The following is a 1,061,375-nucleotide window of genomic DNA, read 5'->3' as shown; positions in this document are numbered from 1 at the left end:
AGCCTGGGCTCGCCGCGTGGGGAGAGCTGTCAGCGCTAGGCGGGGTTGGCAGGGTGGGTCCCCGAGGGAAGGGAGGGGCTCTGGAACGGGGACTAGCGGTCCAGAATTAACACAGCTAATATTTCCACTGTTTTTAACGACTCGACAGGCGCCTTTCTCATCTGAGCCTCCAAATAGGCGCAGTCGATAGCTCTATCCCCGCGTGCACCGACAGAAAACTAGGCCTGGAAAAGTAGGGGTTCACTCAAGGTCACTCAGAATCGGAACGAACCTTTTGGGGACTCAAACCAGTTCCTCTGATGGAAAATTCTGGGCTCCAAGTACGAAACAGAATCGGGAGGAAAGCGTTCTTAACTAGGACAGGGGAGCGCCAAAGGAATCGGTGGTCTCAATTGGAAGGGGAGCTGTTTGGGGACAGTCAGGGATATGGGGAGAGCCTAAGGAGTTCACTGCAAACAATTCTGGAGAAGATAAAGTTAGGGCGCCACACTTTACCCTTTCCCAAACACTGGATTTCTTCGCTTAACACTGCCAACTCGAGAGTGGCATTTCCTGTCTTCAGCCACCCACTTTTCCCCACCAGCTTCAGGGGGTGTAGGGGGTGGAGCCGAGTGGGGAAATTGGGGAGGAAAGGGGTGGAGTCATTGGAATGAATAAGCCCTGTGCTGTTCTGTGGGAGGGTCTACGCCGCCCAGGAGAGCATCACGTGTAAAGAATGACACAACACCCAAGTCGGTCAGGGAACGCTGCCTGGTGTTCTCTGCTAGCCACCGCAACCCCTACTTCCCGCCGCAGGTGACTCAGGAATTCTTCAGCTGTCTCATCTAGGAATAGGAGGAGGAAAGGCAGGACCTGGATAAACATGGGTTTAGTGAGGAATTACTCACGTCCGCGGATCTAAAATACCATTTATGTGGTCTTCCTCCAGTCACAAACTAGTCCCTAACTACATCTACCCCTTTTTTTAAAGCATTTAAAAATAAATAAATAATAAAATCATTTTATTGGGGGTTAACATCTACCATTTTTGATCCACCTTCTTGTTGTTGTTAGGGGGTTCTGACTCATAGTTATCAGTTGCTGTTATTGTTAAGTGCTATCCAGTCTGTCCCAACTCTCGGTGACCCTTGAACAAAGCACTGCCCAGTCCAGTGCCATCCTCACAATTGTTTTTGTGTTCGGATCCACTGTTGCAGCCACAGTTTCAGTCCATCTTGTCAAGGGCCTTCCTCTTTTTCGCTGCCCTTGTACTATGTCCTCCAGGGACTGGCCTCTCATGATAACATGTCCAACGCGGGACCCTTATGTACAATAAGTATTAAGACAAAGCACTGCTCAGTTCTGTGCTGTCCTCAGAGGGCCACAAAAACATGGCGTTTGGAGGACAGCCATACAAACTCAGACAAAGAAAAAATCATGAAGCCTTCTGAATGCCAGTTGGGGATGAATTTGGGGTACCCTTTCTCACTCTCACACTCACCCACCATTCTTATATTGTCTTGTGTATGTATGTTTATGCCTGGACTTTAAGAATGCAGATGAGCTGAACTCCTAAATGCCCTTTCACAACCTCACATGGGAAAACTAACAAAAGTCTTGTTCTGGATCTCTTTCCCTTTTCTCTTTCTGAGAGCTTCACTCATTCGTGGAGAAAGATATGGCAGCCTACGCCCAAGATTTCAACCTTGGAAGCCCTGTGGGGCAGTTCTAATGAACTGACTCTGTGGCAAAGGGTTTGGTTTGGGCTTTTGGTCACCCAATCAATCTGCCTATTCAGTGTGCGTTGTTTTCCTATCCTTGTAGCATGAGCACTGTGCCCTTAACCATTGTGAAGACAGAAGAAGAGACCGTTCCCATAACATTTAGTCTCAGAAGGCCTAGGAAGCAGTTCTGTTCTAGCTGATAGGATCACTGTAGTCTGGAAATGACTCCTTGGCCCTAGGCTTTCTTGGTCCAGAGGAGAGGAAAACAAAGCAAGGCTTTACTTTGTTGGGTTTTGATTTTTGGTTTTTGTTTTAATAACATCAAACATTTTAGAGAAATAAAAATCTGTTTTTAGATATGCGATTATAGTGAAATCATTATACGTATACCTTATAAATTCAGCATTGAATGATATGAAGTATATATTTATGTCTCAGCATTGAATTATATGAAGTATATATATTTATGTCTCTCTTTCAGCTTCTGGTAGCTATCAGAGATTGTACTTAATGACCTAAAATAAAACTCAACCAACAGTCCATCAAGATTGAATAGATAAGCAAAATGTGGTATATCTATACAATGGGAATTCGTTTGGGCCCCTTAAAAAGAAACTTATGTACATATATGCATCAGCAGCGGTAAACCTTAAAAATATGTTAAGTGAGATAAGAGACAAAATAAATAGATTATGGGTTATATAATTCCATTTATATTAGGTGTCCAGAGCAGGCAAATCTATAGAGATTGAGAGTCAATTATTGGTTGCCTAGAGCTGATGGGAGGAGCCCTGGTGGAAGTGGTTATGAGTTGGGACATTAACCATAACGTCAGCAGCTCAAAACCACCAGCCTCTCAAAGGGAGAAAAATGGGATTTTCTACTCCCATAAATAGTTACAGTGTTGGAAATGCACAGAAGCCATTTGGCATTGAGTTGTTATTGACTCAATGACAGTAAGTTTGGCTTGAAGATCTGATAAGAATGAATAGAAATGGGGGCTCTACTAGGAAGAAAAAGATCCCAGATTCAAACATGTTCTGTAAAAACAAAAACCAAACTCACTGCTGTCCAGTCAAAGCCAACTGTGCCAACCCTGTGAGACAGAGTCGAACTGCCCCTTGGGTTTCTGAGGCTGTGACTATGTACAGGAACAGACAGTCTCATCTTTCTCTCTAAGCTGGCCCAGTGGATTTGAACTGCTCTCTTACCATTAGCAGGCCGATCCATAACCCACGTAGCAGCCCAGTACATAGCCCATTGCACCACAAGGGCTGGCTGAACATATTCTACCGATAACCCTTTTAAGCCTGAAAAAGGACAATCACCTGAATGAAGGAAACTGTGAACCACTCAGAGGCCATGTATGAAGAGAACTTATCATCATATAAGAAGAGAACAATGGCATTCATTACAAGATTGTGCTTGGTGGGAAGGCAGTTCATCACTGATGCAGGCAGGACTAGAGAAACAAGTAAAGGACCATGATTTGATCATAAATTTCACGTTAGAAATGGTTACAACAACATTAAGTAAATTATTCTTATTATTTTTGAAAGAGAAAAAAATGATTATAAGATTGGTTCTAGGGTCTTGATTACCTGGCTACCAGGTGGTGAGCGTATGTAACCCTGAGTCGGTCACTAGGACTCCAACTTCTAACTTATATGAGACAAAGGAGGAAGAGGCACGGGGACCACGCATGACCTCTTCTAGCTACACGGAGGAGAATCCGCTCCACCTCTGCCCACGGTTGATTCTTATGAGACAGACATCAGACATGCCTCTACCCTCCAGCTTCTTTTACCCCATTCTGATACCACAGGATCATACAACGTTAAGGATACACCTTTTTAAAACATTTTATTGGGGGCTCATACAACTCTTATCACATTTGTACCTTTGTTGCCATTATCATTCTCAAAACATTTGCATTCTGCTGGAGCCCTTGGTATCAGCTTCTCATTTTTCACCCTCCCTCCCCCCTCCCCCATGAACCCTTGATAATTTATAAATTATTATTATTTTGTCAAGTCTTACACTGCCTGGCATCTCCCTTCACCCACTTTTCTGTTGTCCATCTCCCAGGGAGGAGGTTATATGTAGATCTTTGTAATCAGTTCCCCTTTCCATCTCACCCTCCCTCCACCCTCCCGGTATCACTACTCTCACCACTGGTCCTGAAGGGATCTTCTGTCCTGGATTCCTTGTGTTTCCATTTCCTATCTGTACCAGTGTACATCCTCTGGTCTAGCCAGATTTGTAAGGTAAAATTGGGATCATGATAGTGGGTGCGGGGGAGGAAGCATTTAGGAACTAGAGGAAAGTTGTATGTTTTATCGTTGCTACACTGCACCCTGACTGGCTCATCTCCTCCCTGAGACCCTTCCATAAGGGGATGTCCAGTTGCTTACAGATGGGCTTTGGGTCCCCAATCTGCACTCCCCCTCATCACAATGATTTGATTTTTTGTTCTTTGATGCCTGATACCTGATCCCTTTGACACCTCGTGATCGCACAGGCTGGTGTGCTCCTTCCATGTGGGCTTTGTTGCTTCTGAGCTAGATGGCCGCTTGTTTACCTTCAAGCTTTTAAGACCCCCAGACACTATATCTTTTCATAGCTAGGCACCATCAGCTTTCTTCACCACATTTGCTTATGCACCCAAGGATACATCTTTGTACACCATTGGTGGTTTTTCTTTCTTGATGATCCTAGGATTCCTTGTTCCTGTTTCTAAGATGACTCACTTTTATACCCAGAGAATGGAAAACCTGGCCAACTTCCAAGTTAGAATCCTCTACACCTTATTTTCTTGTTCCTACCCAATTATTGGGTGTGAGATACAGAGGCTATGGACAGAAGAGCCATAGCAAGTAAATTCACTTTACTGCAATACATCTGATTGAGTACCTTCAGAAAATGTCCAGGAAAGCGCTTTCTGCCTACTAGTTAACCACATTCTTCCTGAGAACAAACTGCCCTTCCCTGGGCTTGCCCTAGACTTGTCTAAGCATAGCTACAATGCTGTTTTAATGGTCAGAATGGGGATAGGGCACCCAACGTGGACCACAGCCTTACTGCACGTTGTCAGCGTCAGCTTCTTCACTGTATCCTTGGGGTCTATTAGAGAATCTGCAACAGTTTCTTGCAATTCTGAAATCCGATGGTTCTCTTTTGTGGTTGATGGTGACAGACAGGAGAGGAAGCCTTGAGATTGAATCCTATGAGTCAGCTCCTTGTTAGGTAAGAGATAACACCGACTTCTAGACTCAACTGGCTAGATTCCCAATACCCCCCCCTACCTTCATAGGCTCAGATTACTGTTGACGATTCAGAGTCAATAAGGAAAAACAGGCCCCTTCATGGCCTTTAGAGCAAATGTTTACTTCTGATATCTAGAGGGAAGGAAATTCCATTTTAAGAGATTCCTTGGCCTTGCAAAAATAGTGAGGGTAGTAATGGGAGCAGAAGCGGGAGAAGCAAGTGAGGGCAGGAAGGGAGGAGTTTCTTTCTAAACACAATAGCTGTAATCACTGGAAAAAAGAAATCACTAGTGCTGTTGTTTGCCCAGCCTTCTGAAACTTTTCAGTTCTTTCTAAGAGAATCAATTGCTCTGGTTTACAAACTACATTATCCCACCTGGGGCCAGAGAAAGTATCTCTGAAAGAAGAGAGTGGTCCCATGGCACCAGGCCCCTTGTATGGCCGTATGAAATCATAAGTAATACATCATCCATACGAGCCACAACATGTTTGGGAGTGGAAGCTGGCTTTGGAATTTGGGGCTCTTGAAAGGTCCTGGAGGAATTTTCTGAGCCCTCGCTTTTTCCTTTGAAAGCCTTCTTAAGGTGCCCAAACCCGATGGATAAATGTATCCAGGCTGATGTTGGGAGAAGGCCTCCAGACAAGAGGTATTCTCTAGGGAAGCAGGAATTGCCTGTAAGAGAAGAAGGCTAACCATACTGCTGAAGCAGGAATCTGTATCTGAGACAACCACCTGTTCTTGCACAAGTTACACCTGGAAAACCCTATGGGGCAGTTCTACTCTGTCACTTAAGATCACTAGGAGCCAAAGCCATTGCAACGGCACTTAACAAGCACCGGCAACAATGAGCTCTGTGGGTTATACATGTGTTCAGGTCTACTCTCCCTCCCTCCCTCCTAGGAGACCTGGTAGTGCAGTGAGTCATGCGTGGAGCTGCTCATTGCGAGGCTGTCAGTTTGAAAAACGAGCAGCCACTCTGCAAGAAAAGATGAGGCTTTCTATTCCCATCAAGATGTACAGTCTCATAAACCCACAGGGCCATTTTGCTGTGTCTTATTGAGTTGGAATCAATTCAATAGCAGTGAGTTAAAGAGCTGAATTTACCGCCTTTGGATTTGGTATGAAGGGAAGACCCATAGCCTACCTATCAGTAAACTTCTTACACACATATAGCTGAAGCTCACTTGGGAATAAATGACATGATTTCAAAACAGCGGGATGACCAGAGATTTTACCGCAGGCTATGTAAAAAATGCCTAGTCACTATAGAAAAATCGCTCAATACAGAAAAGCACAGAGCAGAAAATTTAAATCACCCCATCCTTCCACCCCCTGGTGTATCTTCACTATGGTTGACACTTAACAACCTTGTAAAATGACCATCTCAAACGCACGGGAAAGTTGAACAGTGTACAGGGAGAACTGATGTATTTGAATTATGGTCCAGGCAAATGATTTTCTAAAGTATCGTGGACTGCCAGAAGGACAGCCAAATCTGTCTTGGAAGAAGTACAATCAGAATGCTCCTAAGAAGTGAGGACGCCAAGATGTCGTCTCATATACTTTGGACAAGTTATCAGGCAGGATCAGTCCCTGGAGAATGACATCATACTTAGTAAAGGGGAGGATCAGCAGAAAAGTGGAAGACCCTCAGTGAAATGGATTGATAGACACATTGGCTACAACAATGGACTTAACCATAGCAACGATATGCGTGAGAAGGGCTCCGGAGGAGGCTGTTTTGTTCTGTTGTATTGGAGTTGGAGCTGCCTTGATAGCTCCTAACAATGACAAAAAGAAGTCGACAGGGAAATATTCATTATCCTTGTATGAGAGCGTAAATGTTTATATCCAAAGGCTCTTGCTTTCCCTCAAGCAAATAAGTTTTGTGTGAGATTGCAATGATGTAGAAGAAAGGCAAGTTAATTCTGTCTGCAGGACAAGGGCAGGGCTCCTAGGGGATGTCACCCAAATTAGGACTGGCTTTGGAGGATATGCCATGCTGGTAGCCAAAACGTTCGAATTTAGAGTCCACCCATAGATTCCACAGAAGGACGGACCCTGGCCATTTATGTCCCCCAAAATCAGCCATCGAAAACTTCATGAAACGCAGTTCAGCTTCAACACCTGTTGGGCCACCAGGAGTCTGAATCAGCTGGATGGCAGCCTACAACGACAGAACAGGTCTGGGAGAGGTGGTAACTAGAGAGGCAGGGAAGGTCATTTAGGCAGAGGCTTGGCTTGAGGGTTAACTCATACCGTGACTCAGGTAAACAGAAAATAATATGATTGACTTGTTCTGTCTAAGCTTCACCTGGTTTGCTTCCTATGACCTCACCACTCAGCAGACTTAGTTCAAAATAAACCTTGATCTAAACAGATTATTGAAACAATCCCTTTAGATCATGTGCAGTTTCTCTTGGATAAAAGGGCCGAGTCTCAGGACTTGATGCAAAGGGCTTAAGTGGAGAGCAAATGCTTTGAAAATGATGAGGGCAAAGAATGTACAGATGTGCTTTATACAATTGATGTATGTATATGTATGGATTGTGATAATAGTTGTATGAGTCCCTAATAAAATGTTAAAAAAAAAAAAAAAAAAAAAAAGGGCCGAGTCTCTGAGCGAATCTCTCCCTGACGGAAGAGAAGAATGGCTTCTGCCACTTGATCATTGTGGATGAAATGAATAGACTCTTTGGATCCATGTGGTGACCATTGTTTTCTATTTTCTGGTCTAACTATCTGTCACATTAAGCAATGTTTCCTACTTACCTCGTCTCAGGACATCTAGCTGGCCTTCAGAATTGAACTTCAGAGGTACGAAGGTATAGAGTCCATCCTTTCAACCTTGGCATTACTCCCTGTCATCCTATTTTATCTCATTTTCCAGACTCCAGAAAGGTGCTTTAGATCTCCAAGAACTTGGCCCCACAGCACAAGACAGCCGTGTCTGTGTCCTAGGTTGGTATGGAATGGTAGTTAAGACAGTTTTTTTTTTTGAGGTCCAGATGTGAGGAAAATGGGGCCCTCAGCATAACGTCACTTGAAGAAAATTAAAACAAGTCCATGAGAGCCAAAATATGACCTTGAATACATCCTACCAAGCTTTTGAGACCGCCTGAAGACCAGATTTTGACTAATGACAGCAGACTGGATGAGCTGTGGGGCACCCGGCAGGCAAGAAAGAAAATGTGATAGGTAGGATTATTGTGCCAACCTGGCTAATAAACACATGTGGGGTTAATAGGGTTGCAGTTTGCTTGGAGGGCAAAGAGATAAATGGCTCCACAAGCCCTGCCTCTCTCTCTTGCTTTCAGTGTGGGGCTGCCTTAGCTAGTTCTCTGCCTCAACTAGGTACACTATCTGTGGGACACCCAACCTGTGGATCATGTCATTAGAGCTTGAGGTTCCTTTGAGACCTGCTTCACCACGCTGCTGGTGTAGACATTGCTTGAGCTTGGGACTATTGGATCCTGTCATCTGGCTGACTATTGGTCTTCCTTATTTACTGTCCAGTTTCCACATGTATATGAGTGATTGAAAATATAATTGTGAAGAAATGGCATGGAAGCCACATATGACCTCTTCTGGCATCAGTAGGGAGAGGGAGAACCCAACTCCATATCTGCCCATGGATGGTTTCTATGAAGCAGAGGAGAGACCTCCAACCTTTGTGACCTTCTTCTGACACCAGCCATCTCTCCCACGGCCCGCAACTACTCTACTGGGTCTGATCATCCATTACAATGGCCACACAGAGCTCATAGACCGTACTCGTGACTGTAGGGTTGATCAGGGAAGCTAACTGGTTACAAACGTGAAGGGCACAATTATTTTGACTGCAGCACTTCCTCTCTGACTGCCATGCTTCCTGGCATGCTGCTTGCCATGCTGACTGACTGACATGCTGACTGACTGCCATGCTGCCTGCCATGCTGACTGACTGGCATGCTGACTGCCATGCTGACTGACTGCCATGCTGCCTGCCATGCTGACTGACTGGCATGCTGACTGACTGGCATGCTGACTGACTGGCATGCTGACTGCCATGCTGCCTGGCATGCTGACTGCCATGCTGACTGCCATGCTGACTGCCTGCCATGCTGCCTGCCTGCCATGCTGCCTGACTGCCATGTTGACTGCCATGCTGACTGACTGCCATGTTGACTGCCATGTTGACTGCCATGCTGACTGACTGCCATGTTGACTGCCATGCTGCCTGCCATGTTGACTGCCATGCTGACTGGCTGCCATGCTGCCTGCAATGCTGACTGCCATGCTGACTGCCATGCTGCCTGGCATGCTGCCTGGCATGCTGACTGCCATGCTGCCTGCCATGCTGACTGCCATGCTGACTGGCATGTCTCTCTCTGGTCCTCTGGCTCTGTCACAGGGCCCCTTAGCCTCTGTTCCGCTCCTGGCAGGTGTTACGAAGCTCCGTTAGTATTAGTAAGTGTCCCGAGGGCACCTCATTCTGCAAGTGTGCACTTCCTGCCCAACAGTACCTGTTTTCACTCGTTCTGTGGGCCGGGAATCTGCCATTCTGTCTCACCATCTCAGCACTGCTCCTCTGCCACCTCTCTGAGTAGGGATCATGCTACACTTTACCCTGGTTCTGTTTCTTCTTCTAAAATGACTAATTTTATCCCCAGTGGAGTGGCAAAAATGGCCTAGCTCCTCTATTAGAGTTTCACACACCTTATTTACACGGTCCCACCCAATTGTTTGGTAGGAGTTGCAAGATCTTTGGGTAGAAGAGCCATATCACGCCATTTCTCTTCATGGCACATGGCTTAGGTCAAGCACATCTTAGTCCATAAAGTGACATCTTTGCTTTTTAACAGATTTACCCGATGAAGAAAGCCATCATTTGGTTTCTTGACTGAGACTTCCATAGCTGTTGGGTATGGATCTCAGAAAAATGAAAACAATTGGCAAGTTTAATATGAGTATTTACCCCATATGTCATGATGTTGCTTATTGGTCTTATTATGAGGATTTTTGTTTTATTTATAATGAGATGTAATCCATACCGAAGGCCACAGTCTTTGATCTTCATAAGGAAGTACTTCAAGTTCTCATCTCTTTCAGCAAGCAAAGTTGTGGCATCTGCATATGGCAGATTGTTAATGAACCTTCCTCCAGTCCAGATGCTGTGTCCTTCTTCATAGAGTCTAGCCTTCTGGATGATTTTCTCAGCATACAGGTTGAATAAATATGGCGAAAGGATGCAACCCTGATACATATCTTTCCTAATATCAAACCACCCAGTGTCCCCTTGTTCGGTTCAAGTGATTGCCTCTTGGTATAAATTATAGGTTCTTTATGAGGAAAATTAAGTGTTCTGGAATTCCAATTTTTTCCTCGGTTGCCCATAATTTGATATGATTTGCATAGTTGAATACTACTGCATAGTCGATAAAGCACAAGTAAACCTATTTCTGGTGTTCTCTTTCAGCCCATATCCATCTCAGATCTACAATGGCATCCTTTGCTCCATGTCCTCTTCTGAACTGATTTAGAAGATCTTGGCTGTTCCTGTCGATGTACTGCTACAACCATTTCAAAAAATTATATTCAGCAAAATTTTACTTGCATATAATATTAATGATATTGTCCTAGATAACGTATATTATTTGATAATTTCTGAATTTTGTTGGATCACCTTTCTTGGGAATGGGCAGTAGCTTGACCAGGTGTCTGCCACAGGTGAGCTCTTCTAGCACACTGCATGTTATTGAAGCTTCCCAACGGATAGTCCCTCAATTTCTGGAGCCTTGTTTTCCATCAGAGTCTTCGGTGCAGCGTGAACACCGGACAACCGATTGTCCGACTGTAATCACAGCTGTGCTCTTAAAGGAGGAGGGTGGTACTCTCTAGGTGAGTGTGGGGAGCTCAGACGCTCACAGACATCCTCCCGGAGGGCAGTTAGTCAGCAGGCTACAGGGCAGGCTTCACTCCCTGCTACTGGGGACAATAAACTATTCCTCCCTGAGGCCTGCGACCAAGCGTTCTCACCCTACCAATAATGATCTCTATCAACTGAGTCAGGGAACAGGCCAAACTGACTCTGACATCCAAAGTTAAGTTATCCGCCCATCTCATCACATGTATACCCCCAATCCCTCCTCTTACTGTTGCATGTGTGTCCCTAGACCACCCCCTCTCATTACTGTATTACCTATGACACAACCCCTCCCTGTGATGTATGTCCTCACCTGTGATTAGGGGGCTTGCACGTCCCCGGAGAATATAAAAAGCCTGGGCTAACATTAAAGATGAGACACTCTCTCCCTCCACGTGGACCATTGAGTGGGGCTGAGGTGAGCATGCTACCATGAATTGTGTCTGACTCCATTTATTTCAATACTTCTCTTCTATCTCTCATGCTCTCTATAACTTTACTATGATCTTTACTTATTATCACTGTAAAATTGCACCTACCAGACCCTTAATGATGTGTTAGGGGCTGGCTTCCCCTGACAGGTAAGGGGGTCCAGTCATTATATTAATAATTTAAAGATGATTATTAATTTTTCTAATCCTTCTGGTCACGTGAATTTAAACTTATCTCCTTCAGGATCAAAGAGAGGTTTAGGAGAATTACCTAAAGTCATATTTACATGATTTTAGAAAGACAAAGAATTTACAATTATAAGTTACCCAAAGTGAAATTTAGGAAAGCAATGGAGGAGGGAGGCTCTCCCCTGTATTTTCATCTAGAAAATGTTTCTGTTCATTTTCCATTTTTACTTGTGCCTGTAAAGTGAGGCCTTTCTCCCCTACACTCACTCTCTCCCCGACTTCCATGTCTTGGTTAAATTGCATTAGTGAACAGAGTAGTTTCTCTTTACCTGGGAAAAGGAGCTCTGCTCACAGGAGTAGTGGCACTGACGGGCTGTTGGTTGTAATCAAGAAGATTGGTTTCTTAGGCTAAAGTTTTAGCGTGTAAGCTTAAAAAGACTGTAATTTCCATCTGTATCAAAGCTAATCTTCTCCATCCCACATGCTAATGTAACCACAATGGGAAGAGGATGAGAAATACTCAGAGATCCACTGAACAGAACTTGGTACATGAAGAGCATGAAGAAGAGGGAATCACAGATTCCTGATTTGACCAAATAGATAACGTGGTTCCATCAATCAAGGTGGCTAATTGAGGCAGAAAAACAACTTTTTCGAATAAAATAATCAATTCACTTGTACAATTCTGGTGTGAGGCACTTCTGGATTGGAACCCAGAGAAAAGCGGAGTCATTAATTTCTTACTGTCATTAAATCTAAGTTTGAGATAATACTCCTGTTTTTGTTATTCAGGTACCCTCCAGTTGGTTTTGACTCATAGCGGTCCTGTCTACAATAGAACGGAGCACTCACTGTCTGGTCCTGCACCCTCTGCACAATTTTCTGATGTTTGAGCCCATTGTTGCAGCCACTGTCAATCCATCTTGTTGAAGGCCTTATTTTTCGCTGACCCTACACTTTACCAAGAAGGATGCCCTTTTCCAGGAACTGGTCTCTCCTGACATGTCCAAAGTACATGAGACAAAGTCTCGCCATCTTTGCCCCTGGTTGTACTTCTTCCAAGATAGCTGTGTTTGTTCTTATGGTAATACACAGTACTTTCAATATTCTTTGCCAGCACCATAATTCAAGTGCACGGATTCTTCTGTGATCTTCCTTATTCGGTGTCCAACTTTCACCTGCATATGAAGAAACTGAAAACACCATGGCTCGGGTCAGGCGCACCTTAGTCTTCCAAGTAACATCCTTGCTCTTTAACACTTTCAAGAAGTTGAGTGCTGCGGATTTACCCAATGCAATGTGTCCTTTGAGCTCTTGACTGGTGCTCCCGTGAGCCCTGATTGTGCATCCAAGCAAGAAGAAATTCTGACAACTTAATCTTGTCTCCATTTATCAGGGTGGTACCTACTGATCCAGTTGTGAGGATTTTGGTTTGCTTTACATTGAGTTGTATCTGTACTGAAGGCTTCAATCCTTGATCTTCATCAGCAAATGATTCAAGGCCTCCTCACTTTCAGCCAGCAAGGTTGTGTCATCTGCACATCAGAGCTTGTTAATCAGCCTTCCTCCGATCCCGATGGATGCCCTTAGTCCAGCTTCTCTGGTGATCTGCTCAGCATACAGTTTGAACAAGTACGGTCGGGCAGAGGATACAAGCCTGCTGCACACTTTTAAACCATGCAGTATTCCCTTGTTCTTATCACACAACTGCCTCCTGATCCACGTGCAGATGTGGTTCCGTTAAAATGTGACGCCTTATCATTGAGCTCCCTTTCAACCCATTTTAAGTTTGTTCTGGTTATTAATATTTTCACCTTTCTTTGCTACTGCATCTTTTTTCTTCCTGTATTACTTTGTCAGCAATACAGATAGTAACTGTGTGTGAAATCCAGGAAAGGTAAATCTATAGAGACAGTCACTAGATTAGTAATTTCCTGGGGGCATAGAGAAGTTGGGGGTGGGGAATGGAGAGCGAACAGCAGTGAGTACAAGAAAGGAGAAAATGTTCCAACACTGGTTGTGGTGCTGACTGTACAGCTCTTCTTCATGCGACTGAACTGTTGAGTGGTATGGTATGTGGATGATATGTCAACAAAACTATTTAAACAAACAAACAAACATCTATTCCTCAGAGCAGTACAAACCCAGCTCTAAGGAACAAGACCGACCCACAAGCAGAACACAGGATATGAACACACAAAACACAGCACATGATGTGGAATATCCTTAAGATACACAGGTTAGAGGTGCCCTGGTGGCGCAGTGGTTACCCGCTAAGGTATTAGAGCGCATCTGCAATAAAGCAGGGGGGAAATAGCTGGGTGAAAATAAGGTGTGGTGTCTGCTCAGTCGGGAAACTGGCCACAGGGCTTCTGTAACCTTTGTCACTTTCTTCCTCCACATACTCATGTCTGAAAATGACTCAGCTCTCACACCGTCAGCTTATTTTTAGCAGGAGCAGCAGAGCCAGTTGAAATCCTAAGCACAGTAATCATTGCCAACGGACAACACAGGCCTCACACATCAGAAGCAGGGGACAAATGCTCACTTATCCATTTCAATTTGATAGTGTGACTTGAGGGCACCAGAGAGTCATGCATTTTCCCTTCTGTCACAACACTGGAAACTCCTGGCGACAGAACGATTCCTTTGGATGTGAAATTTCCTCATTAGGAGGTCCCTAAGCCATCGCTGAGTGCTGGTCAATTTTACAACGGAGGAAACGGCTATAGTTGTGGGTAATTTTCATGACTGGGTTGGAATTTGTGTCATGAGCTCCAGACTCTTAGCTTAGCACCTCATTCAACTTTCATGTGTTTGAAGGCCTAAGCTGAAAGTCAAGTAATAGCCCATGTTTGACCCTTCTCCCTGACCCTTTCCTTTACCAAGCACGATGTCTTTTTTAGGGCAATGGGTCTGGTTTGGTTTGCTTGTTTGTTTAATAATCTTAAGATCATGGATGTAGGGAGCAGGATCTTAAAAGTTATCTATTATAACTCCCCTCTTCTGTTTCTCTTACACACATCCCTGTCACGTACTCTTCAATCCCAGTAAGGGGAGATTCTGCTATCTCCATAGATGCCCTTAACCATTTGAGGCCAACTTCCACTGATTTTTAAAAATGTTTTTTTTCTTCTATTAAAACAAAAATGCACCTGCTATAACTTTGACTGTAATCCTTCCTCTAGTCCCCTCTCTACACAAAAGGCTACTTGAAGGCACCTTTTCAGTGACTGGGGCAGTCAATGTCAAATTACTTTGTGCTTTCTCCCCATCGCAGTCTGCAGGACGGGCATACCCTGGAGGACATCCACTCTGAGGTGCTTTCAGGTGGCACAAAATGGTGAGGATGGCACAGGCCCAGCCCGTGTTCTCTTCTGTTGCACAAAGGCTCCCTGTGAGCTGGAAACAACTCAGCAGCAGCTGGCAGCCGCCATCCCCTTGCCATCCAGCGGTCGCCACGGCAGGGTGACGGCATGCCTTCCAAGGCAGGGCCCTCCGTAGGGCTTTCTTGGGTGCAACCTTTCCAATAGGCCTAGCTTCTGTGGCATCGCTTGGCGGATTTGAACTGCCAATCTTTAGGTAAGTCGTTAAGTACAAGCTGTATGTGCCCCGGGGACCCCTTTAAAATCACTGGATGGTCAAATTTGCTTTCAGAACCAACCATTCTCCTTTTCTTGCAATTCTTCCTGTTGCTAATATTCCATTCCCATTGATCCTCTATTCTCCAAGAGCCAATGGCCACTTGCTGCCATGGCTATCCAAAGGTTCATACTGCCGTTGTTCACGCCGGCCCACCAGCTCCCCTCTGGTCTTTCTATAGTCCTGACTTTCAGTCCCTGATCCCAGGTACTTATTAAATGGGGGGTGTGGGGGTGGGGCAGGAAGCTACTCAAGCTAATTATCACTAAGATATAAATGACTATGTAATTACCTTTATGTGTTCTTTCCCCAGAAATATTTATTTTTAAAAAGAAATACCTTTTGGCTAATTGCATGTTTACCACAGACACAAACATATACTAAAAAAATAAATAAAACAAAGACAAGAAAGACGCATACAAGCAATATTGTTTTGAGGCTGTAGAATTAGCTTTCCTTTAAGTTCCCTAAACACTGCTCTTCTAGTACCTGTAATTAAAAACCGAAGCATGGCAGCGGGGCTCATTCCGCTTAGGGTGGGCACTGTGGGCCGAGGAAGTCTCCTCTCCACTAGACAGACCTAAAACCCTTTCCCAAAGGCCTTTGTATTTAACCTGCCCTCCCTTGGCCTCGGTCTGAGGATGAAGCATGAGCGGTTTCTGGATCAGGCTTCCAAAGAATCTGGCTCACACGTTTCCCCTGTTGCCCTTCTTCTCCCTGTTCCAGAGAAAGAGCATGTCTTGTTCTTCATAACTCCAACTGCAGAAAGTTTAAGGGTTTTTCCAAACTACTCTCAGCCAGGCCACTCGTGGGGAACACCTCCATGCAAAAGGAGGCATGAGCAAGAGGGAGAAGACAGTGCAACCCCAAGAACGAACGAGCAGAGGCGAGATCAAGCTGGCAGGAGTCAGCACTCCAAAGGACAAGAACTGGGTTAAAGGATCCTTCATAAATGTGCAGGTGGGAGGTTCAAGTTCAAGGTCCGAGCCCCAGGGCTGTCACTAGACTGAGAAGGGAGGAAACAAGACTGTAGTGGGTGGTCTCCCCGGGAGAGAGAAGCAAAGACATTTCCCACTTACAAAATATCATGTGTCCCCAGCTCTCTTAGAGGTGGTGGTCTTTAATGACTGTTCATTCATCTCTAGCTCATAGAGACTGCAGGAACCACAGAGTGACGTGTTGTCCAGGTCGGGACCACCTTCATGATCTGTGGTCTGGTTGAGTCCATCCTTTAAAAGTAGGTAGGGTCATTTGACTAATTCTGGCCGCTGGGATCCAAAGTGATAGGTGTCACTCACCTCCAGGCCATGTCACTTATGAGTTACTAAATGCCCTCCAACTGTCTTGCTTTCTAAGGGAGCTCCAGTGGCATAGTGGGCCACAAGTTGGACCCCTAGGCTAGCCACAAGGTTAACAGTTCGAAACCACCAACTGCTCCTCCGTAGAAAGATGAGGCTTTCTGCTCCTGTAAAGGTTTACAGTATCAGAAATCCACAGGGGCAGTTCTGCTCTGTCCTATAGGGTCACTATGAGTCAGTGAATTCTGAATCTTGGCTTGCTCTGTTGTTGTGTAAATAGACCTTGTATTAGAAACAGCCAGGAAGTACGTGGAGAGGCACGGTCGACTTTGAGTGACGGAGAGAAGTGCGCTTTTCTTAAACCACTGAGACTTGGGGGGTGGAGTGGGACGTGTTTAAGTTTGTTTTAGCTTTTTTGCCTGTGCTGACAGTATAACAGACACTTCGACAATACCATTAGAAAATGAAAGATCACATGACATTTAGTCCCAAGCTGAGAGGCTGAAGGGAAAAAGGATGAAGTGCCGAACTAGTCTGGTATCAGCAGTGGTGACCACAAAGGATGCCTACCGGGCGGGCCCTTCACAGACTCCCAGAGAGGCCTTGGAAAATCAAACCGCATAAAAGCAACCAGCAACCTTAACACCATGCCATCAAGTCAGTTCCACTAGAACTGCATCCTAGGGGTTTGAGGCTGTGCATCTATACAGGAGCAAAGAACTACGGTATATCATTTTCCAGAGGAGCAGCTGGTAGATTCGAACTGCTGATTTTACTGGTAGCAGCTGAGTTTGTAACCAACTAGGCCACCAGGGCTCCACATGAAAGTTAAGTGGAGGATTAAAGTTAAATCTCTACTCCGAATATTGAGCCTCTTACATCCTGAGAAAGAGTTAGCCTGAAAGAATACACCAAAATGTAAAAGAAGAAAAGAGAAAAAAATGATTAGGGCAAAGACTGTACAGATGTGCTTTTTTTTTTTTTTAATTCAGATGTGCTTTATACAATTGATGTATGTATATGTATGAACTGTGAAAAGAATTGTATGAGCCCCAATAAATTGTTAAAAAAAAAATAAACATCAAAAAAAAAAAAAAGAATACACCAGGGTCAGAGCCAGTGTAGAGACTGTGTTACAGGCAAAGAGCCCAGGGTTTTGCTAAAGGCTTTATTATGTCTAAGCTTAGGACGTGGAAACAAGAGAAGTGTTGTAAGAGAATATAAAAATAAATGGGGAGCTGAGCTAGGAGCTTAGGGAAAAAAGATCAATAGTATTAGTGACCTGTTAGGAGAACCTGGGTAGGGCAAAGGGTTAAGCATCCACTACTTGGCCAAAAGTTGGGTGATTTGTACATACCCAGAGTGTCCCAGTCAACAGTGTTGGCATAGAGTTTCTGAAAGGTCACAACTTTGAAAACCTTTAGAAGCAGTTCTACTCTGCATACCTGGGATTGCCACGAGTCAGAATCAACTCAAAGGCTACACACAACCATGCCATTGTTCATAGTGGTTCCAGGTGCACACAGTCACTACTGACGCATGGGGGCCCTGTGTACAACAGAATAAAACACTGTCTGCTCCTGCACCATTCGCACAACGTTGCTCGGTGTGAGCCCACGTTTGCAGCCATTGTGTCCATCCATGTCCTGAGGGTCTTCCTCCCTTTTGCCGATCCTCTACTTTCCTGAGAATGATGCCATTCCCCAGGGATTGGTTCCTCCTGACCACATGTCTAAGTATGTGAGATGAAGTATCAGAATTCTTTCTTCTTGGTAAGCAAGTGGTCATCTAGCTTCGACTGAACAAAGCCCACATGGAAGAAGCACATCAGCCTGTGTGATCACGAGGTGCCAAAGGGATCAGTTATCAGGCATCAAAGAACAAAAAATCATATCATTGTGTACTCACCTCCATGATAAGCTCGCTGAAGACAAACGGTGCATTAGCAAATGTGGTGAAGAAAGCTGATGGTGCCCGGATATCAAAAGATATAGCATCTGGGGTCTTAAAGGCTTGAAGGTAAATAAGAGGCCATCTAGCTCAGAAGCAACAAAGTCCACATGGAAGAAGCACACCAGCCTGTGCAATCACGAGGTGTCAAAGGGATCAGGTATCAGGCATCATCAGAACAAAAAATCTTACCATAGTGAATGAGGCTGGAAGTGCAGAGTGGAGACCCAAAGCCCATTTGTAGGCCACTGGATATCCCCTTACAGTAGGATCTCAGGGAGGAGATGAGCCAGTCAGGGTGCAATGTAGCAACAATGAAAAATATAACTTTCCACTAGTTCCTAAATGCTTCTCCCCCTCCCCCCCTATTATCATGATCCCAATTCTACCTTGCAAATCTGGCTAGACCAGAGGATGTACACTGGTACAGATAGGAACTGGAATAACAGGGAATTCAGGGTGGATGGTCCCTTCAGGGCCAGTGGTGTGAGTGGCGATACTGGGAGGGTTGAGGAAGGGTGGATTGGAAAGGGGGAACTGATTACAAGGATCTACATGTGACCTCCTCCCTGGGGGATGGACAAAAGAAAAGTAGGTGAAGGGAGATGCCGGACAGTGCAGGATATGACAAAATAATAATTTATAAATTATCAAGGGTTCGTGAGGAAGCAGGGAGTGGGTAGGGAGGGGGAAAAATGAGGACCTGATACCAGGAGCTTAAGTGGAGAGCAAATGTTTTGAGAATGATGAGGGCAACAAATGTACAAATGTACTTTACACAATTGATGTATGTATTGGTTGTGATAAGGGTTATATGAGCCCCTAATAAAATGATTTTTTAAAAAAGAAGAAAAAGTTCTAAAACTGATTGTGCTAATGATTGTACAACTCTTCTTGATGTGACTGAACTACTGAATTGTATGATATGTGGATTACGTGCCATTAAAACTTTTTCATAATAAATCATTTTATTGGGGCTCATACAACTCTTATCACAATCCATACATACATCAACTGAGTAAAGCACCCTTATACATTCGTTGCCCTCATCATTCTCAAAATTCGCCTTCCACTTGGGTTCCTGGAATCAGCTCATTTTCCTTTTTTCCCTCACCCTCCCTCCCCGCTCCCCCAAACTGTTTTTTAAAAAAATAGAATCCTTTCTTCTAAGGACCATTCTGGCTGTACTTCTGAGGACAGGCTTGTACTTTCTCCTGGCAGCCCATGGCATATCAATATTCTTTGCCAGCACCACAATGCAAAGGCATCGATGGTTCTTCCGTCTTTCTTACTCATTGCCCGGCTTTCACATGTATGTGAGGAACTAAACATACCAGGGCTGGGGCAGAGGCACCTTAGTCTTCAGTATCACATCTTTGCTTTAAAGGGATTATTTTGCAGCAGATTTGCCCAATGCAATATGTCACTTGATTTCTTGACTGCTGCTTCCGTGGATGTTGATTATGGATCCGACCAAGTGAAAGGGCATCCTTGACGACCTCGATCTGTGTACAAGCAAGAGCAAAACATGTCGGAGTGTCAAGGGAGGACCACAAAGTTGGACAAAGGGGGAAAGGATGACTGCTGCGATGTGGGCTTGAAAATGACATTCAAGAGGCCTTGCCTATCCGTATTAGAGGGCTGGGAGGAAAGTGGTTACTAAACAGTGCACTAGAGAGAGGACTATAGAAGTTCGGAAGGATACACTTGACTCGAATGGTTTAAACCTGTCACTTGATTTCCCCCCACCCCCCTGATGTACATTAGACCTACTCTGGTTTCAACATTTCCTGTATTTGTTTGTTCGTTCATGTTGGGGTTTAACTAAGATGTTATGTAATTGGGGTCACCCTCTTGAATTTGTGGCACATGTTTTTCAGTATTTAAAACCCAGGATTGATGAATCTATAGGGACAGCAAGAAGAATAAGTGTTTTGGTCCCCAAGGGAGATAAAAGGGAGCCATCGTCAAGGAGTCCAGGATGGAAAAGAATGTTTTGAAGCTGATTAGAGCAGCAATTGTACAATATTGGTCGATGTGACTGAACTGTGGAATGATATGATATATGTATTAGCTCCCACTAATATAAACTAAGTTGATGGAAAAACGTGTACTATTAAAAAAATGGGGGCGGGCTTGGTAGCACTGTGGTGGAAGTGCTTAGTGGCAAACCAAAGGCCAGCAGTTGGAACCCACAGTCTGCCCAGGAGCAAGATGTGGCAGCCTGCGTCTGTGGAGACTGACAGCTTGAGACAACGATGCTACAGCTGTGCTCTGTCCTATATGGCTCCTATAGGGCCACAGCAATGCGTTTCTGTTTTGTTTTTAATGAGGATTGGGTCTCCCTTGGCCCAGAGCATGAGTGGTTAATACTGTGGCACTGTAGCAAGAGTATGATGGCTCTCATCCAGTCTCTGCCATTTACTGCTTCTGGAGTCTTGGGTAAGTGATTGAAACTCGCTGTGTCTTGCTAAGGAATGATAGGACATACCACAAGTGGCTTGGGGACCAGCCTGTTCAGTGTCCTTCATGGCCTCCTTTGCAAAGTAACAAAGAATGCGAGTTCCCCCTCAAATGTTCTGCTTCCCTCTGGTGGAAGTCAGGGCCTCTAAAGGCAGTGAGGCAGTTCCTCTATTTGTCACGGGAGCCAGAAGCCGGCCTATGACTGTGTGGGGGCTGGTGATAAACGGGCGGTTGCCTTCACCAAATGAGCCTGCTGGGTGATGTGTACTCATCCAAGGAGGTGAAGGTGGGAGGGAGCATACTTCCTTCCTGATCATAGGTAGCAATGAGTCCCTGGGGGCTCGTTCCCAATTAGAGTTATAGATGCTCTCTCTGCCCTGCATTCCAAGATCCCTTTCTGTTTCTTACACATGGGCACAATATACAGAGACATTAGTTGTTCTGATTCCTTAAATCATTAATAACAGGATGGTCAAGGCTGAATCAATTCTACTCTTTGCGCAGTATTGAAACTAGCTGTGTTCTTGGGATCAAGGTACATTTTAAAGCTATTATATCATCTCCTTGTCTCTCAGCATGATTTCTTCACACTCCATCATGGTCCCCCATAGAAGCGAGGCCTATGAATAATGCCTTGTATATAATGAAGCAGAACAGCCATGGTTAAACCCTTGGTTAAGAGGCCAGGCTCAGGTGCCCAACAGTCTGGCTTTAAATCTTCTACATCATCTAGCTTTCTGAATTTGGGTAAGTTACCACTCCTTATGAACCTAGGTTTCCTCACGTGAAAAATGAAGATAATAGGTCAGCAGTTTGAACCCACTAGCCACTAAACTGGGAAAAATGAGACTGTCTCTATTCCCATAAAGATTTGCAATCACAGAAAACCCAAAGGGACAGGTCTACTCTACTCTGTCTTCGGAGACTCCTAAAACGTAGTACCTATTTCATAAAGTGGTTGGGAGGATTAGTTAACAGGCCAATTCAAGTAAAGCACTTTGTACCTACCATAAAGCAATCTTCCAACAAAATTAGCTACTAGCATTATGAGTTTTTATACAATAAGAAATGAGTGGTAATTATCATCTCTGTTTAATACTCTTTAGAGTCTACATATCACCCGCACTTAGATAGTCACATCTCTCCTCAGGTCTAGTATCTTTTCTGAGCCCCAGAAAAATATCTTCAACTAATTATTGCACATTTTCCCTCTCGTATCACCATTCATTAAGTTCAACAATACACCACTCTTAGCTTCCTCCGGCTGGCTCCCCTGGCCTCCCCTATTTCTATTAAAATCATTGTTATCACCATTTCTTAGGTGTAAAACTTTGTCATTCATAGCTATGAAAAAGAAGCTGGCATTTATTATTTACTATGTGCCCGACACTGCTTCATTTTTATTGGATTGCTTTATAGTGCCCATTTAACAAAGCAGACACCGAGACTTACAGAGGTTGAGTGACTTGTCCAAGGTCACAGAATTAATTCGTGGCTATGCCAAGAATCACGCACGCGTATTTTGAACGACAGATGCTAGGCTCTATTCCTCATCATGATGTGTCATCAATTCTGAATGTGTCATGTTGTCTTAGGTGTTCTGTCAGATACATATTCCTTTGACTAATTCAGAGGACCTGGCATTCTCATACTGATGGGGTTTCAGCAGCTCTTTAATGTGTCTCTTTGCTTTCAGCCTCCCCCTCATCAGTCCACCATCCAGGCAAGAGCTAGATTCTTCACCGTCTAGATTCACAGTAGTTCTCAACCTCCCTAATGCTGTGACCCTTTAATACGGTTCCTCATATTGTGGTGACACCCCCCCCAACCATAAAAAATATTTTCGTTGCTTCTTCATAACTGTCATTTTGCTACTGTTGTGAATTGGGCGACCCTGGTGAAAGGGTCGTGCGACCCCCAAAGGGGTCGAGGAGACCCACAGGATGAGAACCGGTGGTCTAGAACATAGTACTCTCCAGGCACCAGCATAACACAGAATAAGTCAGGTCATCTCTTTGGGTTGTTTCTCTGTAAAGGGGTGAATTGAATGACTTCAATGATCTTTCAAGTTCTAAAATTTGAAGAGGTTTCTGATAAGTCCTTATTCTATCCCCAAAGTATCAGAGATTTACCATTAGTTACCGCCTAAAGGCGACATGAGGAGCCCGAGTGGAGCAGTGGATTACATGCTGGGCTGCTAACCTATTTGATGCCACCAGCCTTTCTGAGGGAGAGCTATGAGGGTTCTGCGCAGTCCCATGGGGCAGACCTGCCCTCCCCTTAAAGGGTCATTCACTGCTCGCTGGCTGCAGGTGAAGAGGACTTGAAGCTCTTCCTGACGAAGACCAAAGACTCCACACAGCCTTCGGTATGAATCATACCTCAAGGCAAAGAAAACAAAAATTCTCCCAACTGGATCAATAAGCGACATCATAATAAACGGGGACACTAATGAAATGGTTAAGGATATCAGTCTATTTAGACACACAATCAACATCCCCTGGAAGCGGCAGCCAAGAACTCAAACCACAGACTGCACTGGGCAAATCAGCAGCAGCAGCAGCAGATCTCTAAAAACCAAAGATAGCACTTTGAGAACTAAGACGTGCCTGACCACATCATCTTTCCAAACACCTCCGATGCATGCGGAAGCTGGACCATGAATAAGGAAGACTGACGAAGAATAGATGCATTTATATTATGGTGTTGGCAAAGAATACTGAACATACCACAGAGTGCCAAGTCAATACACAAATCTGTCTTGTAAAAGAACAACTAGAAACCCAAATGAAGGCTGAGCATGATAGTGGAACAAGAGAAAAATAAAATGAAGTAGAGGAAAGAACTAGGAGGCAAAGGGCACTTACAGAGGTCTAAAAACAGGCATATACATATATAAATATATTTATATATGAGGATGGGTAATAGATCTATGTGCATGTATTTATGAGTTTAGTATTAAGGTAGCAGATGGACATTGGGCCTCCACTCAAGTATTCCCTCAATGCAAGAACACTTTGTTCTATTAAACTGGCATTCTGTGATGCTCACCTTCCCAACACAATCGCTGAAAACAAAGCAGGTGCATAAGCAAATGTGAACAAAGCTGATGGTGCCTGGCTATCAAAAGCTATAGCGTCTGGGGTCTTAAAAGCTTGAAGGTAAATAAGCGGCAATCTAGCTCAGAAGCAGCAAAGCCCACATGGAAGAAGCACACCAGCCTGTGTGATCACGAGGAGTCGAAGGGATCAGGTTTCAGACATTAAAAAAAAATCATATGAATGTGTGCTCACCTCACCGATATGATTGCTGAAGGCAAATGGGTGCATAAGCAAAAGTAGTGAAGGAAAAAAAAGTGGTGAAGAAAGCTGATGGTGCCCAGCTATCCAAAGGTATAGTGTCTGGGGTCTTAAAGGTTTGAACATAAACAAGTGGCCATCTAGCTCAGAAGCAACAAAGCCCACATGGAAGAAGCACACCAGCCTGTGTGATCACAGGTGTTGAAGGAATCAGGTATCAGGCATCAAGAACAAGAAATCAAATCAATGTAAATGAGGGGGAGTGCAGATTGGGGACCCAAGACCCATCTGTAGGCAACTGGACATCCCCTTATAAAAGAGTCCCGGGAAGGAGACGAACCAGTCAGGGTGCAGGGTAGCAATGATGAAACATACAACTTTCCTCTAGTTCCTAAATGCTTCCTCCCACACACTATCATGATCCCAATTTTATCTTACAAATCTGGTTAGACCAGAGGTTGTACACTGGTACAGATAGGAACTGGAAACACAGCAAATCTAGGACAGAAGATCCCTTCAGGACCAGTGCTGAGAGTGGCGATACCGGAAGGTACCAAGGAATGAGTGAGAGCCCAGGGCAAAGGAATGGTCCCTGCTGGGGGTAGAGACTAGGATCTCCGAGTGAACACACACACTCCGTGAAAGGAACGGAAAACTAAGGGGTTATTGAAAAGATCAGAGATGACCTGGGCCAGGAAAATACTCAGATTCACTGAGTGGAGGTGGCTGCTCGCCTAGACAGTGAAAAGACACACAGTCCTTTACAGAGAAGCAGGAACTATTCGACAAAGTCGTGATTGGCCAATAGACCATTAGGACAACAGCGAGAACAAGGAGGAAGAAATGTCTTAAAATTGACTGTGGTGATGATGATACAACTCTTTTGAATATTATTGAACTATTGAAATATATGATTTGACTTACATGCCAATAAAACTTTTTTCTTTTTAAAAATTCATTTTATTGGGGGCTCGTACAACTCATCACAATCCATCCATCCATCCATCCATCCATGTGTCAAGCATATTTGTACATTTGTTTCCATCATCATTTTCAAAACATGTGCTTTCTACTTCAGCCCTTGGTATCAGCTCATTTTTCCCCTCCGTCCCCCACCCTCTCTCCCTCCCTCCCTCATGAACCCTTGATAATTTATAAATTATTATTTTGTCATGTCTGACACTGATCAATGTCTCCCTTCACCCACTTTTCTGTTATCCGTCCCCCTAGAAGGAGGTTAGAGTAAGTTGATCATTGTGATTGGTTCCCCTTTGTTCACCCACCCTTCCCCTTACCCTCTTGGAATGGCTACTCTCAATATTGGTCCTGAGGGGTTTATCTGTCCTGTATTCCCTGTGTTTCCAGCTCTTATCTGTACCTCTGTACATGCTCTGGTCTAGCCGGATATTTAAGGTAGGATTGGGGTCATGATACTGGGGGCGAGAGGAACCATTAAAGAACTAGAGGAAAGCTGTATGTTTCATCGGTGTTATACCATCTCCTCCCCATGATCCTTCTGTAAGGGGATGTCCAGTTGCCTACAGATGAGCTTTGGGTCTCTGCTCCAAACTCCCCCTCATTCACAATGATATGATTTTTAAAATTCTGGGTCTTTGATGCCTGATACTTGATTCTATCGATACCTCATGATCACACAGGTTGGTGTGCTTTTTCCACATGGACTTTTGCTTCTGTTAGATGACCACTTGTTTATCTTCAAACCTTTAAGAACCCAGACACTATATCTTTTGATAGCCGGGCTCCATCAGCTTTCTTCACCACATTGCTTATGCACCCACTTTGTTTTCAGTGATTGTGTTGGGAAGATGAGCATCACAGAATGCCAGGTTAATAGAACAAAATGTTCTTGCATTGAGGGAGTACTTGAGTAGAGGTCCAATGTCCATCTGCTACCTTACTATTAACTAAACCTATAAATATATGTACATAGATATATTTCCCCATCTTCATATATGTCTACATTTATGTGCATACCTTTATTTAGACCTCTATAAATGCCCTTTGCTTTTCTGGTTCTTTCCTCTACTTCCTTTTACTTTCCTCTTGTTCCACTATCATGTTCAGCCTTCATTGAGTTTCAGTAATTCCTCTCAGTTACATTGCCCTTGATCAAGCCCTACCAGGACTCCTACACCCTCCTGGCCATCGATTTTAGATCCCTTGTTGTTCCCTTGTCCCTGGATTTGTTAACACACACTTCCTTTCCCCTGCCTCCCCCTCTTGCATGTCCCCCTTCCCAACCATTGGTCTGTTGTTTCCTCCTCCAGATTGTTTATCCTGTCTTTCTTATCTAATGTCTTTTTTATCTAGATAGACATTCAGAGATAATAATATTGCCAAAAAGAAGACAGAGCAAAACAGAGCAACAAAAGAAAACAAAATGATATAAAAAAGGAAAACCTGTAAGTAGTTCAAAGTCTGTTTGTTGACCTTTAGGAGTGTTTTCCAGTTGAGTCTGATGGGGTGCTACCCCATGGCCCCAAAGTCTATTTTTGGTATTCCCTAGGGACTTTGTTGCTCTGCTCCCCTGGCTGTTCTGTTGCACACCCTTAGTGCTTCTCCTAGGTGTGGTGGGGTCAGATTGGGCACAATTTCTGCACTGTCTCCAGTGTTGTCCCCCGTAGTGCTATGGGTCAGTGAGGGACGTTATGTCTTGTAGTGGGGCCAGCCCTATGGTCCTCTCTGTGCATTGGCTGCTCTGAGCAGGAATATCATCCTCTGGATTTGCTGGCCTGGGAAGTGCTCCACACTTTCACCCTCCATCTTCATTTGCTCTTGTGTGCTCTGATCAGACATGTCCCTCTCCCTGAGCTGTAGCTTCAGTGCTGTTCTCTGAAGTGAATTATTCTGGGGGAGGGGGGCTGTCCACGTAGCTGGAATTGGGGCCAGTCCCTCAGATGCCAATAAACCTTTTAACAAAGCCAGTCACCTAAGAAAGTTAAAGGCACAATAGTTAAGAGCAGAGACTTAGTGGGGACTGGCTGATAGCATATGTGTGGGATAACGTGATTGGTTAAGGGTATATAGTTGTGTACCAAAAGCATGTGTTCTCTCTAGTTAATGACAGGGCGGTCATAGGATAATGGCAGGGCATGTTCTTCTGGGAACCTGTTATTGAAACTTCCTTTTGAAGCATGTCTTTTCCTGGGGTCCACTGTAAAGAAGGTTTATAATCTGTCATGCTGTGAGTTAAGACCCCCAGGCACAGCCTCGGACACCTGCATTCACTAGACTGCACAGAAAAAATGTTTTCATCAGCGGATAGTAAATCTTGTCTTATTTTGCTGCGCAGATGGTGTGATGTTTGCAAATGGAAGGTTTGTGGAAACTGTATCCAGCAAGTCTGTTGTCACTATTCTGTCTCTTTGGTAATTTATGCAATATTTCAAACCTATTCACAATGTTATTGCATACTTAATAAATCAAAGTATGTTGTAAATGTGACTTTCATATGCATAGAAAGGCAAAAAATGTGTGGTAATATTGTTTTGTTGAGGAGGTCTGGAACGGAATCCACTATTTCCCCAACGTCTGCCTGCATAGTCAGGTCAGCACAAAGGGCAAGAAGCTAAAAAAAAACAAAGGTCGAGAAGCTGCTGGTAGGAAAGGCAGCTTTTCATTCAACAGGTGCCCCAGACCGAATGGTGTCCCCTGAAACAGGTGCATCTCTACACTCATGAAGCGGTCCAGTCTCAGAAGCCCACAGGGCGGTTCTGCCCGGTCCTGTAGTGAGTCAGCCTCGACTCAATGGCAGTGAATGCGAAAACATGTGTCAGCTTGCGTGGTCCAGGATCCTGATTTGGCGGTGATGTGATGATGTGATGTGGCAGTTGTGGAATGAGCTCTCATAATTTGATCTGAAGCGATGAAATGATAGCTATAGGAGCACTGAGGATGGGGTGCCACACCCTTGGCCCTCTCACAGCCAAGCTGTGATCCGAGCTACGGGGAGTTTCCTCGTGCTGTGACCTGCCACACTTTGTAACGGACAAGGGAAAAGGCGAGGTGGATTAGGAAGAGCTCAGAGGGCCGGAGTGGCTCTAAGGATGCTTCCCTTGTTTGGGGTTTGGAAAAAACCCACCAAGATTTGGGTCTTGGTGACTTTCATTTGGAGTTTGTTCGGCTCCTTCAATGCATTGTCTTGTGCGGGAGTTCATCAGCTAGAGAACCAACCACAGCAGATAACAACCTGATGTTAACAGGTGGCAATGCCACTGAGGAGTGAACCCAGATACCTAAGTCCCCAAGGTAATCCAAGCCCACAAGACTGAAAATAGGGAACCTGAGATACCAATTTGTAAGGAAGACAACTACAAAGCAAAGTCAAGTTGATTTCAAGTTTGGATGACGACGAGAACAGGAGAGAAGCTGGCAGAGAATGGCAGGGGAAGTGCCTGGGACGAGTGCAGAAGTTAAAGACAACAGAGGCAACTCCCGTTATGTACACAGTCCTGTGGTGATGGTGATCTACGAGTGGAGGCATGGTTGATGCTTGAGTTGAGCAGGTATGGGTGGGAGAGTGGAAGTATGTGTCTATGTTCGACAGAGGATATTGATTGGTACATGGGTATTTACCTTTGTGGCATTTATATGCATGCATATGTTGGAGTATACAGGGGCTAGAATTATGAAAACTTCTTGGATGTAACCAGGCACCTTGGGGGGATGAGTCTCTGGATCCAGGGGCTTAGGACCATAGTCTTAGGATCCTAAGGTATGTTGGTATAACACAGTCCACAAAGTCGACGTCCTACCTTGGTGAATAGTGTCAGGGGCCTTAAGCACAGGTGAGAGGTCATCTAAGATACAGCCATTGAACTCTCCCTGTCTGGAAGAAAGAAAGGAGATGACAATCTAATGTTTAATTTAAAATAAATGCTCAGACCAGCAGACTAATGGACCACGAAAACATCAGTCCCCATAGCCCTGCGACCAGAAGAACTAGATGATACCTGGTACTACTACCAATGGCTCTGAAATGGATCACATTAGAAGGGGTTGGAGAAAGTGGGAGAAAGCTATATAACATAACTCAAAATCATGAAGGGGACCACTTTTGCTTGTTGGATAGTCATCTGGAACCCACAAGACTGTGGTCCTTGGTCATCTTTTGAACTTGCCCTAGTGGTCCAATTTTCAGCCAAACATTTGCTATGTCTAAAAGGGGTGGATAATCATGCCATTGGTGTGGCACACAGAACAATTGGCAAGTTGGGATCAAAGGGGGCAGCATTTACCCACGAACAAAGTTCATAAGGGTCAGGGAGGAAGGCGGAATGGGGACAGGACACACAGAAAAGAGATGAGATAGGTGATGTTACACTGAGGGGATTGCAATCAATGACATGAAACAGAATGTGCATGAATCATTATGCATAAAACTGATGATCTGCTCTGTAAAACTTAACCCAATTCACAACAGTTAAATAACAAACAATAAAGAGAGACAAGGGTCTTGCCCTGGAGCTGACAGAAAGACAAAGCCTTCGCCTAAGAAAATAAAGTTTTGTTTGTCAAAGCTCTCCCTTTGTGGTACTTCTGTTATAGAAGCACCCTATAACGAAGAAGACATGGGGGCTAGACTCATATCAAGAATTTAATATGGAATGCTAGTGCCACTTTTAGGCTGCTGTAGAGAAGCCCAGGTGGCATAGTGCTTATGAATTGGGCTGCTAACCTCAAGGTCAACAGGTTGAATCCACCAACTGTTCCTCAGGAAAATGACGAAGATTTCTATTCCTGTAAAGAGACTAGATAGCAATAAGCTTTTCTGAGCTTTGAGATTCATACAAACCAAGTCCCTCTGATTTTAGAGCTTCATACACAGCCCTTCTTTTGATCAAAGATTACATGAAAATCTTTTATCGCAGACAGAAAGAATGGTGTGCTCTCTTCTGCACAGACTTCTCCATTCCAGTAACCTCCTGTAGGACCATTTGCCTCGTACAATTCTTTAAGATCCAGGACAGTATTATTTTTTTTTAGAATGCTTGGGCACCATCTGTGGTGTTCACCATGCTTAGATTTAACACCCAATTTTCAGCATGATCAACACTGAAATACTTGATTTTAAACACAATTAGGAAGTGAGGTAGTTGGTTTATGGTGCCAACCTGGCGGATAAATACATGTGAGGTTAATTGAAGGGCAGAGGGATAAATGGCTCTGTGAGCCTCGCCTTTCGTGTTCTTGGGTCGCTTGCTTTGTGATGGTCGGACAGGGTGCAGCTGCCTTAGCCAGTTCTCTGCTTCAGCTGGCAAGAATCACTTCCTGCAAGACATCCCCAAGGAGAAGCCACATGGACCTACCCTGATGCAGCCCTGGGTGCTGGAGCAGCCATGTGGAGACCCCTGCCAGCGCTGAGATGCTTACACGTTCACTGAGTCAGCTTTCCTCCTGCAGTCGGTGTCATAGTGTGTATTTTGTGAGATGGAGGAGGACTTTGTGGATTGGTGTTGGACATATGGGTTAGTGTTGGACTTGTGGGCTTGGGTAGCACTGGGTTGGGATGTTTTCTTGATGTGCACTTAACTTTTATATAAAACTCTCTCTTATACATGAGTTTCTGTGGATTTGTTTCTCTAAAGTACCCAGACTAACACAGGAAGCCTTTAAATCCAAGGCTCAAGTCCATTGGTAGGCTAAATGGCATTAATATAAATGAATTGCTTCACTGGTAATATCTTGTTCTTTAGGACAAAGCACTGGCAGTAATTTTTATATATTTAAGTATTCCTATTTTAATGGCAATAAGCACAAAAAGTATCATAAGTCTGATTAGCAAAATTGATACAATGCAGAAAATATCAAAGAAGAGGGGACTTGGTTCCTCAGGAATGTGAAGCCAAATAGTCCTCTGGCAAATCTGCTTGATGTTCTTTCCTACTTCACCTAAAATATTTACCCAAGTATCACAGGAATTACTAGCAATTGCACACATCCCACCTTGTGTGCCAACAGGAATTCTCAGGAAATCCTGTTGTCCAAAACCAGGAACACCTTTGCAAGAGACACCTCATGAAATTGGTCTAGCAAGCCTCTTAGCCTTTCCGTATGGGTTATCTATAGTAGCTCCTGATTCAGTACATCTGGAGTGAAAATGCTAAATCTCAACAAGGAGTTGAAAGAGAGCAAACTGATCTGAAGCCTGCCGTTGTCTTCATCTCCTTTTCCACCACCTCTTGCAATCCTGTCATCTCTCCTTCAGACGACTACTGTAGTCTCAACTTTTTTTTAATTGAAAGATAATAGATTAAAAAAAAGAAAGATAATTTTATTGGGGACTCTTACAACTCTTAAAACAATCCATACATCAATTGTATCAAGCATATTTGTACATATGTTGCCATCATTATTTTTGAGACATTTACTTTCAATTAAGCCCTTGGTATCAGCTCCTCTTACCACCACCCCCGTGACCCCTTGAATTACAAATTACTATTTTCATATTTTACACCAACCACTGTCTCCCTCCCCCCATGGTTTTTGTTGTTCACTCCCCTGGAGCGGGTGTGTGTGGTTGTATGTAGATCATTTCGGTTGGTTTCCCCTTCCTCCCCTTCCCACACTTCCCCTACACTCTAGTATCATTATTCCCATTCCTGGATTCTGTGTGTTGTGAGCTCTTATCCGTACCCGTGCACGTGCTCGGGTCTAGTCCAAAGTGAGAGGCAGCACTGGGGTCATGATAGTGGGGGGTGAGGAAGCCTCAAGGAACCAGAGGAGTATTGTGTGTTTCATCGGTGCTTTACTGTGCTCCGGTTGACTCATCCCTTCCCTGTGACTCCTCTATGGGGGGGATGTCCCACTGTCTACAGATAGGTTTGGGGTCTCTGCTCCTCTCCACTCTCCCCATTCTCAACTAAGTTGGTTTTAATTCTACTAAATTTTTTACATTAAAAAATAACTATAAATATATAGGAAGTAGTGCAAAGGAAAGTAAAAAAGGGGGACATTGTTGTATCCTATACCTCATTTCCCCAATGGTCACATTTTCTATTACTATAGTACAGTATCAAAACCAGGTGTGTGACATTGGTTCAATCCCCAGCTCTACATGCACTCCTATGTGTGCATGTGTGTATAGATCTAAGCAACTTTATCACACGTGCTGACTAATGTAACTGCCACTGCAACCAAGATAAAGAACTGTTCCATTACCACAAGACTTCTGCCCTCACATTACCGCCTTGTAGACACCCTTATCCCCTCCTCTTATTTCTGATTCCGACAATCACCAATCTGTTCTCCATCTCGGGAGTTTTGTTCTTGCCAGAATTTTAAATACAGAAACATCAGTCGGTAATATATGTTTTCATAGCGGCGGTCCCATTTTACACTCCTGCCAACAATGTGTGCGTGATCTAGTCCCTCCACATCCTCATCATGCTTTGGGATTGTCATGGTTTCTTATTTTAGATCTTATGACATAGTGACATAATGTGTATTTCTCTGGAGTTCATGAAAAGAGCCCTGGTTCCACATTCGGCTGCTGACCCGCGGGAGAGGTCGGCTGGAATCCGCGAGCAGGTCTGCAGAAGAAAGGACCTGACTGCCCAGGAACTCGGGTACCACCACTCGTGTCTGGTTGCGACAAGTCCGCACTGACTGCACAGAACCACAGGAGTTAATGATATTGAAGATATTTCTTTTGTCTATTTGCCATCTGCATATACTCCAGCAAAAAGTTTATTCTTGTCTCTTGTTCATTTTCTACTTGCACTGTGAAAAACGGCTGGGTTTTGAGAATCCTTCATACTTTCTAGGACTCACTAAGTAACGTACTGCACGGCTCACCGTCAGAACGATGACTACAAATGTACATCCTACTTTGGTTTGTAGAGACTGGGGGCGTCTTAAAAGCTTCCAAGTGACCATCTAAGAGCCAACTACACTACACGGGCTCCTTCCTGCCTGTGGCAGAGAAGGGAGATGGTCAGCCTCCAGAAAACAGTTCATCCCCAAGACTGAAGTTCCGCGAACCACAGCCTCTATTAATCAGTCTGACACCGGAAGGACTCGATGGTGCTCTACCCCTCCCCACTGCTTTCCCGGGGGTCACCAGGTCCTGGGAGAGGGCGAGAATTAGGTAAGACAAAATTCGAAAAAGGACCTATTTACCTTTGGGACCCACAACTGGTGGGACCCAGGAGACGATAGCCCCTCACCCTGGAACTGAACCCGTTCCTAAAGGCGACCTTTCAGACACACAATAGGCCTACAGACAAAATGTGTGAGGATGTGCCCAACTGACAGGACGACCCAAAAACAAAAGGAGGAAGGGGCACGAAACAAAATGTGTGTCAACTGTGGATGGGAAACAAATTTCTCTTAAACTTTCACCCCGAGTACAGTAACATCGCCGCCTCCCCAATAATTAAGTAAGCAAGTAAATAAATACATGAAACTGACTGCAAGTAGGCCCACGTGGACGCAGCGCGCCTTCAGTCCCCTCGCGAGGTCGGAGCGCCCCCTGTCGGTCGGGAGAGCCCGTCGGCTCTCAGACGCAGGAAGTGCGTCATCGCGATCGGAAGGCAGGGGCGGGGCAGGAGGAGGGAGGAGCCTGCCGGAAGAGCAGAAACCTCGTGCCGGAAATTAATTCGCGGAAGGCTGCTCCGCCGAATGACTTCCTACTCCCAAAAGGAAGCCGGGCCGCGAGGGTTTCTGCCAAATGGGCCCTCCGGCGTGTCCCTTCGGTAGAAACGTTCCGCGGGCGCCGCTCGCAGGAAACCCCGGGTGGTGGGCAGGCGTTTCCGGTGCCGGCCGCTGGAGCCGGCAGTTGGAGGTGTGAGAAGGGTCAGGGTACTGCAAAGATAAGAAGAGGGTCCAGGGTCCAGGGTGAAGAGGGTGGACACGTTGTGCTTTGACCGGCAGGGAGGGGACTCGTATGGAATGCAAGCGCCTCCGCGGACGGGTCCACAGCTGTCGGCGCACGACTCACGCCACGTGGCCTGGTCTTTGTCCGTGGCTGCCTTTCCCGCCGCACGCGAGGATGGGAGTTGTGCATCAGCTACCTCTGCTGAGTGCCGTACCTACCACAGCGACGGCGCTTAGCCGGCCCTTGTGGAGTGAATGAATAGCACGTGTGGAAGAGGAGAAGTGTACGGGGGCATCTCTCCATGATCTGGTGGGGAGCCCATGTATGCCCTCGCTTCCATCGGAATCGCTACCCAGCCTTGTCTCTCTCTTGGTGGGAAGGACTGGTGCGTCTTTAAGGCATTGACTTCGCTCATATTGAGTGCCAGGCCTGTGGCTAAGTGCTGGGGCTGTCCAGCATCAGAGTACATAAGCCAAGTTCTTTATGCAGATCACAGACCATTGGCTAGACAGGTACAGGGGCAGAAAATTTAGGCATACTTAAAAAAATCATTTTATTGGGGGGTGCGTACAACTCTTAACACAATCCATATATCCATCCATCCATTTTATGTCAAGTACATTTGTTGCCATCATCATTCTCAAAATATGTGCTTTCTACTTGAGCTCCTTATTTTCCCCCTCCCTCATGAACCCTTGATTATTTATAAATTATTATTATGTTGTCATATCTTACACTGTCTGACATCTCCCATCACCCACTTTTCTGTTGTCCGTCCCCCAGGGAGGAGGTTATATTGTAATCGGTTCCCCCTTTCTACCCCACCTTCTCTCCACCCTCCCAGCATCGCCACTGTCAGCACTGGTCTTGAAGGGGTCATCTGTCCTGGATTCCATGTGTTTCTGGTTCCTGTCTGTACCAGTGCACATCCTCTGGTCTAGCTGGATTTGTAAGGTAGAATTGGGATCATGATGGTGGGGGTGGGTGGGAAGGAAGCCTTTAAGAACTAGAGGAAAGGGAGAGCAAATGCCTTGAGAATGATTGGGGCAGGGAATGTATGGATGTGTTTTATACAATTGATGTATGTATATGTATGGATTGTGGTAAGAGTTGTTGGAGTCCCTAATAAAATGTAAAAGAAGAAAAGAGAAAAAAATGATTAGGGCAAAGACTGTACAGATGTGCTTTATACAATTGATGTATGTATATGTATGAACCGTGAAAAGAATTGTATCAGCCCCAATAAATTGTTAAAATAAAAAAATAAAAAAAAGAAGAAGGTTATGGTGACCTTCAGGAAAAAAAAAAAGAACTAGAGGAAAGTTGTGTGTTTCATCATTGCTATACTGCACCCTGACTGGCTCATCTCCTCCCTGTGACCCTTCTGTAAGGGGATGCTTAGTTGAGGCTGTAGATATTTAAGGGAGCCGACGGCCTCATCTTTCTCTTGCCGGGTGCTATCATAGCAGAGCAAGACCAAACAAAAAACTCCAAACTCACTGCCATCTAGTCCATGCCAATTCATAGTGATGCTACAGGATGGGATGGAACTGTCTCTGAGTTTCTGAGACTATCTCTACCGCCCTGCCTTTCTCTGGCGGAGCAGCCAATGGTTTTAAATTGCTGACCTTGCCGTCTATGGCCCACTCAGTAAAGAAGAAGGTAGAGCCCCAGTGGAGCCGCCAGCCACCCTTGTAAAATGAAGAAGTTGCACTGAAACGGTTTCCAAAGCCTCTTGCAGTTTTATACTGCCCTGTACCAGGCATAATTTGTATATTAACATTACTCTCCCCACCTGCATTATTGAGAACGATGTGGCTTATTTTTCCATCCCTTTGGCTATCTGCTCCTGTAAAGATTTGGTCTTAGAGGCTCCAAGGAGCAGTTCTACTCTGTTGCATGGGGTCACTGCCAGGTGGAATCAGCTGGATGGCAATGAGCTATGGGGAGACCTTTATTTGCCGCAGTATGAGGCACATACTGCCTTGGAGATGGTTCGGACGCACAGCAACCCTGTGGACTGAGTACAACGCCCCCTGTGGGTTTCCCAGACTGTGGCTCCAAGAGTGGGAAACCTTGTCTCTCTCCGTGGAGGAGCACCTGGTCGTTTCAAACTGCTGACCTTGTGGGTAGCAGCTCAATAACTGCCTTTGAAGTCAGCAGCCGCGGAGTGTATTAGGCACACCAGTGCACGTTTACCCCAGACGAGTTGAGTACAGTGAGTTAGAGATGACAGAAATTTTTTCTGGACCCTTTCCCACTTGTAGGTTTAAATGTATAGATGAGAGCTAAAGGAGATGCAGACTTTACGAAGCCCTGGGGTTGACATGACAGATTTGAGCCAGCTTTATGGGGTAATCCGCTTGTGGAGGATAATGAGTGCTAGCTCACTCATCCGTCTACCTGCCTGTCCCCAGCACCATGGCAAGCAGTGAGCGCACCTTCATTGTCATCAAGCCTGATGGGGTTCAGCGGGGCCTCATGGGAGACATCAAGCGTTTTGAGCAGAAGGGCTTCCACCTTGTCGCCTTGAAATTCATGCAGGTGAGAGGACTCGCTCCTCCCTGTGTCGATGATTCCTTGGTAGGGTGAGAGAACAGTTCAGCAGTAAACTTCTCGGTTCCTGTCCTCCTTTGCTTTTTAGACTTCTCCGTGGCAGGGTGGACATCAGTGTCCTCCCACCTGGACGGTCCTCAGTTTCCCAGTAGTGTGCCTGAATCTGGGAATCTGCCATGTTATTGGGGGCTTTAGGAAATAGCCTCTCTTCTCCTTTAGCCATGCAGAGTTGCGCATGTCATGGTATCTCTGTGGCCATGTCTGACTCAGTGAGGGCATGTTTGAGCTGCTCTCGTTTGCTGAGCAGATAATTTTAGTGAACATCACTCTACCCCACCCACCAAAGGCAGGTTGCTTTCAGCCAGGAAAGATTTCCATTATCAGTGAGCTCCCATGTTGAATCTAGCATCTATTAGGCACCGCCAGCACAGGAAGAGATGGGCGAGGACACTGGCTTCGTGCTTGGGGAGCCCCTCCTGAAACAGCAGAGAACAGATACACTTGCAGGACATCCACAAAGGAACATTTTAATAAATGCAAAGGACTCATTGGCCAAGAACCCCTCTTTAAACAAAAATCCCCAATGCAGACAGTCTCTCTCCTACTAAAGAAGTCATTTTTGGATTCTCCAAAGGAGCCCTGGTGGCATAGTGGATCCGCATTGGGCTGTGATCCACACAGCTGGCAGTTGGAAACCACCAGCAGCTCCGAGGAAGAAAGGACTGGGCTTTCTACTTCCGTAAACAGTTGCAGTCTTGGAAACCCACAGGGGGTCGCTGTGAGTCAGCACTGACTTGATGGCAGGGAGTTGGAATCTCCTATTCACTGCCTTCCAGTCAATTCTGACTCGTAGGGACGCTATAGGATGGAGTAGAACTGCTTATGAGGATTTTGAGACTATACATCTTCACAGAAGCAGACAGCTTCATCTTCCTCCCAGAAGGGGCTGGTGGATTTGAACCATGGGGCTTTTCGCAGTCCAGTGCTTACCCAATAGCATCACTGGGCTCCTTTAGACTCTCCTAGTGTCTGATTATTTCAGAAATGTTCGTGAACTGGGAAAGGTTTGCAGAGCAAATTAGTTTTCCAGTCAGCAGTTGAGACATGTTTGTTTCACCTCATTGCAATCCCCATGAATCATTGTGCATTTTCAACCTCCCTTTAGTTTGCAACTCAGTTCCTGTGTGATCTTTTGGGAAAAGTGCTTCAGTAGGGAGGGGAGTCCACGGATGCTAATCCCGAGGGAGGCATTGGAACCAGGTGTCAGACAAGGAATGCTTGCGGAGGCTTGCACAGTAAATTAGGGCTGCTTTAAAAACATTTTTTTTCAGAGCACATTTATTTAGTTTTAAACGAGTCAAAGACATCTTTCAGATGAGGGAGACCATTAGCACAAGGTCATCCTGGTGTTCAGCGGGTTGCTGATACACAGAGCTTTACCAAGGACATGGGAGGTCAAAGGCACTGTCACAAATGCATTGCTGGCGGCAGGTAAGAGCATGATAGTCACAGGTGAGATTACTGAAGCAGAAACGGGGCCCTGATTGAGCCATGAACGCTATGTTAGAGGAACTTACAAGATGGGTCAGGGCAGGACTCATGACTGTGTGGATCCCCCCCTCCCCCTGCCCCCATAGTGATCTCCATCAGAGACACACCTGGCAAGCCCCCAAGGGGCACTGCCCCTCCCTGGGCTGGTCGGGGGTTAAACGAGGGTTTGAAGGTACAAGGAAAGTAGTATTGGTGGCACCAAGGTTTTAATTAGGATTTGTTCTGGAAATGCACATGCATTGCATTCATGTTCCTAAATGTAAACTCCGTGGCTGGACTCACCTGTAATGTTCCAAGCCTTTATTCTGAGCAGCCAAGGTCAACAGTGGGGAAAGTGGTAGAAAACTGAAGAAGCCCTTCAGTCTCCGCCACTGCCGCCCATGGCCGCGTGGACAAAGAACTGGGTTATAACCTAGTCAGTGAGTGGAGCGTTCACGTTTGTGAGAGCTGGATGGGGCCGGGGGGATTACCCAGCTTGCTGGTTTTATGCCAGCTCTGGGACCCAATTCTCATTCTCTCCCCTGTGGCATAGGCTACGGAGGACCTTCTCAAAGAACACTACATTGACCTGAAGGACTGTCCATTCTATGCCGGCCTGGTGAAATACATGCACTCAGGGCCCGTGGTTGCCATGGTGAGTGTATACGTGGGATGCTGATATGAATGAGTCAGTTGGGAGCGGAAAGTGTAAATCCTGCTGCTGCTGCTGCTGAAAGGTCCTCATTGATGCCCAGGACACTGGGCTGGGAGCACGAGAGATGATTTGAGCCAGCTGGGCTCTCTGACCCTACTGAAGCCCTGTCATCAGGAGAGGCTTGCCTGGCTGTAAGCTCCAGGGGGTGTTGGGGGTGGGTAGGCAGGGAGATTCTTCCTGTTGACTGCACGGATTCTTCACCTTTGTGCCAGGCTCTCTTCTTGACCCTGGGGCTACGGTTCTGAATGAGACAAATGGGGATCCACTTTCATTGCCTACTCCTTTGGGGGCTGCAGAGTGTGTGTGTGTGTGTGTGTGTGTTGAACAGACAAGTCAATTAAAAAAGTCAACAGATCAGCCCGTGGTTAGTGATATGCACAGAACTAGCTAGTGGTGAGGCCTTTAGACTGAGCAACTAAGGAAGGCTCTCTGAGGAGGAGGTTTTGAAGCCAAGATCTGAATGACAAGGAGGAGCCTGCTGTGAGGCGCTTTGCTGACCAATAGAACAGCTGTGAAAAGTCCCCCCCCCCCCACACACACAGAGAGGAGTTTGCCTTTTAATCTCTAGAAGGGCAGACTGGCTGATGTCCAGTGAGAAGAGAGGGCACAAAGACTGAGTCCACAGAGGGTGGGGCACCTATTCCAGGGGAGGGTGCTCAGATACCATGGGAGGTTTTGCACTTGATATCTGAAAAAGGCCACTCTGGCAGCTCCGTGGAGTGGGTCCAGAAAGGCAAGAGGGTGGGAGACCAGTCCTCCCAGTGCTAGAACCAGTAGGTATTGTACAAAACGCTGGTGAAATGAATGCGGGCCAGCTTAAGCAGGCACTTTTGTTCTGTTTTCCTGAGCGGGGAATTGCCAGGGTTTCTGCCCAGCTGGGTTTTCCACTTTGACCCCATCTTTTGTCTTTGGAGGTCTGGGAGGGGCTGAACGTGGTGACGGGTGATGCTTGGGGAGACCAACCCTGCAGACTCCAGGCCTGGGACCATCCGGGGGGACTTCTGCATTCAAATTGGCAGGTGAGATTGGATGCTTGTTGGCAGAAGAATTTGGATTTCTGCGGCTGGGGATGGATGGGAGATAATATCCAGGCCTATTGAAAAAGAACCATTGCGTTGTAGGTGAAAACTTATACAGCAAATGAAGTTCCTCTTGCACAAGTTTCCTCCGAGTTGTTCCTTGCCGTTGGTTACAGTTCCTACAAGGTGTCAGCGTCCTCATTTTGGTTGTTCTCTTGCCATTGGTTGAGCTTCCGACCAAGCCCTCTACCTTGCCTTCTTCTGCGCTGCGATTTCGGGTCACTGCTGACCGTTTGGTCTCAGAGTTAATTGCTTAAGGGAGGATATTAATCACAAGTGATAAGGTTTATTTTATAAGCTAACCTATTATTTGACTGAAAATGACTTCAACTCCAAATTCAAAGGGTACCTTGGGGCTACTCTTTTTTAAATCATTTTATTGGGGGCTCGTACAATTCTTATCACATGGGCTAGTCTGTAGGGGTTCGTCTTGACTTAATCGGTCCAGTAGGTCTGGCTTTTTTAGGAATTTGAGCTTGTTCTGTGTTTTCTTCCATTCTCTCTGGGACCTTGTGTTATGCCCCTGGTCAAACGGCTCTCAATACTGTCAGGAACTAATGTTGCTGTGACAGGAAGGGCATTCTGCATCTCTTTATTTTCCCTCGACACGCCTAATATACTTGGGAGCCCCTGGGTGGCACAAAGGGTTAAGTGCTCAACCTAGACATGCCTGGGAAGAAAGGCCTGGCGATCTACTTCTGACCAGCCAGCCACTGAACACCCTGTGGAGCCCAGTACTGCTGCGCTCTGGGCACGGCCGGGTCACCATGCGTCAGAGTGCTCTCTCGGGGCACCTGGTTTGTGCGCTAACTGTACGGGAGAGCTTTGGGCTTTTCTGCTGGCAGTGGGAGGAGGCTCTGAGGCGCTTCATCCCAGCGATCTGAGTCACGTGGCCACCTCTGTCCTGTCTTAGGAACATCATTCATGGCAGTGATTCTGTGGAGAGTGCGAAGAAGGAGATCGGCCTCTGGTTTCACCCTGAGGAAGTGGTCACCTACAAGAGCTGCACTCAGGACTGGATCTACGAGTGACATGCCGGAAGACCCCAGAATTTCCCACTGCACGCCCTCCTCGCTGTGTCCACTGGCAGGGGACTAGGCTGTAGCCCCCCTAGTTACTTCTGGGGACTTCTTTATCGTCTGGAGGGTAGCTGTTGAAGCTGAGTGCTCCTTGTTCTATGTTATCCGGTCACCATCCGATTAAAACGTTGTCCCCAGCTCATAGATGCGAGGTTACTCTGTGACTGTGTCATCACTGTGGTTTGTTTCTGTACTTTGGACAGCCCGAAGGAATGGGAGATGCAAATACTAGGTAAAGTACTCTTCTTGGCTTGAGAGATGACACAGTCTGCGTTCCCTGTGCCAGCACCCCAGTCCGTCCACTCTGGCACTGAGCCAGTCAGCAGGCGTCTATCTGGGGTCTGCCAGGTGGCCAAGACTTGGGTGCAGTGCCTTGTGTTCACAGGCAGAAGCTCCAGTGGCGGGGGGGAGTGTGGGAAGTTGTCATGACGAGATAAGATGAGAGACGCAGTGGACTGCAGTGGTGGGCCCCTGGCAAGGTCCCGAAAGCAGCAGAGGAAAGCCTACCAGGAGCTTTGATTTGCTAGGGCTGCTTCGCAGAGATGAGAGAGGAATTTACGTCTTCATTTAAAAAACCCAAGCTGAGGGTGGGGCGTGTGTGGGTAAGGCGCTGCTCCTGGAGGCTGGGTGGGGTGTGGTGGGCGGGGTGGTGTTCCTTCTAATAACCCAAGATGGGTGCTCACCCCATGGCCACCTTCTAGCAAGTTGGGAAGGGCCGCGGAAGGCGTTCTACCTTTGAAAGGCATGGCCCCGGTTCTCCTGCCTTCGTGTCTCTCACATCCTATTGGCTAGAACTGGGTCACATGGTTGCACCCAGCAGAAGAAAACTCCCAGCCCTGTTTCTTTGCCAACAACTTGGGCAAGTTTTCCTTCTCTGCATTTGACCTGGCTTGGAGCGGGAGCGGGCCGTGCACAGACGGACCCTGCTGGCACAAGTCAAAGCTCTCAGCTGCTAGCAGGCCAGCAGCTGGAACGGAGCCCCCCACGTGCGTGGGAATTCGTGGCCGTGGATTTTGTTCTGCTTTAGAGGCAAGGGAGGGGCAGGGACTTCTCAGCAGGGGAGATTGGGATGGGGCTACCGTTCCTTGGGAGGCAGGATATACTTCCGTTGGCACACAGCGTGGCCTGCTTTGTGGGGTGAGATGGGAGTACCAGGACGTGTGAGTGATCGTGTGTGGTGGGCTAGGAGGCTTACATCCCTCTACCCTTGCTGCTGTCAGCCTTTCCAGGATGGCAAGGAGGCTGCAAGGCGGGGAGCTGGCACTGCCTGGACCAGGGAGTGGGTATCAGTGACTCCAGAGGTGTAGCAGCTGTTGGGAGACATCCTGTGATGGTGCCTGCCCCTTTCCCACAGGTGACAGACAGCCCCGGAAAGGACTTCAAGGAGACTCCGCTTCAGAGGGTGGCCAAAGGAAACACGGGTGTCTGTGTCCCAGTATACGGACGAAGTGACCGCAGTCAGCTCCAGGCTCTGTTGCTTGACCCTGCAGCTAGGATTTGGGAGGTCAGCGGAGTGATACGCTTTCTCCACCCAGGAGAGAGCTCCAGGTTCCCTCTCAGGAATGCAAGGGGATTGCACCAGGTGGTAGGCTTCCTGTGGCTAGCTCAGGGTTGAGGGGCTGACAGGAGGGCAAACCATCTCAGAGCAGTAAACCCATCCGGGCAGAGGTCAGGGGCTTCCTGCAGACCCGACCCACGGAAGCCGCACAAGTCTTCCTGGAGGATGCCGTACCTGCACAGCTGTTGTGTGCCAGAGTGAACTCGGGTCCACGGCGACCTGGCTAACAGGACAGAACTGCCCCATCAGCCTTGCCAGTCTGACATCTTCACAGGAGCATGCAGCCGAGGCTTTTCTACTTCTGAACCTCTGGGTAGAGTCAACTACCAACCTTTTAGCGAGTAGCTTGCCTAATGTAGCCACTGTATCCCCAGGGCTCCAGACACCAGAACTACCTGTTCATAAAGGTGGCTAGGGGTTTGCCAGGCTGAGTGGGTGGGGATTATCAGCAAAAGGAGGCTCCAGGTGCCTGTGTCAGGGTTGTGTGTCTCGGGTTGGCCTGATTGATGGACAGGAGTCCCGCAGGCTCCGAAGGGAGGGCGAGCCAGGGTCAACGCGGGAGTGTTGGAGGGGCCCCTGGGAGTCTCCCTGTGGGGAAAGGGGCCAGCGCGTGGGAGCTGCCAGTTACTGTGGGTGAGCGGTTGAGGGCTTGAATGTGGGGAGGGGGATGGGGGAGGCAGGGCTGACCGGACACAGGTGCATGGTGGGAACAGATGGAATTGGCTCAGGAACAGCCAAACCGGTGCCCTTCCGTTTGCCTCCCATGCACGCCGGCCCGGCGCTGCTGCGGTTCCTGGTAGCCCTGGCTGGAGTGGACGCTGGGCAGCTCCCCACCCACAAAGGCCTGCTCCTTCGTTGCCGAGCGCTGTGTAAAAGCCGCCTTGAAAAGAGGAGCGAGAGCAGAGCAGGCTTCCCCCCGCTCCCGTGCCTGTTTCGGGGCAGTGGGACCGCAAGGCGAGAGCGTGGGGGTTGGGGCCGCGGGCTCCGCGGGTGGAGAAGCGGCCATTCCTGCCCCGGCTGGCCGGCCCCCAGCGCGGCGGGCCTCGGGTTGGGCGGCGGCCGTCCGGGGAGGGGCTGCCCCTCGCCTCGCCCCGCCCCGCCCCGGGCCCTCCCTGAGTCTGCGCGCGGCGCGGGGGTCGCTTCCTGTCTGCGCTGCAGCTCGCGCCGCCGGCCGCCCGCTCCGCCCGCTCCGCCGCCGGACTCGGTAAGGAGGCCGGTCCGCTCCCCTCCCCTCCCCTCCCCTCCCCTCCCCAGGGGAGCCGTGGGTCCCCCACGTGCGGCGGCTCGGGGGCGCGCCCGGGCAGCCACGTGTCCTTCCGCGGCGGGGCGCAGGGCGGTGGGCGCCCGTCCACGTGGCTCCCCGCGCGGCCGGGCCCTGACCGGCGCCCTCCCCCGCAGCACCATGGCCAACAGTGAGCGCACCTTCATCGCCGTCAAGCCGGACGGCGTGCAGCGCGGGCTGGTGGGCGACATCGTCAAGCGCTTCGAGCAGAAGGGCTTCCGTCTGGTGGGCATGAAGCTCGTGCAGGTACGGAGGCCCCTCCGCCGCGCCCCGGGGCCTGTCCCCGGCGGCTCCACCCCGCCGGCGTCCCCTCCGCGGGGATCCCGGCGCGCCGGGCGGGGCTGCCTTTTCCCAGACAGACGCCCTTGGCAAGGTGAAGAGGTAACGTGGCTCCGGCCCCGTGTCCGCGTGGACTTGCACCCTGCCCGGCCGTCGCTGGGGGGCAGCAGGGAGTGGAAGAGCCCGCGCCTCGAACCCCTCCCCCGGCCCACGTGGCCCGTCAGATGCTCGGGGTGGAGGCCTGCGGCTCTCTGGGTGCCTTAGCTAGAGACTCGGAGGTGCTGGAGATTTTAGGTGGGTGCCCCTCATGAAACGGTGCACGGATGTAGAAGGTACGAAAACGGCAACCAGCCTCCTTAGCTGGGAGGAGAATGTTCTCAGGTAACATCTGCTAGGCCGACTTCAAAGGCATCTATCTCCCTGTGGCCTCTGGTTCTCCTTGGTATTTGAAAGTGGAGCATGCCCTGAAACCTTTAGCCCAAATGGCAAAAAAGCAATGCAACAATTGTTTCTGAGCATTCCCGGAGCCCCCCAAACGACTACCAAATCACCCTAAATAGTACATAAACCCTAACACTAACGCCAGGGGGCTTCAAAGAATTTGAAATCAAACAACAAAAACGAAACATTGTGAAGCCCCACTAGGGTGTTTGCAGATACAGCTCAAAGCTGTGGGGTTTGCACCCTGAGGTGCTGGCTTCCAGGGGAGGGACTGGTCCTTTCACGTCACTGCTGGGGGTTCCTGCAGACAGCTTGTGCAGCGAAAGGAACCCTCCCTGAATGCTTGTCGTTAAAGATTTTTTCAAGCTGGCGCTAAGCCTTGTTTTTCTAAAAGCATCAATCCTCGTGGGATTTCTTTCCGTGGGTGAAAATGGCCCTCCTGTAGGTGAAGCAGAGTGGTGGACAGCGTACTTTGAGGACCGTGGGGGCCGCCCGTCTCCTGGTGGCCCTTCAGGGATGGCCTGGGTTTCACTGCCTGCGCCGAGACCCTCAAGCCACTCACCTGGGCATGTCGCTGGCCTGTTGCAGTGGCTTCGATTTTGTGGTTTGGATTGGTTTTTATAAACTTCCTAGGCAGTGGTTCTCAACCTGTGGGTCGTGACCCCTTTGGGAGTCCAATGACCCTTTCACAGGGGTCGCCCCGGGTCAGAACAGTAGCAAAATTAGAGTAAGGAAGTAGCAACGAAAATCGTTTCATGGTTGGGGGTCACCACCACATGAGGTACTGTATGAAAGGGTCGCGGCCTGAGGAAGGCTGAGAACTCAACCAAACAACGGCGATCAAGTCGCTTCTCACGGGTAGAACTGCCCTGTGGGCTTCTGGGAAGATCACACTCTCTAGGAGCAGAAAGCCTCCTCTTTCCTGTGTGTGCTTGGTGTTTGGGAACTACTGACCTTGTGGTCAGCGGCTCCCTGTGCCACCGGGCTCCTCAAAGATGGGCCGGAAATGCCCAGTGTCCCATGTTGGTAGGGGCCGTTCCTGAGCTACTTTGGCGAATTCCCTGACTGCTCTCTACTGCCAGGCCTCCGAGGAACACCTGAAGCAGCACTACGAGGACCTGAAAGACCGCCCCTTCTTCCCAGGGCTGGTGAAGTACATGAACTCGGGACCAATTGTGGCCATGGTGAGGGCCTTTGGGGCATGGGCCGTGGGAACCAAGGGGTGAGAAGGGGTTTGGAGATGGACACATTTGTGGGAAACGCCAGCTTCCATTTGGGATTTTGAAACGTTGCTTGAGGGCTGGGAGGTGCTTCTCTGGTGCTGCCTTAGACTTCTTTCCCACTTACTCCTGACTCCATCCGGGCTGTACAACGGGAGCCCCTCTGGTCCTCAGTATCACCCGCTTTCAACCTTTTCTGACTGGGACCAGAGTAAGAAAGTTGTACATCATGTGGTGAAGGCACAAGCACAGAGTCAGAAAGCTAAATAAATACCAATGAAGCTTGTTTGAATAATAAATGACTTATTCTGTTAAAAAAGTATATCAAATCCAGTAGGCACACGTGTGTATGTCCAGTTTTCTACGAATTTCTTGAAGACTTCTTGCATGTGTGTAGATTTACATACCTACATGTCAAGTGTCACAATAATTTTGGGTTTACAAAGGCTACTTCTTGCCCGTACCAGTACCCACCAATCATGACATGAGAAGTAGTGATCAGATTGTGTAAACCACTTTAAAAAGGGTGGTCGTGGGCAAAGGAAGACAGTGGATGGTGTAAGATAATATTTTATCATTTATCGGGGGGGGGGTGTTCAGGAGGGTGGGAGGGATGAAAAGAGCAAATACTAAGGGCTCAAACAAAGGAAATGTTGGAAAAGGATGATGGCAATGTAACGTACACACGTTGATTCAATTGGTGCGTGGATTGTGGCAAGAGCTCCTGATAACGTGACTTGTTTTTTAAAAAGGGGGTAGTGTTGGGGTCTTTTTGCTTATAAAAAGGATGCGGTTATTTCAGTTGCTCGATAGAGATGGGTCGGATGGACTGTGCTGTTGGCTAGGAGTGACTGTCCTCTGGGTGGCACATCTGATGCAGCCTCTCCTCTGTCAAGGTCTGGGAGGGGCTGAACGTGGTGAAGACAGGCCGGGTGATGCTGGGAGAGACCAACCCAGCGGATTCCAAGCCAGGCACCATCCGAGGGGACTTCTGTATTCAAGTTGGCAGGTGAGTCCTGGGGAGAGGCGTGGGAGCACGTTCCTGCCAGGCTTTTCTGTGGGCCAGAACGCAAACTTCCCTGGCCTGTCCCAGTTTTGGAGGTGGTTTGAAATTGGGTCTCATCACAGGATCAAAGCTGTCTTAGATGGAGACAGTGTGATAGTTGAACGTATTTGAAGAAGATGCATTGCTTCCGTGCTGCATGGGGTAGATCCTGGGAAGCTCCTGAAGGAAGGGCTGCAGCCCACGCCCTACCTTCCTCTGTGGAGTTAATGGTCTGGCTGACCACAGAGCTGTGGGACTCAGAAGGAGTGCAGTGGGTGGAAGCACTTAGCCTTGAATCTAACAGGCTTCTTGTCCTGTCTGGTTGGGCTCTGTGAGTCAGAAGTGTAAGGGAATTCCGCAGACATAACCCCTGATTACGCAAGCCGTGCATTCGAACTGCCCTACAGTCTTCACTGCTTCAGAGGTCTGGTGACCTCAGTCCTGGATACATGTTGGGCTGCAAAGGACGAGGTCAGCAGTTTGAAACCACCGCCCAGTCTGTGGGCGAGGTAGGCTTCCACCGCCACAAAGATTTGCATTCCTTCCTCTGGTCCCTTGAGGCTTCCTCAGCCCGCACTAACATGACCCTCGTCCTGCCTCTCCCTGCGGCTAGACCGGAGCGCGCACACAGGTACAGACAAAAGAGCTCGTGACACAGAATCCAGGAACAAGAACGGAAGTGGCGATACCAGGAGGGCAGGAAAGGGGATGAGCGACAGAACTGTGGGAAAAGGGAGACAGCCAAGGGCTTAAAAGAAAGTAAATGTTTAGAAAATAGTGGCAACAGATGTATAAATAAATTTGGTAGTTAATGTATGGTTTGCTCTAAGAGCTGTAAGAGCCCCCCAGTAAAATGATCTTTTAATACAAAAAGATTTGTAGCCCTGGAGAACCAGTAAGCAGTGTTTGGTTTTTTGACTTGAGTTTGATGGCCTATGCAATCTTGGTACAATTGCTGTCTAGAGGCAAACACTTGGAAGCAGAATAAAATTTTGGGGTGTTTTTATGATTGCTTTTAAGTAGATATACTTTGCCCCGAAATTAGGACCCTTAGACCTTCTTCCAGCCTGGAACAGAACTCCCCGTCGTGGCTTAACTTGCAGCCAAGAGATAGAGCTGCCAGGTGAACATTACCACGAGAGTGACGGGGTCTAAGCTCTGAGGCGGGGAGGGCCCTGGAAACCTGGGATTAAGTGTGAAGCTGGGGGCTACAATCAAAGTCACAAAAGAAAATGTGTGTGGTGGAAACCAGCTTGGTCTAAACTTTCACACACAGGTGCAAGGAAAAAAGTTTGGTAGTAACTCCTCTGCTTCCAATGGCCCTTTGGCTGGTGCTGGGGTTAGCAGGCAGGGCCTATCGCCTGTCCCTGGTTTTGCAGTGTTCAACAGACCTGGTTAAGGACTTCGACACACGGTTAACTAGCCCTTGCTTTGTTTCCCAGGAACATCATTCACGGCAGTGACTCGGTCAAGAGCGCCGAGAAAGAGATCAGCCTCTGGTTTAAGCCGGAGGAACTCGTGGACTACAAGTCTTGTTGCCATGACTGGATCTACGAGTAAGAGGCGGACAAAGCAGTCCCGTCCACGTGGGCCCGTTGGCACTGTGCCTGTCCTGAGTACAGCTCTTCTGGGGTTGGAAGCAGTAGAATTGATGTCCTCTCTCCTTCCAAAGCACACTGACCAGTGAAATAAAGTCGTTGGACACTGGGTGTGGCTGCCTATGCTTACTAGATTAGGTGCTGGAGGAGGACTTGTTTCCCTGGCGGACGGGAATCCTGTTGGCATGGTGGCGAAGCACTGACCAGCTAGCCTGAACGCTGGCAGTTGGACCCAACCAGCTACTCGGGAGGAGAAAGATGAGGTATGCTATGGGGCAGTTGTGCTCTGTGCCTACCAGATCACTGAGCAGGAACTGATGAAAGGTGCTGTGGGACAATGGTCTGACCCTCTTCTGGATGCATTTCAAGACTGAGGGAAGAACGCAAGGCGAGGGAGGGGTGGAGCACTGTACTGCTCTCGAACCTAAAAGAACTAAGGCAAGTCCACTGAATGAAGGTGGCCTTTGTAGCTATCTCAAAAGTGACCCTTACAGGACAGGGTAGAACTGCTCCTGTGGGTTTCTGAGACTTACGTAGTAGAAAGCCCCGTTTCTCCAAGGAATAGCTGGTGGTTTCAAACTGCTGACCTTACAGCCTCACATGTAACTAGCTATTAGTCTTTGTAATTGCCATCAAATGTCTGGCCTGCCCAGGAGCCTGGATAGCTTGCTGAGATTGCACGTGAGTTACACTGATGACACTTTTAGGGTAGGCCATGCAGGTGAATCATGGCTATTTGTGCTAGCCTGCTAGGTTTGAACCAAGCCATCTCAGGTGAAGTGTTCTTGACCAGCCAGGAGAGCCAGTGAGGAGTGCATCCTTTAAACCTGGAGAGGGGAAGGTGGAAGAGGTGGGCTGTGTGGCCTAGGAAGTCTACTGGTGTGCTGCACGTTCCTGGTTCTGCGGCTGCTCCTTTGGTGTCAAAGCTGTCTCCTGGATCAGGAGCTTCAATGTGCAGGGAGCTTAGGGACCAGGAGGAACTCACTCTTGGGCTGCCAGGTCACCCTGTTAACCTCACAGCTGAATGCTAACAGTAGTCACCTCCTTGCCAAGCCCCATCAGGGGAAGTTGTTGGAAGGAGCCAAGACTGGCTGGAAGACCCACATTCAGTAACTGACTGAACTGTCAGGACTCAAGATTCCTGCTCTGAGCCTTGATGCCGGCGACAACTTCTGTGGCAGGTGGAGAGCAGCAGTGGCAATAGAATGGGCATGAAAAGGCCTTTCTTCCATGCTTACTGGCAGACTGGGCAGTTATCAGCAGAGAAGGGCTTTGTAACCCTTGCCTAGGAAGGGCTGCGGCCTTGCTTACAGGGGCTGATAGAGGAGGCGGTCCTGATTAAAGCATTTTCCGAGTAGCTTGGTAACTGGATTGTGACCTGTTGCTTCCCCAATAAACCCAAAGTCTGGTTCTGGAACTTCCTAATGCCGCAACTCTAATCCAGTTCCTCGTGGTGGTGACCCCCCCAACCATAAAATTTTCACTACTTCACTGTAATTTTGCTGTGATGAATAGTAATGTGTTTTCCGATGGTCTTAGGCGACCCCTGTGAAAGGGTCATTCGACTCCCAAAGGGGTCTTGACCCATAGGTTGAGAACCGCCGCTTTAAGCAAATACTGTCTGCGGCCATCAAAGAATTACTGAACCCCTAATAGTGTGCTGTGGGAGCTTTGGATGGTGTCAGAATTGGTTGAAAAAAAGTTGGGAGGGTAGAAACACATCTGACCTTGGCTCTCCCTGAGGTTAGAGAGCAGGTGTTGCTCCCTGCCACTGTACATGTTAATCCCTTAACTGCTTTAGCCAACACAGAAATGTGCCTTCATTTCTAGAGGAAGGACTTAGCAAGTGGTCCAGGTTCACACCACCCTGCAAGTCGAGCAAGTTCCTTAAGAGGCAATGGATGCCTACAGGAGGGGAGGCAGTGTCACCACCAAGCAACAGAATGCCCATGAAATGGCTCACCGGGTGCCTGGCCCACAGCCAACCCCCCCCCCCCCGCCCCCATCTCTAGCTTTGGCTTTTCTTTAAATGCTTACATGCTTCTTGGCAGATGAGTTTCCTCGCTGAGGTTCGGGTGTTACTAACAGTTTGCCAGAGCAGTGACTGAGGCACGGGGGGGTGGTTTAAGTTTTGCATCGGGCTGCTAACTGCAAGGCTGGGTGGGGGCTCGAACCTACCACAGGAGCTCCAAGGGAGAAAGGCAGCTTTCAGTGCAGTTCCAGAAACCCACAGGGGCAGATCTCTAGTGTCCCTGACCCAGAATCTACTTGCTCTGGGGACACCGAGTAGGTTAGAGACACTAGGAAGGGGCAGCTAGAAGTACTAGGCTGGCGAATGACTGCTTCCATAAACACTCCGGAGATAGAGCCCTGTGGAGGCAGTTTTACTTAGTCCCAGTGAGTCTGAGTTGCAATCAACTTGGTGGCAAGTTTTTGCTTTAGAGCAGTGGTTCTCACCTTCCTCAGGCCGCGACTCTTTCAGACAGTTCCTCGTGGGGGTGACCCCCAGCCATACCATGATTTTCATAGCTACTTCATCACTGTCATTTCGCTGCTGTGACAAACTGGGTGACTCCAAAGGCATCCCCGACCCACAGGCTGAGAACTGCCGCTTTAGGCAGCAGGTGGAAACTAGTTGACTTGAGATGTTACTCTCTATCTATCCTACGTTGTAAACTTGTCCCAGACCGGGAAAGGTCCTTTTACCGGAGAGCGGGTGGGGGGAGGGCTTCTTTACATTCATCTAAGGCAAACAGCAGGAGCTGGAGAGGCAATTCTACACACTGCTGATGGAATTTAAAAACAAAAGGGCCAATGAGCAACTTTGGAACAGGATTTTTTGTTTGCTTCTGCTGTGGCTGCCCTTTCCCTCCAGCGCCCCCCACTTTCTGTACAATTCCAATTCACATTCAACCCTGCCCACCACACAGCCCTGACTGATGTAACCTTCCCTGTGGAGTTTTAATGGCGGTTTCTCAGTAGGCAGTTGCCAAACCTCAGTTCCAAGGTGCCACCGGAAGCACCAATCTTCCTCCACTAAGTGCCCGAGCATAGCAACTGCCTGCGTCCACCTGCCCTGTGCAGGACACCGCCCTCCGGTGCGGGCTACACCTGCAGGCCCACTGAGCGAGTTTGCCCCACCCCTTTGACGCATCCCTCTCTGACTTGCTTAGAGAAGACATTCAGCATTCTGACAGAACCCCCCCAAAGGCAGATTAAAGAACTGCTCAAGTACAACTTAATGTGGACATTTTATTTTGTGTAAAAAAAGGGCAAATTTAGTGAATTATTTTTCGTGTACACAAAGTTATAATTTTAATGCTTTTCACATCCATGCTGAAAATTTGCAATTTGGTAAAAATGAAAGGAACATAAATTTCTCTGAAGGAATTTTTCACGCCATTATATACATTTCACGAGAAAGTTTCAAACACTTTCTCGGTGATCACAAGTTACCAAGAAAATAAAAGATTAAATTTGTACAGATATTGATCTAGATATCAAATACATACAGAAATGATGTAGAAACTTTTATGCAGTTTACTTTGACCTCTGTCCTCAAAAGACTCGCCCAGGGACAGATGCTTCTCTTGTATAAAGGACTGTGGCTTGATTTAAAATATGAAAATCAAAGGAAGAAACCCAGTTAAATCACAGTATTTTAAAAAACCCTTCCCAATATTAAAGGATCATTACCAAATATATAGCACCATAATACAAATATTGATGGGAGGGCATTCACATCACGCAAAATTAATAATAATAATAAAAAACAAACAAACACTGAAAACCCGTGTTAGTATCCGTACAATAAGTTGATAACAGCTTTAGCTTTCCTCATACACGGCAAGGAAAAGGTTAAAGAACTGGAATTACCAAAAGTTCCCAAATAATCCTAACAAGAAAACACAACCACCCCCAGGTCAGCAGTACACTTTGAACTGTGAGAGCACACTGGGGGACTGAGTCAGATGACTTGGATTATGGCTAAGACATCAGTCTCCTTGTATTAACTGGAGTGTCCTGCTCACCAGCAGGAGGAGTTAGCGCCTGAATCGCCAGGAGGGCTTCAGCTGGGTTAGACTGCAGAGTCTGGACCAGCTGTGAGCTGTTGGTCAGGGGATCAAGACAAGACACACACACACACACACACACACACACACTTCATGAGTGGGCAGGAAATTCACCAACACTCAGCCTGGTTTTGCTGCAGGATTGGAAGCGTATCTAGTTTGGCTACAAACGAGCATTTCCGAGAGCGAATCCCCAGGACCGACTGGCTCCTCTTGGTGTACTGTCCCCCTGGGCATCATGGCAACCAGAGGCCCGGGCCAAGTGCCCGAACTTCCTGCTCTGGAAGTCTTCCAGGCTTTAGGTTTATAGGAAGATGCTTAAAAGTTAAAGACTTGGGAAGTGTGAAAATGTCACATTTTACAGTAGGCCCCCCCCAAGCATTCTTAAGATAAATATCCAGTAATTTAACAGCTGAATTCACATACATTTGACACATGAGCATCAATCTGTGTTGATATGATCTGCATTTAGTGCCCCTCCCAAGAGTCAGTATTAAGAAATGTTGACATGCAATTCCATACATTCTTACACTATAAAGTAACAAATTTTACTTCCAGTAGCAACTACAAAACCTTATGTTATTAACCCCTCTTGCATAGAATGAGGTAAACCTGTGCGTATTACCAATGTTTTATACCCAAAAGTAGAGCAATATTTTAGAAAATAAATTGCTGGTTTTTAATGTTCTATGCATTTTAAAGTTCAAACAAAAACTTACCTACTAAAATGGTCTCCTGGGGCTTTCCATTAGCATTTTTAAAGCATTCCATAGGCTGAAGGACTGCAGAGGTTAATCACTTTGATTAATTTCTAATTAGCCCTGCCTATGTTCCAGAGGAGATAGATGGTCGACATTACCACTCTGAAGAGGCCGGGCTAAGACCCAGAAGCACTTCTAGAACAGATGCAAGTAATTCCTGAGAGTTTAGTTTATGAACCTCACTGGTACACGCTAGAGCCCTCATCTCAGTCACAGCGCGGGTGAGAGTGAGAAAACGCAGCCAGCAAACCTTTCCACCACCTGACCCTTGCATTCTTTTTAAAAGGAAGCGTTAGGAACCTTGAGACAGGGAATGTTTAAAATGGTCCAAATCAGTTACCGTTTTAAAAAATAATTCTGAACAGCTAAAGACAACTCCTACGATCAAGATGGAATTTTTCAGAAAATAAAAGCAATTCTTTTTCAAATTAGTTTCTAAAAAAACCCAAGACAGTTAAAGCAGAGCTGGAATGATTATGTAACCTGAACTTATTCTGTGCTGACAGAGAACATCTGTTTCGGGTGTGGTCACACCAACCACTGTCTCGCACATGGAGACCTGTCCCAGTCCCGTCTGGGGAGTATATTTTCAGTTTAAGATAAAGGAAACGAACTTAGGACAATATTGCATTTTCCCCAACCCCTTAACATGCAGGCTGAGATTCTGCATATCTTATCAACCATTCCAGTTTAACACTTTAGTGTTAGGAAAATTTTACTTTTTTTAATTAATTAAAAGAACATATAAAAATGTATCCAGAGTTCTTCCAGTTTCATATAGAACTCCAAATAACTTTTTTTCACAGAATGAAAAACATTTCTGTACAAACCTTTAAAACGGGCGGCAATAAAATGGTCACGAACAAAATCCACTCCCTTCCGTGGTCTGTGGTGAGAGCCCCCGGCAGGCGGGTGGGCGGGCGGCCAGGGCTCAGTTGCATAAGTCTGCGGCACAGGAAGCTGGAGGTGTGACTGGCCTAACTTCTAACATCCCAACGTCTCCCAACAGGTACCAAAAAAGGTTCATTTGTAATGACAGTTCATTTGCATTTATGCCGATAGCCTTCTGAAATCATTTCGTTCAATCCTGCTACCTAAAATTTTAATTTTACCAAAAAGTTAGAATTTCAGTTCTTGTTAACAATGCACATAAATCCAAACTTGGAAAATATTACAAAATTCTTTCAAAAGCTTCAAATACAACACAAAAATTGTCCATCTTTATAAATTGAAAAATGTCCTCCCGGGCTAAAATAGATTCCCCACCCACCTGAAAAATCTGGAACTGAAATTTTCTATGTTTAGCAAAATGTCCCAGTAGAAGAGCCCCCTGTACAGCTGGCTAGCTCTAAATCCGTCCTGTGTGAACCGCTGCCCCGCCCGCCTGTGGTGGGCTCGGCGCCACCCTCCTCAAGGCTCCTGTTTGATGTAGAAGCTGTTGCTCTCCTGGTCGGACGCTCCCTGGAGGAAGTGGCACTCCTCTCCGTCCAGCAGCTCCTCCTTCAGCTGCAGCGCAGTCACTGTCCGGGAGAGAGACAGCGTCAGGGAGTCAGTGCTCTGAGGGGAGCTGCAGTGCCTTCCACCTCCATGGGCACACCCTAACACCACCACCAGGACTCGGAGGACTGCCGGGAACTCTCCAATTGGGCTCAAGCACAAGAACTGGCTTTCATTTCCAACGTCCGGTGGTCGCTACTTAAGGAACTGCTCTAGGAGCAACGCTGTATAGTCACTGGACCCCGTCATAGGAGGCCCAACTAGAGCTTACTAATTTGGGGACATGAGTTAGAATTTCTTATGTTTAAGTATTCACTTTTCTGTCAGTTTCTATTACAAATAGTGACATTTTAGATGTGGTCCCGAACCACATTGACTAAAGAGAAGCACAATCAATGCGACGTTAATATAATCTTATTATCCCCAAGGATAATAAGGATACTGAAAAGATTCAATGCAAATATACACATATGTACTTTATAATTTAAAATGAAATCATGGGAAAGTTTGGCAAACATTTTATTAAAAATTCTTTTGATGCATATAGATATTTTTTATGTTGACACCAGCAGTAAGAAAACTGGTGAAACACTGCTAGCATTATCTAGTAATAATGCCTGCCTAACGCAGTGATTTGCTTAATGAAAATGAGCAGCACAGGCAGCCCTCAATTTAACAGCAGGCCTTGTCTATATTTCGATGGAACGCTGATCTTTAGTTCCTATCGCTGTCAGTGGGCTTGAAGTTTCTGGACAGCTACAGCCGCCTTCTGCATCCACCATGGAGCTGGAACGCTAGCCAGGACTCTGAGGGACAGTAAGGCGGGTCAGATGCCTGGGCACGGTCAAAGAGGGGCGTGCCAATGACCTCTTCCTGGGACCAACATTGCTCCTAGGCAAATATTTCAGGCCAAGTTTAACTGTGAAAATTTCCTACAGTCTTTTATAAAACCTTCTTTACTTGTTACTGTTCCTCCACAAAACTACCCAGGAATCTGAGTAGTCAGTTCCTTTAAGACTGTAGATCTGAGGCAAGCTCAGCGGGGGGCTAAGGTCTAACCTGTAATTGTAGCTCTCTCAGAGAAGCTCCGGTCTCTGGGGGATTGCTGTGTGTGTGATACTGCTTCAGAAAAATGGAAACGGTCAAGTGTCATATCATGCAAGGTGAGTTCATTTTGTATAAACAGTCCTTGCAATCAAGTCCCATGGAGCACGTGAGCCTTCAACATCTTCAGCACACACAGGTCCGCTAAACCAGATGTTACACTGTGCGCCCCCCCCCCCCGAATAAGATACCGTGAAATGAGAGATTTCACATCAAAACCTGGAAGGCAGGGAAGGGTGGCCAGCATGAGCCTAGCATGCTCCTCCACTCACCACACCAACAGCATACGTGACTCACGGCCTCTGCGTGGTCCTGGCTCCCAATTGGAGCTCAGGGTGCCCCCTACCATTACTACTGGAGGACGAGCAACAACATACAAACAGTTATGCCTTTCGAGACGAACCCTGCAGCCCCGGGGAAGCAGCTTGCTACTCGTGAGGACTAAAACAACGGTGGTCCCTGGCGTCTCATTTGCGATGGGAAAGGTTCTACTCTGAGCTGCCACCTCCTGTGGTTCCACTTTGGTGCTTGCTGTGGTTTGGTGTGGCAAACTGAATAGCCCAGAGACAGAAAAGTGAATACACTCTATGCCCAAAGAGGCAACAGCGAGATCAGATCGCGGACTTGTGACGTTAACAAGGCGGTCCAGTTCTTTGTTCTTTAAAAGGCTACTTAATGCGATACGACGCACGGCAGTCCTCCTTCACGCTAGCCAAGCATGCACCCATACAGTGTTTGGGGACATTGTAGGAATGCCATGAAAATAAACACAGGAAACAGAAGACAAAACCCAAGTTTCATTAAAGGTGCAGTACCCACAATAAAAGGTTGATTAAAACAGTATCTTGTTTTATGATGGTCAGATGGCTAAATGAATGAGAAAAATAAAAAAATCACCGTGCTTCAAGAAGCTCCATTCAAAACAATGTTCTTAAATCGAATGTAGGCTGAGAGTCTAAGCGCATCCTGAAGTTACCTGCATTCACTGATAGCAACAGATTTCTGGATTATGTTTCTAATTCAGGTTGAAATATGGAAATGATGTGCTTACAATAAAGTCACTAAAGATACAGGTGAAACATTCACTCAGATGGAATGCTTTAACGTGCATTTTCATTGTTGACATGGAGACTGAAGTAAAGCCTGTCGCTATCTTCACACTTATCGTCCATTCCATCCTCCCTCCGCCCTTTCTGGGCCTCATTGAAGATGAAGGAGAAATGGGAGAGACCGGTAGCTGCATGCCGCCTACACAAATACAGCTCCTCATTTATATATAAGCAAGCCACCTTGTTGACGTTGATTCCTGACTTAACATTTCAGAAGACAAGTCAACCGAAGTCAAGAATGAGTATTTTCCCAACCAGCAAGCCCATAAACAATAAACTCTCACCACAGTTAAGCAACCACAGCTTTCAGACAGCTCCGGGGGCAATGTTCTCTGCAGTTTCCCCAGAATACGGTCACAGCACATCCCACAAACACGTGCCCTGTGCCACAGACACGGCAGACTCTGGAGGAACAAGCGAGGCACCCTGAAGGCCACGTTATTCCAGTCAGTGTGTCAACTGTTACTAGAATTTCTCACTCACAAAACACAGCTCAATTCCAAAATCAGGCTAATGTTTTCAGAAAGCACACCCCATATCCAAATCTACTCAGGGCTCACAATAGTCAAACTCAGATAAAAGACAGCTAGTTCATGAATGACAAGTGCAACAACTGAGTTAAAGCAAACACACGGACAAGAAATGAAGCAGGGATATTCTTTAGATAAGACTTTGAAAAAAAAAAAGACTTTGAAGGTTTCTTAGTTAAGAGCAGGTAAGATTGGCTTTTCAAGCAAATGTCATTATTTGGATAATATCCTTAAAAAGTTTTCAATTCCACTTCAGAGCCACAGTACAAACGGAAAGAATCGCACTTTGCTGACCCCTGACCTAGAGGGCTGAAAGGGTATCGGAGTAACCTTCAGAAGAAAACAAGACGGGAAGGATGAAGAAGACCTAGAACTCTGTTAGAGAGGTAGAGCATAGGGACACCCCTGAAGATGGCACAAAGGAGAAAAAGAAAAGAAAAAAAGGCTAGTAAGAGCTACAGGCGTAAAAACACCAACCAACAGAGGGACAAGGAGAAGAGCGAAGCAGATACTACGCTTTGTCTAGGCTTTTCCACACACAGAAGACATTTTAATGAGCGCTGAGCACATGACACCTGGCGGCTGAGAAGCAGTGACCATGACATGGCAGAATGGGTATTAAAGACGGTAAAACTCTGGCTTTGAAAACAAAGCCGACATTCTGCTAGAACCCATGAAAACATCACATTTGCAATTACAAAAGGCAACATTTTCATAAGCTTCCATAAAAAGCTACCATCTTGGTCTAGCCAATTAACCTAAAAGTGTCATTTGCATGATTCCCCAGTGCACATGAACATATGACTGCAGTGTTCACTTACATGTAACACCAAACACACAGGTGATCACATTGCCAGGTCCCAACACGATGAGAACCAAACACAGTGGGACTCAGAACCCCTCCTTACAAGGAGGCCACTATGGGTGTGGTGAAAACCAGTCCAATGAAGCCCTCAGCCCCCCCACCCCTCACCCCCAAGGCCAAGTCAGAGTGGAAATCTGTAATGCAAAATGTTCAGTCACTTGAATGAAACCATGGAATAATTCTTCCTGGTTGTTTCACAATTCCATAAATTTCACCTACAACTTTACCTTAATTCCATTATCAGAAGAGATTTTACCTCAAAATAAAAGTCCGTCCCTGACGATGCAGCTAGTGAAGTGACTACTGAGGACTAGTGGAAATGAATTTTTGGTTGAAAGTAAAAGAAAAGTTTAATGAGTCCGCATTTATCATGCCAGACCATGCTTCATCTCCCACCACCCGGGCCCAGCACTTGAGGTGACGGATTACCTGTTTTGAGGCCGGGACCGACCTCCCGGCTAGTGCTGGGAGGAGGGAAGGCCTCCGGGGTTGTCTGTGCTGGAAGGGTTCGGTATGGAGGAGGAGTCAACTCTTCGTCCCCAGAGAAGCTCCTCCGCACCCCACCCGTCAGGGGCAGGCTCGACAAACTGACAGGCTTCTTCCCAACTGGCATCTTCCTCTCTAAATATCAAGTCAGACTAAAGTAAGCTTCTCTTAGATGCGTGGTACGAAGAGTGCGTTATATGACTGACTACGAGAGGTGGTGTGGCACAGCACCCTGGGGAGAGAGGGCCAACTACGCAGGGGGGGGGCGGGGGGGTCTGATTTCTGACAATGTGTGTGGTGTGGTGTCAGGTGGTGTGCGTGAAGGGAAAGATGATTTTCTTTGAAAATGTGGTAATCTGGGCCCCAACTCACAATCAATAATAAGCAAAGCAAAATGAACCAGAGAGCATTTGGTGCAGAGAAGCGTTGGTTAATTTCCTTCCAGAAAAGCCAGCAAACTTGGCTGGAGGGATAAAGAACCCAATGGCGGGATATATCAACACCCTAAAGCAGGCTCCTCAAACTTTTTTAACAGGGGGTCAGTTCACTGTCCCTCAGACCCGTTGGAGGGCCGGACTATAGTTTGAACAAATTCTTACGCACACTGCACATATCTTACTTTGAAGTAAAAAAACAAACCAAACTGGGCAAAAACACCTGGTGGGGCGGATAAATGTCCTTGGCGGGCCACATGTGGCCCGTGGGCCGTAGTTTGAGGACCCCTGCAAAAGGCTACCTCCCTGCCCACATGAGCTGGAACACTGGCTTCTGAGCAGAAGTCAAAATGCAGTTTATTATCTGGGTTGCAGGATTTCATTCATATGTAATGTGCTCCTTTAATTTCTGGTTCATAATCTACTCTTAAGAAAACAGATGAAACACTTTATTCAAAGAATATGCACACTTCATGCATATTCCTCTTTCCCGACCATGCTAAAGCAGGACCATTTTACTTGAGTTCATCATTTCTGTGTTATATGTACTATTTATTTGCTAAAAATACGAAACAGATGAACACACACTTATTTCTTAATCTGAAAATTTAAAGCTTGTTGCCTGTAAGTTCTTTTAAAAAAATAATTTTAAAGAAATTAAAAAACTTTTTTTAATGTCTACAAGTTCTGAAACAACTAATTTCTTTAGAAACAAACATCCTAAACTCTTTGGCTACAACAGTTTTATAAAATAATCCTCAACCAAAAAATATTTCGTGCTTTGTCACCAGTGCATTCAATACTGAACCTGAAAGCACACTGCCTTAGTCAGGTTGACAGCAGAAGGGCACTCACTTCTCAGTGTGACGATAAATTGTCTATATTCTTCCAGAGCATATAATGACCAAGGCAAAAACCAGTAACAGATTGCGCTTCCCATAATCAGGACCAAGGGAAAACTGAACCACATAAAATCCCTAAGGAAAATGACCTGGAAGCTAGTCCTGAGTACACCCTCAACTTGCCTAACCCAGATCTTGTGCAGTGACCACTTAGCCTTTTCTGAATGTGCTGAACAAGAAGACTCTCCAATCTTCTACTCACAGCAGCCCCTGAAAACAGTACAGGTATGTCAAAAGCCAGCGCCAAAATAATTACACCTTGAGAAAAAGAGGTTTTCGAAATGGACAGACACCATGGAGACGATAGCTGGTACGAAGGTCTCGGCAAAAGGTACCTCTTGTTCTCAAAACGACGAGTCTAAGAGCTGTTCTGGGGCAGCACCAACGACTGCAAGGCCAGCTAGTACAATACAACCACCACGTGGCCAAAGAACAAACTGATGAATGATGTAAAGTACAAAGGGACCAAAGAGCTACAGGATGAGCCAGAAGAGCCAGAATATAATAATCTGCAAGCAAACTTAAAAGCAAGTGAAATGTTTTGTGGCCCATCTGCTGTTGGTCTGAGCCGGCTTGCACTGGACAACCCAGGTTCTGTTTCCCACATTCTTTAGTATTTGGGAAAAGTTCTGTGGGAAACCTTTCTAACACGACTGTGTGCCGAGTAATAAAGAACAGAAAGCACTGTTCAATAAAGACGGTTTCTTAGTCTAGCACCATTCCTTATTCTTTATTCCAAAATCCAACCTGTCTCTTCACAAAATGTGTTTAACATAGCCTGACCTAATTTGGTGATACTTATTATGATCTCCATTTGACCTACTTAATGCAAACATCTATGTCCAATGGGGTTTAGAAAATGTCCCAGAGTCTGCAGAGGATGTCAGACAGTATGTGCTGTATACACATTACCTTTCCCAAATCCAAAAAATACAGATTAAACAAACAAACAAAACAAAAACACCTGGCCCCAAGGGTTTGGAATGAAGGGCTGAAGGTCTGTTTCTTAAAATCCTCTCTGTATCCAAAGGGCAGTTCAAAGGCACTAGAGATGATGTCATAATATTAAAAGTTACATCATAGTTAAGGGACATTAGCAGATGCATTCTTTAAGTGCACCCAGAGATCTGGTATCGAGAAAGAGCACGCAAACCTGGAGTACTTGATATGACCACTTCATTAATTACATTTTCCTTCCCATATCCCTATGCCACTCATTTAAAGTCATTAAATGTATAAACCAGAGGTGCATCTTGCATTGTGTCACACCGAATGAGGCTTGTGAATTGTGTGTATAACATGCAGGAAAATATCTTCTAAGAAAGCACGGGGCAGTGTATAGCAGTTCAAATTCTGTGTCTTGTGAAGACACTTCTGAAATCTGAGTCGTGTCCAACAGCAAGTGAACGCATGGTTAGTTCACTGAGTTAGTCATGGCAATTCTTCCCTGTGTTTCTACAAACAGGAGGCTGCCTGCTCTGCGATGCTAGGTTCTTGCAGGTGACCCTCAGACCTGGGAAGCAGCTGGGAGCCTACGACTGTGATGTGGAAGACCGGGCGAGAGAAAGGCCTGTGGGTTTTATCACGGCTGTGAGGCTGACTTGCATTCATGTTTGCTTCACAAAGCATCACTGCAGTTCCTCACTTAAAAACTCATAAACCAGTGACCATGACCAGAAATAATAATTTCTTTTCGCTGCTTCAGTCTCTTGGTTACTTATGAGACAGATGGTCACTAGGGTTAGATGTTTAAAAACATAGCCATGCCTACAGAACGCCTGTGCGAAAGTAATCACCATCATCAGCCATCATAGGCCTCGCTGAAGAGATGGTTCCAGCCAGCACATCAGGCGTGAGTTAATTACATGTTTGACTAGTGTGGCTGTCGAATGATGTAATAAATATCCAAACGACCCTTGGCAGAAAAGATTCCCCAACTCTGGCCTAACACTACACAACAGTGGTTGGCAGAGCTGGGCTTGAGATGCAGCTCCACTGTCATTGCTACATGCAGATTTATTCAATAGGAGACTAGAAGGCCTCTTTGGTTTCTGTCACCTACTAACTCTCAATTCCCCTTTCAAACTTTATTGTGATCTTGGTGAGAGTGGGCAGGGCAAACTGGTTTTCCAATGAACACTTCAAAAACATTTTGATTCAATACCCAAATGCACTTTCCACTCTAAAAAAGATTATCTTTAAATATATGTAAAATGACCTGATCCCCGCTGAAATATTCTAAGACAAGTTTCACAAAGAGAAAAACCTCTGGCTTTCTCAGGCAGAGAAAAAGATTTAAATACTGATACAGAGATATTTAATATTACTTTTGGGGTTTTGCTGCCAAAGATCATTCATTAGAAATGGTGAGGTATATAACAGGAAGGAAATGTGGGAAAATCGGTTTAGGTCAGTCTTAATTCGCCATCATACTGGGTTTCTAACAATCATTCTACAAAGGCTTGGTTTATGGAAGGTAAGGGCTTATTCGACTCCAAATCTTTTCTAAGCAGTAGCATTTGTTTTTAATAAAAAGAAAAAGATGGATTAGCCTTTGGTAGGTTTACACAGTATTTCAAGAATCATTCCTAGGTTTTAAAAACAATGATAATAATTATCCCTGTAAAATCAAAATATAGGTGTTTCTCATTACTGAACAGGCTTGCCTTTTATGGCATACTGCACCTTTAAGCACAACCATCACTTCTAACAAGGGACACCATGTCTGTGCAAGAATACGGAGACCCCATTGGGTAGCAATGCGGAAATGTACGTAAACACCAAGTGGTGACCCACTTTTCTTGTGTCCTTTGTACTGCTGGGATTTAGACTTTTTCTTCTGCTTTGATGAACCTGATTGGCTTTCTCTTGATGCTGCAAGACAAAAGGGAAGATTGGTACCAGAGACCGGCTTACAACTCCAGACATGTTAGACAAACTGTCTTTACCAAGACCATTTTCATTTTGCTTATTAAGGCACATCATCTTTTAAAAGTAAGGATGCCCATTCCTACAAAACCAGGAATGTCAACACCAGACAAATTTCATGATTTACACAACAAGCTTTATTTTAAACCAATAAAATTCTTGCCTGTAATTTAAAACTCATTAGTAGGTCTAATGAAATCTGAAGAACACTCTTACTGTCATCTTTTTGTACCCATGGTCTGATTCTGGGATGTGGCGGAGTCTTCAGATCTTACCTGGCAACCAACAAGACACAGGGTACATTCTTGTCCTCGGGCTCACAAGATGACTCACGTGAGACAGTCCTCTGGAGAATGGCTGATTGTGACAAAAGGACACCTTTTCTGTACACCGACTTACACTGCGATGCTGGAGGCTGTAGCTGGTACCCAGTTAACTGGCACCACCCTACAGGGTAGAGGTCCGGGGACTCGCAGTCTACCCACTGGTCATACTCTTCTTCCCATCCATCAAAGTGTATCCTCAGGAGACGGTGAATAATCCGAGTGACTGTGGCGACACAGATCAGCCGTGGCTCCATGAGATCCACCGCTTCCAATTTCATTCCGACACGGAAACCGTGGTTTGGAACATCCTGACACGGAGAAGCAAAACATTAGCACCGGGGCAGAGACGGCACAGCTCCACTAGCACCGAGGAACCAGAACAGCCAAATCACGCTTTTTAAACAAGCAAACCACCCTCAAACAATTCATTAACAAAATACACTGTGAAGGTGAAGGACTTAAGAAACTTGGAAAGAAATAAATTCATTTGTATTTAACTGAGATGAAAATATAGCATGAGTCACTTCTTAAATAAACAAAAGGTTTTTCTCACTTCTTTGTGATAAAAAGTACCACCTGCTACTAGCGCTCTCGTCCATACCGAACACAACAAGGGAGCTGGCTAACTGAGCCTCTGCAACCAGTGGGTGGCTGCAGACAGCTCTCCGAGCAGTACACACTTGGCTTATCATCATTAGGGTGCCTCCCCCAACAAGTCCAATCACAAGCAGGGCTGGAATGAGGGGTCTGCTGGGTCAGTGAAACTCAAGGCAGAAAGGTCACATGAGGAGGCGATGATGACTGCTCTTTGGAACTTCAAAGGGGGTAATCTTGAAAAGATTTTCTTGACAACCATGTGGCTTAATAAGACAAAGTTTTAAAAAAGGCTGAAAACTGTGCTGGTGGGAAAAGGGCCAGGAAAATTGTGTTGTGGAACTGTTTTCCATCACCATATACCCGTTCACTCTTCAAGGCTGGCGGGGCAACCTCACAGGAATGAGTTGGGAGGCATTACCCCATCCACCCTACCGCCCCAATATTGCCAGAGGACACTTCTTTTAAAAGGGGATGTTCTGAGGCCCCTGAGGATGGCGGAGCTGCAGTTTCCATGTGGTGCAAACTGGAGAGTTCTCCAGGGAGGGGTTCGAGAGTGGTTAGAAGGGTACACATCCACAGGGGGGCGATGTTGAGAAACTTCACATTTTGACAGTTTTGTTTAATAAAGGTTCTATGATTTTTTGGGGGTAGCGACCCTTTTTAACTCATCCTCCTATGTTTGTCTAATTAAGGACCACCGAGAAATTCTAGTAGGGTACAAAGACGTTTACAAGAGTGATTTGCATTTGTACAAACACACACAATCATGCTGCCATGTGGTTTCACCTTGTTGAACAGTCTCACAGGTGCTGCGGCAGAGCCAGTCTCCCTGAGGTAGTCAAACCATTGGAAAGGAAGTTTTGTGTAACCTGAAAAATACAATGGCTTTAAAGAGCAGTTCATTTAAAATTGGTATAAAAGTGACAATAAAGAGAGAAGGTTGGCTCAGCACATTCTAATTCTCAGACCTTAGACTATAGGTTTCATTTCAATTTAAAAAAATTTAACTTTGCACTTACTCGCCACCAGCTCCTTTGCTCTCGAGACTGTGCCCCTCCCGCCCAGCCATGCTCTCCGTCCTCGCCCGGCCGGCGGCCGCTGCTCTCCGCCGCAGCTTCAGCACCTCGGCCCAGAACCATGCTAAAGTAGCTGTGCTGGGCGCTTCTGGAGGAATCGGGCAGCCCCTCTCACTCCTCCTGAAGAACAGCCCCTTGGTAAGCCGCCTGACCCTCTACGATATCGCTCACACCCCTGGAGTAGCCGCCGACCTGAGCCACATCGAGACCAGAGCCCATGTGAAAGGGTACCTCGGACCCGAGCAGCTGCCTGACTGCTTGAAAGGTTGCGACGTGGTGGTCATCCCAGCAGGAGTCCCAAGAAAGCCAGGCATGACGCGGGACGACCTGTTCAACACCAACGCCACGATCGTGGCCACCTTGGCAGCCGCCTGTGCCCAACATTGCCCCGAAGCCATGATCTGCATCATCGCCAATCCGGCCAACTCCACCATCCCCATCACCGCGGAGGTGTTCAAGAAGCACGGCGTGTACAACCCCAAGAAGATCTTCGGCGTGACCACCCTGGACGTCGTCAGGGCCAACACTTTCGTGGCGGAGCTGAAGGGCTTGCACCCAGCTCGAGTCAACGTCCCCGTCATTGGCGGCCACGCTGGGAAGACCATCATCCCCCTGATCTCCCAGTGTACGCCCAAGGTGGACTTCCCCCAAGACCAGCTGACGGCCCTCACGGGACGTATCCAGGAGGCCAGCACGGAGGTGGTCAAGGCAAAAGCGGGGGCAGGCTCTGCCACCTTGTCCATGGCCTATGCGGGCGCCCGCTTTGTCTTCTCCATCGTGGACGCGTTGAACGGCAAGGAGGGCGTCATCGAGTGCTCCTTTGTGAAGTCCCAGGAGACGGACTGCACCTACTTCTCCACGCCGTTGCTGCTGGGGAAAAACGGGCTGGAGAAGAACCTGGGCATCGGCAAGGTGTCCTCGTTCGAGGAGAAGATGATCGCCGACGCCAACCCCGAGCTGAAAGCCTCCATCAAGAAGGGGGAGGAGTTTGTGAAGAACATGAAGTAGACGCTGCCAGAGGAGGCCGCCGGTCCCTTAACTTATTTGGGCGTCTTGTCACATAAAGTCATTTCAGAGATCTTCGTTGCTTTTCTAACTTTCCCTGACAACGTTTGTTGTAAGAATGTTACCATCCCTTCCAAATCAGAGCATCAATAAAAGCCATCTTTGATTTCTTTTCCAAAGCCAAAAAAAAAATTTTTTTTTTAACTTTGTTTTATTCGTGCTCCAACACTGCTTAGCACAATGATTGCCCCTATATTGAAAGGCCTCGTTCCCCTTTCCGGGCAGACACTGTCCTGCTGCTAACCTGAAGGCCAAAGTGACTCTCCCTCTTTCTGTTCAAAGTGTGTAGCTTTTTGGCAGTTTCAATTTCAGGCTGACCACAATTTAGCATGGAGCACTGGCATGGTCTTTTCCTGGCTGTGTGAGAAAGCTGAGCCACTGCTGTCTGAACTCCCACCTCCCCCTTTCCCTAGAGGAAAACTTGACTCAGGAGATCCAAAATTGAGAAAAGTCACTTGTTAAGCTACGAGAGCGATTTAAAATACACCATCTCTTAAAAAGCCATGTTAAAATGGAAACTTGCTTATCCTTACAGACCAATGTATTTTAAGTGAAGCCCAACGTAAAAAAAAAAAAAAAGAGAGAGTCACATAAGCCTATAAGCCTGCCAAGACTACAGATGCGGAAGCAAAGTCTCCAGACAGGACTCTCGGGCTGCGCTCAGTGCTGTCAACAGCTGGGTGACCATAAAAGCGAAGTACCTCTGGGTGGAGTGAGTTCAATCATGTTAATTTCACAGAACCCGACCGGGAAGATAGACGGAGAGGAGGCGTGGTAACAGAACCAGTCTGACCCATCCGCTGCTTCTGAGCCATCGATCCCAATCATTAGAAATCCGTCAGCCAGCACCTGTTACATTAGGAGAATCCCAAAAATTTGAAATTAGACGCCACTGTTAAAAAAAAAACAACAACCCTTAAACATGCCAGAAAAAATGAAAATCTATTGTTTAAGCATCTCTTGTAAGTAAAAAAAAAAGAAAGAAAATGCACCACTAAGTTCAACTAGCTGAAATGATAGGCAATAGCTGTCAGTTCTAATGTGCACCAGTGACACACGCAGGGTTTCAGGGCCCTCGCGCGATGATGGTCACGTAGTTGCTACATCCTACTTGTCCCATCGCTGCAGGACCCTCTCCGCCACCCTCCATCTCCAGAGTCAGGCTCCTCCACGGAAGAGACTGCGGCTGGCTCAAGGCAGGCAGGGGCCTCCGATTTCTCCCTTCCCACCTCAGAATGCTGGCAGCACGAGGCAGTTTCTTTGGTCAAGACAAACCTGCCACTGTGCCTGTTGGCTAAACACCATCTTGTTACACTCTTAAGGTCCTTCGGGTTTCCACTACTTCAAAACTATCTTATTCAGAAATATTTTTAAACTTACACAAAAAGCACAAAGAGACTGTGAAGGACTCCTACATATTCTGGACTCTGAGACTCAAGTTCTGTCAATGTCCAGCACCGTCTCAGCAGCACAGGAGTCCATCCGGGCCACTCACTGCCCCCACCGTTTTCTCTGCCGGATGGCCTCTCCCTTACAAGATCTTGGGTGGGACTGTTGATGAAGTCAGTCTACAGAAGGCATCGTAAGCCCAGTGTTCGCTCACGATTTGATCCAGGTGATTGGTTGGCTGGACTATTAGACGCTGAGTTCTTTTCACTGAACCCTACGTAGAGCAGAGATGCCCGGCAGACCCCGTCCTAGCTAAATTAAAACATCCACCAAGAGTCATGGAAAGAGAGTTCTCTTGTACCTCTTAAGAGGATGCAATTTTTAAATTAACACGTTTTCCAGTTCTATTTCTCATTCTATGTTTCTCTACTAGTTAAAACATCAACAGGTATTTCTTGCTTTTGGAAATTACTGCTAAAGTGGTTGTCAAATAATTTTCTAACAGTGCCATTCTTTCTACCTCAAGGGTTTTTTTCTTCTTCCCATTTATGTACTCATTTATATCATGATAGGTTTAAGAATTCTATTTTATTAAGCTATAATCCTATTTGGCCAGACAGTTCCTTTCAAACCTGGCCTCCATCCCTTTGATTTACCCCAGTAATTCTTGGTGTACTTCCTTTTTCCTGGGAAAACAAGTCATGAAATGAAAGGCTGATAACACAGGGCCACATTCAAGTGAGCAGGAGTCTAGCTGAGAGAGAATGGAGGAGACACAGAAAGCAGCAGAGATGCAATGAGGAGGTGCCGGTGAGATGGACAGACTAACTCTGGGCTTCTGTTTCTCCTGCCACCTCCCCCCATCAACAATCCTTAGGTGACTCTGAGACTGCATCCTTAGACACTTCTTAGGAACTATCTTCAGTGGATTTGTTTTATATGTAAAAACATACACAGTACTACTTGTCTGAATTGTATGAAGGGGTAACCACCCCCTACCAACCCCCCTCCCAAATAATACCACCGCAATCCCCCCCTAAGCTATGTATTAAAATTTTTTTTTAACAAAAACCTTATCATCTTCAAAGTACTCTCCATTAAAAAAATCGTTTTATTAGGGGCTCATACAGCTCGTATCATGATCCATACATCCATCAATTCTGTAAAGCACATTTGTACATTCATTGCTCTCATCCTTTTCAAAACATTTGCTCTCCTCTTAAGCCCCTGGCATCAGCTCCTCTTTTCTTCCCTTCCCTTAAAGTACTCTCCATTACACTTGTCAAATACATTTGTCAAATCTGAGATCCCATTCGTGGAAACAATTTTCAAACTCATATGTGTGGATGGCTGACAGCTCCTCCCTTGTTTTTTTCATCACCTCTTCTATGTCATCAAATCAATATTCTTTCATTTGTGGAAACAAAAAGTGGCACGGAGCAAGTTCAGGTGAGTAAGGTGGGTGGGGCAGAGGCATGCTGTTTTTTGCAAGAAACTGGCGCACCGAGGTAGCCGCGTGAGCAGGTGCGTTGTCACAGTGGTAGAACCAGTCCCTCATCTGCCACAAATCAGGCCCTTCTTGTCACACAGTCTTTTCAGAACCTCGAAATAGAAAGCTTGATTGACAGTCTGACCTGGTGGAACAAACTCCAAATGCACTATGCCCCTTCCATCAAGAAACAAATGAGCATCATCTTGATCTTTGATCTCACTTGACAAGTTGGGGCAAGGTGACAATGGCGCCAGTAATGGCCTTGAAGAAAAGTCGGGTGCTGAGGTGTTCCTTCACAGCACAGCATGTTTCCTCTCTCTGCTCTTTCCTGCTCGGTCAGACCCCAAGACACACATTTCACAGTGACCCTTCCCACTCCCAAATCTTCCGTTAAAATGCACTGAGCGGAACTCCAAGGCAGTCCAGACAATGTCCCTGTCTCTTGAACGGTCCGTTGTTGGTCTACAAGCACAAGTGCACATTTTGCAGATATTTTCGTCCGTTCAAGACGCTGACAGACATCCAGAATGAGGTTTGTCTTCAATCGACAGGTCACCTTTTTTGAAACAAGAAAACCACTAGTACACTTGAGTTTTTCCTGTAACACTATCCTTGTAAGCTGTGTTCAACATCACAAGAGTTATTGGGCATTATTCCTGAACAGGAAACAAAATTTCACAGCTGCACGCTGTTCTTTTAAATTTGCCATCACAAAAAATGAGGTTTGAACAAAACTGCTTTTATGAGAACATTCCCTGTGAGCAAAGAGCACCTTCGCAGAGAAGCCACTGACTGGGTGCACTCAAGAGTGAGTCGCTTGATGCTCACCTGGCAGGAACAATACTCCCATCTAGTGGAGCTTTTTTCTGTTGTTTTTTGGCGGGGGTGGGGGGGTTGTTACCCTCTCACATGTGAACTATTTGTTATTTCTTAATAGCAAGTACGTCCCTAACTTTTTGTGTTTTACGCATTTTCTTTTTCAGTGGCCACTGTCTTACTTCATGTCTTTTTGGCCCAGTTTTCCCCAAAGATGCAGCTCTCACGTGCCTTCTTTGAAGAAAACGCTTCTTCCCCAGGTTTCCCCGATTCCTTCGACAAGGTGACCCCTGTTTTCTTCAAAGTCCTACATGACTTTGCTCGGGCCTCTTGAGTCATTATCTATCTTTTAAACCTAACCTATCTTTAAACCAAAACAATTTATGCTACCTTTAAACTTACATTGTATATCTTACTCTGCTCTAAACACAATACACTACATTTTCAGAATCTGTTGTGGGCTGAGCTGTGTCCCCCAGAAAGACATGCTAAACCCTAACTTTGGTGTCCAGGGATGTGACCTTATTTGGAAATAGGGCATTAACTGATATAATCAAGATAAGATGAAGTCCCACTTGATTAGAGTGAGCCCTAATCAACAGAGAAAGGAGGGTGATTCCAACAGAGACACAGATGCAAATACAGGGGGAAGGCAGCCAGTTAACAAGGAAGACTGGAGGGACACAGGTGCAAGCTCACAGTCCTAGGGGTCACTGGTGCCCCCAGAAACGACGAAGAGTCTTCCGACGGAGTGCAGCTCTGCCAGCATTTTAAACTGGGCCTGAACTTCCCGAACCGGGAGGTAATCCATGACTGCTTTCTAAGCCACACTTTTTGGGATTGTGTTACAGCAGGCCTACAAACAGCAAGAGTTCAAACTATAACTGGCTTAGAGAGCATTACATTACCTAAAGATGAATGATAAAGTTAACACCAAACTACCCAATGGACATTTCATTTTCAGAACATGGTAGAACGGGTTTTCCCAAACCCTACAGGGCTAGTTGTCAAAATCATTTAGGGCATTTAAGAAACAAAAGTAATAGAAATGCACAGAGCAGCACTGTCTGGGATTCCCATGGAAGTGGCTAGGTCTGGAGGGCGTCATGGGACTGCTGCCTAGGTGTTTCTGATGACCTCTGGCACAGAGAGGGGACGATGGTGTGGGCCAGCCTAAGAGCTGTGTGCTCTTGAGCCTAAGTGCTTGGTCCGGGGCAGCTACCACAGCTTTTTTTCATTCTCCTGCCTAAATGTTTTCAATGGTGTTAAGTATAAAGCACACTCTCAGTAAGTAAAGCAGATTCTGAATCTGTGGTTCTCCATTATGGATGAACACGAGAATCTCTTGTCCTTGAAATCACGCCAGCAGTAAGGCTCCCAGCCAGACTGAGAGAGTCAGAACTAGGGAGGAAGGTCAGCTTCTCCACCCAGGGACTGTTGATGCCTGCTGAGAACTGAGGACACTGCTGCAGACAGAGACAGGGACAGAGACAGGGAGAGGGACAGGGACAGGGAGAGGGAGAAGAAAAGGGAGAGAGAGCGAAAATTGGAGGAAAAATTTGGCTGGGTTGAGCTCTGTGGTGGATTAGCTTTGACCAGAGAGTAAGTAACTTCTTTGCCCTGAAGACCCAGAAGCAGTAACATACATTTGAGAGGATGCCACAAAACGTTCAAGGAAAAATTCCATTTCTTTTTGATTCATTTTTTCCCAAACTCTGTAAAAGCACTTTTGTACTGTCACACTACATTTGTTAGGGGTCTCCTTCCCTGGTCATCTTAAACCCAATAACTGCATTTCCACATTTTCTCTTACCTTTCTAATGGTGGCGACACATATTGTAGAAAGATTTAATGGATCTATCGCTTCCAATTTCATTCCTTCCTTGAACCACTCCCCACTCTGGTCTACTTCCTTTACCTGAGAATTACATGAAAGCAAATCTATTGGTATAACTGCTGCAACACCAGCAATGTGAACAAGTTCACCACGAGAAAATTCCAAGTGCCTTCTCCTCCCTACCTACCGTGCTAAGTCATGTTCCATCTGGAAGCACACACAATATAGAAGGATGAGTAGAATTTAACGAAAATTACAAGGAACCTTGTGACACCTGTGGCCTTCATCCTTCACGTGAACATGTGATTGTGATTTTCATAAAAAGAGGGCCCCCGACACTCTTTCAAACCTAGTTTACAAATGAGGGGTCTTATAAAAGCTTCTTACCTTAGCAAATAAATGTGGTGGTGTATCAAAATGTCCATCCTGTTTCTTTGTAATATCTACAAGGAAAAGTTACATACTAATCTGTCAGCATTTGTGAGAAGACAAAAACCACATGCTTTGAAGTCTCAAACTCACAAGGTAGGTAATGGCCTAAAACCATGGCAAACACACACCTTCTACAATTAGGGAGATAATACTCTCTTCACAGGCTTTAGTCCTCTGTGCACATGTGGGAATGCTATCCCATGCATCCTGCCAGTTAGAATGTTGCCAGTTCCCCAGCCAGGGAAGTTACCAGCTCGGAAGCATGTTCTAATGGGCTTAGTACCCAAGTCTTAACTGCATTTAATCTTGCTATCTGGATTAATGGGAAGGGAAGGCTAACTATAACGAACTGTAGTTGTGACAGATAGTACACTTTTTAAATTCCAAGAGGAAGGAATTTATCGGCTAAGTTAAACTCCACCTCAGTGCCTTTGGGTTGATTCTGACTGGTAGAGACCCTCTAGGACAGGGTGGAACTGCCCCTGTGGGTTTCTGAGACTGTCACTCTTTATGCGGTAAAGAGCATTCATTGTAGCTCTCCCACAGAGAAGCTGGTGGTTTCGAACGTCCGACCTTGTGGCTAACAGCCCAAGGTGCAACCACTACACTATCAAGAGCTCTGCTAAAATTAAGTAGGCTACTAATATTCTGGTGCGAGCCTGAGCTGAGGTAGAATCACCCAGGTAACTAGGACGCGCTATTTAGGAGCGATGCTATTCTTGGAGAAAAATAAAGCGGTAGCATAACTCTACTTCATCATACTTTCAGTCAGGGTTTTTGTGTACAGCACTTACCAGCTCTTCTGAATCGATGGCCTACACTCCGAGACCAGCCAACAGGGTGGATGAGTGGGCTGTGCACGTGGCACCAGAAGTCGTCACTTCTATCTTCACTCTCTTCATACACCAGCCTCACTCTTCCTCCAATCACACTTTCCACCACCGCGACTCGCGTCCGACACACATGCCGCTTGTCAACCACTTCTACCCTCATGCAGGGCTTAAAAGGGTACTGCATGCTCTCCGAAACCTTGGATCCAAAGCAGACAAAGAATTGTAGCATTGCATTATTCACAGTAACGAGCGCCCTCACTATTTAATGTAGAGCAACTGGCCCACGGAGTCAAACAGTTGTCAGACCTTCTTGCGATGGCTCTTTCTTTAGAGCTGGCACTTGACAAGGCTCTATTCCCTGCAGCAGGCCTTCCTAAGGCTTACCTTCTGGGAGAAGTCAGGTGGAAGCGTCTTGGCACCCGTGAGTCGCTTCACTAGAAAAGCTTTCCAGTTTGTATACTTATGTTGAATAGCTAAAACAAAAGAAAAAAGTCACCGACAAAAACGAAACTGCTTCACAATCTACTTGAAAGGGTAGCAAATTGCCCTGCAATTGACAGTATTTAAAATTATGACCCAGAGTGACGGACAATAGAACACGCTGGTCTTGCCAGGATGTACATTACATGAGAAACAAATTATTTTAATTTCTGGATTACTTTGAGTGCTGCAGTGGGAATCCAAATCCACCATCCATCCATCCATTCATTCATTCATTTATTTAAGTACTTTTATTGGGGCTCTTACAGCTCTATCACAAACCATACATTCATCCACTGTGTCAAGCATATTTGTACATTTGTTGCCATTATTTTCAAAGTGTTTTCTACTTGAACCCTTGATAGCAGCTCATTTTTCCCTACCTTCCTCCCTCATGAACCTTTGATAAATTATAGTTTTTCTTATCTCACATCGTCGTTTCCTTTCACCCACTTTTTGGGGTTATATGTAGATCATTATGATTGATCCCTCCATCCTCCCCGCACCTTCTCCTGCCCCTCCTGATATCTCTATTCTCATTATTGAGGGGTTTATATGCCCTGGATTCCCTGTGTTTCGGGTTCTTATCTGTAGCAGTGTACATGTTCTGGTCTAGTCAGATTTGTAAGATAGAACTGAGGTCATGATAGTGGGGTGGGGGGCAGGGGGAGGAAGCAATAAAGAACTAGAGGAAAGTTTTATGTTTCATTGGCGCTATACTGCACCCTGACTGGCTCGTCTCATCTCTTCCTTCTGACCCTTCTGGAAGAGGAGGCCCAACTGCCTACAGATGGGCTTGAGTCTCCACTCTGACCCCCAAATCCCCCAACATTGGTATGATTTTATTCTGGGTCTTAGATGCCGATACCTGAGCCCATCGACACCTCATGATCACACAGGCTGGTGTGCTTCTTCCATGTGGGCTTTGTTACTTCTGAGCTAGATGGCCACTTGTTTACCTTCAAGCCTTTAAGACCCCAGACTCTCTTATATTTTGATAGCCAGACACCATCTTTCTTCAGCACATTTGCTTATGCGCCCATTTTTGTTGTCAGCGATGGTGTTGGTAAGGTGAGCATCACAGAATGCTAGCAAATCCACCCATTAAATGACAGAGAACTAAGTTACTTACTTCTAGGAGGGACGAGAGGCTTCCCACTGGCTGCGCACCAGCCAACAGGGTGGATGTCAGAACCACATATATTGCACCAGAAGTCCAAACCAGAATCACTTTCAAATCCTTCATATCTTAAAAGGGCATTGTAACCTGAAACCAACAACCTACATTACCAACCACGACAGAAAAAGAAAATATAACAAGAAACAGGACAAGGCTTTGAGCAGCAGTTACCCAACTTCAGTATGGAACTGCCTAAGAGATTTGCCCCTGGGTTGGTAACAGAGTGTGGAGACTGACCACTTCCTGAGTTTCTGGCGGTGGTAGTGGTCCAAGAACTTGCATTTCTAATCAGTCCCCAGGTGATAAGACCACTGGTTATTCACTGTTTTTAGTGAATGGCTTGATCCTCTGCATAGACTCCAATTTTATCCCCTGCAGTGGATGAAGTATTGGGCTATTAACTTTGAGGTTAGGGGTTAGAGCCCACTAGCTGCTCTGTGAGAAAAAGCAAGGCTGTCTGCTCCTGTAAATTTATAGTCTAAGGAACTTTAGGGCCAAAATCCAAGAATGCCCCATGCTCCTGGATAGGAAAACCTGAATATAGTGAAAATGTCAACACTACCAAAATCTATATAAATTCAGTGCAGTTCTGATCTAAACCCCAGCATAATTCTTCAGGAAATGGCAAAAATAAGGCAAGAAACCCACGATAAACAAAACAGTATTAAAAACAATGTAGGACAATTCATAAATTTGTTAACTGTGGCTGCGTCTGGTTCATAATGATCATCAACTTACTTCCTAAGTGACAATCAGGCAGCTTAACATACAACATAATTAGATAGAATAAAAACAGAAAATCAGAGATAGGAGGAAGGTAGAAATAATTCTTTACTATTAAATGTATTGATCCTTAGTGTTACTTTAATACAAATGATTTAAAAGCCTTGGAGATAAATAAGTTGTTTTAAAATCATGGTGCATAAAATTCAAGAGTTTAGAAAATGCCAATGTGTCAGACAAAAGGGAAGGATTGGACTGGGTGACACGGGTAGGTAGAGCTTGGGGCACCTTCAGAAGCGTGAGCACAGGGATGGCAAAGAGGCTGCATGATGGGGAGAGGGAGTCCAGTCATGTTGTGGATTAACGATCACTTGGACTAGTGGCATAAGGTACAACTCATTACTATTCTTAAAGGCCAACTTCCTTGAACTTGTTAGGACAAAGACGACCTAAACATGCTTGAGTAGAAAAAGAGAATTAAGATAATCTTTCAGTAAATGCAGTCTATTGGTAGTAAGGTTGTGTGGTGGTTACGTGTTCAGTTGCTAACCCCAAGGTCAGCTGCTTGAAACCACCAGTTGCTCTGAAGGACAAAGACAAGGCTTTCTATTCCCCTGAAGAGTTACAGTCTTGGAAACTCAGAGGGGGCAGGCCTACTGTGCGATAGGGTTGCTCAGAGTAGGGTGTCTGGGGGAGAATGGCTGAAGGATGGGCTACAGAGGGTAGTAAACGGGTCAGACAGCTTGTACTGTAAATCAATGACAAATTTTCTTATCCAAGTGGCTGCCTGTCCTCCAAAGTAGTACAGCGCCCTCCTACACAACTCACTGAATTCACTCAGGAGGAACACAGGATTCAGGAAATTATCAACACCTGCTTACTTACTCTTGGTGCCATGAACTTTTTGTCATTTTTTTTCACAGCATTTCTCTATTCTTAAGATTTGGCAAGTTTCTGCCCATGGGGCAAATCCGGCAAGAATACTGTTTATATTTTGAATGGCTGAAACCCAAACCAACCAAACACACAAACAAGAAAACACCCAGAACTATATCTGCAGTTCAAATTTCAGTGCCCATAAATCAAGGTTTATGGGAACACGGTCGTATCCATTCATGTACGTAGTGCTACGGCAGCATCAATCAGTGGGAAACCTGAACAGTGGCGGCAAGAAATGATGCAGCACATAGCTCTAAAAGCTGAAAACATGTATCACCTGATGCTTTACAAAGTATGCCGACCCCTGCTCTATGCCATATGGCTTATTTATTTGGCAGTGCTTAAAAGCAAGTATGTTTTCCTACAAAAGTTTATAAACATCATTGGCATTTTCTAGAGAATAATTATTCATTTTTTTTCACCTGCTAGTTTTACAATTCCAGCAATCCAGAAGACTTTGGTAGGGAGGCTGCAGTCTGTATTGGGAACTTCTACTCTCACATTTTCTGAGATACCACCCCAGCAGGTCCCCATAGGTGCCTGTATATAAAAAGGATTAAATTAACACCTCTAAAGCATATTCAAAAGCAAGCATTATCATGACATACAACTGCTACTTTACTTCATACGTTCTTCTCTGAAATATAAATGTATTCTCTGTTTCACAGAATTCTACTTGGGAAGAGCCAGTGTCAAGGTCAAGCCCAAGCTGCAGAGAACGCACATACATTAGAATACACATCCATGCCTCAAATTTCAAATACTGTCCAAAGACAAGGCTGGAGCAGCAAGTTTTGTAAAGCTGAGTCACAGACACGGTAACAGAGTTCACAGGATAAAGCTGATTTTGAAACATTTTAATTTGCGGTTTGTGCTGAGTGCATATTTTACCCTAACCTTTAGTTTTAAAGAACAGAACAGAAAGGACAGAAATATAATTCCCATCAGAAAGGCAGTCTCCAATAATACAAACAGGAGAAGCAGAGATAACCTATTTAGTGTCTCAATTTATGTTAATTTCATAGACTATAGTCTGCTAAAAACAGACATGAGGGAGAAAACACTGAGTAAATTCATTATGATGGTAGACTTGAAAGAGTTGTCCCAGAGGTACATTCGCCACAATAAACTGCTAACTATTTGATTACTTCTAAATCTCTCATACAGGAATGACTATAAACAAAGAGAAACCTTTCAATGTCAGAAGTGGTAATCATTAGCCTTTGCACCAAGTGGCTAAAAAGGGGACAAGAAAAATGATTTCCCACGTCTAACGCATGTCCCTGAGTTACAACTACCGTTACATTTCAATCCATAAAACTCAAGGCAAAATTCATAGTTGCTTGTTATTTATGCAGTGTTGATAAATTAATTCAAATAAATGGATTTAGGAATATAAATACTGATTAAAAAGACCTGATAATTTTAACAAAGCAGAAGACAAACTAGCCTCAAATCTCAAACATGAGCAAACCAAGACATCAGGAGTTACATTTAGAACAATGGGCCAATGTCTTTTATGCAAGGCCCCTCATTCTTTGGTGGATGCTAACCCAACAGGAGGATTAGCCTAAAACACATACATACACAACCCCTAGCCTCTCATTAGTGTGTGTAGTTTTTGAAAGGGAGAAACAGAATGCCAAATAATAATCAACTAGGATAAATCTAGAAATTCAAAACAGCATCAATTAGTGGCTGTAAGTTTTATGTAGTGAGCAATGAATGTATCTCAATAACTTGGAGATAGGACTAATCTTTACTTCTGTTTTGGAAGGGTACATATAAACCTATCTCTATCAGCTTTGCAAAAGATAATAATCTACCACTCTTTCTTCTTTAAAATGAAAGATTGTACCCTTCTGGTTCTGCTCCCTCCCCTAGAACATTCTAGACTGTAGGGCCATCCCTATTGCCAGCAGGTATTCTCAGAAAAGGAGAGCCTGGAAGGAAGATAAGCAACACGGATTAAGCTAACAGATATCAACACAAAAACCATGTAGTAATTTCTGTGAAGATGAACCAATTAGAGCAGACAGATAGAGTTAAATGTAGAAGGTAAATTAAGGCAGGGAATTCTATCCCTCCTTGTTTGGCTGCTACAACTGTGAATTTGGTATCTTTTCCTTGAGAAGAGTCAGGGACAGGCTGCACTGCAGACAAGTTTGGGGTTAGAAGTTGGCACATTGCTTCAGGACTTTGGACAGGACTTCCTTGGAGCCTCGCTATGACAATCAGTCCTACGGACAATTGAAAAACCAAAAAACGTTTGAGTCAATAAATTTTAATCATACTTTACTAAAGAAAACAAAGTGTCCATGTGCTTATTTAGAAAAATGAAGTTAAGTTCACTTTACGGGGATATTATATTTTGGTCCCTACAGTCTGGATTGGTATAGGAGAAAGTAGCAGAAAGTGACATTTGTTCTTGCCTGTAAGGTTGCGGTTCTGCTAGGCCCTCTTAAACCAATCCATATGGTTCACTCTAAGTAAGGAAAAAAAAATGAATAAGAACGACAAAAAAGGAGCACCAGTTACAGCAAAGTGCGTGCTCGATGTGTTGAAGTAAGTCCATTTAACAGATACATCTGCCCTTCGTATAAAATAAATATTCTTAGGTGTGGAAGACTAAATGACCCAGGGCTCGACAGCCATCTTCACCCAAGTCATCTGTCTTCTCTTGCTGGCAGGAGGGATACCTCTGAAAGTCTGGATTGGCATAGTATGAACTAGCAGAACCATGATTTACAGGTAACAACAAATTTACCTTCCAGACTCAGGACGGAGGTCCACCTCAGGCTCCTCCCAAACAAAGAAGGTCTGCGTCACCACTTCCTGCTCCAGGGCCACTCGTGTGGGCTATCTGGGAGCGACTCTCCTTCCCTGCAAGGTAAGCTGTCATCAGGAAGGTCCTGCAGGAGATGGCCAAATCCAAATGCTGAGGGCTCCCCAACACAAATGTATGACATTCTTCCACCTGACGGGCTGACTCTGACACGAGGCAGGAAGGCTTACTTTATTCACTTTAAGGACATTCCCAGAGAGTCTAACAGCCCAGGCAGCTAGTGTTTGCTCTCAGAAGTCTTGGTAAACCACACACACACACCCTAGTTTTCTGTCGAAATACAGAATTCCCTCCACAGCGCTGCCAGCCTGTAGCTTTTTATAACCACACATGAGCTTCAGTATTAAACGAGTATGAATGGGAGGAGGTTAATCGTCGTGACGCTGAAGGTAAGTAACCAATCAAGACCCCAACAGTTACATATGGCCAATGTAAGAAAAGCTACCATTAAAGTAATTATGACCAACAGGTATATGATACTAGGATACTAGGGCATCCTAGGAGAGAAAGATAAGGTATTACTTGGCTTAGGAAACACTGCAGAACATTAACCCGAGAGGTATCAGAATTCTTAAACACTGTTGACTGCAATCAGTAAGCAATAGAAAATGGTTTTTCCTGCTCTAGAGAGCCCACGTGTCCCCGTTGGACTTGACACAGAAGCATTTTCCTGGGGCAGCGGCAGCAGAGAGAGGGCTGTGCCAGGATGGGTGAGGAGGCGGCTGTAGTGCCTGAAGTGCAGAGAGGAGTAAGGATGAGCTAATGCCGTGTCCGCGTAAAAGAAAAAAGGAGCTACTAATTTCACAGGAGTTAGAGAGTTCAAAATAACATTTTAAACCAAAAACACTGCAATATTGTTTAAGAATGAGAAGGTTCAAGTTGAAAAGCAAAAACTACTTTAGGAAGTAGACCAAACTGAAGAATATAATATTCTACATTTATTCAGGCATCCTTTCAAAGACCATTTTTAAAGGTCTCATTCAGTCTGTTGCTGGTCTGCAGAGATTCTCTGCTGTCAGGCATACTTGTGAACCCTGTGGGGCAGCGCGGGGCCTAACAAGCTCTACAGATTTCTGGTCATTTTCATGAGAAAGCAATTCCGCAATCTAGTAGGAGGAGACGCGAAGGCTCTAAACTTAGTTAAAACGGACACAACCCCCCCCCCCCCCCCCCCCCGCCACCACTATCATGCTCCCAATTCTACCTTACAAATCCGGCTAGACTAGAGGATGTACACTGGTACAGATAGGAACTGGAAACACAGGGAATCCAGGACAGATGATCCCTGCAGGACCAGTGGTGAGACTGGCGATACTGAGAGGGTGGAAGGAGGGTGGGGTAACCTCCTCCCTGGGTAACAAACAACAGAAAAGTGGGTGAAGTGAATTGGACAGTGTAAGATATGACAAAATAATAATTTATAAATTATCAAGGGTTGATGAGGGAGGGGTGAGCGGGGAGGGAGGGAGTTAAAAATGAGGCGCTGATGCCAGGGATTGGGTGGAAGAGCAAATGTTTTGAGAATGATGAGGGCAATGAATGCACAAATGTGCTTTACACAGTTGATATATGTATGGATTGTGACAAGAGTTGTATGAGCCCTAATAAAATTATTTTAAAAAAAGGACACAAAAACGATCTATTTTCAACTTGCAGAGGGGCATGTGCCTGTGTGTACTCAAGCCCTTAAGGAAAAGCAATTGTACTTGAAAGTGTATTTTACTAATAAACACATGCACATAAAAAACGAGATTTTACTAATACACAGTTTTACTAAAGATACATTACACACAAACACCACACACACACAACCATAATACTTGTTTTTTGTTTTCCTGCCCTCAAACCGCACACCTTCTCATGGCATGTGGCAAACAAACACAGCTAAGCTTTTCCTCTTGAAAAAGTTGCCACGCAGGTCAAGGCAAAAAGCGAAAGAGAATTTATCAGGTAAATAATACCAGGTCCATCTGGGGCAGCACAATGGGAACATTAATAAAATCAGTTTTAAGTTCACCAGTGTACAGAGACTTTTTCTGTACAAAATGACAATTACTTTGAAGGGATGAAAATCAGAGAGATGACAATATTTTTGGTCTTAGCAAGCACAGTGCAGTCTAGCTCAGAATACATAGCAGCAGTCCAGGCAACAAAAAGGAAAAACCTGAAGTTCATAAATGTGTAATTGAAAGGACAGGGTTTTAGCTTTCCCCACGACTTTGTGTACACTGGATACTGACACACTTGAGCCTCTGATGGGGAAAGAAACGTGTCCTTTGAGCGTGGAAGGCAAATGATGAGACGTAAAAACACAGGTGAAACAATAGTCTTAGAAGTAAAAAACAAGCAAATCATCATGAATGCGCCAAAGCCAAATAACCTGAGAAAATATGGATCAACAGGAAACTCCTCTGGGATTCCATTATTTCCGTGACCCGAGAAACCTCATCAAGTCACCAAGTCAGCAAGAAAGGAGTTGTAAGGGTCAGGAGCCAAGGATCTGGCCACTCGCTTCACATCCTGCTCAGACCAGCCATGTGCCTTCCTCTCATGCTAGTTTTGCTGTGAGGGGTGGGGTGTTTGTTAGAGAAAAGGAGAGTTATGACGCTTGGGATAAAAAAAAAGTTTAAAAACTACCACCCAGGTAAAATGAGAGAAATGCCAGATATATGACAATCAGAATATACAGATTACTAAGCAGTAGGTATACTGAAGGGCAATTTGGACTTGATTCCTATTGATGATTATGCTATAAACATGCACTGTCGGACACTGTTATACATGAATAAAAGTCATGGTGTATTATAGCAATATATTCCTATGATGTAATTTGAAAAACCTTCATTCTCAGAAGAGAACACGTATGCTATAAAATTCTATGGTGTCCGAACTAATCACCGTAATGTCCAAGACATAGAAGAGAGACAAGAGTTGGAAGACTGGTGACACAGGGCAGGATTTTGTAGTCTCAATAGCACCTGACAACAGGTGTTCTAAAAACCCTACGATACTAATTCTAAGAGACCTAGAAACTATCTCAGGAGGAAAATAATGAGAGTCAACTCAAAGGGACCAAATTAAGCTTAGCATGAGGTTTGACTTCCTAAACCAATAGCTTTCAAAGAAAGTGTTGGCTGAGGTAGGAATGCATCAAGGAATAACCAATACACGCGAGTCAGTTAAGAAACTGAGTGGGAACGTACTGGGTCCAGATACCTCAAAGACAGATAGATGCCCCACTGCTGAGTGAGAAAGAGGAAGCAACACGATTTCATCTTAATCAGGCGACTAAGACTCGGTGCTTTACACTCTATGATATGGAGCATATTAACCATATAAAAAACAAAGCCAAACTCAAAACAGGTTCATTTCACTATTGAAGTACAGGTTTTCCTGTAAAGAACTTTAATAAAGTATTACTACTCATAAGATATGGACAAAAAATAACACATGCTTTGCAGACCTTGAAATGCAAGTTATTTATATCCTGGCACAGTTTATGAAGTTACAACAAGGAAACATTCAAATTATAAAGATATGAAGAGAAATAAAGGCCATTCAGAAGGAGGTAACAGACAAATGTTCCAAGATTTTGGGATAAAAGAGTTATGGTAACTGAGCAATCTATCTAATTGAGTTTCTTAGCTACATAAAAGACATCCCAAGAGAGGAGAGTGAACGATTTGTTCTATCTTGCTCTTTAAAGCTGCTGTTTGTGTAAATTTAATGTGCCTCACAAGAGTGACACTACCAACATTCCTGCAAAGTAACGCACATACTTCATAGACCGAGAGCCACTATTTAACACCCTACTTAGTTTGGCTCAGACAGCCGGCATGCCACTGAAGGCAAGGAAACTAGTGGATGACAGTTCTATCACTGAATTAACGCCCTTGGCTTTCATCAAGACCCCTTGCTGTCCATGAGTCAGTGAAAGTACGTCTGGATTTCCACATCAGAAACCCCTGCGCGCACATGCTACCATTTAAAAGTAAAGTCCTCAGTTAACAGAATATTAAATATAAACAAATATTTCAGCAATTAAAAAATTATTCTTATATATGGCCAAAATAACCTTTCAATGTACATTAAAATTGTAGTTTAATATGTACAGCTATATTTCAAGACAATCCTGAATTACTTGCTAAAAGAACAGCTTTCAAAGGGCTTCCCAAGACATATACCAGATTTGAACCTCATACAGCACTACCAATATGTTTTTGTTTTTGTGATTTTTACATTTAGAAGGAAACAACAAAATGAAAAGTGCATCTGTTTTAAATTGTCATGTCAAATCATAAAGATTTGGGCCATAAACACAACTGATGGTTTCTAAAACTAAGTTGAACCATATGAAAATCACTATGTAATTGGTTTGATGTCTAAAAGCAATCTCACGTGGCTCAACATCACATAGATAAGGAGTCGAGACTAGTACTTTCCCTTGTTTGAAGTGATCTCTAACGGTGATTTTTTCATGAGATGCTTTCCTTGTAAAGCCTCTAGAAATTTTGAGGTGTTAATAATTAAAACATAAGTTTTCCTATTACAATACAAAAAACCAAGACCCTCTAAGTGTAAGGTGTTACTGTGCCTTCAGATTTAAGTAATGACTAAGCGTTTCAAAACAAGGTCAGACATTCTATACTCACATGCTTGAAGCAGGTAACTGGAGCTGCTATAAAGCTATTGCTATTGATGTAGTTCCCCCAGCTGAAACCTTCCATGGAGATGGCTATGAAGACAAAAGGAATGTAGATGTATTACAGCTCTTATTTACAAGAAGGCTCTTATTTAGTCCCTTGGTAGTACACACTTTTATGTATTTGGCTGCTAACTGAAACTGGCAGTTCGAGTCCACTCAGAGATACCGTGGAGGGGTAATCTGCTTTCAAAAAAAATCCTTTGGGAGAGTTCATTTTGTTTTTAAAGACCGAAGAACTTTTATATAGAAACATTAGCTTAGCACGTCCTGTTTGTGAACAAAATGCAGTTTAGGTCTTCGACACACAATACGTGCTCTGTGGAAGGACGAGCCCGCCCCTCCAGGGATGAGAGGCAGCAGAGGGCTGAGCGCAAATGCATGCAAAGGGGTCACCCCTGCGACGGCTGCTTTGGCGTTCTCCCACCTCTGTGAGGGACCTCAGCCCGTGATCTACCACTTGCCGCCTCCGCTAGGATTTGCAATAGCCTCGGCCCTACATACGGTCTTGCTTTTGTACTTCCTCTTTGAGAAAACAACCCTTTCTCCAATCTCTTCCTTTTATTACTCCAGCTACTTTCCCCACCCCCCTGAGTCACCGTATCTTTGCCCACAACCTTTACAATGTTCTCTACTTCTGAAAAGATACTCACAACTTGAGAATGAATAAATATATTAAAGAGATTTCCAATTAAGGACTACAATTTGAGAATGCACATATTTTCTTCCAGGACAATTTACTGGAACCTAACCACCACCACCAGGCAGTCGAGTATTATAATGTATTAATAGGGCACTATTGATAACTTAATTAAATACCCCCCAATTAAAATGTCACTAATTAAAACCTGATACTAAAACAGTATCAAATGATTTTTTTTATTCCAGTCCCCCATATTACCTGCTTTTGTCTTTGCTTGACTTTGCAAGGTGGCTTGATACTGAGCATATGCAGCTAGTTTAGCTACTAAAGGTTGTTTCTGAAGAACTTTTGCTTTCTTTGTTGGAGGCTTACCCTAAAACAAGACGAGTTAAGTAAATAGGATTCTTTTTACCACCCCCCTCCCCACCCACCTTTATAATGAACTTGACTGCATACTACTCATTCTGCTCAAGTAAACATTGAGGGTTTAGAAAATTATTGAAGCAGAGAAAAACATACAAGGAATTTTAACGTGAATTTTTTTCTCTGAGTTCTGCTACAATGTAGATATCTAACATGGGTAGCAGAGCTGGCACAGACTAAAACAGCAATATGCAAATTAATATGTTAATAAAAATGACATCCCATAGATGTTAAGATATAGGCTGTGGTGGGTACTCGATTCTTTCTTATAGTAGATAAAACCGGTGGTTATTCACTCATGCAGGTTGCCAAGCATTGCTATTTGTACGGTAAGAGAGAGCAAGTGACCGAGTGTATACCTTTAGTGCTAACGCAAAAGATCAATGACAAAGTGACCATGGGCCAGATGCACAGTGTGACAAACTGCCATCCATTTGGGTACAGACCACTGCTCAGGATCTTTAGGTACTGTCTCTCTGAAATATAGAAATACATCTGAGTGATGTATTTCCTTAACTTGAGGGAAATAAATAACCCTCTGAGGGCTATGAAGTGATCACAGCAATAAGTTAAAGGAGATTAAGAAGCATGTGATCACCCAGACAAAGTATGACAGAAATCCGTGCATGTTGCACCGTCACAGAGTTGTTCACAGCTACAACAGTAACAGCTTCGTCAAGCAGTCCAGTCTGCTGGCGTCTTACAGGTACTCATGGACATTTAAAGAAAGATTTCCCCCCCCCCATACCATAAAAAGTTCATTTTTTTTTTAATAAAAAAAGGGTAACTAGTTTACATTTAGCTAAGGCACAAAATGAGCTCCAATCAAAAGTCCAAATTAAGAACGTTGAGAAAAGAAAATCACTTTTCCCAAAATTTTCAAAGCCTCTACCTCTCGAAGCTACCTTGAAGGGAAACAATAGGGAAAAAAAAGCAAATGGCTACAATTTTAGTTTCTAAAAAGAAGTCTGTTGTTTTCAGAAAAAGAGTAATCATTTCTATATAACACAAATAGCTTAGAAAATCATTTTTGAGAGTATGCCTTGCCTATTTATAGTACTTTTCAACCTCACACATTGAACAAACGTTGAGACTCACGCATTTCCTGAAAAATGCAAGTAGCAAAATGGTAAGTGGGACAAGGTGAAGTGCAGTGAAATCACAATCAACTGACAGGTCAACAGTGACAGCCACAGAAGTAACATATAAAGAATGAGAAAGTTTCTGTACCGTTACCTGAAGTCTGGCCAAAATGCTTGCCTTCTTGGAGTTTGATGAGTAACTTCTTGAACATGAAACGCTGCAGAATCGTTTGGTTTTAGAGTAAAAGGCATCTCGCACGCCAACCATCCCACACATCTCACAGGTAGCTAATTCACAAAATAAATACATTGGTGTTGCATGTACATAATCAGTTTTTAGGATCCGTTTAATAATTTTTTAACTGGAATTATTTATAGAAATTTGACATGAAAATGTCTTTAAGAAAGTGTCTTTTATGTGTTATACAAACAATGGAAAGCTTCCATAAAAGCTAGAGCAAAGGACTGTGTGGTGTCATGGCTCAGGGAGCCTTGGCTCTAGTGGAGAGTGTGAAAGAAAGGCTTTTACAAAGGGTCAAAAGACCGACACACCCACATCAAGTCAGTCCATCCCCGGTAGTCCCTGCTGCTCACTGGAGGACTAAAATTCTCGTGTATACTCAAGTTATGAAGATCCCACGTCACCCAACGATTTCAAACCAACAACGAAAGTGGTGCAGTAGATACTGCCCTAGAGTGACATACAGACTAAGCCAGATTGTCCAACAGTGTGGCCACCCGCCTTGGTTTGTCCAGGACTTAGGGATTTTCACGGTGCCAAGAACAGCAGGACGAGGCACCCTTCGACTACTCAAACGCCTCAAGGGAGGGCGATTAATGTACAGATGCGCTTGACACGATGCCCCCAATAAAATGATAAAAAAAAAAAAAAGGCCTTGAGTAATGCACTCACACTTACAACACTCTGTGTAGCAAGCTGGGGGTGTGGGGTGTTGCACGAGGTTGGCAAAAACACAGTAAAACAAAACAACTCCCCCCAACCCCCACGTAACAGGTGTGTAATGTGCATAAAAATGTGCGTTCAGTTCCCGGGACCATTTTGAAATGGAAAGTTAGTAATTTGAAGTACATCCGGACACCGACGAATCACCTCACTGAGCTGCTGAGAAATGTCTGGAGCATCTTGGGTCCCTCACTGGGTTCCAGTGTAGGGAAGAGAGATGCTATGGTAACAAAGTTTTAAAAAGCAGACGACCACAGGGTAAAACATTGAGCAAAGATAATTTTGCTTCTCTAAAAAGCATATCCTAATAATTACAGATGCTGAAAAAGGTAATGCATTCTGAGCCAGAGAGTGTGGTTAGCACTCAAAGTGTTAAAACAGGAAACTCCTAAGCGAGGGTTCTGGTTCTAGAGGAGGGAACCCTACCGTAAAAATCCCATTCGACTCTCCAAGTATGGTCTAGGCACTTCCTGCTACACAGGGATTTATATGTATTAGTGAATTTATGACTAGGTCAGGTTCCTCAAAGACTCCCTCCTGTCTTTATCTTTTTCTATCTGTGGAGGGTAAGTAGGCCAAGAAGGGATTCAGTGATCTCGCCTGGCTCTAGTTCTGCAAACTGCCCTTAAAAATGACACTGCTTAAACGAAGGGAAACGGTAGAAGTGAAGACTGCACATACTCACCCATGCCAGATTTACCATCTGGGTACGTGTACACCTGCCCATTGTTTTTGATAATGGGGAGACTGGAGGGTAAAGGAGCCACTTCTTCTTCACTCTCCTCGGAGCTGGAGCTGCTACTCGTGTCCTCACTGCAGCTGTCATAACCGTCAAACATCCCGAACGCGTCTCGTCTCTTCCTTTCTGCTCGTGAAGAATGCTCAGTCTTAAAAGTAGAAGAGACCAACAATACATGACAGAACACCCCCAGATGTCCCCTGGAAGACCTTAGCTCAAATGCTGGTAAAGACTATTTGGCAAATGACAACCCACAGCCTTGAGAAATGTTTTCTTTCTAAAATGAAAAAGTAAAGCAATTTTTCTCAAAATGGAGCCCTCTGCTTCTCTAACTCCATCAGTTATTATGATAATAATGATAATCAGAAATAATAATAATAATAATAATAATAGAAAAGACACTGAATCTAAAGCAGAAGATCATTTTGAAATTCATGTCTTAAACTCTCTGGTCATTCTCCTATGAAAGCTTACATGTCTATAAAAATGAGTCATTAGTTCAGATAGATTTCTCAATTTGCCTTTCATCTCTAAAATTATAAATTTTGATACTTATTTAGAGTATCCTGAAACTAGAGATGTCTTTAAGAATTACAAGGAGCAAAAAAGATCCTTGCCGACCCAGTATGGGCAGAACAACAACACTCACCAAGCAAAATAAGGGACCACCACACAGAACAACCTCCCCCAGAGGGCAACAAAGAGAAAGCAGACCTCAAGAAAGAATGGACTTAAATAGAGAAAGACTTGAAAGACTGCTGAGGTAAGCTTTAAAAAAAAAAAAAGGCAAATGGGGCATAGGGAAAAAGCTAAGGTATACCAATATTCCTGGGGTGAGGACCAGGTAATATAGCAGGGACCAGACCAAATACAGGGATACGCATGGTAGACAAGTAAAAAGGAGGTAAGGAAAGGAAAAAAAAATAATAAAAAAGAAAAGGGTAGCGGGGCACAGGGCACTAACTCACCCAAGGGGAGGGTATTGTTTGTGTCTCCACAGGGAAAGAGGGACCAGACTTCAACCCATGCGCCAAGATGTGAATGCAACATTAAAGCGTGGAGTAGGGAACCAGTGGGGAGGTCTGGGGGGCCGGCCCCAAGCCCAACTACTAAGGGGACATCTACCCCATCCCCTCAGAAGAATTTATTTCAAAGGACGGCACTGAATCTACAGCTCTGGAAGAGGGACATATCTGATCGGAGCACACGGGAGCTGATGAAGGGGAAGGAGGAGAGAGTGGAGCCCATCCTAGCCCACCAGACCAGGATGTCGATGTTCCCAATTAGAGCAGCCAGTCCACAGAGAGGACCACATGGCCGGCCCCACTATGAGACATGATGCCCCTCACTGACCCATAGCCCTACAGGCGACAACACCAGAGACACAATGTGGGAACTGCACCCGATTGGATCCCGCCACACCTAGGCAAAACAGTAAGGGGGTGCAACAGAACAGCAAGGGAAGGGAGCGGCAAGGTCCCCAGGAATTGCTGGAGGTGGACTTTGGGGTCAGGGCGTGGTACCCCAACAGACTGGACTGGAAAACACTTCTAAAGGCCAACAAACAATCCTTGAACTAACTACAAGTGTTTTTTTCTTGTTGTGTTTTGTTTTTGTCATTGTTTTGTTGTATATTGTTGTTTGGTTGTGCTCTGTCTTGTTTTTGTGCATGTTATTATCTCCGCAGGTCTGTGTAAATAAGATAGGCTGGATGAACAATTGGAGGAGAAAACAACAGGACTGAGAGTTCCGTGGGGAACATGGGAGTCGGGGAGGTGAGGGAAAGGTAGTGGTGTTAACAAACCCAGGGACAAGGGAACAACAGCGATCCAAATTGGTGGTGAGGAGGGTGTAGGAGGCCTGGTTGGCCATGATCAAGGGTAATGTAACGAAGAGAAATTGCTGAAACCCTGGTGGGGACTGAGCATGATAGTGGGACAGGAGGGAAGTCAAAAGAAATAGAGGAAAGAGCTGGGAGGCAAGGGCATTTATAGAGGTCTATATAAAGACATGTACATATGTAAATATATTTATATATGTGGATGGGGAAATAGATCTATATGCATATATTTATAGGTTTAGTATTAAGGTAGCAGAAGGACAATGGGCCTCCACTCAAGTACTCCCTCAATGCAAGAATACTTTCTTCTACTAAATTGGCATTCTATGATGCTCACCTTCATGACACAACCGCTGAAGACAAAGAGGGTGAACAACTAAATGTGGTGAAGAAAGCTGATGGTGCCCGACTATCAAAATAAATCAAAATAAAACAAAAATATCATATCATTTTGTGCTCACCTCCCTGATACGACCAATGAAGACAAATGGGTGCATAAGCAAATGTGGCAAAGAAAGCTGATGGTGCCCGGCTATCAAAAGATATAGAGTCTGGTGTCTTAAAGGCTTAAAGGTAAACAAGCGGCCTTCTAGCTCAGAAGCAAGAAAGCCCACATGGAAAAAGCACACCAGCCTGTGCGATCACAAGGTGTGAAGGGATCAGGTATCAGGCATCATCAGAACAAAAATTCTTACCATAGTGAATAAGCGGGAGAGTGCAGAGTGGAGACCCAAAGCCTATTTGTAGGCCACTGGACATCCCCTTACAGAACGGTCTTAGGGAGGAGAAGAGACAGTCAGGGTGCGATGTAGCAACGATGAAAAATACAACTTTCCTCTCGTTCCTAAATGCTTCCTCCCCTCCCCTCCCACTGTTGTGGTCCAAATCCTACCTTGCAAGTTTGACTAGACCAGAGGATGTACACTAGTACAGATGGGTACTGGAAACACAGGGAATCCAGGGCGGATGATCCCCTCAGGACCAAGGGTGTGAGTGGCAATACTGAGAGGGCATCAGGAGGGTGGTTTGGAAAGGGGGGACCTATTTCAAGGATCTACATGTGACCTCCTCCCTGGGGGACATACAACAGAAAAGTGGAGGAAGGGAGATGTGGGACAGAGCAATATATGACAAAATAATAATTTATGACTTATTAAGGGTTCATGAGGGAGGGGGGAGTGGGGAGAGAGGGGGAAAATGAGCTGATGGCAGGGGCTTGGGTGGAGAGCAAATGTTTTGAGAATGATGAGGGCGATGAATGTACAAATGTGCTTCACACAATTGATGTATGTATGGATTGTGGTAGTTGTATGAGCCCCTAATAAAACGATTAAATAAAATGAGGAGCTGATACCAAGGGCTCAAGTAGAAAGCAAATGTTTTGAGAATGACGATGGCAACAAATATACAAGCGTGCTTAATACATGGATATATATATAGCTTGTGATATGAGTTGTACGAGCCCCCAATGATTGAAAAAAAAAAAAGAATTACAAGGAGCCCAGTGAATCATGCAATGGGCTGCTAACTGTAAGGTCAGTAATTCAAACAATTAGCTCCTCCTCTGGAGAAGGATGAGGCTGTCTGCTCACATAACGATCTGTAGCCTTGGAAACCCAAAGGAGTTCTTCCACTTCAGCGGTTCTCCACCTTCCTCATGCCGCGACCCTTTAAGACAGTTCCTCATGTGGTGATGACCCCCAACCATAACATTATTTTCACTGATACTTCATCACTGTCATTTTGCTACTGCGATGAACCGTAACTATCTGATATGGAGGATGTTTTAGGCAACCCCTGTGAAAGGGTTGTCCACCGCCCACAGGGACCACGCCCCACAGGTTGGGAACTACTGTTTTACTTTGTCCCACAGGCTCACACCACTGAGAACTGCCTGGATGGCAGGGATTTTATTCCCCGGGGGGCGGGGGTGGTGGTGGTGGTGTCACAAATCAGTGATTTTGAGTATTATCTGAAGCATTACCAAGAATTTTAATATGCAAGAGAATTTTACATATTAACTATTTCAAAATTTTTAAGATATATTCCAAGTTATAACCCACTTTATTTTCTCTTTAATATGCTAATTACCTTTTAAAAATCACATTCATCATAATGATTTCCTTTTGAAGGAAAGTATAAAGACTTCATACCATCTTTGGTGACTGCTAGTTTCCTGTGTCTTTTACAATGCGTGCTCCTTCAATTAATCCACAAACTACAACAAAAAACTGAAATATTAACCTTGCCCCAAAATAATTTCTCAAACTCCAGGTCTAATGAGAAGACAGAAGAAATGTAAAATGTAATGAAGAGAGAAAAAAACGAAGTCTTTGAAATGAAAGACCAGACCAAACCAAACAACCCCTTGTATCAACGGAAAATGCAATGGGTTATGATGAGAGAGAAGAAAACAACTGAGGAGTATAGGATTGGACACCATTTCTTTTCTACGTGGTTTAACTTCTTTATGGTGGTCTATGGCCAACAAGACAAAACCACCCCACACGCACCGCTCAGTCGAACGGAATAAACTGAGATGACTAAATGTTTGCATGAAGATGAGAAACAGATTCCCTCGTGTCAGGTATTAGTATGAAAGCATCCAAAAATGGTTTCTTAACCCACAGTGGAAATTCTGAGAAGGAATGCAACAGCTCATGAAAAAATTCCACTCTTTAAAAGTTTCATTTTCCATGAACTTTTTGGAGCCCGCTACATGTCCTCTTGGAGGCTCTACTGCTCCAATAACACCCTTGTTTAGTTGGCTTCCACAATTCTCATGTAGACACAATTTAAGAAAGAGGAAAAAATGTTTGGAAGTGGATTGTGGTAGCTATTATACAATTCTGCTTGATGTGACTGAACTATGGAATGATGTATGTATTAACTCCCAATTAATTAAAAAGAGGGGGAGGAAACAATGTCAAGGAGTTCAGGAAGGAACAGAATGTTTGGAAACTGTGGTAGCAATTGTACAATTCTGCATGACATGACTGACCTATGGAGTGATATGATACATATATTAAATCCTAATTAATAATAAAAAAGAAAATGTTCTAAAATTAATTGTGATGACTATACAAATCTTGCTGTGTGACTAAACTACTGAATTGTATAATATGTGGATTATATGCCAATAAAATGATTGTTTTGTTTTTTAAATTAAAAAAAAAAAAGCAAAACCCAAAACAAAACAGAAAGAAAAACCTTGTGGTCATTTTAGAATTATGATCCTTGCTCCTCCAACAGTTTTTCCTCACTTGGTGACCTGTTTTATCCACTAAACCTGGTTCTGACTAACTTGCAGCAAAGACAGTCCTTTGAAGACTAAGGGAAACTAAGTCAAGCCATGGTATTTTCAATTGCCTTACATCTATGTGACAGCATGACAATGAACCAAGATGACTTCAGAAGGATTGATGCATATGAATTATGGTATTGGTGAATAATATTGCTTACAGTGGGCTTCCATGGAGACTTTCTTGGAAGAAGTATAGTCAGAATACTCCTAAGAAGTGAAGGCAGCCTAGAGGTTGTCTCACATACTTTGGACATGTTGATCAGGGAGATCCGTCCCTGAAGGGACATCATGCTTGGTAAAGTGGAAGGCCAGTGATGAAGAAGATGGACTGACAGGGTGGCTGCATCAATCAGCTCACACATAACGATAATGAGGATGGGGCAGGACCAAAGCACTGGTTCATCCATGGGTTGCTATGAGTTGGAACTGACTTGGTGGAACCCAACAAAAACAACTGTCAACTGTGTCTATAAATCAAATGTACCTTCAAACTACCAACATTCGCTACCACCTATTTCTTCCAAGTCTACTGAGAGGGAGGGCCGGCCAAACGGGCAAGAATTGCAGACAGCTGAAAGTGATGGGAGAGCCCAGTAGGGCCATGTGATGAGGACGGAGTGACTAAGGCGGGGTAGACCTGAGATTGCGTGGAGAGAAAGGCCTCAGTCCAGGAGGAGCTGAGGACCAAAGTAGGGGGCCATCTGAGTAACTACTGCTGGTAAGTTAAAGGCAGAGAAAAACAAGCCAAAGGATCTCTGTCTGGAGTAAATTTGGCGCTTAGAGGACTATAAAGGCTGCGTGGCTGGGGCTCAGTGTGAACAGAGCAGGCCCTCAGAGGAGAAACTCGTGGCCAGACCTCAAGTGCCTGCTGGGGCAGGCAGAGAGACTGAGATTCATTGGGAGGACATGAAAATATGAGGCAGCTTCAGAAAATTCACCAAAAAATGGAATGAAAAGATATGAAAAATACCACTTTTGGAAGCCCTTACCACAGTGCCTGGCATACACACGGTAAAACACACAACAGGCTAGAGTTGTAAGTGCTAATAAATTCACCTCAACCACCTCCATGTAGGTGACCTTTAATATAGTTTTCATTTAAGTCTGTCTACTTTATAGCCAGATCAGTTAGCAGCTAATGTGTATTTTATTGATTTTAAAATGGCAACCCAGAATATCCAATTCTGACCCTACTTGAAATTTCAGGGGGTTATAAAACTCTTAGCTTTAATAATTACAAGTTATTAACGTTAAAAAAATGTTTACACACACATGCTCACACACACACACACCAAGGTCAAATAAGTTTGGGCAATTCTAACTTCAGGGACTCCAGGAGTCATTCATATGCTTATGAGCATTCTCACGAGAAATTAAAGCTCTAAGTAAATGAAATGGTGTATTATTTTCATGGATCAAACTAATTGACTTACACATCGGTGCAACCCAAACAAAATAACACATCGGTGCAACCCAAACAATTAACTAAAAAATATTTGGGAAAATATGACAAGGGGATTCTAAAATTCTTATGAAATTTGTATTAGAGCTTAAATTCTGGGCACCTCTGTTTGCATAGGGGTATGCATGGCAATGATTGCCCCAAATTAATTCTTTCTGATCATTTATCAAAGATGTAGATGATCTTATTCTTAGGCAGAGTGTCTTGGGAAACAGATTATCTCCAACCCTTAGCTGGCTAGCCCAGCATTCTCTTTTGGGAGCTTGTCTGGGTGTATCCCTGATGGAAGTCACCATACTGGGGACAGCACAGAGGGTCACACAGTCAGTTTTCCCCTGTCTTGGTTGGGAGGCCCTGGACCAATCTTGCAAGCCTTTCCATCTGTTAACGTACGTGTTCCAATCATAGTCCTACTGTGTTCCTGCTTATGTAGTCAGCCTGTAACTGGGATGTACTGATCTGCTACCAAACATGAGATTGTGACGGTTCCCTTTGTTCCATGCCTTATTTATCTAGACTCTGAGTCCCTGGATGTCATTTTGATCTTATGTTAATGGCCAACTTCATCCAGATGATGCATGTCTTTGTCTCTCTGAATTAATAAATGTTATTAAATTATATGAGATGGGGGTATCTTTTATACCCTGAAACAAATGGAAAAATACATAGAATAACCAAACCAAACTTGGGAGAAAACAAACACAAAAGAGAAGACTTCTGGACTCCAACTCTTAGATAAACAGATCAATGGAGCAGAGTAAAGGGTCCAGAATTATACCCATACACGTATGGCCAAGTGATTTTGACAGGGTGCAAAGGCATTCAGTGAAAAGATGGTCTTTTCAAGAGGCGTTGAAGCAATTAGATATTCACATACAAAACAAAAGTTGATAACCTTCACATCATACACAAATTAACTCAATTTGGATAAAGGCCTAAAAGAGCTAAAACCATACAGAACTTTTAGTATGCCTAATAGAAAATCTTTATAACCTTGGGTTAGGTAAAAATTAAACACTCTAGATGTGAACCATGCCTTATGTACGAAGGAAAAATCAGATACGCTGGACGTTATCAAAACAAACCACTTTTCTTTGAAAACCATGGTCAAGAAAATGGTAGTAGTAATGATTGTTCAACACTCTTTGAATTATGTCATAATAAAATGGTTTGTTAAAAGTATTAAATGGTGGAGCAAAGATAGGGTATAAGGGGGAATCAATTACAAGGATCTACATATGGCCTCCTCTCTGGGAGACGGACAACAGAGAAGTGGGTGAAGGGAGACGTCGGGCAGTGTAAGATATGACAAAATAATAATTTACAAATTATCAGGAGTTCATGAGGGGAAAAAATGAGTAGCTGATACCAAGGGCTCAAGTAGAAAGCAACTGTTTTGAGAATGATGATGGCAATAAATGTAAAGATGTGCTTGACACAATGGATGGATGTAAGGATTGTGATAAGCGTTGTACAAGCCGAGCCCCCAATAAAAAGATCCCCCAAAAAGATGATGTCAACATATGTACAATTTTGACCGATACAATTGATATATGGATTTTAATAAGAGTTATGAGTTCCAATAAAATCATCTTAAAAAAAATAAAATGGTAAGACAAGTCTTAAATTGGGAAATATATACATATATATACCCAATAATGGATTTGTATTCAGAATGTACAACTTTCAATATTCAAAAAACTAATAATTTAAAAATAAAAACAGGCAAAGATCTAAACACTTCTCAAAGATAGTTGGATGGCAAATAAGCACACGAAAATATACTCAACACCGTTCTTACCCAAAACTCACTGCCATTAAGTCAGTTCTGATTCATAGTGACCCTCTAGGCCAGGGTAGAACTGCTCCTGCAGGGTTCCAGGACTGCAACTTCAGTGGCTGGTGGCTTTGAACTGCTGGCCTTGCAGTTACAGCAGCCCAGTGTGTAACCACTATACCACCACTAAGAAAATACACACTAAACCCACAACAAATTATAGTTATATATGGATTAGAATGACAAACTATCTGTTATCTCTCACTGCCACGAGTCAATGCTAACTCATAGCGACCTCTTGTGTGTTTCTGAGTCTGTAACTGTCCAGTAACTGGAGTAGAAAGCCCAGTCTTTCTCCCGATGAGCTGCTGGTGGTTTCAAACTGCCAACCATGTGGATTGCAATATATATTAAAGAGTCATGTAGCCATCACATCAACACAACACAATTTTAAAACATTTTCTTCATCCTTGTACCTATTATTATCAGCTTCCTATTATCTCCTATCCCACCCCGCAACTGCAAAAACCCACAGGAATTATTCATCTAGTTAACTCTCTTGAGTTACCTAGCCTGAACTTCATATAACACACACTGAAACCTCAACAACAAAACACACATACCTCAACCCAAGTGTAGACATATAAACAAATGAAAAATGGGTCAAAAGAGAAAACAAACATTACGTTAACTTTTAACTTCTAGCTGTGACACTCTACTTTCCAACACACTCTGAAAGTTCTATGGAGTTACTTGTGTGGAGAGTCTGCACATGCATTCTGGGCTCTCACTGGCATGCACAGCTTTCTTCAAGCTAGCTTCCCTGCCTTTTGGCTGTATCTACACACAGAATTTTGAATGCTTCTGTTCTGATTTCCCTTATTTTTTAAAATTTAATAAATTTGTATTGGGGCTCATACAACTCTAATCACAATCCACACATACATCAATTGTGTAAAGCACACTTATACATTTGTTGCCCTCATCATTCTCAAAACACTCACTTTCTGCTTGGGCTCCTGGAATCAGCTCATTTTTCTTTTCTCCCTGCTCCATGAACCCTTGTAATTTATAAATTACTTTATCATATCTCACATTGCCCGACGTCTCCCTTCACCCACTTTTCTGTTGTCCATCCCCCAGGGTGGAGGTTATATATAGATCCTTGTAATTGGTTTCCTCTTTCTAACCCTTCCTCCCTCCCCCCCCTTTTCCATCCTCCCTCCCGGTATCACCACTGGTCCTGAGGGGTTCATCTGTCCTGGATTCTGTGTTTCCAGTTCCTATCTGTACCACTGTGCATCCTCTGTTCTAACCAGGTTTGTAAGGTAGAATTGGGATGATGATGGGGGTGGGTGGGGCTTATTTTATTTTTAAAAAATGTTATGATTAAAATTATGCATTCCCAAGTCAAAATACTACATAACTGATTCTATGTCCTTCTGTCACATGAAATTCCGAAGCATGATGCCCATTGTCTCTCACTGACATTAGTTTTGATGGCTAGGTTTATCCATTGTTTTCTTCCTTGAAATAGATAACCTGTGGGGACACACCTCAAAGACCATCCAAATGTTGTGGTCATCAAAAATGTATCCCAGATTTAACATTCAATAATTATTCTTACCCAAATCAATCTTTCACGACAGTAATTCTTCAACTCTAGCGGTCCTTCCATATTCATCCATGGACATTCTTCTGGAAGGAAACATCCCTGTCCTTTCTATTCACTTATTATGGTATCAACTCATAGATTTCTATTTCTTTTCAATACTTGTAATTCATTACCCTCTTCAGTTGAGGGCTCAAATTATCCCAGATTTGTCAGTGAGAGTCCTTTCAAGCAACTCCTCTATAATTGTTATGCCTTTATCTTTTTTTTTGAGCTATTGGTGCTTAGGACTATGAATATTCCTGGGCTCAATGTTTTATCATTATTTAGGGCTCACTCTTTTAAATGTGTTCCACAAATTAGTACTTCCTATCCTTACCCAAGCTGTTAAGTAATTTATGACAACAAAGACAACAGGGCATATCTATGAATGTTTTATCAACACAGTTCTTTTTAAAAATCATTTTATTGGGGGCTTGTACAACTCATCACAATCCACATATCCATCCAGCGTGTCAAGCACATTTGTTGCCATCATTCTCCAAACATTTTGCTTTCTACTTGAGTCCTTGGTATCAGCTCATTTCCCCCCTCCCTCCCCTCTTCCATGAACCCTTGATAATTTGTAAGTCTTTATTTTGTCATATCTTACACTGTCCGACGTCTCCCTTCACCCACTTTTCTGTTGTCCATCCCCCAGGGAGGAGGTTCTATATAGATACTTGTAATTGGTTCCCCCTTTCCAACCCACCCTCTTGCTATCACCACTCTCACCATTGGTCCTGAAGGGATCATCTGTCCTGGATTCCCTATGTTTCCAGTACTTTATCTGTGTACATGCAGTGTACATACTCTGGTCTAGCCAGATTAGTAAGGTAGAATTGGGATCATGATAGTGGGTGAAGGGGAGGATGTATTTAGGAACTAGAGGCAAATTGTATGTTTCATCGTTGCTACACTGCACCCTGACTGGCTGGTCTCCTCCCCAGGACCCTTTTGTTAAGGGATGTCCAGTTGCCTACATCTGATCTTGGGTCCCCAATCTGCACGCCCCCTCATTCATTTTGTTTTTTGTTCTTAGATACCTGATTACTTTGACATCTCGAGATCACACAGGCTGGTGTTCTTCTTCCATGTGGGCTTTGTTGCTTCTGTGCTAGATGGCTGCTTGTTTACCTTAAGCCTTTATGACTCCAGATGCTGTTTATCTTTTGATAGCCGGGCACCATCAACTTTCTTCACCACTTTTGCTTATGCACCCATTTGTCTTCAGCAATCTTATCGGGCTTTTCTGACTTTAAAAAACTGTCTTGGGGCCTTCTCCAATCATTCTTGTTCTTCACTCTCAGGTACCTGATTAGAGTTCTACATCATAGGTTAGTTTTACATATACTTAAAACATGTTTATCCATTCTGTATTTCCAGATGTGGCTGTAATGAATAAAGCAAATATGAGCATTTCTTGTATAAGGTTTTTCTTTTTTTGCCATGGAGGTAGAAGTGCCTTTTTGCTTTTTCTTATATGGAATCTCCTGTTTTAGTTGTCCTCTTAAACAATAGGGGACTTAAAAAACTTTGGGAAAATGTAATGAAAAGCTAACAGAATTTCTCCTTCACATATTTTGCAGCCCCATCTATTCTGTGCATTTGGACAGAAGTATATTATCTATTACTAGAATGCATTGTTATGTACTGGCATGTTGGTTCCAACTCACTGACCCTATGGAAACAAAACAAACGTTGCTCAGTCCTGTGCTATCCTCACATTAGCACGTACATCTGAGTTCACTGATGCAACTATTATGTTGCACAAAGCCCTCTACTTTATCAAATATGTCATGTCTCCAGGAATAACCCTTCTTGAAAACATGCTCAAAGAAACCGAGACAAAGCCTTGTCATCATTTTAAATTAGCAGTTGGCTGTATTGCTTCTAGGATAGGCTGCACTTCTGGTAGTTCATGGTATTTTCAATATTCTTTGCCAAATATGTCAACTCTTCTTTAGTCTTCCTTATTCACTGTCCAACTTTCTTTTTTTATTTTTAATCATTTTATTAGGGGCTTATACAACTCATCACAATCCATACATACATCAATTGTGTAAAGCACATTTGTACAGTCACTGCCCTCATCATTCTCAAAACATTTGCTCTCCATTTTCCCCCTCCCTCCCCGCTCCATTGTCGTTAATTTTTACTGATCATTTTACTTCTATGGTCTACATTTAGGTCTTTAATCTATCTTGAGCTCATTTTTGTATATGGTCTAAGGGATGGGTCCTATTTCATCACAAATGGAAATCAATTTTGCCAGTGCCATTTGTTGAAAAGACTATCTTCTTCACTTAATTTATTTTGGGCCTTTGTAAAAAATCAGTGGTCTATATTTCTGGGCTCTCTATTCTGTTCATTGGTCTGTGGGTCTATTGCTGTCCCCACACTAGACTGTATGACTGCTGTGACTCTGGATCAGGTGTTGAGGGCGGGAAGTGAGAAGCCTCCCGTGCTGCTCTTCTTCTTCAGAAGTGCTTTGCTTATCCTTGGTCTCTTTCTTTTCCATATCAAGCTGATGATTTGTCTGGATCCCAATGGCATGATCTTTATAGATTGCTTTGGGTATTGGCGTTTTCACAATGTTAAATCTCCCTTTCCATGCATGTGGTATGGGCTTCCATTCATGTGGGTCTCCTTTGGTCCACTGTCCAACTTTCATATGCATATGTATTACTCAAAGTATCAGGGCATGGGTCTGGCTCACCTTAGTCCTCAAATGACACCTTCAATCTTTACATTCTACAATTGTTTGAAGACCTGCCCAATGCACTATATAGTTTGATTTGATTGTTGCTTTTATGGATGTTGATAGTGTAAGTAAAATGAAATCTTGGACAGCTTCTCTCTTTTCTCTGCTCACTAGATACTGGTCCAGTTTTGGGCATTTTGGGTTTATGTTGGGCTGCAATCTATACTGAAAGTTAGTCTTTTAGAACCTGTTCACTTTCAACAAGCAAGGTTGTGTCATCTGCATATTTTAGGTTAAGGAGTCTTCCTCCAGTCGGATACAGTGTGCTCTTTGCATATAGTCCACTTTCCTACCTTCTTCTGGGAATTATGTTTTATGTTGCTTTATTTATTTAGGGTAGGTTATACCTTTCTCGAAGGTAGCCTGGGTGATCCAAAGGTTACTACTAAGAAGGTAAGAGGTTCAAATCCATAGAGAGATGCGAAAGACAGGTCTGGTGATCCACTCTTAAAAGGTCTCAACTTTGAAAATCCTAGATTAGTTCTATTCTATATACATGGGGTGGATACTAGTAGTATTGACAGCAACCAGCAACATTACAAGAGGACCTTCATAAAGTTCAGGTAAAAGAAAAAAAGAATAGTAAGGTTACGGATTTTTTATTTCAGTATTTCTTTTTATTTCTCCTAGTATTTCCCATCCTTTTTTTTTTTGCTGTATATATGCTATTTTTGTTAGAGGTCATTGGGTTGCACAACAGAGCAAAACACTACCTGGTCCTATGCCATGCTTACAATTGTTGTGTGAGTCCACTGTTTCAGCCACTGTCAATCTACCTCTTTTTGGACATTCCACCTAACCAAGCATGATGTCCTTTTAGAGACTGGTCCCTCCTGATAACATGCCCCAGTCGCTGTTATCTAGTGTACATATATTTAAACCTGCATTATCTTCATTGTGCACTGTCGCCTTTAACGTAAGTGGCCCTCCTTTATCTTAGTTAAAAAAATAATTTTACTGGGGGCTCTTACCAAAATTCATACATACTGTATGTATTCGTGTACAAGCTGGATTTTTCCAGTACATTTTAAATGCAGTTTCTGCGGTAAAATTAGATGCCCTGGCTGGTATTCGTGTCAGCTTATACTTGAGTATATACGGTAACATCCATTGTCAAGCACATTTGTACATGTTGCCATCATTTTCAAAACATTTTCTACTTTAGGTCTCCCTTTCTATCAGTTCATTTCCTCCTCCCTCCCCCACAAACCCTTGATCATTTATAAATTACTTTTTTCATGTCTTACAACAACTGCTGTCTACCTTCACCCACTTTTCTGGGGTCTGTCCCCCAGGGTAGGAGTTATTTGTCAATCATTGTGATCTGCTCCCCCTTTCTCCTACGTTCCCTTCCTGGTACCGCTACTCTCCTCTTTGGTCCTGAGGGGTTTATCTGTCCTGGATTCTGTGTTTCCAGCTCTTATCTGTACCAGTTGACATGCCCTGGTCTAGCTGGATTTGTAAATCCGGTAGAATTGGGGTCATGATAGTGGGGGTAGGGTGGGGAATCATTAAAGAACTAGTGCAAAGTTGTATGTTTCTTTGGTGCTATACTGCACCCTGACTGGCTGTCTCTCCCTTGTGACCCTACTGTTAGGGGATGTTCAATTGTCTTACAGATGGGCTTTGGGTCTCCACTCCGCCCTCCCCAATATTCACATAGGTAGGATTTTTTGTTTTGGGTCTTTGATGCCTGATACCATACATACCTCATGACCTTTCTCTTAATGTTATTTTTGTTTGACTTAGACTTTGTTATTAGCATTGTGAATCCTGCTTACTGTTTCCATTTGCCCGTTCTACATGTGTACTATCCCTTTGATTGTTAGTCATTTTGAGTCACTGTTTTAAGAATACTTTTGTCTGCTATACAACAGCATTTTAATTTTTGTGCCAATTTGAAAGTCTTATTCTTATGACTGCTATGTTCAACTTCAATTGTCATACCGAGAAATTACTGTAAACATTAAAAATTTACCTTGGTTTCCCTCTTCCTTTCGATTTTTGTCTCTTAAACCTTTCAGTATGTTGGAAGGCTTATTCCTGCCAGCCCCACCCTTCCCCGCCACTGCTTAATTCTGTATTACTTTCTGCAGCACCTAGTTCCTTATTCCGTATTTAGCCTCTGCTATGCGGTCATCCAGTTTTAGATGGTAGCCTTAACTCCCTCCTAATTCATAATTTTATTCTTGTCCCCCACCCCCTATTCTTTTATTTCCCACATTTTTAATGGCGTATTTTCAGTTTTGTCAGAACATAATGTCCTATTCTTCGTTTTAATCTTTGCTTAAACCAAAACAAAAAAGGAACATGAAATACTGTTATAGCCCTTATGCAGAAACCTTACCCACACCCTTTTTAGGTGCTCATCCTCTGGGAGCTAGATTCTTCAGGAAGGGCTTGGGAGTACAGCATCCCATGAGTTCCGGCATGATCTTTGTAGTTTGACACGTGAATGACAGTTAGCTTCATATAAAATCCTTTGTTAGCAGTGGTATGTTGCTCCTCCAGCATCATGTTTTATAGAATTGCTTCTGAGGTACCTGAGACCAAGCTAACTCTCTTGCTCTTATGATTTCTTTTCACCTGGAGACCCTGGGAAGTTCCCCTGGGCTGTAGAAGCAAAGCTTTGCTAGGTTCCAGGACGCTGGGTAGAGTAATGGTTACACACTGGGTTGCTAACTGCAAAGTCAGCAGTTTGAAACCACTGCTGTTCCATGGGAGAGGGGGCTTTCGACTTCCATGATAAAATAGTCTCAGAAACTCACAAGGGCAGTTCTCCTGCCCTTAAGGGTCACTATGAGTCAGCATTGGCTTGATGGCAGGGAATTTGCTCGGATCAGCTCTCAAGTTTACCTTTCTGCTAAGAATCCAATATGTAGATTCAGGTTCTTTGAGCTCCATAAAGTTTTGGTCAAACATAGATTTAAACACTAGTTATGGCTTATTCATTTTTTAAGGGATTCCAATAATATACATTAGACTTTTTAATGTGCTTTCCATTTCAGTAGCTGTCAAGTAAAAAACGAAAAACCCATTTTCAGTCTCTTGGCGAGTTTCTTGCTGCTTTTCAATGCCTTTCAAAGAATTGCATTGGAAGTATGGCATCGATGAAACATACAACTTTCTTCTAGTTTTCATGCCCCCCCCCCAGCCCCACTATGCTGATCCCAATTTTACCTTACAATTCCGGCTAGACCAGAGTATGTACACGGGACAGATAAACCCCTCAGGACCAATAATGAGATTAGCAATACCAGGAGGGTTAAGAGGAAGGTGGGGGGAGAATAGGGAACTGATCACAATGATCTACTTGTAACCCCTCCCTGGGGGATGGACAACAGAAAATTGGGTGAAGGGGGACATCGGTCAGTATAAGACATGAAAAAATAATTTATAAATGATCAAGGGTTCATGAGGGAGGGAAAAATGAGCTGATACTAAGGGTTCAAGTAGAAAGAAAACATTCTGAAAATGATGGCAACAAATGTACAAATGTGCTTGATACAATGGATGGATGCATGCACTGATAAAAGCTGTATGAACCCTCAATAAAAAAATTGCACTGTACTCTAATTTGGGGGCAAGCCTTAACATTTCATCCTCATTTCTGCTAGGACTCTTTTCCCCTTTCTATTGCTTTCTGAGTCCAACCATTTCTTCCTGCGCTTTCCTGTATTTCAGGCGTGTCTTTTACATTTCCAAATAGTCGTCTGAGGATGTTCAAATTTCCCTTAGTAACATGTCAGGTTCCCAGCGCCCTTCTGTTTTTCCTTTGGTGGGGAGGACGACCACATCAGCTAAAGTAGCTTCACATTCCTCTCCCCTAATAGTTCTGTGAGAAAGGCGAGGACTGGCTGCTTCAGGAAGTATTCACAGGTTGGCAACCCCATGGAGTTCGACTCTTGTCAGTTGAACCAACTTGATGGGGCTGGGTTTGGTAAGGAAGTTTAGCATTATGGACACACTCTGCTTTTGTTCTTAGTTCAAAGGCACTTGCTCTTTCATTTCTTTTGTTTTTTTCTGTAGGGTCCTTAGTTTTTTGTCTTCACTTCCTTCTTGCTCTTCATTGCCATGTCTCCAATGGAGACCACCCCTTCCCTATGGAGCAACGTTTCTTCCAGGCTGCCAGTCCAGATCCTACTTAATTTCAAGACCTTTTCTTGTAGTCAGTGCTGTGAATTATCAAACCCCAGGCTCTGTTCAGTATTTTGGAATTTAGGCACTGGACTTCCTCTTTCTGGGGTGCTCATTACTGTGTGCGTGTGCGTCATTTGCTTCCTCTACGTTCTCCACACCCCTATACTTTTCCAGTGAGTCAGGTTGAGTTAGCTGTGCCTGGCCCATTTTTACTTACATGGCAATGGCAGCATGAGTTCTTGCCTGAAACTCCTCAGTGATTAATGTCAGCCTCCTGCTTAGAATTATGGTGATCAATACTACAAGACAGCTTAGAGCTGTCTCATGGCACCCACAGGAGGAAGAACAGATGACTACGGTCTGGGACCCTTTGGGGAGCACTTTTAAGTCTTGTTTACTATTGTCAAAGCAAGGGCATGCATTCCTTTGATGAAAGTTCAAGTTAATGTTTATAAAGTACACGTTTTATCCTTTTTAAAAATCCTTTCTTATCATTCATAAAACTGGTAAAAGGGAAGACTCTGGTAGTCTCTTTCCGTGGGCAGGTATGGGAAAACTTGTAGTGGCTAGACAAAGTTCGCAGAGACATGGAAATGAAAGCTGTTACTTTCTGAAGCCCCCTCTCATGTTGGGAGCTATAGTACTCTTAAGCTTGCTCTGGGGAGGAATGCATAACCCACTATGCCACCAGGCTCTCTCAGGAAGAACCGTGGAGTGGCAGCTATACCTGTGTTGATATGTGTATTCAGGTCCCAGAGGGATCAGCTAAACTAATAGTGTGGATGTGGGATGGAGGATGATTTTAACTTTTCTTTCTCTTGAGAGAAACACACAATAGTTCAGAATAAAAATAAAATGAAATAAAACTGGTGTCTCTGTAGTTGTAAAATATAATAAAAATAACATTAGCATTCATTTCCAATTGTAATTGCCAGCTAGATGAACGCTCCTTACTACAAAGGATATAAAGGAGTAACAGGTGTTGACCATTAATGTATTGCTCTAATCCAACAAAAGCTCCATTAATACTGTAAGCTGCTCTAGGAGAAATTCTATTTATTTATTTATAAAATCATTTTATTAGGGGCTACAACTCTTAACACAATCTGTAGATACATCAATTGTGTAAAGCACATTTGTACATTTATTTGTTCAAGGAGAAATTCTATGGAGAATATTTGAGATCCTATGAGGGGGCTTCAAAAAGTTCAGAGAAAAATTATTTTCGCTTTTAGTTCCATTTTCTCAAGAACTATTTGAAGACCACTTGTATATGTAGGACTATGAACATATGAAAGTAATAGTATAGTTTCGGTATGAAAAAACTCATTTTCCTGTCCATTAGTGTTTCACGTAATTTCCCAAGTTTTATACTTAGTCATGGAATGTGTATTTTTTAAATAACAGGCTTGAATCTTGAATATGAACGAATTATCAGTTCATGAAGGTAAACATGTATAGATTCAGTTGGAGCTAGAAAGCTATTAGAAAGCCATCTGACTGTTGCTAGTCTCCTATTCAGATGGAAACACACTGCAGAGCAGAGGGGACACCTCACTGGGGCCGCACTAGCAACCCCACTCTGTCTACACTTAATATGGAGAGGAAAAGACGTGTCTGGGATGACTGCACTTGTGTTTTTATGAGTTCAATGTGAAAAGAACAATTTATGCCAACGACATCATCAAGCGTGAAAAGTACCCAGGAGAACGAAAGGAGAGTGAATATTGTAAGTAAATACTCACAGTCCAAGATTTAATTCAAGAAGGAAGCAATTCTTGGAAAGAAGAAATACAGAACTTTGGGTTCAAGTTCTAGGTCTATGATTGAGTTAACGTTGGTTGTAATAATGTGTGGCCTAGTTTCTCTGTCTTCTAAATAGAAGCCACCACTTACCATAAAGGAAAGATGTATGATAAAATAAATCACGAGTGGGCCTTTCAGCTCTTTGGAAGGAAGCTTACGAACCTGAAATGCTAATTAAAAATGAAATGACAATGCCAAAATTAAGTCTGAAATAGTGGCCTACAGGGTTTTTAAAATGCACACAACCAACTTATTAACTTTACAGATAAAGGAAATCACACTAATACTGGGTCTCTAGTGCAAAGCACATGAACTAACTAATCAAATACGATCATTTATTTATTAACAAAGTTAAAGAAGTTCTTCGGCAATACACTGATCTGATACAAGCTAAAAAACACAGATGTATAGGCTAATGATCTCTTGCTATTTAACATTTGAAAAGTGTAATTGGGGATGGCTATTCACATGTGTAAATATTCCATTATCTCTCCTTCCCCACAGACTACTCACGGAATGGTGACAGCCATACAGTATTAAAAATAACACAACTGGTTGTATGAGCCCCTAATAAAATGTAAAAAAAAAAAAAAAGATGATGACAACATAATGTAAAGATGTGCTTGGCAAAATGGATATATGTATGGATTGTGGTAAGAGCCCCCAATAAAATAATAAATTAAAAAATAACACAACTGGATTAAAAACATACACAAGGGGGATTGTTCTTTGGGATAGAAAATATTCTGGAATAAGCAAAGTGAAGCTTTGAAGTTTAAAAGTAACAGATGGTCATTACCCAATAATGACTGAGCAATATGTACAGGAAGCGCCCGAGATAAAAGAATGAGACTCAGTCTGCCAGCTCTACAACTCGATGTAAACGGAGGCCAAACAGGGGAGAAGAAAACACTGGTATGAAATCTGACAATTGATGACCACTCGTAACAAGTGCTGTAAGAGGAATAGGAACTTGGTGGTCCAGTGAAGAGGGGAAGGCGTCCTCACATTTTCAGTATCGTCATTTATATTATCGCAGCGTGCATGGATTAAGTCCGGGTCATCTCATCTGACCAGAGGCGTAGAGAAACCCTAGAGAGGCAGGGGCAATGCTTCCTAAAGAAAAACCTGTTTCAAGAAAGGTGGTAACTCATCCAAGGTCACACGAGGGGCAGGAGGCTCATCAGTTTGCAGAGTTTCTCATTTCTACTATACGAAGGTCTAAAAGATCAACATTAACGTGGATTCAGAAATCTCCCCATGCTGTTTCCCTAATCAAAATAACACAAAAATAAACCTTTCCAGGGCATGAATTAAAAAGTTTCTTGGGCCTCACTGCAGACCTACTGAGCCAATAGGCCTTCAGGAGAGAGGTTTTATATTTTTATCAAGAGGTGCGTGAGGTTCAGTTTGGCAAATACTGTTCGTCCAGTATGGTTACAAGTTACATGTGGCTTTTAAAATTAGGTCAACAAAATAAAAAAAATTCAGTTCCTCAGTCCTACTAGCTACATTTGAATTGCCCAACAGCCATGAGGGAAGAGAGTTCCACTGGACAATGCTGATTCTACAGCAGTGGTTCTCCACCTTCCTCATGCCACGGCCCTCTCAAACAGTTTCTCATGTGGTGGTGGGCCCCTAACCACACAATTATTTTCCTTTCTACTTCTTAACTGTAATTTTGCTATTGTTATGAATCGGGAGACCCCTGTGAAAGGGTTACGAGCCACAGGTTCCTTTAGCTGTGAATGTGAGGAGACTGAGGCACAGAGCCTGCCTGCTGTGTGTCAGGGAGCCAGTCAGTGGTAGCACTGCAAGGCTCAGTCTGCCAGTGCCCCTCGGATGGGCCTTGTCCCACTAGAAATTCAGGGTTTAGGTAAATAAAAACTTTTGTTTTTCTTTTTCCCTACAGGTAAAGGAAGAGACTTTAAGTCTAAATTTTGTTGGGGGAAAATCCTCAAAAGAAAGTTTAGTCACGATTCAAATCTAAAACTAAACTGCAATCTTTGCATAAAATCAAAAGTAGACTTGGATGGGTAAGAATGCCTTGGTGTTTGGAGACATAGCCTGTTTGAGTGACTCTTTAAGTTCCTCCTCCTTACTGGAGTGATTCTTTTCCCAGACTTGACAACTGGAAACATGCAATATACGGACTGGCTTGACTTGAAGTTATTGAGTGGAAATGCTCAGTCTTACAGCACTAGCAAACATTTTACATTGAGAAACAAAGAGTAATCCAAAGAGCAGTGACTTGCCGGAGCATGTGGTCACTTAAAAGATGGACTGAATTCCTGTCTTTTACTATCTGAGTGGGTCAGCACCCAGTCCTCTTAATGTTGCTGTTTTTTCACTTTTAAATGCCAGTTTATCTTCTTTTAACCATTATAATGTTGAAACAATATACATTGTTTTAATTTCCAACGTAACTAGGGAACCAGAAGCAGCTGAACATCCTGGGAAAGTTTGGACACTAATCAGGTCAACACATAAGCAGCTATGAACATTTTTCAGCAGTGCCTTCTTTAAAAATAAAACCAGTTGTTCCTGTCTAGTATGTTTAGAATGCTAATGGCTCCAAAGTCAGTCAACTTCAGTCATGACAGTTCATGTTTAAAGAAAGAAAACAGCTCCCAACTCTGTACTGACATAGAACTTTACAGGTACAATTAGAGTGCTCTTTATTTTCCCCTCCCAATTGCATGTTAAATTCTAGTGATTAGCATTTAGACAAAATGTCCTATCTCAAAGCCCAAATAAAATAAAAAATATGACAAGGTTAAAAAGATAGCCTTACAGGATACTGAGGACCCAACCCTTTTGTTTTCCCCATAATTTGGGCGGTGCCCAGAAGCTTGAGGATGGGGTTGTGTCTAAGTAGAAGCTACTTATTATTCAAAGAAAGGATGTGGTGCAAAAAACAAGCCATTTTCTTGCTGAACACTTTTTTGATGTGGAGGACAACAATAACAAAAGGAGCTGAAGCACACAAGAGCAGGGCAAGCTGTCTCTTTAAGTCACAAAAGGGGTGGGGTATGGACACATGCTTGCACTACCATTTTCAAGGAGGAGCAGAGATCAAAGTGAAGCAGAGACTCATCCATCCTCAAGCATTCAGACCCAACACATTACTTGCATCTGTCAGGTCTTGACTCCCACGTTACTTCATTAGGAAAACATTAACTTGGATTTTTATGCCCATCCAATGGAGGCAGTACAGCTCACCACATAAAGAGAACATTAGAAAATAGTTTAAACCCAAATCACTGGACAGTGGAATGACCTCAACTGCGAGGTGTTAAGTGCTGGTTACACGATTGTACTTACTGCCATTGAGCTGATTCTGAGTCCTGGTGACCCTATAGGACAGGTTCCCAAGACTGTACACCTTCATGGGAATAGAAAGCCTCAAAGTTCTCCTAAAGAGAGACTGGTGGTTTTGAACTGCTGACAATAAGGCTATTAGCAACCTGACTTGTAATCCACACCAAGCCACCAGTACTCCCGGAATACATAAAATACTGCAAACTCTGTTCGAATTGACTTGATGGCAATGAATGGAGAGAAGTAAACGTTCATTGTTATATAAATGGCAAAAGTCATAAAACATGTTAAAAAAGAGAATAAAGAATTGTGGGGGAGGGGTGTTGGGAAGCTGGCCAGGTTCCAGGTGAAGGAAGAGGAGGCCCTGTTCGATCCATCCCTCTAGTAGAAGATGCTTCCAGCAAGTTCACTGCCAGCCCCAGAGAGGATTTTCTGTTTCCTCAGGGAAAGTGGTGTAGGCAACAAGCAAGCGGACTTTGAGTCTTTAGAGAGCGCATGCTGAAACAGCCGTGAAGTGCTCAGAAGGCGGAATTCCCTTAGCTTCCTGGGGAGAACTATCAATCACCTTCAGACACGTATGTCAGGGCACTTGAAAGTGACCCCGCCAAGTTTCCCTGGGCGGCCGGCACTCACTTATCTTTCGAACCCTGCTTCCCCCCACTTCCCTGCTCTTCTTTCCTGGCACACAAATATAGGCCAACGGGCGGTGGGTGGTGGGTGAGGAGGATGTGAGAGAAAATTTGAGAAGTAAAAAATGGAGCAACTTAACAAGGACATGAATGAGACTGGAGGGTCCACCGGGGCAGACACACACGGGGCCCACAGGAAGGCGAAGCGAGCGGGCTTTCTGAGGAGGCCGGGAGACCGCGCAGGGTGGGCAGGGGTCTCAGCAGAGTTCAGGCTACCTACCACTTGTCAGGGAGGCTGCAGAGGGGACGGCTGCCTTGGGTGACCTCTAGTATTTCTTCCGACTCTGAAACGTTAGGATTCGCATTTCACAAACGAGAACTCAAGGATTACGGAAACCCACCGGCTTCGGGCACTTCCCCCCCCTAGCCCCCGCCCCCGAGGCTGAGCCGTCAAGGCTGCGGTTCCCCAATACCCCTCCCCTCCCTCCCTCCCTCCCACACGTGCCCACCCCGCCCCCTTTCAACGCGGCCACCTCCACGTGCGGAATGCCTCGCGGCAGCGACCCCAAAGCAGACAGGCGCCTGCCCCCGCGGAGGGCTAACCCGGTGCCCCTCAGAGGGAAGGCAGGGGTGCTCTCTCCCACCCCGGACGGCCGAAAAGGGGGAGAGCCTCCCCACTCCGACTACCCCCACCCCGGGCAGAGTAGCAGAGAGGGCGGGACACAGAGGCAAACTTTCTCCACATTTCTCCCTCAGGAGTGGCGGGGGCAGAGAGAACCCCAGGGAGGCCGGAGCGGAGGGGGCCGGGGGGGAGGGGAGCCCCTGAATCGTTTAACGGCCGGTAGGGGGAGGGAGGGGACTCCGGAGATGGAGGGGGCGTGGGAGGGAGAAGCAGGCCTGGGAGCTGAGGCCGGGGAGCTGCGGACGTCCCCCCAACCTTGCACACAAAGCGGCTGCCGCGCTCGGCTCTCACCAGATCCTTTGTGTTTTCCATCAGGGCCTCATGGGTAGGGGTTGTCCGTGCTCCCCGGGCCCGCGGCGCCCCCTCCCCGCGCTGGGGGCAGGCGCCTGTACCCGGGACGGCAGCGACTACTGGGGCCCCCGGCTGGGCCCAGACCGGTGGCGGCGGCGGCAGCCCCCGGATTTCCCCCCCTTTAACTCGGGTGGCCCCAGGATATCAACAACATTAGCATAGCCCTCCCTCCCCAGCGCGCCTGCGCCGTGACCCGCGCCCCGATTGGCCCACTTCCCTACTTACCCTCCTTTCCCCCGTCCAGCGTGGGACCCTCGGCAGGCTCCGTAAGCTCAGGGCCGTACCAAGATGAAGGGGGGTGAGCAAGGAAGTCGGGGCTTCGGCTCAGCCAAGGGCTTGAGAAGTCCAGAGGATGGAGTCAAAGTTTCACTCAACCCCCCCCCGTTCAGACTCTGGCTTTGTCGCACTCCTCCCGAGGTGCCGCAGCTGCCAAGCTGTGTTGGAAAATTCTTCCACTCCAGTCACGCCGCTTCCCCCTACACCCGGAAGGTCGGCCCTCCCAGAGGAACTCCCACGGGGGGAGGGGCACGCGAGGGGGCGTGGGCGTTACGTAGGGAAACGAGTGTTGGGTCACGTGCTAAGAAGCCGCGCACGCTCCTGGCGGCAAGCCCCGCCCCCGGGCCGCAGCGGCGGCGGCCAGGAAGGCGTCCCTGCGCACGCGCAGTGAGGGTCCACGTGAGCGCCCGCGTTTCTCCTCAAACCCAGCCATGCCGCCGGAGCGGAGAAGCCGGAAGAAACCGGACCGGAGCGCCAGAGCGAAGCTGCACCGGAAGGGTCCAATGAAGGCGGGCCGGAGAACCGGAGCGAGGCCGGGCGGACCGGTCCCAAAGGCTGCCCCTTCATCCCAGCGGACACCGCCTGCCCGGCCGAGCGCGGCGACCTCTGCAGTCGCCGTCGCCGTGGAGGAGGAGAGGCGACTTCGGCAGCAGAACCGTGTGGCGCTGGAGGAGGACAAGCCGGCGGTGGAACTATGCCTGGAGGAGCTGGTCTTCGGCGACGTCGAAGACGACGAGGACGCGCTGCTGCGGCGGCTTCGGGGCCCGCGGGTGAGGGAGGCCGCGGCGCGCGGGCGGGGCGCGCGGAGGGCGGCGGGGCTCCGGGGGCGGAGCCTGGGCGACCTGCGGCGGCGGGGGCAACCAGGTGGGCGGGCGCCCGGGAAAGCGGGCGCCGAGGGGCCCCGGGGCGCGCACCCCGCCTGCGGGCCCGGGGCCGAGCGTCCGCCGGGCCGAGACCGCGCCTTTCTCCGCCTCCGGGGGAGCCGCCGCGCGGGTGCCCCACGGGCGCTCAACACGTGCCTGACAGCTCCGAGTGGCTTCCAGGGTCTGCAGTTCGAGCCCACCGGCCGGTCCTGGGCAGCCTGATCCGTAAAGATTTACATCCCAGGGAACCCTGTAGGGGCTGGTCTGCTTTGCCCATCTGAACCAGAATCGACTCCACGTAACTGGGCTTTGGGCCGTTAGCAGCTTTCTTGGTTTACTCGGATGTTCCTTTCTCAGGATCGTAGGTGTCCTTGGTCTCTCTGTTCTAAAGGATTGTGGAGTTCTTTTGTGGAACCCGAATTCCTGGGCTCAAGCCTGGCAATCTGTATTTCAGCAACCTTCCTAGATGTCACCTTGGCACACCCTCCTCTAAGAAGCTCTGAGGATTCGCTTATTTAACAAAAAATAGAGCCTGTTTGTGGGTCCTGAACCTCTTTGGCGGTGGCAGTTCTGCAGGATTATAAATTTTTACACTTCACATCATTCGGGCTTTTCTATATGAGGCTTCCCCCCCAGCCCTTGTTTTAGACACCGGATGACACACAGGAACGGGCAGCATTCCTGTGGTCCTTGTGTGTCACATACAGGCAGAGACAAGGGAGACTTTAGAAAAAGCATTAAAGGGGAAGGGTGAGAGTGCAGTTTAGGAGGCCTGGGAAACTAGATAAATAAGTAGTCTCATTGAGAAATGGCTCTTCTGTTAATGGATGCTTATCCATCAAGTATCCAATACTAACTGTTCTACAGGAGAAGCTACTGCAATCTGCGTGAGAGATGACCGGCAGTGTTATTAGTCGTGAAAAAGAACAGCCTAAGTTGTGAAAGCTTCACGTTTAAAAAGAGAAGCAAAAATCAGCATGTAGCAGGTAGGATTTGTTGGACTCAGGAATCGTGGGCCACAAGTAAATGGTCCTGTGATTTGGGGAAAGTTCAGGCTCACTTTGGGGGGATGTTCTGTGATCTGGATTTAGAGGTGGTGGTATAAAGTTTTTTAAGGGTACAAAGAAGAGGTCTTTCTAAGAATATGAGGCAGGGCTTCATGCTGACAGTGATTTTTAGTGCTGGGCTCTGGTCCTAGGCTTTGTGCAGTTCTGCAGTTTTTCCTTTTGCTAGCTGTGCCATCTTACCCTTTGTTGCTTCCGTCTTGATCTTTTTCTCCTTGACTGACTTCTAACTTTGTCTAGATCTAAAGGGGTACTATATCCTGGCCGCCTCACTGCGGTAGCATTCCATCCCGTCGTTCGCCAGAAGGCTTCAGACTTTACAAAGCAGCGTGCCCGCACGCTGTCTCACTGCAAGGGATCTTTGTGTCTTCCGTGGGGGGAGATGAGAAACTCAGTGCTTGACGATGTTTTGTCATCTGTAGATTCAAGTACAGGAGGATGCCAGTGACCCGGAAGTGGAGAATGAAGCAAAAGATCATTTCCCCCTTCAAAAGAAGCCAGTTTGGGTGGATGAAGAAGATGAAGATGAGGAAATGTAAGTTGTCTGCCTATTCCAGAATAAAAATGTAAATAGTGAAAAATACAAGAACATTCTCATCATCAACGTGTTGACATTCTTCCCTCCCCCCTCTGTATGTGCTGTATATGGTGGTTGGTTGCACGGAGGTTAGATCAGACCCGAGTTTGCCTCCTGACTTGGTTAAATTCTCACGGTATGACTTGGAGCAAAGGTTGGAACCTACAGTTTCCCATTTGTAAAGCAGGGGTAATAGTCATTGTGTAGTGACTGAGTGGGAATGATCTTGGTGAAGGTGAGTTTAGTTGGTCTTGTATCAGGCTACGGGGATTAAATGTAATTGTGTATATAGACTCACAGTGCCCGAGAGTCAGTGAAGTCTTAAAGTTAACTAGCATACATCATGTATACTTTATATGTAACATTTTGACTTGTTCTTAATGATAAATTCCAAGTATTTCCCCCTGTATCAAATATCTCTCCCCCTTGTTTTAAAAGAAACTTTGGTGAACATTTTTAAAGGCTATTTTGTAGCCGTGTTATTAATAACCATAACATACATACTTTTTTTGGACAGATGAGTTTTTACCCCTCTTTTTAATAAGTGAAGTAAACGTCTTTGATTTGCATTCCCCCTCTTAATTACTTCCTTAAAAATTCTTTGAGGTAGAATTCCTTAATCACAGACTATCTGATTAATTACTTGGTCAAAAGACACTAAAAAGACTCTTGATGAATATGCCAGATAGCCTACCAAGAAGTATTTACTTTCCCATTGAACGGCATCTTACTATTGTCATAATCAGTGATTTCTCTTTTTCTGAGTTAAGCAGTTTGATGGATGGGGAGAAGATTTTTTTATCTTTGTGCTGAGATTTTTTAAATCACTAATTAGAGGTGGTCTAGTGGTTACATGTTAGGCTGTGAAGATCCTTAAGGTCAGCAGTTGGAAACCACCAGCAGCTCCTCAGGAGAAAGATGGGGTTTCTACTCCTTCTAAAGAACTATAGGGGCAGTTCTGCACTGTCCTGTAGGGTCTCTGTGTTGGCATTAACTCAATGGCAGCGAGTTTATTTATTTACTTTTTTAGTATTTCTTAAAAGGATGTTTTGCTTGTTTGTCTATGGGAGATTTTCTTAACGTATATACTCGAGTATAAGTGTACCTGAATATCAGCCAAAGCAACTAATTTTAGCACAAAAACTGCATTAAAAATGTGCTGAAAAACTCAGCTTATACACGAGTATATATGGTATTTATCTTGATGTATCAGCATCTTATGTACTGAGAAGTACAAACCTGTATGTAATAGATTTAATTTAAATTTTTCTTCCAGTTTTCACATTTGTTTATAATGTTTTTTTAAACCACTTAGGTTATTGGAGACTTTCGGGGGGTGGAAAGAAGAGTGACATATCACATGTACATGAGATGTTTCTCATCTTTTAAATCTTGACATGTATTGTTGAATTAGATGTCTTCTCAAAATACTGATGGCAGCAACTATTTCATATTGACTTCCTATAAGTTATTTACATCATGCTGTTTTGTTTGTTTTTCTATAGGGTTGACATGAAGAACAATAGGTTTCGGAAAGATATGATGAAAAATGCCAGTGAAAGTAAGCTTTCGAAAGACCAGCTTCAGAAGAGACTGAAAGAAGAGTAAGTGCCTTTCTGCATGTAATAGCCAGGGTAGATGTCTGACGGCACAACGGCACTCTGGTGGCCTTGTGGCTGGGCAGGCAGTGGACACTGAAGGCTGGTGATTCAGCCCCACCAGTGGTAGCTCTGTAGAGATTATACCCTGTAAAACCCTGTGGGTCAGTTCTCTGTATTTAAGTGGCTATTAGTTGGAACTGACTTGGATTGAAACAAGTGTTTATAGCCAGTAGCTCATTTTGGTTCGTAAAGTCTTTGGCTTACCAGCCTGGAAAGTCAGGTTTCTATTTTGAAGCGAAGCATAAATACCGGAAGAAATGACTAACTTTCAGTGTTTTGTGAGGGAAGTGAGAATGTGGAACAAGCACAAAGAAATTTGGGGGACAAATTAACCTGTCACCAAATAGTCATGTGCCACAGAATACCTGACCCCTGCTATGCCCATGCCTTTATTAATGAACTCAGAAATCCCACTCAGGTAGGAACACAGGGAATGCAGCAGATTTGTGTGAACCGTGTGCATCTTACGTCTTTGGTGCTGCCGGGAGTATAATGATGGCAGTACTTGTAGAACCTGTAACACGAAGTCTTGGTAGTCATGGTAAATGTGTGTCGCTGGTTGATGTATTATACTTTCTGTCTAAAAGGTTGACTAAATCATAGTGTATGCGTCAACATGAAGGTAGCAGCAGCCGATCTTGAGTATTTTAGCACTATCTCGCTTTGTTAAGTGCATCATGATCCCCCAACTCTGTAAAACCAGTGCTAGTGATGGCAGCAGCGGGAGGCAGAGAGGTGTCCGTTTGGAAGTGAACACAGCTGATTAAATAGCACAAAGGTGGAAAAGCAGTGAATTCTATTACTTGTGAGTTGGGCATGTCATAGTCATGATTCACAAAAACAGCACAACTTCTCCAAACTTTTAAAAGACTGGGTTCACTGAAAGTCACATGGCTGACAACAATGAGACCGAGACTTACAACAGATAGGGAGAAATTCCTAAGCTGTGGACTAAGGATCAGATGTAAAAGTGGATCCCTCTCAACAGTTTGACAATCGCTGTGAATGCATGAGATGCTTAAAGAAAAGGCCAGGACTAGGCTGCACTAATGTCCAAATGACCTAGCATGCTATTTCACAGGTGCATTGTGGATGTTACAGCAGCATAACAAGTGTTCCTCACTTAAGATAAAGAATATTTTCCTTCCCCTATGATATTGTCATACGTAAGAACACATCTAATTAGCTATTCTGGATTTCTCCAAGGTTCAAGTATTATATTTAGATATGGTGACATTTTGTCTATTTTACCATTATGGTGATTTCCTTTTAGATTTAGTCTAGTACTCTAATCTTCTGTGTGATTCAGTTCCCCAGATCTAGGATGAATTGATAGGAGCAATTAATCAAGGACTACTTGAGGTGGTCAGAGGTTCATGAAAGGTCTCTGTGCAGTTCCTCTCTGTTCTTCCAAAGCTGCAGATACATTGAAGACTATCTAGGGCAGTGGTTCTCAACCCCTTTGAGGGTGCCCGATTTAGAGCAGTAGCAAAATTGCAGTTATAAAGTGGCAATGAAAATCATTTTATGGTTGGGGGTTCACCACAATGTGAGGAACCTGTATTAAAGGGTTGTGGTATTAGGAAGGTTGAGAACCACTGATGGTGGGGGGTGTAGAGGAGCTGATACCAAGGGCTTAAGTAGAAAGAAAATGTTTTGGAAATGGCGATGGCAACATATATACAAATGAGCTTGACACAGTTGGTGTGTGGATTGTCATAAGAGTTGTAAGAGCCCCCAATAAAATGATTTATTAAAATTAAAGGGGACAAAAGAAAGACTAACCTACGGCTGCTGAAACTTTTTCCACTCGACCTATTTTAGCCTGAGGCATTTGCCACACGGGCATGCCCTGCCAGAAAACCCTCACGATTCATTACACGTTGGATTTTGAATTAACTTTTGGTCCTTGTGCATTCAGAAACCTTAAGTTACATCATGACCCACAGTAAAAGAAACTTTGGTCTAATTGATTACCATTTCAATGTACTACAAAATTTGTGTTTGTATTTTTACATAGATTTCAGCATGCCATGGGAGGAGTACCTGCCTGGGCCGAGACTAATAGGCGGAAAACATCTTCTGATGGTGAGACAATAAATCAATCCCCACTCCTATTCTGCCTTTATTTGAGCTTATGAGGCTCATCAAAGCCTGATGTTGCGTTCTCTGATGAGAAGACGCCTGGTGACAGAGTGGGTCCACACTGAGCTACCTGATGAAAGTGGTGGTTTCCCCCACAGGTCATGGGTAGTTCTGGGGAGAAAGATAGGCACTCTACCCCTCTAACGATTGGGGTGCTGGGAATCATTGAGTTGATTTAGACTCTCAGTGACCCTGTGTGACAAAGTAGAAGTAGTTCATAGGGTTTCTGAGTCTGAGAAGAGATCACTCGCGCTCTCTCCTGCAGTTACTGGGTAGATTGGAATCACTGACCTTTCCTTTGGCAGCTCTGTGCCACCAGAGCCCCTTGGGTAAAGACCACTGCCTTGCGATTCCTCACGGGGCAGTGCTGTTCTCTCCTAGGGGGTTGCTGTGAGTTGTTGTTGACTCGATGTATTCTGAATCTTGTCTAGGGGCATACAAAGCATAATATTTTAAAGCTTAAGTTTGGTAAACTCCATTTTCTGGATCTTTGGTAAAGATCAACTGTTGTTTCATTGGGTTTTCAGATAAGTTAGCATATCTCATTGGTGCTTTGCTATTTTTCACTGAGACCTTTTATATGAAAAGCTATTTATTAGCAGCCTAGACTTCTGTGATGTTTCTGTAAAGAACATTTGTTGGTTGCTGTTTTCCTTTATGGGTGGGTGGCTGGGGGAGGGAAGCAGCAACACCACAGCTGTCCAGGGATGAATTGTGACGATGTACAGCTGGGTCCTGGCACCTGGCAGATTTTTAATAATTCTTTGATTCCACCTTTTATCCAACATTATTGCCTTTTGCCACCCCTAGTACCAAACCTTGGTGGTTTGGTAGAGCCTCTCACGAATAGAGGACTCCCAGCTCTAGGGTTTGTTTGTTTTTTGCCTTTAAACTCCATGGCTCTTGAAAACTCTGCTTTACTTCTCTTCCTAAAATCTCCTCCAGGAAAGCAGCAGGCCTTTTGGCTCTTCTGGAAGTTAGCATACGTGGTCCTAATCAGTTTCCTTAAGTTCTAGTGCTCTTTCATGTGCGTCGTTTAGCTTCATCTGCTGTCCACCCTATTGCCAGGTTTGCCACAATCATGTGCTGCTCTTTAAAGTGCTGCTTTTATTTCATTTTGTTGTCATTGCTATGTATGTGCGGATTCTTTTCAGTCAAGTTTTAATTTTAACCATTTAAGTTGAACTCTGTTTTTTTAAAATCACTTTATTAGGGTTCCTACAACTCTTATCACAATCCATACATGCATCAATTGTGGAAAGCACATTTGTACATTCAGTGCCCTTAAGTTGAACTCTTTCATCAGCTTTTTTTCCTTCGTTCAAATATATTTTGCTATTTGGCTTTTACTTGTCGTACCTTTTTTAAAAGTGAGGTTGAAAGATGGGGAGGGACACTGAAAAGGTGAAATAGGACAAACTCATTGATTCTAAAGATCAGCCTTGTGGGTTTATTTGACTCAGATGAAAGTGAAGAGGATGAAGATGACTTGTTGCAACGGACTGGGAATTTCATATCAACATCAACTTCTCTTCCAAAAGGAATTTTGAAGGTGAGAATCAGTGAAGTTGGGGCCTACCCACCTACTTCTGAAATTCAGTTTGGTTCCCCGTTACAGATTCTGACCAGTGGGGTGGAATATCACTGATTGCCATTTGTCTTCCTAAATATGTCCTCGTTTGTGGGTTTTCTCCCTCTCTCGTGACAGTGTCGAGGAGATTGATGTGCCCAGGAATCTTCGGGGATCCTATTTGATTTCTCCCTCTGCATTTCTTGTCCATTAGCAGCACCAGCTTCGTGTCACCTAATGTACTGCAATAGCTTTGGGGCTTGGTTTCCCCATTTCCACTTTAATTCTCCCTACACCTTTCTTTATATAGTAACCAGAGGAATCTTTTAAAAATAAAGCATCAGGTTACACCACTTTTCATTTCTCTTCGAAAACTTTAGGGTTCTTTCCAATAACCTGTACTTATTCCTTCACTTCCTGATTTTTCTGCCCATATCTTCGCTCTCATCTCAGACCCCTTCTCCTCTTTCAGCACAAACAGCTGTAAGAAACGCCTGGCCTGGCAATAGCTGCATACTAAGTCAGAGCTGTTCTGGCTTGTTCATTGTGGTAATCAATTTACCTGATATGGTACTTCCCTTAAACGCTTGTCGAATTGACAGATCTACCTGTGACAGGTGTTTGTCCCCATTATAAGTTGATGACCTTTGCATTTACATGGGGGTGGGAATCTTCTATTTTAAATGATCAGGAGATAGTAAATAAATTTTTATCCACTTTCTGAGGACAGGTCATTCAGTTCCTCTAGGGTGGATTCACCTTCCTTAAACATTGGCAAAACAAAGGGACTTCAAAATACAATTATCTTTTTTAAAAAAAATCATTTTATTGGGGGCTCATTTGTTACCCTCATCCTTCTCAAAACATTTGTTCTCTAAGTAAGCCCCTGGCATCGGCTCCTCATTTTCCCCTTCCTTCCCCATTCCCCCTCCCTCATGAACCCTGGATAATTTATAAATTATTATTTTGTCATATCTTACACTGTCCGACATAATTATCTTTTTCCACAAATATATTTTTCTATTTTTCCACAAGTATTTCAAAGCCTCGTGTATCTAAACATGTTTTTTATACATAATTGAGTTTTTATGCATAACTGAATTTTCATACATAATTGACATTTTAATGCAGGGGAAAACCTCATAAAACCAAGTGAAAGAACCTGAAAAAACAGTCCAAATGATGCGTAAGATTATCTTGCTTAAACTAGCAATCATGCACCCTGAGAGGAGAATGTAAGCAATTGTAGCCAATCATAAGCAGAGCCGTGACCATGCCATGGCCTGTTTTCTGTGACACAGGTTCCAGGAAGCCAGATAGGAGTTTTAAATTCCCATTGGATGTCAAGGAATTTTTAGTAAAATTTCCATGGAAGTATGTGGGGAACAGACGAGGTAGTGTTCCTCCTTTGTTCTCCCACGTTTTAAGTGTGGTTCTGTAATTCATTTGTAGTGGCTACTTGGAACTCAACAGGTGAGGCTCACGATTATGGGGTTTATTAGGGGAAGTTAACAGGATCCAGTTCAGGTAGGAAATGCTCAGGATATAGCTGTTTAGGCTGGATATGTTAGCAGTCCTTTAGGCCTCTAATCCATTTCTTTTTTTTTTTTTCTAATCCATTTCTAAAGGGCCTGCCCTTCTCTATAGGCCTCAGCCGTAAGGCACTCAGCTCCCAGTCCGTGGCTCTGCAAACTTGACTCCCTGAATTAAGTGTCCAGTCAGCCCCCTGCCCCAGTGCACTCAGCTTTAGCTGCTGTGTGGCTTTGTCTCGTGCTCTGGCTCTGGATTTTGCTGCTGCTGCTCCTCTCGCTCCTCTGCTGTCTCCTGGATCAAGGAGGTTCACTGCACAGGCATCTTGGATGCACTTCATGTGTTAGGCTGGATTGTCTATAGAAACATAACCAGTGACACTCTCATATGTGTGAGAAAGAACTTTCTACCAAGAGGTAACTTTATATTGAAAAAGCATCCCAACTAAGCCCAACTCAAATCCATAGATGTGATGCTAGGTGAATCCCTTTTCTGACTCATGTAGCTGAAGACTGATGACACAGCAAGGTGAAGCAACATACAGGGAAATCACAGGTCAGTGGGTGCCGAGTTGCGTGCATCCAAGGTTGGTAGACACATGGCAGGGTGCCAACAACTTGGAAGTTGGCTTCCATGGTTATCAGTCCACATGGGGCCGTCCCCTGGAGGCAGACAGTCCCAGCAGGGTGAAGGCAAAGGGCTAGCAAGGAAGGAGAAATTCCTCACTGTCTTTCTTACAGATAAGGTCACATCCCAAAGAGGCATCATCAGGCTGTGACCTGATCAATAGGTTGGATTCCACCCCTACACATTTATACTGGGTCAAGTTAACATAAAATCTAACTGCCATGCTCCATTTCTGGCTTTTGCTGGCAGTGAGATTCCCCCTTCCTGCTCTCAAATGATTTACTTTATACTCACAGCTGAATGTATAATACAGTCAGTATCTTCCCCCACCTTCTTATCCAGACCCATCAGAGAAGAGTCCTTTGGTGGGATTACAGAGACTATAGTTAGAAGAGCCACATTAAATAATTCACTGCTCTGTACTCCTAATTTTGATTTATTGTGTTGTTGAGAATTTACACATCAAAACCTACCACTAGCGCAACAGTTTCCATATGTGTAATTTAATGGGCATTGATTATCGATTATAGTATTTTTTTTAAGAATACTTACTAGATGCAGGCTTCTAGATGTGAGAGGACCTACCAACCGATTGATTTGACAGTTGATAAAGATGGAACAAAGAATAAAACCATTTGCCACTCAGTTCCAGAGCATTCCCATGCACACTGAGCAGTTTTATAATATCTCTTGAGGGTCTAAAGACAGTATGGGAACCCATCTGAATTACAATTCCAGTTTCATTTTTTCATAGATGAAGAACTGCCAGAATGCTAATGCTGAACGTCCCACAACTGCTCGGATCTCATCCGTGCAATTTCATCCTGGTGCTCAAGTGGTCATGGTTGCTGGGTTAGACAATGCTGTGTCGTTGTTTCAGGTATGCACTTTTAAATGAGGATTTATAGTTGTGAAGATGATTGCTTCCGGGCATAGATAGCATCCATGGAGTTAACCAAGAGAAACATTTTTACTTTCTTAACAGGTTGATGGAAAAACGAATCCTAAAATCCAGAGCATCTATTTGGAAAAGTTTCCAATCTTTAAGGCTTGTTTTAGTGCTAATGGAGAAGAGGTTCTAGCCACAAGTACCCACAGCAAAGTCCTTTATGTCTATGATATGCTGGCTGGAAAGTTAATACCTGTGCATCAAGTGAGAGGTAAGGTTTCCCTTGAACATACCTGGATCATTCTGCCAACCCAGTATGAGTTGAGCTGACATACTTGTAGCCACTTTTTTGTCATTGTGTTGTTGAAATGATATGCTTGAATGAAACTGAACTGATTTACTCTGAAGTGGAACTGTCTCCCTAGACCAGAAAAGCAGTTTTGATAAGCAGAAAGAGCATGAACTTGGGAGTTGCAAGTCCCAAGTTTCACATTTTCTGGACAAGTTTGACTTCTCAGATCTTTGGGAAATTTACATGTAGTGTTTATTATAATAGAGCTTTGGTTTATAATGAAAGGCTATGAAGCACTGCTTTTGGTGTTACATGACATACTTCGAAGAATTGGCCACAGTTGACACTTGAACAACCCAGAGGTTCTGGATGCTAGTCTACGTATAACTGGAATTTCCGAAGCTTAACTACTGATGCTGTGGAACTCCTATCCGATCGCTGTGAGGTGGCATCAGCTCGACAACAGTTTCTTTTGAGTTTATTGACTGGAAGCTTTACAGATAACAAGGAGTCAGTTTACATGTATTTTGTATTATATGTAATATGTATTGTAATGTGTGTTAAGTGCCACATAAAGGCTGTACTTCCAATTCATGATAAAGCCTTCACAAAAAGCAAGGCTTTAATGCCTGCTAGTTTAGCTATGGTGTTGGCTTCAGAAATGGCCTTTTCTTTTTTTGGCAATGGTCCAGTGGATTTCACGGACCTTGAAATGGCGAGTGGCTGCAGACCTCACGCTACCGTTGCCTGTCAGGCAGCTGCACTTTTTCTTGTAATGCCACAGCTTTGTTTTCTGGGAGCACTTCCAGCGTGGCCCGTGGCACTCGATGTTGTTCCTCAGGGGTTATGGAATGGCACTGAAGAAGGCCCTTCTGTAAGAGATGACCTTTTACTGAGTGGTCCCTTTGCTGGAGCAATCACTTGTTCTCTTGGTTTTTAAACAATCTTTCTGTGAAGTGGACTTGGGCAGGTCACAGCTGCTGTTGTGCAAGGGCCAACTGTACTTAGAAAAGGTGAAAGCGTATCTTTTGCCTTTCCCCATTCTTCCCCTGGGACACCTTCACGAATCCTCTGTGAACCCAAGTCCTTGTAATGAGGTTGGCTGGGTTAATGTCGTAAATCTTGGGAGGCAGTGCTGATATGCTCGATAGCTCACTGGTAGCCTCCTTATTGAAAACCGTACATGTGGGATTGTAAACACGGGTTGCTCTGGACAGCCACTTTCTGAGAAACAGTGAGGTGCTAGAAACAACTGAGATGGTTCTAACACCTTTGATCGCACTTCAAACCAGACTGTCTCAACTTTTAATGCAGATTCTGACTCAGTGGGTCTAGGGTGGGGGCCTGAGAGTCCACATTTCTCACAAACTCCTGATTGATGACGATATTGCTGCTTCTTGGATCTTAGTTTTAGTTCCAATAGTCTCCCAATATTGAAATAGGAAATAATATATAATAGGTTTGTTTGTTTGCTTGTTTGTTTGGGCCAGGTCCTTCCTTGCCTCGCCCACTGTTGGGAAAGACAAGCCAAGGTATATGTAATTGGTGTGTGCCCGGGACCCGACCTGCTCGGTGTATCCTGTGTAGTATGTGCCAGCCTCTTATGAGACTTGTATTCATCTGTCCTGACTAATGCATTCCATTCTCTCCATTCCTCATAGTTTGGGAATGATGAAATAATAGTAATGATAGATGAATTCTATTGGAGGGGATACGTTATTTTTCAGTCTCCCCTGACACAAGAAGGACAACTTTGTCAACTAGCTATGATGTAAGGACTTAAACACTTGCAAACTCTTATCATAAATACTAACTTGAAAAGTGAAGAATACAAAATTGATAAAATGGTACATTCTACTAGTTATTAAAGGGTTCATTAATCTGGGACCCACACACAGTTGCCTTGATTATGTGTCTGGGGTTTGTGAAGTTGCATGTGAAAAGCATTATATTTTTATTTATATAAACCTCTAACTGAAATTGAACATTTCCCCCAGCTAGAAATGTACTTAACCATTATTCTGACTCACCAGACTGCCAAGAGATTCACAGCACCAAAACAGACTACGAACCCAGATTACTAGTTCAAACTCCAGAACCTGTTTCTGTTGCCATTATTTTAAAAGGCAACTGTTCAGTGATGTGTTTTTTCTTGAATAAACATTTAACAAAAGGAATTTGAGCATTTGGGAATCAAGTTATTTGGTCACTTTGCCTCTTTGAATGCAGGTATTTGGATATGTGAATCTTGAAGCTTTGTTTTTTGGTGTTAAACTCTGTGTAAACTTGAGGGTCACACATTGAGAGGTATGTGCTAGTACTCCTCCTAGTACCTGCCACTTGATCAGTGCTTGGTAATAGTGTCTGCCATCCTTGTTAGAGCAGCATGTCCTCTGTGATCACAGCCCACTGTACTCTCCTGTGGAATTGGGCTGCCTTAGCATTAAATTGGCCTTTCCTGCTTTTATAATTGCTCAACTATTAACTGAAAATCTCGTCCCCACTTGGTGCATCTGCCTGTCATTTTTTAAGGATTCACATCTTCTTTCCCAGGCTATATTACACATTTTATATGACTCCTGTTTTGGGATTACTATTCTACAGTGGAGCTCTGGTGGCATAGTAGGTTATGTGCTAAGCTATTCAAGGTTGGCAGTTCAGACCCCTCAGTCCCTTTGTAGGAAAAAGATGAGGCTTTCTGTTCCAGTAAAGATTTACTTCCTCAGAAAACCACAGAGACAATGCTTCTCTGTCCTAAAGCATTACCGTGAGTTGGAATTGACTTGATGGCACTGAGTTTGGAGTCCTGAGTTTTTATCCTCAATCCCTGCAGCTGAAATAGCAGCCTGAGCAACTGATTGGATACTCAAGTAGTTAACTTTCCTAGACTTCCTTAGAATTGTCTTTTAAAATGATGTGCTATCTTTGGTGAGGTTAAAAGCAAAATGCTAGATACCTAGGTACTGGAGGCGAGGCTAACGTACAGTGCTCTCATTTTTCTAATTAATTGCTCTAACAACTGCTGTCCTTACATGCAGGAGGTCAAGTATTCTTTCTTGAAGACAACTTCCCCTTCTGAGTTACCCAAAGAAATAGATTTATTTAGGCTAAAAGAATAGGTCTTCCAGAGAGAGAGAGAGAGAGTAGAGAAAGCTGTAGAGTGCTGGTGAGTCTCTGGCACGTTGCCGCTGTTCTGTCACATTGAGTTGGTGTTCACATAGGTCCTGCACACTAGGATGGAACTTTGTTTCCTGTGGCTCTGAAGATGCCTGCACCGTCTGTGTTCCTCCTAGGGCCGTACTAGAGGCCGCTCTAGGCTGGCTCAGCTTTATTTTCTCATTGCCATCAGGGTTAGGTCTCAAGACTTGGAGGTTAAGCCTCACACCGTGCTAGAACTACTCCCTTCCTTGCCCAATTGTCATGTAGTGGTTTTTTTTTTTGTATTTAGAACTGTGTAAAGTAGCCAATACACAGCAGAGAAGCGGGGAACGGAGACTCCGGATAGGGCAAGATATGACAAAATAACGATGTATAAATTACAAAGGGCACATGAGGGAGGGGGGAAAGGGAAGGGAGGGGAAAAAAAAAGAGGACTTGATGCAAGGGGCTTAAGTGGAGAGCAAATGCCTTGAGAATGATTGGGGCAGGGAATGTATGGATGTGCTTTATACAATTGATGTATGTATATGTATGGATGGTGATAAGAGTTGTATGAGTCCCTAATAAAATGTAAAAAAAGAAAAGAGGAGAAAAAAATGATTAGGGCAAAGACTGTACAGATGTGCTTTATACAATTGATGTATGTATATGTATGAACTGTGATAAGAATTGTATGAGCCCCTAATAAATTGAAAAAAAAAAGTAGCCAATACACAGGGTTAGACATACAGAGAGGAAGCTGTTCATCAACAGAGAAGCAGTCACAGTGATTAGAGAGAAGAGTCTTTGTTGATCACAGGAACCCGAGTGTCATCTGGAGGCAGACGTAGTGTGGTGTGCAGTTCATAGTGTAAACTATCTCAACAAGGACTGCTAATGACATCAAGATGATCTGTGTGGCACCTTATCCGGCATTTTCCAAGGAGGAACAATGTGTGATGGAGGACTGAACTCATGAGATTTTTCCAAATCCCTTTTCACTGACTTAATTTTAAAGACAAATACCATTTGAGTAGGCAATAAATTCACATGGTACAAAAATCCAAGAGTATGGTAAAAGTCTCTTCCCATCCATCTCCCTGGCTCCCACCTTCTCCTTGAAGGTGACCAATTATACCTATTCTTGATGGATCCTTTCCATTAGGCAACTTTTTAATGATTGATTTGACTCTAAGCATTCTGATACCAAAAGGAGTTTCCTGCATTGTGACTCTTTTAGGCATGACCCTCAGTGAGTAATTGAGTCTCTGGTTTATTTATCTAACTGATATGGCTTGGCTATAATAGTCACATCCCGAGAAGTGATTGAGGTTTCGAATGCACTGAGACATTGGTATTGTGTATTTTGGAAGGCGCAGTTAAGAACCAGTCTTCCTTTCATCACGGAATGCTCAGTAGTAGGTAGGGTGCAATGCTATAGGTTGTCTTGCTGGTTTTCTATTTTTGACTTGTAATAGATTTCTTTTCTGATAAAGAATTTTGTGATGTAGAAGTATAGTTTGTCCCTTTAATTAGAGATATTATTATTATTTAACACTGGGACAATTATTTGTGTTGTTTACTATGTGAGAGATGGAATCTCTTGGCTTATAATTAAAAGGGCGAGTGTGTTAGCTAGAAAAGAGGACTTTACTGAGCACTTTGTTAGTGGTTTTCTGTGTGAGTCCTCTCAGTCAGACACGGTCCAAATTGCTCAAAGCCTCAGCCTAGAGTTTAAGTCACGTCGACGTTTTTAAAGGTACGGCCCCTGCAGCTAATAGTAAAAGAGCATTTTTTATCATCCTGTTAATCTTTGTAATTGATTCATCTCCTTTCGTAGGTTTGAAAGAGAAGATAGTGAGGAGCTTCGAAGTCTCCCCAGATGGGTCCTTCCTGCTCCTAAATGGCGTTGCTGGGTATACTCACTTGTTGTCAATGAAGGTGGGCCGTTTTTGTCCTTGGGATGTCTGTCTCCAGTAGGCGGGTGGGAGAAGTTGGGCACGGTTGGGGGAGATGTGAACATAAAGAGGAATGAAAATGAATAGAAACTGGAAGCTAGAGAACTAGATTGTTCTTGTTCTGCACAGTGTGATCCTTCCATAGAGGATAAGTAGATAAGTAACATGTAACTTCTTTTAGACTAAAGAACTGATTGGCAGCATGAAAATTAATGGAAGGGTTGCCGCATCCACGTTCGCTTCGGATAGCAAGAAAATATATACGTCCTCAGGTAAGGGAACGTGGTAACACACACGAGAGGCACTTTGGATGTGCTTATAGTCCAGAGTCAACTGGAAACCGCATTTGAATTTCATCTTGTTTTCGTAAGCAATTCAGTTTTATTTTTAGAATTGTAGTTTGACTTTTTACTAAGATGAATATTGAGGGGCTAATCATGTTAACACATTAACGTGTGTGTGTGTGGGGGAATTGGAAGGAAAATGATTATTTTAAAAGACGGCTCCTTTTAAGACTTATTGCAAATTACTTAGAATCCTTGCCCTCTACTTGTAGCACTATCCTTGGGTAGTGTTTTGAGTTTTAATTATTGGCTGCAAACCATTCTGATACCCCCCTCTCACTGTGCTAGAGCCGTTTTGCCCAAATCTTTCTACCCCAAGCTCTGTGTGTCTTTCACTCGGATGCTCTCCGATAGACCCATCTGTCATTCCAAAGAGTCAGGGGCTTATTTCTTGAGACAGCTACCTGATCTCAGTGCTGCTCATGCTCTTTGGTGATGGGACCCTGCAGTGATTTTGCCTCTGAGTAGAATTCTGCAGTCAATGCAGGGCTTTAGACCTACTTTCTTTTTACCTTAACTAGGAGTGTGGATACAACAATAGAAGTTATTTTTTTTTAATGAGCTTAAGAATTTTTTGGAAAACATACATTTATTTTTGTTTAAGATTCAGACTTTCACAGAAGTTGTGTAGCTTTAAAAACCCTCTATGATAAGATCAGTAGCATTTGTTTCCTGTATTAGGATTTGTGAGAGTTAAGGGGTAAACGTTAGCTCAGAGTAACATTCCTGATGGAATGCCCCTGGGTCGTGGGAAAAGACAGGCAGCCCACTGACATTCTGCAGTATCCCTTGACCGTGGCCATGCCATGGTGTGGGTGTGGGGAGCTCCACGAGTCATCCTAGCAGCTGACACCGCGCATGCTGGGTACCATGTTTTCTTTGCATGGCTCAATGTTTGAATTCTTAAAATTTATCTCTGAGGCACAAGATTTCAGTAACGTCCCAGGCTAAGTGAAGTTGGAGGTGGAGGCTAGATACTAAAATCCTTAAAGCCAAGTACAATAATTTTGATTTAATGTAATGTGAAATAAGAACTAGACTTTAACATGACAAGGGATGGTTTGTTGAAAGTTTAACGTTTGAGAATATTATCCCTCAAAGTTTCAAATCCCTTTTAAAATTAGGATTATTGATCTTTCAAAACATTTTTGGAGATTTGATGTCTAATCTAAAAGTATTATGAATATAAATGCTGGGGGAAATTGAGCACTAACAAGCAGATGAATTAACTGAAGATATCAATTCTTTTCAGCTGTGGTCACTGTTGTAGTGGTCTTAATTTATCATGAGAAAGGTCCTGAAAGCAGGGGGGGCATAATCAAAAGTCAGAATCGCTGATGGTGTCGTGGTGGTGGTGCTCCTTTGCCTTCCTTCCTGTCTGGATTATTTCTCCTGTCATCATCATTGTGATTTACTAAGCGTCCCAGCTTTAGGTACTAGCTATTTTAATACCTGTTGAGTAGCCCTGGTGTGGTCGGGGACTAAAACCCTTGGTTGCTAACCACAGATGAGTGGTTTTGAACCCACCTGTGAGGGAGAGAGGTGTGGCAGTCTGTTTCCATGACGATGGACAGCCTTGGAAGACCACAGGGGCAGGTCTAGGTCTGCTCTGTCCCACAGGCTCTCCAGGAGTCAGACTTTACTTCACTGCGCTGGGATAATACTGATTGATGTTGGAAGAACTATGTTGATAAGTGTTTTAAATTTTTTCCCTGAATTCTTGTACTAAGAATTTTATTTGAGTGACAAAATCCGCTTTACCCCAAAACTTAAACAGTGAGTTTTTGTGATTTGTTTCACTGTAAGCCTAAAGGTACTATTTGTTAATGAATGAATTAATGGAGGGTAGAGTTTTCTGTATGTGAGTGTATACGAGAAATGCTTTTAGAAATCAGAATTTGTTCATTTTTTAATTTGTTTATTGTACTGTTCACTTGTCTTCCAAATTTTTTTGTCCTCCAGTTTTAAAATGAAACAAGCTGGACTTTAATTTTGTCTCTTTGATGCAGGGGATGGGGAAGTTTACGTTTGGGATGTGAACTCTAGGAAGTGCCTTAACAGATTTGCTGATGAAGGCAGTTTATATGGATTAAGCATCGCCACGTCGAGGAATGGACAGTATGTGGCTTGTGGGTACGTAGAGACAGGGTCATCGTGTGTAACACAACCTTAGTTGTATTCTGATTATGGGCAAAATGTTTAAGAATTAACTGTACTAGATGGCACATAGCTTTGTTTGTATGCTGTTTGGAAATAGGAATTCTGTCAAAACAGGTGAGCCTGGGGCATTCGATTGCCTTCATACAATGTTCATACTATAACAGTGGCTTCTCAGCTCCTCAGCAAAGTACTCTATCACTGTATTTTCTGTGTTTGGAATGTTAATTTGATCACATCAAGTACTAACTTTATCTCTTCATCCTGCCATTAAGGGAGTAAGTTAAAATTTCCTTTCTCTCTCTGAGGTGGTATGAGCAAATGGGTTTCTTGGAAGTAGTTTATAAATATTGTAGAAACTTAAGAAGACTTATCCAAAGCCATATTACTGTATTTTTTAAGAGGGCTTTCTAGATAGACATGCTTGGGAAGAGGCAGAGCAGGAAGAGGCTAGTAAATTTGTAACTCTCACTAAACCACTAATCAATCTTAGTAATTTAAGAAAATCTAGGAGTGGATTTTTGTTACTCTTAGACTAAACACAATTAGACCTTAAATGCCGGTGAAATCTTCTCCGGATTGAGGGGTCAAGTGTATTTTGCTATTTAGAGCTTACCATCATCTCCACCCTTTCATTTCATTCTCTTAGGTTAAATTGAGGTAGCCGCTTCTTAACATCCCCACCACCATTTTGAAAACTAGTCAGCTTTTAGGGCCTGGGAGGAAACTAGAACCAGCTGGTGGAGCTTAGAGACAGTGCCTTGTGTCATGTAGATCTACAATAGGTGATTGGACCCAAACAAACAAACCCAAACTCACTGCTAATCATGTCGATGTCGACTTTCCTCAGTGCGATAGGACAGGGTAGAGCTGCTGCCCTGTGAGTTTCCAAGACTATAGCTCTTTAGGAGAGCAGAAAGCTATCTTATTCCTGAGGAGCTGCTGGTGGTTTTGAAATACTGACCTTGCAATTAGAAGTTCCATGCATAACCGCTATGCCATCTGGGTGCTTGGTTGCTAAGCTAGAAGTCAGTGGTTCAAACCCATTAGCTGCTTCAGAGGAGAAAGTGGCTGTTTGCTTCTGTAAAGAAGATTACAGTCTTGGGAGTAGGATTGACACAGGGCTGCTGTGTCCTTCCTGTAAGTTTGCCGTGAGTTGGAATCAAATCAAGGCAGTGTGTTTGCGCTTCTTTCCCCCTTTCTTTTCCTTTCCTTCCCATCCCATCCGCCCGCCCGCCCGCCTGCCTGCCTGCCTCCCTCCCTGCCTGCCTCCCTGCCTGCCTCCCTCCCTGCCTGCCTCCCTGCCTGCCTCCCTCCCTGCCTGCCTCCCTGCCTGCCTCCCTCCCTGCCTGCCTCCCTGCCTGCCTCCCTCCCTGCCTGCCTCCCTCCCTGCCTGCCTCCCTCCCTGCCTGCCTCCCTGCCTGCCTCCCTCCCTGCCTGCCTCCCTGCCTGCCTCCCTCCCTGCCTGCCTCCCTCCCTGCCTGCCTCCCTGCCTGCCTCCCTCCCTGCCTGCCTCCCTGCCTGCCTCCCTCCCTGCCTGCCTCCCTCCCTGCCTGCCTCCCTCCCTGCCTGCCTCCCTGCCTGCCTCCCTCCCTGCCTGCCTCCCTGCCTGCCTCCCTCCCTGCCTGCCTCCCTGCCTGCCTCCCTGCCTCCCTCCCTGCCTGCCTCCCTGCCTGCCTCCCTGCGTTACTCCTGACTCCCCACACCCCTGCCCCTCCTTTAGGGAGACAGCTTAAACCTGAATCAGTGTTTGCCAGAGTAACATGAAATGTGGCAGCAATTCTTAATTAGCAAATATTCTGGACCTATGTGTCTATAAATTCAAGACTTATGTTTCAACTAATTATCAGTGATTTATTTTTAAGCAGAAGCACTTGTCTCTGAGGCTCGAATAACTACAGAAATGACCACTCAGATTGTGAAACCAGAAAGGTCATTGTTTTCTGCTTTTGCCCTTATCACTTTTTACCAATCATCTTCGAAGGATCCAAACAGCAAAGATAGACTCGAGCGTTAGTAGCTTAAACTCATTTGATATTATTGTCTTTCAGGGTAAAGCAGTTCTGATGTGCTTGGTCTGTTTCCAGGTTTTTGCTGTTACCCTGGATATAAAGACTTTACCCCAGTTTGGATTTTCTGACTGTCCCATGTGGTAGAGTTAGTGATGGAGAAGCCAAGGCAGAGGCAGGAGAAACTGAAGCCAATTGCCCGTCTTCCTTGTCTCTTCAGACAGGTGCAGAGTGTGTCTGTCTTGGCCTCTGCTGTTGGGATTTAGCTCCAGCTTTGATCTCAGCTTATCTCTTAGAGCAGTGGTTCTCAACCTTTCTAATGTCACGACCCTTTAATACAGGTCCTCATGTGGTGACCCCCTAACCATACAATTCTTTTCGCTGTTACTTCATAACTCAATATTTTGCTACTATTATGAATCGGGCGACCCCTGTGAAAGGGTTGTTCGACCTCTAAAGGGGCCACGACCCTCAGGTTGAGAACCGCTGCCTTAGAGTGTGTCTGTTAACTTTTCTCATCCTGATTCAAAATGGACATTTCTACTACATTGTTGATTTGATAGGGAATTAGGGAACTATTCACATGTAATTATGTTGTATGTGCTATGACATAGGCATACCTAAATGGGGGGACTTCAAAACGTTCATGGAAAAATGCAATTAGAGATGACGGGATTTTTCCGTGAACTTTTTAAAGCTCCCTCATATATGATTATGTACATTTGCATTACTTCATGACATAGCTACCTTTCAAGTGCAGATAGTGCATTCCCATCCCTTGGGAAAGTTGTGTGGAATAGTGCTAGTCCAGGAAACAGGCATAAGAAGGTAGGTAGGTAATTTAAGTTCTCTCTGTTGGTTGTTAGGAAGTTGAGTGTCGTAGGACTGGATCCGAAACTCTGGTTGTTTCCTGTTTGTTTATTTTGAAAGGATATTGACTGCTTCCAGAGCTAAAGAAAAGATTTGAGATTCATTAGGGCTGGAGTTTAGTAGTCCTTTGGAATCGACTCGATGGCAGTGAGTTGGGTTAGATGGAACATATAAGATGGATTTTACTGTATAGCAAGTCATTCAGAGACTCTTTCGGGACATGTCTGTTAAAGTTTTGTTAGACATACTGGCTCTAGAGCTGGCCATTCTGAGGGCATGCATGACTCAGAGAAATGGCATTGTAATGGAAGAGTAAAGGCTGGAAATGGGAGGAATTTCAGACTTGGGAATGAAGCACAGACGGGTGTAGCCTACCCGAGGCAGGCTGTTGAGCTAGCTAAGTGCAGCAGGTCGGATGTGTGGAGGTCTTGCATCGGCCTCATCAGAATTTGGGTGTTAGACTGAGTTGAAAGAGAAACCATCACAGGTTTCTGAATACAGAAGAACCATAAATCCAATCTGATATTTTAGCATTTGCAGTACATTATGACAGTGTTGACGAGAAAGCAGAGCAATAGGGGCCCTGAGATCATTGCCGTGGTCCAGGAAGCAGGTAATACATAGACTGTCTTTAGGGCAGGGGATGGGGCTGGGGGAGGTGGGCAAACGGTGTTTCCAGTGTATTTGCTGGCTGTTTAGAAAAGCGGGTGGGAGAGAAGCACAACTTCCGAGTGTGGAAGTTCCAGGGCTGAGTGCCCAGAAGAGTGGAGCAGAACTTTTGGGGGACAAGAGTCAGTGAAGAAGTGACTGTAAAGGTGATGGAGGTGAGAGGAGAATTAAAAGTTCAGTCCTACCGTTCAGCAAGGGTGGAGTGTTGCGTTCTGTTTTCATTTTGCTTAATCTGAGGAGCTGTAGGGCTTCTATTGTGTCTTAGAAGCCTCAGGCTGCCTCACAGACTACTTTCAGTGGCAACAGAGGAGAAAATACCTACTGTATATATTCATGTATAAGCTGAGTTTTCCAGCACATTTTTAATGCCGTTTTTGTGGTAAAATTAGGTGCCTCGGCTGATAGTCGGGTCTGTTTATCCTCGAGTATATGTGGAAGACCCCACAAAGATCAGAGTGGAATTCAAGCACTGAAGGTTTCCTAGGGATTGGGCTGTTCCGAGTCCCTCTGCGGCAGTTGTTGCACGTTGTGCTATGATGGTACTCTGGCTTTCCTGCCCTCAACAGCCCAGTAACAGCTTGCCTTATGCTTGGTATTTCTTTCAGTGTGGTTCTTGGCCCCCCTCCTTTCAGCATCAGTGTACCTGAAGTAATGATTATGAATAAAGACTGTTGACCTTTATCCAGGGTGCATGCATCCGAGTTCTGGAGCGGGATGGGCCACAGGAATTGACTGTATACAGACTAGGTGATTGATTGTTACACACTGTAAGGCTTAAGAACCAGTCACTGCCTACATTGATCTCTACTTCAGGTTTCTGAGCCTCACCACAGTTGGGCTGGATCATTCTTCGTGGTTGAACTGCCTGGGGATGGTAGAACATTAAATTGCCAGATGCCCCTCACATCCCTTTCCTGCCTCCTACCCCTCCACCATCCTTGTCGTGACATCTGAGGTTGTCCAGTCTCCACTGGTGGTGCAGGGGTTAGGTACTGGGCGGCTAACAGATTGTCTTCAGACATTTGCAAATGTCCCCTGCTTGATAACCATGCTCTTCTGCCTATAGTTTCCCCATGGACTTGTGTGTTCTCTGTCTTTTGTACCATGTGTCCGAGTGTCAGTCCGCAGGAGAGACACGCCTAATTGCTGTCATGACTTTTCTGAGAAAAGAGGGAACCTGGTGGCACAGTGGGTCAAGTACTCAACCGAGCAGTAGTGAAGGGGAACTGCACAGCTGCTCTGGAGAAGAGGGGTGGTAGTCTGCCGAATGCTTCAGGAAAGACTGTCTTGAAGCCCCGGCGGAGTCTACACTACCCTCTAGGGTTGCCGGGAGTTGTAATAGACGCCCTGGCAACCAGTTCTTTTTGGGAAAACTTTGTATAGCAGGACATACTGTGTTGGTTCGTCTGGTAGTAGGAATGTAGCGTTAGGAATTTTTCCCACTTAACATCTGCCTTCCCAGGCTCTGGCTTGAGTCCTGCCTCTTCCACAAAACGTTATCACCTAGAGTAACTTCTCATACTGATGTTCCTGTTTCCTTTTCTGAGGTTACACACAGATGTAGCTTATTGCTACATTGTACTCTGATTTCATGCCAGAGACATGTACATTTTTTTTCTGGGATATAATGCTTCTGATATACTTTGCATTATTAATAATGACTGGCATTTACAAAACCTACTAACCACTCCTAGTAGCATATTAAAATCAGTTCTATTCCATTAGCACAAAGAACATTACCAAACTAAATTTCTCTTTGTAAAAATGCATAATTTAGGCCATCTTGGGTCTACTGAGTTAAGCAGTGATCTGTTGTGTATTTGTTGGCATTCTTTAAGGCTTGCCTTGTGTTTGTGATGCTAAGAAATGATTATAATTTATATGTAGAAAAGTGTTATATTGATTATAACTTTTCAACCTTAATTGAGGTGTATTTAGATATAAATTAGTTTTTAGCAAGAAAAATGTTAATGTAAATTACAGTGTATATACACATTGCGTTCAAGTAAAAATATATAAAAGAAAACATGAAATTTTTATACTAAGGGTATATGAGGGGCTTTAAAAGGTTGATGGAAAAATTTCATTACCTTTTAATTACTTAATTCCTCGATCCCACAAACTTTCTACAGCTCCTGTGTACTCTCTCCCTGGTGGTTAGGATGGAATACATGCATCCAGTGAGTGCAACTGAAAGCTGGTGGAAAGTGGTTTGAGAGAAAACTTTAGAGCTAAATGATGCTAACACACTTTGTTGACTTGATTTCAACTTATAGTATCTTTCATGTAAATTCATGTTACTTCTGGCTTGTAGTAGGCAATCAGCAAATACTGTTATGTGAATAAATGAGATGTTTGAGTGGTAGGAATGAGACTATTTAGTTGAATTCCTGTTTGTCAGTCCAGCGAGGGTGTGGCTTACTTTGCTGCATCGTTCAAGCTTGTATAACAGTTACTAATTTTCTATTAAATATTTGTGAGTTATACATGCCTAATTGCTGTATCTTATAATGCCCATAAAATTAAGGTAGACTTTGCCTTGAGTTGAAAATCTTTCATTTATAAAGTTTTTGTGTGAATGCTCCTGTTAATTATGTACAAACCAGGTGATTAGGATTAGATTTTTAAGAGTGGGATATGATTTGTTGCTGGCCAGTGATTTAGTCAACTTGACGTACCTGGCCATTGCCATAACCCTTGACTGTTCATATTCCCGGAGAAGTGAAACTAAGATGTCTGTAAGTCACTGTGGTCGGTTCCCACTGTTTTAAATGTTCTCGCAGACATAATGTAACAGGGTTGGGTTCTGAATAAGGTCAGGAGAATTGTTTGTGTATTGGAAGGAAAGGTAGACTGTAAGAGGAGAGGAACTCTGTTTACCTTTGCATCCCAAGCATCTAACTAAAACTAGTGGCTGGCATAGAGCTGGCGTGCAGGAAATACTTGATGAAAGGATGAATAATGGAGGTTCTATGTGTTCTTTGGATTTTCTAGCTAGACTAGTTGAACAGCTTCCCAAGGTAAAAGGATTGGCGTGGAATTAATGCCTCGGCTTTTTGTCTAGGATGAGCTCTCTGGTTGCCGTCTGTGTCACACAGTGTGAGTCCTGTAAACACCAGCTTTTGTGGACCAGCATCTTTGTTCAGTTAGGTGGTAAGAACCCTTTGCTGATTTTTAATCTTTTGTATTTAATAATGCCCCCTCTTTTCTCTTTGCAGTTCTAATTGTGGAGTGGTAAACATATACAATCAGCAATCTTGTCTCCAAGAAACAAACCCAAAGCCGATCAAAGCTATAATGAACTTGGTCACAGGTGTCTCCTCTGTGACCTTCAATCCTACTTCAGAAATCTTGGCAATTGCTTCGGACAAAATGAGAGAAGCCATCAGACTGGTAATACTTCTACTTTCTTTTTTTAACAGTGGTAATTTAAAAAATTACGTTGAAATGTAGAAGGGTAACAGGAAAGGAGGGGGAGAGTGTTGTATTATTTTTAAAAGAGGGGCTTCTTTTGAAGGAAAGTCTGTAGTATAGCTTTGGGGTCTGGTTGTTGGACATGACACACATGGCCGCTCAGTTTGTCAGTTGGTTTGGGAAAGCTGTGCTCTCCATTCTCAGTTATCTCTTGACTGATCGTCCTCTTGTCCGGGCTTTCAGCATGAGCTCTGCTATAGTGAGGTGGATGTTTAAGGTGAAAACTTTGGTCTTCATGTTTTCCTTGCTCATTTACTTTGTTTTAAAGACTTTTTAGAATTAATTGAACTTTCAAGAAAAATAGACTCTGCCGTTTGAACAGCTAGATAGCACTTGTAACTTCTGTGTCCAGAGTCCCTGAGATAGCTGCCCTGCCCAGGCTGACTGACTCTAGAGAAGCACAGGACTCTCCTAGCTCTGACTCACTGCAGGGAAAGGGGGTTCCCAGCAGTTTCAGCCGGCAGAGAAGCTGTAGGTGTGCAGTCGGAGGCATCCTGCTCTGCTGTGTGCTTCTAAGGGGCCTCTGCCAGTGGAGCCACACCACACCAAACCCAGAGCCCTTGCCTCTGGGCCAATTCTGACTCATAGTGACCCTCTGTGGGGTTTCTGAGGCAGTAAATCGTTCCACGAGCAGATCGCCTCAACTTTCTTCCTTAGAGTGGCTGATTGTTTTGAACCATCGACCACGACGTCAGCAGTCTACTTACTCTGATAGTGCCACCAGGGCTCTTGTGAAGTCCCATCTCATGAGAGACTCCATACCCAAGATGGTTGTTTTGGGCCAGTCACCTAAGAACTCCCTTCTGCTTAGGACACACCCACAGAAGCCTAAGACCACACCGTTTGTACAATTTAACCAAAGTGAGCCACCTGTACCCTTAAGAGAGCATTTTATACCATCTTGAGTTCCTGGATACCATTCAAGGGCCAGCCATGTCAGCAGGCTTTTCTAAAGATAGCAGTCTTAGGCTTAGTACATTAACCCCTTTCTGTACCATGCCCAAGCTCCACTTGCGTGTCACCCTCCCCTCTGGCATTTCTCACCCCTTCAGGCAGAACCACTTTTCATGGCAAGTGGGCACAACTTTGAATAGCTGTATTGCCTTGTGTTTGCCATCAAGTGGTAAGTGGTTTCCAAAGACCTGGGTAATTTTGATTTTGCCCAGAGACTTGGCTGTAGTATATATCTTACCAGCTTTGTATAACTGCTCAGGTTATAAAGATTTAGGAAGAATTCTATTACAAATTCTTGAGCTAGTAAGTTCTCAGTATTAACTTACTCAAAGGCAACAGCTCATAATAGACAGACTTGTGATTCTAGATTCCGTATTCTTTCTACACTTCAGGGCTTTTCTTACTGAATTCCTTAGAGTCCTGCACGCAGCATAGCAGCCTCCTTTGGCAGAAAGGGCAACGAGACTAAGCTGGCTCCCTGCCGTCATGGAGAAGCTTCACCATTACCATGATACAAGTTAGGAGTCTGAACACAATGTTGTGTGTTTGTGTGTGTGTGGAGAAAGGATTCTGGTAGGAAAAGTGTTTGAGAGAAACAGGTTGAGTTTTATTACCTTTAATGAATGAATCCTTTTATCAAATGAGAAGGATCTAATTCAAGTTCAGGCTTTAAAACCCCCATTCCTCTTCATTGTAGTGGTGGTAACTTGTTGTAGGAAGCTGTGAGAATCTCTCTTGTTGACATATATTCTGCAAGACGCATAGTAGTTAGTTCTGCCTGATTTGCTTCAGTGATCATGACAGCGTTTATGTTTTTTTAATTTTGGCAAAACTGCACAGGGAATTCGTTAGTAGCAGCCAAATCACATTTTTAAAATGGTAGTCAACCATGCTATCTAATGGAAAGAAGCCAGGCATAGCAGCTTCCAGTTGCCTCACTGGAGAGTGTGAGTATCATGCAATTGCTTGTAATAACCCAAAGACTTGTGCTACCCCTCGCAGAGCAGTCAGTATCAGTCTGTGCCATGTGGCGGAGGAAGACCCAGAAGCTAACTGAGTGCTGCATTTGCAATCTTGGGTGTAGTACAAAGGTGTAGAGTTTTTTCACCCACTAAATCAAGTAGTATGTTTACTTGTTGAATTTTGATACATGGGTGCTTACATACAGAAATGGTTATTAGAGTTAAAGTTGGATCTTTCTGGTACTTCTCATTTCAAAGTTCAATTAAAACTTTAAATATAGAGACCATATCAATGTAAGACATGAAAAAATAATTTATAAATTATCTAGGGTTCGAGAGGGAGGAGGAAAAAATGAGCTGATACCAAGGACTCAAGTATAAAATGTTTTGAAAATGATGGCAACATATGTGCTTGACTCAATGGATGCATGTATGTATTGTGATAAGAGCTGTATGAGCCCCTAATAAAATGACTGAAAAATAAATAAGTGGATTCAAACAGTAACGTATACACACACACACACACATACATACACACATACATACACACATCATAAACAAAGAGAGATTGGAACCCATCCAAGTGCTTATCTGATGGTATCATTGGCCTGAGAGATTGATTACATTGAGAACTTTGTAGAAAGACAACTGAGTTTGTTAGGAGGATATTGTAAAACTGCCCCTGCTTCCACCAATATCCAAGCCAGTGGAAGGGGTGACATTTAAAAAGAAATTGTTTACAAATTGATGTTTATCTTCCACCACGCATCGCATGCTGTGTGGCCACCGTGTGTGATCGTACGGCTCTTTTGTTGCATGAGGCACCACATCAGTGGCAGCACTGCAGTTCACATCACTGACCTTGTTACCATAGTACTTCTAGGGTTCTGCTAAGTCAGCGACAGAAATACACAGCTGCTTTCTGATAAAAATAGGCTTTAAAACATTGCTGTGTATCTTGTTCCTCAAGTTTTGCCCTGTACTGAGCTTTCTATTTGTAATAAGCAATTGACAAAACTATAGTTAGATGAATTCAAATTATGAAACTGGGCTTTCTAATATTGTTGGAAACAAGGATGGCTTAATTGAATCTTATCTTTAAGAACTCAACCAAGTAGAAAGATTGGTCCCAGCGTATTTTGATTTGGGAGAGTCAGAAAAGCAGCCCCTCAAACTTCAAAAGCGTGCTGAGAAAGTTAGGAGCAAATCTCTGAGGCATCATTTTAGAGTGTCAGGTGGCAGATGTGACAAAAGACACAGGGAAGCCATGGTTTTGGCACTCACAGCAAGTGGGTATCTCTTGGTGCTCTTTGTGCATACTTGCTTATGTAAAGATGCAAACATAGTAACCTGAACAAGACACAATAAGCCACACCACTTGGAAAAAGTTATATAATTGTATTCTCAAACTAAGTGTAATCCATTTTGTGATACCCGTATTCTGGCTTCTCTGTGTAATACACAGTATCTGCCTAGGAAATGGCTTTTTTTGGGGGGAGAGGGGGGGAATGGGTTTTAAAAAGTAATTTTTAACATTTAAAGTAATTTCTTAAAGAACTTGTGTAGAGAGTGATGTTTACGAACTTGAAACGTTAAAATGAAATCAGGGAACTACCAGCTTAAATGGGCCAAGGCCACGTGTCATTAATACCAATGCCTTAATATTGATGACACACTTGCTGTGCAGGTAGAATCTGCCATCTGGCAGTTAAGAATAATTAACATGACTTGGAGATTGACAAAACAGTCAGTAGACACCTATCAGGGAGTTAAACCTTAATTCGTGACTTACTGGAACCTATTTAATAGACAGGTGTTTATAACATAGAGTACTATGTGATAGTTATATATGAAAACCACCTTAATTGAATGGGAGAAAGTCTGTGGAGGGTGACAGGCTACCATGATCAAATGGAATCCACAGGAATCAAATCAACTACGTCTATAGAAAGAGGTGATGGAGAAGCTCCGTCAAGCAGAGCAAGGGTCTTTTCAAGTCAGGGAAGACGAGTCAGAGTTGCATGCTGCCGCCATACTTATTCAGCTGTGTGCTGAGCAAATCATCGGAGAAGCTGGGTTAGAGGAGGAAGGACCCGTGTCAGGCTTGGAGGAGACACATTAACGACTGCAGTACGCAGATAGAATGGCCTCCTTCATATTTCTCCTATCTTTCACCATGAAAAGATATCTTTTTACTGGCCCAGTAAGTATTCCACCATTTTTTTGCATTCATGCCTTCATTCAGCAAACACTTGAGTCTACCAGCCACCAGTTAGAGCCATATTTAAAAATCCCTTTTCTCTACTTCCTTCAAGTAATAGCACATTGAAAAGCAAAATGTAATTTTGCAATACTGTGTTACATTAAGAGAATTGCATTTCCTACGTATGCTATAGTTGAAAGAAACTTTGGGATCCAGTTTGGAAAATGAATATATTCAACCAAAGGGTAGAATGAAGTCTGAAGTTTAAGAAACATGAATTTCTAGTTCATGCTGTTGAAGTTTTTGTCTTTTTTTATCTCCTGCAGGTTCACCTTCCTTCTTGTACAGTGTTCTCCAACTTTCCAGTTGTTAGAAAGAAGAATATTTCATTTGTTCATACCATGGATTTTTCTCCTAGAAGTGGATATTTTGCCTTGGGCAACGAGAAGGGCAAAGCCCTGCTGTATAGGTAGGTATTGTTTAAAAGTCAGAGTTAACTTATAAACTGTTCTTGACAATGTGAAGAGAGACCATTTCCACATTCTTGGCTTTTCGAAAGTTGTGGAGCATTCAACTTCACACTCCATCCTCATTATTTATCATCTGCTTTCTCATAAAATAGTAAGTCGCTAAAAAGTTCACCTGGAAATTTTGTTTCCTACCTCCTACACATTTTGAGGAGGTAAGCTTGGGTAAGAGTAGCCACACTGTAAAAATCGTGCCCCTTTCTTAATGTTCAGATTTTAATAATTAACATTAACTTTGGTTCACTTAGTCCATTATTTACACCACTAGATGTAAGTAATTTTTTAAAGATTCCCTCACCCCACTGTTAGCTCTAAATGAGAATGTTAACTACAAAGGTATCCAAGAAGTATATGCTCTGTCCTGTTTCTTTCCTTACCAGATATCTCTAGCTGTACAGCAGCAACAAGCAGCATCTGACTGCATCCATGCTGGAAGACCTAGGCAACAAGGTGTATCGTTGGGGAGCAGTAGAGAGCTTGCCACGGGAAACCTGAGCAGGCAATCCCAGCTCCTCCCTGGCTCTTTGGCTAGGCGCCGAGGGCTGCTCAGAGTCCTGCATTAAGGTGCTGCAGGGAAGGCCTGCTCACAAATGGAATCTGGGCTGAAGAAAAGGAGGGCTGTAAATTGGTTTGGAGTAGACGCTTGTGAAAAGAGATTATAGCAAACAGTAATGTGATTTAAGGTTCTGTTTACTTTGAAAGGAAAATAGGTTATAGCAGAAAAATTGGAATTCCACCAGTCTCATTTCAGTCACCTTTTGAGCGATTCTCTCATGGTTTTATAAAAGGATGCAGATTCCTACTGCATTTAAATTCTCTTCCAAATTTTTAGTTCGTAACAGCAATTGAATTTTCCTCTTCTCCAGAGCCCTGCTCTCTAGGGTGTGACTGCTTCGAGTTGTGCCTGCAAGTGGCGTAGATTGACAGTGGGTCTCTTGGGTGGCTGATCTATTACTTTATAGGTCCTGTTTTGATGCTTTGGAGCAAGCTTGCTGACTGCTTTTATGTAAAATCAGATGCGAGGAGCTGTCAGGTTGTCAGAGTCTATAGTCTGAACCTAGGTGCCTATTGAGAAGGACTGCGACTACCTGGCTGTTGCTGCATAACACGTTGCTGTGAAAACAGTAATTAAATCCTCCAGTGCCGCCCGCCGTTCATCAACCTGATTGGCAATACTGTGGGTGATTGCAAAGTTTGTAGCTGACTTATCTTTATTTTTTCAGACTGCACCATTACTCAGACTTCTGAAGAGATCCTTTCAAGTAAGAAGATAACATTCTAATGAACCATACAGGTTATAAGATTGTAACTAGTCCTGTCAGTGGGGAGAAGGCCACATTGGTTCACTGGTTTCCGAGTCCCAGGGAGTGGAATGGAAGGAGGCTAGGAAAAATCTAGCTACACTTGAGGATTCCTTGAGAGTTTCTTGTCCCAAATCACAAGAGTCTAGCTCGGTTTTTTAATGCTCAGTAATGGGTATCAAAATTATAATTACTAAATGTTCAATCTACAGGACAGAATAGGTTTACCAGAAAGCTGTCTTCAGATAGAATTGTATCTTGTTGAAGCTCAAATCCCTCTTTAAATATGTACCTGTTTTTCTGTGCAGTTTTTAATTGTAGAAAAGAAAAGCATTTGCCAAGTCGAATGTTTGACGTGTGCAATTCAGTGATGCTGTGCATAATGTTGCCGTCTGCAGTGTCTGGTGCGGAATTGGTGACCACTGTTAACACTTTGGTTACACTTTGGTCTCTGTCCATTTGCCCTGATTAGGCATTTCAAAGCGGGGAGGCCATACAATATGTCCTCCTGTGACTCACTTAATTTTAGGATATCTGTGTAATATTCTGTTCTCTAGTCCATTTTTTTACCATGAATTTATATATATATTGTTTATCCATCTGTTGAGGGCCATTTTGGTTGCTTTCATTTGACTAGTATTGATTATACAGCAATGAACACTAGTACACACATAACTGTTTGCATCATTGTTTTCAAGTCTTTTGTGAATACATGGGTAAGTCAAAAAGTATTGCTCTAGAATCAGGTTGTTAGGTGCCATCGAGTTGGCTCTGACTCATAGCAACCCTGTGCACTACAGAGGGAAACACTATCTGGTTCTGTGCCCGCCTCACAATTGTGGGTTGTTTTTTTAAAAATCATTTTATTGGGGGCTCATAACAATTATTATCACTATCCATACATACACCCATTGGGTCAAGCACATACGTACATTTGTTGCCATCATTCTCAAAACATTTGCCTTACACTTGAGTCCTTAATATCAACTGCTCATTTTCCCCCTCCCTTCCCACTCCCCCCTACCTCATGAACCCTTCATCATTCAGAAATTGTTACTGTTTTGTCATATGTAACACTGACCGATGTCTCCCCCTGCCCTCTTCTCTGCTGTCCATCCCCCAGGGAGGAGGCTATACATAGATTCCTGTGATCAGTTCCCCCTTTCTAGCCCACGTTCCCTCCACCCTCCAGGCATCGCCACTCTCACCACTGGTCCTGGAGGAGTCATCTGTCCTGGATTCCCTGTGTTTCCAGTTGCTCTCTGTACCTATGTACATCCTCTGATCTAGCTAGATTTGTAAGGTAGAATTGGGATCATGATAGTGGGGGAAAGGAAGCATTTAAGAACTAGAGGAAAGCTATATGTTTCTTCGTTGCTACCCTGCACTATATCTTTTGATAGCCGGGCACCATCAGCTTTCTTCACCACATTTGCTTATGCACACATTTTTCTTAAGCAATCGTGTCAGGAAGGTGTGCATCCTGGAATGCCAATTTAATAGAACGTGTTCTTGCACACAGTTGTTTTTATATGTACCCATTGTTGGTACTACTGTGTCAATTTCTTGCTGAGGGTCTGCCCCACTACTGTACTGAGCATGATGTCCTTGTCCAGGACTGGTCCCCCAACAGCATGTCCACAAAGTATGTGACATGAAGTCTCTGGATCCTTGCCTCAAGGAGCATCTGGCTGTAACTGTACTACTTCTAAGACAGATTTATTTATTCTGGAATTCCATTGTACTTTGAATACTCTTCTCCTGCACCACAACTCAAAAGCATTGATTATTTTTGGTCTTGCTTATTCATTGTCCAACTTTCACATGCATATTAGGCCATTGAAAATACCCTGGCTCAGGTTAAGCACACTTTAATCCTCAAAGTAACCTCCCTACTTTTCAACACATTAAAGAAGTCTTGTTCAGCAGATGTCCCCGCGCAGTGCACTGATGGATCTCTTGGCAGCTGCTGCCGGGAGCACTCACTGTGGGTCCAAGCGAAGTCTCGGCAACTTCAGTCTTCTCTCCATCTACCTTGATGTTACCTGTTGGTCCAGTTGTGAGGATGTTGGTCTGTCTGCCGTTGAACTGTAGTCTATCCTGAAGGCTGCTGCAGTCCTTGGTCGTCATCAGCAAGTGCTGTAAGTCCTCACTTTGAGCAAGCAGAGTTATGTCTTCTGCATATCGCAGGTTGTTAATAAGCCTTCCTCCAACCCTGATACCACATTTTTCAGAAATCATAGAATCTTTTATTAAAAACAAAAAATGTCAAAATAAGAAGCTACTATTTCTTAACCTATTCAGCTATAGCCACACACACACCTGAAAGGATGTTTCCATCTAACCATTCCCATAAGAATTCTCTCCGATTTATCCCATGTCATTGACATTTTTGACATCTTGGACCATCTCAGCTGTGGTGATTTTGTTTTGGGTTTTTTTTTTTTTGGTGTTATTTTTAGTTTTGGGAGCAAAAAACTGAAGAGGCAAGATGAGGGCTATAGGGTACAATGGAGTAATGTTTCCTAATGAGATGTTTATAGGACAACCCTTGCTGCTCCTACAGAATGAGCAGGTATTGTGATGAAAAAGAACCTCTGGGCTCAACTTTCTTAGCCTATATTTTTAACAGGGCAGTTTTCAGTTTTCTTAAAACTTTTAAAGTCTTATGCTCCTACTTTTTTTTTTTAATTGAAAAAATTTATATTTAGCATTCACCAGCTGGGCTCAGTTTAGATGATTCCGGTTTTGTTGGCAACATCCAAAAGCGTCACAGTCAGGAGCCAGTCGAACATATGCCTTCTCCCCATCAGGCCTGATCAAGGTGTTGACCTTGGCTACGTCAGTGTCATGCAGCTTCTTCACAGCCTGTTTGATCTGCTGTTTGTTGGCTTTGACATCCACAGTGAACACAAGTGTGTTGTTATCTTCGATCTTCATGGCGGACTCTGTGGTCAAGGGGAACTTGATGATGGCACAATGGTCCAGCTTACTTCTCCTGGGGGCGCTCTTCCGAGGGTATTTGGGCTGCCTTCTTAGTCTCAGGGTCTTGGACCTCCGGAAGGTGGGTGACGTGGGATCTCCTTTTCCTGTGGCTGTGGACGCCTTTCAGCACGGCCTTGGCTTTTCAAGCCTTTGCTTTGGCTTCTGTTGTGGGAGGAGCAGAAGCTTCCTTCTTCACCTTCTGCGCCATCTTCGTGAAAAGGAGCCCCTAGCTTTTTTTGGTTGTGTAAAACGTCTCTTGTAGCAGGCACTTTCAGGGAAAGAGATATACAATTTTTTGAGCCCTCTACCCAGAGGGCACCCTAAAAAAAAACAAAAAACTTTTTAAGTTTTAAGAAACCCCCTGTGATTATCTGTGTCCTTAAGAACAGAAAAGTGGGTGAAGGGAGACATCAGACAGTGTAAGACATGACAAAATAATAATTATAAAGTATTAGGGGTTCATGATGTTGGGAAGGGAAAAATGAGCTGATGCCAAGGGCTCAAGTAGAAAAAACTTTTTTTGAGAATGATGACGGCTACAAATGTGCTTGACATGATGGGTAGATGGATGGATTGTGAAAAGAGTTGTACAAGCCCCCAATAAATGATTTTAAAATTCTTAACCAAATTATGCCTTTGGAATCTCTAATAAAACAGTGAAATATAGCCCAATTTAACTCCCAGAAGCCACTTAAACTTTGATTCATTTTGTAAAATATATTTTTAAGGCACCCTAATGAGACTTGTGTGCATTACTGAGAGAACTACTTCACACCTATCCACCATTAGAGACATGTTTAAATATGTTTTATTTGGAATAAACCCTGGTGTGTGTATAAACTGGAATCTTAGTAGCAATACTTTTTGGCTTGCCCAGTGTGCTTACGAAGTGGAATTGCTGGATCATGTGGCAACACTAGGATGAACTGTTTGAGGCACCACCAAACTCTCATACCAGCTCTATTTTGTATGTTTCTTGGAGTTTTACACATGGCTTCCCTGAATCACAAACAGCCCTGATGGTACTGAGGGCTGGGTCTTGGGCGACTGACTGCAAGGCTGGCAGTGTAAATGCAGCATCTGCCCTGGAAGACACGTATATAGCCTTTCAGGGCGGGGGGGGGGGGCTGCGTACACACACCAGTCCAATTGCACCATCTGCCCTGGAAGACACGTATATAGCCTTTCAGGGCGGAGGGTACACACACACACACACACCACCCCCCCTCTTCCCCTCCCTCTCCCCAATTGATGGTGGTAGGTGTTTTGCTGCCCCAAGTTAAACAGGTAGATGTTGCCTGGCTACAGGACATTCTGAGGTGGAGCTTTGAAATGGGCTTATCTTCCTTGAGATTCATGAATACTGAAGGGAGACTTTGAGATTGCAGAAGAAGGTAGGGTTACATAGGGAAAGGATTTTTGATAGAGGAATTTTGTGCAAAGCTTTAGCCAGACAGCAGTTCAGCTAGCCTACGTGCCAAAATTGCATTGCCGATGCGTGGCATTTGTTGGTGACTGGCAGCTGGTGTATTATTTCTTTTGTTCTTTTCCTAGATCCATTTGAACCATGAGAGAAGCCCATCCTGAGACATCTTTTGAAAATTTTTTCTGTATGTGTGATAATTTATAAATAGCGATGTATTTGCCAGCTTTGCTCATTTATGTTAACAAATTTCTTAATAAACACATGACACACCTATATGGAAACCTGTGTATGTGATGTTTACACGCATGTGCATCCACTTGAATTTATTCAATTTAAGACGACTAAACATGATTGGAGACCAGTGTACAGCCAGAAGTACTGGCATATAATATATTTCAAGGTTAATCCTGATAAACATCATCATCTATACCAGCACCCGTCTCCATGTTCCAAGATACCAGTTAAACAGAGGCTTGGTGACCTATATGAATCAGTTGCTTGGCAGGAGGGTAATAAGCTCTGGAGTGAATTCTGAACTTCCAAGTGCTCCAGGAAAGATCCTTATGGACTTGGGACTCAGATGGTTGTCAATGTTACTTGAGGGTTGGAAGCATAGGAATAGCCGTTCTTGGTCATGTTTATTGTATACACCAGCTTAAATATTTAATTTCATTTCCAGGGTTGACAATTGGTACCATAATTATTCAATCAGGCTAGTCTTGCTTTAGATCGGACCCTACATATTTTAGGAAAAACATAATCATGTGTTTAAGAATTATTCAAATTTGTGTGTGTATTCAAAGGGTGGGTTATAGATCTATCTAGTCTAATAGCTTTCACCTGACCTCCCTGCTACCATGGAGCAAAAAGAAGAGCGAGTTTGTCCAGTGGCAAATGGCTTTGCCCAGAGAAGAGCGCCCACGTTTAAAACCACAAGAGGCGGCGGATATGTAAAGGGAGGCTTCCATATGCCTTGCATGCCTTCCAGGTCTAGGAGAGAGGACCTAGAGGAGTCCCTTAGATACAGACAAGTAGTTCTCACCTTCCTCATGCTGCGACCCTTTCATACAGTTCCTCACGTGGTGATGACCTCCCAACCATAACATTATTTTTGTTGCTACTTCATCACTCATTTTGCTACTGTAAATATCTGATGCAGGATGTATTTTCATTGTTACAGATTACAAAAAAAGCAGTGGTTAATCACAAAAACTTGTGAAATATTTCTAATGACAAATAAATGAAATCTTGTCTTGTAGCATGGGTAACTGTCTTCACGCCGGTACTCGTACGTGGGCGTATCTGCATGTGGGCGGAACTGTTTGGGACAGATTGAGGAGTGGTGTCTTGGTTCCTAAGACCATCTGGAATGTGTTTTCTGATGGTCTTAGGCGACCCCTGTGAAAGGGTCGGTTGACCCCCAAAGGGGTTGCGACCCACAGGTTGAGAACCGCTGGCATAGACTGTTCATAGGCTATTGCTGAATAATTGTGCATATCCCCTCTCCACGTTTAGTGGCTTTTCCCATAAGAAATAGAATATTAATGCAGAAATTTGTAGGTGCTATTTCAATCTTAGGCTGCTAGAGGGCAGCATTGGATTATGTAATCAAAGGCAAGGCTTTCTGTAGCTTACTGTTTCTAACTTCAAAATCACTGAGCTTGATGCATGTTTATTTTACGTATGGCATTACTTTCCTAAGAGCTTGAAGATTTATAGGAATTTTATCATCAACAGAAAAAAGTGATATGTGGGGGGAGGTCAGATGCTCCCAGGCACCCTCCCTGAGGGCAATCAGTTGCCTGACTGCAGTAGGCCCCACTCCCTGCTGTTAAAGACAATGGACGCCTGCAGGCAACTACTTGGTTCCAGTAGGTAAGATTTACACCCTACTGATAATGGATCTTATGGAGATCTAGAGAAGTGGTCAAAGTTAAACTGCCATCTTAAACCTAGGATCCGCCCAACTTGTCACATGTAACCCCCTCCAATCCCTTCTCTTCCTATTGTGTATGTCTCTAGACCACCCCCTCTCATTACTGTATCCCCTATAGCACAGCCCCTTCCTGTGATGTGTGTCCTTACCTGTAATTGCGGGGCTTGCATTGTCCCCAGAGAATATAAAAAGCCTGGGCTAGCATTAAAGATCTCTCTCTCTCTCCCTCCCTCCACGTGGACAGTCAGGCGGGGCTGAGGTGATCATGCTACCATGAATCGTATCTGACTCCATTTATTTCAATACTTCTCTCATGCTCTCTATAACTTTACTATGATCTTTACTTATCACTACAATTGCGCCTACCGGACCCGTAATGATGTGTTACGGGCTGGCTTCCCCTGACAGTGACAGAGTTTAACTTTTTAAAAATTGTTTTATTAAGGGCTCATACAACTCGTCACAATCCATACATACATCAATTGTGTAAAGGACATTTGTACATTCATTGCCCTCAAAATTCTTAAAACATCCCCTCTCTACCCAAGCCCCTGGCATCAGCTCATTTTTTTCCACCTCCCTCCCAGCTCCCCCTTTCCTCATGAACTCTTGATAATTTATAAATTATTATTTTGTCATACCTTGCATTGTCCGACGTTTCCCTTCACCCACTTTTCTGTTGTCTGCCCCAGGGAGGCGGCTATATGTAGATCCTTTTAATCGGTTCCCCCTTTCCAACCCACCCTCCACCCTCCTATTATAGCCACTCTCACCACTGGTCCTGAAGGGATCATCCACCCTGGATTCCCTGTGTCTCCAGTTCTCATCTGTACCAGTGTACATCCTCTGGTCTAGCCAGATTTGTAAGGTAGAATTGGGATCATGATAGTGGGGTGGGGAGGAAGCATTTAGGAACTAGAGGAAAGTTGTATGTTTCATCGTTGCTACCTCGCACCCTGACTGGCTTGTCGCCTCCCGAGACCCTTCTGTAAGGGGATGTCCAGTGGCCTACAAATGGGCTTTGGATCTGCACTCTGGACCACCACCCCCATTCACAATATGATTTTTCTGATGATGCCTGATACCTGATCCCTTCGACACCTTGTGATCACACAGGCTGGTGTGCTGCTTCCATGTGGCCTTTGTTGCTTCTGAGGTAGGTGGCCTCTTGTTTACTTTCAAGCCTTTAAGACCCCAGACACTATATCTTTTGATAGCCAGGTACCATCAGCTTTCTTTGCCACATTTGCTTATGCACACATTTGTCTTCAGCGATTGTATTGGAGGTGAGCACACAATGATAGGATTTTTTGTTCTTTAATGCCTGATAACCGAGCCCTTGGACACCTTGTGATCACACAGGCTGATGTGCTTCAGTGATCATGTCAGGAAGGTAAGCATCATGGAATGCCAGTTCAATAGAACAAAGTGTTCTTGTCCTGAGTAAGTACTTGAGTGGAGGTCCAATGTCCATCTGCTGCCTTAATACTAAACTTATACGTATATGCACATAGATCTATTTCCCCATCGTCGTATATAAATATATTTACATATGTACATGCCTTTATTTAGACTTCTATAAATGCCTTTTGCCTCCTGGTTCTTTCCTCTATTTCCTTTGACTTTCCTCTTGTCCCACTATCATGTTCAGCCTTCATTTGGGTTTCAGTAATTCCTCTCAGTTACATTGCCCTTGATCAAGCCCTACCAGGCCTCCCACACCCTCCTCACCATCGATTTTAGGCCACTTGTTGTTCCCTTGTCCCTGGGTTTGTTAACACCACTTCCTTTTTCCCTACTCCCTCTCCCATGTACCCCCGAACCTTCGACCCTGTTGTTTTTTTCCCCAGATTGTTTATCCCACCTATCTTATCTAGATAGACTTGCAGAGATAATAATATGCACAAAAAACAAGACAGCAAAACAAAGCAACAAAAGAAAGGTCTATAAATAGTTCAAGGTCTGTTTGTTGACCTTCAGGAGTGTTTTCCACTTGAGCCTGATGGGGTGCCACGCCCTGACCTCAAAGTCTATTTTTGGTATTCCCTGGGGACTTTGTTTCTCTGCTCCCCTTGCTGTTCCGTTGCACACCTTAGTGTTTTGCCCCAGTGTGGTGAGGTCAGATGGGTCACAATTCCTGCACTGTGTGTCCAGTGTTGTCCTCTGTAGCACTATGGGTCAGTGAGGGACGGTGTCTTGTAGCGGGGGGTGACTCTATGGTCCCCTCTATGCATTGGCTGCTCTGAGCAGGTATCTCATCCTCGGACTGGTGGGCCTGGATGTGCTCCACTCTCTTCCTCCCCTTTCATTTGCTTCTGTGTGCTCTGATCAGATATGCCCCTCTCTGAGCTGTAGCTTCAGTGCTGTCCTCTGAAGTGAATTATTCTGGGCATAGGGGGGTCTGTCCAAATTGTTGGGATTGGGGCTGACCCTTCAGACTTCTAGGCAATGTATCTTTTATGAGCTTTTTGAAGCCCCCCTTTATTGGATGGTTTCACATAAGACAATAATTGGTATAGAAAGTAACTTTTTATGTGTGGTTAGGGAAGGGAGGAATGAAGAATGGGAAGTTACCTTCTAGACAGTAGATAACTTATTTTTGTTGATAGCCAGCCAGTGTGGTAATGTTTGGAAATCAGAGCAAGTTAAATGATAAAGCTCAGAAGTACAAAATAAGATAAAGTTTGGAATATTGTAAGTTTTCAATGTAATAACAAAAATGTATGTGGTTAAATAGTTAAGTATGCATAAGAAAGCCATATGTGAGCATATGGGTATACATGTAAAGATGTCCCTGTAGGCACGTGTATGTGCATGCCTAGGCACACTGTGCGCACACACACACACACACACATCACAGGGTACAGCTAGATTATTTCTAGATAGAACTAAACACTTTGAGGGACCTGTTTAAAACCTTAGGATCATAGTCTCATGGGACAATTCTATCAATTGTCACAGATCATAAACTATTTTTTATAGCTGCTCTAGTCTGGTGAGTTACATCGAGGCTTTAAAAGCTTGTGAGCATCCATATAAGTTACACTTGTTAGCTTGTACTTTAGAGCCAAAGAAGGAAATAACGACAAACTAGATATAGTACTAATACCCCATATGAACTACAGCCTCATCTATGCCGACACTGGAAGAACTAGATGGTATCTGACTGGAGACTCGATTGACTTTCCTAGATAGGAAAATGTAGAAGAAAACTCAATTTCTAAGAAAGTCCAGACTAAATGGACCAGAAGAAACTGGAAGAGCCCTGAGCTTGCCCAGAGATACCCTTTAACTTGAAAGTAAAGCCCACCAACTGGAAGAGACCCTTTTTTGCAGTGATCCAACAGGATGCTGAGATGATCAATGTGATACCATGTGTCCAGGAGATTTTGCAGGAGATAGTTTTTTAAAAGGTTGCATCAGTACATTGAAGGCACTACCAGAGATTCAAGCCAGATTCAGAAGATGTGGAGGAAGGCATATTTCTCACGTTAGATGGATCTTGGTTGGAATTAGAGAATATCAGTAAGATGTTTACATGTGTTTTATTGATCAGCAAAAGGCATTCGACTGTGTAGACCTAGTGTCGCATTCTATTGTATGTAAATTTCTGAGTTGGAACTGACTTGAAGGCACTTAACAAATTCTAAGAGTTTTTTGAAAATCTGATGATTATAGAAGAAAGGGACTTGGGTGGGGTAAGGACACATTTTATGAATCCAACTTAATGTCACAACTGAACATGCCACTTTCAGATGGAAGAAGCCTTTTTTTGAGGCATAATGAGTGTAGAAATTGATGAAATTTTTGAGGCATTTTGATAGAATATTGGAATTAGGACTATATTGGGTCAAGTTGTAAAGGAGAGATTAGGAGAGCACTTTGAGGTAAAAGATGACTGCAGGTAAGAGACACTTCGCCTTTAAAATAGATGATGAGTTGAAAATACACCATGAAACTGAATCAGCCAGCAGCTAGCAAATGCATTTTCTCATTGACTGCTAAGTGATGATAAAACTCCTTCATTGTAAGCCTGCTGACCTTGCAGAAAGCATATGTAGGTTTGATAGTGAAAAAAAAAAAAAAGAGGACCTGATGCAAAGGGCTTAAGTGGAGAGCAAATGCTTTGAAAATGATTAGGGCAAAGAATGTACGGATGTGCTTTATACAATTGATGTATGTATATGTATGGATTGTGATAAGAGTTGTATGAGCCCCTAATAAAATGTAAAAGAAAAATTAAAATTTCAAGTAACTGCAAAAAAAAATCCTCTCAAGTTCGTTAGATGGTCTCATACTGTTAGTTTTGTATGCACCTGTTCTTCCTCAACCTTTGCGCCCTCAGATGCAATGCTTTCTTCCTTTTGACCTCATCTGGGTTTTACAGAGTATCCCATCCATCAATTCACCCATTGTTCCATCTATCCATCCATACAATCATCCATCCATCCAGCTATCCATCCTGTATCAGTTGAGTGCTGTGTACATCAGGCACTCTGCTATTCATGTCAAATTCCTAGCACCCACGATGGATACTGTCCTCTCCTCATGGAGGGAAAGTAACCCTATACATAGGCAATGGCGAGTTCAACAAGTGTGACTCAAAGGGAAAGGCAGAATGCTATGAGAGGGAAACCTGACCTGACCTGGAGAGCTGTGGAAGGCTCCCTGAGGAAGCAATGTCTAAGTGGAGTTCCGTGGGATGAGGCAGTTAGCCAGGGGAAGGAGGAGTCTCATGTCACACTCCCCTCCTACTTTGTCCTATTGCTCCCCAAGACCTCCTTTCCATGTGCTTTATGGAATTCCCTGTCCCATCGTAAGAATTCCCTGTGCATTTCTGCCTGCTTTTTATTTGGGACCCTAGTCTCTAATGCCCACTTATAGCCAGTAGACCAGTGGTTCTCAACATGTGGGTCGCGACCCCTTGGGGGGGGGTGGCGAAAGACCCGTTCACAGGGATTGCCTGATTCATTACAGTAGCAAAATGACAGTGATGAAGTAGCAAAGAAAATAACGTTATGGTTGGGGGTCACCACCACATGAGGAACTGTATGAAAGGGTCGCAGCATGAGGAAGGTTGAGAACCACTGCAGTAGACCTCCCCTCTGTGGGCTCTGCACCTCCCACAGCTCCCTCCACTAATTCGGGTGAATGAGAGTCAGTGCTGTAGTGTGATGTGGGACGGCCATGGCGTAGCCATTTTGTCCTATTTCCAGAGAGCCCTGGTGGCACAATGGGTTTAACGTTGACTACTAACCACAAGGTCAAGGTCAGCAGTTCAAAACCACCATCTGTTCCATGAAAGAAAGTCCTTCTACTCCCGTAAAGATCCACAGTCCTGGAAACCCACACTAGGTCACTATAAGTTGGGATCAACTTGATGGCAGTGAGTTGTATTTTCAATTTTGGGGTAATTTTTTTTACCACATTTATAAAGCATTTTAACCCAGCACATAGTAAGTGCAAATATATGTTATATGAGGGGACTTCAAAAATTCATAGAAAAATGGAAGAAGAAAGGGTGGAAAATTCCAAAAAGAATGGAATTTTCCTACAAATGTTTTGAAGCCCCCCTCAAATGACTGCTATTATTTTTGCAAGCTCTGTACCTTGTACATAATGAGCATTTGTAAATGCGGAGCCCCTTGTGGTCCAGGCAGGACAGAGACGGTAGGGCCATCTGAACCATGTGTTTTATGTACCAGGCCCTCCAAGGTCACTGGGTCCACCCCTACCAATGACTGCCCAACTGGAGGAGGGACTTGTCCGAGGTTACTTGATTTGTTAATATCAGAGCTGGACTTGGTTTTTTGCCACTAGAACTCCGTGTCCTGACTTACACTTTAAGTGCTTCAGTACCTCAGCACCTCGAGTGCCCCTGCAGGGACCCCGATAACCCTCTGCTGCTTATCACCGGCTGGGCAACACAGCCTTGAGTGTGCACTCTGAGAAGCATCTGCTCGTCTCTTCTGCACAGTGGACTGTCCCCCGCAACCCTGACAACTTGGCGGGACTCTCTCCTGACCGTCTCGTGGGGATGGGGTGGAGGAGAAAGGAGGGGTAAGTGCTTCCTCCTGCCGTTTCCTAGTGTGTGTCATCTTGAAGAGGCGCCCTGGTGGCACAATGGGTTACACTTTGGGCTGCTAACCTCAAGGTCAGCAGTTCAAAACCACCAGCTACTCTGTGTTAGTCCTGGTAGACTAGAGAAACAAATTCATAGACACTCATCTGTATATAAGAAAGAGGTTTATATATAATAGCAATTGAATATTGAGAAAACGTTCCAGCCCAGTCCAGATCAAGTCCATAAGTCCAATATTAGCCCATATGTCCGATACCAATCTATAAAGTCCTCTTCAGACTCATGAAATACATGCAATGACTGAATACAGGAAGATCACAGGTCAGTGGGTGCAAAGTCTTGGATCCAGTGACGGGAGAAGCGTCTCAGTGCTGGCAGGGGTCTCCACGTGGCTCCTCCAGTTCCCAGGGCACGGGGTCTATCAGTGTGGTGCCATGTGTCTAGTCAGAGAGAGTCTCCCAGGGAGTGAGCAGAGAGAGTGTCTCCTGCCTCTAAGGAGGAAATACTGATTTCTCAGAATCCTTAAGGGAAGGCCCTAATGCCCACACAGAAGCCTCATTGGCTATGACCCAACTGACAGAGTAGACTCCACCCCCTTCACTCAATCCTTTTTAAGTCCCAAATTGACACCAGATTACGTAACTACCACACACTCTGGAAGAAAGATGTGGCTTTCTATTCCTGTAAAGATTTGCAGTCTCAGAAAACCCTTCTACTAAATAATATAGCAGCGGTTTTCAACCTGTGTGTCGTGACCCCTTTGGGGGGTGGGGGGCGAACGACCCTTTCACAGGGGTCACCCGATTTAGAACAGTAGCAAAATGATAGCGATGAGGTAGCAACAAAAATAATGTGATGGTTGGGGGGTCCCCACCACACCAACTGTATGAAAAGGTCGCGGCGTGAGGACGGTGGAGAACCACTGCTCTATAGGGTCACTATGAGCTGGAATCAACTCGATAGCAGTGCGTTCGGTTTGAGAGTTTGGAGTCCTGTCTAGAGGAGTCTGTATCCCACAGAGTTTCCCTCAGCCTTCAGGCTTTGCTGCAAGGTGCCCTTGAAGCATCTCTTGGGCATTGCTTTGCCGTATTGGAATTGCCTCATTGGCGGTTTCGGTGCCGTACATAGTTTTGCACGCCCAGTGTCCTTCTACAGACTTGTTCCAGGAGGTAGGGCAGCTTCCTGGGCAACAGCACAGAGCCTAGACTCTTAAGCGTTAAGGGGTTAATTAGAAAACTCTTTTTCCCCAAGAGCAGCCGGTGGGTTCAGCCCAATGCATAACCATGACTCCACCAGGGCTCCCTCCGTGGGGTTAACTATCAGCTGTAACTTGGACATCTTATTTCGACTTACGGAGATGGAGATTCAGTTTCTTCATCTGTCATATTCAGCTGCTAATAACAGAGGCTTCTTCACAGGGCTGGTGGGAGAAGTACGAGACACAAGAACATACAAAGCACGCCTCCCCCTGCCTGGCACCCATAGCAAGCATTTAATCAGAGCCAGCTGTGACTGTTTTCACATTTGATCCTTACAGCGGCCTGGGGAGGTAGGTTAACCCTTTCACACCCGGGGGGGCTGAGTTTAAATGACTTGATCTGAGGTCAAGGTTAAATGACTTGATCTGAGGTCACAAAGTCAGTACATGGGATCCTGACAGAGTCCAGTGCTCCTTGCCCCTCTCAGAGTGGCCTTGGGTGCAAATATGGGGACACGTCGGACTGGCTCTTTCATCTCTGTGATTGTGCTTACACTGTTTCTCTCTCCTTCCTACTGCTCCCCTGCCCCTCAGACCCCCAACCAGATTCAGGCCTTGTGTGTGTTCCCAGAAACCCAAGGGCCAAACCTTCCTGCCCCTGTAAGGCCAGGACATGGGTCCTCCGGGGGTACTCAGCCAGAGGTACCTGCCCCTCCCTTCCCAGCCCTTGTCCAAGGTGAATCTGCTGGCAGCAGTTCTCCCAGGTGAACTAACTCCCCAGTAAGTGCCAGAGCCCAGGGAGCAGGCTTAACACACAAGGATTGGACAACAAGATTGACCAGTGGAGGTTGCCAAGAGTGTGTGTGTGTCGGGGGGGGGGGGGGGCTTGCGCATAAAAGGACCCTGGGAAGTGAGGGATGAATTGGGGGTGGGGCAGGGAAGATGATGGGAAAATCCACAGTTCATTCTTCAAAATGTTATCCAGCCACAGAGGTGTGTGGGCACTTCGACAAAAGATGAAGAGTAGAGGAATTTCAGAGGCTGGGGCCAAGCCAGAGGCCTGGAATTCAAGGTGAGGACATGGTTCCCAAGGGGAATGTCTGAGCTAAGGTCTTGTAGACAGTCAATTCACTCATTTATACCAGGGACAGGAGTGTCAACTGACAGATGGGGCTGCAGGGGACCAGGGTGGGAGAAGATAGAGTATGTCCTCCGAAAGGGGGACAGCGATGCAGCTGTGAGAGTCCTAACTGCAACCCATGCTTGCTTGCCTCTAGGAATAGGGGCAAGTGGACAGAATGTGACCCCAAGTCAAAGTCTTTCTGAACATGGTGGGTTCTGCCCTGGGCGGTGGCCCGGTTTGGTGTCTCCAACCTCGGTGTAGCCTGCAGATCCCAGCCAACAGACCTCCAGGTCCGTACAGGTTGCTTGGGGGTGCTATGTGTGAGTGCCTTCCGTTTCCTCTCTAACTAGATCCCAGGCATCACGTTCCATGATGATGTTCCATGGTCTGTGCTTGCCGAGGCCAGGAACCTGCTCCCTGTGAAGGAGAGTGAGATAAAGGAGCCACACCCTCCTCTCATGGCACTCGGGGAAGAAATCAACCTTCTTCGGAGACTTTCTGGTCAGAAGAAACTTCCTAGAGGAAATGGTAATAGGAAGACCCAGCAGTAAACAGGTTCTGTCTCACCCGTGATCTCATTTGAATATGATCCCAAAGGGAAGTGGCAGAGAGTGGATTCTGATATTCTGATGCTGAAGCTATACCCTTTCCGCTCACTGTATGTCACAGACTCTTTCCTTTGTTCAACTTCAGAGTACTGGCCACTAGGGACAGTCTTCCTGGTTATTCTTACCATCTGACTTCACACATTTCATCTGGGAAATTCTTGATTTTGTTTCCCAAGAAGCAAGCAGCCAGTTGGAAAATGCCTTTCACACTGGGAAATATTTTCACACTGGGAAAGAATCCATTTTAGGTGATTCTGAAGACTTCACCTGGATTCCATGGGCCGTCCACAGGAAACCCATCTAAACACATGGGTGTTTTCTGGCCTCAGATCCCTGGTGGAAGAAGTCCTCTCTCACAGGGTGCTCAAGTGTGTGCATTTCTTCCTGAGCCTGGTCAGTAACATTGTTTGTTGTAGTTACATAATTTCACATCAACTTGATAAATAAGTGAAGGGTCGGAGTCTAGCCTGTTAATCAGGTCACAGCCTAACGATGCCTCCTATGGGCATGGCCGTCTCATGAGGATTCTGGGAACTTCCTCTCTTGATTCTGCCATCAGAAGAAGCGGGTCTCTCTCTCTCTGTTTTTACCTTCCGGTTGACAAGTCATGTGGCAGAGAGCTGCGGGCACAGCCCTGTGATGCTCCCACTGCCATTGGATTCACAAGACTTTCCACCCACTGGCCTGTGATCTTCCTGCATCTGGCATCACTTCAAGTAGCAACATGAGTTGGAAGAGGAATTTATGGGCTAGTATCGGACGTATGGACCAGTGTTGGAATTATGGACTCGATGTGGACTGAGCGTGGGTTGTTTTCCCAATGTACAATTGCTCTTTGATATAAAGCTCCTCTTCCATAAATATGAGTGTCTCTAGATTTGTTTCTCCACTCCACTCGGCCTAACACACTGTTCTTCCAGGATGGGAAGAACACCCCTTGGCCTAGGTGTGCTCTGCTTTTTTGTGATTGGTAGCTGTGATCATCCCAAACCTAGGGGAGCTGCAAGGAGCGGAGCAGTGGGAGGCAGCTCTGCTATGAAAGAAGAGATGCATATCATCGCCACTGACACTGACATTTGCTGCTGCTGTAAATGCCTTCGCAGAGACCATGCATCTCTAATGGGATACTGTCACAGGGGATGGCATCTGACCTATCAGTCAATTGTGGCTTCATTAGTCTCTTCCTAATACTTAATGGTGGTTGATCCCTAGCCCTCCAGGGACTAACTCTGACCACCAAACAAGTCATTGTGGAAGGAGGTGGTGGCGTAGACGCTTCCTGTTGGGAGTGAGTCCATTCTCATGCTTCAGTCCTTAATCAGTGGCTACCAAAAGAAGAGTAAATGTCAAGAGAGAAAGAAACAAACACCCAGTTTCTAATTAGAAAGGGGGGAGGAGAGAATTTATAACACCTTCAAATCCCACCTGAGTCCAGCCATTCTGGCTGTTTCCAGAACGTCTCTCACTACATTTAATCCTCACCAGACCTCCTGATTCTCTTGTTTGCTTGACTCATGGTGACTTCGTGCACAACAGGATCAGATCGTTGTGATCTACAAGGTTCGCCCTAGCTGATTTCTCAAGGAATTTGCCAGGCCTTTCTTCTTCGTCTCTCTCAGTCTGGCAGCCCCTCTGAAACTTGGTCAGCAAAAGAGCAACGCAAAAGCCTCCACTGATGGGGAGGTGGTGGGTGTACATGAGGCACTTGGCTGGGAATTCTGCCACTGAGGCATCACTGGTTCCTCTTCATTGTAGAGAAAAGAAAAAAGAGACCCAGAAAGATGAAGGATCCTGCCTGGATGCCCAAGTCTAAGGACTTTGGAAGAGCAACGTTTATGTTCTTGGTCCTGTTCCAACACAGCCCAATTGATCATTGACAGTCAAGAGGAGAACAACAGTCCACAGGTACAGCTGGCTTGCAGCCTGTTTCCATGTGGCCTGTGAACTGAAAATGGGTTCACCTTTTAAAAATTGTTGTTAAGAAATCAAAAGAATAAAATTCCATGACGCGTGAAGTGTGAAATTCAAATGCTGGTGTCCATCAATAAAGTTTTATTGCCACGTAACAATGCCCTTGCATGCACATATCATGCGTGACTGTTCTTGCCCAACCACAGCAGAATTGCATAGTCTGGATCAAGGACTTCAGGACCAACAAAACCTAAACTATTTACCATCTGACTCTGTTGCCAACTCTGTTGATTCCCAGTCCCTCTGAATGACAGAGGGAAATGGGGATTGAGTTCAGACAGGGGGTGGATACTTTATTGGCAATTGTCTTTGTTATACATAATAAAACAATCATAATTTCAGAACCATCAAGCACCGTTCCATCACCAGCTAGGAATGGCCTCATAAGGGTTCTGGGGTTTGTATGCATCATTAAATGTTGCGATCGAGATGGCTCAGTCCTTGTAAAGACTTTCCTTAGAGGGGCTGAGTATTTTCAAGTAAATGCCAGAGATGGGGTTTAGAAGAGTTGGCTAATTTCTTAGTCCCTTGATGATCGTGTGTGTGTGTGTGTGTGTGTGTGTGTAATTGCAAGAAAAGAAATGTTTATTTTTTGCGAAAGCCGGTCAGTTCAGGGTTTGTGTCTGATTGATTCTAAGTACTGGTGCTATGCATTCTGTGAGGTGGCTATGTATTTTGTCATTGGGGGTAGCCCCCTTGAATTTTTGTGATGTGTTTTTCTTTTGTTTTCTGTATATGAAACCCAGGATGGATGAACGTGTAGAGATAGCAAGCAGAGGAGGGTGGGTACAGGGGCTGATAGCCAGCAGTTCATCAAAGAGAATGTCTTGGAACTGATGGTGATAACAATTTCACAACACTGCTGGATGTGACAGAACTATGGAACGATATGATATCTGTGTTAGCTCCCAAGAGAATAGTTTTTTTTTGGGGGGGAAAGAGTTCATGGAAAGTGCAAGTGAAAGATAATGGATTTTCCCATGAATTTTTTGAAGCCCCCTCACATTTGTCCACTTTGGGTAAAAGGGAAGCAAAGGAAGAAGAAAAAGAAGAGAAAATAATCCTTTGCAGGTTGTTACAAGGCCACTGGTTTCATTGCAACCCAGTTTTAAGAGAACATGCACAAGCGAGCTATTTCCCTTTCTGTGTTAGTCCGGGTTGACTAGAGTGACTCATTTATCTGTAAGAAAGAGTTTTGTATCAAGAAGTACTTCTGCATCAATAAAACATCTCAGCCCAGTCCAACTCTAAGTCCACAAGTCCGACACTAGTCCATAAGTCCCTCTTCAGACTCATGCAGCCACATGCAATGATGCAGAATGCAGGAAGATCACAGGCTGCTGGGTGCAAAGTCTTGTGGCTCCCATGGTGCTGGATGCATCTCCAGGGCTCTGGCAGGGAAAGGCAAAGTGAGAGAGAGCAGGAGGTTTCCAGGAGACTCCTTATGAGAAGGCCACACCCATAAGGAGGTACCATCAGTCTGTGACCAGATCAACAGGCTAGACTCCACCCCTACACTGTTATATATCAGGTTGACATGAAATTATGTAACGATCACACTTTCCAATCCAAGAAGGTTGGAATCATCAGTGATGAGGCCAATGCCCTGAGCTGGCGGGCAAGCGTCTAAAGAAGAGCCCCAGGGAAAGATGTCTTCTCTCTATTCCAAAAGGGTTCCCATGGATGCAGGAGAGCTCTCCTGTCTTCACCATCTCTTCCTGCTGGTCATCTCCATCCAGATCACAGGTTGACTGTCTTCGGCCCACCCCCTCCTTAAGCTTCATCTTCATCTTCAGGCTCCTTCTGGCCACACCTTCCTCCTCACTCTCACTTAACAGAATTGGGATCATCGGAGGCAGGTCTAGTTACTGATCTCCCCTCTGCTCCAGACCACGTGTTTCTGAAGGAGGGCCATCTGAAGACGTTCCTGTTTGTGCCACCACTTCCAACTTGTTCCCTGAGCTGTGGCCAGGGGTCGTTTCAAAATATGGTGCTCATCATGGCCCTGAGCCCTGCCTCCTGCACCTCTTTAGAGCTCCTCTCTAGCCTCCCTTCCTGTATGCTCATGGTCAGCTCAAGTTCAGTAAGCGTCTGGCACTGTTCATTCCAAGCCCTTATCATGGATTGTAATTATACATTTTTTGCATCTGATTGACAAATTTCTTCCTTCCCCACTAAAGTTTAAACTCCACATGGAGAAGGATATTTTTGGCCTACCCTGTCAAGATATCCCAAACTATCACTCCATGCCCGGTAGATGTTCAATTAAGTAGCTACTGTATATACTCGTGTATAAGTCAAGTTTTTCAGCACATTTTTAATGCAGTTTTTGTGGTAAAATTAGGTGCCTTGGCTGATATTCGGGCTGGCTTATACTCGAGTATATATGGTAAATTTGATGCATGTGAGAAAGAAGCATGGGCGGATGGATGGGACAGGGAGTAAGGGCTCCCTGAGAAGACAGTCTGATGTGCAGAGATCAGAGGGAAAGTTGGATATGCTGCGACTTCCGGCCAAGGAACTACAAAGCCATGCCTGCAAGAACTTGAGGGTGCATTCCTGCCACACTTACCTAAAAACATGATTTGGTATTCTAAGGTGCTCAGTCTCTAAATGCTGCTGTAGCAAACATTTACCGGGCATCTCATAGTGCAATCGGACAAAAACAAAATCAACCAAATTGGCTCCTATCCAGGTACAACTAAACTAGAAAAGCGATCGTGTCACATCTATGGTTCTTTTAGAACTACCGGGAGGGGAGAGTGGAGAAGGAAACTTAGATGTAGAAGATGAACTTGCATAGTCGAATTTGAACTTCTTTTGGCCGCTTGGTGCTGGAATGATTCTGCCTTTGGACCCAATGGTACTTACTTCCCCGTGTCGTTCCTGCCAGAAACTTCTCCTGCTTCTTGTACCCATGTAGTTCTAGGATTAATTGCCTTTGGGGACAAGTGAGGTGACTCTACAGATGGGACCAGTGAAGCTAAGTGAGCCCACAGCCAGACTGGAGGCAATCAATACATACATGCATGTTTTCTCCTGAGTTCCAACCTTTCCTTGGTCCAATGCATACATCCCTACAGGTCCATACATGAAAACGGTTCTTACCTGGGAACCCCTGCATGGTACAGACGGTTCATGCAGTTAGCTCTTAACCACGTGAGTCTGTGAGAAGCCCCTCAGAACAGTCTCATCATCTACTTCCAAAAACCCAGCCACTGAAGCTGCTGTGTAGTACAGTCAGTCCTACTGCGGCACACATGGTGTGCTCACGAGCCGGAGTTGACTCAACAGGGGCGGGGACTGGGATTCTTGTTTCACGTTTGAGCATCCTATTGTCGCGTAGGCGACGGTTTGCACAGCACTTCTCCCTTCCACAATTCATACATGGGCTGTCCTGTGGCAATAGTTCCAGCCCCACAACTTGTGGGTCCTCTTCTCTCTTTCTACTCTGTTTCCCTTTCCGCGTATCTAGTTTCTCTGCCCCTTCCGGCAGTCTCATCTTTGTTTGGTGGGCAAATGCTGCCCTGATGGTCCCCTAGCGTTATCTTTCCAAGGAAACACATTCCTCAAGGGAGTGGCTGTTTATTTTATGGATCGACTACTGGCTCGAGTAGGTTCAGTTCTATATGACAGCAATAGTCTCTGTTGTTTCTCCAGTCTCTCAGATGAGTAAATCTCATCTTATTAAAAATAGATTTGAATGTTGCTCTATGGTTTTCATTTGTTCTAACTGGGACCTCTATTGCGTTCTTGGCCAGAGTGGTTGGTAGTGGCAGCTGCAGGGCACCGTCTAGTGTTTTCTGGTCTTGGGCCAGAGCAGGCTTTTGTTCAGCTGCCACATCAGCCTTTGCTCCTTGCGTCCTTGGTTTCTTCACTCTGCTTTGCTCCAGCTGGGAAAAGAGTAATAGCTATCTTTTAGTTGGCCACGTGCAAGCTTTTAAGACCCCAGATACTACTCATTGAAGAAAGATGTTATGCCAAAAACAAACCAACAAGAAGAAAGATGTTATGCTAATTGATCTAGATGTCCTCCAAGATTATGATCCTCAGGCTTCAAGCCCAGTAGCTGAGTCTTGTGAAGTGTTTGGTTATATCTAAGACTTTTCTTTAGCTATGTCCCCGATGTGCTCTGCTTTCTATATGAATATGCCTGCAGCAATACAACTATGTGGATGGAAAAATCCATAACAATACCTATGGACGCATGTAGGTGTAGTCCCGTATGACATCTCACATCTATTTAGCATATGTACATCTGCTGATGCATCCACTAACAAATTAGTTTTTGTTACTGCTGTTGGTGATATGCTCTAGAGGAGAAAATATGAGGCTTTCTACTCCCTAAAGCAGTGGTTCTCAGCCTTCCTCATGCTGCGACCCTCTCATACAGTTCCTCACGTTGTGGTGACTCCCCAACTATAAAATTATTTTCGTTGCTACTTCATCACTGTCATTTTGCTACTGTTATGAATTGGGTGACCCCTGTGAAAGGGCTGTTTGACCCCCAAACGGGTCGCAACCCACAGGTTGAGAACTGCTGCCCTCAAGAGTGACAGTCTCAGAAATTCCCCAGGCAGTTCTGTCCTGTCCCAGAGGGTGGCTCTGAGTCAGAATGGACCCCATGGCAGGGAGTAGATCATCTAGTTTGTGTTTCTCCCTCCCTCCCTTTTCTATTCTTGGTGACTACAAATAACTTTTTTTCTATGTGTGTAGACCTATTCTTGAGTTGTTATAATAGTGGAACCCTGGTATTCTTAAGTACCACCTAGGACTGATCCCCCTCTGTATCAGGACACTGCTAGGCAGGGACCAGCTAGTGACGGGCTGGGACACACCCTTATCCCCTAACTTACTTCATGTGTGGGTGCTCCTTCACCAAGTCTGGCTTTTGCTCAGGCCCGGTAGTGACCTCTCCTGAGTCCAAGCTTCAGGAGGGAGGGGACAGAGGGTGGAAGTTGTTGACGAGTGTTTGTGGTCTGGGGGGAAGAGTCAGACATCATTAGGCTGCAGCAGTAAGTCCCAATGGTGTAGTGGTTACCGACTTAGGCTGCTAACTGCAAGGTCAGCAGTTGGAAGTCACCCCTTGCTCCTCAGGAGAAAGACGGGCTTTCTACTCCTGGGAAAAACTACAGTCTTGGAAACTCACAGGGGCAGCTCTACTCTGTCCTGTCGGGTCTCTATGACTCAGCCTCGACTTGATTGCAGGGAGTTTGGCTTTTGGTTTTGCTGAGCGTTAGCTTTCTCCTCTGTGATGAGCAGCATCCTGGAAGCACAGCGTCCAGTGTCCTGCGCCGGGTCTGGCGTCCATAGGTTTGGGCCTTCATCTGCTCGAGCAAGGCCCTTTGCTGCAGAGGCAGAGGGAGGGCTCTGGAGTCCCACCAAGCTGGGCGAGACCCTGGCTCTGCCACTGACCGGCTGTGTGGTCTTGCACACACACACGGCTCCTCCTCTCGGAGCCCCTCTGCCCCCTCTGTAAACGGAGGAGAGCAGGGCGGGGAGAGAAGCATCTTGCGGGTTAAGCGTGACCCAGGATAACGCGTGTGCAGTGCCGAGTTGGAGGGGGTGTGGGTATATGGTGAGCGGATCCCCCCTTGTACATTCCATTGTGGCCTGTGGAGTGATTCATAGTTTTTCCCTCACCTAGGGGTGATTGGGTCTTAGAGAAAACAACTCTCGCGCGCGCTCAGAAGGAAAGGTGAGCTGAGGGATAGGCCTGTAGAATCTTAACTAAGACATCTGCTTTCACAGCCTGTCTGCACAAAAGGCTGTTTGTGGGTCTGGCCTGAAGTTGGTATGCCAACCGTGTATCCAGGCCACGGCTTTAACAAGGCGGAAGCTGGGCCGCCACCGGTTCTGGTTCTGTTGAACCACACTGCTTCCGAGGCCTCTTGGGTGACAGAACTCCATCTCAGTTATTTGAGGACACGCAGCTCCTTTCCTTCACGTGTACACTTGGTCATTCAGAGAAGCCCAACCCTCACACCCTAAGCCAGCCCCCAAGGGTTTGTCCGCAGAACTTCTAAAGGCGATTCTTAGCAGAGGGGTCTTCTGCAGACCTGGGAAGGACTGGCTGCCCCTGTGCTGGAGAGAGAGGTACCCGCAACACCGCCAGCAGCTGGAAGCGGCCCCATTTTCACCATCTTTGTGGTGGCGTCGTGGTCACACGCTGGGCTACTAACTGCAAGGCCAGCAGTGCAGAACGCCCAGGGGAAACTGAGGCTGTGGACTCAAGAAGAAGAACCATCTCAGAAACCCACCGGGGCATTCCAGGCTGTCTTACAGGGCCATGAACGAGTCAGTCTACTGGATGGCAGTGAGTCGGAGCTTTTCTGAGTGCAAAAGATCTCCATCTTTCCGGGAAAGGGTTCCCAACGCACTGCCGCCTGCCTCCTGAGACATCTCAAGTTCCAGTGCTTTTCAAACTGGGCGATATTGGCCGCTCTGTGCCCCCTGGGGGGAGGGGGAGAGTGGGGGGGGGGGCAGCACACTGGAACGACCTAGGGGTGTGGCTTCAAGGGCCCAATTTAGACTTTATTCTGGATTATGGACTATGGCACCACGTTTTCCATTGGCTAGGGGAGTACTGAGTCGTTTGTTGTGGTTTTTTTTTTTCTCTCCTGAAAAAGGGGCAGTAGCCCAAGATGTTTTGGAATCTATGAAATGAAAAATGGTCTCTGCAGGTAGACCCCGCCCCCTGTGGGTTAATTCTTGGCACTGCCTTGACTCACGTTGGGTAGATAGCTCTTTCTTTTCTTTAAATAATATATTTGTGTGTGTGTGTGTGTTTGAGAAAATGTACCCAGGAGATGCCGTTCTCATGTGACCACGTCTCTCTACGTTGTTCACTCTATTTTTCACGATGTGGTGGCATGCTCTCCGTTAATTGCATCCTGTTTGTTTCTAGCGCTCTCATTCCCCTGCCACTTCCCGTCAGGGTGACTGGTGACCTTCCCGCCCCATGAACATGGCTTTGCCGTGGAGCACCAACTCACAGAGCATCTCCTCCATTGTTTCTGTTATTCACTGAAAGGCAACCTCGGGGGTCACGGTTTAAGAGCTGCTGCTGTTGTTTTCAGGGGCCACCGAGTCCATTCCAACTCATAGGACCCTGTGTGGAATAGGATGGAACACTGCCCTGTCCTGCGCCGCCTAACAGTTGTTCTTATGTCGAGAGCCTTCCATGTTACCAGGCATGACACCCTTCTCCTGCGACTGGTCTCTCCCAATCTCATGTCCAAAGTATGTGTGACGAAATCTCGCCAGCCTTGCCTCTAAGGAGCATCCTAGCTGCGTTCCTTCCAGGAAAGACCTGTGTGTCCTGTTGGCCGTCCACAGCACTTGCAGTCTTCACCAACACCAAATGCCGTGGTGACCTCATCCGTTGTCAATGTGAGACTTGAGAGTGAAGGGTGGAGTTTGGCCTGTCAATCAGGTCCCAGCTGGATGACCTCTTTTGGAGGCGCTAAGGCAGTGGTTCTCAACCTTCCTCATGCCACAACCCTTTAATACAGCTCCTCATGTGGTGGTGACCCCCAACCATCAAATTATTTTTATTGCTACTTCATCACTGTAATTTTATTACTGTTATGAATTAGGCGACCCCTGTGAAAGGGTTATTTGATCCCCCAAAGGGGTCACAACCTGCAGTTGAGAACTGCCGCACTAAGGAGATAAGTAGCTCACTGGAGGTGGGACACAAACTCACTCCCTGAGAGACATCTCCGTTGACAAGGCACATGGAGCTACGCTAGAGCTCTGGAGCCGGAGGAGCCACGTGGAGACCCCTGCCGGCACTGAGATGCTCACACAGCCACCTGATCCACAAGACCTTCCACCCACTGGCCTGTGATCTTCCTGCATTTGGCGTCATTGCATGTGTTTCATGAGTCTGAAGAGGACTTTATAGATTGGTATCGGACATATGGGCTAATGTTGGACTTGTGGACTTGATCTGGACTAGGCTGGGAGGTTTTCTCAATATTCAACTGCTCTTGTATATACAGCTCTTTCTCATACACATAAGGGTCTCCCTGGATGTGTTTCTCTGGCCTACCCGGGCTAACACACCATAGTTCAAATGCGTCGGTTTTTCTTATTCAGTGTCCAGCCTTCACTGGCATGTGAGGCAATTGAAAATGCTGAGGCTTGGGTCAGGTGCCCTTAGAGTGGTTGTAAGGTGCCCTGGGTTTGGTTCCAGCTCTCGGCAAACCTCGGTTTTCTCCTGTCAAATGGGGAGAGTCGCCCCTCAGAAGGTGGTTAGGAGGATCGGCTGCCACAGTGGAGGTCGGAACGTGGACTAGACTCCACGACTCGTGTGGAACTGTGTGGCCATCAGGCTCTGCTCACCTGTCCGCCCCTTGTTTCCCTCGAAGCTCCGCTCCTAAGGGGAGCTATAGAGGTGTGGTCATGCCGGGAACCTGGAACAATTCCAGCCTCCAGGGACAACAGGTCTCCCTCTCTCTGCTGCACAGCATGTCCTGAGTCCTGGAACCCACTTAACCAGGGAAACAGGCTCGAGGGAAGTTGGGGTTGTATACGCCTTACACACTGGTCCCAGGTCATTTGCTTACGAGGTTACACCTTCTCACCTCTCCCTTCTCACTGCATTACTTTCGCAGGTGTGGCCGCTGCTGCTGGGCAGTCTCTATTTACCTGTGTGTAGGTGACATTGCCCAGGCGCATGGCATCATCCACAGAGGGAGCTGGTTGCTTGCTGACGCTGATGTTTCGACAGTGACCAGGGGGCAGGGATGTGGGCTTCAGGCGAGTCATTCCGTCCTTCCGTCCTTCCTCCAGCCATTTGATGGGCCCTTCTCTTTTCAGGGTGACTCAGTGGGCCACACACAGGCCCCACATTCCAGCACAGCCCTGGAGTCTCAGCTTCCTCATTCAAATAATAAAAAAAAGAACCCACGCCTAGCTCAGCGTTTCCCAAAATCTGTGTTTCCTGGGTTCCTGGGTTGGGGGGAGGCTACGGGGCACACACGAACGAAGAGTGTTTTGATCAGAGAAGGTGGCTGCCACAGGGTCAGCGGCGTAGAGAGGCTTCTGGACTTCAGGACCTCTCTTCCTGCCGCTCGAGACTTTAAGAGGTGTGTATCGTATCATATCGTATCGTATCGTACAGTCCTGAGCTCATTCTACAGCAGAACTTTTGAAAAATAACATAAAACAAGCAGAGTTATCTCTTTAAATGTGAAAGCTGAAATGGATACAGACTTGGGAGTTAGATGACCCATAAGCCCTGGATTTGCTAGTTATATTCGTTATTTACTGCTGTGTGACTCTCATAAACTTAGCAACGGCGAGTATTATGCTTGGCTGAGCTTCCCTCGTCCTTGTGAGTCAGGAAGCCTGGAGAGCTTGGCTGCCAGTCCCTTCAGGGGCTCTGACAGGCAGCGACCGTGTCCCCCAGGGCTGCGGCCTCATCTGGAGACTGCTGGGGAAGGAACTGCTTCCAGCTCATGCGGTTATTGGGAGGCTTCAATTCCATGCAGATCCCAATTGGCACGAGGCTGCCTTCAGGTTCATTCTTTCAGGGTTTTCACCGTGATTTGGGTGAAAGTTGACAGAGCAGAGGGGTTTTCCATTCAATCATTCACACACGTTTTGTGATGTTGCGTTCAACCTGCACAACGCACCAGCTGATTCTCTCTGCTTCTGCCGTCCGTGTCGACCTCACCAGCATGCCTACTGCCTTCGCCAGAGTCGCCAACAGAGAGGGCGCGCCTCTCCTCCTTACTGAAGGGACACTCCGCTACGACAGCCTCCTCTGCTGGTCAGAGCAGTCATGTAGGTCGCCGGCCCACTCTCGAGGGCGTGACTCTGCAGAGGCACGGGGTACATTAATTGGGTCCCTTTGGGCAAGAACTTGACCCTGTGCCTTAGTCTTTCTCGTGTGTAATATTAGGATAGCCGTGATCACACCATCTCTATGAAGTTGTTATGATCAAGTCAGTTCACATATGGCAAACTGTAGCGAATGGTAGTCCCGAGCGGGCGGTTTTCTTTTAGTAACCCCTAGAATAGTGTCTGTCTGACGCACAGACAAAGCACAGGCAATATGACCCGTTTCCCTGAGAATAAGACTGTGCCATATTAATTTTTGCTCTCAAAGATGCACTAGGTCTTATTTTCAAGGGATGTCTTATTTTTCCATGAAGAAGAATACGGTACACATTTATTTTTGAACAACAAAGAAAGGAAATTTATTACCTGTATACGGTATGGTAGTAGTTGTCATCACAAACCAGCATAACCAGACAAACTGTGAATCCTATAGTATCAAGAATTCCTTATTACTGCCATTATTTCCATGTACAACAATCTATGGTACATTTACTCATTTATTCAATGACAGTCATGTCATCATCCTCTGGAACATCATTATAACGATCCAAATCTTTATTTTCGGGGGGATGCCTTATATTTTAGCGAGAGGCAAAACTGTAAGATCTTATTTTGGGGGGGATGTCTTACTTTTGGGGAAACAGGGAAGTTGAATGACTGAGGCCACCCTTCCCAGGATGACTGCAAGGATCCAGGAAGTAAGCACCAGGAAGCACTGAGCACAGACTCCAGCCCACAACGAGGTTCCTTCCCACCCCACCTTCCCACCCCCACCCCACTCCACTTCACCCCCACCTCCACTTCCCGCCTGCTTCTTCCTCCTTCCATGGCTAGACTGAGATTTAAAGTCCCAGAGAGCTCAGATCCTGTCTCCCCCTCTCCTCCTCTCCCTCTGGCCTCCTCTTCTCCCTCCCTCCCTCCCTCCCCAGTAGTCCTGTTCTCAGTACATGCCCGCCCCCACAGGGACTCTGAGCAGGTCAATGCCTCACAGAGGCTCTGGATTGGCAGCAGACACTGCAGTGAGCAAGGACAACGAGGTGAATTGGGGTGGGGGAGGGTGACATGGGGGATAAAGGTCTAAAGAAGTGGAAAAAAGAGAGAGAGGACCACTTTGCACACCAACGCTATTTTTTCTCTATGTACTTAGGCGTTTTGAGATCTTCTAATATTCCTCTTATCGTTTTGAGGTTCGATGCCGGTCTAGTCAGTTCTGACTCACAGTGACCCTATGTCCACGAGGCTGGACCACTGCCAGGTCGGGTGCCATCCTCATAATCCTGGCCGTGCCCGAGCCCATTGCCACCGCTGGTCGCTCCTTCGTGTTGAGGTCGTCCACTGTTTCACCGACCTCCGCGGGGATGGGTCCCTCCTGAGGACGGAGTCAAAGGACCTTGCCACCCTCATTTCTAAAGAGCCTTGAGATCATCAGCACCTCCACGGCGGTCTGCATTGGCAAAACGCTTGCGCACAGGTGCCCACGCCTGAATCTCACAGCAACTTCCTGAGGTAGGTGAGGCTGCTGTCTCCAGTTTAGGGCGAAGACAAAAGTAGGTGCAGCCGAGGTGAGGCCATCTGGGACAAACGCCAGCACCGGACCCGTGTGATAGCATCGAACTGCAAGCCCAGGCCCTGCGCTCTCTCTGCTGTTGTTCTTAGCTGCTGTGGGGTCCATTTGGACTCAGGTAACCTCTGTGAGCAGAGTGGATTTTTGGGGGTTCGTGGCTTCGGCCTTTTGGAAGTAGATATCAGGGTTGTCTTCTGAGAAAAAGAATGCCCACAGCACGGTGCCACTTGGCAGGAGTGGGGGTGGGCTGGGCACCAAATGGTTTCTGTTGGCCACCTCCCCTTTCCAACAGCAGCTGTGAGGAATCTTCCAGCAACTTCAAAGAATTGCCTGAAAGGCTCTCCCTGCCATCGAGTCGATTCTGACTTATAGCAACCCTATAGGATAGGGTAGAACTGCACCCCCTGTGGGATTCTTTGTTGGAGTCCAAAGCCTCGTCTTCCTCCTGTGGAGCAGCTGGTGGTTTTGAACTGCTGACCTTGTAGCTAGCAGCCCAATATGTAAGCATTGTGCCACCAGGGCTCCTAGGCTCGGTTTTCTTTCTTTTTAAATGAATTAAAAATTTTTTTTATTGTGCATGTAGGGTGGTGGCTACATGTCAGACCCTCCACTCAGCATTCGACAGTTCAAACCACTCATCTTCCCTACCCGCTTCTCCCTGTTCTGGCCCTCCAGCCTCTGTACTTCATTTTCTCAGCCTTCAAGTCCCTCCCCTGGGACCCTCCTCGAGTCTGTTTCCTTTGGCAGTGAGGCGCTGTCTCACGCCATATTGCCCTCTGTGACTGAAGGATGGCACTCCGCATAATGACCTCGGGGTCCATCGTGCGGTGAGGCATTTTGTGGCTTCCTCCTTGTTTTCCTCATGGTGGAGAGTGGTCCTTGTGTGGCAGCACCCACGTTTCTTCACCCATTCTTCTACTGACGGGCATCGGGTGGTGTCCCACTTCTTGGATAGGCACTGTTTTCTTTCTTTTTTCCAGATCATTCTATTGGGGGCGCTTACAACTCTTGTTACAATCGATACACCAATTGTAGCAGACACATTAGTACCTATATTGCCATCATTCTTTTCTAGACATTGGCTTTCTATTGGGCCCTTGGGATACCCTCCCCACCCCCGCGGTCCCTTGATAGATTATAGATTGTTATTATTTTCATATCTCACACCGACCACTGTCTCCCTTCCCCTCTGGTTTCTGTTGTTCTTCTCCCTGGAGGAGTGTGTGTGGTTCTGTGCCATTCACTGCGATCAGTGTCCCGTTTCTCCCTTTCTCTCCCCCACTTCCTCCTACCCTTTTGGTATCACTATTCCCATTCCTGTTCCTGGGTTCCTTGTGTCGTGAGCTTCATCTCTTGCACCTGTGCACATGCTCCGGTCCAGTCCAGAGTGGGAAGCAGCACTGGGGTCATGGTAGTGGGGGGTGAGGGAGCCTCAAGGAACCAGAGGCATATTGCATGATTCATCGGTGCTCTACTGCACCCTGATTGATGCATCCCTTCCCTGCGACCTCTCTGTTGCAGGATGGGGATGTTCCATTGTCTACAGATTGATAGGCGCTATTTTCTGAGCTGTCTCTGGATGTGTTTAGCTCACCAGTCTTCGGCTGGTCCTCCAGGGCTTAGCTATCCACATCATCGCGGACTCTTCTGCTGTCCGTGATGGTCGAGATGCATGGCCCTGGACTCGTACATCATGGCCAATGGTCTCAGGTCCTTCTACAGCAGCACCCCTCCTGGTTGCCACTGGGAAAACTAGTGAGCAGCCTTGGATTTGAGGAATCATTCTCAAGGTCTTCTTACCAGGTCGCCCTGAGTCTGACAAGAGCCATGCCTGGACTCCAGGCCCAGGAAGGAGTGCTTGCTGATGACTTCTGTGGCTCACAGTTGTCACCACGTCGACTCTCCTCTGCAGAGCAGGCTGTTCACATCTCTGTGATCCCAGTGCCTGGGACCCAGGCCACTCCAGCTCCCTCCATGCCCAGGAAAGAGCCAGCAGAAATGACCGCCTGGGACCCAGGCCACTCCAGCTCCCTCCATGCCCAGGAAAGAGCCAGCAGAAATGACCACCTGTCGATTCACCATTGATTTTTGGAAAAGGTCGTCCTGGACCATAGTTTTCCCCTGGGAATGTGCCAGGTCCAGGGACCACAAGACAGCCTTCCCCCCTGCCCCCAGTACATTCATTGTGGACTGGCTTGTGTGGCCCGCATCTTTTGGGGACATTTGCTAATGTTTGAAGGCGGTTTGGGTGGAGTGGGTAAGGCCAATGAGGCTGCTGTATATCCTACAATACACAAAACAGCCTCCCGCAAGGAGGAATTGCCCAACTCAACATCAGTAGAGCCAACGTTGAGAAACCCTTCTTAACCTTCCTCTTTTGGGGGGTTCACTGAAGCTGGGTACAGGAGGAAGGCAAGGGGTGTTTGTCATTGTCATCTCCCCAAGGATACTTGCTAGGGATGGGTTCAGGCTGCTAAGCAGATTCTTGTCTCCAGGACACCCCTCCTGTCCCTCGTACCCACTGCCCTAGCCCTGGCTGGTCTGTTTAATTCTGTTTGGAGGCTGTCTGGTTTGACAGGGCAACGGCATCTTCCCCGTCCTTCCTACGCCCGACGTGCTTTTGGCCATGCGGCCTTTCTGGCTCGGGTTGGCAATTCGTGTGTTACTGTTTGGAGAAAGTCATATTTTTTACAGCAGCATAACCCATTTTACCTTTATAGTAATTGTTTTGGAATAAGAAGTAATCATCCAGGACTGACCAACTTGCTTTACTAAGCGCTCCTTCCTCACGCCTGGCAAATTGCTTTGAGAATTGAACAAAGCCCGGCTCAATCATGCAGGCTATCCATTCCAAAGGATGCCAGGAAGTAAATCTCGGTTAAGCCAGCCCCAGTCAGGCCTCCTCCTCCTTCCCAGGGATCAAATGGTGCTTCATTCCACAGGGCCCTGGTCTGGGGGGAATGGGTGTTTCAGCCTGGGGCCCGGCCCGGGGCATTGGCAATGCTCCTGGGGCTGCCTAAGACAGTGGTAGCAAAGGACTGTTCTGCTAGAGAGCCCTTGGTCCTGGGGCTGATGTCAGAGCCGGCACTTTGCAGGAGGCGGTTACAATTCATTGACGACAGCCTCTCCCTGACCTATGTTCCGTGGAATGTTAAATAGACATTGCATGAAAAGAAGTAGGCAAATGAGTTTGGGGAACCCATGTTCTTTCTTGACTGCAGGACTTCTCCCGCTCTCCCGGCGTTAATGAGCTGTGTGACTTGCCAGGGTGGGTATAGCATGGGGTGTTTCCCAAATTTATTTTGTTCTCAGAACTCGGTTTTCATGAAACAGCTCCCAGAGTTGGTGAGTCGGGGTGTGGAGTATTGCAAGGGGGGAGGGTTGGGGCTCCTTTTTGTTCCTTTCTTTTTTCCCTTTCTCCCCTAGCCCTGTCTCTTTCCTTGCTTTCCCCTCCCCCTCTTCCTTCCCTCCCTGCTCCTTCCCCCTCTTCCTCCCTCCCTCCTCCTCCCCCCTCCTCTTCCTCTTCCACTACCACCTCCTGCTCCTCTCCCATCTTCCTCCCCTCCCTCCTCCTCTGCTTCTCCTGCCCCCTCCTCTTCTTCCTCCTCCACCTCTTCCTCTTCCTTCTCCCCTCTCATCCACACACCCTGAACACACAGATGTACACACTCAATTAGCGAAGTTAATAGATTTGTAGGCGATGTAATGGGATACCCCTCCCCCGCCCCTTTCTTGTCCTGAGCTCCCTTAAATCAAATGGTTTGAGACCGTCATTCTGGAAGAGTCCTCTTGTCCTTCGTGTGATGGGGTTTGACAATGGAGCAGTGTGGTCTGAGGGGGAAACCCCGGGCCCTCCCCCCTTACGGACTTCCAAATGGCTGCTCCTTTGGCCTGTGGGGGCTCCTTCCCTTCCGCTCATCCCATTTTTGGCCAAGTCTTCTCTCAACCTCCTCCCAGGGCGGGCCTGGGAGTCCTCCCCGCTCCACGACTCACCGACTCAGCTGTCACCGAGGACAGTGAGGTCGCGCAGCCATGTCCTTCCATGTGCCCCTGGCATTTTCCCTGGAAGCCCATGAAGAGGGTGGGGGTTATTCTTTGCCTCTAGGACCACAGCCAGGCTAGGAAAGGGCTATGTGTGAGACCCGGCTCCTAGCGGGAGAGGTGTTGGTGGGGATGAGGCGGGGGCGGGGGGGGGGACTCACGGATGCTTCTCACAGAACACTGTTGGATGGGACTTTGTTTCTTCTACAGCCTCTGCCTCCCCCAACACCCCGGTGTCTGGAGAAAGCATAGGAGCGGGAGCCAGGAGACCAGGAGTCTGGTAGAGCAGTGTTTGTGCTGGCAGTCTATGGGGCAGTCAGTATCCTTCACCGTATACCCAGTAATTCAAAGGCTTCCGTTCTTACCCGGTCCGCCTTGTTCATTCTCCAGCCTCTGCATGCATATGAGGTGATGGAAAAGACCGTGGCTATCCAATGTCACTTCAGGGCCCGAGGCCTGCGATGACCTAAGTGGTTGAGCTGGATCTACAGAGCAAATGGTTTCCCTTCCTATGATCTCCCAGAAACACAGCCATTGACACTGATCCCACCAAGGCCGTTCCTTGTGGGGCAGGGAGACAAAATGAATGGACGCACTACGTGCTAATGTTCAGATGCACCCTGGGCTTATGAATTCAGAGCCAGAGTAACCCCCTGCGTCGATCGTCCGAGGATGACCCTGATGCCACAGCTGCTCTATTCCCTCTTGAATTGGGTCCACAACTACTGACTGAGCCTGTGCCAGGCTCAGCCCAGACTGGAGCTGGATGGTATGGAAGGGAATAAGACAGGCCCTCTCTTGAGGCATGGCATCTCCAAAGTTTGCAGTCCGGGGAAAGCCCTTGCGGCAAAGAAGCCTCCCTCTCGGCCATCCAGATCAAGTCCATAAGTCCGATATTAGCCCATATGTCCGATATCAATCCATAAAGTCCTCTTCAAACTCACACAACACATGCAATGACACTGAATGCAGGAAGATCACAGGCCGGTGGGTGGAACGTCTTGTGGATCCAGTGGTGGTAGAAGCTTCTTAGCGCTGGCAGGGATCTCTACTTGGCTTCTCTGGCTCTAGGGCTCTGGCTGCATCAGGGTAGCTCCATCAGGCTGGTCTTCAGGAACGGCTCCCAGGGAGTGAGGGTGTGTCCCGCCTCCAATGAGCTATTTATCTTTAGCGACTCCCAATGAGGTCATCAAGCTGTGACCCGATTGACAGGCTAAACTCCACCCCTTCACTCTTCAGTCTCAAGTTGACACCAGATGATGTCAATGCACAGTTGGGAGTCTAGCTTTGTCACCCAGTTCTACCTTTCGTGGCTCGCCCAGTGTGCTGTTGACCACCATTGCAGTAGCTCCTCAAACTCCTCTTGCGTGTTTTCGAGGATGGCCCATCCCCTGTCGGGGGGGGGGGGCGGGGGGAGAGGTGGAGAAAAGTATAGGTTAAAAACTGCTGCTTCCAACCCTCCACTAAACCTTCAAACTGAGAAGGTAGTGAGGGCAGGGACTTGCTCAAGGTCATGGGCTCCTGGCAGACGTGGGGCCTTGGATGCTGGACTCCTGGCCCATGGCTATTTCCTCTCCTGCCCTCGATGGGCAGACCTCCCCCAGGGTGAACTGCTTCTCGACACCATGATAGACCTTTTAGACAATAGTCATAAAAACACGAGCTCTGTGAAACCTAGAGCCAAGTCCCAATTCACCATTTTCCCTCCAAGCCGCGGTTGCCGCCTCTGTCAAGAGACTGACTAGTAATCGCCCCTTCCTCTTGGTGGGGAGTCCTTGCGTGCGGCCAGCAGGTTAACAGGTGTGACTGCTACCCGACGGGCTGCAGTGTTGTCTGTGCAGGCGCCCCAGAATGAAATGCTGCCCATTGATCAACCTCTGGAAAACCAGCCACTGAGAACCCAGTGGAGGAAGATCCTGGGGGGAAACCTAGATGGACGGCAGCAAAGGGAGACAGTATTATGCACACAATCCTGCAGGAACACGAACGACAGTTTCCTATGATGCTTAGTTAGACATGCAAGTGGAACAGAGGTAGGAAGGCAGATGGGGTGGGGAGAGCCTTATGGTGCTTCTGGGGCCCACGGACGTGGCTCCCCAAGAACAGCTTGGTTCCCCTCCTCGTCTTGGGAGCCTCTGAGTGAGGGAGCAGGCAAAGCACACTGAACGTACCCCGCACTGCCAACGGAGCAGCTATCTGTCTCAGGAGCAGCACAGCCGGAATCCTCCTTGGAAACCAGGATGGGGAGGCTTCGTCTCCCGTGCCCTAGGCGCCTTGTCAGGAAAGACCAGGCCCTTGAAAAGGCCATCATGCTTCATAAAGTGCACGAGGGGAGGAAGACCCTGGGTGACGAGATGGATGGACACTGACTGCCAGCATGGGGCGGCTGTGAGAAGGGCGGAGGCCGGGCACGGCTCCATTCTGTTGTGCACAGGGTCACTGTGAGTCGGAAATGACTCGACCAGCCGTGTCTGAGTCCGGGGAGCAGCCTGCTCATGCAAAGCGGCCGCGGAGGTGTTTTCCTCAGAAACGGTCTCGGAGCCGTTTTGGGGGCACGATAATTCCCGCCTGGAGCTCCCTTGGGGATTGTAACTGTTCTCCACTGGTTGTGGACCCGGGCTGACTGTGCTCTATAAATAGGGAGGAAGCCATAAATGCGAGCTCATTAAGTTCTTACTGACTGCTGAAAAGTAAATTAGAAAGAATACACCGAGCTGAACATTTGTGTAAACCTCAATCTTTTTGATGTTTTTCAATTAGCAGAGCCATTTTTCATGGGGAAAATTAATGGCTGTCGTGTGCCACCTGGCCACAGAATCAAGTGACACGTTTGTTTTAATGACCACTGTCGCATCTCTGGGGGCAGTGGAGTCTGACCAGCTACAGGCCATCTGGGGTGGGAGGAGGCCCACAGGGGTACGCTGGTCTTCGGGGAGCACCCAGGGCGTGCCGGGCTCTCCGCACACCGGGCCTTTAATCTCCGGCGTGGTCTGGCGAAGCGGCTGTCATCCCCGTTCTATAGGCGACGTTCAGCGTGGTGAGGAAGTCTACCCACGGGCACACCTATCCAGAGAGAAAAAGATCTCGCAGGAGGGTGAGGGCACTCTGAGGAAATCGTCTCCACCCCAGCCAGACCGCTGCTCAGGAATTAAGCCCCACTGCCCAGCGGAAGCGTGCATACAAACCACCTGGGTGCTGGGAGAGGTCTGAGGGTCTGGTGTGGGGCCAGGGGTCTGCACTGTAACCGCCTCCAGGTGCCTGTGTTGATTCTGGTTCAGGTAGAGCAGAGCTGTCTGGTTTAGAGCAGATCTGTCGTGTCCCTGAGGGTTTCAATGGAGGATTTCTTCGAAGCAGACTACTCGGACTTCAATGCTGGGTTGATCTCAAAGCTCTAATCTTTCCAAATGTTCCAGCCTTTGGGGTGCCGGCCAAGTTTTGATTGTTGCATCACCTAGGGATTGAGCCACACTTTCTGTTTGTTTTTAAATCATTTTATTGGGGGCTCATACAACTCTTATCACAATCCATACATACATCATAAAAAGCACATTTGTACATTTGTTGCCCTCATCATTCTCAAAACATTTGCTTTCTACTTGAGCCCTTGGCATCAGCTCCTCCTTTTCCCCCCTCCTTCCCTGTCCCCCTCCCTCATGAACCATTGATAATTTATAAATTATTATTTTGTTATATCTTACACTGTCCAATGTCTCCCTTCACCCACTTTTCTATTGTCCCCCCCACCAGGGAGGAGGTTATATGTAGATCCCTGTAATTGGTTCCACCCCACTTTTCCTCCACCCTCCCAGTATCGCCACTCTCACCACTGGTCCTGAAGGGATCAACTGTCCTAGATCCCCGTGTTTCCAGTTCTTATCTGTACCAGTGTACATCCTCTGGTCTAGCTGGATTTGTAAGGTAGAATTGGGATCATGATAGTGGGGGAGGAAGCATTTAGGAACTAGAGGAAAGTTGTATGTTTCATCATTGCTACATCACACCCTGACTGGCTCATCTCCTTCCTGCTACCCTTCCATAAGGAGATGGGCTACAGTAGCCTACAGATGGGCTTTGGGTCCCCACTCTGCACTTCCCCTCATTCACAATGATATGATTTTTTGTTTTGATGATGCCTGATCCCTGATCCCTTTGACACCTCGTGATCACACGGGCTGGTGTGCTTCTTCCATGTGGGGCCGCACTTTCTAACAAATGTGGTCCTTACACTGTCTGATGTCTCCATTCACCCACTTTCCTGTTGTCTGTCCCCCAGGGAAGAGGGTATATGTAGATACCTGTGCTGCCAGGTAAGGGCCACCTCGGCTAGTCTCTGAGTGGGGAGCTATATCAGGGGGCTGCCTCTCTCTGGCCACAGTTGATTGGCAACCACAGTTGATTGGCAACCACAGTTGATTGGCAGCCTGTGCTGGTCCAATCATGAATTAGTGAGGTGGCCTGGGTGGAGGCTTGACCTTCATGGATACTGACTACCCCAGGGGTTAGGCCTTCCTTTTCATATTTGAATGAACCATTTTAAAGGTGCAACTATTTCCTGCTTTGAGTTTTTAAAAAGAAAAGCATTTAGAATGAAGCAATAACAACAATATTTTTTAGGCAAATGGATTTTTATACAAACAGTGGGACACATATGTCCCAAAGGTCTCTGGTATTGGAATTGATGGCATGTGGCCAGGGTTTTACAGCTTCATGCAGTTATACAGGGCCCCACCAGATGGCAGCATACCCTAAGAGTGAAATAGTGGCTTTCCACTACCCTCCCCCTCCCTGGAACGAGGGGGTGTGTCCACAGGTCTCAAAGGTTAAGAAGTCCAAAAGGTGGAGAATGTAAACCAGCTGTTGGTGGGAGGCGGAGTCCGCGGGTGGGCTGAGGTTAGCCCCATCCAATGTAACAGCTCTGTAGGGGTTCACCTTTCTGGATTCACGCTTTGTGACCAAACCTTCCCCTTGCCCCACCCCCTGTTTGCACTGAATGGCAGGACTCCTGCTGCCACACCTTGATGGGGTTCCCGTCACCTGCTCACAGGTGGATGCATTGAGAGAACCAAGCACTATCATCCGGGTTTGGATACTAATCAACACGCGCCAACGAGTGATGTTTGGCCCAAGGAATGTCAGTACAGGTGAGAGAGCACTTGGCTGGGTGTCAGAAGCTCTGTGATTTCTTTACCTGCGTGGCCGTGGGTGACCCTTTCTGTCTTTGGTCCTCAGTTTCCCATTCTGTAAAATGCATTCCTCTCAGCCGTCAGGCTGAGGATGGTTTTTAAGGAGTCCTGGTGGCACAGTGGGGGTTTCTTAGGGGCGGGGTTGGGCTGCCTGTAGCCGGAGCGGTCAATCAAGGAGATGGTGGCTGAGTGGGGCTCTGCAGCGGCAGCATTACGTTGCCTCTCCGGCAAGCTCCTGTCTGGCGGCTCCTGGTGCAAGGGCTGTGAGTGTCTTCGTCTATTACCTTGCAAAGAACTTGCCCTGTTGCTGAGAAGCCCCGGTGGTGGAGTGGCTATGGGCTGGGCTGAGAGCTGTATGGTGGTCAGTTTGAATCCCCCACCTTCCAGGAAGAAAGAAAGACTGGGCTTTCTACTCCTGGAAACACTGACAGTCTTGGTCCATCCTCACAGTGATTCTTTGTGTTTTGAGCCGCTTATGGGCTTAGTGAGAGGTAGAGTCGGAACCAGTGTTTCTCAAACTTGACTCTGTGAATACTCTGTGGTGCTGGCTCTACTGCAGCTCTGTGAGGCTGCATCTTTAAGGAGCTTCAGGTGATGCCGGTGGACCCCACCTGAGGCCTTCCTAGAGAACAGAGCAACACAGCCGGGATGAAGCAAGCAAGCAAGGCTGCTCAATCCTGGCATCCCAGCAAGATCACTGGTGAGAGTTTGAAACCCCAATCTCTCTCTCTATCTCTATCTGGTGCTGGCATTGTGCTGATCTATTTTTTTGCATTCATTTTAAAAATTCAATGGACAGAAGACACGAATAGACATCAGGCTGCCAGCAACCATACGGAGAAAGGCTCAGGATCACAAGCCATTCTAGAAAGGCAAGTCCAGTAGCCAAGAGACACTCCCTTGAACTGGCACTGCGACAGAATACCTAACACTGCAGGGGGTTGGAGCCCTGTACTGTCGGGGCTGGGGGGACTGTCTAGCTGCCCAACTGCAGTGGAGAGCAGAATGGCGCCTTCCCTCACAAGGGGGATGGGAATACCATGTGAGCCAGCAAGCTCTTGACTCAGCCCACGCCCCCACACGCGCAGAGATGCTCGTCCATGCTCGTGGCCGCGCTACTCCCAACGGCGAGAAGATGGGAGCCAGCTAACGGTGGAGGAATAGACCCAGAGTGTCGGTGTGTACATATGGTGGGCACCGCGCCACTTTCAGGAGTCACGATGAAGATGCCCACAGCCCACGGTACGAATGAATGTAAAAGACACGGTGCTGAGTGATGTCAGTCTCTCCCATAGCATGTAAGCTACGCGGGAGCACTATCATAAAGGCAAGTCAAGAAAAGTGATTTTCACACCTAAAGAAATAGACTTTGATGGTTATGGAGTGTGGGGGTGGGGAAGAGGGAGAGGAATGAAGGAGGAGGGGAAAGAAAATACATCTCACAAGTTATTTAAAAATATATGTAGCAAAAATTATTTATATAGCAACATAGATGGGATAGCTCCATAGAGCAGCACATAGATGATAATATCAATAGATAGTAGCATAGATAGATGGGGGAAAGCGCCTGGGTGGGGGAAGGGTGTGAAGGAGGGATTGAAGAAAACAGATTTTTAAAATTGTCGTGAAATATATTTATAACAAGAATCTGCTGTTTTCACAGTTTTTAAGTGCACAACTCAGCAGCATCACTTATTTCCACTCTGTTCTGCTACCGAAGGGCCCGGAGGAGCCCTGGTGGCTACACATTGGGCTGCTAACCACAAGGTCAGCAGTTTGAAACTACCAACCAGCTCTGCAGGGGAAAGATGGGGCTTTCTGCTCCAGTTACAGTCGTTGAAAGTTCACAGGGGCAGTTCTACCTTGTCCTGTTGGGTAGCTATGAGTAAAAAAAATCGACACCAAAGGGCCTTGGCATAGCGGTGACCAAGTGGACTACGATCTGCAAGTTCACAAGCACCAGCAGTTCGAAAGCACCTTGGGGAAAAGACGGGGCTTCCTACTCTCATGAAGGGTTACAGTCTCAGAAACTCAGGGGCATTCTATCCAGTCCTATGTGGTTGCTGAGTGTTGGCATCAACTCGATGGCAGCGAGTTTGGCTTTTTGGATTGCTAAGTTACCATGACCACTATTCTTTTCCAAAATTACCTATCACCCCAAAGAGAAACCCAGCACTTTCACCAATAGCAGCACCCCCCCCCGCCGCCCCCGCCCTCCTCCACCCTCCCTGTTCCCCCAGCGCCTGGGAATTGCTCATCAAACTTTGGTCTTCCCACACCTGCCTGTGGTGGACATTTCCTCTAAGTGGGATTCTATCCTATTTGTCCTTTTGTGCCTGACTTATTTCACTTAATGCGAAGCCTTCGAAGCACAAGCCTGCCCGGGACACAGATGATCGCTCTGTCCTTAGAAAAGGGCAAGCTGGGCCGGCCTGCTGGGCCATCCCTCCATCCCTCACTTTTGCTTCCTCCTGCGCTTTCATTCCTGCTTTGTAAACCACACTGGAGGAGTAGGTAGAATGGTCCTTCAGTGAGACGATAAGAGGGCAGATGTTGAGAGCCTGGACATTGGAGTCCACTCCCCGGCCTGCCATTTCTGAAATGGTAGCATCTGAGGGCAACTTCCTGGCCTCGCTGTGTCTCAGCTTCCTTAACTGTGAAACAGAAGACCCGTCAGGCCACCCTCCTAGGGTTGTCGAGCTAGTTCAGAGAAAGACAGAGCCTGGCTTGAAGGAAAACGGCTGTGTCTATTAGTTATTAGGATTGGTGGCAAATCTCATGGGTGCCCTGCACCATGGGTCACCCCCTATCATCCGACAGTCACTATAGGAGATATTCTCGTCATTTCACGGATGAGCCAATGGAGGCTCAGGGATTTAGGCTCAAGGACATATAACCAGTAAGCAAGCGGTGGGGCCATGATAGCCAGGAGTTGGCAGAGCCCTGACTTGAATCTTGAACTTGTAGTGAAGGAACCAGAGGTCTTTCTCCTCTGGGGATTCTGATTTAGGACCCGGGAATAGTCTCTGGTTGATGTATGGGTTTCACTGGGCTTGGGGATCCTTTTTTCAAAACACATGTTTGCTACATCAGAGGTTTGGTCTCGGCATGTGGTCCGTTGATTTTTTTAGATCCTTAGAAGCAGCCATTGTACAACGATGACTTACAAGACAGAAAGATTGTTTCATTAACTCCAAATATATGAAACGGCCATTGCTGAGATCATGCAAATAATTGGGTTATAATATGCAGCTGGATTCCTAGAATTAGTAATTTCCATGTTTGCACTCCGTGCACCTCCTACTGGTGACTCTCGCACCAGTTCTGGCTCTAGTAATTCTAGGAAGGCTAGAATGATCCAGAGAGCCCCCTTTCCACCCACTGGAATGGCTTGATTGCCTCTCAGCTCTGGGCCTATACAGTAGAGATTGCCCGGAGGGTCTCCAAGTCTCTCTGACCCAAGGATAGGTCGGCTTAAGGCTTTCTTACGTGATGCTGAGATGGAGATAGGAGGGCTCCTTACACAGGGGCAGTCATGTTCTGGGAGATGTGCTGCAACTAGACTCATCTAGTTGCTGACTCACTTGCTGCAGGTTCTGGCAGTTTCTGAGGGTGAGCGCGGGGCTGAGCAGGAGCTCGTGTTTAATCCTTCTTCTCCTGTGTCATGGCTGTCATTGAGGACGGTGGAGTTAGAGTTGAAAGAGACCATAGAGCAGTGGTTCTCAACTTGTGGGTCGCGATCCCTTTGGGGGTTGAACGACCCTTTCACAGGGGTCACCCAATTAATAACAGTAGCAAAATTACAGTGATGAAATAGCAACGAAAATAATTTTATGGTTGGGGGGGGGCAGTCACCACCACGTGAGGAACTGTATGAAAGGGTCCCGGCATGAGGAAGGTTGAGAACCACTGCCATAGAGGTACCTTTTAGTGCCCCTTCTCATGATCCTGAGCAAACTGCCTGGTAGAGAGGGAGGGAGGGAGGGAGGGAAAGAGAGAGAGAATTGGAGAATACCTTACATGACTACTAAGTGGCTAGGCTGTGACTGAGCCCTGATTTTCAAATTCCAAATCCAATGTCTGTCTATGAGGCCAGGCCTAGGGACTCTCCCAAGGCCACCCGAATGTGACTGGTATATGGGCTAGTGGAATCCCAGGGCTCATCTCTGGGCTTGCTGTGTGCCTCCTCCTTCCTGCCTTATGGATGCGCCTTTGTCTGGGACATCCTTAACTGTCCATGCCTCCACTCCTTGGAATTGTCCAATGGACGGATCCTAACCTTGGATAAGAGGGAGTGTCGATGGCCCCAGTCCTTTGGGTTCTGACCAAGACTGGCCATGGTTGGGAGCACATTCCTAACATGCCAGCTTCTTTTCCCACCCCAGGACTGTGACATTCCCAAGGAGAATTGGACCAAGGCTTTCACTCCCCATTCCAGGTGGTAGATCCCAGAGGTAAGGGAGCAAAGACGCCAGGAGGAGCTTTCCTTTCACCCATGACTGGTCTCAGAGGCCCCCTTTCCTGTTCTGGGATGCTCTGGGCCCCCTTTTCAAGTTCTGGATGGGGGATCTGGGGACCTGGTGCACCCTGGCTCCATGGGTCCACTCTGCATTGCTGGCATTTTGCACACAGTTCAGAATTGGAACGGGCCCAGCTGGGGTGGTCAGAGCCAGAGCAGGTCCGCTGGTGCTTGGCCCTGGGGCCGCGAGAGGCTTGCATCCCCCTTGGGAACTAGACATGGAGGATGCACTGTCTGCACGATCCCCAGGCGCGGATAGACTTTACCAGAAAACGAGGAAAGGAGACCCAGAAAGGTGAAGTGACTTGCATACGGTCAGCCTGAACCTTGCCAGTGTAAAGCCCTGAGCCCACTGCCACCTTGCTATTTCCCTGCTAGTGGGCAGCACCGAGGTGAGTCTGCAGTGACTTGTCCCCACCGTGAGCGCCCGCAAAGGAAAGGTTTTGAGACGGAGCTGGATGGAATAAGCAACTTTGGATTTTGACCCTTAGCTCACGGGGATGCCCTGTTGCCGTCCCCGGTCTCTGCCACACGATGGCACTCACAGCACGAGGATGGACCAGCCGGCCGCGTTTCTCCCCGCGCCCCGCCCAGGCCCAGGCTGCAGTCCCCCAATGCGCGGTGCGCGGTGGAAGGAAGCAGCTCTGAAGAGGGACTGCAAAGCCAAGGCCATCCACAGCCAGCTTGAGCCCCGGCGGGCAGGCCGTGGCAGTCGGGCGGTCGTATTCCGCGCTTCCATTTGCAGTCACCCGTAGCTTTCCCGCGAACAGGGCAGTTTTATCCATTTTGCTTTCTGATGAAAGGGTAACTCGCTCCTGACACAGAGGTTTGAGCCTGGAGAGGGGGGGTTTGTAATCGGTGGGTTATTTACCCTGAGAGGTGTGTGCCTTTCTTTTTCCTCCACGGAAGGGCATTGGTGGCAGCTGCACAGCCTCCGGGTGCAGGGGCTGCAGGGCCGGTCTAGGACAGGCAGCTGGCCTGCGGGGGTCTTTCTGGGTGAAGACATGGGAGGACAGCCCCAGCTGAGGCCCACTCTGCACCTACTCATAGGGAATAAGACCGCTACAAGCAAGCCTGGGCCCTGGGCCCTGCGGCCACCTAGGAGACGTATATAGGTCACCAGGAGGGAAAGAGGACGGGGTCACAGCACCTGCGCTTCGGCACCCGAGATGCCCAGTAAGGGCTGGACTCAGGTGTGGGAAGCGGGGGCAGGACTCCTGGGTGAGTTCATAGTAGCCGCTGTAGCAGATGAACTTCAAGTCCTAATGGCTTCACACATCAGAAGCTCATTTCTTGCCCATGCCATGCCCCCAATGGGTGTTTCTGAACAGCCAGGAGGAGGCAATGCAGAGACCCAGGCACCTTCCATCTTGTGGCTCTGCCATTTTTCACATGTGGCCTCCAAGGGACAGAGCATGGAGATCTAAGCAAGGGAGGTTTTTCTGGGCTGGGCCCAGAGATAGTGGAGACACGATCCCTGCCTTCGCCCCATCCGTTCTGATTGCGCTTCATGCCAGGCCCAACCATGCCCAACTATGTAGGAGCCTGGGAACTGTGGCCCATCCTGTACCCAAGGGGGTGTGTGTGAGAAAATAGGCTTTTTGTATAACCAGCCACTTGCTGCCTCAAGATTCATTACTTAAAGCCAGATTACAGGCTTTATCCCAAAGATGTAATCAGATGTTCACAGTGATTCATTCACAAGGAGCTTCATTGGTCTGTTATGATGAAAGTAAACATTTAGAGTCACATGAAATGTTTAGCAATTAGAGATTAAAGAAGCGATGGCCTCTCTATACAAAGGAATCCTATGCAGTCGGCAGAACTCAGGCTGTAGAACAGGCGTGGGGGGCCTTTTTTTCTGACAAAGTCTCTAACTCCCACCAAACGGCCTTTCCCTGCATGAGTCCCATATGAAGGTGGGGGAAGATACTGATAGGATTCACCTGCCAGTAACTGTGAACAGGATTCCCTACTGTGTATAAGATGAGCCCCCTGAGTAGCAGGAGGAGGGACCTTATTACCAGCAAGTGCAGCAGAGGCGGGTATCCTATGGATTTGAAGTCTCTGTGCAGCCGCCCTCCTGGATTCAGATGACAGTCGAGGAGCAGCGACAGAACCAGGAGCCGGAGCATGGGACAGAGTGGTGGGCTTCCCACCCCCAGAGCAAGTGAAGCTGAGTGCTTGTGTGCAGGAGGCTGGCTTGCATGGTTGATCAGAGAAGCAGTGTGCTCTGTAAATGTTCCCCCCAATCACAGAAAGGTACAAAAGGTAGAACTCTTTAAAGCATTCAATCTATATTTCGAGAAACACATGTCCTCAAAGTCCAGATGTACAATTGGATTAGACAGCTGACTTTGTGGGAGACTAGTTAATGCACTTCTTATCTCCCTGGCTCCCATCTGACGCCCACCCCAAACCGTCAGTGCCACAGGGCAGAGACTGTGTCGGCCTTGTTTAGGGCTCTGCCCACAGCACGGGGCTTTGGTCAATATTCAGTGCATAGAGTTGAATCGACAGTAATGCTGAATGGGGTAAAAAACCCCAAACCAAAACGAACAAACAAACAAACAAACAAGCAAACAAAAAACCCGTGTGAAAAAGGCAAGAAAAAATTGAACCCAGCCCTATTAAAAATGAACTAAAAAAATGTGCAAGAAAATGTATCAGTGCAATTGGCTTGCGTCATGCCTTTTAATTGAGATTTTTCTCTATCTTCCCCCCTTTTTTTACAGTGAACTCTATAATTTGCATAATCATGATTTAACAATATCCTTTTTTTTTTTTAAAGGCTGATATACTGGGATACTGTGCCTAGGGAAGGTGTCACAGGACCCGGACCACAATTGTCCTGATAGTGGTAGGTGAGGTGTGAGGACCTCCTTAAATCAGGGATTGTGGGAGCAGAGCCCCTTTCACCTGCATTCACGGGGTCCCTGCTGAGGAGGTCCGCAAGCATGCATGGTGGGTACGTCCCTTGTACTTACTCAGCAATCTGGGGTTCTTAAGGTATGCGTGTGGAACCTATGCAGACAGATGGATGGGAGAGGGAGTTGAGTTGACTGTCTTCACAGGATGGGCCATTGCGACCCCATCCCTTCTGGGACCTTTGCCAGGCTTTTAGGATTGACAGGTGCCTGATTAGGTTTGAAATTCAACTGAACAATGAATACCTTTATAGTATAAATCCATCCTATTATATACTTCATACAATGCCACTAAATAACATATTTTGAATGGTCTTGTGCAGTTTTCACCCAAACCAGATCCACTGTCATCTCTGACTCATAGTGACCCTATTAGATGGGGTTGAACTGCCCCTGTGAATTTCAGAGACCGGAACTCTTTAGGGCAGTGGTTCCCAACCTTCTTAATGCCATGACCCTTTAATACAGTTCCTCACGTGGTGGTGACCCCCCAACCATCAAAGTACTTTTGTTGCTACTTCATCATTGTAATTTGCTACTGTTATGAATCTGGCAACCCCTGTGAAAGGGTCATTTGACCTCCAAAAGGGTCATGACCCACAGGTTGAGAACCATTGCTTTAGCGCATAGCCACCCCCATCTTTTTCCTGCCAAGTAGCTGGTGGTTTTGAGCTGCTGACCTTGTGGTTAACAGCCCAACATGTAACCACCACACTACTACTTCCAGGGAGCCTGACGGAGTCTTAGAAGGCCTATTATAATCAGTACAGAGTTGGTCTTGTCAGGGGCTACACCGTGTGCAACGGAACTGAGCGCTGCCCGACCCGCACCGTTCTCACCACAGTGCTTATGTTTGAGCCCTGCGTTGTGAGTGCCGTCTCCATCCATCTTGTGGAGGGCCCTCCCCTCCTTCATGGCCCCTCTACTTTACCAAGCACGAGGTTCTTCTCCAGAGACTGGTCTCTCCTGACAGCGTGTCCAAAATATGTGAGACCAAGTCCCATCAATCTTACCTCTAAGGTCACTCTGCACCTCCTGGCAGTCCACGATTCCCGATTCTTCCAGTGTTCTTCACCAACATTGCAATCCAAAAACATCGACTCTCCCTCGGTCTTCCTTCTTCAGTGTCCAACTTTCACATGCGTATGAGGCGACTGAAATACCACGGCCTGATCTCCTCCTCCTCCCTATTTAAAACAGCTCCCTTTAGGAGAGGAGAGGGGTTAATTAGGGTGTGAGGTAGTATCGATGAAGAACACAGCTTTCACCCAGATCCTGGATGCTTCCTCCCCCCAACTACCATGATCCGAATTCTACCTTGCAGGGCTGGATAGGACAGAGGCTGTACACTGGTACATATGAGGGTTGGAGGTACAGGGAATCCAGGGCGGATGATACCTTCAGGACCAAGGGTGTGAGGGACGATGCTGGGAGAGTGGAGGGTGAGTGGGTTGGAAAGGGGGAACTGATTACAAGGATCCACATGTGACCTCTTCCCTGGGAGAGGGACAGCAGAGAAGGGGGGAAGGGAGACTCCGGATAGGGCAAGATATGACAAAATAACGATGTATAAATTACCAAGGGCATATGAGGGAGGGGGGAATGGGGAGGGAGGGGGAAAAAAATAGAGGACCTGATGCAAGGGGCTTAAGTGGAGAGCAAATGCCTTGAGAATGATTGGGGCAGGGAATGTATGGATGTGCTTTATACAATTGATGTATGTATATGTATGGACTGTGGTAAGAGTTGTTTGAGTCCCTAATAAAATGTAAAAGAGGAAAAGAGAAAAAAATGATTAGGGCAAAGACTGTACAGATGTGCTTTATACAATTGATGTATGTATATGTATGAACTGTGAAAAGAATTGTATCAGCCCCAATAAATTGTTAAAATAAAAAAAAAAAATAAAACAGCTCCCTGCCTCTCTCCTTCCCCCTCCCACCCCCAGTCCAAGCCTGCCCACAGCAGAGTCTAAACTGAGGCCAAGCCTGCAGTCTCAGGGTGTGTAACTTGAGAGGGTTTCCCTGGAGAAGCCTGCCAGTCCAGTCAGATGTAGACACTCCTACCTTGCCTTTTGGGGTTCAGCCCCTTCCGGCTCCCTCTGCACCCTCCAGAAAGAAAGGCCCCCTGCCATGGAGAGGATGCTCATAGTGAGCCTGGAGGACAGGGTGGGACTGCTCCCATGAGGTTCCAAGACTGAACTATTTAAAAAAAATCATTTTATTGGGAGCTCATATAACTCTAATCACAATCCATCCATATATCAATTGTGTAAAGCACATTTGTACATTCATTGCCCTCATCATTCTCAAATCATTTGCTCTCCACTTAAGGCCCTGGCATCAGCTCCTCATTTTCCCCCCTCCCTCCCTGCTCCCCTCTCCCTCATGAACCCTTGATCATTTATAAATTATTATTTGTCATATCTTACTCTGTCTGATGTCTCCCTTCACCCACTTTTCTGTTGTCCCTCCCCCAGGGAGGGGGTTATATGTAGATCCTTGTAATAGTTTCACCTTTCTACTCCACCCTCCTCCTCTCTCCTGGCATCACCACTCTTACCACTGGTCCTGAAGGGATCATTCACCCTGGATTCCTTGTGTTTCCAGTTCCTATCTGTACCAGTGTACATCCTCTGGTCTAGCCAGACTTGCAAGGTTGAATTGGGATCATGATATTTGGAGAGGGAGGAAGCATTTAGGAGCTAGAGGAAAGTTGTATGTTTCATCGTTGCTACCCTGCACCATGACTGGCTCACCTCCTCCCCGTGACCCTTCTGTAAAGGGATGTCCAGTTGCCTACAGATGGGCTTTGGGTCTCCACTCTGCACTCCCCCTCATTCACAATGATAAGATTTTTTGTTTTTTGATGCCTGATACCTGATCCCTTCGACAACTAGTGATCACACAGGCTGGTGTGCTTCTTCCATGTGGGCTTTGTTGCTTCTGAGCTAGATGGCTGCTTGTTTACTTTCACCAAGACTGAACTCTGGATGGGAGAGGAAAGCCTCATCTTTCTCCCACAGAGCGCCTGGTGGTTTTGAACTGCTGACCGTGCAGATGCAGCACAACGTGTAATAACTTTGCCCCCAGGGCTCCGTAGGCTGAGGCCAGCATCCTGGAAACTCACTGTCTGAAGCAGAGAAAGTGCTAGAATTCTTAGCCAGAAAACAAAAGCAGAGGACGGGCCAATCTCCCCAGCAAATGAGGCAAACAGGGCTTAGCATGGAAAGGCGGAAGGGCCTGACCTGGTTCCGATAGAGGACGCTCCCCCGGGAGGCCCAGCTGTGTGAGCTAGCCTGGCGGAGCAGCCAGGTACAGGGATGTAATTGGGGGCGAGGCCCCCTCTCTCCCAGGCCCCTGCATGTAACACTTGTCAAATAAAAACCCAATCGTTTTCTTGCGCTGCTTGTTGGCTTTGAAAACGCAAATCTTTAGAGGAAGTTGTGAGCCAACCATCCATGAAGTTTCCATCTCTCAAAACATTAGGTTGAACCACATGAAACTGCCATTGCTTTGCTGTCCCTGACCTGCGAAACCAACGCTTCAAAAGGGTCGGACCACAGAACGACACAGCCCCTCACACGCATGCGCACAGACACGGGCTGCATGCCCAGGTAGATTCTGCCGCCGGGACTTGGCAATCGGGCGCAGCGTGGCCAGCTCTGCCTCGGACCGGCGGCTGTGCTTGCCATGTGACACAACGTCCCGGGAATTTCAATGGCATTGGACAAGCACGGACAGTCTCCACTGCACAGAGCGTCTTCTTCTGGAGACACTGCTTGGCAACTGGTCTGGCCCAAGGACCCCCAGGGCCGGTGGGATGTGCCCCGGGCTCCACACTAGGAAGTGTCGGTCCACTGCCCTTTGCTGCAAAGCCCACAACGGTTTTGGAAACGCCAACCACACCGTGAGTGACTGTGTGTGTCGTGACTGTGGACGTGCGAACAATTGTGAGGAGGGCAGACCCCGGCAGTGGGAAGCTCTGTGGAATGTGGGGCGGCTAGGAGCCAGAAGGGACTCACCCAGCACCCGCTGGTCACCGACACACAGTTGGTGGTGTGACTTCCCCGGAGCGCCCGGACCTTCTGGTTCTCAGAAAGTCCCCTGGGAGTGGGTGCTTTTCATCCCTGTCCTATGCCCTTGACTCCGTGACCTGCTGGGATGTGCATGATTGGCAAGAAGAAAAGCAGTAAGAGAGCTGCTCCCAAGTCTGTGGGCAGCATGCAGAGCAGGGTAGAGCTGCGTCGGGGCTCCAGGCCAGTTAAAACAGCAACAGGCACAAAGTTTCCATGGCAAGGATGATAGGAAGATCTGGCAAAGTCCGGAACCCAAGGGAGGAGAGAGGGGGCACCTGCATATTTGCGTAGTCCTGTTGCTCCTTTAGTTGTCCTACTCTGGCTTCTGCATGTGTTAGCTAGGAGACTTTTGGTAAGTTACTCGGTCTTTGTGCGTCTCCATTTTCCCATGTATAAAATGGGGAGAATCCTTCCTTCCTACTGGGAAGACTGGGAAAGAATTGATGCACTTGAAGGACGGTGCTGGTGGGGAATATTGAAATGACTTCAGGCTGCCGGCAGAACAAACCCATCTGTCTTGGAAGAAGCACAGCTGGGACGCTCCTGAGAGCATGGCGAGACTCCATCTGATGTACTTTAGGTCTTGATGTCCAGAGGGAGCAGTCCCTGGAAAAGGATATCATTGGTTGGTAAAGTAGAAGACCCGTGGCAGAGAGGACGATGAGCTGGATTGACGCTGTGGCTGCAACAATGGCCTCAACCATGACATGTGTGAGGAGGGTGCAAGCCAAGCCACGTTTCTGTGGTCCATGTAGCCGCTATGAGTCGGAACCAAGCCGACTGCACCTAACGACAGCCATGTGGGGCAGTGAGCATCTGATGAAGAGTGAGGGGAAGCACATTCTCCACTGTCCAACTGGACGGAGAGGCTACATGCCAGGAGGAGAGAGTACTCCCTTTCTGCCACCCAGTTCCTCGAAGGAGGAGGTAGTGAACTTGGAGAATTAGACCTCCTGGGCCCAGGAGTCTAAGGAAGAAGCATGGGCTGCAGTTCTGGGTAGGTGGACAGGAAGAGAACAGGGTTGCTAAGGAACCAGCCTCTGCCCTGCTGAGATGAAGGATGCAAATTCAGATGCCAATGAATGTGGTCAATCCAGGTCCTACTGGGCTGTCAGCAACTGGGGGTTACCCCTGCAATGCTATTCCCTCAGGGGTCTGGAAACACAGAGGCCTCAGGAATACTTCCCGTCCTGACTGTTCTCCAAGGATGGAGAGACTGAGTGCACAGTGGCATATGTTTCCTATGCATGCATCTCCACAGAATATTTGGCAATCATAACGCAGCGATGAACACCAATGGCAGTCAGAGGATAACTGTCCAGACGTGAATCAGCACTGCATCTTCAAGTATATATGACAACCACAGGACCAAACCAGACTCACTGCCAGCCAGTCAATGCTGACTCATAATGACCTTCTGTGGGTTTCTGAGACCCACAGGAGTTTTAAAGGAGTAGAAAGCCCAGTCTTTAGTCCGCGGAGCTGCTGGTGGATTCAAATGGCTGACCTTGCGGATCACAGATCAACTCGTAACCACTACACCACTAAGGCTCCTTAGGAAAGTATAGGACAAACTACCTACTTTAACCTGTGATCTTCTAGTGGATGCTCCTACCGTGAGCTTCCACGGTACCTGGTATTCCTTTGACACCGTACTTGCCCTCCTTGCAGTGGAAAAGATCTTTAAAGTAAAAGCGATGAAACAGCTCTTCTTAGTTTAAACCAGAAGGAAGATAATAATCTGATCATTGGAAAGATCGGCAGAGAAGCTAGTTTTAGGGCTCTGGGTCTCTCTCTTTCTCAACCACTTGGGCTGGTTTTGTTTCCACAAAGGCCAAGATGACCATTAGCATGCTGTGGTTGCAGCCCACTGCTTAGCAACGCTGCTGGAAAGCCCTGGCTAATAAGTTCCAGGGAGATTCTGATTGGATCACCTTTGGTCATGTGTCTGTCCCTAAGCCAATCCCAGTAGCTTGGAAGATGGAGCTATTCCTAGTGTCTACCTCTTGGGAAAAGCATGTGCGACCAACCTTTCTGAGCCGCAGGGAAAGCGTTCTCTGTGGGAAAGGCGGCTTCTCTTGGTTGAGGAGAGGGGAAGGGTGGGTGGCGAGGGCAGCATTTTATGCTGACAGACTGTGTGCACTGTGCTCTCTCAGCTCTGGGGTGCAAGGACTGTGTCTGTCTGGCCCACCGCAGCATCCTCAGCCCAGGGCTGGGCATGTTGTCAGGGCTAAAGACGGATTTCTGGAATTCGTGACTGCACAAACAAACCAATGAAATCGTTTGGCAACGTAGTTGGAGGATTCCGCATCTCTAATGGGATGGCCTAGCTTCTGTTGGTCTTGCGTACTGTGTGTGTGTATGTGATTGTGTGCGTGTTCCAGAGGTGAAATTTACATAACATGCGATCAAGCCTGTTGAAACGTACAGTTCAGTGACATTTGGTATGGTCACAATGTAATGTACCACCCCCTCCGATCTCAGTTTCAGAAGGTGGCCATCCCTCCAAACGAGACCCCTGGACCTCTGAAGTAGTCACTCCCCACCCCCCATCCCCCGAGACCCTGGCGACCATCGACCTGTTTCCGCCTCTGTGGATACTGAGCATCACATACTGCTTCTTAGTGAAAACAACAAAACAACTGTGCAGAGCGCTTTTCTTCCATTGACCAAACAAACGGAGGAAGCAAACCCAAACAAGAATAACGTCCAGTCTGCTGTTGTAAGCAACACACACCGGCTGCAGCTAGTCCCACTGAGGAAATCCACCTTCCGGAAGCCAAGCCCTGGCAGAGTGGGATGCCTGCCCGGGAGCATCTCCATCCCCCCTTTCTGCTTCTTTCCACCCGACGCTTGCTCTGTTCACGCTCAGGTGGGCATCCTCTGCTTTTTCTGCGTGCCTGGTAGAAGGTGCCTCTCTCCAGCTGTCCACTTAGCTCAGTGTCTGTTCTTGCCAACAGACTGACTCTGGATCCCACCTCCTGATTTCTGGCTGATGAAGTCCTATTGGTCCAGCTTGGAGCAAACGTCTTCCCCTGACTCTGTCAGTTACTGGGGGCTCTGGAGGCAGACTTGTTGGGCGGAGCTGATGGAAGAGCTTCGCGGAGGGCAGGGGGTGCTACATTGGAGCCAGCGAGGAGCAGACCAGCAGTCCCTCACACCAAGGCTGGGACTTCCCATCTGCAGACCGGCCCATGGCTTGTAAGCGAGAGGCCTGCTCCGGTCTCCTGGAGCATGGCTGTAATTGATTTTGCTTTAGAGAATTTCATGACCCTTCTTGAGATAATAAAAAGGACAAACATAAAATTCTCCCAAACAAAATCAATTGCTCTCTTCCCACCAGCATGCAGAGGCAGCCTGCCATTCCTCTGAGGGAGCTGATTCCTGAAGCATGGTGCCCAGGGCGCCGGGAGGCCTTCTGCCTGGTTTGGAGGGCACTGGTGCTGAGAACAGCACATGGGTCTGAGAGGGCACGCCTCTCCTAGACCTCTGCCCTACTGCTTGGCTCAGGAGGGTTTTGCTTCTCCTGACAGAGGTCTTAGTGTCAGGCGAGGAGGGAGTATGCCCCCGAGGCAAAGGCATGGCAGTGACAGGCTCACACCGGGCACTCCCAGCTGCTTTTCGCATGAGAGGTACCTCTGGGCAGTGCTCAAGAGCACGGCGGCGGCAGCTTCTTTACCCGGGCAAGATGGGCCGGCTGCAGACTTGGCTGGCGGCTGGCCTGAAAGGGTCCTCTGTTGGACCCGATGCTCACCATCCTGCCTGAAATCCAGGCCCCCCAGTCCAAGCAAGCTCTGGTCTCGAGCCCCGCCCAGCTGAGGGTCTCTAAAGCCCCCACAGGTGGAAGAAGAATGGCCATTCCTTTTGGAGCCAGGCAAAACTTCAAATTCTGGCTCTGCTTCTTTCCCACGTATGATCCTGGACCCCTGGGCTTCAGCTTCCTGGGCTGTAAAATGAGACGGACCACAGACTGCCTCTGTGGCATGGATGCACGGCACCGTGCCAGGCTGGGTTAGGCTTATGGACTGGAGCTGGCCTGGGTGGCACCCTGTGGCGAGGCTTATGGACAGGAGTCAAAGCTGCAGCTGTATTATGACTTGGTCAGGTAGGGGCCACCCAAGGTGCCTCTTTATCAGGGTGCCAGCTCAAACCGTAAGTTGTTGATTTTCTCTGGACCAGGGGCTCCCACCCCTTTGGCTTCTGTCTTCTTATTTGTAAATGAGGCTGTCAACTAAGATCACTGCTGAGAGTCCTCCCGGCAGACAGGTTCATGCACACCGGCTTCTCTGGGCAACGACCACCAGCCACCAGAGCCTGGTCCTGGCTGACCATTTTGCAGATCTGTGTTATCCGTGTGTGTGGAGCGATGGTGTGGGGCTGCCCCCACCATCTGACTGCACCGGTGGCGTGCTTCACTGGAATGGCCCACAGTGGCCAGGCCTCGAAGGCTTGTGGATTACAAATAGTTTTTGACATGAAATGCCAGTTGGATACAGCATCAGAGACGACTTGTTCAGATTGCCATTTTTACCTCATTTCCACAATAGGCGTAGAGAATTATCCTCCTGTAATGACTTTCCATGCAGTTGTGGAATAGAAAATCCAATATCGCGGGAAGCTTGCTTGCCAGGGGAGCCCAGAGCAGCCGTACCGGCATGATAGGACATTTCTATGGACATCATGGCCTCTCATCACCAGGACTCCAGAGACGGGGTAGAGGGCTGGACCAGCGCCTTTCTATCCCCCCAGGAGAGACCTGGCTTCACATCCTTGGTAGAATGCCTTCTGCCCTGAAATCCAGCCCAGGGAAGTCACAGGACAGGCTTGGCGATTTCTCCGGGAAGTCACCAACGGACTCCTGGTCTCTTGGAGGTGGCTGTGGCTGATGGTATACCCAGATGTATGGATATTTTGGGGTGCTGAATGTGTAGGGGAGAGAACACTGGAGCTTGAGACAGATGGTCCAAGGCTTAGTCCTGACACCGTCTGTGCTGTGTGGCTTGGGGCCAGCTGTCTCAGTTCCTGAGTTTCCACTCTCTGGTTTCTAATATGGGCATAACGAGTCCTTTGCTGCTTGCCTTCCACAGACGGTCGTTAGGCGGAGGCTGTGAGGTAATGAAAACGTGTTGCAAGCAGTAAAACACTACAGATGTGAGAGTTTTACATTGTTGCGAGTGTATTGAGAGATGCTTGTCAGTGAAGCTGCCTTCCGTCTTTGGAGGAAAAGAGGATTCTGGGAGAAGTTGAGGGACAGGAGGGGAAGGTTATTTACTTTGCTTCACATATATAGTCAACCTGCTAGAAGGGGGCGGTTCAGGCTTGGGTTTTACTAATAACCATGTAAACTCAAATTTCTTCCTCTTTTAAAAAAATTTATTGGGGGCTATTACAGCTCTTATCACAATCCGTACATCAATTGTCTCAAGTATATTTGTATATGTTGCCATCATCATTTTCTAAGCATTTACTTTCTATTTGAGCCCTTGGTATCAGCTCTTCTTTTTTCTTACCCTCATAACTCCTTGATACATTATAAATTATTATTATTTTCATGTCTTACACTGACCGCTGTCTCCCTTCACCCATGTTTCTATTGCTCGTCCCCATGGGGGTTGGGGGTGGTTATGCATCCATCATTGTGGTCAGTTCGCCCTTCTTCCCCTCCTCCCTTCCCCTTTCCCCTCCCCTCCTGGTATTGATACTCTCATTTCTGTTCCTGAGGGGTTTATCTGACCTGGATTCCCTGTGTTGTGAGCTCTTATCTGGACCAGTGTATATGATTCAGTCTAGCCAGAACTGAAAGGCAGGAGTGGAGTCATGATAGTGGGGGGTGAGGAAGTCTCAAAGAACCAGAGGAATATTGTGTTTCATCAGTTCTATACTGCACCTGGTTGACTCATCCCTTCCTTGTGACCTTTCTGTGAGGAGATGTCCTATTGTCTGCAGATGGGTTTTGGGTCTCTGCTCTGACCCCCCTCATTCTGAACAATATATTTTTTGTTTTGTTTGTTTTGTTTTGAGTCTTCTGGTGTCTGTTACCGGATTCTGTCAATAACTCATGATCGCACAGGGTGGTGTGCTTCTTCCATGTGGACTTGTTCAACTTCAAGCCTTTAAGATCCCAGACACTATATCTTTTGATATCTGGGCACCACCAGCTTTCTTCACCACATTTGCTTATGCACCCATTTTGTCTTCAGCTATCGTGTCAGGAGGGTGAGCATCACAGAATGACAGGTTGTTAGAATAAAGTGTTCTTGCCTTGATGGAGGGCTAGAGCAGAGGCTTAAAGTCTGTCCACTTCCACAATGTACTCCAATATAAATATATGTACATAGGCCAGTACCTCTTTTTTTTAACGAATTAATAGATTTACAAAACTGCACACCTATTTTCTAGCTCTATCCATATCTTTGCTTCCCAGACCTTTCCTCTGTAAGGACTCTGCCCCACCCTCATACTTGCTCTTCTTCTTCCACTTAGTAATTCCTCTCAGCTAGATTGCTGTTGTTCCAAAACCCCCAAGATCTCTATGTCCTCCTCCTTGTTGCTTTTAATTCCCTAGTTGTTCCCCTGTCTATGGCATTGTTTGCTCACTGCTCCTTTCCCCTGCCTGCTCTTCCCCCCCAAGTCCTTCTGGAACCATCGGCCCCATTGCTTTCTCTTCGGGTTTGCTTCCCATGCCAACTCAGATTTCTTAATGGTTGTTGAGCTGTGCTCTGTGCAACCTTAGATTGTTTGTGGGAACTTCAGGGCGTCTGCAACGGGCAGGTTATGTGTTTTTTAATTGAGAAGTTGGATTAAACTGAGAAGGATGTGGGATCGGATTGGAGGAAGGGAATATGCAGATGGCACCACAGTCTTGATTGCTGAAAACCAGGCGAACTTGAACCTCTTGCTGATGAAGGTCAAAGATCGCAGCCTTCAGTGTGGATGAAGACTCAGTGTGCAGAAGATCAAAATCCTCACAACTGGACCGACAGGCAGCATCGCGATGAATGGAAAAGAGATTGTTGTCAAGAATTTCATCTTGTTTGGATTCATAATCAATGCTCATGGAAGCAGCAGGCAAGAGATCAAGAGGTGAGCTGCGTTAGGTCAATCTGCTGCAGCACACCTCTAAAGTGTTGCAAAGTGAGGTGACTTCGAGGACTTAGGTGCACCTAACCCAAGCCATGGTACTTTTAATTGCCTCATATGCCTGTGGACGTTGGGCATTGAATCATGAAGACCAAAGGAATATTGATCCATTTGAATCAAGTTCCTGGTGAAGAACGTTGAAAATATCATGGACTTCCAGAAGACCAAACCAATCTGTCCTGGAAGAAGTGTAACCAGAGTGCTCCTTAGATGCAAGGAGGCAAGACTTAATCTCACATACTTTGGACATGTTGTCGGGAGAGCCTAGTTCCTAGAGAAAAGCATCACGCTTGGTAGGATAGAGGCCTTCCCCAAGAGGGGTTCCATCACAGGGACGATTGCGAATCCGGTGCAGGGCCAGGCAGTGTGTCCTTCTGTTGTGCACGGGGTCACTGTGGGTGCGAACTGGCTCCGTGGCACCCAGCATCAACAATATCTGGCCCCGTGCTGTCCTCGCTAACCTGGGTTGTCACCAGAGACAAACATCCAGAATTACCCAGACACATTCTCGGGAAAAGCCTCTTGACTCCTCTAGCTGAGGTTCCTCTTCCTGGTCCCGTTCCTGGGGTTTGATGACCCACCGCGGAGCAAGTGTTCAGACATGCTGGTTCTCGGCTCCTTAGTCAGACAATGTGGGGAGACAGTGGAGTCCTAGCAGGGGGCTTGTCCTTTCAAAGTCCAGGAGCAGTTCACGTGGCAAGAGGAGGGATGAGAGCGATTAGGATTTCATTGCTTGGCAGCTAGCTTTGCCTCTTGAGAATGTCTCGTGGCTTGGGAAATGACCCTTTGGGCTCACTGTAGCATTTTTCTTTGGATAAGTGATAAACATCCATCTTGCAAGACATCCCTTGCAACATTTCAGCCTGTCACTAATGACCTTATTGGAAAGAACATTTGATTTAAGATTTAAACCTTTCATGACAACCTCTCTTAGCGTGGATACATATATTTGAAAGAAAATTAATATGATTTTAGCCTGCAGTCAAGTAGTAAATCCATGACTTTTCTGGGTTTAGGAATCAGCGATCTCCCTCCCCAAGCCTCCCGCTCCCCTACCGCAACTCCCTCTCCCCAACTTTCATTCTTTAAAACAAATGTGCTTACATCAAAGCCCGCTGGGTTTGGGTCGGGGGGATATATTTCGATGTGTTCATCCATTTTTTTTTTACCAACTGATGGAATATTCTCTGAGGTGTCAAAAGAATTATTATCTTCTCTTAGGAGTCAAGGTTGGAGCACCAAGTGTCTGTTACTCTCTCTGATAGCTGTACATCAGATTCCAAGCTGAGGTCCCCGTGGCTGAGGAAATTATTTAAGACAGGAGAAAAGACATGAATATTGTATTGGCATTTGAGAGCTTCTGTAAAGCTGAGAAAATGTTGTTGCTGCTATTATAACTTTTACTTTCATATACATCCATCGGAAGTAGCTTAATCCACACTTTTTTTTTTTCCAACCTATGGTAGGAGAGATGTGGCCCTGACCTTGGAATCCTTTGCTTAAACCACAAAACAAACAAAACTAAACAAAACCAACTCACGACCATCGAGTTGGTTCCAGCTCACAGCCAGTCTCTAGGACAGGACAGAACTGCTCCCGTGGGTCTCTGAGACTGGTGATTTTTACAGCAGTAAAAGCCTCATCGTTCTCTCTGATTGCAGCTGGTGGTTTTGAACTGATGAGCTTGTGGTTAGTAGACCCACCACTCCACCAGGGCCCTGTTACCTTTGCTTAGGGAGATTCAGTTGTGTATGCACATTGGTTTGTCGCGGGGCCCATTGAACGGGGCAGGCGCACAAACGCAGCCTTTCTTTGCCTGTTTCCCCAGCAGCAGAGCGCTGGGATTTTTACCGGCTCCTCCTAGAAGTCTCTGGACTGGAGGGGAGTGGGGATCAAAGGGGTAAGGAACCTGGGCCATCACTGAGGTGGAGAAAGTGCCCATACTTGCAGGATGATGTGCCAGGTAGCTGAAAAGAAGGCCCCCTGGTCCCCCCAGTTCCTTCCAGAGTGGTGGGGGCTGTGAAGGTTCAGGTCAAAGAGAGGGAACAGATGCTTGCCTGAGACTCCGGAGCACTGGCTGGCAGTCGCTGTGGGGACCACACTTGTACTCTCTGCTCCTCCAGGAGGCTCCTCCACGCTGCCCCCTCACCGCCACCACACCCTCTTGGTTTATGTCAAAGCCGGGGCCTCCAGGATGCCTTCCCTCTCTTCCCTCCCCAACTTCATCCATCGCCAGACATTGGGGACCCTGACACCTCTCTGCATGTCAGCTGCAGCCACTGTGGCCGGAGGCCCCGTCCCCTCTCCTTTCCCCCTGTGACTCTGAACTTTCCCTCTGCACACTGCGTCTCCACTTCCTTCTTCACATGACTCCCACAGCCATCAGTTCAAAAGGAAAACCGACCCATATGGCCTCCATCTGAAGCTTTGCTGCGTCATAAAATATGGAGTATTTATAAAACTCAGAGTAAATTAGAAACCCCCCAACTTGGGCTTTGACGCCCCAGTTCAAGGTTGTGCCTTACCTTTCTAGGATCCACTCAGGCCTCTCGTTGCGGACACCTTGGCCTTTGGTCAGAGTTTGATGACCTGACGTCCCCCCAGCGCCCCCCAGATGAATCCCCCTCAATCAAAGTTAAATCCCAGAATTAGACAGATGCATGTACCCTACCCCATCCTGGTCCGGCACTGTCCTGCCACAGTTTGCAGTCACGTATAATGGAGGCAATGGTCGCCAGCCTCACCTGTCTGCCTGGACCCTCTGTGTGGAAAGGGACAAGGAAGGGTTGTGCATATCTGTGAACACAACACCGCACACAGGAGACCCCTGACACTTCTTGAATGATTGGTAGGCCACTTGGCTTGCAGTGGTGAGAATGAAGTATGAGTTAGTTCGTTTATTGTGCCAACCTGGCCGATAAACACATGTGGGATTAATTGAAGGACTGAGGGATAAATGGCTCAGCGAACCTTGCCTTTCGAGTTCTCAAGTCTCTTGCTTTCTGGTGGTCAGACCAGCGTGAAGCTGCCTTGGCTAGTTCCCTGCTTTAGCAGGTGGGGCTCACTTCCTGCAGGACATCCCTGAGGAGAAGCCACATGGACCTAACCTGATGCAGCCTTGGGTGCTGGAGCAGCCGTGTGGAGACCCCTGCCAGCGCTGAGATGTTTACACATTCACTGACTCGGCTTTCCTCCTGCAGTCGGCATCATTGCCTCTGTTTTGTGAGATGGAGGACTTTGTGGATTGGTGTTGGACATATGGGTTAATGTTGGACTTGTGGGCTTGGGAAGCACTGGGTTGGGATGTTTTCTTGATGCGCACTTAACCTTTACATGAAACTCTCTCCTATATATGAGTTTCCGTGGATTTGTTTCTCTCAAGTACCCAGACTAACACAAAGTATCACTAAGAATCCAGCTCCTCAGTGATACTAGTGACACTGCATGCACTTGATAGCCAGGTGTGGCTAGTGACAATTGTAGGGGAAAGCACAGAGCACCCGTCCCACCAGCGAAAGCTGAATCTGACAACATTGCTAGCAGGTATGAGCGTTAGTTTATTTGTTCCCATGGTTAAGAAATAGAATTTTTAAAAAATGAACTTGCTGTTAATTTCAAGTCCCTATTCTGTTGGATAGGAGCCCTGCTGGCATAGTGGGCTGCTAATTGCAAGGTCAGCAGTTCGAAACCACCAGCTGCTCCACAGGAGAAAGATGGGGCTTTCTATTCCCATCACGAGTGACAGTCTTGGAAACCCACAGGGACAGTTCTACTTAGTGTCCTGTAGGGTCGCTATGAATTGGAATCCACTTGAGGGCAGTGACTCAATGACAGGGGGCGTTATTGCAATGCTGTTGGGCAAGGGATGCTTAGTGGTCAATGTGGGGTCCCTCTCTCCTTTCCTGGGTGGCCCACAGTTCTAGGACTCTTAGGTAGTGCTAAGGTGACTCATGGAAGACTTGGTACCATCCATGATGTCATCCCTGGCGTCCCTTTCCTCTGGGCATTGGCCCCTGAAGGATAAATCGTGCTAAGTATCGTGTAATAAAATGAGCAATCCACACTCCCTCACCCTCCTCTCCACTCCTTCTCATTCCCCAGAGGCAGCCTTTTCCATTTTTAAAAAGCTTTCTCTAGATTCACAAATACTATCTGCAGATGTCTCTTTTGATTTGTTCATTTTAGACATTCATTCTTGTTACCGTGGACGAGAATCTTTTTTGGGGGAGAGCATTTGATCACCCCTTTCCGTTCTCTTATCTTTCCAGTTTAAAGGTCTCACGGTTTCCTGGCAATGCCAGGTGTTTCATCCCGATAGCTATACAATCATTACTGACGTCAGATACACTACCATCTTGTATCCTTTCTTGGACAGCTCTTTTAGAAAGGTAAGAATGATCACATTTATCAATTTGCTTGTTTTCTTTGCATTTTGGCTAAGTCTCCTCACACCCACCAATGGTCCTATGTCTCGATTTTGGATACGAATTTCCACAGTCAGATATTCTTGCCCCTTGGATAGATGGTTATTCCTGTTGGACTCCCGCTGCCCTCCCCCCTCCAAGCTGCCTGGGGTGACTTGGGGTGCTGCAAGGATGCTCTGCTGGGTCCTCCTTGCTTCTCTCTTGGGTTGGCCTCTGTCTCCTTGCTCACGTGGCCCTGTTTTCTTTCCTCATGATGAGGGAACACAGTCTCCAGACTCCATCCCCACCTGAAACCAGGTGCACAGAGGTTGAGACTCAGGCCCATGTAAAGGAGAGTGCAGAATCAGAGTCGGTAGTTGGGCAAGGCAAGTGCGGCGGTAGAAACTGGGTTTCCAGGCAGTTCGAAGTTCATTATTTTCTCCCATCAGGGTGGCTGTCGAGAAGTCCTATTCAGTTCTTCTCGGTATAGGATCATTTTATCTGTATACGATCATTTTATCTGTATAGGATCATTTTGCCCCAATTTGGAATCTTTCCCTTGGTGTTTTGAAATTTGAGGACACCGTGGCTTGGGTGTGTGTATTGTTACTTTCGTTGTTTTGGATGCTTGATGAAATGCTTCAACACACAGCCTCAAGTCTTTTAATGCTGGGAAATTTTCTCATTATTTCGAGGGCCATTTCCACCCTATCATTTTCTCTGTTGCCTCTTTTGAGAACTTCTAGAAAATTACACATTACGCTCTTACTTTTCTCCACTGTCCCGTCTTATTGTCCACCTCTGAATTTTTGTCTTACTTTTGATCTGATATGTAAAGTTGATCTGAACTGTAAACCTCTACCTCATTTACAATAAAAAATGTATTCTAAAGAAACATCTGTAGCAAATGAAGGTCCCAGTCACTGCACAGAAAGCATACAGAGATTGCGCCCTCTGCAGAGATATCAGAGAAAGATGCAGCTGTGCGGCCCCAGGGATGAAGAATTGCCGGAAAGTTAAAGTACCTTTCAGCATCTGCATCATCTCCGTCAGAATCTGACCACAGAAGCCCGCCTCTAAAAGCTATTCAGATAGTTGCAGGTATCAGACTGTTCTCAATTGTGGGAATTGACGGAAAAGCCTCGGTTAGGCTGTTGTCCTTATGTCTGATGTCTTGTGCTAGATCTTAACATTCTCGGGACAGGCAGGCATGAAGGGAGGATGTATTTAAAGTGGGGGAGAATTCGCTGGCATACATGAACAGAAATGAGAACCTGTGAAGACAAACTAGACTCTCTGTCAAGTCTCACTACATCTGACCTTGGCAGAGTGCGCATGCTGAGGAGATGAAAGGGCTGAGCTGATGCACGCCCGGCAGAGGAGAAGCTAGCGCAGGGTCCCGAGGAAGGTGGGGCAGTGGCAAACCTGACGGCTTCCCCCGACCCACCCACGAGGCGAGCCAGCAGATAAGCAACAAGCAGCTGAGATATCCAAGCAGCTGGTGACTTTGCCTCAACCTTCCAAGGAAAAAAGCACACGATGGTGGTTGCCTCGCTCCTTCTAGATCTTTCCAGGATCTCACTCACGGTACACCCTAGCTGGAAGTACACAGTGAAAAGGAATTTGGGAAACAGAGTTCAACCTAGATAAGTGGATTCATAACAGAGCTACCCAACTTATCTACCAGAGGCACTGGATACGAACAGTTGCTAAGAACCAAATGTGTGTGTGTCTGTGTATTTGGAATAAGACAGGGGTTGTGGAGCGAATGGGTGGGCAGGAAAGAGGGGAGAGAACCTTTACCAGGGGAGTACAACGGTGCCAAGGGCTGAGGTGCGGAGACTTGCTCTCACTCTGCTCGTCCTTTCTGCTGACCACAGTAGAAACTGCCATTCTGTCTTTTTCATTTTTTTTCTAACTTTCAAAGGTCAAGTTGCCCCAAGGGTCCAGAACCCTGGACTCAGCCTGGAGTAACGTCAACACTTTGATATACGCTTGAGCCGTGGAGGGAGAAAGGCTGCACGTGTCCACTGACTGGGGCCAGGCTGTTTTCCGGTAGGGAGGTCAAGCCAGGGTCCACAGCTTTAAACAGATGTGAACGGTCCTCATCTTCAATGGCAGTAGTTGTATGGATTTTTGTACGGTTGCTTTGAATATACTTTTGAGTTTAAGAGGTGAAGGTGGTCACGAGTAAGAGGGAAACAAAGGCTGAGTATTTTTTTAGGGTGATCCTGGTGGAGGTTCCATGGCTGAGCTGTGGAGTCAGCCAGTAGTTCCCTCCTTTAGGGGTTCTTGCCTGTAGAAACCCCTGGATCCTCATGTGCTCACTGCTCCCCAATTTAGACAAGAACAGCAATATCCATCTAAGGATCGACGGCCTCCAGCACTCATCCACTCAACAGTTTTCTGAGAGCAGATTATGTCCCAACCTCTGTACGAACCCCTAGGAATACAGTCTTGGCCATGGGAGAACTCACGGCTTCTGCACCTAATGAGTGGGGGGAAATTGGGGAGGGGATCTGATTCACGGCATGGTAAGAAGTGAGGAGCTACGGAGGTGTTAGGCAAAGTCTTGTGGTCTTGTTCAGTGGGGTGTAGAGCAAATATTGGTCTTTCCCGTACTCTCCATCATCATCTTCAGACCCTACTGGAAAGCCTCACTCCTCCAGGCTTGTAATTATCTGGACAATGAGACGCGAGAGGGAAAACATCAGTTTGGCTGTACCCCAAAAGAGGAAGCTGAAAACAATGAGGGGAGAGGCTAAAGAAGGGCCTTAAAAGTAAAGCAAAGGGCAGAACAAGTGCGAGGGGGTCTTCAGAATTCAGGCCGCTGGACACAGCTTTCAGAAGCTTCAGCCCTGTTGTAGTCGTTCCTCAATTTCCAGTGGAGATCACTCTCTGGATTCCTGACAAATGCCCTGTCTGCGCCCACCCTCTGGGAGAGGCTCCATGAGTCTTAGCTTTCTCGCGCTGTGGTGCAGAGCTAAGTCTACCCTGCAGTGTTGTCCCTAGGAAACTTTGTCCTTCAAGGCAACAGGGACAGAAATCAATGAACGGCGGGGATCCCTTTAGCATCCAGATGGATTTAAAATGGGAGGGGGAATGGGATAAATGTCTGTGTGCAGAGTGGGGTTCTTCCTACAATTGTGTTTGCAGAAATGGGTCATAGCCAAAGCTTTCTCTGCAGAGAAGGTTGGGACTCACAAACCAACCCACCCACCCACCCAACCAACCCACCAACCCACCCACCCACCCACCCAACCAACCAATCCACCAACCCACCAACCCACTAAGCAAGCAAGCAAGCAATTTCGTTCCCAATCCCAGAGCAAGGGTAGGTGGCAGGAGGTTTGTAGGCTTACTTAATAATTTAACCCAGGGTGCAGGAAAGCACCAACGAGCCACACAACTTTCCTCTAGTTCTTTAGTGCTCCCTCTCCCACCACTACCATGGCCCCAGTTTGACCTCACAAATCCTGCTAGACTGGTGTATGTACATTGGTACAGATAAGAGCTTTGGACACACGGAATCCAGGATAGATAAACCCCTCAGAAACAATAATGGGGGTAGCAATTCCATGTGGGTGTGGGGAGGGGGAGAAGGGGAAAAATGGGGAACTGATCGCAATGATAGTTGTATAATTCCCCCTCTAGGGGGATGAATAACAGAACTGTGGGTGAAGGGATACTTCGGATGGTGGGAGAGATGAAAAAATATATAATTTATGAAGGGTTCATGAGGGTGGTAGGGTGGGGGAGGGAGGGAATAAAGAGGAGCTGATATCAAGGGGCTCAAGTAGAAAGGAAGTGTTTTGAAAATGATGGTGGCCACATCTGTACAAGTTTACTGGATACAATTGATTTATGGATGGTTGTAATATCTGTAAGAGCCCCCAATAAAAAGACCAATAGAAAAATAACCCACTTACAAAATCGAGTCCGATATTCGAGCAACATATGGCCTCTCATTTTTCAGGCTTTACGGTGGTGGGGCAACCAAAATTTCCGAAGCCCTGTGGCGGTGCCAAGGGCAGGAGCCTCTGATGAGATTCACACGGACACCTTGCGTGGAGTCTGAAAGGGGAAAAGGAAGCAGCCCTGCCCTTCGATTCTGCGAAAGTAAAAACCAATTTGCTTGAAGGAACTTAACTCGATTGCCTTCTCTCTTCCTATTTACAAGTGAAATAGGATTACCTCCTGGCCAGCCATTCATTACACACCTGCCAAATCTGGGGACCCAGGCCTGGCTGAGAGTCGGAGCTCTTCCTCTCTCAGTTGAGTGCCAGGTGCTTTTCTTTCCAGGAAACTCCTCTGGTATCTTCCTTTACCTGCGCGGAAAGTGCGTCTCCCCCTGCCCAGAATGGAGAACGCAGTGCCTCGCACGTCTTTGACTAGCACAGCGCTTCTGTGAATGCCTTGCGTGGCAGAGGTGTTGGAAAGCATCACGTGAGGCAACATAACAGGAATACATGCATTTGAAATATCGAGGAGCCATGGCTACTTACAAAGTTCCAATGTCTGGTTTGATGTTCATTTTAACGTCCATTTCTGTTCTGAGACCCCCATGGAGGGAGATTTGGTATCTGTTTGGCCACCGTGGAGGGGATTTTTCTGCAAACTGAGAATCCATTTTGGTGTTGGAAAAATTCCAGTGATACACTAACTTCTTTCTTGACATGGTCACTGGGGACTGGGATGTCAGAGCAGATAACTTGTCGCATGGTCTTCATTGGCTGGAAAGAACCATGGCTCTTTGTTTATTTATTTACTCGGCACAAGGATTTTTGGCTGTAATAAGACCAGTGAGACCTCTATGTCGCGGGAAGCACAAGGGATATATGTCTGTTCAGAGCTGGCACACGGTGCCTGGAACTCGTTCTCTGTATTCATAACCTGGGACTGCCCTAAAGGGACAGATTAAAATTCAAAGCATGCAGATCCTTGCCTGTTTGATTTCAGACGCAAAATTGGAAAGGGGCTGATAAACACGAGCAGCCCCCCTCCCTCTGCATTGCGCGCTCCCCTACTGGGCTCCCCAGAGAAGCAGAACCCTGTCGGGTCTGGGCCCGGAGGGCCCCTGGGTCTACATCCTCCCCCCTTCCCCCATGGGTGGGAGTCCCACTGTATCAGTGAAGCCTCTCCTAACCCCCCTTCACTGCCAACGGTATGTTTTGAAAGCTGAGGTCTGGGCGGGGGGCAGGCAGTTGTCTCTCCATGGGCTGACGGGATGGAGGGGGGCCCGCCTACACAAAGGTGTTCTCATCTCACGTAGGGGGGTGCAGCCACGTTACTCTGGAGCTTACAGGGTCTGAGTTCCAAACCACACCACAGACCCCTCTAGGGCACAGTGACCCCATTCCTACGATTTTAGGGGATGGCTAAGGGCTTTCATTGATGATACGCTCTCTTCTTTTCTGTCTGCCTTGGCTTCTGAGGTCAAGACTCAACTCTGTAGGTCCTTAAGCAGGCACAGTTATGGAAGTTCAGACTAAACTCAAGCCAGACTGGCAGGTGGTATAGCGAGTTACACATTGGGCTGCCGAAGGCAGGCCCTCTAAGGGAGGAAGGTGAGGCTTTCTACGCTGGTAAAGATTTACAGTCTTGGAAAACCACAGTGGCAGTCTATTCCGTCCTACAGAATCTCTGTGAGATCGTTCAGATAGCAGGGTCTAAATGACTTTAAACAATTGTTTTATTGGCACGCACTTCACATTTCATATAACAGAGTCGTTCAATCATATTCAGAAATTTTGTGCAAGCATTACCACAGTCAATTTCAGAATATTTTCTTCTCATGCTGTGTTAGCCCCCCATTTCTCCCTTGCTTCCCTGCCATACCTCGTGGGCAATTATCAGTTTGTATGTGTCTATGGATCTTGTTGTCCTGGATTTCATATATAGAAAATCATACAAAGCAGACAGGATGCAGGCATACAAAAAACTCAACAACAATAGAAAAATAGAATAGACGAAACGTAGAAAAGTTTCAATCAAAAAGAAAGTAGAAAATATTTAAAACAACTTTAGAATGAGTCAAGAGGGAAATCAAATGATAAGGTATTACGTTTTAGCTTAACTATATCATCTGCCATCATTGCCCTGCAATGATCTCGGTTTGATAGCGGGTCTGTTCACATCCCTCAACTATGGTCGGAGGGAGTTCACTGGGGCACAATCCATCCATGTGCAGACCCTCTAAGTGGATGTTGGGCTTCTGCTGTCACCCATAGCTTTCAGAAAACTGGGCGTTCACAGAAATTACTTGTCTTGTTAGACAATGACTGTCAGGTCTAACTGTATGGAAATGCGTCCCTAAAGTCCTGAGGCTAGCAAAACAAACCAATAAATATATCGATGCAAATGATGGCGGTTGGAGAGGAGACCCAAAGCTCATCTGTAGACAATTGGATGTTCCCTCACAGAAGGGCCACAAGGAAGGAATGAGTCAGCCAGGTGCAGCCCAGCACTGATGGACCACACAACATTTCTTCAGGTGTTTAATGCTTTCTCCTCCCGACTATCATGACCACAGTTCTACCTTATAAACCTGGCTAGACTGGAGCATGTACACTGGTATAGATAAGAGCTCTTGACACACGGAATCCAGGACAGATAAACCCCCCAGGAACAGTGGGAGTGGGGGGGAGTGGGAGGGGAGAAAAGGAAGGGGAAGGGGGAAAGGGGAGGGAGGAAGGGAGAGAAATAGGGAACCATCTACAATGATCGACGTATACCACCCCCCACCCCCCGCCAAGGGGACAAACAACAGAAAGGTGGGTGAAGGGAGACAGTGGATGCTGTAAGGTATGAAAATAGTAATTTATCAGGGGTCCATAAGGGTGGGAGGGTGGGAGAGGGAGGGAAGAAAGAGGAGCTCAAGCAGAAAGAACATGTTTTGAAAATGATGATGGAAACCTATGTACAAATGAGTTTGATACAATTGATACATGGATTGTGATAAGAACTGTAAGAACACCCGATAAAATAATTTATTAAAAAAAACAACGTCCTGAGGTTGCTCACTTCCATCCATGTTATGGGCCTTTGGAGCAAGTGGGCAGCTTTGCTTCCAGTGACAGAGCAGCTGGTGGCATTCGATTTTGGGCGCCAGTGGTATCTTTTACTGCACCAGCTGCCAGCGGGGCAGGGATGGGAAGCTACCACTAGCAGTTCAGGAGGGTTTCACTCTTAATGATGAGGCAGCTTGCAATGCATGATTCTTGGGTATTCCAAGCACTAATAAAGCGACTGGCTACTTTGAAATATTAGCACAGAATTTTGTGGATCTTTTGGATGTGGGTGGTTTTCAAGTGTCTGTATGTTCAGGGTGAACATTCAACTCAGGTTGTTCGTTTTTGGAAAGTGTGAACGTGAGAGACCAGGTTTGTCCTTGTTCTGTGATTGTAGCTCTTGGCCACCTAACCCAGGAGGATCTAAGATGGGCTGAGCTAACCCATCGTCTCTACTGACTGAAGGAGAGACTACAGGTTTGGCTGCATGGAGGAGGCGGGTCAAGGACAGGTCACGCATGTGGAGCTAGAGTGGGTGCCAAGGCCAGCTAGAATTCCAGGTGAGTGGAGGTCCTGGGGCGAGACTCTAGAACCTTGTTAAAAAAGCTGATACCATGGGTTCAAGTAGAAAGCAAATGTTTTGAGAATGATGAGGGCAATACATGGACAAATGTGCTTGACACAAGGGATGGATGGATGGATGGATTGTGATAAGAGTTGTTTGAGCCGCTAATAAAATGATTAAAAAGAAAAGCAAGCTGATCTTTGCAGAAAAGGAGCAGAAATAATGAGAGATGAGGGACCATGTGGTTTGGAGGGAGAGGTACAGGAATTTCTCCATTCCCGTCCCCATTGACTAGAATGAGACTGACGTCCAAGGGGATCTGCCGGGCCAGTCTGTTTCAGGCAGAGACGTCACTCCGAGGTTCTGGTGACTGTTGCTTTGCCATTCTAAATTCTTGAAGAAAACAGAATGATCATGGGAACTTTTGTAGAAGGTTTAAGAAAATTAAAACTATACCCATGAGAAAAACCCCAGGAAAATGATGCCAATCTCCCCTCCCCATCATGACATTCTTTGGGGGGTCGGTGGGGTTACAAGGCTTGTTGATAGAGTATTTTCAGGGGGCAACCTTCTTTCTCCCAACCACTCCATGGCCCTGATCTTGCTCCTTCATACTTACTTTGCTCCTTCAACTCAAGAAATATTTCAAGGGACACAATGTGAGCCCTTTAAGGATGCCCAAACGTCCTTTTGGATGTGGTCTGAGCGACAGAGTGCGGTGTTCTTCTGGGAAGGGGGAGAGAGATGGAAACATGGCCTTCAGAAGTGTATGCACCTGGGTAGAGGACAGGTGGAGAAACAGTAGTTTCACATTTGATGGTTTTGTTTAATAAGGTTTTCTAGGATTTTGCAGCAATACTTAAAAATGTTTAAAACAAATTTTTAAAATTGTGATTTTGGAGGGGGGCTTCATTTCAGAGAATCAATTTTGTATTTAAATGAAAGCTGCTTATCCACCTCCCCCTCAATTGCCTCACCTACCCTCCTTTGAGGATTCTTCTCCTTGTGGATGCCTACCTTTCCCTTGGCCCAAGTTAGCACCTGTCTACCCTTTAGTCTACCGCTTCATCTTCCCTCCCCTGCCCTCCCCTCCTTAGGGACCACACAGTCCGTTTCCTTTGTTATAGAAATACCTGTCCTCTGCCCTTTATAGTAGTGGTCTCATACAAGATTTTTTCTTGTTTGACCCATGAACCTCACTCAGCATTGTGTTCTCCAAGTCCATCCATGTCACGAGGTGCTTTGTGGTTCATCATTCCTTTTTTTATCCCTTGCGTGTAGGTACCAAGTGTTTTTTACCCATTCTTCTACTGATGGGTATGTAGGTTGATTTCATCTTTTTGCCATTGTGAACACTGCGGCAGTGAACACGGTGTGCATGTCACATGCGTGTTTGTGTTGTGGCTTTTACCTCTTTAGGATATAGACTCAGCAGGGGGATTGTTGGGTCTGATGGACCTTCTATTCCCATGGTTTTGGAGGTAGCACCACATCACTTTCTACAGTGGTTGCTCAGTTTTACAGTCTCATCACCGGAGTACAAGGGTTCCAATCTCCCTGCACCCTCTTCTACATGAGTTATTACTATTATTAATTTTTAAAACTCTACTGCCGAGGTTGGTACCAGGTGGTGCCTTGTTGCCGTGTAGATCTCATCTCACACGCAGCTAGTGACTGGGCATGTTTTTTCAGGTGTGTGTTGGCCACCTGGATGCTTTCCTGAGTGAACTGTCCATTGTGCTTGACTTACCCTTGTGCAGGTCTGTATTTTGATCTTTGGTAATTTTGGTTGGCTAAATAACGATCTCTTATATACCCATCTCCAAATCCTCAGAACCTGTGATTGTTATGGGATGGCTAAATGAAGGGTTTTGAGTTTGGGAGTTTATCCTGGGTTATCTGGGTGGGTCTGATTTCATCACGGTTGAACTTTTAAGAGGGCTTCAGAAGGAGTTAGGGCCAGAGAAGAGGCCACGTGGTGATGAAAGTTGGGATTGGAGCGTTGCGCTTTGAAGATGCAGGAGGCGCCATGAGCCAACGAGTACAGGCAGCCATTAGAAGCTGAACAAGGCAAGGAGACAGAGTTTTCCTCGGAGCTTCCAGAAAGGACCAGCACTGCTAACATGTTGACGAGTTCAGTGAGACTCATTTCAGATTCCTCTCCTCCAAAAGAGCAAGTTGATGTTGTCTCGAGAAGCCACTACATAGGCGATCATCTATTACAGCAGCAATAGGAAGTGAATACAATATTCTCATAATCTCCATTTTTATAAATGAGGAAGCTCAGCAAGTTCGGGTAACTTTCCCAAAGACCCCAGCTAGTAAGAAATGGGGCCAGGTTTGATCCTGAGTCTCTTAGACTCAGTCCTGCTCTTCTCTTGATCTGATTTTGTGTTCTGAGGGCTCGTCTTTTCGAAGCACATCTTTGAACACATCAAAGGCTTGATCTGTGTCTGCTGGATGAACACAGGGCGCTCTGGAGCCAGGGGGTAGATGGGGGTGAGATCCCAACATCGTTCCTTTCAACAATGCCAACAAATATATATTTGATGCTGTCAGTGTAGAAATAAAGGTGTCTTTTTGTAGTCTCACGTGTCTGGGACTTCTCAGCTAGATCTGGTACCTGGGTCTTTTTAGGTACCGATCTCTTTCAGGATGCTGGAGTGGGTCTGATTTATTATGGTGCATTCCCCAATTTCATGCCAAATGATTCAATTACAGTCACTCTCGTACTCGGGAGAGGTTTCCTGCTGGTTTGAAAAGATGAGACCTAGCGTGGCCCCGAGCATGTAGGGAAATTTCACCTTATTATTTATTGGTTAGGAAAGTGGCATTTTTCCCACTTCAGAGAAGGTTAGTTAATCGCCATGCATGGGAGGCAGAGGGGGAAAAAATCGTCCTGTTTCCAAAGAGGAGTCAGGTTTTAATGAGGATGGATGGCAGTGGTTTTTGCTGTGTCTTCCCCGGCTGAATCCCTCCTCTCAACTCCGTTACTCCTGCTCAGTTCAGAGGGACAAGTGCTCATTGACTTTCTACTACAATAAAAGCAATGGGTCTCATTTCTTTTTTTTCTGTTGTTGTTTTAAACGTTTTATTAGGGGCTCATACAACTCTTATCACAGTCCATACATATACATACATCAATTGTATAAAGCACATCCATACATTCCCCGCCCCAATCATTCTCAAAGCATTTGCTCTCCACTTAAGCCCTTTGCATCAGGTCCTCTTTTTTTTCCCCTCCCTCCCCGCTCCCCCCTCCCTCATGTGCCCTTTGTAATTTATACATCGTTATTTTGTCATATCTTGTTCTATCCGGAGTCTCCCTTCCCCCCCTTCTCTGTCATCCCTCTCCCAGGGAGGAGGTCACATGTGGATCCCTGTAATCAGTTCCCCCTTTCCAACCCACTCACCCTACGCTCTCCCAGCATCGCCCCTCACACCCTTGGTCCTGAAGGTATCATCCACCCTGGATTCCCTGTGCCTCCAGCCCTCATATGTACCAGGGTCTCATTTCTTAAGCACGTATTATGTGCCAGATACTGTGCTAGGCAATTTTCAAGTCGTCATTAAACGGAATCTATGAAGTGAATGTTGCTAGGCTTACTCATTTCTCTGGAAACAGAGGATCAGATACATGGAGAAATTTGTCCCCAAACACGCAACTAATAGGCTGGGTTAAGTTTAGATGATGCCAAATTCATTGGCAGTCTTCAAGGCATCACAGTCAGGAGCCAATCAAATATATGCTGTCCTCTTTTCATCAGGCCTGGCCAGGGTATTGACCTATCTAGTGTCCAGGTTGTACAGCTTCTTCACAACCGGTTTGACAAACACAATGAACACAGGTGTGTTGTTGCCTTTGATCATCTTTATGGTCAACTCAGTGGCCAAGGAGAACTTGATGATGACATAGCGGTCAAGCTCGCTTCTTTGAGTCTCACTCTTTGGTGCTCAGGACCACTTTTCTGTCGGCTTTTCATACTGTGGTAGCTTGTATATTTTTGTGATGCTGAAAGCTATGCCACTGGTACTTCAAAAGTCAGCAGGGTCATCTGAAGTGATTTGGTTTCGGCAGAGCTTCCAGACTAAGGACAGTGACTAGGCTATCCACTTCAGAGGCATTGGTCACTGAAAGTCTTGAGGGGAGCATTGAAACGTACCAGATACTGAAGGCACAAGGAATAGAAGCAGAGCATTGTCAGAGATAGTACTAGAAGAGTAACCCCTTGGGCTGGGGGGGCACTCAAGTAGGACTGAGAAAGAGCTGCCTTCTTAGAGCCAACCATAATTAAGAGGGTAGAGTAAAGCCTTCATCTGCTGATGGGGCATGAAGCAAAATCAGAAAAAAAGCTATTAGTTATTGGAACTTGGAATCTAGGAAAACTGGAAGTTGTCAAAAATGACATGGAATGAATAAAGATCGATATTCTAGGCAGACTTTGGGCCTCTACTCAAGGCCTCCCTGAACACAACACTTTGTTCTAATAACCTGGCACTCTTTGATACTTACCTTCCCAACATGATTGCTGAAGACGAATGGGTGCAGAAGCAAATGTAGTGAAGAAAGCTGATGGTACCCGGCTATCAAAAGATATAGCAATTGGAGTCTTTAAGGCTTGAAGTTAAGCAAGCAGCCATCTAACAGGGAAGCAAAACAGCCCACATGAAAGAAGCACACCAGCCTCTGCGATCATGAGGTATTGACAGAACCAGGTAACAGGCACCAGAAGACCCCAAACAAACAACTATATCCTATATTGATGTGAACGAGGGGGGTTGGAGTGGAGATCCAAAGTCCATCTGTAGACAATTGGATATCCCCTCACAGAAGGGTCACAATTAAGGGATGATTCAACCATGATGCAGTATAGCACTGATGAAACACAACATTCCTTTAGTTCCTGAATGCTTCCTCCTCTCCATTATGATGACCCAGCTCTACCTTACAAATCCAGCTAGACCAGAGTATGTTCATTGGTACAGATAAGAGCTCTCAACACATGGAATCCAGGACAGATAAACCTCTCAGGAACAGTAGTGGGAGTAGTGATTCCATGAGGGAAGGGGGTGGGGTCAAAGGAGGATAGAGGAGGAACTGACCATACGGTTGGATATATAACCTCCCCCGCCTAAGGGTGTAAATAATAGAAATGTGGGTGAAGGGAGACAATGGACTGTGTAAGATAAGACATAACAATTATAATATATAATTGATCAAGGATTCATGAGGGTGGGAGGATGGGGAAGGGAGGGGTAAAAAGAGGATCTGATACCAAGGGCTCAAGTAGGAAGAAAATGTTTTGCAAATGATGATGGCAACATATGTATAAGTGTGCTTAATACAATTGAATTATGGATTGTTTTAAGATCTGTAAGAGTCCCCCAATAAAATGATTTTAAAACATCTTCAAATTAAAAAAAACTATGCCAGGGATTAGTGAACTGAAATGAATTGGGATTGACTAGTTGGAATCAGAAAATCATATACTTTTTCCTACACTGGGAATGACAGATTCCAGAAGAATAACATTGCATTAATCATCAAAAAGGACATTTCAAAATTTATCTTGGGGGACAATGTTATCTGTGATACAGTAATATCTATCAGTATACAAGGAAATCTAGTCAATACAAATATTATTCAACTTTATGCACCAACCACAAAAGCTAGTGATAAGCAATTGAGGATTTTATCAGTCTTCATTCTGAATTGGTCAAACGTGGAATAGAATGCATTGATAATGATTGGTGATTGGAATGCAAAAGTTGGAAACCAAAAGGAAGGAACAGTTGTTGGACAATATGGCCATGGTGATAGAAACAAAGCTGGAGATGGAATGATAGAATTTCGCAACAAATTCTTCATTGAAAATGCCTTATTTTCAACAACACAAAGGGTGATTATACACATTGGCGCCTCATGATGGAATACACAGACTCAAACTGACTACCTCTGTGGGAAGAGATGATAGAGACATTTATTATCAGTAGCTAAAATGAGGCCAGGGGCTGACTGTGAAACAGATCATCAATCGCTCATGTGTAAGTTCAGGTTGAAGTTGAAGAAGATTTAAACAAGTTCCCGAGAGCAAAAACACGACTTTGAGTCTATCCTGAAGTTTGAGAACATCTCAAGAACAGGTCTGACACATTGAACACTAATGCAGAAGACCTGATGAGCTGCAGATGACATCAAGAACATTGCACCCGAAGAAAGGAAAAGATCATTAAATAGACAGGCAAGAAAGCAAAGATCAAGGTAGATGTCAGAAGAGACTGTGAAACTTGTTCTGAATTGTAGACTGGTTAAGGCACATGGAAGAAAGGAGAAAGACAAAGAGCTGAAAAGAACATTTCAAAGGGAAGCCTGAGAAGACTAAGTAAAACACTGTAATGAAATAAACATAGGCATAGAGTTAGACAACCAAAATGGAAGATCATGCTCAGCATATCTTAAACTGAAAAAGAGTCAAGTAAAAATTCAAGCCTCGAGTGGCACTGTTGAAAGATTCTGTGGGCAAGACATTGAACTATGCAGGAAGCATCCAAAGAGGATGGAAAGAATAGAGAGTCACTGTGCCAGGCAGAACTAGCCAACACGCAACCATTTCAAGAGGCAGCACATGGTCAGGAACCAATGGTACCGAAGGAAGAAGTCCAAACTACACTGAAAGCACTAACCCCAAACAGCTCCAGGAATTGATCGACTACCAATCGAAATGTTTCAACATGCTGACGAAGCAGTCGAAGCACTGACTCATCTATGCCCCCAAATCTGGAGGACAGCTACTTGGCCAACTGATTGGAACAGATCCATATTTATACTCATTCCAAAAAAAGGTGACCCAACAGAATGCACAAATTTTAGTGCAACATCATTGATATCACATGCAGGTAAAATTTCGCTAAAGATCATTCCATAATGGTTGCAGCGTGCATTGACAGGGGACTGCCAGACATTCAGTCCGGATTCAGAAAAAGATGTGGAACCAGGGATATCACTGTTGACATCAGAAGGTCCTCGGCCAAAAGCAGAGAATATCATGATTATGCAAAGGCATTTGTTTGTGGATCACAACAAACTATGGCTAGCCTTGAGAAGACTGGGAATTCCAGAATTCCATTGTGATCAAGGAGAAGTTATACTGGATCAAGAGACAGGTGTGTGATCAGAACAAGGACATACTGCATGGTTTAAAATCAGGAAAGGTGTACGGCAGGGGTGTATCCTCTCACCATTCTTCGTCAATCTGTATGCTGAGCAAATCACCAGGGAAGCTGGATTATATGAAAAAGAATGTGGCGTCAGGATTGGAGGAAGGTTTATTAGCAACCTGTGATATTCATATGACACAACCTTGCTGAAAGTGAGGATGACTTGAAACACTTACTGACGAAGACCAAGGATTGAAGTCTTCAGTATGGAATTCAGCTCAATGTAAAGAAGACCCAAATCCTCATGCTGGACCAATAAGTAACATCACCATAAATGGAGAAAAGGTTGAAGTTGTCAAGGGTGTTGCTTTACTTAGATCCACAGTCAGTGCTCATAGAAGCAGCAGTCAAGAGATCAAAGGACACATTCTGTTGGGTAAACACGCTGCACAAAACTTCTGTAGAGCATTGAAAAGCAAGGCTGTCACTTTGAGGACTAAGGTAAGCCTGACCCAAACCTTGGTATTTTCAATGGCCTCATATGCATGTGAAAGTTGGACATCGAATGAGGAAGATCAAAGAGGAATTGATGTGTTTGAATTGTGGTGCTGGAGAAGAATGTTGAAATTACCACAGACCGCCAAGAGAACAAGCAAATCTGTCTCAGAGGAAGAACAGCCAGAGTGCTCCTTGGAGTCAAGGATGGTGAGACTGCCTCACGTACTTTGGGCCTGTCACCGGGAACCATCAGTCCATGGAGGACATCATGATTGGTAAAGTAGACGGGGAGCAAGGAAGAGGAAGACCCTGGAGGCGAGGGACTGACCAAGAACAATTGTGAGGATGGCGCAGGATCCGAAGTGTGGCTTTCCGTTGTACGTAAGGCCACCATGGATTGGAACCGATTTGATAGCACCTCACAACAGCAACAACTTTGGAGGATAGGAGCCCTAGTGGTGTAGTGACTAAGGATTGGGCTGCTAACCGGCAGCTGCTCTGCAGAAGGCAAGCCTTCTATTCTCGTAGAGAGTCTTGGAATCCGCACCAGCGGTTCTACCCCGTGTATCCTGTAGGGTACAACGATGAGTTGGAATCAGCTTGACGGCAGCACGTTGGTTTTGGTTTTCTTTGGAGGCTATTTGAACTGCTTTTAGAGCTGCAGTGTCTTGGACCACACGTGGCTCTTTTTGTGGGTTCGGATGCCTTACGTTGCCTTCTGATTCGGGAAGACCCAGGGCTTCAGCCTTCCCTCCAAATGCCACTCCTGGTAAACATCACAATTGGGTCTTTACTTTTTCCCCTGACGTGAGAATGGTTTTAATTTAGGAACTCTATCACCTGTTCTTGTAGCTCCCGCAGGTCCCAGCTCATTGCTACTTCCTTTCTGCAGCTCTCTGGACCTCTCAGAGAGTCCTTTCATGTGCCTGCTTTCATGCCGTATTCGAACTGTCGGCTCAGTATATGCATCACTGTGTACTGACTGTAGAGGGCAAAACCTTTGTCTTCGTGCCATTGCAGTATGGAGAACCCAGCCCACAGCAGGTGCTTAGTAGTTGCTTGTTGATGATATACTGAATAACAGCCTACACCCACACACAACCCGTAGATGAAAATCTGGTATCATTTGGGGAAGGTACATACTTTATAAAGTGAATTCAAATATCATCACTTAAAATTTCAGAACTCATGAGGTGTTCCAAATTACTGATTATGATGAGTGTATGGGAACCACTGACCATGTTTAACATCACCCTTAAGCGGCGTACTGCCCCACATGAAAGAAAAGGCCTTTAAGTGATCAAGTTGGTTTCCTTAACATCAACATTCCCGGTAGATGGCACAAAAGGGTGTAAAAACATTGCTTTATCCCCAGATTGTATTTGGGTTTTTATTTTCAAAGCCTTCTTTTTGGTGTATGCCTATCATTCACTCACTTCTTTTCTTGCCCCAAATTGATTCCCCTGAGCCCACTAGACTGCAAGCACCTTAGGGTAAGATTCTATCCTGTCTGCTGCCATATGCCCTTGGCAGCTCGGACTTTGACTAACTTACGGAGACTCACCATGAAGAGTTACTGAAAAGTTGTTGGGTTGTATGATGCATGGGCATGTACCAGTATCTTCCTTCTTAATGTATCAGGTGCTGCTGACCTGATTGGTCTACAGTTTACACCAGAGGTGCAAGCCACTTGCCTTACTTAGTTCCACAATAGCAAAATATACTAAAGGTGAGTGGTTGTGAAGAGGAGGCCTTTATTTTCTCATGGCTTTGGAGGCTAGGAATCTAAATTCAGGATGTTGTTGATAGGAAGGCTTTGCTTTGTCTCTCAGCTTCTAGCTGTTGTGGTTGTTAGGTGCCATCAAGGTGACTGACTCATCCATCCTGTGTACAAAGAATGAAACACCACCCGGTCCGGTGCATCTTCACAATTGTTATGTTTGAGTCCTTCGTTGTGGCCACTGTGTCAATCCATCTTGTCCGCGGTCTTCCTCCTGTTTGCTGACCCAGCATGATGTCCTTCCCCAGCTACTGCTTCTTCCGGATAATACTCCCAAAGCGTGTGAGACGAAGTCCTGCCATCCTTGTGCGTAGGCACATTCTGGCTATGCTTCTTCTGGGAAGACTCCAGTAGCTCCCGGCAATGGTGCATTTCTGAGTGTGCAGATTCATTCTCCTGTCTTTACATAGTACCCTCCCCTCCACCGCCAACCCCGGGTTTGTCTGTATCTAGTCTGATCTTTTTACAAGCTCCCACTCAGAAGAGTTTAACTTTAGGACACATCCTATTCCAGCATGACCTCATTAATGCAGCAGAAAAGGCCCCTCTATTCGTATACAGGCTCCCATTTGCAGGTGCCCCCAACCCAACCCAACCCAAGTCAACCCAACCCAAGCCAACACAACCCAACCCAACCCAGCCCAACCCAACCCAACCCAACCTAACCCAGCCCAGCCCAGCCCAGCCCAGCCCAACCCAACCCAACCCAACCCAACCCAACCCAACCCACAACAGTTAAGTCGATTCTGACGTACAGTGACCCTATAGGACAGAGTAGGACTGCTCTGTATGGTTCCCTAGGCTGTCAATCTTCATGGAAGTGATGGTCGCATCTTTCTCCCATGAAGCACCTCGTGAGTTTGAACAGCTGACCTTTTGATTCACAGGTGAGTACTTTAATGGCTGTATCACCACACTCATTCATTTGCAGGTATAGGGGTTAGGAATTCAATGTAATTATTTTGTTGGAAGTTGGGGAGATGGGAAACATCATTCTTCCCCTCACGGTGTTTATTTGCTGCTCCAACTGATCACCTCGATTCTACCCTGGAGTCCCCCTGCTGGATGCTGGGAGCTCTCTCTCTGGCCACCCTACCTCTTCATCCTTTTCCAACCTAGAACCCTCTTGGTCTTTTCAAACTCTCTCCTCCCCCCACACAGTTCCCGAGCCTCCAGAGCAAAATCTCACATGAACCAAACCCTTGGCTTTACCCTGACTACCAAGCTCTTGCAGGGACCCTGGGATTGCCATCTTAACCAGGGTCTTTGCTGTGTCTGCCTTGTGAAAGTCCTGCTCAGGAAGAGGTGCGCATGGCATGAAAAGGAGGCGGCAAGCAGGGCAGAGACCCCGTCCCACGTGGCAGAGCTCAGGAAGAGCATCTGCGCCTGGGAGGAGGGTGCTGGCACCCTGGTCTCCTCAGCCCAGAGTGAATGGCATGCTTGGGACCAAGCTGCACCTTGGAAGCCAATTTCAAACCATGTCACCAGAACCTGACTCTGCTCCTAACAATCACCTGCTCTCGCCTCACCACGCAGCACCTGATAGAAAGAGGCATTCATTTACGAGTCGGGCGCTACGTCATAGACTCAATATGTCAACTGGAGTGAGCAAAGAAACCCCGTTTTGGAATTCATGTCATGATGGACTTCTGAGCGCGTCCACTTGTTACACCATTGGTCTCCCAGGAAGGTGAGAATGTGACCACCAGGCGCAGGTTGTGCACCTGACACAGTCACCGCTCCCTCTTCCCTGTTTTCTCCTCCTCTTCTTCCCCCTCCGGGCTGGCTGGCTGGCCTGGACCAGGGAGAACAGATTCAGTGTTCTTGTTTAATGATATCCCAGGGAAAGCCATGCTGCGCTAGCTTTGGCCCCTTCATCTATTGGTGTCATTGGCCTTCTGGCCAGAAGGTTTGGCCTGAGGTCTAACTTGATCCCTCAGGGGCGCCCAGGCCTCTCTTTCTTTGTTCAGATCTCCATGGAGATGAGGGACAGTGTGCCTCATGGAGACTGTGGTGGCAGCTGTCTGGTTCTTTGTCCATCCCCAGGCAACTCCACTGCCAACGCCTGGTCCCTCTTCCACCACACTCCTTCCCTCCTCCCTTAATTAGACCACTGAGGTGGAAAGCTGGGCCCTGTGACCCTGCTGATGGGAACAGGCTGTCAGCAGTGATGAAAGGCACAGAACTAAATTTTAGGCGTCCGAGTCCCCTGGCTGCAGAGTCTGCTCTGATTTATTTATGGGCTGGCCTCTGTCACCCAGATGCTGCATTATATCAGCCACCGCACTGAAGGTGCCCTAGTGGTTTATGGCTGTGATAATGGAGTTGTTACGGGCCCGGTGAGCTAGAATTTATCAAGGTCCAGGCTCTTCCCTGTGTAGCGGGCTCAGAGGGATCACTTAACCTCTGTTAACAATAATGAGACAATAATAATAACAGTTCATGCTTGCTAAGCTTTTACTCTGTGCTTGGCATGTTGTGGCTGTTTAAGGGACATTGTTTCATGCTCCTCACACCGTTTTGAAGGTAAGACATGATCTTATCACCTATTTACGGATGTGGACACTAAGATACAAGGAAGCCAAGCGGTGGCCCCAGTGTGGTAGGATTTGAGCTGGGAATTCAAACTCAGCCAGTCCAAAGCCAGAACCCCAATCTGCACTGCACTGCCAGCAGTCACAAGAAGAAGAGGACACTCTCTCTTTGACATTGACATTGAGGGCCACTGCTTCTTGCAGGTTTTGACATACGGGGTGCACACGAGTCTATATGTGTGTACAAGGGCAGCCGAGGTCATAGAGGGTGAGTTCAGGACCCTCCCAGTGGAGAGGCCTGGGTGCTGAGGCATCTTGGCCTCCCCAAGGCTACTTCTTTGTTTTCTACTGGGTGTTTCTGGAGCTTTCTTGGAGAGGGAGCCTGGGGCAGTAGATTTAGCGTGTTGTTGTTTACCCCTATTCCCCCCCCCACTTCCTGCCAGATGCTAAACCCAGCCTCCTAGCAGGTGCCTCAGGTGCAGGCACCAACAGCCCTTCCTTGGGGACCAGGCACGCAATGCACACAGGGATTTAATGTCAACACCACATCCTGACCTCAGAGGGCGCTGAGAGGGAGGAGAGGCTTAGAAAGAGAAGGTAGGGATCGTGGATAATAAAAGTAAGCCAGTCATTAAGAGGCCCAGAGACTCCCAGGCCAAGTTACGGTCAAATTAGTGAGTGTTATTACAGCTAAAGAAAGAATGCATCAAGCAGTAGGGAAACTGGTTAAGTGGATTGTGGGTATATGTACTTATAAGGCAACCATTAACTTAATGATTGAGAAGAAATCTGGCAACTTGACCAGCTGGTTGCCATGCATTACTGAGAGATGAAAAAGTCGTCAGTGAAGAATAAAGGATGGGGAAGTATGGACACTATGATCCTATTTGTACCCTCTCTATTGTGTGCAGATATGGGTATGTTAAAATGTATTGCTACAAAAAGATAGAAACCTTTATTGAATAGGCATGTCAAAATGTGAAGCTGGTGTGTTGTTGACGTACCCTCCCTCTAGGTCTGTGCTCTTTGGAGAGCCTTGTTTCTACCTCTCTGACCCTTCCCAGAAGAATGCTGCGCTCTGTGATTGACATCACATCAAAAACGGCACCTTTGGCATCCTTGAGGGACTCAGATCATGTCCCTTCGAAATTGTCTTTGAGTTTGGGACCAAGAAGAAGTGAGAAGGAGCAAGAGCAGGGCTGAGGGGAATGTGGAAGTGTTTCCCAAGGAGAGTCTCCAGACAGCCCTGGACAGCCTCACACAGTGAGCAGGTGCGTTGTCACCATGCAGCGAACGTGCCTTGGCAGAACTTCCCTGGGCTTTTTCTCACCAAGCAGCTCTTGATTTTCTTCAGTCGTCTACATTGGAAACCTGCATGATCAGCCGATGTCTTTTGAGAAAATCTATCAGGATGACCTCCTTCTAATGCCAAAAGGATGGTCATGAGGATCTTCTGACCTGACTTCTCAGCCTGGAATTGAACCGGCCCAGCCGATGCCCTTGGAAGCCACTGCTTGGATTAGGCCCTTTTTGAAGTCACTCCAATGAGACTGAGACAAGCGTATGACAGAGAGAACGTGTCTGCAGCCTCCACTGATCACGGGGACCTGTTTAGACTTGTTTTGTTTAGAATAATCCATGCAGACACGAACTGGAACCCTCTGGTGACATTTTTTATGTAACCTGATATATATGTGTGTGTATATGTACATATATATATATATACATACATACACATGTATACATATATAACCAGGTATAGGAAAAAAGATCAGAAACTTGCATTTCAAAATACTGTGTAATTACAATGGATGTATGTATGGATTGTGATAAGAATTGTATGAGCCCCCAATACAATGATTAAATTAAAAAAATACTGTGTAATTATCTCAGGATGGTGGGGTTTCGGTGATTCAGGTCCTTCTCCCCCTTTTAACGATATTTTTTATGTTTTCTGTCATAAGGCTGTATTTGGAATAAGTTAGACATGTATTGAAGGAAAATGAGGAGCAGTGTACAGCCATGGCCTGACCACGGAGGCCTAGACTGGGAGTGTTTCGGGCCTCTTAGCGTCCACAGGTAGTTTCAGGGCTGGGCCTCACACTTGCTCTCAGCCTGTGCAGGCTCTGATTCCACACCTGCTGGGATTTTGACCTTTCTGTGTCCGGATGGCGTGTGCAGGGTTAGAGCCTCCTGCAAAGAGGGCCTGTGTCCCCCATGAGAAGACTCTTGGGCATTCTGGTTTATAACTGGTCTTTGGTGAGCTGGGCTCATGGGAATCCCTCCAGAAGGGACGAGTCATCAGCACTTGGGCCTGCACGCGGAGGGCCAGACCAGGCATGCGGCGTCCAGGTGGCCGTGTCTCTCTGGCAGGGATGGCCAACTGCTCTGTCTCCAGCAACAGCTTTCTTTGGGCGAGGAAAGGGCTTCAATTTGGAACTGGGTTGGACCCGGCTTCAAATCCTAGCTCATTTCCTAGCAATGTGATTGTGGGTTCCTTAGTTCACCTGAGTCTCGGCTTTCTTCTGGGGAAGCAGGCACAAGAAGACAACACAGGAGACAGCACAAGGAGACAGCCCAGGAGACAGCCCAGGAGACAGCCCAGGAGACAGGCCAGGAGACAGCCCAGGAGACAGCACAAGGAGACAGCCCAGGAGACAGCACAAGGAGACAGCCCAGGAGACAGCCCAGGAGACAGCCCAGGAGACAGCACAAGGAGACAGCCCAGGAGACAGCCCAGGAGACAGCCCAGGAGACAGCCCAGGAGACAGCCCAGGAGACAGGCCAGGAGACAGCCCAGGAGACAGCACAAGGAGACAGCCCAGGAGACAGCACAAGGAGACAGCACAAGGAGACAGCACAAGGAGACAGCCCAGGAGACAGCCCAGGAGACAGCCCAGGAGACAGCCCAGGAGACAGCCCAGGAGACAGCCCAGGAGACAGCCCAGGAGACAGCACAAGGAGACAGCCCAGGAGACAGGCCAGGAGACAGCCCAGGAGACAGCACAAGGAGACAGCCCAGGAGACAGCCCAGGAGACAGCCCAGGAGACAGGCCAGGAGACAGCCCAGGAGACAGCACAAGGAGACAGCCCAGGAGACAGCACAAGGAGACAGCCCAGGAGACAGCCCAGGAGACAGCCCAGGAGACAGCCCAGGAGACAGCCCAGGAGACAGCCCAGGAGACAGCCCAGGAGACAGCACAAGGAGACAGCCCAGGAGACAGCCCAGGAGACAGCCCAGGAGACAGCACAAGGAGACAGCCCAGGAGACAGCCCAGGAGACAGCCCAGGAGACAGCCCAGGAGACAGCCCAGGAGACAGCCCAGGAGACAGCACAAGGAGACAGCCCAGGAGACAGCACAAGGAGACAGCCCAGGAGACAGCCCAGGAGACAGCCCAGGAGACAGCACAAGGAGACAGCCCAGGAGACAGCCCAGGAGACAGCCCAGGAGACAGCCCAGGAGACAGCCCAGGAGACAGCACAAGGAGACAGCCCAGGAGACAGCCCAGGAGACAGCCCAGGAGACAGCACAAGAAGACAGCCCAGGAGACAGCCCAGGAGACAGCACAAGGAGACAGCACAAGGAGACAGCCCAGGAGACAGCCCAGGAGACAGCCCAGGAGACAGCCCAGGAGACAGCACAAGGAGACAGCCCAGGAGACAGCCCAGGAGACAGCCCAGGAGACAGCCCAGGAGACAGCCCAGGAGACATCCCAGGAGACAGGCCAGGAGACAGCCCAGGAGACAGCACAAGGAGACAGCCCAGGAGACAGCACAAGGAGACAGCCCAGGAGACAGCCCAGGAGACAGCCCAGGAGACAGCCCAGGAGACAGCCCAGGAGACAGCCCAGGAGACAGCCCAGGAGACAGCCCAGGAGACAGCACAAGGAGACAGCCCAGGAGACAGCCCAGGAGACAGCCCAGGAGACAGCACAAGGAGACAGCCCAGGAGACAGCCCAGGAGACAGCCCAGGAGACAGCCCAGGAGACAGCCCAGGAGACAGCCCAGGAGACAGCACAAGGAGACAGCCCAGGAGACAGCACAAGGAGACAGCCCAGGAGACAGCCCAGGAGACAGCCCAGGAGACAGCACAAGGAGACAGCCCAGGAGACAGCCCAGGAGACAGCCCAGGAGACAGCCCAGGAGACAGCCCAGGAGACAGCACAAGGAGACAGCCCAGGAGACAGCCCAGGAGACAGCCCAGGAGACAGCACAAGAAGACAGCCCAGGAGACAGCCCAGGAGACAGCACAAGGAGACAGCACAAGGAGACAGCCCAGGAGACAGCCCAGGAGACAGCCCAGGAGACAGCCCAGGAGACAGCCCAGGAGACAGCACAAGGAGACAGCACAAGGAGACAGCCCAGGAGACAGCCCAGGAGACAGCCCAGAAGACAGCCCAGAAGACAGCACAAGGAAACAGTACAAGGAGACAGCCCAGGAGACAGCACAAGAGACAGCCCAGGAGACAGCCCAGGAGACAGCACAAGGAACGCCCCTTGGAGCATCAAATGCAATATGAAGTGTAAAGCTCCTCATCTCAGGTTGCCTGTTAACAGTACTGAGTTCCCTTCTCCTTATTGATCTACAATGTCACGGAGACCTGGATGTGTGAGCTATGCTTCCTCTGAACTTGGATTCAGAGAGATTACAAGCACTGCTTACAGGAAAAGTAGCCCAAAACTCGGGGCATCTCCTGGCCTGGTGTAGCTTCCACTCCAACATGAGCTCAGGCCTGTCTGGAGCAGCAGCCAGCAGATTGTGGTCCAAAAGCCCAGTCTGACCCGCTGCCTAGTTTTGAAAGTAGAGTTTTTTTAGAGTACAGTCATGCTCATTCATTTACATGTTGTTTCTGGTTGCTTTTGGCCGCCAACCTATGATGCTACCATGTTAGTTCTGATGTACATTGAATAGCTAATTTATTGAAAATTTTCATTATTATTGCCTTTTATTGTCAGTATGTTTATAAATCCAATATCTGTTTGTCTCTGGAGGTTGGAAACATTACAAATAAACTTATAGATATATTTGAACATATATGTACATGACCAAACACAAATCTTATAAAGAAAAACCCTGATGGTCGCAAATGCCATTGTGGCAACCTGAATATGCTGTGTGTTAGTCTGGGTAGACTAGGGAAACACATCCATAGAAACTCATATGTGTATAAGAGTTTTATTTAAAGGATGATTGCACATTAAGAAAGCATCCCAACCCAGTCCAGATCAAGTCCCTAAGTCCAATATTAACCCTTATTTCTGATACCAATATATTAAGTCCTCTTCAGACTCATGAAACACATGCAATAACTCAGAGTGCAGGATGATCACAGGCCAGTGGGTAGAGAGTCTTTGGATCCAGTGATGTTGTAAGCATCTCAGCGCTGGCAGGGGTCTCCATGTGGCTTCTCCAGCACCCAGGGCTGCATCAGGGTAGGTCCATGTGGCTTCTCCTCAGGGATGTCTTCCAGGAAGTGAGCAGAGAGAGTGTGTCTTCCACCTCCAAGGAGGAAATACTGGAGTTCCCTGAATTCTCAGGAGAAGGCCATGCCCACACAGAGGCCTCATTGACTACGATCTGATTGACAGACTAGACTCCACCCCTTCACTCTTAATCCTCTCAAGTCCCAAACTGACACCAGACTATATAACTACCACTGGCTTCAAGCCAGAGTTACTAATGGAGGTGACAGAAACCAGATGGTATGAGACACCTAACATATCTATGAAGGGGATTCAGAAAGCTCATGGAAAAATGCCTCTATCCTTATATTCTATTTTCCCAATAAATGTTTGAAAGCGCCTGTGTACTATCTGGTCCTTTATAGAAATGTTGGCTGACTCACGGTATAGAATATCATTGATATGTGAAGGTGCAGGGAGGAACTTCAGAGTGCAGTCACAGAAGCAGGAATGCAAGGACATCCTCAAAAGGGGTGTGGTGGGGGGTAGGGGGGAGGATTTGGGAGAAAACATTGCCTTTCAGGGAAAGGAGGATGGAGAATATAGAACTTTTACAGGCCTGGAGATAGCCCCCAAGGACTAGCCAGGGCGTCTTAGAAAATGGATAAATCAGCTCCCTTTAATTCCTTTGTCTCGGCAGAGACTACACAGCCATTTGTAGAGATTATGAGAAAATATGTGTTGACTGTCTGGCAGAAGGCCAGTCTTCAGATGGTCTTTCTGCAAGCCTGGCTGGCAACAGGACTCTGGTCTACTATTTGTCTTTCCTGTCTCTGGGCTCTGACTTCAGGACTCAGAATATGAGGTTCCATGGAAATCCATCACCTTCTATAGCCAATTGGTCCCCAAGTCCTGTCTACTCTGCCTCCTTAAATATGCCTCCAATCCATTCTTCCTGTCTACACACTGCCACCATCCTTCCTCCCTTCCATTTATCTACCCAGTTTTCATAAGCAAAACTAAGCCCGGAGACACGATACTGACCAAGATATACTCTGCCTCCATGGCCTCACCAGCTAATGGTCTATAATAACTAACTTTCCACTTCTGACCTCACCTTGGACCAGCTCTCCTTCCACCCTGAAACCACAGGGACCTTTTAAAAGTACAAATTTTGATTCTGCGATTCCCCCAGTTATAGCAGTTTAAGACTACCCCATCTCCTATAGGACAAAGACCAAATTATTGTTTTAACCCCAATGGTTTTATTGGGTATCATCCATATTATCATCTAATCCGGTAGTTCACTCACATCAGGAAGATGTGTACTGTCATCACCACAACCAACTTGAGAATTTTTCTTCGTTCTTGTAGTTAATCGTTATCAGCTCTCCATTTCTCCCCAAACTCTCCTGCCAGACCAAATTCTTCTTCTTTTCAAAATAAATTAATCATTTTATTGGGGGCTTTTACAGCTCTTATAATAATCCATACATCCATCGTGTCAATCACATTTGTACATATGTTGCCATCATCTTTTTAAACACATTGGTTCTTTCTACTTGAGCCCTTGGTATCAGCTCCTCATTTTTTTCTTCTCTCCCCCATCCTCCCTCACTCATGAATCCCCTCTGTTTTATTCAAAGATCATTTTATTGGGGGCTCTTAGAGATCTTATAACAATCTATACATCAATTGTATCAAGCATATTTTTACTATGTTGCCATTATTATTTTATAGACATTTACTTTCTATTGAGTCATTGTTATCAGCTCCTCTTCCCCGCCCTTGTGACCCCTTGATAAATGATTATTATTTTCAGATCTTACACCAATCTGTCTCTCTTCACCCACGTTTCAGTTTTTGTCCCCCTGGAGGGGTGGTGGTGTTATACATCGATCATTGTGATTGGTTCCCCTTTCTCCCCCTACCTTCTCCCTACCCTTACTCTCATTATTGGTCCTGAGGGGTCTATCTTTCCTGGATTCCATGTGTTTTCAGCTCTTATCTGTACCAGTGTACATGCTCTGGTCTAGCTGGTTTTGTGAGGTAGAATTGGGGTCATGGTAGTGGGGGGGGGGCGCAGGAAGGAAGCATTAAAGAACTAGAGGAAAGTTGTATGTTTCATTGGTGCCATTCTGCACCCTGCTGGCTCATCCCTTATTTGTGACCCTTCTGTGAGGGGATGCCATTTGTCTACAGATGGGCTTTGGGTCTCCGCTCCCCACCCCTTCATTTGCATCGATATGAGTGCTTGTTCTGGGTCTTCTGATTCCTGCTATGATCCCATCAACACTTTACGATCACACAGGCTGGTGTGTTTCTTCCATGTGGGCTTTGTTGCTTCTCTGCTAGATGGCAACTTGTTTATCTTCAAGCTTTTAAGACCCCTGATGCTATATCTTTTGATAGCCGGGCACCATCAGCTTTCTGCACCACATTTGCTTATGCACCCATTTTGTCTTCAGCAATTGTGTTGGGAAGGCGAGCATCACAGAATTCCAGGTTGCTAGAACACAGTGTTCTTGCATTGAGGGAGTACTTGAGTAGAGGCCCAATCAGACCAAATTCCTTAGTGAAACACTTCATTTCCTTTTCAAGTTGAATCCTGACTTACCTTTACAGCATTTGATACCACACATCTAAATTTTAGTGAGCAATTTCAAGCTCAAGATGAGGTTTCATTCTGTGTTAGTCAGGGCAGGTAATACCAGACTGCTGCGACAATATACAAGTCCTGCAATATCCGTGCCTTATTTCGATAAAAGGTCTTATTTGAAGAAATTGGCTCGTGTAATTGTGGGAGTTAACGAATCTGACATCTGTAGGGCAGGCCAGTGGGTTGGAAATTTCACCTGGACACCTACGATGGAGTCTTGAGGTAGACTTCCTCCTTCTCTGGAAACCTCGAGTTTTGCTCTTAAGGACTTCAGTCGATTAGCTGACGTCCAGACAAAGGAAACCATCAACCTCTTGCTTGTTGCTGCGAAAGTACTTTGTCGATGTGGCTAACATGGACAATTAGTTGACATTAAGTAAAGGTCATCGACCACATCCCCAAAATGCTTTCCCAGCAACCTTAGCCTAAACAACTGGGCGCCACGAGCCTGGTCGTCAAGTGAACCATCCCAGCATGTGAATGCTCCCCGTCCTTCCAGACCCAGCCTTCACACCACCACCTCTGGGGAGACTTTCCTAGCCTCCCAGCAGCTCAGCTCCACCTTTCACAGTGTGTTGTCTGTGGTTAACATTGGTCAGGTTTTGCTATAGGCCAGACCCTGTTTCCATGCATTAAGTCCTACAAGGTTACGCAGTGCAGTGAGTGATTTGATATGGATCTTATGACCATCGTCCTTGTAGTTCCCACCAAATGACTTTTTCCAGATGTGCCTGGGCAAGAGAAGGAGGGGGACGGTGCTGATAGAATTATAGGATGTACTTGTGAGTTATTGTTAACAGGCCAAAGTGTGGGGATTGGTTCGTTTTCCCATCCTGCTGGGTATAAAATGAGCCATCTCAGAAACAGGAAGGGCTGATCTTACTATTCCTGTCAAGAATGACAAGCCAGCAGTGGACGGTGTCCTTCGGACCCTGGAATCCCTGTGCGGTGAACTTCTTCAATCCAGGGACAAAAAGCTCTGGCCCCAGAGACGCCAGAGAAGCGACAGCAGCAGCAGTGCCAGGATCCAGACATGAGACAGAGAAGAGGGCCTGCATCCTGGCCTCCAGAGCAAGCAAAGCTGAGTGCCTTTGGGCAAGAGGCTTGACTGCAGAATGTGATCCCTCTGGCCACTATTTTGGGGGAGCTAGGTTTGCTGGTCTAAAGAGCTAGGACTGAGCACATTTGGGCTGAGGCTTATGGTGGAGTGAGGTGCCTGTTGGGAATTTCTTGGCAGCATTAACAAAGCTGTGTAACATCACCTGAGTTGGGCAGAGGTCAAGGGTCCATATGGCTGTGAGATCACGAACCAGAGAGAGGAATGGCTGTGGGAATGACTGAGGAGAGGCTATCCTGACCGGAGGATGGAGGATCTATATCCTGAGTATTTCTGACCCTGACGTATAACCTGTCAACTTCTCTGTTAAATCCCATCATTGCGCGCATGGTCTGTGAGTTCTGTGGCCATTGTAATGAATTATTGAACTCAGCTGAGAAGTAGAGCACGCTGGGGGAGGGGCAGCTGAGGTCGGAACTGGCAAAGAAGTGACGAGATTGGAGGCATGTCTGACGCCCGCTTCATGGAAATCGGCCTTGGACTCATGTGGAGGCTGAGTCTCCTTCCCTCGTGTGAAGTTGGAGGATGTCAGGCACTACTGCCTCCATGCCATTTTTACAGGTAAGGGCTATTGTTATCCCGCCTTCAAAGGTGAGGAATCTTATGAAGGACAGAAAATGTCGAAGGGCACTGCTGCTACATCACAAACGTTTGTGCTGATTTACTTTCCAGATTGTCGCCTCTGTGGAACCAGGAGTCCTCACAGGCAGGCATCTGGCTTTATTTATTTTCTGTGCCTGAAATATGATCTGTCCTCAGCAATTTATCAACTGAATGAAGAAATGATGTCATTCAGTACATTAATATATTTATTGATCAGTGAATTCGCTTTATATTAATCCGTAAAGGGGAGCTGCTCAGCACACATCGATTGTCTGGTTGATTTAAGAACAGAGTCATCGAAGATAGAGGGCTCATTTCTCTTAGAAGGAGGCATGACCAGCTGGACATCTCAGGGGTATTCACAGATGCGGCGGCAGGACCCCGCTCCTGACACAGCCCTGGCCTTGCAAGCTGTTTTTTCTTGGTCATCGTGGGCTCCATGTGATGGTATTTGAACAGCTGGCTTGCATTGTGATCTGTCATGCACCAAGCTCAGACAAATTTACTCCTGGCTCCCGGGGGCACATGGGACTGATCAGATGCTATCTGCCTTTCGTGTGACCTTTGGGAAAGCGTTGATACCGTGGTCAACAGCATCCCCTGCCTTGGTTTAGAGAACCATTAGTACAGTGAAATTGACCCAGATCAACGAAATTTGAATGATGTGCTAAGCCTTGAGTTAGGTGTTGACGATGTGCCCATGAATAAGACATATGACATGCTTCTGCCTTGCAAGGGTCCACAGGCGGGCCTGGAGGAGGAGATCATCAGTAATGACTATTGAGAGGATTTCTGTGAAGATTAGGTGAGATAGGGCAGGTGTGGTAGGGAATTTTCTGTAAACTTGACTTTTTATGAAAGCGTAGGGTTGGAATCCAACCTCTCAAGCAGGTCAAAAGCCTGATGTCCTAAGCCTGGAAACTGGGAATCTCTCTCTCTCTCTCTCTTCTTTCACCTTCCTGATTGCTGGGACTCTGCAACTGACCCTGGGAGCTTTGGCACCCTGCCATGTTTCCACAAATCAGATCCATGTGCACCGGCTGACCTGTGATCTTCCTGTTTCCCGGTTCACCATTCTGAATCTCTGGCATGGAGCTATGTGAGTCTGAAGAGGGCCTTAGGGACTTGAGTTGGGCTGGGCTGGGCTGGGGTGCCTTCTTGATATATAAACTTGATATGAAGCTCCTGATAGATAAGCTTGCTATAAAGCTCTTTCTTATACATAGATGAGTGTCACAAGATAACTCAGCCTAACCCAGCAGGTAAAGAACATAGTACAATGCCAGGTATATCGTAAGTGCTCACTTAAGAGTCATTGCCATGTTATGAATACAGTGCAGTGTGATAGGCATTATTTTGGTGGCTCAAACAAATTAGTATTGCGCACGGACTACCCACCAGTGCCAGGGAAGTTTAGGGAGATGTTCTGAGAGGAAGTCAGATCTGAATGAGACTCATGGCTGAGTAAGAATGGTTCGGATAAATAAGGGAGGGTGGCAGGATGGGTGTTCACAGTAGATGGAACTCTGGGTGTGAAAAGAAAGTTTGTTCTCTGAGAATACCAAGTAGAAGCAGAGAGGGTACTGGGGGCAAGGGGAATGGAGGAATCATGGGAAAAATGGTGTGGTTGGCAAATTAATGGCCCTTCAGAAATCCTTATTTCCCAACCCTTGGAGCTGTTTACTTACATAGCTGGCAGAATTAAGGTTATTAATCAGCAGACCTTAAAATAGGGAGGTTATGCTGGGTTTCCTGAGTGGGTCCAATGTGGTTCTAAGCGTGTTAGTCTGGGGTGAGTAGAACAACAAATCCAGAGACATTCATAGATGTTTAAGACAGAGCTTTATATCAAAGAGCAATTGTATATTGAGAAAAGATCTGAGCCCGGTCCAGATCAAATCCACAAGTCCGATATTAGCCCATAAATTCCTCTCAGACTCAGGAAGCACATGCCTTCTCCCAAAGGAACAGACCTACCAGCACCTTGACTTTAGCCCAGTGAGAGAACCATTTGTGAGCCATTTGTCCACAGCACTCAGAAGGAAAACAAAAAAAAAAACTTGACTGCCATCAATTCGATTCTGACTCATAGGGACCCTATAGGTCAGACTAGACCCGCCCCAGTGAGTTCCCGCGACTGTAACCCTTCCCAGGAGTAGAAAGTCTCCTCTTTCTTCTGTGGCGTGGCTGGTGGCTTAGAACTTCTGACTGTTAGGTGAGCAGCCCAACCTGAACAGCCACTCTGCCACCAGGGCTCCTTTGTTTCTAGTAAGATCATACACGTGGGTTTTTAAGCCACAAAGGTTGTGGTAGTCTATTTGGGCAACGCTAGGAAGCTAGTTCAGATGGGGAAGAGAGGAGGGAACGAAGCTGAGAGGTGGGCAGGCTAGACGCTGAGAAGTTTTGCAGGCTTACTCTCTCTTACCCTCTCGCTTACTCTCAAAGATTCCACAAGGGTCTCTGTCTCCTGATATGTGCTGCAGAAACAGGGTTCGGGGATCAGATATCATTGGCTATCTCTGCACCCTCTAGTCCCCTATTTGAACATTCAAATGGTACATCACGCATTAAACGTTCCCAAGAAATTCTACAGAGAACTAGTCAACTTTGTATAAGCAAGTATCCCCAAGAGTGATTGATTCCATTTATTTATTTATTTTTGCTCAAGACCAGTTATGGCATCCCAACACACAGAAGAAGATTGTGTTACAGGCAGGGGGTCCCCACCAGAGTTTTAATTTTAATACATACACTTATTTTTAGTTACAAGGTAATAGCTCATTATGAAAAGTAATAGGCAAATGCACACTTAATGTTATCACTTTAATCCAACTGCTAATTTGTGCATTTTTATATGAATCTATTTTGTGTCTTATTAACCTGTGCAAGATAATGTATGTGCCTTGTGGTTTTAATTTTTCCTACCCTAGGAATTTTCATACCTTGTGAAGCCATATTTTTACTCATTTTCAGTGTAATCCCTTAGTCGGAGAAAGAAAGTGCTGTGATCAGGTGGGGTAAGAGGTCACCATGGCAGCTGGAACAAGGAGGACGGGGAGGAGGAGTTAGGGTGGCCAATTTGCTCTTGGTTCTTCAAGGAGATATCATCCGGAAAAGTTTCTGCTCCTGTGGCCTCATCCAATCATCAGAAAACACTTGTAACTGCCAGGCTCTGTGTGAACTCAGTGGGTGAATACGACATTGCCTTGTGGCAAGAAACCAGCAACCAGCAACCAGCAAACCCAGAACCCACAACCCAGCAAATCCAGGAAGGTTCAGCTGGGACTACGCCAGAGTGTATATTGGCAATAAGCACCAGATGGAAGCACACGGCATAACCTGGGGGTGTCCTGCCAGGCTTCCTGGGAGAGGCGAGTCCTGAGCTGAGTTTTAACAGCACACGTAGGCATTTGCAGAGGAGAGTATAGGGGTGGCGGTGAGCAAGGAGTTATTATGGGATCAGACAGTGAACAGAGAATTGAGAAGCTGCTCTGGCTTAAAACATTTTTTTTGTTAAAAGATCATTTTATTGGGAATTCTTACAACTCTTGTTGCAATTCATATATCGATTGCATCAGGCATGTTTACACATATGCTGCCTTCATTCATTTCTAGACATTTACTTTCTGTCGAGCCCTTGGCATCAGCTCCTCTCCCCTCCCCACCCTCATACCCCCTTGAAAGATTATACATTATTATTATTTTCTTATCTTACATTGATCACTGTCTCCCGTGTTTTCTGTTGTTCTTTTCCCTGGAGAGGGGTGTATAGTTATGTGTCAATCATTGCGATCGGTTCCCCCTTTCTCCCTTCCTCTCTACACACTTCCCCCTACCTTCTGGTATTGTTATTCCCCTCCTGTTCATGGATTCTGTGTGTTGTGAACCCCATCTCTTTTCTATACCTGTGTACATGCTCCAGTGTAGTCTGAATCAAGAAGCAGCACTGGGATCGTGATAGTTGTGGGGGGAGGGTGTGTGTGGAGGAAGCCTCAAGGAACCAGAGTAGTATTGTGTGTTTCATTGATGCTTTACTGCACCCTGGTTGTCTCATCCCTTCCCTGTGGCCCCTCTGTGGGGGGATTGTTCTGTTGTCTACAGATGGGCTTTGGGTCTCTGTCCCACCCCTTCTCATTCTCACCAATATGTTTTTGTTTGTTTGTTATGTGTCTTCTGATGCCTATTACCCGGTTTGATGACGTCTCATGATCGCCACTGACAGTGGCTTCTTCCAGGTGGGCTTGTTGCTTCTGTGCTGAATGGCTGCTTGTTTAACTTCAAGGCTTGAAGACCTCAGGCACTATATGTATTAATAGCTGGGCACCATCTGCCTTATTCACATTTGCCTATGCACCCGTTTTGTCTTCAGCGGTTATGTCAGGAGGGTGAGCATCTCAGAATGCAGATTTGTTAGAACAAAGTGCTCCTGTATTGAGGGAGGGCTTTGCTCTGTGTCTTTAGAAGGAATGTGTGACTGGGAATAGGTGTAAACTGAGGCCGGGGAACCATTTTACATGTGACTTGATTGTCATGGTGAGGAATGAGGGGACTCTTTAGCCTATGATTATAGTTTTCTAAGGATTGATCTCAGACCCTTTGCATGAAAATTACCTGAGGTGCTTGTTAAAAATGTAGGCATTGGAAGGGCCAGGAACCTGCACTGAAACAAGCTCCCAGGTGATTGTTAATGGATCTTGAAGTGGCGATTTGCTCCTGGAGGAGAGACACCCATGGAAGAGTTTTGAGCGGTGATGGGGCTTAGATAACTCTGTACAGTTTAGTTTAGCAGATTATCTACAGACAGGGAAACCACAAAGGAGGCTCTGGCAATGATCCTGGGGGGAGTTAAGGGTGGTCTGACCAAGGCAAGTGGAACCAGCATGGAGAGAACACGAATGTGGGCCACAGGAACAAGAGTAAGCCTGAGCACTCCCCTGGCTACTTCTAGTTTAGAAAAGGGACAGATCACGGACTCTCCCGGCAGATGCAGAGCTGGTGTATAGGGGAAAGCTAGTTGGGAATCGTGGAGTGTTTCTCAACTGATAGAACTCAAAAGTGAGGTTCAAGTTCAGTGCCTAGGTCACATGAAGTAATACTTAGGTTGATGCATGGGGTCCACGGTGGTGGCATCTGAGAACCATCAGCTAGTAGGAAGCATGTGCACACCAACGTGTAGTGTCAGTTCTGACTCATATTACACACAGGTGTGCAAATAGAGACTCAAAGGACAGTATCTTCAGTGGTACAGGAGAAGATTTGATATTTATGAAAAAGCCCCAAGACTTCTCTGGGTCATCTTTTGAGACCTCAAACGTCTCATCTGTGGACTGGGGAGAAGCAGAAGGCTCTAAAGTAGAAGCAGTGCCCGAGGTGGTGGTTTTGAATTCTATCCTCACTTCTCCAAATCCCAGCTCCATCCCATAGGCAGCTGCTGTTACCAGTTTGCTGTTTTCCCTTCCAGGCCCTTTTCTACACGTGTTAGACTGGGTTGACTAGAGAAACAAATCCAAGGACACTCAGATATGTGGAAGAGAGCGCTTTATAGAAAAGAGCACTTGTATATTGAGCTTAGTTCAGATCAAGTCCAATATTAACCTATAAGTCCAATACTAGTCCATAAACTCTTCTTCAGACTTACGTAGCTGCTTGCAATGATGGTGAATAAAGGAACATCACAGGCCAGTGGGTGAAAAGTCGTGTGGATCCAGTGGTGGCGGAGGCATCTCAGTGCTCATGTGGGTTTCTGCCACATGGCTCACCCAGGTCTCAGTGTGGCTCCACAGGCTTGCCAACAGGAAGATGAAGACAGGCAGACAGAGAGAGAGAGAGAGAGAGAGAGAGAGAGAGAGAGAGAGAGAGAGAGAGAGAGAGAGAGAGAGGCCAGCCCTTTCTGATGGCAGAATCAAGAGAGAGGAAGTTCCAGAATCCTCATGAGAAGCCCACACCCACAAGGAGGCATCATCAGGCTGTGACCTGATTGACAGACTTGACTCCACCCCACTCACTCTTAATACCCTCAAGTTGACACGAGATTACGTAACTACCACACTACACATGCACATTTTGTATCTATTTCTTTGGAGACAGTTATATTTTGTGTGGCTGTTTGTTCATATGCGAGGAATGGTGCACACATGCTGTGGCTTGCTTCCTGAGTTTAACGATCTATTCTAGAGATTTTTCTCACCTTAGCTCACAGAGACCTACTTCATTCTTTTAAGTTACTGCATTGTATGCTTCATATGGAATAGTTCTCATTTTCCCACTTCATACTCAGGATTTCTAAATCCGAACACAGCCCCATTCCCCCACCGACTCCACAGCCAAGTCAGTCTTCTGGATACCCAGGATCTTCCTCTCACTGCAGTGAAACCTCCTGTCTTTGCAGCCAGCTAAATCGCATCTATGAGGTCTGGCTTGGCTGTCTCTTGTGTGCACAAGAGCACTGGCAGCCTGCATTCTGCTCTTGAAGAAAGTCTCCATGGGGGAAGATTTGAGAGCCTTATAAATGACACGTTGACTCACAATGTACCTTCCCAGCAATGGGGTTCAGACTAGATTTTCTAAGTTCTCGTGGAACTAAGCATTTCTGTTTCCACTTCTCTACTGCTTACCTCCTCCTTACAAGCTCAAGGGTCTGCTAACAAAGGGATTTGCTGGAAAGAAAACCCACTGGGAGAGAAAAGGAACATCTTTGATAAACGATTTCATGATTTGGGAAGCCATTATTTATCATTTCAGTACTTGAAAACGAGGTTACAGCAGATTTGTCCCGTCCACGGCCCTCCACACAGACATCAGGACGCTACTGGCCAAGAAGAGCGATGAGCTGAAAATAATTGGAAGGTCTAAGTGAACCATGGAATGAGGGTCACAAAGTCGTCTCCAGCTTCTCCACCCACATGCTAATGAAAGAGTTATGTGGGGTTTATTTAATTCAAACAGTCAGAGTGTGGACTGGAGAACTTATTGCTCCTATTTATTCTCTGGATTTCTATGAGAGAGGAACTTTGAGTGGCGATTTAAAAAAAATCATTTTATTGGGGGCTCTTACAGCTCTTATAATGATCCATACATCAATTCTATCAAATGCATTTGTACATATGTTGCCACCATCATTTTCAAAACATTCTTTCTGCTTGAGCCCTTGGTATTAGCTCCTCTTTTCCTCCTCCCTCCCAATCCTTCTGCCCTCATGGACCCCTGATAAATGATTATTATTTTCATATCTTAAGGTATCTGCTGTCTCCCTTCACCCAGGTTTCTGTTGGCTGTGGGCATGCAGAAAAGCATTCTTGTGGATTCGTTTCTTCTCTCAATCTTGGGTTTCCTTCTTTCTCTTTTGTTCTAGGAGAGTTAGGGACAACAGTTGTATCTCAGATGGCGCCCCCTAAGCCTTCAAGAACTTGGAGGATACTCCCTAACCTAAGATACAGAAGAGAACTTTAGGAAATCTGCCAATGGGTTGAATTATCCCAGGAGACGAAGGCCAGAAGCCCGCACACCAAGAAAACGAATCTGCTGAGCTAATTGGTTATATCTGTGAAGTATCCGTATCTGTGACCTCTGTTTACATACATATGTACACATGCATGCATGCATTCAGTTAAGAATTCACACCATTTTTGGATGGTAGTGGTAGTTGCAGAATTATACATGCTACACCACATGTCTTGTTTTTCAGTTTATTTTTTTGCAGACAGAATTGCAAAGATTGCATGCTAGAGGGATAGCATGGGGCGCTAAGGGAGTATAAAATGCTACAGGCAAGAAAGATGCGCGATGTTCTTATACAACTGGCTGAAAAACAGAAGGAACATAGACAATCTCTGCATCCCAGCGTTCAAGCTATTTTGCCTTCAGGCAGTGGTTCTCAGTGTGGGCTGAGGACTCCTGGGGGATCCCGAGACCCTTGCAGGGGATCCTCCAGGTTAAATTATTTTCATAATATTGTTGAGATGTCCTTGTCCTGCCACTCTCATGAGCTCGTGAGTACACAGTGGAGAACAAGAGGGAAACGTTCCAGGGCGGCCTGGCATGTGATAATGCTCGGGACTGAATGCAGAAGCAGGGCTGAGGATCCGGCTCTCTTCCTAAGCCAGACATCAGAGAGATCTGCAGAAACTGTCAAGCTATGGCACTGTTTTCTCACTGTTTTATTAAAAAAAATATATATCCTATTAGCATGTAAAGGGCCAATCACTGCTATTTTTTAATAGTATTTTGAAGATTTCAGTATAAGTATTGGTGCACATGACCTAGATAAACAAAAGCTCTTGGGAGTTCTCAGAGCCCTTTCGGAGTGTCATGATGTCCTGGGCCCAACATATTCGAACAGCTGCCTTAAAGTAATACTAACCCCCTGGCAGTGGACGCCCCCAGACCATCAGTCCCGTGCTGTTGATTCTGACTCTGAGCAAACTTAAGGACAGGCTAAGAGTGCTTCAGAGGCTTTGCCAATGAACAGGGGGAAGGGAATTCATAGTTCCCTGTTCACATCTTAGTTATGCTAGGTAGCCAGAATAGGGACTAAGGGAGGTGGTCTCCCCAAATGCCTGCTTAGGGCCACCACAAAGGGGCTACAGGGAAAGCAGGCACCCATTAGACACCTGTGCGAAATCCAAACCGAGCATGCGCAGACTAGGCCTACCTAGGCACAGGTGAAGCTAAACCTGGGCACACCCACCTTAGGCACCAGCAATATGATATCACCCAGGGGTGCTGAAACTCAGCCAATAAGGTCGGCCAATACCCTCAACCAGGGGTTCTCAAACTTTTTAAACAGGGGGCCAGTTCACTGTTCCTCAGACAGTTGGAGGGCCTGACGATAGTTAAAAAAAACAAAACAAACTTAGAACAAATTCCTATGCACACTGAACACATCTTATTTTGAAGTAAAAAAAATGGGCAAAAACACCCGGTATGCCGAATAAATGTCCTTGGCGGGCCCCATGTGGCCCACGGGCCATAGTTTGAGGACCCCTGCAAGTGGGGACCAAAGCCTGTCACAGGAAGGCCACACCACTTTCCCCCTCTGCTCTTGCCAGTGTGCACGGTGCAAGTGGAGGGTGACAGACATTGCCCCCGCATGTGGGCGGCACTCGCTGGGCCCCTGGGATTTCCTGGTTCTGCTAGCTGCTTTTATGCTCCTGTTGCGGTTTTCTTTCCACGTGGTTTTTCGTGTTCAGTCACAAACTCCCGCACAATTCCTGCGCAGCCCTGTAGGCTGTTCAGAAACTCCTTTTTGAGGCTGTCATGCCTGAAACTTCCCTTTTCCTCATAAAAGTCACGTGGATTACAGACGTGCTTCTGCCGCGTGATAGTTTCTGGTCGTGTGTTTTAATATTCAGGTTATACTGAAGGAGTGTGAGACTTGTCATGCTGTGGAGACAGGAGACTCTACAGGGAGGATTAGAGAGGTAATACCTGAGAGGGAGCCAGCTCACTCCAGTCTTTAACTTCTAGGTCCTCTGGGCAAGTCGTCATGCTCAATTTACATATTATTTCTGAGAAGTAATTTCTCACCTGTAAAATGTGATGGGGACACCTACCTATCTCATTGGGATTCTGAAAGGGGTTTGTCAAAGCATCCAGCCTGTGCCAGCGCTCCTTAAATGTTAGCTCCTTTCTGCCCTTTCAGGCTGCCCAAAGGCTTGGTCCCTTCAGGCTGCGCAATGAGAGTTCTTTACTGCAGTGGCTCCCAAAGGTAGTTGGGTTCAGTCCCTGGCCTTTTCCCTTCCAAACACAAGCTTCTTGCCCCTCAAGAATCACTTGACTGGCTCATGGGACCTCTTTTTTTGCAGTGCCGGTGGGTACTGGATTAGATTGTCTACATTTATTTACTTGTGGCTAGCGTGAAGCCACAAGGGGAATTTATATACATATCATATGTTATAAATATATATAAATATAAATGTGTATCTTCTTCCCCCCCCCCCCCCAGGACAACACCCCCCCCCCCATTTGCCTTTGGGTTCAGAATTAGCTTGGAGAAAGGCAGATTCCAACTCTCCCCACAGGGAGAGTTACCTAGCAACTGTTGGAACTCAAGTGAAATCAGCTAATTAGATTGAGATGGTATGGTGAAAGAGAAGAGTTACCTAGCAACCAGTAGTCTCCTGGACCCAGGGTTTTGAACAGGTTCATTCAGTTCCACTCCATGCATAGAGGTTTTGCATTTCCACTCTAGCTATACTGAATCAGAATCTGCATATGAACAAGATCTGTAGGGGATTCTTTTAAAAAATCATTTTATTACGGTTCAGACAACTCTTATCATCATCCATCCATCCATCCATCCATCCATCCATCCATCCATCCATCCATTGTGTCACCCACATTTGTACATATGTTTCTTTCATTTTCAAAACATTTTCTTTCTACTTGAACCCTTGGTATCAGCTCATTTCCCTCCTCCCCGCCCTCCTGAACACTTGATAATTTATGTTATTATTTTTCATGTCTTACACCAACGGCTGTCTCCCTTCACCCGCTTTTCTGTTGTCCGTCCCCTTGGGAGGGCATTATATGTGACCATGGTGATCAGTTTTCCCTTTCTCCCCCCACCTTCTCCTTACCCTCCTGGTATTGCTACTCTCATTGGTCCTAATGGGTTTGGTTTATCTGTCCTGGATTCCCTGTTTCCAGCTCTCTCTCTCTTTTTAAAAATTATTTTATTAGGGGCTCATACAATTCTTATCACAATCCATACATACATCGATTGTGTAAAGCACACTTGTACATTCATTGCCCTCTTCATTCTCAAAATATCCACTCTCCACCTAAGCCCCTGGCCTCAGCTCCTCATTTTCCCCCTCCCTCCCCGCTCCCCCTCCTTCATGAAGCCTTGATAATTTACAAATTATTATTTTGTCATATTTTGCACAGTCTGACGTCTCCCTTCACCGACTTTTCTGTTGTCCGTCCTCCAGGGAGGAGGTTATATGTAGATCCTTGTAATTGGTTCCCCCTTTCCAACCCACCCTCACTCCACCCTCCCAGTATCGCCACTCACACCACTGGTCCTGAAGGGATCATCCACCCTGGATTCCCTGTGTTTCCAGTTCCTATCTGTACCAGTGTACATCCTCTGGTCTAGCCAGATTTGTAAGGTTGAATTGGGATCATGATAGTGGGGGAGGGGAAGAGGAAGCATCTAGGAACTAGAGGAAAGTTGTATGTTTCATTGTTGCTACATTGCACTCTGGCTCGTCTCCTCCCCGAGACCCTTTTGTAAGGGGATGTCCAGTGGCTTACACCTTTAAGACCCAAGACGCTATATCTTTTGATAGCCAGGCACCATCAGCTTTCTTCACCACATTTGCTTATGGACCCATTTGTCTTCAGCGATTGTATCTTGGACGTGAGCACACAATGATATGATTTTTTGTTCTTTGCTGCCTGATAACTGATCCCTTCGGCACCTCGTGATCACGCAGGGGGGTGTGCTTCTTCCATGTGGGCTTTGTTGCTTCTGAGCTTGATGGCCGCTTGTTTACCTTCAAGCCTTTAAGACCCCAGACCGTATATCTTTTGATAACCGGGCACCATCAGCTTTCTTTACCACATTTGCTTATGCACCTGCTTTGTCTTCAGCAATTGTATCGGGAAGGTGAGTATCATAGAATGCCAATTTAATAGAACAAAGTATTCTTGCAATGAGGGAGTACTTGAGTGGAGGTCCAATGTCCATCTGCTACCTTAGTAATAAACTTATAAATATATGCACAGAGACCTATTTCCCCAGCCTCATATATATTTACATATGTATATGCCTTTATTTAGACCTCTATGAATGCCCTTGGCCTTCTAGCTCTTTCCTCTATTTCCTTTGACTTTCCTCTTGTCCCACTATCATGCTCAGTCTTCATTTGGGTTTCATTAATTCCTCTTGGTTACATTACCCTTGATGACACCCTACCTGGCCTCCTACACCCTCCTCACCACCGATTTGGATCATTTGTTGTTCCCTTGTCCCTGGGTTTGTTAACACCACTACCTTTCCCCCCACCACCCCCTCTCCCATGTCCCCCCCGGAACTGTTGGTCCCATTGTTTTCTCCTCCAATTGTTCATCCAGCCTATCTTACTTAGACAGACCTGCGGAGATAATAACATGCACAAAAACAAGACAGAGCAAAATCAAGTAACAATATGCAACAAAACAGCAGCAACAACAAACAATGACAAAAAACAAAACAAAACACAGCAAGAAAGAAAAGCTTGTAGTTAGTTCAAGGACTGTTGGCCTTTAGGAGAGTTTTCCAGTCCAGTCTGTTGGGGCACCAAGCCCTGGCCCCAAAGTCCACCTTCGGCATTCCCTGGGAACCTCACTGGTCCATTCCCTTGCTGTTCTGTGGCACCCCCTTAGTGTTTTGCCTCTGTGTGATAGCATCAGATCGAGCCCAATTCCCACACTGTGTCTCCGGTGTTGTCCCTTGTAGGGCTATGGGTAGTGAGGGACATTATGTCTCATAATGGTGCCCGGCCATGTGGTCTTCTCTGTGGACTGGCTGCTCTGAGCAGGAATGTTGTCCTCAAGGCCTGTTGGGCCAGGATGTGCTCCACTCTTTCCTCCTCCCCCTTCATCTGCTCCCGTGTGCTCTGATCAGATATAGCCCTCTCCCAGAGCTGCAGATTCAATGCTGTCCTCTGAAATAAATTCTTTTGGGCAGAGGGGCAGGTGTCCACATAGTTGGGATTGTTTTTCCATGAATTTGCCGATGTCTTCCAAGTTGTTGAATTCATTAGAATACATTCCTTCGTAGTACTGTGTAATTATCCTTTTGATTTCATTAGGGTCTGTTGTAATGTCCCCTCTTTCATCCCTTATTCTTGCTATTGAAATTTGTTCTCTCCTTTCTTTGGTAAGATTTGTCATTGGTCTGTCGATTCTGTTTATGCTTTCAAAAAAACAACCTTTTAGCAGCATTAATGTTTTCCCATAGTTTTCTTGTTTTCCCTCTCCTGAATCTCAGCCCTGATTTTATTATTTCTTTTCTTTTGCTATTAGTAGGATTGTCCTGTTTACTCTGCTCTAGTTGTTGTAAATTTTGTGCCAGCATGTCAGTCATGAGTGTCTTTCTTTCTCAGGTGTGCATGTATTGATATGAAACTTCCTCTGATGACTGCCTTTGCTGTATCCCGTAAGTGTTGGTACGTCGTGTTCTCATTCTCATTGGTTTCAAGAAATTCCCAACTCTCATCCCTGACCTGTGCCAGTACGCACTCCTTTTGTAGTAGAGAGTTATTCATCTTCAAATTGTTTGCTCTTGTTTCCTTTGTCTTCCTTTTGTTGATTTCCAGCTTTATGACACAGTGGTCAGAGAGAGAGGTCTGTATGATATCAATGTGCTTAAATTTATGTAGATTTGCCTTATGCCCCAGTATGTGGTCTATCTTCGAATATGTGCCATGTAGGTTTGAAAATAATGTGAATTTCATTGTATTTCAATGAAAAGCTCTGTAAATATCAGGTCAAAATTTCTAATTGTAGTGTTTAGATCTCTAGCCTCCTTGTTGAGTTTCTTTCCCTGTGATCCATCTTTCTCAGAGAGTGGTGTATTGAAGTCACCCACTATAATTGTTGAGGCTATGATTTCTTTTTTTTTAAATCTTTTGGAGTGTTTGGTTGACGTATTCAGCAGGTCTCTCATTCGGAGAATATATACTTACAATGCTTAGTGGTTCTTTGTCTACCATTCCCTTGAGCATTATATAGTGTCCCTCCTTATCTCTTTTTATGGTTTGCACTTTGAAATCCATTTTATCTGAGATTAGGATTGCAACCACCTGCTTTTCTTTTTTTTATTATATTGAAAAGTTTATATTTAGCATTAGCCAGCTGGGCTCACTTTAGATGATTCCAATTTTGTTGTCAACATCTAAAGCGTCATAGTTAGGAGCCAGTCGAACATATGCCTTCTTCTCCCTGTCAGGCCTGATCAAGGTGTTGACCTTTGCTACGTCAGTGTTATAGAGCTTCTTCACAGCCTGTTTGATCTGGTGTTTGTTGGCTTTGACATCCACAATGAACACAAGTGTGTTGTTACCTTCGATCTTCTTCATGGCAGACTCTGTAGTCAAGGGGCGCTCTTCTGAGGGTATTTGGGCTGCCTTCTTAGTCTCAAGGTCTTGGGCCGCCGGAAGGTGGGTGATGTGCAGATCTCTTTTTTTGTGACTGTGGACGCCTTTCAGCACGGCCTTCTTGGCTTTTAAAGCCTTTGCTTTGGCTTCCGTTTTGGGAGGGGCAGAAGCTTCCTTCTTTGCCTTCAGCGCCATCTTCGTGAAAAGGGTCCACCTGCTTTTCTTAAATTGCTGTTTGCTTGGTATACCTTTCTCCAGCCTTTGATTCACAACCTATTTTTGTCTTTAACTTTGAGATGTGTTTCTTGTAGGCAGCAGATTGCTGGGTTGTGTTTTCTAAGCCAGTCTGCTAGCCTCAGTTTTTTAATGCCTGAGTTCAGGCCATTGATATTCAGAGTTTTTATCTCAACCTGCACACTCTGTGATATCATTTTATACTGTTTGTATTGGGTGTTTTCCTATCTTCTTTTCTTATTAGTGCTGTGTGTGTGTGTCTATCATTCTTGACTTCTTTCCATCCTTAAGCCAATGCTATCTTGGGGTCTGTTGTCTCTTTGTTGCCCTCTGGATGATGTTGTTCTATGTGGTAGTCTCTTATTTATGCTTGGTGAGTGTTGTTCTTCTGCCCATACACGGTCCACAAGGATATTTTGTTGGGCTGAGTTTCTTCTAACATATTCTTTGAGTTTTTCCTCTCCTGGGAGGACACTTACTTCTCTAGCTATCTTGATAGATAAATTTGGCTGGGTAGTGTATTCTTGGGTTTGCGTTGTTTTCCTTCAATTTTTGGAATATGTTACTCCACTCTCTCTTCTTCATAGTTTCTGCTGATAGGTCCGAGCATATTCTTATTTGGGAACCTTTACATGTGATTTTTTTTGTTTTTCCCTAGCTACTCTCATGATTTTCTCCTTTTCCTCAAAGTTGGATAGTTTAACTATTATGTGCCTTGGTGACTTCTTCTTGGGATTCAATCTAGCTGGTGTTCTTTCAGCCCCTGAATGCTTGCCTGGTTTTCATTCATTAACCTGGGGAAGTTTTCCTCCAAGAATTCTCTTACTTTTGTTGCAGATAACTTTTTTTGTTGTGTCTTCCTCTGGTAATCCAACAATTCTAATATTGTCCCAATTCATAGCATCAGACATCACTCTTAGTTTTCTTCAGCTTTTTTGATCACCTTATTAGATTTTTGTTTGCGTTTGTTAAAGTTTGCTTGGCTGTCCTCCAAGTCACTGATATGGTGCTCTGCTTCCTCCAGTCGATTCTTGAGGTCCATGTGTCTGCTACTGACTTTTGTTATCTCCTCCCTAAGCTCTTATTTTTCTCTTTGGTATATGGACTTTATTTCCTCTATCATTTCATGCTTTTTCTGTATTGTTTACCTCATATCCTGTATGACTCCAAGCAGCATTCTGAAAATTTCTTTTTGAGGCAGCTCAATGTCTGCTTCTTCTGTGCATGTCATTATGTTCAGGACATCTTCTGCCATTGCCTTTTATTTATCCTCTTTTTTTGTCCAGGTCATTGGGACTGATGGCTGTTTGCATAGCGTTGTTTTAGAGGAGTCAGGTGCCATTTCCCAGGGAGTCGGAGAGCACTGGCTCTCTTTAGGAGACTTGTAGGAATGCTTCTTTGAACTACCTACAGCTAATTTCACCATGGAATTAACCTACCACTTTATCCTCCTGGGGCTTCCCTCCCAAGGGAGTGCTCCAGAAAGCTGGTGGATTGCCTGCTTTGGTGTTGCGGCAGTTGGGCAGAGTTTCCTGCAGCAGCTTGGGACATTGATGAGCATTTGCTGAGCTTCCTTAGGCCTTGGTGAGTCACTAAGGTTGGCGGGAGGAAGTTCCCTCTGTCATGTGGAAAAACAGAGGAAAAATAGGAGCTCCCCCAGCCATACAAGAGGGGATTCCCCAGTAAGAAGTTGGGTGGAGTATCCCCTGATGGAGGCTGGTAGGGCTTTTATCAGCCTGGGGCTAGCTGCACAGGGTGGAGCTCACCTAGCTGGGTGTGGGGCAGGTGTAAATGCCCTAGGCTAAGGGGAGTGGTCTGGAGGTCAGCAGTGGGGTGTGAGAGAACAGGAAAGAGACAAAGAAGAGAAAAGAAAATTAAAAAGTAAGCCAGCTAAGCCTGTGGGGGGATAGAGAGATGAGAGGGAAACAAAAGTAACAATGTATCTGAGCCCCATCCCTGCTGGTGGAGCTGCAAGGGTTTAATCCCTGTCCCTAGGCAGCAGCAAACTATGGCTATGAGGCATGGGCTCCAAATGGTCCCTACTCCGGCCGAGACAGTGGTAGGGCTAAGATCTAGCCCTAGCTGGTCTCTACTGTGTTATGCAAAAATCCCCTAGCCCCTCAAAACTCTATGGATCTGTGCCTACTTATCTTTATGATGTTCTTCCTGGGATCCAGCAGTGTTGAATTTCCCTCTAAGTAACTCTCTTGGGCTGATTTCTGTGGAGTCTCTCTGGTATGTGTTACTCATTCGCCATCTTCCCAGAAGCCACATCATTCATATTTCCAGCTCTTATCTGTACCCATGTACCTTCTCTGATCTAGCTGGATCTAGGGAGCATTGGAGGGAGGAAGCATTAAAGAACTTGTGGAAAGTTGTTTGTTTCATCAGTGCTGTACTTCACTCTGACTTGCTCATATCTTCCTTGTGACTCTTCTGTAAGGGGATGTCCAATTGTCTACAGATGGGTTTTGGGTCTCCACTCTACCTTTCCCCTCATTCACATCAATATGATTAAAAAATTTTTTTTGGGTCTTTGATGTCTGATACCTGATCCTATCAACACTTTGTAATCACAGACTGGTGTACTTCTTCCATGTGGGCTTTGTTGCTTCTTAGCTAGATGGGCACTTGTTTATTTTCAAGTCTTTAAGACCCCAGATGCTATATCTTTTGATAGCTGGACATCATCAGCTTTCTTCACCACATTCACTTACGTACGCATTTGTCTTCTGCGATCATGTCAGGGAAGGTGATCATCACATAATGCAAGGTTATTAGAACAAAGTGTTCTTTCATTGAGGGAGTACTTGAATGGAGGCCCAATGTGTGTCTGCTGCTTCAATACTTAACATATAAATATATTTATGTAAATCTGTTTCCTCATTGTTATAAATATATCTACATATGTTTATGCCTGTATTTAGACTTCTACAAATGTCCTTTGCCTCCTAATTCTTTCCTATATTTAATTTTACTTTTCTCTTGTCCCACTGTCATGTCTGGCCTTCATTCGGTTTTGGTAATTCCTCTCAGCTACATTGCCCTTGATCAAGCCCCACTAGGCATCTTACACCCGCCTAGCTGTAGGCAATTCTTAGGGATCCTTTTAAAATGTAGATTCTGAGTCTAGGGATCAAGTGGGAATGAACCAATTTAAAGCACTGCCTGGACCTCATTGCAGATTTTGGCGGTCAATATCCATTCTGCTTCTCCAGTGGGCTCCTCAAAGGTGCTTGATCATGGAAATTGTCACTGAAATTTATCCACTATGTTATTCACCTTCCCCAAACAAAAAACTAGGAAGCTACAGGAAAGTTTGAATTTTTGAGGGAAGCCACAAGAACTAGTGGAAGGAGCATGAGTTTTTGAGCCAAATAGGAGTAAATCTGGGTTTTAAATCTAGTTCTACCATCAACCTGCTTGAAAAATTTAGACAAATCATCTCTCCAAGAGCCAGTTTCTTCTTCTATAAATGGGGAGGGCAAGTAGTAAAGCCAAGCTCAGATGGCTACTGTGAAGTTTAAATGGAGGAAGGTGCAGTCAGCCCAGCACATAGGTGATATTGTGTTAGGCTGGGTTCTCTAGAGAAACAAAACCAGTGGCACTTGTCTGTGTTTGTCCATAGCATGTGATTCATCTCAATAGAAGCGTATCCAATTGTGGGAATAGGTATTTTTAGACAGTCTCAACTCAGGCCTTCTGACTTGTGGGTGACGATGAACTGGAAGCAAGATGACAAAGCAGAGGCAGCAGAGGTGTGAGGGTTACACCTTGGTCTTGGCTTTGCATGAGAAAGAATTCATGCCAAAGCCTGGTTTGTAACCAATGAGTTTTTATGAAGAATGGGAGACGTTTCAGGTTTTACAGTTGCAAAGAGTGCACGCTGTCTCAGAGAAGCCTGCTGAGCCATGGAGAAGCCGCACTGGGGTTCACAACTGAACACGAGCAACCTCATGTGACAGCGCCCCACACGTGTGGCACTGAGGCCAGAGAGAGTGGCATGGCACGAGTGGGCACGGGCAGGGTAAAAGAGAGAAGAGAGAGTCCCTTCCAACCTGCTGCTGATCGGGAGCGGGGTAAAAAGAGGCCCCGCTGCAGGGTATTTCAAACCTCGGGATGGGGAGGTGTGGTTGAAGGTATTGGTCGACTCCATTGGCTGAATTAAGCCCACCTGGGCCTAGTTTGGGCTGCCCAGGTGTTCAACCCACCTGGTTCAAGGCCTTGAATTGGAGCATGCCCAGTTCGGGGGCCTTCAAGGGTAAGCTAATGCTTGCCTGATTCTTTCCCAACCCCCTCCATGGGGCCTGTACAGGCTTGGGAGGGACAATCCTCTTTCCCTATCCTGGCTACCTAACAGAAGGTACAGGCTGGTGGATACAGAGATGTGAAGTCAACCTAATGAACCCACCTCCAGTACTTTGCTGACAGTTCCTGGGATCTGCGGGCAACAGAAGAATGAGCAACCAGACCAGGATGATGAAGCAGAAACATCAGGGAACACAGGTTGGTGGCTACAGAGGTCTGATGTTGGCCTAATGAATCTACTGTCTCTAATCCACTGATGGCTCCTGGGCTTGGCAGGCTATGCAATGGGAGAGTGAAGGATCAGATACAAGATCCAACTCTGGCAGAAGGCAAAAGAGAATTCAATTCTGCTTGGACTTTCTCTTATTAATAAAGGCTTCTCACACCAAAATGGTGTCATCAGGCTGCAGTGTAACTGACAGGTTGAGCTCCGCCCCTACCCACGAGTGTCTAGCTGACATAATACACACAAATCATTATTTCTCTTCACGCCCTCATTCTGCAAGGTAGATAGTCCTGCCTGTGTATGCAATCAACAATCAGAAGGACTACAATATTAGTGAGTCAAGTGCAAACACGTAAGCATTACAAGTGTATATGTAATTATTAATATTATATTTCCTCTTTCTTTACATGTACTCATGCACACACTCACTTCTCAATACCCCTGGTGGCACAATGAGTATGTATTCATAGTAAAGGATGAAAAAAAAAAGAGGCGCTGATACCAGGGGCTCATGTAGAAAGAAAATGTTTTGAAAACGATGATGGCAACATATGTACAAATGTGCCTGACACAATGGATGGGTGGATAAGAGCTGTATGAGCCCCCAGTAAAATGACAAAATGATAAAAAAATAGGGAAGGTCAATGGTTTGACCCCACCAGTGATGAGTCAGGAAACAGAGATGCTTTCTGCTTTAATAGAGACCCACTGCCTTGAAAGCCTGGTGGGCAGGTCTACTCTGTCCTGCAGGGTTACTGTGAGTCAAAATTGCTTCAGTGACAACAGAACAGGTTAGACTTTGAAAATATCAGTATTAGATATTTAAAAATGAGTAATGAACAAAAAATCTGTTGGAATTTTGATGAAGGATTTTCAACCATAGAAGATGTGTCTATTTTTATGTGTGTCAAATTTTTCCCTCTGGGAGAGAGACTGGGCTTTTGTCTCCTGTAAGACGTTTCAGTCTCAGAAACCCACAGGGGGTCATTATGAGTCAGCATTGACTCAGTGGCAGAGAGTTTGAAGTTTGGGTTTTTCAAATCAGCCAGTTACCTGTGGGAGAAGGATGAAGCTCTCTGCTTCTGTAAAGACCCACAGTCTTGGAGACGGCAGGGAACAGGTCTCCTCTGTGCCACAGGGTGGTCAGGGGTCCCGATCACATCAGCGGCAGTGAGTTTGAGGGGTTTTGGTGGCAGGCAGAATAGTGATCACTCCCTTCTGTTAATTTTTTAATTCCTACAACCTGTGAATATGTTACCATACAGGGATCCAAACTTTTCAGATATGATTAAATGACACCTTTTGAGATGGTTAGATTATTCTGGATTATCCAGGTAAGCTTACTGTAAGCACAAGGATCTTTATAAGGCAGTAATTCTCAACCTTCCTAATGCCGCGACCCTTTCATATAGTTCTTCATGCTGTGGTGAACCCCCCCACCCCAACCTTAAACTATTTTTGTTGCTACTTCATAATTAATTTTGCTACTGTTATGAATCGGGTGACCCCTGTGAAAGGGTCTTTCGACCCCCACAGGGGTCATGACTCACAGACTGAGAACCACTGTTACAGGGCAAGAGGAACGGAGACAGGCAAAGAGGAAAGGGAAGAGGAATTGTGTTAGTCCGGGTAGACTACAGAAACAAATTCATGGACACTCATATGTATAGGAAAGAGTTTTATATACAAAAGCAATTGAATATTAAGAAAACATCCCATCCCAGTCCAGATCAAGTCTATAAGTCCAATATTAGCCCATATATCTGATACCAACCAAAAAGTCCTCTTCAGACTCACAAAATACATGTAATGACGCTGAATGCAAGACCATCCTGGGCCAGCGGGTACACAGTCTTTTGGATCCAGTGGTGGTAGAAGTATTTCAGCGCTGGCAGAGGTCTCCACATGCTCTTCCAGTTCCCAGGGCACAGGGTCTAACAGCGTAGTGACATCTGTCTTGTCAGTAGAGTATCTCTCAGGGAGAGAGAAGTGTCTCCGTTCTCCAAGGAGGAAAATACAGCAGTTCCCAGAATTCCCAGAAGAAGGCCACGCCCACACAGAGGTCTCATTGGTTACTTCCGGACTGACAGGCTAGACTCCACCCCTACACTCTTAATCCCCACCTTGACACCTGATTATGTAACGACCATAGGGATAGAACCATATCACACTGTTGACCTTGAAAGTGAATGAAGGGAAGTAGCCACAAGTCAAGGAATGCAGTTGACCTCAAGAGGCTTGCGAAGGGAAGGAGAGGAAGGAGAGGGCAGCTGTGAATTTAGTCCTCTTTGGACTTCTGGCCTCCGGAATGGTGAGCTGAGAGCAGCAAGGACCTCAGGTAGTAGAGTGACATGGCTTTCAGCCATGGAAACAGTGGCGGTTTCTTTCAGCAGCCATCGGGAAGGAATACAGGATGCTTTTCAGAGTTTGGGGAGCTCAGACCCCTCCAGCCCCGACCTCCATTGTGTACCCAGGGCTGCCATCAACCAGTTGAGACAAGTCAATATTTCTCTACCCCCGGACTTCTTTCTTCACTGGTTTGCTTGTAAGCTAAAGTCATCTTGGCTCTCTCCTTGGCCCCTCTGGTTTCACAGTCCTAGGGTTACGGGCTCTAGGCCTGTCCGCTGGAGACAGGTGGCGTGAGTAACTAAATAAATCCACCAGCTGTGTGCTCCTTTGATGAACCGAGTATGCAATAGCTGCCAGGTGCTGTGCTACTGGTGGGGATTACAAAGACAAGCCATTTCTGCCCTTGCAGAAGTCTGCCTGGTGGGAGGGGGACAACATGAGTGTGGGGCTAGAGGGCACAGGTGCCATGGGGCAGGAGGAAGCAAGGTGCCTGGATGGTTTGGAGGAGACCGAGGTGAAGGAGGGGGCGAAAGCAGAGTGAGGAAAATCTTCCCAGACAGAACCTGTGTAAAGGTAGGGAGAAGGGGGCACTGGGCTGTTGGGGTTACAACACAGGAAAGGCGCCTATTGGTTGCGAGGTTGGGAAACATGGTCTGTCGACAAGTCTTGCCTTGGCTTCCCTGCCAGGCTTGTTCCAATAGCGGCACTTGTGCCCAGCAGGCTGGAGAAGAAGGCAGGAGTCGAGCATGAGGCTTCACATGCCACACCTGGGGCTGTGGGAAGGCGTGAAAGGTTTCCCATGGGGGCATGATGAGAGATGTCGTGGTAGGTGCATAATTTCATGTCAACTGGAAGATATATAAAGGTGTAGGGGTGGTACTCAACCTGTCCATCAGGTCACAGCCTGAGGGTGCCTCCCTGTGGGTGTGGCCTTCTCATAAGAAGGGCCCTGGGAACCTCTGTCCACCTTCACCTTCTGCTGGTGGACCCTGAGGGCTGCCAGAGCCACCACCATTGGATCCACATGACTTTGCACCCACCGGACTGTGATCTTCCTGCGTTCTGCATCACTGCATGTGACTGCGTGAGTGTGAAGAGGGACTTCTGGAATAGAATTAGACTTACGGACTTGAGTTGGACTAGGCTGGGGTGTTTTCTCGATATACAATTACTTCTTGATAGACAGCGCTTCCTTACCCATACAAGTGTCACTGGATTTGTTTCTCCAGTCAAACTGGTCCAGTATAGATGTCTTCCATGTGTTATTAGTTTTCTTTCTTTTTAAAAATTATGGTAAAAATAAACAGTAGGCTTCACCTGTCTATTTTTTTAATAGCCAGAGAAACTATGGAATGAGGAGGCTTGGCAACAAGGTAACTCACTGCTGTATGGATATAAGTGACATCAGAATTAGAGGAAATATGTCGGAGCCTGAGCTCTGGAGGGAGTCCAACTGCCTGGTTGGAAGTTCTGATTCTGTCACGTTTCTGATGAAGTTCTGGTGACATGGTGGGTTAGGTTCTGGGTTGTGAATCGACAGAAGGCCAGCAGTTCAAAACCACCAGCCACACCGAAGAAGAAAGACGAGGTTTTCTACTCCTGTGAAGATTTATGGACTGGGGATCCCACAGGGACAGTTCTTCCCTATCATATAGGGTTCCCCCTGTGAGCTAGAATTGACTCCAGGGTAGTGAGCCTGTAAGCATCACTCGCTGGGGACAGAGGGCAAATGGCTGAACTACTTTGTGCTTCAGTTTCCTCATTGATAAAATACACAGAGTAACAGAATGACCGCAGAGTCAATATATAGCAAAATCTTAGAACACTGTAAATGTTCTGAGTCTAAGATCCGTTATGCTCACACTGGAGGGAGGGAGGCGGTTTTCTTAGACCGTGCCAAGGGGCTTCATGAATGCATATGGTAAGGTGACCAAGGCGGCCCTTGTTAAAATGCCAGCTCTCTTAACGATGCGTGGCAGGAGGACTCCAAGGAGACGATGAAAGTGACATCTGGAGCATTTCAGGAATGTTCTCTGTATCCTGATGCCCCTAGCACAGTGGTTCTCCCCCTTCCCAGAGCCTTAACCTTGACCCCACCAACCATCAGATTATCTTCACACAACAGTGGGTGACCAAGAGAAGGGCACAAAGTGTTCCCAAGGCACAGCCTTCTCACCTAACCTTGGAAGTGACTTCTCACTCCTGCCACTGCACGTTATTCCTGAGCAGTTCCGCTCACACGCCAGGAGAGGAAATGATATAAGGCCCTGAATACCCGGCGGGGAGGGAGCACTGGAGACCCTCGCAGGGACTACCTACCACAATCATTCACACCTACTGTGTGGCACTGCTGGTGTGGTTACAAACAAAGACCTCTTTCCATCTCACCGAGCTTGCGTCCAGGTAGAGGAGATGGGTTGTGTTTCTCGGGAACTAGCTCTGGGCTGTCCATCTTCAGTATTTGCAGTAGTTATGTGCCATCAGTTCAGTGGGGATGCCGACTTCACAAGCACTGACTGCTGCTCCTGGGAGAAACACAGGGTAGATTTCCTGGGAGCATCTGGTCATAACATTTTCATCACTCAATCCGTAACCCTGCTGATGTAAGTTTCTGTTGAAGGATACTTTAATCTATATCGTTGAATCATTAACACGGAACTCACAAGTTAACAACCCTATAGTTTATAGCCTGGGTGAAATTTACCCGGCACACATTTTCTCCATTACAGCCTTTTTGCCCTTTAGGGACACCAGGGAGAACTCCAGCTCCATGCTTAGGAGCTCTTTTAAACACAGAAACAAACAAAAAAAAGCCCCCACAAAAATGGAACCAACAAACAAACAAGGCACTAGATGGATCTGGGCAAGGAATCTTGGTAGCACTGTGGGAGCTGAACCAAGGAGGCAGCGTGCCGCATCTTCTTCACCCTCATCTGGGAGTGTGCCCACGATGTAAATACAAGCACCAAGTCCATTGCTGAGTGAATTCCAACTTACAGTGGCCCCCAGGACAGAGGAGAACCCCCCCCATTGAATTTCCAAGGCTGTAGATCTTTATGGAAGCAGACCACTGCATTTTCTCCAGTGGAGAGGCCGGTGTAATCGAACCACTGACTTTTAGGGTAGCCACCAAGTGCCTACCTCCTGTGACCACCAGCACTGCTTGTGCATGTCATTGGATGATTCTTCTAATTTTTTCCTTACTGCCCCTCACATGTCTACAAAGGAATGAGGATGGATTTGGGGGTCACAAAGGAACTTTAGCAGGTGGGGAATTTGCAAATGCAAAGTAAGCAGATAATGAGGATCAACTGTATATAAATTTAAAATCAGGGAGTTACAGAGCAGAACTGGAGAAGGTATGGAGAAAGGGGTGTGTTTATGATTCACCTTGGGCAGCCTCTCTGACAGGGTGACAGAACCTGGAGGGGGCACGAGAGAGCCTGAGCTGCTCTGTTGTAAGCATGAACTGAAATCATAGCCCTGTAAGTGGAAAAATACTATGGAACTGTAACACATGGAATGTTTTCCTTCTTCCTTCCTTTCTGTGCCATGTCTCCCCACACCCCTGACCCTACTTGCCTTAAGGTATTAGCTGATAAAAGCTTCAAAAGGTTTTTTCCTGTCCTGTAAAGAGAATGTCTCATTTCTTCTGAGCACTCCCGGCGCATAGTGGTTGTGCGTTGGTCGCTAACTGTGGTCAGTAGTTTGAAATCACCAGTGGCTCCTAGGGAGGGAGATGAAGCTTTCTACTCCTGTAAAGAGTGGCCGTCTCAGAAACCCACGGGGCAGTTCTACCCTGTCCTGTAGGGTTGCTATGATTGGAACAAGCATAGTGGGAGTGAGTTTGCTTTCAGGGTTTGGTTAACAAAATCGAAACTATGGGTAATTATAGTTGTTTGTGATCAAGAAAGGTCTTGACTAAACAAGAAAATGGAAAGGCACCATGCACCCTGGATGCTGACTTATGGAGAGCATCAGCTCCCCAGGGTGCAGAAGGCCTTTTGACTTTACAGAGAACGTGGTTCTCGGACGTGGAGTCCGTGCCCATTGTCCAACAACAATCAAATGCCAGGGCTGGGATTCAAGCCTGGGCAGACTCCACCCTGTGGCTTCCTTTACACAGCATTGCTCTCAGAGTGGTTTCCAGCCTTGAACCTCAGCGCGCCAAACCAAAAGATTCTGACTTTTGTAAATACAGCATGTCTGGTAATGCCAGTCTGTAAGTGAGCCATCGGGCGAGGTCACACTAGGCAGCTTCTGAACGCTTTTACGGAATTCACTCGTCAAACACGATGAGTTCAACAAATTCAAAACAATTAATTTTAAGAATTGATATCTTCCAAGTTAAAGGATTGTTTCCAGGTTTACCCAATGGCTCAACTGGCTTATTTATCTCTTAATTATTTGCTTATGATTTCATAGCATGGTAGTCAATAAATATGACCTGTAAATATTTAACTTTTTAAGGAAAAAATATACTGTTGAGCTGAAGTATGTGATTATTATTTTCAAATCTTCTATGGGTATAGACAAAAATGTATTTTTTTTAGGATCCACAGTTCTCTTTCTATGTATCAACTAAACCAAGGCTGATAATTATGTTGTCAAAATAACTATATATTCCTTTTTGTGTATTTAAAAATTTTGGAGAGACGTGTTTTAGACTTTCATTATGCTTTTGGCAATGTCCTCTTTGCATTTCTTTTTTTCCCCCCTCTTTGTATTTCTAAAAAACGTTGTCATGTGCATTTTACTGCTACATTGTGCAGTGGATACATGTTCATGCCTATCACAGCTTCATTATCCAGCATGCTTTTATCACGTACACATGCTTTTTGCTAAACTATGGACAAATTTGGCTAGCATTCAACCCATAGCTCTTCTTTTTTTAAATTTTTTTTTACATTTTATTAGGGGCTCATACAACTCTTATCACAATCCACACATATACATACATCAATTGTATAAAGCACATCCGTACATTCTTTGCCTTAATCATTTTCAAAGCATTTGCTCTCCACTTAAGCCCTTGGCATCAGCATTGCTCTTAACATTTCTACCCTATTGCTTTTCACTTGCTTTTGTCTGATATGTTTGCTCATCCATTTATTTCCAACTCTCTTGTGTCGTTGTGTTTCAGATTTACATCTTATAAACAGCACACAATTGAATTTCTAATTGTGTTAAATTTATGTAGGCTTTAATGTTGATGTTTAAACATACATTTCCCCCACAAGAATAATGATGAAATAATGACCCTGTTCTTCTCTCTAGAAATCTAGAGTAATTTGAAATTAGGAGTTTTAGTTTTATGCTAACTCTGTCTTAATGTATGCCTCTTATATTTTGAGAATTATTTAACATTTGTAGCATTAGATTATATTTTAATATAACATTAGATGTAATTATTAATCAAAGTTTATTAAATTGTATATTTTGGTCCCCTTGTTTCTCTGATCAGGACAAGGATCATTAAAGAAACAATTCTTGATTCACTCAAAAGGCCTTTAAATCTGACTAGATTTCTTTACAATTTAAGTCTTTGATATTTTTTTCTTAGCAGCATACCCAAAGTCTACCCAAAGCGTGCAATCCAAGAGACCTCTTGCCAATGACTATGATTTTTTTTGGGGGGGGGGGTGCTGAAGACAATTAGACATCCTTGCAAATGCCATCTGCTGAGGCCCCTACACAGAGGTGGTAGCCCCTCCTCGTCCTTCCGGTGTGGGCCTCCTACTTCAGGGTACCTTTAATTCGTCCACTTGTCCCAAAGTCCAGCTGCCCAACTCTGCGGAGAAGAGAGCAGGGAAGAAAATGAAGGGCCAGGACAAGAGAGAGGCGAGAACCGTGTTCGCTCAGACCCAGCTGCACACACTCTGGGCTAGAGCTCAGAAACAGAAATACCCCAGCCTCCCGCAGGTGGAAGAACTTTCTGAGGTCCTGAATCTTAGTGGACTAACAGGTTAAGACTTGGTTCCAGGACCAGAGAATGAAATGTAAGAGGTGGCAGTAAACACCAACTGGTCCACGAACAGCCATGGCAGGACTCAGGTCTCCGCACCTGCCGAACACCCGGATCCCTTGTGCTTTCTTGCACCAGGGATGCTTTCCTTCTGGGAACTTTCCAGTGTGGAGCAGTCGGACCTGGGACACCCAGAGTTGGAATAGTCAGGCTTGGGGCTGCCCAGCATGGTGCACCCAAGCCTGGAATAACCAATCCTGAGACAATCAGGCATGGCCCAATCAGATCTAGAACTGCCCTCGTTCAGCAAAATTCTACGGGTGCTCCTAGGTCTTGGAAACCATAGATTTATTTTAAATGAGTCCATGTGCATAAAACCTGGAGCTGTGAGAAGATAGACATATACTTCCTTATCAGTCTGTGCAGAGACTGCATTACTCCCCCCTTTTGTAGGATTTCTTGTTTTAGAACTAGAGCTCTCTGCTTTAATGGCCTGTTTCACTTTCTTCCGGTTGCATAGCTTTAGGGGGAGTATGGCTGGCATTTAGCCCGAGGTTTCAATAATACCCTCCTGACAGATGCCTTGGTTCCTCTGGCCAGCCTGGTAAAAGACATCCTTGGCTATGAATAACTACCGACAATGCTACCTTGGAGATCTTTAAGATCTAGCCTCAAGAATAGTGGAACTAAATGCACTAAGATGTGTGATGAAGAATTGTTTGCATTTCATATAGGATCGATATCATATTTCATGTAGGATGGGAAGTCTTCCTCAAAAGGGTGGGGGAGGGCTTGCTGAGTATGCAGAGTGTCACTGGTTCCCTCTCCCCTTCTGCTTTCTTAGTTACAAACCCTAACTTGTTCTTTATTTGAATATTTGTCTTTTGCTTTTGAATATTTGTCTTTTGCTCTTTTGTATTTTGCTGCCTCATACTGGTAATAGGACCAGCATGACTGACCGGCTTCCTGATCTTGGTCTGAACAATTAACATATCCATTTTACCTTTAGCTGCCTGTCCTAATTCTACTCGGGTTCAATGAGTGAAAATCCACTCAGCAACCTTCATTGTTTTATTTGATGTCGGAGCAGATTCTAGGATTTACTTTTTTCTACTAAATATATCACACCTGTCTTTGCATATCATTGAATTTAGATCATTCTTCTACAAAGTTTTTTTCTCCGATGTCCCCAGAGCCTTCCATGTGCTAAGTCATTCACTGGCAGTGTCATGGTGTAGGAGACAGCACTGGGTGACATGTGAGGGTGGTTTGTCCCACCTCCACCTTTGTCAGTTCCCTGAGCTTATTCATACCACTCACAAATTAGGTGGTTTCCTCAACTCTTAAAACAGGGATAACTTGCCAGCTAGTTAACATAGTTAAGAATCAAACCTGCTATAATCCTGAGAACCAATAATACATGTTTTCTGTATGATGATACACATCAAGTGGAAAATGCAAAACGAGTCAGTCGATCAGACACCCTTCCCTGCAGTCTTCTCTGCCGTTACTTTTCCTCTGAAAATTGTTTCAGATTTTGATTGTGTTGATCACACCCGTGTGCGCACGCACACACACACACAGGCCAGTTCAATAGTTTTGTGTGTGTTTAATTTAGTGACGTCAATTGTACTTATCACATAACTGCCAACTAACCCTCAGCAAGGTCTCCTAACAAAACTCTGTCCTCACCTCAAAGCAATATGGCACCATTTCCACCTTCCCCATGGGGCCCTGGTAACCTCTAATCCACTTGTTCTCTGTGCATGTGTCCACCCCTAGTATATCGTTTAAAGGGATTTCTGGTCCTATATGACACTGAGCTACTCAGCATAATGTTATTAAGGTGCATCCACCCGGCATTATTTATCGGGACTCTATTTCTCTTGCTGATAGGCTGATGCTCCATGGTGTCAAATCTATCACATTGTTTGTATCCGTTCACCCGTTGATGGCCTGTGGGTTGTTTCCGGCATTGGGGCCCATTGGGGCCTATTACAGTACCGTTGCAGTGAACATTAGTGTACTTCGCTGACAGTGTTTTTGAGTCAGGTGGGGGCAGCTGCAGGGGAGAGGATGTGATTCATAGCTAGATGGCCGTGATGGGCTCAGCCTGCTCACTGTGGGTGCCCGCACGTGCTGCCCTGGTATAGTTACCAGAAACCAACTTACTGACTTAGGGATTTGGCCAGGGAGCACTTGCTTCCCAGTGAGCTGGTCTGCACCGGCAGATTGACTTCAGCTGCCCCGTGACCAAAGCAGACTCTGCAGCAGCCCCTTCTCTCGGTCTAGCTCCGGGTTTGCCTGAGCAGTGGGCTTCCTTTTAATGCCACTGTACATTTTTTAAGGGTTCCCTTTATTACAGAGCTCAGGGCTGTTTGTTTTATTATCCCCCCCCCCCGGACATTTAGCACCCAAGCTGGGCCAGCTGGAATGTTTATTTGCTTTCAGGTTTTCACGTGGCTGAGAGAGATCTTTTTGGCAAGGCCACATGGCCAATTGACCTCACCTGGCTTTCCACCTTCCGATAGTAGTTCATTTTAGTATCATTTGTCTTTTCTTCTGCTTTCTTCCTCTGGTGTTTCTGCCAATTGTTACTGAGTGCTCAAGCCGAAGGGAGGTCGCGCTAGATTTGCTCTTACCCTCACTTGCGGCTTCCTTTGACCCTTGTTGAGCTTGGCACCGACCTTTGTTGTATCAGAAGAGTTGTCAAGTTGGTACAGAGTGTCCACACACCCTTTACCCAGCTCCCCCTCAGGATAGCATCTGCCCCACCGTGCCGCACTGACACAATGAAGAAAGTAACCCAGGCACATTGCTGTTAACTACCGACCGCATCTGGCACCAGCTTTCCCATCCAAATGTCCTGTTTCTGTTCAGAATTCCGAGAGCCTCGCATCTCCTCTGTGATAGCTCCTTTCCTTAGGCAAAATCAGTTTCTGTTGTTTGTAACCAAGGGTCTGTAAATACTGAAGAACTTTCTGCTAAACTTCTTAAATGTGAATTTGTGGCAGGAGTGATAGCTCTGTATTTTCGATATTTCCAGGTGGTCGGGAAAGTCCCCCAGCGACATTCAGTCTCTGGAGGTACAAAGCCCAAATTGGGTGGGATGACTGGTGACTCCTTTGCTTACTGGTGTCCTTGGATGACTCTGACCCCAGTCTGTTTTCTTGTCTCTAAAAAGGGGACAGTATCAGCTGCATAGACTGGCTATAAAGATCAAGCACAATAGAGCGAACAGCTGCTCAATAAACATTAACTCTGGCTGTGATGATCGTCCTGAGAGCTTGGATGAGCTATGGTGGTGTTGAGCTCACCTATCTGCAAGTAAGTCAGGACCGCGGGTGAGGACCCCAACCATCATAGTGGTGTGGCAGTGCACACCTCTGAGGCATGTACTGTGTCCCAGGCACTGTCTTAAGCATTTTATAGCTTAACCCATTTAATCCCCACAACCGCCTCATCTGGTGGTGATGGTGCCCGCTGTCACTCTGCCCCGACTCCCAGCAACCCTGGGCATCATGGAGCGAATGCTGCCTGATCCCGGGCCATTCCTGGGATTTGGTGCAGATTAGCCCTGGGAGCCACAGGCATTTCATCGACAGGTTTTCGGAAGTCGGTTGCGAGGCTTCCTTTCCTAGTACATCTTAGTCTGAAAGTGAAAGCCTCGCAGCAACATGCACTGACATAGGTCGTGGCTGTGCATGAGATGCATGCCTGGGAGCAGACCCTAGGTCTTCTGCATGCGAGGCAAGAATTCTGCCCCTGGATAATCACTGCCACCCTGGCCACCCCTGCTCCCACCATTTCCTCCAGTTTACAGCTGAGGAATTAGGGTATAGAGCTGTTAAATGACTTGTCCCCGAATGACGGAAGCATTTGGTCTCCGCTGACATTTCTATCAGAGGAGGATTGGCCGAAGACCAGCTCCCTATCCACAAGGCAGCATTCTGTGGTTCCTCTGCAGTTTCCCACTGGTCTCCGGAAAGGCAGTGTTACTTGCACTCGGGAGACCCCTTTATCAGGAGGCCTGGCTTGATGGCATGATTAGCAGCCCGACACTCACCTAGTAGCGTCACCAGAACCCCTAACTTGAAAAAAGCAACACTCAGTATGGGCAGCTCGGATTCTGGATTATAGGCTGTTTCTTGACCTGGTTGAATGCCAACCAATTCTCTTTGGTACAGTAACTTGGCGTATGCCTCCATCTTCTTTTGATACGGCTCCACACTGTGAAATACGTAGCTCACGGAATCCTTCAATAGCGGAACCTAGAGCTTGGATTTTTTCTTCAGTTCGTTGAGCTTGAGAAATGCCGAGACTCCATCCTTCCCCTCTGCTGGTCTAAATCCAGGTCTCTGAACATTCACGGCACTACTTTCCCATCTCGAGCTGTCCTTGGAAATGTTCTGTTCGGCATTTTGACTCCACCCTTTCTTCCATGCTGTTCAGCCACTCTCCTTCAAAGGCAAGTTCCAGGGTTTCTTCTGACATTCCTTTGGTCGCCGCCTTCTTTTTTGTCTTTTTGATGAGTTAGACAGACTGAGGTGAACAACGGGGTTCTCTGCCTTTACACAACTTCGGGTCTTCGAGTGGAAGAGGCCAGGTATCGATTACGAGGAGTGTAGGACTACTAATCGAATTCATTCAACACGCTTCCACTGAGCAACTCCCTAACCCATGCGAATAACTACAGCATGGCCATCTGGAGAAAGCTTGGAGAAGAGCTGACCGGACCACCTTATTCTACTAACGAGGGAGTGGAAACTCACCAGGCAGAACTAGCCAGTCTACAATCTAATTCGGAGGATTGGCGTGGCCCCTCTACCCCAGGATAGCTATTAAGAAGGGAGAAAGAAGAGTAGAAGTCTTGGTTTCAGTTGTGCTTGCATTTTAAGAGGAGTAGTGTAATTTCCCTCAAAGAGAAGGAAAGAAGAAAAGGAAGACAGAAAAGCCCTTTAAAAAAAAATTTTTTTTTTATTATTATTTTTTAAACAATTTATTGGGGCTCATACAATTATTTTCACAGTTCATACATATACATACATCAATTGTATAAAGCACATCTGTACAGTCTTTGCCCTAATCATTTTTTTTCTCTAGAAAAGCCCTTTTATCAGGAAAGCCCAGTGATGTCTTTTGCTTTTTGAAAAATCAGATTCCAGGCTATTTGTGGATTTGAGAGGAAGACACAAGAAAATGGAATCTGTTGTAACGAATCGGCAGGACTTTTCAGTCCTTCCTCTTTGGTTTAGGCCTGGAATCTAAGACTTGAGAAAATAGACCCCAACGACATGACAGCAGATCATTCCCCTAGGAAGACAGACTCGCTGATGAACTTCACTAACGGTAATGTCTAATATCCAATTTTAAGTTGCTTCTTGTCTTGTGCAGTTAATTTTTCTCCATCATCCCTAAACCTTCCATGACATCGCACACAGTGCTGGAAACCCACAGGGGCAGTTCGGCTCTGCGCTAGAGCTTCAACGCGAGTCGAATGCACTCAATGGCACTGGGTTTGGTTTGGCTTTTATCCTTCACTGGGCATGCGAACTTTCTGTGTTGTCTCCAAACTTGGGCATAGGCTGTGAGGAACCAGGGGTCAATTATGTTGTTTCCTGTCTGGACATGCCTACTGCCATCTCTTGATTGACTTCCTGGGGTCTGTGCTGTGCTGGTCCTCTTGCTTGTTGACTCTTGGCCACTCAGCCTGGCTCTGCTCTGCTCCATCAAATGCTGCAAAGCTCTTTCAGCTCCATCGATAAGCTCCCAGAGGCACACCACTCTGCCAGTAAGCCTTGGCCCAAAGATACGTTCTATGGGCCAGGAAGCTCACGTTTCTGTCTCATGTTGATGTCTTCTTTCTGCTGTCTCTGACGTCACATCTCTCTGCCTGCTGGATTTAGGAGACTCCCAAAGCAGGGGTTCTAGGTCCAAAGGATGCACTCCTGGCTCTTTACTTGGTGGTTGTGAGAGCCCCCTTTCGGCCTCTGGGATGGCTCCGTTTAAGCCTAGCAGGATAGCAAAACCAGCTGATCCCCAGGTTAGAGTTCTAGCTTCCTTCTTTGCCTCTTCCCATCCCTACAAGGGGGCCATGTGCTTTACTGACATTATCAGCAGGCTATCCAGTTTCCTCTGTGGGCCGCAAGGCCCTCACAGTTTTATAATCCTTCCAGCCATGATAGGAGTCCTGATGGCATGGTGGGTATGCGCCAGGCTGCTAACCACGCGGTCAGCAATTTCAAACCGCTTGGCACTCCTCAGGCGAAAGCCCTACAGGGCATTGTACTCCTGTAGGAAAGCGTGACGGTCTCAGAAACTCATGGACCATTCTACCCTGTCCTCTGGGTTTGCTAGGACCAGCATCAACCTGATGGCAGAACCCAGCTTTGAGTCCCAGTCAACTGGTGGGAATTACAAAGACTGTGTCTAGGAGGTCCATAGTCGGTAATTCACTGCATATCCAAGAACAAACAAACAAAAAACCCCTATTAATTAGTCTACTCTCTGACAGATCTACTCAAACTAAGTTTTTTCCTTCCCTCCACTTTCTTGAAAATGTTCCTTGAGGACCCTCAGCCACCATACTATACCTTGCTCCAGTTCACACCAACTCTTACCTCCTCTCTACAGGCCTCTTGCGCTTGCCTCCGAGCCCAGGCTGGCTTAGTGGGTTACCCGCTGGGCTACTAGCGGAAAGGTCAGTAGTTTGTACCCACCAGCTACTCGGCAGGAGAAAGAGGAGCCTTCCTGCTCCCGTAAAGATGTATGGCCCTGGGAGCCCTATGCGGGGTGGCTACGTTGGGATAGACTGCTCCATGGAAGTGGGGTTTTGGCTGGGTTTATCTTGCCTGTCGGAAGGGGAACTAAGAATTGATTCTAGTCGTTTACATGCGCTCCCTGATTATCTGTCTCAGTTAGTTCACTGTCTGCTGAACCAGCAGGTTTAATTTTTTTTTTCTGTGTTCTTGTTGCTGTCTAGTCTATTCCGACCCCAACCCTACAGGACAGAAGAGAACTGCCCCCAAAGGGTTTCCAAAGCTGCAGCTCTTTACAGAAGTTGCCCCATCTTTGTCTTATTAAGTGATTCATGGGCTCAGCGTTGTTTTAACTAATGCTCTTTATTTTGCCTCTCTAGGATCTGATATCGATTTCAATGACTACACAGAACCCACAAACAAAATTCCCGATGAGAGGTTTTATTACAGAAGGCAACAGGTTGTAATACCAGTGAGAAATGCTCACCAGAGTGTAGCAGGACAAGTCACAGAATTATTCCAGTTCTGTTGATAAATGCCCAAAGGGGTGTACCACTCCACCAGGAGCCTCAACCTGAAGGCACTGAGCTAGGGGGCAGCAGGCCAAGCTCCCCCAAATAAATGCCCAGACACACCCCACTCCACAAGCCAGTCTCCTGCACAAAAGCACTCAGCTCCACTTGCTCTGTGGGCTGGGAAGCCCACCACTCTGTTCCACGCTCTGGCTCCTGGTGCTGCTGCTGCGCCTCTGGTGTTGTCCTAGCTGTTTGCTGGATCCAGGAGGTTCGCTGCACGGGGATCTCAGGTCTGGAGGACATGCTCCCCTGCTGGCTCTTGCGTATCATGAGCTCCCTCCTTCGGCTTCTCAGAGGGCTCATTGGGAATCACGTTCACATTCACTCACAGGCGAATCCTATCAGTATCTTTCTCAGCCTTCTTATCAGCTCCATCCAGGCAAAGGTCACTTGGTGGGAGTTAGAGACTGGCCACATGAAATCATTCAGTGGCCCGGCAGGTTCAAGCCACAGACCTTTCATTTAGCAGCTCAGCACTTTAACCGTGGCCCCACCAGAACTCTAGCCGTGTTCTGTACAGATGCTATTTGATGTCTCAAGTTACAGGTTGGCTACAAATGATGTCTTCATGCATCAGTCAGCTTGTGATGTAGGTGTTTTTCGTGGCAGTGGACTAGGAAGGAAGTAGAAGCAAAACAATGGCTCGAGATCCCAGTACCTCTGCCACATGACCTGGGGGTTGGGGTTCTCCTGGCCTGTTTTCTGGATCGGATCTCAGCGATGGAGCACCCAGGGAGACAGCAGATTACGGTCCCTTAAGCATTATAGCCAAAGTCAAACTCTTCATCCCACCCCAGAATGTACCCATTCCCTCTCTTTGCCACAGTGCTCTTTCTGCCCCAGATGCTAATTACATTGAACTAATCCACAAGTGTAATGTCCACACAGAATTCCATTTTAATTAGCGTCCCACTCTTTGTGCAAATTTGTTCTCAGAGGAGTCTCATTGCAGCTGCTAATGACAGGGCCCCTTGATGTTTCCCCGATAGCTTTCAGCTGCGAAAGCACTTAGGCAGAACACCAGGAGCATCTTGCCCAACTGTATTACTGGGGAATGCCCGATTGGCTGAAAGTTGATCCTCCTGCAACTTTTCTGGGTCTCTTCAAGTCTATTCTCGAACCCCAAATGTGCCACCAAAGGATGAGAAGAAGAGCCGGGCCAGGGGCTGTGTCCTTCCCTCTGTGGCATGACGTTTCAGTACCGAAAAGGGACCGTAAAACCATCTATCTGTGGCTCTTGTGTAATTGGAGGAGCTTCAGCCTGCATAGTTTAAGTTTGAACTTGAGCTGGGATCTCAGGTTTTATTACAATCCCCTCAGAGGAGCATCACTTAGCCTGTGTTTTCCTGTTTCCACCCCTCTTCCATTCATCATCCTCTGGCCTTCATCCTTGAGTAAATGTGGCTCCGTTCAGCGGTTCTCAACCTGTGGGTCGTGACCCCTTTGGGGGTTGTTGAACAACCCTTTCACAGGGTCGCCCCGTTCATAACAGTAGCAAAATTACAGCGATGAAGTAGCATCATATGTGGGTGATATCCCAATAAAACTATTAAAAAGTCAATCAAACTTATGGACCTCATTCGGAATATTCAGGCTCAATAAGCCTAGGAAGGGAGACTTGGCATGTGATTTCCACCCCCTTCTCCTTAAACTTTACCTGATTAAAAACCATACATTGGGATTCCTCAATAATTTTATGAGTTGCCGTGAAATTTCAAAAATTTCTTAAAGGAAAATTGCCTTTTATTTGAGAAACAAAAAAAAATGTCCGCAGTATAAAACTTAGTGCAAACAAAAACACGATAGCCTGACCGATAACACAAGTCAGCAGGAGGAGGAGGAGTGGGTGTTTCCAGGTTCATATCAAGCTCTTCGGGGTTTGTCAGAAAAGCCCCAAACGTGGAGTCAGGGGGCCTGGGCTGTGATTCCAACTGTGTGCCTTGAGGCAAGTTGCTTAACTTCTCCGGGCCTCAGTCGCCCCTTCCTGCTTGTCCCTCGAGGGGGTGTGGCTGGGCAGTTCCTGAGTCTGCAGCTCATGTCCTCCGGCTGCCCAGATCCCAGGGGAGGCCTGTGCAGAAGGATTTGGCTCTGCGCTTATCTCTTCAGATGAGTATTAAGCAGGATTAACTCGACTTGTGACAGGTCTATGGAACAAGATAAAGGCTTGGATTCACACAAATTCTTTGCAAAAGTAGTATTTGGGGGTTCCAGTTTGGAACGGTAGCAAATATATTTTTAAAAGACACTAAGCTGGAGAGAGGAGGATTTGCACTCTCCTGCGACCTTGGCAGAGGGTCAGCTAATGATTTGGTCACAAATGTCAGAATTGTGTGCCGGAGAGAAGGAGCTACCGTAGCCTGCCCAAACGATCGTGGTGTCTGACACACGGGATGGGCACAGAAAGAACACAGGCGTGATTGGCAGTTACTTGAGGATTCTCAGCATGGCGGATAGAAAGTGGCTCTTGCCCCTGCTGGCCCACGCACTTCATGTGTGAGTAAAGTCATGTAGGGTCAGTACGAGTCAGAGCCCGCTCCGTGGCAGTGCGTGGGCTGCTTTCCACCCACTGAGGGAGGGTGTGAGGAAATAGCTGTGGTTGAGGTCAGCTTAGGGTGGGTGCAGATGGGGAGGCAGGCAGGCAGGGGAGTTCACACACAGGCTTCGTGGACTCAACATGTCCCTCAGCCAGAGAAGGTGGCGGTAGGTAGGACTGGTGGGGGTATCGCGAGATCCCTTTGGAAAAGCACCCCCTTCCCCAAAGGTGGCTGAAAACACGCAGGGCCATCACCAATAGCAGTCTAGCGTTGGCTCCCCCCGTTTTATTTTCAAGCTTTTGTACTTTGGCAGTTCATGGGTGCATACTCACAAAGCCTGGGATAATATAGCATGGCCAGCATTGGGTATTTAAGTGAACAAAGGTCAGCAGCGCCTCTTTGCAAGTCTATCCGTGTTCACCATGACTACAAGGACGGAGCAAACCCCGATGATCCTGCTGAAACAATCAACTTCACAGGAACAGATAACACGTGAGGAGTCACTGCAGACTCTCAGGGAGCTTCCAGCAACCTCGGCGCTGGGAAAAGGCAAGGTCAACGCGTTTGGAAAAAGGTCAGTCCACCTCTTACCTGGACCTGGGCCCACCTGCAGAACGGACCGGAGGTGAGTAGCGAAATGAACCTTGATTGAATTCTTGCTGGGTGCCGGTCATCCTCACTCCACACCTTCCCTGCACTCCCGAGACCTCACCGTGTTCGCTTGCGTTTCTAAACTTGTCTATGGGGGTCCTATTCGTGGCATGCTTTTGTCCATTTCTGACGACCCACGTGATACCTAGCCCAAAGCATCCCGCCCCCCGACCTACCCTGACACCCGGTGCTGAGCACTAGCCCTGGCGGCCGACTGCCCAGGGAGGAGCAGGCCTCACTGATTTGGGTAGCTGCGCCCACTGTCTGCCTTTTAGCTCTATCCCCTGCTCCAGTTCACCACAGCGTTTGGCTATGGCTCAAGAGACAAATACCAATCCATGGTCTGACAAAACGAAGGCAGTTTGGGCAAAGAGGAACGGGAGGCAGGGCAACAGCGAGAGGAAGCAGGGCCGGGATGCCACGCGCCGCGGTCTCAGAGGCTGGCGAGGCCGCTTGGACGCCCTGCACTGCAGCGCTTTCATGGAGCGGAATGGAGCCAGGCGACGGCATGCGGAGGGCGAGCGGAGGGCTTCATTAGGAAGCAGTAGCTACATGGGTGGCCAGCAGGTCCAAACCAGCTGCTGGGAGGGACACAGATGAGCCTTTCTGCCTCTTACACTTCTACCACGTACAGTGTAAGTGCCGCGGCCAACCAGACGGAGGGACACGGTGGCCGCTACCGTGGGCTCACCCAGAACACTCGTGAAGACGCCCTGACCGGACAAGGTTTCGTTTTGTTGTCCTCAGGGTTGCCATGAGTTAGATCTGACTCAACACCTAGGAACAACAACAACAACAACAACAACAACAACAGCAACAACAGTTCAAGTCTGAGAAACCCACAAGGCAGTTCTCCCCTGCCCATCGAGTCACTATGAGTTTCAGTGGACTGGATAGCAGTGGGTTTGGGGTTTCGTTTGACCCAGAATGGCTGCTCACCCTCATCAAGGGGCCCTGAGGTGTAGTGGGCTCCACAATGGCTGCTCACCCTAAGGCCAGCCGGGTTCCCCCCACCCACCCACCTACCACAGGCTCGCCATGGAGAAAGGTGAGGCTGTCTATTCTGTCTAAAGGGCTAAGGTCTCAGACACGGAAGGGGCAGGTCGACCCCTTGCTCCAGGCTCGCTAGAAGTTCATTGGCTCAATGGCTGAGAGTTTGTTTCCTTTTTCCCACCCAGCCTAATCAGCTGAAGGCGAATTTTGAGAATGATGAGGGCAACGAATGTTTAAGGGTGCTTTACTCAATTGATGTATGTATGGATTGTGATAAGAGTTGTATGAGCCCCAATAAAATGATTAAAAAATAAAAATAAAATACAGGGAATTAAAAAAAAGCGAGTTAAATAAGCACGGGCTTTAGGCAGGCAGGTAGGTCTGCAATAGTGTGGCAACTCCCTAGCCGTTTTGAGTCCTGCCTGCATCTGTCCTCCAGGCTTTCCAAGGAGCACCAGCAGAGCACCAGTTTGGCTGTTTGGACCGATTTTATTAAGACACGAGGCACGTTCATATGATCGAGGCCTGTGGGTTTCTGCTCGCCCAGTATCTCCTGGAGCTGTTTATGGGCGTGCTCTACCATGTCTGTCGGGAAGGACTTTGTGCTTCAGTGGAACACCATGTGCTGCTTACAGTACACCTCTCAGGTGAGTTTATGTCGCCTCCACGGGGGCTTTCTCCCTTCCACGGCCTCTGAGCTGCTTTAAACTCTGCTGGTTGCAGAGAACAGGTAGCAACAGAAAAGAATTCTTGTCTAGAGACGGGCTTATTCTGACTCATTCCCAGAGAAGGTCGATGGGCATCCTTCTTTCACTGTGAAGGAGGCCAGTGTTGCCCCTCTTTGCACGTTCACTTCTGTGTTCTTCTAGAAGGTGGTTGTTTTTCAGGTGGCCCTCTGAACTGGTTGGGACCTTCTATTATTGGGACCTTATTTAACTCGATAATAAGTTAAATAAAAGCTTTAGCACATAGAAGAGTCATGATTTTACTTAAAAAATAATTCACACGTTTCCCCTTAAACAACCCTTAATTATCAGTTGGCTGTCGTTCCTCTGTCAGTTGGTGGTACTGTGGTGGCTGTGTGCGGTTTCAGTGCTGGGAGCTTGGCCGCTGGTATTTCAGATGGTGCATAGCTTTCAGCCGAGCTTCCAGACTGGACTGATTGGGGAAGAGACCTAGGGACCGCCCTCCGAAAACAAACAAACAAACAGCAACAACAACAACAACAACAACAACAACAACAAACCTGGCCAATGAAACCTTCTGGATCACAGCGGAACATTGTCTGCAATAGTGTTAGGAGATAACATAGTGTTAGTCATGTTGGAAGATCGTCAAAATCCCACCTGGCAAGAGGTGCCCCCTCAAAGTGGGCTTGACCTTGATGACACGGATGGAGTAGCACGTTTGAGACCTTCATGTGCTGACATGTCACAATTCAAAATGAGAAAAAGTCACTGTAAAGATCCATTAACAGGTGAAACATGGAATGCACAAAACGTAGAGGATTTAAAGAAAGTGTGGAATTTAGGAAAATTTCAAGTCACAAAAAATGGAATGAAATGCCGACAGATCAGTATCCAAGGCATTCGTGAGCTGAAAAGGACTAGGATTGCCGTGTTGATTCAGATGGTTAGATAGTCTCTCCCGGGAATGTCAAATTCAAGAATAGTGCCACAGTCACCACGAAGAACCTTTCACGACCTACTGCCAAGTACAGTGCTGTCAGTTATATAAATTCATATGCTTAAGAAGACCAGCGAATATGGCTATCTTTCAACCTCTTTATGTATCAACCTCTAATGCCAAAGATGAAGACATGGAAGATTTTGTCCAACTTCTGCAGTTCACGATTGATCAAATGTACAATCAAGCTACATTGAAAATTATTGGTGATTGGAATGTGACTTCTTCATGGCAAAAACCTTTTGTCCCAACAGCATAAATGGCGACTATATATGTCAACCTCACTGGCTGGAAAGCGTAGGAATCAAATTGATTCCACCTGCTGAAGGAGATGATAGAGAAGCTCTGTATCAGTGAAGACAAGGTTAGCATCCACCTGCAGAACACACATCAATTGATCCCATGAGAGTTCAAGTCGAAAGTGACAAAGTGAAAACAAGCCCATAAGAACCAAAGTCTTCTTGAGTATATCACGCCTGAAATTAGAGACCATCCCAAGAATAGATTGGACACATTGAACCCTAATGGCCAGAGACCAGATGAGTTGTAGCATGACATCAAGGACACCACTCACAAAGAAAGCAAAGTGTCATTAAAATATGAAGGAAGCAAAGACCAGAATAAATGTCAGAAGAGACCCCGAAACTTGCCCTTGAACCTAGAGTAGGTGAGATAAGTGGAAGACACGATAGAGAGCTGACCAGGTGATTTCGAAGGATGGCTGAAGAAGACAAAGTGAAGAATCACAATGGAACCGAGGTCGAAACCAAGTGCATTTTTCAAGCTGATGGACTGAAGAAAAAAATTCAAGCCTCGAGTTGGAATACCGAAGGATGCATCTCACATATTTTGGACTGGCTACCCGAGGGACCGTAATGCTTGGAAAAGCAGAGGGTCAGTGAAAAATGAGACCCTTGAGAAGATGGATTGCCACAGTGGCTGCAACAAGGGACTTGAAGGGAGGCTCGATGACAAGCGTGCAGCCAGACCCAGCACTGTTAGGCTCCGTTGCACACAGTGAGCTCAGAACCGGAAAAGACTACCACGCACCTAACAACCACACGAGCAAAACGTGGAACAGAGGATGCATAGGAGTGCAGTTAGTAGACCAAAGAGCATGGGTCCACACTAAACCATGTGAGGAGGGAACAGGTGATCAAGAGCTGGTAGTATTGAAGGAAGAAACCCAAGCTTCCCTGTGGCCTTGGCGAAAAGTAAAGCTCCAGGAGTTGACAGACGCCAATAGAACGGTTTCAAAAAACTGATGCAATTCTGGAAGCACTTACCTGTCCATGCCAATCCATGTAGAAAAATGCTGCCTGGCCAATCATCAGAATAGATCCGTATCTGTGCCAATTCCAAAGAAAGGTGATCCACAGAGATGTAGGAATGATCAGTTTGCTAACCTGAGCAAGAACAAGTTTGCTGAAGAGAATTTTTAAGTGGCTGTAGTAGAAGAAGTGGGGGAACTTGCAGAAATGTAAGTTGGACTTAGAAAAGGATGGAGGATGAGGAATACCACTGCTGATATGAGATGGCTGAAAGCAGGGAGCGCTAGACAGCTGTTTCCCTGTATGCTACTGACCGTGAAAAGGGATTCAACTCTGTGCCCCACTACAAATCATAGATCGCAGCATCGCAAGCAATGCCCGTTTCAGAAGCTGCGATGGTGTTCATGCAGAACCTAAACTAAAAAGCAGCTGTTCTACTGAACAAGGTGGGGTGGCGGCGGTACTTTGTGGTTTCAAACCGGGAAAGATGAGTGTCAGAGTTGCATCCTTTCACTGTGCACAGTCGGTCAGCATGCTGAGAAAATACACTGAGAAGTGGGGCGATGTGGGAGAAACTGGCTTCAGGATATCCCCATGCAACCCACGACGGGCAAATGCTACAACCTTGCTTGTCAAAAGTGAAGGAGACTTGAAGCACTTACGAAAGATGATCAAATACGACAGCCTTCAGCATGGATAACAATGCAATGTGAGGAAATACAAAATCCTCAAGCCTGGACCAATAGACCACATCAGGAGAAAGGGACAAGACTGAAGCTGTCCAAGTTTCATTTGACACGGGTCTACAATCAATGTCCATGGAGGCAGCAGCCAAGAAACCAGCTGAAGTGTTTCATTGGGCAAATGTGCTGTAAAAGACCTCTTTAAAGTGTTAATTTTTTTTAAAAGGACAGACATAGCATCTGGGATCTTAAAGGCTTGAAGGTGAACAAGCGGCCATCTATCTCAGAAACAACAAAGCCCACATGGAAGAACACACCAGCCTGTGTGATCATGAGTATGGAAGGTATCAGGGAACAAAAAAAAAAATCAAAGAACAAAAAATCATATAATTATAACTGAGGGGGAGTGCAGATTGGGGATCCAGAGCCCATATGTAGGTAACAGGACACCCCCTTACAGAAGGGTTGTGTGGAGGAGACCAGCCAGTGAGGGTGCAGTATAGCAACAATGAAACATACAACTTTCCTCTAGTTCTTAAATGTTTCCTCCTCCCCGCCCCCCACTACCATGATCCCAATTCTACCTTACAAATCTGGCTAGACCAGAGGATGTACACTGGTACAGATAGGAACTGGAAACACAGGGAATCCAGGACAGATGATCCCTTCAGAACCAGTGGTGATACCGGAGGGAGGAAGGAAGGTGGGGTAGAAAGGGGGAACGTATTACAAGGATCTACATATAACCTCCTCCCTGGGGGACGGACAACAGAAAAGTGGGTAAAGGGAGGGAGACGTCAGACAGTGTAAGACATGACAAAATAATAATAATTTATAAATTATCAAGGGTTTATGAGGGAGGGGAGAGTGGGGAAGGAGGGGAAAATGAGGCACTGATACAAAGGGCTTAAACGGAGAGCAAATGTTTTGAGAACGATGAGAACAACGAATGTGCAAATGTGCTTGACACAATGGATGGATGTATGAGTTGTGATAAGAGTTGTACAAGCCTCCAATCAGATGATTAAAAAAAAAGGACAGATGTCACTTTGGGGATTAGGTGCACCAGATCCAAGTGATGGTATTTTCAATGGCCTCATATGTGCACACCAATTGGACAGTGAACAAGAAAGACCAAAGAAATGATGCACTTGAATACAGTGTTGGCAAAGAATATTGACTATACCATGGGCAGCTTGAAGAATGAGCAAATTTGTCTTGGAAGAAATACGTCTGTATTATTCCTTAGAGGCTTTGTCTCACCTGGTTTGGTCATGTTATCAGATGGAACGAGTCCCTGGACAGACATGACTCTGTAAAACAGACGGTCAGGGAAAAAGAGGAAGAGCCTCAGCGGGCTGGACGGGCCTTGCGACTGCCACAGTGGCCTATGATAGAGCAATGATGGTGAGGGTGATGCAGGACCCGACAGTGCTGTGTTCCGTTGGACACCGATTCACCACGAGTTTGAATTGGGTGGCAGCTGACAAGAGCAGCAATAACTGTCCATCGGAGTCCCTAGGTGGTGTAAATGGTGAACATGTTCAGCTGCTACCCGAAGGTAGGGTTGGAAGTTCACATCTACCTAGAGGTGCCTTGGAAGAAAGGTGTTGGGATCTACACAATTCCAGCCACCGGGAAAGCCTATGGAGGACAGTTGTATTTAGACACACGTGGGCCACCATGAGATGGGCTCAAGTCAATGGCAGCTGGTATTGGTAACTACTGTTATAGTGAAGAAACAGTTCTACACTCAGCAGCAAAAGTGAAGAGTTTTAATAAAACCTAGAGAGATTCATGAATCAGAGACACACGGGCACCTGGGCAGCCTACTATATATTTCTCTACATTATAAGGAGACAGCACGTTTTTTGTTGGGTGCAGTAAACAAAGGCCTCTGTGCTCACAGTCATGAGAGGGTACACGACACATGTAGCAAAGTGGTCACTAAACTTCACTCCTCAACATTATTATTACGTACTGGGCTGCCAATCGCAAGGTCAGCAGTTCAAAACCACCAGCTGCTCCTTGGGAGAAAGAGGAGGCTTTCTATTCCTGTAAAGAGTTATAGTCTCAGAAACCCACCAGGGTACTTCTACCCTGACCTCCAATGTTACTATGAGTCAGAATTGACTCCGTGACAGTGGGTTTTGAGTGAGTTTCCTAGAACATGGTGACCGAGACATTCTTCTTGGACCAAACTGTACGAACACGCTGGCAAACGTCTCTTAACCAATGGTTCTTCGCATAGCTAAACTCTTGACCCTTGCTCCTTCTGAGTCATAAGCCCCCGGCCTTTTACAAGAAGCTGAATCGTCTCTTCAGGAGCAGAAACAGATCCTAGGTCAAGCTGCCGTTTGATTTAAAATAGAGTTTAAGACTTAGATGTGGGACCACGAGCCTCGCTTTTGTGGTTCACACATACATGATCAATTAGTTATTCCATGTGTTTAGTTTCTATGTTACTCTCTTAAAATAATTTTTCCCCTTTTTTTGCTTTTGATTGTAATGTCTCAATGTGTTAGAATTGGATATATTCATGCCAAATTCAGAAAAACATAGCTTGGGGCATCATCAAATTTACCCCCACATCCACTTCAATTCAAACCCATGGAGTCAATTCTAACTAGGGCTCTACATAGAATTTCCTAGCCTGAAAAATGTTTATGGGAAGAGAGAGCCTCATCTTTTTCCCTTGGAGAAGCTGGTGGCTTTGAGCTTCCAACCTTGTTAGCCATCTGGAGTTTACCAGGCAGTGCCACCAGGCCTCCTTTAGCTTGTGTGTTTGAACTGTCAACCTTTCAGTTAGAAACTCAGCATCGAAGACCTGCCCCACAAGGTCTCCTTTCTTCTAGTCACGAGAATCAATACTTAAAAGATAAAAAGCAAGCATTAAAATTCTCTCCTCCATCTCTCCCTCCCATTCTAGCTCTCTGTTGATTTAGCTATAAATTCCACATCTTTTTTTCCTCCTCTACTCTAGTCCCATTTCCAGACTCTCATTCATGATATTTTCCCCGTCCATCTTGAGATGCCATTTGTTGGGGGTGGGGCTGGGGAGGGGAATGTCTTGCTTTCTCTGCACCAGCATGGCTCCCCCTGGAGCCCACCAGATTGAGAGACAGCAAGGAATGCTGAGGGTTTACATCTCCGGGGCCAGGTCTGGAGGTTTCTAATGCAGTAGGGTATCTGTGACAAAGATGTCACTGGTAAGTGGCTGAGGGACACTGCGGATGGGTGTTACTGCCTGACACGCTGTCTGGGGCTGCGGTCTAGTAAAGCATGGAGGGTATAATTAATGCCACACGAGTATTGTCTCATGTCATAATAAATCTGCCTGCAATGGCTTCTCATGGACATTTTTCTGACTCTTGGTGCTAAGCTTCAGGAGTCCCCATCACTGCTTTCCAGACATGTCATCATTTTGCAGGTTATAATTTGCAAAATGAGAGAGACACCTATTAGCATGGAGTCAGTTAAGGTTACATCAGTGAGTTCATTATATACCATGTCTCTTGCAGGTTTGTAATTATGCAGTTAAAAAAAAAAACAGCCCCCAAAGTAATTGGCCAAGGCAGTCACTTGACAAAGATATATAATTCTAGTCCAGAAGAATTATCGATATAATTTTGTTTTGCCTCCTTTTATTAAAAAATGTAGATAAAATAATCAGGGAACTACTTAGTCTGTGTGCATGGAAAACCCAACAGTTTCAATGGCTGAAGTTGATAGGTGCTACATAGATTGTATGCTCTTTCAGTAAAAAAAAAAAAAAAAAGTTTATTTGGCAAGAAAGTTGGGGATCTCAAAAGCTTGTGAGCGGCCATATCAGGTGATACTATGGGTCTCTTCATGTCTGGGGTGAAGAAAATTTAAAGATAATAAAAATGCATGGAAATTGTTAGTCCGAAGGACTAGTGGGTCACATGAGCCCCAGACTTCACCATTTTGAGACCACAAGAACTAGATGGTGCCCGGCTACCGTTACCAACTGCTTTGAACAAGATCACAGTAGAAAGTCCCAAATAGCATGGGCAAAAATGTGTGTCAAAATTTAGAATCATAAAGACCAGCCTTCTTAGTCTGATCGAGACTAATGGGATCCTGAAGACTATGTGTTTTAGCTTTGCTCCTGTGGAGCCACTCACAGGTGAATTCACACTGCTGGCCTTTCAGTTAGCAGCTGTCATGTCACTAGGGCTCCTGCCATTAAGATACGTCCACCGATCGTCACTAGCGAGAGCAGCTGGGTCACCAGTGGGCAGCAATCTGGTGGACAGAGTCCTCAGGGTCAGCTGTGTTTCAAGTCTCTGCTTGCCCTGACTCAATTTACTACTTACTCCATCATGTCTCATTGCATCTCACTATCATTTAGAAGAGTAGCTTAAAAGTTTCCACTCCCAGGAGATAAGTCTCTTCATGTGACTTCTGGTTAATCCATCAACTCAAGCCAAATTGCTGGCTCAAAGAGTATTTTAAAGCTCTCAGTTTTTCCTTCTGGTGGTAAACATATCCGTAACAAAAATTTGGCATTTCAGCATTCTTCACATGCATAATTCAATGGCATTAATTGTGTTCATCTGGGAAACCATATTAACTTTATAAATCATACATACCTAAGAGAATATTTTTTACACCTTATTAGGGCCTCTAAAAAGAAAATACTATCTTTTATTCCTGTGAAATTTGAATATATATTTTCTCTGCCCAGGAGCCATGATCTTGAACAACTCAGGGTAAATGGGCTTCTTATAAACTATGTCTCTTTTTATCAGTAATTTACATGATCAGTGTGGGCTTAGATCTTAGCTTAACTTCTCTCAGATGGTCATTTAGTGAGAGATCCTAATGATCTGCTCCCGGGCTTTACTGTCAAGGAATTAATGATCTGCAAACCAGCCCTTTAATTCACTAACCACTTGATATTTTTCATTTAAAAGTATTTCAGGGCAAAGAAGAGTTCTGTGATATGATGGGTCTTCCACGTTTCTGTTGGACAAGCTCACATGTATGTATCTTTGGTGCTGTTTAGTGGGAGGTGGGAGTGACTGGGTGTTAGGAAACCTGAGGTTTAGCCCCGACTTCAATACTAATTTGGAATAGAATCAATGTCTGCAGATACTCGACACACATGCTCCTTCTCATCCTTGTCCATGACAGACATGGCTAACAGATCAAAGCACAATGCCTTGAAGAGTCCAGTGCTGGCCTCAGCATACTCCTCAAGGTAGCTCTCTAGACAGCTACTCCTAATTGATTAAGGTTACTGGAGTTGAAAATTAATTGCCGCTTAAGAACAAAGCAATTCTTTCTTGTCCAACATTCTATTTTATGAAGGCATGATCTATAATTGATGCCCACTAAAATTTTTTTGGGGGGGGAAAGGATAAAAAAATAGAATAATACTTATTCCATTCTCTGAAGAGTATTTCTCAAGAGTCCTAATTCTGCTAGGACTTCTTGGAATGTGCTGGAACCTCTGGACCTTGGGTTCTGGAGAAGTGGATGAAGTCAGAATTGAACAGGACAGATGCTGCGGACGCCGACACAGCTACAGTAAATTGATGCAAAAGGGCAACTTGGAGATCCAACACCCAGGGTTGAAATGAATGAACCATGACCTGGTTTCTGGAGGAATTTAGAGTCCAATCAGAGGCAGGAAAGTGGGCATCTTCATCTTAACATAATACAATGCATGGGAGAGGGAGAGGTGGGGAAAAGAAAGTGGTATCAACAAATCCAGGGACAAGGGAACAACAAGTGATCCAAATTCAGTGAAAAGGAGGGTGTAAGAGGCCTGGTAGGGCTTGATCAAGGGCAATATAATTGAGAGGAATTACTGAAACCCAAATGAAGGCTGAGCATGATAGTGGGACAAGAGGAAAGTCAAAGGAAATAGAGGAAAGAGCTAGGAGGCAAAGGGCATTTATAGAGGTCTAAATAAAGATATGTACATATGCAAATATATTTATATATGAGGATGGGGAGATAGATCTATGTGCATATATTTATAGGTTTAGTATTAAGGTAGCAGATGGGCATTGGGCATTGGGAGCACTCAAGCCCTCCCTCAATGCAAGAATACTTTGTTCTTATAACCTGGCATTCCTTGATGCTCACCTTCCCAAAACGATTGCTGAAGAGAAAGTGGGTGCATAAGCGAATGTGGCGGAGAAAGCAGATGGAGCTCGGCTATCAAAAGTTATAGCGTCTGGGGTCTTAAAGGCTTGAAGATAAACACGTGGCCATCTAGCTGAAAAGCAACAAAGTCCACATGGAAGAAGCACACCAGCCTGTGTGATCACGAGGTGTCGATAGGATCGGGTATCAGGCATCAAAGAACAAAAAATCATACCAGTGTGACTGAGGGGGAGTGTGGAGTGGGGACCCAAAGCCCCTCTGTGGGCAACTGGACATCCCCTTACAGAAGGGTCGTGAGGAGGAGACGAGACAGAGTGCAGTGTAGCAACGATGAAACATACAACTTTCCTCTAGTTCTTAAATGCTTCCTTCCCCCCACTATCATGATCCCAATTCTACCTTAAAAATCTGGCTAGACCAGAGGATGTACACTGGTGCAGATAGGAACTGGAAACACAGGGAATCCAGGACAGATAAACCCCTCAGGACCAGTGGTGAGAGTGGTGATACCAGGAGGCTGAGGGAAGGTTAGGTAGAAAGAGGGAACTGATTACAAGGATCTACATATAATTTCCTCCCTGGGCAACGGGCAGCAGAAAAGTGGGTGAAGGGAGACATTGGACAGTGTAAGACATGAAAAATAATATGAATTTATAAATTATCAAGGGTTTGTGAGGGAGGGGAAGAGGGAGGGGAAAAATGAACTGATACCAAGGAGTCAAGTAGAAAGCAAATGTTTTGAGAATGATGATGGCAACAAATGTACAAATGTGTGTGACACAATGGATATATGTATGGATTGTGACAAGAATTGTATGAGAAGCCAATAAAATGATTAAATTAAAAAAACAGGAGACAATGGAGGGCAGGTACCCATTTTGACCTCCGTTCAGAGCATGTCCTTAGGTCGTGACTAGGATCATAGAAAGTAGAGCTCTGCTTCCAGAAGGAGAGGGCTCCCCAGGCAAGGAGACAGCAGAACCCCCTCCAAGAGGGTAGCGCTAGTGAGGATTGGGCAGTGAAATGTAGAAGGGGCAAAGAAAGGCTGAAATCTCATGACTATAGAGCTCAGATCCACCCCAGCACACTCAGGGCCAGACCCAGGGCAGAGATGCTTCCCTGCCGTTCGATGCCAGCACAGGCATTTTAGATGTCATAGCACGCATGACTTGGGAACATGTATTCATAAAGTGAGGATCTTCCTGGACTGCACACAGCGCCTCTGCTGCAGTCAACTCTCTCTGAGTCAGACTTAATCAAAGCGTGCAGAGTTCCTGGTGCAGGCGCCTTCTCCAGACGAGGTCTAAGCTGCCCACGACCGAGGGGACATACCTTCTACAGCTTGTGGGGACAGTGCTGTGATTGAATTGGGTCTGGAGATGGAGTCCAATGGGAAGTCTTGATTGTGATCTCCCTTCCCCTGTTGTCCCCTGCTGTGCTCTGGGGACTGAGCGCAATTACAGCCTCACTCTGGAGATGGAACTGCCTAGAGAACCCGAGCAGCTTGACATAACTCTTTCGTAACCATTGCCACTTAACACAGAGGCAGCGATGGTGGTGGTGGTGTGCTCTCAGGCCAATTCTGACTCACAGAAACCTTGGAGCGCAGAGCACACCTGCCCCCTGTGCTTTCCCAGGCTGTGCTCTTTATGGAAGCAGATTGTCACGTCTTTCTCCTGCCGAGTGGCTAGTGGATTTGAACTGCTGACTTCTACGTGGAGCTTTCTACTCCTGTAGAGTTCCAGTCTCAGGAACTCTCAGGGGGCATGTCTACCGTGTCCTACAGGGTATTGATGAGTGAGAATGGGCTGGATGGCAGCGAGTCCGATATTTGACTCAGTCTTACATCCCCTGTGCCTGGCCCAGAGTAGGGATTCAGCCAATATTGAATACATAGTCAAGAGACAAATTTTACTGGCCAAGAAGAACAATGGACATGAAAGAAAGGAGCCTATAATCACGTAAAACATGTGAAGTGAAAGCCCCAGACCCAGAGCACAAAAAGAATGGACCAAGAGGCTTAGATGCCCGTGAGCATCTCTGTGCATAGATTTTCTGGCTTAAGGACCAAATTCCATGCCCAGACATATTTCGAAGAAATCAACCAAGATAATGACTAGTATATTGTAGGAACATTTTATAAGCCATTACATGTTTCTACAAAATTGTTCAGAGTAACTGGAATATGAATTTGAACTCATTTGGCCAAAAGACAAGCAAGATCCAGAGGACATTGTGCTGCCCCAGGAGGAATTCTGTGCACACACTTCTTAGAGCACCATGGACATAGCTGAGGCCCTGGAAGATGACGGGAAGAGAGAGTGGCTCCACATGAGGGGGCCTGGCTTTCTTTCTTCAGCTAAGCCCACGGTGATATGGCCATAGGGGGTCATCTTACGAGCTCAACAGGGCAGCCGCTCTTCTAAATAGTCCTGCGGGGTGCTCTTGCCTTGGGGTACAGGGCTTGGAGAAGGCTGGGCAAGTGATGAAAAAGCTTCGTTCATGACTCCCCCCCCCCCCGTTTTTGTAATATCGTAGTTACTATTATTATTTTACTGGCAGGATCTTATCTAATATGCAATTCAGTAACACTTCTGTTTGTGTTTCTCTCCGGGCCCATCTGTTCTCTTCTGGGAGTCTGACGGAGGAAGGGCCACGGGAAGCAAGGGTTTGTCCAGTTTGACGGCCTCAGAGACCATGGGGGCTCGCGCAGCTCTGCCCAGCTCATCTGAAAAGGGAGAAAAGGAGGAGAGTTTCTTTGAAGAGAGAAGACAACCGATGCAGTGTGGTGGCCTCCGTGTGTTACAGTGAAGCTTGTCAAGCTTGCAGATTTTCCCTCTCCCTGGAAGTAGAAAGAGGGGCCTTGTACTCCCACAAAGAGCTACAGTCTCAGAGACTCACAAAGGCTGTTCTACCCGGCCCTATCGCTTCGCCATAGGTTGGCATCAACTCGACAGCAGTGAGTTTGAGTGAATTTTGAGGTTGTGATGCAGCAAGGCCTGGGGGTGTCGTAGTGCCCACATTGCACTGCTGACTACAAGGCCAGCGGTTATCAGTTCAAAACCAGCTGCTCCTCTGTGGCAGAGAGATGAGGTTTTATACTTCCATAAAGATTTACAGTCTCAGAAACCCTAAAAAGCAGTTCTACTCTGTCCTGTAGGGTCACTATGCATCCACTATATCTTATAGGGTCACTCTGAGTCAAAATGGACTTGATGGTGGTCGGGTTTTTTTTTGGTATTGTTTTAGAGGTACTACTACAGATGTGTACAGGCAGATGACTGGTATTACGAAGAGGTATACTTTTCAAGATGATGAAGAATGATGCTATATACTTTTTAAGGATTTGACCAAGGAGAGTCACACCTAGTGAGTCAATGGATGAAGTGACTGAAAGGATCCTTCAGTGTCGGTTAGGGGCCTGGTGGCGTAGAGGTTATGCATTGGGCTGCTAACGGTAAGATCATTGGCTCAGAATCACCAGCCGCTCTGTGGGAGTAAGACACGGCTTTCTACGCCCATAAGGACGTAAAAGAGCCTTGTAAGGAGTTAATCTCTGAAACTCGGTGGGACTGTTCTACCCTGTCCTACAGGGGCACTGTGAGTTGGTATTGCCTGGATTGCAACGGCTTGGTGGCTTGGATTTCTGTGTTGGGACTCAGGAGTGGCCATCGTGTCAGTGGAGCTGATTGTGACTTGGGGCAAGCCCTGTGGGTCGGAGCAGATCTGTGCTCTGTAGTGTATTCAGTAGCTGATCCCAGGGAAGCAGAATGTCAGGGCTTTCTTCCAAGGTGTCTCTGGGTAGACTTGAACCTCCAGCCTTTTGGTTGGCAGCTGAGTGGGTGAACCATTTGTACCCACTGCACTCTGCCTGGGCATGGTAGGTAGCCACCACGAGAGTATGTGGACGGTGACCGTGGGCAGAGCTGCACTGGCAGGGTTCCCAGACTAGAGACAGAGCTATAACATCACCGAAACCCATGTGGCAGAGAGGGTGGGTCAAAGGAATGAGCATCCTTTTACAGCTGCCCGATAGTAAACACTCATTAGGATTGATGTTTGAGACGGGTTTTTGCTATTCAAGGTCTGTCTCGACAGCAACAAGCGTCTCCACCATTATAGTTTATACTTTCCCCAAAGGTATAACTGAAAAATTTAAGCGACTCTTACAAAAATGATTTATTTTTCACTCAGTGAGCAATTTCTCCACCGACTATCACCTGTCCTGGGACAGTTTTATGAATCGTCTTTATTCTTTTATATGGAATTTGTGTGGTGGAGTCTGTCAGATCAGCGATGCTGCCAAACTTGACAGTCCACCTTGCAGATTCCCACCCTTTCTCTTCTTCTCACCTGTTTGGCTTCATCTTCATTTTTATCATCAGCACCAAAAAAAAGCCTACCAAACTTGCTGCCATCGAGTCAACTGTGACCCATTGCTACTCATAGGATGGGGTGGAACTGTCCCTGTGAGTTTCTGAGGCAGCAACTCTTTATGGGAATAGAAAGTCTCCTTGTCTTTCTCTCTCAGAGCAGCTGGTGGTTTTGAACTACCTACCTTGAAGTTCGTAGCCCAATGTGTAGCCATCAGGCCACCATATGGTCACTGCCCTTGTTGGGTGGGGGGCACTGTTTTTTCATACACAGACAAAATGTTTGTTGCTTCGTGGAAGTGACAGCAATGAGTTGGCCATGCTGACTCTCAGATGCGGGGGTCGGTCAGGTTCATTTCCCAGCTATCCTGGTGACCGGAGAGCCTGCAGAATAGAGGAATGACATTTCAGCCTCAGGGACTGCAAAGTAGGACACGTCCTGGACAACACATACTGCTCAAGGGTGGTCCACACTGGAGATGTTAGATCCCAAAGGGCTTTGTAGATGACAGAAGTCTTCTGTACTTGCATGTTGTAGAGGGCGGGGGCGTCGGGTGGTCTTACTCGTTAGAACAAAGGACAAAAAAGGAAACAGAGACTCAGAGAAGAAGAGGAAGTCTATGAGACAAATAGTCTCCAGGAGCCCAGCCTCACCTACCCTGAGACCAGAAGTCGATGGTGTCTGGCTCCCCCTAGCTATGACTCCGAGCAGGGTCACAGTAGATGCTCCTGAAAGAACAGGAGTAAAATGTGCAACAGAATGTGTTCTTTTTATTTATTAATTTTTATGTTAAGAAATCATTTTATTGGGGGCTCGTACAACTCATCACAATCCATCCATCCATCCATCCATCCATCCATCCATCCATCCATCCATCCATCGTGTCAAGCACCTTTGTACATTTGTTGCCATCATCATTCACAAAACATTTTCTTTCTACTCGAGCCCTTGGTATCAGCTCCTCCTCCCCCCCTCCCTCCCTCATGAGCCCTTGATAATTTATAATTTTTTTTTCATGTCTTACACGGACTGATGTCTCCCTTCACCCACTTTTCTATTGTCCGTCCCCCTGGGAGGGGACTGTAGGTAGATCATTGTGATCAAGAACTCAAGTCCCTAAAGAGTCCAGAGCTAGTGGACTGGTTGAAACGAGTGCACCCCGGAAGTGACTGCCTTGGCACATGCTTTTCACCTTAAATCATAATCATTCCTTGAGGTCCCCATTTAGCGAAATACCAGATTGGCTCCGAAAATAAAGAACATTGCCTGCAACAAATGAGGCCCTTAAACAAATCATCTCTATGGTCACACATGACTCTCCAGCAGAGATGAGAAAAATGAGGGGGCAGGCAAACTAGAGAATTAAATTGGGACCACCAGAATGGACTGAATGAGTTTGGTGACGCCAAACCCCAGCCCAGTCTACTGCTGTAGACTTGATTCTGACACGTTGTGACCTACAGGGCAGAGAAGGAAGCGTTCCTTTGTGTTGCTGAAGCGGTAAACCTCTGCAGCACCAGACTGCCTCATCTTTCTCCCACGCAGTGGCCGATGGGGTCACACCACCGACCTCGCGGCTAGCAGCCCAACGCTTAACTTGCTCTGCCGCCTGTGCTCTGGAGCTTCACGGGACATCGCACGATCTCACAGAGGAATTTCTGCAGAAGTTGTTCAATGGCATGCTAATCTGCTGTGTGTCAGCGCTCACCTTCGGCACAATAATGCAATATGAGGGGAACCAAACCAGCCAATGCATCCGGAAAGAGGGATCGGCCGGAGGCCGCGCTTGCCAGGAGCAATCTGTCACATGAATGAGAAGATCCGGGCGAGACGAGATTGCCCTTTGGCCTGCGGCTGACAGTTTCCCTCAGCTTCTCCGCGCGGAGGGAAAGGAGACGTGGTGAGCAGCGCTGTGGGGTCACGTGTCGCGTACTGAACAGAGGGACGGGAGGGTGTCCTCATTCCAAAGAAGGCCCCGAAGCATGCTGGAGAAACGATTTCATCCCCCTCGCAAAGGTTCAAGGGAAAGGTTCTCTGAATCCTGGTGGTGCAATGGGTGAGGTTCGGCTGCTAACCAAAAGGTCAGTAGTGGGGACCCAACAGCAGCTCAGCAGGAGTAAAGACCTGGCGATCCGATCCACTCCTGTGCATATCATGGCCCAGGAAACCCGATGGGGCAGTTCTGTCCTGCCCTATCAGGTCTCCATGAACTGGGATCAACTGGGCGGCACATAACAACTCAAACAGAGGCGACTCGTATCTATTTGTTGCAGTCAAGATCACAGACCCCGTGCTTCAGTATTTTCCTTGCACATGTCCCTCCTCCCTGGGCCTAGATGGGTTCTCCTAGAGGTGGGCGGAATGAAACCGCTCCCCACACGATGCCTCTTGTTTGTGTTTGACTTGCTTCCAGAAGTTCAAGTGTCCGCGGTCCCGAAACGACCCAAGAGTCCCAAAGCTCATGCGAATGAAAAGGGGTTCCTTTGAAACCCCCCTTAAGACCCACGCGCTTAAAAGGCGTTTCGACTTCTCAGCCATCACTTTCCACGCCTCCTTTTCAGTGGCAAGGCTTGTAAGCAGGTCTATCCAGCACGCGTGTTCTTGAGGCCCTTGCTTGCCCTGGCTCACAGGTAGGTCCCCTCCCTCTGCTTCCTGTGGTTCTTGCAGGCTCGGGCTCCCGTGATGCCCCCTGCCCCTTCAGTGCTTTTCCCTCTGCATCCAGGGTGACTCATTGCCGTCAATGGATTCCTCCCCCATCAATCGTAAGGTAAGGAGAAAATATATAATACTTTGCTCCCAGCTTTGAAGCCCAGGGATGGGAAAGGGCCCTCTTGGTTGTCTCTGACCCCTGTCTTAGACTCACATCCGTGGTAATGGTCTGACTATAAAGCAACGGAGAGCTTCATTTCAGGTTAGAGAACTTCTCCAGGGTCAACGATCGTCTTCTGTCTCCAAACAGCCTGGTTCTTCTGCACCACTCTCCTCAGTGGCCTTGTCTCCTCTGGACGTGTTTGGCTTCAGGATGAGGCTTTGGACTGTGAACTTCATTTTGAGACAGTACTGTTTCTTACGTTTTCCTCTTTAGACCCACAGCTTACACCTGGCCTGCGCTGGCTCTCTTCCCCTGCGTGGCTGGACGAGGAGATAGTTAAGGCCCCAGAGTTCAATGATGACCTTCCCTGGGCACTGCTCTTGGCAGGCTCTGGGTACTGAGAAAACTCATGGACACAGAGGTCTTTGTCCCCAGTGCAGCCTGTCCTCTGGCCTGGCTGCGCTGGCACTGCGTGGGGGTACCCAACTGCCTCCTGATGGGCCATCTGTAGACACATTTGCTCTCTGGCAGACGTTGTTGCATAATCGACTTTCAAGCAGGATTTGTGCGGCTCATCCAGGTTTCTGGTTTTCTAACCATGGACTGAGTATTTACTGTCCCTCTTTGGCTCAGTGTTTTCCACAAAATTGGAAACGTTTTGTCCTCCCCTGTCAATATACTCTTCGGAGCCTTTTGCATAATAAGAAGCTTGAGTTTCAGCATTAATCATTGTGATAAATGTTTTTCCACTAATAACCTTTCTCTACTTGGGAAGGCTCCAATTATGGCTATATTTTGTGTTTGGCCTCGGGCCAGCTACTAGCCCAAAGACCCTGGTTTTCATGATTCTATAGCGGTGGACATTAACCTCTCCCGGACCTCCTTTCTCCCACAGATTTCAGCCGGAGTCAGTCCTTCGGACCTTCGGCTGACCTGCCCTTGGATGAAATGGGGCCAGCTGCGTGGGGAGGGCGCTCTGCCTTGCTCACCCTTGCTGTGTGCTCAGGCTCCAGCTTATTTGGTGGTTCTTGGTGTTCTCCTCAAAGGTGATGTCAAGCCACATTCAGGTTTCATAATTCTTTGGCTTTCCATTCACCCTTATAATTAATAATGGAACCTTGCCAGAAACTTCTTTTTTTTAAGAATGTTCTTCAAGGAGAATAGTCAAAGACTCTTCAGTATAAACTTTTGATGAGCTCTGGGCTCTTTTCAGACCCAGTAGAGGAAACAGGAGAGCTCTTCAAAGAGGTCGTGCAGTATCCTGGGAAAGCCTGGAGTTTGAGGTCAGACAGCACTAGTTGTATGACCTTGAGGAAACCATTGAACTCCGTCCGATGAGCTTCAGTTTCCACTTGAAAATACCTAGAAATGTTCAATAGGCTATAACAAATGGCCTTTTAAATGCACCCAAACCAGAAGGAACGAAAGACCAGGGCAGATGCGGTTCCATGACCTCATGGAGGCAGGAGTTGACTGTTCTTGATAAGCAGGGACTGGTCTACGTTATTGCTGCTGGAGAGCTGGGAGACAAGATCTTCGGCCCCTGTGTGAGGGAGAGAGTTGGAACTGAGATCCCTACAACCACCTGGCCTCCTGCAAGACTACACCTGGGAGAAATGGTAGCTCCATAAAGTCTGGTTACTGGCAGAGATAGTGTAGTGAAGTATATCCGTGTCATCTTTGAGAATGCATAACTGGAGGGGACGTCTTGAACAAGTTGGGGATCATAATAGGCACTACCTGCATGATCTGGGACCCCCTTAACAGGAAAACTTAATATTTCACTTATGAACAAACAAACCAAATGTACTGCCATTGAGTCAATTCTGACTCATTCTGACCTTAGATTGGACTTCCGAGCTTTTAAGTACAGATGGGAGTCCATCTCTCACGTGGCTGGTGAGTTGGAACCACGAGCCTAGCATTTAGCAGCCCAATGGCTGCCCAACCACAGCACCACCAGGGCCGGTCCCAGGCAGGCTACACCCTGGAATGACTCCACAATCAAATACAAAATTCCTTTGGAGAGATGGCCTGAGCACGCAGGCAGGCCACTTGCGATTTCCACAGATAAAGCCACGTTAAGTGAACTCTAAGACCAACATCGAAAATGCACAAGGAAACCATCTGCTGCCTGTTTAGAGTCATCAGGCAAAACAAATAGCAGGGCTTGCCTTGTGTTTCAGATTACAGAACTACCAGATGAACCCCAAAGTCCGCCCCCAGCCCCCCGCCCCAAAGGCCCAAAGCACAAAAACTAAAAACCGAACTGTCACCAAGTCCATTTCGACTCGCACCGATGGAGGACATGAAATGAACGTGCTGAACATTTAACGATGTTATGCTAATAGTAGAAAGAAATGAGTTACGGAGAAAAGACTGAAACAGGAAGCCCCAAAGAACTTGTAGAAACGAGAAAGCACAGGCGTCACAATCAAAAATCAGGGGCCGGTGGGGAGCAGACAGGCTGTGCAGCGAGACCCTCTTTCATCACTCTGTACTCGGCGCAATATCAGAAGTTCCGAGCCTCATGCTCTTGCCCAGGTCCTCCTGACAAACGTCATCTCAGGTGAGCACCCTCGGCTCCATTGGCAGCATGGGGTGCTGCAAAATGTTCAGAATTGGGAATCAGAAAATGCAGGCTTGAATAGTGGGCACCATCATTGAAAAGGTATCTATAAGACCGGAATAGGGTTACTGACAAGACCAACTAGATCTGATTGTGACAGTACATTGTAAATGCCAAAGCGAGGTAGACAGTGATCATGTTGCTATCGTTGCGGCTCATACAAAGCAATACAGAACGAGACCAGGGGCGGTTTCCCTCGTATCTATTTGCTTTTAGCAAATGAACAGTTCACTAATGATGGCTCAGATGTTTCAGGTAACATGGAAAGCATTTAAAAATTAATTTTCTGTTTTGTTTTTTAATCATTTTATTGGGGGCTCATACACCTCCCATCACAATCCACACATACATCAATTGTGTACAGCACATTTGTACATTCATCACCCTCATCATTCTCAAAACTTTTGCTCTCCACATAAGCCCCTGGCATCAGCTCCTCATTTCCCCCTCCCTCTCCGCTTCCCCCTCCCTCATGGACCTTTGATAACTTATAAATTATTATTATTTTGTCATATCTTACACTATCCAACGTCTCCCTTCACCCACGTTTCTGTTGTCCATCCCCCAGGGAAGAGGTTATATGTAGATCCCTGTAATCAGTTCCCCCTCTTTACCCCACCCTCCCACCACCCTCCAGGTATCGCCACTCTCACCACTGGTCCTGAAGGGATCATCTGTCCGGGATTCCCTGTGTTTCCAGTTCCTATCTGCACCAGTGTACTTCCTCTGGTCTAGCCAGATTTTTAAGGTAGAATTGGGATCATGATAGATGAGGGGGTGGTGGGGGGAGAGGAAGCATTTAAGAACTAGAGGAAAGTTGTATGTTTCGTCATTGCTACACTGTACCCTGACTGGCTTGTCTCCTCCCCACGATCCTTCTGTAAGGGATGTCCAGTTGCCCACAGAGGGGTTTTGGGTTCCCACTCTGCATTCCCCCTCATCCACAATGACATGATTCTTTGTTCTTTGATCCCTGATACCTGATCCCATCGACACCTTGTGATCACACAGGCTGGTGTGCTTCTTTCATGTGGGTTTTGTTGCTTCTGAGCTAGATGGCCACTTGTTTATCTTCAAACCTTTAAAACTCCTTATGCTATATCTTTTGATAGCCGGGCACCATTAGTTTTCTTCACCACATTTGCTTATGCACCCATTTGTCTTTAGTGATTGTATGGGGAAGGTGAGCATCATGGAATAACATGGCAAGCATTTTAATAAGTCTTCTTAATAACCCTAAAATCACACCAAATTGGCAATTACCTTCCCTGTTCAGTTTTGAGCAGCCCTGGTGACTCGGCTGCTAACCGAAAGGTTGGCTGTGAGAACCCGTCAGCCTCTCTGAGAGACAAAGAGGAGGCTGTCCGCTTTGGTAAAGATTTATATCGCCTTGGAAACTGGGGTTCTCTAGAGAAAGCTAAACCAGTGACACTTGTATTTGCTACATCTAGAACGAGATACACATGTCAAGAAATAGCTTACACAGTTGCAGAAATAGATCAATCCAGTCGGGGTCAAGGAAGGCTTCTCCTGACTTATGGAAGCTGATGATCAGGAAGCAAGACAATAAAGCAGAGAGAGTGCTGGGCACAGGCTGGTGGATGCAGAGGTCACGTGTATCCGAGTTGACTGAATAACCACCACTGGAAGTCCACTGATGGCTGCTGGGATTGGCAGGCCACGCAACAGATCAACGAACCAGATGCAAGATGCAGCTCCTGCAGAAAGGGAAGGGCCCCAAAAGATTCAACTTTGCTTGGTTTCTCTCTCTCTCTTAAACAAAAGACCATACCCAAGGAGGTGTTACCAGGCTCAACCTGATTGACGGGTTGAGCTCCACCCCTACCTTACCCAGGAGGGTCTAATTGACCAGCGCAGAAACCCTCTGGGGAAATTCTTTCTAGTCTGTGCTTGGCTCACTCTGGGTCAGCATCAACGTGACTGCTGTGGCTTTGTTTTGTACTTTCTTTTTGTTGGTTCTTGATTTGGTGTTTAGCTTTTTTACCAGCTGTTTTGGGGGGCAGGTAGTGTGTGGACAAAGCTCATTATTTTTCAATTCTATCCACAAACTTTTCTGAAGTCCCCTGTGTTACCCGTACAAAGAAGAGTCATGTTCTTGTCCTTTGTTATTTCCTCAGTTTGATTGTTGATATTTTCTTATTGCTTTCACAAGAGCTCTTTATATATTAAGGACCTTTATCTGTGATATGAATTACAAATTTTCTTCCAAGGTTGCAATTTGTCTTCCAACTTGGCTAATGTTTCAACAATTTAAGAACGTTTAAAAATGCAGTTAAATGGATTACTATTTTACATCCCCTAGATTTTGTACCCTTCTTATTTCCTCACATGGATTATTTAGAAATGTCTATGACTTTATTTTGGTATAAGATGTGAATGATCCAGATGAAGGATCTTGTATTTTTCCTTAGTTGATGGAGTTCTGGGCCATCTCTCTCCTTTCAGAAACTTGAGTGATCTCTCAGACTCAGATAGATCTGGTTCTAGTGTGGTGATTAAATGAGAGAGGGACACTTTTTATTCTTCTGCCAGATTTTGAATTATTTCCAACAGAGGACAGGCATTTCCATTATTAAATGTCTAAAGAATTTAGTAGGCGATATAAAGTCACAGATGCATTTCAAAGCACCATTTATCAGCTCACCAGAGGGAGCCACCTGAAGTCTCTATTCACCAGTAACTGGGCTGCAATGAAAGAATGTATGGGAGGAGCTGGAAGAGAGAGGTAGAGGGTGAAATTTCTCTGGATTGAACAAGGTCCGCCCAACACCGCATAACTAGTGGAACAGATCCCTGGAGCAAAGGGTAATTGGTCCCTCTTGTATCTAACAAATAAGGCATCTTCCCCTTTTCCAGGGAGCTGGAGGGTGGGTTTGGATACATAAGGAGTAAGTTTGATGCAAGTTTAACAGAGAACATGCCATGGATGCTTGGAGCTGGAGGCATGATCAATACCACACGAGACCTTAGGTTTTCCTACCTCTCCCTTCTTTTGTCCCACATCTTCCTCTTTCTCCAGCTCTGGCCATTTTCCCCCCAGTCTGTGTGCACGGCTACTGAGACGGTGGTTGGAAGTGCTAGGGCTTGGCTTGCTTTGGAGACGTTTCAACTTTTAATCCTCTCACGAATCCTGTAGAACCGATCTGTTGCCTCCTTTCAGAGCCACAATTGCTCTCCAACCTCTTATTTTCAGAGGACAGAAAGAGCTACTTCTACTTCGCTGAAGCAACATGATCCCTGGAGGGACATTGCCCTGAGGTTCTAGGCCAGCGGTTCTCAACCTGTGGGTCGTGACTCCTTTGGGGGTCGAAGGACCCTTTCACAGAGGTTGCCCGATTCATAACAGTAGCAAAATGACAGTGATGAAGTAGCAACGAAAATCATGTTATGGTTGGAGGGTCACCACCACATGAGGAACTGTCTGAAAGGGCCGCAGCATGAGGAAGGTTGAGAACCACTGCTCTAGGCAAAGAGCACCTTGTCCGTGTCTGTGGGAATGAAGGGCATGCCGTGGAGGTGGGACTAAGGGCCCGGAGGGCAGCAACATATGGATCCCTTGTGTCGGTCTTCAAGGTAAGGCTCTAATATGGAAGCGTAGAATTTCAGTCCTTAAAAAAAAAAAAGAATTTCATTCCTTAAGAGAACCTCATCTTCCTGGTAAGCAGCGGGAGTAAAGGACTCACTTGCCAAGGGACACCGAGCTGGTGATCTCAGGCCTTTGGGGTTGGGGTTCTTTGCTCTAATGAGAGATCATGCCTGACTTGCCTCTCGAAACCCAAGATCGAAGGTTGCCTGGTGGCCATCTTTAAGGGAGCAACTTTCGAGGTGGGTTGGATGAGGGGGAGAGGTGAAGATTGATGGTGTTTACTAATATCCACCTTCCCCTTCTCAATTATGAAGAGAACTTTGGCTCAAAGGTGGGGCATGTTCACTAACAGACCATCTTTTCCAGATGTCTTTGCGGCTGGGATGAGCACGTGACTCAGTTCTGACCAATGAGATGGAAGTGGAAATCGTTAAGGGGAGCTGCGGATACGGTTCCCATAAATCAAGGGAAACTGAGCTAACCGGCACCTTCCTCGTTCACTCCATCCATCTTGCCTGCATTTTAGACACCAGGCCAGAGGCGGAATACCTTTCTGGACACCAAAGAGTGACCACAAGGCAAGAAATTGTCATGGGCTTTACTTTTTAATGTGTTTGAGCTGTTGAACTCATGCCAGCACCTGCCTACTTTCTAACTTGGCAGTGCCCTGATCACCTTAGTTTTCAGTTACTTGCAGTCAGATAGGTTCCTCTGTTATAGATCCCTCCACCCCCACAAAGCACGTCTGCAGAGAAGTACCCTAATTCCAAGGGAAATAGTATTTTACAATAGTACACAGTTCTGGATATGTTAGCAAACGGTATTTTAGAGGATGAAGTTATTCACATCACCGAAGGATTTGTCATACTACAAAAGGATCGCAGGATTCCTTTAAGTGGCATCTTTTGAAGTGTTTGTTTATAGATCATTTCATACGTAATAGAGGAGAAACAGAAGGCTGAATTGTTCCATGCTATATTGCTGATTAAGAATCAATCAGAAATGAACCCAAAACATATCCGAAAGTACAGAAATAAACAGAGATTCATAATGCCAGTTCATTCATCTTCTCTTTTTCAACAGGCCAGACAAGAAACAAACACTATGTTCATTGACAGATCCAGGGCTCTCTCCTAGTAGAGCAGACTTGAACATATTTATTTCTCAGCGCACATGTCATTCCGTCTGTGAAACTCATTCTTCAAGTTCCTCCTTCCTATGTCTAGTCTACCCCCTCCGTGCCCCCCATCAACCAGAATTGAAGTCTACCTCCTCCATGTCCCCTATCTACCAGAATTGAAATTTTCCTTGTCTGAACTCCACCTAGCCCAGCACTCCATCAGCGGCCACACTGCGTGTGTGGTGGAGCATTGAAAAAGCATCCAGAAGTGCATGTGTCTGGTTGTTCTTTGTCACCCCAATTATGCACACGGTCTGGTCTGACCACTCGTTAGCTGCTCGCGTGGGAAATCTCAATGTGTGTGATGGTGACATTTGAGGCTTATGCGTTTGCTTTGATGTATTGGTTTTGGAGACCAAACATCCCAATTACAGCCAACAGAGCACTTTTAATTGGGACACGGAGGTAAAGGACTTCCCGTTGCCATAGTTTCAGAGGCACATATGTGGTCAGCTGCCTAAAGCCGCTTTATTTTCAAACATAAGCTATTGCCGATGGAGCGCTCCGGTGGCGGAGGGACATCTGTTCTGGTAGAGTGGACTGCGGGCAGGAGGCGTGCGTCTGAGGCTCAGCGAAAAGCAGGCTGGTCGGCAGAGCACATTCCGTTTATATTCTTAGATTGTGTGTCCTTCTCGGCCTTTTGGCTAAGATCAAGTGTAGATTGTGAATATCGGTCTCAAGAGGAAATGTTACCCCGTGTACTCAGGAATATTTCTCCAGTAGACTATTGTTCTGAACAACCAAAAGCCCCAAACCACAGGGGCCGTCTAATCAAGTTGATGACTTTGGTAACTAGCCTGCATTGGTGCGGAATCGTGCCACTTGGCACAGAACAATACCAGCAGTAGCTGTTGTCTGCCTCTGGGCCTCTAATGGAAATGGCAAGAAGTATAAAAGGAAAGAGCGCCCTGCATTAGACACTCGGGATGCTTATTGTCATATCCATGCCAGAAACCATAGAATTTTGCTAAGTCTGCACCCAAAGAAGGGCTCCCATGCTTACCACCAGCATGCCTGGGAGATGCCAATGGGAGACATCCCCAGGATTCACTGACATCCTGGTACCTATTGGAGGCCAGCGGCCACCACAGGCAGTCAAAGAGGCATGACTGGATTCTGCATAAAAGAAGTCCATTGACCGTCTCGTGCCAGCATGGTACCTACTGTCAAATTACACTTGGCATGGATGCTCAGCAGAGCCACGCACAGAGGCACTCCCCAGCCAGTGCTTGGCAGGCACACTCCCAATGCCCAGATGTAAGCCCTGAGATTAGCCCACTGTGTTGCCACGTCACACAGCTAGCTGTAGCTCCTCCCCCAGGCTGCTGGATCTCTGCCAGACCGTGATATCGCTCAACTGTTCTCTTGGCAACTGGGCCACAAGACAGAAAATTTCAAACTAGGGAACTTGTACCAATCACAGGATCTAATGACACTATGTTTGAAAACTTGAAATCAAAACGTGACTACTTGAAATAACTCAAGAACACCCCCCACCAAAAATCCCAGTGGCCTAAGTAATTCTTAGACTAAAGAGGAAGTAAAACAAGTATACATAATTAAAGACTGTTTAGGCAATAATGTAAATGAGGACATTAGCCATCAAAACTTATAGCATATGACCATTATGGGCCTCAAGCACCGCATTACTGCAGAGTAGCCTCAATTGTGAATGTAGATGTTAAGATATCAGCAAATGGAATTTGGCAATTTATTAAATGAATTATGTACCCGGCCAAGTAGTGATTATCCAAAAGGCAATCATGTTAACATATCCAATAAAATATAAGGAAAAAAATCATGTAACAGGTACTATAGATCAGTGGTTCTCAACCTTCCTAAAGCCGTGACCCTTTACTATAGTTCCTCATGTTGTGATGACCCTCAACCATAAAATTATTTTTGTTGCTACCTCATAACTTTAATTTTGCTACTGTTATGAATTGGATGACCCCTATGAAAAGGTCATTTGACCCCCAAAGGGGTCGTGACCCACAGATTGAGAACCGCTGCTATAGACACAAAATTCATTCATTTCAAAACTTGAACTTGAATTTCAAAACTTGACCCTCAAAGGGGAGGGAACACCTTAACATAATATAGATTATCCAATTAAGAGCAACGAGGAACCATGGTGCCACTCTCAGGTAAGTGTTGGGCTGCTAACTGCAAGATGGAGGGTTCAAACCCACCAAGCACCCCATGGGGGAAAGACGAGGCTCCCTGCTGTCGTAAAGGTTTTCAGCTTCAGAAATGCTATCTAGAGTCACCACAGTCAGCATCCTCTCAATGGCAATGAGGTCTGTTGGTGGTGGTGTTTATTTGATCATACTTAAATAGTGAATTTCTGGAGACATTCCCTTTGCAGTAAGAAACAAGACAGTTTTGAAAGTTATTACCACTATGAATTTTAAATGTTCAGAAAGATTTAGCCAATGCAATAAGATAAGAAATTAAAATAAGGTTGTAACTATTAGGGATAAGGAAAGATTATTTCTTCTTCTTCTTTTTAGCAGATGATAACTTCATTAGAAAACCTAACATCACAAATTTTAGAATTGTGCAAACACGAGAGAGTCTGGTAAGGTGGCTAGAATAAAAACACTAATATATCTATCGATTCAAAGCCACAGTCACCCCTCAGGAGACAGATGGGGGTTTTCTGCTCCTGCAAGAGTTACAGGCTCAGAAACCTACAGGGTCAGTTCTACACTGTCCTGTAGGGTCGCTATGCGTCAGCAATGCCTTGATGGTAGGGGGAGGAGGAGGAGGAGGAGGGAGAGGAGGAGGAGGAGGATATAAATAGGGTCATTATGATTAGGACTCGACTGGAGAGCAGTGGTAGGCTATATAAATAACAGCCCATTACAGAATGCAATGGAAAGGAATCCCATGCGGTCTTGCTTCTTGCTGAACATCTGTGGCCCCTCCCATTCTAATGACCCCAGCAGCGCAGAGCCGTAAACCTCAAGGGAATGTAGGAGCTCACACTGTGATGGTCTGTGCAGACACTGGCAACAGTCAGGGGAGATTCTGCTGAGGCGTCGTGACTGATTATTGTCAGTGTGATGTTCAGCAAATGGGCTCACACATTCATAACCCGAGCTTCCCTTTCTTTCAAATGGGATAAGGGTATTTACCCCATAATTCAGCAAGACCATATATGCACGTGCCTATTTCTGTGTCTGGAAGTTCCAGAGTGGTGGTGTGTGGGGTGTGTGTGTGGGGTGTGTGTGTGGGGTGTGTGTGTGGGGTGTGTGTGGGGTTGTGTGTGTGCGCCAAGAAGCCCTTGCTTGTTTCTATGTCCAAAGAGGAACCAGTGACGTCAAAGAGCACTAGAGCTGAAAGAAGCCTCCTTACCTTAATATGGATGCAAGGGTGTCAAGGCAGGGCATTCCCTGAACTTCGAGTGACCATGAGATTCCTGCCACCTGGGGTAGCTTCAAGTTTCCAGAAGATGCCACGAGCGTTCCCACAAAGAAACGAGTGATTCTAGCGTTTCTTTTTATTCCCCCCAACCCACCCCGATTCTAGCGTTTCTATCTTTCCTTTTGTCAAGTACACATTTGACTTGTTTCTGAGAAGTTATTGCAAAAAGACAGCCACCAGGCTTTTGCCAAGTTATCTGAGCGCTGCCTGGGTGTCAAAGGCGCGTTTAAGAAAAGCCGTTACTGGAGATGGATGGACACAGTACTGTGTGCTTTCATTGGCTGCACGTGGGCCGCCAAGGGAAACGGCCAGTGCCCACTATGTGGTTGTTGTTCACCTACTCTCTTGTTTTCCATCCGCTCCTAAATTGCCGGGGGTGAGAGTGGCACGGCTACTCGCGAGACGTAATCCATTAGCAGTCTTTCAGAAGAGGAGGTAAGAGTTTATAATATCGGGTTGTTTGCACGTCACCCAAAGCTAGCTGTACGTTTCCAGCTTTCACCATTTAGATGAGATGAATCCGCAAGGAGATTCTCTGAACTCTGGCAAGTCCTCCGCCGTCCCCCATCCCTTGTCCACCGCCCTCTGCCCTCCACAAACGGTCGTCAGTTTCCTAGGCGTACACATTCTGGTGATTGGCTCAGCTTGAGCGTCCTCTTCCTGTGGCACAAGTTGGATGCTTTGAGGATCTTTCTCACTGTTCATAGCAGCTCGACCCCACGCGGGACCGTCCAAGTCACGATTTTCACTCTCCCTGCCGGGCACGGAAGGTCTTTGTGTGTATGTAGCAGGTTTCACGAAGGTTGGGAGACAGGAGTTGTATCATGTGAGTGTGAACCGTCTCAAATTTCATATTCCATTTTCCGCCTCTTTGGGACACCATCATGAGGTTGGCGGCCAGGTGAGATGGCCAGGCATGTAACCTCGTACCAGCTGGCTGCTTCCACCCTGCAGGTCAGAGATTCATTAATTTCGAATAGTTTAAAATATATGAGTTCCTTCCCACTTATTAATACACATGATAACATGTTGAATACATAACGACTATATAAAGTACACGCTTAGGTGCCCAACACCAGCTTGTTCTATGAACTTGGTGGTTTCGCCCCGTCCTTCTTCAGCATTGTCCTGCCCTGTCCTGTCTTTAGTGGCTCCTCCTGGCTGCTCACTGCCTGTAGGGTGTCCCAGGCTCATCTCAGGGAGGATCCCTAGGTGGGTGTGGCATGGTGGCCCCCCTCCATCACTGTACCGTCTCCATTATGGGGGAGCCTGCTGAAGTTGGGGGTGGTGATGGTATCGGTTGGGAGATGCCTGCTGCCCCTCCCTCTGCTGCCAGCCCTGAGTGTGGACCCTGCTTGTCCTCAAGCTGCCTCAACCCTATAGTCTCATGTGCTCCCTTCCTTCTGCCCTACCTCCTGCTCCCTCCCCCCACCCCCACTCTCAACGTTCTTGGCACTCTTGGGCCCCTAAGTCTTCTTGTGGATGCCGCACTACTTTTGGGGTGAGCGGAGATGTCATGGAGAAAAGGCATCGCCTGGTTGATGTGTAACCCTAACCGTAACCCTAACCCCAAACTCAACCCCAACCCTAGCCCAAACCCTAACCCTAATCGCCGGGGCCTCTGGAGTATCATTGGAGGGGGCCATTGGCGGGGGCTTGGAGTTCAGCCAGCTTTGGCCTGTGTGGGGCCTGGACCATAGAAGGCACGGCTGGAGATTTTCCCCAAAGCTGTTGTAAATGCAAAATATGTAAAATGAACTTCGTCGTGCATAGAGCCGCCGTCTCTAGCTCTACTCTTATTTTATGGATGATAGGGTGTAGCTCTCCGAGGTCACACAGCTCGTAGTGGAGACGCTGGCTTTTAGGCTGAACTCCGTGTGGTGCCATGATCTACACCTTCCTTATTTCCGTGCCGTTTTTACGGAGTGCTCACCAGAACCCCCAGATTCTCCCATGCTTCACCATGAGGTACCCGCTTGGAACACACTCCCTACAGAGCCCTGCATTCACCCATGTGGTCACTCATCCCGGGACTCCTTCAACACGGCAGCAGAGGGCCTCCAACCAAGGGCTCAGTGTGGCACAGGATCCCGGGTGCTTCAAACACTCCAGCGGTGGGGAAGGACTGATGGGCTGGAGAAGATACTGTTGTTCTGAAAAGGCTGGCTGCTTTGGCCACCCCATCAAGTCCCTGGCCTCTACACAAGCCGCAAAAGCAGAACCAGACAGAGGCACAGCAAGTCCTCAGAGAGTGTGCTCTGGAGCCAAGGGTGGAAGCTGATTGGAGCAGGGCCCAACTTCTTGGGCCAACACGAGGGGAGGGTCCCAGATCCCTGATCCCCATCCTATTCCTTTGCTGTACATTGTGACTCCTTACTTTGGCTTGTCAGGCATTGCTGATGGAATTCTTGGGGAATTGTGATGTTCCACATCCCAATTCACCAGCCGTGACACCCACTGCGAGTCAACGCTGGAGAACCTCTTGAATGCCTGGGCCTTGGACGGGATCGAGAAGGTTGACAGTAGAGTTCTCCAGCCATCTCAGGGAATGGCAAAGGGAAAGACTTACCCAGATGGGAACAAGGGAGCCCATGTGGAGTGGGAGGACTTGGGCTCTGTTGTCATGCAGAAGCGTCCATTTCCCTCAGAGGTTGGTTCTGAGCCCTGCGCTCTCCCCTGCGGAATGGCTTTCTTGCATCTCTGCTGGAGGCACTGGCCTTCTCTTCCTCCCAGCCCTTCTTTCTCTGTCTTCTCAGTGGATCAAGGACCGAGAAACAAGCCTGTAGCAGGAGCCCGGTTGCTTCTTCTTCTCAAATCACCACCAAGTTCTTCAGCCATATATTCGCGGAAATATTGAATCTTATTTTATTTTCTCTTCTTGGTTGGGAATCTTAATTCAACTCTGGGTAGCTGCGATTACCACAGGCTCACCCCTATTAAGCCCTGAACACACTTCCCTGAAGTTTCTACTGAATCAATACCACCTAGTTTCAATGAGAAGAGAAAGGTTACAAATTTTATATATAAAAGTGGGTATTGAAAAATTCCTCCGGTCAGCTCCAGGTCAGCATCCAATTCAAAGCACTTTATGGGAATAATTCTTCCAGAGAGGTTTTTGCGCCCGTGGAAGGAAGTGACTTTCATGAGGTATGGGGGCTGGGAGGCCAGTCTGAAAACTCCTTTTCATTAACAGCTGATGGAGGCGAGGAGGCAGCCAGACCTGCCTGCTGTGTCTGGCTGGGTGTGGAGGGAGGAAGAGCTCAGGCGGACTGCCAGATGCCTGCAGGGAATCTGTTTTCTGTTTTCTGTCCCCTCCGCGGCTCTTGTCAGCTACCACAAGAGAACAGACGTTGGTAACGCCCTCCTGGTGGACCTCTGACCAAGTTTATTTTGTTTCATCAAACAGCTCTTGAGTGGACACTACACGCCAAGAACTGTCCTCTGTGAGGGACATCGAGCGACCACACCCCTGCATCCTGGAGCTTCCTTCTTACTATAATCTGAGCTCCCTGTTGTCAAGATCATCCAACTCGGAGCCACCCCAGCGGACAGAGTAGAGCGATCCCAAGGGATTGTCAAGGTTTCGAGGCGGCCACATCGTTCTTTCTCCAAGGGAGGGATGATGCGTGGGCTTGAACCGCTCACCTCCCAGGTAGCACATGAGTGCTTCCCGGAACAACCTAGGACAGCGGGTATTATCATCTTGCCAACATCCCGCAGACAACGGCATCATCATCTTCTCAGCAGCCACGTACAGCCGGTGTTAGCATCGCCGAGACTTGGTTTGCTCTCCTGGTACAAAGGTTCTGAGCACTTCACTGCTGCGGTGACCTGGGGTCCTGGTGTCCTCATGCTGCCGTGGCACAAGTGCCCTGGGCGGGTGGTACTTTAAGGAACAGAAAGCACATCTGACCCAAACCATGTGTGGGAAACAGAAAGATTTCTCCCAAGCCGCCTCTCCCACATATATGTCAGACTTAGGACACCGCTTGCAGCGAATGGTAAATGACTGTCAAGTTACCTCCCTGAAGGCAGTCAGTTGCCAGACTACTGTCTGGGCCCACCACAAGTAAGGCCCGCTCCCTGCTGTTAAGGACAATGGGCTACTTCTCCCTAAAGGCTTGCAGTCATAGTTTTGGCTCCTGCAGGTGGGGTTTACACCCTACTGATAATGGTCTCTATAGTGAACCAGAGAACAGGTCAAACTGGCTCAGTGACATCCAAAGTTAGGTTACCATCCTGAATTTAGGATCTGCCCATCTTGTCACATTGTACTCCCCTTCCTATTGTGTGGATACCCCTAGATCACCCTCCCCGACCCTATTACTGTATTACCTGTAGCACAACCCTTTCCTGTGATGTATGTCTCCACCTGTAATTAGGGGGCTTGCAAGTCCCCAGAAAATATAAAAGCCTTGGTTAGCAATAAATCTCTCTCTCTCTCTTTCTCCACGTGGACCACCAAGTGAGACTGAGGTGAGCATGCTACCATGAAATGTGTCTGACTCCATAATTTCAATCTCTCTTCTATCTTCATGCTCTCTATGACTTTACCATAATCTTTACTTATTATCGCTGTACAATTGCGCCTACGGGACCTGTGATGGTGTGTTAGGGGCTGGTCAACCCTGGCAACCGTGGTGTTTTCAATGGTCTCATATGCCTGTGAAAGCTGGCCAGGAATAGGAAGACCTTGGAAGAATTGGTGCCTGTGAAGTATGGTGTTGGGGAGGAAATTGAAATTACCAGAAGAACGAAGAAATCTGTCTTGCAAACAAAAATGTTTTGAGAATGATGATGGGAACAAATGTGCTTGACACAATGGATGCATATATGGATTGTGATAAGAGCTGTATGAGCCCAAGATAAAATGATTTTAAAAAAAGAAAGAAAGACATCTGTCTTGGAGAGGGCACAGCTAGACTGCTTCTTAGAAGCTAGGACAGCAAGACTTCACCGCCTGCATTTTGGGCACGCTATCAGGAGAGCCAGGCCCGGTGAAGTAGCGAGTGAGCAACCGTGAGGAAGACCCTTGGGGAGATGGATTGACACGAAGGCGACAATGCTGGGCCAAGCATGACAGCACCTGTGCTGCATTACGATTTACGCGGGGCCACTACGAGTCAGAGGTGACTCCAGGACACTCAACAACTTTCACTCAGGGTTTTGACTATGGTTATTTTCCTGCTGTGTCGCTGACTTCAATGAGTCAAAATTCCTTTCCCTTGAGCCGTGGTGGCTAATTGGTGGAGACAGCCACCTGGCACCCTCTTTTCTTTGTCAGTCTGCCTCGCCTCTCTCTGGCTAAGTGTCTCTCCCCTAGGTCTGATCTACACACACACACACACACACACACACACACACACACACACACACACACAGTCATAACCCACGGCTGCACCATGAAACCGTGATCACTGGTTGTAGCTAAACGTGCACCTAGGACTGCAGCTTATACCGCTTCCCTCTCCCAGATGCGCCTCCCTTCTATTCCTAAGCCCTCCCGTCACCAGCGAGCCCTTTCATCTGTCCCAGCGGAGACTCCTCAACTCCGTTAGACACGCCGGCCTCATCCCTTATTTAGCAACGTCATCACTTCAGTCCCAAGCGCTTCAAAATTCATCTTCACTAATAACATTCTTATGACTGGTTTGCGTAACGAGGACACAGATGCCATGGAACGCTACCTGGAGTCCCGGGAAGGTGAGCTGGTGGAAGGGGCTCCTGTGGAGCCCTCCGGGGCTTTAGTTGGGAGTCTGGAGCGAAGGCAGGGAGTTGGAGCTGGGAAATGGAAAGCCTCTGCCGGACGGAATGAGAAGAATTTGGAATTTCCAGGTCCTTCCAACCCTAGAGGGTGAGATTGAGAGGACAGAGAACACTTCTCTCTGAACCCCCTCATCCTTCATCTCTTCCCTGGGGCTCAGGGGGTGACAGCGACCAGCTGGCCCAGTGAGGCAGGTGAAGGCATTGCTCCCCATGAACCTAGGTTTTCTTTGGGTCTGGCTCAGGTTCTTTTTGGTCTCTTGGACTAACTTGGAACAGTCTAGCGCTGGCGGTCCATTAGGATTGGATCACCTGAGGAGCCTTTAAGACATTTCCACATCTAGGCCCCACTTCCAGCCGGTTTGACTTAATTGGTCTGCAGTGAGGCCTGGGTAATAGTCATTTTAAAGCCCCCCCCCCAACCCGGTGATTTTAATAGGCAGTCATAGCTGAGTCACCACTGGATTTATTGAATCCGACCCTTTGAATTTCTAATCTCTAGAGAGCACACAGGAGCCCTGGTGGTGTAGTGGTAATGCGTCTGGCTACCATCTGCATGGCCAGCAGTTCAAAATCACCACCAGCTCCTTGGGAGAAAGACTGAGCTTTCAATTCCTGTAAACAGTCTCAGAAACTCATGGGGGGGGGGAGGGGGTCACTGCGAGTCAGCATTGACTCGATGGCGGTGAGTTTGAGTTTGGGAGCGAGCACACAGACCCCCAGCCAGGCCCGGCCTCTTGACCCTCCATCCAGGCCGTGGTGCCAGCCTCCCAGTCTGTGAGCGGGGCGGGGGAGCCGGTCGGCTCTCTGCTGGAGGCTGGTTGTGATCAGTTTGTAAGGCGGTAGGAAAGCCCTATTTTGAGCTGCATTCAAGCTATGCTCGCCAATTGTGTTACATCATTTGTGAGGCCGATTTGACTCTAAACTCTCAGTTCCTGTGCTCTATCAGGAGTAGCAAGTGCAGGAGGAGGGCGTTCAAGGACCGTTTATTTTCCCAACAGCATCAGGCAGCGTGGCCACTGTGTCACGCGACACAGGAGGACAAGCAATGAAGCTCTCCACAAGGGAAACCAGGAGAGAGAGTCACCCCCCTGGGGCTTGGGGGGAGCCTCGGGGTCAGCTAGGCAGAGGTCAAGAAGGGAGGCTATTCTGGGCAAAGTGAAAGTATGGAGGTGTGAAAATCCTTACAGTGTCTTGGGATCTGCAGGCGTCCCGTGATTGGAGGGCAAAGTAGCCATTTGGGCAATGTCACCCCACGGAGCTTGGATGCCATCCTGATGCGGAGATCATAGCCCTGTTTTAGAAGTCATAGGCCTTGGCCAAGGGAGACATGGGTGCGTATGCTCTATGTGGGGTTTGAACGGCTTGCTGTGTGACCTCAGGCAGGGCTGCTACTGTTTTTCATGCTGCTGTCTTGCTTTACCCTGAATTGACGATTCTCTTTGATCTCTCAGCCTATCTCTTCCCACCTCTTAGGAGGCAATTCAGGAAGTAAATGAGCCATCAGAAGCAGAGCGCCTTGCCAGCCTGACTCCAGGACAAACCTGTCAGGTGGCGCATCAGCTTTCTTCCGCCTTTTCACCCCTGCTGGGCTCCTCTCCTGGCGTTCATGTGTAAGTCCTGTGTTGTCCCCTCTATCATCATCTCTCAGGAAGGGGGCTGGACTTCAAAGGCATTGAGACAGAGGCCAGATCACAGCTGCCAACCTTGCTGCTCCCAGCAAAATTTGCTTTTCCAAGACCCCCAAATAGAATTAAACCTCCAAAGACCTGGATCTGGGCATGAGCGAACGGTTGGTTGCAGGTCAGTGTTCACTAGTAGGTAAAGGTGGCAGTGTTCAGACAGGCAAGTGTAGTGTCCCTGGAGTCACGATACAGAGGCTGCTGTCTGTTCTGCTGATGGTCAGGAAAGCCCCTCCCCAACTCCCCGAGGAGCTGGGTAAGCAGGGATGTATGTCCCTCTGAGGGTGTACGTATCCATCAGCCAGGCCTGGAGTCAGGGACAAGTTGAAGAGCAGGTTCATCGGCCCGGAGTGGACCTGTGAGGTGGGGAAAGCGCTGCAGACTTGACAAGACCTCAAGGAGAGGGAGACGGACTACTCTCCTATGGTTTGATTGTGCGATGCTCCTCCTCCCCCCAAGCCACACAGCGCAGACAAAAGCGCCGTTCATGATCTTGGTCCAGAGATGTGTCCTGTGGCTGTTCTCATCTATGAGAATTTTTTTCATAAAATACCTGTATCTTTTCATTTTACTGCCATTTCTCACAAGTTCAACAAAAATCAACTTATTGAGGATTATTAGTATGATCATTGAAAATACCTCCCCCAATGCCGGATAGGGCAAGATATGACAAAATAATAATTTATAAATTATCAAGGGCTCATGAGGGAGGGGGCAGGGGAGAGGGAGGGGGAAAAAGAGGACCTGATGCCAAGGGCTTAAGTGGAGAGCAAATGCTTTGAAAATGATGAGGGCAGGGAGTGTACAGATGTGCTTTATACAATTGCTGTATGTATATGTATGGATTGTGATAAGAGTTGTATGAGTCCCTAATAAAATGTTAAAAAAAGGAACATACCACCCCCAAAGATATGTTAGCCCGTATACCTCTGAGTGTTACCTTTTGCTAAGTGTGTGTGTGCGTGTGTGCACGAATAGTTTCTCTTGCAGATCTTATCTGTAACAAGGTCATACCAAAGTAGAGTAGGGCCTAATTCTAATCCCTCATGAGTGATGTTTTATAAAAGGGGAAACGGTTATGGAGACAAGAGTGTGCAAGAGGAAGAGGCAAATGCTCACCAAGTAGCACCAGGTTAGCAGGAGCTGAGAGATAAGCCAGCATCTTTCCCTAGAGCCAATGGGGAGCGGGGACATTTGAGCCCCAACAATTCTGTGTGTTTTCACTCTTCCAGCGTCCAGAGCAAGGAGCCTGGCGCACAGTGGGCCACGCAGTGAGCTGTGAGCCATGCAGTCAGGGGTCTGAGCCCACCAGAGCCCCGTGGGAAGGATGACGCTGTTTGTGCTCTTAAAGATTCAAGGTCTCAGAACCCCACAGGGGCAGTTCTACCTTATCCTGTCAGCTGGCTGTGAGTTGGAATCAACTTGATGGTGGTGAGTTTATGAATTTCAGCCCCCAGAACTCTGAGGCAATGTATCTCTATCCTTTCAAGGCACCTCCTTGGTGGCAATTAGATACGGCAGCCCTGAAAACGAGGGTAAGGACCTTATCAGTTCTGAGGGAAAAAGGCCCGATGCCGAAGATACAAATGGATGCTTTGGACACAGTTTTGGTCCTCGAAATTCTCTGTCGACTGGAAGAGAGAGGGAGAACAATGACATTGACGAGCTCAGGGCACGGGGACAGAGAGAAAGGGCACTGTCCAGGAGTGCATTTATATTGTCCTCTGAAGGTCACGGGTGAGTCAGGAAGCACAGCGCCAACAGACTGCTGACCGGAAGTCCAAGTCAAGTTCCAATGGGTTGAAAGGGACAGAAGGAGCAAAAGTGGAGAGCAGTGCAGATGACTCGTCTGAGAAGCTCCGATGGCAAATCCAGGAGAGTCTGGACATCAGCCGAAGGGACATGGGATAAGGGAAGAATTGTGAAATTCATTTTTATTTCCGACTTACGGAGCCCCTAGTAGGTGTCAGGCATCATCGTGTGAAGGGCATGGCATACTCGTGAGTAAGGGGGGGCTTGTTCTTGTTTTGGGGTCCTTGGAGTCCAGTGGCTGATCAAAGCCAACGGCCGTAGGAGGAGAAGAGTAGGGCAGTGCGCAGGCAGCTTTGAGATAAAGGGGGCACCAGGAGAAGAGTGGGCACCGAGAAGAGCACCCTGTAGGGATTCTTTATTGGAGAAAGAGGTTCCATTGTCCTGAAATGAAATAGAGGTTTTCTTTACTGTTACCGGATGTTTTGCTGAGTGGTCTCCTTAGGCTCTTCTTGACTGTGACCGTGTCTCAAACTTTACTTTGATTTCGATGGCTGACCACGACAGCTTATGGAAATCCTGGGAAGATAATTTCCAGATGGTTCCTTGAGATTTGTCTGACATTTTCTCACATGATTAGACTGTGGTTATGAATCTGGGCGGGGGTGGGGGGGAGGAGGCAGGAGAGGAAAGCCACAGAAGTAAAACGCCTTTCTTACATCATCTCAAGAATGCATACTCTGACCACCAACATTGCGCTCAGTGCTCATGCTAAGCCTCATCACCTGGCTACAGGTAATAGTCATCAGCCCTTTCCACCCTCTACCCGCCACGCTCTGGGAGGAAGTTACTCCACGCAGCCCACACTTAAGGGGTTGGGAGTTATGCACTATCTCTTTTAAGATGAAGGATAATATAAATTGCTCAGAACTCTTCTGGGCTAGAGATTTGCCTGTTCATCCCATTTTATTGATGATTTGATTTATATTTGCATGTGCTATTGGATAGTTATTGTACACTTTGGATTATGATCCGGTACTACTTGATTTCACTGTTTAAATGGTTTTAACATTGGCAGTAGGGAATTTTTTTCAGTTCTCTCTGGAATCCCTTAGACTAGGGGTTCTCAACCTTCCTAATGCCACTACCCTTTAACACAGTTCCTCATGTTGTGGTTACCTCCCAAATACAAAATTATTTTCATTGCTACTCCATAACTGTTATTTTTCTAGTTACAAATCATCATGCGAATATCTGATATGCAGGATGTATTTTCATTGTTACAAATTGAACATAATTAAAACAGTGATTAATCACAAAATCAATATATAATTATATATTGTGAAATATTTATTTCTAATGACAAATAAATGAAATTTTGTCTTGAAGCATGGTGTAGCATGGGTAACAGGCTTAATATAACAACAGTGAACTACATTGCTACGTTTTGTGGCAGTCTGTGTAAAAAACCAATGTCAGTGTGAAGACTGAGAGAGCTTCTTTCTCACCAGATCAGAACTTCTCGGGGCAGTCTTTGCAAAAGCACCATGAAGATCATGGTCCACACCAAGTCTACTTCTGTATTTAGACTTGATAACCAACAGGCTGAAAATCCCTGTTTCACAAAGATATGTTGTTGGAAATGGAAGAAGGCAGCTCAACACAGTCTCAGACAGAACAGGATATGACTGCAAACACTGGATCCAGAATTTTGTAACTGGCATTGTGGAGAAATCAGTTCTCGCTGCATCGCTGTTAATAAGTTCAATGAACTCTTGTGCTGTCTCAGGAACATCTTCAACTGTGACTGTGAATGGGCTTCTGGCAAGTACAAATGAGGTGTCAGGTAGATTTGGAAAGTACAATGAAATTTCATCTGCAAGCAGGTGCACGTGTTCTCTCACAGAAATTATCATCGTAATCCTTTTGTCTGGTTCAATGTCAGGTTCCTCAAAGAAAGCAGATAAGGTAGGCAACATGTATGTTTTATTTTCATCCAACTTTTTTTGCAAGAACTGAAGTTTCCTTTTGAATGATTGGATCTTTTCAGACAAATCGAGGCATGTTGCATTTGGTCCTTGCCGTGATGAATTTAACTTATTCAAGATGGCAAAGATGTCATCAACCAAGTGAGCTATTTTCAGCAGTCCACTTTTATCATGGAAAAGTGCTTTGAACTGAGGTCTTGCTTTCTGATTACAAAACGTTTTGAGTTCATCATGAAGCTCAAAAACGTGTTTTAAAACCTTTCCTCTCTACCAAGGGTGTGAGGGGCAATGCTGGGAGAGTGGAGGGTGAGTGGGTTGGAAAGGGGGAACTGATTACAAGGATCCACATGTGACCTCCTCCCTGGGAGATGGACGGCAGAGAAGAGGGGGAAGGGAGACTCCGGATAGGGCAAGATATGACAAAATAACGATGTATAAATTACCAAGGGCACAGGAGGGAGGGGGGAAAGGGGAGGGAGGGGAAAAAAAGAGGACCTGATGCAAAGGGCTTAAGTGGAGAGCAAATGCTTTGAGAATGATTGGGGCAGGGAATGTATGGATGTGCTTTATACAATTGATGTATGTATATGTATGGATTGTGATAAGAGTGGTATGAGTCCCTAATAAAATGTAAAAAAAGTAAAGAGGAGAAAAAAAAAGAAAATGATTAGGGCAAAGACTGTACAGATGTGCTTTATACAATTGATGTATGTATATGTATGGACTGTGATACGAGTTGTATGAGCCCCTAATAAATTGTTTAAAAAAAAATCTGCTTCGGTGAAGCTGAAAAAAAAAAAACAAACCTTTCCTCTCGACAACCATCTCACTTCAGTGTGAAATAGCAGAGCAAATGTTTAAAGTGCTCACCTGTACAACACTGACAGAACATAAGATGCTTCTCATTACTTCCTGTAACTCTTGTGGCACCGCCTCCACTGCTAATATTTGCCGATGAATCAGACAGTGAGTTCCGATGACTTTTGGTGACTCATTCGGTACCAAGCACTGAAATCCAGGTGGACATCCTAGCATAGCTGGAGCCCCATCTGTGCAAACACCATGAACCTCTTCCCAAGAGCTCTGATGCTCTTTCAGGAATGAACCCACCGTGTCAAATACATCACATGCAGTAGTTGTCATTTCAAGAGGTTTGCAAAAAAGAAACTCATCCTTAAAATCACCATCATTAATATGCCTCATGTAAACCAGTGACTGTGAACAGTTTGCAATGTCTGTGGATTCATCAAGCTGGATGCTAAGTATTGGAAGTGGAGCAGATTTAATTTCCTGGATGACCTGATCAAGAATATCAGCAGACATGTCATCTGTTCTTCTTCGGACAGTGTCATTAGATAAGGAAATTGTACTCATTTTCGTAACAAATTGGTCTCCGATCACAACTCAAAAAATGTCTTTGGCCTCTGGCAACAGTAAATCCTCAGCAACTGTGTGAGGTTTCATAGCTCTGGTGAGTCTGAGTGCCACCAAATATGAAGCTTCAGTGGCTGCTACGTTTTGTTTGTGGTACTTGCCACCAGTGTCAAGTCTGGCTTTCTTGAGTCCATCAGCTTTGCTTCTGAAATAGTTGGTATCTTTGCCGGCAAAGCTTGGATGCTTGCTATCAAAATGGCATTTTAGTTTGTTCAGCTTCATAGATTGGCTGATAGAACTTCACAATAAATAACACATTGCGGTTTCTCAATTCTTGCTATAATTATTGAGGTAAAATATCCTCACTGTGTTTTCTTTTCTTAACATTCTTCTCTACATGATCCATTGTCGAGGGATGGCTTGCTAATGAAAAAAACATATAACAATAGCTTTAATAATACAAAAGATGATACATAGCATAGTTCAGTCAATACAGTTCATTAAAGTTTCCTATAATTTACCATTCTGTGTTGTAATTCTTACATACCTGTTATTATCACAAGGGGGCTGAGGTAGTTAACCCACATGTGAGGTTAATTGAAGGGCGGAGGGATAAATGGCTCAGTGAGACTCGCCTTTCTAGTTCTCAGGTCTCTTGCTTTCTGATGTTCGGGCCAGGGTGAAGCTGCCTTAGCCAGTTCTCTGCTTTAGCTGGCAAGGCTCACTTCCTGCAAGATATTCCCGAGGAGAAGCCACATGAAAACCTACCCTGATGCAGCCCTGGGTGCTGGAGCAGCCATGTGGAGACCCCTGCCAGCGCTGAGATGCGTACACATTCACTGACTCACCTTTCCTCTTGCAGTTGGTATTGAGTGTGGTTTGTGAGATGGAGGAGGACTTTGTGGATTGGGGTCGGGCATATGGGCTAAGGTTGGACTTGTGGGCTTGGGCAGCACTGGGTTGGGATGTTTTCTTGATGTGCACTTGCCCTTTATATAAAACTCTCTGGTATACATGAGTTTCTGTGGATTTGTTTCTCTAAAGTACCCAGACGAACACAGTTCCCAATGGGAAATGAGTCACTAATTCAGACTACAGGGTTGTTGGGAACCCTGGTGCCTTGGGTGACTCAGGTGCAAAGTCTACAAGGGGCATTTGAACCATATAAAGATCCCCAAGGGATGGCCAAAGACTCAGGAAAGAAGAGATGTGGGGAGGGTCATTGCAATGATGAATACCTGGGTCCTGCACCAATTGTCACGGGTTGTAAAGAATGCGAGCGCCTCCAAGGCACGGCACCTCTTCGTGTGGCTTCCAAGCTTGGGAGCCTGATGCTGCTGCATCACATCCTGGTGAAAACGAGTCACTGAAATATCAGACAGCCCTTTCCCGCAAACACATGCTCTCGGCAAAGGAGGCATCTGCTGCAGAAAGCGTCACAGACTCTTCTTGAAACGAATCAAGCTGTCCATGTGGAACTTTCTCCCCGCCAAGTAAGCCGGCATGGTATCAGCTTGGTATAGCCCCTGTGAGCACCCAGAGGGAAGCATGGGGCCTGAGGTAGACGAGAGGGAGGCAGGGTGTCTGGGGCGATCAGATGGCAGGATTTGGGGAAGAGGAGAATGGAAGGCCTGTGTGTGTCTAGTGTTAATTCCAGTGCGCCACTTTCTGCTCCTTCATTCCTCTCTGCCAAGTTACTCCTCCTCGTGTTCTTTCCAATGCTGCTGCGTTTCCTATGAGTTGTGATCGGAAATATAAGCACAGTCATATTTACTGAGCACATGCTCTGTGGCAGGCACTGGGCTAAAGACTTTACATGCATCATTTCATTTATCTTCAAAGCCACCTACAAGGAAGGAACTGTCGTTTTCCCAATGAGGAAAACGTGGCTTAGACAAGGTAGAGAATGCGTCTCGGGTTAGAAATAGTCCGAGACTTTTCTTCTCAGGCCCTGCCATCATCCTAATGTCTTAATGGTCTTTCCATACATAGAACTTTAAGCTGCTCTCAGGAAAAAAGAGGTGGCTTGAGAAGACAAAATATTATAATGAAATGTGCAAAGGCTTAGTTAGAAAATTAAACGAAACAAACCAACAAGCGCAGCTGGCATTTCTTAAATGGAAAGAACTGAGGGAAAATGCCAGCCTTCGGGCTGTAATATCAAAGAATACCGGAAGCATGGAAAGAAGATGGAAGGAACACACAGAGTCACTGTAGCAAAAGGAACTGGCTGACCTTCAGTCGTTTCAGGAAAGAGCACATGATCAGGAATCAGCAGCACCGAAGAAAGCTGTTCTGAAGGCATTGGCAAAAAACAACCCCCGGGACTTGGTGTGCTACCACAGCGATGTTTCAACAAACAGGTGGACTGCGGGAAGAGCTACCTCCCTAGCCAAGAAATGTGAATGACAACTACCTGGACAATCAACTGGCAGAGATCCATCCATGCACTCAAGCCAAAGAAAGGTGAGCCAACAGAACGTAGAAACTGTCAAATAGCACCACGAATATCACTGAGGTGCATGCAGTTTCTTAATATGGACCCTTGAGCCAGACGCCTCCATCTTGTGATGTATTGTAAGTCCTAGGACCTACACCTGTGGCTAGAGTCTCATTTTGAAGTGAGGTGTCTGTTATGCTAATGAGACAGGATATATTTTCGGTCTTCACCTTACTAGAGGGTGTAACTCAAGGCACTAACCTTAGTTTCCTTGAGGACATGGTCTGCTGATTTACTGTGTGTTACAAGGCAAAACTCACACCTCCATCAAAGCCCAGCTGAGGATAAGACACTATCTTCGGGATGCCCCATTCCTGATGGAGCATCCACAGAAGACTTGTGCTGGGTCATCGGTGATGAACATCAATCAGATGCCGGTGGCTCTCAAAAAGACTTCTGGCTCAGATCTTGGGTAGCCATCTCCACGTGAGTCCCACCGTGCTGTTGGCCTGGCCGAACACGTGAGACCTCCTTCTCACTTTCTGAAGATTACTCCCTTCCTCTGGGTTCCGGGTCTCACTCGCCTCTGCCTGACCATCATTTCTCGGGTCTTGGGTTGCTGCCTGTCACATGACCTGGCTCTCCAGCTTCTGCAGCCTTGTGGAAGAGGACGATCCTCCTGAACCTAGAGTCTAGGTGGATGTCTGAACGTCAGATTTGGGACTTACCAGCCTCCACAATTAGATGAGCCATTCCCGTAATGGCTTGTGCATTCTACAAGATGTTGTGGGTGAAACATGGAACTCTGGGATACAAGGGAATATACTAAGGGAGGTCATGGTAGTTTGATACCAGGGATAATGATCTGTGGTCACTGGGGCCAGTATTATATTAATATTTCTAAAAGAAGTTATTTTTGTAATACAACACAGAAAAAATTGTGTTAAAGATATTTCAAAAACAGCAGTACATTGACAAGTAATGGCCAGCAGTTCAAGCCAGATTCAGAAGACCTTGTGGGTATCATTGCTGACATCGGGTAGAACTTGACTAGAAGCAGAGACTATCAGGAAGATGTTTACTTGTGTTTCATTGACGATGCAAATTCCAGAATGTTTAATTATGCTCATGTAGACCAAGAAGTACACAGCAGGGGGAAAATGTACATCAGGTTTGTATCCTCTCACCATACTCATTCAATCTGTATCCCGGGCAAATAATCCTAGAAGCTGAACTACATGAAGAAGATTATAGGTAGACTCATTAGCAACCTAAAACATGCGGTGACACGACCTTGGTCGCTGAAAGTCAAATGCACACGAAGCACTTAATGATGACGGCCACCAATTGCAGCCTTTAGTGTGGGTTATATCTCAGCGTAAGACAAGAAAAAATACAGAGACCAATGAACACCATCATGCTAAATGAAGAAAACTTTGAAATTGTCAACGATTCAGTGACCACAGGAGCAGTAGTCCAAAACATCAAATGATATTGCGCTGAGCAAAAGACCTCTTCACAGTGTTAGGGAACAAAGGTGTCCATTGAGAACAAGTCATGATATACTAAGGCATCGCATGCTTGCGAACACCTATGCAATTCATGCTTTTGAATTGTTATTGGCAAAGAATATTGAATAGATTCTTCGGGCTGCCAGAAGACCAGATAAGTCTGCCGTGGAGGAAGTACAGCCAGTGTGCTCTTTGGAAGGGAGGATGGTCAGACTTCATCTCAAGTACTTTGGACGGTTTATCAGGAGGAAGGACACCATGCTTGGGGGGGGGGTGGGTTTCAGTGAAAAAGAAGAAGACCTTCTTTGAGGAGGACTGACACAGTGGCTGCAACAATGGGACACAGGGACAATTGTGGGGATGGCACAGGAGTGCACAGTGTTTTTGTTCTGTTGTCTGTTGAGTTGCTATGGCACCTACCAGCATCAAAAGGGAGAAATAAAACCATTCACAATCACAACAACCAGAAAAAAACATCATGTTCCTGTTTTGTCATATCTGCGTCCTGATTTTTTCAAGTGATTTTGCATATTAAATGTAGATCTATTGAATTTTAAAATAATAATGTTATGGGAACATTTCCACATCAGATATCTCAGATGAAGATTTAAAAAAGTGGTTGCATACTATTCCATTAAATTAATGCCCCATAATTTTATGTAACCAATCCCTGCTTGCCATGACTAATATTTTGTGCTTCCGTATAATGCCAAGATAAATAGACCTGTTCACCTTTCTTTGAAAATCTGCCCCACGTTTTCCATGGCATGCATTTCTCACAGTGTCCTTGAAGCAGCAGTGAAGAATCAGGTGGCAGATCGCATATCTGCTGCCTCCACTCTCTCTCTACTCAGAGAGCTGGTCCCTGCGCAGGTCTCCTCGTTCCTTCCTATCCCCTTTCCAATAAACTATTTTGCTTTTTACCAGAAAAAAAACACAAACCTCTTTAATGGGTTAAGCGAGCAAAAACAGCATTTTGGAGACTGAGGTGGGCCTGACTCAAGCCATGGGCTTTCCCACGGCCTCATTTGCTCGTGAACGTCAGACGCCGGACGCCGAGGAAAGAAGGCTGCAGAAGAACTGATGCGTTTCAGTTCGGGCACTGGTGAAGTACCACCGTGAGAAAAATGACATGGGGCCACGTGAGAGGTGTCAGGGCTTCCTCAGGGGGACGGAGAATCCAATTCTGTATCTCTCCAAGGATGACTTCTGGGAGGCAGAAGTCGGCCATGCTTCCACCTCCCATCACTTTTCATCCTATGCTGACACCGGCCACCCCTCCCCGGCCGTCTACTGCTCTACTGGGCTTGATCCTCTGTTGCTATGGTGACACAGAACTCCCGGGCAGTACTCATGATTATGGGTTTATTAGGCATTTAACAGATCACCACAAGGCAGGATCAGAAAACTTAAGGATACAGTCCTTTGTCCACAGTAGTGCCACTTCTTAGCCATGCCAGCAGCTTTGTCTCTCTGGCCCTCACCGTCTCAGCCGCATGACCCCTGAGCATCTGCCTCGTTCTGTGGGCTGAGGAGCCTACCACTGTGTCTCATGGTCTCAGTGCAGTGCCCTTGTTGCTTGTACTGCCTCTACCACTCCAGGCCGGAATCTCGCACGTGCTCTGCTGGTTGTGCCTCATTCTCCGTGGGATTGCCCCTTCCTGTGCCTGAGAAGCCTCCCTCTTATACCCTGGAATGGCAATGCTGACCAATCACCCAGGGAGAGACTTCAGCACCTTATTTGCATGCTCCCAGCAGGTCATTTGGTGGGTAACAACGACTACGGATTGAAGAGCCTTATTAAGCAATTTCACTTAAAGTGTCAGTGAAAAAGAGCGAGACCATCTAGGAAATGGATCGACGCAGTGGCTGCAACAATGGGCTCAAACATGCTGACTGTGAGGATGGGCAGGACCAGGTAGTACTTCCTCCCTTGTACATATGAGTTCCCATGACTTCACAGAGACTGGGCGTCAGATTTTATGTCAACATACACCAGGGTGGAGGTAGGGGTGGAGTCCAACCTACCAATCAGGGTCATGCCTCCTTAGGACTGTGGTCTTTTCTATGAGAAAGATGGTGAGAATCTCTCTTCCTCTTCGGCCTCTGGCCTCCTTGCTTGCTGGGACTTGGGCTGCCAACCTGGAACCCTGTGGCTCCTGCCATGGTCGCAGAGACCATGGATCCATGTGACCCCTCGCACTGGCCTAGCTCCTGGTACCCGTTTCACCTTTCTGTGTCATTGGCCTTTGGTTACATGAGTCTCAAGAGGGCTCCAGGTAGCATCAGACTCATGGAATTGAGTTGGACTGGGCTGGACTACCTTCTAGATATAAAATTACTTTTAATAAATCTATAATAGTTTTATTGGCATATCCCCCACCTAGCATAAAATTGAATCCTTCAATCACATTAAGAAGATGCATGAAATCATCCCTACAATCAATTTCAGAACATTTTCTTCTTGTACTCATTGTTGGTCGCACCCATTTCCTCCAGTCTCCCCTGCCGTGCCTCTATCCAGTTACGGTCTCTGTAGATCTGCCTATCTTGGATTCCACAGTCAATCATACAAAATACAAACAGGAGGCAAGCAAACAATAGAAAACCCAACAACATGACTAGACAAAACACAGAGAAACCTCAATCAAAGAGAAAGCAGAAAATACTAAAAACGAAAACAACTTTAAAATGGGTTAAGAGGGAGCTCCAATGAGAAGATATATTTTAGTCTAAGACAGTGGGTCTCAACCTGTGGGCCGTGACTCCTTTGGGGGTGGAATGACCCTTTCACAGGGGTCGCCCGGTTCATAACAGTAGCAAAATTACAGTGATGAAGTAGCAACGAAACTAATGTTATGGTTGGGGTCACCATAGCATGAGGAACTTATGAAAAGGTCGCGGCATTAGGAAGGAAGGTTGAGAACCACTGGTCTATTACATCTGCCATAATTGACTTTATCATGGTCTCTGTCTGATAGCAAGGCTGGCCACGTCCTTCAACCATGGTGAGAGGGGATTCACCGGAGACAATCCCTAAGGGGACCCTGCTAATGGATTTTGGGCTTCCACTGCCATCGCAGGATTCTGCAAACCTGGTGTTCACATGAACATAATTCTTGATAGAAAATTCTTCCTTGTACATAGATGAGGGTCACTGGTTTTGTTTCTCTAGACAACGCAGGCACACAGCAGCTGACCCAGCATGTGTGGATTTACGTGGTTATGCCCCGTACCCACAACAGGACACACATCGACGGATGACCTTCGCAGTCTGTGGGTTCCCATTCGAACCAGCAGAGCGAGTCTTTCTGAGACATTTCTCACGGCCGTGGAGTCGGTGTGGACTCACAGTGACCCTACAGGACAGGGTAGAACTGCCCCTGTGAGTTTCCGAGACTGTCACTCTGCATGGGAGTAGAAAAACCTTTTCTCACCATTTAGGTCAATGTCCTCCTCCATTTTCCTCATTCCTTTGCATTCATCTCTGCTTCCCACGATTTCTGCTTGGCATTCGGTCTTCTTCCCTTTTGGTTCTGGAGTGGAGTCAACGGTGTGGAAGCCACCCTTGCCTGCCTCTGGCGACACAAAGCTGGGGAGAACCCCTCTCCACGCCGGCCCAAGGTAGACTGCCACACGCAGAGCCAGCTGGGTCTCCACCCTCCAGCCTTCTTTGACCCAAGTCTGGCACCAACCATACCTCCCACAGCCTCTCCCTCTCTGCTGCCCTCATGATCGCCCGCAGTGGTTCCGCAGAATTCACACAGTACCCACGCTCTGAGTGTTTACTAAGGACGTGAACAGGGTACCACACGTTAGGATCACAAAGCATCTGGGACGCAGTCTGTTGGTCCACAACAGTGCCAAGCAGCAGCCAAGTAAGTCTCTATGGGCCTCAGCCTCTCAGCCCCGTGGTCCCTTGGCCTCTGCCTTCTTCCATGGACTAGGAAGTTTGCCCATTGCTTTGACCCACAGCCTCACGTCTCTGTCTTGTCATGACATGGACTCTGGGGCCTCCACCAGCAGTAATTGAGAATGGATTTTACTGGTGGCGGTTCTTCCTGGTTGGTCCCAGGAGTTCTCTCTGTTCCTGGTTCTGAGCTGTCTCTCTCATAGCCCGGGCCACGGCCACACGGACCTAGCTTTGAGACAGAGCCTTCTACACTCTGTTAGCATGGTCCCACCCAATCATTTGATAGAGAGCAATGGATAGAAGAGCCATAATCAATTCAATTCACTTTACATAGGAGACCTTTGAATGTCTCCTACTATTATTTTACTTGTAATGAAAAAAAAAACTAACTGAAAAACTTAATCGAGACATATTTAGTATGTCTTATAATTCACCCTTCTGAAGTGCATAATTCAACAACATTTTAAAGATTTACTAAGATGTGCAACCATTGTCATATATCAATTTTAGAATATATTCATCACTGTGATAAGATACCTTATGCATATTTATCACTGATTCACACTCCCCCCCACTCCCTGCCGAAATTCCCACTTGAGGCCACTCCTGATCTACTCTCCTGTCTTTTCTAGGTATTTCCTATCCATGGAATCAGCCAATATAGGGTCTCTGTTTTCCTGGCTTAAATTAAAAATATAAATATTTTATTCTAAAAGTTTGTCCTGACTTACAGAAGGACAATTTACAGCCTGCAATTTAAAGAACACTATGTCAGTGTGCAGCGAATCAAGAGCAGAGGGGATGTAAATGGTTCAAGATAGAATTTTGATTTTTGACTTGATCTTAAGCCTGCAACAAATGGCAAAGGGCTGTGTTGTCTTACAGAAAAGAAGGTGCTCTGTGGGGCAAGTGTCTGATGGGGGGATAGGAGGAAGGCCTGCGGAGCGTCACAGTGTTTGTCGGGTATGGCAGAATGAGTGAGCACGCACCAATGTCTCTTGAGAAACGGAGGGAAATCATTTTAAGATGCCTAGAAACAGAAGTAAGACTGTACAATGTCCTGAACATGCTCTCAAAAATAACAGTAGCTAATGAACAAGTTTGCTGGTCTTATCAGCATGCCTGTCCGTGACATGGGGTTGTGCCAGATGGGTCTTGGAGGGGGGTGGTCCTGGGGGTGGTGCAGCCCTTTCTCCTGCTATTCTTTGACCCAGAGGCCTGGTGTCTTTAGGGGTGTTGGGGTCATGCGTGTGATTTGGTCTCCCTCCTGACACACAAGTCTGTTGTTTATACAGTGAGGGTGGCGATGGTGAGGTCCAGGTTTGGTTCTGATTTAGAATAAGGCTAGGGCCCTGTGACCCTGGTGTAAGAACAATGCAATCAATGCACAAGGAACGGGGCAGAGGGTGAGTCTGTTTCTTTCCAGCAAAAAGACCACTCTGGGGTCGCCTCTGTCCTCCACGCCATCTGCATGGAATGTAGGTATGCATGCAATGCATACTCCCTAAGCTGGTCTCTGGCTTTTTAAAACAGAGTGTAATGTCTTTGAGGTTTATCCATGTCATACCATCTATCTATGATTTATTACTTTGTATTGGTGGAGAGATTTTATTTTTAGTTCACATGCAATCCATCCATTCACTGCTAACTGCAAGGTTGGCAGTGCAACCCGCAGTCCCTGAGGGAGATGGTGTGGCTGTCTGCCCCAGCAGATTTTTACAGCCTCAGGAGCCCGGTCTAGAAGTTCTAGTCGTTGCAATAGACTCCATAGCAGTGGGCTTTGTGTGGTTTGTTTGTTTACCAACAGTGCTGCTAGGAGCACTCCTGCCACTCTGTATGCATACATGGCTCTGTTTGCGTCGTTATCGCAGAGTGGAATCGTTAAGTCCAATGGCAAACTCATGTTTAACTTTTTAAGAACTTGCAAGTTGCTTTCCCACCAGCAATATATAAAGGCTCCTGAATCCTGGCCAATGTCTGTTACTGCCTGTCTTTTTAATGATAGCCATTAGTGGGTGAAAATTAAATCCTATTGTGGTTTTAATTTGCATGTCTCTAATGGCTGATGATGTTGAGCTTTTTTCATATTTAGAAAATTTTAATTAAAGATATCCATTGTAGAATATTAAAATACTTACAGAGAAATTAAAAAAACCATAAATCACTTGTATTTCCACAACTATCTGGTTGTGCGCCTTTTTTTTAAAAAATAAATTAAGGTCTTATTGAGAAACCTGGTGACACAACAGTTAAGCATTTGGCTGCTAATTGACAAGCTGACAGTTAAAAGCTACCCAGTGGCTCAGTGGTAAAAAGAATGACAAATCGTTGCCCTAAAGATTATAGCCAAGACTTACTTGATATTTGCTCTCATGAAGCGATCACGGAAGATAGGGGCGCTACATTCATTGAGGTGTGGTAAAGAAACCAGATGGTGCTCAGCTATCAGAAAGAGTAGTGCTTGGGATCTTAAAAGCTCATCTTTAAGAAAACAGTCATCTGAGTCTGTTAAGTCCAGTTTGTGTGATCCAAGGATTGTAAGTAATACAATCCAAGACTCGAGAAGGGAATGCTTTTATGCCTTAAGCTCTGAGCTCTGGTTGGCAGCAGGCTATGGATGGCAATGAAAGCCCTAAGTTCACTTGCAGTATCCCCATGTGAACTGGCCTCCAGTGAATTCCCTTTGACCATTGTTCTGGGATGTGAATGGTCTCGCTGTAGAGCGCATAGTAAAGTAGATTAATGCAGTTGTACTTAGGATGAAAGTTAACATTTTATCATTTGTTCTCCCATTTGATCCATTTTAAACTTATTCTAGTTTTCAATATTTTCTGCTTTCTTTTGTATTAAGGTTTTTTTCTGTTATTATATTTTTGGTATGTTTTTCTTTATATGAAATCCTTTAGAGCAGCGGTTCTCAGCCTGTGGGTCACGACCTCTTTGGGGGTCAAATAACCTTTTCACAGGGGTCGCCTGATTCATAACAGTAGCAAAATCACAGTGATGAAGTAGTAAAGAAAATAATTTCATGGTTGGGGGGGGGGTCACCACAACATGAGGAACTGTCTGAAAGGGTCACAGCATGAGGAAGGCTGAGAACCGCTGCTTTAGAGGGTAATTATTAGATCAATACTTTCTTAGGCTTATGGCAGGGGAGGTTGGGGGGAAGGGGAGCTAATAATAAGGAACATAAGAAATGAAAGAAATGTTCTATTATTGTGTTGATGATATCACAATGTCTTCTTAACATGTTTAAGTGTCTAACTGATGAGCGGGCTAATTCAGAGAGAAAAAACTCACTTTACACTCGAATTCTCCATATACCGATACAATACTAGGTCCTGAAACATCTTTAGTATCATGGTAATTTTGGCCAAGGCATCTTTTTGATGCTCTATGGAACAAGAGATTGCAAGTGAAATGGCATCACATTTGACTTTATGAAAAAGACACATACAACTTGACTGGTGCATGTAGTACAGCATCCTGAGGCTACTGCGGTGTTTGCCCCAACTTTTTTTTTTTTCAAGAAAAATGTCTCCTGACACCAGGGAAGTGTTCTAAAGCCAACACACATGACTAATGTGGGGGGAGTGAGAGCTTTCCGGATTTTGCTCATTGTGCTTTATAATATGCATTCATATTTAAGCCATATACACCTTTTAGATCATCTCTTCCTTATTTCTGTGATACTTTGATTTTTTAACTAAGGGTTTGTTGACTGGAGGAATTAATGATGTTGAATCTGCTTGCATGTCCTATAAAACCATTTTATCACTTTCATCCAGTAAGCCTAACACATTTCCACATTTCTAGGAATTTTATAATTTTTCCCTCCAAACCATTTTATTGGGAGCTCTTATAGATATCACACCATTCCATAGTTCAATCACCTCAGGCAGGACTGCACAATTGCTAACATTTCAAACATTTTCTTCCTTCTTGAACTCTGTGATATCAGCTCCCCTTTACTGCCCCCCAGCCCACACCCACCTCAATATCTGCCAGAAACCCTTATTCTACTTGCTGTCTCTATAGGTTCATCCATCCCGAGTTTCATATACAGAAAACAAAAAACAGATATTAAACAATCCAAGTGGGATACCCCAAAGACAAAATGCATCAAAGATAAACCCCAATATGAAAAAACAAAACAAAACCTAAAACCCTCAACAATTGCTGAAAACCAGATCAGGTCCAGAGTGCATCAGAGGAGGGTCATGTGACTAGGTTTTAGTCATTAAAGTCGGTGTATCATTTTGATCTCCTATAGTCATCTCTCAAATACTCCTCATTTGGTAATCAGTTTATTCCCATTCCTCAGTCATGGATAGAAGGAAATCATCAGAGGTTTATTTCCTGCATAGATCCCACAAGCATACCTTGGGCTGGAATTTTGTAAATTTAAGTATGGTTGTAAGTGGAATATTTCCTCCCAGTGTTTTCTGAACATTTTCCAACTGGGTATTATTGACACAAAAATAAAACTTCATGACCACAGGGCAGGTTTCAGTGAGGCGCCAGATTTAGCGGAAATATAAAGGTGCTACCCCAAAGCTCCAAAAAACAATTAAAATCTTTCCGGAAGGCTCACCAAATGGTGCTGTGGGACCATTATGTGGAATGAAACCTGCGCAGCGCCCCTTCCTCTCCCTCGCTGATCATTGGGGCTCTTCTTCGCTCTCTCCCGTCTCTTCCAGTTCTATTTTTCCCTCGTCTTTGAGCAGCTTCAGGCTCTTCCTAGTGCCACCGCAGCTAGCTCCAACTCTGCCTGCCTCTCCTTATTCTGATCCACACCACCCAAGTCCCATGGGCGATCCACCTGAATGACAAAAGATCCTATACGGGCACCCCCTCTTCCCTCTTCTCTTCATTGAAGGGGCATCACTGGCCAGCCCGTCCTCCAGGGAAATGAGAGTAAGCTGTACTTCACGAGCTACAGAGTCACAAAGGCAGGTGGACATGGCCGTGTGGGTGCGTGGCTGTATTGCGGGCGGTTGGGGCTCCTTTCTGAGTCTCTTCCCAGGATGGAGTGAGTAGTGTGATGCTAGCGGGCTTCTTCTGTGCGCTGCAACCTTCTGGTGGGCTACCTTCTTGGTGCAGAATGAGTTACCTTAGTCTAAAGCATGGTCATGGGTCGCTTTGAAAATCAGGGGTGGGGACCTAGAACAAAATGACGGCCAAACTCAGGACCGAGCCCGCCATTGTAGTCATGTTCACAGCACTTGGAGACAGCCATGGATGTGCCTACACTATTACGACATCGTCAACGGTTTTCGTTCATTTTTGGAGGGGTTTCTAAGTAGACACTCATGTTTGTCCTCTCTGCTGGCGGTTAAGCTATGTTATTGCTCTCATGTTCCCTATCATTGAGGCGGATTACCTGAATCATAATGGTAAATAATAAAGATAAGCAATGGCGGTAAGAGTGGGTATCCTTGTAGCTTCAGGAAAATGAAGCAAGACCCCTGCCTCACTCCATACACAAGAATAAACTCAATGTGAATCACAGACCTTGAGGTAAAACCCCAAACTATTAGGGCCCTCAATGAGGGAATTGGGGCAAACCTGAGAACGTTGGCATAGGGATTACATAAGCTATCGGAACTCGGGAAGGACACCAACACAGAGGAGGCACAAATTGACCAGTGGGACATACTAAAGATAAAAACACTTAAGTACATCGAAATAATTTGCCAAAAGAGTAAGAGAGACCGCAGAATGGGAAAACATCCTTAGCAATGACACATCAGACAAAGACCTTATTACTACCATCTACAATACCCTGCTAACCTACAATAAGAAAAAAATACCAATTATTCACTCAGGAGGTGGGCAAAGGACCTGAGCAGGAGTTTCTCAAGGGCAGAAATCCAAATGGCCAATAAATATATGACAAAATGTTCCAGATCTCTAGCCATAAGAGAAATGCAAATTAAAACAACTATGAGATACCACCTAACACCCGCAAAGATAGCTCAATTCAAGAAATCAGAAGGTAACAAGTGTTGGAGGGGATGTGGAGAGATAGGAATTCTTGTCCACCAGTGGTAGACCTGTAGGTATGTACATTTGATTTGGTGATATCTAAAACAGTTGGAAATTGAGCTACCATATGATCCAGCAATCCCCCTACTGGGCATTTACCCAGAAGAGACATAAAACAAACCACGGCCAGACATCTGTGCTCCAATGTTCATTGCGGCACAGTTCGCAATTGCAAGGAGTTGGAAACAGCCCAAATTTCCATCAACAGATAAATGGATTAAAAAACTCTGATACATACATACAATGGAGTATTACACATCCCTAAAAAGCAGTGATGAACGCATGAAGCACATCGCCACATGGGAAGAACTGGAGGAAATTATGCTAAGTGAAGTAAGCCAAGCACAAAAGAACAAGCACTACATGAGTCCGCTGAGGTAAAGTCAAAAAATTCAAAAGGGGCCTAGGGAAGAAGCTACTGTATACATAAGTCCCTGGGGTGAGGTCCAGGTAATATGGCAGGGTCAGACTAAACTCAGGGATACATATGGGATACATATGGTAGCCCACTGAAAATGAGGGGGGAAATGTATGGGTAGCTGGGGGAACAGGGCACTAACCCACACAGGGGGAGGGTGTTGATTATGTCTCCACAGAGAAAGAGGAAAGTACAAAGAAATAGAGGAAAGAACTAGGAGGCAAAGGGTAGAGATTTAAATACAGACATATACAGATGTAAATATATTTATATATGATGAGGGGGAAATAGATCTGTGTACATATATTTATAGGTTTAGTATTAAGAAAACAGACAGTGGGCCCCTGCTCAAGTATTCCTTCAACATAAGAACACTTTGTTCTAACAATTCGGCAGTTTGAGATGCTCACCTTCCTGGCACGATCACTAAAGACAATGGGTGCACAAGCAAATGTGGTGAAGAAGGCTGATGGTGACTGGCTATCAAAAGATATAGCATCTGGGGTCTTAAAGGCTTGAAGATAAACATGCGGCCATCTAGCTAAAACAACAAAGCCCACATGGGAGAAGCACACCAGCCTACCCCGACGCAAACGCTGAAGACAAAGCAGGTGCCGAAGCAAATGTGGTGAAGAAAGCTGATGGTGCCCAGCTGTCAAAATATGTAGAATCTGGGGTCCTATAGGCTGAAGGTAAACAAAAGGCCATCTAACAGAGAAATGACAAAACCCACATGGAAGAAGACATCAGCCTGTGAGATCACAAGGCGTTGAAGGGATCAGGTAGCAAGCATCAAAAACAAACAAACAAAAAAATCATAGCATTGTGAATGAGGCGGAGTGCGGAGTGGGGACCCAGGGCCCATCTGTGGGAAATTGGACATCCTCTTGCAGAAGGACTGCGGGGAGGAGACAACCCAGACAGGGTGCAGTGTAGCAATGATGAAACATATAATTTTCCTCTAGTTCGTGAATGATTCTTTCCCCCCAGTATCATAATCCCAATTCTACCTTTCATATCTGGCTAGACCAGAGGATGTACACTGGCACAGATAGGAGCTGGAAATACAGGGCACCTGGGACAGATGAACCCCTCAGGATCAGTGGTGAGAGTGGCAATACCGGGAGGGTGGAGGGAAGGTGAGGGAGAAAGGGGGAACAGATTACAAGGATCTACATATAACCTACTCACTGGGGGACGAACAGCAGAGAAGTGGGTGAGGGGAGATGTCAGATGGTATAAGATATGACAAAATAATAATAATTTATAAATTATCAAGGGTTCAAGGGGAAGGGGGAGTGGGGAGGGAGGGGAAAATGAGGAGCTGATACCAAGGGCTCAAGTAGAAAGCAAGTGTTTTGAGACTGATGATGGCAACCTATGTACAAGTGTGCTTGACACAATTGATGTATGTATGGATTGTGATAAGAGTTGTATGAACTCCTAATAAAATGATTTTATAAAGAGTGGGTAAAAAAAAAATAAATAAAAAATAAAAAATAATAATAAAAAAAAAAGAGTGGGTATCCTTGTTTCATTCCTCATTTTAATGGGAATGCCCGGTGTTTCACAACAAGAGTGAGGTGCATGGCTCTTGGTGTCTTGTGTTTCGTATGTGGAGGAGACTTTGTTGTGGTGGTTGAGCATGGAGGCACTGCAGGCTTTCTCGCCATTGCTCCTTCGTGAATTTCCTAAAGCGTCGGATGAAGAATTTCAGGCTGGCAGAACCCCAGTCCCTGTCCACGGAGCCCACGCCACAGGGCAAAACAGGGAGATTCAGAACATCTGCGCTGAATTTACTGCTCTCGGGAGCCTTTCTTCCCTGTTCTGCTACTCTCCCCAGGGAACTCTTGGATGTGTTCTATACCTTGTCCCTGGAAAGCGGGGTGCTAAGGAAGAAAATGCAAAATTGCCAGCTCAGGGATGCCTATTGTGTTCCTTTGACACAAGGAAGATTGGAGCCACTTATCATGGTGCTCCATCCACCTTTCCAAGTCCTTCCCCAGGAGGGGGTTGAGTGATTTGAGCCTCTGCTGTCTATGCCCCAGATCCCTGAGTGATTTGCCAACTAGCAGTGGGTTATGCTGGGTGGACTGTACAGGGGGCTGTTCCTGCAAATTACTTTTCCAGGAGGTTGAATGGTGAGAAGCCCATTTATAACCCAAGTTTTCCTTGACCGAGACCATCCATATCCTACCCTCTCTGACCATGTTAACAAGTTCAACCATTGTCACCTGGTGATCTGCTCCCTCCTGATTCAAGGGAAAGTGAACTTGCTTGAACGGTTTGATAAAATGATGCTCATGACTGGCACGGAAGAAGGATGATCTTCTGCGCTGCTTCTCCAAATGCGGCCTGCTGGTCACCACCCGGAAGGAGGTTGGGAATATAGTCTCACGTCTCCCTATCCCACACTCAGAATCTACACTTTTCTGACAAGACCCCCCAGGTGAGTCCTTGTACATAAAGGTTTGAAAATTACTAGCCTAAAACACCTTGCCTGCACATCAAATTATCTGGAGACCTTAAAAAATTCTTGCTCTAAGTTTTCTCTATAGGGGACAATGGGCAATGTCTAGGGACACTTTGGATCTTGCAACTTGGGATGTGTGTGCAGTGCATGCTATTGACATCTGGTAGCTAGAGGGCAGGGACACCGCCACACATCCTCCAGTGAATAGGATCGATCCCACAGTCGGGATAGCCGTTCCTCTGAACTTCGGGAATCTTTGGGCAGTATAGCTGAATCAGAATCGACTCAATGGAAGTTTTTTGTTTTGGGTAAATAGGACAGGATATAGGCATTACCACCACCTGTGTTTTCCAATTTTCCTGATCTTAATACTCACCTGGGATGCTAGTTAATTACACTGTTGCCCAGGCCTGGGCCCTTTCTTAGAATCTTGAATCAGAAGAGAAATCACCTCCAGGTGATGCCTATCTTTAGGGCAGTTGGAAACAATGTCAGGGGAAGAAAGGGCAGAGATGCCTCTTTCAGTGATGTAGCAGTTGTTGTCATGCAGTAGGCTAGGCCAGGAGTGCAGACTAGAATGTCCCCACAGGGATTCCCAAGGCTGTGACCGTGGAAGCGGATCAGTAGATCTGTCGTGGCCCCTGGACCAGTTTGTCTCTGCTGGTCATCACCTGCCACACCACGGGCTCCATCCAGGAGCCCTTTATCTCCTTTTAAGTTTAACAGGGAAAAAAATCAATCCCTAAAGATAAACTGAATTCGAGTGCAGGGTGGAGATATAACTTAGGATTCAGTCAGCCTCAAAAGCCAAAGTGGAGGGGGAGACCTAAGCCAATTATTTATTTATTTTTAAATAAATCATTTTACTGGGGGCTCGTACAACTCTTATCACAATCCATCCATCCATCCATCCATCCATTGTGTCAAGCACATTTGTACCTATGTTGCCATCATCATTTTCAAAACATTTTCTTTCTACTTGAGTCCTTAGTATCAGCTCCTCAGTTTTCCCCTCCCTCCCTCATGAACCCTTGATAAGTTATAGATTGTTATTTTCATATCTTACATCATCCTCTGTCACCCTTCACTCACATTTCTGTTGTTTGGCCCCCTGGGATGGGACAATATGTTGATCCTTGTGATTGATTTCCCACTTCTCCCTCCACCGTCCCCCCATCCTCCTGGTATTTCCATTCTCATTCTTGACCCTGAGGGGTTTATCTATCCTCAATTCCCTGTTTTGTGGGCTCTATCTGTAGCAGTGTGTATGCTCTGGTCCAATCCTATTTGTAAGGTAGAATTGAGGTCATGATCGAGGGGGTAAGGAAGCATTAAGGAACTAGAGAAAAGTTGTGTGTTTCTTCGGTGCTATACTGAACCCTGACTGGGTTGTTTTTTCCCTTCTGTGGCACTTCTGTGAGGGCATGTCCAACTGTTTACAGATGAGCTTTGGGTCTTCACTCCACCCCCTGCCCCCTTCACATTGGGTATGATTTTGTTCTGGGTCTTAGATGCCTGATACCTGGTCCCATCGATACCTCATGATCACATATGATCCATGTGGGCTTTGTTGCTTCTCAGTTAGATGGCTGTTTGTTTATCATCAAGCCTTTAAGACCCCAGATGCTGTATCTTTTGACAGCCAGGCATCACCAGCTTTCTTCACCACCTTTGCTTATGCACCCACTTTGTCTTCAGCAATCGTATTGGGATGGTGAGCATCAATGCTGGATTATTAGAAATAATGTTCTCGAGTTGAAGGAGTATTTAAGTTGAGGCCCAATGTCCATCTGCAACCTTGATTCTTAACATATAGATATAAGTACATAGATCTGTTCCCCTCTCATTATTTATAAATCTATTTACACATGTACATGCCTTTATTTATACCTCTATAAACATCCTTTGCCGTCTGGTTTTTTCCTCTACTTCCTTTTACATTCCTCTTGTCCCACCATCATGTTCGGTCTTCATTTAAGTTTAGTAATTCCTCGCTGCTATATTGCCCTTGATTAAGCCCCACTAGACATCCTATGGCCTTCTCTCCACTGATTTTAGTTCACTTGTTGTTCCCTGGTCCCTGGGTGGGTTGCCCCCACTTCCTTTCTCCCACCTCCCCTTCTCCCGGGTCCTCCCAGGAACCGTCAGTTCTGTTGTTTTCGTCTCCAAATTGTTTATCCCGCCTATCTTGTTTAGGTAGACATGCAGAGACATTTATAAGCACAAAAACCATGAAAAGCCAAACAAAACAACAAGGGAAGATAAAACCAACAAAAATAACAACAATAAAAAGCAAAAACAAAATAACAACAACAAAAAGAAAGCCAATGACAAAAAAGGAAAAGCCTATAAAGAGGTTCAGGTCAGTTTTTTGACCTTTAGGAATATTTTCCAGTCAAGTCTGCTGGGAAGCCACTCTGTCTTCAAAGTCTATTTTTGGTATTCCCTGGGGATTTCATCACTTTGCTCCCCTTGCTACTCTGTTGCATGCCCTTGGTGTTTCTCCCCAGTGTGATGGGGTCAGATCAGGCACAATTCTCTCACTCTGTCTCCATTGCTGTCCCCGTAGTGTTATGGTTCACGGAGGGATGTCATGTCTCATGGTGGAGCCGGCCCTAGGAGTCATGATTCTTAGAAAGCTTCTGGACTTCATTCTGTTGAGTCTGTGTGTGTGTGTGTTGGTGTTGAAGAAGAAAGTTCCAACACTCTCTTAGGAGTAAAGCGAAGAAGTTTATTGAGGAATAGATGCAACTTGAACTGGGGAGACACACGAGTCCACACAGTGAAACCAAGTGCTCCTGCATTCTGAGGGAGAGGTGAGCCTTTGTACAAAGAAATTGGGGAAAGGAATGCAGGGGGCTTGGGCTATGGATAGCCGTAAGTTAAAATTCTATAAGGTTATGGGTATATTTACTAACATAGACTTTGTGGAGAAACCCAGGCATTTCTGAATTACCTACATAAACATTCCTTCTGGATCATGCTGCGCAAACATTCTCCTATGACCGTCTCGACCAATATTTTTCTGACACACATTGGTGGTTGAAGTTCTCCAAGAAGTTACATGTCATGAAGGCTCTGAATCATATGTTCTATTCGTAGAAAGATAGGAAGATTTAGGACAAACAGTTTCATTGAAGATGAGGTTGACCCTGCATGGGAGGCTGCCTCCTCAGGTATGCCAAGCACCTCCATTTTCAATATGTCTTTGCAGGGTTACCTCCAAACAGAGTGAGAGGCACTAGGTATATAAGACATTATGAGTCAGAACTGACTTATGGCAGTGAGTTTGATTCGGTTTTTATAAGTGAAGAAGAGGAAGACCCTTGATGAGATGGATTGATGTAGAGGCTGCAACAATGGACTTGTTAGGTAGCCAAAATAAGTACTTGGGGGTGGGGGGTTTGTCTCCCCATTGCCTGCATCGGGCCACAAGAAAAGTGCTTCTGAGAAATCAGGCACCCATTAGATGCCTATGTAAAGATTCAAACTGAGCATGCTCGGACACAAGCCCCCTAGGTCCAGGTGGGAGGTTCATTTGGGTGCACAGACTAGGCCCAGCCACATGACATCACCCAGGTGTGCTTAACCGCAGCCAAGGAGGTCAGCCAATACCTTCAACCACACCTCCCCAGCCGGAGGAGGTGAGAGCCTGCCACAGAAGGCTGAGGCTCACTTACTCTGCTTTCTGACTCCTCTCTTGTTAGGGTGTGCTTTTACAGGTCGGAGGGTGGGGGCCCTGAGGACCAAGCTCCTTCTCAGGCCTCTCTCTCAGGGTACTCTTCTGGGGTTTCTTGCTCTTGGCCCCTGGGATTTCCTGTGAGTACCTGGAATTTACCTTTTCCTCCTAAAAGTCACTTGGATTTACAAAAAGGTTTCTGCTGTGTGAATTCTTTCAGCATCGCAAAGCAAGAAACGAGGTATAATCCCCTCCAGAAACCCAACAGACTCAAATCTAACAATAATTGGGAGGAGGGTGCAGGGTCTGGAAACCCATTTTCCATGGTCCAGATCACGAGGTTCTAGGCAAGACAGCTCTTTGGTAAAGCTCAGGGAATTAGCTGGAATCAGAAGTCCCTTACCTCCCATCCCACTCACCTGCACTCTCTGAAGCTCATCATTCATTCCCTCTTGTGTCTGATCCTACACGAACCTCCTTGGTAAAGGGAAGGAATGCTGTAGGAGTTAAAAACCTGCTCACTTCCAGTTTGAACCTGAACCATACCAAACCTAACCCATCCACTGTTCAAATGGATGCTTCCAATTCTACTCTGTAGAAGCCAGAGAAGCACCATCCACACCCCTACCTGTGGGGAAGTGCAACCAGCAACCACCCCCCCCCCCCCCCCCCGTGCAGGAGAGCCATCTCCCCTGGGCCAGGCTACGTCCGTCCGCTCACCCAGGGACTGAGAAGTGGAATCTACAGGTGTAAAAGGCCAGGCCTAGACTAGTAGGACATGTCTGCGTCATAACAAAGTTTGAAGCTCTGAGTCGATCTGTGAAACCTCAGAAGAAAGGCTTGTTGGTCTACTTCCGAAAAATCAGCTGCAGAGAACCCCACGGAGCCAGTTCTCCCCTGACACACACAGGTGACCGTGAGCAGCAGAGAGAGCTCAGCAGCAAATGGATGACTGGAAAGGCTTGATTTGGACATTTCAACTAGAAGCATCAGACTTGATCGCCACCAGGTTGCCCGAGACCTTGGCAGGCCTATGTCACAGCTTGACTTCTGCATCTCCTGACTCCTGCTTCCTCACCCTCCCTTTGCTGGGGCTGATCCTTTCTCCCCAAACTGCATCTCAGCATCTGCCTCTAGAGAATCTACCTGGACGATGGATGCCCAGCATTGACTTTTTAATACAATTGGTTCTTGTTTGAATTTTTGGCTTGAACAAACACTAATTTATTCTCTAACATGGGGACAGTTTACTAACACCAAACGCACTGCCATTGTGCCATGCCAACGCACAACGAGGACAGCCCCTGTGAGTTTTCCTTGGGACTGCAACTGTGTACAAGGAGTAGAAAGCCCCATCTTTCTCTGCTGGCTGCTGTGGTTTTGAACTGCTGACCTTGCAGTTAGCCACCCACCATGTAACCACTATGCCACCTGGACTCCTTCTAACAGTTTAGGAGGCTAGAAATCCCCTTCCAGGGTGCCAGCTGGAGGGGATGTCTTTCTTTCTTTGTTGATTCTCGGGAAAGATCCTTGTCATCAAGCTTCCTCTAGTTTAGGAGTTCTCTCAGTGCAGGGATCCCAGGTCCAAAGGACAAGCTCCACTCCTGACTCTCTCTGATTGAAGATACAACCCAATCCTGAGGATTGTGTCCTGCTTTGTTAACAAAATTGCCACGAACCTGTCTCGTTAACATCACTCACTGCCATCTAGTCGGCTCCAACTCCTAGTAGCCCTGTGGGACAGAGTAGAATGTCCCTGTGGGTTTCTGAGATTGTAGCCCCCCCCGCCACCATTTCATTGGCATATGATTCACATATCATATAATGCAATAGTTCAAGCACATCGCGAAGAGTTGTACAACCATCACCACAATCAGAACATTTTATCCTATTAGCTCGCGATTTCCCCCAACCTCCCCTGCCCTACCCCCAAGGACCCATTCATCCAGTTCTGCTCTATAGACTTACCCATCCTGGGTTTCATATACAGAAAAGCACTTGATTAAAACACCAAACAAAAATAACAACAGTAATAAAGTAAAACAGAGAAAAATCTCAATCGAAAAGAAAGCAGAAAATATAAAAAACTAGAACAAATTAAAATGGATCAGAGGGGTTTAAAATGACAGGGCACTAACTTTTTCACCGAACTGTATCTAGAGAGTGTTAACAATCTACTCTATAATGCATTCTGAATGATTGCCAGCCTATTCACATCCCTGGTCTATGCAAGGTCAGCGGGGATTCACCAGGGGCTCACTACATGCATCTCCCCTTGACATGTTCTTATGAAACAGAAATGAGACTGTGACTCTTCATGGAAGTACCAAGCCTGTGCTCCCTCTGCTCCCTCAGGAGCGTTGGCGGGTTTGGACCAATGGGCTAGTAGCTCAGTGTCCGGTCCACTCCGCACCAGGGCTCTCAGACTGACAACAGCTCCCCTCAGTGAGGCCCCCACTGTCCCCAGAGACAATGTGCCTGAGTCATTCCAGGCTCCTCCCTTTGGAGCTGGGGCATGGGGACAGCTCTCTGCATATCCATGGCCATCTCTCAGCCAAGGAGGAAACAAACTGCTTTCTAGGCTCTTGAAGTCCTCTTTTGGGTCTACGTCCTCAACACCTAGCGACCACAATGCCTGGAACAAAGCAAGGTCTCAGCGTTGTCCAACTGAATTTAATTCCTCTCCGAGTCCCCGGGGGATGTGCAGACAAGTACATCCACCCTCACGGTCTTTCATGGCCGGATTGTGAAGTTTCACGGCAGCTTTATTGTTTTGCTAGGATTGCTTTTTTTTTTTTTCCCAGGGGGAGAGTTTTAAGCCAGGCTTCTTTCTTTGCAAGGTTCAGCTGTTTTTTAATCAAATGCATTTCCCTTGCAACCTGTTCCTCACCCTGCCTGTAGCTGGCAGGTCGCAGATCCTCGCCCGCAATTAGCCCCTCTTTTCAGCGTTGCCTTCTAAGCCTTCGCTGTGGACTTCATCCCCCACAAGTAATTTTCAGCTCTTCTGTGTGCTCAACAACCCCCCCCCCACCAACCCACGGCATCCTCTTAAAAGCACTTCACAGTTGACTCTGTTATCTCTTTAATTGGATTTTAATTTGTCGCACTCAACCCAGATTTACTTGGAAATTCCGCGTCCCATGTTGAAATTGCAAATTGAAACAGCACACACCTCAGCAGAAGGAAGAGGCCCCAGGGACGCGGGCAGGACTTTTCCAAAGGGCAGGCGTAGGACCGAGTGAGGAAGACGGTGGAGGACGGGCCCTCTGACATCTGTGCTGCCCTGTTACAGGGCTGCTGGGAGTCTCCGTCACCACATGGAGAGTGCATTTGGTTTTCAGTTTGGCTACAGGCCTGAGAGCTGGGGTGGTTGGATGCTGCAGCGGATGGGAGAGAGAACAAGACGGAGAAGCTGGACCAGGACTGACCCAAAAGGCAGGGGGTTTGAGGCCACACGGATTCATTTGGTGATCTAATCCAGAAAAAACCCCACGTCTGAAGACGCTATGAAGCACAGCTCTACTCTGACAAGTGGGGGCTCCTCTGGGTCACAATCGATTGGACAACAACTAGTTATTGGGTAGGACGGAGGCCCACAGTTTGCAGCTTAACATGCATTTGACTAAAAGGCAGTGTGGCCACCGTTTGTCCTACTGTGGTGGCCTGTGTGATGTTGGAGGCTACGTGACTGGTTTTTCAAACACCCGCAGGGTGACCCAACATCAACAGGGCTCGCCAGAGCTTCCAGACTATGAAGAAGGATGAGGCGCTTCGCTTCCGAGGAATTTCAGCCACTGAAAACTCGGTGGAGAGCACGGACACATTGTCCGTTTTGGGAAACCTCATGAATAGAAGCAGAACATCGTCAGAGATAGAACCAGCGGAAGAGCCCCTGGGGCGGGAGGAAATCGAACTATGACTGAGGAAGAGCTCCCTTCCCAAGGCAGTGTCGACCGTAAGGTCAGGGATAGAATTAAGCTTGCCGGAATGAAGCTTGCAGGACCTTCATTTGCTGACGGCGTTGGGTCAAAATGAAGAGAAACAGCTACAAACATCCACTGATAACTGGAACTTGGAATTTATTAAGTACGAATTTGGGACCTTTGGAAATCATCAAAAATGAAATGCGATGCATAAAGCCAGGTAGTCTAGGTGTTAGTGAGCTGACATGGACTAGAATTGGCCATTTGGAATCAGAAAATCATGTGGTTTGCTTTGCTCGAATCACACAATCAAAAGGAATGGAGTTGCATTCATCATTCAAAAGGCCATTTCAAGATAAGATGCTGTCTGTGATGGGATCATGTCTATCTGCATTCAAGGAAGACCACACAGAAGGCCATTATTCACATTTATGCATTAACCACTAAAGCCAGTGATGAAGAAATTGAATTCTAACAACATCTTTGACATTGAATGAGGCCAGAGTGCTTTTTATGGGAGTAGAAAGCCCCATCTTTCTCCCAAGGAGTGGCTGGTGGTTTTGAACTGCTGACCTTACAGGTAGCAGCCCAATGTGTAAACACTACGCCACCAGGGCTCCTCTGGCAAGTTTTATATTATCTAAACCCGTCTTCCCCTTTGAAAAGATGGAAACCAATACCTACCCACAACAAAACCTCCATCACAACCACCTGCACTTTGAAATCACTGTAAAGACTTTGAACCATTTCTTGCACCGAAACCAAAACAAATCCACTGCCGTAGCATCAATTCTGACTCATAGCTATCCCGTGGGGCAGAGTTGAACTGTCCCGTAGGGTTTCTAAGGCTGTAAATGCTTACAGAAGCAGATTTCCACATCTTTCTCTTTCAAGTGCCTGGTGGGTTCAAATGCCTGACCTTTCCGTTTTCAGCCAAGTGCTCCACCGCTGCACCACCGGGGACAATAAGAGAGTAGAACTGCTTTGCAGGGTTTGGGGGACTGTAGAGCTGTACAGGAACAGAGAGCCTCATCTGTTTCCTAGGAAGGAGTGGTAGGTTTGAACTGCTGACTCTGCAGTGAGAAGATCAACACTTAGCCCACTGCACCACCAGAGCATCTTTCTGGCACTAAAGAAAGGATCATTAGGAATTGTCTGCTCCTGTTCTGAGTCACCTACACATTGGATTTAAAGACACACTTGGGAATGAGTGGGTCACGTTCATAACCAGGGACTGCTTGTCCCCTCTTTAATGTGGATGATAACACTTTAATTAAATGGCTGATTAGAAACAGAAGAACAAGAATCACCAATAAGGCAGTGTAGAGGGATCAATAGCTTTACAAAGAGCAGCCCATCCACTAGCCGGGGGGTGGAGTGGGGTGTCACTGCAGACAGCCCAAGAGCCCTGGTAATGGCCAAGGCAGAAGGATTAGGGAAAGGCTTTACCGGAATGCAAAGATAACATAAAAGGCAATTTATAATGTGTGACTCCCAGCAGTGAGCTAGGGGAAATGGAAAGCTGTGATGTGGCTGGAATTGGTTGTACCTTTGCAATATGAATGAGTTTCACAAGATTGCAGGCAATAGCAAGGCTTTGCTTGCTTGTGCTCAAATGCCTGTTATCTGTATTGTTTTTCTTTTCTGTTGTGGTCCGTGTGACTTAGCGTGAAAGGAGGCAGGATGAACAAAACCATTCTGGGAAAGCCTTTAAAATTGGTGCTCAACTCATAATGTGATAATAATAAAGGCCAGGGTAATAATAACAGTAATAATGAATAATAATTAAATGTACAAATGTGCTTGACACAATGGATGTGTGTATGGATTGTTATAAGAGTTGTATGAGCCATCAATAAAATGATTATAAATAAATATATAAGTAAATAATGAGCACTGACCCTCTAGGACAGAGTAGAACTGCCCTTTGGGGATAAACTATTACAGGAGCAGACAGCCTCATATTCCTTCCTTTGGAGCAATTGGTGGGTTCGAACCACTGTGGTTAGCAGCCACTACCAGCAGAGCTCCTCAGGAGTTGGAATGACGACTTGAGGGCAGTTGATTCCAGTTCATCTTTAACCACAATGACTTTCCTGCCTTTGTTGGGGCTGGATTGGAAAAGGAAGATCCTGGAGGGTGGCTTTTGAGTTTCGTATCGGATTCAGTAGAGGGAGCCTGGATCCTATCTTCCCTTGTCCCGTCAAGGTCTTTGCTCCAGTAATGACTTCCTTTTCTCAGGTAACGGATTGCTCCATTTCTGTGACGTCACGTTCACCAGGGCATCAGCAGAACATAATATCACTGTCTTTGAACCGAATCTCCACCCTCTTCCCTGACCCCACATGGCCCTCTGTTATTAGCCCATTTCTCTGCTTCCCTACATCACCTGGCTGTTCTTCAGTTGGGTTGTCACCCTCACCTCTTCATGGAAAAAACTCTCTTGAATAAGGTCACTAGGGACCCCATCTGGCCCAAGCCAATGGTCAGTTCTCAGAGACAACCTTCGTAGACCTCTCATCAGCATCTGGCAGGCTAACCACTTCCTCTGGGTCTCTTCTTTCTCCTGCCTGCCCTCCTTCTAGTAAGGAGCCCTGCTGGACTGTGGTTAGGCCCTCGGCTGCTAACCACAAGGTCAGAAGTTCAAACCCACCGGCCACTCAGTATGGTCAGCATGACTTCTAGAAAGATTTCTCATCTCTAAAACCCTAGAAAGCAGTTGTACTGTTCTATGGGGTTGCTGTGAGTTGAAACCCACTCGAGAGCAGTGAGTTCGGGTTTCTCGCTTTGGTTGCCTTAGATCAGGGATCCTCAAACTTTTTAAACAGGGGGCCAGTTCACTGTCTCTCAGAATTCCTATGCACACGGCACATATCTTATTTTGAAGTAAAAAAACAAATGGACAAAAACACCTGGCGGGCAGGATAAATGTCCTCGGATGGCCGCATGTGGCCCGTGGGTCGTAGTTTGAGGACCCCTGGCTTAGACATTTCTCCTCCCCACCAGGCTCTCAGTTTCTCAAGGTCCTGTCCTTGGTGACCTCTCCTCTCTATTTAAATTATTTCCTTAATGATCTGTGTTAGTCTGCGTAGACTAGAGAAACAAATCCATGGACACACTGAGCCATTTATCTCTGCCCTTCAGTTAAACTGCTACCTTTTTAACCCCACATGTGTTTATCGGCCACATGTGTTTATGGCTGAACAGGTTTCAGTGAAGCTTTCAGGCTCAGATGGAGTAGGAAGACAAATCTGGTGATCTATTTCTAAAATCAGCCAGTGAACACTACGGATGCTCCGGGTTTCTCTTTATTGCCCATGAGGTTGCCACAAGTCTCGATGAACTGCAATGACATTTCATTGACAAGAAAGCAAAAACAGAACAAACAAACACACCCTGTTCCCTGACCTCCACGATCTCATGCCTGCCCACCTCTAGTCTTATTGTCTTGTCTTTTCCCTGCGTTCGTTCATACTGACTTCTTTGCGGCCCTCACACGTGCCACGTTCTTTCTGGACTTGCTTCATTTATTTGAAGACTTTGGGTTGTGGTTGGGGTGAAGGTTTACAGAGCGGTTCCTCCGTCTTACATTGGAGGATTCGTGAGCCCTCTGCCTCAGCTCAGTCCCTGCAGCCCCCTCGGAGAAACGTCATCCATCCCAGCTCCTCCCTGTGCCTCTGTCTCTAGCCCGCCTTCTTCCCTAGCCCTTCTGGACTTGGTCCTTGGGTAAAGGCTGCTCCCTTGATCGCAACTGGTCGGTTATTCTAGGGTGTGCCCACATCACGGGGGTTATTATTCTCTTTCTACACCTGCCTGACGTAAGTTGATTTACTCCTCCGGAGTCTTCCCTCACCTGCTTGTCACCGATTTTCTCATCCTTCAGCTCTTAGCTCAAATGCCACTTCCTCGGAGAGGTCTTTTCCATCCGTTTTGGCTACCCTCCCCACTTTCACCAACACGACCCCCCCCCCCCCATTACCCTATGCTGTCTCCTTGATTGCCCTTATCAGCACCTGAAAGTACGGCACTTTGTTCAGTTTCGCTCCTTGTGCATCTGCCTCCCTCCAGTAGAATCTGCACTTCTGAGCGGCTCTGTCCTCAGGGCCTGGAATAATTAGAGCCTTGCCTACAGTCAGGGCTCAATAGGTGTTTGTGGAGCGAATGAGTAAAAGGCTCTTTGCAGAGCTTTTTTTTAACCTGTCATGCAGTGCCCATTCCTGCTCATTTCCACTTCCTCCGTTTTCCGCGGCTCCGCCTTATTCCCCAAACTCAAATTTCATAAGGATTTGGACCACAACACAGAAAAGCGTGGGAGGCCACACTGCGTCATCTGGTGATTTTAAGAGTCCCCAAGTGTTAATTAGCATGGTGCAGGGCAATGAAGCTAAACGGGCTGTGAGAGTGGTAACAGGTCAAAGCCCAGCTTTGTAGCGCCGCCCCAGTCCAAGCTGTGCTCTTTTTATCTTTAGCAGGACAGTTCACGGAGTCTCCAAAGGTGTATTAAGGCTTAATAGACAAATTATGTACTGGGCAGGATTGTGCAAGGAGAGGGAAGTTAGAAAACCCTCTGGGGTACGGCTGCCGGATATTGAAGTTTCCTTCAGGTGCACTTGGGGCCTGGATGGGTGATTTCAATTACAATTCAATTAGCATCAATCAAATGAACTCCTGGGTAGTGGATTCATCTTAAGTGCCCCTGCCTCAACCCCTCCCACCCCTGCCCTTTCCAGGGCACGTTTGAAACTCAGCTCCGCTTGAGCACAGCCATGAACAGGAAGGGACTCAAGGGTCAGTTCCCTATGGAGCTGGGTGACCTTGGTCATGACAACCATAGCCATTTGGGGATCAGCTGGCCCACCTGCCCGGCCACTTGTCTGGCTCTGTAATTATGTTTCAGTTTGGGCTGGCCCCAGGCTACACAGTAGGTGTTTGGTACCACTGAGTCAGTCATGGGTTTGGGGGACCAGTGCCCAACTGAACGAAATGCTGCCTGGCCCTATGCCAGTTCCATGACCGGCTGGGCTTGGACCACTGTGACCCGTTGAGTTTTCATGGACTGATTTTGGGATGTAGCTCGCCAGCTCTTTCACAGCACACCAGGGTAGACTTCTGCTACCTCCTCCCCGTTCACAGCCTAAATCAAACCAACTTCCTGCAAAGACAGCCTACAGAAACTTGTTGCTGGTCCTTCTCCAGCATTGTTTGACTCTTTGCTTCGACTCAGAAATTCCTCTCATTGTTTTTGAGACCTAATGCTTCTATGCTCCTTGCTCCTCTCTCCCTTAAAATAATTATTCATGAAACACAAACAAACAAACAAACTTCATCGCTGTTACCTCCATCCCCCCTCATGGCAACCGTCTAGGACAGAGTACACCGTCCCCTAGGACTTCCCAGGTGGTAATCCTTACAGAGGCAGACTGCCACGTCTGTCCTCCTGGGGAACAGCTGGTTAGTTGGAACTGCTGCTCATCGAGTCAGTCCAATACTTCACTACTCTATAAACAAAGAGCTCTAAATATATTTCTACATGTGTGTATCCATATGAGATAGTTAAAGTTTATTGTGCCAACCTGGCTGATAACCACATGTGGGGTTAATTGAAGGGCAGAGAGATAAATGGCCTGGTGAGCCTCGCCTTTCTAGTTCTCAGGTCTCTTGCTCTCTGATGGTCGGACCAGGGTGAAGCTGCCTTCGCCAGTTCCCTGTGTCAGCTGGCAAGGCTCACTTCCTGTGCGATATCCCCGAAGAGAAGCCACATGGGCCTACCTGATGCAGCCCTGGGTGCTGGAGCAGCTGTGTGGAGACCCCTGCCAGCGCTGAGATGCTTACATATTCACTGATTCAGCGTTCCTCCTGCAGTTGGCATCATTGCTTGTGTTTTGTGAGATGGAGGAGGACCTTGTGGATTTGTGTCGGACACATGGGTTAATGTTGGACTTGTGGGCTTAGACAGCAGTGGGTTGGGATGCTTCCTAAATGTACACTTACCCTTTATATACAACTCGCCATTATACATATGAGTTTCTGGGGATTTGTTTCTCTAATGCACCAGACTAACACACCGTGCCTGAGGATAGTGTGAGTTTAAGAGTGAAGCCTCGTCGATGCGCTTGGGGAGGGATTTGGGCTCAGTGGAGCATGTGGCCAAGAACACTGTGTGCTGGGGATTGGGTAGATCTGTCCTCTATTCAGGAACCCAAGATAAGAGAAGAGGGCATGGAAACCTATGGTTGGCTCTTGGGAAACAAAAATCAAGTCTCTTCAGCCAAAAGACGGACAAAATCTGTCATTCATCCCTGGGGGCAAATTCTTGGGTTCCTTCACAGACCAGGAGATTCTCATGTCAGCTAGATCATGAACTTGTCTTAATCCTGGAAGAGAAGGCGTACTCTCCTTGGCCTTGGTGTGATGCTAGCTAGAAATATCCCATCAACAACTTGACGTGGAGGAGGGCTTTCCCAGTGTAAGCAGCAGCAGTAGCAGTAGAGGCCATCTGATGGTGCCAGGCAGAGGATTTAAGTGGCAGGAAGGAATCCTCTCTTCCAGGAACCTGCAAAATGAGAAGACACCGAGGCTGTGCCAGGTGATTGTGCATCGCTCTTTAAAAAGTGTCTTAACCATGGTTTCTAGAGATTTCCTGAGTAGGCTTCACGTGGTAGTTAGTGATGTATGTTTCCGTCTCTCCTTTGCATGGGGAACCCTAGCTCCAACACAGTGCTCCCCTTTTGTTTGCTGGGGCACAGAAAGACATGAAGGCATGTATGTTACATTCGATTGATTTTGTCCTGAGATCTCCCCCATTATACACTCCTGGAGAAAACTTGCGGCCTGTCAGAGAATCCTGGGAACCCCAAATGCCAGCTATCGGACCCGAAAAGATGAGCCTGCTCCTGCAAACAGTTGTGAAAAACCAGGTTTGACAATTGAAGAGGGAACCTGTGCTCTTAGCGGGTGTAATTGTCTGGGTGGGAGCCCTGGGCTGCCAGTCTGTCCAACCCTCAGGTGGAGAGGAATGGAGCTCTTGACCCTTCTGTTCTGCGGAGGCCCCCTTGGCCCGATGGAGCTGGCAGAAGTAATATGGCCCATTAAAGGCAGCAGAGGAAGGTACTCAGAGAGACCTGGCCGATGAGTGTGTGATTCTATGCCGGGATTCACACATCTTCCCTGGGGACATAGACGTCTTTTGGCTGCATCCAGAGGCCGGAGCGGGCAGAACCTCACGGGGTGGGTGGGGGAATCCTGCAGTGCCCAGTGGGGGCCATTGATGAGCCCTTGTGAATTCATTTACTTTGTGTTACCTGTTAGTGGAGGACCATCCAGGGAGTTGTAAGAGCACCCCACAGGAGAACACACCCACCTGGACAGGACTCTTGGTCCCACCACGTGGCAGTCCGGTGTCTGGGCATCTGGAGCGCTGACATTTCCACTGGGCTGTTTAGTCGCCACAACAACAAAGGACCCATGTAATACATGAACAAGATGCCAGATGGAGTATCACGTTCTCTTTCTGGCGTGGTGACAGCTCCGTAGGATCCTGCTAACTACCACTTTCTCCCTCCCTACCCGCACCCCTTAGGTTAACGCACGGGATTGTTCCGTTTGCTTTTGTATGCCTGCACATGAGCTAAGCACGGGTTTTTACATTTTTAAATGGTTGGGAAAACTCAAAAGAAGAATGGGATTTCACGACACAGGAAAACGTTATGAAGTTCAAATGTCAATGTTCATAAATAAAGTCTTATTGGAGCACAGCCAGGCCCGTTCACCTACCTATTCTTACGTGTTGTTCGCATACAACAACGAGGTTAGGGGTTGTGACATAAGACACGTGGCCCATCAAGCCTGAAATATTTGCTCGTTGATCTTTACAAAAAAGATCTGCTGACTCATGCTCGAGACCACCCTTCTGCGCTTGAACCCTTTCCGCTGTCCTCACGACTGTCTCTTGGATCTCCTCCTGACTCAGACCCACTCCTCCATCCCTTATCCCAAGTGACCTGCACACTGCTTGGTGACTCTGTACCCACAACTGGCTTCTGCACCGATCCCCAGCCTGGCAGCGTGCCTTTACCTCTCAGGCACTCGGAGCTGCTACCGTCGGCTCACATTGTGGTGACTTGTGATTGTCATGTGAGTTGACCTACTTGGGCGTACGTCCCTGATGCTGCTGTCTTTTCCGTGTGGGCGGCGACTTGCCATAAAACAAGCATAAATGCTCTGAAAACACACCAGCTTCTCAGTCTCAAAGGTTACTCTTCAAGACAGACAGACAGCGGTGCTGTTGTGGGCAACGGGAGCGGCCATCTGCGGTTCCACGTGCACAGGGCAGCATCATTCAGGGAGCAGAGAGCAGGAGGCAAACATCTGCTTCCAAACTTGAACATGGTGCCTCCAAATAGGGGATAAGACAGTGGCAGCTGACGAGAGGAAATATTCTAGGTCTCAAGAAAAAGCCAACGAAGGATTCTTCTCTCCCCCTGAGAGCCCACCACCACCACCATCACTGTCACCACCACCACCACCTGCCCCACCTCCACCAGCACCACCGTCACTACCACCACCACCTCCACCACCGTTACCACCACCATCATCCCCCCAACCACTTCCACCACCATTACCACCACCACCACACCTCCACCTCCTCCACCACCACCAAAAGCCAAATGTAAACCAAACTTGCTGCCATTGAGTCGATGCCAACTTAGGCACACTCTAGGCCAGGGTAGAACTGCTCCAGTGGATTTCCAACAGTGACCTTTTTTTTTTCATGGTAGCATGCTTACCTCCTGGATGGCCATGATCTTACCAGCCAGGTCTGCGCACACCATGGCCTGAGGCGAGGTGGGGCAGGGACCCAGCAGGATGCTCAAGGACCCAGTTTATTGCTAACCAAGGGTTATATCTACTTCAGGGGGTGTGCTTTCAGGTACCCACATGTCACAGGAAGGGGCAGTACAATAGGCATACACATCACAGGAAGGGGATGTACATGGGCATAGGCGTAACAGGAAGAGGATGAGATAGGTGTGTGCACATAGGAATGGGAGGGACTAGAGGTATACATGTGACAAGATGGGCGGACCCTAGATTCATAATGGCGGCCTAACCTTGGTCACCCTTGGGTGGGCTTGACCTCTCTGCGGTTGCCTACAACTTAACAGACAATTACTATCCTTATCAGAAGGGAGTGGGCCCTACTTGTGGGATGAACAGTGGTGACTGCTTGCTCTGGATAGCTGATAGCTCTTAGCTATCCTGATCTACTTCTGATGGCCTCCAAGTAGATAGTCATTCGAAGGAGCTAAGCTTGGCATATATTTGGGGGAGACAACTTGGGAGACATCCTTCTGTTTCCCACAGCCCACCATAGCTACGATTCACATCACTGATCACAGAGGGCCAGCCACTGAGGAGGAGCCGAAGGAGGAGGGGACAATGTAGGAAGGGGGGGGGCCTTTCCCGCAGAGCTTGAAGGCTTCTCTGTAGCCCGTGCCAACAGATTGGGGGTGGGGGGGTGGGAAGGCTAACACTTTAAAAATATTTAAGCTTTGGGGGCACTTCCCAGGGGAAGCCTTCTCTGTCAAAGTGGTCATAGGCTGCAGTCCTCTGATCAATTGGCTTTTCAGATCCAGATCCCTGACAGTGACTCTGGGGCGGAGGTCAACATTCTTCTTCGTTGTATCTCCTAGCTCTCTCTCACTCTTCTGAGAGGTGCCACATGGGAATGGAAATCGACACTGGGGGAGAAGCTCCAATAGCATAAGAGACCTGCACGGGAACCCCTCTGCACAGACCTCCTTCAATGAGGGGTTTTGCCACCCGATGGGCAGCACCAGCAGCCGAGCGGTCCACCTTGGCATAATCCTTTCCTGAAAAGGCGCCTCCTCTGTGAGCTCCGTATGTGTCCACAGTGATCTCCCGGCCAAACCAGCACTAGCCGGAGGCCCTGCAATAACAAATCTGCCCCTAGGCTGTGGGTGGTAGATCGTGTCCTCATCAAGATACTTGGCAGGAAGGACGGCTTGAATGACTTTCTCCTTCAGGGCCTCCCTCATCTCATCCAGACAAACCTCTTCATCCTGCTGAGCGGATACAGCGACTGAGTGGGCGCTGAGGGGCAGTACAGCATCTCCATCCTGCATGTACTGCACAGTCACTCCAGTTTGAGAATCTGGGCGTGACCAGGGTAAGGTGCCATTGCGACGCAGCCCGGCAAGCTTGGCATTGAGCCTGGGTGCTAAGACAATGGTCAAAGGCATACATTCCTCAGTTTCGTCAGTGGCATAACCAAACATCGTGCCCTGGTCTCCTGCACCTGTCTCCTCCTGGTTCCGGTGAAGGTGAAGACCTTGAGCTGTATCTGGTGACTGTTGCTTCAAAGCTACCTGAGCATCGCAGGGCTTGTAGTCAAATCTTTCGGAAGAATCCTCATAGCCAGCGTGCTTCATGGTTTCACAAACCACGCTCTGGTCGTCGTCAGCAGCTCTGGATGTAATTTCCCCAGCAAGACGAATCCTTCCAGCTTCAGTGCGAGTTTCACAAGCCACTGTGGCCTCGGGGTCCTGCTGAAGGTGGGCATCACGGACAGAATCACTGATGTGCTCACAGATCTTATCTGGGCGGCGTCCCCCACAGACTCTGAGGTGTACAGGAAGGTGACCTCCTCGTGGAAGCCGGGGGGGGGGGGCGGGGGCGCTGCCTGTTCATTGTGGTGCCTGAAGCTGGAGCGGAAGGAGAACCAGGCTGCAGCTGGCAGCGGAGACAGACGGGACTTCACAAGATCCTCAGCCCCGCTTGGTGGTCCACTGGAGAGAGGGGGAAGGGAAGGAGGACAAGGGGAAAGGGAACAGGGGAGGAGAGGGAGCCGACTAGAAGTCAAGGGAGGAGCTGAGAGCCACTGTGACTCTTTACGGGAGTAGAAAACCCCATTTCCTGAGGAGCAGCTAACACACCCTCTTTATTTTAAAAAAAAGTTTTATTTCTGCCATAAATGAAATCCATAGTCATGGCTACAACTGAAACCAGAGAAGCAGATCCCCCCTAGGACTTTGACTTGGTTTGGGAGGGAGGGTGGATGCTGACACCATAGTTGGACTTGCATAACCGACCCATGCTGACTCCCAAACTGTCTCTCCTGATCTTTATTCTCAGCCTTGGGTACAGGCACAGGCTTTTTAGCCCGACTCTGTGGATGGATTCTTTCTTAGGAGTTTTTTTGAGACTATAATTTTGAAAAGCCTGCTGGTGGGTCTTCTCCCCTCGTACCCCTAACGTGACTGGGCCCATTTGACTTCCCATCAGGGGCACAAGTGAAGTTCAAGATTCTGTAAGACTTTCCACTTTTATTTGCCTTGTTTTTTCATTCCTGCCGGAATCCCCATTTGTGCTGGGTCGAATGGTGCCCCCTAAAGTTCAGGCCCACCCAGATCTTCAGACTGATCTTCTTTGGAAATAGTGTCTTTGCAGATGTCATTAGCAAAGATTGCTAATGGCCCTCAATTCAACAACTCCTGTCCTTATGAGAAGACACACACGTGCACAAAGGGAAATACACGGTGTTGGAGGCAGAGATGGGAAGGATGCATTTACAGCCGCCGGGAGCCAGAAACGAAGGGCGAGATCTGAGATGGTTTCTGCCCCCGAGCCTCCTGAAGGCATCATCAACCTTGCCTATTCTGTGACCTAGGATGTCTGGCCGCCCGAATGGTGAGAGACGAAATGTCCACAGAGTTGTGTTTTACTTTTGAGGGACTCCGTTTGTGATTTGTTCCAGCAGCCCCAGGACACACTACACCACTCAAGTGCTTCCCAGGCTATCTGAACCTTCAGCGCTTTTGCAAACGAGTCCACTCATCTGAGCACCAAGGTCTTGGGGAAGGTAATGGAAAACTATCAGGGGCGAAGCTGTGAGCAGCGGAGACCAAGTAGTCCATGAGAAGTGCAGCCATTAGCTTAGCCTTGGTTTAAGTTTAAAGAGAGACTTTACATTTCTAATGGACTGTACACTTAGCCCAGACTCCCCTGTGTCAGAGCCCTTCGAGATGGGTTTCTTCCTTGATACCCAGCATACACAGGGTCAGCATCCTTTGCACACATAGGTAACTCCGGAGGCTCCTCAGGCTTGAGGTAGTTAGTTTATTGTGCCAACCTGGCTGATAAACACATGTGGGATTAATTGAAGGGCAGAGAGATAAATGGCTCGGTGAGCCTCGCCTTTCTTGTCTCTCGCTCTTTGATCATCAGACCAGCGTGCGGCTGCCTTGCTTGTTCTGTGCCTTCATTTGCAAGCTACACTACTGTGGGACACCTAACCCGTGGACTGTTTCACTGTAATTTGAGGTTCCTTCAAGACTTGCTTCGCCACACCATTGGAATTTACATCTCTTGAGCTGGGGACTGTTGGACCCTGTCACCTGGCTGACTGTTGGTAACCTGCTTTGCTGTTTGCTGCCTGAATTGCTCTACAGAGGACTACCTGGTGGCCCTCAAGACTTGAAGGACTGCCTGTGTCTCATAACTGTCTCATGGGAGTGAGTTGCACTGAGCCATTTGTACTGCTTTATAATGAACTATTCTTATGTTATATATATATTTATCTATCTGTATAAATATATAAAAATTATTAGAAATCTGGTTTTGTCTCTCTAGAGAACCCTGTTTAACACAGGGCTCTTCCAGGGACCAGTTGTTATCCAGCAGATTCAGATTCATGGAGAACATGCAGATGTCAGAATTGAACTGTTTTCCATGGCTCATGTTGTGGAAGCAGATCACTTAACATCCTTCCAAGAGGCCTCTGGATGGATTTGAACTTTCAACCTTTTAGTCAGTAGCTAAGCCTGTCAGCTTTTGGCACCACCTTTTAAGGTTTCTGTTCATTGTTCCTTAATTCACCAAAAATAAGCACACATTTATCATTAGAGATGAAGAAGCAAAGTCATGTTTATTCCAATCACTTTGACCCGTCTTTGGGGGGAAATGACAATGAAACTCCATCTTTAGTGTAAGAAATGGCAGACACCCGAATCAGTGAACTACCAAGCATGCATGCCTCCAAATGTGAATTCTGGACCGAGAAGGAAGGAGGTGCTGTCAGTTGACATTTTCCTCAGATATCAAGTAGAAACAGGTTTCCTTAAAAGTGTAAGTTACAGTCCTGAAAAGAAACTGCTCTGACAATCTTTGATTGGATTCACGAGGCTTAGATTCCCCTACAGCCTCACTTAACGCCAGAAGACAGAGGGTGGGTAAGTGCTATAGCAATCTGAGGGCAAGCGTGGACAAGCCGAAGACTTTTCTATTCAGCCCGTAAGTCTTTCAGTGGGCTAAGGGTTGGGCTACTAGCTGAAAGGTGGGTGGTTCAAATCCACCAGCTGCTCCATGGAAGAAAGGTGAAGCAGCTTGCCCCTGCTAGAAACCTGTGGAGAAGTTCTCCAGCCAATTGGGGGCCTCGGAGTTAGAATGGACTCTGTGGACGTGGGTTTGGTTTTCAAGTTTTAAGACGTCTTCAACATATAAGGCAACCTAGGAACACTTTAAAATCGGAGCAAATTCAAGGAACCACCAAAAAGCTCATGGAAAATGGAATGAAAAGATAAAAACATATCCACTTTGTTTCTCAGAATAAGCTCTATCAAAGTCAAGACACTTGTATAAGCAATGATACCATCTATGTAATGTAGCCCTGAAGAATTGAAGGTCCAGTCCTTTTTATATTGTAAGCTGAAGAATAATTGGTGCCCTTTAAAGTTTTTTTTAATATTAGGAAATGCAAAGACATACAAAGAAGCCAAATCTGGACAGTAAGGTGGTTGATTCACCTTCAAAACACTCACAGGCTTGCCCTTGTGTGATGAGAAGAATGAGCAGAAGCGTGGTGGTGGTGGAGAAGAACTCTCTGGTGACACTTTCCTGGATATTTTTTTGCTAAAGTTTTGGCTCACCTCCTCAAAACACTCTCATAAGCAGATGTTATCCTTCTCTGGCGCTCCACGAAGTTACCAACCAACTACCTGGAGCATCCAAAAAGCCCTGTCGACACAACCTTTGCTCCTGACCAGTCTGCGCTTGCTTTGCCTGGACCACGTCTACCTCACTGGAGCCCTTGCTCAGGCTGTGCTCTGTCCCAGGATTGTGCCCGGAAAGTCATGTCTCATCTCCTCAGACAATTGTTGAATAAAAACTTCAGGATCTCTACCTCCCTTGTTGAAAATGTCCATCGAAATCTCTGATCTTGTCTGGAGCGGATTTGGGTGCAATGGTTTTGGCATCCATTGAGCAGAAAGTGTGCTCAGCTTTAATTCTTCAGTCAGAATTGTGTAAGGTGAACTTACTGAGATGTCTATGGTGTTGGCTACTGTTTCTGCTGTTAACCATTGATCCACTTCAGTTAGGACACTAAAAAGATGAACTGTTTCCACTCAAATGGATGTTGATGGTCTGCTACAGGCTACATTTTCACCAGTGTCTCATTCCTCCTTAAAATGAGTAATCCATTTGTAAACAGCTGGATTCGTTGAGACGTTGCCCCCATAAACCTTATATAAAGCCTCATTCCCCCCCCCCACCATTCTTTCCTGCAAGCTTTGCCAATAATTTGATGTTTGTTTTTGCTTCAACTTTAGGAGAAGGTATGTTGCTCTGAAAGGGAGGCTCATTTCAAACTGGTGCCTGGTCCTTCTTAGTGACTTACACTAGATCCTGTTCAGACATGTTCTAACAAGTTAGTATGAGTTTATTTTGGTGCAAAAAAGTTTTTGAAACCCATGCATAATTTTTCTCATAATAGACCTTTTCCACAAGCGTTTAAAATACCTCTTAGCTGGCACTCCTATTTCTTCAGTTTTACTTTTTTAATGTAAGGAAAGTTCTATGTAATTCTTATAACTAAATGTAGCTTATTATTATTATCTATTTTCTTTGCCTGTCTACCCATTCATCCTTTTAGCTGCATATTATGTATGGCTGATTGGATTTGAGGTAATTTTTGAGACGTTTATTTTAAAATTGTATTTATTTGAAAAATACCATCATCGTTTGTTTCTCTCTCTAACAAAGTGGATGTAAACTAAGTGGGACTGTACTGTGATTTAGCTTCATGGCCTTCACAAGGGCGAAAGCCGGGTACCAGGGAAGGTCAAGTGGAAGCTAGAAGGAGCCTGGGTCCTTCCTGATTTTCTGTACTATTGCACGAGGACAATAGATTTTGTCGGGGTTAAACGAAGAAGGTCCGGCTTCCATCAAACCCAGCAGATGATCATTTCGACAGTACATCAGGTAATGCATATTCACTGAGTATTTTAAGGATCTGGTTTTGTATTCTCCCTTCCTCTCTGGGGGATTGTCCTGCATGGGTGTGGCTTCCAGGTGGTGGATTGAGTTTACACTCAGGCAATATGCTACTAACAGAAAGATTGGTAGTTTGAAACCACCACCTGCTCCCCAAGGTGAAAGGTGAAGAAACCGCCTTATGTGAAGCGTTTCAGTCTCTGACACCTTACGGGCTGACAGATGATTCACTCTGGGAAGGAGACCGCTGACATGCTGGGATCCAGCCCACCACTGGATGGGTCTAAGGGACAGTTATTTAATTGAAGGGAAGAAATTAAGAGGCAGACAACAGTGTTGGGGTGCTCATCGCCTCCATGAAGTCAAGTCTGAGTGGGATAGAGAGAGAATGCATTCTTTTATCAACCTATATAGTCTTGGGTCATGCAAGCACTCCCCTACCCCCTAACCACAGACAACTACCTACTTAACAAGGGGGGCAGTATTGTAACCCTAGAGGCCCCTGTGCTCGGGGCAGGTAAGGGGAGTGACTGTCCCCTGAGTGGGGGGCAGAATGGCCACATGTCTGCTGATTTAGATCAAGCTGCCGGCCAGAAAGCAATCAGCCATGTGCTGTACGAGGCACCTTCAAGGCAGCGCTCTTCTGGGAGGCTACTGTGGGGATGGTTTTTAATCAGGGGAATGTGACCGGGACTCAGAGCCCCGCCCTCTTAGGTGTCCTCAATCATGAGCACAAAGAATTTGTCCGCATGCACTCTCTTCCCGGCCCTCCGTTTCCACAGTCACACACAGCCGGGCTGTTTGAATTTATTTTCCTACTGTCTTCTTATTTATTATGACTGTATCTTCGTCATCAAGGTATTTTGGCAAGGCATATCCTAGGCTAGCAAAGTACCTCAGAGAGATTGGAACAAGACCCACGGTTGCCTTGTGCCTTGATATAAAGTCACCTGAGTGGGACAATTTGCAGAGTCATGAAAATCTAGTGTGGAGGAATGACCCGCATTCCTCTTAATGAGCCCTGATTACCTTTATATGCTTACTCAGTGATAAGGCTGCGACTCCAACCTCGTCATGAGAACAGAACGACCCCCCAAAAGAGGTGGGGGTGGGGTGGGCGGGTGAGGGGGAGATTTAGATGGGGAAATTATTTTTAAACAAGAATGATGAGAAGACCGCTAGAGTATTTTAAAAGAAGACAACCTGAGTTTTTTCTTTTTCTCAGTGGGCAGTTGCTCTTCTGTGGGAAATGCCAATGCTGCCTCTCCCCAACTCCTCTGACCCTGGGATTTTGTGCCAGGTAAAATGTTGGTTCTGGTATGTTTGGTAAAAGGGCCTTTCAAAGGGACAAATTGGATTCTTTGCAGGATTCTTGTAGTCATTTTGTCAGTGGGTTTCACGGGACTTGACACTTGCTTGCATATCTCCCCTCCCCCCGCCCCATGTCTTATATTCTGCTGTGGGTGGAGGCCAACGCAGAATGCAGGGCAGAGAGGGCTGGGTGCTGGGAGCTGGTGGGCGACAGGAAATGTGGCTCAAACTGAATATCCAGACCAGGGACGATCCAGATGTCAGTGATCAAATAGCAGCAGGGCAACCAAGCCAGTAAGGGGGCTACATGATAAATGGACATATTGACCATCCAAGAGGGGTCAGAAAGCTGGGACTGAAAGCCAAAGTCAAGGTTGACCCTGGATTGGATTCTGGCACAGAAAAAGGACATTAGTGGATGAACTGGTGAATGCTGAGTGAAGCCTGCAATTTCACTAATAGTGTTTTTACTCATATTAATTTCTTATTTTTTATAGGCGTGCCAGGGCTATGTGAAATGTTCACATTAAGGTCAATTGGGTGATGACTGCCTGGGATTTTCTATACTTCATTTACCACTTGTCACCAAATCTCAGCTTATTTCAAAATAGTATTTTATAATCACATGGAGAGGAAGGTTAAAAATAACCCCAAACCAACCCCCTGCCATCGAGGTGTTGCCGACTCTCAGTGACCCTCTGAGGACAGGGTAGACTGTCCCTGGGAGTTCCCCAGACTGTAACTATTTACGGGTGTAGACAGCCCCATCTCTCCCCAAAGGCGGTTTCTAACTTTGGACCTTGCCGTCAGCAGCTTCACGTGTGACCACGATGACACCAGGCCTATTGGAGAGCCGGACAGTGACTGGAAACTGGAATTTCTCTCACTTCTGACAACACGGGTGTCTCCATGTGGCGCCAACGCACTCAGCTGTGCCCCGTGCAGTACGGTAAGTCCCTGCGTTATCAACACCCAGGCTTGCCCTTCCTTGAATGGAGAACTAAGACTTGCCCTTGAATGCCATGTAAGTTTGCCCTTACTTGGCAATGACGGAGCCGACCTCTACACACAATCACTTCGTCATCACAATCACATTCGTTTGCTTTAGGTGCCGTTTTTACATGATTGGAAAAGCTTTGAGCCTTTCCTTACACTAAATCCCACGGGGAAGGAGATGTACTAGTGGCTGCGGCTTCTTTGCCTGGGAGAGCTTGGACTTAAAAAAAATCATTTTATTGGGGGCTCTTACAGCTCTTATCACAATCCATAGATATATCCATCACATAGAACACATCTGTACATATGTTGTCATCATCTTTTCCAAAACATTTTCTTTCTACTTGAGCCCCTGACATCAGCTCCCCATTCCCCTCCCTCCCTCCCCATCTCCTTTCCCCATTCCCCCTTGATAATTTATAAATTCTTTTTTTTTTCATGCCTGACACTGACCACTGTCTCACTTCACCCACTCTTCTGCTGTCTGTCCCCCTGGCACGGGGGCCATATGTCACTCATGGTGATTGCTTCTCCCTTACTCCCACCCCCCAACCCTTATCCTCCTAGTATCGCTGTTTCCCTTATTGATCCTGAGGGGTTTATCTGTCCTGGATTCCCTGTGCTGTGAGCTCTTATCTATACTACTGTACATGCTCTGGTCTAGCTGGATTTGTCTGATAGAATTGGGGTCCTGGTAGTGGGGGTGGGAGGCAGGAGATGGTTTTTCTAAGCTCACGTGCCGCTTGGCTATCTTGTCAGTGGGGCCTTGCCTGTTGCAGCGTGCAGGTTGCAGCGGAGAGTCCAGGTGAAGGTGGAATAAAAAGAAAGGGCTGGAAATATGCTTCCAAAACTATCCAGTGAAAGCCCTATGGATCATTGGATCAGGAAGGTCCATGGTCGCGAACTGAGGGTTGACTTGATGCAGTTACAGCAACAAGTTCAGGTCCAGGCAGGAGCCTGGGATGCTTCTGAGACACAGCGTTCCCTGATCCCTTTGTCAGGCCAAGATCGGCCTCTGGCTTTCCCCCTCTTCCTGACTCTCCAGGAATCTACGCCTTCTTGGCTGGTGGTGAGTCATGCCTCTGCAGGGCTGTTGGCTGTAAGTGCCCTGTCCTCTTCCTGCTTCAGTGCTGCCTCGGGCCAATTCTGAACTCTTGCTTCTGCACCCATAATATTAACCCCGACTCCAGGCCTTGGCTTCTATCTTTGTACCGGTCTACTTTGGCACTGGATGTGCGGTTCTCCAAAACAAATGCTGGCGTGTCGCCTGCCCTCACGGTGAGCAGCCTTTGGGACACCCATCTCTTACACGTTCCCCTGGACAGGGCTCCTGACAGGGTGGCTGGGGTGATATTCCAGCAACCGAGCCATTGCCTAGTTCTACAGACTTTCATTCCTGGGCGGGGATGGGATTGCATTCTGCTCCCTGCTATCCAAGCCCATGCCCGGGGTCTTGCACGGAATGAGCTCATTGCCTGAATAATGCTGAGCCTGCCATTTCTTCAGACCATCCCCATTCTGGGACTTTTGCTTGCTGCTGTGCCCTTCAGTGAAATTGGGCCTGCCAGCACTGACAGCTGCCCAGACCATGCCAAGTTTACCATGCCCCTTGGACATTGTGTTTGGAATGGCTGGGCTGTCCTCCCCAGGGCCAACTTTTCACCCATCAGCTCCTAACCTGATTTCCACATTCACATCCCCTCACCACCAGCGTATATTACAGGCTCCCTGCAGATGTTGATCCTGATCCCAGACGTGTCGTTTCCAAGCCAAAAAAGCATGTGTGCTGAGTGGGTAAAATGCGTGGTGACTTCTGGAATGCAGGTGTTCCCTGTAGTTCACATGGCCTGTTCACAAAGGCTGTAAAATTTTCCCTCTGGAATTTATAAAGTCCAGTTCTGAACCTCCCGTAGACCCTGGCCTTCCTGCTGGCTTAGCGTCCCCTTATGTTGATCCTGAGACCGAGTTCTCTTTAGTTCCTGGCTTGGTGCCCTGGTGTCATCCTTCCTTGGCACCCATCCAGGAGATTGTCTCCCTGTTTCTCTTCCTCCCACGTGTGGAGACTGGAGACAGGAGGCATCTGGTGTGTATGCATTGACCTTCCAGGGATAGCTGGACTTCGGATATTTCATGAGAGTAAGTCGTTTCATTGGAATGTCCACTTTGGGGAAGTAGATTGGTGCAGTGATTCACTCCCTTCTCTGACTATTTATGGCTTGTCAAGTGCAGCAGTCTGAAGCCACCAGCTGCTCCAGGGAGAAGGCAGGCTTTCTATCCCCATAATGGATTACAGTCACAGGAACCCTCAGGGGCAGTGCCATCCTACCGGCTAGGTCATTTTGAGTTGAAATGGACTCAGTGACATTGAGCCTGGTTTTGATTTTTCTCTATTGTAGGAAGCATTCATCAGCTCAGGATTGTTAATAGTTGAATTATTTTACAAAGGCTCTTTTAATTGCCTTTTCACCCCTAAGTTGCAGGGGCTGGGGAAATTCTAAGTGTTGAGGTGGTTGTTGGTGGTTGATAGGGCCTTAGCCATCAAGGGCTCACTATTCTTTGGCCCATCTGCTCTGTGTTGTTGTGTCACATTGAGGAGACCCTGCAGGGCAGAGAAGAACTCATGCCTCCTTCCCAGTTCGGATCTGCAACATCCCTGTCCTAAACATGGTAAGGTTTCTCCTTTCAGTTGGTCCGGCTTTGTAACTTGTTTTCTTCTGTTTCTCAGCGAACTAACCCCAACCACATGTCCCTACTCTGTGCTCAGGCTTTTGACTCGTTTTCAATGGGAGGTGATTCACACCTCCTCTTGCTTGGGGCCACTTAGGGATATGTGTGGCTGTCTTCCAGGGGTCAGGGGAGGATAGTGGCATCTGGCGGGTAGAGGCAAGTGTTGCTGCTCAACATTCTACCTTGCACCCGCCTCCCACAACAACAATGTGACCCCAAATGCCATGATTGATCTGCAGAGATCTAGGCACCAATCAATGGCTTTGGTTTAAACCCTTGTTCAGCTTGTGACTTATTCAGATGCTCCATAGCCAACCTCAGTGGCTTCTGGGTCTAAGGTAGTCTCCTGAATGTCGAGCCCTGGCCCCAGAACTCCATGCGGTTTGGTCCTTTTCCCCATCAGCCCTGCCCTCACCCCTTGAAAGAAGGCTGAGATAGAAGTGGGGGTGCCAGACATGTCTCATTTTCAAAGGCAGGCTTGTCTGAGCAGTCCAGGGGAAATGAGACCTTGTCAGTGCCAGGGGAAAATGGCGTGTTCTGTTGCTGCCCAGAAAGAATCAGAGGGAGGTGGCTGGTTGACCAAGCCGAACAATAAAGAGTAATGGATACAGAGCCCGGTGCAAAGAACCAGGTTCGGGTGGCTCCGAAGGAAGCCAACGCACCCTGCAGCACCACACAAGAGTAGAAGACGGGAGGGAGGGCAGAGCCCAGGAGGCCAGGAGAACAGAGTGGCAGATGGGCCAGCAGAGGCAACATGGCTTTGAGAAACAGACAAAGCCTGTTCCAGCCTCTGTAGCGTAGCAAGGTGTAATCACTAGCTCTCCAAGCCTCATTGACCTATGGCCCAGTGGCTAATGCTCCTGTAGGATAGCACCTGGCTGCCCATGCAAGACCAGCAGTTCCTAGCAGGCCCAAAGAAAGGAATCTTTTCCCCATCCACCCAGGATGCTCTTCCACCTTCTCAGGTAAACACCCTAAGGACTGCATGGCTGAGGAACTCTTTTTTTAAAATTTTATTTATTTATTTTTTTTTAACAATTTATTGGGGCTCATACAATTCTTATCACAGTTCATACATATACATACATCAATTGTATAAAGCACATCTGTACAGTCTTTGCCCTAATCATTTTTTTCCTCCTCTTTTCTTTTTTTACATTTTATTAGGGACTCATACAACTCTTATCACAATCCATACATATATATACATCAATTGTATAAAGCACATCCATACATTCCCTGCCCCAATCATTCTCAAAGCATTTGCTCTCCACTTAAGCCCTTTGCATCAGGTCCTCTTTTTTTTCCCCTCCCTCCCCTCTCCCCCCTCCCTCATGTGCCCTTGGTAATTTATACCTCGTTATTTTGTCATATCTTGCCCTATCCGGAGTCTCCCTTCCCCCCTTCTCTGCTGTCCCTCTCCCAGGGAAGAGGTCACATGTGGATCCTTGTAATCAGTTCCCCCTTTCCAACCCACTCACCCTCCACTCTCCCAGCATCGTCCCTCACACCCTTGGTCCTGAAGGTATCATCCACCCCGGATTCCCTGTAGGCTGAGGAACTCTTTTTGGTGTTTTTTTAATTGGACATTTTCATTAACGCAGAGTTAACCAGAGGCGCGCGAAGGATGGCCAGGCGTTGAGTCAAACGATATGGCTCTTTTGCTTCCTAGCAAGTCACAGCAACAATCTCAGGGCCAGGTTCTGAATCTGCTAAGTGGATATCACACACCTGTGCGGTCTGTCTGAACGTGATGATGCGGGGCTCAAATGAAGCGGGGCACGTCGGAGCATTTTGAAAATTGCATGCTGGAAGGCACCTCTCTGTAATCTTATCACAGATGCAGAACACGGAGTGAGAAGGAAACAAGCCCACACGAGGTTTAAACCGCACAGAATAGGTTTACTTTCTCTCTTTCCTGAGAGGGCACAGTGTGGTATCACGGCGAGATATTTCAAAGCCATCGCCAGTGACCCCGGAGGACAGATCCCAGGGCTAACGCTTCTGCACAGTAAAGAGAGAGGAGTCGAGTGTCCGAAGGAACCAGAGAGGGAATGGAACCCAGGAACCCAGAAGCAGGCAGGCTTCTGGGAGAGAAGTTTGAGCAGCGTGGTGGGATCAAACGTCGAATCATCTCAGACCTTGAGACAAGTCTATTCCTCGAAGGCCTCAAGGAGCAGCTTCCACAGTGGGGCAGATGGCGTGGCCACTACCTATCCAAGGGTGAGTTCCACTTGAAGGCAGGGTTGGGCAGAGACGAAGAGGAGCTCTAGGCCACGGCAGTGAACCCAGTGCCCCATCTGGAGCCAGGCTTCCGACTCGTAATGCCGGTGACTGCCCAGCGCCTGTTCTGGATCAGCCCAGTCCCAGGCTTTGGGAAACCTCCCTGTCCCAGGCGTATTGGGATGGTTGATCACTGAGAGGTACTGGAATGGGGGAATCCAGGATTTTCAGACACCTTGGGAACGTTGTTGGGTCTTTGTCACCAGGAATGGGTAGAGGAGTAAGTCAATTAAGGTGTCTTGAAGGATAGGGCGACACCAGTCTGGGTTCAGCTGTTGTATTTGTTGACAAGTGCCTTTCGTTTCTTCTAACTCAGAGCAGTTCTGTAGCTTTTCTTTCTTTCTTTTTAAAATATACCAGTGGCATTTTTAAAACCATGCTTGCTTAATAGAACGTTCTTCACTTTGGGGCCAGTTTGATGTTTCCTTATGGTGGATTCGGACTAGGGACCTGACCTGAACACTCTGGAGGTGAGCCTGTGCCCTTCTCAAGGTATCACGGTGCGGGGTTCCCAGTGTCCATGCGCCCTCATTAGGGAGGTCCATCTTCACCAGCGGGTTGAGATGCTGTCCGATTCCCACACGGTGGAGTTACCGTGGTCTCCCCTCCATCTGTATAAAGGTACGTCAGAAAGCAGTGCTGTTAGCCGTCTGCTCATGCGGCACAGGTTCATCTCACACAGAGCGTGTGTAGACACGACTCTGCCATCACTGGGCAGCTGCAGACAAGCTCTCTCAGGAATGCCCTTGTCTTGGTCTCACTAGGCCGCTGTCGAGAAAGGTTCCAGTAAAACAGTGACATCCCAGGGAGTGGGTGAGGTTCTGCTCCGCCACTTAAATTAATTCAAGATGGAGAGGTCCTCTCAGAAGGGTGTGATGACTGTGACTTGGGATTCCCAAGGGATCGTCTTGATAGGCTTCTTCTAGGGACACAGTATGATCCCGGGGCCTCACTAGGATGACCTTTTATGAAAAACTGAAATGTCCTTGGTGAGACAAAGGCCAGGATGTTTGCACTGAGGAGTTCTTTAATCACCACAATGCACTGCTCTCTCTGAGCATAGCAAGAGATGGAGGGCCCGGCAAGGAAGGTGGAGACACCGCCTTCAGAAGGGGATGGTGTGAGATGGGAAGAAACAATAGCTTCCCACGTGGATATTTTCATTTAATAAAGGCTTTGATGATTGTGTAGCACTCTTGTCTATTGAGTTGCTCTCCTGTACATTCTTGATCAATTCTGAATATAGGTGTTAGTATCTTCTATACTTTAGACTTGTGCATTCTTTTTTTTTCTCTCTCAACTATGGGCAGGTAGAAGGTGCGACCAATTTTAGTTTCTATTGGCCCTAAAAGAAGACATTTTTGATTTTAATTATATTCTTCATTTCCAGAACCCAATAAACCTCTGAAGATTGCTTTATGCTTGAATTAACAAGCGAAGAACAAAAGCAAAGCAAAAAAGACAGAAAGACATGCACACACACACGCACAGCCTTCTACCCGCACTGTCCCAGCAGACAGCAACCTCACCCTCCCTGTTCTGCTTCCTCCCCTGGAGGCCTGTGATCTTCCAGCATTCGGCTTCATTGCATATGTTGCACTAGTCTTAAGAGGAATTTATAGACTGGTACTGGACAAATGGGCTAATATTCGATGTATGAACTTGGACTGGACTGCGCTGGGATGCTTTCTCAATGAACAATTGTTCTTGTATATAAAGCTCTTTCATATACACATGTGAGTGTCTACGAATCTGTTTCTCTAGTCTACCCAGACTAACACACCAGTGTCTGGAGGAGGATTTCATGTTTATTAAAGCAGAGGGTGAGAGAGAGAGCCCTTAATGACATGCATCGACACCCAGGTTGTAATCATGGGCTCAAACATGACACTTGCGGGGATGGCGCAGGCTGGGCGGTGCTGTCTTCTGGAGTCCATAGACAGGGCAGTCTGAATAAGAGCTGACTCAACGCGGCACCTAGTGAAAATCCCTCTGTGAGTAGCCATTGGCCAATGAACAATGAGAATTTGAGGTTACACACCCCTGCTTTTCCCTCCACGTGGGGATCTGTCGTCCAGCCTGGAACGTGGGAGTCTCCCTTCTCTGTCTCATGCTCCCACTCCCCTAACCTAGTCTTTCCTGGGATCGCATCCCAAACAAGTTGTGGAAGGTAAGAGGACACTATGCATGTAGAGTTCTTAGCCATGCTCTCTCGATGCCAAGCTATGGACACAAAAAGAGCCCCAATGTCAAGGCTGGAGAGCCTGCCTTGACCACTGCCAGGCTTCCTTTCTGATTAAATTCAGCCAGGAGGACGCAGGGCAGGAGCAATGCAGACTCGATGGACTTGGGTACATGGACACATCCCTCAAGTCCCTCGGATGAAAGGAACCATCAGAATGAAAGATGGCACAAACCGAACTGAGATCAGGAGCGGAGGAAACTGCCAACCAGATCGAGGACCATGCTTGGGTTTGTACCTTTTGCCCTCTCCCCATGACACTCTGAGGACAATGGCCCGGAAGCTGTCCTGTTGCTCTCCGCTTTCTCACTCAAAGTCACGGAAAAAGAGGAAGGAAGGAAGGAAGGAAGGAAGGAAGGAAGGAAGGAAGGAAGGAAGGAAGGAAGGAAAGAAGAAAAAGAAAGGAATTTGCCGCACCGCTTCATTGAGAAGAAAATCTAAGCGAGGGAAACAGAAGGGGCAGCCACTTGATGGGGCAGAAACTTGTTAGCCCTCCAAGATGTTTTTGTCATTGCGACTTTAAATCCTTTTCCTTTGGGAGGAATTTAAGGAAAGGTTGCTTTGTCACATCCCCCCTGGTGACCACCCTTAGCTGTTTCTGCTGGAGGCTGGGGTATGTGGAAGAGTGTATGTTAGGACGCCTCCCCTTACTTCACCACACAATTACCCTGCTTCTGTGGAGAGACTTTGTGCAGTCCAGGAGTTCCGTGAGTATTTTCTGCACCTACCCCCATTTCTTCCTGTTGAGGGTGGAAGATGCTGGAGAGAAACCAAGTTGATTTCTGATGAGGGTGGTGCAATTTTGGGGAGGGGAGCAAAGTATTTGTTCCCCCAGCAGTCTGCTTGTTGCCAAGCTACGCTGGAACCTCTTTGTATAGTGTATACAACTCAAAACGTGCTCACTGCCATCAATTTGATTCTGCCTCCTGGCGATCCTGTAGGACAGGGTAGAACTGCCCCCTGTGGGTTTCTGAGAGCTGATGGGAGTAAAGAGCCTCCTCTTTCTCCTCGGGAGCAGTGGGTGGTTTCGAATGGCTGACCTTGTGGTTTGCAGCCCAACGGGTATAGGTTAGAGCTCCTTGAGAAATTGGCAGAGTGCCCCAGACCTCAAAAACACAAGGTCATGCTCTGCTGTCACTGAACTTATATGAGACAAAACATTGCAAAGCCCTCAGCCTCCTTGGAGAGGTGTGTGCGGTGGTGGAAGGCTCCCCGGCGGCTGTCCCTGAGCCAGCCCTGGCCGGTGTTGCAGGCAGCCCTGTGGGTAAACGGGCAGCTTTCTATCCAGGGGTTGTACTGTATGCATTTGCAAAGTGGGGATATTCATATAGATACAAAGCCCCACGGCTGTCCTCCCATACTTTGTACTGAAACAATACTGTGGTTCATTTGGGATTTATTTTATTTCTTGCTTATCACTAGTTCCAAAGTTGTTTTCTCCCTCTGATTATGCACACAACAGACAGAAAAGAGGAAATTCTCTGAATTATTTGCAGGATCTTTCCTGCAATCCAACCATGGCTAGGACAACTTTGGTGCTGTCGGTCTGTCTTTTCCTCCTGTTTTACCACCATCGCTTGCCCACCGGGCTCTCAGGTTAAGCTTTGCTTGTGGCAGGAGGGGCAAAAAGGAGGGAGGGAGAGAGCACAGGGGTTGAGGTAGGCAAGGCTCCTCCCCCAGCTGCTCCTTAGGACCTCCTTCCCCAAACCCCAAACCCACTGCCATAAGTAGGTTCCACTTCCCGGGGTCCCACAGGCAGAGCAGGATGGCTCCACAGGGTTTCCGATGATGGAATCTTTATGGAACAGACTGGCTCATCTTTTCCTCTTGACTAGCTTTTGGTTAGAAGCCCAGCTTCGTGACGCAGTCAGTGCCTGGACTCCTGATCCACGTGGGCCTTGGCCTTTTTACAACACGAGTGAGTCCGTGCAGCAGCCAGCATTGAGGACTGCGGTCAAGTGTCGGACGAGTGAGAAGCTGGGGCAGACTCTGGGCCAGGTGGGCCCTCAGATGCATTTGGGTGACAAACTCATATTCTCCCAAATGCTGCCCCAGGTCTGCTCTAGGGGAGCCTCTGCTGTCGACTGGCCTGGAGACTGATGCCAATCAGGGTGGATTTAAACCTTGATGTAAAGAAAATCGCTTTTCTTTCTTAAGCCCACCCATGGTTTCCCATTGCGCCCGAAGGAAAAGTCTCCCTGTCTTCGGGCCCCTCCCAGCCCCACGTTACCTGCTCTCGTCCTGCCCTCCGCAGAGATGGGGCTTCCTCCTTCCTTCAACAGCTCCGGTCTCAGCAACTCATGCTGCTCTGTCCTATGAGTGAGAATCGACTCGATGGCAGGGAGCTTGGCTTGGTTTGACCTCCTTGCACCCCCATGTCCCCCCAGCCCCTGTCCCCTACCTTGCCACTCTCCTGCAGCCACACTGGGTCTCTTTCTCTTCCTTCAACCACACCCAGTCTCATTTCTTAGCGCCTTTGAACCCATCATTAACTGCTTAGAACACTGTCCCCAGACCCCCATCTTAACCCCTTGCCGTTTCTCAGAAACATCACCTGGCTGGGATGGCTTTTCTTTGTCACCTGAGTAGTTCTCGCCTCCCATCGCCCTGCTTTATTTTCCAGGTAGCCCTTGTCCCTCACCGAAAGAATCGTGCTTCTTTCATTGTTTGCTCTGTGGTCTTCCTTGTCCCCGAAGAAACTTGTGCTGCTTTGCTTGCTCAGACAAATCGAAGTCTGACGCTTCATAGGTGCTCGGGAAATATTTACTGGGTAAATGAGTATTTCCATCAGTAACATTATTTAAGGGGTGACATGGTAGCCCCAGATGGGAGCGCAAATCCATGTACAAACTCTATGAGCGCCTCCGGGAGCTCTCTGCGGTAACATGACCCACGGACTCTCTTTATCCTCACCCATGCTTTTTACCCACCAAAGCCTTCCTTAGCAAAGACGGACAGCATGTTAATTCAGGACCCACTCAAGACGGCGGCACAAGGTTGCTGCTCACACACCTCCCTTGAAGGCTGTCTCGCTGTGATCATGGCTCAGCATCGGAGGCGGCCGATGGTTTCTGATGGAAGGTAGGCTGCCGTCAGCCCCTTGACTACAGGGTCTCTTCCCTTGCCTTCTGGTTTACCAGCTCCAGGCAGTCTCTGACGGGTGTGCAGAAGCCAAGTATCAATCTTTAAAATTTTTATTTTATGTATTATTTATACTCCACCTTGCTTCCCAAACCAATGTGAGGCAACTCACTCCTCTTAATTACTGCCCCTCTCCTGTCTTTGAAGCTCCCAGACTCTGTCTGGTCCCTCAGCAATGCCACTGGGCCTCTGAATCCTTTCTGAAGTGTCCCGCCTTGGGGGTGGGGGATGGGGGATCACCTGGAGGGGATGATCCCCAGGCTCTTTTGAACCAGCCTGCACAGAAGAGAAGCCCCCATGAGCCTCCATCCTGAGACCCTCTTATAACTCCCGCCCTCCCCACATTCAGCGGCACTTTTTTATTGGAGGTTCTTTTCAGTCATTAAAAAAAACAAAAAAACTTTTTAAAATGGTGAGTTGGGTGAGAATCTACCGAGCAGATCCTCCATGTCACAGGCCACAGTTCACAGGCACGGTGCTCCTGCTCCTCCTGCTCTCCACGGATCACCATGGATCCTACTTCCTCCTTGCGCCTCCTCTTTCCATGTGTGGTGGTCAGATAGTGTGTCAACTAGACGTCCTGGCTAAGGGGGAGTCCGACCTGTCAATCACGGGGCAGCTTGAGGACACCTCTTATGGGGTGTGGCCTTCTAAGAGTGAGAGAATCCCCTCTGCTTTCCTGCCTTCTGGAACTCTGCTACCCCACGTGGGCCATCGACCTGAGAGATGCCAGTGTCCTGCTATGTTCCCACTGACCTTGGATCCACAAGACTCTGAGTCCACCAGCCTGTGATCGCCCTGCTTCCTGGTTCTTCCTTCTATGTCACCGGCCTGTTGCTTCTTGAGTCTGAAGAGGGACTTTTGGACGAACTTCAGACTTAAGGACTTGAGTTGGACTGGGCTGGGAGGCCGTCTTGATATATAAATACTTCTTGATGTAAAGCTCTTTCTTAGATATAGATGGATGTCACTGGATTTTTTTCTCTAGAGAACCTGGCCCAAGACACCATTCCTTTTTCTTTCCTCATCAGCTGCACTTCTGACTGAGGCTGTCATTGTTATCTTCCCATTGCCGCTGAATTGATTTCGACTTACAGAGACTCTATACAGGCTTTCAGGGACTGGAAATCGTCGCAAGACCTGATAGCTCCATCTCTCTCCTTCAGAATGGTGCGCGGGTTTGAATTGCTGAACTTGTGGTTAGCTGAGCACCCCAGTGCTTACTCCACAGCTGGCCCAGGGCGCCCGTGTGTTTCATTCTCTAGTGCTGCTATCTTATGTTTGAGTACATTGTTGCAGGACCGGTGGTCTCTAGTTCTGCTGCCCATGGGGTTGCTATGAGTTGGAACTGACTAAATGGAACAACAACCACAGTGCTGGTATAACACGGATACACAAGTGCATGGCTCAAGCAAACAGAGATGTATTCCCGCACAGTTTAAGAGGTTAGACGTTTGAGTTCAGGATACCAGCTCGAGGGAAAGGCTCGCTCTCTCTGTCATCTCTTTTGAAAAGCTCCTTGTCTCCTTTCAACATCTGTGTGCTCTGTGACTCTTGGAGATCTTCACGTGTCTTAGCATCAAGCTGCCCCTGGGTCTAGGAATTTCTCAGTGCAGGGACTCCAGGTCCAAAGGACAGAATGGCTCCTTTTCTTGGTGGTAGTAGGTCATCTTCTCTGCTTGCTTCTCCTTTTTCATTTTGTAAGTTCAAAGGTGATGTATCCCACACCACAAGGACATTTCCTTTATGATTGGTTGATCATATCAAATCACATCATGAGGAATGAGTAAATCATTACATAATGCAAATTATATCATTACATAGCCTCCAAGCCATTGAGACTCATGGGTCAATCTAGCTCACAGACACACACAGACACACACACACATTTGCATGAGGAGGGATATAATCTAATCCGTGACAGAAGTTAAATATGAAACATGATTATATAGATTTTCTTTACCATTGTAATTTGAAATTTTAAGTTGTTATGTATGGAACATACAAAGTTAACAGGATATCATTTATTGAGCACACAGTTTCGCTAGGAACTTTACATATTATCTCATTCAATTTCTATAGAAATTGCTAGTGATTCTCCTATCACAAAGAAAAATCAAAGGTCAAAATAGTTCGGTAGCTTATGAACAAATGAATCAAGAAGAGGATTAGGAAGGATTTCAACCCTAGTCTACCTAGTCCCCAAAGCAGGCACTTTAAAGCTAGTCCAATGGGTATAAACCATAAATGGAGAGAAATTCACCTCTGGTGTTGGATGTCAGTCATTTCACTGTTCTCTTAATATGTTACTAGTTGTCAACAAATTGTGACTTATGTTGAGCCTATGTATTTTAGAGTAGAACTCTGCTCCACGGGGTCTCAATGACTGGTTTTGAGTCACTATTTCCTTACCAGGTGCCTCTGGTGGATTCACACCTCCAACCTTTTGGTTAGCAGCCAACCACTTTCACCTCCTAGGGATACCTTTGCCATATTAGGGATGACCGAGTGAGTTGGAACAGGTGTGGAGAGAAGTTATGTATACTCTTTGCCTTCTATGCTTCTGGGCTAGACCTTTGTGTGAAGATACATCTATGAGACAATCCTAATGGGAAAAAGAGGCAGATGGGTGAGTGGATGAACTGGGCGATAGCTGATCGGCATGTTGTAGATTGCATTAGAATTAGCTTGGCCAGTAGCGAGGAGGCTGAAATTAAGTATTTGCTTTCCAGAAAGCACAGGTAGGACATGTGAATTCCCTAAGTCTAAGGGACACTTGGAAACTGTGAGCAGTTTGGTAACTGTGTCCCACTTAGCTGGGGTTTGGAGAAAGGCCTGGGGCTGAGGCTGGAAAGGTTGGCCGGAGAGGGCAGGTGGTAAAGAGCCTTTTGTACTTTCTAAGTTGCTTGGAATGAGTCCTGTAGGCTATGCAGATCACTGAAGCATCAGAGTGCTAGGACCTGGCTTCATTTTCAAGTCCGTCCTCCTTGTGTATTGTCTCCCACTCTTGTGAGCTATTTAGCTCTTGTTGGCCAGATATATGGGGAATGCCCTTTGGGAGAACACCTTGTCACCTTGTCCCAGAATCTCCCCAGGCTTAACTCAGTGCCTGCGCATGGGAGGTGATGAATCGAGAGCAAAGTGGGAGCTGAGTGGGACTCAGAGTGGAGGCCTTCATACTCAGCCTAGAACATTAAAAAGAAAATAAAACCTTTTTTTTAAAAAAAACTGCTCTTGGGATTAGAAGGAAGGTGGACTTTGTCTCAAATACCAAGGCATTCTGTGAGTAAAATTTCTGCTAGAGGTGAACCAGGGCCCATTTTAATTGGGTTTGGTTGGGGAGAACTCAGTTAAGAATCTCTGGTGGCACAAATGGTTAAGTGCCTTACTGCCAGTCAGCAGCTGTACAGGAGGAAGACTGGCAATCCATAAAGACTACAGTCAAGGAAACCCGACGGGGCAGTTCTAGTCTGTCCGTGGTGCGTTGAAGTCCAAGGAACACAACAACACCAACACACAAGAAAAGGCAGTTGCTAGGATGGTGGCTGGTATTCCTGGAGTTAAACTTTTCCAGCATCAGGTCTGTTGTGTCCTCACTGGCTGCCCGCCTCCCTTGCTCCCTGAAGTCTCCTTACTGTGGACAGAGACCACCTGTCCACCCCCACCTTGAGTGACTCCATCAAGTTCACACATCAACTTGCTGGATCAGGACCCTCAACATTGCTCCATCCCTCTACTCTGGTAGAAGTTCTCATAATAAGCCCCCCTCTTTCCAGCATCTCCCACCTTCCTCCTGCACTGGCAGGTCTTGACACCTCCTGTTAGGTAGGCTAGTGAAGGGCTGGGACATCCATTACTCACGCCCAAAGGCCCGAGCTACGGAAACAAAGGAGCGGCACACTGCACATGCTCAGAGGTTCAGGTTTCCTGCCAGGTACACCTGGGTGGGCGCTGCACCTGGATTGGCCCACCTAGGCCAGGTGAATTCAATTCAGCCAATTGGGTCGACCAGGGGACGTCCACCACGCCTCCCGGCGGAATCATTGAAAAGGCAGGAGCCTGGAGTCGACTGCGTGACTTTGCCAGCAGTTCCCAGGCAGGCTGCACGTTCGTGAGGAGCCCTGCAGGTGCCTGTGTGAACCTGAAACAACTTCGAACGCTCATAAAACTCACTCGGATCACAAACCAGGTTTCGGCGTGAAGTCTCTCTCGCGCAGAGCCAAGGACAGAGGTATATCTATCCCCAGAGAGATCTAGCACTCCCTTGTGGTCAACATCATGAAGTAGGTAAAGTAATGGCCCAGCTCAAAGATGCCCCAGCCCTGATTCCCCAAATCGGCAAATAGATTATGTAACAGGGCAAGGGAGAATCATGGACTCTAAGCTGCTAATCAGATGACCTTAGGAAGGAGAGCTTGTTCTGGCTGACCTGGGTGCAGGTGCGTCAGGGGTTGAGTGATGCATGTAAGAAAGATCAAACTGGTCGATACCAGCTTTGCACCTGGGAGGGGTTCAGGGGCTGATTCCAGTGGTCTCGAAAACCCACTAGCACTGAGTCAATTCCGACTCCTATTGATCCGAAAGGACAGAGTTGAACTGCTCTTTAGGGCTTCTGAGATGGCAAATCTTGATAGGAGCAGGCTGCCTTATCTGGCTCCCGGAGAGCAGCTGGTGGGTTGGAACAGCTGAACTTGTGGTTGTAGCCCAATGTCACCCACCGTTCCACCATGGGTTCTAGGTGGCCTCTAGAGGCTGAAAAAGGTGAGAAAACATACCCTCCCCCCAGGCTCTCCAGAAAGGAACACAGCCCTGCCAACATGCTGCTTTAAACCAGGTGAGACCGATTCCAGACCCTGACCTTCAGGACTGGACGGTGTTTGTGTTGCCTTAAGCCACTACATGTGTGGTCATTTGTCATAGCAGCCACGGGAAACAAATACACCGTCCTTTCAGGCAGGCCACGTGCCTTCTGGTGGATATGCCAGATGGAAAGATAAAAGGCAATGTAACACCCATTTCAGAAGCAAAAATTCCCCATCGCCACCCAAGGAAAAAATCAGCTCACTGGCAATGTATGCCAAATAATGTTAACCCACCGTCCACCCCAGCTGTCCACCCCCGCCCCGTTTTTCAGTAGAAAGAAGAAAATGTTTTTTATCATTTGTCCCTAAATAGTTTGATTTAGCTTCCTACCCCCACCCATCTTCTTTTGATGTTAAAATAGTGCTAAGATTTTAATCTGATCAAACCACTTACCAATGGTTTTATTTTTAAATTCCCAAGTGATAGCTTAGAATGTTAACATGAATTTTTGTTTTTAAATCTCCTTGAAGATGAGCCTCTTTTTATCGCATGAAGTCTTACGTGCCTGGGTAGCACTCAGAACAGCTGTACAGTAGACTTGCAGTGTGGCTGAGGGAAGAGGGCCCGCTGCCCAGTCTCATTCTCCAGGCTGCTGAGATCTCCTTGAGACCCAGTGGAAATGCTGTCTAAGAACTGACCATTCACGCGGTGTCTGATCAATAGAATTGTATCTGAGAGGAATTACTGAGAGGTGAACGATGGGTAAACATGATGGTGGGGCAGGAGTAAAGATAAAAGAGGGGAGGGAAGAAGAAAGAAAAATATAGGTATACATATATGCATATATTAAATAGAGGTATATTTATGTATATATGAATATAAATGCAAATGCAACAAGGAAGCAGATGGACTTTGGGCCTCTACTTAAATCTTACCTTAGTACAAGAGCAGTTTGTTCCAATAATGTGGTGGTGTATGATACTCACCTTCGTGATACTATCACTGTAGACAAAATGGGTGCAAATGTGGTGAAAAAAGCTGATGGTGTCTGGCTATTGAAAGTTATAGTGTCTGGGGTCTTAAAGGTTTGTAATCAAACAAGCGGCCATCTAGCAGGGAAGAAACAAAGTCCACATGGAAGAAGCACACCAGTCTGTATGATCATGAGGTGTTGATGGGAAAAGGTATCAGAAGTTCAAAACCAAGCAACTAAATCGATGTGAAGGGGTGGGGATATAGTGGAGACCCCAAACCCAGCTGCAAGTTAATTGGACATTCCCTCTCAGAAGAGCCACTTCTGAAGGGAAAATAAATCCAGGGTACAGGAGGTATAGCACTGATGAGGCATGTAACCATCCTCTAGTTCTTTGATATTTCCTCCCCTTATTTTTATAGTTTTTGTTTTACCTCATTAATCATGTTAGACTTGCATATGTTCATTTATATAATTAAGAGCATTCAATACATGAAAGCCAAGATAGATAACCCTTCAGAAACAGTAACAGGAGTAATGATTCCCTGAGGGAATAGGAAGTGGGGGGGGGGAGGGAAGGGGAAGCTGCTGGTAGCACTGATGACTATAGCTCCACCGAAGAGGCGTGAACAACAGAACTGTAGTAAATGGATCTAGTGGATGGGGTGGGATAAAGGGGAGTGGATATCAAGTGGATATCAAGGAGTTCAAGAAGAAAGGAAATGTTTTGAAACTGATTGTGGGAGCAATTGTACACTACTGCTGGATGTGATTGAATTATGGAATGTTATGATATCTGTAAGAGCTCCCAATAAAATAATAATAATAAAAAAAGAAAGACCATTCACTTGACGGGTGGGAGAAGAAAGGCCCAGACAGAGAACTCAGCCAGCACAGAGTCTCAGGGTCAGTTAATCCTGGGACTAAAGCTGAACCTGGCTCTCAGCAGGTGTTCTTTTCACTGGTTGTCTTGTCAGGAGGGACCAGTCCCTGGAGAAGGACAGCGTGCTTGGGGGAGTGGAGGGTCAGTGACAGAGAGATGGCTGGCAGTGATGGGGGAGTGGAGGGTCAGTGACAGAGAGATGGCTGGCAGTGATGGGGGAGTGGAGGGTCAGTGACAGAGAGATGGCTGGCAGTGATGGGGGAGTGGAGGGTCAGTGACAGAGAGATGGCTGGCAGTGATGGGGGAGTGGAGGGTCAGTGACAGAGAGATGGCTGGCAGTGATGGGGGAGTGGAGGGTCAGTGACAGAGAGATGGCTGGCTAAGTGGCTGCCATGATGGACTCAAACATAGGAGAGATGGTGAGGAGGGCCCAGGCTGGGCGGTGTTTCCTTCTGTCACACACAGGGGTGCTGCGAGTTGGAACAAACCCAGTAGCACCAAACAGTAACATTGGCCTAGAAATCATGCTAGTTTTCGTTGGCTCTTTCCCCAGCCCTTACCGACCAGATGAGACCCAGGTGTTCTCTGGTCAGTGGGTAGGAGAGATTTTTCATCCAGTAACTTCAGGCTCCAACCTTTGTAACAGCTTTCAAATGCTTTATTCATCCTGCCTTAGAAGTTCTCTAGACGAGGAACGGAGGCTTAGACTAGCTAAGCACCACGACTTCTATGCATTTTCCGCTCAGATAGGAGACAGCAAGTACCATTTCTCATTGAAGGCATTAGGCCCCATCCCCTTTCCTCTAGAACAGTGAGGGGATTCTTGCCTCCAATTTTAGCATCCTGGTTAGAAAGAGTGAGCGTTAAGAGACTTTTCTCCTGAGCGGAACACAGCCAGCCAACATCTGGTGCCCAGGTGCTGGATTACCCTAGAGGAAAGGCTGCCTTCCACGCGAGAATGAAACCTCATTCAAGCCTGGGGAGCCTTGGTGGTGTAGTGGTGACATTGGACTGCTGACTGCAAGGTCGACGGTTCTGAAACCACTGGCTGCTCTGAGGGAGAAAGACGAGGCTTTCTACTCCTGTAAAGATTCCCTGTCTCAAAACCCCACAGGGCCGATTCTACCCTGCCCTAGAGGGTCACAACGAGTTGACATCAACTCAGTGGCAGCGAGTTCAGTGTGGGCTTTTGGAAGCCTAAGCAACTTCTCTAGGAGCTGATGACTAGGTCCCTGACTGATTAGCCAATGAGTGACTAGGTCCCTGCAGCACCAGGCCACCTTGGGAAGCAGGAGAGACTCTGAGGAAGGAGATTGTAGTGTGTTCCCAGCGAGGGAGCACAGAGGCTTATAATCTGCTGCTTACCTGCAGGCTGTGGCCTGGAACCCACCCAGCAAGCCCAGGGAAGAAACTGTCAGTGAACGGCTTCACCAGATTCCAAGACCTCGCTGGCGTCTAGTTGATTCTGACTCATCAGACAGAAGAGATCCGCTCCTGTGGGTTTCTGAGATGGTAACTCTTTTTAAAAAATCATTTTATTGGGTGCTCATACAGCCTTTATCACAATCCACACAGACATCCACTGTGTCAACCACATTTGTACATTTGTTGCCCTCATCATTCTCAAAACATTTGCTTTCTACTTGAGCCCTTGCTATCCGCTCCTCATTTTCCCCTTCCTCCCCACTCCTCTCTCCCTCACGAGCCCTGGATAATTTATAAATTATTATTTTGTCTTGCACTGTCCGACGTCTCCCTTCACCTACTTTTCTCTTGTCTGTCCCCCAGGGAGGAGGTCATATGTAGATCCTTGTAATCACTTCCCCCTTTCTACCCCACCTTCCCCCCACCCTCCCAGTATTGCCACTCTCACCACTGGTCCTGAAGGGGTCATCTGTCCTGGATTCCCCGTGTTTCCAGTTCCTATCTGTACCAGTGTACATGTTCTGGTCTAGCCAGATTTGTAAGGTAGAATTGGGATCATGATAGTGGGGTGGGGAGTGGGTGGGGGGAAGAAGCATTTAAAAACTAGAGGAAAGTTGTATGTTTCATCCTTGCTACCCTGCACCCTGACTGTCTCATCTCCCCACGACCCTTCTGTAAGGGGTATCCAGTTGCCTACAGATGGCTTTGAGTCTCCACTGTGCACTCACCCTCATTTACGATGATATAATTTTTTTGTTATTTAATGCCTGATACCTGATCCCCTCGACACCTCGCGGTCACACAGGCTGGTGTGCTTCTTCCATGTGGGCTTTGGAGACTGCAACTCTTTATGGGAGTAGAAAGCCTCTTCTTTCTCCCATAGAGGGACTGGTGATTTCAAACTGCTGACCTTACAGTTAGCAACGCAATGGATAACCCACTATGCCACCAGAGTGGCTCTCCATAAAGATGAGCGCTAAGCAAACCTGGGGGAGCGGTTCTACTCTAATAAGGGGTGGCCATGCGGCACATGGGGTCACCATGGATCGGAATCTACTTGGTGGTAGTGTTTCCTGCTTGTTTCAGTTCAGTTTCATACTCAGCCACACAACAAATAGTTCTGACTCAGAGCGAGGCACCAATCAATCTCCAGAGATCTGTCCCAGGCCTTGCTGGGCCTTATCTCAACGCTAAGACTCAGGTTGGTGTGGTGGACTGTTAACTGCCAGTGAGCAGTTGGATCCAATCAGCTGCTCTGCAGGGAAAGGATGAGGCTCTTTGCTCCCATGAAGATGGATAGCCTTGGACACACACAGAGGCACGTCCCCTCTGTGCTGTCGGCCAGTGAGTCGGACTGGACTCTATGGCAGTGAGTTAATACTCAGGTAGAACACACCTGTGGGGTTAATCTGCTGGCACTGGTCCTGATTGGTCAGGGTGACCCCGCGGCATCCTTAGGCATGTTGAACCTTGGTCCTGATGTAGATTCCAGAATCAGGCAATGCTCTGGGGCCATTTGTGAGCCGCAGTATGGACACACGCTCACTGGTAAACCTCTTAGAAAATTCATTTTGATGTGGTGCCCTCGCCAGCAGGAGAGCCAGAGCTCAGACCCGGGTCGATGCTACCTGGCTCCCACCTGCACGTTTCAGCACCGTGAGCTACGGTCCAGGTGATGACAGGCATTTTTCAATTTGATGGGTTTCATCTGCATTTTATTTACTCTTGCAACACACACACACACACACACACACACACAATTTGCACGTCATTTTGCTTGCAGACTCAACTTTATGATTTCCCCTCAGCTCTTGGCGTATTTCTCATCCTCTGTGGGAACAATTTACCCTCGGTGACAATCCATCTGTCTCTCCTGATCCCACTTAGGAAAACTCTGCCTCTTCCCGTGTTCTTTATTTCCTGTGACATACCCCCACCTCATCTTCTTGTGACCTTGTCCGGCTCTCTTGTGCCCGTATCAACGCCATTGGATTGGCGGCAATCCTGCGGACGGTTCTGCCAGCTTTCCTCTCGTACCTTGCCCTGTCATGCTCTCTCTCAACGGAAGCAGTGCCCTTTAGTTGCATTTTAATGACTTGTGTGCTTCTTATTTTCCTTTTATTTTTTAAGAGAAAAGGAAACTGCGACCGTTAAGCTTGCCTGCAATGATGCGACCAATCCCACTGGAGAGCCGATGCGGGCGCATGGAGAGCGGCCGGCCAGGCTCGGGTCTGCTGGAGTTGCTTTGTGGGCGTGTGTGCATTCGCAGCCTTGGCGGCCATCTCTGGGGTTGGCAGGGCTTCTCCAATGGGCAAGCGCTCACTGTTGACGTGGGCCATCAGAGTGGAGTGTACAGTCTCAACAAAGGGCAAGGACACTTACTCTTTTACCTCCAAAGTCCGCATTTTCGTTGCCGTCTATAAAGTCCCAGAGAGTCAATACTCTCAGCTTTGCAGGCCATATGGTCTCCTTGGCAACTACTGAACTCTGTGGTTAGGGGGTAAATGGAGCCAAAGGCAACACACAAAGGAATAACGTGGCTGTGTTACAATAAAACTTTATTTACAAAAAGAGGCAGACGGCCAGATTCAATTCCTGGCCTTGTTTACTGGCCCTTGTCCTTGAGCTGTTTCTTCTAGCTTCTCACCTTTTCTCATCTCTTTGTGCATTTTCATTTCTTCAAGCCTGTCTACAGGAACCCAGGAGAGCCCAGGTGGCCTCATGGTTATTCAAGGTCGGCTAGCTACATGGGCAGCAGTTTGAACCTCGAGCCGCACTGAAGGAGAACGCGGGGGCTCTCTACAGCCGCACAGTGTTACAGTCTGGGAAACGCACAGGGCCATTGGGCTCTGGTGGTGCAGTGCAATCTGCAAACCACCAGCAGCTCTGCGGGAGAAAGACTGGGCTTTCCACTGCCATGGAAGGTACCGTCTCGGAAAGGCACAGGGGCTCAGTATGAGTCGGCATCAACTCCATGGCAGTGGGGGAGCCAGGGGGGTTCCTGAGACACTGTCACTGTTTTGCTTTTTAAGGTGGGCTGCGAAACTGCACGTGGTATGCTTTCCTTTGCCTGTGCTGTATTTCACAAGCAAAAGGGAGAAATCATCATGATTGAAAATAAAAAAGGAGAAAGGTACAGCCTTAAAGACCCTCTAGATCCCTTACCCCTCAGACCGAATGCTGGTCGGGGCCACTAGGGAAGGAGGGGAGTGCAACTGAGGCCTTCTTGAAACCTTTGTGATGCACAAGCTACTTTTAAACAAACAGCAAGCAAGCAAACAAGCTTTGGTTACAAGGAGAGGTCTGGATTCCACCCGCCCGCAGGCTGCAGCTTGCTCACCCTGGTAGAGGGCACAGGGCTTGTGTATTAGAATTAGACCCACATGGATTTGACAGGCAGCTTGGAGATAAAGGAGTCTTGCTGGTGCAGCAGTGAAGACGGTGGAAAGGCCCACCGTCTGAATCCCCTGATGGCAGCCAGCCTCTGTCAAGGTTGGCTGCCCCCGAAACCCGTAGAGTCAGGACGTGTCTGAATCCATTTGCAGGAGGAGGGTTTGCATAGGAACTGTGTGAGCTCAGGCAAGTGAACGACTCTGGTTCAGCCGGGATAAGGCAGCGTAACAATCGCACCTTGTATGCAGGCTGGTTTGGGGAGTCGCATGAAGACATGTACATCAGGCACTCACCCCTGCGTCTGGCATGCCTGGTAACTAGCTTTCATGATTATTCTTCATTATCTAGCTCCTCTAATGTTCGGGAGTCTGGGACTCCCAGCATTCCGCTGGCTCTTCCCAAGAAAGGCCTGCAGCTTCTGGGAATAGTTCCTCTGAGAAACAATCAGCTAGTTGAGCGGGTTCCTAATTCAGACCTAGGCCGTGCAGCTAGATGAGGGAAGGCTTATGTGTTTGTAAATGTCCTTCATTTACAGCGAGTCTCTGGCCACATGTCTGTTGTCTAACATATTGGACACGTGAGGTGCGACTGTCGTGAGAATGAACAGTTCCCGTTGCCATGGAGTGGATTCTGACTCGTGGCCACTCCATGTGGGTCAGAGTAGAACGGTATTCCAAAGGGTTTTTAAGAACTGATTTTTTTTCAGAAGTAGATTGCCAGACCTTTCTTCCCCGGTGCCTCTGGATAAATCCAAATTGCCAGCCTTTCAGCTAGCAGCTGAGCATCTTCTCTGTTGTTACCCCGGAGCTCCCACAGTGAAGCTGGCTGCTTCGGTGCCTCCAAGAGGGTTCCCACTCACGTGAACCTACAGCACACAATGGAGCTGACCCCATAGGGTTTCCGGAACCCAGGTGGCATAGTGGTGACAGGTTGGACTTCAATCCGAAAGGTTAGCAGTTCAATACCACCAGCTGCTCAGAGAAAGAAGAATGGGGCTTTCTACTCCCATACACAGTTACAGTCTCAGAAACCCATGGGGCAGTTAAACCCTGTCCTGTAGGGTGGCTAGGAGTCAGCGTCGCCTTGATGGCAGTGATTTTCGACAGTGATTTTTCATTGGATTTCCAAGGCTGTAATCTTGATGGACACAGATCACAGGTCTCCTCAGAGCAGCTGGTGAGTTTAAACCACCGTGCTTTGGGGTAGCTGCCAAGTGCTAAACAGCTGAGTTGCCAGGGCCTCTTCTGGTAAGGACTCAGGGGCAATTCTTTCTGCCACTGAAAGGAGCTGCTGGGTCTCTGGCACCAGCTTTCCCCTCTCCTGACAGACAGGCATCCTTTAGGACCCCAGGCACTTGCTCAACCCCGACCCCCGAGTCTCCATGACTCTTTTGTTGGGTGAACACATGTCTCCAGCTTGATTTCTTGGGAGCTCTTCTTGGCATCCACTTAGAAGCCATATTCGCTCATTCATCCCTTCCTCATGACTTGGGCATCTATGATGGGCCGGGTAATTGGTTTGGTGCTTAGATGATCCATACGATGTAATACTTGCCTTCAAGGAGTTGCTTGTCTAGTGGGAGGAGTGATAAGCAATTATAGCACACAGCAAACATGTCTGGGACACACACACAAGCAGGCAGCTCAGATGCTGAAGTCAGGGGGGCTCTGGGAGGAAGCAGTATTTAAGTTTAATTTTTATTCCACGAGAGTTTCATCAGACTGAAGAGCTGGGGGAGGATGTGCCAAGCAGGGAGGAAAGGCTTGAGATAAAGGGGTATATTCAAGAACTTGAAAGCGATTGAGATGACTGGAGCGGAGGGTTGGGGAGAGAGGGCCCCTCCTTCTAGGGCAGCGGAGATAGGGGGGCCAGGTAATGAGAAGCCTTCGGGACCAGACTAAGAGATTGAGTTTAATCTTTGTTCCAAGGGCTCAGGGAAAGTTTTAAGGCTTGTAAGCAGGGGTCGGCAAGGTCAGCTGTGTGTCGAGGTTGTGAGGGGCCACGTGTGAGTAACACTGCCTTGGGGGCTGCGGGGCAGACCATCTAGAAACTTCCTCAAGGAATCATCTTGCTACCTTTCCATCAGAAATTGGGGTGTGAAGCTTAGTTATTCTTTCGATCTTTTCTGCCTTATTTTTAATTTGGACAAAATCATAAGAAAGTGTCATTTGTAGCCGGAAGTGTATTTTGCCTGGGGCAGAGCTGGCTGTCAGGCCAGCCTGCTGTACAGTGACAGGTTGCTGTATGAAATGAGGTACTTGGTGTGAATAGGCAATTAGTGGTCCCAACTGTTCCATAGGAAACTCAGGACTTCAGGACTGAGTTCCTCCAGGCTCCCATCTCCACCTCCCAAGGCCCCATTGGACCGCTGCCTGCACAGGGACCCCGCTCTGATCCACTTACCACCGCTGTTTGCTGAGCAGGGCCTAGCATCTCTTTGTCTCTCCTGTCAGAATCCTAACTTCTCTGGAAGGCTTAGGCGAGACCTTGGGTCTCTTGCTGCCTGCTGTAGAGTTGCTTGCACACAGCAGATGTGTCATTAAGGTTGTTTAGGTCTGATAAAAAAATATTCCTTTATTTTTTAAGTAAGGAATTTAAGTGGCTGGGAGATAGAGATGATAGATAGACAGATAGATATATAAGTCTATGAGGGAGGGCAGATGGAAGGAATGAGGCCAGGGAGGCAGAAGTAGAGGAATAGAGACTCATCTGGCCCCGCGGAGACAACGGGAGGGCACAGTTTCTGCTTAGAGACCTGGAGTTACATGAAGGGGCACGGCATTCAGTGGAGAATCTAGTCACTGTCAGCCTGCAGCTCAGGGGATAAAACCCCAGCCAAAGTCTTGCCCTCCCACAGCTTCTGCTAATCTTTTTTCATGTTAGGTTTTAGAACCGCCCCCATCAACCTACAACCTTGCTTTTTATTTCCCCAAGGCATGACTTTTATGGAATGCATTCAAGGTGAGCCCAGCTAACGGCATGGTTTTCTTCTTCTTCTTTCGAAGTCATATTTTAAAAATTGTTGTAAACATAGGAAGAATGTAACAGTGGCCGGTTGGGTGCTTCTCACGTGTATGATTCAACACCACCAATCGCCTCAGTCATGTTGTGTGGCTATCGCCAACATCTAGTGCAGTCTCCATCCCGCAAAGCAAAGCCTGTGATGCAAGCAAGGACCCCCTTCCCCACCTCACCTGTGAGCCGCAGTGTGGAGTGTCTCTTTTGGTGCTCAGGCTCTCCAGATTGCTCCTCTTCCCCCTTTACCCTACAGGCCTATGCAAATGCCTCATCTCTGGCTTTTCTGGAAGCCTGGGCTGTTGTCTATTCTGGTAATTAGGGATTATGTCAACTTGACACTCTTGGAGAGGCGTGGAGTCAAACCTGTCAATCAAGCCAGAGCCTGATGACACTGCCTTGATGTCACAAGAGCAGGATGAACTGAATGGTCTCTTTCTGCTCTTTCACTTTCTTCCTCATGCAGACTTCACTGGGGCTACATGTGCCTCTAGGGGCAGCCCCGTGTGGGCTAACTGACCTTGACGGCCGTCGGAACCTTGCCACACTTTCTCCGACTTGGGATCCACCCGACTCTGTACCTACCGGCCTGTGACCTCTCTGCTTCCCACTTCACTTCTCTGTGTTACAGGATTCCAAAGAGGGCCCTGGCCGGCCCCTCCCTATACCTAGATGAGCATCACTATTTGTTTCACTTGACAACCTGGCTTAACACCCCCACTCTGGTATGAGTCAAGCCTTTTGAATTCTTTGACGGCGCCCTTTGGGCTGCCGCTGTCGTCCGGCCAGTGCCCGGGCTCCTCTTGAAGAAATGGACTATCCATTTTCCGCCCTCCGCTCCACTTGGGTGTTTGACAGATTCTTAGTGATTGCCACGCTTTGGCTGCCACAGGAAGGAGCCCGGTTCTCTCCCATGCCAGGCTTCTCACTGTAAATTGGTTTGGGTTCGTAGCACGCAGACTTCCCTTCTCAATAATTCTGTAGCAACCTTCCAAAAGAAAGCCCCAGCTGTGTGACAGTTGTTTCAACTCGCTGGAAAACAAAAACAAACCCCCACCGCCACCGCTCTGAGGTCCACCGACTTCCTCCCTTGTCCCTCTTTGGTTGGGAATGAAAATTAGGAGCGGCATGGAGGACTCATCCACTCCTCTGTTCAAACGGCTTTCAGGCAGAACCTGCTGCTGGTGCGAGAAGGACCTAGCTGCTGGGTGAGCGTGTTGCTGGGTTTCTACAGGCAGAGATGGCTCCAGCTGCAGAGTGGCCGAGTGTGCTGAGGGATTCTGGGATGCTCCTGGGACAGAGGAGGAGGACAGCGGGGTGTCCTGCTGAAGAGTGAGAGGGATCTGGCCTTGAATCTTAGCTTGGCCATTTAGAGAGAGTGGGATGCTGGGCAAGTTTCTCAAATGCTCTGAGCCTCAGCTTGGCAAACGATACATGGTTTCCAGCTCACCTGGGCTATTGGAGGGGGTTAGAGAGGTATGTGATTTCCAGCCGTCATGGCTATGAATCATAATTCCCCACCATCTGATGCCACTAAATTGGGTTTCACCAAGTCCAGGGTGTACCTGTCAGAGGTGTACCTGCCTCCCTCTGGTTCCCTCCCCACCAAGCTGGCCTCTCCACCGCTGACCACAGCATCCAGCCTGACTTTGTTAGCAATTTCACTTCCTCTATAGGGTGTGCTTCTTCCTTTTTGGAGGGGTACCAGGAGAGATGGGCAGGTAAGTGGATGCCGGTCGAGACTCTCCTCGGCTACTTACCTGTTGGGTGATATTGTAAATACTGATAGGAGCAGACAGTCTCGTCTTTTTCCCACAGAGTGGCTGGTGGGTTGGAACTGATGACCTGTCGGTTAGTAACTCAACACGTAGCCCACTACACTACCAGGGCCCCTGTTGGTAATGTACCCAGCCTTGGGAACCCTGTGGGGCAGTTCCACTCTGTCCACAGGGCTACCGTGAGTCAACATGGACTCGATGGCAGTGGGCTTAAACTTGAAGGGAGTGAGTTCGAATCGTCAGTCAGCTTTCCTTTTTTTAAAAAAAAACATTTTATTAGGGGCTCATACAACTCTTATCACAATCCATACATATACATACATCAATTGTATAAAGCACATCCGTACATTCTTTGCCCTAATCATTTTCAAAGCATTTGCTCTCTACTTAAGCCCTTGGCATCAGGTCCTCTTTTTTTCCCCCTCCCTCCCCACTCCCCCCTCCCTCATGAGCCCTTGATAATTTATAGATTGTTATTTTGTCATATCTTGCCCTATCCGGAGCCTCCCTTCACCCCTTCTCTGCCGTCCATCTCCCAGGGAGGAGGTCCCATTGCAATGAGCAGCCAAGTGCTTAACGCTTGTATAACAGGTTGCCTACAGCCAGATGTATAGTTGATGACCGGTGAGACTCCTGCAGGTAAAACTGACTGACATCCCCAGGTCACCTGGTGACCCCCTCTTCTCCTGGCCACACTGGCCACACTGGCCACACTGGCCACACTGGCCACACTGGCCACACTGGCCACGCCATTGCGGTGGAACACAGCTGATCCTTTGCTTTTCCCACTTGGGAGTGTTCGCACCTTCGCTGTGAGCCTGGTCACTCTTTGAACGTTTCCAGCTCAGAACCCTGTTTTGGGTCAGTCCTCAGGAAAGCCCGCATGGCACACAGGTGAAGTGCTCAGCTGTGCATGGAGAGGTGCGAGGAGAAAAGACCTGGCTGTCTGCTCCGAGGAAGAGACACCACAAGGACTCTTCTTTGTCCTCCAGGGCTGCTCCACGTCCGACTGGCACCACTGCACACGCTGCCAACAGCCTAGCCCCGACCATCCTTGACCCTTAAGCGTGTTTCAAGGTGCAGCTCAAGTCTTCATCCCTAAATCTGTTTGCCGTGGGAGGCACGCCCCCAACCACACCCAGGATGTCGCCTTCCTACTTGGCTCAGCTCTCTGAGGACGACGGCTGTCTGTTTCAGAGCTGCAGGGTCTGCACACTCCTCGTCACGGACGCTTCTCAACAGGGCGTCCTTGTTCAGAGCAGGGTCCCTTCTGGTGTCCTCTGACACTGGTCTGACAACACCCCTGTTCCCCCTTCTGAGCTTTCTTACTTCCGGCTTTATTTTCACAACCGGTTCGGTTATGCGGGAGGAATTGACCATATTCCCTCCACTGGAGCCATCGTCAGCTTAAAGAGGCAGAAGCATCTTACCTCGCTGTCTAAATGACAATGTCGCAGGCGTCCTGAATTCTCCTATAGGCTGCTGGGCGCAAGGGCCAACATGGCTCATGGTTGATCCTTTTAACCCTGGCCCAAAGGTTTTGGTTCTTCTTAATCCTTGAATTTCCCACTGAGTCTGGCGTCTGAGGTAGCAGGCTGATGGGGTGGGGGGCAGGGCCGGGGGAGTAGGCCTCTCAATTCTAGAAACCCTGCCAGCGCATCTCACTGGGTCCATGTGTAGACATCGTCCCTTCTCGGCTTCAGAGGGGCAACCTGCTTTGTTTCCAGAGCGAAGTGTATCATATCTATGCTTAAGATCTCTCGTTTCAAACTTGTCAGAGGGACCTGCTTCACTCCTTTTGAAGTGACTTCAATAGAACAGTGGTTTGACTCTACTGCTGTGTAGGTGTGTGTGAGAACTTGGCCTCTCTCTGGACACTAACAGATGACACAGTTCGGAGCTTGCTAGTTCCCTGTGGAAGGCAGCCCCCTGCTGAGCCTCACCCCACTCTGCGACAGTGCTGTGGCCAGGAATCTGAATCGACTCCAGGATAACTGGCGGGAAAAAAGTTGAACAGAGGAAGTGGGGAAAAGGAAAATTGAAAACATTCAAGCTGAGCGACACCTTGGACTAAGGCTAGAACATGGGGGTGGTGAGTACCTGGGCACTTTGTGCAGTAGTCGAAGTTGCCGACCCGCATGGGCCTTCAGAGGGGTTGGCCATGAGAGTCAATTAAGGGAGCAAAGCTTTGTCTTCTTTGCTAAGAAATCTGAACGTTTATCCTGAAAGCAGCTGGGCCTTTGGGAGATATGTCCCCATTGAAGGTTTGGGCTCATTCAGCCTCGTGAAAGAGGTGGGGATGGGCTAGAAATGTCCAGCCTGAGACACTTTCCTCCCTGCTCAGAGCCTTCCCTGCCCCAGGCTTCAGACCCCCAGGAAGAGCAGCTCAGGCGGAAATGTTCCTCCGGATCCTGCTCCCTATTGTCATTTGAGGGAATGGCCTGCGGGCTCCGTCCTCTTTCCCTTATGCCTGGGCTGGCAATCTACTTCTCCACCAAATCGATTTGGGCCAGGATGGCTGCCATTTTGGATTGCCTGCGTAGTATTAGTGTCCCTCCTCTGAAAAGTCTCCGGTGACCTATCATCCACTTCCAGCCAAGCCCGAACTCCCTACCACCTCCATGTTGGGTGGATCTGAATGCACCCCCCTCCCCACCACTATCTGAATGCCGGTGGTGTTTGGACATTGGGCACTCTTGACTCTGGGATTTCATTTATTTGGCCACTGGAGACAGCAGAAACTGCTGGATGGTTATTGCTATAGTCCAGGCCAGGGACAATGAGGGACTAGACCAGGGCTTGTCAAGGTGCCCCAAAGTTGTGGAGAGAATGTTCTACGGATGATCATTATGGTGTGACCCTGACAAGTCTGTCATTTGCCTAAGACTTGTTTAATCGTGGACACGGGTTATCTTTCTCAACTCCTTCCCCTGACTCAGTTTGTCTTAATAGACCATCATTATCTGATCTGTAGAAACCGATAAAAATTGTAAATACAAACGATTCTTGTCCTTATTTGACTTTTTATTGTGATTTGGGAGAAGTTTTACAGAGCAGAGTCGTTTTCCATCCGATAATTCATACACCCATTTTGTTTCCTGTCATTGATCCCGATCCCCGTCATGCAACACCGTTTCTCCCCCTTCCTCCCCGTTCTCTGTTTCCATTTCTCCTCCTTTCGCAACCCTTCTGAATGACAGCTTTCTTTCGGTCGATGAACCACCTTTGACCTCAACGAGTTGATGATGTGACGGTGTGTGGTTCATTGTCCCCATCACAGACTTATCTGTTGTTTGGCTGAAAATTGGAAGGAGGACAAAGGGCCATTGTGTTAGGAGCCCCACCAATTTGGACCCAGCCAGCAAGAAAGACCCACCCTGCTCTTCTTTTATGATTTGGGGTTTTGTTCCGCATTTTCCTCCCAGCCCACCCAGGACCTCCTAACACGATCCCTTTCAGAGTCATTGTTAGTGGTATCCAGGGCCTAGCTAGTTCGGGTCTTGTGCTCGTGGAGAATTGCTGTTCTCAGGGGTCGTTGGCCCGTTGGACATTATTTTCAGGTGTCTGCAATTGTCACCACCTCTGTTCTCTCTGGACAGGAAGAGACCAGCAGTTGCACCTTAGATGGCTGCTAAGTAGGATGTAGAACATTGCTTTTGTGGACGCCCCGATTGCTCATTGACCTCGGAGTCCCCTAAGATGATGGTCCTCAGCCCGCAGGCTCAATGACTCATTTCCTTAAGGTGTTTTAGTCTGTCTGAGAAGTTTTCACACCTTTGTCTCGTGTATAGTCCCCCTCTGCCGCCAAGGTAAATACTCATGCATAGGTATCACCTATCAAAGGAGAAATTTGTTATTTGAATTATTTCTGGAGAATTTGGGAAAGGAGAAGGGGAGGAGGAGGTCACATTTTGAGACCACCCCAAAGAGCGACAATGCACACAGAGTGACTGGGGAAAGGCAAACGTGTGACATGGCTCTGATGTCTGGGCTCCAAGAACCCACAGCAGGTGACCCCCTCCTCTGAGTCATTCCTTCACAAGAGGACAGCGAGGCCCAAACTACTATCGATCTTTAGATGACATGGTGCCTGGCTGCCCTCTCCATCTGGCTTCATTGGTATGGGGTACAGTCTGGACACTGGGAGGTTAAAAACCTTCCCAGGTGACTCTAACCGGAGGCAGTAGGAAGGAGCTCCCATTTGGATGGGCACCAACATCACCCGGAGGATTCGCCACACCCAGATTGCAGGACCCTGCCCGAGTGGCACTAGGTCCATTGTGCGACCCAAGTCCCCACAGGATGTTCAGGGCCACCCTTTGGTGAATTTGAGCATGCCATCCAAGGTTTAAGAACTCTCGTGGCCCAGAGAGGGAAGGTGTCATGAGACGATATTTGCAAACCAGCTCCTACAGGTCCTGGCCCGCCCACAGGCACGGTGCGGAGGATGGCGGCTGTGGCTTATGCAGTCCCAAAGGCTGGCTCTCATTGTCAACTGGGCTGGCTGACGAGTGACGTTACATTGGGCATCCTCTCTGAGAGACCCCGCATTCAGTTTTTCCGGAACAGGAAATTCTGGGAGACACATCAGATGCAAGAGGCCAGGGTCCAGTAGGGTCAGGGTTCAGACTGAGGTGGACAGAGGGGTTGACATGTTCATTGATGGGCATCAGATGCTTCTGTTTATGTGGGAGGCTGTGAGTAGGTGACAGATGTGAAACTGTTCCCTATAGAGTAGTAAGCATAAGTAAGCCCCTGCGTACCGTGCTGTTGGGGTCCGCCATTTCTGTCAGGGATTACAGATTTGAGCACAGGCTTTGACTCTCTGGGCAGGTGCTTTGGGGTTGGGAGAAAGCTGATGCCAGCCAGTCCTGCAAGCGGAATCGTTGATGTGGCGAAGCTACGTGAACTCTCACTGTTGATGTGACAAGTCAGAAGGGAACCTGTGCTTACCTCATCTACTGGGTCAGGATGGAGCGCCCAATGCCCATGCTGCTCTCCCAATGGGCCAGATACATTTAGGGCAGTGGTTTGTGGGCGTTCTGACGTCACCATGGAAACCAAACTGCTTAGGGGGAGGTGGAAGGGACAGGCCCCAAATGGCCTCAGAGCACAGACGTGTCCTCAGGAGCAGGCAGTGGACCTCTGTGCTCTGCCTCCTCCTTTGTTGGCTCAGAGCTCTGTGTGTGTCTCCATCTACCCTCCTCCTCTGTTTTGCTCAGGAGGGGCCTGGGGCTCAGGTTGTGTGCTTGACCCTGGCAAATGCCCTATCCTTGAGGTTGGCACCCACCCTCTGTACACAAGGACACTGCCCCCAGCCCTGCCTGAGCGCCAGAACGACATCAAAATGCCTTTTCACCCCATGACGTCTTCACCAGGCCAACTCTCCGGGCCTTCTTTGGACTTTAAAATGCCCACCTTCAGAGAAGAACTCATCTAACCAGGAGGCAGGCCGGCCACACACCGGGATCTGGGGCCCAGTGAGTGGGGCGGAAGGCCATTTAGGGATGGCCCAGAGGTGGATGATGAGCCAAGTTCCAGTTTCTTGGAGCTCAGGTGAGACAATGGGCATGGAGGCCCCAGGCCCCAGAGGGCTGAGCCTGGGTTTACCTTTGTCCTCCCCGGGCTGGAGTACTGAAGCTGCTGTCTTGCGATAGTAGAGCGGAGGGGCAGGAATCACTTTGGGATAGGGCTGCAGCCACAGGGAGGGAGCTGACTTGCCAAGTGCCATAGAAACTGAAAGAGAACAGGGCGTGGAAACGCAGCCCCCCTGCCTTCCATCCTCACTGGTGCCCCATCCTTCCTCACCTGTGCCTCTTCCTGCCTCACCGCTGAGTTTGTCTTCTCCTGGCCTCCATGCACCCTTAGGTTTTTACTCTGGGGCTGGACATCTGTCCTTCCTTGCTAACCGGCAGGCTCACTGCTTTCTACCACATTCCACTGGCCTGTGGAGCGCTGTATCCTGTCAAGGTTGTATCTTTGAAAAGAGATACCTTTGGTTCTGTAGGAAGGTGCTGTATGATTGGCTGAGAGACAGATGCCAGCCAGCCATGCCAAAAATTAGAATCTCTGATGTAGTTAAAAAACAAAAAAGGAGAGACAGTGACGCCGTTGACTACAGATTAATAGATGAGCACATAAAAGCCCAAGCTGACTACCTTTTTCTGTGCACTGCCAGGAATCTTGTGCTTTCATTGGCCTTAGTTTGGTTTCCCTGTTGTGACGCCAACTTCCCCTTCCTCCACGCCCACCCCCTCCCCAGGAACGGGCTAAGCCCCGGATCTGTACGCCCACAGCGTCTGTACGTCTGCAGTCTCGGCAGGCATCACCTACAGAGCCGCTGGGGCAGGGCTTGTGCTGGTTGCTTTACGTACCTCTAGCATGCAAGTCTCAGCTCACAGAGGCAGTTACTAGCGGGCTCATTATACACATCAGAGAGGGAAAGCATCCTGCCTAGAGTCACACAGCAGCCCAGAGGCACCGTGAGAACTTAAAACCAGACCTGGATAACGTGACCACGTGGCTTCTTCAGCGACTGTGTCACCATTTCGAGGGCAGACGAGGACAATTCTGACACAGGGCAGAAGTGGCCAGCCACGCAGTAGAGGGACTGCACACCAAGATGGGGCCCTGCTGACGGTCAGCCTTTGGGCAAAGCAGGTCTGGAGTTCTGGAATGATAGTCACTCAGCAGGATCCTCAGATGTTCTCCTGGCCAAGCGGATCGCAGAACTAGCTCAGGTGCAGGCAGTGGAAGGAAAGCCCCAATCCAGGTAGGCCTCTCGTTCCTTGGCTTTTCCATGGTCACTTGGCTGCACTGTTCCCGATGCAGGCTCCACACGCCCACGCTCTCCCCTCTCTTTCTGGAGATGGTGACGGAGGACAAGATGAAGGTATTTTTCATGTGGCTCCTCAACGCTCCCCCAAGCTTCCCCTTCCAGCAGCTAAGCCTCTGTCTTGTCTCCACAGGGTATTAATTACCTGGCTCTGGGAATGACCAGGCGGGCCATTCTGGTCTGCTCCAGCTGCCCAGCCAGCCGGAATGCAAGTGCTTGTGGACCCAGCAGGACTTAGAGACGTCAGGGGCGAGTCCTCCTCTCTCAATAAACTCAGACATGGGGACTGGGCAACTTGTTAAACACATTTATTGATTTCTTGACAGTAACCAAACACAGTGAGTGACCATTATAAACAAGAAAAGAAAGGCATTCGCTTGGACTTTGTGAGCTCTCGCTGCACCGGGAGAGAAAAGACACCCCTTTCCCAGGAACTGACAAAAGGCAAAGTGCATTCCTTCAGGGGCGCATCACAGAGGGGGGCAGGTGGGAGGGGCGGGGAGGATGGCAGTTTTAAAACGCAATCGGTTGCCTGCTATCTCAGGCAGAAAGCTCACCTGCGTGGATGATGGAGGCATGGCGCGGAATGAGAGGTGTACTTGCTTAGCCAAAGCATTCCTGATGGCCACAAACTCAGTAAGAACGGCTGCAAACGAGCCAAATGCGCAGATGAAGGAACACGCGAAATCAAAGAATGCAGGTGCGGGACCCAGGGGTTGGCCTGGGAAGGAGGAGAAAAGGACCCAGCCCGGGGGTGGGTGGGGGGTGGGGAGGAAGAAAAAAAAAAGAAGTGAACTCATTAAACACATTTATTTAGCTGTTGACAATAACCAAACACAATGTGTGACCTTTGGAAAACAAGGAAACGGCAAATGGTCCAATTCTGATCTTGGCAAATCCTACTACAGATATGTGACAGAGGGAAAGAATTCCATTTCTCTAGAGTCTGCAGTGTGGTATATACAATGTGTAGCTCTTCGATGTCTGTCATCCCCCCCCATCTTTTTACCCCCCTTTCTTTCTTGTTAAATTGTCGAGTAAACAGAAGAATGGTAATCTAGAAATAAGTGTCTTGGCCAGCTTTGTCCCGGCGCATCCGTCACCAGCACCCCGAGGATCTCAGGACGCGGTCGGAGACCACGGCAAGCCAAGAACCAAGTCCCCTGGGTGTGCTGCTGGAGCTGCGTTTCCCCTCTCTCACGGCAGGATGAGTTGTGGATGTACAAAGGCTGGAAGTCTCACGGGGAAGCTCGATCCGTTCAGGGGGCGGGGGTGGGGGCAGGTATTAAAATTGTTATCAGCTTAACTGAAATGATTTCCTTCGAAGATCTCTTGAGGATGAGCCTCTTGGTTCTGGTACTTGATTGCTCCACCTGGAGGCTGTGTGTGTGTGTGTGTGTGTGTGTGTGTGTGTGTGTGTGTGTGAGAGAGAGAGAGAGAGAGAGAGAGAGAGAGAGAGAGTTCTCTGCCATGTGTTTGCAGACAGTTTCATGAAGAAAGTGCAGATTCCAAGAGTGAATGAGGCTGGGGGAAGGAGGGAAGAGACAGAAGGGGGCCATTCTAGGTTACTTCGTCCATTCACAGTTGTCGCGTTTCACCGAGGGCCACGCATGTGGCTTCGATCCCTACTTGAGGAGCCACTCATTCACTGGAAAGAGAAAGAAAACCAGGACACACAATACAGAACAGGGCAGAGCGAATGAAGTCACCCATCGTGTTGAGGGCTGGCAGGGGAAGAGGCTCTAAAGGGGCAGGTATTATAAATACCTGCTTGTAATGTACTGCAATTGCCCATCCCCAAGCCCCCAGGGATCTGTGCCAGTGTGGTCACTACCAGCCACCTGGACTCCACCCCCGACCCACCCCTCTGCCACCAAGTCGATTCCAACACCGGGCGACCCCACAGGGCAGGTGGGGGAACTGCTCCATAGAGGTTTTGAGGCGGCCAGGCCTCCAGGAAGCAGATTGCCTCGTCTGTCTCAGTCCACGATGTTGCGCTGCAGCCTCTACCCCCCAGCTCCTCGGCCGCCCAGCAGCCTGTCCCTCGTGCCCTGCCCGGGGTTGATGCTGACTCTCAGCAGCGCAGCACGCCCCTGTGGGGTCTGAGGCTGGAATTCTTCCCAGGAGCACAATGCCTCATGTCTCCTGAGGGGGGCGGGAGTTTCGAACTGCTGACCTTTCAAGTTGGCAGCCCAATGCATGACCCACGACACCCCACCGGGGCTCCTTCAACAGCAGCAGCAGCAACAACAACAACAAAACACAACCAAACTCGCTACCATCAAGTCAATTCTGACTGCCTGGGACCCTATAGGGCAGGGCAGAACTGCCCAGTGGGTTTCTGGTGCTGGAAATTTGGGGGAGTAGAAAGCCTCCTCTTTCTCCTGCAGAGGGCTGGTAAACTAGTGGTTAACAGCCCAGTGGGTAACCACTAGGCCACCGGGGCTTCTCAGAGCCGGCACCAAACCAGACCACTCACTGGCATTGAGTCAATTCGGATCCACAGCGACCCTGCCTGTGAGTTTCTGCGCCGGCAACTGCCTACGGGAGTAGAAAGCCCCGTCTTTCTCCCTCTCCTGTAAACAGTGGTGATTTCAAACTGCTGAACTTTGGGATCCCGGCCCGCAGGGGTGTAGAAATGACAGTCTGAGGTCCAAATCTAGCCTGCTGCTAGCTAGCTTTTGTAAACAAAGCTTTATTGGGACCCAGCCGCAGGCACTAATTTGCACTCTGCTGATGGCTATTTCCCCCTGTACAAGGGTAGAGAGCAATGGCCAGTCTTTGTCTACCAACACCGAACTCACTGTGTCAACTCACAGCGACCCTACGGGACAGAACAAACGACAGAGAGCCCCGCCTTTCTCCCGAGGAGCAGCTGGTGGTTCAAACGCCAGAGCCTAAAATATTTGATAGCTGGCCCTTTACGGAAAAAATATCAGCCGCCTGAAAATAGCCACAGCCTCCCCTCCTCTGCTCATGGGGGCAGCTCATTTTTGCTGTGAAGGGCTTCCCCACGGGGGCACTCTCCCGTGCGCCTCACAGCTAGCTGGGGTGTAAGGGCACCCACCACACCGAGTGCCCTGCAGTCCATCAGACTCATGGACACCCCATGTGTATCCCAGCTGAACTGGGAACTGGGAGCTACTGGGGTTCCAGTGCCTCTGCGGGTTCGAACCTCCAGCCTGCTGGTTAGCAGTGGAGCATTTGAACCGCCCAGGAACTGCCCTAGATAGGAGGAGCTGGTCCTAGCCAACAAAAGGCACCTGGTCCCGAGGTCTAATGACGTGGCTGGGTTTGCAATATTACTTTGTGATGTACATTTTCCTTCCCACAATGAGGGTTTACTACGGGGCCGACAGATGTGGGCAGGGAACAGAGGGCTGGGCGTGGCTCAGAGTCTTGCAGGAGGTGAACATCATCTTAAACGGGCCTCTCTAGTAGCTAGAGTCACCACTTCCAGGGACACAGCAGAGATGCTGTGCGTTCAACCCACACCTTGCCCCAACAGATTCCACAGTTCCGGCCCCCGGGTGCTTGCTCACTTTCTGGGGAGAAGAGGCCTTCATCTTGCACTAGCTCAAATCTCTCCCTGCTCCATTGCTCTAGCAGGTAGATCAGCTTGGGCAAATCCGCCTGCCTTCTTTCTAAACGAGGCGGGGGGGGGGGGTGGGGAGGGGGAGAGGGGTGAGGGAAGGCTGCTTGGCCTGAGCCCCAGGGTCCGTCATCGGAGCAGGTGGCAGCACCCACCTCTATACTGAAGCTTCTGGGCTCGGTTGTTAGGACAGTCCTTCCCCTGTAAACTGAAGTTGATGTTGGTGCGGATGCAGCGGTTGTTGAGTGGCTGACCGGGCCGGAAGTTGTCACTCATGCTCAGGAAGATCTGAGAGGGCTGGTTCTGGCTGAGCAGGCGTAAGGAGTGCATCTGAGGGGAGAGGGGAGCGGTGAGACCCTCCCTTTCTCTCCAAAGCACCAAGGGAGGAGCCAGCGAGGGCTCCCTTCAGAGCCAGGCCTGGGGGCTGCCCAAGGAGCCAGCACACAGTGGGAGCCAGAGGCAGAGCGTCCGGGCTCCGTCCACTTCTGAGGTGTCCTCCTTCATGGAGCTGCTCGGAACACTGCGAAACATTGCCTATCATTTTGCCTCCTTGGGGAGACCCACGTGGATTTTCATTTCAAAGAGGGTAGAGGGAAACCCTTCAATGATGAATTCTATTTTACTTAAAAAAACAACAAGCAGGACAATACCCCCCGCCCCCAAACTAGCTGCGGTAGTCACCTAATCTGGTGTCAATTTAAGGACTGAGAGTGTAGGGGTGGGGTCTAGGCTGTCAATCTGGAGATAGCCAATGAGACCTCTGTGTGGGCATGGCCTTCCTCTGAGAATTCTGGGAAATCTGATGCTTCCTCCTCTGGGCAGAAGACATCTCTCTCTCTCTCTCTCTCTCTGCCACTCCCTGGGAGACATTGCAGAAGACAAGCCACATGGACGCAACCAGACCTCTGAAGCTGGAGAAGCCACAGAGAGACCCCTGCCAGCGCTGAGATGCTTACAACGCCACTGGACCCAAAGACTTCTACCCACTGGCTTGTGATTGTCCTGCATTTGGCTTCATTGCATGTGTTTCATGAGTCTGAAAAGGACTTTATAGATTGGATCCAGACATATAGGCTAGTATCAGTCTTATGGACTTGGACTGGACTGGGTTGGGATGCTTTCTTAATGTACAATTGCTCTTGTATATAAACCTCTTTCTTGTACACATATGTGTGTCTATGGATTTGTTTTCTAGTCCACCCAGACTAACGCACTAGCCTTTTCCTAACCCCCTTGAGCACCCCATCCATGTCGTTGGCTTGTGTGTTTTAGAGGACAGACCACGCGGTCTTTCTTTCTCCACCCAGACAGGTGGGATGCTTCTTCAGTGACTTCATGCCCATCCTTGGAAGAGGCTAGCCCGGTCATTCTTCCCACCACCTCCCCCAGGAGCTGCGGACAGCGAGAGGCTCACCTGCATCCTGGTGATGTAGACAGGCTTGTTCATTATGATCCAACTGGCTGTCTCATAGCAGGGCGGGATAGTCATCGACCCGTCGTACGTAATAAAACTAGAGGTTTCTGGGTACAGTTCCTCTATGTTGAGTCCCTGTAGTAAATAGGCATCATCTGGGAAGAGAAGGAGACGGGCTTAACCCGTGAGCTTCCGGAAGACCCCTTTCCCATGGTGACAGTGATGGAAGTCCACACGAGACTGGCGGACAGAGCGAAAGGAAGAAGTAAGCAGTCCCAATCCCAAGATCAAACATTAGCATTCTGCTATATTTCCTTTTAGTGTATTTTTAAATCGAACGTATTGAGTATCGCCTTACAAGACTGCAGTGTGTTGTTGTTGCTGCCACCCTATGCAGTGCCTGGTCCTGTGCCGTCCGCACGATTGCTCCTATGCCAGTGTAGTCGAGCGTTCAAGTCCAAGTTGATGGCAACGGGCTGTTGTCATCTTTTCCTTCCCTCCCTCCCTCCCTCCGTCCCACTGTGCTCTCCTCCTCGCTGTGCCCACTAGTCCTTCCTCCTCATGCGCTGCGTGGCTGCCTGCTCCTGTCCAAGCCAGTGCTCCCTCAGGCTACATGCCAGGTGCGCTTCTTCTCTCCCCCTAAACGTTGACCTCACGCTGCTCCATCTACACCTTTGCCTCTAAATGGACCCGGTACCATTCCAGATCTATGTCTCCCTCTCCAGAGGTACCTGTGTGTCCACCACAGTGGCTGAAGACATGCCAGGCACTCAACTTCTGGGTGACAGCACCTCTGGATTCATGTACCCCCTATGTCCAACTGCCCCTGGAACAGGGCTACCCCGGTAGTGGTTGTGCATACAGAATGGTCCAAGCGGGCTTTTATGCAGAGCTTAGGATGCGTCCTGTCCCTCTGAGATGACTTTTCCATGATCACAGTGAGGCTCAGAGAAGCAAAGGTCACACAACCAGCTGGTGGCTGCAGAGTGAGACTGGAAACTGGCCCTCCAGACCAGGAGTCACTCAAACTACGGCCCGCGGGCCACATGCGGCCCGCTGAGGACATTTATCCAGTCTGCCGGGTGTTTTTTGCCCCGTTTGTTTTCTTTACTTCAAAATAAGATATGTGCAGTGTGCATAGGAATTTGTTCATAGTTTTTTTTTTTTTTAACTATAGTCTGGCCCTCCAACGGGTCTGAGGGACAGTGAACTGGCCCCCTGTTGAAAAGTTTGAGGAGCCCCACTCCAGACTTTCAGAGCACGGTGCTGCCATCGGTTCAAAGGCTATTCACGGAGCACTGGCTTTGTCCTGGGCATCGCCTTAGAACCAAGGACGAGGCTGATGAAGTACCTGGCCTCATTGGAATGGAAGAGGCAGACAATCACGGAGGAAACAAACGCCCCTTGTTTAGGATGTCAGGTGGCAGTAATTGGACTTTGGTGCGTCCTGCTCTTGTTCACTGATCTGGAGCATTGATCCATTTTCCGGGGCCTCCCACCTCCAGGCCATCTCTCCTCACTCACTTCCTCTGAAAAGAAAGAGCTGTCTGTCTGTTACTCTCCTTAGGAGCAAGTCGACAGAGCCAATGGTTTGGAATGGTGTCAATAAACGCGCCCTGTGCTGTTGCACCCAATGCGATCCCTGCAGGACTCTTACTTGTCTGATGAGGTCATGGACCCTCTCTGGGGTCTGCTTAGTGGAGCTGGACCACGCCGAGGAGGAAGGACTGACTTCCACTTTCCATCTGGATGTGACTGCCATTACCTCCAACGAACCAGCAAACCTGTCCAAGCCTACCAGAGAAGTCACGGTGGGGATGGGAATCGTCAGGATAGGAGGAGGGCTGGGCACCCAGCTACAATCTGCAAGTGATACAACCCCGCTTGTTGAAAGTGAGGAGGACGTGAAGCCCTTGATGATGACCATTTAAGAATACAGTCTTCGGTGTGGATTACACCTCAACATGAAGAAAACGCACATCCTCACGGCAGGGCCAATAAACAACTTCCAGATAAACGGGGAGAAAAGATGGAAATTGCCCTGGATTTCATGTGACGAGGATCACAATCAATACCCATGGGAGAAACAGTTGAGAACTCAAATGGTGAATTTCACTGAGGAAATTGGCAAAAGGCCTCATTCAAGTATTCAAAAGCAAGGAGGTTTCTAAGACGCCTGAAACAAACCCACGCCTTTTTAAGGCCCTCCCCACACAGGCGAGAGCCGGACAATGGACCAGAAAGGCCTCGGAGGAACTGATGCTTTGAGTTATGATGTTGGTGAAGAAGACTGACTATAGAAGGCACAAATCTGTCTCGGAATAAGTCTAACGAGAATGCTCCTTAGAAGCGAGGGCAGACTTCGGACAGTTCATCAAAAGGGACCCATCCCGGGGGAAAGATGTTATTCTCGATCAAGTAGAGGGTCAGTAAAATTGAGGAAGACGCTCGCCGAGATGGATGGACACAGTGGCTGCAACAATGGGCTCAACATAGCAACCAGTGTGAGGATGGTGCAGGACCAGGCCGTGTCCTGTACTGCTGCACCTCGAGTCTCCATGTCATAACGGACCTGATGGCACCTCACAAGGACATTAAGCTGCTGATACCTGTCAGGCACTATGTGACATCGAAGCGAGGAGGACATAATTGTGTGCCACGCAGCACGGGACCAGAGACAGGGACATACATCTGAAGTGGGTGCGTCAAGAGGCTGTCAGTCAGCCTGGGGGTGGAGCTCAGGAGAGGATTCATCAGGGCGCTGACATGAACTGCACCGTGGACACAGGAGGTAATCAGTGTGCAGCTGGCCGGAGAGGTGGGTGTCAAGGGCACTGCAGACAGACTCGAGCCAGAGAAAGAGCAAAGGAAAGAGGGACAGACTGAGGGGCAGCTGGAGTGGGGCTGAGATGCAGCGGGAGGAGTATTGGGAGACAGGAGGCCAGCAGGGGTCAGCCCAGGCCTCACCCCGTGGTCCTTGTCTGCATGGTTGCTGGCTGGGGCTTTATGCTGTAGGCAGCGGCAGAGCCGCTGAAGGGTTTGAAGCAGGGGCGTAACATGGTCAGATTTGCACTTAATGAGGCTTGTGCTTATGGTAGTTTGGCCTGGAGATTAACATATCGAATGAGAGAAGGAAGCATCCTGCACATTTCTATTAGAGGTCAATGTGATTTGTTTAACCAAGCTTGCACGCAGAGCAGATCGGGTACTCTAGCATGGCGCTATGATTGTATTTTATTTTATCCGGGGTAGCGGGGAGAGGGGGGAGGAAGGAACAGCAGGAGAAGGCGGAGGGCTTCTCAGCCAGGATGGGAGCAACGAACAAGAGCATTTGTAGAGTTCCTCTGTGTGAGCCCACATTTGAAGAGTGGGGTGCGGTGGGGCACAGCCTGTGCTCGTGGCTTGATCCCCAAAGCAGAGAGCGTCTCCGGGACACCACCGTGCCGATGGCTTGCATACCATGCGAGGCCACTGTCGGCTGAGAACACCGGCATCCCCATGCTGACCTTCTCTATAACAGGAAGCTTGAATCTCACGACTCACCGCCGTGTCTCAAAACCAAACCCACCTCACTACCATCGAGCGGATTTCCACTCATCGCGACCCCACAGGACACGGCAGAACTGCCCCCGTGGGTCTCTAAGACGGTAACTCTTCAGGGGCACAGAAAGTCTCGTCTTCCTTGGGAGGAGCCATTCTCCCGCTGCATGCCGCCTTTCCCCTCTTCCCCTAGCCTACCACTCGTGAGGGGCATTCTCTCGAGTGGCTGGTGCTTTGCAACTGCAAACCTTACATAGCGGCCGATGTGTAAGTGCCAGGGCTGCCCCTGTCTCAGACGCAAGCCACTCCCAGCATCTCTCCACCATTGTATGCACCCCCTGCCTTTTGCGTAATGGACCTCAAGAACCATGAACGCATGACCTAACCTGCAGGGAACCTCTTTCGATCTTTTCTCCATTTGGGCAGTTGGTCAGATAGGGGCGGTGGGACAAGGAAAGAATGAGTTGTCCCCCCCTCCGCCCCCCATCAGTGCCCAAACAGCCAGAAACCAGTCTTTGGTGCAAGTCAATGTCATCCTCTGGGGCTTGCAGATGGACAGGTGCCTGAGAACTCACACACTGGGAGGCGGGTCCTGACCTTGAAATGCTGCTCGTGATCAGAAGCCTTAGCGAGGACAGCAGACACCTGCAGGAGGTCACAGTCCTCTGGGAACACAGGGATCCAACTTTGGGTGAAGCTTAGAGGACAGGGGAGTGATCAAGCATGCCTCTGCTTGCTCCAAGGAGAGGAGGTGATGGCAGAAGTTCACATACCTGTTCGTGGGTAGTATTATATAGAGACGTTCTCGACACTGTCTCTACCTACCTACCCCTATAATTTGAAGAGATAACTTATTGAAGACAAAGTTCTGGGCCTTAAGGCAGGAGTTCTATTTAAATATAATTTTGGCCTTGGTGGAAATTTACTACTTGTTCCTCCCTGGCTAAGCCATGCACCCCTTCATTTGGGGGTTGGGCGTGGGTGATTCTGGATCAGTGCTCGGGCCCCTGAAGTGCAAATGCCTGCATTTGAAACCTCCTTTGACAGGCACACACCTAACCTGTTGCCTCCCAGTCGACTGAAACTCCCGGCGACCCTGTGATACAGACACGAACTGCTCCTAAACCTTATGAAAAGGGGTGGCCAGGCTGGGCGGGTTGGAACTCCCAACCTCTCAGTTGGCAGCCCTGTATGAATAGTGGGCACCACCTGGGGACCTAAACAAGCCCTGCACCGCCACCTTGATCTTGAGTGAACGCAACTTCTGGTATGCTACGGTTGTAATTTTTATATGCGCTGCCTACATCTCTGTGGTTCAGAGCGATCTCTTGGATGATCCAAAGATGTAGACTATTCAGGCGTCATTGACAGCAGGATTTTCTTGTTTCAACTGCCTACAGAAGTTGACAGCTGTAACTCTGATTCGATGACGTCCTTTCCCTGGATCTATGATTGATCTTAGGCCGATGGGTTAGTCATGAGCACAACTCCCAAACTGGTCTCTCTTTCATTCCCCACCCCTCCCTCGACACTCTCTTTCAAAGAGAAGCACAGCATGATGCCTGGGAGAGTTGGGTTTATTGTGCCCATTAAACCAATAGGAACATGTGGACAGAGTTTAATCAGGTCACAGCTTGACTGAAGGATGACTAAAATAAATAAGACAGCTGGTATCCCATCTTCCTCTTGCTCCCAGGTGATCGGACCCGTGTGCTGCTACTTTAGCTAGTTCTCTGCCTCAACCTGTGTGCTATACTACCTGTGGGCAAAGCCAACCCATGGACCGTGTTGCTAGAGCTGAGGCTTCTCCAAGAGAGACATGCTTCTCCACGCTGCTGGCGTGTACATTGCTTGAGCTTGAGGCTGGTGGGTCCTGTGGCTGTGGTTGAGTTCAAGATCCCATCAGGGTCTGCTTTACTAAACTTCTGAGCTACTGACTGTTGCTGACTCTCCCTGCTGCCTGCAGGTGCCTTTCTTGCCTGAAGAAGACTCCACTGTTTGCTTCCTTGACCTTGGACCCGGCATCCCACGTGAGTCAAAGGACTTCCAGAATACTAAATGGTCCACGAAAGTGAGCTGAACTGAGCCCTCTGTACTGCTGTGTGGACTAATTAGTGGTTATATTCCTTCTTGCTGTATCAATCTCTATATCTCTATCTGTCTATCTATCTGTCTATCTATCTATCTATCTATCTATCTATCTATCAATCTATCAATCTATCATCTATCTTTCTATCTTCATAAGTGTCCTGGTTTTTAGAAGCCTAACACAATTGGTACCAGGAAGCCTGCCTAATACAATGACATGCCCAGGACTGTATTGTGACGTCTCCTCCCCTGAGTCTAAACCTCAGTAGCGACTTCTAGGAACCCCAGCATGGTTGTTTCTATGGACAATGATGACATCGGACCCCCTGAAGATGATGCTCCCACTCAAAGGGAATGACACTGACGAGGAAAAGGCAGAGCCATCCCAGAGGGCAATATCGGACTTGCTGCAGATCAATATGGGACCATTTGGCACATTTTCCAAAAGGATTGGCACTTCTTGCCATCCAAAGCAAATTCAACAGAACTGTGTGTGTGGATGGGTGGGTGGGAGGCAATTACAGTAACATGATTTGCTGTCGCTCTCTACTAACGATAACTGGAAAGATGGGATTCTGCAACGTGTAGTCCTGGACCTAGACTGCTCCTTTTTCAGTTTCTTTGCCGACTTGACTTACTACTTAGATTGCGGCACTGGCTTCAAGGGGTGTGCTGCATTTCGCATTCCAAGAAAACATTTCCAAAGCCATTCCTTTGAAATGAAAGTACAAGTTCAATTAAGCACCGAGCAAGGCTCTGGGAGCAGTGTGCTTAAAATCCCTGGCGGTATTTCATCACATTGAACACCAAGCCCCTCTGAGGAGCAGGCACACAGAACAATTCCCGAGAAATGGAGCAGTAGAAGGCATTACAGGTTGGCCTGTCTTTGCCCACACATTCATCTGTTAGCCGGCCCCGAAGCTCGGCTACCAACAGGCCGGGCAGCAGACGCGGTGTGCGGGGCCTCTGATTACGCGTCTGAACACAGCATGTTAGGAAAACCCGCTGCCAGATACCTTCAGCCTCTGTGTCTACTTCCTTGGAGGAAATACATGGTAAGACAGCAGCTAGATCTCTTACAGTTTTGAATCTGTGGGCCTCTGGATCATTGTTGGACTGGAGTTTGTTATTGTATTAACAATCTGTCAACTGAATAATAAAAAAAATTGTTGCTATTGAGTTGATTTTGACTCATCGTTGCCCCCCCCACCACCAATGTGTCAGAATAGAAGTGATCTCTGTAGGGCTTTCGGTGGCTGGTTTTGGGACTATGTAGCCTTTCTCCCAAGATGCGTATGGGGGACCTCTCATCACCGAGTTAGCAGACGGGCACATTAACCTTTGCATCATCCAAGGATGTGATAAAAAATAACAATAATTCAAACAAATACCATTCCTGACTCCTGACAAACCCATGTGTTGTGGAGTGGAAGGGCGATACTAGGCTGTCTTTGAGAGAAGCAGATTGGCAGACCTTTCTTCCGTGATGCTGCTGGGTGGGATGTGGACTGCTGACCTTCAGGTTTGAAGCAAACGGCTGTGCCATCCGGGGACAGTCTATGAAATAACGGTGTTGCTGTGGTTGTCAGTTCTGATTCATCACAACCCTCCAGGGCTGAGGAGAATTGCCACACAGGGGTCACCTTTACCAGGACGGATCACCTGGTCTTTTCTCCCGGGGAGCTACTACCTGGGTTTGAACCTGTGCCCTTTCAGGGGGAAGCCGCGCACTCAACCACTGTGCCGGCCTAGCTCGCTAGGAGAGGAGCAGGACAGTGGAAGGAGAACGAAGCTACCCAAATGATCCGGTGTCCATGCCAATGGCGGAAAGCGTTCATTTGGATGCAGTCTTCTAACAATGACTCCCTCTCACCTCTTTAACAAGGCTCTGTGCACTCCATTAGTCACCCGTCTCTGCAATTGAACATACCATAAAATCGACTTCTGAAAAAGAATGTCCTTTGGAAAGAAACGCTAGGTCAGTGAGACCAGGTAGGTACTAAAAGGGGAAGTTACCGTGTGTGAATTAGGCTCCTGTGCCTGCTAATGAATTGACACAAGAAAACTGGAGGGCTATTGGCATGATTCCAGTACATTCGACAAATTCTAGGGGTGGAAATCACCAATATCTCCTCCAGAAAAATCCATTCAGAAAATTCATCATTTTAAATGGCATGATTTCATTCTTGACCCCTCATCAGTGGATGGGGAAGTTCACTTTAAGGAAATAGACTTAGCTCTGGTGCATAATGACCTCACGTATGTCAGCGTAGAACTGTGTTCCATTGGGTTGTCAACGGCTGCTTTGACACAGGTTGACTGCCAGTCCTTTCTTCCGAGGCACCGATCGGTGACCTTGAACTTCCAGCTTTTCAATTCAGCATTCAAGCCTGTTAACCTTGGGCACCACCCATATTCATGTTTCATTAGGCTGAAGAGAGGACATGCATTTATTACGCACCAAGGTCATAACCGTCATTGTCCAGGCCCGTATGTAATCCCGCCCCCGCCCCCAACAGTGTTCAAATTCTCACTTAACAGATGGGAACAGTCTATCTCAGAGATGTGAAGAAGCTCCTCTGAAGTCACACAGCAAAGGAAGCAGCAGAGTCAGGCCAGGCCTGCTTAGATCTGTCTCTTGACCAGCACACATGGCCTCCGTGAGCAAGGTGGTCTTCATCAGCATCGGGGCTGCAACACCCCCAGTCCTCTGGGCAAGGCGCTGTCCCTTTCTGCCTTTTATCCACTTCCTGACTGTGATGTTCCTTTCTCCCTCAGAAGAATGATTTTGATCAAAACCATAAACCTGACTTGAACGCTCAGAAGTTTGTCACTTGATCCCCACTCTGATACATGCTGTGTCTGATCTGGTTGTCAACATTTTCTAGGGGTGTGTTTTTTGCATATTGGGGTTTATCTCTGGTGTCTTTTGTCATTGCGGAAGCCCTCTTGGATTTTTGTTATATGTCTTTCTGTTTTCGGTATATGAAACCCAGGATTGATGAACCCATAGAGACAACAAGTAGAGTAAGGACTCCTGGGGGGCACAGTGGGGGAGAGGGGTTGGGTAAAGGGGAGCTGACATCACGGAGCTCAAGAAGGAAGAAAATGTTTTGAAACTGATTATGGTAGCAATTGTCCAACACTGCTTGATGTGATTGAACTGAGGCATGATTTGCTATCTATATTAGCTCCAATAGAATGGTTTTGAAAAAAATAATAAAAAGAAGAATGATTTTTTCACATCTTCCTTTAACTGGGTCACCCGATCCATACCCAATGCCGAAAACCCTGGCTGGTGTCCCTCCTAGCTGCCGGCTGCCGGTCACTCCCCTCCACACATCCATGCTGGCCCTGCCCCTACACGCTGCTCAGCTTGCTGGTGAGACAGCCACCCCAAGCCTCACGCTGCAGTCTCTTTAGAAGTAATTTGCAATCACAGGGCCGGGGGACCAGAGCTGCACATTTGAAGGGAGGAATGCCCTGTTTTGCTTCTCCATTTAGTCTCACTCCCACGATTCCACCCACATGTAGATGCCACCTGCATGCTGATGGCCTGCACAGTTCTCTCCTGAAATCTGGACTCTGATGCTCAGCTGCCGACTCCGTACCTAGCCTTAAATGACGAGCGGGCATCCAAAGGCTGAACCTTCCAGGTTCGGCATTTCCCTCCCTGCCCACTGGTGTGCATCACTCGTGGTCTTCCCCGTCTCAGCTCCTGGAAATGCCTTTAGTTGGCCAGACTCAAAATCATCGAGCTTTCCTGACTCCTCTCCTTTTCTATCATCTATCAGCCCTGGCAAGGAATCCCTTGGTTCTGCCTTCCAAATATACCGGGCCATCTCTCATCACCTCCACCGCCGCAGCCTGGCCACACTGCCTTGGTCTCACCAGGAGGATGGCTGCAAATGGGTGTGTAAAATTTCACCCTTGTTCGTCGACGGTCTTCTCAACAGAGCAGCCAGAGTGACTTCTCCCAGGAGATTACGTCACTCCCTGCCCCAAGTCTAATGTTGAATGTCCATCACAATGGTCTGCAAAGGCCACTCTGACTTTGGGTTCTCCTCTCTTCCTTGTCTCCTGAGTTCCCGGTCGTATTGAACAGGCAAGACAGGTGCTCACCTTTGAGGCCTCTAATGTAGCCGTTCCCTGGGTGTAGACAGCTTTCCTCCCCTGCAGATAACCGGAGATGACAGGCTGGGCTATCCTTGGCTTCTTGGTTTCTATTCAAGGAACGGAAGTGCTGCACTCCTGAATGCAGGTTCTTTTGGAACATGCTCCTTACAACTTTCCACTTCTCTCTGCCCTTGACCCTTCTAACCCTTCTCTGTGTTTCCCTCTGGTAGCATGCACTATCTTCAAACATAATGTCTTATTATTATTTGTTGTGCTTATTGAGTTAGTCCATATTAGAAGACAAGCTCCCTGAGGGCAGATGTTTTCATCCCAGACATCTAGAAGAGTCAGGAGCACAAATCAGCTACTGGAAAAACATCTGTTGAACAAATGGAATGAATGAAACTCCAGGGCTGGAAGAGACCGCAGGTCAGGGCGGAGGCCTCACCTCAGAGAGGAGAAAATTCTTTCCTTGTGGGACCAGCACGATGCTTCAGAAGCTGTTTGGCAGTGGGGTATGAGGGAGAGGAAAGGGTGCTTGTGGGCATGGAAGAGCGAGCCCTTGAGGAGCACCATGACCCCAGTCTGGTCATGGTCAGCATCATCTACTACTTGGATGGCTGCCATCATCCCCCACTCTGCTCCTCTGCAGTCTATCCCCCAATGGACCCCATCTTGAACCATCTCTCATTACCATGTGTGACAATGACATCAGTGCAACATGTCCCTCCAGATGCCAAGGGACAGGGACAAGACAGACAGACATGGAAGTGTCAAAGCACCCATAAGTCCTATGGTTGGCTTGTCTCCCTCCAAGTGGACACGTGAGCTAGCAGAGATGGTTCTTCAAACGGAACCAAAGTTGGCATTAAAAAGAAAAAAATAAGCTAACAAGTTTGATGTTCGTGAAAGCATCGAATTACGGCTAATCTTCAGAGTTAAGCTTTCCCCTCGCTCTTCCAGAGGACCTGTGGTAGGGAGGGAACCCTTGCCCTCCCGCTATGGGCGAGGGAGGGGTCATGGTTCAGTCAATGTTCATTGCCTCCTTATCAGGGGATGGTTTTGACATCTGGCCACACGGTTTGCTTGTGGCCATTGGAACGTGGAGGGGAGTCACGGTGTGTGTGCTTCAAGCTAAGGCCTCCCAAGACCTTGCGTGTTTCTGATCTCCATCATCATGAGGCAGACTTATCAGACCTCCTCCTGACCCCGAAACATGAGTCCCGTGGAGGCAAGCTGTCCCAGCGGACCTGCGGGTCGGAAGCTGGACGCCGAGCCCCAGCGTCCAGCCTGCAGCAGTGAGATGACAACGTGTATTGTTGAATGCTCCGTGAGGATGCGCACACTGATGAGACAGAACTGACCTTGGCCCAGTATGCTCACTTCTCGGAGTCCCAGTTTCCTCATCCATATTCCTGGGAGGACAGCGCTGTTGACTTGGAAGGTGGGCACTCTGGGAGCTCTAACACGGCCCTGCCTGTGTAACACTCAGCCCCCTCGGGGCCGTGGGAGGGCTCAGTGAGTATCAGTCACCTCCGTGATCCTGAAGCTCAGCGTGCTGCAGGGTGCAACCTACATCTGGGTGAGCAAGGCCCACAGAAGGGAGGCTGTGGGCAAGATGCTGGCCGCCAGCGGGATGGGGAGGTGGTGGTTGGTCGGGGTGGATGGAGGTGGTGTTTCTTTTCCATCTGACTTACAAGAAAGGCAGCAGGTTACCCTGACAGGTGTCACTGACCAGGTGGTGGTGTCTTCATCTTGACCGGAATTCATCAGCTGTCTCTGCTGTCCCCTGCAGAGACTTCCAGCCCCCTGTTTCCCATCCAGCAGCTTTATCCTCTGAAATGACTCCTGTTCTAGAAGCTCCCCCCTGCAAGCCTCCAGCCAACCCCCGTCCTTCCACAGGCTGGCGGCCCAGCCCTCGGCCCTCTCAGGAGTTTAGCATGAGGGAATGGTGCTTTGGGTTTCCTGCTGAGCAAATCAACCCCTTTCTGCCAGAGTCTTGGGCATAGCATGTGTCTGGGCCATTCCCCAGGATCGGTCATCATTGTCCCTGCTGTGTTACTCCCTTCAGGTATGTGATAAAAGTTGCGACTGCATTATTCCAGGCTGGAGGGTGAGAGCACACAATACCCGTTATTAGGGGTTGGAAGCAGTTAGCGCTGCCCAGGCAGGCCAGCGCCTCTTGATCTGCCTTCAGTTCTTTCTTTCCCTTGGGCCCTGCCAGCCTGGGAGGTGAGGAGCAGACAAGAGGGCATACCATTGCACCTTTTAGTTGCCTTTAGAGGGGGCAAGGGCATTTCTTCTAAGGTGTCTGCCTATCTACTGCACATACTCCAGAGCCCAGCCTCAAGATTCCTCAAGATCTAGTTCCAGAACATCTTTCCCAGTGTTCTCCCTGCTGTCACTAACCACCCCCTCTGCCCCTTCCAGGAGGGTGTTCAATCACCCCCCCCTTCACCCCATTCACTCAGGGGGTCCTGAGTGCTTACTGGGCCTCTGCATGAAGAGGTGGCCCAGACAGACTTTCACAGTCCTCCTGTCTCTCTCCAAGGGGTCCACTCAGCGTGGTGTGCTCCTTCTGTGCCTCCTCCTGCCTCCTTGCTTCCTGCCTCCCTCTTCCTCTCTTTCTATAGCCTAGCATTCTTCAGGTAGTCCGCCCTTTGATTAAGAGCCCTTGCTTCTGTGGGTCTTCCCAACCAATCTTTGGCAGATTTGGCTGTTTTCTTCTCTGTCATTCCCAAAGAGTTCCATTCAGATTTGCAGTGTTTTACTTCTGACACGTAGTTCTGTACGGTGCTCTGTGATACATCTTGTTCCCGACTAATGTCTGAGGACCTCTCATGGACAGGACATGCGTTCCATTGATGCCTCCACTTCTTGGTGCTCAGTACCAGCGGACAACAAATATCCGTGGAGTGCAGTGTAACATATGAAAATAAAACTGATACATTTTCCAGGGTTCACGAGGGTGGAAGGGTGAAAAAAGAGGAGCTGCTACCAAGGGCTCAAGTTGAAAGAAAATGTTTTGGAAATGATGGTGGCCACATATGGACAAATGTGCCTGATGGAATTGATGTATGGATTGTTATAAGAGCTGTAAGAGCTCTCAATAAGATGATTTATTAAAATAAAAAACCCCAAATATCTGTGGAATGAAGGAATGGATGGATGGACGGATGGATGCGTGAAGGTCTTTGCTCTAACACTGCTCTTCACCAAAGCCATGATTCCAGTGTGTCCCCTGATTCCCATGGACTCGGTGGGAGTGGCAGTCTTCAGGGTTCTCCTGTTTGAGGTAGACAGCGTTGACACCTTCTTTAGCCACAGAACTGCCGTCCGTCAGTGGCCCCAACAAGCTCTGTACCCTGACTCCCCGGAGTTGATCCCTGGTCCTAAGGAAGGCCACCTTCCCACTGTGCATGTTGGCTCCTGCCCTGAGCTGTAGCTGTATCGTCTTTTAGGAGGGTGCTTCAAAAAGTTCGTGGAAACAATCCTTGATCTTTCAAGGCCATTTCCCCGGGCACTTTTAGAAGCCCCCTCATATTAATGGGACTGGAGTGGGGAGCAGGGAGGGGGGTGCCCACCCATGAGTGTCTGAGCTGCTGGCACTCTGTTCGCTTGTGTGCTGGGGCTTAATTGTGAGATTTCAGGGCTTTTTCACGGTCTCTAAGCTGAAAATTCAAGATTATTTGAAAACATTTAATTTAATTTTCATGCTTTTTTTTAATCAAAAAGTTAAAAGAATAATAATCTTTTATGGGCAGTTATAAAATGTGCTATTTACACAAGAGACAGAAATCTCTCCCTTAGCTGAGCAATCTCAGTGTGTACTTAGGGCAGGACGCCATTGGAATACTGATGGAGATGGGAGATGGCTTGGGAGAGAGCTCAGTTCATTCTTCTAGGGCAGTGGTTCCCAACCTTCCTGGTGCCACGACCCTTTCATATGGTTCCTCATGTGGTGGTGACCCCAAACCATAAAATTATCTTTGTTGCTACCTCATCACTATGATTTTGCTATTGGTATGAATCGGGTAACCCCTGTGAAAGGGTCGTTTGAGCCCCACAGGGGACATGATCCACAGGTTGAGAACCGCTGTTCTCGATGATGTCAGTCTCAGCGTGACTCCCCAAGTTCATGCATCACTCCTGCACACCTCTCCAGGTGGGAGGGACCTGGTTGTGAGGACCTAGTTGGTAGCGTGTCTGGCCCACCTCTGCAGTTCTGGAACGTTGATTGCTGCCCACGATTCAACTGTTTGTTGCCTGAATGAATCATTCAAAGTCCTTCTTTCTCCCCCTGAGCAGTCTGCCCTGAGAGCTGTGGGCACACGCTTGGTCATTCATCACCAGCAGAGACAGGAGCCGTGGGCACAAGCTGGTGTGGGACATGCCAAGAGGGTGAGGGGACCTCAGAATGCTGGCACGCTGGTTTTGATGTTTGCTAATGTCATTATTTACTTATTGCTTAATTCAGAGTCCTAGACCTAGGGGGTCCTTAGAATCCTTACAGCTCAACATCAAAGAGGAATCAGAGACTGAAGGGGGGAAGAGAGATTTCTTGCTGAAGAACAAGTTTAGGGCTTGACACTTCCCCCTTCCCCGCTTCAACTTTGCACAGTTATCACGTTTCTGTTTAAGATTAAACAACAACTACAGCAACCACAAAATCAATCCCGGGGGTCCAAAGAAAGTGGACCGCGTCCCAGGATCACACATGAGAATGTAGAAAGGTGGCACCCTGCCTGCACCAGGAGGGAAGACTGGGATACAGAGAGGGAGGCCTGGGAACACCGAGGACCTTTGGAAGTGTTGAGGCTGGACCCACAGTACCTGGTGGAAGGTTTTGCAATCACATATTTGGCAAAGCCCCAACTGTGGGCCAGCTGACACGTCGGTTAGCTGAGTCCCCCAGCTTATTACCAACCCAGAGGACAGCGATGACCCCCCCTCATCATAATCATTATCATCTTGGACAGGCGTGGATGACAAAGGCACCCTGGGGACTTCGTCGGAAATGAGCTGCTTCTTAGCTAACTCTGTCTCTTCAGAGTGACTTTTTACAGAATTAAAGGATCATGAAGCTGAAAGGGGCCCTCAGAGACCCTCAGTTCTGGCTTCCTGCCTTCAGGCTGGACTAACGTTGATAGAGTAGCCGCTGTACAGGAAAAGGAATCAACTTACTTTTATATGTTATTCTTGTGATAGTATCTCTGTTGAGCATTCGGTTAAGAAACGGGTTTGATGAATCAGAAACCTAGGGGAGAAAAGAAAACATCAGCGTCTGCACAGTCCTGTGCCCGGCTGAGCATCACCTTCACGCACGCACGGATTCATTCTGATTTGTGGGGGGCCTACCGCGTGCCAAGCGGTAGATGGTTAGAATGCGGTGTTGAGAGTGTTATGATTGCTGTTTGTCTTGGAGCCCCCTGTGCGAGACAGCAGTGCTCATCCAGAGGGTTTCCTCGAGCACGATCTTTCCACATCGCCAGGTCTTTCTCCGGCCGAGTGTTTGGGTGGATTTGAACCACCCACCTTGTAGCTAGAAGTTGAGTGCGTCACTGTGTCACCAGCAGGGTTCCTTCGTGTTACGGTCAAATGATAGTATTAGAGGAAGACTCACCCATCTGGGGAACTCAGCAGCGAAGGCATAAGCTGAGTCCTGAGGGATGGGTAGAAGTTAGCAAAGCATTTTGGTGGTAGTGGGTGAAGCGGGGAGGACCGGGGAAATGTGGAACGCAGAGGTCCTGCACACTCATGGACACGGAGCAAGGAACCCTGGTCATGTTTCGGGAACCGCAGTATCTTTAGTGTAGTTGGAGCTGAGGGAATGGAGGAAGGGTGGAGGATGAGGCTAGAATGGTCAATGGTCATGTCAAGTTTTTCATGTTGAGTTCTTTCAATGTTATTTTGTAGGAATGAGGAAGCATCAAGCGGGTTGAAACAGAGTAGGGAGTGACATGTTAAGGAAGGTGATATTTATCAACGTAGATAGTGAAAGAGAAAAAAAAGTTCCCACAACACATAGGGTTGACAGGGGATGTCTGTACACAGGGATTCACCTTGGCTACCAGTGTGCCCATGAAAGGGGTGGGTCATGCAGGGGGTCAAGTGATGAAACTCCTTAGGCAGAAACAGACATGAGCTGGGCCTGGGGGCTCGGGACCATCCATCTCAGGGGACAACACAGTCAGCATAACATAGCCCATGAAGACACTGGTCTAGGTCCTACTTTGGTGACGGGGGTCTTAGAAGCTCACAAATGGCCATCTGGTCTCTCTGGTCCATGTATTGAAGATATATGAAAACAATCAGTTCAATGGTTTCATGGACCACCGGCCCATCAGTCTCCACGGCCCTGAGACCAGAAGAACTAGACGGCACCCAGCTACCACTACCAACTGCTCAGAGAAGGAGCACATTGGAATGTCCTGAATAGAGTGGGAGAACAATGTGGGACAAAGCTCAATGTCATGGAGAAGATAGGCTTACTGGTCAGAAAGAGATAGACTCAATGATGGTGAGTTTGAGCTTGATATGGAGAATAATAACTTGATGAGGTGTAACCAACCATTTGAGACTAAAAGGGTAGCAGATACCCCAGGGTCAAGGTTCAGAAGAGTTGGGAAAGAAGGAGGAATGGATGTAGGGGGCACTGGCAGGAAGTGGGGTATGTGAGTGGGTGGCAATCAGTGTCATGAAGTGGAATTTGTAGGAACTGTTGGATGAAGAACTGATCTGCTCTGTAAACCTGACACAATCCCAAACAGAAAGTTTTAAGAGTCACCCCAATAGAGATCATCAGGAGATAAAAAATCTTCTATCCCTGCTCATTATTGCATGGATGGAATCTATCATAAACCACATCACTCAATCAATCACTCCTTAGTCCATTTATATATCCATCCATGCAGCCAGCCAGCCAGCCAACCATCCACCCCATATTTACTGAGTGGCCATTGCGGGCTCAACAGTGTACCAGATGTTGCGGGCTCCATCTCCATGCTTTGCCCAGGCTTTCTCTGGGAGTACCAGGTAAGCTAGAGGATGAGGCCAGGGACCCACCGTTTGGAGCGTGTGAGCCCCTCCCCCGTGAGTGTGGACATGACTTTTATTTCAACTCCCTTTCAGGCAGCCTTTCTGCAGGGACCACTGTGCATCCCAGTCGCCTCGCTGCTGCCTGCTGCCTGGCTGAGCTCTGTGCTTTGCGCCTGGGCCGCTAACCAGATGTGGTGACACATGAAACCTTGCATCTGATTTTACAGAGGGCTGGAGACATGGTGGCAGATGATGATGGTGATTAGATTGAAAAACAGGTAATGTTTAGTGTGGAGAAAGCACAGACTGCTTATTCTCCCTACATCTGTCTCTTTCTCACCCAGTTTCCTGGGTGGGCCTTGGCGTGACACACATCAGACAGAGCTTGGTGAGTGACAAGACTCAATCCACCACGGTGACTCCCTGTGGCCTTCAGGGCCAAGCTCCATGCCGACCGACAGCTCTTTGGCTATTTTACAGGTAGCTGGAAGCTCCTGTTTATGCCGATGAAGCCCCATGAAAGAAGAGCCCAAAGAGAATTTTACAAGGTTCTTGTGTTGGGTCAGGAATCTGGTGCATCCCTTAGTGCTCTGGGCTCCTGCTACCTGGAGAGTCCGGCCAGGCTGATCGCTAACTGGACTCTGAGGACCAAACACGGACGTTTCCCCATCGTGCACACAGGTGATTTGCAGGCTAGAGTATGTGGGCTGTGTGGCAGAGGGGGTAAAATATGTACTTGGCCTAAGTGAGCGTAAGTGGGAAGTTAATGGTGTGTGATTGAGCAGCAATTACAGCCAAATTTCAGTTATCTGTGGTCAGGGAAAGGGTGGGGATGAGTGGGGCCCAGAGAGAAATCAAACCCACACATGAACAAATCTCTCATTTTTGGCCAACAACTCCCAGCCGCCCAGTGGCTCCCTTTTTGATGAGGATGACATCTCTAGGGTCTGCTGACCTTGGGAAACTGGGAGGGGGCTAGAGCGGCCTGCAGGAGGAGAGGGTGGCCCTGAGGGCTGTGCCCCCTTATGGATCAAGGGCTTTGTTCCCGTCTGCCTTTCGGGATGGGTTGGTGTTCTGAGGAGCGGATGACAAGCCCCAGTTTGGATAACACAGAGTGGGAGGGCTGGAAGTTGGTTGCAACAGACACAGAGAGCAATGCTGTGGCCGATTTGGAGATGTAGCCCGAAGCCTTCAGGTTTGCTCAGGGGGAGACCAGGGCCATCCCTAGCAGTCAAGCTGGTCTGAGCTGATGCAGGAATGAGGCTCCATCCCTCTACTGAGCTCAGGGCCTGGGGCATCAGTGCCTCCCCACCCTCACCCCACAGGGAGCATTGGCCTTTAGCCAGGGACCACAGAGGAACCAGCCTTCCTGCACAAGCTCCTGAACTGCGTGCCCCCAGCCAGCAGCTTGGCTGTCGAGGAGCTTGGCTTTCTGGCGTATAAATCACCCTGTTAGCTGTAATGTGCCTGCACTTCTAGAGTGACATTCCCGGACTCAGGATCAGAGCCCAGTGACAACACACTGTCTTGTGGGGAGATGGGCGCTGCTGGGACACTGGCTCGTGAATCCCTCCGGCCACAGGGATCAGAAGCGGAGATCATGGCCATTGTAGTTCTGGGATGAACTCTCACGCCCCCACCATCCGCATGGCACCATGCTACCGTGGGGTTGGGTCATGGACATCAAGGGCCCCACCCCTTTCCGGGTGTCCAAGGTCCAACAGAAACGGCCCACCCACATTCTGACCGCGGTGGAGCTGGCAGAAGGAAAACGGGAAGGAATGCAAGAGACTTACTTTTATAAATATAGAAACGACCACCAAGCCATTCGGACTTTTTGCAGCCTCTGTGACATTTGTATATAACTCGTGGTTATAGTGGATCAGCTGCACCTGCGGGGAGGGACGAAACGAGAAGAGTCAGCGACCCAGTGTGACCCGGGGGGAGGCCCCACAGCCCTGCCCTCCTCCCCGGAGAGGGAACGGTAAAGGGTGTCATCAGGAAGGGGGTCTCTTTGAGCCACATATGTCCGTGAACATCGATACAAAGGGACAGATGCCTATTGGTGCACACACAAACATGCCAGAACCCACTCGTGAATGTTTTCTGGTAACAACCCCAAACCGAACGCCCTGCCATCAAGTCGATGCTGGCCCATAGCAACCTGGAGGGCAGGGTCCAATGGCCCGGTCCGTTGATGAGACCGGCCCTCTTCGCAGGAGAAGCCAGCCGGATCTTTCCAGTGAGGAGTGTCTGCCCATGGGAAACCGCCCGCCTTGCAGTGAGCAGCCAACGCGTGCCTCTCATAACCCCCAGGTTCTCTGGCCCTGGCCCCATCCCGGGGCCACACCTCACTGCCAGGGAGTCAGTCCCGACGCACAGTGACCCTGCAGGACGAGGACAATGGGGCCCTGTGGGTTTCCAAGATGGTTACTCTGTACGGGCGTAGCCCGTCGGCCGTGATGTGTCGCTGAAGTGAGCTCTGTGAGTTAGGAACGGAGCTGCCCTGCAGGGGTGAGGGTGCGCCCAAGCACACACCAGCAACTGTCACTCGCCCCCAAGTCATCCTCAAAGTCTCAGGACCAGCACGGTGACAGCAGCCCCCACCCCAGCACCTCAGCCTCCCCTGGGTCTTGTGGCGGCTCTGACCCCAGCCCCCTTCAGTGAGGTTCCGCACTGTCTGGGGAGCACCTGGATGGGCCCCATGGGTAGCAGAAGTCCTGAGTCAGGGTTCCACTGGGCTAGGTGCCCCCCCTGTGACGCCAATAAAAATTTAAACCCATTAACAATGGTGAAACATGGATTTCACATGAATGCCCATGCCATTTTAGCCACCCCACCGAGTGACCCCGCCTCACGGCGCCTTGATGGCTTCCCCTGAAAAATGGGTTTGATGATGTCACCTCGGAGTTTGTCCCTGAGCTGTGGCCTTTAGGGCGAGAGTTTCTTTTTAGGTTGGAGGTATCCATTGTGTAACAGTTCAGTAACTATACAAATGTCTTTCCCGTTGCTGCTTGGTATGAGCTTCTGTTTAGGAAATCCAGGGTAGGTCGCTCTCCAGAGACAGGCAACTGGATTGACAGTTGCCTAGCGACACAGGAGGGGAGGTTGGGGCAGGTGGTGGGGTGGTGAATGGGGGCTAACAACAATGAATATGAGACCAAGATGCTCTGAAATGGATTGAAGTGAGGGTTGTACAAATCTTCTTAATATGACTGACCGATCAAATGACATATGTGAACTCGATGCCAAAAACGCTATAAAGAACAGTGAAACAAAAGCAAGCAAACAAACCCAAAGATGTCATAGCCGTCCCTCCACTTCCGTCTCATCCCAGACCAAGCGTCAGATGAGTAACAGGGTGCTGTCCATCCTCCCAGACACTGCTTTGGGTGGTCTATCATCTATCTATCTATCTATCTATCTATCTATCTATCTATCTATCTATCTATCTATCTATCTATCTATCTATCTATCTCTGAAAAGCAACAGAAGCTGAATCATCAATAAAGGTGATTCTGTAACTTAGTTGCTCTGAATGTAAAAATAACGTGTCTCTCTAGGTCTCCGTGTCCAGATCTACCTCAGTCTCCTTCCCACCTGCAGCGCTCTCCATGGTGCTGAACCACCTGGCTGACGTTTGCTTGGTTCCTTGTGCCCTGTCCTTGGCCCTGATAAACAAAGCTAGCATGCATCTCTCCACCACAGTGTTAGCATCTTTCACAGACCGGGTGTCAGATCGAGGCTCTGAGACGGCAATGAGTGTCAAAACAGGGCGGTGGCGTTGGAAGGAAGAGAGCACGTTGGCTCTTACCATATTCTGCATTGCATTTGTAAAAAGACAATGAAAAGACTACTTCAGGGTTGAGGGACTCCACAGCCATGGAAAGCGGCCTCTTTCCACGAACTCTGAAAACACTGCTGTTTACTGCTTTCCCTGTGTGTCACGCACACTGTACATGGAGCCTTGATCGTATAGTGGTTATGCATTGGGCCACTAACTGCTAGGTCAGCAGTTCAAACCCATTCTATTCCTGTAAATATTTACAGCTTCAGAAATCCACAGGGGCAGCTCTACTCTGTCTACAGGCTTACTCTGAGTAGCAGCTGTTTCCATGGCAGCGAGTTTGGTTTTGCCTGTGCTTCGAGTTCACATGGGGGGGGGGGGGGAGCGCAGTTTAGCACTCACTCAGGCAAAACCACAATGAGTTGCCTCTTCACACCCACTAGAACGGCTCTTATAGGGAAAAAAATGAAAATAACCAAATGTTCAGGATGTGGAGAATCTGAAACCCTCCCTCATCCTTTGCTGGTGGGAATGTACTCTGATGCCACCCCTGTGGAGAACCACTTGTTGGTTCCTCCCAAAGTCAAACTTAGAACTGCACCAACCAACCAACCAACCAACCAACCAACCAACCAACCAACCAACCAATCAACCCACCTACCCACCCACTGCCGTTGAATGGATTCTGACTCACAGGGCCCTGCAGGGCTGAGAGATATGCTCCATGGGCTTTCCAAGGCTGTGACCTTTACAGAAGCAGTCTACCACAGTCTTCTCCCATTGAGGGGTGAGTGGACTCAAACCACAGCCTGTAATTTAGTGGTTCACCAGACTCCCAAATTCCATTCCCACATATATAGTGGTTATGAGTTGGGCTGCTAACCACAAGGTCAGCAGTCCGAAACCACCAGTTTCTCTGCAGAACAAATATAGGGTTTTCTACTCCCATAAAAGAGTTCCAGCCTTGGAAACCCACAGGGGAAGTTCTATCCAGTCCTGTAGCATCGCTATGAATGGGTATCAACTGTATGGTAGTGAGTTGCTTGTTGGCTGTTTTTTTTCAATAGATATACTCCCAAAGACTTGAAAGCTGGGCCTCGAAGAGATACCCATACACTCAGGTGCATGGTAGCACTATTTGTATCAGTCCAGAGATGGGGATACCTCACGTGTCCCCAATAGATGAAGTGATAACCAAGATGCCGCCTGGCCATTCAACAGCCATAAAAAGGAATGACGGTCCGCAGAAGTTCGCACCTGGACGGACCGTGGAATCACTGTGCTAAGTGAAAGGGGCCACACGAAGAGGGAACAAGTGCTGCGTGACACCACCGACAGGAAATCTCTACCTAGGACAATGGAGAGACACGGGGAGCAGGCCTGTTGTTACCAGGGGTGGGGGAAGCTCCGGGGAGCCACTGTGGAAAGGGCATGCTGTTGCTGAGATGATGACAATGTTCAGGGACTACATAGTGGTGGTGGTTTCACTTTTGGAACAGAATTGATGCCCAATGAATTGAACCCTTGAAAATGGCTAAGAATCTTATTACAATTAAAAACAAACAAACCCCACAAAATATCTATCATGCTTGCTCTCAGTCCTGTGGTGGCATCGGGCACTGGCATGTGCTGAAATCTCTCTGGCTAGAGGGCAGCTGGAGCTGAGAAGGTGCCCATCAATAGGCCATCTGTGCCCATGCAGCTGGACTGCCCTTGACACCAAAGACCTCCTGAGCGGCTCGAGTCAGTGGAGCTTCTCATGAAGAGAGCACATGTGGATGCTGCTCTTGAAATATCTGGTGTGCTCAAGGCTTGAAGGTAAACAAGCAGCCATCTAGCCCAGAAGCAACAAAGCCCACATGGAAGCAGCACACCAACATGTGTGATCATGAAGGGCCGAGGGGACTAGGTTTCAAGCACCAAAGGCAGGGGGAAAAATCATATCATCGTGAATGAGGGGAGCACGTGATGGGGACTCAATGCCCATCTGTAGACACTGGACATCCCTTGCAGAGGGGTAGTTGGAAGGAGATGAGTCATTCAGGGTTCAGTGTAGCAATAATGAAACTCACAACCTTCAAACACTTCCTCCCCCCAACTATCATGATCCCAATTCTACCTTGCAAGCCTGGTTAGACCAGAGGATGCACAGCGGTACAGATGGAATCTGGAAACACAGGGAATCTAGGTCAGATGAACCCCTCAGGACCAAGGGTGAGAGTGGCGATACCGGGAGGGAAGGGGGTTAGAAAGGGGGAACAGATCTCGGGGATCTGCATACAACCTCCTCTCTGGGGGATGGGATCAGGAAAGTGGGTGAAGGGAGATGCCGGGCAGTGTAAGATAAGATAAAACAATAATTTATAAATTATTAAGGGTTCATGAGGGAGGAGGGAGTGGGGAGGGAGGGGGAAGGGAATAAGCAAAGTGAGGAGCTGATTCCAGGAACCCAAGCGGAAAGTGAATTTTGAGAATGACGAGGGCAATGAATGTATGTGTGCTTTACACAATTGATGTATGTATGGATTGTGATAAGAGTTGTCTGAGCCCCAATAAAATGATTAAAACAAAGAATTATAATTAAAGACGCAATTACTTTTAACTCAAATTTTTTTTCTGTAAATAAAGGCTTTTTGAGATTTAGATGCACATGGAAAAAATTTCCCAAATAGCAATGAGTACAAGAAGGATGAAAATGTTCTTAAATTAATTGCAATGAGGATTGTATAACTTTTTATGGCGATTGAAATATTGAATTAAGTGATATATGGATAAAGTACCAATACGTTGTTTTCAGAAGAAAAGAAACAGAAGGTTATCTGTTACTTGTATGGACTTGAGTTTTGGTTAACACACTATGGCTCAGGGCCCAGTTCCAGTTTTTATTAATAAAATTCTACACACACACACACACACACACACACACACACACACACACCTGATGTGCTCACTGCTTTTTCCCTTCTTGTGTGTTCTGCCAACGGAGGCAGATGCTCAACAGCAGCTCCTCTGTCGTCAGAAGGGCATCCACAGACAGGGGCTGGGGCTGGCATACTGCCGTGTAGGGCTTATGCCCGGCAGGTGTGTCAGGCCCGTTCTCATCGACTGTCTTGCCCTACCTCCCCCTGCCCCCACTCCTGATGGTGGAGAAGGGAAGCCACGTGGAGGAACCAGGAGCCACAGGGGACTTGGCACCATCCTTCCATGTTGAGGCAGCTTCTTAATGAAAGTCAAAACACATCCCTGCCATCTGCTCAGTTCTCTCCACCTGATCGAGGTGACCTACAAAAGCACCGGGGACGTGCCAGGGCATCACAGCGTGTCTTGGAAGGTCAGCAGGTTCTAAGGAGGAGGCCATGGAGAGCAGGGTGTGGAAGGTCGTCGTCGGAATGATGCAAGTCAGAAGAAAGCTGGGAGGAGTCCTCCGGGACATGCGCTGGCCCACACGGTGGGATTCGGGCCGCAGCCGGGATGTTGAGAAGGTCTGGTAGGCATGGCATGAGGCTGTGCTCTGCTTTAAACTGGAAACATCGGCGATTCTCATCTGAGTCTTCCTCCTCTGTTCCAGGCAAGCTGGCTAGAATTCTGATCGCACACTCTTTGGTTTTTATGAGTAGCTACAAAATGTCCACAGTATGTCAGAGGAGACCTACAGACTGTCAGGAGAGACTAGTCCTTGGAGAAGGACATCATGCTTGGTAAAGTCAAGGGGCAGAGAACAGGAGGAAGGTACTCAATGAGATGGATTGGCCCAGGGGCTGCACCAATGGGCTCAAACATAGGACCCAGTGTGAGCATGGTACAGGACCTGGCAGGGCTTCATTCTGTTGCACATCGGGTCGCTATGGGCTGGAATTGGCTCGGTGGCACTCAACGACATTAGAAGTGGTTGATGAACTGCCTGCCTTAAATCAATCTCTTGACCCATAAAAGCCAGTGATTTCATACAGTTCAACCTGTTCTTAAAATAAAGCTACTTTGAATGCAGTCTACTCCAATGTTCTTTCCTTCCCTAACCAATTGCCAAAAGGATGACATTGCCCTGCTGCTCAGTGTGTGGCTCAGAGGCCCTACCACCACTGCCACCACCACCGTGACCACGACCACCAGCAGCAGCATGTGGGAGCTTGTAAGGAATGCAGGCTCTTGGACAGGGTAGATCTGCCCCGTGGGGTTTCCTAGTCTCACCCCAAGCTTTAGGTATTCACTCCCTCGGAACGGCTGGTGGGTTCAACCTCCCGACCTTTCGGGGAGCAAGCAGGTGCTTAGCAGAGTGCGCCATCTGCACCGTCCTTGCAAGCAGATTGTGATCCTGTTGGGTGTGAGCTCTTCTGAGGTTTTGGCTTGACTGGGGTACAGACGGGCGCATGCTGGACACAGGCAGCGTCCAGATTGTAGGAGGCCTCTCCTGCTCCCAGGGGCTGAGCCATGGAAGGGTTTTAAGCAGAAAAATGGAATCATCTCACAGAGTGTGGGAGCGAGGACTGGAGCAGAGGAGCTGGAGGTGAGGAGGGCATCATTAAGTCAGAGATGTATTCTTTGGGGCACAAACTCCAACCTTGGGGTTCTCATCACAGGACTTGCTGCCTCACCTCAAGCCTTTATGAGCCTTTACACAAATTTGGAATCCATTCATCCAAAATCAAAAACAAAACTTTGAGGGTCAAGTATGTGCCAAGCCACTCCCCCACCCTACCAGAGATAATTTCAGATGTTGGCAAATTCTCTGCAGGAAACCAAGCTAGATTTGGGCTCTAAGAGTGAATGGCAATGGGGCAAAGAGTGGGAAGGGAGCGGGCACCATGCCCAATAGTGTAGCTGGTCAGGCTTGTGTGGAGTGGTGGCATTTGAACCCGGGTCTGGAGATGAAGAAGGCCCAGGAGTGGGGGGAACAGGAGGAAGAGCGTTGCTGGCAGACACACCCCACCCAATGTCAAGAGCCTGGAGCCAAACAAGTGGCTGAAGCGTGGTCCGGGTGAAGGTGGCTCCGGATGGGGCTAGCTTTGTAGAAGACAGTAGAGATATTTTGATTTGAAAAGCAGTAAGATGCCACTGGTGCTAGGGAAGAAATGGAAGGATCTTCATACGCACTTTCGCAAGGTCTCTGCTGTAGGAGGGCAGGATGGAGACAGAGGGGCCTTGTCTGCCCTTCTTTGCCTTTCAGCTCAGTTCTGATGCCATTTTCCCCAGTAGACCATCTGCAAACGATCTTTGGGGGAGAGCAGCTCCACTCGGCCCCCATCGTATTCTGTGTGCACCTCACCCAGGGACAAGCTCACAGTTCACAATCATTTACAAACAGGGCGGTATGGGCACTGGGTGATCGCTAAAGACATAAGCCGGAGAACACAAATACAGTCACACCAGTGGCAAGTTTGGTTGCCTATGGCAGTTAGTCATTATCATCATCATTAAAATGCCCAACAGTTGTTGGATGCTTCTTGTGGCTCAGAGATGATGATGCCACCAGGAACATCATCTCAGTTAATGGTCACAAAATTCCATGAGCTAGGACCATGATCTCCAATGGAGCCCTGGAGATGTCAGACATCTAAGAAGCTATTTGCTCCAGAAAGGGGGAGGCTGGGGCTGAGCCCAGTGCTACTGAGCACAGCCTTCACACTCACGCATCAGGTAGTATTGACACTATGCTCTTTGTATCTGCCTCTTTGGATAAACACCTCAAGGGTGGGATATGCATCACCAGCTCCCTAGTTTCTGTCACAGAGTTCTGCTCGGAGGAGCTGTCAGCAAGTATTTGTTGAATGAAACTCAGTTCTGTTTTTCTCGGGTCATTCCACGGAGGCTTAGTGCCAGGAAGGGCTGTGGAAGAAGAAAGGCCAACGCACTTCTTTTAAAGAAGAACGAATGAGGATCAGAGAGGGGCTGTGTGTTTTTCTTCTTCAATATCACGTGCTCCTGCTTTCAGGCATTGGGCAACTACCAAGTGAGGGGGGAGAGTATAAGGAGACGGTGGATGGATTGGTAGGATAGAGCTTAGCAAACCTTGCAGGTCGTGGCAGAAGAGCTAGATTCTATTCTGAGGTGGATGAAAAGCTGTGTGTACAACTCTGATCTCCCGAGACTGAGGGAAAAACTTCTACGTCCCATAATGATAGCAAGGCGTCCAAAACACATTGACCTTTGGTGCCAAGGCCCTCAGCTTTCAAGGTCATAGACAAGCAATCATCTTTACTAGATGAACGGACTGACTGCAAGCTGACGGCCTTGTTGAGCATGAGCCTCCTTGTCCAGGGTTCTGCTGGGAGCAGGGAAGGTCTCTGAAGGAGCGAGTCACCGGCGCATGACAGACACTTCTCCCAGGCCCCCGTGCTGCAGGGGGACGGCCGAGCAGCTGTGATTTCTGACCCCGAGGTCTACATCTTAGTTCGCCTTTCTCTGTGTGAAGCTCCATGAGCAGGGGTCCCTCAGTGAACTCAGGACAGAGCAGTCTTGTACCAGAAGACCACACACGCCACCCAGTAATGGCAATACCCAGCCAGCCCAGGGTCCTCACCCTGGGGGCTTCCCACTGCCTTCAAGATAAAGACTCGGCTCTGTGTATAGGGCCCTGTGTGACCCCTGACACTCTCCAGTGATGTCTCCTTGTTCTATTAGCTCCGGTCACAGAGACCCTCTTTTCATCTCCTTATCAATGTGCGGTGAGAGTCACTGGGGGTGCAGTGCTAGAATGCGTGCCATTCATGTTAGAGACCTGGGTTTGCCTCCCAACCAATGCACTGCGTTCTCGGCCACTTCTAGTGGAGGCCTGTGCACTGTTATACTGCTGAGCGGATTTCCGTGGCGCCTGTAGACTAAGGTGGGCTGAAAAGAATGGCCTGGTGGTCTATCCCCTATCGTCAGCCTAGTGATATCCCTATGGCTCGCCACAGGCTGATCCCCCACTGATCATGGGGATGGCACGTGACTAGGCAGCTAACAGCCACCCCCCTGCCTACCTGGGGCTTCCTCATGCCCTGCCATCTGTGCACACGCAGCTCCAGCTGCACCTGACTCACATTTGTATGATCTGCTTTGGATCATGGCTAAAGGGGCACTACTTTGGGGGTGGTGGTGGCGCATAACCCACTCTCCTGGTGCCCTGGCCCTCTCCCCTTGGAAACACATGGCGCAGTTGTATCTCAACATGTAAGGTGTGCTATTGCACGCATCGGCTGAAGGCTTTAAGCAGTACCGAGTCAAGAACGGAATGCTACGGGCCGCGATAGTTTCTTTGGTGCCCAGCAGAGATCCCCACAGCCGCAAGGACGAAACACTTGTTCAACAGGCAAATGGAGCCCTGCAGGTTGGTGACAGTACAATTGAATGTGGTGCTTGCAGGGGCATGGAGATGGATGCTTGGTTGAACTGGTGAAGGAACAGTTTGGAATCCTAAAGGGTAGCTTTCACAGGGCCCCCCTCACCCCTTCGTAAACAGCACATTCACCAAACAGCTGTTGCTGAGTTGGTTCTGGCTCACAGTTATCCTGTGTAGGTCAGAGTAGAACTCTCCACAGGGGTTTTCTTGGCTGACTTCTCAGAAGTGGGCAACCTGCTCTTTATTCAGAGGTGCCTCTGGGTAGATTTGAATGATTTACTTTTTGATAGTAGCCGAATTCACTAACCATTTGCACCTCCCAGGGCGCCATGATGGCTATTGCTAGTTGCAGCTGAACCCATTTCAACTCACGGCAATCCCATGTGGTACGGAATGGAACTAGTCCACCCCCTTAGCTGTCATCTTAATGGAAGCAGATAGGCCTTTGCCTCTGACCCCCGGGTAACCTTTGGGTTAGCAGTCAAGTGCAAACTCTTTGTGCCACTTAGTGAATCCATTGGGTTGTGTGAATTGAGAAGCTTGACCTTGTCCTTGGGTGCCTTTGGATGAACCAAGCCTCTTGGTTCAGAAACAGGGATCATAATATGAATTATACAGGAGGGCTGTGGTGATAATTTAATGAGACCGAACATATACGTCTTCTAGCCCTGGGGCCGGTGTGTAGTAAGCCGGTGTGTAGTGAGTTATTATTATTGTTGCTGTTACCCTAACCATAGAGGAACTCTATGCTAAAGCCTTCAGCTCTGGCAGAAATAAAGGTGAGAGGGTCCTACTTGATGCTCGCCTTTAAGAAGAGATCACTGAAGATACGGGTACTATAGCAAAGCGTGGTGAAGAAATCAGATTGTGTTGGGGTCTTAGCGGCTGATCTTCAAACCAATAGCCATCTAAGTGAGCATCAACTAGTGCACCTGGACGAAGCACACCATCCTGTGTGCTTCAAGGATTGTATGGAAGAACAAACAAATGTGAAGGCAGGAATGGTATCAGAGCTAAACTGTGAACTCTTGGTTTGCAGGAGGCTGTGGATGACAGTGAAGCCCACATGCATCAGCCTTCGGAGAATCCCCTCTGACCATAGTGAAGGGATGGGACGGGCCTTGCTCAGACAGAGAGCACTGGAAAGGCCATTCCCACTGTGGCAGATAGAGATCGGTTAAAATGGACCTTATCATTGGCGCTCCCCTTTGGCCCATTTGAGAGTTGTTTCAGAGTTTGATTATTCTCTGCTTCCTTTTTGATTGAGTTTTTATATGTTTTGCCTAGTCACTGTTGTTGGGTTTTGTTTGTCTGTTTCTTTTTTCCAGTGTGCGTTTTGTATAATTTTCTGTATGAAACCCAAGATGGGTAAATCTATAGCGACAGTCAGTAACTGGATTAGTAATTACCCAAGAGCATGGCGCAGGGGGAGATCGGGGGACACGGGGAGCCAACAACAATGAGTCAGAGGGAAGTACAAACTCTGAAGTTGGTTGGGGTGGTGAGTGCAAACCTCTTCTGAAGTGGAGGCAAAGTGGAGACCCAAACCCACCTGGAGGTAACTGGACAGGGCCACAAGGAAGGGGTGACAGATCCAGGGTGCAGTATAGCACTGATGATGCACATAACTATCCTCTAGGTCTTTAATATTTCTTCCCCTTACTGTTATGGTCTCAGTTTCACCTCATTAACCTTGTGAGGCCTGTATATGTTCATCTGTATAATTAAGGTCATTCGATGCATGACATCTAAGATAGATAAACCCTTCAGAAGTAGTAATGGGAGTACTGATTCCCTGAGCAGATGGGAAGAGAGAGGGTGAGGGGGAGCCAATAGCAATGATGACTGTATAACCCCACTCGAGAGGGATGAATAACAGACTTGTAGGTGAATGGATACATTGGATGAGATAAGATATGGCAAAATAGAAAAAGACAAATTTATATATAATAATAAGAGTTCCTGGGGGTAGGGTGAGGGAGTGAGGAGATAAAGGGGAAATTATATCAAAGAGTTCAAAAAGAAAAAAATGTTTTAAAAATGATGGTGGCAGCAATTGTACAATTATATTTGATCTAACTGAATTATGGATTATTATAATATCTGTAAGAGCTCCCAATAAAGTGATTAAAAAATCTCTTCTTCATATGATTGAACGATTAAATTGTGTGATATGTGAAACACACACCAAAAACCTATCTTAAAAAAGGATCCATGTATGAAATAGAAAAAAAATGGATGTGGCTGAGTTCCAATAAATTTTTATTTACCCACAAAGGTTGTGGGCTGGATTTGGTCAGTGGGCTGTGGTTTGCTGATCACTGCCAATTTGAAATGGGGAGATGAAATAAAGATCTTTCGTGGCATTATCTTTCCAGTAAGTGTTCCAGGAAACACACCACTCCTCTTGAGTTAATTCCAACAGTAGTGACCCTTTAGGACAGAGTAGAATCACTCCTTTGGATTTTTTTGGACTCTAAATTTTTACAGGGGCAGACAGCCTTAGATGGCAGGTTTGAACCACTGACCTGTTACTTAGCATCCTGAATGCTTAACTCCCTGAGCCACCAGGGCTCACTCTCGCTGACACCCAGAGGCCACCATGAGTCATGGTGCAGCGAGGAGGAAAGAGTCTCATCAAGAGACTCTCTGCTGCCCCTTTAAAGGAGAGTGGCTTCCACTGGTTCATTTCTGTCCCCCCTTCAGCTCTGGACACGGCTTATGCCCTCGGCCGCTAACTGAAAGGCTGGTGGGCAAAGTTGTGCCCAAGGCACCTTGGGAGAAAGGCCTGCTAATTTGTCGCTGTCCCCCCACCCCCAATCAGCTCTTGACAACCCTACAGAGGACGTCCCCTCTAACAGCCAGGGGTCACTGTGAGTGAAACGGAGGAGATGACCTTACAGCTGGAGCCAAGGGATCGCGTTTGAATGGCCGGCCCTCTGGGCCAGATCCCAGGAAGCCACCGAGGAGTGTCACACATCCTTGAAAACCTCGGGCGTATTACCCATTTGTACGGCCAGCGTGCTCCTTGGAGGCAAGGGTGGCGAGACTTTATCTCACCTACTTTGCACATGCTGTCAGGAGAGACCAGTCCGTGGAGGAGGACGAAGCGGAGGGCAGCTCAGGAAAGGAAGGCCCTCAATGAGATGGGCTGCCACAGTGGCTGCGACAGTGGACCGGGTATAGGAACGAGTGTGAGGATGGCACAGGGCTGTGCAGTGGTCTCTTCTGCTGTACGTAGGCTCGCTCTGGGCCATGGGCACCTAGTCATACCCAACATAGGAAACGGGCTAAATTGGAGGCACCGAGAGGTCACACAATTATTTCTTAAATGTCCCACAAAGCACTTAATTTTCAAGTGGACAGATACAGTCTTAAAAAACAAAAAGGAAGCACAGAGAACAAAGGCATTTCTTAGATGGAGGGAAAATACATTTCAGCAGTTGCTGCTAGAACAACACTCTGAGCTCAAACTTATTTATAGAAAGTCATTAGCAAGCTCGTCTTCAGATCAGAGCACACGGTCTGCGGAGAAGACCACAGTCGGGTATTTACCAGCCCCCACATTCTCACCCTGAGGTTTGGCAATTACTGCCGATCTGCCTAGTGACTGGTGACTTCCTGAATTTTTTAAGACACAGAATGAAATTATAACTAAAAATAAGAAAAACAAGTGCTCCTAATTTCATTGACTCAAGACCCCCAAATGTGGTCCAATGATCACAGCAACCTCGAAGACCAGAGTAAGCCACGGTCACAACTTGGATGTTAGAGCAAGATGCTTTGTGTTTGCAAGAGTCAAGGGATATGGTTGAGAGCTGGCCAGTGTGGGCAGTGGGAGGCTTTGAGCACCTTAGATGCCACTTCTGTTCGAGTGACCTCAGGTGAGGGACTTGTCCCCGTGCCTCGGTTTCTGTTTCTGGGTACAGGCTTCTTCTCAGGATCACCATGGGAAGGAAAGATGGCAACCCACGACAAAGTCCTTCAGGAACTCGGCAGGACGCAAGCAAACGAGAGGGGTAAACGGGGTGACGTACTTCAAGGGTCACACCGGAGGCAGCACATCAATGCTCCTTTTTTTCCTTCGACTGGTTTCTCAACTGGACATGTGTTGTCACAAAAGGAACCCCATACCCCGAGTCTTCCAGAGGGGACTATTCACGTTCTATGAGGAAGCCGCAACCAACTGCTTCCTTTGCCACGAGACCAGAAGAACTGCATGGTGCCTGACTACCATCAATGAATGTTTTGATCAAAGAAGGATTCTGGTCAAATGGAAGAACACACAGAACGGAATTTCAAAATTTCCCAGAATCCAGAGTTTCTAGAGCCTTGGAGACTGGATGAGATCCTGCAAGGATTATCCTGAGATAATCTCTAAAGTTTAAATAATTCACCTTCCCTTTCTCTCTCTCTCTCTCTCTCTCTCTCTCTCTCTCTCTCTCTCTCTCTCTCTCTCTCTCTCTCTCTCTCACACACACACACACCCTTTAGTCTTAAAAATAACCAAACAGTAATTTAGCTTAAGTGGTTAAAAAAAAAGTCTGCCTTGGGTGTGATTCCCTGCCCACCCCTCTAACTACATGGGATCAAACGGCCAACAGAGAATTAAAAACAAACCCAGAAACTTAGGAGTCAGTGAGTTTGCCTGAATGAGGGGGAACACTTGGTAAAGGAGGGTATGAGGATTGAACAACTCAGAGTATGCGACCCTTGTCACTGAATCGGACAGATAGAAACCGTTGAGTTGCGGTAGGTTCTGCTGTGTACAGGGCGTCCCTGTGTTAAGAACGAGGTCTATTTCCAAGTGTGCCTTCAAGTTGAATTTGTAAGTTGAAAAAGGTGCATGCCGTTCTTATTTCGCCTTCCTTGGGTGAAAGTACGAGGAGCCCTGGTGGTGCAGTGGTTACTCCTTGGGCTGCGAACGGCAAGATTGGCAGATCAAAGCCACCAGCCACTCTGCAGGAGAAGATCTGGCTCTCAACTCCCGTATAAAGTTCGCCTCAGAAATTCACAGGAGGAGTTCCACCCTGCTCTAAAGGGGTGCTATAAGTCAGCAGTGACTCCATCACCATGAGCTTGGTTTAGGTTTTTTAGTCTAAGGGTGGCATCTGAGAATTGAGCTACTCAGATGGACACTGGGCCTCCACTCAAGTACTCCCTCAATGCAAGAAAACTTTCTTCTATTAAATTGGCATTCTATGATGCTCACTTTCCTGAAACAATCGCTGAAGACAAAGCAGGTAAATAAACAAATGTGATGAAGAAAGCTGATGGTGCCTGGATATCAAAAGATATAGCATCTGGGGTCTTAAAGGCTTGAAGGTAAACAAGTGACCATCTAGCGCAGAAGCAACAAAGTCCACATGGAAGAAGCACAGCAGCCTGTGAGACCATAAGGTATCGAAGGGATCAGGTATCAGGCATCATCAGAACAAAAAAATCATTTCATTGTGAATGAGGGGGGCGGGTGCAGAGTGGAGACCCAAAGCCCATTTGTAGGCCTATTTGTAGGACATCCCCTTACAGAAGGGTCTCGGGGAGGAGAAGAGCCAGTCAGGGTGTGATGTAACAACGATGAAACATACAACTTTCCTCTAGTTCCTAAATGCTTCCTCCCCTCCCACTATCATGATCCGAATTCTACCTTGCAAGTCTGGCTAGGCTAGAGGATGTACACTGGTACAGATAAGAACTGGAAACACAGGGAATCCAAAGAAGATGATCCCTTAAAGGACCAGTGTTGAGTGGTGAGACCAGAAGGGTGGGATGGAAAGGGGGAACCAATTACAAGGATTTACATATAACCTCCTCCCTGGAGAACAGACAATAGAAAAGTGGGTGAACGGAGATGTCAGACAGTGTAAGATAAGACAAACTAATAATTGATAAATTATCCAGGGTTCATGAGGGAATGGCAAAATGAGGAGTTGATGCCAGGGGCTTAAGTGGAGAGCAAATGTTTTGAAAATGATGAGGGAAAGGAATGTACAGATGTGCTTTACACAACTGATGTATGTATGGATTGTGATAAGAGTTGTATGAGCCCCTAATAAAATGATTTAAAAAAAAGAATTGGGCTACTGATCACAAGGTCAGCAGTTTGAAACCACCAGTTGTTTCAGGGCAGAAAGATGAGGCTTTCTAGCTCTCTCTGTAAAGGGTCTTAGAAACCCAGAGGGGCAGTTCTACCTTATTCTGTAGGGTCACTGAATTAGAACTGACTTGATGGCGGTGAGTTTGGTTTTTGAGTTTTTACTGTATTAGAATTGAAGGCAGTGGTTTGGTGAGTGCAGGGGTGGGGACCGTCAGGGACGTAGTCATTCTATACAGGGGCTCAGAGTTCGTCTGCTTCTCTAAAGAGTTACAGCCTTGCAAACCCTATGGAGCAGTTTTGTTCTCCCTGTAGGGACTCCATAGGGGTCTCCACCACACCACACCCCCTGCATCCCCCCAGTTGATAAAATCAATCAATCAATCAATCAATCAGTTGCTTTTGTGTTGTTGCTGACTCATGAGGATGCCGCATGTATCAGGGCAGAAGTGGCCTCCCTGGGTTTGCGGTGGCAGAATCTTCAACAGTAGATCACTAGGTTTACTTCTCTGGACTTGGGCTTCCAACCTTCTGGTTGACAGCTGAGCCGTCTGCATCACCTGGGGATGCCCTGGGGGAAAGGAGAGGTGGGCACTCACGAGGACTGTCACCGACCTCAGCAGAAGGACCGCCAGACCCAGAGAGACAAATCCTCTCTTCCTTCAGGGTTGAACTTGACCCACCTCTGTGAAGACCCCCACGAAGAACTGATCAACCACATCTGCCTCCCTCATGTTTACTAAGGTGTGAACACCCGCGGAGGAAGGAAAGGCGGGATTCTTGTGACCCGCTGGCCGGAACCCCTATTGCGTTGGTGTGAACTCGGAAGAGTCACTTTCGAGGAGCCCTCTCCCCAGTGTCACATGAACGGAGAATAGAAACTGGGTGGCGCCCATCAGATGAAGAGAGGGCTTTCTCTCCTCGTAAATGATGTAATTTGGAAAGCACATTCACAGAACCAGGCTGGCTTCTGTACACATTAATTGCATCAAGTGTGATACCTAATAACTAGAAGCACACGTTCTCAAAGCCATTCACCACAAATAAACACCATCCACAGTGGATTGAGGGGGAGAAAGAGCCCGAAAGCTGGCGTCGAGGACTTTAAACACAGCTCTGCCACCAACTCCCTCGCTGGGTGGCTTTTCAATCCCTGCCCTCTAGACCTCCAGGTAAACATGGAGATGGCTGTTTTGTGAGTTTCCTAAAGCCTAGAGGAGCCTGGGCGGGAAGTGTGGGCTGCCGCCTCCTGAGTTTCCACGAGAGCCAATTAGATGACAGTGAAAGGGAATGCGTGTTGACATGCACACCTCCCTAGGCAGTTTGTTTGTGGCTGGGGTTGCAGGGGCCAGGCGGGCCATGGGAAGCAGAGGCAGGGCTAGGTAGAATGCCATGTCTGCAGGCCAGGAACGGTTTCTGGGATGCCTAGCTACCTGCCTGGGCCCTCTGCTCTATCCACGTGATGGCGTTTAAGCCAAATCAAACCTGAACAAGACAAAATCCCCAACCCTGAGAAATGCCTTGGTGCTGCTGGAACAGATCAACCCTAGGTAGGTGGCCCGGAGAGACACAAAGGTGCTTTCTCAAAGTTAGGGAGCTAGAAGCCCAAATTGTGGGGGTCCAATTCGATGTGGTTTTCTTTCCCTGTCGGCTCTGGAGGAAAGGTTTTGTTCTTTGGATCGTTGGCGATCCTCATGGGGTGTGGCATCTCCCCCATCGCTGCTTGTGTCTGTGGCCCAATTTGCTCTTTTTATATCTCAAAGGTGACTGGTGGAAGATAGGCATGCCACTAACCCCACCCCAGATCATCACAAAGAAAGTCAAAGGGAGTTCTAAGTACAAGCACTGTGGCTGTGGTTGTGGGTGTGAGGTGCCGCAAGATGGGCTCCAATGCCTCAGGACCTGAGGTCCCACCGGGTGAGAGCAGCTCAGCCTCCCATCCTCCTCCCAATTGCTGTTCTGCTGGGTCCATGTTTGCAGCCTGGTGTTGCTCCATCTTTTCAAGGTCGTCCTCTTTGTCATGGACCCTTTACCAAACATAATATCTGTTCCCAGAGCCCAGGCCCTCCTGAGGACACCTCTGAAGTCCCTGAGACACAGTCTCGCCATCTTTGCTTCTAAGGAACATTCTGGCTGTGCTTCTTCTGAGATCCACTTGCTTGTTCTTTTGGCAACTTGTGACACTTCCAATAGTCCTGCCAGCACCATCATTCTAATGCATGCATTCTCCTCGCGTCTTCCTAAAACATCCTGGCTTGGGTCAGGTGCACCCTCGCGCTCACATTGATTCTCGGCTCTTTAACAAGAGCTCTTGGGCAACAGACTTGCCCAATGCAGTGCATCATTTGATTGATGGCTGCTTCCATAGATGCTGATTGTGGACCCAAGCAAAATGATGTCCTTGAAAACTTCCATCTTTTGGCCAAGATGTTACACCCAGTACAAGAAATCCCACTGCCATGAGGTCAAGTCTGACTCCTCCAGACCCTTTATAGGGTTTCCAAGGCTGCAAATCTTTACGCAAGCAGATGGCTCCATCTTTTTCTAGAGGAGTGGGTGGTGGGTTTGAACTATGGACCTTGTGGTTAGCAGTCCAAGACTTACCAGCCAGCACCACCAGGGCTCCTGAATCACTGATCTAGGGCTCAGGATTTACAACACAAAAGTTTGGGTCACAATCAGTCCCTAACACCTCCATACCCTCCCTCATTTATTCTTTGACAAATGCTCTTTGGATCTCCCAGGTGTCAGGCACTGTGCTGGGCTCTGGGGAAGAGATGGGTCAGCAGGAAGCCTAGGCGCAAGGCTCTATGGCAATATGGAGAACCATTGTGGTTAGGTGTCATTGAGTCAGTCTGACTCACAGTGACTCCATTGTACAACAGAACAAAACACTACCGAGTCTTGTGCCATCCTCACACTTGTTAAATCTGAGCCCATCGTTGCCACTGTATCGATTCATCTTGTTGAGAGTCTCCCTCATCTCAATGCCCCTCCAACTTTACCAAGCCTACTGTCCCTGTCCAGGGACTGGTCTCCTCTGATAACACGTATGGCAGACGAAGTCTCACCATCCTTGCTTCTAAGGAGCACGCTGGTTGTACTGCCTCCAAGACAGATTTGTTTGTTCTTTTGGAAATCCACGGTCATTTCAGTATTCTTCACCAGTGTCAAAATTCACGCACATCGTATCTTCCTCGATGGAGCACTGTGGACAAGAGAACAGGCTGGGGCCTGGAAAAGGGCGAGGGCAAGATAAAGCAGGCGGGTCACCAGCTAAAGAGTACACCGCATGGAGCTTGCAGTCACTGGTAAGAAGATTTGTTTTTCTGCTCCTAACAAGGGGAATGCATTACAAAATTCAAAGCAGGGAGGATCTGTGCTGAGGGGTGGGAGAAGGTGATGACATCATGCTAGCTTTGGGCTCAGACCACTTGACTCGGTGGTACCGTTAGAACAGCAGTTCAAATCCACTAGCCACTGGAGGGTGAAAGATGAGGCTGCTTGCTTTTGTAGAGATTTACAGTCTGACTAGGGTGGCGATGAGCCAGAATTCAATGCAGTGGAGGTCTTTGTTTGTTTGCTTGTTTATTCAGCCATGAGCAGTACAGAGAAGGGGCGGTGAGTTTTTCTAGGAATCACACCAACAACCGGGTTCTCTCTTCCCCCTGTTCTTTCTCATTAGAACTTGCTTCCTTAGTGGAGCGGCAGTTCAGTGTTTAACTGCTAACTGGAAAGTTGGCAGTTCAAGCCACTCAGTGGCAATCAGCCGCTACAAAGACTCTCTGCTAGGAAACCCTAGGAGACAGCCCTAATCTGTCACATGGGGTCCTGACGAGTCAGCATCAACTCAATGGCACCTAACAACAGAACCTGCGCAGGCTCTTAGCGAGCCTGAGCCAGGTAAGACGGTTAGGGATTAGGTCAGCTAGACACTGCTGGGGAAAGGTAAGGGGTGGAGCCCAACCTCTCAATTGTGTCATAGCCTGACGGCCTCTCCTTGGGCTCAACAGCCTTTTTGTATTGAGCAGAGCTGAATCCTCTCCGGCCCTTCGCCATCTGCCAGAGATGGACCTTGTGTCTGGTTCCTTGATCTCCTGTTGAGTCACCTGTGAACTACCAATGGTGGATTCCTCCCGCCGAGTGCAGGTCCTCTGCTTCCACCAGTCTGTGCTGCCTCTGCTTCGTCTTCCTGCTTCCTAGTCATCAGCTTCCACGAGTCAGGAGAGCCAGCTTGAGTCAGACTCAGATGTGGAACTTCAGTGTAAGCCCTTTCTTGAGATGCATCTCTTTGTATACGCAACACATATAATCATCGCTGGCTCTAGCTTCGCTAGAGAACCCAACTTCACGCATTTGGTCCCAAGATGTAATGTCGACTTGATGGTCCCTGTGTGGAGGTGAGGGTGGATTCCAGCCTGTCAATTACATCGCAGCCTGGTGGTGCCTCTTTGGGGATGTGGCCTTCTTATCAGGAAGAACCTGGGGACTCCTCCCTCTCTCACTGGCCCTTTGTTTCCTGTTTGCTGGGAGTCTGTGCTTGCCTTTAGGGCTGGCCCCACACTATTCTGCACCCCTGGGCCTGTGATCTGCCTGCTTCCTGCTTAACTTTTCTGGGTCATTTGCCGGCAGCTATGTGAGTCTGAAGAGAGTCTCAGCTAGCATTGAACCCATGGACCTGAGTGGGACCGGAGGGGTGCCTTCTTAATAGAAGATTCCTTCTTGATGTCAAGCTCTTTGCTCCACATAGAGGAGTGTCACTGGTTTTGTTTCCCCAACACCTGACCGAACACACAGGGCTTTCTGAGCCCTGGAATCGGATCAAGGGACTTCTATACCGCACCTGACCTCATGGTGCCTGATAACTTAAAGATAGTTCAAGTGTCTCTAAATATTTTGATCAAAAAGAGAGGACCAGTCACAAGGTTTGTATATATAGTACACACCCCCTGCCCCAGGGGATAAGAGGATAACAGAAAGGTGGGTAAAGGGAAACAACTGACAGTGTAAGACACAAAGGAACAGCGATAATATATAATTGATCAAGGATAATATATAATTGATCACGAGGAGCTGATACCAAGGACTCAAGTAGAAAGAAACTGTTTGGGAAATGCTGATGGCAACGGACGTATAAGTGCGCTCAATACCACTGAATGAAGGATTGTTTTAAGATCCCCACACCAAAATGATTAAAAAGAGAGAGAGGACAGATTACTTTATGATTTTTTTTTGCTAGACAAAAACAGAGAGGGAGATGGGGAAGCAATCTCTGAGTCCAAATGATAGAGCATTGGTGACTCCAAAAGGACTTTGGAGTCTTCAGAAAAAGTACTCTGGGAGATGACAGAAAGTGTGCACCGAGTGCAAACCAACTGTTGGCCAGCTCCCCAAAGCATGAGCACGTGTGAGAATCAGGACACAGACCATCCAATTATTGGGAAACACATGGCAAAGATACCAAGAAAGTCCCAATCCTTACATGGAAAAGGGAAAAAGCAATCCTTCAGTCCCTGCTTGCATGACCCAGGTGGCCATGCTGATTCCAGGTAGTTACTGAATTTGAAATCAAGCCAAATGCCAGAGGGCACGGGGATGTCTTCACATGGCACGCAGGAGGGAGGGAGCCACAACGTCACAGTGCACTGAAGCAGGAGACACGGAATTAGGAATCCTGGTAGCTGTTTGCTTACTGGCCACACTAACACAGCAGTGGCAGCCCACAGTTTCTTTGCTTTGCAACCGGGGAATGGTGCATGGTTGCATCTGGACAAATCTCCCTTGTGTAGGACTGTCCCGTGCTTTGTAGGGCCTTTGGGGTCCTCCCTCTAATTGCTTGTAGGATACCCCTCCTCTCTTCTAGGGAGAACCCCAAATGCCTTCCACACATACCAGACTGTGTGTGACGGAGGGAAGGAGGTGGTGGTGGGGTGCTGCCCTGCCTGAAGACCATGACAAGAAAAGTCCATTCCCTTCTCTGTACATTGGAGGTGACAACAAGGTTCTTGTGGGGCACACTGTCATGAAGGCTACAGTGTCCAGGGTAAGGGGGGTCAAGTAGCACCAAGTTTTGGACACAGCCCATTTGTGCTACACCCGTGTGGGGAAAGACCACCCAGTGTCAAGTTCTGAGTAGGATGTGGTGGGTTCCTTTAGTTTTAGGGAAGGGTCCTTGGGTCCCTTCCTGAGGGGGCGTGCGTGGACAAGGAGAAAGAAGGAAGGGAGTGGTGCTATGTCACTGTACCACAGGGGAGACCAGGTGGTGCCCAGTCTCAGGCGCCCAACATTCTCTCTGGGAGGGAAACAGAGACAGCATTCTGCTGCTGGCGTTTGGGAATCAGCATGTGGGCAGTCACTATCCCTTCCCAGCCTATCTGTGCCCATCTGAAGGCACTGTGGCCTTGACTGGGAACCTCTGGGCCCAACCTCTCTGAGACCGACCACATTTTCATTCTTTCCCCCAAAATGGCATCCCAGACTCAGCCAATGAGCAAAGGGTTTGACCCAAGGTCGTGCTTCCACTGGGATGGCTGTCATTTGCCAGGGCAAAGGTTGTTCCCAATAGAACTGGACCAGCCACAGAGGAAGGGCTATGTTCCTTGTATAGCCAGTCTGCAAACCTCACCAAGTCCTAAAGATTTTAGTGATATTCCTATTAATTCTTTTAGTTGTCGCTATCTTCTTTATTGCAATGGCCTCTGCTTCAGGTAAGGGGCTCACTTCACCTTAAAGGAATGACTTCATAACCTAGCTTTGCTTATGTTTCACCAATCCTTTCTCCACACAGTAGACAGCCCACATCATGGAGGCTAACTTTCACTTAGAAGGTTCTTCCCTGAACCCCACTCTCCTCGGGGAAGCACGCAGGCTCTTTCCCACAGCCTGATAAGCTGCTCAAGGGATCCCCCAGACTCCCCTTTCCTTTATCTGCCCATTAAGGGCTGAACTGTGTCCACCAAAAAGATGTTGAAATCCTAACCCCCCAGACTGTGACTGAACCCTTGTCTGGACCTAGAGCCTTTAGAGATGCTATCCTTTAACACAACGCTTATCCTGGATGGAGCAGGGTGGGTCCCAGTCCACTCTGAGTGGTGTCGTCATAAAGAAATGAAGAGACAGAGGCAGACACAGAGAGGGAAGGCAGAGACAAGAACCAGGGTGATCGAGCAGCCAAGGATCACCAAGAATCGTGGCTGTCACCAGAAGAAGGGAACAGTCTCCTTTTAAACCCAAATCAGCTATGAACATGGTCGGCACCCCATTTGCTTTGGCAAAAAAACCCAAAAACAAACAAACAAGCAAACAAACCAACTCTGCCATTGAAGTGATGCTGCTTCATAGCCACCCGGTAGCTCACAGTAGAACTGCTTCTGTGAGCTTATGAAATGGTCACTTTTTATAGGAGTAGAAAGGCCCCCTTTTCTCCCACAGAGCGGATGGTGGTTTTGAACTGCTGACCTCATGGTTAGCAGCCCAACAAGTAACCACTGTGCCACCAGGGCTCTTAGGTAAATAATACACATTCTAGCTACATACTCCAGGGAAGCCCAGTGTGGAACTTACAAAATCTGGTGTCAATTTGAGACTATTAGGAGTGAAGGGTGGGGTTTAGCCTGTCAAGAAGGTAACAGCTTGACAACCATATCTGGAGGTGATAAGGGGATAAATAGCTCACTGGAGGCCAGACCCAGACTCTCTTTGCTTTGTCTTCCTTCTGACAAGACACATGGAGCTATGCTGATAGAGCTAGAGCCCTGGAGCTGGAGGAGTCACATGGAGACTGAGTGTAAGCTGAGCTGCTTCCACTGCCACTGGATCCACAAGACTTTCCACCCACTGGCCTGTGATCTTCCTGCATTCTGAGTCATTGCATGTGTTGCGTGAGAACGTGAGTCTTTAGAGGAATTAATAGACTGGTATCAGGCATATGGGCTAATATTGGACTTAGGGACTTGACCTGGATTGGGCTAGGATGTTTTCTTAGTAATATACAATTATTCTTTATATACAATTTTATATATTTACTCTTTATATAAAGCTCTTTCTTATACCCATGAGTCTCCCTGGATTTGTTTCTCTAGTCAACCCAGACTAACACACCAGGCCACTGCAGTTTCCTGGATAGCCTTGACTGTGCATACATCTCTGGGAGCATGCCTTTCCCTCCACCCGGAATGTCCTTTTCCCCTTGTCAAACTCATACTCATCCTTAAAAACCCTGCTGAGGACTCATCCTCCGGGTAGGGATGCTCACGCAGGCTTCTGTGCCTGCATGATACCCACAGGGACCTTTAGTAAAGCATTTGCTACTTGGAATTATAAGGATTTGATTTTAGAGACATCTCCTCAGTAGAATCCAAGCTTCCAGAGGGGTGGGGTGGCAGCTAAAGGAAAGAATTTCCCCAGGATCTAGTAGCAACTCCAAGGAGTCCTGGTGGTATAGTGGGTTACAATTTGGGCTGCTGACCTCAAGGTCAGCAGTTCAAAACCACCAACCTCTCTTCTAGAGCAAGATGAGGGTCGCTAGGAGGCAGGATCGACTAGAAGGCAGCTAATTTGAGTTTGAGTGAGTCCCGCTCTCAATGCATAATTGAACTACATTTATCTTGTTGATCATGGATGGTTGTTTCTGACTTAAGCTGCTTCTTTCATGGGGCAAAACCACCACAGGAGAGAAAGCAGTTCTCTCTCTTGGGGGCATAAAAACGAAGGGACACATCTTAAACCTGTAAAACCCTCGAACAAGCACTTTATTCTCCTTTGAGGGTGACTTGTTCTGTTTTATTGCGTGGCTGTGGTCCGGAGAAGTTGCCCGGGTTTTATTCATTTCCCAGCTCGGATGGTGATCTGCGCGAGCGAGGTGCGATGCAACAACAAACAGTACGTTGTAGCATTATTTTCTCTCCCGGAGACACATATAGAACAGCCTCCGAAGAAGTATTCATATTGGGGAAGATGCTATTATCTGCATTTTATTAATTAATCCATACATCTACCTGTCACTCTTCCATCGCTACGGCTCTCCTCACAGCAGTTGGGCACACTCGGCTGTTGGTAAATTGGCACAATAAATCTGACGGGGCCACCTCTATTTCCAGCAGTTCACTTAACATTTTATCACAGGGCTGTGTCCCGGGATGGAAGTCAGTTAAAAAGATTAATGCCATTTAATACCACGCAGAAGGAAGACGCCAGCAACCTGTTTAAGGTCCCGTTATTCACGTCTTCGTTCCCTTTGTGCGTGCGTTGCGATAAGCGTAACCACCCTTTTTAGGCTGCTGCTAAGAACGACTTAGAATGATTAAGGTAACTAGTTATTTCCTGTAAGAAAATTAGGCTGCTGCCATTAATGTGGAATTAACAGGGCTCTGTTCACATCTTCAGCGTCTGGCCCCTTGCCCTGAGTTGCTTTAAATAAACAGAGAACCACCTCGGGGAGGCTGCAAGCTCCTTCAGGAGAGAAGCTCTGAGAGGCGGGAGGAAGGGATGTGGGAGGAAGGGATGCGTGTCTTTGCAGAGGCCGCTGCTTGGGGAGGGGGTGGCCAGGAGGAACCTGGCTGGGGAGCTGAGCGCCTGTTTCCTCCCGTGTCTGAGTGCAGCCTCTCCAGCTGACCCCCCCGTAGGGTTTGCCGATGTGGTTAGCATATCGATCATGGTTTCTACAAGGTCTGGGCAGGGTGAAGAGTCTGGGAAACTCGGGAAAATTCGGTTCATTCTCTGGGCCAGCAGTTCTGGGATAAAGCTCTTTAAAAAAAAAACTGTTGAAAAAAAAATAGACATCTGACACTCAGCCTTAAAGTGAATCAAAGTCCTGATCCATGAAGTTACAGGAAGATGTGAGGGCCCTTGCATTTGGCGCACACTGCCCAAAACAGTGTTTGTCCAGTGCACGGAGCTACCCTGGTGACCCTGTCAAATGCTGGCGAAAGATTGATGACTTGAGCTCACCAGATGCTCTGTGGGAGACAGATGTCAGTGTTTGTTCCCATGGAGACTTGGAAGTGGCTCTTGGAAATTCTACATGGCAGCCCGACTCTGCCCTACAGGGCGGGTCCACAGCAGCCCGTGGCCAGACAACACCATGGACATGAATTCTGGAGGATGTGCTACTGGGGAACTGTCCGTGGTCCTGATCTCCATTGTCATTCTCTTCGACAAGAAGAATCAAAGAAAACACATGGAAAGGAGATGATGGCTTTGGTCGTGTAAAAGGGGCAGGGGCAGGTGAAAGAGACCACCGTGGTTTCCTCCCTTGATAGGCTGTTCATCCACGGGCATGGCCGGTGCACGTTTCAGCTCACTGCCTGGTTTTATACCTGCTCAGCTGATAGGTTATGAAAAGTTTCGTGGTTCCTGGAAAAATTAAACTTGAAAGTAGCATATAACGCAGCAAAGTCACTCCTAGGTAGATGCCCCAAACAGTGTCCGGAGCACAACCATGTCCACATGGCATTCTTCACCAAAGGCTGAGGTGGAAGCAACCAGAACACCCATCAGTGCATGAATGGATAGACGAAGTGCGCTATGCGTGTAATATGGGATACAATTCGATCCTGAGGAGAGATCTCTTTCTGATTCTTTCGTAACAAGGAATGAAGTACCAGTGCGGATGTGTGGCCAAACCTCATTAAACAGTAAATGAGGAAGAATAAGCCGGACACCAAAGGTTATGTTGTAGGTCTGCCCTGTATGTAAGATATCCATAGACACAGAGGAAGACTGATGGTTGCTAGGAGCTGCAGCGAGGAGGGGTGAGGCTAGGAAGTAGGGGATAATTTAGTGGGAAGAGGATTTCTTTTGTGGGAGGGGTGGAGATAAAAAAGTTCTTGAGATGGTGGTTGGAGTTGTGAACATGCTGAATTGTGTACTTTAAATGGTTCATTTTATTTTATGCAATCACAGCTCATTTAAAAATGTATCTGTTTTTAAAAGACAGTAAGAGATGAAACTTTGAGCTTAAATGACAGGCGTAACTATTCCTAAAAAAGCACGCCATTGGAAGATGTCTTTTATTTCTGTGGCTTCTTGCTGTAACGAGTCCCTGCGGCGGCCGAGGGGGAGGATGAGTACCCTGTAGCAAGTGTAGTGGTTCCACCTTTGACCTCCTGGCCTCAGGGATTGCAGAACGAAACTCAGGAACTATTAACTGTGTTCACAACTCAGCCGCTTCGGAGGCAGGTGTGTGTGTGTGTGTGTGTGTGTGTGTGTGTGTGGCAGGCACAGGAAGGGTTGAATACAGTCTCGAGAAAAGCACACGGAGAAAGGAAGCAGGCAAGTTCTCCTGAGACAGATCCTGCAGTATGAAATTGGCAATTCTTCTCCATTAAATGATTCGGGATGATTCATCGTCTCCTCCAAGTTCCTGTCTCTCTATCTTAATTAGCAAAGCAGAGTCTTAGGTGTAGTAAGCCCTCTCCTTCCCTCATGGATTAGACAAAAAAAAAGAAAGAAAGAAAACTAAGCTTTTGGGCGGGACTACTAACGAAGGGTCATCTGTCCACGAAGAGGTGTATGTTATAGTTGAATTAAGCATGCTCAATTCACCACTAAATTAACTCATGGATTCTTGAAAGTTCCTGAGTTGTGCACTGTAAGAAGGCAAGATGCACAAGACCAGATGGAGTCACTCTGCCTTCAAAGAGCTTCTGCTTAGTCCAGGGGGTAAGGAGTTCCTGGTTAGCACAAACGGGGGGACCCTCTTGGTGGCTCGCTGCCAAGCTGGAGGCTCAAGTCCACTCAGAGGTGCCTTGAAGGGAAGAAATCAGCCCCTGAAGGCCCACAGAGTGCAGTTCTGCTCTGACACACACACACGAGTCCATGGGGTCGGACTCGATGCCATGGTAACTGGTGTAAGGGCACAACATGGCAGAAACAAAGCTACTCTGGCTGTAGCAGGGCACCTCCAGCCAGAATGCACACACGAGTCTCCTGGACAAGTGCCCACTGCTGGCACAAGGCTCCTCCTTGGCATAGCAAGGGGTCAGAACTCGACAGACAGAGAACAAGAGTGATGCCATTAAGGCAAGCAGAGTTCAGCAAAGCACGGCCAGGGGGCTGACAATTGCCTCCTGGTTTTGTATGCCCTGGTGGTACAGTGAACTACACGTCTGGGCTGCTAACAGCAAGGTCAGCAGTTTGAAACCATCAGGTTCTCTGAAGGGGATAGATGAGGCTTTCTATACCTGCAAAGAGTTACAGCTTCAGAAGCCCACAGGGGCAGTTCTACCCTGCCCTACACGGTAACTACGAGTCAGAATCGACTCAATGGCAGTGAGTTGAGTGAGTCAGTGAAGGAGCATTTTTATGCTTTTAAATAGTTGAAAGGGAAAAAAACAACAACAAAAAGCATATGATTTTGTGACACATGCATCGAAAATGATATTAATTCCAATTTCAGTGTCCCCCGAATAAGATTTCACTGGGACACACCTGCATGTTGAGTATGCTGTCTTTCCTACCACCACAGCAGAGAGGAGTAGATGAAACTCAAACCAGATGGTCTGCTAACCTTGAAATATTTGCTTTCTGGTCCTTTAAAGACAAGCACATTGCCTATGTCTCCCGACATTCTTTGGACATGCATCCAGGAAAGCCAAGTCCCTAGGAAAGGGCATTCTGCTTGGTAAAGTAGGGGGGCATGCAAAAAGAGGAACACCCCCCCCGATGGGATGGACTGACACAGTGGCTGCCCCAGTGGGCTCAAACATCACCGCCATTGTGTGGAGGGCACAGGGCTGGGCACGGGCAGTGTTTGGTTCTGTCCTACAGAGGGTCACTATGATTGGAACCAACTTCATGGCACCTAATGACCACCACCTCTGATGTAGATGGTGGACTTCAGAAGAGAGGGGAGCCTACTTCCAGTGGAGTTGATTGGAGAAAAGGGCATTGGAGCATCTTGAGTCAGGGGCAGGGTCTGGCCTTTGGAAGAAGGAAAACCCAGCAAGCAACAAGGCTTGGTAGAGGGAACAACATGCGATGTGATTGCAAACTTCAGGGTCGAAGTCATGAGCAAGCCAGGCCACAGTGGTGACACACTCTTGACGCTTCCCTCTGAATGGGAAAGGGACATGACCAGGCAGGCTGAAGCCACCACTGCCAATGCCCAGGAGATGGAGCCAGCACATCTGGGGGCAGGATTTCTGGGTGAGGGTCTGGGACCCAGCCGTTCTCAAAGGTGGGACATGGTGCCATCTTCCAGGGAGGGTTAGGAGATGACTCGGGGTATTTGGGGTTGCCCTTCACAGTCACTGAGTGGCATCTACTGACATATACTGCCTCGGGGTAGGGGTGCTAGACTGGCTTGCAGTCAGATATACAGGGCTGTATTTCTGGGTCAGCTCCTTGGTGGTGCCAGTGGCTAATGTACTCGGCTGCAGAGAAGTTAGAAGGATGAGCTCATGCGGTGGTACCACAGAAGAAAGATCTGCAGATCTCCTTCTCCAGAAAACCCTACATAGCAGAGTTCTCCTCTAGTGCAGTGTCGTTCGCAGTAGGCAGCGGCTTGACGGCCAAGCATCTGGCCCCCTATGCCTGGGAATGTCAGGTGACTTCTCTCTAGCTGCCAAGAGCACCTGCACTGACCTGGGGCCGCTTCCACAGGGTGGGGAGAGCAAAAGTCTTGGAGACCGACGAGTGAAGACCCAGGCAGGAGGGTGGGGATTGCTGTGTGAGTGATGTTTGTGTCACGGCGACAGCACGTGGCAGAGGAGAGTAGCCCTCTGCATTATCCAGGCTGCAATCTTTACAGAATCAGATCACTAGCTCTTTCTCCTGTGGAGCCCCCACCGGCGGGGGGGGGGGGGGTTTGAACTGCTCAGCTTTGGGTCTGATATCACACAAGAGGGAACATGACACTATTTCTTGGTCATTACAGAGTTAGATGGAGAGGCTTCAATTTGCCCCTTCCCACTCCAGATTCCAGGGGAGCAGAAGGAGAGACATTACCAAGGGAGACTCTGCACTTGGGGAGCTATTCCTCATGCCTGTGAAGGATGAGGTTTGGGTGGGGAGGGGTGCAGGGGGTGGACAGCCCTGCCATCATCACCCACAACAGACTGTTCAGCCTTAGGCTGCATGGTGACATCACTGGCTCTGGAATCAGAAAGAACTGAGTCTGCTTCCAGCTAGGAGACTCTGGGAGGGTGACTTCCATGTTCTAAACCTCTGTTTTCCTGGTCTCTAAGAAGGGTTAGGGGGAGGAAGTGGTAGAGGAGTGATGGCGATAGGAGGTAGGGTGGGCTTGGCACAGTATTCGGGCCCATGGGGGTGCCTGCGAAGTAGGTTTCCCTTCTCTTTGCTTCAGTGAATTCCGGTGCCCACAGGGCTGCCATTTCTGATGAGTTCTGAGAGGCCACTTGGAAAAAGCAAGGGCGTCAGCTGGAAAAGCAGCTAAAATGAAAGTTTAGCGAAGGAGGCCACTGACTAGGATGAGGCAGCATCCCCGACCTTGGTGCTATCTCATTCTCAGACATTTCACACTTATCACAAGAGAAAAAAATCTCCTCTCTGACTCTCTTGCACATGAACGATCTACGTCAGGGAGTAATGAATGCTGAGGAGCACGGCGCCAGTAAACCTGGCTGTGAGGGGGTGTGTCAACTTGGCTTGATGACGTAATTGTGTAATGATGCAATTAGGCAGTCAGGTCATGAGGTACTCCGTTGCCATTCAGTGATTCAATGTGATCATCTTCCATTTTTGTGTAACGCTCTGGTCTCTGGATGTAACCATGTTGATGGTGAAGACAGGTGCAGGGTGAACACTGCCCAGGTAATATGTGAGTGGGTGTGGCTGTGCTTGGCTTGGGAGGCAAGATCACCCCTGGTTTAAGGTGGGAGAAAAAGAAGCTGTGGACGATTTTGGATAAAGGGAGGAAGGTGAGGCTGCTTTGCTTTTTGTGTAAAAAATTCTGACCACCATCCTTCATCCCTGTGGCTCCTGAAAACCTTTTGATCTCATGCATTCACCAAGGACAGGGACGGTAGCAGGACCTGGGGACAAGCAGAAACAGGACATGGCCACTGTGCCTCAGGAGCAGATCAGTGTTTAGGAAGAAAGTTCTAGCAACTCTGACCACCAACCACCCACTAGTTTCCCAGATAGGGTCTGCCAATGTGTTTCTGAAAAAATACCAACCAAAAAAACCCCATCTGGTCGGGCAGCAGAACTGATAAGAAGGGTGGCCAGTGGATTTATGCTGGTGTTTATTTTGAAATCTGGGCCAAGGCACAGGCTGGGCCCACTAGTAAAATGAACATTTCCCTTGCACCTGTGGGGAGACTAGATTTATCTCCAGGGATGTGGTTTGGTGGACAAGACTGATAATGTGGACTGCATTGTTTATATGAGTGTAATGTACTCGAAGCTCAAGGCACAAGGTGGGTTCTATAAATCAGCAGATAAGTAAAATAAATGCATTGGGCTAGATCCTCCTTCTCCCTCGATAAAGGTGCAAGGGATGGTGAAATACAACTCCTTGGGGCAGGAGAAAGAAGAGTAAACTCAGCTGGCTCTCTGCTACCGCCAAAGGCTTTGTTACTCCCGTGTGACAAGATCTGCTATGAGAAAGTCCAGGAACTCTGGGAACAGAAGCCTTTCTTCTGACTGACGAAAATCAGAAGTCAAGACATGGAATGGCAGGCTTCCCGCTAATGGAAGTGGAGAGTAGTTGCTTGCTAACCAAAAGGTTGGTGGTTCAAACCCACTCACCAGCTCCATGGAAGAAAGGCCTGTCCATCTTCTCCTGTCCAGAAACCCCAAAGGGCAGTTCTACTCTGCCATTCAGGGTCCCCGATGAGTTGAAATGGGCTCAATGCATCAAGGTGCCTGATATAGACATTTTGCCATCCTGTTTGACAAAAATACTACAGATCGGTGAGATCCTGTTTATAGGAATCTACTGAATCCAACTCTTGAATGTTTAAATTATTCAATATATGTACTATATGGATATATTATTATATAAATATATAAGTATAGTATTGTATTGTATTTGCATATACTTCACATATCCACACTATTTAATTGTTCATTTATCTGTTGCAATCATCTCCATAATCTATTGCTGAACATTTTCTTCTAGTCCTTGTCATTAGCTGCCCCCTTCTCCCCATTCTTCCCTGCCATGCCCTTAAGCAATGATCCATCCAGGGACTGTCTCTATAGATGTACCTATCCTGGGCTTCTTATACAAAAAAATCAGATAAATAAGAAGGAAGGAAGCGAGCAAGCAAGCAAACAAACAAACAAAAAACAACAACTAGATAAACCATAGAAAACTACCCTTCAAAAGGTAAGCATAACATATTAAAAATCAAAACAACTTTACAATGGGTTAAAAGGGAAAGCAAATGATAAGGTATTATATTTTAAGATAACAATTCTTGAATTACTCATAGTCGCTCCAGCGGTTTCTAATGACCAAGCTAGTTTGGAAACCGGTCTTGTTGTTGGCTACCATCGGGCCCTGGCTCAGAGGGAACCCACGCCATACAATGCCCATTGCTGTACCATCTCCACAGTTGGTATGGATTAGGCTGTTATCTACAGGACATTTGCCGGCTGATTTCTAGAAGCAGATTGCTAGACCTTCCCAGTCCGTCATAGTGTGGATGCTCCATTGAAATCTGCTTACCGTCACACCACAACAGACAACCCACCGCAGACAGACGGGTGGTAGCTGCAGTGTGAGGCGCAAACTTGCGTCTTCTAAATGTGAGGCGAAAGTCCTACTATGGAACCACCAGTCTCCCTGCGAATACCTGAAGTGAACGATCATTTAGCATCCCCAGTTGTTGTTAGGTGCCCCTGAGTTGATTTGGACTCATGTGCACAAGGATGAAACACTTCCCGGGCCTGTGCCGTCCTCAGAGTGGCTGCTGTTTCAGCCACTGTCCCAGCCACTGCGTCAAGTCATCCACGGCAAAGACAGCTGTGGAAACCGGGCTTCGACCGACCTCTAATTATAACCCCTTTATATTACTTTTCATGCTGCCACCTTAGAAATGACAGGTCCAATTAAGACTCTGACAAGAGTCTTAATCTGTCTCCTGCTTTGCATATTGGCTCCTTAGAGTCAGTGTGGTGGAGAGGCCAGAACTGCTCTGACTGCAGACCAAGGGCTTGATTACAGCTTCTCAGCTTATTAGCTCAGTGTCCTTGGGTAAATCCCGGAGGCTCTTTCGGTCACCTTTCTGTCGGTTATTTTACTTAAAAACCAAAAAAATTATATTGTGAACTGGGCGATGATTGACAGAGCAGACCGGCTTTCCATCTGTAAAAATTCACAGACACTTCGCGTTGTGTCTGATTGTCATTCCCACAGTATAACATCACCTAGCCGACCTCCTCCCTGCTTCCTGTTTCCAGTACTCTTTCTTTCCCAACCTTTCTGAACTTTGACCTTGGGTGAACGCTGCCTGCCTGGTCGCCAATGGTTGGTGATTCTAAGGTGTGTACCTCACTAGTGTCATTGTTCCCCTAGAGACCTAAGGAAACCTGGACGCGCAGTGGTTGTACAATGGACTGAGATCCACATGGTCAGCAGTTCAAAATGACCAGCCACTTCGAGAGAGCAAGACTGGGCTTTCTACTCTGATAAATAGTTACCATCTCAGAAATCCACAGGGGGTTACTCTGACATGGACTTGGTGGCAGTGGGATAGACCTGTCTGGTTTTGGCTGAAAGTGGAGCTTTGGGAGCTAGTCAGTTCTAGAACTGAAGGGGGACTCAGGGCCAGTATCTACTGGTCACTATCTTGCCAGTAAATCTGCTTTGTTTTTGTTGTGTCCTTTGGTATGATTCTGAGTTTTGTTCAACATTTCTCTCCCCTCTATCCAGACCCTTCTACTGTGATCCCCGTCAGAGCAGTTGGGAGTGACAGCCAGGCACCACCTAGTTTTTCTGGTCTCAGGGGCAGGCAGAGTGATGTGCACGTGGTCCATCCGGCCATGGGATGCCTAGTTTCCATGCATCTTTGGTTTTCTTCACTCTTCCTGTCTCTGGACAGGGGGAGGCCACTCATGGCACCGTAGATGGCCTCCTATGAACTTTTAAGACACCCTCCCCCAACTCCCTTTGCTACTCACCAAAGTAGAATGCAGAATACTGTCCTTGGGGACTAGGTTTACCCACTGACCTGGGTGTCCTGTCCCCCGAAGCCATGGTTCTGGCTCCCCAGGCCAGCAACGCAGTCCCTCAATGCGTAGGCTTATGTTTAGGAAGTTTTTGTTTCTTTGGCCCTCTGTGTGCTTCACCACATCGCAGCACAAGCGAACGCATGTGTTCAAAGATCCTCCATCAAACCTGCGGACATTCGTGGATCTGCCCTCACTCCCCCTCGTACACCCTCTCTGCCCGCTGGTCTACCCAAGCAGCTAAGTGGGTAGGGTCACCACTGGGGCAGGGGCTTGGACACAGGTTTTTCCTGTAAACTGCTGGTAAGCAGCACTGCTCGCTCCGCCCGCCTCCAGATGGATCAAATGAGATCACAGAGGCGGACGAGCTTCTCAAAGCAGAGTCACCTGCCAGGTCTTCATATTCCCGAGTCCCGAGGAAGCGAGCAGCCCATTACCTGCCTCGTCAGTTCCTATTTTGTGCAGCATGCCAAGCTCCGGGCTTTTGTTCCTTGTCCCCCAGCGTCACTTGTCAGCGTCTGTGGGGTCGATGTGAGGCCCAGGAACTCTTGATTATGGACTGATTAAACGAAGCACGCAGGGGGTGCCTACTCAATGCGCGAATCCTCAGGGCTGGTCAGCCACCTCCCGAAGGCATGGGCGGATGTGCTCTGGAGCCCCGGATATGGGACAACAAACGCACCACTGAATGAACTTGAATGGCTGGATATGATCCAGCCACCACCCACTTAAAAATGGGTATTACCATCTGTGTGACCACGAGCTGTCGAAAGGACCAGGTATCAAGCATTAAGGAACACAAAATCCTATCATTGTCAATGTGGGTGAGTGCAGAGTGGAGACTCAAAGCCCATCAGTAGCCAACCGGACACCACTTACTGAAGGATTGTGGGGAGGAGATGAGCCAGTCAGGGTGCAGGGTAGCAACGATGAAACATAACTTTCCTCTACTTCTTAAATTCTTCCTTCCCCCCACTATCATGATCCCAATTCTACCTTACAAATCTGGCTAGATCAGAGGATGTACATAGGTAGAGAGCAACTGGAAACACAGGGAATCCAGGACAGATGACTACTTCAGGACCAGTGGTGAGAGTGACGATGCCTGGAGGGTGGAGGGAATGTGGGCTAGAAAGGGGGAACTGATTACAAGAATCTACATATAGCCTCTTCCCTGGGGGATGGACAGCAGAGAAGAGGGCAGGGGGAGAAGTCAGACTATAGCATATGACAAAATAATAATTTATGAATGATGAAGGGTTCATTAGGTAGGAGGGAGTGGGAAGGGAGGGGGAAAATGAGCAACCGATATATTACGGCTCAAGTCGAAGGCAAATGTTTTGAGAATGATGCTGGCAACAAATGTACATATGTTCTTGACATAATGGATGGATGTATGGATTGTGATAAGAATTGTACGAGCCCCTAATAAAATGATTTTTAAAATGGATATTGCCTACTTCATGTATAAAGGAGCCCTGGTGTCACTGTGTGTTAAGCGCTGGACCGCCAATCACAAGGGCACCTGGTTCAAGCCTCCGGAAGCTCAGCAGTAAAAAAGATGCGGTCTGCTCCTGTTTCGTACACGATGCTTTACAGTCTTATGTTGACTGCTCTGAGGGGCAGTTTTACTCTGTCCAAGGGGGTGCTATGAGCCCGCCTGGGGTCACTGGAAGGTTTTGTCCCCCTCCACCCCGCCCCCCACCTTTTGCATCATCATGTGGAACTCAGGTGGCTTAGTGGTTACGTGTTGGGGGTGTGACCGGAAAGGTCAGCAGTTTGAAACCACCATTCTCTGAGTGGGAAAGATGAGGCTTTCTACTTCTGTGAAGAGTTACAGTCTCAGAAACTCATGGGGGGCAGTTCTCCTAGGTCCTACAGGGTCATCATCCCTCCGCATCTACTTGCTGGCAGGGAGTTTGTTTTGCATCATGTGCTGGTCCCCTCTAGTGGCGAAGGCTGTCAGTGCACCTTCAGACATCTGAACACTCGCCCTCTTTGTGAATCCAGGGTGCAGTGCCTAAGTGCTGGGCTGCAAGCGGAAAGGTCCTTGGTTCAATTCCATCCACTGCTCAGTGAGTGAAAGACATGACATCCTGTCTTTAAGGATGTTCAGCCTTAGAAACCCTCTGCAGTATGTTTACCCCATCCTCCAGCGTTGCTGTCAGCTAGAACAGAATGGACTCCAGCTAGCAGCAGCAGGGGAGTCCCTGGGAGGGGCAGATGCTCGTGTGCTCAGCTGTTAATGGACAGGATGGTGGTTTAGAGTACCCAGAGGTGGTGCCTCAGAAGAATGGCCTGGTGATCGACTTCCAAAGAATCCAGCTATGGAAAGCCTTGCAGCTATAGCTGTACACTGACCCCCATGGGGGCTCCGTGAGCTGAAGCGGACTCCACAGTAACCGGGCTGACTTTGGGTTGGGGCAAGGGGGGTAGAAGCTTGGCCCCTAAAGATGCCCACCTCAAAATCCCCAGAGTCCATGAACGTGTGTTTTATATGGCAGTGGGGCTTGGCAGACGTGATTCAGGGAAGGGATGTGGATGCGGAGGGGGTCCTGGATCACCCAGGTGGGCCCAATGTCCCCAAAGGGGTCCTTATTCATTAAAGAGGAGGATGCCGACATATTCCCCTTCCCCATGATGAAGGTTGGTCCTTCCCAGGTTGAGCAGAAAGGCACCTGGAGATTTAAGGGGATCATGGGGTGGGGCTTCAGGAAAACAGTGGGAAGCTGCATGGAAAGCCCAGGGTCCTGTGTTATTTACTGTTTACTCCCTGTGAGGCTGTCAGCTCTTCTTTGTGCCCGCATGTCTCCTGCGCATCGCAGCTCACCACCTGCACCCAGAGTAGGCACGTTCTCCCTGGTTGTGAAGAAATGACCTTGATCACACGATTAAACAATTCTCAGGGCCCCCGGAAGGATTTGTGATGCCTTCACACATTCAAAAGTGCGAGTTGAAAGCCTTGAGGGTAAAATCTCATGGAGTGTGTGGTCAGTCGCCTGCAGGAACACCTGTCTCCTTTGCCACGAGACCAGAAAAACTCGAGGATCATCAGCTACCAGAACTGAACATTTTGATCATAAGGGGGGAAATGCATAACTGAATTTCAAATTTGTGAGGACACTGGATTTCTGGGGCCATGGAAGATGAACCCTTGAATCTACTGTCCTAAGATTATCTATTTTTTTAAAAAAAAGGTTCAAATGAATAGCTTTACTGGAGCCAGAAGCCATGAGTCAGCTAGTGCTCAATCTTGACCCCAAGCACTATTCGGATGAACTCCGGCTTATAAAGCAACCAACCGTGAGCGGGTGGGATGAGTTTTTGGGTCCAATCACAACTGCACATGCTGACCAAGGGGATGAACAGCTAGGGAACGTCCCCAGGGTACTTGTTATGGGTATGGGCAGCAGCCCGCCACAATTCTTTTTTTTTTCTTTTTAAATCATTGTATAGGGGCTCGTACAGCTCTTACCGCAATCCCTCCATCCACCCATTGTGTCTAGCACATTTGTACATCTGTTGCCACCATCATTTACTAAGACTATCTTTAAGCCTTAAACCAAAACACAGTTTAAGTAGTAAAGAATATAGGCACCCTGGTGGCATAGCAGGCTATGCATTAGGCTGCTAACCTCAAGGCCAGCAGTTCAAACCCACCTGATGCTCTGCGGGAGGAAGATAAAGTCTTTTCATAAAGACTTAGAAACCCAAAGGGGCAGTTCCACCCTTTCCTATAGAGTCACGTGAGTCCCAATCAACTCCACGGGAGCTAGATTTTGGCATTCCGTCGCTGGAAAGTATGCTAGACTTGAGCAGTGTGCTCTTTTAACTAGCAATAGCGTTGAATCAGATCACCCACAGCAACCCCGAAGATGAGCCCGGACCCTCAGTGGACGGTCCTTAGGGAGGGGTGTGTGTGAGAGCGACAGCACTGCCTGGAGAAGCCGATCCATGTCACTGACTGGAGCCTGCCGACCTGGCAGGCTTTCTGATGCGGAGAGTCTGAGCAGCAACATCAACCAAACTATCTTAAAGACAAAGAGCCAAGAGAGATGTTCCAGGCACCTGGGGTGGGCTTCCCGTGTTTGAATCCTATAGTTTCCCTGGAGATCTTTGGTGTACACCAAGACTGGGCACACCCACATCCACTCCCGACCCCTTAGGTACACACAGAGGTCACAGATGAGGTCAGGGGTGGCACCCTGTTGACCACAGAGGCCACGTGCACCCCCACCCTGCACATTGGAAATGCAAATGTGTTTGCTCTTCAGAAGCGCTCCTTACAATTAGACCAGAGATGATTGGGCAAAGCATCCGGCTTGATCAGAGCTAGCCAGAGGCATGGTGGTGTGAGCAGATTATGAAATTATGGAGATTTCAGGAGGAGCTGGGAGCTGGCATGAAGACTCAGAACAGGGGTTTGCAAATCCCGTGGGAGAGCCTCTCAGTGCCAGTGTCAGGGGAAATGGGGGGAGCCCTGGGTGTGGGGAAGAAGGTGGGCTACGGTGTCGCGGAGTCTTCCAGAAAAAGAAACACACAAACCCCCGTTTCCCATTTCCTCCGGTATCCTCCTGCCTCTGCAAAGCCGCCAGGTACAGCCACTGTGTTATCACTGCTAATGAGCCGAGTAACGGCCCTGCAAGGAGGAGTCCACATCTGCAAATGACAGCGTTTGCGGGCACCACAAATCACTGAGTGTCGGAGGGCGGGGTGGGGTGAGGGGGTGGGGCAGATCACCGAAAGATGTGGGATATGGATGCTACAGTGCAGTTTAACGCAGACTCGTGTGGAATCATAGGTCTTAGAACAAACCCTCAGAAGGAGGACCAGCTGCCAGATGCACTGGTTTGCAAGACACTGACCAGGGAATGGAAATAGCGCTGTGTCAAAGAGCTGAGGGTCAAAGTCAAAGGCAAGGCTGGAGGGGCTGGTGGTTTCTGCTGGAAAAGAAGGCCAGTTGAATTAGAGAGGCCAAGGAGCCGGTCAACACTTGCTTTCCAGCACCTGGTGCTCAGAACAGAGGGATGGAAGTGGCCTGACTCCAGCCTATGGGTTAGGCTAGGCTACTGCTCCCCAGGTTTCTTTGCCAGGTGTTCTGTTCAGCTTCCATGTGCGGGATTGTCCCAGGGCTTCCCCTTGGCCTTCTCTTCTCCAGCCACACTGGCTCCAGAGTTTCCCCATCATCCCCTTGGCTTTAAGTACAGCTGATGTCATCTGAAGTTACATTTTCAATGGACCTCTCTCTAGAATAATACATCAGTGGGTGTTACTAGAACCACCTGCTCTTGTTGGTGGACATTCTCTAGATGGTTCTGGTCCAGAGTGAACCCATGTGACTACGCAGAACTGCCCTCTAGGGCTTCCTTGGCTTTGATCTTGATTCAAGCAGATGGCTCAGTTTTCTCCTGCAGACCAAGCGGAGGGGCTCTAACCACCAACTTTTTGGTTAGCCAGGCCTTTAACAGTCGCACCACCCGGGCTCCTTGGAACCACCGAATGGATGTGGCAAACAAAAAACACCTTCTCTTTTCTGTCGACAGTTTAAATCAATCAAGTCAGAACCTCTGGTTTATGTGAGACACCGGCCCCACAGATATTAAAGCATACGCAGCTGTTTTAATACCACACGTGTTTCCAATGTGTAGCCACTGCCCTCGAGTTCCATCACCAACCGCCTAGCTAACTTCTTCACCGGATATACAGTTGGTGCTTCAAAATTAATATCGTCAATAAAAATGATTCTGACTCCAAGCTTTCTCTTCTCCAGCCTTCCTCCCAATCCACGGACTGCTTAAGCCCCAAGTTATAATCTCCCCGTCCCCCGCACGCTCTCTTTCCAACCCACTAGCAAATCCTTCAGTTCTGACTTGAAAACTTGCAAGATCATCATCCTACCTTTCTCTCTCACCTGGACCGCTGCGGCAGTCTTAATCAGTCTTTGGTTCCCTTTGGTGTCTCTCTAATGCATTCTTCCTCTGATATCCAAAGTGACCGTAACCATTTGAATCAGACCAGGCCACACCTATGCTTAAAAACAGCCGATACAGAATAAAATCCAAATCCTGAGCCCGACATCCAAAGCCCTCTATCATCTCGCTCTGGTTCCCCTTTGTCCCCTTGTCTACTCTCCCCTTGCCCACTGGGCCCAAGCCAGTTGGACTTTGTGTTAGTCCGGGTAGACTAGAGAAACAAATCCAGAGACACTCATATGTATATAAGAGAGACTTTTATATCAAAGATTAATTGAATATTGAGAGGCCATCCCAGCCCAGTCCATTTCAAGTCCATCAGTACCCTATTTGCCCATATAGCCGATACCAATCTATAAAGTTTTCTTCAGACTCACAAAACATATGAAATGACACAATGCAGACTCACAAAACACATGAAATGACACAATGCAGGAAGCTCACAGGCCAGTAGGTCGAAAGTCTGTGGATCCAGTGACGGTAGAAGCATCTCAGCACTGGGTGGGTCTCCACGTGCTCCTCCAGCTCCGGGCTCTGGCTGCTTCACTGTAGCTCCATCAGACTCATCGTCAGTAATGTCTCCCAGGGAGCGAGTGTGTGTCCCGCCTCCAGCGAGCTATTGATCTCCTTAGCGCCACCAGGTGAGGTCGTCAAGCTGTGGCCTGATTGACAGGCTAAACTCCACCCTTCACTCTTCAGTCTCAAATTGACAACAGCTTATGTGACGACCACAGGCTTCAACCACACCAAGGCCAATGCCATCTTTGGAATTACGCATCATTTCCCTCACCAAGACTGCACTTTGCTCGATCTTCACAAGGCTTGCTCGGCCTGACATTTGAATCATACTGTCAATGTCACTTTCTTAGCGGGATTGTCCTCAATCAGCCAATATCAACTAGTCACCTCCAGGACTTCCTTGTTCATTCATGTGTTACTGATAATCTCCCACTATCATGTAAATTCCATGAAGCGGGTGGGGGTAGGGGTGGGGCTGGGGCACAGGGGGAGCTTTCTGTCCTACCTGCTGTGGGATTCCTAGTTCCTAGAATCCTGATGGGGACATACGAGGTGTTCAATAACTATGGGATGAATGAATGCATGATGTCGATGAAGAGAGTAAGACTCAGAGAAACTGCCTGAAGATTGTAGGGTTCGAAGCCCCGTTGCTGTGATTCCCAGACCCCGCGGAGAGCTAAGTCCACATCAACCCACGGTATAGTGACAGCAAAAGTCTCTCCAGGGTTACTCACACAGTGTCACACGGAAAAAGCAACCACCACGCCGGAGCTGTTATACGATGTGCCCAACAGGTTTCAGCAGAGCCTGCAGATGCAGATCAACACGGAAGAAAGGGCTGACGATCTACTCTGGAAACCAGTCTGTGAAACCCGGATGCATCGTGGCAGTGGGATCGACAATGGACCACAGGCGATGCTGGCCTGGGCATCACGGTGTCCTGCCGTTTGTGGGTCCCTGTGAATTGGGAGCTGACAGCGACGACATCAGACATGGCAGATGCTGCCAATTCGGGTGTTGTCTTGGGCTGCTGCCATGGGCAGAAACGGAAGTCCCCCTTCTCCATCCTTTCTCCCAGTGGCTCCTCTAGACCCTGAAGGGAAAAGCCTCTAAGATTCCTGGACAAAAAGAAGCCCTTCCAGGTTTAGGAAGGACCAGTAGCTGGTGTGACGTCATCATCCTGCCCGGCATTTTCTTCCTTCCCTTATGGTCTTGGCTCCAAGTTTCCTTTGGACCCATCTCCCCCCTCTTCCTTCAACCAGAGCCAAATGAGGCCCTTGGCCATGCCAGTCATGCCAACACCTGCCACCTGGCTGATATCCCTGCTCCCCAGAAACAATCTTTGCTTCCTTTCTGCCAGACCATCCCTCCAGAGCATGCAAAGACAAAGCCAGTCATCTTTTAAAAATGAAACACAACAACAGGATAGAAAAATCTAGTGTTTACATTGCTCCATGCAGACAGACTGCTGTCCCCTTCCAAGGTCCAGTTCCCCGTGACAAAGCTGCCTCCACCTCCCAACAGATGGTCCGTGGCAGCACGGCACTGCTGATCTTGTTACAAGGGAATCTATTAAGTGAAACATTCTCCCCAGCAGATGTGGGCACCAGTTTCATGCCCACATGGGTTCAATCGCTTCGTGAGGCGCTGGTTGGGGTGGTATTTATAGGCCGACAGTTGTGGGGTGAAGAGAGGGGCGATGGTGATTAGTATTAATTACAACCACTTGCCTTTATCTAGCACTTTATTCACTTTCAAAAATGCCCGCGCAGCTGTTCTCTCAGTTGATTCTTGCAACATCGCTGTGAGGTGCCATGGAGAGCATCCGGAAAGGTAGACCAGGTCTCGGAGGAAGGGCGCAGCAAGGCTGGGCGTAGGGGCCCAGTGGTCTGGCGGTGGGGCTGCAGACAGGGGATGCTGCAGAAAGGGCCAGCCCTTCTCCTCAGCCAGCAGGTGCCCTCAGGAGACTCGTGAAGCCTGGCTGCAGAGGGAGAACTCTTAGCTGTGTTGCTGCAGGGGCCTGCTAACAGGCCCCCTGCTTCTGGCTTCTGCAGCTGTCCTGTGCCCATCTAGTCTCCACACAGCCGCCAGAGCGAGTGTTTCCTGTTGTATTTCACGTCACCGCACAGCTCAAAACCCTCCTGCAGCGCCGACCCCACAGGGTGAGTGGGGAGCGTTCTACCAACGGTCAACAAGCCACTGATTTGGCCCCCTAACCTCTCTGACCCCCTCTGCACCCCACAGCAATGGACCCCTTGGTGCTTCTTGAATGCCGTAGGCCGATCCCACTAGAGCCTGGCCAAGCCCTCCTCCCAGCTCGACTTGGCTGCCTTTCCATGAGGTGGCAAGAATGGTTTGTGCTCCACTGGTAACTTCAGAGTTGGAAGTGGTCCCACGGATGAAAGGCCTGGAGACCGGCTGCCATCAAGAGGAGAGGCAATGACTGAGTGGTACTCCGAGTTGGAAGTGACTTGACAGTAAGGAGCCATGTGAACCACGATTCCATCTCACAGAGGCCTGGTACCCAAGAATCCCTTTCCGTGCCCACGTCCTCCCACCCCTCCTTCTCCTTCGCATCCTGCCTTGCCTAGTAGCCTTTGCTTTAGCACTTCCTTCTGCCAGCAAACTTCCAGTTTCCTTTGAGCACCATTCCTGGCCTACGTCTCCCTTTGCCGGTCAGTGCTACGAAGACGTGACCGGGACCCTCATCTGATGCTCCACAAATACCGACTTCCTGCCCTCGTCTCCACCCTTTAACTAGGATTTATAACCCCACACGAAAAGCCTCTTAACAGCTAATTCTCAATTACCAACTCCTATTTGGGAATTGGCCAAGAAAGTAATTTCACAGTCATTTCTAATGTATTGCCAGCAGAATCCAATGTTGACCAATTGGACTTTCTGTCCATGTTCCTAATGTACGCTCACTTCCCACCTCCGAGAGAGCCTGCTACAGCGGACAGATGGGGCCGTGTCTTGAGACGAAGTTCTCAGTGGTGTCACCTCTTCTCAGAATCTCTTCTTTCTTGTCCCTACACAAAAACCACACCCACTGGCATCGCGTCCATTCTGATGCATCATGGCCCTCTAGGGCAGGGTGAGCTTCCTCTGTGGAGGTCGAGGCTGTCAATCAGGATGGGAACAGAAAGCTTCATCTTCCTTCTGCGGAGCGGTTGCTGGGCTCCATCCGCTAACCTTAGAGTGTGCAGCTCGATGCACAGCCCACTGAGCAGCCAGGTGGCCAGTTTCCTCCCCACACTGTGAACACTCGATGTATCCCGTCCAGGCCCCCTTCCTGCCCTGGGTCTGGTGTTTGAGTTGGAACTTTGTCACATGCTCTCCCTTGGACTTGGCCCACAGACTTGAGAAAGAGACTCAGCAGAGAGCCGGAGGAGATCTTGGAAAGCAGTCCCTCAGCCACTCCATGGCTTTGTGGGTTAGCCTGCATCCTAGCTTGGCTGTCTCTCTCTTACAGAGCATGCTCACCTCTGAAAGGATGGTTCTTAAAAAAAAAAGGATGAGTGCTTTCATTGTCGTGGTTAATTCACTGCCAACTTGTCAAGGTGAAGTCACTGTCAACTCACAGTCCCCTTAGGGGATAGGGTATAACCATCCCGTGGGTTTCCGACACTGTCCCTATTTATGAGAGTAGAGAGCCCAACTTCTCTCGAGGAGCAGCTGATGGTTTCGAACTGCTGACCTTCTGCTAACCACTATGCCGCGAGGGCTCCCTATGCTTACAGCCACTGAAACCCCTAAGCAGTGCAGTCCTATGGTGACACGCATGAGGCACCATGAGTCGAAATGGACTTGACAGCCACCAGTTTAGTTCTCACCTCCTTGGGTTCATTTGATCTTCCTAAGCTGACTTAGAGGGAAGCTTGCCCCACAGACACCCTCTCAGTTTCTCTACTCTGCCCAGTGCTCAGTGCCGACTGGCTCCGGAGTTCTCAGCTTCTCTCCCAGTGTAGGAGCTCAGAGGGGGAAGGCAGGGAATGAGATTCCTTTGGTCCTGCTTCCCATTCTGTGGAGTCCTCTTGGGCTGGCTATGTCCCCACGGCTCACTGGTCCTCTCAAGGCTATCAATGCTACCGGACTCTCTCTCGTTCCAGTGAATGCTCTCTTTCTTTGTCTGTGTGGACCAGGGTTATGGGGCTGATGGGTAATTTACAGCCTTCCTGTTTCTATCCGGTTTGGGCACTACTCCTGTCAGTTCCTATCCGAAGCACACTTCTGCGACTGGTCCTTCAGGAACATACTTGAGTTAGTTTGTTGTGCCAACCTGGCAGAGGGATAAATGGCTCAGTGAGCCTCGCCTTTCTAGTTCTTGGGTCTCTTGCTTTCTGATGGTCAGACCAGGGTGCAACTGCCTTAGCCAGTTCTCTGCTTCAGCCTGCAAGGCTCACTTCCTGCAAGATATCCCCAAGGTAAAACCTACCCCGATGCAGCCCTGGGTGCTGGAGCAGCCGTGTGGAGACCCCTGCCAGTGCTGAGATGATTACACATTCACTGATTCGGCTTTCCTCCTGCAGTCGGTGTCATAGTGTGTGTTTTGTGAGATGGGGGAGGACTTTGTGAATTGGTGTGGGACATGTGGGCTTGGGCAGCACTGGGTTGGGGTGTTTTCTTGATGTGCACTCACCTTTTATATAAAACTCTCTCACCTTTTATATAAAACTCTCCCTTATACATGCCTTTCTGTGGATTTGTTTCTCTAATGTACCCAGACGAACACAACACCCTTTCAGAATAGCCAAATCTGGAGTGTGCTCTACATTCCTCACTAGACAGTTGTCATATGCACTTCACTGTGGTTACTTTTCAGAGGAGGATACTGAGGCCCAGGGAGGCGATGTGTCTTCCCCTGGATCCATCTGGTGGAGAGAGTGGAAGACTTGGGAGTGAGAAGCAGGTCGCTTGCCGAGTGTTCTACAGGCAAAGTGGATCGTGGAACTGGCTGGAGACAGACCTCTGAGAAGGCACCTGGCATAAAGCAGGTGGTCAAATGTGGGCAGGTGTCAAAAAAGCAATCCTTGTTCATTGGCTGCCAGGATTCCAGCCTCGACGTCTGCCACTTGGAAGACCGTGGGCCTGAAACTAACCCTGTCCTTAAGAGACTACGGGCCTCAATTTTGGCCTCATGATGGGCAAGTCCCTTTATCTTTGTGGTCTCCCACTCCTGTCTGGAAACTAGGGACAAGGCTGTATTTCCCCTTACTCTTTGCGATGCGGACTGAATGAGAGAATATTTGTCAAGAGGGTATTTTGGCGATAACCCGCGAGCCATTTTCCACCATGTTTGTTTTACTTGAGATAATATTTCCTCGACACTCCAGTTGAAGTCTCCCCTTAATGAGGTGTGGGATGAACAAGGGCAGTGGGTGGCAAAGGGTGAGCTCCTGAGGAAACACTCAGAAAACTGGGCTTTCTGCCATCAAATGAGACACATCTTTATAGTGACCTAATTAAAGTTTTTAAAATTCAGTTTGGACAGTTAGAAAGCTCGGCTCTTTTCCAGCCAGAATAAGGAGTCAGTCCCGTGATCTGGCTGCTCCCGGCTGCAACAACAGACGGTATGGAGGAAGCGAGGTTGTCCATGTCACTCAGGGACCTAGGCCTCCTGTGTACATCTGCAGGTCGAGAGGGGTGCCCTGCGTGGTCACACTCAGCACAGCTGCCAGGACTAGGGGGCCTGCATTGTGAGAAGGAAAGTCATGAAGTATGAGCTCACAAAGCAAAGATGACTAACTCCCTCTTTAACTGTTTTTTTTTTTTAATGGAGGTTTGTGGACGGGAGAAGAAAGAACATGTTTAGAAATCCATCTGTCTAGCTGTCCACCCTTCCTTTCAGTCATCCATCCATCCATCCATCCATCCATCCATCCATCCATCCATCCATCCATCCATCCAAGATCTATGTGTACCAAACCCTGAGGGTAAAATACAAAATATCTAATAGTTACTATTTTGAAAGTCTCGATCTGTATGTAATGGAAATAATGATTATGGGCACAAAGCTCTAAGTCAGAAGATCTGGTTGAAACGCTGACCCCATAACGTCAGTGGCCCTGTGTTTTCGGGCAAGCTGGTTTTCTCGAGGCCAGTTTGATCATGCATGTGGGCCTGAGGAAGGATCTCCCAGGCCTCTTCCTGGTTAGACATGCTCCCCAAGTCCTGAGATCTTTGTTCCAAGGGCACATTCTCAGTGATCTTTCCTGACTAACTTATTGATCATTGTAACCCTCAACTCATATTGGGCACTTTTCCCTGTGACTCATCTCCTGCTTTACTTTCTCCATAGCAGTTACTGCTTTTGTAATATATAGGCTGAATATATATTTGTTTTATATATATATATATATTTTTATATATATATATACATATATACACACATTTTATTTGTCTATTGTTTGTTTCACACTATGTTCCGCCATGTAAGAAACTGATGATCTTTTTGGTTCTTTATTGCAGCTTCAGTGCCTAGACCCTCACAGAGGGTAGATGTTAAATGTGCAATAACTTTTATTATATGAATGAATGAGCAGACAGGCCAGTTCTTGGGGTCTGGGTGCTCTTTCTCTTTGTGCATACTCGGGAACTACCCAGGATTATGTAGTGTAAGCCAGGCTCCCTGAGATTCCTCTGTACAGGGGGATTTTGCTCCAATGAAGTTTCTGAATTCTCTGGGCTGCAGCATTCGTTGGGAACTATGACACATTTCAAATGAGTGGAGGATGAGTCCGACTATGATACGACATACATATACCACTACTCACCTCCTGGGGGAGGATTCATTCTCTCAGGTCAGCAGAAATACCTCCCAGTTCCCTGACGCAGTAACACACTTCCTGATGTAGGTACGGAGCCAAGGACAGGTAAGACAAAGGACGGTGCTTATTTGCCACCAGGATCACCAGGCACTATGCTTATTGGCGTGCTTGGTCACATTTGAGGATTCACCGGCTTCCTGTTTTCAAGAACAGGGGTTTCACTTTTAATTTTTAAAACTGGAGGCAGTTCTAAGGAAGAGGAAAATGGTGTTGGTGCTGCTCAGCGGGAACCACGTAATGAGGGGGAGTGCAGATTGGGGACCCAAGACCCAGTAGGCAAATGGACATCCCCTTACAGAAGGGTCATGGGAGGAGAGAGCCAGTCAGGGTGCATTGTAGCAATGATGAAGCATACAACTTTCCTCTAGTTCCTAAATGCTTCCTCCCCACCACTATCATGATCCCAATTCAACCTTACAAATCCACTAGACCAGAGGATGTACACTGGGACAGTTAGGAACTGGAAACACAGGGAATCCAGGACAGATGACCCCTTCAGGACCAGTGCTGAGAGTGGCAATGTCAGGAGGGTGGAGGGTGGGTGGGGTGGAAAGGGGGAACTGATTACAAAGATCTACATATAACCTCCTCCCTAGTGGATGGACAACAGAAAAGTGGGTTCAGGGAGATGGTGGACCATGTAAGATATGACAAAATAATAATAACTTATAAATTATCAAAGGTTCATGAGGGAGAAGGGAGAGGGGAGGAAGGGGGAAAAGGGAGGAGCTGATATCAAGGGCTCAAGTAGAAAGCAAATGTTTAGAGAATGCTGAGGGCAACAAATGTACAAATGTGCTTAACCTACAATGGATGTATGTCTGGATTGTGAAAAGAGTTGCACGAGCCCCCCAAAAAAACGATTTAAAAAAAAAGGCAGGAACATCTGTCCATGGGCTCTCTGAGAGTGGCACTAGAAGCAGCAGCCCACCCCGAAAGATGCGACTAGTCTTCGGTGCTGTGGCCATCTCCCACGGCCTGCAGGAGTCCTTCCACTCAGCGTCTATTGCAGACCAGAATACTACCAAACCCACCGTCGAAACAGATGAGCTCTGAAGTTCCCAGGAGGGCTTGAGAGTAGGGTGGGGAGGGCTCTGGGTGAGGACGGTGAGGTCTTGGCTTGCTGATTGATGGTCATTAGGAGGATGCACGGAAGGAGAGCGCTTCACCATTTTTTCAACATCGGTAGATAACATAGCTATCATGGCTTGTATAAATTTGTGGTTGTTGATCTTTAAGTAAAAGGGATTTCAGAGCAGAAAATAGCCGGCCATTGGTAGAGCATAGGCCCCCTTCCTCAGGTAGACCGAGTGAAGGTTCTTATCCAACAGAGTATGCTTTCAAAGAGTAACTTGAACCCCGAGGCTCGGGCTCCTTCATTCACTCGCTCATTCAGTTTTGTCCCCGTCCATTCATGTATTCTTTCATCTAGCAAATGCCCTTTGAGCGGCCGATATCTACCAGTCATGTGGCCTACAGATACAGAAGTCAACACATGAACACAAGCCCTGCCTTCCCAGCAAGTGAATTACAGCAAGGGAAGATAGACACCTAACTTATAAGCACAGAAACCCCAGAAAAGATAGCTCGAGACAACGATGAGCCAAATAGAGATGACAAAGCAAGTGATGTGCCGCAGAGTTCTGGGAGGCGGGTGTCAGAGTCCAGGCTACTTTTGGAGGGGGAGTCAGGGAGGGGGCTGCTCTGGGAAGTGATGCTCTGGGAAGTGATGCTGGAGCTCAGACCTGAACAATGGGGAGGAGCCAGCTGCACAGAGAGCTAAGGTTTTGGTGGGCAACCCTTTGTGGTTCACTAAAATCAACTGGGATCATTACAAACGCATGTTGGTGGCTCCCACCTCCAGAAGCTGATTTTGTGTCTGCCGCTGAGGCAGAAGGGTATTCTGCTGTGCAGTCAGTCTGCTAAGCCACACACCTCCACTAGAACTTTCTAGGTGACATGACAAGTGCCCAGGCCGCAGTCTCAGAGTAGAAAGGAAGTGGTGACGACGGAGGCCAAGGGAAGTAGGATTAGGAGAGGAAATGGGAGAGGATTAGATGGCCAGGTGAGCTCAGCGTGGCTCCAGGACTGGCTCTCTGAAGTTGGGTAGCAACAAGGGCCACCTGTGTCTTGTAGACCGCACTTTATCAGCAGATTATGTGGAGAGGGGCATTGGCTTGCCCACAGCCAAGGCAGGAGGGTGGGAGTAAGGGGGTAGGGAGGAGGGTGGGAGAAAGGGGGTAAGGAGAAGGGTGGGAGTAGGGGGGTAGGGAGGAGGGTGGGAGTAAGGGGATAGGGAGGAGGGTGGGAGGAGGGGATAGGGAGGAGGGTGGGAGTAGGGGGTTGGGGAGGAGGGTGGGAGTAGGGGGGTAAGGAGAAGGGTGGGAGTAGGGGGGTAGGGAGGAGGGTGGGAGTAGTGGGGTAGGGAGGAGGGTGGGAGTAAGGGGGTAGGGAGGAGGGTGGGAGTAAGGTGGTAGGGAGGAGGGTGGGAGGAGGGGGTAGGGAGGAGGGTGGGAGGAGGGGGTAGGGAGGAGGGTGGGAGTAGGGAGTTAGGGAGGAGGGTGGGAGTAGGGGGTTGGGGAGGAGGGTGGGAGTAGGGGGGTAAGGAGAAGGGTGGGAGTAGGGGGGTAGGGAGGAGGGTGGGAGTAGTGGGGTAGGGAGGAGGGTGGGAGTAAGGGGGTAGGGAGGAGGGTGGGAGGAGGGGATAGGGAGGAGGGTGGGAGGAGGGGATAGGGAGGAGGGTGGGAGTAGGGGGTTAGGGAGGAGAAAACCCTGACACACTTCATTTCTTCAGTGTCAACAAATAGCCAACTCGCTTCAATGGCAGCATTTCTCTGGTGATCAGCTGCCTGTTTTCCTGGGGTGATCAATCTATGAAGTTTCCAAATTGTGTTAAAACTGCCAGTTTCTCAGCAAACAGCACAGAGCGTACTTTCCAGGGAGAGGCGTTCAATAATTAAAGTGAGTCAGCACCGAAGAACTGGAGGGCGGTTGGATCTAGTTTGGCAGGCAACATTTTCTTAGCAGAAAAATGCAAGATCCATAATCCATTATTGTGCACCACACAGAAGTCAACTAGAACAGAATTGTCTCAGGAGAGACCCCGGGCCGCTTGCCAGCAAGTCCTTTTGAAGCCAACAGGAAGCTTGGTCTTCACAAGCTGAAGTTGGGGAGTGGTTCTTGGGGCCATGCTCAGAGTGCCTGTGGGTGGGAGACGCTTCCAGAATGACTCTGACATGGCTCTTTTCCACCCCCCCCCACCATTGGAATTCTAGGGTGCCGCTCTCTGAACACCTGGACTTGCAAAAGCCAACTTCCATCCTGATCATGGCAGAAAGGCCCGTTCCATGTCGGGCCGCTCTTATCCTGGGAGTTAGGTTTGAATTCTCCTGGGGTGCTGCAGCAGCAGAGCGGAGTTGGGCTGATTTTTGTTTTTCTGGGAAAAGAGCTGCTAAAAGAGAAAACTGCTTCCTCTGGGTGGCAGGCACCCCTGCCATCCAGCCTCTCGTTGCGTTTCATGAAGAGTACAAACTGTCTGCCCTGAAAATGGGTTGGCTGGAAGGCTGAGTCCCAGCAAGACGTTGCCAGAGCCTCCTCCCGTGTCGGCCACACGGTCTCTTCCCTCAACTTCAAAGGAAAGAGAGAAATTGGCTCCACTCTGCCCTTCCAAAGTTCACGCAATTATGAGCCAAACCAAATTTGCCTTAGATGATGCCAAAGACGAAACAACATTTTGCTTTTATTATTTATTCTTTGCTTCGCTGACAATAGTCCAAAAGAGGAAGCCTTCAATTAGAGTAGCAGAAAATACTGATTAGAATCAATCAACACCTCTAGAAGTTTAAACACTTAAGTTAATTAAATGGTTCAGTAAATGTGAAGCTAAACTCGCAAACAGCAATCGCGACGTATAAAAGGATGCTCAGAGTTTTAAAAAGCAGATAATTATCCAGCAAGCTCAACATCGAGCTCACCGCAGGCCCATTGGAAACGACCGGGCCAAGCCTTCATTTCAGTGCAGCTCACACGGAGGTGAGCACCGCGACTCAGAAGCAGAACCTCCTGACTCCGATCAGCGGAGGCGATGCTCTCACGATGACTGGGTCTGGAGACAGATCCTGCCGGGACCTTGGGAGATCATTGAGGAAGACGAGGCTTTCTGCTTTTGTACGCCTGTAAGGATTCCAGGCCCGAAACCCTAGTGAGGAGTTCTACACTGCCCTGTAGGCTCGCTGTAAGTCAGAAGGAACTTGAGGGCAGTGGGTTGGGATTTTGGTTTTGGAAACTGGCAACGATCCTGTAGTTTCCAGAGTCTTGAGCCTTCTAAGAGACCACTCTGCTTCCTCACACCAACAAAACCCTGATCTTGTCCGCTTTGCTCAACTGGAGCCACAGGCCAATCTGCATGAGTGGCAACATGGACCGGGTTCTTTGGATAAGACCCGTACCCTGGGACTCTCTGGCTGCCGGACAAGCTCGGACTAGATGTCTTTGGTTGGAATCCTTTTAGACCTTGGCTGAGATGGGGCGTGTGGGCCAAGTGGCTTATTGAGGACATGTTCCTCAGAGAAGGGAACCGAGGGAGAAGCAGGAAACCAAGTAAGGTTAAAGCCTCAGCGGCAGGCTTCTTCAGTCTGAGCCCACAGCTAATCCCCAGGGTGAGAATGATACACCAAAGTCAGCCCCAGGTTAAGACAAGTGGGTGGAGGTAACACATGATGCCCCCATCCTGCAGTCATCATCATCATCGTCACTGGGGGGGTGGGGGCGGGGGAGAGGGGCTGTCAGGGGTGTGGTTTCCTGGGCACTGAAACAAGAGTCGCCACAGAACTGACTGACTCATGGTGACCCCGGGCGTGTCCGATTCGAACTGTGCTCCTGAGGCCTTTCGGTGGTTGATTTTTCGGCAGTCGATTGCTCAGCACTTCTTCAGAGACCCCTCTGGGTGGACTTCTGGTTAGCAGCAGGGCGTGCTGTGACATCATTCAAGGGAGACTGTTCAGTTAGCAGCTGAGGGTGTGAGCGCTTTACCACTGGGCCACCAGGGATCCTTCTTGGGCATTTAGCAGAAGGCAATTCCCCAGGGCGGAGGACAGCCAAAGAGAGAGGCGATCAGCCAAAGTCATAGTCGACTGGAGATGAGCGCAGTGGGATGCAGGCAGGGCATCTGCTTTACAGGACCAATGAGCTTCTGCCTTGCAGAGGTTGCTGGGTGACCTCCCCAAGGGCAGAGCTGACGGTTACCGTTGGTCAACAAGCCCAAGCGAAAGCGCAGGTGACTCCAGGCTTTAGATACCGTGTTGCTCATCTCAGCCAACAAATGTGGGTTAAATGCCTCAGAATGCCAATTGGAAATGGAGCATTAAAAAAAAATCATTTTATTGGGGGCTCGTACAACTCTTATCACAATCCATTCATCCATCCATCCATTGTGTCAAGCACATTTGTACATTTGTTGCCATCATCATTCTCAAAACATTTTCTTTCTACATGAGCCCTTGGGATCGGCTCCTCATTTTTCCCCTCCCTCTTCTGCCCTCCCTTCTTCACAAACCCTTGATAATTGATAAATTATTATTTTTCGGGTCTTACACTGATCAATGTCTCCCTTCACCCACTTTTTGGTTGTCCGTTGCCCTGGGAGGGGGTTAGATCTTAATGGGAGGAGAAATCCTCTTCTGTCCCCCATGGAATGGCTGGTGGTTTCAAACTTCGGACCTTGCAGTTAGCAGCCCAACACGTAACCTACTATATTCCCAGCGCTCCAGGAAGGACAGACAACTCTCTGAGAAGGACGCGGTGCTTGATAGAGCAGTCAGTGAGAAAGATGAAGGCCCTGACAGAGAGGAATGGACACGGGGCTGCACCAATGCAGCCCTGTGAGGAAGGCGCAGGACTGAGCGATATCTGCTTCTCTTACACAGAGGGGGTCACTATTAGACTCAACTTGATGGCGCTGAACAACAACAACAACAACAACAACAACAACAACAACAACAACAACAACGGCATTAGTTTAGTTTCAGTCTCACCAGAACACTTGGTTTGGAGTCCTAGGGTAACTTCCTAGTAGGTCTACAGCTGTCCGGTTATTAGGAAGGATGGGAAAATAGAACGTAGTAGGACTTTCCAAACATTGAGAGAAGGTGCATGGGAATGCTGCGTAATTTGGCCCTTTTCTCAGAAACACATACTTTTTGATAGGGTGGCTGAAAGGTAGGAATAGAGCCATTTAAGCTAAAGTGTCAGAAGCCTCTGATAATACAAATTTACTCTATATAAAGATAAAGTAATATTGGATCTGTGCTGTAACGTCAACAGGCTCACAGGAATGATATTGACCTATGGGCCCGCGCTCGGGAATAAATCCACTACATAAAGTGAGGCTGGCTTCGTCCCAGCGTGCTCCATTGTCTGATCCTCCGCCATCGTTTACAAGTCCGGTTCTGAGCACCCCAGAAGTACAGAGATGGTGAGCTCCGAGTGAAACGCGAGCTTCCCCACACGCCCGTCAGTTGAGGCTTGCCTGTTCATCACGCTTACTACTTTCTCCTCCGACTACGCCAGTCGGCGTCTTCTCTTTCGGGGATTGACCACAAACACAGCAGCAGCCCCCTTCACCTGCTGCGAGAGCAAGGGGCGTGTGGGTGGATTTGTGTGGACAGGACTTGGTACTTCCGGAAGCCTGTACCTCGATGGTGGTCTGCCTGGGGCTTCATGGGACCTGCTAGGCAGCTGGGAGTGGAGCCAGAGCAAAAGGTCCTCTCAGGGAGCCAGCCAAGCAATGATTTAGAGGAAACTATTCCGTTCTTGAGGAACGTGGAGACTTTACTTGCCTGCCTAGGTGACTCTTTCAGAACATGGTTTCTGATGTTGGAGGTCTGGAAGAACTGAGAACTGCTATTCAAGGTGGTTTTTACTCGCACTTATTGGATGGTTTCAGCAGTGAGGTCGCTGTGCCTCACGTCCCTGATGAAGGAGCTGACGAGGCACTGGCCTCCAGACATGGGCAGAGGAAGGACGGAGCCAATGGTTGCTTTTTTCTGGATTTGACCAGGACGAAGGGTGACCAGACATGTCCAGCAGGCAGGGCGTCCGAGGAGATTCCCAGTCCTGCATTGTTTGCACCTTTGTAGAGGTTCATCAGGGACAAGGTGACAGCTTCTTGCCTCCCTTACATGCCCCTCCTGCGCAGCCAGTAAGGATTAAACCCTTGTTGGGACTAGAGCTGCCCCCTCAGATCAAGGGATGGTCCAAGTACTGTCTTCTACTAGATACATGAACTTGGTCATCTCATTTAGTTGTTCTTACCCTCGGTTCCTCCCCACTCCCACCACACACACACACACACACACACACACACACACACACACACAAACACACACACACACTATCCTATTTAAGCATAGACTTGTCTTCCCCAGGGACTTGTAGGCCTCAATAAAAGTTGCCAAATTTGAATATAAAATCCTGTCCGGTAGACATTCCTTAACCTCATGCCCCCCAAATTGCTACTGAACAATGAAAGGGAATTGATTTTCCACTAGAAATTCCAAGACACAACAAGTTCACGGCGGGTCCAGCACTTGGTCATCAGGGTAATGTCTTTCGAGCTTTGAAAGTGTAGGTAAGCGGCTCTGTGGTGGGTGGGGACAGGGAGTAGCTCAGTGTCACCTGAGTCATCTGTGCACAGGTGCTGCAGGGAGGCGCTCGGCCACACCTCCTCTTGCACCCTGTAAGCAGTAAGTGGCAGAGACTTCCAAAAATGGCCACGCGCTCCTTCCCCGCTGACCTCATTTGAGCCTGTCTCCTCTGGGTACTCATCTGAGTGCACACGCATCCGCATGTGTGCAAAACGACATTATGGAGAAGAGGGAATTGATGAGTCATAGAATCTCACACCGCACTGGAAACAGTCCAGGATAAATGGGCTTTGAATAAAATAAATGCCGCCAACCCCCACCTAAATGATGCATGCCGTCGCCTGCCAATCGAGGCATGACATCTTAAATTCCCAGATGGCTCCCCCTCTGTTCTTCTCAACTTGTCCTCACAAAACTTGTGCAAGGGCCACATTGCTCACCGCTGGACGTAGGTGACACTGAACTCAGCCTGACGCTGAGAAGGAGGCTGGGACAGGGTGACAGGGGAACTGAAGGTCAGGCTCACGTTGCATCTCTCCCCTATCCGAACGCAGGCTAGGAATCGAGTAGGACTCAGGAAGTGGAAGTGTTTCCCGCCTGCTCCCAAATGAGGGGGAACACTGCCCCGGCCCAAGATAGGTTCAGCCCCACAGATGTCTTTTATTTATGACATCCAAGCCCTGTGCTGAGTGACATAGAGGATTTTAAATATGTGGGCTGGAGGTGAGCCTGGGTTTTCCAGTCTTTAAAGAAGTCCTGGGGCAACGTAAACAGTGAACACGCTCAGCTACTGATGGAAAACTTGGAGGTCCAAGTCGACCTAGAGGTGTCTTGGGTAACAAAGTGGGCTGGTGATCTGTTTCCAAACACTCAGCCACTGCACAGTCCCAAGGAGCTCAATTCTACTCTGACACACAAGGGTCGGTCACCATGAGTCAGAATGTACTCGATAGCAACATGTTGGATTTGGTTTAAGGAGGCAATAAGGTGAGCTTTGAAGTCAGATTGACTGGCTGGAGTTGGGCTCTCAGCACTGGGCTGTACTAATGATCTCTGATTGTAATAACAACACTAACAACTAGCAGCTCCATCTTCATAACAAACAGAATTGTTCAATGCACCCAGAGTAATGAAGCGACTGTGAACACTTCTTTCCACACACAATTTCCCAACCCTTTCAATCATCTCGCCTGTCTTCATGGGTTCAGCCAATGGCCCCAAATTCAAGGTTGATGACAATCTAATAGGTGTGTGACTCCTTACTCTGAACAGGCACCTCGCCAACAGAACCAGTGTGAGTATCTCATCAATCCAGGAGAGACTCAGAAATGCTCTTTACTGGAAGAGTGGAAGAGGGGGATACATTTCCACCGACACAGTTCATATAAGTAATTTTACCAAAAAGCAGGATTGGATGGCTTCAGGGCTTCCCATGTCCCTGCCCCCTTATAAAAATTAACAGTGTGTCGTGTACTTTTATACATTTTCCTTTTTGACACTCAAAATAGCCGTGGGAGAAATTTTGAACTAGACATAGCATCAGTATTCTCCAACGGGAGGAAATGGCATCTCAGAGAAGATTGACTTATAATAAAAGAATCAAAGTATATTAAACCCGGAGGGGGTCTTGGTGAGCACGTGGCACCAGCTCTTCCCTTTATGATCAGAAAATGAAGCCTGGATTGGAAGGGACTTGCCCAAGGCCACATGATCAGGTTGAACAGGGACTGAAATCCCTTCTTCTGGATATGCCTAGCTTAGCGCTTTGTCTCAAATGCAGATTTTCTTTTTTTGCTAATCTACAGTTTACCTCCCCCCCCCAAGCTCTTCATGCCACCGTGTTTGACCCACAGGCTCTTCGAGGAAGGCTCCCTCCGGCAGGGACCAGTGGGTAGCCGATTAGAGCAATGTCATTAGACCAACAATACCAACTCCCTCCTATCGGAGGCGCCCTTCCAGATGGCGCCCAGCTTCCACTCATCCCACGGGGCTAAGTAGGGAAGTTGCCGCATAGTTGATGGAAGACCCACCACGTGACAGGAAGGATCATTATGGTAGTTGCAAAAGCAGCGCCGAATGCCAAGTGCAGAGGATCAGGCTGAGGCTGCAGTTAGAAGATGGGTCATGAAGTGGACGCCGAGAGACCCAAGCAACAGTTAGCTTGAGCATGAGGAGCAGAGGGCTAGAAAGGAGCATGTGAGCAGCTGGTCAGTGCCACACAGTGCCTGGCATGTGCTGTAGGGGCAAGTACGGGACTTGGGGTACCCTGCAAGAGTGGACCTGACATTCTTGAAGGACCCTGTCGGCATGATATATGAGGAAAATGTACATTTTGGGGGAAGAAGTGAGTTTTATCATGTCCAAGAATTACATATGTGTGCGTGCATGGGTGTGTGTATTATATACAGGAAGGGGCTTAAAAAGTTTGTGTTAAGAAAATGGAATCAAAATATAGTTGCATTTTTTCTATGAACCTTTGAAGCTCCCTTGTGATGTGTATGTGTGCATGTCTGAGTAATATGTGTGTGTGTGTGTGTGTGTCTCTCTCTCTATCTGTCTCTGGGGACGTTGGTTTTGAACGTCAGTCCGTTCATCATTCCTTTGATGCGAGCAAAGCAGAATCAGCCTGGAATCTTCTCTAACCTCCTTGCCATTCACACGGGGACTTGGTGGCCCTTTTATCTTTGCCGAAATCAGAAGCCTTTATGTCTGATGACGATGCTGCCGCAATGCTGTCTGAGCTTCAGCCGTAGACCCTCTTCCCTCCCTCTGCCCTCGTCCTCCATCTGTCCCCACATTTCCAAGAAAAGAGAAAAATGCCAGCACTCATTAGCGGGCACCACTGCAGCGAGCCTGCCGTTGTTTAAGAGGGTCCTTGGGTGCATGGCATTGCCCTAGGCCCCTCTGAGAGAAGCTGGCAGCCCAGGAGCCTCCTGTCCTTGTCCTGGCTCCCATCAGTGCCGAAGGGCAGCTAGGGCCTTAGGAGCAGCGGCCACTGACTGGCAGGCCTGCAGCTGAGACATCAGCACTGAGGAGCCTCGATCTTTGGGGTCTGGGGAGATGTGGAGAGCAGTGAGGTTGGGTGGATGGATGCTGGAAGTGTGAAAGGTTTTGTAAATAGTCACTCTCAAGGAAAGAGGCGCTCCGAGTACGGGCAGCCTAGAGGGTTCTTGTGGAATGTCAGGGACTCACAGGCCTATTTTTATGTAACTGAAATCACACAGGTGGATGCTGCCATGACTAAGGGGCATCCCTTGGTTGAGAGAAGTGTTGAAGCTATCTTGTCTTTTCTAATGATTTTCCCTTTAAGGAAAATACACACACACACACACACACACACACTTTGGAGAACCCCCTAGCGACAGGCAATTTTAAGTAACAGGCATTCAAAAGGAGTTTGTCTGCAAATACTGGCAGTTTTTAATGAAAGAGTAAGATGGGATTGTACCCACTGCCTCCGAGTCAAACGTCATTTCCCACATCTGACACTGCCTAATGCAACCACACTCACTAGGAACTGGGGGAACCAAGACCAGTTTGCTTTGTCGGTCAGGGGGTAGAGGATGTGGGTCAATGTGTCCTTGCTCCCACTTGTTTCCTACTCTGGCATCTGAGCAACGCAGCAGACCCAGGCCTTGAACTCCAAAGAAGGAAGGTGTGCAGCTTCAAAGACAAGGCAGGAGAAAGCATCGCCCTGCCTGACTTGAGAATGAAATGTAACCACTGCTGATCCTGGGGAGCCCAGGGGCTTTCTTCTCCATGAACGTTCCCCTGGAAACATCTCCGTGTCTCCTCAGGGGTTAGCACGCTGTGCGGTTGAACCTAAAGGGCATCCTCATAGTTAAGAGTCCTGTTAATGGATTCTGCTGCCCAGTGACTATCAGGAGCCAGTTTGGGGGAGCACTAGAGCCCGATCTCCACTGCTCGTGACAAAGGAAGGGATTATGTCACCATTGTACGAGTTGTCAGGCCACACCAGTAGTACATGGCAGGGTAGAACTGGATCCCAGCCCCCCAGACTCCAAGGCCCGTGCTCCAGACCCCACTCTCTCCTCAGTCAGCCTCTCTGACAGTGTGTGCTCTTTGAGTGGGACCCGGCTCTCTCAGGGTTTTCTGGCTTGTTTCTCTAGCCATCTGGTGTGCCTGTCCTGGAGTAGGAGGCAGGTTCCGATGGGCAATTGTATCTGGCTCGGCGCTTATGCCTCTAGACCCAGCTCATGTCTTTGTTGATTTCTTCATCCAGATATTTCTTACTTCATTATTACGGAGTGCCTCCTCTCTGCTGGGCTCAGAGAGAAGTAAGACGGAGAGTCTGCCCCGTCTTGGGAATGAGGGGATCTCCAGGTGTATAAAATGAGATGTGCAAGACAGACACAGGTGCACAGTCTGCGGGACCCCAAGGATCCAGGAATGCCGTCTGCCGGTGGACCTGCAGATCCTGGTGAGGTGAGGGGCACAGAAGTTCAATGAGAAATCTTCCTGGTGGAGAGGGAAGTCTGAACTGTCCCGGGCAAGTAGGACTTGATAAAGAGATAGGAGGGCAAGAGGAGAGTGCACCAAACACAGGAACGGTGACACCAAGGCCTGGGGGTGGGGGTGAAGGGACGTAAGGCTTTCCGAGAAATTGGTTAGCAATGCTACTTTTCTCCTGTTTCTGTCCATCTGGACCATCCTTTACAATCCAGCACTTCCCAGTCCACACCTGATGATTATGTTGACAACACCCGGCAAAACAAGGTAAAAGGTGTATCTTCCTGAAGAACAGAAAGTGGAAGTAGGAGATGAAGTCATGTCTTCTGTCCACTCAGCCTCCGGTGTAAAAGCTGTCCCCAGAGGTTCTGGTAGGGATAAGCCACGGCTCAGGAGTCTCTGCTTCTGGAAATGAGGGCTCGGCCCCCTTTAGAGACGGAGCCCCAGAGAGAAGATCCTTGACAATCTAGCAAGTCCCACTTGCTCCAGGAAGCCAACACAGAATGCCACAGGAAACACCCCGTCTCCATTTAATTCTGTAGCATTGTTGGTCTACAATTCATCCTCTAGAGCAGCGGTTCTCAACCTGTGAGTCGCGACCCCTTTGGGGGGGTTGAATGACCTTTTTACAAGAGTCGCCCGATTCATAACAGTAGCAAAATTACATTTATGAAGTAGCAACAAAAACAATTTTATGGTTGGGTGGGGTCACCACCACATGAGGAAGTATATTAAAGGGCAGCAGCATTAGAACCACTGTGCTAGTGCCTTGTGTTGTCACTTAACTGTTATTATGTACTGCCCCTCCTCCACCTCCACCTCCTACCACTACCAACACACACACACACACACACACACACACAAACACACGCGCGCGCGCCTCCATTTTGAAGGCAAACAGAGCTATGGGGGAGTAGATGGGCAGATGGACGGTGGATGGATGGACGGACAGAGGGATCTCATGTGTGTCACCTGCAGCGTTGCTCCGATGGTGCCTGCTCCTCAGCATTCCCCAAGCCCCTTCCCTCTTCTCCCTGGGGCTCCTTCACTAAAGGGAGCCGAGCCCTCGTTTCCAGAAGCAGAGACTCCTGAGCCGTGGCCTGTCCCCTACCAGAGCCTCTGGGGACAGCTTTTACACCGAGGCTGAGTGGACAGGAGACGTGCCTTCATCTCCTACTTCCACTTTCCGTTCTTCAGGAAGATACGCCTTTCACCTTGTCTCGGTCGGGTGTTGTCAATGTAATCATCAGGTGTGGAATGGGAGGGAGATCTCACACATTTCTAATGAGCCGAGATCAATAAGATGTCACTAAGTGATGATTTTTTTCACTTTTAAATGAAGTCTCCGAGCCTTTGATGGGGGGAAATTGTCATGAATAATGGAGGTTGCATGTCAGTCTAGCTCAGGAGTGGCCTGATCACACAGAGCGAGCGGCTCAGACGGGCGCCAGGTGACTTCTCCAAATCCTTTGCCAGGAAGTGTGCAGTCTTTCCCCCATGGTTTTTTTTTTTTTTTGGTCAAAATGAGATAATCATAATATCCTTCTATGTTCTGAAAGAGCAATTTACAGAGTACTTGGTTCATTTAAGAAAAGATATTGGTTTTATTGTGTGTCTATGCTATTTTTCTGGATGTTTGTCGATGGTCTTATGGTTTGCTCTCAAGGACTAGCCTAAGGGTTAATGGTTTGCACCCACGGGGCAGGCCTGGCAGTCCACTTCCAGTCAGAGTCCAGCCACGAAAACCCTCCAGAACAGCCCTCCCCTGCAACCCACGGTCCACCCCATGAGGGCATCAACGTGCAGGCAACCAAAGAACAACGCAGCAGCACCAGTGCCGTTCTGGATGTCGGGCACACACAGTGCAGACAAAGACAATGTCCCTAGTACTGTACAGATCAAAAGGAGCACTTGACCTTGCTGTCATCTTAGACTTCCATTAACGTTGTCAAGGTAGCCCTGACACGCTGTCTTGAGGAACCATCAGAGTGTTGGATCCCTGCCAGCCCAGGGCACTGCATTTGAACCTAAAGGTGAGCAAGCTACTTCATAGAGTTGGAACTCAGATACACGTCTACAAGAGACAAAGACCATCCAGCAGAAAGGCTGGTTGTCTTAGTCACCCCTCTGTCCCGGGTGAGGAGCGTCTCATCAGACACACCAGTCAGGCATGGTCCGGGTCTCCTGGGGCAGCAACACACTCTCCCCCGTGGGACTCTCTTTCGGAAGTTGTTGGTTGTAATTTCTCAGTAGAAGTATCTTGCAAAGCTGGCCACAAAAATCAGCAGAGATTTACGGGAGGTTAAGGAAGGAATGTCTATTTGCAGGGAAGCAGGCCAGAGTACAGCTGAGGAAGTCGCTCGTTTTGCAAAAGTACTCTGATCCCTGTTCTGAACTCAAGCAAACACCCTTCCTTCCCTTGAAAAAAGAAATCAAACACATGCCAGGATGCAAAAAAATACCTTTTCAATATTACAGGTCCACAGTAACTGAACTTTTCTTTTCATTAAAGCAAGCGTCAGCGTAAGATTACATAATCTGTGGTGCTGATGGTGCTCAGGCTCTGCCCAAGGAAGCTGCGAGTCTCTAACCCGCTGGCATTTTCCAGAAGATTAAAAATTGGGAAACTATCCCAGTGGGTAGGCTGCACTTGTGTTCCAAAGGGTTAGGGTGTGTCCTGCATCTGGGCATCTAGGGAGTGAGATTGATACAAGGGAGGGAATATGCCACTGGGCTGTCCTGGTGCCCTGGAAGCTGGCCCAGGGGAATGACTGTGGCCAGATAAGCTGGCCTGCACAGAGGAGGGCAGTGAGTGAGGAGCGCTGACCACAGAGGCCGGCTCTCGCCCAAGGTTTCAACAGTACGACCGTGAGAACAGAGCCTCATCAACATTCAGCCGGGCACAGGAGACACAGCGTCTGACTGGAAACTGACCGTGAGGCAAGAGGACAGACATGTCTAAAAGCCCATGGATGATGTTTAGATGTGTCCTTTCTCTTTTTTGAGGGAAAGGTCTTTATTTTGAACTATTCTGTCCCTATGTCCAGGCACATGCCCTTCTGAAAGTCTACATTTTTAAAATTCAGAGTATCTCCCCAGTCTACTGGAGGAGAAAACGGAGAGGGAAGGAGCTAGCAGGCCAGGTTCTTGACTCCACTCTGAGCCGGGCACCATGGCGCTTTATCTTGCAGTATCTCACCACATCCAAGCAGCCACCCGCTGAAACCGCTATTATTATGACTATTACTTCCCAATGGCAGAAGCTGCCATTCAGGCCTGTGTTTGCTTGATGATAATCTCTAGGCAGCTCCTTCAGCCCACCCCGAGGCTTAGGCACAGGTGGAATGGAGGAAGAGGAAGACAGACAGACAGACCGACTGGTAGTCAAGAAACTAGTGAGAGGGTTTGTTGCACCGCCCATACCTGTGCTCAGTCCCCAGATGCTGGATTCGGTGAGGGAACAACATGGAGATCAACCACAGGTCCTTTGCTAACACAGGATATGCCAGAAATCCAAGCTGGATTCAGAAGAGCACCTGGCAGGAGGGAGGGCTGTCAAAGCTGAAGTCGATGGGTCTTAGGTTTGTGTTTTATTGATCATGCAAAGGCCTTCAATTGGGTGCATCATAACTCGCTAGGGAGAACATGGAGACGAACGGGAATGCCGGACCACTTCACTGTGCGCAGACCGAACCGGCACACAGACCAAGAGGCAGTCATCTGAACTCACCAAGGGGATGCCGAGCGCTTGAAGATGGAGAAAGGTGTCCTGCAGGGTTGTCTCCGTTCACCATGCTTATTTAATCTGTAGGCTGAGCAAATACTTGGAGAAGCTGCAAGGTACCATACAAAGAAGAACGTGGCCTCAGGATCGCCAGGAGGCTTAGGAACAACCTTTGAGATGCAGATGACCTAACCTCGCTTGCTGAAAGCCAAGTGCACTTGAAGCGCTTGCTGATAAAAAGCTGACTGCAGCCCTCCAAATGGTCCGAGCCTCAATGCAAAGTAAACCCAAATCGTCACAACTGGATCAACAGACAACATTATGACTACTGAGGAAGGATGGGCTTTGTCCAGGATTTCATTCTGCTTGGATCCACAATCGACGCTCATGGAAGCGGCAATTAAGAAATCAAACAATGCATCGCACTGGACACACCTGCTGCAGATGGTCTTTGAAGTGCTGAAACGCACAGATGTCCCTTTGAGGACCAAGAAACCCGTGACCCATTTAATGGCATTTTCAGTCACTTCATAGGCCCGGGAGTCAGACAATGAATCAGGAAGACCACAGTCGAACCGATGCATTCAGAGTACGGATTTGGCAAAGATATTGAAAATAGGTGGACTGCCAGCAGAACAAAGACGTCTGCTTTGTAAGCAGTACGGCTAGAATGCTCCTTAGAGGCCAGGATGGGGAGACTTGGTCTCCTGTGCGTAGGACACGTTGTCAGGAGACACCGGTCCCTGGAGAAGGACATCATCCTTGCTCAAGGAGGGCACAGTGATGGAGGGGAAAGCCTTCGACGAGACAAGTTCACACCGAGGCTTCAACAGCGGGTTTGCACAGAAGGACAGCTGCTGGCAGCATCTCCCTCTGGTGTACAGAGGGATGGACTGGATAGTCCTTAGCAACGATGACGATGACGACAATGGCCCCTTTGGTCTGGGATGCTTGCATCCAATTATGTCATGTTCAGACATACCGCTCAGCATTCTGCTAAGGTCAGAAAGCCTCGTCCAATGCCCAGTGTGGACTCAGATCTGCTCACTGGACTTTTGATCACGGCTGAACAGAAAAAGCTTCTTTCTTTCTCTCCTCCACCCCTCTTCCCACGGTGGGCTTCTTCCCACCTTCCCCAAATAACAGCTCTTCCTACCTTAAGGTCAGATTGCCCAAGACCTGCTTATTCCACCCCTACCCATAGTCGATTGGGTCAGAGGAGCCGGCAGATGTAAGCTAGGAACACAGAATCTCTTCTTCGGAGATTTTGGAACAGGGATGAAAACTCAGCTAGCTAGTCGGTCCCAACTGGTCTCAATCTGAGGGGACATACATTTGGGGTCTTTCAGGGCTCATTCGAGCCCTCCATGTATGACAGTCACTGAACAAGACAAAGCAAAACACCCTACTGCCATGGGGCCATTCCAACTCACAGCAACCCATTCCGAGACTATGGATCGTTAGAGGAGCAGGCGGCCCATCTTCCTAACCAGGTGGATTTGAACATTGTACCTTGCAGTGAGCAGCCCGGCACCTACCCCACGCACCACCGGGAGGGCACCTTCCATTTGAATTGCAGTTCTGTTGTGTGCAGAGAATCGGGAAAAGGCAGAGTGTGGGCGGTGGTGATCCGCTCATGGAATTCTTGCCTTCCTTGTGGATTCTGGACAGGGCATCTCACAGGCAGTCATCACCTGCCTTGTCAGTGGAGGCCTGCGTGTTGCTATGATGCTCAACAGGTTTGTCAGCAGGACTCTCAGATGCAGGCAGCCTAGGTGGAAAGGCCTGGTAAGCTATGTACCAAAACTCAGCCAGTGAAACCTGGCTGGATCCGAACGGTCAGTTTCTGTTTTGCACGAAGGCCTTGTGAGACAGGGGTAGACTTGTCTGCAGGTAACAACAACAACAGAGAGAACGGGAACAACGGAGACCCACGGAGAGGAGTCATGGGACAGGTGGAGGTCCAGGTCCACGACCTGTTTCTGTCCTGGTTTTCAGAGGATCCAGCGAAACTGGTAACTTGGGTTGCAGGCACTTCCTCTTAGACCCTCAGCGGTTCTCAACCTGTGGGTCACGACCCCTTTGAGGGTCGAAGGACCCTTTCACAAGGGTTGCCTAAGACCATCGGAAAATATATAGTTCACAATAATAAGTATTTCACTGTACATAATTACATATTATTTTTGTGATCAATCACTATGCTTTAATTATGTTCAATTTGTAACAAAACTCACCCTGCATAGCAGATATTTACATGATGATTCATAACAGTCGCAAAATGACAGTGATGAAGTAGCAACTAAAATAACTTTATGGTTGGGTGTCACAACATGAGGAACTGTATGAAGGGGTCGCGGCGTGAGGAAGGTTGAGAACCCCTGTCTTAGACGCTGGCTTGGGAACATGAGCACCCCAGGACAGTGCTGAGACTGTTTATCTGTGCTGCCCGGGCTAAGATGGAGCTTCTGGGAGGTGGCATGGGAGTAGTGTACAAATGGTTCACGTGGCTTGGCTTTTTTCTGAAAGGTTGGAGGTTTGATTCCATCTTGGGGGGGGGGCTGGGAAGAAATGGCTGGTAGTCTTCTAAACAAACAAACAAACAAACAAACAAACAAACAAACAGCCATTGCAAACCCTGTGGAGCACAGTTGGGCTGAGCCAGGTCAACTCTGGGGTTACTGTCAGTTCAGCGGGCACAGGCTCTAAAGCCTCGCTGTGCTACATGCCAGTCTGTAGCACTGCACTGAATATACCTAACTCTTCTATCTCACACGTGGAGCTCCCCTCCCCCAGACTGCCATACGCTCCCGGAAATGGGAAATGGAATCCACTGAAGCCAAGGGTGGTGGGTTCCATGGAGAGATGAGCCTCGTCGTGCTGTCGGGCCATTGCATTTCCAGTTTGAGAAGTCAGGTGGGGAAGAGCTGAGAGAGCAGCAGCAGGGAGAGACGGACGAGGGAGACCCCAATGGAGGGGGCTTGTTTTGTTCCGTGTGCCTTCGAATCATCTCATTCTTTAATTAACAGGGGGTAGAAACCACCCTCCAGCTAAAAGCACCCCGAAGAAAATTAAAATAATGTAAATCAAGCTAAATGAATGCACCCGGAGCAACTCCAGAGTGAGGTGGGTGGGGACTTGGATACCTCGGAGGCTTGCCACGCAGCGCCTGCAACTGCTTGTTGGAGCAGGAGCGCTCCCTTTGGAGTGAAGGCAGCCCAGGGACTGGCAGGGAGCTTATGGTGACAGCACCTTCTAGCTGTGGGGACTCTCTGCAGACCAGCCTGGAGACAAAGCCTAAGTAGATGGCGATGACAGCTCTACAGGCGACTTCCTGGGGATGCTCACTGGAGAGAAATCACTTACATTGTCGTGGAAACACACAAAGCACACGGTTCAAGGGAAACCCGGCGCTTCCAGTTAAAATAGCTGATCTCTCTCTCTCTCTCTCTCTCTCTCTCTCTCTCTCTCTCTCTCTCTCTCTCTCTCACACACACACACACACACACACACACACACACACACACACACAAATTGGCAGCAGTAATAGCAGCGGGAGTTGCTGATTTTGCATCCGGAGCATCAGAACATGAAGAGGCCACCCCTCAAGGGAGCTGGTCTTTCGTTTTGGGTGTCCCATCAATGGACTTCGTTTGCCAAGAATTTATCTCACAAGAGCTATGACGGTGACTGTTTCTACCGCGTCCACGTAACCTCGGGGGCAACCTCTGCAATATGCCATCAAGGTTTTATTTGCAGATCAATGTTTCTGGCTCTCAGGTTGTTGTCCAGGGACACCCCCCACCCCCCGGCCAATCAATGCTTCTATGTGATGATACAATTGTGCAAGGCGACCTTGACTGTGGCAGGCCTCTGGGGCTGGAAGCCTATTGGTGGGGCCTTCAGTCCTTTCATCTTCTGGCTGAGAGAGAGGAGAGGCCGGCAGTTAAGGGGCCGGCCTCACGTTGTCTAGACATAGAGTGCCCATGTGTTTGGCAAATCGGGGCACCGTCGGATGGAGGCCCTGTCACAACCACACCAGGGCCAACTGGTGTCGCCCTGGGCTTTCCCAGGCAGATCAGAACACGCGATCACCCCCACCGAGCCAGCTTGACGCTTTGCCTCAGACTTACTGGAGAGTAACGGAATGCTTGAGAAACCCTGCTGGTGTCCGTGGTTTCCACGGGGCTGCTAACTACAAGGGCAGCAGTTTGAAACCACCAGCAGCTACTCGGGAGAAACACGAGGCTGTCTACTTCTGTAAAGAGCTACAGTCTGGAAGCTCACAGGAGCAGCTCCACCCTGGCCTAGAGGGCGCTACGAGTCTCCATCCACTTGACGACTGCGAGCGAGTACAGAAATACTTTGCTTGCTAAACACTTGGCAAGCACACGCCACTGTCTGCGGCCAGGGAAAGGAGCCTTGATGAGAAGCACTGGACTGCTCGCCGCAAGGTTGGCAGTTCAAACTCATCATGGGAGAAAGTAGAGGCTTTCTGCGCCCATAAAGGTAAGTTGGAATGGACTCCACAGCAGTGGGGGTTTGGTTTTGTTGGGGTGCACAGAGAAGGGCTCCCCCAAGATGCTGGGATGAGAAAGGTACTTCTTAGCTTGTGTCCACGCTTTGAGTTCCAAGATGGCATTGACAGAGGCTGGCAGACCTGCACGGGGCGAGTACAGGCCGTAGACCCAGGCCCGAGGACGAACACTCTGCTCCTTTTGTACAGGAAAAGGAACGGCTCATTTCAACCAAGGAGTCCTCAGGTGGTTAACTGGCGTGGCTGCTAACTGAAGGTTACAGGTCTGAGTGCAGCTTGGAAGAAAGGCCCTCTGAGAAACGAGCACAGACAGGCTTACGGAGCAGACTTCTCCGACACACTTGGGCACCTGGGCATCAGCGTGGGCTCCTCAGTCAGTGGCATCTGTCCTCCGGGAAGCCCAACTCAGGGACCACTGATAGTGACAAGAAAAGGCCAGCAGAGGAGGGCGGCACAGCTGGCTTCTGAGAGGGAGGGTGTTCGAGTGAACGCACAGTGGCCGATACCATTTTTAGGAATGTTGCCTCTTGTACGATGCCACCGTGCGTGGGTTCTCTGTGGATGTGGAGGGAGGACGGACATGCTGACGATGGAGACGCTGGCCCTGAAGGTGGAGACTGACGACACCTGCAATTGCTAATCGACGCTGTCCTGGTTTGGAAAACCACCCCGTGCCAGGCGCTGTTCCCAGCCAGTGACGTCAATCACGGCTCTTAATCCTGCAAACAGCCCGATGAGGGGAACTGCTCGCTAGCCTGATGATGACAGTCAGGCAGGGTCATGAAACTACGGTATTTAGGGAGAACAGAAAACATTTTGGGAGGGGTTATAATTTTAAAAATAAAGTTTCAAAAAAGACTACAAGCTCATTGATTGCAGCGAGAGAACTGTGAGAAAGGGCGATGTGGACAGCCGAGCTGTGGTTGCTCCACGTCGGGGCTGAAGGGGCTTGTTGGTTGTACAGGATACACAAGAGGGGAACTGGGGTGCTGCAAATGCTCGGGATCTTGGTTGGGGGGTGGTGGCTATTGTGGGGTGCTGTCCAGTCGGATCTGACTCCTAGCGGCCCTGCATACCACAGAACAGATCCCCGCCCAGCCCTGTGCCCGCCTCACAGTTGTGATTGAGCCCATTGTTGCAGCCTCTGTGCCTGTCAATCTTGTCGAAGGTCTTCCTCCTTCACCCCCCACCCCTACTTTCCCAGGCATGGTGCCCTTCTGCAGGGACTGAGATCTCCTGATCACAAGGCCAAAGCATGCGCGACTGTCTCGCCTTCATGGCTTGAAGGAAACCTCTGGCCGCACTTCGTCTGCGGTCGACATGCTTGTTCTTTGGGCAGTGCATGGTCCTCTCAATAGTCTTCGCCGGCCCATCCAGTCAAGGGCACCCATTGCTCTTTGGTCTCCCCTGTTCAATGCCCAACATCCACAGGCTTACATGATGGCATACTTGTGACAAATGCGTCACCTTATGCAGTGAAAATCGCTCAGCTGTGTCCTTTGTCAACGCTCCCGCGGGAAACCTCATGGGTAAGGAGCCGCTCGCTCGCACAGGCGCCGCTACAAGGATGACCCGCTCGCTTGTGGCTGAGTCCGTCCCAACCCAGGGCAACCCTGCGTGTATCAGGGAATTACTGAGCTCCCTCGAGCTTTCAGTGGCTGATTTTTCAGAAGTAGATTGCCAGGCCTTCCTTCTGAGGCACCTCGGGATGAACGCTACCGTCCAACCTGACAGCAGTCCAGAGGGTGGGCTGTGGACATTACTCCGGGACCGTGGCACCGCTATCGGTCCCGTTTGATGAAGGAGAAAACACTAAGAGAGCAGAAAGAGGTGGAGTAACGCCCCTCCTCCCCTCCCCCCACCTCTCACCCCCAGCCCCGGCTGGTCAGTGCTGTGCCGGGATTGAAGCAAAGAAATACAGAATCCAGTATCTTGACATCTGCAACCGCCTGCTTCTCGTGCACACAGGCGGCAGCTCTTCCCCCGGGTCAGGACCTAAACAGGCAGGGGTTGCCTGACCCCTAAAGAGGACTTTCTGGCAGCGGCAGCTGCTCTGAAGTGGCCCTTGGAGTTCACCCACAATCATTCTCTCCCCAAGAAGGCATTCTGACTTGCTCCGCAAATCCGCTGCAGAGTCCGGATGCAGCTCTCTGGGGGCTCCCGGGGCCATTCTCCCCTTTCCTGGCTGGGAGTGTGATTGAAAACCTCCTGGCTAAGCTCATTTTGCCAAACAGCTCCTGCAGGATTCATTTTCAAGGCTGAATCTAGAAATTTGTAGCTCAGCAAATAGCTCCAAAGCAAGGAAATGTATTCGCCCAAGCTACCTCCGAGAAGAAGCCGGGCAGCGTCCCCTGCAGTGTCTCTGCCACGGGAGGAGGTGCGCTCCCACACAGGCGGGCTTGCACAGCGAGCCTGCCTTACTGAGTGCGCTTAGAAGGAAGGGACAGGGGCAAAGGGAGCCGTGCATCCCCAGTGGCTGTCCACCTGAGAGGACACACACAGAGACAGGGTGTCATATTTCGCACCACGATGGTGCCACTCCTGTCTCCTTCTGCAGCCAGCACAAGCACAGACTCTCCTGAATGGGGGCGAGGCCCTGTGAGGGGCGTCCAGGCCACCTGCAACAGTAAGTGACAAGGCATCTCTATCAGCTACTTACAGCAGCGTCAGGGAGGTGAGGTGGCTTGTCTAAGGTCATGCAGTGCCTAACTCTACTCAGAGATCTGCATTTCAATCCTGACTCTGTCCCTGCACTAACCATGTGACGGAAAGTGGGTTCATTACCCGCCCCATGCGTCTTTCCTCGTCAGACAGAGCTCACGAGAATTAGCTCGCAGTAGGCTTACTGTGAGGATACCTGGGCCCTAGTAGGTGAAGTAAATGAAAGCTCATGCTAGTAGTCAGGTTAGCTCACCTTGCTTACCTGAATCCAGCTTACCTGCAGGAGGTTTGGACTGGGCAAGTTCTAAGGTTTGGTCTGGCTAATAACTAATGTGTCCCCGCACCTGATCGTGTGGGTTGCACATTGGGCTGCTGGCCAGGTCAGTCGGTTGAGCCCACCAGTCACTTCTGTGCAAAAAAGGTGAGGTTTGCTGCTCCCATCGAGAGTCACAGCCTCAGACACCCTACTAAGGTCAGTACAGACTGGAATTGACTTGAGGGCAGTTGGGTTGGTTCCTCTGCAGTGCCCTGTTACCCTGAAATGCATACAGCCCCCCCAGACCCCCAAAATCAAACCAGGTGCCATCCTGTCGATTCCCACTCAGGATGAAGGGGCTCGAGGTGGACTGAAAGGAACCTCTAAGGAGGAGCCTGGTGATTTGGCGTCTGACAAAGCAGCCACACACGTACTACACACACACACACACACACACACACACACACACACACACACACGAACGGCATCATCAGCTGCATCTCATAGTTACAAAGGCAGGCGAAGTGACTTGTCCCATTCTGCCTTCACAGGCTTTCACAGATAGGAGCTCTCCCAAGGTGGTCCTTGAGCTCAGATCTGCTAAGTTACAAGTTCTGGTGGCACTCGTGATTGATCCCACGGCCAACTCTGCCCCCGCCCCCAGCAGACTTGTCCCTGCTCCCCTGCAGCCAGCACACCAACTTCTCTGAGAGGCGGCCTTTGACAAGACAAGCCAGCGAATCACTGAGCGAGGCCGCCTGGGATGCCCTTTTGCTGCTGAGATGGGGCTGGATTTATAGAGGCACCTCTGGCTGGTATTTGGGAATAGATAATTACCTTCTCTTACTACATCCTAGGCTGCTTCGGTTAAATATTTATTGCCCAGAATTCTGCCCTTTCCAACCAATTCTGAACCCCAGTGTGCCACAGGCAACTAAGTGGCATAATTTATTTGGGGTGACCGTAAATCTTGAGCTTCCACCAGCAACGATGCAAAAAAAAATTAATGGAACATGAAATCAAGTAAATGGAATTGAGTACAGTAATTAGTCCATATTTTAATCCTCAGGTCTGTTTATTATCCGTCAACTGGTGAGCAATTAAGCCGGCACCATTGAGATGATGAGCTTTGTTTCAGCACAAGTTTATCGATGTCAGAGCAAATGAATTTGGGGGTTTTAAACAGCTTTATTTTGAAATGTACAGGCGCACATCCGTGGAGCGGCTAGACAGGTGATGATTTAATTTCGCAATATTATTGGGATGACTTATATTTAATATCAGCGAGCTGTTTTGGAGTGCGATCAGGGAGTAGGTGGGTGGCTCCAAACTGCACCAAAGTTGCCTTTTGGTCTTGAGACCAAATGAAGGAGCCTTAAGGTACTACCGTTTCCACTGTAGGCTTTCCACCCTTCATTTCTCCATTCCTCCCATCCAGCAGACCTTACGGCTCTCACACGGATCCTGCTGTGTTTCCGTGTGGGGTGATTTAGGGAATCGATTCTTTATCTGTTTGCTCCTGGGCACTCCGCATTGCTCATGTTTGTAAAATCATCGGTCAGTAACTGGCCATTTGGCCTGGCCGGCTCAACCCTGTGTGAGGGGCTCTGCTGGTGAAGGCAGGAAGTGAGCCTCGGGCTCTGCTCTCTCTGTGTGGTCATGGTGGCCTTCAGTGTCACCGAAGCAACCTCTGCCCGGTCCTGCACAGTCTTTGCAATTGTTTGGCATCTGCAAGGCCATGGTTGCAGCGACTGTACCAGTACCAGCCAGACAGGATGACCTTTTCTAGGGATTGGTCTTTCCTGAAGACATGTCCAAAGTAAGTGTGTCAGTCTGGGTACTTTGGAGAAACAAATTCACAGAGATTCATGTATAAGAGAGAGTTTTATATAGAGGTTAAGTGCACATCAAGAAAACATCCCAACCCAGTGCTGCCCAAGCCCACAAGTCCAACATCAACCCATATGTCTGAGACCAATCCACAAAGTCCTCTTCCATCTCACAAAACACACACTATGACACGGACTGCAGGAAGAAAGCCGAGTCAGTGAATGTGTAAGCATCTGAGCGCTGGCAGGGGTCTCCCCACGGCTGCTCCAGCACCCAGGGCTGCATCGGGGTAGGGCCATGCGGCTTCTCCTTAGGGATGTTTTGCAGGAAGTGAGCCTTGCCAGCTAAAGCAGGGAACTGGCTAAGGCAGCTGCATCCTGGCCCGACCATCACAAAGCAAGAGGAGAACTAGAAAGGCGAGGCTCACCGAGCCATTTATCCCTCTGCCCTTCAATGAACCCCACACGTGTTTATCGGCCAGGTTGGCACAATAAACTAACTCAGTAAGCCGGGTGAGGCTGGCCATCCTTTCCTCTAAGAGGAATTTGTTCTTTCCTTTGGGCAGCCTTTGGAATGTCCACTCTCCCTCGCTCTGAAAGGGGTCAGGGTCACATGACCTTTGAGGCCTGCTGCACGCCGGGATTTGCTCTAACTTAAAATTTTAGGTAAAACCTTTAGAATTCAAATGAACCGAGAATTGGGCTCTTCTGTCACCCAGCCTTGTTGAGTGGGTCCCGTGCCCTTTCTGCCACCTGATTGTGGCTTTGTCCACGGGTTGGAGTCGATGACCTCTGTTCCGTCTCCCGCTCGGAGGCTGTGAGCAGATGGGGTCTCTTCCACAGCAGATTTCCCTCCTCTGAGGCTGCATCTTGAGGTGGGTGTGGTGATCGTTCGTGGAACCTCTGCATATTTGAATGAACAGCGGCGAGGAGCCAGAGGATTGGTGAACAAGTGATTCTGACTTGGCCCCTTCTTTTCCAGTTGCTTTTATTCCATTGGCTTTGGAAATGGACGGGGAAGCTCAGCCCGCTCACAGAGATGCTGTGAGTGGTGCTCATCCTCCTAACTGGAGGGTCACTGGTTACTGAATGAATGAAGGCCCCGTTCAACAACACCTGTAAAGCTGGAAGAGTGAGGGTCGCCATGGTGACAGTTGGGTCCCGGACCGAATCTTCATCAAATCACACTTAATGTCTGTCTTTAACATTGCCTCTGCCATATAACACCTCCCTCCCTGCTCAGCCAACCTCCAGTGGGAGGCTGTCAGAATCTGATGGAGGTGGGATGTGGGGGTGGCATGCGCTGCTCTAGCCATCCGGGTGAGACCAGGTGAGAGTGATGGAGCAGGTGTGGAGGGAGTCAACAGGGTGAGGAGCTGGTCATAGCCGGTTATCCTTAATTGTTGTGGCTTTTCTCTTAGGCTGTCCCACTTGATCTAAAGCAGGCAATGCAGGAAGCTGCTGACTTAACTGGGCTGTCCTTTCCCACAAGTAATTATGAAAACGTCCAAAGGGAAACAGTTCGTATCCTTGGCGCAGGCTGTTCGTCTGCCGCTGGTGGCCTCATCATTTGCCCTCCTGATCTCTGTTTGCTTTGCTTCTCGAAGGCCAGTTTGCTCACTGGCTCTGGGTGGCACTGGCTCCCGCTACCCAGAACTTTGGCTTTGAACACTGGCAAAGGCAAACTCCCTGGTCTTATCCTAGGAGCACGATGAGGGCCGAGGCAGGACTGGAACTGGATGTTTCCGGCATGTTGGCTGACAACTGGTCGATGACTCTTTCCAGATGCCTGCAGCTCTCGGGGTGCCCCTGAAGAACCCACATAAAAGCCCTATAATTTCTGCTAATACTGAAATGAACTTTATTAAGTTTGCTACTATGGCTTCAGAATATGAATTCATGATATACGCGGCAGACTTTGGGTACTCTGAGAGCTTCAGTCTTTGAAATGGTCGTTACTGACTCAATCTCTTAGTTCTGTAATATGTACCCAGTGCCCAATAAGTGTACGGGGAGATATTAACAAACCCAACTTGCCCTGACTGCTGGAAGCTAAGTGTCTGGCTGGGTAGACAGAAGCCTCTACTAGACTTTCGGCTCCTTAAAGGTGAGTTAAATCATTCTTCCTCGCTTCCAATTTCCCATGGAATCGAATGCTTTGGACAGCCTTTATTAAAACACTCTATCTTCACTTTAAACAGGGCTAGAGATGTCCCGAGCAGTCAATGACTGCAACTCATCCCAGAATTCCAGGGAAAGGGAGCCTGTTAAGGACCGCATTCCTGGGACACCGTGGTTGGTTGGCTCAAGGATCTGGTGACAGAATGACTCCTTCCACAGTCATTACTTGAGCACTGAATGTCTGTCCGGCTCTGTGCAGCTGTTCACTGGGAGCTCTGGTGGGGCAGGGTTATGAGTGGGGCTGCCCATCTGCTAGGTCAGCAGTTCCAGGCCACCAGCTGCACCTCGGGAGAAAGAGTTGGGCTTTCTACTCCGGTCAAGAGTGACCATCTCGGACACCCACAGGGGCGGCTCTCCCCTGTCCTGCGGGGTGGCTGTGCGTTGGCAGCGACTCGATGGCAGTGAGTGGGGCTTGGGTGCTGCTATTCAAAGGCGAGCAATGCACTGGAGCATCTGCCCCAGGAGCTCCCAGTCTGGTGGTGGCGGACTAATTTGAGGGCTGGGACACCTCCCCAGAGCCACGTGGTTGTCCCTGCGGTGCTGCGCAGCCCCATCAACCGGCGGTCACTTGCCTATTCCTACAATCTGTGTTGCTTTCGGGAAACCAGTCTCTCAAGGATGCAAATAATTGATTCCTTTAAGAGGACACGGCCTGCATTTTCTGTTTTTCTTTTTAGTCTCAGTTGTTGGTGCAAAGATAATTGCTTTCTCGATTCTGATTCAAAGCCATGGGAGCAGGGGGAAAAAAAGAATCCTCATATTTTACATATGACTATTATTCTCCCCTTTTAATTAAACAAATCTTATCTCTGTCACCATAGCAACAGCGATGGACGGTTTCCTCCTTCGCACGTGTCTGGAGCAGGGTCTGTGACTCTCAGGGGCTGACACCTGGGGAGGGTGAGGAGCTTCGACCCTGTCTTCCGAGGGGGCAGCGAAGAAGGTGGTAGGGAGGCCACACAGCCGCTCCTCCGTTCTCACCACAATGGGACCCACAATTCCCTCCCGCTGGCACACTCCTCCCCTAAAAGCCACCGGGCAGTGTATCGGGAATCCCTGCGTGGTGCCCACCACGGACACATGTGCCTGCTCACTGAAGGGAAGGAGGTGACAGTCCACCCGCGGCACCTTGGAAGAAAGAACAGTCCAGCCATCGGAAGCCCTGGATACTCCAGTACCCGTGGATCCACCCTGAGTTGGAACAGATGGGCTTGGCTGATATTTTAGAAGCAAGCTCACCAGGCCTTTATTCCAAGGCAGCTCTGGGTGGGCTTGAACCGTTGAGTTTTGGGTGAGCAGCCAAGTGCATTCATCACTCGAGACACTTGTTAGCCTAGCCATGGCAACGTACCCCACGGGCACGCCTCCTCTCCAGAGAGTGTCTTGTGTCCTGTTCATGGATTTGCTTCATTTCATAAACACCCTTCTTTATACTGGGTATTAATCTAGCCACTTAGACATGATTAGAAAGCTAAGGGTCTTACTTATTAAAAACAGTTAATTTTCTCTTCTGGAAAAAAAAAGGAGACATTTGAATCCCTGACTATGCTCATTTGTCACCAACCCCCAACAAGGCATCCAGGAGCGCTCCGAGTCGGACATGAATAATTTTGATAAAAACGCAGTTGCTGACTGTGCCATACATCCACGCAGCTATATAAAACAAAGCAAATGATGACCATCAATTACAATAACCTCCCTCGACAAGACCACAATTAATCTACAGCTCTTCACATAACGAGGGCTGCACGGTGCCAAGGAAGAATGCTTGGCATTAATTGACTTATCACGATCAACAATGATAGATGGGGCAGATGGCAATGCGATTACTCACTGTCAACAAAATCAACACCCGCTCTGTTGCCAGAAGTTGGTTCCTGGGGTCCTTTCACAGGACAACCAAAAGCAGACCAGAGAAAGGTGGCTTGGGCAGGTTCACAAAACAAACCCAGAGTTGGCCTCGAGGGGAGGAACTATTTACTGTCACCGAGGCTACCTTAACCCTCAGCGGCGTCCAACTGGGAGAACATGTCTACAAAGGGACCCAGGACTGGATAGGGCTCAGGGTTCGCTGGATCATTAGGGTGCAAGTCACTTTTAGGAAGGCCTCAGGTTCAGCTCCATGCTCAGTAATGCCAGCGACGGGGCCTCTCTCTCTCCTTCTCCTCCGTTCCATGGCTGGGTCTCTAGTCGCGCTCTGCCTTTCCATAGCTCCTACCCGTTCGTTCTAGTCTCTCCCCTCATGCCAAATAGAAGATACAAACGCTTCTCTCTCACTTGTTACTGGCTGCTGTGGAGTTGGCCCTAGGCTCACGGAGACCAGATGCTGGATGGGAAGGGGCAGGTGCAATCCATTGGACTTTCACTGCCTGCTTTCCAGGGCTTTCTTCCCAGTCTGAACACTCTGTTGAAACCTGTTTGCCATGGTGGCAGCACCATATTGCTGCGCTTGAGGTGCACTGGCCTGGACTCAAACCTGGGCCTCCCTTACGGAGGGCAACGACGCTACCAACGGATGCCTCTCTTGCTCACTGGGATGCTGTGTGCTACCCTGCCGATTTGGACTCATGGTGCCTCTCCGTGGTTGTTGTTAGGTACTGTTAAGTCAGTTCTGACTCTCAGTGACCAACCGAGCAGAAGGACACACTGCCCGGTCTCCTAATTGTTCTGTTGAAGCCCATTGTTGCAGCCAGGGTGTCCATCCATCTTGTCAGGGGGCGGGGAGGGCTTCTACTCCGTCGCTGCCCCTCCACTCTACCAAGCCTGGTATCCTTCTCCAGGGACTGGCTTCTCCTCGAAATATGTCCCAAGTCCATGAGATGAAATCTCACCAGCCTTGCCTCCAAGGAATATTCTGGTTGTACTTCTCAAGGCAGATGGGTTTGTTCTTTTTGGCAGTTCATGGTACTTTCTAGAACCCCTCAAATACCCCAAAGGCCAACAGCCTCCTCAATTGCTTTGCCTGGGAAGTTGTTTTGGCGCTCGGAACATTCTGGTTGTTTGCATCTAGAGCTCACTGCTGCTGATGGGCCCATGAAAAAGTGCAATACAACGGACGTGGCTTGGGCAGCATCAGCTCTACTTACACAGAGGCGAACTCTCAGACCTGCCTCGGAGCAATGATGGATGTGTGTGTGTGTGTGTGTGTGTGTATGTGTGTGTGTGTGTGTGTGTGTGTGTGTGTGAGATCACTCTGCTCGGGAAGCTGTTCTCCAAGTCCCATCAGTCTCAGCATCCCCACGTGCCCATGTCCACTTGCAGTGCCCTCTGATTGCCCACTGTAGCCCCACTGGAGCACAATCGTGCTGGAACTGCATCCCCACTGGAGTCCCTGAGTGGTGCACGTGGTTAACACGCTCGGCTGCTCACTGCAAGCATCCTCCACCTTACACAGAGGCACCTTGGGAGAAAGGTGTGGCGAGCTGCTTTCAAGAGGCTACAGCCACGGATCACTCCATGGAGCACAGTGCTACGCTGACACACAGGGGTGGCCATGAGTGATAATCAATTCAGGGACTACTTGACTTATTATATAAGTCCTCCTTGTTTGGAAACTGAAATCATTTCAGCAGATTTGAGCTGAAATGAATATAGTGATCCTTAACCAAAATCTCTTAGGAAATTTTTCCAAATCTTCAGGCCTGGACCCCACTCCTGGATGCTCTGATTTTGGTAGTCTGGGTAAGGAAGGAAGTATAAATTGTTTGAAAACCCTCCCAAGTTCAACCCGATTCATAGCTCAGCTTGGTGCTTACTTTATGAAGCCAATTCCTAACATAGGCACCCGGAGCGGGCACTTCATAAGCCTAATGACCAGACTCTCTGGGGAGCTGTTCACATGCAGATCACCAGAAGCCCCGGGGTGCTTGACAATATGTGGTTTGGGGTAGGTCTGGGAGTGAACACATTACCAGATTCAAAGGCCATGTGTTTCTCTGGAGGATTTTGGAAGCACCCATTCACTCTCAACTTAGAATTATAAACCAGGTACCAAGAACCATAAGGCACGCTGAAAACTCAAGGAATCCTATAAAGGATTGAGACCCAGCAATGCCCTGCATTTTCCCCTCGAATTTACTTAACAAAATAGTTCTACTCTGATGAAATTTTAAAATCCAAGCTCATTGCCATCAAGGCTCTTCTGACTCATAGTCTTATAGGGCAAGGGAGAACTGTCCCTGCGGGTGTCTCAGACGGTAACTTTCCTATAGGAGTACAGAGCCTCGTCTTGCTCTTGAGGAGCAGCTGGTGGTTTCGAACTGCAGACTTTGAAGTTATCTGCCTAATGCATCTCCACTACACCATCAAGGCTTCTTAGCTTCTACTCTGATAGACACAGGAATATAACACTCTTGGTAAGAGAGAAAAAAAAACTGCAGCAAACAAACAAGCTGACAAATAAAGTTACCGTATATACTTGTGTATAAGCCAGGGTTTTCAGCACATTTTTATTGCAGTTTTGGTGGTAAAATTAGGTGCCTTGGCTGATATTCGGGTCAGCATATACTTGAGCATATGCTGTAATAAAATAACTTATTTGATAAGATAATGAAAAACATCTAAGCCTGTCTTTCACAAATTATTTAATTTTGAATATTGTCTCTTTAAAACCAGCAGTACCCCCTCTCCCCCGCCCCCCAAGTAAAACCAAACCTGTTGACCTTCTCGTTCCATCAGACTCACAGCAGGCTACAGGACAAAGCAGAGTGGTCCCATAGGGTTTCTAAGGCTGTCGATATGTATAGAAGCAGACTGCCTCATCTTTCTCTCATGGAGTGGCTGGTGGGTTAGAACCACTGACCTCTGTGTTAGCAGTCCAATGCTTAAGCGACTGCACCACTAACGTTCCTTAGCACTTCCTCAACGATTTGTGAGTCTCACCCAGTTTTTAGCATCATTCCCAGCTAAGCTATAGTTCCGTGCCTTTGGCAGGCATCTCTAATAAATTTCAGCATTCTTCCCTTACCAGTCCAGGAGGTGGGCTGTCGTCCCTGCTCCACCAGGCCATCTATGCAGGCATAACTAATAGATCAGAGATGATACGCTCCATGAACTCTGTGCAGCTCCCAGTGCACAGCGAGCGCCCGGACACTGCTCAGCTCCTTGGCTCCTGCCGAGCTTGAAATGCCATGTCCCCTTTCCAGAGCGGCGACTGCTATCTATCACTGAGTTCTCCCTGGGCTTCCCACGACTGCCACCCCACTTTTTTCACAAGCGACCTGGAGAGCTATCGAAACAGAGCCTTCAAAGGACTGCCCCACCTTCCCAAGACCATGGTTGGCCTGGATCAAAGCAGACGGTACCAACTTAGGTCCGTTGACTCCAAAGCTCTTAGAACCATTCTCCACCGCCTCTCTTCGAAGCCCAGTGCAAAGGGCACCTCCTCGGAGGCTTGTGTGTCCTTTGTGTTCCGTCAACTCAAAGTTGTCCCTGTCTTCTGTGCCTTTGTGCATCCCCACTACAACACGATATGATACTCTCATTATTTAACCGCGCCACTCTGAGATCTTCTTTTTTGTTTGTTGTTGTTTGCTTGGCGTTGTCTCAGATTTATTTTTATTTTGTTTTTCAAAAATTTTATGGGCAAGTGTTTCACCCATCATACCATTCAACCGATCATTCAAGCATATCAAGAATTGTACAATCATCCCCACATCCATTTTAGAGCAACACCCCCGCCTACCATGGATAAATCGCCTTGAAGATGATTTATACAATCACAATCCGTTCTAGTGCTCCCTCCCCTTCCAGCTTCATTAGTTATTCCTGAAATCCCCTTCCCCTCCCTCCCCCCTCCCCCCCATATGTCCTATATCCCCTTGTGTCCGTCAGTATCACTATGCCTCCACTCCTCCTCCTATGCTTCACAGCTGGGAGACCCAACAGGAAAATAACATCGTGCTAAGGTGGTAAGGGTAATAACATTATACAGACCAAACGACTAACAATGTGTAAGAAGGAACAGACCTTCAGCAACAATCAAAAAGCCAGGGAAGACGTTTCGGTCATGGAATCAGTAAGCGATATTTGCACCCAGAACAAATCCAGGTCACGTCTACAGGGTGGTCAACTGGCCCAGTGTTGAGTGTGATCCAGCATGCTCAAGATGTCAATGGTCCCTGCCTGATAGTAAGGCTGGAAACCTGCGTGATGGGGGCTCTGTCCTCTTGGCCACCCCCTGCCCTCCCTTTTCTGTACCCCAGTAACTAGGAGAATGTGTAGGTACATTCTTAGGTGATGCGTTTTGAAACACATATTAGCCCATGGCCCCCGGACTCAGCAAGACTGTGGACCTATTTCTCAGTGTGTGGCCTTACCACATCAAAACAAATAATGCATGATTTAACAATGATTTTCATTTTTTAAAAAAGGCCAGGTTGATCATGGGATCCTATGTCTGTCGTTCCAAAGGCTTGCTGACTGCAGTTATTGAGGACTCTTAAGCAGAAACCTAGTTACAGGATCTTGAAGCCTATCAGGGACCTGAGTCTGTGGCTGATCACCGCCCTTGAAAGTAAGCGAGAGCTAAAATGGGCTGGATAAATTAGGCCTGCTTGCTGAGCGTTGTACCGCAGGGGACACCTGTTCACAGGGTAGCTCTTGCCCCATCGCAGGAACGTGGTTGAGCCCCGGACTGCGGCCTAAGCTCTGGGTTGATGGTGGCACACAGGGACGCTTGTCCTTAATGGCTCACAGTGACATTTCCATTCTGCAGATGTGCAGGCAGACTATTGAGCTGCCTGACATTTATTTTACAGTGAACTACAGCTTTGTGCAAATAAAACCCATTTCACCTAACGGGAGAATTACGTGCTCGATGATCTTATTATACAGAAGCCTGGTGCCACTTGGCTGTTAACGGGAAGGATGGAGGTTCAGCAGCACCAGCTGCTCCTCGGGAGAAAGATGTGACCGTGAGATTCCCTAAAGATCCCAGCTCTGGAAACCCTAAGGCAGGCAGGCAGGCAGGCAGGCAGCTCTGCGCTGTCCTACAGGGTTGTGATGAGTCGGTGCTCAATGGCAGTGTTTGCTGATTGATCCATTTATCTCAATGCTGCTGTGTGTGCTGGCGGGCAGGCTGGTTTACCAGACGGACGTCAGTAAGGACGTCCATCAATGGTGTGCACCTGAGGCTACACTCATGCTTTGGAGGGTCCTCCCAGGAGAGTGACTTGGGAGCCTCAGAAGGAAACAGCCAGCCTGAGGGTAGCCTAGAAAGTTTGGGGAGCTCCTGACAGACTTCCCAGACCAACCTGCAAAGGATTAGTGGTGGAAGGAGACACGGACCTCCTTGTCTCCCAGATCTGTGCGCAATCTTGCCACGGCTCAGTTGGACATCAGCGGGCACTCCATTTTAGCTGTGGGTACTTGGTGCTTTTCAGTCCTTCCCACAACCCACTTACCTCCCCGGAGAAGGCCTGTCCATTGAGGAGGTGCTCCGAGCCTTGGCTGTCCTCACTCCCAAAGTGTAGCCGGATCTCCTCTAGCCGGTGACTGTATGTCATGGGCCCTCCTGATATGTTCACCAAGTGCTCCTTGTCCAGGCGGAGGGACACATGTCTTCCAGTGTTGTACATGGTACCACTGACCTGCAAGGAAATGGGCAGCAGATCAAGCAGGGCTCCATCCTTTCGTTTCTCACTCAACTCTGCATGGTGCTCAGGTCAATGCCATTGGCTTCCCCGGGGGAGAGATACTAGGCTAAGCCCCCGTGCGTGTGGTGTAGACGCAGGGGCCTCTTCAGAGGGTGCTTTGCTCCCTTTCATGAGGTATAAACCACATCAGAATCCAGGAATTTTAGGTTCAAACACCAAGGATATGTTTCATAAGCAGCTACTCATATTTTAAACATTATACCTTGTCTCTTTTACCGTAAATGCATCGCAAAAATATCTTGTCCCTTGCTTCAGGGACAGCCCCTTTCCCCAGCTTTGTTGACCCCCTTTCCCTGAAGAATGCACTACAGAAGCCAGCAACCAGAGATATAGCCCGGGGAGAGTATCAGGTCTGCCCAGACCACATGGGAGCAAACTAAGAGGGAGGGAGATGGAGGGAGGGAGGGAGGGAGGGAGGGAGGGAGAGAGAGAGAGAGAGAGAGAGAGAGAGAGAGAGAGAGAGAGAGAGAGACTGCATCCTGGCCCTCCAAGCCTCCAGGAGGACATTCCTGCTCAGAGCAGCCAATGCACAGAGAAGACCACAAGGTTGGTTTCACCATGAGACATGATGTCCCCTTACTGACCCACAGTGTTCCAGGGGGTGGGGGTGGGGATGGAGGTGGGGTAGACAGCATTGGAGACACAGAGTGGGAATCCACAAGGCAAAATCCCCAAAGAATCCCGAAAATAGACTTCAGACTCTGGGGACAGGGCTTGGCATCCCATCAAACCCGATCAGAAAGCATTCATAAGGGTCAGCAGACAGACTTGAAACTATTTATAGGCTATTTTTTGTTTTGTTTTCTTCTTCTTTTTTAATATATAATATAGATAGGCAGGGTAAACAATGCAGAGGAGAAAACAGGACCGATGGCTCTGGGGGGGGGGCATAGGAGAGGAGGAGGTAGGGGAAAAGGAGGGGAGAGCCAACAAACCCAGGGACAAAGGAACAACAAGGAATCTAAAATCGATGGTGAGGAGGGTATAGAATGCTTGGTGGGGATTGATCAAGGGCAATGTAGCCGAGAGGAATTACTGAAAGCTGAATGAAGGGCGAACATTACTGAAAGCCAAATGAAGGGCGAACATGATAGTGGGACAGGAGGGAAGTAAAAGAAAATAGAGGAAAGAACTAGGAGGCAAACGATATTTAAAGGTATAAACATAGGCATGTATATATGTAAATATATTAATATATAATGATGGAGATATAGGTTTATGTACATATATCTATAGGTTTAGCATTAAGGTAGCAGATGGACATTGGGCCTCTACTCAAGTACTGCCTCAATGCAAGAACATTTTGTTCTAATAACCTGGCATTCTGTGATGCTCACCTTCCTGACACGATTGCTGAAGACAAAATGGGTGTAGAAGCAAATGTGGTGAAGACAGGTGATGGTGTCTGCCTATTAGAAGATATAGCATCTGGAGTCTTAAAGGCTTGAAGATAAACAAGCGGCCATCTAGCAGGGAAGCAACAAAGCCCACATGGAAGAAGCACACTAGCCTCTGTGATCATGTGTGATCATGAGGTGTCAACAGGATCAAGTATCAGGCAAAAAAAGGCTCAAAACCAGTAACTGCATCGATGTGAACTAGAGGGGTGGGAATGGAGACCCAAAGTCCATCTGTAGCCAATTGGACATCCCCTCACAGAAGGGGCACAAGGAAGGGGCAAGTCAGTTTGGGTGTCGCATAGCAGAAACACAGAACATTCCTCTAGTTCCTTAATTCTTCCCACCACCCCCTCACTATCATGACTCCAGTTCTACCTTACAAGTCCAGCTAGACTGGAGCATGTACACTGGTACAGATAAGAGTTCTCAACACACAGAATCCAGGTCAGATAAACCCTTTAGGAATAGTAATGGGTGTAGTGATACCATGAGGGTAGGGGAACAGTGGGAGAAGGGGGAGAAAGGGGAAACTAATCACAATAATCGACATATAAACTCCCCCCATCCACCCAGGGGGAGCAACAACAGAAACGTGGGTGAAGGGCAGGAACGGTTGGTATAAGACATGAAAATAAAAATAATTTATAATTTATCAAGGGTGCCTGAGGGTGGGGGGGTGGGAACAAAAATGAGGAGCTGATCCCAAGGGCTCAAGAAGAAAGAACATGTTTCGAAAATGATGAAGGCAACATATATACAGATGTGCTTGATACAATTGATGTGTGGATTGTTACAAGAGCTGTAAGAGCCCCTAATAAAATTCTATCTATCTATCTATCTATCTATCTATCTATCTATCTATCTATCTATCTAGTTCCTTTTTACCATACACATTTAGAATATAGAACCAAAAAACTTCAAAACCCCCAAAATGAAACCCATGGCCACGGAGTTGATCCAGATTCACATTGCAGTTAGGGGTGTCCAGTTGGTTCCGGGTCACGGTGACACTGTGTACAACAGAACGAAACACTGCCTGGTTCTGATCATAATCTCTATCTAAATTTCACACACACACACACACACACACACACACACACACACACACACTTCCAAGACTTTGTAAATCTTCACGGGAGAAGAAAGCCTCACCTGTCTCCCTGGCAGCAGCTGGTGGATTTGAACGTCAACCTGTGGTTAGCGTTCCAGGACTCCTTAGAAGGTAGAAAGGTGACAAAAGGCCAGTTTCTCAACCATGAACACCGAAGGCTGCAGTTCAAAACACCAAGCTCACTGCCATCGAGTTGATTCCCGACTCATAGGGACCCTGGAGGACGAGGTAGCGGTGTGCCTCTGAGTTCGAGACTTTCAATCTTTACAGGAATAGACAGGCTTCTCTCACCCCTTTGGATCCCCTTGGTGGGATTGAACTTGTGGTTAGCAGTTCAGTTCGTAGTCCAACACGCCACCAGGGCTCAGGAAAGCAGTTAGGGTGATTTGCCAAGAAGTAAAGAAGCCAGAATGGATGGCAAGGAGCAAATCCTGGTTGGAGACTCAGGTGTCCACCTCCCAGCTGCAAGGTGGCCACACCATAGCTCAGATTACAGTTTGCTTTAGACGTTCTAAGGTAACCGTTCTGCTTGCTATCTTTTCATCTTCTCTCATTCAACTTGATAGTCCGCGTCATTTTCTAACGAGCTTAATGTCTCTCAACAATGGATACCAAGACTCTGTTAACCATACCACTCATAAAAAAAAAAAGACTCTGGATTCTACTTGTGGCTCCATGTTGTATTCTCTGGGGTTGGCTTAGTCCTGGGAGCAGGATCAGGGGTGCAAGGGAGACTCTGAAGGGGATGCTTCTGGGTCACTGGCGACTGAGCTACTTAGATTTTCTTCTGGCTTAGGAGCCCTGGTGGTGTACTGGTGACTTGCTGGGTGCTAACTGCAAATTCAGCAGTATGAAACCACGAGCTGCTTCCCAGGAGAAGGATGAGGCTCCCTACCCTTTGAAGTCTGGGAACAGTCTTAGAAACCAACAGAAGGCAGGTCTATCCTGCCCTTTAGGGTGGCTATGAATTGGAAATCATTCAATGGCACTGAGTGAGCTTCTGATTCCTTGGGGCCCAGTCTCTAAGGAATTCCTTGAGGACTTATGTGACTTCCGATACCTTCATGGGCAAGGCGCTCAGACATTTATTCGACAGCATTAGCCTTCGCCTCTAAATAATATGCAGAGCAGTCAGGTCCATTCATTGTCTTCACTCTCTTCCTCTTAGCTATTGAACAGGTGCCTCACTGAGGTAGACGAAGGCCGATGTACATCTGCGCCATTCCCTAGACCCCACTCGAATAGAAGGGGTCTGCCGACAGTCATAATGAAGGACTTTAACTGGCTTCTTCGTTGTGAGGATCCATGTTTTCAAAAGCTCTCTTGTAACTTTTCTAAGTCCCGGATGTGGGCAGCATCAACACGTTGGAAGGCCAGGAGGTCAGCCCCGGAATCAAGAGATCCAGGAACAAACCCTGTGCTGTCACGTCCATCCACTCTGCCCCCAGGCCCCTCTGCACACGCGGCTCTTTCTGCAGGCTGCCACCGGTCACTCTGCCATTCAGCCAGTGTTACTGCACCTGGCAGTGTGCTGGCTGCCGAGGACAGGGTGCTGGGTGAAACCAACGGGGTTCCTACCCTCACGGAGCCCGCTGTCTACGATGAAGGTACCACAGTGGGCACAAGAGGCTACAGGGAGTCCACTTGATTTGCCTCTGCGTTTGCACAATTAGATTGCACACCCTCCTTATCACCACCCTTTCCCCAGACACCGAAATAACATTAATTTGTATTTTAAATAAAAGCCATGTAGCCGGGGTATGGTTTGTTGCACTTTAATTTAAAAATAAAGGCTTGACAACATTATGTATGATATCTAACAGCACATCTGCACTAGTAATTAACATTGCAGCAGTGTCATTTTATCTGTTATGCTAATGACCATGCTTCCAATGAACTAGTTTGGCGCACAGCATGTTGGAAGAAGTTTTATTATGCAGAGAAGGGAAGCGGGCTGAATGGAGAAGCTGAAACTGCAGGGCAGGGGGTCGGGTTGCTGATGGCTGCCCCACCGTTCTCCTATTGAGGGGAGAGACGTGTTTGATGTCCATTTTCCTAGTGAGGGAAGTTTGTGAGGTTGGTGCAGGCTCTGCCCCTTGGCCAGGATCCCCAGGGGAACACCCAGGTCTTCTGACTTCACGGCCAGGCGGTCTTCATGTGCACAGAAAGCAAAGGTCTCAATTCACACGAAGCCCAGGATGGGGACCTCCATGCTCTCCCTGGCCTACGGATGCAGATCTCAGGGCAAGACAGAGGCGGGAGGCTCTTTTGCAAGAAAACAGAGAACAGGAAACAGACAGCTGCTGCTGCCCCTCCTCCCACCAGGAGACCCTGGAGACACATCTGCAGACATTTATTTCGGTTCAGGGTGGAACACAGTTGCATGGATTGAGGAGACCAGAATCGAGCTGCTTTCTGTTTACAGAATGCTGTATGTCAACCCGTGTGACCTTGACAGCCGGAAACCATCTAAAAGCAAGAAGGGGGAAAGTCAAGAAGTCTTGCTACCGGGGCGCCAGCTGATACGGGCATGGGCTGATTTCACCCAGAATGTGTCTAACTCTGTCTCGGCGAAGGCAAGTTCGCTCACAAACGTGTCTTCTTAGTTTTGATGGGGTGACTTCAGAGAAAGTGCTAGTCCTCACAGGGGCTTCCCACTGAAGGCAGAGAGGTCAGCTGAGAAGGTCATGGTGGCCGCTTAAAAAGGGTGAAATCCTAGCTGCCCAGTACACTGTTCAATAAGGGCTCATTAAGAATAATCCCTATATATGTTCCCAGAAGACAGAGGAGAATCCTGGGGCTTATTGGGAAGATGTTTTAGGAAAAGGGCAAAGTGCCCCCGGGGACACAACGGCTGTGCAAATTGCACCCAGGCACCTGCTCATCCTGTGAGGTTAGCAAGGCAGCCCGAGGAGAATGCTGCTCGGACACCTTACTCTACCCACGCGGCGGCCCTAACTGCTCCTTCAGACTTTTTATTCCCCAAACTCCAAGAACACCGTGAAGGAACCCTTCTTAAGTCTCCCGAGGACACCATGATGGCTATTTTGACATGATATAAATCGAAGTGTGCAAAATCCTTTGGGGGAAGGGTTAGAGAGGTGGAAACAACCCCTTCAGGAGTGGACAGGCCTAGATGGCGGTTATGCCGAGAAGCGAAAGCTCCGCGTTCTGACATTTTTGTTTAATAAAGGTTTCTCTGATTTTTGTAGCAATGCTTTTTGACTTTCCTTTGTATATTTGTGGCAAAGAAAACATTACCCTCATTTAGTTCACTTTGTAAAACTGGAAATCCTTCCATAGCAAGGATGGTGCTTTGTGGAAGCTCACAATTAGCCTGGGGCTTTCACTCATGGATGGAGTCCGTGTGTGTGTGTGTGTGTGTGTGTGTGTGTGTGTACAAAATGGTTAACCTACTCAGCTTCCCGGGCGCCTCAGAAGGGCCTGGAGATCTCCTTTGGTCATGGTCAGCCCTAAAAAGCAAGCACCGTTCTATTCTGATAAACAAGAGGTTGCCCTGATTGGAGTCAACTTGACAGCAATTTGTTTTCTTATTAACGAACTCCTCTCCTCTTCCGTTCTATGACGCTGCTGTCTTCGAGGGGAATAATGTGGTCCTGTATTTTTAAGACAGGAGCACAATGCCTACGGAAGGCGGCGTCTTTGGTCTTCATCAGTTGCCTGTATATTCGGTAAGCAAGGTTGTGTCACCTGCATATCTCAAGTCTTCTTCCAATCCAGATGCCGTGGTTTGCATACAGCCCAGGGTCCCCGATGCTTTGCTCAGCATCCAGATTGAGTAAGTATGGTGGAAGGATACAAAGTCAATGCACATTTTCCCCAATTTGAGCTATCACATATAAATGATATTTTCTAATTTGCCTTATTTTAAAGAAGCCAGCTATACTAAAAATAAGGGCCAAGCCTCAATCTAAGAGAAGGAGAACAAGTTTGAAATAACGCAAAAGTCTGAATTAAAGAATGAATGTAAAGAGATGACTGAACGCTTCTTTTTAAAAGCTGGTGCATAACAAGGTAAATGCACCCCTGGGCTCGGACAGGCCCTCAGAGTCGCCTCCAGAATCAAGGCTTTGTGGGTTGGAGGGCTTAGATGTCATTCAATTTCCTATTTCGAGATAAAAAATATGCAAAAAAGGAGATGATGTACCATTAAACAACAACCCCCCCCCCCCACACACACACAGCCAATTCAAAAGATAAACATCTTGAAGACCGTTTGGTTTCAGAGACAGCTCTGGCCCAGATTGGTATTTACTGTAGAAAGCTAAGCTTGACTAAACTGAACCTTCCACAATTCTGGAAGACTCAATACGCAGTTACTTGCTCGGTGTGATAAGAAGCTGATGTGAGGTTTCTATTCTGTTCTCTCTCAAGGAAGCCTGTCCCAAATGACCTCTCATATGCTCAGACCTCATCCCCACGGTTGAAATGGAAACCCAACACTGCCAACGTAGCAGTGGGAAGGAAGTCAAACTCCACCTGGGGGCAAGGAAGAGGCAGCCACCTGGCTTGCAGCAGAGCTGCCTGCATTCCAGGACGGTGCAGGGCTTCCTCAAGCCCAGAGGGAGCGCTATGTGTCACATTCGACGCCGTGTCGTTGATCAGATGAGAATGCGAGGGACAGACAAAGAACTACTCAACGGTGCAAGCAAGTGAGTGGCCACTGCCACTGCTGAGTGTTCCATTTGCCAGCAACAGAAACCAACATTAAGTCCAAGATATGGGACAATTCCTCGGGGAGATCAACCAGCAACTTGGTGGCAGGTTGACTACATAGGACCACTTCCATCATGGAGGGGACAGCGTTTTGTTCTTACTGGAACAGACACCTACTCTGGATATGGAGTTGCCTTCCCTGCACGCGATGCTTCTGCCAAAACTACTATTCGTGGACTTACAGAATGCCTCATCCACCGGCATGGCTTCCCACACAGCATTGCTTCAGATCAAGGAACTCACTTCACAGCAAATACAGTGCAGCAATGGGCCCACTCCCATGGAATCCACTGGTCGTATCATGTTCCTCATCATCCTGAAGCTGCCGGCTTGATAGAACGATGGAATGGGCTCCTAAAGACACAATCACGGCGCCAACTAGGTGGCAACAACTTGCGGGGCTGGGGCAATGTTCTCCAGGAAGCTGTATACGCTCTAAACCAGCGGCCAATATATGGTACTGTGTCTCCAATAGCCAGAATTCATGGGTCCAGGAACCAAGGGGTAGAAGCTGGAGTGGCACCACTCACTATTACTCCTAGTGATCCCCTTGCAGCATTTTTGCTTCCCAGCAACCTTGTGTTCCTCAGGCTTGGAGGTCCTGGTACCGAAGGAAGGAACTCTCCCACCTGGAAACACAGCACGGATTCCACTGAACTGGCAGCTGAGAAAGCCCCCTGGGCACTTTGCGCTTCTCATGCCTTTGGATCCACAGGTCAGGAAGGGTGTCACTGTACTGAGTGGTGTGATTGATCCTGATTACCAAGGAGCAATTGGACTGTTGCTACATAATGGAGGTAAAGAAGAATATGTCTGGAATCCAGGAGATCCCATAGGCCGACTCTTAGTGCTACCATGCCCTGTGATTAAAGTAAATGGTAAATTACAGCAATCCAATCCTGACAGGATGTAATATGACCCAGACCCCTCAGGAATGAAGGTCTGGGTCACCCCGCCAGGCAAAGAGCCACGGACAGCTGAGATGCTTGCTGAGGGCAAAGGTCATACAGAATGGGTAGTAGAAGAAGGTAGCTCTACCTATCGATTTGACCATGTTATCAATTGCAAAAGCGAGGTTTGTAATTGTCAGTGCATTTTTTTTATGTGCTTATTGCATGTCTTTCCTTTGTTCAGGTATGTTATATCAGATATAATTGGACTCAGTGTGTTTTCATTTATATGTATGATAGATGATTGATGATAAGTATAAGTGTGATTTCATTAATATCTGGAAATTATATAAGTATGTATGGGTAAAGAATTATGTACAGGTACCAGGCTGGCAAGGGGTGGATTGCTATAGTTGATTGTGCCAGCCTGGCCGATAAACACAAGTAGGATTAACTGAAGGGCAGAGGGATAAATGACTCGGTGAGCCTCACCTTGGTTGTTCTGTGCCTCAGTTTAAAGGGGTACACTACCTGTGGGATGCCTAGCCTGTGGACTGTGTCGCTGTAAGTTGAGGTCCCTTTAAGCCCACACAATTGGAATGTTCATCTCTGGAGCTGGGGACTGACAGTTGATGACAGTTGGGGACCTGCCTTGCTGTTTGCTGCCTGGGTATATATAGCCCAGCTCTCTCTACAGAAGGGGACTGGCAACTGGCAGCTCTCAAAACTTGAAGGACTGCTAGTGTCTCACTGCTTTATAATTTAACTGTTAATTTCTTGTATTATCAATCTGTATATTATTTAATGGTTTATTTCTTGAATTATATATCTATATAAATATATTTTCATATAATTACTATCAATCTGGTTTGTGTCTCTGGAGAACCCATGACTGTACAACTCAGACGTGCAATAATGGTCTTTTCATATGGAGTTGGCGCTTCGGCCCGTTGACGAGGTCCAAGAACATGCAAGCATTCTTGCCTTCAGGATGGATGCAGTCTTACGGGGCGTGTCATTTTGCGGTGTCACTTGAGTGAACACACTGGGCTGATGGATATAATTGTCATATCTATAATAGCAGCAGAGGCTCTGGGTTAGACTAGGATTGCCCTGACATTTTATCAACATGATTTTACTTCCCCTTACAGTGCCCATGTGAGGAGGGTGTTCTTATCCACATTTTACCCATGAGGTAATTGAAGCTCAAAGATGTAAAACTTGGGCCCACCTTCTAGGAGTGGACAGCTGGAGCTGCATGATTCCGAACTTTGAATCTCTTGCGAGAAAAGCCAGGAATTGACCAAGCATACTGGGGAAACCTTAGAGCTTATAGCTGGCATTGGGGCCAGGGATCACCTCTTAAAGCCCCAACATGGTGCCCACATCGATGTGCTGAATCAGGTGTAACACACCGAGTTCCAGCCTTGAAATCCCTGTGCAATTCCCTTCTACTGGGCACACATGCGGTTGCGTGAGTTATCAACCGGTGTGTTTTTGTAGTCTTTGTTCTGACCTCCATACACGTGGGGGTGTGATAGTTAGATTTTACACTCACTTGATATACTCAGGTAGGAGTGGGGTAGAATCTAATCTATCTGTCGGATCACAGCTTGGGGCCATCTCGGAGATGCCATCTTTTTATCAGAGAGACATCAAGGCAAGCTAAGTTCTCTCTGGCTCTTGGCCTTCCTGCTTGGCTCTATCCTGAGTCTCACATCTGAGCCCACGTGGCCTTCTGAGCACTGGACTTGTCATGTTCCTGAGGAGCTGGGATGCACGGGACTCTGCACCCGCCCACTGGCCTGTGATCTCCCAGCTTCCTGTGTTGCCCCTCTGCTTCATCTGCTAGCAGTTGTGTGAGTACTAGAGTCGCCAGCTGGCATCTGCCCTATGGACCGGGCTGGGTGGCTTACTTGATATCAAGTTATTTCTTATACCTAGGAGTGCCCCTGGTATTGCTTTTCTGGAAAACTCAGCCCAACACAAGGGGTATTGAGACAAGAGCCAGCAGGGCCATTCCAGCACCTGCTTGTTGGACGCTTTGAGGTGGATCATCCCTGCCTACGCTGGTGTTGGCGGGGCAGGAGGGTGGCTAAGTTCATCATCTTGGGAGGGGCCGGCCAGGAGGTTCCGGAAGTAGGTCTAACAACCGCATCCCATAATTCAGGTGTCTTCTTTGCAACTGAGTTTCCCCAGGATACGTCTCTCTGAGCGCTCTGCCGAGGCATTCAATAGGTCCTTTTGCAGAGAATACGGGTGTAGGGGTTCAAGGCCAACAACTACGTGTGGCAAGAATGTGCTCACTGTGATCTTGGCCACCGGCCCACTGTCCCTGGGGAAAGCCAGAGAAGATGGAGTCTTTACTTTTCCTACAGCTCACCCCTCTGTGGACCAGCCAACATCTTCTACATCCACTCTCTCCCAGGCCCTGGGTCACTGCTCCCCAGGAAGGACAATTTCAGTGAACGCTGTCTGCGATGAGTTCTGTCACGATCATCCCGGTCTCTGGGTTTCCTGTTGGGAATCTTGGGTACCATTTGCCTCTTGTGCCGCCATTGCCAACCAGGGATGGTCACCATACTGTTATTTCGATCACTCGATCAATCACCATACTGTTATTTCGATCAATCATCTGATACCAGAGATATATTTCACAATATTGTTATTTCGATCACCTGAATCATCTGATACCAGAGATACATTCCATAGTCTGTCGCGTGTGACAGACCCGGAGAAGAGTCCAGTGTTCAGATGCACACCATTATGTCCATGGTCGAGCCGGGCCTCGGGCGGAGATTTCTGGTTTTCGGTGAGCCGCTGTGATATTCATGCACACACAACTCTCAGTACCCCAGGGTTTCTACTCTACTTCCTTTTGAAATGCCTACACACGACTTACCAGGTGACACCAAACCAATAAGGTAGGTGTGGTCTTCCCACTTTCCAGGTGAGATGTGTGATGGGTAATGGGTCACGTGACTGGCTGAGCGAGTTAGAGAGCCGGGGTTTGAACACAGACTGGGTGACTTCAATCATCCCTTTCTGCTTCCCCAGGCTGGCTGCCCATGACCCCCACAAGCCGACCCAGCATCTCCATCTCAGCATGAGTCCTGACCGGGACCCAAACTCTGCTTTACCCCTCCGTCCATTCGGACTTGGATAGCCTGTCAGAGTTCTCTCTCTCTCTCTCTCTCTCTCTCTCTCTCTCTCTCTCTCTCTCTCTCTCTCTCTCTCTCTCTCTCTCTCTCTCTCTCTCTCACACACACACACACACACACACACACTGCCCATTGTTGCTTGTCTTGCGCCTATTTATCCACTTGTTGATGTACTTTTGACTCCTCGGTGGGTGGATAAGAGCCCTGGTGGGTAAAGTACTGGGCTTTTAACAGAGAGGTGGATGGTGTGAATCCACCAGCCACTCTTTGGGAGAAGGCGGTGGCATTTTGCTTCCATAAAGATGATCGCCTGGGAAGCCCTATGGGGTAGTTGACTGTTGTGTATGGCAACTGTGATGTCAAAATTGACTTGATGGCAACAGGGGTTTGAGCTGGGAGGGAGTGGCCAGTTGCCTATGCTAATTAGAGAGAGCAACACGGGTCAGAAAACGCCAGCGGATCCATCAGTAGACAGAAACATCTGACTTCCTTTCAAGACTGGCGCTCACCTCCGCTATCGACACCAGCCTGGACCCCCCTCCAGGTTGGCGCCCTCCTTTGTACTGTGCATGTGGCGGTACGGAGGGACGGACAGTTCCGCATTTTGAATCCCGCCTCGTTGGAGAGGGTAAGCTGCTTTTCAGGTGCCGAGGAGGCAGCAGGCGCCAAGAAAAACAAATAGTTATTTGTTTGGACTTGCTTTTTTGTACTACTTGCTGGATGTTTGATTTCTATTTGTTGAAATAATAAAACAGGATGGCTGGGGCGCAGCCCTTGGCTCAGCACCTGGGTGCCTGGCTCCTGCCTCATGCGGTCTGCGGTGGGACTCTGGAATCTACTGTCTTCCTGGTCGTCTTCCCTTGGGGTTCATTTTAGGTGAACCTGAGAGGATTCTGGGTGATGGAGACATAATAATATGATTTTCCTAATCCTTCCGCCCTCCGCCATGCCTTAAGGAAGCACTTAGGTCATTATAAGGTTGACGGCACTAGAAGCTCTTGCCAAATAGACATGTACATAGTGGGCTATATCTTGATTTATTTCTAGGCCACCGCTTCTCCCTAAGCTGTGAAAATTCAAGGTTAGGCCCGCTTAATTAACATACTAAAACTTGCCTTAAAAAGGCTATTTCTAGCTTAATGTCATTTAATTCAATTCCTGATTCACAGAGCTTTAGGCAAATAACTCCCAATCTCCAGTTATTTCATCTCCAAAGAGGAGAAATGCCTTTGAAGGGGTGTCTGTGAGCCGCCTGGGCACACAGCAGGGGCAGGAGGCATAGATCACCTTCTTAACGCCCTCCCTCCTGAGGGCCGCCAGGGTCCCATGGTCATATGTTAGAATCCTTCACGCCAGTTTTTCAACGAAATTAGAAAGAGCAAATGTTTGGGGGATAATTAGACAGACCGCCCCTTTGCTTATTCACAGCCAAGTTAATTATCTAACACTTCTCTCCCATCCTGTCTTCGTCTCCAGAGGCCCCACCATGAGTGCCTACCCTCTAGCAGGTAAGACACATAAGGGAGGTTGGCCAGCTGGAAGACCCAGAGGCACCGGGGGAACTCCAGAAGGGCGTATATATGGAGCATGCAGATGAGGGTAACTCTCCTGACAGCATCCATGAGGAACTGGGCCAAGGAAGGGCAGGGGTGCAAGACTCACTCGTCGGTTTGTGCCCTTAGTCTTGCTTGGCTTTTTAAAGTAAGCGACACGATTGGCCATTCAACAACGGTTGCAGTCACAGATTGGCTGAGGTTCAGATGTGGTGTAGGGTATATTGTTGCTGACGTCAGATGGATCTAGGCTGAAAGTAGAGAAGGCCAGAAAGTCGTGTGTACCTGTGTTTCATAGACTACGCAAAGGCATTTTGACTGTGTGTATCCGAACCAACTCCGGATCACCCTAAGAGGAATGGGAATTCCAGAGCGTCTCCGTGCTCATGCAGAACTTGTACCTGGATCAAGAAGTAGTTGTCTGAACAGAACAAGGGAATCCTGCCTGGTTTAAAATCAGGAAAGGTATGTGTCAGGATTGTAGCCTCTCACTGTGCTTATTTAATCAGAGAAGTTGGCTTATATGAAGAATAACATGAACTCAGGCTTTTTTAAACCACCTTCAATGTGTAGATGACACAACCTTGCTTGGTGGAAATGAGGTCTGGAAGCACTTGCTGATGAAGATACAGGAGTGCAGCCGTCAGTCTGGGTGACAACTCAGTGTAGAGAAAACCCAAATTCTCACCACTGGGCCAATAGGTAACATCGTGACCAAGGGAGAAAGAGGTTGAAACTTCCAAGGATCTCATCTTGCTTGGATCCACCATCAATGCTCATAGGGGAAGCAGTCAAGAGATCAAATGATGCTGTGCAGATTAGGTAAATCTGCTGCACAGATTTTATTTAACCCAATATATTGTTTCAAATGTAATTGACATAAGCACGAGTTATGGGATGTTGTACCGTCTTTCTTTTTTCATACCAAGTCTTGACCATTTGATAGGTATTGCCCGCTCACCGCAGAGCTGAATTGAGACTAGCCTCACTTGAAGTGTTCAATAGACACTTGTGGTTAGTGGCTACCATATTGGGCAGTGCAGCCTGGCCTTCTTCCTTGCCACTCGGTTGCATCCAATCAGAGCCCTGGTGAAGGGTAGGTCAATGGGGCAGCCACTGAGGAAGTTATTGTTCATTGCTATGGAGTCGATGCTGACTCAGGGGGCCCCTCTGTGCAGAACAGGACTGTGCCTCTGGGTTTTCAAGACCAGGCTGGCCTTCTGAGGTGCCGCTGGGTGGGTTCAAAGCACCAAGTTTCTGGTTGGGAACTCAGTATTTAACCATCTGTGCCACCAGGAACTTAAACAAGCACTAAAACTAGGACAATAGTGTCAGGAACTCAGATCTGGTTCCCTCCCGTGTAGACTGCCCGCCTCTCTGTGGAGCCTTGTGCTGTTTCTGTGCTTCCTCCGAGTTTTATAGGACAACCGGCTGTGGGGTGGCTAAATGGGCATTGCCTAGCTTGGCAGTTCCAACCCACTAACATTCTGAAACCCATGAAAGGGTGGCACAGCACTGCTTACTAGGAATGAATAACGTGTCCCATTATCTGAATTAATATTCCTCCCAGGAAGTCGGTTGGATCGGAAATTCATGACACACACTGAAGAGAGAGCAGATGTTGATGTGGGAAACCTTTTGCCCACAGGTGTGTTTGTTGAGGATCACGGAGGCAGGTGTCCCGTGTGCTTCCTTCCCATGGCTCGTCCCTTCTTCCGAGCTTAGACGGCTCCTTGTCCCCATCCTGAAGGTCAGTCGGTTCTGCTATGGGCATGGAAGCTCTTAGTCTTGGCAGTTAATGATTATGCATTTGAGAGTTTGCATTGTCGTCAAGTGTTCGTGTGGTTTGCATTTCTCAGGGTGGTGGGGGGTGTCAGTGTAAAGAACATTGCCTGAGCCCAGGAAAAAAGGTTTGGAGCCTTAATGTGATCAATAAGTATCCTTCACAACTGGAATCCAGTGGGATGCAACCACTCATGATCTAGTTATGAGACTCAAAATTGGTGGCATCTGTTGCTGTGGCCCTAAACAAGGGTGTGTGGCCATGTACAGAGACACTGATTTCTAACCACAGCATGTGTCCTTCCAGACGCCAGCAGAACCTACATCTTCAGACTACAGGCCACCTCTACATACCCGAATATACTCAAGTATAAGCCAACCCGAATATCAGCCGAGGCACCGAAGTTTACCACAAAAACTCAGGGGATACACGGTAATAGAAACGTAATAGTAACATTACATGATTAGTATCCTTCATATAATAATAATGCGCTAACATTGCTATCATATATTGAATTTCGTGGGTCTGTCACATTGCAACTTAATGCTCCAAGGCACAATTGGTCTCTACTCACCTGGAGCAACAGAGGAAGAAGGAGAGTGGAGAACTGGTGAGAATCTAGAATGTGTGGCTAATGATCTTCCTGAACAACTTTCTCCTGTACCACAGACAAGAACTGGAAGGTGCCCAACTCCAATTGCCCAACATCTTGTTCAAAGAGTTCATAGAAAAATCCTGATCCAAAGAGGGAAGATGCAGAGCACGATTTTAAATTCTCAGGGACTCTTAAAGGTGTTCTAGAGCTGAGGATGGACTCCTGAAGTGATTGTCCCATTAACCCTTAAATCCCAAATATTCCTGTTGTCATCTTATAGCGGAACAGCCACTTAGCCTAACTCCTGAAAAGGGTCTGTTGTGAGCACTGGGCTCTTTTAAGAACATTCTAGATCTGGAGGGGGTCGGACTGACAACAGTGGCTAGAACGATTCCACAGGAATCTCAGGTGGTAGGGAATTAACATTAAGGAGGGAGGAACCAGTCAGAAAAGAATGTCGTCAGTGTCACTAAACAGTGCATGTGGACACTGGAAGTGGTTACACTTTTCTGTGTATAGCCTCAATCACAACAACAAAATCAGCAAAAATACAGGGGGAATAAAACTACTCCGGTGGGATAATTAGGTTTATTATGCCAAGCTGGCCAATGGGAACGTGTGGGTGGAGATTAATCAGTTTGAAGTTTGATTGGAGGGCAAAGAGATAAGTGGCTCTGAAAGGCCTGCCCCCCATCTCTCTTGCTCTGTGGTAATCGGACCAGTGTGCTGCTGCTGTAGCTAGTTCTCTGCCTCAACCTGGGTGCTACACTACCTGTGGGCCAAGCCAACCTGTGGATCGAGCCACTAGAACTTGATGCTCCTTTGAAGCCTGCTTCACCTTGAATGCTGCTGTTGTGTACATCGCTTGAGCTTGAGGCTGCTGAGCCTGTCACCTTGCATTGTTTGAGTCCGAGACCCCATCCAGGTCTGCTTCACTAAGCTCCCGGGCTACTGACTGTTGCTGACTCACCCTGCTCTCTGCTGCCTTCGGGCAGACTCTGCCTGTTTTGCTTGAGGGAGGACTCTGCTGTCTACTTCCTTGAACCCTGTGAGTTGAAGGGCTTTCAGTATATTAACTATTCCATATAAGTGAGTTGAACTGAGCCCTCTGTACTGCTGAGTAGACTAATTAGCTGTTACAGTCCTTCTCACTGTGAAAATCAATCAATCAATCAATGAATCTATCTATCAACATAAGTTTCCTGGTTGTTTCTCTAGAGAACCCTGCCTAACACACCAGTAAATAAGCAGGAGCACACACACACATACACACACACACACACACACGCATAAATGGCTTCTAAAAAAACACCCTAAACTGTACACAGCAGGATTTCTAAGTGGTGGGTAATCTTGGGTGCATCAGAGTCCAGAGGACCACTGCCCTTATGACCTCACTTCTCCAGCCTACGTCCTCACGAGGGCTCAGAAAATGGCACACAGAGCTACCTCTGAGACTCAAGCCCCCAAACCCAAGCCCAACCCCAAGCCTACTGCCCCTCGAGTGGTTAGTGACTCACAGTGATCCTCACTAGGCTTTCCGGGGCTGTACATCTTTGTGGGAGCAGACTGCCTCAGCGTGTGCTCTCAGAGTGGCTGGTTGCTTTGAACCTCTGCCCTGGTGGGCCCAAGGGACTACAACTGGAGCACTGCAACACCCTGAACAACCAGATGCATCCCTGTGTGCACAGCCATTTCCCACGAAGACCAGTCAGCGTGGTTTCAAACAGTAATGCCCACAACGGAGATATCAATTCCACTACCACGTGTCAGGTTCTTGCACAGTGGCGATTTGTGCGCTATCGAGCTGGGTCACCGGTCATTCAATGGCGGCAGGGTCAACCGTAGTGGACAGGTTGCTTCAGATGAAGACAGACTAGGAAGAAGGGCCTGGTGAGCTACTTCAGAAAACGAAACCCAGCAGTCTTGTCTGACTCACTTCCTGTGGGCAGGTCACCAGAAGGGATGGATCGAAGACTCCATGCTTGGTGAAGCAGAGGGGCGGCGATGGGGAGGGAGAGCCTTGGGGAGATGCACTGCATGGGGACGTGCTGGTCACTGCGAGATGGGCACCGGACCAGGTAGCACCCGTCCTGCCCTCAGCCGCATCACCACGAGCCAGAGTTCTGGAAGCAGCCAGTCCAGGGGCTTCAGAAAGTTCCTGGGAACATGCTGTTATCTTTTGCTTCCAGATTTTCCCCAATTGAACAAAGTCCTCTTGCATATCCTAGCTATTTAAATTTTAAAAAAGAAAGCAAGGAAACCCAGCCCACTGCCATTAAGTTGATCCCGACTCATAGTGACCCTCTAGGATGGAGTAGATCTGCCCCCTGGGTTTCTAAGTCTGTAACTGCTTGTAGAAAACCTCATCTTTCTCACTGGGAGCTGCTGCTGGTTTCAAACTGCTGACCTTGCAGTTAGCAGCCCGACTCATACCCACCAGGTATGCCACCAGGGTTCCATTCTGGTTGTCTATCCATGCCAATTAGTGTGGCCTCTTTGAAATGTCAATTAGATTGGAAAACGTGGGAAAACCCAAATAATGAAATGATGCCGATTCAATACCTAGCAACCTATTAAACTAATGATTTAATACCTAATAGCTACCAGTGATTTAATACCTGGCAGCATTTACAGGTTGCATGACTTCAAGTTATGTTCCCCTAAGTAACACAGGAAACAATAAAAACAAAGCAGGACACCCTGAAGCCTGGCTGCCCCAGGGAGCAGACACTTTCATTGTCACCATTCTGATGCGGAACCCCAGGCTCAGCAGGGCAAAGGGGTGGCCTGAGGAGCTGCTAGATTGGCTCTGAGGAGGAGGAGGGGACTTACAGCTGGGGGTCCCTCCCTGGGAAGGTCCTAGAGCTGCTGACCTTGAAACTGGCCAGGCAGGGGTGGGGGTGGGGGAGATGGGGGAGATAGGTGGAGTGTGGGCACTGAAAGGCCAAGAATCTGGAGCAACTTCTGTGCAGACCTGGGAAGGGAGAATAGGGGGATGGGGGGGGAGAATAGGGGGATGGGGGGAGGGACTGGCAGAGGTGACAAGTTTGGTGTGACTGTAAATGACATGGACACGAAGACAGGGGGCACAGGGGCATCTGTGACAGTGGGTACCAGATGCCCTCTGCGTGACAGACACTCTTCTGCTGCCCCACCACCCCACATCCTGGTCACAAGGCTTCAGAGGGTGGAAGCTACACCTTCCCTGGGACACACAAGGGAAGCCGGGCATGGAGGGGCTCAAAAACGTGCCTCCTGCCCCAGCGAGCCAGACTAGGTGGAACACTGGGCTGTGCGCCCATCCACTCCTTGAAGCACACTGAGAAATAGTGTTCACTGAAAAGCAAAGCAAAGCAAAACAACCCTCCCCCCCAACCGGCCCCCACAGCCAGCCTCAGTGCCATCAAGTAATTCCTGACTCACAGTGACACTGCCAGACAGAGGGGAACTGCCCCCTGTGGGTTCCCGAGCCTGAGAATCTTTATGGGGAGCAGAAAGCCCCATCTTTCTGGTGCGTACAAACGACAGACCTTTGCAGCCCAAGGTGCAATCCACTTCACCATCATGTTCGAAGCAACGAGACGGTCCCCTTGTGCAATGCTCTGCCCTGAGCTACCAGTCTCCACCTATGCCTCATTGGCTGGTCTCCTCTGTGACACCCCTCACCACCCCACCCCCATTGTCAACCCTCTCCCTTCCTCCCCAGGCGCCGACTAGTGGAAATGAACTCTGAAAGTCATCAACCCAGGAAAGAGCCAGGAAAGGATGAAGTGGTTGGCAGCATCAGCTGGAATCTCACCTTAGGACTGAGAAGATAGATGTTACGAGAACCCGTAGCTCAGGAACAAGTGGCTCGATTGGAAGCACCTGGTATTCCATCTCATGGTTCCAAAGCAGCAGTAACACCCGCCTGTTTGTGCCCGTAATGTGGTTGAAATACCCACCGAGGGAAGGTGGAAGGGGTACACCGCTGTGGGGGTGGGTTCTTTGTGGCTGCCTGGAGATCCCCATTTCGTTTCTTTGCATATCTGGCCCCGGAAAGCAAATGATACTCTTCAATCTCTGATGACAAAAGTATTGAGCGGCTCAGGAGTTATTTGTGCAATTGATCCAGCAGATATCAAGTGAGCATATTCACCCAGATCAATTAAGGCCAATCAAATGCAATGCTGTGTTCCTGTTTCCAGCGGACAGGCGACAATCATAAACCCAGAGGGCCAAAAAGAAATGATCCAACCCATTTCCACAGCCCGTCTGGTGCCGCCACCCAAGCCCAGTGGATAGCGTCACCCTTTTAACTGCTGACATGGCACAGTGGGGTCTGTATTGGGTGGCTAGCTGCAAGGTCGGCAGTTAGAAACCACCAACCACTCCTCAGGGGAACGAGGAGGCTTTCTATGCCCGTGAGGAGTTTTGGAAGCCCACAGGGGCAGCACCAGGGGTCAGAAGCGACTCTGCGGCAGTGACTTTGGGTTTTGTTTTCAAGTGATTTCATGGCCTCTTTGGATTATGCAATGGAACCCTGGTGGTGTACTGGTCACGCCTCGGAATGAGATCTGCTTGGTTGGCAGTTCGAAACCACCAGCAGCTCCTTAGGAGAAAGACTGTACTTCCTATTCCCATAAACATTTACAGTCTAGGAAACCCACAAAGGGGTCGCTACGAGTCAGCGTTGACTCAGTGGCAGTGCCCTTGTATTATACATTTCGCCCTAGCTCCGCAATTCTCCACGGACTCAGAATTCTTGCTGTTATATAACACACTGTCAAGTCCATTTGGGCTCCCAACTGCTGCCCTATGTGCTGCAGAGTGGAGCTGCTCCCGGGAGCCTTCCTGGCGGCACTCTTTACAAAAGTAGGCCACCAGGCCTTTTCCCCACGGCAGCCCATTGAGGAGGTTTGAACTGCCGACCTTTTGGTGACCAGCCAAGTGCAAACCGTATGCTCCATCCAAACTGAAACACCAAATTCACTGCCGCTGAGTCGATCCTCACTCAAAGCAGCCCCATAGGGCAGAGCTGGACACTCTCTGTGGGCGCAGAGAGCCTCATCTTTCTCCCACGGGGCCACCGGAGGTTTTCAACTGCTGCCCTTGTGGTTAGCAGCTCAGCACTCAGGCCGCTGTGTCACTAGATTGAGAACACTCGCAGCCAAACCTGCTTTTCCTAGTTCCTCATGTCCCAGAGGCCTGGGGGCCATAGTATTTCTCTTTGTCACGGGAAGATGTAAAATTCTGGGGGCTTTGTACAGTCTGAATCTGAAGTTTGAGGATTTATAATAAAGCAGGGCGTATGTAAGAAGTCCTGGTGGTATAGTGTTTATGAGTTGGGCTGCTAACGTCAAGGTCAGGAGTTCGAAACCACCAAGCTATCCTTGGGAATTAGATGAGGTTTTCTATCCCATAAAGAGTTACAGTCTCTGACACCGACAGGGCAGTTTGACCCCATCCTATAGGTCATCCTATTGGGTCAATGCCAACTCATAGCGACCCTGTAGGACAGGGTAGAACTCCCCCCTAGGACTTTTCGAGACTGTAACTCTCTATAGGAGTAGAAAGTCACATTTTTCTTTGGCTGAGCGACTGGTGGTTTTAAACTGCTGACCTTGCAGCTAGCAGCCCGACTGCGAACACTGCACCACTGGGCCTCTACATGCAAGACCTGCTTCACTATAATTCCTCACACTTCGGATTCCCACCGTTAAAGGCCCAGGATTTTCCACCCTTTTATGCAAAGGAAAACGACTACAGATGAAACGATGACACATCCTTGTCTGTGGGACGCAGCCTGAAGAGATGTGAAAATGTGAAGTGCAAATTATGCATGTTAAAATCCGCCGACACCGTACGTACTAAACTCCCCTGAGTGGCGCCACAGCTCTGCGCCGGCACACCCTGCGCCTCTTCGGCATCCCTCAAGACCCCCTCCTCGACATCCCCTGAGGCCCTCCAGCCCTTCCCACAGGCTTGGTGGGGGACCTTTCCTCGTGTCCTGGAGGCACTCTGAACTTCTGAGTGTGGTGTGAAAACTCTTCTATATCGCTTTGTAATCGGCTGCCTGCGTGCCTTTTCCTTCCGAGGAATGTGGGAAGTTCGAGGGCCGGCTGCGTGTCGTGTCCCCTTCAGGATCTTCAGTCCCTGGCAGATGGCAAGGCTTCTTCTCTAAGACATCACTGGACCAACATCCCAACGCCAAAGGACCCCATGGCGGGGAAGCTTCTGGGTACCGTCACTAGGGGGCAGTGTGGAATCATCCCACTGCCTGCAGCTGCAGTTTCCCCACCTGTCTGGGTTGCACCGGGTCACAGAAACTGCCTTCCTGTGCACACTGGCAGGGAGTCCGGGAAGATCCTTCTGCCGCATCTCCTTGGAGGTGGCTGCCCCTTGCTCCTCTGCAGCCCTTGCCAGCCTGCCCACTTGGTGCTTTCCAGTGGCTGCCCCCACATAGCTCTCCAGTAGGAGCCCGGGGCACCTCCCAGCTACCCATCTCCCACTGAAGCTGGCTGGGGCTGCAGAGAGGGAACTCAGGGTCCCCGCAGGCACCCCCACTCTCCATTCCAATAAAGGCCGGCTCGCCACGAAAGGCCTGCTGTATAATTGCTTCACTTTGAAGAACAACAGGTAGCAGCATCAATATTTGATTTCTGAAAGGTTGTGCGGATGGTTTTAAATATTAAAGATGAAGGCGAGAACTCATGGTCTTTTCATCTCAGCGGTGGAAGCATTCTCGACGGAAAATGGTGCTAATGAGCAGAATCAGCCTGTTTGCCCATCAAATGGTATCGGGTTGCAATAAAGCAGGAAAAAGAGGAAAATCCTTCTGGGGCCGGGCGGGAAGCGGCATCTTCGCCAGGGAAGTTTTCTGTTCATTATCTCTGTAATGAGGAGAAAATAAAGCCACTCTGCCGGAGTAAGTTTCTTCCACCTCACTGTGGGCTGTTTAGCTCCCTCCATGAGTGGTCAGGGACAGGCTCCGAGGAAACCTCATAAATTAACTACCCAACTTCCTGGCTAATGAGCCCAATATGTCAATTTCCAGTGATCAAAATGACGCAATTCAATAAAGCGCAGTTCATTTTGTAACGAAATATACTTTTAATAGGGAGAGCGGCGGGGTCTCGGTCCTCCGGAGATAATGAGGGGCCAGAGGAATTAGAGGCGTGGAGCTGTATTTACTGTCTGGCGCTACCCCACGGGGTTTGTGTGGCAGATATTGTCTTGCAGGGACAAGGCATTCCTTCGTTATAGTTCCATTACTGCATTTATGCAGCACTCTCCAATTTACTTGTAACCAAGAAGGCTGCTTCTTCCGGAAACTTGGCATTTAATGCTAATGAGTCCTGCAGTGCAGAAGTGTGCTCTCTCTCTCTCTCTCTCTCTCTCTCTCTCTCTCTCTCTCTCTCCCCCCCCCCCCTTTCTCTGAGTAGGGGTGGTCCAAGGCTCAGGTATCCTAGCAGACATTTAAAAATCCTTGGGGGGTTTTGGGGTAGCGTCCAGGAGAAGGATCAGGCCAGAAGGACTAGCTGCTACCTAGAAAAGTTGGGGATTGCAAGTCTGAGAGCCAAGAGACACTGAGATCCAGCTGCTCCGGATTTGACTGCCCAATGGCGGCCCCGTGGATGTCACAGTGAAACTGGGCTCCCCAGGCCTGATTTTCAGAACTAGATGATCAGGTCTTCCTTTTACAGATGTGCCAGGGGGAAATTGAACCTTCAACCTTTCAGCCAGCAGCTGCAGACTGGAAAAGCTCGCTGTTGTGTGAGGCCAAATGGACTCTGATGAAAACAGAACCGGAGGGTCCAGGAGCAGCTGGGACGCAAGCGAGGAGGGTGCTGGCACCCAGCTGATGCTGGGTTGCCCGTGTGGTGCAGGGCCGAGATCAGGCACAGTGAAGGGGCTCAGGTCCGCTCAGCCCCCTTAGTGGCTCTTTAAGAGACTCCACCTTGAGATGCTGCTCTCAGAATAAAACTCCCCCCGAGTTTCTGTTTATGTGGATGGAAAATAGGGCAATGGACGACGGGGAAGCTTGCCTGATGTGATTGATGCAATTAATTCCACTGACTTGGACGGGTGAAAAACACGGGTTATATTTCTAGAGCAGCAGCGCCAACAATGGAAGAATAAGAGGCCCACAGCCAGGCTGGTTGCAGTTGCGTTTGCTCCAGCTCACAATCTGCACCCATGAATGAAGAAAGTCCCTATTTAGTTTTACGGACAGAAAATCCAGAAAAATGCACTGCCACCAAGTGGATGCGGGTTCACAGTGACCTCATAGGGCAGGGCAGGCATTCCCCTGTGAGTTTCCGAGGCTGTCCATCTTTATGGGAGTGGAAAGTCTCCCCTTTCTCCCGAAGAGCCGCTGGTAGTTTGGACCCACTGGCCTTGCAGCTCAATGCATAATCCCTACGCCATTGTGCCTGCTTTAAGCCTAGGAGTGGACCGAAATGAACTTCACAAGCCCCCACGAGGGAGCTGCTGGGCCTCTAGCAGGCTGCCCAGGGGCCCTGGGGAGCTCGGCTCTGGAGGGAGGAGCCGGGTGGGGAATCTGGACACCCACTCGCATTTCCATGGGACTTCAGTGGAGGTGGACGGACAGGTGCTGCAGCACCAGGAAAGAGGGCAGCCCTCTTTAAATTCTGGCTCCTCCACTCCAAGCTTTGGGGTGTCCGGCAAGTTGCTCACCTTCTCTGAGCTGTAGCTCCCCTAACTGACATTTAATTTGCTGAGCAATTTATCTATTTGCAGGGAGGTGGTGAGATAAATGAATATGTCAGCTGGCTTATTTTTGCTTATTTGTTATTTATTTCTCCGCCACCAGAGATAAGAAAAAAAAAGAAAAAAGAGTTACCAGCAGAAGAATCAGGACTCCTTCCCTTAAAGCAGTTCTTATCTGTAATGGGGCTTACCTAGGAAAAAGGAGGTGGCTGTGAATTCGAGGAACTTGGAAATACACTTGTGAAAAGGAGCTTTTCCACGAGTCGGAGGGTTAAAGTGATAATACATTAATTAGGAGGTGTTTGCTGAAGGTGAGAAATGCATGGTGCTGGGCTGCCCCAGACGCACACCGCCCCCAGAGGTGCCTGCTTGGCAGTGAGTGGCAGTGCTGGCCAGCTCGCCTAGGACTGAGACACTCAGCTTTCCAAAGGTTTCCAGAGGGGCTGAAGGGAAGGGCCAACACCTTTAAGATAATATCCCAACTTGGTTTTAAAGGCTTGAAGGCAAACAAGCAGCCATCTAGCTGAGAAGCATCAAAGCCCACATGGAAGATGCACACCAGCCTGTCTGATCACAAGGTGTAGAAGGGACAGTTATCAGACATCAAAGAACTAAAAATCATATCAATGGGTGCCCACCTCCTTGATATGATCAATAAAGACAAATGTGTGCATAAGGAAATGTGGTGAAGAAAGCTGATGGTGCTCTGCTATCAAAAGATATAGCATCTGGGGTTTTAAAGGCTCGAAGATAAACAAGTGGCCATCTAGCTCAGAAGCAACAAAGTCTACATGGAAGAAACACATCAGCCTGTGTGACCATGAGCTGTTGAAGGGATCAGGTATCAAGCATCAAGGAACAAAAAATCCTATCATTGTCAATGTGGGTGAGTGCAGAGTGCAGACTCAAAGCCCAGCGGTAGCCAACTGGACACCCCTTACTGAAGGGTTGTGGGGAGGAGATGAGCCAGTCAAGGTGCAGGGTAGTAACGATGAAACATATAACTTTCCTCTAGTTCTTAAATGCTTCCTCCGCCCCTCCCCCCCTCCACTATCATGATCCCAATTCTACCTTACAAATCTGGCTAGACCAGAGGATGTACATTGGTACAGATAGCAACTGGAAACACAGGGAATCCAGGACAGATGACTCCTCCAGGACCAGTGGTGAGAGTGGGGTCTGCCTGGAGGGTGGAGAGAATATGGGGTAGAAAGGGGGAACTGATTACAGGAATCGATGTATAGCCTCCTCCCTGGGGGATGGACAGCAGAGAAGAAGGTGGGGGGAGATGTCGGACAGTGTAACATATGACAAAATAATAATTTATGAATGATGAAGGGTTCATGAGGTAGGGGGAAGTGGGGAGGGAGGGGAAAACAAACAGCAGATATTAAGGGCTCAAGTAGAAGGCAAATGTTTTGAAAATGATGATGGCAACAAATGTACATATGTGCTTGACACAATGGATGTATATATGGATTGTGATAAGAATTGTGTGAGCCCCCGATAAAATGATTTAAAGAAAAGAAACAAACATTTCATAATATATAATTTTAAAATATCCCACATTTGGCTTTTGACTTTTATTTGGTCTCAGCTTTTGACGAAGTTCAACTAATGTATACCGGACAAGAACGAACTGTCAGTTCAGTCAATATGCTGGGGCATTGAGCCGTCTTCACAATAATCACATAAAAGAGAAAACCAAGCCCACTGGCGCTAAGCTGATCCATATGCTACCTAAGGTTTCCGAGGCCGTAAATCTTCATGGGAACACACACAGCCTTATCTTTCTTCCTCGGGGCAGCTGGTGGGTTTGAACTGCTGAGCTGGTGGTCAGCAGCTTAACGTGAGGCCACAGCTCTGGCAGGGCTCCTAAAAATTACAAACTCACTCCCCTGCCTTGATGTTGACTCTGAGGGACAACATAGGACAGGATAGAACTGCCTGTTGGGTTTCTGAGGCTGCCAGTCCTTCAGGGAGTCGAAAGCCTCATTTCCCTCCTGAGAAGTGGCCGGTAGGCTGGAGCTTCTGACCTTTTGGCTAGCAGCCTGACTTGTTATCCACTATGCCATTAGGCTTGTGAACAATTAAGTAACGCACCCCAACCAACCAGCCAAATGCAAAACGAACCCACTGTGTGTTATTTCTCAGAGACCCTATGGACAGAGTAGAACTGCCCCTGTGGGTGTGTGAGGCTGTAATTTTTTCTGGTCATCGTGAGCTTTTTCTGTCTCCCATGGGGCATCTGGTGAGTCTGAACTGCTGGACTTGTGGGAGCCCAGGATGCCACCAACCCAACCTCACTACCATCGAATCACTTCTGACTCATAGCAACCGCATAGGACACAGGAGACTTGCCCGGTGGGTTTCCAAGACTACAATTCTTTCTGAGAGTAGAAAGCCTCCTCTTCCTCTCGCTGGTTGGCTGGTGATTTTGAACTGCTGATCTTGTAGTGAGCGGCTCAATGTGTAAGCGCCATGCTCCTTAAATAGTTGCAGAAGGGGGGAGGGATTAATTATGCCAGGCTTTTGGAGAGGAGAAAACAGGTTCAGAAAGGTTACAACTGGACTGACTATCTATCTATCTATCTATCTATCTATCTATCTATCTATCTATCTATCTATCTATCTATCTACCTACCTACCTACCTACCTACCTACCTACCTACCTACCTACCTACCTACCTACCAATCTGTGTTAGTCTGGGTACTTTAGAGAAACAAATCCACAGAAACTCATATATAAGAGAGAGTTTTATATAAAGGGGAAGCACACATCAAGAAAACACCCCAACCCAGTGCTGCCCAAGCCCACAAGTCCAAATTTAACCCATTAATCCATATGTCCAACACCGATCCACAAAGTCCTCCTCCATCTCACAAAACACACACTATGATGCCGACTGCAGGGGGAAAGCCGAGTCAGTGAACGTGTAAGCATCTCAGCACTGGCAGAGGTCTCCACACAGCTGCCCCAGCTCCCAGGGCTGCATCAGGGTAGGGCCATGTGGCTTCTCCTTGGGGATGTCTTGCAGGAAGTGAGCCTTGCCAGCTGAAGCAGAGAACTGGCTAAGGCAGCTGTACCCTGGTGCGACCACCACAAAGCAAGAGACCAGAGAACTCAAAAGGCAAGGCTCACCAAGCCATTTATCTCTCTGCCCTTCAAATAACCCCACATGTGTTTATCGGCCAGTTTGGCACAATAAACCTTTATCTATCTATCTATCTATCTATCTATCTATCTATCTATCTATCTATCTATCTATCTACTTTTCACTTTCAAAATCATTTTATTGGTAGCTAATACAGATATCCTCTCATTCCATAGTTCAGTGTCCATTTATTACCACAATCAGTTTCAAAAACATTCTCGTTTTTCTAAGACTCCTGGACACTAGCTCCAAACTAATGATTTAGAGAAGCCCATGTTCAGGTCACTGGATGGCTCTGTGTCTCATGTCCTTTCCAGTGGGCGCCTCCTGCATCCTCCTCAGCATACTCTGCTGTTGCTGCCCTCCTTCCTTTCCCACCATCAGCGGTACCTTTGGGGGTCAGTTCAGATTTTCAGACGTTGAAAAGGTAGGGCCAGACGTTCCATGTGTTCCTCATTCAGCATCCCCTCATTGTGAACGCCCCACGTTGCCTTAGAACATTTGTCACAGTGTGGAATAAACGGCATAGCACATCAGCTACATCACAGACTTCCCTGGGGCCCCAGGGCCGATCCAGCATCCCACAGGACATTAGTGACTCCACTTTTAATTTAAATAATTGCTGCAACTTTATGTTGGGGTACGGTTCAACTCTACAAGGGCATTTTCTACAAAAACCAGTTTTATCGGCATGCAATTTTTCTACCCTATAATTCCATAGTTCAGTCATATTAAAATTAGGTGTACAATCATCACCACCATCGATTTTAGAACATTTTCCTTTTTCTTAGACTCTTTGTTATCAGCTCTCCATTCCCCTTCCACCACCTTCCCTGCTGTACCCCCAGGAAGCCATTTATCCAGCTATTGTCTATATATTTACCTATATAAGGGTTCTTTCTTGTGGACTATCCCAATTGGTAGGGAAGCCCTAGTGGTGCAGTGGATTAAGCGCTGGGCTGCTAGCCACAGGATGGGTGATTCAAACCAATCAGCAGATCGTGGTCTCAAATGTTACACATGGCGGCTATGAGTTGGGCTTGCCCTGCTGACAGCGGGGGGTGGGGGGAGGGCTGGGTCTGGGTCTTATGGCCACTTGTTAAGATGCGCTCTGTCAGCTTTTCCTTTCTTTTGCTTTTGGTTGCAACGAGGTCATTAGGCTCCTTGCAAAAGACACTTTCCTTGTGGCCGAGAATCTTGACTTGCTGGGAGTGGCAGTGGAGGCCTGGGCTTGAGATCCCGCTTTCAGCTGCCACTCTCCGTCACTGTATTCTCTCAAGGACGGGAGGTTTCAAATTAACTTTGGCTTTAGCGTTCCCTGTGCCGAACATCCCTGAAGTTTCCAGGATTGCCAATAAATAAGACATTCCATCATGTTTAAGACGTCAAATCTCCTGATAAATTGGATTTCATAAAATATTGCTCTATTGATCTTGGTGCTCAGCTTTCAATAAGGCAAGGGAGCTAGAATTGCTGGCTGGGGCTTTTCCGTGAGGAGGAGGCTGTGTGATTCCATGGGTAGGTACATTTATGAGGTCAGGGTCCCTGACTCTAAATTTCAGTCCTTGGCACTACATCAAACCCAAATTGATCTGAGTGACCTTCTCTCCATTTTTGCCACCCAAATTTTATAGAAAATCAGTACAGGCAGTCATGGGGTTAGGAAAGCGTTCTGTCCCTAAGTCTGTCTTTAAGTCACAATTGCCCATGGCTGGAACACTTAGGTATGGCTCGTGTCAGTTAGCCAATTGTTTGTCTTATTCTCCAGGACACCCTTTATGCATAGAAGCCAGTAAAGAAGCATGTCTGGGTGCACGGAAAGACCCTCAATAACCCAGTCATCAGGACAGTGGTACACGATGAAGTAGTGCTCATCTGTTATTCTGAATCAACTGATGTTGCTCCAATGTTTCATTCAATAGGCTCTCAGGGGGGTTAGTCAGCATCTGAGGGTGGGATGTAAGTGGATGTTCTTAACCCAGGGGCTGCTTGTAAAAAAAAAAAAATTCTGGTTATGCAGAAAGGTATAAAGGAACCAATGGGATCGACGTTGCGGTTCAGAGAATACTCAGCACATAGTCAGTACACACCGACGCCCTTTCTCTGTGCCCTGCCAGTGTCCGAGACAGTAACTCTCTCAGGAAGTCTACACTGCCTCGTGTTCTAGGGTCGCCATGAGTCAGCATCGACTTGATGACACTGGGGTTTTGGCTTATGTCTCCAGGGAGGACTGGGCCAGTGCTGAGTTGGATGGGCTGGCAAGTGCGCGAAGCCAAAGCCGAGCCTCTGCCCCATGCCAGCGGTCCTGGGGCAGCTCTGCAAACCGTGTGCCTGCCCTTGTGCCGCTTCTTCTAAGAAAATTTAAACGCAAAGGACGTTTTCATACTTCCATAAGGACAATGTATCTAGGGTGCCATCTGTTCTTGTCGTTTGTTAATGAGAAAAGTAGTCTCTGGGATGATTCATAGCTAGCTTGTTCTCTGTTTTTGAAAATGGGTGGACAATTTCTCTGGTAGCAATCAGAGTCAGTGACAAACCAGTGGGGTGGGAAGACGGAGGCAGGGCTTTGCGCCTATTTAGAGCAGCTGGGCCATTCAGCCTGGGCCTTTCTTAAGCAAGTGCAATGCGCTAGGGCTGAAAGAAGGGAGGTGAAAGAGAGACTCCTCCATGGCTGGTGGAAGCTGAGCAGGGGACAGATCATGCTCTGTGTTATGAGGTGCTAAGTGCTATGAGAGAGGTGTGCGAGGGGTGCGATCAGAATAAATAAAGGAGGCGTTTGCCCAGATTAAGAGAGAGGGAGAGAGAGTGAGAGCGAGCATATGTGCGTGCACATGGATGCGCGTCACAAGCAGTGCTTGGTAAAGTTCCCTGGAGAAACCGGATCAGGAGGAAACCCCGGTCCGCGTGTAGCACACCAGAACAGCCGCTCCATGGAAATGAGGGAGGGTGCAGGGTCAGATGAATCCATCAGAGACCCTGACCTACTCGCCCTTCAGTTTCAACTGCCCAGAGAGCACAGTGTGAAGACGGTCCTTAACGCTCCAGGGAATCACCAGCACAGCCTGAAACAGCTGGTCACGGTGAGCTGATGGCCCCAGACCAAAGGAAATGGGGGCAGAAGGGAAAGCAACGTGGACCACGATGGGAAGGCAGCCTAATTTAGCCACAGCCAATCATCAGAGAGCGAGGGGAGGAACTGGGAGAAATACGGGCTCCATTCATGCTTCCTTTGCTAGTCCGTGGCCAGGAAGTTGCTGCCCTGGGCTTTTTGGGGTCGATTCAGGAGGATCTGGTGCAGGAGAGCTAGATGGGGGCTTTTGGCAGCTTCTTTCCACATCTAAGACTCTATATCCTGATTGTTTTTAAAGGACTGATTTAAACCCTTTATAATAACACTTGTAGTTTTCTATTTTTTCCCCACCCCCTTCCCTTTGGGGACTACCTGTTTGTTCTTATGTATAAGAATAAATTAAACAGGGTTGTACCCACAAGGTGATTAGATTCAATCAAAAGGCTAACCCTGTATTGTTGCGCATATTCAATAGTAAATGGTAAAAAGTTTACTGGATGTTTATGGAAACCTAATATATCATCAAAAACAACAGAATAAGAATGTACAATAGTTGCGCAAACTGCATTTGTTTTTGTTTTTCTTCCAGAAATAAAATGCTTTCCAGGCAGCAGTGAAGCTCTGAATCGTAGTGATCTGTGGTGAGATGCAAGTCACCTAGTGCCGCCACAGCATCGTGAGTCCTCGCCATAGACACGGAGGAACAAAGTTCTAAATCAACCAAAGCACGAGCGACACAGAGCTCCCCAGAGAGCGCAGGGCTGCAAACTAATAAAAATATTAATACTAATATTTGCTAAAGGGGATCCGCGCCTCCCAGGTGCCAGACCCTGCAGTAAGCACAGCATCTCGTTAGATCAACACAGTGACCCAAGAGCCTGCGTGAGCATCACGGTCACTTGATAGACGTGAACCTCGAGCCTCAAAGCAGAGGAATGGCCCGCCCTTAGCTAGGAGGTGGCGAAAGCAAGTCTCCAACCCAGGCATGTCCTTGCCTCACTGCACCAGCTCCTAGAGTAAGCAGAGGGAGCTTGCTGGCTCCCTGCGTCATACCCCACAGTGCCTCCTTCCCTGTGCTGGCTGCAACACTGATGGACCCTCGGCTTTCTATGAAACTCAAGAGTCATGCATTTGGAATTCTTTGAAGTGCTATCTCCCCCGATCTCCCCGCTTTTGTCTTGGTGGCTGCGCTGTCTGCCCAGCGCTTTGTCTGGAGTTCAAGAATGTGAGAGTCAGCCAGCCTTGACTCTTCTCTGGAGCAGCAAGCACTGTGTGCCAAAGCCTTCCTGGGTCCTGGCTTGTGGGAAAGGGAGGGAACGGGGGAGACCAGCCAGGGACAATCTGACCAGCGCTGAGCTGGTTCACAGACTACATACTGGCGGCGATGGTTTCCCGCAGAGGTCCCTGAGACCGGGCAGCCCATCCAGCAGATGAGAAGTGTAAGTGGCTTTTGTCCACGCCACACTATTGCTCGCAGAGCCAAGGCTCAAGTGCAAGTCATGAGATGCTGGGTTGACTACTCTGCGCGGTTACTTTGGTCGCTTCATTCCTCCAACTGCTTGTGCTCTTTCTCACTCTCATACAGCCTGCCGAGCCGCTCGGGGCCTCACTTTGCTGATCTGTGAAATGGGGAGAATGGTTGTAGCTCCTGGTTTATTGCTAAGGTTCAGAAAGGTAATTCCCGTATACTGAGAAGAGTGCTTGGCAGACTTTCATATCAATAGTCACCAGTATTACTCTCACTGCTACTACAAGGATGTCTACACAACCAACTAAAAAAAACAGGGTTAAAGAAAAATGCAGATACATGCGTTTGTTTTTATAATGGCAATACTCGGTGATATGGGCAAAACAGTCACATAAAATAACTTAGCTGTTTTTGGTACAGATCCCTCTGGGGTCGTGTTTCTGGAATGAAGGTCACCGGGGAAATGGAATACGGGCTAAATGTTGGAGGAACTCACAGATGGGGGCCATGGAGACTCGGAAACAGGCAGCCAGGATAGGAGGAGGTGAGGCCTACAAGTGCCGTGGGCAAGGGACAGAGGAGGAGAGGGCAAAGGAGAGGAGAGAGGCCCGCGTTAACAGTCCTGTCATTCAGTCTTCCTAACTGCCACGAGTTGGGGTGCTCTCCCCGTTCTCCAAGTGAGGAGACTGAGACGCAGAGCTGTCCACCGTTTGCTGAGGTCACGGAATGGCGTGGGCTTCACTCCCGAGCCCAGGCATTTCCTCCATCGCCAACAACATCAGAAACATCTCCAAAGCATCATGGGAGAGCAGTTTGTGAAGTCTCCCCTCTCTGGATCCTTACACCACTTAGTGTCTTTGTAATTTACCTACCTGCTCACACATACACACTTACATGGGAGAATCATCCCCCACTACCACACACAAACATACACACACACACACACACACACCTGTATGCAACAATTACCCCCACATGGCTCTCGTACACACACATTCAAACCACACCCACATATACAACACTCCAAGACAACACCCAAGCATATTCACAGACAATACCCACACCGCACTGACACACAGCAGGCACTGCACGGCAACATTCGCACAGTGTGTTGGTGGGTATGCTACACTGCTTTTGGACCAAGGCAGTGCTAGACCCCCCGGGAAACGTCCTGGCGAGCTCAGCCTTCCTGCATTCAATCATATACCCCAGGGATGACCTTGGGGGACCCTCGCCCGTGAGACTGCCACATGACTGGACCCGGTGGGAGCTACTCCTGTCCATTCCTGGCCACAGCTCAAGGCCTGAAGCAGGGCCACTAGGATTCTTTGCTTGCTACTTTGGAACCGGGATGAAGAGATTCTGCCCCGGTTGGCCGCTCAGGTGCAGGGGATGTGAACTCTGCAGTGAGGGGTGGGCCGGCTTTTGTCTGCCGAGAGAAGGATAAGAGAGGTGTTTAGAGCAAGAAGAGCTCCCTGCAGCCTGCTGGAGAAGCCACAAGAACAGCAGTTCTTAACTTGTGGGTCTCCATCCCTTTGGGGGGGGGTGTCGAATGACCCTTTCACAGGGGTCGTTGATTCAAAACAGTGGCAAAATGACAGTGATGAAGGAGCAACGAAAATGATGTTATGGTTGGGGGGTCCCCACCACTTGAGGAACTGTCTGAAAGGGCCATGGCATGAGGAAGGTTGAGAACCACTGCCCTAGACACTTCCAGAGAGCTCACTCACTGGGTCCTGGGGCCAGTATGCAAGTGTTGCTTTGGGCCCTGCCTCCCATTGTGATGGCTCTGTGCCTCAGTTTCCCTCTCTGTAAAGTGAGCCTGAGAGTGCCGTGCCCGTCAGGGTCCCATGGGCGTACTGCGCGTTGGCACAGTGCAGGACAGCTCATACATCTGTGGTGGGCTGCAGCTGCTGTACTGCTTCCCATGGACCCCGCTGGGGGTTCATCTGTGTGTGCCTGGCATTTAGGATACCTTTCCCTCCTTCCTTTCAGAGTGCTGGAAGGCTCACTGCTACTTGCAACTCAAAGTCAATCACATGGTCCTCTGTTGCTGGAAGAGACTGGTTTTTCAGCAGCTTCTGCACGAGCATATTTATGAGTCTGGAGGCAAGCACACACTCCAGGTCCCAGCACTGTTCCCAGCCACCCTCCCCTCCTCTGCTGTGGAGATGGGGTTTTGTGTGCTTTTCTTTGAATCTTGGGGCTTCTTAGGACTTTGGCACAGGGCTGGGGATATTAACGTCTTCCCATAGTCGAGAACATCCCCCAAAGTAATGCATAATCATGCCGTTAGGCCCGTGGGACTTAAAATACAAAAACTGCCCTCTGTGCACGTTTGCAAGTTACTTTTACAAGAGGGCTCACCCAGCGAGGCTGTCAGACGTAAGCCCTGGACCAGCTCCGGAGTTGTTACTTATGAATTTTCAGAGGACTTTAGCACATTTTTAATTGAAGTTGCTGCTGCTGTTTTGGAGGCCACTGAAAAGCACGGTGATGGGTGGGGCCAATAGTTCCAGTTTCCTAGCCAATGAATAGCTTCTCATGGTCAGTATTTATTTATTTTTTTAAAGAACTAGGAGGAAAGAAAGAGCAGGGCAGCTGTTGGCCTAGGTAGGCGTGAAGGTTTTTGATCAAACCATGTGTTTTTCTAGCACGCCTGGGCACCCTTTGCAGCACTTCCACGGTCTTGACCCTCCCAACGCTCATCCGTGTTCACTCTCACAGAGCCTCCTCTGTAACAAGCCCTGAGCTTCCCCCCCCCCCCCATGCACCTTCTGGTTCTGAGAAAAGTTCTGGCTTCTCTGCCTCTTCCTCAAGGAGGGGCTGACTTGTCTGCTTGGTGAGGGTGGGAGAAGAAACTGGGCCTGTGGAGCTTGGGGCCTTTGCCTCGGCTCAGAACTGAGTGCGCACAGAGAGGGGATACCCTGATTCTCTGCTCAGTGCTCCTGGCCATGCTGGGGCCATTGACATCCAGACTGCTTTGATCCAAGGTTAGGCCTCGGAGGCCACGAGAGCACAGCCCACCTGCGGGCTTGGGGTGGGCCATATTCTCAAATTCACTTTGTAACACACCTTATCCCCCTCCATCTTTGTCTGCCTGCCTCCTAGGTCTATTTTTCTTTGCATTTAAAATGTACAGGGTGCAAAGGGGGTAGGGCACCTTACCATCTGTAACCGCCTCAAGCACAAATGACAGGAAGCCTACCTAACATTACACAGTCATTCTTGCATTTTCCCCACATGTATTTATTGGGCATGAGTCGGCACTGATTCGTGGAAGTGAGGTCAGACCTAGGTACCAGTGGTGGGTCAGTGGTAGAATTCTTGCCTTCCATGCAGGAGGCCTGGGTCCAAGTCCAGCCAGGGCGCTTCATCACAACCCCATCTGTCGGTCAATGACACCTGTGTGGTGCCGAGTGGGCGGCCACACACAGGTGTTAGCATATGTGGCCATCACCTAATCTGGTGTCAATTTAAGGATTGAGAGTGCAGGGGTGGAGTCTAGGCTGTCAATCTGGAGCTAGCCAGTGAGGCTTCTATGTGGGCATGGACTTCTGAGAATTCTGGGAAATCTGGTACTTCTTCCTTGGAGTCGGAAGACACCTCTCTCTCTGCCACTCCCTGGGAGACATTGCAGAAGACAAGCCACATGGACGCAAACAGACCTCAGAAGCTGGAGAAGCCACAGAGAGACCCCTGCCAACACTGAGATGCTTACAACACTGGACCCAAAGACTTTCTACCCACTGGCTTGTGATTGTCCTGCATTTGGCTTCATTGCATGTGTTTCATGAGTCTGAAGAGGGACTTTATAGATTGGTATCGGACATATGGGCTCATATCAGACTACAGCCTTGGCCTGGACTGAGTTGGGATTTTTACTCAATGTTCAATTGCTCTGATATATAAATCTCTTTCTTATACACGTTTGTGTTTGTGTGTCCATGGGTTTGGTTCTCTAGTCTACCCAGACTAACACATGATAGCATACTATCCGGACTGAGATGGGTTCGAAAGAGCCTCAGCCAGTGACAGTGACAGTCCTGTGGACCACAAGCTTCTGTTGGACATGGGCCACCACAAGCCCAGGGCTGGCTCGACCGCGGCTCCCAACAATCGCCTGGTGTCACGTCACAGCTTTTACAACGAATCTTCCTCAAAAAGACATATTTTAATGGTGGAGAGAGCTGTTCAATAATTAATTACCCAGTTCCACGGTCATCAGGATGAGGAAACGAAGTACGGACGCTAGGAGATTATGCAACAGGGGCCCGGCACGGTCTTGGCTGGAAGGGGGTGGGGTTGACTTCTCTGCCCAAGTGACCTTTAAACTGGGCTCTGAAGGATGAGCAGAAGGAGGCGGAGCTGAGCAGGTCCAAGGAGCAGAATCGGAGCCGGGCCCAGCATAGGACACCCACATAAAGAGGCAGGTGTGGTTCAAACAGAGAAAGGGGGGTGGGAGGAGCGTGAGTAAGATTGAGCTGGAGAGGCAGGGCATTCCTGCAGGGTCTTGTGGGTCAGATTTAGGACACTCAGGGTTTCCCCCCTGAAGATTCATGGAAAGTCATTGGACGTCGCTGTGAACCCGAAGGTTGATAGTTCAAACCCCGCTAGCTAGCGGCTGTATGGGAGAAAGATCTGGAAATCTTGGGGTGATTAGACAAACCTGTCGCATGTGGCTGCTAATGAGCTGAAAATCAACACAACGGCACTTGACAACAGCAATGAAAGGATTCTGTCCCCACCCCCCCCCACCCCCCCCACCCCGCCCCGGAAGAATGGACTATGCGGAGAGCTGGGTTTCACAAAGATCTCCGAGGCTGCTGGGTAAAGAAGGGATTTGATTAGATTAAGAAGCAAGAGAAGTTGGGCACCCAGGAGAAGGGCACCGCCGTAGCCCGGGTCATCATGCTGGAGAGGCGGACCTGCACTGTGCGGGCGCTCAAGGTGGCTGGCTCTGGCCGGCTCCAAAGGAGCCCCAAAGGTTCCAGTGGGGTGACTGAGCTATTTCAGGAATAGCAGCAGGGCGGGGATGACCGGAGGCAGAGAAGAGAAGGCAGTCCAGGAGGGGTGACCAGATTGACCTCTCTGGAGCACCTTAGGGTAGTTGAAGTTCGAGGCGGGCTACAGGTCTAATGACACTTCTTAGAGCAGCTGCCGATTTCTGAAGGCAAAACAGGTGAAATTCATTAGGATGCATCTGACTCTTGAACCACATAGGTGTGAAGGGTAAGGCCCCCTTGCACGCTGCCGCAGAGAGGGTTATCAGCGTGGTTGGTTAGCTGCTTCTGAAGCAGCATGGCCCTCGTCGTCCCCTGGTCATCACAGGGACTTCTAAGCAGACGCCTGCGATGCTGGAGCTCATGGCGACCGTGACAGGAGGGAGCAAGCTTTGTGGCAGTGGGCCAGAGCAGTTCCCACCCGACGGGTCCGAGGGCTGGCTGTCGTGTCATCTGACCAAAAAGGTACTGCGGACGATCATCTCAGCCTCTCCTCAAGATGAAGATGAGCCACGCGATGGTGTCTGCGCATCCTGACAGGCAGTCTTTAGATTCCAGAGTGCAATTTTCACTCCCAGCACATCGCAACGTGAACACCGAGCTTCCATTGCAAATACCTGGTCTGCAGTTTTCATTCCAGAAACGTTGCCGTGGCAGAGGCAGATTCATATGCCCATGTGGTCTTACGGGTACTGAAAAGCTGTCCCAGCCTGGGGGATGGAGTGTCTGCTTCTAAAGGAAAATTCGCTGGAATTAAATCAAATGGAGATTGCAGTGAGTTAGCTACACTCGCCTCCTGTCGAGTGCTGGGTAGCGCCCGGGCTGGAGGACACTGTGTTGGCCTCTGAGTAGCTGATCCAAGAGGTGCAGTCAGTTACTTACAGTCAGTGCCCGGTTGTGGGCTGATCCTGGCTCTGTAGGCCTGCCTGTGCCCAGGAAGAGAGTGGGCTCTGGCAACCAGAAGCATCCCTGGTCAGTTGGCAGCTCAAGAGGATAAGGGCAGGACTAACTCTGTTACGGGAAGATGCCTGTTGGAAAGAGTTACAGGCTGTGTGAAGTGAGAGGAGAATTCAAGCCCCCTTCGCAGGTTTCTGGCCTCATAGCCCTGTGGGTCCTTGTAGGACACTGTTGGGCCTGGCCAGCTGGAGACTGTGGTTCGAGACTCCAACATTTCCTTTTGTTGTGAATACTGGAGTTTGAAGTTCCTGTGAACTCCAAGTGGAGAAACTGCATTGGCTTTGGGAGACACTGGTCAAGGGACAGGGACATACCAGGATGGTAAACTGCCATCCGCAATCCTCCCATTGCTTTCAGAACTCCGGAAATAAAAGCAGTGTATATAATGTGGATAATTAGATTCTTGCAAAGTCACACTATTCATTAGAGAATAACTTCCAGGCTGAGCACAAGATGAGATCGTGGCCGAATTACAGATATTACCATTTCTAAAGAAGGACAGAATGAGCATTGATGGCTCAGTGGGTTACATACTGAATTGTTAACCAGGAGGTCGCCAGTTCAAATCCACCGGTTGCTTTATGGGAGAATGATGAGGCCATCTACTCCCATAAAGATGGATAGTTTCAGAAATGCAAAGGACAGTTCTATTCTACCCATAGGTTCACTCTGAGTCAGAATCGGCTTGATGGCAGTGGGTTAAAGAAGGGTGGAGGTGGGGTGGGGGTGGGGTCTCCTCAGCTGTGAAGGTTTATGGGTTTCTGGGGTCCCACTTGGCTGGGGTAGAAAAGATTCTTCTGTGTTGCCTTGCTGCCTTTCTGCTTTGGGTCCAGCCTCTTCCAGCACCTTCTTTTGGTTATTGATAGCAGAGAGAAGTTGTCTTGGGTAAATGACGCAGCTATGAGAGAGGGTTTGCCCATTTGGCACCATCACAGCACCCAGGGATTGTACCATCTGTTCCGGGAGTTTGTTTCCCTCGGGACCTCTCAGTGCTCAGTGTCCTGGTTCACACGATAAGCACAGTACTGGACACCCAGGAGGAACCTCAGCCCTAACAGACGGGGCATGTTGCGGAGGTCTGGCCTGGCTGGCTGGCCTTGCTTTGGGCTGGGCTCACTGGTCTGTGTCCTGCAGACAGCTGTCTGCAACGGGCTGCTCTAGCTGATCATAGATGATTTCACACTTTGTTGGGAGGCTCTATTCTAGCAGCCTAGAAGCAGCTGCAGAGAACACGGTTGGACCGCATGGTAATGGCCCTGAGGGCTGCAAACTCGCATCTCACACCTTTACACAGAGGAAATAAGCTACTGCTCAACCCTTCGCTCAATTCCAAGTTGTAAAGCACCTACATTTCCCCAGGCCCTGTGTTCTGCGTGGGACCCAGGAGGAGCAGAGCGCTGCTTCTGCTCCCAGCTTTGGGGAGAGGCGGCCAGGATGCTGGCCATTGAATAGGGTGTGTGGAAAGGCATGAGGGAGGGTGGACAGGTGGGGCTTAATACCTCACATAAGGAATTATGGGTAGAAAGGCCACATTAATTGACCACATCCATTAATGTGCAGGAGGAGGAGTTGGGACGTTTTCCCGAAGAGAGTAGCTTCTGAGATGAACCTGGGGAGGGAGCAAGAGCACGAAGCCTTGTCCAAGTGTTGAGAGTCATGTGACCCAGTGCTGCCCCTGGAAGGCTCTGCCATGAGTTCACCGACCCACTGGGCACCTGGTGTTCTTCTTAATCAACAAACACCAAGGAGTGTCAGAGTCATTTCCAACAACACTTGACCCTTCAGCGACGTTCAAGACAGCTCTCTGCAGAGAGTTCTCTTGGTCTTTAGCTATATCCCATATGTATTACATTCCTAGCATTGGATTTTAAAGCCATGTGAATCGATTTATTTTTCTGTTTACATGTTGCCTATCTAGTGCACAGTAAGGTTTCCTTGTTGCTGTATTTGAGATGTAGTCCATTAATATGGCCCTTCTGGCCATAATTCCTTATGTGAGGTAGCATAATTCTGAGCTCTCTGTGGCTATCATGTCATTTTTTAAGACATTATGTTACAGGTATGAGGTGGGATGCATCTTTAGCTTCTACTAGAGGGTGTGACTTAAGTCACTATCTGTTGTTTCCTTGGGGGTACGGTCTGCTAAACGCCATCAAAGCCATTCTCCTGTGGATGAAAACCATCTTGGACACAGAGCGAAGGCCCAGGACCATCAGGAGAACCCGCTCCTGATCTGTCTTACGTGGTAGAGGCTGAGACCATAGGCACCAGAGACTGTGACACAGTGAATGGGACCTAACAAGAGGAGCAGTGCTGAGACTACAGGACTAGGAGACAGAGTGACACGTGAATTTCCTGGTCCACAGAGGCAGAGGCCAAGGGACCATGTGACTCAGAGGCTGAGGACCAGAGAGAGGACCTGTTTGCCGGTTGAGAGATGCACTGCTGTGGACCTGCTGTGCTGTTTCCTCACTGGGTACTCTTCCTGACTTGTGGTCACCTATTAAGTTCCACAATAAACTCCATAAATGTATCATCTGTGAGGCCGGTGTGGACACGGCAATGAATTACTGGACACAGCACAGAAATAGAGTGTCATGGGGGACCAGTGGTATCCGAATAGGGAAAGAAAGATGGAGTGGGGATACATCTCTGACCCCCTGGCTCTTGGCAATGGGGAAGCCAGAAGAGGTCAGATACGCCCGTCAACCACGCCATTCACGGAAGCATTCAATGTTCAGGTGTTCTTTCACCATTCTGTTGGAATTAAACTTCTGTTTTCTTTAATAGTTAAAATGAATTCTTCTTGTCATATGCCAGTTTTTGAACATATCCATCCATCCATCCATCCATGCATCATCCATCCATCCATCCATCCATCCATCCATCCATCCATCCATCCATCCATGCATCATCCATCCATCCATGCATCATCCATCCATCCATCCATCCATCCATCCATCCATCCATGCATCATCCATCCATCCATCCATCCATCCATCCATGCATCATCCATCCATCCATCCATCCATCCATCCATCCATGCATCATCCATCCATTCATCCATCCATCCATCCATCCATCCATCCATCCATCCACACATCATCTGAGAGTGATGTGCTTAAAATAGCAGGATCAAGAGAAAGTTTGTGGAATAGCAACCAAGACCTGGAGCTTGAGCGTAGAGCACTCATACTGAAGTTGGTTGAGCAAAAGAAAGACTTTCCCAGGGAGTGGCACCAGGGCAGGTGTTTGGGGCTCGGGCACTTCCAGGCAAGATGGGAAGGATAAGTGGTCCCCAGCTGCTTGGAGTCAAAGCCATGCTGCAGGCCCTGGCCTCCAGGGCCTCGCTTCCTGTCGAGCACCCAGCCTCCCCTCCTCGTCCCCAGACAAGAGCCTTGCCCTCAACCCATCAGGCTGCAGATGCACCACGCTGAGTGCTTTTTTTCAAATTTAATCCCCCACTTCAGTCCCCAGAATGATTCATTACACATTCTGTGTCCATGCGATGCATTAATATTGATTAAGAAACAGGTGCTCTCAGATTTAATTAGCAAAACTGCAATTATTCACAGAGGGTTGCGCTTGAAAATTGGGGGAAATATGCAGGTGTGCAAATGAAGGTGCTGCAGAGGAGCCTGAAAAATGCCTTCTCTCTAGCCGAGGCCTCCTTCGCGGTCCCCTTGGCCTGGGTGACAAATGCAGGTGCTATTTAACAAGACAGTGCTGACAAACTTCTGTGGCTCAGCTACAGGGGGCACTTCCTACTTGGCACTGTACTGCTAAGCTAGGCTTCTGAGCTCCGCCTGGCGACCCACTGAGGGTGCTCATTAGCCACACAGATTCCTGGGCCCCGCTCCTGCTCGGTGGAGCAGCAGGCTGTGCACCCCGGGTGCCAGTCACTGAGCAATGGAATGTGCGTCCCTGTTCTGTGGGCCCTTGGCACTGGTGGTCACATAAAGGCAAGCCCTGCCAGTCTAAAGGTCCTGGCATGAGCAGCTGAGCAAAGGGGCAGGTGCCGCTGGTCCTTAGTGGCTGAGGTGCCGATGGGTGTGTGCAGGAAGGATGGTTCCGGGGGTAAGGGCACTGCAGATCTGTGAGCCTCAGGCAAGGAAGCTATGTGAGCATAGCAGGTGGGGTCAGTGCATTTAACTTTCATGGGTGAGGGAGCATGCCCGCCTGGCTCTGGGCCTGGGTGCTGAGTCACTCCTGGTGGGTGGCACCAGGTGAAGGGGCTTCGGCTGGGAAGGTTGCTTACTCCATCTCAGGGGGCCCAACTATGCCGGCGTGGCTTCTGCTTTCGTACAGTCTCTTTCCATTTGGCACTTGGTCCGACTCTTGGGCGTGGCCTTTGGTGCTCAGGCTTCTGGAGTTGCCATCTAGAGCTGATTCACTTGTTTGTTTTTTTTTGGGGGGGGGTGGGCTTTGTTGGAAGAAGGATGTGTTGAGGCATCTGTCTACATCATCGTCTGGATGCTGTTGCATTTAGGGAAGATGGGGGCCAATGCGCTTCCACGGGTTCAGCATACACTCCACAAGCCGACGTGTCTAGTTTGCTCCAGCAGATGTAAAAGGAGAGACACTATTGGCCAGCTATTTAGAAGGGGCGTCCCCATGGGAAATCTACCTGGAGGCTCTAGGTCAAATGGCCTCCTCTCCTGCCCAGATGTTATGTCTGCTGCTCTTCCTTAAGGAGCTCTGTAGGCACAATGGTTAAGTACTTGTCTGCTCACCAAAAGGTTGCCGGTTTGAACACACCAGTAGCTTCACAGAAGAAAAGAGCTGGCATTTTGCTTCCAGAAAAAGTGCCTGTCTAGGAAGCGCTGTGAGGCACTTCTGCTCTGTTCTGTAGAACCACTATGAGTTGGAACCCACTGGACACAGCACATAACAACAGCAATGAAAACCCACTTGTGACTACCGCCTGCCTCACAAGCTTTTGGAGACCATTCCTCTGCACCCACATTCCCAGGCACACTGTGGGACCCCATGAATGTTTGATGACAATGCTTTGCGTCTGTCACTTTCTCTCTGTGGCACCTTTTCTCTTCTCCCAGTAAGGCCCGCTTTTATACCTATACCATGTAGCCTTCAGGATCCCCACCATCAGAGCTGTTCTTACAAGGCTTTGCTTTCCTGTGTGCGTTCTTATTCTGTGCTGCGTGATCCTAACCAGTTAACACACACTGTTCCAAATACTACAGCTACAAGGCGAGTATGATTGTCATTACTTCTATGCTACAGATGAGGAAACCAGACATCAGCAGCCTGGCCCCAAATCTGATTTCTTCTAAGGGGCAGGATGGGGGTTTGAAAACAGACTCGCCAGAATCCAAAGTCTGAGACTATACCAGACGGGACACAGGGTGTCAGTGTTATCTTGTGTGGTTCCAAGTGATTCCAAATAAGCCTGTGTTTTCCCCAAACTGTGATTTGGAATCTTTTCCCTCCCATTCACATACCCAATGCAATGTGGAGAACGGATGCTTCTTAGCTACTTGAAGACCTAACTGGAAAAGGCCTCTGTCCTGCAGTCACCTGGAGTAGTCCAAGAATGCCCTTCTCACTTGTTCTGGCCTTTGGGAATGAGTGTGTTTGTGCTCTATGGTGAGACGGGGACGGTGCTTCTGGGTCTATGTTAGGCAGCATGCAAACAGCTGCCCCCAATATTGGCTTGCTGTGCTTCACACAAGCGCGTGGGTACTGTCGTCACAGGTGATCAGCCGGTCCTTGGGAGAGCAGGTTGAACACTGGTAACTTCATGGAGGAGACAGTGAGTTCAGTTGGAGCCAAGATCCTCTGGACTTGACCTCTCTTCTCAGCCAGCGCTGGTGCCAACGATAAGTCAAGCTCACTCTCATCACCTCCCCATTCTCCATGGAAACAGGAAGAATGGTGGGATGAACTTATGACAGTTTTCAATGGATTCTATCCAGAAACCACCTTCCTAGACCAAATGGCTCTCTTTTCTTCACTGAGTGTGTGTGTCCCCCACAGCCAGCAACGCAACTCTCAATGTGTGTCTCCTCTGGAAGCCAGGGGCCCAGCGCTATCGAAAATTCCCTCACAGAATGAGGAGGTGGACAGTGGATCTCCAGTGTGTGAGGGGCCTGAGCTGAGAGCCGGCGGTGTCTGAGAGCAAGGCTGGCATGCTGTCCACACAGCCTGTCCACCGCATTCATAGAGAGAACAGGGGAAAGTTCTAGAATTCAGGCCTGCCTGAGGATGCTGGTGCAGGGCAAGTCACCTGGAAGCACTAGCTCACCCTGCTGGGAGCAGCGCATAAACCGCACTGGAACGCCCTTTCCTTTCCCCTTGTCCAAGAAGTTCTGTGTGGAGTTTCTCATTTCTCTGTCAACGAAGCAAGCCAGAGGCAAGGCTAGGTGCCAAGGGCAGCCTTGAGTTGATTGTCCGTTCATAGTGACCCCACGTGACAAGTCGAACTGCCTACAAGGGCTTTCTTACAGAAGCGGGCCAGTAGGTCTGTTTCTCCCGCAGAGCCACTGGCTGGGGTTTAACTGCCAGCCGTTCAGCTCGCCTGCAAGTGCATGGGCCGTGGCACCACCAGGGCCCCTTCATCAAAGCCTACTTCCTGCCTCTGAACCCGGCTCTTCCTTTTCTGGGAAGCTCCGACCCTGGAGCTGTGGTTTTGGAAGTGAATAGCACCATGTGCAAATTCTGGCCCTGTTCCTTTACCTTTCTGGGTCTCAGTGTCCTCTTCGGAAAACTCGAGAAAGAAACAAGCCGATTACTACATCCCGAGAGAGAATTTTCTAGACAACTTCAGAGTACATAGACTCCTGCGAGGTGCCTCCTGAAGGTCAATAGCATCTAGTTATCAATCACAGTTTTCTAATAACAGCCATGTACAGTAAGTTAATGTTACAGTTCTTTTTCATTTGTTTGCTTCATGCTAGTGGACTGCAGGCAGCAGCTTAAAGAGTTCAGGTGAGTGCAGTCACCGTGACCTTCCATGTGCTAGGCAGGCCCTGGCAGGTAGCTTCCTCTTCCAGGCCATCTCCATGGTTCTGCCTTTGTGTGGAACATCGGTCCCCACGAGCTGGTTTACAGCCCCTTGAGCTTAGCTCCCTCTAAAGACCTGACAAATAACAGAGACTCGGTAATTGGTGAACCATGACCTAATATGAAAGATGGCAAATAAAGGGTATAGAATCATGGCTCAAGATAATCAAATTCCAGTGAACAGCTCCAAAGCACTTGAGTCTTGGAAGAATGGCCACAGTAGATGTTTGTCAGAAGAACTACATTATGGGAAGGCAATCCCCTTAAACAGGAGGCAGCAACTGAATGAATGAATGAAGCTCAGTGGCAACTCAGCCTCAGTTGCTGATATGTACAAAATCACAATCATGCATGCAATTAATTATGATCAAATAAAAAGTTAGCTGACTGGTAGCTATGAATGATGTTTTTATGCATCTGCAGGAGAATGAATAATAGGAAAACAAACAGGAAGAAGACCACCGGAACCAACAGAAAAGTTGGACTGCAGAATGCAGATCGGGCTATAAATCATGTGCGAGGGAACTTCAGGGATGATCAATGTCCCTTGCCCAACTGCTATTACTATCACAACCATAACAATATCTTCAGTTTATGCAGCTCTTCATAGTTTAAAAATAATCCCAGTCCTGCATCAATGTGAGGATTACCTCAGAGCAGCGCTACAGGGTACGTATCATCACTTCCACTTCACAGGCAGGTACGCAGAGGGAGAGAAGAACCTCTTGCGGGACCTTGCCCGAAGTTGTCCTTAGAAGACGGAAGGGCGAGGACCTGATGCAAGGGGCTTAAGTGGAGAGCAAATGCCTTGAGAATGATTGGGGCAGGGAATGTATGGATGTGCTTTATACAATTGATGTATGTATATGTATGGATTGTGGTAAGAGTTATATGAGTCCCTAATAAAATGTAAAAGAAGAAAAAAAAAAAAAAGAAGACGGAAGGGCGGTGGAAACAAGGAAGACCGCATGGAAATGCTTTTCTTCTGAGGGATTTGCAAATCCTAGTGGGCTGTGGAGAGAGACGGATTATCCCAGACACTCGTTTCTTTCCTGCACGGTTCCCTCCTCCTCGCTCTCTTCAGGACTCATGGTGTGGAAGACCCAGCAGGTCTGGCCTACAAGTCCACCTAAGTGGAAGTCATAGGAAAGGTTACTTCTTGGCTTGGAATTAATTAAAGGGAAAGAATCTGCCGAGCAGCAAGCTTCCTGTGTTCCTCATAAACTCCTCTAGGGCGGTTAGCCTTTTGTGAGAGAAAAAAAAAATCAAGAGCATAAAAAGCAAGAAGCCTGCTGTGAAAGCCATGGTGATGGGAATGAGTCTAAAGTGATTCCCCTGCCACTCTCCACGTTGGCATCACCAGGTGCTGGTACGAATCGCTAACATCTTTGGTTGCTCAAGGCCACCCAAAGGCACCTCATAACAAAGGCCTGTGATCTCCTTCTCAAACAAACAAACAAGAAACCAGTGCTTAAAAACCCTATGCAACACAGTTCTACTGAGACACCCACAGGGTCACCGTGAGTCAGAATTAACTCAAGGGCAACTGGTTTTGCTAGCACTGCACATTCACACGACCGTCCAGGCGTCGTGGCTGGCAGAAAGGGAAGCAAACACTACAGATTACAAGAAGACTGCGTAACAGGCCAAGGGGGAAATTGATAATACTTGATCATTTTTAATTTGGCGCAAATTTATTACAACCTTTCCTGGGAAGCTGGGTGTCCCCCAGAAAGCGGGCCCTTGCCCTATGTTGAAAGGACTGGCTGAAACAGAAGGACAAACCACCGGGGCTGAATGTGATTAGACGGTGGGCTTGGAGAAATTTGCTGAAGCGTGGTAATAAACTTGTTCCCATGCAATGGACAGTGGAAACACCGAGCAGCTGCTGACTGGTAAATTAGTCCACAGACCCACATGGAATCTGTGGAGGAAAGACAATCTCTTTTTCCCCGGCGTCTTTCGGACAGCTGTTTGGTGTTCCTTGTGCTTTCTTTCCATACCGTCTCATTTCTGACCTTTCTCTATCAACTGTTCATTCAGTGTAGGGTTATCATTTATCTCCCTGCTGTGCCTCCATCTGCTTTGGCACGCTGGAGGACGCTCTGATTCGGGACACCGAGTGCAATCTGATGGGGATCTGCTTTTCCAAGTCCGTTTCTCTTTGTACACAATACATCAAACAGCAAAGAGTGACCAGGGGACCCACCTCTGCAATGTCAACAGATGCCCAGCAGTTGTTTGGAAGAAAAGCTAAATTGAACTAGGCAGGACAGAGATTTGCAAATTAAAGCAACTGCTTTTCTGCGAGGGCTTTTGTTTGGCTTTGCACGGCCCAGGAAGAGATGTTAATTCCTCCAGTCACCTTGAATTTCCTGAGTGCCACATGAAGGGAAGAGGTATTTTTCGTGTGTTTCTAGTTTCACTGTGAACAACACGGATGAGCCTGTAAACAGGGCATTATGCCACGGGGGGTGGGGCAGCATGTGTGATGTCAAAAGTAGAAGCGATGTGTTGGATGTGCCCCTTTCCACTTTACTGGTGGGAAACAGGTCAGGCAGGTCGCATGCGTGGCCCAAGGTAACATGTAATCAGTGGCTGAGGTGGGCGCCGGGTCACTTCCCCCTGGGTTGGCAAGTGCTGTTCCCCTGTACTGCATTCATTTTCATTTCTATGTGTTGGGCTTTGGATGTTCTCTCCTGTACGGGGAACGCTTGTTTGTTCTTTTACTCCTGAATTCAACTGTATGCGATTGGAAAAATGGACAACACTGAAGAAATGAAACTAAATAAGCATCTCGGGTCTTTAACAGAACCTTACAGAACAAGTAGAACCCAACCAGTATGTTAGGCAAGCCAAGGATAACCCGCCAAGCCACACAGTTTCCTCCTTCTTTGAACAAATATTTATTGTGGGCCTCTGTGTAAAGCATGATGGGAGGGGTGTGTGTGGGGGGGATGGTGCCCATCAGAGATTCAAAGAGAAAGGGAAGACATTTACAATCCAGTGCAAAAAGAGAGACAGAAAGAAGCGGGGGCAACAGGCAATGCATTCGTTCCAAGCAAGACAAGACGCTGGGGAGTTTTAAAACCATCTAGAAATTCCCTGTCGTACGAGTACACAGGATTGATGGTCAGACTGCCATGGATTAGAAGGGAATTGGCCAAAGAATCCAACCAACGTGCTCCTTAGAAGTAAGGATGGCAAGGCTTTCGACTCTGGAACACATCATCCGGAGAGCCCAGTTCCCGGAAAAGGACATCATGTTTGGGTAAGCAGTCGGGGAACGGTTAAGTCAAGTGCCATGAAGATCAGGAAGATGGCACAGGCAATGGTTTGTTCTGTTGTGCACCCGAGGGTTGGAGCCAACTCGATGCCCATTAACAACGGGCGGCTCAGTTCATCATACCTGCTTTTGCTCGTTGTGCTTTGGGAGGAAGTGTCCATGTGCTGCAGACGCAGGACATATTCCTTGGGATGGCATCTTGAAAGCACCTGGGCTCAGCTTCGGCTTACCCACCGCTGAGCCCTAAGCTCCACTAAGGAACCAGACTGGCGGCCCACTGCTGTCCCGGCTCGGCACAGCTTCATCTGACTCCTTAGTCCTAAAACCGTACTTCCGGGGTCCATCCCGGCATTGGGGCATATTCTGGACTCGCTGGCACCGTGCACCGTGCAAGATGGAACAGTGAGAACCAACATTTGGAATCGTGGCGACGGGGCCCTGGAGAGCCGCAGACACCTGAACATATAAGTGGTCTACTTATCAGAGCAGGGGAAGTATGCATCCTGAAAAAGATGCCTAACCAGCAACATGGAAACAGAAACAAACTCTCCCCCCAGAAGACGGTGGCTGTAAGACTTGTGGGTGACTGAGGTTTGTTTTGAAATGAGCCGAATCCACATGCCTTTGGATGCAGGGCTGTGTTTCTGGGCACCTGCTTCCGCCAGGAGGTACGGTACCTCTGTGCCCTTGCTGAAAATAGCCTCTCCCGGAGGAGCCAGCGCTGACGGCGCTAAGAGCTGACTGACCCCTGGGGAGGCACAAGGTGTCCTCTGCCTCACTCATGCCGGTCACAGGGTAGGGCTGTGCTGGGCAGGGGGAGGGGAAAGCACCCCGACATGCTAGCACCCTCGAGTGGGTCCAAACCCACCCTGGTTCACACACAAAAGAGGCCTTTGAGATGGGCGGCAGGTAGTGGGAGGACACACGGACGAGGGCATCCTGGCCTGGATGAAGGTCTGGAAGCCAGAGCTGCGGAGCTGGCTGCCCTGCTGGCCAGGCTCCCTCGACTTCTTCCGCTAGAGATCCCTTGACTCCCGAGAAATTGGCAGCACCAGCAAGTGCTGCCAGAAGCACCTGGCATCCATTAAGGGGCTGGGCTTGAATTACATTGTGTTGCCATTTTCCCTGCATCCCCACCTTCAGTTCCTTGCTCCCGCTGGAGCCTCGGCCCGCAGGGTCAGAAGCAGGCCTGAGGATGGCGGAGAGTGACGGTGGTGGGTCCTGAGCCCCGGGTGCTCTCCCTGCCCTGTCTGCGACGGGCTGGTACTTGGCCTCCTTTGCTGGGGTCAGCCATAACCCACACACGAAATTGGATGTTGTGGATGAAAGGATAACTTATCAAATTTTCCCTCTCCAAATTGGTTCCTTTTTCTGGAGAGGACAATGAAGGCCCGGAGAGGAACGGGCCTCATCCAGGAGCTTGGCCTGAGCGGGCGGGCTCACCTCACCTGCCCAGGGGACCAGCGGGATTCTCTGGTCCGTCAACCCTGCTGGCCCCATTTCCCAGCAGCCTGCGCTCACTTGGCATCTGTGGGTGATACGTTGGCAATCTGCACAACTTCCCCACGGTGCTATCGCACACTTCACAGACTACACTATGGTGTCAGCACGATTTTGTACGCATGGGAAGCCAAGGGCGGGCGCCGGATTGGCTTTGTTGCCATATTGGCTCTCCTGTGGTGGTCTGGAACAGCATCCTCCATAGGTCTGAGGTCTGCCTGTCGCTTCGAGGGCATCAGGAGGAGGAAATGCTCATCTCTGGGAGGAGCGAGGTTGGTTCTCACAATCTTTGCAGGCAATTCGACACTGGTATGGCTCCTGACTACCAGATCCCTCAAGCTTGGGGTGCAAGCTAAGCAAATAAGCTCAGGCCTACAACTGTTGCCCTGGCTCTGTCTTGACCTGTATCAGGGTGCTGGGAGCCCTCCAGACCAGGAAGGTCATTCTCTTATCACTGCAATGTAGCGCCTGTCATTTCACCCTCCTCCTCGTCAAGTCCCCCAAGTCGTGTCCATTGTCAAAGACTCCAGCGTCCGGGCCAACCTCAACGCTGCTTTCAGCAAGGCCTCCAAAGCTTGTAAGATCACCATAAAGCCAACTCCCACAGCTGGAAAAGACCCCGAGCCCCCCTTTCAACAAGAGGGAATTTGGCTGCCTTTAAAGATGTGGATGGTGGCCTTATTAGAAGTTATTCAGTGATTATTCTCCCTTTTAAAGATATTCTGGTCTTGTTTGCTCCCATGCACCCCAGATGCATCCCGTGTACACTAAGGCACCTAACCCACTAATCTAGAACAGCTCCCCATCAGATGGACGCTGAACCCCGAGTGTCTCTGCGGGCCTCCAGAGAGCATCTCCCCTATCAGGGAGGCAGGCTGGACTGGCTCAGGCAGCGACAGCTGCTGGTGGCTGACCCAGCCAGCCTGGACATCAGAGAGCTGCTGGGGGTACTCGGGCAGCATACAAATGGACATGCGGCTATCCACACTCTGCCCAGGGCTGCCGATTCCATGGATTGAAAACCTTACCCTGTCCTGATTCATCTCTCTCTCTCTCTCTCTCTCTCTCTCTCTCTCTCTCTCTCTCTCTCACACACACACACACACACACACACACACACACTTGCTGAATCATGGAGCTGTGGTACTGGAAGTGACTTGAGGATCCTTGGATCGTTTTAAGCCGAGGTTCCGAAGCTTGACCATGCATCTTAATCACCTGAGGGAACGTTGACCAATCACAGATTCCCAGGCCCTAGGCCTGATCTACGGACTCTACTAGAAGTACAGAAATAAAGCAAAAACCCAAGCCCAAATCAAATAAAACATGTAAAGCCCAAACCAATAAAAAAACCATCTCCATTCCAACAAAGAGCCTGGTGGCACACGTGCTGGCTGCTAACGGAAAGCTCAGCAGTTTGAAACCATCAGCCACTCTGAGGGGGACAGGGGTGGTTTTCTTCTTCCATAAATATTTACTGTTTGGGAACTCCACAGGGTCAGTGCTACCCTGTCCAATAGGGTCATGTGCTGGAACTGACAGTGAGGTTTTCTTTAAAAATGTTTTATATGAAAACAATCTTTCCAAGTGAGTCAGATGTAGTCAGCCCATATGCACCCATGAAGTTGCTACATTAGCATTTGAGGGCCACTGATCATTTAGCTACCCCCTGGAGCCCTGGTGGCATAGTGGTTGTGCGTTGGGCTGTGAGCCCCATGGTTGGCAGTTCGAAACCACCACCAGCTCCAAGGAAGAAAGACTACTTTCTATTCCTGTAAACAGTTACAGTCTCGAAAACCTATACGGAGTCTCTAGGAGTCAGCACCGACTCCGTGGCAGTGGATGTTTTGTTTTTGTGTTTTGGGTCGTGGTGGCTTCATTTGAGAACACCATGACCCCAAGAGAGGAAGAGACCTGCTTTGAGTCCCCTGCTAGGCCCAGGTAGAGGGGGCCTGGAAGCAAATTCCCACAGCAACAGACAAGTCTTTCTTCCTCGTAATCTTACCTGCACAATACAACACATACACACACTAGACTAAGCAAGCACACTTACTGCTCACAAATATTTCCTCTAATTCTGCCTCTCTTTTAATCTCCAGTTTGTCTTCTTTGTGAGTTGTCAGTCCCGGAGACTCTAAGGCCTTAGCAAACCTGAGGCTTTAAAGGTCTGAGATGCCTCTGAAAATGGATGAAAGTTGTAGATTTGCATCCGTGCTGTTTTCCTCAAGAAACGAGCATCCATCAGAGATGAGGGCAACGCGCTGCCCCATAAAATGGCCATCCCTGGAGGTCCTCCTCCCACTGCCCTCCATCAGAAGCTGTCTGCCCACTGTTTTGAGGGATAGTATTTAGAATTTAAAAATAAATCAAAAGAAGGGGGAAATCCCTTCTTTGGAGACTCTGCGTATCTACCAGGTTCTGGAACCCCTAGCTGTGGGAGGCACGGAGAAAAGGCCTGCCTGCTAAAATGGCAACACAGAAGACAAGATCATACAAGCAAATACGGCTCGACACTTTTCCACTGGCCCGGCTAGGACGCACAAGTATGGCCCACAAGAAATGCCTGAAGGAAAAGGCGGGAGAAGCCTGAGACACAGGCTTGGCAGGAGAATCATCCATTTCATCAGGGCAGAAACTGGGAGGAATGTAAACCAGTAAGTTTTAATTAAAGTTGTGCTCCTTAGACTAATTTGGGTAACCAAGATTCATAATTAAAATTTCATGCCAACTCCACGCCTCAGCAGACCTTTTTCATGGCTCCAGGAAGCACATCATGTGGGCACAGGATGCATTGCAGGGAGCATCTAGGGAGCCCATGGAAGGCACGCGGTTCGAGATGGGGGAGGATGGTGATGGCTAGGTCACTCAAAATCTTCCTTCTGTGAAACGGCCAGTCATGCCAGCCAGCCAAGAGAGTGTGCCCATGTCTTTCACATACCATAACTGTATTAAGAGGCTCTGGGACTTTTCTTGAGGTGCTTGCCCATCCTCAGTACTTAGGAGGGTGCCTGACAGCCCGTCGGTCTTTGGGGTTCATTTGATCGGGTCTAGGTTTGCTCATAGGCCTGTGGTCAGTTGTGGACCATCACCTGCTATGGGGACTGGAGGTTCATTAAACCTTATGGCGTGCAGCTCGACTGTGCAACAAACTTGCAGCTTGGCCAAGCTGGCTGCCTGCATTGAGTCTTGGTTAGCATGACTGGGGCAACTCAGCTCTGCACCAGGAAACTCATCCTGCACTGGGAACGCTCTCCCCGAATCTCATTCGCCAAAGCCTTGACTTTGTTTGGAAGAGGCTGTGCATACAGAGAGGAGTAACAATGGAGGCCGTTCATGCCATCCCTAGCCCACAAGCCCACACCAGGGTAATGGTACAATAAGAGTTTGTTCCAAAAATGAGTTCAATGCTCTCCAGAGATTATATGCAAATGTAAAATAAGCATGTAAAAAGATGCTGAACCTTATTAGTCATCCCCAAACCAACCGGAACAAACTCATGCCCATTGAGTCGAATCCAATTAGTCATCAAGGTAATACACGTCAAAACTACAATGCCATCCCACTTCCAACACTCACCGGGGAACAGTGAAAACCCAACAGGCAGATCAGATCAATTGTTGATGAAGAAGCAAAGAAGCAAAAACCTGCATACCCTCCTCACGCAGCCACGTTGGGGGACCGCCAAGCCATTCCTCAGAAAGACAAATACAGATTTACTACTTGGCTCAGACATTTGACTCCAAGTGGCATGCCCAAGGAAAATGAAAACATGTGTTTGCACCCAAACTTGCATGCGACTAATCATAGACGCATTATTCCGAGTAGCCTGAAGGTGGAGACAACCCACACATCCATCAATAAATGAAAGACTAAACAAAATATGATATATCAGTGCAATGAAATGTTCACCTCTAAAGAGGAAGGAGGTATTGATTTCTGTTACAACATGGCTTACACTTGAAAACATCATGCTACATGAACTATAGCATACGAAAGACCAACCTGTTTTCTGATTCCAATTATACAAGAGACTCAGACCAGGCAAACCTATGGAAACAGATCACTGGTTGCCCAGCGCAGTGCTGGCACAGGCTTGGTGATGTTTCATCCTCTGGTGCAAAGGGTCGCTAGGTGTGGATGGGTGCACACAACTCTATGACTACACAACACAGCACTGAACTGAACACCTTCATTGAAGGAATGTGGATCTCAAGGAAGCTGTCAGAAGTAAGAGGAAATGAAAGAGTAAATTTCTGAGAAAGTACTCAGCACAGGACTTGGCCGTGTTGAAGCATATTTCATAAAATCTAATATCCTGTAGATTGTGAGAAGATGCACCAGTATTTTATATACCACTGGGCAAGGAAAAAAATTGTCAAGTATGACAGACCATCAATATTAATAAGTTGTATTTTAATTCCAGAGATACTAAAAAGTGGAGAAATGTGTTTTAGGACCAACAAAATATGGCACATGTTGAAGAAATGTTAGAAGCATTTGAAATGAAATCTGTTTAATGGAGTAGAGATCTGTCTTCAGATTTAATTTTCAGACTTACCCATCTTTCCTCTGCTAATCATTCTCAGGGGATACATCCTCAAAGCCCAACCTTCATCAAAATCAGCAGGAGGGCCTAAGTCCTGGACATTAGCGGATCCACCCTGCCATCCCCACGGAAGGCTGGTCCTGGAAGCCCTTGCTTTACCTGGTCGATTTTGATGGAAGGAGAGCCACGAGCATGGAATGAACATGGTTCTTCGAATCTACTTTTTTTTCTCAGGAGGTCATTTCTGCCTCCAAAGTCCTTCAGGCATCTCTCCTTTCTCCCCTGATGGAACCCGACTGGGACAAACAAGAAGCGCTCTTTATCAGGAACAACACAGCTGGTCCTTGGGAGAAGCCTGGACTGAGTGAGAAACCTGGCACATCCTCACTTCTGTTTGCGTGACCAGGAGTCGGAGCTGATGACCGATGGACAGTGGACTGAATCAAAGCTTTGCCCATCTCTTTCGGCTATCAGCGAATCTGTAGCCCCTTAGGGACTGGGGAGAATTCTTTTCTCTCTCTTGCAATTTACCAGTGTCCTCTGAGAAAGATAAGGGAGTAGCTTCATTGTAAGGAGTTTCTCATCCACTTCTCTTCCCTCCCCCCACTTTTATTGTTGTAAAAATACATGTAACACAACACTTGCCAATTCAATATTTTCCATGTGGACAATCCAACCCCAGCTCCAGTATGCAGCCATCCCCCATATCCATGACCAAATTTCCTATCACCATAACCTGAAGCTCATTGCTTCCAAAATTCATATGCTTTCTTAACAGCAAAAAGGTGCATTTCTAACGTTCACACGAGGGCCGAGAAAATAACCTCCAACCAAAAGCGAAACAAAATAAAACAACCCCAGTAGGTTCTTCAGCCCTGTCCCATCTTCTGTATCTCTGAGCGTGATGTGTTTGTGGGGAAGCGCAGTTCAGACGCAACAGTGACCAAAAGCAATCTTTCTTAGAAACCAAAGCTCGAGACAGCGTAGGGAGAAGCCTTGAGGACGTACCTACACTGGGTCTACATCGCCCGGTTCTTCTGGGGCGGCGTTTGGTGCTGGATGACTCCAGGTGTTAGAGACCGAATTGTGTTTCCCCAAAAGTGATGTCACCACCCTAACTTGGTATCTGCTTGGAGATGAGGGGATTTCTTTTGCCATGTTAATGAAGTCACATCCAAATACGGTTAACCTAACCCTAATCCCTTCTGAATGGTGTCCTACAAGAGATATGGCATAGACATACACCCGAGGGGGAAATACCACATGGAGGACCATCTACAAGCCAGACTGTCAAAGAACACCCAGGGCAGCAGACCAGGAGGGACCTTCTCTTGGAATGGGTGCCGATTTGGAAGTCCAGCTTCCCAAACTGGGAGACAGTGATGAGGTAGGACGCTTGGCAGGAGGACAAGGCTTTCTACTCCCATAAACATTACCATCTCAAGAACTCACAGGGGGCCAGGTCTACCCTGTCCTAAAGGGTCACTAGGAGTCGGCATTGGCTAGATGCCAGTGAGTGAGGTATTACTAAGACACTAGCTTTAGAGTACAAGTTCCTGAGGATTACAGCAACCAGAAGGCGGCAATCTGGTACAGGAGGCCACCATTTGATGAAGGCCTTCTCACCTGCGACCCAGGTGTCCACTGCCCATCGCAGTGCTTGGCCATGCACAGTCTAGGGGTTGCTTTCGTGAAGTTTGGATTTCAGCCCTAAAGGAGACACTGCTCAGAGAGCCATCCCAATGGCACTTCCCCCAGTGATGTTTCTGGAGAAATATTGAGGTGTGCGCCCCAGAGGAACGGGGTGTCTAAGGAGCTGGGTGCACGGCCCTGGCACGGCAAACTCATTTCGTTTCTCATCGGATGACCCCCGCCTGGAAGGGGCTGCCTGGCATTCCTTTCTGTGGAGGATGCTGGAGCTGCTTCAGAATTGCGATCGAAAAGGATGACGCTTTATCTATACACTTGGCTGGGGCTGAGTTCCACTCGTGACCATGCTCCTCATTAAGGTGCTCCCCCCACCCCCCGGGGGAGACAAGACAATTCCATTTCTTTTCTTTTCCAGCCAGGCGAGATTAGAGCAGTTGATTTACCCCCAGACCTCCATTCTCTCATGTGTAAAAGGGAGAATAAGAGCAACACGGAGGGCTCCCTTTATTCCTGGCAGCTCTCAGGAAGGTTTTGCATATTTACATGCAGGTGGTCCCCACACATGGGTAGCCCAATCAGTCACTGGTAGGAGTAAGATTCCTGCCACATGGGGGTGGGGACATTCTTCCCTCTCTGGCCAGTAGTTCCAAGTGACATAATGTATCCTGCAGCAAGCTGGGTGTGGAGGGCCCAGCCAGGCCAGCACTAAAAAACCCAAACCCACTGAGATAAAGCTTATCATATTAACTTGGCTGATAAACACATGTGGGGTTAATTGAAGGGCTTGGTGAGCCTCGCCTTTCTAGTTCTTGGGTCTCTTGCTTTCTGATGGTTGGATCAGGGTGTAGCTACCTTAGCTGGTTCCCTGCTTCAGCTTGCAAGGCTCACTTCCTGCAAGACATCCCCAAGGAGAAGCCACATGGACCTACCCCAATGCAGTTCTGGGTGTTGGAGCAGCCCTGTGGAGGCCCCTGCCAGCGCTGAGATGTTTACACGTTCACTGATTTGGCTTTCCTCCTGCAGTCGGCATCATAGCGTGTGTTTTGTGAGATGGAGGAGGACTTTGTGAATTGGCATTGGACATATGGGTTAATGTTGGACTTGTGGGCTTGGGCAGCACTGGGTTGGGATGTTTTCTTGATGTGCACTTACCCTTTGTATAAAACTCTCTCTTATACATGAGTTTCTGTGGATTTGTTTTTCTAAAACTCCCAGACTAATACACCCATCAAAGACATAGACAGGCTTCCTACATGGGTGCCACAAGAGCATCAAGGGATTAAGGTTAAATGTACAGGGGTTGTTGAATCTGAAGTCAACCTGAAGGGCAGATGGCCAGGGGTATCCTGTGAGTGTCCCCAGCTCCATTCAAGTGCAGATGAGGCAGGCAGCTGTGGAGAGGAAGGAAGTGGCCGCCTCCATCCTGTCCATGGGGCAAGGCAGGCATGACACTTCATCATGGATATGCAGCTCCGCATGCTGTCTGCTTCCCACCTCCAGGTTCAGCTGAATCTTCCCACAGGAAAGTGCCCCATAGCATGAAAGCACCTCTCTTCTTGAAATTCAGAGTAGCCAGACTCACATCTTAAAATCTCAGGACACCACCAGCCCTGTCAGATACCCTTCTGGCTGAGTAATTAACATGTGTAAATGAGGGATTAGTCTATTGAAGTACAAGCCAATTTCTCCTTTCTTACCCTGTGACTTCACTTGGAGCACTGTCAGAATGTAGATGGTGTTCAGATGGCTGATTTGTAGGCAACAAGGAGCGTTTCACTGGGAAGCTTTCAGAGGGTTTTGCACTGTGGGCTCCTTTGGCTGAGAGCATTCTGCCCAAGGTTGTGGAAGCAGAGACTGAGCCTCCTAGAATTGGACCTCCCCTTTCTGGGTCTTTCTGGGTTCCGAAAAGACGCCTCAAACCGGGCAGCTTTCTCTTCTCTGTCTACTTCCCTTAGGCTCCTGTGTTTCAGACTTTCCTGCCGGTCTCGCTGGTGACTGCCTCTTCTCCCGGACATGGATGCCTCTCTCCCCTAGTTTTGCAATCAAACAACTGTATATTTTCTAGCAATTCGAAGTCACACAGAATGTCCCATTTCTTTCTGTCCGTGTGTGTGTGTGTGTGTGTGTGTGTGTGTTGGGAGATGACAGCACGGAGTCATAAGCAAATAAACAGTACATTTTAAGAAAAGTCCAAATCTGGGCAATTCTTACTGATGTGCCAGTTTTAGTCAGTCTAAGAGCATACGGCTTACCTGTTACAACTCCGCTTACTAGGTAAGTGGTGATTGCTATATCAAACTTTACAGTGTAACATAGTCAGACAATAATCACAAATGGACTAATTCACTTTTCAAGGATTTTTAACTTTTTCAACAAAATGGTGCATAGTTTACTCAGCTGCAAGGAGTCTATCCTTTTTCCCCCTTTTGTCAGGGAACTCTTTTGAAGCAGACAAGATAACACCCACAGGGACGTACTTCCAAGGTTTTGTTTCATATCAATCAGGAGAGTGGCTGAGTGCACAGTACCAGTGTAACAGAGGGCACTGTGTACTCTTGATTAAATTACTAATCTCTCTGTGCCCTGGTTTCTTCATACTAATCAGTGCCCATCCCAAAGAGATGTCACAGGAACAAACGAGTTCATCCTCGCGAAGCCTTCCGAGCAACGCTACACGTGTTGCTGGCGGCTGCCATGGCGTTGGCTCAGACGCACGCTGCCCAGCAGCACACAGCGCTGCCTGGCCCTGCGCTACTGTCCTCATCATAACCATACTTGAGCCTGTTGTTTGGGCCCCTGGGCAGTTTGGTTCCTTTCCCGCCCAGGGGAATCCTTGGACAATAGCCTGTTGTGATTCATAAGGTTTGCCTTTGCTGATTTTTGGAAGCTCTGGAAAGATCTGGCCACCTTGGGTCACCCTGTTGGCATTCGAAATAGCGGTGCTACAGTTTCCAGTACGGTAGCAACATGCCAGCCACCAGAGCCTGTTAAGCTGGCAGAGGGAGGTGGTAGAATGATTAAAGAAGGAAGCAGGGATGTAAGTAAGGAGTATCCTTATAAAATTCATTTTTGAATTATGCAGTAGGTGGATGTATACATACATCAGATCGTTATTTTTTTGCATTCAACAACTTCAGCAACGTATCAAAACCCATGGCTCGTCTTGCTTCCTCCCCTCCCTTCTTTTACCCAGCTCCCTCTTGTTGGACACCGAGAAGACTTCTTCACAGTCGCCTTCCATTCATCTTTTAAGGAACTGGTGTGGAACCTTTTTTCCCTGCCACGGGCCATTTGGATATTTATGACATCATTTGTGGCCCATACAAAATTATCAACTTAAAAATTAGCCTGCGCTATTATGTCAAGCAATTAATTAACTCACCCCTAATGTGATGGCGGCAATTGTTTCTCCCTGGCGAGGTATGTGATACTAGCTGGTATCAATGATTTCTCAGGCCTTATATGGCCCGAGAGCCAGGTGTTCCCCACCTCTGCTTTAAGGCCTGGCAAAATGTCACCCCGCTAAGAAGCATTCTCAGTGTCCCTGCCTTTGTTCCCACACAGCTCCATGCACACACTTCCCTGATACAACCACTTATGTGGGATTCACCATCATCTCAATGCTTGTCTTTCCTATAGGCTGGGGACTCTTGGGGCAGATTGCAGGGGACTAGGGGTGCGGGGGGAGGCAAGCAGGGATCTCACCAAACAAATAAATGAGTTGAAAAGCATAACAAACAAAAGTGAGACAGAAAAAAAAAGATTGCATGTTATTTATTCACCGATTCTTCACACCTGGCATGATGCCAGGTGCAATAACAGGTGTTCTGGAAATAAATGTTTGTAGAATTGAACGATGCCATCTCTTTAAGGCCTGAGCCTGTGCCTCATGTTTTGAATCCCCTCAGCAACAGGCATGATTGAATGCACAAGATAAGCAATGTATACTTTCACGTTGCATAAATGACGCTACCTAGGGATTTGATTCCATCAGTACCTGGGCTATGATCGTGAGACAATAATGAAAGTTAACATGCACAGACTGACTGATTGTTTCCAAAGCAGTTTCATTCATTCAGGAAACAGCTGCTGAGTACCCACCTCCAACCAGGCTCCGTGTTGGGTCTGGTGGGTGGCCCGGAGCTCAATAAGAAGGTAGACTTTCTCCCTTTGGGTGTGGGGTTTTCAAAGCAGGGGGCAAGAAGCAGAGGGGCCAGGTTGGAGGGAACGGGCCAAGCATCGTTAGCCTCATGTTAAAGGAAAGGAAGCCAGAGCATATTGAAGGACGTGCCAAGGATCTCCTCGTCTTCTGCTCCGTCAAAGCTCCTTATTGGAATACGGAGTCTTGGGGAAAGCGGACACATCCAAGACACCCAGTTTCCCTGTGAAGATGAACACTTCTCTGCAGGATGCACACTAAGTGGGCCTCCTTTGAAACATGGAATGTATATCTGGAAGGGACCTGGAGTAGTACTGTTTTATTTTACAGAGAAAGGAACTGGATGTCCTTCGGTCGGCCCAATGGTTAAGCACCAAGACAAAGCTTGGTGGTTCAAATCCACTGGCTGCGCCATGGAAGAAAGATGTGGTACTGAGCTTTTATACAGACACCAGAGGCTTGCTGCGAGTCAGAACAGACTCGATGGCAGCGGCTTGGCATTACTGGAGGGACGGTGTCTTCCTTCAGATCCTACTGCTGTGTAGCTAGACGCTCTCAGTATAAGCTGTCCCCACTCATTTTATTGTTGAGGAGATTTAAAACCACAGACATGCCATGAGTTGCATATCATGAAATGAGGACAGGGCAGGTCCAAGAAGAACCTGGGGTCTCCAGCTCTCAGCTCACTGATCTCACAGGCCAGTTGTGCAGGTTCAAAGCTTGCACTTGCTGTTCACCTAGGCGCACGCATGAGAAGGTTCAGGTTCCTCTAGTCATAGTAGAAATAGCAACAACGGGCAAGAGTGCTCACTCAAAAACCCACAGCCATTGGGGAAATTCATACTCAAAGTGACCCTATAGACACAGTAGAGCTGCCCTGAGAGGACAGAGTAGAACTGTCCCTATGGGTTTCCAAGACCGTATTCTTTATGGGAGTAGAAAGCCTCATCGTTCCCCAACAGAGTCGCTGGTGGTTTTGAATTGCTGACCTTGTGGTTGGCAGCCCAACACATAACCAACTATGCCACCAGGGGCCCTTCCAGGAGTGGTCGAATGTGTACCTACGGCATGTTATATACAATGGAACGTAAAATGGAACACAGCAATGAAAAGGTACAAGCTACTGTTTCACAGAGCAGCATGGGCACATCTCAACATAATGATGAGCAAACAGAAGCTAAACCCCAACCAAAGAGCCCACGCTGTATGCTTTCATTGATATGAGCTTGCAGAATAGGTAACCATGGTGCTAGAGATCTAGGAGTGATGACATCTGGAGGGTAATGCTCGGGGGTGGGGGAGGGCACAAGGGGCTTTCCAGGGTATTAGCACAGTTTGTATATTGATGTGGATAAAGGTAGATAGATTGCTGTCATCGAGTTGACTAGCTCACGGTGACAGAATGGGATACTGACCAGCCTTGCATTAGCCTTACGGTCACTGGTGCATTCCAGATCAGAGAGGCAACCAGAGTGCCTAGTCATCTCCCTGAGCATCTCCCTTGGCCTTGCTGGTGTTCTACTTCACCAAACATGGTGTCCTCCTCCAGTGACTGACCCCTCCTGACCCCATGTCCCAAACAAATGAGCTGGATAATGACCGGTTGTTGATCCATTGGATGGTTGATGCCCAGAAGTGCATCACCAGGTATGTTGTCCCAGTTTGTGCTGGTCTGGGAAGCCCTGCAGGAACCGGTTCATCCTGGGTGATGTGGCTGGGATTGGAAACATTGGTGGCAAGCATCCAGCATCACAATAACACACAAGCCACCACAGTAAGGCCACCTGACAGACTGTAGGTGGCAGGAACCCAGATGGAAGCATACATAAAAGTTGACCGCATTGTTTTCAAAGATCTACACGAGTTTCTGAATGGATCTCTCAATGGATTCAGTGAATAGTCAAATAAATAAAAATGCTTGCATCTGTCATCTGACCCTGGGAGCTGAGTCCAGGCTGAGGAGTTCTGGTCTCAGGGCACTGGCCAATCAGTTTCACGGTGTGAAGAAACAGCTCCCCCTTCCCAACTTTCTCTTGAAAAAGCTGTTGGTGTTAAGTCTTTAGTCGATAGAGAGAGGTTTTAAGTTTCTTAGGGAGTTTATAAATGTGTTAATTACCGCTATCAAGGTTTTGTGTTGCAATAAAGGCTTATCTAATGGGTCTAGATTAGGCAGTTTACTCAACTTGCTTGTTATTTCCAAATTAGCTTCTGAAATCTCCTTTCCGGGACGTTTTCCAACCTCGACCAATGTCGTTTGGATGGACGGGGAGCATCCTTTCGCTGCGCCACACAGTGTTGACATGATCAGCTGAGAGTTCCACAACTAATTTTAGAAATACATGTGCCTCTCTGTCTCTTGAAATTTCAGGTTTGTTTATTTAGTTAATAATATTTTTTGAGAGAGAGAGAGAGAGAGAGAGAGAGAGAGAGAGAATCGTTAGCCACACAAACATTTCCTGCCTCATTTTTTTAAAAATAGTAGAGACGAACAAGAAGCAGATATATGTTCCATGATAAAGGCTGTCGTAGTGAACTCTGGTACCTCTGCTAGGTAGAATATGATGTGGTCGTCAGAAGTTGGCAATCGCTTGAAAAACACTTCTGATAATTTTAGAAGGAAAACAGCAAACTGAATTTTATAAAGTGTGTGTCTTAATGAAGCAAGAATTGCTGTACCCTCACCATGTCAATTCCAACTTCCAGTGACTTCACATGAGAGGCAAATTGCTCCATCAGGTCTGCTAGACTGTCATCTGACGGGGGCAGATTGTCAAGTTTCTCTTGTGGAGCCTTGAGTGACCTTTGGGTGACCAAGCAGGCTCTTACATCAGAACTGCAGATGTATCGGGTCATCACTCTCCAATGCCCACAGTGTTGTGTGTAAGTCAGGAGAACTACAGTGTTCTGTTCTTTCTACTAGTCTATATGTTCTCGCTTTCCTTCGGCGAGCACACACTACTGCTATACTTTAAACAATACTACCTTTGAAAACAAAATCCACTTTCAATATCCTTCAGGTAATATCTTTCTAAATATCCTGCCATTTCAGAGCTCTCCAATGTTTTCCATCACCCAGTATTTAAAAACAACAACAACTCCCCAAACCAAACTAAGCGCCATCGAGTCATTGCTGACTCATAGCAACCCCCTGTGGGTTTTTGAGACTATATGTTACAGGAGTATAAAGTCAGGTTTTTCTCCCGTGGAGCGGCTAGTAGTTTTGAACTGCTGACCATGCGGATCACAACCCAACGTGTAACCACTATCCCACAAGGGCTCCAAGAATGTAGAATAATTTTAAAGTAGTAGGCAGAGGTTGGTTAAGCCCTAATAGTGTCCATAACTTCTTGTAGCACCATGCAAAATATAAGGGCAATGTCACACTTAAGATGCAAGGTAAGGGCCAAAAGTGATGAGGAAAAAGGAGGGGACATTATAAGGAGACGGAGCCCAGGTGGTGCAGTGGCTAAGTGCCGGAATGTCAACTAAAAAGGTCAGAGTTTGAAACCCATCCAATGACACTGCAGCAGAGAAGGAAAAAGTATATTCTTAACTCAGTGATTTCAAAAAGATTCCATCCAAATTTGGATATTATTATTTTCATCCACTTTATTCCACTATCATTGACAAGTGTCTATTGTGTTAAGTGCTGGTGTTACAAAGACAAAAATACATCATTTTTATTACTGTGTCAGTTATACCTACAAAATAATACATAGCCCTTTATCACAAGGCGGCTTACCCTCTGAACTGATGTGAAAGACAGAAGTTCAGAAAGGTTAGCTGGCTTGTCCGATGTTCCACAGAAAGTCCAAGCAGCAGCCAGAAGCCCAGTGAGGGTCTTTGAGGCTTCTATTGTACTGGGCATATCCACTGCACAAACCTCTTTAGAGTGTTGAAAAGCAAGGATGTTATTTTGAAGACTAAGGTGTGCCTGCCCCAAATCATGGCGTTTTCAAGCACCTCATATGCATGTGATAGTTGTCCATGGAATAAGGAAGATCGAAGCGGAATTGATGCTTGCGAATTATGGTGTTGGCGAAGAATATTAAAAGTGCCATGTACTCCCAAAAGACCTGACAAATCCGGATGTATTGGAAGAAATACAGCTAGGTTGCTACTTAGAAGGAAGACAAGATTTCATCTCACGCACTTTAGACATGTTATCAGGAGACGTCAGTCCCTGGACAAGGACGCCATGCTTGGTAGAGAGTCAGGGAAACAGAGGAAGACCTCTGATAACACATTGCTGATGGATCCCGAGTTTACTCGTGGTTTCACGAGCCATCTGTTACGGACAGATCACGAGATAATTTGTGATTTCTACACGCTGTCTTCAGATGCCATCTGCTTGGATACATTTTAACTACTTCGTCTATTTAGGTGTTTACATCAGTAGTGAATGTATCAAACTCGATTGTCTTCATGTTCTTTTAGTTTATTTAGCATTTTAATGCATTCTGGTTAAATCAAATAGTTACTATTTGTTTCAATTGTTTTGCAAGGAGTTGTGCACTTGTCATGATCAAACCTCAGTGAAATGTAGAACATCCCCTAAATCGCTCAAGTGGTCTCCCATTACGCAAAAAGACATGAAGAAATTCTTAGCCCTAATTCTTCTAATTTTTCAAAGTAATATGGATTACGTTGATTATTTTTACAAGTTTATAATTTCATGAAGATTATAGTTCATAAAAGTAATAACGTTCCTCATACATTGCAAAATATTGTTTCATAATGTGAGACTTTTATATTCAAAAACTGAAAGTTATAAATAAATATGATAAAAGGTTGATGAGATATAAACTCATTTATGGTTTAATGCAAAAAAAACCCCTAACAGCTGAAAAAAATACACGGCCACTTGGGAAAGTTGGTTTAAAAAAATATCCGATCTTTAATGTGATAAGATGGATTGACAGTGGCTACAACAGTGGGCTCAAATCTAACACCAACTGTGAGGTCCATGAAGGTGGGGCAGTGTTTTGTTTTGTAGAATATAAGGTTGGGGGCAGGTATGTTGCCAGGTATTTCTTCCTAGTCTAGTTTAGTCTGCTCAGCTTTACAGCAACACCAAGCTTCCACTGAGAGACAGGTGGTGGTTGGACCTGGACCAGGTGGTGGCTGGACCCCACTGGACAGGAGTGCAGTGGGAAGTAAGTGAGTCTGAGTCTTTCACTCGTATGGTGAGGGCTGGTTCCAAAGTAAAAGGGTCTCCCGTTGAAGCCCGCTGTTGTCACACACTCTTGAGTGGACCTGAGCCAGGCTGGACTTCACTTCTACAATGGTGTGAGCCACTGTTATTCTTGATATACATTTCTGTTTCTCTGCTCATCGAAGTGTCCCTTAGAACCCAATCTAACACACATGTCGCTAACATAGTGGACAGAGGACGTGTAATACACATAGTACACTTCCTCTCCACTCTTGAATGTAGTCATGTTATGTGGGTAGCTTGAAGTTGGCGATGGTGGGGCTATTTATAGTATTTCATATGTAATATTTAGTTACAGTATTTATTGTGGCTAGGAGGGGAGGACAGGTCTGATACTTTAGCACCTTCAAAAGGCAGGGAAGTGGGAAATGTACAGATGTTCAAGGTGACCAGTAAATATTCACACAATCAATATTAACAGTATTTATAGTGATGGACATTGGCAGACACTATGACTCAGGACTGTTGCTTTCCACACTCCGGTCAGTTGATAAACATTTACCAGGACATACTGGGTCTACTAACCCACAGCTATTGAGGTCTCCACTGGGGCACTGGGAGAAGAGCTAGAGGCTCAGTGAATGGATTCAAGGCACCGTGAGGTGACAGAAGGGCTGACACAGAAGAATAAATTAGCCGTACACTTTCCTGGTCCTGGGGAATGAAAAGCACAAGGCCCTACGTTTCCTTTGCCTACAGAGATCTGTCTTGAAGCACAACCATGGCCCTCCCTGATTGTCTTTGCACTGTCCTGGGTCCTGACTGCTCCCAGACTGGCTGTTACTCAAGGGCTTGAGAGCCAGGAAAGGCAAGAAAGAGCCGAGGGGGTTCTGTTAGCCTTGGCATCTGGTGACAGCCCCCAGAACAAAGGTTTAATGGTCCCCAGATTGGCTCAGTGTTCTCAACTAAGAGAACAAGCCCAACGTGTTGCCCAAAGACTATTGCAGGCAGTGCTTAGAAATCAAGTCGCATAAAGTTTAGCGATGTACGTTTTCAAAATCTGAAGCAGAACTCAGATGAGATCCGGGAACAGAAAGAGCACACGGTAGATAGGAAAGCTGAAAAAGAGAGTCATATATCACAGATTAAAAACTGCACCGCCGGAGGAGGAACAGAGCACCAGCCTCTGAAGGCAACAACTGCCTCAACTGCTGGTATCTGGCACATTAATAGCACAGGTAATTAATGGCTGTAAAATACTCCAAAATCATAAAGCGCTGCATCAGTGCTGAAACATAATTCGCCATTATAACGAGACGCTGGCCTCATTATGCACAAGTGGGGGATCTTCAACAGAGACATCAGCATCGCATCTTGGTGTAAATTTCTGGGCTTCTATCAATCAGTGGGCCCGCCCACACCTATGCTGCTCACCTAGGCTGCTGTAGGGAAGGATAGGCCATGCCAGAAGCTGGGCCTCCACTCATATATACAATTGGTGTGTGTGTGTGTGTGTGTGTGTGTGTGTGTCGGGGGGGGGGTGTGTGTGTCCCAGGCAATAAGGATATGCTCCATCTTCTGCATGGATCCTTACCACTTCCTGGATGGAAGCTTCTAGATCACCACTCTTTAAAGAGTTTACAAGCACTTTCTCAAGTGTTTTTTCACTTCTCACCCCGACAGCTTTCAGTAAGGGTGGCTGTCTCTGCTGAAGAGCTCCCTGGGTGGGTCCCCTGGATGACACTCATCTCCCAACCCAGAGGTTGGCGATTCGAACCCCTCAGCAGTGCCATGGAAGAAGATTTGGTGATCTGCTCGGTAAAACTTACAGCCAAGCAAACTTTGTGAAGCAGTTCTCTTGTGTAACAGAACGGCTTGCCCTGTACCGGAATGGACTGGAAGACAATGGCTTGGCTTTGTTGGAAGACAATGGCTTGGCTGGTTTGAGTAGGGGTGAAGAGACAGGCCTAGAGGCCCTCTGCCAGCATATTTCTCAGGCATATTTCAGGGAGCACCTAAGGCCCTGGGGGCATCCATATAAGAGTGGCTGGGGGATGCTGCATGCTATCCATGTCTACCTCTCAGAAAGTTACAAACTGTGAGGTGGGGGGGAGTGGGGAGGGAGGGGGGAAAACGAGCAGCTGATATTAAGGGCTCAAGTGGAAGGCAAATGTTTTGAGAATGATGATGGCAACACATGTACATATGCGCTTGACACAATGGATGGACGGATGGATAGTGATAAGAATTGTACGAGCCCCCAATAAAATTATTTTTTAAAAAAGAAGAAAAGAAAGTTACAAACTGCAGGGCACACTATGGTACAGCTACGCCCTGCAGTAAAGCACCCTGCTTATCATACGGTCTCAAGGATGTTTGCTTAAACTCGATGATGCTTTGAGTTATACAATTTGGACATTTGGCGGGCAGGCCAGTCCCTGGTCTGGGAAGGACATCATGTTTGGTAAAGCAGCGGGACCGTGCAGGAGAGAAAGGCCCTCAGGAGATGGACTGTCACCGGCTACAGCAATGGGCTCAGGCAGGGAACAAGGTGAGGACCGGGCGAGACCAGACCGTGTTTCTTTCTGTTGTGCCTCAGGCTGTGCTGGCTCGGAACCAACTGGTCGGCACCTAACAACGACGACAACGACTGCAAAACTTTTAGGGCAATGGGTGGCAAGCCTTTCTCTAAGCCCCTATTAGTGTTTGAGGACGCTGGGTTTCTATGGGGGGTCTATTCTGCGGCACAGACGGTTAGCAATAGTGGGGTCAAGGCCATGCACCTGGAAGGGTCCTATCTGCGATCTCTGAGTCGATAGGCAGCTGGCTTGCAGTCTCTAGCAGAAACATGTGCTAGTCTTCTGATATGAATACACTGAACTTACTTTACTGGCCTGTTTCCTGCCTGCCTTGGTCCACCAGGGCCAGACCACCACTCTAGTCGCCACTGACCTTCACTTTAAAACATACAATAACCCTCAATGCCATCTGACTCACAGCTAGCCTAGGGAGGGTCTGTGACACTCCCAACCTTGACGGGAGCAGACAGTCTCATCTGTCTTTTGCCTGGAGAGCTGCTGGTGGGTTGGAAGCCCCAACTTCGTGGAGGGCAGCTCAATACCTAACCCACCACGCCACAAGAAACAAATGTCGAGACGCCTGGACCAAGCTGTATGCCTTGTCAGCCTTCTCCTGTGTCGGGAATTGTAGTGAGGTACTGCTGAGCTGGCTGACTGCTGGCGCCCCTCTGTATAGCACGACAGAAAATGTCCCGGTCTTGCGCCAACCTCCCCTCTTAGCTGTATTGGGGCCCAGTGGTGGCAGCCGCTGTGGAAACCCAGCTCATTCAAGACCTGCCTCTTGTTTTCCTGCCCTTCTACTTTAGCCAGCATGATGTGCCTTTCCAGGTCTGGTGCTTTCTGATTATATGTCCAAAGAACGTGAAACAAAATCTCACCATCCTCACTTGTAAGATACACTCGTATCCATACGCCTTCCCATCGAGTTGGACTTCTAGAACTTAAAATGTCCAGTCAAAGGCTGAGGTAGGGGAGATTAGGCAAAGGCACACTGAGCCTTCTACTCCTCAGTCCTTCAATTCTAAAAGAAGCCTCTCTCTGAACCTCTCAGAGATGATGCTCTGGATGCCAAACACCAGGAAGTACGTACAGGGACCAGAGCCATGATTCTCAATGGAAGCCCATTTGTCATCATGCTCCTGGCTGAAGACGGTTTGGGTCTCCCCAAAAGTAGGGGTGGGAGTAAGCTACAAATATCGGGGATGCTGTAGAACAACAGCCTACGATGTAAAAGGAACCCCCCTCCCCCAGCATTATCTTTCCCCAAGTGACAATCCTGCTGAGGTCAAGAAGCCCTGGATGATAGGAAGTGAGATAACTTGGCAGTGTTACAAACTACTGAGGCCCCATGGAGCCGTACCCATCGCCCTTGGCAATGAATCTAGAGGAGACTCTAGATAATGGCCCGGAGGTTCCAAACTTAGATCCGTGGATTCTCACAGACACTGGCACTTTGCAGCATGTGTTCCACAAAGGACTGTAAACACGAAGCCAATGTACTCAGGAGAAAGGTGGGGTTGTCTACTTCTAGAAAAGACTTAACGTCTCAGAAACACACACCCCTCCCCGCCCCTGCCCCAAACGGCAGTCTGTCCCACAGGGGCAGTAGAGTGAGTGAGGAAGCCATTGGACTGTTAGCAATACTTGTGACGCTGTCATCAATAGAATTCAGAGATATTTTTATAGCATACTGCAGTTATCATACCAATCTTCCAAAACACCCTGCTTGCTCACCACTCGCTTGTAATTTCAGGAGTGATCTGAGTGAGTGACTGCTGGATCTTGGTTTTCCAGGCATGAATAGAGAAGCATGCATATCACTATCTTACAAAGGTGGTCCTTTCATGTTAGGCTTTGGCTAACTATTTCCAAATTGGGCTTCTTTGAAATTCTGTGTATTTTACTTTTTTACAAACATCCGGGAGAGCTGATAGGCTGCATCTGAAGACCAAAGAGTTCATAGCACAAAAGGCTCAAAGGTGCCGCCTTGGTGGGAGGGGGTTGGCCCCCGAATGACTACAAGGAGCAGAATCTTCTTTCCCACCATCGATCCCTTCTCCAAGGGACCCTGCTCACTCACAGAGAGACGTACCAACAGGAAATAACCCTTCCTGGTGCTGTACTATTGAGCTTTAGGGAGTGTTTGTTATCGCAGTTAGTCTATCCTGACTCTTTTTGATCCTGACTCATATTGCCAAACCTTTCAACTGCCCTGGGTCTTGGCTTCCAAACTTGTGCTTGGAAAGAGGGATATCTACTGACAGGAGGGTGGGAGGAGCAAACAGAGGAGTGTGTGCGGAAATACACCACAGATGAGATGGGGTTCTTTATGAAACACCAACTGCAGCTGCCTTCAGGGTTTGGCAAACGATGGCCCGCCTGCTTTTCTAAATAAAGTTTTATTGGACCGCAGCCATGCCCATCTATTTACGGATACCCCGCGGCTGCTTTCCTGGCATCGTTGAGTAGCTGAGACCGAGCCCCAATGCCCTGCAAGCCCCTTACTGACTGGTCCTTTATGAAACAGCGTGGCACCATCTGCCATGTTGCAAATAGCCTCTGAGCAGATTCCGACTTGTGGGGCCCCGACGTGCGCACGCAGCGTGGATCTGCTCCCAGGCTTTTCCAGGCTGCGTCCTTCAGAAGCAGATCTCCAGGCCTGTCTTCCCAGGTGCCCCTGAGCTTGTAGCACAACACTTTCAGCTAGCAGCTGTGCAATGATCTGTTTGAACCACCCCAGGACTCCTTGTGGAGAAGGACATCGTGTGGGGGAGAGGGCCAGAGACAAACAGGATGGACGGACACGTCTGCACCAATGGGCACGCACATACGAACAGGTGGGAGGGTGCTGCAGGACCAGTGTTTCCTCTGTTATTGTCCATAGTGTCGCTAGGGGCAGGGACTGACTCGGTGGCCCCTATCAACAGCAGGGACTCCTTTGTCCTGGGCCCTGCTGTCCTCTCCAGGAAGCAGTGGGTGGGAAAACTGCACTCTGTTTAGGCCTGATAGCAAGGCTGGGGCACATGGGGTGCACATAGCACGCCTACCACCTGTGGATGCTGAGCCGACTGGATCCCAAGCCCAACTGGCAGCCACCCACATGGGCATTTGCTTGAATCGGTTCATGCCTATCAAGGCTCACCTCGGGTTGTTTCCCTTTATGGAGTGGACAGACATCCTCGGACCTCGTGGGCACACGTGGGCAGAAAGGCAGGGCAGTTTATCCACAGTTTGTCCAGGGTACAATCCCTTGGATCTGGCAAACTGCAAGCTGCAGGGCAGCTGTGGTCATGCTGAGCTTCCAGATGACTGTGAGGTGCAGAGGAGTTAGGGGACAGTGGGAAGGGAAGTGCGGGGGGGATGAAGGAGGGCCCTTATTATCCCATGCTTCCCTTACCAAGCCCGTGGCCACCCCTCTCCAGGAAGGCACTCTGGGAGCTAGTGGTCGCAAGGCTTTCTCAAGGTGGCATGCGCACCAAGTGGAAGAGCTGCGATTCGAGCCCAACCTGTTGGCACGTCCAGCAGTGTGCCTGCTTGCTGCCGCCGTTCTCAGTGCGGCGCCTTGCCACCATGGAAGGGCCTTTGCGGGTCTGGTCAGCCCCTGGGGGTAACTGTGGCGAGTCCTCTGCCCTGAGCCAGCCCAGAACGGCTTCCCTGGGACATGCAGGAGGAGCTTCCTTGTCTCCTGCGGGAGCATCGTGATGTGCGCCGCAGCCAGCCACTTGGCCTCCCTGAGCCTCGATTTATTCCACCGTCGGCACAGAATTACAATCTGTATCGCATCTCACTGACTAACTAGAACTCATTCAAAGAAGAAAGGAGAGGCATCGGCTGGGTAGGGTTTTCCTTTTTCAGTTGCAGTGCTAAAAAAATGTTCAAAGAAGGCATTTATTCCCTTTACAAATACTTCAATGAAAGACTCACAGGACGGCCAGCTGCCCTAATTAGCATCTGGCCCCTTTCATTATACTGTATTTTGCTTGACTCAATTACCTCAGCGCATGGCAGACTAACACAGAGCTGGGGCTGGAAGGGGCTTAGGCGATCAGTCTAAAGCAGTGGTTCTCAACCTGTGGGTTGCGACCCCTTTGGGGGATCAAAAGACCTTTTCACAGGGGTTGCCTAAGACCATCGGAAAACACATCTTTCCCATGGTCTTAGGAACCGAGACACCGCTCCTCTATCATCTCCAGGCGGGTCCGCCCACCTATGGATCCCTGGTGTGAAGATTGTTACCCACGCTACATCACGCTTCAAGACAAAATCATTGATTTGTCATTAGAAATAAATATTTCACAATATACATGTGTTTTTGTGATTCATCACTGCGCTTTCATGATGTTCCATTTGTAACAATGAAACTGCATCCTGCGTATCAGATATTTACCTGATGATTCATAACAGTAGCAAAGTTACAGTGATGAAGCAGCAACGGAAATAATGTTATGGTTGGGGAGTCCCCACCACATGAGGAACTGTATGAGAGGGTTGCGGCCTGAGGCAGGTGGAGAACCGCTGATCAACAGCACCCTAGTTGGGAGCACACGAGGACCTGGGGCCCAGGAGGCAACGTGAAGGGCAAGCTGCGTCTAGACCCCCAGTGCTGCGTCCCTACCTGGCGCTGTGCATTCTCCACACTCCCTCGCAGCTTCCTGCAGGAAGACCAGCTGCAGTGCAGGGTGCTTGACTTCACCGTGATGGTCACACAAGCACGAAGCCACAAACGCCACGTCCCTTCTCTTGGAGGACAGATGTCAGCCCCCAGCCCCAGCATCGGCTGCGGAGATCTGGATTCAAATGGTGCCGCTGCCAGTGGCAGGATCCTCTCCATAGTTTTCTTTACTCAGAAAGGATGATGAGAATCTAGCTCAGCGGTTCTCCACCTTCCTCAGGCCGCGACCCTTTCCTACAGTTCCTCATGTGGTGGTGACCCCCCAACCATAACATGATTTTCATTGCTACTTCATCACTGTCATTTTGCTACTGTGATGAATCGGGGACCCTTGTGAAAGGGTCATTTGACCCCCAAAGGAGTTGTGACCCACAGGCTGAGAACTGCTGATCTAGTTCATAACTCAATACCCCCCACCCAACTCACTGCCATCGAGTCAAATCTGACTCATCGTGGCCTGACAGATCGCCCCCGTGGGTGTCCAAGACGGCAAGTTTCACAGGAGTAGAATGGCTCTTGCCGTTCATATGGGACACTTTGGCCAACATCCCTCCAGGGCCTCAGGCTCAGCGGTTCAAAGCCACTGGCTGCTCCACAGGATGACGAGGAGGCTGTCTGCTCTCATAAAGGATTAGAGCTTTAGAAACCCTGTGGAGCTGTTCCATTCTGTCCTACCGGAGTCTTCCTTCCTGCCGAGTCGGAATGGCTCATGGACGCTGTCAGGGTCACGGTGGTACGATTCTCAATTGATCATGAGGCTGGCACCAGAGCATGCAGCGTTTCCTTCAGTGGCGCACGGGGTTGCTGTGAGGCAGGGGCCCACTCAGTGGCAGCTACTGATACCCAAAGACACCTGGCCACGCTGACCCATAGCGACCCCACGGGAGAGAGGCGAACTGCTCCTGTGGGTCTCTGAGATGGTAACTCTACACGAGCAAAGGCTCTCTCTTCCGCCCTCAGAGCTGCTGGTGGTTTCCAACTATGGACCTTGTGGTGAGTAGCCCAACTCTTAACCCAGTGTGCCACTAGGGCCCCCAGCAGCATGAGGCAGCCACCACCCACCCACCACCACCACCCGCCACCGCCGCAGCAGCTCACAGGGGCGTGGCCAAGTACGATGAGATGCTGTATGGTAGTGGTCCTCAACCTTCCTCATGCCGCAACCCTCTCATACAGTTCCTCATGTGGTGGGGACCCCCAACCATACCGTTATTCTCATTGCTCCTTCATCACTGTCATTTTGCTACTGTTATGAATCATCATGTAACTATCTGATGGGCAGGATGAATTTTCATTGTTACAAATTGAACATCATGAAAGCATAGTGATTCGTCACAAAAACAATATGTGATTATACATTGTGAAATATTTATTTCTAATGACAAATCAATGACATTTTTCTTGAAGCACGGTATAGCATGGGTAAGTCTTCACACCCCATACTTGTAGGTGGGCGTATCTGCATGTGGGTGGACCCGTCTGGAGACGGATAGCGGAGTGGTGTCTTGGTTCCTAAGGTCATTGGCAATATGTATTTTTGGATGGTGTTAGGCGACCCCTGTGAAAGGGTCTTTTGACCCCCAGAGGGGCTGCGACCCACAGGGTGAGACCGCTGCTGTAGATGAAGCAGGGAACACACCCTTGGGATAGCAGGCTCATTGGATTGGAGCATTTGTTGGAATGCTGGCTCTTTCAGCCTGAGCTAAGTATCCTCCGCATGGAGCCTCTCACGCTGTGTCCTCTGGGGGCTAGAGAAAGGATGCTAAACAGGGCCTTCCTCTTCATTAGGCCAGGCAGCCTCCTATGGCTGGTTGAGGCTTCCGGCGGGCGATCGCCACATGTGAGCTTCACTGGGTCTTGAGCTCATGTTCCGGGGTGAGCCAGCGCAGATCCTGAGGAAAATCATTCAAACTTCTTGAATGGCACTTTCTGTCATGTTTCCTTTCCCAACAGGAGCTGGATCTGTGTTTGATTTACTGCTCATATTTTCAGTCCCTTTCTTAGCCACGAGGAAAATCCGGGTGGATTTGATTTAGCTCTGGCATTTACATCCCCCTGGACCTGTGTCCTTTATGCCAGGGAGCTGGCTGCCCTCCGTGTTTGGTTTGGTGCCGCAGGGGGCCCCACTGTGTCCCCTCTCTTCCTGGCTGTAGAGCTGGCCTTGTTGTGCACTTGGTGGTGCCAGGGATTGATAGAGACCACACACCCTTCACATGACTGCACGGTCTTCATCATCAGGCTTTGATGAGGCTGGTGCCTGGAACTGGGCCCCCAGTCACAGACTCCCAGGTCACAGGCTTGCTGGTTTACCCTCAACCACGCTCTCAGCAGAGCCCTTCGGGGTGGGGGTGGGGGGGCAGGGGAGGGGGCACTGTTCAGGGGTAATTAGTCTCATTAAGAAACTGCTGATGAGCTAATGAAACTAAAATGTAGTCACCTTCCGAAGTCATTTAGCAGATTTGCAACCTAAAAATAAAGTAACTTTCCAGCATTCTCTCGGCCCCACAGGGCCCTGGGTCCAGGGCTCCTCCTGACAGGAGCTGTGCAGACGCCATTGTCTTTCCTGCAGGAGCAGGACGCAGGCACACAGGGAATCAGGAGGCATTTCTTTCTTAAAAAAAAAATCACTTAATTGGGGGCTCGTAGAACTCTTATCACAATCCATATATCCATCCCTTGTGTCAAGCACATCTGTACATTTGCTGCTTTCATCATTCTTAAAACATTTATTTCTACTTGAGCCCTTGGTATCAGCTCATTTGTCCCCTCCCTCTCGAAACTTTGATAATTTATAAATTATTATTTTGTCATGTCTCACAGTTTGACGTCTCCCTTCACCCACTTTTCTGTTGTTTGTCCCCCAGGGAGGAGGTTATATGTAGATCCCTGTAATAGGTCCTCCCTTTCTACCCTACCTTCGCTCCACCTTCCCGGTATTGCCACTTGTACCACTGGTCCTGAAGGAATCGTCCATCCTGGATTCCCTGTGTTTCCAGTTCTTATCTGTACCAATGTACATCCTCTGGTCTAGCCAGATTTGTAAGGTAGAATTGGGATCATGATAGTGGTGGGGGAGGAAGCATACAGGAACTAGAGGGAAGTTGTATGTTTCATTTTTGCTACACTGCACCCTGACTGGCTCATCTCCTTCCTGAGACTCTTATGTGAGGGGATGATGTCCAGTTGCCTACAGATGGGCTTTGGATCTCCACTCCTCATTTACAATGATATGATTTTTTGTTCTTTGATTCATGCAATGTTTCTAATACCAACAAAACATTTTAATTAAATCACATTTTATTGAGCTTTTGGTGAAAGTATGCACAGCAAGGTAGGCTCCCATCTGACAATTTCCACCCCAATTGTTTAGCCATGTTAGTTAACGTTCCCCATAGCGAGTCCACCATCCCTTTGATTGTATGACATTGGTTCCCGTTCTGTAGTCTTGTTTCCCAGTCCCCTGATCATTTTATGTTTGCTTCTGAGTCACCGTGCACCTTTCGGTTCCATAACCAAGCTTTTCAAGGAAGGCTTCCCCCCCCCCCATCCCTTACAGGCCACAGCCTTTATCCCATCTGCCACGCTGAGGTGCTGATAGAGGGGGCCTCTGGGAGAGGCTGGGGTCTAGGTTTAGAGAATGTCTTCGGGAGTCCGCTGTTCTCAACTGCTACAACTTGTCTGTGTTTTGTTTAGATCAATCAGAATCTGCTTCCTTCTCCATGTCTTCCCCTCAGGCTATCGGGGGCCAGTGCTTGGCAGAATGGCATGTGGTAGCAGCAGGGCACAATCTATTTTTCCTCCTCTCGGGTTAGAAGAGGTCACGATGAGGAGGCGCCAACTCCGTGGCCTCGGACAGCAGCAGCACCAACAGCTGGGCCTGTGCAGAGGGGCCTTGGTGGCGCAGCAGGTAAACCATGCTGATGGAAACATTGGGGGTTCAGACCCAGCAGCTGCTCTGTGGGAGACAGGTGTGGCGGTCTGCTCCAAGCACATTTTAAGGAAGACGAAGTGGTCCGTTTAGGTGAGGAAAACACACATGACAATACATGCTTAAACAGGAGACGGCACAAGAAATGCATGAGACCTCATACAAATAACAACCTACGCGCATCAGAAGGCTGTATTAGAGAAGTAAATAGACGCTGGGAAAATCTTCAGGAAGCGTTGACCGCTAAAGTCCGCATCTCTCAAAGGTATGGAAAATGGCAGCAATTCAACAACAAAAAGACAGATGGCTCAGTTATGACATGAACAGAACCAGAGCATATCCATGCAGCCAACACCCAGATAAACAGATGCTCCAAATCAGTAGCCATCAACGCCTCAAGACAACCAAACAAACCACAAAATAAACCAAATCACAGCCTTCCAGTTGGTTCTGACTCACAGTGACCCTACAGGACAGGATAGAACTGCTACCCCCCCTACCCCCGTGGGTTTCTGAGATTATAATTTTATAAGGGAGTAGAAAGCCTCATTTTCCTCTCAAGGAGTGGCTAGTGGTTTCGAACTGCTGACCTTGTGATTTGCACCCAATGCATAACTCACGATGCTACCAGGGCTCCTTGATAGAGCGCCAGAGCTCAATTTTCTTGTGGTGAAGGCACGTGTGGTTGTCCATGTCCTTTCTGCATGGTGCGCCTGCACAGGGTCATAGGTGCTGTGTGGCTGTGGGCCTTTCCCTCTGGGTCACCTTGCTGCATCAATTTGAAATATTCCCCTGGCTGCTCCTGCTGGCCCCAGGCCGGCCCATCTTGGACCTTGGTGAGATTCAAGAAGATTCTCCTGCAGCGCCGTAGTGACCCCCTGCACAACAGCACGGAACACGACACGGTCCTGCAACAGCCTTACAATTCTTCCCATGCTTCAGCTGTTGCAGCCACCTTGTCGATCCATCTCCCTGAAGGTCTTCCTCTTTGTCATTGCCCCTCCACTGTCCCAAGCACGATGGCATTCTCCAAGGGCTGGGGTCTCCTGACATAACCAAAGCACTCTGGCCATACTTGTTCCAAGACAGATCAGTTTGTCCTCAGCGCAGTCCATGGGACTTTCGGTCTTCTTCTCTGGCACCACAATTCCAATGCCCCCTCCCAATTGCGTGGTCCATGGATTATGGAGTCACTTGGTGCTGCAAGTGACCATCTAACTGAGAAGCAAGAAAGCCCACATGGAAGCACACCAGCCTGTGTGATCATGAGGTGTCGATGAGATCAGGTATCAGGCCTCAAAGACCCAGAACAAAAAATCATGTCAATGTGAATGGGGAAGTGGGGGGAGTGCAGAGTGGAGGCCCAATCTGTAGCCAATCTGTAGGCAATTGGGCATCCCCTTATGGAAGAGTTATGGGGAGAAGACAGGTCAATCAGGGTGCAGTCTAACACCAATGAAACATACATCTTTCCTCTGGTTCTTTAATGCTTCCTCTCCCCAACTATCATGATCCTAATTCTACCTTACAAATCTGGCTAGAATAGAGCATGTAAATGGATACAGATAAGAGTTGGAAACACAGGGAATCCAGGACAGATAAACTCCTCGGGACCAATATTGAGAGTAGCCATACCAGGAGGGGAATGGGAAGGTGGGGGGAGAAATGGGGGAACCGATCACCATGATCGACATATAACCCCCTCCCTGGGGGATGGACGACAGATAAGGGGGTGAAGGGAGACATCGGTCAGTGTAAGACATGGAAAAATAATAATAGTTTATAAATTATCAAGGGTTCATGAGACAGGGAGAGAGGGGGGGGGACGAGGGGCTGATACCAAGGGCTCAAGTAGTATGAAAATGTTTTGAGAATGACGATGGCAACAAATGTACAAATGTGCTTGACACAATGGATGGATGGATGGATTGTGATAACAGTTATAGATGTTTTTAAAATTGGGACAACAGCTTCCCTATCTGTGCTCTCTGGGGAGTTGCCCAGCCCGGTCACAAAATGACTTGGCTGAGGAGGCACTCCCAATGTTAGGGGGCAGGTTCTGCCAGCTTTGATGCCTCCCCTCCTCCTTTTGTCCACCCCTGGGCTCACCCCAACTCCCTCACACCTCAGCTGCCTTTGGGGGTTCTGAGATCTCCCTAGGTTTTATTTAGTGCTTCTTGGGTTAGGTGGTGGGGGAGCAATTGAGAGTCTCCAGTCACTTGGACATCTTGCTCCACTTTTTTGGGGTCCTCTGTACACTCGGTGAACGTTTGTGCAGTCTCTATTTGAAGGTTTGCGTGCAGGCCAAAATCTATTAGTAAGCTCCAAATCAATGTTCATGATGTCCTTCCGGTCATTTCCAGACCTGCCCAGAGCTGTCCTCTGCTGATGGGCATGCCCATAGTGGAGCTCGAACAAGGGGTCCGTCTGCTGCCTTCTTGGCTCAGCCCTCAGATGAGAATCACGTCCTTTTCAGTGTCGATTTTTTCATTTCTTAGATGATTGTTTCTGCAGGTGATTTCGCAGTGCAAAATGACTCCCAAGCGCACTGATAAGGTGTTATCTTTTGTTCCTGTGTGCAAGAAGGCTGCGATGTGCCTTCCAGAGAACATGAATGTGTTTGATAAGCTTTGCTCCAGCATGAGCTGTAGCGCCACTGTCGATGAGCTCTATACTAATGGACCAACACTATATATGACGTACGGTGTCTTCATAGAGAAACACACACAAAGCCCCGTGCTGACTGGTTGGTCACAATGTCTTGAGCAGAGGTTTGCAGGAACCTCACTCTGCAGGAGCGATGGGTTAGCCCTTGGGCAATTCAACGCTCATGGTGACCCCAGCCACAAACTGCAGGGATGTCCTCGTTTCTTTTCTTGTAGGCAGAGAGAAGGCCCCACGCACTTTCCTCATGTCTGTACCGCATCTCACAGTCCCTTATCAAGTCATACTTCCTAGCAGAAATTTTGCCCTGTTGTCCGCATAGGGTCACTCTGAGTTGGAACTCACTGTACGGCATCTACCCGCAGCCATAACAACCAGGAATTTTCTAGCACTTTCTCTCTGGCTTTCCATGTCTCTCTCTCATATTGTTTGATGGTGTACTCTGCTGAGTCGTCATGTTTACATCTTCAGTGAATCACGAAAGGACTGCAGGAACAGGCGTGACGATTGGTCAGGACTGGGCGGTGTTTCGCTCTGGTGTACATAGCCGCGGGCTGGAGGTACCCCGAGCAGCAGCAACAAGAACAAAGACTTTCAGCGACGCCTCCAGTTATCACCCTTGTTTCACAGATGCACCCTGGAGCCCTTAAGGAACTGGTTTCAGTCACACGAGTAGTAAATGGCAGAGCCTGAATTTGAACTCATGAAATCTGACTCCAGCTTTTTCCTGGTTACCTCGAATCTCTCCCAATCTGTTTATGCAGTCCCTGGGTGTTGCAAACAGTCAATGCACGTGGTTGCTAATCCCCTGGTTGGAGGCTGCAGCTCCCTGCAGGTATCTTGGAAGAAAAGCCTGGAATTCTGCTTTCAAACACCAGCCACTGTTGTATTTAAACAAGCAGCCAACTAAGCGAGAAGTCAACTAAGCCCACACAGAAGCAGCGCACCGGCTTGTGTGACGATCCAAAGATGACAATTACAAAATATGGATATGGTACGGAGAAAAACATGAGAGCTAAAAGTATGAACATTCAACTTGTGGAGGGCTATGAAGGACGGTGAGAGCCCAAACCCGTCTGCAGAGTGTCTGGTCAGACTGCGCCACACAGGCAAGAGTCTCGCACAGCCCGACTCTCAGGCAGAGATCACTGTAATCTTGATTATGCTGGATCGAACTTGACACTTGGCCAGTTGACCACCCTATAGATGAGACTTGGGGTAGTTCTTGGGGCAAGTATCTCTTACTGGTTCCATGACGGAAATTTCTTCCCTGGTTTTTTGAATGTTGATGGGGGGATTTTCCTTCTTACACATTATTTGTATTTTTGTCTGTGAACTATTATCATTGTATCCATACCACCTTGGTGTGATTTTGTTTTTTGCTGTTTTCTGTTGAGTCTCCCAGCAGTGACGGACAGGAGGCGTGGATGCATAATGAGAATGACTGCTACAAGGGGATATAGGGGATGCAGGGGTGGGGGTAGATGACAGGAAAGGGGATTTCAGGAGTACATAATTAACATGGGAGGGAGCGCCAGAATGGATCGTGATCGCGCAACACACTGTAAAGGCGATGTAGCCACGGGGGAGGGATGTTCTAAGACTGATGTGGTGATGGTTGTACAATTCTCCTTGGTACGATTGCACACTCGAACCACTGAGTTGTAGGATAGGTAAATTCTGTGCCAATAAAACTATTGGGGGGGGGATAGAAAATACCCAGGAGTAAATTATTATTATTACCTTAAAAACAATAAGCCATTGAAGACCTCAGAACCAGTTCCATCCTGACACACCTGGTGGCACTGTCCTGAGATGAAATGGGCAGACTTGATGGCAGCTGGTCTGGCCATCTGATCCACACTTGGCGTCGGGCATTTGTAATGTGTAAGTCCGACTGTGCCATGCCTTTGCTCAGACCCGTGTGTGGCTTCTCAGCTTGTTCCTAGTAGAGCGGGCAGTCATCATAACAGGCTCTGAGGGCATATGCAGTTGATTCTGGTCATTTCCCACATCCTCTCCTATCCTCTCTTCCTGGCTTAGTCCCCGCCATGGGCCTCTCTCAGCCCCGATGACCCCGAGCATGCGCCCACTGTGCAGTCTGTGCACGTCCTGTTATGATCATCCTGTCCAAGAAGCTCCTTGGCGCACACATTCACGTACCCTGCTGTCTTCAGGTCTCTGCTCAACTGCATCTTATTAAAGACGCCATGCCTGATCACCCCTCTGAAACAGTATCCATGCCCTCTCATTACTGCTACACTCTTCATTTTCCACTGGACAGCCATCCGATCGCCTCTGTGTTTCACTCAGCACGAAGCCTGCCTTTATGTAAAGCGCATTATTGATATGCCCCCTGGCCTGTATGCTCAGCAAATTTAGTTACGTGTCGACTCTCCGATGCTTCAGGCATCTCTTACCACCACACCTGTCTGCTCAGGTGCCCCTGGATGTTGGGCTATTTGTCTCTTGGACCATTTGATGCACTTCTAGCAAATAGAATAGTTCCTGGCACCCAGTGAGGGGCTCGGCAAACATGAATGGAACGAATGGAAAGGATTCTCATCCAAACACATGGACAAGATATCTCATCCAGCTTCCGCGAGGGAGTGGGAGCGTGGGCTCACGGATGTGTCCTCACCTGAGTTTTGAAGAACTGAAGGGCTGGCTGTACAGAAAGCAGAGAATTGTGCATTGAAGAGAGTGTACAAAAGCACAAAGGGGTGAGCGACTTTGGGAAACTTCAAGTGATGCCTGACGGCATGAGATCAGGATGGTCCAGGACCTTGTTCAGTTACCTCCACTCCACCTTCTTTTGCTCCCCAATAACCCACTCGGCGTTAGATAGGTAAGTATTCCTCTCTTTTCACCCCCTCCACCCTGACCCGCACTAGATATTTTAATGCCTTTCCGAGACCTGCTTGTTCTAACCTGGGCAGACCTTTATTTTCTTTTCCTTCGTTTTGTTCTTAACGAGCATGGGAAATCCAGATGACGAAGAGGAAGCATTCACTTCTCCGCGCACGCCACTTCACTCGGAAATCAAACACCATGAAATAAGTTGGCAAAATGCCAGGACAGGTGCATCCAGAGCCTTGGCCAAGGGCCATGCCAGCGGGACAGGGTAAATGCACCCTGCAGGACCACAGGAGGATGCGCCAAGGTCCACTGCACTGCCAGTGTGCTGGCCCCGAAACCCAGCTCCAGGGGGCACCCTTATTGATGCTTCCTGTCTCCTGCTGGATGCTGCTCCTGAAAGGACTCACACTTACTTCTGTACACCAAGTGCCTAGAGGCTGTTCCCCAGCTCCGCTCTGACTTGTTCTCTTGGCAGCAGCTCTGGTCCTCTGTTCGCTCTAGGATGAAGCCCAAGGGTGTTCACTACAGAAGGGAAGTAGGATGACACTTTCCCCCGTTCTTTCAGGCAACAACCTTTTTTGATTTTCAGGGCCAGAGACCTCACACTCCTAGAAAGAGGAGAGTATAAGGTATGGCAGGTAGGCCGTGTGCCTTGGGTACCACTTGATGGGGGAGGCCACTCAATCCCTTATGGGCCCAAGTCCTTCCTCAAGAACACAGGCATCCAGAGGCCTAGGGAGCTGCGGAGAGAGAACTTGTCCTCAGGCACAAGACTATAGGGAGCCAGATGAGGTACAGAGTGACATTCAGAGGCGTTGCTACAAACATAAACGACCCCTGACTGAAGCAGCTAGCCGAGACAGGGGTGAGGTGGGGTGGGGGTTGGATTGTTTCTGTTCAAGGTTTCTTGCTACAGTGTCTATTCGTCTTAAGATTAGGGGTGAGGGGCTTGCAATTTAGGGATTCTTTGTGCATGTACCCATTATCCTCCCTACACCCCAACCCCTGGAGCTGAACCAGGTAATGAAGACAGCTATCAGCACTGTTGACCACACGAGGTTGGAAGTTCAAACCCACCAGCTGCACGGTGGGAGAAAAACGAGGCTCTCGGTTCCTGTACAGATGTTCAGCCTCATAAACCCTATATAGTGCCCTGTGGGTTGAAATGGACAGGATGACAGTGGACTTGGGCTTGGTTTGGTTTATGAGCAGTTTAACCCTGTGCACCCAGAGTAGAATTGCTCAAAATCGTGGAATTTCTGCATCTTAGGTCGCGGTACAGCCACGTGAATTGGCTCCAGCAGGCTTTTCCAAACATAACCTTCCCGCCCTAGAGCAACCTATGTTAACAATCATGGATGAAGGTGTCATGCTAGGTGAGGTACTGTGCTATGTATTGTACAATGACTTCATCTAGTTTCCTCAATAACTTTCTCTATAACACTCTCCTGCCGCTTTCTGCCCTCTCTGTTGCTCCCCTCGGCACTTTATCCTGATTCCCTCTCTCAAGCTCTTACCACAAGAGATGTCCATTCTCAGGAGCCTGGTGGTTCTGACGCACCCAGGGGCTCTGCGAGAGAGAGGACCTGGCAATCTCCTTCAACACACAGCACCTTACAATGTGTCCTGGCTTTGACTGGACCCCTAACCTCCCCACTGGCAGTGGAGGCACCACTGGCTTTTGGCTTGGTTTGTTGACTGTGATTCCCCACACATATACCAGGTGGCTGCTGTGAGGGGCCGTCCAACCGAGTCCAAGTCACCATGGCGCCATGGGTCAGAGCAGAACAGCACCAGGGACTCTCTAAGAGGCCCGAAGAAAGGAGAGGTTATGCCAAGCGAATGCAATCTGTGGCACGGTTGACGGGAAGGCTGCACTAGAACTTCACTCCGTTCCAGCGGACTTGAAAGATACCTCTTCCCAGATATCCCTTCAAGCAGTCGGGCTGGGCCTGGTCCAGCCAAGCCAGGCCCTTGTGTCTGTGCAAAATGTAAGGGGTGCCACACACTCAGGAAGCTTTATTGTGATATGGTGCCTTTGAAAAACCCCAATGACTCCCCTAAAATCCACGGTGCACAAAAGAACAACATTTTGGATCAAGACAGGATATCATTGATTATCCGTTGGCCCCAAGCTCCAGTGTGGCTCAGGCTGGCATCCGCTCCTTCTTGACAACAGTGATCTTAGCTACCCCTGCCCTGCGTTCTCGGTGCACTCAGCTCTGAGTCGCCTCTCTGGTCCTTCAGGCGTTTCTCCCCTCACACCTTTCTTTGCTCCATGTTCCTGTTCTTTTGGAGATCTGCCTCCTGAACCCTTCTCCCTGTCATGCGGCATGCGTGTCCCTGAAGCAGACCACCCCCCATGGTGTGGCACTCATCACCCACTGGAGTTCAGCTCTCGTGGCTCCCCACATGCTGACTCCCCCCAACGCTGCCCCGTGGTCACTGGCAGTGCCGCCCTCCAGGGCCTCGCCCTGCGGGTCAGTGCTGCTGTCTGCAGAGCCAGGCCTGTCCAGGGACCGGCCTGTGGCATGGCACCTGCCTGGTTGTTTAGTGAGCCCGAGTGCAAACTGGAGAAAGGAAAGCTTCGAACGCAGTGAGATGATGCGTGAGCCTTAGAATTGCGCCTAATTGGAACAACAATGGCTTAACGTTAAGTATGTCTAAAACAATGCTGCTTGGGCTCCTGTCAGGTTTGCTGGGCTCTTCAGTCCCTTGATAGTGTGCCCACACATGAAAGAAACGGACAAGGTTAAAGAACAACTACAGAATGCGGTCTGCTTCCAAAGATTGTACCACCCAAAGATGAGCTTTAGTCAGGCTGTAGACACCCTTCCTTAAAAACAAACAAAAAAACAAACAAAGAGCCGGAGCCAAGGGACAATAATGGGATAAGAACAACAGAAACCAGAGGGGAAGGGACACAGCGGTTAGTGTGAGATTTGAAAATGATTAACAATCTACAATCTATCAAGGGGCCACGAGGAGTGGAGGAGGAAGGAGGAGAAAAGAGAGGAGCTTATCCTAAGAGCTCAATGGAAAGTAAATGTCTGGAAAAGAACGATGGAATCTATGTACTAATATGTCAGATACAATTGATGTATGGATTATAACAAGAGATGTAAGAGCCCCAATAAAACGATCATTTTAAAAAAAGCTTTTCTGGGAACAGCCTTGAAAGAGTATTAGACTCGCTAGTCCGGAGTGGACTGTGAGCCAGGCATTTTTTTAGGCACTACACACAGACTGACTCATGTCATTCTCACCGCACTCCTAGGGTTTCGGCACTGATGTCGCCTAATTTATTTGTGATAAAAAACAATAATAAATGAGGAAGCCGAGCCACAGAGAGGTTAAGTAAGAGTCAGAGCCAGGAATTGAACTCAGCGCGTCTGCCTCCAGAATCCAGCTTTTAACAAAGATGCCAAATTCCATACGTAACATGTTGATTTGTTGGAGTCATATTTGACTTTTGCACATATTTATTTTTATAGTGAATTCAGTAAAATATTACGTACAAAAGTCATGTCTTTCTTAGGCCCCTCTCCTATTTTTTTTCTGGTCTTAATTCTAGTCTTTTCCAAGGCTCACCTAAAAAGCTATTTCATCTGAATAGCCTTCCTATAACCCCCACCAAACCCTTTGTCTCTCTCTCTTTCTCAAAGGACTTAATTGATTTTTACTCTACACATGCTGTTCTCAATGAATAGACTTAGGGAATGAACCTTTACATTGAACAAAATAGCAGTATTTTTGAAGAGGGAACTGTGTTAGTCACCTAATCTGGTGTCAATTTAAAGGATTAAGAGAGAAGGGGTGGAGTCTAGGCTGTCAATCTGCAGATAGCCAATGAAACTTCTGTGGGCATGGCCTTTTCCAAAGAATTCTGGGAAATCTGGTATATCCTCCTTGGAGGCAGAAGATCTCTCTCTCTCTCTCTCTCTCTCTCTCTCTGCTACTCTCTGGGAGACATTGCAGAAGACAAGTCACATGGAATCAACCAGACTTAGGAAGCTGGAGAAGCCACAGAGAGACCCCTGCCAGCGCTGAGATGTTTCCAATGACACTGGATCCAAAAACTTTCTACCCACTGGCCTGTGATCTTCTGCATTCAGCGTCAGTGCATGTGTTTTGTTAGTATGAAGAGGACATTATAGATTGATATCGGAAATATGGGCTAATATCAGACTTGTGGACTTGATCTGGATTGGACTGGGATGTTTTCTCAATGTTCAATTGCTCTTGTATATAAATCTTTTTCTTATACACATATATGTGTTCATGGATTTGTTTCTCTAGTCTACCCAGACTAACACAGGAACCAAGAGATGGGGTCTGTTCAGCAGAAATAGCCTTTCAGCTTCTAGAAAGACAGAGATTTTCATGGATTTTCCATGACTTTTCTATAGAGTTGATGGAAAGTCGAACCAATCCAAAACCAAAATCACTGCCACTGAGTCAGTTCTGACTCATAGCAACTCGATTCACCACTGGTCTGACAGTCGGTCACACTGTGGCGGCTTGTGTGTTGCTGTGTTCCTGGAAGCTATGTCACTAGTGTTTCAAATGCCAATAGGGTTGCCCAAAGTGAACAGGTTTCCGCAGAGTTTTCAGACTAAGAAAGATAAAGAAGAAGGATCAGCCCCCCCACTTTGAAGGAAGAAGCTGCTGAAAACATTACGCCTAGCTTCAAAGCACCGTCAACCATGGAAAGTCTCAGCAAAGGAAGCAGAACATTTTCAGAGCTACTCTTGAAGGATGGGCCTCTCAGGACCAAGGGCACCAGAAATGTGGCTGAAGAGAAGCTTTCTTGGAAGGAAGTGAACCATGGTGATGCGCCTTTGGGAGAAGAGCTTTTGGAATCTTGATTTGCTAATGGGCGTGACTCAAGGTAAAGAGAAACAGCTGCAAAAAAATCTTCCAATGATTGAAACTTGCAATGTGAGATGTATGGATTTAGGACACTTGGAAGTGATAAAAAATGAAATGGAACTCATGAAGATCGATATCGTAGCATTAATGAATTGAAATGGACCAGAACTGGTCATTTCGAATCACAAAATCTTATGATTTACTGTGCTGGGAACAACACAATCAAAAGGAATGGCCTGGCATTCATTGTCAGAAAGGATCTTGCTAAACCCATCATGAAGTACAGTGCTATCTGTGATCAGATTCTATCTAACTTCCTTAAAGGACATCCAATCAAGACAACTATAATTCAATGTTGTACACCAACCCCAAAAGCCAGTGATGAAGACATTGAAGAACTCTACCAACAACTTCAGCAAGCATGATGTATTGATAGTTATTGGTGATTGGAATGCAAAAGTCAGAAACAAAAGAGCAAGGAACCAGTTGTTGGAAAATATGGATTTGGTGATAGAAACTAAGTTGGAGATCACATGATAGCATTTTTCAAAACCAACCACTTATTCATAACAAATTCCTTTTTCCAACAACACAAACTGTATGCTTGGACATTCCTAGAAGGAACACGCAGAAATCAAATTGACTACATCCGTGGGAATATACAATGGAGAAGCTCAATATGTGCAGCTAAAATCAGACTGGGGCCGACTGTGGAACAGAACATCAATTGCTCATATGTAAGTTCAGGACAAATCTGAAGAAAATTTAAACAAATCCATAAGAATCAAAGTAGGACCTTGAATCTATCCCACCTGAATTTCCAGACCACCTCTACAATAGATTTGATGCATTGGACACTAATGACAGAAGACCTGATGAGCTGTGGGAGGTGATCAAGACCATCGTTCATGAAGAGAGCAGAAGGTCATTAAAAAGACAGGAAAGAAAGAAAAGACCAAAGTGGACGTCAGAAGAGAGTCTGAAAGTTGCTATTAATTGTAGAGGAGCTAAAGCAAAAGAAAGGGAAGACGGAGTCAAGGAACTGTATAGAAAGTCTCAAAGGGCAGCTCGAAGAAAAAGGCAAATGGAATCACAAAAAGTGCAAGGATCTAGAATTAGAAAACCAAATGGGAAGGACATGCTCCGTAAACTTGAAACCGAAAGGATTTCAGAAAAAATGCAGGGCTTAAGTTTCAATTGGGAAAGATTCTGTGGGTAAAATATTGAATGATGCAGGAAGCATCAAGAGAAGATGGAAAGAACACACAGGGTCCCTGGACCAAAAGTAGTTAGTCAAAAGTCCACCATTCCAGGAGGTAGCAGAGGAGCAAGAACCAATGGTGCTGAAGAAAGGAGCTCAAACTGCAGTGAACGCATGAGCCCAGAGCCAGACTCCAGGAACTGATGGAAGAAGACACACTGAAATGTTTCAGAAAGCTGAAGAAGCACTGGATGCACTCTTGTCTATGCCAGGACATTTGGAAGACAGCTACCTGGCCAACTGACTGGAAGAGATCCATATTTGTGTCCATTCCAAAGAAAGGTGATCCAGCAGAATGTTCAAACTGTAGAACGATATCATTGATATCGCACACAAGTAAAATCTTGATTAACATCATCCAACAACGTTTGCAGCAGAACACTGACAGGGAACTGCCGAATACAGAAGAGGATGTAGAACAGGGACATCATTGCTGGTGTCAGATAGATAATGGTTGAAAACAGAAAATACCAGCAATATGTTTACTTGGGTTTCGTTGACTAGGCAATGGCATTTGACTGTGTGGACCATTAGAAATTGTGGATAACCTTGAGAAAAAGGGGAATTCCAGAACAATTTGGTGTGCTCATTCAGAATTTGTACATGGATCAAGAAGCAGGTGTGTGAACAGAAGAAGGGAATTCTGCATGGTTTAAAATCAGGAAAGGCGTGCATTAGGGCTGTATCCTCTCACTATACTTGCTCAGTCTGTACGCTGAGCAAATACTCCGTGAAACTGGATTATCTAAAGAAGAATATGGCAAAAGGGTTGGAGAAAGGCTTATTGATAACCTGTACTGTGCAGATGTCACAACCTTGTTTGCTGAACGTGAAGAGGAAGTGAAGCACGTACTGAGGGAAATACATGATTGTAGTCTTTAGTATGGATGACAATTCAGTGTAAGGAAAACCAAAATCCTCACAACTGGACCAATAGGTAACACTACGACAAATGGAGAAAAGGTTGGAGTTGTCAAGGATTTTGTCTTGCTTGGATCCACAATGCCTATGGAAGCAGCAGTCCGGAGATCAAAAGATGCACTGCATTGGGTAAGTCTGCTGCACAAGACCTCCTTAAAGTCCTGAAGAGCAAGGATGTTGCTTTGAGGCTTCCTACGCATGTGAAACTCGGATATTGAATAAGGAAGACCACAGAAGAGTGGTTCTCAACCTTCCGAATGCCACGGCCCTTTAATACAGTTCCTCTTGTGGTGCTGACTCCCCAACCATAAAATTACTTTCATTGCTACTTCAGCACTGTCATTTTGCTACTGCTTTGAACCGTCATGTAAATATCTGATAGGCAGGATGTATTTTCATTGTTACAAATTGAACATAATTAAAGCACAGTGATTAATTACAAAACAATATGTCATTACATATTGTGAAATATTTATTTCTAATGACAAATAAATGAAATTTTGTCTTGAAGCATGGTATAGCATGGGTAACAGTCTTCATGCTGGGTACTCGTAGGTGGGCATATCTGCATGTGGGCGAACCTGCCTGGAGACGGATAGAGGAGCCGTGTCTCGGTTCCTAAGACCATCAGAAAGATGCGTTTTCCAATGGTCTTAGGTGACCCCTGTGAAAGGGTCATTCAACCCCCAAAGGAGTCACGACCCACAGGTTGAGAACCACTGTTGTAGGTACAGAGATGTCCTATAACATATAGCCTTGTACTTCACAATTGGTCTTGAAATGATTTGGAACTGGTCTTGAGATGCATTTGAAGTGTGGTGCTGGGGAAGAATACTGAAAGTACTATGGACAAACTGACCTGTATTGGAAAAAGGCCAGAGTGCTCCTTAGAGGCAAGGGCATGTTGTGAGGAGAGACCAGTCCCTGGAGAAGGACATCATGTTTGGTAAAGTGGAAGGGTGGCAAAGAGCAAGGTCCTCAACGAGGTGAGTTGACACAGCAGCTGCATTGATGGGCTCGTCCTTAAGAACAGCTATGAGGATGGGCAAGCCCTAGCAGTGTTCCGGTCCGTTGCACATAGCATCGTTCTGGGTCAGAGCCAACTGGATGGCATCTCCCAACAACAGCAACCATAGACAGCAGCGTAAACCTGCCCTGTTGGGTTCCCAAGGCTGTGAACCTTTACAGGGGTAGAAAAGCTCATCTTTCTCCCGAGGAGACACTGGTAAGTTCGAACTGCTGACCTTCGGGTGAGCAGGTCAATGCGTGTGCGCTGCTATACCACCAGGACTCCTTGGAGGGCAGGCAGTGCTGTATAAATAGGAAACAATGGAAGGGCCTGGTCTATTGTAAAGAAGTGCTGGTGGCAATGTGGGGTCCGTGTTGGACTGCTAACCTCAAGGTCAGGGGTTCAAAATTGATTTGTCGGAGAATGGCGCCTCCTCCTCCAGTAAAGAGTCCGTTTTGAAAACTCTATGCAGGGTGGCCTGAGTCAGAATGGACTCGAGGGCAGTGGACGCTGGTGTATCTATTGAACAGTGCAGCAGTCAGTGATGGATGGCAGTATCTTTCCTTGGAGACAACCCTTCTGGGGCACGGTCAGGAAGGTGTGCTGTTGAAATGGTGGGAACAGTACTAAGTGAGCTCTCCATGTTCAAGTCCCAACTTGACTTTAGCAGCTTGAATATGGGAAAGGTGGGCTCTTCCCGGGAAGACCATGGGAAGACTCCTGTCCTGGGTTGCGACAGTAAATGAGAGACAATCTGAAAGCCTGCAGAAGCTATCCAGCAATAAGGGTTTAGGAGATGATCAGACGTCCCTTGGTAAATGTAATCACGCTCCATCCATTTCCTATGCATCATTCAAAGCCCTACCAGATCCCGACCCCACCTTTTCCCACCAGTCTCTGCTCAAGGAGGCTGACCCTGATGGTCACCACCAGGCTCCCTTGTCTTCTGGCTTCTAGTCGAGTTTGCCCAATGAAGGCAGAAGATTGGAGTAAGACATGTTTAGTCTACTGACTCTTCTGTGCATCTTAGCTGAGACCACCCTTCCCCCTTAGCGTAATCTTGTCCACTGTACCATCTCCTTTCCCTGTCCTTTCAGGTGTAAGCGGTCAAATTGTTATAACCCTGGGGCACTGTCAGAGCTTTGTAGAGAGCTAGCCTCCCCTGTGGCTTCTCCCTTTGGGAAGCGTTCTTTATCAAGATACCCTGATTCCTGTTACTTATTTCCCACTAGAACCCTTACTGATTCCTCAGCTCAAGGTTTTCCCTTCCTCTTGAGGCCTTCCTGGCCAACCCCCACCCAGCAGACACCAATCCCACCTTGCTCCGAACTCTACATTTGCATTAATTTCTTTGGGCTAAGTTTTTGCCAACATGAAAACTGCTGGGAGTTAAATCTAATGGATATTAGTAACCCTTAATATCAGATCCTACTCCAATACTTGTGGGAGATGTAGCATTAAACAAACTATGCCATCACCAACTGCGGGCATATTTTAGGTCATGTAATTTGCTATTATGCACAGGCGTACCTCAGGGATATTTCCAGTTTGGTTTCAGACCATGGCAATAAAATCATTATGACAGCAAAGAGAGTCACGCAGAATTTTGGCTTTCCCAATGCATAGGACAGTTTTGTTTAGACTTTCCTTGATGTTTGAGTGGCTTCCGTGGCAGAGATTGGCTAGCTCTCAACGAAGCTCCGACCTCTTGCTCCCAGTACACACAGTCACCTCATTGCCTAGCTCCCTTTGTATCTAGGTTTGGCTGTATGATTTCAAGAGAATATGGTTAGAAACAATGGGCACCATTTTTAATTGCCCTTTGTGCCCTCTCCTCCCATCTGTGAGAAGAACACCAACCCCAGGAGCAAGTGTGGGTGCCTCGTCTTGAAGTTGGCAGCGCCTTCATCAACCTACACCCCTGAATGTCTCCATGACCGCCCCCGCCCCCTTGCTCCGTCACTGCTATTTGGACTTTGAGCAAGTGAAACATGATGTTCCACTGGGCAAAGCCACAGAGGATGTAGGATTCATCTTCCACAGTGGCTGGGGTCCAATAAACAACCGCAGCCTCCTTGTAACTCGGAAGCAGCAGGGCTTCGGTCTGTGGCCACACAGACTGCCCAGGAGCCTGGGGACTGCAAATAGCCCAGGACTTGCTAAACTCAGACATCACTCCAGCTCTCGCCTCCCATTGAAGCCAGCACCGGGTGCTCTCTGGCCCATTCTTCTCTGTTCCTTTGGACAGAACGTTGCACACGCTCGTGTCCAGCTGCATTTCATAATGCCTGTCTGCATCCTTTGATCATAAGTTCTGTAAGTTTAGGGATCTGAATGGACTAATGGCTTTGTGCTTCCTGTTCAACACAGGGGTCGGCCGCGGGCAGATACTCAAAGCACATGTTATTGAATGAATAAATCCTAGGACTTCTCCCCGTCAAAGGCATCTTAAGGGCCTTTACTTTCTCACATGTTTAGAATACCTTCAAGTAAATCCAACCATTAAACTGAAAATATTAAAACAACCCAAGGCCCACCAAGAAGAAGCATAGCTCAGTGATACAAAATCAGAGAATAAAAGCTATCTGTAACCCATGGGCTTTCCAACGGGGTCACATCATAGCTACATACAGTTCATGAAGCAAAGCACATTTTCCAGTGATCTACTGATGGTCCTGATTTTAAAGGTGGGGGAGGGGGGGTTCTGGAACCACACTGTCTGGATTTGAGTCCTGGCTCAGCCACGACAGAGCGATTATGCTGTCCAGTTGCTGAATCTTATTTCTTGGGGGGACAGGGGGTGGGGTTGGAGACTCATTTTTCTCATTTGCATTCTGTAAACAATAACATTAGGAAACCATTCTGAAGAGTGGACACATGTGAAGTGCTTAATCATGTGTGACATCTAGTCCATCCCAAGTGAATGGGTCCTTTTCTCCATCATCTCCCAGGCGAAGATTTTATTTTCTGAACTCAGGAAGGTGTGCCGCTGTCTCCCGGGTCAAGAAACGATATCCTGCAGGCCCCCTCTACCCCCGAGCCTGTCCTTAAAACCCCGGGGCTGAGAATTGTTGTTACACTGCTGGCGGATTTATACAACAAACCAATCACAAAGACTGTGACAGGCCACCTATATTCTGCAGAGTCTGACATCTTTGAGGCTCTTGCCTTTGACAGAGTTCAATGATCCTTGCTCCGGGGACCAGCATCGTCTTTTCTTCTCAGGACAGAACACGAGAGGAATTTAATGCAACTTCAAGGTCACCTGCAAATGCCCGACCCTTTCTAGACAGGTGAGCGTGGGCTCGGTGCCTGACTTTTCTGAGACCCGGTGCTTTTACCGTTCAACAGGAAATGGAAGGTTGGAAACCCGCTAAACGGGGTGGTGGTGGTCAACTCTCACCCAGGGCCTCTATTACGGAGTTCACAAGAATGCTTGTCTAGCTGCCCAGCCAAAGCCTCACACCGAGTGGACGGCCACTGGCTGCTATTGACACTCTCCCACATCTGAGAGTTTCTTGCTGACCCCTAAACCAATGATCTCTGACTTACTCGCTTATTTAGGCTGCAGATCCAGGGGACGAGGACAGGTCTGTGCAGAGCAGCTCTCCTAGGAGCATGCCAAGGGACAAGAGCTACAGGACAGGAAAGGGCCACAAGCATCTTAATCCGCTAGGATGGCAACCCCCTTTTAAGAACCAATTTCTGACGACTTGCGCTTAGTCAGTGGTACTCCCAGACGAAGACGGATGCAGACAGAAGGCCTAGTGATCTACTTCAGCAAAGCAGCCAATGAAAGCTCCAGGGATCACAAGGGTCTGAGCCACAAGTGACCATGGGGATGACACAGGACTGGGCAGGGTTTGTTTCCTTCCACTGTGCACACTGTCACCATGAATCAGGGCCAACTGGACAGCAGCTAACACCCACTGCCACTATGTACTTCTCCGCCAGACGTGCAGTGCCCTGTTTGAGGCTGGAGGGGTTCTACAGCAGCGTGAGTTGCAGGCGGGAGAGACTCTATTCAAAGTCGGCGCCCCCATGGATGCGTTCAGAATACTCTGACAGGCCCGCTGCAGCCTCCCGCTGCTTCCTCATTTAATTTTTAAGGCCTCTGAGCTCACTGCCAAGCTCACAGCTGCAGGCACTGTAAACATTCATGATACAAAAGGATTGCCAGAGCCCTGAGTCTGGCTCCCGTGAAACTCAAGCACTGGGCGCATGGAGCTGACTGTCACAGGCTGGACTGAAACCCAAGGGGAAAGAGAGGAGGGAGGTGCTGGGGTGTAGTGGGGAATCAAAGGATTTGCATCTGCAAAGAGAACCCAAACTCAAACCCACTGCCACCAAGTCAATTCTGAATCAAGCGACCCCTCCGTAGTTTCAGTTTCCAAGACTAATACATCTTTACTGGAGCAGACAACCTCATCTTTCTCTCTTGAAGCAGCTAATGGGTTTGAACCGCCAACCGTGGTTAAAGCCCAAGGCCTAATCTACAGTGCCACCAGGGCAAAGAGGACTCCATTCTAATAAAGTCATCGAGAGGAGCTACCCAATTGGAAAGCAATGTGAACCCTCTAAGTGGAAGGACTGAAAAATGGACGGAGAAGGGGGAGGAGAAAGCGAATGAACATCTCTCTAGGCACCTACGACTCCATGCACCAGGACTCGCCCTGAGTTGAAATGGACTTGACATAGACTTGACAGCCACAGACCCGGGTTGGGATCATGTTCCAGGCTCTGTGCCGGATGCCTTCCCGAGCAGGTGAATTGCCACAGCGGTTGTAGCGATTATTTTAACGCAGTTGCTGTTAGGTGCCACCAAGTCCATTCTCCCCTCTGCACAACAGGACACGCTGCCCAGTGCTGCGCTATCCTCACACTCGTTCCGATGCGTGATCCCATTGTAGCAGCCATGCTGCCAGTTCACGCGTCCCATTCTACAAACCAGGAAACTGGCTCACAGAGGCAAACGGCTTGTTCACAGCCTCGCCCAGATGTAGCTGGGAGTGATATTGGTATATTTGCAAGTCTTTGTTCTTTCCAAGAACAGAAGGTGAATGGGACTCCATCCTGAAGGTTAGAAATGACCCCAAGGCAAAAGGAGAAAAGGCCAAGGTAGACATAGAGAAGCTTCCGGAAAAGTTCTTCAACTTCAGAATCATTGTATGTAGCATATCATAGAAAAGGAATGCTTGTCTTTCTTCTCTCCCCTCAACGCATGCCCTGCTTGGAAAGCGTTGTTTTTCAAGGATCCACAGCCGAGGTTCCATCCAGCCTTACGCTCCCATGCTTCTATGCTTTGTAGCTCCTGCTGTCCTTTTTCATGAAGGGTTTATGACCAGGTGATGCCAATCAACTACCACCCTTGAGTAACTCTAGGGACTCACCTCATTAGATGGCGTTCACAGCTGCGAGCTTGCAGGGTCGGGCTCCCTGCGGTCCATGGGTAGAAAGATGCCACTTTTGCATCAAAGAGACGAGCATGCCACCTTGATGCTGGTTCCACACCTGTCAATCCACACCGGAGTTTGGTCTACACAGAGGTTAGGTTATGCCAGTTTCACTCAGCCTATGTCCGTGGGGCCCTTTCTCACTATACCGATGCCAGCCTGACAGAAGCCCTGAGTCTCAATGAGCAGTGTGAGCCCTGTAAGCACGTGTGCGACTTCTTGGCTAGGTCAGGTTGGAGTAACAGGATTTCCTCTAAGGAAAGAGAAGGACTATGCGGCTGAGATGACGTAAGAAAGGAAGATGTAGAGTTCTCATCCTAGCGGATGCTTGTCCCTTTTGCCTGTGTCATGCCTTCCCTGCATTTTGATGATGTCTCATATCAGAAGAGCCCCTTCACACGGGAGCCACAAGACAACGCATACTGCCAGACTCTCTTGCAGCTAGACTGTAGGCGTGACATGCAGTTGGCTGTGCTCGTGTTAGCTGTGGATGGAGAGTGGCCGGGTGTGGGGCGCTCAGTAAGCTGTAATCGCTGTGGTGGGACGGCTTCTCCACGTGCGTGCCTCCTGGAGGACAGGAGTCTCTCGGATCCACCCTCGAGTAGCTCGGGCTGAGGAACAACACACATGCCAGTGATGATTTGACCAACACAGTGCCAAGGCAGCACAGGGCTTTGTTCTTACTGTAGCTGGCCCTCTTAGGAAACATACGTTTTAGTGTTTTTAAAAAATGAATTAAAAACTTTAAAAAATTTTATTGTGAATTTGGATGAAGGGATGCAGATCAGACCAGCTTTGCACTAAAAAAAAAAAATCATACACACGGTTTCCATCTTGCTGACTGCCCTGCCCAGCATGACGCGTCACTACTCCCACTTGCTCTCTGTGTGCTCGGTTTCTGTCCTTCTTTTCCGTACGGCTTCTGAATGCTTTCGCAGGCAAGGGCTGCCCTTCTGATCTTAAGCGGCTGATTATTCTACAGATGCACGCACATGCTTCCTTCATGCTCTTGTTCCTCCCAGAGGCGTCTGTGGTTGACTAACAGTGGAGCCCTGGGGGATGCTTTCTTTTCTAGTCTTATAGAGTGAGGAAGGGTCGCAAGAGGCTCTGCAAGTCTCTACGTGGCCAACAAACCAGGTCATTTTAAATTTTGACCTTTGACCCTTTAAAAATGAGCATCTTATTTGACATGAAGTCAGCACAGCGGGTTCTGTTGTTTGCAGCTCAGAACACCGAGCAGTACTCTCGCAGGACTAGACCTCGGGGCAGGAAAGGGGCTCCAGGGTCAGCAGAGGGGCTCCATCCACTATCGCACCGAATACTCGGCCTCTCTCGTCATCCCCCGTTGTCTCAGGGCCACCAGATGGCAAGTACAGCTCCCAAGCAACCATCTTCACCACTGCTGCAAGCAGAAGGGAGGTAGATACATAGAAAAGGAGCGAAAAACTGACTTTTGGGGAAGGCAAACTATTCCCTAGAAGCTCCTCCACGAGTCCTTTAATGCTTCGATGGGAAACGAGCCCGTCAGAAGCCCCATTCGCTGTGCAGAAGCCGCCCTGGCCGTGCAAGGGGAGGCCCTCAACTGCTGATGAAAAGGTGGTGGCTTGGAATTGGATTCCACTCAGCAGCACACAAGGGCAACAAGGATCGCAAAGGGGTACCTGACAAGGAGAAATGTGATCAGCATGGAAAACGTAGACCAACCCGCCTTCGTTATCAGGGGCTGGAAAATCCAGATTCCATCATCAACAAAGGGATAGAGCGGCTGCTCAGTTGACAGCCATTAAGGGCTACCGCCCTTGGGTTCCAAGCATGCTCATCTTTCCACCAGAGCTGGTCACTGGAGTTTCCCCAGGAAGAGTGAACTTTCCTAACAGATTCTGGTTTCCATTTTCCCAGCCCAGCTTTCAGGTGCTTCCGATCCTGCAGATGGACCCATGGTCAGAGAGACCTGCTGTTATCACTAGCTCCGTCACATGCCAGCCATGTGACCTGGGCAAAGACCTGCTCCTGCCTTTTTCTCCATCATACGGTAGGCAGCGCAATGGTGCTGTGGGTTACTGTGAACGCCGAATGCTAAAGTAATGCCCAATCCCCAGCCCACGATGGCAGTAACTAGTTTAGAAGTAGGAGAGTAGGAAAGTGAAGTGTTTGGACACACAGTCCTCCGAGGAAGGCTGACGTGACATCACATGTAGACACCCCGGTGATTTTAAGACACAGATAATTTGATACCATTTACAAGGTGAGGTCCTTGTCAAAGGTATTTGCGGGCACGCTGCAAATGCAAGTTACACGCATCGCCTCATTCAATCTTCACCTAAGTCCGCGATACCGCTGGGCCTATACTTTTTGATCCTCAGAGGCTAACCGACTTCCAAGAGGTCCCTGGAGGCACCCCCATAGCGAGGGTACAGACGCACTCAGGTTTGGATGGCTTCGTCCCTCGTAGCTCAGCACCCAGACGCTGACTCAAACCCACGCCACGCTCACGGTCATTGAGTCAGTTCTGCTCACAGTGACGCTATAAGACAGAGTGGCACTACCCTCTGGGTTTCTACACCTTTAAATTATTAACGCTTCATCTTCCTCCTGGAAATATGACCAGGAGAGTCATCCGCAGGTGGGAGACCTTTGAGAATGAAGCTGGCGACAGGCAGATGCCTTAGGCTGGCTCTGTCTACACACTAGCAAGGCTGGTGTGTGAAGAGTGGTGTGATGGATGCTTTCAGGCTTTACGGATTCAAGGTAAGGACCATACGGCCGAGAGGGAATTCTCAACGACGGAAAGAAGGTGAAGCAATTACAAGCTGGGTGACAGCGAAATGAGTGGTCTTGGTGAGAAGCGAGTTTCCTGCCACTTGTTTGCTGGCACTGCTTGTCCGTCAGGTTGGGACACTGTGGTGGTTTGCAGGTGGCTGTGATGCGGGAAGTAAATGCCACCAGTATTTTAAATACAAGCCGAGTTTCGCTGCATTTCCAGAGTAGAACAGGCTAGGAAGGAGCTATGAGGGCAGCCATGGAAAATTTTTATGAACAGCAGTGGAACATTGCCTGATGTTGTGCTAAAAGAGGGGCCCGTTAGGTTGAGAGATGCTGAAAAATACATCCGGGGAAGAGCTACCTCCCCTAAGGAGAGTTGGCCTTACTGATGTGCAGGGAGCAAAGCTTTGGGCGCTTTCATTTGCCGATGCGCTGCGGCTTGCCGCCAAATGAGAAGAAGCAGCTGTAAAGATCTATTAATAATGAAAACATGGAATCTAATTAGTATGGAGGTTTTCAAGAATCCAATGGGACACATGAAGATTGATATTCCAGGCAAAAGTGAGCTGAAGCAGGCTGGTATTGGCCATTTTGAGTTACACAATCACAGGGCTACTCTTCTGCCAGAGTGACAAATTCAAGAAACACGGTGTTGCATTCATCATAAACCCACCCCAAAACAAAAAACACTTCAACAGCTATCTTGAAATACAATGTGATAGGATAATATCCATATGTTTAAGAGGACCAGTTAATACAATTATTTTATTATATATTAATAAATAATTTACTGGGGGCTCTTACAGCTCATCACAATCCATACATACATCAATTGCATCAAACACATTAACATATATGTTGCCATCATCATTTTCAAAACATTTTCTTTCTGCTTGAGCCCTTGGTATTAGCTTGTCTTTTTTTTTCTCTCATGGACCCCTGATAAATTATAAATTATTATTATTTTCATATCTTATACTGTCTACTGTCTCCCTTCACCTATGTTTCTATTGTTTGTCCCCCTGGGGTAGGGGGGCATTATTTGTTGATTCCCCATTTCTCCCCCTTCTCCCCACACCTTCCCCCACTGTATTGGTAATCCCATTACTGTTCCTGAGGGATTCTGTGTGCTGAGAGCGCTTCTCTGTACCAGTGTCCATGCTGTGGTCTAGCTTCATTTGTAAGGCAGAACTGGGGTCATGATAGTGGGGGGGGGGGGGAGAGGAAGCATCAAAGAACTAGAGGAATGGTGTGTGTTCCGTCAGTGCTAGGCTGCACCCTGACTGACTGGTTCCTTCCTCGTGACCCTACTGTGAGGGAATGTCCAGTTGTCTACAGATGATCTTTGGATCTCCTCTCCGACCACCATCATTTGCATCAATATATTGGTTTGTTTGGGGTCTTCTGATGCCTGATACCTGATCCAGTAGACACCTCATGATCACACAGGCTGGTGTACTTCTTCCATGTGGATGTGTTGCTTCTCTGCTCAATGGCCACTTGTTTAACTTCAGGCCTATAAGTCCCAAGACACTATATCTTTTAATAGCCAGGCACCATCAGCTTTCTTCTCTACAGTTGCTTATACACCCATTTTGACTTCAGCAATCGTGTCAGGAAGGTGAGCAGCACAGAATGCCAGGTTATTAGAACAAAGTGTTCTTGCATCGAGGAAGTGAGTACTTGTGTAGAGTCCAAATGTCCACCTGCTACCTTAATACTTCACATTTACATATATGTACATAGACCTATATCCCTACTAATATATTTATATATCAGGATATGTGCATGCCTATATTTGTACCTCTATAAATGTCTTTTGCCACCTAGTTCTTCCCTCTATTTCTTTTTACAATTTTCCTGTTCCACTATGTTTGACCTTCATTCGACTCTCAATACTTTCTCTCGGCTACAGTGCACTTGATCAAACCTCACTGACATTCTACACCCTCCTCACCATTGATTTTAGATCTCCTATTGCGTATTATTTAAATGTATGCACTGTTTGCTAAAGAAAATGAAGAATTTTACTAACCTTTTCACTCTGAAACCGATCAAAGATGCAGCCAAGATGCACTGGTGACTGGCATGCAAAAGCGGGGAACAAACAAGAAGGATCACAGATGGGACAATATGACAGTGGTGGGCCTGATGCTGGAGACTGCTTGATCGCATCATGCAAGGTCAACGACTTCTTCATTGCAAAGACCTCCCCCCTAATAAACAGTGACTATACGTATGGGCTTCACTAGATGTAACCACACAGAAATCAAATGGAACAAATCTGTGAAAAAAGATGATTGAGAAGCTCAATAATATCAGCCAAAACAAGACCAGGGTCCAACTGTGGAACGGATCACCAATTGCTCATATGCAAGTTCAAGTTTCAGCTAAAGAACATTAAACAAGTCCACGAGAACCAAAACAGAACCTTGAGTTATATTCTACACAAATTTAAAGACTATGCAAGGCTAGATTGGGCACAGCGAACCCAAATAACTTGAAGACTAAAGGAGTTAGGGGATGACATCAAGAACATCACATATAAAGAAAGAGAAAGGTTCTTAAAAAGGCAGAAAAGTAGGACAAGACTAGACTGGATGTCCAAGAGACTAAAACTTGCTCTTGAACATAGAGAAGCTAAAGCTACTACAAAAAATGTAGAAACACAAGAGCTGAACAGACATTTTCTAAGGGGATCTAGAGAAGACAAAGGAGAGTATTATCATGACATTTGCAAAGACAAAGACTTAGAAACTCCGAAGGGAAAGCCCGTCCGGCTCTTCATGAAGAAAAACTCAAGCCTTGAATTGTAATACTGAAGGATTCTACAGGCAAAATGTTGAATGATGTCGGAAATACCAAAAGAAGATGAAAATCATATACAGAGTCACCGTACCAAAAGAAAAGCACTGATCTATGCCCAACCATTTCACGAGGTAGCATGAGTTAAAAACACATAAAAAACCCAACAAATCAATCCTGATAGCATTGGAGGCAGAACTCCAAGATGCACTGAAAGCACAGGTGAGAAGCAGGCTCCAGGAATTGGCAGACAATCAAGAGAAAACCTTCAAAGAGCTGATGAAGCACTGGGCGCACACCTTCATCTGTGCCAAGAAATCTGGAAGACAGTTACCTGGACAACCAATCAGAAGCGGTTCATATCTTTGCCTATCCAAGGAAAGGTAACCCACCAGTGAATCAACAGGAAGGCAATGAATAAGCAAGGCCAGATAGGATGTGGAAATTATCAAGCAACAACATTAATATCACATTAATGTTACTGACTATAATTCTGCAACCTTTACCATAGCACACTGACAGGGAGCTCTCGGAAACTCAAGCTGGATTCAGACGAGGATGGGCCAAAAGGGTTATGACTGCCGACATCAGTTGGATCCTAGTTTAATGCGGACAATACCAGAAAGATATTTACTTGTGTTTTATTGATGATGGAAAAGTATTTGACTGTATGGATCACAATAGATTTGAGACGAATGAGGATCCAGAATGTCTCATTTGTGCTCAGGTGGAAAGGTACATGGACCAAAAGGCAGTCATGCAAACAGAACAAGAGAATAGCACATGGTTTACAATCAAGAAAGGTGTGTGTCAGGATTGTGTCCTCTCACCATACGTATGCAATCTGCATACCGAGCAACAATGGAAGAAGCGGGGCTATATGAAGGAGACCGCATCCAGACTGGAGGAAGACTCATTAACAGTCGTCCACAGGCAAACAGCACGACCTCGCCTGCTGAATTCAGAGGACTTCAAGCCCGTGCGGGATGAAGATCAAAGACGACAGCCTCCAGGGTAGACTCTACCTCCACATAAGAAATCCAAAATCCTCACAACGGAACCAAGAAGCCACATCGCAACCAACAGAGAAATGGCTGAAGTGGTCACGGACTTAATTTTATTCGGATCCATAACCAAGGTTTATAGAGGCAACATCAAGCAATCACGAGACGGATGGCATTAGGTGACTCTACTGCACAAGACTTCTTTAAAGTGCTACAGAGTAAAGATGTCACTTTGAAGACCGAGGTGTGTCTGGTTCAATTCATGGTATTTTCAGCTGCTTTGTACATATATGAATAAGCAAGGCTGCAGGGAACTGGTGCATTTGAATTGTGGGGTCGGTGAAGATAAAGAAAGTGCCACTACTGTTCAAAGAACAAAAACAGCCAGAATGTTCCTTGGACTCGAGGATGGTGAAACTTTGTCTCATGTACTTAGGGCACGTGACCCAAGGTCTAGCCCTTGGAGAAGGACTTCACACTTGGTAAAGCAGAAGGTCAGGGGAAAAGAGAAAGATGCTCAAGGAGATAGATCGACACCGTGGTTGCAACACGGGGCTCAAGCAGAACAATGGTTGTGAGGGTGACGCAGGACTGCAGGTTTAGTTCTGTTGTAATGCACTTGAAGGCACTTAACAATGACCACAGAGGCAGCACTGGTTTTGAGTAAAGATGCAACAGGGGCCGGAGGGACAGGGAAGGAAGACAGGAAACCTCTGCAGACCTTCTGGGCCTGGAGCTACAGGATTGTGTGGGAGACAGAGACAAGACAGACATCATCTGAGTGGAGTCTGCAGCCAGGAGTAACCCTGCGTTTAGAGAGGTGTCCTGGCTCTAAACACCACCCTAAGGACCCCAAGAAACCAATGCATCCCCTTTCCCTCCGCAAGCCTTTGTTCCCTCCAATATAACACAGATAAAGAGTCTTTGCTGCGTTTTTAAGTATTTGTCCTCAATATTACTTCTTTCCTTCCTCCCTCCCTTTTGTTCCCCCATCTTCTAGCCAGCTGATTAAAATTCTTGTTAATTTATACTCTTTCAAATTGGGCTCTGCAGAAGTAAGCAAGAATCTTAAATTTACTAGAGGTCCAGCACTTTTGATTAATCTTTAATTAATACTTCACTTTAATTTCCAATGCTGGCTTTAAGACACAGAGCTGTGTTCAAACCACAAACTCATTATCTTATCCTTTTGAATGACAAGAGTGTCAGCTGAAGACAAAGAAGATTGCTGTGTAGTAGTCTTTTCTTGGAAGCCAGTTTTGTAGAATCAGCATTGACAGACAGTGGTCTGGCACGCTGTTCTCTCTCTCTCTCTCTCTCTCTCTGTCTCTCACACACACACATCACACACACATACACACACACACACCTTCTAACAAGAATTAGCTGGGAGGAAGTTACTGTAATATGGGATCAAGTAATATTGTGCCGTGTTGACATCAATTTATCTTTGTTATTTATCCTAATGATTTTATGTTTTTATTGGTGTGCTACATTGCTGAAAATGTGGTTGATAATTTAATTTCCACACTGGCGCCCAGAGAAGCCAGTGGAGGCACGGTAATGATGAAAGAACAGCTAGGGTGAGACCATAGAAAAGGAGACAAAGATGATTTATGTAACTTTCTTTTCCTATTTGCAGTTCATTAAGTCACTGTCTTCCCGCAATGACCAAGTGAAAATTAAAGCACTTTAGAGACGAGCTTGGGGTTCAGCATCATTAGAGGAAGAGAAATGGGCACCTCGATGAACTTGACTGCAGAAATCTATAGAGCACAACTTAATCAGTCTCCACATTGATCCTGGATGCTCAGAGGCAGGTTTGAGATTGAACAAACCTTTGGATGCATATCATATTTCTTTCTCTTTGAAAAGCACTGTCTGATGCATGAGAATGATTGAGACGATTCCGGACTTCAATTTCATAAAGCGAAGTTCCTGGTAGCCCTTTCGAGGTTTTCATGGGAAAACAGGAATAGAACTTCTCACGGAGTGGCCTCCTTCCTCGGATCCTCTGTTCACACTCCCCAGACAGCTCAAGCAATGGCAAATGCATAGAAGGAAGGGAGACTGCTCGGTGTTGGAATGATCGTAATAAGGCTGAGTCACTGATGCTTCCCTTCTGCTTCCACTGTGGGTCTGGAGAGGCCGGCCGAGTCTATGACTGGTTAGAGAAACTGGGCTGTCAAGAGGCTGTTGGGAGGACCCTTTTCGACAGTAGCCCACATAGGAGGCATAACACCGGTATTAAGGCACCGGAGGCCGATAAGCTTAGCTTTGGGTCTTTGCTCCTGCACTTGCTGTGAGTCTTTGGGCAAGGGACTTAAATTAGTTGAGGGCTTACAAGGATAAATGAAACGTATTTCATACAGGTGTTGAGAGAATTAAAGCTGGTCACTGCAAAAATGAACTTTATTGGGAAAGTTGACACGCAAAGGATGGGCAAGCCAAGTACTGTACTCTCTCTCCTCTGCCCTTACGAGGTGTCCCGGGCTGCTGAGTTGGCCTGACACTGCGAGGTGGTACTCTGCTACCTGTTTAAGACCCCTTTTAGGAGAGTGCGAGGGTGTTCTCGAACCCATGGCAGAACAATCTGGTCCTGTGTCTAGTTGTTCAAACGAGTTGCAGTCGAACATCTTGCAACTAGATATCAGCTCTTCCCCACTTAAAAGCCAACCCACTGCGGCTGAGCAGTTTCCTTGTCACGGTGACCTACAGTGCACAGGGGAACAGCCCAGTGGCTCTCCGATGCTGCACGTCTTTACAAAAACAGACGGTCAGATCTTTGTCCTGCAGACAGAGCGGCTGGTGGATTTGAACCACAGACTCTTCTGTTAGCAGCCTGTTGCACAATCAGAGCTCCTCCAGAGAAAACCCACCGCCAACGAGCTGATTTGGACTCACGGCAACCCTGTTGGACAGAGTTGAACTGCCCCATAGGGTTTTGGAGACTGTATATCTTTGTGAAAGTAGGAAGACTCATCCCCTCGCCTCCAATGGTGGTTTCAAACTGCTGATCTTGTAGTTAGCAGCCCAACACATAACCCCCTGAGGCCACCAGGATTCCTCCCACTTGTAAAGGGGGTGCTTATTCCTAGGTTGGTACGATGCCTCTCCCATTAGAAGATACAGAAGGAAGCCTCTGGGAATGATGTGGCCTCGAGACAGGGAATTTGAAGAGCAGACTCAGTCTGAATCTGAGTTGATGAGGAGCCTAAGAGGATACAGTTGAGGAAGAGGCCACTTTCCCTGAACCCGTATGCTCACAAACATTTACTTTGGGGCACCTTACATGTGGTCCTGTGGTCTTTGCAGTGTCAGATGTAGTCCTTAAACGACTTCACTTTCGAGGACTTGCTTCTCCCCTCCAGCCCCCCTGCTCCCCAGGTTTATCTGTTCTTCCTCTACACTCTAGGTCTAGCCAAGGCAACCAAAGCCAAAGAGCTTAAGGCAAGATGGAGTTAGGTTTCCAAAAAGTTGTTTAAGGTGTTGTAGCTTTTCATTTGAACCAAATAATTCACTCACAGGGTCCTTCTTAGGTACAGTGAGTTGGTGGGGGGCTGTTAACCCCCAAACAAGAAGACTTCCTAACAAACGGTCATGGAAGGTCCACGGCTGGCAAGCAGTGCTCTTAGAAGTCTGTTTTTATGCAGAGAACACCTAGCCGGTGGCACCTGCCTTTGCCATGTGGCCAACAGAACGGGCATTTCTGTGCTGAGTGTTGCGGGTGCACCAGGCAGAATGAGACACACACGCACAGACCAGGGCTGCAAGGAAGGTCAGGAGCTGGGAGAGAGAGTGACCCTTAGTCACGTACATGGAAGAGCATGCAGAAAAGCCCATTGACAGGGTGGTGGGTAATTGTGAGGGGCCTTGAGACCAAAGAAAGGGGGGGGAGAAGAAAGTGTCTAAAATTACATACACACACGCATACGTATATCATATATGCATATCCATTATGCACACATGCATATAATTTTATACATATACATTTTTGTATTTACATGCTTTAAAACGTTCATGGAACAACTATCTCTTAATTCCGTTTTGAAATCCTGTTGTGTGTATTTTCACACAACGATGCCTCCACTTTCATTTATTTATCATGTATGTGTGTGCATCTCTGTGTTGTAAAATCTCTCCTGGGAAGATTTCAGCCTAGAATGCTCTCAGGGGCAGGCCGCTCGGCCACATGAGGTTTCTGTGAGTGCAAGATGGCTTAGTGGCTTCCTTCTAATCCTGCTGCATTGAGCCCGTTCAAGTCCAACTCACAGAGACCCAGTCGCACAGGGTATTTCTGGGCCTGTTATCTTTCCAGGAGTAAATCAGCAGGCCTATGGAGCTCTTGGTGGGGTTGAATTGCCAGTCTTTCAGTTAGCAGTCAGGCTCCTAACCACTGCACAACTAGGGTTCCTTACACACACACACACACACACACACACACACACACACACACACATTGAACCATTGCTCAAACCCATCCAACTCCAGCGGCCCTGTAAGACAGAGCAGAATTGCTCCATTGGGGTTCTGAGGCTGTACATCTTTACAGGAGCAGACGGCCATATCTTTTCTCCGCTGGAGCAGCTGGTGGCTTTGAACCCTAAGACCTCTTGGCTAGCGGCCCAATGCTTACCCGACTTTACTCCCAGAGGTCGTTGCACACAAATACCCAACACAAACAAATAACTTCATATTACCTCCTATAACGTTAGGCATGGAAGGCTCTATCCCTTTCAGTGATGAGCGGAAAGGCTCTACTCAAGTCAGAATTTGAACCGGGGTCTCTTTTGTTTCAAAGCATATGTTCTTTGCACTAAATCCTGCAACATTAGCTGTGCCCGCCATCCAATAGTGCCTTCTATGTGCCAAAGAATGGGGAAAGCACCATGGACCGTCCAAAGGACCAACAGGTCTGTCTTGGACGAAGTCCAGCCAGAACCCTCGTTAGAGGCAAGGGGATGGTGATGAGACTTTAGACAGGTTATCGGGAGGGACCAGTCCCTGGACAAGGACATCCCGGAGGCACATGACAAAGAGGAAGACCTATAAGGAGCTGGATTGACACAACAACAGGCTCAAATATAAGCACAGTTGTAAGGAAGGTGCAGGACCAGGGAGGTTTCATTCTGTTGTGCCCGGGATCGCTCTGACGCGGAACCCACTCGACAGCCCCTAACGACAACCTGAGTCACGATCAGAGATGAGAATGTCGGGCAGCTCATCCCCACCGAGTAATCGCCACGAGGGCTTGGTGTGATTATTTATCATGGCTTCACTGCTGCTGAGAACTTTCCATTGTTTACCGCTTCTAAACAGTTTCTCTGAGTCTGGCGCACAGGCGTCTAGATCTTTAGGGTTTCTACCCAGCTCATTATCTAATAAAAATGGAATGTAACACCTGCGTTCCCAACGACCAGCTCTTTCCTGGTCAAGGACAAATTTGGATGATGAAAGAAGCTGTATATCCTCAGACTCTGAAATCCTTAAAGTGATATTTATCGCCCCTGAGTTAAAAATTGGAGTGCAAAGTGCCTTGAAGCATTTTATCTTTTCCATGCATAATTAATTACCTTGTTTAAAAGTCTTGTGAAGTAGGTGGCACAGGTATCAGAGTCTTCATCTTACATGCATACATTCGTTCATTTTACACGGATTTATAACAATCTAAGTCCTGGAAAGAGACTTGAACCAAGACAAGAGAAGAAAGTAATAACTGCCTGCCATTTGGGCGCTTGAGTCTGAGGTCTTTGGGTGAAGCACTTCTTACGAAACCACCTATATTCTCGACATCTTAGCTGGTTTGTTTCCACTGCAAGAAAGATCCTGAGAGAAGCAGTCCCTTCTAAACCAGCGCGCTTTGCCTCCCGGCTCCTATGGAAATGTGGCTGGTAGCAGAGCTGTAGCTTCAGGAATCCCGCGAAATACATGAGGTGGCTGGTGAGCTAACCCAATTAGAAGGGATGCGACTGCTTAACTGCAGCAAGTTGCTGACTACAGTTATTACTCAGAGTGAAAGAGCCTGGCTTCTTATTTCCTTTATGGACCGAGAATAATTTTCTAGGATGGCTTTCCACAAGGGTCTACTTCCTGCTCCTTTACACAGCAAATATCTCTACCCACGGACTCTGCCCTCTGCCCCACACACACATCAGGTCAAGGGAGCCCGACGGTTCCCTGGCACCCAGCTCCCGACTTCCTTTCCACTTCCATCACTGAGATTGGCCCATTCCTTCCCATCTACCACCACTGTGCCCTTCAAGGTTGATATAAATAATAGTGTTTTTTTAAAATTTCTTTTTCCCTACTAAACTATATGTGTCCTGTAAGATGATGGTCTGATTTATTCCCATGTATAGTCTGGATAGCTGACACAATGCTAAACAATGTCAGCCAAGGTCCATAGAATGCTAACTGAGAAGTTGGCAATCTAAACCCACTCCGTGGTACTGCAGAAGAAATGGCCGGGTGATCTGTTTCCACACATTGCAGAAGCATCAACTCGGCAGGAACTAACAACAAGGTGCACAAGGATGCCCAATGCACTTTTAGGTTCTGACCACATTCCCGGGTACTTCTGTCCCAACAATTAACTTTCTTTCCAATTATAGGTTTTTGTTTTAGGTTTAAGTGTATTAGGGCATTCAGGCCAATCCCAACCCCCAAGGTACTTCAAAAAGTAGAATGAAAAGATAATAAAAAATTTCGCTCCCATATGTGTACATACACACATTTACACAAGTGTACAAAGGACTTCAAAACAGCTTGTGGATAAATTTCATTCTCTTTCCATTTCATTTTCCCGTGAACTTTGGGAAGCGTCCTAGGACAAGCAATCGTTCCTCACAATTAAAGTAGTAGAGGGTCGTAAGTGCTAGGTCAGGGGCGGGAGGATCTGGGACTCTTTCCTATGGTTTTGACTTGGGAAGGTAGGGCTGAGGCTCAGGATTGAAAAGCGGATGACTTCAGGGTTGACTGTACCGAGTCTGAGATTCCCACGGAGCTTCCAAGTGCAGAGAAAAGTCCAACTGCAAGGACATCATGAAGGCGTCCTTCACACGAAGGAGATGCACCTGGGTGTTCCAGGAGGAAGACAGGATTGTAGGACCCACGCATCTTCACAGGCCAACCTGGGCCAATACACTCATGGTTCAGTCATTTAGGAACAAAACAAAATGGAGCTGAGTTGAGTAAGGGGACCCACCGAGATGCCTTAAAGGAGAGTTGGAGTAACCTGGAAGGCTAAGTGATGGAAATAGGGACAGAGAGCAATAATTGTCCTTTCTACCAGACACACAGGTTCCTGATCTCTCTCTCTCTCTCTTTCTCTCTCTCTCTCTCTCTCTCTCTCTCTCTCTCCATATATATATATATCTGATATCTCTCTATATCTATCTATCTATCTATCTATCTATCTATCTATCTATCTATCTATCTATCTATCTCTATATCTGATATCGAGAGAGAGAGAGAGAGAGAGAGAGAGAGAGAAAGAGAGAGAGAGAGAGAGAGAACCAGTTCCTTCTAAGATGTTTAGTCCCCTTAGTGTACACTCAGGAAGGACTTCTTCTCTTGGCCCCATGCCCTCCTCTACCTTTAGCAGTCTCCTCTTAGAGACTGTCACATGTGACATTCATATTGACCATCCAGCGTGACTTGATTGATGGGTATCTACTGAGAGCTGCTTTCCATTGTTCTCTTTTCTGATTTCATGGCCTCACCAAATATCCACACCATGGTACAGTCGACTCTGGTGTCACATTTTCCAATTAACCAGTGTGCATCAGAACCACCTTCTTTCCTGGAAGACATTTTGTTGACTGGTCTCTGGTATTGATTTTGCCTTTCCAGAGGGGAACATGCAACATAGGCATGGGCAACCAGACCCGTGAGCAAGCCTAGAACATAAGACAAATAGCAAACTGCATGCATCCATTTCATGGAGAATCAGGGGAAGCAAGTGTTCTCTTACTCTGAAGAGCATGAACCTTGACGAGTCTTCAACAATCACAAGGTAAAGAGAAACAGAAGGTCCCTGCAAGCCAAGGACACAGCAAGGATTGATGGATGACCTTGGCCCCTCCATCAGTGAAACAGCTTTGTCTGCAACTAGTGGAAAACCTGTATCCAACCAGCTTGCATGCAAGGAGATGTTCTGTCTCACAGGGCAAGCTGTCCACAGATTGGGAGGCCTCCAGGCAGGCTGTGTCAGGGCTCTCATGCCACTGGACTGTGGTCCTGTCCTCTTCTGTAGACTGCTTCAATATCACATGAGATCCAGACATCCCATGCAGGCATGCCAAGGACTAGAGCCTGGCTTCATTTTTTTAAAGAGGAAGAAAACCTTTCCCAGAAGACCCCTGATGGTTCTTCCTCTCACTAAACCTAATAGGGTCATGTGTCTGTCGCTAAGGCTATCATTTAGAAGGATAAGGGAGGGTGGCTATGAGGGACATACTTTTGGGATATACCCCCTGCATAGAGGCAGGCCATGTTCTCCAAGAGGGACAACGTGAGAAAAATCCGTTCTTCAGCAGTGCAGGGGAAGAATAGAACAGGTGGTAACTGAGTAGCCATCATGGTCTGCTACAGCTGGGTGCATAGACCGCTCCACAGTGCAAAGGAGAAGAAAAAGACAGAGATGCCCTTAGAACTGGACAAGGCTCAAGGAGATAGATGGATTCTTGGGTCATGGGCAGAAGGACACATTCACTAATAAAATCTACAGAGATAAAGAGCTGGCTGTCTATGAGCAGGGGCTGCAGACGTACCCCAAAGTCTCTTGTTTGGACACCACTGTGTTTTCATATTGTCCCCAACCGAGAGCTCAGTGTTCATGATGGCAAATTGTGCAGTCTTGACAAGTCATCAGCCACTGGGCTTTCTTGTGGGAACAAATCCCTGGTGAACAGAACACATCCCTGGCATAAAACTTCCCCTCACAGACTCACTTCCACAGAGAAACATGTGTGTATTCATATATGTATGTGTGTGGGCATGCATGTCTATGTAGGAAGTGGCTTCACTACGTGTGGGAAAAGGATGAAAAGATCATAGAATTTCCCCACAAATTTTTAAAATCTCCTCCTATTATGTATTATTATTTAAAATATACATCATTTTATACAAGTATAGATAACACTAATCACTTCTCATTCATGCATATTAAACCACTTTTACTTTTAGTAAAAGTCATGCCAATAAATCAATAACTAATTAAAATTTAAACATTTCTGCCTGATGAGAGTAATGGTCTATGGAACTCCCTAACTTCACCCGGTTTTGGCTTTTTAAGAACAAACTTGTAAGAGGCTAGCAAAACCTCAACTCTTTTGCAGAGGAGGGACTTCAGTAGGCTGTTTCCAGAAGCTGGAAGGAGAATGACTACATGTAGCCTTAAGTTACCTGAAAGTGATTTGTAAGTAAAGTAATCCCAGCCATTGCCGAAACTCTGTTGTGTATGCCCTACAGCTGGAATCATGGAAAGAAGAAAGTCAGTCAAGTTCACCGAGAGGCATGTTCAGATGAAGGTATAAAGCCAGTTGCAGGAGAAATGAACCATGGAAAAACATCTGCACCAGCGGAAGCAGCCTGTTCCTGGAAACCAGAAAGCGTCTTCCATGTTCCAAGTGGAAAAATTGGGACTAGCATGAGCTACCAAGGCAAAGAGCCATTCTCTTGAGGGCTGGTAGGCAACTATAGTGGCCGGACCCAGAATCTTTGGCAGAAATACACTCCGTGGCCAACTCTGTAAGCACACAGTCTTTCAATAAAGGAGAAACCAGAGTATTTGTAAGCCAGACTAACTTATCTGATCGCCTTGCACATTGATTCAAGGTTTTACTTGGAAGGGATTCTGAAGGAACGCAATCCAGACCTCGGCAACATGTAAAGCTATACTGGGATCATGCAGCGTTGGCTGTCTTCTCATCCATGAAAGCGCTCTTGGAACCAAGACATCATACCTTCTCCTGGTACTCCGAAAGGAAGTGGGTGTACTTTCAGTAAAGACATTCTGGAATAAAAAATAATTATCCTTCAAAAAATAAAAAGAAGTTCTGGATGCTATTCGAGCCTAATAGCAGTCTCTAACTGTACACACTGTTCATTCCCTACAAAGTGACCTTATCAAAGTGTGCTCATGACCCCTTCCTCCTGAGAAGCTCCACCTAATGTATCAACAAACAGACGACACAAAACAAGACTGTGGTAAGGAAGATGGAGGATCTGAGTAATCGGTGTTAGAAGGCTAAAGGCAGAGCTGTGGAAAGAAGAGAAACCAGTCGGGAGCCCTTGTTGCCTGGGCTTGCCTGACGGGAGTCTCCATCGTTGTGGAGTTTCAGAGAGAAGGAAATGCACAATAGCATGAAAATATTCATCGTTGAATTGACCACTTATGAAATCAGTCCCCATTCAAAATCAGTCCCCACTGAATACTAGACTCTTAAGCAACATCATTACCATTCTCCCATCCACTCTTGTAAAACGCAGTCGGGTAAAATGACTTTGTAAATTGGTTCCAATGAGAATTTACAAATCTCCCCAAAGATGAAAGAGTTCATGAAGTGAAAAAAGAAAGTCACATTGGTGCACTGCTGGAATCGCGTGCAGAATTAGCGGCGGTGGATGTGGTGGGAACAGAAGTAGATACTATTTGAAGAAGAGGAAATCCGCAAGGAGAATGATCGGTCGGGCAGTAGAGAACAGAATGCCACAAGTCAGGGGATAGTGACAAACTCCGCGAAGGCTGCAAAAATGACCCTTTTTCTGACGGTGCTGCGAAAGCCAAAGCCGAAGTCAAGTTTCTCTTGTGAAACCAGGTGATCCTGTTGGAAAATTTCCCCCAAATTACACTCATTTTTCATTTGGAGAATCAATGCCCACTTAGATGGATAACCGGAATTGTTTTTAAACGTAAGTAAACTACCCCTTAAGTTTTCATAAATTTTGGTTTCATTTGTCACTATAAAGTTCACCTCAAAATTTTTCATGAATTAAGAAATGTTTGGCTCCCATTGTAAGAGAACTCACTTTAAAGAACTTCGGTGAGGTGCCCTTTATTGTGAAACCGTGGTGTTTCTGTAAAGGTTCTTAGCATCTCTCGTCCTCAGAGCCTCTCATAAGAAAGGAAATGACCAGATGTCTACTGTGTGTCTGGAATGGAAGGGCAACATGGCGTGATGGTAGTCTTTGATCTGTCCTCAAGAAGGAGGAGCCTAGTTTTTTTCCTCTTGAGTGTGTGCTGGGCTTAGTGATTGGTTCCTAAGGAACAGAATACAAGAGAGGTGATGGTGGGTGACTTTCAAGGCTACTATTATAAAAGGCATGAAGTCTCCCTCTGAGATCTCATACCCATTCTAGATCAGCGGTTCTCAACCTGTGGGTTGCGACCCCTTTGGGGGGGAGGTCAAACGACCCTTTCACAGGGGTCGCCTAAGACCATGGGAAAACATATTTCTGATGCTTTGGGGAACCCAGATACCGCTCCTCTGTCTGTCTCCAGGCTGGTCCACCCACATGCAGATATGCCCACATACGAGTACCTGGTGTGAAGACTGTTACCCAAGTTACACCCTGCTTCAAGACAAAAATTTATTGGTCATTAGGAATAAATATTTCACAATACATAATTACATAGTTTTTGTGATTAATCGCTATGCTTTAAGTATGTTCAATTTGTACCATGAAAATACATCCTATCAGCTATTTACATGACAATTCATAACAGTAGCAAAATGACAATGGTGATGTAGCAATGAAAATAATGGGATGTTTGGCCCCCTGATCAGTGAACACAGCTGCCCTGTCCCTCAGGTCCAGTGTCCTCACCTCTAAAGTGTCCCCACCACACAAGGAACTGCATGAAAGGGCTGCGGCATGAGGAAGGTGGAGGACCACTGGCCTAGCTGACGTGGACTCCATGTCAGGAGTCTCCAGAGGGGCCTCTCTGCTGAGGATCGGAAGTAGATCTCTCAATCCCTCAGTCAAGACGCCACCCTTCCTGACATCCCACTTGAGAACCTCTGAGCCAGAGCCCAAACTAGGCTGCTTCCAAAGTTCAAGCCCACAGAACGTGTGGAGGCACACATGTTGATTGTTTTAAACCATCAGTTTGGGAGGAACGTGTTATACAGTAGTAATCATTTGTTTTTTTTTAATTCCTTTGCTGTTGAGTTGATTCCACCTCACAATGACCAAGGAGGACCGAGACCAGCTACCCCGGGAGGATTTGCATAGCAGCAAATCTTTACAGAAACAGGCTGCCATATCCTTCTTCCAGGAAGCAGCTCGTGGGTTCCAAACCCAGATGTTTTACCCCCCACTGCCAGGGCCCCCTAATCAGTGAACACAGCCGCCCCGTCTCCCAGGTCCAGTGTCCTCACCTCTAAAGTGTCTGAAGGACCAGCACACTGACACCACACTTAGCGAACTGAGCAGAGATTTCCTCTCTCAAGGCTCGGATAGTTTTGATAACTTCATTTTCACTCGGCATCCACCTCCTATTTCTGATGATTAAAAAGTGGACTTCTTTCTTGCTGTCTCATAAAGGCCCAGACTCTCTGAGATACACAGGCTTAAATACAAGTTTGATGCCACTTTCATAAATGAGATTATGTATTAGCTGCATTATTCAGATATTTGAAAAAAATGATCCGAAGCCTCTTGCATCCTGTTGGCGAGCCCTCGTGCCAGCGGATCCCGATCCTGGCAGTTTACATCGACAGCTTTGTTGTTGTTAGGTCACGTTGAGTCAACTTTCGATTCACAGTGACTCGGTGTGACAGAGTCGAACAGCCTGAGGGTTTTCTTGGCTGTAATCTTTCTCCCGTGGTGTAACTCAGAGGTGTGTCTGAACTCCACTCCCATTGGGAGAGCAGCTGTGTTTTTAACCCCTGCACCCCAAGACTCCTTCTGTAAGTGTTCACAGACCCCACCCAACCCAACGCTTTCAAGGCCATTCCAGCCCATCGTGACTTTGCAGTACAGAGTAGAAATGCCCCCTTGAGGCTTCCTAGACAACAAATCTTTATGAAAACAGACTGCCACTCCTTTCTCCTGGGGAACCGATGATGGGGTCACACGGTTGCCCTTTTGATTAGCAGATGAGCCCTTTAACCACTGCGCCACCAGGGCTTCTCCTGGCGATAGAATGGACTCATGGGTGAAAAGACCATCTAGCCTTTTGAGGTGTTAGAATGGGCTCATTGGTAAAGAGACCATCTAGCCTTTGGCCTCCCTGATTCTTCAGAAAGCTCGATGAAGGCAGAACATACACTAAGAGGGACTGGACAGGTGACCAAAGAGAAGACAGCAGAGGAGACAAACACCTCGTGGACCATAGAGTCAGGGACTGGTCATGGCCTGATTTAACTTGTTTGTAACCTGTACATGGCAGATAGCTGGTACCTTCTGTAGAGAAACTCCTAGGAAGACAATTCCATGCTCTGTGGTAAGCACAACAACGGAGCCAAGTGCAAAGTTCACTGGAAACTGAGAAGAAGAGGTGGGCTGGTCAAAATGCTTCTGATTTTAGAATTTATTTTCCCCACACAGGGATTTTTTTTTGGAGGGGTGGTGTTAGAACTTGTATGGGAAGAGCCTCCCAGGTGATAACTACCATCCTTCAGGGTTGAAGGTGGAGGACGAAAAGGTGGGAAGGAGAAGCAAGTTCGTCAATGGGAGAAGCTTGATATTAGAGCCTAAAGCCACTTGGATGAACGCACAAGACTGGAGATCCCCTGTATGTAAAAACACTGACCTGCCCACGGTCTACAATGCTAGGCAATCTACGCCCCACCTGTCACACATGCTTCTAAGTCTTTGAAGACAAGAAATGCATTCATTTACATCTGTGTTTCTCAAAGGCATCTACATACCACCTGGGGGTGGGCTAGAATGACCCACGTGGGCTGCAGAAGCAGAAACTATACTTTATCCTAGATTATGGGAGCTAGGACAAAAGTTGTTAATTGCCAGGGGAACACTGATAATTCTCCCCCCAACCCTGTGAATAGGCACGAAAAATAAGCTTGACAACCTACAATTTAAGTAATTGTTTGTGAAAACAAATGTATTCATTCACAAATACATTCTCCATAATGGTAACTCTACAACCCCCTGAAGAGGTAGGTGCTGTATCTTCCTTATTTGACAAGCCCAGGCAGGTAGACGCCAGTCTATGCCCCTTTTCAATGCTCCCAATTGTCCACAGAAAGGATATGCTTGCCCGTTACTGCATCCCACTGGGAATTCTGAGAAAATACGGCACCAGGCAAAATTTCAAGCCTCTGAAGCAAATCCTGTCGCTCCAGTGCAGGTGAGCTGCCACTGACCACAGCGGGGCTGCTCTGACCCTGGCTGGCTGCGACTGCTGTCATCACATGCTACGGAGGTGATTCCGACTCACTGGGATCCACGGGGACAGAGTAGGACTGCCCCATCAGACTTCCGACACTGTGACCTCTATGGGGGCAGATTACTGGGTCTTTTCTCCTGCAGTGGATTTGTCATTTTGGGCTTGTTATGTTAACAAGCAACTAAGGGGGAGGCCGACTCAGTTGTGTGCTTTGTGATCTTCCCCCAAACAGCAAGGAAGCCAAGCGCTCCAGTGAATGAACACATCTCGACATATATTTTAAGTCCAGAGAACCTTTAATGTATATAACTGACTTCAGTTCATTAGGTGGGCTCGCTGTTGGCCGGCGTCCTCGGTAGATCAGCCAGATGCAGAAGATCATGGGGTTTTCCAGCTGAGATAGAAACCCGAAGCCTTGTTTCTGAGCCTCTGTGTACCAGCCAGGCAATCTCTTCGCAATTCATCATAGATTTGCTTTAAATGGATGCTGCCATGGGAACGCGAGTTCGAGGCTGAAACCCTCTGCTGCCCGGCATCAGCCCTTCCCCCTTTAATCTGTGGCAAATGAGTTTGAAGGAAGAAACAATTCTTAAAGCACCCAAGAGCAATATCATCAGACAACCAACGCTGCACGCTTGCCTCCCTTGCAGAAAGCTCTCCAGAAAGTAGCAAAGCGATGCTTCCTGGCTAAGCCTCCTTTGCCTTTTGGTGAAAGTTGGTCTCTTTAGAGAAACTGCAACCCCTTTCGGTGGGTGCTGGTGGGTGGATGTCAGGGCAGTGAAAGCGATGCATTTTGCCCCAATCCTTCTAGGTCCGGCTGGCATGGCAGCACAGACTCCGGAAGCATCTTCCCCATGTTTTCTTTCCTCTTGCAATGCCAGGGCCACTGGGGAGAAGAGCCCATCTCCTTTCATCTCATCCCAGAGGCACCAGGCTCGTTCCTGTGTTACAAACCCTCTGGAGCTGGGCTGCTACCTCGTGATTGGGAGCTGAGGCTGTGGAGTTCACTCTGACTCATGGGGACCCCGTGTGTGTCAGAGCGGAACTGCGTGACCACAGGGCTTCGAGGGCCGATTGTTTCTCCCTCTTTCCAGAGTTAGATTACCAGGTCTTTCTTCTGAAGCACCTCTGGGTGGACTCCAGCTGTCAGATCTTCTGGCTGGTAGTCTAGGCTGTGAACCATTGTGCCACCTCATCGCAGTGGCATCAGGGGGCACTGTATACCAAACAAGGGCGCTTTTCAAAATGGACTCAATGGAATATGTATGACATTTGTGCCGGACATTGAGTGAGGGGGCCGCTTCTGTCTAGAAGTGGCCAGTCGAGCCTGCAGGTTCCAGCTTACACTCTCTGAGGGCTGACGGGCTAGACCTCAACAGGGTGGTCATAGCTGTGACCCATTCAGGGCACCCCAAGAGGGGAATTGCACCGTGTCCTCATCAAGCCACCATGTTAATTGATGGTTGAATTCTGTGCCCCACAAGGAATCCAGCAAGTTCAAACTCCAGTTCTCTCGGCTGCACGTTATTTGGAAGTAGGGTTGCAGCCAATGTAATCAGCCAAGGTAAAGTGAGGTCATAGCTTAAGTCTTCTCGTTACGATGGCCGTCTTGTCTGCATACGAAAGGGAGAGACCCCGGCAGGAAAATAAGTGAAGAGATAGGAGTGGCAATGTCACAAGCTAAGGAACACGAGGGAGTATCAAAGCTGGAAGAGACAACGGAGGCTCTATTTTCCTAGAACCTTCAGAGAGATCCTGGCCCAGACCGTGCCCTGAATTTGGGCTTCCAGTCTTCAGAGCTGTGAGTGAGTGAATTTCTGTTCCTCTAGGTCACTCAGGGTGTGCTAGTTTGTTACAATAGCCCTCAGGGACTCATACGTGAAATTGCCGCCAAACAGAGATCACAACAGCACCTTCTTGGCAAAACCACCAAGAGCTCTCCCCAGGTCAGTGTACATCCATCCAGCCTCCTTCTTGTCCCAGGATATCAAAGATGTTGAGTTCCTGCTGCTATTGTTAAGGGTCACGATTAAAGTGAAGCATTTGCCTTGGGTGGAAAATTTGAAGGGAGACATCGGACAGATCAAGATATGACAAAATAATAATTTATAAATTATCAAGGGTTCATGAGGGAGGGGGGACGGGAGAGGGAGGGGCAAAAACGAGGACCTGATGCCAGGGGCTTAAGTGGAGAGCAAATGTTTTGAGAATAACGAGGACAGTGAATGTACAAAAGTGCTTCACACAATTGTGGCTGTCGTGTGGAGAAGGGTTGGACATGTTCTGAAGGGGGATTGAGGCAAAGAAACAAGCTGGTCTCAATTGATGTATATGTATGGATTGTGATAAGAGTGCATGAGCCCCCAATAAAATGATTTAAATTTTTTTTTAAAAAAAATTGAGGAGTGCCTAAATCTCAGTGATCAAGATTTTAAAAAGCTATCTATTAAAATTAATGCAAATACCACCACCACCACCTAGGAGATATCCAAAAAGGTCAACATTTTAATCAAAGACAGGAGTCAGTTATACTGAGTACACTTCATCACCCACCTCCTGACCCTGCTGGATCCTCACTGGGTAGATTAACACGTTTCATTAAAATCTTATTTATATTGATGATGAATTTTTTGGGGGGGCACCTTAAATTTTGTACCTTGTGATGGTTAGATTTTATGTCAACCTGAACCGTCTTCTCTCCTGACCATGTCCAGAATGCGTAAGATGAAGTCTCCCCCTCCTTGCCTCTCAGGAGCACTCTGGACGTACTTCTCCTAAGACATAATTGTTCATCCTTTTGTCTGTCTCTGGTGCTTTCGATATTCTTCTCCCACCCGCCAGAGTTCAATGCATCGATTCTTCTCGGGACTTCTTATTCAGTGTCCAACTTGTACATCAGGGCTTCCTATAAAACACTCACTTGCAGTGGCCAAGCAGGAGGAGGCAGGGCAGTGGTGGTCCAGTGGGAAGTCTGGTTTGATTGCCAGCCACCTGCAGATGCCACCAGCTTGTCACTTGAGGCTTGTGTGCTGCTAAGACACTGAACAGCGTTCAGAGGAGTGTTTCAGTGGAGTAGGAAGAGAGGCCTGGAGATCCACGTTCCATCGCCCAGGTGATGAAAACTCTGTAGAGCACACCATTCCCATCCCATTATGCACCAGGTTGCCATGAACCGGGGCACAGCTCCTGGCAGCTAACAGCAGCAACAAATAGAAGGAAGTAATGAGAAATCCTTTGGGAACCCCAACTTTTGGTAGGCTAGTTCATATACATCCTGGAGCATAGTGCCTAAACCAAAAGACACCGTCACCAAATACATACCTGTTGAGTGTCCAAATCGATGAGTAAGTAGGATGGAGGTGATGAAGTTGCACTGTGCCTTCCCAGAGTCCCCACTTGCCTTGGATACTGGTGGTCTTTGTGCAAGGGGAAGATTCAGACTCGGCAGTTGGCAGATCTGAACTCAACCTTTGGCCCCACCAGTTAAACTTTCTGAAATAATTTCCTCTAATGGTAACATTGCTGAATGTACACGAGGCTTATAGCTCTCCAAAGAACGTCACGAAGAATCTGGCTCAAAGAGTCAGAAGGTGCTCAGTGGGTGGGCCTATCCTTCCTTTTCACTTTGATTCGGCAGGAGGTAAAAGCGTCTGAGCCAGCCCCCAGCCAAGAGGCCATGAGATTTCACAAGGCTGCCATGCCCAGGGCTCTGAGCGTACAAAGAATGAGACCAGCTTGTTTCTTTGCCTCAATCCCCCATCAGAACATGCCCAGCCCTTCTCCACACGACAGCCACAAACAGATTGGCTTCCCCAGGCAAGATGCCAAACAGGGGTTCTCTAGCAATAGATTCCTGAACCAAAAAACAGTGTGTCTGAACCAATGCTTCCGGGACAGGAAGAGCACACCTTCCGTGGGCAGGGTGGCCTGCATTCGACAGCAGAGATGCAAATTGGGGCTGTGTCAGGAAAACAAACGTTAAACCAGAACATGTCACTTCGCACGCAAGTTAAGCGAGATCTGTGAGAAAGAAACTTTAGAAAACTGCTCACATAGATCAGTGTATTACAGATGCCTGGCCAAACGTTTCTATGAAAATATGTAGTGCGGCATATGCATAAATCTGCCCTGGGTTTTATGATTACACATAAAAAGTCATAATGTCTGTGGAGCAGAGGGACTTGGAGAACCAGCTCATTGCTTGAGCCCATGCTAGCCAAAGGGACTTGGCCGACTCCATCAAATGTATCCAGCATGGAAGAAGTACTCACTGTCCCCAAGGGCCCAGACCACAAAGGCAGGTCTGGTTGCATTCACGTGACGCGGTGGTGGAGAAGGTGGAAACAAGAACACTACTTCTTTCCCGCTGGAATGGGCCAGATGTAGGCGAAGCTTGTTCCATCTATGACCTTCCTATCCACAACTCTCTGAGGCAGGCACTGCGGCCTCCTTTGTACAGATGAGAGAACTGACACCCAGAGAGGGTGAGCTACTTAGGCAAGGACACAGAGGTGCTCCAATGGCATGGAGGTGCTCACAAAAGTCAGGGCCTTGTGTTTGAACTGCTGACCTTGCAGCTAGCGGCCCCGTGCGTATCCACTATGTCACCAAGGCCCTGTACACCGTTGTAAGGAGACCCAGGTGCATAGTGGTTTTTCGTTGGGCTGCTAACTCCAGGGTCAGTCATTTGAAACTGCCAGCTATTCCGAGGGAGAAAGATGGGGCGTTCTGCTTCTATAAAGAGTTATCTTCTTAGAAACTCACAGAGGCAGTTCTAACTCATCTTATAGGTCACTGAGAGTTGGCATTGACTCGATGGCAGTGAGTTTCGTTCCAGGGTTGGGTACACCATGATATCCTAAACTCTTAGAACTGGGCCTGACATATAGAGAAAACCAAACACCCACTGCCATCAAGTTGGTGCTGACTTATAGTGACCCTATAGGCTAGGTTACCACTGTCCCTGTTGGTTTCTAAGACTGCAATTCTTAACGGTAGTAGAAAATCTCATCTTTCTCCTGCAGAGCTGCTGGTGGTTTCAAACTGTGTGCCTTGTGGTTAGCGGACCTGTGCATAACTGCTACACCATGTTGAACAAGTGAGTGAAGATGGGAAACCCTGGTTCAGTTAATTCTATGGCTGATGCTTTCCCCTAGGGAGGGTCTTTGCGGTGAGGGAAGAAAGATGCCGCTTGTTATTGCAGAAGAAAGGACCCGTGGAATTGCCGTGTGAGCTATTGTCCCCCTAGGGTAGGTCATGAAGACCCCTTTGAGAAAGAAACCCTACAGTGTAAGGACCTCACGATCAAGCGGTCTCTTCTCCCCGACACCTAACCTGACAACTCCTGTGGACCAGGCTGAGCTGGAGGCCCCTTCCTTGTGCTTACTAAGAACCTTGGGAGAAGCACATTGGAGGCGGTGCCGAGCCTAGAATGAGCAAGAGGCTTGGAGGCAGCAGATCTAGATCCAAGGTCTAGCTCTGCCTTTTACTCATAAGATGACCCTGGAGAGAGATCTCCTTGTCTCTGAAATGAGACTATTGATGCCTGCTCTGCTGTTTTCTAGGTTGGCGATCTCTCCACAGCCTCCATCCTACAATGTGAATGGCACTCTTGGGCTTGTCAAGGTCCGCAGTTATGTTCCTGGCTGGGACGTGGAAGGCAGGAGGGAGTGGTGCACCGAAGAGGAAGCCATGAATGAAGCCAAATAAACCTGAGCCCAAAGTGTAGCTCAGCTACTCTCAGACTGTGTGACCCCGTCTCTAATTCCTCATCTCTGCAGGGGGGCACAAGGTCTACACATCCTACTGTTGTTGGCAGGAAATGAGGTAACGTGCATCCAGGGCTTAGAAGGACTTGAAGTTCTCAAGAGATTGGTTTTGTTAGTATCGTCCTACTGGAATTATTTTACCTTTCTCGTTGTGTGTCATCAACCTATCCCGGATCCATGTTCCCGATCAGACTGGTGACTCCCGGGAGGCCGGGCGTTAGTCTGGGCATTCCTGCATCACGGATGGGTCAGTGCCAGGCACACACTCGGCCACTGAGTATGTGTGTTGAACTCAATTGAACTCAAGGGTTGACAAGGAAAGCTCAGAGCCTCTGTAGTCATGACTCATGAATTATCTTCTGCTTCAAGGGTTGGGAGATTTGAGCCAAATACCTTTTAGCTTGCTCTTGCTAAAAGGTTTAGTCTTCATTAAACTTCAGATTTTCAATAACCTTTACTACCCTACCCTGAGTCCCCAGCCAATCCTCTTATTGGGAGAGCAATTAAACTACAGGAGAGCTTGCTCCAAGGCAGTCAGCCAGCTATCCACACATAATCAAGGCGCCCCTTTGGAAGGAAGCCCCGCCCCTGCTGCTCTTTCTCGGGTCCTATCACTGAACCGAAGGAATATCCGCCCGGGATCCAGCATGGCAAAGCCTTTGAATCACCTAGGGCCAGAGAGTTAGCATCCGGGTCAATCCGGACCGTTTTCGGCCCCTGCAAGCGTCAGTTGCCCATGTTTGTGAGAGAGTTTGGGGAGAGGCAGGCCCTTATCCTGGACCTCAGCCCAGCTTCCTTCAAGCAGATCCCAGCCTTCATGCACTCCGAAGGGGGGGAGAATGACATGTGGACCTGGCCAGTACCTGAGAAACTTCAGGCAAATGAATACCCACAAACTCCCTGAATGATGAAGGAGTCTTGCTCAATGGTTAAGCAGCAAATATGTTCTAGTTACAGTACAATTGGACAAAGAACTCCCTGCCACCAAGTTGATTCTGACTCATAGTGACTCTATAGGGTTTCTGAGGCTGTAAATCCTTATAGGAGCAGACAGACTCATCCTTTGCCGACAGAGTGGCCGATGGGTTTGAACCTCCAACCTTGCAGTTAGCAGTTCAATGCTTTCCTTGCAGCACCACCAGGGTTCCTTACTACAGTACTTATCATACATATCATTTAATACATACATATCAGTTAATGTCATTGTCGTGGAGAGTAGGTAGATAGAGTGAACATCCAGACTCGAGACTTGAGAGGGTAACTGATTTGCCCAAGGTTACCCAGCTAATGTTTAATCTAGATCTGATTGTAAATACCACCTGCAGGGTGAAGCACGTGGGCTCTGCTATCAGAGGGACAGAGCTTTAGATTCTAGGTCCGTCTCTCATTGGCTGGTTGAATTAGGGAACCCACTTAAACGTTTGATGTCTCAGTGTCACCAAATGCAGTGAGCGTAGCATGTCATGGAGCTGCTTCGAAGGGTTAATGAGATAGTGCTTCCACTTCACTGAGCACCAGGAAGGTCGCATAGTAGGTACTCCGTCCACTTCAGTTATTTATCACTAGCTTTTGCTTTAGGACTGCTACATTATGCCACTTACAAAAGGCAGATGTCCCTCGCGTTCTTCAGATGACACGCCTGTCATCTAGACACCCTAATCAGACTAACTTTGTATTTTAAAATATAAGAACCTCCTATTTAGAAACAGAGAGGCTTTATCACACACCCTTAGGAGAATGGAAATGGAGTAAGCAGATAGTCCAACAGAGCTTGAATCTACTTTCTGAGATGACATTTAAGCTGCATACTAATACGTTAATTGTTTAATAAAAAGAGAATATTTAAAAGGGCCTGATGAAGATATCCGGCTGTAAAATAAAACCCAGCGCAAGTGCTGGAAGGGAAGCAGGTGAGGAAATATCGCTGCAGACAAACAACACTGAATGCCCCGGACTGTCCCCCAGATCCGTGCTCCCCAGGCTGCTGTCCAGGAGGCTGGTTACAGGATGGTCAGTGAGGGAGGCCCTCCGCTATCCCTGGCTGGTCAGTAGCACTGCCCCATGTGTCTCCAGCTCTGCTCTCTTAGGAATGTCTATCTACTTGAGCCCTGCGACACTGGGAACTCCCCAAAGTCCCACTAAGGCACTTGGCTCTGAACTTGGCATACCTCCCGGCACAGAAACTCCTACCTGCTCTCCTCTCCATCTCTGATCCCCGAGGGTGGCCACAGTCAATAACTTTGTGTCCACTGCAGGCTACCCTGGCTTTGGGGACCAGTTTGCGTATGTGCTTCCTGACTCCATCTCTGTGAGCTGCACTGCAAATATTACCCCCTGGTTCTGCTGCACATGGTTGGGGGAGAGGCTCCCTCTCCCACCCAGGGCCCCGAAGGAACATCTACTTAGTCTGACCATTATGGGATCACGTGTCCATCGTCTTTCTAGGAAAGTTGCTCAGGTCAACCTACAGTCCAGAAGGAGAAACTCAGGCCCAGCTAGGCGAGTTCCCCATGCAGACTCAGCAGCCTCACCCTGCTGGGCACCGTGGATTTTCAGCGAGGTCAGACTGTCCCTGACCACTCAGAAGGCACCGATAAGGACCAGGCAGCTGGCGGCAGCACAGGAGTCCTGGCTGGAAAATGTTTCTCCAGGGGAGAGCGAACTGCATTTCTGTGCAGTTTTTAATGGGCAACCGACAATAAACCTCTTAGGTTTATTAGCAATTGCGTGTGTTTTTCTCAGGGGCTGGTCTCATGGGCAACTCTGGCTTTACTTGGGGATGTGGGCAAACAAGGAATGGCTGAGGTGTCACCTCCTGATGACAGGGGCTCTGAGAGAGGCATGTTCTGCTCAAGTCTTTGACCAGGACAGGTGAGGTTGGCTCTAGAAGCGAGTCATGGAATCTGCAGCTGCCCTCTGGTTCTAGGAAAGGGCCTGCGGTGCAGGGGATCTCAGCGGCCTCTAGGTGCCCGGCAGACCACCCAGGTAAAGGAGTTGGAGGTCACTGCCAAGCTTGCAATGATGCTCCCGGGCACTCAGCAAGCCAAGGAGGAATGGTGATGTGCTGACTTGTGTGGACGGCTGTGTTCTTCATCGGCTCTGCCAACTTTCGGTGGCTTCTCTCAGCCAACCCGCAGAGCGGTCAGATCACCAAGTCCCGGGCTCATTCTAACTCTACAGTGGAGGCACCTGAGATGTAAAGAAGGGAGTCACTGGCCCAGGTCCCTACAGAATCTGTCCAAATGCTGTCCATCCTGATGTTCACCATCAGGGGAGGAGCCTGCTCCTTCCTCCAGGGGAGATGGAGAAAGACCCAGCAGGGGGAGAAGGTAGAGGGCATGGGCTTTGGTTGAAACCTGCCCTGGGTGTGGGCATGGCTTTACTTTGTGACCCTGGAAAAATGACTTTACCTTGGTGTCCTCTTCTATCAAACAAAGAGAGGTCAGCTTCAAGACTCATATGGAAGAAAGAATAAAATCACGGTGTGCAGCCAGCAAGCACCCCCCCCCTGGCTCGATACACAGTAAGCTTTCCTATGTGTTAGCTCTTGTTTCATGAGAAAGGATCCCCGATGGCAGGGCGGCTACACATTGGGCTGCTATCTGCAAAGTCAATAGTTCAAACCCGCCAGCTCCTCGGAGAGAGGCAGAGGAACTGTGCTGCTCCATCGAAGACCTAGGGGCACTTCGATTCTGCCTTACAAGGTTGTTATGAGTCTGAAGCAACTGAATGGCGGTGGGTTTTACAAATGAGAAAGCCCTTTGTATAATGTGCATTGTCATAATTTTTTTTTAATGCCAGTTGAGAGAGATCGTAACATGAAGCCTTTGGGGGAGGGTGCTCAAAATGTTCGCTGCAAAGCTGAATGAAGAAACAATGCCATTTTGGAAGTCTCTGTATTTTAAAAAAGAACTGTTGAAAAACAAAACAAAACAATGCCTTTGGGAGCTTTCACAATGCAACTCTTTACAAGAATCGAAGGCCCTGGACTCTAGAGGAGTGGGTGGTGGTTTTGAACGGCTGACCTTATGGTTAGTAGCCCGACTTGTAACCATATTGCACGCAGGCCCTACAGAGAAGAACAACAACCCCCCAACTACTCCCCTCAGGGACATTCTGTTCATAGGGACACCAGGACAGTGTCTACAGACACTGCTATAAAATAATGTCTTGGGTTTCTGAGACTAGAACCCTTTCTGGGCGTAGACCGCTGCCCCTCTTTCCCTTGGAGCAGAGGGTGGTGGGAATGCCCACTTTGCGTCAGCAGCCCAGTACTGAACCAGGAGCACCACCAGGGCTCCTTAGAGGAACGCGAGATGTCATGCACTCTGTGGGTGATCAGCAGGTGGGACGGGGCCACAGGGTGAAGGAGCGGAAAGAACCATGGATGGTGAGCCTGAAGACTTTTCCATGAGGGGATGTGGACTGACAGCTTTCACCTGGGGCTACAGCAACTCTATCGACAGTGACCTATGAAATCTGAGGACTTTCTGACCCTGAGCAGCGGTGTCTGCGGAGGGCCAGTGTGGGAGAGGTACACCGAGGATCCCCCCGATGGTGTGAGCACACCGGACTTCCCAGCGAGTCCTTTCATACCCGTCCCCAGCGGGCCTGTTTCACTGGCTGGCTGAGCTTTCGACCCCCAGAGGGGCTTGATGGGCAGGATCCACTATAGGTTGTCCTAAAGCAGATCCAATTCAAACATTTATATTTTCTTTCACCTCAGGACACAGGGGAGGCAGCAACTCTGCATTCCGACCCTCTATTTTGTTCCCCAACGTCGGTTCTGATGATTTTAGAGGCCACCGATGTGAAAACAGGTGGGAGTGACGTATCAGGAAACAACTCGCCCCCCTCCTAACGGGAGTCTAGAAACAGTGTAAAGAGACTGGCAGTCGTAGAGTAAGTGAGCACCAAGGGGCATGAAAATAATGACAAGACAAATCACAACCAACAAGGACAGTCAGCACAGTGACGGGCGACACACAAACACCCACCTTCAGCTCAAAGGAGCACCGGTTGGCTGGGCCACGCCCTGGAGGGGCACGAAGATGACCGAGTCACAGTGCCTGTGCCAGGGGCAGGGAGACAGTGCCCGGTGCAGAATGCCAGGGCACTCAGTGGACAGAGGATGGGGTAGGGGCTGGTTCTGAAAGTCCCTATCATGGAGGGGGGCTGATGGAGCTGACCAGGTGGATGCAACATGAAATGCGGAGATCAGGTGACTGGGGTGCTTAGAGGAAGCTCGAGACGCAGGATAATACTCCACACGGAGAAGCGGCGGGGCCATGGGCTTCACATGCGTTGTGTATGTGTGCCGTGAAAGAGAAGAGAGACGGAAAGACAGACAAAGAGAGAACAGAGAAAGGAGAGGGCTTGGGTCCTGCTCGCAGCACAGACCGCTCCGCTCGCCTCAGGAAGGAAGTGTGGCAACAATTAGGCAAATCAAGGGCGCACCCAAAAGTCGGCCCCCAAGTGACTCAGAAATCACCGCTTTGATTTAAAGAACATCACGCATGCAGAGCCACCCAGGTTGGTGAATGATGATCGACGGCTAGAGGTGGCAATCCACGATTAAAGTGCATTTAGGTTTTTAACATGCCCGAATGGATGGCCACACTGCTGATTTACAAGTGAAAAAAGGTATTGATTTAATTTCAATCATACCCAAATTAGACACTGCCATTTAAAATTATCCCCAATTGTTCACATGAAAACAGCGTTGTGTTTTAAGTCCGTGCTTTGTGCCGGACTCTAGTCGTGTTTAAAAAACTAAACAACAGAAACAACAACACACACACAACCAGCCTGAGCAGAGCGCTCCTGAAGGTTGTCTGGGCTGTGCCCTGGACAGAGGACACCGGTGGGGTCTGTCTCCCATACAGTGGCTGGGTGGGTCTGAACCTCCAAACTCTTAGTGAGCCGACTCCTTCACCCTCTCTACCACCACGGCTCCTTTCAGCCCAATCATAATGAAGGCCATTTGTTGAGAACCTCCTACTGGCCAGGCATTTAAAAAAATCATTTTATTGCAGGCTCATACAACTCTTATCACAATCCATCCATTCATCCATTGTGTCAAGCATATTTGTACATTTGTCCCTATCATCATTCTCAAAACATTTCCTTTATACTTGAGCCCTTGGTATCGGCTCCTTTTCCCCCTCCCTCCCCACTGCCCCCTCCCTCATGAACCCTTGATAATTTATAAATTATTATCATGTCTTACTCTGTCCGACGTCTTCCTTCACCCACTTTTCTGTTGTCCATCCCCCAGGGAGGGGGTTATATGTAGATCCTTGTAGTTGATTCCCCCTTTCTACACCACCTTCCCTCCACCCTTCCGGTATCGCCACTCTCACCACCTGTCCTAAGGGATTCATCTGTCCTGGCTTCCCTGTGTTTCCACTTCCTATCTGTGCCAGTGTACATCCTCTGGTCTAGCCGGATTTGTAAGGTAGAATTGGGATCATGATTGTGGGGGGAAGGAAGCATTAAAGAACTGGAGGAAAGTTGTATGTTTCATCGTTGCTACCCTGCACCCTGACTGGCTTGTCTCCTCCCTGCAACCCTTCCATAAGGGGATCTTCAGTTGCCTACAGATAAGCTTTGGGTCCCCACTACGAAATGCCCCTTATTCTCAAAGATATGATTTTTGTTCTTTGATGCCTGATACCTGATACCTTTGATACCTCGTGATCACACAGGCTAGTGTGCTTCTTCCATGTGGGCTTTGTTGCTTCTGAGCTAAATTGGCCAGGCATTTTACAAATGGGATTTCGTGAACTCCTTCCCAAGATTCTCTTAAACACAAGAGAACCTTCATAAGGTTCATGGAGAAAATTCCATGGTAACTTTCATGGTATTTTTCCATAAGTGTCCTGAAGCCCCTCATCTGTATCATCGTGCCCATTGTACCGATGAGCACGCCGAGATACTAAGAGGCGAGATAATCTGTACATCGTGGGATAAGACTGATGAAAAGGCTGAGACCCAAGACACCTGCTTTCCTCTTTCCCCCAAGTGCACGCCTTCCACCGTGTGCTACTGATTTTAGCAACTGAAGAAAAACAAAACAAAAACCCTGCATTTTTTCAACAGGAAGCACGGTGGGCGACAGGCGCCATGGGGGGGCATAGCCCTTTGGGGTGCAGTCTTAGGAATCCCAAGCACCGCAAGGTGACGCACTGGATAGTCTCGGAGCCAGGACATGGCTCTGGCTGATCTATCTACCAAGGAATGGGTGGACCATACGGCTTCTGTGGTTCTTTCATTCTAGCGACTAGTCTCGATGGGGTTTGGGGGAAGAGCCACATCCTCATCTCCTGTTTCCACAGCCATTCTGTGGTGAAAGGACTACATGCAGTAGGGCCCTGTGTCGGATCTGAACGTCAGAGGTGGTGGATGACCATGCTGTTTTCAGGATTTACAGCCTCCTGTCTAGTCCACAGGAGCAGGCTCAGCCATGACCTCCCCCATCCTGTGGGAGTGTCTCCCTCAGAAGAGACTCATTTGTGGCTGAGCTGGGGTCCAGAGGCGATAAGAAACTCGCTCAGTATGCTGAAGCTCCACTCTCTCTTGTTCCAGTGGGAAACAAGACGTGACAACGACCTGTACTCCCCCCCGCCTCCCCCCCAATTATTCATAATGGTGACCTGCAGCTGTAACGATATTATCACAGCAATTGAGAGAGTTGGAAATAAAGGCCTCATCAAGACATCCCCCCCGGGAACCTCCATCAGAACTGAGTTTCTGGATTCTAGCTGGGCACCTGGAAGCTTTGACTTGAAGTTGACGTTGAGAAGATTACAAGTAAAGAGAGCCGTGCAGTCTATTTTAGCGAGCACACGTCAAGGGCAGGAAGGAGCAAAATGGGGGCTTGATTTTAGACCGAGTGGGCATAGGTGCCGTCTACCTGGTGTCTCTACCTTGTCTTGTTTGGTGGGAGTCGTTCCCATGGGGAGGCGGTGGTGGGGTAACTGTGCTGTGTGGGGAGACCAGCAGTCCTCCTTGGCTTGGCCCTTCCACCTATTCCCGGTATTTTCCTAAACAGATTTCGAGCCACCAAACCCTCAGCTGCTGCGTAATAGCTCCAGCTCCAGCCGAAAACGTTAGTCATTTTGTATACACACTCCAAAAGGGTCTATAAAGGTTGTTTACCAGGGCAGAGCCGTGGTTGTGATGGCTGGCTTTGAGAGCTCCTTCCACCTGGCCATATCTGAATTCTTTGAACCTGGAGCAACAATTGCGTTTTCATAACTGCCAGTACAGGACGTTATTACAACACGTGGCTCCAACATGTCTGGGTTCCTGCTTCTGCTGGAATGCCGTGGAGGGTTATGGCCAACGCACCTGTGCAAACCCACCATGCAAAGTGCCCTCTTGCAGGCATGCTCCCCCCACCGGCATGAGAAAGGAAGCCGAGGACAGACTTCAATTCCAGGTCACGGGACGTACTTATGAAAAGAGGGGGGTAGAGCCCAGAGACTACCGCTGCATCCTGGAGCTGCCTCTTCACCATTCTGCAAGCAGGTTACTCAGTCGCTCAGGGTATCACTATCCCTATTTGCAAAACAGGAAGAGTAACGGTCCAGCCCCACTGAACTCTGTCTGGTTCTCTCTTCCCCAGGTGGCTCCAGCAGATGGCAGCAGTTACACCGCAGCCTTGTCTGCACAGGCACCAAGGAAGGGCCTGGTATGCGATGGCCAGCATCCTGACCCCGTCTGAATCACCCGCAGTGGCACGCCTGTAAGTCCTGCCCTCAAACTAGACTTACTGGACCTCGAAAGGTAGTTTTGACCAGGCTGGGAGGTTCCTTTTGGGCTGGTCTGGAAACGAGTCTGGGGAACATGTACCCAGTGAAAAACATGAGTTCCTGTGGCACGTGTGGTCCCGGCCACTGAGAGGCTAGGGACGGCGGAATCAGAGGAAGTGACTTTGGTTCGTGGCCCTGTCTCCTACTGATGATGTCCTCTTGGAGAGATGACATAGACCATCTGTGCCCCAGTTTTCTCACTTGAACGCGGGGATATGGCTTGTTTCGCATAGTTTTTGTGAAGACTGACGGTGCCTTGATGATGGCAGTTCTGGCCTGGCCTGTAGAGTCCCTGGGAGTCAGAGTGGGCTCAGCGGCCCATTTGCTTTTTGTTCTTTTGTTTTTTAAAAATAGAACACACAAGGGCATTAGAAACCGTACGTATTAAGTGTTAGATGTAAAATAAGTTCTAATGACCATTACTTGGATTACAAGGATGGGTGCAGGGCCAGGTGGCATTTCGCTCTGCCGCACGAGGCAACATGGCTGTGACTTGGAATCGACATGGCAGCCCCTAACAACAGCGACCTTTTGCTTTGGGTAAGCAGGGCCATTTTCTTCTGGTCAGTGAAATATTATTAACAGTTATTAAGAACTCTTAGGGCTTTTATGACTAAACACTGCCACCAGGCCCATAAGAACACTGCGCTTCTCATTCACAGGAGGAGGTGGGTGGATGAGGACGGGTGTAATGGTGATAGGTAGGGAGTTATCTGTGCAGGCAACATGGCACGATGCAGGGAGGTGGAGAAGGACGTGATCGAGGATGACAGTGAGAATCACTTACGCTGATGAATGAGAATTCGGCATCTCTGCTGGCCTTTCTTCATTTAAGACAGATCCCATTCGACCCTTAGACTCTCCCAAATCCCATTCCTGGAAACCCTTTCTTCGCTGGTCTCTGGAGACACTTTGGACTTAGCACTCATAAAATATTAATTTTTAAACGGTCGATGCTTTTAAGGGCGCCAGCGCAGAGCTGGTGAAATTAGCCCTTCCTATTTCGATAATTTAAACATGGCTGCAGCGATACTCTATCGACAGAGAACTGTTAGAAATTCAAGCTGGATTCAGAACAGGAAGTGGGATGTGGGGTACCACTGCTGATGACAACTGCAACCAGGAGACAAGACCAGAAATAGGTTTACCTGTTAAACCAGGTGACTCTGCAAAGGCATTTTACCATGTGCATCATAACACATTATGGATAGCTGTAAGAAGCATGAAGATTCCCAAACTCTTCAATGCACCTCTGTGGAAATGTGTATCCAGATTTAAAAAGCAGCAGCTACTCAAACAGGACAAGGGGCTACCAGCGTGGTTTACACTCCTGAGAGGTGTGCTTCAGGGTTATATCTTTCTACTCACCCTACTCATTGGATTTCAAAATACCATTGGGGAAGAACTGTCTCCTCAACACAGAGTCGGCCTTAATGACGTGGATGGAGAGAAACAGGGGTAGTGAGTTATATCATGAGTTCTTCCAGCCACACGCTCGAACATCAAACGGCCTTGTCCTGCATGGGCCTGGTAAGAAGGCTGGGGAACATCCTGACAGGCTATGACTGTGATTAATTATGAATAGAATTCCCTGGAATGCCATCTGGCTGCATAAAAAGTGAGAAGCAGGAGGAGGGATCTCATTACCAGCAAGTTCCAGGAGTGGATTGTGTCCCCTGGACCTGCGACCCCTGCGCAGTGAACCTCCAGGATCTAGAAGATAGCTGTGACTTCAGAGGGGCAGACACAGGAGCCAGAGCATGGAAGAGAGGAAAGCCCTTCCCAGCCCATGGAGCAAGTAAAGCTGAGTGCTTATGCACAGGAGGCTGGCTGGTGGAGTGGTGTGACTCTGAGTAGTCGGTTATGGAAGCTGTGCTTACTGACTCATGGAAGTGGAGCTGCGTGCCTTGGGCTGAGGCTTACTGGAGCGGGCTGCTTCTGGGCACTTAGTTCAGGGAGCTGGGTTTGCTGACGAGCTCTGGTCGCACAGTGGCACGAGTTAGGCTGCCAACCACAGGTCTGCAGTGTGAAGCCGCCGGCTGTTCCTCAGGGAAAAGGCAGGGCTCTCTACTGCCATAGAGAGTTACAGTCTTAGAAACTCACCAGGCACTTCCACCTCGTCCCGGGGTCACTGTGAGTGGGCACTGACCCCATGGCACCGGCTTTGGTGCTGGTTTGGTTTGGTTTGCTGACCCACAGGCGTTGAGCTGAATGCCTTTGGGTTGCGATTTACAGCTGAGTGGTATACACCCTGTGGGCCCCTACTGACAACTCTGAAAGAGCTCTGCAGCATGTCTTGATGAATAACTGTATCGTGAGCGCTTCTTGCCTGCATTACAACCTTAACAAAGCCTTTACCCAAGCAAGGCCTTTATCTGTGCGTCTGTGTAGCCATTGCGATGGGTATTGGAACGCGGAGCTAAAGCAGAGCTTACCGATGAAGATAACTCAGCCGTCATTTGCTGAAGTGGCACAACTCAGTAAGAAGGAACCGTGGCAAACACCCAGTAAGAATCAGAACATACAAATACGAATCTAAGAAAATTGGAAGCCATCAAAAATGAAGCAGAACACATGAAGACTGATGGCTTGCACATTAGTGAGCTGAGATGCATCGGTATTCACCATTTTATCTCAGACAATCCTCTGGTCTACTGTGCAAGGAACGACAAACTGGGGAGGAATGGTGTCACCTTCGTTGTTAAAAGTACCACTTCAAGATCGGCTCTGAAGTACAATGCTGTCAGGAATAGGATAATATCTACACGCCTTCGAGAAAGGACAGTTAATACAACTATGATTTAAATTTATGCACCAAGCACTAATGCCAAGGGAGAAGAAACTGAAGACTTTTACCAACTTCTTCAGTCCAAAAGGGACCAACCACTCAATCAAGATGCATGAATAATGTCTGGTAATTGGAATGACACAGTGGAAAATAAGGTTCAGCTATTGGAAAATAGGGCCTTGCTGACAGAAATTAAGCTGGAGATCACATGAAAGAATTGTGCAAGACCAACAATGTATTCATTGCAAATACCCTTTTTTTCAACAGCCTAAGTGGCAATTAGACACACGGGCCTCCCTGGGTGGAATACACGAAAGTCCAATCAACTATATCTATGGAGAGAGATGATGGAGAAGCTCAATGTCAGCACCTGAACCAGACCAGCGGTGAATGCTGAACAGACCATCAACTTCAGATTGAAACATAAGAAAATGAAAACAAGTCAATGAGAGCCACACAGAACCTTGATCATGTCCCACTTGAATTTAGAGACCATACCAAGGACGGATTGGACACGTTAAACATCTGTCTGAGGTCCAGATGAGTTATGGGATGACGTCAAGGACATTAGACCCGAAGAAGCCAATGAGTTATTTAAAAGGCAGGAAAGAAAGCAAAGACCAAAGTGGATGTCAGAAGAAACTCTGAAACTTGGTCTTGAATGTAGAATGGTAAAATCGTAAGGAAGAAACAATGACGTAAAAGAGATGAGCACAAAACTTCAAAGGACATCTTGAGAAGACCAGCGAAAGTAATATCATGAAATGTGCACGGACCCGGAGCTAGGAAAGCAAGAGCAGGTCATGCTTGGCATCCTAAAGAATTGAGTGAGAACTTAAGCCTCGAATGGCCATACTGAGGGATTTTACAGGCAGAATATGGAACAACGCGGGAGACATAAACAATAATGAGAGGAATACACAGAATCACTGTCCTACAAAGAACTGGCTGACATTCAACCATTTGGGGAAGTAGTGTCAGAGCGGAAGAATAGCAGCCTTAAAGGGAGAAACCCAACTGCCCTGAAGGCATATAGTAAAAATGGAGGTCCTACGAGTTGATGGAAGGCCAAATGCAAAGTTTCCACAGACAGATGCAGCATTGGAGATGCTCAATTGTTGGTGCCAAAAAGCTTTGAAAACAGCTACTTGGCCAACCTCCTGGAAGACATTCATATTCATGCTCATTGCAGAGAAAAGTGATCTACGGTGATGTGGACATTATCAAATAATATCCTTAATAGCACATGCAAGTAAAATTTTGCTAAAGCTAACTTAAAAAACGAACGCAGCAGGACATTGATAGAGAATCTGCACAAATTCCAGCCAGATTCTTAAGAGGAAGTGGAATGAAGGACACGACTCTGGGTATCAGATGGATCTCGGGCGAATGCAGAGCATTCTAAGCATTTGACTATGTGGATCATAACAAATCATGGAAAACATTGCCCAAAACGGGGTCTCCGGAACACTTAATTATGTTCCTGGGGAACCTGCACACAGTGCACGAGGCACGCGTTCCAACAGGAGGCACTGTGCGCTTTGAAATCAGGGAAGGTGGCCATCCCCAGTGTGACCTTTCACCTTATGTAACCATTCCCTCTTAGTCAATCTCAGTGAGAAGGCTGGATTAACTGAAGAAGAATGTGGCATCAAGAGCGGAGAGGACTCCGTAACAACCTGAAAGCTGCACACGACAGCCAGCTGGCTGGAACAGAAGTGGACAGACAGCATTTACTTACAAAGGTTAAAGAGGACCACCGGCAGCAGGAATTACAATGTAACAGAAAGGAGGCAAAAATCCCCACAACCTGATCATAATGCAAGACCCCGGTGAGCAGAGCAAAGAACGAAGTTATCAAGAATTCCGTTTTATTTGTATCTACAATCAATGCCCATGGAAGCAGCGGTCAGAAATTGGAGAATGGATGACCTGACCCAAGTCCTGATAGTTTCAGTCTAGGACCTTGTGGGTTTCTGAGACGATAACGCTTTATAGAAGTAGAATGCCTCATCTTTTTCTTGTGGAGCGGCTGGTGGTTTCGAACTGAGGACCTTGAGGAGCCCAGCCCAACCTGTCACCAGGACACCATCAGAGCTCGGTGTTAAAAGTTATAGACGGTGTGAATAAGGAAGCTCAGAGAAGTATGCGTTGGCCAAGAAAAGGAACATCTGTCTGGAAGAGAAGTACTGTCCGAATAATCCTTAGAAGGGAGAATGGGAAACTTCATCGCATGTCTTTTAAGCATGCGATCAGGCGGAATCAGTCCCTGGAGAAGGACATCATGCTTGGTGAATGGAGGGTCCCAGGAAGAGGAAGAAACTCAATGAGATGGACTGATGCATTGGCTACAACCATGGGCTCAGCCATTGTGAGGCTGGTGCCGGACCAGGCAGAATTTGGTTGTTGTTCACAGGGTCCCAAGGAACTGGGTCAGCCTGGAAGGCACCGATCGAGAACTGTGCGGAACCATCTCACCACAGAGAGGCCTGCGGGCAGCCAGCACTGTAATTCTCTGCCAGGCTGTCCTAGATGCCTCGTTTGTAGACTTCTCGTGGTTTCTTCCCCAGAAACACCAGACAGATCGAGTAGCTGGAAGCCTGTCTGCAAGCTATGCCAAATACTTGATGGAGTATGTTTTGATGCTGTGGACGAGGGACCTGTCGGCTCAGACTGAAGGCCTGCAAGGGACGTTGTCTGAGAGGGAGAGCTGGCCGGTGGCAGATGGCCATCCACTGTCCACACTGAGGTCAGCTGGAAGCTGGGCACTCTCCCACAATGGTAGCTGTTCCCAGCGGTCCCCAGAAACTCTGGATTTGGAAGCCTTGCTGCAAGCCGCTTCCCTCTGCCCTATACTTTTTCCCATGCAGCGGAAACATACTGACTTCTGAGGATGCAGTCATTTACACCAGTGGTACCATTGCAGTGATTAATCTCCCCTGCCCCCCCCCCCATTAAAATGCCAACAAAGGGTTTGAGAACACACTCCCTAGCCCCCGTGCCCAGGAGATGTCATGCTGGGTTAGATTTGGGAGGGGACGGTGCAGGAACTGCGAGTGGAATGCAGACATTGCACTGAGGACTTGACTTACTTCTCCTCACTCTCCAAGTGGATCGGACCTATAATTTGTGCACCATATCACTGTCCTCTTATTAAGCCTTGTCCCGAGGATAGACACTGTACTCTGCAGGAATATAAGACACCTCCCATATGATTTATGAACCTATCATCTCTCGGCTTCAAACCCAGCCTCCCCTTCGCTTGCTTTGTCATAGCAGAATGTATTAACTAACACAGGTACTGTACTGGTGGTTCTGGTGCTTTGCAGGCTGGATCCATATCAGTCTTTGCCCATAGGGGGCGCTCGCTGTGGCACCTGTAAGACGGAACAAAGGAGGCTGATACTGTTCCTGCTTCTGGTTCCTGGCAGCTCCCGGCTGGTCTGTTTTATCAGACCGCCAATAGCAGTTCCTCTGGGTAGCAGCCTTTGAATCCAGTGCGCAGTTTTTCCAGGGTCTTAGAAGCAGACCTTGTAGGCAGCCTTCAGCGATGCCAGTGTCACTCGCTGAGGCCTCCTCCTCAGTGGTGTGTGCCCCTCCTGTGGGCCCAGGGCACCTGCAAGTCTCAGAGGGCCCAGTCTCCCTTCCACACGCTCTCTCCTCTAAGCTCCCTCTTGCTTTTGGTTTCCCTGAGCTCTGCTACACCTCAGAGCCTTCACCCTTTGCCTTTGCGGATCTTCCATCCCTAGTGCACCGGGCTTTATGTGAAATTCCCTCTGTTACAACACCGTGTGGCTTCTGTCTCCTGACCAGACTCAGACAGAGACAGCCCTTTATCTCACCTGCCTGGCAGTGAGCACAGTCATTCTGTCTCATTCAAGGCCACAGCATGCTCTCTGGGCTGCCCGTTTGTTTGAAAGGGGTCATTGACTAGCTTCCTACACCCCAAACTTCCCCAAATTTCATTCTCACTCTAAAGTTACGTGCCTGGGTCCCGGAGGTAGAATGAATGTACCAATAAAGGTCCCGCTGATCCAGGGGAATTAGAGTTAGCCTGTTATTAATCAATGCCGGAGGTGTGGCTAGGCAGGTTTGAGATCTGGTCTGTTTGGGGCTGGGTTTTCAGAAAAACCCAAGTGTGGTAGCTATCTCCACCACCTCCCACCACCCCTAACCTTGCAGTAAAATTCGCCTTTAAACTTAAGAATGTTCTACTTCAGCGAGTTTGCATGAACAAAAACATCCAGGCAAGTAAGGCCTTTTAGATAAGGAATGGCGCTGAGCCCTTGAGAGAATGGCGTGGTGCCTGCCGCTCTGTGAGCCCGGCCTCCTTTGTCCCATTGCCGAAGGCCTCTGTCGTTGACCACCACACCTGTGCCACATGCCCTCAGTGCATCACATGGGAGACAGACTAGAACGTGCTTGCCTTTCACTGACTTTCTGAAGCAGTTTTGGGAGGCTTTAAATTTGCTGTTCCCTTCTGTTCAGCACTTGCAGAAATAAGCTTAGAATTGCTCAAATTAACCTGGTCTCGGTTTGGCTAAACAGTGACAGGCAGCCTGAACCCGGACAGGGTATCATTGTATCTAGGTTCTGTCGATGGCAGTAGGAGAAAACAGTATGTGTGTCTGTGCATTAAAACAAACAAACAAACAAAACATGAGTCCTTACTTCTAAAAGTGCAATTGTAGAAACATGGATTGACAGTTTTAGGAAGTAAAATCAGTTAAAAAACAAAACAAATTGAGTCCTTATCTCTAAAAAAGGGGTACCAGCGGAATCGCAGGTTTAGCAAATGAAATGGGAAGCTGGACACTGTCCCCGCTTGCTAGGTAAAAGTGGGTATTGTTAGGGGCCACCAAGGAGGTTTTTGACTCAAAGCGACCTCGTGTGACATAGTGGCACTGCCCTGCAGGTTTTCTTGGCTGTGATGTTGAAGGCAGCACACAGCCACGTCTTTCTCCCAAAGGGTGGCTGGAAGATCGGCATGGCTCCCCTTTCAGTTAGCAGCCCATTGCTTAACTAGGGTGCCACCCCGGCTTCTTAACTGGGCATGACAAGACTGGTGGGCAGGGCAGGGGAGCAAGCTCACTCTCTTCAAGGCTTAGGAGCTCTGATGTGGATGAGATTAAGCCACGCTTTGTGTGCTCCAGGGGGTCCAACAAAGATTGACAGGAGGAAGACGCTTAAGATAAATAACAATTCTAGACAAATGGGAGCTTCTCAGGGACTGCCTGGAGAACCAGTGAGTTCTCCCTCAGAAGAGGTGACCATCCAGAGGCAGGTGGCTACCGGGCTACGGTAGAAGGGCTTCCGGCAGCAATGGAGAAGACTGTAAAGTTCCTTTATCCCCCATGGCTATCGGATTCTCTAGTTTTTATCTAAGTTTCTAAATTTATCCGTGAAAATGGCAATGGTGGTAAAAAAGGACGCTGTGAAAAAGAGAGACGTAAAACAGACAAAGCATCGGGTTACGGGGACATTAGGCAACGCCACCCTGGTGCACACTGCTTCTTTCACTCCCGGTTAGATCTGAAACCTGCTGAGCTGGAGAAACGAGAACTAGGTCACCGTTGCAGGTGCATTCTTCTGTTTCTGCTTCTTTCTTTTCAATGAGACGAGTTGGGTTAAGTTTTTATACCCCACCTTTACATGCCGTTGTTTCGAAGTTGCCTTTTGCCACAGCAGAGAGAGAGCATAATAAAAAATTCATGGGGGGAAAAAAACTGCAATCAATGTAGAATAAGTCTTTGAAAATTAGCCAATTAATGTGGCTTTGCTTTGTTTCTCTCATATCGGGGAAGTTGATTTACATAAAAGAAGTCTAATGTGAACACTGAACACATATGCAGAAAATAAGGGTTGAATAAAAGATTACTTATGTCTATGACGAAGACACTTCAAAGGCTCAGACTGAAAGAAAAATCACCAAAGGGCACATTTTAAAAGATGCAGGCTGAGGGCTTCTTTAAAATGAGTTATTAAAAAAAAGAGTTACAATGGGCCTTGGAAGACGAGGGCGGGGTCGACACAGGTCTGATAGGAATTCCTGAAGGATCTGCCATACACAACAATCGCCCTATTGCCACTGCTAAGGCGCCTGACCACCACACTAAGAAAGACCGGAGCTCTGCCAGAGGCCCCTCTGTAAGAGCTTGGTGACCTGCTTCTGAACATTTGGCCATGAAAACCCCGGGGAGTGCACTTCTCCTCCTCTGCCACAAGGGGTCTGCCCAACAGCAATAGACGTGTGGTTGTTGTTTGTGTCTGGTTCTCTCCTTCTCAGTCTGAGAACCAACCCGCCGAGGCAAACCAGCTACCAATGGTTGCCGGATGATTGTCTCTGCGACCTAGAAGGTACTGTGGAGGTGGGGTTGACACTCAAGTTCATTCAGACTCACAGTCCCCCCTGTGACAGAGCAGCACTGCCCCCCCACCCCCCGGGGCTTCCTAGAAGCAGGCTGCCTGGACTTTCTCTCGTGGAGTCACTGGGTAGGGTTTGAACTGCCCACTTGTCTGTGAGCAGTCAAATGTCCGACCATTGCACCACCAGTCCTGGTGGCACACACAGCTGCTTACACTTTGGGCTGCCAACAGCCAGGTCCCCCATTAGAAACCACCTGCCAATCTGCGGGAGAAAGTTCAGGCTTCCTAATCTCACTGAGATTTTGCCCCGGAAACCCACAGGCACTGCTCAGCCCTGCCCTAGACGGTCCCGAAGGGTCAGGATCAGCTCCCGGGCAGTGTGTTGGGTTTGGTTTTCTTGCATGGACATTCTTAAGATTGCTTGATGACCAGTCCAGGGAGCAAACAGATTGTATGCTAGATACTTTAAAGCCCTTGTTATTCAAGTAAGAAAGATTTTAGGGGAAATCAGCCTTTTATGGACTGCGTTTCTTAGACCTCCCATCTTCAGCACCTGCCCCCACCTGCAGGGTGCCCCTGCCCCTAGAGGAGGCAGGATGCCTTACACTGGCCATGCGTCTCAGAAGCTAACAGGCTCTTCCCAAAGGACACACAGTGCAGCGAACACATATAACACCAGACTGCGTGAGAGAGGGTGGGTGCCAGGCCCCTCACTGTGCAACCCTGCCCGGTTGGGGCACCCACTCTAAGTGCCAGACACTTCCCTGCTAACTCCAGGCCCTTGACCTCAAACGCTCCTTGCACTGTTTGTATGAGACCGTGGCTATAAACCACCTTTCACATAATAAAAAAGATGTTGTCAGCTGCTGATGGTTCTGCCTCCAAGTCAGGATGGCCCCCGTGCACAAGGGGGTTCCACCCGTTATGATCCACAGGATTTTCAGTGGCTGATTTCTGACAGGAGATCACCAGCCTGTCTACCAGCCCGTCTTTCAGAGCCCAGAGGCTCCTGTGAAAGGCGTACAGCATCAAAGGAACATGCAAACCTGCACTGGCAGGTCTGAGGAGCACTGGGTGAGAAGTGAAGCTGGAGCTCTTGCACGGAAGCAAATGCTCTTCCACTGAATTCACATAAAAATATCCAAGGAAATTTAACACATTCTACTGGACACGTAGCTGACATCTTGATAAATGGAGAAAGGATGGAAGTTGTCAAGTGTGTTAGTCTGGGTGCTTTAGAGAAACAAATCCACAGAAACTTATGTATAAGGGAGAGTTTTATATAAAGGTTAAGTGCATATCAAGAAAACATCCCAACCCAGTGCTGCCCAAGCCCACAAGTCCAACATTAACTCATTAACCCATATATCCAACACCAATCCACAAAGTCCTCCTCCATCTCACAAAACAGAAGCAATGATGCCGACTGCAGGAGGAAAGCCGAGTCAGGGAATGTGTAAACATCTCACCGCTGGCAGGGGTCTCCACACGGGGGCTCCAGTATCCAGGTCTTCATCGGGGTAGGGCCATGCGGCTTCTCCTCAGGGATGTCTTGCAGGAAGTGAGCCTTGCCAGCTAAAGCAGGGAACTGGCTAAGGCAGCTGCATCCTGGTCTGACCATCAGAAAGCAAGAGACCCGAGAACTACAAAGTGAGGCTCACCGAGCCATTTATCCCTCCGCCCTTCAATTAACCCCACATGTGTTTATCAGCCAGGTTGGCACAATAAACTAACTACCTCATCAAGAATTTCATTTTTCTGGGATCCAAATTAGTGCTTGTGGAAGCAGCAGTCAGGAGATCAAAAGATGCACTGCATTGGGTAAGTCTGCTGCACAAGACCTCCTTAAAGTCCTGAAAGGCAAGGATGTTGCTTTGAGGACTAAGGTGCACCTGATTCATTTCAATTCAATTGCCTTCCATGCAGGTGAAAGTTGGACATGGAGTAAGAAAGATCAAAGAATTGATGCGCTTGAATTATGGTACTGGAAAATAATATTGAAAGTACCATGGATTACTAAAAGAACAAGTGTCTGTCTTGGAAGCAGTACGGCCAGAATGCTCCTTAGAGGCCAGGAGGGAGAGACTTGTCTCAAGTACTCTGGACATGTTGTCAGGAGGGACCGTCTTTGGAGAAGGACATCATGCTCGGTCAGTCCTAGGGCAGCGAAAATGAGGAAGAAGGCCTTTGACAGGATGGATCGGCACTGCTTCAAGAGGCTCACACACAGGAACAATTGTGAGGCTGGCACTGGATCAGTAGAGTGTTGTTCTGTTGTACGTGGGGGTAGCTATGCGTTGTAGCTGATTTGGGGGCACCTAAACAACAGCTGTGGTTTTCATCCATTCAGATGGCACCAGGAGTTTGAGCCGTTCCATAAGCCTGTCCTCCACCCTTATCTCTCTTGCCTTATTTGTTGGATTGTAATTCAGCTCGAGCTTCACCTTGTCCAGGAAGACACCTCTGGTTATCCCCATGGAGTTAGCGGTCCCTAGCCTGCTCTTCCATGACGCACTAAACACAAGTCTGTTTGCAAACAGCTTCCTCACTGCGTTCTCAGTGTGCTTTCCCCTTCCTTTGCTCCAGCAGAGATTATCCATTCACTGTGCCCAAGTTCAGTAACCAGAACATGGCAGGCTCTCCGTAGATATTTGCTGAACAAATGACAGAAAGGATGGTCAAGGCCATTATCTTAGCCCTGTGGAAGAAGAGACTTAGTCAGTTTTATTAGTTTGAATGGATTTTTTTTCTGGTTTATAGAACCCTCATATTCCTTGTTCCAATTCCTTTATTTTCATGGAATTATTTCCACAAACACCACTCCTTACTTCTGGACAACAAATCCTCTCTCTTGTCCTCCTTAGAACTTTGCCCCTGCCTATCACACCTTCTCCGTGGAATCTGACAGCTCCGAGAGCAGAGAAACTGAGACAGAAAACTCTGGGCCCCCAAATCACACCGCTCTCTCTGGCGCAGAGGTGGCTTTATGCACTAGAGCATTTCCATCCTGGCGCTCGCTCCTCTCCACATATGTTAATGTCACTCGAGGTGCCACTCCATTACTGATTATTAGTCAGATCAATAAGCAACCTGAAGGCCTGCAGCTGACTGCCTGTCAAACTGAGGCACGCGGGCGCTGCTGTTCAAGCAAACTGATATTTCAGATACCTAAGGGCGCTAAGTCCAGCAAGAGGGCTGCCAACTGCAGTTTGGTTCAACAAACAGTTACTGAGAGCCTAGTACGTGTCTGATGCGATCCCAGGGGTCGGGCTTCAGCACAGGGAAAGACCAGCTTGTTTCCTCTAGGGCCCTGGTGTCTGGCAGGCAGTGAAGATGGGGCAATGGCAGAGTGAACTTTCCCAGGAAGGTCTTTCTACTCAGTGGGAGTACTTCGGGGACCATGTCCCACCTTCTTTGGTGTACACAGCACATTCCAGCCAACCATTTGCCCACCTCACCCTGGTGTTCCTCTCAGTCCTCCTTGCTTTATCGTTTGCCCCCACAACACTCAGTACTGGGGATGCACTATATACAAGAGGGATTTCAAAAAGTTCAGGGAAAATTCCATGAATTTTCTAGTCCGGTTTTCCCTGGAATTTCCTGAAGCTCTCTTAGACACTGCCCGTTTGCTTGCTTTGAGGGAGCCATAGTGGCACAGTGGCTAAGGCTCAGCTGCCAATCATTAGGAGAACCATGTGGCAGTGGGCTTCCAAGGGCTTTCCCTTTGGGAAACCTGGGGTTGCCGCTGTGCTCTGCCCTGCAGGGTCGCTATGAGCCAGCACTGGCTGCATGGCCATGGGTTGGTCTGCTTGCTGAATGTTGGCTAAGAAAGCAAAGAGTTTTGTCCATTTTTATTTTATTTCTGGTACCTAATCCATGCCTGCAAGGTAGTAGGTGTTCAGTAACATAGTATCGTTTGAATGAATCAATCTACTACATAGGCTTTTAAAAACCAAGCCGAACCAAACCAAAAGGACTCCTCTCCACTCATAAAAAAATGTTAGCAAATATATTTATGGCAAAATGCTCCCTCCTGAGTGGGCTGGGTACATTCCCTCGGCTGCCTTGAGGGCCTTAGAGGAGAGGGGGGGGGAGACCCATGCACATTTAAAGTGAGGCACTCTGGTAGCCATTGGTGGTGTCTGATTTCTCTTAATTCTTACTGTATCCTGAAAGATCTGATTACCCTTCTGTCATAAACGAGGAAGTGGAAGGGTGGGAATATAGCTTCGCATAGTTCTGTTCATTCCATGGACCCACTAGTTGCCCCTGGGATTTCAAAGAGCATCAGGATCAACCATGGTGGGCAGGTTTCAGTAGGACTTCCAGGCTAAGATTAGGAAGAATGACCTGGAGATCTACTTCTGGAAATCAGACAAGGAAAACATTATGGATTGCAACAAAATACTGTCTGACTCTAGGCCCATGGGCAGCATGCTCATCAGGAGGATCCATTCTCTGGAGGAGGAGATGCTATTTGGTGAAAGCAGAGGGCCAACGGGATTGTGAAAAGCGCTTCATTCTGTCATACGTAACGATGCCACACGTGGAAGTCAACTGAATGACAGCCATCTACTTTGTCTATGTATCTATTTACCTGTCATCTGTCCATCCATCCATCCATCCATCCATCCATCCATCCATCCATCCATCCACCCAATCAGCCACTCATCATCCTAAGTCCTAAAAGAACACAAAATGTGAGCAAGATGCATTTCCTGTACTGCAGGCATGCACAATCTGAACATAGAGGAAGCGTGTCGATCTGTGCGATGGAGCCCATGTGCCTCTGCGCACCATTCAGAGGCCCCCAGGGGAGACCTAACGATGCCGCTGGGAAGGTGCTACAGGCTTCTCTCACCTCCATGGTGTTCCTGGTGACTCACTATTGAGATACAGCAAAGGGTCATGGTGAAGACAGAAAAATGAACAAGGAATATTACCAAATAAACAAAAGAAAATTATTTCAAAAGTCTCTGTCCTCTCCGTTTTAGCCTCCTCTAGGGGGCCTAGCTCAACTGTCCTCAATCTTAACTTACCCCATGGCTCAAGCTAACGAGGTCCCGGGTCCAGTGAGAGACACAGTGAGGAGGCATCTCTCTAGCAAGGAGATGATTCTGGAGTCGGTTTTCTGCCTCCTGACCTCACTGCAGGGTGACTTGGACCACATGTCACAGTCTCTCCGGACAGCCGTGCCCCGCCCCAAGGCTGCAGTAACTCCTCGTGGACACGGATTTCCGGAAGTTCTTCCTGCGGTTGTGTCAATCTTTCTCCAAGACTGAATAACACGCCGAGGAGCTCCCCAGCCGCCATGCCAGAGCTCTCAGGACCCGGAGCACAAGCAGCGAGCTGGTGCTGAGACCTGCGCTTTCTCAGGGTGCTGCTCACCTGTGTCCTGGGCATCACCGCCAGTCTGTGCTGGACGGACACTGAAAGCACCTCTTCCACATTACGGCGCCCGGCGTCTGCTTGAAAGGCCACAGGGCACCCTTTTTAGCTCACTGGCTACTGAGCCCCATCATAATATCTTCAGCCATGGGATCAATCCCAGCATTTTCCGACGGAGCCAGGATGTGCTTCTCAGAGTTGGGTAGGGATGTAACCCGGCTTAATGGTTTAAAAACTCCCATGAAGAAACTCTGCAACTATTTCTAATGTGAGTGGGACAAATGTGAATAGGAAAGCTCGGGAGAAGTTTGAAAATACTGGTAGCCAAGCCCAGCTTTCTCAGAAAACAGTGCCCTTCATTGAGAAGGTAGAGCTCAGAAGCGCCCAGATTGCACCGCAGCTGATAGGTGCCCAGTATGAAGGATGACCACCCTGCTTTATTTCTGTTTGGTTGGCAGTTAGATTGACATATTACCTTGGCTTCCCCATGCTATTAGAAAGAGCGCCTCTAAATTGAGTCGACTGCCCATTTTGTTAAGGAAGGAAGCCACATGTCAATAGAATATAGGTAACTAGACATTTATAACTCTGTGCAGTGATGCGGAATTGATTAGCAAGTGTAATTGCAGTAAGGAAGATGCTCTCTGCTCCTGGTAATGACGACTCATGGCATACTGAGGGGAAAAAGCATGATTTTCACAAAAACGAGCTTTCCAATATTAAGACCGGGTCTGAAAGCACCCAAATGGAATTGAAAATCATCTAGCTATTGAACCGGACCATGCAGTGTCGTGGTTGGGAGCAGGGGCTTGAGAGCGGAACAGATGTGAATGCAAATATCAGCTTTAACATGTGTGTTGGCTGTTTGACATGCAGCGAGGTCCTCCCCTCGCTACGTCTCGGCATCCGGGACAGTGAAAGGGGAATTTAACGGCACTGACTTCTCTCCATAGCTGTGAGGAGACTCACAGGACGTAATGCAGCTGGAACTGCGACCCGGGGCAGCCACTGGGGTGGTGCCTGAGGAAGAGGGCCATCGAGTGCACTCTGACTCACCGTAACCCTGTGTACGATAGATGGAAACGCCCCCCAGACCTGCCCCGTCCTCACAATTACAGTTCTGTGTGTCCGTTGCTACCGCCATCATGTGAAGTCATCTCACGGAGCATCTTCCTTTTCCACTGACTCTCTACTTCACTAAGCATGATGCCTTTTCCCAAGGACTGATCTTTCTGGGTCACCATGAGCTGAAATTGTACCGCTGGCGGTTGGTTTGAGTTTGGTCTCTCTGGATAACACGTACAAAGTACATGAGACAACGTCTCACTATCTTCACTTCGAAGGAGGATCAGCATAGGAGTCAATAATTCATTAAGCTATACACCTAAAAGAACTAGACGCAGAAACGCAAACAGGGGCCTGCATACCAGTGCTCATTGCAACACAAAACCAGCCCCAATAGCCAGAAGGTTCTCTCCCCAAAACCAAACTCGCAGCCATCAAGTCAGTGCTGACTCATAGTGACGCCTATGGATTTCCAAGACTGTAACTGGTTACTAGAATAGAAAACCCAGTCTTTCTCCCTTGGAACTGCTGGTGGTTTTGAACTGCCAACCATAGAGATGGTAGCCCAATGGATAACCACTACGCCTCTGGGGCTCCTGATGGTCCTCTAACAGATGAAGAAAACCAAGGTTAAACTCACTACTGTCAAGTTGATTCTGATTCATTTGGATTCTATAGGACAGAGTAGAGCTGCCCCATAGGGTTTCTGTGGTTCTAAATCTTTATGCGAGCAGACTGCCTCATCTTTCTACCCCATAGTGACTGGTAGGTTAGAACCACCAACCTTTTGGTTAGCAGAGAAGTGTTTTTTTTAAACGATAGCACCATTGAAGCTGCCTGCTAATAGATTCATAAAAAGTGCTTCAAACTCGCTGCTATCAAGTTGATTCCAACTCACCATGACCCTATAGTAGTGGGAAGAACTGCTTCTATGTGTTTCCCTTACTATAACTCTTTATGGGAGTAGAAAGCCTCCTCTTTCTCCTGAAGAGTGGCTTGTGGTTTCAAACTGCTGACCTTGTGGTTAACAACTCAATGCACGACCACTACACATGTTGTACATGCCTGCAGTTGAACATTACCATGCCATAAAGAGAAATGGAGTTCTGACACACACTACAATGTTAACGAACTTCAACAATATTATGCCGAGTGAAAGACATCGGTCATAAAAGGAAAAAAAATTCTACGGATATGAAATACTAGAATGGTCGAGTGTAGAGAGAACCAAGTCTATTAATTCCTTTCAAGGGTAAGAGAGAGGTGGGAAGAGGGGCACGGAGCTTCTATTAAGGGTGATGGAAAAATTTGGAAATGAATAGCAATGACGGTTGGACAACATGGTAAGCATAACTGATGTCTCTGAAGTGTACATGCAACAAGGTTAAACGACAAATATTTTGTCACATATATGCTGGAAAGAAAGCCTCACCTCTGCTGCCCAGCTGGTTCTGACTCACAGTGACCCCGCCGGGCCCAGCAGTACCGCCCTTCAGGTTCCAAGGCTGTCCTCAGAGCAGATCTGCTATACGTTTCTGCCATGGAAACACCTGCGAAGTTGGAACCGCTCATCTCTCTGGTCCGCAGCATCGTGCTTCACCGGGCGATCGCCTAGCACCTTATTGCAGTCAGCGCGAGAGATATGAGAGTACAGCAACAACTGCACCTCGCTGGAAGTGCTCAAAACCCCAAACAGAGAAACCACTGCCTCCATTGTTCCAGAATGCTCCTGAGTAATGTAGATGGCAGACTCAGACTCCCTCCCTTGGACACATCACCAGGAAAGAGCAGTCACTTGAATGGAGATGAGATCTGGTGAAGCCGAGGGTGAGTGAAAAAGCACACAACCTTCAAGGCATGGATAGACACAGAGGTTACCACCGTGGCTCCAAGCATACGGGTGATCATCTGGGTCACGCAGGCCTGAGCCACGCTGTGTTCTGTCCCATGGAAGGTCACCATGGCTGCGGCTGACTGGGTAGCAACTAACAAGCATAATAAGGACCTAGGGTTGCCCCAGCTCACCAGCATCTCCATGGTTGGAAAGCAACTGTCCAGTGCTCAAGGAAGTGCTCCACCCCCATCACCATCCAGCGAAGATGCAGTTCCCCAAGTGAGTCCATTCAGACTGTGTCCCCCACCCCACCGCCACCCCCCCACCCCCTGGGCAGAATCTGGGATTTGCCTTGGGAACCCAGGGAAGCTGTAAATATCAGGGACAATCTTCCCAGAATGAGACATGCCAAAGGGGCCTACTTATATCCAGCAGATTCTTAAAAAAAAAACAAAAAAACACAACCCCACCCCCCCAAAAAAACCAACCAGAGAACCTCACCACAGAGATTTTGCACAAGGGTAAATCTAAACACATTGGTGACGATTCACAGTGTTGGCATTGGCATTCGCTCTTTAAATACAATAAGACTGGGTTTTTTTCTTAAACAATCCTATCACAGCAATCAAACCAAGCAGGTCTAGGGTTTAAAAAAAACACCATAAAAATAATAAGAAGAAAAAACACAAGTCCTGGAAAAATATTCTACTTTAGCGTTCTGTTCTATCTGGGAAACCATTCATCTTATCTGTTGCTTTCTCTCCCTTCCCTCGCGCTTTTTTTAGTAAACATTAATCCCAACAGATGGTGAACCGTGGTAATCTCCGCTACCAGCTGCAGAGAGGAATTTTTAATGAAATGGGAATTTAAGGGTTTTACACAAAGCACTAGAATGGCGTCTACTCTTTCTCATAATGCTCAAATTATTTTTAAGGCTTCGGGTTAGAAAGGCAAGGTTGCAGCAGCAGGGCACGTGGGGGAGCCGCCTGAGTGTGCGTGTCCAGGCGAGCTTAGGTGTGCTATTGTTTGCCCCACCCGGTATGAGGCCATCAAGTCCCCTGCAGGAGGCACGCAGTGCTGGAGTGACAAGATTTACCTGCCGGTGCTCACACTACACACCCTGGGGCCCACATTCTCCCTGGCTGTGTGCCTCAGTTTCCTGATCTGGCCTCTGTAAATAGGCCCCACTGAGCTGTGTGGCCTTGGCTTGGCTGCTTTTCCAGTCTTCCGAGGAAAGATTTGCCTCTTCCGTTTTTTCCCCTGACCCAGCACTGCTCAGACTGACCACCTGGTATGTGGACATATCTTACTGGGGTTTGTTTGTTTGGGCTGTGTGACCGTTCCTGACCACTGTCCAATGCAGCAACTCTGGGGGAGCTCACGCATTGTTTCCACAGTCACACACCCTTCTCAGTTCGTGCCCAAGGTCCTGGACCCTCGTGATCAGTCTCAAAGAAATGCCACAGGGGGAATTTCAAGTTAGCCATGGAGCTTGTGCGTGGCTGTCAAATGTTTTCTAAAACGTGATCATTGAAAGTCAAGATAATGTCTAATCTCAGTTAGGCTTAACACTTTGTAAAGAAACATATTGACTTACAATTTTTTTAAATGATGCACTTCCAAAGACATGCAAAATACAGCGACATAGGATGACTTACATGCTTTAATCTAAAAATAGTTTTCAATACCTTTTAAAAACATAAACTATGAAGGGGAACCAATGTGGCAAACTAGTTATGCGCTGGGCTGGGATCCACAAGGTCAGCGGTTTGAAATGACTAGGCAATCAATCCCTTGGGAGAACGATGTAAACAGTTATAGACTTGGAAACTCAAAGGGGGGCAGTTCTACCCTGTCCTATAGGGTCGCTAGTAGTCGGTATCGACCTGACAGCAGTGGGTTTGGTTCTTTGGAGTATAAAGGGGAGAAAATCAGAAAGAAACTCTAATTCAAAAGGAGGGCTACTGCCTGCTACTTAAGGCTAGCAACACAGTAGAAGAAATAATCCTAAGGGTACGAAGGTCTTCTCCAGTGAAGGTAAATTAGGAAAACCTCTGTCTCAAACATCAGATCCTCATGCGGGGCCCTTTGATGACTGCGAGCCACTCCAAGTGCACGGCGAGACTCCCTGAAAGAAGAAGCTGACTGTCGTGGGAAGAAGAGCTGCTTGAAGGTCAGAAAGCGTGGAGTCTGTCCCGAATTCACTTTACGGTCCATGGAACGGTACTAGTAGCCCTTATTGCCTTAGGTATAAATTTATTCCCATGGCTTTAAGGTCTTATTAATGGAAAGAGATGGGCCCGCCACTACCAAAGCAAGAGTCCTCTGTATTCTTAATACAGTTCCATAAAACCTTCATAAAATCCTGGACGGGGCATTTTTCAGACTCAGGATAAGGTGGAGCAAGAAAGCAGCCTTATCTGGCCCTCTCTCAGCCCGTGTATGAACAAGAGCCTGTATGTCAAGTTTCTGGTCCCTCTAGCCTTAACTACAGATCCGTGTTGTCACCACCTTCTGTGGACGCCACAGGCCCTCATACAGACCAGGTCCTGAGAGCCATGCTGTACCAGTTCTACTGCTCCAGAGATTCCCTGTCAGAGAAAGTGTATTTCCACAGCTCCACCGGTGATTTTTCCAGGAACTAGTGTTTGGAAGAATTCTAATAGCAGGGTCAAGGTCCTATTAAACGCCCAGCACTCTGTAGACTGCCAAGAACGCATGTTAACAGAGGGCATGTGCTGAATGAATACGTGCTCCCCGGGATCTGCAATCCAATGCAGACACAAGCCTTTTTAGGGCACTTTATGTTTCCTTTCTGGAAAGTAGACATATTTCCATAAGACTGTGGCCACTCCCAAGCTGTTTTCAAAAGAAGGCTCACCTAAGCCAGGTGAAATCCTAGTGAGAAGAATGTGTTGCTGGTTCAGTCAGTAGCTGGAACACAAAAAACCATCCTAAGCCCAGCCTCAGGCCTTCTTGCTCAAATCAATCCTTAATTGGTATTTATGAAGACCAAACCACCGCTCTTGCTCTTTTATCTTTGTGGATCAAGAATCTCATCTACAATGCCTGTGTTCTGCCTTAGAAGAACCTATAAGGAAGTTGGAATTCAGATAAGAGGATCGCATGAAACGCGAGCCAATAGAGTTACTCCGTTCACTGCCTGGACATCCCTCCCAAGAGACGGGTCACATGACGCAGGGATCACCAGTAAGTTCTCCTGGTCCCTGGCTTTATAGTGCATGCTGTGCTATTTTGCCCATCATGAGAGCTGGCCGTCCACAAATCACCTGAAGGCAGGATCGCACTCTGAAGTGACTTGGGGAAATGATTTGTGTACGTTAATGTGCACCTCCCATGGCCGTGCTGTCATCAAAACACAGGGTCACATCAAGTCAGCCCATCAAGGTGCTATAAAATATGCATGCGAAGGGAATGGATGTGATGTTGTTGAGAATAATAAAACAGTCCATAAAAGCAATGAAATAAATCAGCTGTTCTTTCAGGCATGGAATACAAAACACCACATACATCCATATATATGATCTATGCTGTAAGCAGACATAGATTATATATGAACACTGATTGCGGGGCGCAGAGAAACCCAGAATGATGAAGGTGTTTGCATCTTGAAGCGTTTGCTCAGAGAGACATTGGTGCGTTGACGGAAACAGTGCACTGGCCTCTGATCAATGGTTCTGGCAAGGACAGCTACTCTGGAGCAGACTTATCCTGGGAAACGTGTCTTCACCGAAAGAAGGAATCCTAAGTGGAAATGCAGTGGGGTCACTCTTCTGTCGTGAAAGGAGGCTTTCAGGCAGGTTCTAATGGGGTTCTTTGCTTCCTCTATGGTCGTTTTCAATCTCCCATCATTGGGGGTGGGGGGCGTGGGAGGAGAATGCCTGCCTTCTTCTCCAACCTCAGGCCAGCCAGACACCAAGTGGACTGGAGATCTGCTATTGTCCATTGAGTTGGTTTTGATTCTTTGGGACCCCATCTGATAGGGCAGAACTTCCCTAAAGGGTTCCCTTGGCAGACATCTTTTGGGGGACAGATCACTAGGTGTTTCTCCTCCAGAGTCACTGAGTGAGATCAAACTGTCTACCTTTGAGTCAGCAGCCAAGCATTTAACCGTTGCACCACCAAACTCCTTGGGTTAGGCAGAGTGTTCCCGGCCTTCCCTCCCTCTTTCCTTCTATCTCTTCTTCCTTCCCCCTCCCCCCTTTGTCTCCTTCCTTCCTTCCTCACTCACTTCCTGTTGCTTCTTTGTTCTTGTTTCTGAAAAGCCTGTGCTAATGGCGTGACCCTTTGTGCCCAGCATCATCGACGCCAGCATCACTCATTGAGCGCATATACGTGTCAAATCCCATGCTGCGCATCCAAGAAGCAGACTCACAGACACAAATCAACCATTATCCCCATCCTCCAAGAGGTCCACATTTCCTGGGGGAATATGTGGCGTGAGCAATTCGTATTGCCAACGAGAACAAAATAAGTTACCTTAAAAGAGAATTGAAGCCAAGGAAAGAATGACTAAGTCCAACTTTGGGGCTTTGGGAAAACCGTCAAAAACAAGATGGCACGTGGACTTTGATCAAGGAATTGGGTTTTCATCCATAGAGGAATCAAAAAAGCATTTCTGGCTAAGGCACGGGGAACTGGAAACATGGAGAAGAGACAGGCAGTTTTACAACCATGTTCTCTCTGGAGAACCATGGAAATGCTGGGGCTCACAGGAGTCCCTGGCCAGAATGGAAATCCCCTCTCCTCCTCTTGACTATAAAGCATGGAAGTTCTCTACAGAGGTACTCAGAACCTTAATCATAAAACGGTTTTATTGCTTTACCACTCACCTGAATTGGGAAAAGAAGCCTTCAGCAAAGTGTCTTAAATCCCTAATACAAAATTCAGTTTCATCTTCTTCCTAGTAACCATGATGAACCGAGGAGCCTTTAGTCCGTGTACCACTCAAACACCCACCAACCTGGAGTAGATTCAGCCTCGCAGCACCCCCATGGGACAGAGTAGAGCTGCCCCCGTGGGTTTCCGAGCCTGTACATTTTTATGGGCGTGGAAAGTCTCATCTTTTCCATGTGAAGCAGCTGGTGGTTTCCAACTGCTCACCTTGTGGTTGGCAGCCCAGCACTGAACCCAGTGGGCCACCAGAGCTCCCTGAGTCCAAGGAGAGCACTCTCAAACAACTGTTCCTTCAGGCATTATGGAGCACATTCTGACAGACTCATGCCAAAGTTAACATAGATCTCCCTTAGAGACTTCGCTTTCTTCCTGCCACTACCTTCTCTTGTGGCAGCTTCAGTCTTTCAGGGGGTTCCTCTCAACCAGAAGTCCTGATGCGGAAATAATGAGCTTCTTTGCTTGGCTCTCTTGGGCCTGCGTGCACCAGGAGCACCGTCAGTGCTGACTGCGGCCGGCTCAGATGGGTGCCCAGCCGTAACTCTTAACTGTTCAACAAGTTCATGCGTTGGGTCGTATCTGATTGGTAGCTCGAAATTGGTATTGGTTGAAGCATGCACACCATGGAAATAGGCAGAGACGACAGATCAGAAGACGAACTTGCTGAAAGGGCTGTTAAACATCTGCTACAAGAGTAAACAGTTGGTTCTTAAGCCCCGCCCCCCAGACATGCTGCGCCAATTAGCTGAGAGAGCACCAGTGACTTTCTGAGAGGACTCGTTTCACCAAAGGAATGCTGGTGTCCCGGGCAACACGGAGAGGTGACGGTCACCAATGGTGCTGATCAGTCAGCCCTCAAGTCAAGACAACAGGACGGAGGAGAAGCAGCGAGCTGACTAAGAGTCTTATCTCAACTCCTTATCAGATACGCGATTTGGAGCAAGTAACTAAGGGATCTTGATACTTATTAAAGAGTATCAGTAAGGAGTAACTAAGATAAGTGAAGCACGCTGTGATAGTTAGGTTTTGTGTGGCCATGTGGCACCCATGAGAAGATATGGGGTGGAGTCCAGCCTGTCAATCAGGTCACAGACTGATGTGGGCGTGGTCTTCTCATAAGGATGATCCTGGGAACTGCATCTCTGTCTCGCTCTTCACCTTCCTGTGATCAGCAACACGGAGACTTATGCCAGCCCTGGAGATGCTTCTGCTGCCACTGGACACACACAACTCTGCACCCACCGGCCTGTGATCTTCCTGCACTCTCGGTCATTACTTGTGGCTGCGTGAGTCTGAAGAGGGACTCAGGGACTAGTGTCGGACTTATGGACTTGATCTGTACTGGGCAGATGTACAGATCTGATGTATAACTGGTGTACCAATCTGATGTTTTCCTGATATATGACTACTTCTTGATATAAAGCTCTCTCTAACACATATATGAATGTCACGGGATCTGTCTCTCGAGTCAACCTGGCCTGACACACCCATAACACAAGGCACAGACTAGAGTCAGCGTCCAGGAAAATGATTCTGGAGTTAGACTAACACAGGCTCAAATGTCAGTACTGCACGTTTTCACAGACACAATCTGGTGAAAGTAACACAGTAGCTCCAGGCCTCAGTGTTTCCATATCGAGAATTACACTGGTGTTCATTCCTCACAGGTGCAGTCCCTTCAGTAACTGGCGCTCAACATTCATGCTAGCCTGAGAGACCCTTCTGATGATGTCAGTATTGCGAGAGTTCAAACTCAACCTCAGTGACATAGCCCCTAGACAGGATAGGCTAGAGCTGCCTCTGTGGGTTTCCCACACGGTTACTCTTTAGCGGAGTAGAAAGAGTCATCTTCCTCTCAAAGAGTAGCTGGTGGTTTTAAACCGATGACCTTGTGGATAGCGGGCCAACACGTCACCACTGCGCCACCAGGGCTCCTCTATAGAGTTGCCAGAAGTAGAAAGCTAAAAACTAGATTCGCCAGAGTTCCGTGCAGATAAAACGAAGTGAGTCAGTCCCCATGAACGAGACGCACTTGGGTGGGGATTTGGAAAGCAAATGGAAAGCAGAGACCAACTGATCGCTGCTTGACATTGGCTGTTGGTCAATGTGGTTGTGGAGACGAGGGGCTTTTCTGCAAGAGACCCATGGTTGGCCTGGAAGGTGTTGGGAGGCCATGCTAACGTTGGGTGCGCAATCCCACTTGCGCTTGCTCATGGCAGCTGGAGCGGAGCCCCTGTTGGGTTTCTCCAGATCTTTCCGCGATTTAATGGGTATTCAGCTCTCTGTCTTCAATAACCCTAAGCCTGAACTGAACAAAGGGCATTGGTGTTCTGTAACTGAACGCTAATAAATAGCATGTGCCGAGATGGCATAGACACAAAGGATAACATGTGCATAACATTACTACCACACGGACTGCAAGAGGAAGTCAATGAAGGGGAGTTCCCCTTTCCTCATCCTCCTTAGCCCCCTTTCGCTAAGGTTTGGTTCCCCAAGGTCTGGAATCCGCAAGCTTAGCTTTGTCACTTGGAGTGCCGTGGGGGAGGTGGGCATATATTCTCTGGAAGAGCCAGAGAGCAGTACTTTAAGAACAGCTTAATGCAAATTCTCAGAGGAAGCTCAACGATGTCCCGAGAGTGGCCTTCATGGACAGAATTAAGTGGGAGATGCTCAGGGAGGAGGTAAGGCCATTCCTTCTGGAATCTGACAGAAGACGGCATGGTTCAAAAATATTTTCCTTGCGATTCAAGCATCTGTTTTGTGACTATTTATGCCCATTTCCAGTGGCGATATTGCCAGTCCCCACTCTTATTAACTCTATGGTTAAAATTTTGCCTTATGGACATCTACATTTGGAATAATTTTTTAAATTCCTGGTTTTTTTTTTTTTAAACTCTGCTTTTGTTCAAGTCCTTTCCTAGCGATTTTATTTCCTAAGCAATTGTAAGTGTTTCAGTGATTAAAATGTCAGGAGGTGGGAAGAACTGATTAGGGCAACCTCTCACCATATGCACTAGAAAGTCACACGGTAAAACTCCGTACTCTTCAATGTGACCTCATTACTAAGACAGCCTATTATGTTAATCTCATTCCAAATGTAAAATGTGCCCAAAACATTGATACTCAGCTCTTCCTGGTTTTGTTTCTGGCCCCTCAGGCAACCACTCACGATTAGAGCGAAAAATTGCAAGAGTATTACAAAACAAAAGCCTGGAAAATGAAATGTGGACGTGGGCGAAATCAAACGGTAATGCTAGTCTCTGGGTTGGCTTCTATCCCTAAAGGAGAATGTACGCTTTAGGAAGGAGCTTGCATCTTGAATCTGGGTTTCTGTCCTTGGAGCTGCTTAGAACTTCCCTCTTGCCCCTGGGTCTCCTGTGTAGGGTGGGGATGGGGTGGGCCCGTGGTCAGAAAGTAGGGAGAGTGTCTCCAATCTGTATCTCCATCCAGGTTCACAGATACACGGAGAAGAGTAGTAGTATCACAGGGACGGCTGAGTCGCCAGAAGTAAATTCAACACTTTGAACACTCAACAAAGGTGGCCAACAGAAATCCCTTAGATTTCCAAAGCCCATGCACTGTCCGTCCCCCGATGGAAGCAGCGCGAATCAAGTGCAGACAAGCTCAGTCTCTATAGCACGATGGACCAGAGTTCGACTCCTTACTCACGTCATTTTTAGCTCTCAGCCTTCAGTCCTCATTTTTGCTTCCTTCTTATATTTAAACTTTAAGAGAAGTTGCTGCTGTTGTTGTTGTTGTTAGGTGCCGACGACACATTTCTGTTTTAGAGCAAACCTGTGTACAGCAGAGCGAAACACGGTCCGGTCCTGCCTCATCCTCCCAATTGTTACATGTGAGCTCACTGTTGCAGCCGCGGTGCCGATCCGTCCTGTGGAAGGTTTTCCTGTTTTGCGCTGTCCTTCTGCTTTCCCAAGCATGATGCCCTTCTCTAGGACTGGTCCCTCCAAAATGTGTATTTTCAAAAATATGTGAGATAAAGTTGCACCATCCATGTTTGCTCTTTTGGCAGCCCAGATTAGTCATCATTATTTGCCAACACCACAATTCAAACGCATTGTTTCTTCTTCAGCCTTTCTGATTCACTGTCCAACTTTCACATGCATATGGAGGGACTGATATTACCATAGCCTGGGTCAAGTGCACCTCAGTTCTCAAAGTGACGTCCTTGCTCTCCAACACTTTAAAGAGATCTTATGCAGCAGATGTGTCCAAAGCAATGCCATTTCATCCCTTGCCTGCTGCTTTCATGAGTGTGGATTATGGACCTAAGCAAGGTGAATTCTTCAGCAACTTCACTCTTTTTCCTAGTTATAATGATGTTACTTCTCGGTCCAGTACAGCAAAATTCACTTTTGGAGAGATATCAAGTCCTATGCGTTTTATGGATTCACTTAACCACCATCAAAAACCAGGGCTCAGAATAATCCCATCACCCTGCCAGTTTACCTGTGCTTTCTAGGGTTCCTATGCCACCCCTTTGTATTTAAAACTTCCCTCTTCAATCACCTGTGATTCCAAACCTTTGATGTGTTCTCACTCCCTATGTCTTGTCTTTTCCCGAGTACTAGATAAGTGGCTTCAGACAGCTTTTTGAGACCAAACACCTTTACGTAGGAGGAATGCATTTGAGAGTTATGCATGTTGCTATACGTATCTAGAGTTTACTTCCTTTTCCATTGCTGAGTAGTACTCCACTATGTAGGCATACCACATCTATTTACCCATTGAAGGACATTAGGGCTCTTTCCATTCTCAGCTGCTATTAACATTTGTGTATAGGTTTTTGTGTGAACCAACATGGCCATTTTTCTAATGCAAGGTCTCTCTTAGAGTATATGGACATTTTGTGTGGGGTAATTCTCTGCTGTGAGGGCTGCCCCTCACCTTGTAGGCTGTCGAGCAGCAGCCCCACGTTCTATCAGGGGAGACTTCTCCCCAGAAAAAGACATCGTGCTTGGTGAAGTAGACAGTGAGTGAAAAAGGAGAAACCCTTCAAGGAAATGGATTGACATAGAGTATTCTACGACCAGTTCGGACCTAACAACGATTGTCATGATAGTGCAGGACTGGTCAGGGTTTCGTTCTCTTGAACACAGGGTCACTCTGGCTCGAAATCCTTTTGATGGCATCTAATGACAATAACTGGATTCTAGTCACCAGTAGCCAGGAGCACGTCTTCACCTAGTTGTGACAACCAAAAATGTCTTTTCACATTACCAACCATCCCTTATGTGAGGCAAAATCCATCTCAGTTGAGAATCAAAAATCTAGGGTGAAAACTAGGAAGTTGATTGCTGCATCTTACAATAAGGATATATTTAAGTTGAAAAAAAAATAGCTCCTCTTGCCTTTCCAAGGCGCATTCTCGGTTTGCAGTGCCACCAGCTACGCAGGAGCCCCACTGGCTTCCCCTCTAGGCCAGAACATGATAACACTTGGTTTTAAAAAATTTAGTCATTCCAAATTGGGCAGTGATTTCATTTTAAATTGGGTATAATAATACTGAAGTAGATCTTGATGTAACTCACAGCTGTTGGCAGTTCTCTGGCTCGTGCCATGACCTCCACCTCCTTTTAATGGCAACTGACCATGTACATTGCCAGGAGCAACGAGTGTCTTTCAGGGTGGACACGGGTCAGAGCAGCATCGCACTGCTCCATCTTCCCTCCAAGGCTAGATTCCAGACCGTGGGCCTTTCTCAGCCTATGTCCCTGAGTGATATGTCACAGAAGGTCCCTTGGCAAGCCTCAAATGGGCATGAGGTATGAGAGAAATAAACCTTCAGAGCATTTTAAGCCGTTGGTACATTGGGATTGTTTCAGACCACCTCATACCAAGTTTATTTGACTAGAACACATATTTATAGAATAGGTTTATTATTACAACCAGGATAGAAGCTTGAGTACAGCATTCGGCACAGCCTGGGTTCAAAGCAAGAGCCGAGTATATATTTTATAACGATTTACTCTCCCCTCCCCTCCCCAAGTGGTGTGTGTGGATGGCATAAACAGATGCTGTGCTCACGCGGGTGTGTTGGCTACCAACTCAGGTTTAAGAAGGAAATTAGGATTACCAAGTCATTTTAAACCTGTGCTCCATAGATCATTGTATGTCCTAAAATTCTTTCATTGGTCAGTCTTTTCCCATTTTCAGCCCTTTTGAGGTAACAAACCACAAGAACATAATTGTCCTCAGAGTTGATGGTGCATCAGAATCACCAATGGAAATTTTGATTCCAAGGTTAATTCCACTAAGATTCTGAGTCAGCAGATGAGGTAAGGCCTAGGGCTTAACATATTTTAAAAAGAGTTCTCAACATAGTTTTAAAAGATTTCTCCACTCATACTCTGAGGAATAGACAAGCTCGGGAGCCCCTATATTAACCGCCGAAAGGAGGGAAGAGTAAGCCTGGGAATCCTTGTCAGATTCTGAAAAACTCCCGAAGTCATCCGAGCTACTTTGGAGTGACAACACGCCGACCTCCTCGGCTGGCAGAGTGACAGCCTGCCACAGGAGATTTCTCAGATGTTGCCCCGTTCCAAAATGTACCGCTGGTGCTGCTTTCGTGGGCAGGGAGAGTGGAAGCAGAGAACGTAGCTTCCTGGGCAGCGGATTGCATTTCTGCAAAACGTAGATGATTTAGTCTTCCAGCTCCCAAAGTCTTCGAGCCATGCGCGTGAGGCTCCAAACCTTTATTTCGATTATCTGATGAAAACGTTTTATGATTTGCAGACATTCTGCTTTGGGTAGGATTTCAATGCATCATATGGGCCATGGGCATTTTTCAAATTTATAACTACTTATTAGTTCATTGACAATCAGAGTGACAAACAACCTGAATGCGAGTCTCATTGATTTAGGCTTTACTTATTTTAAAATAGCCTATTTTTGTCATTCAATATATAATATATGCCAATTACATAAAATGTGAGTAATTAAAATTAACCTAAACGCCAACATGCAGAATATCATGAAATAGTTTTCTTAATTAAAAAATTAAATATGAAATACATATCTTTGTAGCTTCATTTAAAAATTTTCCATTATACCATGAGACTTTTCTCACGACTCAGTATTATTCACAGTGGAGTTTTAAATACCTGCATAGTATTTTTTAATTATCATGCTTGTGTAACATCCTTTTAATGCTGTTTATTTGGTTGGCGAATCATACGGTCAGCAGTTTGAAAACACCAGCCCCTCGAGGGGAGGAAGACGAGGCTGTCTGCTCCTAAAGATGTACAGCCTGACAGACCTACGACACAGTTCCACTATTGTTCTAGAGCAGCGGTTCTCACCCTGTGGGTCACGACCCCTTTGGGGGTCGAACAACTCTTTCACAGGGGTCACCTGATTCATCACAGTAGCAAAATGACAGTGATGAAGTAGCAACAAAAATAATTTTATGGTTGGGGGGGGTCGCCACCACATGAGGAACTGCATTAAGGGTCGTGGCATGAGGAAGGTTGAGAACCACTGCTCTAGAGGGTCGCTATGAGTCAGAACTGACTCCATGGCATTGAGCTTGGTTTTTGAGTTTTCCAATTATCTTCCACGGAGCATTGTACCATGGTGAATGTGTAGCTCTGTGTAGCTCTTTAGGATAAACTGTTAGAACTGGCGTTATTAGGTCCTACATTATAGACAGTTGCCGTGGGCCTTCTGATTGTCTTCCAGTTTTCCTTTTCTGATCACCTTTCTTACTATGGCCAACATGGTGTTTCTCAAACATCGACTTGGACTCTTCCCACCGTCTGGTGCAGCCTGTGCCAGGACCCACATGCAAGCTAGTGGCACTGGGAACATTCTCATACGTATTCTGCGCCCCGCCCTCCCCTGCCTTCCAATATTATTAAAATGCGCAAAAAGGTATAGAGCAAACAACTACAGTGGAATTCTGGAAAACAGAAGAAGTGAACAGAACTTCTGAGGAGTTCATGCTCAGTTCAGAGCCCAGGAGGCAGCGCTGGCAGGAAGCAAAGATGAAGACAAGAGAACAGAGTCTAACTACAGACCAATGAAAGGCTCCCTGTGAGGAGGGGCGCTGCTCCCAGGGGAATACTGGAGCCTCTCCAAACACCCATCAACAGGTCCGAGAAGCAGGGCTGGAAAGCAAGGAAGCTCCCCAAGTCCGTCTTCAAGAGGGGCTGGTTTAAAGAGGAAAGGCAGTGACACACACGCAGGGGAGCAATTCCCTGGAGGGCAACAGTCCGCCAGTGAAGGCTTCTTCCCCTGAGTGGGAGTGCTCCTGACCATGGAGTTCCCCATGAACCACCTCTGTGCGGCCCTTACCTTCTACTGGAAACCCCGCCTACCGGTATATCCCAGAGGTCTGGTAAGGAAAGTGAGTACGCAAAGAAGTATCAGGCTTGTGGACATGTGGAAGAATCGCATGTAACCATTCAACCCGATGGCATTCGGAAAGGGATACACACAGAAAGACACTAGAGGAAAACACACAGAGTTAGACGCAGGTCCGTGCAGACATGTAGCTGCTTCTCAGGTGAGTGGAAATCAGATGGAAGCTGTACTTCATCAATGGCCTAACTGAAACAGAAAGTTAGCTGGATTCCTTCATTACACAGCCTACTGAAGCTAATTTGAGATGGACGAAAGACACAATTATAAAAACAGAAGCCAGTACACCACTGTGTTGAAATGTTTTGATGATCTCATACTAAAGATTGCCTCCCCAAGCAAGCACACGCCCCAGAAACCCCAAGGAAACTGTGTACAGGTTTGCCTGTTTAAAGATGGAAGCGTCTGGACAGCTGCCAAAGTCACGATAAGCACATTGAAAAGACAGATAATCCAATGGTAACGACAAGATCGGAAACACCTAAAATGCAGAATAATTCCAATTCATAATGTATAGTGAATTCACAGAAATCAATATGAAGATGATAGTCTATCTAATAGGAAAGCGCGTCAGGGCTATGAGTAGGCAATTCACAGGAAAATCTAAAAGCAAATAAATATACAAAACAGCGATGGGCCCTACCAGTCATCAGGGGAATACAAATTCAAACAGTGAGAAAGTATGTTCCATACGATCCAATCGGGAAAATATTTTCCATGGGTAATATTCAAGGCGGCAAAGCAAAAGCAACATCTTAAACTGTTGGTGAGAGAGATGGAGCTTTGGGGAGAACAGTTGGGCAGCATCAGTTAAAATTAGAAGTTTGTGACCCTGTAGCCTGGCAATCTCACTTCCAGTCGTACAGCCGATTGCGATGCTCACGCAGGTTCATGAAGACATATGGAATGACTTGGGTTCACCATGAGTTGGGCCCGACTCAATGACAACTGTCCCTTTGTTCTGTTTTGCGTCTAATGCCTCGCGAGGGCGTGAGGGAAACCACACAGACTTGCCCTCCTGGGCTCTGAAGCAAGAGCCGATCGCATTTGGCTATCGGGTCAGACTCTGTTCTAGAGAGTCAGATAATGTGTAAGACAGAAGGGATGAGGTTTCAAAGGCTTTTTGAGTCACGGATGACCAAGTGCCTTCCAGGAAAGCCCTCCATTGTGGGCAGAAAGGGTACAGCTTGCCTGAAAGATAAAGCCCGCTCTGGTAGGTAGAGGTGGGGGGTAGGGGGGATGAGCTACAGCTGTTTGCTTTGTCACCCAAGGTCAATCCCTCCCAGTCATTTCTAGGGGCATTTGAGCTTGGTGAGCGAATTTAGTAGTGAGCTCCCAGACACAGAGGAGACTGAGTGGTTGTGAAGACTGCAGCTGCCAATGATGAAACTGTCCTGGGATAACAAGTGTGATTGATGTAGTCTCTTCACACACAGTGTTCCACAGAGTCTAAGAGCCATTTGGTTAGCATCGCTCGAGTGTCTTTGAAAAGACCAATTCGTGGGCCCCCTGTAAGATCACCCTGAATCAGGTCTTTAGCGGGAGCTAGCATCTACATGATTAAGCCTTTTGGGTCATGCTATGATTTAACGCAGGGGAAACATGGACTTTCTACTCCCGTAAAGAGTTTCCGTGTTGGAAACCCGCAGAAGCAGGGCCACCGTGTCCTATCGGTTGGCACTGACTCGATGGCAGCGAGTGAGAGAATATTTCAGGCTCACTCCCGTGAGGAGCAGGCACCGGCGGTGCATTGGTTTGTTGGTAAAATGCTCACCTTTCCTGAAGAAGCTACGGGTCTGCTTTCCCCTCAGCACACCTCGTGAGTGGCCGTCAGAGAGCTGCTGCCATGACATGAACTTTCAGCTCAATGAATTCGGCACGGTCTTCCACGTGTCTCAGCCCCAGGTTCCCGTATGCACGATGGGGCGAATGTCACCCCTGGGCTGGGCAGGCGACTGTCAATGAGACAGAGTCCTTGGCGTCATGTCACCCGGCACCATCACTCAGCAGACACCTGAATGAAGCCAGGTCCGGACCTCCTTCCCTGTCCTCCAATAGGAACGAGCAGACGCTGGCATTACGTTAGCCGAGAGAGGGGGCAAGAGGCAGGAGAGAAGGGCAGAGAGAGGGAACGAGGGAGGAAAACGTGAAGAAAAGAAAACGGGTCCTATTTGGCAGCTATAATATGCTGCTTTCAAATAAAGCATCTCACTGCGCATCTCAATTAAAACCATGACAAGGTTCATCATGCCGCGTGGTTGTAGGCGCTGGCGAGCTGGTTCCCGGGTGCGACCTGAGGAAACAGAGCCGGCTCTGCACGGTCCTCGCCATCATGGCTGCGGCCACTGCGGGCGGCCCCGGAACCAGAGACCGTGGGAGAAAGACTGCAGTTGGGAGTGAAATGAGAAACACTGAGTTCCTCTTCAAGCGTCCTAAATTGTTTTTCTTCCTCCAAATGTCAAAATACCTGTGTCAATAGATATTTTTTAAATTGCATTTCTCTGTCAAGATCCTTCCATCCCTCAAGCTTCACTTATGAACACAAGACACGAGTGACGAGGGCAGTCTCCCCTGGCTCAGCTTCTTTGGAAGTTTGCTCACTTGCAAACGACACCGTCTACCCACAGAGCGGTTGTCAGGAGGGACGAAGGAGCGGAACCTGGGGACCCCTTTCCAGGTCCTCTCGTGGCTGGGACATATTTTTTAATTGTGGCAAAAAATATAGAGCAGTCCATGTGCCATTTCGATATTCTCAGTGGGTGCAATTCAGCGACATTAGTTACGATGATCATGGTGTGCAACCATTACCGTTATCTATGTATACATTTTCCTGTCACTCTAAGCAGAACCTCGGTGTCCTTTAAGCAGTGACTCCAGAGACTTCCCCCTTGGCCCTCCCTCCCATAAGCCCTGGACACAACTAGTGAGCTTTGGTCTCTGTCTATACACATGCCTATCTTAGGCACTTCACGTAAAATCCACCGTGCCAATTTTGTTTGGCTTTAGTTTTAACTTCCTTTGTGTGACTCAGTGGTTATGGAGGATTAGCCGCTTTTAGTTACTATATATACCTTTTGGGGGAAGAAGTCAGGATGTGAGGAATACATATAAATAATAAGTGAGTGGACAGATTAATGAAGCAAAGAGACCGTTGGGAAATTTGGATTCCAACTATGCTTCCATTTGATCTAAACTATGCACTGATTCGCACATATGTAAGGCACTGTGCTGAGTTCTGTAGGGATGAGATTTACATTTGGTTTTGTACTCAGAGCTCCTTACACTGTACTTATCCAGCGACAAGTAAACTTGGAATTGGTTGGTTGAGTTAAGGAAGCAGCACATATCAATGTGCCAGCCAAGGAGAGAACTGAATGCTTGCTTCCTCCAAGTGCCCAGCGGACTGCTCCGAACGGCCACTGCAAACCAACTCTGCAAACAAGACCATTTCTTCTCCTTCCCTTTAGTAGAACAATTAGAACAGCTCAGGAAAGATGCATGTCTGAATCTAAGAAAATGGTTTGCTTGGCAATGATTCAAAACAGAAAGGGCATGTAAGAGCTAGTACTGATTGTCTTTGGTATTTAAAACAAAAGGAAAGCTTCTTCAGCAAAGACCTCAAAACAACCCACCTGTTTACCTCAGAGGCCTGAGGATTCACCTGGGCAAATGGTGTGTGGCATTTGAGGAAGCATGCACGTGTGTGTGCTGAAGCATGAATGCAGGGCATGGGTGGGGATGAGTAATACGAGGCTCTTCCTAAAGGTGGGGATATGATAAATGCTGAAATGACCACAGTTCAAGAGGAAAAGTGCTAACTGGATAAAAACAAAGTTCTAAAGAATGAGAAAAGGCAGCGGCAGGCGACATGAGGAGGACTTGGTGGAGGGGAGGTCACACGTCAACCTGACCTTCCAGTGGAAGTAGAAACCCAAAGCAACTGGGTTTAGCTCGGTCAGAACAGCTGTGAATGGAAGAAGTAGAGGGAAGCTTGAAAATAAGATTGAGGCCCGACTTAGGAGCACTGTCAGCGCAGACCTGCAGGGTCTACAGTAACTGGGAAGGGTATGGCCTCACCTAAGAGCGTGTTCAGTAGAGAGTGACAGATAGACCTAATGAACAGTGGTTCAAATAAGAAGGGGGCTATTTATTCCACGTAACAAGAAGTGTAACCCTCCAGAGTTGGCATAGTAGCTCAACGATGGCACCATAGACCTAGACCTTTTCCATTTGCCCGGCACCACTAGTTTCCACAGGCGGTTTCTGTCTTCATCTTGGCCACCTCATCATAACAAGATGGCCAGTCCACTTCTAGCCTCATGTCTGTACTGCACACAGGAGGAGGGCTCGTGAAACAGAGACGTGAGGGTGAAGCCCTGCTTCCAAGACGTACTCTCGCATCTCATTAGCTAGTGTGTTAGTCTGGGTAGACTAGAGAAACAAATCCATGGACACACATATGTGTATATGAAAGAGCTTTATGTACAAGAGCAATTGAACATTGAGAAAACATCCCAGCCCAGTCCAGATCAAGTCCGTAAGTCCGATATTAGCCCATATGTCTGATACCAATCTATAAAATCCTCTTTAGACTCATGAAACACATGCAATGAAGCCAAATGTAGAAGATCACAGACCAGTGGGTAGAAAGTCTTTGGAGTCAGTGGCATTGGAAACATCTCAGCGCTGGTAGGGGTCTCTGCATCAGGGCGGGTCCATGTGTCTTGTCAGCTCCTATGTCTCCCAGGGTGTGGCAGAGAGTCTCCCACCTCCAAGGAGGAAATACCAGAATTCTCAGGAGAAGGCCAGGCCCACACAGAAGCCTCATTAGCTATGATCAGATTGACAAGCTAGGCTCCACACCTACACTCTTACTCCTCAAATTGACAAATGATTATATATCTACCACAGCTAGAAACCGTTCACACCATCTCTAGTTGCATGGATGACGGAGACAATGAGTCTTTTGTTCCCTGCCTTTGTGGTGAAGAAAGCCAGCAGAAAGGTACTTATGAGCTCCTTTCTGAATAGCCAGTCCACAGCGTCCGCCATCAAAGTGAGGGACTGCTGATGGCCTGGGACCAGAGGAATGACAGACTTGGAGCCCTGTCACTGTAATACAGACTCGACAGTGTAATACAGAGAAAGATAGAAGTAACAGCGTCACTGTTATATTTGTAAATGATGGGATTGGGATTTGAACCCAGGCAGTTTGCTTCTAATCTCTTTCCATTTTCTAACTCTTTCATTCCTGATCCCCAAACTGACATTAGGGATTTAAATCTTTACGATTGGTGAGCAATGCAATCCTTACGCGATGCGATGCAGGAAGCTTCCCTTGTATATACCAAGACCTTTGGAAGACAGGTACTTGATATACTGCCTGGAATAGGCTTACGTGTGTGCCACATATGGAAATGATTAAACAATATCATATGCAAATAGCACTTTGTTGAAGAGAATTCAAAAAGGTTAGCCGCCAGAGATTCAGGCCAATGCAGAAGGGAAATGAAATGAGGGCTACCATGACTAATGTAGCGAACAGCAGATGTTCACCTGTGCCCTTTTGACGGTGAAAAAGCATTTGATGACGTGGATCATAAGATTATGGATCACAATGTGAAGAACAGGCCTTCTGGAACCCACCGCTGTACTGATGAGGAACCTGTGCATTGACCAACGAGCAGGCTTTCAATTAGCACAGGGGAGAATGAGTGCTCAAAGCAGGGGAGGTGTGAGTCAGGGTTGTGTTTTAGTTTTGACGATATCTAGTTAATCTGTATGGGAAGCTGGACTCTCTGAAGAACATGGCACCAGGATTGGAAAAGACTCCTGAGGTTCGCAGATGGTACAGCCTTGCTTGCTGAAAGCAAAGAGGACTTGAAGCACTTACTGATGAAATTCATGTATTTCAGCCTTCAGTATGGATTTACACTTCAACAGAAAGGAAGCAAAAATTCTCATGAATAGACCAAAAAGCACTATCATGAGAAACCCCAAATCCATTCCCACTTTGGCTCCTAACAGCCTTCTAGAACAGAGTAGAACGGCTGCCCCATAAGCTTTCCTAAGCAGTAAATCTTTGCCAAAGCAGGCTGTCTCAGCTTTCTCCCAGGAAATGTGGATTGAGCTATGGCCCTTTCTGTTGGCAGCGAATTGCTTTAACCAGGACTCCTGAAACAAAATAAATGGAGCAAAACCTTGAAGGTGTCAACATTCATTTTATTTCGATGTACAATCAACGCCCTGGAAGCAGCCTTCCAGCAACCAAACAGCATGTTGCCCTGGGTGAGTCCGCTGCCAGAGGGCTGACAGCTTAATGCTTTAGACTGTCCTCTTCAAAGGTGCCTTCACCCTGTCCTCTTTTTCACATGCTTCTGCTTCTAGTAGGTTTGGGTCATCGTCAAAGGGCATCAAAGACCATTTCCAGTTAAAGTTCAAGAAGAACAAAGATACAGCGGAACAGGCAGGAAAAGAGGGACGACGTGGGCAGAGAAGTGTGATGGATGGACGTGTTTGCAGAGGGGAGGAAGGCTCATTTTCAGAGGCCTTCAAAGATCAGCTCCAGCTGTCAGCAGAGGACAACCACGCACAACATGAACCCGTTCCCAACCGTCCAGGTCTAGAAAAGTGTAATTTTTAGGAGGAACAGAATACTGAGCTCCGAAGAAATCTCAGACAGAAAGAGGGAGTTGGGGTTTCACATGCCCAGTGAATTGTTTCAGAGACAAGGAGCACCAGAGGCTGGCCCAACTGAGGCTGAAGAAGAGGGAGTGGAAAATGGTCCTGATGATGAGCTGCCTTGGGATAAAGATGGAGTGGGGTGGGAGGAAGATGTGGCGGATGCTACTCCCCTGGAAGTGTCCTGGCAGTTGCACCATCTGGAAGAATTCCTTTCCCTCTTCGTCAAAGAGCAGGCTGACCTCAAATCTCTGTTGCCTTGTGCAGAAGGGGACCTTCAGAGCATGCAAATATGGCTGGGTCCCAGGAAGAAAGTTCTCAGTGCCGTCAACAGAAGGAAGCAGGTGATCCAGCATCTGGGCAGCAGGTTGACACCTGCCTCGATGGAGAGTGTTGGGCCAACAGGAAATCCTGCAGCAGTGAAGCGATGATGCAATCCATTGAATCACTGAGCACTTCCTTCCAGAAGGAGTTTCCTAGAGGTTTTTAGAATTGTCTGTGTAATAAAGAAGCCCCACTCTAAACTGGGCTATACTCTGTTTACATCCAAATAAACCACCGGTGAGAAACTCAGAGAGACTTGGGAACAAGAAAATGGTCTCTCTGTTCAATGGTCTTTTTCTTAAAAAAATTTTTTTTGAATAACAGAAAGATGAAATAAATGACAGTAAACGAAGAGATGCTTCCCCCCACCCCATTCAGCACTGGTCTTACAGTAAATAATTACTATAGCCTTTTATCACACGAGTCGGCTGGCTGGTCAATTTTGATTGTCACGATCTGGGGATTCTAACCCCCTTTTATTCTTCGTTCTATGCCTGCCTGTTGGTGGAGATCAAAATTCTTCTATTGGCAAAAATACAACAAAAACATCATACTTTCATACGTGCAAAGATGACAGAGGACGAAGGTGAGCCTGACTCAAGCCATGGTGTCTCCAATTGCCTCAGAAATGCAGTAGGAAGCTGAACAGCGATTAAGGAAAACTGGAAAAAAAATCATTGTCTTTAAATAAAAGTGTCAGTGAGAAAGATTGACTACCCCATGGACTTCCAGACGAACAAACCAATCTGGGTTGGAAGAGCTATAGGCAGAATGCACCGTAGAACCGAGGATGGCGGGTCTCTGCCTCACGCACTTTGGACAGGTCTATCAGGTGTGGACAGGTATATCAGGTGTGGACAGGTATATCAGGATGGATCCGTCCCTGAAGAAAGGTATCACCGTAGGTAAAGCAGAGGGTCAGCAAAAGTCAGAGGAAGACCCTCACTGGGACAGATGGACACAACGGCCAAACCATGGGCTCTAACATGGCAGCGACTGCAAGGATGACCCAAGGACTGGCAGTTTGTTCTGTGGTGCAGTCAGTTGCTATAGATCAGAACAAACTGGCTGGCACCTAACAACAACACAGCAGAGCCCTCTGGAGAACTATCTATTAAACAGAATCATGTGCACAAGCACTAAACTTCAAAAGCCAACGACTCAATCATTCCTTCTAACCCTCTCTTAATCGCATCTGTTAGTGAGGTGGAGAGCATTCTGAGGGAAAGTATAATGGAGAGAAAAGACAGGGGACTCAGAGAAAGACAGAGGCAGTTTCCAGTCCTGACTGTGCCTCTTCACAATGGAGTCATTTGGCACATTGTGGCTAGTTGACACTCAATAGATGCTTATTATAATCACTACCATCAACGTTCCTGCTACTGGTAGGCATGGGGAATGCCACGCTGCAGGCTAGCGTGCAGGTGAGAAGGCCATCCTCAAAATGCACTCTTTCCTGGAAAATGGGAACAACATCTCCAGGAAGGATGGAGAGTCAAAAACCCAGGTTGAATCTGTAGGGATGAAACCGTCTGTACAGAGGTTGGACAAAGCCAGGTTATACACTCAAAGCCAGAATTAAAGCCCAAGCCCTCTGTCCAGATGCAGAAACAAAGCTCACGTGGCAGGGACCAGGGAGCGCAGTGTGAGGGAGGACCGAGACTGCCCAGTGAGGCTGCGACATGGGCGCTGTCCCTGCAAGAGGGGCCTTGGCACTGACTTCCATTCAGGGTTTGGCGCTCATGGGGATGGAGAGATAGCTAGCGGGCAAAGAGAGGCGGTGGCTCCTGGTTAGGAATTTAATGTTTGGGGGAGTCAAGGCCCAAGGAAATGAACTTCCCGATCTTCAGAATTCTCTAGCCAACAACTGAAAGAGATGAATTGCTAATTTATAATGTATGTTAAATGTTTGGTTTTGCATGAAAGTAAAGAGCAAAATACGAGGGAGTACTCCCCCGACCCCCCAAACAAACAAAAACACTGGAAAAAAATCTCTGCTGGTTGGATCTTTTGTAGCACAATTGTTTCCTGTTAGGTGAGCATCGAGCAACTCGCCCTGAGTCAGTGCACCCAGTGGGGTTGCCTGGGAAAGCTCTCTCTGGTCACAGTGAATTTCTTCTTAAAAGCAGTTTCACCTTGTTTTCTGTGATGGTCGATTTAAGAGAACAGTGTGCGGCTGTGACATTTTGTTTCTGGCTCAGGACAAATGCTGCAGAAACTGCTGTGATGTTGAATGCAGCTGACAAGGACAGCGCTTGGGGAAAAATCTCAAGTGTGTGAGTGCCTTGCTCTATTCAAAAACGGTGAGACATCGATTGGTGACAAACCTCGTTCTGGACATCTGTCAAATTCTTGAATGGATGAACATGTTGACAAAATTCATGCACTTGTGCTCAAAGACCAAAGACGGGCCATTCAAGAAATGGGGATGTTATCGGGGCTGTCTTGGAGCTCAGTGCAGTGAATTTTAATGGACAATTTGGGAATGAGAAGTGTCACTGAGAAATTTGTGCCTCGGGTTCTGAATGACCAGCAGAAACAGCATCGATGAGAAACATGCCGTGCTTGCAAAGACCAGATTTCCACCCCCAAGGTCATGCATTACTCTTATGACCTCAAAAGCACACATAAATCAAGCTAGTGGAAGATCCCATCATCACCTTGCCCCTAAAAAGCTCATCAAGTGAAATCAAAGATCCAGACGATGCTCATTTTTTTTTATATGTGAAGAGGATAGTGCATTTGAAGCTCATTCCACCAGGTCAGACTGTTCATCAAGCTTTTATTTAGAGGTTCTGAAAAGACTGCATTAACAGTGTGCAACAAAAAAGGCCTGATTTATGCCAGATGGGCGACTGGTTTTGCCACCACAACAATGCACCTGCTCACACGGTCATCTCAGTGCGCTAGTTTTTGGCAAAAGTCGGCATGCCTCTCTTGCTCCACATACTTTACTCCCCTGACCTCGCCCTGTGTGACTTTTCTGTTTACATGAATGCAGGGGGGCGTTAAAGGACAGTGATTTGACAACGTAGAAGAGGTGATCAACAATCGAGGGAGGTGCTGTCAGCCATCCAAACAGATGAGTTTGAAATAATGTTTCCAAGAATGGAATCACAGGCCTGAGAGACGTACAAAGTGTAATCGTGAGTACTTTGAAGATGATAAGGTTGTTTTTTAAAAAATTAAATACATAGCTTTGGAGAGAGGGGAACTTCTGTTTTTTTGTGGGGGTACCTCCTTGTAGGATCCAGCACAAAATTAATTCCAAAAAGTGATGGCAGGCTTTTTAAAAAACAAGTAACTCCAGTGACTAGAATAGACTTCTCACTGGCAGCAAGTTGGTTCAGGCTCACAGCGACCCTCTAGGACAGGGTAAAATTGCCCCAGTGGGTTTCCAAGGCTGTAACTTACAGTTGTAGAAAGCCCCCTCTTTCTCCCAGTGGAACTGCTGGTGGTCTTGAATGGCTACCTCTGTAGTTAGCAGCCCAACATGTCACCACTAATGCCCCAGGGCATCTCATTGCATAGGTAGATCAGATCAAACCAGAGATTCTAAATTCACAGCTGCAAGTAACCGCCGTTTCTAGTCCTCTCATTTTCAGTCATTTAGACATTTCCAGAAATATCTATAACAATTTATAGAAACACATACTTAGTGACAGAACAAGTGATAAAAATAAATTTTCCTTCCCAAGATCATTGACTGTGCACCTCTCCCATACCCCGTTCTATGAAATAACTCAGTGCATGTGCAAGGGAAGACGGAACGATCCTGCAAATTAAATATAGCATGGTGAAAAAAATATAGACCCACCTCTTTGAGACACTGAGAAGTGAGGCAGAGAGCCTTTCAAGGCGGCAGAGAAGGACGCTCACGAGATGAACTGAATGAAGAACGCACAGAGACATGCGATGGCAGGCAGCCTAGTGGCCTCAAGAGGAGCCTCGCCTGTGACTGTGTGAATCTCTGTGAGGGGGATCAAGTCCATGTTCTCTGGGACAGGATCCTGGGCCCTCTAGGTGGGGTCCAATGCAGTGTAATCACCAGGATTGCTGCAAGCAAAAGGAAGGTGGGAGTGCTGATTCATAAAGAGATCTGAAGATGCTCTGCCGCTGGCTTTGAAGAGCTAGGGATCAGACAGGGAATGCAGGCCATGTCTAGAAGCTTGAGGACAGAAAGCAAGAGAAACAGCCTCTTAACCTCCCGAAGGCAAACTGCCCTGCTGACACCTTGACTTTAGCCCCGTGATAACTACTTCAGACGTCCGACTCCCATTTGTGTTGGCTCCGGCCACTGCATTTGTGGTCACTTGTTATAACTGCATGAAGAAACTAATACACATGGCGGACGGCTTTGAAAGATCCCAGAACCATACAGTGAGAGCCCAGAAAACAAAGAAAGATATGTGGATGGAGGGTAAGATACAAGCCCAAATAGGACAACCCCAAAGATGAGAACAAAGGTCTTTAAGCTGAAAAGGAACTTGAATCTGAACTTCAGAGAGGAAAGGCCAACTGAGTCCTCCGTGAAGCCGTCGCAGGAAGTCATGATCTCCAGGCCTAAAGAAGAGTCCTAGAAGCCCGCAGCGTTGCAGTATCGCAATCGCCACCACTGTCACCGCCGAGTTCACTATTTACGAGTGTGAAGTGCTGCCCGTCTCTAGACTCTTCGTGGCCTGAGGAGCTGCACCAACCACACTCTCATCCCAAATTTATGGATGGCGGATTGAGGCTCACCGAAGCTCAGCAATTAGATACTCAGAAATGTAGGAAATTGAATAAAAACTCAGGTGGGAGCCCACGACCTTAATTACTGACACCAAATGTCTCATTTACAATGACTATAAAGAACTAAGGAAAAGCATTCTGGGGCTGGAGGGAGGGGGAACCTAGTTATTAAAGTTTGGAGCAGGGGGAAATGAGGTTTTCAGTACAGAAAGTTGACTCCCTGCATAACTCTTTGTAAAAACTCAACACCCCAAACGTTAACTTGTCATGTTGCCTTTCAGCAGTGTAACGCCAAGGCACAGAAACATTCAGACAACACAGAAAGGGCAGGAAAGCAACAGAGCAGTGATGGCAACATGAAGCTATTTTTGAAACGATGGCCATGAAGTTTAATGGGCTTGTTAAGCGGGTACTCAGAAACCGGAAGAGGCACAAAGTAAAAAGAATTAACAATCTGGAACCAAAATCTAAGATAATTTTAATAGTACAGGGAAGGTGGTAAGGAAGAAATAGAGGGAAGATAAAAACCATCTGACAGATACACTCTGCTTTTGTTTCAGTGATGTGAACATAACATATTGCTTGTTTTATCGTTCTGTTTGGGATAAGGAATAGCAGGAGTAAACTTGAAAGTAAAATGTAAAACACACACTTGTATATACATAAATATAAACCACATAAAAGCATGGAAAAAATGGAACAGACAAGGATTTGCTGAGGACATTCCAACAACAACTATAATCTGGGAGTTAGCAAGTAGAGGTCAAGCTGAAAAGCTACATGTACTACATACATACACATATTATACTCTAATTGACACTGAGAAAATGCATGTTATCACAACAAACGATCAAGGCTGTGAGCCCTCATAATCCTCAAGACAATACACCAATAAATGATAATAATGGGGGATTAAAAATAACCACAGCAAAAGGTCCTTGGATGAGCTCAAAATAAAAGTAAGGTTGGAGAGGATTTGGATGGTGCATTTAATCTAAAAGGAAAGAAAAGGAGGGAGGGGAAAAGGGAAGAGAGCAGAGAGGAAAAGATTAGAATTCTGTTCCCCACATACAGAGATTATACATTCCTTTTATGGGCCCATGAACTATTTAATAAACATGGGTTGTATTCCAGGGCATAAACGTAGTCTTAATAAATATACAAAACTTCAAATCAAACAGTCCAATTCTCTGACCACAGTACGATAAAACCGAGTATGAAAATCAAAGGTACAGTAGCAGCAACTACAGGAACAGCAGCAAAATTACAACCAACCGATACGTAAAGGAAAAAAAATCACAATCCTGGACATTTTAAACACTCATGCACCCAATGTCTGTGGGAAAAAAGGCAAAACCAACCTTACAGATGCATTAGAAGCAAAGGAAAATGACAACATGCTATCAAGTCATAAAGAATGTCTGATAACAAAAATTGACATATGTTCTTCAGGACAAAGCCACCGAGGGGTTAAAAGACAAAGGCGCAGTTGCAGTCTGTTTCGTACAGGTTTCACACCAACGACACACACACAACCCACAAACTAGGAGGGGAACGTACACAGGCCAATAGAGAAACGAGGGGAGGACATTAATTGGCAACTCACCCAGAAAGAGCTAGAAATGCCCAATAAACATAGCAACAGATGTTTACCCTGGTGATGAGAGAAATGCGAATGGAAACCAGAAACAGGTTTTTCTCATCAGATCCGCAGAAAATGTTGAAGCCTTTAATCACCGGCTTGGTGAGGGTGTTGGGAAACAAGCATCCTCACATCTCCCTGACCCTTGTTTACTTTGGTGCAGGTATTTTTGGAAGGCGATTTTGAATTCCCCACCAATGCTTGCAACAGCAAGACTACCTTCAGGAATTTATCCTTACCGGCTGTAAGCTTACACACATTACAAGAAAGGTTGAAAACTTTGTGAGTCCTGACAACAGAATGAAGCTAAAAATACCCTGGTTTTATCATAGAATAGTAAGCAAAATACTGTTGCACATTTTTATGGGCTGACATGAACAATGTCCTTATATTGCTGAATAAAGAAAGTAACAGGGAAGGTGAGAGCAATTGTGAGGACGGGGCAGTACCGAGTGCTGTTTCCGCCTGCAGTATGTGGGGTTGCTAAGAGCTGAAGCCAAGATCACAACAAAAGAAAATAAAGTTACAGAATCTGTGCATGTATTTGAACTGATCCCGCATTCGTACGCATGCATGAATGCATATACATACTCATTTATGGAGATAGACACACATAGACACGTATGTCGCTTATATTTAACTAGGTCTAGCCGAACTATCAATAACGGCTTTCCATAGATGGTGAGTCTTAAAATTTGACTTTGTACAACCATATATGTTTACCTTAAACATGTCGCATTACCTTGGTAGTTAACATTTTTTATTAATAAAAGAGACAGCCAAAGTTAGTTAGACTTGGTGGAGGTGGGTTCCTATAAGTCCAGGACATTTACTAAGGACCGGTGTGTCGTCATAAACCAAGCACGTAGGGAAACATCCCCGTCTACAGAGCCATAGATTCCTTAAGAATCAAAGCACCGCGTCATCAGTCACCGAATGGTGATTGATCACATAATCTGAAGTCGAAGGAGGGGTTAGTCTCGGAGTCTGAGTGTGAGAATCCGGTGTGCAGAAGGCTGTGGATGGCGTGGGAGCCCAAGCTTCATTTGCGGGAAATAAGCCTCCGGTGAACTCTCTCTACCCACGATTGAGGGATGGGAGGAAAGGGGTGTATCGGAGAGTGTATCACAGAGATACACCCTGAAAATCAGAGGCATAAATCTGACTTGAACAGTTAAAACTTTGTCAGTTGATTCCCCCGCTGATGCATGTTGGACCTGCTCTGGCTTTCAACATTTCCTGTGTTTTTGTTTGTTCAAATTAGGGTGCATTTCAGAGATATTATGTCTTTGGCCATCCATCACCCTTATGAAATTGAGTTATATGGTGTGCTGTGTTTTGGTACACAACACCCAGGATGGATGAACTTATAGGACAGCAAGTAGAAGAAGGGCTTCAGGAGGGGCGGGCGGGTTACAGTGGTGGTGGCCGGGGTACAAGGGAGACGAAGTCAAAGAGTCCAGGAAGAAAAAGAATGTTTGGCAACTGACTGTGGTAGCAATTGTACCACCCTGCTTGACGTGATTGAACCATGGAATGATATATGTATCAGCAACTCCCAATTAATAATAAATTACAACTAATGAAATGAAATAAATGATTAAAGAAGCCTGGGAAAAAAGGATCAATGTAAACCAATGCCATTCTGAGGAGTGGTATCGTTTTTCCAACACGTCATTAAAAAATGCGTGTGTGTGTATAGTAAGAGAAGGTTTGCAGAGCAGTTCATTGATTTACATTCAACAATTCATACGCATTCTGGTGCAATCACCTATGGCAATTCCCACAGTGAACCAGCGCTCATCACAAAGCCGGTTTCCTCCTCGTACTTCCTGTTTCCATTTCTCCTTTTGTCCTAATTCTCTGGACGTGGTCCTTGGATGTATGCTTCCCTTTTGTTCGTAAACCGTTGATTATTCTAACTCTACTCAGCTAGCAAGCCTGGTCTCTTTTTTGATTTGCAGTTCTGTTCTCCATTTTTCTGCCTTTGGCAGCTAGACACCATTTAGTTCTTCTGGTCTCGGGTTGTGAGATCCCTTAGTCCATTGTTGTTTGGGCTCTAGGCACAGAAACGTTTCCTGTGGCGTCATGCAGCACTGGTGCACGTGACCTTAGCATAGTCTTCCCAATAATATATCGCTAGTTTTGTAAGGCTGCCTCTTAAATTCATTGGCTTGAACTCAAAGAGAAGCAGTCAGAGTTTCTCTTTGATAAAACCTGAGTGAATCCAAGTAAAACTCTTCAAACCCACTCCTCTAGCAGCAGTGCTGCTGCCAGAAGCCAAGGGTCTGCCCCCCTTTCAGCCGAGGACAGAGACTGGCTTGATGTGAGAAACTAGATTTCTCCTGCTGCATAAACAAAGAAACAGCGGGGTTTGCTCCCTTAAACTGATTTAAAAAATCCAGCAAAAATCAAGCAAGTTATCCACCTTAAACTACGTGACAGAAGTAGGCTTTTACCATGACCACAAGAAGGGATTAGCAGGGTTTACAGCGGTCACAGGATATAATTGATACTCTAGGCTGGTAGGCTTTGCATAGATCATAGGAAATGATCTGCACCTACATTTCTCCGGCAGTCCTTAGACCGCCACCCCTCTGCAGCCTCATGTACCCTGACTTATCTAAACTGGGGGATGCCAGACCTTACCAAACCACCTCCCGCTGAGGTCTAATGGGGGATGCTTCCTGCTTGCCTCCCTCCTGAGTTAGAATATCCCTACTGACTACTCACAAAAGGAATTACTGCAAAGGTGGGGCTGTTATATTTTGAATTTTTAAGAAACAAGATCTTCAGTTATGTTATTTTCTAGTATTTTGATTGATAGTGGGCTAATTCTTTCGCCCCTCCTCTTTCAGTACCACTAAAAAAGAAAACCACTACCCACTTGTAAACAGTGGAGACCCACGAAATGAAAGGCCAAGGAAGTTTGTGAGATGAAGCCAGCCACACACTCCTCCTGTCTCTTAAATCAAAGCCAGGACTGGAACTGACTGAGGAATGTGAAGATAGCCAAGGGTACAAAGGGTGCCCCAGCTTCTTTATACCTTGAGATGCCTATATCAAGCAGATTCAAATTACTTTTATTACAAATGACAAACCCAAGTCTAAGCACAGTAAACAAAACATAGTAATTTATTACTCAGCCCCAAATCAGGCAAATAAATTCCAACAAAGGGACCTTCGCTGTCTTATGATGTCCTGTCGGCAGACAGTTGTTTAAGAGGATGGTAAAGAAAAGCAAGAGCATGGATTAATTTTGCTTCGTGCCAAGGCAGGGTGAAATGTTTACCTTGCCTTGTTTTCGGGTGGGATGTAATTATTACTGTCAATGTCACGTTTGTTCCTTTGCCTTCCTAGCATATGAATCAAATTTACCACTTCACCAAGCATGAAATCACCTTTTCAATACTAATTCGATAATAATGTTGAATAAACTGTGAGCAATTATTGCCTGATTCAGGAAACATGGACTGCCCCCCTCTGTCACCTTCTTGTCACTAAGAATAGCCTTCTACAAGGGAAAATGATGGATGTGGTGAATATTTCTCAATCTGAGCGAGGAATGAATGCCATTCCAAAGACTATCGACTGGAATGCTCACAAGCACCCCTCCCGGTCTTTCTGGCATCTTTGGATGTGATGTCATCTTTAGTATCAGACAGGACATCCACAGGCAGTAGCTATTGATTGTAAAGGAATGCAGAAGAAAGTTCTGTGACTGCTATCTAGTAAGTCACTACTTAAAACCATAGTCATTGTAAGAACTTTTAGAAAGAGCAGGAAATCAGAACATAAAATTCTACCATGAGAACAATAAAAATAATAATAGAAGACGTAGTCATGGTAACTTGATAGTAATTACGGTAGCAAACATTCTAACTATTTTAATGAGTGCCTCTTATTATGCTAAGACATTATGCTACATCATTTCATCCCCACAGTTATGTTATGAGGCACAGATGACAAAACGGAGGCTCAGGAAGGTTCAGAAACTTCTCCAAGGTCACAGAGAGGATCTGTAGAAGAACATGTTTGACTCTAGTACATGTTCTTCCCAGTCTCCCACACTAGAAGAAAACGGCACACAAGACATTAAGTGCATGACCATGCGCTTTTGTAAAGGATGAAAAATCAAGAGCTCCAAAAACAGGAACCCAGACCCCTGATAGCAAATATTTATTTATTTGCTAATGGTACACGCTAGAGGAAGGATGCTCTGAACAAATCAAACCGAGGATTTAGATGACATTCATTCATTCATTCAATGACCTTTCTGTATGAAAGTGGCTTTTTCCTTTGGAATGCTATGGATGGTGGAGATACAATGGTGGCCAAGAAGAGAGAATCCCCTCTCCTAAGGGATCTTACCATCTAGTAGGGCAGGCAACCATTTAAGTAATCACACCATTGGAGGTAAACTTACAGATGCGCCACTGCAGCAAAGGGGGGGGGGGGTAAGAGTTTCACGGAGTCCTGGTCTCCCACACTCCGGCAGGTTCTGAAAGGCATGCCGAGGACTGGAGCTGGGCGGGGGCAGGGTCTAATACCTAACAGTTGTGGAGAGAACGCAGATAATGAACTTGAACCTACAGGGGTGGAGCAGAGGAAGACTGCACTAACTGCCTTAAGGAGAGGTGAGGGTCTGGATTCGAAGGGAGCTGGAAGACACGTGGACAGACTCAAAATTCACAGAGGAGGCGATTACACCGACATTCATAGAGAGGCAAATCATTTTCATGTAACTCTTACAAAAAGTAATCTCCTATAGGACCATGACGGGAACCTTACCCACTAACCTGAAAATGATTTTGAACCTGTTTAATAAAGGTAAAAATACTGCATTTATGAAATGAAAACTGACGTTCTAGGTGATTTTTTTCCTCAGTGATTCTAGTTCAAATCAAGCAGCACAAACTCCCCTCTTCCAGTGTGAACGACCTTACAGTTGATAGGAGTATGGACTCGATGGTCCCTCTCTGAATATATAGAAACTCAACGAATAGGCCCTGTTTCACTTTAGAAAACAAATGAGACATTTGGATGACTTTTTCTTCAGATTTTCAGTCCCCTGGGATGTATACTCTTGGTGCGCCATCGGCCAGCCTTGAAGCCCCTCCTGTCATACGTCTTGTCAGACCATCTGCAGATATGCTGTGCACTGGTTCTCCACCTTCCTCATGCTGCGACCCCTTAATACAGTTCCTCGTGTGGTGGTGACTGACCACCCCCAACCATAACATTATTTTCATGACTACTTCATAACTGTCATTTTGCTACTGTTATGAATCCGGCCACCCCTGTGGAAGGGTCGTTGAACCCCCAAAGGGGTCGTGACCCACAGGATGAGAACCGCTGTGCTAGCTTAGTCCAGACCATCTACGGGCTACATTTGACTGTCATGCGGGGAGGTAAAAAAAGATGCTTTACCTCACAGTCCAAATCTAAAACAAACTTTAATCTACACATATATACAAATGTATCTTTTTTAGTCACGTGTTGGTGAAATCTTTTTGTTTTGCCAATTGAGTCTTATCCATCTATTTTTATACAAACACACACACAAACACTCACTCTCTCTCCCGTTCTCCTGTTTCTTTGGAACATAGAAAGATAGTGCCAACTTAGATCAGGGTCCCGTTCTGATGACTCTGTCATAAGTTGCTTCACAAATCTCCCTCTGTATATAGGACTCTTTTCTTAGCTTTCATTAGAATTGCTTTTATTAACAGTATCTTTCGAAATCTGATCTGTGAGCATCCGAGAATGGTAACATCAGCAATTGCATGTTGCAGCTCTGGGTGTAATATGTAGTACCAAGAATCAGATGTAAAACAAAAAAACAAAGTGAAATACAGAAAAGCCAGATGGTGCTGAGTGTGGTTCACTGGAATTTGAATTCATCACATGTTGGGGCTACCTGTATGTATGTTCCAGAAAAATGACATATTTTGGGAAACAGAATAGCCTAATATTAAGAGTGGTCGAGTTATAACAGAGGGACCATACGTCATCTCTTTATGGGACAAGAGGGCAGTACACAGATAGACGCAGACCCTGTAGCCATTAGATCTACCCAGGGGTCAAATAAAAGCAATTCTTACGCTGTTCATAGACCTAGTCTACACCTGCTTTCCACGTCCTGACAGCAAGCGCCTTGTCCTTCTTTCTGCAGCAACGCTCCTATGTTTACGCTCACTCGCCTTGTCTCCCCTTTCCATCCCACGTGGGCACCACTTCCCCCGCTAGGTCTCAGCTCCTTGCTCATCACTGGTGCTCTTTCTCAGAAATTCAGGCTCAGGTCACTTAGTGAGAGAGGAGAGGAAGAGGCGGAGGCGAGGGAGGAGGGGGAATGATACCCATGACAACAGAGACCACGCATTATTTGCTGAGTGTGTTCCTGTACCACACACAGCCCTGGGAGCATCGCCCAGCACCACACTGACTACACCCTCACGCTCTCTGAGGGCATCCTGCTATCATGTGCACCTTGAACATCAACTAGCAACATTGAGAGTGACACCCTGGTGGTGTAGGGGGTTCTACGTTGGGCTGCTAACCGCAAGGTGGGCAGTTTGAAATCGGAGAGATGAGGCTTTCTACTCCTATAAAGAGTTATGGTCAGGGAAATCCCCCCCGGGGGGGGCAGTTCTGCTCTGTCCTATGAGGGTCACTAGGAGTTGGAATAGATTCTGTGGTAGTGAGTTGGTTTGGGAAGTAACTCACTCAAGGCTACACAGCCAGAAAGTAGACAAGCTGGGGTTCGAGCCCAGAACCCATGCGCTTAGCCAGTGTAATGCTGCATCTATCAGTACCCTTTTTGCTTTAGCCTGGCTCCCAAGGGCCCCTCTGATGGGTCCTTTTTGACCTGCAGAACTCAGGGAGACAAGAATCATCTACAGACAGTGTGTACGTACCATGGGGATCCAGTCTAGCCTCAGCTCCAAGCTGGGAGTTTTGTAGTAAGAAGACAAGAAGGTGAAGGTCTCCTCCCAAAGATAAACGCATTAACTATGAGCATCAGCAGGCCAAGCTGTGCTCATACACACCGCGACTGGTAAATCCCCACGGGCTTTAGGGCAGCTCTGATCTAACACTGTGCACATTCCTGAGAAAGGCCAGAATGGAAAAACAGGTGATCGGTGTCATCTTATTTTTATATTCTGTTTCTTGTGAGTTTTAAAGAAGAATCATGACCAAGCAACGGCCCAATACGAACTCCGAAAGCAGCAGAAGTAGAAGCTTATTGAGGAAGGAGCGAGCAGTGTCAACCCTAATAGCCCAAATCCAGCACCACTCAACTTGGCCAACATAAGAGAACATTAAGTAAACTATGATCATCTTAATAATGATAATGCTGCTGCTGCTGATGACAGCAGCCACTAACTCTTATTGGGCCCTCATTAGGAGTCGTTAGCAGAACAGTCACTCTCTCATTTCATCCTCACAAGAATCGTGTGATGCAGTTATAATGTCGCGATCAGATGATGTTAGCCAGAGTTTACAATACAGTAGAAAAAATGTTTTAAGAGAGCAAGAGATAAAATTGTATCTTGTGCTAGAGAAGCTCCTCATTGGTGGGTGTGTGTGTGTGTGTGTGTGTGTGTGTGTGTGTGTGTGTGTGTGAGAGAGAGAGAGAGAGAGAGAGAGAGAGAGAGAGAGAGAGAGAGAGAGAGAGAGAGAGTAAAAAAGGGGGAAAAGACAGACAACGTACAATGTATATAATTTTGATCGTGGTTATTTGCAAAGCTGGGACTTCGTGTGTTGTTTTCTCTTTTTTCTTATTCTTCTTGAAGCCCTTGTTATTCTCGCAACAGGAAAGCATGACAAACTTTACTTCAAATAGACAAATAAGGTTGGTTTTCTTTTGGGGGAGATGGATAGCAGTGCTCATTCACACACGGTCTTGGGGACCTCCGGGAAACCTGGGCTGGGTCTTGTTTTTAACCAGGTAAAAAGATCTCCTGCTGTTCTTTCTGGGAGGAATTACTTCGGCATCCAGTAAAAGAGAAACATGGTTATAGGCTTCTCAGAAATGGAAAGATGCCTCTGATTTGTCGTGAAGGCAAGAAAATAAGTCACCTTGGTGCCGATCGTGATTGATACTTTCCTCAGCACCTTGGTTTCCATCTTCTCACCCCCACTTATTCCTCATAGGATTCCTTAGAATGCCAGGCACTATCAATGCTCTTAAGTTATAGAACAGGAGCGAGAGTGGGGATGGTTACCTGCCCGATAAATTAGTACAAATCTGAGACTGGAATCTCTTCTCAGCTCTGTATGTGGTGTTCTCCTCAAGAACAGCAGCGACCTGGGCAGAGGCCAGATTACTCCAGGCAGCAAGGGCAAGTCTATCAGGCAAGCAGCTATTTCAAGTACTTATGAACAAAGGGCTTATGTAACATCTCCTGTGAATTCGGAATGTTATAACTTTTAGCAAGATCAAAGGACTACCGCTTTTTAAATCAGTCATTCACACAACACACGTGGACCCCAGGTCAAGCACTATTGAAGTGTTGGGGATGGAGAAATGTCGCTGCCTAACGTGACTAATCTCCGGGGAAGCTGACTAATACATACAAGAGTGTGGTTTGGTGGTGGAAATCTTGCCTTTCATGTGGGAGCCTCCAGTTCGAATCCAGGCCATGGAGCCTTATGCCTGGCCACCACTTATGTTCCTGTCTGTGTGTTGCAATGATACCGATCCGGTTTCGATGGCGCTTCTAAGATGAACGAGGGGGAAAAGGCTGAAAATTGACTCTTGAAAATCAGCAGTTGATAACCTGGTGGATCACGATGCTCTGCTCTCCAGCAGATCATGGTGATGCATGGGCAGGGTGCCGTTCCGTTGTGCTTGGGGTCACAACACAACAGCAGTTAATAACAATGACGCCATAATTTGGGCAGCATGAAACAGACATCATGACATGTCACAGCTCTCAGAAGAGGGGCAGGCTGCTCCCCACTCATTCATTAAACACACACTGGGCGTCTCTCTGATGCTGGGCTGGGCGTTGTGTTCTGAGGACTCAGTGAAAACAGACTTTCTTTACTCTCAAGGAAACCATTTAACGGGAGAGGCAGAGTTAATGGAGTGCTTACACAGATGTACATTAAAGCACAGTGTGATAAGTATGGCAAAGAGTATATAAGCTATCCTTTTGATTTGAGACTTTCTGAGAAACTGAGAAATTCTGTGTTCTCCCCAAGGTTCAGACGTCCACAGGTGAGTCTGCAGGTGCTAACTGGAAGTGGACTATGCAAGAATACTTGTATTCAATAGCTTGATAGACTTACTCTATTCTGTTTTGTGACTGCTTCATTTACACCGCCCCCACCCCCACCCCGGCTTGCCAATGCACGTAGTTCATGCATACGTATTCCCTTGTTCTTAGTTTGTGTATAGAACGGAACATGAGTATGAGTCTCTCTTCTGAATAAGCTGGGCAGACACTACTGAGGGCTGGGGCGAAAACTCCACTCACATCCACAGTATTATTCACAGTAAACCATCAGTTCACAACCTGAAGCATCTTCCATGGAGGGTACCAGATGGCACTGAGGTGCCTGTGTCAGAAGAAATACAAACCTGATTATGCTCTAATTTTTTTCTCTCCTATGTGAAACATGCCGTAACCACCTCGTAGAATATGGTGATATGTCAAAAACTTAATTAGCCAACATTTGTACCTTGCTACGTGATGTCAGGAATTACGTTTCCAAGAGAACGAGGAAGAGCTCAAAATATTCAGGCACGAAGGGAATCCTTAGGACACAAAGAAGGGGCAATAATGGAGGAAGCTCTCTTGCAGTCCCGAGGCCTTAATTAGTTCTCTTTTGGAATTATGAGAGCAAGAATGAGAGAAAGCTTCTTAGTTCTCTGGGTGAATTGGCTTGTCACACTTTCTGCACACAGAGTAAGAAATCCATGACCTGTCATGGACACAGGTACTGATGAGGGACCAGAGAGCAGCAGAGTATTTGAGCTGAGCGCCATCCTTGCTCACCTGGAATGCATCACAGGTGGCCAACTCCTCAGGTTGGCCCAGGACTGAAGGGGATTCTGGGATGTAAAAATTCCACTGCTTTGAGAATCCCAGGCAAACCCAAATGAGCGGGTCATCCCAGATGCCAAAAAACGATGGTTATAAAATAATTGTCTTCGTTAGATTTAGAAAGTCACGCCAACCAAGCCAGCGCTGGCCACTCTGTTCGCTCCACTGACAAGTGTGGAGAAACGAGGTGCTCTGTTCACAGAACAGGAACCCTGGTTGCCCAGTAGTTATACATTGGGCTGCCAACTGCCAGGTTGATAGTTCAAAACCACCAGCCGCTCCCCAGGAGAAAGACGGGGCTTTCTACTCCTGTAAAAGGTTACAGTGTCAGAAACTCACAAGAGTGGTTCTCCTTTGCCCTACAGAGTTGCTGTGAGTCAGCGTCGACTTGATGGCAGTGAGCTGGGTTTGAGTTTGGTGCACCGGACGCCAGAGGAAACTTTATCCATATGCTCTCTTGCCTACAAATTCCCCACTCCTTTCCCACCATCTTTTTTCTCCTTTTGTTCAGCCCCTTGTATCTCTGCTTCCCCTTCACTGTGCCCCGACTGAAGACAACCAGCTCAGTGCAGCTAGAGAAGAGTCTTCCAGCTTCAAACCATTCGCAGGGTGAATGCAGTTGCCTCCGCGTTCTTTCTCTATTTCCTATGAACTCCGAGGCATTGGAGGCAGCAGTGTAGAAATCACTCTTTTTGCAGCGGGAAAGTCAGATGCACATGGTTTCTTTGAGGGTCTCAACAGCAAAGAGATTGCTGCAGTGACTAAAGTACACCTGAACCAGCCATGACCCAGCTTTGCGGTGGCCTTATAGGCTTGTGTAAGCTGGACAACAAAACGGGAAGAAAGAAGAGATGCCGCCTTCGACATGTGGTCCTGGAAAAGAACACTCAAGTGGACTGTCAGAAGAATGAACGAATCTGTCTTAGTAGAAACACAAGCGGAATGCGCCCTCAAAGGGAGGGTGGTGCTCCCGAGGAGCACTCTGGCCATACTTCTTCCAAGACAGATTGGTGTGCAGATCCAGGGTGTTAGATTATTCTAATCCATACCAAACACATCTTAATATCCCTTACTAACAAACAAATCTCTAAGATTTCATCCCTCTCTAGTTATTTGTTTCCCCATTTTCTGCTTCCCTTTATGACAAAAGTCCTGAAAAATATTTTCCATATGCAATGTCTTCACGATCTCACTTTATATTCATTGCCCAGCATATTCCAATCAGGCCTTAATCCTCTGTTTGCAACTGTTCTTATCAATAATTTCTATCTCGCTAAACCTGGAGATGAGTTGATTTTCTTCTTCATTGTTCTCTGGTGCCCCATCCTACACATTTCTCTCCTTCCCTGCTGTCTTGTCAGTCAGTCTGCGAAACTGTTGATGTCCCCTTCACCTCCTCATCTGAAACTGTTGAGACCCTTAGCCCTCCTCTCTAACTGTGCTCACTCCTTGGGTCCTCAAACTTTTTAAACAAGGGGCCAGTTCACTGTCCCTCAGACCGTTGGAGGTCCAGACTATAGTTAAAAAAAAAGAAAAGCTATGAACAAATTCCTATGCACACTGGACGAGTCAGCTGCTAATCAGGATCGGCAGTGCCAGCAAATGTTCTTGACGGGCCGCACGTGGCCCACAGGCCATAGCTTGAGGACCTCTGCCTTGGACAGTCTACTCAGGTGCACTGCTTTCAAGATCACTGATGCACTGAGGACTCCAACACGCCAGCCCCTCTTTCTCAGGAACTCCACACCAGTGTGTCGAGTGCCCATTTGACATCTCTGCATCACACAACACTACACAGGTTTAAAGGGCTTCTCACTCAGGAAGTCTAAAGCAGAATTCTTGATCCTCCCCAATCTTCTCCATCTCGGTAAATTAACTATTCTCTTTGTCTCCCCTCTCACTTGTGCTTGAATCCTGCTGGATCTGCCTTTGAAGGAGATCCCAAATGAAACTACTTTTCAATACCTTGCAGCTACCAGCCAGAACCAACTCTCTTCCAGAGGCTGCGATGGCTTCTTATGGCGCTCCCTGCCGGCTTCCATCTTTGCCAGTAAAATGGACTTAACATACAGCACCCAGAGCAATGGTTCTCAACTTGTGGGTCACAACCCCTTTGGGAGGGTCAAATGACCCTTTCACTGGGGTCGCTTGATTCATAACAGTAGAAAAATGACAGTCATGAAGTAGAAAGGAAAATAATTTTATGGTTGGGGGTCACCACAACATGAGGAACGGTATCAAATGGTGGCGGCATTAGGAAAGCTGAGAACCACTGACCTAGAGTAAACTTTTGAAAACTTAGATCAGCAAGTGTCACTTCTCTATAAAATCCTCCAGTGGTGTGCTAGGCTGAGTTGTCTAGAGAAACAAATCCAGTGACACTCATATATGTGTGAGAAAGAGCTTAATGGCATCAAGTAATCTTATATGGAACGATGATGCAGAATGCAGGAAGATCACAGGCTAGTGGCTACAGAGTTTCGTGGCTCGAAGGTTGGTGGACACTGGGAGCCCTCAGGGTCAGAGGCAGAGTCTCAGCAAGCTGGAGTGTGAAGTCACTGAGAGGGGGGAGTTTCCAGTTTCCCTGATGATAAGAAGGTCATGCCCCTAAGGAGCCATCATCAGACCTATTGACAAGTTGGACTCCACCCCAACACTTTATTCAAAATCCAAGTTGACATAAAAGCATCCAATTACCGAAAGTGTCTTCCAATAACACCAGCCTTGAATACAGCTCTCCTCCTTGGCCTGAAGTGCCACCCCCCTTGGGCCCCCAGGCCACTCCCCTGCCTTCATGTGCAACCCTAGCTTACCCCTACTCATGCCTTTATTTATAGACACTTCTTCCTCTTTTTCCTTTCTGTACCGCTTCATGATCTTCATGGTTGCTCCCCATGGCTGGGTGCAGGCAGCCCTCAGGCTTGTAAATGTGGTCCACTCCTGTCTCTTTCTATCTTTAGGTGAAGTTGTAAGAGAGTCAAAACAGATGCATAAAATCTCAAATAGCACTCATTGTCCTGGAGTCAATTCCAACCCAGAACGACCCTGCGGGGCAGAGTGGAACTGTGCCTTAGGTTTTCTGAGGCTGGAAATCGTTAGGAACGAAGACTCCCTTGTGTTTCCCCGCTGAGGGGTGGCTAGTGGGTTCAATTCCCTGGCCTTCTGTGTGGCAGTCCAATGCTTACCTCTCTGCGCCACCAGGCCCCCTGAAGCGTTCACGGCTCTTGTTTAGCCTTACTTTGGGAAGATAAGGCTTTCTCTTCCGGTAGTGAACAGCCTTGGAAACACACAGGGGCAGGTCTCCCCTGGCCTTGGGGTTGCTATGAGTCAGACTGACATCATGACAGGTTAGTTTTTTTTACTGCAAGAAGAGGCTCAAAGTCTTGGCGGTGATCTAAAAGCCGTTCTTATTGTAAGTAGAGGCCATTGTGAGAAAGAGTGCAATTGTTTTCAGAGTGAGAGGAACAGTATATATCATTACAGGACAAACAGGAGTTGTCTAATGGATGTCCAATGCCTGAAACCTGGGGCGTGCCTGTAACCTACCTCCTTGTCTTCCCATGACACGTCCCTTCCTCTGCTTAGCTTTCTGGAATGGCCATTTCCTCGGCTGTCCTCCTAACCACCCCACTAACAAATGTCCAGCTCTTGCTTTTGAAGCAACCCTATACCCTTTTAAAAGAATGTGTGTGTGTGTACATATCTGTTTTTTTGCTACTTGGTTTACAGTCTGTTGTTGGCCAGATCCCCTCTGGGGGCCAAAGAACTACCTGCAGGCTGCTGGGAGTGCTGCCATATGGACTTCTTGGCTGCCAGCCTTCTCAAGAACGCCCTTAGCCTGTGTCCCCTTCCCACACAGCCTGGCACCCATGAACTGGCCTGGACACCTGACCCTTTGCTCTAATGAACACCCTACCTTCAGAACTCCCCTTGGGGCCAGCTGGAACCTATACTGAGACTGGGTGGGAGCCACTTTCTCCCTCCACTCTTCCTTCCTCTCCACCCGCACAGGGGCCACTCCTAAGAGCCCTGTCCCTCAAACCTGCTGCACCCGAGCGTCCATTTCAGTGTCTGATCCTGGGAAGCTGCCCAATGATCCCGCTTTAAACGGTAAGCCGCACTGGTGCTGGGGATTCCTCTTCTGGCTTTCAGCCACAGCTCAGGGCAAGGCCTGGGCACACAGTAGGTGTTCAACCAGTCATCCGCGAAGCACTCAATCAAGTGGCATCGTGATTAGAAGTGACCCCGCATGGTTTCACAGCCTGTGTTCTCTGCCCCTGCCCACTCCTCCCACGACCACCCAGACCTTCCTGACCTTCAGCCCTGAGCGCCAGTCCACTTGAAACTCGGTCCTTGCTTCTGCACGCACCTGGTGCCACATGAAACAAGCGGTTAGGGTTGCCAAGGCAGGGCGATTAACAGAAAGAGCCCAGTCCCCCCCAGCGGTGAACGTGGAAGAGCTCATGCGTGGCGGTGTGATTACTTTGGTGGCATCGACACGTGAGAAGGCCCCTGGAGAGGCCATCTTAACGTTGAATTTCCATCTTAACTTTGAATTTCCTTAGGCCTCCGTCACTTGCAGTCAAACACCATCATCTTAACACATTCTGCGTGTGTGAATAAGCTCTCCCTTTCTTTCTGGCAGGTACACCAGCACTAAAGACCAGACGATTTATCAAGCCGACAGCTCCTGCTCTCAGGATGAGAATTCGGGAGGAAGGTGCGTTTTTCTCGGAGAGCATTTGGTTCTGGATCTGTTTGTCCTTCCTTTCCCTTTGAGACACTTAGGGTTTTAGTCTGCTCCCCCCTAAATGAGTTGGGAGGCAGGAATGCTGGTCCACCCTCATTTCTGCCTATTGAGGACATACGGATTCGGGGACTGCCTAAAAAGCCGGGCCAGTGAGGGGCTGACCCTGAATGTTCCAATGACGCCTGTGTCTGTGACGTCCACGGGGTTAGCACCTCCAGTGCCACACCTCCTATTCCATCGAGGCACCAAGGGCCTATTGTACCAGGTCACCAAGGAGCCTGGGGTGCAGTGGTGAGCAGCTGGGCGGTGCCCCAAAAGGTCAGCAATTCAAAACCACCTGCCGCCGAAAGGAGAAAAAGATGGGCTTTCAATTGCAGCCGGGGATTTTAGTCTTGGGAACTCGCAGGGACAGTTTTGCTCTGTTCGAGAGCATCACATCGACTCAGTGGCAGGGAGTCTGCTCCTCTTTTGGCTGCCAATTCACCAGGGAAGCTCTGGGCTGTGGCATAGGTCCCAGTGCGGAGAGAGTCTGGCTCGGATGGCGAGCGCGGGAAGGGCATTCGGGGGGAAAAGGCGCTCTCACAGAGTAAGGTCTCCTCCGCTTTCATAGCACATTTCTCGACGTCTTCAGGTTTCCTACATCCGCCCGGGGTTCAGTGGATCGTACGTTTCAGGGACGGCTGCCTGTCAGGTTGACCTCATCCACAAGCACGTGCTAGGGTTCTGGCCAGCAAGCCGACCCTCTGCTCACTCACTGTCATCCAGTCAATGTTGACTCGTAGCGACCTTCTGGGCCTGGGAAAACTGCCCCCGTGAGTTTCTGAGACTGCTCATTTTCACGTGAGTAAAACGTCCTTTCTCCGGAGCAGCGGCTAGTGGTTTCGAACCGGCAACCTTTAGGCTCACAGCCCAACTCGTAACCACTGCACCACCGGGGCTCCCGATTCTACAGTCCGTGCACTGTGCGTGGCAGTTCCCTTGTCCCACGTGAGTACTAAGGCACCAAGAAGACTTTCCAGACCTCCATTTAAAGTCTTTCCCAGTTAAAGTCAGACTGCGTAACACCAGATGTCAGGTGTTTCTGAAGAACTGCGTGCGAAGCTGCCTGGGCTCCTCCGGAGCCAGAGGCCAGGCCGACCGAGCCGGTCACTCCTCTCCCGAGGGAGCCGAGGGCCACTGCCTAGGCAGGTGGCAGCTGCAGAGCCACAGGAAAGCCACGGGCAGAGACTGCCAGCTCCGAGGTGCCGAGGGACGGAAGCTGCCGAGGAAACACGGCAATACTGAAAAAAATGTACAGCAACCCTTTCATGGAGGCAAAATGATGGTCTTCGGATGAGCCTGACACTGTTCAATTCCAATAATACTTCCAACAAACCAAGGGCCCGTTGCGGGGAGGCTTCCACGGCGGGCTTTTTTTCAGCAGACAACTGTCGGCCCAGCTTTTATCATGTGGGTCCCCAGGGAAGCATCTGCTACTCCTAGGACATGATTCCCTACCCCTGGGACGGGCAGGACTCCCCCGGGCAGCTCTAGCCTCTCACGATGGTAACTGCAGCAGGAGCACGAGGGTCCAGAGAGACCCGTTCCCTGCAGCAGTCTGCGGGCCCCTGGGACTCCACAGCGCACGGGCTTTTTTTCGGTAACTTCTTCCATCCTGCACAGCATTGGGGGTCCAGTTCTGAGACGGCAGCTGTGGAATGAAATGGGGCCAGTCGCACGCCAGCCACGAGTCACCAGCAGCTCGATCAGGATCAGCAGCAGGAGGGATGGCAGGTTGTCTTGTGGGTTCCGGCCGGGAGGTGCCGCTGATTGAAGGGGGGTCATCCAAAGGGGGCTTCAGAGACAATGAGCAGAATCCCCTTTGATCCTTCCCTTAAGCTCTTTTTGAAAATTTAATCTCCAAACATTTGGTTTAATTTTGACTATGCACAGAACATCCTTCCACGAACGGTGATGAATAAAGCCAAGAGCAGAGGGTCAGGCTGCTCAGTCCCTCCTCGGAGCCAGACCCCCGGGCCACGTCAGCACATGGCTCTGGTTGTTGTTTGCTTTGTTTTCTTCCTTCCTCAGAAGACTTGAGGTGGCTTACGGAACACAACCAAAACACTACGTAACAACAACACAGAGTCAAAACAGGCTAAAGACAACTTAGGACAGAAGGGCAGGATCCAAGAGGAACACGGCAGCTAATGAAGTCCCCCGGCCTTTATTATTGCCGCTGAAGGGCTTGGCCCTCGGAGGAAAGAGGACCAACGTAGCTCCCCAGCTCTCAAGAGGAAAAGAGAAAACAAAATACAACGAAGCAAGAAGGAAAGACGTCCATTCTCCAAAGTTCCCCCTAGCAACTTATGGTTGTTTTTCTTTGTATTATTACTATTTTCTTGACATTACTATAAAATGTATATCACATTTCATTTTACGTAATTATATAACTCTTTTCTGAAACATTTAAAATTCTATAGAATCATTTGTAGAAGTTCATCAGATTTTAGGACCGAGATAAGACCCACTTCTTGCACATAGTCATACTCATGCACACACTTTGTCTCTGATCTAGTCTCTGGATTTATTTTCCTCTCCCTAAAATAACAATCTTTTAAAAAAATCATTTAATTGAAGGCTCATATAACTCTTATCAGAATCCATACATACATCAATTGTATAAAAGCACATTTGTACATTCGTTACTCTCATCATTCTCAAAACATTTGCTCTCTACATAAGGCCCTGGCATCAGCTCCTCATTTTATACCCATTCCTCCCCACCCCCCCATAAACCCTTGATAATTTATAAATTATTATTTTGTCATATGTTACACTGTCCAATGTCTCCCTTCACCTTCTTTTCTGTTGTCCGTCCCCTAGGGAGGAGGCTATATGTAGATCCCTGTAATCGGTTCCCCCTTTCCACCCACCCTCCCTCCACTCTCCTGGTATCACCACTCTCATCACTGGTCCTGAAGGGATCACCCATCTTGGATTCCTGGTGTTTCCAGTTCCTATCAGTACCAGTGAACATCATTTGGACTAGACAAATTTGGAAAGTAGAATTGGGATCATGATATTATGGGGGATGGGGGGGCAGGAAGCATTTAGGAACTAGAGGAAAGTTGTATGTTCCATCATTGCTACACTGTACCCTGACTGGCTCATCTCCTCCCCATGATCCTTCTGTAAGGGGATGTCCAGTTGCCTACAGATGGACTTTGGGTCAGGAATGTCTGATCAGAGCACATGGGAGCAAATGAAGGGGGAGGAAGACAGAGTGGAGCACATCCTGGTCCACCAAGACAGTGTGGGAATTCTACATGATCTGATTCCACCACACTGAGGAAAAACACCAAGGGTGTGCAACAGAACAGCAAGGGGAACAGAGCTACAAAGTCCCCAGGGAATGCCAAAAATGACTTTGGGGCCAGGGCTTGGCGCCTCATTAGATTGACCAGAAAACACTCCTAAAGGCCAATAAACAGGCCCTGAACTAATTACAAGCTTTTCCTTTTTGTTGGTGTTTTGCTGTGTGTTATCTTTGTTTTGCTTTGTCATTGGCTTTTGGTTGTTGTTGTTTTCTTTTGTTGTTTGGTTTTTCTCTGTCTTGTTTTTGTCATGTTATTATCTCCGCAGGTCTGTCTAAATTAGATAGGCTGGATGAACAAGTTGGAGGAGAAAACAACAGGACTGACAGTTCTGGGGGACTTGGGAAAGTGGGAGGTGGGGAAAGGAAGTGGTGTTAATTTGTTAGCAGGGACAAGGGAACAACAAGTCATCCAAATTGGTGGTGAGGAGGGTGTAGGCGGCCTGGTGGGGCATGACCGGGGGTAATGGAACTGAGAGGAATTACTGAAGCCCAAATGAAAGCTGAACATGATAGTGGGACAAGAGGAAAGCAAAAGGAAATAGAGGAAAGAGCTAGGAGGCAAAGGGCACTTATAGAGGTCTAAATAAAGCATACACATATGTAAATATATTTATATATGATGTTAGGGAAATAGATTTATGTGCATATATTTATAGGTTTAGTATTAAGGTGGCAGATGGACATTGGGGCCTCCACTCAAGTACTCCCTCAATGCAAGAATACTTTGTTCTATTAAACTGGCATTCCATGATGCTCGCTTTCCCGACACAATTGCTGAAGACAAAGCGGGTGCATAAGCAAATGTGGTGAAGAAAGTTGAGGGAGCCCAGCTAGCAAAAGATATAGTGTCCAAGACAGGCATCCTCAAACTATGGCCATGGGCCACATGCGGCCTGCTGAGGACATTTATTTGGCCCGCTGGGTGTTTTTGCCCCATTTTGGTTTTTTACTTCAAAGTAAGATATGTGCAGTGTGCATAGGAATCTGTTCATAGGTTTTTTAAAAATCACAGTCCGGCCCTTCAACTGGACCCCTTTTTAAAAAGTCTGAGGACCCCTAGTCTAGGGTCTTAAAGACTTGAAGGTAAACAAGCAGCCATCTAGCTCAGAAGCAACAAAGCCCACATGGAAGAGGCACAGCAGCCTGTGTGATCACGAGGTGTCGAAGGGATGAGGTATCCTCGTATTATTATGAATTTGGTGGGTGGGATGGTTTACGCTTCAGACCACTCAACAGTTTAAACCGGTCCTCCCCTGCCCCGCTGCCCATATTCTATTCCAGCCCCTGGGGTGTCTGTTCTCCCACTTAGGGCCCTCCGCCCTCCCCTACACCCAGGTGCATCCCTGCCAACCTTCTGGTCCAATGGTTCATCTTCCCCTCCTTACCTGGGGCTTTGTCAAAACACCCACTGCCCTTTACAAAATGCCAGCAGCAATTACCAACTGCTCAGAAACGTGAGTTCCTTAAAGCAAAGTGAATCATAAAGGCGCGTGTGACTGGAGAGAAGAGGTGCCGTTTGGCTTCTGTAGACTAAGCACCAAAGCCAGTCTGATGGCAGGAAGAGTCAGACTCGGATCATGAGCCTGTTACTAGGCAGGGGGCCTCTGTGGACATCCTGGGCAGGTGCAACTCTTTTTCTGTGAAATTGAAACCGATTGCAGAAACGCTCCAATCTAGGCCCTCTAAGGAGAGAATCCCAACCACCTGTGACATTCTTTGGTACTCACTGAACTTTCGGGGTCACAAAATAAGCACCAGGGGGTAAAGCAACTGGCTTAAGGGCTCCTGGCGTCCAGGGGCATCGCTTTCTGCTGTGCACCCTGCTCCCTGCACAGTTTATTTATTGTGCCCTGTAAGGAGCAGTCACTAAAAGGCAAATGGAAATTTGGGGTCTCGGGTGGAGGTGGGGGGCAGGGGTGGGGATGGGAGGATGAGGAAGGTGAAAGAAAACCTCTTCTGCACAGCTGCCAAAAGAGTTTCCTCGCGTCTGTGCCAATGACCATAAAGTGACAGTGTCCTGAGCCTTAAATTTGCTTTTCAAATACCAGTATTTCAAAGGCAGATTACCTGACTCCAGTAATATGCTTCAAACCTTGCGCTGTGTGTGCTCGGAGAGGGGATATTTTCATCCATTATAAGAGGCTGTCAGAGGAAACAGTTTCCTGATATCATCCCCCAGAGAACAGCGTGTGAAGCAACATTATCATATTTTACTGAACTTTCATATACTCCATGCCGTATAATGTATATTTTATCTTTTGAAAAAGCCTTGGCAACAGAAGGAGAAAATATCCGTCTAAAACTCAAAGTACATTCTAATAATGCTGCATTCACATTAATAGCATTGAAAGAAAAAAAATCCACAGACCTAGTTAGCTCACCTGTCAAATGCTAGAAATAAATACCACGCACAAGAGGAAACGCTCAGCCCCTGCTTTGGCCAGGATTTATGGCAGGGGCTGGTCAAGGCTAAGGGCAGGGTGCAGGGCCACCTGGTACAACAGTTGGTGGGAAACAAAAAGAGGACTTTCATTCTTGTGGACAGGGAGTTAAAAGGCTTAATCTCAATCTCTCTCTCTCTCTTTCTCTCTCTCTCTCTCTCTCTCTCTCTCTCTCTCTCTCTCTCACACACACACACACACACTGCCATTCTAATAAATTATGCCTCATACTCTCCCTGTAGAACTGCCCAAGGGGGTTTAAGGCTGCAGTCTTCATGAGCGAAGATGGTCACATCCTTCCCCTACAGAACAGAGTGGATTTGAATTGTTGATCTTTGGGTTAGTAATTGAGCACTGTAACCAGCGCACTACCAGAACTCTGTCTAGAATCACAAGGGCATTGATTTCAACTACGAAGAGGCATTTTGCATAAAGATTTCAAGAAACAGAGAAAGTGATTTTGGAAGTGACAGTGAGATTCTCAAGGAGAGCAGGGGACAGAATGGCTTGGGACTATAGTCATTGAGGGCTGGGACGGCTGGGGCTGAATAGACCAGGGGGAAGGGAGGGTGTCACGGTAGAGTGCTAACCTTCCATGCAGCAGACCTACCAGGGTCCATTCGGACCAACGAACCTCGTGCCCCCATCTTCTGTGAAGGGTTGTGTACTGCAATGATGCTGATCAGGTTTCAGAGGAGTGTCTAGACTATAGTAGACCAGGAAGAAAGGTCTGGCAATCGAGTTCCAAAAGCAAACACAGAGCCCGTGAAAACTGTATGCATCACAGAGGCTCAATCTCATGGTGCACAGGCTTGATAACTGGATGGCAGTTAACAGCCAGACCAGAAGAGACTCTACACACCTGCCTGAAGTGTTCTCTTATGGAGGTGCAGAGGAAGCTCCTGCATCTCACCTGGCGCCATCACCTAACTAGGTTCTCAGGGATCTTGTTTGTAGTTTGTGTTGTGGTCCAAGGCATTTATGGAATCAGGAAAGCTATCTAAAATGGAGACGAAGCTCCCTTCCGGATCAGAGCATCCCAGCTAGAGGACAAGGCTGTTCTTGGTTTGGGAAAGTCCTCTGGCAGCGGGAGAGTAGCAGAGTCTTGTCTCAGAGCTTTCAAGAACAATTTAGAGTCTCCGTAGGTGAAAACTGGGAGTGACCTCACCCCACGCACACCAGCCGCGGAGAAAGCAGGACCACGAGGAAGGGAGGCTGACGGAGCTCACAGTGATGATCTTGAGTGGGGATGTTGAACCAAATGCTACTGCCAATTGCTAGCCACCGCTTTGAGAGTCTCGGGAAGCACTTGGCTGATCCCTGAAACATTGATAGGTTGAACTCACCGAGCTTCCCTGTGGGGGGAAGACTCCATGATCTGCTCCCATTAGGATTGCAGCCAGGTAATCCTGTGGGGGTAACTCAGTCCCACGTGGTCCCCACTGAGTAAGAAATCATCACACAACGCTCTTCCCAGGGTGACGTGGGAGTTGTCTGAACATGGCGAAGGCTGCCCTTGTGAATGTGATCTTATTTGGAAATAGGGTGTTCAAGAGGTTATCATTCAGGTTCACAGAAGGGTGCTCCGAAATGAGACCCCAAATCCCGTGTGAGCAGTGTGTGGTGCAAGCAGAGAAAAGTCACAGCAGATCCTCAGAAAGATGATAATGTGAAGACGCAGCTGCAAGTCAAGGAGGACCAAGGCTCTCCAGGGGCCACCAGACACTGGGACCGAGTCCTGAGAGGTCTCTGCAGGGCTGACACCCTCATCAGGGGCTTCCAGGCTCCACAACAGACATTAAATTGTTGTTCTTTACAAGCACCCATTTTGTGGTGCTTTGTTCCAACAGCCCTAGGGCACCAAGACAGAAAGTGAAGGTCACCGCTTGGATTCCTTTCCATCTAGACACTGGATGTGGACGAGAGCAAGCCGCCCATGTCCATCCATTTTCTTCTTTCTTGTCCATGGAGGACTGAAGGCAGGCTGAGTGTGTCTGCTTTGCCCCTGCTAAATTATGCACATCACATCAAACGACTTACAGGATGACTGCCTGGGAGAAACAGGGACAGACCATTGATGGTGGCCAGTCCTTTGAGGCTCGTGATTTTAAAAGCTCTTCCTGATCAATTTGGAGCCCTGTGGACCTGGGAAATGTGACCAGGAGGAATGCATGCTCCTTAGTGGAGAATATCCCAGATCGAGACGCAGAAGGGTGTGTCCTGGCCATAAAGCAGGAGAGATGGAGCCGAAGAGACAGAAGAGATAGAAGCTGAAGAGATAGAAGCTGAAGAGAAAGCCCCTCCACCCACTACACACACACACACACACACACACACACACACCACAAACATATGCACCCACACGCACATACACACACAACACACAAACACCCCCCCACACCCCACAAACACACACACATACATACACACAACACACATGCACACACAACACAAACACAAATAACACACACGCACATACACACACAACACCCCCCCACACCCCCTACAAACACACACACATACACACAACACACATGCACACACAACACAAACACATATAACACACACACACATACACCACAGCTGGGTTCTAGAAGCCAGGGCAGTAGCTTTTCTCCTGACTGTGTCTGCCAGAACAGGCACCACGAAAACAGTACCCACCTTTGGCATTTCATGTGGTACACTTTCTGATAAAGAATGGACGAAAAGGAACTACCAATTCCGGACTGGCATTCAGGAAGTGCCTTGCTACCCTGCCAAGGATGAGAGTCTCATCCGAGTAACCAAGCCACCGAAAACACACCTCCAAGAATCCCTTACGCATGGCCTTAGAGCTAGCAGGAGCAGGCTGCACGGAGACAGGGAGACGGCTGAGACACCGTGCGCACTTGGGGGCAGAGCAGTCAGTGTTCCAGTCATTTCTCCAAACAGGCCAAGAGAAGGGAGAGCAAGGTCCAGATTCCAACTCATGTCCCTCCGACCTAAATCCTCGATACCCAGGGAGATGACTCCTCACCTGCCCTCAGCGTCAGGGCCTCAGTCTGGAAAGAGGCCCAGTTCTGGGAGCCAGCCATCCTAAACGCACACAACTCGGCTGCTCCTTGCCATCCTGGAACTCCAGGTAAACAATGAACAACTCTACATTTCCATAGCCTGACCTCTCCAGCTGGCATTCTCAGGCAGGTGGTTTGGGAAATCAAATATATATATATATTCCCCCAAAACCCATATATATCCCCCCAAAACCCACATATATATCCCCCCCAAAAAAAACCCCACCAGAATTGTGCTGAGCAGAGCAGTTTCATAGTACACATTTTTTTTCCCTGCTAGACAAGACTTGAGCATCAAGCAACTTTCTCTGAGTTAGTGCACCTACTGGCATCATCTGGGAAGGTTCTCTGGTCAGAGGGAATTTTTTTCATAAAAGCAGTTTTGCTTGAACCTCGTTTTTTGTGATGGCCAATTTAAGAGAACAGCGTGCGGCTGTTAAATTTTGTTTTCTGCTTGGGAAAAGTGCCGCAGAAACTGTTGTGATGTTGAACACAGCTTACAAAGACAGCATATGGGATAAACTCAAGTACACGAGTGGTTTTCTCATTTCAAAAAAGGTGAAATGTTGATTGATGATAAACCTCATTCTGGACATCCGTCACCTTCACCATCACCTTCCCGAACAGATGAAAATGTCAATTCCAAGTGCACTTGGAGTTCATGTCACCAGGTCAGACTGCTAATCAAGCTTTCTAGTTAGAGGTTCTGAAAAGATAGCGTAACAATGTGTGACAAAAAAGGCGATTGTGGCAGACGGGGGACTGGTTTTGCCACCATGACAATGCACCTGCTCTCACAGCCGGCTCAGTGCGCCAGGTTTTGGCAAAAGCCAGCACGCCTCCCTTGCCCCACACACCTTGCTCCCCTGACCTCACTCTGTGCGACTTCCTTGTTTTCATGAATGAAGGGGGGCGTGAAAGGACTGCACGTTGACGATGCAGACGAGGCGAAGGAAAAACGAGGGAGTGTCATTAGCCATCCAGCAGATGAGTTTGAAAAATGTTTCCCAGAATGGAATCGCAACTTTGACAAATGTATTAGGTGTAATGGAGAGGACTTTGAAGGTGATATAAGTTGTTTTGTAAAATTTGTTTTAATATTTAGTTTTGAAAAAAAATTCCCATTTATTTTGGGTACCCCTTGGATATATAGCACATGGATGTGGGTAGTGCTCAGTCTTACTTGGCTGTTTTCCCTTTTCTCATCTATTTTAGGCATTCATTTATGTATCATTTCAGGGAGCCTGTGTGTTGCAGGTGGTAACCTTCCTGGGCCGCTGGAAGTTCAAGTCTACCGAGTCTGCTCCTCATAAGGAAGATCTGGAGCTCTGTTTCTGAAAAGTCAACCACTGCCGACCCTTCTGCTCTCATGCACACGAGGCCACCACGGTCTGCACGGACTCAATGGTCATGGGTTTATTTATTCCCTTACTCAGTAAACAGGATTTTCCCCCACTGCCATCAGAGTCCACTCTGACACATCTCAATCCTCTAGGGCGGGGTAGAACTGCCCCCATGTGTTCCTGAGGCTGTAAATCTCCATGAGAGCAGAAAACCTTTCTTTCCAGTGGGGTGGCTGGTGGTTTTGAACTGCTGACCTTGCGGATAGCAGTCCAACATGTAACCCACTACGCCACGAGGGCTCCTACATTAAGGAAGTACTTTCTATGTGCCATGCACCTCACTGCTAACTGGAAGCTGCCCAGCCATAAAATTAGTATGCTCTATGGGACCAAGGGTCAAAAGGACATCCTAGCCAAGCTCCTGTCCCCCATACCTATGGATCCCTTAAGCAAGAGAAGCATGTCGGAAACACCGGGCTCCCTGGTAACTGGCAAGGACAATTTCCTCTTTGTTGTTCCCACCCAGTGGGCTCTGGCTGCTATTAACTCACCCCTGAGAGGTGATCAAAGCCGGCCCCATTCCCTTCAGTGACATCAGTCTCATGCCATTAATTTTCGGCAAATTAAAAGCGGGGCCCAATGCATTGATTGTTGTTGTTTGTGTGACATGCGACTCGCCCATCTTCATAGTCCTCTTCCTTTTCTAATCACAGAGGGCAGCGACCCAGGGACGCGCACGAGTTGGACACCACTAGTGAAGTCACTTATTTATCTATTGTCAGCGATCACTTCCTTTCCCCCCCATTACGTTCCTCCATGTGGGTAACTTGCAGTTATTAACTTTCAGGAAGCCCCTATATATCATGGCATCATCCCATTAAGCCTTTTGGAAATTCATCACAAATCAGTATACAGATGACACTGATGTCTTATTGCTATTCATTCCTCCTGGGCTGTTTTTAGCAGTTCATTTTTTATATCCCCGCAGTGCTGAAATATGGCTCGCTCCAGTATCTGTCCTTTTTGTAATCGCAAAAGGAAAGCTTGGCAGTTGTCGTATATTACACTCTTGAGAAAAATGCTAGTAATACTTGGAATTGATTGAACAGCACGGACTCAAAGCTGGCTGGCGCAAGCCTATTCCCACACTCCTGCTCAGATGTTTTCTCTCTCTTAATCTTACATTTTGGATTTAGAAACTATGAAATAATCATTAAACAGCAGATTGCAGAATAAGAATAGCTTTCTTGGAAAAGCCGAAGAGCTCTTCCTGTTTCCTTTTGTCCGAGTTACCTAGAAATACCACACCACATATGGGCGGCTTTCTCAAACAGGCATCTGGCGGACATAGGTCTGCGCTCACAGTGCCCACTCGGCCAGGATAAGGCTTTCCTCTGTTGTCTCTGGGGCAGGTTGTGTGATTCTGGGTAGACTGGAGAAACAAATTCACGGAGACACTCATATGTATACAAGGGAGAGGTCTATATACAAGAGGAATTGAACATTGAGAAAGCATCCCAACCAGTCCAGTCCAAAAGTCTGATAATAGCCCATATGTCCGACACCAATCTATAAAGTCTTCAGACTCATGAAACGCATGCAATGATGCCGAATGCAGGATGATCACAGGCCAGTGGGTAGGAAGTCTTTGGATCCAGTGGTGGTGTAAGCATCTCAGTGCTGGCAGGAGTCTCTAAGTGGTTTCTCCACCTTCAGAGGTCTGGTTGCATCAGAATAGGTCCCTGGTTGCTTCTCTAACTTAGGGCACTAGCATGGTGCCATGTGTCTTATCAGCTGCAACATCTCCCAGGGAGTGAGCAGAGAGAGAGAAGTGGCTCCCACCTCCAAGGAGGAAAAATCAGGATTTTCCAGAATTCTTAGGAGAAGGCCATGCCCACACAGAGGCCTCATTGGCTATGACCTGACAAGCTAGACCCCACCCCTACACGCTTAATCCTTAGATTGACAATTATATAACCAACACACAGGTCCTTGCCTCTTGTGGATCTCTGCTCCTGCAGGATCTCCATGTGACCTGGCAGTTCTCCTTTCCTATCTCTGATCCTTAGTTTGCTAGCTTAATCTCTTTTATATCTCAAAATAGATGTACGTAAGCCATACCTTCACAAAGACTGTCTCATTACCATAGCAAAGGAAAGTCATTTTCTATTATATATATAGGTGGAATTATAACCACCTATACACAAGTTAGGATTTATAATATATTTGGTGGGTGGGGGTTCATCATCAATCCATAACATGCCAGCTACTGTCCTCCACCTTCCCCACCCCATGTAGGCCCTTCCCATCTGCAAAACACGTTCATTTCATCACATCATCTCCTCCAAATCTTAAATCAATTTCAGATCCAAAATATCATCATCTAAAACAAATGTGGGTAGGATTTGAGGCAAAGGTCATTCTGGGACAAATACTTCTCACAATCTGTGGTTAGCAACCCAACGCATAACCCATTTGCCCCCATGACTCCTTCTACTCTTCATCTGTGAGCATTCTCGATCTAGAATACAAGTTATCTGCTTCGAAATTACAAGAGTGCAATAGAAAGAAGGCAGGCATTTTCATTACTGATAGAAGCAATTTACAAGCAGGAAGGGAAATGAGCACCAACAAGTAAAAAACCAGCCTAGCAATTTGCATTTGATCTTGAGGCCTAAAAATATTCCTATGTTCTTAAGAGTGATCTGGGCAGAGCCCCCATCCTGCAGACTGGGTGTTGGCCATGCCTTCCAGATTCTGGGTGGAGCCTCTGGGCCCTGGACTTCAGTTCTTCTACCTTCGGGCCTAATGGAACGCTCTCCTGGTTTTCCCCCATCCTATTCTTGTAGTTCATCTGAGGCCAGGGTGGCCACTCCCCTTCAGCCTCAGAAGGCCCCATGCTTCTTCCCCTAGGCATAGCTACTCAGTCCCCTCCACTTATGGTGGTTCCCATCCTCCTGGCTAGAATGAATGGCATATACACCCTGGAAACAAATTAGTGATGATCTCACTTTATGAAGCCCTCTGAGACCCCGAAGGCTCTACCTGTAGAATTCCAAGAAGCAGACAGGGTTCTTTTTATTTTTTTCCTTAAACGGACGGCTTTTCAGCTATGGTTGTTAGTTAGCAACTTCAGTTATTGGTTTAATCTCTTTTTTTTTAAAAACAGTGTAATTGGTGTATAAGTCACATAGCATACAATTCAACAGCTCAATTTTAGAACATTTTCTTCTTCCTTGTAGTCATTGTTGTTAGCTCCTCCTTTCCCCCAATATCCTCTGACATCCTCCTAGGTTAAGTATAAATCCATTTACTGTCTGTATAGATTGACCTACTGTGTGTTTCATACATAGGAATACATACAAAACAAAAAGCAAAAAAAAAAATCTTCAACAGAAATGACAAAAAACATAGAAAACCTCAATCCAAAAGAAGGCAGAAAAATATTCAAAACTGGGACTTTAAAATGGGTCAAAAGGGAGAACGAATGATGGGATGCTATGCTTCAACATAGCGACAGGTGCCATATTTGTTTACGATGCTGTCTGTCTTATAGCAAGGTTCTTCACCACCCTTGGCTCTGCCAGAAGGGATTTACAGAGGCTAATTACATGGGGACCCTGCAAAGGGATTTTGGGTTTCCATCGTCATCCATAGCCTTCTGTAAACCAGTTTTTACCATTTAAACTCTGATACCATTCCCTCCTCCAGTCTTGGATTTTATTATTTACAATCCTTGGATCACACAGGCTTGTGTACTTCTTCTGTGTGGACTTAGCTGACACCTCGCTTAGAGGACTGCTTGTTTTAATACAAGCCTTTAAGACCCCAGTCACTATTCTTTCTGATAGATGGGCACCATTTGACTTCTTCACCATAACTTGCTACAGCAGCCACATCATCAGTGATTGCTTCATGAGGGTGAGTATTGAGTAGGGGCATGTCATAAGAACTAATTGTTCTTGGGTTGAGTTGCAATTAAGTTTGAGTCCAAAATTGAATCCTATATCTCCGGTTTATATTTGTCCCTGGTTCACTTTACAGACCTCATTACTCTTTTATTGGAGAACATTGTAAATCATCCTCATGGGGCATTAAGTTAATTCTGTTAATTGCATCATTAATTGAACTAATGGTAAAGAATTTAAATCACTTTGAGAAAAAGAGATTATATATGTACATGCCGGTGTTTTAGACCGCAATACATGAATTATTTACGGACTCACCCAGTTTAAAAGCTTCAGTGATTGGGCACTATTTACACAAACAATGAGGGTTGGGGACAGGGCAAAAGTTTCAGTAACATTCGCTCACAAAGGCAGAACCATGCCTGCCAGACGAACACAAGTCATAAAAAAGCAGAGAGCATGGTAATAGTAAATATATGGTAGCCCTGGCCCACTGGGTTACCTTCAAAGCAGGAGATCCAAACTCAAGTCCAAGAACCAATTGGTTTACTCTCTTAGTAAGAGGTTGTGGCACCATGTACGTGGTGAAAATTCCAGGGCAGGGGACCGTAGTTTGTACAACAGAATCACTCATATCTTTAAGTTTTGTTTTCATTTGGTACAGTTTATTTTTAAGTCCATAAGCTTTAAATATTACTTTTAAGGGCCGTGACAAGGAGACAATCACAGTTCCTTTAAAATCTTGATTAGAAATATCCTCAGCAAAACATCCAAGCTCATCACTTAAAAGGTCTACCTCCCACCAAGTATTTAAGCATAAGTTACTCATGTTCTTTCCACTGCATAGAAAGGATCCCCGTTCTTTCATGGCTCCATCACATGTTCATAGTTTTTTCTCTTTTCAGCACCTCACCTAGAGCACATTTCACATACACATCTCTTGCAACATACTCTTCCAGGCACCACATGTATGCTCTGAGACGACAGAGATGTTTGCTCTCTATAGCTCTTCTCACTTCCTTCTGAGCCTCCTCTGGATTTGACTTTGACATTCACCATGCTACCAAGAGTTTCCTGAGGGCAAGCTACGCTTCCACTCTGAGGCTCTTACACCCCTGTCAATCCACAGCACGGTGGGCTTGCAAACATGCTTGAAGCATTTGAGAGAACGTTACCTCATTGGGATGAGTTGGGCATTGGAGCTATGGTTGTAAAACAGCCCAGCACTGCCCTAGTTCAGGAGTGGCGGAGGTCTACATTGGCAAAGAAGTCAAGGGTATTGCTTGGTGACTACCACTGGGTAAAAGCCACCACCCCCCCCACAATTACCAGTACTATGACCATGACCATGACCATGACCGAGATAGGATTAGGAGAAACATACTTGGAGTAGGAAAGCAAATAAAGACACTGTTAAAAGAGGAAGTAGGATGAAGAATAGCCATGTCCCAGAGAGTCCTTCTAGGCTTTTTGTTTTTCCTTCATGAAGCAAATATTGCAACTGAGCTTGATGAGGATAGGATTAAGGATGCAGGCAGTTCCAGGACATCATGGATACAGGAACCATACCATGGTTGCTGGTGTCATTTCCAGTATGAATATTTGCAACCTAGCTACGACTTTCTTTTATATTGTGGCAAGATAGAGATAATAGGACACTTGCCATTTTCACCATTGTAAGTGCTCGGTTCAGTGACATTGGTTGCAGCCATTGTCCATGTAACTGTCACCCCTGTCTATTATCACCACATCTCACCCTCGTGGCACGGTGGGGCGTATGCCCTGAGTCTGTTCAGCCTTGGCTTCCATGAGGAGTTAGGATGAAGGGAGCTGGAGTGCGAATCCGAAGACCCGTGCTTTGAACCCACCGGCTGCTCCATGGGAGAAAGATGAGGCAGTCTGCGTCGGTGAAGGTTTTACAGTCTGGGGAGCCTCAGGCAGTCGTTCTTCTTTCTCCTGCAGAGTCGCCATGAGTTAGAATGGACTTGACTTTTTGTTTAAGGTGCAGGGCCTCCGTGCTTGGCTGTTGATGGAGAGGTTGGTGGTTCAAACCCACCAGCTGCTCTTTGGGAATAAGACATGTCAGACTGTCCCAATGAAGATTACAGCCTTATAAAGGTCATGGCAGCTCTACTCTGTACTACAGGAACATCAGGATTGGGAATCAGCTCGATAGACACAGGTTTGATGTTTGATACTGAAACCTATGACTCCCTTGTAAGATTTTCTTTCTAACACTAGCTCTAAAGGATGTTCTTGGTGATCCACTTGGACCCTCTTTTCTGGGCCACTGGACTGGGCCCTGGCCGCTACCACCTCCCAGTAACATCTGGAAACAGCCTGTAGGAGAAATGGTATACTGAGTGTGCCAAACACAACCCAGTCTACAGGCTGGCAGGGGCCAACCGTCAACCCAGGAGGGCCATCCTCCATGTGGGAAATGCCACATGTGCTGGGACACACTCAACAAACAGTTCTTTGTGGGGGACACAAAAGAAACCCCAACGATGAACCATGGCTTCTAATATTTAAGTGTGTCTGTGGTAGACATACTCCAAAGTTGCTTGATTTCAAGTCACCACATCAATGTCACTCAAAGTGGAATTGGGAAGAGATGCTCATGGTGGGGTGTTGAAAGCTGGTGCTGGCAGGCTGCCCCCAAAATACACAGCGCCCTCAAACAGAACACAACACCGTAGCACCATCTGCCTGGGAATTCTAGGCCTGTTCTACCCCTGGTCCAAGGAAATCCTTGGCCATGGACTTGATTCCATCTCATAGAGGCCATCTCTGTAGACCTGTCGCACTGGGTGCCTAAGGGTGCCATCTTTTGGGAAGTCCACTGCCACATGTCTCCCATGGAGTGGCTAGTGGGTTCAAGTTAGCCACCTTTAGTTTAGCAGCTAGGTGCCTAAACCACCAAGACTCCTTCTTTCCCTGGCAAGGTAGTATCAATGGCAGGCTCCCGAGCTGTGGGCAAACAGCACGCTGATGCTGTTCAGGCTCAAGAGCTGAGATCAGTCTGCGGTCTGACTCCAGTTAAACTCATACCTGGGTTGAGTTTCTGCCTGTGCCCTACTTTCTTCAATAGACGTTCCACTTGAGAACATTTCCCCTGCAAACCACTTGTACAAATATTTCTGTCACAGGTCCTACATCTGGTTTAGAGAACATCAGATTCTGAAGACTGATGACACAAACTGAGAGTCAATGGATAATGTTGCCCAAAGCTTAGTGGATTTGATCAGTGTTTCCCTAAATGGGTGATCCTGCCTCTTGGTGGGGGCGGGCATGTTGATGAAATGATGGGTGGGGGGCAGTGGCTATGAAAGATAACTAACTACACTTTATCCTGGATTGGGGGATATAGTACATAAATATTTTTAATTATCAGGGGAGTGCTGAGTAATTTTTTTCCCCTGAAAAAGAGGAAGTAAGACAAGTAAGTCTGGAAACCTATGTTGTAGACTAAGCATTTTGGCTCTATGAGCTTGGAATAAATCATCTGAGAGTTAGCAAACAGGGAAGCTACTTTCTCAATTCAATCAGACCTAGCAAACGAGCGCTAAACAGCAACATGCTATAAATAATGTGTGTTCAATTTCTTCATCATCGCACAAGTAATACATTTGGCTGGTAGTGAGAATTTAGAGAAAATAGCTACTTGGCTTACCAAAAAATGAGCGTCTTGTTAAAAAGGGGGGCATTTTCTTACATATTTCCGAGGAAAATGAAATTTCAAAATCTCTTCTTGTAATTGGTGTGAAGTGTGCATGGAATATAAAGGTGGGAAAGGGGGCATTTTCAGGCAGGTGGAAGGATGTTCAGTTTGACGAACTTCTGTTACTGCCGAGGACATGTAAGAGTGCGCGAGTAGCTGTGTCTTCATCCACAGAATGCACCTTCATCCCATGTCATCACGTGAGCACTGGCTTTCCGAACGGGCCAGAGCAGGGAAGAGGGAAGGCCAAGGGCTGGAACGGACCAATAACCATCTGATGAGATTCTGAATCTGAACACTGGGTGGCCAATGCTAACTTAAACAAGTAACTGCTTGCCTTCCTGAGTGTGGCCACATAGGATTTACTCTGCAGAGAAAGAAATGCTCAGTGAATTGGCTAATTTTCACTTGCCTTACCATTTGGATCTTGACCCCTAACAAACTCCTTGCCGTTGGGTCAATTCCAGTCATCGTGAGCCTGTGGAACTGGGTAGAAGTACCCCTGTGTGTTTCCAAGTCCGTAGCTCTTTACAGGAGGAGAAAGCCTGGTCTTTCAGCTGCTGGTGGTCTTGAGCTGATGACCTTGCAGTTAGTAGCCCAATGGGTAACCCCTATGTCACCTGGCCCCCTCGGCTCCCAACGCAGAACAGAACAAAAGCCTAGAACATTTAAATCCTACGACGTTAAATATGAACTACCGGACATAGATGTATTATTGTCTGAGGCATTTGAAACCCGTCCTGCGATCTTAGCAAAGGTGATTCCATAGGGCAGTAAATTGTCACAAGAACAAGTAAAAGCCCATCAAGCCAGCTGCTGTTCAGTAGATTCCAACTCACAGCCTCCTGCTGGGTAGGAGAGTATGCCTGAGCTCCGCTGGAGTCTAGTGGCTGAGTTCCCTGTTTTATGTCACCAGGCATTTCTAGTTTTAATCATTTTATTGGGGTGCATACCAGGCCTTACTTCTTCTTTTTCTTAATTCATTTTATCGGGGGCTCATATAACTCTTATTAAAATCCATCCATCCATTGTATCAAGCACATTAGTACATTTGTTGCCATCATCATTCTCAAAACATTTGCTTTCTATCTGAGCCCTTGGTATCAGCTCCTCATTTCCCCCTTTCTCCCTGCCCCATCTTCCTCATGAACCCTTGATCATTTGTAGATTATTATTATTTTGTGATATCTTACACTGTCCGACGTCTCCCTTCACCTACTTTTATGTTGTCTGTCCCCTAGGGAGGAGGTTATATGTAGATCCTTGTAAATTGGTTCCCCCTTTCTACCCCACTTTCCTTCCACCCTCCCAGTATTGCCACTATCACCACTGGTCCTGAAGGGATCATCTGTTCTAGATTCCCTGTGTTTCCAGGTCCTATTTGTACTATTGTACATCCTCTGGTCTAGCCAGATTTGTAAGGTAGAATTGGGATCATGTTAGTGGGGGTGGGGAAGAAGCATTTAGGAACTAGAGGAATGTTGTAATGTATCGCTGCTACAGTGCACCCTGACTGGCTTATATCCTCCCTGAGACCCTTCACAATGATATGATTCTTTGTTCGTTGATGCCTGATACCTGATCCCTTCAACATCTCTTTGTTGCTTTGTTGCTTCTGAGCTAGATGGCTGCTTGCTTATCTTAAGCCTTCAAGACTCCAGATGCTGTATCTTTTGATAGCCAGGCACCATCAGCTTTCTTCACCACATTTTCTTATGCACACATTTGCCTTCAGCGATTGTGTTGGGAAGGTGAGCATCATGGAATGCCAGTTTAATAGAACAAAGTATTCTTGCATTGAGGGAGTACTTGAGTGGAGGCCCAGTGTCCATCTGCTACCTTAATACAAACCTATAAATATATGCACATATATCTATTTCCCCATCATCATATATAAATATATTTACATATGTATATGCCTGTATTTAGACCTCTATAAATAGCCCTTTGCCTCCTAGTTCTTTCCTTTACTTCCTTTTACTTTCCTCTTGTCCATCTATCATGCTCAGCATTCATTTGGGTTTCAGTAATTCCTCTTGGTTACATTGTGCTTGATCAAGCCCTACTAGGCCTCTTACACTCTCCTTGCCACTGATTTTGGATCACTTGTTGTTCCCTTGTCCCTGGGTTGGTTAACACCACTTCCTCTGCATGTCCCGCCAGAACTGTCAGTCTTGTTGTTTTCTCCTCCAGATTGTTTTTCCAGCCTATCTTATCTAGATAGACCCACAGGGATAATAATATGCACAAAACAAGACCTGCAGAGATAATAATATGCACAAAAACAAGACAGAGCAGACCAAAGCAACAAAAGAAAACAAAACAACACAAAAATGATAAAAAAAAAAAAGAAAAGCCATCACCAGGCCTTTCTACTGACTCACACCTATAATCTCTCAGGTCCTGGTAAAAGTGTCTTTGGTGTTCCTACCACCCAGGGAAAACACAAGCCCACCAGGTCCTCAGATATTCAACTTATTATAATGCTCACAGTCCCAAATCAGATATTCCAGTATAATTTTTCAGTTTAAATCTACTTATTTCTTTCAGAAACGCAAGTTTTCTTTAGTCATTTAAAGAACATCTCCGTCCCCTCACCCCAGGTGGTGCAGAGAGGAGCCCGGGTGATATGATGCAGTTATTCATTGGGCTGCTATCGGCACGGTAGTGGGTAGTGGACACCACCAGCTGCTCCATGGGAGAAAGGTGGGGTTTTCTACTCCGCTGAAGGGTTCCAGTCTGGGGACAGTTCTACCCTGTCCTCGGCGTCCCTAGGAGTCAATATGCACTCCAGTGGAATGACTTTTGGAGGTGGTGGGAGATCATTTCTTTTAATATTCAGACTGGACATACATGTTTGCATGGCAATGACATCCCTTGAACAGGTCACAGGTCAGTGAAATTCCTTTAGGAGCAGGTCTGCTGGTCTCTGCAGCCTAGGGATCTGGCTTACAAGGAGTACATTGGCCGGTTTCCAAGGCTTCTTGGGAAGAATGCCCAGCTGATGGCAGTTTTCGCGTCAAAATCCGAGCCTCCTCTTGGGTATGTGGCTATTAGCCCCGCCCCAGGTGCTCGCCTGGTCTTATCCACTTGGTGGGATGGAGCCAATTGGCTGAGTTGCTGGAAAAATTAAGTTAGCCGGAGAAAAGTCTCCAAACACAAGGTATGACTTCTTCCTTTCCGCCCCTTCTTTTCCTCAATATTCGGACAGGATGGCAAGAGTGTCGAGCTGCCAGCTGAGCCTGTGAATGGGACATTACGTTGTCTCTTTTTAGCGTCCTTAATGCCATCGAATCAACTTTGACTCATGGTGACTTTCTAGGCCAGGGTAGAACTAACTGCCCCTGTGGGTTTCTTAAACTGTAATTCTTTACGGGAATAGAATGCCGCATCCTTCTCCCTTGGAGCACCTGGTGGCTTCAAACCGTGGACCTTTGGGATCACAGGCCAATGAGTGAGCACTATGCCACGAGGGCTCCTGTCTCTTTATAATTCACAAATGCTGATGAGTTACATCTGTGGCACCACGTATCCAGAAGCTCAGATGGTACTACAGGATGGATAGTGAACTCCTTGACATTCCTGGAGGGCTTTGGTCACTCTAGATATTCATCTGCCTGTAAATCCTTAAATCACCTTGTGACTCCCCCTTTAGTCGCTGATAAGGAGCCCTGGCAGTGAAACAGTAGGTCAATGGTTAAGCTCTCAGTTGCTAACCAAAAGGTGGGCAGTTTGAACCCATTGGTGATTCTCTGGGAGTAAAGACCTAGAGACCCACCTCTGTACGGATTACAGGCTAGGAGACCCCATGGTACATTTCTGCTCTGGGGCAGGGTCACTCCGTGGCAAAGCTGCTACTGAGTTGAAGGCACTCAGAAAGTCTGTTTACTGAGAAAAGGAATATAAATGTACTTTAGTTTCCAGCTGTCACTAGGATTTACCTACAGTTATGGGTTCAGTAAACCTCATCAATTTACTATGCTATAGACCAGTGGTTCTCAACCTGTGGGTCATGACCCCTTTGGGGGGAGAACGACCCTTCCACAGGGGTAAACAGATTCATAATGGTAGCAAAATTACAGTGATGAAGTAGCAACAAAAACAATTTTTATGGTTGGGGGGGGTCACCACAACATGAGGAACTGCATTAAAGGGTTGCGGCATGGGGAAGGTTGAGACCCACTGCCTACACCCACGACTAGCTATGATTGGGATGACCTGACCATTCTCGCATTTGTGTACTGCCATCAAATTCATTGAAATGGTCACGATTTGGGGACAATCAACGCTCATAGAGGCAGCAGTCAAGAGGTCAGGCGATGTGTTACCTTAGGTCAAGCTGATGCACAAGCCCTCTCTAGAAGGTGTTACTCTGAGGACAGAGGCATGCCTGAGCCAAGCCAGGGTATGTCCCACTGCCTCAGATGCATGGGAAAGTTGGAGACTGAATGCAGAAGATGGGAGAGGAATCGGTGCATTTGAATCATGGTGCTGGAGAAGAATGCCCAAAGAACAACCCACGGGCTGTTCAAAGGGCAAACACATCAGTCTTGGAAGAAGGCCAGAGCGCTCCTCAGGGGCAAGGATGGCATGACTTGGTCCTACATACTTGGGGATGTGGCCAGGAAAGACCAGGCCCTGGGAAAGGATGCCATGTTTGGTAAAGTAGAGGGCAGTGAACAAGAGGAAGGCCCTCAGGGGGCTGCAGCAATGGGCTCAGCCATAGAACACGTGTGCCAGGCATGACTTCCTGCTGTTGTGTATGAGGTTGCCACGGATTGGAACGGATGGCACCCAACAACATCGGACTCATGCATCGGCCAGTCTTTCTGTGCTTAGGTGATGTGCTCAGTGACAGGGGAAAATGCATGCCGCACATGAGGCAGAAGAGAAAGGGCCGGGGCTCCTCAGTCACAAGCGCTCGGAGTCAGGAGGAAGGACGACGAGAGGGGAGGGGGTGGGAGAAGAGGAATGGGGAAAAGGTGCAAGAGAAGACTGGAGGGCAGGACTGGAGAAGGATGAGGAGGAGAAATAGTAAGACAGATGGAGACAAGGAAGAAAAATGGGGAGTGGGAAAGAGAGAATAAAGGAGGAAAAGGCAGGGAAGGAAATGCAGCCTTTACTAATATTCACCAGAGGAATGAGGAATGAGAGAAGATTAGATACATTCATAACAGAGAAAGCCAGCATCCAGGTGTTTCCTTGGGAGACTTGCCTAATGATGTTGCATCGATTTTTCTGGGCCATGTCAGGAGGTAACCATTACAAAGGTGTCATCAACACACTGTGCACTGATTCTCTGCCCAGACCTGAGCTCAGATAAGGGGAGCAAGAGCCAGCTGCCCACAATAGAAGGCCTGCGCTCTGCATCCATCTCCCCCTTTAGGAGTTAGGGTACAACATCTTGATTATCTTTTACCTTGGCCTCATTTCATTACTGTTGTGAATAAAAGTCCCTTCCTGTAACATTCATTTTTGCCATGAATTCTCCATCCTAGCTCTTCAAAGCAAACTATCCCAGAAGAGCAAGACTGTTGAATTTGAAGCGTAAGACTAGTTTGGGGAGAGGGTGAGAAGAAGAGGGCAAGGCAGGTGATCCTCAGACCAATGCCAGTGCTTGGAGGTGAGTTTTCCTTCAGGCGTTTTTCTAGTCCGCAGTCTCAGTGGTATCAGCCGTGATGCACTTGGCTGCTAACCACAAGGAGGGAGGTCTGAGTCTACTCCCCAAAAATCAGCCACTGAAAGCCCTGCAGGGCACATTGCTACTTGATACACAAGGGTGCCATTAATTTAGAATTGACATGATGGAGACCCGATGGCCACTGGCACCCCCACCACACAGCCGTTGAGTTGATTCTGGCTCCCAGCAACCTTAGGGAGGGTTTCTGCTATGATACATCTTATGGGAGCAGACAGTCTCATCTTTCTCACTTGGAGCAGCGGAAGGGTTTGAACCACTGACCTTATGGTCAGCAGCTCAACATCTAACCCAAAGAGTCACTAGGGCTCCTTCAGTGTCAACAGGACTGGAAACACCTCTGTGAACCCTTCATTCTGCCTTCTGCCCCCAGCAAATAAATCCCAGGTGTCCTGTCTCATGACTGTTCAGACAGATTCCACGAGCTTCCAGGTTGAAGGTTCTCAGGCAAAGCCAAGGCTGTCCTTGGATGCTTGAGCACATCCTACAATCTCAAGAGTCCCTCAGTGCTCTACAGATTCTTTTTTGTGCTGGCCATCTCAAAGACAAGGAGGTCACTCCATTTTCACACTGTTGGAAGGTTTGTTCAAGCACCTGGCTCCATTTCTCTGCCCGTGGCTACACAGCACTGCTGGAAGACAATGAGGAGGCAGCTGCCATGCCTCGTTAAAATACCTGCCCTTCCGATCGAGCCTGGATCGATCTAAATGTTTTGATTGTTCTCAGCACAACTTCCTTCCTTTCTTCCATATGTCATTGTGTGCCCATTAATTAATCCTATAATCAGTACTTAGGAAACTGGATGTCCTGTCTGAGAACAGCATCCTTTCAATGAAGAGGCTGGCAGGACTATGATATGACTTACCAGGGAGAGAGGTGTAGTGACTTGTGTTCTGTGTACGCAGGCTGTATGTGTGTCTGGGACGTTTCCTTGTGTTATTTACTCATAGTACTGTGAGTCATATACCTCCTGAACTTTGCGGCATGAAGTATTCTTAGAAGCCAGGCTGACTGATGATACAGAATTGCTATCATCCGTCTATCTATCTGTCTGTCTATCTATCAATCATCTATCTATCTATCTATCTATCTATCTATCTATCTATCTATCTATCTATCTATCTATCTGAATACACATCTCAGAGTAAAGCAGTCCCTGTTGCCTCCTGTGCGGCATGAAGTATTCTTAGAAGCCAGGCTGACTGATGATACAGAATTGCTATCATCCGTCTATCTATCTGTCTGTCTATCTATCAATCATCTATCTATCTATCTATCTATCTATCTATCTATCTATCTATCTATCTATCTATCTATCTATCTATCTATCTATCTATCTGAATACACATCTCAGAGTAAAGCAGTCCCTGTTGCCTCCTGTATCTGAATGTTTTGAATTGGGAAGACAGGCAAGGTGGTCCTGAAACTGGTTTCTCTCATTCAGACTTGCGAGGCTTTCTGCTCTGCGTGTTTCGTTCATGTCCATGCCCCCACGAAATGTATTGAATGGGAGAGAGCTTAAGGCCACAGGGAGATTGTCCCTCACCATTCACTTGGTTGCAACCCACTGTGCACCACTCCTGTCTTCCACCATGCATCATTCTGTCTGAAACGTGGTCAAATGCTTTACTGGGATTGACCTTTGGAATTTCCCAGGGAATCTCGGTAGGTTATTGGGTAAAAAGAAGTAAAGAAATGAAAAATTAAAGCTCAATCTCAGTAAGTTGTTGTGTAAAAATAAGTAAAGAGAGAAAAGTTAAAACTCAAAATCAAGCTAGAGAAAGCTGAGGGAAAAAGGTTTTCTCTGGAGAGCACTCAGTCCTGTTAATATGCTAATGTGCTCTGAAACACATCAATAAGGGAAGCCCGAGGTGGGACTGGGATGGGCTTCATGCCTGTGGGTCTGGGGGTGGTGGTCTTTGATTTCTGTGTGCAGGAGACCCTGTTAACATAATAGTGACATGCTCAGCTGCTAACCAAGAAGTTGCCTGTTCGAATCCACCCAGAGGCTCCCATGAAGCAAGCCCTGGAGATCTGCTCCCTAAAGATCACAGCTTAGGAAACCCCGCGGGGCAGTTCTACTGTCACATGAGGCCATTCTGAGTCTAAATTCCACTCCATGGTAAAAACAACAGGGCGCCACATGTCCCCCTGGTGAAAGATCTCCTTTCAGGGTGCATCCGTAACCAAGTATCCTTCACTTGTGATCTGGGACGGATTGGTATCTGTCCCTTGTCCCACCGATCCCGTCCCCAGATTCTATCTCACAAGTGAATCTGGCAGGACCATCCTTAGTGATCCCGGACTGGTCCCCAGGAGCTCCGCTTCCTTTCCTAGGAGTTTTGGGATTTTTCTGAGGCAGCAAGTAATCTCTTGTCGTCATTTCATCTCTCAGGATTGATTCTATATGAACACGAGTCTCTTGACAGGGAAAACCAACGTGGGGGTAAAGCTGTGCTTTCTCACTCACAGCAGAAACACTTCGTGGTAGCTAACAGATGCTGAGCACGTTTTTCTCTACCGATCAATTGTCTAATAATTTGCATGATAACCCATCAAACACTTGCTTTTCCACTTCTAGGGTGGCCCCAATTGTTAACTCACTTGGTGGCGAACCTAAAAGCCTGGGAGTCGTTCTGAGAAGTCAGCCGTTGGAAACCCTGAGCTCTGTGATTCTATTCTGACACGGCGAGAGTTGCCACGAGCCATAATTACCCGTACACGCCTTGTTTTAAATACTTTCTTCTGATGTCCTTTTCACAGATGAGGATGCTGAAGCGCATGGGGTTTCAGCCTTCCTAGGCTTAGTTGGTAAGTGGTAACCCAAGCACTCACAGCTGATGATCTGCAGGCACCGATGCCGGCAACAGTGAACTCTTCTGTGTCCCAATGCTCCGACTTTCTCTAACCCTCACTTTTAAAAGACCTTCCTAAAAAATAAAGTACAATAAAATAAAAGACCTTCTGGATTTCTGGAACCCCGGCTCAGTCTGAGCTTTATTCCCTCTGACACCATTTTACAAGTTATTGCCCCGTTTGTCCTCCTCTTTGGCTGTAAGTCCTTGCTCCTACCCCTCTGAGGTTCCGTTTAAAAAGATTATTTTTCACACAACCCTCCCTGCAGCCCCCGCTGCTTCCTCTCAGGGTAACATCGTTTGTAATTGTATTAACATAATTTCATTTTTAAGAGCTTCACAATCCTCTGGGGTTGCCTTTCACGAGACTGAGATCATATCTATCTTAACTAGGCTATTTCAAAAGTCTGCTCGTTTGCAGGCTTGCCACCCATGTCTGGGCAGCGACATTGGTAAAGATAACGCTTCCTGTTTGTCCCAGCGCTCGGGCCCATTCTGCATCAGCAAGCATTACCTTGTTGCTTAGAGTTACACCGAAATAAACAGACCCCGTTCATATCGCTTCCTTCTGAGAAAGGATACGATCAAATGGCACAGTATGCCACTTTCTCAGTCCGTAATGTTCCGATCAGGAAGAACTGCATTCGCTTCCTCCACAGCCATTCCCCATCTACTCTACTCTGTGAGTGCACATATCATTGTACATATCATTTCCATACCAGAGTTGAAATATTAAAAAGACCCATGGTGCTTAAAAGCAGCCAATGGCTTTCAGATGGGCAGGAGTACTTATCTGCGAAAGTGTGCCATCGGTTCTGCCAGTACCAGTCGGAGCCGCAGCAAGACATTTAGGTCAGAAAGTGGCACTTTCTGTCTTTCTCTTTTCTTTCCATCTCCCTCGGGAGGAGCCAGAACATCTGACTTTTAAAGTCCCTCATGAAAACTCTATTTCATTCCACCGACCTTCCCACGTTAGTTCATATCCTTCTGCCTCCATAAAGCTTGGCTACTCCCAGTAAAAATGACTGCCAACATGATTGATTAGCTAATTAATTACTGCACTGCCTCCTTAATACACTTTCCACCATTATCTCAAACAGTGATTTAAATTCATCGCTGTCCTTTAGTTTTTGCGTTTCTGTATTCCCTCCCCAAATATGTCACAGGCATCTACCAGGAGCACACCCGCTTCACTCGCATCAAGCTTTAAAAGAGAGTGGCGCGTTAAGAACAGCATGGATAATTGTAGGCAACTACATTTCACTATCAGGCTTCTTGGGCAAATGTTTAAAAACAGGGAAGTGAGGCGGTAAGAGTCTAAGCACAGGTGCAGTCCTGTCATTCCACTGAGTGCCACCACAGCTCGGGAAGAGTGCCTGGACATGGGCTGGAGAGAGAGACTGTTGATGCCAAGGACTTTTCATCAGGGGACTGCCCACCTTTCCCCACCTGGAGTCACAGCCACTTTTGGGTAATTGCATTGAAGCCCTTTCTTTGGTAATCAAGGGTCATCTTGGGTCGATTTGAACCAGTGGGCACCACCATACATAATCCCACGAGGGAGAACAAGACAAGCAAAAGTACTACAGGCCAAGCTCCTAAAAGCAATGTAAGCAAGGTTCATGAGAAGTCAAATACAGATATGTCACAGAGAGCTGAAGGGTCCAGAGCAGTGTCATAGAGGGAACGGTGGCACAGTAGGGGTGACCAGTTACAGGAAAAGGGCTGAGGTGGACGAAGCGTGTCAGGGGATGGGGATGTCATGGCCAAACCAAGGATCACTACGGATTTAGAGAAGTACTCAAATAAAAGGGGGGGAGGGGAGCGGAGGAGAAGTACTGGAATTTCACTGGGAGCCAAAGGTAGGTATAATGTATAAGCTGGATACAGTTCTGGAAAGGAGAGGCGAGACCACACAGCAAGGGCCTTGACTGGCAAGCTAAGGTATTTGGAGGGAATTCTGTAAGTAATGGTGAGTTTTATGACCTATTTGGTCCATGAGAAATGTGGGAGTGGTCGATGTAGAGAAACTGAAGGCCTTGTGTTGGATAACTCCCATGTCTTTGTCCTTTCAGTTGCATCTCTGTGTGGCTCTAGGGTCTGTAGGCTGACTTGTGTGGATGGAGTTAACAAGCGCCTTTGGTCTGAGTTTTCTCTCCAGAGAAGCGCTTGCAGAATATGGGGGCTGTGGTCAGGTCTTATTTTTGCAGCTCCTTCTCTGTGAGCTGCACAGTCCTGGCAGTGGCCCTCGGACTGCAGCTCAGGCATTCTTTCCCACAACGCTCGTCTCTCCAGGTTCTCCCCTGACCTCTGAGGCTCAGGGTGGCTATAAACGCTCCTTTTCTTTCGAAGGCCCAAGGACTCACTTCATGAGATGTTCACTGAGAACAAATTCCAGTAATCCAAAAGTCAAAAAGAAATTGCTTACAGTGATAGGCAGAGGTCTCGTCCTGAGGATCTGCTGAGCAAGAATTAAACGGCTAAACCACCAAAATCACTGACTTCAGAGGGGGAAAGGCTTCTTTATTCGAGATAGTGGAGATGATTCCATGTGACTCCCAATCTCTTTAACTAGCCCCCCTGGGTGAAGGTATATTATTTCGCCCCCAGAATTTCCATACCCTGGCACCTGCCCCCTCTAACAGCACCCAGCTGCACCCCAAAGATTTATGTATACATCTGCAAATATCCTGAAGTAGAACTCAAAGTCAGGGCCCATCACAATAAAGGTTGGAAGTTCATACTTCTCAGGAACAGTAGGGCGACATCAGTGAGACACACTTCAGTATTCAAACCCTGGCTAAGTCACATTCCCCAACTTCCAAAGGCAGTCTCACCCACCTAAGATGAATCCAATTTGGAATGAAGTTCACTGCACGCCCACACCCACCACTAGAAAGGAAATAAATAGTTCAAGCTGTTATTTGAAAAAGCAGCAAAAAAGTTTTAATCGTTACTTACTGATGGGCGTTAGTAATTACACCAACACATTTGAGTCTATAGATACTGCATCAGCTTCCTTTTGCTTCTGTAACAAAATTACCACAAGCACTGGAGGCTTAAGCAACACACATTTATGATTTTAGAATCCAAGAGGCAGACTTCGGAAATCACTCTCTCTAAGGCACAACGCAGATACAGACAGCATTTGATTTCTCTGGGGCTCGCAGAGAGACTGCTTCTCTGCCTGTTGGACTTTCTGGGGCAGAGTGGAGGTTGTGCGTCAGGCTGCTCACTGAAGGTCCACAGTGGGAAGCCACCAGCGTCTCCATGAAAGACATGGCGTCGTAGTCCTGTGAAGAGTTACAGTCTCAGAAACACAAAGCGCAGGTGTAGCCTGGCCTCTCTGATGCTCTAAGTGGGCACTGACTCAATAGCATTGAGTTTGCTCTTGATTTCACAGGTTCCCTGCATTCCTCAGCTCATGGCCTCACCCGGACCAACCTCTGCTCCATTCTCCCATTTCCTTCTCTGACTCTCCTGCCTCTGTCTTTTCCTTTTAAGGGCTCTGTGTTAATCCGGGTAGACCAGAGAAACAAATTCTGGGTGAATCCTGTGTGTGGAAGAGCGAACTTTATAGCAAAGAGCACATGCTTGTTAAGAAAACATCCAAGTCCATCCAGATCAAGTCCATAAGTCCGATATCACCCCATGTGTCGATACTAGTCTATAAATTCCTCTTTAGATTCATGCAGCCAGGCACTGACGTTGAAAGCAGGAAGATCACAGGCCAGTGGGTGGCAAGTCTTTTGGATTCAGTGGTAGTGGAAGCATCTTAGCACGGATGTGGGTCTCCACATGACTCTTCCAGCTCCAGAGTTCTAGATTAGCTCCATGTGTCTTGTCAGCAGGAAGGACAGAGGCAGAGAGTTAGCGTGCCCTGCCTCTAGTGAGCTATTGGTCTCCGTAATGCCTCCAAATGAGGTCATCAAGCAGCAACCTGATTGACAGGCAAAACTCCACCCCCTCACTCTTATTAGTCTCAAATTGGCACCAGATTATGCAACTACCACAGATTCTGTGATTACACTGGGCCTACTCACATAATCCAGACTAATCTTCAGCTGTCAACATCCTTAATTTAATTATGCCTGTACGAGTTCTTTGGCAATGTGAGGGAACAGTCACAAAGGATCTTATTCTACCTTTCACATCTACTAGCTCCAAGAAGACCAGGGGGCTTTGAAAAGTGTGGAAAATGGAATGAAAAGGTAATAAACTTTTCACCACCAGTGTTTTGAAATCCCCTCATACTTTTGCCTTAAATGCAAAGATAAATTTTAAGACAATAGATGTTTTGGGTTTTTTTTTTTTTCAGATTGCGGAATTAATAAAGACCTATCACAGAAAAGAGACAACCTTTAAAGAAGTAGAAAGAAAACAATAGCACCCTTATTCTTTTCCATGCAGATCACGGGCACCATTTCCATGTGTTTTGTGGGAACCTTTCCAATAAAATTAGGATCATTCAGTGGGTAATTTAGACCCTTCCTTTTGTACACGTAACACAGTCTGATCAGTTGTCCTGTCACTAACTACTGAGGTGGCTATTTTGCCGAAAGAATTAAAAGGCAAATAAGAATGCCCAATCTAATTGATTAAAATGGTGGGATCAGCATGGGTTTTGGATTCAATTTTAATACATTCTTTCATATTTTGGATATTTTAGATCAACAGAGACTCTATGTACTACATCTCCTCCATGAAAGCAAAACTCACCTTTTAACCTACATATCTCTGGGCCCCACCTGTACAAACAGGTTTCTGTAGGACTTGCTGTACTGAAGTGATCAAGGGAGCCCTCTCTGCATTGCCCTTAGAGGTCATTTTCTCACGCTATGCCTTAATTTCCACCTTGGTCAGCATGCTTGGTGAAGTAGAGGGGACAACCAGAGAGGGAGGCCCTCAACGCGACGGACTCACCCAGTGGCTGCCACAATGGCCTCCAAAAGAAGAACCCTTGTGAATGTGCAGGACCAGGTGGAGTTTCACTGTGTTGTGTGCATATGAAGAAACTGCAAATGATCAGAGACGAGGGAGGGATACTTATCTAGAATGCGTTAATAGGCTCTTTTATGTTTCCCCTCTTTGAAACACACACACACACATACACACACACCACACTGGAGATTAAATAATGGCAAGCAAGACTAGCCAATTGGTTAGAATTCTTATCTCTATATGGAACACAACCTTAAAATGTGTCATTGAATAAATAGAATTCTTTCATATTTTATCTGCGAGAGTCACCTATGGAATAGTGGGTGTAAAAATACCCTCCCACTCGTAAGCAAAAAACACACGTGCATTGCAAAAAAAATTATCATTCAAAGTGAGCAGCTCACAAGGTGAAAAAAGCTCACTGCTCAGTAAAAATGAATATTCTCTATTATTTCCAAGACACTGTGTAATTTGATTACCATCCATTAATTAATAGTCTTTGGAGTTCTTGAGTACAGGTTTGATTTTGACTCTAGTCCATGCCAAGAAAAGCCCTTAACCCATCCCATGATCCCTATGCCCAGCAAAGCACATGCAAACAAATGCGGGAACACACATCAGGGGCGAGGGCAGAGCTGCCTCCTGGATGTGGACAGCAGGGACATGCCAGCACCAGCAGGAAATCTGCCTGTGGATAAAAATGGCGCACGCAGTACACACGAAGTCGGATGTGTTGACCATGATGGCATCCCGTTGACCTCAGACTTCAAAGCGTGGCACTCCTCCCAAATTCTACAGAACCTTTTGTGTTGAGGGTGGCTTTGAAAGCCTCTGAGCATTAAAACCGTATTTCTTCACGGCAAAACTAAATTCAAGGCAGCTATCTGCATCCTCGTTCCAAAAATAAGACTTCATCTCATTAAACACCACCTTTACCAAGTTTGCAAACATGATTTGGCTGCTGTCTCCCAAGTTTACGCGTTACGTGATGTTTCACTTCAGCTGAAGAAAATCAGACCCATCACTGCAGAGTAGAGCCTGCACTTCCTCCGTCGGGTTCTAAGGCTGCAAATCTTTATGGAAGCAGGCTGCCACATCCTCCTCCCCCGGAGCAGCTACTGACTTGAGACCTGGGGCCTTTGGAGAGCAGCCAAGGAAAGGCTTAGCTACCGAATCACTAGTTGCCCATTGTTCCATCACCAGCCGGTTTATCCTCTCGCATCTATATTTAATTTCCACCTTTCTCGAATGTGAAGGCAGCCATCAGACAGCTCTCAGCTCTCGAAACATCTGACAACACAAATTATGCCCGATATAAACATTGACATTGTCAAAAGCAAATGTCTCCAACAGTCCAAATGCCAATGCATTTCAAAATTGATTTGGATGAGGTACAATTTACTGAATTAGAAAGAGTGGGGGAAAAAAGTCAGTTGCTTCAAAACAGCAACAGCTTATGAGTGATTTTTTTTAACATTTTAAATTTTTTCCCTTTCATACCAACATTTCCTTTATGCGTATCTGGTAGAAAGTGAAAACTAAATTTCTTATTTGTGTTATTTCTGACTGAACTCCCAAGACAACCGTTCCCTAAAAACAATTTTTTTTAACTTTTAAATACTTGCGGTAACTCACAACCTCAAGGTCTGGCCTTGGTCCTTGCTTCCTTTCCATCGTTCCCTCCTCTTGTCCTTCCCCTGCCTGCCTGCGCTCCCTGTGCTTCCGTCTTGCGGGACACCTTTCAGGTACTTTCTGGAGTTCAGGTCCCAAAGCCCATTCTGCCATGAGCTTTTCCACTGCTTGTCTTTTTGCCTAGAATACAATCATTCCTTCCATGGTCCTCCCCCAGAAAAAAAGAATTATTACATTTTTAGTCAAAAGCACACTGGCCCTTTTAAAGTTCTGACTGCTGAAGACATGATCCTGGCTTCACAAGAGCGGTACGCCTTTATAGAGAGAGGTATATGTCTCACCATGTCAAGTTCCTTGTATGGCTGGTAAAAATATAAGAGCAGAGGGAGCAATCATGAAAGCAGGCTTCCTATAGGTTCAGAACAATACACTAAACGCCCTGCATAGGACCTTCATACCCAGAGAGAAATGATTCCGAAATCACATTCAAACCAGCACATAATGATTTTGCGGCCAAATAACTCTAATCACAGCCAACAGCTTTGATAACTTCCTTCATGATCCCAGTCAAAGTCGCCAACAATTCTTTGATAAGGCTTTAGTTTTTCTTCCTTTTCTTCCCTCCTTCTTTTTCCTATTTTTTTCTTCTTGTGTGTATGAGAGTTACGTGGTACGAAAAAATTCCAATATATCAAAAGGGGAAAAGATACATTACAAACTCAGTAGCAAGCGTGGCAAATAGAAAGTGGAAGGGGAGGAGAGCCCGGAGACCAAAGGAGCCCCGAGAGCTAGGTGCCAGTAATAACAAAAGTTGTCGATCGTTTTAACCCCAATTTCTTGCACACAAACGATTTTCCATTCCTCTGGAGCTCACAACAACTAAATCACCTTCAAATACAATTTCCCAAGCATGTTTCTTTCCCTTCCCTTTCCACGCTCAACAATCGCCTCAACAATAAAATTTAGGCCAAATAGAATTGAACCAGCAAGAGCAATTGGAGGGCTCTTAGCGAAGACCCCTTGGGCAGGCTGCCCTTCCCCAGGGGGAGAGCGCATCGTCTGGGGGTGGGGAAGGAGGAGGGACACAGAGGTGAGACTCCCAAAGCAGAACTCAGCATTTCTGGTCAGGAGCTACCACTCTTAGCCAGCAAGACACCCCTTGGAAAATTAATTATTGATTTTCCTATAAATCACCTAAAGTGATTTTTGTTGTTGTTTGTTTGTATTCCCTCCCAGGATGATCAATGTCTAATTTTACTCCTGTTAATTTCTCTCTCTCTTTCTCTCTTTGTTGAGGTCAAAAGACGCTCCAGTCAGAGGCTTCTGAGAGCAGTGATTTTCCCCCAGCATGATATGCACTGGAAAAGGCAACCCTGCTCTCCAACCTTCACGGGGTACCAAGGGATAGGACTTCGAGCAAGCCCCCAGGGGCTTGGAGTAATTAGAAACATGAGTGTTTGGCTGCCTAGGGAGAAAAAGAACCATTCCGATGGCATTATTTTGGTTGGCGGCAGGTCTGAGGACGGTAGTATGCCCAGGTGGAAACACAAAGTCATGGCAGGCAGTAAGGAACGGGCTCTCAAACGCAGTGGAGGGGCCTCCTCCTCAGCTGCACCCTCGCCGGGAGGCTGCTTACCTTCCTGCCCCCTGTGTTGATGCGAAGGGGTGTCAGAAAGGGGTCGAAGATCATGTGGCTGGTCTCGATGTTGACTGGCGACTGCCGTTTCCCCACAGAGCAAAGATTCCAAGCTGAGTTCACCAGTCCCCAGAAAGAAGGCACTAGAAAAAAAAGTGCAGAGTTAGGTGGTGTGTTAGGGTTCCCTAGAGAGACAAAACCAGATTGCTAGTAATTATATACATAAAGATAGCTATATAACACAATAAACTATCGCTGGTGGGGAGGCAGGCTGGGAGGCCTGATAAAGACACGAGAAAAATCAACGTTTTTGTCTAAGGGAGACGTTGACTGGTGCCTCTCCTAGTGAGCCCTGGGATTGCCAAGGCCTGCATTTGCAATTTCTCTCGATCTGAACATCTGGCGTCTCTTTGGGTTAGCTTTTCTTGTGCTGGGTCCATCTTTCCTGCATAGTTAGCATGCGCACTTTTAAAATGGAAACACAGGTCCATTCGGCGAGGTCAGCCTAGACAAGTGACACCTGATATTTAACAATGCTTGAGGGAGTGCTCTGTCTTCCTATTGGCTAGAACCCAACCCAAACCCAACCAATGGCTTCCCAGTTCATTCTGACGCCCAGCAACCCTGGCGGCATAGCGGACTACTCACTGGACTGCAAACCTTGCTGCTCCCAGAAGGACTTACAGCCTCAGAAACCGACAGGAGCAGCTCCGCTCGGCCCTTTAGGGTCCATGGGTGTCTACCTGGAGTACCGCGGCCCACAGTGCAGGGAGACTGCGCCCTGGGGACAATGCTGGAGCCATCCAGGGACGATGTAAATGTCAGACGCACATGTTCCAGCCTGAAGTACGGGCTAAGGCAATAAGCGTTTTAATTGCCAGGGGAGCACTGAGTACATTTTTTTTTTCTGAAACAGAAGCCCTGCTTGTGTAGTGGGTTACACTTGGGGTGCTACCCACCAGGCGTTCCTCCGGAGAAAGACGGGGTTTCAATCCTGTAAAGAGTCACGGTTCTGGAAAGCCACAGGGGGCTCTACCCTGCCTGTGAGGTTGCTATGAGTTGGAATCCGTTTGACAGCAGCCAGTGAGGCCACGTAAGTCCGGGAGCCTATGAGGCATCTGGACGTTTTCCAAGAGCACAGCACGTGACCTATGGGAGGTGCGGGACTGTGCGTTGTCAAGGCAGGAGTGAGGCATGTGTCTGGCCCACAATCTGCCTGACGGGAGCTTGGCAACTGGACCCGGTCTGTCTCGGGTCCAGCACTGGGTCATTAGCCTACTATACCAGGAGCTGAGGAGCGGGTTCATTTGACGGGCAGAAAGAATGCCATTGAGTGCTGAGTGCCAATTGCAAAAGGAAAATCCTCCCGTCGCTTTCAGTGTCAAATTAAAAAAACAAAGAAACACAAAAATGTTTGGATAAAGTTGTACGCCAAGGTCTGGTTTGCTTTTCTTCGTTTAAGGAAGTGAACGGAGTGGAAGGGGGTCCGCGTACTCATTTGATGTCAGCAGAGGTCAGAGAGTAGAGAGCTTCAGCTACTTGTGGCCTCTCCCCCTCTCAGCAGCCCCAAAGAAGCCCTGGGACTTCCTCCGTCATTTATTCATCCTTTGATAATGGAACCATTCTTTCACCCATCTATGCACAGTATGTTGACAGTGAACTTCTAGTGTGTATCGGGGTAGGCCCTGAAGGTGCAGGAATGAACTGTGCAGAACACAAGCAGCATTACCAGATCAGTAACAGATGAACTCAAGGGTGTTACGGGACTCGGTGGGCCCTGACCTGCGTGGGGCCAGTGGGAGTCAGGGAGTGATTCCTGCAGAAGATGAGCTTCAAAGTCAAGTCCCGACTTCATCAGTGGCCCTATCCTCTCGGGAACCCCATGTAAACTGAACAGCCTTGAACTTGCAGCAGTCTTTGTTTCCACTTATCATGGGTAAGACCCAGGCAAGAGAGCAATCTAGTAGCTACTTATCAGAGATACCACCGAAGAGACTGAGCTAAACAACTGGCGGGTGGTGCCTCACGTCCCATCTAAACAAGATTCTAGGGCTCTCTTGTTGCAGGCAACCACTGAACAGAAGTGAGAAAACTATTAAAAACAAGTTCCTTGGATTCCTAGAGAAATGTGTCCATACCGATATAAAAGAAGTCTCATAGGCAAATACGGCAGATCTCTACATTAGTTGAACTCATGGCGATGAGCCTCTGGCGGTGCATTCCTTCTAGATCAGAGCGTTTCAGTTGGCCTTCTTGCCATACACTGATGTTCGAAATGGGAGCCATGGCCAGAGAGTCACAGAGGAAGAGAAAGACGGGAAAGAGGCACTCTCTCTGTTCCAATCATCGTTTGTACTGAGCTGTCACTGCAAGCCATCGGCCTCTTTCAAAGATACTGTATCCTAGTGAAACCACACTTAAGAAAGTTCTAGAGTTCTTGAGTGACTTCGGCGTAGCCTGCACTGCGCAGAGCCCCAGACCCACCGTGCTCCAGTCCCCGCCACTCTTCAAGATGCCTGAGGAAGTGCACCATGGGGGGGAGGTGCAGACCTTTGCCTTTCAGGCGGAGATTGCCCAACTCATGTCCCTCATCATCAATACCTTCTACTCGAACAAGGAAATTTTCCTTCGGGAGTTGATCTCTAATGCTTCTGATGCCTTGGACAAGATTCGCTATGAGAGCCTGGCAGACCCTTCCAAGTTGGACAGTGGTCAAGAGCTAAAAATCGACATCATCCTCAACCCCCAGGAGCACACTTTGACTCTAGTGGATACAGGCATTGACATGGCCAAGGTTGACCTCATCAGTGAACTGGGAACCATTGTCAAGTCGGGTACCAAAACATTCCTGGAGGCTTTGCAGGCTGGTGCGGACATCTCCATGTTTGGACAGTTTGATGTTGGCTTTTATTCTGCCTACTTGGTGACAGAGATAGTGGTGTGATCACCAAGCACAATGATGGTGAGCAGTATGCCTGGGTGTCTTCTGCTGGGGGCTCCTTCACTGTCTGTGCTGACCACGGTGTGCCCATTGACTGGGGAACTAAAGTGATTCTGCACCTCAAAGATCAGACAGAGTAGCTAGAGGAGAGGCAATTCAAAGTAGTGAAGCAGCACTCTCAGTTCATTGGATACCCCGACACCCTTTAGCTGGAGAAGGAACGGGAGAAGGACATCAGTGACAATGCACCGAAGAAGGGAAAGGTGAGAAAGAAGAGGAAAAGGAGGGTGAGGAGAAGCCATGATTCAAGATGCGGACTCAGATGAGGAGGAGGAGAGTGGTAAGACAAGAAGAAAACCAAGAAGACTAAGGAGACGTACATTGACCGGGAAGAACTAAACAAGACCAAGCCCATCTGGACCCGAAATCCTGGTGACGTCACCCAGGAGGAGTGTGGAGGATTCTACAAGCCTCTGCCTAATGACTGGGAAGTCCATTTGGCAGTCAAGCACTTTTCTGTAGAAGGGCAGCTGGAATTCAGGGCACTGTTCATCCCTCGCCGCGCTCCCGCTGACCTCTTCAAGAACAAGAAGAAAAAGAACATCAAGCTTTATGTCCGTGTGTGTTCATCATGGACAGCTGTGATGAGTTGATCCCAGAGTATCTCAACTTCATTCAGGGTGTGGTTGACTCGGAGGGCCTGCCCCTCAACATCTCCCGAGAGATGCTCCAACAGAGCAAGATCTTGAAGGTCATCTGCAAAAACATTGCCAAGAAGTGCCTGGAGCTCCTATGAGAAGTTTTAGGAGGCCTTCTCTAAAAACCTGAAGTTTGGCATCCACGAGGACGCCACCAAGTGCGGCGCCTTTCTGAGCTGCTGCGCTCTCACACCTCCCAGTCTGGAGACCAGATGACTTCCCTCTCAGAACATGTTTCCCGAATGAAGGAGACCCAGATGTCCATCTATTACATCACTGGTGAGAGTAAAGAGCAGGTGGACAATTCTGCTTCCGTGGAGCGTGTGCAGAAGCAAGGCTTTGAGGTAGTCTACATGACGGAGCCGATCGACGGGTACTGCGTGCAACAGCTCAAGGCATTTGATGGGAAGAGTTTGGTCTCTGTGACCAGAGGGGGTTAGAGCTTCCGGAGGATGAAGAAGAGAAAAAGGAAATGGAGGAAAGCAAGGCCAAGTTTGAGAACCTGTGCAAGCTCATGAAAGAAATCTTGGATAAGAAGGTTGAGAAGGTGACAATGTCTAATAGACTGGTGTCTTCACCCTGATGCATTGTGACTAGTACGTACGGCTGGACGGCCAACATGGAGCGGATCAAGAAAGCCCAGGCTCTTCGGGACAACTCCACAACGGGCTACGTGATGTTCCAAAGGCACCTGGAGATCGACCCGGACCACCCCATTGTGGAGACGCTGTGGCAGAAGGCTGAGGCTGACAAGAACGACAAAGCCATCAAGGACCTGGTGCTGCTGCTGTGAGAAACAGCACTGCTCTCTTCTGGCTTCTCCCTTGAGGACCCTCAGACCCACTCCGACCGCATCTACCGCATGATCAAGCTGGGCTTAGGCACTGATGAAGATGAGGTGCCAGCTGAGGAGCCCAGCCAGCACTGCTGTTCCTGATGCGATTCCCCCCTCGAGGGTGATGAAGACGTATCTCACATGGAAGAAGTAGATTAGGCCATTCTACTCTCGACCCGTGTGTCCTCCGTATAATGTCCCCATGACTTGAGTGACCCTAGCCCATCTGGGCTCTGAAACTTCTATTAACTAGTGCACCCCCCCCCTCTGTTCTTGTGTGTAAAGCAGGATCTAGGGCCTTCATGCCCTGTTTTCCCCTCCTTTATTTGGGAATGGGGTCAATGTTGTGTATCCATGAGGTTTTGTTTTTGTTTTTTTTGTTCTATTAAAGTATGCAAAATAAGGAAGATGCCATTTTATACAAAAAAGAGAAAGTTCTAGCATTCTGAGGGGACTTTATGAAACACAAACTCTCCCTTCCTAAGCTGCTTCTCCCCGCTCCAAAAATCATGGACTGAATCCGACGCTTATTCCTCAATCCTTTCACGTTGATCCTGAAAATCAGCCTTCCATCAGGCACCATCCTAGCCTTCTTCGTCAGGGAAGCATCCGAATGTGGCAGGTGTGAGACTGGCATGGAACAGTCATGGCGCTGATGGGAAAGATCCTATTTTTCTTCAGCACATACATAATGCGCCCACACATAGGATGCGCAGAGATGATAAAGTCATGTAAAAGAAGTTCGGCATACTGAGCCCCAGCATACACCATGCACATCTACTGACATTCCCAGATGGGACTGTCCTGTTCACCTTCATTCCACAGTCTGAAAAGGTTTATTTCTGATACTATTTGCGTAAGAAAGGTCGAAGGCCAGCCAGAGTCACTGGTAGCCAACCTGCACCCAGAGATGCTGCCTGGAGACCAGTGCTAGTTTGGCCCGAGGGCTGTGTGTCCACAGCCAGAGCTGGAACATGGCTGGTCTTCATGGTGGGTGGAGCCATTCACCCAAAGCTGGCCCCGCATGCGGCTGGATGGGAGGATGGTGTGGGTGCAGTATACACTGCCCTTGCACGGCCAATTGACCCTGTCTCATCCAAGTGAGGGCCCTGTGCCTGCAGCTCTGACACCTGCCCCATTGCATCTGCACAGGTTGGTGATTCAAACCACCTGAACCTGAGAGCCTGGCCAGATGAGCCCCTTCTGCTTGAGGTCCCAGATCCGCACACATCCGGCAGGCAGCCCCATCCTGGCAAGGGCTGTTTCCAGGGTGAAAAGAGCGACTTCCTCCTACTTTAGAGGAGGCAATTTGTAGAACAGGGAAGGGATCCCGACAAGGGATGCTCTAGGAATTTGACGGTAGGCTGGCCCAACCTTTGTATCAGCAGTCTCCAAGGCCAAGTGTTAACATGAAAAATCATTTGGCAGGGAAAAATTGATATTACAGTCAGCAACATGTAAAAAAGACAAATTCTTCCGGAAAGCAGCTAGATTCACCTTACATCCTCAAAGCAGCTGGTGGCTTTGAACCATCGACCTTGTAGTTAGCAGCTCAACGTTTACCCATCCAGGCCACCAGGGCTCCTTACTGTTGACAACGGACATCGATGATCATATCTGAGGGAGAAGGAGGGTCTTCCCTGGAAAGCAGCTGCATTGTAAATGTAGTGACAGCTGGTACACATTACCTTTCATCTACTCCCATGAAAATCATTAACAAAAATAATTCCAAGCCCATAAATGGAGAGTGAGACTGCCGTGACAGGGCAAGATGGGCAGGCAAATTGCTGCTGTGTCGCTCCAATAAATGTCACACCCAAAAGTCCCTTACAAAAACAGAAACTGCAAAAACTTTATGCGAACATCTGCCTTTGCTTTTATTGGGCATGGGATTCGTTATGACAAATGGTTTGGGGGTTTTCTATCCCCACTTCACTCTCAAGGCCCACCCGTGTGGCTCTAACCACCTGCTCAGCCAACGGAGGCCCAATCGAGACACTCTCGCTGCTCAGCTGTGTCCTGATTAGCGCCACTCCTGGAGGCTTTTCCCTCGAAGTTTATTTACTGAGTTGCTGATTATATTTCAGCTGTAAATTAATAGTCTTTCAGAGGTAGAAACCACCTTAGGGATCACTCATTCCAAATGTATACATGGACTGAAGGCCACAGCCCCGAAAGGCAAATTCATCAGGGCAAGGTCACGCAGCCTGGGAGAGGCAGAGAGAGGTGCAGACCCCGGATTAAGGGGCTCTGGTCTTCTGCTTGTCCACTGCCCTGAACATTCCACTTCCTCCCACGCAGGTTGCCATCCTGAGCAGACGACGGCAGCCAGAGTGTTTAGGTTAATTGCGACCATGGACATTGCGAACTTTTGGCTGCTGTTTCCATGTTGGTGAGTCAAAAGGAGCAGTGGCATGTCTCTGCCAGTCAAAATGAATTTTCAGGGTTTCAGCTGAATGGTGTCGAGAGCCAACTGGCCCAAATAAAGCAAGCACCATGCAGCTAGGTGGTGAAGCTGCCAGAACAGTCTGGGTGGGAGAAGGGCAAGAGAGGATGTTCATGGGTTCCCTTCCTGCGCCTTGAGGAGACGTGTTGGGACCAACTATCCCTGCTCCAGGATGGGAACTTCTCAGAAGCCATGACCAGGGGCTGGCTGGCCTGGTTAAAGTTGTGTCCAGAAAAAAAGAGAAGTCAGCGCAGGGAGACGCAGGCAACAAGGAGTGTGGTGAAGTGAGCCCGGGGATGGCAGGTGTCACCCGAACGGGCCAGGAACAGGTCTGCAAATGCAATGTCATCTCTTGTGTGGTGTCATCACTGGCCTCTGACTCCTTGAGACCAGACGTACAACCGACGGCTGCCCAGTCCTACACCATCTCCACGACTGCTTATGGATCCAGAAAGTTGTTGCTGGTTCATTTCTGTTAGTCCATCACCAGGCGTTTCTCCCTAGCCCATCTCCTGCTGGAAGCCACCGTGGAATGTTCTCAGCAATCTGGCAAGATACAAACCTCCACTGACACACCGATGGCAGCTTTAAGAGATGTAATGGCCAGAAATTGTGCCCAGGTCTCCCTCGGGGAAAGGAAGCATTCCACCATGGAGGTATCGCATCACGCCGGGACTGTTTGGAAGGAAGGCTGTGAATACAGAAAGGTATGGAGGAGCACCGTGGACCGGGCCACGAGAGTAAGCAGCCTGTCTATCCGGGCGGAGCAAAGGTTACTGACAGACCAAAGCGTCACAGTTAGAGTAAGAACCTGGCTTGCCCAGAGCTCTCAGCTGTCCCCTCTATTCCGATGTGCCGCGTCCGTATCGTCAAACCTCACGTGTATGGCAGTGGCGGGAGCCCGTCAGCCACTCCGGGTCGGCAGAACAGACAGACAGTTTTGCTGAGTTCTGTTAAATCACACTTGTCCTCGGGGTCCTATTTCTGTGAGGTGGGCACGGGCGCCCGACGTAGAAACCACACATGCGCATTCTTCACTCTGAGACCATTCCTCTGAGCAATAGTGTATTGTAAGCGCCACAGTCACGTTCCTTTAGTCCACAGGCATAAAAAATTCAGACTCTGCTTATAATTCTTACTTGTTCATTTCATAAAAGCCGTAATCCCTTTGATAAAACACTACATTGTTATTCTCTTGTGTTTATTAGTTCAGTAAACAAAAATAGAACGAGAAAGCGCTGAGCAGTCCGACGGTGACATGCCGGCACCCATTTCAGCTTTGCGCTCTGCCCCAAATTCCCGTGAGATACTACTGGGGAGTTACACACTTCCTGAAAGTGTTCAAAGAGCTAAACATATTGTTAGAACAACTGCTGGGATCCTACTCCTACGGTGCGAAGAAGGCTAAGGAGAACTCACACCCCCAGTGACGCGTGGCTAGACAACGAGGAAGACACCGAGTGAGGCCACCGATCAAGAAGCAATATGGAAATATCTTACCGAACAGTTTTCCTGTTTTCTGTCAGGTATTATATTTTCATTAATATTTTAAAGCTCGTATCAGCTAGTGTCATGTATGCCTTTTATTGTTTTTATTTAGGTATTAACTATGAAAAAATACCACTTTTAATACTGAAAACAGTCATTAGGACAGCGAACCGGTGGTTAAATCATTTGAATCCCACCCCTGGTTTATCCACAGGCCTGTCACTCGTGAGAGGAGAGATGGGGTTGCAGAATGCTGAAGCAATGCTTCTTTTCCACAGTTAGACTCTTGTTGATGAATTAGTCTTCCCTCAAACCATACGTTTGCTTCCGTGGCTGCCCTAGCCTATGAATCAATTTTTAAACATTTAGCGAAAAAAGAAAACATTGGTTATTATGGTTTACCAGCTAATGCTGTGCCTTTTCCTACTTTAACTGACGCAACTTATTTTTTAGGGGAAAATTGTAAATGCCAAAAGGAAAAACTGAATGGGAATCACGCTAACTCATTAACGGAGAACCGGTCTGAAATGTTTGCGCTCCATCATCCTTGGCAGCCTCTTCACACAATTTCCTAATTTACATATAAACTAGAACAGACAACAGCCCCGCACATTTCTGCAAATTAATTTTCACAGAGCCTAAACAATGGAACTTAACGGACGCATCCCAGCTATGGGTTATCTTGCCAAAACATTTCCCCATGGCAATCCTTCCATCTCACTATAAACGACAAATCCCAAACAGTCTCTTGGCTCTGGGTCCAGTGAGCATGAGAGACGCTCAGGGACTCTGGGAATTCAACAGCTTACAACGTGAGCCTTGGCAAACCGAAAGGAAAACGTGTCTGTGAGACTTGTTCAAAATTGAAGCAAAAAAGTTCAAGTTTATTAACACACTGTAGCAAACCATGGACAAAACCAAAAGAGCCCTCACCAAAACATGGGATACATCAGAAGAGGGAGGAATTGGAAGAACCAATGTCATTAACATTCAGTGATAAGATTTTCAAGCATGACATATCGATCCTGAACTAGATGTACCAATGGTAGGCTCTTAGGCATCTGCCTTATTAATTATTCCTGACAGAGAAGACACTGCAGAGATGAGGTAGTGGGTAGGGGTGACTACTTCGAATTAACTTATACAACTTATGGGAAATAGCTATATCCTATGGTAACATGATAAACTGAATTCAGAAACATTTAATGACAGCCTATTGTATGCTAGGAAGTAGGCGTGGCCCTGATCATTCATACAGAAATATGATCAAGGACCTACTGTGCCACCAGCACCTGTGAATTTGTCATATTTGGTGGCTTGTATGTTCTTGTGATTTTATAAACAGTGCCACCACCATCTTTCCAATACCAGCAGAGTCACTGAGGGTAGGTTTCCACAGAGTTTCCAGGACTAAGAAGAAGGGCATGTTGATCCATTATGTTAGCTGCTTTCCAGATGGTTCTGGCTCATAGTGACCGTGTGTCCAGACAACAAAATGCTGCTCAGGCCTGTGCCATCTTCATATTTGTTGCTCTTTTGAGCCTATCATTGTAGCTACTGCGTCAATCCACTCCATTGAAGGCATCCAGACTCTTGCTGACCCTCCAGGTTACTGAGCACACTATCCTTCTTCACAGGAGGAGACAATTGCGAGCAGTTGGTGAGTGGAGCAGGGTCCCAATGAGGCCCATGGAGACTTTTAGGGAGATGCTCTGGCACAATCGCCACAACTATGGGCTCGGACATGACGACAATCATGGGGTTGACAAAGGACCAGTCAACAACATGAGTTACAGTCAACTCAATGACAGGTATCGCTGTTTTCTATGTGCCAGGTGACGTGGTAGAGTCTGGACAGTTAGGAGTAAACCACGTATCATCCCTGCTCTCTCCGCTCTTGCAAACTAGGGAGAGAGAAGGGAATACAGAAAGTAAGATGATATACTCCTAGGTAATCAGAAGTACAGGTAAGCATGCTGCGGAGACAAAGGAGATGGTGATGATCCCTAAGGGAAAGCATTGATGGATGACATGCCCTTGGTGGAATGGTCAGGGGTGGTCTCTTGAAGGAAGTGAAACTACCAGAATCTAAGAAGAATAGAAAGGAGTCGCTCCTGAAGCCCAGCAGGGGAACGGCCCGAGGGGGAGAGCAGGTCTGGAGTAGAAGACCTTGATGCATGGAAGGAGCTGAAAGGAGCAAGATGACTTTTCCATGGAAGACAAAAGCGAGATGAGACTGCCCGGGGAGACCAGGGCCTGCAGATCACAGTAAGGTGTTGATATCTACTCCAGGTGCAATGGGAAGTCCCTGTTTCAGACACGGAAGTACCTTGGAGTATCATGAGCGCCATTTTAATAAATGAAAACGATACATCTTCTTGGCTGGAATCCAGCCAAGAGTGAGTGTGATTATCTTTGGAGTATTTTGAAAAAGGAACAAATTGGTTCTGAAGCAAGCGTTGGGAATGCAGGTTTTTATACGAATGTAATCCTATCGCTTTGGGTGTGTTTAAATTCTATCTCCAAAACAGAACTAATGGAGTGTTTTTAAAACTCTTCTCTTCAACAGATGTGCCAATAAAATGGCATTTTCCCAGGAACCAACCAGTGCTTTCCGTGGCATCATTTGGAGCCGAAGCATTTTTTCTTTGAGCAGCTCTGTCAAGGCAATCTTGTCTTGCTCTCTCAGGAAACTAAGTTCCCAACTTTTCAGCCAAAGGGAGCAAAAAAAAAAAAAGTTGGCAAAATTAATTAGGGCATAAAGCACATCTTCAGTGAATTCAATCCTACGAACAAAGCCTTCTACTTCAATATAGCATTCTCTCCTGTGAGGTTATAAAGCACATGAATACATTTTATGTAAGAACTCATATCTTTCCTTTGCTCTTTCTCTGACCAGTGCTGATTTACTGTCCTTTTCCTGAGTCTCAACCGTAATAAATCCCTACTTTGAGCCATTATTAATGAGCATGTTTAAAATACCCTCTGCTGCAGGCTTTGGTCTCTTTCCGATTTCAGATTTATTTCAGAGGGGGATTGGCCTGGAAAACTCACCTCTTTGCCGCTGGTTTCTTCTTCCACGGTCAGAATTCTCATGTTACATGGAAGGCCTCTCTCTAGAACTCCCCATTCTCTGCCCTACGCACCTTTGAGGGGCTTCATACGTTCTATGTAACACATCATCATTGGTCTGCATGTGCATCTAAAACAATGAATGGAGTGCCCCCAACAGGCTATGGATAGAGAGATCAATCAAATGCCTCAGAGGCAAGCTAAGAGATATTTACATGGGTTTCATGTTTACAGATTTACCTACTTGCTGAAAATACATATGGTATAACAACTTCCTTCAACCATGAGCTATACTGCTCCTGGCCAGGAGGTCGGTGCTAATAAGTGAAAAGAATATGCATGCATATACAATCGAATCAATAACATATAAGTTATAGATATATAGATCTATAGATCTATATCTCTCTCTATATATAAAAAATTAAATCAGGTGTCTTGACATAAGTGGCTGGCAATGCAGCAATCAAAGCACTAGGCTGCTACCTAAAGGCTGGCCGTTGGAATTCACTTGCTGCTCCACAGGAGAAAGAGGTGACCGTTGGCTTCTAGAAAGATGTATGGCCTCGGAGACCCTGTGGGGCAGTTCTGCTCTGCCATCTAGTCAGAACGAAGAGGAATGGACGTGACACCAGTAGGCTTGGTTTGGTTTGGGTCTTGACAAAAAACACATGTGGCAACAAATTCATGTGCTCGTCCAAAACCAGAAATCAAACTCACTGCCATCTAGTTGGGGCGGGCTCAGAGTGACCCTGTAGAACAGGGGACTGGTCAGATGACAAACATGTCCTGACTAGAGGCTCTCCCACTCTCACTCTCCATGTGTTCTTTACGAGCCGGGAGTCCATACTTGATAATTAAACGTTTGCAGTGACTTTACAGAGAGAACACAACTACTGCAAAACGCGAGGAAACATGTGGAATGCTCTCACAGGCATGGACACATGAACTCCCCCCATGGATTGAATTGTACCTCCAAAAATGCATATCAAGTTGCCTGGGCCACAATTCTCAGCAGTACGGCAGTTACGTAATGATGGGGTAAGGCAGTTATGTAATGACGTAATCACCCTCCCATGGAATAATCTGATGTCAGGAGATGAGGGTGGCATGCCACACCATGAAGCCCTCAGTTCTTATCTGATCTAGGGGGTTCCCCTGGGGCATGGCCTGGATCAACTTTGTAAGAAGTAGAGAAGCCAGCTGAAAGAGAGAGACTTCCTCTCTCAAAGACAAGAATCAGGAGTGGAGCATCTTCTCTGGACCGAGGGCCCTTGTGCTGGGAAACTCCTAGACCCAGGCGAAACTGATGTCAAGGCACAAGACAAGCTCCCCCAAACCCTGATCCACAGATGTGGAAAGGGGACAAGGATGTTCCTCCTCCACTGAGAGGCGACAGAGGGAAAAGAGCCTTTCCCTGAAACGGCCAACTGAATTTAGACATCTAGTCTCTTAAATAGAGAGAGAATACATGGCTGTTTGCTAACGCCAACCACTTGCAATGTTTCCGTTAGAACACCACTAGATACCAGGTTAAATCCCAGAGAGGGGAATGAGCAGACCAAAATCCTTTTCTCAAGGGTTCACCTTCATAAAAGTATGAATTGAGGTTGTGACACAAAACAAACAAAATCATCTTGTAACTAGTTTAAAAAACTGAAGTGTCCTCTTGTTGTTGCTGCGGCGGCGGTTTCTAAGTCTCCCACACAGGAAGGCATGCTGTTCCTCGTAACTGAGATGAATTACCACTGAAATTTGACATTCTCTCAGACTAAGAGAATTCCAATCACTGGCTCTTCTGACTTCTACAACTCAGAGTTATTACTGTTGAGGACAAAAACCATGACCCACTTACCACAATCTCACCACAGAACCCTGAACAGGCGGTCACACTTCCATTAAACACAAAACCATGCTGACTCCTACCTACAGGACCAAGAAGCGCTGTCCCTGTGAGTTTCCGAGACTCCACTTTTGATGGGAGTAGAAAGTCCTTCGCTAGCAGAGATGGTTGGTGGTTTAGAACTGCTGACCTTGAAGTTAGCAGCCCAATGGGTGATCCCTTTCATTCATGTGGCTGTAAAATGGAAGAGAGACATTTCCTGGTGCCACTGGAGGATTAGGGTCTAGAATGTGTTCATAAGCATCCCGTTTATTAGTCTAATAATAAGTAGTCCATAAGAGTTGGAGAAAGAGGTGAGTGCAAAGATGGGGGTGGGGGGAGCAGCCTCCCAACCGAACTGTGGTTTCATCTCTGTGGCATCCCAACCAACCCAGAGGAAAGCATCAGGGAGGAGGGGCAGCTTCAGACGCCCACACAACTGGGCCTGTTTCGACAACACAGGCAGCAGTGGAGGTCATGGGACTGGCCACTTAATCTCATCCTTTGAAGGAGCCATGCGCCATTATTTCTTGGGTCTGTAACTTTCAAACGATCAGTGATGTGGCTCACCCAAGGAGGTTTTTGACTCCAAAGAAAATTCGCTTCCCCAAACTTGGCTTTTGGAAGTTGCTGGATGTGCTTTTTGTACAGCTGCCTCACAATCCTCCATGCGCTCAGCTCCACTGTGAGGATGGATTTGCACCCCTGGAAGCCCAGCCCTGAGGGGGAGGGGGCCATCCTGTTTCTGGATCGCCACCACTGATAAGCTCTGGGCTGAAAAGTCCACATTTCTTCCCTGGCTTGCAGTCCTGTGAATTTACATGACCATGAATTCTTCTGTACCGGAGGAAACATAAGACGAAGCAGTTAAGTAACTTTCCCAAGGTTGTAATTGCAGGAAGTAAAGGGATTAGAATTTGAGATCCATTTTCTTCTTTAAATATGCGAAGTAATGCGCCTGTGGTAAACATCAAGCAAGGAACAGGTCCCACAAGGGAGAGGTCATCATCTTCTGGAGTCCCTTAGCGGTGCCAGCAGTTAGTGGGCTCTCCTGCTAGCCGGAACCTTGACGGAGTGTGTTCAACTAGAAGCCCCTCAGAAGAAAGGTCTGGTGATTGACCTCTGAAAGGTCAGCCGTGGGGAACCCTAGGGAGCTCAGTTCTACTCTCGTGCCTTTGGGTCGCCAGTAGGCAGTCACTGGCATGGTTAATCACCTGTCTCTTCTTTCTAACAGTGATGCCCCTGCGGTAACCAATGTGAGCAGTTTATTCAGCATCTTCCACTCCATATACTCCAAATTCGCTGCCAGTCTAAGACAACCCCGATACATAGGGACTTGTACAAATAGAAACACACACACACATATTTTAAATAACACTATGTCATGAATGTCCTTCCAAGTCAACACTTACTAGAGCTGCTCATTCACACAGAAGTTATCGAACATCCATAATGTGAATGCACTTTAGTTTTCTCAACCATTACCTCCTTGAAAGGCTATTTTTAAGGAGTCTTGGTGGCACTGTGGTTAAGCACTCTGCTGTGAACCCAAAAGTCAGTGGTTCTAACTCAGCAGCCCCTCCCAGGGGAGAGATGTGCCAGTCTGCTTCTGTACAGGCCGTATTCTCAGAAACCCTGTGGGGATGGTTCTACTTTGTTCTGTAGGGTTGGGTCAGAACCAACACCAGACAACACATTGTTTCTACTGAGGCATTAAAATCAATACATTGCAATACATTGCCTCAGCCACACATCTTTACCTATGGATGCTGTAGTTTCTCTCAGTGATCAATAAACATCATACTGTTGAGTCAAGGCTATGTGCAGGCTTTATTTCAGTAGATGCTGCTTGTTGACTTTTAAAGATGCTGGTAGTACCTGTGACAATGACCACTCCCATCCACCATATGTAAACTGTTCATTTTCCTACAATCCCCAAAGGAAAACAACAACAAAGCAGAGCCTGCTGCCATCAAGTCGATTTTGAATCAGAGTGACCCTCATAAAACAGTAGAATTGACCCATCAGGTTTCTGAGTTTGTAATCTTTTTTTCAAATTGTTTTATTAGGGCTCATGCAACTCTTATCACAATCCATACCTGTATCAATTGTATAAAGCACATTTGTACATTCATTGCCCTCATCATTCTTAAAACATTTGCTCTCCACTTAAGCCCCTGGTGTCAGATCCTCATTTTCCCCCTCCCTCCCTGCTCCCTCCTCCCTCATGAACCCTTGATAATTTATAAATTATTATTTTGTCATATCTTGCCCTGTCCAACATCTCCCTCCACCCACTTTTCTGTTGTCTGTCCCCCAGGGAGGAGGTCACATGTAGACCCTTGTAATCAGCTCCCCCTTTCCAACCCACCCTCCCTCTACCCTCCTGGTATTACCACTTACACTATTGGTCCTGAAGGGATCATCCACCCTGGATTCCCTGTGTTTCCAGTTGCTATCTGTACCAGTGTACATCCTCTGGTCTAGCCAGACTTGAAAGGTAGAATTGGGATCGTGATAGTGGGGGAGGAGGAAGCATTTAGGAAGTAGAGGAAAGTTGGATTTTTCATCGTTGCTACATCGCACCCTGAATGGCCGAGTTTGTAATCTTTAAGTAAACAGATGACAACGCTTCTTTCTCTCCAAAGGTGGCTGGTGGGTTTGCAATGGCGGCCTTTCCGTGAGCGTCTGATTGCTAAACCACTGGACAAGCTCCTCTCTTTCCTTTTATTCCATCCTTCCAAACGAACAGAAAAGGCTGTCTACTGGTTGTACTGCTCATTGCCTGACTGTGGCCGAGGCTGGGGATCGTACCTAATGCTCACATAATCCACAAGTCTGTTGGGATGATGTTCTTCACACCCTTCCTCCGCATTGTTTCCTTGTGCTATCAATTTTATCTGATCACTGAATTTAAGAGATGTTAGTCCATTGTCGTTTGCCAGAAATATTTCCTTTTAGTGTGTCCTCTTGCTTTTATTCTTGTGTTTAGTATTGTGGGATGTCAGGCTTTTAAAACTTTTATATGATAGTATTTATTGATATTTTCTTTATAACATTTCATGGTTTTCTCTCTTGCTCACGATGGTATCACTGACCACAAAATTATATAAGTATCCTCCTAGAGGTTTTAAATATATATTTATTGTTATAGATTTTACACTCTCGTCTTTTAAACCTAAGTAGAGTATTTGTAATTGCTAAAATACAAGGGCTAAGAGTTTTCCCAGGTAGAAAAATAAATCGGGCCAGCACATTTTATTAAACAGATCGCCTGTCCCTCCCAAACGGAATGCCACTTTTCATCACATCTTCCCTTTCCATGTGTGTACACGGAGTTTGCCGCCAGCCTCTCTAGATGGCTCCGCCTTAGTCTTTGTCTCTTTCTTTGTCAACATCATGCTGTTTTGAGTACGGTGACATTGATGATAGTTTGTAAGATCGGGCTTTTTAATAAATAACAAAAAACCACTGCCATTTTCCACTGCTACCACGATGGGAATCATTAAATACACCTCTCTTTCCACATCAAGGAGCTCTGACGGCATGGTGAGCAGTTTCAACCAACCAGCCACCACAAAAGAAAAAGATGAGATTTTGGGCGCCCATCCAGATGTACATCAGAAACCCTATACGGGGATGCTATGCGTAAGAATCCACTCAGTGGCCGTGAGTTTGTAAGTGATGCTAGGCACCCTACACCATGGTCATATCCTTGGGTGGGGAGTACGGGGTAAGACTGTTAGGGGTCAAGCGGCCATCTAACTCAGAAGAAACAAAGCCCACATGGAAGAAGCACACCAGCCTGTGTGATCACGAGGTGTTGAAGGGATCAGGTATCAGGCATCATCAGAACAAAAAAAAAATCTTACCATAGTGAATGATGGGGGGGAATGCAGAGTGGAGACCCAAAGCCCTTTTGTCGGCCACTGGAGATCGCCTTGCGGAGGGGTCTCGGGAGGGTGCAATGTAGCAATGATGAAAATTACAACTTTCCTCTAGTTCCTAAATGCTCCCCGCGCCCCCCCACCCCGTCCGACTATTATGATCCCAATTCTACCTTGCAAGTCTGGCTAGACCAGAGGATGGACACTGGTACAGATAAGAACTGGAAACACAGGGAATCCACGGCGGATGTTCCCTTCGGACCAGTGGTGTGAGTGGCAATACTGGGAACACAGAGGGAGGGTGGGTTGAAAAGGGGGACCCAATTACAAGGATCTACATGTGACCACCTCCCTGGGGGATGGACAACAGAAAAGTGGGTGAAGGGAGACATCGGACAGGGGAAGATGTGACAAATTAATAATTTATAAATTATCAAGGGTTCATGAGGGATGGGGGAGCTGGGAGGGAGGGGAAAATGAGTCCTGATGCCAGGGGCTTAAGTGGAGAGCAAATGTGTTGAGACTGATGAGGGCAATGAATGTTCACATGGGCTTTACACATTGATGCATGTATGGATTGTGATAAGAGCTATAGGAGCCCCTAATAAAATGATTAAAAAAACCTGACTGTTGGGGGTTACCTGGCCCATCCTCCTGTCTTCAGGTCACTGTGTACTTGGATCAGATGGAAGCTGCTTGTGCTTTTTCTCAAAGAGCACTCAGGGGGGATGTTACTCTGCCAGTCTTGGGTCCCCACTACAAAGCCTACGCGGAGAAGTTGACCGGGCAAGGCGGGGCAGTACAATGGAGACGGCATGACATTTTGGGTGAGTCAAACTGGGTGCAAATCCAGCTCTTTTAATAACTGCCACGTTCACCAGTGCTTCCCATGTATCAGATGTACTCTCCATGTCGCAGTGCACTGAAAGGGCTAAGGGGCAGACCTCATTGCTACCCTGGTTCTTCAGGTCTTCATAGGAATAAGGGGCAGAGGAGGATGAAGTCCGAGCTCACTGCTAAGAATTGAACTTTGTCCCCCACATTACCCCTGAAGATCTGCTTTTCAAATCCTAACCTCTGTCTGTGGTTATACCCCCATTTGGGAATGAGTTATCTTTCTTATGCTAATGAAACAGTCCTATGCTAATGTGATAGAACTAGTAGAAAGCGTGTCTTGTGTGGATCTCTTACAAGATATAGTAAGAGCAATTAGACAAGTAGAGACCAGACAGAGAGACATCAAGCCCATAAAGATTGCCCAGGAGCAGAAGGCCAGCTGAGACAAGGGCCTTTCCCCGGGGGCTGGCAGAGAGAAAGCCTCCCCCTACAGTCAGTACTCTAAGGTTGGATTTCTAATCGCCCAGAACAATGCAGTTCCGTTTGATAAAGCCAGCCACTTGGCTATTTGTTTTAGTAGTAGTAGATAGCTGTCTGGTTCCAGATTCCTTGCTCTTAGCTCCTCCTTTATACTTCCCCCCTGTCCCCTGTGCCCCAAGAATGAAGACTGAAAGACAATCGATGCTCCTGAATGATACTGCTGGCAAAGAGTCCAGAAAGAACCAGGGGCCGCCAGAGGAATCAACAAATCTGTCTTGAAATAAGTACAAGCAGCATGCTCCTTAGAAGCAGGGATGGGGAGACTTCATGTCCTGTACTTTGGACATGTTATCAGGAGACAGTCCCTGAAGAAGAACAAGGGAGCATCAAGGGGCAGAGAAAAAGAAACAGGCCTTAGACAAGATGGATGGACACTTTCCATTTATCGAATGACTAACGGGTTGTGTCATTCATGGGAGATGGGAAGAAGGTGGCTTTCCATGAAATCATTCAGACTTAGTATAGCCACCCAAGATGGGCTTTATCTCAATCTGGAACTGTTGAGTAAACTGAACCAAAGACACACAGCGAGTGCACCCCATCTGAATCCAAATCCAACTGCCCAATGCCCACCTGCTCTCACCTATATCTCAGACTCAGCCCAGAACTGAGCTCAATGATTCAGCTGTCAAGATTTTCTGATCAGTATTTCACTTCTCAGGATTAAAGTCAGTGTAAATTAAGATAGCAAGGAGGCATAAACCACAGCCAGGGTTCTATAGGTATAAAGCCGTGTGTGTCAGTCTGAGTTTTAAGATTTAGCCTAACAATGGTGTTTAAGCATTATCAGATGGCATTTGGGTGGCAATTTTTCCTGCCCTGTGCAATTACTGGTTTATCAGATAAAATCTCAAACTACTTTGTTGAAGCTGGGAATTGAAACCGAAAAGAGAAGAATATCTCAATGTGTGTCCATAAACCAATCCATTCATTGTTCCCACCTACTCAACTTCAAATAAATTGATTAGGCTGATGTGTCTGGATAATCATGTGACCCAGTTAAAGCGCAGATAAAAACTGCATCCCGTCAGCTTTGAGAGGCACACAGCAGCAACGCGAACACCGGTGGGGGCATGAACAGCAAATGCCAAGGAAAAAGCACATAACCACTGGGACTAACTTGGAAGAGGAGAGTGGTACTGGTTGTATTTCATGAAGAAAGTAAGCCAAGGAATTTCAAACCAAAACATCAAAGTCACTTCCATTTAGTCAACCTGACCCACAGTAACCTGGTAGAACAGAGTGGACCTGCCCCTTTGAGTTTGAGATGGTCAAACTTTAACAGATCACTGTCATTGAGATGCTGCAGATGTTAGGTGATGCCAGGTTGGTACTGACCCATAGTGAGAAAGAAACACTGCGCTGTCTGTACCATCTGACCAACGTGAGATTCCTGGTTATGTCTGAGTCCACTTTTGAAGCCCCTGTGTTAATTCGTTTCATTAAGTGTCTTCTTCTTTTTTACTGGCCCTCTACTTTACCAAGCCTGATGTCCTGCTCCAGACCAGGAAATGATTAAAGACACAGTTGTGGGGTGAGGACGGCTCTCCTCAGACTTGCCAGTTCAGCAAGCCTCTCCTTGGCCCTCAGCCTCTGAGTCATCAGCCCACTGGTTCTCAAGACTGTTTAGACCAGTCTGGCCTCTGCCCTGTGAGGGCTAGTGTTAGAAAGATCTTCAGTTCCACAAATAAGTAGCCAGACATGCCTCCATGAGTCAGGAAGTCCACTCACTGTACCAACTCCTACCATCTCCTTAGATCCAAGTGACACACTGCCATTCTGCTTTCACCTCCACTGGATTGACGGTAGTGAGGACTCTCTGGTGCACCTCGGGGATGGCTCAGTTTAAGCCTAGGGGTTGATACAACTCTTTGTTAGGGTTCTACACACCTTATTTGCATAGTTCTAGCCTCACACAGGGATACACCTTTTTGGAGCTATGAGCAAGTTATCTAATCCCCTTGGTGGGCCACAAGCACCTTACTTGCATGGTTGAACCAAGTCATTTGTTGGAAATTACAAAGACCAGGATCAAACTAAACAAACTCACTGCCACCGACTTGATTTCAACTCAAGGCAACCCCCTACAGGACAAAGCAGAACTGTCCTGGTGGGTCTCCGACACTGTACCGCTTTATGGTTGTAGAAAGCTTCAACATTTTCCCATGGAGCAGCTGGTGGTTTGGAACAGCCGACCTAGTCGTTAGCAGCCCAAAGCATGACCCCTATGCCACCAAGGCTCTACTCGATAGGAGTGAACTGAGTTGAAAGCAATGACTAGAAGACCATATTAATAATTCCGAGTTCCACAGGTGCCAAGACAACGGAGCTGTCAGTGGAGGGAAGCAGATGAGTGAGGACGTGTGCAGTGAGCAACAGGAGGGGAACGAGATTTCACGAGTCAGTCAGTAAGCATACTGAATGTTTTCTTTAATTTCGGTGTACCTGAGTGTGGTATGTCCTAAGCATTTAAAAGCCAGGGTGATCGTAGCCCTACAGGGGAAAACACTGGAGACACAGTGTTGGAATTGCGCCTGATCATACCCTACTACACCGAGGCAAAACACGAAGGGCGTGCAACAGAACAACAAGGGGAACAGAGCAATGCAGTCCCCAGGGAATACCAAAAATGGACTTTGGGGCCAGGGCTTGGCACCCCATCAGACTCGACCGGAAAACATTCCTAAAGGCCAAGAACAGTCCTTGAACTAAGTATAGGCTTTTATTTGTTGTTGTTTGTCATTGCCTTTTTGTTGTTGATGTTTTCTTTTCTTTTGTTGCATTGTTTTGCTCTGTCTTGCATTTGTGCCTGTTATTATATCTGAAGGTCTTTCTAAGTAAGATAAGCTGGGTAAACAATCTGGAGGAGAAAACAACAGGACCAATGGTTCCAGGGGGACATGGAAGAGGGGGAGGTGGGGAAAAAAGAAATGGAGTTAACAAACCCAGGGACAAGGGAACAACTACAAGGGATCCAAATTGGTGATGAGGAAGGTCTAGGAGGCCTGGTAGGGTGTGATCAAGAGTAATGTAACTGTGAGGAATTATGGAAACCCAAATGAAGGCTGAGCATGATAGTGGGACAAGAGGAAAGTCAAAGGAAATAGAGGAAAGAGCTAGGAGGCAATGGGCACTTATAGAGGTCTAAACAAATGCATGCACACATTGAAATATATTTATATATGAGGATGGGAGGAGCTAGATCTATGTGCACATATTTATAGGTTTAGTATTAAGGTAGCAGAAGGACATTGGGCCTCCACTCAAGTACTCCCTCAATGCAAGACTACTTTCTTCTATTAAATTGGCATTCTATGATGCTCACTTTCCCGACACAACCGCTGAAGACAAAGTGGGTACATAAGCAAATATGAAGAAAGCTGGTGGTGCCTGGATATCAAAAGATATAGCCTCTGGAGTCTTAAAGGCTTGAAGGTAAACAAGTAGGTATCTAGCTCAGAAGCAACAAAGCCCACATGGAAGAAGCTCACCAGCCTGTGCGATCAGGAGGTGTTGAAGGGATCAGGTATCAGGCATCAAAGTACACAAGAAATCAACCACTGTAAAGAGGGGGGATGCAGATTGGGGACCCAAGACCCATTTGTAGGCCACTGGACATTTCCTTACAGAAGGGTCGCAGGGAGGAGATGAGCCAGTCAGGGTGCAATATTACATCGATAAAACATACAACATTCCTCTAGTTCCTAAATGCTTCTCCCTCCAGCTCACCCCCACAATCATGATCTCAATTCTACCTTACAAATCTGGCTAGACCAGAGGATGTACACTGGTACAGATAAAAACTGGAAACAGGGAATCCAGGACAGATGATTCCTTCAGGACCAGTACTGAGAATGGCGATACTGGGAGGGTGGAGGGAGAGTGGGGTGAAAAGCGGGAATTGATTACAAGGATCTATATATAACCTCCTCCCTGGGAAATGGACAACAGAAAAGTTGGTGAAGGGAGAGAATAAGATATGACAAAATAATATTTTATAAATTATCAAGTGTTAATGAGCGAGGGGGTAGCGGGAAGGAGGGGAAAAAATGAGGAGCTGATACCAAGAGCTCAAGTAGAAAGCAAATGTTTTGAGAATGATGATGGCCACAAATGTACAAAAGTGCTGAATGATGGATGGATTGTGATGAGTTGTATTAGCCCCCAATAAAATGATTAAAAACAAAAACAAGAGTGGCCCAATGGGTTAAACGCTCAACTACTAGCCCAAAGGTTAGCAGTGTGATCCCACCAGAGACACTGTGGAAAAAGGCCTGGCAATCTCTCCCTTCCTAGCCGTGGCAGACCTACAGAGCACAGTTCTAGTCTCTGATATACACGGGCAGGCCGCCAAGAGCCAGCATCCACCACACAGCAACTGGCGTTCATTCTAGAGGAGATAACTGATCCCCATCACGACCATCATGAAAGATAGATTAGAGGCTGCACCCGAGGATCGGATTAGAAACAGAAATTAAATGGCACCACCCCAGGAGATCCTGGCAGGGACCAAGGTGATTTCAGAACATAAAAAGAAGCACCCCTTCTGGGACTCAGCTTTTCCACTTTTAAAGGGATTTCTCTTTTTGCACAGAGGACTGAGTAAATATTTAGAGATAAAGGTCAACATGCTATGAAATCTCTTTCACATTCTGGGTTTCTGTGGGAGTTACATCATCTGTTATCAGTTTCAGGCTACAAAGAGTGAAGGGGTGGCGTTTAGCCTGTCAATTAGGTTGCAGCTTGATGGCCTCATTTGCAGGTGCTAAGGAAAGAAATAGCTCGCTGGAGGCGGGACACAAATTCATTCCCTGTGAGACGTTCCTGTTTACAAGACAGCTAGCTACGCTAGAGACCTGGAGCTGAAGGGGCCACGTGGAGACCCCTGCCAGTGCTGAGATGCTTCCACTGCCACTGGGTCCACAAGACTTTCCACCCGCTGGCCTGTGATCTTCCTGCATTCAGTGTCATAACATGTGTTGTGTGAGTCTGAAGAGGAAATTATGACCGGTATCTGACATATGGGCTAATAACTGACTTATGGACTTGATCTGGACTGGGCTGGGATGTTCGCTTAATGTACAATGGCTCTTGATATAAAGTTTTCCCTTACACCCATATGAGTGTCTATGAATCTTTTTCAATAGTCAACCTAGACTAACCCAGTTTCTTTCATATTCATGCTTACATTGCAGTATCAGAAGGTGTCCCTGGTTACACGGTGGGCTGTTCACTGAGAAGGTTGGCATGGTGAACTCACCTAGAGATGACTTGGAAGAAATACCTAGTACTGTTTCCAAAAGGCCACCTCTTTGGAATCTCTGTGGAGTGTCATGGTACTGTGACACCCATGGGGTTGACCAAGAATTTGAATTGAGTGGACAGCCTGGTTTGTTTGTTTGGGGTGTTCATTTTGTAGTGTGTTTGAAAATGGGTCTCGGCATTTCAGTACAATTTTTCTCCGTGGGCAGGACAAGCACTCATGTCCCTGTACTAGTCACAAACAACGCATCCCTGTAATGCTTGCTCAGACAGACAGCACGGAGGCTGGCCTTTGCCGTTATCGCTGCTTCCCAAGGAAGATAGTGCTGTGCTTGACAAACTATCCTCCCACTGGCAGCCTCCACAGGGTATCCCGGCCAATGCATGGTGGTCTGAGCTCTGCTCCCGTGTACAGACTGCTCTAGCTTAGACGACTCTCGAAATCAGTGGCTTGGGACATGCGAGTCCGGCCTCTGCTTTTTGCAAGAGAACACACGTGAAGCTTTCCTCATTCTACTTGGCTGCTTCCGGGTCTGACTGAGAAGAACTTGAAGTGCCCCGAGGGAAAAACCAGCTCATGATAACAAGAGCTTAAGATGGTATTTTGAGTTTTAAAGGCAGGATGCCTGAGAGAGCCAGTGAAGACTGCTCAGCAATGTAATCAGCGGTGACCACATCTTTGAAGGTTTCTCCTGCAAAGGGCCAGTGCTCGGCTTCCACTCGGTCACAGGGCTGCCCGCTCCTGCCCCCTGCCTCTGTCCACGTAGAGGGAGATGCACCTAAAGCACAATCTCAGAGCATGCTGGCTTCCACTACTTTGAGACGTAAGAATTCATCAACCATTTGGCAGTTCAACAAAAACCCCTCAGACAACCTCTGGGCCACAAAGCAGGAGCATGTATATACAATATGGATATATACTCTTCTTTCAGAAGGAGGCGACTCCTTAACTCTCTCTTTCATCGACTAGAAAGCAAGAAGCAACAACTTAGATCCAGAAGCAATCAGGGTGATGGATTCTCAAGGGATTACAAACACACACCCGTGGAAACTCAGAGGAGTGATAGCATTAATTTTAGAAAAATTACAGAAAGCAGCTCTCATCATCGGTGGTATCCGGTTACCATAGGAGAGATGAGATAGGTGAATGTTTGAAAAGGGAAATAGGGAAGATGAACAGTTAAAAGGTCAGAGGTCCTTGCTCCTGCTGTCAGGTGCCATCAGTCAACAGAGAGAGACCCACCTGTTGACGGGGATGACATCCCACGCAGTGTCCTAGACTCCCATCTTTACCGGCTGGACTCCTGGTGGCGCAGTGGGTTGCTAACTGCAACGCCAGTGGCTTGGCTCCACCAATCAATGCACAGGAGAGAGAGGAGGATGTCTGCTCCTAAAGAGATTTACAGCCTTGGAAACCCACAGGGGCAGTTCTACTCTGCCCTCCAGGGCCACCGTGAGTTGGCATGGCCTCCATCCGGGCAGGTGTCTGTGACCTTGACTGGAGCACACGGTTAGGTTTTCCTCCTGCCGCACAGCTGGGTGGATTAGAACCACCGACTTTCTGATGAGCGTGTCACTGTCGTGTCACCAGAGCTCCTTACGGTCTTTGGAAGGTGCCACAAAGAGAGAGGTGGCCTCCTGCTGTTATGGAATGATACACATTTCCCAAGTATTGACTCTATCCTAGGTCCTCTAGCAAGCACAGTTAGCTGCACTGGCGCCTTTAACTGTCACCAGGAGACGAAGGCATGGGAGATTGAAGCCACTTGCTGAAAGTGCTGTAGATCAGAAGTGATGGAGCTGGATGCAAAGCCAGGCAGGGAAGCTCTGGCGTCTCTCCCCCGCACCACACTATACTGTCCCCCTCCACCAGCTCTTTCCTTCACGGAGCACAGCCCTTACACGGAGTCCGGGCAGACAAGCTGATCGGAAAGCCCAGCCCAGAGTCGAAGGTGGGACCTGGGTGCACCTTATGAACAAGCAGCCAGGCTACTCCCGAGGAAAGCCAGGCAGTGAAATGACTGCCAATGGAGAAAGCACGCTTGCCAAATTCACCAGCTCGGCAATGCGACCTTAAAATGGTAACAACAAGGATGGGAGCAGCGATACCCTGAGGGTAGGGGGAAGGAGTGGGGAGAAAGAGGGAACCAATTGCACTGATCAACTTATTACCCGCCCCCACCCCCACCCCCGGGCAGGAACAAACAACTGCAATACGGGAGACAGCAGGAGGTGTAAGATATCAAAATACCGTATATACGCGAGCATAAGCTGACCTGAATATCAGCCGAGGCACCTAATTTTACCACAAAAATTGCATTAAAATGTGCTGGAAAAACTCAGCTTACAGTTGAGTTTATACAGTAATAATAATTCATAATTTATCAAGGGTTCATGAGGGTGGGAGGGTAGGGGGAGAGAGGAAAAAATGAGGAGCTGATATCAAGGGCTCAGGTAGAAAGAAAATATTTTGAAAAGGATGATGGCCACATATGTACAAATATGCTTGACACAATGGACACATGGATTGTTTTAAGATCTGCAAGAGCCCCCTAATAAAATGATTTATTAAAGGTAAGAGCATATACAAATAAAAATTCAAGAACACAATTTAAAGACTACAACAAGGTAATCTACAGGGACAGTAACTGGATGAATGGCTGGCTGGGAGCTGGGAGGGACGAGAGGGAAGGGGGACGCTGGAAGCAATGAGCAGAAGAGGGAAGACTGTGTTCTGGGGCTGGCAGTCGTGATGACAGCTGCTTGATGTGACCCAACTGCTGAAGTGTGTGGCATGTGAATGACATGTCAAAGAAACGATTAAAAAACAGTCACTCTAAGGAGAACTATATATTCACTAAGATGGACCGGAGAGTGTGCAAGAGAGGAACACAGTTTGCACTTGTGTTTCCCCTTGCGCCACAAGGCCGGGGCAGGGTGGTGATCAGACACTGGGCCCGGGTGGTGATCAGACACTGGGCCCTGGGGTCTGTCTTAGCTATGCAGTGCTGCTCCAGCACTGGACTGCTAACAGCAAGGTCTGCAGATCAAACCCGCCCGCTTCGCTGAGGAGGAAAATGAGGCGGCCTCCTCCCTCAGACATCCACAGTCTTAGGCGCCCCCTGTAGGGTTACTGTGGGTAAGAATCAACTCATGGCAGCCAGAAGACTCATAGAAATATGGAAAGTGGGTGAAGGGATTTCTTCTCTCCCATTTTAGGGGTTAAAAGTCGGAATCCCAGGTGCTGGGTCCAAGGGAAGGCTTTCTCTATGGGTGCTAGGAGATGTCTTTGTCTCTGAAGCTGGGATCCTCCGGCTCTCCGGGTGGCTTGGCATTTGGCTTCTCCCACCTCTGTTTGCTTCATCTGTTCCTTTAACATCTGGCAAGACATTCACTCAAGAGCCATCATGCACTCCTGCTGCTTCATGAACACAATCAAGACAGCCCATTCCCACATGAGGTCATTGCCACAAGCACACAGCCACGGCCAGCCTGCAGCGGATTCTGACTCCCTGCCACCCTGCTGGACAAAGTAGGTTTACGGTTGTAAATCCTCACGTAGCAGATGGCCACATGAGTGTCTGGAGGAGCAGCTGGTGGATTAGAACCAGTGATCTTTCAGTTAGCAGCTGAGTGCTTAACCACCGTGCGCCAGAGTTAAAGCCACAGAGGCTGGGGTTTGTAACACATATGTTTGAGGGACACACTTCAGCCCAGAACAGGGGGGTGGACCCAATGTGGGCCCTGAGAGGCCCCGCCCTCCACGGCTTGCTTCGGTACAGACCACCCCCACTGCACCTGGAAAGGGTTACACTCATTACGAGCTCAGAAACGCAAACTGCATCACCAACCGAAATACGATTTGTGCATAGTGGTATTCCCCAGAACATAATTCGTAATAACAAAGCACTGGAAACAATCTACATGTGCAGCAATAATAGGGGAATGGCTTAGTAAATTAGGTACATCCACATAAAGAATATTTGTGCAGTCGGGAACATAAATTTTAACTATTTGGCAAAGTTTTATATGGAATATGGTCTCAGATATGTAAAACAATGTGCACGGGCAGAAAAACCTTAGAGCCAAAACGTAATACGGGCTACCTGCAGAGAGAATTACAGCAGAATGGGGATGGATACGCAAGTGTACCTGTGTTTCCAAGCTTCCAACAGGCAGAAGTAGCCCCTACAATTAAAAAGAGGCAGGGGCGGGGGTAATAAGATTGCTTATTCAGGACAAATTGCAACTCTCTAGAGAATTATATTCTGTTAAACTGAGATTAAGTTTCTGATCACGTTTCTCTTAATTAACAAAGGACAGGAAGAAAGAAGATTATTTCCTCCCTGCAGCCACTTGATAAATTTATGGGCCAACTGGGATCATACACGTGCACCCAGGAATAAATGCAGGTGATAAACTCTCTACACGGAAAGGGGGAACCAATGACAGGGATCTACATATAACCTCCTCCCTGGGGGACCGACAACAGAAAAGTGGGTGAAGGGAGACGTTGGATGGTGTAAGACCATGACAAAATAATAATTTATAAATTATCAAGGGTTCATGAGGGAGGGGGCAGGAGGAGGGAGGGGGAAAAATGAGGAGCTGATGCCAGAGGCTTAAGTGGAGAGCTAATGTTTTGAGAATGATGAGGGTAACAAAGGTACAAGTATGCTTTATACAATTGATGTATATATGGATTATGATGAGAATTGTAGGAGCCCCCAATAAAGTGATTTAAAAAAAAGTCTCTACATGTAAGGAAGGAGAGAAACAAGTAGTTTGACTTAACAATTGTCAAAGAGGAAACACACTGAGCAATATAAATATATATAGAATATAGAGTATAGTATATAAAATATATATGGATATATATGTGTGTGTATACACACACACACTTACACATTATACTGAGAAATACCTCTTCCCTTCTATCCCTACCCTTGAAAATGAGAAGCTAATAGGGATTTAGTTAATTGTCTGGTTTTCCTCCTAATTGATTACGGAGTCTATTTAATTATAAGTAAAACCAAGGAGGAGGAAACAAATAATTGGAAGATTCAAACAACCGATGTATATAGACCAGTGGAGAGTCCAGAAAGAAACTCACACATTTAGGATCAACTGATTTTTCTTTCTTTTTATTTTACAAGGATGCTAAATTATTTCCATGAGCAAAGAAGTATGTCTTCAATAACTGGTGCTGACAAAATTGGGTTTTCACCTGGAGAAAAATGAAACAGGATCCATGCCTCACACCATACACCAAAACAAATTCAATAAAGATCAAGGATTTGTGGCTCCCTCTAGCCAAAATCTCTAACTCTCACCAAGAGACTTTTTCCTGCATCGGTCAAGGTAAGAAAGTGGGAGAAAATACCAATAGGGTTCACCTGTGATTAATTATTAACAGGATTAACTATGATTGCCATCCACCTGGGTCTCGCCGTCTCAGCAAGGGCCAGGAGGAGGTGTGGATCTAGCGATCTGCCTGTGACTTCACAGGAGGAGTGTGGACTGCCTGGCCCACAGAGCAAGGAATGACGAGGGCTTGGGGGCAAGAGGCTGGCCTGGAGTGTGAGGTGCCTCTTGTCACTTACTACAGGGAGCTGCATCCGCTGACCCATGGAGCTTGAGCTGAGTGCCTTCCACTGAGGCTTCCAGGGGAGAAGTATGCCTTTGGGGCATTTCTTAGCAGCCCGGAAGGAACTTGACAGCATGTCTTTGACTGAACATTTGTATCTGAGCATTTCTCACCTGCCTTGTAACTTAGCATCATAATAAACCCAAGAATGGTGAGCGCTGCTGTGAGTTGTACGTGGCCGCCGTACTGATTTATAAAACCTAGCTGAAAAAGTGGAGATTACTGTTTGAGATGTAACACGGGGCCTAAATGTGTAGCATCCAGCCACAGATGATCTAACACAGCAACGAAAGCATAAACAGCAAGAGAGAAATACATTGAACTTCATACAAATTTAAAACTTCTGTTCATCTGAAGACTTTCCCAAAAGAGTGAAAAAACAAGCTACTAGGCTACTATTGGCTGGGGGACTATCTTTGGAAACGGTGTATCTGATAAGAACGTAATGACCAATATAGACATCGAACACTCCCATGATGATCACAAAACGGGCAAAGGACGTGGATAGGTGAGCCAGAGAAGACATGTGAATGGCCACCACACACCTGAACAGAAGATGCCCAGTGTGTCCGCAGCCACCAGAGAGATGCAAACAAAATCACAAGAAGATGCCGCTGCACTCCCACTCAGATGCCCACCAGAAAAAGTTAGCACAGGAACAGCTCTATAGGGGGAGCCTATGGAGTACATCTCTACAGATGCCACCGCGTCTGGCTCCTCCAGAGCTGCTGGTGGGTTTGAACCACCAACCTTGTGGTTAGCAGCCCAGCACCCAACCCAGCATGCCACCAGGGTTGCTTCAACTGAACAACAGTTTAGCTATCCTAGTAAAGAAGGTCTGCATTGGAAATATTTTTCCCTACGGATTATGGGATCAAATTGACAACAGCAACTAGAAAGATTCGAGAGTCATCTTAGTGGTCATGGAGGAGAAGCGACTCAGAAAAAGAGGGTGAGAAACATGCAGTCAGCGTCACTCCTTGTAGATGTAGAAACCGTCGCAGCGGCAGGTGTGTTCTGCTGTGCACATGTGATTTAGAAACAAACAAACACACAACAGGCAGGTCCAGCCCCTGACTGATGTTTAAAGGTGGCTGCATAGCAACTACCAGGAGCTTTAGCTCCCTGGGGTGTGGAGGCTTCATAAAAGAAGGGTCGAGAAGCCTGCTGGTTAGCAAGAGCCTTCCTGCTTCTTAGAAGAAGAAAACTCGAGACTGATGGAGCATGCCTGATATTGTCATCGATCACTGACTTCCACTTAAACAAATACAGGGTTATGCTGGGCTGGAGACAGAAGATCAGCAAGGTTGATACCATGCGGGGGCGGGGGCCTTCAGGAAGACGTGAGTTAAGCCCATCTAAACTGAGCTTGCTCCTGCCTTCTCACACCAATTGGTTCTGCCATTTACCACAGGGATCAGCACTCTCATCCCTAGGACTGTCAGCAAAGGATCCAAAGAAAATCACTTAGCAGAGCTACCCTTCTGCGAAATTCGGAGGTCGGCTACATTGGTTTCCACGTCTTTTCACCTGCCTGGTAAGCATCCCTCCCCAGAGCGCTGCTCTTGTCCCATTGCCCACCTTTCCCTCCTGGCCTCCCCTCAGTCTCTCCCTCCTGTTTCCCATCTCAAGACTCACCTGGTTCACAATCGGACAGTCTGAACTGCAAGTGGGAACTTAAGATCAGATGCCTACAAACACACTGCTCAGGAGAGTGCGAGACTGCGATGAGCATGAGCTAGAGGACTGGAGGGGATGACACTAGAGAGGCAATGGGGTGAGAGGAGAAATCAAAACAGACAAACGGACAAAGAGAAACGGAATAAGGCATGGAAAGGCATACAGGGAGGCAAGATAGAGTGCCACCAACTCTGACCCCATACTGAGAGACAAAGGTCCCACGAGTCAGGAAAGGTGTCCAGTGTTACAGAAAACCCAGGGGCTCAGAGGGGAGCAGAGGGGAGTGCCAGGGTTTACAGAAGGCAAGGACTGTGGTCTCTTTCACGTCTTCCTTTCCATCCCTTCCGGCACTTTCTCATCCTCCTGTGTAATCCAAAATAAGGGGTCCTTGCATGGTTCAAATAGTTAAGGTGCTCAGCTACCAACTGACGTGCTAGAAGTTCGAGACCACCTAGAGGGGCCTCAAAAAGAAAGGCCACCACTTTTCCGTCAATCTACTTCTGAAAAAACCAGGCACCGTACACCCTATAGAGCACAGTTCTACTGATACACACGGGCCATCAGGAGTCCGTGTCAGTGGTAACTGGAGTTAAGCGGTCTCACAACATCCGGTGATTTGCATTTGCCTCTATCATATCTACCTCTTTGAACCTGCTGAACTGATACTTGCATCTGTCGAGATCAAGAGTTTCCCACGGGTCCTCATTGCCCCCAGTTACACTGTGACCTTTATAGTTAGATGAAATCAGTAACCTACTAGGGTACTACCTAAAATGAAATCAGTAACCTACTACTCTATTCCCCCGAAAATAAGACAGTGTCTTATATTAATTCTTGCTCCCAAAGATGCGCTAGGTCTTATTTTCAGGGGATGTCTTATTTTTCCATGAAGAAGAATACAGTACACATTTATTGTTGAACAACAAATAAAGGAAATTTATTACCTGTATATGGTACAGTAGTTGTCATCACAAACCAGCATAACCAGACAGACTGTGAATCCTACAGTATCAAGAATTTCTTTTTACTGACATTATTTCCATGTACAACAATCTATAGTACATTTACTCGCATTTCCTGGCTTCTCTGGCTACGCTGTGGCCAACAGTGAGCTGCGCAGCGGTTTCCGCCACTATGGTCCAGAGTCCAGAGTTATGGTAGCTTCGGGGGGCCTTATTACCAGGAAGGTCTATGTTCAGGGGGATGCCTTATATTTCAGTGAGAGGCAAAACTGTAAGTAGGTCTTATTTTCGGGGGATGTCTTACTTTTGGGGAAACACAGTAGGTGCGAAGGGGTACATCTCCCTTTGTGCCTCTTCAAGTACCTGGACATACAGCTAAAGGAAGACTCTGCCATTTCCCATGGGTCTTAGAGCATTCTGTTCACCACACTGTGGCTGTGGCCTGAGAGGCCTGCTCATTCAAATTCTACTCATTCCAGCCATGAGAATCCCTTGCTTTGGACATCCCCTCTACCTCTCTAAACTGGACTTCTACCTTTCTCTAAAATTCTGTCATCTCTGATCTTTCTCTTATGTCCCTTCTTTTAATAACCCTCATAACAATGGCAGAACCCATTATTTTACATCCATCTAATATCCCAAGACTGAAGAAGAATCGATGCATTTGAATCATCATGTTGGTGAAGAATATTGAAAGGATCACGGATGGCTGAAAGAACAACGACATCTCGGTCCGGGAAGAAGTGCAGCCAGAGTGCTTCTTAGAGGCAAGCTTAGTGAGACTTCATCTTCCATAGCTCGGACACGTTGTCAGGAGAGACCAGTTTCCCTGGAGCAGGACGTCATGCTTGGCAGGGAAAAGGAGAAATGAACAAAGAAGACGATCCTTGACAAGATAGATTAACTCAGTGGCTACAACGCTGTGCTCAGATACAAGAATAAACTGTGAGGGCAAGGCAGGACCCGGCGGTGTTTCGTTTTGCTGTCTATGGGGCTGTTTGGAGCTCTGCTGGAGAGCCCGGGACTGCAATCTCAACAGATCAATCAAGAAGGAAAGTATGACGTATCTTGACCCGAGTGAGCACCCTACAGCACCCAAACAAATCTTTTATTATGTTTACACTTTTCCTTTATTTTGTCATTGCTGTTGAGGATATACACATGGAAACATCTATCAAGCCAACAGTGTTTACATGTACAGTTCCGTGACACTGATCACATCCTTCCTCTCAGCCATCGTTGCCCCTTTGAAGCAGTTCCTCGCCCATTAAAATAAACTCACTGGGCCCTTTGCTCGCTTATTCTGCCCACTTGCACTTGCTCTCATATGCACACACGTGCACTCACACACTTCCATCGTGAGAAAATGCCAGCTACCTTAATTGAAAAATGAAAATGATAAACAGCAGGAAAATAGAGTAAAGGCAAAAAATATATAATCAATACTTCCATTCTCTCAAATAGAGATGTTTATGTATCTATTAGATAAAATTCACCTTGTTCATAAAAGCTGCCCAGCATTTTTTCTCCCACAATACCAAGTTGGAATTTGGGGGTGCATTTTCATGTAGGGGAAAAAAATGCAAGGACTTTGTTGAGACTTCCTGGACCATCTTTATCTATGCAATTGGGGAAAGTTCAGAATTGGTTGTTGTTGCTGTCAGGTGAGAATGAGACCGCCTACAGACAACAGAAGGGAATCCTGCTCAGCTCACCTCACAAATCGTTACTGCGATTTGAACCCATGGTTGGAGATGCTGTGTCAATCATCACATTAAAGAGCTTCCTCTTTTTGCTGATCTTCTATTTCACCCACAGAAACCCTGGCGGCGTCAATGGCTTTGTATTGGCCACTGCCTTCAAGGTCAGAAGTTCGAAACCGATAGCTGCTCTGAGGGAGAAAGATGAGGCTTTCTACTTCTAGGCAGATCCAGTCTCAGAAACCCACAGAAGCAGGTCAACTTTGTCTTCGAAGGTTAAGAGTCTGAATCCACTTGGTTTGGGGTTTTCTACTTTACCAAGCCTGATGTCCTCCCCCAAAGACGGGATCCTCCAGATAATGAATCCAAAGTAAGTGAGATGGGTCTTGTCATGTGAGCACTAATGGGGACATTTCTCTGGCTGAACTCTTTTCAGGATAGTTTTGTTAGATTTTCTGACAGTCGGCGGTATGTTTATATTAGTCATCAATGCCATAATTCAAAGCACTGATACCTTTTCCAGCTTCTGTATGCTTAGGAGTCTACTGAAAATATCACAGTTTGGGTCAAGTGCCCCTTAGTCCTCAAATTGACATCTTTGCTTGGTAGCACTTGAAAGAAGTCTTTTGGAACGTATTTTCCCAATGCAATGCATCCTTTGATTTCTTGACGACTGCGTCCATGGGCATTAATTGTGGATACAAGCCAAATGAAATCCTTGACAACTTCAACCATTTCTCCATTAATTACGATATTACTTATTGAGAGGATTGGCATTTTCTTAGTGTTGAGGTACAATCCGTACTGAAAGATGTAGTCTGTTTTTGACCAACAGGTGTGTCAAATCCTCTTCGCTTTCAGTGAGCAAGGGTGACTTGATGGGGCTCATTAACGCTGATAGAAGCTCACCTACCTTAGGTTTGTCAACACAGCATATGTTCCCATCGATGGAGACACGACCTTGCAGGTCTCTTTACAGAATCTATTAGTGCTGTGCAAATATTCCTCCTCAATTGTAAAGGCACATTATACTCAAAGAAATGATTCTTCCAGCAAACAGACAGATGTTTAACTTCACTTAATATGACACGATAGTCTGAATTCTTAATGTGAGACAGGGGAGTCTTATTGGAGCTAGAGTAAAATTGTGCATGCCACGTTTCCACAATGCAGCCTTCAAGCCTGGATGAAGACATTGCCTCTTTCTGACTAAATCCTTCCTTCCCAGCAGCCCTCGCAGTGTCATGTTTCAGAACCACTGCCCATGCAGCATGTCTTGTGAAGCACCAGAGGATGCAGGATGTGCATGCCGGCACGACATGCTGGCTTCCCTTGCAAAAACTTGCACATACATCTGGTTGCAAACCTCAACAGGGTAACGCAGAACGACTCCTTTCCAACTGTCTGTAAGGGGATGCTCTCAGGGAGTTCTGAAGCACACTCTTTCCTAACACATTAGGCAAGCTTAAGAAATGGAAGGTGGGGGGAAAGGGTGGGATAAAACGAAACCTATAGATCTAGATTCATTCTCAGGGGCCTTCACATGGAGAAATAGATTTCTCTTTGATTTGTTACTTGTTAATGGTATACCCAGGATGGTCCTTAGAGGCAAGGATGGGGAAAGTTCAAGTCGCATACTTTGGACAGGTTGTCAGGAGAGACTGGTCCCTGGAGAAGGACATCATACTAGGGAACGTGGAGGGGTGGCGAAAAAGGAAATGACCTCCCCTAGAGGGATTAGCCCAGTGGCTGCAGTAATGGGCTTGGGCACGGTAACCACTGTGAGCCTGGAGTATGGTGTGGGGGCCCGGGCAGTGCGTCAGTCTGCTGTGGGCGGGATTGCTATGCTTCGGAACTGCCTCGCTGGCCCCTCACAACACCAACAATGGGGGGGGGGTCCTTTTCCTTTTGGATGTCCTGCAGAAGTGGCCCAGCAAGCTGGACTAGAGGTTGACTTTAGACATGGAGGAATTTCCTTTGACTCTGGGACTTAAGACAACAAGACTTACCCCACTAAGGGAGTTTCCCTGAACTTCAAACTTGCCCTTCTGCACGCTGACTTGCGTTGTGGAAGCTGAGCCTCTAACAAGCCGCGCTCTTCCTAGCTCAGATTGCTTCTGTGTCAGTCCCGATCGGAATCCAGAAACCGAAGTCCAGCAGCGTAGACCTTGCTCTTTCCCATCTGCTTCCTTTGCCTGTGCACATCCCCCAGCGGTAGGGATTCACCCTGGTGACAGCGCTTGCTTCAAGCAGCAGCAGATCCCCCTTCCCACACTACCCAAAGTAGTCTCACTGCAAACCCTTAAAAATGCCAACTCCAGTCCGTGAGTGCCTCTCCTCAGAGTTCCAGCCCCCAGTTATGCTGGACCCTCCTCAAAGCTCGGGAGCTGCCATGACTTCCCAGCAGAGCCACGCTCCTTGGCTAAGTGCCTAATTCTAGTCCAACTCTTTCTCCTTCTTCGTCCTGCTTCCGTCTGTATCTCGGGATCCCCCCACCCCACACATTTTTGCCTTTTGGAACCTCAGTTTGGGGGGAGCTATGGTTAAGGGCTCAGCTGTAAACTGGAAAGTGGATAGTCTGGGCTCACGCAGTGTTTTCGAGGGAGAAAGGTCTGGCAATCTCCTCCCATAAAGACAGCAGCCTACAAGACCCTACAGGGCAGTTTTACTCCATCACAGGATTGCTAGGAGTAGTGATTGATCCACCCCTGAGCAAACTACCAATACAATTAATATTTCATCTGAAATAACCTCTGGTGGAATAATGATGTGGTTTCTATTCTCTTGGCTCTATTTGATATAACTTATGAGTTGGCATCGACTTGATGCCAGTGAGTTTGGCTTTGGGGTATTATTCCTAATGGAGAGATGCAGACTTTTACTGTATTGTTGCTATTTTGTTTATGACTTGCGAGGTGCGTCATTGTGCTAGGGAAGGGATGGAGCGTCTGTCTTTGTTCAGAAGAGGATGGTAGCTCAACGTTGTTGTCCTGAGATGTCTGTGCTACCTGGATCATAAAACCCAGTGCTTTTACCAGCAGCAAAACGCACAGAGGAAAGTACAGGAAACTGTTAACGAGGTATAAGATAATAGGACGCTCTCCTCTTTAACAGATTATCTTATCTTTGTGAAAAGATATGCAGTTGGGTCAGTAGGATTTTTCTCCCCAATATTTTGCAGGGGCTGAAATCACTTGAATACTGTTAGGAGGCGATTACTTTCTTTCCCCGGTGCCTCTGCCACCGTTTGAAGCAGACACCGTGTAGATAATGTGTAATTCAAAGGCATACATAGTATGTTATTTAAAATTGTACTTTCTAGCTAAATATAACCCAAAATAACTCACACTAAAGACCACAGCTGGGAAGAATTGGTAAAAACTTTAATTATGGTCTCATTTACACTTCGATTTTTCAAGCTCATTCATGAATTAATTTTATCTCTGTGCCTCTGTCTTCAATCAAACCATAACTACCTGTCAGAAAATGACGGGGTTTGAATATTTGCACATATGTTTGAAATTTCCACACCTGATTTCATTGTCAAAAGTTCCACTTAGTGCTGGTGTGGATTCAGTCTTGTGGCACAGGCAACAAGTCTGGTCTCAGAATGGGGCCCCAACTCCCCACACCCAGAGTGCTCCCTTAGTATGAAAGCCAGACAGAGTCTTAGTGAGCACTGGCCTTCAACACATGAGGAAGCATGAGGGGGCTACGATGTATGGGAGCAGCTCGGAAGAGAAGCTTAGGGAGAATAAACTCAAGGTCTGCATTGTATTTTGTGACCTTCCAAACCCAGTTCCCACTGCCACCGAGTCCATTCCAACTCATAGGGATCTGGTACGGGATTTCGGAGAGTGTAAACCTTCATGGGAGCAGACAGCCTCCTCTTTCTCCTGTAGATCAGCTGGTGGGGCTGACCAAACTGCCAATGGTGTGGTGAGCAAGCCAACACCTAACCCCCGTGCGACCACGGTGTACCTTCACCGATGAACTGGGCCCTGGATTCACAGACCTCGGATGCCCCATCTCAGGGACAGCATAGGCCTATCAGTGAAAAATGTAGCAGAGGATTTAGTCTGTCACTCCATACATGATTATTCATCCGTAAGTGACATATGGATACCGCACTCTTGTACCAATCATTAATAGTATGAGGAAAAATAGAGACCATGGCCTTAGAATTCCATTTTTCTGCAAACATTTTGAAGGACGTGAAGAGAGTCCACGATCTTTTGAATTCCACTTTTCTACACCTATCTGAAGCTCCCTTGTGTTGTTGTGGTTGGTAGTTGCTGTCAGGTGGGCTCCAATTCATGGTGCCCTGGGACAACAGAACCCAGAGCGGCCTGGTCCTGCCCCACTGTCACCCTAGTGCCATTCTTTCGTCCACGATCGTGACCGCTGTGTATGCTGTGTGCCTTCCAGCACACGGCACTCACCCTCCCGGCTCAGCTTCACTCTTGTGACCCATTGGGTTCTCTTCGGCTCATTTTCAGAAGTTCATTGCCAGGCATCTCTTCCACATGACTTTGGTCTGGAGTGGCCACTGAACCTGTCCACCATGGGGGAGAGCCCGTTGCCAGATGAGACGCCAGTGGGATAGCGTCTGCAGCATGGCAACCGGATAGATGCGTGGCGACTGCTGGTGCTCGAGATGCCCCAAGACACTATGCACTAGCACCTTGCTACCTTCATTCCTTCCTACTCTTCCTCAACCCCGAGAGATGCAGCCATCCTAGCCTCCTTCCCGATCCGGGCCTCCCGAACGTGCTCCCTCCTCAGCGTTTCCGTGCTTGACACTTCTCCTTCAGGTCTTTGCCAGGATGTCACTCTCTCAGAAGGCCTTCCCCCTAACAGCTCGGTTGAAACTGAAACGCCTTTCCCTGTGGCCCTCTCAACGCCCTTCCTGCTGTAATTTTTCTCCAGAGCAAGTACACTGGCTCTTCTCCTTTTTCTCGACAGTGATTCCCTTTTCCCTTCTCGCCTCTCCCTCTGCCCCAAGAGATACCACCGTGGGCTGCCGCAACTACATCCCTTGCCTGCTGGCTCCCAGGAGCCAAGGGAAGGTGCCCACAGAGGGCTGAAGAACCAGAAGGGTGGAAACCCACTGTTGGACTGTTCAGCAATGTTCGAGGCCTGGTGATCGATTTGGATGTGGCTGTTTCTCTCTCCCAAGGCCCTAGCTCCTGTTGGGTAACCGGCTCCTTTATCCACAGCAGCAGCCTTCTCTGGATTTGCATATTTGCTCCCGCCCACAGGGGAGGTCCAAACCCAAACCCAACCCACTGCCATGTAGTTCAATTTGACTCCCAGCCTTCCACGGCTGAAAGTCTTCACAGAAGCGAACTACCACATCATGCTCCTGCAGAGGGGCTGTGGGGTTCGAACCACCAGCTTTGGGGTAGCAGCCAAGCACTGTAACAGCTGCATCACCAGGACTTCTCTGGATGAGATAAAGCTGGTTTCTGGTAACACCATATCTTGCTCACTCACTCACGGTCAGAGTCTATTCCAACTCACAGCAACCCTATGAGGCAGGGCTGACTCTCCGAGGGGCACCCAAGACTGTAACTGTATGGGAGCAGAAAGCTCATCTCTCTCCTGGCGAACAGTCACTTGGCGGTTTCAAACTGCTAACCTTGCAGTTAGGATGCCCAGGGCACAAATGGCTAGCCACTAGGGCTTGTCATCCTGAGGACAGCACCAGCACCTAGCCGGCACTCAAGCCCGCACACAGATAGGTAAAGGAATACTTTATTTTTCTTGGGCCTGAAGTCATGCACATCCCACCTTGGAAATCGCAAAGCCGTGCACATCACAGTTAAGTGCTTGGCGCTGACCACAAGGTAGCAGCTTGAACCCACCCAGAGGCACCTCGGAAGAAAGGCCTGGAGATCAGTGCGAAAACTTTATACAGGACGCAGCCCAAGGAGTCGCTGGGAGCCACAGAGCCCGCCCAACGGCCACTGGCAGCCCGAGAAACAAATACATATCATTCTTCACCGACTCCCAGGGCATTGGATTATATTTCAGAATCACAAGGAGTGTAATCTGGCATCAAACCTCTCGTGAGATTGTCATCCTGGCCCCCACAGATACTGAGCCAAGTATGAAAAAGTCCTCATTAATTCATGCCTCTGCGCTGCCTTGACGTTACCAGATACACTCCTCTCCCCCCAAATTTCTGCTGTAAGCACTTTCCTGCCCTTCTCCCAGCGAGGGATACAAAAATTGCCTAAGGAAGTACTGACTTGGCTCAGCCACCTTCTCCCTACTCACAGCAGAATAAAATCACTCAAAATCCCATTCCCAGTTCAATTATTTCATTTGCATGCTGTGCCCCATTATTTAATTAACGCATCATCTCCAGGGCTTGGTTGCCCAAAGCCAATGTGACCTCGTCTTCAGTGACAGCAACACTTACAGCCTGGCTCATGGATCTTTCTTTTCAAATCAGAAACACATAGAAACGCCTTTGTTTTTGTCTTCTGTGTGAAAACGTGAGGGATGGCTTTCCTCTAAATTACCATATACCTATTCAAGATGCCCGGGACTTTACTCGGGGTTAAGCCTGATCATTTTTCACCTGTCTGAGTTCCTTTTATGCTGCATTTATCAATAACTGCAGCTGGGCCTGAGATGCACGGAACAGAAAGCGATCTTGAAGGCATCCTGGGTGAACCTGCTGAGGTGGCCTTGGTCAGGAGATGGGAAGCAGTGAGGAACTGCTGAGTCCTGAATCCAGGAGGAAACCGTTTGTAAACAGAGTCGCTTCCATGTGCACGGGGCTCCGGTTTCAAATGCTGGCTATATAGAGTGGCACCAATAAGAGTGTTCTCATGTGGCTTTAAGGGTCTTGAGCTACAAGTCAAAACCTTGTGATGTTCGGTGTTTGGGAAGCAGAGGAAATTAACTGTCAATGGTATGAAAATGGAACTCGGCTTTCCATCACAGCCAGGATGGGCTGGCTTGCACAGACGGACACGTGCTGAGTTAAGATACGACTTTCTTTCACGTGAAGTTGGACAACGTGGATAATTTCCCAGCGTTGGTGGAGTTGCCTGGGCTAAAAGTTGAAATTAAAAATGGGGTCTTAAGGGAACGCTAAGTAATAACCTGGTCCAACTTTTCTGACATTGGTTGTTTTGCTTTTGTTTTGTTTTAGTGGGAAAAAGGTAAAGCAAATGGGCCAGGGCTTCCCGGTAGAGTGAGCAGCAGAAACAAGTCCCTGGCTTGCTGACTCTGGTTCTGGTACATTCCTAAGCTCAAGACACAGCCTTTCGTTTTGTTGCTCCCCAAGCGGAAATATGCATGCACTTGCAGATGGATGGAGAAGCAGCAGCAGTGGGCAGCCCCCTCCAAGCTACCACCCCACAACGCATGTAGCACGCAGTGCCTATGGCGCTGCTGTTAGTGACCGCGCCATCAGCCCTCCGTCCATGGCGCTCCCCGAGGAGAGCCCCACAGCTTTTTCGTGGCTGTGATCTTGAGGAAAGCAAGTCAGCAGGCCATTTCTTTGGTGGGGACACTGCCAAACATTGACTGCTTCGTTTCCTAGGGCTAGGGAAACAGAATTCCTCCAGAGGGGCTGCAGGGCTTCAAAGAACAGAACTCCGTTTCCTTACAGGACAGGAGGCTCAAAGGCCTAACCAGGGTCCTGGTGGTGCGGATTCCCTCGGTGGGCCTCTGTAGTTTCTGGCGAGGGCTGGCAATCCTTGGGGTCCCTTTGCTGCTTTTAGATGCATCTGTCCCCACCGTGACACAGGGCCTCCCCCTGTGTGGCTGCACCCACACCTATTCCGCTCTTGTTGCAAGAGCCCAATGGGAAGGGATTTGCTATGACCTCCATGACCTAACCAAGGAAAACCCCTCTTTCCAAACAGGATCCTAGTTATAGGTTCAGCGGTTCAGATTTCAATGTTCCTTTGCTGGGGTGCAATTCCATCTGAAACAGTCTTGAAAAAGTAAAATTGAGGCCTGTACCTGGCATTGCGCCCACCATGCCCTCTGCCCTCCAAGAGCTGTTTGAGTTCATGCTGGAAGCGGATTTTAGCAGCCGTGTGACATTCTCACATCTGTTGAGAGCATCCCCCCTCCTAATGGATACGTCTACTGTATCCCGTGTTCACGGTGACCTCTGAGATAGAAACTTCGTGATGTCTACTTGACAGCGAGAGAAACCGAGGCTCAGAGATGACAAGCGATGTGGAAAAATTAGAGCGCTCTAGTCCTGGGTCACAAAGCGCCCTCTTCTCTCACATCCTGATTCAAAGGCCAGGGCCGATTTTGACTGAAAGCTTACTGTGTGGTTGAGCAAAGCGAAGGGACGCATGTCAGAATCCCATGGACTCCTTAGCACTTAGCATCGTTTTGAAGGCCGTTTGTCTGGAATGCCAATGAGGGGTCACTTCTCACAAGCCTACCACCTCTTTCTGAAGGCTTCTCCATGGGCCGGACGCGTCCTCTGCTTTGTTCTCAGCAGATGGCCGTCAAGCAGGAGCCAGGTGACAGTCCATCTGCAGACGCTACCACGTCCCAGAACTTTGTCATTTTAGGACAAAAGAGGCTTAGAGGCTTTCTAATTTAATGCTCCCCCTACCCCTGTGTCCAGAAAGCAGAAAGCTTCCTGTTAGAGACCACTGAACTGGCCCCAAACTCATACTTGGGTACAACAGAAGGAAATGCTGCCATGCCCACGATCCGCTGGGGACAGGACCAGGGCTGCCCACGGGGTTTTCAATGGCTGCTGCTGGGAAGCAGGTCACTCAGCCCTTCCTCCTAGCCCATCTGAGTCTGGAAGCGCTGCTTGAGAGTTGGGGTTCAGTGTTATAGCAACACACACACACACACACACATACACACACACACTCCACTGGCAGAGGGGCGGGGCTGTGCGTGGGGTGCCCAGTCTGGAATCAAACCCAGGACTCCCACATGGAAGGGAAGGGAAGCATGTTATCAGTGGGTCCCCCAGGCCTCCCTGGTTACCCTAGCGCACATCAACAATCCAGGTGTCCCGACTCCCAGCCCCATCGACTTATGTCGCTAGGACCTGGTCAGACTGCTATCATTCTGTTTTCTCTGACTGCAAGCAAGGTCATTACTGATGCACAGGTGAGGCTGCAGGAGAGCATGCCTGGGTGCGGCAGGGGCATCCAGAATGACAGAACCGCAGGCCCTGGGGCCCGGCAAAGACACAGGGCGGCTCCCCTGGGAGGGAATGACAGAAGTGCCATCCCGGAGGAGCCCATGACAGCTCCGGAGGAAGGAACAGCTGTTCCTCCCAAGGGGCCTATGTAAAAGGTAACACGAGCTTCTTCCCTGACTGGCAAGTTTCACAAAAGAGGGGGAGTTGGAGGCTCTAGGATGGCCTTCCCATAGAATACCCTGCAGCGCATTTCAAAACTAGCTTCCCAGCCCTGGTGCAGTAGTTGATGGCCTCCATCAAGGCCGTGAACGCCTGGGAGAAGTCTGCAAAGGACTCAAGTGTGGAAAGGAGAGAAGACAGGGAGGAGAGAGCTAGCAGCGGAGGGCTTCATGGACCTCAAAGGGGCCATTCTTTCTACCTCAGGGCCTCAGCCCCTCTTGAGAGGATTCCTGCCAGAGGCCCTGGGGACCTTAGTTCCTCTTGGCCATTCTCCTTGTGGCGACACAGGATCGATCTGGTGACCCTCTGTGGAAACCTTCCTCGTGTCCACATTGGGATTCCAGCCTTCGGTGTGAGCTCTTTCTTGGAATCCCAGCTTTCCGTTCAAGTTCATGTCCTGTGCCACGCTGCTGAGTAACTCATGGCTGAGCCAGACTGAGCCCCTCACCCCTCTTCCAATGGCACTCACTGTCACCCACGTCATCCCTCGTGGTGTAGCAGGTTATGAGTTGGGTTACGAACGGCAAGGTCAGCTGTTCAAACCCACCAGCCACTCTTGAGGCTTTCTACTCTCAGAAACATCGACAGCCTCTGATGCCCCCCGCCCCCGACCAGTTCTAGACTGTCCCACAGGAATGTACCTGATGGCAGTGAGAATAAGCCACCCACAGCTTTGCCTCCGATAGCAATTCAGACTCTCCTTCTGCGAGAAATCCTCCAGTCAGAACGGATCCCTCTCTCCTGAGCTGGGCTCACAGTCTTCCAACTAAGCTCGACCTGTTTAGATTAAACCTAAACACAAAGCCATTTGTAAACCAATTCCAGCTCTCATAACTTTCCTTCAACTTTTTCTGTAACGATAATTTTAGATTTACGGAAAAGTTGTAGTGACAGTTCAGAAAGTTCCCGTCTAATAACCTTTTAAAATCATCAGCTACTTTACAGAAAAGTATACAAAATGGTACAAACACCTACATAATCACCACCATCTTTATCGCATCTTGGCATTTTGTCATTTTGCTTCAATCTTTTCTCATTTTTTTGAAGATATAAATCATTACTGCTATTTTTTATGTTCAAGAAAATAACTTTTTATCAAGAAGCAACTTTATACCAAGAAGACATCCTAACCCCGTTCAACTCCAGTCCATAGGCCCATTGCCAGGTAGGAGACTCTTCAGACTCACAGAGTTTCAGGTCAATGATGCTGAAAGGTGAACGGGGATGCAGGGAGATTTCAGGTGAGTAAGTGCAGAGTTATGTGGATCCAAGGTTTATGGTGAAGCATGGCTGGGCACCGACAGCTCTCAGGGACAGGCGGCCCACATGGGGCTACCGCTGGAGGCAGACACAGAGTCACAGTGCAGGTGAAGTGACTTAGAGAAATTGTTTCTGTTTTATTTTGCACTTATACAAAAGCCCATGCCAAGGACATGCCATCAAGCTATCGCTTGATTGACAGGTTGAACTCTGCTCCTAGCCAGGAGTGTCCCTAGTTGACATCATTTCTAACTACCACAGACAACCCCTTGTCAACTCAACGCATTGACACAACTCCTTTTTTTAATTTAACAAATCTATTTATTGGGGCTCATACAACTCTATCACAATCCATACATACATCAATTGAGCAAAGCACCCTTATACATTCGTTGCCCTCATCATTCTCAAAATTCGCCTTCCACTTGGGTTCCTGGAATCTGCTCGTTTTCCTTTTTTTTCCCTCCCCCTCTCCCTGCACCCTTAATAGTTTATAAATAATTATTCTATCTTATCTTACGCTGCCCGGCATCTCCCCTCACCCACCTTCCCAACTCTTTAACATATAATCACTAACCAAAACAATAATGATATCGTGTGTGTGTCTAACAGCATACAACTAACACTTGCACAACTGGAAATGCACCCAAACCAAACCCAACTCACTGCTAGCAAGTAAACGCCGACTCACTGTGAACCTACACAGCGGGGTAGAACTGCCCCTGAGAATTTCCAAGGCTGGAACTGCCAAGGGGAATACACAGCCCCATCTTTCTCCCATGGAGTGGCTGGTGGTTCCGAGCTGCTGACTTTTCGGATCACAGCTCAACAAGCGTGCACTCTGCCACCAGGTCTCAGAAACGGCACCAGCTTCATTTGAACCTTACAAAAGCGAACAAAGCAAAATATTCTATGACAAACCACTGCAAGTTTGTGAACACCTGCACCGGAATCCTACAATCTGATCAACATCTTCCCCACCCATGAACGTTTGTAAGCCAGCCACTTCAGGCTTTTATTACCTTTATTTTAAACACCTCCTTGTATGCCTCTTTTGGATTTTAATCTCTCTTCCTCTTTAGAATCAATCACGCTTCTCGTTTGGTGTCTACTAGTTTGGGAAACAAAAGGTCCTCTGAGGGGACAAGATAGGGACTACAGTGTTTGAGGTCAAGTCTCCCAATGAAATTCTGGTAAGACTGTCCTTGCTACTCCCTTGAAGATGTGCAGGTGCATTGTTGTAATAATAATTTTAAAAATCCATTGGTGCATGAGATAGTTAAAGTTTATTGTGACAACCTGGCTGATAAATACATGTGGGGTTAATGGAAAGGCAGAGGGATAAATGGCTCAGTGAGCCTCATCTTTTGAGTTCTTGGGTATCTTGTTTTCTGATGGTCAGACCAGGGTCCAGGTGCCTTAACCTTAGGTCCCTGCTTCAGCTGGCAAGGCTCACTTCCAGCAAGACATCCCTGAGGATAAGCCCCATGGACCAACCCTGATGCAGCCCTGGGCAGCCTTGTGGAGGCCCCTTCCAGTGTTGAGATGCTTACATGTTCACTGATTCAGCTTTGCTCCTGCAGCCGGCATCATTGCATGTGTTTTGTGAGAATGAGGAACACTTTGTGGCTTGGTGTCAGACATATGGGCTTATGTTGGACTTATGGACTTGGGCAGCACTGGGTTGGGATGCTTACTTAATGTACACTACCCTTTATAGAACGTGCTCTCTTATACATGAGTTTCTGTGGATTTGTTTTGCTAATGCACCCAGACTAACACAGTGCAACATTCCCTATCTTTTTCTCACCTGTGTAGTGCTCCATTTTCCTAAAACTTGTTTATAATAAACCTCCTTTGAGAAACTAGCAAGATTATCCCTTTGGAAATTCCCCCGATTGGTCACTAAAGCCTTCCCCGCTGACCTCTCTGTCCTGAGTTTCTCTGTGCCAGCGGAAGCCTGCGAAGCCACTTTGGATTAGAGATTTTCGCCTTTGAAGGCACCCCCACTGGACTAGGCAGGACTGTCCCTCGGAGAGTCTGTCCCGTCATCTACCAGTTCCGCAGACACGTTTACACCCCTTTTGTTCACGGTAACCCTGTGCCTGCGTCAGCTGGGGCCCCAGGAGCCATCCTTGTTGGCGTACCTCATAGGCCTAGACACAATTCCGCAGAAAGAAAGGGGACAGACCCAGCCACTTATTTCCACGAGCGAAATAAAGCAGAACTTGGACTCTATTCTTCTTTTTACATTTTGATATATTTTGCTTTGTTCTTGTTATTTTAACAGTTTTCCTGGAATGTAATTTATATATCATACAATTCAATAGTTCCAGCACATCAAGAAGAGTTGTCCAATCACCACCACAATCCGTGTTAGATCAGTTTCTTCATCCTTGTACCCATCGTTGTTAGCTCCCCATTTCCCCACAAGCTTCCCCGCACACTCTCACTGTCAAACATCAAACGCACTGCCCTCGAATCAACGCTGAGTCATGGCAACTCGGCAGGGCAGCAGAGAACGGGTCCTGTGCGGTTACGAGACCATAACTCTTTATAAGAGGCGAAAATCCCATCTTCCTACCTTCCGAGCAGCTGGTAGTTTCAAACCGCTGACCTCATGGTTAGAGCGCAAGACATACCCACTGTTCTACCAGGGCTCAAAGAACCTTTACGCGCCGTAGATCTTAATGATTGTATAACAAGATGAAGAAGAAGAAAGAGCATTATTCCAAGGCATTTAGGAAGAAAGCATACATGCCTTGTCTCATCTCACAGGTCCCTCTTACTCCACGGGCCACAGGGGTCACTGCATTACCACTGTGTTCTTTCCGCATGTGAGGCAAGTGCGTAGACTGATAGCCATGATGGAAGGCACTGGGGACCTAAAGGTGAGTAAGATGTAGTTTGCTGTTAAGAAGCTACTTCCCATTCCTGGAACACGTGAAAACATAATGTGTAAAAACAGCACTGTTCTCTGAGGAAAGGGGGAGGTTGAATGAGGATTTTGGAAAATCGATGGAAAGGTCATTCCAAGCAAAGGGAACTTGGGACAAGGACAGGAATCTGTGACAAACTCTCTCTGTCTCCAAGGAACACCTGCAGTCGCAGGCCTAGTTGGAACTCTGGTTCTGGAGTCCCCTGTTCGGGGTCCGGTCCACCAGTCCCCAAACCACAACGTGAGAGAAATGATACAACTTTGTCCAAGAACATGAAAACACCATGGAATGCACCACACACCAGTGATCGCAGAGTAGTTTCTATTTCCAGCGAGCAGAGCATTGTCCACCTTTCCAGGCTTGGCTTTTGTTCCTCCCTGCAGGAAGGCCACTTCCTGCGTTCTGCAATTCTCTGTCCCTTTAAGCCAGAGCTTCACAACCTTCCTGATGCCCTGACCCGTTCATACAGTTCCTCATGTGGTGGTGAACCCCCAACCATAAAGTGATTTCGTTTCTATTGCAACACTGTCATTTTCCTACTATTATGAATTGAGCGACCCCTGTGAAAGGGTCGTTTGAACCCCAAAAGGGGTTGCGACCCACAGGTTGAGAACTGCCGCTGTCAGCATATCTTAAGCATCTCTTTTCTAGGAAGCCTTCTGTACCCGTCTCCAGAGGTGTGATCATCCCTCTTGTGTTTCCAGAGGGGCTTTCTCTGCCCCTGGAAAGCACAGGATCCATCCACTCTGAATCACAGCCCAGTGCGCTGTGCCTGTCTCCAGGTGCCTGCTCTCCGAAGGCAGGGACTCATCTCTGGAGGCCTCTCAGTGGCCAACATACAGGGAGTGTTTAATGCAAAGTTCCTGGAATGACTTGGGTAGATAACGAGGAAACGCAGCACTGGGAACCAGACAGAGGACTCAGTAAGTGCGAGCCCACTAGCGGACTAAGCCTCATGGAGGATGAACCTATTAACTGGGATTTGGAATGCCCATCGGCATCAGTTCTTCTGTTCTCCCAAGCAGTCCAGTGCTCAATTCCCCCTTGGGTTTGGATGAGTACGTGAACAGATATTACACCAAAGATGGAGAGCAAATAAACTCATGAAAAAAATGCTCGGTATCTTAGCTATGAAACTTGCAAGCACACAACAAAACAAAACCCACCTAAAAGTTAATACCACTAAACACCTACTAACAAAACTGTTGAGTCATCATTGGACTGCTAATGGCAAGGTTGATAGTTCAAATCCACCAGTGTCTTCGTAGGAAAGAAGATGAGGTTATCCGCTTCTATAAAGATCTATAGTTTAGGGAACTTATAAAGGGCCTCTGAGTTGGAATCCACTCAACGGCAGTGGATTTGGGTTCGAAATGCCTATTGTTGTTAGCAGCATTGAGTCGGTGCTGACTCAGAGCGACCCTGTGTTCCACAGAACGAAACGCCACCCAGTCCTGTGTCACTCTCACTATTGTTTGTGTGCTCGAGCCTATTTAAAATGACTGAATAAGAACAAGCAAACAAAAACTAAATGACATCAAATGCCAAGGAGGATGAAGAGAAGCTGAAATGCTTATATACTGCGGGTACAAATATGAAATGGTACAACTTCTGGAAAACCATTTTTAGTCTGTGATAAACTTGAACAGAAACCTTATAAAACCTGGCTAACTCATACTGCGATGTTCGTCCTGCAGAAACAAAAGGCTCTGTTGGCCCAGAAAACTTGCATGCAAATATTTATCACAGTATCATTCATAATCACCCCAACGCAGGAATAATGACCCCAAAGCCCTTCTGATGAATGACCAAATGACCCGAAGTGTCCCCACGTGGGCTACACTGCTCATCCACACAAAGGAACAAACTGCTGATGCATGAAACGCATGGATGACACTCCAATACATTGTGCTGATGAGAGGATCTCAGGGTTACAACACCCCGTGTATTTGACCTTCTGAAACATGAAAGACTAGCTGCTGGAGCACAGAGGTGGGGAATAAGACTACATCACGCAGGGGCAGCACTAATTCATTTGGAGGATAAGGGAACGGCTTTGTACCCATCACATTTAGAGAATGGCAAAGCAAAAACATGGTTCAATTTTAAAGCATCTAAATAAAAAATGGGGAGTTGCTTGGATTTTTTTAAAAAGTCATAGTATGATTCTCAGGATCTAGGTACAAAGTCATATGTGAAAGGACAGTTACATCCATCAAATATTTAAGGGGGAAAAGTAGCTGAAACATTTCATTTATAAACACATGTAGTAAGTTGAATACTAATTTTCTTTTGTGTGTTTGATTTGGACTAAATTTCATAGTGTTCTTCCAAGCTGTCTTGATTTAAACAACAACAAAAACATTACTCAGACTTTCAGCGGTCATGTAAACATTATTCTTTCATCCAATTTTGTTAAGGAAGAAAATGTCATATGCCTATTTGGATACAAGGTAGCAATCTGATTGAAACAGCATTAAAAACAGACACATCACGAAGTATGCATTTGCAGGTCTAGCTCCCTCCCACCAAGCCTTCTAGCCACAATGAAGTGCCCCAAGAGCAATAATGCGACTGGCAAGGATGGCCCACTGTCTGTGTGGCAGGCACCTGGCTAAGCACTTTGCATGGGCCCTCACACCTCATCTCGAGTGGGATGTGTTATTCCCATTTTACATACAATGACGTTCCCCTAGACAAACAGTTGTTCCCCATTCCACACAGCTAGTGACTGGCTGGGTGGAGAATTTAACTCAGTCCCCAGACTGTGCCTTTTCTAATAAATCGAATTCACAGTGTTGCATTTTGCTTACACGGGAGTATGTGTTGCTGAACGGCTGGAGGAAGGGCTGGCAGCAGCTTCCGTGGCTAAGCGGGTGGTGGCCATCGCAGATGGAGGGGAGTCAGGCCAGTCCGCTCGTCCACCAGCCTGACCAGCGACATCAGCCCCGGCTTTGCAGGCCTGCTCAGCCGTACCCCTGCTCTGCAGTCTGGGAGCCAACTTGCAGCCACTGTGGCCCAACCACACTCCCATCCTACAAAGCCTGCGAGCCAGCGTCCAAGGCCATGTCCTTGGCCTCGTGAGGCCACCTGTGGTCCACTGCTGCAAGACTCTGAGTTTGGGGTCTTTAAAAGCATTCAGGGAAAGTAATTAACAGAGGGAGAACTGATCTCCCCAGGATTTTCTTTTGTTTAAGCTATGAGGCCACAAGACTTCTACACCGTCAGTTGTTGCCATAGTGGATATTAAGGGGCATATCCTAGTAGAAGCCTTCAAACTGGATGTCTTTCCCACCTATTCTTGGCACGTTCTTACAATGGACTCACAAATCTTAGAGCAGAGTGGCCCTCAAAAATAGCTTCGCTAACCTGCTCATGAGTCCAATGAACAAGAGAATATATTTGGACCGTAGGACAGAGCTCAGTTCTTATTTGAACTCACACATTTATCTATTTATATTTATTTATCTATGTATCCCGTATTTATCTCATTGAGATATATTCTACATGTACATGTGTGCATGTATACATACATATACAGATTGCCTCCTGTGTGCCCGATAACTTGTTGAGCAATGATGAAATTAAAAATCAAAATAAGGATCCTAAGGAGCCATTGTCTAGTAAGGCAGCGAAGCAAGGAAGCAGAAGACATGACTCCCCAGTGGTAGGAGAGCTGTTGTTTTGGCAGGAGTATGTGCAGCCACAGAGCCCTGGAAGCTCTAGGCCAGCGGTTCAAACCTTTCTCAGGCCTTGACCCTTTCATACAGTTCCTCATGTGGTGGTGACCCCCAAAACCATAACATTATTTTCATCTCTACTTCATAGCTGTCATTGTGATGAATAGGACGACTCCTGTGAAAGGGTCATTCGAGCCCCAAAGGGGTCGCGGCCCACAGGTTGAGAACCACTGCTCTAGGTTCTAAAGCATGAATAGGAGAAAAGCAAACAAGCCCCCCCCCCCCCCCAAGCACAGAGAACAGTATAGCAAGGAAATGGAAAGCGAGCTAAGAAAGCTCAGAGCAACTTGACTCTCTCTGACCCCTCTGTGCCCTTCGCTCTGTGCTGCAGGCCTGGGCAGCGGTGCCTGGATGCATACACTGGGCAGCGGTGCCTGGATGCATACACTGGGCAGCGGTGCCTGGATGCATACACTGGGCAGCGGTGCCTGGATGCATACACTGCCGTGAGGGAGGGAGAGAGTAGGGGTGTAGGGGTTATTGAGCAGGCTCTTGGCAGAGTATGGTAGGGCCCAGAAGAGCTACCTAGCCCAAGGAGTAGGAAATGGGGAAACAGAACACACAGCTCACGCTAATATAGACTTTGTACTCCAAACAGAATTTTTACATCTTGCTTAATTAAAATCGTACTTTGCAAAACTTGGCAAAAAGCTTGTCCCATTCCAATCTATGCTGCCTAAGTCTTTTGTCTATTCCAAACCTATTAAAGCACAATTTTCTAAATATACCTTCATGTTATCTATAAAATCTCATCCTTTCATTTAATTTTATGGGATAGTAGATTAAAAATGCATATGAAAACCAGGAAATTATCTAAAGAAGATATTTACTTAATAGAAAGAAAAGTCCTCCACCCACAGGAAGCCTTTTTGCTTTCTTTTCATTTTCTTTTAGGTATGAAGGATGGAGAGTGGGAAATCTAAAACGTGAATTAAAATGAGGCTTCATGCCAGTTCATTTGAGTCCAACCCACCGCTGTGAACTCTATACTTAAACAACGTCCCTTCAAAACACTCACGGCCATCAGGATGACTCTGACTCATTGTGACCCTATAGAACAGGGGGGAACTGACCCTGTGGGTTACCAAGACCACAACTGTTTATGGAGTAGAAAGCAGTATCTTACTCCCTTGGAGTAGTTGCTGGTGGTTTTGAACTGCTGACTTATGGTCAGCAGACAAATGAGTAACAACTATACCACCAAGATTCATTATCAATATACCTAGGAGATTATAATCTGTATTTTAACAATATCCCCAAATGGTAAACTGTAGACACAGATGCAACATAGATAGAGTGGAAATTTAAATTCTCAGCAGGGGTCACATCAGCATGAACTGGTTCAAAACTCTGATTTATAGTTACCACTGTGGTATAGGTAGATAAACAGAAAGGCAAAGAGACAGATACATATATCCGCCCATCCATACCTGGAGATAGAGATATATAGTAGGCATATGTGTGTGCATGTGTGTGATGAATACATATTGTAGATGCTATATAAAAGGCAGCTTCAAAACTTTGTGGAACATGGAATTAGAAGATAATGAAAAATTTCCATGAACATTGGGAAGCCCTAACATACAGTACATCTTTTCTTAACATTGAATAGGGAAGCAGCAAAAGCCGTGTTGCATTAGGTAAATCTGCCGCACAAGCCCCTTCAGAGTACTGAAGAGCAGGGATGTTACTTTGAGGACTAAGTTCCACCTGACCCAAGCCATGGTATTCTTTGTGGCATCATATACATGTGAAAGTTGGGCACCGAACAAGGCAGCCCAAAGGAAAATCGATGCCCTTGAATAGCGGTGCTGGGAGGACTATCGGGAGTGCCACGGGCTGCTCAGAGGACAAACCAGCGAGTTGGAAGAAGTAAGGCCAGAACCCTCCGTAGAGGTAAGGATGGTGGGATTGCATTTTACATACTTCGCACACAGGTCAGGAGAAACCAGTCCCTGGAGAAGGACATCATGTGAGGGAAAGTGGAGGGGCAGCGAAGGGGAAGGCCTTTGATGACAGGGATTGACACGTGGCTGCTTCAATGGGTTCAGGCATAGAAACAATTGTGAGTGTGGCACAGGACCACACAGTGCTTCCTTCAGTTGTGCATAGGGTCGCTATGGGTCAGAGCCGTTTCGAAGGAACCTAGCAACATTACACATATATGTGTGAATATATATATATGCTATACATGAATATGAAACTATACACACATATATGTAATGGGTATACAAACTGAAACTCACCACCATCAAGTCAAAGCCTACTCACAGTGGCCTTACAGGAAAGGATAGGATTGGTCCTGGAAGGTCCTGAGACTGTAACTCTTTACTGGAGTAGAAATCCCCATTGCTCTCCCTTGGAGCAGCTGGTGGTTTCAAACTGCTGACCTTGAGATCATAGCCCAATGCATAACCACTATGGTACCAAGGCTCCTTGAATATGTGTACTCACACACACACACACGCACATATATACACAAATGCAAATGTTATGCTGCTACTATCTTGGCCTGAGTTTTATATCACAAAGCATAGATCTGTTGCTACTCAAATATGGTGAGCCTGGCTTCTTCAGAATTCTATGAACTGAGAACTCACACGGACTAATTGATATACCAGAATAAAAGCATAATAATTATTTTTAATCATTTTATTGGGGACTCGTACAACTCTTATCACAATCTATACATCCACCCACTGTGCTAAGCACATTTGTACATTTCTTGTCATCATCACTGAACCCTTGGTATCAGCTCCTCAGTTTTCCCCTCCCTCCCCGTAACCGTTCTCTCAGGAACCCGTGATAATTTATGAATTACTATTATCTCATGTCTTACACTGACAGATTTCTCCCTTCACCCACTTTTCTGTTGTCCGACCCCAGGGAGGGGATTATATGTAGAGCCTTGTATTCAGTTCCCCCTTTTCCAACCCGCTTTCCCTCCACCCTCCCAGTATCACCACTCTCCCCACTGGTCCTGCAGGGATCATCTGTACTAGATTCCCTGTGTTTCCAGTTCCTATCTGTACCAGTGTACATCCTCTGGTCTAGCCAGATTTTAAAGGTAGAATTGGGATCATGATAGTGGGGGGGGGGGATGGGGAGAAAGCATTTAAGAACTAGAGGAAAGTTGTATGCTTCATCGTTGCTACACTTCACCATGACTGGCTCATCTCCTCTCTGTGACTCTTTTGTAAGGGCACGTCCAGTTGCCTATAGGTGGGCTTTGGGTCCCCACTCCGCCGTCCCCCTCATTCACAATGGTATGATTTTTTGTTCTTTTATGCCTGATACCTGATCCCATCGATACTTCGTGATCACACATGCTGGTGTGTTCTTCCATGTGGCTTTGTTGCTTCTGAGTTAGATGGCCACTTGTTATCTTCAAGCCTTTAAGACCCCAGATGCTATATCTTTTGATAGCCAGGCACCATCAGAAAAGCAGAATTCTTTGGGGGTCTAATTACTAGCCTTTCCAAAATTACTATAGCAAAATTGTCATAGATTATTTCAAAGTATTTTTTCTCCAAAGAGTTTTTTGTTTATTTATTGTGTTGGCCAGGTTGACTAGAGAAAAAAATCCAGAGACACTCAAATATATGCAAGAAGGAGCTTAAATCAAGAAGTAATTATATATTGAGAAAACATTCCAGGCCAGTTAAACCCAAGGCCCTGTGTCTAATACTAGTCCATAAGTCCCTCTTCCGACACACGTGGACATATGCAATGATGCATTCTGCAGGAAAACCACAGGCCAGTGAGTGTAAAGTTGTGCGGATCCAGTGGCGGTGGCTCTGGCAACAACCAAGGTAAGCCCGCAGGAAGGTGAAGCAGAGAGAGAAGGGTGGATTCCCAGGGCCTCCTTATGAGAAGGCCACGCCCACAAGGAAGCACCCTCAGGCTGTGACTTGACTGACGAGTGAAACTCCACCCTTCAGTTTTATACATCTTTAAGTTGACGTGAAATGATGTAACTCCCACACTAATGGAAGAGAAACACCTACACTTCAGTAATCAGAGGTAGAGAGGAGCTAAGAAACATCCAGCAATCATAAGAGGAAGTAAAGCGGGGAGGGGAAGCCAGGGAGAAAGTGACCCTGGATGCATTAAGGAACTTTAATTTTCAAAACATTCCCACTTGGGCACAAATGGCTTGGTGTGAATTATATCAAATATTTAACAAGTAGGTCAAGGACTACAGAGGATATACTGCTTTAAAATATTGCACAGTTGCCTTGGCATTTGATAGTAATTGGGACTAACTTGCTCATGGGTGTGATTCTAAATATGGATTTCAAAACACACAATCAGAGAAATTCCAGACAGGCTTTCTGCATTTTAGAAAATTGCCATCAATGATTTAGTAGCCTAAGACCTAGTCTTGGACCAATAATTGTGTACACGTCTTGCTTTATACATGCTTGGACCTAGATAAGTGGAATAAAGAGGGTCTAGAATTCACCTAGATTGTAATATTTTATAGACAGCTGTGAGCTTATAATTTTTTTCTATAAAGGCCAGGATCATGATTATTATCTCCATTAAAAATAAACACCCTCTCATTTCTACCCAATAATTTCTTCTCTAAAAAAGCACACAAGACTTAGCAAGATGGTGTTTATATCTGCCCTTGGACATGACAAATCAAAGATAAATCTGTGTGTGAGATGTGGATCCTTGTTCTTGAAGAAATCTTTAAAAACTCTTGCCTTATATTGCTGCAATGTAAGTGCTTGGTTAGAACTATTGGAAGATGATCTTTGATAGTGGGTAAATCAATGACTCATCATTCTGAAAAGCAACCACAATGGAAATTTATCATTTGCTTATCAGAATGTAGGATTATCTCAGGTAACAGTGGTATGGAATTGAAAATTACTTTTTGTTCACTATTTTTTCAAAAGTGGTAAGACAGAATGCATAAAAGACATGGAGAGAATATTTTTTAAATATTTACTGGTGTATTTTTTTAGATTTCACTACTTTAAAATAAACCCACATTTTACATATAGTTGTTGGTAGGTGCCTTTGAGTCAATACCAATTCCTAAAACACCCTTACAGGCACATATTGCCTATCTTTTGGTTACCAACCCCGTTTTTGACCAGTGAGGGAGGTAGTTTATTGTGCCAACCTGGTCAATGAACACATGTGGGACTAATACAAGGGCGGAGGGATAAGTGACTCGGTGAGCTACCCCTTTCGAGTTCTCGGGTCTCTTGCTTTCTGATGGTTGGACCAGGGTGCAGCTGCCTTAGTCAGTTCCCTGCTTCAGCTGGCAAGGTTCACTTCCTGCAGGACATCCCTGAGGAGAAGCCACCTGGATCTACCCCGATGCAGCCCTGGGTGCTGGAGCACCCGTGTGGAGAGAGACCCCTGCCAGCGCTGAGACGCTGACACGCTCACTGATTCAGCTTTCCTCCTACAGTCAGTGTCATAGTGTGTGCTTTGTGAGATGGAGGAGGAACTGTGTGGATTGGTGTTGGACATATAGGTTACTGGACTAATGTTGGACTTGGGGCTTGGGCAGCACTGCGCTGGGGTGTTTTTCTTGCACTTACCCTTTGTATAAAACTCTCTTATACACGAGTTTCTGTGATTTGTTTCTCTAAAGTACCCAGACTAGCACTACGATAGTACTATCCAAAAATTCCAAACCTAACTCACTGCCCTCAAGTCAGTGCCGACTCACAGCAGCCCTGTAGGAGAGGGTAGACTTGTCCCTGTGTTTCTGAGGCTGTACCTTTTTATGGGCGCAGAAAGGCCCATCTTTCTGGTGGTTTGACACTGCTGACCTTGTGGCTCACAGTCCAAAGCTTAACCCCTAAGCCACCAGGGAGGGCTTCTCTCAGAATTCCTACGTTACATATATTCCTATGTGAAATGCTTTTTGTTAACATATAGTATATATACACTCAAGATCTATTTTGTTAGTTTAAGGTAGTATACACATTTGAAGACTATAACTTTTTCTTAGAAATTATGAAAAGCAATTTTTAATAAAAAATTAAATTCAGATTACATTAAATGAAAGAGAATTACAATAAAAATAAGAGGGGGGAAGACAAACAATGAAGAAAGTCAACAAAACTAAAAATTATTTCTTACAAAAGATGAATAAAATTTGTAAAGCTCCAATAATACTAGCTATGAAAACAAGAAATCAAAAATCACTACATCAAATATATAGTGGGGACATGTCTACAGACATTACTCAATAAGAGGTAGATCGTATCCTTTTTATGACAATGAAGTCAACAACTTAGATGTTATTGTTAGCTGCCATCAGTTCAGATCAAACCAACAGTATCCCTGTGTCCAATAGAAGGAACCACTGCCTGGTCTTGAACCAACCTCACAATCCTTGCTATGTTGGAGTCCACTGCTGCAGTCAGTGTGTCCGTCCCTCTCACCGCGGGTCTCCCTCCTTATTCCAGATGCGCTACTTCATCACACACGATGTTCTTCTCTGGGAGCGCTTCCTCCTGCTCACATAATCCAAGTACAAGGGGCAAAGTTTTGCCATCTTTGCTTCTAAGATGCATTCTGCCAGCACTTTTTTCAACACCAACTTGTTTGGTCCATTGGTAGTCCATGGTATGTACAATATTCCTGGCCAACAGCACAATTCAAAGGCATCAATTCTTTTTCAATCTTCCTAATTCATTTTCCAGCGTATATAGACATTTAAAATACCAGGGCTTGGTCCACATGCAGCTTGGTCTTCAAAGTGACATCTTTGCTTTTAAACACAGTATAGAGCTCTTGGGTAGCAGGTTTTCCCAAGACAGTGTGTCCTTTGATTTCTTGACTTCTGCTTCCTTGGACATTGGTTAGGGATACCAATAAAATGAAATCCTTAACAATTTCTTCTTACAAAATCCTTATCAAGACCTTTACTTCCTCTAGCACGATGCTGCTTATTGATCCAGTTATGAGATGGCTTGTTTCCTTTACATTAAGGCATAATCCATACTATAGTCTTTGAGTTAATCAAAGTGCTTTAAATCCTCATGCATTCCAGCAAGCAAGATTGTGTTCTCTGTACGGTACAGCTTGTAACTGAGTCTAACTCCAAACCCGATGCCACTTCCTTCTTCAGGTGGTCCATCTTCTCAGATTATTACCTCAGCACACAGATCGAATAAGCACGGTGAACCGATAAGATCCTGACATCCTTCCCTGGTTTTAAACAACTCGGAATCACCTTGTTCTGTTCAACGGACGGTCTCTCAGTTTAAATACAGCTTTTACATGAACATACTTCACTCTTCTGGAATTCCCATTCTTCACATTGGTCATAATTGGTTATGATCCATGGAATCAAACACAAGTAAACAGCTAAGATTCATCAAATGCCAGCAATACTTTTCATGGACTTTTGACTTAGATGAAAATGGACAAAATTCATGAAACGTAAAACTTAGCAAAACTGACACAGAAAGGAAGAGGACGCCTCAACAGCCCTGTGTACATACGGCAATTTTAACGTTTAAAAATGTCCCACTCGGGCACAGATGGCTTCATTGGTGAGTTCTATCAAACATCTAAGGGTTTTACTGAAATTTAGCTAAACAAAATCCACTGTTGTATGGATTCCAACTCATGTCAATCCTGTAAAGGTCAAGGCAGACGTGCCCCAGGGGGCTCTAGGACTGTAACTGTCTTTCCCATGGAGCGGCTGGTGGGTTCGAGCCCCCAATCTTTTGTTTGTGGTGGAACACCTTAACCACTAAGCCACTGGCATCCCTCAAACGTACTCAGAAATGTAACAAAACATCTAGAATAACCAAAACCTAGAAAGAAGAACCATCGGAGGACTCCTACAGCTAGGATAATCAAAATGCTGACATACTGATAAATGAATATATTATTTGAACAGAAGAAAATTTTCAGAAATAAACACGCATATATGCATGCAACTTATTTTATAAAGAGGCATTAAAGAAGTTCAATGGGGCAAAGGAACAATGCAAACTAATTTTTGTTCAGAACAAGTACACACTTGATATGAGATTAATTATGGACTTAAATGAAAAGTTGAGCCTAGTGTACTTCTAGAAAAAGGGCACAAAGGTTCTTAGGCAGGACCCAATAATCAAGAAGTAAAAACAGAATGGATAATATGCCATCAAAGTTAAAAATGTGCTACTCATCCAAAGACAATGTTGAAAAATGAGTAGATAAGTAAAAGGCTTGGGAAATATTTACAAACATGTGTCTGCCAAAGACTTATTTGTAAAACAACTCCACTCCTACAGTCTATAATACAACATCAAAGAACCTAATTTAAAACCGTGGGCAAAAACTTGAGCCAACAGAAAACATGAGATTCAAGCAGCCAAAAAAATATATGAAAAAGTGCTCAACACCATTAGTTATCAGGGAGAGACACACGGAATACGCCGTGGATTCCCATCAAGTAGAAAAGGTAAAGTTGAAAATATTAGCGACAGTGAACAGACGGGGGTGGAATACCTCCAATCCCCAGCCATCGCAGGTGCAACCATTTCATAATGGCTCAAGGTACCAGAATTCCTGGTAGTTTCATCAAAGGTTTCACATGCACCTACGCAATAATCCAGACTTTTCATACCTAGGTATTTATCCCAGACAAAAAATGTGAACCCGTGAAGACTTATTCACCAATGTTCCTAACAGCTTGGTTGATCAGATCTAAAACTGGCAACACCCCAATGGCCAGCAAGAGAAGCACTGATGACACCGGGGTGGAGATCGCCAGTCCCTCCCTGGGACAATCAGCGACGCGCTACCGACACATACCACAAAAGAGATGTTCCCCGAACCAAAAGTCAGCAGAAAATAGTGCGCCCAGAACGACTGCACCGGCAGGAAATGGTAGGAAGGCGAACTAATCTGGGAGGAATGGAAGCACCACAGCTGTGGCCTCTTGAGAGGGCTGATGGCTGGGAGGGTCAGAGGGAACACTTTGGAGAGATGCAAATACTCTATAACTCAATGGGCTTGTGCGTTAGTCCTTTACATTGGTCAATAGTCACTGAACTTCACACCGAAGAGATGTGCACTTCACTCTATGCAAATTATACCTCAATTAAAAAACAAAACCACTGTAAGAAGACTGAGCATGTGATGGGAGGGTACCTGCGGGCACAGTGACATGGGGCTGCTCACCCTCCAGCCACCTCCAGGGAGAAACAGGAGGCTCTCTGGTCCCCCGAAGATTTACAGCCTCAGAAACTCTGGATAGGAAGAGACTCGTAATCGGGTTTGCTTTGGGAGTTTTACTTCCCTCAGCCCCTTCCTTTATTCCTCCCTTCTCCTCTCCCTGCCTACCTGCCAGTCAGCCTGCCTTTCTCTCTCTCCCTCCGTTCTTTCTGTGACTGAGAAATAATGATCAAAGGACAACAAGAATACCAGATTTTGACAACACTGAGATCTCTTTGACTGTAGGGAACATAACTTTGAAGAACAAAAGAACTCAATTAACCCACTGAATGTTATCTGTTGTCTCCTCTCAGTAACGTGTTACACAGTAAACAGGACTTAACATAAAAAGTGCTAAAGATCCAAGGTGCACTTGGGAAAATTGCCACTCAGGCACCTGGGAAGATTAAAAGATTATCAGATGTAGGCCTAGAGCCCTAATCATGAATTTCAACATCATCCCTCTCAAGTTATAAAAACCTCTTAGAACTCCTCTGCTACCGCAAATAGGGAGAGCGGTGCTGGCTGCGCAAGCATCACGATATATTGAAAACTGAGCATAAATAGTAGAGGCATTGTGTCTTCTAAAGAGCGCTTTTCCTGATATTGAACATTTGCCAACACATCCACTGTCGACTCATCTCCTCGGTGGCCTGGCTGGGGTGGTAATAAAAGCCGGTGTGTAGGGAAGTGTGTTATTCTGGGTACTTTAGAGAAACAAATCCACAGAAACCCATATGTATAAGAGAGTTTTATATAGAGGTTAAGTGCACATAAAGAAAACATCCCAACCCAGCTCTGCCCAAGCCCACAAATCCAACATCAACCCATATGTCCAACACCAATCCACAAAGTCCTCCTCCATCTCACAAAACACACGCAATGACACTGACTGCAGGAGGAAAGCCGAGTCAGTGAACATGTAATCGTCTCAGCACTGGCAGGGGTCTCCACAGGGCTGCTCCATTGGAGCACTGGCAGGGCTGCATTGGGGTAGGTCTATGCGGCTTCTCCTCAGGGATGTCTTACAGGAAGTGAGTCTTGCCAGCTGAAGCAGGGAACTGGCTAAGGCAGCTGAACCCTGGACCGAGCATCACAAAGCAAGAACCTGAGAACTAGAAAGATGAGGCCCACGGAGCCATTTATCTCTCCGCCCAATTAACCCCGCATGTGTTTATCAGCCAGGTTGGCACAATAAACATAACTATGTCAGGAAGACTGATCACTATCATCAAAAACAACGAGAGGCTCCATTTTTTGATGGGCTTAGATTATTCAATCAGGGTCTATTTAGACTTTTACCCATATTCTACCAAGGTTATGGACTGTTTTGCCTCTGTGATGTAAAGGTGTCCAACGTTCCCATGTCAATGACCTCACTAGCCTTCAGCATGTTCAAGCTACATTTCTGGCCACCTCTCAGGCTTTTTCAGAAGCCTGGAAGCTCAATTCGAGCAAATGCTTTATAATATTAAACTTTTTGTCCTTGTGACCCAATGAATTCCAGGGAAAACCAATTGCTCCTGAATCAGCTGTGACTCACAGTGACCCTGTAGGCGTCAGAGTAGAACTGTTTCGCGGATTTAGCTGGCTGACTCTCTGGAACGTGATCACCAGGCCTTTCTTACAAGAAGCCCCTGGGTTGCCTTGAACTCCTAACCTTTGGATTGCAGCAGAGCATATTGGCCATTTGTATCACCCAGGGATTCCTTCAAGCCCAGGTTGCTATTAGTTACCACTGAGGCGACCCATCGGCTGATCTTAGAAGTAGATCACAAGGTGAGTCTGGTAATTTACCTTAACTCGAAACCCCCTTTGAAACCTGTGCAGCAACACATAAGCCACCACTGAAAGACAGGTGGTCGCCGTGACTGAGGTACATCAGCAGGGAACTGAATATAGGCCTCCCACATGCAAGGAAAAAATCCTGCCACAAAGCCACCAGCACGCTCTTTCTATCCACTAAAGGAAAAAGAAAAATAAAGATAAGAAGCTTGTTGCTGGCAAACTGATTCCAAATCACAGTGCCCTGGAGGGCAGAGTGGCACTGCCACCCTGCGTTTAGCAGCCCCACCTGTAACCCAACATACTCCGGGGGGGAGGGGGGGCTCCTCCTAACTGGAGAAGGAGGGTTCCGTGAGGCCCATTTGTGAAAACGAGAAAACGGGGAGCTCAGGCGAGCAAGGGCATCTTTGTCACTCTAAGAGAGGAGAGCGCCAAGCTCAGTCATGGATGAATTCCAGGTCTCCTGTACTTCCCGGTGCTCCATGACTCTTCCTTGGGGATGTCTAGTTCTCACTCCCTCTCCTCCCTTGTAACAAGAAACACTTCATTTTAGAGTAAGCTTTCGTTGGTTGTCAATTTCATGAAGAGACTTTTCATTCAGGGCATTCGGTTATAGTTTGGATTTTTCATTTACCTCAAATCATTCTCAGTAATATTGCTTTTATCTCTAGTTCAATCGGGTTCACCTCTCAGAGTGCATGTTCAATTCTGCTTTGGGAAATGCTCTATTTTTTCTTGTTTTTGTGATTCCAAGCTCTCTTCAGTTTTGTCTGTGGTTCACTGGAAGAGAATATGCCATTGGTCTCCCACGAAGCAACTCTTTCCGCATGACATCCTGGAGTGCTCCCGGTCAGCTCTGTAGACGTCAGCAAACCTAACCACGTTGCAAGCTATACCAGGAGGTACCCCCCCACACACAACCCCAACACACCCATGCTCATTTGTTTTTTTGATGTGAGGGGGACAGTGCATTTGGAATTCATTGCACCAGGTCAGACTGTTATTTGAGCTTTCTATTTAGAGGTTCTGAAAGATTGCGTAACAGCATGTAACAAAAAAGACTTGGTTTGTGGCAGATGGGGGCTGGTCTTGCCACCATGACAATGTACCTGCTCACACTGCCATCTCAGTGCGTCAGTTTTTGGCAAAACAAACAAAAATCCCCAGCATGCCTCTCTTGTTCCCCACACCTCACTCACCTGGTCTCTCTCCTTGAGACTTTGGCTTCCACAAATGAAAAGGGACACGAAAGGACAATGATTTGCGGCATACAAGAGATGAAGAGAAAAAAAAAAAAGAGGGAGATCCTGTCAGTCTTCCAAACACATGAGTTTGAAAAATGTTTCCAAGAATGGAATTGCAGATTTGACTAATGTATTAAATGCAATGGGGAGTACTTTGAAAGTGATAAGGTTGTTTTGTTTTAAAAAATGTAAATACATAGCTTTGAAAAAAAATCCATTTTGGGGGGTGGGCACCCTCTCATATTCCTATCTCTAATGCATTCTGCCATCCTGGATGATTTTTCTTTCTCTATGATACACAGCTTGGGGGTTAATGTACTCAATCTATCTCACTTCAGGAATTCTGATTGATTTCTTCCAGCTTACTGTGCTGTTGCCCAACTCCTGCAGAACCTTCACAAGTGATCCACTCCTGGAGTGCTTCTTCTCTGGCCCCTTGATTGTAATAACATGCTCTACGTCAACAGTTCCTAGGTCTTCTGTGTTTACTCTGATCAAAGCTACTTTAGTGTTTTAGAAGATGATTTCATAGATAATATATACACACTACCTTGTTTTCTTTCTGTTGATTTAAAATCATAATGCAAAAGCAAAACAAGATAAGACAGCCTGCAGCTGTGTGGCAAGCAATGAAAGAATGCTATCATTAGACCAAGGTCTAGCAAGCCAAGAATGCTATCATTAGACCAAGGTCTAGCAAACAAAGCCATAACAAGATGGTCTGACAAGATGGTGTGATTACTTAACAATGGCAATAGACGAAGTTAGTCACTGCTACCCAAGCATTCACGAGGAAAGATGTAATTTTAAATGAGCAGCATGGCTGCAGGATGAAGAACATGTAACAGTGGAGCCCCTGCTGGCACGGCCGCTCTGTCATATGGCCCCTTTGTCACTGAGCTTATAGTGGTTTCTAACCATTAAGACCTCTGCTGCTAACCGAAACGTGACAGTTCAAGTCCAAGCAGAGGCACTTTGGAAGAAACACCTGAGACGCTACTAAATAATTCTTCCCTGAAAGCTTTTGGGAGCACAGTGCTACTCTGACGCACATGGGGTCCCCATCAGTCAGAGTTGACTTCATGGTGCCTGATTTGTTCCGTTTGTTTATTCTGGACTATGGTGAAGGATGGTTAAGAAAAAGAGGACCAGTCTTGGTGAGGCAAAATGCCACCTATTGGAACAGGTATCTGAATGCACGGGAAGGGTGAAAAATGAAACCTTATCCTTATATCAGTAGCAGACACAGCCCTGTCTTTAAGCCTAGAACTTACGAGAGGGAGAAGACGCTGTCCATATAACCAACCAATCATAAAAAACTCACTCCAAACTCACAGCCATCCAGTTGATGCTGATTCATTTCAACCCAAAACTCCAGAAATTATTAGAAAGGTTAGAGATGTGCAGTGGAATTTCTGAGAGCAGAAATCCTCGTCTTTCTCTCAGAGAGCGGCTGGCGTTTTTGCACTGCTCACCGCGAGGTTAGCAGCCCCAGGCACTGTCGCTACCAGACCAGCTTCTCAAACAAAAGCAAGCTCGCCATCTGAGTCAATGCCAACTCCACTCAGAACAGGGGGAAGATTTCTTCAGCTGTCCTTTTAGGAGTGCCTTGGCTTGTGATCTCTCTAGAAAACATTGTAAATCTTACATCCAGAGGCAGTATGGTCTGAGCATTGACTCTGAACAGGCTAGTGTAGATGTTCATTTGAATTTGCTTCCCCCCGCCAAGTAATTCCTCTTATAGTGTTTGTTAGCCTTCAATGGATTATGAATTGCTTTGCTAATTTTAATGAAATGGGGAAAATGCAAATCTATCCATCTATAATTCTGTACCTTCTATCAGGGAATAATATGAGCAAAATATACAAAATAAACGAAAACAACACGGAAGTCAATGTCACAATATAAGAAGCAAACCAAGTGGAATGCAAGACAAAAATAGCATAAAACTGCAAGTATAAAATAATTTCATGGGTAAAATCTAAATTGGAATTATATTAAGCAATATAACACTGTAGTACAGAAAGCAAAATACAAGGAACATAAGGGACATTTAGAGAATATTATGGAATATGAAGATTTCAGGTGTTTTTCTCAGTTTTTGACTTAAAAAAATAAACCCACAAAAGAGAGTAGAGCTTTTAAACAATATAATAAAATTGATCCAGTACGTGGTGTATATGTGTATCGGAATGGACTCATTCAAGGAGATAGCCTGTAAATATCTTCTATTTAATTATCTATAGGATATCTTTAAAATTAATCATAAGCATACTCACTAAATTAGAAAAGGAAGAACTAATTAAAATATAAGCAGCAAACTACTTGGTGTAAATTCTTCTGCTAATTGTGTCTAACAGAAAATTAAATTCATTACAGGCTTTGATGCTTAGTTCTGTCATGTTGGATAAGTAAAGGTGCCAGGTTGTTTGGGTCCCTGTGATTCTATCTTGGGGTCCCTTCACTGTAGTAAAGTAAAAAATGATTGGTTTCCTTCTGTTTACTATGAGACATTCCAAGCATGTGTTGTAGATAAATGGTGTGCTCCAAAAAATGAATAGGGAAGCCCTAAGCCTCGTATCTCTAGATATAACCCTATTTGGAAATAGAGATTTTTCTTTTGGTAGGTATGTGAGTCTGGGTGGATTAGAGAAAATAAATTCATAGACACTGATATGTGCAAGAGAGAACTTTATATGAAAGAGTGATTGTACATTAAGAAAGCATCCCAGCCCAGTCCAGTTCAAGTCCATAAGTCCGATCTTATCTCATATATCAGTCAATACCAGTCCAAAAATTCCTGTTTAGACTCATGCAGCCACTTGATGCTGAAGGTAGGAAAATCACAGGTGAGTGGGTGCAAAACCTTGTGGATCCAGCGGTGGTGGAAGCATCTCTGCACTGGTGTGGGTCCCCACTTGGCTCCTCTAGCTCCAGGGCTCTGGCTGCAATCAGCATAGCTCCATCAGGCTTGTCATCAGGAATGTCTCGAAGGGAGTGTCTGTATGTCCCGCCTCAAGGGAGCTATTTATTTCCATAGCACCTCCAAATGAGGTCATCAAGCCGTGACCTGATTGACAGGCTAGACTCCAACCCTTCTCAAATTGACAGGTGATTATGTAACTGCCATAGTATGTCTATGAGGCAATATCTGAATAGGGTGGGTCAGTCCTTAACCTAATGATTCCTGAGTGATATTTTATAAAATGAACAAAACAGACACAAATACACATAGAGGAAGACAGATGCCATGCCAGAACCTGTCTGCTAGCAAAAGAGCACTAGGCAATGCTGTCAATTGCTCTCTCCATGAAGCAGGAGCGAGAATGGTCTAGGGAAGAAATTTGGATGGCCAAGACTCTGATTTGGGTTTTTTGTCTCTATAATTGTGAAAAAATACGTGTCCATTCTTTAAAGTCACCCCCTCCTTTTTTTTAAAGCCCTTTTTTATTGGAGGCTCTTACAGCTCTTATGACAATCCATACATCAATTGTATCAAGCATATTTGTACATATGTTGCCATCATTATTTTCTAAACATTTACTTTCTATTTGAGTCCTTGGCATCAGCATCTAAAGTCAGCCATTTGTAGCATATGGTGTGATAGTCACTAAGTAACGGAGGCACATAAAGAGAAGTGACGCCAGATAGATTTCATGAATGCCTATGTTTTGTCATAGGATTCTAATTTTAGTTTTAAAGGCGCATACATGTTTCAGATATAGCTGTGTCTTTTGCCGGTCCGGTCCTCTTCTTTCCTTCTCAACCCCTGTTGCATACTGTATGTCTGTAAGCTTTAGCGTCAGGGAAAATAGAGTTACAGTCTTACTCTTATTGGGAAGATTAAGTAAAATAAAATGTGTAATGAGCTGACAGAGAGATTGATGCTCGGTGGTTACATCTACTCCATCATCATCGCCATCACCACCTTCATCATCCCTGCCAGCGTCACTGCCATTAGTGCCTTTTAGTTATGTATTTGTCTTTTCCAATGACTTTTACCCTGTTGAGATCTAGAACTCGATCTCCCCAAATATAAATATATTGCTTAGTCTAGCTCCTGATCCATAGCCTGTACACAAAACTTATATATCTATACACACACACACACACACACACATACACACACAAATACACACACAGACACACACACATACACACACGCACACACATACACACACGCACACACATATACACACGCACACACACATACACACACATACAGACACACACACATAATAAGAGCTTTACAACTGCATATTCTCCCCTAACGGGAGACATGGTCTGAAAACAGATCAATTGTGCTTCTCTGCAGTTCCCTTAAGCAGGAACTTGGCGGGGATGTAACCCACTGCTCTGGAGTCCATTCTGACTCAAAGCAAGCCTACAGGACGAGTAGAGCTGCTCCCTACGGTTTCTGAGACTGAGCATCCTTTAAGAAACAAACAACCCCATCTTTCTCCTGCTGAGCGTTCTTGTTGTGAACCACCAACTCCAAAAAGTCAGTGGTCAGCAAAGCGTCACTTAACCCACTAAGTCACCAGAACTACAGGCCAGGAAAAAATGGGAAACTATTTATTGGGCTGAACAGCTTGGAAGTAACAGTAATCTCTTAGTTCTTTTATGTGGCCCTGCTATTCTCATTATTAGCATGACCCTTCTCTAATATTTGGCTCCAAAGAAGAAACAGGACAAAATTAAAATCGCTAAATTCAAAGAAAATTCAGGATGCATTGATAATTAGTGGTTATTAAATGCAAAAGTTAGGAACAACAAAGAAGGAAAGTTAGTTGTAAAGTGTGGTAGAAATGACAGCAGATATTGTATGAGAATTTTATAAGACTAACATCATTTTCCTTGAAATAACTTTTTCATCTATGTAACAGAGGTATCAGATGGACTACTTATGTGGAAAGAAACAATGAAGAAGGTCGATATTGTGCATTAGAATCAGGCCAGAGCCTGACTTAGGAGTAGAGCATCAATTGCTCGAATGCAAGTTCAAGTTGAAGCTGATAAATACAAACATAAGTCCATGAGAACAAAGTGTACCCTACCTGGGAAGATTCTGGAACACATCTCCATGGTCATCCAACTCTGAGACCCATATGTGTGCATATTCCAAAAGTATCAACCAAATAAAATGCAAAAATCATTGAGCAACATCATTAATATCAAATGCAAATAAAATTATGCTGAGGTCCATCTGCTACCCTACTGCTGAACCTATAAATATATGCACATAAGTCTATTTCCCCCATAAGCATAAATATATTTACATATGTACATGTCTGTATTTAGGCTTCTCTGTATGCACTTTGCCTCCTTTCCTCTATTTCCTTTCGCTTTCCTCCCGTCCCACTACCATGTTCAGCCTTCATTCTGGTTTCAGTAATTCCTCTCAGTTACCTTGCCCTTGGTCACTCCCTACCAGTCCTCCCTTCCCCTCCCTCCTCTGGTTTTGAACCACTCGTTGTTCCCTTGTCCCTGTGTTGGCCAACACCTCCTCCCTTCCCCTACTTCCCACACTCTCAATACAATAGTACCTCGCCCAGCTAAATGGTCATGGTATGATACCCAACTTCCCGACATGATCACTGAAGACAGATGTGTGTGTAAGCAAATGTGATAAAGAAAGCTGATGGTGCCGGCTATCAAAAAGATAATAGTGTCTGGGGTCTTAAAGGCTTGAAGGCAAACAAGTGGCCATCTAGCTCAGAAGCAACAAAGCCCACAGAGAAGAAGCACACGGCCTAAGCGAATACAAGGTGTTGAATGGACCAGGTAGCAGACACCAAGGAACAAAAACAATCATTGTGTGAGCACCTTCCTCACATAAACACTGAAGACAAAGGTGTGCATAAGCAAGTGTGGTGAAGAAGACTGAGGGTGTCTGGCGACTGAGAGATATAGCATCTGGGGACCTAAAGGCTTGAAAGTAAACAAGCGGCCATCTAGCCCAGAAGCAACAAAGACCACACGGAAGCACCACACCAACATGGGTGATCGTGAAGGGCAGAGGAGACCAGGTCTCAAACAACAAAGGTGGGGGGGGGGTGTCACATCACCGTGAATGAGGGGGAGTGCATGATGGGGACCCAATGCCCATCTGTAGATAGCTGGACATCCCCTCCAGAGGGGTAGTGGGGAGGAGATGAGTCACTCAGGGCTCAGTGTAGCAGCAATGAAACTCAAAACCTTCCTCTAGTTCTTGAATGCTTCCTCCCCTCACAATTGTCATGACCCCAATTCTACCTTGCGGACCTGGTTATACCAGAGGATATACAGCGGGGCAGTAGGGATCTGGTTAATAGGTCACTTTCCTTCTCCTTGAAATGAAGTCACCTAAACAGTCAACAGGGAATCTAGGACAGACGAACCCCTCAATACCAGTGGTGGGAATGGCGACACCGGGAGGGAAGGGGGTGTAGAAAGGGAGAACCGATCTTGGAGATTTATGTGTAACCTCCTCTCTGGGAGATGGGCAATGGGAAGGTGGGTGAGGGGAGACGCTGGGCAGTGTAAGATAAGATAAAATAATTATTTATAAACTATTAAGGGAGCAGGGGGAAGGGGGGGTGGGGAGGAAGGGGGAGGGGAAAAAGGGAAATCGAGCTGATTCCAGGAACCCAAGTGGAAGGCGAATTTTGAGAATGATGAGGGCAACAAATGTATAAGGGTGCTTTGCTCAATTGATGTATGTATGGCTTGTGATAGAGTTGTATGAGCCCCAATAAAAAGATTTATTAATCTAAAAAAATTATGCTGAGGATATTTTTTTAAATGGTTGCACCTGTACACTGACAGCAAAGTGCCAGAAATACAGCAAAATTCAGTAGAAATTATGAAACGAGAAATATCTTTGCTGATGTCAGTCAGATGGACCCTGGCTGAAAGCAAGGATTCCAGAAAGATGTTTCTATGTGCTTTATTGGAATGTGTGCGTCATAACAAATTCTAAATCACATTGCAGAGAATGGGAGTTCTGGAATCCTTTATTTTCGCTCAAGTAGAACCTACCTGGAAAGGGACCAAGAGGCAGCCATTCAAACAGAACCAAGGAAGTCTGCATGACCGAGAATCAGGAAAGGTGGGCATCAGGATGCGCCCTCCCACCACAGTGCCTCAACCTGTACGCGGAGGAAGTCAGCACAGGAGATGCACCATACGCAGAAGAACCCCACGCGAGACTTAGAGGAAACTCCTAACAACCCACTGTACACAGATGACACACGCCTGCTTGCGGAAGGAGAAGAAAGCTGAAAGCACTCGCTGGGAAAGATCAGACTTCAGCCTTCACGATGAAGCACGACTCAATGTAAACAACACAAAAATCCTTACAACTGGCCCAAGAACAACAACATAACAAATGGAGGACACACTCATTGCCACCGAGATGGTTGTGACTAAGAGCAATCTTATGGACACGGTAGGCCTGTCCTTGTGGCTTTCTGAGACGGTTAACTCTACAAAAGGAGAACGCCGGGTCTTTCTCCGCTGAAGAAGGCTGGTGGCTTTGAACTGCTGACTTCTCATTTAGCAGGCCCACATGCTACCCCTCTGCCATCAGACGTCTTAAATGGAGAAACGACTGACGTTATTAAGGATTCCAGTTGACTTAGATCCACCGTCAACAGCCAATGGAAGCAGCAGTCGAGAAATCAAATGGTGTATATTGCATTGAGTAAATACTGCAAAAGATCTCTTTAACAAGTTCAAAAGCACAGATGTTCCTGCGAGGGTTGATCTGCCTACTTCAACGACCTCACATCCAAGAGAAGCTGTGCAATTGGTGCGTTTTAATTTTGGCATCGGGAAGAATATTGAATAAGCCATGATCCACTAGAAAAAGAAACCAATCTATTTTGGAAAAACAGCCAGAACGCTCCTTAGAAGCAAGGATGATGTGTGTGCGTCTCCCCCACTTTGGGCATATTCCCAGGGAGGACCATTCCTTGGAGAAAAATATGGTACTTGGTGGAGGAGAGCATCAGAGATACAAAGGAGGACCCGCAACGAGACGGACTGATACAGTGGTTACAAGAGTAGATGGTGCAGGACCGCACAATGTCTCCTGTTGTACTGAGGTTGATCTGGCTCAAAACTAACTGGACAGTAACAACAAGAAAGTTCAGCAACTACATTTAATCTTGGACAGATGTACAACTGTCTTCTGGCAGCCTTCATACCCTCTTTGGTTAAGAGCAAGCTTTTAGACGGCCATCACTCGACACGCGCCTCTTATTCAATTATTGAGATTTACCGACATAAAGAAGCAGAGCTTGCCTTTTAAAATTATTTGCAATAAAACTCAATTTTGTTTACTTGATGCTAAATACTGATAGTTAAGGCAGTGGCAGCCAATCTTACCCATTTCCCCCCATACGCTAATTAAGCATTTTAGTGCAGAGATCAGCATAATTAAAGAATTAGGAAACAATGAGGAGTGCTCGGGATAATTTGTATTATCAGTGCGCTGGCGCATTTGGGTCCAGATATCGGCATTTGATTGGCAGGCCTTTATTAAGTTTTGGCAGTACTGAGGTAGGCTGGAGCTCCTTTATGAGACTCTTGCACATTAATCCAAGCTCTGCTTCTCGTTAATACTGATGAGTGAAGGCAGTTAACTGAATTATGTATGAAGCACTGCTGATTAAATAATATTTCACTCCGCACTATAGAATTAGCTCTGCTGGATTAACATCCACTGCTATCTCTGACACTGAATGTCATAAGGACCTCTTCTCAAGCATGCATTCGGATTCCTTCCCATCTGTTCATCCAACGCCGTGCCTCACCACTGGAACCAACTACCCTTCAGCTCTGACATGAGGTCACTGGAACTTATCCGTCAGCACCTGTGTCCTCCCCCACTGTCTCCAGCATTCCAAGGAAATTATGATTTTTTAATACGCTCTGGAACATCACAGAAGTTCTAATAATTCATTATTTTGCACTGCATAAAGAACAGGAAGGGAAAATAAATACTTCCAATCAGCCTTGAAAATGAAAGTATGGTTTGGGGCTCCATCTGTGTGGCAGATTATGTGTTTGGACCTTCGCTTTCTTCTCATCTAAATCCAATTGATGGCTATTGAGGAAACAAGATGAGCGTTCTCCCCAAGAATGATGCATTCAACCTTCTTCTCTTTTCCCAGTGCCTGTCTCCGCCCCACTTTCCTTCCATCTTTTTCTTCTATTGAAAAAGGATTGCGTGTCAGACACTGTGTCGGGTGCTGCATAAAGAGACAAAGAAGCTGTGACTGCTCTTTTAGCAGAACCCACATCTTCATAACCAAGAATAATCGATATGCAGAGACTTTACATATTATGTGATCGGTTGATAGTAGAGGTATGAACAGAGCAGAGGCCAGACTACCTAATCCTTGCTGGGGGGTGGGGGGTGGTCGGAAATAGCAAATGCATAAGCCCCAGAAAAGAAGTAAGACTTTTCAAGGTCCTGAAGCGCACGGAGTTCAATCGAGTGCGTTTAAACCCACCAACCATGCTGCTATGGGAGTGGGATTAGACTGAGCATGAATCCAGAAGCTTTGTTATTCCCTACGATTCGGGGAAGGTCCATTGAATGGTGTCCTCAGTCTCCTAAACATGATGGCAACCGGGTAACGGAAGGAGTATAGGCTTGACATAGGGCACATTTTGTATGTTCTCATGGTAACATCACTTCCCGACCCTGTTCTTAACACTGGGCAGAGCCTACTGAAGGTCTGTAGGAGCTCTGCCTGATCGCAGGTAAGGAGGTTGGACTGACGCCAGGAGAAGCCTGGCGCACTTCCTCTGAATCTGTTACAATCCAGAGTCTAGCTGCTACCGTTCCTCTTATCGGTGCTACAGAGCTATGTGAACGTGAGAACTTGCTTTGCCCAGGTAATAGGTACACCGATCGAAGGACGTGAGTCAATTTCTTGATTTGCAATGAATGTTCTTGTCAATCTACCCTAAAGTTGTCTTCCTCTAAAGAAACTGTAGGGGAAGCCACGTCTTAGTTAAAGGACACTTCAGTATGGACTAAAGCAGAGGACTTGCTGGTTTAAATAAGTAAAGCCATCAGGCCCTAAAAGGACCTATCTGAATGCACCAATTTTCAGGGTAAAGTTCTGTCTTTTTGAGAAAACTTGACAGACTTGGTTGGGACCCCTGCTAAAGGACAAGATTAGAGACACTACCAATTTTCACCTTGTAGACTTCCTATTCTTCAACACTGTCAAGGCTCATCATTTATTTCTTTTCTGCAGATTCCAATAAACATTTATTGCTTATACATTCTCATTTCTCAATCAGATCTCCTTGACTGTATGAAGCATTTCTTCTCCTTACTACGGCTACCTACTTATAATAGTCCATAAGTTTACTTGATAAATCAACTCAGAGAGGGCAATCTTATTTATCTGATAGCTAAGTTCTTAGATGTACCTTGTAACCAGTTCACTACAAAATTCCAATTCTAAGAGTAGATCTAATAAATTATGTTCTCATGAACTGCAATACATTAGGCTTATAGCTTGATGGAATTGAATGTGATGACAACCAATAGATATAGCCAGATAAAAATAAAAGGAAAAAAGCTAATAAGATGTCAAGACCATGACTGATACACAAAGTTATCTTAAGGAGTAAAGTCAAATAATGTATTTTATCTCCCATATTTCAAGTACATCCAGAATTTAACACAAATAAAGCAGCCAACAGAAAAAAACAGTCCAACACCCAGCATTTGAATTATTAGAAAAATGTCATTCTTTAATTAAAATTGTTAATTGGTTTTATGCTGTGCTTCGCTTATTACAAAAAGTGAAAAATATTCAGGGAATAAAAATGCCTAAGATAAAAATGCTGAATTTTCAAGCAGGGATTCTGTTTTTAAGCTTTAGCACTGCTGAAAAACAACAACAAAAAAGACCTTAGGCAAATAATGAATTCACCAAACAACTGAAGCTTGATCACTAAGAAGAAGACAATGTTCAAATGATACCAAAAACCAAAACTTTTGTAATGTCAGCAGGCTAAACTAATACGTTCAAGGAAGTTCTATCTAATTCATACATCCGATGATCCAGTCTATATACTCTTAAATAAGAAACTGGATCTAATGTGAAGGGAACATAAAATAAAAGGGTGGCTGGGGTCATTTTCACTATAAAATTGTTACAACAGCTGAGAATATTATGTGTTTTTTCTGCAACGATCCTATGTCCATCCAGGGCTAAGCATGACCCAACAGGAATGGTAGGATATGTGGAACTCATTTCAGGTGTTATTCGTGCTATCAGCCTTTCCTATGATTGCCTCTTAGCAATGGGACCAAACTAGGTCAGCTATTGTGTCCCGTCACCCATTACACTTTCTATTTAGGAGCTGTCACTTTCCTTCTCCTTGAAATGAAGTCACCTAAACAGTCAACGTTATTTCTCTCCATCAACTTGCCACCGGGATCTCTGGAGCTTCTGCTCGTTCCCAAGGAATTTCGCCATGACACTGTCAAAAGCCTGTCTTCCTCCATTCCCTCAAACAAGACTATGGAAGACCAGATCCTGAAAGTCATTGCTATTTGCTGAATGCCTCTGCGGTGTCTTGGCAGTTGTGCTTAAGACTCACCGATAACTCAGGCGCCCTGCACTGGAGACACCCCAGTGGAGAGAGAGGCAGGCAGGCAGCAGGCACTCCCATCAAAAATGTGAAAACAGTGCATTCAGAGAGGAAGAGTCCAGATTTTTCCTATATCTCTTATCCATTGTGCCATCATCCAACTTGACACTGACACTTCTAAGCCATCTTTTCCTACCCCCTGATAGCAAGTGGTAATTTCTACTTCAGAAGTAACTCAGACATCTCTTCGTATTGGCATCTTTTCAACGTCTTCTTCCTGGGCAACTGCAATCGTGTCCTTGCCACTACCCCACCACTGCCTTTCAGCGGCATTGATTCAAAACTGTCTTTGGCTCATATTTTTCTATAACATCAGTGAAATTTCCCCAGGCGAGACAATAGATTTTCCCAAGTTGGCCTTCCTGAACTTTTACATGTTCTGTCTCATTTTTCAGACTCCTTCAGACTGTTCTTGACTCCCTGGCCATACCTTGTTCCTTCATCTGCCTATATAGCTCCCAGCATTCCCTTCTCTCTGCATGATAGAGCTCCCGTCCTGAAAAAGTTCTTTTCCAAAAAGCACGCCCAGTTGGCCAGTTTAGCACTCGACTTTCAAAGGTCAGCCCGATGGTCACTCACCCAACAACTGCATTTAACTTTTAAATAACAGCTGAGGACTACACTCCAGCCAAGCGCAGAGCAACCAACTGCGGTTATAAATGCCACCAGGAGAACTGCCGGGATGTGCTCAATTATTTCCTGTAGATTAAAAGATATTAATGAATGTCTTCAAACATCTAACTCTCTAACCACCAGCATCCTAAGATTTCAGAGGCTCCAAGTGGCAAATATTATATTATAATTTAAATTTCTTGACTCCTCATCCCTCTGTATATTTGCCTTCTGCTTATTAACCCAGTGTTGGCTTAGAGTAACCTACCCCCACCAACTTTTCTAGATGTCCCACCCAGGCTCGTCCCTGTGTTCAGCCCTCTCATATAGTCAGCTCTTTTCCCTCTCAGCACTGACCCCTTATTTGTTTCCCGTCGTTTCTGCATACATTTGTAAGTCCCTAAGGAGGGAATCCTGCTTGGGTTTCCTCGTCAGCACACCCCCAGACTCAACCTGTCACTCATATGTGCTAAACGAGCTCAATTCCACACTGCACCGCATGAGCTGAAGCAGAGGGATATTTTAAACACGGGTAGTATGTGACATGCTCCAAGGCATTACAATCTGGTGACTGGAGAAATCAGTTATTGATGAAGGTTTACACATATTAAGGGTGTTACGTGTTTTCTAAAATTTCTGTCTTCCTGAGGACTCCATGGAAGCCTTGAGGGGGAGAAGACCTTTGAAAGTTGCAATCAAGCTCTGGAATATAAAGGGAGTGGTGAAGCTCTCCCCAGCCCCTTCTGGAGACAGAGAGATAAGAGCATCACACTGCCTAGGTATTATCTATTAAATCTGTCAATGAAACACAATACATATCACCTGATTATGTCCAGGATGCACTAGCTCCTACATGAGAGAGCATGCTCTAAGAAACTGAGAAAGAAGGGAAATATTTTTAGGGAGCTCCACACGAAGTCACCATTGTGGGAGTCTTGCACCCCACTGTCTATGAGAGAAGTCCTCAGAGGAACAGAAGGCAGTCAGTATTAGCTGAAGGCCACCTTTCAGCATCAGAAGAGCATGGCCTAGGGGCCACCAAATGGCAGCCTGGGAGCAGGATTCCGTCATGGACCCAGTCACCTGAAGGAAGAGACAAGAGGTTTGGTTGCCCAGTGGCTCCACTGGGCAGAGACTCAGCTCTCAGTCTACATTCCTTATAGAACAGGACCGCCGGGGTCTTCTCTCCATTCACCTCGACTGCTGCTTCTGCGGAATAAGGATTAAAAGGGCGCACTCATATGAGAAAAAGAGAGAACAATAAAGCAATGCAGTAAGTTGGGCTGATTACATGTACAGAGCGCAGGTGCTATATAGATATGCAGAGAAACGAGCAAGCCACCCAGAAAATGATGGGATACAAGCATCCACACTCCTGCAATTCTTCACGGAATGAGTCAGCCAAGGATACATTTAACTTCGCTTTCTTTAACGTCTGTCTCTGGTAATTCCTTAACCCAGAAAACTGCAGCCTTGTAAAATTACCGCACCATCAGTCAGTCCCCTCTTCCTCTGATGTATATATATCCCTTCCTTCCCATTTCCTCTTATCAATTAAAAGACACCACTCTGAACTCTGATGGGCTTTCCTTTCACTGGGGGCTTCCTGGGCCCATTTTCAGCACAACACATCAATGTATTTATATTTACTCACCAAATATTTCCATTTTTCAATTGGTTTCTATTATATAACACACCACAGGGAAAGGGTTTGGTATTAAAATCTCATGGTGTGGTTAAATTCACCATAGCAGAACTCTAGTTTTAATCAACTTATTAGTAGGTCACAGAACAATCCTTCATAATCAAGATGTGACAAGTAGGCCATGAGCTGAGGGTCAACAAGTGAGTCTTCTCCTCCCATTCCCACTGTCATCCAAATGCAAGGACACATTTCTTTGACTCCACAGAAATGCGAGCTCAGGTCAGGCTCGAAATTGGCCTGGTGAAATTGTGACTGACTCTCGACTATTCCAACTAGTAATAGGAATCGATGGGGTGGATAATCGAAAATCATGGCTGGTTCCCAACCGATCATACTCGTCTTGTGGAATGCAATATCCCAGCGCCCACCCTCCCCAAACCCACAGATGTAGACTTCTTAGTCAGTCTACGTTCTTGGTCCCATAGGAGACATCAAGAAAAAGAAGATGGTACTTGAAAGCAATGCTATCTTGTGTAATCACTCTGTGAGGGCGGAATGATTACTTCCATTGACAGATGAAGAAATTTAGAGGCAGTAGAGCATTGTGGGAAAATTCCAGGCCTAACAAAGTTCAACTTTTGGATCTCTATGAACTTTCTAACATTGGAATATTTGTCAAGTTAGCAAAGTTGTAACTTCTCCAGGATTCACTTGGCGGCAGACTTCCACGTCAGCTACAGAGCCCGTCCGTGTGGCACTTGGAGGACATAAGTGACGTGGCAGGCAGGCCAGTCTTTTCATGCTAGCAACATCGGGGCGGGGTAGGAGGCATGGGTGGTGGTCACTGTACGTTTCCGATCCTCTGCTGGATCACGTGGTCAAGGCAATGATTGTGAGACTGGTGCAGCACCGGGCAGTGTTCCCTTCTGACACATAGAGGGTCACTATGAGCCAGAGCCCACTTGTCAACACTTAACACAGCCCTGAAGGCAGCACCTTCACAATGTGTTGTGGCGGAGGCAGCCAGCTTCTGCAGACGCCTCCATCAAGAGAGTTGTAGGGCTGGGGTGCTTGGCTACTGATGTGACCTCAATGTCCTCATGCATTCGAGCCGATCCTCCAAAGTATCAGTTTGCCCTCGTTCCTCCCATTCCACATCCATCTTTCCTCCTGATTGCCTTCACTGTGGACTTCAGCCTGCAGTCTCAGTACGCAAGCAGCTGCCTAAGAAAGACTCTGCTTTAACAAGTTCCCATATAGACAAGTCTAGTCCTACACTCCCCAAGATAAACCCATTCCCATACTCCCCAAGATAAACTCAGTCCTATACTCCCCAAGATAAATCCAGTCCTACACTCCCCAAGATAAACCCAATCCTATACTCCCCAAAATAAACCCAGTCCCATACTCCCAAGATAAACCCATTCCCATACTCCCCAAGATGAACCACCTGCCTTTGAGATTCACACACACCGTGAGCCGACAAAGCAGCGCAGAGTCCCCCTCTGGGTTTCTCAACAGAGGCCCGCGGCCACATCTTTCTCCCGCGGAGCAGCTGGTGAGTTTGAAGCACCAACCTTTCATGTAGGAGAACAGGGGTTTCCCCGTTACGCTACCATGGCTCCTTATCATTACTTCTTAGTCTTATCTAGCCACTATTAGATTGGCTTCTCTGATCGAACCAGCATGAGACATTGAGCAAATCCAGAAATTCCGCTTTTCTTGTCTACTCACCATTTCTCAATCAGTAAATCCTTATCTTCTGGTTTCATGAAGAGAGGGAAACATGTCTCAGAGCTGGGTTTTTCTTTTCGGTCACAGAGAATTCACAAAGCAGGCTATCCAGAAACGGAGAGTAACCACGAGGTCAACTAAAAGGTTATGCTGTCGGCTTGACGAGTCACTGTTGGGAATCAGGACCTGGACTTTGTGGAGCGAGCAACCCCATTTCAAGGACGTCTTCAAGCCCACCAGCGTAGAGAAGCATGTGGTGCAGAGGAAGGCTAACTTCACACAGGCAGCTCGGGTAGTGTAGAGGTTATGCATTAGACTACAAACCACAAGGTCAGCCGTCCATAAGCACCACCAGGTCCACATAAAGATGTGCAGTCTCAGAAACCGACACAGACAGTTCCACCTAGCCCAGGAGGGGCGCTGAGTCGGAAATGGCCCGATGGCTTTGGGAGTTTGAGAACTTCATGCTGACGAGTTCTGTGAAAGCACTACTTCCACACATCTCACATCCAACTTCTTTCCCTGAGCTTCTCTTTCAAACCTAGTGCCCACCTTGATGGTAACATGCTGGGGAGACACAAACTGAAACTGGATCTGGGGGCGGGGGGGGGTCTCAGGACAATTGTGGAATAGATGGTAAGCATTATTTCTTCTATTTGTGGAGTTCTTTGACTTTGATCAACTCTCTTACAGGGATCCCTTGTGACTCTTGGGATGAAATAGGAAGAGTGGCAGAAAGTCTGATGAAAGCCACACAGCTGGAAGTGGAAGAACTAGTTCCAGTAAGCAACCCGAGTCACTGAAATGATGTCCCTGTAGCTCTTTGCTATGGAGCGCAATACTATGGCCCGGTATTGACATGGCTTATACATATTAACTCATTTAATACCAAGTGAAGGTAAAGTTATCCTTCATTCACATATTAAGGAACACATCTTTTCACACTGAGAGGTTAGTTTACCTGGTAAATTTTAGGCAGTGGGGAAATGGTGAAGGAGAAGCAAAATCTGGATTGTAAATGAAGGCGAGGTTTCAGGGCGTGGATGAGGATGCTGTTCCAAGTCTCGGCTTAGAACAGACTAGTACTTACCTTTAAGGTTGTTCTGAAAAATAAATAAGCTAGTATAAGATGGGTGCATATCTGACATGTACCAAGCACTCCTTTTTAATCAGCGATCACACCCACACGGTTATACTCCCTCTCATTGCCTCTATCTCACTTAGGAAACTATGGCCTATGGTTCAACTCCAGCTGTTGGCTTGCTCCTTTATGATCCAGGAGACAGATCTTTAAACGGTTAGGAAATCAAGCAAACAAAACTATGCAACATGGATCTGTGTACCATAGTCCCCAAGCCCAAAAATAGTTTCTATTTGATCCTCTAGAGAAAGCACTGGTCATTCATTGTCTGTCCTTTTACATGCTGCTCATAGAGCACGAGAAAGCAGAAAGAAAAAAGAATGATACAACACGTGTCTGCTTTGTCCCAGCAGCCCCGGTGGCGTAGTGGTGGCATGTCCGGTGATTTGTATGGTTGGCAGTTCAAAACCACCAGTAACTCCGAGGGAGAAAAGACTGGGTTTCTACTCCCCTAAACAGTTTCAGTCTCGGAAACCCACAGGGGGTTGCACGATGGCAGTGAGTTTGGCTTTGGGGTTTGGAGCAGCCCCTCTGTAGCCCTACCTCCCTGAAGGAGCCTGTTGTCATTTGGTGCAGTAGTCTATTTTGACTCACATGAAGCCCATGCCACAGCCCCGTACTGCCCCATCGAGTTTTCGAGGTAACAATGTTTATGCGAGCAGAAAGTCAGGTGTTTCTCCTGTAGTCATAAGGGGAGTTAGACCCACCAACCAAACCGGTTGGTTAACAGCCTGGAGCTTAAACATTCCGCTCTCTGGCAAAGGTAAATCACTGCCCAGGGCTGTTGAGTTCATTCCAACTCATTGAGACCCCCCATAGGGTTTCTGAGGCTGCGCATTCTCACAAGAGTAGACAGCCTCAGCTTGCTCCTGCTGAGGGACTGACGGGTTTCAACCTCCAACCTTGCAGTTCAACCAGGGAAGATTTAGATTACTTCTCAAGGTCATTTTGTGTTCCCTTTAGGATATTATACTGTGTGGAAACAGGACACCAGGCATGCCCATTGTATTCTACAAAACACTCACTGCCAGTGGATGCCGACTCATAGGCATCCCATAGGGCAGAGTAAACTGCCCCCTGGGTTGCTGAGACTGTGAATCTTTACAGGATAGAAAACCTCATCTTTCTCTAGTTTTGGTTTTGTTAGATCTCTTGGGGGCGATATATACCTCGGTCCTTGGCTCCGTGTGAGAAAGAATTCACGCCAAAGCCTGGTTTGTGATCCAAGTGAGTTTTATGAGAGTTAGAAGTTTCAGGTTTACACAGGCACCCGCAGGGCCCCTCACCCAGTACAGCCTCCCTAGAAGCTACTTGGAAAGTCACGTGTTTGGCTCCGGGCTCCTGCCTTTTCAATTATTCTGCGGGAGGCTTGGTGGATGGCCCTGGTCGACCACATTAGCTGAATTGAATTTACCTGGCCTAGGTGGGCCAATCCAGGTCCAGCGCCCATCCAGGTGTACCTCCCCTTCCTGGCAGGAAGCCTGAACCTCTGAGCACGTGCAGTGTACCACTCCTTCTTGGCCGGTAGCTCAGACCTCTGAGCATGCGTAATGGATGCCCCAGTCCCTAAGCTAAACTACCTAACAGTTTCAAATCGCTTAAATTTGTAGCCCAATATGCTACACTATGCTACCAAGGATTCCCCGTTGTTTTAGGTTTATATATGCATATATCTTCTCAAAACTATCTTGCTTACAGTGTATCTTCAGTTTCTATTCTTAGTATATTTTTTAAGAATGTGGGTTTAGGAGATAGTATTTGTGCTCATGCAAGACACATTTACAAAGAGAAGTCAAGTTATTGGAGAGATCTGGGCCTCCATCAGGTGGGCAGACCCAGAGAAAACAGCTACGCTGGTCTGTCCTGGGTCTGACAGCTGTCCCCAGATCCAGGCTTCTGGCCCGAGTTCTAGATTAAAGGGAAGCAGAGGAGCAAGGTGCTCTTAAGGCAAATAGCCTGATTGTGAGACATTTCCAAGAGAAACTGAGTGTGAAGCATTTCTAAGAGAACCACTCTGGTTTTGCCAGGAATTTACTAGGAAGAGAGCCAAGGGAGGGCAGGGAGATGGTCTCTCAATAGCGAATGCTGAGTCGCTGAAGCTAGGGAAGCTCTCAATATGTAGAGAAGAGGCCTCACAGGAAAGCCAGGACATGCCTCCAAGGCTGGCATACAACTTTAATTAAACACATGAATCCTCTGGATATGTTTTTAGATGGCTCACTACGGAGGCAAGACATGTCAACGAAGAAAAAATTCAAAATTAAGCTCTCTGCCACGGAGTCAATTCCAACTCATTGTGGAACTATACGGCAGGGCAGAACTACCACTGTGGGTCCAAGACTATAAATCTTTATAGGAGTAAAAAGTTTCCTCTTTCTCCAGGGGAATTGCTGGTAGTTTTGAACTCCTGACCTTGTCCATAGCAGCCCACCAGGTTATCCTATGAGATACAAAATCAGGACAGAAATCAGAGAGAGAAGGGAGGCCAGCAGATTTGTGAAGCAGGTCTACAAACCCATTTGGAGCAACCAAACAGACGAGCGTCTCTCAGAATACATTTCACAAGTTCTACTGTTGGTTTGTTGCACTGTGGTGGCTTGTGTGTTACTGTGATGCTGAAAGCTATGTCACTGGTATTTCACACACCGGCAGAGTCTCTCAAAGTAAATAGGTTTGGGCAGCCCTTCCAAACTAGGAACAGATCACAAAGAAGGAATGGGCTGTCTACTTCTGAGGGATTAGCCATTGAAACCCTAAAGAATAGCAGTGGAAAATTGTCGGATGCTGAAAATCTCATGCAAGAGACCTCTTGGAAGTATTGACGAGCAAGGATATTAATATCCCTGGGGCTAAGGTGTGCCTAAACCAAGGCGGGGTATTTTGAATTGCCTCCCATGAATGTAAAAGTTGGACAATGATTTAGGCATGCACACATGTAAATACATTAATATATAATGATAGGAATATAGGTTTATATACATATATTTAAACGTTAAGCATTAAGTTGGCAGACGGGCATTGGGTCTCTACTGAAGTACTTTCGCAATGCAAGAACACTTTGTTCTAATAACCTGGCATTCTGTGATGCTCACCTTTGCTACACGATCGCTGAAGTCAAAATGGGTGCATAAGAAAATGTGGTGAAGTAAGGTGATGGTGCCCAGCTATTAAAGAGATATCATGCCTGGTATCTTAAAAGCTGGAAGATAAACAAGCGGGGCCATCTAGCTGGGAAGCAACAAAGTCCACATGGAAAAAGAACACCAGCCTGTGTGGTCACGAGGTGTCAACGGGATAAGTTATTAGGCATCAGAAGACCCTAAACAAATATATCGAGGCAAATGATGGGGGTCAGAGTGGAGACCCAAAGCCCATCTGTAAATTACTGGACATTCCTTCCCAGAAGGGTCACAAGGAAAGAATGAGGCAGCCAGGATGCAGCACACACCCACGGATGCACAATACTCCTCTAGTTCTTTAATGCGTCCTCCTCCTCACTATCAGGACCCCAATTCTACTGCACAAATCCGGATCATGCACACTAGTACAGATTAGAGCTCTTGACACATGGAATCCAGGACAGATAACCCCCTCAGGTACAGCAATGGGAGTAGCAGAACCATGAGGGTAGGGGGAAGATGAGGAGAGAAGGGAGAGAAACAAGGAACCGACTACAATGATGAACAATTTCCCCCCTTTTCCCCAGAGGGACGACAAACAACAATAACATGGGTAAAGAGAGACAGCAGGCTGTGTAAGATATGAAAATAATAATAACTTATAATTCATCAGGGGTCCATTAGGGTGGGAGGATGGTAAAAAAGAGGAGCTGATACCAAGAGCTCAAACAGAAAGAAAATGTGTTTAAAAATGATATAGGTAATATATGTACAAATGTGCTTGATATGATTGATGTATGGATTGTCGTAAGAGCTGTAAGAGTCCTCAAATTAAATGAATTATTTATGTATTTAAAATATTGGGTAATGAATAAGAAACACTGAAGAAGATTCAATGCACCTGGATTGTAGGGGGATGTCAGATGCTTACAGACATCCTCCCTGAAGACAGTCACCAGGGAGTAGGTGTCCCCCCACCCCGCTGCTAAGGACCATGGACAGGCCTGAAGTCATCTATTTGGTTCCTGTAAGTGGGGTTTACACCCTACTGATAATGGTTCCTATGGAGATCCAGAGAACAGATCAAAGTTAAGCTGCCATCCTAAATCTAGGATCCGCCCATCTTGTCACATGTATATCCCCAATCCCTCCTCTTCCTACTGTGCGTATATCCCTCTCATTGCTGTATAACCTACAGTGCAACCCCTTCCTGTGATGTATATCTTTACCTGTATTCAGTGGGCTGGCATGCCCCCAAAGGTATATAGGAGTGTGTTGGCAATAGAACTCTCTCTCACTGGGCTTCTCCTCTCCTCTCCCATCCTTGCTCCCTTGTTCCCTTGCCCTCCTCCCCCTCCCCCTCTCTCCAAGTGGAGAGAGAGCTATCTAATGCTCACCAAGGCAGGGAGGGGGTGCCTACTCCCTGGTGACTGACTGTCTTCAGGGAGGATGTCTGTAAGCATTTGACCTTCCCCCACAAGTCCCCCTTCTGTTTTCTGGATCATGGTTCTGGCAAATAATATGTGAAACACCATGGACTGCCAAGAGAACAAGCAAATATGTCTTGGAAGAATACAGCCGAAATTCTCCTTAGACTGTGGGATGGCCAGACTTCATCTCATATACTTTGGATATGATACGTTGTCAAGAGAGACCAGTTTCTGGAAAGAGACTTTATGCTTGGTAAAGTAGAAAGACAGTGGAAAAGAGGAAGGCCCTCAACAAGACAGACTGACACCATGACAGCATCAGTGGGCTCATGTGTGACAATAATTTGCAGGGTCGTGTAGTGTTTCATTCTACTGGACGTAGAGTTGCTATGCGTCAGAACCAATCAATGGCACCTAATAGCAACAACCACTGCAGGGAAAGGAGGCCTAAGAGGGATGTTGGGTCAGTGCTGGGCTGCTAACCACAAGATCAGTACTTTGAAACCAATTGCTCCGCAGGAGAAAGGGGGTCTGCTCTCATAAAGACTTAAAGCCTGGCAAACCCTATATATGAGGTGGAATTGACTTAATAATGGCAGTGGATTTTATTATTTCAGAGAAATGAGATGGTTGCGAGTCATAAACAAAGAAAAGCATAGGATCGAAGATGGATATGGATAAAGCCAAAGAAAGAGAACGCAGTGCCTCAAACAGTCATGCTCTTCTGTAAATAAATGATGAGCTTGCAATAGATCTTTTAATTTCACTTATTACTAGGTCTCATGTATAATTTAATTTAATATTTAAAACCCATCTGAGGGAGAGAGAATCAAGTCCTCTGTTTTAGAAATTGGGAAGAGAAACTAATCTTCATGAAGGGGGTCTGAAGTATCAAAGCCGCCAGAGACAATTCCACATTCTCCTACACGTGCATCATCGTTATCCTGAATGTTGTACACGATCGTGTTTTGGGATACTATTGTTTTTGATACATGAAAAAGCTTAGATTCAGCTATTTAGATCAGATCTTACAACTAGGTAAGTTCAAAAGATGGAACTTAACTTCCACATCTGTCTACAACCCTGGCCACTATCCACTGGTCTACCTTTCCTTCTTCATGTAGGGAACTCCTAAGACATAAAGCGTTATCATGTTTCAGGTAAAGGTAGAATTGGGGGGAAATCAAGTTGGCTGTCTCCAAGACTCTCCTTCTTTCTACATGCTTCTCCTATGCTCTCCAGGCTGAATCCTTGAGAATTTGGCAGATCGATCCCCTTGCTGGTTCTTGAATACTTTCTCTTCACACGGTGGGCCACGAACATCCCACCGCCCTTGCAAGGGCTGCCTGCCCGCCCACCACAGCCTTCAAGGTCTGGTTTGTCCATCAATCCTCTGGCAGCTTTTCGTCACTGCCAGTTTTAGAAGACAGCCACCCTTGCGCTCGCTGTGAGCCATTCAGTTTCGATGCCTGTCCCTCTGTACTCCTTGGTACCACAGTCTCGGCCCCCGGCGGCCCACACCGCATCGCCCTGTGATAGTCCTTCACACAGTCGTTTCGATCATTGAAACCGGCGTGAAGGCAGCGGTTGCATTTTGTTTGTTTTGTTGCCCCGTCTTTAGAACAATCCTGAGCCTTAAGCAGTCAGCTAGTAGCCGTTGAATCACTAAATGAATGAAAACATTCTGTTTCTGTGTAGCAATTTTTAGGCTGCCATTATAGATCCTAGCTGATGAAGGATGCACACTCAAGAAGGTGCAGAAGTAGAAGGTAGTGATTTGAAACTCAGTTTGACAAGAAAATCCCATGGTTTCCTTATGCAGGGACGTGGGTACATTTAGTCACCACGACTTTCTTTAGAGAAAAAGCAGAGAATGAGACCGCTGTACATCTTGTTGCGTTCTATCAACTTCTAACAATGTTGTTGTTCCTAGAAATTCAAATGAATACCTATTGCCACTTCCAGGCATTAAGGAAGCACGTGCTAATAAAATAAACCATTTAATGAAAATATTTAGAGTATGTAGTTACTTATAGGAGGAAAATGTAACACACAACATGTAAATACGTTTTCTGTCTCTACCATGACAACCACATAAAATAGCATGCACATCCCAAAGGACTGCTTCTTCATTATATTAATAAATCAAAATATCTACTTGTGATGATTTATTTGTGGATCTTGATGCTGAAAACTCATTTATCATTTGCAATGCAATTTGCCCATCTCTACAGATCATAAAAATTCATTGACTTATGCTCCTTCTTATGGCATAATTTAATATCTTGTTTTCCAACACCAGAATAAATTCCCACGAGAAGAATATCATTTCCCTATGTTCCCCTTTGCAGTCAATCACAAACAATGCATTTTATACAAATACACGTGTTTCAAGAATTAACAAAACAAATTTCTCACATCATCATTTCTTAACCGGAACCCAAACCCACCCATAGAGAAAAGTATCTCGTCGAATCAAAACCATGAAAATGCTCAGCTACAGGAAAGCCAACTGTGTGTTTCTGAAATGAGTGCAACAGCTTGCTGATTCCACCAACACTGTGATTTATCCAACACTACGGAAAAGACACGTAGGAGTCTCTCGAGAGGTTGACAGAGACGGTCTCTGCGCAGCCAGTTGGTGCCTCAGTGATTCATACGAGAGTTGTGACTACTGAAATGTAACACCTAGGATCGGGCATAAACCTGTGAATTTTGCTATTATGTCAACATGCTACCCTTACACTATTTTCATACTATTCCTCCAAAGACATGGAGCTGCTTCCTTAGTAATTAGGAGGCAGTTTCCCAAGTCCACACAGCAACGTCGAAGCCCTCAGCTCCAAGACAAGCATTTATCGTTTTTCAGGCTAGTACTTGTTTTCTAGCTGATAAATGATATCCTTCAGTTATGCAAGGATTTCTCATTTTCAGAATAAAACTACCAACTTACACTCAGCCCCTGAGAAATACGCCACTTTTGCTTAGCTATCGCAAAGTCGGGTCACGAGCAAGAGCCACACTGTTCTGATTCTTACATTGGCCAGTGAAATGAAGCAAAACAAAACTAGCGAATCAGACCCTCAAATACATATAATATTTTTTCTGAACTTCACTTGAATATTAGCAACTTACACTGAAGGGACAACTAAGAAACATCAGAAACTGGATCTTCATAACTCTCCCAATGTGTGACTATCTCTAAAGCAGATTAACTTCCCCATAAAATGCAATAATGTGTATGCAACACAATAATTTAGGTGACCCTTCAAACCCTTAATGATTCTATAAATACACTAATAAAATCACTTACAAAGCCATAAAAATAAATGTTGCCTCCAAACAAATGCTACACTTCATTATGTGCCTGTTACTATCCCAACGTTAACTGTGGACTTACTAGACTCTTCCGAGAAGCTTTCTACGTCTATCAGGTATCCAACTCTTGAAAGTTATTCTCTAAGTAATGACTAATGCATAACTTTTAAGGCATAAATGAAGAGGCTGGGCAGTCAGTCTACTGGGACCACTCCCTGCTCGAGACATTGGCTCTCCCACCAGCCTCACAAGGGGAGTGCCAATGTGTTTGCCATCTCTGCCTTAGTGGCATTGTGCTCATGAGTCCTCATGGCTCTTTGAGAACTTGGCTAACAGGTACCAGCGTGAGTGGTCCACCTGCGGCTGCCCCAGGTGCACTGATCTGGAGAGCCGTCGTCAAGGTCGTTTCATGAATGGACAATTCTGTAGCAGATTCTCAGCATGTTGACTTTGTAGATGGGTAGGTTTACTTTGCAATGTTGACGGAATGATGAGCTTTCTGAAACCTATCCCTTTTTATCCTTACCTATTCTAGCTGGCAGAGAACTCTCTCGTAAATAGATGGTTGGCTTGGCTGTGTTGGCGCACATCTAGTCACAGGAGGCACAACGAGGGACTAGGTAATGGTGACCCATGAACCAGATTAACGTTTAACCACAGACATACAAGGAGTGAATGGAACATAAAAGTGGCAGGAAGAGTGAGGGTGAACTTAGGTACCCTAGCAGGGCTTTGGGCAATGGTAGGGGGCCAAAGATCGAAGGCGGATCATAACAGGCAGTGTTGCAGAGTTGAACATGACTCAAATAAGGTTAATTTTTCCATAAAGTGTTATAATATGGAAAATAAATTCCACAAGGTGTTTTAACCCTTTCACGACTGAATTATTTTATGTTGGTAGTTTTTTGGTGATAACCCGGTAATGTTTTTTCTTTTTCCCAAAGGGAATATGTACTGAATTATTGGGTGTTGCTAATCCTGTGCTGTGTATGATGGAAGTTAAGAGATAGTATGGGGTACACACATGTACCAGTTGACTCTGGGGTTTCTATAGATGGTATGAAGCGGGAAATAAAAATCCCTTTTCTTATCGCTTCTTTCTTGAAAACATGAGGTAAGACATAAGGCATCCCAGACGGCCCTACAACTGTTCTGAAGCCCGAGCAGCAAAAGAAGCAAGCGGTACTTCGTTGTACCTGTGATCATAAGGCTTCTGAAGAATAAGTGCTTGCCTTGCATTTCTCCTAAAAATCACTTATTCACTCGACTACTCCCGATTGCCAACCTCCGTGCCTTCCCAACAAGGCAAAGGAAACAGTTAGCACACTCAGAAGCCTTGGCTCAATAAATAAATGATTCACAAAATCTCACCTTCGGAATGCACAGAGGCACCATCTTATTCCTCAGCACAGCAACAAGGCACCGAGGCATTTCCTTAGCACAGTGAGGGAATGCAAATCTTAGGCCCCCCCAAAAAACCAAACAACCTCAACGAGAAAGAAAGAAAACAAGCCCATGGCCATCAAGTCATTTGTAACTCATAACAGACCTACACAGGGTTCCCAAGACTGAGATTCCTTCTGGGATCAGATACTGCCATCTGTCTCCAGCAGAACAGCTGGTGAGGTTGAACCTCCAGCTTGTAGTTAGCGGTCCAGAGCTGACCAGACAGCATCAGGAGGGCTCTTTTAGCCACATTACAAGGAGCATAAATGCATACTACTGAACTGCACAGGGGGAAATGTGACTGGTCCTTTATGCCCCAGTGGTCATCAAAGAGGTAATCCATGAACACATGAAGGCTGTTTTCACTCTTAAATATTTGGACAGTGATTCATGTATGGACATCATGCACAAAGACTACAAGAGCCGAGTTGTTACATTAAGGCTTTTGAATTGGACTTGATCACTCGGGAAACTTTATGACGTGCTTGAGCAACTCACAGAAGGGGCTCGCCCAGTGGTTAATGCCTCGTTCATCCACATGAGAGCACTCTATAATTTTCTTCTTGGACTCTATTTTTTAATCGTTTTATTAGGGGCTCATACAACTCTTATCACAATCCATACTTACACCAATTGTGTAAAGCACATCTGTACAGTCATTGCCCTCATCATTCTCAAAACATTTGCTCTCCGCATAAGCCCTTGGCATCAGGTCCTCATCTTTTCCCCTCCCTCCCCGTTCCCCCTCCCTCATGAGCCCTTGATAATTTATAAATTATTATTTTGTCATATCTTTCCCTTTACCTCCTTTTCTGTTGTCTGTCCCCCAGGGAGGAGGTCACATGTAGATCCTTGTAATCTTATCCCTCTTTCCAACCCACCCTCCCTCAGACTCTATTTTCATTTGATTTGGGTGTCAAGATGGCATTTGCTACATTAAAGGATGTGGGTAGTTGTTTGCTACCCTTTACTTCAGACACACAGAATAGGGCTTACTCATGAACCTCATCCACAGTTCTCTAAGAAAAACTTTGCTTTAATGGTGACTGGTTCATTTTGAATTTTTATTTCTCTTTAGAAAGGTTCCATCAGATTTTACCAGGAAAGTATTCATCTTCTTTTAAAAGTTCAGTATTTGACATAACAGAAAAAAATCAATCAAAATAGTCTTAGAAGTTTATCTGTCTACCGTTTCGTGGCGCTGGCAGATTACTGAAAGTACCATGGATTGCCAAAGGAACAGATTACAGCCGGTATTCTCCTAAGAAGCAAGGATGGCAAAACTGCACCTTTCGTATTGTGAGCATGCTGTCTCGAGAGACCAGGACCCGGAGATGGACATCATGCTTGGTCGTTCGGAGGGGCAGAAAAATAGAAGAAGGTTCTCCAACAAGCTGGACCGACACTGAGGTTGCAACAATGGGCTTAGGCCTAGGACCAATTGTGAGGATAAGCCAAACCTGGCAGTGTTTGCAGCAAGTCAGAACCTATTTCACAGCACCGAACAACAATAACTATTTCTGTAGTGACATTATAGTTCATTAACCATAATACTTATTTTTGCAGTTTCTCTCATTTCTTAATCTTGTTTATTTGTTTTCTAAAACAATTTGATTTTACTAATTTTCAAAAAGCCATGTTTTGAATTTGCTGATCTTCCATCCCATTTGTTTGTTTTCTATTTAATTATAGGTTCTTTCCATAGGATTTCTGTGTAAACAAAGTTCTAAAAAGCTTAAAGAAAACTATTGAAAAGTCATGAAATAAAATCAACTATTGAGATATGAATACACTCCAGATGGGATGAAAACAATCGAGGAAAATTAAAATATCTCATACATTCAAAAGGGGAATGTTGAGACTTCCTAAGTAGATTAAAGTAGAAAGCTGCTGTTCCTGTTGTTGTTATCTACGTGGAAGGCTGCTCCTTGACCTTCATCAGCAGGTGCTTCCAGATTTGCTCACTTTCAGTATAATCTGCATATTGAAAGCTGAGAGTAAGCCTTCCTCCAATCTTGATACCACAGTCTTCACCATAGAAGCCAGCTTCTCACAAGGGAACAGAAAGTGATCTAAAATCAATGCATAGAAGGGTATAGGATGCCTGGTGGGGCTTGAATAGGGGCAATGTCACCGAGAAGTATTACTGAAACCCAAATGAAGGCCAAACATAATAGTGGGACAAGAGAATAGTAAAAGTAAATAGAGGAAAGAACTAGGAGGCAAGGGATATTTACAGAAGTCTAAACACAGGCATGTACATATGGATATACCGAATATACTCGTGTATCTAAGTCGAGTTTTTCAGCACATTTTTAATGTAGCTTTTGTGGTAAAATTAGGTACCTCGGCTGATATTTGGGTTGGCTTATATTCGGGTATATATGATATATTCATATATAATGGTAGGGACTAGATCTATGAACATATATTTATATGTTAAGTATTAAAGTAGCAGATGGGCATTGGGTCTCTACTCAAGTACTCGCTCTGTTCTAATAACCTGCCATTCTATGATGTTCACTTTCTCCACACAAACGCTGAAGCCAAAATGGGTGCCTAAGTAAATGTGTTTAAGAAAGCAGATGGTGCCACTATCAAAGATACAGCATCTGGGGTCTTAAAGGCTTGAAGATAAACCAGCGGCCATCTAGTTGAGAAGCAACAAAGCCCACATGGATGAAGCACACCAGCCTGTGGGATCATGAGGTGTTGATGAGATCAGGCATCAGGCATCAAAGACCCAGAAAAAAAATCTTATCTATGTGAATGAGGGGGGAGTGCAGAGTGGAGACCAAAAGCCCATCTGTAGACAATTGGACCTCCCCTTTTGGAAGGGTTACAAGGAAGAGACGAGCCAGTCAAGATGCCAGTATAACCGATGATATATACAATTTTCTTCTAGCTCTTTAATGCTTCCTCCCCCTACTATCATGACCCTAATTTTACCTTATAATTCTACCTTCTGGCTAGACCAAAACATGTACACTGGTACAGATAAGAGTTGGAAGCACAGGGAATCCAGGACAGGCAAACCCCTCAGGCCCAATAATGAGAGTAGCGATACCAGGAGGGTGAGGGGAAGGTGGGGGGAGAAAGGGGGAACTATACACAATGATCTACATATAACCCCCTCCCAGGGGAACAAACAACAGAAAAGTGGGTGAAGGAAGATATCTCTCAGTGTAAGACATGAAATAATAATAATTTATAAATTATCGAGTGTTCATGAGGGAGAGATGGTGGGAGGGGGAAACAAAATAAATAACGAGGAGCAGCTACCAAGGGTTCAAGTAGAAAGAAAATGTTTTGAAAATGATGAAGAGAACAGATGTACAAATATGCTTGCCACAATGGATGGATGTATGGGTTGTGTTAAGAGCTGTATGAGCCCTCAATAAAATGATTTTTTTAAAAGCCAGATTCTCTGATGATTTGCTCAGTGTAGATTGAATAAATATAGTGAGGGGATACAAATCTGTTGCACATCTTCCCTAATTTTAAATCATGACACATCCCCTTGTTCTGTTCCCACAACTGCCTCTTGGTCAATGTACAAATTCCTCATGAGCACAATGAAGCAATCTTAGAATTCCCATTCAAGGTTATCTATACATAATTATAATCTACACAGCCAATTGCCTTAGAATAGTCAATAAAACACAGGTAAACATTTTTCTAGCATTCTTTGCTTTGAGTCAAGATTCATCTGACATCAGCAATGATATTCCTTGTTCCCCATTCTCTCTTTAATCCAGCCTGCACCTTTAGCAGCCCCCTTCAAAGCACTACTACAACTGGTGTTGGATGATTTTCAGCAAAATTTTACTTGCATTCAGTATCTGTAATTGGAGCATTCTTGTGGGTAACCTTTCTTTGAAATGAATACAAACACAGACCTCTTCCAGGGCATTGGCCAAACAGCGGTTTTCCAAATTTCCTGGCATAGATGAGTGACTGCTTCCAGTGCTTCAGCAGCTTGTCAAACCCTTTCCATTGGTACTCCATCCATTCCTGGAGCCTGCTTTGTGGCTAATGCTCTCAGAGCTGCTTGAACTTCTCTCACAGTCCTGGTCCTTGCTCCCACGCTAGCTCGAGAAAAGGTGCACGCCGACTCTTGTGTTTGGTACAGTGACTCTGTGTGCTTTCCATCGACTTTTGATGCATCGTTCCTGCATTGTTCAGTATTTTTCCCATAGAATCTTTCACTCTATCACCTCAAGGCTTGATTTTTTCTTGAGTTCTTTCATTTTAAGATATGCTGAGCTTGTTCTTCTGGTGTTTTAGTTTTAGACCTTTTCACATTACATCATAATATTTGGCTGTATTTTCTTGAGCTTCCCCCTTTGACATTTTCTATTCAGCTCGTTGACTTTGTTTTTTTTTTTAATCCCATTTGCTTAAGCTACTCTATTACTAAGAGCAAGTTTCTGAATCTCTTCTGACACCCACGTTGATCTTTTCTTTCTTTCCTCTCTCTTTAATGACGTTTGTTTTCTTCATGAATGATGTTCTCTACTTCCTCCTAAAGCTCAAATACCTTAGTGTCCCATCTGTTCATGAGTGTCCCATCTGTTCATGAGTGTCCCATCTGTTCATTAGTGTCCCATCTGTTCTTGAGCTGTCCTCAAAACTCGGGTGTGCGAGACTCAAGATCTTAGTGTGCCTCTCATGGACTTATTTTAATTCTATTCCGCTTCTTCTTGAACTTACATATGAGAAATTGATTACCCAATCCACAGTCAGCCCCTGGCTTAGCTGCCAATATTGAACTTCTCAGTCTTGTCTTCCCACAGATGTAGTCAATTTGATTTACTGATTTTATACTAAAAAGATAAGAATTTTACATAATGTGCATAGCTGGGGGTATGTTGTTAGGTGCAGTGGACTCCAACCAAGGATGACCCCATCAAAATAAAAATTTCAAAAACCTCAAAATGCATTGCCGTCAAGGATGACTCATAGCAACCCTAGAGGATGGTGCACAGGGCCCCAGTGGGTTTCTGAGACTGCCATTCTTTACGGGAGCAGAATGGGTGCTGACTGGTCCTGTCACCATAACAGGGATGGCTGAGTCCATTGTTTCAGACACTGCACCGATCCCTCTCATTGAAGGCCTTCCTCTCTTTGACCAGTCACTATTTCCCCATGCATGAGTTCTTTCTCTAGGGCCTGTTTCTCCTGATAATATGCCCACAGCACACAGGAAGAAGTCTTACTATCATTCATTCTAAAGAGCATCCTAGACATATTTTCCTTTATATTCTAAGTCCTTATAAACGCGAGCATAGTCAAATCTGAATATGAGCAGTGGCACCTAATTACACCACAGAAACTGCATTAAAATTGTGCTAAAAAACTCAGCTTATACTCGAATATATATGGCATTCATGAGGGAGCTTCACAAAGTTTAAAAGAAATTTAAAACAGCACAAAAGGGAGAACAAGTGATGAAAAGTCTTCATTTTTTTGTACGTTTTTCAGTAAATGAACTCCAGGATAGCTAAATCTATAGAGACAGTAACTGGATTAATAGTTTCTTAGGTTCGTGGCACAGAAAGTGTAGACGAAATGCGGAGCTAATGACAATGAGTGTAAGGAAGAAGAAAATACTCAACCGATTATGGTGAGGATTGCGTAACTTTCTAATGAGACGAAGCCACTGAATTATGTAATATGTTAATTATGTCAACAAACTATTTTTTAAAAGTTCATTGAAATACAACAAAATTAAAAGATAATAGAATTTTCCCACAGGGGGAAAAATGTTTGTAGAAAAATGAAATTAAAGACAATGAAATTTTTCCATGAAGCTTTTGAAGCTCCTCGTGTATTTTTAAGCTTTCTAAGTCAGGGTAATGTCTTTAGTGTGTACCTTTAAAAATTATGTTGCCATTGTTGTTGTGGGACACGAAGTCAGTCTTGACTCAGCACTGCTGAGAGATGAAGCACAGTTACCCAGTAGGGTTTCCTAGCCTCTAATCGCTATGTGTGCACATTGCCCAAATATGGCTGTGTTAACATTTCTAGGTTTTAAATTGTAATAGAGACCTATACCTAAGCTTTTCAAAAATGATTTTCCCCTATTTTCTCTACCACTGCTTTGTGTAGAAAAGTGGGTGAATGTCCAATGTCAGCTGAACTTGAACGGTGAACGTACAATGTCAGCTGGACTCGGAATCAGCAGCCATTATGAAGTTCCAAATACTCTGGCGAGAGCCTCCCTCTCACCTGAAGACACTTAGAAATGTACTCTGCATCTTTAATGCCAGGCAGTCTTAAGATGCACATATTTCTTTGAATTGCTGAATGATGAAAGCAATGGAACCTAAGCCATTGTGTCACCATCCTTCTGTCTGAGTTGATTTCCTGCTCCTGAGTTTGCATGCCCTTCCATGGTCCCAGATAGAACAGCTGAAGACCCCACACTATCCCTGCTTTCTACCTCTGTCCATATCCTTTACCTTCAGCCTTGCCCTAATTCCTCCCTTCATTACAATGTGATTGCTAGAAGACTGGAAGACTTCTGATTTATCTTTCATATCGGGGTGCCAAGTGCTAGTCCTGGCAGCGAGTACTCAGCATGGCTCTGGGAGAGTGAAGTTCTCTCTCTGCCAATACTATTAGTCTTCTCCATGTCTACACATTTGAATGCTTTAGAGGAGGTGCTTCGGTAACAGTGCTTAAGCTCTCTGCTAACTGAAAGGTTGACGGTTCAAACCCAACAGCCACTTTATAGGAGGAAGGTGTGGAAACCCTATGGAGCAGTCCTAGGGTGTACACACTACTGTTATGAATTGGAATCAACTTGACAGAAATGGGTCAGAGTGTAATGACAACACAAGCCTAAATCTCATCCCTTCCAGGCTCAACCACCTCCTTTATAAAGCTCCCTCCTATACCTAGCCAGAGGTGCTTCAGAAGAAAAACTCCCGGGGACCCTGTTCTGGAAGATGGCAACCTTGAAAACCTTAGGACACACAACTCCAATCTGCTATGCACTCACTTCCCATGGATTGGCAGTGAGTCAACAATTGTCCTTTGGTTTGGTTTCGTTGTGTTTTGCTTGAAGATTCTCAACTAGAAACCATTTCCCCCTCTTTTTGTCAAGTATTTCCACACACTTCTTTTCAGTATTCAAGGTTCATAACGTGTTGGGGAGGATTGCTTCTTCTTTTACTAGGACTGTAAACTCTGAGCAAGGGTTCTATGTATTAGTCATTTCGGTGGTTTTTATCAGCAAAGTAAATTAAAATAGGTGCTCACTAAGCATAAGTAACTAACTTGAAATGTTTTCTTCTTCTGGTCCATGATCTAATTCTTCATGATGCTGACCATGCCTTTAACAAGGTTCCTGAACGGTGTCAGCTGGAACAAAGGCATCCAGTGGGGACTAAATAGTCCTTCCTTCCTTTCAGAGCAGTATGGACCGTTCACCAGTGGCTGTGCAGGAAGCCACATATAATTCCCATGCTCTCGGGGGCTACTGAGAACTGAGGCTTCCGAATTGATAGGCTTATTATTTTCATTTTAGAGTGGGAAGAAAGCTTTGAATCAAAACTCACATTTCAAACTACAATGTTAAAAAGTATTTTTGAAATTTCTTGTTCTGAGTATTAATATTTTCATTATGAACAATATGCATCAATCCTGGTTCACATCAGGCTTGGAAAAGCCAACGTAATTAAACTGAAGTCCTGGATTTAGGCTACCATGAGAGACAGGATGAGGCTTAGGTTCTAAGAGGAGAGAATGAAGAATGTGTCAGGGAACTGATGTGACAAGTTCTGAGAAGCAGCATGGGAGTGGAATGATGGCAGTGGGGTCCCAGAGCCCAGGTTCCTCTCTTGGGTTGGCCAACTACCAGCCAGAAAAGGCCCCTGGGTTCTTCTGAATCTTACCTTCTGTGCCTGAAACTAGGAATCATAGAGCTAACCTTGCAGAATGTTTGTGAAGGTTAAAGAAGAGTATGTTTCGCTCCTAATTCCCTTTTACACACCTATCACTTAGAGTGTAACTTATAGTCATTCATCATCATCATCTTCAAGAAGAAGAAAGAAAGACTTTTTCACAAAGTCAGCAATGTCCTCTGGGCTTACAGGATCAGGTCTGTACATTTCTGCTTTGATCAGGAGGAACTAGTTTGTCCTCAGGCTTATGAGCATGACAATACCCTTTGATGCAAATACTTGGGGCAATTTGTAAAATTACATTCTTGATGGCTTGGGAATGCATCATTTATAGCTGATCATGATAAAGTAGAATAGTCTGTCATAAAGAGAAGACAATGCTACATAATCTTATTTGGTTATATTAAACAATATATAAAACATGAGATGCATTATTAAAGCAAAAAAGGGAAAAATATCTAACTTGCAAAAAATACACTTGGGATTTTTTACTTTCTTATCCTTTGCTATTATAGCAATGGTCTGGTGGGCTATAAGGTGAGTGTGCCCAGGTGGGCTGTCTAGAGAAACAAAACCAGTGACACACATGTACAAGGAAGAAGTTTATATATAAAAAAAGAACTTTATCTATATCAGAAAAACATCACACCCAAGTCCAACTCAAGTCCATGGATCTGATGCTATTGCCAGTCCTTCTTCAGACCTGTAGCTGCAGCCCGAGGATTCAGAAGAGTAAATCGGAAAGCAGGGCGATCACCAGGCCAGTGGGTGTCAAGTCCTGGGCATCCAAGTCACTGGGAACGTGGCAGTTCCCAGGTTGACCCCAGGGTCAGCAGCCCGCATGGAGCCAATCATGGAGGTTGACAAAGAATCCAAGCAAGCAGGAGGGTCAAGGGCCAGTGTAGAATACAGAAAAATTTCTCCCCAGTGGACTCTCCCTAATATATGCCAAACCTAAGATGCTGCTTGCTACACATGGTAAAAGACCATTCCCTTGGAGGTCAAGGTAGCAGGTCAGAGGTTATTCTCCCTAAGGGTTATCAACCATCTAGAGCAATCAGACTGGAAAGTCAGTCCCACCCTAAGAAGGACCCACTCACTTCTGATAAGGAGAGTAGACTGTTATCATGAAGGAGAACCCAGGGGGATCAAACCCACTCAAGGGTGACCAAGGTCAGGCTGCCATATTGAGTCTCTTAGGTAGTTTAGCTCAGGGACTGGGGTGTCCATTACGCATGCTCAGAGGTCCTAGCTACTGGCCAAGAAGGAGTGGTACACCACACATGCTCATAGGTTCAGTCTTCCTACCAGGAAGGGGCAGTACACCTGGGTGGGTGCTGCACCTGGATTGATCCACCTAGGCCAGGTAAATTCAATTCAGCCAATGGGGTCGACCAGGGTCGTCCACCACGCCTCCCTCCAGAATAATTGAAAAGGAGACTTTCCGAGCAGCTTCTAGGGCGGCTGCATGGGGTGAGGGGCCTTGTGGGTGCCTGTGTGAACCTGAAATATCTTCTAACTCTCATAAAACTCACTTGGATCACAAACCAGGCTTCAGCGTGAATTCTTTCTTGTGCGGAGCCAAGGACCGAGGTATACCTCTCCGCCAAGAGGTCTAACAAGTCTAGGGCCCGCCCATCTTGTCACATGTGTACCCCTAATCCTTCCCCTTCCTATTACATGTACACCCCTTGCTCATCCCCTTCCTGTCATGTGTGTATGTCTATTGTACATCCCCCTTCCTGGGACACCTATGCCTATTGTACAGCCCCTTCCAGGGGACATATATAGTTACCTGTAATCACACCCCTACATATATATAGGCCTTGCTTAGAAATAAGAAGAGATGCTCCCCCCGCCCCCACTCCTCATCCTCCCACTCTGTATGCTGGACCTGGCTTCTGAGATCATGGCCGTCCCATAGGTGAGTATGCTACTATAAAATGCGTCTGACTCCTTTATTTTACGTTCTCTCCTATCTTCCATGACTTTACTATAATATCTACATATTATAACCATACAACTGCTCCTATGAACCGTGATAGTGTTAGGGGCTGGTCTTCCCTCACAGGGCCAGAGGAGTAGAGAGGTTCTCAGTGTCTGCTTTTCAAAGGCCATACCCGCAAGGAGGCAACAAGAAGCTACACCTGAGTGACAAGTTGAATTCCACCCCTACCTCCCCACAGGTACCATCAAGTTTGCCTAACATCTAATCAACATTGGGATAGCTACTTTCCCACTTACTAATGGATTATATGTAAGAGACATTTGTAACACCACAAAGCCTCCGTGTATAAGTGACAAATACTGGTGTCATTAGCCAAGAAGAACTCTGAAGCATCAGGTAACAGATAAGGGGTTCAGAGAGACCAGAAGTACATGCAGATGGCGAGTGTGATAGTTACATAACCTGTGTCAACTTGAAGGTACCCAGAGTGAATGGGTGGAGTTTAGCCTGTCAATCAGATCACAGCCTGATGCTTCCTTGTGGGCATGACCTTCTCATAAGGAGGATTCTGCGAACTTCCTCTCTTTCTGCTTCACTTTCCTGTTGACCAGACACATGGAGTCATGCTGATGGCAGCCAGAGCCTTACCCTGGAGATACATCCACCATCATTGGATCCACAAGACTTTGCACCCACAGGCCTGGGATCTTCCTGCATTCTGCCTCATTGCATGTGATCTGTGTGTCTGAAGCGTGATTTATGGACTAGGATCAGATGTAAGGACTTGATCTGGCCTGGGCTGGCATGTTCTCTCGATATACAATTTCTCTTTGATATGAAGTTCTCTCTTACACATATTGAGTGTCCTTGAATTTATTTCTCTAGTCAACCCAGTCTAACACAAAGAATATGACTTCAGTCAATGGAGGAAAATACTGAAACTCAAAATGAAAAGGGCATTTTTTCCTTTGTGCATCTATCCCCAAAAGTATGGCTGTGAAGCCTGAGACCAAAATGCCTGTGAGAAGAGACAAGAATGAAGGTGAGGTCCACCTGCTAGGAGAGCCAAGAGGTGCTGTCAGGGAGTATGTTCCAGGGGTAAAGGAAAAGCCTGAACATAAAGATCATTCATCTTTCAGCACCACATGCCCCAAACTGGGTAAATAACAATGGCTCGGCATTTATTATTTATGAAGCACAATACTAATCCATTTATTGCAACTTTTAAAATCTCTACAATTCCACCCCCTTCCCAATCCTTTCAATGTCTGGCATCATCATAATGAGACTAAAATTCAATATGATTGTATTTACTGTCAAGTCAGGAAAGTGAAGCGGAAGAGATTGAGTTACTTAACATTGGCCACAAAGTGATAGCTGGATGATGCAAGGTTTGACTATAGAGAGCCAGAGAGAAATCCCCGAGCCGCACGCAGGTACCTAGGAGATCCTGGGCATCAGACTGCTTCTTCTAGAACAAGAGATCCTGACCAGCTGAGGCTGTGTCTGCCTTAGTTATTGCGTGTCTACGCAGTGAAAACAATTATGTCACGTGATCTCTGGCATAACTTCTATCACCAAGGCCATGTTTTCCAATACTCACTATTCTTGGTTTCCAACTTTCACATTCCCATGGCCAGTAATTAGCAATGCATCTTTTTCTTTCCAGAAGAAGTTGGTAAAAAAAAATCTTTAACTTTTCATCTTTGGCATTTGTGGATAGTGCATAAATTTGAAAAACCACATTGATTGATCTCAATCTTAAAGATTTGATGAAAAAAATCAAGCCTAGAGTTGCAGTATTCAAGAATTCCATAGGCAAAATATTGACTGATGCAGGGAAGAGTAATGGAAGACAGAAGATGAGCAGCATCTGGGTCTGAAAAGCTTATGAATGGCCATGTAAGATCTCCTCTTAGACATTACTTTCCTGGAGCAAAGGTTAGTGAATAAACCTAAGGAAACATGGAAGAATTTGTCTGAAGCACTAACAGCAAAACCAAAATCAAATTCACTGCCATTGAGTCCATTTCTACACTTAGCAACCCTCCAGTAGAACTGCCCCTGTGGCTTTCTGACACTGTAACTCTTTGAGGGAGTAGAAAGCCTCATCTTGCTCCTGAGAAACTGCTGGTGGTTTCAAACTGCTGACCTTGGGGTTAGCAGCCCAGTGAGTAACCACTATACCACTAGGGCCTACATAAACCTCAGCCTCTTTTAGTCTGAGACAGAACTAAATGGTGCTCAGAAGTCAGTAATGACCATTGTGACCAGGGACATTAGAAGTTCCTGGTTAGAATGAAAAAATGTAGAAGAAAACTAAATTTTATAAAGAAGACTTACTGGCCTGCTATATCGATCAGGAAAGATTGTGGTGGTATGACATATTTTAATACATTCTTCTACCCAAAACAAATCTCTGCAATTCGCACTCAATGACTGAGTGGGTCTGGGCAAATGGTACCACCTCCCTGTCTATAAGAACAAGCCATCTTGGAATAACAAAGGAGACACCCCCAGGCCTTAGAAGAGCACATGCAAGAATTCTGTCTGACGTGGGGAGACCATGAAGGTCAGGTACATCACGAATTGTGGCACAGAGACTCAGGGGAGCACAGCCAATACTACGGGGTACTTTTCCTTCTCTGTCCTGAGACTACAGGATTATGGGACAGTGTGACAGGTGGGCTGGCTTCCTGGTCCATACAAGCAAAGGCCATGTGACTGTGTTGTGAGAGACTGAGAACCAGCAACAGAAATTTGGCTACCACATAGTTAAGAGGCTGAGAACTAGAGAGAGGCTGGGCTGCTCGCTGGCTGAGGAAATCAAGGATTTTATCCTTACCCATTTGTTGATCCTGATTTGTGGGAACCCATGAACTTCCCTAGTAACCCCTTTAATTGATGTTGACTGTGAGTTCTATGTAGCCACTGCATTGGACGTTAGAACCTAGCCTAGTAAAAGCAAACAAACCCCAAAACTCACTGCCATCTTTAAGGAAGACAACCAAGAAGCCCCTGAACTATTTACCTGACTGACTCTCTGACATGGACTTGAAGCCACAGTTAGAGACCACGCCCCGACTACCTGTAACAGACTGGCCTATACCAGAAACTATAACCCTCACAAGGGACCCACCAACTGTATGTGACCAGAGGGTAATAGTCAAAGAAAGATAAGAACAGGTCGAGAAAAAGGAGGAGTGGAAACAGGGAACCCACAGTGGCCACAGGGAGAGAACTGACAAATTTTACATATTATAACCAATGTCACAGATCAAGTTACATACAAGGGAGTAACCCCCAAACCGGAATTTATTTTTCAAAGCTATGTATTCTATCTATCTATCTATCTATCTATCTATCTATCTATCTATCTATCTATTTTTACAAAACAACCTTATCACTTTCAAAGTCCTCTCCATTACACTTAATACTTAGTCAAATCTGCGATTCCATTCTTGGAAACATGGTGCTGTCAGCACCTCCCTCATTTTTTTTCCTTTACCTTTTCTATGTCATCAAGTCCCCGTCCTTTCACATTCCTCTTCATTCGCAGAAACAAAATGAAGTCACGTGGAGGAAGATGGGGTGAGTAAGATGCATGGGGCAAGAGAGGCATGCTGTTTTTTGCCCGACACTGGTGCACTGAGATGGCTGTGTGAACAGGTGTGTCATTGCGGCAAAGCCAGTCGGCTGTCTGCTACAAATCAGGCCTCTTTTGGAGCACACTGCTGTGCTATCTTTTCAGAATCCCAAAATAAAAAGCTTGATTAATAGTCTGACCTGGTGGAACGAACTCCCAACGCACTATGAGTTGACATTTTCATCCGTTGATGGGTGTCCAGAAGGAGGTTTCTAGTCAATTGACATTTCACCTTTTTGAACAAGAAAACCACTCGTACACTTAGGTTTTCCCATCGCGCTGTCCTTGAAAGCTGTGTTTAACACCACAACAGTTCCTGTGGCATTTTTCCTGACCAAGAAACAAAATTTCACAGCTTCATGCTGTTCTCTTAAATCAACCATCACCAAAAAAGGGTTCAAGTGAAACTGCTTTTATGAAAATCTTCACTGTGATCAGAGAACAGCTTCCCAGGTGATGCCACTGGGTGCACAAACTCAAAGCGAGTGGCTTAAAGCTCACGTAGTAGACAAAAATGCATACTATGAAAATTCTACTCTGCCTAGCGCAATTCTGGGTGTATTGGTTGTTGTTGTTGTTTTTCAGGAACCCCCTCATATGTGTTACTGAATAGAGAACTAATTTGCTATGTAAACATTCACGTTTACCAAGAGCACAAATTATTCAACAAAAAAAAAGCAAAAAAAGTCAGATGGGAAGAATACAGTCACTGTCCCCAAAAGAAATAATTATCATTCAGCTACTTCAGGAGGGACAGTTTGATCAAGAAGTGATGGTTGTAAAGGGAGAAACCCAGGCTGCATGGGAAGCATCAGGAAAAAATCAAGCTCCGGGAATGGAGAGAACACTCATTGAGATGTTTCAGCACAAAATGGACCGCTGGAGATGCTCATTCATCTATGCCAAGGAAGCTGGAAGACAACTAACTACCTGGCCACCTGACTGACGAGATGCACACCTGGGGCCATCCCCCAGAAACGAGATCCAGCCGACTGCGCAAACTACCCGCCAACACTGTTCGTAGGAACAGTAACAAAATTTTGCTGAAGATCATTTTTAAATGGTTGAGGTTTGTCTGGACCAAAAACTTTCAGAAATTCAAACCCGATTCAGAATTGGATTTGGAATGAGGGCTGTCATTACTGATGTCATACGGATCTTGGCTGAAAGCAGAAAACCCCACACAGGTGTTTACCGGTGTTTTATTGGCTCGATTATGTGGGTCACAACCAACTACAGAGGCCATGAGGCAGTCATCTGACCCGAGCAAGGGAAGACTGCAGGCATTAAGATCAGTAACGACGTGTGTCGAAGTTGGATCCTTTCACCACATGTGTTCAATCTGAACAAAGCGTTTGGATGAATAAGGCGTCGCGATCAGGAAAATTCATGAGCAATCTGCAATATGTAGATGACACCACCTTGCTTATTAAAAGTGAGGAGGACCTGAAGCACTTACTGATGAAGATCCAAGACTGGAGGCTTCAGTGTGGATTGCACCTCGGCACAGAGGAAACCACTGTCCCCACAGCAGGCTCAGTAAGCAACATCACGACAAACAGAAAATAGTGAGCCAGTCAGATTTCATCTTACTTGGATGTACGGTCAAGTCCATGAAGGAAAAGGCAGTCAAGAAATCAAACAACACGCTGGGGAAATCTACTGCAAAAAAAAAAAATCTTTAAAATGTTCAAAAACAAAGATGTCACGTGCCTTACCCAAGTCATGGTCAACCACCTCATAAGCATCGGAGCGTTGGACAATGAACAAGAATTACTGAAGCAGAATAGATGCCTTTGAAACTTGGCGCTGGCAAAGAATACTGAATATCCCATTGACTTCCAGAAGAATGAACACATCTGTCTCGGAAGAAATACAGCCAGAATGGCCTTTGAAAGCAGTTATGACAAACGGCAAGACTTTATTTCAAGTACTTTGGATATCAGAATCTCTCATGAAAAAAGAATCTCCACTTAATGGGATATTCTTAATTAAAACAAATTTTTTAAAATCATCAAAATATTAAGTATCAGAAGCTAACTAAAATAAAAGAAATTGGGCTATCCAACTAGAGCTAGAAATAATATATGATTCTGAGAGAAACAATAAAATAAGCTTATAGTAAAAATGTTAGAAATATAAATCATAATGAAACAATAAGACCCAATGGGGGAAAGGACAGATCTGAAAAAAAACAACAAATTTCGTTATTTTTGTTGTTGTTTGTTGCCACCAAGTAAATTCTGAACAAGATGAATTCAAATGTCAAAAATACAAGCTATAACTTGACAACCAAAAGAGCTAATTAAACAGTATAGCTGATTCAGCTGGAGAAAAGAAAAATAGAGAACTAGAAAATAAATCTGGAAAAGCCACAGTGACTACAACACAGGGAGAAAAATACAGAAAACAGTGAGAGGTAACAGTGAAGGGAGTGTTGGCCGTGTAGCGGTTGCACTTGGGGCAGCTAGCCACAAGTCCTGTGGTCCGGAACCACCAGCCACTCCTTGGGAGAGACAGGGCTTTCTACCCCTGGAAAGAGGGGCAGTTTCAGAATCCCATAGGCACAGTCCCAGTCCTGTCCTGAGGGTCACAATGAGTTAGCACCGACTCCATGGAAGTGAGCAAAGACATATGGAGGAAAAAAGGAAGTCCAACATCCATGTAACAGGAATTCTACGAGGAGGAACTATGAGGGAGCAGAGAGCTATTTGTGGAAACAACAAATGGAGATGTTTCATGTGTTCCCAGAATTAAAAAGCATATTAAGTCTAGAGCAGGTTAAATCAAAACAAAGAAAATGAAATGATAGGAACATACAGAAAATCAGAGGTAAAGAGAAGATATTTAAACAGAGAAAATGCAGTGTACCCTCAAAAAAGTAATGATTTGAACCCCCACAGCCAAAAGAAGATCTCCATTGCAAAGCCAGATCACAGACAGACTGCCCTGCAAGGAACAAAACCCTGCCTGAGTATGTACTTGTACTTTGTTGATTTCCCTGCATGTCTCTGATGATTGCATTTTAGGGATTTCTCTCTCTTTTTGGTTGAGATTTTTTGGTACTTAAAATACTCACGGTTAGGCTACTGTACTGCTTAGATTTTTATTTTACTAATTATGTAGGTGAACTATAACTTTGAAGTTAATTATTAAATGAGCATACACATAATTCTAGGAAAATAGAAGAATTGAGGATAAATGAGAGCAAACATAAATATATCAGACGATAGAAATCTGACCAAATATACCAATTATCATAATAAAAAATGGAATGAAACTCCCATGTCAAAAAAGAATATCATTTTCTATTTCTTACACAAGTCAACATTATAAATTTTATATGAGTAAAGCACTAATCCTAAATTTATGTGAAAGAGTAAAGTATTGAGAGCAACTCAGAAGACTAATGAAAGATGATTCATCATGCCAGATGTGAGGACTTATACAAATACACCAAGATCCAGAAGAACGAGTCCAGAATCCCTATATATGTAAATACATGTATATTCCAAGTTCACACAAATATAATTATATATATATATGAATTTTGATATTTTCATATGATATATATAGAGAGAGAACGAGAGACATGATATATGAAGATATGAAGAAAATAGCAATAAATTAAGTGGGAAAACCATAGACTACTTTTAACATTGTAATGAGCCAACCAACTCAACAGCACCTAGCAACAATAGTGTATGAATGACTGTGAGGTAGGGATGAAGAGTGGTAATTAATTCCTACCTTACAGCCTTCAAAAACAAATCACCAAATGCCATTTTATACACAGATCTGCAGTTAAGGGTGACCTATGAGTAGACGCTTGAAGAGAAACAGGGTGTGAGAGCGAGAGTGAGAGGACATCCACAAAGATGCATAGGTTTGAGAGAGGATGTTTGTCCATTTGTCCCTAACTTTGCTGCAAACATATCCAAGTAGTGGAGAATACAGAGCTCAAGCACATAACTACATTCCTATTGGTTTGGAGAGCCAGAGAAATCAAAGCTGGGGGGCTGTTGTAGAAGTCGGGACATACAGACATGAGGAAACCACGAAGAACCTCAGATGTGCACATGAAATCTCTAGACGTCTGGCTAATTTCTGAATTACACAGTCATAGTCAAGACTCCAATGGACCCCAGCAGAAAACAGAGACATAGCCAAACACCTTGAGGGCATGAGTTGCTGGACTTGATCCTTGTCTCAGTGGACACCAAGGTCACTTGGCATAGTCCACAAGGGCACCAGTCTATATCCTAGTGTGGTTAGTAATCACTGAGATCTGAAAAGCTGTGGAGTTGCCATCTCAATCTAAGATACAATTATTGGTCTCTCCCCATCCGGAGGAAAGAACAGTAATGAAACTCAAAGGCACGTGGACATAAATAGTCCAGTAAATGAAAGGACCACGCACACATTCTTCACCACCCTGAGACCAGAAGAACTAGATGGTGCCTGGCTACCACTACCAACTGTGCTGAAAGGATCATATTAGAAGTCTTGGATAGAGTGGGAGAACAAGGTGGAATAAAACTCACAATTATAAAAGACCCCAGCCTTCCTGCTATGGCCCATAGCACCTTTCAAGTCTGGAAATGAACTGATACCAAGGCTCAATTTTCTACCAAACAAAAGACAGGTCTATAAGGTCAACAAAAACACCTGAAAGGTATACACACCCTACAATAGTCAACCATTTGAGATCAAAAGAACATTATTTACTCATGGAAAAAGTTTAAAGGCCAACGAAAGAAGAAAGAATGGAAACAGGAAAACAGGGAAGATAATGGGATAATTCAGGGGATTGCAATGAATGAGATGAAACAAATTGTTAATTTGAAAACTGATGACCTTCTCTGTAAACTTTCATCTAGTTCACAATAAAGAGAAAATGAAAGCGCATACAGATTTATGGAAAATGGCATGTAGATAAAATACTTAAGCATAAGAAGCAAAACTATAAAAACAGAGGAAAATATAAAAGAATAAAATTTATACTCTTAGTATAGGGGGATTAATGAGCCAAAGATTCAAAATCTATAAGCTCCTAAGGAAAAGTTTGATAAATGGATAAATGTGACATATTAAAACTTTAAATCCTCTGTATAAACAAAGTAAAAGATCTGAGGCTGAGAGAAGATATTTGCCAGGCAGACAATGGCATAATATTAGTTTCCAGCACTCTTACAAATCAATAAGAAAAATATAGGCCACTCAATTGAAAAAATGGGGAGAGGACATCTATAAATTCATAAAAGATGAAACCTAATCAGGAAAATGGATGTTCATTTTCACTAGTGACTCAAAGAAGTTCATATTTACACAGCCATCAGCAAAACTTGCCATCATCTGGCAAAATGTGCCACAAAAGGAAAAGGATAAGTGTGATACATTTATAGAATAAAATCCTAAGGCATAGTTCAAATGCATAAAATAAACCTACAAGAATATGTTACAACAACATAATATGGATTAAAAAATGAGGTTTTGCAAAATGACATCTCACACACACACACACACACACACACACACTGCCATCCAGTCAATGACAATTCACAGTGATTCTATACAGTCTCTGAGACTTTACATCTGCATGGATCTAGACCACCTCCTCTTTCTCCCACGGATAGGCCGGTGGGCTTGAACTGAGAGCCCTGCCGTTAGCCGCCCAGCCCCTCACCCACAATCCCATCAGGGCTTCTTATAAGACATCCACACGCTCAGATTATAAAGATGATGGTCAGTCAGACATCCTTAGTGTCGTGCTTTCCTCAGGTGACAAAGAGGGAGGAGCTGAAATAGGAAAGTGTTCAAGGATACAAAGTTAGCCTCCACCCAACCCCCGCAGCTCTTTCCTATGTTCGAAATGAACTTGTATGTCACTGATGACTCCAAGTCCACTTGAGTTTTACATTACTTTCTTTAAAATTATTTTCTTTTAAAAAAAGAAATCAATAAAAGCTATAAAAGAGGCTTACTTATTGGGAGACACAGGTGAGACCCAACAGGTAAAATAATCAACCAGAGGTGTAGAAGAGGAGGGAACCGAGAAAGGAAAGGGTAAGCGCAGGATCAGTCAGGGTGCATCAGGGGGCCTTAGGTGGATGAGTTGGAACCAAATGAGTATGAATTCTGGAATGTAAAACTGATCATCTGCTCTATAAGGCTTCCCCGGTTCACAATAAAAAGTTAAAAAATAAATAAACCTAAAGATGAACATTCAGGATAGTAAAGAAAATGGCCTTTATATACTAAATGGCCATGATTCCTTATAAATAAATAAATAAATAGATAAATAACACTAAACACAACATTTTGGTTGTTCAAGACGAAGAAGAGATAAGCATGTGAACATCCATTGAGGACACCAAGGCCTCTTCAAAAATAAAGAATAAAACTATTTTTTTAATAATAGTTAACACCTAGCTACTTGTAAGTGTTTAAAAATAGGGTCAGTTTTCTCATTGCTAGTCTTCTCTTTAATAGGGAATATAATTATCATTTCAGAATTAAGTTTTTTTTGTCTTATTCAATAAAACGATTGGTTCTAGTTTTGTAACTTGGAAGCATTTTAATTTTTGTCTGAATTGTCCCTGGGGGGGGCAGGGGGTCCCCGTTTCTGCTGCAGCCATTCTAACGCTGGGAGAGGAGCGTTTGTTTTGTTGGTTTTCTGTAGGGCCTCTCTGTCTCCCTCTTGTAAAAGAAAGATGTATTGTTTACTGATATTAAAATATCCCATCTGCTTCACAATATTCTCTCTGCCATGCTCCTGAGGCCCCTTCAAATGGAATGAGCTAGCGTCTCCATTAAAGGGGCCAGTGCCTCAAACAGGGCCCTGTCCCATTGTTCCTCAGAACGAATAACCACAGAAAGGTAGAAAGCAAAGTCACTTGCTGGCACAGATCTTGGAGAAGAATTCCCTGTAAGATTATACGGCTCGGTTCCAAAGGAGAAATGGTGCCTCCTTCAGAATTCACACATCCCTCATTTCAACTTTACTGAAAAATATTGATAATAGGAAGCAATTTTCCCTGAAGCACATTCACACGGGATGAGATGCTCTTTTGCTTCTAATCCATTGCCTTTTTAAAGGGGGAACTTTCTTAAAGCACCTAACTGCCACTTAAATCAAATGACTAAAGTACCTAGATGGGGGCAGATCAAATCAGGACACTGCCATTTCTATTCAGGAGCACCTGGCCTGTCCTCATCTGTCTTAAAATAGTTTTCATTGTCAAGAAGTGAAGCATGACCAAACACCAGCCTTTTCAGAATGCTGAGCGGCACCTTGGTGCAGACCAATGGAAGCAAGGACTGCTTTCCAATCTGTGCCTAAAGAGATGAGAGGCAGCAGGGTTGAGAGAAGAAGCCAATGAATAAAAAGAGAAACCACAGCCCTGACCTGGGTGTTGATACTCTGTGCTGCTTTTCTATGGTTGCTCTATACACGCGGTCGCTAAATTCCTCCACGCTTCTCTTACGGGAGCAGCAGTAGTGCGTTAGTGGAGAGGAAGACCGCAGTTGACTAGTCCCCACCCTGCCGAGGCTAAGCTTCAAGCAGATCTGGGGTCCCATTCAGGAGGGAACTCGTCCACATGAAAAGCAGACAGTCTTGAAAATCTCCAGGGCCTGTTTGAGGGTGGAACACAGCCTTGCAAGTTAAGAGGTCACGTTAGGGGAGGAGGGGGTTTTGCCTTACGAAGTGGAGAAGGCAGGAACCTGTGGCTTTCATGGCAATCTCGACGGAAAATGAACTCAGTCTCCATTTCCTCCAAGCACCAGTGTCTTTCCAGACTCTGTGGATCCTCTCTGAGTCTCTCAAACAACTTCCGTGTTCCTCAACCAAAGCCACCTGCTTCCTCTCCCTCTTCCTCTCTGTTCCAAGGGTCTCAGGTTTTTAAAGAGAGAAGTAGGGGACAGGACAAAACCTTGCACAAGGGGAGGCAATGCAACCAGACTGGCTTTCTTGGTGTCCGTCTGCTCATTTATAAATCTATAGGACTTGAGAACACGCGGGGAGGGTTAGCCATGGTCATTCCCTAACGACAATTCATTGATCTTGACCCCTCCACTGTGCTCTGCACTTTCTGAACAACTTTTCTGTAAAAGTAAAATTGCTTTAAATGTGAAGTCTACGATAGAAACAAGAGGACTGATTGATAATTCTCTGAGGTTTGTCTCACAGGGATGATCTTGGAGTCGAAGACACTATGTTGTCTCTGGATTTTCCCCTTTAGTTTAGGGGCTACAATAACCATCCCAAGCTTCTCCAGAAAGCACGTTTTCTGAGCCGCACCACTCCCAACAACAACAAAAACAACAATAACAACAACTGTTCTAGAGAGTAGGCCTGGTGGCATCATGCTTAAGCTGTTGGCCACTGATTGAAAAATCGGTGGCTCAAACCCGCCGGCCCCTCCATGACAGAGCAATGCTGTAGCCTCCTTCTGTGAAGCTCACGGCCTAGAAAACTGCAGGGCGGCCACAGTCAACTCATTGGCAATGATTTTTTTTATTGTTCTAGGTTTTAGGATGAAATCCTGAGGCTATCAAAACTCACAATATAACGAGAGAAAGAAGACTGTACATTAAGAAGTCAACTTATAAAAACCTATGCAACACCACAGGTCTGGAAATAACTCACCCCGTGGATCAATTCCCATCCAAACAATAGACCAATTCAGAGACCAATAACATAGTGCGGTACCCATACCTTAGAATCACTGACCACTTCATATGCAAAGGGAAGCTTTTATCCAAGGACAAAGTTAGGAGAGGAGGAGGGATGGAAACAGGAAACAGCAGGATGAAGTGGGATACATGGTCATGCATCGAGAGGGCTGCAATGAATGAGTTGAAAAACAATGTGTATGTGAAACTAGTGATCTGCTCTGTAAAGCTTCACCTAGGACACAATAAAAAGTAAAAAAACATAAAAATCTGTGGAAGCTACGGTGAAGGCAGACAGTAACCCCTGAGGTTATAAGGAGTGGCCTACCCATCTTGTGTTTAGAAGCCACCTTGTGAAGAAAACGTGAGACAGACACCTCACCCCCACGCCCTCCTTGTCCTCCTCGCTCACTGCCAATGCTGACCTTTCTTAGGAAGGAAGTATTCCTGGGGAGAGAAGCACAGAGTCTGTGCACCGTTCACAGAAGCAGACCGTGATTCAGAGAAGTGGAGTCCTTTGCCCACCTAGTCTCTATCCAATAGCAGGAGAGACTAAGTTGGTGATGAGGATGGTCACCTGATGAAGCCTCACTTTCCTGGGGCTCCTGTGCGGAGGGCCTCTCAGATCAGACTCCCAGCAGCCACAGGCTGGGCTGAGAGCTGGTCCACCTGCGCGCTCATCGCAGCTTGCTCGCTGCGCATCACTGCATGCTGGGTGACCTTTCCTGTGCCCTCGGTAACTTCAAGTCATCACATCTCACTCTGTGCCTCCCAGAGATGCCTGGAAGATCAATGAGGTAATAAAGGTGAGGTCAGGTGTTAGTCTGGGTAGGCTTGAGAAACAAATCCGCAGAAACTCATATGTGTATAAGAGAGAGTTTTATATAAAGGGTAAGTGCACATTAAGAAAACATCCCAACCCAGCGCTGTCCAAGCCCGTAAGTCCAACATTAGCCCATACGTCCAACACCGATCTACAAAGTCCTCCTCCATCTCACAAAACACACACCATGACACGGACTGCAGGAGGAAAGCTGAATCAGTGAGCGGGTAAGCATCTCAGCGCTGACAGGGGTCTCCACACAGGTGCTCGACCACCCAGGACTGCATTGGGGTAGGTCCAGGTGGCTTCTCCTCGGTGATGTCTTGCAAGAAATGAGCCTTGCCAGCTAAAGCAGGGAACTGGCTGAGGCTGCTGCACCCTGGTCTGACCATCACAAAGCAAGAGACCCAAGAACCAGAAAGGCAAGGCTCATGGAGCCATTTATCTCTCTGCCCTTCAATTAATCCCACCTGTGTTCATTGGCCATGTGGGCACAATAAACCTACCTATCACAGCACTCGATGGGCTACTCTTAATGAGTGTGCTAAATTCCCCCCAGAGGGGTATGATAGTGCTAATCACAAAACGCAGGGCACTAGACTTTTATTTCACCAAAACATTACATCTCCTTTTTATCAGGAGGCAAAGACACATGGAATCACAATGCCCCAATAATAATCCCGACAAGAAGTATGTCAACGCTTTCATATAAATGAATGGGTATAAATCCAATGTCCTGGAAAAACATCCACTGGGAAGTAATTTAAGAAAGATCCATGTATGTATGCAAAGGAGGCTGGGTTTTGCACAGGAGATTCTTCTGGGATATTTACTCCATGCACTTTTTGTAGCATTTCGGTCCACATCCATCTGTCAGTTTGTCGTACTGTGGAGCCTTGTATGTAGCTCTGCCACTGATGTTTCAAGTACCAGCCACGTCACCCATGACAGCACGTTTCAGTAGCCCTTCCACACCAGGATCGGTTAAGCAGAATGGCCCGGCGATCTACTTCCAAAACTCGGCTCATGGAAATACTGTAGATACCGCGCTGGAAGATGGAGTTCTCTAGGTTGGAATGAGGCCAAAGTACACAGTGGTCACAACAGTAGATCCAAGCACGCCAACACGGAAATGGGGAATGTTTCTTTTTCTTGTACTTGGGGCCATCAAGAGTCAAACCCAAGGACAGCAAACAAGAACCACACCTCAGAGAAACGGAAACTGTAACATGGTGACGTATAGGCTTTCAAGGGCACACCTCCCACAGTAAGTGAGATGCAGCCAAAGTTGTAGGCACCACTTAGAGCTTCAGCAGGGGGTTTCCCAGCAAAAGAGTCTCCTAACCAATGGCACCACCTGTAAATAGTGGCTTCCTGGGCTGGCTTTGAGTCCACAAAAACCACTAAGCAGAACACTTGGATGTCAAGAAAATGAAGGAAATCGAGCTGGTGCTCTCTCAGCCAGCCGCTGTGCTCAGAAGGAGAAGGGCATTCAACAGAGGGCCCTGGATGCAATGTTGAAGTCGAAGAATTGGAGTGGGTCAGGTTTCTCCGTTGATGAGGCCGAGGCCAACCTTCTGCCTTTTCCCACAAAGCTTGTCACTACCGCTCTCCCAGCACGTGGCCTACAAAACAGATTTGCCTCGCCTCACCCGTTCCTGCCTCCTCTTCTATTCCATTCTCCCGAACTACTGGGGATTCCTTTGGAATCTCACTGGTATATTAGTACGCTTTTCTCAGGTTACAATTACCTATGGCTGTGAAAAATAAGAACCTGGATTTTTATAACTCCCCTACATTGTGACAATCTCTATAGCCCATGAGGAGTCAGGGGCAACTCGAAAATTAGTTTGTGTATGTAGGTGTGTGTATGTGTAACACACAGCCTGAGAAAGCAAGCCTTCTCTGTAAGTTAAGAGTGGTCATGGTAAGTTATGGCGTCTGCTCATTTGAATATAGCGCACCCTGCTTTGCTGTAGAGAGGAATGGCTTCCGACCCTAAACCCTCCTGTCCAAGAGGGATGCAAACCAAGCCCATGGTGGCAGGGGCTTCTGTCCCGTTGAGCAGTACATCCTGGCTGTCTCCCAGGGTCGCAGGAATCGGCTCCTGTAATAATTTTGATGTCATTATCCTCTCCAGAAATGCATGAATGGTTGTGGCCTTTAAAAGCAGATAGAAGAGGGTGCACTTATCTCGACGTTATCAGCCTTTGAAAGCTCATGCAGGAGGGCCTGATGACCTTTCTGTCTTGACAGTGAGTTGCAAACCAGTTGGAAAACATTAATGGAACGAAGTGAGGAAGAGTGTGTACTCGGCGGGATCCCTGCGGAGGGGGAAAGTGGAATGGATGTGCAGGATGACAAAAGTATCGGACCTCAATCCTCCAGAGGCTGAGACGTAGTACCAGGCGAACGGAAGCAAAGGGTGTCCAATGGACTTCAGTCCATCTCTGCTCTGAAGATATGAGACTCCAACGCACATCAAGGCAGAAGCCAATAAAAGTAAACTGGCTTATGCTGAAGTTGTTGACAGTAAATCTGCACACTTAATACACAAGAAATCATTTACTTACCTTGCTCCCAAGGTAGCAATTGCTACACTTTGTAAACTCACATAATTGTTCGCCAATCCATCACATATAATAAAACTAGATTCTGCCAATAAGCATATGGGATAGATTACAAATCACCTCCTTTTCCTAATGCTGAATTTCTTGCAAGATAAAACATCCAGGGTCTCTTAGAACTGGAAAGACTGAAGACAATCCCAACTGCACCGTTCTTCACTCAGTTGTCGGCTTGTACCAAGAAGGATCTAGTACATACGGAATCGGTTTCCTTCCTCTACTTTTCCCGGTAGCACTAACTACACAATCCACAAATGAAATGATGGAGCAAGTTCCTAAAGGCGATAAATATTAAAAATGAAGACTGCCCGACTCCCTCAGCATGTCTGAGATCTAACCGCCACGACCACATTTTCAGTGCAATGCAGCGTTTTCCACAAAGCAAGAGGAATACGGAATTGGAAAGCCCTCAGACAAACACAGGCGCCGCCACGGGGAAAGCAAACATCTCTAATCTCATACACACAAATGAAACCAGATTAAGTTAAAAACACCCGACTGCTCTGCTTTCTAAAGCCAACAGGGAGGCTGTATCAATCCACAAGCTAAAATGATAATTCCATGCTCACCCACTCCCACCCCAGCCCAGTGAACAGTGTAAATCTCAGACACGATTAAAAAGGAGAGCTGGGTGTGCTGTTTTCTATTAAACCTAATACAAGGAAATGAACCACAATGCCTGATAGGAGTTGGTGAACTCGTTATTTCCATGGCAACCAGAGGCTATCAATATCACTTTATTATTATTATTATTTTCATTTTGCCAGGCACCTTCCTTGAAGAGCAATTCCCTTTCGGCATGGGTCTACTTGATAGCTTCCTGAATAATCCTAACTCATCTAGATTTGTACCTTTTTTGGTATGCTGGAAACACAAAGGATTATTCTAATTATATCACAGAACTCAATTCTTAAGGAAAACCTGAAGCCCAAACATAAAGCAGCTTCCTTCCTCTGTCTTTATTATTGACTTCTTGGGACCTTCCTCTGGGTGGAGTTCTAATAGGAAAACGGGATTTCCTTGCAGCAGAGATGGATCCTTTACAATTTTCCCCAATAGCGACAAGCTGGATTTAGGCAAGGCCAGGCTCCATGGAGAGAAGATAAACTTGACTGCCAGACCATCTTCCTGGATGACGAAGGTGTGACTGGCACGAAACAAATCCGTATCAAACAACTGTGGGAAGGTGGCCACTTCGGCTGACAAACCCAGGGGTCCAGAAGCTGGCAGATTTGCAGGGAGCAAACTGGCCAAACACAGGATGTCACTGCTTGGCAGTAAAGACCCTGATGGGATTGCAATTCAGGTCATCACTTGATTATTTTCCAAACAGGGTCGTGTTGAGAATGAAATGGAGGTACGCTGAGGACTGAACTACAGCGATGATCAAAATGTCCTTCTAGTTACAGTTCGAGGGTAATGGGGTAAAAAGAGAAAATGACAAAACGCATTCTGAAGAGGAGGCAAGAGTTTCTCAATAATGGTTGAGTTGAGGGAAAAGTCCATATTGCCAAGTGAGAAACAGGAGAACATTCCAGGCAAAAGGAATTAGCAGTCATGAGAAAGAGTGAAATTGCATCATGAGATTCGTGCCCTGTTAACCCCAAGGAAACACCCTTTACACTACAAAATGCTAAACCTTCATAATAGCCAGAGTTGGTATGGATTCATACTCCATATGTAAGCATAACCGTTCTGGAAAACACCATGGAAGTATCCAATAAAATTGAAGAGATTCATGCTATATACTCCAGAAATTCTAGTCTTGGTATAAAACCCATTGTATGCCAAGACGATAGATGATAGATGATAGATAGATAGATAGATAGATAGATAGATAGATAGATAGATAGATAGAAACAAAATGTATATTATACATGTTTGTAACAACAAAAATTTAGCAACATACTAAATGCTCATCAACAGCATAATAGAAAAATTAATTATGGTAAATCTACATAATGAACTACTGGTCAGCAGCTAAATGAACTAAAACCCAAAGTGTCTACAACGAATTGATCCCACAAACTTGATGAGTGACAAATAAGCAGGCTACAGAAGGATATGCACCGTAGGATCTACCAGGCTAATAAAACTAACCACGTGGAAAGAAAGTTGTCTAGTTTTATAGCTCCGTGATAACAGCATGCCTGCACATACGGTCAGTGTAGAAAGCCTGCATGGTAATGATAAACATAACAACACTTTGGAGAATTGTTTGATCTGGGAAGGGACGCAAAGAAAGGGGGTTACATAAAGGGACGCAAGTGTCTTAAATTGCAATTGTAGCTTTGCTTCTTAAAAGAGAAGAGATGGAGATGAAACACAATGTCTGGGAACAACATTTTCAGATCAGATAGAGGTGGAGGTCCATCCAAGGGAGTTCATCGTGTTTCAGGTGTGAAGCAAGACTGGACTCAGTTCCACTCTGTCTCCACCACTTAACCAATATGAGGTCTTGGAGAAGTGACTTACCTCTGGGTCTCGTCTCAACTTGCCAAACCAGAAAACCAAACTCCCTGCCATCGAGTCAATGAGAACTCACAAAACCCCAGGTATTTCTGAGACCGTAAGTGTTTACAGGAAAAGAGCCCTGTCTTTCTCCTGCGGAGAAGCTGGTGACTTTGAACTGCTGACCAAGGGGACAGCAGCCCAATGCATAACCACTGCACTACCAGGGTTCAGCTCTGTCTCTGTCAAATATAGCAAGAATCGTGCCACACTGTCAGGCTGCTATGAGGATCCAGTGAGTATTGATAAAAGTTCTTAGAACACCAGATGGGAATTGAATGCTAGCTACCACGAATCATGATTCAAGCTCACAGATTATGTAGTGAAAGGATGGGACAGCCAGGTAATATTGGAAGGAGGACAGGAAAGGGTAGCCTAGGGGAGACTCAAAGAGCCTGGAATCTGGTTGCCTTCTCCAATCTCACTTATGCCACCAAGTCGATCCTGACTCACAGCGACCTTCTGGGACAGAGTGGAATTGCTGCACTAGGGTTTCCTGGATTGTCGATCTTTACAGGCACAGAATGCCTCCTCTTTTGCTCTCGGAGTAGCTGCTAGTTTCTAACTACTTACCTTGTGGTTAGCAGTCCAACAGGTGACTGCCACCAGGACTCCTTTGGCCTCTCTCCTTTGGTCACTTTAAGTTAGGATGAGTATACACCGCAATAGAATCACTCAGGGAGTGGGTGGGGATCAGACCTGGTCTTAAGAGTGAATGCCGTGCTGTAAAACAGAGCCTAAAACACAGCTGGTGAAGAAAAATATGTTGGCCTCAACCTCCAATACTCCAGGGGCTACAATGATCCCATCCCTACCCTGATCTTCGGGGCTAAGACCACCACCTTCCTTAGAGGCTGGGCAACAGACGCATGAGTGGGCGCCGAGAAGAATGAAAAGGGAAGGGATTAAGTAAAGACACAGGTGTCTTCTGCATCGATGCAATCAGCACGCTGACACAATGCAATTCTCCACTAGAGAGCGCCCTGGAAGGTCATCCGGCCAACTGGGAAGACTTCAGCGTCTATTGTCTCTCAGCTCCATGTCCATCTCTCTATTTTCTGGCGTACACACGACTCACCTTCCAGTCTACCTTCAAGCTGACTTCTCAGTAGGTTCTTCCCAGGCAAGGCATGGTAGGGAGCTGGGAGATGTGGGAAGGCAGAAAGGGCCTTTCCAGATGGAGCCCCGGTGGGCTGCACTGCAGCATAAGCAGCGAGCAGCCATGACTCCACCCTTCTGCTTTTCAGGGTACTCACCTGTCAGGGCTCACCCCACTCTGCAAATACTAACCCATTGCGCTCCTCACCTGCAGAGCTGCCGCATCCTCAGACTTCCCGAGTACCTCCCAGGCCACGGCCTCAACGCATCCACTGGGCCACCCTTTCTTATTCTTCCGAAAACCATAAAGCTGTCTGAAGCCTTCCAAGCGCCAGCTATGGGAAACAGCCTTCCTGGATAATGAACACCACTTGGTTGTGTCCTCCCCTTAAAGGTTGGGGCCACAGGACCACAGAACCTGCCTTTCAGCTCCCACGTCCTTCCTTGTCACCCTGTCCCCGTGTCTCCCAAGTCGTAGGGCAACAGTTGCCCTCTGGTTTGATTCGTGCTAAATTGCACAGACACCCCACTTCTGCTGTATCAGCCTTAAGACACCCGTGGACCTCAAATATCCATGCTAATTCTTTTTGCCTGAGATGTCTTTTATGGTCTCTACTTTCCCGATGGAATCCCAAGTAACACAGTCATCTTACCCCAACCAACAACAAGGTAGAAACAAAGGGTCTAGAACCCAGGTCTTCTGACTAGTGTCCACTATCAATTAGTAAAGTAATACTGGCTCATAATCAAGAGTCACAAAACAACATGGGCCTTGGGTGATCCCATTGTTTGACGAGCCTGTGGCTTAAAACGGGAGTGAGTGATCTTTCTGGCAAGGGCCAAGCAGTCACTATTTAAGCTTCCCTGGATCCTACATTGTCTCTGCTGCAGATTGGCATGTCTTTTGTTTTTACAGCCCTTGAAAGTGGGAAACCTTTGTTCAGCTCAAGGGCTGAACCAAAATGAGCCTGGGTAGGGAGGGATGGGCGAGGATAGTTCGCCCCTGGAAGTCAACAGGCTGCAGTTGGCCAGCCTCACGTCTAATGAGTCTCCAGCGGGTCACCTGGAAGGTTGCCCTGTGAGCCACAGCTGTGGTTTCCCAGTCAGCGGGCCTGGGGTGGCGGTTGAGAATTGTGTGACCAATTTCCAAGGGATGTTGACACTGTGGGCCCCAGAACACACTTCCAGAACTGCTGCCACCACACAGCTCCCTTGTTTCAAACATGAGGAGAATCAACACAGAGACAAGGACTCTGTTAGACATCAGAGTCCCAGTTAATGAGAAAGTTGATTTTGATCAAAACCTTATTCTGAAAGTTTGCATGAAGCTACAAGTACACCCGAGCTCTGTGCTGGATCTGGGTCTAAAAGGAAGGGTGACATGGTCTCTGGCTTCCAAGGGCTTGCGGTCCAGTGGAAGGACATGAAACACACTGTGCAAACCTCCTAGAATCGGGGCACCAATGGAACCACAGAGCAGGTACCTGGCTTCAAGCACCTGAGGTTGAAGGATAAATAGCAGTCAACTCATCAAAATAAGCAGATGGGAGGAGGAAATTCTAGGCAGGGAACAGCTTGTGTAGGCCTGTGTGAAATAGCATAGCATCATGCTTAACAGTGGGAAGCCTGGCTGGTCGCTTACTGACTGCAGTTGGATCCATTATTTAACTTCTCTGGGCCTCAGTGTCCTCTTCCAGAAACAGGGCCACTAAAGAACTCACCTCACAAAGCGGATGACACAGAATAATGGATGTGAAGCGTTGTGACATAGTGCCTGAAACAAAATTTGTTTTTAATACACAGGAGAAATTGCTGTGCGTGTTATTGTCACAAGCCAGTCGTGTGTCCAAGCATACCTACCGGATCATGAAGGGGCCAAGGAATATGAGGTGCAGGTGACACGACTGAGGCAGGAAGGCCCAGACAATGAGGTCTGCCTCAGTGTTTGTTTTGTTTGAAATCATGATGAGATTATATACTCGTTTCAACATAGTTTTAGATGGACTGCTAATCATGTCTCTTCTTTTCAACTTTGTGCTAGGGGATCTGTGCACGGTTCCACTTTTGTGCCCTTGAGATGACTCTGGGTGAAAGACTATTTTTTTAATATCTGTCAGAATCCTCATTATCACACTAAAATAGGGGTGAATAACTATTTTCCCCTCCAAATATTAGATTGACTATATATTCGCACAATTAACAGGGATTAAAACATTCCCATTCTATAGAGCACCTTTTGTCAAAAGGCAGGTGACAGGAAATCCCACAGGAAATGTGATCATCTTAAAGAGCAGGTGTTTGCTTTCATTGAAGGGACGAACGCTATAGAGACTTTTAAAAAAGTCATTGACCAACCAAAGTCCAGACAGATGAAAGAGCAACGAGTTTCCTGTGATCACCTCAGTTAACCATCTATTAGTAGGGTCGGAAATTAATGTGTGCTAAATTACCTGTGGCTTTAGAGAGAACCCCAAATTCAAACTCTCTACCTTCTAAAAAAGCTAATACAACCCTAAGCTGCATTAATAGAGGCCTCGTTGCCTTGTCATCAGAAATAATTGGCCGGTTCACTCTACACTTCAATTACAGTATCCGTTTCTGGTCATCGCATGCTAAGTGTCAAAGGAATACATTAGACTTTGCCTGAAGAATAATGACCAGCATGGCTAGGACGTCTGAATGCCATGCTCTCTGCCCGGAAGCCCGAGGACTTGAATCCAGATAAGAATGACTTCAGGCAGACCTCATAATGGTCATAAATTATTTAGCACATTATATTTCATGTTAGTCCGGAGGACAGAGCAGATAAACAGGAGGAGGAAGAAGAAACAGATAGCGGAGTGATACAGAGAAGGCTCCAAATATCAGGCAGAGGGTCAGGTTTGTTGATGGCTTGGATGAGAGGGAGCCCAAGATGATCAGAATAGTGCTCTCCCCCTGGGATTCTGCCCGGGCACTGAGAGTGTGGACAGAGGGTGACAGCCATCTGTCAGAGAGGCTAAGAGTGGCAACGAACAAAAGATTCTAGCAAGACAATTTCCTCTGTTATTTTTATGTTTTTTGTTTTGGAGTTACTATCAAGTGATGTTTAAAAACAACACTTAGGTATGTACTAAAGGAACTGAAAGCAGAAACCCGGACACTTGCTCATTTAGCACTATGGCCAATAAATAGTCCAAAGATGGAATTGCCGAAATGTTTATCGCCAGATGAATAGGTAAAGACAATGAGGGAGCGGTGACAATGGAGACCGTAGGGAAGTGATGTTCTGATACATGCCACAACAGAAAGGAACCTGGGCAGCATTACGATGAGTGAACTAAGCCAGACACAAAGGACACATAGTGTATGATTCTAGCTAGATGGAATATCTGGAATAGATAAATATACAGGGACTGGGGTTAATTAAGGGTCCTTGTTTCGAGAGTGCTGGGTTTCTGCTCAAGGTGATGGAAAAGCCAGGAAATGGGCAGTGTTGAGGAGTGTAATTCACGCCACTGACACCACACTTGTAAACAATGAGAACATGTCAAGTGTGCGGTCTAACACAACATTGGCCATGGACTCCATGTTAGTCAAAGATAGCATCTCATGATAGGGTGATGTTTATCCCCAACATGCAAGGTTCACTCAACATTTGAAAACCAATTCAGGTGATGCAGCAGACTAACAGATCACATGATCTCAACAAAGGCATAAAATAATTTGTCGAGTTGATTCCTAGTCACAGAATAATTTTCAGCACACTTGAAATAGAAGGCGATTCCCTCAACTTTATAACCAAAAACCTCACTGCCATTGAGTTGATTGCGCAACCTAGGGGCCTACAGGGTAGAGTCGACTTATCCCTGTGAGTGTCTTTAGCTGTAAATCTTCAGGGGAAGAAAGCCTCATCTTTTACCTAGAGAGTGGCTAGTAGGTTTGAACAGCTTACCCTTTGATTATCAACCCAATGCTCAACCCACTACACCACTAGGGCTCCCTGATAACTTGATCGACAGCATGGCAGGGGAGGATGGGGGCAAACGAGGAGCTAACCACAATGAGCATGAGAAGAAATTGTGCTGAGTACATAACTCTTCTTAATATGATTAAATAACTGAATCATATGATATGTAAAGTATATGCCAACAAAACAGTTTTTAAAAATTACTATCATAATACATCGTGGAAAAATCCTTAACTGTGGTTTTTTTGTCCTAAGATCAGAGACATGAAGGCAGTATACGCTCTAAAATCCTCCATGCGACACTGTCCTGGGTTCTTGCTGCTCGAGAAGGCACGAAAAACAAACAAAAAGTGTGCGCCTTGGAAAGGATATATTAAATGGTATTATTAGGAAACATGACCATCTACTGTAAAACTCTATGAATAAATGAATTTATCAAGATTACCAGATAAAGCCCTTTCTGTATCTGTGTATATAAATAGATATGTATAGTTATATGTAGTGAAAATAATTAAAATTAAATTTAAGATAAAAGCACATTTTACTATGACATAAACATATAAAATAACTTGGTATACATGTAATAAATTATGTATAATAGGAGCACAATGCAAAACACAAACTATTGCTGTGAAAAATTGAAACTGTCTAAATAAATCCAAATCTATATACTACATTCATGAATCAGAAGGCACCGTTGTGTTAAAATGTCAGCAGATCTAGGGAGTCAACCCAATTATACTCAAAATCCTAAAAGGTTTACTTCTCTGTAGAATTTGACAAGTTGGTTCTATATTTTTTATCAAAATGCAAATGTCTGATTTGGCTGCAAATTAAGTCGGCTAAAAAATATATATTTATATGATTTTATTTCAAAATGTATTACAAAGTTACAGCCATGAAGTCAATGTCTTTTGGTGAAAGGAAAGACATCAACAGGTCAGAACAGAGTCAAGAAATAGACTCACATGAATCTGTCAGTTGACTTTCAAGATCGTATTTAAACAAATGGACTGGAACAATTTGATATTCATATAGATTGTAATCACAAACTATACACAGAAAATTACCTCAATCAAGATAGAGCATAGTCCTAGCTGTAGACTCTATATTTATGAAACATCTAAATTCAGATATTGGGGGGAGGGGAGGATTTCCTAGCTCACAAAAACTGTGAACTCTAAAAGAAAAATAATCAATAAATTGGACTTCACCATATTTTCAAAATATATATCAGCAAATGACTTGTATCTAGAATATATGAAGCTGTCCTATGAATCAACAAGGACAAAAATTTTTAATGAAACAAACCCGTTTGATTCTTTGCTAAAAACAACACATGAATAGCATATACACACGTGAAAATATGCTTAACATTATTAGGAAAATGCATAATGAAACCATATTAAACTGCCACTGCACCTCCTCCAGAATGACTGCAGTTAAAGAGACCGACAACACTAAACGTTGTTACGAATGTGGAGCTACTGGAACTCTCGTGCACTGCAGGTGAGAACACAAAATCATGGGGTCACTTTAGCATCTTGGAAGTTCCTTATAAAATGAAACATACTTCTGAAACAACCCACAGATCTCTCTAATAGCTCCTTACTCAAAAGAAATGAAAAGGTATGCTCACCCAAGGACTTTCAAATGAATTTTCATAGCAGCATTATTCACAATGAAGAGAACAAAATAGAAACTACTCGGATGTTTTTTAAATGTGATTTTTTTCATAGACCATGGATGACAACATAAAAGAACGAACTATTAAATAAGACACTTGGATGAATCTTAAAATCACCATTCTAAGTAAAACCAAACAAACAACCTGGCACAGAAGTCTGCATATTGCACACATCTATTTATATGACCTCTAGAAAAGTTAGAGCTACATTCACTTTATTAAACATACCGGTGACTTCCAGAAGCCAAGGAGCGAGGGATTTGATTAAGTACAAAGAAAAGACTAGAGAAATAATATTAAATTGCATGATTATGGTGGTCGTAACAGCCGTATATACTTTTGTCAAAATGTATATGGAATTACACACTGAAAGTCGGAGAATTTTATATCGATGCAAATCAGTGTTTTCCAAAGTGGGAGATATTGCCCTGGGGCACTGGAACAATCCAGTCCAGGGCTGCTGCAAAAGGAGCTACCTACACTTTGTCCTAGGAGCCCCGGTGGCATAGAGGTTACACATTCCACTGCTAACCATCAGGTCAGCAGTTCAAACCCATCAGTCACCCCTTGGGAGAAAGACGAGGCTTGCTACTCCTGGAAAGAGCCCACGGTGGGAGAAGAGCGGTTCTCCCCTGTCCCATAGAGCCAACCTGAGCAGAATGACCTCATACATCTTTATTCTGCGTTACCGAGAAAAGTACAAAGATGTTTTCATTGCGGGGCGCTCTGAGTAGCTCCTTTTCTGAAAAGGAGGCAGTAGGCCAAATATGTTGGGGAGCCTATGAAAAGGAGAGCTCATTAGAATGGATTTATACAAACAAACCAAGAGCACCGAATTGTTTACGTTGTTACTGCTGTGTGCCACTGAGTTGATTCAACTTCACAAGGTAAAGATAGAACAGCGCTGTGAGCATCGGGTTTCAGAGGCCGTGATGGTGGTGAAAGCCGACTGCGCTCCCTTCTTCCCATGAAGCGGCTGGTGGACTTGAACTCTGGGCAGCCCTTTGCAATCGCGGTGCCCTGAGAGCTCCCTGGATTTCATGGAGGCTCAGTCTAAAATGCCCAACATCAGCATCTTCCCTTTCAGGAAAAAAATTCTCTTCTGGAAAAATATCATCTCTGCATTTAACAAAGTCTTAGAAGAAAGTTGTGTTCCTTATAAAATATTAGAAAATGAAGAAATGTACTAAAGAAAAAATAACCCCGCCATCCTGAGATAAACACATTTTATATGTTGGTATTTTTGCTCCCAGGGCTGTTCTTTGATGGTCCAAAGAGACTATGCAGCAAAATTGAATCATAACATACATTCAATGTAATATCTTGCTTTTAATACTGAAACAAAAATGTAAGCATTTATTATGTGGTGTTTATTTGGGGAGTAAAAAAGAAAAGCCTAATAAGATATCTAGTTCATAAATATTACAAGGTTAACTCTCCAACTTAAAACTAAATTCCAGTTAGAAAATATGTTCTATGATGAAAAAAAAAAAGCATAAAACCCCAAGCCCGGTCTAGTATAATGAAAGTCTGAGAAGGTTTGAAGGTTTCCTTTAGTCTTATACAGAAAAACAACAAGCAGCTTTCTAGGACTTGGTTCTCATCTGCAAACCAAAAGCACAAACAAACACATCACTTTCCCCTAAATTCTAACTCTTAGCAACCCTGTAGCGTAGAGTAGAAACACCCTCCCCCCCCCCACTACCCCTCCCCCCCATAGGACTTCCATGGTCGGGAAGCAGGTCACCAGGCCTTACCTCCTGTGGAACTGCTGGTGAGTCTGACCTGCCAACTTTGGCCTTAGCTGCCAAGCACTTGATCATTGCACAACCAGGAGCCTTCATCTGTTCTTTCCTGATGAGCATTTGGTTCCCCTCTACAGAGATACCTCAAAACGTTAACTTGTGCTTCTTTTCCTGAAAGATCTAAAAGGTTTTTTGCTGAAAGGCAAACTGGTTAAAAAAAATTGTTTTTATTCAGCCCAGGCCCATGCACATCCTATCTGTAATAGTCTTTACCAGGGGAGCCGGGCACTTAAGAGTCCCTGGTCTTAGTGTGTGTTTGGTGGAAGAAATGTAATAAATCATTCCACAATGGGAATGCACTTGGGAAGTAGAGCCGTCCACTGGAAAGTAAGGCAGAAGGGGCAGTGTTCTGCAGGCTACTGAGGAGAGGGGGAAGCAGCTGAGGGGGATAGCCAGCCTCTGTTTGTCCTGGACATAAACACCCAAAACTCCAACAGTTAGCCAGGCACTGGGCAAGACGGTAGAAGGGTAGAAAGATACAGAGGACCTCTCTCTCCTCGTGGACTTGATGAACTGTACCTATAAATAAATCGCTCTGGCATTCAGAACGGAGTGACTATCGCAAAGAGGGTATGTGAGTTCAGGAGAGCACTTGATCGATTTCATCTAAAAGTCAAGAAATCAAGAAATGGAGGACCGTACAGCCGGGGGGCGGGAGGGGGGAGGGGGAAAGAGAGAGAGAGAGAGAGAGAGAGAGAGAGAGAGAGAGAGAGAGAGAGAGAAAGAGAGAGAGAGAGAGAATGAGAATGGATTCTAACAGCCACGGAAAAGAGCCCTCAGAACAGGGTAGAGTCGATTCTCCATGTACTCGACAAAGATTCTGCGCTGACGATGCTGAAGACACATGCAGGGGCTTGTTGATGAGCCCAGGTTGACAGGGACCGTTCCACACTGGGCAATGTAACCGAGGAGCTAGGAAGTGGAGGCCAAGTGACACAGGCTTTAGCTCCCAGGGGAAGAGTGGTGCCATCGCTCCCGGAAAAAAATGTGGGGTCGCAGAATGGTTCTGCTCAAGGAGCTAACAGGGTAGAGCTGTGCTGTCATTAATCTGGTTGCCATGGGTTAAAAAAAAAATAAAAGAAAGGAGTGAAGAAACTGAAGACTAGTTAACAGCTGATACTCTGAAAGTTTCAAATTGAACAGACTTAAACAAATTGAATATGCTGTAGACTACTACAAAATGACAGATAAAATATTTCTAAGTTAACGACTACGGATCTTGGAAACAGATTTAAGTATGAGGTGTCAGAAAAATCAATCCCTGCTGCTCGTTGTCAGGTGCCATCAGGTCAGTTAAAGCTCTTAGGCACCTACGTCCAACAGAATAACAGGGACTGCCCCATCCCCACAATTGTGGTTACAGCCCCGTTGTCAACCCATCTTCTCAGGAGTCGCCCTCTTCTTGGTGAACTTTCCACTTTACCAAGTAAAAAGAGTGTCCTTTTCAAAGGACTGGCCACCCTGATAACGTGTCCAGAGAGCACGAGGTCAAGTCTCACCATCCTCACTTCCAAGAAGCATTCTAGCTGTGATTCTTCCAAGAGAGATTTGCTGTTCTTCTGGAATCAGGGTACTCTCAATAGTCATTGTCAACACCCCAATTCCAATGCATCAATTCTTTGCCAGCCTCCCTCCCTCTATCCCTCCCTCCCTGTCCACTTGTCACATACATGTGGGGAGGCTGAACATACGGTGGCTTGGGTCAAGTCCACTTCAGTCCTCAAAATGCCATCTTTGCCCTTTACGACTTTCAGTCTTGGTGCCTAAAGCTGAATAATAGTTTTATTGATTGGTCTTCCATGTAGGTACAGAAATATCCTATCACATAGATCACTGTACTTCACCATTGGTTTGAAATGATTTTTTGGACAAAGAATGAGATACAATTCCTCATGAATATAGTAAGCCACAGGACTGTCCAACTCAACATGACCTCTGCAAGTGCATTTTACCACAAATGCCCTAGATATTGAGCTTCATACCTTCCATTTCATTTTTGATTACTTTAATTTTCCTAATTCCACATTCCACGGATTGTTGTGTGTTTGCAGCTGAATCCATAACACATTGCAATATGCCATGGTCTCTCTCACCTTGAGAAACCACCATCTTGGCTGCAGTATTCCGAAATCCCTGCCCTGCCGGCCTCCTTCTACCTCCCTCAAGGGTCAATTGCCTAGTAGACTTTCTGATCCTTATTTCTTCATGGCATGCATCATATTTTGTAAAGATGAATTTAGTTGTGGGCATATTTGGTTCTTGTTTGCCTCCCCATTAGATAGTAAATTCTAGTAGGCCAGGGACATACTCCTTCCAGCCATTCCCCCCCCCAACCCCCCACTCCTCACTACTGTATGTACTCAGCTTCTTTTCCAGTTTCTGGATCAAAATATATCTGTTGACAATAAAACTGACAAAAGAAAACGAGTCAGACAGTCATTCAATAACCGTGATCAACGGTCTCTGACGTTTGATACTCAGACATGAGGAACCATTATATTACAGGAGAAACTATGGAGAAAGAGCTAATGATGGAAAAGAGGATCTACACTCCAGAAGAGATACCAGAAAATAAACTGATAACAATACATAGGTACCATTATCATGCCCAGTAATTTTGAAAACCTTTAAGAGATAGGAAGTAGATGTGATGATTGAATAAAGTAATGAACAAACGGGAAGGACAGAGTATGAGAGCGCTGCAGTGCTAAGAGCCTTATCTTCTCATCAGCTCCGTAGAGAAATGCCAAACGTGCAGGCAACAGTACAGAGAGAAGGGGGCAGTCAGCGGACCAAGCGAAAGGATAACAATCCCCAAATCTACTCAGAATGACGCAGCAGAAGTATCACACGGAGGCAGGAGTGAGGGGGTGGGGGTGGGGGCAATGTACAAAAATAATAGAAACAATTCCCTGAAATAATGAGACTTGAATATCAGTCCATTTTAATCAATCACATTTAATGAGCTCTTATTTGCACCAAACACTGTTCTTAGCATTAAATATAAATACAAATATTAAGTATAAATATAAATATATCAGTAAGAAATCTGTGCCTTGTTGCAGTTTACACTGAATAATGCTGAGCACAAAGGGGATAGATGGATAGATAGATAGATAGATAGATAGATAGATAGATATAATTATATATATATATCCCAGTGATATTTCTTTTCTTTTTGATTTTTTTCCCCAGTGACATTTCTAAGCATTGAGAATAAACATTGTTTCCTAAAAGCCAGTACAGGCTGGGCTGGGGGAGCACATTAGCGGAGAAATACCTAGAATATTATGAAAGAAGGTAATTTCGAAACTAGAATTCTATTGCCAAACTATCATTCATGTGTGAAGGCAATAGAAAGACCTTTCATTGGATATCTGAGGCACAAGGAGCTGTATCCCCAGACACCTCTTTAGGAAGAAACAAACACAAACCCAAAACGTATGTACAGAGTTCAGAAAATTAGAATGTAGATTCAAGACAGAGAAGTCCGTAATGTATGGCCCAAAGTGGAAATATTCCAAGAGGTTAAAAAAACCAACAAGCCCCTCGCCAGTGCTCTAGCGGGGCAGCAAGCTCAGCAAACAGCCCGTGTGGATGAAAGCAGACCGTCCGCAGGCTCCCTGAAGGTATGACACCACAGCTCAACTGCACAAAGACCAGGGAGTATGCGCATCTTGGCCACTGACACACATATTATGTAACATGCACTATGATCTGGTATCTCATTCTAACTGTATAACGGTATGTGATATCTAGTTCTTGTTGTGAGGTACCATTGAGCTGGTTTTGACCCACAATTGAAGGGAACAAGGCCCAGTCCTGCGCCATTCTCACAATTGTTCCTTTGATAGATAGTAAGCCTGATTGTCTTCTGAGAAACTGCATGAAAGTTCTGTTTTCCAAGGAACACAAAAGAGAAGGGAAGCCTGGCTAACGCATGACGGAGTCTCAAAGGAAGTGGGTGACCCCAGAGGCAGTAAGCAAACGCTGAGACAACTTAGGAAGTTGTTCCTGAGGGCCAACCATCTTTGACTTGAAGAAGAGCGGGCCCGGGAGGCTCCACAGGAGACTTCGAGCTAAAACCGATGCCTGCAGAAACACTGAGCTCCTCTAGAAAGGAGCGGGGAGGTCGGAAAGGAGAACCATTGGCGATTGCCGTCGGGACTGAGAAAGAGCCGTTGGGACTGAGAAAGAGCCAACGGGTTGGCACTGGGAAGCAATGGGTGACCTAGTTCCGGTCAAGGAGGAGCGAGGCCCAGTTACTTGCATGGTGGCTGGAAGTTGGAACACTCAGCGTTCACGGTCAAAGTCATCCCCCTGCAACCCTGCAAATCCCCGTGGAGGAAGATGGAGAAGGGGAGCTGGCAGCTTGGGTCCAAACCCTAAGGCCGCATCTTGGACATAAGAGCTCCCTCTTCTGCCTCAAAGTTTTTGGCCAATGGTTTGTCTTGTTAAGAACATTACAGAACATTCCATTTCTGCAGCACCCAGGGGGAGCTGGCTGTCTTCATTCTGCCAGTCTCAGAGTCCTATGAGGGTGTCGCGGCTTGGCTGCCTTTGATTATCTTCCACCTGAGAAAAAGGCACATCCTGGTGGTAGCATCCTGCTGGGTCTTTGGTAAACAATCCTTTTCTGGCAAGCCAGCTCAGTGAAGTGTTTCCCCTTCAGAGGGAACTCTCGACAGCTCACACACTCATTCTCAATAACGCAGCCACTGCCTCCAGTCTTGAAGGCAACCAAGGCATGCCTTTACCTGGAAGGCTTTGCCAGGAGGAAGACAGGGTGGGTCTGCATCTAGCTGGGAAGCTCGGCAGCGAGGAGCCAACACCATGAATTTTAACTCTCCAGGAGCTACTTCACTTCGCTCGGAGAAGACCAAGTCATTCCTGACCAAGGGCAGCCACGGACGGGCCTTCTGAATGGCACCGTGCCAGAATGAGCTCTCGGTGAACAGGCAGTGAGCCTGATGCCACAGACAGGGGCGCATCGAGAGTGTTTGCCACCTTGTGAGGATCACTTTTTTTCAAGCCATAAATATTTCAGGATTATGTTCCCTTTCCATGGATATGTTCATTATAAAAGTAGTAGTGGAATCTAATTTTGATCCTGTGCGGGTGTGTGTGTGTGTGTGTGTGTGTGTGTGTGTGTGTGCGGGTGTGTGTGTACTGAATAGCAAGGACCAAAAGCTTTGAAGCATTGGTGGGGGAAAAGTGTGGGGGCTCTCATTACAGAGTTCATGCAAATCACTGACTAAGCAGGGAAGGGAGACAGAGAGCAGAGTAATGTTTTAAGAAGCATGTGAAGAACATGCAGTGTGCTTTGGGAGCGTTTGTGCAGGTCTTCTGGAAGGAGCTGAGAAACGGATGTGCAGAAAGAGCTGCTGAACGGCATGTAAGAGCTCAGGATTGTTTCCTGGAAGACGGAGCCCACTGGGCATTCCCGCGGTGCGCCAGCGTCAGTTGGTTCTCCTTGAGTAACCCGCCGTCTCTTCACCGCCAAGCAGAGTCCAAGACTGTCTGCTCCGCAGTACACACAGGCTGCGTTCCTAGTAGAACGGGGAGACGCAAACGAAGAACTGGGAACCGGCTCTGAGCGCTGGTCCAGGGTGAGTGCTACGTTTTAAGATGAGGAAATGAGAATCCAAGGGGTTATGTGACTCCTTAGAATACATAGTTCACTGGATCAGAAACAGCACTAGAAGGAGGTCAACAGACTCCCACTTCAGCATTACACCAACTCTCTCAACGGCATCTCATAGAGCTTTTTATACAGATGAGCAAAGAGGGAGGCCACCTAAATTCACAAACAAATAGAATGAAAATGGAATTTTTCGTAGTCTCCTCTTATATTCTATAACATCTCACCCCGCCCCTCCCCGACATCCACTCCCCAACACAAGTCGTCTTTCCCCAAGCAAGGAGTTTCTACCAAACCTTGGACAATTTCATTTCTTCCAAACAACACAACTACTTGTAGTAATAATCATACAGTACTTGGCCACAATCATTTTTCTTTTTGTTCTAGAGCAAACAACGTAAAAAGAAATTTCAGTGTTAAAGGCATCACCTAGATCCAATCAAATATTTCACATATGAACTGAAAATGGCACTTAGCAAGAAAACTATTATACCTTGTAACGCACACTGTTTCCATTTTAAATGTTAAAAACAAAATAAAAAAACACCAAATAGTCACAGCGGAAACAGAATTAATGTAATTCACTTTTATCATCACAGTGATAATGCTGTCTATTCGGAGCTGGCTGTTTAAAGAGAGAAACAGTTAGCACGGCAGGAGCTGGTGACTGCCATCAACTCTGAATCTGTAGACATTTCCCCTCGGAACACACACGTGGCTGAGTCCCCGTGCGTTAGAGGCTGACTGAGCAACCAAGAGTTTACAGAACTAAATTCCCTGGAGAATTGTCATTAGAGGGTAACAAAAATATACTACCCTGAAGACTGCATAGATGTACACATTACCAAAATTCATCAGTCACCACGGCAATTCTTTTTTTTTTCTTGGCTGCACTTTTCATTTTTAGTTTTTTAATTTTAACAATTTATTAGGGGCTCATACAATTCTTATCACAGTTCATACATATACATACATCAATTGTATAAAGCACATCTGTACAGTCCCTGCCCTAATCATTTTTTCTCCTCTTTTCTTTTTTTACATTTTATTAGGGACCCATACAACTCTTACCACAATCCATACATATACATACATCAATTGTATAAAGCACATCCATACATTCCCTGCCCCAATCATTCTCAAAGCATTTGCTCTCCACTTAAGCCCCTTGCATCAGGTCCTCTGCTTACACCAACTACAAACTTTTGTCTGAAAGGAGTATTTTACCTGACTTTTTTTTTTAAATTCAAACCTATGAGGATGATAGAGAGTCCACCAAATATTCAGTCGGTTTCATGAGTGCTGTTAAACTCTTGACACACAAGGTGGGCCCTTAATGCCGTCAGCCCGCAGGCCCGCTCCCACTGCACCACCCCAGTAAGCACTCAGCTTTAGCAGTACCTCTAAGTGCCCAATTGGCTTATGCAGGCATATTACTGGGCTAGGAATTTGTTTGTGACACCAGGAAAATCAGGTGCCTTTGAGAAACTTGGTGTAAAATCTCACCCACCTGGGCATTCTAAATTGGATGACCGAGCCTCACCCAAATGGATACTCTCTGGGGAGGAGCATATGCCGGCTGCACTCAAGTTGTGCTTAGATGTACAATGTGCTGTTCACATGCCTTCCGAAGGCTTACAGTACTTTCCTGGATCAGAAGAATGACCAGCGTCCTAGGTTAGTGGTACATGTGCACAGGGTCCTTCCTTGAAATCGAATGCTCTAACATAAATTGTAATAATCAAAACAACTAGTAATTCCTTAGCAAGCTTTCCTGGTCCATAAAGCACATCTAGGTCCATGTTAGGATGTGAGCATCACAAGAACCTGTGATATACGGCTCATGGTCCTTCGTTTGCAGATTCGGACACTGAGGCTCCGAGAAGTTGAGAGAATGGCAAACATCACACGGTTGACAAGGGGTGGAGGGCTCAAGCAAGGATCTTCCAAGTTCAGTGCACTTTCTATGCCATAGCTCTCAAGCACGTAAGGACAGACACTGCCACAGACAGCATGATCAATCCGAGTTCACAGTAGGTCAGATTTCATGCCATGAAACCCACCAGCAATGATCTTTTCTATCGTGTCCACCTGGCAGCTCGCTCACATCTCTTAAGACCTCTCCGAAGAGAAGGTCAACGCCTTCCGTGACATGGAAGGGGAGTTCACTGTTTTCTCCTTTGCGCCACCACACTTGTGTCATAGCCTTCATCGTGTAAACGGTCATCCTTGATTTATATGCTTGTTTTTAAATGTGACTAAGAGCTCCTTACTGGGAGCTGTGGCTTATTCTTATTTGTGTGCCCCAGTGTTTTGCTGGGTGTCTAGCACATATCCGACTAAGAGTAAATTTGAAACCCTACACAATCCCCATGTCTGGGAACAAAAACTATAACTGAAAGTATTTATAATGAAGGGTGGGTCAGCGTAACATCACCATCCTATACTGAGGAGAAAAATCCATGCAGTTCTATTTGCTTTCTCATAGAGATGAGAAGTCAGAAATCTACAGAGGTACTTACAGCATTGACTCCATTTCCAAAGCCTGATGTTGAGCACATAATACAATTACCCTGTGAATAAAATCAATATTCTATTTCTTAATGCTGCTAAGCATATCTCCCAAACCAATCTTCCATCATATTAGCAAACTCTCAGAGAATATAGGAGCTGAAATGGGTCTTTGACAATCATGTGGTTCGATGCCCTCATTTTATACATGAGGAAATCAAGACCTTAAATTGTAAGTGACTTGCCTAGGATTTCATGGCTGCTAGCAGAGGGCCTAGCTAGGGAGACTGCTCTTGTGTTCCTTGCTGCTTCCGTGTCCCCAAAGAGAAGGATGTGCAATCGCAAAAGCAAAGTGCAAAGGAGAGTATGCCTTAGTCCAACCAACCGCCTACCCATTCTTCCTGAAGAAAATATAAGATTCATAAGTAAATACTGTAACTAGAAGAATGTATGAAATTTTAGCTTTTAGAAATAATCAATATTAGGTGGTTACTCCCTGGACCAAACAATATGCCACCAAATAAATCAATAAACCAAACTCACTGGCATTGAGTGAACTCTCCTAGGACAGGGTAGACCGCCCCTGTGAGTTCTCAAGAAGTAGAACTCTTTAATGCAGTAGAAAGCCCCCTCTTTTTCTCATAGAGAGCTGGTGGTTTTGAGCTGTTGACCTAGCGGTTAACAGCCTAAAGTGTACCAGCCTAGGCCACAGTACGTCACATTATTCTTTAAATTTTTAATTCTTGAGAAATTAAAATATGCTCTCAAACGTTCAGGTCTGTGTGTGTATGTGTGTACATATTTACAAAGTGAGAAACACAGTGGGGTTTTTGAGGACTTCAGAAGATTGTCTAGTGTGAGAAATTCCAGCGGTCGATGTGAGACGCAGCCAATTACCATGGTCCATCTAGTCACCCTCCGTGTGTGATGTTCTGTAAACACCAGCCTCTGTTTGCGGTTATAATCCCATTGAGGAGGGAGCTCTCTGTGATTCTAACGGACAGGAATTAATGGGAATGTATTCTGAGTCTACCTTGCTAGAGGGTGTGCACCAAGTCACCACTCTGGTTTCCCTGGGGATGTGGTCTGCTGAAAGAACAAGACTCAGACCTCTTCTGTACGAGAGCTACCTAAGAAGCAGGAAGAGAGAGAATCCCAGGACCACCAAGGAAGAAGAACCACCAGTAAAGCAGGTTCATCTGCTTGAAGTGGTCAAGGGCAGGGCCAGAGGCACTAGAGGGCACACCGCACCAGACCAGAAGCCGAGGCCGAGGCAAGGAGACCAAGAGACAGAGCAGCAGAGCCCTATCGAAGCTATAAGATTGTGAGGCAGGACAGTGAGTGGGCTTCCAGGCCCACAGTGACTGGGAGGCTGAGACCTGGAGGAAGAGACTTGACCGCTGGCTTAGGAGGCACTGTTGTGGACATCCTTAACACATTCTGATCCTGGCTTGCATTAGCCTGCTGACAGCCCGAATAACCCCCGTACTTATGAGTATCACCTGTGAGTTGAGTGTGGTCATTGCTTTACTCTCACTCCCATCGCAGATTATGCATTTGGAAATGTTGATTCAGAAATATGAGGGGGTTCAAGGACTAGCTTTGATTTTCTTCTGAGGATACCTATCCCATAAAGACAATGAAGGCAATATCCAACGCAAGAAACCCCACTTTTCATTTCTCACTTTGAAGATGTTGGGGCAAAAACCATGCTGACTTCATTTTTAAACGCCATCCTGGGTCTACTTAGATTGAGCATCTTCGCAGTCTTTTATGGGGTCTCTACTACATGAAGGCGGGCGGGCCTGAGTGCTACGGATGATTACCATTTGGGCTACTACCTGAAAGGCTGAAAATCTGAATCCACCCAACGTCATTGCAGAATTTATGGCTGAACATTTGCTTCTGAGACATCCGAGCCTTGGAATCCTTGGCAACAATTTTAATTTTCACAAACGGGGTCATCTAAGTCACAGCCAAGTCCATGGCAATTAAGGCCAACGTTCCAGATGGAGGGCTGGAGGTACTATGACGGACGGATTCCCAGAGGCCCCAAGTCCCACCCCGTAGTGTGAACATCCTGCATAACTGCCTCCACCTGGAGTCTGGGCAGAATTTACCCATGTGATGAGATGTCAGCCGAGGGTGGTAGCTTCTGTCAGGTGCTGGTGAATCATTTCTGATTCACAGTGACCCTTTGTACAAAGGGACGAAACACTGCCCGGTCCTGCACCTTCCTCTATTGTTATCAGGCTAAACCCATTGTTGTAGCCACTGTGTGGACCTTACTCATTAAGACGCTTCCTCTCTCCCTCTCTCTTTTTGATTTTTGCTAACCTTCTATTTTCCCAAGCATGACGTCCTTCCTAGAGACTGTTCTCTCCTGATAATATATCCCAAATACATGGAGTCTCAGTAGCCTCATGTTTAAGGAACCTTCTGGCTGTCCTTCCAAGACAAATGTGTTTGTTCTCCTGGCAGGCCATAGTAATTTCAGTCTTCTTCGCCAATCCTAGGGGGTTCAAGTGCATCAATTCTTCTTCCAGCTTCATCATTCGTTATATGCTTTTCACATGCTGATGAGGCAATCGAACACAACCACGAGAACAGAAACATTGCTTGGGTCACGCACACCTTAGTCCTCAAAGTGATCTCTTTGCTCTTTAACACTTTAAAGAAATCGTTTGCAGCAAAATGTTCCAATTCAATGCTTTGTTTAATTTATTGATTGCTGCTTCCATGAATATTGGATATGGATCCAGTAATATAAAATCCTTGCCAACTTCAATCTTTCATCTGTTTATCATGATGCTGTTCATTGATTGCGTCGTCACCAGTAAGGTGCGCCACATGGAAAAGGTGAAGGGAAGAGGCAAATGCGATTCATTTAATCAAAAGGGAGATATTATCCTGGATAGACCTGACCCTGTTTTTAAAAAAAAAAAAAAAAAACGGCTAGGATTAACCTTTCCATGAAAGGAGAGATGTCAAGCTAGGCCCTCTGCAGCCTAACTGGCCCTGAAGAAGCCAGCGACCCATTCAGCAGGCAGCCTCTTGGAAACTAGAGAATTCTGCTAAGGACAGAATTGGCCTTACAAGAGGATTCCAGGCTTTCTAAGAGAATGCAGCTCACCTGAAGCACCCTTTGGAGCCTTGGGAGACTTTAAGGGACAGACCCTGCTAAGCCATGTCATGAGACAATAAACATGTATTGTTTTAACCTGCTAATGGTGCGGTTATTTGTTACACACCAGTAGAAAGCTAATTCAGGCACCACTTACTCCCAGGCAAGCTATCTCAGATTGCTGGGCACCCCTCACCATCCAGCCTGCTTCTTTACCTAGAAAGATTGCTGAGAAAAGAAGGGAACTCACACCTTTTGCTAATTTGAGCTTTTCTAAAACAAATGAACCATTAAAAAAAACCCAGGGGGTTGCATCTTTTAACAATCTTGATGTCTTAAAAGAACCCAACAGGTAAGGGATCAGAAGCAGCACCTTAAGAGGAATTACTGGCCAGGAGCACAACTGTGACTCAATGTTAAAGAAACAGAACGGTGAGTTAGTGCCAGGAGCCAAGCTGACATGGTGTCCCAAGTCCTGATCTGAGTCTAAGCTGAGAGTGCCTCCAATGACCACTCAGATGGCTTCACCAGCGTGATGATGTACAGGCACTTCCCAGACGCCCAAGGAAGACGGCATGCTTGTGGCTGTCTATCCCCCACTGGTCCCTAGGCGCTCCATCTACACACTTTCTTTTCTTTTTTTAACATTTTATTAGGGGCTCATACAACTCTTATCACAATCCATACATATACATACATCAATTGTATAAAGCACATCCGTACATTCTTTGCCCTAATCATTTTCAAAGCATTTGCTCTCCACTTAAGCCCTTTGCATCAGGTCCTCTTTTTTTTCCCCCTCCCTCCCGGCTCCCCTCTCCCTCATGAGTCCTTGATAATTTATAGATTGTTATTTTGTCATATCTTGCCCTATCCGGAGTCTCCCTTCACTCCCTTCTCTGTTGTCCGTCTCCCAGGGAGGAGGTCACATGTAGATCACTGGTGCAGATAGGAGCTGGAGGCACAGGGAATCCAGGGTGGATGATACCTGCAGGACCAGGGGTGTGAGGGGCGATACTGGGATAGTAGAGGGTGAGTGGGTTGGAAAGGGGGAACCGATTACAAGTATCTACACACTTTCAATGCAGCCCAGCGGGCCCTCCATGATCTGCTCCCAGTTCTGGGCCACACTGGGACCACTCTGCCTCCGTCACTCTCACTCCGAGCATCGTGGATCTGGCCAGTTTCTGAAGCAGGTCATGCCTTTGATGGCACCTGAGCCTTTCCCTGGGCGCAGTCCTCTGCCTGGACACTGCACTGCACGAATCCCAATTCTCACCAGTAATATCCTGCCTCCGCCTCCATTCTTAGCTCCCTAGAGCTCAGCCAGCAAGGCCTTCTGCCCCATCTCCAGGTGCTCCCTGCTGGGCTTTTCAGAAGTCTGAACACGTCCCTTTTATAAGACTAGCTACGGCTGACAGCTCTGTTTGTTTTTATTATTTCCCACCTCACTTTAAGAGCAGGGGAGGATTGTCTGCAGAGGATAGCCTTTGCATTCTGCCCTTTTTAAAAAGGGAAAGATTCCATTCTGTTCAAACCCACGTTTATTTGGCAAACATTGACCCACTGCTCTCTGCGAGGCCTGGGCTGCATCCCAGAGGCAATGAAAAGAGACTTCACTCGAGTTTGCAAACACGGAGCCCGTGCTGGTGCAAGGCCCGGGCTGTATCAGAGAAGGGATGGAAGGAGATGGAGAACCTGGCTCTGAAGGTTGAACACTCCCTCGTGTCTTCACTGCTCCTAATTAGGCCCACCTCACCCTCATCACACACCTAGAATCCTGCAACAATTCCAAGTCATTCATGGGCTTCCAGTGTCTTTAGGTAAAAAACTCCCAGTTGGCATTAAAGACTTTCAAGAATTTGGTCCTTTCTGCCTTCCCCACTTCCAAGCTCCTCTCATCTCAGTGAGTTTCTCGCTTCCACACCTCTAGGCCAGGGGCGAGGACTTCCCATTCATGGGTCACAGAAGGGCCTTGAACATCGACGACTACCAGCTAACATCATATACCGCACCAAAGAGAAGCCGTTCCCGGCACCACATGAGGGCTGAATTAATTGCATGTCTGACCAAATATAGCAGGCTAATCTTGAAGATGATTTTTGTATGGTGTGCGAGTGATGTTATAAACATATATTTAAATGCCCCTTGGCAGAACAAAGGTCCCCTAGTCCTAGGCCTTTGGACACCTTGCTTTTCTCTAAAACACCATTTCTTCCCTTGTTACACTGTCAGAGAGTCTCACGAAGCGTGTAGACTTAACTTCGGGCACTGGCTGCCCGAGGCGGCCTCCTGCTCCCTGAGACTGGGAGCGCCAAGCACACCCCGCGGATCCTGAAAGCATGGCAGGGTGGTTAGCCATTTACCTTCCCTCCCCCAGTTTCCAGAGCTCTGAGGCTCAATCACGGGACGTCCTACATGTCTTTACACACCCAGGCCCAAGAACGACCAATCCAGGAGCAGGTTTCCAGAGAGAGTTTGATGGATACTTGCGCTAAAGAGCTTGGGAAAAGGCTCTTCACCTGCTCCAGGGACCCATCAAGTGGGAAAAGCCCATACCGCAAAGGGCACATGGCAATGCTTCAAAGCAGAAGCAATTCTCCAGGTTCTAACATCCCAATCTGAACAGAAGGAAGGAAACTGCCCTTTCAGACACTGCCGCCTGAAGAGGGAGTCATCTTAAGCAGAGGCTGCTTATTGCTTGCAGTGACTGTCCCTCCCAACAGACAGTGGGCACCACAAGGTTAAGGGCTGTCTCTGGAGTCACGGGTCCTAGCAAACATCTCTTACAAATAAACAGAACGCCCAATTTCTCGACTGTTTTTTATACATGGACGATTACTAGATAATATTTGGTATATTATTCTTTTTTCTCAAATGAGTGAAATGTATTGTGGGGAACTGGGAACCAGGAAGAGCATGTACATGGGCAAATTCTCTCCGCTCATAATGAAGCATCTGGGAGTCAGACTCTCGTGGAGGCAGGCCTTCACACTCGTGCATTAGAGAGAGCCCAGTCACATTCCCCGAGCTCAAAGTTGTTCCCTCCAGTGGGCCCCATTGTGAAAAGGACCTGAAGCCCTTTCTGATGAAGATCAAGGAGTGTAGCCTCCAGTAGGGACTACAGCTCCGTGTAAATAAAGCCTAAATCCTTACAACTGGACCAATAGGCAGCATCATGATAAAGTAAAAAGATGGAAGTTGTGAAGGATTTTGGCTTGCTTGGACCCATAATCAATACTCATAGAAGTAGCAGTCGAGAGACCAAATTCTGCATTTTATTGGGTAAATCTGCTGCATTCGGCCTCTTTAAAGCATTGAAGAACAAGGATGCTACTTAGAGAGGTAAGGTGCCCCTGGCCCAAGCCATGGTATTGTCATTCACCTCCTAGGCATGTGAAATTTGGACACTGAAGCGGGAAGACAAAAGAAGAATCGATGCGTTTGAATTATGATGCTGGGGAAGAATACTGACAATACCACAAGCTACCACAAGAACAAGCAAACTGTCCTAAAGGAAGTACAACCAGGCACCATCCGCTTTCTTTGCCACATTTGCATATGCACCCATATTGTCTGCCGCGATCATGTCTGAAGGTGAGTCAGGTTATTAGAATAGAATGCTAGGTTATTAGAACAAAGTGTTCTTACATTGAGGGAGGTCACTTGAGTAGTGGCCCCATGTCCATCTGCTACCTTAACATATAAATATATGAGTAGGTGGAGGGTGGGGGGAGAAGGGAGAACAGGGGAACCAATCACAATGATTGACATATAACCACACACACACACACACACACAAGGGGGATGAAGAACAGAAACTTGGGTGAAGGGGGGGCATCAGATAGTGTAGAATCTGAAAATAGTAATTTGTAATTTATCAAGGCTTCACAAGGGTGGGAGGGTGAGGGATGGAGGGGGAAAAGAGGTGCTGATACCAAGGGCTCAAGTAGAAAGAAAATGTTTGTAAAATGATTATGGGAACATATGTATAAGTGTGCTTGATACCATTGATATATGGATTGTTATAAGAGCTGTAAGAGCTCCTAATAAAATGATTTATGAAAGAAGAAGAGGAGGAACAACAACAACAGCCAGAATGCCCCTTAGAAGCAAAGAAAGCTTTGTACTTTGGATATGTTGTCAGGAGACACCTGTCCCTGGTGAGGGCCATGAATACTCAGAGAGGCATTGAAACAAAGGGAGGCTGTCGACAAGATGGACAGACACAGTGGCTGGCTCAGGCATAGGAACAATTATGAGGAGCGTGCCGACCAGGCCATGTTTTGTTCTGTCATGCACTGGGTTGCTATGAATCAGAACCAACTTCATTGCGCCTGGTAACAAGCAACCCCCTGAAGATAACAGTATGGGCTACACCCCAACAGAAAGAAAAGAAACATCCTCACTAGTGGACCAATAAGCAGTGTTATGATGATAAAACAGAAAAGATTGAAGTGGTCGAGGATTTTATTTTACTTGGATTTACAATCAATGCTACGGGCAGTAGCGGCTGAGAAAGCACATTGGGCAAACCCCCTGCTTGGTAAAAGAGAGGGTAGAAGAAAGAGGAAGGCTGCCACGAGGGCTGCACCGACGGGCTCAACCAAGGCACCCAATTCTGAGGACAGGGCACAATTCGGCAGTATTGCACTCGGTTGTCTATGGGAGTGCTGAGTCAAAACTCACTCTGCAGCAGCTAACAACAACGATCACAATGCAAACCCCAGGCTGAATCCGCCCAATAAAAATACCTAAATATTTTGGTTTACAGACTTAGTTTCATGGTTTGTCATCTGTTGGCCAATCAAAAATAAGTAAGTAAAACATCTCACTGATTCAGCGGCCTCAAAAATCCACCTTCAAGTGCAGTACACTCCCATCGCCCGTAGCCATAGTCGGCAAGGTACAACACAAATTTGCTTTTGTTTTTTCAAACGATAAAGGTTTTTAATCTCACTTACGATTGGCACCAAGGCGGTCCTCGGCTCACTGAACACACAAATGGGCCATAGAAGACCTGGGGTCTTCAAAATTCTCCATTTTACTCTCTTTTGTCCCCACACTTGTTCAGAGGGTTCTGCCCTCAGGTCGCTGGGTGAACTGTTGTGGCATAGGTGTGCTACATCAATCATGGCAAGAAAGACAGGCATGACCATGCTCGTTACAGACAGTGACCAAAGATACACTGCTGGGGCTGATGAAGAGCCACCTCCTGAACACATGACTGTGTGGTGGGTGGGCACCCAAACTAAACAGGGGCTTTGCCTGTAAGGCAGTCCTTGGTTATGAGTGGGATCTGATTGAGGTGGTTAAAGTTTATTGTGCCAACCTGGCTGATAAACACATGTGGGGTTAATTGAAGTGCAGAGAGCTAAATGGCTCAATAAGCCTCATCTTTCTAGTTCTCGGGTCTCTTTGTGATGGTTGGACCAGGGTGCAGCTGCCTTAGCCAGTTCTCTGCTTCAGCTGGCAAGGCTCACTTCCTGCAAGACATCCCTGAGGAGAAGCCACCTGGATGTACAGCCCTCTGTACAGCCCTGGGTGCTGGAGCAGCCGTGTGGGGACCCCTGCCAGTGCTGAGATGCTTACACATTCACTGAATCGGTTTTCCTCCTGCAGTCGGCATCACTGCATGTGTTTTGTGAGATGGAGGAGGACTTTGTGGATTGGGGTTGGACTTGTGGGCTTGAGCAGCACTGGGTTGGAATGTTTTCTTGATGTGTACTTATCTTTATAGAAAACTCTCTCCTATACATATGAGCTTCAGTGGGTTTGTTTGTCTAATGTACAGACTGACACACTGATGGAGGGGTGGGTTGAAACAGATCACCAACAAGTCCTGAGGAACACCCACAGGAAGAATCACTGTACACCGGTGCCTTTCCTTCCTCACGCTGCTAAAACACTTACATAGCCCTCTCTAAGGACTCGGGGTTATTGGGGGATGGGTTGATGGTTCATCTTCCTGGTTAGTCTATTGGGTCTTCATTGTCAACCTCTTTATCAACAGCCCCAAGCCTAGTGCTGGGTATCAGGTCGGTCTCCAGTTAACTGACGTAGAATTGATGAAAGTGGGGCATTCCAATGTGCAGTCAACTTTGTGCTCGCACTGCAGAAGACTGCATAGCGGAGGTCCTAGCCATAGCAAACTCTGCTGAAGTCACAGATGCTCACTGCTAGGGCACCTGCCAATGATGTCTAGATGTTCCAGTAAAGAATGAAAGGGACAGTAAGCTTGTCTACATGTTCTGCTATGTGCTGCTGGGCTGCTTTCGGCTCACAGTGAATAGTGGTGACAGAGAAGAACTGCCCATGAGAGGTTCTGGGCTGTAATCTTTACAGAAGCAGACTGAAGAACACGCTGAACTTCATAAAGAATGGTAGTAAGAGAGAAATTGTCACTGCTTGCCGAGGCACCAGCGCCATTAAAGACAACATCGGTAGTCAGCCAGATGTTACTTCCCAAACCCTCATAACTCATCCTCTCTCGCAAACCTGAGGTCCCCAAAGTCTAGGAAGTGAGATTCCCTTATATTAATGGTCTTGACCAGATATCTAATGGGTTTCAGGGCTGTCAAATCCAGACGAAGATAAAGTGATCTCTCAATCACTCACCGTGTAGAGACCCTTCACCTTACATGCTCAAGGTCTCCACAAACACCTCCCAGGCTCCAGACATCCTCAAAGTACGTCGGTGGCATTATTGCATTCCCCAAGTATGTCATCTTTGCCTCCTCTCACCAGGGAGAAGTGTCAAAGGCCGTCACCATGTTGCTGATAGAACAACAAGAGCTGTATCAGCAAAACGGATACACACTTTCACCAGGAACCAAGCACGATGCTGAGCCTGTTAACCTGAATTTCATTCTTTCAGCCCCACAAAGCCTTACGAGGTAGACTGTCTTTGTCTCCATGTTACAGAGACTGCTGGCAGTGCCAGGAGCAGGAGGCCATAGATCCCAGAACTGGTCTCTCTGGCTCCAAAGTCCACATCTGACTGCATCCCATGGAGTGGGGTCTACACATGTGCTCTCACGGAAAGATGGGAGTGAAGAGTAAGGAAGTGCTAGGAAATCAACAGCTGACACAACAATAAAACCTCTCAAAATAGAAATAATACATCAGCAGAGGGAAAAGTCCACACTGGATAACATGGGCAGGAAAGCACAGCTGTTCAGTATCCATCCAGAACTTTCCATGCACATGCGGGAGCAGAAGGACATTAACCGAGCTTACTGTAATGTAGAGGGAATGCCCTTGTTGGTCTAATTCCACACTCAGCAAGGCACAGTGGTAACTATCAGAAGCAGATTCACCAGGGAGAAAAATACACAAGCGTTCTATATCTTGGGAAATAAAAATGTCCCAAATTAGAGGTATCAAGCGCGATGCATCAATATCATGCCATATGAACATATTTTATGTCAATTAAGTTGGCATCAGCTTATAATTAAAAGCCTGATCATTTCTGAGTAATTAATCAAGTTCAGTCCCTATATGCCCGCTGGGCCAAGAAATGGATGTACCAGAGTAAATTTATCAAGTTAATAATATTAATGTACAAGGCCATTTGGCAGCCAACTGGCTTTTTCCTGGGTCACCCACACTCCCTTGGAAAGTTCCAAGATTTCGTATCATTTTCCCATTAAATAAATGAGAAAAGTGATGCTCAGGCAGCTTTAATAACTGAACTCTGCATCGCTGATGTCATAAAGTACTGATGAAGAGGGAAAGGAAGCCAAGAATGCACCAAGTGGCCGGGGACACTCCTCTCCTCCTTCCACTTGCCACCAACTACAGAGGTCTCAGCTGACCTGCTGGACCATCTGTTCTCAGCGCCTGAGAGGGGGCAGCACTTCAGCGCTTCTTGACAGCTTTATTTCCTACTCCCTCTCGATGAAGCACTTAAAAACCTTTGAAGTAGCTCATCGCATCTCTCCTCCCACTAAAATCTATTTAACCATCTTGCCCCTTCGCCTCACTCTCTTCCCTAAAATCTTGAATCTGCTAAAGCGTGAGGATTTTACTAGAATATAGGGTCTTGGGGGTGAGACAAAGAAGAATTATCCCAAAGACCCTCCACTTCATTTCCCAACAGATCATGATATGTTTTTGGCTCCAGCTAGTCTTTGGTTCTGTCCTCTCCCCGCATGCTGACAGTGTCCACCTTGCCTGTTCTTTGTAGCTGGTGCTTGGCCAGATCTGCTGAGATCCTACGCAAGGCTGCGGTGGAAGTGACATCAGTGATGGCATGGATCCCAGCAAGCTTCCTTTCCATGGTCAACTCTTCCACACTTCCTGCTTCATTACTGTTCGGCAGTGGCTCTTCCTCACTAAACCCAGTGCCAACAGGCAAGGCTCGGACCGTCATGCCTTCCACCCCCCTCCCGACAAGAACTCTCAGCAGAAAGAAAGTTCATGACATTTAGGCGAAGCCAGAAACCCATATGCTTGCCCCCTTGGCCCTGACTTAATAAACTCGACCTTAATGGAGAACTCTTTGACACAGAACTTGGACTGTGCTGTCTTTTGCATGCTTTCAAGTCTGGACGGCACAGGAAAGATGTATCTTTCGCTCAAAATCCCTTCAAACTAAAATACACCAGCCAAGAAAGAGACAGACATTTACCTGGAACAAAGCTCCCCTGGACCACCTCCTTGTACGCCCACCAGCCTTCATGGATTTTGGGTGAATTCTGTTGAGCTGCAGGAAACACAAAGTAGAGACACTGAGCTTGTGTGCAAGAAGTCCTGTACCCAGGCTGCACAACCAGGTAGGTGAGCACCCTCATCACAGCGCTCCACGCAGCAGCCAACCTCCCCCCTCCCTTTTTCAGACAGATTATCAACCTGTAAATAGAGTTCATCGATTTTTATCAGGACTTGAGATTTTTCAAAAGAGAATGACACTGTAATAGCATATGTCAACTTACTTTAATTGAATTCCTGTTACTTATCTTTGACTGGCTTCTCAACACACACACACACACACACACACACACACACACACACATCCTGATGGAACTGTGGAGAGGAGGCAGATCTCTACCCATGCAAAGCCACATGGGGACTGATGGGGAGAATCAGGGAGTTTGTTGAAAGGGTCAAGCTCAGAAGAGAAAGTGTGCAGTCTATCAGCATTCCTCTGATCCCAGGGGAAAACAGAAAATAGAGATCCCCTGGCGAGGGCTTTTGACAGAGTGTGAAAGAGAGGAGAGCTCTGCAATATGGTAGGGCACTGTGAGATCAAGTTGACGTGATCTTGGCATTTGTGACAGCTGACAGTGAGTGGGGCTGATTCCATCTGTTAGAGTATATACAGTAAAATATAAGCAACATGGAACTTGTACTGATGCCCCAATATTAATGAAGTTGCTTTCATAATTTAGTCCTCAGTCAATCAGGAGGAAGATCAGCCCTATGAGCATGTAGCCAGTACAGGGGAAGGGCTAGCCTTCACTTCATGGTCCCTCTTTCCATCTCTCTCTTTGCTCTCCCTCCCTCTTTATGGTCCCCCTTTTCATCTCTATCCTTGCTCTGTCCCTGGTGAGGTCGAAGCCTGCGGCTTATACTTCTGGGCTAGAGTGGATGGGTACAAGACAAGGCAGGCGAAACCAAGGCTTGGGCTGGAGAGAAGATTTCAACTTTTTTTTATTTTCCAGACACAACACCTGCTTGAATTTGAGTTACTGTCTTCCAAGTATTTTCCCACAGCAAGGAGAAGCTCCTTAGACCCCTGAGGGTGGTAATGACATGGATGAACGAAGGAGGATGGAGAGCAAGGCCCACTGAAAGCAAACCCTGCCACTTCTGGGGCCGACATGGGACTGTAGGGCCCATTTGCCACGTGGCTGGGATGGAGTTCAGCTAGTCTCTGGACTTTTGAGGAAGGCAGCTGAGCTGACCATCAACAGATCTGTTCTGGGCAGCAGGCAAAGGGGACGCAAGTTCAAAGCAACGGCGGCAGGTGCTGTCAGGCTTGGGAGCCGCCAAGGGGAGATGCCACAGAGACCCTTGCTATTGGCAGGAGAAAGACAACAAACCCGCACCCCAGTGCCATCGCCGCCACTCCCACTGGGGGCGGGGCCGACAGAGGGTCTCTGGGACCCTGTTTATGGAGCAGGCAGCCTCACCTTTGTCCCAAGGTGGGTTTGAGACACCAACGTGCCATTAGCCTAAATGGGCATCCCTGCCAGAAAAAGACAGAGACTTAGAGTGAACAAAAATCGCAAGGTTAGCAGCTCCTTGGGAAAAGATGAGACTTTCTGTTTCCGTAAAGGGCTACAGTCTCGGAAACCCAAGGGGCACTTCTGCCCTGTCCTAGAGGGTCACGCTATAGTTGGTACTGACTCAGTGGCAGTGAGCGAGTGAGCGAATTGACCTTCAGACCTTGCAAAAGAGCGAAAACAGGTATGAGTTTTATGGCTGCAAAGTGCACCAACGCTGTGGGCCAAGGGCATTGCCCTCCGGTCGAGGTGGCACACTGAATAACCCATTCCCTTACTCTTCCCTCATGATGTGGGAACTCATAGTAGCAGCAAGGGGGTGACTCCAAAGGACTTAGAATTCCCTACAGTCAGATGACCTAAAGCACTCGGCCCCTTTTGAAGCAAGTAGCTCTGCCCAGCATTCGTTAAACGAAAAGACAAGCTATTGAGAGAGAGAAAATACACCAGCTGACGCTTTGCTCAACTTGGCCCAGCTGTGCTCGAAGGAGCACATCGCTCTAGCCTGGAAAATGTTCACATTTCTAAAAGCCCCAAATCCATGAACTATGGCTATCACCTCACAGCTTAAGTCCGAGATAACCTAGGGATGGTGCTCTTTATCAAAGACAGCAACTTCTGAGCTTTATCCACGCCCACGTCACGTGTTAGCCAATCAGGATGGCTGCTGCCACGGAACACATGAAACTGCACACAGACTCTCTCTACTCGAGTCAGTCTCCGCCTGGGAAGGCAGGCTTCCCTGCTCACTGCAGCACTCCCAGCAAGCCCCGGCTCACAACTCGGGCATTCTGTCACAATGCTCTTACAAAAACACTGTTAGAGACATGATCACCCACTATTTCAAAAATAAGTATAACGTTTTAATGGGAACACAAAGGAGAAATCAATGTAATTTATATTGAGATAGTCTGTATTTCAATACCTAAATACCCAACCATTCTACACCAGAACCCAGGTTGGCAAACTATGGCTTATGCACCCAATATGGCCCATGGCCTGTTTTTGAACAACTCCGAACCAGAGCTTTTTAAACAACATCATGACTATCAGACGCAAGTAAAATTTTGCTGAAGATAATTTTTAAATAGTTGCAGGCATAGAACTGCCACAGATTTGAGCCAAATTATGAAAAAGACATGGGATGAATGCACTCCTCTGTGTCGGGTGATCCTGGCTGAAAGCAGAGCACACCAGAAAGATGCTGGCCTGTGTTTTGTTATAAAGAGATTTAACTGTGCTATCCTAAAGTACAGAGAACCTTGCAACGAGTGACTCTTCCAGAACACTGAAGTGCACACGTGGGGCGTGTGTGCACAGACGTCGAGGCAGCTGTTGAAAAAGAACTAGGAGAAAGTGTCAGTTTGGCAATCAAGAGAGGTGGTTACTTGTTTAATCTATACGTTGAGTATATGCTGAATAAATAATCAGAGAGGACGGACTCATGAGAAGAATAACACATATAGTTTAGAAGAAGGCTCATTCAAAGCTTGCAATATGCAGACGACACCATCTTGCTTGCTTAAAGAAGAACTGGAAACCCGTGTTCATTATAGTCTTCAGTACGGACAGCACCCCACATTATAAACCCCAAATCTTCACCACTGGACCCCTAGCAGCATCATGGTAACAAGAGAAGAGATTCGAGTTGTCTAGGATTTCATTTTACTTGGATCCACAATCAATGTCCATGGAAGCAACCATCAAGAAGTCAAATGACAGGAAGTGTTGAAAATCAAGTACGTCATTTTGAGGACTAAGAGATGCATGATCCAAGCCATGGGACAACAGAACTTTAAAACATCAAGGAAAAATTCAACTTTTAATTCCATTTTTCCATGAATTTTTTGGAGCTCTTGCATTATTTCTTACTGGTCTCATATACATGCAAAACCTGGACAAATCAGGAAGACTGAAGAACTGATGTCTTTGAAGTTTGGTGTTCGTGAAGAATACTGAATAAAGTATAGGCAGCTGTCTTGGAAGGAGTATTGTCCAAGTGCTCCACCGAAGTTAGGGTGGAGAGACTGTCTCAGATGCTTTGGATATGTTATCAGGAGGGCCCAGTACCTGGAGATACACATCTCACTGCCACTGAATCAATCCTGACTCATCATGACCCGACAGAACAGAGTAGCACTGCCCTTATAGGTTTCTGAGAATTATAAATCTCCCGGGAAGTAGAAAGTCTCCTCTTTCTCCCAGGAAGCAGCTGGTGGCTTCGAACTGCTGACCTTGAGGTTAGCAGCCCAACGTGTAAGCCTCTGTGCCACCAGGTCCACCCTATAGGAAAAACCATCTTGCTCAGTAAAGTAGAAAGCAAAGAGCTTCAATGAGCTCTTGTCATAGTGCGTGTCACCATGGGTAAAAGACTATCGATAACTGAAGATGGTCCACGTTCAGGCATTGCTTGCCTCTGCTATCTGTAAGGGCGGAGACAGCAGAACCAACTGTGTGACATCTAACTAATAACAACAAAACAAGGGAAGGATTTTATTTTTACAATTTTTGAATGGTTAGAAAAAGAAAAACACTTTTCAGTGACACATAAAATATATATGAAATTAAAATTTTAGTCTCCATGAAATTATATGAGAACTCAATCACACCCCTTTATTTCCCTATTCTATGTGACTGCTGTTGCTCTCGCTGCTAGAATTGAACAGTGCGACAGGGTCTTACAGCTCACAGAGCTCTGAATAGTTGGTGGGTGGCCCTATATGAAAAATGTGTGCTGCCTCCGAGCCATTTGCACAGATCATTTCAAAATAAGGAGTCATCACCATGACGAAGCTGTGATTAAAAAGGAGGGATGGAAAGAGTAGAACATGTGAAAATGCGATTTCACTACGGAAAGGCAAGCTCTCCTGGGCTAAAGGAAAGATGGAGTAATCAGCTACTTGAGTGAAATGGGTAGACACGGTGCCGTTGTATTTATATGAGAGAATCCAGAACACCGCGAGTGTCATTGCTCTCGGTGGAGTGATTTTCCAACGAGGAAACAATCCTTGACAACATTTCAGACGAAGGAGAGCATGAGCACACTTGTGTTGTTGCGTTTTGCTTTCCTGAGCTTCCAGGGTGTTTTATTGCCATATGGAAGCCCTGTGGGCAGCCTGGGAGGCGCAGTCTAGCCGCGCTGCCCTGTCCAGCTGCGTGCTCTCACTCCCTACCTCTGTGCCACCCTCGGGCAATTCTCAAGCATTTCCAACTTTTCATAATCGATGGCACACGACAAGAGAGGGTAAGCATAACTTTTCTATGCACCTAGAAGCCAAACCACAACAGCCAAAGTGTGACTGCTTCATCTCATGGGCCTGGGACACGGCCCGCAATCTCTCCCACGTAAGCCTTTTGGCACCTCCCCTGCTTTACACAGTATTTTCATGGTGGACAGGGCCTATTAAAATGACATGGGAGATACTCACTCGATACTCATATGTAAAATGGAGTTCAATTCGAGGCTCAGAAACAAGAAAGTCAGCTTTCCACTCTTCGAGAATGCCTGCTGGCATCCAGGATGTCTTGCCCTTCTTGGAGCCTGAGCCATTGACTAGCATGCAGCCCCTCTGACCTCAGCATCTTTCAGGATTACAATCTCAGGTGTCCGCATGCCTTTCCAAAACTGTCCCCAAGGAGCGGACAGATCTATACTGACAGTCGCTGACCAAGAGCCAGTCTCTGCATGTCCTCATAGGGCCAGGAAAAACTTCATGTCAAATAGTACTCAAGGGTGGTATGTCCTGAGAAAGGTTAGTTATAGACCAGATAAGGGCTATATCTTTTCCCGCGGTGAGCCCATGTGGGTCAGGGCAGACATGTGCTCCGCAGAGTTTTCCGGGCTGTGATCGTTCAGAAACAGATCACCGGGCCCGTCGTCTGAGGTGCCTCTGGTGGTTGAGTACTGGGTCAGAATCATCTTGATGGCAATGGACACGTCTTCCCTTCGTGTACTTCTAAAGCCAAACTGAGTCCACTGCCATCATAGCTATTCTGTATGGCAGGTAGAGAACTATTCCACAGCGTTTCGAAGACAGAATCTCTATAAGAGACGGCATCTTTTTCCCTCGGAGCAACTAGTGAGTTTGAACTGAGAACCTTGTAGTTAGCCGTCCAATACGGAACTTAAATTCTGGTGGGTAGATTTTCATCAAGCTTACAGAGGAGGAAGAAAGGCCTGGCGATCTACTTCTGAGAATCAGTCGATGAGAACATAATGGATCAGAAGAGAACACTCTCTGAGAGAGGGTGGATGATGTGCCCCTTAGAATAAAAAGCACTTAAAAGAAGAGCACTTAAAATGCACAGGGACTGAACATGCCAGGATGACTAAGACGGTGCATTCCATTTCACCTGAGCTGGAACCAACTCAATGACAATGAGCAATAAACACTCTAATTAACCAACAAATCAAGCTCACTGTCGCAGCCGATTCCGACTCATAGCGATCCTATAGGACAGAAAAGACCTGCCTCCTGTTGGTTTCCGAGGCTGCTGATCTTTACAGGAGCGGGACAGCCTCGTCTTTCTCCCTCCCAGAGTTTTTGACCTGCCAGCCTTGTAGTTAACAGCCCAGCATGCCACCCACGATGGTACCAGAGCTCAAAATAACTCCATTAGAACCCCCAAAATGATGACTTCTCAGGTTTACAGGTGCATTCATATTATCCAGACACACACATACATACATATCCCTATGAAAAAAATACTATCCATCTGACCAAGGTAACCATGTAAGAATTGTCACTGGAGAGAGAGAGCGTAAGACCCTGGACATGTTGTGAGGGGGACCAGTGCATGGAGAGGACCTCAGGTTGACAGGGAGAGGGGCGGCAAAGGAGAAAGCACTCCGAGCGACGGGCTGACACCATGGCTGCAGCTATGGGTTCAGGCGTCAGAACCATGGAGCGGACGGTGCAGGGCCGGGCAGTAGTGTTGCCTTCTGGGCTGCACAGGTCACTCTGGGTCGGAACAGACGCGAGGGCGCCCAGCAACAACAAGAGTGTTGTTCTTTACAACAGGACTGCTCTTATCCACCCAGGAAGCTACATTTGACTCTTCCCATTTGGAATCCTTGTTTCTGAAGTGACCGTGTCCATTCAGAAGCGGGCATCTGTCTGCTGGAAGGTGCTAGCAGGCAGCGGGCAAGACGATCAGACCAGCAGGGTCAAATCTGCTCCAGCCACAGCACCGCGGAGATGCTCCAGGCACTTCTGTTCTGTATCGAGAAGGCGCCCACTGCCATACCTCTGAAAATCAACGCCCCTGCACCGGCCCAGGGGCTGTCTTTGGAAAACACGAAGCCACTGGCAAGAGTGTGTTCTCTGGACTACAGGTTCGCATGCCCTTGTACGCCCAGCCTCCTCCTGTTGGGCCGTTTCGAGAAGGGGGAAGGCACATTTAAAAGGCACCATATTCCGACTTCTGCTTCAGTAACTCAGGGACCCAGAGAGGCGTCCCCTCGCCGCTTTGATTTCAGCGTCTCCATGACAGATCGATCTTCAGCAGGCATCTTCTTGACGTTGACACGGGGGAGTGGAGAGCGGATGGCGAATCCCCCTGGAAAAGAGATGAGCGCAGGAGGGAGAGCCGCTCCTGCCGCTGCCTGGGCTTCCCTGTGCCTGTGGATCTGGATCGGTCTGCTCCACAGACACGCAGCCCCTGGGAAAATCCAGGTGTCTCATTAGACAATCAAAGCTGTCATCACTGCCAGACGAGGGGGTACGCACAGCAAGGCTCCCTCGGATAGGAAAGACCACAGATTTCAGGTCTGCTCTCCACTCCTCTGCGCCATAGCACAAGGGCTTGTTTAAAAATGCAGACAATGCCGGGACCTCCCGAGAGTGCACAGGGCAGATCTGATTGCTTTTTGTGCCCACGAGGGAACCGGGAGGGGAGGCCACGCTAAAAGGATGGGTCTCCACATGGACGCTGGCAAGCTTTTTCTGTAAGGGTCCAGAGAATAACATTTGAGGCTTCTGAGAGGATGCCGTCCATCTCAATTACTCAGCTCTGTCAGGGTATCACGAAAGCAGCCATATATGGTAATTCCTAGATGGATGGATGTGCCTGTGTCCCCCAAAAACTTCCTTTGTAGAAGCAGGCAGAGGCTTGGACTTGGTGATGTAGCTGCGAGCCAGAAAACATTTTTTGGCCTCTAGTTTCCTCCTGGAGTCCTGGAGGTCAGTGGGTTAAGCATTGGGTCACTGTAAGGTCGGCAGTTTGAACCCACCAGCCCCTTCAAGAAGAAAGAATGAGGCTGTCTGCTCCTGTACAGAGATACAGACTCAGAAATCCAAAGGGGGCAGTTCTGCTCTGCTCTGTCCTACAAAGTTGCTACGAGTCGGTGTTGACTCCATGGAAGTGAGCTTGACTTTGATTCATGTTTGCCTATGGTGTGACGTTGAGAAGTCAACTACAGGACTTGAACAAGAGCAAAGTGAAACTCAAATTACATTGTTGTCCCATTACATGTCAATGGCACGGGATCAATAAATCCTGTGCAGAAAGGCTGTGGACACTACATTTTCCAGACCAGAGTCTGCATTCAAGTTCAGTATGGCTTCCTCTCGACCTATCTCCACTGAGCTAAACCACTCAAGCTAAAGGAACCAAGTATTAATGCCCAGGACCTCCTGTTGGCCCTCTCACAGACACCTAACTCCAAGAAAGCATGTTTCTCCATGACTCCTGGCACCCTCACCTGTGTCCACAGACAAAGTGATTATATTTTCAGACTTTAATCTTCTCACACGTGAGGACAACTGCTTGCCCTGCCCAGGGACCTAAGGGTTGGTGATTCAAACTCAATGGGCAGCCCCTTGGGAGAAGGGCTGGTGCTCTGCTGCCATAGAGATTACAGCCAAGACACCGACTGGAGCAATTCTAGTCCGCGCCCCCCGGATCGACTCAACCACAGCAAGGCTCTGTTCCCATCACGCTGCGGTTGATTGGTTTTGCAACTCTCCGCTATAAATACAGACTTGGTTCATTGACGTAAATAACCGGGGTTCAGAGTAAGCATAACTGCAAGGTGCCTCCAAGGGGAAACAAAAACGATGTGGCGATCTGGTGGCTCACAAGATCAGAAGCCATGTGAGAGGGCAGAGAGGAGGGGGGAAAGAAGGAATGTGAGAGGTCACAGGGGAGTACTCTAAGGTTGACCAGCGCTTGCTAAGCAAAAGTCTAGTTCAGAAGTCCATAATAAGGCCAGACCTATTGTGCCTACCCATCCCTCTTTCACAGGAAAAAAAATTACTCAGCGCCTTCCTAGCAATTGAAAACATGGATACTTTAGCCTTTAAGCCTGGGTAAAATATGGTATCTGCTATTGAAGCAACCCCCATGGGTCAATGTAGCACCCTGCCATGGGCTGTATCCCCACGTTGATAACGTTTTGGTCTAGCCCAACCATACCAAATTATAGACATGCGCATTTCCAAACTGGGCCTCCAGGCCCTGGTGCCACTGTACGTGTGCTGGGATCGTCTGCCACAAATGTGCAGACAGGCAGTCGGCATCCATGCGCTGCTGGGGAGACTTAGCTGTCATGTCAACGCAGAAGCTCCCAGCAGCTGTTTCTCTAAGAATCTGCTTTTCTCTGCCTCACTGAGAATGAGACAGAGAGGCTCTTGGCCAGTGGGAACACCAGGTGTTTGAAAAAGAACAAAAATCCTCTCGGCACTGGCCAATTTTGCCCTGTACTCGGGAAGCAAAAACACACCGAGAAGAGAGTAAGGTCGCCAGAGGAAATGTCAACGACTTCACCTGTTAGTTGCCTTCGAATTGGCTCAGACTTGGAGTGACCTCGTGTTAACAGGACAGCGTTGCCCGGTCCTGTGTGATCCTCATGGTAATTGATGTGTCTCTGTCCATGGTGATGGCTGTCATCAGTGCCTTCAACCTCGGGGCTCATCTTCCTGCACCTTAACAGACTTAATAGTCTGTTGCGATCCATGAGGTTCCCGCTGACTAATCTTCATAAGTTGACAGTCAAGCCTTTCTTCTGAGTCTGAAAGCTTGACTGAAACCAGGTCACCAGAGGTGACCCAGCTGGTGATTATCAGTCCCGGTGACACAGTTTCTTTCGTCACAGCAATGCACACACACCACCATGGCGGTAAGCTGGCAGATGAGTGGTGGAAAGCCCACCTGGGCGTCTTGCATTGGACTTGACAGGAGAATGGCTTTCCTCCAGGGGTGGCAGAGCACCCCCTCTCTCTGAGCCTGCAGTCTGATGGACTCATATTAATCTACATTCTAATGCTTACCGTGCTGCCCGCCCGACACATAGCTGCTCTCATGGCCTTCTTTGCACTCCATTAGGACTCTCTGAGATCAAGGAGTGTGTTCTCTTCATCTCTGAAATCCCATTGTATTTGTAGTTATTTTTTAAAGATTATATGCTATATTATTTAAATTATGGAATGTCCTAGACAACACAAACTCACCCACAGTGGGAGTGTAAAAAAGAATATGCACGAGGAACTTTGGGGTCATCATCTTGACTGTCATGATGGTTTCATGGGTGTATCCATATGTCAAAATATATGAAGTTGTGCATTGCAGATACACCTTTTAATGGCTGAGCTCTGTGTAAACCTTAGTGTATTCTTCCACTGTTGTGCCTAGTGATTTTCTTTAAAAGGCTGTTAAGAAGAAAAAGACACAAGGTCAAGTGGACCACGGGAAAAAGATAACGGGCACCTTTCAAGTTGCTGCTTTCACTGGGTGCCATCAGTAGGTTCAGACTCAGAGCTTGCACATCAGGAAAACCTGTGTGCAACAGAAGGACACACTGACACCCAATACTTCCTGCCCATTGCTCACTGCCATCGGCTGTGCCGCCTTATACTCCAGAGCAGTGATGCTCAACCTTCTCAACGCCGCGACCCTTTATACAGTTCCTCATGGTATGGTGGCCCCCAATGAGAAAATCATTTTCGTTGCTAATTCAGAACTGTAATGTTGCTACTGTTATGAATCTGGCGACCCCTGTGAAAGGGTTGTTCGACACTCCCTCCCCCCAAAGGGGTCGCGACCCACAGGTTGAGAACCACTGCTCTATACAGTGTCCACATAAACCCACTTCACCACAGCCATCAACCAGAGGATTATAATTTTTAAAATCTTTGGTAGGCACAAAACGATCCTGACTGTTCTAACTTGACCTCAGTATAAATGGGATCGAACGTTTGCATATGCATACTCGCTGTCTTTTCCTTTGTTGAATTGTTAAATTCAACTAACGTCGACTTCATTTTCAAAACTTTAATGGCATATCAACTCTTTATTCCTGCTCGTTGCAAATGCCTTTTTCATTGATACCATTTTTGGATGGACATGACTTTTGAAAGATGCAAAGTCAGAAGGGGTGATGATTTCCTTCAGGCCTTTTGAAATCAGACAAAATCTACTTTATCTTCCAAGAAAATGCTAATGATTTTCGCACATATCAGAGGCCAGGCCAAGTTGTATAGCTACTTGATAGTGGTTTTAGTGAACTCATGTACAAGAGCGCTTCAAAATGTTTGTGGAAAAACCTCATTAGCATATCATTTTACTTTTCCATGAATTTTTGATGCCCCTTTGCATTTACACAAATTTACTGTCCAGCTAACAATTCTGGGAAGATTTTAGTCTACAGTCAAAGACTCGTGGGTGTGTGATCAGAGTTTTTCTGGATGGGATCAGGCCCGCCTTCACCTGATACCCTACAGGGGAACTGAAGACCCCGGCAAGCCCAGTTTTATTTTGCTCCATGGAGTCACTTAAAAGTCACAGAGGAAAGTGCCACCGTGGAGATTATTTACGTCTCAGCCATTCTGAACTTAGGAGGCAACAAGGAAGCTTTTTTCCCTCTCTCCACCCAATGGGACGCCGACTTACTATAAAGACTGGACAAATGCTCATGTCATCAAAGACTGTCATCGATGACAGTGTGAGGCACAGACAATGGGTAAGACCTGGAATTACTTTGCCCACTGGACCAGATGCCAGGATATTCTCAAAAGGAGCCAAGGTGGAGAAAACTGATGGGAAAGCAGGCTGTATTACTTTCACTGAGTGAGGCATCGGTAGATGAAGTTGTAAGCCAACATGAGAAAAATCTCTTCCCACTGCTGAATTCATGGTGTGGGATTCTAGAACTTCTGCAATTTGGACTTAGCCTATACTAAGAAATCAGGTCTCATAATCTTTACAACGTATCTGTTCTATCACAGTTTTAACAGCAGTTAGTGCTCTCCCCTCCTCCCACCGCGCCCTCACCCCAGTCCTCATTCTTCTTCCTCCCCCTCCTCTTCTGAAATTAACTCTTCATCACTTCCCAACTAGTCGCTCACAGGACCCCAAACCTCACCAACACTCACACCTTTCAGAATGCCTCTCTGGAGCAGTCCAACTCCGCTGCACCCCTCCTGCTTCCCTGAACTGCACCCGTCCCACGGCCATTCCTCAGCTGTCACTTTCACCGAGTCAGTGCAAACCGACTACTTACAGTCATAAGGCAATACGTGCGCTAGGCTCGAGGAGACAAAGTTTCTTCCTTCAAAAAACAAACTTTTGTACTAGGAATTTAGGTGAATACTAGGGTTCAAATGAAAGGAAATAGTAAGCGGTGAAAGTATTCTTGAATATCACAAAGGGGTCAGCTAATAGAGAATGACTGTGGCCACATCAGAGATTGGGACAGAGGTAGCCATTGAGTTGTGACACTGCATCTGACATTTAAATGGTAAAATAAGTCTAGCCTTGTAAAAATGAACAACAATCAAATGTCAGATGAAGTCAAAGGTCCTAAAAAGGGCAGCAGGCGCTTGGAACACACTGATGGTCAGTATAGCCGAACCACAGTAGATATAGAGGGAAGTGGTTCACAAGGAGGCTTGGTGACATAGGTGGTTCAGGAGAAAGATGGCGATGGCTTACCTAAGACTGTGCTGGTGAAGGCAGATGTTTACAGAAAGAGTAAACAGGGATTTCTGATTAATCACATGATGAAACGGAAAGACCACAGATCAAGACGAATATACCACTGCTTCTGGCCTGAGCGAATGAATAGAGAGAGCCACTTAAAATGATGAAAACAGCATGGGGAGGAGGAGCTGCTTTGAAGTATGAGGTGAAGTCAAGTTTCGGTCAACGCCTTGTAGAGTTTTGCCACGGCTGGTTTGTAGTTATGGAGAGATGTCTGTCAAGGAGGCAGTATGGATATACAATGAGTTCTGATGAGGGTTGAAAAGGAGATTCTAATACTTTGACAAATCACTGATATTTCAAGCCACGGCTCCAGAAGAGGTCTCCAAGAAGAATGGGGGAATGTGCAGAACCAGGAGACACAGGGGAGAGATCTGGGACCCTCAACAGCATGAGACTGAAATAGAGGAAGCTCAAAACACAATCAAGGAGGAGACATCAGTGAGATTGGAAGAATAAAAAGAGAGTTAAGAAACCAGGAGTCCAGTAGACAGACTTCCTATCTCTATTTTCCTTTTCTATGTATAAGTTGCAATAATTATATATTAAATTTTTTCAGAATATAGATTCCCAGAAAAATTGTGAAAAGAAAACATGGTTTTCCCATTCCTAGAGCTTTCTATTAATAATATGCTATATTAATATAGACCATTTCTCAATTCATGAACCATTTTTGATCCATTATTACTTCAAATCTATACTTTACACACATTTCCAAGTTTTTAATGTCCTGTTTGTCCCTTGTCTTTTCCAGAATCCTATCATTTAAGGTACCATATTACATTATTTAGACTGTCTCCTTTGCCTCTTGGGTGTGACAATTTCCTTACATATAAATTTTTTCCTATTAACCCTATCTCTGCTATTAATATAACATATCACTGATATAACCATTGTATATTATGTATGATCATGCAAGGCATATGATAGGTGTACCTAATACAGTGTTTAATAAATATTTGCTTAACAAGCCTAGGAAAGAGAGAAGGCATAGGAAGCTCCCTTTAGAAATGTTATTCACAAATTTTATCACAATACTGTGCTTCAGATAATTCTTATTCTTAAGTTTGATAAATGCTAATGATACAAGGTCCTTAGGATTTAAGTGTCACATAGCTCAGACAATAACAAGAATGAACACAAAAGAAAAGGGAGAAATTATCTTCAATCTATATAATTGTAGAGGGCAGTTGTAATCTTGTTTCTGCTTCTCCACCAAACATTACTTCTTGAGTCATTTTGTGAATTCTTACTTTAATACTTACACAATAGTCCTTTTAGTGAGTGTGATATAAGTTACCAATTATTCCGTTCCTAGTGGCCATTGTGTTGTCTCCCTACTGTAATTAACTTCTTCAGGTTTGGAGCCTGTCCTCACCACCGCTTATTAAACTTTTCCTTTGTACAAAGTGCCAACTTCAGGGTCACAGGATAGGGCACAAATACATGTTACCTTGTAAATATATATATACATTGTCATAAAATGCAAATGGTTATTTTCTAAAGAAAATATTGGAGTAAGCTAAGACAATGTTGTTGTGGTTAGAGGCCATCGAGTCAGTTCTGACTCACAGGGAGCCTATGCACAGCAGGATGAAACACTGTGTTAGGCCGGGTGAACTAGAGAAACAAATTCATAGACACTCGTATGTATATAACAAAGAGGTTTCTGTACAAGAGCAATTAAATATTGAGAAAACAGGCCAGTTCAGAAGTCCAGTTCCAGTTCAGAAGTCCAGTTCCCAGGCCAGTTCAGAAGTCCAATATTAGCCCATGTGTCCAATACCATTCTATAGAGTCCTCTTCAGACTCACGAAACACATGCAATGATGCTGAATGCAGGAAGATCACAGGCCAGTGGGTTGGAAGTCTTGGGAATCCAGTAGCATTATAACCATCTCAGTGCTGACAGAGGTCTCCACGTGACTTCGCTGGCTCCAGAAGTCTGGTTGCATCAGGGTAGGTCTATATGGCTTCTACAGCTCCCAAGATGTAGCACAAAGTGTCTTGTCAGTAGAGCATCTCTCAGGGAGTGAGTAAAGAGAGAGAAGTGTCTCCCTCCTCCAAGGAGCAAATACAGGAGTTCCCAGAATTCTCATGAGAAGGCCACACCCACAAGGGGCCTCATTGGCTATATCTTGATTGACAGACAAGACTCCACCCCTTCACTGGTAATCCTCCCAAATTGACACCAGATTATGTAACTCCCACACACTGTGAGGATGGTCCTGTGCCGTCCTCACAATTGTTTCCATGCCTGAGTCCGTTGTTGCAGGCACTGTGCCAATCCATCTTGTTGAGGACCTTTCTCATAATTGCTGCCCCTCCACCGTACTAAACATGATGTCCTGCTCCAGGGACTGGTTCTCCTGACTTTATATCCAAAGTATGTAAGGCAAATCTTGTCATCCTTGCCTCTAAAGACCATTCTTGGTGTACTTCTTCCAAGACAGATTATGTCTGTTCTTTTATCATAGAAAGAGTGGCACAAAATGCTAATCCACTTAAAAATAATTTTGACTTCTGACTAATCAGAAAGCATTACAACTCTATCTAATGAATGAGATTCTCCTCTGTTATGAATTCATGAGAAGAAACAGTCATCAAAGTCAGGACATATTTATTATTATTACTAGTACATACAGACTTGGGTTCATAGAATTATTCTCCATAAATACTGTATCATAATCTGGTAGTATGGTCTACTTATTTTCTTTAACAGATAGATGAAATTTCAGGGCCAAGAGTTCAAGTTCATTCTCAGGTTCACCCAAATCCAACTGTGTTGGGCAGGGTTCTCTAGAGAAATGATAGATAGACAGATAGATGATAGGATGATAGATTGATAGATAGATAGATAGATAGATAGACAGATAGATAGTTTTATACATCAAGAAGGAATTTAACAGGTAATTAGTCCACAAAGAAGTACAGAGGGTTCAGTTCAACTCACTTCCGTAGAACAGTTAATATATATAGGAAGTCCTTCAACTCACCTGCGTTCCCCAGTCCAAGGTCAAGAAAGCAGACAGCCAAATCCTCCCTCAGGCAAGGCAAGCAGAGTCTACCCACTGGCAGCAAACAGAAGGGTCACTAATAGTCAGTAGTAGCTCAGGAGCTTAGCAAAGTAGCACTGGATGATATAAACACAAGCAATGCAAGGTGACAAGATCCACCAACCACAAGCTGAAGTGATGCACACACCAGCAACGTGGTGAAGCAAGTCTTGAAGGGGCCTCAAGCTCTCGTGACACAATTCATGGGTTGGGTTGGACCACAAGTAGTATATATAGCTCACAGGTTGAGGCAGAGAACTAGCTAAAGTAGCAGCACGCTCCAGCACACTCTGATCACCAGTAAGCAAGAAAAAGGGGGGCGGGTCTTGCAGAGCCATTTATCTCTTTGCCCTCCAATCAAACTGTGACCTAATTAATCCCACATGTTCCTATTGGCCGGATTGGCACAATAAACCCAACTATCTCACCAACCAAAATGCAACTCAATGCCATCAAGTAGATTCTGTCTCATCCCATCGGACAGAGAAATAAGAAAAAGGTGTGTGCTGTATTGTGAACACTAAAAGGGTACTGATATAATGAATCCAGTTTTAAATTTCAGTTGACACAAAATTCATGAAAAAATATATGTCATCAATAGCTCAATCAATTGTGGGGCAAAGTTTACTTTTTTGAAAGCCTTTTGGTCTCACCTGATCATTCTGTTTCCTTTGTTAACAGTTCTATTGGTTTGTAATTCATATATCATACAATTAATAGTTCAACCATATTTTAAAGGTGCACAATCCTCACCACAATCCATTTTTGAACATCTTCTTCTTTCTTCTACTCATTATTAGCTTCCCTCCCCCACCCCTCCAACATCCCCTGCCATACTCCCAAGAAACCACTCATCCAGGTCCTATCTCGACAATTTAACTATCCTGGATTTCATACACAGAAAAACATACAAAACAAAAAACAAAGCCAAGATAATAAAGTAAAGCAGAGGAAACCCTTAATTCATAAGAAAGGAGAAAATAAAATAAACTAGAACAAATTTAAAATGGGTAAAAGGGACATCGTTTTGAATGAGTCTCATATCTTGCATCTTTCAAAAGTCTGAACTCGGCCAGACTAAGTCAAAGGAAAAGGAGGCATCAAGTGGAACCATTGGTCCATTTGGGGCGTAGAGGAAGTGAGAATAACGCGAACTATACAGCAGTCCGGAGCTAAATCCTGTCTTAATTATCTAGTGCTACTTTAACAAAAACACCAGACATTTATTTTCTTACCCTTTAGGAGGCTAGAAATGCAAAAGCGGGGTGTAGGCTCTAGAATGCTCTCTCTATAGTGACTCTCAGCATGTCTATGTATCTCTTTGATCTTCTGACCCTGGGTGACCCTCATGGGGCTGATAGCTCTCTTTTCCAACACCATGAGGTTCTCAGCGCAGGGCCTCTGGGTCCAAAGGACATGATCCACTCCAAAGTCTTCTTTCTTGGTGGTACTTAGGTCCCTTCTCCCCTCCCTCCTCTCTTTTGCCTCTTCCACACACCAGGGAAACCCCCCTTTATGTCAGATCAGTGTTCTCAACTGAATAAAGCTGTCGCATCCCACCGAACCCAAGTGATGGGCTGATGACAACACGGGGAGTGACTACATCTTCATATCTGACAAACCACGGAGAACCATGACCCACCCCAGCCAACTTCACCCACATTTGGGGGGGGGGGCTGGGCTACAATTCAATCCATGGAAGATCCCAAATATTTACTACTAACCCTAAGACTTTAGGCAAAGTATTTTACCTTACAAAAGTCCCATTAAAAATAAATTAAGAAATAAACAAAATCCAATGCAAACAGCTTATTTCCATATAAAAGTGGGGGAGTAGGTATCATAGAAAACTGTTGGAAATATGAAAAGTTAATGCATATCAGAAATACCTTTGCTCAATAAATGCCATCCACTACTGTCACATGTGGTGTTAGTGGTGGGGGTAGCATTAGGAGTAGAATGGGGAGCTAGAGGCAGAAACAAAAATAAAGAGAGCGAACGAGAAAGAGAGAATTGCTCAGGATTAAAAAACAAATAAATAAATAAAGGCATACTTTACTTACATTCAATAAAAATAATTTTTAAAGAAAATTTTAGCCAGAAGACGCACTATTCTGTACATATCATTCTTTAAACCTCCTGAGTCAGTTTATAGAAGAAAATGGTAGTCTGGCCTGCCAAGAATACATTTGAGAGCCCCAGGGGACATTCAGACACTTGCCACATGAAGTCCCGTCACTGAGGAACCTACAGGAACAGAGTGGGAGACTTGAAGAGAAAAGCAGGCAAACGACTGGTGGGGCGCTTGTGCCTTTTGCTGGGGGACACGCAGACCAAGCCCCATGCTCACTGAAACTACAGGATGAGCTGACAAAGTGACTCAGCAGCATCCACTGCCATACTGGGACATAAAGCCTGATGCGATCTTAGGAAAACGTTACGGCTCCAGATCTTTTTGACGTTCATCATTTATATTCAGAACCACTCAGCCTTTGCTGACCAAGAACTTCCTGGCAGATAGCATCATATACTGTGAATTGCGAGCATCTTTGAGCTATCCCGAGTCAAGTTGGAAGCCTGGATCATCTGGAGAACTGCAGCAAGGACGCTCTATTGGTTCATCTACCTCAGCTCCTCCTCCTTCAGTGAGGATGACTCATCAGTTCTCACAGGGGGGTTCTCATTCAAGATCAGTTATCACTATTGTCCAGGGCCTCGTGATCACAGTCTCCTTGACCCCTGTGGCACAGGCTGTACAACAGTCAAGCAACACCCACATTGCCCTTCTTCCTTAGCCAGAGCGCGGGAGAAAGAGGCAGGAAAGGGAACACAGCAGCTGCGCTGGCGTCTGACTTGTGGCAACTCCATGTGCTTCCAGAGAGCTGTGCTACAGTCTCCATGCCTTTTGGAAATCATTTTTGGTTTTTCTTCCCAGGTGCCTCTGGGTGGAGATGAACCATAGCCAACCTTTTGATTAATTCATAGCCAAACACACTAACCATTTTCAGCAACTCCTCTTAGCAAGAGAAGTCCTGGTTTTTATCAGGGGACAGAATGATCTACATTTCCCTATCTAGTTTGCGCCCAAATATGAAAAAGGGATGAGGCTCTAGCCAGTGAAAAATTAGGGAGGCTGCCGTCCCTATTAGCAACTAGAAATGCCATGCTTCTGTTTACCCATCCTAGAGCCTGGGAAGAGGACATGATGTTAAGATAGCAAGTAGCCGCCTTGAGCCATGAGACAAAAGCGTCATTTTTAGGAACGAAACACTGGAGGTTCTTGTTTAAGCCTCCATTTTATTTGGTGTTTTCCATTACTCACAGCTACAATTCATTCCAACAGGCCACACCCACCTCTGATGCCCAAGAAATTAAGGCACTGCTTCTGCTTCACAACTTGGATCCATTTGCTCCTGCATGTTCATACTACTAGGCTCAGCCTTCAATAATTTCTTAAGTGGGCAGGTACAACTGCCTCATAACTGGAATTCTTAGCTCTAAGCTCCTTGTATCTATCCCACATGCACCCTACCATTCAGATTTCTCTGCCTCAAGCACAGGCTAATTCCTTAGTGACTTTCGACCACAACTGTGTCCAAATTCCCTGACCATCACTCAAGGCTAACCCCCAAACTCTCCACTGACTCCCTGTTGGCCAATAATGGTGGAGTCTTCTATGCCTTCTATGGTGTGGTTAATTTACCTGTCTTTCAAAATTCATCTCAGTCTATTTTTTGGAATTTTTTCTCCCTGCTCTCACGGCACTTTTTATATACTCTTGTCTGATCAAATATGCTGTTTTCTTTGAATTAACCTTGTCATGGGATGAACTGTGTGTCAACTTGGCTGGGTCATGATTCTTAGTGGTTTTGGTAGTTATATGTTGATGTAATATGGCAATTATAGAATGATCATCTATGATGTGATCTGATGTGATAAGCCAATAAGAAGATTAAGTGTGGTATACAAAGCCCTTAGTCCAATCTTAGTCCAGATCCAATATAAGGACGGCTTTCTCGGAGAAAGGCTTATAGCCCCTTTCATCTAATGGAGGATAAAAGGAGAAACAGGTGAACAGAGATCAGAAGAGTCTACTACTATTAAGATACAAGAGAGAGGATAACAGGTTCGTTGGACCCAGGGCCCCTGAGCTGGGAACCTCCTAGAACCACAGGGGGTTGATGATACAGATTTCCCTCAGGGCTACCAGACAGAATGCCTTTCCCTGCAGCTAGAGTCCTGAATTCAGACTTCTAGCCACCTAAACTGTGAGCGAGAACATGTGTTTGCTAAAGCCAGTCACCTGTGCTATTTCTGTTGGGGCAGCACGACAGAATTAAGACAATCTTCCATAGGTTCTTCTGCCTTGGGTACCAAGTGCCTAATACTTATTTTTCAGCTGAAGTAAATTTTTAGATGGCTGTTTCCCACTGACTGACCCTGTATCCCACTCAACAGAAGATGTGTTCTTGTCTGTGGGTGACATGAGGTAGTTTTCTTTCCCGGTTTTTTTTTTTCAGGGGTAGTTTTCTTGGAACATCATTTTCTTCAAGCATTTGCACAAAAACACCTTTGGAGGTCTTTCACTGACTTGCTTCATGATCTCTCCAGCTGGGGGAACAAAAGCTGAAAACTCTAAGACACTATCTCTGAAGTTTCTCAGAATTTATATACAGTTATTTCATTTCAATCCAATTCAGTATGATACATTTCAATGGAACCCAACAAATATTTAAATATGTGTTTGTATACATTCTCTTCTATATTTTAGAGAGATTCGCAGTTCAATGAATAAAAAAAGAGAGATGTCTTTAGCATGTTACGAGCTAAGGTTTCTACAGAACAGGATAAAATGGATTTGCCCTGTGACTCTTTCACCTATTACTTTTTCCCTTCCAATGAGCAAGAAAGCAAGTATTCTCAATCTCGCTATCCTTAGGGCAAGAAAACTGGAAAAGGAACATAATTATTGGTGCTGAGGTTCAAAGCAGGTCCCTGGAAGACATAGAAAAGGCAGTCACAGTGTTGCGAGTTGAGTTACAGAGGGAGGCAAAGCATGGTAAGTTTAAAGGGATTCCAGAGTACAAAGTAATTAAGACGATGGATCCCAAGGTTTGACAAGTAAGCTTGGGTGCAGCCTGGTAACTAAGTATGAGAATAGCATAGACTGAGTGGATAGATTTAAGGTACCATCCCGCACATCCCACAGTGATGTGTAGAAAGGAAATTGGATATTCTCCACTATCCTGAGTTGAACCAAGAAGAGAGTGGATGTCTTTGCTGCCTTGGGAGAGGTTAGGTGGGTTAAGAAAGACACAGAAAGGCCTGTGGGTGAGCTAGGAGATGAACATTCTAGAGTGGGTGAGATGTGGCTAAGGAGCTACACCAAAGAGCAAGAGGCGGCACAGTTAAGTGGAATCTAGCGTGGACAGAAACTACTGGCCACGGAGCACATACCAGGTGACTCTATAGTCTCTCAATATTTAGTTCACTTTTGGTGGAAGAGGAAAAAGAAAACCCTTTGAAATGGACCCAGTGATTACTTAAATGAGACACAGAAAAAAGAAACATGGAAGTGAGTCTACAGTAAATTACCGTATATACTCAAATATAAGCCGGCCTGAGTATATGCCGAGGTAGCTAATCATTACCTGGGAAACCATAAAAACTGATTGATTCAAGTATAAGCCTAGGGTGGAAAATGCAGAAGCTATTGGTGAGTTTCAATAATCAAAACAAATGAAAATAAAATTACTAAAAATTGAGACATCAGTGGGGTGATGTATTTAAATATTTATTTTAAATAAAAACATAAAAGGACAAGTCATTTAACATTAGTAAACCAGCACAGTAAGTGGAAAATAGGTTAGACAAAAACAATAAGTTATCAACAATGATACCTTAAGAGTACTATTCCCTGAGCTCAATCAGCAACCAAGCTAAACTGTAAAGAGTTAAAATCCTTCAAAATTGGATTCATCATCATCCGTATCCCAATGCAGAGCTTCAGCTAGTGTGAGGTCATCATAGACGCTGTCCTCACTGAGATCGCCGTCATCACCATCACTGCTGTCATTTTCATACAAAGCGCAGTCTTCACTGCCATCCATGGCATTAATAATACTACATTTCTGGAAGGCATGTCACACCGTGTCTTCTGGAATGTCTTCCCATGCATCTTGAACCTACTTTGCTATTAACTCTATGTCAGGCTTCATGAGATTTCCTCCTTTTGTTAGTCGGGCTTGATCAGATGACATCCATTGATGCCACATCCTTCACACACAGTCTTTAAAAGGTTTATTCAAAGATATACCCCGAGGCTGTGGTACAGATGTAAGCCCACCTGGAATAACGGCTAAAGTAACTTTACTAGATTTTGCTAATTTTTTATGTCATCCGTTAGGTGGGCTCTGAACATATCCCAAACAAGTAATGATGGCTTTTTCTTTAAGGCTGCTCCTGGTCGTCAGTTCCAAATTTCTTCCAGCCATTTTTTTGTTCTGTCTTCATCCATCCAGCCTTTAACATGTGCACGCACAGTAATTCTTGGTGGGAAATTGATCTTTTTAGGCAAGGTCTTTCTTTTAAAAATAATGACAGGATGCAGCTTAGTTCCATTAGTCAAACATGATAGAACAACTGTAAAGTCTTTTTTTTTAAATTTCCTGTGGTTTTGAGAAAAATGTTTTTTTCCCCTAAACTTGCCACAGTTCTGTTGCTTGGAAGATCAAAAGTCATGGCAGTTTCATCCATATTCCCAATATCTGCCAGGTCATAATTATAAATCCTTCTTTGTTTTATAATAAATGACTGGAATGACATACAGTAATTTTTTCTTCAAGGTCTTATGGCAATTTCTGGGAAATCTTTGTTCTTTGTCTCAAACATAGTAGGCCAAACCTATTCACGAAGCAGGTACACCATCCTGCTGATGCAACAAATTTTTCAGTGCCTGGTGCTTTATATCTGTCATCCTTAGCCATTTGTAGAGCACGTACGTGGATTCCCATGCGTGTTATGCAGTAACCATTTTGACGACACTCCATAACCCATTTATGCAATTCACTCTCTAGAGCCCCATAAAAAGACGTTAAACCACGACGAGCTTTTTTAGCTTTTGCAATCTGCTCCAAGTCAGCCTTCATTTTCCGCCACTCCCGCACTTGCTTTTCTGTTAACACAGAATTCCCTACTTGCAATACTGTTATTGCTCTCTTCTACTCTTGATACAAACTTCATTTTGAAACCAGCCTCATATAACTGGCATTTTTGTTTTGGTTTAAGAGTATCCATTTCTAATAGGATAAAAAAACAAGACTTTGAAAAAGAACTTTCATGGTAATGTCCCCCCTCACCCCTGCGAAGTGTTAGCTGGGAGGAGGGGGGGTGGGGGAGTACTTGTGGGGGGGGGGATGCAGGATGTGAATTAAAACAGAGACCAGAGGGAAAGAGACAGTGCACAGACACATCCTTACCAGCTCAGCTGCTGGCGTAAGTGAATCACTATGGATGCTTCTGCAAATTGGAGCCGTCCACGTCATAGGACGGCTCTGATTGGTTAAATGTTATTAAACAAACATTCAAAGGCCTGCAGTGTCAGCGGAACTTTGAATGAACAGCAGAGAAACGGCAATCACCCACGAGATAACGGGCGCTCATCCTGTTACCTCGAGGGGCGGAGTCCAGTGAGATGTTACACCTCGCTGAGGTACCACTGACCCGTGTATAAGCAGAACCCCAGTTTTTCAGCACATATTTTTGTGCTGAAAAACTCAGCTTATACAGGAGTATATACGGTAAGTTTTCTTCCCTTGAGCAAGAATAGCTTGAGAATTACGTTTTGTTTTGTTTTTTAAAATTAACATGATTATATAAATATTGACTGTCATCTCTTGACATATCCGTAATGTCATGTCATAAAGCCTATAATGACATCATGGTCTATGGACACACAAAAGGAAAAACTCCAATCCCATCTAAGTAGACAGGGTCCACGGAATTGAACACTGAAGAGAGAGACACTGACAAGTAGACAAGGGCGTCACCATACAACTTCTCTTGCTTTAGGTGTCATTTCCAAACCTGTTAGTCTCACCAAGAGATGGAGCCCGCAGGAACATTCGGAGGTAGCCAATTAACACCCACCATTTGGAGGGTCTGCTCTCACAGCCTGATGCAGTTTCATAGTCATTTAAATAATACTGAGGCCACTACCTGGCTCTGCTTTACATGACTGTCAGAAAGTCAAAAAATAAATGTGTTTCCTGTGTCCCTCAATAACTTACAAAGGAAAGAGTGATCACAACATTCGACACATCAACCAAAGAAACATACTCACTATCCTGTTATCTGACATTTTGCATGTACAGTAGTTAAAAGATCTACTACCTGACAATTCAGCACAATAGCGATACACACCCAACAGTAATGAATGCCGAGGAATGAGGAAAGAGTAAAATGGGCTAAGATTATGTGTCCACTTGTCTTGAGCAAGATCGTCAGTGGTTTGGCAGTTATGTGATGACATCCTTGTGGGGTGTGCAAGGATAGAATTTGGCCATTGGATAAGGATGGAGTCATCTTCCATTTTGTGACCCAATGTGGTCATCCTCCATTTTTACATAATGCCCCATTTTCATGTGGCAATCGGATCTCTGGAATCTCATCCTGACAATAAGTGAGCAGTAGCTGCATGTAGTTTTCCCGATTGAAGCACTCAGCTGCTAACCCACAGGTGGCCGGTCGGAGAGTAAAAGACGTGGAAGTCCACTTCTGTAAAGATTTCCCACCTTGGATGTCCAATGTGCAGTTCTAGTCTGTCCTGTTGGGTGGCCACCATCTGGACTGAATCAAAGGCAATGGACTTGGCTGTATACTGCAGTCTGGGTTGCTCACTGGAATACAATTTCTGCTCAGGGAAAACATTTGGTGGACTACTCAAAACATTTCATTAAAAAGCCACTTCTGTGTAGAAGGCAAAAGGCTGAGAAAGATGCCTGGTTGAGCAATAGCATTCATAGACCCATCAGGGCTCATTCTTCCTGCAGGCAGTAGGCTGGGTTTAAACTGTGACTAGGGAGAGACTTGGAAATAGATCTCATGGCATGTTGAAGCACTTTATGCAAAGCATTCATTAAAATCGTTCTCTCTGCTTGTGATTGGATTAAACCGCGCCTCCCCAAAATTGATGCTGGGATCTTGCCCCTTCACGTCTGGGTAAAGACGCCCTGTTGCCAGAGTGGCTCAGGGTTGGCTGCTAACTGGAAGGCTGGTGGTTTGCAGGGCCTCCGCAGACTAGGGCATTCGAAACTCTATCTGGCAGTTCTACTCTGCTCATATACGGTCCCCACGAGTCACAACTCAGTGCCCAACAGCAGGATACCTGTGGATAGAATTCCATGTAGGAATGGATTTTCCTTGGGGATGTTACTGAGGCAATGTCAGTGGATGGTGTGTATCAAACAAATCATTTTACAGAGCAGAGTAAGCAAGAAAATAGACGCATGGGGAGACCAGGAGACACCCACACTATCTGAAGACAACAGAGACAAACAAGTCAGGATCCTAGGAACTTCAAGGGCAGGCACAAGGAAAGCTGAGAGAGGAATCCAACCCCCTTATCCCCCACCCCCCATCCCCATCCCACCCCGAGTTGACAGAAAGGGAGCCTTCCCCAGAGCCGGTGCCTCAATGACAGACTTCCAGTCTTCCTCAGGAGTGAGAAAACAGATTTCTGCTCATTAAAGTCACATGTTTGCAGCATTTCTGTCATGGCAGCACGAGGCAACTACGGTGTTGCTGTAACCCCCAAACTGCAATGGCACAGTCAACATTTACTTCTCATGCGTGTCAACCCCAAACAGACTTTCCGTGTTGATGGCAGGCTCTCCACTTCAGGGCCCAGGCTCCTTCCCTCTTGTGGATCTGCTTCCCACAACCCATGCCTGCCTAGCCACCGCACTCTCTTGTCAACCCACCAGGGACGAAGAGCGCGGAGGATCTCTTCGGGGTTATATTTAGGGCATGAGCCTGAGACAGTGCTCATCGGGCATCAGTCCTAGCGTATGCACATGGCCCTGCCTGTACATGCAGTGGGGAATACAGTCCAGCCCAGCGGTGTGTGAGTAGATAGAACCGAGGTACGCCTTATAGAACACCCCCCCTTAACCCCCCACCTGCACACACACACATTTTTACAGTCATACAGAAGACAGCTGCAGAGATTTCTGGTCTCCTTCGGAAGAGCAGGTAATGGAGCTTGGAGAGCACATAGCCATTGGGATGGCTATTACCCAGGATTTGCCTGAGTTGCCTCTAGTCGACATGGTCACCCTGGTGTTATTATTACTAGAGCTCCCTTTTGCTCCCCAACTTACTCCGGTTTAGACAATAAATTATATGATCATAGCTGTCTTTTTCTCATGCAATTTAGCCATTTGAAAACTTCTGTCTGTAGGGCATGTAGATGCCTATGCCAACCACATGACCTGTACTTAGTCATGGATGTGTGCTACCTAATCTAAATCACCTGTTCACCTTCCTGCTCTCCCACAACCTCCCCCCTCTTCATCATCACTGCCAGCTGATAAATCCAAATAAATCAATTCAACTGAGGACAGAAAAACCTCAATTTCTAGACAACTGCTGGCACAGATGCTTTTGCTTGTGGCCAATGTTACATAAGTCAGGCCAAGCCCTCACCGAAGGCACAATGGACAGGAGGGTGGATGTGGGTCCACTCCTCCTCTGAGCAACCTGTCCATCAGGACATGTTCAGTTTCCTTAACTCCTTCTTGATCTCTCTATTGAGAGTGGATGATAAAATGGGGTGTCCTATATATAATTGATTGTAATGAATTACAACGACCTTATATAGAAACTATTGAACTCTAATTATCTTGTAAATATGGACCCTCGGCCATCGAGTTTAGAAAATGTAACATAGAAGGGGCTTCTGGGCATTCTTTCCTTACCCAGAGGAACCAAGACTCAAGAAGACAAACATCTTAAGACTCAATAGCAGGAAGTCAGTACTGTGACCCCAGGCTTCAGGTGATCAAGCCAACTACATACATTTTAAAAAGGAGTTGTGAAAAAAAAAAAAGGAAAGATTGTCACTTAAGCAGAACACCCCATTGTAGTTGGTCCAGATAACAAAAAGTCAGCAAAAATAAAAAATTTCCAATAGTTTTAACTGTAATCAGGATCCCTGATGGGGCAGCGGTTAAAGGGCTTGGCTGCAAACCCAACGGAAGACTGCTCAACCCATCAACAGCTCTGGGACAAAGATGTGGCTGTCTATACTTTCATAAAGACGCATGGCCTTGGAAATCAATCGGATAGGACAGTTCTACTCTGCCCTCAAAGGTCACGCTGAGTCAGAATTGCCTTGAAGGTCGTGGGTTTTTCATTCTCATTCGGGGAGTTATGACTCCACTAGAGAAGTCTGTACTGAATCGGTCTTGTCTTGCTGTCTGTGGAACAAGGCCCTGGAGCAGGGTGTACATTCTCTGCCTTGGAAAGTGAGTGGAAGAAAAACAGAGTTTGGCAAACTCAGGAGTTACAAATCAGGACAGGCTCTTTCTGCCCTTGAATCATCCACCTCCCGAACCCAGCGGACTGCACCCTCCACATCTAGTCACTGCAACTGAGAGGCAAATTCCTAGGAACAATGACAGGAAAGGACACTGGGAGACTGCTTGGAGAAGCTCATCTCTGAAGGAACAAAGGCAAATGCTCTTTCCCGTGGTCACATTTCTTGAGCAAAAGGTTTTCTCAAATTTCTGGGAATGCCAAGAACAGCCGGTCTGAGACAGAAGTTCCTCACTGACACATGACTACCAAACCAAGAACTATAACTAAAGCAAAAACCCTTACAAACAAATGCTATTTCATCACTCAGGTGAGTCAGATGCCTCTCCAGATAGCCTCAGCAAACCCCCCTTTCAGAGACTCAGGTGAGTCAGATGCCTGTCCGGATAGCCACAGCAAACCCCCCTTTCAGAGACTCAGGTGAGTCAGATGCCTGTCCGGATAGCCACAGCAAATCCCCCTTTCAGAGACTCAGGTGAGTCAGATGCCTGTCCGGATAGCCACAGCAAACCCCCCTTTCAGAGACTCAGGTGAGTCAGATGCCTCTCCTGATAGCCACAGCAAACCCCCGCCTTTCAGAGAAAATCACCAGGCACAACCGTGGAAAAGTACACTATGGATTATACAAAGCTCAGCCAATAAAATGCTTCCATCACCCTGGCCAGATTTTCCTGGACTATATTTTGTTAAGAAAAGAAGCGAATGTTCTTTCATCAAGTCTCCCCTGGAACACGCAGGGTCACTATCAAGGGCTTCAAAAGGCAGGCAAGACCAGACACAGAAAAAGTGTGCATGCTGCTAACGCTAAATGATGCGCTTAAAGATCCGAAAAGATCCGCTCTCGGGACTGAAGGACGTTTGCATGAAACAATGCCAATATGACCTGTCTTCATGCCTGTGTCCTGCTGAGCACCCAAAAGCCTCCCCCATGAACAGACACTGACTTACGGCTACCGTGCAGGCGTGGAGGGTGGGGCCCTCGTGTCAGGGTGGGCTGGGACTAGGCGTTTATAGTTTTAACACTTTTATTGACATGGAATTAGCATAACATGCAATTCAATTAAGAAGACAAGTGCAGTCATCACTACAATCCACTTTTAGGACATGTTCTTTCTTGTACTCTTGGCTGTCTTCTCATTTTCCCGCACCCTCCCCTGCCATGCCCCTAGGAGACTACTATTTATCTGGTTACTGTCTCCACAGATAGACCTATCCTGGATCTCATATACAGGAAAACACCCTAACCCAAAACAGAACAATCAACAAGGACAAAACAAAACCGAGAAACCCCGACATCAAAAGGCAAGCAGAAACAATCAAAAACTGGAATATACAATGGAGTCAAAGGGAGATCACAGGACAAGGTGTCCCAGGTCAAACGAACTACCTTTGCTTCAGTCCGCCCTACAATGCTCTGTGTCTGAGAGCAAGATCATCACATCCCTGGTCCACCACGGTCAGAGAGGATTCTCCAGGGCTTCACTCACTTGGAGACCTTACAGATGGATGTGGGGCTTTAAACTCGAGCTGAGATCAGATGTGTCCTTAATAGCCGAGAGGCAGCCCAAGAGAAGATATACAGTTAACATGTCAATAGTCTGTACGTGCTTACGTATTCTAATCAACTTACAATATTGCCTCATGAAATCAGCACTTTTTGTTGTTAGTGCCATCATGTGTGTTTTACTGATGAGAAAACCAAAATTTAGAGTTTAATAAAGAGTTGAGTACTTTGCACAAAGTTTAGCTGGTGGTTAAGTGCGGAACTGAGACTTGCAGGCATCAGGGAAGAGGACAGAAAAATAGATCTCATCAGGTCCAACGGACTCACAATGGCGACAAAGGTATGAAGTCAGAGAGGAAAGAAAATGGAGCTAGAAAAGATACAGTGGGAGAGAAAGCAAGTCCTTGCCAATGGCTGTGGCTGAGCCTGAATATTCCTTGTTAAAAGCATAAATCCAAGGAAAGGCCAACTTACTCCCCCACTGTCATCTCCCTGCCAGAGGATTTTGTCATAACTATTCTTAACTGCTACAGAGCCATCCCTGTAGATAAAATATGGCAGTGTCTCTACTAATTCCTTGGGATAGATTTTAGGCGAAGGGATTATTGCGATCAAAGGGGACAAAGCAACTGAAATCAATGGGCATTCCTACTTTTATCAAAACAAGGCAAAAAGGATTAAAGTAAACAAAGGAACACAAGATAAAAGCTACCATCTATCTACTCAGTGACCTTTAAAAAGGCAGACACCCTTCTGGGCACTCTGCATTCTCATTGGACTCCATCAAAACAAATGCACAGCATATGAAATATGGTGGAGATTAAGGATTCCAAACCATTTTACAATTTAACCAAGATCTTAAACTAGTCCACGGCTCAGCCATCGTTTGAACGACGACTGCTTGATGCTAAAGCCATGGGCTTTGCCATCGACTGCCTGGACGTCTAAGCAGTATGAGAGAGAGAGGCTGGGCCTCGAGACCCAAATGATTGAAAAGGAAGGGGGCTTAATTATCTAGTGCTCCTGTGAGGGGCTTCAGGGAGCGAATGGGAAAATCCCATGGTCATTGTTAAATATGCCGCACGTGCAATTTCTGTTCTAAAAGGGAACTCCATAATGCCTGTGGAGAACAGAAATAAAGTGACAGAAGGCTGGCTGTCTGAATCCAGGATGCCAGCCCTACAGTAAAGCTTTCTCTCTCTGTTGGCTCTGGAAGAAGGGCCGAATCTTCGTGTTTAGTTTCTTTCCCAATGTCTGCTTATTTCTCCATGCCTAATATTTTCTTTTTGTATCTCAAAAGTGATTGTGTTTAAATAAACCCGACACAGACATGGTCTCTTAACACAACAATAACAGCACAACCGAATTCCAAGTGGGATTACAACCACAAGTCTAGCAATTAGGATACACAAAACATTTTTCAGGGACACGATTCAATCCACAACCTAAGGGGGCAATTTTACATGTAAATAATACCTTGTCAAATAAAATCTGTAATTAGCAAATCAGTTAAAGAGGAATAGAGATCATATATTCCAGTAGGTTCGTGGGGGGAAGGGAAAAGGAATGAAGGCAGGGAGAAAAAAACATAGAGGAGCAAGAAAAATCATGTAAATGAAAATGAAATACTATAAAAAATAAGTTCAAAGGTATTGATAATCAATGGTATTGACATGTATAATCCATAATTATACATGTAAGTGGTTTAAACTCAACTATTATAAGGCACAGATACATTGATTATAAATAGTAGCGAGAATCTGTATTGAATAAATACTCCGGAAAGAAAACCACCAACACACGTCTGTCAGTTTGCCATATCATGATGGCTTATGTGTTGCTGCAATACCAGAAGTTACGCCAACAACATTTCAGACATGCAAGGTACCCCGTGGTGGAGAGGCTTCAGCAGAGCTCTCGGAGTAAGACAGCCCACGAAGGGCGTGGCTTTCGACTTCTGAAAACACAAATCCAACAGGCTAATGAAACCCTTAGCAATGAATCCCAATGGAACAGTCTCAGTATAATGCTCGAAGATGAGCCCCTCGGGTTGGGAAAGCTGCATCCACCAGGGACAGTCAATCTTAATGGCAGGGACCAGAGGAAAGCTTTGTGGGTCTTCCTTTACTGAGGTGACAGAACCAAACACGGGAAAGAAACACTGAAAACAGTCATCAATAACCAAGGAAGGGGACTGTCCAAAGTATGAATCTAGGAAAATTGCAAGTTGCCAAAATTGATACGGAACACATAACAGATTGGTACCCTAGAGCTAAGTGAGCTGAAATGGACCGGTGTTGGCCATGTTGAGTTGCACAGAGGCGTGCCTTTGTCGAAAAGACCACTCCTAGCTCCATCACGAGTATCACTGCTGTCAGTGATGGCAGAAGATCCATGCGCCCACAAGGAGGACCAGTTACTATGACTGCTGTGCAAACTTACACGCCTGTCAATTCAGAGTTGTATCAACCTCTGCAGTCCAAAATTGAAAGCAAATATGCAGTCAAGATACACGGGTAATTACTCATGACTGGGATGCAAAAACCGGAGGCAAAGAAGAGCAAGTGCATGGAAAATATAACCTTGGTTAATAGACACAATGCAGGAGATGCTATGATAGCATTTTGCAAGACCAACAACTTATTCATTATAAATACCTTTTATCAACACCATAAAAATGGACTATACACACATTGGAATCCATTTAACTACATTTGTAGGCAGAAACTGTGGAGAAGCTCAATATCATTAATCAGATCAAGACCAGGGACTGTCTCAGGACATCCATGGTTCAAATGAAGAAAAGTAAAACAAGTCCACAAGAGTTGAAGTGCAGCCTTGAGTACATCACACTGAATTTAGAACAGATTTAACCCACCAAACACTCTTAACCAAAGACTAGATCAACAGCGGGATGACATCAAGATAACAAACATGGAAAAAGCAAAGAAGTTATTTAAAAGACATCAGAAAATCAGAGGAAAGTTGTATGTTTCATCAGTGCTACACTTCACCCTGACTGGTTCATCTCCACCCCGAGACCCTTCTGTAAGGGGATGTCCAGTTGCCTACAGATTGGCTTTGAGTCTCCACTCAGCTCTCCCCGCTCATTTACAATGATAGGATTTTTTGTTCTGATGCCGGATACCTGATCCTATGGACACTTCATGATCACACAAGTTGGTGTGCTCCTTCCATGTGGGCTTTGTTGCTTCTGAGCTAGATGGTCACCACTTGTTTATCTTTAAGGCTTTAAAGACACTATATCCTTTTATATCCAGACACCATCAGCTTTTGTTACCATTTTTGCTTATGTACCTGCTTTGTCTTCAGTGATCATGTTGGGAAGGTGGCTATCAAGGATTCTCAGTTTAATAGAATAAAGTGTTCATGCATTGAAGGAGTACCTGAGGAGAGGCCCTTAATACGCACATAGATCTATTTAATACACACATAGATCTATTTCCCCATCGTCATATATACATATATTTACACATATACATGCCTGCATTTAGATCTCTATAAATGCCTTTTGCCTCCTAATTCTTTCCTCTATTTCCTTTTACTTTCCTCTTGTCCCACTATCATGTTCAGCCTTCATCTGGGTTTCAGTAATTCCTCTCAGTTACATTAATGCTTCCTCCCCGCAATTATCATGATCACAATTCTACCTTACAAACCCAGCTAAACCAGGGGATGTACTGGAAACACAGGGAATCCAGGACAGATAAACCCCTCAAGACCAATAATGAGAGTAGCAATATCAGGAGGTAAGGGGAGGGTGGGGAAGGAAGAGGGAACCAATCACAATGATCTACATATAATCCCCTCCCTTGAGGATGGACAACAGAAAAGTGGGTAATGGGAGACATCGGACAGTGTAAGACATGAAAAAATAATAATTTATGAATTATCAAGGGCTTGTGAGGGAGGGTGAAGGATGGGAAAAATGAGGAGCTGATACCAAAGGTTCATGTAGAAAGAAAATGTTCTGAGAATGATGATGGCAACAAATACACAATGTACTTGACACAATGGATGGATGGCTGGATTCCGATACGTGTTGTATGAGCCCCCAATAAAGGGATCTAAAAATATAATAAAAGACATCAGAAAAAAAATACCCAATTGTATATCCAAAGAAATTTTGGAACTTGTTTTTAATCATCAAGTGAAAGGAAGAAATGAAGAGGTAAAAGAGCTGAGCTGGGGAGCTGCTGGAGGAGGCGGCCAAGAAACCAAGCCTCCTCCTAACCAGCAAACTCCGACTCACAGTAACCCAACGGGGCTGGGCTTCCCAAGGCTTTCCATCTTTGTGGAAAGGGATTACCTCATCTTTCTTCCATAGAGAAACTGGAGGCTTTGAACTTTGTGAGCAGCCCAAGGCTTAACCTTACTGTAGGTTATACTAGATTTCAGAAACCCCAATCTGAGAACAGGATGTAGCCCACTTAACCAGATAGAGCAGACACAGCAGCTTACAGCATGTATCTATACCTCTTATCTCTTGCATAGAAAAAGTGTGGGCTGCCAGACATATAATGGGACAACATATATAAAATCTACAATATGTGTGTCTGGATAATAATAAACACGCTATTGGTTTATGTACTGTACTTTTATTATTTTAATGTGAACTTCCCTTACTTACAAAGGAAAAGTTCATTGGTCTCTCCCCCTAGGGGTCATTGAAATGAGTTACAGGGGCTGCAAAATCAGATACCTAAACTTCATACTGGATTATGGGACACAGTACAAATATTTTTAATTTTCAGGGGTCAGTGAGTAATTTTTTTTTCTTCAGAAAAGGAGACAGTAAGCTAAAGACATTTGCAAACCTATGCTCTATGTCACAGGAGGCAATCTCCTGTGTCTCACAACTCCCCAAGCATTGCAGCATGATCTCTTTGTCCAATTATCTTTGGAAAATACTAGCATGAGGTGCCTCATGGCTCTCAGCCACGTCAAAGCAAGTGGTAACAAGAGCAGCAAGAAGCCCCAAAGAGCCAGGATCAATTTAGAAGTAAAGCAAAGTGTTCTCACACAACACAAACGTGGAGAATGAGTGAATGCTATTGCTGGCCACGTAGACATATCAGTTTGCTAAGTAGATAGAATCATGCACCCACAGAGTCCAAATCACATACCGTCCTATTCCACAGAACTTATCGTGAACATTGAGCCACACACATTTGTATTTGTCATCTAAGAAGGGCAAGCACATTAGTGTTTGACATTATTTTATCAGTAGTGTTCAGATTTTTAATTAGGTAAGTGATTTTTAAAATTCTTTTTATTTAAAAAAGAAAACCACAACCCCCTCTCCCCCACCCCCCCTAGGTAAGTGATTTTTATCTATTCAAATAGGTTAATGATTTTTAAATCGGTAGAAAGGAAAAACACACTGTGACATTATTGTTAGATAGTCGTAAGCACCTATTTTTTAAAAAACAACAACAATAACAAATATAATTATCAAAAGAGGTGAGTAAGAGAGACAAACCAGTAAGATAATGTTCAGTAAGACCCCTCCAGCCCGGGTGGCATAGTGGTGTTAAGTCACACTGCAATCTCACAAGGAAGCAGTCCAGCACCCCGTGGGAGAAGGGCAGAGCTTTCTACTGTCAGTCATAACCAGTGTGTCTCAGAAACTCACGCTTCTGCCCCGTCCTGCAAGTCACAATGAGTCCGCACCTACCCCATGGCAATGCGTCCGGATTCTTCAGAAGTGATACACTAACTTGATGTCAACCGTTCAAACGCGAATGCGTCGTTTTTATGGCAGTCTATGCGTTTCACCAAGAGAATGCTTAGGAACACTAAACGGCTTCCAAAATTTATATAGAAAAATAAACAATACTTTTAAAAACGAGTCCTGCTGTGGACTTGCACGTGCAGCTGGACAATGAGGCACTGCCACAACTGGCAGACCGATCAACAAAGCAGCACTGATCATGCTGAGAGGCCCTCTCGAATATTGGTTAGCTAAAAAACAGAACAAAAAACCTAACAGTAAAAAAAAACCCTACCAGTTACTGTGCAGTCCATTCCCACCCACGGCAGCCCGTGGGGTCAGAGTGAGCCTGTGCTCCACAGGGCTCTTTTGCTCTTGCTGTGAGATGCTGTCAGTGGGTTTCCACTCATGGGGGCCTTCAGTCCAACGGGAGGACACGCTGCCCGCCCGCGCCATGCTCACAGCTGTTCTGACGCCGGAGCCCATGGATGCGGCCACTGTGTCAGCCCATCTTGTCAAGCGCCTTCTTTTTCACTCCCGAGATACTTTAGGAGTTAAAAAAAAAAAAGACCAGGGCTTTCAGTGAGTCCTTCATATCAGAAATGGTTTGCGAAGCTTTCTTCCAAAGCACCTGCGCGTGTACCCAAGTCTCCAACCTTCCGTGTGGCAGCTGATTGCATGCACCATCTGAACCACTCATAAATGGTGTGACTCACATTGAACAGTGAAGAAAGCAAAACTGCTCACAGAAAGTCTGCCAGTCGATCATAACTAGGAAAATCAGTGAATGCTAACAGGAGGTTACAGAGCGCCACCATATAAGTTCTAGATGAACGGCACCATATCAAAAGTGAAATATAAATAAAAATAAGCTGCAACCCTCTCCTGCCAGCTTCGTCGCTAACTGACCCAGGGACTCCGCAGTTTGAGCCAATGGTGACACCTTGTTCCATAAAGATTTACACTCTTAGAAGCACTATAGTTCCACTATGTCTTGCGAGGTGCTATGAGTTGAAATCAGTTTAAGAGCTTTGGGCTTGGGCAATGGAGATTCCCTCACAGAGGGGTTTAGGAGAGGAGATGGGTCAGTCAGGGTGCGATGTAGTACCGATGAAGAACACAGCTTTCCCCCAGATCCTAGATGCTTCCTCCCCCCAACTACCATGATCCGAATTCTACCTTGCAGGACTGGATAGGGCAGAGGTTGTACACTGGTGCATATGGGAGCTGGAGGCACAGGGAATCCAGGGTGGATGCTACTTTCAGGACCAGGGGTGTGAGGGGCGATGCTGGGAGAGTGGAGGGTGAGTGGGTTGGAAAGGGGGAACCTATTACAAGGATCCACATGTGACCTCCTCCCTGGGAGATGGACGGCAGAGAAGGCGGGGAAGGGAGACTCCGGATAGAGCAAGATATGACAAAATAACAATCTATAAATTATCAAGGGCTCATGAGGGAAGGGGGAGCGGGGAGGGAGGGGAAAAGAAAAAGAGGACCTGATGCAAAGGGCTTAAGTGGAGAGCAAATGCTTTGAAAATGATTAGGGCTCTCCACTTAAGCCCCTTGCATCAGGTCCTCTTTTTTTTTCCCCTCCTCCCTCCCCATTCCCCCCTCCCTCATATGCCCTTGGTAATTTATACATCGTTGTTTTGTCATATCTTGCCCTATCCGGAGTCTCCCTTCCCCCCTTCTCTGCTGTCCCTCTCCCAGGGAAAAAAAAAGAGGACCTGATGCAAGGGGCTTAAGTGGAGAGCAAATGCCTTGAGAATGATTGGGGCAGGGAATGTATGGATGTGCTTTATACAATTGATGTATGTATATGTATGGATTGTGGTAAGAGTTGTATGAGTTCCTAATAAAATGTAAAAGAAGAAAAGAGAAAAAAATGATTAGGGCAAAGACTGTACAGATGTGCTTTATACAATTGATGTATGTATATATATGAACTGTGAAAAGAATTGTATGAGCCCCAATAAATTGTTAAAATTAAAAAAAATAAAAAAAGAAAAAAGAAAATGATTAGGGCAAAGACTGTACGGATGTGCTTTATACAATTGATGTTTGTCTATGTATGGATTGTGATAAGAGTTGTATGAGACCCTAATAAAATGTAAAAAAAAAAAAAAAAGCTTTGGGCTTGGGAGTTGGGGTGCTTAAGTGAATATAGACTCCTCTTTTTTTAGATTATCTAATAAGTTAGGGTACCCTGAAGATAACAGTAAGGACAAGATAAAGCCAAACACTTAAGTAATGTATGTTCAGTAGGCCCTTAATAATAGTCCAAAACTTTGAACTACCTGTACATCAAACAGTAGAGTGAGTATTAGCTAAATCTATCATGGAATGCCCAGGGAGCAAGTGTGTGTACTCATGGGCAACAGAATATTAAGTCAGACTCTTTTGATGTTATTTAACAACACAAACATTCTCACTGAGTGGGGGGGAAGGAGATATAGATGTATTCCTAAATTTGAGAAAGGTCAAGTAATTCTTGAAGAAAATATAACTGAATGTTGTGAGGCTACTTCCAGGTGGTAATATGATAAAAAAAATTCCTAATTTTTCCCTTTTTTTGGTATCTTCCAACTTTTTATGACGATGTATATTTAGAGTTGGATAAAAAGACTACCAAATATTTAAAAGGCAACATCCCCACTATGTGCATAGCTCCCTGTGATGGTGACCCAGATTTTAGTGCAGTCACGGACAACTGGTGTTCTCAATGATTAAAAGAAAGTTTCCCCAACACCAGTGTTTAATTTCTAGTCCGATGGAGGGGAGCAGGTTGGAAACCCACAGGACACCGTCATGCCCGTGTGTGATTTCCCCGGCTCACTAACCACTCTGCCACTGCCTGAACAATTCCCCTCCTTCTTAGCCACTTGTTTGGACTCCTGCTTAAAAGATACCGGTCACGTCAGAGAGGCTCCCTTAGGGTAATTATTAACAAAGGGAGCCCGGAGTACTACTTCAAGCCCTCAACTCAGGAATCTTGGTGCCATTTTGGACTCAATTTCATCTTGCTGCTAGAAAGAACAGTGAACTCACTGGAGGGGATCCTCGCGTTGTGTGTCCACAGCCCTATGGAAGATGCACTAGAGCCTGGTTTACACACCGGGGACCCTCTTTTGTGGATTATCTGATAAGCTGGAGTTGGTTGAAGGAAAGGTAAAGGATGGCGAGGTCTTGAATACTGTTCGTTAGACCAGCGGCCATGACCACAACTCAGGAGCCTTCTTAGTAAGACATCAGCTACTTGACGAAACGGGGCCTGGAAAGACCTTCTCTCCCGCGGTGGGCATGGAATGGGATAAACATTACCAGTGAGCGGTGAAAGCCATTTTCCCCACACATCCCGGTGCTTCTAAATCACTACACCACGTGGACTCCTAATGCCTCAATGCATCTGCCTGTGGGATTGCACTAACTGACCTCACACGGGTTGTGAGAATCGCAGGAGGAGAAAGGGGCACCATGACCATGAAGCCTGCTTCCAGGGTCCTCTGGATGCTACCTTGGGGGCTCACGGGCTGGCCTCGGGGGAGAAGGACCACAGCCTGTGGCTCTCCTCACTGCCTGTCTGCCATCGTTGCTCCCACCTACATTTCCCTTCCGGGTGTCTGCAAGTGTTTCTCCTTGAAAAAAGCAGACCTCCTGCTGTCGGAAAGGAGGGCTCAACCGACTGAGAAGGTGTCTGCAAAGGCTTGGCTGGATGATGACCGGGCGAATTCAGAGGCGCCTTTCTCTCCATTCCCTAGGAATGCCGATTTTGAAATAAATGAGACTTTTTTGAGTATGTTAAAAAAAAGAAAAAAGAAAAGTCGCCGCGTCCCCCCTCAGGTCTAATCATAGAAACTTGGGTTGGGAGGTGACTCAGAGCCCAAAGTGGGCAAAATTCAACCAGAATCGGATCCTTCCACCCCCACCCCGTCAACTCTCATGGCAGCCGGCTTCCTATGATTGAAAGAAACTAATGACTATCATATGCAAAAAGTCCCAGGCAATATTATAATAGACAGTGATGCCTCCATCACTCTCTTGGGAAGAGAGACTAATTTTTTTTTTTTTGGTCAAGCACGCTTGGATCTTTATCTTAAAATAAAGAAAACAGATAAAGCTCCCGTGCTCCTCTGTGCCTTCTTCTTTCCGTCTCTTCTCTCCTGAAGGACCTCGGCTCTGCAGTGCCTCCACAGCACTCCTCAGATTTTCCAACCACAACACCCCCACTTTATGCGGGAGGGAAAACGCACCTCACTGTTCTCATCTACCGAGCTGCAGACCCAATGCATTCATTCCCGCTTGCTGCACGGCGTCCCATGGCATAAAGAAATGACCTATGATTCGTCCATCCCCCTAATAAGATATAGTTAGATTTACCCCCCTCCACCTCTTACTTACTTATTTTGCACGTTCAAATTACGCTGCAATGAGTATTCATGTGTGTCTCTCGTCGCTTGATGGGCTAGGATAGCCTATTTCTTAAAAATCCAAATCGGATACCAAAAAGTGGAATTGCTAAATTGTAGACTATGCCTATCTTGAAATAAATTAGATTTTCCTAAAGTGGTTGTAGCAATTTAAACCCACCATATCCTTTGCCCACAGTTGGAGTAATCAGATTCTGAAATGTGTGCCGACATAATGGGTTTGAGATGGTGTGCTACTGCAATTTTAATTCTCCCTGACTCCCAGAGAGACTGAGAAGATTTTTCATATATTTATGGCTATTTGAGTTTCCTCATCTATAAACAGGCTTGTTTATATGGTTTGTACATCAAACGGTTCATTAGACTGTTTGAATAATTCTAGTGCCCGGGCATAGAATTCCTCCTAGACAATTTCAATCCATTTTCTCATCTCTCTAATTTTCAGGTTTTTTTTTTTCTCCCTCCATTTCAAGTTTGATTTGAGTTCCGAATCAAACTTGTTGAGGTTTCCATCTAGTGAACTGGTTTTTGTTGTTCCCACAAAACATGACACAGGATCGTGCTGTCATATGACTGTTTTACAAATTCATTCGTTTTTGTCATCAATATTGCTAAGTACTCATCAAGGTCAAGAATTCGATATGGGTCTCCGCATCTAGGAGCTGGGGGGTGGTAGGGAAGACAGACAATAAATCAACTAATAACACCATAGCATGGCGCACGCAACAATACAAGCACGGGTCACAGAATGTTCACAACAGGTTCTGTGAAATGGGTGTGGTGTGAGTTAGGCTCAGTGAAGCACTAGCTCATAGTCTCCTGCTTTCTCATTAAGGGTGTGGAGCAAGCTTCCTGCCGTATCACTCTCATCTTCGATGTGCTGAGAGGGATCTGCTATTGTGTTTGGTCTTCAAGTCACACGATTCAGCAGTTTCTCCACATCTGATGTGTGTTTGGTCTTCAAGTCACACGATTCAGCAGTTTCTCCACATCTGATGTGTGTTCCTCTCTCGTTAGCCTTGTCCTTTCAGGGGGGTCAATCCACAACAGCTGGGAGGATTTTTTTCCTTTGTTTCTGAAGGTTGTGATTGTTGCCAAGTGCCGAACTCTCAAGCGGTAGCATTCAGGGCTTCTCCATCTTGGTGCTAACAACCTTGCGTTTCGCTCCCAAACAGGACTTCCCCTGTACCTCCCACTGCGGCTATCCTAGACGGGAGTCTGCTGCATTGGGAGTGAAGACCCACTTCGTGACAGTGTGGTCAAGAGACAATTCAAAAGAAACGACAGCAGAGGGATGGAACAACCGAGCGGCGTGCAATACCTGGGACTGAAGGCTGCCGCCGACATTTCGACCCGCAGATGAACACACAGTAAACTTGTCAGATAGAAATGACACGGCAGTACATGCATAAGACCATAGTATAGGCTTTGATTGTGACTCTCAGATCAGATGTATGATAGGTTATATACGTACTGCTACGTACTTGCCAGCGCTTTGCATGTAAGAGGCATGCGGTCTGTGTGTCGTGTGCAGGAAGCTGTTAGTTTCACTACATCTGGTTATATCCACGGTGTCCCGTTCTCTAATGGAGTTTCTGAACTCTACCAGAACCTCGCGGTACCGTGGACATAGATGCCGACCGCTGTTGCAACATGTGACTGTATGTGTGAGGCACAGATGTCGGACAGCATGCAGATGATCTCAATACACTGTTTTGCCATGCCAGTTATTGAAGTGTTTGAGATCGTTCTAGAAATCGTATCTGTGATAAACAGTCAATGCCCAACGTCCCTCCTGTTATCTCTCTGAGTCATACGGACCGCTTCCAGAGATTTGGAGACCGGCCAGTTAGAGACGAGGAGACGTGAAGGAGTGATGTGTGTGTTTAAAGAAGGGTCCCAGGAAGCGGGGACTTCTGTGTCTAATGTTTCTGTGAGGTCGCAGGGATGAACGCAGAGAAACAAAAATCAACTCCCCAGGAGAGTGGTGGGTCAGAGAGAGGCAAGCAGCTTCTTAACAGAGCGTTCAAACATCAAGCCCAATGCGACCATCTTCCGGACCATGAAAATGGCCCTTCCTGACAGGTTCCCCCTACCCTGTGTTGTACTGAGAATCTAACTCCTCCTTCAAAGCCCCCTCAGCTTTATCTTTCCATCAAGTCTTTCCCAATAGCCTCCAAGGCCCCATCATCGCTTCCTGCCAGTATCATTACATTCCTTAGCGACCTGTCTTTCCTTATCATTTCGCTAGGACCTTTGAAGAAAATGACTTCTTTGAAAAAAACAACAACAACCTTTTACTGTGACCTGGGTGAAGGTTTACAGACGCGGCCGTCAGTCTTACACTGCACCGTGTGCACACCGTCTGTTTCAACTTGGCTACTGCACGCCTTCTTCATGCGTCATGACGGGACGGACCTCCTTGCCTCCCTATGTCTGTTTCCATCCTTCCGTCTTCCTGAATCTTCCAAACTTTGTCCTTGGATTCGTGCTGCCCTTTTGACCTTAAAGAAGCCCTGTTGGCACTGAGCAGCTAACAAAATGTTCAGCTGTTCGGAATCACCACTCAGAAATACGGGGCTTTCTACGCCCATAAAACGTTAAGTCTCAGAAACTCACAGGGGGAAGTTCCGCCCTGTCCTAGAGGGTCACTAGGAGTCGGCCTCAACCTGAGGGGAGTGGGTGGGGGTTTTTCCTTATTTCTTTTTAATCTTAAATAGCTGATTAGTCTAACATGTGGTGAGAACTGTACAAGTCTTCTGGATGTGACTGAACTATTTAATTGTACGATAGGAGAATGATATGACAATGAAACTGTTCAAAGTTTTCTGGCAAATCTCTAAGTGTACATTTAAATATGGAGAATAGACTGTCTTGGCTGCCCACTGCCATGCTGACTCCCGATTCATGTCTTTCACCCATTCTCTGGAAGGCATGCACCTCAGGGAGCACCGACCTTAGCTAAGGTACATGTACATATACGTGAGACATATATATATATATATATATATATATATATATATATATATATATATATATATATATATATATATATATATATACGTCAGACAAGGTCTAGATACGCATAGTCTAAAATAAATTAGACACTCCAATGAATTTCTTCCTCGCTCCCTCCCTTCTCCTTCCTTCCGCTTCCTCTTCTCTGTCTTTGTTTTTGTTTTTATCTTTGGTTGTCTGTACTGAAGGGTGAAGGTTTGGAGATGGATTGTGTTTTAGAGTAGAGAGAGCGTAAGCATTTCTAAAAACTAAAATCCACAGCTATTTCTGTTCTCCGGCCTCCCTCTGTAGTCAAACTACCACCTGCAGCTCTCTGTCCCTGGATCCAGCTCCCTCGTGGAATTTCAAATTGCTTGCTTATCTCTTCTGCCTCCCAATATAGCGTTCTCTCACCTCTCCACTTGCAACCCCAAATGTGAAGCTCCTCAGCAATACAAGGGGCCTCTTAGGAAACAGAGCCGCTCTGCACAGAAGGCTGTTGGTGGAACATCTTTAATTACTTAATTATAGCCCTGGGGTCTCCACAATCCCTATCTCCTTCCCAAGCAACACCACTGAGAAATTTCTCTCAAATACAGTGTTCTCCTCAAGAGAACTGTTGGTAAATAAAACTTTCTCAACCTTGTGACAGATTTAGAAATGATAAGAAATCTTACTTTAAACTATTTATCCTTGAACCTCAGAGTGCATCTTACTGAAGATATATTCTCACTTACCTATCATCCTGCAGGAAGCCAGTGGCCGTTGGCATGAATACAAAATATGATAGGGTCTTGAAACAGATAAACAGCTGTTTATCTGCTCCTGAAAATGCTCTCCTGACGTCTTCTTCGTTGTCGTGGGCTTCAAGCATGTATTGGAATGATCTGTCTAACGTGAGCATCAAAATAATGTGGGGAGAATTTGAAAACTACCCACAAACTTACCCAGACCCTGGAGAGAATCCTGCAGGCAAGTCCGTGAAGGATTCAAGTCAATCCTACTTGTTCCGAGTCAAACTGCTCGGTGGGGTCCACAAGGCTTGGACCATTGGGAAGTACCGTATACACTCGTGTATAAGTCTAGCTTTTCAGCACGTTTTTATGCAGCTTTTGTGGTCAAAGTAGGTGCCTAGGCTGATATTTGGGTCAGTTTCGACCTAAGTATATACGGTAAATCTCCGGGCTTGGATTCCAAGACACCTCTGGGCAGGCTCAAACCACAAACCTTGCCATTAGTAACAGATCTCTTAACTGTGTGCAGAACCCAGGGACCCACGCAAACACACACAACACAGCCTCTGATCTTTAGCTAGAGGACCTCAGATTAGTTGTTGAACCTCACTGTGCCGCAGATGATAAACAGCATATAGAGGACACCCTGAGGGCTCAATGAGATAATCGGATATAAAACATGCTTCATGGATGTCTACTGCACAGAAAATATTCACTACATATAAGCTGCTTGAGCGACACATCCAAGCAGTTCTCCGGTAAATGTTGAGTTCTTTGCATGTGTTTCAGGAGCTTCGTGTTCAAGAAAGGAACCACATTGGCTCCTTACATGAAGCCCAATGTCTGATTTGAATTTACTTCTGTGATTTTGAATGTACTTCTGTGGCTGGCACACACCGGGGGTTCGCTGGGTGTTTCTGGAACGCACCAATGAGGGGCTGGTCAGCGAATCTGTTGTATTCACCTTCCCTGGCCGCCCTGATGTGGCCCTGCCTCAAGTCTGGGAACAGCTTCCTGACCACGGGACCATCCATTCTGTTTGCAAACACTGCAACCCTGCCCGTGGCTCCAATCAAGAGCAGAGCTGATGGATGCTTCTTCTTCAGCGCGAGCTGGGGAGCTGGAATCCTCCACTGCCGACTTGTTTATCGCCCAGGCCTTGAAAACTGACGAGGGAGGGCGAGGGAGGCATTAATTAAGAGCTGCTCCCCATCACACCTAACACGAAGCCCTTTCCCTTCGGCAGAGGACAGCTTGTGGTGGTGGTGGATGTGCAAATCCCACGAATGTTATGCAGCCACTGAGCAACGCCCCCGCCTGTCTCAGACCTGACGACCAGGCCCCTGCAGCCTGATGAGGATGCAGGAGCAAGCCGCCCGCGTTTCTGGGACTGACTGCATTCCCGAACCAGTACGCTGCATTACAGAACCCGCCAGGACTCGTTGCGGAGTGACTGCAGTCTATACAGCAAAATGTGTTTTCTCCCATTTAGCGGCTATTGATTACAGGTTTGTTTTAAAATAGTTAGGCTAACTCGGCTCTCTGCTTTCTTTCTTCCTATCCATGCATTAATTGAGTGCCCAACAGCTCGTGGATTGTGTTAGCTTGAGCGCCCTCTACTGGTCCCAAACTCGAGGACACACACCTGGTGTGACAGCTATTTTCAGGAAGCACTGTGCTTTTTAGAACTCTACCATGCTCTGGAAAGGTCAGTTATGAGTAAGATAGAAAGACAGAGCTATCCTAAACCCCCAAATTCCCGCCAAACCTCACAACTGCATAAATTTGGTAATGTCTGAAGAAAACTTGGCAGAAGCCTGGACACCTGACTTCCCATGTCCGAGTCTCCGAGTCTGTAAAAGGGGAATTCAGGACAAAGCCTCCTTTCAGTCCTCTCAAACTGCTAGTGTGCAAACTGTCTCCCTCGGGGCAGGAGCCCAACAAAAGACCCCAACCGAACTCACTGCCCCAGAGCCGAGTTCTGACTCAGGAGAGAGCAGCGTAGAGCTGCTCCATGGGGTTCAAGGACTGGAAATCTTTCCAGAGAACAGAAGGCTCCTCTTTCCCGCAGGGAGCAGCTGGTGGCTTTGAACTCTGCCCCCGAGGCTGGCTAGCCGCCTAGCTTGTTACCCAGGATGCCAGAAAGGCTCCTACCAGGTGCCCTAAAATTTCATCCAGATTAGCCCTGACCACGCAGATAGATTCTCCTTAATTCCTCTGAATTCTGACATGTTTTAACTGAAGTCATACTAAGCCTGACCACATGTACATGACACGGAGAAATTCTTCCAAGGATAATTCCTAGTGAAACCTGATGGTTCTTCTCTCCTCCCTGCCGAAGAGTCGCTAGCATTTATGCACACCTGTACCTGAACAGCTGAAATAAGATCTAACATTGTTCTTGTCTAGAAAAGAGTAGAGAATAAAGGAGGAAAAACCCACAGCCAGCCTCTAGACCCAGATGCTCCAGTTCTTCTACGCTGAGAAAGTGAAAGGATGCCGATGAGGCTACGACCCAGGGAACACAGCTGCCTCTGAAGATCTAAACAGAAATGCTTTTAAAAACAGGCTGCTTCCCTATACAAAGCCAGCTGCGCTGTGCGCAGGCCCTGGGGCTTCCCTCGGTGCACGATCCACTGGTCGGCCCCTGGTCACAGTTCAAAGGAGATACAGCTCAGACAAGGTGAGCACAACACAATCCTCCAGCCTTGAAACAAACACCAAGAACACTTCAGGAAGGCGGAGCAAGGCAGTGCTGCCGAAGATCTTTTACTACCCTAAGAAACGCAAGAAATGTCACCAGTCAACATTAACCCACTAGCAGTGATCTGCTCTGGTGAAAACTCATCAAGTTACAAGAATCAACAGGGAAGGGAAAAAAAGTCCTGGCATCGAATGCATCCTTTAAATCAGCCAGGCCGTTTCACGTGTAAAGTTTCACTTGCTTCTTAAAACAAGCAAATTGGGGCTGCGGGTATCACTGGGCCCCGTGTAGATGAGTCTGAGGATGCTATTTGCCTAGTCTGCAGAGAGCACGTGCTACCAGTAATAAAGACTCACCCTGTCTCGGCTACTTCCGGATATTTCAACTCAACTCTCACGCTAATGGACTTAAAAACACGCCAACATGCAAGTCAGTCTAAGGATGTCAGTATTATCTGTATGTGTTGAGGAATAAATGGGTATATTGGAGGGGGTTTCAAACCGTTTGTGGAGAAATAAAACTGAAGGAGCATGGCGGTGGCTTTGTGTTTTGTTTTGTTTTTCCATGAACTCCTGAAGTCCCTCGTATAGAGAATGTGAATTAAGTAGAATCCCAGAAGAATGCCAACGGTGGGCGTTTGGGACCACCAGAAGTGTCTAGGAGCCCTGGTGGCACAGTGGGATGAAACCCACCAGCTGACGGCTCCTTGAGAGGAAGAGGCTTCACCTACGCTTCATGAAGATTTACCTTCATGAAGATTTACCGTCTGAGAACGCGATGGCAATGGGTTTGGGGAGAGTCGGTGAGATCTTGGAAATCAACCACTGAAAACCCCATGGGGCAAGCGCAGTTCTACGCTGATGGTCACCATGGACTGGAGTAAGGCCACTGCAAACTGGTAGGAGTCCAGCCCTTTGTACCCTCCTCTCAAGTCAGTCCCCCATGTCAGTATTTGGCTACAACCTGTTCCCTGGGGGACGGAGAAAGGCATGTCCTCATTGACCAGGCAGCTCCAGTTTGGCTTGGAAAAATTCTCTGAAGACAGTGTCAGAGCAATTGGGCAATGGGATCTGGGTAGAGCACCAACAGCCTCCACAACACTATTATTATATGTGTGACACCATAACCCCTCAAGCCTAGCGCCGGGCTTTACGTAGGATCTCTTGCTACTCAATAACTAGCTGCTCAATTAAAGCAACTCCAATGATCCACATTACGGAGAGTCTGCACAACCAGTGGGAGTAGTTCAGGTCTCATCCACAAGCCCCAAGCTTGGGAGGCAGCTCCCACCTGACACCCAAGCCCCTCCACGGGTCCCCAAAATGACCACGGCTGCTGGAGACTGCAGCGTGTCGCTAAATTCCTTGGCGCACGCCCTCTGTCTGAGGCCGACTGAACTGTGCATTTCCTTGCCTCTGTTGTTTCAGAGATTTCCTGGCGTTAATTACACCTACGCGAACATCCAAATATTTCATTGTGATGCAGATTACACTTGTAAGTGCATGAATTACTCTTCGAAGGCAAAAGGAATTAATAATGTTTCACCACTCGCTGTGACATGTTTCCAAGCACGTAAGTGATAGATGCACTTTTAAAGAGGGTGCTTTTTCTTCCCCTTGACACGCAAGGACCCAGATTTAAAGGGGTAGAAGGCGTGAAGGCAATGCCTTCTTGATCTACTGAGGTCACGCTTCGGTTTCCATCTCCATCAGCAAATGCATGAAAAGGTCATGTGCTCAGGCCCCTGGATACACTGTGTCAGCAGATCAGACTGTATCTGAAACAGCATTAAGACAAATCCCAAAGCATTCAGAAGGGAGAAAAAGAGCTGGGCTGGTCAGCAGGAGGAATAAGGGAGAATATTTTGCAAATTGTACGGAATTTCGTGGAAGTCAATTGCTATGATGGACATGAATTCTTTGACCACCCACCTATTTTTCAATGTCCCCGTGACTCCTATGTTCCATGACCCCGCAGCTCCTTCTGCAGAAAGCAGACCCTTTCAGAAGTTTCTTCTGTCCTGGACAAATAAAAAGGCCAACCAGGTTGGATGACCAATTCCTTACCCACACTGTCATCTGGTACCCTCCCTATCGGTAGGGACCAAACAGAATCAGAAGCCAAACCCTCACAGGTAGGAAGGGAGCCGCAGAGTGATGGGCATGTAGGCATCATCTAAACGGGGAATGAGACCCCAGGCCCCACCATCACTATCAAGAGGACCAGAAAATGACTGACAGACAACTAGTTGTTGGATCGGGGAGATCTGTGTGTCAAAACAGGTGGCTCTGCTGATCCAATTTACCTGACTGAATGTAGTGCGATTTGAATTGCAAGATAACCGATGACGGAAGAAAAAGGAAATATTTAAAAAACACCACCACCAATATGAAGAGGCTTCGACACATTCATGGAATCCTACCATCATCTTCCAATTTTATTTTTTCCACCAAATTGCAGCCCCATCTTAGTGGGTGCAGATAATCCACCAAAGAACTCGCCTCCCACACAGGAGTTCATAGTCACGGGGAGGGAGGCTCGGAGGGGGACAGACAAAGAGTTCATCTGTAGAACAGGAGCTGGCTGACTACAAGCTACACACGAGGGGTCTCCAAAAGGGACATGGAAAATGGAGTTTTAAAATACTATCATGGTGTCGTGACCATTTTGAAGTCCTCCCTCAGGCCCTCTGCCCAGTTTTGTAAGTTTTATTGGGATGCACCCATTCCTTAACCACTGTGGCTGCAGGGGCAGAACCGAGTGTGTCAGGAATCACTTAGCCTGCACAGCAGGAAATGCCTACTGTGTAACCTTTGAAAGAAAAATTATCCAAGCCTTGCTCTTAGCGTCAAACGCTCAGACTAAATACCAGCTCTATCATTTATGGAGGAGCTCTGGTGGTGCAGCGGTTACGCACTGGGCTGCTAACGATAAGATCAACAGTTCAAAACTACCAGCCACTCCTAAGGAGAAAGATGGGCTTTCCACTCTGGCAAAGAGCTACAGGCTGGGAAACTCACAGGCGCTGTTCTACCCTGTGCTATGGGGTTGTGATGTGTTGGCATCGGCCCTAAGGCAGTGAGTTTTGCGTTATCACTTATTAGTTCTGTTAGCGTGAGAAAGTTCCTCACCGTCGTAATTTTGAGGACACTAACAATATCCACTGTGGTCCGAGCAGGGGCTCCTTAAAGGCAGGGACGGGGCGATTTTGTCTCAGCCTACTTCGGACATGTTGTCAGTAACGAGCAGTCCCTGGAGAAGGACATCATGTTTTGTAAAACAGGGGGGCAGCGAAAGAGGCAGGGCCGGCCCTCACGGAGATGGACGGACACGGTGGCTGCAGCAGTGACTTCGAGCATGGCAACAATGGTGGCGACGGCGCCAGACCAGGCCGTGTTTCGCTCTGTTGTGCACCGGGCCACTATGGGTTGGAACCGGATTACGGCACCTCACACTAGCAACCTCCACGGCACAGGGTAAACGAGAAGGCTGCCTGTGGGAAAACAGTGCACAGTGCCTAGAACAACGTCTCACCCTTTTTCACCCTTCCATTTGCTGACTACTATTCTTATAAGCAGGATGAAATAGCCCCCCTCCCTCCCTCTCGATTTCTTATTGGATTTCCGGCCAGCAGGACCACGCAGACACGTTGCTACCACTTTCCGTGGATGTACTTGGAGCATCTTTCTGACACAACTTACTATGAACGCAGACGGCCGACTTTCTCAGTTGTCTCCAGCAGTTTCCCCTCGCCTTCACTTTACCCCTGGATGACGGCTCCCATGGGAAGCTCGTGCAGAATTCGCCAACCTCTTCCTTCTGTCTCCTGCTGCAATATTCAATGGCCAGTCTAATGACCTTGATAAAAATGGCAGGTCTGGGCGCTCCACTATCCGTGCTTCCTCATCTTTCCAGTCAATCAGTGGGTCTGGAGGTAACAGTATGACACGGGAACGGTGGTTTAAAACATCAACCCTGAATTCCTAGGAGGGCTTATTAAGTAAGAGTCTACAGGTGAATCAAGCTCAGCGTGCCGAAGACCCAGCCCCTGTAAGGTATGAATGGAAGGTAGAATCTAAATTAGTATAAGCTGTGAGCCACTGCCTGAGCAACCGGTAGATGAACACATTGCACCTGTCTGTCTGTCTGTCTCTTGCTTTTCCTCTTCCTGACAGTATTGTGAGTAACTAAAAATTATATTCTTAGTAAAAAATCCAGCCTTTGGAGTAACCCAAGTTTATACTGCTGCCCGCATGCACTACATTCGGCCCCTCCGTGCCATGAGCAGACATGTGAGCAGTAACCCTCGTCCGAGGGAGTTATGGACCCACTTGGGAAGACCAGGCAAGCCCAGGAAAAGTGAAAGCGCAATTGATGAGTTCAAGGACAGGGCTCGACAACAATGGAGAAGATATCACCGGCTAGTAAGTAATTAGTTGCTAAGTGCTTTCTGCAGATTTCCACATTATGGAAATTCCAGAGGGGGGCAAGTGCCTCCTGACATGGGAATTTGCTCAGAAAAGGGCCTTCCTACTTCTTCCAAATGAAGCAAGATAAACTGCCAGAGTAAAATATGTATTTACATTTCAAGTGAATAAATTTAAGGTGTTTTGCTTTACCGCAAACATGAATTAACCAGCCTCTCTGGCTAACAGAGCACGCTAACCAGCCATGTGGACATTGGTTTCTAAGCACATCTGTTACAAGGGTTTGGGGCAGGGGTGGGGGAATGTGTAGGACGGCCGAGGAGTTCCAAAGGCAATCCATACGCACAGTGGGCACACAGCGGGGTCAACTCTGGAGAAGACAGCTTGTCCCCACAAACAAGGGATGGGATGGCATTCAGAACAACATCAAGAGACCTCAGATCTGGTGAAGACAGCAGCCTCCAGAGAGTCTCTATGAAGGCTCAGGGCAGGCTGAAGTCTAGAATGTTCTAGGAAGACCACGCAGAAACAACCGTGACTGCGTCTGCTGAATGACGCTTCTCTACCACGTTCACCATTGGACTACAGGTAACTTGACTTCTTGGATGTTCAGGAAGGACAGTGATTCCCAGATAGACTAGCACATTAAAATGTAAAGGTGGACTCACATTTCTGTTCTTTATGGGTCTCTGGACCGCCAATGATCTGCTTATACCACAGGGGTGAACAATACGGCACTGAAACCAAACTGCCTGGGTCAAGTCCCAGGTCTGCCACTGTGATCTTGAGCAAGTTGCTTATTCCCTGTCCAACTCAGCACCCCCGTTTATAAGCGGGGAGTATGAAGAGTATCATTGCATGAGGGTCATATGAGTTCATACATGAGAGGCAATTAGAACCACCACCGGCACACAGTAGGTACCCAGTCAGTAGAAGCTACCACACTCTGCCATGGCATTTCTCTGATTACTTGCTCCACCAGCGATAGACGCAGCCCTGCCTCCTTCTCTGGGACCAGCAGGGGCCCCACAAAGTGCATATAAAATGTCTGTTCATGTGGATTCTGGCCCTGAATATATCTTGCCCAACCCTGGTTTCAGCTATTAAAAATAAAAACACACTCCCTGCCACTGAGTCCATGCTGATTCATAGCAAGCGCCCCTGGCTTTCAGAGATTCTAAGCCCCATCGTTCTCCTGAGGAGCTGCTGGTGGTTTCAAACTGCTGACCATGCGGATCGCAGCCCATCTCGCAACCACCACACCACCAGGGCTCCTCGTTTTAGCTGCAGAACCTAATCTTCTCACTTGATTCTACCCTTGTTCTTCAGGCCCTGGTCACAGAGTCCTCCCATTCTTACCTCGTGGGCGGCCCTGGTGTTGACCCAGTCCTTGCTGACCACACGAGACCAGCAGGGCTCCTCGACTATGACAGCCCCTTGTGCCAGCACCAACGGACTGACGACCATTGTTTCCCTGGACATCTCCACTGTCCTGCGAAGACATTCCCCAATCAACGCCCTGCTCCCGGGAATCGACTGGCTGCAACTTCTCCATCAATTTCATCTTGATGCCTATGCCATCCAAGCACTATCCCAGTTTTCCAGACAGCAGTAGCCTCCCACAGGAATATCACTTTCTCCCATGCAGACACTGTGGTTAAACACAGCGTTCCTCCCAAGTGTTCTCCAAGGACCCCCACCTCCCTAGTTTCCTCTTAGTTACTTGGTTGGATGAAACGAGAAGAGGAAGGTAAAGATCCTTTCCTGAGAACATCTTGTGATTCTGCTATTATTGGTGAAACGCCGATCCACACTAACACAGGACAAAGAGCAACCAACACATGGCTTCTGGGTAAAAGACAAACAAAAGCTTCATGCTTAGTATGTACCGCAGGACCAAGTTGCTCAAGAGCTAGCTAACTTTACCAAGCTGAGGTATCTAATCTTAGGAACCCATCCTAACGAGAATGAGACAGTCACATGACAAAAAATTTCATTGGAAAGAACAGAGAATTTCAATCTATTACACAACTTCCAGGAATCATGTAAAAGGAGGAAAGAGAAAGAAATAAACATCCCTGGTAAAACACACACACACACACACACACACACACACACACACACACACACTTGGAGCTCAGAATACAGGGCATGAGCTGCATTCTAAAAACAAAGCCCATCTGGCAGACCCCACTGGCCCAGCTGCACACCTGTGCTCCCCTCCCACCAGGAGGCTGCCAGGAACCCAGCGGCAAGAAGCTGATCATTAAGAGCCTTCACCTATTAGGGCCTCCTCCAAGTCTCAGTGCCTCACTCAGAATCTAACAGTTGTTATCCTAGCACTGGACCAGCAAAAATAGTAGATATTCCTTTAAGCACACTTCAATGCGAACAATACCAAATCGTTAGCACAGCTTATAAGTCCTTATGAGTCAGACTCCACTCAATGGCAGTGCTGTTATTGTGTGTTTGTTTGTGTGTCTATTTGTTTGCTTGTTTGTTTGTTTTAGAAACAGGGAGAAAAATGAGGAAAAGTTCCAAATGAGCTGCGATGTTAAATTTGTGTAAAAAACACATAGATGCTTTCAACGAGGTGAGTAGAGAGAGGCAAGGTGGGCCAGGTAAAATTAAAGGTGTACTAGCAAACTAATCTCTGTAGCTAATAATCATCAATATAAATATTTTAATGCAGTATTTTAAAAGTAAAAATGAACGCAATGATATCTTGCATTAATGTTGTTTTCTTCTCAGACGATTGCTTTAAAATATTATTTAGCATAATTTCTGAGGTTTATGGTGTTCTCTTAAGTTTGTGCCCAAGGTAAGTGCCTCATTCACCTCATCCTAATCCTTGATCTACCACAAACTGCTGAAAATCCTGGCATCCCTAGAAAGAGGAAGGACGTTAGCTTTGTAAATGGCTATACCACTTTATTTTTTTTAAAAGCCCAGAATAGAATGGAAGCCAGTATGAAACATTCTTCACACATACACACGCCTCTGGTTTAAATGTTACTATTGTATTCAACAGACTGTGGACAGAAAGTCCCACGTGTTCACAGGTATCTCCATTCTGTGACACATCTTCCTTTGAAGCTTCATTCCTTTCCAGCCAGGTTCCCAGTCTCTGTACCATTGAAGACTCTATTTCTCCCCTACTCTAACCAGGGTCTATGTTTCTAAGAAAGGTGTCTGTCAAACTTACATTGATATACTAATCAATAAATTGTGTCCAATGTTGTAATAGTCCAAGCTATGGATGTATGTCAGTCATGTTCGCTAATCAGTGAGACCACCTGTGATTGTCAGCCTGAGCTCATGCAGTTGCCACCTGAGGCAGAGATGCTTAGAAACCCCCAAGGTGCACCATGCTGCTTCAAAGGTGTCGAACATTTTGGTCAGACAGTTGACAGCTTGAAAACCTCCCCCAAATACATGATAAAATGTTAATTAAAATAAACAACATAAAAGAGATAGTAGGTACACCATGTTTCGCCCCCAGGTCAATAGGGTAAATATATAACAGAGACAGATAATATGTAAAAAGAGAACAAAATAGTGTATTGTAATAGCAGGATTATACAAGAGGTCTTCAGAGGGTTTGTGAAAAAGTGGAATTAAAAGATAACGGAGGTTTTCCCATGAACCTTTTTAAGCCCCCTTTAAATCTTTTCATCTTAATAGTGTTTTAATGAAAAACTGGGGGAGGGGGCAAGGTCTAGCTCTCCATAATTGACCTCCTAGGTCTATCAGAGATTGAGGATCGCCAAGATAGGAGACACTGTTTTGTCATAAACAAATGCGAGAACAATGATCTTTCTGAAGAGGTGTTCTGCAAGTAGTTCAAGGGGCTAAGGACCACCAATTACAGTTGGATATATGTATATATGTATTACATTAAGTAAATGATTTGTGGATGATTTTCAAGGTACCTCTAGAATCCAAGAGCCCCTATTTGTCCCAGTACCTGCATAGTACCCTCCCAGAGCAGACCTCACCCATTGCCAGAGGATGGATTCCAACCCATAGCGGCCCCAGAGGGCAGAGAAGAGCTGCCCCATAGATCTTCCTGGGCTGTAAATCTTTTACTGAAGAAAACTGTTGCCTCTTCCTCCTATGGAGCAGCTGGTGAGTTCAGACCACTTACCTTTTAGCTGGCAGCCAAGCACCTAACTCCTATCCTACCAGAGCTCCTTGGAACAGACTAGGTGACTGTGTTCCTCATTGCATCACCATCGATGTAACATAGGATGGATGTCTTTTGAAAACCGTCAAAATTGGAGAAGTTCAGATTGATGAGGCATGCGGTGGAAGGAGAGCCTGGCACTGTTTTGAAGAAATGCATTTTACCAAGAATAGCCTTTGAGAGGCTATGGAATTCCCCTGTTTATCTACTGGCCAACCAGTCATGGTGTTTCACAGATTCCTCCCAAAGCGTTTTTCACACCTGGACTTTCCGGTCTTGAAGGGTCTTCAACCCTGACCAAACAGATCTCTGTAACTGACTTCCTAGGTTGGTTGGAGATTGAGTATCCCCAAAGTAGGTGTGGCGGTTACATAATCTCTCAACTTGCAAAGAGGTGGAGTCTAGCCTGTCAATCAGGTCATAGCCAATGAGGCCTCTGTGTGGACATGGCCTTCTCCTGAGGATTCTGGGAACTCCTATTGTCCTCCCTGAAGGTGGGACACACACTATCTGCTTCATCTTCCTGCTGACAAGACACACGGAGCTACACTGATGGAACTAGAGCCCTGGAGCTGGAGGAGCCAGGTAGAGACCCACACCAGTGCAGAGATGCTTCCACCACTACTGGAGCCACAAGACTTTCCACCCACTGGCCTGAGGTCTTCCTGCATTCAGCATCATTGCATGTGTTGCATGAGTCTGAAGAGGAAGTTATATACTGGTATCGGATATATGGGCTAATATCGGACTTTTGACCTTCACCTGGACTGGGCTGGGATGTTTTCTTTATATGAAGTTGCTCTTGTATATAAAGCTCTTTCTCACACACAGGTAAGTGTCTCTGGATTTGTTTCTCTAGTCTACCCAGACTAACACAGTAGGTGATATTGTTTTATCATAAACAAATGACAGAAAAAATGATTTTCTGAGGAAAATGGTACCAGAAGACACGTTTACTATGCTGGGCACTGCACACTCTCACATTGTCTTCACGTCGACTGGAGAGCCCCATCCTGTTCTTTCTGGTTCTCTATCATTGTAGCTCACCTTCTCCCCACCCCCACCCAAAAACAAACAAACAAAACCCCCAAAAAACCTCACTGCCATCAAGTCCATGCCAATACACAGCGACCCTTTAGGACAAGGAAGAACTGTCCCAGTGAGTTTCTGAGACTATAACTCTTTACAGAAGTAGAAAGCCCTGCCTTTCTCTTGCAGGGTGGCTGGTGGCTTCGAACTGCTGATCTTGCATATGGTAGCCTAATGCTTAACTTCTATTCCACCAGGGCCCCTGTGTAAGCCTACCAAAGAAAATTCCTATGTTCAAATTCTTGGATAGTATGGTATACAGATATAATTTGGCTTGCCTAGCTTTCCATCTTCTCCATCCTTGTTTGCACAAACTGATGGGTAATCCCTTCATGCCCCCTTTCTTTGTAAGTGGTCTTTCCTCCTCAAAGTCCCTCCTACCACCTTGCAAACCTCTACCCATCCTTCAAGATCAGCCATAAGCATGGCTTATGAAACTAACACAGCGCAACAGTCCCACGGGCAAAGCCTAGACCTTTCTGTATGATCCCAACATCCCTTCATGATCTGGCTCTTGCTCACATCTTCAGTTGTATCCCTCACCACCCCTCACACCACCAGATTCCATTATCCATCAGTCCTCACATGCACAGCATCGCCTGTTTGCTCAGCATTTGCACTTGTAGTTCCTTCCGCCTCCTTCATCCCCTTTGCTGGGAAAATTCCAAGTCAGATCCAAGAGCAATCAATGGAGATGTGATTTTCCCTGGAAAGCCCACCCAAGTCAGGCTGCTGCCATTCTTCCTTGCTGCTTGGGCCCCTCCTCACCAGGTTCTGATCCTTCAGTAGTTAGCGACCGACTCTCCCAATCTCACCCTGGCTTTCTGTGGCACAGGCTCTGCCTGCCCCCAAAAGAGAGTGAATGAGCAGATTTTGCCTTGTATTCCTTTGGGGAGATTCTACCCCTACTTCACCACTGTGGGAGGTTAGGGGGTGGCCGAGGTGGCAGAAAGCAAGGTAAATTACATGCCATGTCCGCGCAGGTCCCATTCATTCATTCATGAATACATGCATCCATTCAGTCAACAGCAGTTTTCATTGGGATATAACTTGGTCATTTCAGCAATGTTCGCATGTATAATTCAGTGACAGTGACTGTACTCTTCATGTTGTGCGGCTACCCTCACCATCAATGGTTATTTATGGGGCGCTTTCTAACTATGTGCTAGACAGACGTCTGGACAAGGGAAAGAACAGGCGGAGGTCCAGCTCACAGGAAGCTTTGTTCTGGTGAGGGTGCTGGACCAGTACACATGTGTCTTAGTATGTTTCCTGTGTGCGTTTGACACAAGCTTGTGTGTCACACAAGAACTCAAGCCCGTTGCAGTTTAACTTCTCCTCCGTGGTCAACCACTCACATCAGTGGCTAGGTCTGTTGGACAACGAGTCCGCAGGGTTTTGAAAGCGCTTGACCCTTCGCGCTTTTTCCTGTTATTCTTTACTATTATTCCTTTCTATTAGTGGGCTGCAACACATACAAATAAGTAAAACCATCCCGTATGGAGTTTGATATGCAAACCTGAGAGCCTATCAGTTTACACCTAGTGTCTAGGGTTCTTTATTCTACTTCTTTTTGTCTGTTCCACCCACCCTCCTTCCTTGACATCTTATCTTGTCTCTTTCTTCTTCCCTCCCCCCCAGCCTGGGATCACGTCTTTTATATTGGTATGAAAACCATTTCTCCCATTCTTCTTTTATACTAATGGTGTCACAGAATGTCTATCTTTATGAGATTGACCAACTTTGCTGAGCATGTCCTACAATTCTGTGCGTGCCAGGAGGTGTCTGACAGACCTATCATTGTCTTGTAAAGATGTATAATATTCCATTGTGTGTATGTACCAGAGTTTGTTTATCCATTACTCCACACATAGTGTTTTTGACTGTTTCCATCTTTTTATGCTTATGGAAATTGCTGCAACAAGCATGAGTGTGTATGTGTCTGCTCATGTTTGTGTTCTTTCTTTCGGGTAGATACCAAGAAGAAAGATCACAGGGTCATAAGGTATTTGTATTTGCATTTAAGAAGCACCATACTGTTTTTCCAGAATGGTCGGACAATTCCGCAACCCCACCAGCAAGGTCTAAGCGTATTAATCACTGCATATGCTCTACAGCATTTACTATTTTGGTTTTTAAATTTTTCCCCAAAGTGTCAGTGCGATGTGGTTATTTATTGTTGTTTTAATTTTTGTTTCTCTTACGGATAATGTACGAGAGCATTTCTCCCTATGATTGTTGGCTGTCCAAGTGTCAACTTTAGTAAATTACCTATTCATGTCTGATGCCCATTTTTGATTGGGATATTTGAATTTCCTTTATTAAGATGTTTTAGTTTTCTATAGATTTTTTAAATTGCCAAATATTTTTCCAATCTGGGTTCTTGTTTTACTCTTTTAATGAAGTCATCTGATGTACATAAATGTCACATTTGTAGAAGGCTCAGGTCCTCTATTTTGCCGTCTGTAGCATGGGTAGTTTTCATTGTGTTTGGTAGTGTATTTGTGTCTTGTATTGGGGCTCCTTGAGCTGGTCTCTGTTTTTTCATTAATGATCCTTATGGTGCTGACGTTTATATTTAGGCCTCTAACCCACCCGGAGTTCATTTGTGTTCCCGGTGTGAGCAATGGGCTCCTGTTTCATTCTTGTGTAAGTGGAGATCCAATTTTTCCAGCACCGTTTATTAAAAAGATTCTCTCTTTCCTCACGTAATGTGTTTGAGTCCTTTATCAAAAATCCGCTGCCTATAGATGAGTGGCTATATTTCTGGGTCTTCTGTTTTAATCTATTGGTCTATCTGTCTGTCATAAAAATGCCAAGGTGTTTTGATTACCATGGCTCTGCAATAGGTTTCAACGTCGGTGAGTAAAAACCTCCTGCTTTTTAATAGTATTTTGTTTATTCTGGGTTTCTCTCCTTTCAATACACACTGGGTGATTCGCTTTTCCATTTCTCTGAAGAACTGTGCTGGTATTTGGATTCAAATTACACTGAAGGGACCGGAATAAAAATATGTAAAATCCTACAGCACATGATAGTGATAAATATTATGATGAAAACATTCATTCTGTCTTAGACAAATCTATTAAAGCTCGCTGAAATTCAGCATCTAATCTGTAAAAGGAGAGTATTTGAACTACACAGCTAGCAGAAACGTGGCGTTTCAAGTACCGAGAGGTAAGAAAGCATGCTTGCCAACACATCAAGTCTGTGCAAACCTTAGTATTACTATGATAGCATTCGTTTTGATGTGCTGCAGTTTCTATGTGTCCCCATCAGTCATTTACCAATCTACACATGAACGCAGGTCGGACTGACGGCTCGTCTTCGTCTCAGTGGTTCATAGACCTGCCTGGCTGGGGAGCTTGGGAGGTTGTTGCTGTCCACTTGAAATCATCCGCCGTGGGTTGATTTTTTTCCTTCTTATGAAATTGAGATAATGGCGATTTTCTGTCTAAATGTAAATTTGAAATGGGCATTCGCATGCCCATTTTGGAAACCAAGATAAACAGGACCTCCATTTCCAGAAAATGTTATTTATATTTCTAGGTGGCTCGTTTTTATTTAGGACATGTGTGCAGGCCAGGCAGGGCTGGAGGAGCATTAAATCATCCCCCGTGAAACTGCGGAACCGCCTTTTACCAGGTGGCTTCTTTGTCATGGTTTGCAAATTTTCATAAAACAGACTTGGTCGCTAGTTTGATGCAGGGCCAGTGCAGGAGAGCAGACCGAGTACGGCCTTTCCAGGGTTTGCTGCACTTGCTAAAGACGAGCTTGACAGTCTGCATTCTGCAAGGTGCCCAGAAGGGAGGTGAGGATATGGGAGTGTGTGTGTGTGTGTGCGTGTGTGTGTGTGTTGGGTGGGGGTGTGAACATGTCAGGCCTCCTAATGTTACTTAATAATTATCAATTTTTAAAATGTTTACAATTATACAATCATCTCTGAACACATCCTCCTGAGAACTCAGAGAGTACCTGCAAAGCTCAAATTCCTTTTGTGTCTTCTTCTCTCTCCTACCAGTAACCTTGCCCTACCCAGGAGGGAAGTATTTCTATCATTTTGCTGTAGATCCTTCTAGGCTTTTTACCACATGTCAAAAACTGTGCAAGGCGGGAAGCTGCCGGAGAAGGAAAACTCAAGTGTGTCCCACTAAAATTTAGAATGAAAAGAAGCAGTAAGACCATACCTATTCAAAGGTGGAAACCTTTGTAAGACCCAGACAAGAAGGCAGTACCATTGACTTCTGTCTCTCACAGGTTCTACCATAGGTCATGGCCAACGTCGCTGACGCCAATCAAGTTCGAGCCACTAGCCTTCTGGCCAGCAGTTGAATGCTTCCCGATTTACATCACACAGAGACGCCTAATTATAAATGCTGATGTGTATACTTCACAGAAATGACACCCTACATATACAAGGGTGCTTCTTTTCTAGGAAAAAAAATCCAAGATCATTTAATGCCATTTTTCCCACAAACGTTGTGAAGGCCCTTCAATTTATCCAGAAAGCCCTTTTCTTATAATATGTTGCACTTACTAAAGAAGAGTTTGACAGGCCTCCTTTTGAGTCTCCATGTTCTAAAGCCTGAGCCCTACCGAGATCTAGCACTTTCCCCCATGCTTCCTAGCTGTCATGATGCTGTGACACTCAATGGTGACCCCACAACTCAAAGCTGTTACAGTGACATTCAATGGTGACCCCACACACAAATGGGTTGGCTCAAGAATCTACAGAATTTTAAATGGTCGACTTTCATAGATCATCAATCCTTTCTTCTTAGTCCATCTTAGTCTGGAAGCTCCCCCTGAAACCTGTTAACATGCAATCCTCCCGTGACAGGAGGGCAGTGGCAGCCCAAGAGATGCAGATTCAATCCCATCTCCCCACAGGGAAAAAGAGGCACCTACCATGGACCAACTACTGCCCTCTAGCACCTTATCAGGTGTACCCACCATTGTCTTTCCCAGCCACTGTGGATAAACATTTGGTCTTATTCCCAACATGTGTGTCTTTAAACAATATTATACTGAAACCTCATGAGTCTGCTTCCCTGAGCGTGTGTGCATGCTGCTCGAGGGTGGAGACTAATGGGGCCATTCATTCACCTCCTCCTGCTCACCGATATGTTTCATGGACAGTGCGGATCTCCCACTCTAAGGGTAACCGACACACACTTTCACCAGCAGAATCCACTCCCGTTAGCATATCTTTGTTACCAAGGACCCTTGGTGGCACGGTGGTTAAAGCACTTGGCTGCTGGCCAATCAGGGATTGGACCCCATCAGCTGCTCTTCAGGAGATGGAGACACATCAGGTCACTTGCTTCCATGAGTCTTTACAGCCCCAGAATCCCTATGGGGCCGTTCTACTCTGTCCCACGGCATGCCATGCATGAAGATGCCCCCCCCCCCAATCGGTGCACTGGGTGTGGATTATCTGACTTCCAGAAGCAATCGGGGCCGATCTTGAAGCTGGTGTCCTGGAGCTCTAGGGGAGGTAGGCACAACCCAGCAGGGACGCCCAAAGAGGATGGAAGGTACTCAGCCTGGCAAATCTTCAACCATTCATTCGTTATTCACCCTTTACACTGCTTTGTCCATTTTGTTTCTTTCTGTTTTCAGTTACTTCTCATGTCCACCCCACCCCCAGCAGTGACTATGCTCTGGATCTCTGCTTTCTTGGAGTATGAAAACATCGATTGGAATTAATGAATGGCTATTAGAGGAACACTGGTGGTGGTACAGTTATAAGTTGGGCTGCCGACCATAAGGTCAGTGGTTCAAAACTACCAGCCGCTCCTCGGGAAAAAGATGGGACTTCTAGTTCTGTCAAGGTCTAGTTCTCAGAAACTCACAGGGGCAGTTCTACGCTGTCCTGAGGGTTGCCGTGAGTTGGTTATTTGGTTTACTATTTATTATTCAGGAGCTCCTATGGCATCGTGGGTTAAGCATTAACCACAAGGTCAGTAATTCCAGACCACCAGCCCCTTCGAAGAGGAAACACGAGGCTGTATTTTATAGTCTTGAAACCCCACCAGGGCTACCCTACTCTGCCCTGTAGGGTGATTATGAGTCACAGTGAGTTTTTGTTTGGTTTTGCAGATTATTGTTTACTGAAAGTGTCCTGGCAGCATAGTGGTTGGCTACTGGTCTTCAGGGGTCAGTGGTTTAAACCCACCAGCAGCTCCTTGGGAGAAAGATGTGGTCGTGTCTTGCTTAAAGATGTAAATCTTCGGATCTACAGCGCTTTACAGCACTCACAAACAACTCAGTGGCGCTGGGCTTCTGGTTTGTGTCATTTATTAAGTGCAATTGGCAAACACTAGCTCATCTAATCCTCAATAATGCCTTAAGGCAGGTACTATTCTGATCCACATTTCATAGATGACAGTGTTATAAATAACCTGCCCAAGGTCACACCATCTCTCAGGTAGTGGAGCAGAAACCTGACCCGGGAGAGTTTCTAATTCCAATGCCGCCGGTGGACCGGTGAGCTACCATGTGCCGATGGAAGCCATCACTCCTATGTGCTTTATCTCTGCCTTCCCTGGATCTCAGAAGCTGCCTGCTTTCTAGAATTGGATATTCGTGAATGGGATTATCCTATCTTTTTGACTATTAGTGTCTCAAAAGTAAGATGCATGGCTGAGCCACCTCTGTGCCCACCATAACTTCAGAAACTCAGGCCACCTCAGACACAGGAGGCACTCAATACAGTTTGAAAGAAAGATATACTCGCCATTCAGCCTCATACGATGTCTCCCACACAGTTAAAGTTCAGAGTGTCCCCCCCACCCCCCGGAATCTGACAACAGCTTTCAGAGGTCATTCATGTCACCCCACCGAATCATAACCTCCAGACGTGGATCCTTCGAACCCCAGCTCTCCTTTGAAGACCCAGTTGTCTGGTGGCCATTCTGCCAGAATGCTGATGCCCCACCTGACGCCGAGTCACTTAATGGGATGCCTTCGTGTGAATGAACTGGCTTTAATTGATCAACGGAAGCCCTTCACAGCTTGCTGCTCCCATTTCTGGGCTCTTCGTTCTAGCTTCCAGTCCAAATCACCTCGATCTAGCATCTCTCCCCAGTTTCTAGTCTATGGGGGTCGAGTCTTTATTCTGCTGCCTGACTCAACTCCTGAGTGAAAATCTGGCTCCGGGCAAGCTCCACTCATAGACGCCATCTTTTAAATCATTCTCCAAGCCATGCTGTGCTTCACAAGGATAACTCCTACCCCACTCCCATGACCAGCATGAGCTAAGGTGGGGAAGACTTTAACTAAAGCCCAGAATCTTGGCCGCACATCTTTTTGGGCGGAAGTCTGAATGACGAGTGATGGAAACCAGTCACAGCAACCCCACTGAAGGAAGCAGCCGTGCTGTCACGAAGATAAACCACCACTCCCGCCGCACTCCCGCTCTCCAGCCCACTCCTCCTTGTCTTTTTTTAGCTATTATTATTATTATTATTAAAAGATCGTTTTACTGGGGACACTCACAGCTCTTATCCACACAATCCATACATCCATTGTATCAGGCATATTTGTATGTATGTTGCCATCATTCTTTTCTAGACATTTACTTTCTACTGAGCCCTTGGTATTAGGTCCTCTTCCCCCCACCCCCCAACCCATATGACTCCTTGCTAGATTATAAATTATTATTTTCATATCTCACACTGACTGCTGTCAACCTTCCCCCATGGTTTCTGTTAGTCTTCCCCCAGGGGGTGGGTGGGGGGGATGTCAGCCCACTCATTCTTAAAGCTCCAGTTAAGTCCCACTTCCACTCTGCCTTCCTGTTTCCCCCAAAATTATTCGTGTTGAAATTATTTGCTTTGATAACCATTTTATGAAAATGTACCATCCGGGAAACTCATCCCCTGAGCTACCATTTAATTGTAGATAGTCCCATTGTTTTTTTTTGTGATACTGTCTCCTTTTTTAGACTAAAATAGCTTCTTGAGGTAGGGGTTCTATGGTCATATTCTCCTTCACCATCATCATCATCAAATACTTAATTCTTCTTGTCTGCAGCAATGTGTTACACCAATTCATCCATTTAATCTCCACCACAACCCTGTGAGGTAGGGGCTATTATAGTGCCCACTTTGCAGATGACAAAACTGGGGCACAGTGAAGATAAGTGACTTCCCTTGGTTACATGTCTCGTCTGTGGTAAGGTGAGTATTCAAATGTGGGCAGTCAGTGAGCTAACCCATGAGGAAGCCTCTTCTTCCTGTAACCTCTTGAAAGTCCTCAGGATAGCTAAGGTATTATCCAATAAGCACTCACAGGCTGCCAGGTATGTGATTTAATACCAGTGGTCCTTTCAGCATCCTTGAATCTGTTCTACAATCATCTTGAGGCTGAACTGCACACCCTCCAATTAGTCACACAGGCTGGGCCGGGAAGAAGGGGTTAGGCTGTAACAAGATTTGTCCACAAGAACTCAAAAAGTGTAGCTGAAGTGGACTCGCCAAGACCCTGCCAGAGAGCACGGACCAGGACAAGAGGACACAGGCCAGAGGAGACACGCAGGAAAGAGTGCACAGGGTGGTTAAGCAAGCAAGCTTTGGAGGGCACAGAGCATCTCTCTCACATAACTATGGTGGGCCTGCAAGGGCTACTTCTACAGTGCTTAAGCACTGTACCTGGCCAAAAACAGTCACTGTAACCTTAACTGCTATTCTTACTAGTGACTCAGATGAAGACTGAAGCTGGTTTCTGGGTTCCTGACTTTTATACAGGGGGCAGAATTGGGGAATGGAAACTCTCACAATATAATGCCCACCCCACCCGCCTGGGGCCTTGGTAGCTGTAGTGAGTTGAGCACACAGGCGGTGGGACCAGACTTGGAAGCGTGTCAGACCCTGAGCCAAGTAGCTCCAAGGTGTCTGTGTAAATGAACCAACTGGCTGTCGAGAAGTCAACTGGGACTCAGGCCCCGCTGTGAGGCTCAGGTAGCACAGAGGTTCACAGTAATGGATGGAGATCATCAGGTCTTCCAGTTTGTGGTTCGCACCACCCGGGAGTCCCTGTGTCGGTCCCCTGTAAGTTAACTACAGTTATGTCGATTTTGACTCAAAGCGACTCCGGGAAGGTTTCTAAGACGCTAAGTTGTTACTGAAGCAGGAGCCTTATCTTTATCCTGTGGAGCAGCCAGTGCGCTTGAAATATCAGGTGTGTGGTGTGCAGCGCAACATGGAAGCCAACACCCACCGCCACCGCATCAGTTCCGATTCATAGCAATCATGGGCCGGGGCAGACAGCCTGCTCTTTCTCCCGTGGGTCTGAAACGCTGACCTTGGGCTGGCAACCCAAAGCCTATTCGAAGGTGCCATCAGGGCCCATTCTGTGGAGATTAACACAACGGAAATGCAGACTTTCAGGCCCAGGAAGAAAGGGTTCTCATCAGGTCTAGGGACAAGCTGGGGACCTGGCCCCGGGTACAGATGGAATCCCAGGGCTCAGCAGAGTGAGACAGCAGCATGGTGCCTGGGAGCGGATGCTGGGACACAGGATACAGTGGCTAGAACTGTCCCCACCTGCACTCAGGAGTAGCCTGGAGAACCACGTGCAAGCGAAACAGGCAGGCAGGCATCACTTGGCCCCCGGGATGAGGACTCATGGAGAGTCAGCATGAACCTGCTCCTAGATTCCTGGAGCTGCCTGTGTCCTGTTCCCCAGCAGGCAGTCTGTGAGCAAGTGACCTTCAACCGAGCCCTTTGCTGCAGGCAGGCCCGCGGAGGGCGGTGAGCCCTGGGTAGCAGAAGCCCAGCTGTCAGTCAGCACAGCCCTGGTGCCAACCTTTCCCTGTGAGTCTCAGAGCCTCTGGGCGCAGCGGTGGGGCACCATCCTTGGGCAGGGAGCGTCGATTCACACAGCACGGGAGCCGTAACATAGCGGGAGACCCACAGAAGGCTTTTAATGCCTATTTTTTAAAGTGGTTAGCAGAGCAGGAGAGGAACTGTCAGAATCCACAATGAAGAGTTGCATCAGGAGACTCAGCAAAGAAGCCAAAGGAAACAGGAGAGACAGTCAAAGGAGAAGCCCGGGACTGTGGGAGAGAAATGCAAAATGCATGACTAGGTGAGGGAAGAGGGACCGCCATGTCGCAGGAACTGCTCAAGTCAACTTTGCCCAACACTAGTTTCCACTCTCCAGGTACCTGATGCTTTCTTGGGCACATGGAATGGCCTCTGCTCAGACAGCCCAACTCCTCTGTGCACCGGACACATGCCACCTCGTTCTTTAAAAGCGAAAGGTGCCACAGTGTCCACGCCGTGTGTCAGAGTGGAACTGCTCCACAGGCTTGGCGGGGGCTGGATATTGGGAAGTGGGCTGCCCCCTCTTTCTTCCTGCGTGCCTCTGGATGAACTTGACCCTTCAACCTTCCAGTGAGCAGCCCAGAGTGCTAACCATCTGAACCACCTGGGGACTGATCCTTAAACCCAGCTCACACTTCACCTTCGGCAAACAGACACCCTAGTCTGGTCTCTGTCATCAGGTGAAACAACATTTGTCACAATGGATTTCATACACAAAAATACAATGAATTGTGGACTGTATGCATTCTGATCATCGTGATCTCCGTGAAGAGGTCTGTCTCGCTCCAGAATTTGGTACAGTTCCTTAAACAACACTTTTATGATCACTGAATCGGTAAATGAGTAAAATAATGTAAAAAGGGGAAATGGGTGAGAAATGGAGGAAGGGACAAGGAAGGAACGAGGGATGGAAGAAGCAAGACAGGAAAGAAATCTGCTAGGGCTGAAGCGGAGGGTCTGTGGAGGAAGGGGCAGAAAAGGAGCCTGCAAAGGCTCGGTGAGGTCCGTGCACACCCAGCTGAGCAGAGGCGCGGTCAAGAGTTGTAAAGCAACTGTGCCTTCCGAAAACCACCTCCACAGCCACCCTCCATCGCCTTCAGCGCCTTACATGTTACTCATCCTATTTATTTCGTTCCGACCTCAAGCTTACCCCCAGAAAGCAGGCACATGTAGTCTCATGCGAAACCAGCAGACCTAACTCCTCAAGAAGGTCCCTAGAGTCACCTCCCATCAGACCCCTTATCTCAGTGCTTCGTCTTCATTTACATCATTCTGACACGCTCCTAGATTCAAAAGGAGTAAGGACGTGTTGAATCCCCGTATCTGTGTGCTGGACAAAATAATCCCAGCGGGAAAAGAGTGCTGCATGAGGATTGGAGGGAAATGCTAGGATAGGCCCAAATATGTCGACGAGGAAAACAAAACTTCTTACATCCAGACTGATGAGCAGCCTCGTAACCTCGCAAGATAGTGTAGTTGTGGATGACTTCAGTCTATCTGGATTGGCAATCAACATCGATGATCTGATCGGTCATGAAATGAAATGACAGGCTCTTGCAGTGGGCGAAACGGCTGCAAAAGACCTCTTTAAGGTGTTGCAAGCAAACACGTCACTTTGAGGACTTGCCTGGCCCAAGTCCCGACCTTTTAATCACCTCTCACTTATGCCAAAGCTGGACGCTAACAGAGGGAAGAATTGATAGGTCTGAACTGTGGTTTTGGTTAAGAATACCGACGATACCACGGATCTGCAGATGAGCAAACGAATCAGTCTTAGGATAGATACACGAACAGGCTCCTTGGGAGCAAGGTGGCAAGCCTGCAGCTGATTGACTGGACGCCATCAGGAAAGATCCACCACTAGAGTCTGGCATTGGGTAGCGAGTCGGTGGAGATGAGAAAAACGTAAGAGATGGATTGGCACAGCCGCTACAACCAGGGACCCAAACATGCCAACAATCACAAAGATGGCACAGCACCAGGCAATGTTTTTATTCTGTTGCCCGTAAGGGAGCACTGAGTTGGAGCCAACCCAACTGCAGTAACAAACACACCCTGCACCTGTTTATTTGTTCTGTGGAGTGCCAGTCTTCCTGGGAATTTTCAGTCTATTCTTCAGTGTCAGACGAACTTCGGTTCAGATTCTAGCTCATCCACTAATTAGCTTTCCAATTTGGGCTACATGACTCACGATCTCTGAGCTTCTCTCTATCAGCTACAGATCAGGGTAGCCTAAAATACCTGTCCAGGGAGACTCTGTAAAGATGGAAGCTCTTTGCAGAGTTGGGCACAGGATGTCACAGTGAAGTGCTGACAAGTTGATTTTTATTTTATTTTTTTTTATTAGGGGTTCATACAACTCATCACAATCCATACATAAAAGCAACTCCAGGGACAACAGAGGGAAAGGAACTATCCCACACCATCCTCTCGACTGTTCCGATGTTTGAGCACCTTGTTGCAGCCTCGTTGTCAATCCATTGTGTTGAGAGCCTTGCTCTTTGTCCCGGCCCCTCTACAAGCAGGATGTCCTTCTCCAGAGACGAGTTTCTCCTGGCGACATGAGATTTAGAAATAGGTGAGTCGAAGTCTCACCATGCTCGCCTCTTACAGAGCATACTGGCTGCACATCTTCCGAGACCGATCTGTTTGTCTTTCTGGCAGTCCACAGGACATTCAGTATTCTCCACCAGTACCACAATTCAAATGCATCCATTATTTGGTCTTCCTTACTCAGTGTCCAACTCTCACATGCATCTGAGGTGATGAAAAATGCCATGGCTAAGTGGATCTGAACCAACTCTGGGCAGCCTGGAGAAGAATGGGAATTCCAGAGCGCTAACTGTGCTTGTGGAGAATCAATGGCCGCAGAGCCAGGCCGTCTTCACACACTCACACTCATCAAAATCCACTGCAATGCAGCCAGGTCTTACAGCAACACCAAAGACCAAGGTCGAACTTCCCCTTTGGGCTGTGGAAGCTGTCAATCTTCCCTCCCAGCCATCAAGTCTACTGCAACGCCATTCGACCCTAGAGGACAGAGGAGGACCGCTCCTGGGGGATTCCCAGGCTGTGACGCTTTCTGAGAGCAGACAGCCTCCTCTTCCTCCCACAGAATGGTCGGGCATCAGTGACCCAACCCTTCACCCACTCTGCCACTGGGGCTTTTTCATCTTTACACACCTTGGGTCAGGCCTGACACACACTGATAAAACGGATATCATGCGGCGTGTGAAGCCCAGTCTCCGAGAGCGGGGCCAGGCCAGGAGAGTACAGAGCACGTGAAGGATGGGGCAGGCGGCTGTCTAAGAGCACCTCACTTTGCAGAGGACGGGAATGTGCCCCGCAAGGCTGAAGCCAGTGGCTGCACCGGGAAGTAGACCATGTATCTATCTTCACACTCTCGAGCTGCAGACCAGTCAGCACTAGAAACCCACCATGCCCAGGGCCCTGGGAGGGGGGAGGATTCGGATTTAAGGAGGAGCGAGGCCCACCATCTGTCAGCAGGACTGCTGAGCAGTAACTCAGCAGACAGCGCCTCCCCAAACCCAAGAAGCAGAACGCTTGGGTGTCGGTTAGCAAAGGGCTGCCCGTGGCGGGGTAGACATGGCTTCTTACACACCCTAGCTGCTCCAGACGGGTGGCAAGTCATCTTTGTGCAAACCTGCTTGAAATCCAGAACTTTCTGTGTGGCCGCTGAGAAGGGCACCCAGCTCAGAACCAGGTGTGAGTGGACTGTCTCCTCCCTGATCCTTCTGGCCTTGACAATGACGCTGCAGAGGGGCATTAGCATCCACAGTACCACTGGCCACCACTTTCCTACCGCTGGGTGGCAGGAAGGAGAAGAGCATGCTTCATTTAGGGCCCATATGGAATTGGATGCTAAAATAGAGAGAGCTAATCTAGAGAGTATGTTTGTACTTAGATTAATTGACATAGCTGTCCTCTCTCAGTTGTAAAGTACCTAATATGATGTTACCAAATGGACCAGAAATTACATATACATTTATGTCCAAGTAAAAAGCAATCACCTTGGACCTCTGTTGAGTCACGTGGGTGTTTCCATTGCTCAATAATCTACTGAGCTACTAAAATCTGAGGTTAGTACTTATGCGGGGATTTGTGCTCACACACAAATGACTCTCGCCCTCTAACCCCGTGTCAGGCATACAAACAAGCAGACAGGGTCACCAAACCCCAGCTGTGGTACTGCCCAGCAGTGTGACCTTGTCATGGTTCCTCAAGCCTCGGGGATACTGATACCCTAGCAAGCTGATAGGAGAACTAGATGAAATGTCTCCAAACCCCACTGCCATGGAGTCGAATTCACTGCCCGTGCCTTAACCCATGGTGCCCGCCAGGCTCCTTTAAATGAACTAAGCCATTAAAAAAAATACTCCACCACAGACACCCAGTCATTTCTGATGCCTAACAACCATACGTAGGGTTTCTGAGATGGTGAATCCTTATGGGAACAGACAGCCCCATCTTTTTCCCAAGGCGAAGCTATAGGTTTGAGCCACCGAGCTTGTGGCTAGCAGCCCAACGCATAACCTACAGAACTCCCAGGCTCCTTACAAAATCCTTCGTAGTATCTTTAACATCGAGAACAACCCAAACCCAAGCCAGACACTATCAAGACTATTCTGACTAGTGCTGACTGTAAGCATTTCAGAATAGGGTTTTCGATGGCCATGACATCCCAGAATTAGACTTTCAGGCCTTTCTTCTGAGTAACCATTGGGTGAATTTGAACTCCCAGTCTTTCGGTTAGTAGTCCAGTGCTTAACTGGTACACTCTCCAGGGCCCCCTGACACAGAAGAGACACTCAATTCAGGTTAAGCATTCTTAGGTTTACATCCTTCCCTTTACTAGCTTCCTCAGCCTCCATCAGCACCTCAGTTTTCTCTGCCTCTAACCCTCTTGGGTCACTATCGGAATCAACTCGACAGCAGCAGGCTTCATTCAAGGTTGATCTGTGGTTAGGCTGGACCTCACCCAGGTCATCTGCATACAGGGCTGGGCCTTTGTCTCTTTGACCAGAGGCAGTATGATGCTCACAGACTTGGGGAACAAGGACATCTTTGGGGGCCCATTATGCAGCCAACCACATTCCCTCGGGAGTATTTCCTGTCTATGGTGTTCAATCCAGCTACCCAGGTCGAATCTTGAACTTGGCTTCGGCAGCCCCCCTGCTGAGAGGGCACAGACAGCTGACTGAAGCTGGTCAATCAGATGCCTGATGTGTCCATTCTGAAATGAACAAAGCCAAGGAGCAAGTTTGCTATAGAATCCATTCTCTGCTGATGGCGGCGACACTCTCAGGGGCCCATGTGTGTGGAGATGTGTCTGTCTCTGCCAAGCAGATAGCAGGAGTCGGGGCCTGTCCTAGAACAAGCCCCCAGAGTGATCGTGCCAGTGTAGCCTCCAATTCCAGCTCTTTGCCCCACCCATCCTGAGGTTCTGTGAACACTCCAGCTGCTTCGTGAGTTGATGTTCAGTTTGAAGGGACTCCGTTAGTTGCACCTAAGGGCCTGAATGCCCAGAGTTTCCCGCTTCAAGAAAATTGTTGCCACCACCGATAATATAGTTTTTAGCACCTTTTAGCTGCCATGCACTTAGTTAAATAGACTCTGAGGAATTCAATGCAGACAGAATGTGCGCGCGCACGCGCGAAAGAGAGAGAGAGAGAGAGAGAGAGAGAGAGAGAGAGAGAGAGATCGGCCATTGAGGAAATCCAACTCATGACCAACTTAAGTTGGACCAGGCGCTACCTAAGCTCACACCATCTTCATGGTCACGGCTGTGCCTCAGTCCATTTTTGCAGCCTCTGTGCACTTTGGAGAAGTCCTGGTGTTGTGGTGGGCTAGCTGCTAACCAAAGAGGCTGTGGCTCATGCTCCCAGCTGCTGCCCTAGGGGAACACAAGGCAGTCGCATTTCCCTTAAGATTGACAGCCCTTCGGGAGCAGTCCTACTCTGCCCTAGTCTGAAGCACAATGGGCTCAGTGGCGGGGTGTGGAGGAGGGTGGTTTGGGTGCCTTCCTGACCTAGCAGACTCATCTTCCACGCCATACTGCATAATAACCCACAGAGCTTTCATTGGCTGAAATCACTAGGCCCTTCTCCCTAGTCTGTCTTCATCCGGGTGTTCTTCGGAAACCGGTCCACCATAGGTGCCCCTGCTGGTGTGTGGAAATACATTGGGAAAACCTGAGCATCCCAGCAACACACAAGACAAGCATAGGATGGCAAATGCAGGGAGGGAGGGAGGGGAGTCATTCAAACCAGGCGTTGGCAAACCACCTCGCCCTCTGTAACCAAGGGGCAGGGGAGAAAGAGAAGACCCCACGGGACTCTCCACTGAGACTTTGATTTCCATCTCATTTCCCATCCAAAGAGACCGGTTTCATGCTGTTTGTAGAGGGAGGGGAAGGGTGAGAGATTTTGATAATTGATGCTGGTCAGCTGGGATACACCTCAGCCTTTTTCAAAGCACTTTACAGTCATTTCTTGTTTGTATTAAATTAAGTAGTCTTGAAATATCCATTAGTTTTAGAAAGCAAAAGTGCATCTGGATTAAGACTGTTTTTCACCCAAAGCTATATGCGCCTCTTCATTACCCCGGGCTCCCTGGTCCAAGGTTCGGATCTACCCTGCCTTGCACCATCCACAGGTAGGAGCAGGGGCTTTTCAGTCTCCCTCGGCTCATTCATATACCTTCAGCGCTTCTGCTCACAGACAAGAGACCTCAGATTAAATCCTGACTCCAGCAGTTAGCAGCTGGGTCATGAGGAATAGTCCTTTAACTTTTCTGGATTAGCCTCTAGTCGAAAATGGAGAAATCATACCCCCATACTCGCGGTACTGAAGGCAGAACAAGTGCGCAGTGTGGCGCCAGAGTCCAAGGGCTGCATTCAGGCAGATCATCGGTTTGTATTATTAACATCTGTATACCCTTGGGGAAGTTAACGGGGGTATCTCTATCGTACAACAAAACAGGAGGTGGGTAACGATTCCCTTACAGAGGGAAAGCCAAACCAGTAACACGGGATGAGTTCTTTGCACGGGGCCTGCGAGTAAGTGCTAGTATGAGCAGTTAAGGAAGTCGTGGAGTGAATTAAGGAATTAGCCAAGGAAGAGGTGAAAGCAAACTCCATCTGGTATTCGCTCACCTTCGCCAGCTTTTCTCCTTTCACACAGCTTCTGGTGATCCGTGGGTATTTAAAGGCTGCTGCTGTTGACTCAGCATGCCAATGGCATGAAGATGGGGCAGGGCCGAGGCGTGCTTGGTTCAGTTGCACATAAGATTGCTGAGTCGATGCAATGGTAACTGACAGCTATTGACAAGGCCAGATACGGGACTCTCTGTAGCCAACGATGGTAGCAGGATTGAATACAAAGGAACCCTGGGAAATCTGAGCGGTGATGGGAATGGTCCCCGTCTGGGTATGGTGAAGGTTGCACACCTGGATTCTTTGAAGAAGGCTCACCAATCAGTATGCTTACAATTGGGTGCATTTTATTATATTACTTTATTATAGGACACTTTATGAACATGCTTCTTTGAATGATGACACGGATTGGAGAATAGCGGTTGGCAAACTTTGGACTGAAAAGGGCCAGGGATAAATACGACAGATTTTGCTGGTCCTGTGGTCTGGGTCGCAAGACCCAACTCTCCCATTACCGTGCAGAAGCGGCCAGCTATCTGCCAGGCAATGTGCAGGCAAATGGGGGTGGCTGTGTTCCAATCATGTTTGATTGATGTACATAAATGTGAGTTGCATAGCATGCTCACCTCATGAAGGACTCTTCTTCCTTTGATGCTGAAAACGGTGCAAACCATTTTCCACTCAACCTTACACAAATGGGAAAGGCCAAAGACGAATCGATGCCTGTGAACGACGCTGGTGAGGAAGGCGATCACGTACCCCACGGACAGTCAGAGGAAGGAACACGTCTACCTTGGAAGGAGTGAAGGCAGAATACTCCTTAGAAGGGATGTTGGTGAGACTTCCTCCCACTTACTCTGGACAGATCATCAGGACAGACCATGTTTGGTAAAACAGAGGGTCAGTGACAGAAAAGAAGCCCTTCAAGGAGGTGGACTGACACCACGGCTGCAGCAATGGGCTCGCAGATAGCCGCTACTGGGACGACAGCTGAGAGCAGGTCATGTGCACTCTGCCGCACACACGGCCACCCGGAGTTGGAGCTGACTTGCTGGCGCCTAACAGCACACCTTACAAAAACAGGCAGAAGGCTGGAGCTGGTCTGTGGGCGACCTATCAAACAGCATACTGAAATCTGCTTTCGGGGTTTCTCGGTACAGATATCTGCCTAAGAACTGAGTCCAGCCCAGCCCTGGCCAGAACCCACACTCTCCCTGTGTGGCCAAAGTCACCACTGCTAGACTGCAATGTCCCATCTGTCGCGGGAGAGCCACCATCTCCCCTTTCCCGGAGCCCCACAAACCTCATCCAGTTTATCACGTGGGACAAATGTCTCTCCCCAGCCACAGAAACGAACCACAGGCCCGGTTCTATACCTGGCTTGTCTCCATCATCAGAGGGCACTGGGCTGCTTTCTCTGGTTGTCATTCTTAAAATTGCTTGTCTCTCTAGATGATGTTCTTGTTCCTGAAGATGCCCGACCTTCACATTCCCAAAAGAGGAGGTTTGCTTTTTCAAAGAGCTGGCAGCAGGACCGGATATTCCCAGGAAGCTCTTGCTTTCCTTCTTCCCTGCCAAGCTGCCATCCCTGGCACACACCATCCCTTCGGGGAGAGAGGTTTCTGTCCAGGGCCAGGGCTACTCCAAGCGGAGGGGGAGACTTACGAATCCAAACCAGCACCACCGTGGCTTTCCGTGTGGACTCCCTGTGGCTGGGGGAGAGCCAGAGGAGCCCGATGGGCTGGTAAACACTGCGGAGGTGTTCTGGGCTATTTGATCTGAAATGTAACCAACGACTTATTGAAGAGAAGGGATCACCCAGGGACTTGTTTTGTTCTCCTGCCCGCTGGAAGCATTTTCATCAATCGCCTGAGTCAGGGGCTGCAGGCTTCGGCTATCCAGGACCAGATAATACATATTTCAGGCTTTGCAGGTACCACAGCTTCCGCTGTTGTGTAAAAGCAGCCTGAGGCGATGCATAAATGATGATGATCCTGGCTGGGTTCCAAAAACTTCTATTTACAAAACCCGCCGGATTTGGCCCATGGGCTGCTGCTTGCTGAGCCCCGGTCTGGGCAGGACTAGGTGAGTGAGCAGGGGAAGGGGAAACACAGGCTAAGGCAGCAGATACTTCCTGTGAAAAGGATGAGGCAAACATGACCACACAGCGTGGTGAGCCGACCCCTTCCTTGCTGCCAGGAGTGGGGTCCAAAGCACACTGCCATCGAGTGCATTCTAACTCAGAGAGACCGTGCAGGACAGAGTCAAACTGCCCCTGTCAGTTCCTGAGACTGTACATCTTGACAGAAAGTAGACAGCCTCATCTTCCTTCCTGGGAGGGACCTGTGGGTTCGATCCACTGCCCTTGCCGTTAGCAGCTCAATGCATAACTTCCTATGCCACCAGATCTCCTTTAGGGGCGAGGAAGGGATGCAGAAATAAACTAGATGAGTCCTGACAACAGTGAGCTTTGCCTCTGACAAGAGTGGATGTGCAGTCTCCTGGCCAATCAGCGCGAGAGGGTGCTGGGTCTGAATATAAGGGGCCAGGAGACCACTGCGGGCTGCACTGATCTCTGCTCTCTTCACAGCGGAGGGGCCCACTACCTGGCTATGTGCGAGGGGAGGGGCCTGGCTCAGGAGGCGGAAACCCAGGGGAGGGAGCACAGCTAGAAATAGGTGCAAGTGTGCCGGGGTTGTTGACTAAGGAGTGAACAAACCGGAGCAAGCTTATAGCGTATCATGAAAGACTTTTAAACATCAGTTCCAGGAGTTCAACCTATTTTATTTTCCTCCCACCATCCATGGGTCGTATTACAAGTTTCCGGGCTTCTGGTACAAAGTGGGGGGCCACTGAACAAGAGAGAGACCCTCAATGAGGTGGGCGGCCTCAATGGTGGCCACAGTGCGCTCAATCATAACGACAGTGAGGGTGGGGCCGGATGAGGTCACACTGGGTACTGTTAAATGCAGGGCAGCTGTGAACTGGGGCAACTCATGGGCTCCTAACACAACCGTCCACAGCAGGTAAGTAACTCAGTGTCCAGCCATCCTGACCAGGAAGCTATGACCAGCTTCGTCGCATCTGTCAGAACATAATCTTACTAATTTGTTACATTTATTGAACCCATATTATCAACCAGGTAACAATGTGCTGGGTGCTGTATATATGTCATGAATTCACACCAAAAATCACTGAGGGGGGTTCTTTTATCCTGATTTTACTCACTTCCATCAAACTGATTTGAACTCAGCAACGCTGTTGACAGAGTCGAACTGCCTCTGTGGGTTACCAAGGCACTTGGAGGAAGCAGAGACTTCATCCTCTCTAGGAGCAGCTGGTGGGTTTGAACATTTGACCTCATGGATAGCGGCCTCCACACAGCACCAACCCTATTATCTGTATATCACAAATTTAAAAACTAAGACTCAGAAAGAGTTAACGTACCCCAAACCACACAGCTTTTAAGAAGTAGAGAGTAAGAGAGCTCTACACTTGGCTTTCCCAAGCTCTCAATCACTGCTAGCTGGTTTATTAAATGCAATGAAACATTTTCCCATGATTTTCATGGCATAGAAATAAAATTTTTTAAAAGACCGTTAAATTACCCCCTTCTAAGCATTTTTCTTACTCAAAACCGTATTAACGTTAAATTTATTTAATTTTTGTTAAATTTCTTATATTTTCATCTTTTGCTATTTTTTTTTAATACAATGGATCTCTAGTTAGGAGCCTGACCTGGTGCTGTTGCCGTTATGTGTTGGGCTGCGATTTGCAAGGTTGGCAGTTTAAAACCACTGACCACTGTGCGGTAGAAAGCTAGGGCTTCTCCTCTGGTGAACATTTAGTCACGGAAACTCAGAGGGGAAGCTCACAGGTTCCACCCTGTGCTACAGGGTTGTTACGAGTCGGCATCGACTCAGTGGCAGTGAGTTTGGTTTGCGGTTGGATTTATACTCAAAGACTTGATCGTGTAAGTTATGCTCGAACTTCACCCTCCTGGCACTCACAGATTTAGCATAAAATTGTGATTGTAATCAAATGCTACATCTCTCAATATCTACTGAATCATGCTTGCCCTGTTTTTATTGTATCGTGCCTTAGCACACACTGAAAATGTATTTATTTCGAAGGACTCTTAAAAAAAAGCAGCTAGTAGTATGACACGGTTTCAAATCACGAAAACTTGCCTGTAAATAAAAACTTAGAAGAAACTCAGCCAGAATATTGACCAGCATTATTCTGAAAGCAAGTGTTTAGTAGGTATGCTTATTTCTGTTTCCCTTTTCTAAATTACTTAAAATGATTTATGCTGGTGTTATCATTATAAATCATAATTGTATTTTTTTAAATGAGCTCCTAAAATAAATACTTTTTTAAGAAGAGAAATTATGATACAACGCATTGGTATCTAATTAACAATTAATTTGAGAATGCAAAAAATCGGTTTTGTGTGTCCACTTGGCTTGGTGATGGTGCCCTGTTGTTTCATTAAGCAATTGGATAGAGGCTACTATAAAGTGGCTGTGCGTAATTGTCAGCTGGCCTGCAGGAAAGCAAATCATCCTCCATAATGTGTGTGGGCCTCATCCAATCAGTTGAAGGCCTTAGAAGCAGAGAGGGAGTTTCCCCTAGCATGTATTTGGCCTCCAAACTATGAATCGATATATTGGCAGAATCCATCCACTTTGTCACTCATCCTGTCCCGACCTTCAAATTAGGGGGAACACATGACTACAGTGATTTCTACCTGTCACCTGACCTATACATTCTGGACTCTGCTACCCCTCACAATTTACTGTCAATTCCTTAAGATAAATAAATCAGTATCTTCCTCAGCTATATCCATCTATCCATCTATAGATGACAAAATAGACTCATCTCTATGATAGACAGATCGATCAAGATAGCGAAGTGATATGTGGGCTTTACAAAGCCCGTGAAGAAACAGGGTTGAAAGAGGGACCATTTTTCCTCCGCTGTGCACAGTGTCTAGAAGGAGCCGCGGTGGGGCTGGGCTGCAGCGAAGCTCCTGTCTGTGGTCTGAACGTGCCTGCCGCTCCACAGCAGAAAGGAGTGGCTGTCCCTACCGAAACACTTAACAGCATGGGGAACTCTATGGGGCAGGTCTGTAGGGTCACTAGGAGGTCAGAATCAACTAGACAGCAATCTACATGGAAACACAGATAGCACACACACACGATCACCTTACTAGCTGTGTTCCTCTAGTTCAGCGGTTCTCAACCTGTGGGTCGTGACCCTGTTGGGGGTCGAACGGCCCTTACACAGGGGCCGCCTGATTCATCATAGTAGCAAAATGACAGTGATGAAGCAGCAACGGAAATAATTTTATGGTTTGGGGGGTCACCACCACATGAGGCACTGTATGAAAGGGCCATGGCCTGAGGAAGGTTGAGAACCGCTGCTCTAGAGAACCCAGACTGAAACAGCGGTTTCACTCCATGATTGGGTGACATGTTTCCCGTATTCGATGGCACCTAACATCAGGTTAGCTGGCATGTTTCTACCTTCTGTATCGCTGAGTTTAATCAATTTCACAGACCCAGGAGGAGGGGGTTAGTGGATTAGTCACAACAGGCCATTAATCTCTGCATTCTCAATTGTAATGCAGCTCTTCTAACATGATTGGGGGAGGGGGAATCCCACAGAAAAACCAACCACACAGAAAAGCTCCAAGGCCGATTCCCCGGAGGCCGACTCGCTCAGGTCACAGCTGGCTCGGCTGTACTTAACATCAACACGGCATTTATCATCTGTCCTATTTCCTGTTGGGGTTTCTTTCATGCCCTTTGCTGGAATTCTCAGCTCACATCTATTTGAAAAGGAACCGTGTCGCAATCCAGGGACAGCCCAGCCTTTAATTATCATCTTAAAGATCGTTCCCTCCAGTGAATATGAAACACACATCAAAACTATCTTTTCATGTCGCAAATGCGGTGAAGGAACACGGTTAGGGTTAGCGTGTGCGCAGGCGAGCGCTGCGGAGGCTGGGAAGACTGTGCACTGAAAGGAAACAGAGTGACTGATGTCCACTCAGAGGACAAACCGAGGGACCGCATCCTCTCATTTATTACCAAGCGATGGAATCAGAATCTTTTCCCAAGGCTCTAGCCAAATGAACCAACATTTACTAATGTATCCAGCATGAAAAACAATTCCTGGATCAGGGTGCTGTACACACAGGCTTCTAATGTCATGACAGAAGATTCCCTGGACGGCATGAGCAGACCCTATCCCTGCAGTGGAGGCCCAAGGTTGTAGAAAATGTGGAAGCACTCAAATACTAACCAAAAGGCAAGAGGTTCAAGTCCACCCTGAGGTACCGCAGAAGAAAGGCCTGGTGAGCTACTGCTGAAAACACAGACTCAGCCCCCGAAAACCCCACGGAGCTCAAACCAACTCAGACGCCCATGGCATCTCCATGAATCAAACCCACTCAGTGGACACTGGTTTTACAACTGTTTTGTTTTTAATAGTTAAGACCTATAGAGACATGTAGATCTATGTATACAAAGATGATAAATGCCTATTTTACAGGCCTGGGCAGGTCTGCTTCCAGTGGTAAAATGCAAATATAAGTGGCATGAAGATTTTAAGGGAAAAAAAGGAGTATGGGAAAATTTGATGCAGACCCAGTAAATTGCCTCTGAAGATGGTTTTATGAAAAGACATGATTTCCTTCCCTCACGTCACCTGTAAAATATCCCCACACAGCCTTGTTCCCCTTGTGAATTAGGTTCAGCCAACCTCGACTGATGATGTGCACGGCAGGCACTGTGCCGAATCCGTCACGTGTGTTGGCTCATTCGTCCCGTGTTTTACAGGATAGGATTACATGCCTTTTGTTCTTTATGCTTCAGGCATGACCAGAACCACCACCAAGTGCACTCTCTATGCCAAGCACTATGCTCACGGCCCAAAGCATCCCCATTCTGGAGCGGATTCTCACACTCAGAGACCCCGCAGAACTAACCGCTCCTTAGACATCCCAAGGCTGCAGATCTTTACAAAAGCACACTGTCTCTCTCTCTTCCGGGGAGCAGTCGGTGAGTCCAAACTGCTAACATTCTGGTTAGCAGCCGATCATTTCACCACCACACCATTTTTTCGTTTACAACCACCCTTAACGCCAAAATAGATGTCATGATTCCCTTCATGCTACAAGAAGATATCAAGACTTAGAGACGTCCCAAACTCACTCAACCAGCAACAGGGAGCTGCGGTTCAACTCGAAGACTCTCCTAGGAACAACACAGGGCTTTGGGATTGTGTGTTCCCATGCACAAGATCCCAGTTTGACTCTAGGCTGAGCACCGCGCCTCTCGAGATCTGTGGAAAGTTCATGCATGGCTGAGATGCTGAGCACCTAAAGGTCTTGTGAGCTACCTGTAAAAAACAGCCAATGGAAGCCCGGGTCACAGTGGTCCTATCTCCACTGGACCAGGGATGGCAAGAGCCTTTCTGATGGGCATCGGGCCACCATGAGTGAGGGTCTTACTAACTCCATGACACTAACAGCAACAATGGGGCAACAAGGTCTTCCACTGAGGCCTTCAGGGAGTTGTCAGTGATGACCTCCGCAGAGCTGCAAGGTCATCGTTCTACAAACAAACAGAGTTTGGGATATTCCTTCATCATGCCTTCTTGTACGGTTGCCTACCTAGAAAATAATTTGCCATGATCCCCTCATTCAGGCTTCAAAGGTTCTCCGGCAGCTTCATCTTGCTGCCTCAAGATTTCAGAGTCTAGAGAAGTGTAACATCAATTGAGAATTTGAATGATTTTCTGTAAAAGACTCTTAAGACCGTATCATTTTCAATCTGGAAAGGGACCGAGATTATCGAAGAGGAGAAATCCAGTGCAGAGAAACGACTCCCTTTGCCACTGAAACGGTCCTAACCTCCACCCCAGTGCGCCTTTCAGGAAATTACATGATTCGCTCTTCCACCGAACTCACCTGTATGCCCTGGGGACCATTAAAAAAGAACCCTCAAAATTCTAGGTCTAGGGCAAAAAACATTCCTTGTTCTTAAACACAGTTTCCTGGCTCTGCAAAATGGGACCTTGGATGCCACGGTTCCTCAGCTGGAGGTTATTCATTTCTGTGGTGGACCACCATGGAAAAGACTTTCAAAAATGTAATCAACCTCCTATTCACCGTTCCTGCTCTCTCAAAGAATTCGTGGGCATTTCTGAGGCATTTGAGAAAACAGACGTCTTCCCAAGTAGACCAATAAACATCATGGTAAATGAGGAAGAAATTGAAGTTTGTCAAGGATTTCATTCGACTTTGATCAACAATCAACACCTATGGAAGAGGCAGTCAAAATATCAGATGGCTTATTTTGCTGAGCCAATCTGCTGCAAAAGACCTGTTAAAAAAAAAAATCTTAAAAAGCAAAGATGTCCTCTTGAGGACAAAGATGCTCCTGATCCAAAGCATGATCGCATGAGTCCACGAAGGCAGCGGGCAATGGGAAAGGCAAGCGGACGGCGGGCTGTTGCCTTGGAACTGGTGATGGGCACAGCCAGAAGAGAGACTAAGTCAATCTTAGAAGAAATATATCCAATACGATGCCTGGACGTGAGGATCATGTTACTTTGGCGAGCTCACTTTAGACACACCATCGAGGCAAGACAATCAGAGAAGGACATTGTGGCTTTTAAAGCCCAAGATCAGCTAAAATGTGAGAAACCGTCCATCAGATAGACTGATACAGCGACTACAACAATGGACTAAAACATGCTCCCCATCAAAAGACGTCAAGGACCAGACATTTCATTATACATAGTCAGTCACTATGAGCTGTAAAAAAAAACACACACACAAAAAAACTTCAAAGCATCTGCCAAGAAATAATAACAGCGAGGTAGTTTGAAGGAAATACCCCAGTGGAAACTAATATCTATAGTCTTGTGGCAAAATGGCAGAATGTAGAAACAGATGATTCATAAACAGGGGGAAAGGCCAGTATGAGTAATGGTATCCTAGATTTTGATGGAGCTTTTAGCAAGGAAATCATGAATCTCAAAGTGACAGGGACTAGTTAATTGCTCACGGCATCATCTTCCCTTGGTCCTTGGGAAGAAAAAATGAGGAGTTGATACCAAGGGCTCAAGTAGAAAGCAAATGTTTTGAGAATGATGAATGGCAGCAAATGTACAAATGTGCTTGACACAACGGATGGATGCATGGATTGTGATAAGAGTTGTACAAGCCCCCAATAAAATGATTTTTTAAAACCCTCCCATGATCCTCCACACTTGTTATGCATCTGATGGTGCCATCTAGGACAACCTTGGAAGTCATGCCCGGAAGATAGCAGAGCCTCCATCAGCCATAGCACCAAGTGACTACACAAGACAGCTCTCCTCCCGCACACGTTCCCCTTCACCACCTCCCTGCACACACCTCCAGCAGCAAGGGAACAATTAATGTTGACAATCATTGTGTTATGTCACTGCGATTGTCATGATGCCCCAGGTTTTCTGCATCACAGGGCCCAAGACAACCTAAACCAGCGGTTCTCAACCTGTGAGTCGTGACCCCTTTAGGGGTTGAACAACCCTTTCACAGGGATCGCCTGATTCATAAAAGTAGCAAAATTCGAGTGATGAAGCAGCAACGAAAATAATGTTATGGTGGGGTGGGGGGTCACCACCACATGAGGAACTGTATGAAAGGGTGATGGCACTAGGAGGGCTGAGAACCACTGCCCTAAACTAACGCCATAATGAAGCAACACAGGGGAACCCTCCGGACCTACTATAAAGACTTAAAACAAAAAAGTGCAAAGAGCAATACTGGACATAATATACGAGGGCAGGTGGCAGCCAATGAACAATGGAGAATCACGGTTCCGCCTACATTTTCTCTGATCCGGTTGTTGTATCCTTTCTGGCACAAAAAGAAACAGAATGAGCCACCCGTTTGAGACACTGGAGTACTTGTGCACACACTCTCTCAGACCTGCAGAGAGCGCTGATCAAGAAAGACCAGCTATCTCTCTTGAGCACACAGATGGCCCAAATGATAGATGAGTCAACAGAGCTCTCACACAGTAACTTGTTCACCACGTTCGCTCCATCTTTAAATGTGGTGCATTACCTGACTTCACCTGGCTTAGTCAACTCTAATTTCAGCAGTTCCAAAAACAGAAGGGGGCGGGGAAAAGCTGTCCAAAGTCATGCATTTAAAACTGCCGATGGCCTTCATTAGGCCACTACGACACAGCACTTCAAGGACACGAACGAAGAGGCCACAGAGGACTTCTCCGCCCAAGTGGGGAAAGAGGTCTGAAACCCGTAGCAACTACAAGAACTGATGACATCACCATTGTAAGAGTCCATTCTACAGGGATCCGAATCGGTGCAATTTGAGAGCTGAGAGTGTGTAGACACCCAGTGGTGTACTTCTATTCATGTCCAGGCCACAGAACAAAAATATGACATGGGACGCCCATACATGCTTTTCTTCCGCTCCACAGTGCTATGGAGAGGCTAGCAGTAGGACCCTTCTATCTTCCCCAAACCACGCACTGCTATTGACTCTTTGTAAACTTATAGGACAGACTAGGGCTGATCCTTTGTTTCTAAGCCTGTCAACCTTTAGTCTGCAAGCAGATAACCTCATCTCTCTCTCGCCTGGTGGGCTTGCACTATTGGGGGCAGTTGGTGGCTTTGAGCTGCCACCCTTATGGTCAGTAACCCAACGTCTAAGCCATACTCAGTGCCACCAGGATTCGGCTCCTTCCATAGCCTCTGCTTATTTATATGTTTTTGCTATGGCTAAAATAACAAGCACAAAAACAACAGTAAACTACCCGACTGACCATTTCCTCACAGCTGTAAAGATCAACTTGGAGATGAAAAGCAGAAGACTGACAGCCAAGGACAGAATGACAGCCAAGGACAGAATGACAGCCAAGGACAGAATGACAGCCAAGGACAGGAAATCCACTGGTCTTTTCATTCCTAGGCTCCTGGCCTCGGTCCCTGGCAAGAAGTGGTCGGCGGCGGCACAGTTGTGTTACAGAAGGCCAGAGGGGAAATACTGTTCCCTGACACAAGACAGAAAGCGCCAGAGACCAGAGTCATTTTCTGGAATGCGCTCCATCAAGGCTCAAGGGCTGGGTATAGAATGCTTCCTCTCCGCACTCAATTTCAACAGACTAAAGGGGCAGCCAGCTTGCTACGGGGTTGCTGTCTCTAGGAGCCTCACAAGAAAAGCCCCAATATTACATCATCTCCTCTGAGAAGAACAATAGGAAAAGGAGCAATGCGTCCATGGATCTAATCTTTCAGTGCGGTGTCCCAAAGCACACACCCAAACCAAACTCACTGCCTGAGTTGCTCCTGACTCATAGCGACCCCACTGGGCAGCGTGCCACTGCCCTGTGGGTTTCCAAGACGGGAATTATTTATCAGAGAGAAAGCCTCATTTTTGTCCCATAGAGGGGTTGGGGATTTCGAACTACCTATCTGATGGTTAATAGTCCAAGATGTAACTATTATGCCACAATGGCTCCTATATCACAAAGCACATTCTCTACTCGCTGCGATCAACTCCATGCCGACTCTAGAAACATCTACACGGTAGAACTGTCCTGGGCATTGCTGAGACTCAAATACATTTCAAATGACTCCAATCCAAGACCAATCCCACTGCCATCAAACCCATCCCACGTCATAGAGAGCGACTCCGTGGGACAGACAGAGCAGAGATGCTTCGGAGGGCCTCCAAGGCCTACATCTTTACAGAAGCAGACTGCCACCCCTCTGTCCTCAGAGTGGCTGGTGGGCTTGAGCTGGCATCCAGGTTTGCAATTAAGGGCTTGCACCACCACACCACCAGGGCTCCTTTAGCACCTCTGGGTGCCCAAAATGATGACGCTTTTTGTTTTTTAAGATTCGTGTCTGAAAGGGAAACAGAACAGCGGGAAGTGCTCAGCGCTGGTTCCTGGGGTTGGCTCCTGGCTCTGCAGGCTCATAGGTTTAAGTGCAGACGCAGCCAGAGCGCTGGCACAATGTTCTCTGCCTCCCTCACCTTACCAGCCTCCAATGCTCCTCACCCCCTCTCGACCAGTTTCCTGTGAAGGAGATAGCCATTCTAGACCCCTCTGTGTTATTCACTTCTGTATAAATTCAGTCTTTCATTACGGAGCATCTCCTAAATACCAAGCCCTGAACTGGGCACTGGGGGAAATAGCATTTGTGTCTCCCTATGTATGCAGCCTACCAGGACAGAGATCATTGCGGCTTCATCTTCCTCTGGCCCAGGCAGCCAGGCTCCATCATAAGGGGTTCTCTATTAGCATGTGAGGAATGAATGAGCAAGCGTATTCAGCACTGGGAGAAAAAATTCCACGGATATTTAAATAATTCCTTTCAAGAATCCTAGAAGATATTTCAGATGCCCTGGTGGCATGCTTCATCCGGCTCATAGCAACCCTGTGGGATGGAGTAGACAACTGTGCCTTGCGGTGGAGAGCCTGCAAATCTTTTCCAGAGCAGACAATGCAACTGGTGGGCCTTGCCTGCTTAGCAGTTGGCAATTCGCTGTGTAACCCGCTGGATGGCAGTGGATCATGGATTGGTGACACAATGGTACAGCACTCGGATGCTAACAGGCTGCTGGTTCAGACCGACAGCTGCTCTGCGTGGAAAGATAAGGCAGTCTCCTATGGAGACGACACAGAGCCTCGGACACCCTACTGGGTGGTTCTACTTTGTCCCATGCGGTAGATGAGAGTCAGAATCAGCTGGACTGCGGCAGGTTTGGTTTCGGTGGGTAGTAGCTAACTGCTCAGCTACTAACTGAAATGGTGGTGGGATGAATGACCAAGAGGACGCGTGGAAGAAAGCCAGCTACTTCTGAAAGGCCATGGCCATGGAGCACCAATGGAGAACAATTCTTTCTACTCTCCAACACATGGGGCCGTCAGGAGCTGAAATCCACTCAACGGCACTGCGTTGCCGTCTGTTTGGTTTGGGGGATTGGTGGAGTTTTCCTAACGGGCTATTGGTTCTCCATTCAAGCTAAAGAGTCAAGGGAGAGGACAATGGACGCTCGCTCCATAGGTGCTACTATCAACGTTGTTTCCCTGGAGGGCTGCGTTTGCTGCTTGTTGGGGAGAAAGAGCAGGGGAAGGGGAATAGAAATACTCTGATCCCAAGGAGGGCACTGCGGCTAAATGGAGTATGAAGCCAAAGGGCCATGGCTCTGGAAAACTCACCTGAGAGTCACAGGTCTCATTACCTCCTGCCAGTCCCTGCAGCCACCAGACATGAAGTATTGGACAACGTGAAAGAGGAATTCCACATTTACCATGACAAACAGACCACCTTCCCCAGATCAGGAGGCAAAGACATTTGTAGGCTGTCTCTTTCACTACCCCTGGCTCCCATCGGGATGGGATCGTAATGCTAATGTAATCAAACCCAAGCATGATCTACCCTCATGACCTGCCCAATCTCATTAACAAAGAGCAATTACTGCAATTTTATAACTTTATGGCTATAACGGGCAATCCTGAACCATTGCTCACCACTCCCAGCTCACCGCCCCAACCCCTGCACACTAGAGATCCTTTCAAAGTGTTGTCCAAGGTTCCACAAGCAGAAGGAAACTTCAAGAAGACACAGGGAAGATGCACAATCCCAAAGAATGACAGGTGGCACGGCCAGGCTCAGCCAGCAGGGTCCTGACTCTTTTTCCCGGAGTGTAAATATAGAGAGAGTGTAGCAATAAACTAAGCAAGGCAATAAAGCCCGTAATCTCTACCTGAGTTACCTCAAAAGCTTCTGGGAAGCCACTGGAATTGGAGCCAACACTGGAAAATGACTAGTGATCTGGGCCAAATGGAGCATAACTGGACTAGGGCCAAAAGCTTGAAGCACGACTAGTCTGTTCTTGCTGAAAGCAAGGGCACAAGCTGGACCTATCCTTCCATGCAGGCAAAGGACGTATTTCCTGCCCAGAGGGGCAGAGGGTGGTTTTATGGGTTGTTATTATTATATGCAAGGTGTTATTGTTATTGAAACCATATTTCCTAAATGCTCTGGGATCACAACCTCATCCACCCCACTCCATACTCTAACCGTCGGCAGACTGACCTCTCCACGGGCTCCTCTGTGCACCACTCTCTCTGATGGTGCTGCTTTTGCAAATGCTGTTCCCTTGGATGATCTCTCACACCTCACACTGCTGCACAATTCTGCAAGCCAGCACAAGTCTTTAACATCCTTCAAGACTCAGCCCAAGCATCCTCTCGCAAACAGTACCTCCTCTATCCCTCCCACATCCAGAATGTGCCCGAGGTCCCTTCTCTGTTCTCCTCCCACATGTTCCATATCTCTTTTTATTATCATACATCGCACATTCTGCCGCTAATGCCTCTTTAAAAGCAGTGTCTAACTAGACTACAGGTTCCTAGAGGACACTACTCGTCCCTGTTGGGTCCAAGTCCGCCATCGATAAGGGTTGAATGATTAACTAGAAGATAGTTCCTTTAGGTCTCTGCACTTGCTCTCTCACAAAGATTCCCAAACGTATTTGGCCTGTCATCCCCTTTTCAGAAAACAAACCCAAAAAAGCCCTCAGTGCCCACCTGTGGCAATTATAAGTGCTTGTAAGAGTTCACAGAGCTGGGTAAAGTGTAGGCATCTGCTTTTGCAGTCCCCTTGGAGAGTTCCAGTGCTCTCTAAGGGATGGTACCACGCATTTCAGGAAACACAGTTCTATCGTAGAGAGACCACCCACAGTGTAAACTGCATTGGTGAGCAGACCATGGCTCCATCCTCCCAGAGGAGCACAGACTATCACAGACTAGCTGTGCCGAGTGCAGCCTGGTAGGAGGCTGCAAGATGCTGCACCGCATCTCTTCCATTGCAAAGAGTGCATCTCCTGCTTAGTGAAAATGAACCCTCATGACACAAAAGCATGGATGGTTGGACTCCCAGCTTTTAGTCCTCAGCTAACGCTAAAGACATTCTTATTATGATTCAAGTACAAACGTGAAGACATTTGCATGTGCTTAACATGAAAATATCAAATCTTAAAGATCAGGTTAGATGAGGCTACGAAAGATAGAACCATTGTCTTTTTCCAGTCTGTCACTCTGAATGTCCCATAATGGTCTAGTTGACCTCAGAGCCCAGGGTTATAGTTAAGGAGCTTGATGAGTAGGAATAAAGGCCAGCAAGAAAGGGCAGCAGAAACGGTGGGTCATTCAGTTATTGGTTCTTAAACTAAAAAGGCAAAACCTTATTATGTAGGTGCATGCAAACTTGACTGTGTCAATGTTTCTTAGTTCCCACTTAGCTCCTGAAAACTGAAACTTCAGTCTGTACTTTTCAACTTGGTCTGCAAGACTCTTCATTTGACCTAGTGGCATAGTGATGACATGTAGGGCTGCTAACTGCAAGGTCAGCAGTTCGAAACCACCAGCCACTCCAAGCAAGAAAGATGAGGCTTTCCACTCCCTAAAGAATGTACAGTCTCAAAAACCCACAGGGGCAGTTCTTCTCAGTCCTACAGGTTCACTATGAGCCAGAATTGACTCGAGGAAAGTGAGTTCAAGTCTCCAGTTACTTATTTGAACCCACCTATCTCATGGATCCATTAACTCATTCTTTGAACACGCCTATGTCCACCCCTCTCATCTTCAGATATAGTAGTCTTTCCTCCTGGGATGCTTTCTTTTCTTTTTCTCTTGTTGGAATTCCATGTATTTTTTCCAGGTCTAGTTCAAATCTCTTCTCCTTTAAAAATCTTTCCTCCTTTCCATCCAAATATGGCAATGACACATTACTTGCGCTTCCATCCTACTCCCACTGCACTTTGTACACAGCTGCGTCAGGGTGTGCCCCCTTATGAGCATGATGGGTGTTGCCCATTCTTGTGACCCCATTGCCCGTCATACAGTTAGCCATCAGAGCTTTTTTATTAAAAATAAAAAAAGGAGAAACAGACTTATAATTCGTTGGCATTTAAAAAACAAGTCTCAATGTCAGCAACTATTATTATCAAAGACAATGGCGATGACTTCCTGGGGCAGGCCTCATTCGTTAAGTGGGAGCTATGTGCCAGGCATTATGTGAGGAGCTTATGGACATGTTCTCTAATAATCATGTAAAAGAAAAGAAAGCAGGGGCTCTGAGAACTTAGATAATTTTCCAAGCCCACAGAAAATGAATGCTGAAGGGAGTATTCAAACGTGTCCTCTCTTAGCTTCCAAATCCATGACTATGCTCATTTGAGCCGTATGATCACTGGGTCTGCGATTTCTGTCTGTTTCAGATACATTGTAGGCATTACAGATTGTGTTTTGTTACCTTACCCTTACCTTAAAGGATCGACATTGGGAGTAACTACCTTCTCCATTTTACAAGTGAGAGAGCTAAAGCCTTTCCCCCAAATACCAACTGCATACAACTACAATCAATCAGGCTACAAGCCATGCAAAGTATAACATTAGAATTGGAGACATGCAATATCAACTTAAAATCCAGAGAAACATTAGACTTTCAAACTTTCTTTTGACCAAAGTCAGTCCACTGAACCAATGCAAAGATGCATAATCAGAAAAATCATCAATGGAGCAAACAAATTAAGGCACTCCCTAGTCTCTCCATTCATCAACTTCCTGTGTAGATGCAGCCCCGTATTCCTGGTGTCTCTTAAACAGAACCTTCTATTCTAGCTGGGAGGACCTCGACAACACAGGAAGAAGTCAGAAAGTATTGCTACAAATTCGTAGAAATCTTTGTTAAGCAACAATATCAAAATGTGAAGCTATTGTTTCTCAAAGTAGCTTCCATTTCTTCAGTCTATCCACTTCTGTGAGGAGTGTTTCCATCTCCAAGGATTCCCTCCCCAAAGAGTTCTGCATTTTCCCATTTACATCAAGTCAAAATGACAGTTTTAGCATCCCTGGGAGACCCAAATCATACTTCTCTGAAGTGTTCTTGAATTGGGGGATCCAAAAGAAGTCTGGAGGAGCAAGATCAGGGTACAGTTTAGATGGGTCAAGGTCCCCAAATTAAATGCCTGCAGGGAAGCCTCTGCTACCCTCAGAAGGAGCAGGTATACTGTAGTAATGAAAAAAATAATAATAATTCTGGATAAAACTTTCCTGGCCTTTTCCTCACCAAGACAGTTTCAATTTTCTTAAAACTTCTTTCTAATAAGCCTCCTTGATGGTTGTGTGTCCTTTTAGAAACTATGTAAGGATGCTCCCTTAGGAATCTCCACAAACAGCAAACAGTCACTGCAGCCTTCTGAGCTGCTATCTAATCCTTAAAGAGAGCTGGCCCAGCTGATCCCTTTGAAAGCCACTGTTTGGACCTTGCCTTTGAAGGGATCCTAACCAGACCAGGACACATGTACTCGTGAGAGAATTTGTCTGCAGCCACTCGCCAGAGGCATGTCTGAAGACGTGTTCTGTTTGGAATACACCCATGCGTGCATGAACTGGACCTTGAGTCGAAACCCTTTTTGACTCGATTCCAGGTCTCTGACGCCTTCCTCTTCCCCTCATTTTGCTGATACAACCACTTCCAACTCTGCCATCCGAACCTCGAATACACTCCTTTCCTTCGAAATCGGAGTTCCTCCCTTCTACACGATGTGTGTTTTACCCCTCAGGTAGCATTCTTCTGGGTTTACAATATTCTACATTTTATGGACTACAACTTTGCTTTGCTAACCAGATCTTAACCACTAAGCATTATTCACAGTGTTTCAATCACTCAACAAGACCCGTCTGTCTCTCCACTCTGCTTCCCCAACCCTATCTCAGGTGCATATGGTTCGTGATCACTCTCCGATGCTTTCCTTGACAAATCTTCAAAAAGAACCTAAGGTGGTTTTAAAAGTTCATGAATAAATGGAATTGTAAATAACTTTTCCATCAGTTTTTGAGGACTACTAGTAACATGATTTCCATTTTACAGATTGAGAAATGAGGATGATAAGAGACTAGAATTGCACAGCTAGAAAGACTGAAGGTGTCTTTTAACTTTGATAATCTTTCTATAACAGCCTACTGTACATATTTTTAGCACCAAGATGTCTTCTTAAAGACTGTAGTATGGGCTATGCACTGTGCTTCTAACTGTAAGGTCATTAGTTCCAACCCACCAGTGCCTCTGCAGGAGAAAGATGAGACTGTTTACTTCCATACAGATTCGCAACCTCAGAAGGGTCAAGGGGCAGTTCGGTTGTACAGGGTCGCTGAGTTCGCATCAACTCTATGGCAGTGAGTTTGGGTTTCTGATGAGGAGGTCTCTTCCAGCCCTAAATCAAGTATGCAGTGTGTCATTCGGGGTGGGGGGGAGTTGGAGTGTCGGGTACAGACTATTAGATGCAGACTCTCCTGCATGGCCGGAGTGGTTTGATGGCCATTTGGGGCCAACAACAGAGAGGTTTTTTTCTTTCCCACATTGGCGTTGTTTTTGTCCCCTCTGGCTTTATATTCTACATTCTCAGAGCCCTCCCTTGATCATCTCCTCAGTGATGCCAGTGGAATTAGTCAGCGACCAAGGGATCTGCCATCATACGGGAAACTTGAATTCGAACAAGCCACAATGCTTTGAGATAATCTGCTCACTCTTCTTTGTTGAGGGAGACTCTTTCTTCCTGAAGGGCCTCTTCGAATGCCAAGCCACATGCACTTTGCGATGCTGGGAGGGCTTTAAGGTTGCTTCTATGCTGAGTTCTAATATATAAGCAGAGAGAAGTAAGTTCCGTTAATCTTCCCCACGGTAAGCACTACCTATGAAACTTCCCAAGGCTCCTTCCGACAGGACGCTATCTGGGACATATTCATGGTGGCACCAAAGTCTAATGCCACCTGTCTCATTTGCATAAACTGGAAAATTACGAGACCTTTTCAAAATTCTTTAACCAAGACTTCCTTGGCTGGTGCTTAGGTTCTGGTACTTTTGCCTTTAAGTGCGTTGACTAGGAAAGAAGGTAGTCAAGGCAGATCCTCTCCGTTACCATGAACTCACAACAAACCTAAAGTCAGATTTGTAATCAAACACTAGGCTCGCAAGCTTACTGTGCGCCAGACTGGGCCAAGACAGGCATTAGACATGATACCTCATTGATGTCATAAAACAAACTTTCAGGGTGTGTCTCATGATCCCAGTTTCCCAAAAAAAACTGAAAGAAAGCACTTTGGTCTTCGGGTGAAGACAATAATGCCTAAAACATCCTTTGGTCGTAGGGATTTCTGACCCCAGGACACTGGGGGCAAACTTGAACCATGGTCTCATCTAGTTGACTGGCAAAGTCAGCTACACTCAAAGCCTAGCTTCACTCTGGTTTTACACCGCAGTCACCCTGCACTCCCGCCTCCAAGCCCTGACACAAGCATGTTCATGTCACAAACGATACGTATTCTTTCATTTGGAGACATCACAGCAGGGGGAATGTAAGAGAAATCAGTAGAAAGAAACCTTGAATCCAAAATGACACACTGGGTTTTAAGTCAGTTAAACCTAGGTGTGAGGGGTTTAAGGGGAGAGCAAATGTTCTGAGAATGATGAGGGCAACGGATGTACCAATGTGCTGGACACAATTGATGTATGCATGGATTGTGATAAGAGTCGTATGAGCCCCCAATAAAATGATGGAAAAAACAAACCGGGGTGTGGAGCTTCCAGGTTGGGACCTTTGGGTCTGGGCTGCCTCATTTGTAAAAAACCACCCCCATCAATTCCAAGAACAAACGACTTAACATCGGTGCAATATCATGCAAAGGACATAAACAAGACACCTTAACGCCGGTGGCTACTGCTGCTGATATTATTGGGAATAAACTGACAATGAAGAGAAGTTACATAAGGGGGGAGTAGGATGCATCGTGTAAATTAAATCAGGCAGCTGTCTTTGGGCCAGAAAATGCTCTCCTCGGGCTGCGAAGCATTCATTCTTGCTGATCTGAACTGCTTTTGCAGCCCCGGGATGGTGTTCTTGCTAGCACAGAGAAAAATCATCCTGATGCTCTCGCTCGCTCTCTCTCTCTCTCTTTCTCTCTCTCTCTGCCTTCTAGTCCCTTCAGATCCTGGGTACCATGCCTTTTCAGTAAGATGAGATGAGTTTAATGGAGAGCCAGGAACACTCCCAGGCCCTAGCCTTCCCTCTTTAGCCTAGCTGTGCTGCCATTAACCCGCCCAAACTGATGCAATCTCTCAAGGCACACATGAGACTCGCCCAGAAGCTAGCTAAGCCAGGCTCTCCGCAGCAGACCCGGAGCCCCACAGGCTGACAGCTTCATCACAACAGGCTTCTTAGTGAAGGGTTATCATATGCCAACCCCAGGTCTCTATGAGTTCTAAGCAATATATTCAGATAAATCTAAGGGGGAACTCCTCCCTGATAGTCATTCTTTCAATTTGGGGCAGTGGGTGGGGATTGGGGAACTATGAGGGACCTCTGGTTAACACAAATAAAGCCACAAATCAAATCACCACCAGAGTGCCTCTGAAAGCAACCCCTACCCAGTGGAATTCAGTCGACCTACCTTCCGTGGGCCAAATCAAGTACCAACATTTTCCTTCTGCAATCTGTTTCTACCACTGACTTTTGGGGGCCTGCTTTCCCCTGCTGAGCCTCAGGAAGACTCCAACGCCAGAGGGGACCGCCACCGAGAGTTGGCTGCCCAGTCCAAAGAAGCACCCAGGGAGGGTAGAGAGGTCTTTGTTTGTGCTTTTTGTTAAGATTCAGTAGGATCTGAGAGCACAAGGTATGTGCCTTCTCAGTCATGAAGAAATTAAAACTGTAAATCACGGCCAACTACAGAGAGGAACAGCCCAGGAAGCTCCCTGAGCCCCACTGATGCACCCCTTCCTCTGGGGGCTGTGGGATGGTGAAAGGGAGGAAGGCACCTTACTCCCCCAAATGGTGGCAATGGTGAGTCAGGTTTAGAGCACAGATATCCACTGGCCTCCCTTGGTGCGGAGTTCTGCTTCAGGAGGGCCTTTTGAAGTGATGCTGCGATGGGGGCATAAATAGAGTACATAATCCTGCCTCTCAGTCTAAGTGTCTTCATAAAGTGCAAATTAATGCAGCTTCTAACTAGGCATTTGCAACGTTAACCTAGTTTTGTACTCAGCAGATAGCTAGCAAGCCTGCTTGGGGTTTTCTTCCCTCCTCAGAGCTACGAGGGTTATTGAGTAAAAACACAGGCAGAAAACACCCCTCCTCAATCAGAAATCCGCCCCTCCTAACCTTGTCACTTAAATAATTTAGTTGCTTATGGACCAAATTAAATAGAGCGGTGGCCGGTATCTCAGGGATGCCTCTTTTGGAGGCTATGGCCTGGGCCTTCCTCAGCAGGTGCCCCAGTTGACTGGATGCAGAAGAGGTGGGCTAGGGGCAGAAGAGATGGTGGGGGTGGGGGAGTGGAGGGCAGGAGCCAGAGCCTCAGTGAAAGGCAATGTTTTGTAAATCTTAAAGGGGCTCAGCAGGCTGTATCTGGCTTGTTGTGGTTTTCTTTTCATCCTTATGATGGGAGACGAGAGGGAGGGAGGAAGGCTATTTCATAACTAGTGAAATATTCTGGAACAGGAAGAAGAGTTTGGGATAGACACAGAGAAGTGAGAGATTTTTACAATGAGACAAATGAGATGCTACCCAGAACATCCCTGGTCCAGCGGCAGATGTAAGCCCTTATAAGTCAGCTGGGAATTTTCCCTCGCAAATGCATGAAATGTCCCTCTAGCAGAAGAGACAGGTGGCAGGTACACAGCATATCTCACTGCCAACGTCTACATGAAGCAGGAACAGGGCAGCCAAGTCCCAAACAGCCATTTCAGATGAGACTCCCTATTCCCGCCTGAGGTGGAGAAGGTTGAAAACAAACAGTGGTATCAGGGGCTGGGTACAGCGGGAGGGGAGAGCAAGTGTGGGTTTGGTTAGTTTTCCGTTTTTTTCCATAGTCAGAATCAGGCCGGCTTAGGGGGTGGAGACTAGCACAGCTGAAAAAAGAGCTGGGAGCCATGTCCTTTCCAATGCTTCTGCTCCAAGGGGCAGAGTCCCTGCTCCCCTCTTGGGTGACTTCATGAGAAGTTGGCTGACTCCCCAATTCTGCAGAGGGAATGCGGGAACGCTGCAAAGGGGTATTGCTCTGGGTGTTTAAATAGCAGGTGTGAAATGAAGTGGGGCGGGCACTATTGAGGGGAGGAGCCACTGAACTGGGGGCATACTGCTGGTCCTTTGTGGGGGAGGGGGGCTCACTCACTGCTCTGGAACCGCCTCACCACTCCCCCATGGCCACCCCTCCCTACTTCCTGCACCAACAAACACACAGCTCAGAAACAGGAATGCCTCCCAGCACCCAGAATCACAAGCACAGGCAGGGCACCATCCCCACCTCCTTCACCTCAGGCTGGCACCAGCGGCCTGGGATCTGTGAATCATCTGAACCTGCGCATCCTTGACACTGGGAATTAACCAGGAGTGTGATCTAAATCGGTATTTTACGACAGTGTGGTTTCAGATGGGTAGTTCTTTTATTTGCGGTGAAGGCGGTGCGCTGCTACCAGGTGTCAGACCTCACAATTGGCCCTGGTGTGTCCGGGGAAGGTGTGGTGGGACAACGTTACTGGTCCCTGCGGGTACTCTCCAACCCCGCACCCTCCTGCAGTCTCTTGCAAGTGCCTGGATACCAGGGCAGAGCTCTGCATCCATTTTGCCAGTCGGGCACCACCGAGTTTGGGAACTTTGAAAGCCAGGGGATGGGGGTGGAGGGGCTGCCAAGGCTCATATTTCGGCGCCAGAGTTCTCAGCCAGAAAAGCAGTGGAAAATCAACACCCCTCTGCCTCTTCTCTCTCGTCTTCATCCCTTCTCCCTCCACACCCATTCCACCTCCCAACACACACGCACGGACACACACACTCACACTCCTCTGGCTCAGAAGGTTTTAAATTCCGAAGGCAGCAAACCGGCAGCGCAGGAAAGGTCGCTGCCACCTCCCCTAGAGCCCGGGAGGCTACTCCAGTATTTACACACATTAAAAGCCGACCACTGCCACCACGACAGCACAGCCCCAACCCACCCGCGACTCCCGCGCGTCCCCTACCTGATATGCAGACGATGAAATTGGCTTGCAGAAGAAAAAGCACCTCCCAGACTATTTCCATCCTCTGATTCTCATTCCAAGCGCATCACTCGACGGGAAGACAGGGGGGAGGGGGGCGCCCGACACAGCGCGCACACATACACACTCGCACTCCCACCGGACAGCCGGTCAGGGACAGTCACCCCCAGAGATCAATATCGCAGTTTGAATTGTTCCAGCAAGTCTCCCCTCGGGCTCGACGGCTGAGCGCCCCAGATGTGCTGACACATGTCCGGTGCCTCGCTGCCCAGGAGGTCTCCCCGCTCTTCTGCCTCTGCTCCTCGTCCGAGCGGCGGAAATGGCACTCGCGGCGGCGGCGGCGGCGGCGACAGCAGCCACCTGAAGGCACCCGCGCCTGGCTCTTCCAGCACAAGCGAGACCCCGATCCGCCTGGCGCCCCAAGAAGACATAGACGATAGCCCCCCGCCGGGCCGCGCCGTGCTGTTCCGTGCCCCCGGCAGCGGGCCTCGCGCTAAGCCCCAGCAGTGCCCAAGTTGCCCTCGAAGTCCGGCCCCCTCACCGGGGCATGGTCACAGGGTGGCAGCTCCGCTCCCGGGCCGATCTCCTCCTGCTTGCGGGGGGCGGGGGAGGAGCCGCCGCCAGGGAGACAGAGACAGAGAGAGGCAGCGATTAGTGCCCGCGCGGACCCGCGGCCGCCGCCGACCCTCCCAGCTCCTCCGCGCCGGGCTAGCGCCGCGCGCCCCGCGCCCCGCACCACCGGCGCGAACGGCCAGGGACCCGGCCCGGGGCTGCGCCTGGGGCCCGAGGGCGCTCCACGCCGCGAGCGCGCGCTTTCCGCGCCTCGGCCGCCTCGTTCCCGGGGCTCCCGGTACCCCCGGCTGCCTCGCTGCCTTCGCCCGCAACTCGCGCCGCCGCCGCGATTTTCCGCAATGCAACTGCAGGGGTCGTTATTTCCTCGCCTACGGATCCCGACGCTGCCCGACTCGGAGGGGAGGCGGCGGCAGGTGGGGGCGGGCGCGGGCGCGGGCGGGGGACGTTGGGCCAGGTGAGCGGCCCCGCCGCCGCAGGGGGCCCCCACGTCAACCCCGGCGCCCGTGCCCGCGGGGCGCTGGCGGGAGGCCCAGCGGGGAGGGGAGGCGCAACCGGCCATAAGTAGGAGCGGGCCGGGCGGCGCAGCACCGAGTCACCGCCGCCGCCTGCTCCGCCCCGGCCCGGGGTGACCGGCTCCGCGACCCGCGACTTTCCGGATTCCCGGGAGGAACTTCGCGCCTCGGCGGGGGACTGCTGCGCTGCCCGCCCCCTCCGCCGCGGCAGATTGGGGGTTTGTTTTGGCATCGTTTATTCCCTGCCCTCTACTGCCCACACCCCCTGCTCCCTTCCCCCTGCCCCCTGCCCGCGCCAGTGCCCGTGCGCTACTTACCCCCGAGTTCTCCTCCCTGCCAGTGCCTAGAGCCAGTGGAACGCTCTCCCGCAAGTCCCCGGCCTCCCTCCTCCCGAAAGGGGGACCGGCGTCGTTCCAAGTCCGGGCACCAGCCGCGGCGGCGGCTGCCCACTGCACCTCGGCCCCGCTCCGGAGGCCCCGGGACTGCTGAAAGCCTAGCCCTGGGCGAGACCGCCTTTGCCCTTCCTTCTTCTCTTATTTGGTTGTTTGGGTTGGGTTGGGGGGGGGGGGGTTGGTTTCCTTCGCGGAGCCTCTAGTGCTTTGGTGGCTTTTGCTGGGCTCCGGGACACTCCCCGCCGGCGGCACTCCGCAGCTCTCCGGAAAGGAGGCTTCCCCGGCACCGGCACGCGCGCGCACGCGCGCGCTCTCTCGCGCTCTCGCACTTGCCCCGCGCGCGGCTCTCCGGGGGGCCCCGGGGGAAGGCGGGGGCGGCGCCGGCACCACCCTCCACCCCGCCCCAGGCGGGAGCCGGTGGCGCTGCTCCAGGGGTCGCGGCGGGCTGGCTGCCGCCGGGAAAAGGGCTCGCCCGGGCGACCGGGAACTGGAAGGAAACCCCCGCGCTCGGGACCGTTCGCCGGAGGAGGGGCCCGGCGGCGTCTCGGGGGAAGGGGAGATCGCAGCGGATTCCTGCTGCCCCGCTGGCGCCCACCGCGCTTTCCGAAAGCCCCAGACCTACCTCCACGGTGATGCTGGAGCGGAGCAGGGCAGGGGAATCCCGGGAAAGGAGAGCGGGTTTCTGGGCGCGCCTGTCCGGATGGCCCACTGTGACGTTGGGAGATTTTGCACAAGCGCGGATGGACACACACAACAAACGCCTAACTCGCAGAGGATTGTTGCACTTTTTATTTGTGGTGGCCAGAATTCCTTGCAGGGGGGTCGTCGGCCTAAGGAGGTGCTGGAAAGATGGCTAAGTGGAAGGGAGACCCGGCGCGGCTGGCCCGTTAGCACCGAGTCGGTCTAGGGAGTCTCCCCCAGGCCATCCGGGCCCCCAGGCTCACCATTGGCGCGGGCGAGGGACCAGCAGTTACGCGGCAGCGCGGCCGCCACTTGGGAACCGCCTGCACGGAGCCCGGAGTCCGGCGGGGCTTTCGGTAGAGTAGGAGCGAGAGAGAAAGGGGCAAAGGGGCGCCAAGACCCGCGCGCATCTCCGAGTTTCCAGGGCTGGGCGGTCAGCGTGCGCTTGGACTGCGGGGAAGTCCCTCCTACCGCCTCCAGGGACTCCAAAAGGGACCCGCCGGCTGGACTCCTCAGTTAGAAGGAAGTGTGGCCCAGGGATCTGCTCTCTGAGATGAAGGCCAAGGTGATCCACACTGTAAACTTCCAGGCCCACATGAAAGCCAGGACTCTTAATGCGGAGAGAATGCGAGCCTGGATGCTTTGCCAGGAAAGACTTGGAAACCGCAGAACATTGCAGGAATCCAAGATAGTGAGAATTAGCCCCGCTGGGAAACTTCTGGGGGCCAGTTTTGAGAGGAGCGAAAAGAAGGCAGTTGGCCAAGGATGAAAAGATGGCCCCCCTCTTGCTAGGTTTCAGAACCAGAATGGTGATCTTCCATTCTGTCCCTGGGGAGCGGCCTTTCTTTCCAGCAGGAGAGCTCTGTCCTCTGGGAGCAGTGCCCAGTTCTTTGTACCAACATCCATGTATTTGCATATAATTCCTGCAAATATTAAAAGTGAGTATCTTCCACTTGTCAGGCACTGGAGCGAGCAGCTGCCGTTTTGTATGTGAAACTGCATAGTCCTTGCTTTCTGAAAGAGTACTGGCCATCAATTCCCTCCTCATTGTGCCTGAATAGCGAGTGTCAGTAAACTGATACTTCTTGTCTTCCATCTCAGCCTATACACTTGCCTTTAAACCTGCTAAAGAACATTTCGTCTATTCCCTGCCAACTACTTTCCGTCAGAAAAATAAAGAAACAGCAATTCATGTAAGAATTTGTTTCCGTGAAAATAACTTGTGTGTATTGATTGCTTGCTTTCGGCCAGACCTCCCTGAGTTCCTCCTATAATAATGACCTCCTTTAATCATCCCAATTTCCCCCTGAGCTAAGTATCCTCACTGCTCCCATTTCACAGGTGATAAAACAGACGCCAGAGTTAAGTATTTGCCCAAAGGTCCCCTGCTGCTAATTGGTAGTGTCAAAATCACAAGTCTACCCACCCCGTCTCAGAAGCCTCTTCCTGGACACGCTCTGTCATGAAGGAAAGGCATCATCTCGGGCGGTCATTCTGTACTTCGAGCACACGATAAGCCCTAAACTGCTAGAAGTCTACCCAGAGGTGAGATGAAATCTAATGGCAGGTTCTGCGCTTTAGAACATAACTATGTAAACATTGGAAGAAGAAAACGGTGACTAGGCACTAGGCATTTTTGAATGAAATGGGGGAAAAAAGAGGGCCCGCTGAGTTCCAGGGTTGTTCTTGGCACTGGGAATACAGCAATGAATTCGCCCAGCATCTGGATTCTCTGTGAACATTTTACAGCAGAAAGAAGCGTACTTGAATCGTCTCCTGTCCTTGTGCTTTGTCACCATTCCGTTTCTTCCAACTCACAAGGACCCATGTGCACAGATGCTTCTTAGGGATTTCAAGGTGGTGATCTTCAGGAAACAGATCTCTAGTTTGGTCTCCAAAGACCCATCTCACAAAACTCATTGCCTTCCAGTGGATTCCTGTTCTTAGGGACCACACAGAACAGGACAGAAACTGCTCTGGGAGTTTCCAGACTGGAAATCATGACAAGAGTAGAAGGTTCATCTTTGGAATAGACAGCTTCATCTTTCCCACATGGAATGGCTGGTGATGAACTGCTGGCCTCGCTGTTCGCAGCCACTCCTCCCACTCGGGCTCCTAGGTGCGTTCAAATCTCATAACCAACCTTTTGTCTCATGCTTCATGGTTTGCATGTCCTATGGACTCCTGAGTCACCTCTAGATGTAACAACCTGCGTGGCTTTCTTTAAAAAAAAAGTCATCTTGTAGTACCAATGAAGAACACAGCTTTCACCCAGAACCTGGATGCTTCCTCCCCCCAACTACCATGATCTGAATTCTGCCTTGCAGGACTGGATAGGGCAGAGATTGTACACTGGTGCATATGGGAGCTGGAGGCACAGGGAATCCAGGGTGGACAATACACTCAGGACCAGGGGTTGAGGGGCGAGGCTGGTAGGGTGGAGGGTGAGTGGGTTGGAAAGGGGGAACTGATTACAAGGATCCACATGTGACCTCCTCCCTGGGAGATGGACGGCAGAGAAAGGGGTGAAGGGAGACTCCGGATAGATATGACAAAATAACAATCTGTGGATTATCAAGGGCTCATGAAGGAGGGGGGAGCGGGGAGGGAGGGGGAAAAAGAGGACCTGATGCAGAGGGCTTAAGTGGAAAGCAAATGCTTTGAGAGTGATTAGGGCAAAGAATGTGCGGATGTGCTTTATACAATTGATGTATGTATATGGGTGGATTGTGATAAGAGTTGTATGAGCCCCTAATAAAATGTAAAAAAAGAAAAGAAAAAAAATAGAGAAAATGATTAGGGAAAAGAATGTACAGATGTACTTTATACAATTGATGTATGTATATGCATGGATTGTGATAAGAGTTTATGAGCCCCTAATAAAATGTTTAAACCCCCCCCCCAAAAAAAAACAGTCAAATGGATTAAGGAGAGACCTTCACATTCGACTGAATTTTGTTTTCTGTAGTCTTTTCTAAAAGATCTTTTTGGGTGTTTTTTCCGGCAAAAGCAAATGAACATCTTCATCAAGCTAGAAACAATTTCTTCTTAGAGGTTATTTTCACTCTTTAACGAGCTTGTACCCATCTCCTGATACCTGCAAATAAGTTCCCTTCATCTTTTGCCTCTTTCCTTCTTAAAGCTTCTCCACTGCAAGTTCTGTGAAAGGGTGTCACACAAACATCAGGAAGTCACCACTGAGCCCAAGCCTTAGAGACCATCCTCCTGGGCGGAGAGACTGAGACAGCAGGGGACACGACACTTGGCACTTGTCAGAGAGGACACTGCTGAATTCCTTTGGGTTCCTTCCCTACTTTCTCCTTCAAAGAGGAAGGAATTGTTCATCCGACTCGTAAATTTCTAAGAGATTGGCATCTATTAGGGCACCTTCCCCAGAGGCTGAGTACACTGTATTGGGAGCCAAAGCAGATCCATCTTTCTCCACCCTGCCCCCCTCGCCTCCCCTTCTCTCCTCTCTTGATCAACCGAAATGCAGGCACAGTAAAACCAAAACTAACTCGCTGTCCTGGAGTCCGTGTCCATTCTTAACGACCCTGCAGGACAGGAGAGAACCACTCCTGTTAGTTTGGGAGACTGCAACTCTTTATGGGAGCAGAGAGCCCCATCTTTCTCCCACTCAGGCACAATGGATTAACTGCATTAGCCGGTGCTTCTGTCCTCTTCGCCAGGTAATAAATAACCTGCGCAGAACAAGCCTCTACTTTCAGACAGTGACTGAATTTCCGAGGACAGTCATCATTCTCCATGTCAAAGGGCAAGGATACACGGAGCCTTCTGGATGAGAGATGACTTCCAAGTTCTAGGTTTCCATGGAGTAATTGAGAAGTGTGGCTTTAATGTGATGCACAAACCAGGTTCTCCAGTCTGATTGTCGACTAGGCCAGCGGTTCTCCACCTTCCTCAGGCCGCGACCCTTTTATACAGTTCCTCATGTGGTGGGGAGCCCCCCCCCCCTACACACACCATAACATTATCTTCCTTGCTACTTCATCACTGTAATTTTGCCACTGTTATGAATCAGGCGACCCCTGTGAAAGGGTCATTTGACCCCAAAGGGGTGGCGTCCCACATGTTGAGGACGGCTGTACTAGAACATTGGGGTACGTATAAAGATCCAGACAATCCCAGACAGGAAACGTGTCTTTTACTTTTAGATGTTATTTACTTACTGTTCTTCAAAACATACACTCATTCGACCGAATGTACATTCAGAGAGATTAATGACAGTGTTCGAGTTGTGCAGCCGTTCCCACCCTCCACGGCGTTTCTCCCCCATGAACTTAATTTCAGCTCACTGTCCCTGACTTAATCCTGACAGTGGCAGCTGCCAACTGGACTCCACGTAAGCAGTTCCTAAAAGAGCTAGGTCAAGACAGACATGTCTTACTAGTTAAGCTAAAACACTCTTTCTTTTTAAGAATCCTTCAGGGGATATTTGGATTCAAGACTGAAAGATGATCTCAGGACAATCGTAGTTCGGGGTTCATCTAGGAAGTCTGGCGTCCATGACAATTTGAAGCTCTCATCTACTTTTATTCTCCTTCTTTGGATTCGGACTCCAGGGTAAAACCTCTGAACAACATGTTCCGTGATGGCAGCAAGGAACCACCTGTCCTTCTGCTTTCATCGCAAAGGTGGTAGTTGGCCCAGGAGACAGTAAGCCACACACATTCTGTTCCATCCTCCTTTTCCTGACTGTCCTTATTTCCCTGTTTTTAACCCCAGCTGAATAGTTGCCAACGGTGGTACCTTGGGTAGTTGGTTGGCAAGGTTCTGAAGATCCTCGACACTACACACCAATCTAAGTGGTAGAACAGAAATACTACACACAGTATTAGCCCAATTCACTTGGTTCTTTCATGACTCTAAATATCCAGATCAAGAAACCAAGTCCCAGGAGGTGCTTCGTTGTATAGAAGTAGCTTCAGTAGCTACTCTGTTTTTAGTCATATTGTAGATGCGTCAATCGCACAACTTTTGCCAGTTCAAATCTTCACCAGTGTACAACTTATTGGTAGCATTCATAATTTGGCTCTACAGCCTTACCCTTAATCAATGCAGTTTGTTAACACTGTAAACTAAAATTCAGTACTCTAGGAGCTACAACGCCCCTGCCTGAGTTCTCCCTTCCTCCAGCCCCTGATAACACTGAGAAACCTTCATCTTGAAACATGTGCCTTTGGGGATTAATTTATTTAATTCAGCATACTGTTTTCCAGCACCAGCCATATTGTAGCATGTATGAAGACTTCATCTCCCTACTAGGCAAGTCGTATTCTAGTCTATATGTGTACAGACACATTTTATTTAGCCATTCATCTGTGGATGGGCATTCAGGTTGTTTCCAACGGTGGACTACTGTGAATACTGCTGCAAGGAGTGTTTGTGTACATGTCTCTGCGCGAATCTCTGTGCCAGGTGCTTGGAGTGCCGAGCTAGGAGAGGAATGACTGGGTCACGGGCTACTTCCATTTTCCGTTTTCTTAGGAACTTCCACACTGTTTTCCACAGACTGTGCCATTTTGCGTTCCCACCAACAATGGGTAGGGGTTCCAATTTTCCTATCAATACATCCATGTTTATTATTTTCTGCTTTTTGGTTGATTGGTTAGCTGGTTGGTTTGTTTTTCATCTATCCAATGGAAGTGAAATGTAGTTTGGATTTGCATATCTCTTATGGGGAATGTGTATCATATCATTTCATTTGTTCGGTGGCGGCTATTTGAACGTCTTCTTTGCTGAAATGTCTATGCAAATCCTTTTTCCATAAGTTTGTCTGTTTGTAATTGTTTAGTAGCCAGGGTGTAAGTAAAGAAGTTAAGAACAATGTATGTATGGATTGTGATAAGCATTGTATGAGCCTCCAATAAAATTATTATTTTAAGTTAAGAATTAAGCAACCCTCAATTTCCATTTAAAAGCTTAAATTGTCTAAATGAATGGATATACCATGTTCATGAATAAGAATCCTAAATATTGTTATAATAACAATTTCCTCCAAATGTATCTATAGTCAGAAGGTATTTGTGATAGTCTGGGTACTTTAGAGAAACAAATCCACAGAACTCATGTATAAGAGACAGTTTTATATAAAGGTTAAGTGCACATCAAGAAAACATCCCAACCCAGTGCTGCCCAAGTCCACAAATCCAACATTAACCCATTAACACATATGTCCAACACCAATCCACAAAGTCCTCCTCCATCTCACAAAACAGATGCAATGATGCTGACTGCAGGAGGAAAGCTGAGTCAGTGAATGTGTAAACATCTCAGTGCTGGCAGGGGTCTCCACACGGCTGCTCCAGCACCCATGGTTGCATCAGGGTAGGTCCATGTGGCTTCTCCTCAGGGATGTCTTGCAAGAAGTGAGCCTTGCCAGCTGAAGCAGGGAACTGGCTAAGGCAGCTGCACCCTGATCTGACCATCACAAAGCAAGAGACCCGAGAACTAGAAATGTGAGGCTCACGGAGCCATTTATCTCTCCGCCCTTCAATTAACCACACATGTGTTTATCGGCCAGGTTGGCCCAATAAACTAACTACCTCAGTGTTGTGTATGTGTGGAAATTAATAAGCTGTTTCTAAAATTCATATAGAAACACAAGGAATGTAGAATAGCCAAAACATTTTTGAAAAGGGGAACACAATGGGAAGGTTTATACCATGTGACTTCAAGACTTATTATGGATCCACAATATCAAGGTAGTGTGTAATGGCATTCAACTAGACAAATAAACCAAATAAACAGATATAGAAAATCCAGAAATAAGTCCTACACACAGTTTCAATTGATTTTCAGCAAAAGTACAAAGGCACTTCCATGGAGAAAGGAACTTTTTTAATGGTACCAACATAGTTTGATGAACTTATTCAAGAAAAATTTTGAATTTTGACACTAGTCCTGAGCCACATACAGAAGTGAACTCAGAATGAATTATAGACTTAAATGTAAGTCCCCAAACCTAGAAAACACCTGGAAGATAATAACATGGAGAGACTTCATTTTTAAAAGCTGGTATTAGGCAAAAGCTTCTCAGCTATAACACTAACAGTACTCAAAATAGAAAAAAAGAGTTTATAAATTGGAATTCATAAATATTAAGAACTTATGGTCTTCAAAAGGCTCTGTTAAGAGATTCAAAAGACAAATCACAAAGTGAAAGAAAATATTGAAGAGTTTCATAATGCAGAACGATTTGTAAAGATGCAAAGAATTCTCAAAACTCAGTTAACAACAAAAACAACCAAATTTTGAAATGGGTAAAATATTTGGATAGTCATTTCACCAGAAAAAAATATATATAAAAGAAACATAGAAAAGTCATCAACATCAATAATCATTAGGGAAATTAAAATTAAATGAGCCATCATTAAATAGCTACTGTTGTTGTTAGCGGCCATCAAGTTGGTTCTGACTCACAGTCACGTGTGTACAACAGAGTGAAACACTGTCAGGCACTGCAGCGACCTCACAATTGCTGCTGCCGGAGTCCATTATGCTGCAGTCACCGTGCCAGTCCATCTCATTGAAAGTGTCCTCTTTTCCACTGACCTTTGACTTTAACAAGTGATGTCCCTTTCCAGCCACTGGTCTTTCTTGATAATAGGAGGGTGTACTTCCCGCAAAACCAGAACTGGGCTGGGCACAGCAGAGCTTTTGTAGTTTGCACCTCCACCCCTACCCCCACCCCCGCTAGGCAAACATCCAACAGCTGGCTCTGAGTTAGTGTGCCCAGTGGTATCGCCTGGGAATGTTCTCTCTGGTCACAGTGAATTTTTTCATAAAAGCAGTTTTGCTCCAACCTCATTTTTTTTGTGATGGCTGACTTAAGACAACAGTGTATGGCTGTAAATATTATTTCCTGATTAGGGGGAAAAGGCCGCAGAAACAGTTGTGCTGTTGAACACAGCTTACAAAGACAGTACTAGGAAAACTCAAGTGTACAAGTGGTTTTCTCATTTCAGCAAAGGTGAAATGTCGATTGATGACAAACCTCATTCTGGACTTTTGTCAACTTCCCAAATAGATGAAAATGTCGACTCAGAGTTCTTTATACCAGGTCAGACTGTTAATCAAGCTTTCTATTTAGAGGTTCTGAAAAGATTGGGTAACAGTGTGTAACAAAAATTGTGACAAAAAAAGGCCTGACTGTGGCAGACAGGGGACTGGCATTGCCACCAGGACAACGCACCTTCTCACACAGCCAGGTCTTGGCAAAGAGCAGCATGCGTCTCTTGCCCCACACATCTTACTCGCCTGACCTCACATCATGCTGTGTGACTTTGTTTTGCTTCCATGAATGAAGAGGGACATGAAAGCATAACGATTTGAAGACACAGTAGAAGAGAAGAAAAAAAAATGAGGGAGTTGCTATCAGTTATGCAAACAGATGAATTTGAAAAATGTTTCTCAGAATGGAATCACAGATTTGAAAAATATATTAAGGATAATGGAGAGTCCTTTGAAGGTGATAAGGTTGTTTTCTGACACAATTCAAATGCATAACTTTGAAAACAAAGTTCTGAGTTTTTTTTTTGGAGGGGGTACCCCCCTTGTATGTCCAGAGTTTGTAAGATGGAGCCGTCACCTCCTGGTTTCCAAGAAGCATTCTGGCTGTACTTCTCCTGAGAACTGCACTTATCAAGATAGACTTGTTTGTTCTTCTGCCAATCCACAGTCGCTTTAATTTCTTCCCTCAACACCTAATAAAAAAGAATACATTCTTTTGCAGTCTTCCTTGCCGCTGTTCAACTTTCAGATGCATGTGAGGTGACTGAAAATACCGTGGTGAGAAAATGACCTTGGGAGACCACCTCTGACCTCTCACAGCATCAGTCTATCAGGAAGAGAATCTATCTCTGAACCAGCACAAGGCCAGTTGCCACAAGGCAGAGGTCAGATGTTTCTGCACCCTACATGTTTCTCTACCCTACTTCCTCAAAATGACTTTTCTGCAAGGTTCGGGAATTTGTCATTGCAGCCCTACAGCACTCACAGACAAAACTCACAATTCGGGACAATTTAACAGGCTGGTCCGCAAACATTACGGATACTGTTAGTGATTCACACAGCAACACCTCTCCCCAGGCAGCAGCCAGGCTTCCCTCTGGTCTTCAGCCTGTCAGTCATGGGGTCCCGGTCCTTTACCTCCATGGGCCAGGAAGCCTGCCTACTGGAGGTTCCAGTTTCATCTCTTGGCACTTGCTCCTCTGCCCTGTCTCCTTGCCTCAGCCTCTGGTCTCTGGGTGGCATGGCGTCTGCTGCCTCCATCTCTTCAGGCATCTATGAGTGTGTCTAACTTTAGGAAGATTGACTATGGCAAGTGTTGACAATGATGTGGAACAACTGAATTTTCATAAGCTGCTGCTGAAATGTAGAACGAAGCAATCACTTTGGAAAAAACAATAGGCAATTTCTTAAAACTTGAAACATGTAAACATCAGATGACTCAACCAGTTCATACTTAGTATTTACCAAGAGAAATGTGCCAAGACTTCTTTTCAAGTGGTCATAGACCTTTACTTATAATAGTAAGACGATGAAAAGAAACAAAATATCAATTCAGAGGTGAACAGATTATAGAATGCCTAGTTCTCACTAGAGTAATGAATAATTGCTAAATGTAACAACATCATTGAATGCTAAAATTGTTCTGCTGAATGCAACAGGTCAGATAAGATGGGTACATACAGCAGGAAGCAGGAGATAGCATGGAGCACCAGGAAGTTTGTGGGAGTAATAGACATAATATCATAATTGTGTTGGTGGTTGATGAGTATATACTGAGGTAGGCCCAAACTTATCAAATTATACACGTTAAACACATACAGTTTATATCAATGATGCCTCAAGATTATAGATAGTATAGTTTGATTTTTCTTTTTTGCAAATTTATCATAGAAATATGTAATAACCCGTGGTTGGGCTAGATTTAGAAATGCTCATCCCTATTGCATATTGTCATGTTATTGTGAATCATTACTAAGTTACTCACACTTTGAGAAACATTAAATATTAAAAGAATTGTCTTTTTTGTAATTCGGAGGCTGAGGTGTAAGGCAATAGCTCTATGCTATGTCTGCATCTTTGCTTGCTTAATGAGTACTGTATTAAAATGTTATAATGTAACTAACCAGTTAGGACCACAGGGTACCTCCCTGATTATTAAGTATGGACATTTTCAGTCAGTTCTGGAAAAAAAGAATAGTTAATCTTGGGACAGGATTCTAAACTTGGAAGTTGGGCCTTAGACTGCAACTGAGCGAGACAGGCTTCCCTTGTAGTGGACACAGACAGATGGCATTTAAGGGTGTTTCTTGGTGATGGGAAAGCAGGCTTCGGCCACTGAAATACGGACTTCCGGAGCAGTAGGGAGAACTTCTTTACTAAGACAAGAAGTCACCTTAAGGGAATGAGAAAGACAGACATGTAATCATGGGGGCAACCTATCTAGTAAGCAGTTGAAAATTAAATTCTCAATGTTCTTCCTCCCTGCTGTTCCTTCTTAGGACTCTTGGGAAACATTGGAGCCTACTGTCAGAAATGCTCCTACTGCTGTAGTGAAGGGGCCTGCGACAGTCGCATAGACCAATGTAGTGCAGAGTAGAAGTGAATTCTAGGTGGTCCTCTCACTGTAGCGGGCGATGGACAGAAGGAAGACCTCCAGGAGAACAGACAGCTGTGTAGCGGAATAGTGGTGAGTGAGAGTGAAACACGAGGGATGATGTGAATGCGGAGCCCAGATTAGAGACCTTGCAGGACATCTCAAGCGTGAGGAGCAAGAGGGGACTTCAAAATGGGGACCGGATCCTGTGACCCGAGGCAGAGATTGAGTCTATGAAGCAGTGCGTCATTTTCCGATTGCTTCTGAAACAACTTGCTCTAGACATAGTGGCCAACAGTCGTACGAGTTGACTGTCTTGCCATTCTGCGGGTTCAATACCTGAAATGAGTCTTAGGTGGCCAAAATTAAAATGTCGGCAGGGCATGTTCCTTCTCTAAACTCTGGAAGTGGCAGGAACAGTCCCTTCCTCATGTCTCTAGCGTCTAGCACCTGTTCACATGCTGTGTCTCTTGGCGCCCTTCCAGCTAAAGGCTTCGCCCCCACGTTTGCTCCCCTCATCACAATTCTATCTCCCAGAGTCCTTCTTTGCCGAGAAAGAATGTTGTTATTGCATAATCCAGGATAATCTTTCCATCTCAAAAAGCCTTCATTTAGTCACAGCTGCCAAATCCCCTTTGTCGTGTAAAATAGCACACAGACTCTAGGGACGAGGATGCAAACATCCTGTTTTTGTTTTTGATTTTGTTTTGAAGTTGCATTTCAGTGGATCCCAGCCACCTCCTGGCTTTCATAGCAGAGCTGTGCTACATAGAGTCTCAACAGCTGTGATCGTTTGGAAGCAGTTTGCCAGGCCTTTCTTCTGAGGGGCTTGTGGATGGATTTGAACCACCAATCTTGGTTAGTAGACAAGAGCTTAACAATCTGTATCACCTCACGACTCTGTGGGTGTGTGGATTGCTGTTGTTGTTGCTGGGTTCGGACTCAGTGACCGTATGAACTCATACAAGAGAACGAAACACCGCCCAGTTGTGCACCATGCTCACAGTCATTGCCGTGTGAGCCCGTGGTTGCTGCCACGATGTCAGTCCATCTTGTTCAGGGTCTTCCTCTTTGTCACTGGACGTCTACCCAGCATGATATTTGGATTACTCTGCGTTCTGTAGAGACTAAAACCCGGGTCAGTTATACGTGTAAAGAAAGAATTTTATATCAGGAAGGCATTCCAGCCCCATCCCACTCAAGTCCACGGGCCCAGTGTCAGTCAGAGCCCCTTCAGACTCACCTGGATCCAGGCCAATGACACAAAAAGCAGGGCGCTCTCAGAACAGCCGGTGCAGTTGCATGGGCCCAAGTTTGATGGGAGGTGTTGGGACACCAACAGCTCCCAGGGTTGGTAGCCCACTTAGGGCCACTCCTGGAAGCAGACACAGAATCCAAGCAAGAGAGAAGGGTTGGTGTGTCTCTCTTATAAAAAGGCCAGACTCCCAAGGAGGCACCACCAGGCTGCGAGCTGATGGGTCGGTTGGCCTCCACGCCTACACACTCATCCAGAGACAAGGTGACATGGAATCCAGCCACCCCAACGTCCTCCGGAGCTCTGTTGCTCACGATAACGTGCCTGTGGGGCCTCCATTATTCTGCCGCAGTTGGAGTCGTATAAAACTGTTCAATGCAGATCAGGGCGACGTGCGTGGGGCAAGTAATACAAGAAATCTGAAACACTTCCACGCTAGATAGAGGTATGCCTTATATTTATCAACTCCCAACAGGACCAACTGGGGGCATGCCACCCTGCCGGGCAGCGTTTCCTTCTGCTGTGCACAGGGTCACTCTGGGACTAAACCTACTCGATGGCAGCTCATGACAGCAGCAACATTCCCTCCGAATCCATAGAGCTCCTCGGAGGTACAGGTATGAGCCCCTGTGCTCTTTCAACGAGAGAGCCAAGGTGAGACGGAAATGCAATTGCGTGAACATAGTTCACTTCTCAGGACAAAGACCATCAGGAGGCTATAATGGAACAATATCACCAGAATAGGTTCTCACTGTCTCTCTGTCTCTCTCTCTCTCTATCTATATCAGAATGGATCAGAGGCTAGTTATGAATGTTTAATTTGAAAAAAGATAAGATTTAGTCTCACTCATGCTATACATTGTTTAACAAACACAATGAAAAGATCTTTTTAAAAACGAACTATTTGAAGTTTTATCCTTATCAAAGGCTTTGCTTTACTAAGTACCAAAGAGTTTGGCGGTCGAATCCTGACTAGGAAACGATACACACTAGAAGATGACTTTTTGGTCAATGATTTGAGTGTCGTGTTGGGAGCTGGGGAACCCCCTCATATGCTGCCCCTCCTTTTGTGATAGTTGAACTCCTCTCAGGCAAATTGGGCCTCCTGAACCCAAGACCTCACAATTAGCAGACTTATTTGCAAAGTAAATGCCTGTTGCGACATTGGATTGGTTGATTTGTTGATTCCAATAATTCCAATCTTTCTCACATTTCCCCCCAATGGCAGTAGATGTTTTATAGGACATTTCAAGTGTGCACTAGAATACATTCATACTGATCTTGTGAAAACATCCTTGAGTCCTCGAGGGAGAAGATGGATGTTTTAGGCAAAGTGAGTGTATGTGATGTGTCCAAGTTCAAACAGAGGGAGGAGCAGAGACTGAACCTGAACCCGCCTCTGGCCGTTTATTTTTCAACGTTTGTCTCCATCATTCTTTCCGCTCTTACCAAGCGACATAGCATAACACCCCAAACAAAGAAACAATGCTATTATCCCCAAACCATACACCTTAGTGGAAGATGCTTTTTCCAGATTTTCCGTTTTCTAACCAAGACACGTTCAACCTTACCACACAGGTGTGTGTGTGTGTGTGTGTTTTCTTTACATTAAACATCTTTCCAGTCACATTTGACACCAACAGGAACTCTCTCCTCCTGACCCAGCTGCAGGATTCTTAGGTAGTAGTTATAGATCAATACGGAGAATTTTCATTTCATAACGGTTCTCAAGTTTACACAAAGACAAAAGGTTCTAATTAAGAGAACAGTCTGCTCTTACCTCAGCTTGCATCATTTTGGAGTTAGCAATGAATGCATAAGGCTTTAACATTACATATTGTTAACATTTTTTCAGGTTGCCTCCTCAGTAGCATTAAAATGATCAGACATGATAAGAACTAAGCTTAGACGTTTATTTTGCAATTGAAATGTGCTTTCTATGTTTCCACTTAGCATTTTCTACAAACCCCCCCAAACCAACTATATCCACTCCCATCTAGTAGATTTGACTAATAGAGACCCTATACTGGGTTTTCAAGATTGCAGATCTTCAAAGGAGCAGATAATCCCATCTCTGCCCACAGACTGGCCGATAGACTTGAATTGCCAACCTTGAGGTTGGCGGCCCTAGTGCCAAGAATTTGACACATCCCATTTATTGATTAGAAAAATCTAAACGACTCTCCGTGTCACAGATGTGGCAGTTCTGACTCGGAGAGACTCCGTGGATTTAAACACCGCCCGGTCCGGGACCATCCGCGCGGTTATTGTGTTTGAGGCCATTGTGGCAGTCCCTGTCATCGTCCATCTCAGTGAGGAAGGGGCTCCCTCTTTTCTCTCAGCGTCTACTTTACAGGGCACGATCCCCCTTTCCAGCGGGACAGATACAACAAAAACAAAACAAGCCCTCACTGGCACCCAGTCGATCTGGACTCATAGCGACCCTACAAGACAAGATAGAACTGTCCCTGTGAGTGTGCAAGATGGTAACTCTTTAAGAATGTAGAAAGTCCTGTCTTTCTCCTGCAGATCGGCTGGTGGTTTTGAACCGCTAACCTTGTGGTTGGCAGCCCAACATGTGACCACCATCCAACCCGAGCTCCTGGTATGGCAGATAGACCCACCCCAAATATTTGGAAACCCGTGGGGACTGTAATTTGATGGAATCCTCCCTCCCCATGAGCCACTGGCCCTCCCCTACTGAACCCGGCACTGCCCCACATTACAAGGTCACGTACCTTGAGCTCACAGTTCTTCCACATACATCTCTAAAAGTCATTGCATGGCCACCTCTCAGTCCTCGGTGTGCGTCCTCAGCATCAGACCCCCACCACCCTGAACTGCACCCAAACATTACATGCGTTTGTCAAACAGTGTCCCCTTTGATGCAAAACATCCAAGAGGCTAAAGAAGTGCGGAATCCTGCAACTGGAAGGAATCGCATTTCCCAGCCAACCTAGAGGCTGGCACTCTGCGGGAGAGGTCCCCAGAGCTGTCACATTTGGTTTGCTTTTCCTAATGAGATTTCTAGATTTTTATTCAAGTGCAACCACCTAATTTCTCTCCCCACTACGACTGTGTGGACTTAACCGAGCAGTTGACTTCCAAGGTAGGGACCCCTGAAAGCTCTGAGCCTATCCTCTGGCACTAGATGGTGGAGAAAACTCATTAAAACAAAAAAGAACCTCCTGCCAAGCAGAGCAGGAGATGGACAGAGTAGGCACAAGCCCATGACAGAGCTAACAGTTGAGACCCAAGGGAGTTGTATGACTAGAGCTTTCCTTACAAAAATATAAGCACGCCATTGTCTAGAACGACAAACTCTCCAGGTTGCTGTTAATGTCGCCCAAACTTATAGCCACCTGAAGGCCCTTTTCTCACTCCACGTTCAAATACTTTTTCTTACTAAATCTTTTAAGAACCCACTTGAGTGAAATTGCCTCAGGCCAGATTTCCTCTTGGGTGGGCAAAAGATATAACGATGACATGTAAAATGTATTTGGTCTTAATCTCCCCCCTAAGTGATGATTTCTTTAAGAAAATGGAGAGCTCTAGCTGGATGTGACCGAAACCGAAAATGCATGTTAAGTAACCAACTTAACTTGAAAATTGTGTTCTTTTCATTTGAAGTAACTGACTTTTCTCATATTAAGATAAGAACTGCAGGTGGCTGCTCTCACTGTGGCTTCCCATGGAATGGGAAATACCCTGGCATCCTGCCCTCCTCGTTTCAGGGCTTCATTAGGAGGAAAATGAGCAGAATGAGTTCTTGTATAAGTGAATTTCAGAAATAGGTGGTAGTAATTTTGGAGGTGTTGCCATAATAATTTTTGGATACTTGGATTCTGCACAGTCAATTACTACTTGATTTCACTTGTTCTGGGAGTCCTGCTAAGAGCCCCGGTGGTATAGTGGGTTGTGAATTGGGTTGTCAATCACAAGGTCAACAGTTTGAAACCACCATCTGTTCTGTGGGAAAAAAGACAAGACTTTCTGCTCCCGGAACTCAGATTTGATGGCAGGAAGCTTGGTTTTGTTTTGGCGGAACCTGAGGGTGATGCTTGACTGCTAAGCACAAGTTCTACGGCTCAAATCCACCATGTTCTTCTTGGGAGAAAGTTGAGGTTATTTTGTTCCTGTAAAGATTTACAGCCTGGAAACTCTATGTAGGATTGCGATGAGTTGGAATAGTCTTGAGGGCAGGGGGTTTGGTTTGGGTTTGGGTTCTGGTTTTGCTATGGTCTCTATTAAGGAACCCAGTTGGCATAGCGGGTTTCCAATTGGGCAGCAGTTTAAATCCACCAGTGGTTCTGCAAGAGAAAAATGACGTTGGCTTCTCCTATCAAGCTTTAAAGTCTTGAAACCTAGAAGAGCAGTTCTTTTCTATCTCACAGGCTTGCTACGAGTCAGAATGGACTCAATGGCAAAGTGATGGTATCCAGTCAGGAGACCTGATGGTGCTGTGGGTTAAGCAATACGTTACCAACTTTAAGGTTAGGGGCTCAAACTCTCTAGCTCTTCTAGAGGAAAAAGGTGAGGCTGTTTGCTCCCATAACCATTTACAGCTGTAGAACCCCAGAGGAACAGTTCAACTTCAGCCTAAAGGGGTTGGTGTGAATCAGAATCCACTTGATGGCAGTGGCCGTGGGTTGGGTGTGGTCTCCCTTGAACAAAGCAAGAGAATTGGGTTCCTTTCCAGACAGAATACGGCTGATGCTTCAAAGACTTGTCATTCACCTTTATGAGTTTCTTAAGGCTTTCAAAGAAGAATTGATTTCAATATCTCTAATGACAAGGACTCTGAAGGAGGTAGAGGGTAAGCAACATCATCATAAAATCAAATGGTGACAACTTTAGATAAGACGCGTTGGTACAAGAGAGTGAAATGAGCCTAGAATTGTTCAGAGACGGACTTATGGCCAAATTATTTGGAAGCCAGACTCTGTCAGGAGAGACTTCCCATTATCTGTCTAGAATCAATTGCAACCTTGAATCAGATGGAATATTCTATATCCAAATGGAGAAGCCAGGATCAAACTTAAAATGAGGGTCTCTAGAGGCAGGGGAGCCCTGATAGTACAGTGACTAAGCACTTAGCTCCTAACTGAAAGGTTGGCCGTTCAAACCTACCAGCTTCTCTCTGGGAGAAAGATGCGGTAGTCTTCCTCTATATAGATTACAACCTTGGTTACATGAATGGATTTTGAATTCACACTTAGTTGTAGCCCTAATCTATGTACAATGAACTCTTATGATGTGGCCCTACTCCATACTTGCCCTCAGACCACTGGAGATACAGATGCTAGACCTAAGTGCAGTGTGGTAAAGAAATCAGATGGGGGCTGGCTATTAGAAAGAACAGTGTCTGAGGTTTTAAAGGCTTGTTTTAAAACAAGCAGCCAGCTAAGTGAGGTGCCACTAAATCCACACAGTAGAAGCACACCAGTCTGTGTGATCCAAGGATCGTCAATAATAAAACCCAAGACTGGAGGAGGGAACGGCATTAGAGCTTAAATTCTGGGCACTCAATTTGCAGAAGGCTATGGCTGACTTTGAGAACCATCAATCCATTTGCAGGGTCCCCGTGTTGATTAAGTCTGCAGCGAGTACCCTCTGACCAGTGACCAGGGATGTGAGCAGTTTGATATCAGACAGAGTGCCCTGGACAGTGGGTCAATGCAGATGTAGTTAGTTTAAACTTAATGCCTTCTCAGTCATTCTCCTTTGCACCCATTTAAAACTCGTTCTCCTTTTTATTATTTTCTGGTTTGGGTTGAGGTTTTTCTCTGTTGTTTTTTTTTGGGGGGGTGTTTTTTGTTTTTGTATACTTTTATTTATAGGAAATCAAGGAGAATTAAATCTATAAAGACCATCACTAGATTAATAAAGTTGGGGGTTGTGACCGGGAAGTTGGAGGGCAGTAAGGAGCTAATAAGAGTACAAGAAAGAAGAAAATGGTCTAAAATGTATTGTGATCGTTGTATAATTATTTTTAATATGTGTAAAGTATTGAGTTATATGATATGTGGATTATATGTCAATAAACAAACATAAAACAACCCCAATCTCACTGCCATTGAGTGGATGCCAGCTGGTAGCGACCCCGCTGTGTGTGTCTGCGGCTGTAGCCATTTCTGGGAGTCGAAAGCCCCATCTTTCCTCCATGGAGGGCTGGGGGTTTCAAACCGTGGACCATGTTTATCGCGCAGTCCAATGCATAACCGCTCCACCACCAGGACGCCTTTTAATGCGAATAAAACTACTCAAATAAAAAAAGGCGACAGCTTTGTCAATCCTGTGGGGGAGCTCTACACTGTCTTGTAGGGTCACAGGAGCAGCACTAGACTAGGCAGCAATAGGTTTGGTTTGGGCTTACAAGAACGAGACTTCAGAACCTCAGCGGAACCATCTCAAGTTGAGAGAAAGGCATTTCTGGCTACTCTGGTGGAAACGCAAATTAGATAGTGCAGACCCAACGAACCAGGCAGGGACACCATACTTCCTGGTAATTTTTCTGAGCGAATTGAATATAGAGGATTGGTCAAACCGCTGTTGGCTGATTCAAACTCCATCAGGAAACACAGAGAACATAACTGTCGGAAGCAGCTAGCGCCCTATGGATGGGTGATAATGCAAAGACAGGGTTCTCTGAAGGGAAAGATCCGGAGTGAGGATCAGAGGCGCTTCTCCCTGAGGCTGGTACCTTAGAAGCTCAGAGCAGAACCGGACTCCAGAAGTCGGAGGAGAGCGGCCGTCTCTGCCCCATGATGATGGAGGCTGGTTCTGATACAGCTGATAGAAGCGAGCAAGTGGACACTTGCTGTCCTGAAGCGTTCTGGCTGGGGAGGCATTTGCAAAAACAGATGCAAAACAGAATGAAGTCCCTTCTCCAGCCTCCTTCCTGCCTGCTAACCTGCCTGCAGTGCCCTCTGTTGGCCGCAACTTAATAGAGCAAGCAGCCAAAAACCTGATAAGCGCTTGGTAGATTCCCCCACTGCATCTTGGACCAGAGCATGGAAGGGTTTGGGGCTAAGAGTTGATAGGCTAATACCCAGCTCTCCTCCTAATTACAAGAGGGGGCAGGACTTCGACGGAGGAAACTTCAGCCTCTGACGCTGTAGCAGCTGCTGGGTGTTGCAAACGATTAGGCACTTCTAACGGAAAGGTAGGCAGTTCAGACTCACCAAGAAGCTCATGAGAAGAGAAGTCTGGCTATGGGTGTGAGGTAGAATCCCAGCCCAGGGTTTGGAAGACACGGTTGCTGGGTGAGACTGAAACAAGGACTGCCTCGCTGAGTCATCAGCAGCTCTGATACCTGACCCACGGTTTCACATGGGTAAGCCATTCTAAAACGCGTGCATTAAGCTCTCCCTGGCCTATAAGCATAAGCGCCCTAGTGCGCAGTTTCTTTTCCTACCTTCACATTTGGTGTCTCATAATCTTGATGGACCCTCTAATCCCCGAGGCAGAATGCATTGGAAAGCAGATTGTTGTAGATGCAGTTAGCTTAAAAATTTAGCACCATATCATTCGATCTCCCTTAGGATCCATTTAAATTTGCCCTGATTTTTAATCTTTTCTGCTTGCTTTTCTACTGAACTTTGTATCTGTCTTACTTTGTTATTCTTGTTAGTTTCTTAAATGTGCTTTTCTGTACATGAAATCCAGCATCGGTCAATCTATAGAGACTGTAACTGCATTAATAGGTCTTTAGGGATATGGCAGGGAAGTGGGGAGTTAATAGCGATGCATACAAAAATGAAGAATATGTTCTAGAATTGGTTGTGTTGCTGATTGTACAACTCCTGATGTGATTGAACTATTGTAGAATATATGAATTATATGACAATACAACTGTTTACAAAAAGGATGGCATATTACTTCCACCCCCCCTAGAACTTACCTGATAAAAGATGTAAAGGGACAAGAGATGTTTTGGACTTGTGAGGGGGAATTTTTTTAAATTAATTAATCATTTTATTGGGGGCTCTTACTGATCATATTGTATCAAGCACACTTGTACATATATTGCCATCATCATGTTCAAAACATTTTTTTTACTTGAACTTTTGGTATCAGCCCCTCTTTTGTCCCCTTCCCCTCCTCGTGAATCATTGATCAATTATATATTATTGTTGTTATTTTCATATCTTACACCGTCTGCTGTGTCCCTTCACGCACATTTCTGTTATTTATCCTTGGGGGGTTATATATCTCTCATTGTTATCTGTTCTTTCTCACCCTCCCCCACCCTCATGGTGTCGTTACTCCCACTAACTGTTCCTGGGGGATTTCTCTGTCCTGGATTCCATGTGTCGAGAGCTCTTATCTGTACCATTGTACTTACTCTGGTCCAGCAGGATTTGTAAGGTAGAACTGGGGTCATGGTGGTTGGGGAGGGGAGGTGGGGGAATCTTTAAATAACTAGAGGAATGTTGTGCTTTGTTGGTGCTATTGAACCCTGGCTGAATCGTCCCTTCTGTGTGGCCTTTCTGTCAGGAGATGTCCAATTGTCTACAGATGGGCTTTGGGTCTCCTCTCTGACCCTACTCATTTGCATTGATATAATTGTTGTTTTGGATCGTTTGATACTTGCTACCTGATTCCTTCGACACCTCGTAATCACATGGGCTGGTTTGCTTCTTCCATGTTGGCTTAATTGCTGAAACTTCTTAATCTGCCTCTTATATCCATGTCTTTGTAACTCAACTCCCACAAAATGATTGGATAGGACTATGCAAATTGGATGTGCATAACTTTGATAGATGGGACATGGTCAGTTTTAATTGTCAGTCTCCTGGCTATAAGGATGAACCTTCTCTGTTGGAAGAAAGAGAAATCCAGGACCATTGCAAGAAGAGCCTCCAGTGCTGAACATTCCAGATCTGTCTGAAATGGAGGAGGCTGAGGCCAGAGGCACCAAAGGCTGAGGCAAGGAGACCCCAAGACAGGACAGAGAAGCAGCTCCCCGACCATGAGATTGTGAGGCAGCGCAGAGTGCGGTCATCCCAGCCCATGGAACCAGAAGCCAGTAAACATGTGGCTGAGCGGCTGAGGACTGGAGAGAGACTTGGCTGCTGATGGAGGAGAGATATTGCTTTGGACCAGTGACTGTACCCTTAACACTTTGACTTTGCTTGCAGTGACTACTGACATGCATAATAAATACCCCCTTGACTGTGAGTATTGTTCAAGTTCCGTGTGGCCCTTGCGATGGACTCTGAAACCCCGCAGAGGAGTCAAGAACCATGGGAGGAGCGATGGGTGTGAAACAAGGTCAAGAAAGATGGAGTGTGGAGGCCTGTCTGACCGCTGCCTCGTGCCATTGGGGAAGCCAGAGGAGGTTAGCTATTGTCCCTACATCCTTTACTGTGAGACTTCCTCCAGAGGTTTCCCAAGTTAGGCGAGCAATTCAACCACCCTACAGATCTAGGAGCTCAGATAGGATGCCCATAAGATGAGGGCCAAATCTGGTGGCTGAGGTTGACTTGCACTGTGAATTTCCAGATATGCCAACCTCAGGCACTATCCACTAAGTGGATAAAGAGACACTTGACCTCCAATCAGAAGTTTGGTCTTTCCATTTCAAGTCTACCATTCACCCACTATGGGATGTCAGAAAGTCATTTAAGCATTCCAACTCTTCTCTGGAAAAAAAAGCAGAATAATGAATACCTGAATATAGAATTTGGAGGCAATTCATTGAATAGTGCAGCTAAAGCATAAACTATATTATAGGTGCTCAATAATTATAAAATGAATTTAAATCTATGTGGCGCTCTAATGGGAACATATGGGATGTGGTTCATGGCCCTGTTCATGCCAGCTGGGATTTGCAAACATCATTTTCCATGGATTTAGCATATACCCAGTTACAATTTATCATGCATACTGCCCGCCATACCCCCAGCCTCACCCTCCACACAATAGAATAATCCTGATGAGTTGCTTCAGGGTGGGGGATAGAAAATAGGCAGTAGATTAGACGGTTGTACACACAGGTATTTCTATTTTAAGCCCCTCTCACTTGACATTCACTAGCTAAGCATCCTCCCTTAACTGAAAAAAGAAAGCAGCTATTCTGACCAGAAAGCTACGGCATCAGGAAGACCGTGTGGGAAGAACTGGAACAGGAAACGGCAGCCATGGTGACAGACGTCACTGCTCTGCCACTTAGATGTATGGCTACGTTTGCTTTAACTTTTCCCTGTTAAAGTGCTTCTCCCTCTTTTTATCGTTTTAATTGTTCTGTTGGATTCCGTAATACAGCTCCGCCCCTTTCGGCTATCTGTCTCTATCATGTTGCCTGTAAGACAGCAGTGAACAATCTACTGTCGCATGGCTTTTCACATTGATGACGTCCATCTGGCTGGAGCGGATGCCGAAGTGTGAGGTGGAAGTGAGTCTGACTGTAATGAGTTAGTTATGGGTCAATTTGGCTGAGAAGCCCGACTCTCAGGAGTCTTTGCACGGACGTCAGGATGCCAGTAGGCAGCTCTGTACCGACCACGGAGCCAGCCTCCACGCTGACTGGTGCAGTTAGCCCCTATCTGCACGTAGTGCCGGTTTTTGCAAAGCAACCTGTTTTTTTTAAAGAGGATAGGTGAGGAGATGATGCATATGAATTAGCTTCTACACCACTGGGATATTTTAAGGAATAAATAAGATATTTACGAAGTGCCTGGGATACAGTAAGCCTTAAATACTACTACCGTGAGCCACTATTGTCAGCGACTGAGCATTCCCTTTCTATTAACTTTGCAATCAGTGGGTTCCCTTTCTATTAACTTTGCAATCAGTGGGTCTGGGTTTGAGCCCCTCCCTACTGGTGTGATCTTAGGTGTGCCACCTCCACATTTGGCTTCAACGTTTCTTCCTCATTAAACCCACGAAAGCAGTGAGCAGTTCTCCCGGCCTCACAAGGTGACTGAGTGGCGGATCTGGTGGGGAAAATATGTGCAAAAAAATACTTGACATGCATGTGTTCCCGTGTGTGCACACCCATACACCCACAAACCTTGTCTTCTAGACTCTCTTAATGTTAGTTATCTCTGGTGGTCCTGCCGTCGAGATGAACTGATTGCGGCCAGGCAGGGGCACCGCGATCCAGGCTCTGCTGTAACCGTTGAGAAAAGCAATCGCAGCGTCTCATTTGTTACAGATGTGCATTAATATCTTTATTTCGTTCATTAATAATTAATTGCCCCAGGCTCTGATTCAAGTATAATTGTACCTTATGAAATCCAGAAACAGGGGAACTATTGTGCAAAATGAAAAACACCAATTTTATCTTGAGCAATAAAAATTCAATTAAGTGTAGAAGAAATGTGTGAGCTAGTGGCCCAGGCTTAACATAAAAGCATGGAATGTGCATAGATTTGGGAAAACAAAATAACAAAGGTGTGACCATTGATAAAGTGGGTGGAAAATCCATCACTGCCTTCCCCACGCTGCCAAGGACAGCCTGCATGACGGGAGAGGAGAATCATCTTTGACAATTTTATTGTGCTTTGCAGCTGGCACTGCCCAACCGGGAGGCTGAGGAGGAGGAGGCTTGAGAGAACAGGAAAATCCCGGAATGGTTTCGTCCACGTCCTTCCTGTGAGGGCGCAGGATTCCGAAATGTCGGTGGAGCTGATGTCTAGAAGAGCAGCGGTTCCTAACAGGGCTGTGGACTTGGTGAAAGCTGGTTTGCTACCTGGTCTGCCACCCAGTCTGCCCTCTTGCTCTCTCTTTGCTGTGCCATGCTAGACCACGCCACTTCACATCTCTGGTCTTCACTCCATTCTTGTTGTTGCCTTTCAGTGCAGCAAAGTGGAGGTGCTAATGATGTTACTGTTATCGAAGCATTCACACGAGCTATTTAGTTAAAGTGCTCTTTCCCTAGCAGGGGCTCAATGGAGGGTTGTGTAAGAGGCGTGATGAATAATTTGATGAGGTTAGTATGTTTCTTGGTGGGTGTTTTTTATCCTTCACAAATTAGACTTTATATGTTTCAAATAATTTTGTCCTCCACAAAAGAACCTCGGGGAATAATTTAGATGATTCTATGCCTTCTCAAAATAATTAGGGGAGTCCAATTTAAAAAGCAAACAGGTGTGAAAACAACTGTGTCCCAAGAACCAGCTAGGTTGGAGCCACAACCTTTAAAAAAATGTATCAACACATTTTATTTTGTTTTCCTTTTTAAATCATTTTATTGGGGGCTCATACAACTCTTATCACAATCCATCCATCCATTGTGTCAAGCACCTTTGTACATTTCAACACATTTTCTCACTCATTCCTCTCTGTGGATTTTTTTATTAGTGAATTTTTTAAGACAGGAAATGCAGAATGGGACAGCGCCGGAGTTTCTACGAAGTAATTCCTTAAGTGTTCTGAATAATGATAACATATGTGAAGTTCTTCGGTCGTTTCCTGTACAAACCATCAGAGAAGCTGGACTATAGGCAGAAGGACGTGGCATTGGGATCAGGGGAAGGGTGATTAACAAGCTGTGATATGCAGATGACACAACCTTGCTGACTGAAAGTGAGGAGGACCTGAAGCTCTTGCTGATGAAGATTCAGGATGGCAATCCAATGTCAAGAAGACCAAAACCCAAATCACTGCCATCAAGTCAATGCCAACTCAGAGCGAAGCCCCTGTGGGTTTCTGAGACTGTAACTGTTTTGAGAAATAGAAAGCCCAGTCTTTCTCCGTGGAGCTGCTGGTGGTTTCGATCTGCTGGCAATGTGAATCACAGTCACTGAAAGTAGCCATTAGGAGACTGAAAACTCCACAACTGGACAAGTACGTTAAAAACAAAAACAAAACCCTCACTGCCGTCGAGTTGATGCTTACTCATAGCGACCCAATAGGACACGGCAGAACTGCCCTTGTGAGGATCCACGACTGTAACTGCTTCCAGGACTGGAAAGGTCTGTCCTTTTCCTGCAGAGTGGTTGGCGTTTCCAAACTTCCGACTTTGCAGACCGCAGCCCAGCACAAAGCCACTGTGCCGCCGGGGCTCCTCAGACCAGTGGGAACGTCGTGATAAATGACAAAGAGGTTGAAGTTGTCCAGGATTTTGTCTTGCCTGGATCCACACTCAATGCTCATGGAAGCCGCAGTCGAGAGATCAAACAATGCATGGCTGTAGGTGAATCTGCTGCACACGACCTCTTTAGAAATTGAAAAGCAAGGATGGTAATTTGAGGACGAAGTCACACCTGACATAAGCCATGGTATTTTCCATGGCCGCCTCTTCATGTGCACTTGGACACGGAATAAGAAGACTGAGAAAGAGCCTGTGCATTTGAATTGTGGTGTTGGAGAGCAATATTGAAGTACCATGAACTGCTGAATGAACAAATCGATCTCTCTTGGAATAAGCATGGCCAGAGGGGTTTTTAGAGGCAAGGATGGCAAGACTTTGTCTCACAGACTTTGGGCAGATTGTCAGATGAGACCAGTCACTGGAGAAAGTGGAGGAGCAGCGAAAAAGAGGCTGGCTCGCAAGGAGCTGGATGGACACAGTGGCCGCAACAATGGCCTCAAGCCTAGGCACGATTGTGAGGACGGCGCTTGTGGTAGTTACATCATCTGTTGTCAATTTGAGAGGATTAAGAGTGAAGAGGTGGAGTTTAGCCTGTCAATCAGGTCACAGCTTGTTAATCTCATTTGCAGGCACTAAGGGGATAAATAACTCTCTGGAGGCAGGACACATGCTCACTCCCAGGGAGACATTAGTGACGACGATCCTGGTAGAGCTATGTTGATGCAGCCAAAGCTTTGGAACTGGAGGAGCCATGTGGAGACCCGTGCCAGCGCTGAGATGCTCTGCTGCCACAGGATCCACAAGACTCCCCACCCACTGGCCTACGATCTTCCTGCACTCGGATCTTTGTGCACTCAGTGCCACTGCATGTGTTGCCCGAGTCTGAAGAGAAATTTATAGACTGGTACTGGACATAGGGGCTAACATCAAACTTTTGTACTTGATCTGGACTGGGCTGGGATGCTTTCTTAGTGTACAATTACTCTTTAAATAAGGCTCTTTCCTATACACATATGAGCGTCTATGAATTTGTTTCTCTAGTCTACCCAGACAAACACAACGCAGCACTAAGCAACATTTTGTTCTGTTGCACACAGGGTAGGTATGAGTGGGAAGCAACTTGATGGCACTTCACAGCAACATACGCATGTGAAAGTGGAACCTTGTATAAGGACAACCATTGCATTTGAATTGCGGTGTTGACAAAGAATGTTGAAAGGAACACGGACTGCCCACAGAACACACAAGTCTGTCTGGGAGGAAGGACAACCAGACTGCTCCTTAGAGGCAAAGATGGCAATACTTTGTCTCATATACTTTGGCCATGGTGTCAGGAGAGACAAGTCCCCGGAAATGGATATCATTCTTGGCAAAGTGTTTCAGGGTAGGAAAAAAAAAGAGGGGCAGTATGTAGAGAGATGGATCAACACATGACTGCATCAGAGGGCTCAAACATAAGCACAGGTGTGAGGATGGCACAGGACTGGGCAGTGTTTTGTTCTGTTGTACGCAGGGTCACTATGAGTTGGGACCAACTTGGCAGCACCCAACACCAAGGATCATTTCTACATCAGTGCCCTTCAGTGGTTGTCAAAGTTGTACTTGAGTCCAGCACACCAATACTCACATTATGCATGGTGATTTGTATCTGTGCTGATTTGTATCTGTTAGAAATCCCTTCTGATCATAGAGCAAGAATCTATTTTCCAGAAATTTCTACTTCAAAGTTTCTACCCTGTCTCTATTCATATGCTCCTCTTCTTTCTAATAGCATTTTTTAAGGGTTTCAAAGAATCTTATTATGTTTTCCCTGAATCATTTCTGTTTGATAGCTAACCAGTCTGGCTTTTACAACCTGTCAAAGTGTAACCCAGAATTAGATGCTTCAAGTGTAACCAGAGTAGATTGTGCATGTATGTTTGTATAAATGTGCTTTTGCCCATAGTGGAAGGGGCAGTGAGGCTTAATTATGTAAAATAAATATCAATACCAATTGATTCTTAACTAACTAATAACACAGCACATATAATAAACAGTGAAGCAATGCACTGAAGAACATCATAATAGATGTAAATAATAGGCTAGAATATCATAGATACTATTCTTTAATGTGGATGTGGTTGTAAGATGCCATTGAGTCATTTTCAACTATAGTGACCCTACTATGCACAACAGAAGGGAACACTGCCCAGTCCTCCTCCATCCTCACAATTGTTCTTATGTTTGAGCCCTCTACTGAGGCTATTGGTTGATATTTCTTTAATATTTCTCTGTTCTAGTTAGTAGAAGATTAGTAGACAAACAGAGTAGACATGTTTCTTATTATCATGAGGCTTATATTCTTCCTGGGAGAGAGACAATAAAGCAGTAATCAGTGAATCAGTATGGTACGAAATATCAGACAGACAAGAGCATCGAGCAACAGAGTGGTGAGAGGCGGTGGCTCTTTGAGATCAATGGATTCAGAAGGGCCTCCCTAAAGATGTGGTGACATTCTAATCGGGCCCTGAACAAATGAAGTGAATTATTTAGTGGAAGTCTAAAGGAAGACTATTTCTAGAGCTAAGCGCAAATGCAAATGATGCGGAATCAAAAGAGCTAGGTGTGTTTGAGAAACAGCCAGCAATCTGTACTGCGTTAGTTGAAGGAGCTCAGGTGGCATTGGGCTGCTTGCTAACTGCAAGGCCAGCACTTGGAAACCATGAGCTGCTCCATAGGGGAAAGAGAAGGTTTCCTCCGACAGTAAATAGTTACATTCTTCTAAACCCACAGAGGCAGTTCTGCCCTGTCGGACTGGGTCACAAGGAGTCAGAATTGACTCCAATGGCAGTGAGTTCGGTTTGTTTCTTTGTTTAGTTGAAGGAGCAAGAAGGAGGGGAGAAATGCATCAGGGAAGAGAGATAAGCAAGGCTCTGGAGCTACCAAACCTTACTGGCTATAATAGCAAGTTCGAGTTTTCCTTTAAGAGGTGTGAGAGTCATTTGGATGTTTTGATGAAAGGCTTCCTCCTGGTGAGATCAATGGCTTTGGCTCCAGTGCAGTCGAGAGAGCTCGTCCCAGTGATGCTAGAGAAAGGGCCATGGAGACCAGAACCGGGGACATGAACTAGGAGAAGCTAAAGCTGGAATCTTGGGCAAGAGTCTTTGCAGCCTTAGACTAGGGCAAATAGTCTTTCGAATCTATTTAGATCTTTTCTGGTAGATCCAGGGACTAGAGATTTGTTGTGGAACACAAGCATCAGGACCTGACAGGCAGGTAGAGAATTGGCAGGTTCAACGAAATGTGGAAAATAATATTCTGACACATTTCATGGATGGCCTGGTGCAGCCTATCAACAACAGACTGAGGACTCTGACACTGTTCTGAGCTTAGCCAAATTGTAATTTGGTCTCGAAGAAGAAATGCTCCATCTCTGGGCAGCTCAGTCTTCCTATCTGTATAAATGAAAGAGTTAGATTAGATGCTCTCCCATAGTCCTTTCATTTCATTTGTATCCGATCTCTAAGGATTAAGCTAAAGCTTTATTTGCTAATAGATATTTTGAACCCATTAGCGACATTGCAGGAGACTGCCTCAGACGGCCGGTAAGGCAAGTATTTCCCAAGGGAAAAGCGTATGGAATTTCATTAGGAACGCACCCAATGAATTGAAATGTCGTTTAAAGCTTACTCAGAGTCCCCGTTTGAATGACCTGACCTAATAAAACAGAGCGAATACACAGAAATGTGCCTCACTAAAGCCTTGAGCCGGAGAAAGAGACTCAATCTAGTTATTACACACCGCCACATGTTCAACAATGTTTCAAGTACCTTCAGCCAAAAGATTAATCTAAGAACTCAGTAAATATTTGCTCAGCAGGGGAAAGAAATGCACGATGATTGAATTACATATTATAGCTTCATTGATTGACAGCCCAAGTGCTGCGATATTTGGCCTAGTAAATTGAAACTCTGTTGCATAGGGATTAAAATAAAGGAGACCCTGGTTATGTAATCAGATCATGTTAACACACTGTTATCATCATAAATGTGTGTTCTCTCTTTTCTAAAAACAACAAAAAAAAAGAGAAGACGTGTGTTGGTTTGTTATGCAAAATATCCTACAGGAAAGCTTAAAAAAATGCATACAAGAAAGCCAACCATCACTCACGTTGAGTGAAGGTGGATGCTGGGAGGCAGGGAAACCTGGAAAGACAATCTAGAACAGGAGAAAGAACCAATGTGTATATTACTCTGCCATCTTTCCCCCTTTTCCAGGTTAATGAGAAGGAGGGGCTAGGAAAGAAACACTGGAACAAAACTCATTAGGAATCTTGCCAAATGACTCCTATTCACGTACAGAGAAAAAAGTTAATTCAGAAACTTTCTTTTTAAAATCCTCCAAATAGTTAAGAAGTGAACTTACTTCAGTGATGTTTACTCCGTATCCTGTGATTTGGTGGTTCTCCAGTTGTGGTGGTCATAGGAACCACCTGTGGAGCGTACGAAACTTTCCGACATGGGAGCTTCAGCCTTCAAAGCTTCAGGTCCAGCATCTGTGGATCGGAACTGTCTGGAAGCCAGTGGCTTTGCTCTGTCTCTGAGCTGGGGTCTTCCAGGCTACCTGTGCAGCCAGTGTCCCGGGTGATTCTGACCAGGTGGTCCACAGAGCATCCTTGAACAGCCACGTCCTAAGAAGAGGCAATAGAGCATACCGCTTGGCATTCCCCTTTCTATTGTAGAATAACTGGTCTGAGAAAGCTAACTTTTTCTGATTTAGAGATATTTGTCCTTGCTGAAATTCTATAGGCAGAGGGGGACTATCTCTGAAATTCTATCATTAGATTGGTTGACTTGTTAAAATGCAAAATCCAATCCCGTGCCACCTAAGAAAACTATACTGGAAAAATGAGGCAGAGGTAACATTTTTCATTCCAGCATAAAAGGCAAATAGAGAGAGAGTGAAAAAGAAAACATTAAAATGAAAAAATCAAATTGGTTAGTATATACTCCATAAAAGTACAGCTTAAAGTAAAGATATAGCAATCAGTAACACTAATGCACCAATAGATACAATATCAAATATAAGAAATGTAACTTTTAGAAATTGGAAAAAAACTAAAACCCAAACTTTATAAGAAGCTTTAATAAAACTTATAAATTGTACAATGAAAACCTCTTACAGCTGATTTTATTCGCTTCCTTCTATTTTCAACTTCCACTAAAGGCAACACAAACCTTTTATCGATGCGCATAAAAACATAGAAGTTACTTATATTTATATTTAGTTAACTTAGTTGTAGTTAACTTAATATATTTAGTCGTTAACTTACTATTGAAAACCAGAGTGTAGAATGTGAGGAAAACAAAAACAAAACAAAAAAAGTATTGATTTGAAACACAAACTGAAATGAGAAGTCAATGAAGCGCCAGGGAAGGTGATCATTTCTTAGACGCAGAGGACAACAGTGTAGAGAGCGTGGACTTCAGCAGGCCCCATGCCCATTGTCCCGATGGACTTTCAATGATTTCCCCCTTCCCCTCTTTTGAAATGTCCTCATGTTAACCCATGAGGAACTCATGTGTTCGTGAGTGTGTGTGTGTGTGTGTGTGTGTGTGTGTGTGTGTGTGTGTGCTACAAACAAAGGAGGCAGGAGGCGTGTTGGACTGGATTCTTCAGAGATGCAAAACAAATGACTCTTGTATGTATTTGTACATGGAAAGAGATTTATTTTAAAAAGTGGGCTCACACAGCTGTAGAAATGAGTAAGCCGAATGCGGTTCAAGTCCTTGGATCAGATGTCAGCTGAAGGCTGTTCCTGACGCCTGTAGCTGCAGGAGTCGATGAACAGAGCGCAGGAAGACACAGAAGGAAGACACAAAGCTCTTGGATACAGGGAGGAATGAATCTGAGGTTGGCCTAATGAATACAACATTGGCAGTCTGCTGATGGCTCCTGGAATTGGCTGGCAGCAGGACAGGAGGAAGACAAAGCAAATGCAGGCCCCCAATCCAGCAAAACGCGAGAGCTTGTTGCTGGACCCTGTCAGTCGATACTAGAGTTTAGCCTGAGCAGATCACACCTCGAGTGAAACCTCCCTCAATTGTATCAGACTGTGACCAGATTAAGTGGCTGCTTCACGGACATTTCCATTGTGCAGGTGGCCACACTGTGTTAGAGCATATCATGGGAGAATCATGGCCCATCCAGGTTCACGCAAGACCTAACCCTCAGGGGGATCACTGGTATAACACACAAAAGTGGTTACTTTTTAAAAAAGTATTTGTCTTCAGATTATATAAGTAAAACTTAATAGTCGTCTTTGATAACTTCCTTGCTTTCTAGTGTCATGAGCTGTTACAGTCCCATCTTGTATAGCTTTTGCTCAAGATCTATAATTAACAGGGAGGGCGGAGCAGGGAGGGAGGGGAAAAAAGAGGACCTGATGCAAAGGGCTTAAGTGGAGAGCAAATGCTTTGAGAATGATTGGGGCAGGGAATGTATGGATGTGCTTTATACAACTGATGTATGTATATGTATGGATTGTGATAAGAGTTGTATGAGTCCCTAATAAAATGTTTTTTAAAAAAGATCTATAATAAGCAATATCTGAAAGAGCCCTTGTGTGTAATCTATGTCATAGATTGCTCCTCGTTTGGCCAATGGTTCTAGACCTCTTCAGCAGACAGAATGAGGGGGAAATTTATCTATCATCTATCAACACACCTAGATACAGATTTGTTTAGAGCTAAATACATCACGACTTTTCATACTAATACTTACAATGAAAAGCAAGGCTGACTAAGTTTTAACTTAATCTCTTCTATCTCCATCCAAGGGAGAAAGAGGAGGCTTTCTACTCCCGTAAAGAGATACAATCTGGGAAACCCACAGGGCAGTTCCACTTGGTCGCTAGAGTCGTCATGTCTCAGCGTGATTCAAGGCACTGAGGAGGAGCTCGAATCTGAATTTCAATCTTCCATGCTAACAATCGTGACTCCTAGTGCTATCAATATAATTACTTATCTTTTAAAAGCCACGACTGTCTTAACATGATAATACCAACATCAGCACACAGGCATGAATACTGAGATATCTACCTATCTACCTACTTAGGTACTCTTCTCTCCTTGTGTGTGTGTATATCGTGATATAGTGTTGACACAACTGAGGGAAGTTTCAACCAGGCTGTTCCCTACTTAGGCTATACTCGGGTATAGACTGACTGACGATGATACATTATGTTGACAAACAATGATACAGTAAACACATAGCAGTTATATCCTCACATGGGCACACTATAATGGAAGTAGAGTACCTTGAAGGTACCAGTCCAACACATAACCCAATTCACACACACGTGCACTTGCACACACACACATGCACATACACACATACATACATGTTCACATATATGTACATATGCCTTTTAATCAACCTATAACAATCTGACTGTCCATGGGATGTAACTCACTATGAACACTCGGTGTAGTGAACACATTTTGAAATTATGAGCAATCATTCTTCTATGAACTGTGTATGACCATGTCACCAATTGAACACAGAATTAAGTTCCTTTGTTTCATTATGGTTTTGCATTTTAGAAACTGCTTTAACATTTTTATTTTAAAATGATGTTAAGTATTTCTTTGATACCAATACAAACATAAAACAAGGCAAGTGTAGAGCTGTTGGGTAGGAATTGGACTGTTAATCACAAGGTCAGTGGTTCAAACCTGCCGGGCATTCTGATGTTCCTATAAAGAAATAAAAAGCCTCAGACACACTGCAGAGAGTCACAATGGGTCTATGGCAGTGGATTAGACTCTATTTCAAAGGAGTCTCAGTGGTGCAATGGATTCTGGGTAGGGCTGCTAACTGAAAGGTCAGCAGTTTGACCCCACTAGCCGCTCTACAGGACAAAGACAAGGCTGTGTGCCCCCAGACGCAAACCTAGGGACCCTTTACCCTGTTCTTCTTTTCGCCTAGAGGTTGCTATTAGTTTGTAAAGTATATTTTAATAGGCAAATATATACACAGTTGCATAATTTATTTTTAAAAGTCCCCTATGTTTCCCCTTTAGTTAATGACATGAGAGAGCTTCAAAAAATTCATTAGAATTGGAATTAAAAGATAATGAAAATTTTATACAAGCTTTTTGAGACTCCCTCATATATAGGATTGACAAGGATTATAATGAATCAAAATCCGTGGGACAGCAATAAACAACAAAGACACATTATAAACATAGCAGTTATATCCTTCGTAGGCATCAACTAGAGGAGCCAGAGCGCCACACTTTTATGCAAATACTGCATGCATCATAGCATATTTTCTGCTAGCTATCTAGCCTTCTGATGTATTTTCATAAACACCTATGCTAACTTTTTACAGCTCCATGTTAAAAAACTAGCCTGGTATGCTTATGAAAATACCTTGGTGGGTGGGTGCACTTGGACAAGAAGCACAGCATGTGCATTGTTTGTGTAAACATACAGTATTTCCTTTACTGATTATTGGAAAGCAAATTCACATCTGTAGCACAAATCAACCTCACAACCTAGGAGATTCTGGCCTATATCCAGGTCCCCAAAATACCATTTTTTTAAAAAGATGCTATATTTGAAAATCTCGTCTTTCTTAAAATGACATTCCCACTGAGATAGCTCTGTCTGCTCTTTTTCATGATGGGTGGACTTTCCTACCGTGGGAATATTCGCTTCACCCCAAACCCTGTGCCAGGCCATCAAGTTGATGCTGATGGGACCCTATGGAAGTCCCCCGGGGGTTTCTGAGACTGCAGATCTTCGCCGGAGTAGAAGGCCTGTTCCTTCCCTCATGGAGGGGCTGTGGTTTCCAACAGCGGACCTTCAGGCTAGCAGCCCACCCCATTCCCCACGCAGCCACCAGGGCTCCGCTCAAATGAGCAAATGCTCATTGACAGTTCTGTGTCAGTAGCACCCATACCCACATACCATACATGCTTCCTGGACCCCAGAAATCCACATTTTAGCAGAGAAAACATACCCACCGACACCCCACATCATTGAAGTTTATCTTAAGTTCTCATTGGATTCCTTCTCACATTATTAAGTTCATCCGCTCAGTTTCCCGCCGCTATCCCCTTTGATGTCACTGCTGGTGCTGAAGAGGGCTTGCGGACCAGCTGAGAGGGTTCCCAGGATTGAAGGCTGGACTTACAAGGTCAGGGGCAGCCGGCTTCGGCAGGAACGCCGCAGTGTAGCCATTTATGGAATGCTAATGTTCTCCTGTCTCTTCTTTCCACAAATAGCCCCAGATGCGGCTCAGGAAGACTTCGCCTCCAGTGCTAAGTGCCGTTTCGTCCTCTGACTCACACGGCTGGGGAAGCAGCCACACCCCGGCATTAAGTATAACCTTCTCAGACTGTCACCATGTTCCTATGAGCTTATTGTTTTAAACGTCGCCTGTAAACAGCCTCCCTGCCCCATCCTCCCTCCCCTTCCCTTCCCCTAATGCTTCTGCTGTGGGGCTTTCCAGGCATCCCCGCTGTTTACTCTTACATTCGGAGGTGACCCATCCCACTCGCACAAACCCAATTCATTCCAAAAGCAGACTTCATGCGCCATAAAACCAACAGGACGATTGCTCTCAAGGTGGGTCATAAGCTGACACAGCACCCAGGTAATATTTATACAGCAATAGTATTTCGAGAAAGACCAGCCATTGCACTGCTTGCAACTCGCAGGGTAATTAGCTGCTTTAGGTCTTCATAAATAAACACGAGCAGTGGCTGCGAACTGAGGATCTGCAGAAACAGGGGAGCAAGACAAAGACCATCTCTGGGGGTGAGGCGGCGAGGGGTGAGCAGGCTGCAGACGACAGTCTTTGTGGAAGACCATGCGGGGTGGGGGTCAGAGGAAGGGTCTGCAAACCCAGAGAGACACGACGTCTCAGTAGGGACGTGACTCTGCGTCAGTTACTCAGTCTCGATGTGCCTTAATGTCTTTCCGCAGAAGATCAGAAGCACATTCTCCATCTCCAGGGTTTGTTGTAAAACTCAACTTATATAACGTAGGCAAAGCATCGGCACTTAACACAAAAAGATTTCTTCTGATGATCAAAAATGCCATCATTTTCTTCTTCGATTTCCTCTCTAACTGTGGAAGCTGCCTTTGCCCCCCACCAATTAGTCTACTGGCTATGGGTGGGGAAAACTCAGAAAGAAACCACGGATTGACTGATTGTCTTATCTCCTCTGTATTGTCTCTGCAGAGAAGAATTAGGCACGAGGACACCTCTGAAGAAAAGGGTGACAGGAGGTGCACTTTCAGTGTCTTTAAAACCAGATGGAAGGATACATGGTAACATTTTGGGGCCCCAGAGCTCACTTCACAGGGCTTAGCCATGGGCTATCATGAGAACTACTGTTTAAGAACTCCATTGATGATGTGCTTAGCTGTTCAGCAAAAAGTGGGAGGTCGGAGACCATCCCAGGATGCTTCAGAGGAGAACCATGGTAATCTACTTTTAAAACACTATTCATTGACAAATATACACTCACTGACAAGCCATCAACTCCGACTCACAGCAGCCTCATAGGGCAGGGTAGAACTGCCCCCACGGGTTTCTGAGATGGAAACGCTTCACCAGATTAGAAAGCCTCATCTTTTCCCCTCGGAGCAGATAGCTGTGCAGAACTGCTGCACGTGTGTTTAGCAGCCCAACATGTTACATCCGGGCTCCTCTATGAGTCCCAGTTCTACATTACAACACACAGTCGCCATGAATCATAGTCGACTCTCTATCAAGTGGCTTCAATGTCTCCCAACAAGAGATTGTGTAGCAGGCTCACTCTTCCATTTTTCAGTACAGAATTACAAGTATTAATTTTTGAATCAGATCGTTGGCTCTGACAGATCCAAGTCTGGCTGAAAATTATAATGCACACAGAAAAACCAAAGAAGAACAGCAAAAATATCAACAACCCAATTTTAGCTCCATTAAGTATTACCAGCTACACATAAAACCTGTGCATGTGTTTTCCTTGTGTTCTCTGATTTTATTTCAGTTGAATGATTATAATAGGCCGGAAGAACTCAAAATAAAAACGTACTGCTTTAGAGTAAATTCCGACTCATAGGAACCCGTCAGGACACAGTAGAAATTGCCCCACAGGGTTCCGAGGTTGCACATCTTCCAGAAGCGGATCGAAACACCTTGCTTCTGAGTAGCAACTGGTAGGTTACAAACTCTTTCATTAGCTGACTGCTTCCACCAGGGCTCCTTCAGCAGAAGCCAAACTTCGAGAAATAAGTCCAAAATTGAAACTGGCCCTGCAACTCTTTCAAATAGAACCTTTAGTTATAAAAAGCTAATGACCAAGTCTTTTAATAATCATGATAGCTCACATCTGTTGAGTGCGTGCTAAATGCTATGCTCTGCTCTAAGAACTCTGAACTAATTCATGTGCTCCACTCCACTCTCCTTCAAGGGAGCCATTGTTATTGTACTTATTTTACAAAGGAGGAAAAGAAACATGATTGGGTTACGAAACCTTTACATGATTTTCAGTACAGTGTCACGACTTTGAACCCAGTACGTTTGGTGTAGATAGAACACATGTATCTGACAACTCAAGTATATTTGCCTCCCCCCCCCGGCCCCCCCCTCCCCCGTGGACAGAAAATATACATTCTATTCTATTCTGGGGCTATTTTTCTGATGAATTTAAAAATGCAAAATGCAATTTGGAGTAGCTAATAGAATTACTTATTTTGTTTTTAATCATTGGATTGTCAACTTAAACCAGAAAAATGAGTGATTTCAAGAGACTCTGAATCTTATAGCTGATGTAATTATCAAGAATAGACTCACAGAACTGTGGGAGAACTAAGAAAATAAATACTCTTTTACCCCTCCCAGATTACACGTGAGAAAGCACATGGAGTGCAGGGACACGGCCCACTGACACAGCGCCACGCATGGTACCGTAGGTGACACAGTGTTTGCAGATTTCGACTCATAGTGACCCTATATAACAAAGTGAACTATCCCATTGGGGTTTCTAGACTATCATCTCAACAGGAGACTATTGTAGGCTTTTTTTTTTTGCACAGAAATGATGGTGCTTTCAAACTTGAATCTTTTGGTTAGCCACTGAACACTTAACTCTTGAGACACCAAGGCTCCTGAAGTTAATTCTAGGAGCTTAGTATTCACCGGAAAACTGTGGGCATGAATCCAGCTCGATTCACATGGCTGAGAAAGGAGGCTAGGGTTTTTCTCCAAAGAAAATTCATGGTTTTGTATTGAAAAACAATAGATAAACAGAAAAGGTATTTCTTTTGCTGCCCTAAACAGACACATACACTATTTTTTTCATACATAAATGTCAAACTAAAGTCAAATTCTCAGAATGAACTGTTTTGAGTTCTGGATTCCTCATATGAACAAAAAAGCTCATTAATTTATAATTCTTGAGATAAAATCAGTTAAGCTAAAGAATCTACCGTAGGATGTAGGAGTGGGCCTGGTGGTATACAGGTTACATGTCGGGTTGCTAATCAAAAGGTCAGCAGTTTGAAACCACTAGCCACTCTGTGGGAGAAAAATGAGGGCTTCCTACTCCTGTATAGAGTGACTGTTTCAGAAACCTATAGGGGCAGTTCAACCCAGTCCTATAGGGTGTGCTATGAGTTGGCATCGACTCGATGGCAGTGAGTTTGGTCAGTGGCATGTAGACTGCAAAATGCCCATGGTTTATATACAAACCCTGCTTTCAGGTATTTTCGCAATTACATAGCCTAACACCATAGAATTGGCTTGTTGCAAAGAATTCTAGACTCGTTGGTTTGTTCCTTCAAAGAAAGTGAGCAAGAGCTAAATGCAGCTGTGTTTTCCTTAGGAGCATGCCGGACGTTCATGCCGGAAGTCCCTGTAATCTACGAGCGCTTTCAGCTACCAGGACTCTGGAGTTTCCGGTGGGACGTGGCGCACTCTCCCTCTATCAAATGGACAGACTGGTGCTGATGCTGGTTCTCAACATCACAAGGCAGAGCCCACTAAGAGTCTAGTCCCTGATGGTTTCAACCATTTAATTTCTGACTTTTAACTAGAGCAGTAGACCTTCACTACTTTACACGTCATTGTGTTTGTTTACACATTTCTATAATATGTTCAGCATGTGGGAATGATATTAAACTAGGAATAGGGGGCACAGTAGTGAAGCCTTCGGCTGGTAACAGAAGGTTGGAAGTTCACAGTCATCCAACAGCTCTGCCGGAGAAAGCCCTTACCATCTGCTTCCGTTAACATTACAGTCTGGGAAACCCTGCTAGACAGAGCCCTACTGTGTCAGATGGGGGTGGCTATCGTTCAAAATCAGCACAATGACACTGAAAATAGGATTATAATACAGAAAAACCCAAACCACCGACTACAAAAAGGAGAAGTCTTTTAGCCAAGTTGGACAAATGAGTTATGTGGGACTCTTGCCTAACGTTCTACACCCATAGAAAACTTGACGACAATGGTGAGACTGTATAATTTCCATATACAGTCAACCGAACTGCTTTCAACAATATTGAAACATACATTCTACTAACATAGAAAAGAAAGCCCAAGAGGTATGGGCAATTTCATGGCTCATGGGGCAATCACATGGGAGAAATGTTTGAAGAACTGACATCTAGACATATTCAAAAAGACCGAAATCAAGGTCTCAGGCCTTTTACACAATGGGGTCAGGAACTGTGGTCCCCCTTTAACTCTTGGAGATAGGAAATAGGGGTCCCTTTGGAAGGACTCACAGAAGTAGGTCACCTGCCCCAAGTCCAAAATACTACATTCCACGTGCCTGCAAGTGCAGAGCTGAGAGAGCAACCACGGTTTGCTTTAAAACCCATTTATACTCTGGCCATGCCATGTGCTTATATTCTGGCTGACCACACCACCCATGAAACTGCCTTCTCAACTGACTGACTGGCCACATGAGATCACATCATGAAAAGATGATGGTGTTGTGGAAAAGCACCAGTCTCGTGTCTGCCAAACCCTTCAGAATCACAGTGCCTATCTAGGAAAATGAGAAACGGAAAGCATCATTTAACAGGGGGTATTATTGCTTCATGGGATAGCATTTTTGGTGCTAGTCCTCAGAGAATAACAATGATTATACCCATCCATACAGCTCGTTATAATTTACAAAAACTGTCTCATTTTTCTCCTCAGGAGAACTAGGCGAAGCCTATAGTACTTAAGTTTTTAATTTCCTCATATGATTTGCAAGAAATTTCTCAAGATAATCAAATCGATCCACCCAAAATAACTGAAGAAAAAAATCAAGCCTTGAGTTGCTATATTGAATGATTTTATGAGCAAAAGATGAAACGATTCAGAAAGTTTCAAAAGATGATGGAAGAAATGCACACAGTTACTATAGCAAAATAGTTGCTTGACATATAACCATGACAGGAGGCAACACATGATCAAGAACCGATAGTACTGAAGGAAGAAGTTCAAGGTGTACTGAAGACATTGGGGCAAAACAAGCCTCCAGGAATTGACAGACTACCCCTTAGAGTTGTTTCAACAAATGATAAATGCTGGATACTCTCCCTCTGGTAGTCCAAGAAATTTGGAAGACAGTTACCTGGCCAGCTGACCCACCCAACTGATGGGCAGATCCATATTTGTGCCCATTCCAAAGAAATGTGATCCAACAGAATGTGGAAATTCTGAACCACGTCCTTTGTATCACAAACACGTGAACTTATGCAGCAGATCCTGAAACAATGCTCAGAGCCGGACATAAATGGGGAGCTTCCAGAAGAGAAGAGGACATGGAAGGAGGGGTACCACTGCTGATGTCACATAGATCTTGGCTGAAAGCAGACTATTAGAAAGATACTTACCTGTATTTTATCTCAAAGGTATTTGACGGTATGGATCCTAACAAATTGTGGTTAACATCGGAAAGAATGCTAATTCCAGAACACTTCATTGTGTTCATGCTGAACCTATGCAAAACAAGAGGCTCCTGCTTGGTTTCGAGTCAGGAAAGATGTGCATCACCAGTAGCTTGCCCTTTCATCATGCTTATTAAAGCTGTGTGCTGAGCCAAGCATCTAAGACGATGCGCTAAATGAAGAAGAATGTGGCATCAGACTGGCGAAGGCTCAGTTGCAGCCTGCTCTATGCTACAGCCTTGCATGCTGGTCGCAAGGAGGAGTGGAAGCACTTATTGATGAAGAGGAAAGATGACGACGGCACTCAGTATGGATCAATACAAAGGAAACAAACTTCCTCACAAGGGAACCAATAAGCAACATCATGATAAACGGAGGAAGTACTGACGTTCTTAGGGATTTCATGTTTTTAGGTCCACTATCAATGTCCGTGGAAGCAGCAGTCAAGAGATCAAATAACATTGCAGTGGGAAAATCTGATGCAAAAGACCTCTTTAAAGTGTGAAAAATCGAAGATAGTGCTTGGAGGACTAAGGTGTACCTGACCCAAATCATAGTATTTTTAATGTCTCCTCCTAGGCATTTAAAAACTGGACAATGAGTAACACTGAGTAAGAATTAATGTCCTTGTATTACAATGTTGTCAAAGAAGATCGCAAGTGCCACAGACTGCCAGAAGAACAGACGCCTCTGTCTTGGAAGAAGTATAGCCAGAGTGTTCCTTAGAAGCAATGATGGCAAGACTTTGGCTCAAATACCGTGAGAACAGTTTTAGGAGATGCCAGTTCCTGGAGAAACATTATATTTGGTAAAAGTACTGGGTCATCATAAAGAGGGCGAACCTCAATGATCGGCTGACTCAATGGCTGCGCCAAAGGGCGTCCACACGGTAATGGCTGTGAGGGTGGCGCGGGACTGGGCTTTGTTATGTTCTGTTGTACGCAGGATGATGATGAGCGGGGACCGAGTCCCTGGCACCAAACAGCAAAAACAACGAAGTTTAATCGTACGTTTGGACACCTTGCCATATAGTATACAACATGTAACAAAGAGATCCTCTCAAATGCATTTTAAACCATTACCCCTTTCTTTTTGTGATTTTTATCTACCGTGAATGGCATTTCGTTTTACAAAGATGCTGAGACTGATAGAGATCGTTTGTGTGGCCAGTGTCATACACCATGAAGTAGCTCATTTGACCTTCAAGCAGTTCCCAATTCCACATTCTGACTTTTATATCACATAGCACTAGACCCACAACGCCACTCTAACCTTGCTGTCAATGGATGGCACTTCTGAAAGAAAAGGTGAGATTGTAAAGAGAATTTCTGGGAACCAGGATCCAGCGAGAAGCTCCCCAAATGGATCGTGATGGTGAGATGAAAAATAAGACCAGGAGTAAATCCCAACTCCTCTCCTGTCTCCCCTCCCACTCAGGTTACCCAAGGAGCCTCATGAATTGATTACTTCTTTACAATCTGGCACGGTAGAAACCAGAATCCTAAATTAGACCCTGCATAAAGGATGTCCCTGTATCACTAGATCAAACCTGAATTACTGGTTGCAATGACAACTGCCTTAGCAGAGCACACACCTGGACCGGGGACACCACAGCTGGCAACAGATATCAATCTGCTCCAGATCTAGGTCGGAGGTCAGTAGCTCGGTGGTAATAAACCTAATGCAAATTCAGCCTCTATCGCCTTTTAGTCCTGTAGCTAGGAAAAAACAAACAAAAACCCACTGCTTTTGAGCCAGTTCTGACTATGATGACCCCAGAGGACAGAGTAGAAGGGCCCCTGTGGGTTTCTGAGACTGAATCATTCCAGTAAAAAATATATATATATATATATATATATATATATATATACTGTTGCTGAATTGATTCCGATTCATAGCAACTCATAGGGTAGAACTGCCCTCAGTGGGTTTCCAAGACTGTCACTCTTTAGGGGAATAGAAAGCATCCTGCTTCTCCCGAGGAGCCCCTGGACACTTTGAACTGCTGACTTTTCAGCTTCAGGTGTCACTCCTACACCACCATGGCCCCTAAATCTCCGAGGTGCGTTTTCCTTTATAGACCCGAGAGATGAACATTTTTCCCTGCAGACATTGTGAGGGTCAACTAAGTTCAAGAACAATGAAGGACGATCTTAAGTGATCCTGTGTCATTTCCTGGGTCTTCTGCATTCATCTTGTCTTGTCAGCACGATTGTGACATGTTGGGCTTCTGTTTCATATGCATTTTTGTTTCTCCACCGAAAATACCAAATATAGGCTTACTGGGGTGTGCTATTGAGTCCATTCTGGCTCATAACAGCCCCACGGCACAGAACAGAACTACCTCACAATTTGAACTTCACGTGGTGTCGTGGCTACACAATGCGCTCTGATCTTCAAGGTGAGCAGGTGGGGTTTCAAATGGGGTCTCTCGGTGAGTTTTCCAATCATTCCGTCAGCTTCCCAGAAGCCGAGTGTCACATGTTCTCCCGTGGAACACCAGATGCATTCCAACTGAAGACTTTTTCATTAGCAGCTGAGACATTAACCATTGTGGGCTCTTTACTAAATCCCTATATAGAGAAATTGTAGATCTAAATATTACTGCTATCTTAGTAGTTCAATATCTACTTGTTAACTCTCTGTCGCAGCAAAATATAAATTTCAAGTAGAGAATATTGTGTGGGGGTGTAGTTTCCTTTTGTTCAATTACAAGCACCTATAACATTGCCTTGCCTGGCACATTCCAGGGGGATTCAAAACTGTGGGGAATAATCCACTATCTTTTCATTCAAATTTTTCCACGAACTCTTTGAAGCTCCCTTGTATCGACAGCCACTACATATTTAATGATGAATGGATCAGTGAATCAATAAATCAGTGAATGTTGTTCACTGAAGGAGTAGCTTTGGGAACAGGGAATATAATGTTGTCAATATATTCAGTGCCAAGCTTTTTTTTTATGTCCTATTTAGTACCAGCAGGCATCCAAAAGGCACGGAAACTTCATGATCTCTGAATTCCACTTTTCCATGAGAATTTTGAAGCTCTGCATACTTACTAATTTTTAAAGATACATTTTATTGTATTTTTCCCTGAAAATGTATACCATAAAGCAGGTTCCACTCAACAATTCCCACCCATATTGCCCAGTGACATTGGTCACATTCTTCATGCTAGGTCCCTCCCCATTCTTCTTACTCCCATTCTAGTTGCTCCATTCCCAATATCTTCTTTTCTTTATAGTAATGACTGACCCCTTGGTCTCATAGAATTCATTTTTTTAAAGGAGTGTACCACTCAAGAGGATATTCTTTCATTTTGGTACTTAACTGGGATTTAGTTCAAAGGTACCTTCAGGGCATAGTTTCAGTGCGAGAGTTAGAGATTTTCAGGACAAATGGTCTTGGGAATTCCTTTATTCTCAAGAACCCAAAACCAACCTCACTGCTATCAAGTCAATGTGGACTTTATGGGAATAGAAAGCCTCATCTGTCTCCCGTGGAGCAGCTGATGGCTTTGCATCGCTCACCTGGAAGATCACAGGCCACCGTGTAACCACAACACGATCTGAAGTTCTATTGTAGACGTTCTCCAGTGTTTGGGGGTCCAGAGGAGCCCCAGCAGTGCAGTGGTTCGGTGCTCAATTGCTCACTGAAAGATCGGTAGTTTAAACTGACGACTTGTTCCTTCTTGGGCTGGGGGAAATGTGGCAGTTTGCTTCCCCCCAAGAGTTGCAGCCTTGGAAACTCAGTGGAGCTATTTAGCTCTGTTCTGCAGTGTCTCTATGAGTTGGCAAGGGGCTTGGCTTGGGGGTCTATCAGGACTCATTTGCTGTGACCTTGATGAACTTTCAGCATAGGCTCCTGCGTGCCATCTAGAGCTCCTGGTTTGAATGTAGAGGAGACTGTACGTCACAGAGGCGATCAGACCTGCAGACAAGTTCCTCCTCTGTTCCTTTGGTTTCCTTCTGTCCCTTTGGCTCCAGGCCACTTGAGATCGATGGTTTCTCTCTTGGGTAGCCAATCGCAAGTGTTTAAGATCCCAGACATTACTCACCATAGTAGGATGTAGAACATACACTTCACAAGCTATATTATGCCAATTGGTACTTATTAATTTTTCTGGGTAAAATGTAAAGCTCTTTAAAATTATGACTATTTTGCAGTCCATCTTCCCATTCTCATAGGTGTCATCCTCATTCAGTGACAAATTACATTACACTCTGATTCCTTTGATAGTCATTTATTGGCTTCTCCAGTCACTTTATGTGTAACCTATATTGCACTGTGTTGCCAGGAACATCTACTTAAAACACAGATTAAAATTTGTTGCTACCCTGGCTGAAAATCTTCCCTGACTTCACATCACAAAACCCTCATTCTTATATTCAAGACCTTTCACAATAAATCCTCTATCCACATTTGCATTCCTTTTCTTACTAACCTATTCCCATAGAACCGAGTCTGCTTCAAAGCAGCACTATATGGTCCAAGGAAAGAAGGAGAAATGGAATTGGGGAAACACTGTGGGGAGTGGGGTCAGTGATGTGACAGTGTGAGGATTGTCATCAAGGACACAACCCAAAATGTGGATGGGAACTTGATTTGCTCTGTAAACCTTCACCCAATTCACAGTCCGTCCATCCATCCATCCATCCATCCATCCATCCATCCATCCATCCATCAATCAATCAATTAAGGTTCTCTTCGAAGTATATTTTAAAGTTTTTTCCTTCTTTTAAATTGAAAATTACAACAATTTCTTACAATAAAGCATTTGTTGTGAAAAAGTGCTTTAAATGTTTGCTAGAAAACAAGCAGAGACATAAACATCTGTTACCTAAAGGATGGGCACTTTTCAAATTCTGGAGTTAGTTCGGCTCTGACCCAGGAGCTCCTATTTCTAGGTCTAATGATCATGACACAGTCAGGGCATTGGTGGCGGCAGCAGCAGCAGCAGCCATGTGCCAGGATATGCTTTCGTTTGCACTCACCTGTTGTTGCTTCCTTTAAGTCCCTCTCTTAGGATCCCTAGTGGCAGAGTGGGTTAAGCACTGGGCTGCTCACCTCATGGTCAGCAGTTTAAAACCACGGGATGCCCTGCAGGAGAAAGCAGAGGCTTGCTACTTCTACAAAGAGTCAGCGTCTCAGAAACCCATAAGGGAGATCTACCCTGTCCTACAGCGTTGCTATGAGACAGAATTCATTCAGTGACAGAGACTGCGTTCTAAGACCTTCTAGGATTTTAGATTTGTTTAGTAAGGAGCCGAGGGGAGAAAGGAAATGGAGAGTGTTTGGAAAAGAACATATTCTAGTTATACTCGGAGAGGAAGTGAAGACAAGGCCAGAGGCACGTCTTTCTGTCTTATACAGGATTCCTTTGAAACAGACGAAGGGCCGGAGGTCACCACCAAGCGCCGTCTCGGCGCTCCATCACACCTCTCCAGAAAGCGGCTCTCATGCTCAGAACACAGCTGCTGCCCTCAAATCGACCCCAGCTCAGTCTAACCCCGTGTGACGGCCCAGAACTGCCTGCACAGTTTTCTAGGCTGTCGTCTTTATGGGACAAGCCCTGGTGGCGTAGTGGTTACACGTCGGGGCACACCATCGGCAAGTTCAGCAGTTTGAAAGGACCAGCCACTCAACGGAAGCAAGTTGAGGCTCTGGCCTGTCTGGTGCAGAGCTACGGCCTTGGAAACCCACCTGGCCAGTTGTCCCCTGCCCTCTCGGGTGGCCCTGAGTCGGCACCAACTCCGGGGCACTGCGTTTGGTCTGGACTCTTGATGGGAGCGGATCCCCAGGTCTTCCTCCCAAAGAAACGAGGGGTGGGTTTGAACCGCCCACCTTGTGGTTAGCAGCCAAGCGCTGAACGGTTTCGCCACCGGAATCAGGATGGGGAAGAAGAATGGGAGAGACCAGAGATGGAAGGAACTTCAAGAGATTCATTGAAATGTGACCCACGAATGAGCTGGTAGGTGATTGGGTGAGAAACGTGAAGAATTCCTATGCCCTCCCCTCTCCGGTCTGTTCTTCCATCATTGCCTGACAGCTTTTCTTTGCGGTCACCGATTGCCTCAGTAAGGAAGAGCCCCGGCCACCACCACAAAACCCACTAAGGACCACCATCTATTGAGGCGCACGCGTGCTGCCACCTCGCTGAGCTTCTAGCCAGCCTGCTCCTTTTCCTTCTCAGTGACTCGGAGAAGCCGATGACAGAGGCTCAGACCCCAATCCCCTGGAGGCACAGCTACCAGGAGAGATCAGGAGCAGGGACCAAAGGGACAGGCTATTTTCTCCTTCGAATCTGCCTCCCCAGAGGGGCTGCGGGCTTGTTCTGTGCTCAGTGACAAGAGCCTGCATAAGGACCGTCAGGAAAAAGATCCTTGGAAGCCCCCAGCAGAATGGGACGACATTTCCCTTCCCTGGCTCAGCCTGGACCCTTGCTCTCCGAGGACTGCACTTGACCAAGTTCCGGGAGAGGCCCACTGGGCTGCGTGATTAGCAGTCATGTCACAGGGTGGGATTTCACTGTGTGCCGTACCAGAGGACCGATTAGCGTCGCGGCTGACGACACCTTGAGACCTGGGCTGCAGATGTTTGCAGCTGGCTCTGGGGAGGCTTCCTCTGCCAGAAACGGCACTGCACTGAGCCCTCTCCTCCCCACCCCCACCCCCTACCCATTACCACTAATCACCCCGTGAACTGTTGGGGCTTTTCAGCACCATGTGGTGAGGACAGCGGAAGGGAAAAGACTCCTCCCAGTGAAGGCCATGTGTCAGCCCAATATGGAAACAGCGTGGGGGAGGCACACTTCAGCCAAGCTCACTAACCTTTCAAAAGTACACGTATTTAATTTGACCTGAACCAGGAAGATCACTCGGTTGCCTTACGCATTTATAAGTGTGATGTGCAGGCTTCCTTTTACCCTGAAGGCTGCTTGTGATCTTGACCCTCTGCACCAATGGATTCTCAGCCGCAAGCTGAACGCTGACTTCTAATTACAGGCACCCTGAGAGTTTACCCTCCTGAACAGTTGTGGGGCGTGCCTTTCCCCTAGCAGTCTTCTGAGCACCATTTCCCTGATACCGCTTCTTTCCTCCATCTCCCAGCCCCTTTCTTAACTCTCACCAGCGCCACTCGAAAGAAGGCTACTGGAGCTATCTTACAGGTGGGATTTGCAGTGTAACATCGTTGATATTTGCCCTGTCTCCAGGGGCTGCCTTCTCCTCCCGGCAGCAATAGAAACTATTCTCTCCACAAAGTGATCTTTCAAAGACACAGACTCATCATATTGCCCTTCGGCTTGAAACTCGGAAGACTTCCTGTTACCTACAGAATCCAGTCCAAACTGCTTACGCGAATAATGCACCGATCTTCCTCTTGACTCAACCCGCAGATCATGTGGTGTATTTCCCGGCTTCCATGCCTTCATGCCTCTGACGGAAATGCTTCCTCCATTTCAGCTGAGGGAGGCCTAGCCATCCTTTCTAGGCCAGGCTGGAATTCAACTCTTTCCAGAAACCCTCTCTGATTTGTCCTGTTAGGTGCCTTCCAGTCAGTTCTGACTCACCGCGACCCTGTGCACAACAGAACCGAACTTTGCCGGGTCCTGTGCCACCCTCACAGTCGTTCTTATGTGGGAGCTCATTGTTGAAGTCGCTCTGTCCGTCCCTCTTGTGGAGGGCCTTCCTCTTTTTTTTATTTTTTTTGCTGCCCCTCTGCTTTACCAAGCATGTGTCCTTCTGCAGGGACTGGTCTCTCCTGACCACATGTCCAAAGTATGTGAGATGAAGTCTTGCCATCCTCGCCTCAAAGGAGCTTTCTGGCTGTACTTCTTCTAAGACAGATCTGTTTGTTCTTTTGGCCGTCCGTGTGTTTGCAATATCTCTGACTTGTCTGTGTGTTTACTCCTGTCCTCTTCTGGGTATGCTGTCTCTTATTCATGCTCCATTGGTGTTTAAATGCTATTTTATAGCATTGGAAATAATATTCGTTATGGCTCTCTCTCTCTCTCTCTCTCTCTCTCTTTCTCTCTCTCTCTCTCTCTCTCTCTCTCTCTCTCACTGTATTACAATTCCGTAAGAGAGAGGTTGTATCTCGCTCCTTCTGCTGATTCATGCAGCTGGTTGACGTTTGGTGCAACATAGGAGCAGCTGTCCTGGTAAACGAGGAAGATTGACTTGAAGTGGAGGAACCATAAGTCACATAGGCCACCCAAGACTGGCTCTCAGGTTCACTCCATGCAGAGAGGCCACAGGAATAGGGCACGGCCTTTTAGCTCTTTTATAGAGGGGTTCCTTCATGCGGGGGTTGCAGGGAAATGAGCGTTTTTCTCTTCTGAATTCCATTTCCTTTTCTTGTCTTTCCTCAATGTCTTTCTCCTTCCTAAAACTAAAGGCCTCTGGTTGGAGTTCCCGCCTTCTTCATACTCCAGTCCAGTGGTTCTCGACCTTCCTAATGCCCGGATCCTTTGTTACAGTTCCCCATGTGGTGGTGACCCCCAACCATAAAGTGACTTTTGTTGCTACGTCATCACTGTAAGCATGTTATGAATCATCATGTAACTATCTGATATGCAGGATGCATTAGGCGACCCCTGTGGCAGGGTCGTTCGAGCCTTTCTAGGTCTTATTCTTATCATTACAACTACCTCCTTTCACGCTCAACATTTTCATAGTTAAGACAATAAATTTGGTGATCATCCTACATACAAGCACAAAACTCTTTCAGACCATTTACTCCAGTTCCTTAGCACATAGTTGGAAGTATGGGGAAACGAGGGAGAACAGGAGGAGATAATTAATGGTGTTGAAATAAAGTGAGCGAGCGAGCAAGAGAGAGAGAAGGCTAACACTTGCCACCACATACATCATAATAATAGTAACACGTTTATTCCTCACACTACATGGCTTAAAGGAACTCTCATGTACATGATTCCATGCGGATTTTTCACAGCCCATTGTGGTTGCCAGAACAAGAAACAGAGTCCTTGTCAACACAGACACAGTCTATAGCCTCTAGAGGTCACAACTTCCCACGGTCAGTGACCACACAAGGACGTGAATTCATGTTTTCTAATCATGACTCTGATATATTATTTTGCTGAGTCCATGATTGGTTCAAGGCAAGTTTCTTTCCATTTGCTATGGAAATTTAGTAAATAAAGAATGGAAGACACTTTCTAGGGACGGGACTCTCCACCCAGAATGTGTTCCCAAAGGGCTGACCAACAGGGAGGGCTACCATGGTCCTTCCTCACACGCACCATCCCCGGGCAGAACTGTCCACCTTCATGACAGTGGAAGTTTCCGACACTGTCTCACAAGGCTCGTGCACTTCCTCAAGCCACGTTATCAGCATTCACACTGAACTTGTGCGGCGTAAACTATAAATGCAATGAGCAGTGAAGGAACTGAGTTCACGAAAGCAGTTTGCAGTAAACACTGTTGATGCCCCGCCCATCACCTAAGCTCCCTGAGGGCTCTTCACTGCTTAGACCCGGCGCTCTTTGCCTGATACTTTCTTTGGCTCAGGAGTAGGCCTGAACTCATAAACACAGCTGGTCAGAAACGCTGGGGATTTAACTCTCCTTGGGACAGTTTCATGATTGATCAATTGTCTTTGGTAGAAAAATACCCCCATTCCTATAATTCCCCCGTTGGAGGTGGGTCAACAATGAGCTCTCCAGCAGTACCTCAGAGGAACTGAATGCAGTTGCCCCTAGGGACATATCCGGTACGGAACTCTACTTCCTGTCTCCCCTCCCCTTGTTAGTACTGGTGCTTCCTGTGACCACCTCCAAGCCAAAGGACCTGCACAAAAACTCAAATCTTAGGGCCTGCTTCCAGGAAACCCAATGTAAGGTATTCGTTCCCTAATGTCAGGGCTTTGAGCACATCCAGGTAGAGAAGGCAGTGAAACAATGAACCTGAAATAAGGAAGCAGTAACTGGACACAGAAGGTGACCAGGGTCAATGCAGCTCAGTGCTCAAGGACGAACATCAGCACAGGCCTCTGGACAACCACTCCCGGTGGGGTTCTAAGAAAGTCTGTTGTTGGATGTTTATGAATTAGATACTTAGGCTTCTCATCCAACTCATCCAATTGTACATATTGTGTTCCCTCCTTGATCAGAGGAGGACCTGTTCTTCTTCCGAGCCCAGGTGAGTTCTTCCAGGATCTCATCTGCTTTCACCTTCTCAGGAGCTGTAGCACGTCCTCCCTCTCTGCTGGTTTAGAGTTCCCGTTTAGGATCATTCCCAATAGAGTACAAAGTAGGTATGGAAAAAAAAAATACAAAAGGATCGAAGACGGACAATTTAGAAACAGAAAACCAAACTGTTGCTATTGAGTTGATGCTGACTCATAGAGAACCTAAAAACACACCTGCAAAAACCCAAAAAAACTCAAACCAAACTCACTGCCATTGAACCAATTATAGTGAGGTTTTGAACTGCCCCATGAGTTTCTGAGACTGTCTCCCAAGGATCGGCTGCTGGTTTTGACCTACTGACCTTTTGGATCATAGGCCCTTGCATCCCCATGACATCACCAGGGATCAGCCCTGTAGGAGAGATCCTTGTTCTCGTGGTCTTTATAGAAGGAGACTGTCAATCACATCTTTTTCCGTCAGAACTAGGAAAGAGATGCAGAAAGAAGGCAAAAAGCAGCAACAGAAGAGAGATGAAGGGAAAATTTTAAAAAGAAGTTTCATTCTTTCTACTTTAGCCTCCAAGGAGCCCTTACTTTATCAAGAGTAAGACAAGCTCCCCCCACACTCCCTTCCCCTTCCCTCGCTGGATCAAACTATAGGGGAACCCAGGACGCTTTGAGGGGCACCAGTGAGTTCATTGGTGGTATTTATACCTTCCAGTTCACTAGTTTACAGCCAGTAGCTGCTCTGTGGGCGAAAGATGGGGCTGTCTACTCCTGTAAACATTTAACGTCTCTGAAAGCCACAGGGGCAGTTCTCCTTGGTCCCATTGGGCTTCTCTGAGTCTTTTTGAGGTCTGGGAGAAGTCTAAGTAGTCTCGCTTCACTAGATCAAGAATCCAGTTCAAATTAGCATCTTCAGTGTTGCTTACATAACCAGAGGCCTGTGCTTCTAAGGAGAACTGGTGGCCTAGTTGGTGAAGTGTTGGGCTGCTAACTACACGATCTGAGCTTCAAACCCACCGGTTGCTCCAAACATCCAGAGAGAGGAGACTGCAGTCTCACAGCCCCAAGGAGCAGCTTTGCTCTGTCCTATAGGGTTACATCGACCTGGAATCAACTCAGTTGCAGTGGTGGGTGCTTCTATCTAGGCACCAGTTTGATCAAGAAGCAGACCTGGGCGTGAGTCTGCTGAACAGGACCAGGCAGCACTCTGGAGTAGAATAACCCTCTAGCCTCAGCAGATGGCTTCTTTCTGTTGCCGAAGAGCCTACTTGGGCTGCCTTATGCTTTTCATCTTGTTGAAAGGTGTGCAAAAAAAAAAATGCAGAGCCTATCAATTGCTCTTCATCTTTCCCATTCGAGCTAGAGCGAAAGCACATTAAAATTAATTTATTATTTAGAATGGTAGGAATAGAATATATAACGCCCTTCCCAGACATGTAGGAATTAATTCCAGTGATAAAATTGAGACCAGACTACAAAATCACGGTGCACTATTCTGGCTGCCTGCGCCCACTCTCAGGTGAAAAAGCACTTCGGTGAAGCAGTCCATTATGTAGTTGCCCTAGGTCTTCCCATCCCCTCCCTCCCTTTCTTCCTTCCTCCCTGTCTTCTGTGTAGTTCTCAACTTAGGCCACAAAGGCAGAGAGATAGGTGATTATGTGACAGCCGTCTACCCGCACCACTCCAAAGCCTCCTTATTTGAAGGCCGGGATGCTTTTATCTGCAGTGCCTTTTACTAATATTGTAGCTGTCAAGCCTTTCATGAAGAGCATGATTGAACCCAGCCCGGATCCCCCTCCATTTTGAAATCATTGAATGACATTTTTTCATGGGGAAAACTAAGAAAGTAGTGCCTTAAATGGAATTATGTGGAAAATTCATTTCCAGTTGGAGATAAGAAGGGGATTTATTTGCTACGCTTATTTACATGTTTTCATCGGTCAGCAAGACTCCAGTTGTCCACTTCTAGTATTATCATGGCTACTCCGAGCAAGTGAAAAGAAGTTGAGTGTTTAACGTGGACTAGGTGAGCAGGGGGAAACTTTTCCTTAAAACATGAATTTCAATGTCCTTCTTATAGCCCCTTTGCAAGGGATAGGGTTGGAAACGTGAAAGAACACGGACTATAAAAGACCGACTGGCCTCACAGCTGGAGGGGTGGACGAGACTTGTAGTGTTTAATTTTCTAGGTATGTCCTTCCCATCACCCCCCAGGAGCTACTTCTTTTGCCATGTACAAAAATTATCCCAGAGAGCAGGGGACTTTCCAAGGTCACATGACTCACTGGCTTGAAATCTCAAGTCTCCTGAATTTCTGATCAGTGCTCATTCGGTTAACATGGCTTTTCAACATGAAAAGCGGTTTTAAAACTATTGAATGCACATTCAAACCAAGCTCAAGTTGACGGTAAGAGCTAATGCTTAATTGGTTGTATTAAGAATTTCACAAAGCGAAACTTTATATCAAAATGAATCATCCTTTTCAAATAACTGCCCAGCGGGATGGCGAGCAAGATGCAGGTGCTCAGGCCAGACAGATCTGGGTTGCCATCTCACTCTTGTGCCATGACCTTGAGCACATTCCTGACCTCTTCTGAGGATCAGAGGATCTATTTTGCCCTAGCAAAAACTAGCATTACTGTATTTGAAATGCCTCGCACATAGTGAGAATATGTTTTCAAACCAAACCAAACAAAAACAGAAAACACCCAGCTCTTACCAGGTAGCATCAAATCCAACATCTGTGTAAGTAGCGGTGAGGGTTACAGAATGTGAGGAACATAGGGGTGTGTACTGGGTAGGTGTCTGTGGAAAGTGAATATATTTCCTCTAAAAGCAACTCTAAATGAACACAGAACGCCTGCAAATACTGTGCCTGCCGCCCTTGGCCCAAGTGAGTGCAAGCATTGAGGGCTACTTCAACTGCAGGTGCACCTGACCTAGGCCCTTTGTCAAACCAGGTCAAGGTCAGAGGCCCTGTAGCATACATAACCCACTGCCCCAGTTGATGGGGTTGTGTGTCCTTCAGCAGAGTCACCAACAGGACCGGGAACCCCACCCCCAGAGCTTGTCACTTGCCTTTTTGTCCAGCTTTGAGACTGAACCTCTATCTTGACACCCTGATTTGCAGGCTTGTTCCTCTAGAAGAGCCCAGGACACTCGACTGACAAGCTGGCTTCTGTTCAGTCCTCCTCACATCTCTTAGGGATGGACAGCCACTTGGAGCCCTGTCTGTGACACTGGCTGGGGGCTACTCTCTGTGCATAGTTCATTAGTGACTGGAATGCCTTCCCAGACTGAGTATGGTTGCCCATTCCTGCACAGGGCAAGCGCGGATCAGAAGCAGCTTTTGCTCACCACAGCAGTAGGAGTCCGATGATTGGATTTCAGGTCATTCTAACCTCCATTCGAGTTCATTCATCCATCTAGGTTCCATCTCATGCCAGTCTTTCCTTTCTCCCAATGATGGGTTTCCACGGCTCCTTGCACTAACCTATTCTAAGTGTGGTTTTAGAAAATCCTCCGGTTAAGAAAGGAAAGGTTGGTGCTAATATCATGAATGAAGCTGATCTCTGTAGTGCATCAACCTTCTCAAGCAACACGCATTTTCCTTGAGCAATAATTTTCTGTTACCCTCTGATGTCAAGCGACAGAGGTTCTCAGAGACTTACTATGGAGTGACCACACTCCCAAGAGGTGTGGTGGTGCATGGAGTCATTTGGGCAACGCAGCCCTTCCTTCTGACTAAGACTTAGCCACTAATTCATCTTCTAGAATCAAGTGTGTGGACCTCAACACCTTCTCCACTGGGGTTCTTGTCATCATCCAAAGAGCTTTGCAGATCTGGTTGAAAATGTTTGCAGTAAGAGTCAATAAAATGGTAGGAACTCATAGGAACTTTCATGTGCTAATACAACCTGTTCTATGTGTGACCTTTAAGGAGCCCTGGGGGCATAATGGGTTATGCTGCTAACCACAAGGTCAGCAGTTTGAAACCACCAGCTGCTCTCTGGGAGAAAGATGAAGCTTGCTGCTTCCATACAGAGCTACAAACAGTCTCTGAACCCAGATGGGGCAGTTACACTTCTCCCATCACTGCTCACTGCCATCAAGTCAATTTTAACTCCCAGTGACCCTATAGGACAGAATAGAACTGCCCTCTGGGTTTCCGAGACTGCTGAACCGTTTATGGAATAAATAGCCTCATCTTTCTCTCTTGGGGCAGCTGGCTGTTTTGAACTGTTGACTTCAAGGAGGGTAGTCTGACACATAACCACACAGAACCTATGACACTATTAGGGCTCCTGATTTTGGCCTACAGGGTCACTACAAGTTAGATTCGAATCCATGGCAGTGTGTTGGCTGATGCATTGTTTGAAACTGTGACCTTTACCCAAACATCGTATTAGCCCATTTGACTGAGAATGAATGGGGGGTTCGATCGCTATGCACTATTCCCCACGTTTCCTATGTTCTTCCTCATAGCTAATAGGGACTGCTCTGGCCTGTGTGGAAGGTAGATGCCGAGATTCTTCTAGAAACTATTACATGACAACTGTGGACTGTAAACATTAACGTCCAGTGATCCGTGTTTTCAAAAACGTGTCCCCAGTAAGAGCCCCCTACTCTGACTCTTGAAGTGTCTATGGCGGCCCAGTGACTGAAGCATTCCATTACTACCAAAAATGCCGGTGGTTTGGAGCCCTCAGCTTATCCACAAAGAATGGAGTGGTGGTCTGCCTCCAGAAAGATCCCCAACCAAATCAAACCCACCGACTCAGTGTGGGAGAGCCTATGGGGTGATTTTCCTCTGTTCTACAGGGTTGCTATGAGTGGAATTGGCTGAAGGGCAATTAATCTACTCTGATCTTCAAGGATCTTTCGTGGTACAACGATTACTTAGCAGCTTTGCTACTAAATAAAATGTGGGCTATTCAAACCTACCCAGAAGTTCCCCAGAGAATGATAGGGAAGACAGTTCCCATCAAGATTATAGCCGTGGAAACCCTAACGGGCAGTTCTACCCTGTCCTGCAGGATGCTATGGGGCATAACCCACTCAATAGCACAGACAGCTCTGGCAATCAAAGAGCACTGCGAATGGAAAGGCCACTGGGGTGAACCCACCAGCCACCCTGCGGGAGAAAGGACCTGACCATTTGCTCCCCTATTGACAACAGCCTGGGAACCACTCTTTTGTGCGTCGTGCCTTTGAGTTGGTTCTACCTCCCAGCGCGCCCTCTGTACAACAGAACAAAACACTGCCCAGTCCTGCGCCATCTTCAAACGGTTCTTGGGTTGAAGCCCATTGAGGCAGCCACTGCGTCAATTTATCTTACCAAAGGCCTTCCTCTTTTTCACTGCCCCGCTTCTCTACCAGGCATGATGCCCTTCTCCAGACAACATGTCCAAAGTATGTGAGACAAGGTCCTGCCACCCTTGCCTCTACGGAACACTCTGGCTGTACTTCTTCCAAACAGATTTGTTTGTTCTTTTGGCCATCCATGACACTTTCAGTTTCCTTCACCAAACCCTGATTCAAATGCGTGGGTTCTTCTTCGATCTTCCTTAGTCACTGTCCAACTTTCATATGTACATGAGAGCATGGATAATATATCATGACTTGGGCCATGCAAAGCTAGTCCTCAAAGCACCATCCTTGTTTTTCAGTCTTTAAAGTGGACTTGGGCAGCAGACTTACCCAAAGCAATGACTTGCTTGACCTCTAGGTGAATTGCTTCCATGAGCACTGACTCTGAGTCCAAGCCAGGTACAGTGCTCTCCCACTTCAGTCTCTGATCCATTTATCAGGATGCTACCTGTTGGTCCAGTTGTGAGGATTTGGGTTTTCTGTACATTGAGTCGTAATCCATACTGAAGGCTGCGATCCTTGATCTTCATTGAAAATGCTTCAGGTCTTCATCACTTTCAGCAAGCAGGGTTGTGTCATCTACATATTGAAGGTTGGTCATAAGTCTTCCCCCAATCCCGGTGCCAAATTCTTCTTCATATAAGCCAGCTTCTCTGGTGACTCGCTCAGCAGACAGATTGAATAACTCTGATGAAAGTATGCAACCTCTCTTGGAAGGACCACCATTTACAACAAATCAGGTCTAGTTATTCCCAGTCCTTGAATATTGTTATTACAAGTGTTGAAACTCAGTTGGTCTAGCTAGAATTAAACTGTTAGGATCGATGGGATAGTTTGACATAAGGAAAACAAGTCTGTGACCTGGGGAGTTCAGTGTTACTGAAGATGTCTTAGTGTCCCCATGCTACTGTAACAGGGAGCCCTGCTGGTAACTGCAAAGGTCAGCAGTTCAAAACTACCAGCTGGTTTGTGGGAGCAGGCTGAGGCTTCTACTCTCGTAAAGAGTTACATTCTCAGAAATCCACAGGGACAGTTCTACCCTGTCCTGCAGAGTCCTGTGGGGTCACTATAAGTGAGAGCTGCGGTGTAACACCAAACACCACAAGTAGGTGGAGTTAAAGAGCAAACATTTATGTTCTCATAGTTCTGAAGGCTAAAAGTTCCAAGCGGAGTCTTCCTGGATGCACTGCTTCCTTCCTTGTTCATAACCCTGGGTGTTCCCAGATTTCTTGGCTTGTAGATGATCTTTCCATGGTTTCTGTCTTCTTGGATGCGTGCTCAGGGTCTATTCTGGTCTCTTTATAAGGAAGAAGTGATTAGGTTTAGGATCCATCCTGCATTGTCTCATGAATAGAATACGAGTGAAACCTTATTTCCAAAAAAGTCATATCCGTAGGTACAAGGGCCAGGTCCTTAGCACAATGTTTGAGGACCACATACTTCAATCCAAAACAAAAGGGAAATTCACATTGAGCTGTATGAACTTACTGCCAGCAAGTTGATTCTGACTCACAGAGACCCCGTAAGCCATAGAACGGCTCCTGTACAGGGTACCTGAGATTATAAATCTTTACAGGCGCACAAAGCCTCATCTTTCTGCAGTGGAGCACCTGATGGGATCAAAATTCGGACCTTGTAGTTAGTAGCCTGACATGTGACCCACCTTGCCGCAGGGCTCCTCCAAGCTTACTAGCTATTTCCCCCAAAGGGTTTCGATACACCTTATATTCCAGTGTTAATTCTCATAATTAAAAACATTCCCAGATGCCCCAAGGGAAAATTAAATTAATGTCACACACAAACACCCACATGATTATGAAAAGGAAAGAAAAAAAGCAATTTGGTGTTGATAGCAAAAATCTTGAAGTTTAGCTGCTGAAGTGGGTAGTTTTGCTTCAGCACCTGGAACGCTTTCTATCAAAATGTCAAAGGGCACTGGTTATTCATTTTGAAATGACTTGGTGAGAATTTAAGCTTTCAGAGAAAACGATCATCTTCCTAAGATTCTCTTTACATTGAATTGCGGAGTCACTCCCCCACCCCCAACCGCCCCCCGCCCCCCCGGAAGCTTTCCCCCTCCTTCCTACAGCAAGGCATCTGAGCATTTAATTACCTTCGGATGTATGCTGCACCCCGTCAGATCAGCTAAGTAAGCTGCTAAGAGCCTGGACCAGCAACCTCCGAGTGGCAGCCTCTGTACTATTCTTATGTTCTGAAGGGCATTTGCTGATATTAAGCTTTGCTTCCTCAATTTCGTAATAATTAGGACTTGAACTCAACAGTCACTGGAAAGTTATAAAGGAATAGATCGCGCTGCATTTTTAGGTCAACAGTGAACTCTTTTTCCTCTGTGCAATTACCAACATTGGCTCAGCCATCTGTCCTTTTTATCAGCGAACCCATACATTTCAAAGACTCCAGCTGAGAAAGGCTGGACTATTTCTCTTCTCCAGCAAAATACAATGATCGCCCGTAATTTATAAATGTTCAGAATAGCAACAAAACATTCTTGCCCATATGACAATGCTTGTGTTGAGAGCACAAATGCAATGGCTCAAAGTCACCCACTGCCGTCACAAGGGCTCTGGCTCTTAGGGACTCTGTGGGACCGAGAACTGCCCCAAGGAGTGTCCCAGGCTGTACATCTTTATGGAAGCAGATAGCCCCCTCTTTCTCCCATCGACCTGCTGGCGGGCCCAACCATCAACCTTTCAGACAGCAGCCAGGCTCCCAGCACTCCTGAAGGGCTCAAAACTACAAATAACAAACTCATATCATCGAGTTGATTCTGACTCATCGCAAACTTACAGAACAGAGTAGAACTGCCCTTGTGGGTTTCTGAGACTGTCAATCTCCGCGGGAGTGGAAAGCCTCATTTCTCTCCCATAGAGAAGCTGGTGGTTTTAAACTGTTGATCTTGCAGTTAACAGCCCAGTGTGTAACACCCTTAGCCACCAGGGCTCTTTCCAATGGCTCAGAAAGAGAATGTGTATTTGCATTTTTTTTCTTACGTAAGAGAGTCCATAGATCTTTGATGAGGGTGATGAGGATGGGATCAATCTGAAATCTGCCTGAGTATAAGTGAGCTCCTGAGGCTATTTAACATGTTCTGGTTCTGGACTCTGTCTGGCCCCAACACACAGCTGGGTTATCATGCACTACATGCAGGAGGAGGTTCTGGGGACATAGAGGGACCTAGAAAGAAGGCTCAGCTCTTCAGGGACTCGCAATCTAAACAAGGTAGGACACTGTCTTGGGAGGAGTGCTACAGTAAAACACGGACAAAGATTATGTGCAGCACTGAACATTGCCTGCAGAGTGCTCTCCAAAGCAGGATTCTCCAAAGAGGCCCTATTGGACTGAATCCCACAGGAGCTTTCTGGGTGAGTCATACTGAGGATGGGCATCCAGAACCAGTAGCATATGCCAGCAGGTGACAAAGGTCTGTCTTGCTGTGTGGAAGAGTGTGGCCATTTTCCTGTAGTAAGAGTAATGGTAATCGTGGATGTTTGCTGAGTGCTTGCTTCACGCCATTGAACTAAGCCTTCTCATAAGCAATCCCCTTCACCTTCACCAGGGCTCCTTGGGAGCTGCTGTCAGTGCCCATGTTTCATGGCCAGTAAGTGGCAGAGCTGGCATAAAATCTTAGCCTGGCTGCTGGGAATCCTGAAAGACACAATAGCCCCTGGATGAAAATGGAGCTGTGTGTTAGAATGGCCCATTTGCTAGAAATTTCCATAAACCCAACTCTCTTTTGGTCAAAAACAACCACTTCCTCTCTGGAGAACCCCTCCAAGCATACTTTTTGCAGCACATACATGATTCTTCTTTACATGTCTATAATATCTCTACTGTTTGACTGTAACTCTCCCTTGGGGATTTGGTCTCCCCTCAAGCCTCTGAACCAATTTTCATATGTGCATGGCAACAGGCACTTAATTAGCATCAGAAGAGCCTCCCATAGTCTCCCCAGAATATATATTTTCAGATTCACGCTTTCGAAGAACATGTTGACATCAGCCTCTACTCAAATAACTTAACCCACTCCCCATTAAGTCGTCTGCTTCTTTGGCCAGACCTGATCTACTGGCTTCTGGGACAGTACAAGACTCCTACACTGGCCACTTGTATCCTCTTTCCAATTCTCTATAACATGTCTTAAAGAAATCTACCCCAGTGGCCCAGAGCAGGCTGAGATAGAATGCACATGCCAATGCTCTGGGACTATTCAAATTTTACATTTCTCTCTTCCTAGTTCTAAAAAATGATCAAGTTGGTGAAATAATACAGCTTCTCATGCCTATTATATCCTTAGTCTAATTGACTTGCATTCTCCAGAGTCCATTAAAACCGAATATGTTATCCCACCCAATCATGGCAAATGGATGCATCTCTCTAGTGTTCTGGTAACATTTATATAATTGTCTTAAGGGTGGTTTTGTGGGGGAAATGCTCAAGGCATATGTGCCTATGTACGCACTCAGCTTTTGAATGAATTTGATTAACATTGGGAATTGGTGGGATTCCTATGGATCAGTGAAGTACTTGCCTCAGGAGGGCCACTGGGATTCCCCACGTTGTTCCCAACAAGCCAATTGGGAATGATCTGAGCAGCCCTAGTTTCCCCGCTGTGGGATCATGGAGACTTCATCCCCAAACCTCCTGCAGCTGTTCAGAGAAGCTTCCAATCAATGGAGAGAATGCAGATGGCTCAGTGAGTGCTTCCACCGCCTTCTGAGTTTTTGTGTAGATCACGCGGTCTGGAGGGGGGGTGTCACTGTCCAGGAACAATACCTTCTATGTCTTTAATTGTCTTCTATTTGGTCAAAATGCTATTTTGAGGAACATTCTAACAGAAGTAAAATGGTCACAGAAAAATAGGGAAAATACAACAAAATGACAAGTTGTCAGAGCAATATATACACATATTTTAAGTAAAATTGATCTTTTTCTCACTGGGGTTCAAAGCAACACAGAACAGTTTCCGGGTCAAGGAGTGCACATACCATGTTAGGCAAAATGTCATATATTAAGCCAAAGGGAAATTGCCTCAATAATAATAATAATTTTAATCAAGATACATTTGAGATTTATATATCTAAGTGCATTTTCCTAAAATGCTTTCCTATACATAATAATTTTGGATTCCCATTGGGTACCATGATTTGGATGTCATTTTAGGTGACATAAAATGGTTTCAGAGACTACATGATTTATCGAAGGTCACATAGCTAGCAAGTGCTTTTTTTATCAGTCAAGTCTAGATCTTCGAGTTCCAAGCTTAGACCATTTTAATGGTTGCTGCCAGGTGCCATCAGATCTGTTCCAACTGAAAGTGACCTTCGGTACGAGAGAAGGAAACACTGCCCAGTCCTGTGCCATCCTCACAATTGCTATGTGTGAGCCCATGTGTAGGCTACTATGTAAACCCCCCTCACTGAAGGTCCTCCTCTTTTTCACTGCCCCTCTTTTCTATTACACGGTGTAATATAAGGTCAGTAATTATGCACGTGGAGCACATCTGTCTATGGTAGTAGACTGAAATAAATGCAAGAATACCTACTACAAAATTGATTTTACAAGTGAACCTGCAGGATGTGTACATTTTAACCAGCTAGAAGTGTTATGCTTCTTTTAAAATGTACTGATCTGGTTTTCAACATTTTCTGTACTTTTGGTTTGTTGTGTTTTTTGTTTGTTCATATTAGGGTGCATCTCAGAGGTATTATGTCATTGGAGATCACCCTCATGAAGTTGTGTTATATGTTTTTATTTGTTTTGGTATATGAAACCCAAGTAAGAAGATGTCAAGGAGTCTAGGAAGAAAAAGAATGTTTGGAAACAGTTGTAGCGTGTACAATTCCACCTGAAGTAATTGGCCTATGGAACAATATGGCATAAACATTAACTCCAAATTAATAAAATTTTTAAATGTACTGGGACAAGCAGTTAAAATAACAGAACATATTATTCAATACACTCTGTGCTCCAGGCTTTGGTGCTATAAAGATAAATCCAGCATGGTCATACATTGGTGTAGTGTTATGGGTTTCATTGTGCCCCCTCAAATATGTGGCACATCACATAGGCCATGATTCTCAGTGTTTTGTAATGAATCTCCATATTGTGATCTGATGTAATTATCGTGTGGGGTAGATCCTAATCTCTACAATGGTAATACAGCAGGATTAAGGGTAGTTCCATCAATGATGCAGGAGGCAGCCTACAGACTAAGTAGTATCTTGCATTTTGAGATATACCATAAATTAAACCAGTGAACAGAGACCAGAGTGACTATGAAACAGGAAGCGCTGGGAGCAGAGCTCATCCTTTGGCTCTGAGGTCCCTGCTCTGAGAACCCCTTAGACCCAGGGGGCGATTGATGCCAATGGAAATCTCCAAGGAAAGTGAGCTCATGAATTTTGAAAAGAGAGAGTCCAAGGGTCTTACCCCAGAGCTCAGAGAGAGAGAAAGCCTTCCCCTAGAGTCAGTGCCCGGGATTTGAACTTCTAGCCTTCTAAACCGTGAGATACCTTATTTCTGTTTGTAAGGTCATCAACTTTTAGCATTTCTATCATAGCAGAGCTAGATAACTAAGAGAAGCAGTTAGCACTGAAATCAAGAGAGGCAAGACGGATAAAAATAAGTTCTGAAGAATCAACTGTGACACAAGGCTCCCAAGTTGAGTAAGTCATTAACCTCACACCCAGAGTGGCCACTCAGATCTTACCTATTTGTGGTCGTTACATAATCTGGTGCCAAATTGAGGATTAAGATTGGAGTCTAGGCTGTCCATCAGGATATAGCCAATGAGGTCTCTATTTGGGCATGAGACACTTCTCTCTCTCTCTCTCTCTCTCTCTCTCTCTCAGCTCACTCCCTTGGCGACTCTCCTTTGACAAGGTTGACTCCCTGTGAGACATCCCTGAGGAGAAACCACATGGACCTATCCTGATGTATCCCTGGGAACTGGAGAAGCCACATGGACCTACTCTGATGCAACCAGACCTCTGGAGCTGGAGAAGCCACATAGAGACCCTTGAGATACTTACAATATCACTGGATCCACACATCTTCCAACCTACTGGCTGTAATCCTCCTGCATTCTGCATCATTGTATGTATTTAGTGAGTCTGAAAAGGACTTTATGGATTGATATCAGACATATGGGCTAATATTGGATTTATGGACTTGATCTGGACTGGGCTGGGATGTTTCTAAATATTCAATTGCTCTTGTATATAAACCTTGTTGTTATATACATATGAGTGTCTATAAATTTGTTTCTCTAGTCTAACCAGACTAACACACTATTTGATCACTCTCAACTCTTTAATCTCTTTTTATTATTAGTGCTACTACTCCTCCCCACACCCCACCCCCCACACACCCTTTCTCAGCCGTGTATAGAGTCCACGTCATAGTTCCTAGAACATTCTACAAACAGTTGCAATTCCCTTTGTCCAGAACCCTTCAATTCCAGATACGTGCATGGCTACCATGGACCACCAAAAGGACAAACAGGTCTTTTTGGAGGAAGTTCAGCCAGAGTGCTCCTTAGAGGCAAGGATGGCCAGACTTCATCTTACATACTTTGGACATGGTGTCAGGAGAGACCAGTGCTTGGAGAAGGACATTGTGCTGGGTAAAGTCGAGGGGTGGTGAAAAAGAGGAATGCCCCTAAGAAGATGGATTGACCAAGGGGCTGCAATGATGGTCACAAGCACCGGAACAATTGTGAGGACAGTGTAGGGCGAGGCCACACTTCCTTCTGCCGGGCACGGCATCACTGTGGGTTGGAACTGACTCAATGGCATCTAACAGCAGCGGCAACTTTCCTTTAGGAGAGCCTGTGACACATATGGGCAACACACTCAGCTGCTAACTGAAGAGTTGGGAGTTGGAGGTCACACCGAGGAACTGTCAAAGAACGATCTGGCTTTCCTTTGTGGGGGACAAACAGTGTCAATGCATTCTATAGACCACAGGTCTATTCTGACACATGGGGCCGCCGAGAGTTGAAGTGAACTCGGTGCTAACTTGTTTGGACTCAACTTCCTCACTCTCTCAATCACCATCCTCCTTAACACGCAAGCCTGCACCCCTTCCTCACTCCTCCTGCACTCCCAATCCTCCTGTTTGTACTGGGCTTATAACTTAAAACCCTCTTCGGTACTAACTTTATAAGTTTGTTTATCTGTTGTTTGTTGTCTGACTCAGCCTTCTTGATGGAAGCTCTGGAAGTTTCGGGTGTCCCCTGATGTAGTGCCACCATGCAGTAGAGGCCCCAGAGCTCTCAGCATTTGTCAAATGAAGAAGGTCCACAGAGCTCTTGTTCTGTCTCACAAGTCTTTCCATGCATATTATTTCTGTTAATCTAATATACTGGAAGTGAAGAGGAATTGAGACATTTGCTGAGAAAGATCAAGAATTTCAGCCCTCAGTATGGATCATAACTCAATGTCAACACCTGCACCAATAGGTAACACTGGGATAAATGAAGAAAGGGTGGAAATTGCCAAGGATTTTATCTTACTTCACCCCACAATCCAGGCATCCTCAAATTATGGCCTGCAGGCCACATGCGGCATGCTGAGGACATTTATCCGGCCTGTCGGGTGTTTTTGCCCCATTTGTATTTTTTACTTCAAAATAAGATATGTGCAGTGTTCATAGAAATTTGTTCATTTTTTTTTATAAACTATAGTCTGGCCCTCCAATGTGTCTGAGGGACAGTGAAATGGCCCCATTTAAAAAGTTTGAGGACCCCTGCCACAAACAATGCTCATGGAAGCAGCAGTCAAGAGAGTGTGTTGCCCGGAGACACAGTGTGAGAATTGCACCTGACCTGATCCCACCACACCGAGGCAAATCACTGGGGGAGTGCAGCGGAACAGCAAGGGAATGGAGTGGCAAGGTCCCCAGGGAATGCTGAAAGTGGACTTTGGGGCCAGGGCGTGGTGCCCCAACAGACTGGACTGGAAAACGCTCCTAAGGGCCAGCAAATGATCCCTGAACTACGAGCTTTTCTCTTGTGAAAAAAAAAAAAAAAAGAGAGTGTGTTGCATTAGGTAAATAAGCTGCACAGACTTCTTTAAAGTGTTGAAAAGCAAGGATGTTGCTTTGAAGACTAAGGTGTGTTTGAACCAAGCCATGGTATTTTCAGCCACTTCATGTGCTGGTGAAAGTTGGACATTGAATAGGAAGATTGAAGAAGAATCGATTCTTCTGAAGTATCGTGCTGGCGAAGATTGTTGACAGCACCATGCCCTGCCGCCAGAACAAACAAATCCGTCGTGCAAGCTATACAGCTGGAATGCTCCTGAGGAGCCAGGATAGAGAGATTTCATCTTTTGTGCACTGGACAGGTTACCGGGAGATACCAGCGCCTGGAATAGGACATGGCTGGTAGAGGGTCAGTGAACAAGAGGAAGACCTTCGGATCAATGCAGTGGTTACAACATTGGACTTAAACTTAAGGACAATGGTGAGGATGGCACAGGACCTGGCGGTGTTTCGTTCTGGTGCACATTTGTTGCTAGGAGTCGGAATCATCTTGATAGCACCTAACAACAACAAAACAACACTTTGGGGCTCTCCATTTCAAAAATGAAGAAATGGAGACCCAGAGAACTTAAGTACCTCGACTGAATTCATACATTGAGGCATTGGTCATTTAATGGGCTAATTTTCGCCTTCCTTAGCAGACACCCTGGTTCAAGGCTTGATCAGTGCACCTCAGGCACAGACAGCACTGTTCAGTCAGTAGGCATGTGTGTGTTGCCATGATGTTGAACAGATTTCAGTGGAGTTTCCAGCCTATGAGAGACTAGGGAGTAAGGCTTGGTGATCTGCTTCTAAATATCAGCCACCAATGACTGCCGCCGCCACCACCACCACCACCACCACCATTTCATACAACTGACCCCGTGCAGATTCTTTTCAGTACACCATCCTGCTTCAATCCAAATACTATAAGTAAAAGAGTTCAGACAACTACTATGCTGCAGTTCAAAGAGTATACAGCTCAGGGGATGGGCGTGGCCAATAGTCAGAAACAAGTTAGCGGGGCATGGGGGTGAAGAGGGGCATCCACTCCATGGTTTGAGTCTAGGTGACAAAAAAATGTGGCAATAGGGAAATGAAACACAAATAGCCAAGGGCAGAGCTGGACCACTAAACCGTAGGAAGATTGTTCTGTATTGGAATATTCTGTTGGAATTGGGGGGCTTAAGGTCAAGAGGGGAGTCTACATGGAGCCACTGCAGGGGGACACCCTGAAGCTGATTGAAAAATGGAAGGGTAGACGTTCTTGATCCCTTCGGTAGATGGAGCTCCTGGAAGAGACTCTCCGTCACCCCAGGCCGTTGTACATGCCAGTCCTTGGTTATAAACTTTATTCATTCCGCATGCTACCCCTCTTCGGCAGGAAAATGCACTTCTCTGTGTGTCTGTCTGTCTGACTCATCACTGTCTTCTTGCTGACTTCAACTCTGGAAAATTCCTCACAATGTGCCTGGGAGCCAGCCTTGACCCAAGCATTTGGAAAGCTGTGGTGTGGTGAGAGGGTCCTCAGGGCCACAAGTGGTTTGTGCTCAGCTGCTAAGCAAAGGCTCGGGGGGTTCAAGTCCTGGGGATCTGCTTTCATCATGACGACAGCTGAGAAAACCTCATGCCACCCAGCACTGCCCTGTAACACACGGAGTTCTCCCAGGTTGGACCTGGCTTGGCAGCAGTGGGCTCATTTCATTTAGTGGGAAAGAGATCATGTAGAGTCAGATTGATCTATTTTGAATCCCAGCCTTGCCGCCTACTCATGACAAGGGGACTTCAAGAAGTCTGTGGTCAAATGGAATGAACAGATAATGGGACTGCTGTAGGAGCTCTTTGAAGCTCCCTCCAGTCGTAACTAGGGCAGGTTCTCTGGATACCTCTGCCTCTGTTGTCTGAATGGAGAAATGGGGGTGATAACCTAATAGTGAGGATGGAAGACATCTAAGAACGTGGCTTACATGGCCAAGGATGCAATGTGTGTTCATTTCTTCTCTTTTGACGCACATGGCCAAGTTCCAGCCAGTTCAAGTCTAAAGATGAACGCCTGGGGTCATCCAAGAAACTTCACCATCTTGCTGGGGGCAGAGAGAAACCATAATTGAGAGCAATGGGAGGTAGTGGGGAGAATGAAAAAAAAACACACAAAAACAACTCTTAAAAAAAAAACTCTGTCCCTCACTTTTAACATTTACATAATTGAGATGTTTGGAATTTTAATGTTTAGAATTTAAATGAGAAAGACATTTGAGACTTGGCTACAGGTGTTTAAACTGCAATTAAAAAGATTTAGAATTCTGACCAAAGAGAAAAGATGCACCATTAAAAATGAGACCCTTCATAACTTGAAATGAATCAGGTACCACTCAGCTTTTTATGGGTCCAAAGCGAGATACACTTTTCCTGGTTTCCCTTTTATCCGAAACTATAGACATTAAATGAGTCCAAACTGGTATCTGAACAGATGGCTATTTGCATAATTAAAAAAATCATAGTACATGTCACAGTTGACCTACTGTTTCCCCCTGGGGTCTAGGGGTCCTCAGGCTGAAATGATCAAAATGACTGAAAGGTCGTTCCCCAGACAAGGTCTGAGGCAGAATCAGTGGAGAAGAATCGATTCCAGGTGAGCTTTCATTTAAGGTGTGCACTGGTAGCTCTCAGGAACCGCAAGTGCTAAACCATTCATGCATTTCACATTTACTGAGCACCTATTATATGCCAGAACTGTGCGAGACATTAGAGGGAGAGCAACTTGTCCTTGCCCTTCAATAGCTTACAATTTTGTTGGGCGCAGCATGGCTTTCTTTTTTAAGTCCCTTAAATGCCGTTTATGCACCAATAGGCAGGGTGTTTTTACTGCTCTGAAGAGGACGCTTTCCGTATTTCTCACAGGCAATCATCAGGATTGAGTCTCGGTGAATTGGATCTAGGGAGAATGCCCAAGTTTCGTGGCCTGGGCTGAGTCTAGGCTGATCAACAGCTGCTGTGCTGGTGGCGGAGGTAGGAAGGGGATTGTGAGCTAAGGGGACCTTGGAGCAGGTGCTCAGTGAGCACAGGGTCCAGGGAAGATGGGAGGTGGCTGGTTCGGAAGTGGAGACTACAGGGGAGAAAGACCTGAGAGCGGAGGGCTCTGCGTGTCATGCTGAAGACCGAGACTTTGGTCCAGAAGTTTGGGAAACCTTGGAATGATCCAAGCATCCACAGGAGACAATCACAATTGGCCTTCAGATAGAGGACAGGCAGGATGGTGATGAAGGATTAAGGAGGTAGCCTCAGTCCCTAGGTGGTTCCACAGGTTACCCTACTTGGTTAGGAACAAACAGAAAACGGGGGGTTCATGTCTGCTTAGAGGTACCTCAGAAAAAACACTTGGCAATCTGATTCCATTGAAACCCCGTGGAATTGCCATGGGTGGGAATGGACCCCCTGGCAAAGGTTAGTGCTTTGAGAATGCTCTTGGAGGAGTCCAGAGAGATAGATAGCAGAGAGCTCCCCTTCATGACTTATTTCTAAAAATCCTTCCACATTTCCACGCTGTGTTAGTCTGGGTAGACTAGAGAAACAAATCCATGGGCACACATATGTGTATAAGAAAGAGATTTATATACAAGAGGAATTGAACATTGAGAAAACATTCCAACCCAGTCCCGTCCAAGGCCATAAGTTTGATATTAGCCCATATGTCTGATGTCAATCTACAAAATCCTCTTCAGACTCACGAAACACATGCAATGAAACCAAATGCAGGATGATCACAAGCCCATAGGTAGAAAGTCTTTGGGTCCAGTGGCGTTGTAAGCATCTCAGTGCTGGCCGGGGTCTTTCTGTGGCCTTTCCAGCTTCCGAGGTCTGTTTGCATCCATGTGGCTTGTCTTCTGCAATGTCTCCCAGGGAGTAGCAGAGAGAGAGAGAGAGAAGAGAGAGAAAGAGAGAGAGAGAGAGAGAGAGAGAGAGAGAGAGAGAGAGAGAGAGAGAGAGAGAGAGAGAGGTGTCTTCCGCCTCCAAGGAGGAAGTACTAGATTTCCCAGAATTCTCAGAAGTCCATGGCCCACAGAAGTCTCATTGGCTATCTCCAGATTGGCAGCCTAGACTCCACCCCTGCACTCTCAGTCCTTAAATTGACACCAGATTAGGTAACTGCCACATACACTTTTCCTGGAGTGGGGGGTGGTTGCAGGGTTACACGGATGCTCCCAACTGCCCCCACTGTCTCCCAGTTCTCCTGATCAAACTCTTACTGCAGCTGCCTAAGACACAAGGCATACATCTTGCTGGAGTCGTCAGGGCGGAACAGAGACACAGAGACCCATTTCTAGCTTCTCTGCTCTGAGATCCGAGAAAGCATCCAGGGAAGAGAGACACTGCAATTATGTTTTCATTAGTGAGAGTACAGAGAGATGGCTGAGAAGAGAAGTACTTCCAGATTGGCAGGGAGGCAGAGGGGGAGGGGAGAGGAGAGGAGAGGAGGGCAGGGAGAGGAGGGGAGGGAAGGGGAGAGGAGAGGGGAGGGGAGGGAAGGGGAGAGGCGAGGAGAGGAGAGGGGAGGGGAGGGGAGGGAAGGGGAGAGGCGAGGAGAGGGGAGGGAAAGGGAGGGTAAAGGGGAGGAGAAGGGAGGGGAGGGAAGGGGAGGAGAGGAGAGGGGGGGAGGGGAGGGGAAAGGGGAGGAGAAAGGAGGGGAGGGGAGGGGAGGGAAGGAGAGGAGAGGAGAGGAGAGGAGAGGAGAGGAGAGGGGAGGGGAGGGGAGGGGAAAGGGGAGGAGAAGGGAGGAGAGGGGAGGGGAGGGGAGGGGAGAGGAGAGGAGAGGAGAGGGGAGGGAGGGAAGCACAGAGGAACTCAGCCCAGCCACATGACCCTGCCAACCTGGGAATGTGAGTGAGAATGAGTCAGAGGGGAGGGCAGAGCTGGGGGTTGGAATCCTCACTGTTATTTTAGGGACTCTCATATGGTCTGGTGAGAGACACCTGGGGGTGGGGGCGGTGTGGGGGGATCCAATTGTTCTGCTGAGAAAAACAGGAAAACGCAAGGAGACCTCATTTGAGGTGTCCCTGCCTCTTTCTTCCACTAGTTGAAAAAGAAAACATGAAGTTTGCCCGGCGTCTGGGGAGTTTAGGTGGAAAACCATTAAAAAAAAGAATAAGGGAATGAGAGAAAGCGACTATGCTGGAAACAGAGGGCCCTCTTAGGGGCTGCGCTGAGAGCACACCCCCCTCCCCTCAACCCCTGCCCCCACACAAGGGGCTCTGAGGGGGCTTCTGATGAGAACCAGGAACCCGCGGAAGCATCTGCAAAGATGAAAAGGTTTTCCTTTAAGACACATAAGGCCAGATTCCCCCGTGGCTGGCTCAGTGTGAAGCTTAAATTTCCCAATTTCCTGCCCCCACCCCCCACGTCTCTCTCTGTGAGCTTACATATTTTATTGAAAGGACCCGGTGCCCCTCACGAGGGGTAGGATCTAGACTCTGGAGCCAAAGACAGATCTTGCAGAGCGCTGGGGAGCAGAGGGACCTGACAGAGAATATGAAGCCCCGGGCAATGAATGAATGTAGACATCTGCGAAATCCGACAGTGGAGGCAGGCACAGACACGACTTGTGAACCATGTCCAAAGAGGTAGGGTGGGGTGAGAACCTTGCCATCTAGGGCATTCCGAATTCTATCTCAAAGTTTTGTATCTTACTGATTGTTTGAGGAGGGAGCATTTGGTATTTGGAACACAACAGCACTCGACTGGGTTTTATTTTTTATTCATTTGGATGAAGCATTAGAGAGCTCAGCCTTCGGTGATCTTTAGTGCATTGCTAGTTGTGTCTCCTCTTGTAGATCCTAGGAGGGTAGGATTGGGAAAAGCCTGGAGAGGCCTCGTGGGTCAGCTCCATCATTTGACAAGTGAGGAAACTGAGGCCCAGAAAGACGAAGCAAGTTTTAGGATTTACCAGTGTTGATCACCTGGTAAGCCTTGTGATCAAACCAAAAAACAAACAAAAATCACTGCCATCCAGTCTGTGGTAGTTATATATCTGTTGTCAATTTGAGAGGATTAAGAGTGAAGGGGTGGCGTTTACCTGTCAATCAGGTTGCAGTTTGATCACCTTATTCGGAGGCGCTAAGGAGATAACACACTAGAGGTGAGACTTTCGCTTACTCCCTGGGAAACATTTGACAAGAAGCCACATGAAGCTACCCTGATGAAGCCAGAGCCCTGGGAGCTGGAGGAGCCAGTCCTAAGATGCTTACGCCGCCACTGGATCCACAAGACTTCCCACCCACTGGCCTGTGATCTTCCTGCATTTGGCATCATTGTATATGTTTCGTGAGTCTGAAGAGGACTTTATAGATTAGTATTGGACATATGGGTTAATATTGGACTTATGAACTTGATCTGGACTGGGCTGCTTTCTCAATATTCAGTTGCTCTTGTATATAAAGCTCTTTCCTACACACATATGTGTCTCTATGCATTTCTTTCTCTAGTCTACCCGGATTAACACACAGTCGAAGTTGATGCATAGTGACCCTGGAGGACAGGCTAGAACTGCCCCAGTGAGTTTCTAAAACTTTAATCCTACAGAAGTAGAGCCCTGTCTTTCCCCTGCAGAGCGGCTGGTGGTTTCAACTTGCTGGCCCCAGACATTAGCAGTCCTTCTCCTAACCACCCTGCCACTCCCCAGGAACAGGTAAGAGCATAAGGTATTGTTTGCAGAGACTCAGTACAATCTTTGAGCTGGCAATTTGGAGGTGAGGAGATGAGACACTCCCCTCCTCCCCCCCGGCCTGGTGTCTCTTCCTAATTTAATGACGTGATACCTCACTCATCTGTATAACGTAGAAAGCTACAGGAAAATGCTGGGTTTTACAGATTTCCCTGATTATAAGAATAAGAGATGGAGGGAGCCACAGACAACAAAACCACCCGTGGGTCATCGGCCTGCTGATCCCCTAGGACAGTTGTTTTCCAAGCGAAAGGAGAATGTAACCTTGCTCTCTTGATCACATCTCTGAAAGACATAGCCACAGCTAAAGCTTCATCTTGTGCAGCAGAGAGACCAGAATGGTGCTTATGGGATCCAGCTCTGCCCCTCAAGGAGAGAGAAATTAAGCTGTGAAGGCAAACTCCCAACCAAGAAAGTCAAAGACAAGGGAGAAAAGTAAGCAATTCTGTGACGTTTTCCTTTCTAGCTCTAGTTTTCATAATAACCAGGATAATTGATGCATTATTAAGAAAAATTTTTTTCAGCTTTCTCTCTCTTCCCTCAACTCCTAATGTTACTGTTGAAACATTCCCAAATTACTGCAGTGTGTGATTAAAGAAGTAGCAAAACCATCGACATTCTCAGTTCAATCGTTCTTGTTATTGACTTGCAATTTCATGAAATTCCCTGCCCCAGCCATTGATGAGGTCCATTACCACCATATCGACTGCTTCAGTCACTCTGCCAATATCCCCTTCTTGCTTGCTGGCTAAGGGGTTGGTTCTTTGCAGCAAAAGCTAGGGAAGCCTGGAGTCTTTGAGTGGAGTCTGATGTCAGTGATCCGTCCACAGGACATGGAACAAGCACGCAAAATTTGGTGTTGTCGGTTGCCTGTCTCATTCATTTTTGTACCAGAGGTCGATTGAGCCTACTTACTGTGTACCAGAATTCTTTTTGAACCATGGTCTCAGTCCTACTTCCTTCCAGGAGCCCTGATGGCAAAGTGGGTACTCTTTACCAGTTAGGATGTGGTTCAAAACCACCAGTTACTCCAAGGGAGGAAGTTGAGGCTTGGGAAACGCACAGGGACAGTTCCAGTCTATCTCAGAGGGTTGCTATTAGTCACTGTGGTGACATCAACTTGATGGCAGGGAGATTTTGAGTGAGTGACTTTCTCCTCCAACACCCCTGCTTGATAATCCTTGGAATCAAGCCCCAATACGATTTTATCTCTTCTCTGTTTAAAACTCCCTAGTGTCTCTTCACTGCCTCGAAAACCAGTAGCCCTGAAATTTGACTCATTGCCACCCCCTTTGTGATAGAACAGTACTGCCCTGTAGGGATTCCTTGGTTATTAGCTCTATGGGAGCAGGTGGCCGGGCTTTCTTCAGTGACACAGCTGGTCGGGGGCCAGGTTGACTCAGCAACTGCCTGCACCACCCAGGGATCTTTGCTGCTTACAGGATAAGAAAAGTCTTTAGCATGGTTTTGCTTGACCCCTGAGGGACTCTCCAGTCTTATCCTCTACCATTCTATCATTCGATTCCATATGTCTGTGCTCTGTGTCTTTGGCTGAGTCCTCTAGAAAAGCAAAACTAGTGAAGGAATATATATATATATATATATATATATATACATATTTTGAGAGAGAGAGGTTAGCTGGAGGTTTTTCTTGCATTGTGAAGCTATGGGGGCTAATGATCAGCAGAAAGACCAGAGGCTGGAGGCCACAGGGGAAGATAAATACAAGCCCAACAGGTCAGCTTTATGGCTGCAGAGGTAGTGAACCCAATAGTGACAGGTCAGATGAGCATTTGCTGATGACTCCCAAAGTCAGCAGGCAGTATGGTAGGCCATTGGCTGATGCCCAGAGAACCAGAGGTCAATGAACCAGATGTGGGATCCAGAGCCAGCAATGAGCAAACAAGCTTTCGCACTGTCAATTGAACAGGAAGCAGACCACCCTGCTCCCCTACCCTTGGCAATTAATTGCATCCTGACTGTGACCAGAGTAGGAGTGTTACATTCCACGCTGATCTTATCCCCTTATGGAGATTTACAAAGGACTGGCTTGATTACATTGTTTTAGGTCTGATCACAGGCGATTTCTAGCTATTTACAGCCAAACCACGGAGAATTCTGGTCCAGACAAACTGATACCTTAGCTATCACATCTTGTCATGCCAGAGTATTGTCTATTACCATTCAGCCCTCAACTTTCCAGGGAATTCTGTCTTGTTATTTGAAAATAAAATCAATATCTCACTTCTTCGCATTTGCACTAGCATAGCTTACCACCCCCATGCTCCTTCCAAATCTTGTGTACTGTTATTCAAATATATTAGTATTCTCAAGGCATTGATGGGGAAACATTGACGTTTTCCAAACAGAGGAGGAGTAACTTAATGAATACATTTTTTCCTGCTATCATAAATACCACTCCCATTTATTGAGTGCCTGTGATGGTGTAGAACCTTTACATAAACTATGCATAGTCATCTTAACAAGGCTGACTGGCGGCTGTCATTCAGATCATTTAGGCATGTGGCCTGCCCACGAATGAATACATAGTGAAGTCAACCTTCATGCTCAGGTCTGTCTGAAGCTAAAGAACAAACCATACTACCTCTTAAGGCAGGTGCTCATTAGATATTTGGCTGTTCTTGCTCTTCTTACCACTTTATGCCAGGCCAGGGCTTCCTCCCAGAAATCTTCTGTCATATGAGTTTGCATTTCACTTTTGTGGATCAGACAAAAAAGCAGGTCAGGTTAGAGTACGGAGTTAAGATCTGGGAGCCCACCTGACCCTAAGCTAGACAACGGACTGGGGAGACCGAGTTGCCAGGGTGAGCCCACAGCAGAAGGGAGCCTGGCAATCCAGGTTTAAGAGCCACGTGGGCTACATGATCGCCCAATGAGCTGAACCTTGCTGGATGTGGGATGTTTGTTTTATAATGTATACCCATAAAGGTGAGTTAAAAGTTATGCTTAATGTATAAGCTGTTTAAAAACAATTTTGATAACATATGCGAACTGTAATGTGCCTGTGGGGGGGATAAATACTATTTAAATGGGAAAAAATTAAGTTGAATATTTAACTTGTGTCCTGCACATGTCTGGGTTGTATATAGGGGGACCCCTTCTGACATTCTCAGGCTACACAAATGGGAAGGAGAATCCGACTCCACAGCAGTCCAAGGCTGAGTCCCACCAGACAGAGCTCCGGCAGTCCTCCCACCCTCCGTCCTTCTGTATCATGATCCAGCAGATGCCAAGCACAGCACTGTACTTCACTCCAGGGTTCGATAACTTCTTGCGCTGGTCGTACAGAGTTCGTAGACAATGCCTAGGATTATGGAGTGTATTAGGGAAGCCAACAGATCACATGTTGAAGATCCAGTTCTTTGCCTGTAACACCTCCTCCCAGCCCTGCTGGCGGGCATGCCGTTCTGGGCCTCAGACTCTCAGCCTCCTAGTCCTTTGGCTTCGGCTGCCTGCCTCTCGGCCTCACTTCTGGATGCTGGTCCTCTGCTGTGCCGCACGGTCTTGGGCTGCTATCGCCTATACTGCTGTGCCTCTTCTCTCCTGCTCTCCACTGGTGGCTCTTCTTTCTTGATGTTTGTGGGATCCCTGTCCCTGCTCCTAAGAGGGCTCCCGCTCATACTCCCTAGAATGGCAAAACCGATAAATCCCTGAAAGAGAGTCCTCGAGACCTTATTTCCATGCTCCCACTTACTCACTGGGTAGGATCTCCAACGAGTATAGAAAGAAGTATATTCAGCAATTTAGCCTCACCACAGGGGTTCCCTGCCGTCAACATCATTCAGTTGTCCAGTCTAGCAGGTAGCACTACCTGCTTCTCCCACTGCTTCATATAATTCTCGAGGACACAAATGTGTCCTTTTCCCTGTTGTCTCCTTAGCACTTAGCTAAAATCTGGCCTAAGCTTGGTGCTTCCAAATGGATCTGTGAATCTGCGTTGTCTCTCACCTCGTATCACAGCAAAGATCCAGAGCTATGGAGGCAGGATTGCTGATGGATGGGGTGCCCCCAACTTCCAATAGGAACCTCGGTGAGCACCTACACTTCAGCCTCTCTCCAAGTACATGTGCCTTGGAGACTCCAGGGAATTTCCATGCTGCTTTTGTCTGACACTGGGCCATACAAGGGGATCTGAGCACGCGAGGAAGAGGGGGGTTGTTGGCTGTGCCGTTCACAGAACTCACTTCTCTCTATTCCTGGGAGACACGGACAGAGGCTGCTCTGCTCTCTGACCTTTCCTTAAGGTGCTGTGTGTGTGGAAGTGCGCTGCGTGCTAGCCAAGGACAGTCATTCTCCGCGGGGGACCTTATCTGTACTGCCACAGCCTCCTCACACCCGAGCTCCCTTTGTGCCTGGAGCCTGCGCAGGGGCGCTGGGATCCCTCCTGGCTGAGATACTTTACAAAGTAAAAAGCAGCATGTGATCATACCTGGAAATAAGAAACTATAATCACTAATGAGATTTATGAAATTATGGTCCACGTTGACTTGGACTTTTGTTATAAAACACAGCTTGCCCGAGCCTGCACACACCTATTGTCCTCGTGAAAACCTCGGGAGGCGAATGGATGTCCTCTTTGAATTTTGGATTGATTAAAAGGAGCACAACGTGCTGTTTGAAGGTTGTGTGAAGGCTAAATAATACCATCTGTGCAAGGCAGGGCGCACGCAGTATTTTATACTCACAGTGGAGAGCCGTCCGAGGATGGCTGGTAGTCTGGACTCAGGAAGAGTCCAGCTTTTTATCTTATTTCCTCTGGTGGGTAAGTGTTCAGCAGGACAGCCATTTCCTGGGGCAGGAAGGAGGGCTTGGGAGTCCAGATGTAGAGTACAATGCTTGAGAGAGTTAACGTTTATTGTGACAACCTGGCTGATAAACACATGTGGGGTTAATTGAAGGGTGGATGTGATGGTTAGACCAGGATGCAGCTGCCTGAGCCAGTTCCCTGCTTCAGCTGGCAAGGCTCACTTCCTGGGAGACATCCCTGAGGAGAAACCACATGGACCTACCCCGATGCAGCCCTGGGTGCTGGAGCAGCTGTGTGGAGACCCCTGCCAGCGCTGAGATGCTGACACGCTCACTGATTCAGCTTTCCTCCTGCCGTCAGCATCACTGTGTGTTTTGTGAGATGGAGGAGGACTTTGTGGATTGGTGTCAGACATCTGGGTTAATGTTGGACTTGTGGGTTTGGGCAGCACTGGGCTGGGATGTTTTCATGTGCACTGAACCTTTATATGAAACTCTCTCTTATACATATGAGTTTCTGTGGATTTGTTTCTCTAATGCACCTGGACTAACACATGCTAGTCATCATCTTCCTGGCTGGGGCTCCCTTTGAGTGTTCTACTGTGCCAAATAAGAAAGAGTGCCTGGGACTGAGTAGAGAGGCTTCTGAGGTATGGAGGAGACAAACCCACAGCACAAAAAGACTTTAAGGAAAGGTCAGAGAGCAGAGCAGCCTGGCCCCAAGAAGTGTCTTTAAAGAACACACATTTATTTTCTTTCCATTTTATAGGATAAAATTCCTAATCAGGGCCTTGGCAATGCCATCCCCTTCTTTGTCGGGAGTCTTGGCTTTCCTTGTTTTTTTGTGGCTTATGGAAAAGCCTTATAGAGCATCTTATCTTTCCTCTGCTCCTGTCACCTGTGTGTCTGTGTGTGTGTCAGTTCCTAATCTGCATTGTTTTTTCACTCCAAAGTGATTAGATATAGAACCCCTTCTGCTTGGCTACTATCCAAGTAACATAACAAAGAAGAGCCCTAGCAGGATATTCGAACAGGATTACATTCACAGAGAGAAAAATCCAAGTTACCTTCTGGGTGACCTGCCTCATGGGGATTCCATGTTTATCAGTGCAGAATTGGGACCATAGTACTTTCAGTGGATGATTCCTGTTTTTCAGGAGTAGAGCTCCAAGCCTTTCTTCAAAGGTGCTCCGGTTGGACCCCAATAGGCAACCTTTCAGGTCGCCGCTGCCTCCTGAACCAGTTGGACCCCCTGGCGTTCATCCTCAGGTGTAATGGGGAGATTCTCACACAGATGAGGGGACCTCAAAGAGCTCATGGGGAAAGGCCATTTTTCTGAGAACATTTTGAAGGCCCTTCATGTTTTCAGGGATTTCTTTGTTAGGACAACGTAGGAGAAGGGCAGTTTTGTTGCCCATCCTTGTGAATGTGATGAGGTTTGGAGGTTTTATTATATTCATGAGGTCATACGGCTGTAGGGTGGGTCCTAGACCTTACCAGTTCTGATGGTGTCTTATAAAAAATAGCAGAGTAGACATAGGCATACATGGGGTGGGGAGTGTGGGGACTGGATTGGACTACTAACTTCTAGGACTATTAGAAAATACATTTTTACTCTTTAATGCCACTTGCTTGTGGTGGTTTTTGTTCTGGCAGCATTAGGTAACTACGACACAGGGAAGGAATGCTGATTGAGATGGGGAAAAGGAGTCAGAAGCAAGCAGAGGACAGTGTCTATAGATGAGGACATTTTTCAGAAGATACCCTAAACATAGCTAAAAGGGTAAGTGGTGGTAGTTATATAAGCATTTTTCATTTGAGAGGTTTTAGAGTGAAGGGTGGAGTCTAGCCTGCCAATCAGGTCATAGCCAATGAGGCCTCTGTATGGGCATGGCCTTCTCCTGAGGATTCTGGGAACTCCTGTATTCCTCCTTAGAGGTGGGAGACACATTCTCTTTCTCTTTCTGTTTACTCCCTTGGAGACTCTTTACTGACAAGGCTGACTCCCTGAGAGACATTGCAGCTGACAAGACACATGGAACTATGCTAGAGCCCTGAGCTGAGCAGCTGTGTGGAGACCCCTGCCAGCGCTGAGATGCTTCTGATGCCACTGGATCCACAAGACTTCCCACCCACTAGCTTGTGATCTTCCTGCATTCGACATCATTGCATGTGTTTCATGAGTCTGAAGAGGACTTTAGGGGTTGCTATTGGACATATGGACTAATATCGGACTTATGGACTTGATCTAGACTTGGCTGGGATGTTTTCTCAATATTCAATTGCTGTTGTATACAAAGCTCTTTCATATACACATATGAGTGAGTGTCTATGAATTTGTTTCTCTAGTCTACCCAGACTAACACATAAACAGTATGACTGCAAAAGTAAAGGAACATTTAGTTAAGCGAAATATCAAGTGTGAAGCTGTTGGTTCTGGACACATGCTCCGTCTAGAAGCATGCTCTTCTGAAGGCAGTGTTTCCACCTCCAACCTTTCCCACAGAATCCTGCAGTCCGCCACTGACATCACACCAAACTTGTAACGTGGGCGCCTTCAAGGAACTCAGATCTTGTTTCTTTCACATGTTCTTTGAATTTGGAGAACAAAAAATTTGAAGAGACTAGCTCCAAGCTGTAGGCTGGCTGAAGGAAGACTTCCCAAGGAAATTCCCAGAGAACAGCCCTTATTGCCCTCTGAGAATGAGCAGGTTACAATTGAAAAAAACAACAACAAAATCCCCAGTACCAATTTTCTGGACTTTTCCTCATCAATTTCTTTTGAAAAAGTTTTTTTTTTTTTAAGTTTCTTCCTGAGAAGCCCCTGTGCTTGTCCTATGTATGTCCTTGGGGGTGGGGTGGGGGGAATCTATCAAGACAACTCCTTGGGAATCTCCAAAGCAGTCCCCATGACCTTCTGAGTTGACTTCTTTTCCTTGAATTTAACCAGTGCAAAAGCTTCCCTTCAAAGTCACACTTGTGATTGTATAGTTTTTTGAAGACACCCTAATGAGGTTAAGAAATGTATATTCCTGAGAAAACGTGTCTGCCCTGCAGCCACCCGGTGACCAAATCCACCAAACTCACTGCTTTGGGGTCACTGTGGGGTTCCCGAGACTTTAAAGTCTCCACTTTCTCCTGCTGTCCAATGGCCCACCTGGAGGTTAGCAGCCCAATGCTTAGCTATCAGTGCAAGCGAGATCCGTTCAAACCCATTTTATCCGTGAGAAGCCCTCGCATGCATGAATTAGAACCCCAGTATCGATACCTTTGGACTCCCCCTGGCAAGCCAAAGTCTCAGGAAACCCCATGGCCTAAGTGCAGGTTCTTATGTATCGGGAATCTGTAAGGGTGGAAAGAACACCTGATTCGTGGTAAGATCAGCATGGGAATCTGAGCCCTGTCATTTGTTGCGCTGCATGATTTGGCAAGTGTATTGTCAGTATTTTCATCATGTAGTGAGTCATATATCCTGTCACTGTCATGATGAGATCCGCGCGATGAAACCGACACGTTTAATACCAGGCATATATTAAACATGTGGCGGATGTGGATGAAGTCTAACTGGCCAAGAGGCCTTGGAGAAAACAGGAGAGTTCTGGTGAATTTGGACAGCTATTTCTTTCAGGGTCAGAAAGCAACACAAAAGTCCTGTTTCTAGGTGATCCTCATCCATGAAAGACAGGACATTAACACGTCTATCTGTTATTCAGGCTAGCTGGCTGTGGATATTCTACACAGTGCTTAATTGGCCTTGCCTGCTCATTAGGAAATGTGAAGCCCTGGCACAACCTCCCAAAGGAAGATGGATGGTGGCCTGCACACTCCCGGAATAGGAAGCCGCACATCAGCTGAAAAGTGCACAAAGCAACATTTCCAGGCTTTGTCTGAACAGAAGGGTTTTGGTTCAATTCCAAGCCGACTCGTGGTCTCAGTGCAGTACTCTGCTGCAGATAATTTGGGGAACAATGAGGGTATCTGCAAGATTGGGATGTGTTGCCAGAAAGATAGTATCCTCACATCTGTCCATGTTGATCCTGTTTGTCTGGGGAGGAGAGGACTCTTGACTTACTAGTTTGGAGTGTGTTGTCCTCGGGCTTTGGTGTCACGGAGGGTACTTGTGGCGATGGTGAGGGCCTGTCAGGCTGGTTCCCCTTCACGGTGGAACCATGCACAAGCGAAGAAGACACTGCTCCGGCCTGCCCCGTGCTCAGATGGTTGTCATGGTTGAGCCCATTTTTGCAGCCACTCTGTCACTCCATCTCGCTGAGGATGCTCTTCTGTTCTGATGCTCCCTCACTTTGTCCAGGGACTGGTCCGTCCTGCAACCCTGTTCAGAGCATGTGAGATAAAGTCATGCCATCCCGCTTCCAAGGAGCATTTTGGCTGGATTTCTTGCAAGCCGGATGTGTTCATTTGCAGCCCATGGTACTTCCAATATTCTTCACCATAATTCAAGGCACACTCACTCCTCTTTGGTCTCTCATATTCATTGTCCGACTTTCACATGCAGACGAGATAATTGAAATCATCATGGCTTGGGGCAGGGACACCTTAGTTCGGAAACTGACAGCCTTGCTCTCCCACCCTTTAATGATCCCATGTGCAGCAGATTTGCCTAATGCAACACATGGCTTCACTTCACGACTGCTGCTTCATAAGTGTTGATGGTGGGTCCAAGCAGGACGAGTATTTTTATCATTTTGATCTGTTCTCCGTTTATCAGGATGTTACCCATTGATCCAGTCATGAGGATTTGGGGATGGTTTTTGGGACCCTGTTAATTCTCTTCTGCTGAAGGGTTGATGTGAATCAAGATGGATGCTGAGGTGTGGTACTTGTGCCTGGTGGGGAGAGCTGAAGGAAGAAAGCCTGTGTACTTCCATTAAGGTGACTGGTACTCCCAGTGTTCTTGAGAACAGCAGGACGTAGGGATTGTCTCTGCCCCATAAAATTCCCACAGGCTTACATTTGTGACACAGGCAAAAATGTGTTCTTCCTCAGGGAAACCTCAGCAGTATATTTAAAGTCTTCACAGCTGATGGAATCAGAGCCATCCAGACTGTTGTTGTTAGGTGCCACTGAGTCAGTTCCAACCCATAGTGACTTGATGCACAACAGAATGCAACATATCCAGATTCTGTTCCATCCTCTTGCCTATAGTGAATGGACATGGTCTTTAATTCGATCTACAGAATACCTGTAGAGCAACATCGAGATTGGTCTTTTGTTAAATAACTGAGACTGTAACCTAGCAATTTTAACACATCAGAAATACTATCACAGAATGTTTACTTATCCTCAGCCCCTCCAGTGCCTTCTCGCTGTGGAAGACCCGGGCATTGCCTGAGGATAGATAAGAAAGTCCATGTCCCTCCCCAGGAAGAACCCATTTTCTTCTGGGGCCTCCACAGCAAGCTAACAGTGAAAAAAAAAAGAATGTTTACTTAATTTAACGTGCAAACTGAAGTGAAGTAAAAAAGTGTCTATCTCACTTAAATCTATCATAACCAAACTAGGATTGGCATGCAATGTTCAAATTGCATAATATTCTATTTAACAAATAAATTTGCTAAATAAAGTCAGTATTACTTCTAGTTATGAAACATTTAGCCATTACATTTCTGAAGATATATAAATGGTAAAATAAGGAGCCCTGGAACAGTCGTGGTTACATGTTGGGCTGCTAACTGCAAGGTCAGCAGTTTGAAATCACCAGCCTTTCTCCAAGAGAAAGACCAGGCTTTCCACTACTGTAAAGGGTTACAGTCTCAGAAATTAACAGGGGACAGTTTACCCTGTCCTATGGGGTACCTCTGGGTTGGCATCAACTCCATGGCAGTGGTATTGATTTTCTTCATAGTTATGCCCCGCTCCTGTTCCTCACAGGTAGATTATTCTACATATTGCTTTGCAACTGACTGCATAGAGGAACTGATAATCCCTGGACTGTTCAGGGGAGCTTCCTTGGGATACAAGTTAATATTCCTAAGAACCCTATGAAAATTAATTTATTATATCCTCTGCAATTTAATCTCAGAGAGGTTCAAGGCTTGTCCATAGTCACAGAATTAACAAGTGGAGCTATTTAAGATTTCGGTGGGGGCTGTGTTGACCCCAACTCCAAGGCTAGTGTGGACCCCAGTTATGCTGCTTCTGTCTCTGATCATTGTCCACTGATGACCAAGCAGGAATCTCATGCCCAGGAATGGTAGAAAATAACTAGGTCTAATATTGATCGCTCCTCTCTGTTTTTCAATATCAATCTAATCTAATTTTAGAATTAGATTGAGTGAATGAGATACAATAAGCAGATGCTAAAGGCAAGTTCACCTCCCATCTGCTCAGTCAGGGAAGGATGGTGAGAAAGGACGAGAATCTACACTGTCTAGAGCTCAAATGGCTATAAGGATATATGTAGGATTAGCTTTATCCAAGAGTAGCCAGAAACTCACTTGGGGCGCTGCTACCTAATGTGTTAGGCAAATTTACGGCCATCCTAGAATAAGGTAACCTTAGGAAGTAGGGACTTGAGGAGGTCCTAATTTGCTCCTGATTTCTTGGGTGACATTGAACACATCCCTTTAGCTTTATTTCCTCCCGTACAAAATGCTGAGAAGAGTATGCAGCGTGCTCTGTACCGTCTCTAAGGGAAGGTGTGGGGATAAAATAAACCTAATGTTGTGAAAGCTCAACCCAAAGGAAGTCTTTTCTTGTAACGCGCTATGAAAATGCAACGGCGGATACTGCCTTCACTTCTTGGGGGTTGTCATTTATGTCCAGATCATTAGACAGCACGTCCTCTGTCCTTCTGTGAGCCTCCAGGCTGCCCAAGCCTTGGGCCTTTGAGCTCTTTCCTATCACTGGAGCCAGCATGGGTCTCTTTTAGCTCGAAGCTTCTGGCTCGGGGAGATTCATAAGCAGCTCCCTTGAAACTAGAGCCCGGTGCTCACTCTCTGAAATATCTTCTTTATCAAAACATTCAGGATAGAGCAGATCCACCAGGGGATAGAATATACAATGCTTTTCTTTCTTGAAGAGGAACTGCATTTTTCAAAAGCGATGCCTTCGTATTCCCTCTCCTCATCCCCTCCAACCAGTAGCTTTCTCTGGCACTATTATTGGAATCAACTACAGATAAAGGATTTGATACGTTATAGCTCCTTTCTTCCACTTGTATATTATTTTTATAATCCTCCCAACAAGATCAACTCAACCTTGATCTGCCCAAACTAAAGACTTGGTGCCTGTGTATGTTAGTTCCCAATTACCAGCAGGAAAAACACCCAAAAAGGTTGGGTGGGGAGGTGACTCTTGATCCTTACTATTGCCAAGCAGCAGAAGTTTCTACTTTATGATATCTTGATTCTGAAAGTGGCCTTTATGATTTTTTTCTCTACAAAGTATTTTTGCAAGATAGCATAATTATCAAGGATTTAAAAATATTCCCAAACTACATAGGATGGATGCTTTGCAAATTGGATTTTATTGTTGTTGTTAGGTGCCTTAGAATTAGTTCTAATAGTGGCTTTATGTATAACACTGGTGGTGTCATAGTTACACATTGGGCTGTGACCCGTAAGGTTGGCAGTTCGAGACCACCAGCAGCTCCTCAGGAGAAAGATGGAGCTTTCTGCTCGCATAAACAGCCACAGTCTCAGAAACCCACGTGGGGTCATGATGAGTCAGCCTTGGCTGGATAGCAGTGAGGTTTTTGGTTATGTACGACACTGCCTGGTCCTGTACCATTCTCACAATTGTTGCTACGTTTGACTCCATGGTGGTCTTCACGGTGTCAGTCCATCTCATTGAGGATCTTCCTCTTTTTTACTGACCCTCATCCCTTTCTGGGGACAAGTTGGTACTGATAAAGGGTCCAATGTGCATGAGACAACATCTTGCCATGCTGGCTTCTAGGAAGCCATCGGGCTGCGCTGCTCCCAAGACAGATTGGTTCATTCTGCTGGCAATCCATGGTACGTCAATACTCTGCCAACACCCTGATTCAAAGGCATGAATGATTCTTTGGACTTCTGGGGTTATTGTCTGGCTTTTGCATGCATGTAAGACAACTGGGAATAAACCCTGACTCAGTCAGGTGTTTCTTAGTTCTCAAAGTGGTATTTGCTTTTCAGCACATAATAGGGGTCTTGTGCAGATACTTGCCCTGAGCAATATGTCACCTGACGTCTTGACTACTGCTTCTGTGGGTGTTGACTACAGATACAAGCAAAATGAAATTCTTGACAACTTCAATTTCTTATCCATTTACTATGATGTTAAGTTGGGTTTTAATATCACGATACTGATGTTAGAGGTGCCATATTGCAGATATTTCAAATGCATATGCTCTATTGAGATTCAGGACAAAACATGGAGTAAGTTCTGATGAACAGAAGGTCTATTCACTTAGAAAGCAGATTAGCAGAAAACAGTATGAAAATTAAGGTGACAGGCTTCACAGAACAAAAAATCATATCACTGTGAATGAGGAGGAGTGTGGAGTGGGGATCCAAGGCCCATCTGTAGGCAACTGGACATACCCTTAAAGGGTCATGGGGAGGAGATGAGCCAGTCAGGGTTCAGTGTAGCTACGATGAAACATACAACTTTCCTCTAGTACTTAAATGCTTCCCCCACCCCACTATCATGATCCCAATTCTACCTTACAAATATGGCTAGATCTGAGGATGTACACTGGTACAGATAGAAAGTGGAGACACAGGGAATCCAGGGAGGATTCAGGACCCTTCAGAACCAGAGGTGAGTGTGGTGATACTGGGAGGGTGGAGGGAGGGTTGGGTAGAAAGGGGGAAACTGATTATAGGGATCTACATATAACCTCCTCCCTGGGGGACAGACAACAGAAAGGTGGCTGAAGGGAGATAGTGGACAGTGTAGGACATGACAAAATAATAATTTATAAATTATCAAGAGTTCATGAGGGATTGGGGAACGGGGAGGGAGGGAAAAAATGAGCTGATGCCAGGGGCTTAAGTGAAGAGCAAAAGTTTTGAGAATGATGAGACCAACGAGTGTACAAATGTGCTTTATACAATTGATATATGTATGGATTGTGATAAGAGTTTTACGAGCCTCCAATAAAATGATCAAAAAAAGAAAGAAAATTAAGGTGAAACGTAAAACACATATTTTATATTCTTGTTTAAATGTTCGGTGTTTGGGTATCATGCTGGCACTCGGTGTTGGCCAGCCATTCAGGTTATTTTTCCCCCTTACTTTAGGAGTAAGTTTCAGATATGTCCTAGCCTTTCGCTAACACTACAGTCTTGGGAATTTCATTTTTGAATCTGTTGTACAATTGTGGCTGAGGTCACTGCATGTTATGTCACTCAACTCCCCCTTCAAATTATCCCAAAGAGACAAACAATAGGCCCAGACTGGAATCGTTTTAGTAGAAAAAATGTTCAGGCAGGTATTGGCAGCCATCCACATGACCTGTGGGTTGAGTAGTTATACATATGCAGGGATAAAGAATTAAGAAGAATACTTAATTTACCTTTATTGAACTCCTTTCCCCATTTGGGAGGGGGATGGTGAGGAAGGTCTCCCTGCCCAGCTGTCTCAGGCATTCACTATAGCCCCACACCTTCTTTTTACACACAGAATAGTTCCGTGTAACTCAAAATTAATGACAACAAGGAATCCATGAAAACATGTGCAGGCCCAATAAATGACCAGAGTCAGGCAAGGAATCTACAGACGCTATACCCGCATTCAGAGCCAGAATGCCTGACAGGACAATAGATGAAAATGTAAGTGTCGTTTAATCAGTGACATTTTCACATCTAAAAAAAGAATGTGTCAAATAAGGTGTCAGAGGTTGTGTTGGGTTCCAAAAATACCCACAGTGGTTCATGTCTTCCGGTACCATGACCTTTGGGAGGTAATCCTGAAGCTGCTTTTCAAGATACGAATCCTTGAACATGTGTTTGCCTTAGCCAACAGAAAGCAGTAGAGGTGATGGTGTGTCAACTTCCAAGTCTGGACCTCAGCACTTCTACGGGTTCTCTCAGAACCTCACCGAATAAGCCCAAACTATCCTGCTAGAGGAGGAGAGGGACATGGCTTCATTCACTGCACCCAAATAGGTGACAGCCAGTCTACTGCCAGAAGTTGAGAGTGAGCATCATAGACATGTCAACGTCCAGCCAACATGCCAGTTAATCACGGGCATAAGAGCAAGCCAGTAAAAATCAGCTGAGCATGGCCTACATCAGCAGGAGTGTTCAACTGATCTACAAAACTTGTGAGCAATAAGAAATGATGGTTGTTTTAAGCCGCTGCTTCTTTGGATAATTATTCTGCAACAGTAGATAGCCGATACATACGACATCATTAAAAATAAAATAGACCCAAGAGAGGTTCATGTAACCAGCATGGATGTAGCTGTGTCCAAAGGAGCTAATCCACACATTCAAGCAGGCCCGTCACTCGGCTTTCCCCCCAAGTTTTGGCTCACCACGAACATGTGAGGCATTGCAACAGGCATTAGTCCTGAGGTTGGTACACATTCCGATTTTGGATTTTGACATTTTTAATGTGAGTTTTCTGATCCTTCCCAATGGATACAATGGGAATGCCCCTTATTTGCAGCGAAGTGTGCCTGAGTAGATTTTCCTGAGGCTCAGACTAGTACCTCTGAACAGCAGTCTCATTTATAACCCCCAAACACAGGTTCCACTAATCAACAGGGGCTCTGGGAGGATGAGAGACATTCTATAAATGCAAGCTTTGATCTTCTTTGAGCAGTGGTATGTTTGTGTATTCCTGGCAATGGGGCCTTAGCAAGGGATGCTTTTTCCTGTGGTATTTGCTTGGTAGATAGAACAGTCTATTTTAACATTGTAAGAGACAGACACAGGGCGAAAATAACAACGACGCAGACACACACTGTGAAATAGTGGAGCGATTTTTAACTCTATCCCTCTAGATGACTAGAAAAAAGTCATCTCTCTTTAAGCAGATCATTCTTGGTTTGGGCAGTATTACAGAGCTTGCAGAAATGGTAGCACACAGTACCCTTTGGCAATACCCTTAGGACATTCTAAATCCTTTAGTTCCTATGCAAAGAATTAAAGACTGATGAGAACTCAAAGGAAACTGCAGGCTAATGTGGCTTTGGACAGATATGTCCATAAAGCAAGAACAAGAACAGCTGTCTTCAGTATATTGTACCCATGACTAGAATCTTAACCGCAAGAGACAATGAGCTCTACCTGAGGGACTGCAGGAGATTCCCAGAGGAGCGCCATTCGTGTGGGCTACTGAGGATGGGTAAGAGTCTAGCAGGTTTAGAAATAAAGAAGGAAGACCTGGAAAAGGCATAGGACACACCAAGGCCATCCACATGTGAGAACATACCTTAATGGAATCTACAGCCACTATATTATCATCATGGGCTTCTGTGTGCGTGTTACATGAAGTCTATAATGACCACAAATATGAGTAGGGATTAACACAACAGGGAAGAAGAATCAGCAAATTAATTATCTGGATGTTTTCAAGGGAAACTGATAAATGAGCTTAGGGAAAGAAGCAGGATTATTCAATGTATCAGGGAAGGACGTCAGCTTCTTTGCTGAGCTTGGAGCAAGGTCTCCAAACCCCACAGTACAGTAAAGATATAGTGGTATGAACCAAATAGTTAATTCTTTTACACCTTGCTTGAAGAGTCAGTTATATTAATAGACCAGGGGGTGTCAGGCCTTTAGCATTATGATTTAATGATGCACATTATGGGAATTTCACTCGTCCGCTTTCAGTGACTATATGCTGTCATTCCATTGGGGGTTGGGCATCCATACTCTGACTTATTAGCTGCAAACAGGTTCCAGATCCACCTTACCTGCACTTCCCTGGGGGAAGGGCAATCGGTCCAGTGAAAATATGCCCTGACAACACTTAAGTGGGTGGAATCGGATGGTCGATCTTCTAGACAGGGTGAGCAAGGAGATAAAAAGGACGTGGGGAGGAGATGAGCCAGTCAGCGTGCAGTATAGCAACAATGAAACATATAACTTTCCTCAGTTCCTAAATGTCCACCCCCCCCCCCACTATCATGATCCCAATTCTATCTTGCAAGTCTGGCTAGACCAGAGGATATACACCGGTACAGATAGGAACTGGAAACACAGGGAATCCAGGACAGATGATCCCTATGGAACCAGTGGTGAGAGTGGCAATACCGGGAGGGTGGTTTAGAAAGCAGGAACTGATTACAGGGATCTACATATAACCTCCTCCCTGGGGAATGGACAACAGAAAAGTGGGTGAAGGGAGACATCAGACAGCTCAAGATATGACAAACAATAATTTATAAATTTTCAAGGGTTCATGTGGGAGGGGGGAGTGGGAAGGGAGGGGAAAATGAGGACCTGATGCCAGGGGCTTAAGTGGAGAGCAAATGTTTTGAGAATGATGAGGGCAACAAATGTACAAATGTGCTTTACACAATTGATGTATGTATGGGTTGTGATAAAAGTTGCATGAGCTCCCAATAAAATGATTTTGAAAAGGAAAAAGAAATCTCTTACATCACCTGTCATCCACCTAGGCCAGACCCAGCCCTTGGTCAAGCCCATGATTGGCTTGATGCCATTGGCTGTCCCTTCAGTCAGCCCACGAAGCCATAGGCTTGATGGTGACCTGACCTGCTGGTTGAGCCTATTGTATTTTGACCTTTGTGGTGTGGGATGTCTACATTGCATTGCCATGCACTGTAGCAGGAGGAAACATTTTCAAATTTAGAGTCAAACCAGCAGGAATTCCATAGCTGGTTATGCAGAGGCAGACCTCTTTTCCTTAGGTCCAAAGAGTCCTTTGTGGACTAGAATTCCTGTCGGGAGGGTCTAAGTGCAATGTGTAAAATAAGACCAAGAATTCCAGCCAGTCTCCATGGAGTCCATTCTGACTCCTAGAGGCCCCAGTGCTGCAGCGTGGACATGCATGCCAGAGTTTCCAAGACAGTGACCTTCCAGAAGCCTGTTGTCAGACCTTTCTTCTCCAGTGCCTCTAGCTGGGTTCAAATTGCTACCCTTTCAGCTAGTTGCCTAATGCTTAATTATTTGAGCAAACCACCCTGGGACCCCGCAGGAGGGCCTGGGGAGGGGAGTAACCAATACCAAAGTCACTGACATCCATTTGATGCCCAGAGCGACCCTATGGGACAGGGTAGAACTGCCCTTGTGAGTTTAAGAGAGTGAACTTCTTTTTAAATCACTTTTATTAAGGGCTCATCCAACTATTATCGCAATCCATACATACATCAATTATGTAAAGCACATTTGTACATTTATTGCCCTCATCATTCTCAAAACATTTGTTCTCCAACTAAGCCCCTGCCATCAGCTCCTCATCTGCCTTCCTCCCTCCCGGCTAACCACTCCCTCATGAACCCTTGATATTTTATAAATTATTATTTTGTCATATCTTTCCGTCCAACATCTCTCTTCACCCACTTTTCTGTTGTCCGTCCCCCAAGGAAGAGGTCATATGTAGATCCTTGTAATCGGTTCTCCCTTTACAATCCACCCTCCCTCCACCCTCCCATTATCACCACTCACACCACTGGCCCTGAAGGGATCATCTGCCCTGGATTCCCTGTGTTTCCAGTTCCTATCTGTACCAGTATACATCCTCAGGTCTAGCCAGATTTGTAAGGTAGAGTTGGGATCGTGATAGTGGTGGAGGAGGAAGCATTTAGGAACTAGAGGGCAGTTGTATGTTTCATCATTGCTACACTGCACCCTGACTGGCTCATCTCCTCCCTGTGATCCTTCTGTAAGGGATGTCCAGTGGCCTACAAATGGGTTTTGAGTCTCTACTCCACACTCCCACCCTCATTCACAATGATAAGATTTTTTGTTTTGATTATGCCTGATACCTGACCCCTTTGACACCTCGTGATCGCACAGGCTGGTGTGCTTCTTCCATGTGGGCTTTGTTGCTTCTGAGCTAGGTGGCCGCTTGTTTACCTTCAAGCCTTTAAGACCCCAGACACTATCTCTTTTGGCAGCCAGGCACCATTTGCTTTCTTCAGCACATTTGGTTAGTCACCTGTTTTGTCCTCAGTGGTTGTGTTGGGAAAGTGAGCATCATAGAATGCCAATTTAATAGAAGAAAGTAGTCTTGCATTGAGGGAGTACTTGAGTGGAGGTTCAATGTCCTCCTGCTACCTTAATACTAAACCTATAAATATAGGCACATAGATCTATTTCCCCATCCTCATATATAAATATATTTGAATATATACATGCATTTATTTAGACCTCTATAAATGCCCATTGCCTCCTAGCTCTTTCCTCCATTTCCTTTGACTTTCCTCTTTTTCCCAGTATCATGCTTAGTCTTCATTTGGGTTTCAGTAATTCCTCTTGGTTACATTACCCTTGATCACGCCATACCAGGCCTCCTACACCCTCCTCACCGCCAATTTGGGTCACTTATTGTTCCCTTGTCCTTGGGTTTGTTAACGTCACTACCTTTCCCCCCAACTCCCTCCTCCCCCCAGAACTGTTGGTCCCCTTGTTTTCTCCTCCAGATTGTTCATCCAGCCTATCTTATTTAGACAGACCTGCGAAGATGATAACATGCACAAATATAAGACAAACCAAAACCAAGCAACAATATACAACAAAACACCAAACCACTGACAAAGAACAAAACAAAATACAACTAGAAAGAAAGGCTTGTAGTTAGTTCAAGGATTGTTTATTGGCCTTTAGGAGTTTTCCAATCCAGTCTGTTGGGGCACCACGCCCTGGCCCCAAAGTCCACCTCCGGCATTCCCTGGGGACTACGTTGCTCTGTTCCCCTGCTGATCTGTTGCATCCCCTTAGTGTTTTGCCTCGGTGTGGTGAGATCAGATCGGGCACAATTCCCACACTGTGTCTCCAGTATTGTCCCCTGTAGGGCTATGGGTCAGTGAGAGATGTCATGTCTCATAGTTGGGCCGGCCATGTGGTCCTCTCTGTGGACTGGCTGCTCTAATCAGGAACATCATCCTCAAGGCTTGGTGGGCCATGATGTACTCCAAGAGTGAACTTCCTTATGGGAGTAGAAATCCATGTCCTTTTCCACAGAGAGATTGCTGGTTTTGAACTGCTGAACTTGCAGTTAGCAGCCCAACGTGTAACTACTATGCCACTGCTTTTTAAGTGTCCCAAGGTGAGTGTTAAATTGGGCAGAACAGTACAACCTGTCTGAGGCACATAGTGGCTGAAGAAACAACCATAAGGCGAGATGGCAAGTCAGGGGAAATGAAAGGGAGGGTGTTGCTGGGTTAAAACAATCGGACGTCATCGTGAGAAACTTACTCGTGCGAAGGTCAGATACTAACCTGGAGCTTTCATAAGCATCCAGCATGTTGGCAACCCTGGGACAATTTGAAAGAGGGACAGGACAGGACAGCAAGATAGATACTTATTTTTACAACCATAGCCACAACAACAATAAAAGTAGCTGCAGAGGCTTTTTTAATGTGCTATCAAAATCCTCCTGAGAGTCTGCTCTTGGGCATGGGGGCTTAACCGCGTGGTTTCATGGAACATTCGGTGAATTGACCTACTAACAGCTTGATTGCTTCTGCTCTACCTCATAGTTTGTTGGGTAGTGCGTGGTCTTCAAAGCTTCCACGTCTCAAAACTTGCTCTTTGTTCACGTGGAGCTGCAGCAGAAGGAGAGGAACAGGAGGAAGATGTAGGCTCTGTAGTTAATCGCCTCCTGAAACAGTTGCCTCTGTTGCCAGGAGACCAGAAGGATTAGATGGTACTTGACTACCATTACTCAAGGTTTTGATCAAGGATTCTATAACAAATGCCTGATCAAAGGGGGGAAATGGAGGGGGCAGCTTCAGCTTCTCCCACATGCAAGACTTTCTGGAGCCACGGAGGCAGAATAAACCTCAAACGATTGTCTTAGAATCAACTTTACATCTTAAACCAAACAACAACAAAAAATCTCTTGAAATCTCAACACCCTGCAATAGCTTAGCTTGGCTTGTAAAAACCGTCCGCCTTGGGTATTGTGGTCTTTTAAGAGCTATTTATATGGATCAAATTGAGAACAGCAACTGAACAGATTAGGCAGGAACCTTAGGGGGTAGTGAGTGAATGCTGATGGCTGAGAAATAAGTCAGCGGGCGAGAAAGATTGCACAACTCGGAGAACGTTATCAAAGTCACTGACTTGTGTGTAGTGACGTAGTAGCCGCTGTCAGAAATGGGGTATGTTCTACTATGCATTTTTTCAATAACAGCAAGAAGATTATAGACCACCACCACCACAACAGAAAAGAAGAATAGGACAACCAAATAAAGGATAAATAAAATTATGGAAGATTCTATTAAATAAACATCCCTTTCAGGGAATTGCTCCCATTGTCCTCAAGAGGAAGAGTCAAAGTTATTTAGAGACAGTTTAGTACAATAGTGAAGATGTTAGGTTCTGGAGTTAAACTAAATTTCAAATCCCAGTGTCACGATTTATGATAACATTTATGAACAAAATTGCAAAGAATGAGAATTCCAGAACACTCAATAGTGTTCATGCAGAACCTATACACCTATGAAATAGCAGTTGTTTGAGCAGAACCCGGGGCGCTACTGTGTGGCCTTCAAAACAGGAAAGGTGTATGTCGTGGCTGCATCTTTTCACCATGCTTAGTCAATTCACACACCGAGCAAATAATCTGAAAAGTTGGGCTGTATGACCAAGAACCGGGCATCCAAATTGGAGGAAAATGCGTGAACAATATGAAACATAGAGATGGTAGCATGTTGTTAGCTAGAAGTGCAGAGGACGTGAATGCCAAAGACCACCTTCTGTGTATGTTACAACCTGATGTAGAGAAAAAAGAAATCCTCATAGCTGAACCCACCAGCAGCATCAAGAGGAACAGAAAACACTGGTGTGTTCATGGATTCCATCTTACTTGGATCCACAATGATCGTGGAAGCAGGAGTCAAGAGTGAAATGATGCATTGCCTTGGAGAAATCTGCTGCAAAAGACCTCTCTACAGATTTTACGAACCAAGGTGTCTCTTTGAAGACTAAGGTGACTTTGATCTGAGCCATCTTGTTTGTCATCACCTCTTACAAAACTGGGTGGAATCAGGAAGGCAGGAGAAGACTGGATGCATTTGATTTATGGTGTTGAAAGGTATTGGACCTACCATGGACTGCTGGAAAAAATATCCGTCTTGGAAGAAGTATAGTCAGAATGTTTCTCTGAAGCAAGAATGGTGAGACTTCGTCTCACAGAAGGACAACTGGAGGGATGGGGCCCTGGGAAAGTGGAGGGTCAGTGAAAAAGAGAACGACCTTCAGTGTGATGGCTGCCTCAGTGGCTGCAGCAATGGGTGCAAAGATGGCAGTGATGAGAAGGATTGGTCAGGACAGAGGGGTTCGGGTCTGTTCTGACGGTTGCTATGGGCTGGAACCAGCAGAGCGTATCTAACACAAGCAAGGTTATACAATAGAGTTCCAAAAGGTTCTTGAAAAAGCGGAACTAAAAGACAGTGTGTTGCTTCCATGAATCTTTTGAAGCCCCTTCATTCATGGAAAGGAGCCCTGGAAGCAAAAGGTTGGCAATTCAAATCTACTCTGGGGTTCTATGCTAGAAGGAGCTGGCAACCTGTATGCATAAAAGTGGCTGCCAAGATAACTCTAAGGGGGCAATTACACTCAAGCACATGTAGTCACTATGTGTGGGAATCAATAGCACGCAGTAACATTACATAGGGGAAAATAATAGGATCTACTTTATTGGGCTATTGTGATAAATTAGGATACATCAAAGAAAATGTTTAACCAAAATGTTTGGCATGTTGAAAAACTACATATTATTAGATGTTAGCATGATTATGTAACATTCTTATTTGTGGGAACAATTAGAATGGAGAAAGTGCACAGCTAAGTTAAAGCATTCAGCCACAGTATGCGGTTCCTTGGATATATATTTTACCTGCACAGGCCTTTAATTTCTTGTGTAGCACAGACAGATCTCCATGCATAAATGTTCTTACAAATGAGTCACTGCTCTGGGTCTTTTTCTGTGGGTTTGTAATGGATCAGGCCAAGCCTAAGTGGTTTGTAGTTAAGTATTTCACTCAGCCTCTTATTAACAGCCAGTGTTGCCTGCCCAGCTACCATGGCAATCGGTCCAGCCAGGCAGTTGTGCTAACGCTACGTATTCACAGACACCCACCCATCCTTACCCATAAGAGGTTGCGCACAGATTTCTTCTTTCATTTTAATAGGTTAAATGGCTAAGTTCCAAAGCTGTTTTGCTCTTCAAACATCATTACTCTCGCTCCATAAAGATGTAAACTGACATGAGGCAGATTGGGGGCTATTGGGGGTGCAGTGGCTCCTGAATAATTCCTTTCTGAGTATTGAGTATGGATTCAGGAGCCAGGGAGGAAGTCTGCACAAAGCTCACCCCTCTCCCATCATGCAGACGTACTGTTTCCAAGTCTTCCTGGTGGTGATCCCAACAGCTTGATATGCAGCCTCAGCATATTCACGTTTCATGAACTCAGAGAATTGGAGTTGTTGTCGTGTTTGTGATGTGATGTTTTTCTTGTTCTTTTGATCCCTGACCACTTGGGAATAAAATAGGTGTATTTATTCACTTAGGTATAAACCTTTCTACTAGGTAAACCATGCCCTGAATGCTCTTTAGACTTTCAATTTTGGCAAAGAGATCTCTGTCTCTTGATTAGTTTCATTTCCTGAATAATGGTCCTCTGGAGCACAGCGATTGAACTTGCCATTGCTAACCAAAAGACTGCAGGTTCAAGCCCACTGGCTGCTCCGCAGGAGCAGTTGCTCTTTTGGATAGTGTCACTCTGAATCGGAATCAACTTGACAGCAAAGGGTGATGCCAAGGAATTGCACGTTTATCATTTTACATCTTTAGCCATATCCCTCATTCTTTGAATCCATTAATTCTTTACTTGAACTGAACTAGATTTCTTTTTAGCTTGGCCCCTTTTCCTCAGACTCGAGACACTGGAGTCACTGAAATTCACTGTTGACCAAATCCTAAACCAATCCTGAGAGGGCAGGTTTTGGGCTACTAACCACCAAGTCAACAGTTGGAACCAACCAGTGGCTCTGAAGGGGAAAGTTGAGGTTTTCTATTCCCATAAAGATTTACAGCCTTGGAAACCCACAGGGGGATTTCTCCTCTGTCCTTTAGGGGCATTATGAATCAGAATCAACTCGATGCCGTAAGTTTGGTTTGAGTTGTTGGTGGTAAAGGAGTGGGTTAGGAGCCTTGGGCCTACCCGTAGCTGACATCTAGAAGCCATGGAGCTTCCCCAGGTCTGAAACCAGGTTACCTGCATAGTTGCCTTGCTTCCTTGCCTTTCCCCCAGTTATAGCCAAACCACCACCGTGTGTATTCTGTCCAGACAGAGAGAGCTTTGGCTTGCCATCTACGTGTCATTGTGAGAATAGCCAAGTGAGTAGACACCAAACCTTGAGTAGCGCAGGTAAAATATACAGACTCTACGCTAGCCATCTTTGCACTCATTCTTCCACATGGTGTCAATCACAATCTCATTCGGAAGATTCAGGAATTGGTGGAAGTAGGTAAAATGGGAACTATGTAATAATTTTCACATTCTGTTGGATCACCTTTCTTTGGACTGGGCCCAAATATGGATCTCGCCTGTGAGTTTGGCCAGGTGTCTGCCTTTCAAATTTCGTGATGTGGAAGTGAGCACCTCCAGTGTTGTTTCAATTTGTTGAAACATTTCCACTGATATTACATCAGTTCCGCGAGTCTGCTTTGTTGCCAGTGCCTTCCATGCAGCTTGGACTTCTTTTTTCAATGATCTTGATCTTGATCGTACAGAATGCAAAGATTGCTCAACAACATTATTATTATCACATGCAAGTAAAAGTGCACAGAATGTAAGTAAAGAACAGTTGTAGCAGTACAAAAATGGGCAGGTTTTGTTATGTTGTTCATCGGATTCCTGTGAGGAGGGACAGACCGTATGGGACCTATCAACAAGAACCAAGTACACGAGGCAGTCACATAGGGAATAATGACATGACTTAAAGCAAGACGACGACTTGGCAGCTTATACAGAAACTCCAAAGTTCATTCCCAATTCACCCACGTGGCTGGCTGCCCTTCAGCACCGTGGTGGCAGAAGGCTGATGGCTTATTCTCAGGAGAGGATAACCATAGGGACTCCCTGGCTCCGTGAAAAGCTCTACTCTTGAAAAAAAGGAAGTGGTTATAGATACACTGGCTGTCAACTGAGCTCGTCAAGCTTCGTCTCTCTTGTGACCTTGGAAAATGGAGAACAAGTTATATACCACTGAGTCAAAACACAGTCGGTGTTTTTATGGGGCGATTGCCCAGCCTGGGAGAAAGGACCTAAGATAATAACATGGGATACTGCAAGATTGTTCCACTGGGAAGCCCATGGTCCTATGTGTGTACATAATGTTTTCAATCACCCCCCTTTTTTAGTTTTTCCTTCCAAAATAGGAGAGACCATGAACAATCGAGGCCAACGCAAACACATGTCCAAAAGACTTGGAAGAAGCAAACAATTAAAAGAGAAATTAAAAAGAAAGGTCAAGATCAGGAGTAAACTAAAAGAGCATTTACATAACAAAAGAGAACTTTAGGAAATCACAACTCTGATGGAAGAAAAGCAAATGAAATAGACAATTTGGACAATAGATTTGAGCAAATGTCTGAGGAAGCAGGGCCACTTGTCAAAGTCAGGGAGAATCACAAGGAAAGGGGGCGTGTTAGTGAAAGAGTCTAAGAATTCCAAGAGCAGAGACTGGTAGGAGTTTCAGAAAAAAAGAAATGAGGCAAGGGGCAAACAACACACTAATGCAAGGAAACATTCTGTAATTGAAGGACTTATACTGCCAGGTTTGAAGGATGCCTGAGTACCCAGTACAATGGATGGGGGTAAACCCGCACAACACTGTGCAATTTCAGAACACTGGGGAAAAAGAGGAAATTTTAAAAGCAGCCAGAGGGAATGAAGCAAGCTTCATACAAAAGTTCCAGCACCTGGATGGCAGTATATTTAAGTGAAACCAGGCACAGGAAGACATTGTAGAAATGCCTTCAGACTTGGGATTTGATAGAGCCCTGCTGTCAGTTAAGTGTGAGGGTAGAATAAAGACATGCATGGTGTGTGTGTGTGTGTGTGTGTGTGTGTGTGTGCGTGTGTGTGTGTAATATCTCCCATAAACTCCCTTTTAGGAAACCACTGGAGCATGTGCTGCTACAATTACGGTCACAGAGTGAGGGAGGAAGACAGGGAAGGCAGAATCCACCATGAAGGGTGAGACTGAGAGAAGGAGGAGAGGATGGGGTTGCTGTGCCGTGCTGTGCCGTGGGGTCTGAAGAGCGCCCTTCTCCAGGAAAAAATGGATCCAAAGAGCACCTGATGCTTTTGAATGCCTAGGCAGGAGACTTGGATCACTGGGCAATAATATGGAGATCAATTAAAGAGCCATACGAACCCCAACTCCTCCCCAATCCCACCAAAACAAAACAAAAGGCAACTACAATGCCAGAGAGCTAAATGTTGAGTGGGAAAGATCACCTATGGCTCACCTGTCAATAGCATTTACATAAAAATAATAAGGTGAATATTGATCAGACAAAACTGAAGGGATCAGAAGACTGCAAAAGATAGCTTCATTTGTACGCTCTATAGAGGGAGGCAGTAGAAAAAAATCCCTGAAATGGGAAAGTCAATAAATAGCAATATAAGCAGGTTATTTACAAACGGGGAGGTAAATTCCAAAAGGCTCAGATCCCGGACTTGAAACTGGCTGCCTGTGGGACAAGGAGCATGGCGGGGGGAGGGGCCTGGCTTACTCCTTGCAACAGGCCTGGCAGAGTGATTTCACCCTTTACTCTCTGTATGTGTACAGATTATGATAAAGATAAAAATGTAATGACAAAAGCAAACAAGAATATTGGAGAGACATATCAGTTCGCAATGGCAGAGACAAAAAATGCTCAGGAATGAGGCAACGATGCGCTGCCCTCCTGTGAAGAAAATGGAGTTTCCCCCCAAAAGCCCAAAACATAGCGTTCTATGAATACACACACTATGTTTCAGAATGGAAAGATGAAGCATTTTAGAGGTATCGATGCTTTAGTTATGGAACCCAAGTAGTGCAGTAGTCAGATGCTTGGCTGCTAACCAAAAGATCAGTGGTTCAAACCCACCAGCTGCTCTGTAGGTGAAAGATGTGGCAGTCTGCTTCTGTTAAGATTACATCTCTGGAAACTCTATGGGACAGGTCTTCTCTGTCTTACAGCATCGTTACAAGTCTGACTTGATTCAAGAGCAATAGGTTTTGGGTCTGGATTCTTTAATGAGTTAAAATTCTTTGCTGCTATCTGAGAAGTTGGAAGTCTCAGTCCACCCAGAGGAGCCTAAGAAGAAAGGCCTGGTAATCTATTTAAAACAAAACAAAAACAGCCATTAAATCCCCATGGAGCACAGTTCTATTTGGATACACATATGGTTGTCAAGAATCTGAATCAATTGACCCAGAGCTAGTTCTGTTCTTTAACTGGTAGGTAGTTATGAGACCATAAGTATTATGAGGCGATTTGATTTGCGGATGAGCTAAATGTTAATCTATGGAGTAAGTAAGATAATTAGAAGAAAATAAGTAAAATAAGAGGAATCTGCCTTTTCACATATTAAAATTTATTTTAAAGTTACAATAATGGTTAAAACAGAGTGGGACTCACATATTATCCAAGAGGCAGTTTTAAGGGAATGTAGCTTTCAAAAATCATAGATAATGTAAGAATTTAAAGAATGACTCAAACCACCTAAACAGGATGTTTGGGAATTTTATATTTGAAATTTTAGGTTTGGCTTTATAGTATATTAGAAAGTAAATTATAGATTAAAGTTGTAGCTTTTAAAACTAAAAATATTCGTGAACAATGAAGTAGCATTTTAAATAATCAGGGCATTAGCGTGAACCTGGGACATATATAAACCACAGATATATGACTGGCTTTGGGGATCACACTTAATTCTAGCCCCAATCTAAGAAGAACTTGTTCTTATGACATAACCTTACTCAATACGCACTCTCACGATGAGATCACTGAAGGTATGTGTGCTACAGCAAAGTGTGGTGAATAAACCAGATGGTGCCTGGCTATTAGAAATGCCAGTGCCTGGGGTCTTAATAGTTTGTCTGTCTTCAAACAAGCAGCTATCTAAGTAAGCTGTCAACCAAGTCCATGTGGAAGAAGCACACCAGCCTGTGTGATCCAGGATTGTAAGAAATAAAATCCAAATCCGAAGGAGGGAATTGTATCAGAGCATACATTCTAAACATCTGGTTTTCAAAAGGCTATTTATCCCTCTGCCCTTCAATTAATCCTACTTGTGTTTATCGGCCAGGCTGGCACAATAAACTATCGCAGATGACAACGAAAGACCGAAATCCATTCGGAGGGTTCCCAGAGGGATTAAGCATCTGATGAGTCCCCTCTGACCATGCCCAGGGCTGTGAACAAATAGCCTTGCTGTCACACAGAGAGCATCGTAATGTTGATTATGGTAGATGTTGAAAAAACTCACTGCCATTGAGTCAACTCCAACTCATGGCAACCTTATCGGAGAGGATGGAACTGCCCTGTGGGTTTCCTCGATGGTAATTCTTTACGGGAATTGAAAGCCTCTTCTTTCTCCCTTGGAGCGGCTCATGATTTTGAACTGCCGACCTGTAATTAGCAGCTCAGTGCATAACTACTTTGCCATTCCCATGGCAGATGTAGTTAGGTTGACATGTAACACCTTATCATGTGATCTCCTTTTGGATGCATTTTACGGTTGTTTCAGTTTTTAGTATCTTCTGCTTTCTTTTCCATCACGGCTTTGCTCTACTTTGTCTTGTCACTGAGTGTGTGTGTGTGTGTGTTTTATGCTATTTCTGTGTATGAAATCCAGGATAGGTGTATCTATAGAGACAGTGACTGGTAGGGGCACAGCAGCAGAGGAGGGGGAAAGTGGGGAGCTAACAAATAGGTACAAACAAGTGAGAACAAGAAGAAAAGATTGTGAAGTTGATGGTGGTGGTTATTGCACATACTCTTCTTAATAA

The 1,061,375-nt window shown here is 46.7% G+C and overlaps 4 protein-coding genes, 1 non-coding gene and 5 pseudogenes across 8 annotated transcripts; 7 read left to right on the top strand and 3 right to left on the bottom strand.

The window, feature by feature from the left end:
- Positions 1–36,406: 36,406 nt before the first annotated feature.
- On the top strand, positions 36,407–41,129 carry LOC142459736 (nucleoside diphosphate kinase A 1-like; annotated as a pseudogene).
- Positions 41,130–43,548: 2,419 nt separating this feature from the next.
- On the top strand, positions 43,549–48,476 carry LOC142459735 (nucleoside diphosphate kinase B). Its single transcript, XM_075561593.1, has 5 exons — positions 43,549–43,706; positions 43,901–44,030; positions 45,587–45,688; positions 46,621–46,733; positions 48,212–48,476. The coding sequence occupies exons 2-5, from the start codon at positions 43,905–43,907 to the stop codon at positions 48,327–48,329; spliced, it is 459 nt and encodes a 152-aa protein (XP_075417708.1). The 5' UTR covers positions 43,549–43,706; positions 43,901–43,904; the 3' UTR covers positions 48,330–48,476.
- A 3,141-nt stretch (positions 48,477–51,617) lies between these two features.
- Positions 51,618–111,855, bottom strand: MBTD1 (mbt domain containing 1). 4 transcript variants are annotated; one of them, XM_075561589.1, is made up of 17 exons: positions 111,592–111,855; positions 110,614–110,677; positions 87,586–87,765; positions 86,085–86,224; positions 84,690–84,804; positions 83,739–83,821; positions 76,664–76,781; positions 74,532–74,666; positions 73,304–73,392; positions 72,881–73,115; positions 72,042–72,097; positions 71,631–71,735; positions 66,822–66,969; positions 64,766–64,848; positions 63,456–63,690; positions 62,925–63,002; positions 51,618–54,721 (listed from the first exon to the last, which is right to left on the bottom strand). In XM_075561589.1, the coding sequence occupies exons 3-17, from the start codon at positions 87,737–87,739 to the stop codon at positions 54,612–54,614; spliced, it is 1,884 nt and encodes a 627-aa protein (XP_075417704.1). In that variant the 5' UTR covers positions 87,740–87,765; positions 110,614–110,677; positions 111,592–111,855; the 3' UTR covers positions 51,618–54,611. The 4 variants fall into 4 exon arrangements, with proteins under 4 accessions (XP_075417704.1, XP_075417703.1, XP_075417702.1 ...); XM_075561588.1 differs by lacking the exon at positions 111,592–111,855 and adding an exon at positions 111,307–111,536 and having other exon boundaries at positions 87,586–87,787; XM_075561587.1 differs by lacking the exon at positions 111,592–111,855 and adding an exon at positions 111,307–111,536.
- Positions 65,010–66,228, top strand: LOC142459734 (malate dehydrogenase, mitochondrial pseudogene; annotated as a pseudogene).
- A 160-nt stretch (positions 111,856–112,015) lies between the features above and the next one.
- Positions 112,016–148,118, top strand: UTP18 (UTP18 small subunit processome component). The gene is made up of 14 exons (XM_075561591.1): positions 112,016–112,412; positions 113,992–114,104; positions 115,652–115,750; positions 117,828–117,895; positions 119,416–119,504; positions 122,434–122,559; positions 122,665–122,839; positions 127,839–127,939; positions 128,138–128,228; positions 130,310–130,433; positions 137,224–137,398; positions 141,925–142,067; positions 143,349–143,387; positions 147,966–148,118. The coding sequence occupies exons 1-13, from the start codon at positions 112,074–112,076 to the stop codon at positions 143,371–143,373; spliced, it is 1,668 nt and encodes a 555-aa protein (XP_075417706.1). The 5' UTR covers positions 112,016–112,073; the 3' UTR covers positions 143,374–143,387; positions 147,966–148,118.
- Positions 148,119–346,775: 198,657 nt separating this feature from the next.
- On the bottom strand, positions 346,776–383,642 carry LOC142458711 (S-adenosylmethionine synthase pseudogene; annotated as a pseudogene).
- A 6,320-nt stretch (positions 383,643–389,962) lies between these two features.
- Positions 389,963–959,191, bottom strand: CA10 (carbonic anhydrase 10). The gene is made up of 9 exons (XM_075559290.1): positions 959,131–959,191; positions 863,988–864,062; positions 717,887–718,029; positions 493,485–493,670; positions 411,922–412,017; positions 408,272–408,344; positions 393,344–393,498; positions 392,085–392,259; positions 389,963–389,985 (listed from the first exon to the last, which is right to left on the bottom strand). The coding sequence occupies exons 1-9, from the start codon at positions 959,189–959,191 to the stop codon at positions 389,963–389,965; spliced, it is 987 nt and encodes a 328-aa protein (XP_075415405.1).
- Positions 625,110–662,229, top strand: LOC142460232 (ankyrin repeat and SAM domain-containing protein 4B-like; annotated as a pseudogene).
- LOC142458268 (heat shock protein HSP 90-beta pseudogene) lies at positions 720,399–722,519 on the top strand (annotated as a pseudogene).
- An 83,322-nt stretch (positions 959,192–1,042,513) lies between the features above and the next one.
- LOC142460636 (small nucleolar RNA SNORA49) lies at positions 1,042,514–1,042,643 on the top strand. Its single transcript, XR_012786808.1, has one exon. It is a non-coding gene; the product is annotated as a small nucleolar RNA SNORA49 (small nucleolar RNA).
- The last annotated feature ends 18,732 nt before the right edge of the window (positions 1,042,644–1,061,375 follow it).

Source organism: Tenrec ecaudatus, chromosome 10, assembly GCF_050624435.1.
Source record: "Tenrec ecaudatus isolate mTenEca1 chromosome 10, mTenEca1.hap1, whole genome shotgun sequence".
In the NCBI taxonomy this organism is placed as follows: domain Eukaryota; kingdom Metazoa; phylum Chordata; class Mammalia; order Afrosoricida; family Tenrecidae; genus Tenrec; species Tenrec ecaudatus.
This window is presented reverse-complemented; position numbering and strand designations above follow the sequence as displayed.

Bases quoted from the DNA above. Each gene is read 5' to 3' on its own strand.
- LOC142459735 (XM_075561593.1), top strand. From the start codon at position 43,905: ATGGCCAACAGTGAGCGCACCTTCATCGCCGTCAAGCCGGACGGCGTG. The intron at 44,031-45,586 runs GTACGGAGGCCC...CTCTACTGCCAG, and splicing joins TGGGCATGAAGCTCGTGCAG to GCCTCCGAGGAACACCTGAA. The intron at 45,689-46,620 runs GTGAGGGCCTTT...TCCTCTGTCAAG, and splicing joins CGGGACCAATTGTGGCCATG to GTCTGGGAGGGGCTGAACGT.
- MBTD1 (XM_075561589.1), bottom strand. From the start codon at position 87,739: ATGTTTGACGGTTATGACAGCTGCAGTGAGGACACGAGTAGCAGCTCC. The intron at 74,667-76,663 runs GTGAAAAAAAAT...TGTTGGTTTCAG, and splicing joins TGGAATTGTAAAACTAGCAG to GTTACAATGCCCTTTTAAGA. The intron at 73,116-73,303 runs GTAAGCCTTAGG...TTTGGATCCAAG, and splicing joins CACCTGACTTCTCCCAGAAG to GTTTCGGAGAGCATGCAGTA.
- UTP18 (XM_075561591.1), top strand. From the start codon at position 112,074: ATGCCGCCGGAGCGGAGAAGCCGGAAGAAACCGGACCGGAGCGCCAGA. The intron at 130,434-137,223 runs GTACGTAGAGAC...TTCTCTTTGCAG, and splicing joins GGACAGTATGTGGCTTGTGG to TTCTAATTGTGGAGTGGTAA. The intron at 142,068-143,348 runs GTAGGTATTGTT...TTATTTTTTCAG, and splicing joins GGCAAAGCCCTGCTGTATAG to ACTGCACCATTACTCAGACT.
- CA10 (XM_075559290.1), bottom strand. From the start codon at position 959,191: ATGGAAATAGTCTGGGAGGTGCTTTTTCTTCTGCAAGCCAATTTCATC. The intron at 412,018-493,484 runs GTAAGTGGGTTG...CCCTCCCCGCAG, and splicing joins GACAGGCCTTCTCCGGGGAG to GTGCAGCTGATCCACTATAA. The intron at 408,345-411,921 runs GTAAGTCTCTTG...TTTCTCCCCTAG, and splicing joins TCGTTTCTATATTTATAAAA to GTTTCTGATTCATCAAACCC.